The following is a 1,153,433-nucleotide window of genomic DNA, read 5'->3' on the forward strand; positions in this document are numbered from 1 at the left end:
GTATAGTCATTTTTCAGTATCCATGGGGGTTGTTTGTTCCAGGAACCAAGCAGGTGCTCCAGTCTCTTACATAAAGTGGCATAGTATTTGCATATAGTCTAGGCACAGCCTCCCATATAATTTATACCATTTCTAGATTACTTATAATATTTAAATATTTAATAATATTTAATATAATTATAATTAATTATAATTACTTTTAATATTTAATATTTAATTACTTATAATATTTAACTGCTGCTGCTGCTGCTAAGTCGCGTCAGTCATGTCCGACTCTGTGTGACCCCATAGACGGCAGCCCACCAGGCTCCCCCGTCCCTGGGATTCTCCAGGCAAGAACACTGGAGTGGGTTCTCCAATGCATAAAGTGAAAAGTGAAAGTGAATTTGCTCTGTTGTGTCCGGCTGGTAGCGACCCCATGGACTGCAGCCTACCAGGCTCCTCCGTCCATGGGATTTTACAGGCAAGAGTGCTGGAGTGGGGTGCCATTGCCATCAGGACTTCCCTGCTGGCTCAGACGGTAAAGCGTCTGTCTACAATGCAGGAGACCCGGGTTCGATCCCTGGGTTGGGAAGATCCCCTGGAGAAGGAAATGGCAAGCCACTCTAGGACTATTGCCTGGAAAATCCCATGGACAGAGGAGCCTGGTAGGCTACAGTCCATGGAGTTGCAGAGTTGGACACGACTGAGTGATTTCACTCACTCACTCACTCCCCGATTTAATAGTATGTAAATGCTACGTGAACGGGGCTTCCCAGGTGGAGCTAGTAGTAAAGAACCCGCCTACCAATGCAGGAGATGCAAGAGACAGACACAGTTTCTCTCTCTGAGTCAGTGCGATCCCCTGGAGGAAGGCATGGCATCCCAGTATTCTTCCCTGAAAAATCCCATGGACAGAGGAGCCTGGTGGGCTACAGTCCATAGGGTCACAAAGAGTTGGACATGACTGATGTGACTTGGCACGCAAGCACACTATGTGGCTAGTTACAGATGCAATATAAATGCTATGCAAAGAGTTGCCAGTAGGAGACGTTTGTTTTTTTGAAACTTTCCGGATCTGTGGTTGGTTGAATCTGTACATGGTGAACTCATAATTCCAGAAGGCCAGCTGTATAAGACAGGTCCTGCCTCTGTGGCTTCTACCAGCCCCCACTGTAGAAGCAATCTAAGTCTTTTATGGTCCAAATGCCAGAGTCCACTTCTCTCTGTGCTTTATTCCCGTCAGCTGCTCGCTGCTCTCCCACCCTTGGCTCTTCTGCCTTGGCAACCAGTTTTGGAAATGCCCCACTGGTTCAACCTCTGCACCCACATTAGGTCTTTAGCTGCAGCTCTGTAACTGTGGAGAGGCGGTGGAGGAGGTGTGTTGATGTGAGCCTTGAAGGATAGGTTGAATTGGGGTGAGCAGAAAGTACTTGGTGAGGCATGTGTTGTCTAAGAGGCTGAGGTGGGGGGTGAGGTGTATGTTGTACATGGGTCATGGTGTAGACTTGGGAGTAGGCAGTACCCATGGAGGGGAGGAAACTGGTTCGAGATCGGGCATCCTGCAGGAGGAAAGGAGGACAGGAGTCTGGGCAGTGTGGGATGCTCAGGGTGCAGGCTGGAATGAGGGGCAAAGCACCAGGCTTCCAGTGTTCCCCCCTGGCGGAACAGCAGACTTTTAGGACATGTACCATGGGGCATGTCCAAGGCAGCAGTGGCAAGCCCGGAGGGCGGGTGAATGTGTAGCCTCCACCTCCTCTCCCCAGAGCAAGGCTTCACCAGAGAGCAAGCTTTGGCTGTGGACTGTCTGAGAGCAGGGGGCTGTGATTCTCCACCCTCATGTCTCCGGAGCCTAGTCTCGAGTCTGGTGCTTCGCAGGCACTCAGGGACTTTCACGTGAATGAACAGAGCGATGGGGGAGGGAAGCAGGAAGTAAGGCTGGGCCAGCAGCAGGGCTTGATGATGTGCTGGGAGCTCTAGGCAAGCGTCAGCCAATCTCAATCCAGGGTCAGGCAACTGGGGCTCACCCTCTGCATCCCCAGTGGTTGTGGGGTCACCACTCATGAGAAAACTCACTCTTCTGGTCTCCTCTGATTCTATTGGGTCAGAGAGACTAAGCCCGAATTCAACAACATCTCAGTCCAAATAAATAAGAGCGAAGAAATAAGATTCAGGGAGAGGGAATCTTAGTTCTTTCCCTCACTCATGGGAAAGCTGCTCTGTTTGGTCAAGACTTTCGTCTTGTTTCTGAAGTAAATGGCTCTTGTTCCCATGATCATTAGATTCCAAATGCAGTTCCTGGCCTTTAAGTGCACAAACGTAAGTTTCTCTTCTCACTGCACACTCTTTAGTGGGAAGAAGTCGGGGCAACCCAGTGAACCCCATCAGGGACAGGTTCCCCAGAATCGTGGGCATTACACAGATGCTTTTGAGCTTGTTCGATAAAGGCTGATTTTTTAAAAAAGTACATTGAGACAGAACTTGAAAACTATAGGCTGACTAATAGTAATCCCAAGACCAGTGTATCTCTAACCACAGTTTTGTTTATTTTTAAAGTGTTTCCTTCATGGTTTTTCTTGTGGCTTGCCCAGGGCAGTTTGTGCTCTTGTTGTGAGCTTTATCTGTCTTTGACATTGTTTTTGCTGAGCTTGGTTTTTCCGAGACCCTCTCTCTCCTCAGAGGCTCAGTTTCACCCTGCCATCAGCAGTCAGCCAGTTTCAGTGGCAGAAGGGGCCACAGCTGCTTCCTGTCAGCCCCCCGGGCAGAAGCATGCAGTGGTGTCTCCTCCTGATCTGGGCCCAGGTGCTGAAGCAGGCGCTCCTCCCCGCATCAGGTAAGATCTGAAGTCTAGCCCAGGACAGGACCGGGAGGGAGAGCGGGCGGGAAGGGGAGGCTGGAGCCAAGGCCTCATCCATCTGACGGAAGGAAATACAGTTTTCAGAGTCCCGTGTCCCCTCGTGGGAGAAAACGCTGTCTCTGAGAAGGAGCTCCAGTTCTGTTTTCGGTGGTAGATGAAGGACTTGGGGTTGTGGGGTGCCTGCCTGGCTGACCCAAAAAAAGAAGCAGGAGGTGAGAAAGGGACTAAGGAGGAGGGATGATGGGTTTGCTGGGCGAAGTTCCCTCCTGCTCTATCCTCCTTTCGTCTGTCCTTGAGGAAACTTCTAGAAAAATATAGTGTGCTTTTTGTGGGTCAAAAACGTCATCGTCACAGATTACAGATATTCTACTGCTATAGATTGATTTATGTTAAACTTATTTCCTTCTGTATTAAAAATCATAAATAAATGTGTCGGGGGGGCAGAAATATTTAAAAACTGTTATAATTTTGTTTCCCTGTTGTTTTCTGAACCATCTGTGGGGGGCCATTGCTGAGTAGGGTAGTTTTGCCTGGGAGAAATATAGTTGCTCTCCAAGCTTCCTTTCCTTTAGATTTCGGGGCTTTTCTGAAAATTTTCCAGGCACCCCCAACTGCAGTCAATCGAAACAGCCAGGTCTTATTTCAAAGGATAATGGGCCCAGTGCAGAACTGGCTGCCGAAAAGATACAATCAGAAACAGAGGTGGTGGCCGACAAGGGCCTATATTCTAGGTAGAGAGATAAAGTAAGTGTGTGGAAAAAAATCAATGAGCTCATCAGGAAATAATATTCCAGCAGAGGGTCCTGAGAGGGTGAAGCAGCTACACTGTATAGGAATTATGGCGTTTATAGGGGAAAGACAGGATGAACTGGAGAGACTGTCATTCCAAAATCCAGTTCTGGTATTTCCCTGGCGATCCAGTGGTTAAGGCGTTGCCTTCCTGTGCAGGGGGCATGTGGGCTCAATCCCTAGATGAGGAGCTAAGATCCCACATGCCTGGTGGCCAAAAAATCAAAATATAAAACAGAAGCAATATTGTAACAGATTCAATAAAGACTTTAAAAATGATACACATTAAAAAAAAAATCTTAAAAAAAAAAAACCAAGCAAACCACTGAAAACCAATTTTGGCCTCAAAGACTCCCTGGAATTTCTAGGGGAAGGTTCAAGACCAGCTGCTAAAAATGCACACTTCTTTCCCCCTCCCTAGGAGCTGTGACAGGCAGAATAGTAACAATGGGGAACATTTCTGCAGAGGAAGGTGGTTCTGTCACCTTACAATGTCACCTCTCCTCCACCACTGCCAAAGTGACCCAAGTCAACTGGAATCTGCAAGACCAAGTCGTGGCCGTCCATCATGCCAGCTTGGGGTGGCACATCGAGCCTGCCTTCAGGGAGCGAGTGGTGCCGGGCTCCAATCTGGGCCTCACCCTCCGGTCGCTGACCAGTAACGACACAGGACGGTACACCTGCATCTATCACACCTACCCCGACGGCATTTACAAAGGGGCGCTCTTTCTGCAAGTCCTGCGACACTCAGGTACGCCCTCTGGGGCCAGGTGGCTGAGGACCCTCATGCCTGATGATCAAAACACTGCAGAGCAGGACCTCCCAACCTTGGTTCACATTCACATCACCTGGGAGCTTTCAAATGGTACGGAAGCTGGCACCGCAGCCCAGACCAGTTCAGTCAGAGCCTCTAGGGGCAGAGCAGGGTGTGTTAGATTCTAGAAGCACTCCTGATGGTTTGAATAGTCAGTCATGACTGAGAACCACTATTTGGGTAAAAAAGCACATCTTATGTGTTTTTGTTAGGAAGACCGGCTGTTCAGGTCGTTTGAGAAGCGTGTACACGCTCAGTCGTGTCCGACTCTTTATAACTCTATGGACTGTAGCCCAGCAGGCTCCTCTGTCCATGGGGTTTCCTAGGCAAGAATACTGCAGTGGGTTGCCATTTCCTACTCCAGGGCATCTTCCTGACCCAGGGATTGAACCTGAGTCTCCTGTGTCTCCTGCATTGGCGGGTGGATTCTTTACTGCTGCACTGCCTGGGAAGAACCCATTTGAGAAGGGATCACGTTAATTACTTTAGCAGATATCATGCCAATTAGATTTAGCCTCTCCATTTATAAGGGATTAGAGCTCAGTGTGTGCTAAGTGTGAATGTACAACAGTTTGCATTTCTGTGGTACTTGATGGTTTCCAAAATGCTCTCACCTTCATTATCCACCTGAACACTTAAACCTCTTTGGAGAGGGGAAATGACTATTCTAATGGCTGAGGGACACGATAGAAAAGTGATGATGGGCTCAGACGGCCTGGGTCCAAATCCTAGTGTTGCTGTGACCTCAGACAAGAGTGTTGGGCTTCTCTGCGCCTCTTTTTTCTCAACTGTGAAATGAGGAGATGTAAGACCTTATGAGGTGTGAACATAGGACTGGATTACTGACTAAAAGAAATGCCCTTAGTATAGCACCTGGAATGTGGCAAGCATGAGGTCAGTGTTAGCTATTAATAGGATCCCCCAAACCCCATCTGACTGTAGGGTGGAGGAAGAAGCTGAGCCTGACCGTTGCTCAGAGTGGTACAGCTGATTTTAATACAGGTTTTCAGGTTCCACTCAACCACACCCTCCCTGCTGCTGTCTGCTGCCATCAGTGGTGTGGGAGTTTACGTCTTATGAGTTAGCAAACTGTGTGTGTGTGAACTGAGGAGATAAAAGTTGGCCTGAAAGTTTCTTCTCAAGCGCTGCTTCCTGAGGGGCCTCGACATAGGCCCAAGTGGGGAAGAGCCTCCATCCTTTGCTGGTTCTATGGATGGCCCTCTGCAGGCCCTCGCACCCCTCCAGCCTCCATCCTTTGCTGGTTCTGTGGACAGCTCTCTGTAGCTTTGCTCCTGCTCAGTCCTCTCTGCCTACCTGTGGCCAAGGCAGGAGACCAGGTCCTCAGGACAGGAGGAAAACAAGCTGGGCAATTTGGCTCGCCTCCCTGTCCTGGTACCTTGCAGGTAGCATGCGTGCTGTCCCATCCTAAGTGATGGCAGGCCTTAACCACCTTCCTGGTATTCGGAGTCCTCTGTCAAAGGGAAGAGGGCTCAGCCTCTGCTACACCCCTCTCCCTCCAAGACTTCCCTGGACAGCTGGATTCTGCCCGAGGTCCTGGGAAGGAGGTGGGCATGGGAGGGGGCAGCCTGGAAGCTCGTGTGCCTATAGTCCAGCACACAGCCTAGCAGCTGTCTTGTTTCCCTCACACCCTCCTCGGGTCAAGTATCGTCTCTCCGAGCTCCCTGACTCTTCCTCCTTCTTGTTTACACTTTACATCTTGATGCAGATTCTCCTGTTCATGCTTTAATTTGTATCGTGAGTATTCATTAGGTGTCTGCTAGGAGAAGGCAATGGCACCCCACTCCAGCACTCTTGCCTGGAAAATCCCATGGACAGAGGAGCCTGGTAGGCTGCAGTCCATGGGGTAGCTAAGAGTCGGACACGACTGAGCACCTTCACTTTCACTTTTCACTTTCATGCATTGGAGAAGGAAATGGCAACCCACTCCAATGTTCTTGCCTGGAGAATCCCAGGGACGGCGGAGCCTGGTGGGCTGCCATCTATGGGGTTGCACAGAGTCAGACACGACTGAAATGACTTAGCAGCAGCAGCAGCAGGTTCCAGGTGCTGGCAAAACAGCAAAGGGTAAAGTTCCAGAGCCTTACCCGCTCCAGGGTCTCACAGCCTAGTTGAGATGTGTTACAGGCTTAAGGTAAAAGCTTATATGCCTTTTTTCTTCTTTGTACTTTAATGTTAATTTTACTTTTTAATTAAACTTTTCAAAATATCAGATTGATTATAAACACAAAGTTTAATAAAAAGAAAGTATTCACTTTCTTTCTTTCTTTTTTTTTTTTTACTGTATGTTATTTGTTTCACTTTGTGACTATTACTGAAAGTGATTTTGTTGAACAGAAGGGAGTGTTAAAAATGGTCTGCTGTGGCGTCAAATGCGTGAGGCACAGTCCTGGAGGGATCAGTTATTCATTTTGTGATGGGCCTGGTAGATGCTCTGCTATCCAAAGAGCTGGGTTTGAAGACTCCAGTCCTGTGGTTTGAGACTAGCCTGGCCAATTCTTACCCCTGGTGCCTGGACACTGAGGTTTCCCTGGTTAATGGTTGCCCTTTGCTTCTGGCCTCTACCCACTCATCTTAGTTTTGTCTTCCCTCTAGTGGCTGAGTACAGCGCTGGGTTCCAGATCCAATTGCTTGGAGCCGCGGCTGCAGTGCTGGCGGTCATCTGCATAGCAGTCATCGCAGGGGCCACGTTGGCCAGAAAGGTAACGACTCTGGCTGCACCTCTCAGTCCTGGGCACCGCATCCCTACCACCCATCCTATCCCACCCCTGGTCCTTTCCTGTCCCCTTGCTGTCTAGATGTGACTCCCTCCCCTCCCCCACACACTGCTCTCTCTGCCTTTTGCCGCAGTACTTTCTCTGCCTCTCAGTGGCGTTGCTTGTGCTCTTTAACTGCCCCTTTCCCTCGTCTAGGAGCTCTTGAAAGTTCGGACCTGTATCCTCCACATCATGCTGTCGCCTACAATTCCTGGCTTCTGCTTGGGCCTTAAGCTACTCCTCTGAGAGTCTGATTTATCTACCGTGAGCTTGATGCATCCTGGGCATCTGCTCTGTGCCAGGGGTTTTTGAACATTAGCTCCTTAATTTTAATCGCCAGTCACTAGTGCTGGTTACCTAGCACTTCTGCAGGATGAAAAATCAACACTCCAAAAATTTAGGGGCAAAAGGTGCATGGCAAGATCAGTAGGTTGTAAATCCTCCATTACATTTGCTTAAGAGGTCATGTGGCTGAGAGAGTATTGAACGGGAAATTGGAAATTTCTATTCTCAGCATGAAGTGTGTGGTGATAGGGTGGTTGTTTCATCTTCTGGGTCTCCAGTTCTTCATATGTAAAATAGGGATTATGATTCTACTTGCTCTATATCCCAGAATTGTGATAAACAGCTAGCATATTACACGTGGAAGCTTTGTAAACAGTGAAGAAATATATTTTCTTCATATACTCATGTCCTTGTGTGGTAACTGGCAGCTACTGTTGTGTGCAAGCGTACTAAGTCATTTCAGTCGTGTCCAACTCTTTCCAGCCCTTTGGACGGTAGGCCGCCAGGCTCCTCTGTCTGTGGGGTTCTCTCGGCAAGAATACTGGAGTGGGTTGCCCTGCCCTCCTCCAGGGGATCTTCCTGGCCCAGGGATCAACCCAAGTCTCCTGCCTCTCCTGCATTGGCAGGTGGGTTCTTCATCACTAGTGCCAGCTGGGAAGCTCCTGATTTGGATGAAAATAATTCCTACTCCTTTTTACCTGCCCTCTTGGGTCTTTTAAGCCATCCAAGGTTGCCTTAATTTAAGTTACTAAACAAACATTTTGGAGAGTACAAGCCTGTGATTCTTAACAGTTTTCCACCTCATTCCAGATCCTCCTCCCCAACCCGCCTTACTTTCCCTCCAACTCTGACTGTACTCAGTCAACAACTCAACTCTACAGCCTGCCTTATTCTCTGGGCTGGTACCTGGTGCTGTTATTCCTGATACATATGGGTTTACATCTACCACCTTATTCCCTTCATGTTTGATTTGCCTGTTTACTTCCCTAAAATCTTTTTCTTGCTGCCTTTTTTTTTTTTTTAGTTTTTTATTTTTTAAATTTTAAAATCTTTAATTCTTACATGTGTTCCCAAACATGAACCCCCCTCCCACCTCCCTCCCCATAACATCTCTGTGGGTCATCTTGCTGCCTTTTGAATTAAGTATTTTTATTATTAAAAATATGTTTGGTAGTTATGCATTTTTCTTTTCTTTAGTAGTTACCCTAGGGATTATAAAATAGACCTCTGATTTGTTAAGTCTAATATGTAGTAGTACTTTTGTCATCTCTTGGATTTTGCAAGAACCTTAGAACACATTAACTCTTTTCTAACCTCCCCTACTTATTGCTACTACTGTCATGGATTTTAGTTCTCTTTCTATCTTAACCACCCACCTGAAAATGATTATTGTCTTATGAGTCAATGTTTGTTTTGATTTACCTTTCTATTGCTCTTCACCTCTTCATAAATTTTCTTTCTTATAACTAGAATCATTTTCCTTCTGCCTAAAGAATATCCTTTAGTATTTCCTTGTGGGCAGGCATGCTAGCAGTGAATTATCTCACTTTTTGTTTGCCTGAAAATATCTTAATTTTCCTTAATTTAGAAGTGACCTATTTGTTTTTCTGGGTATAGAATTCTACGTTGGCAGTGATTTTCTTTCAACACATGGAAAATACTGCCCCATTGTCTCTGACGTCCCATATTTTTGTTGAGAAATTATATGGGAGTCTTATTTTTGTTCTGTGAAATACAGTGTTTGTTTTTGTTTTCTTGTTCTTTAAAATTTGTCCTTCTCTTTGGTTTTCAGCAATTATACGGGGATATAATTGGATATAGTCATCTATGTATTTATTCTGTTTGAGGTTCAGAGTGCTTTTTGAATTTGTTACTTGATATCTTCCGTCAGTTTTGTATCATTCTTGGCTGTTATTTCTTCATATATTAATTCTCTGTCCTCGCTTTCCTTTCCTTCTGGAATTCTAATCACAGGTGATATCTTCAACATTTTCACTTTTCCCCCACATCCCTTACCCTCTTTTTGGAATTTCCCATCCACTTGTCCCATCAAATGTTTTCTTTGGATGTGCTTTCCAGTTTACTAAGTGTCTTCTTTGATGTATCTAATCTTCTGTTAAACCCATCCATTAAGTTTTTAATTTCCGTTATCATATTTTTCAGATCCACAACTTCTATTTTGCTCTTTGTTTGAATAGTTTACAGTGTGCCAAAATTCCCTATCTTGTTTTTAATTCTTTGAAAATATTAATCATAGTTATTTTGAAATCTGTGCCTGATAATCCTATTAGTTGTGTTCTCTATGGTCTTCTAATAGTTTCTCTTTTTGCTTGTTTCTTGGACCTAGCTTATCTTCTTCACTGTTTATTTTTCATTGAGTGCTGTGCTTTCTACTTCAAGACCTGTGGCAATGATCTGAAGCTCTAGGTAATATCATCTTCCTCTAGAGAGGAGTCCTTTGGCGTCTGCCAGAGGACTAGTACGAAAGCATTGGCATTCCTGTCACTTTAATTAAATCAGTGGTGAGAGAATTGAAAGCTGGACCCAACTTTGCTACTTCCTTACTGGTAGAGGGTAGTCCTTTGGGATTCTAACTCAAAGCCTGTAGTGTTTGCCAAAGTCTCCATCCTCAGTGATTTCTGAACTCAAAGTTTTGTCCCTTTAGCCAGAAACTCTATGGAGTTTATCTGCTTCTTGGCCATGACTTTCAGGAAATTTCTCTAGAAGAAAATCTCCCTCAATGCTCATCTCATCTCTCTGGGCTTCCTACTCATAGACTTTGCTCCCTAGCCCAAAATTTCTCACTGATTTGACAGATTTCAGATGACTACAAACAGACACTTATATTATTTAGCTTTTCTCGCTGTTCTCAATGGAAAGTTTGGTTCAAAGCAACATAGGTAATCATTGTTCCACCAGAATCAGAACTCCTGTTTCTGACATTGCATTTCCTATCTGCAATCGAAGGCTGACTCTTTTTTTTTTTTTTCATAGTTATTTTATTTGGCTGTGTTGGGTCTTGGTTACAGCATGCAGGATCTATCATTGGGGTGGTGCTCAGGCTTCTCTCTAGTTGAGGTGTGTAGGCTTTAGTAGTTGCTGTGTACAGGTTTAGCTTCCCCATGTCATGTGGGATCTTAGTTCCCCAACCAGGGATTGAAGCCACATTCCCTGCATTGAGAGGCAGATTCTTAATCACTGGACCACCAGGGAAATCCCTCAAAGGCTGAACTATAAGCAGAACATATTTAGCCAGCCCACCCACCTTGGGCTATATTGGGTTAAGACCCCCAACTTGAGTTCTAGCCCCACTGTACCTGATTCCTCATCAGCCATTTAGCCTGAATCTGGCTGGGCCACTGCCAGTCCAGACGGAGAGATTTAGACAGCTGTGTGTTCTTAGGCTCAGATTCCATGCGTCTTGCTTATTTTGAGTTCTTCTTTTTCCTTTTCTCCATCTCTCAGAAGTGGACCATCCTTTGATTTTCTCTTCTTTCTTCTTTAACATCTATTTGACTATTTTCCTCCTGTTACTCCTCTGAAGATCTTCAAGAGCTGCTTCCCTCTCCAGGCCTCAGAATTGAGATGGAATTGCACAAACGAGAATTGCTTAATAAGAAAGTGCTATTGTAATGTTTTTCCACTTAGACCTCATGATAATTTACATTGAAAATAGCCTTAATACTGTATAAGTGTCTAGACTTTGTCTATATTTTCCTACTGTTAATTCTGCTTATGGAGTTACACTTTTGTGCATACTCATGCCTATCACCACTGACTAATCTTGAATTTTCAGTCTAATATCTTACATCTTAAATTCTTAGTTTGTGTAGATAAACCCACTTTGCTTTCTGTAACCTATCGTCAACACCAGGGTATTAATGTAACAGTAACATGTTCCATTTGACACACATTCTGTCTTCATTCAGATCTGAAAGGGAAGAAATCCCAGGAGCACTTACTCTAACCTTATTTTACTGAGAACAGATTGGAATGAGGATGGGGAAAGGACTTTGGTAGCAGAACCAAAGTCTTATTCCCCTCTAAGTGACAAATTGCCCAGGTCTCCCCCAGTCAGTGGTCTAATAGTGCTTCAGGCACCTGTTGGACTTTGCAGATTTGGTCCAGAGGAAGTGAAAGAGATTTTCCAAATGGTAGGAACACTCATGTGATAGGTGAAAGTTACATAAAGTCTAATACTAGCATACGGTCCACCAACTCGCCTGCAAAAATTTCTTGTCCTATGGTTCAAACCCTCACTTCCATGTTCATGAGGCAAACATTTAGATTGCTGACTGACTCGGTTCATAAGGATGTGGCCACTATTCCTTGTTGTTCAGTAGGCATCATGGAACAGAGTGCTGGGGATCCAGCAGTGGCTGAAATGTGGCTAGCACTATCGGAGAAATCAATGACTTAATGACTTACAGTATTTTCATTTATGTCTTAGCTATTGCAGTAGGTAGGTTTCGTAAATGAAACTTCGAGGGGAAAATGAATGCTAGAACAGTGATGAACTAGAGGAAAGAGGTGAAGAGAACAATGGTTGATCCACGGGCTGGAAGGGAGTTGTTAACGGTAGTTGGTGAGCAGATGTCCCCTGCTGTCACCGGTACTCTGCAGCTCGGGCACATGGAGATACGGGTTTTTTTACAAGCAGCAGAACACATTTTCCTGTTAATGATTAAGACTGGTTCATTCTCAGGCCAGTATTCCAGACAAGTTTGTAAAAGGGAAAGGGGAAGAGGTGAAGAGAGGCCAGTAGGTATTGAATTCTGTGGCTCCCCTTCTAAAGTGTTTTATTCACCAGCCCCCTCTTTGACCTGTCTGCTGCTTCCTGTCTAAGTCAGTTCCTCTCTGCTTTTTCCTATGCTTTGGTTACGGCTTCTTGTCTTCTTTCTCTTATTGCTCAAATGTATTTTATCCTTACCCAGCAGAGAAACATAGTACTCTTAAGCTGAGTAGTTTGAGGACAGTTTAATGAAAGGATTTACAAAGTATTGGAAAGCTCAGAGGGAAAGCATAAGAGGGCGTGTAGGAATGTATTGTTACCACCCTGAGATCTTTAGGGGAAAGGAGAGAGAATGATTACTGAAACCTGGAAGGAAGGGTGATGACTAGGCCCTGGAAAGAGAGAGCTGCGTGGAGGGGACCACCTTGAGAAGTACTATAATCTTTGATTGAAGATCGCAGCCAGTCCAAGTCCACTCTGCAGAGAGAATGCTGGGGAACATATGCCCTCAACCTCACTCTCCTTCCTGCCATTCTCCTACTGTTGCTTTGCATTGACTGAACCCAGACTCAAGCCAGAGAGCAAGAGAAATCACTGGGTTGGTGTGAATCCACTTGCAATGCGAGAGACCTGGGTTCGATCCCTGGGTTGGGAAGATCCCCTGGAGAGGGCATGGCAACCCACTCCAGTATTCCTGCCTGGAGAATCCCATGGGCAGGGGAGACTAGTGGGCTACAGCCTGTGGGGTCGCAAAGAGTCGGATGTGACTGAGCGCCTAAGCACAGCACAGCACGCACCTGTACTTCAGTCTCCTTAGGCACAGAAGGATGCAGAGTGACGCTGAGGGGTGAACAGACAGTATCCACACTGTTACTATTACAGATCTTGGCTTGCCACACTTCAGTCTTCTCTCATGCATCCTTGAACACTTGATTACACATTTAAGCAATACCCTTGTCAGCTGTCCATCTGTATTTCTCCTGGGACCACTGGGCTTTATTAGCCACCTTAGTAGTGCTGTGGGCCAGGCTTCCTTGGCTGCCATTTCAGTAATCGCATCCACTTTGTTTCTTACATGCTGCCATCTGCCCCGATATTATTTGGGGATCTCCTCATCCCTGTCGCTGCTGGGGACCCAGATCTATACATCATCGCCTACTTCAACCCCAGCATACAGAGGAGAGCTACCTCTGAGCCCCGCAGTGATGCTGGTGGTTTCTTCATTAGCACATTCCTTTCCACCTTAGGAAAAGGGTGTCCTCTGGATCTTCTCCAGAAACATAAGCAGCTGTTGAGGTTTCCAAATTATTGTAGTTCAGAGATTGGCAAAGTTTCTTTGTAAAGGGCCAGGATCTTTTAGCTTTTGTGGGCCTTCCAGTCTCTGCTGCACCAATTCAACAATGCCATCATACTGTGAGGGGACCACAGATAATATGTAAATGAATGAGTTGGCCATGTTTCAATAAATCTTTATTTATAAACACTGAAATTTAAATTTTATATAATTTTCATGTTTAAGAAAATATTATTCTTTTGAATTTTTTGAACTACGTAATGATATAAAATCCACTTTTAGCCCATGGGCAGTGCAAAAGCCTGTGGTGCCCCAGATTTGACCCATGGGCCTTAGTTTGCCAATTCCTGATTTGGTAAGTTGTATTGGGGAAAATGGGCTTTCCTCAAAGCTCAGTCAGTAAAGAATCTGCCTGTAATGCAGGAGACCTGCGTTAGATTCCTGGGTCGGGAAGATCCCCTGGAGAAGGAAATGGCAACCCACTCCAGTATTATTGCCTGGAGAATCCCATGGACAGAGGAGCCTGGCAGGCTATAGTTTATGGGGTTGCAAGAGTCAGACACGACTTAGCAGCTAAATCACCACCACCATTGGGAAAAACTCTGTCCTTTCCTCTTCTCTGCTCTTAGCAGTGCACAGAACACTTCTGCCACCAGAAGCCTCCACACTGACCAATTCTGCCACATTATCTGAACGCCCTATAAGCAAGCCACTCCTGATGCTATCTACCTGTAGTGAACACCGGGTCCCAGCAGTTAGGGGCTTAGCCCTCCAAGACAGCCCTCACTGCAGATGCCAGTTGCAAGTCCCAGGCTGTCATCTGTGCCTCTGGCTGCCACGGCTGCTGAGTCGCTTCCATCGCATCTGACTCTGTGCAGCCCCATGGGCTGTAGCCTGCTATGCTCCTTGTCCATGGGGATTCTCCAGCAAGAATACTGGAGTGGGTTTTCATGCCTTCCTCCAGGAGATCTTCCCCACCCAGGAATCAAACCCAGGTCTTCCACATTGCAGGCAGATTCTTTACCATCTGAGCCACCAGGGAAGCCTGACTTGTTGTAATTGAGGTTCCCACAGTCCTTTCCTTGGGTCTGATAATTTGCTAAGATGGCTCACAGAACTCACGGGAACACTTACATGCATCAGTTTATTATACAGTAAAGAATTTGATAAAGGATAGAGATGAGGAGCCAAATGAAAGAGATACATGGGATGGGGTCTCCAAAGGTCCCAGGCACAGGAGCTTCTGTCCTCATGGAGCTGGGTGTGCTGCCTTCCAGGCGTGTGGCTGTATTCAGCAACCCAGAAACTCTCCAGTCCCATACTGCTCGGGGTTTCATGGAGACTTCATCACACAGGCACGATCCGTTATTAACTCATTTTCCAGTCCGCTCCTCTCCCTGGAGAATAGGGGTTAGGACCAGAAGTTCCAAGCTTCTCCTCATGGCTTGGTCATTCTGGTGACCAGCCTCCACGTGAGGGCCCACCGAAAGTCACTTCACTGGGACAAAAGACACTCCTGCCATCCAGGATATTCCAACGGATTTAGGAACTTTGTGTATGACATTCCTATCACTAGGGATATGTTAGGGTCAGGAACTGGGATTTAATGAAGACCAAATATTAACTGGGGGTAGAGACCAACATATGCTTCTTACTATTCCACACGGGTCCGTGATAGCAGTGTCTGGGGAGTGGGAACACTCGTTGGGTGAGGAGGTGATCCGAGCAGAATGCCAGCTGCATTTCCTTCAGACCCCGAGAGCCAGTAGGTTGCATTATTTAGGAGTTTGGGCTTTGAAATCAGACAGACCTAGGTTTTGGATCCTAGCAATACCACTTGACTAGCTCGGCCACCTAAATTTGCTGACCCTCAGTTTCTTCATCTGTAAAATGGGAATAATAATTATGGCACTGCCCTATTAGAGTTGTAGAAAAACTCAAGTCAAATAATTCAAGTAAGGCACCTGGAGGTTTTCCTGATAGGGATTAGTAACTATTCTTTATTAAGTTCTTATAATTATTATAAAATTTATTTACTATAGCACTTCATAATACCTGGTGCTCAATAGTTATAGTGCATAGACCGATGAGGACTAAATGAATGGATGTTATTTGATGACCAACTATTGGGAAAAGTGCCCCCAGGGACCTTCTGTAAGGGAAAGGAGAGATGGGTGTGTCTAGCTCCAGGATAGTCACTGCTAACTGTCCTTATGTTCCCCAAGAGGACAGTATGGGTCCCGCAAATCTCCATACTGCAATCTCATAGCTCCCTTTGGTCCTTTAGAACAACATCAGTGCATTAATCCCAGACTTGTTTTCTATGCTGATTTTGTTGGGTTCCCAACACAGGATAGATGGAATGAAAACAGACCAGCTGAGAGACCCATGTCAGATAGATTTACATTTCCCAGAGGATTTGGGGGAGCCAAAATAGTCCTGTGATTTAAAGACAAGGGTAGGCAGGCTAAGAATGGGAAGGAGAATACATATACCATCAGGAAAAGTCACAATCAGCTGTTTGAGAACTGGGTATCAGTATTTTTTTAAATGGATAGAGTTGCATTAAGGGATATAGGACTCCTTTTAAGTACAGCATCACGTGACCTACAACAACAACCCTTTCCTTCACACCCACAGTAAGGTGCAGCCACTTCTACTGAAAAGGAGTGAATGAAACAGCCTGCAGGAGCCAGCTCCTCAAGGCCAGCAGTGTGACCCTGCTCCTAATTTGTGATATGTGTCCAAGGTGCCCATTCAGGCAACCCACCTTTCTGTTCAGCCTCTCTGCATATACTTGTATCCTGTTGAGCTTGACACTAGCCAGTGAAGATGGTGCTGATTCTTATTTTGAAGCAGTGAGGTAGACAGAATGAAATGTGGTTTGTGTTCATTGTTATTTTCCAAGCCTGTGTGCAGCTCTTTATAATTCTGTCATTTGGATCTATGGTGGGGCTGGGTGACCTGCTTTGGAGCAGCATCTGTGAAAGCTGAGAGACTGTCACCTTTGCATGGCGTGCCATCAGGCATTTCTCCTGCCACCCCGCTTGTGCCTGCTGTTCTTTGATTTTTTTTGCCTCTAAGCATGACCCTCACCTGTGATACTGTCATGGGGATGTGATGGCTGATTTCACATCCTTGATTTTCCCAAACAGATTTCACTGTCCGTCCTCTTGTCTCATAAGTACATATGTACCTGTCTCACCATGAGTCTATATTTTGATTTGAAAAATCCTGTTCATTTAGATTTGGGGCTAGTGGGGTGGGCCAGGAGAGAGAGAGAGAGAGTGTTGTGTGTGTGTGTGTGTGTGTGTGTGTGTGTGTTTTAGTCCTAAGACATACAATAAGCATCTGTTATGGGCTCTGAGGTTACCAAGAAGAACACAGCCCAGATCCTTCCCTCAGGAGAGCTCACAGTTGGGGTCTAAAGAGACAGAAGGGTAAACAATTATACACAGCATCGAAGGTTACAATGAAGAACACCCAGGACCACAGTGGAGCACACAGGAATGATATAACTCTGCCAGAAGGCTCAAGGATGTCTTCCTGAACAGCGTACTGTAGAGCCGAGCCTGGAGGAAGGGGCAAACAACTTTTCAGGGAGCTGTGGGGAACGGACAGTAGAGGTAACATATACCCAATTGGAAAGGCAGGAAGCAGTGCCTAGCATTTGGAAACTGCAAGATGAGAGGCAGTTTGGCTAAGAAGAGCATGGCCCAGAGTCAGACAAACTCAAGTCAGAACTGAGATTTCACCTGTCTGAGTCTACCAGCTCACTCAAAAGCAGAAACTTCAATAGGTGGTTGCTGAGATGACATAAAGAAACTAGCCCACTTGGTGCTCATAGCAGATTCGCAATAAATGGTGCCTCTTTGGCACCCAGGCCCTATACTTGAACTTGGGGTGTTGGTTAGGGAAGCACTGCAGGAAATGAAGCTGGAAAGGCAAGTATGACCAGATCCCCAAAAGCATTTTGGGGTGCATTACTCAGTCCCCTGTGGGGCATATGGTGAAACTGGGGACTTTCTTCCCAGAACAATGCGCTTTACACAACGTTGTTAATACAGCTCAAGGGGTCTGAAGGCCACCTGTGGCATTTAGAGGTGGCTAAGCACCTGCCCGGAGAAGGCGATGGCACCCCACTCCAGTGCTCTTGCCTGGAAACTCCCATGGACAGAGGAGCCTGGTGGGCTGCAGTCCATGGGGTTGCTAGGAGTCAGGCACGACTGAACGACTTCACTTTCACTTTTCACTTTCATGCATTGGAGAAGGAAATGGCAACCCACTCCAGTGTCCTTGCCTGGAGAATCCCAGGGACGGGGGAGCCTGGCGGGCTGCGGTCTATGGGGTCGCACAGAATCGGACACGACTGAGGCGACTTAGCAGCAGCAGCAGCAAACACCTGCCCATAGACACTGGGGGCCATGATGAGTTTTAGGGAGAAGCATGGCAGGATCCAACTTCCATCTTTGAAGGATGGTGGCTGTGTGGAAATTGGAGCAGAGGTTAGAGGGAATCTAGAGAGTGGTGAGTCTGGAAGTGCAGGTGAGAGATGAGACATGGAAGTGGATGCGAAAGATGGGCTCAGTTTCAGAGCTGCTTTGGAATAAAATCAGATGGGATTTTATGGCCCACTGGAATTTTTAAAAAGTTATTTATTAGGCTCTGATATTTGTGTGCATGCTCATTCGTGTCCAGGTCCTTGCAACCCTATTGGCTGTAGCCTGCCAGGTTCCTCTGTCCATGGGATTTTTCAGGCAAGAATACTGGAGCATTGCCATTTCCTCCTCCAGGGGATCTTTGTGACCTAGGGATCAAACCCGCATCTCTTGCATTGGCAGGCAGATTCTTCGGCCACCGAACCACCTGGGAAGTCCAAGCTCTGATATTTACTTATTTATGTTTTGGCCAACTGCACAGCATATAGGATCTTAATTCCCTATCCAGGGATGGAAATCAGCATCCCCTGCTTTGGAAGCACAGGAATCTTAAGCACGGGACTGCCAGGGAAGTCCTGGCCCACTGGAGTTTAGTAGTAGCCTCCACATTTCTGGTCATCTGGTATCATAAATCGGGACCGCTTGCTGCTTGCCAGTGGTGAGGGGTGAGGCTCCGGGTCAGCAGCTGGACCTCTGTGTCTGGAGCTCAGGGCAGAAGCCTGGGCTAGTTTGGATAGGGATGTGGGGATCCTCAGAGGACAGAGGGTGGGTGGAGATGTACATAAGGATGAATTGCTGAGCTGCTGCACAGTGGAAGAGAGAGTGTCGAGTGTGACAGACCAGAGGCGGAAGCCTGGAAGAACGTCTTTATCTGGGGAGATGAGGTGTAAGCAAAAAAAAAAAAGAAAGAAAGAAAAGGAAAAGAGCAGGCTCAGCTACGGAGGGAGGTGGGAGACTTCCGCAGGAGGAGGAGGAGAAGCAAGAGAGAGTGATGCCATGATAGCAGCAAAGCAGGGAAGGGGAACATCTCAGAGGGAAGCAAGCGGCCAGCAGCGCCAGAGGCAGCCAGGGAGCGGGGAGAGACGGGCTCGGAAGCCGCCTTCGGGCTCAGCCGACCGGAAGGAGAATGTAGGGGAGCCTGGAGCCTTTCAGTGGAGCAGCTGGGGCTGAAAGCTGGCTAAGACGGATCAAGAAATTAAGGGTTAAGGAACTAGTGTTGATAAGAACACAATGTGCGTGTGTGTAAGATATGACTACTGTAATAACAAAAACGATATTATTACTGGATCACGTTGGAGAGTCACTTTTGAATGATATCCCCACATATTCACTTTGTGGGTTTTTTGTTTGTTTGTTTGTTTGTTTTGGGAAGAAATCTCTCAGAATCCGTTCTGCGGAAGGTGACCTTGGGAGGGGGCCGTCTGAACCGGAGGCGTGCAGACCCAGGGTCGTGTCCTCCCCCGGCAGCTGTGTGCAGGCGGATGCCGGGCTGTGCAGTGACCAGGGCAGAGAGGACCAAGCTGAGGCCGAGCCGCACGAGTACTTCAACGTCCTGAGCTACAGAAGCCTGGCCAGCTTCAGCTTCCCCACTGAGACCGGTTAGCGCCCGGGCATCTTCCGGGAGACCCAGTCCGGTCTTTGTCATCACAGATGGTCGTATTGACATCTGCACGTCACAGCTCTGTGTGTATGAAAGTGTGTGCGTCTGTGCATGTGTGTTCTGTCGAGTGAATGCATGTCAGCCTCCTCTGTGTCTATGTTTTTCCTCTACCAGCCCTTCCAGTTCCATGGTGCAGACCCTGGTGAGGAGCTTGTGTTTGATTACAAATGCAAAGTTAGAAAACGGAACAAAGACCTGAGCTGGTTTTGAAGCTGGCAGTGGGAGCAGATCCTGCGGCTGAGATCTGCATCCCCCCTGAAAGCGCTGGGCAGGGCTCAGGGCTACAGGGCTTTGTGGTGGGTGATGGTGGTGGGGTGACTGCAGAGAAGCCTCATTTCATTTGTCACTGTCGTTTTCATCAACATTCACACACTGGAGGCATTTTAGGAATAAGGCATGCCACCAGCTTCTATGGGGCTTCTCAGATGGTGCTAATGGTAAAGAACCCACCTGCCAATGCAAGAGATGTAAAAGACGCGGGTTCGATCCCTGGGTTGGGAAGATGCCCTGGAGGAGGGCATGGCAACACACTCCAGTATTCTTGCCTGGAGAATCCCCAGGGACAGAGGAGCCTGGCACACTACAGTCTACATGGTCCCAAAGAGCTGAACACGTCTGAGTGACTTAGCATGCATGCACCTGCTTCTGTGCAGAGCTTGGAGGATGACTAAGTGCAGACTCTTTCAGAGTCCTAGTCCTGTAAGAACTCACAGTTAAGTGGGGAGACAATATTTACATTAAAAGGTAGTGAGGAGATAAGGGTCTAAGACACAGGCCTTTGGGAAGAGATGTCAGTTCAGGGTGAGATGGTCAAGATAAGCTTTTCTGTGGGTAAGTGGCTTGGGAGGATGTGGGGAACAGTGAGGCTTGGCTGGGAGAGCAGGAGTTTTGTCTAGGGGATCATAGATAGAAAGTTTGAGAGGTAAAAAGTCCTACATAGAGGACCCTGGCACCAAGGGAGCAAGCAAGACTTCAGAGTTTATTTTCTGGGCAGACTATTCAAATCTCCTTTTGCTGGACGTACTCAGAGGCCAGTGATGGCTGAATACAGAGAACTCTAGGCTCTTCCAGCCACATGTGCTGGGGAAGCCCACAGAAATGGTGCATGCCTACTGCAGGAGCTATAGGTTGATCCTTGGTCTGTGATCTACTTCTTCTCTATCAATCTACCACTGAGTCTTTGAAGAAAGAATCTGTTTCCCACCAAAGAGGAAATCTTACTTTTTAAAATAGAGACACTTCCTAGAAAAACAAAAGAGGATGATAGCAGGTTTAAAAAAATGAGCACCTCAAACTAGCTGCCTGGAACCCTTACAATCATGCCCTTACCTTTTTGTGCTGGGGCTGAAGTGGCATCGGAGGGGCTCATTTCCGGCATTCAGGCTGTATCCTCCCACCACTTTTCTTAGGAAAATGAGGGAAGTGGCATTTAGAGGAGACTGATTTTCTGCAATGGGCACAGGAACTGAGAGAAAATGTGAAGCAAGTCTGTCCTTTGCCAGAAGATCCCCTGGAGAAGGAAATGGCACCCCACTCCAGTTCTCTTGCCTGGAAAACCCCATGGACGGAGGAGCCTGGTAGGCTACGGTCCATGGGGTCACAAAGAGTTGGACACGACTGAGCGACTTCACTTTCACTTTCTTTTCACTTTCGAAACAGAGTATTGCCCTGCTCTCTCAGAATCAGGCTGTTGAGGGAGAACACAATTCAACTCCTTTTCCTCCTTGGATTTTGATTTTTCTCACTTCTGTATCAAACGGGTATGCAGTCAGGAGCAATGAACTGAAATATGTCCAGAGTGCCAAGTCCTTTGGAAGAGAGATAGATACCTGTAAAAATGCTGCTTTTTGCCATGGCAGTTCACAATTTCTTTCTTGCAAAGCTAGTGCAGATTGGTTGGGAGTAGAAGATAATTCACAACTCACACAGAATGACAAAAAGGGAGTGGTATTTTGATTTGAAGAAGATACAAATTTGGTGGAGGCTGGACTAAGAGTTGGATGCTCTTTAACATGACTATGATAGTTATTTAACATGATTAGATAGGGAAACATTTCCAAATGTCATTTGGATGGTACTAAAAATACAAAGGGACCCATAGATGTTATGGTTCAGGTTATTAAAGTGAGATTGAATTAGACAAAAAATAAATCTGAAAGTGGAATTCACTAAAGCAGATTTTCTTTTGAGAACTGAGAAGATAGTCCGCTAAAGCCATGTACCTGGATATATGCCTGTCCAGGACAGCAGCCACTTTCCATGTGCGGCTCTCACATTCCATGTGGTTAGTCCTATTGAGCTGGACTGTGCTAGAAGTAGAAAATACACACCAGATTGTGAAAACAGTGTGAATAATAGAACTGTAAATGGTCACATGATTAATTGAAAAATATTGATTACATGTTGAAATTATAATATTTTGTATATATTGTGTTAAATAAAAGATATTATTAAAATGGATTTCACCTGTTTCTTTTTACTTTCTTAATGTGGCTACTGGAAAATCTAAAATTGCATATGTAACTCCCATTATATTTGTGTTGGATTGTGAAGCCATAGACTTTAAATCCCAGTCAAGGTGGTACCTAAGATGGGTGTCTATCTCTGACTGGCGGGCTCTGTCTCTCTCTCTATCATTCAAAATAGGGCCTGAGGAAGGTTTTCTCTCTTATTGTGCCTTTTGAGAAATATGGAAAAAGATCACAAGAGAGACTGAGTTGGGAGACCACTAAGTGTAGACAAGAGCTCCTAAGAGCTTCTGGATCCCCTCTTAGAGTCCATGATAGGGGGAAGGGAGAATAAATGAATCAATAAATGTGAATTTGAAGAAGAATACATTTACACCATACCCCTTATCACTTCACATTCTAAGCCTGGGCATATAACCCAGTGAATTACACTGAACTGATCTGTAACCCAGTGAATTACACTGAGCAGTAAGAGAAATTACGAGTCATGGACCTTTGAGGCAGATGGTCTTCATGAGTGGACAGAAACTTCCCATGCAATTTTATCCTATGACTTGTTCCTTCTCAGCTGGACAGGGGGTGGCTGTGTGTGCTGCACAAGAATGGCAGGGTTCTGGTGGGCTCAAACCCCATCAAAGGAGGGAGTCAGCAGCATGGGTGTAGCTGCCAACTATGAGAAATCAGTGTTTTGTTCAGTTTTCTGGTTCTTCCAGTCCTGCAACCTTGCAGTCAACTCCCATATCCACTCCTAAGCATACCTTCCCAGAGACCCAGGAGAGCGTTATGTGTGTCAAAGAGTGAGTTTTCTGGAAGTCAGAATTATATTCTTTGATGTTTGGGGTTTCCCTGGTGGCTCAGATGGTAAAGAATCTGCCTGCAATACAAGAGACCCAGATTCAATCCCAGGTTTGGGGAGATTCTCTGGAGAAGGGAATTGTTACTCGTATTCTCGCCTGGAAAATTCCATGGACAGAGGACCCTGGCAGGCTATAGTCTATGGGGTTGTAAAGAGTCAGACACAACTAAGCAACTAACAAACACACTTTGGGAGAATTTTTGCATAAGTTAGAGTCTAGGGCTGTGCGCTGTGCTTAGTCACTCAGTTGTGTTTGATTCTTTGTGACCCCATGGACTGTAGCCCAACAGGCTCCTCTGTCCATGGGGATTCTCCAAGCAAAAATACTGGAGTGTGTTGCCATGCCCTCCTCCAAGTGATCTTCTGAACCCAGGGATTGAACCCAGGTCTCCTGCATTGCAGGTGGATTCTTTACAGTCCGAGCCATCCAATAAAGCTTTCTATAATGATGGAAATCTTCTGTATCTGTGCTCTCCAATGTGGCAGCAAATAGCTCTAAGTAGTCATGATTTCAATCAGCACTTGAAATGTGGCTAATGTGACTAAGGGTGTTAATGTTAAATTTTATTTAATTTTGATAAACAATGTAAATGTGACTGGTGCCTAGCATATTAGATGTCACAATTCTAGTAATTGCCTTGTGTATGGATAAAACACAGAGAGGTGTATCTATCAGCCACTGGATAGGTCTTCAGATGTTATGCACTTGAAAGGGCTATCAACAGGAAGAAATGCGGAGGTCTGTTCTCTTCTGTCCTTCCTTTGATCAAGACAAGCATGGTACCAAACGCAAGCTACGCATTTCCTTATTTCACACGCTTCCCCATAGGTATCTGAGGTAGCTAAGTGGTTCCTGTAAACAGGGCAAGAACTGGCAAGAAGTTTGCAACTCACAGGTGTTATGCAGGGATAGACTTGCATCGCAGGACTTTCCCTGGACTACAGTCATCTTGACTTCATATCAGAATGTTGTGAAGAGCATCACCCCTGCTGCTAAGAGTCTAGTTGATTGTATAGGGATTAGAAGAGCAGTAGGTGCAGTGTGTCATGGATTGGGAGCCAGGATACCTGTCCAAGCACTGAATGCTACTAGTTAGTTTCATGGCCTTGGATAAGCCATTTAACCTATTGACCTTCATTACAAATGTTTCCTCATTTGTAAAATGGTAATACTAGTATCTACCTTATACGGTTCTTGGAGAGATGAAGTAAGATAACGTGGTTGAGTTTTTTGTAAGCTGTAAAATGCAGGATTAATGTTATTATTATGCTAGGCATTGCTTTTAACAATGCCACAGGGGCCCTGGGGTGGCATCAAATCTTGTTGGGATTTAAAGAATGCTAAGAAGTTGCAGATATATTCTTGCACCCTGCAAGCTCTTGGTAAGTATTTACAACTTTTGTGTGTTAAGTGAGATGATGGTCTTTAGCAAAGTCAAATGTATCTTGGATATTGATGATCTTCTTATAATAGGGTATTGTTGTTGTCTTCAGTCTTCATATTTGGGTTTCTAATTAAGTTGATTTCAAGACATGTGAACTTAAATCGGAACAGAGTAGCATGCTCCAGGAGGGTGAAGCAGTGGAAGAGTTTGCAGGAGTTGAAATCCTGGGAAAGTGAGGGAAGAGCTGTCTTCACCTTGCACACTGTCAGGCAGGGCTGCTACATCTGGACCAGGGCAGGCAGTGCACCTCTCTTTGCGAGCAGTGACTTCAACCAGCAAAGTATCACCCAACATGTTACATTCATGTTGTTTATCTGTATTTACTTTTAGTTTTTTAAAATTACAGTATAGTTGATTTACAATATTGTGTTTATTTCAGGTCTACAGCAAAGTGATTCAGTTATACATGTATATGTGTGCACACATATATATAAGATTATTACAAAATGTTCCTGTGTTATACAGTAGGTCCTTGTTGATTATCTATTTCATATATAGTAGTGTGTATATGTTAATCCCCAACTCCTAATCTATCCCGTCTCTGCTTCTCCTTTGATACCATAACTTTGTTTTTTTATGTCTGTGGATTTACTTCTGTTTTGTAAATATGTTCATATTTTAGCTTTATAATTCTATAAAAGGCACAAGCATAAAAGATTTACTTGGTTTTATGTTTGAGAATATTTAAGAGAGAGTTTAATAAAAACATTCCATGAATTATTGATTAATGTATTAATAGACATTAGAACAAAAATAATCAGACTCTCCTATGTGGAGAAGTCTATGAGAAGTCTATGAGAAGTACTTATAAAAAATGAATTAGTAAGTTTATTTTTAATTAATTAATTATTGCAGTAGAGTTACTATGTGAGAAGTACTTTTCCCTTTTTTTTAAAAACAGTTCTTTAACTGGCGGGAAAATTGCTTTCCAATGTTGTGTTGCTTTCTGCTATATAACAGTTTAGTTCAGCCACAATTATACTATATCCCCTCCCTCTTGAGCTTTTCTCTTCTCCCCCCTCCCACTCCTCTAGGTCATCACAGAGCACCAGGCTGGGCTCTTGTGTTATATAGCAACTTCTCACCAGCTGTTTTACCCATGGTAGTATATATTGGAGAAGGAAATGGCAACCCATTCCAGTATTCTTGCCTAGACAATTCTGTGGACAGAGGAGCCTGGTGGGCTGCTGTCCATGGGGTCGCACAGAGTCAGACATGACTGAAGCGACTTAGCATGCATGCGTGCATTGGAGGAGGGAATGGCAACCCACTCCGGTATTCCTGCCTGGAGAATCCCAGGGACGGGGGAGCCTGGTGGGCTTCAGTCTACGGGGTCGCACAGAGTCAGACACGACTGAAGCGACTTCACAGCAGCAGCAGCAGCAATGCGTATATGTCAATGCTACTTTCTACATTTATCCCACTCTCTCCGTCTCCCCCTGCGTCCACGTCTGTTCTCTGTATCTGCACCTCCATTCCTTCCCTGCAAATAGTTTCATCGATATCACTTTTCAAGATTCCATATATATGCGTTAATACAAATATTTGTTTTCTTTCTGACTTAACGTTTTTTCCTTCGTAAGTGTATATCCTTAAGTTTGAGAAACACTGGTATGGTGTATATATCATTGGATTTCTGAAAGCTTGACTTCAAGTACTAGTTTATTAATTCGCTTATATTGAGAAGGACACATATTTCTAAATTTTGTTTCTATAAATAAGTGTACTAATGTTTCATAAGGCAATTGTAGGGATGGTTAAAGCACATGAAGGAAAAACTTTGTTAAGTTTCATATGAATAATCTATGTGCCATTACTATAGATATATAAGCCAGCAAGGAGATCTAACTAGTCCATCTTAAAGGAGATCAGTCCTGAATATTCATTGGAAGGACTGACGCTGAAGCTGAAACTCCAGTACTTTGGCCACCTGATGCAAAGAACTGTCTCATTTAAAAAGACCCTGATGCTGGGAAAGATTGAAGGCAGGAGGAGAAGGGGACGACAGAGGATGAGATGGTTGGATGGCATCACCAACTCAATGGACATAAGGTTGGGCATAAACTCCAGGAGTTGATGATGGACAGAGAGGCCTGGCATGCTGCAGTCCATGGGGTCGCAAAGAGTTGGACATGACTGAGTGACTGAACTGAACTGAACTGAACCACATTTTCAACAGGTAGGGAAGAAGCCTAAAGTGTCTGTGGACAATTCACATAGAGTTCAAAGGCTCTGGGTGAAGTTGGCTGGCATTAACATGTTGCTGAGATTCATAGAAATCAAATAGAGGAAGACCATGCATCAGGAATATATTTTATTCCTATTTTTTAATTTCCTAGAATATCAGGTGAATTTAGGTGTTCAGTGAGCAAGCTGCAAGAAGTCAATATTTAATTCATAGAGGTCACCTTTCAGCCTAGATTTCTCCCCATCCCAGGTCCATGCCTGGGTCTCTTTGTATTCCTCACACTGGTGGAAATGTCCATCTACATTCACCTCCTCCAACCTGAAGCCTGAATGTTCCTGAGGGTTCCGGACTAGACTGCTTAGTCCTTGGACCCATCCTTGATGTACCTGCCCACGTATCTTTTTGTTAGTTTATAGGGCTTCCCTTGTGGCTCAGCTGGTAGAGAATCCACCTGCAATGTGTGAGACCTGGGTTTGATCCCTGGGTTGGGAAGATCCCCTGGAGAGGGGAAAGGCTACACACTCCAGTATTCTGGGCTAGAGAATTCCATGGACTGTATAGTCCATGGGGTCACAAAGAGTGAGACACGACTGAGCAACTTTCAACAGTAATAATAATAAACTTCCACACCATTGAGAGTCTGAATGGTAGAATCTAACTCTTGACATATATGAATCTTTATTTATTTCTCGTTGTTAAATTTTAAAGTTCACCAGAGCTGAAATAATTTCCTCCATTTCTTGCATACACTGCACAGTTTTGAGTGAAATGTAGGTGCTTACTGAAGATAGCATATCTGATTCAGTTGTGAAGACTTCACCTGGGACGAACAAGAGGTAAGATTTCTCCATTACACCAGCAATTTCCGTGAGAATGATGAGGTTCGAGAGCTCTTGTGGTAGGGTATGAGAAAGAGCCTATGGAGCAAATAGGAGGTCCTTGGGAGTCCCCAAAGTCATCAGATGAAGACATATTTTGAGCCATGAATTTTCTTTGAATACGAAGATGCAGGGATAGATGGGCATAATGTCATATAAGGTTGGTTATTTCCACAGTAGGCAGAGAGATACTGGTACAAGGAGACGGGGGAAAAGGTGAATCAATTTAGGTAACAGTAAATGAGCCATAGGGCTTCCCGCTGGTAAAGAACCTGCCTGCAAGCGGAGATGTGGACTTGATCCCTGGGTTTGGAAGATCGCCTGGAGAAGGAAATGGCAACCTACTACAGTATTCTTGCCTGGAAAATTCTGTGGACAGAGGAGAATGGCAGGCTATGGTCTATGGGATTGCAAAGAGTCAGACATGACTTACTAAGCAACAAGTGCAACAACAACAAATGGTCCGTAAATGGGCCATTTATGAGGTGTTGTCAGGAGGCGCAGCTGGCCTTGTTATTTCCCCAAAGTGACTTCAGTATCATCAGTCCTGGAATTCTTACTTAGCGTAGCAAGAGGATTGATATGCTGAGAATGTTTCTGGCCCTTTAGGTTTAATCTTCACTTTGGATAATCTCAGACTAGATCCAGGCCACAATGTATGAAAGAATGTGTAAAAACAGTGCCACAATATAAAGAAGACACAATAGGAAACCAAGAGAAGAGTTTTTTTTTTAATTATTCCTTCATATTCAAACTTCACAAACAGTGTGAACTTGTACAATACCTCAGAAAGTGAAACTTACAAAAAAAGTGCTGGTAACATTTAAAAAAAAACAACAAAAACCCCAAAAAACAAACATCATTCTTAGCAACATCAATTACTCTTCCACACAAAACAGAAACCTTGTAAAATTTATTTTCGTATTTTTAAGGCGTAATACTTCCGTATAAAGTATATGCAAGAGATAAAACTTCACAGTATTCCAAAATGTCACAATAATAATAATAATAATATAGTATAATGAAGCGCTACAGTTAATTTTCTTTTTTTGAATGTTTTTTTTCCTGTTTAAATAACAAATACAAGTCACAGGTAAATATACGTGAGAAAAATACGAGGCTAATATTAAATGGCAGGTAAGGATACTGTCACTGTAAGAAAAAACTGGCAGGATGTGTGTATTTAGTCTATATTTTAAAGCACTTGATAGAAAAGGCGTATGCAAGGTTTTTCAAAACAAGTTTTTGTTTGTTTGTTTGATAACTGACAACAATTTAAGAGTATAATGAGTAAAAAAAAAAAAGGAACAAACTCCCTCTCAAAACTATTGACCTGCTCATTCCAAACCACATGTATATATTGACGGGTGGATGGGTGCGTGTGTTGGTGTTTCCATGGGTTGAACGGTACACAGACTGATACAACAGTGTCCCTTGCCCGCCTGCGAGGATTGGAGGGGACAATCTCTGCAGTCATCAAGCCTAGGTTCCTCGTCGGAAATTATTCTTTCAGTTTAAAGATCTCTTTTTCCTTGCCTCTCCCTCTTTCCAAACTCCTCCCCAATCCCCAGGTCCTTAGACTGAAAAGACAATCTGGTTAGAAAAGTTGCCCTCCATTCAAAATTCACTGGGAAATAGAAACCGCGTAAACAGTGACAACCACACAGACACTGAAAATACCACTTGGACGAATGAATATGTTTGTGCATGTGGTGTGTGTGTGTGTGTGTGTGTGTGTGTGTGTGTGTGTACAGTAGCAATTGCAAAAAAGGGACCATGTTCCTTTCCATACTAAGATACCATGTGATAAGAAACATTTCTGTGCAGGGAATACGGTTTCTTCGAATCTTATCACAACACTGTGGCGGGAAGATCAGGAAACGGGTTCACCTTTCAGCAGTCACCACAGTAAACTTCATTGAGAACACGCAGGCCCCGCCCTCTAGTCTGTGCGCATGCGTGTGTTCACAGCTAGCCATTCAGCCAACAGGTAACAGAAAGACAGCAGATAGCAAAACACGTCAATAAGGTGCTCAAAGAAAAAAGTGGCACCCATTCCCTGAATGGGTGGCCACATTAAGGTGCTTCAAAAAAGGTTTTTTTTTTTTTTTTTTTTCAGTTTTATTTCAAACATTAAAAGAGTACTGGTTTGCACATGGTAGTTCTGAGTCAGGCCAAGGGTTTTGAGATTTCTGACTTCTTCCACTGAAAAGGGCTTTCGCTGTAGTCGTTTTGCTCAGTTTGTGGTGGGTCATTTGAGTTAAAGAAAATTTAATAGCCGAAAACTGAAGTCAAATCAACATGACGAAAAGAAATAGGTGAAATGGTATAGAACATTACTGCATTCCCATTGGATCAAAATGGTTTCGCCCATTTTTCCTCTTTCACTAACACTGTTCCTTTTTTTCTTTGTTACAATCCATTCCTTGTGAACATACAGAAATGACCAAAGTCACTGCAAGTGGCTGTTTTTATTTTTTGTGATCTGTTGCAAGAGTCCAACCTTGTTTCCTCTGCTGCTGTTTGTGTAGCATCTGGTTTTGTAATGAGCATCTGGATTTATGTGCATGTGTGTATATATGCACATATACACACCTATACATGTATAATATATACACTATATATATATATGGATATATATAGGAAGTGTGTATACATTTATACATAATATAGTGTATATTGTTTCAACTGGAGATAAACTGAACTGGGTTCAGACACTAGCACATGTTTATCTTTCCCCTGCCCCCTCTGTACATTTTAAACAGTCTGGAGCTTTTATTTATTTTTTTAAAGTGCATTTTCAATGCAGAATAACTGTAATCCAATGATTTCTTGGAAAACATTTTTGATGAGAAAAATCTGACGGTTCTCAGCCCCCAGTAAGAGAAACCTGGGTTCGGTCGTGCCAGGGGCTGACGTGGCAGTGCCAGGCTTGTGCCTGAGTGATTACTTGGCGTTCTGGACTCTGGGCACCTCAGTAGCAGCAGCAGCAGCACCTTTGGGAGAAGGCAGAGATAGAAGAGGAAGGAGGAAGGAAAGCTCAGGTGAGGAAGGATGAGTTTGCGGCGTGTTACAGGTCAGAAGTGTTCACTGTGTATTGACGTGTGCAGTTCCTGCTCGGCTTCGGCTAAGAGATGCCATCTAGTCCCCTCCCCACCAATGGACACCAGCCTCCCCACGCCCCGCCCGCTCCAGCATTGCCCAGGCGTCCCCACTCCCCAGGCTGACTTTGGGTCAGCTCCCTGTTGGGGATTTGAGTGCCAGCGTCCAGTAGGAATAAGGCACCAGAGAAATCAAAATGTTACAAAAAAGATGCAAAACCCCGTTTCAAAGAGCCTCTCCCATTGCTCCGTTAAAATATTGCATGTGATACCATTCGTGTGTAAAATGTGTCAAATGCAGTCTCTGAAAGGAACTGGAGGCCCGTCAGCACCAGAGATCTTTAGGAATGCACCCTTTGTCGAAACACACCCACGCCCCCCACCCTCATGCCCACCCCACGCCACGTGCATAAGCACCAGATTGGGAGAACAAGGTTGTGCACTATTGCTCACCTCATTTTTGAGAAGGATCAAAGAAGTCTATGAAATCAAATTTTTCAGGAATTGCTCTAAAATTAAATGGGTGTAGGCTGTCATGTATCTGGTTACTGGATGCTCTAAATGTCCAAAGAATATGATTAAGGGGTCGAAATCTTTGTACTGATGTTTGAGGGAATGTGTTAAACAAAAATTACTTCCTAAATGACACCCAAGTCCTCCCCCACTAACATTTCAACCTCCTCTATTTTTTAAATGCTGTAAAAAAAAGAAGAGTTTCATCTAGCTATAAAAGGAAAAAATGAAGGCACATGATTTTATTCGGTCCCACAATCCTTAAGAAAAATGGTATTTTGCAAGTATGTGTGTCTGTGTGTGTGTGTGTGTGTACACGTGCACACAGGTATGAAATGGGAGACCAAGGGCCATTGGGGCAGTCAAAGGAAAGTTGGAAAAGGAGAAGAGAGAATTTCAAGACAGAGAGAAGAAAGGAGAAAGGAGGAAACAGAGGCCTCTCTTCAGCTTTCTGTCACAGACAGTCTCTAGATTTGGCTGCTTTTGGGTCCAGAACGAAATTCATTTGTCTTGGTCTAGAAAGTGCCCCCAGTTTAAATATCTCCAGTTAATAATGTTACAGCTTTTGGTGTTTCCCTTTTCCCTTCCCTCCAGCCAAATGATTTAAAAAAAAATCACAGTTTTAAAAAATTATTTTTTCAATGTTGAAAAAATATGGAAAAGCTATTGAACAGCCTTAGGGCACTCCGCCTCTCCATCTTCACAGTGAGCAGATGGATAGACAAGCCAGAGAGTCAAAGATGAGGCAGGCAAGCTCCTTTGTGCTAGAGGTCCCTTGCCTCACCTTCCCCAGGGCTGGGGTGCCCTTCAGAGCATCCACAGCATTTTCATTCAATTGGATCCTCCCTACCCAACCCCATCCATGGAAGGTGGGCTGCTGAGAGAGGCAAAGCCATTCCAGAGAGCAGAGGTCTCAGAAGACAAGGATGGAGGTGACAGCGGTGGGGGAGCTCTCCCCTCAGGCAGAGCTGCTCTTGGGCAGGATGGGAAAACTGCCCACTGACCAGGTGAAGTGGCACTCACACGGACTTCGTGAGCCTTCAGCTCCCAGGCTTGCCATCTTTATGCCTCTGTGGCCCCAGAGTTGGCCCCCAGTCCTTAAGAAGGCAATGATCCAAGACAGAGAGGCGGAGTCAACCGGCTGTGTCATACAAAAAAGGGCTACGGACAGTGGGATTTCATAAAGAAATTTAACTTTGGTTTTCCAACTTTTCAAACCATAAAAATTAAAGCAGGGCTTCAGTGGCTTCCATCATCTGACAGCTGTTACGTTTTTCTCATTTGGCAAGGCTAAGGCGGGGGGGAAGAGAAAAGGGGTTTCCCATAATTGGTCGAAGACACAGGGTGGTAAAATGCTTCCACACTTAAACTCACAGTCCAGTGTTTTTGACATTTCATAAATAGCTTTTTTTTTTCTCTAAAAAAAGAATAAAACAAGAACAATCCCTTTACTTACTCATCTGAAACAAAATAAACAGCAGTGGGTACAAACTTCTTCTTGTAACAATTACAAAAAACAACAATATAATCCCAACTTTTAACACGCATCTTGAATCAGTTATTTTTTTTTTTTTTAACCTCAAAACTGCAGCATATCCTTAAGGGCAAACTTTTCAATTAGTTTTTTTCTTTTTTTTTTTTTAAATAATGTCTTCACCAAAAAAACAGTCTTGTACCAATAAAATGCATTCAAAAATAGAAAATATTACACAACAAAAATATGTATCCTTCCTTTCCAAAAAAGATTCTTCACAAAAAAATGTAGAAAAAATTCCAACAATTTTTTTCCTCTCCTAAACATTAACTTTCAGTCTAGGGCACGATTAGTTATTGATTTAAATGTCTGCTTTTGCATAAAACATGGAAGATGCAAAACAATTACTGTATAAGGTTTGTGAAGTTACGTCTACTCCCACCCCAACTCTAAAACAGAACCAAACCAGAAAAATCCAGCAAACATTGGACAAAAGATACAGCTGGTTGACTAGGGGAAAAAAAATCTCTGTTTCCTTTCACTGTGCATTTGTATGGGTTAACTGGCTCTGTCAGTGTCTGGGAATGCTCAAGAAGCGAGATCAGATTGGAGTCAAGAGGCTCTTTAGCATGAGCTGATGTTCTGAGACTCCTTTACAGTCTCCCATGTCATGGGCTTACCTGCTGCAAATCCTCAAGGAGAAAAGAAACATCCTGCCTGAGGATGGGCAGAGGACTAAGCTGTGTCCACACTTGTACTGTACAAATACCTCTATACAAGCCAGTTTCTCCATCATAGCACATTTCTCTTCCCCCTTACAATAGAGCTTAAGCCTAGAAGAAAAGGCAACAGAGAGCTCCAGTGGTGTGTGGGAGGCTGGGGCCGTTTTCTCTGTAGTCACCTTGACCACACTGAACCAGATTGGGCATCAACTGTAACAATAATGAGATCTCTAATCTTAACGGAATGTCCTATTTTCCCCATCCCCATTGAGTCCAGGTGTCTTTTTAATTTCAAATGTTGTAGCTTTTAAACGATTTATTTTTTTTCTTATTTGATGGTATTTCTCTTTCATGTGGGATGTATTTTGTATGGTGTTTTCAGTACAAATGGATTTTTTTTTTTCCCCTATTACTTACTTGGTTGCTGGTTTTTTCTCTGTGGTTTCTGTTCTGTTTTGTTTCTGATTTTTAACAGTGAAATATGTCCAATTTTATTTCCAGTGCATTAAACAAATTTTAAATTAAAAGAAGAAATAAAACTTTTCCCCCATCCTTGTAAAGGAAACGACTGACAAAAGTACAATATAATAAAATCAGGCATTGCCAAAAACAGCATGATGTGCAACCTCAATTACATTAAAGAAAAACAAACAGACAAACAAGGATTATAAAACATAAGCGTGAAGGAGCCAAGACTATGTAATCCCAACTATGGTATGACTGGCAAGCACTGGTTAAAATAGGTAAGGCTACTCTTAGCTTTCTAACTCGACATAGTTAACCACTGCTCTTCGGTCTCTTCCTTCTTAATCTTCCACTCACTAGTTCTTTATATCTTTAAAATGAACAAATTTGTTTTTATATTTTTGGTCTACAGTAGAATTACATATTAATAATATAATAAACAGATACTTCATTAACAGATTGGTACTGCATTCATGTGGGGAAAATAGAAAAAAAGCACTCACAGAGACGTAGCAAATGGACTCTATTCTCATCAAAATAACCACAAATAGGATAGAAATTATAATCAGGGCAACAGATTCAACTGAAAACAGGGCGAAAAAGAGATATTTGGGGTAATACAAACTCCTGACAAGTATGCCCTAGAATTGCAGCCTCCAAACCTTTCCCATGATTTCCACCTTTCTATAGGGTCACTCAAAATTCAAATGGAAATGGAAACAAAATGAAAAAAAAGTGGACAGGTGATTGAGCAAGCCAAAGCTTCCAAGTTATCTTAGTTGACTGGTCAAGACCAGCTGGACAGCATTCGAGAAACTGGTAGGCCACAAGGGAGACACTGATGGTATTTGTTTTTAATTTTGGAGGAGTTCCCAGACCACTGTTAAAGAGAGAAACCAAGGAACCAAATAATTCTTCTGGTACCATATAAGACTTGAAATGAAATATAATTCCAATAGAGGGGATATGAAGGTGAGTTGGAAAAGAAGAGGAGAAATAGGCAACTGTTGGGCACCACCTCCGTTTGTTTTCTTCAACACATTGGTTTCCTTCTTTCTGAGCATCCTTTAGGATGAGCTCTGGGTCCCAACATCCTCTGAGCAAACATGCATCAGCTCAGCTTTTGACATGACATCTATGCCTACTGGCTTCGCCAAGGGCTCAATGGCTCTGCAGCCTCCCCGCCCCCTGCCTTTTATGCAGGAGAGAAGGGTTACCAAGTTGTAATGACAGAAGCCTTTCCATTAACCATTCCTACTTGACGGTTAACTCACACCAATGGTCCAGTGTGGGAATAAAATAAGAAGGAAAACAATTGGTCAGAGTTGAGCCTGGTAATCAACAAGTGTGAAGTTTCTTCCGGGAAAGAAAAAGAAGAAGAGGACAAAGAAATGGCATCAGTCAGAAAATACTGCTTTTGGTTTAAGTTGGAACTATCCTTGGTTTTTCTCTCATTCAGTTGCTCCAGTTTAAAGTTTAGAATCTAGTGCAAATATCATCACATCACAGCATTCCAGGAGCAATACCCTATCCCTTCGTCCTAGGTGAGTATTATCCCTTCAGACCTCCTCAGGAGACTGGGGCAATGATCCAGGAAAGCATAACTGAACAGATTATTAACCTAGTACTTGCTACAACAAGAAAGGCACTATCACAACAGACCAGCCTCAGCATTTTCCTTGCCATGGGCATGGATGTTTTAACCCCTCCAGCAACCACAATGGAACCCAAACTGTGGCTTTTCCAGTACTTGAATTCATTGGCTAGTTATCTGATTTCCCTGTTGGCCCCGGCTGTCGGCTCCAGCCATGCAGAGCACGGACCTGCTCTGTGTATGCGCTGCCTCATGTTTCACCAATGATCCTTGTTTGGTTCTCAATGATTTAGCTCACTCTCTTCCATGGAAGTTTCTTTCTCTCCATCAGTCTCCAGGTCATGACTCTATTAAAGACTAGTTTACAGTGTCAAGTACTATCATTTATTTTTTTCCCTATTTTTTTTAAACTTCTAACCAATCCCTAGGTCATAGAGACAATTCAGTAGCTCCTCTAACAGCAAGTCTCCTGTTAAATATCACTGTGCACAGAATGAAAACCTAAGTACCATCACTTGACCACCAAAGCATATCCCTCGAGCCTGTTGTATTACTTTTGCCTTGTAAGAGAGGAAGTGGGGCTCTGGAGATTAAAGTCTTTGGTGACAAAGCTGGAGTGGGTATGTAAGTTTTAAGGAAGAAGTTATTTTCCAAAAGCCTCAAGAGAAGTATCCTAGGACAGTTCATGTGAATATATTTTAAAAGGTCAATTATTTCTGTATATAACTTTGGTTTGGTACAGTCAGTATCTTCTCAGTGCTTACCCAAAACATATCTCTAAGTATCTGTTAAGAGCTCTGAACTTAGAGTTTCTTATTTAAAAGGGAGAGAATACTTTGAGTGTTGAAGGGATCGCTTACATTAGTTCTGAAAGCTCTAAATGGAATCTTCTGCCTAGCAAGGCTGATGGCTTCCTTAAAAAAATTTCACCTTGGAAAAGTAGATTTGGATGGATACTAAGAGGGAGAGAGAAAGACAGGTATCAACCAAGAATTTTCCACATTGATGCTCCAACATGTGACAGGGATCAGAGAAATTCAACAATACCCATTGATACGAGTTGTGATCCTTTCCTACTGAACCAGAATCTTCAAAGCTGTCACCTTGGATACTGGAAGAGTCCTTCAGCATCTTCACTCTCCTATTATTATTCCCTACACAATCCATTACTTTTCCTGTGGCGAAAGATTCTTTTATCAATAGTCACTATAGAGCTGTCAAATTCTAATTATTTCTGAGATTTAAAAAGGCAATAAAAATAAATCAAATAAAAGAATACTGAAAACAAAACAAAACAAAAACCAATCCAACTTCAAAACTAGGCTTTTAGGCACTGTTAAGGTCTGTTTTATAAAGGATAGTCTCTGATGGAGCAGCTACTAAGTAGGTTCCAATTAATCTTCCAACTCTTCCTCCAGTTTCAAAGGTGGCCTAGCTTGTTTCAAAATAAACCTCTCACCTCACTGGTTTTCAATGTTTATTGCACTGTCCCTTTACTGTCATCTTAAAGGATTTAACCACATGCATGGCCTTCCTCTTTGGTTAGCCTGATCTAGGTTTCACCCAGTGATGAGAAAGCATGCTCAGGCTGAAAGGGTGCCTCCAGTACGGACAAGGTGAGGTTTTTCTGAAAGGAGGCCCTACCCCTGGCCAAGGTGAAGACTTTGCTGTCACCTCTGTTGGCTTCCTCACCACTGAAACTCTTACTGAAAGCTTAGTTGGCGACAACGTTGGGCAAACTTCTCCTTTTAAACATCTTCAATGTACAGTACTAACTCAGCTTCTTTATAATAAGAAAACAGATCCTATCAGCATGGCAGTTGCTAGGCCTGATCAAGAGTTGGCAGATTCCACAGATTCTCACCAACCTTGCTGAGACCAGGCGTGATGAAAACAACCCTCCATTTCTGTGGTGCTTCTAGTTTCATAACTTGCATCTTTCTTTCCCACACCTCACACACTCTCTCCCGGCACAAGTAAATACATTTCAGTAGTGCAATGCAGTGCAGTCATATTTATTTAGTGCAAAACAAAAAAACAAAACCAAAAACAAAAACCAGAAAGCCCTATTACAGACCCAAGCTCAACCCTAAACAACACTCACTAAAAGTTACCAGTGCCACAAAAGTGGGAAATTCAGTCTTCACCTCACACTTCTGTGAGTCATCTCTTTTGTTGTCCCTGTTTGTTTCAGCTCAAAGGAAAGAAACAACTAGCAAACACCTAGGCATTACTCTGTAAAATGTTAAGCCAATAGGCAGAATATAAAGGGAAGGAGTTGAGTTGGAAACCAAGGGTAGTATTTAGAAGAGGAAAATAGCTATTTTAATGCAAAGGTCAGTAGTGGTTTTTATTGAATGGTTTTCATCATGTCAAATGGCTCCGATGCTAAAGGGAATAGGTACAGAAAAAGATAAAGCTTTCCTGTTTCCCAAAACACGGTCCTAAATTTAACAGTGCTGGGTTCTTATTTTTGAATAGTGCAATCAGCTTTTCCTCAAGGGCTTCAGGCAGCAGCCACCTTACCTAACATAAATAGAGATACTAAGAGCACTCACTTTTTCACATTGACCTCATCTCTCACCTCAATCTTGTCCTGTCCACTTTTTCTGACTTCACATAAATACAGATCTACATACACATACACAGAAATTCTCAAGGCCCCTCTCAGGATGATAGGTTGAAAACTGGTACAAATAGCTCAATGACACACTAACACAAAAAGTACAATTATTAAACATAAAAGTGAATTATTACACCAAAATTGAGTCTGCATTGTACCTCTTCTAATATTATTAAGAAAAGAAAAATTCATAGCAGGATGTCTGATGGAGTTTACTTTTTGCTTGAGATTCATCTGGACCTAGTTTGGGATATGGGAGAATTCAGTGGTTTTGGAGAGATGCTTTGCCTTTGACCATCCTCCAGCATCATTCTCTCCAGTTTGTTTGTGTCTCTACCCTCCAGGTGTAAGTCTGCTTGTCTGCACATACCCACACACACGCTGGAAGTCTCAGGAGAATCAACATGCAGTTTAGAATAGATTCTAGAAACATTTGGCAGGGTGGGGTGGAGGGGTCAGCACACTCAAAGTGCTTTGAAACAGTATGTTCCCACAGAGTTTCTTGATTCTGTCAATTTCTTGCCTTGGTTTGCCATGAGGATTATGAAGAGACTCTACTTTCATTTGCTCTGAAAACCACAATTCTTTTAACAATAGAGCAAAAAACTAAATTTAATTAGATATATGAGAGTTACCCTTAATGTATATCTCAATAGGCCCCTGGGAAAATGTAATCAATGGGACAAAGGAAAGGGTTTAAACGATGACAACGCTTTTGAGAATTCTCTCCCTCAAATCGACATATAGATCGTTTCAAATCAAAGTTTTGCCAGGGGCACAGTAACTCACCTTACTTTTCAAAGAACCTTCTGGTAGTGAACATATACTAAGCACTTTGGTCTATGTCTAAATCTTGTATCAAATTTGATCATTATTTTATTGTCAGTTCTTTCTGCATAAGCCCCAGAGAGCAGGTTAGGAATAGAGGCAGACAAATTCTATAATTTCTCTTATATGGGTTTGATAGTATTAAGAGAAGTCTTAAATCACAAAGAAATAGGTTAATTCCTAGGCTGATAATAGTGAGAATGGGCGAGAATGGCAAAGGGTGAATGGTGCTGACTTGCTAACTCTAAGAACTGGCTTCAGGAATCCAGAACTGTATCAAATTTGGTCCCATCACATTGTCCTGTTTTCCCTCTTTGCTTTTCCTCTGTTCACTTAATTGAAATTGCAATTATTTTAAAGATTCAGCCAAGAATGCAAATTATAGCACAAAAGACAGGTTATAAAAAGGTTGTCAGGCTATCTGTAAATTGAGTTGAGTTGAGAACAGTATGCTTGTATGCTTTCAAATGAAGCAATACAATTTCCTCTTTTTTTAAGTTTCTAATTTGGTTTTTCCTTCTTGTATAGTGGTGCGAATATGCATGGGTGAAATACTGACAAATGCCAATCTCTCTCTGTGATTGTCACTTCCAGCACCAGGTTAAGGAGATATGAGGCAGTGGAGGACGGATGTCTCACCATTTATGACTTTGTGAACACAGGCAGTTTTGAAATGAAGAGAACAGAAATCTGAACAATTATAGCAATCCATAGATCTACTGGTTTTGTCATTTTCGTAGTATTCTCTTTTTCTTTTCTGGTGATTCTGTACTATAGCAATTAAAAATATCCAAAGAGGGTTTTCGTTACATTATCCATACCCTTATTTCCAAAATTTGAGGAGGCAATAAGATTTGTAGTGTGTAACTCTATGACCTTCTTCTGCAATCAATTCCCATAAGTTTAGGTAAATGGGGTTTCTTTTGCAAGGAACAGAATTTATTTTAACTATTCTACCCTGAAAGTAAAGAGAGAATCTTTCTCCTCAAAGTTCTCAGGTGCTACTGGAAAAGGAAGATATGCTTTTCATGGAGAAAAGACTCCTTAATGATAGAATGGAAGGCTTTTCATTCTAAGAGGGAAAGGAGTAAGATAAAAGCGGGCAGTGATTTGACTGATGCCTAGGGCCAGGAACAGTATCAAATTAAAGAATCAAAACTTGACTGTCTTGAGAAGAAAGAGATAAAGGCTAACAAACAAATCAACAAACAAACTTTACTAAAATACACATTCCTCCAGTTTCAGGTTTCTAAAAAGTAATAATTATGCTTAAATCAAGGTTTACAGATAGCAAACAACTGTTTTAATGTGTAAAAGTATTATCCCTTTGCTTTACTATGTTAGTTTCACTTTCTTTGAAGGAATTGTATCTGTGCACACTTGTCCTAAAGTCCAGTGCAGAAAATAAACTGGTTTGCTACCAGCCTCAATCTCAGAACATTTCCTAAGCTATATTTGCAAATCCTAAAACTACGTATCTGTAAAATTAGATGCAGAGTTCCTGAAATGCATTGTGGTGGTGGTGGGGACAGGGGGAGAAAGCAAGCATTTTATGGAGGAAAAAAAAGGACATCCCTTCTTGTCCTCCCAAATATATACTATCATGTTTCTGACCATTATTTTGCTGCATTAGTTACATTAGGGCTCCTGACAGATGTCAGCTCAGAAAAGTAGGAGGCTTGAAAGCAATAAGAAATTCACGTCCTGGACTAGCTAGAATATTAAACAGGATTTAGACATTAATCTAGACTCATGCAGAGGCTGTGGTGAAAAATCCAGGGTCTTGGGGCTAGAGCTCTTCTTGGAGAGCTAAGGGAACAATGTTAAGAAGGCATCCTGAAAAAACAAAAGAAGAAGAAGAAGGGATCCTGGGGGAATCCTGGTGATAAACTGGACCAGGTAAGACTTATAGAACCAGATCCTCTCCTCCTCCACATTATACTTTAAATGATGGCATTCAGGGTTTAAAAGAGAGTCTTTTATTCTTTCAGAAGTTAATGCCTGAGGAGAGGAATACTTTAGATGAAGAGTACTTTAAAAAATAGATACAGGGAGTCAGAAGGGACGAAGGAAGAGAAGGAGATAGGAATGATGGGGAGAACATGTTCAATTAAAATGACAGTCACAAGCAACCTGATACCGACATTAAGAAGTATTGGTTTCCTATCACATTCATGACTCAGAGAGTCTTTTGAATCTCTTCTTTATTTCATCGTTCTCTATGGTGTGAGATGATATTAAAAATTGGTTTGATTACAGTAAAAGCTGGGTCAAGCCTCAAATCAAATTCAGGCTCCATTTCTGACATGAATGTTGCTTCTGTTTGTCAACAGGTAAAGCAAGAAATGAAAGCATACCGCTGTGTGCTCAGAACCTTTAGGTAGCACTCTAAAGGCCGCAGAATGGTCCTCCCAAGAGCAGAGAGCCAAAGCAGTATCACAGTAAGTGTTGGACTTTCAGGTCAAGAAAGACTGTGTTACAGAGTTGCTTGGACTGTGTCCTAAGCATCTTGTAAAGGGGTAGACCCAGAACTCTATGAGCCTTTGGGACAATGCTCTGGCAACTAGATGGGAGCAACTCATTGAAATGAGACTTAGCATGATGACCAAGTCACATGGTGAATGCTTAGGTACTGGGGAGTGTATTACATGGCTCTTCAAGTATCTGATCTGCCCTAATATTATTCTATTTAAGCACAGATTAACTTTATCTTTTAAAAAACATCTGGTTGCAAAATAGACATTTTAGAAACTTTAGGAATCCTTTCATCCCTTAGTAAATTACTGCTTAAAGTTCTACACCAATCAACAATTGTTTTTCAAAAAGATAAATGAAAGAAAAAAATTATTCCTAATTGTCTCCTATGCCTTTGAGTGAAAGTGGCTTTACTTGTTTTAGAAGAGTTCATTATGGCTTGAATAGTTATCAAAATTATTCTGAAATGTGACCTCTTTCATTAGATTTCTCTAAGTCTAGCATCTGGCAACTATGTCATTTGGCTAAATATTAGTAGGAGTTGAAAGAATCATCATTGACGATTTTTTTTTCTCCCCCTCAGAAATGGTCTACTCATATCATGAATTCGAACACTGGTATTTAAGAAAAGAGGAAAAAAAAAAAGCCAGAAAATATTTTTCTCTTTATCTTTGGCCAGATGTGAAGGTGAAAAGAATTCATGACCTCAGCTAATACGGCTGACATTTAAAACTGTGACTCAGGTCCTCCCACTCGCAAAAGAATATTGATAACTTTTAAGACCTGAAAGTACAGTGAAGACATGCTTCACTCTGCCTACGAGTCTGCTGAGCTCACTCGCGACAATGTTCGTTCACCACATAAAGAAGGACATTCAGAAGTGGGCAGGGGGAAGGGAGGGAAACAAGCCCTCAGGGGTCATGATGACTTTCTTAAGGCAGTGAGGAGAGGAACAGGTAAAGCATTAAAGAGAATCAAGAAATAATAATAATTAAAAGGAAAAAGAGTGAGGAAAAGGAAAGAGAAAAATAGTGCAGTTCATACAGTCTGGGTATCAAGGGGTCCGAGGCAAAGGAACAGCTCCCCTCACCCTCACCTCACAGTTATGGGCTTTCCTGGTGGCTCAGTTGGTAAAGAATCTGCCTGCAATGCGGGAGACCTGGGTTTGATCCCTGGGTTGGGAAGATCCCCTGGAGAAGGAAATGGCAACCCACTTCAGTACTCTCGCCTGGAGAATTCCATGGACAGAGGAGCCTGGTGGGCTACAGTCCATGGGGTCGGAAAGAGTCAGACACGACTGTGCGACTAACTTTCACTTTCTTTTCAGTAGAAATATATGTAGTTGAATGGAGAAACAGATGGATAATTTGCTTTTGGAATCAATAGTCCTTCCAAGCAGATCAGAGCAGGTAGTTCCTTAATGAGTACTGGGAGTGGAGGGCATGGAGGGAGTTGGATAAGGAACGAGGGGCGGGAGGGGGGAGTACTTGTTGAAGGGGCACAGGAGAATGGGATGGGATTCGAAAATAAACATCTACTAGAAAAGATGAAAGGGAGGAACTGGTGTTACACTGAGAAGCCTTAATAGCCATTCAGTGTGGGAAGGGCTCTCACGCTGAGTATGGTGAACAGCTGCTTTCATCTTGTCCTGAATGTGGAGCTGGTCTCGGGCACCCAGGATAGATGCGAAGTTTATCCATCCGTGGGTTGTCTAGGCACTATGTTGAGTAGCTGAAGGAAACTGAAGAAGCTCTTTATCTAAAATTACTGTTTGAAAATACTTCTTGCTAGGGAAACAGGATGCCTATTTCTGATGTTTCCATGGGGGCCTTAAAGAAGGAAGGCGCCAAGTCCCCACCTTAACAGGCAACTGGAGATGCTGAGGGCAGCATAGTGTCTACACATTTCTGAGTTCTAGTTCTATCAGCCTCTGTCATGAAAAAGTTCCTCAAATTCTAATTTTATTTAAAAAAAACTCCTAGGAAAATGAATATTATATTGCTAAACTGCCTCCAGGGAAGCACAGAAGACAAGTTAAAATAATTGCAGGCATACTGAAAACAGAAAGGAGTCAGTAAAGAGCTAGTATTAAAAATCAGTATTTGAAAATACAGTTGGGACAACTAGGCATTTAACTGCCTCTGCTTCTCAGATGAGCAGCCCTTTGAAATGCAGCCTGTAACTGTTGGCCAGATCTTATGGCGGTTACATGGCCCCTTGGTCATATTTTTGAAAGCAAATATAGACAGTGACAGTCCTAGAGGGGGTCACAGATACATTCATATGCACTTCTCTTGTTCTTCAGATATTGAGAGGGTCAGCTAAACAAGATCACTTTGACTATTAATCTCTTTGTGTCAACCATACTTAACAAAGTTTTCACTTTCCTACATTTGCTAAGTCCGAGCTTAAAAAAAAATTCTAAAATCCTGTAAAGACAATACTGAAGCTGATAATATAAAAAGCAAACTAGAGCAGTAATGATTATTATTAAATGCACCAGATTAACTGCAGCAGGTTGGTGATGGGTGATAAATGTGAAGAAATAATATTTCAATCAACTTATGATTGTAGGCAGATTTGAAAGGAAAAATGAATATAATGCAATATATATTTCAATATAGAGTTGTTATATATAATGCGTATGTTCTAGCTTTCAGAAATACTGCAATGTAGTGTACTGTACTTAAGTAAGCATACCTAAATAGTAACTGATATTCTTCCACGAAGTCACTAGTACTGTTAAGTAAAAAAAAAAAAAAAACACCTCATTTTTTTTCCAGTAAAAAGAAATACCTATGGTTACAGTCACAGACTTCTTTTGGATATAGAAAGACAATATACATTTTAAAAAATAATAACAACAAAAAATATTGCAACTGTAAGTAGCCTTACTTAATGGGAGAGGGGAAAAGTCACCAAAATAGAAGAAGAAAGAAAATGTCCTCTGAATTCTGTGAGCAGAAATAATCCACATGTCATAAAAAATAAGAAGCCACCTAATAAAAGAAGGGTATGGGAGTGGAGAAAACTGAGTTCGACTGTTTCCAGGCCACCCTTCAAAGTCAGCTGTGAGAGCCAGGTCCGTTGGTTCAGAGTAGTCCAGTAGAGCGCATTCTACTTAACGTTTGAGAAGGGCAAGAGCCGTCAATTCTTAGAGATTACCAAAAAAGATTCTTCTGAGAGTCTATTGGTCTGCTAGACATGGTAAACAACCCACTCCTGGAAAGACTTCGGCAAAGGCCACACTGGTTTCAGGAGACACAGTTTATGAATGATGATGGTTTCCTGCAGATGCAGGCAGGATTAAGGAAGCTTTAGTCTGGGAGCCAAACTCACAAGTGGGTGGGTGTTTGTGCGCATACACTGGGCTGCATAGAGGAAAGGAATGGAGGCCTCTGAGCCACAGAAGGGCTCGGGCCAAAGTCTGTACGGGCCTTGCCTGCCTGGCCCCGGTGCCCCTCTTCCACAGGAAACCTGGGCGAGAAGGGGTGCCCCAGACTGCTCTCCCTCTTGTCTACTTGCCAGTGGAGGACATCTGTTCTACCTTCTTCTGGAGGAGAGCAGCCTGTCACTGTGGGTTCGCTGTGGATCCAACAAGCTGCCTTTGTTTCTCCCAACTCTGACACGCTGCAAAAAGCAACAGAGTGGGCAGGTGACTGGTTCCTGGGAAGGGAGCCACCAGCCTTGAGCGCAATGGTGGGAAGAGGCAACGGTATCTATGCACCAGGACCTATGCCTATGTGTGCTTTGTTTGAGATGCACACATGACCAGACTACAGCAAGCACACGCAAAAACACATGTCCACACACACGTCAATAAACCCCATAGAAGCGCAGTTGGTTAAATGCACTCTACTTCACACAAGCATGTTCAAGTTTCTCATGAAAGGGGTATACAAGAAATCACTGATGGTTGGGCTCCTTCAGAATGTCCTGAAGCCTCATCACAGACAGTGGATGGCACTAACGCATCCAACTAAGGCCACAGAGCAGAAGCATGAGATGCGTGAGACCTCTGCCTAACTAGAGATTCCAGACTCTATCTTGTTGTCACCGGGGAATATGAACGTGGAACAGCTTTGTACTGAGAGCACCTCACACTGCGTGTGTACATGCATAATGCATACTCATTTACAGACACTTTGGACAGCAGCTGTGACATACTAGATGGGTTAAGTCCCTTTCATTACTAGAATCTACATATAAATTGCAATGATTTTGCTGGGCAATAACAAACTTCTGTTGCAACAGTAGTAGAAACAGATGTCTCCTAGGGGGTTAATTTTTTTTTTTTTTTCTGTCTTGGGTGTATTAGAATCTCATTGAAGCATTTTGAATCAAAGAAACCACTGAATTTGAAAGAGGGCTAGTTAGGGACTTTTTACACACTCTAATTAGGTATCGCAAAAGCCAGGACTCCAATAACTGTGGCTAGATTTTCCCTACGATCTGCAGATTGTGCTCCTTCATTGAGGATTTGAAAGTTGTGAGTTTGCATTTAAACAAAAAGCCACCAGATAAACCAGATGCTCACTGAAACTGAGAAAAAAAAAAAAAGTTTAGCGATATACACTGTACAGGAAGAGAAAGCTTTTTGTTGAGATTGTTCTCCCTGCTAAGGAAATGATTCAAACTAGCATCTTAGGCACCTGTGATCATGTCTCATGGGACTCACTATTTAGCTAATAGGATGTCTATTTTACATCCAGCCCAGACCTATGTTACCGAAATAGGATAAGAAATAGCAGCCATTCCTAAAAGCAGCCAGTTCCATACAAGTTTGGTGCCTCCCTGTAAAGTCACTGTTTCCATAGTCTTCAGTCATGAATAGGGCTCAGTTTTGCGATAATGCAACCATTAAAAGGCAAGAAAGGGCCACGTCTTCACACCCTTCCAATCTTTCTATTTCTGTTCTCTTCCCTGGGCTTTCTGATTTAAGGCAGTAATTCTTTACTATAAGTGGCTTCCTGTGAAAATACCTTAACTGAGGTCACTTCAGATTAGATTTAGTCTGAAATTATTCAGTTTTTGGAGCAATAGGCTGGGCCTGAAGAAACACTGGAATCCAGGCATTTTTGGTCAGCAGTGTGGAAAAATGATGTTTTTTGTTTCAACAAAGGGCAGTTCTACCCCTCATTCAGTGAAATACATAGTTCTGAAGAGGGACCCATGCTGTGCAGCCCTCATCTTCTACCTCTTCACCCTAGAAAGAATCCAAACAGACCCTAGTGTTTCACACCATTTCCTGGGATCTATTAACGTGCACCACTGCTACAGAGTCAGTATTCTGTAGATATTCAGAGACTGAGCAAGATCTTTGGGGTGTTTTGGTCAGGTTAATCATTTGAGTATCTAGTACTAGAAATGATGCTTTGGGTTAGTAGTTTCCAGGCTCTGTGTTTACAGGAACACTGAGTCACCACAGCTTTCCTTCTTGGGGAAGCAGCTGTGGCCACTCCAGTGCAAGGCTGCATTTGGCCTTGGGGAGCCGGGTGCGGCTCAAGCACCCTCTTCACACACTAGGCACCGAGGGGCACTGGGTTGGCCTGGCTCTTCTGTGGAATCAGGGAGTCTACTGAAATTCTAGTGCGCCCTTCCTTTTGTTTGACACCAAGTCACATGGTTGTGTCTTTAGTGTCCTGTTTTTCTCTTTATAAAATCTTTCTCTGGGGGACAAAATTGGCCATTTAAATAAAGTTCTTTTATAGTGAGTAAAGAGGTTTCTCAGAGCCAGAAATCACTCAAAAGAAAGTCTGTTGACCCTACCCGTGGAAAACCCCAGAGCTTTCTCTAAATACATCTTGCCAAACCTCCTAGTTTTGTGATTGGATGCTTTCTGGCTTCGCATTATTGGATGCTGAATACATTTTGCAAACCTTCTGTTCTCTTCCCTACGGCTCCCAGGTCCCTGGACTTCAACTCATGACTACATTAAAGAATTCTTTTATACGATGTCTTTTAAGTCAGGTCACAACAGACAGGGCACCCCCTCCCTTCTCCTAAATTCCAAGAGCATCTCAGGTGGTGCCTGCTCCTCCTTTGCACGCACTGTTGGTGTACTTGGATGATGGGGGCACAGGAAGTCTTCAGGATCAGTGTGAAAGTAACACACCCAGAGGAAACCTTTTCTCTTCTCATATCACAATGCATGCATTCTAACTGTTCATGAGTTAGAAGTCTTCTTGGTCCTTACAGAATGCTGGGCTGATACAAAACAAAACCCTGTGACTTTTAAACAAAGTAAATTCAAGTCTTTCTTTCTAAGGTCAGGAGCTACTGTGACCTCCAAGATGCCTAGGAAGAAATGGGCTTCAGCCTGAACAACAGCGGGAAATTATCCACGACACTTACTCATAGAGCATTAGGAATCTGGGGAAGAAAAAGTCTATAAAATTGTATTAAAAGCTAAAGTTTACAATGCAAACTATACAGTAAGAAATATTTTGATATAGAGATTTTCATTTCAGATTCTTTTTTGGCCTGGCTTGTTTCTCAGCCTTTTCCCCTGTGTAGATTTGTATCAGATGCATGTGTCCCAATTTCTTCCCTTCTTTGGGTTCTATTTTACTTACTGGGAGTTAGCGGAGTGGGTACAATTTTTAGCATTTATTATATTAATAGGGGCAAAATGGCCTGGTCTGTTAAGATGCTACTGATGTTTTAGAGCTAGGACATTTTATTTTATAAACTACATCTAAATGTCTTGAGATAAACATTCCCGTTTGACTTTTCTCCTTTCCCTTGTCCAGCTAATCCAGTTTTAAATCATAAATTGCTTAAAAAAAAAAAAAGGACTTTTCCATACCAGTTCTTATTCTCTGTACTTATCCTAAGAGGTCTTATATCTGGAACATTTGATTCCATTACATCTATTTTTTTTCTTTTCCTGGCTACCGAAAATTTTCTTTTTTAAAAGCACTCATTAACATCCTAGCATGATGTTTGAAATGTAAGAAGATTTTTGAATTTGAAACTAGAAAATGAAAAAAGAATCCATGCTCGTCTTCTGTTCTTAAAGCAAAATGTTTCCCCTTTCCTAAGATGTTGATGATTATTTAATTTAAAAGGAAGGATTGATAAACTAAAAGCTCCTTTATCCTTTTGAAACAGGTACAGACTGGTTTATTTTCCCTAATGTAGGTCAGTTTGGAAAGCAGCTCTTCCAGAGACCAGAGTATGGAGTAATGACCCCACAATAAGTTCCCTGCTCCCCAAGCTTACATCTCCAACTTCAATCTAGCTTCTTCCTTTCTCCAGAGGACAATCTGTCAACTATTTTGGACTATGAGATGTCTGGGAGGAGTACACAAAGAAGAAAAAGAAACACTAAGAAAAAGTCTACTGCTACGTAAACCTGGATAGCACATATCATTAAAATGATTACCTCATTAAGAATTCTTTAGCGGTCCTCCCACATTTAAAAAACAGAGAGAGAAATACTTCATTTGAAGGAGAAGGATGAAAAGTAGGGTTTAAACTCAACTTGAATTTTTTTCCCCTATATGTTCTAGAACAAAAGGTAAATTTTAACCCAATTGCTTAGTTTTTTTATGTGACAAATCAGCATTTAGGCAAATGGGTCTCCCTCAGATTTGAGAAGCAAATAGCTGAATGTGGTCCATACTGGCACCCAGGATCAAGTTTCTGGGGATCCTACAATGTTGTCTACTTTGCTAAGATTTGAGTAAGGACACCATTTTAAACCAGCTACTGTCAAATAATTCAAAATATTTTAAAGTGGCTCTTGACTTTCTTCCATTTGTAGTATATACTGAGTGATTTCATGTTATTTTCCTTTAGATTAAAAAGATCTTTTTTAATGTCAATTTTTTTTTCTGTGTTACATCATGGGTTGAATGACTTGTTTTTCAAAATATCAAAACTCTATGACACGGTTAATTAACTAATGCTCCCTCTGTTGGTAGTAGGTGGAAACACTGGAGTCTAAGCTACTTCAAAAAGCACAATTAGCAAAAGAAAATAGACTTTTTCTTATTTCTGAAGCTGTTTCCCACCAGCTTTTAAAACAGGTCAATTTTGGATACATAGTTTGTGGTAGGACTCCTCTTAGAAATCATGATGGGCAATACTTGAAGGTCAGTTAATCATCCATGGCTACATTAAAATTTCTAGCAAAATATTTACTGGATTAAGGACCAAGGACCAAATCAAACTCACATATACGCCAGTTGTACTAACCTTACTAATTATCAGCAAAACCTTACGAAAAAGATACAAGTGAACCAATTCTAAAATGATGAGTAAAACCAATTTAGTTATTATACAGTTGCTTCCCTTGGAAGATTTCTCCCCATTTGTTGCACAGTTTTAATTTTTTTTTATAAATAAGTTGCTGATAGGAAAATTAAATGCAAATGCAAAGTAATTTTGAAACTGAGATACATCTTTCCTTCTTCTTTTTTTTTTTAAACTGTAGTTTAGTGTTTCTGCTTTGTTTAAAGATTTACTTTCCCCCTTACATGTATTAAAATGTGCCCAGCAGTGAAATCACCTTTGGAGTTTTTATAAGGTTTAAGAATTCCTATGTTTGAGTTGGAATCCCTTTAGGACACTGTCTATAATGGAAAAAATCTCTATTCTGATACCTTATTCAGGACCGAGGAGAGAAATCTCAACTAGGAAGAGAGAGTGGCATCTAAGATGATGCAATGAATTGGTGGTCTTCCGGATGATGGATGTTGGGCATCTGGGAGATTTTTGTTAGTTTCTTTAAAACCTTACCAACGAGCAAGGATTGATAAGGCATCTAAAGAATAATCATCTCATTTAGCCCTCTCAACCAGGATGGGAACAGAAACTGATCTTTGAAAGGAAGAAAGTGATTGTGGCATTGAGGCATCCTGATCTGCAACAGGCTTCTGATAATGCCGTTCTCTGCAGTTGTGAAGGGTGAGGAGGAACAGCAGAGTTTCGTGAACTCCTCCTCCCGGCTGACCACAAACGGAAAGGACCCATTTGTCAAGACTTCTAGAGTACTAGTGTTTCATCAAAGAAAAAAGGTAAAGTCAGTAGAAATTCTAGAATCACAAGATCTCAATGAAACTTTCAGAGAAGCAAGACATCTGTTACTGAACAATAAAGTCCCTCCCGTGAAAAAGAACAGAATTCTAGATGAATTGGTGAAAAAAATATTCAGTGGAGCAACATAAGCTTGCTAAAAGTTGAAAAACTACATATCAAAATACAAAGCAGCAGTTCAAATTACAGCAGGGATGGGCTGGCCAGAGGCCCTCAACCCAGGCAATACTTAAAATAATAAAAATTAAGAAAAATTTAAAAAAATATGAAGAAAATATCCTTCCTCTCTTTCAAATATAACTTTAATTGCCTTTTATTCTTTCTATCTGGAAGCAGTATCGCTAACCTTAACAGTCTTGACTTACCAAAAAATATATATATGTGTGTGAAATAAAATAAAAGAGAAGGGATTGGTGGCAGTGTATGCAAAACCAAAATGAAAAAAAAATTACTTTTAACAATCTCACTTTTTTTGTATTTTTTTTTACACAAATACTGTTGTAAATATATTAAAAAAATCAGCATTCTATCTGGTAAACGTCACTTTTGCCCCTCTATAAAATTTTGAATTAAAAAAGCCTCAAGAACTTTTTATTATTCCCCCCACCCTCCATTTCTCTTTCTTTTTCTCTTCCACAAGAATATATCCTGACACTTTTTTTTTTGCAAAGATTGTTGGAAGTAATCCTTCTCTTGTACCTAGAAACGTAGGTGCAAACCTCTGATATCTTTGTTTTATCTGCATTCCTGCCTTTCATGAAAGTCCCTCTTGATTGTGCTGAGGCTGGAGCTCAGCGAAGACACTGAATAAATACGATAGCCACTGTTGCTTGATGCTTGTCCAAGTCTTCCTGGCTTCTGCTGAAAGGGGGTGTGGAGGAGGTGGGCCAAGGTGTGTGGACCCAGCAGAATCTGGGGGAGAAGCCTGCTATTTGCCTTCCCCACACCATCAAACCTATACCCCCTCCCACCCCCACAGCCCTTTTTACAGAAATCAGACAACGTGGCAGGTGGAAAAGAGCAGGGCCTTCCCTCTGGGTTTTCAACCAGAAAGTGATATATTCCACAGTTTTAAATGGTTACTGTGAAGTCCAAGCGGCCAGAATTGTGAAAATGTCCACTGAAACACTGCAAGCGGTGTACTTAAAGACAGTAGGCCTTTTAGATTTTGTTATATATTTTTGTAGTGCTCTTCACAAGTGAAAAAAAAAATTTTTTTTTTTTTACTTTTTTTTTTTCTAAAGATTTTTTTGTAAAGAAGGGTTGTATTTAGAGGCCAGTAGCTAGAGATCCAACCAGTGGACCTCCGAAGCACTACCAGGCCTTAAGGCCACCATCCAAGGGAGACTGGGAGAACTATTACTCCCCCCGAGCCTCCAGAAATGTAATGTACCAGCAGGCAAAAAACAGTTCTTCATGTAGTACAAAATGAAACGAAACGAAAACGAAAACAGAAAGTAAAAACGAAACCAAAACATTTCTTAAATTCTAGTGCCATAGCTTTTTTGTTTGTTTGTTTCTTTTTTGTTGTTTTGTTTTGTTCATAAGAAAGAGAGAAAGATACTACTTATCCATCAGACACGTGCATCCTCATGTGGTCGTTGAACTGCTCGATTTGGTCAAACTTTGCTGGACAGACGGAGCAGACATAGGTGGTCCCCTCCGTGCAGGCCACCACCCCAGGGGGGCCAGCGCGGGACCCCGGGGGTGTGCCCGCAGGAGGGGTCCCGTTGCTGGCACTGTGCAGGGCCACGTGTCGCTCCAGGAGGGTCTTGTGGGAGAACTTCTTTTTGCAGATGTAGCACTCATAGGACTTCTCGCCCCGGTGGAGGCGCATGTGCACGTTGAGGGAGCTCTTCTGGGTGAAGCGCTTGTTGCAGATGCTACACTGGTACGCCCTCACTCCCGTGTGTGTTACCATGTGCTTGATAAGGTAATCCTTTAAGGAGAAGGAGCGCCAGCAGATGCTGCATTGGTGGGGCTTCTCACCTGGCCACAGGGGAAAGGCAGCAGGCAGAACGAACAGGGCGAGACACAGCCAGGGAGGGAGAACAAGAGAGAGAAAAACAAGACAACAGAAAACAAAAACAAAAACATTAAAAAAAATCTGATTGGTTAAGGGAGCACCCCTGATTGGAAAGATCCAGTCCTTCCTGGCCTCTCATGTGCTGAGAAACCTTGCTTTAAGGTGCTGCCGGGAAAGCCTAGAGTGCTTCAGGTCCCCATGCCAGAAAACGGTTCTCTTGGAAAGCTACATGACATTCGCCAGTAAAAGTCTTCTAAGATCATTCCGTGGAGAGAGAGTGCTACTCCAAGGGGGTCACTTTCAGTGCCTTCATTAGCTCTACGTCTGCTTTTTGCATCATCAAGCACATAAGAAATAAGACAGAGAACAGTTCTTTGGAAACATAGGGATCTCTAGAATCTTTGGGAACTAAGGATGGTGGTGACATAGCTTGCCTTTCTGGGGACAATAATCATTTCCAGTATTTTGTCTAGTAAATGCACTCGTGCCTTGATCATAGGTCTGGAAAATGTTGGTTTTTGTAGGAATAAGTCATTCTAAAGAGCTATGCCTTTGATTTTTTTTTAAAAACATATTTTAGATAGAAATCTTCCCAAAATGTAACTTTAGAGAGTGAATTGGTTATTCTGTCTAGACTGCCCTGAGCTGCCGATTGGCCTTGACTTGTGTGGAGGTTGAGTAGGTGGGAGATAGCATGATGATCTCAGAGTCAAATGGTCCTATTTAAATCTGGGCACCAAGGCACAGCCTGCCACTCTGACGAATCTCCAAATGCCTCTGAGGTACACAGTTCTGCTTACCTCACTGTGCTGGTGTTGACATAAAATACATGTGAAATCACTTTGCAGACCACCAAGAGTGGTGTGGGAATACTTGCATGGTGTTCTTGTTATAAGACTATCCATCCCTCCTCCACCATTACATCCCTCCTCCACCATTAAATGGTTCCATATGCCTTTTTTTGAGCTCTTGGGTCAATTTTAAAAATAGTTTTCTCTTTCTTTGCTCTCAGTGTGTTGGCTGAAACCCTTCTTTCTCCTCAGTTTACTGCTTTGGTTTGCTCTTGGCTTAGAAACCAAATGAGCAAGCTTGCTAAAAGCTGTAATGTATGTAAGAGTATTGTCACTGAATGACCACATGAAATAGTCTTCTATAAGTAATGTCCATGGGCCTGTAACATCTCTTTGGATCAATAGAGCCTTGGTTTTGTTGGTGCTGTTTGCCCTCATCTCTGCTCTTGGAGGGTGAGATGAACTGCATTATGGTGTTTCCATCTTTGGCACCTCACCACTGACTGCCCAAGGCCGGCAGCCAGCACAGAAAGCCTGTCCATGTACCCTCCCATTGTTGTTTGCTGTTTAGTCACTAAGTCGTGTCCAAACACTGGTGTGGGTTGACACTTCCATGCATGTGTGCTAAGTCGCTTCAGTCATGTCCAATTCTTTGCAGCCCTATGGACTGTAGCCCACCAGGTTTCTCTGTCTATGGGATTCTCCAGGCAAGAATACTGGAGTGGGTTGCCATGCCCTCCTCCAGGGGATCTTCCCAATCCAGGGATCGAACCCATATCTCTTATGTCTCCTGCATTAGCAGGCAGGTTCTTTACCACTAGCGCCACCTGGGAAGCCATTTCCACAACCCAGCCTAAAGCCAGAAGCCTCTGAAACTCTTCAGTAATATTTCAACATCTGAACAAGGCATCAGGGTACGAAATCTTGAATTTGAGTTAACTTCCATTTAAAATATGTGTCTTGATGGTCTTGCCATTTTCCTCCATCGTGAAACAGACGAGGTTTGGTGTGTCCTAGTGGTGCCGGTGAGGAACACAATCACATACATGCTGACTGTGTGCCAAGCTCAGGGTTAGTGCTTTCTGTTCATGATATGTTTTATGAAACTTTATCTCACTGGAAAGCTTTTTTTAATGTTTTTGTAAACAGAAAAAGATATATTTTGAAGCACACGATCCTAAGAAATGGCTGTTTGGTTCATTTATAACTGCACAAATTTCTAAACCAATTTCATGGAACTTTGAATTTTTTCCTTTAGTTAATCACAACCTTTTTGGCCTGGCTTTCTCTCCCCTCTGCTGTTTTCCAGTCTTCCTTTCCCTTCATCTTCACGGATGAAATAACATGAGCCATAGGGTCACAGGGATAGAAGAGTTTCACTTTTAGGCTACAATAGGAGAATTTAGAAGCCTTCTTCCTACATGAAGAGTTCAATCCCTGCATGGTGTTTATATAGGTAAATTTTCTTGAAATGAGAGAGTCCCTAAGAGAAACAGTCATGCATGTTATTTTTAGTTGGAACATTTCTGTCAGCCGTAAACATGCTTGGAACTCAAACTGGTCTTTGCCATCCTTGTGTTTTCAGTACACTTTCTAGAGGCTATGACAGGCCGGCCAACTATCTTTTAAAATATGTCCACCTGTCACCTTTAATGGGAAGTGTGCCTTCTTAAAGTTCCAGATGGTATTTTGGCTGCTAGGAAGTTGAAACTTGGTCTGTGTTAAAAATTCTCCTGCTGTTTGAACCTTTCACCTTCTTATAGTGTATTTTTTCCTCTAGACAAGGTCAGGGATGATGGCTTTTTACTTTCACACCTTTCTATAAGTAATGTCCATGGGCCTGTAACATCTCTTTGGATCAATAGAGCCTTGGTTTTGTTGGTGCTGTTTGCCCTCATCTCTGCTCTTGGAGGGTGAGATGAACTGCATTATGGTGTTTCCATCTTTGGCACCTCACCACTGACTGCCCAAGGCCGGCAGCCAGCACAGAAAGCCTGTCCATGTACCCTCCCATTGTTGTTTGCTGTTTAGTCACTAAGTCGTGTCCAAACACTGGTGTGGGTTGACACTTCCATGCATGTGTGCTAAGTCGCTTCAGTCATGTCCAATTCTTTGCAGCCCTATGGACTGTAGCCCACCAGGTTTCTCTGTCTATGGGATTCTCCAGGCAAGAATACTGGAGTGGGTTGCCATGCCCTCCTCCAGGGGATCTTCCCAATCCAGGGATCGAGTTGGACACGACTGAGCGACTTCACCGATGCAATTCAGAGTTAAGGGTCTAGTCTAGTCTCAGCTACATATGCTAATGGAAAGAAGTGGCACCATGAAACAAATGCCAGCAAAGAGACAGAGGATTCTTAGCAGGCAGCAACTGTATTCTGGAGGCTGAAAAACCAGACAGCAAGTGGTGGAACAGAAGAGGAGGCAGTGTCCTTTCTGACTGTGTGTGTGTGTATGTGTGAGAAGGGAGGAGTAGTGAATGCATATATTTTTCTCCAGTTTTGGATGCCTGCTCTCTAAAGCATCACTTTTCAACTGTTTCTTGTGGACTGGGACTGACACTCTACCATGACTGACAGTGAGAAAAAAAAGAGAGAAAGAAAGATATTTTCAGGTTAGAGGCTGCAGAAGGTCTGCCTAAAATTTGAGGCTGATGCACTCCAGTTCTGAAGAATGACCTCTGTGTTGGGGGCTCAGCAAGAATCCACTTATTCTGTGGATTCTTCTTCATTCTAGTCAGGCTTTTCCTAGGCTGCAGAGAGGACAGTGACTGCTGTTACAGGACACTTTTTTGAAATGTGTCCCCATCTAGTTCTCACATTCTCTTGGCCTCTCCATCATTTGCTCTAGCATACACCTTCTTTCAGGTGAGTACAGTGTGGGGCAGTGTACAGAAAACATGGTGTCTGCTGAGGGGGCAGAGAGCAGGGAGGGAAGAGTAGGCACAGGGGGAGGCGGCTACTGCCGAGGAAAACAGAAGGGGTCTTGGAAATTGCAAGTCCTCTGAATGGGGACAATCAAGATTGGAACAGAAAGGGGGAAAGGTCCAGTGACAAGAACGGAAGGTGCTCAGATGGAGTCATGCAGAGCCTTCACTGGCTGAAGAATCTGCTTTCCACCAGAGAGCTCTAGTTGGAGGGGGACATTCAAGACCACCTACTAGCCTTTCTCCCAGACTGGGGTTAGAGGGTGCAGTCCTGGTGCCAGCTTGGACTGTGAGGCTGTCTGGGAAGGGGTGGAATTGCCTACTGGGGACGCACTGCATTTACGAGACCTCTGTGGCTTTAGTGACAAGTAAAATTTTTGATGTCAAGAAGACTTTTAAAGATGTCAGGGACTTTCATCCACATTACTTGACTTTTCTTACAACTTTATGAGTGGGTAGATGTTAACATTTTCCTCTATCCTTCAGTACTAAGTATGGTTAAGATCTGTATTTTACATGACGAAAAAATGAGACTCAGATTGATTACAGAATTTACCTCAAGTCACTCAGAAACTGGTAAAATCAAGGCTTTCTCACTTCAAACCTTATACTTGTTTGTTACTCCACTGGCTTGAAACAATTAGTAGCCCAAGCTCTATATGAGGATTATAACATCACGATCTTGATTGCACTGTTATTACTCTATGGATACCATTGTTATGTTACTATCATCGCTATACCTATTTTTGTAAAATTCAAGGCCAAAATAGCTGAGCATCTCAAAGTAACAGAAAAAACAATCAATTCTGCAGAGAACAATAATGAGCGTTAGTGACCACTGAGTGGACTGTTGATACTATGACTCAGAAAAGGTCCACATGTCTACCACTTGTTGGTAAAGAAAACACAGGTGGGAACACAGGTACAATACAGTCTTTGTATAAAGAAAAAGATGAGAAGAAAAAGAAATTTAAGTCTTGGTAAGAAAATAATGAATTTATGTATAAGTTCCCCAAATTAAATTCTCCCGGAAAGTATGCTTATATATTTGAACATTCACTCATTCACTCAACCAATATTTGTTAAGCAAATACATATGCTACCCTGTATTAATCTATGGATTTTAAAGCAGAAGTCCTAACACTGGCTCTTAAAAGAAAGTTCCACCTGGACAGCACTGCCAGGTAAAATACATGGTACCCAGTTGAATCTAGATTTCAGACAAACAATGAACACTTCTTTAGTATAAGTACATCACAAATATTGAAGGGGTATACTTAGACTAAAAAAAATATTTGTTGTTTATCCAAAAATTCATCTGGGCATCTTGTGTTTTTGTTTTCTAAGTCTGGCAACCTTGTACCTGGTGATAAAGAAATACCCTGAACGCCATCTTAGTCAGCCTTGTATGCAATTTTGTTGTATAGAGCAAGGTACAACAAACAGAATGTGGTATCTGAAATTTGTTCCGATCATTGGAGAGTACTTATATTTGCATTATTTCTATGGAGCTACATCCTAAAATAAACAACTCTGTAGAAAAAAAATTTTCCCTTTTGAAAGTGATTAGATATCATTAGAGAAGAATTCAGTTCATTCATTGATCAAATATTTTCTGAATGTTTACCATGTGGAAGGTATTATGTTGGGTATATTGAAGCGTAAGATATATATGATATATCATATAATTATATATAAAATTGTTTCTGCTTTCATAAAGTTTACATTCTAATGGGAAAGCATAAAAACACTCACATAAAGATAATATAGGGCTTCCCAGGTGGCTCAGTTGGTAAAGAATCCACCTACAATGCAGGAAACCCCAGTTCAATTTCTTGGTCAGGAAGATCCCCTGGAGAAGAGATAGGCTACCCACTCCAGTATTCATGGACTTCCCTGGTGGCTCAGATGGTAAAGAATCTGCCTGCAATGCGGGAGACCTGGGTTTGATCCCTGGGTTGGGAAGATCCCCTGGAGGAGGGTATGGCAATACTCCAGAATACTCCAGTATTCTTGCCTGGAGAATCCTCATGGACAGAGGAGCCTGGTGGGCTACAGTCCACGGGGTTGCAAAGAGTCACACATGACTGAGTGACTAAGTACAGCACAATTATAATAAGTCATTGTTATAAGTTAAGTTATTGCTATAAGTTAAGTTATTGTTATAATAGTAAGTGCCCAAAGGAGTACATTTGCCATGGAACCTTGAATATGCAAGATATTTGCTTCCAGTAACATAATTTATCACTATAAAATCAAGCTGTTGTTCAGTACTTTGGTTTACTTTTTTAAACACATAGGTTCTTGTGAGTAGAATTTTGGGGAACAATGTTATATAACAAGAACAACCTGAAGCCATCCTCTTCCTAATCACCCAGGCCATCTAGGGAAGTGATTTGCAACTCAGTGTAAATCAGGGCTTGTTAAGACGTAGGTCACTGGGTTCCCATTCAGGTCTGGGCTGGACTCGAGGATGCACATGCTGCTGTTGTGGGGACCACAGCTTGAGGAGCACTGCTCCCACGTTATCTCTGAATTTTCCCTACTGCGTGCCTTCCATGCCCACATTCGCCTCAGGCTTATCCACCTGTGTCCTCTGTCTTTCCCTTCCATCCCATGCCTTTTTTTGCTTTTTCTCTTGGGAGAGGGCACAGAGAAGTCCTGCTTTGTTCCATGAGAGGATGGTTTGTGTTATCTTTGCCTTTTCTCTAATTCTCTTGTTTTGAAATGTGTCCTTAACTTTTGTTTTCCTGCCCCACAGCATTTATGAAACTTCAGTAGAGCAAACTTGAGAAATTCCTAGAAGAGATGAAGTCCTTTCGTGGTTTGCTTGGCAGTAGATAGAGTGGTTTAGAGAGAGATTAAAAAAAAAAATCTTTAAGGAATGAAAAAAAAATTCATGCTATGGAGGAAGTTCAAGGGAAACCCAAGGGGTATCACATTGCTTTGGCATTTGAATTCCAATGAGGAAGGAAACGTGTTGACAGCTATTACTCAGAGACTGGAGACAGAGCAAAGAAACTCAATGTCTCTGGGAGGAGGAGGCTAAAGTAATGAGCATGATTTTTTAAAGAAAGCATTAAGTAGTACTTTACTGTTTATGCAGAGCTCTCACATGCATAATACCTTTACAGTAGCTCAAAAGGCAGGAAGATTATTATAGTTTCCACTTTAAGCTCAAATAAACTGAGGGTAATGAAATTAAGTGACCTGTGTATGGTCACAATTAGAGGAACCAAAACTGAACCCAAACAATCTAATTCCAGCACAGTCATCTTTATGTCCCTACTCTAACTATCAGTGTTATAATCATCAGGAAATATGCTCTACAACCAGCGCGCCCTTGGTGCTCTAAGGTAGAGGTTAGCTCCAAGGTCAACATAATGGACTACTTACTTGTCACGAACATGTCCTTTTAATGACTATGTGGATAATTAACATAGACTTACACAGAATTGCATTTGGAATTCAGATCTCAGAACTGAGTCTCTACAATCGTTAAAAGTGTGAAAGTTGCTCAGTTGTGTCTGACTGTTTGCGACACCATAGACTATATAGTCTATGGAATTCTCCAGGCCATAGTACTGGAGTGGATAGCTATTCCCTTCTCCAGTGGATCTTCCCAACCCAGGAACGAAGCCAGGTCTCCTGCATTGCAGGTGGATTCTTTACCAACTGAGGCACCAGGGAAGCCCCCGATCCTTGAAAGCAAGTATTCATTAAAAGTTGCAGTTGCTAAACTGCAAAGCTGGTTACCATGCATAGTGGCTGTGAAGCTGAGAACCTAAGTTTTTTTCCTTTTAACTCTGTAAAGCTACTCTTTCCTAGTAAGATTCTTTTTGGTTAGATTCAAGGTAGGAAACAGAATCCATCTCTACTCTTCCAGTATACCCAGGGCTTTCTAGAATCTTAGTTTAGACTAACATTTGGACTCTTTGCTGTGGATTTCTATCATTTCCACTGGGCTCCTGTAAAGTTGTGAGGCTCCACTTTTTTGATGTTTTCTCAAGACATTGCAGAGAACTTTGTTTTGAAATGTCAGCCAAAGTGAATCCAGGTCCTGAATTACTTCCATATGTTCAGGCTGTCTTGCCTTTTGAAAACCGAGACCAATTGTTCCTAAACTTGGTTAGGTTATAGACTTCTTCACTTAGACAAGTACTGATAGAGAGCTGACCATTCCAAACTGCCACTGCCAAATGATTCAGGGGTGAAATGGAAGTGTTGATTCTTTTAGATAAGGTACTCAAGTAATAGATGTACATTATTTATTGTTCCTGGATGTGGTCAGGTTATACACACCATTACAAAGACCTTTATAAGTTATGAGGAACTTCATAGTTTCCCAGAGATCTGAAGGCCAGTCTTTGAGCATAACTCAGATTTATAAAATGACTTTGCTTGTAGCCTTTGTATCTATGATGTCTAAATTTGCAAATCCATTGCTGGTTTTCTTATGGGCAAATCAAGTTATTTGGGTTAACCACAGAATGCTTTGGTAAAATTGAATAAATATGTTCATACACCAAAGAGACAATTTTCTGTAGTACACCAAAAATGTTATGCTCCAGATTTAAAGCCTTATTTTGACATGTGATCTAATAGAGTAAACTGTATATCTGCTGGATATACTGGAAGAGATGCAAAGATGGGGAGAGTAGAAACATTCATGGATCCAAGACCAGAAATGTCAACTTTGGTTAAGAATACATCTCCACAAATGGTCTCTTTTCCCCCCCTTAATCCTTAATTTGATGGATTTACAAGGTAGGTACTCAGAGGAGGAAAGGACATAAACTATGGGAGAATACCCTGTAAATAAAAATATTACTATTTGATTAATTTACTAAATAATGATGATACCATACCACATGGAAAATGTCCTCGGTTGACCTCAGGTTATTAGATATTCACATTTACCCTAAGTAAATACAGTGACTTACCACTACCTGATTTTTTTCCTAAATTCAGTAGTAGTCACTATGTTTTTTAGAGGTATGAAAACTGTCATCTTTAAGAACTGATTCCCACAAGGGCACATACACAGATTTACATATTGTTCTGACTTAAGCTGAACTGCACAGAAGGAAAATTTCGTCTTAAGTAATGTTTTGCTGCCGTTGTTCACTTCCATGTTGGCATGTCTGCTGCAGTCCTTCCCTTCTATTCCCCAATTTAAACTGATCTGCTTTATGTCCTATCCCCTAGCTAGTCCTGCTGGCTGACCTGAGAAACAAGGTTGCTTTGAGGAGCTCACTTATTTTCACGTATTGTAATTCAGGTATGTAACTTTCCCCTGACAATTTATTTGTCATTTAACAGAGATATTCTAGAACTAGAGGGTGAGCAGATGAATGACTCTCCTAATCAGTTCAGTTCAGTTCAGTCGCTCAGTTGTGTCCGACTCTTTGCGACCCTATGGACTGCAGCACACCTGGCTTCCTTGTCCCTCACCAACTCCCGGAGCCTTCTCAAATTCATGTCCATCGTGTCGATAATTCCTCATAATAGGAATTATATAATTATATATAATTCCTCATAGGAATTATGACTGTCATAATAGGAATTTCAAATATGGTGATCATCCCTGAGTTAGTTACTTTTAGTATAAGAGAATCCATGTGAAATCATATCACATATATAGTCCCTTATATGGAGGAGCATCCATGGAGTTCTTGCTTCTGTCTGGTCCATTGTAGAACTAGGAAAGGGCACTCACTGGCTGAGAGGTCAGGAGATCTTTGCTCTAGAATCATGGGCTCCAGGGATGAAGCACTATCTTGCCTAACTACTCACCTGATGGATAACTGAATCCCCTCTATAACAAATCACTATGAAATGAGCACCCATTCTCTCCTTGAACACCTCTAATTATAGGAACTCACGCTCCCTTTGGAGGTTGTCTACCTATCTTTGGAGCATCTCTGCTTAAACTTCCTCTTTTATTTAATTAAATTATCTTTATAGTTTCTAATCATTGGTCCATTTCTATATATGTGAACACAAACAGAACGAACAATGCATCTTCCCTCAAATCATTTAAATAATGCTAAAAGTGTGAACAAGAGCTACCATTTATAGAATGCTTATTGTGTGCTGGAGAGTGCTTTAGGAACTTCATATGGATTAATTCATTTAATCCTCAAAACAGTACTACCATCACTATTATCCCCATCATATAGACAAGGAAACTAACGTATAGAAATGTTAAGTAATTTTGCCAAGCTGACAAAGCTTGGTAGGCACTTTCAGTTCAAACTTACGCACTGCCAAACACCTCTAGCACCTTCAAACATGATTCATATGCCATGGTTTCACAGCCCTTTCCATCTTAATCATACTCCTCTGAGTGTGCCCCAAAGAGTCTACTGGCCTTTTAAACAGGAGAACCCAGAACTGATTGTGGTCTCTAGATGTGGAAAGTAGAGAACCAGCACTAGAAAACAGAGTGAGCTTATCACCCCTCTTCATTTCAGGGACCATAAGTGTAGCCTCCACTGGCATTAGCCTTGTTGTGGCCTCTTCAAGCTGTTGGTTCATATGAAACTCACTACAGACCAAAAGCCTTATTTCTGTCTGGCCTATATGACTTGGGTCTGTAGAATGAGGTGACTGGAGTATGTGATCTCCAAGGACTTTTCCACTTCTAAACATCTAGGATCAAAAATATGTTTCAAAGTTCCATGTATTTAAAGGATGTTGTGCCTGCAAATTCTGTATCAGGTTTTCTCATTTGGCCCTTTCCCACAACGGGTTTCTGTGATTTTGTCTTTTGTTCGTGGGATGGGGGCATACTTGGGGCTTCTAGAAGATGGTTTACAATATGGCTTTCTGTAAAATCTGAAAGATGACTCCTACTTTCCCTTCCACCTACAGGTCCTGCCCCTCCCTTCCCCCAGCCCCCTCGGCCTCTCCCCCTGCTGCCAGGCTTCCAGCCGGGCCGCACTCACCTGTGTGTACGAACATGTGCTTGACGTAGTTCTGTTTGGCGGTGAAAGTCTTGTTGCAGAGAGTGCACTCATAAGGCTTTTTTTCGCCCTGCCCACTGGCTGTGCTGTGGCCTGCGGATGGGGCCAGGGGCTGTGGCGCTGGCAGCTGTGCCGTAAAGGTCGACAGGCCGGGCTGGGACACTGTCACAAACTGGGTCTGCTGGCCTGCCAGGGGCTGCGGCAGGCTGAAGAGGAAAGGCTTGGGGCCGCTGCCCGCCGGCTGGGTAGTGAAGAGGGCCGGCAGGTAGGTGTTACCGGCTGTGCCAATGACCTGCGTGTTGCTGGTTAAGGTCAGAGGCATCCTCAAGTTGCTGGTGAGGGTTTCGGTCTGGCGTAAGTAGAGCTGGGTACTTGGCAATGGCTGCCCGATGGACGTGTTGACCGAAGGCTGCTGCAGGACACTTTTGTCGGAGCTGTTGCTGACAGTGATCACCGTGTTGTCCATCTCCACCTCGTTGCTTCTTTCGGGGGAGGAGGCACCGGTCTCTAGCTGGTGCGGCTGCGGGGCGCCCTCAGCCGGGGCTTCCGCGGCCTGCTCAGGTTGGGCGGGCTCGGCCTGGCTGTCCCGCACTGCCCCGGGCCCGAACTGCTGCTCCACGGAGTCGGGTTCGGTGCCTATGGAGGAGCTGACGCCAGAGTCGAAGCTCTCGCCCTTGGGTTCGCTCTCGGTGCCCTCGGCCTGGTCGGTGTCTTCCGTGCACTCCTCGGACTCATTGCGCTCCAGGATCTGCACCCTCTGCTGCCCGTAGTAGTCGTAGTCGTCCTCCATCTCTTGCTTGATGTGGATGTTGCCCACCAGCGTCTGGATGCGCACGGGCCGGGGCTGCTTGCGGCAGTGCGTGGTCTCGGGGGTGGTGGACAGGTAGCGCTCCATCTGCTGCGAGCGCTCGTGGATGCGCGTGATCCAGCTGGGGTCTTCTATGTGGTGGTCGCGGGGCAGGCCGAGCGCAGTCTCGTGGTGGCTGACTACAGCGCCGCTGTAGAAGGAGCGCTCGCCGCTGCCGTTCTGCATGGAGCAGGCGTACAGCGCTGAGTAGATCCTGTCCACGCTGTGCTGCGGGTGGCTCTGCAGGTAGCCTGACTCGGTGTCGCTGCTCTGGCCCGAGGTGCCCGACTCGGGAGTGCCCCGTGGCGTGTCCTGGCCTGAGTCCTGGATCCCCGGGAACACGTCGCCCACGTTCTGCGACACGATGCGCGTGCACTCATCGATGACCGTTTTGATCTGCAGGATGCTGGCGGCCGTGAGGATCTGCAGGGCTTCCGACTGCGAGACGCGCAGCACGCCGCTGTACATGAAGTCAATGAGCTTTTGCACCGACTGCACCGACACCACCGACGGGATCTCGATGTCGCTGTAGCCCAGCAGCAGCTTGTCCTGGAAGAAGGGGCTGCCGGCGGCCAGCACGCAGCGGTGTGCACGCAGCATGCTCCCGTGGATGCGCACCGTCACGTCACAGAAGTGGCCACGGTTGCGCTGCTCGTTGAGGGTCTCGAGCACGGAATTGCTGAAGTTGTGAAGGTTGATGCTGTGAATGCGCTCGGTCATCCCCTTGCAACTGATGTCACCTGCACGGCGAGACAGACACAACACAGGGCGTGGGTCAGAGCAAGCTGGCTGCATCCCTAACATTTGGGTCTCAGGTGGGCAATGCTCATGGCTCCTAGCAGCACCCCTTTGCAGACACAAGCAGGCTCTCTGGCAAGATGGATAGGCTTTGCATCAGGTCGACCTGTGGGTATGATGCCCTATGGTAACAAGGCCTTGGATTTTGTTGCAACAGGGCCCCAGCTATTTGGGGGTACTGAATCCATAATTGACCCCCTAGACCTTCAACCAGGGTTGTCAGTTGAAGTACAGCAGTCTAAAAAATAGATGGGTCATTGCCTGCTATTCCTACGGCTTCAGCAAATAAGAACCAAAAGGCAAATGAAGACTTGTTCTCAGGAAACTCTGCCTCCACTTTAGACAGGCCTAAGCCCAGGTCCTTTGGGAAAGCTTGTATTTTTCTCACTTTATCAAAATTCCTTATTTTATTCATAGACCACAATATTTAATTCCCTTCCTCTTAATTAACATGGCACATTCCACAAATCCACACCACATATGCAAAAATTCTTGGAAAATTCATCTTAGACTAAGATAGACATCAAATTGTTACCACAGAGTTTTCCAGTGGAGGGACAGGCTCTAGAATGCAATCTTCTTGCTAAAGGAGCACTTGCCCACTGTCTGTATCTACATTTTTCTTATCCTCTTTGGTGAGACCTGTTTGAGTACTTTTTACGGTGTTGTATGTTATATGGTGGTTGTCTGAATTTTCTGAGGCTTAAGGAAGAAGAAACGTCAGAAAGGTCAAAGATGGCAGTGTTGACCTGAAAGACTGGAATACACTAGGTGACCATATTCGTCATTCAAACCGGGCACTTGGGAGGACTGTTAGTAAGCAGGTCGGAACAGTAGGGTTAACCTGGAGTGGGATGTTCAGTTATCTCAGGAATTGGGTGCTCTCTGCTCTTGCAAGGATATATCAGACAGTTGCCAGGAGGAAGGCAGCAGTCTGAAATGTGGCACACGTGGACAGCCTGACCTATTGCCACCCTTATATCCTAGGCTGTACAGACAAGGGATAGGTTGGTAACACCTAAAGCCCAGATTGAGAAGGAAAACAAGTGTCTATAACACTAGACTGAGGGCTTTCCTATTGTTTTCCTATGCTCTAAAGAATCCCTCTCTCCAAGTCATTCTTCAGTCATTCCCCATTTTTGCCTTCACAACTGAATGATCAGCTTGAGGGAGGCCAAGTAAGTAGGCTTTCAAAACTAGGTGACCTAGGTACGGGTTGTTGGTGTGACCCAGATCCCTGTGTCTTGTTAGAAGTAACCCAGAGGTAATGGCCTGCACACAGAGGAATGCCCACCTTTTCAGGTTCTTTCTCCTCTACCTTAGGAAAGAGGACCAGTGCAGAGAAGTCTGAGCTCAACTAGCTTTTCTACTTTGGTACAATCCATCTCCTCATTCTGAGTTCAGCTGTTATGACTGCATCCTTATATACTCATTCATTTCCTTTGCTCCCAACTTTACATTCCGTCAGCCTCACAGAAATCCACTAAACTCAATAAATGCTGCCTACAGGTTCTACGTTATCTTTGAGTGATATGATTTGTGCAAATTTTCACATAAGAGAATTCCTTTTCCTTCCAATTTCTATTAGGTCTGTTAATGTCTCTAAAATATTTCATTAGATGACTGTTTCTATTTTTCCTTTTATATAAAACAATTGTCCTTGACAGGTTAAGGAATCAAGGTGAATCCTCTATATATAACTGTTAATACAAAACACAACACCAGAGGAAGGCCCCAAAAACCTAGAAAGGAAAATTTAGGAAATCAGTCAGCAGATCATATTCTAATGTCTTACTGAGTCCCTCATGCTTGTGCACTGTGATAATAATAAGAGCAATTTTTTTAAGAGTGTCAAGTTTTAACTACTTTATATACATTATTTCATTGAGTCCTCACAACAATCCTATGATGTCAGTAGTATTATTATCCCCATATTTCAGATGAGGAAACTGAGGCCAGAGGAACTGGGAAACCACTCAAGGCCCACACAGGTAGTTGGTGGTCAAGCTGGCATTTGAACCCAGCAGTCTGTGTCTAGAGTTCACACTCTTATCTGCTTCACTGTATTGCATGCTTTGCCCCTGAATGATGCCTGGTTCTTAGGTACAGGTCTGCCATAAAGGTGTGTAATAAGGCCTGTCCAGTGTACCCTCCAGCTACTTATATACCTGTCCATAAATTAGTGTGCTGTCTCATAGCCTCAGTCATCTAATAAAGCACATTTTAAAAAACTTATAAATAGAACAATGCAAGAGATAAAAGAGAGTTCTGGCACTAAAATGTAGAGGTTTCTATATACAATTTGACTATCACCAAGGTCTCTTTCATTTAAGTAAAATGGTAGGCACTAAAATTGGCTAAGTCTCTGAGTAGGATGGATTTATTTAAAATTTTTTTCTACCCAGGTTAAAACACTCTTTAAACACACAATTGCTCATAGCAGCAGTCACAGCTATATCACTTGAGTTGTCATATATGACAAAGAATTGTCTTCCTTCTGATAATTCTGGGAAGCTCAATCACAATTATCATAATAATTAATAACCATGTAGCATTTTACAGTGTACAAACTCTTTCACAGGTGTAAACTCATTTACTCTTTATAACAATCCTATATATTTTCAGGACAGGTCCTATTATTACTATTTGATGTAAAAGGAATTTGAGGGTTTCAAAGTATCTAAATGACTAGCCCAAGGTTTTCCAGAGATAGTAAGTGGCTGAGGTGGGATTAGAACCCATGCTCCTTTGATGCTCTTCTTATCACATGATACTGGATCACTGACAAGTGAAACCTGGATTACCCAAAGACTGAGGGCCATCTAATTCTCAGAACATAGAAGAAAAGATAAAGACACAGAAAGTGATGATGGAGCTTGCTGTAGAGATGGATATGGTCACCAACAAGAGCTGTCATTATATCACACACATTCATAGATACATGCGCACACACACAAACACACAAACTCATGAAAAAAAGTTCAAACTGCTTGTTGGGCTGATCCACTCAAGTCTAAATAATCAGGTAAATCTATAGCAATAATAACAAAACACTGTCTGCTAAATAATCCGAGTTATGATTTTTTCAGTAATGCTGTTGCCAACTTCATTAAAAACCAGAGACAAACTTGAACCTGCACACATATACAACCTGACCTGACAAACCTAGTTGGATTTTTGCAGACACAATTTTTAAAGATCTCTGAGTGCACTGGTCCTGCACCACAGTGAGCAGCCGTGAAAGGCTGAATTGGTTTTTGCTGATATGTGTACAGATGCGATGGGGGACCCTGCCGGTCCATTCAAGCATGCCTCGGCCCTCCAGCACACAATGCTGAAGCAAGTCCTTTCCCAGGCTTTCTTTCATTTTCAACACTAATACAGTGGGAAAGAGTTTCTGCCACGGCAAGGCAATGTCCAGGCTTTTGTGAAACAGGTCCTTTTCATCCAGTGGGCATTAATGTATAGATTCCAATGGAATAAATCTGAAATACTCTACTGTAGAAGATTTGTTCCCCATTGAAAACAAATCTTGATTAGATGGTTATTCAGAGACTGTATAGGAAGGAATGGTGTGAAAATGCTAACTCCATTCTTTCTTAGATTGGCAGTGAATAGGCATTTGGGCTATTCAAAAAAAAAAACAAAACAAAACAAAACCAACCTTCGACTCTACAAAACCATACAACTTTACAAAGATTTTGTGCATCTGGGGAAGCCATGATACACTTCCTCCCCCCTTCCCTCCAAAAATCCCCCATGGTGGTGTGAACATAGAACTGATGGGGTAAAATGAAAAAAAAAAAAAAAACAACTGACAAAAATAGTTCTCTGCGTGTTTTAAAATAGTAACCCATCTTCTTTCCACTAGAGTGAAAAATATAGAGTCAGCCTGTGATGGCATTCACTGGAACACGCAAGGAATTCTATTCCTGAATGTGATCGTGTACTCTAAGTGATTGTGATCTGCGGATGAGCACAGTATGGATGAGGCTGAGGCAGGAGTGAACACCGGAGGGGGATTCTGCTTGTGGTGAAATAGCTGATGGAGGGCTTGGCTATCTATGTCGTAGGAACCCAGCTCCTGCCTGTCCCTGAAACGGCGGGTGTTCAGGGATAGGACTAAGCACCAGAATAAAAACGCTGCCTATGCACAAGGGAAAAGGAATAAGAAAAGGAAACAGCAGGCAATACAATCTCTTTTAATTAGGTGTGAAATCCAGTCCTTTCTCAGTCCAGATTTATAAAATGAGACTAGTGCAAGGGCGAGATGCTGTAGAGAGAGATGGGAATTGGAAGACTGTGGCTGGGAAAGAAACACTAGCTCTCAAATTAAAACCAAGATGAATTTTGGTTGACAGACCGAAGTCAAATGTCAGGGCCAAAGAGCCCTCGAGTTTTCAATCTGGGCCACCAGGCTCATGTGTGCTAAGTGGGTCAGCACATGAAACAGGGCCAGGTGGCAGGCCTCCACCCAGCCTCTTATCACTCCCTTTCCCAGATTGTGCTCAATAGCACACCGAAGTTGCTCTTTCATATTATCAGGTGATGAGTGATCATATTGGACTTTCACATTTTGGTGCTACTTCCCAAGATGATCCCATTGGGAAGAATCCAGTTTTTACTGGAGAAAGCTGGGGTACATATGCAACTAAGGCCCCTTTCTCCCCAAGTCTACATCTGTTGTCCTGCCAGATGCCTGACCTCAGTCATGTCTGTTTTACCTCTTTGCCTGGGGTAGACACTTGCTGAGTCTCTGCACCACGGGAGGTAGGGGTTGCTTGCTCGCAGATTCCACCATCTAGAGCAGATGGTCCTGTATGTCCCTCCCCTCTCTATCTCCCTGGCGTCTTCACAGGGTGGCTCTGAGGAAATCACTAATGCAAGTGGGAAGCAGTAGGCAGAGCAAGACTTTCCTCTACCCTAGCTCCATCTGTTGTTGTTGTTCAGTGACTAAGTTGTATCTGTCTCTTTTGCTATCCCATGGACTGTAGCCCACCAGGGCCCTCTGTCCATGGGATTTTCCAGGCAAGAACACTGGAGTGGGTTGCCATTTCCTTCCAGGGGATCTTCCTGACCAGGGATCAAACTCATGTCTCCTGCTTGGCAGGCAGGTTCTTTCAGGTTCTTTACCCCTGAACCACCTGGGAAGTCCCCTGGCTCCATACACCTAGCATATCTCTGCTCTCACTGCCTCTGTAAGTGAACTGTGGGAAGGTCATCACCGTTTGAGGAGATGCCTCATACGCTTACCCATTCCTGGTGAGCAGGGAGTGCTTTGAGCTATCTCCTAATGAGGGTTTCCCTGTCTTCCAGATTGTCGTAGCCTGGATTACAGGAACCATTAGCTATTCCATCTTTTTTTTTTTTTTATGATTGATTGGTAACAGAATTCTTCTCCTAAAACTGAAATCAATTCTTCAATTTTTAGAAATGTGACTTTCAAACATATTTTCAGTTATATATATATATATATATATATATATATATATATATATATATATATATATATTTTAAGTTGCTCAGTCGGGTCTGACTCTTTGCAACCCCATGGACAGTAGCCTGCCCCAGGCTTTTCCATCCATGGGATTTTCTAGGCAAGAGTACTGGAGTGGGTTGCCATTTCCTTCTCCAGAGAATCTTCCCAACCCAGGGATGGAACCCAGGTCTCCTGCATTGTAGAAAGACGCTTTACCATCTGAGCCATATACAACCTATAAAAGTTGGGAGCACTCTGTATGAAACTTTATAGTCACTGGTTATTATTTCAGATAGATGGAAATATTAAAATTACTAATGATTTTTTATTTATGATCTCAATATTTTGGTTAGGTATGTTTTGTATTACTTGAATTTTCATTCATATATTAATTCATGCATGTAATGAACTTTCATTCATTCTGGAGCACATTTTAAGTATTTAAAGGTCCTTAAGAAGCATATATATATATACACACATATATATACATATATATATATATATATGTATATATATATATACATATCGGAGAAGGCAATGGCACCCCACTCCAGTACTCTTGCCTGGAAAATCCCATGGGCAGAGGAGCCTGGTAGGCTGCAGTCCATGGGGTCGCTAAGAGTCGGGCACCACTGAGTGACTTCACTTTCACTTTTCACTTGCATGCATTGGAGAAGGAAATGGCAACCTACCCCAGTGTTCTTGCCTGGAGAATCCCAGGGATGGGGAAGCCTAGTGGGCTGCCGTCTATGGGGTTGCACAGAGTCAGACATGACTGAAGTGACTTAGCAGCAGCATATATGTATATATACCCAGGCTTCCCAGGCAGTTCAAATGGTAAAGAATCTGCCTGGGATGCAGGAGACCTGGGTTTGATCCCTGGGTCAGGAAGATCCCCTGGAGAAAGAAATGGCAGCCCACTCCACTATTCTTGCTTGGAGAATTCCATGGACAGAGGAGACTGGTGGGCTATAGTCCATGGGGTCACAAAGAGTCAGACACGACTGAGCAACTAACACTTTCACATATATAATATATACTATTCAGCCATAAAGAGAATAATATTTCGCCATTTGCAGAAACATAGATGGACTTGGAGGGCATTATACTAAGTGAAACAAGTCAGATAGAGAAGGATAAATACTGTATGAATGACTGAATAATAGTCACTCAGTCCTATCTGATGCTCTGCGACCCCATGGACCATAGCCCACCAGGCTCCTCTTCCGTGGAATTCTCCAGGCAAGAATACTGGAGTGGGTTGCCATTTCCTTCTCCCAAATACTGTATGATATCACTTATATATGGAATACAAAAAATACAACACACTAGTGACTATAACAGAAAAGAAGCAGACTCACAGATACAGAGAACAAACTAGTGGTTACCCATGGGGGAGGGTGGCATAGGGTGTGCGGAAGTGAGAGGTACAAACTACTGGGTGTAAGACAGGCTCCAGGACGTACTGTACAATGTGGGGAATATAGCTAATGTTCTGTAAATGGAAAGTAAGCTTTACAAATTGTATGTTTGTTGTTGAGTTGCTCAGTCATGTCTGACTCTTTTGACCCCATGGACTGTAGCTTGCCAGGCTCCTCTGTCCAGGGGATTTTCCAGACAAGAATACTGGAGTGGGTCACCAAGTCCTTCTCCATAAAAACTGTATAAAAAATAAAAAGTTATTTTAAAATGCATATTTCATATACTTACATAACTATAAAATCAAAGAAGGGACCAGTATCAGCATTACAGTTGTATGAATAAATGTATATACATAAATGAATAAATCAAAGTTTTGTGATGAATTAACATTAAATTTTTACTTGAAAGAGTAAAAATAGTATTAGGCCACACTTTAGCAACTATGTAGGACCTATGGTGCACTCTTCTATGTAAAATTTACCCTCACCCTCATTCAACTCCTTATTTCACTTCTATTCAGATTTCTTTTTATAGCCATATACAAATATATTTTCCTGTTTATTAATGTATTGAATATTTTTTCAAGCCAACTTAAATCCTTTTAGTTATGAGGTGAGTTTATTATCAAACAATTGATCAACAAATAATTGTACATCAACTTTATGGGACCAATTATAAACATAAGTTAACACTTCATTTTGGGGTATTATCAAGCTACATACTTTATGAATTTACATACTTTGAGCATCTAATTCCAGTGGAACAAAAGACTTAAAGTTCAAATACCTTTACTCTCTTACAGTACAAGTGGCGAAAGCTAAGTTTTAACTCTGTGAACAAAGACATTGGATAGCTATAATTCTAGACAACATTCTGAAAGACACCTATGCCCTCATTCTAAAGCTGAAATGAAATGGCTTCTTCTTGAAGAGGGAGGACCTGCTGGGACTAAGGGAAAAAGTCAATGAAATCTGAGGTTGATGCCTGTAAATCCTCTTATGTTGTAAACATTTTGAGACACTTTTAGGGGTTTGATTCCACCCCGCCCCCCCAAAGCTCTTTCCTTACAAATTTAGCTGCTGCCCTATTGTAACCTTTTCCTTTGTTCACTAAATCTGAGGAACAAAAACACAGAGATACTGCATCTGTGGGTGGGATTAAAAAAATGAACAAAAGGATCTACTTAAATTCACAAAGTATGTAGTCTGAACTTGGCTTTGACAGAAGGGTCTATATATTCAAATGCATAGTTAATAAGTCCTTTATTTGGGAGGAAACTGTACGCTTAAAAAGTGTTTATATAAAAACCAGCATCTTTTTACTTATCTATTCCCCTTTTGATCTCTTCATCATCATATACTTATTTTTTAGAGGAAAAACAAAATTTTAACTGCAGTGACTTGAGGTACTCCTTTGAAAAATATCATCAACTGGTGATGAAGTATAGTTAGGTAAGAAATTAATTTTTCCACTTTGGGAAAACTTTTATCTGAACTTCAATAAGTGAGAAAACAGAACCCTATAGTGTCATTTTACAAAAGCTTTTTGACTAAAATAATCACAGAGCTCCTCAATTCACAAAACTTCCTCTGCCGCTCACTGTTCTGAGACTGCTTTCGAAGCAGACATTCAGATTCATGCTCTCTTTGCTTGTGTCTCCCTAGAAAAAAATAAGCTGCTTTCATTGTGACAACCAGTTTTTAAGCATTGCTCTCTGTTGGCAGGAGATGGATAAACTTTTTTCGGTATGGAAAGTGTGGACTAGAGCCATGAAAGACTGTTCTGAGGAATGAAGGCCTTCTACCATGTGGAAGACCCGCATTCAATCCCTGGGTCAGGAAGATCCCTTAGAGAAGGAAATGGCAACCCACTCCAGTGGGATTCTTGCCTGGAGAATCCCAGGGACAGAGGAGCCTGATGGGCTACGATCCATGGGGTTGCAAAGAGTTGGACATGACTGACATACAGCATACAGCTTCTCAAAGTAACAAGGAAAAGCCAGGGAAAGAGGTAAATTTGTTTTGCTGGATAACTGATTAAGACAGAACGGAGGTGATTTGATGTGGGCCAGTTTAAGAAAGTAGCAGAAACTACATCTCAACAGCCCACCTAGGGTGATACATTATAAAAGCAGGCACAGGATTTCCTTAAGAAAAAATAAGATGTAAGTTCCTTTTTGGCTCATGCTGAGATGAAGAAGAGTCTAAATAAACATTGTTAGAACTTAAAAACTTGGAAAGCACTGGTAAGTAAGTGAAGTGGAAGGTATAATTTGCAATTATTCTAATTAGGAGTAAGGTACTATATTTTAATCTTATTTTTATTATATTCTTGATTGTATCTTTTATATAATATTTTATTATATTGTTTACATATTATAGGATAAAAGATATTAAGCTGTTTAAGAGTCTTCTATTGCTAGGTAACATTTTAATTATCTTGACTTATTTCACCAATTTGATTTGATCTTATTTTCTCATTTTTCCCCAGATAAAATCTCTGCATGAATTCAAGAAGCTGTGTGTTAGTTGCTCAGTAGAGTCCAACTCTTTATGACCCTGTAGACTAGACTGTATGTAGCCTGCCAGGCTCCTCTGTCCATGGGACTCTCCAGGCAAGAATACTGGAGGGGGTTGCCATTCCCTTCTCCAGGGCATCTTCCCAACTCAGGGACTGAACCCGGGTCTCCTGCATTTGCAAATATCTTGATGTAGCACATTCATTCATTCTTAATTCTCTTCTGCTGCTGAATTTGTCCTGAGTCCTAAGATTATTGTGCTTTCTCTACTTAACAAATCTTAGCTACCATTTGAGAACCCAATTCAAAGTTTTTTCTTTTCTGTGGAGCCGTCTTTGATTACTGAACTCCATCCTGAGTTCTTTCTTTTCCTAGTTCCCACTGATGGTGAGGTAAGAAACTGAAACATTAATTTCTATTTTTTAATGGAACTATAAAACTTTCACAATAATAAGGCAATTAAGAAAGACCAAGTCTTGCCCTCATTTCTGGGCTCCCTTGGTAGTTGTTGCTTCTGAGCCCAAACTTCCCCTCAAATGAGCAAGGTGCCAAAGCATGAGGTACATGACTCCAGTTGGGTTGACTGCTTGGTGTACTTTTGGAGGCTGGAAATAAAAAGGCCCTCACTTGGGAGGGACAATGATGATTTTGGGCTGGGCCCATACTAAGTAGTAAAGACCACGACTACAGCAGTGCTGGGCAGTCAGATGGACCAGTCAAATTAGCAACTTCGTTAGGCAGACAAGTAATACTGATGATGAAGACTATTATAGACTAAGACTCTGACCCCTCCCTAGATCTCATGAGTCTTGTACAAGTCTAGAGAGGGGAAGGAAGCCCTGAAACGTAACTAGCCTTACTGATAGGGACCTTGGTTTAATTTTCTATAGAAAAGTAAGGAAACATTTCTTGTACCTCAACGTTGTAGGATAGATCAGAACTTCCTCACAGTCCTTAAGAGTATGCTGTTGATTATTCTGTCTTCATTTTTCTTCATTTGTGCCTGACTTCTATGAGAGGGCTTCCCGGATAGCTCAGCTGGTAAAGAATCTGCCAGCAATGCAGGAGACCCGGGTTTGATCCTGGGTCAGGAAGTTCCCCTGGAGAAGGGATCGGCTACCCACTTCAGTTTTCTTGGGCTCCCCTGGGGACTCAGATGGTAAAAAATCCACCTGCAATGTGGGAAGCCTGGGTTCGATCCCTGGCTTGGGAAAATCCTCCGGAGGAGGGTATGGCAACCCACTTCAGTATTCTTGCCTGGAGAATCCCCATGGGCAGAGGAGCCTGGTGGGCTATGGTCCATGTGGTCATAAAGAGTCAGATACTACTGAGCCACTAAACACATATTATATCTATAAGAAGGCTCTCAGCTTCCTGGAGGCTGGTACCTTGCCTTGTTATAACTACAGCTTCATCACAGATCATCGAATCCTCACGTTGCCCACCACACTTCTTTCCACTGAGTAGGTCTCATCTAAGCATTTGTTTGCTCATTTCTCCCCTGCATATCCCAGATGTGCTGATGACAATATGGGTCCTGAGGATGCCCCTTTTCTCTGAGCTGTGTCTACAGGCTCTAGGCCCAGGGCTATTTTCACCCCTGCAGTTGTGGGCAATGCTGTTCCCCTTGTCCTTTATCGCAGCATGCCTTCTCATTGGGGAAGTTCAGTGTTCAGTATGAATTCAAGCTCTAAGGCAAGTGGTTTTTTATGTGTTCATTGCATTTCCCACAATCTGTGCTCCTTCATTTGTGATTTTTGACACATGTCATACCATCCACATCTCTTTGGTTCCATTCCCCCCAAGAGGCAGCTCACTGGGGCCTCAAGTCATGTGAAGGTGCAGTGGAACTCAAAGCTGAGCCACACTTTGCAACTCAAAATGAGAAGAGATGGCCAATCTATGAAGTGGTACCAAAGCGATCAGACCAAACTCCCACCACTCTTGCTTAACTTAGGGAAGCTCAACTGCTTGGTAACAGATGTTACAGAGATGATCTATCAATCAGCTTTGACAATGGGTATTTATATTTGCATAAACAGTGTCAGGGATTGTTTAGAATATTTTCACTTGGTGGCCACTGGGTGTCCTCATTTACAAAGTAAATATGCAACATTTGCTGTGGGTCACCAGAGAGAATAAGACACTGGTTTCTTTTTGGCCTCTCGCATACCGGGTACAAATTTATTGCTGAACTCATAACCAGGTCACATATTAGTACTGTTTAAAAACCTTCAGGTCATATGGTTAAAGTTTATAATCAAAAGTAACTTCTGCAGATTCCAGACATGAATTTACAAGGCTGGGCTTCCTTAGTAGGGGGACTGTGATCCAGCTAATAGAATGAACCCTTATTCATTTGAAAATTGGCATGGGATTTTGACTATCTGCCGAGAGAGTCAGGAGAGAGGAGTGGAGAAGGTCTTAATTTATTCTTGAAAGGAAAGAGAACACCAAATATCTCCATGGGATATTTGTTAAATTCTGTTTTTATCTCAAGTTTTCTGAAAACCAATTAAAAATAATAATGAGAAAGATAAAATGTGCCCTTTGCTTGGGAAACCTGAAATAATGTGAAAAATAGTAAAATGAGCTGTGCCATATAATGGTTATCAATCATTTCATATTTAGAGACAAAGAATTAAGTTATTCCTTGGGGAACTAGTTATCCCACGTATAAAAGAAAGATACTTGTGCTTCACAAGGATGTTGTAGGACAAATAGACTAGGGTTCCTAAGAAGAGAAGGAGTATACAAGATAGATTAAGGGCATTACTAATATTCTAACTGTGGTTGAGTCACAGTTGTGTGACTTGTTCCTGATGGCAGACAGGAGTCAAGGCCAGAGCTCACGCAGCAACAAATAAACTGTTTTGGCCACACCAAGGCACTGGGTGTGACATACTGCTGGGCTATCACTTTGTGCTCCCTAAAGTGATTTTTGCATGCTTAGGATTGTCAATGCTTATATTACACACATCGTTGATGAGATTATTTCCTTGTATGGCCAAAAGGATTTCTATCTCCCCACCTTGCAAATTCTCAAACTGGAGATTCAAAACTACTACTGACTATAAGAGTACTTGCTTTCAACTAGCTGAACTTTCTCAAAAGCAAAATTAACGGCAATATTTTTTTCACCAGTGTATACCCTAGATTAATAATTATTCTCTGGCATGTCATTTCAGGATATAAATTAGCAATATGATTCTGTGCCATAACCAATTATTTATACAGATAATATCAGGGAAACTATGAAGATCCACGAGCTAGTCACTGCCTTGCAGAGATGTTCTCTGGTCTTGCTTGGCTTTGCTTAACAGCCTTTTCTGTTTTTAAAGGACCACACAGCCATGCCTCTAGTACACCATCTGCAACTCTTAATCAACTGTTTAAATCCTCAACAGGACACAACAGCCAGGTCACTTTCACCCTGAGTTTCTACTAAAGGATCACCATGTATTCAAAGTATAGGGAGAAGTGTCTCATTTCTTCTCATATCCTTTGATTTCTGTTCTCTGTAGCATTTTCTGGCCCTTTAATTAGTAGATTCGTTTCTGGACTACTGTAACCCTAACACGTATCTGCAGAGCCCTCCTGATTGTGTTCTACCCTAAGCCTTTCTCCTTTCAGTCTTCTCAGCCTGCTCCTTTAATTTCACTTTGAGCACTTCTCAAGGCTCGGCGACCGAGCACCACACAGCCCAGGTCTTATCTGATGTGCCGGCGCCTGGTGCGGTCTAAGACACACTGACATTTTGTTCTTGAAGGACGGGACTGATGTTCTGAAACCTGGACTCCAACACAAAGGAGATCATTAGCCCACTTTGAGTGTCTCTCTTCTTTCCCTCCTGCCTGGCCCCCTCCTACCCTCCCCAATACTTCCTTAGTCTTGTGTGCTGGCAGCAGATGGCAACCATATTCTGAAGCTGAGTCTGTACGAAATCGTGCCATGGAGAACAGAGTGGCTTCAAAGTTAGCTTTCTATTCAAGTGGGATGGCGGAGGCTTCTCGAGGCATGAACTCATCTCTCATTCATATAATCCTCTCTGCATTCAGCCAGGAATTTGTTTTTTTGACACATCTTTCTACTGTCCAGCCAGTGGAGGGAGGGTGGGCATAGAGTTGGAGGGCCCTTTCAGCAGGAGGGCACCAGGATTCTATTCCATGCCAACTGCTTGTTTCCCTGGGCCAGCTCCGTCTGCTGCAGATCACATTACGTCCTTCCCTGGAGAGAGGCTCGGGAGCATGGGTGCCGAGTGGATTTCTCAAGAACCGTATCTGCTAGACTGACACACGCTGTACTCCCTAGGCCCAGCTGAGACCTGGGAAAAGGGTGAGACCAGGAGGAGGGTGTGGGGTTGCTGAAAGCTGTGCGGGATGGTACAGTAACGGGAAGCGAGAGTGGGAAAACCTTTCCCTTTTGTTGTTTCAAGGTTTGCTGGAGCTTTTGCCTAATCATCTGTTTGAGCATCTTGAAAATAAGTGTCTATTTTCATGATATCTATCAAAAACAGGCACCAGATTATCCTACAAAGTCGACCTTAACCCTCCCATATTGCTACTCGAATCAAAACATGTAGCAGCCTACATCCAACAGAAAGTGGTTCTGTTTTCCCAGCATAAAAACCAGTGGGTATCTGTGATACACTTTGTTTTGTTGGTCTGCTGAAAGAAAACAATTAGGTGAAAAATCAGTAACTCTACTTTTACAAATGTGAGAAATTCTCACAAGCACACTCTCACTTTTGCTCAGTTCTCCCTACCACATTCATTCATTCATTTATTTGTTCAATAAAGATTTGCTGAGCTCCTATTACGACTAAGCACTTCTCTGCTAGGTGCTAAGAAATCAGCAGTGAACAAGACAGAATTTCTGCCTTACCAAAGTCTTCCACCCAGACAAAATAAAGATTTAATAATTTAACTTCTGGAATATTATTTGAGGACTAGGAATAATTAATTTGTCTTACCTAGTATTTCTTCTGATTCTTTCTCAAACATGTCTCTTGAAGGTCCACACTCTTTTAACCACCAAGTTCTGTCCTGAAACTCTCTCTATTGTTATATTCATTCCTTTCTTGGATACAATGTTGAGAGTTCAGATTGCAACTGGTATCTTTTTTTTTTTTTTGGTAGAATTGCAACCCTGAGGCTCCAGGATCATTACTTTGCAAGCTATATATGTATTTTCTCTGTAAATATTGTATCATCTAATTTGCATCTTTGGGTTCTGCTGATTAGCCATCAACATGTGATTTAAGGAATACAGCATATGAGATGTACAAATCATGACTCAGTAAGTTATTATTTTAAAACTCTGACTTGGGATTTATACTGACTTACATACAATCTAGTTAAGCATTTGATCTGCGACTATTACTAAAAGCCTTATAGCTCAAGTTCCATACCCATGTGTCTCTGGAATTCTATACTCAGCAGCAAAAGGGCTCCACAGGTGAGAGAAGCAAATGCCTGAAGTTATCTCCACCCATTACCTCAAACCACTTAGGCACCACAGGACAGGAAAGGCTCACTGGGTACAATGAACCAACAGGTCTTACTGAATTTCTTAAGACCATGTTTTTTTCCCCAACTGCTGAAAACTGCTTCAGAATGGAGGAAGGTAAGTGAGCTGAGTGATTAAGAGCAATCCTCCTTGGCACTAAAACACATTTACACTTCTAACTTTACCTCTATTTTGATTTATTTCAAAATACTCTGAAGCCATCAGGAAGACCGCCTTTCAAAAAGATAATAGATGCATTTCTTTAGTTGTAAATGTGTCGTTTCAGAAGGGGCCCTCTCCTCTCTCTGACGTGGGAGCACGGCAGTGTGCCCATTCTCAGGACCTGATGCTTTGGCCTCTTCGGGTAATAGGGCTGGGAGATGGACAGTGAAAAGATGAACAGTGAAAAGCACAGGAGGGACAGCCATGGGTTCCACAATGCACTCTGAGGACAGATTATACACGCATCCACTCTCCATAATTTGAAAATATCTCACAGATTAGAATATACATGAGGACAAGAAAGAACACAGTAGCTTAATACTACACTATAATGTAAACAATAGGCTAAACCTTTCCAAGTCCATAAAAAAAGATTCAGGAACTTTTTTTTTAAACTTCTCTGAGCCAGTTTCCTTATATGTAAAATGGAGTGTTTTGTAAGAATGATATGTATTTGACACAAAGTAGATGCTTAGTTGTATTATTCTCTTCCAATATTTAGAAAAACACAAGAAAAACAGGGGAATAAAAGCAGGAAAAAAGATGATGGAGAGGCTTCCTTGTCTGCCCAGGCCTGAATCTCAGAAGGGACAAGGAGAGGGGCATGGTCCTTTCCTGAAGTGGAGAGTAGACCTTCCTACAGACCCAGGGCTTCTGTCTCAGTCACTCTCAGCAGGAGGGAGGGATGGAAAACTTGCTACAGGCTTCACTTATGTTGCATCACTTTGAGTCCATATTTATTTAATAATTTAAAATCCTTACACTATAAGCAAATGCTCAGATTCACTGAGCACTGTCTGGTCTGTTCTAGGGGCTTCCATATAGCACTCCCTAACCCTTATACTAATGCTGCAAGGTAGACATTATTGCCATTCTCATCATGCACTCGAGGACACGGAAACATAGGGAGGTTAACCAGAGGCACGTAAACTTCATGTATAGGCTGAAGCCCACAGGTAAAAGGGTAAACCAGCCAGGCCATGGGGTGAGAGCAACACAGGGTCACACCCTTAGTTCATCATCAACATGTTCAGGAAACAGCTTTCGAACTCTGTCAGCATACCTGCCCGTCCCCTGCGGGCATGCTGAGAACCCACGTTGGACTTTCTCCTTTGAATCTTGGTTTCCTTTTAGGGGGCGGGTTTGAGGACACAGGTTCTGACTGGGGTTCGTCCTGGGGAAGTGCCTCTTGCCTTCTTTTAGTTCCTGGCACCAGTCCACGGAAAGTTACACGCTGGTGTCCACACTGGCCTGCATCTGTGTGCCTATCTTCTTAGGGAGGTCATAGACTCTGAGAGGCAGGCGCAGTCATGGTGCTGGTGGAGCACCCGAGGCCTCCAGGTCAGGAACTCCTCCTCTGGAGGGCAATGCTGCATGCGTGCCAAGTCACTTCAGTCGCATCCGACTCTGTGACCTCCTGGACCTTAACCTGCCAGGCTCCTCTGTCCATGGGATTCTCAACCTACTGGAGTAGGTTGCCCATGCCCTCCTCCAGGGGATCTTCCCGATCCAGGGATCCAACCTGCGTCTCCTGTATTGCAGGCAGATTCTTTACCATCTGAGCCACCAGGGAAGCCTGGAGAGAGAGGTTACCCTCTGCTTAGAGTGAAAGTGAAAGTCGCTCAGTCATGTCCAACTCTTTGCTACCCCATGGATAGGCCAGAATACTGGGGTGGATAGCCTTTCCCTTCTCCAGGGGATCTTCCCAGCCCAGGGATCAAACCCACGTCTCCTACATTGCAGGCGGATTCTTTACCGGCTGAACCACAAGGGAAGCCCAAGAACAATGGAGTGGGTAGCCTATCTCTTCTCCAGCGGATCTTCCCTACACAGGAATTGAACCTGGGGTCTCCTGCATTGCAGGTGGATTCTTTACCAACAGAGCTATCAGGGAAGCTCTACTCTCTGCTTAAAACCTCAGCGCATTGTCACTACTGGAGGACATCAAGGCTGCGGAGGAATGCTGCTCAGCCTGTCAGCCCAGGTGTATGAGGCTGCTTCAATTACCACTCTGGAACCTGAAGTCAGGAATAAAATGGAATAGACTAGATTTAGGGATTTTTTTTTTCTTCAAATTAGAAAAAAAACCCCAAAAAACAAAAACCCAGGCCCAGTGGAAAAACCTATGATATTTCCCTGAAAAAAAAAAAAAAAGGTAGACTTCCTCTTCCATGGGGTTAAGTTCTCAGAATTGAAGTTCAGAATTTGCAAGTGCATTTTCCATAAGATGTGGGATTACACCCTGTAGCTCAAATTTATATACACTTTCTTTTCATTATCACCTTTATATCCAAGTAGCAGTTGAGATATGAGGCAAAGAGACAATAAGTGATTATACAGGAAAGGAAATGATTACGGCAGAAAACGAATGGCAAAGTTAATTTAGTCACCGCTTCTTGAAACTCTTTATATGGTATTCTACGTGCCACACCAAGCTTTCTTAAAAATGATGTCTGCCCTCATCTAAGACTGCATGAGATTTTGGTGTAAAATTGATAACATGAACCTAGCTAAAACCACTGAGGATAAATGAGTCAGGGAGAATTCTTTTCTGGAGGTGGAGAGGAAAGGAAAACCTCCTCAAGGTCCATGTTGACGTCAACTATGAATTCATTGTTCCCTGTGAAACTATAAAAGCCTGTACTCAAAATTCCTCCATGTGGCTGTTTGTATAATTTCTAGTAGCGATAAAATAATTTTCTTAGTTTTACAGTAATTTAATAGCAGAGCAAAATAACATTTCATTTAGTTGTTTCCAGAGCACCACCCTGAAGTAGGAGGAATTGCAGATACTTTGTTTCCAGGGGACTGTGGCCTTAGGGAAGTCTTTAACCATCAAAGAGAACAATAAGACTAAGTAAACAAGTTAAGCACCACCCACAAAATAATGAACTTGCCGATGTTTGTGACAGTGAGAGAGTACACGAGAACAACACACAGGCTTGTTGTTTGTAACTACTTGAATGGGATCTATCCTGAAAGATAGTCACAGAATGTGGCATTTTAAAAACGGATTATGATTTGAAGTAACTTGTTTTAAAAGTTTTTAGAAAATTGAAAGGCTCAAAGTATATAATACCTGTCCTCTACCTAATGCTCAGAGATTACTGAGGGTTAGTGAATATTTGTGAAGTCATCCAAAGAGGATGTAACAATTCTTGCAAAACATTAGTTCTTATTAGCTACAGGGAAGAGAAAGAATTAGAGAAAGAATTAATGTAATAAAATTACTGATTCTTTGGGCTTGGGTAGTGATTTCAAATTTCCTTTACATACATTTATCATCCCAATTGCCCTGTAAAATGAGAGTTCTAATTCTCTCACCTTGCCTATTTAATTGCAGAGTCTCCCTTAACACTGGTTTTTATTTTTTGGTCTATAAATGGGCTTGGGGCTGCTGTATCATAAAAATATTCATACCCTGCTTTTGCATTAGCTGTTCATTATTTCTTTTTAAAGTACTAAGCTTTAAAAAAAAAAAAAAAACTGGCTCATAATTGTTGCTTTCCTATTCAATTCTGTTTGCTCCTGAACCCTTCTGTATGGTGTTTTCATGACACAACTGACTCCTCTCTCGGCAGCCTCCAGGAAGCTACCCATCCTCCTTGTCTGAGCACCCAACACCACTGACCCTTCTTCTACCTGGTGGTCTCTCTCAATTGTCCTGCTTTCCAAATTTCCCTTACATATATTTTTGTATATATGCTATGTCTTAGACCATCTTTTCTTTCCCTCCTTTGAGGGTTCACCATTTTCTTTCTCTTTCTTATCATGAAATGTATAAATATTTCTCAAGGTTCTATTTTCTTTTTTTTCTCTCAACTAAATCTTTTTCGAATTTACTTCACATTCATGACTTAAAGTATGGCCCTTTTGGTCAAAGCATTTGCTATTCCTAATTTCAAATCCCTCCTTCTCTACTCCGGAACCCTATTTAGAGCTCAATGTTAGTTGTCTCCACAGGGTCTACCCCTGTTATCGCATAACTCAGTGAAAGTGAAAATCTTAGTTGCTTATTCTTGTCTGACTCTGTGGGACCCCATTAACTGTAGCTTGCCAGATTCCTCTGTGCATGGGATTCTCCAAGCAATAATATAGGAGTGGGTAGCTATTCCCCTCTACAGGGAATCTTCCTGACTGAGGGATCGAATCCGGGTCTCCTGCATTGCAGGCATATTCTTCACCGTCTGAGCCACCAGGGGCATCTCACCCTCAGCATTGTATAAAATTGACTTGTATTCTGTCCTCGGCTGCTGCTGCTGCTGCTAAGTCGCTTCAGTCGTGTCCAACTCTGTGCGACCCCATAGACAGCAGCCCACCAGGCTCCCCCGTCCCTGGGATTCTCCAGGCAAGAACACTGGAGTGGATTGCCATTTCCTTCTCCAATGCATGGAAGTGAAAAGTGAAAGTGAAGACGCTCAGTCGTCTAGTTACTTCTTTTTCATCTTCTCTCTTTGATTTCTTAGAACTATCTTTGATGATTTCTTCTCTCTTATCTTGGAGAGGGCGATGGCACCCCACTCCAGTGCTCTTGCCTGGAAAATCCCATGGATGGAGGAGCCTGGTAGGCTGCAGTCCATGGGGTCGTGAAGAGTCGGACACGACTGAGCGACTTCACTTTCACTTTTCACTTGCATGCATTGGAGAGAGCTGCCCACCCTCATCCATAAAGTCTGTTGAGTCTAGGTCCTCCCCATGCCCCTTTCACCAGCCCCCTCAGGTAACCAATAATCTGAACTGCTGACAAAGCTTCCTGGGCCCTGCGTTCTCTCGAGTCACCTTCTTCCATGTACAACCATGTTCCGCATCCCTGCTGCTAGATTAGATCTTCCCAAAGCAAAGGCCAGGTCATGGCAACCCCTTACCTAAAACCCTGCCACAGCTTTGCCCCAGAATGCAAACACCTTATACCTTTTCCTAATGCCTCACCACCAATAAAATTCTGTTCATCCTTCAAGGGAGCTCAAATGGAACCTTTCCTGATAAATTAAACTGGAAGTTAATGTTAACTAGATTATAATATATTTTGTGAACTTTCTAACTTCTAAGATAATGGTGATTTGAGGGTATGGACTAAGAATTCTTGGTGGCAGGGTCTGTTTGTCTCCACTTATCTGCCTCTGCAGAACTCACTGTAGTGCCAGACACCTAAGACGTATTCTACACATGGTTGCCAAGCCAGTGAATTGAGTGAATAGATGCTCTGGTGCATCCAGGTACATAGGGATATAGCTTTAACCACCCTGCAGGGCAGTTGGTGTGAATATGTCTAAACTTTTCCATGAGACTCTAAGGCTCTGAGCAAAGGGCTCCAGTTTATATTGAAAAGCTGTATCCTGTCTGATGCCTAGGCTTGATCCTCTACATTGAAAGCATTCAGTAAATTGATGGATGAATAGTGCTGACTCCTTCTGATTCGGAAAATGTAAGTTCTCTTATTCGCAGACTCAGTAACAGGCAACACAGTATGGTGAGGATGGAAGGAGTGAGATTATATGTTTGGCTCTTCTACTCACTATACTGAGAACCTTTTGGTATGGCCTTTGTTCTCTTTGGACCTCAGTTTCCCCATGTGTATAATAATAGGTTTAGACCAGCTTAACTTTACTCTCTTTCCACGCTGATAAAAAGTTCTAACTGCAATACGTTCCTTAGAGAGAACAAAAGATGTAGGAGCCGAAGAAAAGCTAAAAAAAAAGCAGCTGTGCTTATTCAGCCCATGTGGTAATGAGAGGTTTTACTATGGTACCTGGTATGAAGTGATTGGTCGAAGGATCTGACTTGAAATTACCTTCGAGCAAGGAATTCCTAGACTCCTCATGCATGCTCTCAGCTGATCGCATATCTGTCTCTGAAGACAGCACTACATTCTTTTAAGTCAGCATGTGAGAAGCCCTGACAGATATGAAGGAACACTAATTTTATATAATGAAATTTGCCATGAGTAGAGGAAGCACATATGAAACTGTCACCAGCGGCTGCAGATAAAAATTAAAGATGTGCTCCAGCAAGATAAGAGATGGCAAAATGAAGAATGGAACCCTGAAGATCAGCAGTCAGCTTTGACAGTTACACATGGACAATCACAAGAACATTCACGTAGTATCTGGCAGAGTGAAAGGCATGGTGTGACTCAGAGCAATGGGCCAGAGGACCAGATTTGCCAAGGGACTGATTGCTACAGTCTGGAGGGACCACGAGTCAGTGACTGAGTTCCAGCAAGGCACTTCTAGAGGACTCTGTGCCTCCTGGAATGAACCTCTTAATATGAAAAGTTATTTTGAACCATTTCATCAATAAATTATCTCTAGATGCTGCCTAATATTTGCCCACATCGACTGATCTCATGCAAAGAAAGGCACTTTTACCCATTAGAAAATAAGTGGTGTCTTGCTTTCTTATTTATCTGGAAAGCAAATGTCTCCAAAGGAACATGCAGTTCAGCCCAGCTGACTTTTAATGACAGGCAGTGTGACTCAAATACAGACTGTCCTGTGAGTTTACATTAAAATGAGGCAAACTGTAAGAAAGTCTAAGTCTGGTAACTGAACTGCTCTGTTTGCTGAGAACACCATGCTCTTTCTGCGCCTCTGTGGTTTTGCTTCTGTCCCTTCTGGCTCTAAGGCCGTTCACTCCCTCTGCTGCTTTACATACACCTACTTCCTGATCCAGGGCTAATGTCACCTTTCTTGAGAAGCCCTTCCCACTGCTTCAGGAGCCTGGGAGCTTCTTGTGCATTGTCAGACACTTCCATATGGTAATCGTCTTGTCCCTTGCACAGGTTTAAAAGTTGGTGAAAGTGTGTGGGAACACCACGAGTTCCTAAAGTTTGGGGACAGTATTTTGTTTGTATCTTCAGCCCTGGTCCCTAGCTGAGGTCTTGGCACAGACGCAGGGGTTTGACAGCATTTAATGTGTGACTGAACGGAAGAAGGCAGGAGTGAATGAGGTAAGAGTGACTTCCAGAAGTTACTGCATCAAGTAGCCATGGAAGATATCCAGTTACATTAGCATTGTAGGGAAAGGATAATTTTTATTAAAAAGAGGGATAATTTTATGAAAAGTAGATTATGACATGAAACTCCAAGATATATAATTAAAAAAAATAAAGGTATCCCCAGATATACTATGTGGAAACTCTAGAAAATAAGAGCAAATAAAAATTAACTGGCCTTCTAATGTATAAGTGTGGGATTAAGAACTGAAACCTCTAAATAAGAGGGCATCAAAGGTAATAAAAATAATTCCAAAGAAATTATGTGTCAATTAATTCAGAGAAGGAAAGAAGGGAAAGGCTATCTTTAAAGAGATGAACCCACACATAGTAAGTAAAAGGTTTACTTTGTTAATGAAATAGCAGGAAAAACAAGTTTAAACTGTTGGTGATGAAAAGGTAAATATATAATTCTTTATAGTAAGTAGAATAAAGAGAAATGTGAGACACTCGGGATAATGAGAGCATTTAGTTACATCAAAGATGTTCTATTTACTGTTTAACTGATATGGAATCTTATTAGAAAATTAATAGAAAGCCATAAGATAATAAAGATCTGTAGTGACTTACTTCATCCCATTTTGGCTCTATTTCTTCTGCAAATTAGTGTGACCCCAAAATGTTTTCAGGATTGTCCAACTTGTCCTAAATTCCATAAATAAACTCTTTCAGAGGATGCTGTTTTTTGCCATGTCTCTATTACAGCTCTTCACAGATGGACCATTTTTGTCCTTCCAAAGTCTAAGAATAACTCTTTCAGTTATCAAGACATACCAAAACCCAGTTCAGCTGCTCCTGTGGGATTCCAGTTAGTTTAGACACATCTGCTGAGATACACGCATCTGAATCCAAATGAAGCTTTTGTTTGATGATACATTTTGAACACTTACGAAGGTTTTTTGGGGGCCAAAATGTTTTCCATTTTTTTGGCACTCCAAACAGAGATCTTCAGTTATAAACACTGCCTTCTGAGCACCTCCAGCAGAAATCCAATCTTTTCATGCGAACAGGTGCCTCAGGAAGTTTTTGGAATGCTTTACACTGAATCAGCTTTCTGATTGGAAACTTTCTGAACACGCAGTCAAATTTGCCAAAGAGACCTTCAAACTTGCATGAGTAGTTTTCACTCATCCAGACATACATTCACACGTACAGACAGCCCTAGTGAAAGCAAGTCAGAGCTCTGTAAAACTGAAGTCTTTCTCTTAAAGGTTAAATACGACACACAACCAAACGAAACAAAAGGAATAAATACATGACAGGAGAGAGAATGAATAAACAGCAAGAACCTCTGTTCAACTTCTCCATAAGCATGTTCCCCTTAAATTTACTTTATCTGAGAGTTTAGGTGACACATCCCTTCAGTAAAAATCCACCCTAGTTTCAAATAATGTTCCAAACATTTGTGTTCTTAAAGACTGTGGCTGCGGGGGGGGGGGGGGGGGGGGGGGGGGGATGGCTACTGATTCTTTTCACTAACAAACGTGTTCAAACATTTCTTTTTGAAACACTTCCTTCTCTAACACAAATAGGTCAGCCAGATTCAAATCTGAAGGAATGAAAAACTACTCTCTAAATCAAGAGTTCTTTGGAAAAACTTCTATTTTACCTGAGTCCCTACAACTTTTCTTTTCCAGTTTGAATATAAACTGAAAAGCCGTTACAGAGTAAGACAACTTTTGAAGCCTTACGCCTGAACAATTACAGAGGAAAATCACTTCCCCATTGGGCATGCCCGGAATTCAGGGGAAATCTGCTTTCAAGTTTGTCTGATGGCCCTGGACCAGATGCTCCAAGGTGGCCAGAAACCTTTGTCTACACCCACTTAGCAGATTTCTGGCTCTTTATCAGGAACTAAGAGGTTTATTTGCAGAAATGAATCATTTCCTTCAAAATATCCTTTACCCTATTTACATGCTTGCATATTCCTTCCATTTTGTTTTCCCCCTACAGCTTTACTAAGGGAATTAATTATCTAGAAGAACAGGAACATACAGTAAGTACATCTGAGATACAGGATGAGACACAGTATGTCATCTATTAGGCCTGGCTAAGACCAGCAGCTGATGCTAAATGGGAAGGAACATGAACCAAATGTTTTTTAATCACAAAGTTAGTAATTAATTGCTCTTTAAAATACATTTTATGCTTCTTTCTGTCTGTGTACATGAAATACACATTTATTACATGCCAAAAATTACAACATTATGGTTTAAATGTGACTGGCACGGAAGTCCGGAAATCAGAGTTAATGTTCCCACAGCAACTTTAATTCTGTCCGTGTGCACATGGAGAGCTCTAATCGTCTTCCGTTCCAGGATAATACGTATAGATGGTTTGGGAAGGGCAGCTCAAGACCCATATCCTCAACTGTAGTTACTGGAAAAAAACAAAGGATAAAAGCTGTGCTCCTGTCCACGTACGTGGATAAAAAACAATGTCCCCGCGCCGGGTGTTGTGTAACCCGGGAACGAAAGAATCCGCTGTGATGTTGGCACTCAAGGGGACAGTTTCTGTTGCTGTGGGAACCTGAACTTTGCATTTCCTGACTTTGGGGTAATTAAAATGTCAGCCTTAATGTGGCATTAATGGAGTTTGTCATAAAGAAATCCTCTTTGTTTTGTTCTCATAAAAAATTGTTTAAAAGTTCATAATGAACCAAGTGTACTAAAATCTTCAGTCTGGGGGACTGACGCAAAGGTTTGGGAGGGGGGAAGGCCAAGGGAGGCAGACGGCCTGAGGGAGCAAAGGAAAAGACCACCCGGCTCCTCCCTCAACAGTGCTCAGCCCCTCAAGATTCAGGCTACCTACAGAGCTAAAGTTAAACCCGCCCACACAACAGTTTGGTAATGTGTAAAGGTTAAATTAAAAATAAATAAAAACTGTTAATGCATAAGTGCATCTTGGCAAGGACACAAAAAATGAGACAATCTGATGAGGCCAGTGCAAGACACGAGAAGGTAAGTAACCACAGATGTCAGCTTCCAACAAAAACAAAGACATCAAACTACGTCCTTCCAAAGTAGGGAGGCAGCTAAAGGGGGTGGGGGAAATCGCTCCTCCATCTGGAGGAAGACAAAATGGAAGTGCCTGTCACGTGTACATGACTGAGACGTGCTAGGCTTGACAGTTGTCAAGAAAGGTTTTCCTGGGAAGAGCTCCGACGGCTCTCCTGCCTTGGTTCAGCCCTACTTCTAGGTTTACATGGAGTGTTTACATGGAGAGCCTGGCTCTGCCCATCCTCAGCCTATGCAGGGGGAACTGTTCCGCCAGACGCCTAGGGGCTCCATGCCCTTTGCATTCCGAAGCTCATCTTAATGGCTCCCATCGCCATCATCTGCACTTGTTTACCAGGAGATTGTTAGCAGTAGGGAGGAGGTGACACTCTAAGGGGTGGTGGGGGAATATTTCTAGGTGATCATAGTGGGCACACTGGCAAGCAGCACGTGTTTCAGTAGTGATATTAACCTCATCACTTCACCAAGGAAAGCATTTCTCAGCCATATTCCCTCTTGCTTTGACTTTTATTGGAATCTTTAGCTGGATTTGAAGTGGCTCAGCAGGTTAAATAGCCATCTGAGAATTTCAGAGGTCACACTTGCCCTTTTTTGCTCCAAAATACGGGCTGTGTTTTTTAGAGGTAACAGCACCATGGGTTGCCCACTCTGACCAGTTCATACGCAGAAGTGACTTTGCATTCATGGGGATGCTTATCCATCGTGTTCCTGTCACCAGTATGAGTAGTTGCACATTTTCAAGAAACCTGTTTCGAGCCAGGAATATAATCTCCAGGCTAGGAACAGAGAATTCAGGCTGCTCACAGAGACGGAAAATCCACAAACATCCCCCTCTCTCCTCCCCCTAATTATCAAGCATTCATCTATATGGGTGTCCATTTTCTCAGTCTTCTCATCTGTAAATTGGGAAGAATTATAATGACTGATAGAAAATGGTCATTAAGCCATGCCTAAGAATAATTTTGCTAAACACATGACAAATAAAAAGGTGCTATAAAAATTCAGGCACTTGCAAACACTTAGAACACCACATACTGGTGGAATGTTTCTGAAGTTAAAGATACTAACAAGTCAAGGGCACTATTTTTAAATGCCCCAAATCTGTTAGTTCTAAATAGAAACTGAATATTTTACCTTAAAGAAATTAGGCTTTTAAATTAATCTATGGTAAGAATGACATTTGAAAGTAAAAAAAAAAAAAAAAAAATTCTCTTGAATGCAAGAAGAGCATCCAAAAATTTTAACAGCTTAAAATAAATCTCTTTCCTGTCTTCTCTCAAGCAATCTCCAAATGGACAGATTTCTGTGAATCTTTCCTCAAAACAATTTTCTTCTAAGTGTAGGCTCAAATCAGGACAAACTACAATCCAAATATATTTGGCGAAAAGTATAATCAATTTAAACAACAGGTTGGAGCAGAAAAGACCTACACATCTTAATGGCAAAATCAGAATGACTTTCTGAACAGCTGGAGATTAGGTTTCTCCTCCCTATTTGTTCCCCTTCCAATGGCATTCAGACCTAACTGAGCTCAGATCCACTAGCTTCCTCAGGGTCACCAAGGGGCTGCTCCTTGTACATATTTCATGTTAATGCCACGGGCTGGCCAAAGAATGCTTATGGTAAAGTATAATCAACAGCCCAGTGCTGTTTCTTTTCCATTCGGCAAAACATTCATTTGGCTGTAACGGGATTTCTGGGCTAAGGCCGTTCTATGTAATCTTCCCCATAAGCTGTGGCAGATAGCCAGACGTTGGAGGCTTGCATGCAGGAGCTCCAGGCCCTTCTCCACAGGAACAGGCTACCTTCCTGGTAGGTAGGGACAGTGCGCACATGTCCATGGGCACCGTGCCATGCTATTTTCCAATTCTTCCTGTAATTACTATTAGGCTGGAGACTGCCAGGCACGAAGGCCAAGAATGTTACTATTTTGACGGTCCACTGAACACAGTCCCCACTTCTGACCCCCAAGTTTCTCTATGGAATTAGCAGCTTGGTACAATGCACACAGGTTGCAGAGACTTGGCTCTTGCTATTTCTCGTTTCTTGCGACAGCTGAAGTGTGGTCTCAGCTCGGTCATGAGCAGAACAAGGTGGGGTCCCTTTATCTAGAGGCTATTATGATGAAGAAAGTACAGAATGGAATGTCCCAGCTTCATTCACCTCTCGCCCTTTCTGCGAAGTTTTATGTTTGCTTTGTCAGAAAAATAACAATAGGAGATTTAGAATCTCATTTCCTAATTAATAATTTTTGCTTTGTGGACAGGATAAATGGAGTTCTTTTTCGAAAAGAAAACTTTCTGGGTCTTAGCTTAATCCAAAGAAGAAGACTCCAGCTTTCTGCCTGACATCACTGTGGAGGTCAGTTTTGAATAGCTGTTGGAATAAAAGGAATATTCTTTCCCAATGGACTCCAAGTTATCCTACCCCCTTCCATCGTCAACACACGTGTTGCGCTCTCTCTGAAAAACTGAGCTATGTTTCAGAAAGAGAAGATATCTTCTAAACGTGATTTATCAACTTTCTTAAAATAGAATTTGAAGAAGTGACACTCAGATTAGTGGGAAGACAGCGAAAATAAACAGCAATGGAGTGATTTCAATAGCGACAATCTCATTAAGCTGCCCATTTCCAAATTTAGCCCGTAGGCAGTTTTTTTAATTAAAAAATATTTTTAACCTGAGTTCTTATTGGCTACGTGAAGTCTGGGTGGCTTCTGAATTCTTGGAAGCCATTCTCTTTTCTTCTGTAAATTTATGCTGTCCTTTAACCACTTCAAAATAAATTAAAAACTGGAAAGAGAAATTCAGCCAAGCTACAATAACTAATGCAAAGCTGACTTGTGTTATGTAATTTCAAAATGGAAGTTTCCTTTTGAGGTCCATATTTGGTCGCTGAATTTCGTCATGGTGGAAGTACCAGTATTCAGATCACAGGGACAAAAGAATAATTAGAAAATAGCAACAGGGCTTCTGCTTTTGAGTTAATGTTATGAAAGAGAATGTGGTTCATGTAATTAACCCGCCTTTTGAGGACAAATGGCTGGTCACCTGGTTTTAAAACACACTCTAGCTTTGAAAATATAGATGTTGGCTGACTCAAAATGGTGGCAAGTTACTTTTGGCTACTTTGGAAGACCGAATGGAAACAGCTTGCTCTGAATGCAGAAAAGCCCGAACCCGGGGGCGGGGGAGAAGCCTGCTCCGAGAACCGTGAAGACACCATCACCTCAGTGGTGCGAGTGGTGTACTCACAGTCAGATGACCCGGGATGAGCGTGCGAGTTTGTCAGTGAATGTGTTGAGTGGATGAGGGCTGGGCCTGGAGACAAAACAGCTTCAAAGTTCAGGCAGGGAAGGCCCGGCTTGGCGCTGGATCCACCCGGCTGAGTAATCTCATTCTCCTCAGATGCCTTCTGGTTTTCAGCTGTCTTGGGTTTCTTCCTGAAAATAAACAAAGGGCCCTTTGAAGGAACTGACTGCATATTTGGGAAAAGGCATTTTTAGAATCTGTTAAAGATAACTTGATTTTTTTTTTTTTTTTCTGAGGGGGGATGGGAAGGAGTCCAGTATGTCCCTTGTTTTAAAACAAGCTGATTCTTGTTTTTTTTTTTTTTTCCCTCCAGTAATGGCCTAACTGGGAACACATGAAAGCATATGGGCCAAGCAAACAGCACCACATTTGGACTCTGTTGGCTGCATAAAAAGACCCTGTCCCAGAACTTTAGACAGCTTGAGCTACGTATGGCTGACATTATCCAAGAAAGCATCCTTTCTTCCCCCCGTAAGAGTTTTAACATGGTCTGGAAAAATACTAGTGGAGGCTTTACCGTTCTAGCATTTGTCAGGAAGCTTAGACAGGACCCGTGGAGTAATGGGAGGAGCACTGGGCTGGGAGTCAGGAGACTTGAGCTATGGTACTAGCTGTGCCTCTAACTTGCTGTGTGGCACTTGGGCACCTCACTTCACCTCTCTGGGCTTCAGTTTCCTCATCTGTAAAATAAAGGGCTTGGATTAGAAGGCCTTAAAGGTTCCTTCTGGCTTTCAGTTTCTATTCATGGAACACATTACAGAACAGTCAACTTTCTTGCTGTTATTAGATTTTGTTTTAGATCAACACATAATTTCAAATCACAATCTAAACTTGCAGGCTGTACCAATGAGAGGGATGAAAAACTGTTAGAGCAGCAAATGAAAAGTGAAAAGAAGAGCTTAGACTCCAGCAGGTAAGGAAGGAAGATGTCACATAGAGATCCTCTATTCCAGCTCTACTCATCTGAAGCTTAAGAGTTCCTTTTAAAAAAATAATTTAGTGCATGATCCTGGAGTGCAGGAGTGTGACTGTGTGTTTGGGAAGAGAAGGGTGGAGGGAAGTAGAAAGTAATTGTGATCTGGGACCAGGAATAGGAAGTAGCAGAGCTCAGCCATCAGTCAGCTCCTCTCCCTAGGACCGTGCAACTGACAGAAATGAATACATGCTTAGCTTACGCTGCATGCACCCTTGGCCCTAGTCAAACCAAATTATTTGTCATACTCTGAACAACATCCCACCCACCCCCACCAGTTTCCTTGGCTCTAAGCTTTTTCTATCATCATAGTATAGTGAACAGAAAAAGTATTTTTTGAAATATTTTCTGGTAGAAGATGATGTGTGGTACAGAATTTGTTGTAAGTGGGTCTGTTCCCATGTTTCCCTTGTTTCTCTAAGCATGGCAATGGACTTGTTATACAGAATATTTTGTATTGAAATTTGTTGTACTGGGTAGTTAAATCTGCCCTCGCAGAATATGGTGTTATGAATTAGCATGCTGTGTTTCTGGTCCAACAGGTTGTGAAATCAAATCTGCTTTTCCAGAGGGCAGGAGGCAGAGATGGCACGGTGAAGATGAAAATAGAGGGAGAGCGTTTAGACATATTTTTAGGATGGAGGAAGCCAATACAAAAGCAACAAACTGCAATCCTTTACTATCGAATGGTGACTAAGGAAGGAACCTCCAAATCTTGAGTGTCTATGTGGGCTTCTAGGAACTGGTTTCTGGTTTTCAGTGTAAGGAAGTACCCAACTGCTTTTTCTTCATGCAAACCAGCGCTCCCTCCACAGTCCCTATTTCTCTCACCGCTGTCTGTCGCCAGGCTTGTTACCGTGTTGGACACCTCAGGGTCACACATCTTCCTCTGCCTTAAAGCCATTTTGTCAAGTCCTGACAGTTGTACATCCTTCACACTTTGCACACCTGTGTTTCCTTTCCGTTTACATTGCCATCACCTTAACACTTTTTATTTAGACTGCTGTTTACTTTCTGACTCCCATCCTCCTTGACATCTCTACTGCCCCAGCTTTGCCTTCACTGATCTGAATGGCCATGTCAGGCTGACAACTCCAGGTGGATTCCATGTATATGAGACTGCAAACTCTCTGAGGGTAAAAAACATCATAGTTGTTTTTGAATCCCTGCGTTCACCCATCCGTTCCTTCTTCCTTCCCTCCATCTATTCATTTATTCATGTATTCATTCCACAAAGACTTACTATGTGCCTGCAATGTGCCAGCATGGGCTTGGAAATAAAACAAGCCTGGTTTCTGCCCCCCTCCCAGATCTGCTGTCTAGTGTATAGCGTGAAGCAGAGTAGCTTAGACAAAGCTGTCATTCAATATAGGTTTGTTGATGGAATGAAATTGAGTTAAAATTAAAGTATATTTTGAGAATAGTTATAGTCTGAATCCAAATTAAGTTTCCTACTCTTTATGCAGCAGGGAAATCTACCTTGACAGGCTGTTTTCCTTGGAATCCATGAAGTACATTTGATAAGAGCAGGACCGTTATGCCCACTAAAGCTAGGCTGGTTCTCATGGGTCATTTAAATATCGAGATGAAACACTAATGACAGACATCACTTAACATAAAAAATTTATTCCTGATGTTCATAAATAAGGTCTAGGCTAGTTTCAGATGTACTAATTTCCTTGGTTTCTTTCAGGAAATTGAAGAAGCTGTCTTTCAAATGTGAGTGTATGGCCAGCCCACCAACATTACTCTTTACTTTTAACTTTGCAGAAGTTGTATTGTTCTTTCTATTGATGGCATCGCTTCCTTCTCTAGATTTGATCCTGCCTCCCACCTTACATCTTGCATCATACCCTCCTGTCTGTCATCTCAAGGATCACCTCTGGGGACCATTCATAGCACAAAGACACTGAAACCATCTCTACGAACAGAGGATATTGAAAACTCAACCTTTTGGCTCACTCCTTCATTTGCCTAAAATCCCTTTACTTGTTCTTAGACCATTGGGCTATTTCCCAAGTGCACATACCAGAGAGACATTCACTGACCCTTAGAAACAATGCATTTTCCATCTCACTCTCTCTAATAGTGGACTCCTTTTTCCAGAGCTGAGAAACTCTAAAACATAGCAACCATCTACATTTAGACATGCACAGGTGCTGTTATTTTGACCCTAGTTTTGCAGCTCATATTTTGTTGAGGAGGATAAAGGAAGTCTTGTAGTAATTAATTGAAAATACCTTCTTTGGTCGTGTAAAAGAATTACATGAACATGGCATATTCGAGGGCAGGTCTCACCAAGCCTCAGAAGCTGTGTACTAGTCCCTGGAGCCTTTAGAGGGCAGCAGCGCACCAGCTGACTACAGGCAGCGTGTCAGGCAAACTCCCCACCAGACCAGAACCTTCCTCCTGGTCACCATGCCAAAGGTTGGTTTGCCAAGCTCTCTGGCCGCTTAGCTTCCTTCTTTCTTTTCTGTCTCTCTCTCTCTCCCTCTCTCTCTCGCCTCCCACTTCCCACACTCCCTCTCCCTCTCTCCCTCCCTCCTCAATGTTAAAATTATACACTCTGATGAAGTCGCCCCTCAACCGGAAAATGAAAGCTCCAATGAAAAAGTTAGACGAGCCAATGACAACAAAGAGAGAAATTGGGAGAAAGGGGAAAGGGGGCTGGTGAGGGGGAAGGATTTAAGAACAAGAAAAGGGCAGATGTTTCGTAAATATATGCAAAGCAAAACTGGGTGTACCCTGAACATTTCCACAGAGAAACAGACCAATCATTGTGCACTTCCTCCCGCCACACTGGTGGAGCTCTGCTTTCAAAAAAAAAGAAAAAAAAAAGTGTGGCCACAGGCACCTGCCTTTCAACGGTCAGTTCTGACATGCTGACTATCTCCCAATTATCCAAAGAGAACAAAAACATTTTCATCTCCACACAGCAAACACTTCTGTTATGAGAAAAAGGCTGCTTCGAGGACTGGGAAGGCGATTTAAGGTGACGGGCGGTTGAGCTGGCCAGCAGGACCTACTGGTATTTAACTCTCCTTGTGCCGGCCAGGACAAGTTTGGGGCTGAAACATAGCAGTGAGTAAGGTTGTGGGTGATGTTGGCTCTTTCCTTACTAGACCATATTGTATGTGGCAAGAAATATACATGAAAACATATTGAGGAGATGGTAGGTAATAAGCCTGTTAAATGCATGGAAATTAACTAGATTGGTGGCATTTGATGTATAGATTTCACACTTCTTTGCACATACAGCACACATACAGCGATGGCAATGCTCTCTGCGACATATGGAAAATAAATATTTTATCTCTGTGAGCTCTTATCAGTCTCCGGGGGCTGCTGAGGGAGAGTGTTCTCTTCACCAATTTTCTCTCTTCACTGGGCTCCCACCCTCTCCTGCACATTAACATGCCTTCCACTCATCAGCCTGGTTGGGTGGATAAGAATTAGAACCCCTTTTTCATAAATACTGAGTCACTGGGTCATGACAATTTTGATCCCTGCCCCACTTGTCCCCCATCTTTTTGGTGTGGTGATCGTCCCCTTATTCTGCTTCCCAATAATATATGGAAGAGACTTAGTACAGTATTTGGGGAGGAGGGCACAGGGGATGTGGTGCCTCAGTGGGGGCTGGTGGTAGAACTGAGCTCTACCATCCAGTAGCCGTGTACCCGAGGCAGATTCCTCTGCCTCTCTGGGCCTCAGTTTCCTCATCTGTAAAATGGAAATGACAGACATTCTAGGGCTGCTATGCTATGCAATGCTAAGTCGCTTCAGTCGTGTCTGACTCTTTGTGACCCCACAGACTGCAGCCCGCCAGGCTCCTCTGTCCATGCAATTCTCCAGGCAAGAATACTGGAGTGGGTTACCATTTCCTTCCCCAGGGGATCTTCCCAACCCAGGGATTGAACCTGGGTCTCTTGTGTTTCCTGCATTGGCAGGCGGGTTCTTCACCACTAGCACCATCTGGGAAGTTGATGCAAAGATTAAATAATTCCTGTTGAGTGATGGGCACAGCGCTGGCACACAGTCAGTGCCCTGGGAGGGTAGCTCTTTCACAGCGTGTCGGTTCTGCAGTTTCCATTTCAGCTGGAAGGAGGCAATTCTTTTATTTTAGTCATCTTTTAAAATATCTAGATTTGGGCAGGGGCAAATGGACTATAACTGTAGCAAAGGCAAAAAGAATGCTAGGATAAGCAGTCTCCTCTTCAACACTTTTTTTTTTTTTACGGTATCACCCTCCTGACACCTTCTTTCTGTTCATGTGTTCGTCATTGCTGCTACTACACCATTAGCTCCTCTTGAAGTTGGGGGTCAAGCAAGCTACACTTGGCCTAGAGAAGCCCATCAAACCTGAGCACTATGGTCTATTCATAGAAACCAACCTTTGGCACTCGAGCTTATCACGTTTTCTTACAGTTTATCCTTTCACCGCTTGGTCTAATGTTCTCAGATCCATTTAAGATGTTTTCATGATTAAAATATTTTATTCTTTCAATTTTTTTAACCTTCTTGGCAAGGTTGATTTACAGTGTTTTTCAGTATATTTCTCCCTCACTGTATCAGTCAGGATCTTGGCAAGAAACAGATGGCACACTGAAAGGATTTAACTGAAGAGAGTTTAATGAAAGGACACTCTACTGAGGTACAGAGGAGGTTAAAGGACCCTCAAGGGAAGTGATGCACCAAGGACTAGCAACAGTGCGAGGTTGTTAATCTCAGCTTTAAACTGCTAAACCCAGGGGGTGAGGAAAGGTATGGAGCTCCCCATGTCCAGTCAGAACTAGAGTTGGGAAGGGGCCTGACTGAGAAGCACCCTGACCCTATTCTCCTGTCTCTTGCTAATGCTTCCTTTTGTTGTTGTTGCTCAGTCGTGTCTGACTCTTTGTGACCCCATGGACTGCAGCATGCCAGGCTTCCCTGTCCTTCACCATCTCCTGGAGTTTGCTCAAGCTCATGTCCATTGAGTCAGTGATGCCATCCAATCATCTCATCCTCTGTTGCCCCCTTCTCCTCCTGACTTCAATCTTTCCCAGCATCAGGGTCTTTTCTACGAGTCAGCTCTTTGCATCAGGTGCCAAATTACTGGAGCTTCAGCTTCAGCATTAGTCCTTCCAACGAATATTCAGGGTTGATTATCTTTAGGATTGACTGGTTTGAACTCCTTGCTGTACGAGGAACTCTCAACAGTCTTCTCCAGCACCACAGTGCGAAAGTATGAGTTCTTTGGTGCTCAGCCTTCTTCATGGTCCAACTCTCACATCTGTGCATGACTACTGGAAAAGCCATAGCTTTGACTATATAGACCTTTGTTGGCAAAGTGATGTCTCTGCTTTTTAATACACTGTCTAGGTTTGTCATAGCTTTTCTTCCAAGGAGCAAGCATCTTTTAACTCCTTTTGGCCAAATTCAAAGGTAGCCAGAGAAAAAGGAAGCCTGAGTGTCATAATCCTGGGTCATGTATCAGGGCAGGGAATGTCCTATGGTTTTGCGTGTGTGTCAGGGGGGAGGAAGGGATGAATTAGCATACTATTTCTCCCCTCTCCATATCCTTTACCTTTTCTCCCATTATACTTTCCAGAAGGAAAGACACAGCAAATAAAATGAAAGCAATTTTCTCTTAGTGTCCAAGTGCCTATTCTGTCTGTTTGCAATTTATGGGGGGAAAAAAAACTGAACATACTCTCCGTGAGAGCAGGGATTTAGGTTTCTTTTATTTGCTGCCATACTTCTGGTCCCTAGAACAGTGCCTGGCACTTGGCAAATACCCAGTAAATTTTAGTTGGCTGAGCAAATATATTCACGTCTGTCATGCCAGACACTATACATACATTATCTCATTTAGTCATCGCAACAATCCAAGTAAGTAGGCAGGTTGCTGAGCCTGGTTGTGAAGGTGTTATGGGAGTAGGCAGGTTTTAAAATCTAACACTTACCTCCTCCCTACTCACCTTTCAAGCCTTGAGACTTCAGCTGGGTATTGTAAACACACAGAAAGGGATTCATTTGTAATTAGAACACATTTTTATACCATACCGGGTTTCCCAGGTGGTGCTAGTTTGTAAAGAATCTGCCTGCCAATGTGGGTTCGGTCCCTGGGTCGGGAGGATACCCTGGAGGAGGAAATGGCAGCTGCAGGCTGCCCATGTTCTTGCCGGGAGAATTCCATGGCCAGAGGAGCCTGGAGGACTGCAGTCCACGGGGTCACAAAGAGTCGGACACGACTGAGCATCTGAGCGATGTTTATACCGTATTCATCTTACTGAATGAAGGTTTTGCACTATGCAAGCCCTGTACGTTTTATTATTATTTCTCTTTTACATATGAGGCAGCTGAGCTTCCGAAAAGCAAAGGCTGCAAGAATTTGAACCCAATGTCTCCATCCTCAAGGTCCCACAAATCATGAATACAGGCACTGGTGTTCGGCACAGAGGCTCCCTTGTGGGCTTCCTAGAAATTTTTAGGAAACCTTAGGTCCCAATTTCTATCCTGATTTTGGATTCTCCAGAATCTTTTCCCTCCCAAAGGACAAACCAGGCTGAGACTTTGAAACCAGCTGTGCCCTTGTGTTTGTGGTACCGTGCTCTGTGATGGAAACAAACTCGGAAAGCTGTCCGGATGTGGGGATTTCTAAGGCACTCTTCCACTTGAACGTAAAGGTGATGGTGTTTACACAAGTAAGTTGCTCACACGGGTACAGAATGAGGACACTCTATTTCTGACCTTTTGTCATGTCTTTAGTCCTCAGTCTCTCCGGCCCATCAGTCCTGTGGATCAGTCTGATAGTTCCGGTCTCCATTCTGGCCAGGCAGGCCTGATTCTCTACACATCCACCACCACCAATTACAATCCACGTGACTGACAGTGTTACAGGTAGAAAGCAATGCAAAACAAAACAATCCAAACCCTGACTTCCTCCTCTTTGGGTTTGATTTGTGCCCAGAGCAGCTAAAGACATAAAGAATATGATTGTGAAAATCCTACCTGAAGCCTGGGAGAAATGTTAGTTTCCTAGGTTTAGCATTTTCCAGTAACAGAGATGTCTGTAAAACACCATCCCATTACCTGCCTCACACCATACAGGAAATCGAGCAAGTACAACAACCAGCATGAGTTTTTGTTTTAAAAATGTATAATTATTTTGCATGCATAGCCTCTAAATAATTTAAAGTTCTGGCTTTTCTAGTGAAAGAAGGCATATATTTATCTGTTACTTCTAGCAATGATTAATCAAAACTTGATGTCACTCTTTCATCAGTATTTCCTGTTGGTGTCCAGCTCCTACCCCAACTTACTTCTTCAACTTGACTTGCAAGGGTTGTACTTCTCCTATGTAAATGTCTGACTTGAAGGGAACTCAATTGAGTACCCTGAGCCTTGCATCCAGAGGGCAGAGCTGACCTGGGCACAGTGGTTTAGAGATGTGGCTGAAGGATCCCACAGATGCAAGGGTGGGTGTTGGCCCCTTGGGTAGCAAGGAGACCACAGCATGGGGGCACAGACAGGCAGCCACATCGCAGGTGGACACAAGCACAGAAAGCTGGCTCACAAATGTGACCAGGGCAGCGTGAAATGACAAGCTGCAGCAAGAGGCAACAGGGCTGCACAGAAGGGCGATGAGAGGCAGAGAGGGCTGGAGCTGCCACGGCTTCAGGCAGAGGCACAGATGACCCAGCAGAACAGCACTGGTCCCTGCAAAGCGCGTGAAGCTCAGCCCAGCCACCTGGGAAGCGGGCGCGATGCTGCCCAGGGCTCACACTGCAGGCTGCAAGCCGAGAACCAGTGTGGGCACCTCAGGACTGAGTCTGGTTACCTCAATGCATCCAAGAGATGAAGCCATCTAAAATTTCATCTGCTCTTACAATTGTGAGTGCTTTTTTTTTTTTTTTAAATTAAACAAAGTGAACTGAGAAGCCTTTCATTGGAGGCATAATGTACTCACAGTAGTTTTCAAATAAATGGTGTCACTCTTCAGGTAAATCACTCCAAGGCTTGGGCCTAGTGCAGCTGTTCATTGGGGCAGGGAACACAGAGCGGCTGCATCTGGATCAGACAAGAGACAAACAAAAACAAGGCTGTCAAAGGAGGAAGCGATGGAGGTCACTAGTTCTGAGAGAGCCAGAACCCTTGGACTTGGTTGAGAGTCTGGTTCTGCATTTTGCACCAGAGACTTGGCAAGTCAGGGGAGGGAGACTGAGATCGCGTTGTCCAGACCCCATTTTCAGCATTTCTACCCGACTGCCCGTCTGGTCTGAGAACGTCAACAGTACCCGCCAGTACAGATGGAGCTGACGGAGCTGACAATGGAGCTGACGCTGGTCCTAAGTTGGAGCTGAGCATGAGGGTAGAGCAGTGGTCCCCAACCTTTTGGCACCAGGGACCAGTTTCATGAAAGACAATTTTCCCATGGGGGATGGTTTCAGGATGATTCAAATGCATTACATTCATTGCTCACTTTATTTCTATTTATTTTTATTTCTGAGCTTCCCTGGTGGCTCAGATGGTAAAGAGCCTGACAGCAATGCAGGAGACCTGTGTTCAATCCCTGGGTCCAGAAGATCCCCTGGAGAGGCAAATGGCAACCCATACCAGTATTCTTGCCTGGAGAATCCCATGAATGGAGGAGCCTGGCGGGCTACAGTCCATGGGGTCGCAAAGAGTTGGACATGACTGAGCGACTAACACTTTCTAACACTCCTTTATTTCTATTATTATTACATCAGCTCCACCTCAGATCATCAGGCATCAGATTCTGGAGGTTAGGGACCCCTGGGGAGGGGAAGCAGGGGGTGGGGGCGGTGCCCCTCCACCTGGCTACAGCTGACTCCTCCAATGCTCATCTCCCCTCAGTCTCTCCCTCTTTGTTGTTCCTAGATTCCTGCTTGTTTACAGATGCCCACGGACCCGAACGTGTTTCTGACCTCTGGCCTTCTTGCCACCCTTCAATGCAGGCTGTTTCCTGCTCCATCCTCTAACCCTGAGGAGTGCAGCCTCAGGGGTTACAGAATGGACTCCCATCTGTCTCAGAGACTCATACCCAGAGGTACTTTTCCCAGGCCTTGGCCCTTTGGTCACCTGGGCCTGATGACCACTTTATCTGGAAGCTCTCCTCCCTTCTCGTCAGGATACGGCACCATCCTGACTTCGCTCCTGCTCTCGGTTCTCTCTTCTGCTTCCTTCCTTGGCCTCTTCTCTTTCCCCAAATGCAGACATACTCGTCACAAGCTTTGCCTACACACCCACCCTCCATGGCCTCAACAACCACTTCTCCATAGAGAACACCCACATGGCTGCCTTTAGCTCTCACTTGTCTACAGAGCTCCAGACACCCATTCTGAATAACTCCTGGTTATTGGTTCATTGATTCATTTGCTTGTTTGTTCATTCATTCACTGTTTACACAGACTCTACTAGGCACCTGGAAAAGATGAATAAGATGGGGCCTCTGACTTTGAGAAGCTCACATCTCCATCATACACTTCACAGGCACTTCTAACTCAGAAAGTTTTAAGCAGAATTCATTGCTTTTCCCTCAAAATAAGTGCCTTCTCTAGTCTTCCAATTTCCTGCCATTGGTACCATTTCCCTCCAGTTACTTGTACCTACAATTGAGGAGTCTTGTTTAATTCCCCCTTTTCTTTCATTTCCCATAACCAATAAGCTGCCAGGTTCTGCGGTTTTTACTCAGGCTGTGAATCAATACTCATTTTTTATCCCTTTATCACCTGTTGCCTGGACTTCTGTGAGTGCCTCCTACTTGGCTTCCCTTCCTCCAGATCCTCTTTACCTCTTGTTCATCCTTCAAACCAGGAATGCATTTACTGTTCTGAAGTTCCATTCTAAATACATCATTCTTTTGCTCTTTGTTGGATTAAATGCAGACTTTTTGGCTTGGCATTTAAGGTTTCTGCAATATAGCCCCATTCTAATTTCCTTCTCTCTTTTTTTTTTTTTTCCTATAGTCTGTTCTACATTGCAGAAGTTCCATTCCTTCCCATCAGGGTCATGGTCTTTCCTCCCTTTTCCTAACATCTGCATAGAGCTTCCTTAAGGGCAATCCAAATACCATCTCACTTATAAGACATTTCCCAAAGGAAAGTGCCCTTTCTTGAATCCTAAAGAACTTCTTGCACTGTTCCCTTTGGACATTCTATAAAAAAGGAAAAGAAAGCGTTAGTTGCTTAGTTGTGTCTGACTCTTTGTGTCCCCATGGACCGTAGCCCGCGAGGCTTCTCTGTCCATGGAATTCTCCAGGCAAAAATACTGAAGTGGGTTGCCTCTTCCTCCTCCAGGGGATCTTCCTGACCCAGGGGTCAAACACAGGTCTCTGGCATTGCAGTTGGATTCTTCAGTCTGAGCCATCAGGAAGGCCCTTACATACCCTATGGACTCTAATATTTACTTGTGTAGTATTTCTTCCTGCTTAAGCTTCTTGAAGGCAGAGACCATTGTTACTCTCTTTTACCCCATTGTGCGCAGTGCCTTGCACACAGCTTAGCACTCGGCGGCTATCTGCGGATCCGAATTTAAAAGGAATAAAGATGCTTTCTTGGAGTCATGGAAGCTGAGACTGAACTGGAAAGACCTTGAAGCTCATCTACTCCAAACCCTCATTTTTCAGATGAGATCAAGGGAACTGAGTTGCTCAACGCCACATCCTTGCTAGTGGCTGAGTAAAGACAACTGATAGAAAAAGTCACAAATCTCTAAATACCTACCAGTGCTTGCTTAGAACAAGTAGGCCCAGCAGACCATTAGCAGTGACCTGACAGAGACAGCGAGGGGTTGGGGTGCAAAATCTGCAAGGATACACTGGGTTCCACAAAATGAAGAACTTTGTTTCCCTTACTTTGATAAAGCAAACTGATAACTGCCTTTTTATAGTTAACTGTTTTAAAAAATGAGGGTGGATTTAAAGAACAAGGGAGCAAATCTTTCTAATAATACAAGCAGAAACATTTGTGACAATATTGCAAATACCACCAGAGTGATCAACTCAGGGTAAAAAAGCAGAATGAAGAAATTTCTCATGCTTTGGAAAAGCAGTGCATTCAGCTGAAGTTCTAGGTGAGAACAGGCTGTGGTAATTCTATGGTTAAATTCATCTTCTTATAGACACATAGGCTATTGGCAATCCTGCTATTATGCCACACCAATAAATCTTTTCCCACCTAGCTTTGCCCAGTTTTTATCCTATAGGTTTGTTTAAACATTTACTTATTTTCCTTTCATTATATCTCCAATCTCCCTGTAGAAAAGCATAGTGACTGCTCCCAAGACTGTTCTAATTTTCGTCCCTTATTCTTCTCTTGTGGTAGAAGAAACATTAACTGTTTAATCTCCTCTCTATCCTCATCCTCAAACAGAATCATTTTCTTTCACCTGATGCTGTAAAGCCCAAGAAAACATGGTGTGGGGATAGCAGTGTTTCCCTAAGTGAGGAAAACAGAGTTTTCCAGGGGAATCTCAGTTGGTTTTATGTGTCCAGAAGAACTCAGCTCTTAAGTGCTAGCCACCAGTCCTATCAAACTTCATCTGCCTCCCCCAAGTGAGCATGTTACTCATGTCACTCACTGATAATCCCAGAGGAAAACTTGCTACTGGTTATCATATTCTCTTGGCCAATATGGTGGAGCCATGTGATGTGCTGAGAGATCCATTAGATAGTAACACCCCAGGAGCCACATAAACAGCAAATTGGGTTCAAGAGCTCCTCACAGTTCTTACTAAATCGTCAGATGGCTGGATAGATTATCAACAGGTCACCAGACAGAGCTTCCTTCTCTTTTCTTCCTTGGCAACCATATTAAAATGGTAGAGGAAATCACTTGCCGATACGTCTAGTACATCGCAATGAAAAATTACCTGGAAGCGTACACATCCATTGTGTAATTACGTAAGTGTACGTTTTAAATATGTCTAACATTTGATTTAAATTGTGCATATTATACTTAAATGGAGACATAATCTTTCTGTCCTTTAATCACTCTCCTCTTATCAGCTCCACAGCCTCTTGCTATGATTTTCCTTTCCTTTTTGGGCAAACTGTCACCTCGCTCCTTCTTATTTCCCCTCTTGCCACAGCACACACCCGAAGGTTTTTAATTAGAACTACTGCTTGGTGTGTCATGTTCTACTGCTTAAGGAGTAGTGATGTTCTAAAAAAGACTCAGGGAAATTGACTACATGAGGTTTCATATTTATCCTTTTTCAATGGCATCCATATCCAATGTACTCAGTTTTTAAGTCAAAAGGTAAGAGGCTGCTGGGGTCTTAGATTTCCCCCAGAATCTGGAAATCCAGCTATTCTCTCTGCCTCTTATATCATCGCTGTAAAAATGCATCTTCTCTGGGAGCCCAGCTGGCAAGGTTCTGGATGGTGTCAGAGGCAGAGGAGACAGTGGGTCATTTCCATTCCAGACTGCTCTATTCTTGATGGCTCTGCAGATCTGTCTCAGAGTCCTTAGAGAGCAGCGCTGTTATATAACATGCCGCCACAGAGTGCTGTGTGGAACTTTCTGTGGAGGTCTCATTTCAGTATGACCATTTCCATATCAAATCATTCTAAAATGACAGATGGGACTTCTATGATAAAAGGTTACCAAAAAAAAAGTAACAATAATTTATTAGATGTTTAAATGTTGTTAGGTACTGTATGAGGAATTTTTATGTGTAAATCTCTTCTTATTCAATCCTCACAGCAATGCCATGATACAGGTGTTAATATACCCATTTTATAAATGTGGAAAAGTGAGACCAGGACTCCTCAATCAACTACTCAAGATTAGGAAGTGTGGGTAGTGTGAGACTCACATCTTACTGACTCTAAATCTGTGCTCTTCTCACTGTACAACAACTGCTCCAACACAGCACGAGCATGTTTCTAGTTCCCACTGTGAGTTCAGCACAAGAAAGAGGTTTATGTTGGTTTCATGATGGTTCAGAGTCACTGAAAGCACTGGGGGCAGAGATCTCAGGCGAAGGAACTCTTTCAGAAACAATGACTCCTTCCTAGCTCTTTTCTGTTTGAAGATGAGGATGCTTTATGCTGGTTTTCTCAAATGCTGATGAACAAATGAATCACCCAGGATTTCTGATACAGCGTGTCTGGGGATGGAGTCTGTGATTCTACATTTCTACAGGCTCCCAGGTGATGCTGATGACATCAATCTGGGTACCACAGGTCCTATGTCTGACACCTTCCTACTGAGGGTCGTTTTCAAAGGAGCAACTCAAGCTGAAAAACTTGGCTACCAGTTCACACAACAAGACTAGCTTCTGATGCAGGGCCAGTTTCTCAAATCATCGGACATTAGGCAGAATTCATGGAGTTTCTGGCAGAGAGCACGTTATGGGAAAAAAAAAAGTTTCTGGATCCCTCAGGGCTTTCTTCCCCCCAACTGGAAATTAAAATGATAATGTCTCTAACATGTAAAGTTCCTATTTTTTACATTATTGTTATTTTTAACAATAATTATCTGGTAATAATTCAAATAACACCTTTCCTCTGAGAAATTCAATGAGCTTTACTAACCTTAATTGTCTAACAGCAATTCCCAGGTGTAGATAGAGCTGTCTCAAAGATCACAGTAAATTTAAAATTGTCCCACTTCCCTCCTTTCTTCGCCCCAAATGTAGTGGCGAATTAGTGGCGAGGGGTTACTAACTGGCAAAGATCCACTAGCTCCTCATTTGAGGCACAGGAAATTTTATAAGGCAAGGGTAAATCCAAGAAATAATCAGCAGAAAGATGGTTGTGGGGGCAGAGAATATTGGTGAGAGGGGAAAGGAGAGAGGGAGAAGGAGTAAGGAAAAGAAAAGAGAAAGAAGTAAAATCACAGAACTGGACACATGATCTTGGACCAGTCATTTAACCTCTAATTGGCTCAGCTTTTCCCTCTGCAAGAAAAAGATTTTATGATTTTTAAAGTCCTTTAAAACTCTGAAAGTGAAAGTTGTTCAGTTTTGTCCAACTCTTTGCTACCCCATGGACTACACAGGCCACGGAATTCTCCAGGTCAGAATCCTGGAGTGGGTAGCCTTTCCCTTCTCCAGGGGATCTTCCCAACCCAGGGATCGAACCCAGGTCTCCCACATTTCAGGCAGATTCTTTTCCAGCTGAGCCACAAGGGAAACCCCTTAAAACTGTAATAGTCCCCTGAGAAGAAAGATGGGGGGATTAAGTGGCTTATCCACCTGTTAAACCATTAAACTTGTTAAAGAAATCCATTTGACTTTTAACTTTTTAACTAATTACCTGAAAGGAATTCCCAAGTCTGTCACCAATCTCACCTTTTTGGAAACTGATGAGACAATCATTTAATGAATAAGGTGCCAGAGGTATCATAGCCAGAAAAACTAATCAGGAACCCTATCTTCAGTTTTGTGATGCTATAGGAAATGCTTTACTTAAAAAATTTAGCTCCTTAATTAACCACTAGTTAACACCCATGTCCAGAAGAAGCGTCACTGATGGCCTGAAGACCCCTGGGATAGCCCTGCCAATAGAAGGTCCCACTATCTGTCCCTTTAAATTTGTGTTAATTTTCTCTACAGAGATGTTGATTCCTCCTTGACAACTCACAAACTCTGTTAATAAGAGCTGCTCATCCAGGAACCTTAGTGCTATTAGGTAAAGTTGATTTTTGTTTTCAAAATAAGAGATCTTTGGGATATATACATATGCATATAAACATGTTTATAAATGTTTATACATATGATAATACTTTTTCTGGTTTTAATGATTACTTGTGATGGAAACCCCTTTTCAAAGTCATTAGATACTGGAATCTTCTGGTGCAGAAAGCCTGCCACAGGACCTAGTGATAAGGTCACTTTAAACTCCATAATGAGGATTCCAACATGGGAACAATATATGGTGCAGCACATGGCTTGGTGTTATATCAGAGTTATCTATATTTTGCCCCTTGCGCTGAGTATATTTTCTGGAATAATCATTGCATTGTGTCTAAATGGAGAAACATCAAAATGGCATTACCTGAAAGAAGATACTGTCACTGTCCCCAAAGCGAAAACCCCTTTCTTCTCCCTGCTCCTGTAGCCTCCACTGTAGTGTGGCTGCCATTATAAAATGCATACTGTGCAGCAGGCCTTATGCTTGGCACTTTTTATATGTTATTTAAAGAAGCCATAAAGAAGGCTGAGCACCGAAGAATTGATGCTTTTGAAGTGTGGTGTTGGAGAAGACTCCTGAGAGTCCCTTGGACTACAAGGAGATCACACCAGTCCATCCTAAAGGAGATCAGTCCTGAATATTCATTGGAAGGACTGGTGCTGAAGCTGAAGCTCCAACACTCTGGCCACCTGATACTAAGAGCTGACTCATTAGCAAAGACCCTGATGCTGGGAAAGATTGAAGGTGGGAGGAGAAGGGGACAACAGAGGATGAGATGGTTGGATGGCGTCACCTACTCAATGGACATGAGTTTGAGCAAGCTTGTGGAGATGGTGATGGACAGGAAAGCCTGGTGTGCTGCAGTCCATGAGGTTGCAAAGAGTTGGACACGACTGAGCTACTGAACAACAACTTATCTCTTACACTCACTCTTCGGGTGTGGGAATTTTCTGATTTTACTCATGAGGAAACTGATGTTTAGGAAAGGTGAGGGGTGAAGTTTTTTTGCCATAGATCATGATGCTAGAGGGTAGCAAAGCAGGGCTCCAGGGCCAGACTTTAAGCACAGTGCTCTGGGGCTTAACGTACTCCAGGCTTCTGATTGCTAAACAGCTGCTCTCCTGCTTTCACTCCACTGCTGTTCATTTGAGGTCCTCATCGTAGACTTATGGTATTAGATTCTCCATTATGATCCATGATTGCCACCTCCAATCTTTTTTTAGCCTTTTCCAAAACCTTCTCTACCTGATTTATGTTTTCCTTCCTTACTTTGATGAACACATCAATCCAAACCCATTACTATTTTTTGTTCAACAAATCTTGATCATCATTTTGCTAGCTACTTTTTGGCCCTCATTCTCATTCCAAATTATTCATCTGAGGCCTCCCATTTGATCTCAAATGTTCCAGCCTTAGCTTGAGAACTTCCCTTCCTTAATGCCTAAAGAAACTTCACTTTTCACCTGGTCCTTTAGTAGGCTCCTGCTGACTTCACTAAATGTCTGTTCATTCTGACCTTACCCCATGATCAACCATTTCAACACTCTTCTCAGTAACTCCCCTAATTTTCTATGTACAGGGCCTCTTCTTATGTTATTCAATCACGAATCCGTATCACCACTCACCATTCCCTGCCACTCTTAGTTCAAAACTCTACATGTGCACACCATCTGTGACCTCACTCCTGCTTAGTGTTGCTTCTGAGTACAAGCCAACAGTAGTTTTTCCTCATATGTTTCACTTTATCAAGTCTCATTCTTCTTTCTCTTTTTCAGTTGATGATCTTGCCTCCTACATTAGTAAGAGGAAATAGACCGTCTAGTGCGGTAAGCTCACAAGCTCTCACCTCCATCTCCAATATCTTTGAAGTTTTCTCATGTTGTTTCCTTAAAATATATTGATACCTTTTTCTACAATCTCCTCCTATCTTAGAGGTTATCCTCTCCTTCCCTTTGGGCTTCCCTGGTAGCTCAGACAGTAGCTCAGAATCTGCCTTCAATGCAGGAGACACTGGTTCAGTTCCTGGGTCAGGAAGATCCCCTGGATAAAGCAATGGCAACCCACTCCAGTATTCCTGCCTAGGAATTCCCATACACAGAGAAGCCTGGTAGGCTACAGTCTATGGGGCTGCAAAACAGTTGGACATGACTGAGCAACTTTCACTCACCCATTTGGCTCCATCAGTGGTGTTTTCCTCTGTATTTAAAGACATATTCATTCACAACAGTACTAAATTGATCATAAAATATAATGTTTTTCTCTGTCATCTGCTCTTGCCCTTCAAAATCTTTTCAGGTGGTACATCTCAAAGTGAGTTTTATAGAACACTAGAACTTCAAGATGAACCTCAAAAAAGTCCTTTAGTCAAACAAATACAGGAAACACTGAATACTATATGTCTCTCTTATAAACTCAAAATGCACATTGTCCAAACTTATAGGATTACAGACCCACCCCTTATTCCCCAGTTTTTCTAATGGCACATTTAGTAACTTCAGAATATGCTTAGAGAAAAGATGCTTTAGTAGATTTCTCCTGGTTCTAAAGTCATTAGCCTGGGTATGTTAGTTCACTGAATCTGTATCAAATAAGCCCTCTCAGATTTCCTTTCCTTCAATACTCCATTTGGTTTAACCTAGTTAACTTGCAGAATGTCAGAAAGACTAAGCATGTTCGAATCTCTGAGCCCCTGAACATACCATTTTGGCTGTTGGAAAGGCCTCTGTGATCTTTTTCTCATTTAGACCTTTCCTTCTTTCAAGGCCTATATCAAAGCATGTATCTTATGAAAACTGCTTTAGCCCGTGTTGACCTCTGCTACTCATATAATAACACTTAGGTAAATGGTTATAGTTTAACCCCTGTTTCCGCTATCACTTGGTAAGAATGCAAGTTCTCCAGGACCTGGACCTTGGTTTACACATTACAGAAATTCCAGCACCCAGAGTCACCCTTTGTTGCAATACTAGGGGGTTATAATCATATTAACAGTAGTCAGGAACAGAAATAGTTAACACTGGGGTATGTTAGGTATATACTTGATTTCCATAGCTATGGAGACAATTTAATATGCTAAAGGCCCAGGTGAATGTACCACCACCTTGTGGGGAAGAAGCACCATTCACTATTGCCATCATCACCTCCATAAATAGAAACTTGTATGCTTTGGGGAGATGAAGGCCAGATCTAGAAGAGCAGAGGCAGCTCTGTCCTTAGGTAAAGATGAGACTATGCATTAACTGACAGCAAATGGAGAGAAAGCTAAAATAATCCAAAACCAGTGGAACAAATGCCTCTCTACCAGTGACGCAATCATTATTCACAACATTGTATCATGGTATCTCGATGGTAAAACCAAGCCTCTTTTTTCCACAGAAGGAAGTCAGTCTCATGAGAGGATTATCACGGCTCCTGGTCACAGCACTGGAATACAGAGTATGCCATTCTGCAGGGTGGTAATCACTTGCAAGACGACCATGGCCCAAACGTGCCCCTGCCTTCCAGGCGGCTTCCAATCTCTAATTCGTCGGGTCAGTCTCAAGATACATTGCACTGAAGACGTCAAGACAATCTGGCTGCCACCAGCCCAACATGTAACCCCCAGTGAACTGGGTCATTCCCGTAAAGCTCTTTTACTGACCCATCACGTGGGCTGCTGAGCAGGTTTTCAGTCTCAGGTAGGTCGGCAATATCTAGACATTAAGGAGCTTTGAGTTTTTCAGATTAGATGTTATCTGAAGTTAAGACTTAATGGATTCCCTAATAGCGAGCTTGCAGTGAGGCTAGGGCTAGAAATTTGTTCTCTTGATGCCTAGTCAGGGAGTTTGATTATGTGAGAGACAGAGTATATCTTTTCCCCTTAAAACTGCAGCAACTTACGATTTTCACATTTTGGTAGAGGAGAAAATGCATGTCATTAAGGTACAGCTTGTGAAATATTTTGCTATCTTTCTGGATAAAAAGTGGTATGCAAACCAAAGATCTAATTAAAAACTATAAACGCGAATGTTTTACTCAGGCTTACTTCAAAATAGGTACAGATTGTATTATATAAGGTATGAAAATAGTAGGATAAAGGTAAAAATGGTATAATAGAAAATTCTGTGCTGGTCTTTCATTAAAATTCATAACAATGTATGAGAGTATTAGTAGCAATAAGCAATAATAAGCATTTTTAAAACTGGAATTTTTATTGTGGGAGATTACTGGGTTGGTGAAGCTAAATGGCTTAGCTATTTTCCTGTCATGCCCCTGTTCAGAGTTGCCGTTCTAGACAATTTACACGTTTGAAAGTGAAAATGAAGGGTGACCTGACTTTTGAATGTGTCCTAGGCCACCAGGGCAAGGTTGTTGCCATCTGAGAACCATGGGCAGTTTCTGCAGTACAGTATCTTAATTTCCTCTCTTTGTGGTAAAATAGTTAACTTTTATATTCTACATGCAATCTGAGGTCTCGACAGCTTCCTCCTGTTGTCACTTGTGGTGGAGACAAGGGGACACTATTGGCAATCTTTGCACTGATGTAGACACATCAACGCTTATGTGGTACTTCCATGGTCACGTTTTAAAAGTGAATTCTCCCCACCATGAATTTACAAAGATGAGAAGAAGACTGGGGCTGGGGAGGGAGGGTAAAGTTGCCCAGCTAATGAGCAGTAGAGTTTAATCTAAAAAAACGTGATTTTCAGTAGAAAATCTTTTATCACCCAAAATGTCCCTGGCTGCCAACAAGCTCTGTGGCGAATCTGAGAAGTAGAGGATTGGATGGGGAATCAGAAATACCTTGTCTTCCTGGATCTGATAAATGCCAGTTGTGTGATCCTGGTCAAATCACTAACTTTTCTGAGTCTTATCAAATCATGAACGAGGAAACAATGAATGATATAATTACCTCCTAGCCATGAAATCTTTCACCTGTACAATGATACTGATTAATAATGTGTGCATGGCCTATCTCCCAAAGTTGTGAGCTAAAGTAAGCTGATGTACACTGAAGTGCTTTGCATTCTGTGAACTATGGAATCAACATAGTCTCAAAGAATGGCCACTGGAGGGATTAGGGAAGGGTCTCTGTGTGTGTCCACACGTACAGCCAGTCCACTTCCACTCGGGTCTGGGGATAAGCTGTGATAGAGCACTGGCAGAGGCTCAAAGCCCTCCCCTTCCAGGGAGCTGCTCAGTGTCACCGAAGCGAAGTTAACTTGAGTAGGTGAGCCAAACGTTCAAGTTCCAGCTCTGCTGAGTAGAGGCCACAGAGAATCCCGAGCCGCCCTGCGGGTGACAACCACTGCTCCCCCAGGTGTGCTGAAACACTGGGGAGACCCGGGAGGGCAGCACAGGAAGCAGGGGAAGGCGTCAGACCTCCCTGCTGCCCAGGCCCAGTTTCCTCCCGTACACACAGCTCCATCCCACGCGACATCACCTGGCAGCCCCAGGAGACAGAATAGGCCCAAAAAGAGCAGGAGCCTCCCCTCTGGGTAACCTAAGTGCTCTGACGGAAAGACAGAGGGTATCAGCAGAGTGGCTGTACTGAGTCGGCATTGATTTCTCTGGCCTTTGTCTGCATCTGGTTTCCGTCTCGTTTGGAGGTGGTTACTGTTACTACAAGCAGCATGAATCATGTCTCTGTTAAAAAACAGAGCTTCAATTGTCTTACATAACTCCTGATAACTGAACGTCTAATAATAGCAAGCCATTTACAGGTAGAGAGTCTGTCTTCCTCCCAGACACACACACGCACACGCACGCGCGCGCGCGCGCGTGCACACACACACACGCACACGCACACAAACACGCTACTCCCAGTGTCTCACAGTAAAGTGAGGCAGGCAGGGAGGAGGCAGAGGAAAAAGGGGACAACACAATTGACTTTGGAGGATTTGAAAAAATAATGAATAATCATGCATCACGGGACCTGAGGACCAACATGTTTAACTAAAGTAAGTTTTACAGACTGTAAGAATCAAGCGTTCTTCTTTAATGTATATGAAACAGCAAGGAATCCAAACATACCTCCTCTAGCATTCTATGACTGTATAAAACCCCCAGACTCCAAAGACGGGAGGGAGTGCAGGGGCTAGGAAGGAGAAGTTTTACCTGAATTTGAAACTAGCTTACAGCAGGTAGGTTTAATCTTCCAGGCATTTTTCTCCTCTCCTTTTTGTGTGACCAGAGAAAGATATCTCAAAGGTGCCTGGCTATAGGTATTATGCAAAATTCCGGAGAGTGAAGAGTGACTGGAAACACGGCTGCAGTGTCCCACTCTGCAGGCAATGCCTTGTCGGGTGCTATTCCCTGAGCCTCTGTCTTTGGGATGGAGAACCTCGCATCTGAAGACTTGTGTTTTTCCCATGAACATAATCTCTGCCTTGCAGGTCAAGATGAGGTCATACATGGGGGGGGGTCATATGAGTGGGGGTCTTAATACATGACCCCCTCTCCACCGCCCATTAAGGTGATGACCAAAGAGCAAAATAAGAGGACAGGCTGAAAAGAATGACTCAAAAATTATGAATCTAAGTTTTCCTTTAAAACATTTATTTGATTGAGGGGGAAAAAAAGGGCTCTAGATAGCAAGCTAAAAAGTGAATGAGAAAAAAATAATCTAAATTTGTATCATGCATGTCTCCATTTCCTTATCATGACCATCTTAAGAACACATCGATTCAGGCTATGTTTTTGGAGTATGCATTCCCAGGAGCCCAACAGCTCTGAGAAACTGGACCAAGGGAGGACTTCTTGGAAAATCATCGACAGGCTACATCCAGTCACTCATCTGGGCTAGGACCACAGAAGGAAACGTTCTTCTCTGTTTTCATTGTTCAACAGCATGAAACTGGGAGCTTGGCTATTTCAAACCAAAGAATGGCCTAGGACACAACCACTTTGTGGACCAACACCTGGGTTATTCTGTAGTCTCTTCAGCTGTTTAAGAATGCAAAAGGCATATGGATATAGTTATGTGTCAGGATGGCTGTGTGTGCCCTCAAAATAGGATTTATTCTGCCTATTTCCTTTTGGAATATGTCCCACATCCATAAGCAAAAGATTTTTGCATAACAGGAGGAAAGAGGAGAAAGAAAAACAATAAACGAGAAGAGAAGAAGAGGAAGGAAGATGACTAATGTCCCATTATCGCCGCCTGCAAACCTGGCAGGAGCGGACACAAAACCTTTAACTACTGCTGTCTAGTAGTCTTTGCTACGTACCATGTGGATATGGTTTCTGAAGGAAATAAGTTCTAGATTTTTCTCATGAATATCCAAATGCAGAAAGCAGGAGCTCTTGACCATTAAATCACCCCCACATAACAGCAGTGGAAGGTAACCGATGGGGCTAGACTCTTACTTCATTCACTTTGTGAATTAAATTGCTCTCAGAGCTGGTATGTTGGTGGACTAGATGTTATAATAAAAACAGCCACGAGACACCACACTTTCTTTCAGGTGAGGCTTTTCCCTCTACCTACTGTGAATGTGCTGTTGAATGATTCCTGTTTCTAGAAGAGCAGGTGGCTTGCCTCCTCCTTTTCTTGGCCTCAAAAGCCAGGCTCTTCTACAAAACTGTGAAGCGATTACACCCACCTGAAATTTCAGGGCACTGTTCACCATGGTATGTTTGGCACTCAAATTAGGATTTGGTGGGCCAGACACATTTAAAATGTCAGAGTGGATTGTTATATTATTTTGCATTGCAATAATAAGAGTATTCTGGATTGAGGCTGACAAGCAGATCATAACCATATGCAGTGCAACAAGCCACATGACACTGTATCAGAAGTTTAGAGGCAATATTTTCCAATGACCCAGAGATTTTTTTTTTAATAGAGAAAAGATGGATGCTTTCCCCACTTTCAATATTTTTCAAGTATTTATTGAATACCTATTGTCAGTGATGGACTTTTTATTCCTAGAAGGGAGCTGGGCTATGCCAGACTCTCACCATGTTCTTTCTCTTTTAATACTGAACAAAATATCAGTAAAATATCAAGTACAGCATTTTTTTTTTAAACCTGATAGGCAATCAGTATGTGGTAATTGGCCATGCAAATGAGAGAAGGAACTGGTGATCGTGATGGCAGTGGGAAGCTTCCTTACAAAAGCACGTTAGTTAAGAACATTTCGGGGACAATTCAGTGAGTCCCTGCTGACTCAGTGGTAAAGAATCCACCTGCAAAGAAGGAGATGTGGGTTCGATCCCTGGGTGGGGAAGACACCCTGGAGAAGGAAATAGTAAACCATTCCAGTATCCTTGCCTGGGAAATCCCATGGACAAATGAGCCAGAGGGGCTACAGTTCATGGGGTTGCAAGAGTCAGACGTGATTTAAGAACTAAACCACCACTATCAGGGACAATTCAGAGGGAATACCTAAGCAGATCTGGTTTGACCTGTTTATGCATTCCAACAAATATCTAGAATTCTATTAACCTTCAAACACCTAATAACATGGTCATGCCATTTTTACAGGAATTTTTTTTTTTTTAAAGAAGAGGCATCTACATTTATGTAGTAAGCTTCTCTGTGTTTGTAGAATACTCAAAATACTTCTGAACATGCTAAGTCACTTCAGTCGTGTACAACTCTTTGCACCCCTATGGACTGTAACCTGCCAGGCTCCTCTGTCCATGGGATTCTCCAGGCAGGAATACTGAAGTGGGTTGCCATTTTCTCCTCCAGGGGATCTTTCCAACCCAGGGATCAAACCCGAGGCTCCTTTATCTCCTGCATTGGCAAGGGGGTTCTTTACCACAAGTGTCACCTGGAATCCTAGAATACTTCTGAGAACCCATCTTACATTTTAGAACCATTTCTAAGACTCCAGTAATTCATTATTTTAAAATCAACTTCAGTGCTTCCCTGGTGGTCCAGGGGTTAAGAATGCCTGTCAATGCAGAGGACGTGAGTTGGGTCCCTGCTCTGGGAAGATCCCACCTGCTGCAGAGCAACTAAGCCTGTGCTCTGGAGCTGTGCCAGTGTGCTAGAGCTGGTGAGCCACAACTACTGAGCTCTCATGCCCCAACTGCTGAAGCCCGAGTGCCCTGGAGCCCAGGCTCCAAGAGAAACCACAGAATAAGAAGCCCACACATCGCAATGAAGAGAAGCTTCTGCAACTAGAGAAGGCCCTGAGCAGCAACGAAGACCCAGCACAGCCAAGTATAAAGAAATAAACAAAATAAACTTCAAAGCAGTTAATTAAGGAGCTCATTGATAACCATGATACACAAAGTGAGGATGGTGGGATAAGGCAAAGTTAGAATTCTCCAAAATGACTGCATAGAAACTGAAGAAATGACGACCCATTTGGTTGGAAGGCATCTGACTATAGATCAGATATGTGGGTCCCGAGTCATGTTTGTTAAGTGCCTTAGATAAGACACTAGAGAAGGAAATGGCAGCCCACTCCAATATTCCTGCCTGGAGAATTCCATGGACAGAGGAGCCTGGCAGGCTACAGTCCATGGGGTTGCAAACAGTCAGGCACGATTGAGTGATTATGACTCACTCACTTAGATAAGACAAGTCATCAAACTTCTCTTGAATCTCACTTTCACTTGCATAAAACAGGAGTCCTGGATCTGATGGTTCCTGATTCCTTCCAGTTGTAACATCTGATGATTTTAAAGTAAGGAAAGACGACAAAGTAATTCCCGCTTCCTCTCATTTTGCTAAACAGTTTAGGGTTGCTTTCCCCTGATCTGTGACTATGCGGTTCGCAATCAGTTTTAGGTTTCTGGGTTCTAGAAGTCACACAGTAAATTTTCAAGTCATTTTGCCTATGTACGTGAGAAAATGATAGTGAAACAACTCTTTCTTTCTTTCCATATCACTGTTTCTTCTCATATCAGACTCACACATCTACCATAAAAACACAATCATCCTCGTCACAGGCCCTCACTCCGGCTCATGCAAGCTTATCAGATCGGGTTATTTCTGTATTTATGTCCTGGCTATTTTCTCTCTTCTAACTTGTTTATGAAATCCCTGGTAAGCATAAAGCTGCAAAAACAAAAACAAACAAATAAAACAGCTCTGTTTGAATAATTTACTTCAGTCAAGGGAATATAAGAAAACATTCTAACGGGGAAAAAGCTTTAAAAAAAAAAACACTCCCATACCCTAGAAAAGACTAAATAAAATGTTTTATCAGTGATAATTGCGTATGTTGTTATTCTTTTTCATCACAGGGAATGTTACATATTGGGTTTATGGTCTATTGTACAGACGTGGATATTTTCCTCAATATTTCTCAGGCCACTGCATCCTTGAAGCCAAGAAGGCCCAGAGCCCGTCGAGCTGGCTTTACATAGACAAAGGAGCCACACAGAAAACCCAGTACCTGGAGCTTATATCATATCCTGCCTAGGCACTCCAGTGCTCATGACTCGTTCTTTTCCATCTGCATCCTGTTCCTTTGCTGTTTGATTCCCTTCACCTAGAATGCCCTTTCCTTGCCTCCCTTTACTGCTCAAAATTCTCCCTATCTTTCAAGACCCACCTAGCTCAAGCCCCACTTTAAAGAAGCAACTTGGGTTGATCCAACTTGGGACCCAGGAATAATTTTCATGGCTAGCAATCAATAATTAGCCCTTGTAATAACTGGAGTCACTGAAAACACATATCTAAGAAGTTCTCAGAGAACACCAGAGAAAAAAGTTTTAGAGTTGCAGGGTCCTCATAAAAGGAGAAAGAAGGCTAGCTTTAAGAAGAGGTCCAATATAGAAGCTGTGGTACATAAAGTAACAGTTGTAGCCTTGTAAAGAAAGGCTGTATCTTGTACAGCAGGGACTTTTTTTTTAGAATTGCCTGACCTTTTATATTTTTTAAAGAAAGTGGAAGATATTCTTTCTTAAGAGTTAAGACACTGGATATAGCAATGCACAGTATCATGAAGTTTGATTGCATTAATTATGAAGCTAAAATATCAAGATCTTAATTAGAAAGAAAATGGGGCACAGAGTAAAAAGGCAAAGACAGAGGTGTGTGTATAAAATCTGAATTTCATCTCCCCCTACCCCCACCTCAGTCCAATGACCACACCACGCACTATGACAAACTCTGCCAGCGCTTCGCTGAGCTTAAGTGATGGGCCATGGTATATTCTGATAGTAAAAGACTGAATGAAGCTAAGGAATGCTGGATGCTGTTATACATGTATATGATTTTATTTATGTGTGTATTTTTATATCTATATATACAAACATATATATTTGTATGATGTTTGGCAACCGCACCCATGGTATTCCTGTGAAGTAGGCATGTGGTAAACATAATTAGCCCATTAAACAGATGGTAGGGCTCTGGCATATCTCACCATATTCTAAAATGGTGGAGCTGTGAGCAGGGACTGGAGAGGGAGTGCAGTTTGATATACGGGTAACTGCAAATCTCTGTGAATTGCTACTTTCCTGAAGACAATCTGGGTAGGTTGCATTTGGCTGAGAACTGGGGATGGTTTGGGAAGCTTTAAAAATATACAAGGGGACAACTTTTCACATTCATTCAGATATAGTATCTTCATTTTTACTCACTAGAGACATTTTTTGAAAAACAGCTTTTTCTTTTAACTCATCTGTGTTCCAAGCAAACTCTCAAATTGCTGAGCAGATTAAAAAAAAAAAGAAAAAAAAATCTACATGCCAAGTAGAAACAGCGGGTAAAAGACTCTTTTAAATTGTCTTTTACAAAGTGCACTCTTGGAAAGGATCAAGTTGAAAAGAGGTTTGATACCATAAACATAAACACATAGCTGTCACTGTAGTTCAGTGACTGGATAGGTGCAAAAGCACGTGTGAGGAACTTTGACCCGGCTGTATTATGTGGCCATGGCATTGCCACTCCAAGGTACAGCTGGCTGCAGGGAGCCTGTAATCAGTATTCTAGTTCAGTTCTTGGTCAGCTGAAATAGGGGCTAGCAGAAGTGAAAGAGTTACTAAAAGTTAAGACTTGCATTTACAAATGTATTTGAACTGGCTTCAAGAAGACATGAAACATCAATACATCTGGAGACTAGAACTTGCAATTGACTGCTCTTTACCATCTGGTCTCAAGAACATTTTCTGCTTGGAAGTTGCATAAGCAATGAAAAAACATACAAACAACTTCCTGTACCATGCCTTTGGTCACTCATGATGACGCATTACAAAGTAAACCAGCTAAATATGAGCAACTCTGCCTTACTCCAGATGACAATATACATTATGTAACTAAGACCAGTGACAGAGAACATCTTTATTTTAAGACATTTAGACTAAAAAAATTTCAAGAATAAATATCCTTCCTTGTAAGGTGTTGGTCGAGTAGTTTTGGCTAGATTGGTTTTTAATGTCACTACAAAATCATATCTATTTTTTTATAAATTGAAAAAAGAAAAACAAAAAAAGCTATACTGGGGAGTCAAATGGTCATATATTTATATTTTAATGACACAAACTTGCCTCTTTAAGCAATAAAATATGTTACACTTTTTTAAAAAATAGAGAAATTTTATGTATCACTGTTTTCTTAAACATAGTAGGCTGTTATCATTTATGTTTCTTCTTATAGCACAGGGTCATCCTTGCAGAGGCCCACTACCCCTGTTTTTCAGAATACATTTCTGTTTCTCTTGAGAATCCGCCTCTTCTCCCACTGCTCAGTCGAATGGCCATAGGAGCTGCAGCCCATGGTCTATGGCCATACCGCAAAGGGTCAGTGTCCCAGTTTTAAGGAGTCACCTCCTTCTTACCTTTTACAGTAGGTATATTTTCTACTCTGCTTTGGATTGGAAAATCAGATAAACGAGTGCTATAGAGACAATATTACCTGTAAGGGTTTGGTTGGAAACTTGGGGACACTCATTTTGATGTTTGAAGATCTTATTTATTTCTTTGTTCAGGATTGTAATTCAGAAGTCTGAACTGCAAGAAATCAGACTTCCAGGTATTACTGTATAACACCGTGTGACATTTATGCTTTTTTATTGCAAGGGTTTTTATTTTTGAAGAGGTTACCCAGAAATCCATTTTTGATCATTTTATTTGTTAAGTCTCTGATGCATTCCATTTCACTCCCTTGATTTCTGCAAGCAATGGAACTAACATGATAATGTTGAGAAGTAAATAAATAACACATTTTTAAGGATAAGATGGCAGAATCTTGGTAATTAACTGCATCATAGGGATGGAAGCAAAAGTATAGTCGTTGGAAATTTCCTCTGGACTTCTAATTTTTTCCTAGATTTTGAATAGGACTCTGGCCTTACTGAATATTAGAAAAACATTAAAAAACTATAAAGCTATTTATGTTAACCTAAGCATTCAGAAATGTATTAATAACATCTGATTATCCTTTTTCCCTTTCCCCTAAAGAAGAAATCACTGTAATTCACAATCTGTGATAGTTCGGATAGGTATTTTGTTGAAATTTACCTTTTTCCTAATCTCTGAAAATAGGATTTCAAAGTAAACTAATACTGTTAAACTGTTGGGAGGGAAGGAAGAGAACAATGTTTAACTTACAGGAGAGAAAAATGAAAACTTACAATATTGAAAAATACTCATTCTTTAAATGCTACTGAAAATTCTTATTTATTGATATCAGTGTTTAAGAAACTCTACCTGTGAATACTTTGAAATGTCAGTTCAAATCACATTAAAATATTCCATGATTCATACTTTCAGCCAGTTCAGATTGGTCTCTCTTTCCCAGTTAATCTGAACTGGTAGAGGTCTATAAAATAAACATCAGTAGCTTTTGAGAGTTACATTTTTACTTGTTTGACATATTGTGGGTTTTTGTAATAGTGCTTATATGATAAAAAGAAACACTAAGTGTGAGAACTATTTGTTAGAGATTATGTTTGGATCAAGAGAGTTTGCAAGAAACTATCAATTTTACATCAGCCAAGGTTACGCAGACTAAAGCAGAAGTTCCGCCCATTCTCCACAACAGCATCTGAAGACATGGTTAATGAGCTCCGAAATTCATTCACAATGTCGCTAATCTTTTAGGAACCTTATGACCTTGCCCGACATTTCCATCATCATGGGAGAAAAACCTTGACAGAATTAGAACCTGTCATCATGATCTCCCTTCCTTCTAGCGATTCACCTTTTTTTTTTTTTTTTGGTATTGGAATAGTCAAAAGACTCCATGTTTTGAAATTCCATAGAAGACTTAACGATTGAATAATTTTCTCACATCTCTGTTTGCACTTTCGTAGTCTGGTTGCATTGATTTGTGTCTCATAAGTAGACATTTCCTTTGTTGGTTACAAATCGATGCAATAGAACAAACCTGCCAGTGCATTCCCACTTCCCCATCCCCTCTTGCACTCTGAAAAACAAAGGACAGTTTTCTTTGAAAAATTAATTTCATTGGTTGGTAATATAGTTTAAAAAAAGAGAGAGAAAGACCCAGAGGTTAAAAAAATGTCTGTAGGAAAAAGAGCTCCTCACCATCTAAAACAGAGACTGCCTAGTGGGAGGGCAGCACTCTATCCTCCTGGTTTGCTTCCTTAATGCGATCATGGTCCTCACTTTCATACATCACAAGGCTGCCCAACACAGCACACGGTGAAGCCACAGTCAGATATGATTTCCTGGCAGGAAAGAAACCAAAAGGCAGGACAAGTTGAAAGTATTCTGCCTTTATTCAAATCTTCTAAGATGGGGCAAAAGGGAAGATAATGTGTGTGTGTGTGGGTTTTTTTTTTTTTTTTGGCTAGGAGGGAAAAAAGCACAGGCTTTCTTTAAGTGAATGTGAAAACTGAGTTCTGCAGATACCCCGGCACTTTTACCCCAAGTGGATAAGCACAAATAAAGAAGGACAAAGAAGTACTATCATCATTCTGAATGCTCTTGCCTGCACTTAGCTACAGGTGGAAAGCAAGCAGGCATGATTTGAATTACCTAGATTAAAAGAGCAATTTTCTATCCTCTTTTTTTTTTTTCCTTTTAAAAATAGCCAATCGATTTTGGCCTAGCTACTGCTGACTGTACTGGGTCCATTTTCATACACCACTGATTAAATGGTGTGCTCATGGCTCAAGGCACCCGAGCAGGAGCAGGTAGAAGCTGCTGAAGGAATGAGGATGGAGACCAGAGGCCACAGCGCAGAAAAGCCACAGGTTCACACTCACTGGGGCCTCACAAAGGCTGTAATTACTAGAGCTGGACTGTTGATAGCACATTTTAGACTTGGACTAGCTGAATATAATTCTGGGAGTTTAAAGCCTGGAATTCATTTAGCTTTTTAAATTCTGACCTTAAAAAATCAAAGTCCTTTTTTTTTTTTTAAAGAAATATGGATAGGGAAAATACTCTGTCCTAAATTGTGATGACATCTGACACGAAGCTGGGAATCTGCTTCTCAGGAGCTAGCTTAATTTAACTGCTTTATGAAAAAGTTACATTTTCATTTGTTACGGAATTAGTCATCTACCCAAAGAGGATCCAGTTGCTTGGAGCCCTTGGTGGGTGAAACTGGATGAAAATGAAACAGAGAATACAGGACTTTTATGCAGGGTGACTCTATACTGAGATTCGTCGAGCAGTCCTCTGAAAAGAGAGACTTCTACTATCTCTGGAAAATAACCATCTTAGTTACGATAAGAAATCTTCAGAACTTAACCAGAATCTGTGTGGCTGGGAAAATAAACTCAGTAGGGATTTTCTCAGATCATTCTTAGAGAGACTCAACATCTACAGAAGTGTCTTCAGAAAAAGACAAGTCCACCTGACTGCTGAGGCTGTAGCTCAACAGTGGATCTGAGGACATGGGGACTGGGTCTGGGAATTAGCAAAATCCATTTCTAAAAAGTCAACCTACTTTTTTCCCCCCACACCTACTGCTTCCTCTCTCCCTTCCCTCCTTTTTTTTTTTTTCCCCTCTCCCATTACGGTTTACTTAATTTGAAATCTGGCCTTATTGTGGACGGAACTGTATCCAGAGGTACTATTAAGATCAGAAATTTCAGGCAGAAAGATTTAATGAGGGGCTTAGGAGTTTTTGGAGAGGAATAGGAAATTATTTAGAGAGAAACGAGGGAAAAACTAAGAAGTTAAGTATCAGAATTAGCATGACCTCTGGAGACTAGCTTTCTCGAGACACAGAAGGTCTGCACTCTCCAGAACAAAAACAAACAGGAAATAACAGGGCCAGAGCTGTCTCTCTCCCCCGTACCTCCCTCCCAAGTAAACTTAGGGAAAACAAAACAAAACAGAAACGTGTTCAGATCAAAAAGTTTTCTTTCAAATGCTAGAAAGTGACCAAAGTAAAAGAAAAGAGAGTTGGTTCTAGAAGGTAAAATGTCAAAGGGACATCATATTTTGGGGAGAGGAGAAACTAGGGGTCAAAGGTGCACACACAGTCTGGGGAAAAGTCAGGGTCTCTAGCTGATAAGGAAGGATGGAGCGGACAGGTGGCGAATTAGAAGGCTAGAGGAGAGAAAGGGCTTTGTTTCGGGCAGTCCACTTTCTGGAGGAGGGGTGGGGAATGTTGGGGAACATGACTCCTCCTGGGGTGCGGGGGAGACAAGAGGCTGAGAGGAGGGAAGGGAAAGAACCAAACTAGGGAGTCATCTGGGGGCACAGAGTCAGGTCAGGGCTCATTCTGGATGATAAGAGACTCTGAGAACCTGGTTCTGAGGCTTAGAAAAAATGGTCGCTGGAACGGATGGCTACCTACAGGCTTAACAACACACTAAGTTTTTTCATTTCCAAACCTGATGCTGACGTCCTGCCTAGAGCAGCAAGCATATACACGCAAAACTTCAAAACGCCACCAAATGGGGGTTTGGAGCCGGAACAGGGGTGTGTGAAACATGCCACCTTCCTCATGCACACCCCAGGACAGCCCAGGGCTCCAGCAGGGAAACTGCCAGCGAAAGCAGAGACTTCCAAGCCACCCCACAAAGATAAACCACCCCAGGTCCCCAGCGACTTCAGGCAGCAATGGGGACAGTTTCCATGTTCCAAAACTAATTCGACAGTAAGGAGTGTCTGTAAGAATAAAAGCGGGTGGGAGTGGAGGATGGAAATAAAAGGGGAAAAAAGTATCCTTGTTGAAAGTTTTAAATTACAGGCTCAGTAAAAAACTGGCATTCCACCACATCCGGTCTAGTTACCAAATGGAAAAATAGGGTCATTAACATGTTTATTTGAATTACATTAGTCCTTCTCTTTCATATTTAATTTATTCTGCTAGAAAACACACACATACACACACACACACACACACACACAAGGCTCTGCAGGCTAGTGAAAGGCAGGGGTGTAATGGATCAGGGAGCTAAAATGCAATGATCTTCACCCATTATCTACCCTACTAAGGCTTTTCAGAGCTTACTAGGATCATTCAGGGAGTCTGCCTCAGAAGCAAGGAATGGGTACGGAAAGAAGTAAGGCACAGATGCCACTGAGTTATTGAAATACTGAAGTACATTTGAAGCAAGGAGTTGGTGTGGGATTTTAATAGAAAGGAAGTTCAGGAAAAGAAGAAAAAGCTGGGATAGGTGACCTCTTCTCTGGACTGAATGTCCAGATGCAAGGTTGAGGCTAGGGCTCTTGAACAGTCTCCACCTGACAGGGACGGCGTAGAACACAGAGAAATATCTGTGTTATTGGCATTCTGGGTACTAAAAGGTTAAGTCTTCACGATGAACTCATGAGTCTTGCTGTGGTCCAAAACAGTTCCAATCAACCTAAGTATAAGTAAGTCTAATGCAATACATTAAGGGGAAAATGAAATGAAGTATATTTTTAGGATGGTATCTACAGATTACCTGCTTGTCACTGTAGTCTTGGCAAGACAGCCCTTGCTCGACAAACTCATTATACTTGCACACATGATTTAATCAGTTTTCCTTGTCTATAAAATGGGACCATGAACAGTCACCACAGAGTTGAGAGGAAGGAGTAGGACAATCTATGTAAAAGTGTTCTCCAAAGCACCGTACACATGTAAGACATTCTTATTTCCTGAAAGACCGTGGTGCCAAGTACAAGCCAAACAATGAGGCAAATATCCTTAGAAACAGAACTGGAAACAAAGCAGGTAATGCTCTGACTAAACTGAGGGGGACACGGATCTTCCATCTCAGTGCTGACTGGTTGCATCGCTCGCTACCTGCAGGGATTTCTCACCGGGATGCTGACCTGGAGTTCACAGATTGCCTTCACAGTAGGCAGCCACCCACTCTGAGTCATATAAAGTTCAAATCTTTGTGCTAGGATGCTAATGTAGAGGTAAGCACGTTTAGGCTTCTCAGTTGCAGATTTCTGCTGGAATTGTCAAAATGGTAGCCCCCTCCTTTCACTGTCAGTCAACCTAGACTTTGTTCTGGGCCCAGGAGTGCTCCAAGCTCAAAAGTTCCAGTTTCAGTGGAACAAAGTGGATAGATCTTAGGATCTCCAAAATGTGTAAAAATTTCAGCCTCTACCTTCCCATTTAGACAAGTTTCTCACTTTGCCACAGACAGAATCACATTTTCGGTTATGATTCTTCCCTTTGGTCCTGTTTGTTGGATATTTTGCCAGCTGCCTCTAAGCTGAACCTTGGCTCAAATACAACTGTGTTCACATTCAGGTCATTCTGGTTTGAGTCCAGAATGACTATACTTAGGATGTAATTTTGACAGAGGATGGGAGAGTTAAATAACAACAACGCTAGTAAAGATAACGGTGGCCCATTTGTGGGACATTGTTTCTGGATGAAGCACTTCAATAAACAAACCAGCAAGCAAATAAATAGATAAGAATATGAGGAAACTCAGAATCAACAGAAAAAAAGTCATCATATAAGATGAAGATTTCCATTTATAATGACCAAATCCAGGAAGGGATATGATATATGTCTATAAAAACATGATAGGCCTGGGTAGTGTTTAGTATCTATGATACAGACATTATCTTATTACTCTTTGAAAGAAACAATTTAAAGAAAAGTAAAAAATGCTTTATACAGCAGGCAGTAAGCTTATAAAATTCATTAAAGGTTGATGACAGAAATAGTATCATGAAGGCTTAGCTAAATTCATGGATAATAAGTCTATAGTGGTTTGTTCAGGCAAACTAGGATGTCTGGAGGAAAGCAACTCTAATCCTTGAAGTCAGCAAAGGACAACTGTGTCTTATATAACAATTCCCTGGGCCTGTGATCAGAAGGTGTGTGCTGAGCTGAAACGTCCATGGGCCCACCCAGTGGGGCTTTTCTCACAACCATATGCTCTTAAGAAACTGGGGGCAGTAGACAGGCTGAGGCCAGATGTGCCACAAATTTTGCAACCTACAGCCACATGTGTGAGACTGCCCGAGACGTGCCTTTGTCTGTAGTGACTGCTATCATCTCCATGTTACAGATGACAGAACGAAGGATCAGAGAAGTTCAGAGAGGAACAGGGATTTAATAACGGTTACTCAGATCTGGGATGTGAATTCAGGATTATCTGCTTCCGAAGCTGCGCTGCTCCACTGTTGCTGCTTTCTTCCCAGTAACCTGATGCACTGACAGCTTACAAATGACCAGTGTCACTTGTTACAGCTATATGAAGTCTTGTTCTTCACGTCCCTCCATATCTAAATTATACGTGCAGTAGTTTCTTGCTAAGAAACAGTCACAGCTTTACATTAAGATGACTCTGGGTCTCATTAGGAGGGAACAAAAAGAAGCAAGCAGATCATGGGAAGGTAAAGGCTTGTGGCTAGTAACACAGAGAGCCACGCATTACTATTCAGTACCCTTGATTATGATGTATACTAGCAGCAGTTCTTAATTCTCCATCAACTTACCTAAGGATTCATTCTTAGTTATCCTAATCTTAACATGTGTATTTCAATAAAAGAAACCTCTGAGAAGGGTTATCATGGATGCTTCCGTGCCTTACTAATTCTAATAATGACTGAGTTATCAAAGTGGAAGATGGAAAAATGCAAGAAAGATCTGGGTGGTGGGGAGAAGCATGGTGAAGAGAAGCAGAGGAATTAGAGAAAAGTCCACGGTTCACTTTCTCAGACTCTAGGTGATTTAGTCCTCATGAGCTTGGTTTCCTCCATATTTTGAAGAGTTTAAAGTCAGTTGCAGAAGACTTTGGAAGTAAGACTGCTGCTTACCTAAAGGCTATGATAGATAATGCATTTTAGGAGGCTTCTGTCCCTTGTAACAGAAATAAGAAGCCTTTCAAAACTGTCTATGCCTTTGGATAAGTTGTATCTTAATTTCTACTCTTGTAAAGTGGGGCTAGCTAGTTTTTATTTTTTTACATAGTCAGGATTTTTGTATACATTTGTAAGTGAATAAGAGCTACTTAGGTGTCTTATTAAAAATTCAGGTGAAAGTAGAGTCACCTACGATCCTTTACCCAGAGTTCCCTTCCATTTTCTTTTTATATTCCTGTTCAATTTTTTTCTGTTTTTTTTTTCTTTTTCCAGGATTTTAGCCACACGTATAATACATTTCTATAACTGAGAACTCATTGGTTTCACAAATATTCTCTAGGAGAAAGACTACCCAACTAGTGACTATCACTTGCCAATGAAAAATCAGTATGGTTTAATGTTATTTAGAAAGGATTGAATAATTGTCTGAGTAGAAATTCTTTTATCATTTAAGAATAAGTTTTACCTAAAGACTTACTTTCCCTTAACACCAATTTGACAATCTCACCCCAAATATAGCCTGGGAATGTGGCATTACCAAACCTTGCAAAGTTATGTCATGATGCCAATGCTTAATTGAATTAAAGAAACTGGTAAGTACCCAAGAAAAACAGAATATGAGAAAAACGTCAGGAGTTATTGTCTAGACTCAGAAAAATGTCAGGGGATTATTGTCTAGGCTCTCATTGTGTTAAAATATATACATGTTTGAGAATGCATGTAAGAATTAAAGATTTTAAAATTTAAAAAAGAAAAAAATAATAAAATAATATTCTTCCTAATATATATATATATATATATATATATATATATATATACAATGGAATATTACTCAGCCATGAAAGGGAACAAAACTGTGTGATTTGCAGACATGGATGGACCCAGAGACTGTGATACAGAGTAAAGTAAGTCAGAAAGAGAAAAACAAATATTGTATACTAATGAAAGTATGTGGTGGAATCTAGAAAAATGGTACTAATGAACCTATGTGCAAAGCAGAAAAAGAGACACAGACATAGAAACAACTGTATGGACACCAAGGGGGGAAATGCGAGTGGGGTGACTTGGGAGACTGGGTTGACATGCAGTGTAAGAGCTATGTGAATAGTTCCCAAGCACTCAACAACAACAACAACAAAAGACTCACAACATATTTTTTCCTTACTGATAAAATACCACTGAAGACTAGTTAGCTCAGCCTCCTTGAATTGAATCCTGACAATGTTAAGGTGTGGAACTGATCTCTGCTTGGCTCATGCCCTTTGACTTGGGGGAGGAGGGACACACAATGGATAGAACATGAGAGTGAGGGCCAGCAGCCTTGAGCTCTGGTTCTGGCTCTTGATACTAATGAGTCGTGTTGAGTTGGGCAAAATGACTGAACTGTTTAGGCCCAAATGCCTTCATCTGAAAAGTGAAGGACTCCTTTCAAATCTAAACCTCTGATTTTGTCTGACTGGTTTTCTTGGTTAGAACCTGGTTTCAATGAGGTTAACATCACAAATTCAGTTCTCATGCAAGTAAGACGGCCTAGTACAGTGCTTCACACATACCACTTGCTCAATGAACATTTGTTCAAGGACTAAATTTTTTGGTATAGAGAAAAACTGTTTCATAGTTGAAGATTCTAATTTAGGTTAAAACAGAGAGCTGCCAAGAGAGACCATAGGGTTTAATACCAATGTATTTGAGCCCCTGTGCAAAATAATTCAAAACACAGGTCTCACTAATGTTGAGTCAGTGGTATTGCTATAGTTGGTTGTGGTCTAAGAACAAGGTCACCATTTGCTACTCCTCAAATCAACAAAGAATCCTCTTCTCAATATGATCTTCCAAAAAGATATTGGTTGTAAAAGAATTCTCTGAACTTGAGATTATGGAATAGCTCATCAAATCCTCATGACAATCATGACATAAGAAAATCACAGATAAAGTTCTCTTCATTTTTCACGTGGGAAAAGAGAAGCCTGCTTCCATTGTGGGTCACCTTAGTTGCAACAGGGGTGGGAAAGAAGTTCACCTTTAATACTTTAAAGTTTGAACCACTACCTCTTTGTAAAATATTTGAGTTTAGGCTTTGCCCTTATATTGGATATCCAGCGATTCAGGGGGCAATATATGGCCCAATTTTGCTTCAGACAATGAGAATCGTGTCATAAAACAACATGTAAAATATAAATTAAATGAGACAATCTCAACCACCTGACCAGCATGATCAGATAAACCATAATTTGAATTCTTTGGCAGTACTTTAAAAACTAACTAAAAAGAGGGACTGGAACCTTGGAAGATGAACTGAACATTAGAACAAGTTGCCTCAAATCATGAACGCTCTTGGATTTGTTCGATCTGCTCCCAGCATCTAGGGTTTTGCTTTGTTTTGGCTTCATGATTGTGCAGTGCTTCCCTCTTCTTTCAGAGTCTGGCTATAGATGTGGAGGGAAAACCCCATCACACAGGCCTGACGGAGCTCCTCTACTGGCTTACAGAGCAGCCCTCTCAAGCCTCAGGTCTCCCGGGCTGGCCGGCAGTGACGGGTAAACACTGGTTTTATTTTAGCAGCTCTGTTGTAGTTCTGCAGGCAGCTGTCCTTACTGCACACAAGCAGTCCCTCTTTTCGGGGGGTTATAACTCAACCATCAAAATACCAAAATATGCTCTGGTTTGAAACTTGGTGTACAGTCCCAGGCCCCAGAATGACTGTGGTTTACTTCCAAATTTAAGAAAATATTGAATTTTGTAGGTTATTTGTTTACTGTTTTCAAATATGTTTGAAGAGTCTTTTAAACTTTCCATAGGAAAATGTACTAAAAAAGACACACCATTTTAGTACCTTTGGTAAGTCATTCTGAATTTCAGCACACCACTGAAAGGACCAAGTGGTAGGACAGAAAAGAATTTATTTATTTTCTTACCAAATACAGATGTTTTGACCACTTGGGTTCTCATCAGTGTTCAAAATATTGGTGTGTTGTAACACAATAAAATAAAATAAAGGCATTAAACTCCTTTGTTTCATTCCTTTCAGTGATGTGCAGAATGGATTAATGAGTTCTTGTTTTGGCCCTTGTATAACTCAAAAACTCATTTCAACTTAAATAAATTAAGTAAGTAATTAGTTCATAATATGGCCTAATCACCTCTGGTATTTTGAAACAAACAAAAACACAAAAATGGCTGTTGCACATTTGCACTTAATTACTTCCATATAAAATACCCATGTAGATTTTATTATAGGTGACAAACACTACAAACCTAAGCTTTGTTTGCAATAGAAAACCTGGGCTAAGGTATTGTGTAGATTCTGTGCCCTTCCCTGCTATTTTCCTAAAGAAAGACAGTCTGTGAACCCACATTCCTGCTCTCTTAATTGGCAAAGGAAAGCACTTTATTTCAAGAACTCTGGAGAATAGGTTACTTCCTACCAAGGCTCAAAGGATGTTAATAAAAAAAAAATAGTATCATTTCTAAAATTTATGCAATGTTCAATTTTTGCTCTTGGAGTCTGAGCAGTTCCTGTTTGCATACATGTCTATCTAGGGATTGCTCTTGGTGATCAGGACAGCCTTATGGAAATCTTTCCAGATGAATACACCCAATAGAGCAAAAAATCTTGCAATGTCTCTAATGTAAAGGAAGAAAGGACTTTTAACAACTGTGTAATTGTGAGTTTTAGCCTTAAAGGAACTCTCTTGGCTCAGCTTTCTTCCACCCTCCCCCTCAGATACTTAATAATCAAAGTATATGCCAAGAAACTAATGATGCAAACCAGAGTATCGCAATGAACCTGGACCTCTTTCCCACTGTGTAGTGTGCATAGTGTGACCAAGACTGGACCCAGAAAGTCAAGGAAAGAAAATAGGCAAGCCAACGTGATCTATCCGAAGGTGCTGTTACCCTGGGTAGATACACAGATCTATTTCCAATCCTCTATAAATGGATACAGAGAGGCTGAAGCTTTTAAGCTAATCTAACAACCAGCTACAAAAGGAAGAAAGAGCAAACCTTCTCTAGTAAACACCCAGGTCATTTTCTTTGCATGAATACACTGCAGTGTCAGACGCACACCTCACTGTTCTTTGGATGATACATTTATAACACCTTTTGAGTTCTTAAACAGAAATCAAAGCACAAACAAAAATTTCCCCAAGCTGTGACAGCTTTATGTATTTCACTCACTTTAGAATTTAGACCCACTGTTTTTTTTTTGAGGTGGGGGGTAGGATGTTTGGCCTGGGAGAGCTCCTCCTTTAAAAGCTTTCTGACTCATGCAAATCCATTTAATGCAGAGCTGCAACCCTTGTCAGTTGTGACCATCTCTTCACTTAGTGATGCCTGACACATAGTAGGAACTCCATAAACACTTGCTTTCCAGGATTGAACTAGCTTTAATGCAAAGGAAAAGAGAGTACATAATAGAGTTCTAAATGAGCTTACAGGAGGATTGATAGATCTCGAGGACATTAAAAAAAAATTCAAGCCGTGAAAACAGTTGGGGTTTGATACAGTTTCCCAAGGGAAGTAGTGGAAGTTTCATTACTCAGGGCATTTAAAATGAGAGTAGACAAAACACTAGTGGGGTATGTTGAAATAAAATATGCGAAGTCCGTCTGTGAATTAGTGTTTACTTTCAATATAATTATAAGTGAAGCAACACTGTAATGGGAATTTTTCATACACAGGAAAGCTATGGCTACTATGTTTCCACATCGACCATATGTTGCACATATTGGTTGGTGTGGATGTGTATCCCTACTGCCCTCTAGTGGATGAAATGTAAGACCTACCTGATCAGCCCAATCTAGCAAGCTACTATGGCCCGGGGATATATCAATCCTTAATCATTTAGGGTAGAAAGAAAATAGCTGTGTTGATGCATTTTCCATCAAATTATAAAATTGAAGGGCATTAAAAACAACAGAGTCAAACTCTGTAATTAAGACTGCCATTTAACGTTTGTTCGCACACGGTATTCATTTCTGTGTATCCCTGCCAAAGATCCATTGTGTAATGTTGTCCTCACATGACATTAAAAACACCAGTTCCCTGGAAAATGTAAAAAAGAAATCGTGCTGCCTTGAAATACATGGAGTTTACTTTTGGAAACAGAAAATTAATACAGACACAGTACAATAATTTGAAACACAAATAACGGCTAGAAGAAAACTTGAAAATCGGGACTACTCTTTAAATCTGAGCAAGCATATTAGCAAGCAATGGGTGTGCTGGCTGATATTCAGAAGAGGGCAGGGAAAACAGGCTTCAGAACAGGGAAGCTGGTTTAAAAAGTACCGACTAACACACTCTTACCCAGAGTAATGGGACAGGAAAATAAATCAAAATATACATTTGGTGCTGTGAGTACATTTTAAATGCTATCGTATTTAAGTTGCTTTTCAGATGTAGAATCCAGATACTCTATGCACTAAAGAAATACATGGCTCTGTATAGTTCCTTAGTGTTTTGGCATTAAGACAAGGGGCAAATCTGAAGGCAGTTCTCTTTGTATAATATTAACTGCTTTAAAGAATTTATTCTTTAATCAATAAACTTTAGTTTCAAACATAGCATGTAAAATCATCCTTTTAACATACTGAGAGGGAACAACTGTAAAATCTGAGTTGCAAAAACAACTGAAATACCAGGTAGAATAAATGAAACCAGAATGAAGAGAACCATATGCCATGCATGCTGAGTGTAGAGGGCCAATGGCCGTTACTACAAATGGCAGGTGGGTGTGAAATGGACCAATTCTGTAAATATCATAAATTATTAGAAGCCGGTGGTGATGCGGATGGTGTAGATAGGTGGACATATGAGAGGAGGGGGATCTGCATGGGCATGAGGCCAGATTATTCCCCTTGAAGAAGTGACAGTTTTCACAGCACCTGATTTGGTAGAGGAGCGAAGGCTTAGCAATCAAGGGTAGATTCCGGAGGACTTCTTGTCAACTTCAAAAAAGCAACAGACCTACCTAAATCAGGACTTCCCTAGTGGTTCAGTGGTAAAGAATCTGTCTGCAATGTGGGAGACCAAGGTTCAATCCCTGGGTCAGGAAGATACCCTGGAGAAGGAAATGGCAACCCACTGCAATATTCTTGCTTGGAAAATTCCATAGACACAGGAGCCTGGTGGGCTGCAGTCTATGGGGTCTCAAAGAGTTAGACATGACTGGCATGCAGGCATGTATCTACCTAAATCAAGGTGGAAAACAACATGAAATCTCTCATCCCCTGACTGACCCAGAAGAAAATCTGGCTCAATAAATATCCTAGAAACTTGGTTTTCACCTCACCTAGATTTGTGGTTGCTGTTGCTTAGTTGCTAAGTCACGTCTGACTCTTGCGATTTTATGGACTGTATCCCACCAGGCTCCTCTGTCCATGGGATTTCCCAGGCAAGAACACTGGAATGGGCTGCTATTTCCTTCTCCAGGGGATCTTCCTGACCCAGGGAACCCATGTCTCTTGCATTGGCAGGCAGATTCTTTACCACTGAGCCATCAGGGTAGCTCAACTAGATTTACTGTACAGCAGTTAGCATCCCTATAGACAGGTGACTGGAAGCCCCAGGAGAGTTTGGGGTAAGCAGTATGGGGCCAAAGGGAAGTAATCCAGCCAATTTCCTATTTAGCACCACGGACAGAGCTGTCAGCAGAAAGGAACATCCTTGAAGTTCTCCTTGGAGTTAAAGAAATAATGAAATCAGTGCTGCATTTAAAGATGCTTCTTATCCCCAGTATAACTGGCTTGTGGGATTGTATTGGAATGCATTCTGTGGCTTCCCCACAGTGCAGCCATTGGAGATGGAAAGACCAGCTCTGAGTAAAAAGGTGTCTTGCCCACCTGTGGGCATGGAGGAAGGAAAGGTTGATATCAGAGAAAGATGCCTCCTTGACCTTTCTGTCACTTTTGGTTTTTGAAAAATCATAGAACCCTGAGGAATACTGTACCCAGGCCTTCCGAGGATGAGATGAGTCCACATGTATTTCAGCCTTAGGATCTCTAGGGCACAGAAATTATTATGGGGCAGAACTAAGGGAAGAGACTAAGTAGAAACAACCTTTAAAGAAAGTCAAGTACCTCTATTCCATCTCCTGTTATGCTGCTGCTGCTGCTGCTAAGGCAATTCAGTCGTGTCCGACTCTGTGCGACCCCAGAGACAGCAGCCCACCAGGCTCCCCGTCCCTGGGATTCTCCAGGCAAGAACACTGGAGTGGGTTGCCATTTCCTTCTCCAATGCATGAAAGTGAAAAGTGAAAGTGAAGTCGCTCAGTCGTGTCCGACTCTTAGCGACCTCATGGACTGCAGCCTACCAGGCTCCTCTGTCCATGGGATTTTCCAGGCAAGAGTACTGGAGTGGGGTGCCATTTCCTTCTCCAGTGCATGAAAGTGAAAAGTGAAAGTGAAGTCGCTCATTCGTGTCCGACTCTTAGCGACCTCATGGACTGCAGCCTACCAGGCTCCTCTGTCCATGGGATTTTCCAGGCAAGAGTACTGGAGCTGGGTGCCATTGCCTTCTCCTGTTATAGCAGATCACAAATCAGACGACCCTCTTTTTTCTCTTAGTTCTGGTCTTTATAGGGTGAAAAGCACTGTTTAGTTCTATAGCTGAATAACAGAATCTGGGAAATTAATGTCATCTCTGTTACACCTGAGCAGCGAGTGGGTCTCCTTTTCTGCCCTGCTGAAGCTTGACACAGAGACCTAGTTTAATGAAAGAAAGCATCCTGGCATGACTTATCGGACATTAAATCTTACTGTCACTTGCTGAAAATTTGGTCTAAGCTTTTCCTACTTGATTAACAAAAAACTTATCATTTCTAAAAGAACCTGATTGCAGGGAATGTCTGGGATGCAGTTTTTAAAAGGATTTTAAGGGTTTTCTTTGATTACTATTATTTCTTAGGCCCTTATGTCCACAAAGGAGTTTAAGGGGCTGTAAAGGCTAAAGCTGAAACTCCAATACTTTGGCCATCTCATGCGAAGAGTTGACTCATTGAAAAAGACTTTGATGCTGGGAGGGATTGGGGGCAGGAGGAGAAGGGGATGACAGAGGATGAGATGGCTGGATGGCATCACCGACTCAATGGACATGAGTTTGAGTGAACTCTGGGAGTTGGTGATGGACAGGGAGGCCTGGCGTGCTGGGACTCATGGGGTCGCAAAGAGTCGGACACGACTGAGGGACTGAACTGAATTGAACTAAAGGTAGTCGGAACCAGGAATTTCTGTCAGCTCACTACACATGTTCACCAAATGGTAAAGTCCTCACATGAAATCCCAGCAAGACAAGATAAACTCTGTCTGCCCAGCAGCCTTTCACAGGCATTAAGGGTAAGAGAGAAGGTAAGTAATTCACTATGCGTCCCCATTTCTATAATGGGGAAGGATGTCTTGATACATTTACAATACTCCTCTGGGGATATTTCATCAGTTATACCTAAACTCTAATGGACAATAATTGATTTGAACTTTCCACTTAGCACAGAGCTGTAAACAGCTTCACTGCAGACGGCAGCAATGAGCCGACGTTTTGTAAAGTGGAGAGAGATTCAGAAAACTTTTGTACTGGGTCAGGCTGTAGCCTAACAGCTTTTGCATCCAGGGAAGAAACAGTTTGTCCTCCTGGTTTTAATAGCTGGGCTAATCGAGCTTCAAGCCTTCAGTAGGTATAGGTTATCTGTTGAAGGCATTTCATTTTAACCCCTCACTATTATGATGGGTTTATAACTCAACCATGAAAATGCATTCCTGATTTAGGCATACCTCAGGACACACTCCAAAACATAACTTTCAGAATGCTAATTTCCTGATGAAGGAAAAAAGACATTAAAATCATTTTAAGGCTAGAGGTTTCCCCCCCCCCCCCCCACCCAGCTCTCTTTGCTTGTTAAACCTCTGAGGGAACACGCTCCCTTTCCTCAGTGTCCCTCATCTGGTTGGCATCACTCTGCCTCTTCCTCTCCCTCCCGCGACTCCTAATTTTGCTTCCGGCTGTACCCTAGCGCAGTCTCCCACAGAATGAGCCCGAGGCCTTGTCTGCTGCTGGCACTGGCCGAGTACAAGGGTACCTCAGTGTCCCAGCTGTTTCTGCAGCCCCTCCCTAGCTCTGCTGAACACAGAAGGAAACCAACTCTGAGGGATTCTTTATTCTATTTAAATCCATTTTTCTCTCTCCCTCAGGCATGACAGCAGGATAAAAAAATAAATGAAAGACAAACTCCATTTTGCTTAGACCACTGCCTCTTTTGCTCGAACTGTAGCTCCCTTACCTTGTCCTGCAAGTTCTCTAGATGGGGTTCAAAGCGCACCTGGCTGCCGCTCTGAGACAGCAAAGGGCAGAGACCCCCTTGGAATTGTAGCTGCTGCTTCTCTGGTGGCATCATGGCAGGACCTTCTATAAGCACCAGTTATAGTTTTCTGAAAGCAACTCTGGTCTGCTTTGTGAGGAATACACAGCAAGAAGGTACATTTCATGAATGTAATGCTACCTTGTCATTACTTGCCTTATGTGAGTTTGACACAGAATATGAATTTTCTGGTAATTCGACTGATGAGATTATCAGAGCAAAAACACCTCATTGTTAGAAAACAGATTTACCCTCCACCCTCAAGTGTAGCTCCCTTTCTAGAAATCTACAGGAAAAACAAGATACAATCAGACATTTTGTAAGATGTCTAGGTTCTGAAATGGGATTAAAATCAAACTAAACATAACTTGCTCCACTTGGCCTTGAAGAAAACAGTCTGTGAATTCTGAACATCAAACCTAGATCTGGTTTTTATTCTCATTCAATATATAGGTAACACTAAGTGGAGAGAAGCATACCCGTATATTTATACTCATTCACATTCATGTATATTCATTTGGTGATGAGATGAATGAAATTACATAATAATATATATAATAATATAACGATAGACAGAAAGCTGTTACATATTTAAGGTTAGTCACATTTAGAGTGTCATGACCAATGACTGATAATAGTCAAAGTTCAGTGCACTGTTTTCACTTCTCGGGTAGAATACTACATGGAAATGACACCTCCTACTTATTGGCTTTTGTTCTAACCAAGCTCTACTCTAAGCAAGCTCTTTTCTTCCACAGTCAAAGGGAAACATTTCAATATTTGACCTTTGAATCAGATTTGGCATCCTCAAATTTGATTTTACCAATGTTTAAAATTCACCTAGGATTCAGTTGAGTCACCAAGACCCTTTTTGCAGCAATAAACTTCCATGGAACACTCTTTAATCAAAATTTCATACAATGGTACCCTGTGATTTCAATTTATTTTCTCAACAATGAACACGTTAACAATTATAAGTCTGTGGGTATTTATACCCATCACTGTATCAGGTTCTGCTCTCATAAATTTTGCTAAGCATAAAATGTGCTTTAAAAATAAAATGACAAAAGTTAACAAAGAGGTGGATAACTTAAATTCACTTCGTCTTTTATATCAACCTTGGGATTCAGGTTCCATAATTAATGGAGATGGAAAAAGCTTAAAGAGAGTTCAGGGCAGAGGTCAAAGAACTCTCCCTCCTTCCTTGCCTCAAATATTTTAAGAGGTGATTTGAAGAGCACCAAAACTGCAACTAGATGTTGAACAACCATCAGCAGGAAGATAGTGGAACCATCAAAAACAGATAGCCCACATCCAAGGACAAAGGAGAGGCCACAGTAAAATGATAGGCGGAGAACAATTACAATAAAATCTAGCCCTGCTGGGTGGGAAAACTGAAGAAAAGCAATACCAAAGAAGTTCTCACACTGTTGTGAAGGCTCTAGGCCCCACATCAGGCTCCTAGCCTGGAATTTGGCCAAGAAACTGGGAATCCCCAGGGAATCTGACTTTGAAGGTCAGCGGGATTTGATTACAGAGCTTCCATAGGACTAGGGGTAACAGACTTTTGGGGGGCACGAACAAAATCTTGTGTGCACCAGGAACCAGGGTAAAGGAGCAGTGACCCCACAGGAGACTGAGCCAGACCTACCTGTGAGTGTTTGAGGATCTCCTGCAGAAGCATGGGTTAGCAGTGGCCTGCCACAGGGATAGGGAGCACTGGCAGTATCAGTCCTGGGAGCTGCATTATGGCATGAGCCCTCTTGGAGGTCACCAATAGCCCTACTATAGGAACCTATCGACTCCAGGACTGGGTGCCTCTGGCCAAACAACTAACAGGGAGCGAGCACAGTCCCATCCATCAGCAGACATTTGGATTAAAGTTTTACTGAGAACAGCCCTGCCCATCAGAGCAAGACCCAGTTGCCCCCACAGCCAGTCCCTCCCATCAGGAAGCTTGCACATGCCTCTTATCCTCATCCACAAGAGGGCAGAAAGAAGAAATAAGAACTGAAATCCCATCAGCCTCTAGAACTAATATCACAATCACAGAAAGCTACCCAAAATGAAAAGAAATAAGACTATGTCCCAGATGAAGGAACAAGATAAATCTTCAGAAAAACAACTAAATGAAATGGAGATAGGTAACCTCCCAGGAAAAAGAAAAATCAGAATAATGATAGTGAAGATAATTCAGGATCTCAGAAAAAGAATGGAGGCAAACATTGAGAAGATGCAAGAAATATTTACCAAGGACCTAGATGAACTAAAGAACAGACAGACAGAGATGACCAATATACTGAAAGGAATCAGTATCAGAATAACTGAGGCAGAAGAACAGATAAGTGACCTGGAAGATAGAATGATGGATATTAGTGCTGCAAAACAGAATATAGAAAAAAGAATGAAAAAAATTAAGACAGCCTAACAGACCTCTGGAACAACATTAAATGCACCAATGTTCACATTATAGGGGTCCCAGAAGAAGAAGAAGAGAGAGAGAATGGACCCAAGAAAATATTTGAAGAGATAATAGTTGAAAACTTCCCTAACATGGCAAAGAAAATAGTCAATCATGTCCAGGAAGCACAGAGAGTCCCAGGCAGGATAAATCCAATGAGGAACACACCATGACACACTGCAATCAAACTGACAAAGATTAAGGACAAAGATGAATTATTAAAAGCAACAAGGGAAAAAAGACAAGTACCATACAATGCAAAATCCATAAGGTTAGCCAATTTTTCAACAGAAACCCTACAAGCCAGTAGGCAATGGCACAATATATTCCAAGTGATGAAAGGAAAGAACCTAGAACTAAGAATACTCTACCCAGCAAGACTCTCATTCAGATTTGATGGTGAAATCAAAAGTTTTTCAGACAAGCAAAAGTTAAGAGAATTCAGCACCATGAAACCAGTTTTACAATAAATGCTAAAGGAACTTCTCTAGGCAGGAAACACAAGAGAAGGAAAAAAATCTACAAAAAGTAACCCCAAAACAATTAACAAAATGGTAATAGAATCATATATATTGATAATTAGCTTAAATGGAAATGGATTAAATGTACCAACCAAAAGACACAGACTGGCTGAGTGGATACAAAAACAAGATCCATATATATGTTGTCTTCAAGAGTCTACTTTATACCTAGGGACACTGACAGATTGAAATTGAGGGGATGAAGGAAATACTGAAGAAGGTATTTCACACAAATGGAAATCATAAGAAAGCTGGAGTAGCAATACTCATATCAGACAAAATAGACTTTAAAATAAAGACTGTTACAAGAGACAAAGAAGGACATTGCATAATTATCAAAGGTTCAATCCAAGAAGATATAACAATTATAAATATATATGCACCCAGTGTAGGATCACCTCAATATGTAAGGAAAATCTGAAAAAACATAAAGGGAGGGATTGATACAAATGCAATAACAGTGGGGGGCTTTAATACCTCACTTTCATCAATGGACCTATCATCCAGATAGAAAATCAGTACGGAAATGCAGGCCTTAAATGATGCTTTAGATGAGCTGGGCCTAACTGATACTTATAGAACATTTTATTCAAAAGCAACCAATCCTAGCAATTCTCTAGGATTGACCACATGCTGGGCACAAAGTAAGGCTTGGTAAATTTAAGAAAATCAAAATAATATCAAGCATCTTTTCTGATCACACTATGAGATTAGAAATAAACTACAAGAAGAAAACTGTAAGAAACACAAACATGTGGCAGCTAAACAATATGCTACTAAACAACCATTGGATCACTGATGAAATGAGAGGAGAAATAAAAAAATATGTAGAGACAACTGGAAACAAAAGCACAATGGTCCAAAACTTATGGCATATAGCAAAAGCACTTCTAAGAGGGAGGTTTATAGCAATACAGTCTTACCTTAAGAAACAATAAAAATCTCAAATAAACAACCTAACCTCATATCTAAAACAACCAGAGAAAGAAGAACAAACAAAACCTAAAGTTAGTAGAAGGAAGGAAATCATAAAAATCAGAGCAGAAATAAGTGAAACAGAGACAAAGAAAACAATTGCAAACATCAATGAAACTAAAAGCTGGTTCTTTGAAAAGATAAACAAGAGTGATAAAACTTTAGCCAGACTCATCAAGAAAAAATGGGGGAGGATTCACATCAGTAAAATTAGAACTAAAAAGAGGAGAAGTTACAACTGACTTCACAGAAATACCAAGAATCATATGAGATTACTATGAACAACTGTATGCCAATAAAATGGACAACCTGGAAGAAATGGACAATTTCTTAGCAAGGTACAGTCTCCCTAGACTGAAACAGGAAGAAATAGAAAATATGAACAGACCATAAGCACTGAATCATAACTACTGAGATTGAATCCATGATTAAAAAGTTCCCAACAAACAAAATTCCAGGACCCGATGGCTTCACAGGTTAATTTTATCAAACATTTGAAGAAGAGTTAACACCTATCCTTCTGAAGCAGTTCCAACAAGTCGCAGAGGAAGGAAAACTTCCCAATTCATTTCATGAGGACACCATTACCCTGATACCCAAACCAGACAAAGATACCACAAAAAAAGAAAATTACAGGCCAATACCACTGATGAACATAGATGCAAAAATCCTCAACAAAGTACTAGCAATCCATATCCATTAAAAAGATCATACACCATGATCAACTAGGATTCATCCTGGGGATGCAAGGATTTTTAAATATCTGCAAATCAATCAATGTGATATACCATATCAACAAATTGAAGAATAAAACCCATATAATTGTTTATAGATGCAGAAAAGGCTTTTGACAAAATTCAGCACCCATTTATGATTAAGACTCTTCACAAAGTGGGCATAGAGGGTACATACCTCAATATAATAAAGGCCATATATAACAAACCTACAGCTAGCATCATACTTAATGGCGAAAAGCTGAAAGCATCCCCTTTAATATAGAAACAAGACAGGATGCCCACTTTCACCATTTTTATTCAACATAGTTTTGGAAGTTCTAGCTACAGCAATCAGAGAAGAAAAATAAGTAAAGGGAATCCAAATTGGAAAACAAGAAGTTAAACTGTCACTGTTTGCAGATAACATGATATACTATACATAGAGGATCCTGAAGATGCTAACAGAAAACTACTAGAACTCATCAATGAATTTGGTAAAGTTGCAGGTTACAAAATTAATATACAGAAATCTGTTGCGTTTCAATACACTAACAATGAAATATCAGAGAAATTCAAGAAGCAATACCATTTACCATTGCATCAAAAAGAATAAAATACCTAGGAACAATCCTACCTAAGGAGACAAAAGACCTGTACTCTGAAAACTAAGATGGTGATGAAAGAAACTGAAGAAGATATAAACAGATGGAAAGATATGCCATGTTCATGGATTGGAAGAATCAATACTGTCAAAATGACTATGCTACCCAAGACAATCTACAGATTCAATGTCATCTTTATCAAATTACCAATGGATTTTTCACAGAACTAGAACAAAAAGTCTCAAAATTTGTATCAGTTCAGTTTAGTTCACTTGCTCAGTCATGACCCCATGAACTGCAGCACATCAGGCCTCCCTGTCCATCACCAACTCCTGGAGCTCACCCAAGCTCATGTCCAGTGAGTCGGTGATGCTATCCAACCATCTCATCCTCTGTCGTCCACTCCTCCTCCTGCCCTCAATCTTTCCCAGCATCAGGGTCTTTTCAAATGAGTCAGCTCTTTGCATCAGGTGGCCAAAGTACTGGAGTTTCAGCTTCAATATCAGTCCTTCCAATGAATACCCAGGACGGATTTCCTTTAGGATGGACTGGTTGGATCTCCTTGCAGTCCAAGGGACTCTCAAGAGTCTCCTCCAACACCACAGTTCAAAAGCATCAATTCTTCGGCACTCAGCTTTCTTTATAGTCCAATTCTCACATTCATACATGACCACTGGAAAAACCACAGCCTTGACTAGATGGACCTTTGTTGGCAAAGTAATGTCTCTGCTTTTTAATATGCTATCTAGATTGGTCATAACTTTCCTTCCAAGGAGTAAGCATCTTTTAACTTCATGCCTGCAATCACCATCTGCAGTGATTTTGGAGCCCCCCAAAATAAAGTCAGCCACTGTTTCCACTGCTTCCTCATCTATTTGCCATGAAGTGATGGGACTGGATGTCATGATCTTCATTTTATGAATGTTGAGCTTTAAGCCAACTTTTTCACTCTCCTTTTTCACTTTCATCAAGAGGCTCCTTAGTTCTTCACTTTTTGCCATAAGGATGGTGTCATCTGCATATCTGAGGTTACTGATTTTTCTTCCAGCAATCTTGATTCCAGCCTCATCCAGCCCAGCATTTCTCATGGAGACACAAAAAACCCCCAAATAGCCAAAGCAATCTTGAGAAAGAAAAATGGAGCTGGAGGAATCAGGCTCCCTGATTTCAGACTATACTACAAAGCTACAGCATTTAAAACAGTATGGTGCTAGCACAAAAATGGAAATATAGATCAATGGGACAGAATAGAAAATCCAGAAATAAACCCATGCACCCATAGTCACTTAAGCTATGACAGAAGAGGTAAGACTACATAATGTTGGAATGACAGTCTCTTCAACAAATAGCCCTGGGAAAACTGGACAGCCACATGTAAAAGAATGAAACTAGACCATTCCTTAACCCCATACACAATGATGAGCTCAAAATGGATTAGAGACCTAAATGTTAGACTGGTCACTACAAAACTGTTAGAGGAAAACATAGGCAGAACACTCCCTGACATAAATCACAACAAAATCTTTTTAAATCCATCTCCCAGAATAATGGAAATAAAAAGAAAAGTAAACAAATGGGCCCTACTTAAACTCAAAAACTTTTGCACAGCAAAGGAAACAATAAACAGAATAAAAAGACAACCCACACATTTGAAGAAAATATTGGCAAATGATGTGACTGATAAGAGATTAGTCTCCAAAATTTATAAACAGCTTATAACACTTGATAGCATCAAAACAAACAACCCACTCAAGAAATGGGCAGAAGAGCTGAATAGACATTTCTCTAAAGAGGACATACAGATGGCCAATAAGCACATGAAAAGATGTTCAAATTCGCTAGTTATTAGAGAAATGCAAATCAAAACTACAATAAGATATCACCTCACACTGGTCAGTATGCTGCTGCTGTTGCTGCTGCTAAGTCGCTTCAGTTGTGTCCGACTCTGTGCGACCCCACAGGCGGCAGCCCACCAGGATCCTCTGTCCCTGGGATTCTCCAGGCAAGAATATTGGAGTGGGTTGCCATTTCCTTCTCCAATGCATGAAAGTGAAAAGTGAAAGTGAAATCGCTCAGTCGTGCCTGACTCTTAGCGACCTCATGGACTGCAGCCTACCAGGCTCCTCCGTCCATGGGATTTTCCAGGCAAGAGTACTGGAGTGGGGTGCCATCGACTTCTCTGACTGGTCAGTATGGCTATCATCAAAAAATCCATGAACGACAAATACTGGAGAGGGTGTGTAGAGCAGGACACCTCCTGCACTGTTGGTGGGGATGTAAATGGGTTCATGCACAATGGAGAACAATGTGGAGGTTTCTTAGAGAAGTAAAAAGAGAGCTACCATATGACCCTGCAATCCCACTCCTGGGCATATATCTAGAGAAAAACATGGCCTGAAAAGATACATGCTCCCCAATGTTCATTGAGCACTCTTTATGATGGCCAAGACATGGAAACAACCTAAATGTCCATTGACAGAGGAAAAGATAAAGATGTGGTATATTTATATATATATATACACACACATATATATATATATTATATATTATATATTATAATATATATTATATATATATATACACATATATATATGTGTGTGTGTGTGTATATATATATATATAAAATGGAATATTACTCAGCCACTAACAAGAATGAAATAAGGCCATTTGCAACAATATGGATGGACTTAGAGAGTGTCTTACTGAGTGAAGTAAGCCAGACAGAGAAGGAGAAATATCATATGACATCCCTTATATGTGGAATCTAAAAAGAAATGATACAAATGAACATATGTACAAAACAGAAAGAGACTCACAGACTTAGAAAATGAACTCATGGTTGCCTGGGGAAGGCATAGCTGAGGTCTTTGGGAAGGTCATGTACACACTGCTATAGTGAAGATGGAAAACCAGCAAAAACCTACTGAATAGCACCTGGAATTCTGCTCAATGTTATGTTGCCAGCCTGGATGGGAGAGGGGTTTGGGGGAGAATGAAAACATGTATATGTATGGCTGAGGCCCTTCTCTGTTCACCTGAAACTATCACAACATTGTTAATTGGCTATATCCCAATACAAAATGCTTTTGGTGTTAAAAAAATTAAATTAAAAAAAGTGATTAAATTTTAAAAAGAAGTGATTTGATAATGGTTTTCAGCAAGATGTATTAATAGATGTTCTTCATCCATAATTCAGATCAAACATTTAAAAGGGGGGTTTAAGAAACATCAGGGATTTAGTTTATTTATAATATTCTGATATATTTCAGGGGCTATTAAATCCTCATATGAAGTACTGTGATGTTCTATTATAAGTTTTATAATAGGCTTCCTAGCTAGAAGGCAGGGTAGGTAAACCAAATGAGTCTTGGACTTTAGCTTTTTAAAAAAGTTAAGAGTGAGTTATAGAGCTTATCTTGAAATACTCTTTCACAAAAAGCATATGTGTGATATGAGGGCTGGCACTCCCTCTCCATGCCAAGTTGACTGCTGTCTCAGGGAACCAATCTCATTTGAAATGTCTGATCCAGGTATTGATCAAGTCCTTATACATGCTTGGCAGAGGTCATGGAAGCAGATACAATACCTATAAAGCAAATAAGAAATGTATTTCCTTGTTTGCTTTTAAAAATGATATTTACTGATTTTTTTCATTATAGTATTCAGCTGTATGCAGTCATATTATAATTGTCATAACCTTACTTCAGGGACACATCTTTTAAAACAATGTATTATTCAGCAACCTTCAGTAAACATGCAATTTAGGAGTGGAAAAGATGCGCACAGAGACAAGCAATCATAGATACAAAGCATGGCGAATTTCTGTGCCATGCACTTCACACCCCAACTCATCTCGCAGGGAAACTAGAGAAGGGGCAGAACCATTTCTATTATGATAATTCACAAAGGGAGGCCATATAGATATGCATGCAAGTCTCTCCCCACCTCTCCATTTACATGCCAGGATTTCAACTCTGCGACACTGAGTCCCTTCATTTAGCCAATTAGTCTTTCCAGCTTCATGTAATGCACGCCAAGAAGAAGGAGAAATAGAAGTGCTGACGTTCACTGCTTTGAAAGTTGCTATTCTAATGCCAAAGCTGCCTCTTGAGCAATTTCCAGAATGTATTAACATGGGAGCAAAGCTCTATTCTGAAAGACATGGATCACATTATGCAGGAGAGCCCCCTTCAACGTGTCACAATCACACAGAATCTCCTCCATCTCTCTCAAGATCTTTACAGTTGTAGTTAGCATGGACCCAAGTTTATGGTCCTTACTCAGGCAAAACCTAGGAGGTCTTCCTGAAGAAAAGGGGCCAATTTAAAAATATTTAACAAGCAAAGCACGACATGTTTTCTGGACCATAGCATTGGCCAAGTCTTTGCATGGCTGTACTGAAGAAAGCCAGTCAAGGTCCAAAGCAAACTAGCTTCTCAGTTTAGGTTAGAGTGTCATATTCTTCAGTTTCAGTCTTTTTTTTTTTTTTTAACCAGCTAAGTCTAGGTTCAATTTTAATTATTTCAACCCAGTATGCAGCCCCTAGAATTTCCCCTCAAAGTTAAGGATCAAGCTGAGAAGAGTTGATATTTTAAAGAAAATATAAATATGCTTCTACACTTGCAAGACTTTTGTGCATCTTGTGCCTGCTTACACATGATCCTGATACTTAGCAGGCAATCAGAAGTTGCTCTGAAATACTAAAAACTATTCATTCCCCTTATTCTGTTGACCATCCTGGCCTCAGCTGATAGAGTGATGGAGATTTCAACATCACCCTCTCCTTTTCTCTTATCAACGGATTTACACAAGTCAGTTTGTGTCAGTCTGGTCTCTACAAATTCAGCCTTTCTTTGCTTAATTCATGACATCCACAGGAAGTGACTGGACAGGTCCTCCATGGAGGCAGCACAGCACCTGGAAGGAGCACGTCACTGGGATCAAACACCCTTATGACCTAGTTCTGGTTCGTCTACAAGTTAGCTTTGCTTACGTGACCACTTCTCTCTCTGAGGCTTCCTTTTTCCCCACATACAGAATTGAGCATTGGCTAAGATAGCACTGCAACATTCCTTCAATTTCTTGTTTCTCTAAAAAGCTTCTCAAAAATGACTTCTTAGTCCTTTCTTCTGACGTTTAAAATCTTGGCTCAGTTTTATCCCTTCAATTGTTACCTCAATATTCCTTTACTGTCTCCTAACTGGGTTGTCCCTTGAAAGTCATCATCTTAAGGTTCATAGTTATTTTCTTCTTATATTCATGCATTTGAGGGGTTGATGCACACATTTATCTTTTCCTATAATCTGCCTCTTTTAGTTATGGTGAATTCAGTTAATTAGTCAACACTTCAGAATACCTTTATTCTGAGGGCTAGCACCTCAAATTCCCTACAGAGCATTCTCTCTCTCCTTTTAAATCATTCTGCTATTCAAATGCTACAAAACCACCATCCATGACACCATCCAAACCCCCAAACTTCTGCTGAACTTTCTGTAATAAAATATTTTGCTTCCACGTCCATCAACAAGAGAGTGGATAAAGAAGATGTGATACATATATCCAATGGAAGAATACTCAGCCATAAAAAAGAGCAAAATAATACCATTTGCAGCAACATGGATGAACCTAGAGATGGTCATACTGAGTGAAGTAAGTCAGATAAAGACAGACAAATATCATATGATATCACTTACATATATAATCTTAAAGAAATGGTACAAATGAATCTATTTACAAAACACAAGTTGAGTCACAGACATAGAAACAAGCGTGTGGTTACCAAGGGGGGAAGGGGAGGAGGGATAAATTGGGAGATGGGATTGACTTACACACTATATATATATATAGGATAGATAAGTAATAAGAACCTACTGAATAGCACAGGGAACTCTATTTAATTCTCTGTAATTATCTGTGTGGGAATAGAATCTGAAAAAGAGTGGAAATATATGTATATATAGCTGACTCACTTTGCTATACAGCAGGAACTAACACAGCATTGTAAAGCAACTATACGCCAATGAAAAAACTAATTAAAAAACCAACCAAATAAATCTGAAAGACAAACAAAAATCAATACGTATGTAAGAATATAAAAAATTTCTTAAAATGATCTTAACTCAAACATACATTTTTTACTATTATCCTCAGCTATCTCTTGATCAGGCTTCCCTGGAAGCTCAGCTGGTAAAGAATTCACCTGCAATTCAGGAGATCCCAGTTCAATTTCTGGGTCAGGAAGATCCCCTGGAGAAGGGATAGGCTACCCACTCCAGTATTCTTGCCTGGAGAATCCCCAGGGACAGAGGAGCCTGGCAGGCTATGGTCCATGAGGTTAACAAAGAGTTGGACACAACTGAGCAACTAAGCACAGCATAGCACAACTGTTGATCACACTATACGTAGGATATGAAAATTGCCTCCTCACTCCAAACATCTTCTCAATGGTTTGATTGTCATAGTTCCCTTTTTAGTCCTCCAGAAGATTTCTATCCTACTTCAGATCAGTTATGAATTCCAGACTATCAGCACTGAAAGCCTTTTATAGGTTTGCTCATTTAATCTCTCAGAAAATGGTGCCATGAAGGTCCCCCTATATCCACTAAGGACATCATCTGCTTTGCCTTTTGGCTTTTTCCCATTGAGATCCGTTCCTTTATGTGGAAAAGTCCATCTCTGAATCTTTCCCACACAAGCCTGTGTCTGTGGAATAATTTCTTAGTACTGAAGAACATCTCTCCTTCCTTCAAATGATTTCTTAAAGGCTTCTTCTGCTAGAGAGACTTTCAAGATTGCTGTCAACCAGTGGCCAATCCTCTTAAACAAGGTAAAAACCACTGCATCCGCTTTACTACACTTTAAAAGATTTATTGTACTTTAAATGTATTTTATGGGACTTCCCTGGTGGTTCAGTGGCTAAGACTCCGTGCTCTCAATGCAGGGGGTCCAAGTTCGATCCCTACTTAGGGAAACAAATCCCACATGCCAAAACTAAGAGTTCACATGCCAGTGCTAAAGATCTTGCATGACGTAATTAAGACCTGCTCCAGCCAAATAAATAGATATTAAAAAATAAATGTACATTATAATTGCTTATAAACTCCACTGATGGTAGGAAAAAATATAGTGGGTAGTCACCCAGTACAGTTTGATTAATTTGTTGCATTGCAACTATAGGTCTTAATTTTACATGGTATATATATATATATATATATATATATATATATATATGTACATACACACACACACACACACACACGGTCCTGTTTTGTTACTTTAAGACATATAAAGCTACTTAAGTCTCCTGAGTTTGGGGAACTGTCAACTGTTATGCATGTGGTAGGCATCAATAAACACTTGTTGAATTGGATTGAAGAGGAATCATCTTAAACAGTTTACTCTTGGAGGAGGGAGTAATCAGAAGAAGACTATTAACATAAATATTCTATAACAGCATCTAAGTGTAATAAAAATAATACTCAAATGAGAGTTACTCAAATTTCTCTCATCCTCTTGATTATTTAATATTATATTGATAAAAATATATTTTTAAAAAGAGCTTTGATTTTAAAACACTAAATTTACACACCAAGAATTAGACACTAGAAAAATCTCATGGTCTGATTTATTTCTCTGTAATATATCTGTCTTGAGAACATCAGCAGGAATACACCAAAGAAATATGTCCCTCACGGGATCAACTATATAAAAAGACAGAACACATCATCAGCACAAAAATCATTATCCATCTAATTTCTCCCATTCTGGATGGCTCCGGTGAGCCCCTCCATCATTACTGACTAGGGTTAAGATGGACCTTAATGGATTAATTAAACCAAAGTGGGACTGCACTGCAGACCAAAGAGGAGGAGATCCTGATACAGGGCAGGCAGGAACCCTGTTCTTTTACTCAGATGAGTGAGACTTGGCTCTTCCCAAGTGCAGTTCATTTGTACTGCAAAGGAGTTGTCCAAAAATAAGACTTGGTGCCTATTGTCTGGGTTTTCCCCTTAGCATTCATAAAAATTGAATACTTGGGTGCTAATCAAATATTATCAGGTAAGAAATTAAATGTTAAGACTCTTTTGCTTCAGGAAGGTGGGAGCATCTGAAAGAGAGGTCAAATGACAGAGACAGTGTGCTCACTTTGGTCAGGAAGGCCAGGTGCGGGGGAGGCTATTGAGAGCACTAGTGAGATTCCGAGTGCTGGCCAGGACACAGAAAACTCTAAAAGAGCTGAAAGGAAGAAACGCCCACCACTAAGTCACCATGTGTGCGTGTTAGTCACTCAGTCGTGTCCGACTCTTTGTGACCCCATGGACTGTAGCCTGCCAGGCTCTTCTGTTCATGGAATTCTCCAGGCAAGAATACTGGAGTGGGTTGCTGTGCCCTCCTCCAGGGGATTTTCCTGACCCAGGGATTGAACCCAGGACTCCTGCATTGCAGGCTGACTCTTTGCCATCTGAGCCACCAGGGAAGCCTCAAAGTCACAGGGACACACCTAAAGGCAGCTGTCAGTAATGGAAACCCTGAGAATTGCTCATTTAAAGAGGGTTTTGAAATTCAAATGTGAAAGGAGAAGATGTTAATCCAAAGGCACAATTTAGGGTCTTTTTCTGCTCGTAAAAGGAAGAGGAGAAAAACAAAGACCAAAAAACAGCCCAGCAGTACTGTGCCACGCTGGCAGTTTACTCTTTCATGAACAAAATCAGCACACTAATGACATGAACACCTACTTTCCTGATGGAGACAATCACACAACATTAAATATGCTGGTATTAAAAGAGGAAAAAAAACACCAGGCACACGTCACTCTGGAAGTGGTGAGGCTGACTAGGGCAGACTGTTACTAATATCAAGCACATCCTGAGAGTCTAGAAAAGCATCTATGAAGCCATAATGAGCTGGCAGGCCTCTTTTCCACCAAAGAGGAAGTGTCCTTAAGGATTCCAGAAGTGGCGATCTGGGCAGCTTTCAGTTTCTTTTTTGAAATAACAGGAGCAAGGCAGGCTCCTCTGGGGGTCAGGCTGGCCCCACCATGTTGAATGTCTGTGTCTAAATGATAAGTAATTGAAGTGAAAAGACACCAGTTTCAATAGCTACTCTGAATTTTAAAAGCAAGTACAAATTCCCAGCCCCTTAGTAGATTTCATTTGTGATTCCTGTATTAGGGGAAAAATTGGCACAAAGTTCAAACAATAATAGTATAGCTCTAAAAAACACACGCCATTTCTTACTGAAGAGAAAAAAAAAAGAATTATGGAGTTGAAAAGTTTTCCTACCTCAGTGATTATTTAATCTAGTCATTTTGTAAATGAGGAGACTGAGGACTGGCTAGTGATCACAGAGTTAATTATACAGCTGGCAACTTTATCAGTAATGAATCTATAAATAGATTCAGGGCTATCAGTGACCCAATGGAACTGGGTCCCTCAAAGTCTTTCATTCAAACAATTATATAAATAAATCAATATATATACATACACATATATAAGTATATACACAGAGGGAGAGATGTATTGATACAGATATTTATACATAAAATATATTGCTGGACAGTAAAAATAGGATCCTGTGTCACTATCATGGTCCAGAAGTCACTGGGTAAATTTGTTTACTCAACATTTACTGAGCTCCAACCTATGTGTATTAGGAAAGTAAAAAAGGGTATGATTAGACATAGTTTGTGTTATTGCAAAGAATTTTACATCTGCAACACAATCACATAGAATAATCGAGTAGTCATACTTGTTCCTATTGGATGAATATAAAACCTAATCATTAGGTTTGAATCAAGAGAGGAAGAACCATGTATTAGAGACTGGAAAGAATTTGGAATTTTTCTAGTACCCTCAATCTAAAGGTCGAGCCATTGATTTCAGCTGTTCTATGCATTTGGACATGCTTTCCCTTCAGAATCTACTCCAAATTCACTGCCCTAAGTAGCTCAGAAACAGGGCTCTTGAGGCCTGGCTGCTCCACTCCTGCCCGTCTCTGAGAGGGTATTTAGGTCAAGGATGAGGGTGGAGCTGGGGATGAAGCAGCAAAGAACCTGGCACACTACCTAATCTCCTAGTCATTTTGCTTACAGTTATATCTTAGTATACAACACAGGCGAATGATTTCCTATGTGGTGAACAAAAATCGAGAGGCTAAAACCTAATTAATATGATTGGTTCGAGTAATCCGGATATGGAGAAAAATCACTAATAGTAAGCTTAAGACCAAAGAAGTGATCAGATCACCCAGGCATTTCTCTTAAAAAGAGGGGAGGAGAGAAATAATACATGTAAGTGTCTACCATGTTTCAGACACTGTGTTAGGGGGTTTACATATATTATCTCACTTAATTCTGACAGAAGCCTTCCAGAATAGAAGTTACCATCCATTGTTCTTCAGGTGAAGAAACTGAGGCACAGCAAGACAGTGGTTTAACCAGCCTCAAAAAGTAGAAAGTGCTTTATGACACTCCTATAAGTCTGTCCAGCTACAAAACTTGTATTCTTTGCCAAAGTTTGCCAAGCAGGAAACCCAGAGGTGAAACAACTATGAATTGCCATCAGAAAATATTTTTAGTGACTGCTATACACTGCTAAAATTGTGTGCAGACATTTATACAAATACAAACACACATTTACTACCACCTTGACATTTAAATATGCTAGCTCGAACAAACTGACATTGGACCCACCAAAAAAAGAATATTACATGTAGACAACTCAAATGACTCATGTACAGAAGGGTATTCTTTTCCAACTATAGAAGACAATCTATCTGACACTGCAAAGCTTTTGTGAAACTAGTGCTTAAAACAAACAAACAAAAATCTCCAAACTCTTTCAGTATTAGAAAAACATGCACAATTACCACAAAAATCTAGCACAATCAGTTCTCCAATAATTGCCAATGACAGGGATTTTTTTTTTTCCCCTTGAAAAAAATTTAAAGGTGAGCACATAGTTTGTGCATAAAGGCTTCCTTTTCAATCCAGGGTTGACATTATCACTGCCTCTGCTTACCTTGTCTTCGTCAAGTGTGGGAAGGGAAAAAGGTTTGAGTTTTTCTTCCACATATGAAGGCTTAGCTGTGGGGAGAGGTTGTTTAAATAAAAACACCGAGTTTCTTTCCTAGTGGTAGGCTGGGGCATCAGGAGATTCTCCTCCCCCCTGCGCTCCACCATTCACAAACACACACACACACACACACACACACACACACACACACACACACTCCAGTTCAAGCTTGAGGGGTAGAAAAAGAAAGAGGGGGCAAGAAAAGTGGGGAAGGAAAAGAGGGAGGGATAGGAAGAGTTGCTAAGGAAGTAGTGCCGAGCTCCAGAGTGCTCCAGAAAGTGAAAGTATGCGAAGAGCCCGCTTAGAAGCTCTCAGCTCCTAGCTCTCCAGGGAAGGCTCTTGCAGAGCATCAGCTGCAGAACTCAAGCTTTCTGTGGCCAGGACGGCGCTGAAAGAAGGAAGACGTTGGGCAGGGGCTGGAGAGTAATACTGTAGAGCTTTCCAGCCCTCCCATCCCACATTGTAAACAAATTTATTCTTGAAATACTGTAACTTCCCAGGGTATATCCGAATGCAAGGAAGAGGTGCAACTAAGATGAAATGTGATGTGAGAATCTTTTTATTATTTACTATGTCAGGATTACTTATTTGAATTATTATTTATCGACCGCAATCTCTCATTGCCACTTGATAATCATGATTGATAGCATGTCGTTTTAATTACTTTGTGAAAGAAATATAAAAGGAGGCACTGAGGTAGACAGGGATTGTCCATAATAAGGACACATGACCAATATCCCCAAATCAACAGCAAAAGTGTTGATGGCATGGTCCTGAAGTCATAGGGGCTTGTCTGCTTCTTCCACTGTCAGAACCAAAGGTGAAATTTAAGGTATGATAGGCCCTCAATAGGTGGTAATGATGGCTACTGCTCTTAGTCTTTTTTGAATAAAATTCACAGTTGGGATTCCAAAGATTCTCTCATGCTGGAACCTGCATTCACATTAGCTTTTCTAGGGTGTCGTTACACACAGGGGAGGGGAAGGGTGGAAAAGAAAGCATCCTCGTCTACCACCTTGACGGGGGTGAGGTGAAGGCCACGGAGAATAACGGAGGTGTAGTCGGCTCTCTCTCAACAGACAGCAGTGTGGGGCGGGGTTGGGGGGGGGGATCCACACACTTGTATTTTGCTAATGTAAAAGTCCCAGTGGAAACATTAGCACTCAAAGACATTAATGTGGATTTGGGACACTCCCTGAAGGATTTTGATTCCATTAGAAAAAAAAAAAAAAGACAGTGACAGATATAATCCTGCTTTGATACGTTTAATGCCATTTAAAGAGAAACTGCACCCATTTACCTCAGGCTGGGACACTGTGAGTTCAAAAAGTGAAATATCAGTTCTCAGTGCAAAGAAAAAGCTTGGAAAATATTATGTGAAAATTAATTTGGCATGCTTCTTTGAAATTTTAGATTTCTGGGATGAGCAAATGGGTACAGTTTTCTTTTAACTGTTTTTGAACACCATGTGTTGAGAAGAAAACAACAGAATGGCAATTGCTCATCCAAAATGCTAACTTGTGGCATGGCACAGTCGAGATGGCCTGCCACAGCCAAAAAGCAGGTGTGTGCTATGCCTCTCACTTCAGTAGCACGCACGCCACATGTCCCTGCATTCGGCAACCTCTTGCATTTGCTTTTGGAACCTTTCTGCGGGGGGACAGTAAACATGACTCAACAGAACGTCTAGCCTGGGACGGCTCCCCTGGCTTTCTGCGAGACAGACTCGCTGAGAAAGAACGGAGGCAAAACTGGAATAATGTATCTAATTTGGAAATCTGCGACCTAGCATGGAAGTGACTGGTTTCAGATCATTTTGTGTGGCTGAGGTGGAGGATCAAATCAGGTTGGAGAGTAATGGTGATGCTTTTGCATGGCCAGACAGGCTCTAAGGAATCGGCTGTCTCATTTGGGCAGAGGACGCAGTGAATGCACCTAATAGGTCACATGCACCTAATGTAAAAGCTTAGCGTAATAAACCCTTCTCGCCTCAGGTCCATGCAGAAGCTCAACACACATGATGTTCACAATCATTTGGTGTGCCGGGGTGCCAAAGCTTCCTCAATCTGACATTATGAATCTGATATTACATTTGTTCCAGAAATTAAAATGCTTTTATAGAGACTAGGTCTCATTCAACTATTTAACATTCCTATGAGGAAGAGGAGGAGACAGAAAAAAAAAAAAGATTTTTCTTCTGCCCTGTAAGAGGCCTGATAAAGAAACCAAATTAAAACTCATGACCATTTTTTAAGCCTTAGCCAGGTACTGTATGGAATGAAGTCTCAAGATACCTGTGTTGCAAGTGTTGACAAGGTCTGAAATAAAGGTGTAGATGGGGATCAAAATAAGTATTTCAATGTAAAGAAATGGGAAATTATTGCTTTATTCTATGATTTTAATTGATAAATCAAGAATCATTTATTAAAAACCTACTATGTGAAAATGATGTTAGTGAAGAGGAGGGAAAAATGAAACCTATAAATACTAAGTTGGGGGAAAATCCTAGAGCTTTACAGATATAACTGAATGATAAACTCTGTAAGCTGCCTTCTGGGTTGGCATTCATGGAGTTTAGAAATGCTAGTTTGTTGCCAAATACTTATATGCTACTGTTAATTTCATTCATTAAAATTATATTATTCACTATGTACCTTTTATTTCTGGTGGTACATTCTAGGTGTTGAAGGAGATACAAATTGTGTATAAATACAATCTCTGTATTTATGAGCTTACTGTGCAGTGATAGGAGGAATGAGACACACATAAACATACTCTGGTATAGGATAGTATGTAATCAGTGCCAAATAAGACATATAAATAAGTGCTTTAACAGTTGAGAAGAAGCAAGACCTCTTGGCTATGGAACAGCCCTTTCATAGATTTACTAAAGTTGCTCAAAGCACAAAAAGGAAGGGATTGGAACCAAACTTTAAGGCACCAGCCATCAGTACACAGAGGGGTTTAGCTATCTATGAAGGGAGGGATATGCACCCTCTATCAAAGCACCTCTCACACTGAGTTGTCCTGTAATCAATGTTGACCAAGAACTTACATGGCTGAAAGAGGAATCAATACGGATGTTAGGCCAGGTTCTGCATTAGCCCTAGATATTCAGGTGATTATTAATTCACTGTTCAAAGTTGGAATTACAAAAACATCATATTTTTTCCCCATAGAATTATGAAAAATTCTGTCTTTTATCCACATCAGAGTAATGGGAGGTACAATTCAGGGCTCTTCCTTGGAAGTGAGGAAAACACTTTGCCCATGCAGAATGCCACTGGTACAGAAATCATAATGTTTTTCAGAACAGCAGCAAATGAAATTCTTCACCGCACCTTAGGTGGGTGAGTCAGAATCCATGCTCCCTAGAAACAATGATAATGGAGTTGGGGTGTGGCAGCTATGTTGGGATCACACAAGAAGGCAGGTTACCATTCAGCAGGAAACAGAATTTGAGTATCCTGACTTCTAGGCCTGGGTTCTATCTATAGAATCACCTTCTTTTTCAATATTTTTTTCCTCTTGGACACTCTAGCCCTTTACATCACGAATAGTGGCTTTCTGTAGTTGGTCTCTCTCTCTCTGTCTGTGTCTTTTTAAGAGGAAGGATGGCTTTACTGATGTGCCTTTTGTAAAAAATTCAAGGTTGTCTGGATCTTCAAAGAATGCAATTGAAAAAAAATACTGTTTCTTTGATTCAATGGTGCTTACATTTGGGCAGAGTTTTCTTTTTCCATCCTCAAATACAGTATTTGAGACAATCTGCCTACAATGGAAAGCTTTTAGAGCTTCAAAAGTGTAGGCGAACCAAACTGGAATTAATCTCTGTGAAAACGGAGACTTGGGCACATGGATAAAGTTTAGAAAAAAAAGAAATTTGGGCAGGAGGCAGTCCCACAGAAAGATGCCTGACATCTCCCCTAATTTAAGATGAGAACAGGTGAAGCAGGGCCATGGAAAGTTCTAGCTGCCATGTGATCTGCTGTCTTGATTCTATTCATTTATCTTGAGTCTGTGTTATCAAGGGGTCTAGTTGATTTGCTTAAGATGTGTCTTGTGGTCTGACTGTAGGAACCCAGAGAAGGCTGATGAAGGGAAGTCTAGGTTAACTGGGGCTAAGGTGAAGTGGCCAATAGCTATTCACTCAGAAAGGACTGACCAGACCAGTCTGCAGGGTATCTATAGCAGTGCTGCATTTTATTATCATATTAAAAGCCATGCATTTTATTGGGAAAAAAACCCTGCAAACCACAGAGGCAAAAAGGGTAGATGATTATAACGATCATCTTTGAACACTTGGTGTATTCTCATCAGTTTTCCTTCCTATGTGGATTTCTCTACGTATGTCATCTCATTTGATCCTCGCGCTAACTGTAAGAGGTTGATATTTTGCCCATTTTCTTAGTGAGGAGTCTAAGGTTCAGAGAAGTTAGGTGAGCATCTTCTGGTCACACAGCTAGCAGAGGCTAAGCTGGGATTCCAATCTGAGTGGCTGAACTCTTTTCTGTGCCTTGTGCTTTTCATGGCATGAAATCAGTGTTGGGGGAACTCTGCCCAGCATCTCTGGTTAGCAGAGTGAATTGCTTTTATCATTTGCCAACATGTCATAGAAAAAACCCAAAACAAAACAAAAAAAAAATAAAACTCCTGGCTCTAGGAGATTTCCTATCAACCACCTGAAGTTTGGCTTGGTTACATATTATTTGAATATTTGACAATCTTATAAAAAGTCTAACAAGAATAAAGAATTTTTCATTTAGGCTAGCTTCTATGTTAGTTAAAAATCTCCTATTCCTACATAACAATGTGCCTGGGGGACTCTCTCACTGCCAAAAACATATCTGAAAATGCTGAAAAGTCAGAATTTGGGGCCTATATACTGACTAATATTACCAGCTGTGAGTCGGCTTGAACATCAGTAATATGATATTTCCCGCTACAATTTGATTTGGTTAAAATGTGTTTGAAGTTCACCCTTCTATTAACTAGAATTACCACCTCCTGAAACTGGAGGGCCCCTGAGAGCAGGCTGCTAGTGCAATCCAACCTCCCACCTGCCATCAGTGCATTTCCTGGCAACAAATACTATTAAATTGATAACTACAGAAATAGGTCAAAATGTCTTTTCAATAGTTGCTAATGTTCCCCTAATGTTCCATCTCCTCCCTTTGATTCTCCTGCTAACATTTTCTCTAACATCACAGGAACAACAACTAGTCAAGAGAAATGCTAGAAGATGGAGAAGCTGGCAGCCGTGGATAGAGGAAGTCTCAGGAGTTCCCCCAGTTCTCAGATAGAAAAGCTAAACTTCCCCAGGGGCCAGGGGCCCCAAACTCAGCTCTGCTGCTTAGTTGACCCGGAAAAAAAAAAAGCCATGTCCCATATGAGCCTTCATACCCTCCTATGCAAAAGAGGAAAACTCAAGATGACTGATTATTCAAATTTGCAAAATGCTCAGAGTTCACAGGAGATAAGAGCCTTGACCAATCTCAAAGCAGTGGGGTTTTAAACTTATGCACACTACGTTCATAACTATACCTGTTAGAGCCTTGACTCTCTGAGGTAGAAACTTACTTTTATATAAAGAAATGACATCACAGCATGTTTTTGTGACAGAGACCCTCTGCAGTCATCCCAGGTTTGATTATTCACTATGTAAACCTACATTTTTTCACCCCTTCTTCTCTCCCAGGAAGAAAGTTGGCTTCTCTGAGTTCGTATCACGTATGTGACCAAAGATAAAGAGGCGGAGGGGTGGGCACAGCTGTATCAGGGCACAACTGATTCTAGGCAGATAGTCTGGCTCCAAAGAGAGGCCACCTTCCTGGGGCCAGGAGCACAAGCCCCCTTGTTAATAAGGTACATTTCAATTTCCAGCACGTCTTCTGTGAGGCTAATGTATCTTAGGGTGGCTGAACCCCTCATGCCTGGGTGCTTTGATGGCTTCAATCCCCAGAGAGTTACCTCAGTGTAAAGTAGTTTTGAATTGGAGCTGGGGGCGGGGGTTGCGGGGAGAGGGATAATTCTGGAACAGGGAGGTTGAAGGAAAAAAATCAGATAAACACAAGGACCCTGGGTCTCCAAGGCAGAGGAGAGGAAAAAGGGGGTGGCCATGAGCGAAAAGTACTCAATCTGTTGAGCATTTTCTGCTCGGGGCCCGGTCCAGAGCTAGTGAACCACTGAAAAATCTCTTGAGAGACCCTATGGTCTGTGAGTCGTGGTTTTCAGCTTTCCTCTGTGCCACAGCTATGTTGTCACTAGACAGGAGGTCAGCTGATTTGAAAACTTGCAAACTTCAGCCTACCTGGTTCAGGCAAATCGAGGTTATTCTAATCGCCTGTAATTTAGATTTATAGAGACTGCACAGTCTGCCACTTCTCCACCAGATTCCTTCTGCCTGCCTTCCTTTCATGAGGGAGGGAGAGCAGAGGTGTGGAAGAGAGCACGCCAGGAGAGGAGGCAGGAAGGGTAGAAAGGGCTCCGTTTCTGATGTGAGTGAGGCTTTGTGTCAGGTAAGCCTCTCTCTGGGTTGTCTCCGGCGGTCCAGCAGACACTGTTAGTGTTAGGAAGTGTTTTACAGGTTCAGGGAGGCTAACTAGCTTAAAGTGGCCAGTCAGGCTCCTTCTCCCCGCTCCTAGTTCCTCTGGCATATTTCCTCCTCCCCCTGGTAACGGGTCTTCCCAGGTGGCACTAGTTGTAAGGAATCTGCCCGCCAGTGCAGGAGACAGAAGAGACACACGTTCGATTCTGGGGTTGGCAAGATCCCTGGAGGAAAGCACGGCAGCCCACTCCAGTATTCTTGCCTGGAGAATCCCATGGACAGAGGAGCCTGGTGGGCTCACAAAGAGTCGGACCTGACTGAGGGGACTTAGCATGCACATGCACCTGATGATGGGTGCTTAGAAACTGGTTTACAAACCAGTCATCTAGAATATATCTTTCAGGAATACTGAGGATGTCCTGAACCATCAAGGGTATATCTGGCTGGGAGTCGGGAGCTTTGGATTCTTCTGGTTAAGACCTAGTCCTACTAACCTTCACTAAAGACACATGGAGACACTTGTATGGGATCTGGTCATGACCTTACATCCCTGTCATTCACATTCATCAAGGTGGTGGCAGGGGTGTGAGAGCACCAAACTCAACAGAATCATTCTCATTAGATGTTGTATGTAGATTAAAGAGAGGAATTCCCTCCTCCTAATGCAAGGAGATCCAACCAGTCCATTCTGAAGGAGATCAGCCCTGGGATTTCTTTGGAAAGAATGATGCTGAAGCTGAAACTCCAGTACTTTGGCCACCTCATGCGAAGAGTTGACTCATTGGAAAAGACCCTGATGCTGGGAGGGATTGGGGGCAGGAGGAGAAGGGGAAGACAGAGGATGAGATGGCTGGATGGCATCACTGACTCGATGGACGCGAGTCTGAGTGAACTCCAGGAGTTGGTGATGGACAGGGAGGCCTGGTGTGCTGGGATTCATGGGGTCGCAAAGAGTCGGACACGACTGAGCGACTGAACTGAACTGAACTGAAGGCCAGTCTGGGTAAGAAGGAAGGAAAGATTGATAGGAGCTGAGAGCAGAAGGGGTCATGAGAAAGATGTGGAATACACAGCAGTAGCCATGGTAGGAACTTAAGAGAGCCTGAAGGCAAGGCTAGAGCTGGGAGATGGAATTGTTTTTAGCTTCCATGGATGTGTTTGATCACACAATGGATGGAAACTCCTAGTCTATGCTACATGTCCTGTTTAAAATCTCCATTGAATCGTTGAAGTCTACTTTAACTATTCAATAACAGGCAAATACTTCATTACCACAACTATTTCTCCCAAGTATCAATCTCTAGCAAAAATAATATTTGGCTGAGACCACTACAACATTTCTGATTACAAACAAAAGACCATCTGGATGATAACCAGCTTGCGGTGTTTGCAGGAAAGAAGGTAAGATGGGTTCTTCTGAAACATAATGTACAGATAGAAATCTTCAGAGCTGAATGCAGGAATTAGCTTTTGAGAAATTGAGAAAGGGGTTCACTTTCAGTAGAAGAGGATATGTGACTGATACCTTCAGTTGGCATGCTAGGAAAAGATAAATTCCAGGTAGGATCGGCTATATAATCTGTGGGGCACAAGGTAACATGAAAATGCAGGATCCCTTATTAAAAATCATTAAGAATTTCAAGACTATAACAATAGCAGAGCATTAAACCACACCGAGGGCCCTTCTGAGTGCAGGGCTCGGTGTGACTGCACAGGTTGTACAGACAGGAAGGTGGTCTTAATTTGAGCTGTATTGTTTTCACCAAGGCATTCTAGCCCCACTGTCACCAAGGACTAAAGTAAGGAAGATGCAGCCCCACTCTCAAAACTCTCAGTTCACCCTGTCTTCTTAGGGTGCGGACGCAACTGAATTCTGCAGGGAGGATAAGAATTATCTGCCAACATGTTTGATAGATTGCAGTTGTGCTGGCTTCTGCTCCATTTGTTACAGCCACTAATCCCCACTTCTGTTACAACCTAAGGATGCCCAGGATATCAGCAACTGGGAACTGAGAAGTAAAAACACGAATCGCCCTGGAAAAATGAAAAACAAGCAAAAATAATGAAAAAGAAGTTGAGTTCCCTGGATATAAGTTCGACCCCTGATTTCTTTCTGGCCTTACCTTGAGCAGGTCTTGGGCATGTGCATACAGGCTCAGAAAACAGGTGAATTACCACAATAAGTCTTTTCAGTTAGGAAAAAATAGAGGAAACAGGAGAACCTGGTCTTAGCCCAGTAGAAACTCGCTGGGTTCACTAGCTGTGTACTTGTTCTCTCTTTCTGTCTGTCTGTCTCATTATGCTAAGTTGGAGCTATGACTTCACTCTCCGTGGAAGCTAAGTTTCTCTTTCCTGGATGCTTGGAATGGGCCAGAGAAAAGCTATTAGAGGGTAATGGTCATGTCTAAAAAATCACATTTATTTATCTTCACCTGCCCTCCTCACGTCATTATCATTCCACTGAGGTCTGTATATAGAAAGCAGAGATTAAATAGCCAAGATGAACATCAAAAGAATAACAGCAGTACCGAATAGATGAATGTGGCCTCTTTCCCAATGGCCTTAGGGGCTTTATATATACTGAGCCTGATTCTCACAGGGACAGACCAAGAGCCCGGGCAGATGCCTGGGATGTTTGTGTGGGCTGACGCTGACCCTCCCCTAACTATATATCCCTGTTCCATTTTCTAAAAAACGTGTCTAATATAGAGAACTAGTTCATGTCTTACAGCCAGAATTATACTTTGATACTAGACCTCGATTTAGGACTTTTCTTAAAAAAGGTATCTTTTGTTTTGCTTAACAGGTTTGTACTGCCTTGAGTAAGGCCACTAGGGTCTGTAAGTAGATGGAAATGCATTTGACTCTGTCTAGTTACACTTAGTTTTCAAAATACCTTCCATTCCACAGAGATGATATAGGCTTGGTCATCATTTTGAAGTGTTGTAACAATTGGTAGGGCTTCCCTCGTGACTCACTCAGTAAAGAATCTGCCTGCAGTGCAGGAGACCTGGGTTTGACCTCTGGTCCGGGAAGATTCCCTGGAGAAGGGAATGGTGACCTGCTCCAGTATTCTTGCCTGGAGAATTCCATGGACAGAGGAGCCTGGAGGGCTATAGTCCATGGGTTGCAAGGAGTCGGACAAAATGGAGCCACTAACATTTTTAACAATTGGTAATTAGCAGACGAGATCTTAAAAAATATAGTGATTGACCTTCACCACAGATGCATATATAAAATCCTGATCCATTTACTTTGAAATCATTCTCCCCTGCTGGAAATAGATAGCTATAATATATACATTTATATATGTGAGCACAATCAGCCTTAGCAATACCGCTGTGAAGGAGATGAGGATAGATGGTTTTCTATTTATTTGACAAATACACTATTACATAGACAGGTTAAGTGATTTGTCCTATAAGGAAGGGTGGAGATGAAAAAAAAAAACAAACCAACAAAACCTGTCACATCTGTCCTCAGGTTTTACCACTCTGGAATTGTGTAGCCATTATTGCTTTTGAGCAACTTGATCTAAATGTTTGGCAAGGCAACTTTCCTGAAAAAAGATCTTACACTTCTTTCTTTTCCATTGGTACTGTCTTTCTGCCTCTTTCTTCCTCCCCTCTGAGATCATTATAAACTATTGGTAAATGTGGCTGCTGTAAGTTTATGTTTGCTCTTCATGAGTTCAGATGGATTTTAGCTCTTCAGAAAGCATAAGAAAAAAAAATCATCTCTGAAAGGTAATAATGATAAATAATGCGGAAACAGTGGGTTTGAGTTAATGTCAGTTGATATGGGTACAAGTGAGGTTTTGGACTCACCATTCATAAGAGCTAGTCTACTGGTTCTGAGTTGACTTAAGAAGAAGCAAAGGCTTCTCTGAGGCAGAACACACTTGTCAATTCTCTGCTGTCCTCCTGGGTCTTCAGACATGGGCCAAACCTTTCTGCTGCACCTTTCTCTGAAGTGCTGCAACTTGGAGCTGTCCTCTCTTCTACACTAGAGCTATATGCTCTAAGTTCTTGACCTCAGGTAGTCCTTCTCTATTTTGGTACATATTTGCATAATGCTCATGGTGCTATATTTGACTTAAAATATTGGTCTGACTGTTATTTGGCCAAGGAAAGACTGTTTTGCTATCACTTTAATTCTTTATCATCTATTTTGCTAATTATTTATGTGAATAAAAAATATCCTCAACTTCTTGCCTCTTTTCATGCTTCTGGTTAATGTTTCACAATGTTATCTCACAAAATCCTTGGGAAATACAATTTAGTTTTACCAAGTCCTAAACAAAACACAATTGTGAAAGAAAACTGATAGAGAATGATATAAAATAAAATTTGAAGGTAAGTGTGATGAGTTACTTAGCTCTGAAATATCTATCACTCTTAGTCCTTTATAATAGAATGCAATATTGCCAAGAAACTTGTTACCCATACCAATTGTTTTTTTAATGAAGGGACAAAATGATGTTTCTTTTCTGATGATAAGAACTGCAAGCCCAGCAGTGTAACAGCACCCGAGTGGCGTCTGAGATGTGAAACTGGCTTCAGTGATTTCTCTTAATGGAGACTGCTCAGTCAAGACCTTCCAGCAAGCTGCTGCTGTTTAGGACCCAGACTCCACAAGGACCGTCCCGGTTCCCTACAGAACCTGGGCTGGCTGTCATCCCATCCTGTATCCAGTCTGCAGTTGGCACTCAGTCATGTAGAGCATGCGTCTGGGGACGACACACAGTGGAATAGGAAAGGCTACAGAGCTCTGTCGTACCAGCACGTTTATTGTAAGGAACTAGTTATGCTGCAACTGCTTTGCTCTTTTACATTCTAGGCAACACACTGGTGAATATAAGTCATAATGAACATATTCAACATTTTTTTCCATCAGTTCAATACATTATTCATAAATATTAGAGATGGAAAAGACCTTGTTGATTACCGAGTCCAAACTTTCTTTCTGCACTGCCCTTTCCCCCCAACTGTTGTTGCTAGCTCAACAAAACAAGACAACAAATCACATGAGGAGAGGAACAAATTCACAAGTTTAACAAGTAAAAAGGAAAGCTCCAATGAAGTCTGTATTGAGGGTGGGGAAGTCCAAGACCGTCCCTTCCTGCTGGTGGAGCTCTGAAGACTAAGAGTATGGTAGCCCTTTGCTGTGAAGATGAGTCAAGGGAGAAAAATGCTAATTTCTTCTCTTGAGAATCACAACTCAAGGTAAAGCCCAAGAGGCAATCCCACGTCCTTGGCCAAGTGCTTTCTATCTGTCTCTACAACCTGGTGTGGATTCAGGCATTCTTCTCTCCTGTTGGAATTTGAGATACTGACAATAATGATAAAATGAAAATGTATAAATGAATAGAGAGTTAAAACTACTAGAGAATGCTCCCTGGGATTATCTGTACTATCAAGATAGGAAAACTTTGCAGATGCTACTGTCTCTCTAGAGGAATAAATGCTTGCATTTTAATATTCTCAGCAGCTGGTTCCTGTTGAATGCCATCAGGATGATTCAGCCACCCACCAGGAACACCAGTAACAGCAAGTGCACACAGAGAAATCTGCAAAACTTTCTTCTCTTGATGCCAACACTGTTACTCTGGGAAAGTCAGAACCCTTTATTGAATTACCAGTTCTACTAAATGTGACCTTGTTCCCCTCACAAATACCAACTCGCTCTCAAATAAATGGAACTTCTGGCTGATAAAGATGCAGCATTCTTCCTGATTTGAACACACCCTGCCGTCAGGATCTCCTTGACTATGGTCATGTGACCTGCCCCTTTAAATTTTCTCACTATTTACTGTAACCCCAAAGAACCAGTCAGGTCCATACACATTCCAAGTCCACCTGGTAGGCCATCCTGCTTACAGCTGACTCTATACATTTAATGCTATATCTCTATCCCGACATGCCCCAAGTTATTTTTCATTTCCCATTTTTAGAAGTCTCTCATTTCCACAGAATGGAGTTGTACGCCCAGAAAACAGAAATGTGAAGATGAACCGCATTGACCCTAGATTTCATTGACACAGAATTATCAGACCATATTCAACTTAAGACAAAAAATTCTATACTTGCCCCCTTCTTCAAACATACCAAATTAGACACTAAAAGAGAAAAATGCCAAAGATGACAGCTAGCTATCAAAAATGTCTCACTGTATCATTTTCTGGTCCCCAAAGTAAAATCTAAAGACATTCAACACAGATTCAGGTGCTCTCAACAGCCATGAAAATATATGGCTGGAGAGGGAATCTATAAATGCAATGAATACACAATTGGCTTATAACAGATGCAACTAAAATTAAATTCGATATCTTGACCTGCTCTCCAAAGTGAAAGTTTCTAGTTCAGGCTGCAGACAGAGGTATAACCAGCTCATTAATCACATGAACCAGAACTATAAGCTGACACTTCTGGAGATGCTTCAAAGAGCAGTCCTGCACGGTTGGGGGGTCTGTGGGGAACCTGAAAGGGAAGGCAGAACTGACAGTTTAGAGTGAGCAATACTGCTGTCTTTTATGGTATCCACAGGTCAGCCAGGGCTGACTATTCTAAACTTCCAGGAAAAAAATGGAAAGATTTTTGTAAGGAAGTAATGGGACCTATGGACTTGAATAAAAGATTGGATACATTTTTACTCAGTTTCTATTATGTAACAGTAATTGTGATTGTTGCTTGAAGGGAAAGGGAATCTTAACAATAGTAGCAGTAACAACGACAATGATATTGAGTGATGACTACTCTCTAGTCATGGGGCTAAGCCTTCTATATACTCCATTTCAGGAATTCTTTCCATTTCCCAGCAAGGTTGTTAGTAGTGTTCATTTTTCTCCTTTACAGATGTGGAAACTGAGGCCCAGCGAAATTAAGGGCATTACCCCAAATTACACAGACCTGTTCCTTACATTATAAATAAACACACAAATGGCTAATCTATACGACATGACAGAAGCCATTAAAGGACAGAGTACTGTAGAAATAAAGACGGCAGAATTGCTTCTGCTTGGGACCACCAGGGGAAAAGGAACAGGGGTGTGGGAATGTAGAGTGTGCTTAGGAGACAAGCACTTTCTGATTAGAAGTCATATTTTGATAACATGGTAAGATACATTGATCTGTATAGGAAGATTTCTAAAAAGAAGGACTTCTTCCTAAAGTATTTTCTGACTACAATTTCTCAAAAAAATTTTTTTTCTTTTTTTTTTTCCATTGGTGGGAATAGATGGAAGAAGAGAAACAAGATACAAGCTTACCTTGGAGGGGATATGAGGATTATGTAGGGGGAGCAATGTTAGGAGCAGAAGGTGTCCAGGGAGTCCCAGGGTGGGTACACTTTCTTTCATTTCCCAGAATGCTGTATCCTTATCACACATATTTGACCCTTGCCCAATATATAGTAGGGTTATTGGTATCAAAATAGGAACCCTAAAGTCTTGGTTACCCTGCTTTCTTCTTCAATTACTTCTGGAATTTTTTTTTTTTTAGAAATTTGTTTTAGGGGGTCAGGCTTATGATATAGAGTAGTAGCTAGAAAACTTGAATTGTAGTACAATTTGCCTTCCTCATCTTGAGAAAGTTTTATCATTTCTCTGTTTACATTTTCTTATTAGCATGGTATAAGCTCAAAGAGCATTTCTTCTTCTGTTGAACAGCCTGCCCCCCTGGTGAAAATAAAATCTTGTGCTTTTCCAAAAATTTGCCATTCTTCTCTGTAGAACCACTGGTTTACTGAATCCAATGTATAGCACCACTAGTCAAGATGAATTTATGGAGATACAGTTTCTCTGCTTTTTAAGCTTTTATTTTAAATAGCGTTTTCGAAATGTAAGTCATAATATATGAAATACATATTTAAAAAAATTCTGCGTGGTCTTGCACCAGATATTCAGAGTTCTTTTCTGTAGAGTTTGATAATTCACTCATCCTTATTGAGATATCTAAGGCTCCTTCAAACTCTAAGATGCCATGATTATGATTCTATGATGCTGACACTTGCTTTGTCGACACTCAAAGCGGAGCTTTTCAACTTCAAACAATAGCATAAGTTGCTATAACAATTACACTTACATGAATCTTTAAGCAAATGTACATAACAGCTCTTTACAACTATTATCACACTGGACAGCCACAGCCAAAGCTTAGGAGGTTGTTAAAATTCTCTGCAAAAGCAAATTCTGATTCTAGAATGAAGAAGTATTGCCTTTCTATCTACTTTTAAAATTAACTCTTTTTTTTTTTTTTGGTATCTGTTAATTCCACAGCCAGATATAAGCTTTAAGCATCTCCAATAACTTTCATCATTAGCTCCCACTCTGTCATGACTTCTGTATCTCACCCTTCTGACCTTGGCCACTGAGGTCACTCTTCCTGATGTAATCAAGCATGCTTCTTTGTAGTTACATTCGTCACAGTGCTCATTAGAATTATCATCATTCCTACTGCACCTTAGGTCAACGGAATTAAATGTGCTTATGTGATTTGTTGTCATTTTAATTTTTCAGCCAGGATTTCTTCATCCAGAAGGACAATTTCATTTTATCTGATCAATAAATAACTAGCCAGTCAAATGCCTCTGGAAAGACTGGTAGAAAATCATTCTTTGGGGCAAAACCTTAAGTCTAGAGAGGTTTTTAGAAACCTGGAAAGTGGCATTTCACTGACCTAGAATCCATAGGTTCAAAATATATTGATGTCAAATTAGTCTTCCAATATAGTAAAGCAATAAGGATAAAATAAACATGCTTTATATTTAGGTGTGTGTTGAATTTAATAAATTAATTAGGAGTCAAGGTATTTTTGAAGAGAATTCAGTCTGTCCACAGTGACTAATTCACTGACTCTCAGATATAGCCTAAAATATTTTTTGCTGTAGCTTTAACCTCATTTTTTTCAAGATAAAGAATATACATAGACTGTGAAGTGGCAATGCAGACCACTGCGGCCTTCTATATATCCCTCAACTTTAGCTCCTTCTATGGTCAGGGTGTGTACAAATAGATAAATCTACAATAGTTTGAGTCTAGAAAAATTTTTTTGGCTAAACTCTGAAAACATAGCTTAAGTAGAGTTGAAAACATGGTATCTCATCATTTCTCTATATTATAAGGCTTACAAATGCCACCTTATAAAAGATACATTTGTTTATTTTCATGTTCAATCAAAAGTATAGAGTTTTAGGTCTAGGAATGGATTACAGATCGTTTTCTCCTGGTTATTTTTGGCTTTAAGTATATTGATCATTTTATCATTTTCTTGTTTTAAACTGCTTTAAACACAGCACAAATGTTATTCTCATCATGCCAGAAATGGGTTTGGAATTGATTTTGAGTTTCCATCAATTTTACTCTTTGCTCTCTGTGAGAAGTTTTTCACTTGCTTAAATTCAGAAGGATAGTTTTGTTCAAAAGATGTCAGAGTACAGCATTCAGAGATCCTTAGCTGGACAAGAAAACTAACATTTTCTACTTTTCAAGAAAAAAAAAGTAATAAAAATTTGCATCTATTGCTATGGACTTTATTGAAATTAGGGAAGAATCATTCATATGAATGCAATTTCAAGGGCTTCCACCTCTTTCTCTTCATGTAAGTGTTTGACAAAAGCATGTATCTTCTGAGAAGCTGGCCTGATTGGTCCAGGTTGGCACTGTTTCAGTGTTTGGCCTACGTCGGCTGCTTAGGAATAATTTCGTCTCATCCTCTCTATTTTCCTGGACTGTACTGGACTCAGACACGTGGTATGCAAAGGAAATCCAAGTCCCTTAAAAATGCTATTTCTTTTGGTACTAAAGCCAAGCCCAGTTCTACTTTGGCCAAATGATCTTATCAAGATTTACAAGAGATATTCAGTAATATCTCCAATCTGGGAGAAGACATTCCACTAAGAAAGATCATTTACTACATACAGAATACATATATCTTCCCATCCGGTACCGGGGAAGGACATGATCAAACTTATCCTATTGTTACTGAGAATAATATAACACCAATGCAAATTTTATGCCATTATTCATTTCAATTAATTTAAACAGAAATAAACAAGTAGTTCTTTCCATATTAAAGCAGATACACTGAAGATCTATTTTCAGTTATCGCTGAAAATATTTTGGCTTCCATAAAGGAACCGTCCTAACACCGCTGCTTTGCCCTCCTCTGCATTGTCACAATTCAGAATTTGTCACATTTCAGCCAGGTTCCCTAGACTAATTGGATGAAACAACTGCATTACAGTATTAAGATTCCTTTGCAGAATCAGATCAGAGGAGATCTGCACAGTTTATATAGCCTGGAAGATTTGTAACCAACACAGTCCAAATCTTATATGTTACAATACACTTTCCTGCGTTTACAGTAACAATCACTTTTTAAAAAACTGTTATGATTTAACTTCACACTTAAGAACATCAACAAACATAGGGAGAAATTAAGATATATAACCTTCATTTCCCACCCCATCCTTACTTCTCCCCTGCGCTGTTTCGTGTTTCAGAGCGAAATGCTTACTCTTTTTTGAAGAGTCACAAAATCTCTTCTCTGGCAATCTAAGCCCTTGATTTTCCGTGTGTAGCAAGACACACCTTGAAACAGAAAGCCACACACACCAGAGTGGGACGTTAATTTAAATACAGACTTAGGGGGAAGAGCTCCATCTACTGAATCAGTTAGATCACAGTTTGTACCCTATAGTTATCCCATTCACTACTTTCAACCTCTTAAAGACTCTGAGGAGAACTGAAAAGTTACAGACCCCCCAAACAGCTTTGAGTCTGATACCATTTTGAATACTTTCCAGTTACCCTGAGCCTCTTTCCTTCGCCCTCCCCAATCTCCAAAGCTTTCCATGTTTCAACATAAAAGAAAAATGGGATGCTCTGCTGTATAAATCATACTTGGGAAAAGGTAGAAAACCATTGGTAATAGAAAGAAAAGCCCCAGATAGCTGACGGGAAAGCAACAGAAAAAATTCACTCTACCTGACCCATTGGCAGCCCAGGTAAGAAGGAAAGAGAAGAGTAGCCTACTTATTCCTCTTGCCTTGCATCATTGCTGGGGAAGTCTGCAGCCACCCAGGATCAGCTCTTCTGGGCTCTCCCCAGTTGCACAGTGTTGTTGTGGCATTGGGAATTTGCTGTGGCTTCGTAAGATTATGGGGATATGCTTCAGCAAGCCAAAAAAGTCACAAACAAAATTCAGGAGAGAGAAAAAAAAAAAAGTACAAAAACAGCTGATCTGACTGGGGAAGCGCTTGGCATTTTCCTACATATGCCACGATTTTCTTTGGTATTTCCTGGTTCTATGATCAGAAAAGTTATCATATCGTGTTTATTATTGTTGTTTTTTCAGGGTTGCTGGTGGCAAGGGGCGGTACAGTGACAGCAAACAGAGTGGGGAGCAGCAAGGTAAAGATTACTTCTACTTGCTTGAAAGCTTTCCAGGGCATCATGAGGTTACAAAGTTCCTTCTTCAGAATACTGAAGACATACAGAAATCAGATATAAGAAAAAGTAGCCATAGTCTTGCTAGATTGAGAAAGTAAAAAAGAAAAAACTTTTTAATACGGAACAAAGCAAATCGTATCTGAATAAACCTGAATGTTAATATAGCTGCGTAAGATTCAAGGGTATGTAAGACAAAAAAATACTTTATAAGTTAAGCTAAATTATTAGAATACAAAAAGACAGTAATAAGTATATACACATATTAAATAATAAGAGGGAGGCAACAGTTAGTTGGATTTTTAAATTATAGAAAAATACTAAAATGTAATAAATTAATAAAAGTTTGGATGAATGCTAATCCTCTTTTATGCAAAAATAGAATTAATATAAATGTAAAATGAAGCTCTGTGTGAGTGTGTGTGTGTCTGTATGTGTATTTGCACAAAGTATTATTGACTGACATTGAAAGATGCTATGTTACATAGAAATGAAAACTTTGAATTATTTTAAATTGGGTATTTAAAGTATCAAATTAACCTGGGGCTGGGTGTTTTTTTCTTTTTAAAAAATATATTTCATTTTCAAGTTCTGTTTTAAATCATGGAAAGAAAAAATTGAAAAGCACTGCATAGATGCAAAATATGTATTTTGTAAAAAATTTCATTTGCATTTCTTAGAATATTTAGTTCTCAAAAAACGGCTAATTGGCTTTTCTTCAAGCCTCTGCAAGACTCAAGTTCAGTTCTGAGTCAAGAAAAACTACGAGAAATTTCACCTCAAAATGAAATTTATTTGGATAGTTATAAAGGCCTGAAAAATGAGATTATCTCTACCATAACTATAACAAACAGCTAATGAATAAATAAAGCCTGACAAGAATCAATAAGAACTGCAAAGCCTGAGAGGGTCATCGCAGACTTGAAAAAGGTAAGCGAGTGAGGAAACATCAAACAGAGTTAATGGAGATAAAGCATTTTTAAAAATGGAAAGTGTTAATAATCACCGACAGGAAAGAATACACTTCCACAGGGATGACAACAAGAAAATGAAACAAAACAACACAAAACAACTGGAAATATATATTTCCTGGAGCAAAGTATGACTACTGATTCAGCAAGAGGAGAACCTACTTCTTTGTCACTCCCTTTGGAAGCCTTGCTTAAAAAAAAAAAAAAAAAAGGTTGCACAAAAGATACATGTGTTCTTTTTCTGGTATTATTACAGGCCCACCTAGATTTAGATTTAGCTTTCGATTCCAGATGAGATCAGACATGTTCAGACTAGCACATCCTTGTTCTGTAAGCACAGAGCTGCTATCATCTCACTGGCAAATTCTCGGATCCCCAAATTTATGCACAATAGATGCTCTTAAAAATTTCTACTTCAGTCAAATACCTCACTGAGTTCAATTTTTTATTATTTCACTCTGCTAGTATTAAGCCGAAAAGTTAAGGCAGGCGACTCCCATAAGAAAGGAAAGTTGAATGGTACTTACCCTAAGTATAATGTGCAAGCCTTAAAGGGGGAATCTACTTCTGCTCTAGGGTTTTTAGAAAGGAATCCAGGTCTAAACTCAGCTCTTGCCTTTTTCCCTTCTGGAAAACTGAGTAGACTCACAGAAGGTGGCTCTCAGAAAGATCTTACAAATCAACAGCCTTACCTGTGGCCATTCAGAAGACTGCACTTTGGTGTGTGTTTAAAACTATGAATAAAGTCAGATACAGCGCATGCTCAGCAGACAATTTAAAAATATTTATAACATTGTTGTTTCAAAAACAAATTTCCTCAAACAAAGCAAAACTCACATTTCTGATCCATGCCAAGTTTAACGTTCTGAGACAAAGCTGTTTTGGAGTTTTCCGCTGGGGAAAAAAAGGGCTTCTAAAAATTTTTGTTGAACGAAAAAATAGTTCTCTTTTCCCTTTTGGGTACTCTTAAAGAGGTGGAATACAATTTGCTCTAAGTTTCAACAAAATCTACCTCGGGCTAAGATAAGGCAGTCGAAATTGGAGATCTATAAAAAAAATAATTTTGGAAAGAGTAACAAGGAACTAAAAACTATGAGTTTAAAGAATTTAATGGTCATCTGTACCTTCAAGGCAGTCGTGTTTGTTACTATACAAAAAAAAATCTTGATACAAACAGGATATATTATGTATACATAAGTTATGCATTGATAAGAATAATGCACAGACAACTCTTGCATATCTAGAGAAGTTATGTTTTACTTTTGCTAACTAAAATCTGAACTCCTGAAAGCTGAAAAAGAAATATATCAAAAATACAGGAGAAACCCAGGAATAATGTCAGTATATTTTCTGTTTTTCATAGCAGGCATGGAGAAGAAGGCAATCACATATCTATTAAATTTTGAGTTATACAAAATAAAAATTGGATCAAATACGGGTTTTAAAGTCCTAATTACTGCAGCAGGAATCCCTGTTCCCCCTGGCTGGGAATTTTTCCTCTTTCTCCTCCTGAGTGTCCCTAAGTATTCCATTTTATCATCTATCACCAAACCCTGCATGGCCCACAGATCTCCTAGACCTTATTTAAATTTCTCATGTAAGTCTCTGAATGACTTTCAGCCCCTGCTCTACTTTCCAGGGGTGCTCATCTGGCCTCAGAAAAGCTCCACAGACACATCGTTCAGTATTTCTGACACTTTCAAGCTCAGCAGAGGGTGCCAAAAAAAAAAAAAAAACAACAAAACCCGATATTAAAAAAAAAGTTTATTAAAGTGAAACTAGGAGTGCAGATTTGAATAAGTTGCTTCTACTTTAATTTCCCTCTCAACTCAGCACAGGTGTTTCCTAACTTATACTATTGTGCATGCTGATGAGGGGGAGGGTGAAATTAAGGTGAGAGAGTGGGCTAAACACCGACCAGGACCAGCAAGCATTTCGGATCTCTAGCCTCATGTGTTAATGGATGTGTCTAAAAATGGACCCCCCCAAAACGCCTAGAAGGAGGTTTCTTTTTGGCAAATGATTAAACCAGTATACTGAAATAATTAAAGCTTTGTCCTTAAAGAAAGCATCAGATCAACAGAACAGAAACAAAGATAAAAATTGCACACACATATGCATGTACACACATACTCTCTCACACACAGATACACACAACTAGAGGGTGAAGGGAGAGGGAAATTAAATAAAAGAAAACAAACAGAGTCCTAACAGGCCATTCTCCGAAAAGGAATCTAAATAAAAAGTCATATGATATCTGATAGTGCAGGACACGTCGCCAAGAACTGGAGCGGATTGCCTACAGGAAGAAAGAGCCAGTGTATTCCAGCTCAAAGAGCTTTTCTTTCCTCCTCCTCTATTTTTTTTTCCCCTTTTCTCCTCGACTGTGAATGTGTGACTCTCAGGTCAGATGCACGAAGAATCGCAGAATGACAGCTATCACCTTTCCCTACTCCTGGCGGCACGACTGGCTGATAGGAGCTGCCTGAGTTAGGATCGAGAGGGGCTGGTGCAGCTTTCATACGAGCCTCTTCAGGAGCCCCTCTGTCTCTTCCATAAACCCTTTTGGTCACATCAAAAACAGACACCCCCTAAAAAGTACAAGCAGAAAACAAAAATGCAAACACAACAGCCCATGGCAACAAAAGAGTTCAAGACAGAAAAAAAAAAAATCAGAAACAAGTAAAAGGGAAAAAAGAAGAGAAAAAAAAGCTCTTGCTTTCAATATAAAACTTTTTCAAGACCGAGTTTCTTTTCTCTTATTTTGATGACTTTCTTTTTAAAGATCTTTTTCTTCTTAAGCACTCTTAAGAGCATTAAAAATCTCTACAGAAATACAGAAAAGTCTCAAGGCAAAACACTATAAGAAGTGAGTTACCCTAGAGAAATTTGGATTTGCCAAAAGTTCCCCTCATTCTAATGTCTTTCAGCGAGTTCAAGTGCAAACACTGGCCACCTAGCTCTTGTTTTTTTCTCTGATGGGTCATTACTGAGGCAACACATACACACTAAGGTTTTCCGAAAAGACTCCTTGTTATCAAGTTACTTCAAACATAAGGCGCTCACACCTCCCAGCCAGAAGGGCTTACTGACTAGACACCACTCTCTGCCCTGTTATGTATTACATCCCTGAGAAGCAGTTACATAAATGTATTCTAAAAATATGGAAAAATGTATATATCTATATTTTCCCTACAGTTTCCCACCCCAGGGACAAAAACAGATTATATTTTCAGTGGATGAAAAAAAAAAAAACACAAAAGGAAAGGAAAGAGTTTCTGAACCTTGAAACAACTGTTGTAGCTGGTTTCCACTTAGTTAAATAGTTATTTGTAGTTAGGTACTGCCTATAGTATATATTTAAGGATTTTTGTGGTGCTTGTGAATTTCCCCCTTGTTCAGTTTTATGTCTATTAAGTATCCTAAAGAGATTTTCAAATAGCAATCAAAATATAAATGCATTAGGAGGAAAACTTTTAGAATGAAAACATTGAGTTTACAATTCAAGGATGTTAGTCTAAAGATATAAATGTACAGCATATATAAAAGGTGGAATTGTTTACACATCTTGCACAGACAGTTCACACGATTTCTTTCTTCTTTTGTTGGAGCATTAATTTGAAAATGATAAGCACTCTGGAATGTTTGCTACAAACACAAATTCATGGTGAAATACACATGCATAGGCAAAAAAATCAAATGGAGAACACGCAAAGCTACGTGGCAATCAGAATCGTAGAAAAATCTCTGTCTAGACTATATTTCGCTTGAACTAGTAGATCACGGATGGGCAGTAATCTCTCTGGTTTTTTTTTTTTTTGCCATTTACATCATTAAATAGAAGCAAAAATAAAATACAAAATATCTGTTCCTTTAGTACCTTGTCTTAATAACTGACAAGCGACAAAAGCGGTACCTTTTAAATGGATGCAAAAACTTGTGAGACCAAATGAACTAATGTACCCCATTGGTATTTTGGGAACCCAAATCCCATAATTAACTTTTTACTCAAGTGGCAAAAGTAGAAGATGTTCTTGCCACTAAACTGATTATTTTGTGGAGTCTTGTTCTCTGCTCCACAGGATTTTAGGGACTCAGAATGGGTAAAAGAGATAGTAAGAGAGGATGTATCCTGAACAACTTTTATTGTGAGTAGAAAAAAAAATACCAGGGAGTGAGCAGAAGAACAGTCGGATTTAGAAAGATTAAAAGAAGAGAAAAGAGCAACATATCCAACTTAATTAGTCTTTTTCCTTTTTATTTTTTATGTATGTATATATATTGGGGTGATGGGGAGAAAAGATAACTGGATTTCTTTGGGAATGTCTTTGTGTCTTTATAGAGTGAATGTTCTGTTCCTGTCTCTCTCTTTTTAGGCGAAAAACTAATAAAAATAGAAAAACATATATCAGACATTAAGCTCACTCCCCCCACCACCCCTTCCCTTTGTAAAGAACTCTTTGTTCTCTAGTGAAAATGCTGAAAAATCCCCGGGCAGCTACTCCCTGAAACAAGTGCAAAACACTTAGAGGCTTTTGGGCTGGCTGGGAGCCAGGAACCCTCCTGCTGTCTGGTTAGAAGAGGAAAAAAAGAAGAGAGAGGGAGAGGGAGAGAGGGGAAGAGAGATGGGGGGGGGCAGAGAGAGAGAGAGAGACAGGAAGAGAGAGAGAGAGGAAGAGAGAGGGGAGAGAGAGAGAGAGAGAGAGAGAGAGAGAGAGAGAGAGAGAGAAATTGGAGCTTCCTTTAATAGACATAGGAAGCAGCGTTTTTTTTCTTTTTCTTTTTTTCAAAACTGGCGGTCAAGCGTTAAGTAACTCCCGTCTAAATCCACCTGCTAGAAATGAACTTGGGTAACCCCCCAGGGGTGCACAAAGACAGGGAAGACAGTAACATACTCCATACTCTTTCCCACCCCCCGTTGTACTGCTTCCATTCTTTCTGCTCCCATACACAAATGCCCACAGATCTCACACCACCCCCTTACCCCCCAACAACAAACACAGCGAAATACATGCTCCCTCAGTCTCCTAAAAAAAAAAAAAAAAAAAAAAAAGGCTTTTCCATCTCCGTTGCGACACAGTGATAAGGGGTAGCGAACATCTCATACCTGGTGTGAATGCTAATCAGTCAGGAGTTCTCCTTTTCCCAAGACAGGGAACTGTTTCCTTCCAAATTTATTAGAACCTCCTCCACTGCCTCTTTGAAAAACCTTCTTTGTCACCCTCTCCCAAGTCCCGATACTTCTTTAAAAAAAAAATGGCTTCGGAGCTCCTTCTATTCTTGATATTGATTCTCTCTCTCTCCCCCCACCCCTCCTCCTCTCTCCTGTCTGTGTCTCTTCTGAGTGGTCTATTGATAAGTCCCTGGAGGCACTGGGTCAGCCTGCCCGTAGGAAACCAGACACAATGCACAAATCTCCGAGTGCCATTCTGCCATCAGCAAGCAGACCACGTTTAGGAGAGAGAGAGAGAGGAAAAAAAAAACAGTAGAGCAAGAGACAGAGAGAGAGAGAGAGAGAGAGAGAGAGAGAGAGAGAGAGACCAACCGAGGGAGGGAGAGACCGAGAGAGAGGAGAGGGGGGAGAGAGAGAGAGGGGGGAGAGAGACAGAGGGAGAGAGAGACACGGAAGGAGAGAGAGAGTGTGAGAAAGACTGATTGGAACAGGAGGGAGGGAGAGAGAGAAAGGGAGAGGGAGAGAGCGCGCGAGAGGGAGAGCGACACTGCCAGTCAGGTTAATCATCCCTACTTTAATTAGCTGTTCGGCTTAGACATAAAACAATTGAATTTGAATGATCTGTCAGCAGGCTCGGCTGAACCAAAGGGGAAAAGCGAATATTACAAAAAGACTGTTGGTGTGTTCTGATAAGCAATACTGCTCGTACTGACAAATCCTCAAAGGGGGAACTATTAAAACTTACAACTAAACAAAAAGTGCAAATATAAATCGCACTAGATAGAGGTCTTTTTTAAAAAATGGAGTTTTCTCCCCTAGTTTTATCAACGGTAGATATTTATATGCAGGTGCCAACATATTAGGGTCTGTGTGTAATGTGTGAAAGTTTATTAACGATGGTCTAGGAGTGTAGCAGACAGATGCTGCAGAGAACAAGACAGGTACAGTCGGATGCCGAGTCTAGATCTTGGAGGGAGATGGATGCTGGAAGAAGAGGCACCGTGGCAAGAGATCAGCACAGACAAAGTCAGTGGGCAGACAGGCAGACAGATTTTAGGCACGGCACGATCTCGTCTAAAAAGGCAAAAGTTCTGATGCAATAATAGGTGCAAAACAATCCATCCATCCTCCTCTCCCGGGAGCACTCCAAGGTACAGTTAAAATAGATTAATCTTTGTGACAAACAGAGCTGGCAAGGCAGACTATGGCAGACACTGAAGGCGATTCGCAGACCCAAGAGTACCAGAGCCGGGAAAAGCCACAGAGATCAATCTCTCCAACGCCCTCATTTAGCAGATAAGGAAACTGAGGACTAGAGACTCAGGCTAATAAATCACAAGGGCAACAGCAGCGTTGACATCAGAACCTGGGGCTCAAGTGGCCCACCAGTGCTGTTTCTGTTTCCATCAGATGAGCCAACTTCTAGCTTTCATACAAATTCAGGCCCAACAGGTATGGAAATCACTGTTGTCTCCAGAATAACCAGATACGTCCATCTATATAGTTAGTGCCCAGACCTCTAATTTTTAAAAACGTCGAAGTAGCTAAGTGGGGAAAAAAAAAAAAATCCTTTTTTTTTTTTTTTAGTTCATTTTGAATTCTAGGGATTTAAGTGCTTAATTTGTTCTCAGAGAAAAGCAGAAAAATATAACATTGTACAGGCCCAGTCTCAGCAAGGTATAGCTGGTGCCACACTCCAAGCTGGTGAAGACCAGTGGTTTGATCTGCAAAGACCTCTCCCAGAGTTTGCAATTCTCTTTGTGAATATCATCTGTTATACATCACCAGGTAAAAAGATGTGGTTCTTTCATACAGCTCATTTTTAAAATATAGGCACACTGTGGGTGAAAGTGGTTGTCTTTCAGCTTACAGTGTCGTTTTTGGTCACGGATGACATTCGTTACCTGGAAGATGTGCTATAGGCAACTCTTCCTATATATTTCAATTGAAACGAGTTACTAAATTAGAAAGGGGACACTGCATCATCTACCCAGGTAACTGATGGTATCTTTTAGGACACACATGATCATATTCAGGGAGAATCTCCCTCTTACAGCAGATAATTGAAGGTAAAATTTCTTTTAAGGGGGAAGAGGTGCTTATGAAGAGAACAGTGCCATCAGATGTTACTGGAGAGATTAAATCTCTTGTCCTAAAACAAGAATGGTGATGTACATAAAAGCAAAAAACCCCCAGTCATGCTTCAGCAACGACATTGCTACTTAGGGCGAAAAGAAGAAAACGGAAAGAAATGTCAGGCACCTAGGAGCCCACTCGAAGGCAAGTACTCTGAGAGAAGTCATGGCCAGAGTAATTTAGTTTATTTGCATGCCAACCTCTTTAACAATGGCTGCTGCAGCATGTCTCAGACACATTCTCCATCATCAGTTGATTTAGGGGAAAGAGGAATCAGTGATTTTGACACCGGCAGGGCCTTCTGCAGGTAGGTCTCAAAGCACCTGATAGGCAAGAACCCAGGGAAGACAGTGCAGGCCTTAGTGAACGCGTTCTGGGTGATCTGTGTGAAAGGGGAATGAGCTTTAGCCTCAAATGGACCATTATAACAGTGCGAAAGTCGCAGCTGTTCTCAGAGGCTCAGTTTCCCTACTTGTACAACGTGGTGATACCCATCTCCTAAAGTTATTTTGAGGATGACATGAGTTAATACGGACAGAGTTCGTGGTCATTAATTACATGGTAGTTTTTATTGAGGTAGGCAGACAATGACGGTGTGAATAAACAAAACTGCATACTATAGAAGTGCTGAGTGTGTTATGGTCAAAGCATGCAAGTTCAAGACACATAGTACATCAGGAATCTAATACACAGATTTCTATTCGAAAGAGTAAAGTTTAGGGCCCTAAGTTCTGGAATCTAAAATTCAAGGATTATCTGAGGGGTATTTGATCTTCTTGTCTCCAGACTTTGGCATATTTCCTAGTTAATAATAATAATAATAACAACAATCATATTCAATATATCACTGAGCACTTGATTTGTGATAAGCACTCTGGTTAAGTACTTATTTTCATCAAACTCTAGTGCCACAACACCCCTGTGAATTAGCTACTACCAATTCTCACTTCATAGAAAAGGAAATCGAGGCACAGAAGAGTTAGGTGACTTGCTCAAGAGCGCACAGCTAGCAAGTGTGGAGTTGGAGATGAAACCCAGGCAATCTGACTTTAAAGCCTGCATCCTCAGCCACGATGCTGGGCTGGCACATGGAAGGTATTCAGTAAATATGTGTTGAATAAATGAACAGATGCATAAAATACCAGTGTATTGATTTCATTAGAAAACAAGTGAAAATCTATGCACAACCTCTTGAGTGAATCTTGCGCTCGGGCTGTACAACCTCTGCAGCTTGCTTCAGGTGGCAGCCCTTCCTCAGAAGCCAGGGTCAGCCATGTCCCTGGATGGTGTTGAAAACAGATGAGGTGAACATTGCTGGCTATGACCACCCAGGGCATTTAAATATCTGATGGCATTTTCAGCACTTTGAGGGTAGTGTTAGCACACGGGTTATTAATTGGCTTAATTCCAGTTCGGATAATTACATCGTGTCTCTTTAATTTTTCCCTGACTATGCCATTCTTCACTTCCTGTCACAAATGTGCTCTTTAAAAAGGCATAGGAACACACACAAACATATAGTTATATTTAAGGTTTGTAAAATTATCTAGGGTGTTCTTTTTTCTAAATGATTAATATATAGTAGCCATGTAATGAATGAATGGGCAAAAGAATTAAAGTCGTTGCAAAATACAGATAACTAGTTGAAGCTGAGATTTTCATTTGGCACTGAAATAAACAGATTTTTAAACCATTTCCTTGGTGACAGGATTCCAATCATTTTTTTTTTATCATGGGCAGATATTTCAAGAACTGATGACCTGCTCATGATAAGCTGATTTCCTTATACTATGTAGTTTCCAGCATAAAAAATAGCAATGAAAACTAACATTTTAAAGTAGAAAGTAAGACTAGGACGCAAATGACACCTAAATGACACAGTATACTGAACTCATAGGTTTTAAAATAGTTGTTAATCCAGTTATTAGACACTGACTTATTTAGCAACATTTTTTTTTCACCAAACATATTAATAGAATAATCTTCAAATTATAGAAGAAACAGAAAAGGCTTCCCAATTCAATAAGCTTTGAAAAGTTTGACATCATAAACAGACACCACCCATCTCCTTTACCCAAAGAATTCTTGGCCTTTGAAATACTGGTTATGTTTACGTGATATGAAAGAAAATCTCCTACAGGCATCCATTTAATCATGTGCACAAATAGTTAAATACTTCACTGCAGAGAAAGGTTTTTTAGTCCTTTTCAGTGTACATTTGTATGAACAAATCGCCAAATATAAGGAACACAGAAAGAGAATAAAGGGTTAATTTATTTACTATGCATGAGAGTTTCTAGACCTTTGCTTCCTCAGCTTTTAGTTCAAAATTCCATGCATACTCTGCACATAATAATAAATGCCATAATTCAATGTATGCCATAATTTGATTTACTTTCAAGCACCTTTTCTGGTTCAGTTCTCAAAGCTTTCCTTCCTATAAACTTCCTCCAAATAGTTCTTTGTGGTCCTCTGTAAATCATCATTTGAAACTGTTGTTTGTGGGATGACTCTAATACTGTAGAGAGATCTGTATCAAACTAGCTATGTTTCCTTTTGAGAGTCAATGGTCAACTGCCATGCCCTTATCAGAGAACAAGACAAATTAAAAAAAAAGGGATAAAACCCAAGCCCTTTCCTACCTCTTCGACTCCTGGAATAATGGACAGCTGTCATCAGTGGCTGTCCTCTACTTTGTTACTCATGCCTTGAGACTGAGATCTTCAGGATGATGTCTTTACACTCTACTTGCCGTATTCAATGTATTGTCTGGTATCACAACTGGCTATGTTGGCAGATGATATCTCAGACAAGCTGGAGGCAACAATTGTTAACATTTGTAGTTCTTCATATGCAATTGCAATTTATTTTCTATGTGCCTTAAGTTTCCAATATATAACAGGGGTATACTTATTAGTGTAAGCTTAGTGATTTGATGCTTAGACTAAAGTAGTATTATTGGATGGGATATTTAAGAATTACTAAGGGAGAAACACTTGTACTAGAGATTTTAATAGAGTAAACACTATTTTTTTTTTCAGTAAGAAGTCCTTGGATAACACGTTCTAAATTTAGTTGAGTTTTTAAATTCAAAAGAAAAGTGGACAATATTTATACTCAATATTAGGGACAGTAAACAAACTCTTGGTTTTAAATTTAAAATGTCATCTAGAAACAGCCTGATTGATTTTATAAAAGCATAGGATCTTAGACCTAGGTGAGTATTTAGGAGATTCTCTGGTTCTTTCAGTTCACAGAGGAAAGCTAAGTGGTTTATTTTATCTGATAAGTACTAGAACCCAGTTTTGTCTGTTTCCTGGTCCCATGCCCTTCTTAGTCACACTGGGCAAGAGGGCTGTCACACTCTTGCGTTTCTTAGTCCTGGCCACACACCTTTTGCATATATATATATTTATTTATTTATTAAAGAGCCTGTTAAATTCTGGTGCTGAGAAAGGGAATCTATATTTCAACTGTAGTCTGATAGACATGCCACAACAGGACTATGGTAGGCCAAATAATGACCCTGAGAAAGATATCCACATTCTTACCCCAGAACCTACAGATGGTACCTTATACAGCAAAGCAGCCTTATGGATGTGAGCTAAATGTAATTACCAGTGTTCCTCTAAGACAGAGACAGGTGGGTCAGAGCTAATAGTGAGAGATGTGGTGACAGAAACAAGAGGTTGGAGTTATTTGTGGAAGAGGTCATAAGCCAAGGAGTGCAGATGGCCTTTGGAAGCTAGAAAAGGTCAGGAAACGGATTCTTCCCTAGAGATCCCGGGGAACCAGCTCTACCACCAGCTACCTCTATCTGGACATCATTTTAAAACACAGCTAAAATATCTCTCAGCTTTTTTTTAAAGAAAAGTAGATATAACACCTGTTGGTTCAAACTGAGCTTGTGATACAAGACTTCTTACCAGTCTTCAGAAAAATATTGATTAGAATAGGTCAAGAATGGATCTCTCCCTCTTTCCTCTAAGAACTTCCTCCTAAGCTGACATGGAGAAATCTATCTTAATGGATATCTTGGTTAACAGATGAGTTGCCTATGGATCCATCTAATCCTGTTTGCCTATGTTTAGTCTTATAACAAACAGTTCTTCATTGGTGGGTTGGTACTCATCACCAAGTTAATCTACCACACTTAGCAGTAGGTTCTAGTTAAAAGAAAACTGAAGGGTTTTGCTGTGTGATTCTTGAGTACCAGGAGACCCAAATTTTCTCTAAACAGTGAGGTGCTCCCTTGCTAGCCCCGCATCCCACATTTGTTTCACTTTTACCTTGTGGAGGTCAGAAAGGGAGAAAAGCAGCAGCATAAGGCAACATCATGCAAAACTAACTTCCTTTTTAGGACTGTCTTGCCTATATATATCATGGCCACTCAGATACATGCACAATCTATAGGACAGTGCTCCTGAAAGAGTAGTTCTTGGCAGCATCAGCATTACCTAGAAACTTCTTAGAAAAATAAATTCCTGGATCCTATTCTAGACCTGGTGAACCAGATACTCAGAGGTGGATGTCTGAGTGCCTGTGAATATATGAGTGCCTATGTTTTAAGAAGCCCTTTGAAAGTGAAAGTGAAAGTTGCCAGTTGTGTCTGACTCTTTGTGATCTCATGGACTATAGAGTCTATGGAATTCTCTTGGCCAGAATACTGGAGTTGGTAGCTGTTCCCTTCTCCAGGAGATCTTCCCAACCCAGGGATCCAACCCAAGTCTGCACTGAGGCAGATTCTTTACTAGCGTAGCCACCAGGGAAGCCCAAGAAGTCCTTTAGGTAATTCTAAAGTCCAGTTAAGAACCACAGGACAAATCTGTGAGGTCTGGCAAGTATAGTGAAAAACCTGTTGGACTATGAGTGATATCACCTGTTCATCAGGGTGGATTTAATTGTGGCTCTGTTGTGTGCCCACTATATGACCTTAGATCATGTTCTTAGTTTATGTCATCAAGTACAAAATGGGAATGACAATATCATTATTATTGCCCTCTCTATGCAAAATGATAAACAGATCATGAATATGAAAACACTTCCCTGGTGGCTCAGAGGTTAAAGCGTCTGCCTGCAATGTGGGAGACCTGGGTTCGATCCCTGGGTCGGGAAGATTCCCCTGGAGAAGGAAATGGCAACCCACTCCAGTATTCTTGCCTGGAGAATCCCAGGGACAGAGGAGCCTGGTGGGCTACAGTCCACGGGGTCGCAAAGAGTTGGACACAACTGAGTGACTTCACTTTCACTTTCATATGCTTTATAAAAGTGTTAGTCCCTCAGTTGTGTCTGACTCTTTGTGACCCCATGGACTGTAGCCCACCAGGCTCCTCTGTCCAGGGGATTCTTCAGATAAGAATACTGGAGTGGGTTGCTGTTCCCCTCTCCAGGGGTTCATGTCCCAGGGATATAAATACAGCATTATTATTGAAGAAGAAATATCTATTTGAACTGCAAGGGTCCTGGGACCAAAGTGTGGGGGATATCCCCTTAATAATCACATTAACTAAGTAATATTAGTAAAAAAAGAATTTAAGAACCTCAAATGTTAGGTCTAATTCTCCAAGCCAAAATGAAGCCTGTAAGTCTGTAGAGTTTTAAAGGATGTGATAATGAGTGGAGAACCCACTGACAGTTTTAGCTTCTAGAACCAGGTGCTGAATCTTTTGATTCAAAAACTCCACCTTTCTGTTCATCAAGTAGCAAAATGTAGTGGCAGTTTTGAATGCTATAGTGCCAATGAAAGCCTGCGGCTTGTGAGATTCAGAGTCATATTTCTTTATAAATTCCCAGCACCAGGCAGTTTTAGTAAAGTGGCCCATGGTTGCTTTCATTTCCATACCATATTAACTAAGCAAGAAGCTCCAGGAAGCCAGCCCAAAGACAACTGACTATATTCTCAGATTTTTCAACGGAGAAGACATAAATCTTAGTAGGTGGAAAGGGTTGTCCAGATTGAGAGTTTTTCAGATATTGAAGTCCAAGCTCTTAAGGAGCCAAAAAAAAAAAAAAGAATCTCTCAATGGGTTAGACAGAATCATAATTTTTATGGAAAATCATCAGGACTTTATCCAATCTCTTAGTAATGAAAATCCACAGTAATGGCCAATGCTCTATAAAGTCGGGGCACATATATGTTGTAAAAGATAGCTAACCATCAGTTTTCCTTCTTGCATGAAATCATAGCAAGTATGCCTTTTGGACCACGGGCTCTTCCATCCTGTCATGATTAAAGTCTACGTGTCACATTTTGGCAACTCTTTCGTGCCTGGTGCCTTGCAGGATGGTTGTGGTGTGGAAAAGGGTTGCTTTTGGGTTGCTGCTTCCTCTGAACCAGTCACATCGTGTGCATCGGGGGAAGCAGCTGCACCTTGTAAGAGCCCTGTGTCCTTAAGCAAGTCATCTACCCTTTAACCTCTGAGGAGTGAAAATATCTTCAAAGGCGAACCGGGGTCTCCTGTATTGCAGGTGGATTCTTTACCAGCTGAGCTACCAGGGAAGCCCATTTCTTAGTTAATTAACATCAAACATCTACTTAGAAATGTCTATCAGTTCAACAAGTATTCCTGAAGAAAAATCTGTAGTGAAGTTACTGAGTGCCCAACATTTAAAAGGACAGGAACATATATTTTGCCAATTTATTGGCAAATTATTATGGCTTGAATTGCCTAACCTTTGTTTAAATTAACCTATGAGTCGAGTTCAGATGAAGTGGTCACAGGTTGTTGCCATTCAGTAGCTGTAAGAATATATGGTCCCAAATCAATGAGTCTTTCCAATGGAAGGGAAATTACCTGGTATATTTTACTGTGAATAATTAATGTAATTGTGTAACAAATATATCTAAATACCTAAAATGGTTATTTAAACCTTTAATTTTGATATATAACCTTATCTTTTCTGTTGTATATCCTTAATTAGACTATATGCTTGTTGAGGATAAACCCTGACTTATATACTTCTATGAATTTCCTATTGTCTCCAGTACAGACGTTTATATATAGCATTTGCTTGCAAAATATCTGCTTTTTAATTGGATTCACTTCTTATTGGCTTTTCTTGGGGGCAATTAAGCCACAAAAGTGCCCATAGATAAAGGCATCATTTCCACTGAGGTGAAAGTTGTGATTCTTAATTTTTTTTTAAATTATGGATTGGGACATTTTTTTTTCCCATGTGACACTTAACCTGACTAATTATAGAAGTGAATAGAAAAACATGATTCTCTTTTAAAAAGCTCACTTTATCTGCAACATTTTTAGGACTTCAGCTAAGATGTCAAGCAGAATCACTCACTCTGCACAATGAAGGGGATGGTGAGTACATACTCCAGCTTAGACTCCAGACAGATTAAAGCAAGCTACCCACAAAGTTACGAAAACATAAACATGCACTCTCTCACAAACTCACATGTGCACATCCTTAAACTTAAATTAATGCAAAGAAGAGATATATTCTTTTGTTCTAGTGGAACACAAACGATGAAGGCTAATAAATGAATAAGCAAAGCGCCGGGTAACCAAATCAATGTCTGCTCAATTCTGGTCAAGGAGGTGAAGTGAGGTTTCCCTTTGAGTCAGAGAATGTAGTGGATAAAAAGGACGTGAATAGCTGGGGGGATTTCCTGAGGCCATTGCAGACCAGCTCACATACTGTTAAGAGGCTCGTTCTTTTTATGAGACTTTTGGTTGCATTTGTAATGTTCGAGGTCCCCTAGAGCATTAAGTGCCACATCACAGCACTATAACTACAGGACTAAATGTGAGAAGGTACATTCCAAGCTTCTTTCTCTTTCAGATCCTAATATCCGGGAGTTTGTAGATATCTGCAAGACCGTTTTTTCTTCCTTTGTTACCCTCTGCCCCCGACAAAACAAAACAAAACAAAACAAAACCCTTCCTAATACATAGAAAGGACTTTCTGATTTCAGTAAAAAGCTCAATTCTTGTGTTTAAAAAAATGACCAATTGTAAGGCCTGTGAATTAGTATAGTTAATTATTCCCATAGATAGAACATATTTCATTACAAAAAACACAAACTTGGTCTGACTGGTAAGTTTGTTCTAGATTAAGGAGTTAGCCACAGTTTGATAAGTATTTGTTGTCTATCAGGCTTGGTGCATATTAATTGATGCATATTTTAACATTTCACTACTGCATTAAATTATTGATAATTTGAAATTATTAGCCAGTACTGCCACCAGTTTTTTTTTTTTTTTGAACAATGCCACCCATTTCTTTCAAGTTTGGTTCAAAACAAAAAGTCTAGAATCTAATTTGTCAAGAAAACAACTGTGAAATTTAGAAAAAGGATAGGAATCACCAAAATAATGAGATCCAATTTTAAAATCGCTGGGGCTGCTGCTGCTAAGTCGCGTCAGTCGTGTCCGACTCTGTGCGACCCCATAGACGGCAGCCCACCAGGCTCCGCTGTCCCTGGGATTCTCCAGGCAAGAACACTGGAGTGGGTTGCCATTTCCTTCTCCAGTACATGAGAGTGAAAAGTGAAAGCGAAGTCTCTCAGTCCTGTCTGACTCTTCCCGACCCCATGGACTGTAGCCTACCAGGCTCCTCGGCCCATGGGATTTTCCAGGCAAGAGTACTGGAGTGGGTTGCCATTTCCTTCTCCATTTAAAATCGCTAGGGAGAACAAAAGCTCACTTAATCCTCAAGGAAAATGTAAAAGTAGGCATTCTGGTTATGTTGATGAAGAAGCTGAGGCTCAGAGAGTTTAAGTAAATTCTGTAAGGTGCAGAGTTGAGAGGTGGCAGTACTGTGTGTTGAAGCTTCCAAGGGATTGCTAGTGGTAAAGAACTTGTCTGCAATGCAGGAGACATAAGAGACCTGGGTTTGATCCTGGGTCAGGAAGATCCCCTGGGAAAGGAAATGCAACCCACTCCAGTACTCTTGTCTGGAAAATCCCACTGATAGAGGAGCCTGGCAGGCTACAGTTCATGGGGTCACAAAGAGTTGGATATGACTGAAGCGACTTAGCAGAGTACAGTGCTATGTGTCACACATTGGTCTGTCTGACAATGCCTGTTCTATTTTCTTTTACATGTTCCATTTCCAGAAGGTCTCTGGCTATCCAGAAGTTTCTTTGGGATGTGACATCAGGTTCATGGGGTGACATAACAATTATAACAGCTATGCTGCTGCTGCTGCTAATCCCTGGGATTCTCCAGGCAAGAACAATGGAGTGGGTCGCCATTTCCTTCTCCAATGTATGAAAGTGAAAAGTGAAAGTGAAGTCGCTCAGTTGTGTCTGACTCCTAGTGACCCCATGGACTGCAGCCTACCAGGCTCCTCCATCCATGGGATTTTCCAGGCAAGAGTACTGGAGTGGGGTGCCATTGCCTTCTCCATATAACAGCTATAATAATTGTTAAATGTGTATGTATTAATATTATGTATCATATATATATATATATGCTTCATATACATATGGCTATATATACTATATATGCCATGTATGTGAATACTTAATAGCCAACACGTAGCAATTACAGTATACCAGATATTATTCCAAGTACTCTTTTATTTAGTATTATTATTTATTGTTTATTACTATTCACTTAGACTTATAACCTCTGTAAGGTAGAAACTGTTATCATCTAGATAACATTAGGTGAGATAACATCTAGATGAGAAAATAAGGCATACAACTAGAAAGTGGCATCACCCAAGCTCCTCTCCACTGCCCTACCTCTCTCAGGTACATCTTCCTGTTTGTTACTACCTTGAGAACAACTTGACCTCCGCCTATCCTTGCAAGACTTGCTCCTTCTTAGGAGACAATGAGTACATCTTAGAAAGTGGAGCAATTTAACTATTTACTAGTCAATAGTTTACTTGCTAGGGAACAAAAAGGATGCAACTTAAGTGGAATGTTCCCATTTGTAGAGAGAAAGTCTCCAAAGCAAGATATTATGGCTTGGAAAGTAAGGGAAACACTTTGGTTAGGGGGCACTTTCTGGGTCTGTCAAACCCTAAAACACATACAACCACTGATCCATAAACTCAGTTTAATTCAACATATATTTAAGGAGCACCTGCTACAAGCAAAAGACTCTGCTCTAGAAAATAGCTATATAAATGGGTAAGAAGCCAGAAACCTGATGTTTAGAATATGCGAGAAAATAAACACCACGTAACTAAAATACAATGCAAAATAAGATCATTACCATAAAGGGTTGATAACAAAATTCCATAGGCTCAGTGGCTTGGGAAATACCATTTGATGATGGACACAGGAAAAAGTTATTCTAGGAAGGCAGTGTTTGAGATGGACCTTGGAATATGGGAAAAGTTTCAACTGTTAGAGTGTAGGCTAGGGGCACAGAATGAATAAAAGCATGGGGATAGGAAATCACAAACTGATTTTGTGGCTGATATGACTAGCTTCTAGAATACTTGAAGGATAGCAGCAGGAGTTTGAGACGCTGGATGGCACATTCAGGTGGGGATGTATATTTGGCAGCTGGAAACCTATATATGTGGTAGCAGAGCCCATAAGCCAGGATGAGATACTCAGATCTTCAGGGAGGCAATAGGAATGTCTGGTTGAAGCTAAAACTGCTCACAAACGTCAAGAATTCAGTGAGGGAAGAAAGGAAGGCAAATGTAAATTTTATGGGCAGAAGCAGGAGAATGGATGAAGGGGCAAGAAGGAGCACTCTGATGAACAGGAGACTCAGGAAAACAGATGTTACGAAGCTCAAAGGGAAAGTGATCTAGAGAAGTGGAGACAGATGGTCAAAACAGTCAAATCAGTAATGGTGGGGCTAGCACTGCCTGGTGGAAGAGGCATATTTAAGAGCTGGAGTCTTTCTTTATCACTAAACTCATCTTTGAAAGGACCACCTCTTATCCCTTTTTACTCTATGCCTAAACTTGTATATGTACTCAACCATATATATAAACAAACCATTTTTTTTTTCTGGGAAAAATTTATGGCATTATTGACTCTGAAGCACCCAACCTACATCTGGAAGCTTTATGAGTAAAGTTCAGATTTTGTTGTTTGATCTTTATTTAAAAGATGACTAATTTTTGATGCTCCAGTCAGCTGCTTTTTGATGGAAGTGCAAATTTATTCACATTTTATTTAACGAATATTTTCCTATCTGCCAGGCATTGTACTAAGTGCTGGGATCAGAATAGTTTCCATAAATGCTTAAATGGCTTTTACCTGTGAGTTTTGCCTCCTATAGTTGGCACAAGTTGATGCACGAGTTTTTGTGTTCATAGTACGAAGTACATATTTATGTGAAAAATTTCTGCTCCAAAATGCTTTCAAAATGTTTTGAATACTTTTTGGTATCAGCAAAGGGTGCTTTAGAAGAACAAACCAATTCCAGGTCAATGCATTGCTTTGCCATGGTGGTAGTCTAGTGCGTGGGCAAGCAGGAAGAGCCTCTCAAGTATTTAAAACAACTTTGAAAATCTTATTCTTAATTGTATCCTCTAAAGAATAAAGGCAAGAAGAATAATCAGCTTCAGACAGAGAGTTGAAAAACAGCTTCAGGATATGTTCTAACTGATGGGTTAAAAAATGGAATAAAGAAATCACATGGAAGGGGTTCTACAAAAGATACCCTTGAAGCTTATTTATTAACTTATTTGTATACATTTCTTCGTACATGTATACATTTTTAAAGCCAGCTCTAAGATATCAGTTCAGCATTTTCCCTATATGTATAAATATTTTTTTTCTCCTAGAAAATAGGTATCTTATACATTGTAAACTTCATTCTTTCAAGACATATATTTTTAAGCCCTGTATAGTATTTCATTATATGGCTATATCAACATACTTTAAAGCATTTCTCTATTTTTGGATAATTTGATTGCACTCTAATTTTGTCATTTTCAATAATGCTTTGTTCAGAAGCACCCGTATGTACACAGCCTTTGCAATATTATCATTTATTGGAAAGCTTTAAAACTTAATACCACAAGCAAAGAAAGCAAGGAAACGATACATATATTGTAAGCAAAGAAAGAAAAGCCAAGTGCCGCTAGTATCCAGGGTGATAGAACAAATGAGTGAAGTGGATGTGGCATAAAATGTGGGGTGACAGGTACTTTGTCTCACTGGAGAATACACGGCTTGTCTGAAGGGAACAGTTATTACTCAGTTCCAGATATCTGTCCCATGCAAAAATTCAGGTCTAATATTTTAAGATTGCCATATTTCCTAGAATCTGTAAAAAATCTGTGTTTCTTTTTGGTGAGAACTTTTGATCTTTAAATGTTGGCTCAAACTCTGAAATTATTTTTAAGTATTGTACGGACAAAAATTTTTATAGGCTAGTTTGATGCAGCTCACAGGTCACTGGTGTGTAAGCTTCAAATTAAGGAAAAGGAAAGCTGGTGTTTGAAATATATTTCTAGGCAGTGAGTTAAACAAATAAAGCTTGCTTTAAGTGTTGGTAGTAACAGGAGATGATAGTATTGGAGAAACTGAACCTAAACATGAAAGTCTTGGAAGACAGGTAAATTCTGCTCCCCATTTAATTATCCATGCAAGATTAGCTAGAAGAAGCTTCTCAAATGTTTCAGAACTCTCAAAGGACCATGTTTTATTTACATAAAACCTTAACCCAGTGCACTGTATGATGAGATCTAACCATCATTTCCCTTAATTTTCCATCTGAACACATATTTCACATTAACATCCACCTGCACTACTTCCTTTCATAAAGAGGAGGTGGTATTTGGCTATTCTCTGGTTCTGATTCATGAGAAATCAGCCCAAGACCAACATTTCTGTTCTTAACAGATTTTGGTTTTTAAATCTGTAGAACACAATGTTTTCTTGGGCTGAGTTCTAGCATGCCAAGTTTTGGCTGGCCACAGACTTTGACATCTGAGTGAAAAATCTTTCAACAATGGCATTTAAACTGAAGAATCAACAGACCTTTAATTATAACACTGCTTGTAATCTCCCCACCTCCCCCTCCTTTTATCATGATGTTCAAATTGCCTAAAATCACTAACTGCACGGACAGCATGTTATTTCATTTGCCATTGGAAATATAATCATTTAGAAACTTGGTAGCTTGAGATCCTGTATTAATTTTTGAAAAATCAGTATTGTTTTATTCACTATAAATTAAAGAGGCATATGCAATGAAGTTAAAATTATTGATTCATTAGAAACAGGAAATAAACCCTCAGCATAGACATTCTCAATTTAATGTGTTCAAGATTTATTTAGACCAGAATAGTATTTCTACTTGGAAATTAGGCATTAAATATATCAAAATATAGAGTATCCTTTTTTGTGAAGTTTCTCTAAGTGCCAGGGTCTCTTTCCATAAAATGTTAAGTGATTACTTTTTATGGCTTTTTAAAAATGACACAGTCAGAAAGTACTGTGTTTCCCTGGGTTTCATCTGTGTTTCTCTTATATAAGAGCAAAAGACACCTTTAAATTGATAAAACACTAGAAATCCTTTGAAAGCTTTCTTTTTAGACATAGATACTGAAAAAGTATAGTTTATATATCCAGTCTGTCTGTCTGGATATACTTAACGGATGTGCACGCGTGCTAAGTTGCTTCAGTGGTGTCTGACTCTTTGAGACCCTAACTGGGGTCAAAAACGTAAATGTGGAAAATTATTTCCATGTTCTATAGTAGCTAAATAGTTTTTTGTTTTTGTTTTTAAATTGAGAGCTTGGTTATATGTGGAAAGTGGACAAAATTTCAGTTCTCTTTCATCTTGAAGAGAAACCTGGCTCTAGATTTCCAGGAAATTCCTTTATTTAGACCAAACATCAGGTTTCCACATATAATATCTAATCTTCATGATATGTCTGCAAGATGGGTATCATTAATTTTGGCTGAAATATTTGATTTATCTGAGCCTCAGTTTCCTCACCAGTAACAGATTAATTATAGGAGTTTTTGAGTCTCTTTGTCATTGAATTTTAAGTAGTGGCGCTTGGATGTAACCCCAGATCTGACTTCAAAGCGTTTGCTTTCTCTTTGGGGGCAGAAAAACACCTCCCTGAAGAGCAGACAACTCTTCCCTGTGTTACTGACCTTGCTTTCTGAATACAGTGGGTTATCAGAGAGGACACTTAATTATGTTTAGTGTCCCTCATGACTCTAAAATTCATCTTCATTCAGAGTATAAAATTCATGGTATAAGAAGTCATGTCTCTGATTTCCTGCAACAGACCTGGTTCAAAGCTTGCCTTTTATTATCTCCACAAATATGCTTGTATTTATAAAACTATGTCCTGTTTTTGTTCAGAAAATATGGTCCCTATCATTATCAACTTTGTGTGTCAAGTAGCCAAAAAAAGGTCAGGTGCAGGAAACTGGTTTTGACCAGCCCAGCACACTCAAGGATTAGCTCCTCCAAGACAGAACCAGCAGAGGAAATCCGAATCAGTGTTGTTGAGGGAAGTGCAGATAATAAATAATAGTAATAATAGTAACTACAGGTATTGCACTATTAAGAAATGTTCCTGATTCTATTTATATATCGTAGTTAATCCTCACAATATGCCCATTTTACATATGAGGAAACAGAGGTTTGGAGATGATAAATACCTCGCTTAAGGTCAAACACTTAGGAAATGGCATCTGTCTCCAGAGCTAAGCTTCATCTGTGTTACTAAACTATCTCCAGGATGAGGGGAACAAAATTTAAAGAGCAGTTATAAGATTATAAATGGAAAATGGAACCAAGACTCCGAATTTGTAGGGGGAACAGATTAGGAGCAAGGCAGTAGGTCCAGCATGGCAGAGGCCAGTAGGTGTTTGATACATAGGGTGGCATGGGATAGTAGAGTTAGAGCTCTAACGTGTAGAGCTGAAAAGGAGAGGCGGGGGTGCGCGGTGGGGGAAGACAGTGGGGGCATGTGTGTGGGCAGCGGTGGAGAAGATACATAGGGCTGTTGGGCTGATTCCCTGTTATTCTCTCCTACTCATGTAAATAAAACTTGTGTGTTGGGACACAGTGGGCAAATAAACGTGTCTGAGAGCCCTACTCAAAACTATCTCTCTTCACATGTCATTATTAACTGGAGGAAAACAAAACTGGTTGTCTAATGAGATTCCTTTTAAAATACAAATTTCTCTAAGAGGTCTAAACCTCATTCACACCTTAGAGTAAATGATTTTAATGAGGCTACCAGACCACCTAACTGAGTGTAAATAGTCAAGATGCCTCAGTTTGACTGGGGAAAGGTGATGGATAACTGTGGGGCTGAGGAGTAGAAGCAAGGTGCTGCGGGTGATACAAATGAGGGGGAGAAAAGGATTTCCCTGGTAGAGAGGGAAGGCGCCAAATCTACTTCTGTGAAAATACTGTTGAGATGTACGTGAATGTAATGTACCAGCATCATCAATATCCTTAGTTCTCCTTTGCACTTGGGTCTAGAATTTTGATAGTAGCCAGAGATCAATTAAAAATCACAATTGGCTGCTAATTTCTGATGTAAATAAAGACTCAGCAGAATGCCCTACTTATAGCAGCTCCTCAGTAAATACTAGCTGGGCAAATGGGATATCAAAACTAGTCTGGAAGTGGGAAAATTTCAGATTTCCTGAATTTCAACCTGTTTCTCCAGTCCAACCTCTCAGGTTCAGAAGACTGTTCCCTCAGGAGGAAGGGAGAAACAACAGAGAAAGTGAAGGAAGAACTGACACCTTAGTGCTCTCCTTCTTCTCATCTGCATGGCCCAGGACAGCACGTTCTAGATTCTGGGGCCTTTAGAATGTACCTCTTATTACTGATGCAATGCTGAAATAATGGAGCTATTTTCAAGTTCAAACTATGAAATGCAAGAAGAAAAGTGAACAAAGAGGGTGTGTTAAAGATGAGCGCTTTAATTAAGGAGAAGCTTCATCCCCCACTGGAATTGCAAGAGATTTTCTAACATGTATACTATCATGTAAGAATTGAATCGCCAGTCTATGTCTGACGCAGGGTGCAGCATGCTTGGGGCTGGTGCATGGGGATGACCCAGAGAGATGTTGTGGGGAGGGAGGTGGGAGGGGGGTTCATGTTTGGGAATGCATGTAAGAATTAAAGATTTTAAAATTTAAAAAATAAAAATTAAACAAAACAAAACAAAACAACAAAAAAAAAGTTTCACTCTAGACCTGTTCTGGGTCTGTCCTATGGTCTAAATGTCTGTCTTGCCTCTCTCCCTTCCCCCATCTTGGGCTTCTAATTCTCAGTATGGTGATATTAGAAGTGGGGCCTCTGGGAGGTGATTAGGTCATGAGGATGGAACCTTCATGAATGAGATCAGTGCTATTCTAAAGGAGGCCTCACAGAGCTTTCCAGCCCCTTGGGCCAGGAAAGGAGAAGTTTGCCACCCAGAAGAGGGTCGTCACCTGACCATGTTAGTGCCCTCATCTCAGACTTCTGGTCTCCAGAACTATGATAAATAAATTTCTGTTGTTTACAAGTCATTTAGTCTATGGTATTTTGTTATAATAGCTCGGACAGATGAAAACAGTCTACACAGGTACTTGCGAAATGCTGATCCATGCAATCTCAACAACTGCAGCAGGAGCATTAGAATCAGGTGTAGAGCCCGGGCATCACTGAGTTTGGGGTGCATGGCTGTCCCCAGGTGCACAGAGAAGTGCTCCTGTATGTGTGCACAAGCCTTATCTTCCCTGGTTTTCTGCCCCTTCCAGCTCCCCTTTCACATTTATCTTTCACATTTTATAACATCACAGGATCTTCTAAATTATGTGCTTTTCAAATATGTTTTCTATCTTACTGTTGACTTAAAGGAGAGAGGGGCAATATTTTACTATAGATGGGATTTGACCCTAAGTTTGTTATTTTGGATATGTTTTCTTACTTCTGAATTGTGGCAAAAAATACCCATTTGTCTGAAGATTGGGAACACTTTAGAATATAAGAGCTGGAATGTGTAGCCCAGTGGCTATTAACCCTGGCTGCATGCCAGAATCACCTAGAAGATTTAAAGAATACAGATCCCTGAGCCCTGGCCTCTGCCCCTCCCTTCTCCAAGTGATTCTTCTATAATGTCAGTTTTGGCTGCTTGCAGCCAGTTACGTTGACCACAGATCTTAATCAACATCTTCATTTAAATGATGAGGAATCAGAGACCCAGACAGGTGCAGTGACTACACTAAAGTCACACAGGAACATACTATATGTGAAGATAAAGGCTGTGGGTAATGTGAAATTGATTACTTTAGAGTATATTTTATATGTTTTTATGTATAATTCATACATCTGCAAGCCACTTATGCAACTTTCCAAATATGGTTAAGAACAGAAAGAAAGCAAAAAAGACATGCAAGCAGCCAGAACTGGAATCACGTAAAGAAAGAAAGTGAAGTTGCTCAGTCGTGTCCGACTCTTTGCGACCCCATGGACAGTAGCCTGCACCAAGCTCCTCCATCCATGGGATTTTCCAGGCAAGAGTACTGGAGTGGGTTGCCATTGCCTTCTCCAGGGAATCTTCCTGACCCAGGGATCGAACCCAGGTCTCCCACATTGTAGACAGACATTTTATGGTCTGAGCCACCAGGGAAGTAAAGTAGACCACACATAAATCCCTCAAATCTCTCAGAGAGACTCTGCTCTTGCCGCTGTGTCCTCTTTGTCTTTGAGACAAAGTCCTGATCTCCAAGCCCGGCCCCTCTGCTGCACTGTAGCTTCCTGTCTCCAAAGGCCCAGTTGAAATTTCACGGCTACCCAGTCAGTACCTTCATGCCTTATGTTCAAAATTAAACTCATGCTTTCCGCTCCAAGTCTGCTCCTGTTCTTAGCCCTCTGCTTCTGTTTATGGCCCCACTTAGGCTCAACAGTAAAATGATATCTTTGGTGCCTTCCTCTCCCTTGCTCCCAAATATACCGGATATAATTCTCCTTCTGCCACGTCTCATCAGTGTTTGCTGTCTCCGTTCGTTCCCTCTGCCCCTGCCCTAGTTAGGGCCCTCGCTGCCTCTTCCTGGACTATTGAGATAGTCTCCTACCTGGTCTGTGTCCTCTGGTCTCTCCCTTGTCCAATCCATCTTGCTCACGGTGGCCAGATTCATCTTCTGAGACACAGCTCTGAGGATGTTACTCTCCTACTAGAAGCTTTCAACAGCTCCCTATCGTCTACTGAATAAAGTCCAAACTCCTGGCCTGGTAATCAGGTCCTTTCACTTTCTGGTCCCAACTTATTTTTATCACTTTATTGCCCACTACTCGCCTTCACATACTCCATGCTCTAGGTAACCCAACTACTCCTTTGCAGAGTCATTATCATTTGATTCTTTTAGCCTTCGCTCATGGTTTCTGAAATGTTCTTTTCTTCTGTCTGCTCAAGTCCTGCTTGCCTTTCAAGGCCCAAATTCAGCATCGCCTCTTCTGGTAAAGCCCCCAGTTAGCCCTTTTCTGAACTACTGTAATACTAAATCTGTACTGCTTTCAGAGAGCACATCACTTTCTACTATGGCTTCCAGTGAAGTAGGCACACATCTCAGACCTGCTGCCGGATTAAAACTTCTCTGATGGCAGGATTTGTGTCTTGTTTATCTGTGTACTGCTGAGTACACACTGTACTGTACTCATTTACATATTTGTCAAGTGAATGAGTAAATGCATGGACTTTATGGGCAACCTAAGTGATGTTAGTTCCCCCGCCCCAGTCTGAAGCAGATTAGAAGTAGCACATTAGAGAAGGAATGAGGATTAAGATGAGGCTGGCACAACAAGAAGAAACTTAATCACTAAAGAAGGGGAATAAAAACTATAAAAAGGAGACATGAGAACTAAAAATATTATGGAAGTCTGGGGGTAAATAAGCACGGAAACAAATAATCTTAGAGACTAAGGACCAAATAGTTAATGCCACATGCAACTGCTTGGAAACCACAAAACAATATTCAAATATACAGAATTATTTTTATACTTCCACATCCTCACCAGAATCAGTAGAAACACAACAAAATTGCTGTTTAGTGATGATGACCCACACTCATTTATAAAAGTATGAATTATGGTAAATATATTCTAAGAAAGCTAAATGTGTATATCAGTTTAAGATACTATATATTGAAACTTAATAAAAGAAAATATCTTTTGATAATGAAGAGGAGATTGTATCTGTTACATGGGGTACTCTGTTTGTATAAACTGATTTCCATAGTGAAGTCAGATAAATACACCCTCTCCCTTTATAGACATATATTTTTCTAAATATAAAAAAATATTTTTTTATCATTAAAAATAAAATATGCTCATGATATACAATTTAGGAAAACAGAAAAGGGGGAAGATAAAAAATACAGTCTTCCAGGATCTATAACTTATTACTAAAAAATAGTTGTGATTACATAATATGTATAATTATGTAATTATGTATGCCATCCTTGAGTATATAACATAAATAGTCCACATTATTATAAGCTCTTCATAAACATTTTAATGATTCAAAAATTCTATCTAATGGATAAATCATAAAGCACTTAACCCAATTCCCTAGAGTTGAACATATGGCTTATTTCCAGTTTTATAACATAGCTATGGTAGCTCAGACAGTAAAGCGTCTGCCTACAATGCAGGAGACCCGGGTTCAATCCCTGGGTCGGGAAGATCCCCTGGAGAAGGAAATGGCAACCCACTCTAGTGCTCTTGCCCGGAAAATCTCATGGACCTAGGAGCCTGGTAGGCTTCAATCCATGGGGTCTCAAAGAGTTGGACACGACTGAGTGACTAAACTTTCACTTTTATGTCTAAGAAGATTTGCCATGAGCTGATTGTTGAAGTTAAGTGAGGAATTCATGAAGGTTCACTATGATGTTTTTTCTACTTTTGTATATGTTCAAAATATCTACAGTGAAAAGGTAGAAAATGTTTATAATAAACATTTTATATACAATGTTTTTTATTTGTAACTATCTTCTTAGCTTAGACGTTAGTACTAGCTGCCTTGTTCAAGGTCTGACTCCATCATTACCTAGTTATGTAATTGTAGGCAAACTGCTGATGTGTCCTCTGCTTCAGTCCCCATCATCTGAAAAATGGGTTTAATAATGGTAACTGATAGGGCCTGTAGTTGGAGAAGGCAAGGGCACACCACTCCAGTACTGTTGCCTGGAAAATCCCATGGATGGAGAAGTCTGGTAGGCTGCAGTCCATGGGGTTGTGAAGAGTCAGACACGACTGAGCGACTTCACTTTCACTTTTCACTTTCATGCATTGGAGAAGGAAATGGCAACCCACTCCAGTGTTCTTGCCTGGAGAATCCCAGGGACGGGGGAGCCTGGTGGGCTGCCGTCTATGGGGTCGCACAGAGTTGGCAGCAGGGCCCGTAGTAAGGATTATCACATGACAAGATATGCTTCACATGCTTTCCACAGCACCTGGAATGGTGTTAGTGTGCAATAAATATTACCTTGAAAAACCAAAATGCTGGTAGTATAATTACATGTGTTGTGGTTATAAAAAAATCATCATATATAAACTGAGAGACAAGCCAGAAATAACACACTGAAGTATTCATCATGGCCATCTCCAGGTGAGGTGCTTATTCTAAAGATAGTGCCAATGCTAAAATAATTTAGACTCTCAACTACCATTATGGAGCACTTTCTGTGTGACTGATACTGGAACAAATGTTTCACATGTTTTATCTCATTTAATCTTCACCAGAATTCTTGGAAGCAATTACTATTACTATTCTATTTATATAACCAAGGAACTTGAGGCTTAAAGATTAATTAACTTGCCCCCAAGGACATAAGAATAGACAGGGCATGTTGTCAAACACAGGTCTGAACCCCTGGAATTCATCCCTAAGCTACTGGGAATGGCCTTTGGACCTTGATCTTTTTGTAAAGACCTCAGTGTTTCTAATCTTTATCCCTCAGAGGCAGATTTAAGCTTTGGACAAAATTTTGGCCCAACTTTGGAAGTTAAACTGGACGTCTGGTTAGAGCACATTTTCTTTCCTTTTACTTTCATTATTATTTAATTTAAAAAATGTATTCTAGAAAACCATTTAGACAAGAAAAAAGAAGTCCTCCACAAAATTAGCTATTTTTAAATAAAATTTAAAAAATTATTTTATTTTAATAAAAAAGCTATTTTTAAAGAATGCATATCTCATGGTCCAAAAAAATGAATATGCATATTGTTGTTCAGTTGCTAAGTCATGTCCAACTCTCTTGTGACCCCACGGACTGTAGTCTGCCAGGCTCCTCTGTCTGTGGGATTTCCTAGGCAAGAATACTGGAGTGAGTTGCCATTTCCTTCTCCAGGGAATCTTCCCGACCCATGGATTGGACCCATATCTCTTGCGTCTCCTGCATTGGCAGGTGGATTTTTTACCATTGAGCCAACTGGGAAGCCTGAATATACGTATTAGTTTACAAAGATTTCCCACTGGTTTGATTAAATTATGTCCACTGGAAAATAATTATCAAACACACACACACATATGCACACTCTTTTGAAAACTTATAAAGCGGTCCATATTACATATTTCACTTTAAATATATAATCTCTAAATGTGTATGCATATGTGTATATGTGTAAGATACAGACAGTGAACGTTTGAATTTAGAGAATGCTTCAAAAATCTGAAAAAGGTGGTTTTCTACGGATGTTATGAGAAATTAAGTCACAGGAAGTCTTAACTTTAAAAAAATGGTCAGATGGCAAATTGAGTCTTTCACTTTGGGTCTCAGGAGGCTACTCCTGTGCAATGTAATCTAGATGTTGTTGTTCAGTCCCCCCAGTCGCGTCCAGCTCTCTGCGACTCCATGGAGTACAGCACACCAGGCCTCCCTGTCCCTCACCATCTCCCAAAGTTTGCCCAAGTTCATGTCAATTGCACGGGTGATGCCGATTAGTCTAGATAAGAAATACCAAAGGGAATGCTGCATCTCCTCGGCTCAGACAGCACATTTATGCATCTGTATTATAAAAAATGTGCCAGCTCTAGCAAGCTCACAGTACTGAGCAAAGTGCTACAGTTACAGCTGGGAATTTGTCTTTCAGGACTGGCTCTATTTACTGGTTGGTGGGTTTTGCTTTTGTTTTTTTGGGGGGGAGGGGGGTGTCTATTTCTCCCTGGGGGTCCCAGTGGACTGTTTTTTTTTGTGGGGTATGGTGATGAAGGAGGGAGTTTTTCTGAGTTCTATTTTGGATTTTGGTGAATAGGAAAGCAGGGAATTTGCCAGCCTGTTACTCAGTTATACTGAAACACGATGCCTCAGATTTGGAGCACAGAAGGTGCTGAAAAAATTTTCTGAGGAGGTCTTGAAATATCCACGCCTGTCTTCAAGGAAGGACTTGTTTCTCTCAAAAATCACCCAGTAAATAATAGAGTACGTTGTTGCTATCTCTCTTCCCATAAAGGAAGTGGCCCCCTGAGTCCTATCCAAAGGCATCACACTCGAAAGGAAGCCATTATGATATTGAAATTTATGCTATGTTCTTTAATTTCCAAGAGAGTATTAAGAGGAATATGCTTGAGTGTGGGCCTTCTTTACAAAGTCACTTCTACATATGTGCACTGTTAGGAGTATGGGCTGCAAATGTTTGAACAAGCTGTATTTCCATATTTGCATTGTCCAGTCTTTTTTCATTTTTCCTATTTTCCTGAATATGCCCGAACATATGTGTACAAACCTACAATTGCATGGCCACGTCTACGCGTGTTTCCAATTCCATAGTATCTTCAAATGGTTCGGCTTTCTAGAAACACAGCCACATAATTTGTTTTGATTTGAAAAACTGCTCGGCAAATGCATGCAGGTCATAATGGCAGGTAACAGACCATTTATTGAAGTGCTGAAACAAACAGAAAACAAAGTCCAGGACACCATCACAGAGCTGCGCTTCCCTTGTGAGATCCTCTCGGTTGAGGAAGGTTTGAGTGAGACAATAATAAAACAAATACCTGTAGGCTTTTCAAACAGTAACAACCAGTTCAGGGTTAGCAGTGTTTCAAGACCTTGATGGGACAATGAGGTCCTCAAGCTTTGCTCTCAGATGCTGGATTGCTGCTTAAGTAGCCTTTATCACTTCCCCCCTAATTTTGGTTGAAGATGCCCTTGAAATTAGATCATATTTGTTCCTAACAAAGCATATGCATATTGTGGCATCACTCTATAACCAACGATTGGTTTTAGCTCTCTGAAGAAAAAAATTCCAACAACCTTTCATGCTGAGATTTCTCATGCTAGTTCTCAGCACAGAAGTGATTTTTTTTTAAGTTGCATAAAGCCTAGCAAGGTTTAAGTTTTCCCAGCAAGAAGAAAGTGTTTTTCAGCTGTTAAATTTTTCAGATGCTTTTTTTGAATTTGGATAAAACTCAAAAACATGTTTGTTTTAAAATGTAAACCTTTTTATGTACAGAGGTTTGCATATAGAGAAATGTTATTACTATGTTTAAAGGTACTTTTGAAATAAGGAAGTCATGGGTACTTAAATATAACAGACTGTATGTTGCTTTATGGACATTTCATTAGGTGCTAACATAAATATGCTGTTCTGGAGGACCATGGAGCAAGGTTTTGCTGGTGGGATCACCTATGACATTGGTAGTGGATGTATTTCTGTGTGGGAGCAATTGATGGCCAGGTGTGGACTGAAGAGCATCCTTCCAGTCAGCTGGTATGCTTTCCCAAGACCCTTTGCCCCAGTTGCATGGCACCATTTGGCCCTAAACTTGCTTGATTCCTCAGCTTATTGACTGGGCCAAAGTTGAGACAGCATATGGCATTTTAAGCACAAAAATGAGGAAACGCATTGAGGTCTCGATAGAGAGGCAGAGATGAGGGTAAATCATCAGAAGGCCTGCTGTCTGCCTATTTAATGGGTCTCAGTTCAGTTCAGTTGCTCAGTCGTGTCCGACTCTTTGCGACCCCATGGACTGTAGCACGCCAGGCTTCGTTCTCTGTCAATGGGTCTAGTCACTCTTCAGTTATAAGCACATTGAAGGTATGCTGAATAGAAAAATATATTATCTTGATCTACCTGTTTTTTCCAAACATTTTTACTCAAGACTCACAGTAAGTTCATTTTACATTGTGATCCAGTGATTGTTTACATACATGGATGGAAATACATGTACACACACAGGTACTACACACACACACACACACACACACACACACAGGGTTCCAGAGACAGAAGGTAACCAATCTACCCACATTTTAAACCTTAGGATTCTTCATAATTCTATTGTATTTTAAAAGATATTTTATTGAAGTTGATTTACAATGTGTTAATTTCTACTGTATAGCAGTGATTCAGTAACATATATATATATACATGTATGCTGCTGCTAAGTCACTTCAGTCGTGTCCGACTCTGTGCGACCCCATAGACGGCAGCCCACCAGGCTCCCCTGTCCCTGGGATTCTCCAGGCAAGAACACTGGAGTGGGTTTCCATTTCCTTCTCCAATGCATGAGAGTGAAAAGTGAAGTCGCTCAGTCGTGTCCGACTCTTAGCGACCCCATGGACTGTAGCCCACCAGGCTCCTCCATCCATGAGATTTTCCAGGCAAGAGTACTGGAGTGGGGTGGTACATATATATATACACACATTCTTTTCTATTGTGGTTTATCACAGGATATAGAATAGTTCCCTGTGCTATACCAAAGGACATTGTTTTTTATCCATTCTGTACATAATAGTCTGCATCTATTAATCTCAAATTCCTAATCCATCCTTCCCCCTGCTCCCCTACCCCTCTCCTCTCTATAGAATATTCTATTGCTTAGAAAGTTGAATATCAAGGATGAGAAACTCAGCACACTTCAAATTTCTAATCAAGTACTTTCCAAGATTAAGAAAAGTAACTGATCTCTGGTTTAGTCTTTGAAATGCCAACAAAATTTACTTTTCCCTCATTCATTCATAATTTATTCATCCTCCAAACATTTATTGACAGTCTGCTATATGCCTTACGTTATATACCTGCAACTGGCCTGTTTCTAGGCCAGTTACTTCACAGTTTCTTTAGAATTTATGGCAGGGTTGGCCAGATAATTCTCAAAAAGGAGAATCTTCCAGAGTAAAACAACTTGTTCATAGTGCTTCCCATCTAGCACCTAAGAGTTCTGATAGCTTTTCTCCTAACCTCTTATGGTAAAACATCAGTCTATTTTATTTACTTTACATATTTAATCCTAATTTAAAATGTTGAATGCAGCCATGAGGCTTAACATAAGTATATTTGAAAATAACTTTTGCATAATAAGGTCTTCCTCATATATACGTGATACATAGAGGCTATTTACACAAATTTTCCATGCTACAGATATGCAGAAAGCTGACTGTTACCTATTTTATAGTTGTTTTGAAAATAAATGTGCTAAAGCATGTGAAGTTCTAAGAAGCAAAGCAAATAAAGATTATCATACTAGTATCTCCAGAGACAGTGCGTCTGCTTTTTTCTTGTTGAGGGCAGTATATGTACAATAAGAAGACAAGTTCTAAATATTTATTACCAGACCCTCTTTAGATGGCCGTGTCCTTCCATTCCAGTAGAAAGCATTATGGAAGTATAAAGCTGGAGCCCAATTCAATTACTTGCATGGCTCTTCCAGGAAATGGTTAACACTGTAGACCACGGACTTAGAAAATGCAGGGGACTGATGATACACACAGGTGGAGGAGACATGAGTCTCTCTCTTCATCAACTAGGTCCTAATTCAAGGTTGTGGAGTTGCTACATTTTAAGAGTAAAATGTTTTGAGGCTTTTAAGGGAATTTCAAATGAATTAACTTTATTTTGGGAACTATGATTTGGGAATGATTAAAGTATTACAGTCAGATATTGTTTCATAAACATAATTATAGGCCACCTTTTTCAAAAGATCTCAATAACTCAGTTTTTTTATGGGTATGGTCAGTTGCCTGCCTAAAGTGATTCCATCTTCCAAAGCATGTTACTTTGCACAAATGACAGCTGGCATGTGGATATTGATGCAGAGAAAGAAGGAACTGCTAAGGTTGTGGAAGTTGGGACTTGGCAGGCTTCAAGCACGGAGGGCAAAGGCGCCAGAAACATGGGCAAACAGCTTAAAATTGTCCCTTCTTATGTTTGTGCATTGTTTCTATATGGAAAATTACATTTCTCTGAGAGTATATGTGTAAATATGCATCTGCTAGTGTTTTGGCAACTCTAAGTTACCTAAATTAGTTTTGATCAACACTGTCGGATTTTTAAACCCACCAACGTAATAAAAGCAAGTTTAAAAAAACACAAACAAATCCTACAGTACATTGTGTGCTGTGCTGTTCCAAGCCTCAGTTTCAAGACAAAAGGAACGCGAGACTTTGTCATTCGCTAGCTGTTAATAATCAAGAGAAGATCTGCCAGACAAGCTCTTCGAGGGCTCTGTCTGTCTGGACCAGGTATATACTGAAATACACAAAGGGCTTTGCAGGGGGAGAAAAATGAGTGCTCATGGACAATGATGCAGCTTTCTTAATTAAGATTTTCATTACTGATACATATATTAAGTTCTGCAACTGCAAGAGCCAAAGCACTGTCATGAGCAGGTAGATGTCCCTGATTTCATCTTCAGGCAGTAAAGCTAAAACATATTAAGCGTGCACCCAGCAAATGTTGTGGGAACCAGGAGAGCTCCAGAAATATTCCTTTTGAATGCAGAGAGGCCCCATTAAAAGCAAATTTGTAATGCATCTAATAGGCGGGAGAAAAGCCCATACCAATAGACTGTGTGCTCATGTGTTCCTGTTCGGGATTGCTTTGAGCGTCCAGCCACAGCAAAAGGTAGCTGCAGCTGACCTAGAAATAATCCCTACAAGCACATCAATAGCTCAGGCCTGAAAAGCACCTTTGATCTTTAGGTTTTCTAATGACTCTTGTTGAGAAAGGAAATAAAAGACTGAATTTGGGGTCACTTTTGGAAGATGGCATAGACTCCAGTCCACAGCTGGCCCTGACTCTGTCCCTCTGGGTCACTCTGTCTGTTTTCCCTGGATCCTCAGGCTGGTCCACAAGTCAGTGTGGTCTGCAAGGGTGTACCGGTCCCAGGAAATAATCTGACTGTGGTGTGGAGAAATCTTTCTTCTTAGATCAAGTTATTTTTTGCTAAGAGATGAGAGGAAATTAAACCCTGCTCAATCCTAGAAATGGATGAACATCTAGAGTACGTGTTTTTGATTACATCTTGACTAAAGCCTAACTTGTCTTAGAGTTGCTGGCACTGTTAATGTGCACCCAGCTCTGCCTTATTTTTCTGGCTTCTAGTTACATCGCTCCTTATTTCAACTCTGTCCCCTTGGGAAGTACCCGTAACACTCTGATCTACTCTTTAAAAAAGGCCTCTATCTCTTGGTCATTACTAAAGAGGAAATGATTATTAGACACTGGACTTTATGAACGATCATTGTATCACGACAGTCAAAAATTGTACATTCATATTTTATTAGGGAAAAGCATTTATTTGGAATTTAAACATAGTCCCTCATTTTCTAAAAAAGAATAAATCAGAATCCAACACCAAAATCACTCAAAAGGTAGTCTTTAAAGTGTTTTCATTATAGTTCTTCATTGCTTGGGGAAAAGGGGGAAATTCCCAATAATTGTGACCAGTAAGATTTCTCTTGGATTCCTGCTCCAAGATTCAGATCTCTGAAGTAGTTTTCTGAATGTTAGTGTACATTTCTGAAATTTGTCTCTTTAAATATATTAGAGAGTTGGAGTGGAGTGGTGAACACACAGCCTACTGTGAGGTGGCTGACCTCTGTACAGATTATAGATAGGAGATGTTCATGACTGGTGATAAGATGACCAAGAAATTGACCCTTTGTATTATATATATTAATAAATAAATAGAAATAGATAGATTGTTATAGATACCTTGTCAACAGATACTTCATATATTTTGGGAAAACTAAACAGTATTAAGATTCTTTCTAATCTTCATTGAAAAAGTGGTATTATTAAAACTGGTAGACTGGTAGTCATATAGGCCCAAACACATTCTAGGAAAAAAAAATCTACATTTTCTTACTCTCCTTCCCAACATTTTATGATTTTTGAGGTCCTCTTTTGCATCTTCATGTTAATTTTTTTCCACCATGTTTATCACTGCTTTCACAGAATTTTTAAAAATTAAAAAATTATATATATATATATTTAAGTCACTTTGCTACACAAAAATATTAACACAACATTGTAAATCAATTAGGCTTATATATATATATATATATATATATATATGTAAGTCACTTTGCTACACAAAAAAATTAACACAACATTGTAAATCAATTAGGCTTCAATAAAATAAAGAAAAAGTGGTAGAGGAGCATGCAGAATCTCTTGTGAAGAACCAGTGTAGTACTATTCGAGTTTAATGATGATGGAAAAAGGAGGGGGAAAAAAATCCCAGAAAATGATTCTAATCAGAGACTTCCTACTACTTCTCTTATGCACCCTTGACTAACTTATAAGGACCAGAATGAAGGACATTGCTAGAGGATTTAGGTGTAATTTTTGCTCAATTTCTCTCATGAAACACATGCTTCTCGCATTCAAAATATAGGATTAACTTTAAATTAGAAGTGATAATTACTTCCCATGTACCAAAAGTCTAGAAATTTCCAGGGGGGAACTAAAAGTGGAATCAGTTTTAGCTTACTAAAAGTGTGAGAGGTTAAGGTGGCCATTCTAAATAAATATCTGGAAATGATTCTCTGAAATAAGATATTTCTGATTTATCTTCAATAACCTCACATTAGAAGAAATGAGAAATAACAGAAACTACAGAAACAATGCAGAAAGAATCTAATGAAAGGGAAAAAAAAAACACCTTAATTTTATCACTACAAAGACCTCTTCTACAAGAGAGTAGAAAGACTCTTTGACTAAGTAGGTGGCATATGTACCATTGTTGTTGTTGGACTCAGTGGCTTGGTCGTGTCAGACAGACTCTGCTACCCTTTGGACTGCAGACTGCTAGGCTCCTCTGTCTATGGGATTTTTCAGGCAAGAATACTGGAGCGTCCTCCTGCAGGGGATCTACCCAGGGATCAAACCCATGTCTCATGCACTGCAAGCAGATTCTTTACCACTGAGCCATTGGGCAAGGCCATTTGTACCAAACATCTATATAATGTATATCCTATACATACACCACTGCCCAGCTTTCAATCGGCAATGATGTTTGGTGAAGAAAAAGGTGAGAAAGAATGGAGGGAAGACTCATGCTAATAAACAACACAACACCAATCATCATTATTGGATCCTGCTTGGCCTCTGAGTATAGGCCGTGTTATAGAGGCTGGGGTATAACATGTGGCGTTTTCTAAGGGCATCAATAAGAAAGGTAAACATTCGGCACTCTGAGCCTACAGAATGCAGTGCCAGCCTTTAACTGCTCCAGGGGCATCACTGAAACCTAGCCGGTAGTCACGTGCTCCCACTTCTTGGGCAGTTTCACTGCTCAGGTAGAGGAGTTACTTACTAGGCCTGGTTCCTACCACTTGCCTCAGCTTGTAAGTGGCCTAAAGGAGCTTCTGTACAATCTTGAACAAGATGGTTTCTTTTCTACTTCCCTTCTGGACACTGCCTAAGGATTAAAGGAACTGCAGATGACTTCTGGACATGGTTTTTCTTTAAAGACGTAGAAAAAATGCCCCAGAGCACATGGCATCCCTTATCATCTGCAAATGAACTTTTTATGCTGAAGGCATGCTCCAATTACCACTCAGAACAGCGCCGCACAACTCCTGCCCCTCAGAGAGACTTGGGGTACGCATGCCGGGAGCCAGATGCTCACTATCCCAAAACACAGGGAAGATGCTCTTGTCAGTTTGTGCTGGGAAGGGCAGGGGCAGATGCTGTCAGTGTGGCATTTCTGCCTCTTAGCGTCTTTCACTTTCCCTGAAGTTGCTGAAAAATATTCCATTTCATTAAGTATGTAGTAATACACATGGGAGTCAGAGAGAGGGAAAGGTAGAGGACACTGATGACATGGCCTCTAGCACTTTATTTATGAGAACATCCAGAAATCTCTATCTACATCTGGTAGAAGAATAGTGTCAATTCTGCCCTGGAGACACAGATCAGGCAGTGTTGCCAGTGTGTATTTTTCCCTTCCCAATAATTTACTGATTCTGGAGTCTGATGGCAGAGCTCAGATGATCACTTTCACATTCATATGAGTGAACAATTAGCCTGTCCCTTTGGGGGAATGGCGATGTCAAATAAACATAAATGTATGAAACCAGGGGAAGTACTGACTGTCCCTCACCCAGAAACTCTGCTGGTCTCCCGAGTGGTGCTTCTCTCCCCACAACTTTCCCTGGGAGAGCGGTGAGGATGGGGGGTGCCAGCAGACCACAGGAAACAGTGCTAGAGGCGACCTCACAGGACAAGAGGGGGCACTGCCTTTGCAGCAAAGGGTGAGACTGAACAACAAAATGCTTGTGAGGCTGCTCATTTGCCCTTTGCACGTTTTTACTGTACTATTCACCTTTTCATTGTTGATCATATCTACTTTTAAAATATTAAGGATATGTCACAGTATTTCCCTAGTTTTTTTTTTTTAATACTGTTCATCATAGTGATTTCTATCTTCATGTAATAAAATGTAATATTCTTTTTAAGTTTTCAGATGGGATTGTATGCTTGGAAAAAGCATCTTGTACCCCAACTTAAAAATATTCACTTACATGGCAAAAAGTACAATTGACAATTACAGAATTAGTGAAGATGCAGAGAAATGGGCAGACTGTTTATTTGCTGGTAGGGGTATACATGGCTTTCCCTAGTGGCTTAGCAGTAAAGAATCTGCCTTGCAATGCAGGAGGCCTGGGTTTGATCCCTGGGTCTGGAAGAGAGCATGACAGCCCACTCCAGTACTCTTGCCTGGAGAATCCCATGGACAGAGGAGCCTGGCAGGTTACAGTCCATAGGGCTGCACAGAGTTGGACTTGACTGAAGCGACAAAGCAGCAGTAGCAGCAGGGGATATACGTTGACACAATTTTGCTGGAGGACACTTTAGCAGCAGATAAATTTTACTTTGGCAGTTCCACTACTAGAAATTTACCCTAAGGAAATAATCAGGCAAGTGAATTAAAAAAAAAATGCATATATGTATAGAGATGGTTACTGTAGCATTGTTTAGTTAGAAAAAATTTCCAAATATCCTAAATGTCCATCAGTAAGTGACTTATTCAATAAATTACCCTCTACTGGAGTACAATGTGGCTGTCAAAAAGATAATGTGGATCTATATTTATTATCATGGAAAATGCCTGTTACAATGAGTAAAAAAGCAGATTGCAAAACAGCCAGCAGATTTTCCTTTTATTTTGAAAAGAGAAAGACAAAGAAAAACAGACAGATAAATAGATATGTTTGGAAATATATTCCCCAAAGTGTTAACTCTCTGGGTGGTGAGATTTTGAATGGATTTTTTTCTTTTACATCATTACTATAACAAATGCAAACCAAACTAAATGTATACTTTAGAAGCAAAGAAAAAAAATAGAATTTGAATTTTAGGGAAAAAAGCTTAGATAAATTCTGTAACAACTACTTAAAAATTCAAACATGAGTTTCATAGTCATTAGCAATTAGTCACTCTCTGAATAGGGTGACACTATTGCCTGACCATTCTCTTGATGGATGGCATCACTGCCTTCCTCAAGTTTCCTCCAAGTTTGACAATTCAGGTGACGCATTACATCTTAAAAGACTTCAAAGTATAAAAGCTCACATACTGGAAATAACCCAAATATCTATACCTAGGGCATTGTTAGGAAAATTCCGGGAGTTTTATATGATAGGAAACTATTCAGACATTTTGGTGGCAGTGTGCAATTACACTGAGAAGGGCTTACATAATATTTAGTAAACAATAGAATACAGCCTTATACATACAGTATATACTCAATCATGTTAAATTCACAGAAAAGACTAGAAGGTGATCTAAAAAATTGTTAATAATCACTTTTTCTGTTTAGTGGGATTGTGAATATTTTCTCCGTACTTTCTTAATATTTTACAATAAGTGTGAATTATAGAATCATGAAAGACGTTAACTATTAAAAAAAAATACAGCTGTGTTGCTCAACAGCTGGCAAATTTTATCCCAGATGTATCTACAGTTGAGTTTTGAGTCAAATGGTCTTAATGTCATTTCCTAAAGGAAATCTAATAGAATGGAATGTGTTCAAATAAAGGAAAGCTGTCATTGCCATCACCTCTTTGCAAGATACTGCTTTATTACAGAATAAATCTGAATGGGGAATCCTCGTGGCTATTGGCAATTAAGAATTTACACATTCTTCAGGTCTTTTTTATATCTTGTTTTATGCTACTAGAAGCTGAAGTTTAGTTCATCTTTAGTACTCTGAAACGTCTCCAGGTCTGGAAGCTATTTTGGAGCCTGCTGGCATAGGACACCATTAGCAATGGAGGCTCATCCATTCATTTAAAGTGAGAGTTCCCTAGAGTAACAAGGGTGAGCTGCTATACCAGGTCTTCTCTAGATCATTAGCTTTCTTTCCCTTTTTTTCCGTCTCCTCTCTTACCTACCCACTCTTCCTCACTCCATCTCCTTTTCCAAGAAAATAAATAAACTAATTAATTAATAGTCTATGCACAGTTAGATGGAAGCTCTTAAAATTCAGAGAAAATTCACCCAGGACCAATACCACACTTCAAGTAGATGACCTAATTGTTCCTAAATGATCATATGTTAGCAAAATGATGATGGAAGAAATCAGAATTGTCACTTACATATGTATGTTGTATATTAGAGGCTTGTCAATAGGGCAGAGAGTAGATGTTGAGTGAGAAAGCAAGAATATAACTAGGTAATGCCAGAATGGGAGGAAGGAGAAGGCAGAAGAAAGTAACGGCGTGGGTTTCTGTGTCTTTTGGCAAAGGTTATCGAATCACCTGTTCTTGGCCTTTTGGACTAGATATTAGCCTTTAAACTAAACTAGACTGTTTTTTTCTATACGAAACACAGTGCTTGGTGCAATGTAGATGCTCACCAGAGGCTTAGAGGATTGAACAGAGCCCTTTTACTGCCTTTTCATTCTGGCCTCAGATTGGATCAAAAAGAAACTAAAACCCCTAATATCTGTTCTTGCTTATTATGTATTCCACCCTAATTTGAACTAAAAGGCACATCTTCTCTAAGTTTCCACCTTGGTCATTGAACTTCTGGAGAAAGTCACACAAAACAGAATAGGCACTATAAAAACCCACCAGACTCACCTAGGCCTTCTGCACTACCAAGGAGAATCCCACTGTGTTCTTCTGGTCAACCTGCCATCCTATTTGTCCCAAGAACTATTTTAAACTTCTACTTTCCTCAAATCTCCTCCTCACTTGTTCTTGGCAGCACCTTGCTCCCTAGGAGCGACCATTTGGGACACCTCTCAGCCTCTCAGTACCAAGCCTACACACGGCTTGCATCTATCTCTACCCTTCTTCTTTCTTGTAACTATGGAAGAGATGTTCCTCCGTCTATCCTTCTATTTGTGCTCAGGACCCCGTGTCTCTGTCCATACCAGGAACCATCCCTTCAACAGTCATCCTATCCTATTATCGCTCCTACACACTGAATCTCTCCTCTCTACTGTATTTTTCTAAGCATATAAAAATGCTAAAATCTCCATTCCCCTCCAGAAACTTCTTTTCACCTCACCCCACCCGCCCACATTCCTAAGATATTATACCAGCTCATTTTCCTTCCCTTTAAGGTAATATGTCCAAGACTTACCCACATTTGCTCTGTTTCTTCACTTCTTATGCTTTCCTCATCCTTTAACAAGTAAGTTAATGCTTCTACCTCTTCAACAAGCCACCTTTTGCTAAAGTCAACAACAGCCTCCAGACTAATATATTAAGTGATATATTTTTCAATCCTTAACTTACTTGACTTCTCAGGGGTCACTATTGACCACTCTCTTTGAAACACTTTCTTGTTTTGGCTTCTGTGTCAATGTTTTCTGATTTTCCTACTACCCCTTAGCTATTCCTTCTGAGGATATTCACAGCCTCATTTTTCCCTTCCAGGTGATTAAATATTGAGTTCTTCAAGTCCCAGTTTGGGCCTTCTTCTCCATCTAACCTTGTCCCTAGGCAATCATCATCCATGCCAACAGCTTCTTTTGTCTTCACTTTACTTCTGAATTCCAGTTGTATATATTCATCTGCACACCCAACATGATTACTTCTCTCTATTGAAAGCATTTGACACTAGACATCTCAAAAACAGATCTTAACCCCAGTTCTCCTCTGGTCTTTCATAGAACCCTGAGTGGCACCATCCTTCATATTTTTAACAAACATAAAACCAGTAGTCACTTCTTTCTCCTTCATCTCCCACATACAATCCATAGATTTGTTTCAAAACTGCACATTTCGTTTCTGAATTCTCTCTCAGTCGCATTCATTTTGCTTCCATTCCCATCGTCTCTACACAAGTCTATTTCCTACTATAGTCTCCTTACTTTTGCTCTTCCTAAACCATTTACCACAATGAACCTAGCTTAATTTTTTAATTTCCGGATTATGGTAGTTTATCTTGTAATTGTAAGAGATAATACAGAAAGGTCTGGTATGCCCTCTACCCCTCTCTCATAATGGCCCAATATAAAATCTTTAACTATAGTACAATATCACAGTCAGGAAACTGACATTGGTACAATCCATGCACCTGATTCAGATTTCACTCATTTTACATACACTCATATAAGCGTGTGCACGTCGCTCCGTGCTATCACGTCCTTATGTAAGATTTGCATGATGGCCACCACAGTCAAAATACGGGACGGCTACATCCTAAGACTGTTTCGGGCTACAGTTTTGTAGCCACAGTCAGCCCCATCTTCCCTAACTCCCAAATCACTGTTATTCTGCTCTCTATTTCATAATTTTGTCATTATAAGAATGCTATATAAAGGAAATTGGCTTTTTCACTCAGTGTAACATCTCTGTTATTAATCCAAGTTATACATATCAAGAGTTCACTGCTTCTAAGTATTGAGCAGTTCCATGGTTTGGTCATACTGTGGTTTAACCATTTACTGATTGAAGGACATCTGGGTTGTTTCCAGTTTGGGGCTATTGTGAGTAAAACTGCCATAAACGTTGTTATCTATGTGGATATGTTTCCATCTGTTTGGGATAAATGTACAAGAGTAGCAAGATCTTTTTAGAATACAAAATTGATCATGCCACTTTCATTCTTAAATGCGCTTTTCCATTGCCCTGAGGCAGGTCCTTAACATGTCGTCAGAGATCCTGACATCTACAGGCCCTGAATTATCTCCTCAACCTCAGAGGTCAGCTCAGAGTCACTTCCTCAGGGAAGCGTCTTCTGTACTTCCAGACTCACTTAGATCCCTCTCCTATATTGCTTGTAGAGGACCTGGCACTTTTATTTCACAGCAGTAAGCACAGCTTGCAATTATAAGTTCTTTTGTGTGATCATTTGATTAATGTCTCTCTCCCATCCCCCAGATTGTAAACTCCAGCAGGGCAGAGGCTCTGTGTGTTTTGCTATTAGGTTTTCAGCACTTAGTAGACATTCACTTTGTGTTTAATGAAATTCCACCAAGGATTTTAAGACAGATAGTCTTGGATTCAAGTTCTGTCTCTGTTACTTCCTAGGCATTCTTGGAAAAAAATTATTCAAACATGCTAAATATCCATTTCATTTTTATAACATTATATACTTAATAAGAGTAGTTTAAAAGGTTAAATCATATAACCATTAAAAATATTTTGTCTAGTACCCAAAGAAAAGCAAGTACTCAACAAATTTTATCATTAGTTTCACAAAAGATACGAGTTTTTGTTTTTGTTTCCAACTTGGGTTTAGTTCATTGTCTTCATTTCTTGCTTGTTCCTGGGATTCTGATTCTGGTAATTTTTAAGAGTCTAAAAAGGAACCCTCAGTTTAGAACTCCAATAATTCTATGACAGTTGGGTTCAACCTCAGGTATGTCCCCTTAGGCATTTGAGAGCCTTATTTGACCTCTGGTTTCCATTTTCATTTTACTTAATACTTCTTCCTCTTGTTTCCCAGCTTGTGGATCTTAGGGTTCCCAGTTTACATAAAGAAGTTTTCTAAACATATCTTGCCTCATTCCTTATGCTAATACTTTTCCATGGAGGAGAATCATCTTGTTGGTAAGGCAGCCCTTGGTCCCTGTTTCTCAGTTGGCTGGGACTTATCTATTAAGTTTCTGAGTTTTTCTCCTTTCTAGACTGCTTAGACTAGCGGGAGTCAGCGACCTAGAAAATCATTACTCTTATGCAGATCCAGATTTTCCCTTGGGAGGAAGACAGTCAGTGAGCCCCTTCTATCTCTCATACTAAGTTCTGTCCTTCCACCTAGACTTTAGCAAAAATTCTGGCTCCCCAGCTATCAGTTTTTTACTTTTCAATGGGTTTAAAATTTGAGTGGGGAAAAACTGCTTTTTATTGTACCCCTTCAAAGAATCCTACACTTAGGTTTATGCTTTTGCTCGAGATATCATTTCTTTACTTTTCCTTTCTTTCTTTTCTTTTTTACATTCAAGCCATTTTTGAAGACTAGCTAATTGGGAAGCCTGGGGTGCTGCAGTCTATGGGGTCACAAAGAGTTGGATACCACTTAGCAACTGAACAACAACAAAAATCGCATTTTACACAATGTTTTCCAGCCCATAAGTTTTCTTTCATGAATGAAATCCTATAGTACTTATTGGAGTATCATTCCTTTTGGAATTGTTATTATCTTATGTGCATATGGAACACTCAAGAGTATGGCTTCTTTTCGTAACTCAATTTTAAGTTTCTTAAGAACACACAAGGGCAATGTGCTCGTTTATGTTTTAACTCTCCACTAAACATGATTCTGAATCCTAGCTTGTGCTGTGTTTTCATTTTAGTAATATACTCCCCCATTTCCTTTATGAAAAGCTTATGGAAAGCATTGTTTAATAGGTAGAAAGGCTAAAAGGAATGGAAGCAGAGAGAGGTAATGCTCCTGGCTGCGGTAGACTGGTCTGCAGTGTGTTTTGATTCTCTGAATCAAAGATAGAAAAAAATAGCCACTACTACTACAAGGAAAAAAACATGAGGAGGAAGGGTCCTGAAAATGATATCTGAGCAATGAAAGACAGTGAATATTTTAAAGATCACTGAATTTAATTTATTCAACCTAAATGCATAAAAGTACAGGTGGGGACATTATTTATGCAGGTATATGCAAATCACTTTATAAAATAGGCAAAGCCCTTCTGCTTTTTATAAGTTGCCAAGGTGGTTCCTGATATTTTAAAAGCTATGCACCTTTCATGTAATTTCCTAAGACTTGGAATCCCTCTATCAGAATCTCATAGTCATTGTCGCAGCAAGTTTGTTTTTTTTCTCTCCTCTGGGACATTTACAAGGCTCTCATAACCATCATAAAAAGAGTGGTTTCCACAGAGATGTGACTGGAAAAAATCACTTGGAAATCGCTGAGGAGCAAGTCACAATGTTCAAAGCAGAGAACATAGGCTTTGAAAACATGAACCCATCTGACCTCTTGAATTTAGAACAGTGAATTCCTGAGCTCTGAAACATGGGGCCCGGCTGTGCATGCCATATTGGTGCTATAAGACTGGCAGTAGGTTGGCTGTGGCATGGTCTATTTCAAACTCCTTCACAGTGCCCAGTGCTGCATGTTCCCAGATGACATTTGGTTGGCAGAAGCTGGGCCTCCAAAGCTGGCAGTCTGGAACGCAGCCCACTGTGTTTTGACAAACACATAATTGACCATCTGATCACCAGCCTACGTTCTGCACTCAGGTCACTGAGGGGACCTGGGCTTTCAATAGGTCCCTTACTCCTTATCTTGTTCATCTCCGCAAACATTTCTCCAGAAAGTAATACAGAGAAGACTTATGCACACCCACACATATCTTCCCATTTGCTAAAGAGAGCATGGCACATGCAACAGAAGCCGCTGAAAACCTCCTTTAAATTGTCCTGGCAGCCCAGCGCAAACAAGAGAAAAGCACACTTACGGTGAACTCTAATTCAGAAGGAAGGAACAAATATCCGGCATTGTTTCAGTACTCGGCTGTGCATAAGTTGCAATTCAGTTCAATGGCTTGGAACTTCTTCTCAGAAAAGGGCAGCCATGGGAAAATGATAGGAACTGGGGCTTTGATTGACATTAGGAGGATCTTATTAAGAACTGGTTTTATTTTCAGGTGAGAGAAGAGAAAAGCCAGACTGGCAGTGTCCCCTCCTTCTTGGCCTGCCAAGGCCACTATGAGAGGAGGAGACACACATTTCTGGAGACCAGTAGGCCCAGTTCAAGTTGAGGTCTCCAGTGAAGGGATTGTAAGGAACATTTCACCTGAAATTTGGCCCCACACAACATGTGAGCCTTCATCCAAGAAGGCAAGGTTTGTGCATGGGGCCAAGCCAGGCTGGCGTTAGGCAAACATCAGTGTCTATGCAGCACTACCCAGTGGCCTCTCCTCTCCTTTCCCAGCCCCACTGCACAGTTGAAGCCCTTGGTTTTCATCTTTGACCTGCTCTCCCTTTTCTCAGTCAGTCACCAGACTGCTCTTTTTCTAAAACATAAATCTACTTAAAATTCTTCAAAGCCTCACCAAGCCTGTTACTTCAAGTCCAAACTCCCTGTTCAGCACACAAAGCCTTCCATGATCTGCCTCCTGCTTACTGGCCAGCCTCATCGCCTTTGAAAGGATCTCCTTCAGTCACGAAACTTGAGCCGAGAACTCGGAACCTGCCTGCTGTGTGTCATCTCCCTGCTGCATGTCACCTCCTTTGCACTGTCTTTTTTTTTCTGATTATGATCTTCTGTTGTTTGCCCCTCCCTCATAAGCACCTGGTAAACTACAGTTCACTCTTCAGGCTTTTAGGTTCCGCTTGGGCACCTCCCTGTGCAGGTAGGTGCTCCTGCTTCTTTTTCGTTCCCTTGCTACATCTTGTATACACCTCCATTCCAGTGGCCATCACATGGCATGGCCTTTATGTATATCTCCCTATCAGGCTGAGATTTAACAATGGGGAGCATTTCTTATTTATTTAGCAGTTCTTAAAACCGAGAATAGTGACTGGTTTTCCATAAATGTTTGTTGACTGAGAACTGAATAAAGAGCCATACGTGATAATCCATCAAAACCTAAGCTAAGCAGTAGTATTAACTTCTACAAGTAGGATAGGAGCCTCCAAGCAATCCAATGAAGGCAGAAGACCGCAGTAGTAAGGCACTTTGGATGGTTATCACTGGGTGAAAGGAAGAGTGGCGGACTGAGGGTGTGATGGAGGAATGTCTTGTTAACAGAGAAGGTAGGCAGTGAATTTTCAGGCTTTTCAACATTTAGTTTTCAATATGGAAAGGTCCTTTCTGAGGATGCATCTGAGTTTGAACTGTGGACAGTTCTACATTTTAAGAACCCGGTTCTCAAATAGGGTGAGTCTGTGCTATCTACTTCAAGGCAGCATGTCAGGTCATGGAGAGCTCCTTTCTGCTCTGCTAAAGATGAATGGGATGAAACACTTTCAGGGGAATGTCTGGAAGCTATTCAGCTCCTATTGAAATCTATGTCAAAGACTTTGGACTAAAGGCAGTGCCAAGGAGAAAAAATTCGAACAGGCAGAATGTTGCACCTGCCTGGAGGAGGCCATTCAGTGGCACTAGGAGCTAGAAGCGCTAAGGGATAATGTTTTCACCTGTCCCCAGGGAACTTTTCTTCTCCTTCTGATGGGGCCCTGGGGCACCACCTCCGGAGCCATCACCTGTGTCTGTGGGCACATGAGGTCAGCAGAAGTGTCACAGGCCCTGTCACCCTTGAAATAAAGGCAGTCTCCAGATTTGAAACAATCTAAGCAAGCATGAAACCTGGCCTGGGAGGGGGGAAAAGGTTAGTGGGTACATGGATGGGCTCTCAGTCTATTCCAGGTCATTTGCTCAGCCTCATCTCTGGTTAAAACTTGGATCTTTCTAGAAGCTGCCAGATTGATGGTTGATGTAGTATAGAATCAGTTTCACATTTTCCTATGAGCCAGGCACGGCCTTTCAATTATGTTTTTTATCTCAAAGGTCTCCCCTCGATTTCTAATCTATGACCCAGGTCTCCAGGCCCCTGAACTGCTTGTGTCTGAAGCTTGCCCTCCAGTGCTGACGTCATAATAGCCGAGCCGGGCGGGCAGGAGTGCACAGTGCTGACTCATCCCCGGTGATGTGAGGATTAATGCCTTGTCTAACACACAGCTATTATGTGAACTGTTTTTACACAAAAGAACTGTAACAAAAATGATTTGCCAGTCAGAGGACTAGAAATACACAGTGCTAGGTAACTGGAGTAGGGACAGAGAGATGTAAAGTGGTAACCGCAAGCATGAATGCCGACACCCTCCAAAGCACTGACAGACCCACTCTATCAACACCGAGAATGAGGAATAACAAGACTTGTCAGGGGCAGAGAGGACCCACCCCTGCTGTATAAATGCATTACACACAGCACCAGTCTTTGGGGAGTTTAATCAATCTCCTTTCTCTGTCAAATAACTGTCACTTTAGACTTTAGCCTTAGCATCCTTTGGAGGATATTGCTCCCCTAAATATATTTGCAACTCGCTTCTAGGAATGTGAGTGGAAGCCACACACAAGCGAAAGAGCCATGGGAACTCCCTTCCTGTGCAAATGCTTGCAACACAAGAAATACCTCGCAGTGCGAAGGCGTCAGTGAAGCGAGATAGAATGTTGTGAATAGGGGACAGTGTTCACCAGGGAGTGAGAAGCAGCTGGAAGGACACTGATAATATTTATCATGTGAGGTGACTGCCACTACCTGTAGCATTACTTGGGTAGTGTCATACACAGTGCCTTTGATTATCTGGGTTCATGGCCCCAGAATCTCTCTCAAGCAGCTCGAGGTAAAATTTATCCAAACCAACTCAGTGCAGCCTAATTTGGGCTTTAAATAATAAATATTCTCTCTTTTCATCTGAAATCAAGTTATTATTTTTCCCCAAATGACTTTCCATCTTTTCTAAAAAGAGAATGGTACCTTCTATAAACCTCCTAGCATATGTAATCCTGGATTTCTCTCTTTTTTTCCTGGACTTTACAATTTCACAAGATTTCAGCCTAAGTGACTGAAGTTTTATACTTCAGTCTTATACTTCCTGTAAAAGGATATTAGAAATTTTGTACAAAAAAATGAAACCTCTGATCTAGAAGTTGAAGTGAAAAGCTATTGAACCTAGAGATGGTGTATAACTGAAGAATAAATAATTGCCCATTGATTGACAGCAGAGCAAAAGCCCAACTGTTGCTGGTATCTGACTGAAGAATGTAAGCTGTAGTCTAGAAGAGCAGTGACTTTTGCAAACAGCAGCTGTGGCCAAGTCAAAGGCAGTCTTTATATAATACAAGTCCAGTGGCTTGGGCTGCTGGCCTTTTCAGCCCCCTCATGATGGCAACCTCTACTATCACCAAGAGCATCGATTCCAAACATGAAAGAAGCTAATACACAGTGAAGACGCCCTGGAAACCACAACAAATTCAACTGGAAAACATGCCAATAAAGACTCAAATTTCCCAAATCAGGCACTTTTTTTTTTTTGGAAAAGTAAAGAAACCATTTTCACTTACACAAAGAGAAGGGGCAGGCCACAGGCTGATGGTCAAGGAACTGAAAATCAAAGACAAAACAAGGAATTAAAAATAAACCCAATGATACTGTGGAGAGAAGGAAAGCAAATTAAGTTTAGACAGGACTTGTTGCTCCTAAAGCATGAGCAGTAACAGCCCATTTTGTCACCTGGAGCCCAAGATTCAGGACTCATAAAATGTCCAAAGATGTGGCCTCTTGCTGTTTGATCAATGTAGAAGGGGTGGTAACCTCTTTCTTTGTCAGCTTTATTCTGATCAGAATCATATGAACATTTTCTAGAGTTGTGCTGTTCAATATAGTAGCCACTAGCCATATTTACCTATTTAAATGTAAAATACTTAAAATTTAATAAAAAAGTAAATGTTTGGTTCCTTGGTCTACTAGTCACATCCCTAGTGCTCCACAGCCACCTGTGGCTGGTGGCTGCCTTACAGATAGACCATTTTTATTGTTGCTTAAATAGCTACTGGGTAGCACATGAGAACAAGTAAAAGCTTTACTATGTTGTACATGACAAATCTTAGCTAATTTTGACAAAGATGAATCAAACTCATAGACTTTGTTTCTTTGAAGGGTAGATTTCCTATGTTTCATGCTTTGGATAAATTCAAAACCTCCATGTGCTGTCAGTCATTAACTGACAGTAGTTACTGCCTTGTCTGCTGCATAGCACCAGGCTAGGAATGTGCCCTCTGACAAAAGGATTTTAAGCAAAAGCATCTGTCCCCCAAAATGCATTTCTAATAATAAAAACTTCAGTTTTCTGCTATACATCAACATGAATCAACATAGGCAGAAACCAACATAATATTGTAAAGCAATTATCCTTCAATTAAAAATAAATAAATGTAAAAGGAGGAAAAAAAAAAAAAACTTCAGTTTTGGGGGGAGTTGACCTTAACAGTTTCTCATTCTATATTTCAAGTCTGACAATTTTCGTTTGTAATCGTCAACACACAAGCCAAATAAGCGATTAATGGACTGGCCTGCTCACTATTGTTTTGATAGCTTTTCTTACAGAGAAATAAAACTGAAGTAATAGAAGATTCAAGAGAATAAACCAAACAAGGATGCTGAGAAGACAAAGCAGGTCTCCTTATCCCACCCGACTCAAATATGTCAAGGACTTAAAATATGCTGGTTGAATTTTTGTGTCTCTGACACTATGGTTTTAGCCACTTCACATAAGGCCTCCAGAAAAATGCAGAACAAACTGTATTAAAAAAGATCAAGTAGAAAGACCTGATTAAATAAATTAGCATAGAATAAGGATAAAGCAGAAAACTGGCAATTAGAGCTTCACTTCTCAGCAAGTTTTCTGGACAAATGCACCACTGTAGAGATTCCTCCAAAGAATACATTTTTCTTTTTGTGGACTAGGTGAAACCCTGTTCCATGAACATGCAGGAGTGAAGGATGGTGTTCATTTCTTTAGACAAGAAGAGTTAAGTTGAAAATCTGCAGCTTGGACCATAAAGAGAGGTTGGGGGTCTCCAATGCTTTTAAAGTGTTTCACAAAATTGATGAGCTTAATGAAAATTTTAAGCAAGATAATTAACTTATGTATGATTCATTGAAAGTATACACAAACTTGAAATATACATGTGTGTGTCTATATATATATATATAGACTAACTAGCTTCAAAGACTTTAAAACTCTAAGTTTTGCTACATTCTAGTCCCGTCTACAAGCTGGTATCCTAGACTATCTCACTGGTGCATCTTTTAAAGTATTTTTCCTTTCTTCTCTTCTTTTCTCCTTTCCTTCCTTCCCGCCTGCTCTTCCAATATTTTTGAATTTGCTTTCTTTCCCAACCTTTGAAAAAAATGGAGAAAAATATGATTGGTGGTTAATCTGTGCAGTGTGCTCGCTTATTTTTCTGTTGTATGTTATAAACCCAATAAGTCTTAATAATAATTATGCTCTTTTTGAACTATGCTCAGTATTTATGTTCTTATATCTAAGCATACAACTTTCTAAATTTCAAGGAGTATTTATTCATAAAAGTTAATCAGTCAAAATTAAATTTTTGATGTGATCAAAAGAGATCGATGTAAATTATACCCAGATTGACTAATATATCCAAGGTCTGGAATGAAAAACTATCTTTCCTGGATGTCAAATGACACACAGGCTGTCAATGACAGGAATCCAAGATGGAGAGAAAATTCACAGTGTGTATGTCACAGTCTAAGACAAATTAAAGCCAAGTTAAATTAAAGATTTTATTGGATATAATTGTTGTCTTTATGTATTAATGAAAATCAATAATATCTATCCCAAATTTAATATTAAGGCTAAAAATTTAATCTCAGAGTTCTTCTACAATTTATAAACATTCATAAATGTCAAAAGGCCCCCGTTTCTTGATTGAATTACAATCTGCTATGCAATTTTGAAAATATGTATTAATCTGCATGGGTTTATTTTTGTTTAGCTCAAATTGTTATTTTATTGATATGTGCCCTTTCTGCCTAAGTGATATTCACTTTGTATGTCTGTATATTGTTTTCATCTGAAACGCAAAGAATTATCTATAGTCGTTTTGCACAAGATTAAAATCATTTGCATTAAGCATGCTGGGTTCAAAGAACAAATATCTAGCAAAGAGTATAGAACTGTAAAGGCCAAATGAATCAGGACCTTAAAACAGTAGGGGAGGCAAGAGTAGAGAGAGGGAGAGGGGTTAAGTGTGATTTTAGTTTTGTGATATCTGAGTAGAATTTATTATATAGTATCAGTCTCCACGGAAATAAAAGTATTATTAACTTTTAGTTAATAGTAACTGAAAGATTAGTCCATTCTGATTTCTGTGTACGTAATGTTCCAGGGCAGTGATTCCCAACTTTTGGAAGTGATGCAGATCCCTATGAAAATCTCTCCTCCTAGAAATTCTTCAAAAATACCAAGTTTCAAGCGTCTCCCAAACTCCAAGGAGGTCTTCTAAGAATTCCAGTTTAGTAACCCCCAGCCTAAAGGGAGAGGGGAGAAAGTGTTCTTTCAGTCCCCTTGCTCATCACTTCTAGGATGTTTTAACAAGTTGCTATCAAGTTAAAGCCAGTAGTAAATGAAATGTATGAAAATGGAGCGTACTACATGGGTAAGTATGTGTGGCTAGAGACACACAGACTCCTTCATGGGACTTCCAGACTCTTCTTTCCTAGTCCTTGACCACTTCTTTATGAGAAAGGCCATAGAGCCTTAGGGACAATAAGGTAGAGGAAATAATGAGCAAAGGAATGATAATAAGAGGTACTATTCACTGAAGACCTTCTATGGTTTCAGGTATCCTAAGTAAATGTTCTTCAATTTGAACATGGGCAGACCCAGGGAAGTGGAGCAGTCTGACAAGCATGCAAAGCCACAAAGTAAATAATAAAGACGTGGCTGTCTCTTTAGAGAGTCAGTTGTCCTTGTGGCTAAGTAATTCAAAATCTTATTTGTACGTGTACTCATTTATCCCATAACTACTTCTTGAAAGTTATACACAAAAAGAACAGACCCTGTTCTTGTCCCCATGGAACTTCCAGTTTGGTGAAACAAACAAGGATTTCTTGAGGAGCGGAAAGCAGAATATGTACATATTTTTTGGATGAAACCGGAGACTTTGCTGAAAGCCTAATTTGTGGCACACTGTTTCAGGCATCAGGCACCCCGAATATTGGATGCTCACCTTAGCTTGAGGATCACCTGCCTAGAAGAGTTTAAAAAGCAGCTCCAACAGTATATCATTTAATCCTGACTACAAGAGTATATACTGTCATTTCTACTTTACCAGAGAAAAAATGAGATTTGAGAAATTAGAAAACTCACCTTAAATCAGACAGTTTCTTGGATTTAATAAGTTTGTACTGTTCCAAAATCTATATATTTATAAATCCTAAGTTCCTGTACCTCTAGGTATTTCTCTCTTTATGTTTGCCCTTGACATCTGGACTAATTCAGGAATTTGTTAGGCTAGTTTAGGCTTCTCCTTTGGAAGGAGACATATTTGGCTTGATTTGGATTCTACATATTGGACGGTGGTAACGGAAAGGTATTGTTAATATTACACCTCTTTTATGGGCAGAAGCTGAGCCACTTGCCAGTTGAGGTAACTGGCTGGATTAGAAAAGGAGCCCAGGGTGTCAGTCTCTCATTCCTCTTGACTAACTCCAAGGCTAGGCAATGGCACTGTCCAGGGGCTTTTTTGCAAGTGGGGTTCACACTGGTTGGTAAAGAGTGAGAGAAATTTGCTAAGGGAAAATAATAGTACAATAAAAAATGGGAAATAATCATAACTCACTTACAAAAACTGGTTACTTTTAGCATTGTGAATAGAAAAGAGAGAACTTATTCATCACAAATGAATCAGAAAATTAGAATGTGTCACAGCACTGATGACAGAGCTGAGGAATTCAGATGAACTGAAGTTCAACACTTATCCTTCTATCTGAATAGGGTAAATGGTGAGACAACAGGACAGAAATGACCTCTTAGACATGCCTTTAATCCTTCCAATCTTTCTTTTCCAACTACTTTCTCTAGTATTTAGGTGGGTTTACATCTTTGTTTATTATGGGTAGAGGTAACATTTTAACATTCTTTTTATGTTCTAGAAGTATTGTGTTAATTAATTCTTATGTGGGAGTCATTCCAAACAGTAGGATAAAGATTTTTACCTTATTGATTTTCCTAATACCTTTCTGGCTTCCAGTGTTTTCAAAGGAAGAGGCATTATTGGATTTTTAGATTCATATGTCTCTCAGAATAAGTGCCAGCTTCATAGGTTCCTGTCAATTGATATTCCATCTTCACTCTGGATACATGATTTCCTTTATCTGACAGATTCAAGAAATTTTATGCTAGATTTAATGACATTTCATGCACCCTGAATTTGGAGGTTTTTAATTCTGTATTTTCTACCTGGCAAAAGATTTACAAGTTAAAGTCAGGTGGAAGGGTTATTCAGATGTGCATACAAAGCATGCTCAATTTCCCATTAGGTACCCCAGGGTCTCCTGCAAGTTTCTTGGTCTTAAGGCGACTGACTATAAATGCCACAAATGGTCATTGATATCTCGGGGGCCTGCTTTTCAAGACCATCTTGAGAAGAACAATAGGAATATCATAGTGATGCTTTACCATTCCTTAAAACACTATGATAATTCTGAATAATGCCTACCTTCAAAATTTAGATGATGAAATAATGATCAGTAAAAAGAGAGAATTCAAAAGCTAAAGTTCAGGGGCTTCCCTGGTGGTCCAGTAGTTAAGAATCTTCTTGTCAGTGTAGGGGCAGGCTGGATCCCTGGTCAGGAACTAGGTAAGATTCCCACATGCTGCAGAGCAGCTAAACCCATGAGCCACAGCTACTGAGCCCACACATCCTGGAGCCGAGTGTCACAGCTAGAGAGCCCACGTGCCGCAAGTACTGAAGCCTGTGCACCACAACTGGAGAGTCGCTGCGGCAAAGTGGAAGATCTGACACCATGAAGATTCTGCATGCCACAACTAAGACCCGATGCAACCAAACTCATAAATATTGAAAAATAAAAACCTCACATGTGTCCCACTGTTCACTGCAGCACTATTTACAATAGCTAGAACATGGAAGCAACCTAGATGTCCATTGACAGATGAATGGATAAAGAAATTGTGGTGCATACACACAATGGAGTATTACTCAGCCCTAAAAAAGAACACATTTGAGTCAGTTCTAATGAGGTGGATGAACCTAGAACCTATTATACAGAGTGACGTAAGTCAGAAAGAGAAAGATAAATATCACATGCTAACACATATATGGGCTTCCCTGGTGGCTCAGAGGTTAAAGCGTCTGCCTCCAATGCGGGAGACCCGGGTTTGATCCCTGGGTCGGGACGATCACCTGGAGAAGGAAATGGTAATCTACTCCAGTACTCTTGCCTGGAGAATCCCATGGACGGAGAAGCCTGGTAGGCTACAGTCCATGGGGTCGCGAAGAGTCAGACACAACTGAGTAACTATATACGACTGAGCGTATATAGTCTACAGTCCACGGGGTCGCAAAGAGTCGGACACAACTAAGAGACTATATTCGATAGCCTATATAGCGACTGAGCGACGCATATATACGGAATCTAGAAAAATGGTACTGAAGGATTTATTTACAGGGCAGCAATGAAGAAACAGACATAGGAACAGACTTATGGACATGGGGAGAGGGGAGGAGAGGGTGAAATGTATGAAAAGAGTAACATGGAAACTTACATTACATATGTAAAATAGATAGCCAACAGGAATTTGCTGTATGGCTCAGGGAACTGAAATAGGGGCTCTGTATCAACCTAGAGGGGTGGGATGGGGAGGGAGATGTGTGGGAGGTTCAAAAGGGAGGGGATATATGTATACCTATGGCTGATTCATGTTGAGGTTTGACAGAAAACAACAAAAGTCTGTAAAGCAATTATCCTTTAATAAAATTAATTAAAAAATAAAAAAAACTCAAGTTCAGCAGTTAGATTTGGGGCCATTTCTGAGCCTGAGACATTGCTGAGATATAACTTGAGACTCCACCCCATCCCACACTAATCCCCCTGAGTGTTCCTGCTTCTTACAGATAGAAAGCCTGAGGAATTAGAAATGAAGTAAAATCAGTAGGGCTGGGAGGGGTGGCAGAGCAGGGTGGGAGGTAGTGTCAGGTACTGAATTTGCTTAATATATTTAGGACAATTTCTTACAGCTCCTAAAACAGACCTTACTCGATGGCATGATGACAATTTAGGAGCTCTTTACAATGTGACTCCAAACAACTTTTCCTTCCATATTTCAAACTCCAGAAGTTATAGCTTTATAGATTCCAAATGGATTGGTATACCAGGGCCTTTTATTATATAGTACATTAATATTCTTTAAGGGACACTGAAAGGGCTTCTCAAGTGATACTAAGGGGTAAAGAACCTGCCTGATAATGCAGGAGATGTGAGAGATGCAGGTTCAATCCCTGGGTCAGGGACGATCCCCTGGAGGAGGGCAAGGCAACCCATTTCAGTATTCATGCCTGGAGAACACCATGGTCAGAAGAGCCTGGCGGGCTATAGTCCATAGCGTCTCAAAGAGTCGGACATGACTGAAGTAACTTAGCATGCATGCAAACAGGAGATGCTGTAAAGATCTGGCATTGTTATCATGTGGCCCAATCAAGTAGAAACACTTGGTCATAATGCTGCTTACAGCCCATCATTAATGCCATTTGGTACAAAAAGTTGTGCCTATTATAGGACAAACTCTTCTCCAGAGTCCTTGGTATATATAAACACAGAAAGTAACATGTTAGTGTACAGAGGGCTTTGGAATAAATATGGGCACAGCAGGAGGAAGAACCATTCAGATCAGTGTGAACAGAAGGCTGTCTTTACTCAAATGGTTTCCTTGAATTTTTTAATACAAAGGGAAAAATTATGACACAGAATTTATATAAAAAGATATAAATTAAGCAGGTACTTTTACCCGAAGGTCTGTTAGATACTAAACCAAGAGGACAATGTGGGCACAGTCTGTTTTAAAGATTTGATAAGAGCTTTCCGTAATACAGATCGGAAAATGTTACTTCTGTCCTTGTTACCACCAACTATTTGTTTAAGAGCAATCCAAGATCTTTCATGATCTGGATCTAGCCCCAATCCACCTCTCTTGTTTTCCCCACCACTGCTTCCTTACACACTGTGACAGACTGTTTGCTTTCCATGAACATGCCCAGGACACCTCTGCCCCGAGCCTTTGCTAACAGTTCACACTAGAACCTCCCAAGCCTAGCACAGTGTCCTAAACACAGCAGGACCCTCCAATGTTTGTTGAATAAAAGCTGTCTATTTATTTTAGAAGACAAAGATGATAGAAAAAAGTTGTTAAATCAGTAAAGGAATTGCAGCAGAAAAGGTCAAGGAAAAGTTAATTTTAGTGCGTTTTCAGAGTGGGGGCAAGATGAGCCTTTAAGATTAGGAAAACTGATGCTCTTTATTCTTGGGTCTAGCCAATGCTATGAGTCAGTTACTTTTTTGGGAACAAGTTTCAACCTCAAGGTTAAATGAACACAAATGCTCTGTCCATCAGCATATAATGAAAAAGCTGTGGCTATTTCCACATCAGCACAGTGAAATTAAAATATGCAGTGCCTTTCTCAGGGGCATCATGTATGACAGACCTTTTGAAAATACTGCCCCTTTCCATTCATGTACAGAAAGAGCTATAAAAACAAAAGTAAATGTTTAAAAAAACTGGAATAATATGACATACAAAAGAAAGAGCTGAGGTATATCTTCACAGATTTCTGACTATAAGAAGGGCTGTAAAAAGGATAATGATAGGCATTTTTGTCCTAGGGCAAAATGATATTAAACTGTCCAGTGGAGACTTTAAGGCTTTAGGATGAACATCTTAAATGTACAAGTGGTAAATAATCAAATAGATTGCTAAGAGCTGTTATGAAATTTCTATCTTCATGGTTATTTAAAAATAGGAAAGATCCTCGTCTGTTTCAGATGGAATAAAAGCAGCTCTATCTCCAGTCAGGAGGGTGAATTCAATAGCTTCTCTAGTCTCGTTTTGCTCTATATTACTACAAAATCCTATAACATGCTGATTCCCTGAATTGTACAGAATTACAACACAGTTGAATAAAATACATTCTATGGTTTGAAGAGGACAGTGTGACACAAGAAGTCTGTAACTAAATTCAAAATAGTGTATAGACTGCTTATGTATAGATTCAGTTTGCCAAGTGTATATTAATTACTCAAACAGAATTGAGCAAACATATACTTGAATCTACTATGGTTTTTAACATAATGATTAGCTAGAGCGAAACATTCTAACAATTAATTCTTTCATGTCCAAGACATTTTAGCTGAATATTTAATAAACCTGTTATGAATATGCATATAAATTCAATACCCATTTTTTTAAAAAGTTAGAAAAAAGACCAAAAAATTATATAAGATTTCACTGTTATTATTCCCAGGACTATCTTCTAAGACATCAGGAGAATTGGTGAGCAAATACTTTTAAATGGCCAAAATGGGCTCCATATGATTAAGAATGTAAATCTCATGACAGACTCAGGGAGAGCTCTAACAGAGGTGGCAAATTACTGGCTTTCTTATCTATTTACCTTTCAGCTTTGGAGCTCAGCAGAAGTGTCCATTCCATACAAGCACACAAGATTAGATGAGCAGTTCCAAAGACCTTGTCTGAACCAAATCCATTTCATGTAGTTTGCCACATTTCTTAAATAGAAGATGAGCCCTTTCTATCTATGGCCCAGATTTGGGTTGGATCGCTGAACTATTGCCCAACTCTTATAAGCAAAGCACTAACATGTACCAATCAACAGGCAGCCCATAGCAGAGGTATCAGGAAGGTCAAAATACACACACATAAGAAATTGGCAGTACATTATAGAGAAAAGCTATTTCTAAAGATGGACTTTGGCTACTTAAAGCCTTTGAGTGTTATTCAACTTTTGTTAGGGGGGAAAAAAAAATCAGTCCCAGTGTTACTCATAAAGATCTGGTTAAAACAAGAGATCAAGACAGAGAAATGTAGTTTTATCTTTCAAACAATTATTTTCATAAGAACACAAATCAGAGATAAACTATGACAATTTCTTCATAGCTGACTTGGAGAATATTGTTCTCGTCTCCACTAATGACTTCTGGAGTTGGTTATTGCTGTGATCAGGAGCTGGGAGAATAAAGGCCTAAGACCTTTCAAGAGACACATTTTGTTCAATATCAGTTCAGAAAATAAAGCCAGCATTAAGCTGACTTTGATAACCTATCTACCATTATGGTTGACTCACTCCTTATGCTGTTTTGAATGTGAAGAATGAGTAGAACAGTAAAGGTGTCAAGCTACTGGAATTTGAAAGGCTATGGTTCAAGAAGCTGATAATAATGTTAGAATTCATGAAACTTAACTCCTGGTTCCCTCAGTCCATCCCTTCCCGGCTTCACATCCACATTCCTATCATTAGGCAGGTGAAGAAAAAGAAACAAATGTGATCGGGACTGCCTCTTTGGGGACACAGTCGGTTCTCGATCCTCCCCAACTGTAACCTGCTCTCAGCTGTCTGAAAAGTTATTAATTGAAATGCTTTAATACTTCTTCTTAGGGGAACTGGCATTTTAAACTATCTCTGCTGCTGCTGTTGCTGCTGCTGCTAAGTCGCTTTAGTCATGTCCGACTCTGTGCGACCCCATAGACGGCAGCCCACCAGGCTCCCCCGTCCCTGGAATTCTCCAGGCAAGAATACCGAAGTGGGTTGCCATTTCCTTCTCCAATGCAGGAAAGTGAGAAGTGAAAGTAAAGTTGCTCAGTCGTGTCCGACTCTTAGCGACCCCATGGACTGCAGTCTACCAGGCTGCTCCACCCATAGGATTTTCCATGCAAGAGTACTGGAGTGGGGTGCCATTGCCTTCTCCGTAAACTATCTCTACAAGATCCAAATTCAGGTTTTTCCAAGGTAATGAAGAAGGTATTTGGTGATTCTGTGTTTGTGTGTGTGTGGTGGTGGTGGTGACGGTGATGGTGGTAAGTGGTAGTGGTCATGGTGGACTCTGCTCTGGGCTATAGATTTTGCAGCTTTATTGCCCAAGGGGGTCACCTGATTTCCTATCTCAAGAAACAATGTTGCCTATGGTTTAATTGCAAATAAAGATATATACATACATATGCATATATCATATATATATATAATATATATATATTTATAGATTGAAGGTGGGAGAAGGGGATGACAGAGGAGAGGTGGTTGGATGGCATCACCAACTCAATAGATATGAGTTTGGGTAAACTCCGGAAGTTGGTGATGGACAGAGAGGCCTGGCATACTGCAGTCCTTGGGGTTGTAAAGAGCTGGACATGACTGAGAGACAACTGAACTGAATATATATATATGATTGAAAGTTATAAACATTTGGGGACTTTCTGTCTATACACTCTATGAAGTGTTCCTCCTGATGTCAGAGTAATTTAGGTAGAAACATAAGGAAACATAAACGGTTTCCTCTGACACTACAAACATGTTCTTCGTTAGTGATTTCCTCCTGGTTAATTGCCATTCATTCCTGGCTCTTTGGAGCATGTGCTCAAGTAGACTTTTTCACAGTATCTTTCCTGTGGGTGAAATTTACTTATAAATACCTGAATACTTGTATTCACCTATTAATGGCCTAGGAATTGAGGATGTTTTCTGTCTGCTGTTTCACCTTTCACTTCATAAAAGGATTAGATTGTAAACAGCCTAGCAGAATCCTTCAGGCCAAACCCTGGCTGAGCTGATCTCAGCAGGCAGGGAACCCGTGGCAGCCTATGAAATACAATTATGAAAACAGAAAGGATTCACTCATACTTTCAGGAAGAAATTACGTTGTTTCCAAGATGACACCTAGAAAATAAGACACATTACAAGACACTGAGCAAGATCTGACTTTAAAAAGAGTCAGCAGAGGTAAATTTCAAAAAACACCAGATTTGCCAGAGTCTCCTCAAACTGTAGGTATATTTTCAGTGTCTGACCTGCACCAGATACTTTAAGGGAAGTCCATTTGTCTCTGACCAATGAAGCCCCAATACCCGTGCACAAAAGGCAGTGAGCATTTCTCATCTCCAAAGGCAATCAGTTTATGCCCCAGAGTCTGAGGGTTCATGGCTTTCTTTTAATTTTATAAGTCTGTATATGCCTGGTTCCTCCTGCATGAATAGGTCCTAAGGAAGTAACCCATCCACAAGCCCACAGAGCTAATTAACCCCATCCTGAGGGTTACCCCTCCATCTCACACATCCACTCAGTGTTTTAAATGACCCAGCAGTAGCATGATCAGATGATTTTTTTTTCTCAGTGAGGAAAACATGGTGTTGGAAGAGCTACGATATGTCTGCTTTAATTCAAAACAGCAGTGGGACCCTAAAACATTACCAAATAGCTTTTTATCAGCAGTGCAGAAATGATCAAAAATGCTTGAATGAAATCTTTCATGATATTCATCCAACTTACTGAAATTTCTATTTTTAAAGAACAAATAATACATAATAAATACTGAGGAGGAGAAGTTTGAACTATATCCAGAAAAAAAAATTTAAATCTCCTTTTACTAGGGAAAAAAAAAAAAAGACCCATAGCGTCCTTCCTCATCTTTAACAACTTAAAAAGAAGGGCCAATGAGAAGAATGACACAACCCATCCTTTTTCCATTTCAAGGAATAGGCTCATGTTTTTCCAGATTTATTTTTGCCAAAGTGAATGTCTTGAAAACTCTGAGATGATCGCTGTTTTCTAACTTTTCAAAAAAGAAAAGAAAAAAGTGAACATGATGATGGTGGGTGATTTAATGGAATCAGCTTGTCAACATGATGAAACTGAAAAAGCTTCTACAGAATATGTCCACATGCTAAAATAAAAAATCTTTAACATAATGTATATAGTGTAGCGTGATTTTTGTTATGGCAAAAGAAGAGAATATCATTAATTTAGACAGTAAGTGTAAGGTTCTGCTAAAAACTCCATGGATAAATCATAGAAATACATCTTGGCCAGACAAATGGAGCCAGACAAGTTCTAGTTCTTTCAGAAGCTATCAAAAGAGCCATCAGATTTTAAGTCTGTCATCTCTCATATGTGATAAGAAAAATTCTCAGCAATTCCTCTCAGTAATACTAGTTATAGCTTCAAAGTTTTAGTGATTTATACATAAAAGGACAAGAAAATGACCTTTCGTGAATGTCCCATTTTAGCCAAACCATAATGTCTCTTGCATTCTCAAAAGTAAGTGGGCAGATTGGCTCATTTTGGTAGGGCTTGGTGGGAGAACATGCACATCTTGTGTGAACTTTTAACCTCTCCTTCCTTTGCAGAATGGTTTATGCACACAATATTTAATGTCCAAGAATTCTATAATTCTTAGCATGGTGGTCAGTCAATACAAGGGAAAACCATCTAATATTTAAAATTCATGTTTAGAGTGTCTTAAATCCTATGCTCTTGAACTAAAAACCTTATGAAAGTTCTAAAACAATTGAATGCTTCTTCCTAAGTGTCTTATAGGTGTGGTTGCCAACTGAGAGTGTTAGGTTGGTAAGACTGGTTTAATAGGCAAAAAAGGTGCTGGATGAACAATGTTTTTATTTACACTGGTTGGAAATTGTATATTTGATTTATAGCCCAAATCAAGCTCTTATATCAGTGCCTCCAGTCTATGACTGGAATTGCTTCATTTGATTTCAAAGATTCCTGCCCATCATTGATTCTTCAGATTCTAAAGGACTTAGGTCTATGGGGTCCAATCCCTCACTACTTCTCTAATCTCATTTCTCATCATTTGCAAGCAACATTGGTCCAACTGCAATAAAATATGTTTACCTAAGTGGAACAAGAATAGAAATGTGAATTAGGATTGAAATGAATAAAGCAATTAGAATTAGTGACTCTATGCTCTTGAGAAAATTCAGCTCTCTCATTGGAGAGATACTTGTGTTTTTAACTGAGCCCACCACTGTGTGGATTACCATAAACTGTGGAAAATTCTGAAAGACATGGGAATACCAGATCACCTGACCTGCCTCTTGAGAAACATATATGCAGGTCAGGAAGCAACAGTCAGAAAACTGGACATGGAACAATAGACTGGTTCCAAATAGGAAAAGGAGTACATCAAGGCTGGATATTGTCACCCTGCTTATTTAACTTATAGGCAGAGTACATCATGAGAAACGCTAGGCTGGAGGAAGCACAAGCTGGAATCAAGACTGCTGGGAGAAATATCAATAACCTCAGATATGCAGATGATACCACCCTTATGGTAGAAAGTGAAGAGGAACTAAAAAGCCTCTTGATGAAAGTGAAAGAGGAGAGTGAAAAAGTTGGCTTAAAGCTCAACACTCAGAAAACAAAGATCATGGCATCTGGTCCCATCATTTCATGGGAAATAGATGGGGAAACAGTGTCAGACTTTATTTTTGGGGACTCCAAAATCACTGCGGATGGTGACTGCAGCCATGAAATTAAAAGACGCTTACCCCTTGGAAGAAAAGTTGTGACCAACCTAGATAGCATATTGAAAAGCAGAGACATTACTTTGCCAACAAAGGTCCGTCTAGACAAGGCTATGGTTTTTCCAGTAGTCATGTATGGATGTGAGAGCTGGACTGTGAAGAAAGCTGAGCGCTGAAGAACTGATGCTTTTGAATTGTGGTGTTGGAGAAGACTCTTGAAAGTCCCTTGGACTGCAAGGAGATCCAACCAGTCCATCCTAAAGGAAATCAGCCCTGGGTGTTCTTTGGAAGGACTGATGCTAAAGCTGAAACTCCAGTACTTTGGCCACCTCATGCAAAGAGTTGACTCATTGGAAAAGACTCTGATGCTGGGAGGGATTGGGGGCAGGAGGACAAGGGGACAACAGAGGATGAGATGGCTGGATGGCATCACCGACTCAATGGATGTGAGTTTGAGTGAACTCCGGGAGATGGTGATGGACAGGGAGACCTGGCGTGCTGCGATTCATGGGGTCGCAAAGAGTTGGACACGACTGAGCGACTGAACTGAACTGAACTGAACTGAACACAGTGTTTGAACCTTCCTTGAGAATTAGTTAGATAAGGGAGAACATGCAAAGCACTGTCGATATGGAGCCATGCTTTCATTCATTAATTTAACAGAAGTTTTTCCAGAGTCTACTGTTAATTACTCTGCTGATTAGACTCCATTGCAGCTCTCAAGGACCTCTACTGTAATGTATACTTTACAGTTTTTATGTCTCCAATATTACTGATAGGTTACTAGCTCACTCTTGTCAGTTATCCTAAACATAACCATCTGCCTATAACAACTTCTTGTTCCTTATTCACTGTTTTCAATTGCCCTGTGACATCCAGCAGCAGCAGCAGCAGCAGCAGCAGCAGCAGCAGCAGCAGCAGCAGTAGTAATAGTAGTAGTGTTAGTTGCTCAGTCATGTCTGACTCTCATGGACTGTAGCCCGCCAGGCTCCTCTGTCCATGGGATTCTCCAGGCAAGAACTGGAGTGGATTGCCATTCCCTTTTCCAGAGGATCTTCCCAATCCAGGGATTGAACCTGGGTCTCCTGCATTGCTGGCAGATTCTTTATCACCTGAGCTATAGGGAAGAACTGGCATGTCCTGAGTCGCTTCAGCTGTGTCCGACTCTTTGAGATCCTATGGACTAGAGCCTGTCAGGCCCCTCTGTCCACAGGATTCTCTAGGCAAGAATACTGGAGTGGGTTGCCATGCCCTTCTCCAGGGGATCTTCCTAACCCAGGGATGGAACCTGGGTCTCTTCTGTCTCCAGCTTTGGCAGGTGGGTTCTTCACCACTAGCGCCACCCAGGGAAACCCCGACATCCATTAAGCCCTTATCAATAATCTGACCCTTTGTGGCCTATATATTATCAAATCAGTTCATTTCAACTTAGGTAAGAAAATCCTTCCCCACCATCAACTACTTTGTCTTTTTCAAAGTCAAGAAAAATCATATATGTCTGCCCAGTACTATGTGTTTGAAATGGATCCTTACGATCTTATTTAAAACAGCATTCTTCTCTTTTCTTTTTTTTGAACAATTGATGGGGTCTCCACTCCTGAGATATACATCTTGAGTTTCAGGCAAATTATGAGTCAATGGTCTACCAGACACAACACTCACTACTCTCTGGGGAGAACACTTCAGAATCCAGCAGAGGATCATAACTTTAAATAAGCTCAGTCTCTGGAAGGATTTAATGGAGCACACATCTCTGGTCCCTTGCACCTTGTGAGGAGGTACCCTGCCATTATATTTTAGTCTTTTCTTAGGTCAGTTACAGTGAACTTGGTATGGAGAACATGAATTCTTCCTTAACATGTTAAATTTTTCCACCTCAAATGCCTTATATACAAAAACACAAGTGTTTAATGTATGTCCAGGGCAGCAAACATTCTCCCCCTGTTTCTTTTCAGATACTTTCTTCTCATATAAATAGTGGTGATAGAATTATAAGTGCCATTGTTCTGCCTCCATGTTAATATTCTTACTATCTTGTATAAACAGGAGTGAATGAATACATACATGACACCAATCAATCCCTTTCTTAAAAATGCAGTTTTCATCTTTTTAAACAGAAGAGGATGAAATAATGAATTCAACAGGCAGCTTATCTGTTTATATTTTGAATGTTAATAAAGTAAACCAAATTATTGCCTACGTTCTTTTCAGATTTACATCAGCCATTAACACTCTCCATGCCAGCCTGGGCCAAGGGAAAGTGGAACTAGTAGCCTTGGGTCCAAGTCCCTGGAGTCAGCGGGAGAGGATGTGAAGCAGCTAGAGCAGGAGGAGATATTCACTGGCAATGAAGGAAAAAATATATATATGTGAGAAATATATATATGTAAGAAAAATATATATATATTTGTAGAGCACATTGCTAGGAAGAGATCATCCGGGGGCATTAGGTGAGAGAAATATCAAAACCAACCATGAGAGTGCTCTGAGGCAACTAGGGAAAAAAGCGAAATCACTCTTTTTCCAGCCTCCTCACTGACTTCCCTTCTTCCTTAGTATGCTTTCTCTACCACGTCCTACTTCTCCCTCCATTCTTCAGGTCTTCCTCTGCCTATTTCTAACAAAGAAGCATTTAAGAAAATTTTAGGAAACCATGAGACCCCTCCCCCCAAAAATGGGAGGAGACGTATGATAACATACTGTACATTTTTATGTACACAAGAAAATGCAACCTATATTTGATTGACCAAGAACTAGAAACTGGGACTTTTGAGATTTAAAAAATTCATGGTATGTCTGGTCATATTAATCTCCAGACCAGCTGTTTTTTTTTTTTTTAGCATCACTGGAAAGAGCTATAAGAGAATCATGAGCATAAAAAAATAAGGAAAAATGGAATTTTATAAGGATTTACACCTGTAAAGAGAAAGGGGCTTTAGAGTTGTCTATTGAAATTCCCCTCAAATTATTTTTTGGACTTATCTATGAGAATACCAAGGGAAGGAATTTAGGAATTCTTGTTGGGTTTAGGGAACAAAACCCTGTCTATTATGTTCATTACAGTCATTCAAGCAAATAAAGGATAACTAGAGCATGGTATCTCACAGTGAATAACATGGTTGGTTACTCTGCCACTCTGACATATGGAGGCAGGGCCCACAGGACCAGGGGTCTCCTTATGAATACTACAGAGAGATGCTCAAGTTCATCTGAATGCTCAGAGAATGAAGGATTAGCTGGATGGTGTCAGCTGTGAGGTACTTAATGTATTCTCTAACCAAGCACTGTCATTCTGAGCCTTGCCTTCTTGGAAAAAAATTTCAACACAGAGCTTATGGGAATCCTTTATTTGGTCACTGGGTGGGGGAGGATGCTGGGACTATGACAACATTCAATGGCCAGAGACAGGAGGAAGCGAGAAGAAAGAGGAAACCCAGAAAGCACAAACGAGTGCCAAAAGAAGGGTGCCAGCTCTGGAGACTCTCTTACAGAATAAATAGAGAATCTTAAAATAAGAAAAAAGAGAGCATGTGTTGAGGGAAACATCAGTATACTTTTGGAATCTGAGGCAAAAACGAAAAATATTTGTCCCTTGCCAATTTTCACCATTGTCTCATGGAAGATTCCTTTTTCTTCCACTTTAATATATACAAGTACATTCTTTTCCTAAGGGTCAGCCTTCTGTGATAATGACAGTCTTAAGTTATTGGCAAAGTTGAAAATGAAACTGTGACTTCCAGGCTGTTTCTAAGTCCAGTCTATGGCCTCCAAAGTGTTCAGTTTGTTTTCTGTTTTTTTTTTGGGGGGGGGACCAGTGGCAAAAGATACCTGTGGTAGGGGCAGACTTCCTTCTTAGGGTATATACAGCTCCAGAAAATAAATACCTTCTCACCATGACTTTTGACTTTCATTTTTCTCTTTTCTCCTAGACTATTAATCTTCAATACCTTCTCTACCAGCCCGGGCCCTCATGGTTAGCTTTTAAGACATCCACCATCAGTTTTGTCGTCTATGACTTTGAAATGTTCCTCACTAGTTCTTGAGGCCATATGAACCCCGTCATGTATGTTTGCCCCGGCTCCCAGGCTGCTGAGCAAAGCTGAGGGAAAATTATGAAACTGGATAGCCTGGTGCCCTTTCCGAGTTCTGGTTTCCAACCTGAGCTGGAGTTTTGGAACTACTTTGCAGTTCTTTCATCTTTTCTTAGTCAGTTTCCTTTCTCAGGCCCCAGTTTCCTTTCGTCATGTAATTAACTGCTTGCAACTTACCTCCTACCCTTTATTCTCAGCTACTGTATTAACCTTGCCTTCTTTTCAAACAGAAGACAGAGCTATCAAATGTCAGTCCTATCACGCTACCTCTGTCGGAACCCATCCCTGACATCTCAGATGCTTTTTTTCTCTAGCATTAATTATCTCCTCCAGGATCTTACTATATCAGTTTCTCCTTCTATCTTCTGCCATTTTCCATTTTCCTGCTGCATGCCAACATGCTTCAGTTGCCCACATGTGAAACAAACAATAACAATCACAGCAAACTAACAAACAACAGATCATCTTCTGCGGACACAGTCTTTCCTTCCTTTGAACCACTTTTAAGCTTTCTAAACCGATTCATTCCTCCACACAGTAAAATCTGGTTTGTCTACCTGTGTTGCCAATTAAATGACCAAGGTCTCCAAAAGCCTCTGATTGCCAGCTCCTAAGATCCATTTTCCAACGTTGTTGCTTTCTTTCTTTCTTTTTAAAGTCAGGTTCATTGATAAATAATTTGCATATAATAAAATTCACCTTTCCTTTTAATATCTTTCTACAGTTCAATAAGTGTTGACTTCTGAGTTGGTTTCTTGATATGTGTAAAGTAAAATCCAAATGCTTTGAATTCATACACAAATCTCTTCAAAACCTTGAACAGTCTTCCCCATGTAACCCACTGTCTGGTCATGTACCCTTTAGCGAGATGAGTTCTGTACATTTTAGCTTCTAGAACTTTCTTCAGTTTCCTCCCTGTAAACATACATGTTTTTGTGTAATATAGTAAATGCTGTATTGATATCACATCAATTTCCACATAGAATTATAAAACCAGATGCTATTTTGAGAAATTGATGTTTTCAAAATAGAGTGTAACTTTAAAGGTCTCTGCTGTTTTAGTGTATGGGTTGAATGATGTCCTCCTCAAATTATTATGTTGAAATTCTAGCCCCTAGAACCACAGAATGTGACTGTATTTGAGATATTGATTGATAAAGATGAGGCAATCCTGAAGTAGGGTGGATTACTATCCAATATGACTGGTATCCTTTTAAAAGGGGGAATTTGGACACAGACAAACACATGAGGAGAACACTATGTGAAAATGAAGGCAGAGATTAGTGTGATGCTTCTATAAGCTGAGGAACACCAAAGATGGCTAGCAACCATCAGAGGGTAGGGCAGAACTACGGAACAGATTCTTCCTTAGAGCTCATGGAAGGAACCAATTCTACCGACACTTTGATCTTGGGTATTTAGCCTCTAGAGCTGTGAGACAAGAATTTCTGCCTCTCAGTTTTGTGGCACTTTGTTATGGCAGCTCTGGTAAACTAATACCTTTAGTAAATAAACATCTTTGAATATGCTGGAATACTACTTTGCTCATTCACTTACCAAGTCCTTAATGGATACCTAGTGTGTGCTAGGGGCTCCCCTGGTGGCTCAGTGGTAAAGAACCTTCCTGCCAGTGCAGGAGATGTGGGTTTGAACCCTGGGCCAGGAAGATCCCCTGAAGAAGGGAATGGCAAGCCATTCCAGTATTCTTGCCTGGGAAATCCCATGGATGGAAGAGCCTGGTGGGCTATAGTCCATGCGTCACAAAGACTCAGACATGACAGAGCAACTAAACAACAGCAGCAACTAGGTGCTGGACAGTGTTCCAGATGTTATGATGCCAGGTACAAGGGGAACCCTCCTACACTGTTGGTGGGAATGCAAACTAGTACAACCACTATGGAAAACAGTGTAGAGATTCCTTAAAAAATTGCAAATAGAACTGCCATATGACCCAGCAATCCCACTTCTGGGCATACACACCGAGGAAACCAGAATTGAAAGAGACACATGTACCCCAATGTTCATCGCAGCACTGTTTATAATAGCCAGGACATGGAAACAACCTAGATGTCCATCAGCAGATGAATGGATAAGAAAGCTGTGGTACATATACACAATGGAGTATTACTCAGCCATTAAAAAGAATACATTTGAATCAGTTCTGATGAGATGGATGAAACTGGAGCCGATTATACAAAGTGAAATAAGCCAGAAAGAAAAACACCAATACAGTATACTAACACATATATATGGAATTTAGAAAGATGGCAATGATGACCCTGTATGCAAGACAGCAAAAAAGACACAGATGTGTATAGTGGACTTTTGGACTCAGAGGGAGAGGGTGGGATGATTTGGGAGAATGGCATTGAAACATGTATACTATCATGTAAGAATCGAATCGCCAATCTATGTCCGATGCAGGATACAGCATGCTTGGGGCTGGTGCACGGGGATGACCCAGAGGGATGTTGTGCGGAGGGAGGTGGGATGGGGGTTCATGTTTGGGATCGCATGTACACCCGTGGTGGATTCATGTCAATGTATGACAAAACCAATACAGTATTGTAAAGTAAAATAAAGTAAAAATAAATTTTTTTTTCTTAAAAAAAGAAAAACTCAAGCTATTTGTTGCACAAATGAATAAGAACTTCATCATGTTACTGTATTTTTTTGTGTATTTACTAATAAGCAGTTAATCTATTCATCAACATAGGACTGATTAAATGTCTACCATTTATTCATTGATCAAATATTTATGGCATCCCTACTATGTGTCAAATAACATTCTAAGCACAGAGGATAAAATTATAGATAGGACAAATTCTCTACCTTCATGAAACTTGAGTTCTAATAGGGGGATATCAGACAAAACAGCAAGGAAATAAATTATGTAATTTCACTCTGTGTCCCACAATGACAATCGTAAGTATTTATCCTGTAAACTCTCTAACTCTTGAACAATGCCCAGGGCAAGACTGATACTTTAAAATATTCCTAAATACCACTCCCTGTTATTTCCCTTATGTTCCTGCAATCTCCATATAAGCCTGAATATTTAAAGTCATTAATATTCCCTGGTGGCTCAGATGGTAAGGAATCTAACTGCTATGCAAGAGACCTGGGTTCAATCCTTGGGTTGGGAAGATCCCCTGGAGAAGGGAATGGCAAGCCACTCCAGTATTCTTGCCTGGAGAACCCCATGGACTGAGGAGCCTGGTGGGCTACAGTCCGTGGGGTCACATAGAGTTGGACAGGACTGAGCGATTAATTCTCTTAAGCTTTTCTTTAGGCTTTCTGATATAAGCTTAATTTTAGGAGTTTACACATTACTTCAGAGTCTACAAAATAAAGATCAACACGTTGAAGTCTGAGAGTGGAGTTAGGGTAATCCACAGGCAGTGCACAGGCTAAAAATGTTTGGGTAGGACACCCAAAGTTGGCTTTCTCAGTCAGCCAATGTCATTCAACACCTATTTCTTAATTGCTTCCAATATGTCAACTCCTAAGCTGAAGACAGTAGAACTGTGGGAAAGGCAGGCATGGTGCTCACCCCCACCAAGCTTATGTTCTAAAGGGAAACACCTGAACAGCTAGTTTCACAGTCTCTTTCTTAATTACAACTGTGATGGGGCTGTATGAAGAAAGCTGAGAGAGCTCAGGGTCAGGGGACTCGGCAATGAGGGGTTTGTGAGAAGCCTCCTTGAGGAAGTGGTACCTCAGTACTGACTTTGGGGCTGGGGTATGTATGGATCCTTGTTTCAGCAGGGATCACAGACTCTTATGTTTCTTCCTCCTCCTCTCCTTTCATCCGTGTACACATTTCAAATACTTAAAAGCATTCTTCAAATACAGTAAGAACACCAAAACTAAACACAAGAGAAGAACTCTTCAGAGGAAAGGGGCCAAAAATAGAAGGGGAAAAAAACCCCTAATCTCACCATTTGTTTTGAAAACATCCAAAATGATTAAAACACATTATAAGCTAAAACATATGAACTAATCACTTGCCAAGTTTCATTTTTAAATCATAGCCGTTCTCGAGGTTCATAAACTAAAAAAGAGTCTTCAATGTGAACTTGTGTTTTTCTTTGCTTGGCCCACAGTTGGCCTGAAGCATTTGCTGTGGAGCTGTATGGAGGAAAACGGATCCAGCTGGTCAGGAACACATGGAGCACCTCCACTGGAAGCTAAGCTCCATGAGATCAGGCCTTGGTCTATTCATAGCTGTGTCCCTAAAGCACAGAAGAGCACTTGGAAAACAATAGAGACTCAATAAATGCTGAATGGCTAATTGAATGAATATTCTGGGCCTTTGAAGGAATTCTCCTGATCTCTTTTCTTACCCAAGCCCCACATCTTGCTTTAATCCAGTGGTTTGGGGGCAATTTTTACCCGCCAGGAGATGTTTAGCGACATCTAGGGACACTTTTAGTTGTAAAGCTCTTGGACACAAGGAGATCAAAACAGACAATCCTAAAGGAAAGCGACCCTGAATATTCACTGGAAGCACTGATGCTGAAGCTGATGCTACAATACTTTGGCCACCTGATATGAAGGGCCAACTCATTGGAAAAGACCCTGATGCTGGGAAAGATTGAAGGTAGGAGCAGAAGTGGGTGACAGAGGATGAGATGGTTGGATGGCATCACCAACTCAAAGGACATAGGTTGAGCAAACTCTGGGACGTGATGAAGGACAGGGAAGCCTGGCGTGCTGCATTCCATGGGTTGCAAAGAGTTGGACATGATTTAGTGACCGAACAACAAAATCTAGTGGGTAGAGACCACAGATGCTGCTAAACATTCTACAATGCACAGGATACTCTGCACCACAAACATTTACCTATCCCCAAATTTCAGCAAGGACAAGGTGGTAAAACTCTGCCTTAGGCCCCTTTTTACTACTGGGCTGTATTTGGGAGTATGGGACTCCATGTATTTGGGAGAAGTTGAATCCTGGAGGCACCAACCTGAAGAGCCTCCTTGCTTCATCCTCATTCCCTTCATGGTCCAACAGAACTGCCCCACTGGGCCTTTTGGCCCCACTGGATCAATATGCAGTTGCTGGGGAAACCAGCTGAAAAAGATCTGTCTTTACAATGGTAGGGAAAAATTTTTACTGTGTATTGGTAATTTCACTGAGCTTATCAAAGAGTATAACCTAATTTAAATAAAATTAGCTTGTTTAGAGTCTACTCATGTGTCTGTAAGAAAAACAAATGTCCTCCCCTAATTCAACCAGTTTCTCCATGTCTGATCAGGACCTGCACACCAGTCTAGCTTTATAATAAATAAGATCAGCTTCAAGAATTCACCAAACCCCAATAATAATACAGTATAGAGAGACTGGATTGACACCTTTTCGTCTGCTCTGTTCCTTGCCTTGGGTATTAAAACAGTAGTGCTTGCTTCGGTTTCAGTTGGGAAACTCCCATGGTGCCAGAAGAGTACATGTGCCGATTTCCCCATGATGGTGGTTGCTCCAGGAATCTTGGTATTGTGGCATGGGTCCCAGTTACCATAGAGACTGCATACACTGACAGTGCAGCATTATGATTGGTGAGGAAGGCATATTTTGCAGAAGCTTTTTGGAGAGATAAAGAGAAGACACGGGAAAGGGAGGCTCCCAATAAAGTGGCACAGCAAAGAGAAGTCCCTGATCATCACAGATTCTAGAAATTCCGGACAATAGAGATTGCAACTACTACTACAAAGCCAACACAAACCTTTCCCCCCAAGGCTGTGTCAGTCAGGAAAATTTCAAGTATGAGGAGAAAGAACTGATATAAAATATTCTCAAACAAGAAAAGTAAACAAATGAACCTACCAAGGTCTCGAGGTAACAAAAATGATATGGCAAGAAAATATTTTGAAGTGATTCAAGGCAAAGGAAGAAAAAAGGAATCTAAGAGAACAATAAATCAAAAGTTATATTCCTGAGGATGGCTGATTTATGGAAAGGCTGGCAAAGAGTAACTTAAGTTCTGAGTGCCTATGTTTCCTGCCCTGAAAGTGGAAAGGAAAAGAGTAAAGATGAGTCCCCTCTCATTTTAAACAAGGGTCTCTGTAAACCTCCCAGTGGCTTGACATTATAGCAGATGAATATGATACATGCCAGTCAAAGAAAACCCAACAAAAACTCTTAGCAAATACATAAATTAGAGAACATTGCCCATGATGCAAGCTGGTTCATTCCACAGTTTCATAAAATAATGAGAGCTTAAAGTGTACTGACAATGTGTTTTCATGTACATGCTATTTCTCTGCATACACTTTGAGGTATAGAATTTTTACAAAGATCAAGGCATGTGTGCCATGTAAAGGGTCCAAGTGTTGAACTGTAGATATTTTCAAATAGGAAAGAAGGCTGGAGATAGGATGTGGGTCAGTGCAGGGGATGAGTGAGAATGAACTTAGGAGAAAACCAGTCTAGGGAAATGTCAGGTAAGTGATCATAAGTTCCATGATGTCCAGGTCTATGTCTGGTAATGTTTTATTACATATACTTTAGCCTAATAAGCCAGTGGAAACAGTGACAGACTTTATTTTCTTGGGCTCCAAAATCACTGCAGATGGTGACTGCAGCCATGAAATTAAAAGATGCTTGGTCCTTGGAAGAAAAGCTATAACAAACCTAGACAGCATATTAAAAGCAGAGACATTACTTTGCCAACAAGTTCCATATAGTCAAAACTATGGATTTTCCAGTAGTCATACATGGATGTGAGAGCTGGACCATAAAGAAAGTTGAATGCTGAAGAATTGATGCTTTTGAACTGTGGTGTTGGAGAAGACTCTTGAGAGTCCCTTGGACTGCAAGGAGATCAAACCACTCAATCCTAAAGGAAATCAGTCCTGAATAGTCATTGGAAAGACTGATGACGAAGCTGAAGCTCCAATATTTTGGCCACTTGATGCGAAGAGCTGACTCACTGGAAAAGACCCTGATGCTGGGAAAGATTGAAGGCAGGAGGAGAAAGGGATGGCAGAGGACAAGATGGTTGGATGGCATCACCAACTCAATGGACATGAGTTTGAGCAAGCTCCAGGAGATGGTGAAGAAGAGGGAAGACTGGCCTGCTGCTGTCCATGGGGTTGCAAAGAGTTGGACATGACTGAGCGACTGAACAACAATATAGCCACGGGCCACTGGAAATCCTTGTCTCCAAATTTTAATTATCATCAATATATTAATAATCTCTGAAATCTATATCTTGAGCCATTAGTTCTCAAATCTATCTACAATTTTGAGCCATTAATTCTCTCCTGACCTCTAGCCCTCTATATCAAATGACTTATTGGACAATTCCAACTGGATAGCACAGCATGTCTAAAGTTCAACCACCTTTTCCTTTATAGTTTCCCTTCTTCCTATGCTCCCTATGTGAGCAAATAGCATCAATATTCACCCATATGTCCAAGTCTCATACCTGGGAATCATCACCCCTCAAATAATCACCAGATTTGTAATTCTAATGTAATTTCTTTTAATAATCAAAGAAGGCTTTTGTGCATAGAAAGCAATATTTACAGTTAATTGGGTTTTAAACTATCATGTGTGTATGTGTGTACCTATCTATATACACATATATTATCCTATTTATTAGTCTAACAATTCCTCTACAAAAAATGAAAATGTTTCCAGGAAGGGTGAGGTTACTAGGTAGAAACTTTGGGACCTCTAACTATTTCAACTATTCAGGGGGTTGGAAGAGTTTGGATCTAATCTAGGAGGACATTCCAGAATGATTCTCTGGGGTGTCACCAATGAACACACTGAATATTCTTAGACTGACTATGACAATGAGTTTTAAGGCAACATCCTACAAAGGGAATTTTACAACCCGTGTCTTCTGTGTTCAAGTTCTGTGCTGCTTGCTCAGTCATGTCTGATTCTTTGTGATCCCATGGACTGTAGCCCACCAGGCTCCTCTGTCCACAGGGATTCTCCAGGCAAGAATACTGGAAGGGGTTGCCATTCCCTTTCCCAGGGGAATTTTCCAACCTAGGAATCAAACGGGGGTCTCCTGCATTGCAGGTGGGTTCTTTACCAGCTGAGCTTCCCAGGAGTTCTGCTCTTACCTAATTCTTTTATAATAAACTTTCTACTTTGTAGCCTAATAAAGGTAGACAGTATTTTGTTTTCTCCATCAACCAGGTTCCTTGACTCTGGTGACCTTTTACTTTTGATGTTTCTCACATCTCTAGGTGTCTTGTTCCCACTCCACCACTTTAACTTAGGCCTCCACTGTCTGTCATTTGTAATATGGTAATGTTCCACTGTACTATGTCCCCTTCTGTTTCTGAGTCTTTGCACATGTCACTACCCGTGTCCAGAACAGCCATATTCCCTGATAAGCATTTACCAAATGAAAAAAATAACAAATGCTTTAGATGTTGCTGCTTTGGGTACTAAACAGAAATAGTAGCCTACCTAATATTCTGGATAAACCTGCACAAAAGTGCTCTTACTCTCAAAATTAATTTTGAAGAACTTGAAAATTTTGCCATGGAGAATCATGGGGGCCATGCTACAATATTAAGTCTTGGATCTAATAAAAATGCCTGCAACACAGAGAAAGAAGGACTCATTTTTTTTTTCTTCAATTCATCCAGCAAATATTTGTGGAACACCCTTTATATACCAGGCACTGTTACAGACACAGGAAATTTCTTAGAGTACAAAACAGGCCAAAACTACCCCTCCAAGATACAACCCCCTGCAATTATGGGCTTATACTCTATGACAAGGGGAAATAAATATGTAAATAAAGCATTCATCTGAAGAGAATGATTTCTATGATGAAAAATGAAGCAAAGGAAAGGGGGTACGATTTTAAATATGGTTGCTATGAAAGGCTTTCCTTAGAAGTGAAAATTGAGTAAAGACTTGAAGATAGTGAGCAACTAAGACTTATCCGGGAAAAGCATCGCAGGCTATGAGAAAAGGCTCTGAAGTGAAACATGTATGGTGGGTGAGGGAAGCAAGGAGGTCAATGAAGCTTTGGAGGTATAAGCGAGAGCTCAAGTGCTAATTGAGGACACAAAGTAATAGAGGAAACTGATTGTGTAGGCCTTGTGGACTATTGTGTAGGCTTTTGTTTTTCCCCCTCTGGATGGATGGGGAGTCATTAGAGACTTTTGAGCAGAGGAGACATGTGGTCTGACTTACATTACATGCATTACAAAGTATCCCTCTGCCTACTATTTTGAGAACAAACTGTTTGTGGCAAGTCCAGAAACAGAAAAGGTAAAGATAGGAGACTATTGCAGTAATCCATGTAAGAGATGGTAATAGCTCGAGTTAGGATGGTAGTGGTGGTCAGGATGAGAAAGTGGTAAGATTTTGGATGTATTTTGAAAGTAAATTTGCAGAATTTGTTGGTAGGTTGGATTTGTGAGATAAATAAAAGACTGTGAGAGAAACAAATTTTTGACTTGAACACCTCTAAGGATGGGATGCTATTTACTGTGCTGGGAAAGAATTTCTATTTGTTAGGTAAAATTAAAGAATTCCATTTGAGTATTTTACGTTTGTGGTGCTCATCAGACATCCAGCAGACATTTTGAGTAAGCAATCGAATATGTGAGCCTAGAAGTCACATATTCTAGCCCAGGGTAAAGGCCTGGACTAGAGATACAAGCTTAAGCTGTGAGCTTGGGTATGAATATTAAGGAAGTGAACAGAGATTAAAAAAGAGGTTCAAGGAATGAGCTGTGTGACCCTCCAGTGTTTACATGCTGGGAAATGAAAATGTATCAGTCAATAAGGGTGAGAAGAAATGGCCTGTGACGTAGGAAAAAAATCAGATGAGCTTGGAGGACTGAAAGCTAAGTGAAGAATGTGTTTTGACGGAGAAAGCTGCGCAAACAATGCTGAGAGGTCAGGGAAGACTGTGAATTGGTTGATGGAGTTAGAACCATGGAGGTCACTTATAATCTTAGTGTGAACTGTTTTACCACATTGGTGGGTGCAAAGGTAAACAGAGAGGGCTCAAGAGAGAATTGGAGAATAGGATTGGAGAGTGTTCATAGTGAGTATCATGACATTTCTTGAGAAGTTTTGCTGAAATGGGAATCAAAGAAATAGGATAGTAGCTACAGTGAGTGTGTGTCAGAAGAGAGTATTTTTTAGGGGGAGAGAAATGACAGCATTTTGTGTGCTTATAGGAAATATTTGGTAGACAGGGAAAACTGATCATGGAAGAGAAGGGGGGGAGCTTTTAGAAGAGCAGTGTAGACGAGTGTGTGAAAGAGGGTGGGGTCTAACGCACACAGAAGGGTAGGTTGAACAGGAGCGGGCAGAGTTTCTTCACAGTTATGGAGAGAAACCAGGGTATGTGGGCATGGATGCAGATGGGAGGGTAGGTGTGATGGGGAGTGAATGCGCAAGTTCATTTTTGAGTGCTTCTATTTTCTCAGTGGAGTAGGAAGGAAGGTCATAAGTTGAGATTAAGGATGGGGAAGGAAATGTTGAAAGTTTGAGAGAGGGAAAGATGAGAAATATTCTTATAGCAACATGGGGAAGGGAAGGGATAGGGAAGTGTGATGTAATTGCAGGGCAGCACTAAGAGCCTCTCTGAGCAACTAAAGTTTAAAGGGAGAGTCAGGTGACCTGTGTGTTTTTCTCCAGCCACATTCAGCTAGCCTGTAGGCCTGGAATAGATGGGGAGTTGCAAATGATCAGTGTAGTTGAGACTTGCCGGTTGAGGACAATGAAACAAGAGACGATCAAGGGGACTAAGGACGTATGCAAAGACATGATTAGAATTGCTGTCCATGGAATCTAGTCATACAAGGAAGGGGTAATATGAGGGCCTCGGGGTAGAATCAATGTATTGGAGGCACTAGGAGGCTTCAGGGATTGCTGTAACAGAGGGGACAGTGGGATTGGGTTAAGAGAATATTAGGTGGTTGGTTGGAGAGTGGGATGCTTGAAATTGAGATTATAGAAAATTTGTAATTATTAGTAAATAAAAGGTCAAAAGTATAACCACGGAGGTGAGTAGCTACAATAGGGTAGAGGACAGATCACGAGAGAATTAAGGGATTGAGAGGCAAAGTATCAGAAAGATTATATATTTAGACACTGAAATGACTTTGTATGGTGATGTGGTAGAAATGAAAAGAGCGTTAGTGAGCCAGTGGCTAAAATCGTCAAGAAACTGGAGGTGGCAGCCAGAGATGTAGCGGATCACGGCAGGGGACAGAAAACTTTCCTACCCCTCCTCAGCTTTCCCTCTCTCTCACTATCTTCACAGCTTATATAACGGCATCAGCAAACTTTTAATTTCCCAGACTAGCTAGCTGTAAGTAACCCATGACTTCCTTTTGTTCTTTCTATTTAAATCATTCCTAAGTCTGAAGAATTTCCACTTTCAAATATTTGCTCTTCTTTCTCCCTATTTTGGGCCATCACTACCCTTGCCAGTCACTCTCCTCTATAACTCATTTAATGTTCTTTATGGTACTAAGCACTGTCAGAAATTATCTTGTTCAGTTTGTTTGCTTTTTGTTGCAGGGAGCTTCTATTTTCCATTATGAGAATGTGAGCTCTGGAAGGGGAAAAGCCTTGACTGTTTTGTGTTTGAAATATAATATCCTCTGTAATAAATAACCCTAGAATGAATTAATGAATGGCCCCCTGTTACATGCTGATGAATCCTAATTTTCTGTTTCACACTCTGGCATTATTTTACTTACTACCTCTCTCTACTTCCTTTCCTGCTCAAACCATCCATTTCACTAAGTTAACAGCATTATACAGCTCACCCTGAACATTTTGTTAATTTCTATCCTGGTGATTTTATAATATTTCTCCCCTGTTTTTAATGTCAGTCCGCCCCCCACACCAGTTCTTCAAGGCTGTTTTGGTCTCTTCTGGATGGCTCTTGCATGATTATTCTGAGACCTGCTGATTTCTCCCTTCTTGAAAAACCTGCTATGCTTAATAACATCAGCTGCCTTATATTTTGTAGTTGTTTAAGGAGTGTTCATCTTCTCTTTTCAATTTGAATATAGGTTTATTTTTGGCTCAGGGATCCTGACTTACATCTATGGTATCACTTCAGTTCAGTTCAGTTCAGTTCAGTCGCTCAGTCATGTCCGACTCTTTGCGACCCCATGAATTGCAGCACGCCAGGCCTCCCTGTCCATCACCATCTCCCGGAGTTCACTCAAACTCACGTCCATCGAGTCGGTGATGCCATCCAGCCATCTCATCCTCTGTTGTCCCCTTGTCCTCCCGCCCCCAATCCCTCCCAGCATCAGAGTCTTTTCCAATGAGTCAACTCTTTGCATGAGGTGGCCAAAGTACTGGAGTTTCAGCTTTAGCATCATTCCTTCCAAAGAACACCCAGGACTGATCTCCTTCAGAATGGACTGGTTGGATCTCCTTGCAGTCCAAGGGACTCTCAAGAGTCTTCTCCAACACCACAGTTCAAAAGCATCAATTCCTCGGCACTCAGCTTTCTTCACAGTCCAGCTCTCACATCCATACATGACCACAGGAGAAACCATAGCCTTGCCTAGACGGACCTTAGTCGGCAAAGTAATGTCTCTGCTTTTCAATATGCTGTCTAGGTTGGTCATAACTTTCCTTCCAAGGAGTAAGCGTCTTTTAATTTCATGGCTGCAATCACCATCTGCAGTGATTTTGGAGCCCCCCAAAATAAAGTCTGACACTGTTTCCACTGTTTCCCTATCTATTTCCCATGAAGTAATGGGACCAGATGCCATGATCTTAGTTTTCTGAGTGTTGAGCTTTAAGCCAACTTTTTCACTCTCCTCTTTCACTTTCATCAAGAGGCTTTTTAGTTCCTCTTCACTTTCTGCCATAAGGGTGGTGTCATCTGCATATCTGAGGTTATTGATATTTCTCCCAGCAGTCTTGATTCCAGCTTGTGCTTCTTCCAGCCCAGCATTTCTCATGATGTACTCTGCATATAAGTTAAATAATCAGAGTGACAATATCCAGCCTTGATGTACTCTTTTTCCTATTTGGAACCAGTCTGTTGTTCCATGTCCAGTTCTAACTGTTGCTTCCTGACCTGCATATAGGTTTCTCAAGAGGCAGGTTAGGTGGTCTGGTATTCCCATCTCTTTAGGAATTTTCCACAGTTTATTGTGATCCACACAGTCAAAGGCTTTGGCATAGTCAATAAAGCAGAAATAGATGTTTTCCTGGAACTCTCTTGCTCACTCAATGATCCAGCAGATGTTGGCAATTTGATCTCTGGTTCCTTTTCTAAAACCAGCTTGAACATCTGGAAGTTCACAGTTCACGTATTGCTGAAGCTTGGCTTGAAGAATTTTGAGCATTACTTTACTAGCGTGTGAGATGAGTGCAATTGTGCGGTAGTTTGAGCATTCTTTGGCATTGCCTTTCTTTGGGATTGGAATGAAAACTGACCTTTTCCAGTCCTGAGGCCACTGCTGAGTTTTCCACATTTGCTGGCATATTGAGTACAGCACTTTCACAGCATCATCTTTCAGGATTTGAAATAGCTCAACTGGAATTCCATCACCTCCACTAGCTTTGTTCGTAGTGATGCTTTCTAAGGCCCGCTCGACTTCAGATTCCAGTATGTCTGGCTCTAGGTGAGTGATCATACCATTGTGATTATCTTGGTCTTGAAAATCTTTTTTGTACAGTTCTTCTGTGTATTCTTGCCACCTCTTCTTAATATCATCTGCTTGTTAGGTCCATACCATTTCTGTCCTTTATCAAGCCCATCTTTGCATGAAATGTTCCCTTGGTATCTCTAATTTTCTTGAAGAGATCTCTAGTCTTTCCCATTCTGTTGTTTTCCTCTATTTCTTTGCACTGATTGCTGAGGAAGGCTTTCTTATCTCTTCTTGCTATTCTTGGAACTCTGCATTCAGATGCTTATATCTTTCCTTTTCTCCTTTGCTTTTTGCTTCTCTTCTTTTCACAGCTATTTGTAAGGCCTCCCCAGACAGCCATTTTGCTTTTTTGCATTTCTTTTCCATGGGGATGGTCTTGATCCCTGTCTCCTGTACAATGTCACGAACCTCAGTCCATAGTTCATCAGGCACTCTATCAGATCTAATCCCTTAAATCTATTTCTCTCTTCCACTGTATAATCATAAGGGATTTGATTTAGGTAATCTATGGTAACTCCATAATAATTAACATAACATAGAACAGGTAATGAATGTTCCAAATAATACCATGGCTTCATGGAATAGTTTCATTGACTTCTATTATCCTCAACAATCTGACAACTTGACTCCTTTCCCACTTTTCATTGTGCTTTTTGCTAAATCTGAGTATTCTTTCTGCTGTACCAATATCGTCTTCAGTACCATGCCCTCCTGTCGGAAGCAGAGTTTTACACTCTTGCATTGCAATTTTCATAACTAAATCATTGGCTTTGCCATTTTGTGGCTGGAGTTTTTTGGGGGCAATTTTAGTATGCTCAGGACACAGCTGCTAAGATCATCTTTCTTCTTGGTTGATTTGATTCTTTCTTTAAAAAGAAATCCTTGCAGTTCTTTTTCATCACACTTTATGTATCCCCTTGGGATTTATTTTTTCCTTGGCTCCATCCTTGGCCTGGTTCTTCTCTAGTTTCTCTAACTGTGTTCAGTCCCTGCTTCTCACTAGATTTGCCCTTTGTCTCATTTAAAGGAATTGGTTTTCACACCTTCCTTCAAACCACCCTGTATATTTAGAATAGTTTCTCAAATAATATAAAATTTATAATATTTATGAATAAGTGACACAATGCCAAGATATTCTGTCTCTTCTTTCAAATAACATCTGAAGATGCACCTGTACCACTGAGTTCTATATTTAAGATATTGAATAAGTATCATTCATCCATCTGCTTTCATTCTGTCTTGCATTTTTCAAGACCTGTTTAAGAGTTGTACTGTGAGGTCTTTGGGGCTGGGGATTGTCTGGCATAGAGTTCACAAACTGGCCTTTGCTCTCTATATTCATATTTCTTGACAAATAATAAATAATAATAATAGCCCATTGTGCTTTTTCACATTCCATGCATAAGTCCCTGGAAAAACGAAAACTAATAACCAGGGATTATAATAGAAACACTGAAACAAAACTAACCTCTTACTAGGTTTTGCTACAGTAACATAGACTTCTAGGCCCATATTCTAATAAATAATTACCTACTTAAGTCAGTTGTAAATCATTCCTTTGCCAACATTGTGTATCATATCAAATGCCTATGTGGCTTTTAGGACAGAGAAAAACAACTAGAACATTACAGCTATGTGGGGGATCAGAGCGAAAGCAGCAAAATAAGAGGTTTACTCTGCTGGGTGCACAGTTTGTAAGAATTAGTCTCACAAGCAGAACTACTTGACAGAATACATGCCTGCTCTCCAGTTCCCTCCTCCCCCTCCCTTTCTCTCCTCCACTCCAGACTCTTCTCAGTAACGGATGACTTTCTTTTTCTTCTTTCTTTCGTTTTCTTTTTTTTTTTTCAATCCAGGTGGGTAGTGTGTATCATTTTGTATGAAAAATCTGCTTTTCCTGTGAGTATAACAAATGCTCTGATTGAAGCTGCTCTATGAAAACAGCTGTATGTCTAATGGAGGAGGGGACTGTGGTCATGGGCGGAGTGTCTCCATATTTATCCACAGATGAGCCACATTCAAACTCCAGTTTTCAAATGAAGACAAAAATGTTACCATTGCCTTGGTACTGCAGTGGCCACTAGATGGCAGGTCCAAAAATCTGAGTGGAACCTCAGAGGAGGGCAATTCTTACATGGGAAGTAAAATAATTCTGGTACTCAAGCATTGGTTTATCAATAAGCCTCTGTTGTTCACCAAAACATTGGGTGGACAAGGCAATATCCATGTTGATTTCACAGAACTGCAGTGAGAAGGAAGCCCTTTGATATCTAGGTGTGTAGGGCATTGTCTACACACAATCCAGATACAGCTAGATTTTTAGACTTCTATTAACTGACTTTCTCAGACCTGGTTTTTATAAATGTTCAGTTGTATTTCATTTATCTTATGGTCCTGGCACTACCTTGCCATAATCTCAGGGGGTATAAAATGTAGTTGTTTAATCCGCCTCTGTGAGAACACAGAGAAAAGACTGTCAAACAGGCTGGGAGATATATATGTGTGTGTATATATACACACACACACACACACACACACAAATAAAACTGCACTCTCTATCACTTAGCAAAATGTATTTACCAGTAATTCTAATTTAGAATTTTATATATCTGTCAATATGTCTATCTATATCTTTATTTTCTGTACTAGAGGCTGACTTTATATCCATGTAAATTGTTTTAGAAAAGAGAATGGAAGACATTATTTAATAGGAAAAACAAGTAATCCCCATGATTGAAGCACATATGAGTAATGAGTAAATTTAGAAAAGATCTTTGTTGCACCCAATGTTGTTTCCATTTTCCTGGACTGAGATGGAAGACTTATAAGAGTGGAGCTTATGAGGCTACGAAAGAAGTCATTCTTAAGCCAGTTATTCTGAAGGTAGATTGCATCTCTCTCTTCAGAATTTTTTTCTTTTTCGGTTACTAGATTATCCTGACATAAGTGGTTTGACTACATGGACATTGAGCACTTTTCTTTACCTTTTAATTAAAGAACTGACCTTATGATTTTTAAAAGTAAAGAATCACAAGCTCTGAGATAATTTATCCTTCTCACTTGAGAAAATATGTTCTAAACTCAAATTTATGTTTGTACAAAAGCTATGACATGCATTTTGATATACATTTAAGCATCCTTGCCAATTAAAATTCTATAACAATGAAAGCAACATAAACTCAATTATAGCCATACAACTCTCTCATCACTCACCTTTTGTTCCCTCTTTCTTATTAAATTTAGGTAAAAGAATAATAGTAAACAAGTTGATTTCATCTACCCTTGCTCCGTATCTTTGGACAGTTAAATGTCTACATGAGACATGAGAAGAGGACATATACTTATTCTTATTCTTCCGAATAAGAAACAAGCTTCTTTTTTTTTTATAAGGAATAAATATGGACTATCCTGATTAGCAAGAAGAGATTTTACATCAGCACTAGCTGACTTCCTTTCATTTGGCAGTAGAATTTAAAATACGATGACAGAAACAATTTATGATGAAGTTCCATGGTTATTTCTACATAATTGTGGTGAATGGAATTTAACCTCCTCTTCTCCTCCCACCAAAAATGCTAAAACTTGTGGCTGCCTCACAGAAAAAGCACTGGAATGGAAGCTGAAGCCTGGGCTCTACCCTGATTTTGAGGGTATTTCACAGGGTGAGAGCCAGAGGGTATGGCCTCCCTCTGGGCTCCTCTTCCTCACCTCTGAGGCTTTAAGGAGAAAGTCTGGGATCCTTCTCTGGTTTAACATTCAATATTCAGCGAAGTGAATTACCATGCATCCCAGATAATTTTTATTCTCAGAAACAGACGAATTTTCTTAGATGAGAGAACAATGCTGTTAAGGACTTTGTCCTGAAAGCGAACACGTCCCAATCAGCATAGTGGATCTGACTCACAGAAGGGAAGTGGAATTGATTCTTTCTTTCTCCATTCTGCTTCACTCTTCCACAGACTCCCCCATGGTCCATAAATCTAAGTCCTGCCCCAGGGGACCTTCTTGGCGCTCCCTGGTTGATTATTCCCCAAACCCTTTACTTTTCCTCTTGGACATAGAGCCAAACTCTGTTTCCCAGCCCTCCCTGCAGACAGCCACGGCCTTGTGACCACATTCTGGCCAGTGGGATGCCAGCAGAAGTGACATGCACTGCTCCAGAGCTTACCCATAAAAGTTCCTTCGCGATTATTGCTTTCTTCCATCAGCAGTCTTCTGGCTGGTCACCTGAAGGTGACCTTGGAAGCTATGTGCTGAAGATGACAAAGCTTTGGCCCACCTGGATCCCTGACCAATTTTTACATGAGCAACAGATGAAATTTTGCATTAGGCCTCTGAGACATGGAGGTTTAAGTAAATAGTATAGAAACTAATATTATCTTAATTAAGAAGCTCTCTAAATCAGAGATTTGTTCTCCCTCCAAGACATTTTATGTCTCAGTGATCAGGTTTTCACATTGTAGTGGATTCCTTACTGATATGTAAGATTTTTGAGGATAATATGTATTTTATTCATATTCTCATCCTCCACGGAACTCGAGTCAGCTGAATAAGTGCTGAATAGAACATGGGCAGTTTGGAAATTGTAGAATGTAGTAAAAGAAGTATTGATTTTAAAAAAGTCCTAGCTTTTTTCTTGTCCTATTTAGGTGGAAGGTAGGAATGATGAGTTTTTTCAGAGTGGTAATGCTGTATTGGGACCACCATGTATGTGGGTGTGTGTGCTTAGTCATGTAGCCTTTAATATATTTTATGTATAGCTTTCCTCATAATCATGCTCCAAAAATTAAGTGCAAATTAAATATTTTAAAAATTAAAAAATACAAAAGCAGGAGATACATGAAGAGATGAATTGAGAAATGTGAAAAATAAAGGATTAAAAATTGTCTGGATCATCATTACATGGGTCTTCTACTAACCCTTATGAAATTACAGCTATAAACTATTACCTCAGATAAATCACCGTGCTTTTGGTACCTTACTTTCAGTGTTAGTATTGACCTCTTTTGAGCCAAATTCCTTAGACATTTTCTGTTCTATTTTTAGTTGGCCTCACCACAGCCCCTCCCTGAAACGCTTCACCCTTGGTTTCCTCAATACTGGCCGGATTTTCTCATTCTGTCTCCGACTGTCCTGTTTCATCTTTTCTTTGGCTCTCTTTCTTATCCACTCTTTAAGTATTAGAATTTCCTAGTATTCTGCTCTGGGTTTTTCCCTCACAGCTTGTTCTTGAGTCATCTCAGTCTTATGGTTTCACTGACCACTTCCTCACAAATAACTCCTGAGTATATCTGGCCCAGCACTCACTTTCTCTAGAGCTTCAGACCTGTATTGTCTATGGTCTCTTGGACACTTTAAGACAATCTAAACATCCTGTAGCAAACTTGAATATGGCAAGTCCCAAAGCAAAAGCATGACTTGCCCTTTCCTGGCAAACCCCTCCCTCCTTCTCTGCTCCCTGTCTTGGTGGATGACACTGAGTTAGACACATGAAACTCTCCTTACTCTCTCTGTCCCTGATCTAAATTAGCTAATTAAATACTAAATCTTCAAGTGTCTTTACAGTCGTTTTGAGATTTTTAGCCTGTTTGAGGGCTAGAGAAGTAGAGGCAGATTAAAAATAGGACTTCTTTTAACTCAGTGTTGAGACCTACCACTAGGAATTTCTTCACACAAACATATAAAAGAGGCAAGAAGAACAGAATGACAGAAAGATTTTCATACCCTTCCATCATACCTGAGTTACCCTGTGAACTGGCAGAGAATCACAAGAACTGTTCTGAGAGTGAACATTCTCACATTCCATTTCTTCAATTGGGACTGCTTTGAAACCAAATTGAATGGAAATAAAATATATTTTCAGAGGTGACAGGAGCTGTGCTCACTGCTCTTCCTTCCATAACCTCTGCAAAAGAAGAGTTTAAAAACTGTCCCTAAAGGCCCAAACCTGTAGAAACTCTAGGCCTGTGGTTTCCACCCTTTCCTGGGTATAATTGTGAGGGCTTCCCTGGTGGCTCAGACTGTAAAGAAACTGCTTGCAATGTAGGAGACCCAGGTTTGATCCCTGGGTCGGGAAGATCCCCTGGAAGAGGGCATGGCAACACATTTCAATATTCTTGCCTGGGGAATCCCATGGACAAAACAGCCTGGTGAGCTACAGTTCATGGCGGTCTCAAAGAGTTGGACATGACCTACAACTAACACTTTCACTTCTTCTTTTGGGTATAATTGTAAGGGCTTGCATTGATTATAAGTGTTCTATTTTCCACTGACATTCAAATGAGACTCCTCCCACATCTAATCAGTTACTTTGATTTCTTGATCTTAAAATGCATTCTTCAATGTTTTCTACAATTTTTCAACATTAATAATAACTTCCTATAGCAACTGTGGTTCTTTTTCTTTCCTTGGTGATATATTTATCATCTATTACACAAACCTCCTCTTTGCTTCCTCCCTTTGCACCACCAGCTCTAACATCTTAAATTTTCATTTGACATACTGCTTACCTAAATTATTTCATGTGTGTTCCCATCCATGGAAATTCATTTTTGTGTGACATAAATCCCTACCCTATTCTATTTCACAGTAATAAAACTTTATACTGAATTGCCAAAGAGATAGGTAACCAACCACGCAGTTTAAATTAAGTGCAAGATACACATGTTTGAATATTCTTCTCTCTGTCTGAGATGTGTAGAGACAGGTCCTGTTTGTGTCTGAGCACTCTGTCATCCTATTCAAACTGTTGGAGTTAAATCACATAAGAACAGTTTTCTCACTTTGAGTCAAAAGTAACTTCTGTTATGGAAAATAAAAAGCACTGTAATGAAATCATATGTGCATTAAAAAACTCTTATAAATAATGGTTATGATTCAGTACAGTCTATGAAAGAAGCAGCTCATGACTTGAGCACATGCCAGTGAGATTAAAACTCATCCAAGGTTGGCATTCTCATTGATTGCTGTCCCTCAGCACCTTCAATGGTTTCCAATCCTTATCCATGCTAACCTTTGCTAGCTGTTGTAGCCATGGTAAATATCCTGTTTATTGGATTTTATTAGCATTTTAAATTTTGACATTTGGAAAAAGTACAATCTTCCTTCTTTTTCATCCTGTCATTTTTAATGTATAAGTGTCCAGCCTTTTTCCAATTTTAAGTTTCTTTCTTCTAGCTTCAGAAAATTATAATTTTGGAAACTCACAATTATACTGCTAGTTTGTAGCTAGAACATATCAACCTCATACAACAAAATTTTAGTCAGAGGCGTTATTCATACAACTTAAGCACCAAAGTTTAATTCTGTTTTAGTTATTTGGCATTTTTGGTGAAATGAGTTTGGTTTCAATCACCCATTTAACTATGTTGATTCTCCACCTCTTTTGGTGATATAATAGTTATAATGCTAGATATCTGCACAGCACTATGAAGTTTTTGAGGTGCTGCCATATACACAGTTCTTATTTAATGCTCAATATTGGAGAAGGCAATGGCACCCCACTCCAGTACTCTTGCCTGGAAAATCCCATGAATGGAGGAGCCTGGTGGGCTGCAGTCCATGGGGTCACGAAGAGTTGGACACGACTGAGCAACTTCACTTTCACTTCTCACTTTCATGCACTGGAGGAGAAAATGGCAACCCACTCCAGTGTTCTTGCCAGGAGAATACCAGGGACGGTGGAGCCTGGTGGACTGCTGTCCATGGGGTCGCACAGAGTCGGACACGACTGAAACGACTTAGCAGCATGCTTTGTTATAAGCAATCATATATTACAGCCATTTTTGAGATAAAGAAACACAGAAACGGAGAGAATTAATATTACTCTGGATCACACATGGCTGGCAGCAAGACCAGAACCAACTCCTATTCCAGGGTTCTTTCCACCACATGCATGCATGCCTGTGTGCTAAGTCTCTTCAGTCATGTCTGACTCTTTGTGACCCTATGGACTGTAGCCTGCCAGGCTCCTCTGTCCACTGGATTATCCAGGCAAGAATACTGGAGTGGGTTGCCATGCCCTCCTCCAGGGGATCTTCCCGAACCAGGGATCGAGTCGACGTCTCTTATATCTCCTGTACTGACAGGTAGTTTCTTTACCACTAGCGGGACCTGGGAAGCCCTCTTTCCACTACATCACATTTTTATTATCATTAACATTTATTTACCACTGCATACTTATTCAGAGAAGGCTGTTCTTGCCTGGAGAATCCCAGGGACGGGGGAGCCTGGTGGGCTGCCGTCTATGGGATCACACAGAGTCGGACACGACTGAAGCGACGCAGCAGCAGCAGCAGCAGCATACTTATCATTGCTTTTTAATTATCCAACCATCATGTCCTTCTCGTCATGGCACCGATATACTTAACCTATTTTATCTGATCTCTTTCCTAGGTTGTATCCACCCTTCCAGTTCTTCATGGCCCTCACTAGACTGTGAACTACTTGAGGACAATATTTCATCCATGTTTGTATTGCTAGCCCCTGGTGAGATCCTACCATGTGTTTGTAAATATTCACCTTCTCTTAGTTGTAAACTGTTTTCAACACATGAATTTAAAAAAAAATGATATAAAGGTTAGTATTATCTGAGAGGAAGGCATTTCATCCATGTCACAAGTAGGAGAATGGAAAAACCAAGAGTGAGTAGCTTTCTGTGAGAGTATCAGTGAGTCAGTGATAGAGATGTGAAACGAAAACAATCCAGGGATCTTATGCTCATGTTACATCTCTACCACCACAGTCGAACTCACTGGGACCAGACAGACTGTGGGGGCTGTGCAAGCAGCATGAATATAGTGTTTCCACATCCTTTGTGCAGGCTATAATTGTTTAAAAGAACTGTGGCAAACTGGACATTTTGTTCCCTTCTAATTTATCTGTGTTCCTGTAGCCATGTCTTCACTTCTAAACACTAATCACTTCTCTAGGTGAGCTTAAGTGCCTAATTATTAAGAGCCCTCCAAATTTCTAGTGCCATCTTCAATATAGTTAGTGCCCTTTCTGTCCCATTTGCCCCCTGTGCTTGGTACTGAATCAGTGTAGCAAATATCCCTAATGAAGAATCATGACACAGGGTTAATTTTACAAATTAAGCAATTCCTTTAGTTTTTATGTCAATTCCTTTCATCTTTGAATCCCCATCCTCCATTTGCTTAAAATACATCCTACTGTGAAACTGAAAAAACAATGTTACTCTGACAGTTCAAAGGGAAATTACTGAAACCTAGGCTATGTTCTACAGATTCTTGTCACCTGTAAACTCTTGCATGTAGCATCAGATAACCCAGTCTTCCAGGGAATGGTAGGACAATACATTATCAGATTTAATATTAATCTCTAGAATCCCAGATTTATTCCTGTCCAGGTTAAGTGCTCTTTAGGTTATTATAGCAAAAAATAACACAAAAAATCGATTACAACCATTAATGGAGGCTTAAAATATTAACTTCCATAGCTTTAACCCAATATCTATAATTAAATGCAAAAAAATGCTAAGTTAATGCAATGTTAAGGTTGAGCTTCTAACTGCAGAAAAATCACGAAATTTAAAATTAAGGTTTCTAGTGCCACTATCTTGTTAGTTCCGCAACATTCCTCATATGATTTTCTGCAATATATGTTTCATTTAAATGTGTCTGTGACAGAGTTCCTAAGAAAGAGTATAAAGTACAATAGGCTCGAATTCAACTCATAGATGTCTGCTTAGAGCTTTATATAATCAAAAGTATTGGGAAAATGCAATTAGTTTTAAGTTACGATGCCCCATTTGAGTGATTATCATGTTCTTGTTTAGGAATTTGTCCATTTCCCCTATAAATCCTTTAACCATCACTTCTAGCCATCCCCTGGAGAAGAAAAGACAATTTATGTAAAAACAATCAATCTGTGGGCTGGGATAGTACATATGGGTCTGTTCTTCCAACATTTGACAGAAGGTATTCATGTGAAACTATGACTTAAGAGAGTATATGAGAATATTCAAGTTTATGGGTATATTTAATAGATAAACCAAGACTCTGGGGATGGTTCAATAGGGATTCAAGTCCTTTTAATGCTACTTACTAGCCAAGGTGACTTTGAGCAAATTATTTAACCTCTCTGAGTCTTATTATTGGAGTAATTATGCCCACTTCGTAAGGTTATCGTGAAGATTAAATGAAGTGACGTATGTCACACAGGTTTTGTAAAGCTCTCTTGGAATTTATAGTACCATTTCAACTATTACCATTACAGAATGAATAACCATACTTTAACCATCATTTGGTTGTCCATATGTATTTCTGAAACACAAAATTATCATTTAGATTTATTCTATTAAAAGGTATATAGTGGTGTTATATATATATATATTTTTTTTTTCATAATAGTTCCCTTAGGATAGGTATGTGTCTGTGGCTTATTACTGAGCATACAGATGTGTTCAATACATGATGCATCAGGTACATCGGCTAATTCTGAAAGCAAACGAGTGAAATGAATTCCTAGATATTGAGGTGCCATGCTCAATATTTTCTTCAAATGCTATGAAACAGTTGTGTCTAAAGAAAGAATATGCTTGAGAAATTCTAGTCCAACATGCAATTTAGAGAGAAAGTTATAAATCATAAATATAAGGACTTAAAGCTAAAGTGCCACCTCAACCAAAACAATAATAAAAACTCGTAAGTGCATTCTGGCACGAATAAATAAAAGCAGCAAAGAGCCTGCTGTGGACAATGCAGAGCCCAGGAAGGCAACCAAGTGAGTAAACAGTAAGGCAGGATTATCCTCATTTGGGAGGAATCCATTCCAGGCAGGAATTAAGGGGGAGGGGGTGAGGGAAGGAGAAAGGAGGTTGGGAGGAAGGGCTTTTGCATCTAAAAGCAGCTAAGTTACTTTGTGGAATGAAAAGGAAATTTGCTTTTCCCTGTCAACAGTAATCTTGTTTGAGGTCTAGCAGACAGGTTCAGAAAAGATACATGTGTTCCACCTACTTGGCTTTTCTCTTCTGGCAGTGGGGTATACAGGCAAGGTTCAGGTTAATCAAACCCACTCAGAGTTACATGGCCAAATTCCTTTCCAAAGGTATAAATACATATTCTTCAATAGCTTTATTCAATAGACTGATAATTTATTGCACAGTTCCTGGCACATTCACAGCCAAATGGATTTGCTCCTGGGTGTACTACAATGCAATAAGTGGATTTAAATGAAAGGTAGGGAGATTTATACTGAAGCCATGAATCACAATTGATAATTACTGAAAGCAAAAATTTCACACACATGTAATACCCAGAAAAAAATAGATAACCAATAATTTCTGAACCTTGTTGGCTTTTCCTATGTTAAAACAGTGGTAGAGATGAGATTTCACACAGGGGAGTAGCTGGATCAATGATGTCAGCATCACACATCATGTCTGACTTCCTGTGATGTGGAGCAAATTAACCTATCTTCTTAGTACTTCATTTTCTTACCAATTAATAAACTGACTATAAAACCTTTAACTAATATAAATTCTATTAGAAAGTGGCCTGTTTCCAGAATAAGCCAAGGACCCTAGCTATCTAAACCCAAAGACTTATATTCTCCAAGCTTTTTAGCAATATCAGCATATATTTATAATATTGCAGTTAACTCTTTTAAGACTAAGAAAGTAGTTAAGGTTTCAATGGTCATGAAGAAAGCAATGGCTATTTTCTGAGAAAGGCAAGACTTTTCTTTCTATGATAGTTTAACTCAAAAACTTTTGAAGTCCTTTTCTTTAAAGATTTTCATAATTTACCTTATGCATGAAAAAATCTCAAGAAATGAGTAAATACTGTTAAACACCTCCCCCTCAACTCCAGGAAACCTTACAAAACTAGATGACAAACAAATTGGAGGTATTTCATTAATTAATTCATTCAGCAACAATTTAACAAGCACCTACTATGTCTGACATGAGGCAGTGAACCAAAGTGTTCATAGATAGCACACAACACCATCACCTAGTATCATAAGAGCAAGACTAGTCATAGTCAGCGTTAGTGGTTTTGGTTATAAGGTAAATGAAGTTAAAAACAGTGATCATTTAAGTTTTATTTGATTAAAGAATTTGAAATAATCATTTACATCATTTAAGTGTTTGTCTACAAATGATCTCCTTGCTAAAATGCTGAGAATTGCTACCCAGAGCCATTTTGGAAATAATGAAAACAAATCAGTAACAACAACAACAACAAAAAAACCCAGTGATTTGGGTGAAGAAATCTATTTTATTTAAAAAATGTTATATTACCGAAGACCAGAAAATAAAATGAGAAGTGTTCTTAAAAACTAGATTTTTATCTCCAGCTATTTTGAAACTTTTTCATTCAGCCTGCATTTAATTAGTGTTTACTAATAGAACATGGAAGATAGTATCTCTAGGAACTTCTTTTATTCCATCAATATATTGAGAGGAATGACTACCTATTTCAAACAGTTATCATGAAGGAACCCTGTCAGAAAACGAAAATGAAGTGGCTCATGAAGTTGATACATAGGTTAAATAAAATACAAGAATTCTGCTCATATCCCTTCTTTCTCCTTGGAATGGCAAAATCCATGAGAATCCCTGGATATGAAGGAGGGAAAATTGCTTTGGATATTTATGCACCTGGCTAGGCTAGTGAAAAAGGAACATGAACCTCGTTGTTACTGGATGCTTCCAGATGGCCTTTCATATATAACAAAGAGGGCTGCTAGTAACTTTAGAGTGTTTAGAATAAAATCCATTTATTCTCTTTTTGGGGTAATCTGAACATTGCCCTTCTCAGGACTTTCTGTTTCCCACATAAACTACCATTGGTGAACCACTTTATAGTTTGCAAAATGCTTTCACGTGTGTTGCGTTGCTCAGTCAGAAGGCAGCAGAGTGGGGACTAGGAGAAACGGCTTTGGCACCAGGGAGACCAGGCTGTTCACCAGTCCCTTACTAGCTGTGTCCTGTGTGCAGGCTGCTTGGTCACTCTCGATCTTTTTCTCACTTGTAAACTGGGATAATAGTGCCTACCTGCAGTGAGGTAGAGGTTAGCTATGGTGCTGGTAAAGTGCGATCGTCATCAACAACCCGTTGCAGGGACACCAAAGGCTTCTCAATAGGCTGCTTCTCTTTATCAGGCTGGAGGAAGGGGTTCTACCCCATTACTTAAGAGTACATAATCCAAGCCTCTAGTTAAAGTAATGGTCTCTTCAAATCTTTGATCTGAACCATCTTCATAAAATGTTTCTTTAATTCATGGCCAAAACAGACCTTTCTATATACTCTCAGATAGACAGCCCTTCTTTGGAAGCAAGATATAAAATTTAATTCTAGGTCTTTTTTAACCCTGAAACTATGTTCCCTGAAGCAATCCATGTGCTGCCATCAGATTTTATTAGGTGGGCTAAAACAGAGTCAGAAGGAGATTTTCTTACATAATAGCTGTCCCCAAGAGACCTTCAGAGAGTCAGTTAAAGTTTTCTAATGAAGAATTTTTGAGATCCATAAGTACAGGAAAAATCTTGATGGCCTCTCTCCCTTACTGGTTCATTGATAATTCTCAAACACGGGGCTGGCACAACTAGAGTAAAATTCTGCAGAGTGTAAAGTGGTGGGTGTGGATGTTTTCGGAGCCAGTCAGTCTCTGGCAGCTGACTGAGTCACACTTGTGCTTTGCTGCCCACTTACATCTTCAGAGAGCAGCCTGGGTGGGGATGCTCATCAGATGTGCTCATTTAAGGACAAACCCATTTGAATATTATAACAACATTTGGCAAACTTCCTCTGCCGAATGGTGAACCTGGCCCACTGCCTCTGAGAACTATTGCTTGGCTAGGAAACACAGGTCCTTTGATGTTCTTCACATGGTAGACCATATTCAGGGCCTCCCGACTAATAAGTCTTGCTCCTCAATCATTTTCAAGCTCTTGACCTGCACCAGTGGGTTACAGATGTGTGCTGCCTCCTTTTGCAACATATGGCTATTTTCAATCATGTCTGGAGAATCCAGATGTCTTACTGAGATCCAGTAGTCACATGCTTCACTAGGAAGAAAGCAAATGTCTACTGAAGAAGTTCTATGTGGAGACTTCTGCACCATACTTAAAGCAACGCTCTCTATTCCCTTAAGATGTCTGTAAGTCTTTCTGGGAGTTAGGAGCAACAAAACCTATACAGGCAACACTACTTAACACTTACAGATCAACAGACAAGTGAGTACCAACAGGATATATAAAGACTTCAGGGTAACAGGACAACAGAGGATGGGGAAGGGAGTGATGGATCTACACTCTCTAAAGTGAGAGGGAAGTGCATCCGAGAGTGGAGAGAGAGCATGGATCAGGGCATGGGGATGGGAAAGGACCAGCTCACTGACCCCTGAGGTAGAGCGCACAGGGCAATCAGAGCAGGAGGGACACTGTGGGTGCCTGAGGAACTGACCCACTTGGTTACAGAGACTGCCCAGCCGCCAACCAAACCCCTGTTCATTCTGCTTTGGGGGAGACAGAACTTAATGGTGACCTTGGTGTTGGGGAAGAGAGGCCAAGGAGAATAAGTGTTATTAGAGAGCTGTCAATCAGAGGATGAATTGGGATTTTAATCTAGAGACAGAAAAGCAGAAGAGTAGTATCCTAAACCAAGAAGATGAGATAAAGAAATGATGGGTGACAGCAATGATTTTAGACGCTTAAAAGACTGTTTTCTGAAAACAGCCTGAAAGAAAGGTGGCCTGTTTCTATTGATTCAGAAAGGAGATGAGAGCCATTTTCTCCAGGCCCACTGTGAGGTCCTGAAAATAAAGAGAAGAAAAAGGACAACTCAAGAGATGTTGGGAGAGAACTAGAATTTAGTGACTGATTAAATGGGAAGCGAAGGGCAAAAGAAGAGAATTTTAAAATGATACTAATGTCAGGGCCCGAGGAAAGGGTCTAAAGGACAGTAATTAGAAAAGAAAGTATATTCCTGGAGTGGAAGATGCTTTGGGCAGTGATGGGATATCCATATGATTAGGGTGTGTGTGTGTGTGTGTGTGTGTGTGTGTGTGTGTGTGTGTGTGTGTAAATTATAGACACACAGATTTAGAGGTAAAGCCCTCTTTTCTCTAATGTTACATAACAGCTTACAACTTTAATTCAGCTACCTAATTTTTTATTAAACAAGTACTTATGAAGGACCGATATGTATGTAAGGTTTACAATACAACTATGTGTAAAGCTTATACTAAAGAGACATAAAAGTTCCATCACTCAATGGAAAATGGTTTAAACCTGTTTGCAGCATTATGTAAAGAGTACATTTTCATTTTTTACATTAATTTTCTATTGTTTGTAATTCTCGGGCCACCGATAGAAAAGTGCTTTCATCAGTGATAGATGTGCCATCTTGACATAATTTATAATCAAGTAATTTGTATTAGTATACTTGGATATCTTTTTTTTTTCCCTCTCAAATAGCATTTATGCATTTAAATGAAGCCAGTGAATAAGATGTCTTTTGGTTACAGCAGGTTTAAATTTCTACCCAGATCAGTCCTGATTAGAAACCATGCAGCTCCCGGAAAGGATACATGCTCACGCTCTGCCTCACACGAGTTTTGGCCTTATGGCCATTGTATGAGGACTACTATCAATAGTATTGTGAGCTCCTGCTTGTTTAGGGTTGAGAGGAAAAAGAAAAATGCACACTTATTTTGCACAAAGCAGTGTGCAAGAATCCAATGGCGGTAGCCTCTGTTCATCCTTAATTTAAGTGTGATGGAAAGCCATGGGGAGCTGACCTACACCCCTCTACTAATCTCCTACACCATCTCCCTTCTCTCACGCAGCTGATGTCTAAGAAGCTGCAGAGCCTCAGGCTATCAGTCAGTCTCAGAGTCAGGTTCACCTGTAAGTGCCAAAAGGAAATCAAGTTTTAAAAACATGGCTGGATTCTTTCTTAACCATTAATAGAAAGGAAGAAGAGCACAAGAAATGGATGTAGAAATCTTATTTCTTTATAACTATTAAGACCTGAAAACCTACTTTGAAGAAAACTAGTCATGGAAAAGAAAATAACTTTTTCACAGCGGTTAAAAAGTACCCAAAGAAATAAACAAACATATGAAAGCCTCTTAATATACCAAGGTATTACTATATTTATTTCTGACCTTTGGCTACTGACAAAATATGAAGGATGACAATTCTATAGCTATTCTATATAATGGCAGATGCTCCTCTTATTCAAGGAAACAAAATCCTGTTATGACATTTCACTAAATGTCTATCCAACCAAAGAGCATTTTACGTGTTCACTTTAGACAGTCTTGTTCACCAGTCCTTATAACTATAAATAAGACCTTACCTTAAGCAGTCCACCTTGTGTGTGTGTTGAATAATATTTTCTTCAAGTGCTAATTTTATAGTACATGATGTAGTAGAGTGGGACAATTATACACAGCTCTATCAGTCCCATATTTATATTTCCCTTTCTAAAACAGATTTCAATTAATGGCAAAATTCTGTGAAGTGTTCAATGTACACCTGCACTGCTGGTTTTTTTCACCATGGTACTATTACTGGTGCCAAAATGGCCCCTCATGTCTTACGTCTATATAGTGCAATCCATTCTCTACTATAGTATCATCTTCTTTTTGTAAACAGATATTCGGCTTTCACATAGCAATTTCCACCAAACTATAAAAGTGCTAATGATGCCCAATTTAGGACATAAACAATTTACTGCTGTCCTCCTTTGAGCCTTTCTCTTTTTTAATTTCTCTAACTCATTACACAAAGAATTTTCTTTCCTGTAAAGCTATGGACAGGGTTGATTTCATAATGGGTTACAAATTGACATTTTTTGAACTGATGCTGATGTCAGACTTTTGGTCAACCTATCAATCAAGAAGTAGACTTTGTACGTGACACTTTTCTTGCTTGAGCAATTGACTCCAAATATCCTACTTTTATGTTGCTTTTCTCACTTTCCTTTCTACTTCTATTTAACTATATCTTCTATATTTTTTTAATCAATCATCACATCTGATCCTATTTTTCTTATGCAATTAAAGTATTTCCTGAGTACATTTTAATTCAGTAATTAGTTGTATTTGTATCACTTAATCCATAGTTTGCTTGATTACTTGCCTAAAGTACACATATTTATCAAATTGACTAACATTCACTGGGAATAAACCAAAGTCCAAATTGCAAGTGGATTTGTCTATAGCTTTGTATAAGCATGGCACTAGACAAGACTACCATTCTTTAACTCTGTTTCCTCTTCACTTATAGAGGAAGCCTTGAAGACAATAAATGTGTTGTTTTAGCTTTGTAATCTTTTTTGGTTATCCTTAAGGACTAACATTCACCCTTTAGGAAGAAAATTATAATTTCTTACTTTCTGGTTTCATACTTCATCTCTTTCTCCCAGTTTTCTTCCATCTTAAAAATCATAATTCATGAGTAATGTTTTGAACACACAGAGCTTAAGATAAATTTTTCTAAAGAGGATCTGGAGTAAAAGATATCCAAGTTTAAGAAACAGAGGGAGCTTATAGCTTACTTTTATTGTCTTTCTAATTTTGTATATAAAGATGCTTTTATTTATAAGTCTGTCCTTTAAGTAGTATGGAAAACTCTCAAAAAACTTCCTATTTAAAATGAAAGAAATTCAATTTGAGTTATACTATTTATTGAGAATTTATTATGTCTAAGACATTATACCAAGGAAATTTATTTCACTTAAAGAATTTGCATCTAGCAGGGGAATCAGACTAATACCAGATGATGATGAAAATTAAGTACTAAGTTTAATACAAGCACCACCAAAAATTTGTAGGGAGAGGGATGCCTAGGAGGAATCAGTGACCTTTGCTAGAGAGAAAGGTGAAAAGAAGTAGGCATGAAGGATTGCATAAAAGTAATGAACTTTGAGATGGACAGACAGAATAGCACAATGGTTAAGAGTATGGATATTTTCAGTTGAGCTTCCTGGGTTTAAATCCTGGCTCTGCCACAAGCCACCTGTCTAGCTTCCTTTCCTGTGTTTCTATTTTGGCTTCTCTGGTGGCTCAGAGGGTAAAGAATCTACATGCAGTGAAGGAGACCTGTGTTCTATCCCTGGGTTAGGAAGATCCCCTGGAGAAGGGAATGGCTACCCAGCCCAATATTCTTGCTTGGAGAATCCCTTGGGCAGAGGGGTCTGGGGAGCTACAGTCCACGGGGTCACAAAGAGTCGGACACAACTGAGCAACTAACGCTTTCACACTTTAAAGATAGACAACATTTGGCAAATGGAAATGAAGAAAAGGTATATATGCAATCAAGTAAAGAAAAGAGCATTAGGTCAAAAGTGAGATATTCAGGGATAGAAAGTGCTCTTCTATGGAAACCACAGGTAATATTTCATATTATACTCTTAAAACAATTTTAAGCAAAATTCCACTCATTATGTGGCACTGAATGTAAAATTTTCTCCTAGCCTTTAGGGTACATTACTAGTGAAGCTAGAAAGGAAGTAAGTAGATTTGAGGCTGTCACTGGACATATCCTGATTGTGCCTCAGATGTTTCTGTAAACTTCTAATATGGTCTTTAAAGAAATAAACCTCACAGAACTTTTATTGTTTTAGAACACTTTTAATTCCACAAATAAATGGAAACACCTGCAGCTAAAAACACGGAGATTCTAGATATCTAGGTATCTATTTCCTATTAGAGCTTAACTATATTTCCTTATTATTTTTGTCTCTAGCTAAAGTTCTCTGGCAACAGACATCAAGGGAGAAGACCTCCCTTGAGTTATGAGTTATGAGTTATGAAATCTAACCCCAAAAGATGATGCAGTCAAGGACAGTGGCACCTTTTTAAACTTCTTACTTGAATCTGCCTAATTTTTTACTTCCTTAAATCATTCACTACTCTATTCTACTTCAAAACCATTGAAATAATAGAAAAGTTACAGAGATTCAGTAAATGTTCCTGTGGCCTATTTCCAAGCAACCCAACATTAATGGGAGCAGTAAAGGCAAAGGAGCTTTTTCTCTGACATGAGTTCCTAAACAATACAATTATGGTTCATTCTATGGTTATAAGCTTTAGGAGCTGCCACAACAAAGTCTCTGCTGCAGAGGTGGCCACTGGCTGCTATCCCCAGCAATCTGATACATGTTTGTTGTTTTAAACACACACGTGCATGCAAGTGCATGCGTGCACGTGCACACACACACACACACACACACACAAGCTTTTTGTATTTTGTAGAGTAGGATGAAGCTGGACACAAAGGTCAGGTATTCCAATATGGTTTCTTTCTATTTGCTTGTTCATAACCATGGTGAAAGCTTACACATTTGATGCATGTAAAGACTGTATCTATTACCCTGTGTTACATTTCTGACCTCAGAATTATTTTTTTCAACAATGCTGTTTTATATAAGCACAACAAAATAAGTCCAAGCTGACTACTGATGTTGGGTCACTCCAAGAAGTGTCTGCAATATAGCTTCAAAAATTTACCTTCTCTCTAAATCTAGGTTTATTTCATGGAACAGTTATACGGTATCTTTCAAGAAAGTAACTGAGAATACTGCCTCACATTTAATTGGGCATTTAGACTTGAGAACGGAGAGGGCAATGGCACCCCACTCCAGTACTCTTGCCTGGAAAATCCCATGGACGGAGGAGCCTGGTGGGCTGCAGTCCATGGGGTCGCTAAGAGTTGGACACGACTGAGCGACTTCACTTTCACGCATTGGAGAAGGAAATGGCACCCACTCTAGTGTTCTTGCCTGGAGAATCCCAGGGACAGGGGAGCCTGGCGGGCTGCTGTCTATGGGGTCGCACAGCGTCGGACAGGACTGAAGCGACTTAGCAGCAGCAGCAGCAGCAGACTTGAGAACTAATCCAGTCCAAGACTTTACCATAATACCATATCTATTGTCATAGATATCCACGACAATACAAAAGACCTTAAGAACTCCAGCATTTTGTTTGCTACATAGATCTAGGATGTTTCAAATAAAGTATTAACACTTCATGAGATAGTAGCTCAATTTTTACTAATTCCTGGCATGTACATTAAGCTATTTTGCAGGAAAATGTAACAAATTGAAGTATAATTTAACTCCTATTTTCCAAAACACCTAGCCTCCTCTTACCATCTTTCCTGAAGTATTTCTTTGATCCTTGGAAAGTCAGTGAAAAAAGTCAGGATGTTGTGTTTGATTATGTGTACACTTATTAATAGCATACTGGGCTTCCCTTTTCTGATACTATTAGAGATTAATTATGGCTTTCCTAATCCAACCTTAGTATTAGACAGGTAAATTTTATTAGTTAAAATGAGCACCATAAATTCACAGTGTAACTTATCTGGTACATTTCTTCTACTCTTGTTTGAAAATATGCTCTTCAGGGCTGAATGGCTCAAACATAATCAGGTTTTATTTTTAGAGAAGCAAACTCTATACTTGTATGTGACCCCATCAACAATTAACTATGTCCTAATGGAATTAATACAGCACACGAGTTCAGAACTGGGTAGATGAGAAGAGGAAGGGAGAATGAAACTCATTCACTCCCTTGCTAGGTTCTGCAAAATAGCTTCCTTATTCCCACAACGTGACATTTCTCTTCCTTATTTCCAGCATAGTTAAGGTCAGTAGCCCTAAAAATCTTCTACATAGAGATTTACGTGTTTCCCCTAAAAACATAAAGATGAGCTTGGGGTTAAAAAAAAAATGATGTCTCCTGCTAAATTGTAGTGTCAAGATGGAACAGTTACCAAGCAAAATTTTGAAGATTTAGTCACACTTCATGCTACCTTTCTATCCTTGTCTGCTTCACAGATTTGAGGACCGGGGTCACAGCTAGTTTATCTCTTTTGGCTAGAAAGCCTTTCCAGATGAGGTCATCAGTTTCATTACTCTGTTTCTTTCTCTCTCACTAGAGCGTCTTTCTAAAGGCAACGGAGGACCTCTTTAGTGAAATATTGAAGGCAGGGGATGCCTAGAATGATTAAAAGACACAAAGCTTTCCCATAGCACTTGTTCTTTTTTCTGTAAGGAGATGAGGTAATATATAATCTCCTTCCTATATTACTACCACAAGGGCAATTTGTGGGAGGAAGAGATGGATTTCTGGGAGTAAAATCCTATTGCATGGCCAGGGCTATTTTCAGAAGGGCTTATCTTCAATATCCTCATTTCAGAATTGGTCTCTTTGCTCAGAGCAGTAACTTGGGCAACACTGAGAACCCCTATCTTCAAGGCAGGAATGAAAGCTATTTACTTCTTGTTGGAATACCTGATGAAGAAAAAGGAAGATGCAAAAACAAGTGATTCTGCTAAAATAAGGTGATGTGTATGAATAAATGTCACATCCTGCTGCTACTTCTCATGCGGTTTGTGTCTCATACCTCTACTCACTCTTTCGCTCTGCTGTTTCTACCACTGGGCAGCCCACATGTGTAATCTAGACAGACAACTAGTTTGCTCATACATAATTAAATAGTCTCTAGAGGCAGTAGATCATTTTATCTTTTTAATACCTCAATACTTGCTTCAAGTAGGAACAGTTACAGAGAACCTTACCATGTGTCTGATTCTTTGCGACCCCATGGACCATAGCCCGCCAGGCAGCTCTGTCCATAGAATTTTCCAGGGAAGAATACTGGAGTGGGCTGCCATTTCCTCCTTCAGGGAATCTTCCCAACCCAGGGATTGAACCTGCATCTCCTGTTGGTCCTGTATTGGCAGGCAGATTCTTTATCACTGTGCCACCTGGGAAGGCTGAACCTTACCATAGGACATGGAATCTGTACTTGTCAAAGATATCACTACACATGTAAATTAGAAACTAATCATTACTTCCTTTCTGGATACAGTGCTAGCTTTGCCTCAGAGTTTATGTTGAAATATACATCTTTATGAAATATTTCTCACTGCAGACAGCATCAATTTAGGAGTATCAAACATTGATTCCCAGTCCTCTCATACTTCAAAACCAAAGAGAGGGAAGAGCTGAAAAGGGTAACTGACAAAGACCTGGACTTTCTTAGATTTTAAGAGGCCAGTTGTATTTGTAAATTCCTGATTTAAAAACCTGACAATCGTCAATGCCAGACTATTCCTGGACTTCTTCATCATATACTTTTCCCTAAAGTCTCTCAAAGAACTGAAAGGCGTCCAGAGATTAAAATAAACTTGACAATCATGTTGCAACTCAAACAGATCCTGATTCTTTTCGTCACTTTTTAATTCATTGCAGATGGTGTAAATGGGATGTTTACTGGCTGGCAGGTAATGAGTCTTGTTGTAGATAATAGTGATGGACGGGCTCTCACGCCTGTTGACAGCCTAGTATCTCAGCTGCTGTATATGGCTATCACCTATTGCTTGGTAGCACGCACAGTATCGTGACAGGATGCAAACTCAAGTCCATGTCTCTCAGTAGAAATGATTATTGGTACATCTGAATCTCACTAGTCACATATGAGTTGCACTGATTTCATCCTCACTGTCCACACGGGTAGACAGTCTAAGATGTGATCTAATGTCTACTGCTCTAAAAGGAAAATGTAATCTGTTTAAACATCCAAACACTCTTCTTCCCAGGTACTGCCATTCATCACAACTGTCAGTGCTTCTGTGGAAGAGTAATGACCCTCAGGCATGGGATAATGCTCCATAGGGGCCTTATGAATGCCACTGCCAAGCACAGAAATTGATCGGTTTTCAGTGGAGCTGGTATGTGCATCATGAAAGACCTGCACTTACTCACTAAATTACAAGTGGCTGTTTACTCCTTATACAATAAAGCCTGGGTTAGGGAGCCACAGACCCTGCTGACTTTAATTGTCCCAAACATGTGAGCACTAGATTTGGGCCTGTCAGTGAGATAGATTTAAACAGCTTGAAACTGAAAGTTGGATCAGAGTCATTCAAAAATGCATCGGGAAATAATGTAGGTACTGTTGCCTTCCATTCCTTTTTCTTTTCCTTTTTTTAATCCTCTCCAGCTATGGAAGGTAACAACATCCCACTTTCCAATATAAACACAATTTTTTTTAAAAACAGGGTAAGCATGCCTATGGAAAGTTAATTCTTTGTTTACTTCCTGTGGGTTTCCCTCCATTTCTGGATTGCTCATGCATTGTTTCTACAAAGTAGGATAAAGATGAACAGTTACATAGTATGAACTCGTGATTTTCAAAATGTCTCCCAACAGCTCTATTTCCACATTCAACCTATATTGACCTTTTCCTTTAAATCCTCCCTACACTCCCAATCTCATCTACGTTTACTATGAAATCTCCTTGGGAGATAGGCTAACTTGCACTCTATAAACTATTCATACCTTGGTAAATGCTCTATTATTTGAAAGTTTTATTCCAATATATCTCTTCCTCAGCTAATATACCTTTAACTTTTAATTTCTGTTCAATCTTTTTTTTTGCCAATAACTTCAACAGCATCAAATATTTAATGATTGTATTTTTCAGTAAATAAGTTTTGGTAGTTCTATTACTAGCTCATGATATTTTTATGCATTTTTTAAGGGGGTAGAGATAGCCAAAACTGGAGGGACGATAAACGATACCCTTCAGAAAGTCACATGTATGTTAGTTTACAAGACACTGGTTGGTCTTGCCTTGAAAATTATTTTTCAATGTGTATGTGGTGAATGGCTTAACATAAATAAACAAAGGAAATGAAATCCTTTACTCATATGGGCTCATTCCATTTTAAGAAAATTCTCTATATAGTAAATGGGTCCTTATGAAATCATTACAGTTAGAAGAGCTCTTTCTACTTGAGAGTTCTCTGTTCCTTTGGCAGTTCAGTGTTATGCCCAACTTAACTACATTTTTTGTGTTCACAATTTTCTGATTATTAATATCTCTAATGATGGGACTCAGACATTTTCCTGGGAAGAGAGACTTACAATTAGAGAAATCTTAATAATTAGTGAAATATACCAATGAGATAATGAAATTGGAAGCTCTCAGTATCCTGCCAGAGATGAAGAAATCTTTTTGAGAATTAAGAATATGCTAGAAGACAAAAGATCAGATAGTGAACTGAGTTGAGTGACCTTTGATGTAAAGTGTCAGCTAGAAATGTCAATCCAATTCAAGACTGGATACAAAGGGACATTGTGTCACTGAGCAGAGAGGTATTAAGTTACCTGATTATCTTCTCTGGAAGAATGCATTATGGTTTAGACACTTTTATTACCTGAAAGATGTAGACAAATCAGGAAAGATTAACAACCAGTTTTATTAGGAGGTAGCAGATGAGCTAGTCTGAATAGCACTGGTTGTTAAAAGTTCTGTATTCTCTTCCCAGCTTTGATATGCTCTCACATGGGAATAGTCATTCCTGAAATTTAGATAGGATAATTTATATTCTGTTCCCCAGAGAAAGGGCAGTTTGGGAACTGAAGGGAGGGAAGGGTTTAAAATAGCAGGAAGACCTGGGGCGGCAGAAGGGCAGGAAGTTCTATTATAAGATTTTCAACTTTAATTAAAACAGCAAAACAACAACAACCATTTTGTTAAGCTTTCATTTAAATAAGCCCAGTACATTTAGTATGTGCAATATGTCTTTCATATTTAGTACTTAATTGTTTTTGGTACATGGAATAAGATTATTCCATAATGCTAAACTATTATGTGCATGTTTCCCTAGAAATGTAATTTACAAGGTCATTCTAGAAACTTTGATTATGAAATTCAATATCACTTTCAGCTAGTTACCCTTAATTCTAGTGCAGCTTTCTCATCTCTTTACACATACCCTGAAGCTGTAACCTCTGGTTTCATAGGAACATCCCATTGGAAAAGCCTCCTGTTCCTTGCTTTCTGAATTATTTTCTAGATATATTTTCAAATACAATTGCATGTCTTACCAATTAATACCAGTTATGAATATTATTGAGAAATGATTCATATAATTTTCTACTTAATTAGTGAAAATAAGTTGTCCAGAAGCTAATGATAAATTACCATTTTTACACAGGCCATTATTCCTGGGTATATTTATTACGATTTACCATTTATTAAAGGGTCTTTATTGGCTGACAAAGTATAATAGAGCTAAACTTCTTCCAAGGAAAGAGGATGACTCACTAACGTCCCAATACATTGTACTAATACCTATCCCAGGACTTCATCTTTTAATTCTATTGGGAAACACCTATAAACATAACATAATTTATTTCTTTTCTGATGTTCATTCAAATTCATTTGTCCCTAAACATTGTAGTTATCTTCTCTGTAGACTACTTTGAGGGGTAGAGTGTTGAAGAATCGGGACATATCAATTCACATTTAAAAGCAGCAGAAGAAGGGTTTAGATGACAAGTTATCTTAGGCAAGTTTTAGGAAAAGAGGCAGACATATGATGACCCTTAGTGAAATAAGCCCAAACTCTTAATCACTCCCTTACCTACTGAGGTGCTCAGTTGCTGGTGACTTTCTCAGTTACTTTAACGGTCTTCTCCCCACCAAATAACTCTGCTTCATTTACAAACACTGTTGGGCTGTGTTCACAGTTCCTTTTCCTCTTCCTCTAAGGAAGAATGTTTTTAGGCCAAAATAATCCTGAATAGGCCAAAGACAGGAATGCTATACATCATAAATCAGTTTCAGCTCTCTTGGCTACTCAACATAAGATATCGCAAAATCTCCATGAAGTAATATATTACATTGTCATGAGATTATTTCCTATCTTCAGTTTTGGAAATTTTCTTAACCTATTAGTAGGAATTACTTCTCTTCTTGCTCCTCTACTCTTTATTATCTCTATACAGCAAAGACAGTGATTTCCTCAAATGTGAAATCAAATCCTATTACATAAATTTCCAATAGCTGCCCACCACCATGAGACGGAAACTCAAAACTTCTCACTTTGAAGCTTGCATAATCTGGTTTCCAACTTCTTTTCTGATCACATCTCCAGTATATTTCTGCTTATTCCCTGACCTTATTTCATAATTCACATGCCTAACTCACTTTAGGCTCAGAGTTTTTGCTGTTGCTATTCCAATTTCCTCCAGATCTTCACATGACTGGTTTCTAACATCACTTGAGTCTCAGCCAGAGGCCATCTTTGTACATGCTGTATTTGTTAGGTTATACTCTTATTTTCTTCATTTCACTTATCAGTGTGTGTTAGTATGTCTACATATTTATTAACTCTCTCCCCTAACTAGAACGTTCCATGAGGAAAGAGGACCTGTTAAGTCCAGGTCACCATTATATTTCCAGTGCCTAGAATAGTAGGGGCTCAATAAATATTTGCTGAATGAATGAGTAAAAGAGTGACTGAAAAATAACAGAATGAATACTGGAGTGTGCTTTTCATCCCAATGGTTCTTTAAATGAACCTCAAATGCTTAAAAAACAAAAATGCACTTTCCTAGCACATTAGCATCAAAATTGCTAATTTTACTAATTAAAAGACTAGGCCTCAATGTACATTAATGACTGGTACAAAATCATGTGACAAATAAGGATTTCACAATTCTGATCTCAAATTATGTCAGATGAATTAGTCCCACAGTGTTTTTCTTAGAAGAAAGTGTAAACCAGGGATAATTAATCTGAGGTCCAACATTAGGCTTTAGGTGGTCTGTGAATCCTCTGAAAAGGTATTATGTCATCTTTTGGGGAGAGGGTCAACAGCTTTCACCAAAATTTCAAAGGAAGCCGTAAGTGGGAGGAGGCTAGGAATCCTTTCAAGCAATAGCACTGTAAAGCACTATGCTATCCCACCCCTTCCTCCGTGATAGTGCTATTATGTTCTTTTGACTACAAAGATGCTAGGTAGCAAGTTTCAACCACTGCCTATTTGAGTGTTTTTTTAATACTCATTGTTTGTGACTATTAGGTAAAGCTCACTTTGCCCTACAGCATTCTTACAGTTTTAAGACTGACATTTTTGGAAAGAGATACATGTCTACATCCTCAATTCTGCTAAAATACCTTTGACCAGTTGGGATTCAATCTCATTTTCACCTGAATATGTTATATACAATCATTTTGAAATTCTCTGGCATTTATTAATTATAAAATTTGGGGAAAAGTTTAATCCAAGTCCTAGAAGTTTCAAATGAAATAACACTGGGTAAAAAAATAACATAATAGCAAAATAAAACAAACAAAAAAACTAGGTATGCTGAACCATATGAAATTGCTGTTTCTGTGAATCAAAATGGTTGAATACTGGCAAAGTGAAATGGTTCAACCCATGGGTTGTTAACTGCTATTGTTGTTGGAAAAATGATTCTTACTCTCCAATTCTCCCTTCCAGTAAACATTTCTATTCATGTGAAATGTATTGTGGGTAACTGGTGCTGGGGGGTGGGGTTGAATTTGCCCATTATTTTAATTCATAATGCATAGGCCTTCTTAATTCTTACTATAGCAGGTACCTCCAAATGACAGAGAGCCTGGAGAATAGGCATTAAAAAACTAAATTCACAGAGGCTTATTTTTCTCATACCCAGATGCACGTTTAGCTGGAAAAGTTTTAAATGGATGTCAAATCCATGGAGCAAGCTCATGGGGACCATATTGGTTTCCTATTGTTGCTGTAACTAAATACCACAATGTTAATGTCTCAAACAAATCTGTTAAAGAGTTTTGGAGGTCAGAAGTCCTTAAATCAAGGTGTCAGTGGATCGCGTCTTTCTGGAGATTCTAAGACAGAATCCCTCTCCTTATCTTTTCCAGCTTCTAGAGGCAGGCTACACTCCTTGGCTCACGGTCCCTTCTCCATCTTCAAAGACAGCAGTGCAGCATCTTCAAATCTCTGTTCTCCCCCCGCTTCCCCTGCTCTCTGATTCTGCTTCCTTTGTCATATGTCCTTCCCTGACTCTGACCCTCCTTCCTCCTTCTTTCTTTTACAAAAACACCTGAGATTACTTTAGGCCTATCCAGAATCCAAGGTAATCTTTCAATTTTAAGATTCTGATTTACTCACATCTGCAAAGTCCCTCTTGCTATTTAAGGCAATCTGTTCACAGGGTCTGAGGATTAGGACATGGGCCTCTTTAGGGAGGGCTTCCCTGGTGGCTCAGCAGTGAAAAACCTGCTTATAATGCAGGAGACATAGGTGACTCAGGTTTGATCCCTAGGTTGGGAAGAGTCCCTGGAAGAGGGCATGGCAACCCACTCCAATATTCTTGCCTGGAAAATCCCATGGACAGAGGAGACTGGTAGGCTACAGTCCATGAGGTTGCAAAGAGTCAGACATGGCTGAAGTGACTAAGCACGCATGCCCGCTCTTTGGGGAACGGGTCCATTATTCTATTGCTGGGTTCAAAATATTCCAGGACTCAACTTGAAAGCAAGATAGTATCATATTTCTTTATAGCTGCATAGAAAATTTCACATATACCCACTTATAATTTTTAAAGACACAGAAACTTGACTCTCCAGCCTCACTTTTGCAACATGTGTATGGAAATCATAGTTTAAGTTTTGGTTTGTAGGGTCTTACATACCAAACCTAGTTTCAGTTAGTCCTACTTATATTCTAACTTGTCCTTTTGGCAGAATTCATACTGCTATCTCTAGCCAAAGAATTATTAATATGGTGAGTCCTTTCAGTAGTACATTCTATTAACTCTAAAAATAAAGACACAGATTTTTAACCAAGAACCAACCAGGACAGATTCCCACACTTCCCATCATATCTGTCTTGTGCCCTGCCTTCAGGCACTGTATACAATCTGTCTGAATAAGCTAACCATCATTTGCAGATGTTAACACTCGACTGTTGTTCAGTTGCTAAGTTGTATCCGACCCTTTGTGACTCCATGGACTGCAGCACACCAGGCTTCCCTGTCTTTCACTGTCTCCTGGAGTTTGCAGGTGTTAATGTATGACTCTACCATGAGAAATTTCCTCCCTCTGATCCTTGCTTGGATGAACTTAACTCAGATGACTTCCTTCTTATCTCACCTAAAAAGGCCTGTCTCCCTGACCTGCATCTCGCCCATCCACTATCTCAGTGAACACTAGCCCTTAAACATTCCAGCCTCATCAGCACAGGCCCATCATGACGGCATAATATCCTTGTCCTGCTAGAAACTGTTCAGCATCCAGAGGACCATCTTTATGCTGATAACACTAAAATATAAAATAATGCCAACAGCTGGTGCTACAAATGGCTTTTAAAAACGATGTTCATTCACTAAAATTCCTCTTGCTACTTTTGACATGAAACACGCAGTCTCTAATTATTCTGATCAAGACGGTGAAATACAAAAACAAACTTTAATTGTGTTTAACAGATATTTAATCAGGACTCACTGAACTACAGATTAAAGCTGAAATTCATAAACCATAATTACCCGATTGTCGCAATCTTTTGGTCCACATTCTCCTTCCGTCTGGGCGTCTGGCACCTTGCCCCGAATTTCTTTTACTGTCTTCTCAGCTTCATTACTGTTCATGTTTTCCAGCAGAGATTTAGCACAGATTACAAAATATCTGTTCTTGGCAACTTTCTTCATTAGCTTTTTTTCCCCCTTGCAAAAAAGTTTATTTATTTTTTTTTCCTACCAGAGTAGCTGGAACAGGCATACGTTTAGGGTACTTTGGTGACACAAACTAATTATATAGTTATCAAGAGATAATAAGGCAGTGATAACGAGAGTTACTAGTGCTACCACGTAGGTATCATGCAATTTCTCTAGTATGCCATGCGGTGTGTCCCAGTCACCATGTAATTACCTCATGTCACGACCTCATCGTTTTATGGAAAATGCTTATCTCACCCTAACAAAACCTTTTCTGCCACATTTGATAAAAAAGTGTAACTCTTAGTTCTTATTTCCAGTACCACTTATTCCCAATAAGATGCTATCTTGCAAATTTAAGAGAAATACCTGTCCTCTCCTAAAAATTTGCTTTTACATGGAGCAAATGGAGCAGTTCTGTTTTCTTTTGCTTTATTTAACCCAGGTGAAAGAAGTAACTACCAACAATACATCTTTCTCTTCTGTTTTTTTAAACAACAACAACAACAAAAAACCCACAAACAAACAAAAAAACACCAAAAGAAGAAAAAAAAGACCCAACCTCACCCTATTTACTTAGGATTCGTTTAGTCTGGCACTTCCCCCTACTCTTCCCTTTCAAATCTCAGTCACTCACATTTGTTTTTTCCTAGAATTATGGTGTAAATCATTCTTAACAAGCTAGCTTGAAACATGTCTCACTCGGTAGAAACACATAACGCCACTGTAATTGAAACATGGAACTGTGAGCTTGAAACTCTTTCTATTTTTTTGGGCCTCTCTTCAGAAGGACATGCCGAGTTTCCCTCACAGTGCCATAACCCCCGTGTCACACAGTTAGGATAACATCACAGACCAAGGCAAGAGGATAAAGAGAAGGCGCTGGCAAAAGAAGAGGTGGGTGGTTCCTTTATTCCCCCTAGTTGAGCAGATACCCCTATGAGACAAGAATTGTAGTTACTACTTATTTATCTCAAGTCGAAGGCTTGAAGTTTGACCTCACCAAGACCTCTGGATATGACATCCCACCTGAGAGTTCCAGTTTAAAACAGGATAGAGTGGCTTACTTTACAGCACAGATGAAAGCTGTTTCCAATTCTGCTTTTATTAGTCATCTCCCAGTCTGATCGCTTCCCATTCAATTGTACATTTAACTCAAGTTGGGGTCAAAATCACCCCCAGATTTAGAAGGGCCAGAAAAATTGCCATCCTATCCTAGAGCATTGTTCTTCAATCACACAGTTCCTCTAAATATAGTTGATGGCCTTTGAGATGCAAAATGCATCACTTAAATGTAGTAGAGGTCCCTTTCACTGCATTGCCAAATCTATTTAGCAGAATCTTCCTGGAATAATCTGTCCCTAGACCTGAGGATGCGCAGTGATTTTAAGCATTTTAAGCTAACGATAATGGTTAGTGCTGAGAACAGATGTACCTGGCTGTGATGTGATCTATTCCAGTAGGCTTTTATGAGCTGTTCATTCCTATTGACTTAGCATTTTATGTCTCTGCTTTTGCCTGGTGTGATGGTTACATAGGGGTGTCGTGTGTGTATTTTCCTGATGTGTGATGGCAGCACAGGGGGCTGTGTGTATTTTCTCAGTGCAATGGCTACACAGGGTGTTGTGTGTGTGTTTGCCTGGAGTTATAGCTGCACGTGTTACTGTGTGACTCTCCCCCCACCCCCTGATTTGATGCCTGCTGGCAGGGTCCTATGTGTATCTTTTTCTTAGCACGATGGTTGTACTCATTGCCCTGCTAATGGTGGACATTTCTAGCGATTATCTATCCACAGGGTCCTGGGGAAAGAACTGCAGTAAAATCAATAAATGGTTCTAGACAGGGCCTTGTAAACATGAAATGACACCCCAGCATAAATGCCTTTTCCTACCATAGCATGTTAAATCCAAGTGCTGTTACCTTATTGGCATTGGGATAAAATTTCTATGGTCTCTCCATCTCTTCCATATATTGCAATCGTTTGGGGGAATTTGAGATTACTGCTGGTTGGAGGGCTTTTACACATGAATCTGTCTAATGACATTTTTCACTACATTGTCCTACGCATCACCTTTTATACTCCATCCTGACTTGCTCTGGGATAATGGCTGATATTCTGAAAGTGAACATGGCTTTTATTTATTCCTGCAGTCTCACCAGGCCCTCCCCACATGCGCACTACATCACACACACACACACACACATACACACACACATCACCCCCTCCCTTACTGCTCTCTAGTCTCTGTATCCCTCCTGTGTTCACCAAATGGAACTGACAAAGCAAAGAACCAATGAGGTTAAAGTCTTTTGAAATCCCTGGAATACAGATGAGCTGGGAGGCATCTGGAAACAAAACCAGACACTTGAAATCAAAGAGACAAGTAAATTACTATCCTAATCTAGGAAGAATAACTAAAGGTGTCAGTGGGGTTCCATTGATAGCACTTGGCCCTGAGCCAGAATGCCAAGGGTTCAAACTCCACACCAGCTTCGGGCTCAGGCCCAAGACTTGACACTGCAGGGTGCAGCAGCATGTGCAGCAGTGTTAAAGGTGTCAGCCTTCTGCAGAGAGGTTAAGTCCAAGTCCTTCTGCCTGCTTGTCATTATACCCCAGAGGGATGCAGAGATAACCCTCGCTTCCTCTTCAGTGCCTTTCTCAACAGGACAGACTGTGGGGGAGCCAGTACTCCGCAGCAGTATTTACTAATATCAGTAATGTACAATTAGTGAAATGCCCCTTTTCTGATAAGGCTGCTTGAAGAAATAAAGTATGTGCAAGAACATCCAACTGCCTCCCCCCTTCTCCCTCCAAAAAACCTGATGGCTTTCCTAAAGAGTCTTCCTTCAATGCAAAGAGCTAAGTTTGGAAACCTAAAACCACGTGTCTAAATGAAAGGAAATGTTTTCATTGGAACAGCTTACATGTCTGGTACGCTTGCATAAAAACTATTGCATAGCATTTTAGAGCTAAAATTGCTATAAAATGCTTAATACAGTAAGAATAATTATGAGATTTTGCACGCACAGCTGGTATACAACTAAAGTCTCAGCTACAAATTCAGTGAGGCATGGGAAAACCATTTATAAAAATTCCTGGTATGCCAATTTGACTCACCATCAACAGCCCATCAACACTTCTTCATTCTTTAGGTGGAGAGGGAAGATATTTACCTACCGAAAGCTTTATTTCTCCCTTTATGGCTGTCATTAATACTGGATTCAAGGAATTCTAGTCATTACTTGACAGGGACAATATAAATAAATTCTAACAGGACACAACTGACCTGAACACAAAGCTTTTCCATTGAGCACAGTAGGGAGAAATTTAGTAGGCAATGAACCAGAAGACCAAACTATTAAGTTTAGCTGCAGAACCATCCCCTTTTGTCCTTCCTCTTTCTTCTATTCCTTTACCTCTTCTCATCTCCCCTCTCCTTTTCTAAGATTCAAATCCTTGAGTGACTTCCTAGGTACTCTGGACGCCCCTGGTCACAGCCCACCTGGCCTTGCCTTCCCCTGGATAACACCCTAAGGACAGAACTCCACTCTCTCCTCAAATTATAACGGTTCTTTCTTCTCCATTCCCTTCAGCATCAGCTAACAATTATTTTAAAAGGAGCTAAGTAATTTGGATGAGCTGTTAATGGTTAATAATAACTCAATAAAGATTATTTCTTGATAAAAACTGTATTAAAATATAAGGAAGAATCTCTTTATTGTGGCTTTACAGCATCTATGGAGAACGCCATAATAGATGAGATGACTGTCATCAGAGGCATTGCTGAATGCTTCCTTGCATGGCCTTGGTCATAGAAAGAGAAGCCACAGTGGATATATAGGAACCCTCTGGGAGATAGTGGGGGACACAAAGGCAGTACAGTACAAGATAAAATGAATTGGACCAGAGTCAGGAAATCTAAGTTTGAACATCAACAAACCCTGCCAACATGTGTTTGAATAAGTCATTATATTCTCTTAGCTGAAAAATGAGGTCCTTGGATTAGAAAATCTCCACGGCTCTATCTAGCTCTGAAGTGAAGGTTGTGTCACGGCTGTCTGACTGAAGATCAGTTTCTGTTCCTAGGTGAGCTGCTTCCTCCAGCTAAGAATTAGTGGCTCTGAGTATAAATGGCTGATATTCCACACGGAATCTAACTGAGGGAGTACTGATGTTCGTAAAGAAGTCTTAAGCTCTTTGCCTTCTACCTGCATCTATGACTTCTGAGTCAGCTCCTTGATGTTATACAAGTATTTTCTTAGCATTTCGTTTTTCCTTGTTTCAACAAACATTTAATGAACATTCTCTACATATGAAACACAGAACTAGTCATTGAAGACAAGGCAAAACAGGACACCATCTTTGTTTCCTAAGAAGCCCAAATGAGTCTACTATTCTTGCCATTCCATCTCCCTTTCACTTCTGTGCATTACAATGTATACTTCTAAAACTATAAATGTAGCATAGAAAAAATAAGGGGAATCAGACTTAGCTAATCTGTGCCCAGTTCAAAGTGCTGTTTATCGTCAGCAAAAGACTATGATAATAATTGAGATTAAAAATGATAGTCATTCAAATGTGCACTTCAATTGTACAAAGGGTATTTATCAACATGTATTTTGAGGTCACTGATGTACATTAAGAACAGCAATTTGGGTGGCAAGAAGATTATAAAGGCAAAACAATCCTTCCTGTAGTAATCCTGATAAAATTGTAGGATAAAATCAGTGAATAGTCTCTAGGGAAGTAAGAATACAGAATATTTTTTTTAGTATTTTTTTTCTTCTGAGGATTTTAGGTTCTTATTCCTTCAAACTTTCTTCTTGAATTAATACTAATAACTGCCATTTATTGAGTGCATATTAAATCATAAACACTTCCAATATAATATTGCATGATAAAGAAAATGATTCTGCAATATGGATATTATTACCCTCATTTTACATATGTGAAAACTGAGGCTGAGAAGGGTGAAATAATTTGTCAAAGATAATACAGTGTGCAGAGTTGGGATTTAAACTAGGGTTTGTCTTTGTCTGTGAAACATAGCTCCATAAACATGTCTTGGTTCTGCCAAATCTATTCAAAAATAAATCATCCTGCTTGAATGCTTTGTTAACAAACAAGGAAAACAATCTTCATATTCTTTCTTCACATTCATTCATTGCATTACATATAGTATGATGAAAACAGGAGATGGTTAAGATTTTTCTAAGAGTTGGCTGCCTTTTCATATTTATTTGGACTGAGATGAATAATTAAATTTGGGGCTCTCGATCAAAGAATGAGCTATTTGCTATCTGCATAAGTATTTGTTGTTAATTGATCAGACACGGATAAGGTGTGTTATTACAACTATATTTTGAGGTATGATTTACATTGTTCTACTGCATATTACCCTGTGCTGTTTTTCATTTTCCTGCACTTTGGACTTTTTGTTTTGTTTTTATGAATTTAGTCACAGTTGGTTGTGTTTTGAACTTTGTAAAAATGTAATTCTAAGAAAATTAAAAAAAGAAAAAGAAAATATTTTCAAAATGATGTCAAAATCAAATCTACCCCTTACTAATTCGATTTGTAGGAAATGGAGAGTGAAGTATTGTAAGCAGAATGCTTTTAAATACATCCTAATTACTTCAATGTGCAAATGCATTGACTAAATCATAGCATGCATTTAACACTTTGCACTTCAATTGTGCTTATTTGTCTAAGTTCTATAGATAGCAATTCCATAAAAAAAAAAAGAGATAAACTTCACTATAGTTAGTCATTCTATAGTTACCTGGGGAAAACAATCATTCTTAAATTCAAGCTTACTTCTCAAGTCTGCTCACTTTTGGACTAATGCAGAACATCATTAGTGCAAAGAATACAAAATAACAGATAATTAACTGCAGCTACTCAAGTTTTCCCAATTGATCCTATCTTTCTATTCTCTTCTGCTTTTAGTGGGTGAGGTGAGGGGTGGGAATAGTGAAGCCACACAGGATGAAGCAGACAGACTGAGTCCTGAGGAATGATGCCATGGACTGGAGGGAATCCACAGTCGAGGCTGGGATGGAATTATCATGTCAAGGTCACTTAGGGCTTGGTCTGGAACCACCTGCATCGGAATCTCCTGAGGAATATGTTAAAAAGACATTTCAGCGTTTCACCCCAGAGCAACTAAACTGAATGAGTAGCTCTTGAGGTGGAACTCAAAGATCTACATTTTAAACAAGCTTCCCAAGTAATTCTTAGGCTACTGAAGCCTGAAAAGCACTGGCTTATATTCTTTGGAAGGACTGATGCTAAAGCTGAAACTCCAGTACTTTGGCCACCTCATGTGAAGAGTTGACTCATTGGAAAAGACTCTGATGCTGGGAGGGATTGGGGGCAGGAGGAGAAGGGGACGACAGAGGATGAGATGGCTGGATGGCATCACCAACTCGATGGATGTGAGTCTGAGTGAACTCTGGGAGATGGTGATGGATAGGGAGGCCTGGCGTGCTGCAATTCATGGGGTCGCAAAGAGTTGGACACGACTGAGCGACTGAACTGAACTGAACTGATGCAGTTCTCTGATCCTACACCCAGGGACAGCCCTGCTAGTATACCTTTGTTCCTTCTGTCCCAGTTGTCAAGATATATGTGCAAGTACAAATAGCTGACCTGGGAGGTATTAATGGTAGTGACAATAGCCCAAGGGCTTAGACAGTCATGTTTAACATGCACGATCTCATCCGATCCCTACAATAAGGATTGTGACTTAAGTATTATTACTATTCCATAATAATATTCCCATCTTTCAGATGAGGAAACTGAGATTCAGAGAGATGTAGTAATTTCTTGTTTTGAATGTGACACTGATTATTGTGAGAGTTCCTAAGTTTTAACCCTTTAGCTCTTAGCCTTGTGGAAAAATACGTTCTTGAAAGGTGTTTACTTTCAAAGATGTTCATGATTTGGTGATAAAATCATTGTAAAGGGTGTTAAGCACCTAAAATAAAACCATAACATTACTGTAAATGAGGTAAAGTGCCTAAATACTAATAAGATTGGTTATTTATTATAATACATAGGATGTGAGCATTTGTATTCATGTAACTTTTCTCCTCTGTATTTCTATAATTACTAAAATCATCTAAATTAAATTGCTGATCTTTGATTAATTCATTATGCACTTTGCCAAAACCTGAGGTATAAAAGGTAAATAGGACAAAGCCTCTGCCTTCAACTGGGTTTACAGTTCAGAGAAAAGAGATGAACATGTGTACAAATGGTTCCGGTTTACCTTGTGGTCAGTGGAGGCCTGAGTTGGAAAGAGAATGGTTCTTCTCTGGGCAGAAAGCAAAAAGGGTGTGGTCTGGAAATTTTTAGTTACTCTAGCACTTTGCCATTGGCCAGTGTAAGGAATTTTGATTTTTTAAGATTACATTTTTACTTATATAGTTTTGTTAGAAAAAGGGCAGACTGAGTTACTTGTGTACTTTGGGCTGATAAAACTTTATGTGGTTTATTCTTTCTGGCATCCAACCGGGTTCCTTTTTTGGCTAAATTCTGGGTATAAAGCCAAGTTAGTCATTATGTTTATTCATTCTTACATAAAGCAGCTGAAATTTTCCTTCTGAGATGGGTGCCTGATAAATGTTATCAGTAGTAGGTCATGCCACTCAATAAAAGTGACCTGTAGATACATTGGCTATGTCCTTTACTTTGTTTTCATCTGTTTCAGTTATTTAAAATGCTATTATTAGATTATGAAATTTTTACAATATGAGAAATTTAGAAGTTAAAAACAGTTGAGAACAAAGAGTACTCAAGATTTCTTCCCTTGTGATAAGCTCATACACATGCAGATGTGACCTGAACATATTAATGCCAGAGCTGATGGATGGACTAAAAAAAATGAGGTTCTGGAATGTCAAAGCACAGGCAGATGACCTAAGCAAATGTTCAAGAATCCAAAAAAAAAAAAAAGAAACTCTGGGAAACACTGGGCAATAGAAAGCATATGATATGATTTAGAAAATATATATCATATTTTAGATGAGAAGATTCTAAATATCGATATCTCAAGTACTTCCAAAGCTTAATAAATTGGAAAAGGAAGACCTTTTAATCCCTTTATGAAGTGATAAATAATAGACATCTGTTCTTTTTTCGAGCTGAATTATTATCAGATTTGGAATTATTTTTATTTACATTATTTACTGTTTGCTTAACATTTTTTACTTTTCTAATCATTATTTTCAGAATATTTAGAAAAGTTAAGGAAAAGAAGAAGTAAAATATCACTTAATTCCATCATACGGAGGAGGTACTAGTATTATTCACATTTTAATGTATTTCCTTTGATGTAACCAAATACTTTCATTCATTTTTCTATTGATAATTTGGGACCATGTTAGGTACACAAGTTTCTTTTGGATCAGGCATGTTCAGTTACAATGTTTCATGAACATTTCCTAGTAAATTAATATTTAAAATATTTTAAAATTAATAACTATATAGTTAATAACTTTATACAAATAATATACATATGTTCCATAATTTGCTCAATAATTTCTTTGATTAAATATTTAAGATTTTCTCTTCTTTTACTTTTATAAATGGCATTGTGATGAATAGGCTTGTATACAAATCTTTGTCTGAGTTTCAGGTTCCTGTAATTTCAGGTTCCTAGAAATTAAATGACTGGGCCAAAAGATACATTTTTAAAGAAAGTTTCTTGATAATGTAATGCCTATTACCTCACAGAATTTGGTGTCAACACATGTTCCCCCACAATTACTATTATATGAATGACAGTTTTACTGTACGTTTATCAGCATTAAAGATTACTGTTTTTATAAATCATGTCTTTGACTACCAGTGAGTTAAAATATTTTTTCATACATTTATCAGACAATTGCATTTCCTCTTTCATAATTTTTCTTTTTATAATCTTTTTAGATTTTTTTGAACAAATAGGTACTGACCATCTCAGTACCTTCTTATCTTTTGCTTCCATTTCATTTCTGATGCTGTCACTAAACCCTAGACTCTCCTTACCTAATCCTGAACCTTGACATCAGTCTGCCTAGTCTGCAGGTCATATTTCTTCCATTCTGATCCATTCTGTTCACTGCTGCCTAACAGTACTTTTGAAAATACTGCTGTTGTCATGTCAGTCCTGATTAAGATCCTACATTAACTCCCAGTTATTATTTATCTATTAGCTAAATCAACTGCCATCTTCAGAGGGAAATTAATCCCATTCTTGGCTATGTCCTTATGAGTTCTGTTGATTAACATAGGTTATTGAGATATGGAACTTATATGCAGTTAACTTTTTATATGTGAGTACGTATATACAGAGACACACGCACCGATACTGAATACTAGATATGAGTCTTGAAACGGGATTTACAGAGCTTGAAGCCCAACTTTTTATGTTTATAAATGAAGAAACTGACTCAAAGAGTTCAATAAAGTACTCGAAGTCATAGCGCTAGTTAAATGATAGAACTGGGACTAGAAACCAAGTCTCCCAATTCCTAGTTCAATGCCTTTAAGTAGGGAATAATAAAAAAATCATTTGTATAATTTAAAGACTAGAAACAGCTAGGAAACTCATTTAATTTAAATCTGTTCTTATGTATAAAAGATTGTGAAAATCCTGTCACATAGAAGGCTTGAGTGTTCTTATAAACATGAATAATATACTTATAAATTGATCAAATGTGTCATTAAAAGTTTCATAAAATTTGCACACCAGCAAATGACCCAGTTTATACTAGTTTGCTTTCTTCTCGTTAATCTACATTGTTTTATTTAATCTGTTTTGCTTCAGTAGAAGCATGGTGTTTTTATTTTAGCATGTTGTGGATCATCATTAAGTTTCTTGCTAATATCTTGTGGTATTCAATGGAAAATCCAATTTTCCTAGCAACTTCTATAAAGAATTTCCTCTGACAATAATTGGGGATTATAAGAACTACCCTAAAAAGAACTACGTCAATGTTCCTCTATTTAAATAGTAAACAACACAAACTATTTTGTAGGAGAATGGGCTGTGAGACTGGGAGTTGCCAAATATACTAATTATTTAGAGGGATAGGGCAGGGCAGAAGGGGTAGATGTGGGAATAGCTATGACTTGGACTAACTTGGATAGAAGCTCATTGATTGTAAAGGGTTGATTTAAAAGCATGTGTTTGCCCAACTAAAGTATTGACAGAAAGAGTATTTATTAAATCATACGGCAGTTAAACAGTTACAATATCCAACGTTTAAATGAATAGGCGGGTCATCCAGTGCTAGAGGGACACTAAAGAGATCTTAGCTATGTTTTCTTTCTCTGTGTGCATGTGTGTGCACACAAAATAGGCCTATTCATTTCATACTCAACAAACATTTTTAAGCACCTACCAGAAGCTCTCTATTACTGAAGAAATGATCCAGCTTTTTGTGATTATCCTCTCCACAGCTATATCACAGAGATGGATAATAATCTATACCTGACTAATGCATTATAACAAAAACTGAGAAAGTGGGTAGGAGGAGAGGAACGAAGAAGCAGCACCCTACATTTCTCATTTCACGCAGCATATGATTTCTTTAACAGCGATAATTAAAAACTAGTCTGAATGTTTTCAAAAATAACTGCTACTTTTTCTAATATTTATTTTATAGTATTTATTTTATCTACTACATCTACTACTAATAATATATACTATTTATTATTTTATAGTATTCTTCATTATTAGAAAAATAAACTTTGCTTTAAAACTTCTAAATTGCTATACTAATAATAAACAAATAAAAATAGTCATATACCATAAGAGAAAAAGAGAGAGAGAACCAAGGAAGCAGAATAACATAGAAAATACTCATTTTTTACAACAATAAATATTAAGTCAATTAATTTATTAAAATAAAAACCATAACATAGGCTTAAAATTCCACAAAATCTAACCATACAATAGTACTTTAAGAATACTAATTTTGTAGTGGAGAAAAGTGAATTTAAATATTACTTCTGCATTTACTAGTCATCACCTCTTTCCTAAGGATAAATTTACTTGGCTTATTTATATCAATTTCCTAGTTTATAAAACATGAATGAAAGTAACTGACTATATAGAGAGGATTGAATAAAACAATATCTATAAAGTTCAGTGCCCAGCACCACTAAATAATCAATAATAATAAATATTATTTGTAATATTTGTTTTAAAATGGTATATCTAAATGAAAGAGAGGTAAAAATCAAAGGAGTGTTATGCAAGATATACTGATAAGTGAAAAAACCAATACAATACAAAATGAAAAAATCTAAAGAGGCAGAGTGAGGCTTAAGAAGAAAGTAACCATTTCTGCAAAGAAACTAAAAGCAGTGAGGAGGGCTGAAGCCATAAGCCTACTGAAATTCAGATAGAGAAGCACACAGAGGTGGCTGGGAATCTAGGTCTTTGGAGTAATGGGACCAAAAATGTTCCATATGAAATGGTGGACCTAAGTCTGTTTTGCTACTTCAACAAGAGGCTGTAAAAAATATGGCCATCTGCTGCCTGGGGCAATATCTCATACAGAGCTGCAGGCACTGAAACGTGGAAGGATGAAGGTATAGATTCAGTCTCGTGATCAAATATTCTTAAAGGTAAGCTAAAGACACCATTATAAGATTTGGATTGGGACTAGAAAGCCAGGAATGCAGATAGAGGCAACTGGAAAACCATCAATCAAGGAGGTACAAAAAAAAAAGAGAGAGAGAGTGCCAACAGGGAAGACAAAAAAGCTGTATGACCAACATTAACCTGCAAAACAAAACTCTAAAACACAGAAAGGGAAGTTCATTTCTAGCTATTTTATTCTTTAGATGTGATGGTAAATGGAATTGTTCCTTAATTTCTCTTCCTGATCCTTTGTTGTTAGTCTATAGGAATGCAAAACAACCACAAAATTAATAACTGGAATATTCACTCCAGATAAATTAGATTTTATAGAATTGTCTGATAATGATTTCAAAATGAGTATATTTGCAATGTTCAGAGATATATAAGACTCACGTGTAAAAAGAACAAGAAATTACTGGATAAGAATAGACAACAATAAGATAAGAATAGGTACAGAAAATAAATCAAAAATCTTAAAAGTGAAAAAAATGTACACGTAAAAATACAATAGGTAGGATAATTTAAGACTGGGCAATTTCAAGGAGAGGATTAAGTGAGTTGGAAAGTGATATAAGGAATTCATTCAGAAAAAAAAATCACAGAAAGTAAAATATGTTTTAGGAAAATGAAAGAGCAGCTGACATATGGTAAATTGACAGGGAAACACCAATAGATAGCTATTAATATTATAAGAATCCCAGCAGAATAAAATGAAGGTAATGAAAAAGAAATAACAGAAGAAAAAAAAATAGCTGAGAATTTTCCAGAATTAGAGTCTTGAAATTAGAAAATATATCCATAGTTCATGACTGACAATTTAAAATAAATCCACATTAAGACACATTTCAGAGAAACTATAAGATACTAAGGATATATAAAAACTCTAAGAAGTTACCAGAGGGAAAAGGCCAAGTACTTAAAAAAAAGTTGAAAAATAGATTGATAGTAGACTTGTCCTATGTAATGACAGTAACAAAACAACAGTCTAAGATGTAATTGAGAAATATCTTCTAATGCTACACAAAATACCCAGATAATTGTTATTTAAAAGATAAAGACATTTTTAGGCACACATAGTGTGCTACCTAGGGCCCTCCATAGAGGATTATGAAAAGATGTAGTTCAACAAGAAGGAAAGCAAATCCAGAAAGGAAGCTATAGGATCTACAAATAATAGTGGGCATAGTAATAACTAAAACATATGAGTAAATACAATTAAGTATTGATTATAAAAATAAATGATAATTCTCTTTTGATATGATTAAAACAAGTAAGTAAAACTAAAACTCCACTCAAAACTTATAATAATGAGATTGATATTTAAGAAGTGGATAAAACATGCTAGACACTTTTATTTCTGCATGAAGGAGTAAGTCAGAAATACTAAAAAGTGGATTTTATTTTTTAATAGAAAATTAGGTAGGTTAAGTACACATAAAAAATTTTTAGTATGAGCACTGAAGATAAAGATAAGCCACATATGAACTTTAAGCCCAGCAATAAAATCCATGTACTAGGTCAGAAAAGAATTTTTTAAACTTTTTTTTCAATCAAAACTATATAAAACACAACTCATTGTAATGCAGTTGAATTCAGAATCAGTAATAAAAATAGAGCAAATATATGTTTGCCATGTAGAAACATATATATATATATATATATATATATATATATATATATATATATATAGGCTGCAATGCATGGCATGTGGGATCTTATTTCCCTGACTGGGGATTAAACCTGTGCCCCTGCACTGGAAGCATGGAATCTTAAACACTGGACCACCAGTGAAGTCCCTAGAAACATACAGTTCTAATTAAGGGTTAAAAATAAATCAAAAGAGATATTACAAAATATTTAAAATTAAAACTATATATCAAGACATGTTATGCAGCAAATGAGACACCTGAATGAGAATTTTGAGACAGATTCATTTTAAAAACAATAAAAAAATATTAAAATCGAATGAGAAAAAATCAACTCAGGAATCTAGAAAAAATGATCTAAATAATAAAATAAAAAGTAATGTTGACAAAAGCATAAAATAATGATATAGAAGGCAAAGACATAATCAAGTCAATAAGCAAACTCAAAAGCCAATTTTTGAAAAAAGTAAATAAAGTACAAAAATGTCTAACAGCTAGTAAAAGAGGTTAACATAAATAATATTAGGAATAAGAAGGGAACATATCTAAAGATAAAATTAAATATCTTAAGAATTTATGAAGGGCTTTGTGCAAATAAATTTGAAGTGTAGATTAACTGTTAACTGTATATTTTCCAAAAACATCCAATTTCTCCTTAAAATTGACTTAAGAAGAACTATAACACCTGAATAAAGCAATAGCTATGTAAGTAGAGGAACTGATGATAATATAACATCTACCTTACACTTCCTACCAGCTACTAATACAAAATATTAGGTCCAGATGATTTTAGAGGTAAATCTAACCAAATCTTCAGAATAGGTAATCTGTATAATATAAAAATGTTTCAGAAATAGAAAAAAATAAGAGAAAAATGTTGCTCAACTTATTTTACAAGGCTAGTATCACCATAACACCAAATGTCTATAATAAAAATTTTAAGAAAAGACTAATCTCCCCATGCAAACATATATACAAAGTTATCAGCAAATTAAACTCAAGATTGGATTTAAAAAACACACCAGGACCAAGTAAAAAAAAATTTTTTTTCCAGGAATATAAGAAATGCTGACTATTAAGAAATGTTTTAATATCATATAAAATACTAACATATTATTGGGAAATTTTATCACATTATTGATGCAGAAAGTGCATTAGATAAAATTTAATGAGTATTCTTATTTTTTAAAAATATTTATTTATTTATTTGGCTGTACTGGGTCTTTAGTTGTGGCAAGCAAACTCTTTTAGTTGTGCCATGTGGGATCTTGTTCCTTGACCAGGGATCCAACCCAGCCTCCCTGCACTGGGAGAGCATGAAGTCTTAGCCACTGGACCACCAGGGAAGTCCCGAGTATTCTTGATTAAAAATACTTAGCAAACTTTAAATAGCTGATGGGAACTTTTCAATAATAATTTTGATTTATCAAAATCCCAAGCAAATATCACATTTCCAGAACATTTCCATTAAAGGATGAAACAGAGCATTCCTAATGTCATGGCTTTTACTCCACACTCTGTAGAGGTCTCAGTAATGCAATATGACAGGAAAAATAAGTTGAATTGAAAATTAATCAATAAATTGGAATTGAAAATTAAGAGATATGTTGGAATTATTTACTCATGATATACATGTCCATGTAGAAAACCTAAGAGAATTTCAGTTTAGCCAGTGGAACTAGTAAGAGAGTTCAGCAAAGCTGTTGAGTAAACACCAATAATAACAAATAATCAATAAAGTGGAAAACAGACTTTATATATGATATCATGAAAATTAAGTTATATGAGAGGAATTCTAACAAATAAGATCAAGCAAGACCTTTATGGTGAAAATTAAAAAGCATTATTATAGAACTGGAAGGAAGAGCTCATCAAGTAGAGCTCTCAATGTTAAAAAGACACAGTATCATAAGAATATCCATTCTCCTCCAGATTACTATCTAAAGTTAATGTAATAATTAAAATTAGTAATAAATAATGAGTAAAATTCAACAGGGCTTTTGCTAAACTTGACTAAACAACCCTAAAATTTACCTTGAATAGCAGAAGGCCAAGAGGAGCAAAAAGAATTTTAAGGAAGAACAATGTAAAGAGATTTACCTTACCAAATAATAAGAATATTATAAAGCAATGGTAATTAAGGCACTTTGGTGTTAGCACAAGAATAGAAAAATAGTCCACTGGATGAAATAAAGATACTAAAAACAGATTTGATATAGGTGAAAGAGGCATTATAAATTAGTGGGTAAGGATGACTAATTTGTTAAATGGTGCTGGGATGACTGGGTTACCCACAAGGAAAAAAAAATAAAACAGGATGCATGTAAGATACCATACACAAAAACAAATGTCAAGAAGATTAGCGATCTAAATGTAAAAGAAAAACTTTAGAACTGTTAGAAGAAAATATAGGATGGTTTCTTAAGGATCTTGTCATATTGAAGGGTTTTTAAAATGACACAAGAGGACAAACCATAAAGGAAAACATCAATAAACTTAACTGCATTAAAATCAGAAGCTTTAAAAATAAATGCCACTAAATACAGTTAAAAGAGAATACTAAAAATTGGGAAAGGATATTTGCAATCTATATTGCCCAAAAGATGAGAATCCAGAATATTACAACAACTACAAAACCGAAACCAAAAGCTGTCCATAACAGTAGCTCAACAAATAACTCAATGGCAACGCACATGAACACACACGAGGAAATCCCAGTGGTTTATAAGTCAAAAAAATTTTTAATGATATATTATTCAATCCCCTCAGTCTGACAAAAATGTAAGAACCTTGGTCATTCCAAATGTGAAGCATATGGAGAAGGTCTCATGGACTGCTAATGAGAATATAAATCGATACTACCACTTTAAAAAGAAAAATTGCACAATTCTTAGTAAGTTATTAAACTTTAAACAATAAGAAATTGTTTAATAAAATTTTAAAATGCATTTTTTTCTTACAGTTTAGCATTTCCTCCTTTGCTTCCAAACATGTACAAAAATGTTAAGTACAATTTTGGTGGCAAATGGGAAATACCAGAAATAATGTCTAACAATTAGAGACTCAGATTTTAGTGACACATACAATAAAGTTCATTTTATATGACTCATAATTTATAGCTTATGTAAAACTAATTCATGATGATAGGAATCAGAAGAGTTGTGCAGTTTTTAATCTTTTGTTAAAGTTTTGGAGAACATAGCCTGTAAGGGGGCATGAAGGATTCTCCTAGGTATTGTGAATGTTTTGTATGTTGGATTGAATATTGTTGCATGGATGTATACTCACATAAAATCTCATCAAGCCATACAATTAATTTGTGTACTTCACTATACATAGCTTAGAATAATACACGATAAAAACAGGTTCGGAAATAAAATTTCCACATTGAGGTTTGTTTGACTTGGGTGCTGGATTCTTGTATGTTTACGTCATAATTCATACTTTTGTATGTCTGAAACATTTTACATTAAAAAATGACAGGACAGACTACTGCTTTTCCTAACTAGAACTGATCAAGGTAAAAGAAAACACTAGTGTCATCTTTTCCTCTTCACTGTCCCTGACATTAGGTCCAACTGTTCCAGGAATCAATAAACACTTCACAGCCAAGTGTACTTACAAAGTGATCATTTAGTTGAATCAAAGCAAAACTTTCAATTCACTTTTCGACTATGTGTAAAATCTAGGCTTTCTTAAGTGAATGACCAGCATCATGTATTAATACAATGCTTCCAATGCATAAAGATCAGTCATCCATTTAGGTGTTTCAAACATGAAGTGGGAGATTGCCAAGGATTTTTTTTGATGTGAATCAACAGGTGGTTTGGCATTAATATTGCTATTAGTTTCTGGGCTTCACCTCTGGTTTCAGAAAAGAAAAAGAGACAATACCTTTTCAATGCTGTATTTCAAGTTAACCATATGGAAAGCAAGGTTTTATTCCAGCCAATTCTCTTTGTCTCAAAGCGCGGAGGAAAAGTGCCAGCCACTGCTACTCCCGCCACCAGCCACGGTACAGATGTTTGGAAAATGCAAAAATAGAGAAATGAAACAAAAAGGGAACCCTCAAAAATAAGTTTTGCATAAATGAAAAATGGAGTACATAATTATTATAGCTGCAAAAAGGTAAATACATTTATTTTTTCCCATTGTGTTAAACGGAAAAAAACAAAACAAACAAAAACATTGATGTTTTAACTTAATGTTTTGTTGAAACCGACGATTACAAGGACCAACTCGTATGTGGCTAAAAATGGGAATAAAAAACAGATTTATTCTAATCTGATAAGATTTCTTTTACCTCAAAGAATTCTAGAATATGACCTACTTAAATGAATAGTTATAAAAGAAACAGATTCATTTAAAAATTCATGTTTTCAGGTGCCAAAATGGGAAAGGAAAAGTGTTTCTATGAAATCTTATAAGAGAAAAATAATTGAAATTATAATGGTTCCTTATACAACTCAGATAAAATATAGCTTGGTAAGAAATGTCTCAAAACTGTTCAACTGTACATTCCTGAATTAGCTTAGCTAATTTACAGACAGTTTTTCCAAAAGCAAACATCCTGTTAGATTTAAGCACGCCAATGTAAATTATTCTTTGTTTAAAAGAAAAAGTTTTTTAAAAATTATGTAATTTCTGAGAGAATATTGGCTGGATTGAAAGTTAGACCAGGATTTAGGTCTGGCTCTGCCACAGTCCTGTTGCATTTACCGTTGTTCCTGTTATGAAACAGGTCTGGTCTCAGTGTCCATATCTGTGAAGTGGACGTGTGACACGAATTGAGCCCTGTCGTCAAGCTCGTTTCCAGTCTCACCATTCTATGAACCCAAGGAAATCACTCCAGCACAAGAGCTTTTGTTTTCTTCCTTCCTTTCTTAAACTAACAACCAAATAAGTAAGTAAATATATATTAAAAGCACATATACTAATCCTCTATCTCTCTGAACAGGAAGAGAGAACATTTTTTTTGTTACCATTATCTATTCCCTAACGTATATTTAAAAAGAGAGTTCCCATATAAAAAGATCTTTATTTTTTCCTGAATCAAAAATAGCATATCATTTCTTTGCCATTTAAGTTCTATGAAGAAAGAAAACAGAAAATCATTATAGAAATCATATTAGGAACTTTAAGAAGGAAGAAAAAAGTCACTAAATTTCTTTTAAAATTCAATGGTTTGTTTACATCTTTTCTGTGACCGAAGATATAATTGCCACTTCAAACTACCTTCATTTCCTTTTCCTGGGGCAATAATCTTAACTGTGTAAAACACAGAACCCTCTTCACATACCTTTCCCACCTGCCTTCTGAGGTAACAAGGCTGAGGTATAGATTACAGTTTGAGATACCTAGGATGGGAATTAAACATTTCATCTGGGAGACAGGATTGTGATCAGTTTGCCAAATCTAAAAGAAAATTAAGCCCCATCACTACTTTGGCAAGAAATTTGAGTTCTCGTGGCTGAACAATGATCATCATTTTTACACAAGACTTTTAAAAATGAAAGCACCTGGGGCATCAACCAGAAAAAAAATCTGAGAATGCAGCGTTTTCTGTCAACATTTAAACCAGGTAAGACACAAGCAACTGCCCTTAACCCTTACAGAGACGTATGAAAGAATGCAGGGCGACTGACACCTTGATGAACAACAGAAGCTCCGCTTTATGAAAAGGCCTAAGTCTTTGGGGCGAAAGCGCCATTGCTCCAACTGCTGATCCACGTAAGGCAGAGGCAGAATGCGCGGGGGCAACAGGTCAGGCTCCTGTTTAAGGTTCCAGCTCTGGCTGCACGCTGATAAGCCTGGGACCCAGCGGACACACACTCAGGGAACACCAAGGGTGGGTCCCCCTGCCAGGGGAGGGCCTCTCAAACAGAAAGGCCAGAGTCTGAAGTTGCACAGTGTGTGAGCACTCCCTACTGGCTGCTGAAGTGGGAGGTGAGCCAGTGGTGTTTTAGAAAGGGCTGCCCCAGGTTTCTGTGAGGAGGCTGAAGGACTCAGCTCTTTTTCTAGGGGATAAGGGCTTGGCTCTGATTAGGCTTAGACTGGTTCAGATGTTATGCTCCTTGAGAAGCAGGTGAGGAGAGCTTACTGATAGGAGGAAATCCAAGATCTGGCAAAAACTGTGTAAAACTGGTTATAATTTTCATTAACTCTTTCAGCTACAGTACCCCCTTCTTATCCAAGGGGGCTAGGTTCCAAGAACCCCAGTGGATGCCTGAAACCACTGATTGTGCCAAACCTCATATCCACTATATCTTTTGCGGTACATACATACCTATGATAAAGTTTAAATTATAAATCAGGCACAGTAAGAGATTAACACCACCTACTAATAAAATAGAAATAATACAACAATATACTGTAACAAAAATTACTGTAATTTAAGTTGAATGTGATCTCTCTGTCTCAAAATATCTTTCTGTACAGATCAAATGACTTTTCCGTATCCACTAAGCATCATGCACTGTGGCCACAGTCTGAGGTGAGACAGCAAAACTAACACGAATTTCTTTTTCCTTCTTCACAATTTCACTGAGAGAAGATTCATTCCTACCATAGATCTTAGTAACCTCAGCATACCACTTTTTTTCCTTAGTAAGTTGAGAACTTTCACCTTTTCAACAAAAAGAAACACTTTACAGCTTTTCTTTGGCGTAATTGATTTGCCAGCATTACCGCTCTTATGCATTGGGGCCATTATTAAGTAAAACAGGGTGACTTCAACACAAGAACTGCAGTACCGTCTCGGTCGATCTCATAACCGAGCTGCCTACTAAGTGAGTAACTGGTGGGGTGCTCTGGACAAAGGGATGATTCACATCCCAGGTGGAATGGCAGGAGATTTCATCATGCTACTCAGAACAGTGCACAATTTGAAACTAATGAACTGTTTATTTTTGAAATTTTCCATTTAATGCTTTCAGACTGCAGATGGCTGTGGCTAACTGAAACCAAAACTGGGGAAGGTGGAACTGAGGATAAGAAGGGACTTTTGTATTAACAGTTTATATACAGACCCGTGTATGAGCATGTGTGTGTCTGGGGTGGAGGGGTTGAGGAGGAAATGAATTTCTGTGTGGCTCACTTTATTTCAGTAATAGGGAAATCTTGGGACAGTCCAATGTGTTTATACCATTTATGTTTTACCAGAAAATCCCATATATAAACTTGATGGAACTGCCAGGTATGTTCGCTATACCACTACACCTAAGCCCTAGACAGCGGTCTCAAGTCTAGGACAATGATACCGGGATGCTGAATGTTCCCAGGGCTCAGCTCTGTTCTGGTTCTTCTGTATAATAAGATGAAGGTCAAAATGGCAGCCTGCTAAAAGCAGAAGCATTTCAGTTGCAGCAATAACTTGCTTGTCATCAACTTGTTAATGCAATAGTCAAACATTTCTTTGACATGTACAGTATCAGCTAACTTCAGCAGATAAAGGGTCTAGAACAGGAAGATGCTGCAGATGCTTTAGCTTGGAGGAAGGCTTAGCAGAGCCAAAACGTCAGCAGGGCCTGTTTGTTCCATACTTTCCATCGGGCTCTGTGAAAGAAATGTTAGATTACTGCAATGACAAGTTTGTGACAAGCAAGTCATTTGTGCAACTGGTGCGCTCCTGTTTTTATCTGTTTACCATTCAGACTTGTGAATGCCATTTCAAGCACTTACAGGATTTCTGGCTCCCATTAAGGGGAAATGGTTTCTCCATGTTTAGAATTTTCTGCCTCAAAGAGAATTACTAAGCAATTATTTATCCCTGTGGTCACAGTGTCACACAAAAGCACTCTTGAGTTGTTTAGTTGGACTCTGAATCATGAAATGGAGTCCTGGGGACTGGATAGCTTGGAGCATCAGAAATTTCTCATCTAGTTTATTGGAATGACTACAAAGCAAGCCTGTAAGAGTCAATAAAATTGTGGCCAGCTTGAAATACCTTGCTCTTTTGCTCTAGGATCATATATCAAGGCCATATGCTTCAAGGCCCATAAACTCACTTGTAATGAGTAGATCCTGAGAAGCCAAGGCCTGACTGTGTCACAGACACTGACATGTGATCTAACATATGATAGTCTTGGTGACAAGGACTGCTTTAACTTTTAAGAAGAGAACTTACACGGCCTTCTCCCCAAGTTCTGAGGGTAACCGGAGGCCCTATCCAAATCCAGGAAACGTTTTAAGTGTTTGGCAAAAGGTAATATCATAATCTAAAATTAATACTTGGGATCATCCTACCAAGGATGACTTTTGCACAGCAAAGGGCAGAGTTTGGGTCAAGAATTCAAGACTGTCTCCTTAGATTCTTCATCTGAGATTGCTGAGTGACTTTTAGTAAGTCATTTTAACCTCCTAGGAGGAGGGTACAAAATAATAATACCTATTCCTTGTTTACCTGCAGTGAATGGTCTCATGGTCCATGTCATAAAACATGAAGAATGCCCTTGGAACTCAAGAACAGTATTTCCTAAAAGCCATGTATTCTCCTTATGATTTCAAATTCTGCCCATTATTGGCATTGAATTTCCAAATGATTCTAGGTATACCTCTTGAAGAACATGGAAGCATGAAGTTCTGAAGCGAGAAGGCAGACACTTACAATATCTAGGGAAACAAGTCAAAGCTGGAACAGAGTTAGAGTGTTAAGAACCAGCCAGAATGTGATGATGAAACATGAGGCGGAGCTTGGTATGGATGACTAAAGAATGTTATAGAAATGGATAACTGTCCTTGCTGAATAAAAATTTTATTGTTAATAATCATTTCCCAGACATTGCAAGCATTACACAATTTACATGTCTAATATCTTCTTTACAATGGCTCTATGGTGTGTGCATTATCAATTTCTTTTCACTTGTGGAAACTAAAACTTTAGAGAAATTCAAATACTTCACCATAAATCTGTATGTAGCAAAGGTGTGAAGGTATTTTCCCTTCATCCAAAGCCCTGATACTCTTAACCACTAAAGAAATAAAGTCACTTCCACTGCCTGCAGAAGACATTTCTCCCTAGTTTACTGGAAAACCTTTTCATCTTAAAATGTAGATATTCAAGAATTGGATATAAAAGGCCTGGTGAGATCATTGTGACTTGAACTGTGTTGCAATCCTTGTTAGGCCTCTGGGAAAGCGGAGCTTCATCAAGATGTCGTTTCTTTTGCCTCGACCTGAACTAGTCTGACTGAAATGCACTGTGAAAGAGGTGGAAGGGATTCTGACCTAATCACATATCTTTGTGCCATGAATGCGGTGGTGTTTGGCTGCATCTCCCTCTGTCCATGCCAATTTCTTTCTCTCTCTTCACATGCATAGCCTCTAGCTCACCCTACTCTTTGCTCCTAAGTTACCTCCGGTTAGACGTCTTTTATCACTTGTCTGCTATTGTTTTCAGGTGTGGGGGAGGGTGGACTCTTTCTTACCATGACAAGGATTACTGAAACAGTCTAAACTTCCAACTTTGTGCAGAATGTAGCCTTTGTTCAGTCTTCTGCTTTGTTTCTCTTTAATGATAGCTTTGCCACAGGTTTTCCCTATGTAACTCAGAGCTATGCAAATCAAACTGGGTAGCAAGACTGCAGCTGTTCTATCTCAAAATGAGTCCGAGAGGTGGAGGCCTGAGTGAGGCACGTCTTCCGAGTATTGCACGTCTAAGGGCTGTTTACCTTGCGCGAGTGGCAAAGAACGAGCTCAGTGAGATCTGCAGTGGCTTTCCTTGGTCCGTTTTTAGTGTGTGTTCAGACTGGACCATAAGAATTTTAGCTTACACAAACTTTTAGTTTCCTGGTATTTATACTTCCACAAGCACAAGATTCTTAAAAGCTACTCAAAAAGATATCATGCATCCTACAGAATCATAAAATCTCAGGGCAATGTGTAAAGGACCCTAAAGTCTGTGGTCTGAGTCTTGACCTGGTGCCTGAATTTGCTTGCTGGGTCTGTTGCACACCACCAGGGACACGGCGCACTTAAACTCGCAGGCAACCCAATCCTGCTCTAGGACTTCTGTTCTTCCTTTTATTAAATCTTAACATGTCTTTCTAAAATTCCCCATCATGGCTTCTAGTTCTTTTCTTTCACTATGTCCTCCAATCCTGAGAACTTCTGGGAATTCGTAATTTAATGGTTCGTTTAATGACAACTCTTGTGCATTTCATATACAAACAAGGGGGTTTAGATCATCTTTTTGCCTTGTCCCTCTTCCCTCACCACACAGAACTTAAATACCTTTTCTACCCCTCTGTCAACCCTGGGAGAAATGAAAGGCAGTCAGTCTACCCAGTTTTATAATTTCCTTTTGGATGTAGATAACACAAATGGCAAAGCATTCTTAATCTCTTTGATTTTCTGTCCTAACCTGGGGAAGATCTTTCTAGACCACGTCAGGCAGACTTGACAGCTACAGCTATTCATAGGGTGAACATAGAGTTTACTGTTCAAACAAGGCCACTTTTTGAGGGTAAAAGGACTCTATCAATAATTATACCAAGATCACAGGCATAGAACAGAAATGTTCTGGGCATATCTATACAGTACTTTTCACCTTCCTTTTCACCAACTCCCATCTCTTCACACCCTGGGTCTCTATTTCTATGTCTGCTTCTCATTCCTGTCTGTGCACTCTTTAGCAATGGGCACATTTATCCATGCATCTCTAGTTCCTAGAAGAGAACATGGCAGGTAGGAAGAGGTAAGCTATATGTATTTTTTTCTTTTAAATTGAGGATATATATATGTTTTCCTCCCTGTATACTATGGACTTCTCCCCTTATTTCTTAAGCAAATACCACCAACACACATTGGTTTCATATTTCTGGAGATGAATCAGAAATACTTAGTGTCACAGGAAGGGAATGATTTAATAGAAATGAGTCTGACTTTGAATACTGAGAGCAATAAGCAGAGAGTGAAATGTGCTAACTTTTCCACTAAAAGTCTACTGTACCTCTTTACAGAACACTGAACAATAAGTTCTAATCTCTTTGTTCACAAGTAGTTTTTTCAGCAGCTGTACCCACAATTCCAAGTTTATAGTAAATCAATTATTATAGGCAATAATGGTGACATAGGGTGACAGTTATATTTGTGATCCTATGGAACAAAGGGTGGCATAGGGAGATTCCTGAGAGTTCTCCACTAAAACATTGGTGGCACTTCTGATGCTTTCAGAAGTGTCCCATTTCTGTCCTTTGGCCAAAGACATTCAGTAGTCCTGGTGGCTTTTTAGCAGTGTTTGTTTCTGAGTAATCGTGATTTTAAAAAGACAGAGAAAAAGAAAGTCCTGAATCATGAGAATCACCTAGAAAAGGCACTCATTCCCTTCTTGACATATTTAGAATATTCCATAAAGATGTGAGTTTATCCTGTTTTAGAGAAGACAAACCCAGAACTTTTCTTTCAGTGTTTAGAAGCCTCAATAGCAAGAGTCTATCTCATTTTCAAACCTAAACATGTTCTATTGCTGTGTAAGCCTATTTCATCACTATGTGGCCTCAGTGAAGAAAAGAAAGTCTTATTTCTTACTTCCCATAACTTGCTTAAAAAAAAAACTAGTCTCAGCTCACTATCTCAACCTTCTTTTTCTTTTAAAAGATGAAACAATCTCAGTGTTTTGACTTTCCCTTAAATATTTTTTTTTCGAAACAATTTTATTTTAGTATAGCTGGTTTACAGTGTTGTGTTAGTTTCAGGTATATAGCAAAGTGAATCTGTTATACATATATCCACCCTTTTTTAGATTCTTTCCCCATGTAGGTCATTATAGAGTAATGAGTAGACTTTCCGTGTGCTATATAGTAGGTCCTTTTCAGTTATCGGTTTTATATATAGTAGTGTGTATATGTCTGGAGTAGAAAATGGCAACCCACTCCAATACTCTTGCCTGGAAAATTCCATGAACAGAGGAGACAGGCAGGCTGCAGTCCATGGGGTTGCAAAGAGTCAGACATGACTGTGTACACACACACACTGTATACATGTCAAGCCCAATCTCCCAGTTTATCCCTCCCCTTATCTCCCATTGATAACCATAAGTTTGTTTTCTACATCTGTGACTCTGCTTCTCTTTTGTAAATAAGTTCATTTGTACCTTTTTTTTTTAACTTCACATACAAGCAATGTCATATGATGTGTGTCTTTCTCTGTGCAACTTTCTCTACTTAGTATGACAGTCTCTAGGGTCATCTATGTTGCTGCAAGGGGCATTATTTCATTCTTTTTTATGGCTGAGTAATATTCCATTGTATATATGTACCACATCTTCTTTATCTATTCATCCATTAATGGACATTTAGATTGTTTCCGTGTCTTTAATTTTAAATTTTACTGGGAGGGGTTTAATAACTTTTTCTCTCCAAGGTGTTCATATCTAATTTCAGTTACATTTCAAACAAACATGATTAAGTGTATGATCTACGCATAGAGGAAATAGTAGAAACATCTATATTCTTCATGTTTCTTACATAATCAACTATTACAACTAGGCTTAAATCTCAGTTTTACATTTTATACTCTTGATTAACTTTCTATGCTCTACTTCTAGATGTTGTTTTTCCCTTGAAACTAGCCATTCTTTATTTTCAGTCCATCAGTGACATTTACCAAACCATCATATATAATGGAAAATATGACTTGCAAGAAGATTTAAAAACAAAGTTACAAGCCTTGCTTTGTATGAAACAAATTTATAGAGAAAGACGACAACCTTAAAGAGAAGAAAAAATGTGGATATTCATATTCAAGTATGTGGTGTTAGTTTAGTAAAGATGTGCAAATCAACATGTCTATATGAACTCAGATATGAGTGATGAGAGAGTGGGATGAGTTGCCACTTGTGATGTTTATTTTTCTTCCTGAAGAATATTAACACTACCTTTTATTTAACAACATTCTGTTGATTTTCTGTTTTAGGAAATGTTAATTTCAAATGACTATCTTTTTTCTGAAGTGGATGGTCATATCTATGTCTTAAATTGTTGTTATTTGGAAACTGTGCATAAAAGCACTTTACTTTCAAAGCATGCATTCCCTGTCTGACATCTAAAACAGTGATTTACAAAAAGCTGTTTAGAATTCCTGGTGTCCCATTGCTTATGGGATTTTGCATCACTCTTGCCTGACTATTCCTCCTTAAAATATAATTTTACACCAAAACTCATTTTTTTCGGAGATTTTTGAAATGCTGCTACCAATGATTTAGAATCCATTGGATTTGTTAATAGTGGAAAACATGTGTCTATTAATCAAAATAGTAAAAAAACAGAATCCAAGATGACATACCATTTCTACATTTTTCCATATTGACTACTGAGAATTCTGAAGTTCTTAGCATCAAATAAGCAGTTTAGAAATGGTTTTTGTTTGCTTGTCATTTGAGACAAAACCAAAAGTTCTGCCATTTATATGGAGTTAGATCATAACTCTAGCTTTGCCTTAGTTCACCAAAGCTCTCACTGGACTCAGAAAGAAGACAAGGTATTATACAGCATGGTCTTAAGATGGTTAATATTCAGAGTCCTGGTACTGTCAAAGGATTACCAAATAAGTGTTACCAAGGCCTCCCTGGGATAGTTTATCGCACATAGGTTAGACTGCCATGTTTATAACTTGCAGATAGTAGTATTGCTGCTGCTACTGCTGCTGCTGCTAAGTCGCCTCAGTTGTGTCTGACTCTGTGCGACCACGTAGACGGCAGCCCACCAGGCTCCTCTGTCCCTGGGATTCTCCAGGCAAGAATACTGGAGTGGGTTGCCATTTCCTTCTCTGTGATAGTAGTATTAAATGGTTGTAAATGGTAGTTTCCCAAATAGTGAGTTTCATTTTGGCAAGAAGAGACAGTGAAGGTAAATATAAAGGTATCATCACTCATAAACCAGAAAGGTGAGCTAAAGCATAACTGTTTCTTGGGTGATCAGCCACAGAGCACCACTCTTTTTAAATCAAACTATAAAGTGATGACCAACCTAGACAGCATATTCCAAAGCAGAGACATTACTTTTCCGACCAAGGTCTGTCTAGTCAAGGCTATGGTTTCTCCTGTGGTCATGTATGGATGTGAGAGTTGGACTGTGAAGAAAGCTGAGTGCCGAAGAATTGATGCTTTCGAACTGTGGTGTTGGAGAAGACTCTTGAGAGTCCCTTGGACTGCAAGGAGATCCAACCAGTCCATTCTGAAGGAGATCAGCCCTGGGATTTCTTTGGAAGGACTGATGCTGAAGCTGAAACTCCAGTACTTTGGCCACCTCATGCGAAGTGTTGACTCATTGGAAAAGACTCTGATGCTGGGAGGGATTGGGGGCAGGAGGAGAAGGGGATGACAGAGGATGCGATGGCTGGATGGCATCACTGATTCGATGGATGTGAGTCTGAGTGAACTCCGGGAGTTGGTAATGGACAGGGAGGCCTGGTGTGCTGTGATTCATGGGGTCGCGAAGAGTCGGACACGACTGAGCGACTGAACTGAACTGAACCGATAGTTGATTTACAATGTTGTGTTAGTTTTTGGTGTATAGCAAAGTAATTCAGTTATGTGCATATATACATATATATTCTTTTCCACTGTGGTATATAATAGGATATTGAATATAGTTCCCTGTTCTATACAGTAGAACATTGTTTATTGATTTTATGTATAATAATTTGTATCTGCTAATCTCAAACTCCTTATTTATTCCTCCCCGACCCCCTTTTTTCTTTGGTAACCATAAATTTGTTTTCCAGGTCACAGAGCACCATTTATGTAAGAGTCTGAATTTCTATCATGACTTTAATTTTGAATTTTGTTGATTGTAAATATAATAACGTTGTTATTAAGCAGCTCATTTATTAACTTTATAAAGAAACTTTCTCCGAAATAGTATACTTAGTCTAATCTATTATCTCATCTAATCTATTGTCTATTTTGACCCATATATTGCCTTTACAGAATTTTATTTTTTAAAAATCTACATTATATATCTTCTAAACAGCATAATCTATTCTTATACCCAAGGTATTCCACTCCCAACATTCAGTTCCAAGAGATTCACAGAAATAACTCAACATTCATTACTTTGGGGTACATGGATGGTCTCTGGGTCCATGACTGCTAGTTAAGCAGGTCACTTCTGAGCCACTATTACATGAGTAGAAACTGCTTTATAATTATTGGGTAAGAGAACACTTTCATTATGGAGGAACGTATGATTATTTCAAAAGCAATGGCTTTCAAAAGCAATGATCCCCATTTTCATAAATATTCTCAGAAATTCGGTATTATTTCCCTCCCTCTACCCTTTTGAAAAGTAGATCTCAAAGTGAGTACTGAAAAGCACTCCTTTGGTAATAATAACACCTCTTACTCTGAGTTAAAAGTTGGCAAGCAGATTTTTAGGAAGGCAGAAGCAGTAGTCATTATAAAATCATTCAGTCACTAATAAACTAAAAATAAAAATGACATTTTATTGGCCAAAAATAGAGGAGGGCAGATGTCTGAATAAAGGTAACCTTGTGGCTGGCACTAGATGGGCCATTTGGTTCTGCTACCTTTTGGGATGGGGGTTGTGGTTCTCTAGTTTAGTGGTGCCTAGCACTGAGGTATCATAGAAGCATCAACAAAGCTCATCTACATGATAACAATAGATTTGAATTTATGTTAAGATAAAGTTTTTTAATTAAAAAGTTTTATTTTTATATTTTGATTGTTAGGTTAATAATGTGATTTTATTTTTTTTTCAATTTTTATTGGGATATAGTTTATTTACAATGTTGTGTTAATTTCAGGTGTATAACAAAGTAAATGACCATCAACAGAGGAAGATATGATACCCATCTACAATGGAATATTACTCAGCCAGAAAAAGAACAAAATAATGCTATTTGCAGCAACATGGATGGACATGGAGATTGTCATATTGAGTGAAGTAAGTTAGACACAGAAAGACAAATGTCATATGATACTGTTTATATGTGGAATAACAAAGGAACTTATCTACAAAACAGAAATAGAGTTACAGATGTAGAAAATAAACTTATCATCACTGGGGGGTAAAGAGGGAGGATAAATTAGACGATTGGGATTGACACATACATACTAGCACATATAAAATAGATAACTAGTAAGGACCTACTTGAGAGTCCCTTAGACTGCAAGGAGATCCAACCAGTCCATTCTGAAGGACATCAGTCCTGGGATTTCTTTGGAAGGACTGATGCTAAAGCTGAAACTCCAGTACTTTGGCCACCTCATGCAAAGAGTTGACTCATTGGAAAAGACTCTGATGCTGGGAGGGATTGGGGGCAGGAGGAGAAGGGGATGACCGAGGATGAGATGGCTGGATGGCATCACGGACTCGATGGACATGAGTCTGAGTGAACTCTGGGAGTTGGTGATGGACAGGGAGGCCTGGCGTGCTGCGATTCATGGGGTTGCAAACAGTCGGACACGACTGAGAGACTGAACTGAACTGAACTGAAGGACCTACTGTTTTGTAGAGAGAGCTCTACTTAATACTCTGTAATGGTCTCTATGTGGTAAGAAGTTAAAAAAGAGCATATATATATATATATATATACACACACATGTATAAAAGATAGACCTTTTAAACAACCCTATCAACTGTTCAGTTGCTTACAGCCATATAGTCAGGCAGCTGTTCCTCTTTTGGCAGGGAGAGCCAAGGCAGAAGAGGTAATACATGTGCCTTTCCTGCTGCAGTAGGCTCAGACATATTCCCAGCAATTTGGTCCCACTGTTCTCATTTTTCTCATGTCACTCTATGAGAGTAAACAAAATACACACCAGGAAAGAAAAGAGGTGAAGAAGTTGCTGGGATTTCTAAGGAAGAAGAACCCAAATCTTTCCTGCTTTAGGCAAGAGAACATTTTACTATTAATGAAAAGAGATGGCTAAATTATAGCCCATCAAATTTCAAATACCATTCCAAAGTATGTCTAAAAATGATCCAAAAGAAAACAAAATTCCTCCTGTTCTTAACTATAAATTCTGAAGGCTAATCCTGTTCTCATCTTATTCCTGTTTCTTGCTCTGCCCTAGAAAGGATTAGTGTCTAACATTAAACACATAATACGCAATAAAGAACATAAATAAAGAACAATGTATGCTCATAAAATTCTGAGTTCAGGGCAAAAGGAGGGTAAGTTCTTAGCCCAGCAGATGAGTCTTACTGACAGTAACAAAGACATGTTTCTAACTCATCCATAGAAGATTCTAAAAATGTTCTCTAATATGTCTTGAGATGAGGTTTTGGTGGTGTAAAAATCTTGTGACTAATATGGCATATTGCTGTTTTTTATTTTCCTCCTCTCTGGGACCACAGGATCATATTTAAGTATAGACAGAGGCAGAAGAGCATGTTTATCTCTTTTAGAAGTTATACATGTTACTATATTCTATTGTAAATGAACTGGAAAGAAAAATACCAAATGCCTTGATGTGGGGATCTGATGTTTCATATCCATGTATATCTATGTTTTCTTTTTTTCCTATTCTTTCATTTTTTGTGCCCATTTGTTTTTTTTTTTGAGGCTTACCCTTACACTGCCAGATTACTTCTGGTGGTTGCAGCCCCTGTGACATTCCTTTGACCATCCACACTGTCTAGTTCAATACAAACTCCCAAGGGGCTTTTCTCCTACCAAACATGGTAACTGACTGAATTAAAATGATGACTTCTGTATTATGTCATAAAAAACCTGGAGTTAAAATGAACTTTTAGTCTTATAAGTAACTCCTAATTATTAGGCAAATAGATATGTGTATTTCCCTTTCTGTAGTATAACTAAAAGCCCTGGAATTCCTAAGTTTATCTTCAGTTGTTATATTGAAACTGTACTAATGCTGTTCCTTAAGCATTTCTTTTCTCAATTCCAACAAGAACCACCCTAAAATCTTCTATGGTATATAACAGATCATAGCAGCCCACATGAAAGCAAATGCTCAAACATTAAGGACTTAGTGAAAATCCAGACTGGGAAAGATCTGTGAGTTACATGAAGCTTGGGTGAATTCATTCAACTGAAGAATTTATTGCTGGTCCAATGGATTAAAGGAAAAGGAAAAGTAATGGTACTGACCCACTCAAGGGGCTTCAAGAATTTCAGGATAGTCTCTTGGCTATCTGGAAACCTGGATTATTTCTTCTGTGAGTGAGTGAAGTCGCTCAGTTGTGTCCGACTCCTTGTGACTCCATGGACTGTAGCCCACCAGGCTCCCCCATCCATGGAATTTTCTAGGCAAGGGTACTGGAGTGGGTTGCCATTTCCTTCTCCAATTTGTCCTGAGCATGACCTAAAGCTATGCAGATCTCCAAGACACTCTTATCTTCTACTTCCTATTGTTAAAGTTCAGATTCTGGAGGTATTTTCATTATAAGGTATGGACAGGTTACACATGGGTTGAGAGCACATGGTAGTTTAGAAACTAAAGTGTTGCCTTATTATCGGTCTCCCTTACAAACCTTGAAAGGTCAATATGCTATTATCTATGGCAGTTCATGGGGAAGTTGACATTATCCTACTTTAATGATTCAGTTTATAAATGGGCCATTTCACTGGTAAAGTAGGGCGGACTCTAAGAAGCAGTTGAAATGGTAAATAGTTTTTGTTCCAGAGAACAACCTTTTCTCTCTAAATCATTAATATTTCTTCACTATGTAGCTAAATCTCTATCACACTAGGTTGATACATAGTCTAGGAAGATTTTACTTAGAAAGTTCCAACATACAGTCTGCTTTCCACATCCACGGATGCTATTTTATGGAAGAATCTTGGACATCTGTGAATTTTGGTATTTGTGGGGGTCCTGGAAAGAATCCCTCATGGAGATGAAGGGACAACTATATATATGCATTTCTACCATAAAATGGCAACAATTCTGGTTGAAACATCATAACCTAAGCAAAAAGAAACACCTAACATATAATAAAGTGCATCACACACACACAACATATATATATATGTATATATCAGTACAATTCAATGGCTCAATTGTATCTGACTCTTTGCAACCCCATGAATTGCAGCACGCCAGGCCTCCTTGTCCATCACCAACTCCCGGAGTCCACCCAAACCCATGTCCATTGAGTAGGTGATGCCATCCAACCATCTCATCCTCTGTCGTCCCCTTCTCCTCCTGCCCTCAATTTTTCCCAGCATCAGGGTCTTTTCAAATGAGTCAGCTCTTTGCATCAGGTGGCCAAAGTATATAGCTATATACACGTCTTCCTTGACTTATGATGAGTTACATTCTGATACACCCATCATGGAAATATCTTAAGTAAGGAATGCATTTAATACACCTAGCTACTGAATGTCACAGCTTATTCCTAGTTTACCTTGCTGCTGCTACTGCTGCTGCTAAGTCGCTTCAGTCATGTCCGACTCTGTGTGACCCCACAGACGGCAGCCCACCAGGCTCCCCCGTCCTTGGGATTCTCCAGGCAAGAACACTGGAGTGGGTTGCCATTTCCTTCTCCAATGCATGAAAGTGAAAAGTGAAAGTGAAGTCACTCAGTCACGTCCAACCCTTCACAACCCCATGGACTGCAGCCCACCAGGCTCCTCCATCCATGGGATTTTCCAGGCAAGAGTGCTGGAGTGGGGTGCCATTACCTTAAACATGTTCAAAACACATTAGCCTACAGTTAGGCAAAACTATCAAATGCAAAGCCTATTTTATAATAAAGTGTTGAATATATCTCATATTATGTATTGAATAGTGCACTGAAAGTGAAAACCAGAATGGTTGTGTGGGTACATAATGGTTGTAAGAATATCACTCGTTTACCCTCATGACTGTGTGGGTGATTGGGAACTGTGGTTCACTGCCACGCCCGCCATCGGGAGAGTGTGCTGTATTGCATATCATTAGACCAAGAAAAGATCAAAATTCAAGATTCAAAGTAACATTTCTACGGAATATATATTGCTTTTGCACCATTGTAAAGTCAAAAAATTGTTAAGTGGAACCATTATAAGTCTGTCTTTAAAACCCACCAAGTCAAGACTGTGCAACAATGCTGTTGACTTCAGTTTCATCTTAGCAATTATTTTAGATTCCTCTTTTTGTACATAGAGGGGAAAATGACATCATATAAATGAAGCAAACAGGAAAGTGCAGAGGGCGAATGCAAGATGCCCATATACTGTCTACCAAGTGTTGCCAGTTGTGAAAGATTTGACATGCTAATATCCACTCATTTGGACTCGTTACTGAGACACTAAGAGCTTGATAGCTGGCAGGCATTACATTTAAGTGCGGTTACAGAGGCCCCCAAATATTGACAGAGTGCCAGATTCTAAGAAACTATTGATGTACACAGCCGGCCACAGCTCCAGACACCTCTCAGACAGAGTCTTTAAATGTCACAGATAAATGAATTTTCATGAAACCGGGAGAGAGAAAGGAAGGACAAGAAGAAAGAACACAGAATGGGAAGCAGGATAAGAAGAAAAAGAATAAAATCAGTTTTAAACCACTGACATAAAAGCATGTGGCATCTCATCTCTAAAGAGCCTTACAAAGGATGAGAATCAAGCCTTCTGAAGGCATTCTGTGTTACCAAATGCTAAATCACCTTGAATAATTTCATTGTGTTTTAAAAAAGTTAAGGGAGATACATGATAAAGAATAGCTTCAACAAACCATTTCTGAACAAAACATAGTTCAAATGTAAATATTGCAGAACTCAATGTTGAAAACTTCAAAATAAAATACAGGAACATAGAATAAAATCAGGGAACCACAGGTACACGTAAACATCAGAACAACTTCTGAGCTGTTCTCTGTATATTAGAGGTTAAAAGTCAAGGTACCATGAAATTTGTTTTTCGCCAAGGCACAGATGCATCCTCTGACAGTCTCCTTTCCAGAGTCCTACTGAAAGCAATGACACCTAGTGAGTTTATAGCAAGACACTGAGGAATACTTTCCTTCTTTACCTCTCTCCCTGACTTTCCACAGAAAACATCTACCAGGGAAATAAACGGGGTAAGCTGACACACGATAACAGAAATGAGCCAAGGTTATAACTAGAACAACAAAGTGTTCCTTAGAAATCTTGTGTAACTCAACGCATTTTAAATGTAAATGAAGCTTTTTCACTTTGAAAGTCTCCCATCTGCTGAGAGCGCCTTCCCTTGACCTTGATGCGCTGTGTCATTAAAAGCAACCACATTTTCAAGATTAGAATAGTTAGAACATGGTTTGCTTGTACATTTACTTCTCCATATTAGAGTTGTGCAGTCTCCACATTTTACATAGAGCAATCATGCCAACGCCCACAAACAAAATTCTTCCTCCTATTCAAAAGCACAGGGGTAATTATTTTTTTAACTTGCAGCAGTGTGGTTTTGAGAAGCCTCACTTGCCTTATTACTAGCATCATAGTAAGTCTTGATATATTAATGAATTACTTTTCTTCATCTGATTCCTTTTTGGGTACCAGGGACACTAGAAGTTACTTGAAGAATAAAGTTTCACAGCTCAAATACGCTAAAGGAGTTTTGTTTTTCCATCAACTTTTCAATCACTTCTTAGTGCTTTTCTTTTTATGATAGGAGATAAACTGAGTTCCTTCCATGAGAAAAATAATTATTTTCTGTGTTTTTGAAGTCTTTTATTTTGAAGACAAAATTAGCTTTAACTCAAGTGGAAAATGCTGTAAAATCTCAGATACTGTAATCAGTGACTGTATTAAAGCTCTCAAAAAGTCTGCCAATTTCCATGTGAGGCCACAATTCAGCCAGAATCACAAAGAGACATTCTCCACCTTACCTCTGGCCATTCTAACATTTTATACTGTAAAATTATGGGTCAAGACAACTATCTCTATCATGTTCATACAAATATGCACACACACACACACACACTGTTATTTTTTTCTCTGTGACTGTGTAATAGGCAGAGAGAGATTTTGATTTACTCTAGGTTAAGGTCTAGCAAATATGTAAAAATGGGCATTAAAATTTTCTGATTATAAAAGTAGTGATAATAATCATCCTCAAATACTTAGCAACTAATTAAACACCTGTGGTATACCCCTACAAGGAATACCATGAAGTTGTTAAAGAGAATGAAGTAGGTTTATATGCTATATGACAAGATATAAGACATATACTGTATAGTCTCTCTTGTATGAATAACATGAGGACACATATAGGTACAAACTGGCACATACACAAACACTGTTTGTGGGGAGGATGTATGAGACATTTAAGATTGGAGGGATGAGGAGAATTTTACTTGATGCTGGGAAAGACTGAGAGCAAGAGGAGGAGAGGAGGACATGGTTGGATGACATTATTGACTCAAGAGATATGAGTTAGAGCAAATGCTGGGAGATGGTGAAGGACAGGTAAGGCTGCTCCTGCTGCTAAATCACCTCAGTCATGTTCGACTCTGTGTGACCCCATAGATGGCAGCCCACCAGGCTCCCTCGTCCCTGGGATTCTCCAGGCAAGAACACTGGAGTGGGTCAGGTAAGCCTAGTGTGTTGCAATTCATGGACTTGCAAAGAGCTGGACATGACTTAGTGACTGAACAACAGATATTTTTTCAATTACATGTTTAAAAATTAATGCCAAAGTGCTGGGAAGACTGGATAACTACATGTAAGAACATGAAATTAGAACATTCTCTGTAACACCATAAGCAAAAATTCATTCAAAATATATTAAAGACCTAAATGTAAGACCAGATACTATAAAATTCCTAGAGGAAACCATATGCAGAACACTTTTTAACATAAATTGCAGTAGCATGATGTTTGGATCTGTCTCCTAAAGTAAATGAAATAAAAAACTAAACTAAACAAATCGGACCTAATTAAACTTAAAAGCTTTTGCACCGAGAAGGAAATCATCAACAACATGAAAAGACAACCTACTGAATGGGAGAAAATATCTGCAAATGATACAACCAATAAGGGATTAATATTCAATGTATATAAACAACTCATACAACTCAACACACACATACACACAAACCTGATTAAAACAAAAAAAATGGATAGAAAATTGAATAGACATTTTTCCAAAGAGCACATGTAGATGACCAATAGGCATAGGAAAAGCTGCTAAACATTGTTAATTATCAGGGAAATGCAAATCAAAACCACAATGAGATATCATCTCAAACCTGTCAAAACGGCTATCACCAAAAAGAACACAAATAACAAATGCTGGAGAGGATGTGTAGAAAAGAACCCTACTATGTTGTTGGTATAAATGAAAATTGGTGCAGCCACTGTGGAAAACAGTATGGAGGTTTCTCAAAAAACTAGAAACAGAACTACCATATGACCCAGCAATTCGACTCATGGGTATATATCTGACAAAAACAAAAACACTAATTTGAAAAGATAAATGCATCTCAATGTTCACAGCATTAGTCATAATTGGCAAGATATGGAAACAATGTAAGTGTCCATCAACAAATAAATAGATACAGAACATGTGGCATGTATATACATTACATGTATATTATATATGTGGCCACACACAGTGGAATACTGCTCAGTCATAAAAAGAAAAAATTTTGCCATCTGCAGCAAATAATAGACTTGGAGGGCATTAGGCTAAGTGAAACAAGTCAGACAGAAAGGCAAATATGGTATGATATCACTTATATGTGGAATCTAAAAAATGCAATTAGTGAATAAAACAAAAAGGAAGACTCAGATATAGAGGAAAAACTAGTGGAAACTGAGGTTACCAGTGGGGAGAAAGAAGGGGGTAGGGGCAATAAGGGGTAGGGAATCAAGAGGTAAAAATGCTTAGTATAAAAGAAATTACAAGGATATATTGTACACAGGGAATGTAGCCTACGTTTTATAACTATAAATGGTTATAACATTTAAAAGCTGTGATTACTATATTATATACCTATAACTTATATATATTGTATATCAACTCTATTTCAATTTAAAAATTAATGCCAATAAGGCTATCTGAGTACAAAGTTATGAGAGAACTTTTTCCTTGTTTTTCTCTGTATTAAAAAACAATATAGGAACTAAAAAAATCTTCAAAATAAATTATGTAAAAGTAATTCAGGTTAGTTATAAGAAATTTGAAAGCACTAAAAAAGCATAAGTAAAAAAAAAAAGCTTATAATTCTCTGACCCAACAGTAACCACTGTTGAATTTTCGGTGGGTTGTGTCCAGTTTGCAAAGTCTCTTCTCTGTTCTACTTCAGAAATTAAGAAGGATCCTTTTCATTCTTTTAGGCAGAGGGACCCAAAAGAGTTTCAGGAGATGTTTTGCTCTATAGCTTCCTGAACACCCTCCAATACCACACTTTTTTTTTTAAAATTTCTAGGACATTCTTGGAGCAGCATAAACTATATGTGACACTTCCCAAAATTTCACAGGTCTTCCTTCATCTGGTATTGCTCTTTGAAAAGTGTGATCCCTGTGCTACCTCCTGATCTCCACAGAGTTGGAGCTGAGGGGACCTCATGATGCCCCACAATTATTGTAATATTTGCACTTAAATCATTTCTGGAGGACTCAGAAATGCTCTGTTCTCCTGAACATACAGAGATGCTTCTCTGAAAAGTATCTGGCCTTATAAGATCTTGAAAAGTGAAGGAAGAACACAGACATAGAGGTGATATACATTTTTTTTTAAGCAAATGACCTAATGATTACAACACTTTTATTTGCTCAGGATTATTTTCTGAAAAAGGGTATTAACCCTCTCTTCCATGTAGACACAAGAGTATTACTGTTACTGTATACCCTTTAAGTACTTTATCCTCCTCTCAACAAATTTAAGCATCTTCCACCTTCATTGTTGCTGTTCTTGAAAATAAGAAAAGACTGACAATCATTATCTTTATTATGGGTAACGTCCATTGATTGCTTTCTGTGGGTTAGGCAGTTTACTTACAGTATTTCATTTCTCAAAATACTCCTTTTGGTTATTATTATTATTCCTTTATTGCAGATGAAAAATCTCAGATTCAAGAATATTAAAAAACTGCCAAGTGTCACAAATCTAGTTAAGAAGCAGATGAAGACTCAAATCTATACCGGACTGACTTCAAACCTTACTTAAGATTATTTTTCAGATTAAATTTATGTGACTCCTCACTCACAGGTGCAAATCATGCCCAGAGTTTTCTTCTCTCTTCATTATCTTTCTAAAACTCGTGTGTGTGTGTGTGTGTGTGTGTGTGTGTGTGTGTGTGTGTATGTAGGAGAGAGACAGAGAAAGAGAGCCTCAGATAAAATGTCATCAAATTTCTCTAGAACTCCATTTTCCTCACCTCTAAAATTGATAGCATCTACCTCAGAGGTTTATTGTGAGGACCAAATGAGATAATATAAGTGAAAGCACTTAGTATACCTAAAATAAAACATCATCATTACTGCTGTACAAGTTTCCCTCCTTTGCATAATGGATGTGTTCTAGAGAAGGTGATTATGAAAATGTATAGGCTTAACTTCTATTATCAAATCACAGAGCAATTGCATTATAAAATCATAGAAAAAAAGACTCATAACAGATTAGAGGAAGACTTGATGTAAGGCAGGGGCTCGGGTAGAGGTTGGGTCTATGAATGTCATACTGGGAGCAGTCTGGCAGCACTTTCTAGATTCTCTTATCTCCCTCTCCTCAGCCTCCTTGGTCTAGTAATTTCTCAGCTCAGTTACTCTAGCAGTTTTCTGAGATGTTTTCCTTCTTTTCCTTTGTCTGGTGATGAGGCCCAATGGAATTTGTATGCAACAGTATTTCACCTGATGGCCCTATCTCACACATGATACAGAATGTTAGAAATTCCTTTAACCTGAGATTTCCAACTAAATTCGTTAGCGCCCTACTTTCTCTGAATGTTTAGTTATAAGTTTCAGTCATATGTATTAATAATATTTCATTAGCTTCCTCATGTTTATTATTTTGAAAGCCTTCTGGGTCAGAAACTATGTCTTCTACTTTTTTGGAAACCCTACACTTACTAGTGAGTCCTATAAATAAAATGAAACTTTAAATAGTACTGACTTCACCTTCAAATCATAACTAAACCTGACTCTGGGCTTGGAGTGCTATTTTCTCCCTGTGGTCTCATCAGATATGAGTGTGTCATGTTACTAACTGAGGCCAAACTATATGCTCCCACAGTTCACTTCTAACAACTGGCTGCGTCTCAGTACTTGCCTTTTCTTGAGGTACCAGGACTTATTGTCATACTGATGCTTTAATTTTCTCAGCACATCTTTTACATGTGGAAAATATTCAGAAAGAATGGAATTTTTAAAATAAACCATGTGCTGCCCAGATCTTAGGAAAAGCTGTGATGTTTGAAAGCATCAGATTCAACTAATCAAAGGCATGGAAGCCTTATTAAATGTATTATCTTTAGAGCGCAGGTAGGAAACAAGATCCAACCTCAGCATACCAATGGGTATCAAGCGAGAGAGGTCAGCAGATCCTGCACCCTTATGAGGTAGTTTAGACGTGAGTGTGGAGTCTTAGCCATTGGGCCACCAGGGAAGTTACATTAGATACATCAGCTATAAGTATTCTTAATTTCTAAAAGGAAACCTTGTTTCAGGTTACCTTACATATGCAGAAGGAAATGGCAACCCACTCCAGGATTCTTGCCTGGAGAATCCCAGGGACAAGGGAGCCTGGTGGGCTGCCATCTATGGGGTTGCACAGAGTCAGACATGACTGAAATGACTTAGCAGCAACAGCAGCACATATGATAGCAGCTTGGAAGCCACCAGACAGCCTCACTAGATCAATTCTAGATCAGTTCTAGATCAATTCAAACAAGGCCCATTAATATTTTATTTAATATTTTTCATAAGACTATGGGATCTACTCAGGACCACTTTTATTTTACTGCTTGTTCATTTTCCCACATCAGTCCTCTCTCCCCCCATTTTACCATTCATCCATTTATTCAGTATATAAAAATATTAAACACCTAAGGGGATGGGTATATAGATAGATGGTTGATAAACAGATCAATCAATCAACAGATAGATAAATAAATAAATAGTAGATAGCTGGCTTGACAAAATATATGAGAAGTGACCTTAAGAAATGTAAGGAAAGAGATTTCAGATAGAAAATCCTTTAAACCAGGTATTAAAGGATAGATGGGATTTCAAGGTATACAAAGGGAAGATAAATCATTTCAAGAAGAATAAATTGTATGAACAAAAAAGGTCATCATTGGGAAAAGCAAATCATTTGGTTCGTGAAAGAGAGCAGCAAGAAATAAACTGGTAATATTTAGGCAAATTAGGGCTAGATCACAGGGGAACTTGAGTGACAACCAAAGAACATCACTCTGTTAATAAACTACATCTGAAGGAAGCTCAGTAAACAACTCAGAAGTACTATAATTATAATAGACAGTATTTATTATATCACAGACTCTGAGGTTTGGGGCTCCATGGGGGAGACGCTACATTAGTAGTAGAGAAAAGGTCCTCATAGCTATTGAGTCTTATTTCAGCTAAGGTTCCACCTATTAAGATTAATCATATCACATGACTTAAACAAGAATCTTACCAGTGCCTAATCACATTAACATTGGTCCTTCATTCTCAATAATAAAATGCAAGAATAGTAGACTGGGTTGCCATTCCTTTCTCTAGGGGATCTTCCCAACCCAGGGATAGAATTCAGATCTCTTGCATTGCAAGTGAATTCTTTACCATCTGACCCACCAGGGAAGCCCAATAAATTCTATAGCCTTGCCTAAAGGCTGATGAATCTGGCTTCAATGGGAGAGCTGAGTAACTTAGGCACATGTGAGATGTCTGTAGTCAAGTTTGACACAAGCTGAACTTGAATAGAGCTAATATGTTCACACATAATTTGTTACTTACGTATGTTTAGCTCTGGTTCTTTCTATGATACAGAAGATCATTTCAATGCATTTGGAACTTTAAGATATCCTCACATACCCTTCAAAGTTTATTGCTAAATGTGTAGCATTCTTTGACTTTAGTCATCCAAAAAATACCCCTTTCCTAGTACTTCCTTTCCCCCTATCTCTTTCTTGTTCTTTATAGTACTTTCAGTCCTCTGATATGCTTTATATTTGGCATGTATTTGTTTATTTTCTGCCCTTCTCCTCCAAATATTAGCACTTTGAAGACGAGTTATTATTTTTTGTTTTCTTGGTATGCGTCTGTTTGTTCACTGCTATAATGCCAGTATTAAAGACAGATACTTGTTGAAAGACCACTTTTGAAAATGAAGGTAAATACAGAAGTTCAGTTCAGTTCAGTCTCTCAGTCATGTCCGACTCTTTGCGACCCCATGAATCGCAGCACACCAGGCCTCCCTGTCCATCACCAACTCCCGGAGTTCACCCAGACTCACGTCCATCGAGTCAGTGATGCCATCCAGCCATCTCATCCTCTGTCGTCCCCTTCTCCTCCTGCCCACAATCCCTCCCAGCATCAGAGTCTTTTCCAATGAGTCAACTCTTTGCATGAGGTGGCCAAAGTACTGGAGTTTCAGCTTTAGCATCATTCCCTCCAAAGAAATCCCAGGACTGATCTTCAGAATGGACGGGTTGGATCTCCTTGCAGTCCAAGGCACTCTCAAGAGTCTTCTCCAACACCACAGTTCAAAAGCATCAATTCTTTGGTGCTCAGCTTTCTTCACAGTCCAACTCTCACATCCATACATGACCACTGGAAAAATCTTAGCCTTGACTAGACAGACCTTTGTTGGCAAAGTAATGTCTCTGCTTTTGAATATGCTATCTAGGTTGGTCATAACTTTTCTTCCAAGGAGTAAGTGTCTTTTAATTTCATGGCCGCAGTCACCATCTGCAATGATTTTGGAGCCCCCCAAAAATAAAGTCTGACACTGTTTCCACTGTTTCCCCATCTATTTCCCATGAAGTAATGGGACCAGATGTCATGATCTTCGTTTTCTGAATGTTGAGCTTTAAGCCAACTTTTTCACTCTCCTCTTTCACTTTCATCAAGAGGCTTTTTAGCTCCTCTTCACTTTCTGCCATAAGGGTGGTGTCATCTGCATATCTGAGGTTATTGATATTTCTTCCGGCAATCTTGATTCCAGCTTGTGTTTCTTCCAGCCCAGCATTTCTCATGATGTACTCTGCATATAAGTTAAATAAGCAGGGTGACAATATACAGCCTTGATGTACTCCTTTTCCTGTTTGGAACCAGTCTGTTCCACGTCCAGTTCTAACTGTTGCTTTCTCACCTGCCTACAGGTTTCTCAAGAGGCAGGTCAGGTGGTCTGGTATTCCCATCTCTTTAGGAATTTTCCACAGTTTATTGTGATCCACACAGTCAAAGGCTTTGGCATAGTCAATAAAGCAGAAATAGATGTTTTTCTGGAACTCTCTTGCTTTTTCCATGATCCAGCGGATGTTGGCAATTTGATCTCTGGTTCCTCTGCCTTTTCTAAAACCAGCTTGAACATCTGGAAGTTCATGGTTCATGTATTGCTGAAGCCCGGCTTGAAGAATTTTGAGCATTACTTTGTTAGCAAGTGAGATGAGTGCAACTGTGTGGTAGTTTAAGCATTCTTTGGCATTGCCTTTCTTTGGGATTGGAATGAAAACTGACTTTTCCAGTCCTGTGGCCAATGCTGAGTTTTCCACATTTGCTGGCATATTGAGTGCAGCACTTTCACAGCATCATCTTTCAAGACTGGAAATAGCTCAACTGGAATTCCATCACCTCCACTAGCTTCGTTCGTAGTGATGCTTTCTAAGGCCCACTTGACTTCACATTCCAGGACGTCTGGTTCTAGGTGAGTGATCACACCATTGTGATTATCTTGGTTGAAGATCTTTTTTGTATAGTTCTTCTGTGTATTCTTGCCACCTCTTCTTAATATCTTCTGCTTCTGTTAGGTCCATACCATTTCTGTCCTTTATCAAGCCCATCTTTGCATGAAATGTTCCCTTGGTATCTCTAATTTTCTTGAAGAGATCTCTAGTCTTTCCCATTCTATTGTTTTCCTCTATTTCTTTGCACTGATCGCTGAGGAAGGCTTTCTTATCTCTTCTTGCTATTCTTTGGAACTTTGCATTCAGATGCTTATATCTTTCCTTTTCTTCTTTGCTTTTTGCTTCTCTTCTTTTCACAGCTATTTGTAAGGCCTCCCCAGACAGCCATTTTGCTTTTTTGCATTTCTTTTCCATGGGGATGGTCTTGATCCCTGTCTCCTGTACAATGTCACAAACCTCAGTCCATAGTTCATCAGGCACTCTATCTATCAGATCTAAAATATAGAAGATGGTGAGCCAATACTAACTAGACTGTGGGAAAATAAAGTTTTCTATATAAAACTTCCGTCCAAAAATTCACATGCTGTATCATTTGAAAACATCATCAGCTAATGACTTCATGAAGTAATTTTCTATAGAACATATTTTATTATTTTTTTCTTTCTTAATTTATTAATTGGTTTTGCCATAGAACATATTTTAAAATTTTATCTATTTGCTTTTTTTTTTTTTTTTTACTGTTTTTGAAATAAGAATTTCATTCTTTCCATTGACTGCAGATGGAAATCATAGCAAGGAGAGATGCTTTGGGGTACAGCAGATCAATTCAGGACTTCTGACTCCAGGGGCTAGGTTCTATGCACGATTTTATACCAGCTTGTAACTCATAATTAATAAGATTTTAGTGCTGAATTGCATAGGATACTAGAATTCAAACCAATAAATAATGTCATTAGCTTGTAGCCTCTGCTAGGACATGGCTTTCTTACAGAAACAAAGAAACAAACAGCAATCCAGAAAGAAGAAAGGTGAAGACCTTGAAAGGCTAAACACTGCTATTCTTAATTTTCCTTTTAAAATACAGATTGGCCTTTTCATAGTAATTATATTGATGCTTTTGGAAGAAAATGAAAGCGTTAGTAACTCAGTCGTGTCTGACTCTTTGTGACCCTATGGACGGCAGCCCACTGGGCTCCTCTGTCCATGGAATTCTCCAGGCAAGAATACTGGAGTGGGTTGCCATTTCCTTCTCCAGGGGATCTTCTCAACTCAGGGATTGAACCCAGGTCTCCTGCATTGCAGGCAGATTCTTTACCCTCTGAGCCACCAGAGAAGCCCCTGAAAGAGAGGAATGAGATTTAGTATACAACGCAAATGATGGGCTTCCCCGGTAGCTCAGCTGGTAAAGAATCTGCCAGCAACACAGGACACCCTGGTTCCATTCTGGGTCAGGAAGCTCTCCTGGAGAAGGGACAGGCTACCCACTCCAATATCTGGGGGCTTCCCTGATGGCTGAGGTGGTAAAGAATCTGCCTGTAATGTGGGGAACCTGGGTTTGATCCCTGGGTTGGGAAGATTTCCTGGAGGGGGGCATGCCACTCTAATATTCTTGCCTGTAGAATCCCCATGGACAGCGGGCTACAGTCCATGGGGTGGCAAGAGTCGGACAGGACTGAGTGACTAAGCACAGCACACACAGCACATGCAAATAATAGCAGGTCAACCATAGCTTATCCAGCTCTGGGAACATTATGGCTTTTCCTTCCTAGGTCCTCTTTTATTCTGAAAATATCTTTTGGATTAGAAATATTCAATAGATTTCATTTTCAATACAAAAATCTAAACTATCAAAGTGTCAAAAGAAAACATTGACAAATCCTTTCATAATCTTGGCAGTGGAAGAACTGTTTACCTGACTCAGTATCTAGAAGCCATAATGGAAAAGATTGGTAAATCTGATTATATTAAAAGCAAAGTTCTGTATGGCAAAAATATATATCTCATAAGCAAAGTAATTAAAAAAAAACAAACTGGGAAAAATATTTGCAACTCATATAGAAAAAAATAGCAATAAATCAATAAGAAAAAGATCAAGGACCTAATTAAAAGAAAAGACAAAAGGTAAATAGGTGCCTATAAAAAACAGTTACCAAAATCATTAAAACATATTAAAAGATTCTTGGCATCACTCATGATAAGGAAAAGGCAAATTGAAAATACAGTGAGATATCATCTTTTACTTATACAATTGGCAAAAATCCAAAATTTAAAAAAATACTACTTTGTTGAGGCTGGGAGTAAAAAGGCACTTTCATATATTGCCAATGGGAGTACTCAGCAATACAACCCCTGTCGAGATCCATTTGGTAAAATTTCTCAAAATTTAAGATGCATGTAATCCTTTGACCAACAATTTTACTTCTGAGAATTTATCCTGCAAAAAATCTGCACATCTATGAAACGATTTATGTACAAGGTTGTTCACTGGAGCATTGTTTGAAATGACAAAAAATGTTTATAAATAGGAACCGGCAGAATAAACTATGATACATTTACATAATGGAATACTGTGCAACTGAATAAAAGATTAATGTAGCTCTCTATGTACCGGTATAAAAAGATCTCCAAGATATAGTGAAGAATGCAAGATTGAGAACTGCACTGAAAATGCACTGAAATATGTGAGATGGCTAATTCAAGAATAATCTCATATAAAAGTGAAAATGAAGTGTCAGCTATGACAAAAAGGTTCCCTTGCTCCCCCATCTTTTAGCCACTGGTGTAGCCAATATTTGGGCAAATGTGGCCAGCGTTCAGCATCCCTGGGACTCTATCACCTTGAATCATAAAATGCTCTAGGTTCTTCCCTCCCTAGCTCTTTAGCTTTCTTATGATATTATTAGACACCTGCTCCTTTCTAAATCCAATAGAGTTATTAGCAAAAATCTAAAATGCCATAAAATGTTTCAACCGTGAACTTGTTGGGACAAATCCCATCTAAAAGTCTGGCGTGATTCCCAATATGTTCTACTTTCCATGTGTTGAGTGGAAAAGATCTGGTAATCTACTTGTTACTATAAAAGAAAAAGAAAACACATTCCTCTAGGAGTCTATATGTATTATTGAAAATAATAGGTGCAATATATTTATCTGATAATATTTATCAAGATTCTAAAATGCTCAGGTGATGTCTGAGCACTGAAAGTAGCCATGAGGTTATTAACATGAGACAGAATATAGCATTAAGCTGATGATGTGTGCTGAATACTTTGGAAGCTTATATAATCAGTGCATTATGATTAAGAATAAATTTAATAGCAGCAGCCTAATTGTTTGTCAAATAAGCAACACATTCATTCACTAGTCAGAAATTATAACAGTAGTCCAACAACCCATTCCCCCAAAGGTTTCCTCATATTTGTAGTCAGACTGCTATTTGGAAGAACCCAGAGATCACAGGAAAAAGCAGGGGTTATACTCCTAAGTTTGATTTCCTATTTCCTTTGGGTCATTAGTTATTTTGGTAAATGGGTAACCAGTGGGTTATCCCTCTGGGTCGAAATGTCTTCCTCTGTGTTCTGTTATTTATTTTAGGCAATTATTTTAAAACAATGAGGTAGGTAGGTAGCGAGTATTGATTGATTCTTCACTAGGAAAACATCCAGTACATTCTGGGTATTTTGCGAACATTAAAGGTACAAAGATGAAGGATACAGTGCAGGCGTACATACCAAGTCGCGTCAGTCATGTCCGACTCTTTGTGACCCTATGGATTGTAGCCACCAGGCTCCTCTGTCCATGGGATTCTCCAGGCAAGAATACTGGAGTGGGTTGCCATTTCCTCCTCCAGGGGATCTTCCCAACCCAGGGATCGAACCGATGCTTCCTGCAGCTCCTGCATTGCAGGCAGATTCTTGACAGCTGAGCCACCAGGGAAGCCCAAGGGATACAGCGTGTGTGTGTGTAGTCGCTCGGTCAGGTCTGACTCTTTGCAACCTTTTGGACTTTAGCCCACTGGGCTCCTCAGTCCATGGGATTCTCCAGGCAAGACTACTGGAGTGGATTGCCATTTCCTTCTCCAAAAGATACGGTACATGCCCTCAAATATTTTGGTCTATTGTTGAGAATGTAAAATAAATATGCAAATAATTATAACATGGGGGTGATGCCTGCTATAAATGAGTTAAGTACAAATCACCATGGGAAAACAGAGGTACAGGACACTGACTTTTAGTGAGGTGAGGTGGAAAGGGACACAGGTAGAGGCAACAGAAAAAAATAATTTACAGAGAAAGGCAGAATATAGTCTATGGAGGGAACTGCAGGTGGCTCCAGACAGAGCTCTGGGTAGCATTTGGAAATAGCAGGAAATGAGGCTTCAGGTGTGGGTAGAGCTCACCCAGGTTGTGATGGAAGTACCACTTTAGATAAGATGATCAGGGAAGGCTGAGACCTGAATGAAGAGAGTCAGCCATGCAAAACTCAGCAAGAAGAGCATTCCCTGCTGAGAACTGTACTTAGTGTACAGATAAGTCTATTCCAAGGAGTGGTTAGAGGGCTAGGGCTCTGATTCCTGGTTGTCAGAGATGAGCAGAACTATTCCAAATACTATTCCCCTGACTTTTATCTAATCTCATTTGTTGTCTCTGGAACCATGGCTCTTTCCCATCAATGAATTCATTCAGTCCCTGTAATCAACTCTGATTAGTGTTGTTTAACATCAATCTTTTCTACTTTTTTTCAAAGAAAGATACCAATCAGTTCTGCACACCCCTGCTTGTTAAAAGCAGCACCTCTCCTGCTGACTTACCATTCTCTTAATCAAAAGGGCAGGAGGAAGCAGTTGGGATTCACTTTTCTTTTTTTTTTTTTCCTTTCAAAGTACACAAATGTCAACTTCCTCAAGGATGTTTGGCATAGCAGAGTTCAGTCATGTAACGCACAAAGTCAACTTGATCAAAAGGCTGCAGGCTGCCCACTGCTGAAATGGAGGGAGAAAAGGAAACTGAGGATTTCTCTGAAGTGTGAATGAGTGCAGAGGCCACTGTCACATGTGTATTTACACTGAGGACATGCTGAGCCGACAAGGGAGCTCAGGAGATGTATACCTCTGCAGCTATGCTTCTCTATCTGCACCTTTGAAACTCAAGCCACATTCTGTTTCCTTTCCTACTTTTATTGTTATCTCCAGCTAAGGACTTTTTCTTTAGCTTTGTAGCAACCCCAAGTTATGGACATGTATAGGTATTTAAAAAATTATTTTGACTGCCAGTCTCCCGATGTTTAGCTGAAGAGTATAACCATCCTTGCCCCCATGAACTTGAAAGTGTCAACATGGAGAACACATTGCTCATTCATTCACTCATACCTTCTCTTACTCTTTTAACAAATCAGTATCCACAATGTGGCTGTCAATATGACAAAACCTTGTCAACAGTTCCCATGGAAGACACTTCTGTCAAAAGCAGAAAATTAATTTTCCAAAGAGTTTATTATTTTAGATTAAACCATAACTCAATTTGATTTCAGAAATAGGTAATAAATCTGTAAACAATACTTAGGGATATGTCTAAACCTGAATACATATTCCCATTAAGCTCAGAAGTCATCATATATGGTCCCAAACACAGTTGAAGAAGTTATTTCATGTTTGTAACAATGTAGAGCTGGTATAGTTCACAAAGAACATTTTGTGCAAGCTCATCATTGTTATAATGTGAAAAAAAGTGACAAGAAGGGGCAAGGTCACAGAGCTCTGAGTTCCAGCCAGAACTAGAATTCAAGCTCCAAATTCCTAACCTAAGGACTTTTATTTCATTTATTAGGTAGGTCTGAGGGATGGTGAAAAGAGGGATACAAAGTTTTAAGGTCACTGATATGGAGGGACAAGGAGAGACAAAAGATGCTAAAAAATCACTGGCCTAAAGAAAGGCTCTCCTTTACTTTCTTGAAATGCCTCTCAAATCTTGGGAAGAATGTAAGAAGCGTGTATATAAGATCATCATTCCCACCTCTTTATATGTTCTGAAAAAAATCTCAGAGCAGTGTTTTCCAAAATTCCTTGATCATAAGCATCAACTGGGTTTCTTACTTCAGATACAAATGCCGAGGTCACTCCACGGAAGTTCCTGATTCTCTAGGTCTGGCTCGGGGGAGGGCGGACCCAAACAATGGGTATATTTCATAGGTGACTCTGATGATTCTTAGGATCAGGGATGTCTGGGGAAACAATGTCCTAGACAAACCTTTGCCACAGCAGCTAGAAAATTCTTCATTCCTAATGAACTGTCCCATTTCAATGTTTCTGTTATGTCTTTTAAGCAAGTGTAGGCGGAGAAGGCAATGGCAACCCACTCCAGTACTCTTGCCTGGCAAATCCTATGGATGGAGGAGCCTGGTGGACTGCAGGCCAGGGGGTCGCTAGGAGTTGGACACGACTGAGCGATTTCACTTTCACTTTTCACTTTCATACATTGGAGAAGGAAATGGCAACCCACTCCAGTGTTCTTGCCTGGAGAATCCTAGGGATGGGAGAGCCTGGTGGGCTGCCATCTCTGGGGTCACACAAAGTCGGACATGACTGAAGCAATTTAGCAGCAGCAGCAGCAGCAGCAGCAGACTCTCATAGCAAGCCATGAACTTACAAGTTCTTTAACATGACTTTGATACATGTACAGAGTTTTAAGGGCTTTTAGCAACAGCGAAAGTTCAAACAGGGTTCTTACCTAGCTCATTCTCATAGAAGCAGCAACTCTCAGCTCCCACTTATCAATCCCTAATTTATTTTTATAAACAAGCTTTTGCTCAGGCAACATATAATAGAGTATAGGACTCCTTTTTTTTTTTTCATTTTTAGTTCACTGTCTGTCTGTCTGGTTGATCAAATTAATTTCTACACTGCTGAAGATGATATTCAGAAAAATCGGCCTGTCTTTGCATAGATATTAAGAATAATAATGAGGAAGGCATATGAAATAAAAATGACTAGGAAAAGAAAGTTCTACCTTTGAACCCAGTCCCTTTTCTCCTGTTCAGTGAAACATCTGTCATATATCTTTTTGACATATAGAAACAGGCCCTTTTCATATCATCTCTCCTCTCTTTGATAAGACAGTCTATTTCTTTCTAAATTCTCCCTGAGACTAACTCTCCTGTTTTCCTACCGACATTTTAGAAAGGCAAAATCAGCAAACACTGTCTCAAATGAGCTCACCTCTTGTATCTTTCAGTCAGACTTTTGTTAAATGGATAAATGCACAGACCCACTAAAAAACCCAAAATACGCCCATCACTTCTTTTACAATAATGCCACAATCTTGAGGAAAATTGAATTTTGGGGAAAAGAACGGTCCATGTCCTCATATAAGCATGAGAGGAGGGGCAGTGACTAAAGAGAAGATCTGTTAGTTGCTGTTGTATTGTAGTTATATTAAGAATTGCACAGTTTCCTTTATCAAATTAAACTGGTAAACAAGCCTAGATAAAAACACATGTTTGCTTTGATTGTTTTCCTCAGTTCTACACAAAGTAATCATAAATTCAGTTTGCCATCATTAGTATGTTTTCAGTTTTGGGGGAAAATATCTTTTTCCTCACAAGGACTATTCATACCGAGATGATGAAGTCCACAGTCAATGATGTATGTAGTTGTAGGGGTGTGGCAGCTACTAAAGTAAGCACCTAGTTTAGTAGACTATTAGAATTAGGAAGCTTGATGCATGGCAATTTTTCCTATTGGGAGGGAGTGTGTCTCCTGAGTGGGGCAGAGGCTGAGAGGCAGTGAGTGGTACAGCCTGCAGCAGGAAATACACTTGACAGGCAGAATCCAGGAGCATCAGACAGCCTCAGAGCAGCAATACAGTGCCAGGAGACAGCAGAAACGTGTGGGCCCTTGAGGCATGATCGAAAGATGATCGATGGTGGGTGACCACGGTTTTTAAGAGTCCATCCTCAACAACAATAACCTTGGCCACTGCAACACTGGTAGTCAACATTTAAAAAAATCTCTCTAATTATGTCAGTGACCAGACTAACTGCCCAGGTTGGGCTGGAACAACAGCTAACAAGCTGCCCCTAGCCTCCTCCAGGATTCAAATGATAAAGCCACAGCAATCACAGTGGTGGTCGCAGCAGCAAGAGCACGGCTTTGACCTGCAGTTCTTGCCCATCAAAGAGCTGCGACCTGTCTGCTCCCACTGACAGGCAGATAAATACAGAGATCTGTTGGCAAGTACATATTTATGTGTAGCTACAGCTCCTTCATCCAGACCTACGGAGAATGCATAACAGCTTCCAGTGGTGTAACACATGCATCCACTAATGGGGTGAGACCCATTACTCACAAATGGGTGAAAAGAAGCATCAATATGCAGGTCTTAACCCCAGTTTGTGGGCAGAAACCTGTCATTCCATTGCAGGCCGATAGGTCTCCTATTCAGACAGTCCTTGTTTAATTTTCCAAACACCCTTCCTCTAAATGGTGCCACTCTATGCTGTGCAGACAGACAGGTTTGACAGGCAGAGCCATCTATTTCACACTCCCTATGCCAACTGCTGGGAAAAATTAGTCTCGGTAAGTACCCGGGATTGACTTGCTGGGGAGGCAAACGAATTTGGCACTTAGGAGGTATTTTCCATATCAGAACTTGGGATGTAAGCCTCACAGAGGGTTGTTCCTATTCAAAATGCATGAAGTCAAGAGAGTCCAAAAATGTGTACTAGTGGTCTACTTCAAGGCATATCCTATGCTGAAACCAGAAGATAAAGAGAAAAGCAAGGCATGGTCTTCTCTAGAAGGAGTTCTGTGTAGGCAAGAAAAGGCAGTCACTTAAAGAACCATAAGATGAAATGGGGCACTTGTCTTAGGAATGGAACACAGCAATGTGTACATATGATTCTTGGCCAATAAAAAAGTTGAATACAGATGTGATATGCTGGCCAAATTGTTACCCTTCAAGAAATGTCAGAACTGTCCAAAGAAAGGCCAGTTGAGTCCATGACTGATAATAATGGCACACAGCAAGAGACAAGTTAATGAGCACCATTTCTTACAACCAAGTACAAGGATACCTTTGGGATCTCTGAGACTGTTTAAGAGTAAGAAAGACAAAGCTTGGGATGTTCTTGAAATCTCTGCTAACATATAGTCTTTACTGAGGCTTCCTTTTGATGTTGATCTGGTTTAACTGCATAAGGGAGAAAATGTGGGGAAAGGGTTCAACCACTATTTCAGGAGTTAGATAGAGTTAAGAGCTATATAGTTGAGAACAGTCCTCTAGAATCTCTCCGAGCAAATTAGCATGCTTTGATATGCAGGATTTCCCACAGAGTCTTGCCTATCAGGAACCATAAGTATGAACCCAAAGGAGTCTGTGTGTCCCCTGTTTATTCCCCAAGGAGTCGAACTTCTAGAGCACATTACATTGTTCAGGAATATAATACAATTAAGCCCTTACTGATTAGAGGCTTGAATAAGCCTGAGGGTCCATTCTCCATATTGATCCTGCCTTATAAGTAGTGATGGACTTCACTAAAAAAGCAAAGAGGATCCCACTTTTAGGAGACACTTTCCAGTTAAAGTTATGGCAGGACTAGGGTTACAGTTGGTAGGAAAGAGACATGGAGAGTGCTGTTAATGTTTTTTAAAATGTCCCTTTCCTATTTTCACAGTCATCCTGTTTTTTGAGTTTTGGTTGCTCAACATCTGAGTGACCATAACTGCCTCTCAGTTGGCATCTCTGACTAGTCTTAACCCCCTCAGTCCACACTGCACATTATAGGCAGGTTAACTCTTATAACGCCGCTTTCATTTATTTTTGCTAGCCTCACTAAAAAGTGTCAGTTATTCAGCAAATCCATATTGAGTTCTAACTGTGTAACAGTCATTGTTCTCATCAGCCATATAACATAGATTTTAGACTCCACCTGCCTTTTAAAATTCATGTCCTAAAAATCTTCAGCAACATGGATCTCATTTCCAATTTCATTACTTCCTATACATATTAACTTCATTCCCATTGCTGTGCCTTCTTTCAGGTTAATTTCTTTTTCTTCTTTCTCTCTATTTCTTTGTTATCTGATATTACTTCACTGCATTCCATTTTCCCTTCGCTCCAAAGCACCCTTAAGTTTTCAACCTTCAATGGCCAGCTTTTATAGCTACAGCTAAAGTTCTCCCTCCACTGTCAAGCCTTCCATATACCATTAGAAGAAGCCACTCTGATGGGAATTCTCACAGCACTCACTGCCTTTCTTTACTGCTCGTTTTGGTGCATAATAACAAGCTAGTGATTTCTACCTAATTAGCTTTAGGATCTAATTACTAATCTCTGCAATAAGATTATACAAACTAGAAGCTCCTTGTAAGCAGGTATGGTTCTGATGATGGTGACACTTGTAATTATTGTGAGATATAATAATTAAGTTTAGCATCATACTCGCTTCTAAATTTAAATTGTACCTCTTCTTTTAAAAACTTTTTCTCTCTTTATGAATCCTGTTAAAAAAAAGGTAACAAAAAGAGGAACACAAATACATTAAAATGTAATGGCAAGTGATATTTACCAGTTGCAATGATGTTGGATTTTGCTGTTAGTTTCTCTCCTTTTGACATGGATATTTACTATTATACATACTCTACACTAATGCCAATATTTCCTAATTAAATTTTATATTAATTAAGTTTTGGATGGTAGCATCAGCCTAGGGGTAGAGCAGGTATAGGGCAAGTGAGACCAGGTTCAGGATATCAGATCTCTGATATTCATCAAGAGGCTAAGATAAGGACATTGTGGCGGCATAATGAATGGTTCAACACATGGTCTGCCAAGGTGGATGAATGCTGTTTCTTACAGATAGGGCTATCAGGTTTCAATTATGATTGAGGTAAGCATATTTTTCTCAAAATATAATCAATATAGAAAAGGATATGTGAATATATGGCATGAAGAGCAAAATCAAGGTTAGAACCAAGGGTATCAGATTAAAATACAAGTGGATAATATCTTGTAAGATTAAAGTTCAAGTTTCGAATGGGAAGAAGGTACAGGCAGAGGCATAATGAACACAGTTCTGAGGATACTGTCTGTGGATCCACAAAGGAAAAATGAGGAGGGTAAGACAGGAGAGTAAGCCTACTGTAGTGACTGGATATCAATATTGAGAGCTTCAAATTAGGCAAGAGGAGAAAAATAGCTAGCAGAGTCTGGACTGGAAGACAGAATAGTAACATTGAAATTAACATACAGGTGAAGCTTAAGCCCAAGGCTGAGGTAAGCAAGCATTAATTGGACAGGGTGTGTGCAAGTGTGTTTGCCTGTGTGTATTTGTGCATGCACACACATGCGTAGGTATTTCCCTGACATGTATTAACTGAGAATATTAACATTATTCTTATTCTATAGCAAAAGAATAAGTGATGAAGACCAGGATGATAATGGTAATTATAATAGCAGCTAATGTTTATTGAGTACTTACTGTATATACCAGTAAAACATATAAATATTTTACATTTATTGGATAATTTACTTTGCATAATAATTTTATGATGAAGGTATCATCCTCATCTCCATTTTAGGTACTAAGGAACTAAGGCACAAGAATGAAATAGCATCCCTAGGATCACAGAGCTAGTGACCCAGAGACCAGAGAGTGACCCAGACCCGGAGAGTCTGCCCTCCTAATCACTCTGCTGTGCTGCCTAAATCCAGAACAACAGGAGAGTTGTACTTCCTCATGATGGGGCTTATCTATGTCTACATGATCTCTCCTTTTTTATTCCCACAGATATAGACGATTTGAGGATACTCTTACTAAGAACAGGAGCACTTCTCAGAAATGCGACAATGACATATTATGTTGTTCAGGAATATAATGAAAATATTGTGGTAACAGATGAGAGAGATTCAGCTCTTATAGACTTTAGTTTTTAATTATACTATGTAACCAACAAAGAAATATTGTGGTGAAGCAGCAGCAGAACAATAATCAGGCTAATACGGAAAGTCAAACTTTAGTCTCTGCCACTAACTGTGGGTCCCACTATCTACCTCTCCACCCTCCATTCCTTTTCAGGGTGATATAAGGGTTTATAAGATGACTGAAAAACACATTTTGCCTTATGAGGAGTCAAATTCTATTACTATTGTGGATTTCTGAATCATGGTAATCCTTTGGGAATTTGTATTTAAGGCAGTATGTAGATGGGACTTGGGACTGTCCTCCCACGTCCAGGAAAGAGAGTGACCAAATAAAATGTTAGCCATCATGACTGATAAGTTCAAACTCCAATGTCTAATTCTGTAGTGGCATCTCTGGACAGAGTTGATAGTTAACATGGGGGCACAAACATTTTCATTAAAAACCAAAGAGAAACATACATAACTTTGAATCTTCCCTTGTTGGTCTCCTAGATCAATCCCCAAACATCATCTAATAAACATGATGACAATTTGCAATTTTATTTAAATTTCTTTAGTATATAAACATTCAAGTCAATTATTTTGGCTTCCAATTTTCAGCTCGACTATATCTCAGGACAGAATGGACTCCTTAAACGTCTAGGGAATCATTTAGATGTGGGGCATTGTATCATCTGTACCTTACTGGGTACTACACTAACTCTTCAGTACTAGTATTTTCACAAGTGAGCATGGGTCAAGGCAGAGAGAGGAAAGAATGGGGCAAATACTTACAAGCTGTAATCCCTGTTGTAGAGGTAGGTCTAAAGGTCCCTACTTTTCTAGCCTCAACATGCTGGAAGACTCTGACCTTAAACAGAATAGGGAATGTCTTCAAGTAGGAAAACCAAAACACCTGTATTCTGAACCTGTTGGAGAATTTCTGGCCCTTTTTAACACTTGACCTTCAATGAATAATACAACTGCTTTTAGCCCTTAGCTCACACCAGTTGCAAAGGTGACAGATACCTGTCATATTTTAGGACAGCTTATCATCTTAACCCCTGGAATGATAGAGTATTTATAGACACAAAGATAGAAACATAAAACACATATGTATAGGCAGGAGTCCCTTGGAGGTGGCAATTAGGACTAGGCAGTAATTTTAGCTTGAAGTTCCTATGACTTAAATAGCCACTTGAGCTCTGGTCTCACAGTTTACGATGTCAATAGAACCCCTAAATGAAATTACAGCCTTCTGATACGCAGCAGGATATCTTTCTTTGCCATGCAATATACACGGCCAGGAGAAATTGCTTTGTACATGGAGTTTCACTAAGGCAGAATTTATCATAAGGCTGCTCTGCTAAAATATCATTAGGCTGTTATTCACTGGATAACACATCTAATGACTCGGGGTGCACTTGATAGCCATGTTTCAGTGAACACACATGCACGCCCTGATGTGAACTGGGCACTCCAGTGCTTCAAAGCACTATCGATTTCAATTCTACCATAATTTACACCTGGCTTGTTTTGCCAATAGTTTGAACCCATGCTAACACTGGAACATACACATACAAGTATTAGAGGAATCAGAAATGAACTGTGTTGCAGAATGCATGCAGCAGACTTTCCAGGATTCTGCCTTTATCATCTCCCTTAATGCTACTTAAATATCTTATACTATTTTCTCTGTTACGTTTGTACATTTCTTCTGTTAGCACTGTCCATTGTTGATGGTGATAGTAATCTCATATTTTTACACACTGTGGGTACTTCCAGGGAAGGAACTGGGTGCTAGTCATCCTGGTTCCTCCAACATCTAGCACAGCACGTGGAACATAATAGTTGCTCATAATAATTTTGTTTAAGTCTCTTCTTCCATTCTCTGTTCCATAAATATGGTTTACTCCAGGGGTTTGCTCTCTTTTGCTTTCTACCAATACATTTTCCTTGAGAAAGGTCCATTCTTTAATTTTAGCTATGATGCTGAAGCTGACGCTTTAGATGACTGCCGAACTTAAGTCTACTCCTGACCTATCTACCACTTCCCTGACTAAATCCAACAGCCTGCTAGGCATCAGTCTCGATGTTTCCCCAACATCTCAAATTGAACACATTCAAAGACAAATTTATCCCCTTCCTCCAGCCTACAAGACCCATTCCTCCTCATAGCTATCTTGCTTAGTTGTAGAAGGCAGAAACTTGGGAGTAATCCAAAATTCCTTTCTCTTGATGCCCAGCCCAAAGGTTATTAAGGTGTGTCCATTCTGCCCCTTATCTCTTGAACGTGTCTCTTCCTTTCTATTCCCATAGTTATTGTCCTAGTTCAGAGCTTCATTGTGTTCTGTCTTAACAATTTTAGTTGCCTCCTAACTCATTTTTCTGTCTCTCTTCTCCCATTCCTCCAATCATCCTCCACCCTGCTGCCTGGGTGATCTTCTATAACACAATTTGATCATTAACCTTCTCTACTTAAAACTTTTAAATGGCTCCCCACATACCCTAGGATGAAGTTAAAAGTCTTTGCGTGGCAATCAAGACCCAACAGGATTGTCCCCTGCCTACATCGATAGCATAATTTCTCCACACTCCTCTACTAAACGTTAGTGATACTGGTCCCCAACTCTGCTATGCTATTTCCTACTGAAGTGTCTTTGCCCCTGCTGGTCCTCTTACTGAATGTCCTTCCTCCCCCTGACCATTTGGGAAAATCCTTCAAGGCTTAGAAGGGATTTATTAGCTCTTTTATGAAGCTTTTCCTAACTCTACCACAAAGTACATTCAGGTAAACTTTTGCTATTTTGTGCCTCCAAGGTTCCTGGAGCATCCTTCAGTTACGATTCTTAGCATATGGCATTATCCCAACTTGTTTCCCTATCTGTCTCTCCACCAATGAGCAACTTGAGGTCATGTCTTTTAATTTTTGTATTGTCAATGACAAGACCAGAACTTTCACAACAGCATATAAAGGCCTGCGTGCTCAGGTTCCCACTGCCTCTCCTGTCACGTCTACCACTCTGCTGCCTGCCCATTCTCATCCTGCTACAAAGACTGCCTGTTACCACTCAAACTTGCCTGACACAGCCCTGCCCAGGGCCTTTGCACTTGCTAGCTGCGGATCAGGAATGCCTTTGCCTAGATATCCACAAGACTTGCTTCTTCACCTTTCTCAAATGTTGTCCCCTTTGGGAGGCGTTCTGTTTCCATCATTTTAAAATCGCAACCTTAGCCCTCACACAACCTCTATGTCTGTCTCTCTCTCTTTTCACTTTTCTCCATAGCACTTACCAGTGCTATCTAACATACTTTATATTTTACATATGTACCTGTTTGTCATCTTTCTCCCTTGCCTAAAATTCAAGTATTTTGAGAACAGAGACTTCTGTTGGTTTTGTCTACTGTAGTATCCCTAACCCTTGGAAAAGCCCTAGGTTCACAGTATGTGCACCTTAATAAATACTTATTAATAAATGAATCAATCTTAAACTGCTAGAACAACACCTGACACAGAATATGGTTCAAAAGTGTTTCTTGCATTAATAAGTATATGAGTGAATGAATGAATGTTAAATCGGCATTTAATGAATGTAAAGAAGAGACAGTCTTTGTAATCTGATCCTGATAACAATGCTGATAAATAAGTCAAATGGGTACTATTATCCTCATTAGACAAATGAAGTAAATGAATAAGGTTAGGAGCCTAAGTTAAGGCAATGTGGGTAGTTGAAGCTTTGCTACTCTTTTTCAATTCACTGTTAAAAGGAAGAGACATTTTTTTGCACTCTGTTCATGATCTATGTCTAACATTTATTACACTATTTTGGTTCCTTTTGACTAGGAAGGCAATTAACAGGAGATGCAAGGTGCTAACACTTTTTATTACAATTTGTGTCTTTCCTTATTAGGTGCTTTTCATAAAAACAGATCCTTTTCTTTCATTTTCAAAAGTGGATTAGGCACTCATACAATTTTGCCCCTCAGAGTTGTTTGTACATGACTACCCAAGAGGGCATCATGCTACAAATCCTGCCAGAATGAACTGGAAGGTGAGTGTGGCATTTGTAGATTGAAAATGAACAGGTTGTTTGGTGCCAAGTTTGAGCTAATGGAGATGTCCTCTATGTGTTAACACCCAAAGGAGAACATATTCAACAACAAAACATTTCAGTTTTTGGCATGTCTATGGAGAGTTAACTTTCCATTGTTCAAGGGTTAATTATCCATTATGTGAATCATTTCTCTTTCTCCCTCTGGCTGCTTACATCTAGGAATTCAGTTTACTAGAGGATAAAGGGGAAAAATAAAAAGAGAAGGAAATAAAACCAGTACATTTCATTTATATATATTAGAAGCTCTAGAAAAGAATTCAATGTAGGAGACAGAATTAGATGTAGCTTAGTGATTGCTACGTTGATTGACCATTGATGACAGATATCATTAAATTTCACAAGATATTTTGGGTTCTTTTAATTATCTTTTATTAGGGTCAGTTTGTTGTATATGAAGTTAGTCTCTGGATGTTATTCATGTCAGCAGGGTATGGTTTAGGGTGCTGGAATGGTTCCCTCTCCTCCGATGTGTCCAGAGCACCAAATGTGCCCTAGGATGCTCCAGCTTACTGATTGAAGAAGCACCTAGAGATCCCACCAATTTCTTTATGCATTCATGAGAAACAATTGCACTTGGCTATTGTCGGTTACTATTTGCCTAAGATAGGGCATTTAATTAGTACTTGTTAAGCCTTGAAAATCCCATGGATGGAGGAGCCTGGTAAGCTGCAGGCCAGGGGGTCACTAAGAGTTGGACACTACTGAGCGACTTCACTTTCACTTTTCACTTTCATGCATTGGAGAAGGAAATGGCAACCCACTCCAGTGTTCTTGTCTAGAGAATCCCAGGGATGGGGGAGCCTGGTGGGCTGCCGTCTATGGGGTCGCACAGAGTCGGACACGACTAAAGCGACTTAGCAGTAGCAGCAGCAGCAGCAAGATAGTGGAAATGACTGGGCAGCCTGTCCTCTTGACTCTCTTTACTGTGTTGTCTGCCGCAACCCTCTCCTGTCTAGTTCGTGGGTATTCATAGCTAGTCCTCATGCCTTTCCACATCTGATGTCAACCTGAGCTCCTTAGATGTTGAGTTTGAGGAGAGGAGGAACCAGTGACTGACTATAAGCAAATACTGACAAACTGGAGAAGCTTTTGGTCAATATGATACTTTACAGGTGAGTTTGGTACTTTCAGACTGCAGGAGCAGACCAACCTAGGTATTTGGCACCCTCATGAGTCCCAGGAAATGAATGGAACTACTGCATGCTCAAGACTCCATATCCCATCAGAAATCACTTGGGCATTGTGGAGATTAGAAAAGCTACCTTGGCAAATGATGCCATCAGCCAGTTGGAAGATCTAATATGGGAGTTGAAAGGATTCAGGTATAGAAGAATTTATTGATTTGTTTTCTGGACATATTTCTTCCTTATGATTAGCAATATGTACTCAATGTCAATACACTGCCATACAGATATCATCCAACCATTCATCCATCCATTCATTCATCACCTAGTCATTGATCCTCCACTCAGATTGAGGCAATTCAACACTGGTTGGAAGGGAAATAAACAAACATAAAATGTAGCACCTGCCCTCTAACCACTTGTAGTTTCAGACGTATAAAAAAACTTCAATACAAAGCAGTATATGATGTGTCAAATGAAAGCTACAGATTTTTAAAATGCAATTAATGTCAGAAGGGAAAGTTCACTTTTAATCTAGGTTTTTACAGAAAGCTTCAAAGAAAAAAGTGTGACTTCACAAGGATATGTCTTGGCTGGGTATCTTGAAAAGGTATCTGGGAAATTATAGTTGCTGATGTTGATATGTAAATACAGCATCAAAGTATTTAATGTACAACTAAATCGCTGAGAAACTAGAATAAACTGGGTCATTTGGATATAAATTCACTCTTACAAAATAAAGTGAATCATTAAATATATTATGAATTTTCAGATAATTAAAAGCACCTTAATTTCTTTCTACTTAATTTTAAACTACTTTATACATATAGCAATTAATATTTTGAAGTTGTACATAAATAGAATTTAGGCTCATAATTTAACATGTGTGTTTGATGAAGGATAATTACCAATCTTATCAGCTAACCAAATCTTATCTTTTGCAGATACTGTTCATAAATATTTGCGTAAAATTTCTGTGTTGTCAGTGTGATAGAACGTCAACTACATTTCACTTATGGTTAATTTGTAAAACGTTTGATTGAGTTTAGAGGCAAGTTAACCTAAGGATTTGGTTATATTTTTAATAGCTGAATATAGGTATGTTGCCTGGAGGAAGAAATGGCAATCCACTCCAGTATTCATAGAGGAACTTGGCAGACTACAGTCCAGGGGTTGCAAAGAGTTGGACACAACTTAGCAGCTGAGCATGAGCACAGGTATACTGAATACAGATTATACACAAGACAACATACATATATAATCACATGATACAATGAGTCGATGCCTTCTTCCTAATGTTTAAAAACGGGTATCTTTTAAAAGGAATCACATAAATAACAAAAAACATTTCTATATAAATAAGAAAGAATAATTTCTTATTGAGATAATAATAATTCTGTCATTTAGAAATGCTATTTGAATCTATTTGTGACTGCCTAATTAAATGAATATAACACATGGGAAGTGCTCACAGCAAAAATGCACATGCAGGAAAATAGACATTTTATACCATGCATCTTCTGAAATGAAAATAAAATTTTTAGAATCAGCACTCGGAAAACTGAATTATCAATAGTACATTATGGAGGTTTATAACACAGGTTTTGAAAAGATCAGGTAACTATTTACAACCATTTCAATGGAAAGAAATACATCATTATCTTGCCTTTCTGTCAAAGGTGTACTGATCAAACTGTAACTTAAATACTCCAACTCAGCCATAGAATTCTATCTTCCACAGCCACATGGAACTCCAGGTCTTGGCAACAATAAGGAAAATTTCTCTGGCAGGTTATCTTTTTAAAATGTCATCTTGGGATATAATCTTAGATATTTGTGTTTACCTACTTTCTGCTTAAATATGCTCACAACATTTTGTGTACAAGCACAGAGGATTTCAATAGTAAAACTTTTTCTAAATGTTAGCTATCCAGCTTACCCTGAGTGCAGTCCTAGCAGATATCATCTCTACCAGAGATAACTGACAATTCTCCCAGGAGTCTGTGGAGCCCAGGTGTTAACTGTGGAAGGCACAACCTCACATAGGTCTTGGTAGTAATGGATAAAAGTGGGTTACACTTAGATATCACACTTTAAAAAATTTTAACACTATTTTCCCGTTCAGCTTCTTTCTTTAGAAAAACAGAGAACTAATGGAAAATCCCCAAGAAATATTCCACATACATGTAGTATAATTAACATGGCCTAACTGAAATAAGCAAGTTTTCCATTAAATACCATCAAACTTGGAGCATACTGGTCCTAATAAAACTTTGGGACTGCTTCCTATCACAATGACAGCTCAGGAATTTGATGTGCCTCACAAACTATAGGAACCATGAAAGTAAGCTGGCTGTGTTCTGGAAGTCACTGACAGAGCCCCATGAGGCTGTTAGCAGGGATCAGTGTCTGTAGGGAACATGGGACTATATAAGCATGAGGTGGTAAGGAATCCTCCTGCCAATTCAGGAGAGCTGTAGGAGACACAGGTTCAATACTTGGGTTGCCAAGATCCCCCCGGAGGAAGAAATGGCAACCCATTCCAGTATTCTTGCCTGAAAAGTCCAATGGACAGAGGAGCTTGGTGGGCTATGGTCCACGGGGTTGCAGGAGTTGGACATGACTGAGCCCTGAGCATGCATGAGTTCTATGGTTAAGAATCTGAATCACCCAGAGCAGCAAACAAAATTCCAAAAGTTAAGTATCAATGTGATATGCTGAATGACTGCACCAGCTTGGACAGGAGTCCACACAACAGGCACACACAATACACATCTGGTTAAATGCAAAATCAACTAGTGCGACAGCATTTCCAACTTTGAGGAAGAATCTACTGGCAATGTGTTAATAGCAAGGAAAACTAAAACAATAAAATAGCATCTCTTTCCAAATATTTAAGAACATCGAGTGAGTGCCCCTTAGGCTGGGTTGTGGTTCTTGGAAGTTTTAGCCTATGAGAACCATATTGGGGACATCAAAGACTCCTCCTTGCCTCCAAAGAGCAATTCACTTCAGATGCTGCCACACAGTCAAATGCTTTTATGGCCACCATGTTTTTTTGGTTTTTATTTTTTCCACTCTTAATATTTTGGAACACACTGGCTTCTTAAAATTGGAAAGAAAACAAGAAAACACAGTGAGATCAAATACCTCTGAAAAAGCAACTAAGTAGGGACCTGATGGCAAAAGATAAATACACGTTCCAACTGAAACTCCATTTCCAGGGAGAGTGTGAATTATTAACAAGGACATGGAAGGGAAGTATTGGCACCAGAAGCTGGGCTGTTGACTCCTCTGCTAGTCTCATATCACACGGCGTGCCACCACCCCCATCTCATTCGTTCGACAACTTCAGAGCACACTCAATCAGAGGCTCTTATATTGAGGACGATACTATATTTGGGTTTAATACTGTGAGGACAGTCATCTAGTTTTCCTGTGTCACGATGATAAATTTCCCTGGAACCAAATAAGGATTCCCTTTGCATTCTTCTGTTTAATACCATGAACGCAGAAGAATAAAGACAAGGGTATGACAAATAGTATTTTCCAAAGGTTGGGTGGGGGAAGTTTCCCAAACATTTAAAAACAGCCAGTTCTTAGCAAAGTGATCTTCAGAAGAACAGTATTAAACAATATTCTTGTTCCACGCAGCCACTTTTACTCCTTGCTTTAACTGGGTACGTTACGTATTCTGAGCATAATGTAAACGTGCAGAGGAGAGATGCACAAAAAGCTGGTAGAGAGAAACTCCAAACGGATCCTGAGTCCCACTTTCACTTCCCCCTCCTCTAACCCCATCTGCTACCTCCCAGCCGCGCTCACTCACCTATCTTTCTCCTCCCACCAGCATGTTTGCTAGGCATGTCAAGGCTGACATCCATCGGTGGCAGCATGAAGCCTAAGCCTGCAGGCTCCTCCTGAGCACAGACTCAAGGCTCAGCCATTGTCCATAGAGTGCTCTCAGCTGTACATAGTAAAATCTTCATCAGGCCGTTGGATTGTTTGGTAGCTTTTTTTAAAAAAAAAATTCCATTTTTTTTTCCATTTAAAAAACACTCGTTATTTTCTGACTGCCTCAGAGACACCAAGAATAGAATCCTTGACACATCAAATTCTGGAACCTCACCACTCACCAGGACTGTGGTTCCTGATCCAAGGAGTGTCGCCTGAGAATCAGCACAGACTCCCGAGGCTGTCCAGGCCTGGCTGCTAAGCTCCCTGCTTTGATTAGTTCATCGAGTTCACGGTGTTCCAGAGTGCTGAAGCACAGAAATTAGGGAGGGGAGGTGGAAGGAAAATCACTGGAGCCTCTTACGATCTAACTTCCACTAACTGAGAGGAAATGTCTTATAAATAAACAACAGCAAGAGAAACAAAAAAAAAAAAACCCATCCCGTCCTGCCAGAGGAATGTACATTATTGTCTCCCGACGGAAAACTTTACACCACACCAGAATGCAGCCATTTCTCCTGAAACTACCTCCCTCAAAACAGAAAGGAAAAGAGAATCAGAAAGAAAAGGAGAATAAAAAGAGATTTTTTTTTCATCTCCTTGAATTCTGTTGGGAAGTTCATGTCAGTTCCCAGTAGACACATAAGCAGTTTCAACAGTGTCACTGTTCTAGGATTTCTTGTGGAGGCTGCTTATTAGCAAAATTTCATTTCTGCCCAGATGACTGCTGTGCCATCCGGACATTTTCAGAAGGGAAGTTCAGGGAAGGGGGGGAGGGTGCGATTGTGGAGGAGAGGAAGAAGAGAGGACAAAGGAACATTCCTGATGAACCGGAATGCCCTAGACACGGCCATGAAAAAGCCAGCCCCCGCCCACCACCCTACTATTGCTTGTTGAGGGCTTGGTGATGCAGTGTGTTTAATCTACTTACTCTTTCTGCTCGAGAGGCTGAGGTTCCTACATTTCCAGCTCATGCTGGACTGTACCGTAAGCAACAAGTGAAATGAGCTCAGTGATCTCATTCTAGTCCTTCGACTCCTGTCCACATCGCTAAGCGACTGCACAGCTTGGCACAGGCCAGGATGAGTCAGCAGTCTCTGGTCATGAGAGGCCAGGCCTGGAATAGCAGGGGTGGGGAGGGGGGGGCGTTAGGTCAGGAGCAAAATGAAGCAGAAAGGCAGTTTAGATGGCAGGGCTCAGCTCTGCAATTCACAGAGATACTGCAGGTCAAAATGAAAGAGCCTCATCAGCTCTGGGGTGAAGATTGAAGGACTGTACAAAAAGGAGCAGCAAGGGAAAAACTTAGAACAGCTGCCTACCAAACATAGCAAGAACAAATTAGAGTACCGCAGACAGAAAAAGAGGGCATCAGGAGAGCCCTGGAGGAGAAAAGATGCTCATTAAGATCTCTGTAATACCTTTTTTTTCATGTGCTCCTAAACTTGATTTAAGAAGAAGTAGTTACCTATACACTATCCTGTGGTATTTTGGTATTGCTTCCCTTATTTGATAAGTAGCAAAACAAACAAATAAAAGAAAAGCACTACAGTAAAATCACAACAGGAAGCCTCATGTTCCATAAAATAATGTGATTATAAGTAAAAGCCTAATATCTCAAAGATGTGCATTTGGGTCAATGACGTCCTTGCATAATCTGGTCACAAAATGGTTAAAGAGAAGCACTCAAGTTAAGGTTGGGTGGCAGTAGAGAAGAGCTAAGAGAAAGGAGAGAAGTAAGTTCAGTGTTGAAACACAAAGGGAATATGAGATTGTGTCTATATTTCTGCTCCATGGGGTCAGCATGGATCTCCATCAGCAAGTGACACCTCTTGTCAACAGGACTTTCCAACGCCTTTTCCTGTGCAGTAGTACTGTTATATAGCAAGAGGAGAAGGAAAATAAAACAGCCCGAGGAGAAAAACAGGTTCAACATAAAAAATAAATCAATTAACAGACATTTTTTTGGAGGAGGCTGATAGCCTGAATGAGTCAATGGATAAAGAAAAGACTTAGTGTAGGAAACAAACTCAGAGGAAGCGTTTCTAGATAAGGACACTGAGGTGGGGACAGAATGGTCAGCAAATAGTGGTGATGGCCCCCAAACAAGGGAGAAAGCAACTTGAAAAGTCAGATGAGGTATAGCAAGAACTGCAGGAAAAAGAACACCATCAACAGGGCTGGGAAACACTAGTAAAAGATTTCTTTCCAGAGCTTTAGACAGAGCTAATAAGGACCCACTATATATTCCTAACTATTATTGTCTAAAGATGAACAGTTGCGTAAGGCGTATAAAAAAATGTAGAATAATTTTTTAGTTTTCATTCCAAAGATCATTAAATCATCTTACCACCTCTTTGATAAATGCTTAACCTTAAGAAAATGAACTTTCTGACCCAGAAAGATGTTCTGGGGAGGGAGGTGGGAGGGGGGTTCATGTTTGGGAATGCATGTAAGAATTAAAGATTTTAAAATTTAAAAAATAAAAAACTAAAAATAAAAAAAAAAAAAAAAAAAAAGACCTAGCACAGCCAAATAAATAAATAATTTTAAAAAAAAAAAAAAAAAAAGAAAATGAACTTTCTAGCCTCAGTTTTCTTTTCTTTGAAATGGAATATTATCACCTTGAATTATTATAAAGATGGAATCAATGTTTGCTGATCCTTTTCATGGTAGTATCTATCACAGGTTGGATACTCAATGAAATGTTAATTGTTTGTATCTTATTAACATGTCATCTTCATAAGTACTCAGTGAAAGAACCATTTCCAGTGTCGTTGCAATGGATTCAGAGGATCCAATAGGAAGACCTTAAATCTAGTAAATTCCTCAGAGAATGTTGCTTCAAAAAGCTTGTTTCTATCTGGAGATTTGAAACGTTATGTATGAACACAGAGGATGTTAAAAACCTATTATGTTAAAATCTCGATTTGGGGTATCTATATTGTCCAAGCAGCTTGGAACTTAATAACACTAAGTAACTCGAAGCCTGAAAGAGAAAAGAGGGCTTTTCAGAAGCATCTCCAAAAGCAACAGGATAAAAGTGCTATTGGCCTTGACTGCATGATGAGGGTTTTTCACCAAAGGGGAAAACTTAGTCCAGTTGATCATCCCAGCCTAATTGATTAATTGTGGGCCTGACCATCTGGCTGATGAATGCTGACACCCAGCAGTGATTACTGTGTAACACAAATCCGGGTGTGCTCTGCCTGCTGCCTCCCACAATAATGGCAACACTGAACTTCAGGTTAGCTTATTCAGGCCTCCTGGCTCAGTCTCTTCATGGAACAGTGGTTGTGGCAGGGAATATTTTACTAGACCTGGTCAAGCATTATCTTCTCTTATTTCAGTTACCCACTCCTTTCCAACTCCACGCCTACCTGCTCCTAAGCCCTCTTCTTGTATAAAATCACTTCCCATGCGATGCATTCCATCTGTAGTTTTCATCATACTGTCTGACTCTCTCATTTCCGGTTGCTCTATTCTGAAACATATTCAACTCGTCTGAAAGGCCCATACTGCTATTTCACAGGGTATCCTACGGAAACATTTTTATTGTCTCTCCTTTGTTACTGGTTTATTTCAAAGTATCCTGTGCTTCCAAATAAAATTATTTCACCTAACTCATGAGCCTTATTATAAGGCCCACATATGGCTTAAGCTTTCCAGGAGGTTAACAGAATACAAAGGTTAATAGAATATAATTCGTGCATCTTAAATCTACATCTGATCCTTAGTTAGGGTGTCCCTGGGAGAAGATTCTCCCTACAAGGACTGTGAAGCACATTTACGTGCTAGGAAAAAAGAGTCATGCCCATGTAAATAACAGGAATCAATGGCAATGCCACACACGAACTAATCAAGACAACTTGTATGTGGGAGAATTCTCAAAGTAAATCAAATCTGAATGTGTAAATATAAACCCTGGGGAATTACAACCAAATTATTTTATTATTTTTTTTGTAGAAAGGGATGGAGGAACAAACTGATATAAAATATCTTTAGAAAAGTTGGCCAAAGAATCACAGTGAAAGAGAATCATTCATTTCCCCTCTCTTTTTTCTCGGACTGATTTTCATCTCAGAATTCATTTTACTTGCTTCTCACAGATGCTGAATTCTTCTATGTTCCAGGCTGGGTTAGTGTTAATTTTCAGTAGAGAATGGCAGTAGCATGCTGAACTACAGAGTTCCAGACTGGGAGTTGGGAAATGTTTTTGGCCTGACTGTCAGTAAACAGCTATGTGTCTAGGGCAAGTCAAGTCCCTTAACTCCCCATGTCTCAGTGTCTTCATTGAAAAATGATAGGGTTGGACTGCATGAACTCCATAGTCTCTGCCAACATGAAGATTCTATGGTTCTATAGCTCATTTCCTTTTTCTCTCTGGCACCAACTGCTCAGCAACTCTGCTTCTAGTCATTTCTCTGCTCTCAGTTACTGATGGAAAAACATCGCCTTCATTTACTACCCAGTATTTGGTATTTGTAACCTTTCTCTCTCTCTCTCTCTCTTTTTTTTTTTTTTGATGCTAGATATTTTGAGTCATAAACATGAACATATCCAGATAGATGCTTTAAATTTGAAAGCATTTAAGGAGAATAGCTTTCCCATGTAGAAACATTTAGTGCAGCTCGGCATGGAGGAAGCCAGGCATCCAAAAGTGGAGCAAAGGGGCCAATTCACAAATGAGAGGAAGCCTTTCATAATAAGAGTCTCTAGACTCTCCAATTTAGATAAAGCTACCAAATTCTAGCTACTTTTCCAATCGATCGCAGACACCCTCACAGACACTTAGAACTACAAATCTGAGGACCAGCACTGGCAGTGATGCAGTTCTTATTTCACCTCCACCATGTATTGCCAAGTAGGATTTAGGATGGCATAGTAATAAGAGCCAAGAGGACAATCTGTCATTTATTTTCCTCCAAACTTTTCAAAATTTCCCATTTGGGCTCTGTTTCCCAGTTTTAATTTGGTAACTGCCATTTTTCAGCATTTCTTTTAACAGGTTACTAATAATTTCTGATACAGGATCTCATATTTCATTTTGTGCTGCTAGAATTGCTGTTAATATTTCATCTGCCTTCAATTCAGCTCTGAATCAAGGCTGCTGGGGTTTTGATACACAGTTAACACTTTGGATCTGGGGATTTGATCATCAGTGTTCACCCAGCTTGTCCATATATTTTTAGGTAAGAGTAATAGATTGTCTCAGAAATATCTCAAAGTGTGCTATACATTTTAAGGATATGTTAGAGTATCTCTTTCCGGATCTTTGATGAAAACAACACAAGCAAGTCTTCTGTGTTTGCTCTCCCAGGTAGCTTGCTATTTATTTCAGTATTAGCCCTCTGATAGCAGAGGGCAATGGTTCGGAGTCAGGCTTCACAGTCAGATCTAAGCTCAAAACCTTGCCCTGAGATGTACTACACAAAGCATGTTAGGTCAGTTCCTTAACCTTCGAGAACTTCTATTTGTAAAATAAGGATAATAACTGTGTGTGTGTTAGTCGCTCAGTCGTGTCCTGCTCTTTGTAACCCCATGGACTGTAATCTTCGAGGCTCCTCTGTCTGTGGAATTCTCCAGGCAAGAATACCGGAGTGGGTAGCCATTCCCTTCTTCAGGGGACCTTCCTAACCCAGGGACAGAACTCGCATCTCCTGTACTGCAGGCAGATTCTTTACCCTCTGAGCCACCAGGGAAGCCCCATCTATCCCTGTTGCTATGAGTTCTCAAAAAACCATGGGAACCAGTATTTCCCTAGCATTACTAATCTAAATATTCACATTATAGTGTTATTATTTTGCAACATCTTTTCAAGGCCAATGAATTTCTTTTGAGTTCAGGCTTTTGTTGTCTGCCTTTCTACAGTTTACATTTTACAAAACTCTCAGTGAGATCAAGTAAAATATTTTAAAATCAGATCCTTAAAACCATATGTATAGTTAAAAATAGTACACAGCATCATATTCTTAAGTCACTTTTCAATCTAGCATCAAATTCTCAAAACTCTTTGTTCCTCTAACAGTGAGGCTGGGATAAGGCCCATCATACTAATGCTAATCCATTCCATAAAGAGATGATTTACTGTTACCTACTCCCAAACAATACAGATTATTTCAATCTTTTTTAGTCATAGAGCAGTCGTGGTCCATCAGGAAATAGAAACCACACAGTAATTTGAAGAGGAGAAGTTTAATGTAAAGAATTATTAACTGTAACAGGGGTTTGGAGTAATGAGGGAGTGACTAATGATAAGACAACTGTAAATTATATAAGATGGGCTCAATAAAGGACAGAAATGGTATGGACCTAACAGAAGCAGAAGATATTAAGAAGAGGTGGCAAGAATACACAGAAGAACAATATAAAAAAGATCTTCATGACCCAGATAATCATGATGGTGTGATCACTCACTTAGAGCCAGACAACCTGGAATGTGAAGTCAAATGGGCCTTAGGAAGCATCACTAGGAACAAAGCTAGTGGAGGTGATGGAATTCCAGTTGAGCTAGTTCAAATCTTGAAAGATGATGCTGTGAAAGTGCTGTAGTCAATATGCCAGCAAATTTGGCAAACTCAGCAGTGGCTGCTGGACTGGAAAAGGTCAGTTTTCATTCCAATCCCAAAAGAAAGGCAATGCCAAAGAATGCTCAAACTACTGCACAATTGCACTCATCTCACACACTAGTAAAGTAATGCTCAAAATTCTCCAAGCAAAGCTTTAGCAATATGTGAATGGTGAACTTCCAGATGTTCAAGCTGGTTTTAGAAAAGGTAGAGGAACCAGAGATCAAATTGCCAACATCTGCTGGATCATGGAAAAAGCAAGAGAGTTCCAGAAAAACATCCATTTCTGCTTTATTGGCTATGCCAAAGCCTTTGACTGTGTGGATCACAAGAAACTGTGGAAAATTCTGAAAGAAATGGGAATACCAGACCACCTGACCTGCCTCTTGAGAAACCTGTAGGCAGGCCAGGAAGCAACAGTTAGAACTGGATGTGGAACAACAGACTGGTTCCAAATAGGAAAAGGAGTACATCAAGGCTGTATATTGTCACCCTGCTTATTTAACTTACATGCAGAGTACATCATGAGAAATGCTGGGCTGGAAGAAGCACAAGCTGGAATCAAGATTGCCGGGAGAAATATCAATAACCTCAGATATGCAGATAACACTATCCTTATGGCAGAAAGTAAACAACTAAAGAGCCTCTTGATGAAAGTGAAAGAGGAGAGTGAAAAAGTTGGCTTAAAGCTCAACATTCAGAAAACGAAGATTATGGCATCTGCTCCCATTACTTCATGGCAAATAGATGGGAAACAGTGGAAACAGTGTCAGACTTTATTTTTCTGGGCTTCAAAATCACTGCAGATGGTGATTGCAGCCATGAAATTAAAAGACGCTTACTCCTTGGAAGAAAAGTTATGACCAACATAGATCACATATTAACAAGCAGAGACATTACTTTGTCAACAAAGATCTGTCTAGTCAAGGCTATGGTTTTTCCAGTAGTCATGTATGGATGTGAGAGTTGGATTATACAGAAAGCTGAGTGCCGAAGAATTGATGCTTTTGAACTGTGGAATTGGAAAAGACTCTTGAGAGTCCTTTAGACTGCAAGGAGATCCAAACAGTCCGTCCTAAAGGAAATCAGTCCTGGGTGTTCATTGGAAGGACTGATATTGAAGTTGAAACTCCAATATTTTAGCCACCTCATGCGAAGAGCTGACTCATTTGAAAAGACCCTAATACTGGGAAAGACTGAAGGCAGGAGGAGAAGGGGACGACAGAGGACGAGATGGTTAGATGGCATCACTGACTCAGTGGACATGAGTTTGAGTAAACTCCGGAAGTTGGTGATGGACAGGGAGGCCTGGCATGCTGTGGTTCATGGGGTTGCAAAGAGTTGGACATGACTCAGCGACTGAGTTGAACTGAACTGAACTGAAATTATATAACAACAAGCAAATATAAAGAGGACCCATAACTTCTAAGGCTGATAGAGGGTGCTCGATCAAGAGTCCCTTACACCTCTGGACCAGGATCCAGTCTTTACTGGGTGAAGTGAAAGCGTTAGTCACTCAGTCGTATCTGACTCTTTGCAATCTCATGGACTATAGCCTGCCAGACTCCTCTGTCCATGGAGTTCTCCAGGCAAGAATACTGGAATGGGTAACTATTCCCTTCTCCAGTGGATCTTCCTGACCCAGGGATCAAACCTGGGTGTCGTGCATTGGAGGCAGATTCTTTACTGACTGAACTACCAGGGGAGCCCATTGTTGGACAAGGCCCAGCCAATGAACGAACGGCAGAGAAACTGCTGGAGAAGTGTGTCAGAAAAACTAGCTGGAAATCTATGTTCTAGGGTGTCCAGGAAACTGTTCACAGGGAGGCTGTTTCATCGGAGGCACACTACCGTGTAAACCACCACCCTATGTGTGCATGTGTGTGTGTGCATGTGCGGTGGGTAATGGAGGTAGCTGCTGGACATTGGAGAAACTACCTGAACTTCAGCTGCTGGGCAACAGGGCAGAAGTGTGTGCCGCAGGAGCCAAGCCCTAGAGAACCTTGCACGGTGCAGGAGCCTGCCAAAAATGTACAGGCAACCTGGAAGGAAATCCTCTTTCTCCTGTAACATCTCTCTGAATCCTCACTGGCAAAGCACACACACACACAGATAGGAAAGGGAAATAGTTAAAGGAGCCAGATAAATTTTTGTTGAGCAGGCAAGGAAGGGTGAGTTATGGATAACAGACAGAATTATTAGATGATACACTTTATGAAATAACTCACTTTGGAGATAACAATCCAGTGTTCTCTTACTATACTACTAACTAGAGTTGTTTATCTTTGCTAATACACTGACTCTGCATTATTAAAAACGTATTGTCAGAATTAAGGACAATAATATTCCATTGAATAAGACTGGCACTACTAAGTAATTGCATAACGACCTCTCCCCACCCAAATGCTGCCCGTGAGTGCTCAGTCCCAGTCTCTCAGTCATGCGGGCTGCTTGTGACCCTGAGGACTGGAGCCCACCAGGCTCCTCTGTCCATGGGATTTCCTCAGCAAGAAGACTGGAGTGGACTGCCATGCCCTCCTCCAGGGGATCTGCCTGACTCAGGGATTGAACTCACATCTCCTGTGTCTCTTGGACTGCAGGAAGATTCTTAACTGCTAAACCACTGGGTAGGCCCCAAATGCTGCCCACATATGTTTCAATTGTTTACAGTTAACAGATTAGGAAAAATGTAAAGAAATACTAAACTATTGACCTAGATTTATGCATTGGTGATCCCAGTCCAGAATTTCAACTAAGTGGGTAAATCAAGAGAGTCATTATGAACAATCCACAGCTTCAAGAGTGGCAAAAATGAGCTCAATTATTCTCTCTCCTTTCTCTCTCCTTTTCTTTTGATTGACTCTAGAACCCATATTTGCTGTTCTATGATTCATTCTGGGGGAGGCTGTTAACTATGGGTTGCTGTATTTTAGAAAAATGTATCATATATTTAGTAGGAAATTTTCCCTATGAGTCTTGTCCTATATTGTTCTACCTTCAATATTATATAGAAAAGCTTAAGTAAATGACCAATGGGAAGCATTCCTTAAGGTATACAGTGATCACTGACAGAACTGATTTTACACATGGATGGGGAGGTATACTAAAATATCTCAACTGTTTTCACCTAATTCTTTTCTTCCTTTTAGAAGAGGACAGAACTGTTTATTCTATACCTAGAGAATAACACACAAACCCTTGACATTAGAAAGGGTTGTGTGGTGGTGAGAGGCTGAGAGCACACAAAGCAACTGGGTGTGGAGCGAGTGCCATGGAGAGGAGACTGGCTCAAGACTAAGGCCACAAAGCACCTGTCTTACCCATTTGTCTGTTTATTTACTGATGCCTGGTCATAGCAGTACTATCTGCTCTCACTATCATGGGAAGGATCCACTGGCTTCCTTCAGTCGTGTTTTCTGAAAACCAGTGGGATTATCAAGCAAAGCCAGCCCTATTGGGCTGTCTCACAATCATACTGTAGGCATTGCTTTAGGATTTTAGACAAGTGATTGTCTTTAGGATTTTTTTTTTTTGTTTGTGTTGTGTGTGAGGATAAACCTAAGGACCTTACAAACATTTGATCCCCATCTCCCCAGCAAACAGACATGCACACCTCTCCCCTGCAACTGTTGAGTCCAAAAGGAAATGATGACAAAGGAGAATCATAAGTCCATGTGAATCAGGCAGGCAAGTCCATTTTATTTCAGTGTGCCCTTCTGTTCAGTTGGCTGTTCTGCTCTGACCCACTATATTTACCCTGTCGGCTGCTCTTACTAGCAACATGCCTTTTTAATCAGCCTTCCTGGGGTCTGCATTTGATTACAGCATTTGTGTTCTATTTTGATTCTTTTGTACTGTGCCCTGTGGTGTTAGCTTGAAAGGTGTTATTTATAAAATGAAATTCTATTGTATTGCCACTTGGATTCAAAGAGGACATATAATATTAATGCAGAATGTATTTAATAATATCTTGAATCTATTAAATCAATTTCTTCATGAGAACACAAAATAGGAGGGATGCAAGTGGGTTGGTAACCCAGGTAATAAGTCTTAAGAATTACCTGACTCTCCTTCACAGGCATTCATAAAAGCTGGCATGAGAATCTTTCTCTTAACGTCACGGTTTCCGAAAGGAGGAGACTACCTTTCCTCAGCCAGACCAGTGAAGTGTGCACCTGTTTAAACATTCAATCGTGAAGACCAAACATTTTCCTAGGCCTTGGATGCAAATTTTTGACTAAGGAAACCATGAGATGAAACACGGATATGACTTTTTTACTACCTAGGAAGATTTAGGTAAAGAAGGAAATATAATCAACTGTTTCCAAGGAGCTGCTTGCAGAATTTGTAAAAAAGAAGAAAATTCATTATGTTCTTCACTTCCCTCAAAAGCAGGTTAGGAAAATTCTAGTAATACTAAGGACTGAGACAGAGTTTCCAGGGTGGCATGTTTAGAGTGACACAGGTTTCTTTATGGCTGCTGGGCCCACAGATAAATGCTTATGGATCAGATTGACTGAGTCCTCAACTCTTCTTCACTTCTAATTTTAATGCAAACTGAAGACTGGAACATTCTATCACTATATCACAGCTTGCATGTCACATCTGTTGTTGTATACATTCCACTCTCCCACTATACCCCCTTTTTTTTTCCTGGTGATACATCTGAAGTCATCAGTGACTAAGCTGCTGTTTAGATAAAGAATAAGGAAGGATCAGGTGTGGAAGACAGGTTAGCAATCAGGCTCTGCAGAATCTGCTAAAAGAAACTGTCACTCACAAGGGAAGCTGGTTATGCAGTCCTAGGGTGAGGGTTCCTAGATTTTTTGCCTGCTCACTTGCTCATTGTATATCTCCAGGAAATCTAGGGTCCATTTTTCTAATCACTAAAATATGGATAACTATATTTACCGCTTTCTGTTTTCATTGGACTTCTTTAGGGATGGATGTGATAATGGTCTGGAAGGCTCCAAATTCTCTGCAACGAGGGTAGGATACACTTGCACAACATAATTAAAATAATAGTTCAGACCCCTTTTTAATTTCTCCAAAATCAGATATGAGAAACATTAACAAATGAATGAATTTCCTCCCCTTTGGTAATAAATTATATGCTTTCATTCATAAATGACATCCCAAACACGAGGAGCTCGGACATGTTGAGAAATATACACCTCAATCTTGAATGAAGCCAATTGCAAACTCTTTGCATGAAACAATCATGTTATTTATCTCTGTATCCATCGGGGCTCTACCATGTTGATTTGTATTATATAAGTACTTCATTAATGTTTGTTGAATTGAATTGGAAAATGAAATCATACAATTTCAGAGCTGAAAATACCTAGAGATCATGTAAGTCCAGTTGCCTCATTTTGATGAGAAAACTGATGCTCAGATAAACTGAGTGACTTATTCAAGTGCAATATTAATTATGTGAAGTCTTAGGAATAGTTAAAGATCTGTCACTGGAAATATATAACTCAATCAATTAAAAAAAATTTTTTTTTGTCAAAATAAAAAGTACTCTTCAGCTTAAATAGCCTGAAATATTCTAATCTAGGGCTTCCCAGCTGGTGCTAGCACCCACCTGCCAATGCACGAAATGTTAGGAGACCTGGATTTGATCCTTGGGTCAGGAAGATCCCCTAGAGGAAGGCATGGCAACCCACTCCAGCATTCTTGTCTGGAGAACCCCATGGACAGAGGAGTGTGGTGGGCTACAGTCCATGGGGTTGCAAATAGTCTGACACGACTGAAGTGACTTAGCACACACACATGTTCTAATCTAAACCAAGGAGGCTGAAGCCTAAAGCAATAAGTAAACTTCACCAAATGACCATAGACCATAAGCATGTTAGAAATGCCATTACTAAGTTGGCACATTTTAATACTATGCCTAACCCCACTCCACTGGCATATTTTTTTTGTGTGTAAAGTTAAGGTCTTGAAAACAAAAAGGAGTTGCAAATCATTGAAATTATGTGGGATTTATGGATATGCAATTCAAAAATTAAATTACTTTCATTTATTATTTCAGTTTACTACTTAGCAATATTGTAGATGGTAAGCCAAATTTAAATTCTAGGGTTCAGGAAACAAAGTAGGACAAGACAGTTTATCCTTGGTTAAATAGAAAGTGAGCAAGACTATGAGAAAGATAATTTCCCTTTAGTGGAAGTTACTCATTTGGTATTTGCAGAAACAAGTCTGTCTGACTCTTGCCTGAGTTGTCTGGTTGAATTTGTCCCATAACAATAAAGGCAGTCAAATTATCCTTTTGACCAACTTAATTTTTGTGAACAGTATTAAATTTCTTTTTCTTCACTTAAAACAATCAAGAGATTTAAATTCTTGGTTAGAATATAAACAATTTGGAGTCAGGTATTTTAACGATCTCCTAAAAACTGCAGCGGAGAGACTGGCATAGAATAGAAACTGGACAAAAGTAAAACGTCGATTATTATAAAGCAGGAATCTAGGAATCTCCCATGAACCACTTCACATTTTTCCAGAGCTCCTTTCACAGTAGAAATCTCTGAAGGTTACAGAGAACAGAACTTGAAGAAAAGGGGGACAAGTGACAGCAACAGACTCGATGCTTTCAATACCTGGAGGGCCTGCTGGAGGCTAACATTTGTATATTACCCAAACTTTACTCTGGAAACATAATCAGGTTTTTACAGATAAAGTTCAAATTACTAACATGATATTTCAGCCTCCATTTCTTGCTCTACCTTCCTTAGATGTCCCAGGTTCCAGTACTACCCAGCAAGTATTCCAGAGTGTAGCCACACTATAGTAGTATTCCCCTTTTCTTGGCATTGCCAAGGGAGTCTTAAATTTTAATTTTCTATTCTATTATCTCCATGATTTATTAAATCATGTCTGGACTTCTGGGTTGGAATATTATGCATTCATTTACTATGATTCAATAAGCATCTATTATGTGTGAGACACTAGGAAAATAAATAGGAATAAGCCTTACTTCCTGCCTTCAAAGAATTAAGGAATTCACAATGCAGTGTCTACTTCCTATAAACAGCATATGTTCCTTTCTTAAAGCTTTTGTTCTTCTCTTAGTTGGAGTGTCCTAGTGTCGTTCTTTTATCAATCTAATTGCTTTAACTACCTCGTAGCCTAGGTTATGTTCTATCATATCTATACACTGTTTCCCAGTTTTTGTGGTCCACATTAATTCTCTTTTTTCTTCTTTTTCAGACTGGTACAGCTGGAATAGACACTATTGCCTACTCAATATCCATTCCCCAATTTCTTCCTACCTACAGACTCCTATTTTGTTCAGAGTGGCAGTGTGCTCAGTCCTGAATGATGAGTTATGATATTTCTAAGCCAATTATGACAAATCTGTTCCCTGATTTCCTTGCCTCCCTAGCAACCAAGGGGGGCCTTGGGACCCAGTTCTAGTCAATAAGATCTATGTGGCAATCTGCTTGAGAAGCTGGTTTCTCAGAAAGTTTTTTCTCTTCTGATTGAGGTAAAAAGCAATCCTTCTGCTCACCTCTTCTTCCTTTGAATATGGACATTACACTTCTAGCTGCAGCAGCTGTTTTCTGACCATAAAGCAACAAACATGAAATAAGAAATAAAAAAAAAAGCAAAGAGAAACACAGAGATATTGGCCCTTACTTTATCACATACCAGCAGCTCTTTACCTCTGGACTTGTTATGTGAGAAGCACAAACCCCTATTGGTTTAAGATACTCAGGTCAGAATTTTTGCTACAGAACACATTTCTAGCCAAGAAATAACTTTCATAAGTTGAATTATCCAAACTGTTCTTCCTAACTAGATGGTAATCATCAGTCACATTCTTGGTATGTAATAAATATTCATTGGCTTCATATCTTGATGATATATACTAGACATTCAATAAATGTAATGAAATGCTCACTCTGAAAGCAAAGGGGAAATCTGTACTGAGAAAGGAGGATTAAACCAGGTCAAAACAGAAAAAACTGAGTCTAAAATAAGAAGTTCTATGTCGAGAATTTGTTACAACCTAGTTCAGTTAGTAATAAAATAAAAACAAACTTGTAAAAGTTTTCTAAAAATAGTAGAAATATATTTTAAGTAAGAAAGAAGACATTAGACTAAGTCCCAAAGGCATGGGTATTTTAAAGAAGAGATGATACAAATAAGATTTCTATTAAATACAGAGAAGACAATGCAATGCAGTTCTGATTCTGTTAAAACTAAGCGAGGAGCCGGCACTCGTTAAATAGCACGACATTTTCTCTGTCCCTCAGGTAGCACGGTTGCAACTCATGCAAATGCTCCAGACTCCTTAGCATGCTAACTGGTTTCCAAAATCTTTCACCTGATGTTTGAACCCATGAATGAGGAAACTTTTAGAGCATTTGCTTTGGGAGAAAAGGCTACATAAGTTAGGACAGAAACTATTTTCAAGTATTCCAAGTATTCCAAATAATGGGGAACTGTTGAGAGAAATAAGTAGCTTTGGGTCGTTTTAGGTTAGTGACCTTAAATATAAGGTGTGATTTAATCAGAAGCCAGAGTAATCATGGCAGGAGGTGGGGAAAAAGACTCAGAGCTGCCTGGAGTTTGGGAGGACTTTGGTGGCAGTTTTCAGTTCAAGCTAAAACTGAGCTAAAACTGCAGGATTCTGTCAGAAGCTCCACAAACAAAGGACTGCATTATGTAACACATCTTGTATTCCTTTGTGAACTAGTCCACAACAAAGTTTCATTAGTTCCCAACCCGCAAGACATTTTACCACTTCCAGGCTGCAACTTTTTGTCCAAAAGGGAAACTTTCTACCTCAAATTAAAAGTTTAAATTGTAAGAAAACTGACATTTTCCCATGAACTTATTCAAGTCAAGCTGAACTTCATACAGACCAGGAAAATACTTCTTAAGCAAGGTATTGTTTTGCTTAGTTGCTCAGTCGTGTCCAACTCTCTGGGACCCCATGGACTGTAGCCTGCCAGGCTCCTGTCCATGGAGATTCTCCAGGCAAGAATATTGGAGTGGGTTGCCATGCCCTCCTCCAGGGGATCTTCCCAATATGGGGATCGAACCCAGGTCTCTCACATTGCAGATGGATTCTTTACCGTCTGAGCCACCAGGGAAGCCCTGGTAGACCAATGTAATTTCATTTGAAGAATTTCCAAATAACTCAAGCAACAGTTAGAAACAGTTATCAAATTCTCTCATTTTCTGATAATGTTATTCTGTTAAGCACACCAATTCTCTGAGGGTCACTGTTCAGTATAGCAATTTATTGGCAAAATGGGAAGACAGCATGTTGCATGCGTGCTACATAGCAATACATTCCCTAAATAGTATATTTTCTTCAAAATAAAATTCATTTTTGTGCCAGTCATGAGGATATTTTAAGATTAAATACAGTCCTACATTATCAAATTTAATTTTTGTATATAAAAATCCGTTGCTTAGCAGTTTAATTACTTTATCAATTACTAATGTAGTAGTATATAAAGGAGATCAAAGCAAGCAAAGGAGAAGAGAGTGACAGTGGATGAGATGGTTAGACAGCATCGTTGACTCAATGGACATGAATTTGAGCAAACTCCAGGAAATAGTAGAGGACAGAGGAGCCTGGCATGGTCCATGGGGTGGCAAAGAGTCAGACATGACTTAGAGACTGAAAAATGTAGTATTATATAATATTATTTTGATCAACTGTAAAAATTTATCTATTGGATAGACTTTTCCCTCTTGACATTTCAAATGTTTGCTTAGTGCCTGTTAGTTAGACCCCTCTGAAAGTGACTAAGTTTTACTGGGGAATGCTTCATGAGAACTGGGATTCAGGGCAACTTACTGGTAAGGTATATGTATCTAGATTTTCATTCTTCTGGGCTTTGTTCATTCAAAATGCATCACTCTGGAACCAAGAATTATGTCCTATAAGTTGAGTAATCATATCTCTCCATTTACTTAGGATAGCTTCAGTGGAACGGTGACCACGTTCACTCTCAAAAGTGCCCTCATTTGGATGATAAATTATGGGGTTATCCTACACATAAGCTTTAAAAAAATTACTTACAACATCATTTATAGTCATAATGATTATCTTTAGGGCAAATTAAAATAGTCACTATTGGTCCACTTCTGTAAAGTGAAAGAGATAAACTATTAAAAGAAAACTTGATTATTTTAATCCTAATGCTTCAACCAGAGAGATTTTATGATATGCAAGTTTAAGATAAGAATAATTTTGGAAAGTTATATTTTTATGGATTATTTACCATAACTAATTTTAGGCAGTACTGGGGTGGCTTAGCCCTTCATGCAAGAAGGTATATCTGCCACTAAAATTTGCTCTAATGAAAAAAGCACAAGATCTGAAAACAGTTCTTTAACTCTAGGATTTGAATCCTAATTTAACTATTTGCTCAGTTGTCAAATTCAAATGATCTCTGTGAGCATCATCGTTATTAATCCCTTCTAAGCCACCTTTAAGGGCATTTAAAAAATCGGAAGTGAAACAGCTATATAGTCTATAAAAACCTGAAATGATTTCAAAGTAGTTGTTATTCTTTTTATAGTAAAGACAGTTTTTGGATGGAGTTCAGAAAAATTGTCCACAACAACGAAGACTGAGTCACATGTGTGGGAACAGGAGTCTGTCTCTAGAATTATGGCTTCCTCACATTTCTGGGTAATACCTGTGTGTGAACTTTGATGGCCTGCAGAGATCTAAGGGGGAAAGATGACGGACCCTGTGCACAGAGGCCAGAGAATGAAAGTCTGAAATTTCAAGTGTACAACTCTGATCGAAAGTTCTGTTAGTGGTTTCATGAGTTTCTGATACATATAAGTGAAAGTGAAAGTTGCTTAGTAGTGTCCAACTCTTTGCTACCCCATGGACTATACAGTTCTTCAGGCCTGAATACTGGAGTGGATAGCCTTTCCCTTTTCCAGGGGATCTTCCCAACCCAGGGACTGAATCCAGGTCTCCTGCATTGCAGGCGGATTCTTTATCAGCTGAGCCACAAGAGAAGTCACCTGATAAGATAATCTTCAAAATGGGCGCTAGGGGAGCTAGAGAAGGAATTAGTTTGTGGAGCAGAGCAATTTTCTCTTTGCTCATCACATTTTAAAGAGATTTCTGGATCCCTACTGTTATGTTCCTCTTTCTTCTTGTGGTTGAATCCCCTCTTTCTTCTCTAAAATATTAAATTCTTCGGCCCAGAAAAAATTCTAAGTGTTCAAACTTAATTCTCTTGATCTATCTCACATTAAAATTATATGGAAAGTTTTTTTTTTTTTAGTTTTTCCTCTATATTTATGTAATTAAATGATTTTATTTTGAAAAGGTCTCGATGATGCTGTGAAAGTGCTGCACTCAATATGCCAGCAAATTTGCAAAACTCAGCAGTGGCCACAGGATTGGAAAAGGTCAGTTTTCATTCCAATCCCAAAGAAAAGCAATGCCAAAGAATGCTCAAACTACTGCACAATTGTACTCATCTCACATGCTAGTAAAGTAATGCTCAAAATTCTCCAAGACAGGCTTCAGCAATATGTGAACCGTGAACTTCCAGATGTTCAAGCTGGTTTTAGAAAAGGCAGAGGAACCAGAGATCAAATTGCCAACATCCGCTGGATCATGGAAAAAGCAAGAGAGTTCCAGAAAAACATCCATTTCTGCTTTATTGACTATGCCAAAGCCTTTGACTGTGTGGACCACAATAAACTGTGGAAAATTCTGAAAGAGATGGGAATACCAGACCACCTAACCTGCCTCTTGAGAAACCTGTAGGCAGGTCAGGAAGCAACAGTTAGAACTGGACATGGAACAACAGACTGGTTCGAAATAGGAAAAGGAGTATGTCAAGGCTGTATATTGTCACCCTGCTTATTTAACTTATATGCAGAGTACATCATGAGAAATGCTGGGCTGGAAGAAGCACAAGCTGGAATCAAGATTGCCGGAAGAAATATCAATAACCTCAGATATGCAGATGACACCACCCTTATAGCAGAAAGTGAAGAGGAACTAAAAAGCCTCTTGATGAAAGTGAAAGAGGAGAGTGAAAAAGTTGGCTTAAAGCTCAACATTCAGAAAACGAAGATCATGGCATCTGGTCCCATCCATCACTTCATGGGAAATAGATGGGGAAACAATGGAAACAGTGTCAGACTTTATTTTTTGGGCTCCAAAATCACTGCAGATGGTGATTGCAGCCATGAAACTGAAAGACGCTTACTCCTTGGAAGAAAGTTATGACCAACCTAGATAGCATATTCAAAAGCAGAGACATTACTTTGCCAACAAAGATCCATCTAGTAAAGGCTATGGTTTTTCCTGTGGTCATGTATGGATGTGAGAGTTGGACTGTGAAGAAAGCTGAGCACCGAAGAATTGATGCTTTTGAACTGTGGTGTTGGAGAAGACTCTCGAGAGTCCCTTGGACTGCAAGGAGATCCAACCAGGGATCAGCCCTGGGATTTCTTTGAAAGGAATGATGCTAAAGCTGAAACTCCAGTACTTTGGCCACCTCATTGGAAGAGTTGACTCATTGGAAAAGACTCTGATGCTGGGAGGGATTGGGGACAGGAGGAGAAGGGGACAACAGAGGATGAGATGGCTGGATGGCATCACTGGCTCGATGGACGCGAGTCTGAGTGAACTCTGGGAATTGGTGATGGACAGGGAGGCCTGGTGTGCTGCGATTCATGGGGTTGCAAAGTGTTGGACACGACTGAGCTACTGAACTGAACTGATCTGAACCTTTCCCCCAATTAAAAACTAACCATTTATTTCTTTTAGTAATTATAGGAAAGTTCTTATAAATTCTTCTTTATTTAAATAATTAGATAGATAAATACACCTAATGAGAGTTAATCTTTTAATGTATGGCATTTTTCCCCGTTTAAATGGACTACTGTGAAATTTAGGGCTCTAGTACCTAATTGGAGGCCCAAGAACCTTCACTTTTATATAAAGTTCTATCAAGCAACTCTCTAATAATTCTGTTTTAAATAGGTACTATTTGCAAAGGTTACTGGTAGGATAAATAGAGGTGTGAATAGTGAGAGCTTGCAGATAGAAGAGGAATGTCAAGGCTGTACTTGATACCCCTGAGCTGACAAAGAGCTCTGGAAATGTTCCCATCCCTTAGAGAAAAAAATCTCTCTTACACATTCCATCTATTAGAAGTTCATTTGTGTTTAACAAATTCCTCTTTTAAAATGCAAATCTTCCTTGTGAACCGGTAAACCTCATTCACACCTTACTGTTAGTTACTTTTATGTCCTAGAATCTGATCAACACTTAACTGATATTGGCAATCTGGGAATGAACAAATAGCTCAGGGTGGGAAAAGGGAAATTTGGGTAGAGTGGGGCTGGAGGTGGTAGGGTAAGGCTTTCATTTGTGGGCAATAGTGAAGTGAAAGTCACTCAGTTATGTCCGACTCTTTGAGACCCCTTGGATTATAGAGCCCATGGAATTCTCCAGGTCAGAATACTGGAGCAGGTAGCGTTTCCCTTCTCCAGGGGATCTTAACAACCCAGGGGTAGAACCGAGGTCTCCCACATTGCAGGCTGGTTCTTTACCAGCTGAGCCACAAGGAAGCCCACGAACATTGGAGTGGGTAGCCTTTCCCTTCTCCAGGGGATCTTTCCAACCCAGGAATCAGACTGGGGTCTCCTGTATGGCAGACAGATTTCTTACCTGCTGGGCTACCAGGGAAGTCCTTGTAGGCAAGAGGGCATACTGATATTTTGCAGTTTTATCCAGGGGAGTGGCAGTAGCCTGACGTACTACAAAACAAGTGCTTTTCTTGATCGCCAGCGCCTGACTGAGATCAGAACAAGTCTGGAAGCCTGAAAATTTTCAGGTTTGAAATATTTGGCCATAGCAAGTTAACTGAATTTACTCTTTCTTGAAAACCTTTCTAGCTAATTCTCACTATTTCCTCAACAGCAACCTGGGATTCTAAGACCCATGGTTCAGCCTCCCAGATTCAAAGTGCAACTGAATTCCACCCCACCCCCACAAAAAGAATTTGAATGCAGCCCAGCCCTTTTTCATTGTCTTCCTGGTCATTCACAGTTTTGGAGATTATGGTTAGTATGTAATCCTAGAAAATACTGAAAGCAGTTTCAGAGGAATATAAGATGATATTTATATATCTGTTTTAGTAAGTGCCATTCAATCTGATATCAAAAGGTTGCAAAATTTGAATTAGACTTCAGTTGAATTAAACTGCAAGTCCTAGTTAGAAATTCAAGGAAAAATATTTTATGACATCTTAAACCATTATTAATCACCTCTCCTTTTATATGAAAAATAAATAGGCTAAAAATCTTCATTGTTAAGAAAGGGGGTCATCTTTCCCGCCAAAATGGCTAATTTTAGTTTTTATGTGGTTGGATACATTTGTAAACTATTACATGAAAACATATGGTTGGAACATGCTTATTCCTTCATGAGTATTCTTTAGAGGCTGCAAAATTTTCCTTAGTTGTTCCATGTGCTAGTTTGTTGTGCTGATGGCTTCTTGTTCTAAATAATTTTCTTCCTTTTCCATACTTCATGAAATAAATTCTAATAAGGAAAAAAAAAGAATCCCTTTAAGGAAAATCTCTTTCTTGTAGATGTACGCTGGGAACTGACATAGGTCACAGAGGGACAGCAAACATTACGTCACACATTCTTCAAGTAATTGATCTCTTTGAGGTTTATTCACCTGGATGTATTTTGACGGGTAGTGAAGCAATAGTGGGAAAGGGATCACTGGTGTAGCTAATTTTCAGTTACCTGTAAAGTGCTAAACACGTTTTGTTGTTTTTTTTTTTTAATTTCTTACTATCTACCCACTTTTTTGATCCATAAGATCAGTGAACTACCATTTTAAGCTATGTCACCAATAACTAACAGTGAAAAGTCCCAAAGGTATTAAAATTTCACAAAGCCTGATCTTGGACTTTGAGTATATGATTCTCAGTTGATATTTGAGTATAATAGTCAACTGTTAAATTGGCATGGTTGAAGTGAAGGTCTTTCAAATAGAAAGGTCTTGAAGAAAAACTGAGATTCCCTCCAACTATTTAATCTGATTTTTTCTTACTTTATATTTTGTCCTTACCTTTCCTCATAATACTCCTCCTTTTTCCCCTACATGTATTTACTTCCATATCTTCTCAGTTCTGCTTGATAGAGGGGCTTTACTGTTTTGGCATATGAAAGATTCTCTATAAATGCTTGTTGAATGCACAAGTCCACTTGAACAAATATTTTGAAAGAAAAAATAGTAAAACTTTAAAATAAGCAAATTAACATATCTACAACCTTGAGGGAAAAAATCCATGAAAGAAACAAAATGATTAATAATTTTAAGTATATTAGGAGGGATGAAGCCAGAAAGTTAAAAACTGGAAACCATGGAATTAGAAAAAAAAAAAGAAATACAGTTTGATACAATTGAAAGCACATGCAGAAGGAAGCTAATATATTGATTATTAACAGAATTTAATGGAAAGACTGAAATTAGAATGTTAGTATTATTGTATCAAAGCAGAAAGTTATTTCTTTCTTCTCCAACTCTAAAGATAAAATTCTCTAATGTCACCAAGAACAGAATAGAGCATAACATTTGGGATATAAGAGTTGCAGTATATAAAAAAGCTAGTTGTTCAAGGTAAGCCACATTGGGCTGTGTGGTTCTGGCTTCCAAGATGACCCTCAATGATCCCTGCTGGCTGGTATTCATACCCTTGTATAGTCCAACTTACAACCCCTACCAGGGTTGACTTGTGTGACCAAAACAATGTGGCAAACGTGATTTGTATGACTCTCAATTTGAGGTTAGGAAATCCATTGCTCCTTCTCTTTCTGCTTTTTGATCACTCACTGTGAAGTCAGGCTCCATGTTGTGAAGACACTTAAGCAAATTAACAAATTGGAGGAAACTGGCAAGAAACTGAGACAGAGTCAACACTGCCTTCTGCGCCATGTGAGTCAGCCACCTTGGAAGTGGATCTTCTAGCCCCAGTCAAGCCTTCAGATGGCTGCAGCCTCTGCCAACATCTTGAAATCAGAATCACAAAAATGAAAGATCTGAAACCAGAATCACCCTGCTAACCTGCTCCTGAATTCCTGATCATGAGAGATTCCTGAGAGATAACACATGCTCTGAATTAAGTTACTATGGTCTTGAGGTCTTTTTTTTTTTTTTTTAGCAATAGATAACTACAGTAATCTATGTGCGCACCAGGAGACTCGACAGAGACTGAGCCAGACCTACCTTTGAGTGTTTGAGTGTTTGAGATATGGGTCAGCAGTGGCCTGCCACAGGGGCAGCGGCTCTGGGTGCAGTAGACCTGGGTATGGCATAAGCCCTCCTTTTGGAGGTTGCCATTAACCCACTATAGAGCCACCAGAACTTACACAGGACTGGGGAAACAGACTCTTGGAGGGCACAAGCAGAACCTTGTGTGCACCAGGACCCAGGAGAAAGGAGCAGTGGCCCCACAAGAGACTGACCCAGACTTGCCTGTGAGTATCCAGGAGTCTCTGGCAGAGGCGTGGGTTGGTGGTCACCTGCTGCAGGGTTGGGGGCACTGAGTGTGGCAGTGCGTGCATGGGACCTTTTGAAGGAGATTGCCATTATCTTCATTACCTCCTCCATACTTTGGTCTCAGGTCAACAACAGGGAGGGAACACAGCCCCGCCCATCAACAAAAAATTAGATTAAAGAATTACTGAGCATGGCCTGCCCATCAGAACAAGACCCAATTTCCTCCTGTCAATCAGTCTCTCCCATCAGGAAGCCTCTTATCTTTATCCATCAGAGAGCAGACAGAATGAAAACCACAATCAGAGAAAACTAATCAAACTGGTCACATGAACCACAGCCTTGTCTAATTCAATGAAACCATAAGCCATGCCCTGTAGGGCCACCTAAGATGGACGGGTCATGGTGGAGAGTTCTGACCAAATGTAGTCCACTGGAGAAGGGAATGGCAAACCACTTCAGTATTCTTGCCTTGAAAATCCCATGAACAGTATAAAAAGGCAAATAGATAGGACACTGAAGGCAAAAAGATAGGGCACTGAAAGATGAACTCCTCAGGTCGGTAGGTGCCCAATATGCTACTGGAGATCAGTGTAGAAATAACTCCAGAAAGAAGAAAGAGATGGAGCCAAAGCAAAAACAACACCCAGCTGTGGATGTGACTGGTGATGGAAGTAAAGTCTGATGCTGTAAAGAACAATATTGCATAGGAACCTGGAATGTTAGGTTCATGAATCACAGTAAATTGGAAGTGGTCAAACAGGAGATGGTAAGAGTGAACACCAACATTTTAGGAATCAGTGAACTAAAACAGACTGGAATGGGTGAATTTAACTCAGATGACCATTATATCTACTACTGTGGGCAAGAATCCCTTAGAAGAAATGGAGTTTCCCTCATAGTCAACAAAAGAGTTCAAAATGCAGCACTTGGAAGCGATCACAAAAATGACAAAATGATCTCTGTTCATTTCCAAGGCAAATCATACAGTATCCCAGTAATCCAAGTCTATGCCCCAACCAGTAATGCTGAAGAAGCTGAAGTTGAACAGTTTTCTGAGGACCTACATGATCTTATAGAACTAACATCCCAAAAAGATGTCCTTTTCATTATAGGGGCCTGGAATGCAAAAGTAGGAAGTCAAGAGATTCCTGGTAACCAGTGAAGTTGCTCAGTTATGTCTGACTCTTTGTGACCCCATGGACTGTAGCCTCCCAGGCTCCTACATCCATGGAATTTTCCAGGCAAGAGTACTGGAGTGGGTTGCCATTTCCTTCTCTAGGGGATCTTCCCAACCTAAGGATCAAACTCAGGTCTCCCATGTTGTAGGCAGACACTTCACTGTCTGAGCCACCAGGGAAGCCCGATTTGGTCCATATGCCTGTTTTAATAGCTTACAGTGGATATCTGGACCTGAGTGAGTGAGAAACCTATCTTTAGGATCACTCTTCCCTCTTCACTTTCGGAATCAATCTCAGTGAGTCTGTGAAGGGCTCCTCTCAGTCTATCTAGGAATTTACCAGGAGCTTCCTTCTCCTGCTGTTCCATGTTTGCCAATTTGGCATAGTTTAAAGTCTAAGTGTGCACTTGCCTGAGTCCTTCAAGAATACATCTGACAAAATTACTCTGATCCCATCTTCCTTTAGCCATGTTATACCTGGAGGCAAATTTGGCCTTGGAGTACAGAATGAAGCAGGGCGAAGGCTAACAGAGTTTTGCCAAGAAAACACACTGGCCATAGCAAACACCCTCTTCCAACAACACAAGAGAAGACTCTACACATGGACATCACCAGATGGTCAATACCAAAATCAGACTGATTATATTATTTGCAGCAAAAGATGGAGCAGCTCTATACGGACAGAAAAAACAAGACCAGGAGCTGACTGTGGCTCAGCTCATGAACTCCTTATTGCCAAATTCAGACTTAAATTGAAGAAAGTAGGGAAAACCACTAGATCATTCAGGTATTGGAGAAGGCGATGGCACCCCATTCCAGTACTCTTGCCTGGAAAATCCCATGGATGGAGGAGCCTGGTAGGCTGTAGTCCATGGGGTCGTGAAGAATCGGACACAACTGAGTGACTTCACTTTCACTTTTCACTTTCATGCATTGGAGAAGGAAATGACAACCCACTCCAGTGTTCTTGCCTGGAGAATCCCAGGGATGGCAGAGCCTGGCAGGCTGCTGTCTATGGGGTTGCACAGAGTCGGACATGACTGAAGCGACTTAGCATCAGCAGCAGCAGCATTCAGGTATGGGCTAAATCAAATCCCTTACAATTATACAGTGGAAGTGACATAGATTCAAGGGATCAGATCTGATAGACTGTCTGAAGAACTATGGACGGAGGTTCATGACATAGTACAGGAGGCAGTGATCAAGATCATCCCCAAGAAAAAGAAATGCAAAAAGGTAAAATGGTTGTCTAAGGAGGCCTTACAAATAGCTGAGAAAAGAAGAGAAGCTAAAGGTAAAGGCGAAAAGGAACAATATACCCACTTGAATGCAGAGTTCCAAAGAATAGCAAGGAGAGATAAGAAAGCCTTCCTTAGTGATCAATGCAAAGAAATAGAGGAAAACAATAGAATGGAAAAGACTAGAGATCTCTTCAAGAAAATTAGAGATACTAAGGGAACTTTTCATGCAAAGATGGGCACAATAAAGGACAGAAGTTGTACGGATGTTAACAGAAGCAGAAGATATTAAGAAGAGGTGGCAAGAATACACAGAAGAACTATAAAAAAAAGATCTTCGTGACCCAGAGAACCATGATGATGTGATCACTCATTTAGAGCCAGACATCCTGGAATGTGAAGTCAAATGGGCCTTAGAAAGTATTACTATGAACAAAGCTAGTGGAGGTGATAGAATTCCAGCTGAGCTATTTCAAATCCTGAAAGATGATGCTATGAAAGTGCTGTACTCAATATGCCAGCAAATTTGGAAAACTCAGCAGTGGCTGCTGGACTGGAAAAGGTCAGTTTTCATTCCAATCCCAAAAGAAAGGCAATGCCAAAGAATGCTCAAACTACTGCACAATTGCACTCATCTCACACACTAGTGGAAAAGGCACTGGCACCGCACCCCAGCTCTTGCCTGGAAAATCCCATGGATGGAGGAGCCTGGTAGGCTGCAGTTCAGGGGGTCGCTAAGAATCGGACACGACTGAGCGACTTCACTTTCACTTTTCACTTTCCTGCATTGGAGAAGGAAATGGCAACCCATTCCAACGTTCTTGCCTGGAGAATCCCAGGCATGGGGGAGCCTGGTGGGCTGCCATCTATGGGGTCGCACAGAGTCAGACACGACTGAAGCGACTTAGCAGCAGCAGCAGCACACGCTAGTAAAGTGATGCTCAAAATTCTCCAAGCCAGGTTTCAACAGTACGTGAACCATGAACTTCCAGACATTCAAGCTGGATTTAAAAAAGGCAGAGGTACCAGAGATCAAATTGCCAACATCTGTTGAATCATCAAAGAAGCAAGAGAGTTCCAGAAAAAAACTGACTTCTGCTTTATTGACTATGACAAAGCCTTTGACTGTGTGGATCACAACAAACTGTGGAAAATCTGAAAGAGATGGGAATACCACATCACCTGACCTGCCTCCTGAGAAGTCTGTATGCAGGTCAAGAAGCAACATTTAGAACTGGACATGGAACAACAGACTGGTTCCAAATCGGGAAAGGAGTATGTCAAGGCTGGATATTGTCACCCTGCTTGTTTAACTTATATGCAGAATATATCATGTCAGGCTGGATGCAGCACAATCTGGAATCAAGATTGCCGGGAGAAATATTAATAACCTCAGATATGCAGATGACACTACCCTTATGGCAGAAAGCGAAGAAGAACTAAAGAGCTTCTTGATGAAAGTGAAAGAGGAAAGTGAAAAAGTTGGCTTAAAACTCAACATTCAGAAAACTAAGATCATGGCACCCAGCCCCATCCCTTCATGGCAAATAGGTGGGGAAACAATGAAAACAGTGAGAGACTTTATTTCTGGGGGCTCCAAAATCACTGCAGATGGTGACTGCAGCCATGAAATTAAAAGACACTTGCTCCTTGGAAGAAAAGCTATGACCAACCTAGACAGCCTATTAAAAAGCAGAGACATTATTTTGCCAACAAATGGACGTCTAGTCAAAACTATGGTTTTTCCAGTAGTCATGTATGGATGTGAGAGTTGGACTATAAGGAAAGCTCATCACAGAAGAATTAATGTTTTTGAACTGTGGTGTTAGAGAAGACTCTCGAGAGTCCCTTGGACTGCAAGGAGATCAAACCAGTCAATCCTAAAGGATATCAGTCCTGAATACTCATTGGAAGGACTAATGCTAAGGCTGAAGCTCCAATACTTTGGCCACCTGATGAGAAGAACTGACTCCTTTGAAAAGACCCTGATGCTGGGAAAGATCGAAGGCAAGAGGAGAAGGGGACAACAGAGGATGAGATAGTTTTGAATGGCATAACTGTTGAGATGGACAAGGAATCCTGGCGTGCTGCAGTTCATGAGGTCCCAAAGAGCTGGACACGACTGAGTGACTTAACTGAACTGAAATAAGGTAATTATTGTGGCTTTTTTTTTTTTTGTACCTCTGGTATATGGAATTAGATGAATCATAATCCTTGGTTACATGATACATACTCCTTACTGGATCTCATCTAGCCTACTTTATTCACGTATTTTTTTTTTCAAAATTAATAAACACTAGTGCCTGGAGAATCCCAGGGGCAGGGGAGCCTGGTGGGCTACAGTCCATGGGGTCATACAGAGTTGGACACGACTGAAGCAACTTAGCAACAGCAGCAGCAGCAAACTATGTCCCTGAAAGAAGAGTTAGGAGCTTTATAATAACCTAGGCCTATCACTCTAGCTGTGCTCATTTACACTCTTGCCTCTTCCACCCAAGATAGCCATTATTCTGATTCTTAAGTCTATCATTTCTTTGTTTCCCTTTTCATGTAGTTTCATCTCATCTATCGGTATTCTTAAATGTATGTTTGTGTGTGTATATGAGTATACATATATACATATACATATACATGGGCTTCCCTGGTGCCTCAGTGATAAAGAATCTGCTTGCAATGCAGGAGAGGCAGGATGTGCAGGTTCCATACCTGGGTCAGGAAGATCCCCTGGAGGAGGAAATGGCAATCTACTCCAGTATTCTTGCCAGGAGAATCCCATGGACAAAGGAGCCTGGCAGACTACAGTCCTTGGGACCACAAAGAGTTTGAGAGAACTGAAGCACCTGAGCAAACAGGCATGCATTCGTATATGTACAGTTATTATGTATGCAGTGTGCATATAGTTCGATTGCTTTTAACTTTATGTGTGTGAGTGCTCAATTATGTGGGACTCTTCGCAACCCCATGGACTGTAGCCTGCCAAGCTCCTATGTCCATAGAATTTTACAGGTAAGAATACTGGGGAGGGTTTTCATTTCCTACTCCAGGAGATATTCCCCACTCAGGGACTGAACCTACATCTCCTGTGTTGCCTGCATTGGCAGGTGGATTCTTTACCCCTGAGCCACCTGGTAAGCCCACTTTTAGCTTTATAAAATGCTATTATGCACTATATAATGTTTTGAGATTTAATTATTTTCTCTTAATATTACAATGTTAACATTTATCCATGTTGCACATCGCTGCAGGGCTTCCCAGGTGATGCTAGTGGTAAAGAACCCACCTGCCAGTGCTGGAGACATAGAGACGCTGGTTTGATCCCTGGGTGGGGAAGATCCTCTGGAGAAGGGCATGGCAACCCACTCCAGTTTTCTTGCCTGGAGAATCCCATGGACAGAGGAGCCTGGCGGGCTACAGTCCATAGGGTCACAAAGAGTTGGAGACAAATGAAGCGACTTACCTCGCAGGCAGGCTCTCATATCACTGCGGTTCATTCATTCTGTGTCTAACTATCCATCTATCGATGTTGCTAACGTTGCTATCGATGTGGTAAGAAAGCCAGGAAAAGGGGACTAATAAGCCCTTATATTTTGGCATTGTGAGTAGGCAGGATAAAGTATATTTAGGATATAATTTAGATGAATTCACTAGCTCTAGAAATGAAAAAATAATCAGAAAATTAATATGGAAATTAAAAAATCTTTCTCTATGGATAATGGATATTCAATAGCATATTTTTAAAACCCCATACACATCATAAATATATGGGCCCCATAGTTATTTGTTGAAGGGATTATTACAAGTATCAAAGGCATATGAAAATATAGTAAAAGTTCCCTGTATAAAACTAAAATGTTAATATTCTAAAGGACTCATTGAAGGAGACTATATTGGTGAGTAAATACAAAAATCACTTACTCTTATCTTTAAAAATTCACATAATACATTTTTATGTAAATAATAAGTATGTACAGAAATTTTCTTTACTACCGACTGTTCTCAAACACATATACATTATCAAAGAATTCCTGTATATGATTAATTAATAGCTCCCTTAGACCTTATAACTACAATCCAAAGCATTACTGACAAATCTAATTAAATATCTAACCAAATGATGAGGATCTCGCAAACTCACCTCTCACCCTTTTCCCAATCACTCAAAGACTATGTTCCTTTGTCTTGATAGCACTATCTGGAAGCTGGACTCGTTTGTTAATTCCAGAAATGTTTCAACTATATTTGTTTCAGTCAGCTGTTTCCTGTTATCTTTTAGGCTAGCATCAGTTTACAATGGATAGTGTTTTTTGAAATTCAATGTTATTTTATTTTAATATTATTATTAGTTCCCCCACATTCACTCTCTTCCCCACCCCCACCCAGCGCCTCAAGCGGGGGTTGTTGAGTCATAGCTATTTAATGACTCCTTTTCACTTTTCACTTTCATGCATTGGAGAAGGAAATGGTAACCCATTCCAGTGTTCTTGCCTGGAGAATCCCAGGGACGAGGAGCTTTGTGGGCTGCTGTCTATGGGGTCACACAGAGTCGGACACGACTGAGGCGACTTAGCAGCAGCAGCAGCAGCAAGCTAAACAATTTCTGAAAGAGATGGGAGTACCAGACCACCTGACCTGTCTCTTGAGAAACCTATATGCAGGTCAGGAAGTAACAGTTAGAACTGGACATGGAACAACAGATTGGTTCCAAATAGGAAAAGGAGTACGTCAAGGCTGGATATTGTCACCCTGCTTATTTAACTTATATGCAGAGTACATCGTGAGAAATGCTGGGCTGGATGAAGCACAAGCTGGAATCAAGATGGCAGGAAGAAATATCAATAACCTCAGATATGCAGATGACACCACCCTTATGGCAGAAAGTGAAGAGGAACTAAAAAGCCTCTTGATGAAAGTGAAAGAGGAAAGTGAAAAAGTTGGCTTAAAGCTCAACATTTAGAAAACGAAGATCATGGCATCTGGTCCCTTCACTTCATGGGAAATAGATGGGGAAACAATGGAAACAGTGTCAGACTTTATTGTTTGGGCTCCAAAATCACTGCCGATGGTGATTGTAGCCATGAAATTAAAAGACGCTTACTCCTTGGAAAGAAAGTGATGACCAACCTAGATAGCATATTCAAAAGCAGAGACATTGCCAACAAAGTCCATCTAGTCAAGGCTATGGTTTTTCCTGTGGTCATGTATGGATGTGAGAGTTAGACTGTGAAGAAGGCTGAACACTGAAGAATTGATGCTTTTGAACTGTGGTGTTAGAGAAGACTCTTGAGAGTCCCTTGGACTGCAAGGAGATCCAACCAGTCCATCCTAAAGGAGATCAGTCCTGGGTATTCACTGGAAGGTCTGATGCTGAAGCTGAAACTCCAATACTTTGGCCACCTCATGCAAAGAGTTGACTCATTGGAAAAGACTCTGATGCTGGGAGGGATTGGGGCCAAGAGGAAAAGGGGACAACAGAGGATGAGATGGCCGGATGGCATCACCAACTCGATGGACGTGAGTCTGAGTGAACTCCGGGAGTTGGTGATGGACAGGGAGGCCTGGCATGCTGTGATTCATGGGGTCGCAATGAGTTGGACACGACTGAGTGACTGAACTGAACTGAAGCTAAACAGTTATGGAGTAGCCAAGTTAATTTTATCCATTCAATTAGGATTTATATAGCCACCTGGCTTTACAAAATAGACACAGCCACTTTATCTGACTTGATAAAATCACAAAGAATGTGTAAGAAGACTGTAGAGCAGGAGATAGTTCATGCTCGGTTCCTCACTGAACAAACTACTTAGATGGAGGACTGGAGGAAAAAAGATTGATGGAACAAAACCTTCAACTATGGTATCAAGTCCAGAACACGGTCAGAAAAGAATGCAGAAGATTAGCAGGATTATTGAAGGTGATCAGAAAAACTGACAGAAAAGAGTCACTTTTTTATCCTTAGTCATTTTCCTAAGGCCTTTTATATAAAAAAAATTAGGCATAAATATTTTAGGAACAAATTTTTCTCAAATTTCTCAGTTTTCAAAAAATCTCTACACAAAAAAAGTCTATATGAAAAGCAGCTAAGAAGGAAGACAACAGGAGTCTATAGACCAAAAAGGAGGTTACCCAAGCCACCCCTTGCCATGGTACCCTCTCATAGGATTATAGTGAATGGGAGAAACTAGGAAAACATTGATGTGGAGATGAAAATAAAACATGGAAAGTCTAGTTTAAAGAGAGCAAAAAGCCTATCTTTTCTCTCTCGTACTAGAGTTTGTATTTGGAAAAGGGTCTACTTTCTCCTAATGAAAACTCCTTCCTAATGAAAACTCCACTAGGAACATTTGCAATAGTTAAGGCATGAGGCAATGGCAGTGGAAAAGAGATCAGTTTTAAGATCTTCTCTGGAGGTTGAATTGATAGAATGTGCTCAAGCTATATTGAACAATAAGCCCAAAATAGAATAATCTCTTTCTTCCCTTCTATTGTATATTGGAGAGTTAGTTGACTTTTATAGTGCAAATATAAAGAAAACAAAAGTTTCATTCAATCTTCTGTAATCATGCCAATCTAATTTGCTGTTAAATTTCCATTCAAATGTTCTATTTTGTTTAGTTACAAGGGATATGATTCTCTTAAACATTCCCAGACAGTTTGTATGGAAGTCAGTTGCTAAGGGTATTCCTAAGGGAAACTGCAAAACGTTGGAAGATAAATAACCTCAGTACAATATGCAGATTAAGTAGAGGGGAAGGCTTAAGAGTTACCTTTAGTAAGCAAAAGAAAAGTCTTAGAATTCTGGGCTATAGCTGCTAATCACTTACTAGAAGAAACTTTGTCAAGGTAGTTATACACTTCTTAAAAAGGGAGGACTTTTACGTTTTTCCTCTTGGGAATAAAGGTAAGCGTTATCACAGAGGAAGCCAAAGAGGAATGCTCATCACTCCCCGCCTTACAACGTTCCTTTTCTTCTTCCCTCTACCTCTAAAGCTCTTCCTTTAGTAACTGAGAATAGGAACTAAGAATAGGAAGCTTAGATGACAATTAGAGGTCTCTAAAGTGAGGTTAAACTTCTAGGAAAAGCTTTTGGCAATTTACTAAGGTTGAGTGGAAAAAGCCAAGTGATATGCTAAGAAAAGCATTGGTTTTGGGTCAGACAGCTGTGAATTTGAAACCAACTCTACTACTTATGACCAGTATGAACTTGAGCAAGTTAACCAGCCTGCTTAAACCATAATCATCTCCAAGATCGTGATTACCTATATGTTATACATACTATGCAGGTACTCAGTAAGTACTAAGTACTTCTCTGCTGTTGGTGCTGCTGCTAAGTCGCCTCAGTCGTGTCCGACTCTGTGCGACCCCATAGACGGCAGCCCGCCAGGCTCCCCTGTCCCTGGGATTCTCCAGGTAAGAACACTGGAGTGGGTTGCCATTTCCTTCTCCAGTGCATGAAAGTGAAAAGTGACAGTGAAATCACTCAGTTGTGTCCGACTCTTAGTGACCCCCTGGACTGCAGCCTACCAGGCTCTTCTGTCCATGGGATTTTCCAGGCAAGAGTACTGGAGTGGGTCGCCAGCACTTCTCTAGTATCTCTCTAAACCAGATATGAAGTAAAGAGCTAGTAATCATAGCATTTATGTGAGAGAAAGGAAAGATGTCTAGTCCTGAGAGCACTCACTGTTTGTAACAATCATTTGACAATTGACCATATGGCACTTTGTTGACATCCCTTTATTTGCTAATTGATAAAATGTTAGAAGTAGAAGAAAAAAGATTAATTTCCATCATTTGAAAATAAACTAAAGATCAGAACTAAGAAACAGAAAACCGTACTAGATTATTTTTAAGGTTAATCCTTTAGAGATTTTTCACAACTATATCATGTTCAGGGTTCCCACATTACAGAACATATTTTCCACTTATACTGCAATATGGTTGTAATATCAGAAGTGTAAAAAGATGTACTTTAAATATAAATATTCCCTAAATTTTGTGCTGTTTTATAATCATTTTACCTGTATTAATGACCTTGTTATGATAGTCTTTCCATTATTGCCTTAGCACTCCAGTTAATAAAAAGTTTACTAAAGAAATTATTAGTTAACATAACTAATATTTATTATTTGTTACATACTAGACATTGTACTAATCACAGTCTTATTAGTATTTTAATTCTATTAACACAATTATGGATGTATTATGTACAGTATAAAAATAGGAACCATTTATTGAATGATTATTATGTACCACATTTTGCTAAGCATTTTATATACATTTTAAATTAATATTTTCACATTTAATAGTTTTCATTAACCTAATGGGTTAAGTATAGTAAGATAAACAAGGAGACATGATAATCTTTTATTAAGGAAAAACTCAGCATACCCTATCTTCTAAGCACTGATAGGCTAGAAGGGTAGTATCTTAAATTTGAAAGTGCCAGTCAAAAAAGTATACTCTTAACTTCTTCATTAATTTGTGTTCTATACAATAGCAAAGTTATATTACATAGGACTGGCTTCCCCCTAAAAGACAGCACTGATAAATTATATACAATAAATTATTAGAATAACAGCTTAATAGAGGAATGAAATTATGTCTAAAGTACAGAGAAAGTTTAGAAAATCCAAATACATTAGGTTGTCTAGAATTTGTCCTAATGTATTTTAAAGTTCATAATATAGTTGGCAAAGGTCACTGTCAAAAGAATTACCTTTAAGTTTCAACACAAAGGCAACAAATTCAAACAATGCAAATACAGAAAGTAATGCTTCCAAAATAAAAGTAGAGCAAATATTATGATTTACTCCAGCTCTTACAGGAGTAAAGAGTTGACTAAACCAGAAGGCTCAAAAATATGTCAGTATCTTAAAACAATGCAACTTTAAGCAGTTGACCAGTATGTTACTAAATAAATGATTTCAATTACATTTGAAGTGTCTCCCAGTTCAAAAATTTAACCTATATTCACTCCAGTGTTCTTGCTGGAAAATCCTGTGGACAGAGGAGCCTGGCAGGCTACAGTCTGTGTGGTCCTAAAGAGTTGGATATGACTGAGCGTGCGCATGCACACACACACACACACACACACACACATCAATTTCCTATCTCTCTAGATAATACAATAATTTACTTATACCATAGTTTAATATGGCAGAGGGACCAAAGAGGATGTGATATTCTTTCATAGTTGCTTTACTTCAGTGCATGGAATACAATACAAACCGTGTGGAAAACCTTACTTTTGTGTGTATGTGTGTGTGTGTCCCCACAAAGTCAGAAACATTCAAGAGAAATTAATAACTTAAAAAAGGAGAAATAGGTTCCAGAAATGTAGTTTTTGAGAAGCTAATTATACATAAAAGGGTTATTAAAAATGAAAGATTTAGAAAATCTTCTGAGCTTTTTTAATACGAAAATGTGGAATTCCAGCTGATTTTTTTCTAAAGAAACTACTAACAATGTTGTAGACCTACAAAACCTAAACGGGTGCACAATGGACTCGAGTCTCTGCTTCGCGACACATGGGTGTGCTTTATCAGGCTGTTCTTCATCTTTCACAGGATCGTGTAGGTGAGAGAACTGACACAGTTTATAGAGAGAGGAGTCCACACATGTCGTAGGGATAAAACGGATTTGACCTCAAGTTCTACATACGTTGAAAAGTATTTCCAACCCAAAATTAGTGGTGTTTTGCCTCTAGAATGCCCCCTTCCTTTGCTTCTAGAACATAACTCAAGTTGCTTTAAATTTACACTAGCTATATTATATATTTCCAAAATCTTTTATAAAAAGATAGGCTTAATGAGAGAACTTCTAAAGGCAATTTGGAAATATTCTTTCAAAAGCAGCAATAATAACAGTAGGAATACTAATATGCAGAATAAGAATGAACAACTGGACGCACACTGTGTACCAAGCCCTGTGATTAGCGTTGTAGGTGCATTCGTAAACTAATAAGGCAGTCAATACTTTTGAGATCCTACTCTAGACTAGAAACTAAGCAGAATGTGTCACAAATACACACAAAAGACAGAAGCGATTTTAATTATACAACAGAGCTAGAAAATATAGTGGATAATGGTATCATGGGAGATTTTCGGTAAATCTAAATAGGTCTTTCCATATTTCACTGTTTGAATCTTTCCAAACATCCCTAATGTCTGCTCTTAAACAGAAAAAAAAAAAACCATAATAATTTTGAAAAAAAATATTCACAAAGAAAACTCTCAACTCTTTTATATAAAGCTCTTAGTCTTAACTTCTTAAGACATACAATATTCCCTACTGTTTCTGAAAAGTCATTGACAAATAGCCACAAAAACTTAAATAACTTAAAATAGTCTTCAGGGATTAACAGGCCAAGAAGAATTCTTAGAATATGCATTGGCCTCCATGCGCATTTTTCAAAGCCATGTACTTTCATCTGTTTCTTTTGTTGTTTTTATGTTCTTAGATTGAGGAATATCAGCATTTGTTTACTGAGGGTGCTTCCACAAAGGCATATTCTTATGAAGACCAAGAAAATATGGGAGTCATAATATTCTGAGGCCATTTAGTCTTTTTTCTTATTACTATCACTATTCTTAGGCCTACTGCCTATTTCTAACAGGCTGAATCTTTCATTAGACCCCAAATATAGCAGTTTTTATTTAGGACTTGGACATAAATATCAGTTGTTCAGTTGCTATTTTCATAGTCATTTTAAGTGATTTCAACCTTAAATGCTTTAATTTCCTGAATATCCTAAAGCAGTCTAGGTACAAATATACTCCCACCACATTCTTCTATGCTAAAACAGTAATGTAGCTGGAACAAAGTTTCATTAAAATATGTGAGGGAAATTAGTACATTACTGACATGTAAAAATGTAACAATATACACGATAGTCACAGGACGTAACATGTAGTCAGGATTTTAGAATTTCTGATGCATAATTTTAAAACATCTTTTTATCATTTTGATAAAGCTGAGGTCAAGTTTCTAAAAATGCAACTTGTTAAAAGCAGGAATAAATGAATGAGGGATGAGTCAGCTCATTTGATGGAAAGGGTAAGAAATACTTCAAAAGCACGCCACATAACTTGGTAAATATTCAGTGTATCAAAATGCAGTTGCCATCTGGCATTGATAGACTGGGCTAGAATATGTGTTTATAAAAAAACAAGAGAGGAAATAAGTCAGCCAGGTTAATATGCTCTTGTCTATGTTTCATAATTCAGGTAGTAGGTGGTTTAAAAAATATTCCCTACAAAAGAAAGACTATACTACAGTCTGACTTGTACAGTATTTGTTGGGGGTGGATGAAGAGGAGTAAAATAAGACAAGACCTGATGACACCTATGTAAGCTAAAAACAATAGGGTTTAAGTAAAGCAGAACTCTCAATCATATGATAATATTGCCAAAACAACAGCTTTAAGGTTAACCGCAGGTAAGTGGTAAGCCTACATTTGTAAAGAAACCGAAATCTTGCTTATTGTCAGCTTTGAATATTCAATTGCTTTTTCTTTGACTATGACTCTTTAAAAGTATAGAGTAAACCAGAGAATAAACAAAATTTTTCATTGACAGCAGAAAGAAAAATCTTTAAAGCCCTGAAATTCTTCAAAGTTTTTAAGCTTAGAGTTTGCTATTAACTTTGCAACATATATAATCAAACAAAAAGTACATGTAAAGGACTTTATATCCCTTTTGCTCAGAAATAAAGCAAATCTAGAAAACAATATCTTTAATAAAAGAAAACTGAACATAATCAGTGAAAACTTGCTTGGAGTAGCAATGCCTAGCCAAGGCTATATCTGGACTTATTAGATTCCTCTTTTCTTAACCTTAAACATTTCTTGGGTTTCCAAATCTTGACAACTTATATTTTACCGTATCCCTTGGAATTAAGACAACAGGCAAAAATAAATGTTTTAACATAGCTTTGAAGGTTAATTAGGACAGAGTCCAGGGAAACTGCTGGCAAATATGGATAAAGTACTTCAGGTGAGAGTAGATTAGAGTCAAGAATATGTACTTTTTTTTTTTTAATTGAGGTAAAATTTACATGAAGCAAAGTCCATGGATTTTAAAGTATATATAGTACAAAGTATAATAGTTTTGATAAAGTATATACCTGTGTAACCACTATCCCAGCAAAGATAAAGCTTCTTTGTGCCCTCTTCCAGTCAATTCTCATCTCTCTTAATAACCAACATTCTGATTTGTATCACCATAATTTTGCCTTCGCACAGACAGAATCATACAGTATGCAGTCTTTTGGGTTCTGGCTTTTTCTGTTCAACCTGTCTCTAAAATCCATCCACACTGTTGCCTGTGTTATAGTCCATTTGGTTTTGTTTGCTTGCTGTGCATGCTTAGTTGCTCAGTCATGTCTGACTGTGACCCTTTGGACTGTAGCTCTCCAGGCTCCTCTGTCCATGGGATTCTTGAAGCAAAAATACGGGTGTGGATTGCTGTTTCCTCCTTCAGAGGACCTTCTGGACCCAGGGATTGAGCCCGTGTCTCCTGTGTCTCCTACATTGCAGGCAGATTCTTTACCACTGAGCCATGAGGGAAGCCCATTAGCAGTTTCCATGAATATGCCACACTTTGGATACCATTTTCTATATTTGGATATTTCCATTTTTAGGCACTTCTGAATAAAGTTACTATAAACTTTCTTATGAAAGTCTTTTTGGGGACGTAGTTTTCATTTCTCTTTGGTAAATACCCAGGAATGCAATTACCAAGCAATAGGGTAGGTTGATATATGTTTAACTTTATATGATATTAAGTGTCCCAAAGTAGAACATTCCCAGTAGTGATATAAGAATGCCAAGTATTCTTCATCCCTGGCAATGCTTGAACGTGCTAGTCTTTTTTGTTTTAGTCATTCTAGTAAGCATGAACTATGATTTCCTTGTGGATTTAATTTGAATTTTCCTGATGACTAATGATGGCTGAGTACTTTTTAATGAGTTTATGGCCATTTTTAGATCTTCCATTGTGAAGTGCCTATTCACGTTGTTTGCCTATTTTAAAATTTCATTTATTTACTTATTATTTTTTGTTTATACTTTAGTTACATTATGATCAGGGAACATATTTTGCAGTATCTCAATGTTTTGAAAATGTTTATAACTCATTTGATGGCCCAGATTATAGTCTACCTTGATAAAAATTCCATGAGGAGTTGTAATGAATGCATGGTTTGCATTTGGGAATAGTGTTCTATTCAATACGAATAGGTTGAGGCATTTGATGGTGCTTTTAAAATCTTTATGTCTTTGCTGATTTTCTATCTACTTATGCCATCATTACTGTGAGAAGGATATTAAAATCTCCAGTTTTCTTATGAATTTCTCCATTTCTCTTTTATTTTTTGTCAGTTTCCACATAGATGTTTATTACTTATGTCTTCATGATAACTACATACATGTCATTATGAAAATCCCTCTTTATCTCTAATAATTCTCCTTGTCTTAAAATCTCCTCTGTCTAATATGAATATAGCCAATCCAGCTTTTTTATGCTTACTCATATTGTATGTTTATTGTGTATATCTCCCTATTCTTTCACTGTCAGTATAACCATAATTTGATATTTAAAGTGCTTTCCTTGTAGACAATATATAGTCAAGTCATACTTTATTTTTTTAAATCCAGTTTGATAGTCTCTGTCTTTTAATTGTAGTATTTAGGCCATTTACATTGAATGGAGTTATTGCTATGGTTGAGTTTAGATTTACCATTTCATTATTTGCTTTCTATTTTTTTTTTCTTTTTTGTTACCCTGCTTTCCTTTCTGTTTTTAATTGCTTAGCAGGTAATGTATTATTTCATTTAAAATCCAATATTGGCTTTTAAAATGCATTTATTTTATATTATTTTTTAACAATTGTTCTAGGGATTACAGTATGTTTCTTCTATTTATCGCTGTCTGCTGCTGCTGCTGCTGCTGCTAAGTTGCTTCAGTCGTGTCTGACTCCGTGCAACCCCAGAGACAGCCTCCCACCAGGCTCCCCCGTCCCTGGGATTCTCCAGGCAAGAACACTGGAGTGGGTTGCCATTTCCTTCTCCAATGCAGGAAAGTGAAAAGTGAAAGTGAAGGTGCTCAGTCGTGTCCGACTCTTAGCGACCCCATGGACTGCAGCCTACCAGGCTCCTCCGTCCATGGGATTTTCCAGGCAAGAGTACTGGAGTGGGAGTTAATATTGTATCACTTCATGTAAATACGTGAGTCTAATAAAAGTATAATTCTGTTTATCACCATTTTGTCCTCTATGGTACTTTTATATATTTTAACATTTATAAATATTATAGATCCATGATAATGTTATAATTTATGCATTAGATAGTATTTTTTAATTACCAGTATAAAAAACATATTCTTTTACATGTACTTAGATTTACAACTCTTAGTGTTTTTAATCTCCTTTTTAAAACAAAGTTTACATCTGCTGTCCTTTCAGCCTAAACAACTTCTTTTCACATTTTCTGTATGAGTTCTGCTGACAAATTTTATTTATACGAAAATTTTAATTTTTTTTGTTATTAAATGATGTTATTACTGTAAATAGAATTCTGGGCTGGTAGTTTTTCTTTCTAATCATTGTTTCTAGCCTCCTTCAATTATGATGAGGTGTCAGCTGACATTTATCTAATTGTCCCTCTAGTGTGAAAGTGTCAGTAGCTCCCTTTGTGACCCCATGGCCTGCAGCCAGGCTCCTCTGTCCATGGAATTCTCTAGGCAAAAATACTGGAGTGGGTTGCCATTCCTTCTCCAGGGGATCTTTCCAACCTAGGGGTCGAACCCGGGTTTCCCACATTTCAGGCGGACTCTATCATCTGAGCCACTAGGGAAGCCCATTGTTCCCCTATAGGCAATCTATTTCCCAAATCCCTTTGGCTGCTTTCAAGATTTTCCTTTTTATATTTGGCTTATACAAGTTTGAAAACAAGGCCTACATGTGGTTTCCTTTGTATAATTTTGCTTTCCATTTAATTTTAAACATTTTTAGCTATCATTTCTTCAAATGTCATTTTTGTCTCATTTCTCTTCTGCCATCTCCAATTTGCTGTTAAGTCTTCCCAATGAATTATTTTTATTTCAGCTATTGTACTTTACCCCTTTGGCTCTTCTTAATAATTCAACTGATTTTCTCTTTTTCTGAGATAGTTCAAAAATATTAGATGGTTTAATGTTGTTCTATAGATCACTGACACTCTGCATATTTTCAGTTCAGATATTTTACTTTATCTTCTTTATATTAATATTTTTTATTAATCTCTATTCAAGTTTACTGACACTTTCTCCTGCTTTCAATATGCTGTTAAGCCTTTCCAATTATTTTTTGTTTGTTTCCTACATTGTACCTTAGTTTTTTGGTTTTTAAAAATCATTTTCATTTCTCTGCTTATGTTTTCAACTGTTTCCTCATTATGACCATATTTTTCTTGAGTCTTAAATATATTTATAAATTCTGCTTTAAAGTTCTTGTATGCTTATTTAAACATCTAGATTACCTAGGGATTTATTTCTGTCAATTGTCTTGTATTTTAGGTTAGAAGTCACATTTTCCTGTTTCCATGTCCAATGTCCAATCATTTATTTAAGTGCATATTTACCTTATGTATAAGACCCTTGGTTCTGTTATCTTTCTCTAAAGAATTTTTTTTTTTTTTAAATTCTAGCAGGCAAATTACTGGTTGACAACCTTGACATTGTGGTGGCTTAGATTTGTCTTTGTTAGGTCTTTCAATGCTGCAGTTTTGTCCCTTTTTCTCAAATTAATGTCTTAGTCCTGATTCATCATCTATATTTGTATAGTGTGGCTCTTTCTGTGTTGTAAGTAAACCCTTAGACATTTACCAAATCTTTACAACTTAGTTTAACGCATACTCTTAATTTTATCTTCCTTTCATCAGATACTTCCTCAGCTCTTTTAGCCTTTTAATTATTACTTTTCTCCAGTTCAATCCCTGGGTTGGGAAGATCCCCAGAGAAGAGAATGGCTCCCTACTCCAATATTCTTGCCTGGAGAATTTCATGGACAGAAGAACCTGGCAGGCTACAGTCCATGGGGTTGCAAAGAGTCGGATACTACTGGGCAAATTTCACTTTTTCACTTCTTTTCCCAAGTCCTTATAGACTCCCCTCTACTTGCACAGTTCACAAATCAGCTAAGACATTAGGAGACATTACATGAAGACTTATGGGTTCCCTCCCTCTGTGGCTCCATCCTTTCTAAAATTTGCTTCCTCAAATTCAGTCAGTCTGCCAACTCTGAACTCCATCCTCTGACATCTCAATCCAATAAGATTTTGGCTTGCTGTTTCAATTCTAACTGCCCCACATCACATAGACTAGGGAGTTCCTTGAGGGAAAAAGCTATCATAAATGTGGATGTCACCCTGCACGTTTCACTCCAGATTGTGTCTGCCTTTGGTCACTTTCCAGTGCCTTCAAATAACTGTTCATCAGTTTTCAACTGTAGTTTAATTGTTTTTTTAAAAATTGTAACCAGAGTTTAAAATTCTTATGTGAAGATATGTTTGTCTTGAAATAGTACAAGCTACTCCTCCATTAAGAAAATCAGAATTACCAAACATGTTTTACGGTCGATATTTAGAAATTGATTTGGAAAATCGTATCATAATTAAAGTGTCAGCAAATTTTCCTCTTTCAATAGACTGCTTCTTCCTTATGAGAAAGGTCATAATTTTTTCATCATTTAAAAAAGTAATTCACAGTGCCTAGGAAAATGGTATGTATCCCACTAAATATGGGTAAGAAATAGTTGTATAATTAAATTCAACAGAATATATGAGTGAAATGAAATACAGTTACAACCAAAGAAAGGGCCCTGAATGAGCATGCTTAGATTAGTAGTGTGAGATATTTCTGATCATGACAGAGAATCTGAATGTGTGGTACAGCTGTGATGGGAAAATGGGTAACTTCATCCTCACCATTTATAAAGTCTTATTCTAAGGTAAGTGTTTACTACATATTTTATGTAGAGAATTTATAAAGTGGCCCAGATAGTCAGACTCCAGAGTTAAATTTCAACCATTCTCTCAAGTTTCCTACTTAGAATTGAGATCAAACTCACTTAACAGTACTTATCACCTGTTCTAACAGTATGCATGTCCTATGAATATTTTTCCCATCTCCTATATTAGCAACTTGCCTCTTCTGTCTTATAAACTTGCTCCCCATCCATCCCAGACAATTCCTGCTCATTTCATAAAGCAGCAGAAAGATGGAGATCTCAGATTGAAGCAGTACATGGTCAAAAAATACTTCAGGAATCAATGAACGTTAAACAACCTGTCCAGTTCTGTCCTTTGGAAATCAGTTTCAAATTCCTCTCTTCCAGATAGCCTCCAGTATCTAACCTGGAGTATTTTACCTATTACTCTATCTCACCAATTTCCATGGCAAACTGATAGATCAATTATTAATTATTTATTTTTATATCTCAACAACATTCCAGGTGCCCTGAGGAAAACAAATTAAAAACAAGACAAGGTCCTTAGCTACAAACAAATTACATTTTGGTTAGGGAAATTCTTACCCATCACACAGTCACCTACAGTGTAACCTTCATCCAACTTATTTGATCAATCTTTACGTATGTATGCATTCTAATATGTTGTTTCATTTTTCTTTCTTCTTTGTAACAATTCCATGCAGGCTATTCATTTCAAGAACCTGACTGGCTTTCTATTGGTGCTCATCCCGTAAGGCCTGAGAACTGAGGGCCTAGTGGAGCCCTGTGGAACTTATCAGGTCCCTCTGGAGGAATTCAGTGCTTGCTGCCTCATCCAGCCTTCCGCACTCGGCCTGTAATCAACTTAACTGTTAAAGTCTTTGTACACATTAGGTAATATTTGTCCTCGGTACTCCCAGGGGACTGTGGTCACTGCCCAGCTAGGAAGCCCTACCCTTCATTATTCAGCCACAGCTTGAAGGGTATTCTAATCCTAACCTTCCGCCATCTGACGAACCAGCTGCATCAAAGGCTGTGTTCCCTTATTTGTTTGTTTTTTCCTAAAGCAGAATCAGTATTTCAAACTAAGTCATTTATTAGAAAAGTAAGGACTCTGGGTCCAAATTTTCAAAACATGTCTCTTCTGTGAACCACGACAAATCTAAACTGAATTATGCCTCATATTAGAGTCAGGACTCATGTGGTCCCTTTTTCTCTGCCCCTCTGGATCCCTGTATGCTGTTCAGGGGAAGTTGCTGGCTTTTGAACTGACAGTTTGAAAATGAAGGCATTTTTCTTTTAGGGAGAATAGTCCTTCAGTGATTCAAACAACGAGCCTTGTGATCAAAATAATTCATAAAGGAAAAGATTTATGAAGTGACTTCACTAGCACACAATGCATTTTTTAAACTTTGTTTTTTAAATAAATCTGTCAGTACACAAGCCAAGACAACACATCTGAATGCAATATCAGACACACCCTGAATCCCTTCTCCTCCGCTTGTCCAAGACTGTGGCAGAAAGAGAAAATGCTTCTCTTCGTCTTTTTTTAAAATTTAGTATAACTTCTTTAATTAAAAATGTGAGTTCTGTGAAAAGACTTTTAAAAAGTGTGTGTACTATCATTTCCTACATAAAACCTGTCTTTAAAACATGCAGTTTCCATCCACCACTTGTGCTTGTTTAAGAGAATAAAAAATAAATAAAGAAGTCTAACTTATAATGAATCCCTCTGGCATAAGGAAGCTTGTTCTAATCTCCCTTTATCAGGTTTGAGTGATAGTTCTGCTCAGCGAGTATTGACAAGGCCGTCCTGTTTCTCAGGGTTTCGTCTCCCTCAGTTGGAGAAGGATACAGTGCATTTTCACATTCTCAAAGTCTGCAGTTGTTTTTATATAAGAAGCAATTTGCTTGGGTCACGTCAGGTCGAATGGGATGCCTGCCCAGCTCTTGGTTTTAAAGGAAAAACATACAGAAAGACACAAAAACACAGCAGTTTCCTTCATTAAATTCCACTCTACCTGCCATGGGCTTCTAGCCACAATGGAATTTCCCACCCTGGCCTAGACTAGCCTAACTTTTATTTTTAGGGATTTTTTTTTTTCCCCCTCAAATCTTACGAGCTTTCTTTCAAGTGAACTTTGAGGTAAGAATTATTAAATGATAGAGTAATTGCCTGGTTTAAAAAGAATCAGATGTGAGAAAGAAATGCCTGGTGACCTTACATAATATTATTGGATAACCACTCCCTAGATAACAGCCTTTCAAAAAACGGTTCATAATCAGTACAAGACAGGTAACGTAATTCCAAATCAAAACTTGAATGGTGAAAGAAGAGGGGAATGGCACCTTCTCAGTAATACTCTGCTTACCACTACATTGGATAGAGAGAATTTTAAAGGGGAAAATGTAACTGAGTAACTAAAAGAAACAAAAACAAGGAAGTACATAGAAGAGAGAGAAAGAGGCAAGCTTTTGGACCATTCTCTCCTGAAAACCATTTATGCTTTTGCCTGTTGCCTTGGGGCAACTGATTTAATCAGGGCTGTTCATGTGGATTATCTAAACTATGAAAAGCAACAGGGAGAACTTCCCAAGAAATCCAGACCGGGTCTGCTGCAAAACACTTGGTTTGCGGCCTGGAGCTAAGTAGTCTATTCACATTGTACTCGGGGTCTTAAGGAAAATGGATCAATGCCTCTATAATTCTTTGTCCCTTTGATGTACCTCACCATTTGGTGTCTCTTGGCATTAGGAAAGCTCTTGAAAATGACCCTGCCTAGTTAAATGATTTATAGTCTGGGGACAAAGAAAGTAAAGAAAGAAAAAAGGTCTGGTAATGAGGGAGGAACAATGTACCTTCTTGCTATCTTTTCTCAGCATAAATAAAGACTGAAAGATGTGATTTTGGGGGATTGTGAATCCCACTCTCCCCACATTAACAATAGCCCTGTCAAAGCCAAACTGAGGCCTTATCTCAACCAACTCTTGAGAACATATCAAGCTGGCCCTCTCATTCATTATTTTCAAGTGGATTTTGCATAATCTTCCTTTAAATCATGAAGTTTATTTTTCAGGCATGTCATTTGCTTTGTTGTTGTTCTTCACTCATTTTAGCTTCTTATCCTCAAACCCCTGTTTCCTTGTTAAAGCTGATTGTTAATGCAGCCATCCCATTAGCATCACAGCACATTTATACACCAAAGACGGGTTTGCTCTACCTGGCTTCCAAAACCATTTGCTGGTTTAGACAAATTCATGGGTTTGTCTACTCATGTGAATAAACAAAATTTTGTCTATAATGTGAATCTGGAGAAGGAAAGAGCAGCTGCATGGAACAAAGTCTACAGATGTCAAAATTACTGCCACAAGTTTCATGGAGTTTCCTCCTGCATGGGCTATTCTACATTAACTTCTTAGATATTAGGGTTTTGCTGCTTAAATGGATTCCATTTTCTTCCAGTAAAACCAAGTGGTTTACCCTGACATTTAACAGTGATTTAGTGATTTTAGAGTTTCTTCTAACTCTAAAGTAAATGTTCATGAGACTCGTGAACTTGTATCTTGACAGTTAATCTGAGCTTTTCAGCAGTTCCCTGAGGCTGCATATGGTCTCTCACAGACCCTTGGAAACCCTGAGATTCTGAACCACTGTCTAGTTTGTGGTTGTGCTGCCAAGGAGTAAAGCAAAATCATTACTTAGGGTGACTCTCCCTCAAGCATAGTGAACTGAAATACAAGGAAACCCTGACTATACTTCAGACAGAACATTAGGATTAATGCTGAAAACCAAGGAACTAAGAGCCTGTAAATATACCAACTCAAGAACGAGAAGACAACAAAACAATATTGGGCTTTAGAAACAAGAGTAGTGGTGTATCAATATGTAATTATGCACCAGTTGTTACAACAAAACTAACTGAAGGACAGCCTCAGCGTCACTGGTGATATTTTTGTGTACAATTCTTGAAGCACAACTTGCACTGGATCTGTAGGAAACGTTCTCACAGGTGTGTTCTCCCTCTTCTCTTTCTCTCTCTCACACACACACACGTATACGTACACGTAGTAGTAGACTATGGCTACTGTGTTAATTTGCATCTAGGAAACAGTCAGCAGCTGCTTTATATATACACCATAGAGGAATGAAAGTGAGAAAATGGGCATAGCCATGGTTTTTGGATACTATCAGAAAGAAAGAAAATAGGCTTAGAGCAAGTTAAAGGTAAATGGATAGTGATGAGCAAAGAGACCAAGTTAGGATTCCTTAGGAACTGAATATAGGACTAACGTTACTTAAAACCTGTATAAATTAACTTGCTCACCCCAGCATCTTGCAGTAGGTCTGGCATATAGTGGAAGCTCAGTTAATTTTTGCTGAATTAACCAATGAGTAATCTGAAACTAAAAGTACACAATAAATTATCCAAGTATATGGATGGAATTAGATTTTCCTGAGCAGGATTAAGCTAGATGATGGAGCACAGCATATGTCCAGGTGTGCAGAAAGGTGGCAGTATGAACATGGACAACCAAAATATTCAAATATATGAAAAAGATAGCTTTAAGTCTTAATCAGGAAAGGGACTTGAAGGTCACTGAATTTTTTCAGGCAAAAAATGAAAACAATACTTCAAAAACTTGGTCATTATTAAGGAAAGTATTAAAATAAAAGTTATACTTCCTTTATAAACTCTCTGCACTTAGGTAAAACCATCTGCACTTAGAATATAAAGTTTTTCTGACATAACATCCCAAAGCCCCTTACATAGCTCAGTTCAGTTCAATTCAGTCGCTCAGTCGTGTCCGACTCTTTGCGACCCCATGAATCGCAGCACGCCAGGCCTCCCTGTCCATCACCAACTCCTGGAGTTCACTCAGACTCACGTCCATCGAGTCCGTGGTGCCATCCAGCCATCTCATCCTGGGTCGTCCCCTTCTCCTCCTGCCCCCCAATCCCTCCCAGCATCAGAGTCTTTTCCAAAGAGTCAATTCTTTGCATGAGGTGGCCAAAGTACTGGAGCTTCAGCTTCAGCATCATTCCTTCCAAAGAAATCCCAGGGTTGATCTCCTTCAGAATGGACTGGTTGGATCTCCTTGCAGTCCAAGGCACTCTCAAGAGTCTTTTCCAACACCACAGTTCAAAAGCATCAATTCTTCGGCGCTCAGCCTTCTTCACAGTCCAACTCTCACATCCATACAGGACCACAGGAAAAACCATAGCCTTGACTAGAAGGACCTTAGTTGGTAAAGTAATGTCTCTGCTTTTGAATATACTGTCTAGGTTGGTCATAACTTTTCTTCCAAGGAGTAAGCGTCTTTTAATTTCATGGCTGCAGTTACCAACTGCAGTGATTTTGGAGCCCCCCCAAAATAAAGTCTGACACAATTTCCACTGTTTCCCCATCTATTTCCCATGAAGTGATGGGACGATGATGCCATGATCTTCGTTTTCTGAATGTTGAGCTTTAAGCCAACTTTTTCACTCTCCTCTTTCAAAGTGAAGCTTTTTAGCTTCTCTTCACTTTCTGCCATAAGGGTAGTGTCATCTGCATATCAGAGATTATTGATATTTCTCCTGGCAATCTTGATTTCAGCTTGTGCTTCTTCCAGTCCAGCATTTCTCATGATGTACTCTGCATATAAGTTAAATAAGCAGGGTGACAATATACAGCCTTGATGTACTCCTTTTCCTGTTTGGAACCAGTCTGTTGTTGCACGTCCAGTTCTAACTGTTGCTTCTTGACCTGCATACAGATTTCTCAAGAGGCAGGTCAGGTGATCTGGTATTCCCATCTCTTTCAGAATTTTCCACAGTTTATTGTGGTCCACACAGTCAAAGGCTTTGGCATAGTCAATCAAGCAGAAATAGATGTTTTTCTGGAACTCTCTTGCAGTCATTAAATTCAAACTAGATTAGTATAATGTAAACTGCTGCTGCCGCTGCTGCTAAGTCGCTTCAGTCGTGTCTGACTCTGTGCGACCCCATGGACGGCATCCCACCAGGCTCCCCCGTCCCTGGGATTCTCCAGGCAAGAACACTGGAGTGGGTTGCCATTTCCTTCTCCAATGCATGAAAGTGAAAACTGAAAGTGAAGTCGCTCAGTTGTGTCCGACTCCTAGCAATCCCATGGACTGCAGCCTACCAGGCTCCTCCATCCATGGGATTTGCCAGGCAAGAGTACTGGAGTGGGTTGCCATTGCCTAGTAGAGAACAATTTCTCTACTAGAGAGAAATTTCGTGATTTCATAACAATTCATTGACTATGAGAAAAATGCAAACAAACATGGTTGTTAATAAATGTTGTTTAGCTGATGTCATATTGACATTTGTTAGTAACTGGCTACCAAGTCAGTTTCCTAATAAGTCCAATTTCCCCCACTCTCTGAGCTTATGGACTAGTGTCTTATGGACTTGTAGTCTGGATGTTTATATTCATTTATCCATTCAACAAACTTTTATTGAGTGCCTTCTCCAATTGTACCAGTCTGGTAAGATTAGATTGGGTTCTTTACATATTGTCACTATATAAATGAACACCATAGTTCCTTTACCCCTTGCATTTTCTGTTTTTATTGGAGGCTATCTCTCATGATTGCAAATTCAGATTCTTGATCCTAGTTCCTTTCTTACTTTTTAAAAAAATTTATTTCCCTTAGCCATATGTCTTTCTTCCTATGAGTAATAAGAGGCTGTACATTTCTTAGCAGTGGCCATTGGGCTTCTAGCGTGGAACTCCATCAGTCCCAAACACATTGCCTTGCTACAGAGATATAATGTACTTTCCACAGTTAAGAAATGATTTGATTTCTTTTGCCTAGGTAGAAATATTACAAGTTAACAGAGGTCTCCTGTTATAAACCACAATAACTGGTCTGCTTACCAACATCAGTTGCTAAATTGTATCCTGATAGAACGCTAAGATCCATGTTAAGTTTTCTTTCTACAAGTCACCTATTTCCTCTGAATATAGTTAATTCACCTGGCAACAAAGATTAATCAGCTGCTTCTTTTTTGTGTTCAAAGAGAAAGAAGTATGATTTCTCTTTGCTTATTAGAACTTCTGGTAAGTGGTGATAGGTTTCTTTTTTCTTTTGGCAACAACCACGGTTCAATTATCAGGAACTCCAAGTTTAGAACTGAAGAACACTGATTCTGTTCTGTGATTTTACATCCCTGCTAGGGATTAGTAAATTGCTAAAGATTTCCCACATGGAAGATGAGACTGTACTCTTCACTTGCAAGGGACAAATAGGAATATTAAAAGGGGCTTTAGAGTATCTCAAATATGATAAACTTGACTTTCTTTTAAACATCTATTCATGAGATTCTCCTTAGAAATAGGAGAGACTATCTCATTTCTATGAGTGGATATCCCATCTCTAACAGTGTTTTGCAAAGAGACATGCTACCAATGCCTTTTCCAGTGAGATGCACATACTAAAATCATATAAGCCAGACAAGATAATTTTATAATACAAGTAGAAAATAATAAAATCTACTGTGATAGTCTAGAAAACATATGAAGTGTGTAACAGAATAAAATGAAAAGGTCTCTAATTTTTAAAAAGCTGCAACAGATTTTCCCTTCCACTGTAATCTTGCCTTTTACAATGTATATCAAAAGTAACTTTGTTATGTTCATGAAGAATGACCTTGATAAGGATGGCATAACTGTAAGCAAAATAATTTTTAAGGGATGAGGCTATATATATAATTTCATCATTTCTAGAAACACGGATGTCATTAGACTTGAAGATAATCAGTGGGTTAAACCAACTTATTCTGATATTAACCAAAATGTGACTTAATTATAGATTACAGTGATTAAACACATTTGGAAGGAAATGAGTCTCTCCTCTATTCCTCCAGCTGCCCACACCTCTTTTCCTCTTCCACCACAGATCTATGGCAGCCTAACTTCTAGCTAACAAGTTAGAAAACTGGATGAAGCATCAATTTGGTATTGTTTTTAAAAAATTATACATAACCAAAAGAAATGACAAATGTTTTAGTGGTTACTGAATATTTAGTGGGTAGACTACACAGAAGAACTGTACAAAAAGATCTTCATGACCAAGATAATCACGATGGTGTGATCACTCACCTAGAGCCAGACATCCTGGAATGTGAAGTCAAGTGGGCCTTAGAAAGCATCACTATGAACAAAGCTAGTGGTGGTGATGGAATTCCAGTGGAGCTATTTCAAATCCTCAAAGATGATGCTGTGAACGTGCTACACTCAATAGGCCAGCAAACTGGAAAACTCAGTTGTAATTCCAATCCAAAAGAAAGGCAATGCCAAAGAACGCTCAAACTACCACACAAATGCACTCATCTCACACGCTAGTAAAGTAATGCTCAAAATTCTCCAAGCCAGGCTTCAGCCATACGTGAACCATGAACTTCCAGATGTTCAAGCTGGTTTTAGAAAAGGCAGAGGAACCAGAGATCAAATTGCCAACATCTGCTGGATCATGGAAAAAGTAAGAGAGTTCCAGAAAAACATCTATTTCTGCTTGATTGACTATGCCAAAGCCTTTGACTGTGTGGACCACAATAAACTGTGGAAAATTCTGAAAGAGATGGGAATACCAGACCACCTAACCTGCCTCTTGAGAAACCTGTAGGCAGGTCAGGAAGCAACAGTTAGAACTGGACATGGAACAACAGACTGGTTCCAAACAGGAAAAGGAGTACGTCAAGGCTGTATATGTTGTCACCCTGCTTATTTAACTTATATGTTAAATTAATGAGAAATGCTGGGCTGGAAGAAGCACAAGCTGGAATCAAGATTGCCGGGAGAAATATCAACAACCTCAGATATGCAGATGACACCACCTTATGGCAGAAAGTGAAGAGGAACTAAAAAGCCTCTTGGTGAAAGTGAAAGAGGAGAGTGAAAAAGTTGGCTTAAAGCTCAACATTCAGAAAACGAAGATCATGGCATCTGGTCCCATCACTTCATGGGAAATAGACGGGGAAACAGTGGAAATAGTGTCAGACTTTATTTTTTGGGGGCTCCAAAATCACTGCAGATGGTGACTGCAGCCATGAAATTAAAAGACGCTTACTCCTTGGAAGAAAAGTTATGACCAACCTAGATAGCATATTCAAAAGCAGAGATATTACTTTGTCAACAAAGGTCCGTCTAGTCAAGGCTATGGTTCTTCCTGTGGTCATGTATGGATGTGAAAGTTCGACTGTGAAGAAAGCTGAGTGCCGAAGAATTGATGTTTTTGAACTGTGGTGTTGGAGAAGACTCTTGAGAGTCCCTTGGACTGCAAGGAGATCCAACCAGTCCATTCTAAAGGAAATCAGTCCTGGGTGTTCCCTGGAAGAACTGATGCTAAACCTGAAACTCCGGTACTTTGGCCACCTCATGTGAAGAGTTGACTCATTGGAAAAGACCTTGACGCTGGGAGGGATTGGGGACAGGAGGAGAAGGGGACGACAGTGGATGAGATGGCTGGATGGCATCACCGACTCGACGGACATGAGTTTTGGTCGACTCCGAGAGTTGGTGATGGACAAGGAGGCCTGGCACGATGCGATTTATGGGGTCGCAAAGAGTCAGACATGACTTAGCAACTGAACTGAACTAACTGAAGGTGTAACTGGATAATTCAGGGTATTAATCTGCTGACTAATATTGATATTTAGAAAATTAGAGGTGCCAAGATGTTCTTTCAACCACAGTAATTTTTAGTGGGCTTAGTATAGGAGAAAAGATGCTTAGATATGCATACTTAAAAATAATAGTATCTGATTTATTTATCTTCTAAGCCCTTGTGTTTTCTGGAAAATGTATTAATGAGAGAGGAGCATTATCTGACAGTTAAGAAAGGAAAATGGAAACCATCTGTTCTATGCCAACTAGGCTTATGAACAAACAATATTCTCAATCCTTGAAAGGAAAGGAATAATATAAAACAATCTGAGACTCTAGAAAGAACTGAAATGTTCTCTGAAAATTTTTTAAGTGCTATATATGTTAAAAATAGTATAACTATAACATAGCTGATTATTAAATATGTAATTTGTTTCTTTCTAACAATCCTTCTCCTTTAAATCTAAAGAGTTGATTAATTTCTTCATCTAGTCTTTTGGATAAATACCATGTTCACAGATGCTTGAAATCTAGCCCATCAGTTTCCCTTTAACATGTTTCAAGGAACTTTAGAAGATCATGAACTCTGGAGTACTGACTAACCCAGAACCTGCCTCCATCTCTTACCGGCTGTGTGACTTTGACCAAGCTACTAAAATTCTTAATATTCAGTTTCCTGCCCCATTGAGAATGGCATGATAACCGTACCTACCTCCTATGGTTACTAGGGTGATTAAAGATTTTCATATAGCTAGTGTGAAGTTGCTTTTCTGAGTCTCTGGAGGTGTTTGAAATCAGATTGACTAAGCTTTGGTGTTTTTGTTTGGTAAATTCACTTCCAAGTCTTAGATCAGTGGGGCAAAGAGCTGCTTGTATAATTGTCATCTTTCTGCCTCAAAGCCAAGATGGATTTACCTGTAAGTTTCAGTTTTCACTAAAGATCTCTCTTCAGCTGTGTGTAGTAAGGGTGAAATATCAACTATTAAACTCTTTGAAGCAGGCAAATGTTGAAAGGGGAATTTAGTTAAGTCAATAGAAGTGTGCTAGCTTGGTCTGCCTCTCAGAAAGATCACTGTAATAAAAAGACCAATAAATAAATTAAGGGTATAAAATATACATCTATGCAGAATCTTAGAACCCTTTCTCTAGCACGCAAGTCATTAAAGGAAACGTTGTGTTCTGCCTATTAATTCAACATTTAAAATAGAACCTATCATAGTTCTATGGAAGAAATTTGCAGATGAGAGTTACCGAGTTTCTTTGGATCATATTTTTCTGTATCTCATTAATAGCAACAACAACAACAAATGAATAACAACAACAGTGGTTCTGGTTTTATGTATAGTGGCTGTATGTGTACTACTATTCTAGTGGTTCTTAACAGGGGGACAATTTTGTCCCGTCCTTCCCTCAATCCCTAGGGGACAATAGGCAATGTTTGAAGATAATTCTGATGATCAACGGAGGGGTACCACTGGCATCTAGTGGGTAGAGGCCAGGAAAACTGCTAAACATCTTATGGTGCAGAGGATAATACCAATCTGCCCCCATCAAAGAACTTTCTGGTCCAAACTGTCAATAGCACTGTGCTAAGAAACCCCGTCTTGATTTGATATCACAAAGACACTGACCTTGAGCTATCAGCCACTTCAACATTTAAGATACTCAGTTTATGGAGTAGTCTGATAGTTGAAGGATACACCTAGAAGGAATACCACTTTGAATGTATAATTGGCAGATCTGGATACAGTGCTAAGGAAAGAACTGGTAAAGCAAATAATTGTTTGGTAGCTACTTATGCCAAAAATTATAAGACATAATTTTACATTCCTGAGAAAATTAGACTAATTTTTTCTTTAACCCCAGGAGGTCTAACAATATGAAGTTATGGACTATGCAAATTTATCCTGACACAGATATTTTGAAACAGTTTATAAAAAGCAGTAAATATATATGTATATTTTAAAAAGATAGCCCAAATGAGATATGAAGAATGAGAAGTCATTTTTCTACATCAGATTTTTTCCCCTACTGACCGTATTTTTCAAATGTTTTGCAAGCATTCATGCAAATCACAAACTACACTTCTAACACTATTTCTCTCTGATGGCAAATAAAGCTAAAACTAAGAATTTAAGAACCATTTCTGTATCAGAGTAACTTTCAGCTAAGAGAGCACAACACAAGCTCTAAGGTAGATGTGAAATTTATTTTTAAATTAAGCCACAACTATTTTGCAAACATTACTTCAGAACCACACCACTGTTATAGAATATTGACTCCATATGAAAGGAAGACCAACATAAATGGAAATTGAAAATGAAGAAGATAAAATATGTGAAAGTTATTTTTAACATGGCTAAAATTCAAATATGGAATTTTTTTTTAAAGGTTTCATTGTTAAAGAAAACAGGCATATTTTTCCAATGAAGGAGGATGACTGAAATTGACATTCAGGTGAACATTTGGACACTACCAGTGTGTGATGTTGCACAAAATTGCTCACCTCCAGAATTATCCTCATGCTTTTGAATTTTATTTTGGTTCATGGTACCAGGAGTTAAAATGAATTGAGGGTCTCAGAAAAATTGACTTTTATTTATCTCCACTTGGAACCCCAATTAGTTGCTTCCTAGGCAGGCACTTCTTATTGATGATGAAATCCAAGGTGAAATAACTGGCTTAGCTACAAAGAGAATGGAAGGAAGATCACTGATTTCTGAGCTGCCAATATCTTTTCTTCTCCTCTTTCCTATTTTAACTTCTAGATTTAGCTCCAAAACATTTGCTCTTTCTCCCTTAAGGGGAAATTCTGAGGGGAGGGTAGAGATGGTTTTAGGTTTTTATAGTAGTTTAATTCAAAATTATTAAGTATCTCCTACCAAGCGACCACCACTAAAATCGTTTCTTTAACAGAACAAGGCAAAGGGAGAGATTAAAATATGGGTAAAAAAATATGAAAGGAAACTACAAAACTCTGGCACTGTGAAAGATTCAGAAAAAAAAAAATCCGATATCTGCTTTCAAGATATTTGCAATCTTATTCTAGAGAAAAAAAAAAAAAAAGAATTCCACTTTAAATAGCTAAATAACAGAAAGAAACAGTATAGGTAACAAGGCGTGGTAGAAGCAAAATGCTATGGGGAAGTCGTGTATTTTACATCTTTTCCAACTAGAGGAAAGAGACAGTGGGTCAAATCAAGCTACTCTAGTTTTTGATATTAGTTTTGTAATACAGCTATAATCCCATTACAAAGAACTTCAAGGAACTGACGACATTTTTTTTCTGCCCTGTAGTTTATTGTCTCAAATACTGCTTGAAATATCGGCTATATGCAGTGAGGTCTGTCTGCTCTAACGGTATTTGTTGACCTACATTAAGTTTGGGTCAGCCTGAATAAACGGAGATGTACGCTATACAGGTAACCAGTTAGTCAGATGGTTTGTAGTTAGGCTTTCACTATTTTTACAATGCTTTATTATTAATATTTTCACCCTGAAGACTAGACATTATTCTCAAATAATCTTGTTATTATATGAAACAGTTATATTTATTAAGGGTGCTTCTGGAAGGCTCCAAATGGGGATATGCAGAGGTGGATTTACTATGAATTTAATGGAACTCAAACTTCAGGGTCCCTCACTTGCACAGTCCCCCTCTTCCCCCACAAAGACCCTGTACTTGATTTTTAATCATACTTCTATATTCTTTTCCTTAAAGAGTATCCCCCAAATAGCTTAAGTTTCTGGCAAAATCTTGATCCACCTTGGGTATAAAACAATCTTGAAGGAGTCAAACCTGACTACCCTGAAAGGCCAATTCAAAGAGTGATACAAGATGTACTTTTACAAGCATATACAAATGACATTTCCAAATGTATCCCTCCTATTGTTGTCATCTTCCACCTCAACTCCCTGCCCTCCAGGCAAGGGCTAGATGCCATCTTACTGTTACAAGGTCTCTAGACTCTTTTAAATAAAATCTGTCCATGCAGTGATTGGGAATGATCATAGTGTTTCAATAAAAGATGAAAAATTCAGAGACATAAGATAATTTCTAAGAGTAAAAAGAGAGACAGAAAATGTTTTTAAGTAAACAGTAATACTTATTATACACAGTGAAGGGATACATACATTTGAGAAAAGGAAGGACGTGGAAACTCTCTCAATACAATTTACAGTGGCACCTACTGAAAAGCATGGTGAGTTTATGCAGAGTGTGGGAATTTTTACCACAAATAACACCACGTGTCTGTTTTTTTGGTTTCTGAAAACCCCAAATAAATCCCACAGGCACCTCTAAAGCCCATCATGGAATTCTGACACTTCTGAGTAAGAAGTTCAGAAGAAAATAAAAACTTTGGATGCACTATGTCTGTCTACAGCTTTTCCTATAATGCCCTGTCCTGCTTGTTAAAGAAAACAGAATAAAAGATAACTCAAAAAATGAACAGAATTATCCCAAATGAAATATTAAATTGAAAAATAATAGTTAACTTGTTCATGACTATTTCCTGTTATGTTTTTTCTTTCACTCTTAGAAATGGAGTTAAGAATGCTTCAAATAAAAAATGTAAAGCCCATCCCATCCTATAAAGGGCTAACTCACGTAAACAGGAAGCTTATTAAAAGAGCTTTTCTTGGCTTCCTGGCAAAGACTACATTTTATTTTGGTGGCAGCACCTATTTAAGTAGAAGTCTTTTTGTGGGTAGGGTGAAAAATTAAACATTACAATCCATTAGGCACCCACAGGATTAGAGTTAGTTGAGGGTCTTGTTGACTAGAGGAAACAGGTTGCTCTGAGATCAAGGAACAGGCTTGGTCTAGCCCTGCCCCGTGCATGCTGGGCTTCTCCATCCAGGCATCGCAAATCAACTCCAAGTTCCAAAGGACCCAGCAGACACCAGTTAATAACAGTGCAAAATGTTTCATATGCACTTCAAACTATTCTCTTGTTTCCTTTACATTTAAAAGCTGTTTTATCTGTTTCTCTCTTTGCTTTCCCTTTCTGGGAAGCACTCTAATATAACGGAAAGTTTTGAAATTTGAAATCTTGCTTTCTAGTTCTGCCAAACACCGTGACACCTTGCCTTCCTGAGCCATCATTTTCTGATCTGTAGAATGGGAACTAACAATTCTTCTTTAATCAGTTCAAGCTTTTCATAGGTAAGCATCACCCATCTCGAAAATCACCTGAGGTGAAAATACAAATTTCCTGATTCTCTGCAAGTTAGAAAGCCTTGGAATCTGCATTCGAAGCCCTCTTCCCAGATAACTTTTGTACATGCTAAAGTTTTTGGACCAAAGGATCAGAATCAAATTAAATCACATAGAAGAAATTTATCTGTTAACTGCAAATCAAGATGTGTGTGCTTAGTTGCTCTCATTTAGTGATATTTTCCAGGGTAGCTCAAAGAATGAAAGCAAGGACCATTTTCCCAAAGATCTTGCTTCAAGCCATTCTTGCCATGCCAACAGCATTCCCTTTATCTTCAGTTAGACAGGTAGGTTCACTGGGGGTTAGTGGGGGGAGCAGAGCTGAGGGCTGTGACACAGATGGGACTTCGGCAGAATTTCATTTATGTGACTATACCTACCCCACAGGGTGATATAAGGATTAATTCCTATTTGGTAATTTACTGTGTGTAAAATGCCTTGAGCCCCTTGGAGGAAAGTGCTATATAAATGTAAAATAATAATTATAATAATAATAACCTCAACTATTTAACTGATCAGTGAATTAGCCAGAAGATTTAGGCTGCCAAGGGACAAGGCTGAAACCATTATAAGCAGGAACATTTTACATCATCATATCTCATAACTGTTATCACAAAAAGGGGAAACAAAGGGTGAAAATTAAGATAAATCCATGTTCTCTACTGATTTAAATGACAGAGGATCACTAGTAATGGCTCATGAAAGCCAGGAAATGTAAAAATGACAGCTGCATTGTAATTCTAACTCAGTGTATAAAATCCTGAGATTAAAAAACAAAAAATCCTGAGATTTTACACACTTTGGTCTTTTATTTGTACAGAAAATATCTTACCAGTGCAACATCTGAAATTTAGCATTATTAAGGCATTTGATTGGACTTACCTGATGGCTCAGCTGGTAAAGAATTCACCTGCAATAATGGAGACCTGGCTTCGATCCCTGGGTTGGGGAGATGCCTTGGAGAAGGGGACGGCTACCCACTCCAGTATTCTGGCCTGGAGAATTCCATGGACTGTATAGTCAAAAGGGTCTCAAAGAGTCAGACACGACTGAGCGACTTTCACTTTCACTTTTTTAGGCACTCGACTGTGCTTTTGTTCAGTTGGAATATGTTCACAATTCACTCCTATTGGTAGATAATGGTTTTCCTCTCTGAAAGATATTTATGTTATTCTATGAAATTCCAGGTAATATTTAAATCAGTTATTTGCAAACAATTTGATTCCCATGTATCTTCCTAGGAACACTAGGGATTTAGTTTCCTTCCTTGGAAACTAAAATGTATTGGAGATAACTTTTCTTCCCAGCAAGAAAATATTTCAGTACATAAACTTACATAAGTTCAACTGTCCTCAGTTCTTACATTATTCGTTGTATTTATTTGATTCATTTCATGCAGATCTTTCCACTAAAAGCTCAAGGGGCTAAACCCAGAACTTTCATATACTGAACATGAATCACTTCTTAAACCACAAAAAGCAAAAGAAAGAGCTATAGAAATCTTAATGGGCAAGCTTCAGATGCTCAAAAGCAATTGTTTAGTTACTCTACTTAGTTATGCATCGTTCAAAACACTTTCTAAATCGGGCAAGAAAGGTTCTTTTGTGAAGAATAGGCTTTGGGGCCTTGGACAAGTTTTAATTCTAGTTGTTTTATAGCTCACACACACACAGCGGTTCCGATGTGTATGTAAGGCGGTACTGTACTTCATGTGGCAAAGTTTGAGTTGAGTATTGAAAGGAGAAAGGGAAGAAAGAAAGCGAGGAGGGGAATTGAGCATGTGGTACCCTGTTCTATTTTTCATTATTAATTCCAGCCTCAAAGACTTACGCTTTTAAATTATTCAATACTGAGTGTGTAAAAACAGGTGTAGACTAAGGTGAAGGAATACCAGAAAATAAAGTTAATCAGTATAATTTCAAATTATCTTATAAATACTAAAATTAAGCTTTACTCTCTCTATAAGGAGAAAGGCAGAAAAAAAAAAAAAAACCCACATAGTTTATGATGAATTTTCTTAGCCTGAAGAAGTTAATACTTCCCTGGTGGCTCAGACAGGAAAGCATCTGCCCATAATGTGGGAGACCTGGGTTCAGTCTCTGGGTTGGGAAGATCCCCTGGAGAAGGAAATGGCAACCCACTCCAGTACTCTTGTCTGGAAGTAGTTAATGCTGATGTTCCTGCTGCTAAGTTGCTTCAGTCGTGTCCGACTCCTAGCGACCCCATGGACTGCAGCCTACCAGGCTCCTCCGTCCATGGGATTTGTCAGGCAAGAGTACTGGAGTGGGTTGCCACGCCTTCTCTGAGTTAATACTAGATACACATTTACATTTATTCTGATTTACAAGAAATCATGTGATACCTAATCCCTAAGATTACAAAATATTCCAAATGTGATGAGTTTAAACACAAATACATAAACACACATGTGCACACATCCACACATACATCAAAAATACGGTGTTCTCACTTTAAAGGACCTCTAAAAAGGGGAGAAGAAAACGGGTATACAAAACAAATGAATCAACCGGGGTCACCAGCAGAGAGCAAATCTAGTTAAGTGCTGCCGATAATCATTTATATTACAAACATTTTAAAAACCCATCTTTTCTTGACAGATGTCCTTTCCTCCAGTATAGCTAATATGGTGGCCAGTGCCCTGATCTTCTAGTCACACTGGCATTTCTTGCCCTTGCATCACAAGCTCAGCTGTACTCATCAAAGTGGAGAAGCTGACAGCATTGTCTGAAAGACACAGCTCGGGATAATTGCTCCTTGTAGTTCCCCTGTCAATGAATATTATCATATTCTTCTCATGAATAAGTTTACTGTACTTTTTTTTTTTTTTCTTCACACTTAGCCACTAAGCACACTACTATTCTTTTAATGAGATGGACTAAACATGACAGTGTGAGCTTTGGCCTAACAATCTCAAGATTCTATTTTAAAGCCTCTGTGTTCATATTTTTTAAAAATGATCTTTGTCCAGAAGAAATAAAAGTTACACTAATTTTTTACTTGACATTATTGTTTTCTTAAGAAGGCTAACTAAATATTCAATGGATAGGCACAAAGCAAAGAAAAAAGCACATGAGGCTAGCAAACATACTCTCTTACTGAATTTCTTTCACTTAAATGTATAATGGAATCCTCTGCACAATATGTTTTCTTTTCCCATCATGTTAGACTGAAGGATAGTTCTTGGGCAAAAGTAGAAAAAACATACTTTCAGTCTTCTCGTGATCTACACCTTTGAAATGTTAGCCTCTCTTTAGTTTTAAATGCTAGCCAATTATGAAGGAAAACATTTCAATGTACTACTGTCACCAATAATAGCAGCAGCAACAGTAATGATAATGATATTAACATCAACATTTATTGAACTCTTAGATGGCTCAGATGGTAAAGAATCTGCCTACAGTGCAGGAGACCCTGGGTCAGGAAGATCCCCTGAAGAAGGAAATGGCTACCTACTCCAGTATTCTTGCGTGGTAAAACTCATGGACAGAAGAGCCCGGTGGTGCATAATCCATAGGGTCACTAAGAGTCAGACACAACTCAGCAACTAACACCTTAGATGCCCTAGGCACCACTATCATCATAGGAACTGACTCACTAAATCTCCACAACAACTCTACCAGGTAATAATATTATCACTCCCATTTTTTGGATGAGAAAATATATGCACAGAGAGGTTAAAATTTATGCAAGATTGCACAGACAGTAAGTAGAGGAGTCAGGATTCAAATGGAGGGAGCCAGAGTCTGCCACATAATGAGCATTTGACCCCACAGGGCTGAGTGTTCCTTCTTCTCCTAAAGCTCGTCCCCAAGTGGCCAGTGATCAGTGTTTACTTCCCCTGCTGAACACTTATGCATGTGTTGACACATAGCCTGTTGTGAATAACACTCATGATTAAAAGCTCAGTATCTGGAGGCATATATAAGAGATTTATCCTATATATCAGCAGTGTTTAACTCTACCAATATCTGCCTCGGCTTCCTCCTATGTAAAACGGTAATAAATAATACCAATTTCATTCGTTGTTGTGAAGGTTAAATGGCATAAGACACATTTAAAGCTCAATGGAAGGTCAATGAATAATAAATGTTAGCTTCATTATTACTGAGCTTAATCTCTTAATATATATATAATCCCTTTCCCCAATTAGATTGCATTTCTTTTCACAGAAATTATCATTATGAATTCTCATTGTTTTGTGTTGGGCTTTCCAACTGTTTAATATATGTGGCTGAAATCTTAGTTGTCTTGGGCATCACTGTAATAATATAGGTGGTGCAGTGGTAAAGAGTCTGCCTGCTAATACAAGAGACACAGGAGTCACACGTTTGATCCCTGGGTCAGGAAGATCCCCTGAAGGAGGAAATGGCAACCCACTCCAGTATTCTTGCCTGGATTATCCCATGGACAGAGGAGCCTGGTGGGCTACAGTCTGTAGCATTGCAAAGAGTTGAACAGAACTGAGCAACCAAGTACACCCATACACACAACTCCTTAAATTTCATTAACAATTCTGTCAGGTAATATATGTATTTATAATATTCTAAATAATAAAGTATTTAGACCAATATCCAAAATTAAGTGAGCACTTACTATCTGCCTGGAACTCTGTCAAGTGCATTATGGCAATATCTCATTTAATTCTCCCCAAACCTCTCAACTATGGACTTTTAAAATCTCCATTTTACACAAGAGGAAACTGAGGCCCTCAGGTCACACAGCTAAGCGTTTCAGAATGTGAATCTTTAACCACAACCCTATACAATCTGGTAAAGAATGAATGTAAGGTAGGTATTCAATAAATATTTGTTCCTGATGATGAATTGACTATTATCTTAATTATTTCTGTTACCAGAAAACCGTGCTTAAAGCAAACTAATGTGGCCTAGCTAATATCATTCATTCATTAGTTAACTATTGAAAAGAGATTACTGTGTGCTAGGTACATGCCACATACTGGCAATAAAAAAAATACTATGGATCTAAAATTTTCTCATCAAAAGTAATTAAGAATTTAATATAATTTCACTTACTATCATTTTCTATGTCAATTCTTATAAAAATCAAATGTCTTCCTCTCTCCCTTTCCCTCCCTGCCCACTCTTTCTTATTTTTTCTTTTAAACCCAAGTTTCATAGTATTAAATTTATATAGATTTTCACCAATAAGAAGCTTATAAGTCAAGGCAAGGAATCATTTTAATTATATTTACTCTTCATTTTGAGGATATTTCTTTTTCATATCTGACAAAGACTTTTGAAGTGACTAAATAAAGGCAAAGCAACCTGATTTAAAAAAAATTCTTTCATGTACAATCTTTTGTCTGTAATATTCTCATAAAAGCTTCGAAATTTTAAAAGAAGGTTTTAGCTGTTTTTGTTCTTTTCAAATTGGCAAAATTTGATTTTTTTCTTCACATGTTTGGATTTCCTTTAAAGTCAACAAAGAGGAAAACAAGAGCATATTCAGGTTTTAAAATACACTCGTCATTGGTGCCCTGGCATCATCAACTAATATCAGCATCACTCTGAAAACTATGTTTCAATTCTTTAAAAAAAAAGAAAGAGTTGAAAATGTACCCACAGAACTCACACAAAACCAAGACTACTATCTTAGGAAGAGAAAATGTTTAAGGGCAATGGGAGACCATGATTATTGATATTAACAAACTTTGTGAATGTTTTGTTTACCTCTGTACAGAAAGTATTTCATTTATCTGTGAATTAAAAATAAATCTATTTAAGGATTTAAGTGGATAATTCAAAAGTCAATAGGCTTCAGGTATACTTTGCAGAATCATTATTTCTTATGTATGACTTTAAGTTATATTGAGTTTACAATAAAAGAAAGTCCCTAAACTTCTGTCATTAAATGATTCAACTAGGCAGAATTATTTAAAATGTAATAACAAAGAAGAACATTCTCTATTTATCCAGAGTGCATACACATGAGAATGACCTTAGGATGTTAAATTCATTCATTAATTAAAGCTACACTTATTGTGTATGTACTATGTACTAGGCATTTAATGGACAATGAAACTACAAAGTCTACACCAGTCTCCTCACTGTTTCTGAACACATCAGATTCTGTCACGGCTCCGGACCCTAGTTCTCCTGATGTTCCATCAAATTAGACTGCCTTGTTCTTTTCTTCTATCAGGTGAAAACCTCATTCATTTTCCAACATCTACTTAAAGATCATTTTCTTTCCACAGTTTCACCTCTCACTCATCTTAGATCAACCGCTTTATTTTTTCCCCTGGCCTCCTTCATTACTTTTTTTACGCCTACTCCAATAGTACCTTTTCATTCTGCTTTATATTGAAGCTATCTGTTTCTGAGTCTCCCTCCTTCTATTGACAGAATCTATTTGGTAAACAACCTGAGAGTAGTGTTCTTGAATCTTTCATCTAAGGTTACAAAAAAAAACCAAAAAACAAAAACACCAGAAAAGAAGCAAAGTGTATCATACTGTTGGCAAAGTAATGGTGTCCAAACAATGCACTGCCATAACCAATGCTCAGTAACTGACTGGTGAATGAGATGGTCATTCATTCAATCATTTATTCACACTTTTTCACTCAATCAACAATTCTATGTGCTCATATTTAGTAGAAAATAAAGGCTGCTTAATCTTCCCTGGTGGCTCAGACCGTAAAGCGTCTGCCTACAATGCAGGACATCTGGGTTCAATCCCTGGGTCAGGAAGATCCCCTGGAGAAGGAAATGGCAAACCACTCCAGTACTCTTGCCTGGAAAATCCCATGGATGGAGGAACCTGGCAGGCAACAGTCCGTGAAGTCACAAAGAGCTGGACAGGACTGAGTGACTTCACTTCACTTAAAGGCTGCTTTGGTAAAAAGAAAAAAAAAAAGTTTCTGTTCATTTGAATAAAACTCTTCTACAAATCAACAGGCTATGAAAAAAATCCATTATAATTACAATTATTGAATCCAACAATGGGCCATCTGAAGAGTACATGTCATCTTAGAGGCAGGAAAACTTGTGATAAACAGAGAATTGCACCAGTTTACTGGTTAACATCACTGCCTCCATACAGCCTGTAGGTATTTATTGACTGGCTTAAACTAATGTGCACTGTGGTACTGGCAGAAGTATATGAATTACCTGCCCAGAGATACTAATAGACATATATAGATATTAAACCAAACAAAACAATTTCATAGCACCACAAGAGAGAAAAGGCTAATGTTTACAAAACTATTTATTGTCCAGACAAGACTATAGAATTCAAACATATTATCTCATTAAATCCTCTTAAAAACACTAAAATGGCTAATGTTTACACACTTTAAGTAAAAATATAACTGAGTATGAGAATTTTAATCAAATTCCCAGAGGCCATAATATTAGGAGGCTGAAGAGCCAGAATTAAAAAGCATAGAAACCTTAGACTTTTCCATTTATGTTATTTATTAGGATCGACTTCTAAATCAAAGAAGTTGAAATCAATGTAGGTATATATTTTAACAGAAGCATTCATGGAACCGTGGGATCTTAATGTAAAGATCAAAAGATAGATTAATAAGGATATTTATTGAGTCTCTCTTGCAGGAGATGCAAGAGATACATTCTGGATGTATTAACTCATTTAATCCTTACAGCATTTTTTGGAGGTGATTAATACTATTACTAATATTATTATTACTAAGATAAGATTATGACATCTGGTCCCATCACTTCATGGCAAGAAAACTGGGGAAAAGGTGGAAACAGTGACAGATTTTATTTTTGGGGGTTCCAAAATCACTGTGGGTTTTGTGGATTGTGGATTATTTTTAATGCAGCCATGAAATTAAAAGATGCTTGCTCCTTGGAAGAAAAGCTATGACAAACCTAGACAGCATATTAATAACCAGAGACATTACTTTGCTGAGAAAGGCCTGTATAGTCAAAGCTATGGTTTTTCCAGTAGTCATGTACAGACGTGAGATTTGGACCATAAAGAAGGCTGAGCACCAAAGAATTGATGTTTCCAAACTGCGGTGCTAGAGAAGACTCTTGGACTGCAAGGAGATCAAATCAGTCAATCCTAAAGGAAATCAACTCTGGATATTCACTGGAAGGACAGATGCTGAAGCTCCAATACTTTGGCCACCTGATGTGAAGAGCCAAATCATTGGAAAAGACCCTGAGGCTGGGAAAGACTGAGGGCAAGGGAAGAAGAGGGCGACAGAGGATGAGATGGTTGGATGACATCATTGACTCAATGGACATGAGTTTGCGCAAACTCCAGGAGATGGTGAAGAACAGGGAAGCCAGGTGTGCTGCAGTCCACGGGGTGGCAAAGTCAGGCACAACTTAGGACTGACCAGCACAACAATATTTTTAGCAGTACTGTTATCACTTTTCAGGATGGAAACTGAGCCATAGAGAAGATAATAAACTTTCCCATGAAGTCACTAAGCTGGTAAGTGGCTGTATAGTAACACTTCTTTTTCTATAGCTCATAGAATTTAACTACTATGCTATACTGCCTTATTAGGCTGTAAGGGTATTTAATGGGATGGTTTGACTAAAGTTGCAAGTAGGGGGCTATTACCACCACATCGGAAGTTACGGCTTCTACATATGAATTTGTGGGGAGGGGGTACTAACATTCAGTCCATAACACTAGCACTTCCCAAACTTTTTCATGTCATGGCACACGTAGAAAGGGGTAATATTTGTTTTGCATGCTTGCTGGGATAAACCGGGAGGGATTTGGAGCCTTGAGGGAGGCTCTGCTGGGACAGATATGACTGGCCCTGGACAGATATGACTGCCCATTTGCCTCCCAGAAGGGATCAATAAGTATCCTACAAAGTTTGGCAAACTACACACCTTACAAAACCATAAACTATTCAGAACACAAACAGTATCAGCCATTATAATCACTGTCTCAGAACCTCATTTTGGATCTTTCATGATTTAGCTGATATCTTTCTGGAAGACATTAGTGTGGAAAGGGGTTTCCTAGGAAGTTGATCAATAATCACTGGAGAAAAGACGAGAACATTTAGAAAACTATGCTGCAAGGGATACATCTCAGTTTACTGAAATAGAGTATTTCTTAATACGAAAATAAAAATCATTGTTTAAATTATGCATCACGTCCAACTAACACTGAGTACTTACATGTGTCAGAGCAGTGCTAGACACGGGAGACCACAAACGAATAAACAATATCTCTCCCTCCAAAGGTTACAATCTATTGATATGAGTAAAGGGCTTTCTATCTAGCTTTGGGAACCAGGCTATAAACGAGCAATAACTCACTGAGGGTAGTACAAACAGTAGAAAAGAAGATGCTGTGAACTGACTAATTAAAACAAAAAGTCATCTGACTACCTATCTCATTTTGGGCTCCTTCCAAAGAAGGGTCTGGGACAAGGACTTGGTGCAGATAGTAATTGGGAAGGGGACCTCAGAAGGCAAGAGTGAAGCAGTGATGAGTGAATCAGAGAGAAGAATTAGCAATAGTAAAGCTATGTCAAAGAGGGCACCAGCAGTGCAATGTCATCAGGATCTCTGAGATATATAGACAGTGCCTCCAAAGATATACATCTGGTAGAGGCTGGAATATTTCTTTTCCAGCTCTGTTCCCCCTTTAGTTAAGAGTTACCCCCACAGGGAAATAAGTTGCCATGCTAGTTCCCCCAAATCCAATGTAGATGTGTTGAGCTCTCCCAGCACTAGAAAAGACCCTGGGCCAGAATGTGGAAGAGCACTACAGAGGCTGGAGTCTGGGCTAATACAGAACTGTTTCAGTGTGGTTAAAATTAGAGGTGAGCTGAGGGATAACAACAGAATGCCCAATACATTGACTAGAGTAACCTGTAAGGACATCTGGGATCTGATCTAGCACAATCTGACCTAAGGAATGGTTGAGGAAAGCTTAGATGGACATCTTACTAAATTACATTCCACAGAAAGTGTCTCTGGTTCCTGCAAGCAGTCAAACTTAGGGGTAATAAATCCTGACACTGTCCAGCTAAGAAACAGGAAAACGCTGATTTGCTCATGGGCCTATCTGATTCTCTGGCTATGAGGTCAAGACTGGAGTCTTAGCAGTTCTTATGAAAATCCTGACACTCATTCACCAATTATTTTCTAGGAATTGATGTGTATTGCTCTTCTTGTGTTTCAGGACAGAAATCTTTGAATTGCTTTAGGGAGTTTTTCCAAAAACAGTGATGTAGTTTTGCATCATTTTGTCATGACTGGACCTACTGAAAATTTCCTGACATTCTGAATTCATGGCAATAATATTTGCGCTGTTGTAGCTGGTTTGTATTTTTTTTGTTGTTTTGTATTAAAGTAGAGGAGAAATAAGAAAAGGTTAAGGATTGCATCTAAATGTATTAAGCTTGAAGGCTTCAACATAAATGAAAAGATTTATAGAAACTTATTAAGATCTTAAAGTTTCTATAAAAATTTCATCATTGCTGACAATATCTACTCTCATTAACTCTGCCCAAGCAGTTCTTGTGTTGCTGTAAGGCTGAAGGTGAGTGTATTTTACAATTTACCAAGCAGTATAGGAGTTTTCTGGAGAATTTTCATTGGAGGCCCAAGGTTAAACAATAGATATTTTTATGATTACAAGAGAACATATATATACTCTTCTCTCTTCTATCATAACATATAAGGAAATAACTATTCTTAATCCCTAGAAACTGTGCTGCTGGTGATGTGGGTACATTATGGCCCTTTATATGAGCATATGTAACTTCTCTTTGACCATGAGTGGACAAGTCTTTTTAAAAGTTCTGGAGGGTGGGGAAGAGCTCCAGGGATCACCCGGGCTCTGTCAGTAAGTTCCAATCTGAGACATCAAATCCAGTTGCACAGAAACCAAATGTCAATATTTACAAAGCTCTTTCCATCTTATATCCTGCTTCCTTTTCTTTTTATGCTTTCTCTTCCCCTTTCTTTCCTCTCTTTTCTTTGATCCTCTTCTTCCCTCTATTCCATTCGCTCTCATTTTTCTCATGCCCAATAATCAGTCCACAGTCTGTACATTCTGAAAGAGGATTCAGTGATGGAAAAGAAAGGGCCTCAAACAAAGCTGTCCTCCAAGACAGAGCACTCTGGAGGGTGGTGGCTGGTGACTGGGGCCAAGCCTGAGGACTAGTGCTCAGGGCTCTGAGACTCTCAACCGAAAGAAGTATTAGGCTTCTGCAGGCTTCATGGCTGTATGAAGCCTCCGATTTCAAAGCTTTCCTGGGCTGACAAGGACTTGCTAATTTCAAACATTCGAACCAATTACTATCACAAAGAACTCTGGACAATAATCAGAGGAGCAGTGTGAGAGTGCTGGGGAGGAACGGCCCTGCAGGTTTCACTCTGCTGCTCTGCCCCTCAACATGGAGTCCATATTCTGCTCCAAGAGTAAATAAAAACACAGTGCAAAATACAAATGTGCTCAATGGGTCCTCCTGGCTGTCTTGTTCTCAGTAATGGGATACATAGGGACCCTGTCCTGCATGTAGTCCAGTAATTTCTGATGGTGTTAATTAAAAACTTTTGATGCTGATTTGAATGGAAAATACCTCAAACAGCGTTTTCTTTATTGAAACACAAGTTCCAAGCCATGGATTATTAGGTTAAGCTCTGTCATCAGTGAGACCAGTATAAATGCTTTTCATACCATCTGCTTTGACAAATAATAATAATAATAGTGATAAACGAAAAAGAAGAGAAACCATTTGGATTGACTCTTTTATTTTAACCTGTTTTTTAAAGGACTAAATTGAAAATCTGTGTCCCTGAATGTGGAACATATGATTTTTTTTAAATCTTTTTTTTTCAAATCCTTGCAGAACATTCAAATCACCCAATGTTCCAGGACCTGAATTTTTTATATTTTAAAATGGGGAAAGCTGCTTAAAATAAGTGAATCAGCTGCTAAGTGATTTCTCTCTGTCTCTTTCTCTACTCTCCCTTTCAAAAGGCTGGAAAAATACTTAAAATGGTGTATGCAGTTGATATGTGCTGCTTAAGAAGCTTAATATAATTATTGAGGACTCAGACTTTCTATTTAAATACAAGAGAGGCAAGGGCAATAGAAGCTGAGTTATGAGCATGCATCGCTTGTGAGGTATGGGGAATGTTTCCAAACGTTTAATCCACTGAGCAAGGTAAGGGGTGCAAAGCAGTTATCCACAGGTTTCTCTGTCCTCCGGGAAACCTGAGAAATCCAGAGAGCAATGTAAGCGGATCGTGTGACAGATGCTGTGCAGGAAGCAGAAAAATGCACTCTGCAACCCAAAGCTTTTGTGAAGCACTAAGCACACCACCAAAACATCCTGATTGATTTCTAAGACTTGTCTCCAATTTTGTTTTTAATTTTCAGTTCACACCAAGGCTTAAAGTCTTGGACACCTACTTTGAGAGTTCCCTTGAATATCGCCTCACAGATGACATCTTCTCTTTTTCTCTTCTGTGTTTCCATATACCTATCATTTTCCATTTCCTAACCTGTTTATTCAAACTGTCTGTAACATTATCTAAATCCTTGAAAGACCACAAGATTTTCCTTCTTCATCCTGAAGGTCTTCATCACTCTTGCTCTTGTTTTGATTTACAGATCTCTACCAGTGGAAAATTTTGAAAGAGATGGGAATACCAGACCACCTGACCTGCCTCTTGAGAAACCTATATGCAGGTCAGGAAGCAACAGTTAGAACTGGACATGCAACAACAGACTGGTTCCAACCAGGAAAAGGAGTACGTCAAGGCTGTATATGGTCACCCTCCTTATTTAACTTATATGCAGAGTACATCATGAGAAACGCTGGACTGGAAGAAGCACAAGCTGGAATTAAGATTGCCGGGAGAAATACCAATAACCTCAGATATGCAGATGACACCACCCTTATGGCAGAAAGAGGAACTAAAAAGCCTCTTGATGAAAGTGAAAGAGGAGAGTGAAAAAGTTGGCTTAAAGCTCAACATTCAGAAAACGAAGATCATGGCATCTGGTCCCACCACTTCATGGGAAATAGATGGGGAAACAGTGGAAACAGTGTCAGACTTTATTTTTGGGGGCTCCAAAATCACTGCGGATGGTGACTGCAGCCATGACATTAAAAGACGCTTACTCCTTGGAAGGAAAGTTATGAGCAACCTAGATAGCATATTCAAGAGCAGAGACATTACTTTGCCAACAAAGGTCCCTCTAGTCAAGGCTATGGTTTTTCCTGTGGTCATGGATGGATGTGAGAGTTGGACTGTGAAGAAAGCTGAGTGCCGAAGAATTGATGCTTTTGAACTGTGGTGTTGGAGAAGACTCTTGAGAGTGCCTTGGACTGCAAGGAGATCCAACCAGTCCATCCTAAAGGAGATCAGTCCTAAGTGTTCTTTGGAAGGACTGATGCTAAAGCTGAAACTCCAATACTTTGGCCCCCTCATGCGAAGAGTTGACTCATTGGAAAAGACCTTGATGCTGGGAGGGATTGGGGGCAGGAGGAGAAGGGGATGACAGAGGATGAGATGGCTGGATGACATCACCGACTGATGGACATGAGTCTGAGTGAACTCCGGGAGATGGTGATGGACAGGGAGGCCTGGCATGCTGTGATTCATGGGGTTGCAACGAGTCGGACATGACTGAGCGACTAAACTGAAGTGAACTGAAAGAGGATGAAGTTCTTCATAAAGGCTAAGCACTTTGGCAAGTCTTCTTTCCTTCCCTCCCTCACTGCAGGCTGCACTGACCTCACTCTCTTGGAAAAGTGTACATCATTGGCCTTCTAGCCTGTTGGGACATGATATGATCCTTCAGTAATAACAAAGACAATGATAAAGATAACAGAAAATGCTCACAAAGCAGGTGAAGGGAATGCATAAGGCAACAGAACTAAAACTCCAAAAGGGAAACAGGCCTGAGCAAACCACCACCTGAACTCCTTTGTTCACAGAATTTATGATTTTGCTCCCAGAGAAAATTGATAGGTGATATTGTCTATAAAGAACTAGTAAATGTAAATTAACAGATATGAGGCAAATGAATGCATTTCATGATGATTTCCAGCTGAAATGATGTTTTTTTCCTAGAGACCAAGTTTTTGTTAAACTTAATCCTTACTCTCTTCCTTCCCCAGCAGCAGAAACATCTGGTCGGTTTTAGATTCCCCTTGGATTTCCAACTTCAAAGGGAATTATAAAGAATAACAAATTCATGTACCAGCAGTAAAAAAAAAAAAGAAAAAAATAGAACAGCAGGAGAGAATGGTAAAATTGTCCTTATTTGACTGCTAGTGACAGGCGCCACAGGCAGAACTAGGAGAAAAGACAAAGGCAGGCTCACCGGGTGACAACCTGAGTTCCTGGAAGAGACTGAATCTTTGGCTATACTCAAATATGCACAGGCTATTACAAACTCAAAGGAATTTTCTCCTTGCGTAAGTGAAAAAGTCTAAAAAGTTAGGAAGGTTAAAAAAAAAAGAAATGGGTTCACGTGTACCTGTCATGTAGTAAGCATCAACAAAAGTTTGTTGAAAGGGTGATCAGGAGACAATTGTAAAGATTCATTAAACCTCTGGGTTTTTAACTTAATTTACAGAAAATGGTATGAGATCTGATTTCACGAAGGGTTGGATAAACCATCCCAGAAATAACTCAGGCTCCTAAGAATCCACTAGATTGATCATGTCCTCATAGAAGATCAGACCTCCCAGGGTTTCCAAAAAAAGTCTGCTTCTTCCTTGCTCTGGTTCTTTATTAAAGGATGGGCAGAAATCAAAGTCCTACCAGAGTGGAGGGATAGAGTTTGAATGAGCTATTGATAGCTGTAGTTGTGCCAACTTGTGCTTGACATCACTTTATAGAACTGGATTTATCTTTCTCCTCTGTCATTTTCTCAGCAAAACTGAAATATACTTCTTAGAGTGTAGGTCTTGATATAATCAGAAATTAGAAAATGAGAACAATTAAAGAAAGTACAATTTTGCCATTGTAATTACCTCTTACAAATAGCCTTTCCTCTTTCCTGTTTTATGTGCATTGTATACAACAACAATAAACAGATATGATTATCCAATCAACTTGTTTGTGGATAAAGAGAGAGAAAGAGTTAAAAGCTAACATGTCTTTAAGTAAGTAATTATAAAAGTCTTTAAACTTAGCATTCAGCGGTTATAGATCTCCACATCACAAATACATTAGGTTGATTCATAGTGAAAGCATTAGTCACTCAAGTCAAGTCCAACTCTTTGTGACTCCAAGGACTGTCACCCACCAGGCTCCTCTGTCCATGGGATTCTCCAGGAAGAATAATGGAGTGGGTTGCCATTTCCTTCTCCAGGGGATCTTCCCAACCCAGGGATCAAACCAGGGTCACCGGCAATTTTTGCAGGCAGATTCTTTACTGTCTGAGCCACTGGGGTTGGTTGATTCATAGAATGGCCATCAAAAACTCAAAAAGCAAGTGACTTTTGATAAAAAAGTATACATCGACGGCATCTTAAGAATATTTCATAGAGTAGGATAAAATAAATAGAATCAGTTCTCTATGGAGCTCAGCATGATTTGCTAATGGAGTAGTCCCCTCAAAAGCAGACCATCTCAAAGGAAGTTCTATATATCACAGACTTTGAGTAATCTCTAGTGAAGGATGAACAATGAAGACTTCTTCGCATTTCCAATGTAAAAGAACCGAGCTGGCTGCAAAGTCATCTCATTGAATATCTTTGCCTTGAATGGAGTCTTCATCCTTCTCTCACCCCTCCAGGTAAGGGAGAATCACCAAAGTCATCTCAGTAAAAGCACGCTGTAATTCCCATCCTTGTGTTAATTGTGCGTGATTATATGTTATGTGTCTAATAAAATTTATCCAAAAAATATGCCAACTTCTTGAAAGACGGGTCTCATGCTATGAACAAAACTTTGTTTTTTTTCTTTTTGTAACTATCTGTATTTAAGTTTAAATGTCTTGGCTTGATGGGGGCATTTGCAAAAATCTCCCGCCCTATTTAACTAGAATCATCCAATCATGATTTTGAACTATACTACAGGGAAGAAGGTAGAGAATATGGAATACTACTTTATTTCAAGAAAGGTTGTTTTATAGCAAATGTAAGAATTGAATAAACACCAGACCCCAAGGCCAAGCATAAGAAAATGCCACACACACACCAAGACTCAAACACTATCATTAAGCATAGTAGTAATAATAATAGTATCTGTTATTGTGATGAGACACTTAAGGTTCACTTGGGCATAGTGAATAATACTTTAGCTAGAAAGAACTATGGGTAAACTTCCTCTTCTCTTTAAAACCCAGTTTATACTCTAGGTTTATATGACATGAGCTACATAATCCAATACCACATGTAAGAGAGAATGCAGGAAAAAGTGAAAACTTATGCCTTTATTTCAGTTGTTGTATTGGCAATATCAATCTTAAAATAATGATGGAAAGTTAACTCTTTCCAAATATGGGTATTTTGGATTATGGTGAAATAGCAGTAGCTTTAAAACAGTATAATAGCTAGATCCTACTTATCTTTTCCTGGAATGCCCGCTTCAATGCCAAGCTGTCAGATACATTCCTGACCTTTTGAGGACATTATAATGATGGTAATGCCAGGCCAGGATAAAGAAAAACAGAAATGATCAGAAGACTGAGGGGAAAAAGACATGGGATGGAAAAAAAAAAATAGTTTGTATTGTCGACACCATCCAGTCTAGCAATTTTTACAGATGCTTTCTGTTTGCTTGAGACAGTTTATTGCTTATGTTATTTCTTATGTTTCTTTTTTTTTATGTGCTTTCCTCCACCAACTTTGTTCAAAAATATTTTTTATGTGTCCATACTGCAAACCCTCATATCTTTTTAGATTTAGTGCAGTGGAAGAACTCTTTTTTTTTTTTTCCTCTAAGGGTTAAGACACATCAATATTCCAGCTACTCACTTTCGAGGCCAATGGAAAATGTGCTCCTAAGATTAAACAGACCTGAGTAACACATAAATCCAGTTTATACTGATGCAGGATGGTACGCAGTTACTCACATCCTGAATCTCTGATGAGTGGAATACACCTGTTGGAACAGTCACTGACCTGCAGGTCAAAGACAGCCAGGCAGGATAAAACCTTCACTACTGGTCCTCTGCAGACAGCCTAGTTGCATGAAGCATTCATCCTTGTGGATTTGGGTGTATAGGAGGTGGTCTAACTATAGGAAACTGACTTGGGGCTCTTTAAATATTCTGAGGATAAACTCGAGTAATACACACAGGCACAGAGGCAACGAGTACCCCTTGTTCTGCAATGCACCATCTCCCTCTATGCCCACTTTCCCAGACATAGTGCTTTTTTTTGAAAAATTATTCAGACTATTAATGTATAATTCCTCCCTTTTCAGACTTCTTAAGTTCCCCCTTAGGAAGAAGCCTTTTGTTTTGGCCAATTAAAACAAACAAAAAATACCTATAAATGTTTAAATCCTGTGTTACATTTGGTTTAAGTAGGTTCACCATATTTATCTAGGATGTGTTGGGTGTAGCCATGCTGGACTTCTCAGTAGTCAGACGGTTATGTTTCCTTTCACTTCAAATATGGAATTATATATAGCACAGAATATATCCAGTGATGAGTGTAGTTAATGTGGTATTGATCTGGCATGCAAATCATCATCCTAAGTTTGAATCAAAGGAAAAAAAAAAACACCGCCCCCCAAAAAAACCCAGGAAAACTCATCCAAGAAACCTAGCTAAACTTGTAAAATATCTCTGTAGTCAACTAAATTGCCCTTTGGCTTACAGATGTGCATAAAAATGTTATGAAACACATGTCTGAGATCTTATGATCAGTGTTTACATTTCAGAAAATATGACAGTAATACTCAGAAGAAAAATATTCCTGTATATAATGATCTGAATGTTTTTAACATTAAAATGTAGAAGGTTCAAATGGGCCTGAAATATTGATGGGCTAAATGCTATAATGACTGGGGTTTGCTTCAGAAAAACGTGGAGGTAGCACCGGAAACAATAGGCCATGGGTTTAGTCACTGTGCAAGCTGGGTCATGAGTACATGGGATTCACGATATCGATCTGCCTACACTCGGGTATTTAAAACTGCTCATATAAACAATTTAAAAATTTATACTGATTTGAACTTTCATTTACTCATAATTTATTGACTGATTCATTTACTTTTTATACATAAGATTATGGAAACAAAACATAAAAACAAAAATAAGAAAATATTCTTAGGCATTTAGGTGAAGTAAGCTATTCTTCTTCAGAAACAGTATATATTTATTTAAAATGATGGTTATAAGGACTATGTAATTACACGTAGAATTCTTAGGTTAAATTTTGAAGGCAGGACATAAAATTATATGGAAAGTATGATTACAGCACGTTTTAAAAAATATATCCTCAGGGGAAAATGAGAGTAAAGAAATATATCAAATGGTTATTAATGGTTGGATTTAAATTATAGAAATAATTACTTTAATTTTTCTTCATTTTACTCCAATGTGTTTTTTCAAATTATTTTTAATAAGCATGTATCATTTTAAAATGAAAATAAATATTTATTCATTAGTGGATAAGATGTGCTCTCCTTTCCGAAGGAGCTTTTCATTTACTAAAACAGAGAATCTACAAACACCCAGCATTGCCCTGATAGTTTAAATCTACATACCTAGATGTGAAACACACCCATCAGATTTTATCTGATCACAGAAACATAAAGAGGTTTCTGTGTGTTGGATAGAAATAGGAGAGGAACTGGTTTGCAAGCCAGAAAAAGTGTGAAATTCAGGCCATTTTGTGATGAGATCATTTCACAATGAATGCAAAGGGAATTACCCAATGAGCCTCTCTCTTGAGTTCTAAACATTCACACTGATACAAGTTTCTTTTAGGGCAGCATAACAAGCAAAGTTTGAAGTGAGAGTAGGGAGTTAGAACCTAAAGGCTTGTGCCCTTCACTGGCAAGATGGGTACCTTCAGAGAGACAGATAAATGTACAATAGAACTAGAAACAAAAATAAAGAAGAAACAAAAATGAAGCATTCATCCTTGTGGATCTGGGTGTATAGCAGGTGGTCTAGCTATGGGAAACTGACTTGAGGCTCTTTAAATATTCTGAGGATAAACTGGAGTAAGGCACACAGGTACAGGGGCCTATCTATTGTACAGATAGATGTACAATAGAACTAGAAACAAAAATACAGTGACATCTGTAGATTATGTGCAATAGATATGGAAAGTCTCTGCTAGAAAGCTATCTTTATTACCCAAGAGATTATTTTCCTCATCTTATGCACATTCACACAAACAGAAGTCAAGAGTATAGGTGCTAAAATTTTGGAGAATATGATGTTCATATAACTAAATAGGCCTGGCCGGGGCCAGGCAGAATATATTCAGATGCCAGGCAAGTCACCCTCTCACTCTTTCCTCTCTGGTATAACTGTCAGCGCATTTCTCTGCAGGCTAATCTCTAGTACACTCAACTCTTTCAGGTCCTGTCTTGATGATGTTCTACCAATATTCCCTCAGTCCAGACCTGCACTCTCCTCCCAGCCACTGAACTCTCAAGAATTCTTGAAATTCTCAATTTTAAAACTTTACAAATTCTCACCACAAGACACATAGACCTCGTTTCAAACCTAGGTTCCCTTGCAGCCTTGATGTTGATCCTCTTACTTAACTGGTAATGGTGGTGGTAGTGGTGAGGGTTGTTCATGTCCCTTGTGTTTGTGGGTATACCCAGGAGCAATCATTGATTCACATGAAGCAAATGCATTTCACATTTGTAGCATATCATCAAATAATAGCAGGTAATTCAAAACATCGTAAAATATGTTTGGAGAATTTTGTCTGCGTAAGGCAAAAACACCCAGTGTTCCACATAGAAACATCCATGCTCAGCTTCATCAAATCACCTTCTCTGTCCACTCAGGGGACTCCTTTGGAAATAGACATATATTATCTCTGAAGAGTTTTTCAAGCAAGTCCTTTGAATACTTCCTCCCCCGTGCAGTGAAATCAGTGTAAACTGTTTGCTGAACTCTGTGACGGTAGGTGCTTAAGATCATGTTTCTTATCATTCTAAATGATGGTATTTCAAATGAATAAATAGGAAATGGAACAGGTACCCTTCACCAGTGTCAAAATACTTTCTGTTCAAATTTAGCATTTGAGGTGGTGGACTCGCCACAGCTTTAGGTCTAATTCTTTCTGAGGTTGGGAGAAATATACTTGACTTCTGTGCACCTCAATATTTTGGGCCGCCGTTTAGAGATAATGAAAAGTTGCTTACCAGACAGCAATGTCACGAGGAATATCCAGTTAGTGATAGTGAAGCATTCTGAAATGAAAAGAATACCATTAGTGCTAGGTATAGGTAAAATGTATGACAACATGGCAATCATAGAAAATAACACATTTACTTCTCACTCAGGACACTGACATACTGACACTATATAAAAATAAAGGATGCTCCCCTTTGGGAATGAAAATACAACTGCACCCCGAGAAAGGGCTTTTGTATTTGCCTGTGTGTTTTAACTTTAAGGCTCTAACCAGTTGCAACCAGTTGTGAATGACTTGCCTATTGCTGTAATTCACTGTAACTTGTGTTGAGAAAGTTATGTTTTATGGTTAATTATCCATGGTCTGTTTAAAAAAATAAATCAAACCATTGTGAACCACCAGGATTTGCAGCTTCATTTGAACTTCACTGTACTTTTGATTAAACATTTTGTAAATAAAAACAAACTGGTTTCTCCTTGTTTGGGGTTGTTTGTTCCTTGTGTTCTGGATATAAATATTGTGGCAACAGTGGTGGAACAAGCTATGGATTATTTACCCCTGGTTTCATGAGTTGTGAGTTACTGGCCTTATCCTCTTTCATGTGTATAAATAAATGTATAGCATTATATTCCAAGTCCTGTAAGACAACTGGAATGAGTGAACTGAAACCTTTTAAAACCAAAACCTTTTATGCTAAGTCACAGAGCAACAAAACAAACCCCAAATTAACATTTAAAAAGCTTCTACTGTGGAGCAGCAAAATCCCCAAATATTATATAATCTGCATTTTAAAAATTGCTTCCCTAACAAGCAGCAGGTCTATCAACAATTCCACATGGAGGTCTTTCCACTGCTTTTATAATGGAGATGCCATAGACGGTTTTACCTGAGATCACCTCCCACCCACAATATCACCATCAGAATGAAGCCCTGAAAATAACCAGAATGATAACTTAAGCCAAAATCGATTTAGAAAGATCAGGAGTTACTGTAGCTAAAGATAATGAAACATTATAAAAGAAGAATTCTGTATAAAACTTGTCATCATCCTATGACTTATATAAATAAAAGAAGCCTCAAAACTAATTGCCTAAGGAAAGTGAGTAAAGTCAAGATTCAAAAGACCCTGTGGCAGAGTGTAAGAGGAGTATATTTGAGACCCATAATCATATGGCCCTAACACATCTGCATATGAAACTCAATAAGGATCCCTAAAGTACCTTGCTCAAAATTATGTTTGTTAAACGATCCAATGGTCTGTGCATCACTGACCATTAAAAAGGACCTCCAGAAAAGACATAAAATTTCTTTCTGCAATTTGTTATTTTTTAAGAAAAGACAGAGACAGGATAATAAGGGCTTTCTTATAAAATGGGGTGGTCGCCCTTGACTGAAATTTGAAGAACACTGTATTTGATATCATCTGACCCCTTTATTACTATCATGGCTTACTGCTTACCTGCATAAGCACTAAGAGGGGACAGTCACTGCAGCTCACCAAAATATTTAGGTAAAATATTCCTAAAGCAGGTACTATGTGCTGGGCACAACTAGAGTGATTCTTGTTGAAAGAGTATAAGTTAGTGACTGAGGTTCTTGTTGCAACATTTAAAAATATCTATTACTATTGCAATGGCACCCCACTCCAGTACTCTTGCCTGGAAAATCCCATGGACGGAGGAGCCTGGTAGGCTGCAGTCCATGGGGTCGCTAGGAGTCGGACACGACTGAGCGACTTCACTTTCATGCATTGGAGAAGGAAATGGCAACCCACTCCAATGTTCTTGCCTGGAGAGTCCCAGGGATGGGGGAGCCTGGTGGGCTGCCGTCTATGGGGTCGCACAGAGTCAGACATGACTGAAGCAACTTAGCAGCAGCAGCAGCATCACTATTGCCAATAGCAAAGAGAAGCCAGGTTTACCCTAAGAGTTGTTAAGGACTCCTGAAAAATTAGAAGTTTAAATTTTGCCCTATCTTCCTGTATGCCTGGAAATAGAAAGTTTAGGCTTGTCAACCCTTCCTAGGCCTGGATCCCATATTGCAGAAGAAAAACTAGAAGTAGCTTACAAGTTCCCAGGGCCGTGGTTACAACCAAAAAAGAGTGCTGTTCAAAAGCAGCTGGAATTAATGGGGCATTGCAAGGTCAATTCTGTCCTAAGTATGTTTCAGAGAGCGCAAAAATCTACTGAGAGGGAATTGAAAGTTAGTCTGATAAACTGAGGCAGGAAAAAGTCCAAATATGTTTTACTCAAAGACATTTTCCCTACTCTTTTGATAACCAGATAGCTCCAAATATTTTTGACAATCAAGAAAATGCTCCTCCATGGAGGAATAACGTTTCATCCAAATTCAAGCAAACCCATTTGAAAATCAGGGTATTCTAAATGATTCCTTGTATACAGAACTGTAGACCAAAACTAAGTGTTTGGCTACAGATGATTACTCATGTTAAAATTACATTATAAAGAAACATTTTACATGATGCAGTATTCAATTTGATAATCAAGTACACACATACGAAACTGCCTATTGGAATCCACACTTACTACAATTGAGAAAACCACAATTCAAAACGATTAATGCACACCAATGTTCATAGCAGCACTATTTACAATAGCCAAGACATGGAATCATCCTAAATGTCCATTGACAGATGAATGGATAAAGATATGGTATATTTATACAGTGAAATACTATTCACTCATAAAAAGAATGAAATATTGCCTTTTGCAGCAACATGGATGGACCTAGACATTATCATACTAAGTGAAGTAAGCCAGACTAAAAAAGACAAATATGATATCACTTATATGTAGAATCTTAAAAAAAAATGATACACATGAGTTTATATTCAAAACAGAAATAGATGCAAAGACATAGAAATTAAACATGGTTACCAAAGGGGAAAGGGATAAATTAGGATTTGGGGATTAATATATACTCACTACTATATATAAAGTAGATAACCAACAAGGACCTACTGCACAATAACAGGGAACTATACTCAATATTTTATAATAATCTATAAGGAAAAATAATCTTAAAAAGAATTATATATAACTAAATCACTTTGCTGTATAACTGAAACTAACACAACACTGTACACAGAAAAGATATATGCATAAATATATATGTGAATATCTTGCTTAAAGACGAATATTGTGACCAATTTTCATTATGTTTCACAAACAAATCTGTCTGAACTATAGATTCTTTCAAGGAAAAAAATCTGAAAGGAAATGTATTTACGAAATACTTTAAAAACATATGTTAGCTTAATCCTTATTGCTATTCAGACAACAAAAGATGCGCCCATGTCATCATACATACAGAGATACTACAATCCCAGTGATCTTGATCATTCAGTTGTCACAACAGTGAACCACACATTTAGATAATGAAACCTGAAAAACCAGACAAAACTCTCCTGGCTTTGATTTTTATCTTTATGCACCAGGCTTTTCCATACAAAAGGAATCCAAAATTCAATAGCGAACATATAAGAGAAAGTCAAACAAACTAGGAAATAGCCTGAATCTTTTATGAAAAGTAGAGAAAAATCTACCTTCTTCCTTTAGTAAATCAAATGAACCAATTCCGTACGGCCTTACCATCCAGAAGTAAAATATGATCTAAAGGAATGATACTGATGCCAAACACACAGTGATCAAGAGCTTCAGTAGTTTCTACTCAGATCCATCCTCTCTCCGGCCCCGTTTCACCTTTCCTGATTGCATTAAGAACCTTCAGAACTACTAGCGCATACCTGATCTTACTTTCCTCTGGCATAAACCTCAGAGTACCTAACGCTGTGCTCACTAGCATTTTGTATCTATTTTAGAACCATTTGATAGGCAGAAGCTGAAAGGGAAGAACAAAACAAACCTCCAAAGACCTCTAAACTCCCTCATCAGACAAATGCCTGGTGCCCAGAGGACATCAGCCAGTTAAGTGAAACAAAATTTGTAACAGGGAAGGAAGACTGATAAACCTCCTACAAATCTCACCATGTTCCCCTTTGGGAAGGGAGTTATTCCAGTGAAAAAGTAGGGGGTGTAGGAAAGAAGTGAAGAACAACAACAAAAAAACTTTATTATACATTGGAGACTTAAAGGCAGTGCAATGATCCAAAGGTGTTCCAGGGAATAGTACGACAGAAACTTTTAAAAGAATTCCAGAAACTACAAGTTCTTAAATGGATCTGTTGTTTAAGGGATGAATTCTGTAGGGAGTTTGAATTAAGTGTCTGCTGTAGCATCTAGTTGTTTTCTCTTTCATTAAGACTTTGAGGTTTGAATATACTTTGCCATGAGAAAAAAACTGTAGGGCTTTATCCAGCCCCCAAAGTAAAAAGCAAGAGAAAGACAGGGTTTATATAACCAGCTTTTTACATAAATATTACATCAGGATACATTTCAAATGAAAACACACACATACACACACACAGCTGTCTTCCTTATCCTTTCTATTTTAAAATTCATTTCTTACTTTAAATGTTGTTGATTTTTCACAAAATAAGTAAAAACCAAGTCAGCATTAAACACCTCAGAATAATTTTAGTCTTATGTTACCTGGAAAATTTACCACAGCATGGAGGGTCACAAAATCTTGTTCTAAAGCCAGTGAAGGCACTGACAATTATGGGATGTTTTGCTGCAGCTCAGGGCAACTAGAAATGGTCGTGAATGTTAGCTAACTCCCTTCTCTACAGTCTGAAAAAAGGGAAAAAAAACTGTAAGTTTTCCCCATCTGTTATTTCCTTTTTTTTTCTTTTTGGCTGTGGAAAAGTAAAATTATGCAAGAGCTTTTGAATGTAAAGGCTGTGTGTGCTTTTTCCCTTTTTGTCTCTGTGTACCGGTTATGCGATGTTGCGTAACTGAGTACAGAGTAGGCGGTTAGCGTTTACTATTGATTTACACTATGCCATCTAATGAATTCAGAACACTAAAAAGAAAGGAGCAGGAAGGCAGGGAAGAAAAAAGAGAAAGAGAGAAACAGGGAGAGGAAAAAAGGACCAAACAGAGGGGAGAGAGTAAGAGTCAATTAGAGAAACAATTCTAATATCTGGAATAGTTTCATTCTTATTACCTTCAGCTCTGATTCTCAGTTATTGTTCAGGTCTCAGAAAAACGGATTTGAGTTAAGTGACCCCAATATTCTGATCGTATGTCTAATGAGGATTACTGGCAGGAGAGTGTCTGAAAGTACTAATGTGTCAAATCACTTAAAAGCAATTCCACCACACTGTCAGACTCCTCCATATGCTCCTGTTATTCTCTCGATACCTCTGGGAATCCATACCTGTGCTAGCCAATGCTATGGCCTAACTGGTTTACTTAATAGCAAATATCATTTGAAAAACACACAGAGATATCACCAGGGTAGAGAGAAATATCTTCAATGTTACCCTTCCCTTTTAAAAATACATGAAGAATGCATATGGAAATCTTTGAATAGGTCATTATTTTACTTTGGAAGAACGTATAAGTGAAAGTCGCTCAGTCGTATCCGACCGACTCTTTGAGACCCCATGGACTATACAGTCTATGGAATTCTCCAGGCAAGAATACTGCAGTAGGTAGCTGTTCCCTTCTCCAAGGGATCTTCCCAACCCAGGGATCGAACCTAGGTCTACCACATTGCAGGCAGATTCTTTACCAGCTGAGCCACCAGGGAAGCCCTGGAAGAAAGTATATACACATTATTTGACTAAATAGAACAGCCCAATATAGGGCAATGAAAGAGAAACGGTCAATGAGAGAAGATTCTAAACTGATGAAGATGCTTGTAAGAGAAATTTCAATAATTTCTAATATTGTGCTTATGGAGAGCACCTAAAATAAACTTTTGATCTGAATGGCTACAGACATCTCCAGTCCTCTGAGCCTGTCTGATGCTTCTTGTGCCACATAATGAGTTCCCAAAGCTGAGGCTAGAAAGTACGGGTGAAGTTGACTATGCTGCTAGGCATGGGACCATCCTGTACCTGAGTGCCCTCCTATGGCTGAGGACAATCACTAAAGTGATAAAAATAAATAGAAATTCTCTTTATTAGCAGCCAGTTAGAAAGCAAGGCACTACCCTTCTTGAGTGTGTTTGTAAATGGTGACTAGAAAAAAAATCATAGGAGGTCACCTAAAGGAAAGAACAAAAGTTAGAGGTTACATTTCTGATCCTCCAATGTTCTCTTTTCTCCCATTTCAGCTTAGAAAATAAAAATAGATGCCTACTCCACCCATTTTTCAAGGATGATTCAATGACTGGCAGCCGTGTGCACACAGCTGATACCCAGCACCTAGCACAGTGCTTGGCACATTCTCTATGTTCAGCAATACTTGTTGAAACAGTAAAATGGTTATGGAAGAAACAGCCCAGTAGGAATAGTATACTAGAAAAGCCTCAGAAAACATAGGCCAAAGATTTACAGGAAATCTTAGGCTATGCTTAGACTGTAGACACAAAATAATGATGTAGATAAAGTGTCAAACAGTTATTTGGTGATCAGTTGACTTTAGCTTCATTTTATTAGAAACAAAGCTTAACAAAATTGTAATACTAGTAATATCAGCAAAGTTTTGTGTTCATTTCCACCATCCCTTTGGACTATTTTTCATTTCAGTCTTAGGCACAGAAAAATCCATTTTAATTTCCATGGACACATTCTAAAGGAAAAGTCATGGGATAGCAACATAATTCATCTTTTAAAAAATCCTGAGAAGAATGTAGCCATTTAATAATGGGGGAAAATATAGCTTTTTGTTGAAGGGCAAGGCAGGTTGAGTTTTGATTAGGTTATGCAAATTTAAATTAATAGAAGGGCAACCAAGAATGTACTGATTTCCATTTTCTTGGTTACATAGGAGTTTTAAATTTCTGGATTAGAAAGTCAGAAATGCCATCTTTCAGCTAATTGGTGAATAAGACCTTTAGAGAAAGAGTTGTGAGTATAATATTTCAGTTGAAGATTTAACTAAGTGTGTTTGGCAATGGTAGCCATAGTACTTTCTATAAAGTGGGGCTACCTTCTTGTTAACTCATCTGGGACTAAGCATGTACAAATCAGTGAAAACTTCTGAAAGATTTTTTTATTTTTTTAATCATTAGTATGATCTAATCTAATTCAGAATTTCCTTCATCAAGCATCCAAGCAGCAGGTCAACAAGATCATTCCATGTGCTGTTTCATTTACTGGATTATTAAAAGTGGATGAGAATATGCCTGGACCCCTCACTTTGTGTGTGAAGATTATGAAACTCAGAAGGTAATTTTCTCAGGAGTTTGTATTTTGAGACAGAGCTGAGACTTGTACCTTAAGGCTCACAGTTCATTTCTCCACAGGACAGGGTAAGTCAAAGTTGCATAAAGTGAATCTTATTTTAAATGCTATAAAGAGAGATTTCAAAAGATTTTTTATAAGATAAAGACTACTTACATTATGTAAAATGTTCCCCTCAAAGCTATCTTATAATTTTCCATCTTTAATCTGAGTCTCCTCTTCCTCCCTTTTTTCTTCCTCCTTATTCTTTAGACCTTTGGACTCAGTCTCTCTTACTGTGTCTCACTCATTTATCTCTGTACCTGGCTTTACCTGGTGACTCAGATGGTAAAGAATCTGCCTGCAATGCAGGAGCCCCAGCTTCAGTTCCTGAGTTGGGAAGATCTCCTGGAGAAGGAAATAGCTACCCACTCCAGTCTTCTTGCCTAGAGAATTCCACGGACAGAGGAGACTGGTGAGCTATAATTCATGGGGTCACAAAGAGTCAGACGCGACGGAGTGACTTATACACACTGGCTTTAAATTCTTCCCCTTTTCTCACTTTTTATCTGCTTCTATGTTTATTTATTAGTCTTCTTCATAAAAATGATTTCTTTTTCTAAATGTGTTTTGAGAGTCTCAGAAATCTTAAAGGATGAAAAAGTTTGGATTTAGCACTATACAGTGAATAGGTATTTGGTATACATTTAAATGCTTTATAAGCTGAAACAAGGTCCTGACACCTGAGGGTAACCTACAGCGATAGACTCTGCCTGTGTTACAAACTGCTGGGGAGGACAGTGGGCCTTGCGTTACAGGAATCTCATTCAAGATAGAGAGCAAAGGCTCACAATCTCCAGACACGACCACTCTTTTTTTCTATCACATCAGGTCACCTTTCTGTTTCCTTTTCTTTCTTTCTATTCCACAGTCACAACTATTTTGAGACTGATTGTGGCATAGCAGGAAGAGATCTAGAGAAATCCTAGTGACTTAATGTGGCTTAATGACATTGGCCAAACTCTCAATGCCAAAAAAAGACAAGAGAGTTGCATACTGAATCTGCAGATACACAGAAAGTAAAGTCTGAGGAGGTTCAGAGTGAGCTTAGATCAGATAAAGAGATCTCTGTATAACAGGGACATTGCTGCAAGAATCATTTAGATTGTGTCATTGTTTCCTTTATAAAGCTTAACTCCTGTGGGGTTTACAATTCAGTTAAAATGATTGGCTCTAGGCTGAAATGCAGCTCTAGATATCTTAGAGTGAGAGGTGTTTTTTTTTTTTTCCTTCCGCCCTCCCCCGCTGCTTATTCCTTAACAAAGAAGGTATACAGCAACTATTTAGCCATTTCAATGACATCTCCAATACTTTGGCCACCTGATGCAAAGAGCCAAATCATTGGAAAAGACCCGATGCTGGGAAAGATAGAGGGCAGGAGGAGAAGGAGGCGACAGAAAATGAGACGGTTGGATGGTATCACCAAATCAATGGGCATGAACTTGAGCAAACTTGAGGGAAGCCTGGCATGCTGCAGTCCATGGGGTTGCAAAGAGTTGGACATGACTGAGCAACTGAACAATAACAATGTCGTCTGAATTCTGACTGCACATGCATGTGTGCTAAGTCACTTCAGTTGTGTCCACCCCTTTGTGACCCCATGGACCGTGGCCTGCCAGGCTCCTCTGTCCATGGGATTCTCCAGGCAAGAATGCTGGAGTGGGTTGCCATTTCCTCCTCCAGAGTTCTTCCCAACCCAGGGATCGAACTCGCATCTCTTAAGTTTCCTACATTAGCAGGCATGTTCTTTACCACTTGGGCCACCTAGGAAGCCCTTTCTGGCTGCACACCTCGCCCTAAAAAAGAGTAGGTGCTAATCAAGGAGACTAATCTACAGTGAGTGAAAGTGAGTAACATCCACTGTGGAAAGAAGGATATTTCATTACACTTTATTGGAATGAATAGGATTCTGGCAATACTTTGGTAAACGTCTACCATTTCTATTTCTTGACTAGAAAACATCACAATTACAGGAAGCAGAAATTCCTGGTGGTTTCCTTAGATCTCCTTCTTTGTAAGCCCATTACCAGGGTAGCTATAATAATCAATAATATTTTAAATGCCTTATTCCTATGTCTCTAGCAACTAGCCACAATGGTGAGAAGGGTCAGGAGGAGGAAGTCCCAGACAGAAGTTAAAATTAATAGGCCAGAAGCAAACTAGCATTTATTGAATACATATTGTGTGCTACATCCTTCCATGATATCATTCATTTAATACAAATCCCCTGTGAATTAAGACTGGCCTAAGTTTCATAGATTCTCCAGCACTCTTGCCTGGAAAATCCCATGGACGGAGGAGCCTGGTGGGCTGCAGTCCATGGGGTTGCTAAGAGTCGGACACGACTGAGCGACTTCACTTTCACTTTTCTCTTTCATGCATTGGAGAAGGAAATGACAACTCACTCCAGTATTCTTGCCTGGAGAATCCCAGGGATGGCGGAGCCTGGTGGGCTGCTGTCTATGGGGTTGCACAGAGTTGGACACGACTGAAGAGACTTAGCAGTAGCAGCAAGTTTCATAGATTAGCAATCTAGTTACAGAGCTGTTGGCTTAACTTGCTTAAGGACACAGCTAATCAAAAAGTTGTAGTGAGAAGAGTTAGGACCTATTGGACTCCCATAGTGGTTCATACATAGTGTAATGTACCACAAGGCCAGGAACAGAATATGAAGCCATCTAACCAAAAAGAAAATTCTCCACACCAATGATGAGAACCACTAAAAGTCCCAAGTTGGGGGTGGGAAGGATAAATGACTCCTAAGAAAAAATAGATTCTAGCTTTGCTCTTGGCTATGACAAATCCTTGTTTTCCAAACTCATATCTGGAAAATGTTCCTTATCAAAGGTGAAATATACAATTTCTCAGGAATCTTTAAATCACACCAGATATTTGAGTGTTTTCAAAAATTCCTTTAAAGATTTATACTGAATAAAGGTAAAAAATATAATAAAATTTGACTAAAATTTGATGATTTGCATATTAACAATTGATGTATCTATGTATGTATATTTGTGCCTATGTGTGTTATATACATTTTTCCTTTATGCCAAAGTTTATGATAATTATTGTACTATGAAGTACTTGACAAAGTCTAAACAATGGATCTGATAAGCCAGGAGAGAAGGAACAAAACAAAGAATAAGTAAAGGAGAAGCATGTGTTCGTGTGCGTGTGTGTGTGTGTGTGTGTGTGTATGTGTGCACATGTATATGTATGTGTATACATAACTTTCCTCAGAATTTTAGTCCAAAAATATTTAAGCTAAATAAGCCATAATGCTGTAAGTCTACATTGTGTATATATGTTTGTGTGCATACATTTTTTTACTCCTTGCCAAAATTTTGGGTAATTACTATAAAGTACTTGACAAAATCTAAGCAAAATCTGAATATGTTAGGCCAGGACAAAGGGAAAGAGGCAAAGAACAAGAAAAAAGGAATTTGTGTGTGTGTGTGTATATGTGTGTGTATATGTGTGTGTGTGTGTGTGTGTGTGTGTGTAGACAAAAAGTTTTCTTCTGTTAATCTGGCAAACAGTTATTTTTCAAAAGTCTGCTTTTCTATACTGAATCTTTTATATGTAGACATATCATTTCATGCTTACTCATAAATAAACACTTGTTGAAAATATCATTAGAACACATCAAATAAATAAGAGCAGTTTTGAAAAGTCTATAGTTTGAAGTACTATTGAGTTTACCAACTTTACACATTGCTAGGAAGTATTCTTTGAAAATAATTAATAAAATGGAGAGTATACTCCATTTTAGAGATGGCAATGGCACCCCACTCCAGTACTCTTGCCTGGAAAATCTCATGGATGGAGGAGCCTGGTAGGCTGCAGTCCATGGGATCGCGAAGAGTTGGGCACGACTGGGTGACTTCACCTTCACTTTTCACTTTCATGCATTGGAGAAGGAAATGGCAACCCACTCCAGTGTCCTTGCCTGGAGAATCCCGGGGACGGGGGAGCCTGGTGGGCTGCCGTCTATGGGGTCGCATAGAGTCGGATACAACTGAAGCAACTTAGCAGCAGCAGCAGCAGCAGCAGCAGCAGCAGCAGCATACTCCATTTTTCATACACTGCAGACTTTTGGAATGAATTTTTCACAACTGTATTAGTGTGTGTGTGTGTGTGCGTGTGTGTGTGTGCGTGTGTGTGTGTGCGTGTGTGTGTGTGTGTGTGCGTGTGACATATTATTCTCAAGAGCTCTGGGACACTTTTCTTAATAAAGGTTTAAAGTCAAAATTTGGTGAGGAAGTTAAAGTAATAGAAGCAAAACAGGCCTGAAAGGAAGAGTGAACAGCTCTTAGGCAGCACTAATTTTTTTCTCAAGTTCTAAAGAGTCCTTGCTCTGTCCTTCTCTCCTCTTCTTGCTCAAGTCTGAATGTGTTTGAGAGCAAGAAGGAAGAAACAGTAGCTTCTGGCTTCAAAGAAGCACAGGAAAGGAGAGAACTAGACCACCTTCCGGGCCCCCATTTCCTGCCTTTATAAGGAAAAGCAATAGTAAAATGATCAACAGGAAAAGCGATGACAAGGACTTTGACAGTTCTGTGGTGTGAGGAAAAAGCAGGATTTGCATCTGCATAATTTCAGGGACTTTCTTCAAAATTGAGCTTCTCTGGATATTCTTATAATGATGCTGAAAAAGTCACATGATCTGTTGTGGGAAATAGGTGAGATTTATAGGAAAGAGGAGGCATTCTTTATTTTCATATGGTATTTAAACTCATGACCAAGATGTAACTTTCAACATTAAAGAAAATTACCCAGTTAACTCGAACCTGCTCAAAATAACTCACAGTACCCTCCCCACTAAAACAAAACAAAATAAAGCAAAACTCGCAACCAGTTATTTTGACTGGTGCAAACAGTGACATGAAAGTAACAGATGGAAGCCCAGTTTTACTCACACAACATACTCACTAAACACAATCACACGCAGTCCCACGAAAATAACTTAACAATGGTGACTATGGCCTTATGCTTCAAAATATCTCCTTTATGTGGGTTTCCTTAAAGACTTCAGGGGGCTTGTGAAAAATAGCACAGAATGAAACTAACTCATCTGTCCATACCTAGAAATGGGAAAGAGCTGCCAATCACAGCCTGCAAAGAAGAGTAATCTTGTCACCTTTGTCAAGTCCTTTCTCAGGATTGGAACAGGTGTTCTTTTCTTATGCATTATTTTTTTGTTTTCTGGTAGTATTTTTAGGAAGGGTGATGATATATCTGTACTTTTAAAAACATCACACTACATAGCATCTAAAAACTTTCATAAATCAAATAATTAAAAGTAACAAATCTTCCTGCTAATTGCTCCTCAAAGTTGAAAGAAAGGTTATTTTCTTACCTTACACCATGCCTTCCGATCTGACAGTGTCGTTCAATCAATAATTTCAATGTCAGTTACTGATTTTCACCTCTTTCATTAAAAAGACTTCCAGCAATAATGAAATGGTGCTGATCTGCTTGCGTTCACTCTATATAAGGTCTATATTTATATACTTTGCTTCTATTTGGATCTATATTTATCTGCTTTATCTGCCTACAGAGCATCTGTTTCTCATACACACAGACATATATTTATATATATACACACATACTGTATATATATATAGGTTATATATAAACACACATACCCACAAAAATGTATGAATGTATGCTAGTGTGCTTCTTCAACAAGCATGCAGGTGCATACATACTCAGACACAGGACAAACATACAAAGAACATAAATGCACATGTAAACAGAGTTGCACGGCGAGAAGGATACCTCGGCAATAGGCCTGTCTAGATACTTGGCTCCTGGCCTTTGAGGTTTTACACACTGCTGAGTGACAGCTATGTTCAACTCTGGGAAGCAGAAAAGCCTTCAGAAGGAAAAACTATATAACTAAGTAGAGAGCATTCATTCTGATTTATTCACTTTTAAGATGAAAAACAGACACTGCGAGGCTAAGAGTAAAGATGTTACAGCTTTTCAGTGGCAGAGCTGGAAACAGAACTGGGGTCTCTGCCTCCAGTACTCTTGCCTGGACAATCCCATGGATGGAGGAGCCTGGTGGGCTGCGGTCCATGGGGTCGCTAAGAGTCGGACACGACTGAGCATCTTCACTTTCACTTTTCACTTTCCTGCATTGGAGAAGGAAATGGCAACCCACTCCGTGTCCTTGCCTGGAGAATCCCAGGGATGGGGGAGCCTGGGGGGTTACCATCTATGGGGTCGCACAGAGTTGGACACGACTGAGGTGACTTAGCAGCAGCAGCAGCAGCTTCTAGACATTCTTCTATTATGCTGAATGGAAACAATGAAAACATTTTGATCAAACCCAATATCATCTTCTAATTTCCACTCTTTTCTAGTTTCCTCTTTCATTGCTGCATGAAATCTAAGCAACCAACATTAGACAGTCAGGCACTGTACTACTGTACCAAATGTGCCATTTCATTTAATTTGTACAATATCTCTATAAAGCAGGTATTATTATTCTTACAGATTAAAAAAACAAAACAAAACAAAACAAAACAGGCTTGGTGGGTTAAATAACTCATTCAAAGTGACATAGCTCATAAGTAAAAGAGCTGAGCTCCTGTGATACTCTGAGGCTCATGTTTTTTTCTACTATATTATAATGCTTTCCTTAATACACACTTCAATATCCTATGAACTTCCTCTCCACCCCACAGCCTAACCATCATACAAACCTAATAACTGGTCTGTCTCAGACACATAACAAGCCTAAAGCAGAGATTCTCTCAGACTAAGAAAACAGTAAAAAAGAATGGAACTGGTATAAGTTACATGCCTCCAGTATGCAGCACATATCCACTGCTGGGAGCTGAAACATGCAAAAGGCAGATCGAAAAATTATCCCATGGGGAGTCTCCTGTGATTTAAAGTCTTAGTAACTTCTGGCCTATGAATGTTTGATGTCATTTTCACCAAACGATTATAGCAAACTGATGAAGGAGATCAGATGGGAAACAGAGGCACAGAAAGCAAAAGGAAGATAGCAAAAGGAAGACAGACACCCTCACCTCTTTCTCCTCTCCTGGGGCAACGCTTCTAAAACAAGCACCCATCAAGATGTACAAAACTAGATTCCATATATATATTTGGACTATATATTCCATATATAGTCCTATACGATATTTGTTTTTCTCTTTCTGATACTTCACTTTGCATAATAGACTCTAGGTTCATTCACCTCATTAGAACCAACTCAAATGCATTCCTTTCTAGCTGAGTAATATTTCACTGTGTATATGTACCACAAGATGGTACTGATGAACCCGTTTACAGGGTAGCAGTGGAGATGCAGACACAGAGAACAGACTTTTGGACACAGGAGTGGGAGAGGAGAGTGTGGGACGAAAGGAGAGAGTAGTATGGAAACATGTACCTTACCACACATAAAATAGATAGCCGATGGGAATTAGCTGTATGACCACTCAGGGAGATCAAACCAGTCTTCTGGGACAACCTAGATGGGTGGGGTGGGGTGGGGTGAGAGGTGGGAGGGAGGTTCAAGACAGAGGTCATAGTATACCTATGACTGATTCATGCTGATGTGTGGCAGAGACCAACACAATATTGGAAAGCAATTATCCCACAATTAAAAAGAAATAAATAAGAAATACAGAGCTAGTACCAATACTTGGTATTTTGCCTACACTGAATGGTGCAGAACACATTCAGAAAAGGAACCATGTCTACATATGGTAAGGTAACTTTACACATATTTCCTCAGCTGGTAACCAGTCATGAGCTATCCCAATACACAGGAGTTTTCCACTTTGTTCAGTTCACACAGAACCCGGTACGAGGAGATGCCATGTGGATTTGTGAAACTCCCTGGGGCACACTGCATCCATAAGCCAAGGGAACAGAAATTACACCGATCCATACGTGCAGCTCTTCATCTGTGACATATTGATAATTACTCTTTATTTGTGAATTACATCCAAGTTATAAAAACAAGTTTCAGACATTTGTCACAAACAGGATATATTCTAGTTAACTCTTTCAGAACAGCATCTCAATATGGGTGTACAGGAAACGGGAGCTGTCCTATGATGGAGTCTGATTTTGTGGAAAGATTACGGCCTTGAAACAGAGACTGACTCGTCTGAATCCCAGGTCTTCTGCTGGCTAGCAATATAAATATAGGCACACCACTTAAACAACTCTGGATCTGTTTCATCACCTGTGGAATGAAGAATAAAACTACCTATTTTTCAGGAACATTATGAGGATTAGAGATAGTCCCAGTGCAATGTCCTACTCATAAAGAGGGGCATTAAATATTAATTATTGTATGTTTAAGAAAGTCTTTTGGCTGTGACTTTCTATTGTAGATCTGATACAGAATTCTTCTGGAGTACTTTTTATGTTCATTTAATCAAAGATAAACTTTCTGGTGATCAGGTATGTTCCAAGTAATGATAGGAAAAAAAAAATCACTTCAAGGAGTAATATTTTCACTGGAAGATCTTGAAGTACTTAATAACCTTCGACTTTTGTGATTGCTGGTACTCTCATTTAAGGATTGGGCAAAATGAAGCTCCAGGATACCTCCCCCAAATGATTTGTAATAAAAAAATTCACCAGCAGGAGTGAGTAGAATTTCTCTCTCTAACATCTAAACCCCATAGTGTCCAGCTGAGTAATAACTGCTGCAAGGTCACAGATACAAAGGGCCATGCTTTCCCCAAGGCTCTTAGAGATTATTCACCGAGGCCAAAAACATTAGGTAATGCTGTGTACAGCTGCTGAGATAACAGGGCTGAGTCAGGGTTAGGTCAGGGTTTCAGGTTATAGGGGTGGGGTGAAGAGCGGCTTTCAGATCAAATGATGAGAGTAGTTTAATTTAAGCAGAGAATGAGCCACACAGTATTGAATGTAAGAGGAAAGGCAAGGGAGACAGCCACAGCCAAGAGGAGTGGGTGGGAACACAGACTCTGTGGGGCTCAAATGGGTAAATCTGTGCCTCCCAGAGGAAACTCTCCCGTGTTCGCTCATACTGAGACATGAACAAAAAAGCCCAGGGTGCAGCATAAATCCTGCCATCCCAATAACACACACAGATGTTCCACCATTGTTTTCTTTTATGCACATTTTAATTAAGAGATCAGAATCAAGCATTAAAATGTTATTAAATGGCTTGTTTACATTTTCACTATATGTCATTTATTATGCATTTTCTAAATGTGTGCATATCTATTCAGAAGGATTATTTGGTATTTTTATGTCACTGTTACAACTGTCCCTCTAACTCAGGCCACTTTCAGCTAATTGGGTAACCATGGGAAAGCCTTTCTGGTCCAAGCAGTCCACTACAGACTCTCATTTTAATTCTCAGTCAAGCAATACCCTGTATCCTGTATCCATCTCACTCAGTCGTGTCTGATTCTTTGCGACCCCATGGACCACAGCCTGCCAGGATCCTCTGTCCATGGGGATTCTCCAGGCAAGAATACTGGAGTGGGTTGCCATGCCCTCCTCCAGGAGATCTTCCTAACCCAACTCAGGTCTCCAACCTCGCAGGTGGATTTTTTATCATCTGAGCCACCAGGGAAGCCCAAGAATACTGGAGTGGGTAGACCATCCCTTCTCCAGAGGAACTTCCTGATCCAGGAATCGAATCGGGGTCTCCTGCATTGCAGGCAGGTTCCTTACCAGCTGAGCTACCTGGGAAGCCCATTCCCCCATCAAACCTCCTTGCCCAGTGACACTGCACACCAGCACTCCAACCCTACAGGAAGTCCCAGGTCCACTACAGCCTTTCTGATTACTAATGAGAGGCCCAGTTGCAAATATTTCCCCTTGTCCTCATACTACACCCTTTCCCTAAGCAGTTCTGAAAGCCTTAGAAACTCTAAGCTACTACATGGAGGAAACTGGTCTCTTCCAAGTGGCACAGACTCCCTTGGAGGAGACACAATAGGAGAAATGGGAATAAGTAGATTTTTCTGTCTCCAACTCATCACCAACTGCTAGTCTACCACTTATGTCAATTTCCCAGTATGGAGTCCTCTGAGTTTTTGGTATTATTCTAGAGTTGAAGCAGATAGCCACACTTTTCCTTCTTCCTGACTCCACAAATACTAAGACTTATTCACATAATCCTCCCACAAGGGTGGATCACAGGTATCCTGTAGTCTGTCTGTATCATATGGTTCAAGCACTTAAACACAATTCACATAATGCCTTATGAATAATGGTACATGGAGCTGTATGGTCTCAGAGCACGGGACTCATGTCTCCTGCATGTTCAGGTCAGTGCTAGCACATTGGGACTGCTCAATCAGTCCAAATAAAGAGGTGGATTTTTTTGTTGTTTCTTTCTTTCTCTTTGTCTGCTTTTTTTGTCCAGGGTAAGCAGAACACTTTTACAGAGCAGGAATAAGATAGGAATACATTCTAATTCCACTGTCAAATTATATTCTTTCATGTGTCTCATTTAAAGCATAAATGACCTAAAAAAGGTTTATGTATAACCTTAAGGTAAGAGTTCAGTGGGGTCTGCTGTAACTGGTGGACCAGACAGGACTCAAAGAAGAGCGACTGGTACCACTTTAAGTTTCTTTTGGAAGGAAACTTTCAGATGTTACCACAGACAGAATAAAATTGGCACAACTCCTGGGAGGCTGTCTTAGCAATATGTATATAAAACTTTAAAAGATATAAATGCTATTTGATCCAGAAATTTCACATCTAGGAATTTATCTAAAGGAAATAATCAAAGATCTGCACAAAGATTAAGAAGCAAGTGCTTATCATGGTTTACTTACAACTGTGAAAAACTGAAAACCTTGTCTGATGATAGAGGGCTGATTAAATAAACGATAGTACATCCATATAGTGGAATGTGTGTGCTCAGTCGCTTCATGTCCGACTCTCTGCGAACCTAGGGACTGTAGCCTGCCAAGTTCCTCTGCCCGTGGGATTCTCCAGGCAAGAATACTGGAGTGGGTTGCCATGTCCTCCCCCAGGGGACCTTCCTGACTGAGGGATCAAACCCAGGTCTCCTGCACCGCAGGCAGATTTTTTACCTCTGAGCCACCTAGGGAGCTCAAATAGTGGAATGCTATACAGCTATTAAAAGTAATATTAGGAATGGAATAAATGAAAAATGCATAGTAACCAATAATATGAAAAGGTCTATTGTATAAGTAACTACTGCTATGTTAAAAATTGTTAGATGTGTAGATGGTAGATGTGTACACACATAATGGGAAGATTGGAAAATATATACGTAAACACGAAAATTCATTGTTTCTGGACAGAGGAATTTTAAATAATTTTTATTTATTTTTAACTTTTCCATAATTAACATTACAGTAAAATATTACTAAAATATTAATCTACACTAACCTTCCTTCTCTAAAGTTCTATAAAGTTATTTTCTATAGGAATTTTTGTTCCTAGTAGTTTTCTCTCTCCTATTTTTTAGAGATAGTATATACTGCTTTCTAAAATTTTCAGTGTCTGAGACTATGTAGTTATAATAGATCCTTTATTTCTTAAATCAAAATCTTTGATAACTCTAAGACTGTCTTGGTTGTCTCCTTGAAAACATTCCAATGACGTATGAGTTAATCTTAAAAATTAGAACAGAGCTTCTGTACATATTTATCGTAAAGTCCTAAATTTTGCTTTCAGTTCAGGCTTTATAACAGCAATTAATATCATTAAGACAATTATTTAGGCCCACAGCTTAATATGTGGAAATCCTTTAGGATTTCCAAACTCTTTCATTTATTTCACCAGTGCTATATTGTTTAATAGACGCTGATGCTACAGAGTATAGGTCCCCAACCCCCAGGTCACGAACTATTACAAGGTCTGTGGCCTGTTAGGAACTGGGCTGCACAGCAGGTGAGTTGCAGGCAAGCCAGTGAAACTTCACCTGTATTTATAGCCACTGCCCATTGCTTGCATTACCACCCGAGCTCTGCTTCCTGTCAAACAATGGTGTCATTAGATTCTCATAGGCCTGTGAACCCTACTGTGAACTGCACATGTGAGGAATCTAGATTGCTCACACCTAATGAGAATCATCTTGAAATCATCCCCTCTCACACCAGTCCATGGAGAAATTGTTTTTCATGAAACTAGTCCCTGCTACCAAAAAAAGTTGGGGACCACTGCTATAGAGAATAAATAAAACATAGAGTCAACCATCCAGAAGAAAGTCATCATAGGTTTGGTCAAATAAGAAGGAGCTTAATTCAATGCAGTCTAATTCCTTATGTGGTATTTGATGTAATAATCCCTGTACTTCTCATACTGGTTGCTCCTTGTAAGAGATTAATATTCACCTGCACATCCACACCCAGGCATAGGTGATTGTGCAAGGGACCATGAAGTAGGAAGAAAATGAAGGAGCCATAACAGGCCACAGGTGGTTCCAAGTTATAAAAAGCAGGAAAACAATGTACAGTCTATTAATACTAACAGAACACTAGGCAGAACTGTGGAGAAAAGCCAAGCCATGATATTTAGTCTAGTATAGTAAAGTTTCATGAACTTCTGGCACAAAGTTCCTGGAGCAGTCCGGGATCTGGAATGATCTCTCCAGAACCTCTCCTTAGAATTTCTTTATTGTGCCATCTCAAAACATATCATCCTCACTCGAGCAAACTGTGTCTCTATTTGTTTAAATAAAATAATAATAATAAAACAATAACATCTGGAATGATCTCTCCAGAACCTCTCCTTAGAATTTCTTTATTGCGCCATCTCAAAACATATCATCCTCACTCGAGCAAACTGTGTCTCTATTCGTTTAAATAAAATAATAATAATAATAAAATAATAACATCTGACAGCCAAACTTGGAGGCTACATTAGAATCTAAAACACAGACTTTCCTGAAGCCCGAGGTTTTGATTTCACCATGGCAATTTCACATAGCTGAAGTGGAGCACCACAGGTTTGTATGTCGGGTCTGTAGGATTATAAATTTAGGTCCATGATATAGAATAGCATAGCAACCACTTACAAAGATAGGGAGTTACACTTGAAATCAATTTGTAGGCTCTGGATAATGGCAGCAAACTGAATCTGAACCCTACAAACATCTTCCAAAAGTAATGTAGATCAAAAGGAGAGAAAATAAAGCCACAACTTATGCCTACAGCACAAACTAAAGAGAGACAAAGTTACAAACCTCAAGTTCTGCGAAGGTAGGGTAATAAATCTTCTGAAACAGGAAGAGTCAGGTGAGCGCCCACACTAGTATGGTGACTGGAAGCAACACTACCTAGGAGCTCAGCAGGACTATTGACTCTGGAGAGAGTGTCAGTTGCTCACTTGTGTCCTACTCTTTGAGACCCCAGAGACTGTAGCCCACCAGGCTCCTCTGTCCGTGGGATTGTTCCAGGCAAGGAGGCTGGAGTGGGTGGCCATGCCCTCCTCCAAGGGATCTTCCTGACCCAGGGATCAAACTGTGTCTCCCAAATTACAGACGGATTCTTTACCCACTGAACCATCAAGGAAGCCACTATTAACTGTAGTAAATAATCATAGTTCTAGGGAAGAGATATGCCCTGGAAGAAGTTCCCCATGTGAGGAGAGAAACAAGCAAACAAACAAACGGAACAAATGGCAGGGCCCTTCCAAGAGCTATGGAATAAGAATTCCCAGAAGCGGCACTCCTGACTTCTCCCTATCTGGGAAGCCCTGCCTGCTCCGTCCTGCCTGTCTTCCTCAGTTCCAAACCTGGGTTCCAGTTTTACCTGTCTCCTTCTAACTCACACTAATCCCACTCACATTAATAAATGACAGAAAATGTGTTTGCCCCTCTGTTTTGCATTATTATGGAAACAATAAGTTATGTTTGTCTTATATTCTAGTGAGAGTGTAAACCATATGTGTCCTCAGGAAGTGTGCATGTGGTTTTGTTGTTACCTCTTTACTATACACGTCCCAGGCTTTCCAAAGATAGACAAATGAATGAAAGTAGCACCTGTTTATTCATCATCAAATAATACAGGGTGTACACATCTACCTTCAGAAACTGCTCAGTGTCCATTCCTTACACTCCATACGCTTACATTCTAAAGAAAATACTTATGTAGAAGTAAAAAACAAACAAACAAACCAGTTTGCATCTCTAGCCCTAATCCCCCCTCTGAGCTCCTGAGTTATATATCTAACTGCCCTCTCAGTTTCTTCACTTAGATAAGAATCTCAAGGTCAACATGTCCCCACATGAACTCATAATTATCTCAGCCCCTAAATTTGCCCTGTCCTCAACATCCCTATAGTACCCCAGTTCTGGAGTTACTGACAGTGCCATTCATTCAGTTGATCAGGCCAAATACCTGTGACTCATCACACCTGATGTATTTCTTTTTATTCTATACCGCATCAAATCTCTCTGCAACTGCCTTCAAATTATAGCTAAATTATTCCCAAGGGAATCATTTTTTCCTCCTCTCAACTGCCATGGTCCATCTCATACTTGGCTACCACAGTAAGTCCTAACCAGTTTTCTTGACCCCTTAGGTCTATTCTCAACAAAGTAGCCAGAGATTTCTTTAATCTATAAGTCAGATCATATGCCCTTAAAAGAAACCCTCTTATGGCTTCCCATCAGTCTTTGCCATGGTCTTCCTGGAATATTTAAAAGTTGTTCTTACTTCACAACATCTATCCCCTCTGCCTAAATTCCTCTTCCTTCTGATCACCTCATACTTGTAAAAGTGAAAGAGTTAATTGCCCAGTCATGTTCAACTCTTTGAGACCCACAGACACGTAGCCAGCTAGGTTATTCTGTCCACTGGATTCTCCAATCCAGAAAATAGAGTGGGTTGCCATGCCCTTCTCCAACCTCATACTTAGCTCCCTCTCATTATTGATATCTTTGCTCAAATATCTCCTGCTCAGTGAGACATTCCCTATCATCCTTATGTCAAATAACAGTTTCTCCATTACTTATCCCTGTTTTATATCCATTTGAATGCAGAGTTCCAAAGAATAGCAAGGAAAGATAAGAAAGCCTTCCTCAGTGATCAATGCAAAGAAAAAGAGGAAAACAATAGAATGGGAAAGACTAGAGATCTCATCAAGAAAATTAGAGATACCAAGGGAACATTTCATGCAAAGTTGGGCTCAATAAATGTCAGAAGTGGTATGGACCAAACAAAAGCAGAAGATATTAAAAAGAGGTGAAAAGATGGCCAGTCCTGGTGTCTGAGTGATTCCCTGGGCCCAGCAAAGGGACCAAGTTTCCAGAGCCTTGAAGACAAGGGGTAACACCCCAAAGTACGGACTCATTTTCCACTCTACCTTCATTGGTCGAGCAGCTGCCAAGAACAAAGGTCGCATCTCCCGATACCTGGCAAACAAATGCAGTATTGCCTCACGAATCGATTGCTTCTCTGAGGTGCCCACCAGTGTTTTTGGGGAGAAGCTTCGAGAACAAGTTGAGGAGCGGCTGTCCTTCTATGAGACTGGAGAGATTCCCCGAAAGAATCTGGATGTCATGAAGGAGGCAATGGTTCAGGCAGAGGAAGCGGCTGCTGAGATCACTAGGAAACTCGAGAAACAGGAGAAGAAACGCTTGAAGAAGGAAAAGAAAAGGCTGGCTGCAATTGCCCTGGCTTCTTCAGAAAATAGCAGTGCCCTGGAGGAGTGTGAGGAGACAAGTGAAAGACCCAAAAAGAAGAAAAAGCAAAAGCCCCAGGAGGCTCTTCAGGAGAATGGAGTGGAAGACCCATCTGTCTCTTTTTCCAAACCCAAGAAAAAGAAATCTTTTTCCAAGGAAGAGCTAGTTAGTAGTGATCTTGAAGAGACAGCTGGTACTGGAAGTCTTCCCAAGAGGAAGAAATCTTTTCCCAAAGAGGAACCAGTTACTGACCCTGATGAGTCAGAAAACAAGAGGGTCCCCAAGAAAAAGCGGAAATTGTCTTCCAAGGAGGAGCCACTCAGCAGTGGACCTGAAGAGGCTGCTGCCAGCAAGAGCAGCGGCTCCAAGAAAAAGAAAAAGCTCCGAAAGCTATCCCAGGAAAGTTAGAATGGACATCTTCCTAGTGGGGCATAACTCAACAGAGGCATTCCCCATCCCATCCCCTAGAGCCCAATAAAAATAAAAACAAATTCAAAAAAAAAAAAAGAGGTGAAAAGAATATACAGAAGAACTATACAAAAAAGATCTTCGCAGCCCAGATAATCATGACGGTGTGATCACTCACCTAGAGCCAGTCATTCTGGAATGTGAAGTCAAGTGGGCCTTAGGAAGCATCACTACAAACAAAGCTAGTGGATGTGGTGGAATTCCAGTTGAGCCATTTCAAATCCTGAAAGATGATGCTGTGAAAGTGCTGCCTCAATATGCCAGCAAATTTGGGAAACTCAGCAGTGGCCACAGGCCTGGAAAAGGTCAGTTTTCATTCCAATCCCAAAGAAAGAGAAGGCCAAAGAATGCTCAAACTACTGCATAATTGCATTCATCTCACATGCTAGTAAAGTAACGCTTAAAATTGTCCAAGACAGAGAATTTCAACAATACGTGAACCATGAACCTCCAGATGTTCAAGCTGGTTTTAGAAAAGGCAGTGGAACCAGAGATCAAATTGCCAACATGCACTGGATGATCAAAAAAGCAAGAGAGTTCCAGAAAAACATCTATTTCTGCTTTATTGACTATGCCAAAGCCTTTGACTGTGTGGATCACAACAAACCGTGGAAAATTCTGAAAGAGATGGGAATACCAGACCACCTGATCTGCCTCCTGAGAAATCTATATGCACGTCAGGAAGCAACAGTTAGAACTGGACGTGGAACAACAGACTGGTTCCAAATAGGGAAAGGAGTGCGTCAAGGTTGTATATTGTCACCCTGCTTATTTAACTTATACACAGAGTACATCACGAGAAATGCTGGGCTGGAGGAAGCACAGGCTGCAATCAAGATTACCAGGAGAAATATCAATAAGCTCTCTACTTCCACACTGAACTGAACCCTGCATTGTTTTCTGTTTTTTACCATCAGTTCAGTTCAGTCGCTCAGTCATGTCCGACTCTTTGCGACCCCATGAATTGCAGCTCACCAGGCCTCCTGTCCATCACCAACTCCCGGAGTTCACTCAAACTCACGTCCATCAAGTTGGTGATGTCATCCAGCCATCTCATCCTCTGTCATCCCCTTCTCCTCCTGCCCCCAATCCCTCCCAGCATCAAGGTCTTTTCCAATGAGTCAACTCTTCGCATGAGGGGGCCAAACTATTGGAGTTTCAGCTTTAGCATCAGTCCTTCCAAAGAACACCCAGGAGTGATCTCCTTTAGAATGGACTGGTTGGATCTCTTTGCAGTCCAAGGCACTCTCAAGAGTCTTTTCCAACACCACAGTTCAAAAGCATCAATTCTTCGGCATTCAGCTTTCTTCACAGTCCAGCTCTCACATCCATACATGACCACAGGAAAAACCATAGCCTTGACTAGACAGACCTTTGTTGGCAAAGTAATGTATCTGCTTTTGAATATGCTATCTAGGTTGGTCATAACTTTCCTTCCAAGGAGTAAGCATCTTTTAATTTCATGGCTGCAATCACCATCTGCAGTGATTTTGGAGCCCAAAAAATTAAAGTCTGACACTGTTTCTACTGTTTCCCCATCTATTTCCCATGAAGTGATGGGACCGGATGCCATGATCTTCGTTTTCTGAATGTTGAACTTTAAGTCAATTTTTTCACCCTCCTCCTTCACTTTCATCATGAGGCTTTTTAGTTCCTCTTCACTTTCTGCCATAAGGGTGGTGTCATCTGCATATCTGAGGTTATTGATATTTCTTCCTGCCATCTTGATTCCAGCTTGCACTTCTTCCAGCCCAGCATTTCTCATGATGTACTCTGCACAGAAGTTAAATAAGCAGAGTGACAATATATATCCTTGATGTACTCCTTTCCCTATTTGGAACCAGTCTGTTGTTGCATGTCCAGTTCTAACTGTTGCTTCCTGACCTGCATATAGGTTTCTCAAGAGGCAGGTTAGGTGGTCTGGTATTCCCATCTCTTTCAGAATTTTCCACATTTTATTGTGATCGACACAGTCAAAGGCTTAATGATACATTTCTTTTGCTTCCTTTATTATTGCCCCTCTCTCCTTTCAATACAATGCAAATTTTATAGGAACTTTGTTTAATTTCCCATAATTAGTATTAGAATAATATCTGAAGCAGTATAGCTGGTTGATAGATCATAAGTGACTGAGTGAATAAATGCATGGATAGAGTGTTCCAGTACTGATCACTTTCATCCTAGTCACACCAACTTCAAATAGAAAACCTTTGTTCTGCCTGATGTAGTGGCTGCTCTAGCCTGTCCCAGAGGCCTCTGTTCTTTCCACTTGACTGCACAGGCCAATCTGGGCCCACTTACATGCTATATAGTTCAGGTTTTAGGATTACTGGTCTTGGGGAAAGTAAAGTCAAATTAGACGGTTAACTAAAATTCCTATCTCCGAGTCTATGAAGGGAATAGTTTTCCAGCCCAACTGACTCTGTTGACTTAGACTGGCATGGGATGGATGCTGACATGCTGATCTTGTGCCTGAGGAATTCTGAATCTAGAGGGGAAGTGAGATACCCTTTTATTTGTGAAAGTACCAAGTAAAATTCTCTTTTGTGTCTAAAAAGTTCAGAACATTTCTAAGTAGACAGTAAAGCTCCAAATAATGCTTATTAAACAAATGAACAAACTGATCCATGAAACATACAGTAACAGGATTTTAAGCGCCATTCCTCTCTGTCTAGCCTTTGTGATAGTGTTAACTAATCTCAGTAAATAAAGAGGTTGCTTCAATTAGACATATGATATGCAAAATTCATTCTTGCAAAATCTTTTTTCTCTTCGTAGATTAGATTAAAAGCTCATTGTGAGGGACCATGTCATATCTATCTTGCATCCTTGGTCCTTAGCATGGTGTCTAGAGGTAAAAGGAGAAAAATTCCAAAGCAAAGGATAAAGAAGTTTGAAGTCCTGGCAGGAATCTGTGAATATTAAGGAATGGCAGTCTGACATGATTATCAGATGTTAGGTGATGAAAACCATGCCAACTAACATATGGATTCCTACCCTGTTTCTATGGAAGACTCAAGATATAAAATTATTTCCTGAACTCAGGGGATCAGAACTAATTCTGATTATTTACTATGAGACTGCTACTTTTCAGAATATTGCTGATCAAAGTGCTAGACGCTCAATGCATGAAAATCTACACCTCTTTACTCAACTCTCTCTTATAGTCAGATAAAATGCTTTAGCAAATGGATGCTTTAAAAAGGGGTCTTAACAGCTGTTTTTTCACTAAATATGAAAGCTTTTTCAAACACAAGATGAAATATAGAATACAACCATTAAGTCAAATGTCTTGAGAGTATCCATCATGGTTAGAGTATTAATTGCCTTGCTTTGCCTGAGATTGAGGAGATTCATGGGGGTTGGGCAACTGTCAAGGATAAAATAGGGAAAATTCTGGACTAGCCAAGGTGACTAAGATAGTTTGTCAAACAGATCATCGGATTTCATTTGTATCTATATGTAGGATTTCTATATAGCTATAGAATATAAGATAGATAACTAGGTATTACCAGGCTACAAATACAGGCATGTGAGGAATTAGCCTTGTTGTAGTATACCATAAGAAGTGCAAATCCCTTCTCTTTTCATTTTCTCTCCATTTCCCTCCTATGGTCACCTTCTGACTTATGTTTAAAATTGTATGCTTGTATTGATTTTATTATAGTCAACAGATATTAATTTGGGTGTTAGGGCAATTACTGTCTCTTCAAAAGAAAGGGAAAAGTGAGAACCAGCAGTGGAGACTGGTCTCGATTGACGCATGGGCTCATCTGTTTTTTACAGTCCCAGATGTGGTAATTTATGATGGTGATATCACTGTGGAGAATTAAAATTTTCCTAACTCAGAATGTGTGTTTTCTACATATTCCAGAACTGAAAACAAGGAGATTAAGTTCCATAATCCAAGGTGAGATATTAAAAACTATCTCATCCCAAATTCTGCTGAGGAATTTATTATGACAAACTGAGATAGACCCTTGCAATCTCCTCCAGATACTATGGCTCGTCTCACAATCATCATCTGGCTTTAAGAGGCTCCAAAAGAGTAATCCTCAGTGTTTGGGCACAGAATAGCCATCAGAATCTGGCCTGTAGTCTGAAAAATAATGCATTTTCCCAAGAGTTTACAATGCCAGATTTTAAATATCAAAGAGAAATATCTTCTTTCTAAATATGTCTGGTCAGTCTTAGCAACTAGACCTACTTTTGAGGCTCCATTTCTTTCGTGTCTTTTAAATTAATGATAAAGAAGAAACATCTAAATTTATAATACCCATGAAACAGAGAAATTAGGGAAAAAATTCTATTTGATGTGAGTCTCTTTTTTTTTTTTAAGCTCTCATGACTAAGAAAATCAACAGTTACCTACATCTGTAATATTTATGCCTCCTAGACTCAGTGTAATGAGTTTCATCTCTGATCGAATTTTTATAACTGACTTTCATTTACCTGTGAAATAGAAAGTTTTGGTAGGCTCTTGCCCTACAGAATCGGATGCAAAAGTTTGTTCTGTTGCAAGGAACAGAAGGAAAAAAAAAAGTCACCCTAATATGCTACTATAGCATTCTTCTGGTTTTTGAAGGAGAAAAGCTTTGAGTTCCAGATATGATTGCCAAATTTTAAGAAGTACAGAAGATGATGAATCTAAACCTAAAAATCATAGCCTTCCCCTCTCTTCTATAAACTGTCTTGTGTGCTCTGAACTCTGACCAAGTGCCCAGTTTAGAGGATTCTTCCACGCGATGAGCATATTTCAGAGCAAACCCTTATTCTAACTGAGGGTTTAAGGAAGCCAGACCCTACATTCTGTTCAGAGCTTTGGTTAAGGAGGTAAGCCAAAACAGAGGAGACATGCCTTCCTCCATTTAACTGGCTAGAACCCAGGTTAAGCTAATTCAGTCTAAATAGAAAACCTCTGCTTTTCTATCCCTTTGTTCTCTTGGATGTCACAGCTCCCTGCTCTATTCGCGCTTCCTTTTATAGTCTTTCCTCACCAAGCATTTCAGGGGGAAAAAAAAAGCTAAATAAAGATCACAGCCTGTTCCATTGTGTCCCCTTCTTCTTCATCATCTTCCTTTCCATTTGTGCAATGTTGTGGCACCTATTAACTACCAATGTTTTCAGAATGACATTATACAAGGTGCAGGCTGTACCACTGTGCCCTAAAAATATCAACAACTGCATTAGTCTCACAATAATTAATGGCAGGCATTATGCAAATGACAACTTTTTCGCTGCAAAATAATGACATTTCTTCATTTTGAGCAGAGTTATGCAAAACAATGAATTTAGGATGATAAATCACACAGGAGAATTAAGAAAGCCATAACGTTCCTGCCCAGGCAGGCAGAAAGATAGACAGACCAACAATTTAGAAGACATTGTTTGTTCTCACACCACTATAAAAAATCATAGCCAGTCGGCCATTAATGTGTGTGGGTTTTTTTTCCTTCTCCCCTTTAGGCAACAATGCATAAGGGGATGCTAAATTCTAGCAATTGGATCATTACAAGTCACAAGCAAATTTTTCTTTATTAACCTTAATAAGTCATTCACTCAGAGACTATAGTCATCAGGCAAATAAAAAGTATCACATGCCATTCTGCTACACATTAACTAATTCCTTATGCAAACATCACAACATATAGCAATTACTGCCGCTCAAAAAAAACAAAGTCATTTTCAATTTATTTTATTGTTTTTATACTTGGCCATTTCCTGTAGCACATTATCGTTTCTTTCCATAACAACCCGAGGTGGAATGGAGAAGAATTTCAGTAGAAATGAGCCCTTCCTCTCACCACCTCTGTCGCACCTTTTTCCCTTCCTGGGGCTGCTAAGGGAGGTTATTAGGGTTGTGTGTGCTCCTTCACAGCACATCTTCAACAAGCATTGATTGGAATGGCACATTCAGCCCCTATCCTTGTGGCAAAGAGAACTGGGGGCAGGCAGAAAGCCTGGATCTGACAGTCGCCCACATTTGCCACCATAATGTTGCCAGCTTTCCTTGATTCTGTAAAACAAGGTACAAGTGCAGGTTCAGATTTGCCACTAACAGGTGAACATTCAAGTAATGTATTCAGTGTTAAGCTCAGAGATGCCCATTATGTTTAATGAGAATTATGAGGCTAGTTTGTCATGCTTCACTCAGCACATAACGTGTCCCTTCAAAAGATCTAAGCGAAGAGCAATAATACATATTGAAAAACCACCCCTCAATGTTAAACAGAATCTCTTTGATTTTTCTGTTTTATTCCATATCACCTTTTATCCAGGACTCTCAGGATGTGAAACACCTGAAGTAAACCTCGTGTATGGCCAATAGATTTTTCTAGCCCATTTTACAGACTTAAAAATGGATTCTAAGCAACTAGGGGCTTTTCACAAAGCTGGAGAATGAAACAGGTTGGATCTGAGAAATTCTTCAGTGTTATAGCCTCTGAGGCCCGTGGCTTCTTTCTCATAACCATGAGCACTCTTTCCTGCTGGTAAACAATCATGCTGAAACAGTCTGTGCCATGTCCCCACACAATAGGATCGTCATCTCCCTCTATTCTCCCAAATTCACAATCCATTCCCCGCTTTTTAAGGTAGAACACTTCCAAAATACACGAGGGAAAAGCTCCCTTTTCAGTTCCTCTTCCTGAAGGTAATAACATTTTGCAGTTCTCCTTAAATAAAATCCAGCCCATGCTGGATCAATAAGAATGATGCCCATTTCCCTAATGGCAGCCGATTGCCATTTGCTATTCAAATCAGACTAGATAAATTACAGTACATGCCAGGGAACAGGCCAGTGAATTAAGACAGGCCTCCAGAGGACCAGCGATATTATTAATCTTTTAAGACACTATCATATTTCTTCTTGACAGTGTGCGTAGACTCACAGACACACTGCACCCAGATTGAAATATCAGCTGCTGAAAAAATCAATAGTGTTAGAAACACAATAATTTTTGGTCTGCAGGGCCTACACTAAGCAACACTTGTACTCTCCGTGCCATCTCTTCCCCTCCTTCCCATTTCCCATTTTCCCCTCCTACCTTCTTGCTCTTCTCTTTTCATTCTCTGGTTTTAAAAGCTTATGAGCCCAAATGATGAGATATTATGAAGTTTCCACTGCTAACACTGGTCACTGTGGTCAGGGCATTGATTTTCCATGAGCTGTTTGAAGCACAATTTCACTAGCCTAGTAAACTGTTTTGGTGTGGGATTGTCCTTCCTAATACAGAACTCTCAAACCCTATGCACTTGGCTATGTTTTAAGAAGAAATGCAGATATATAGGGAGATGGATGTACCCAGAAAGCCTCGGGGAAAGTAGAATAGAAAGATAGAAAAATAATGGGAGCCTGGACCAGAAACGAAAATAAAAAGCACATTCGCTGAAGAGTGAGGGGAAGAAACAAAACAAAACAAAAGACTACTGGACGAACAGAGGGAGACCACGGCAGAGTGGGAAGAACTTTGAAAGTCTGTGTTTAAAATATTCTGAAATATTTTAAAATAGTCTGAAAATTTATGTTTAAAACCCTACCTCTGTTGTCTGCAGATTAAATTATTTTGACAATTACTTAGTCTTTCAGAGCCTTGGTTTCCTTATCTGTTAACACACCAATATAATCATTTACTTTGCTGCAGTCCTGTGAGGGTTAATTAGCAAGATATGTGTGTGCTTCTGAAATAATAAGGTGCTCTGTAAATGGTTAAAAATGGTTATAAATTCTGTTTCTACTAGAGAGAGATTTTTGAAATATGCCTGATATTTTTTCTTTCATAGAATTAGGATACCATAAATGAACTTAAGACGTTATCAATGAATAACTAGACTGATAGTCACAGATGTTATTTAGGGCCATTTTACCAACAGCTGGTAGAACTTGAGCTAGAACCCAGATCTGTTGATTATTAACCAATACTTTTTACATTTTACCAGACTGGTTTTGCTTTTTCCATATTTCTTTTTACTCTAGATTTGAGGCTTTAATTCTCTATCAAGTTGTTTTTCAACTGGGGAAACAGATTAAACAAATGCAAAGCATAAAACAAGGCAAAAAAAACTACTGCATTTTGCAAATCTTGATGATACACTCTGGATTCTAAATCTCTCTCCAGTTGCCTCTCATTTGTCTTTTTCCTTTCATAGCAAAATTTATTGAAAGGATTGTCTCTATTAGCTATTACCATATCTTCACTTCCTATTCTTTCCTCAAGCTAGTTCAATGAGACATTTATTCATTCTATTTTACCATATCTATTGCTGCCAAATCCAATGGTTACATTTTCATTCTCATCTTACTCAACTTTTCAGCAGCAAGTTAACATTGTTAGCCACTTCCTCTTACTTAAAACCCCGTGGTTATCTTCTGGGACACTTCTCTTTCCAAATTTTCCTACCACCTGATCGGTCACTTAAGAATTGAGAAAGTAGTACTGACATATATACAATATCATGTGTTAAGTAGACAGTTAGTGGGAAGTTGCTAAATAACACCGGGAGCCCAGCCTGGTGCTCTGTGATAACCTACCGAGGTAGGATGTGGGGAGGAGAGGGAGGCTCAAAGGGAGAGGATATATACACATGTATACATACATACATACATATATATGTGTGTGTGTGTGCATGCTAAGTTGCTTCAGTCGTGTCTGACTCTTGGTGACACCATTCTCCAGGCAAGAATACTAGAGTGGATTACCATTTTCTTCTCTAGGAGATATCTCCAGAAGATATACATGTATATATATATGACTGATTCACGTTTTGTATGGCAGAAACCAACACAAAACTGTAAAACAATTTTCCACTATCAAAAAAAAAGGAAAAAAAATTATTTAAGTCCTATCAATTTGAAATCTGTTGTGAGCACTTCAATCTCAAGTTACTTCTGATTTGGGATAAAGACAGTATACTTGGCAAAATAACCAACTCTTGTAAAGTGCATATGACATATCTAGGTTTTGAATGTCTGGGTTTATGACTTTGAAATGCAGAACAGAGTAGAAAGTCCAGCTCTTCGGCTTGATGCTTGTTTATTCTTGCTGCAAAAAGTTATTAGCAACTAGTTTTAAAATATCCATAAATGATCCTTTACCTAGAAACTTGCTAAATGGACAGATTTCTACATATGGGTAAAACAGAGTGTCTTCATTGGACCAGAATTTCAGAGACCTCTGTATTGAATTTGAAATTCACATATATGCAACACCTCATAGTTCTCTCAGATTCATTTAATTGCTCCACCCAGTTTTTCTTAGTAATTGTTCCTTGATGTCTACATTGCAAGAAGTGAAGATGAAAACTATTTCCAAGTCAGTCAAATTAACTTGAATATGGTTTCAGTGCTAGGCTGTACCCTGACTTCTAGGAAAAGAATGATGACTTCTTTTTAAGATATACTCTAGTAATCATCAGATGGAACTTGTCTTTGTCTTTGAGTTTGTCTGTCTCAGGAGAAGAAAGTCCTTCTTGACTTATGAAAACAGCTGGAGGGCAGTACCTGAACAGAGTGATTTCTCACCCTATGTCCGACTCCAACAAGTTTTGATCATGATGTAATATATAAAGTCAATGACATGATAAAATATCACAAGGCAGCACAGGGCTGATCAAAGCCAAAAATTATTCAAATATACTATTTGAAGAGAATAGCAACAACTTCTTTTGAATGAGGTATTGCCAGGAATATGAACAAAAGGCATTTTCCTAGGGAAAACAGGTATGTTTCCACTATTTGCAAATCACCTGCCACCTAGGAGTAAACTCTAGCTTCCTTTCTGCTTAAATTCTTCCACAAAGTCCACCTGCCAGGTCTATAGCCAAGGTCTTCTTTTATCTAGCCTAGAACAAATATTCCATTTAGAGTCATGAGAACATTATCAACAAAATTCCCAGAGTTAATACCTTTATTTAATTATATACAAATACATTTATTTTTATGTGCTGTTCCACAAAGTTAAACTTTAACTATATTAATCTAGGGAAAAACCCCTGATTATCAACTAACAATTTTGTAAACAGTTATCTCATGAGTTAAACAGTAACTTGAAAAATTTAAGTCAAAACGCCAAACAAGCAGGAGCTAAAAGGCCAGTCGGAGGCAGTGCAGATTTCCCTGCCTTTGTTATATTAGGTTCCTTTGGAAGCATGGGATATCGTAAAGCGAGGGAGTATGTTGGTGGTAGCTGGATTGTTTGTAGGAATAGGGGCAAAGGATTGAGGAAGTAAGGAGCATGGAAGGCACCTACTGCTTGTCATCAAAATCTCTAAACTTAGAGCAGACAGGTTAGACCTTATAAAAAAGAAAATTCACGAGAATATGACTCAACTGGTAATGTCCATAGGAACTCAGGGATGACAGATGTACGCACTGCAAGAATATGGACACTTAAAAAAAATCAACATACTTTAAGCTATCCAATGCAAAGCTGGCTGGCCCACACTGCCAGCCTGCAGTGAACCTCACGTGGAGCACTTTCGTACCTCTCTCTCACTAGAAACAATGAGGTGAAGACTAATCTACTTTCCCTGGTTCCATTCAATAATAAGAGGAAAACAAAGATGTCTTCCTGCCGTACTGAGTTGTAAGGGACTATGATTTCAAGTTTCAAGTTATCATCAAACTGCCCATCAATCTACCCCCTAATAAGCAGAAATGCTCTGCTGCTAAGTTGCTTCAGTCGTGTCCGACTCTGTGCAACCCCATAGACGGCAGCCCACCAGGATCCCCCATCCCTGGGATTCTCCAGGCAAGAACACTGGAGTGGGTTGCCATTTCCTTCTCCAATGCATGAAAGTAAAAAGTGAAAGTGAAGTTGCTCAGTCATGTCCGACTCTTAGTGACCCCATGGACTGCAGCCCACCAGGCTCCTCTGTCCATGGAATTTTCCAGGCAAGAGTACTGGAGTGGGGTGCCATTGCCTTCTCCAAATAAGTAGAAATACTCACCTATTAAAAAATTGAATCTAGGCAGTAGACTAATGTCTGAAGAGCAATACTATAAACGTTGACGTTGGTGAGGTTTTTTGACTCAAAAATTTCCAAAGAATCCAATGGCCAGATAATTTGGGCAATCTTGATATCTGTGATGTAGGATAAAGTTGATTTATTTTTAAGGCTGTTTAAGGAATGGTTTGGAGAAAGGAATGGCAACCCACTCCAGTGTTCTTGCCTGGAGAATCCCAGGAACAGCGGAGCCTAGTGGGCTGCGTCTATGGGGTCGCACAGAGTCGGACACGACTGAAGCGACTTAGCAGCAGCAGCAGTAACTACTATGCATCTAGGAGGCAAATAATACATTATTCTAAGTCCTCTTGGGTATTTTAGCTTAGACTGCACTCTTGAAAATTTCTGAAGAGCCTGCTGTTTGTGATTAGAAAAATATCTGGATTGGCATGGTGGCTCCTGCTTACTCATTGCTTTGGTAAAGTTCAGGCATCTTTAGCTTCAGTTTTCTCATCTAGAAAATGTCAGTAGTACTGTCTAAGCTACCTACCTCACAGGATTTTTGTTAGCTTGAAATAAACCTTGTACACAGATGCTTTGAAGCTGCAGGGTCCTTTATTAATGGTAGTATTTTAGAGATAATTTTTCTTATATGTTGAGTATCCTAAAATTAAGTTGTGTGTTTGAGGGAGTGTCTTGCCTATGGAAAAAGGTATTCACTATGCTGACTTTACGGAGAAGGCAATGGCAACCCACTCTAGCACTCTTACCTGGGAAATCCCATGGGCAGAAGAGCCTGGAAGGCTACAGTCCATGGGGTCGTGAAGAGTCAGACACGACTGAGCGACTTCATTTTCACTTTTCACTTTCATGGACTGGAGAAGGAAATGGCAACCCACTCCATTATTCTTGCCTGGAGAATCCCAGGGACGGGAGCCTGGTGGGCTGCCATCTACGGGGTTGCACAGAGTCGGACATGACTGATGTGACTTAGCAGCAGCAGCAAGGAATGGTTGGGCACTGTTAAGTTTCTCCCTCTCAGTCTTGAAGACTGATCTTCAAGATCAGTCTTGCTTGCTGATTTTAAAAAAAATTATAAAAAAGAAAATATTCTCAGTGAAGATCTTTTAAGGAAGGCTCCCATTTGCTCTGTAGATGAAAACTGTGAGATCAAATAACATGAGGTGCTCATGAGAAGGCTGAGACTAGCTGGAAAAAAGGGGAAGGTACATGAATGTAGAAAGTATCAACCTTAGATGCACATGTAAATCTTACTAAGAGTCAAGAAATATGGCTCCTCAGACCTTACTTTTTGTATTTTTAATCATATATTTAATACATGGACACATGCTTATTGGAAAATATTTAAACACTATAAACTATATATAAAAAAACTCATAGAGCTTTTTACAGTTTATAAAATACTTTCACTATGTTAGCTTTTGACTTTCTGATAACTCAAAAAAGCAAAAAAGATCAGGTTCTCCAACTCTGTTCTATAGACAGAGAAATATCACCCCAGAGTTCACGTAGTTGGTACAGAGTGAATCTGAACAGAGGAACCAGGAATCATTAGCATCCTGGCAATCTACATGAATGTGAGGAGGGAGCGGGTAGCATGATGACTATGAGATGGAAAGACTTTATAAGTGGTCAGAGGAGGGTCATCATAGAGAGGGAGGTTTCAAAATATTCAAAAGGAAGCACTGACAAGCACTAGGAATAAAAATAATTCAGAATGATCTGTGGTACAGAAAAAGTGACTAGAGCAAGGAAATAACTGCAAATTCAGATCACTTACTTATTTAATTGTATAGCTACTATGTTTGAATTTCTCTGGAAGCCACTGGGCAAACAGTGATGACCTGTGGCAGGTACTTAAAATCTAATTTTGGAGACAAAGTCCAGAAGTAAGTATAACACAAGGCAATTCAGATATTCAGGATAGGAGTTTAGAGAAAACCATCTCTAATAGGCTGACAATGGAAATCCTGACTATAGTGAAGGAATCTAGCTGAACTTTGTAAAGATTCTATGTAACAGTTGGGAAGTAATATGAAGATTCAGGTTATGTGAAGAGCATGAGAAAAGGCAGGCAAGCAGAAAAATTGAAAAATATATTTGGGAGCAGCAAATAAGTTACCTGTAACTGTAATAGGAAATAATGTTGGAAAGATAGGTTGAGCCTGGTATGGAAAGGGAACCCTTGAATATTGGGCTGATCAACCTGCTTTATTTTATCAACAAAAAAGATCTATTAAAGGCTTGTAAGTAGGACAAAGGCACATCATAATGGTATTTTAGTATTTAGTATAAAAAATTGGATATGGTGGGCAGAAACAGGGAGAGCCTAGAGGTATTGAGAGAGATGGAGAAAGAGAGAGAGAGAAAGAGAGACCATTGCAGTAACCCAGGCAACATTTAGCGGTGTTAGTAGAAATGAAAAAAAAAAGAGAGAGAGATGTTCCAGAGACACTGTGAAGAAGAAATGGTAACTAACATTTATTAAACCTCTACTATGTGCCTGGCAGTGGATATCTACTTTATCTAGATTAACTCATTTAATCTTCAAGATAGCCCTAGAAGGCAAGTAACTTTATTGTTTCTATTTTACAGATGAGGATATTAAGCAAGTTATCCAAGTCTGCATAGTTAATATGTGACAGAACAGGATTCAAACCCCGATCATCTGACTCCAGAGCCTGCCTGCTTAACCTCTGGGCTTAGTGGTTAAGCACTGGCTTAAGGGTTTTGGTGGTACTTTATATATGACCAGATCTGATAGAACCTGATGACTGGTGGATGACATATGAGTCATAGGACACATATTCTTGGGAATCTGGATTCTGACATTTTGGAGTGATGGGTAGAATGGTAGTAATACTATGAATAAAAACAGGGAAGTTAAAAAAAAAAACTTCTGGATTTCACATTTTTTTAAATTTATTTTTTTATTTTTATTTTATTTTTTTTTTGGATTTCACATTTTACACTTGCTCTTAATGGTCCAATTGCCTTTTGTATTTAACGTGTCAATTTACCATTAAAGTCACAAAAGCAACTGAACAACAAAACTTAAAAACTTTTGCAGACAGATCCTGGCTAATTATTCTTTTCTATGAATCCACATAATGAATATGTGGAATATAGCATAGTGCTTGGTATTTGGGGAGATGCACAATAATGCATTAAATAAATCACTGGAGGATTATTAATCATAAATAAATGAGCATAAAAGGAGGGTGGGCAGTAGTGTCAGAAGTGTGTGACCCAGAGTCAGACAAATCTTGGTTCAAATCCTGGCTCAGCAGCTTTACCACTACAGGAAACAGGGCAAGTTACTTCAAACATTTTATATAATACAGGGTAATAATTCAAGAAAAACCAGACGTCTTTCTGGATTCAGTACTTCTTTGTAAGGCAGTCGGTCTATGAAAGTCTAGAAATGATGCCTCCAAAGGCCATTATCTCTGACAGAAAATCTGCAACACTCTTCTCTTATTGTGTTTAATTTACAAAAATTACATTGAGACCTATACAAAAAATGTCTGCCAAGTAATTGCCAGTTTTAAAAGAAAAAATAAATTATTTTCAGAGAAGTGAAAACTGGAGTTTCAACTGAAGGGGAGATTTTAATTGCAGTGAGACATATCAGCTGAATGGTTTAGCTTGGACTTGTGGGATCAGTAGCAGCCAGTGGGATATATATTAAAGAAAAACCAAGTTTAATTAGCCTTAAGATTTTACACAACTTGGCTCTTTCCTCCCACATCTAGTTTCATTCCAGTGGGTCAATATCCTTTTCAATCATGGTCTCTTCCATCTTTTTCTCGGTTGCTGTCATGACAAGCCAATGGGAGAATGACATACAGATGAAAACAAGGCTTGAATAATTACCGCACTGCGGCTGGTTGTTGTTTGAGCATGATTTTATTTCTTCCAATCACACAGGTTCTTGGACTTCACAGCCCCGTGTTTCAGATGGGGGTGATGCTGATTATATTATGACATTACAGCAAAGACACGCAGATCAGACAAAGTGAATTTCACTCCATAATTAAACTGCAGTATCTTTCGTCTGAAGTCCAGGGCAGGATTAATCTAAAGGTAGCTCTTTATCATCTCGATTAGTGCTGAGATTTGAAGAGTGAGCTCTGATTTGATAGCTAGCCCTCAGCCAAGCTGACTGGTGGCCTCATATCTGTCTAACCGGCAAAAATAATATCAGATCAAGATACATTTGCAAGGTTATACCCTTTCCTTTTATTTTTATCTGAAGAAAATGCAGATAAATTCAAATATGCTGGCATTTCCATTACCCTGTTTTCTATTACAAAAATCTCTACTGAAAAGAACAGGTTCTTCTAAATCCCACAGCATTTTACAAATGAGTTCCCATAATTCCACTTAGCTCCATGCTCTAATGGCTGCTTATTTCCTGCCTTTTCTTTTTGTGAGGCTCAGATCTGAATATTTGGATGGCCCAAGCAACAGCCTCTCAAGCTGCTCACAGGGTCCCCTTTGATTTCAAAGGACTCACCCATGTAGAATTTATGAAGGGATTTTGCTTCCTTCAATTGCTCTTTTAATGTATATGATATTCTCAAATTCTTTATAATGTAATGAGTTAGATCAGTGATTCTCAACCTTCAATCCCTGTACAAGCACCTGTGAGGCTTTGTAAGCAAACAACGATCTAGCCCCCACTCCAGACCTGATGCTTCATTATTTGTGGGGTTAGGCCCAAGCATCTGTATATTTTTAAAAGTTCATAGGTGATTTGAAAGTGCTTCCAGAGTTGAGAACTATTGAGTTAGCTAAATAGCACATCAGCAGTATTTGCAAAAGACTTATCAAAACAAGCCATTGTTAATGGAAATGAAGGTTGATACTGTTGTGAAAATAATTTTCTTAATAAAATTATAAAAATGTTTATTCTAGTAGCTTTGCATAGAAAAATACATATCAGGTCTTTCAAGAGCTATGGAAAACAAGACAGACTATAAAACAGACAGGTTTATGTCCACAATGCTTCCATTGATCCACCTGATAACATTAAAGGTGATGATTTATTGACTAAGCTCATCACAGGATAATACCATAGCTACCAACCATATAATTTAAGATGATTCTTGACTAACATCATAAAATCTCAGAGTTTGGACACAAACTTGGAATTAGCTGTTATCTACTCTAATACTTTTACTCCTCAGCTGTCTTTTTAGAAAAAGGCAGGACTGAAAAGCTCTGATTTCAAATTCTGGCTCTGTCTTGTTTTAGAGTTTAAGAACACTCATTCTGGACTCAACTGAATCCAGTTATCAGTTGGTTGGCCTTCAGAAAAATATTTACTTCTCTAAGTCTCAATTATCACATCTCTAAAAATGGGGCTAAGAATCTTATCTCACAGAGCTATTTGGGTTTTACACAGATTAATTTAGATAAGAGTGCCTGGCACACAAAAAGTATCAGAACTAAGTATCTGTTGAACTGCAAATGCAGCATTTACTAAAGGTTGTCACTGAGCCTCTGTGCCTAAAACTGTCAGTTTTCCGATTCACAGATCGGTTATCTGAAAGATGTGATCCACTAGGGAAAAAAATAATAAGTCCGAATAGGAATGGTGTTCATTACTTTTTCTTGCATAAGCATCACCTGAAATGACTGTTAAAAATATAGTCTGTTGGACTTCAATCCCAAAGATTCTGATACTGTATTTAGGGATGAATATGCATTTTAGCTACCATTTAGGTGATTCTGAGTTAGGGTAGAGGATCCTCATTTGGGTAAAACAGTTATAAAGGAATAGAATTAGCCAAATATTTATCCCCCCTCCCCCCCTGAAATCACAGTGCAGCCTGACTTGGAAGAGATCATGTTTCCTGTTCCTTAGGTCAGAATTCAGTCAGATGAATTTGAGTTATGAACAAATGTAACATTTTCATAGAGTATGATTATGATCCAACTAAAAAATCTATTTTTTCTTCAATTAAATATACTTTCTGAATAATTATCATTTAGCCACTCATATTATCTTCAACTTTTTCATCTCCACTAGGTATATGTCAGTATATAGTCATGGGTCAGATTCATTATCAACTTATCTTTTTTCTTTTATAAAGCAATAAAATAACTTTCTGAAAATTTGTAAATTATCTAAATAAACAAAAGTAGCTATTTCCTTCTTTAATGCTTCATAGAATAAAGTGTTTCTGAAATGCCTTAATTAAAATTGATGAAAATCAGTGGACAATTATAAGTTGAATACTTTAAATGTAATTGATAAATTAGTCTGCTAAAATGAAGATACCCAACCTACTACTGGATAAGGCAATGGCACCCCACTCCAGTACTCTTGCATGGAAAATCCCATGGACGGTGGAGCCTGGTGGGCTGCAGTCCACGGGGTTGCTAAGAGTCGGACACGACTGAGCGACTTCACTTTACATTTCACTTTCATGCATTGGAGAAGGAAATGGCAACCCACTCCAGTATTCTTGCCTGGAGAATCTCAGGGATGGGGGAGCCTGGTGGGCTACTGTCTGTGGGGTCGCACAGAGTCGGACACAACTGAAATGACTTAGCAGCAGCAGCAGCAGCAGCAACCTACTACTGGAGACTGTTCTGGATCTAAGGAGAAACTTAAAACATTTTCATTTTCAAGATTTTCCTAAGGAAAGACAGTGAGACAAATGCCAGAACTAAGTTTAGTTTGTAATATACTATGCTAACAGATACACATCATCTATATTCTAGAAGTTACTGTATAAGAGAACAAGAAAATTATGGTCTCCAACTACAACTTAGCATAGAGTTAAGCTGGGAGAAAAAACATACCAGTTGAGAAAAGTTTATCAACCTTACAGGACAATATAGCTGAGTGGTCAAGTGCAAGTCTTTTTAATACGTAATATGTGAGCTGGGGCAGGCTGCTTAAGATCTCTGAAACTCAGGGACAGTATTTCTTTGAGAGGGTTGAGGTGACCATAGTGAGTCCTGAATAAATGTAAGCTGTTGTTTATTGTAATAGTTGACAATTTATTAGATGAGATCTGTCACAGGTAAGACTTAAATGAATGACAGAGACACTGAGAGCTATAGAAACCTCAGATTGAGAGAATGTTGACATGATTGGAATGATTTTAAGTTAGATATTTCAGAATGGATAAGATTTGGCTAGACAGAGGGACAAAGACCATTTTAAACTGGGTGGGGAGGTGTGGGTCTTTATATGAGCTGCAGGTCAGAGGAGATGCTTCAGTTGTGTCCAACTCTTTGCAACCTCATGGACTGTGGCTAGCCAGGTTCCACCATCCATGGGATTCTCCAGGCAAGAATACTGAAGGGGATTGCCATGCCCTCCTCCAGGGGATCTTCCTGACCCAGGGATTGAACATATCGCCTGTGTCTCCTGCATTGGCAGGTAGGTTCTTTATCACTAGAGCCACCTTAGGGACTGTTTAATAGTTTAGGATAAAATTGAAAGTTAACTTGGGATAAAACTAAAGAAGGTTCTGATTTTTAAAAGTCACTTTGACTTTTTGGTAGAATTTTTAATTGCTCAAATATTTTCTCAGTGTAAATAAAACAGTGGTTAGAACTGTTTAGAACAGTGGTTCTTTAGAACAGTGGTTCTCACATTATAGTAACACCAGAGGGTTTGTTCAAAGACAAGTTGCTGTACTCTACCTCAAGGTTTAAGATTTAGTAGATTGGGGTGAGATCCAAGAGTTTGTGTTATAATGTTTTCCTGGTGATGTTAATGCTGCTGGTCACTGTGAACCATGGCTTTAGAAGACGGTAAGACAGAGTTGGGAACTAACTCTTAGACTAACTCTTAACTCCTAACTCTTAGATTAACTAGCTAACTAACTAACTCTTAACTCCTGACTCTTAGACTAACTCTTAACTCCTCTTAGAGAGAGGAGGATTTTCCTTAAAATATTAAACAATTCAATAACTGAATAGCCCTCTTTAGTTCCTATACAATTTCATCCTCACTTTTATGCCAAGTCATAGAAAAAACTATATGGTGATTACTTAAGGGGAAAAAAAAATGCTTACTTTGACTCCCTAATCTCTTAATCAAGTCCAAGTCCTTAACTCTCTTAATCAAGCCCAAGTCCTTAACTGTGATAATGAGGGACCCCTGATCCAAAGGACCCCAGGCCAACCAGCCTGGAAACTTAAAAAAGACTTAGTTGGTATTAAGGATGTTGAAGAATTGAAAATAATAAAGTGAAGAGATTGGAGAAAGCGGGTGGACTTTTTATTACAAAGAACCTCTATCAATCTGTGCTAGACATTTTGTACTTGGGTAATACTTAACTGCCTGCCCCATAATCATCCACTAACTATTTTCAGTTTTTCTTCATTTACCTTGTTCCTTTCTTCAATAGGTACTCAGCAACGAGCAAGGGAAACAAGAACTCTCAGCTTAAACCTGGGTCACTGCTTAAGCACCTCCATCTCCTGCTTCAAAATCTTTCTCTAAAACAAACAACTACTATACAGAGGCTATACTGTAAGATATATTTTAAAAGGCAGAAATAGGAAATAGAAAGCTCTGTGAGACTCTATTTTCTATGTGTGGCTCCAAGGGCATAATATCACAAGTTAGTACTCTATTTTCAATGACAGACAAAAAGAAAATGTGTTTTAAGATTCATGTAGAAGTCTCTGCGAAGAAAAAAGTCAAAAATGGAACTAAAATGTTTGAAACTCCAAAAATCTCTCAATTAGAGAAGCTTGTTTATTCCCTAGCTATTTATCTTTTCTTAAAATAAGAAGCTATATAATTACAAAGTATAATTAATAATAATAACAACAATTACCACAAGTACAACAGAAATAATGATAGTAAGCACCATGGGCCCAGATCCCCATAGTTACAAAAGATAAGAATTTGTCTCAGTATTCTCAAGAACAGACAGCAGCCCAATAATACAGGGGGAAAAAAAATCTTTCTTATGCTCCCTGGAAAATACTACAGAAAAATAGACAATAAACTTTAATACCTGTTGTTAAGGATCTTCATTTTACAGATCAGTTCAGGCAATTTAAATAGACAACAACATGAGGCCTCTAACGTCTCTTAGGAAACAGTATCAACATTAATTCCTGTCTGGTCCCAATTCCATTTCTGGTTAAGCATCCCCATCCACTCATAAGAAGAAAGAAATAGCATTTGTATAGTGTTTTACAGTGTATAAAGCACTTTCACAAACATCATATTATTTGATTGTCTCAACAATCCTGTGGGATATGTAAGTAGGGGAAAGTATTAATATTATACCCATCAGAAGACGAGAGAATAAAGGATCAGAGTAGAAGGAAATAAATTAATCTTAACCAAATATCTGCATTGGGTCAAACTCCATTTAGACTTGAAAAGAAATCCTACATATAGAGTTTTACATAACATGACGTAGGCTCAGAGAGTCTGATACCTGTCCAAGATTATAAATAGCAGAGCTAGGACTTGAATGTAGATAACCCAGTTCAAGATACCCTGCTCGTCCACCAAACCCTAGACCTGACTCTCAGTTATAAATATCTAGTTACAGTAACTGGCCCTTTCAAGAGGAAGCTTGTTCAATTGCCAAATAGCATAACGACTACTAGTTTTAGGGTTTTTGTGTATTTTTAGTTAGTCTGATGAAAAAGGTACATGTTACTTGAGAAAATGTACACCTTTATAATATCTAGTATGATAAGGGGAAAGAAGAGAGAATGCATTATTTCATTGGCTTAGAGTACTGACTTTTAAAATCCAGCTACTCACAGACACAAGAGACAGCACAGTCCCATTTCCAACAAAATACTCATTACAAGAAACCAAAAGACTAACCATTCTCAGAGGTTAGATTCTGGCATAGGCTCAACTTTAAACTACTCTTATCTAAATAAATGACAAATATATATCCATACTAAAAAGGAATAACAGTAGAATGTGTATTAACAAAATAAATCACCCATTCCTTATTTTGTCTCAAAGCTATAGATTCAGATTTTGAAACTTTTTGGTAATACCATTTTTTATTTTTCATTTGCATTTACTTACACGATTTTGTTTTAAAATACAAGTTATACATCAAGAGAGAGAAAAAGAGAAGAGTGAGGGGGGTTCTTGCTTCAGAATTGAAATTGTCTTCTGTTTCTATATAAGTAAGTTATGCAGTATATTGAGTAAGCATATTACTCAAATCATAAAAAATTTTTGAGTAAATATCACAATGGATTGAATTGTGGAAAATAAATTATATTAAAGAAAACTAAAAAATAGGATACAAGTTTTAGTCTCCCTCCACTTAGTATGTACAACTTTTGATTTAGAGTATTTAAAGGTTCAGCAAAGCAAAATCCCAGGTTTCACTGAGAAGGTTTATTGGGAATTTGGGCTGCAGGGGTTAAGGGAGTTTAGGATAGAAGTCAGTGTTTGTGAAAATAGATTGAATATTTAAGTAGTAAAGAAGACATTTATTGAAAGAAGATTGCTGTATGTACTGAACAATTACCTTGCTGATACTGAGCATTTTCAGAGAATTCCAGAATTTCAGAGTTGCTGCTATACTGGGGGATTTATTTTAATAATGACAGAACATCTGCGTTCAGCTCAGTTCAAGTACTAAGTCCTGCCCAACTCTGCGACTCCATGGACTGCAGCACAACAGGCTTCTCAGTCCTTCACCATCTCCCAGAGTTTGCTCAAACTCATGTCCATTGAGTCAGTGGTGCCATCCAACCATTTCATCCCAGGTCATCCCCTTCTCCTCCTGCCTTCATATTCATGTTGGATTTCATTAAAATTATAGATTACAATCATATGTCTAAGGCTTGAATATCCTATAAATATTCATGTAAAGCATTTGTCTATGCTTAAACACCTTGATATTAGGGAATTAATAATTGTGGATATTAGGGATTGTTGGAAATTGAATACATTCCCTTCCTCCCATTCATTCATATGTTGAAGCCCTAACCTTCAATGGGACTGTATTTGGAAATAGGGCCTTTAAAGGAGTTGTTGTTATTGTTTAGTCAATAAACCATGTCCAACTCTTTTGTGACCCCATGGACCATAGCCCACCAGCTTCTCTTTCGGTGGGATTTCCCAGACAAGAATGCTGCAGTGGGTTGCCATTTTCTTCTCTAGGGGAAATGTCCAATCCAGGGATCAAACACACATCTCCTGCACTGGCAGGTAGGTTCATGACTGAGCCACCAGGGAAGTCAGAGAAAGAGTGGACATATGCATTTGTGTAACATTTTCACTTAGCTGCACACCTGAAACTGACACCATAAATAAGGTAATAAGAGTGTGGCTGGAATCCAATAGGACTGTTGCCCCTAGGAAAACAGGAAGAGACAAAAGGGATGAGTGTACATACAGCAAAGGCCATATGAGGAGACAGTGAGAAGAAAGTCATCTGCAGGCCAAGGAGAGAGGCCTCATGAGAAAACAGCACTGCTGGCACCTTGATATTGGACTTACAGCCCCCCAAACTGGGAAATAACTTCTGTTGTTTAAACCACTCATTCTGTGATATTTTGTTATGGCAGTTCTAGAAAACTAATATAGGCACTAAGGTTTCACAACAACCTGCAAGCTGGGAATCGATTAAATTTATTTTAGCTTCCCTGGTGGCTCAGACAGTAAAGAATCTATCTGCAATGCAGGAGACATGAATTTGATCCCTGGATAAGGAAGTTCCCTTGGAGAAGGAAATGGCAACCCACTCCAGTATTCTTGCCTGGAGGATCCCATGGACAGAGGAGCCTGGTGGCCTATGGGGTCCACGGGGTCACAAAGAATGAGAAACGACTGGGTGACTAACACTACAGTGACGACATTTTACTGGTACAGAAACAGATTATGGGAGAGTTGTGAAATGTCCCAAGTGACACAGAAACAGTATGTGGAATAACCAAGATTAAACATAGATAGATCTCTCCTTTAGACCAATATTTTTTCCTCCTTGTCTATTTTCTACCTTTGAGCACATAAGAGTGTTAAAAAGTTAGTTTTTATATTGACCTGAATATTTTATTATTGTATGTTTCATCACTGGCTTGTGTTCTACTTGGAATCACAGAAAACTATATAATTTATCTTCTTTGTGACAGTCCTAACTTTTCAAACAGTCTCAGTTCTGTTGACCATTCCTCATATCATTTGTTTCATTTCCCCACCATTCTGGTCACCTACTCTTGAAGATGTTGCTGTTTATTCATATTTCTTATACTGGATTGTTAAGCTATCTTGCCTATATCATCCATGAGTAGTCTTTTAGAAATGTAAAGACAAAATCCTTATCTATCCATCTAAAACATTTCATCTAGTTAGATGTAGCACATCATTCCCGTCTTTCAGGATGTTTTGGGAACTTGATTACATCATTTAACAACTTTTTTATGCATTTGGATTCATGTCATCTGCAACTCTGTTGAAAATGTTTTTATCCGAGTTATTGAAACAAAAATGGTGGTCAAAATGAAGCTTAGAATATTCCTGCAATATGCCATAGATTTCCGTCCACTTTGCCACTGAGCCATTTGTTTGTACCTAATAATGTGGACATTTCTGTACTTAGATTAGTTCCTAATATATCTGTACATCTAACCCAGGTGAGATAGATCACAGAGTCTAGACATGCTTTCACTTAAGCCATTCTGGTTTCTAGCAAGCACCATTTCTTTCTGGGGATCATAAACCATGGCTCTATGCTTTATTGTTTTAATAACCCATTCGGGGCTCTTTCTCAGGACTGACAACAAGCTGTTTGTATGTATAAACTGCCTTCTTATACTTTCTAAAAATTAGAACATTTTTTATATCTCTAGTTGCCTAGTATTTTTCTCTTCTCCTCAGATATAAATGGCAGTAACTGATCATATTAATAAACCCTCTCTTTAGCCTACAGCTCTCTACCCTGTTTCTAGGCTTCTCTGTTTTCCCTTTTTTCTGTGTCCTCCCAAGGAATAGAGTCTTTATGTGTAATCATGAGCTTCCCTGGTGGCTCAGACAGTAAAGAATCTGCCAGCAATGCAGGAGACCCAGGTTTGATCCTTGGGTTGGGAAGATCGCCTGGTGAAGAGAATGGCAATCCACACCAGTATTCTTGCATGGAGAATCTCATGGACAGAGGAGCCAGGCTGGCTACAGTCCATGGGGTTGCAAAGAGTCAGACATGATTGAGAGACTGACACACACATGTGTAATCATAATGACACCTAGAGACAGTCTGATTGTCAGACATGTATCTGTAAACCAGAAGAGTAGAGAGTACTTAGGGTGCTGACTGGGGCCTGGCTGTGCTGGCAGAGGAGAAGGGGGCTATGATCAGCGGAGGCTTTGTGCTCATCTCTGTGTATGGCTCTGCCTAACTTTTGTTTTTCACTTCTGGCTGTGAACCTGGATAGGATTATATCCTTTTCCTATTCATTCTGGTTGATTTCTTTGCCAAAGATTCAAGACAGCTTTGTATTTTTCAGTCTTTAACTGTGAAATGTTGTGATATATGATTCGTTTATTTTCCCATGAAGACTCTCTCCGAGGCAGGCATGTACCCTGACCTTTACCTAATCAAGAAAAGTTGTTTGGGGGATGGGAGATGGGGAGGCAGGTTGGACTTTAAATGCACAAATCAGTTCTAATAAAAACACTGAGATTCAGGTGCCTGAGGTTAGAAATACTGGAGGGAATTCAATTACACTAATTAATATTTAAGAAGGGCTAGAGATCACATGCTGAATGTGGAAAACTAGGCCAGTCAGACATGAGCATATGGGGAGGGCAAGATCAACTGATAAAAGTAACAAACAAATCATACATAAATGCTCCAACAGGAATGAGAAAGAGAGTATAAAATAAATGTTCCAAATGACACTGCAGAGGAGGTAGAGTAAATGGTCTACCAGATATAAGAGCAAAATGTTCTAACACACACAAGACATTTTACTGGCTTTATATAAACACATATATTACAAAAATGTTTTTTTTCAAATATATTGGTAGGAAAAGTTACCCAATTATAAAAACAGAGACTTAGTTTGGGATCTGTGGATTCAGAACATACTGTATTTGCTCTTGTTTTCTCACTGGCTCAAGTAGAAGTCTTAATAAGGCGTGGCTTTCTTAATAGGTGGTTCCCTAATGGTTCAGCCTACCTGGATACCCAACACATGATGGAAGGTTAGAAAAGAGCAGAGTATTCTGGGTTCTATACAGGCTTTTTAGTTCTGCCTCTGATATCATTTGGTTGGTATCACAGCTTACACCACATTTTCTCATTTAATTTGATTTTTCATTTGTGGCCCAGACAGTTAATTCTGATTTGTGGTCTCTTGTACATGTCAAAGCTTTCTAGAGAAGGCACTAATGGTACCAACATTACTCTGCTTCTACCATATAAATAGTTCTTTCTTCTACCCTAGCACTTGCCTACTTTTTTCCAGTCCCTCTCTACCTCTAAGCCCTGTCTTCCTCTGTCCTTTCGCTCAAGTTCATGGAAAAGTTATGCGCTGAACTTTGTTCTACTACTATACTCATCTTATTCTTTCAAAGCTCCACCCTCTGAAAGCCACAATTTATCAATTCATAGCCATGTCTTAGGAACTTTGAAAACTGGAAGTCCAGAGAATTCACTGGATTACTTTTTGCTATCATCATGAAGAAGCAGAAGCAGAAGCAGAAGCCAGAGTAGAAATGGGAAGAGGACTGAGACTGAGATTTGGGTCCCTTTCCGAATTCTGTGGTGTACATAGATGGTAACTACAAGACTTTGGACAAACCCTAGGTCTATGTACAATGTATAAATGTTAGGCTGGTGGAGAGAACAAAGCAAAAGATAAAATAAAAGATTCTTATTCTTCAGGAGTTTAACCTCCAGTTGAAGAAATAATTTAAATAAACCAAAACCTCCAAAATAAACCATCCTCAAATGATCGAAATGTCCTTAAATAATAGAGGAACAGAGAGAGGGAATATGGTTACTTCCTAAAAATTTGAACCAAATTAGTGGTTTTAAAACACAATGCTTCATGTCCTCAAGTTTAAGAAGAGATGATTAAGCAGTTAAATATTTAATTAAAATATAAATTAAAAAATAATATACTTGTGTCCATTTATAATTGTCATAATAATGATATGCAAATTTAAGTGTATTATATACATTTTTAAAAGGCCAATGTGTTGTTACAAGTTAAATATGTACAATAAGGTTAACTAGTTTTCACATAGCCTCAAATTAAGATCCTGAAATTGGAAGGCAGACTGTTTTAAAAGAAATAACAAAAGTCAGAAAACAAAAATCCTATTACTATATGCAACTACTTAACTGTATATAATGATTTTCTTGACACCATACGGTAGTCCATTCCTCATACAAAAAATACATTGAATTCTTAATAATAATGAATGAAAGTTACTTAGCGTATTGCCCACTGCATAAAAAGCTCTAATAAATATTATTAACTGCAATAATCAAAATTGGTAAACACCTAAAAGCTAGTTGTTTTCTTCTGGCTAATTTTTTATATTTAGAGTTTTTTTCTTTGCTTCTAGAATGTTCTATGAATAAGATCTCTTCAGCTCCATCCGAGTTATCACATGGGATTGTGGGGGTTCATTTTGGTAGTTCTGTATTAGCTTTTTTGTCACTGCTTTTACTTCTTGTTCCTACTCAACAGTTCAAGAAGTAAAACTCAAGAAAGAACTAAACATTATGAGCAATATATTGAGATGAATGGTTACCACAATTGGGCAAAAAAGAATATTATTAAAAATAAATCACACTAAGGAAGATGATAGCAGGTGTGAAATGGCTGTACATGGTGGGAACCAGTGAGCCCCAAAGAAACAAAAGAAAAAAAAATAATGGAAGGCCATGAAACTTACATGATTTATAAGGGAAGTATAAACTTACTGAACAGCCACTGAAGACCACAAAAGCCAGAAAAGTCATTTCTGGATGAATATTTGGACAAGACAGTAATATGGGAAGGACTGATGTTCTCTATCAAATGGGAATTACTAATGAGAATACAATGAGAAATAAGACAAATGGAACTTTTCACTGTGTTTGATTTCTTTATGGTATAACCTGCAATGAGGGGACAATATTTTTGTGTATACCAATATAGTTTAAGAAATGTTTGATAATAACAGCAACCACAATGAGGATGATATAGTTTCAAGAGCTCAAGTTAGATGTTCATGGACAAGATAAACTAAAATTAGAACCCATGTTGGCAGGCATTGTGGTGAAGTATTCTGTGACACAAAAGCTTTTATTAAATAGGGCTCTGAGGATTTGTTTGAAAAATATTTTATGTAGGCAACACAAAAACACATAGTTCATTCTGCATGCAGACATATGGCTTTTTGCCTTGTACCTGGATACAGACCTGCCACTCAACATCCATGAACACGAAATTCAGTTAAAAACTAAAAACAAAGAAATTGGGATGGTGGTATAACATTATGCCTGAGAGAATAAACTATTGAGACAAGATGAACAAAACCAACTGAGATGAGACAAGCAAATTTAACACAAGTCAAGGAAGCTGTCTATAGTGTTAAAATAAAACTGCTACCAAACAGAACCAAACTTGCTATTCACGGGAATTCATGGGCATAGCAAACAAAGAATTTTTTTCTCAGAATCTATGCTGATAACTCCTGTGAGATTACTCCAAACATGGGGAATTTTTTCAGAATTGCCTCTGTTTCCAAAGGAAATTTTTAAGGCATTTCATGAAACAAGTAGAACTTTATCAGAAATAAGCCTTTAAATTACTAAAAATAAAAGGTGAGCCTACTTAGGAAAAGAAAACTCATGAAGCACAAATGCTGAGGTATCTGTGATTTAGGGAGACATATAAGAAATATTTTCATTAAAGCCCAATATCTTCTGTTCTTGAGAAGAAACTGATCCACTCTGCTGAGCTCCAGCTTCTTTTGCACAACATATCTCCGAAACTCATCCATCCTGTTGTCTGTGTTACAGTCCATTTTGCTTTGTTTGCTTGCTGTGCGTGCTTAGTTGCTCAGTCCTGTCCAACCTTTGTGACCCCATAGGTGGTAACCTGCCAGGCTCCTCTGTCCATGGGAGTTGCCAAGCAAACATACTGGTGCGGTCTACCATTTCCTTCTCTAGGGGATCTTCCCAGCTCAGCGAATGGAACCCAAGTCTCCTGCATTGTGGGTGGATTCTTTACTGACTGAGCCACCAGGGAAGCCTGAAAACCTGTACTTAGTTATAAACCCTTATTCATGAATTTTCATCTGAAATCTCCATTTAGGAAAAAAAATCATATTCATTCTCATTCCAACATGAACTATGTGAACTTTGAAAATTATCTTTAAAAAAAATCACTGTTCCTTTTAGTTTAGTGTTTTTGCATTTTCCAGCAGATTTGGAGAATATCATCACCAGGTCAATAACAATTTAACCTATAACTTTAAATAAAGTTTTTCTTTTCATGCTGTTTTATAAATGACTTCTTTATTTTACCACAATTAAAGTATCTTTTTATCAAATTTTATATAAATACACTAGATATAATAAATATATTTTTGGCTAAAAATGACAACAATGCAAAGTATACGATAAAGATTATATCATTGTCTCATTTTCATTTTGATAAAATGTCTTTTTAGGTGATATCATTTTATATTATGCTTTTTTGTGCTGCTTAATATTATAATTAATAATTCATATTTTTGTCTTTTCCCTCTCACTCTGACAACTTTTATTTTTAATCGGTGGGCATGTGCCAAATTGGTTTGTTATTTATTTATAATGTAAAATGACAAGGGAATTGAATATGTGAAATAAGATGGAAAGATTTTCTCTCATATGACAAAAATTTCTTAGTAATGGGGATGTTTCTTGCTTACCCTGTGGACTCAAGGATTTTGGACAGGTTAGATCAGATGGCACCAGTGCCTCACATGACAATGTAAGATAAATATACTGAATGGAATTGTTCATTAATGTCTTAAAATTCATTTTAGTTTTGTGAAGACAGCTGGGTACAAGCATAGGAAGAGGACAAAAAAATACCAAAATTTGTGAAAGACTCCCTATTTTGATAGATGCTAAAGTGCAAATTAAGTAAAAATTCTGACCAAACAGATCTATTTGTATTCTTTCCTAAATGCTAAAACATGCAAATTTAATAGGAACAAACAGAAAATTTCAAAGATATGGAATTTCCATTGACACAAATAAAAAGCTCTGTCTGCAGGGCTTTATGGAGCATTAAATAACCCCTTCAGTTCTGCCCATAATCAGAAACTACACAATGTGAAGGCTAGGGCAATGAATGGTTGTGACAGAAAATTCAGTGTGGTCTCAAGGACATCAGCAACCAAATCACCAAGGCTGATGTCAATGAAGAATCACAGGCTTGCCCAAGAATTACAGTGGAATCAGAATCTGTAGGGATGTGGCTCTCGAATCTGCACTTGAAGCCAACTCCTGAGGTAGATTTAAGTTTGACAATAGTCTTAGGGCAAACCCCTGTATGTCACCAGAGCTCCTCATTGTTAGACATGCTCTTTCAATTCATCATTTGTGTGGAACATTAGAGACTCACAAGATATAACACATTTGATCAAGCAATATGCTTCCTCAAAGATTCCAGTGTCTCAGATTTCTTGTATTAATTTCAAAACCACAGTCTACCCTGTAACTGCCCTACTTAAGCCAACTCCTTATTTCCGGCTCTGCTTTTGTTGTCAACCTGTGCAGACTTCCAGTCTTTGACATCATTCAACTAGTCTCCAACATCTGGAACAGAGGATCTCCTCCCCAATAGCTGGTCCCAATCCCCACGTAAAACTTGATGATTAACAGACTATATTTGTGTGTAACATTGAATATTTCAAAATAATTTTATGACACTAACTATTTTGATCATTATTAAAATATAGGAGGTCGATTTTGAGGTAGATGAGAAAACCAATGCACCAGGAGGTTAAATCCTTTAACTAAGACTGACTCATTAAGTGGCAAAGTATGAATGAGAGCATAGGTATTCAAACATTATACCACATTGCCTTTCAACCTTTTTCCTGAGCAAACCTTTCCCAGACTTTAAGCAATATGCCCATTTTATGGGGTCTGTATCTTTGAGATATTTTCATCTATACTAGAATGTACCTGATATGTATCTTTCAAAAATGGATGACAGAAAACCCAGTTTTACTGTATGGTATAGGATTATGCATTCTGGGCGGTCCAGTTTAAAATGGCAATAATAACGATGCTGTGCCATTCATGTGAGGTACTATTTCTGACGTGGTAATAGATACATTTTAAAAAGTTTATCATTTTGAATTTTCATAATTCATTTTAAGGTTTGGTACCATTGTAGACGGTACTAAAGGAAATCAGTCCTGAATATTCACCGGAAAGATTGATGATGAAGCTGAAACTCCAGTACTTCATCCACCTGATGTGAGGAGCTGACTCATTGGGAAAGGCCCTGATGCTGGGAAATATTGAAGGCAGGAGGAGAAGGGGATGACAGAGGATAAGATGGTTGGATGGCATCACTGACTCGATGGACATGAGTTTGAGTAAGCTCTGGGAGTTGGTGATGGACAGGGAAGCCTGGAGTGCTGCAGTCCATGGGGTCGCAAAGAGTTGGACACGACTGAGCAACTGAACTGACTGACTGACTGACTGACTACTATAGATATGAGAAAGAAAACACAACTGCTGTCATGTTGAATATGTATCAAAAAATTGCTAATAGCCATGACTACTACTTGGTTGCTGCTGTTGCTAAGTCACTTCAGTTGCGTCTGACTCTGTGCGACCCCATAGACGGCAGCCCACCAGGCTCCCCCGTCCCTGGGATTCTCCAGGCAAGAACACTGGAGTGGGTTGCCATTTCCTTCTCCAATGCATGAAAGTAAAATGTGAAAGTGAAGTTGCTCAGTTGTGTCCAACTGTTAGAGACCCCATGGACTATAGCCCACCAGGCTACTCCATCCATGGGATTTTCCAGGCAAGAGTACTGGAGCTGAGTGCCACTGCCTTCTCCGACTACTTGGTTAGCTATACTATTTGAATATAACCACGGGAAGTGAAGTTTAGAAACTCATTCATAATAACTGCCATATAATGAAAGGAACTAGGAGGTACTACCATAGGTATAACATTAACAAACTGGTGAATTTTCAATAGGGTTCTATCAGATCAGATTATTTGAAAAATTTGCCTCCCCCCTTAAAAATCTTCATATTTAAGTTTTTAGAGAAGAGTGCCAGTAGACCTGCTTATTAAACACTTTACTTAAAAAGCATTAGAAAACCTTTCAGAAATAGGAGGTGGATTTGATTTCAGTATTTTTGATCCCCAGAGGTTAGGGCAGGGGTGCAGCCAAAGGAAGAGAAGAGTAGGTGATAGGTATGTAAACGTGGAGGAAGGTGCCTCCTTGTATGAATTTAAGCACCCTGAGTATAATGAAGAAAAATTTCATTATTCTGTGTTTATATATCTTTGTGTGAAACAAGTACTGTTCTCTAAAACTGAAGTTTACATAGGCTCTATTGTAACACCCTGTGAGAATTTCTTTAAACATCAAAATTTATTTTTCCCAATAAAAACTTCCATGGTTTAGCATTCTTAAAATCTAAATGAATGCTTCCATTGATTTGTCCAGGAGAGGGATCTAAGTACAGTTTCGAGAGCAACCTTTTTAGTGATGATTGGTAGCAATGTTTCCCTTCTATCAGATGGCAAACTATAGAAACACAAAGCAATCGATGTATACCTAGATAAAAATAATATTGTAGAGTCCAACTGGTATCTGAGAGTTGAGGACAGGCTGAGATGAACTCCTTGGCTTCCTTCTGTCCAAAAATTTTCTGTTTCCCTATTTCCTATGGTTACCACCATGGAACATGTTAAAATCTCAGTAGGGACTCTGTTTCAACTTTTCCTTTCAAAACACAGTGAAAAAGCTTAATGGAAAAAAAATGTCCTTCCTATCTCCATGCCAGGCACAGTGTAAGATCCACAAACTTAAAAGCCAGGCAAATAGTCTTTTATTTGCCCTAAAGCTAAGCAAGTGACCTAGTGCTACAAAAATTCCCAAATAGGCATGTGACCTGACTAATGTGTGCTGTGAGATGAGTCAAGGAAAATGGAACCATCTGTACTTTTATTGGACAGTCAAATAATTCCTCTCTGTCTATCCAAAAACATAATTTGTATACTTGAAGAGAGATACAAGGATCTAATTTTTAAAACTGGTGATACAAAATACAACCTAGTAAACATAGGTAGAGATAAGCAAAAATTGCTTAAGAGAACTATGATTGCTCTCAGAAATTCTTACTACTCATCTGTGTACTAAAGATTCTTTAAGACTTACGGGAGGAAATCCAGGAAAAGAAAGGTAATTATCAAGATGGCACAGGGACTTCCCTGGTGGCTGAGTCGGTAAAAAATCCACCTGCAGTGCAGGAGACAGGCGACTCAGGTTCCATGCCAGGGTTGGGAAGATCCCCTCGAGAAGGAAATGGCAACCCACTCCAGTATTCTTGTCTGGAATATCCCAAGACAGAGGAGCCTGGAGGGCTACAGCCTATGGGGTCGCAACAGTCGGACATTGCTTAGCAACTAAATCACCACAACAAACAAGATGGCACAATCTTCAAGCAGTGGGATCTGTGTACCCTTCTTTCTCTGCGATGAAAGCTACCAATGAATGAACTCTGAGAGTGAGTGATGGCAGAAAAATAGCAATCAACTATAGGGCCATATTAGTTTTGTAGGTTTATAAAGGTTTGCCATTGTTTTTTTTTAATTTATATTCAACCATGCACCACACTTCCATTATCCTATATGGAAATTTCAGTAAATTTTTTCTACCAAGTTCTCATCAAGTTCATCTCAATTTGTTCATCAAGTTCTCAATCTTGATGGAAAACAAGGACAGAGTAGTAATAGTTGGTAAAATATAGTAATAAATAGTTGGTAAAATATGTCTTTCAAAGACAGTGCCTAACAAAATATGCATGTTTAGGAAGTGAAAAGGCAAGATGGAACTGAGCAGGATACTGTGGATAAGGTGAGAACCAAGTATCCACAGAGAATCCCAAGATACCTGCCTTTTCTTTCATAAAGTGCCTCCTCACTTTATCAATAAGGAAGCCAAAGTGAAATATAATAAAAGCGGTAAACATATAATATACTTGTACCACAAGCCTAGAACTATGTCAAATATTTAAATGCATCATCTCATTTAACTCTCACAAATATCCAACAAGGCAACTATTATAATTTGGATTATACTGGTGAGAAAGCTAAAGCTGACAGAGAATAATTAACTTATTTAAGTTGCACAGTAACTAAATAGAAGAGCCAATATATAAACTAAGATCTGTCTGATTCCAAAATCCAGGCTCTTAACCACGAGGCCAATAGTTCTTAACCCAGACTGCACACTAGAATCAACTGGGAAGCTTTTAAAATCTACAGATACTCAGACCCTACCCCCAGAACAACTAACCAGAATTTCTTGTGCATGGGACACAAATATGTGGTTCATTTCCAAGCTCTCCTGGGTGATTATAATATGCAGCCTGGATTGCAAACCACTGCACCATGCTCAGTCTCTTTACAGTTGCTTTTCCCCAGCCCCACTACATACTCCTTCCTATGTTCCTTCATCAAGGATATTGGAAAAGTAATATATACGTTAAAGTTTTTAAAAAGCATTGTTATAGTAGAATATGGTCACAAGTCCAATCAAAGAGATACCCGTTCATATCTATTTACAGGCTATGATGAGTGAACACAAAGACCCTAATTTATCACTCTCATCTCCAAAAGGGAAGTATAAAGCTGGCCGTAAAAGCCCTTCATACCAAAGCTAATAAATAAAATTTGGAAAGTCCTCCTCCTTTACTTTCACAAATCTAATGAGTAGCTACTAGACCCAAGGGCAAAAACCGATGGCCGAATATTCCCTTACAATGCTATTTCATACAGGATTCAATGCACCCAAAAGCCATTCCAAACAAAGAAGTAGTAGAAGTAAAGAGGAAATGTATGTTGTAACAAGTGAGATTTCAAGTCAGAAGTCTTAGGTTTCTGTCTGTACTCTGCCACTTTACTGCCATGAGGCTACAATCAGTTTCCTTTTCTGTACTGAAGCTACATCTCCCTTAGTGAAGCGATTTTAAAAGTGTGGTCCCCACCAGCATCACTTGGGAACTTGTTAGAAATGCAGATTATCAGTCCCTACCGCTAGACTCAGAATCAGAAACCCTGAGAGTAGGGCCTAGCAGTTTGCATTTTTAACAAGCGGTCCGCGTGATTCAGATAATTTCCAGGTGGTTCTGATGTGTCTACTTCATCTGTGTGTGTGTGTGTGTGTGTGTGTGTGTGTGTGTGCGCGTGTGCACGCTAAGTTGCTTTAGTCATGTCCAACTCTTTGCGATTCTATGGACTGTAGCCCTCTAGGCTCCTCTATCCATGGGATTCTCCAGGCAAGAATACTGCAGTGGCCATGCCCTCCTCCAGGGAATCTTTCCACTCAATGATCAGCCTGCATCTCTTACATCTCCTGTATTGGCAGGTGGGTTCTTTACCATTAGCACCACCTGGCAAGCCCGTCTACTTCATACGGTTATTCTCTAAGGACAAAAGGATATTGTGTTAGTTTTTATTGCTATCTGCTTAAGTCAGAAATCTCAAATTCTCTAGCAGAAACAGAGAAATAATATTACAGTGTACATTAGTTAGATTAATAACCTCATTTCTGAATTTCACTTTGAATGTGTAGATGAGGCACAAGTCAACCAGAGGTTATGCAATTAGCTTAGAGTCAAAGAGAAAGCAAGGAGTAAAGCTGAGAAGGAAACCCCAGAATGAACTTGATTTTAATTCAATCAAACTGTTAAAGTACCAACCACGCACTTTCATCTATAATCACAATGAACCTTTTTATAAACAAGTCTCTATCTCTCAGCTTAAAAAAGTATAACGGTAGCTTTTTGGATTTTAAAATGGATTGACTTCTATAATTCTGGGCTAAAGGCAGCTCAAGAAGCAATAAGAAATCATAAGCTTTCTACAGTGAGAAGGTGCAAGTGCCCAGACTTCTGTATGTGTGAACTGCAGACAAGTACTCCCCTTGGTCATGTCACATTTCTGATCATTGCAATGGTGGAAACCATGAGAAATGAGTGTCTAGTGGTTGAGTTTTCACGCAAACATATATATATATATATATATATATATATATATATATATATATATAACATATATATATGTATATACATGCACATTTCTACAATATTATTGTTTGGATGCCATAAAACACAAAAGGGATTTCAGAAGATGTTTTGGAATGCTTTTTTCCCCTCTATCCCTCTGTCAGCAGCATTCTATCTTTTCACTGTAATTTATCTGATATAGCTACTAAGATGCTTGATAGCTTTACATGCAAGGGTGCAGAAAAACAAAGAGCAAGGGAATGGGTTGTTAATGAAATTCTCTGATTGTAAAAAGCACTTTGAAATGATCAGGTGGTAAATAATAATAAGAGGAAATAGCATAAAGTGCTTAGATGCTATAGCAATAGTCACTATATAAATGCAGAAGAGATCAGACATGAATAGAATTTGCATTTTATGCAGCTTCTGTGTGTGTATATAGAATGAACAGTTGCTAATTTTTCAACAGTGCTGGTAAAATATTGTTCAAAATCTTTTCCTACTATCTTATCACTTTAAAAGGCATCATATAGAAGGACCCATCTGTCCTAGTGAAATAGTGAATGTGTTTAAAGAGGCTAGAGGAAGAGCCTCTTTCACAAGGAAAAGAAAAAAAAAACCCAAATAAAAGGAGCAAATGAAGAAGAGTAAATAGTAACACTATCATAACAGCTATGGAGACATACACAAAGACGATCTCTGAGAAACATCAGGGACGAATAACTCTGTTAATGTGTGGCCTCTGTGGAACTACAATAAAGATATATGGTCATACACCAAAAATACAGACATGAGCTCTTTCTCTTTCCTGGGCTATTTTTATGATGGTAGTTGTTTTTAAATGAAAACAGGGAGAGGGGAGTGAGAAGTATGGTTTTTTTTTTATTGTTATTATTGTTACTGTTTACCTTAGCTATATTGCTAACAGAAATTCCATACAAGGTACTTCCAACAGTTTCACGACCTCAGTGCATATCATGAATTTGCCTTCAATTTTCTTGTTATTTTTTCCCTTAGTACTTGTTCATAACCCAATGCCCATTCATTAAGGTATACCAAACCTTAGTGGAGAAGGCAATGGCACCCCACTCTAGTACTTTTGCCTGGAAAATCCCATGGACAGAGAAGCCTGGTAGGCTGCACTCCATGGGGTCGCTAGGAGTTGGACAGGACTGAGTGACTTCTCTTTCACTTTTCACTTTCATGCACTGGAGAAGGAAATGGCAACCCACTCCAATGTTCTTGCCAGAGAGTCCCAGGGACAGGGGTGCCTGGTGGGCTGCTGTCTCTGGGGCCTCAGAGAGTCGGACACGACTGAAGTGACTAGCAGTAGCAGCAAACCTTAGTCCATGGTTACTCTTGAGCTAGAGAAAATGCTAAAAGTTGGAGAGTCTCTTAGTTACAGAGGGAAAGTCTGATTAGAATTCTGAGATAGCAGAGCTCTTAATAAAAAGATCACTAGCCAAACAACAGAGCACTGAAGATTGAATCAGCCTAAACATACAATTCTTTCCCTTCCTTTGTCCTCTTCCTTTGCAGACCTTTCTGTCTCTAGGATCTTTTCTGTCTCTGATCATTAAAAAAAATCCAGATATTTCAAATATCACAAATTTCCAACTTGGAAGAAAACACAAACTTTTTCAGAGAAACTAACTCGGTGTATTCAAAAAATTTGCACTTATTTCTGGAATAAGAAAATGGAGACAGAATTACCAACATAAGAAAGGAATAAGAATAATATTAATAGTAATAATGATATTAATACTAATACTTGGGATTCTAGAAGATGTTTTATCACAAAGATTCACAAGTATTAATGGAGACTCCAGAGCAAAGCGTGAATTAAGCCAAAGTCAGACTCTCCGGAAAGCTGTGAACGGTCTCAGAACAGACTTTAGTAATAAATGAACACTGGCCCTGGGCATAAAAGCATCTCCCTGTCCCTTGTTCTAAAAGTTAACTATTAAACCATATGTTGTTCATGTTTATTTGTTTTACTCAATTCTAGAAACAAGGACACGTCGATCAGATTGCACTGGGCAACTGAACATTTAGTGAAGGCTTTGTGAAGACTGTGTTCTTCCCACTGGTCCTACCCAAAGGGCTTTATTATCAGACTATCAAGTCTGTGTTGCTATGAAGGATGGAAACTATCTTCTTTGGAAGAACAAGTTCTTCTTCTCCCTGTTTTCTGGTTCTGGTACATTCAACATTTTAAGTGCTTGATCTCTTCCTCGTCCTCACTCTTCCCAAACCATTTCCTCTCTTCTAATCTATTCTTTTAATTATTTACAGACTTGCTTGCCTGGACACTTCATTTTTGTAGAAGTTGGCTGATTTTTTTTTCAGCACCTTTTAGTGGAATGCAATCATAGGTGAATAGAGAGGGAAGTGGTCTTTAATGTTATTTTTAGGTTTCATGTGTGACAGAGATTTTTTCCCTTTATTGATTTTTCCTGTATACTGTCCACTCTACAGCTTGAAATGGCTACCATGGTGTTTGCGAAATTGGTTGTTCTTCACTGTTGAAACCACTTTTTAAATCAGTTTTTGCAAGTCACATTTTACTCTGTTTTAAGGAAAGTTTTGTTTGGTTTCCCTTTCTTTGTGGAGTCATGCTGGCAGAGAAACACAGTTTATAACATTGCTTTTAAATGTGGTATGATTGAGATTATAACCATATTGATTCTGTATTTAAAATTTATTAGATTGAGCCATGTGCAGCTAAAAGGAAAAAGAAGTCATAAGTCTTTAATATTCTTCACAAATATGAGCACCAAGGGATGCAAATGTTAAAATTCATCAAGCACAACACGACATCCCACTGTTGGAAAGAAACTTTCTCATGTCCAAAATTCATCTGGGGTAGGGCAAGGAGTTGGGACATTTATGTGTGGAATTTTCCTCCATATTTTTGATAACAAATATCTGGGAATATATCTTAATATGTATGTAATATTATATTTCTGAAAATGATACATTATAAGTTAGAAACAACATTTTGAATATAACTAAGAATAGGAAATTTTCCTATGCTAACCTTCTGGAACCGTTCATTTTCACTTATATTTCCTGGATTCTATGCTATACAGAGAAGGATAAAAGCTGAACTATGGGATAAAGAAAAAGGGTAAAAATAGCCTATGGTATTCAGATTTGCAAAAAATGGCAATATTTATTCGTTTAAAAAACAGGATTTGGGGCTGAGTTTTACAGTAATTTTTGATAAGTAAATAAAGCCTACTGAATCTTCAAAGAGTGTAAGAATGAAACATCTATTTTAAATTTAGAGTATTAAATAATAGTGAAGACATATATCAAAATTGGCAATAGCCAGAATTCAAGAGAAGGAAATTGAACATTCATTGTGAGTGGAGGAAGGGTGAGCTTGCAGGCTAAGAAGAGCACTCATGATGTGTAAACCAAAACTTAGCATCATACAATAAGGTTTTTATATTTTTCTTCTCTGGGGAATATTTGAAGAAAGACAGTTCCAGGGCTCTTGTTACTGTTTTTCTTTTCTTTTCTTTTTTTAAGCTAAAATTTCACTCTAAATGCTAGTGAAATTTCCAGAGTTCCTCTTGGAGGTTTTGACCCAAATGAAGTTAAGTGGTTGTGGCAAAGAGATAGATTAAGCCTATCTACACTAACATTCAGTCCTTGCTCAAAGCAAGGTCTTAGGATTTGGATTGCAAACTGGCAAATTCAATGGTCCAACTGCACAAGGGCAAATACTAAGTATTAATCTGGAGAGTAAAGATTCTCAATCTTGGCAGGAGGGTAGTTCTACCACTGCTTTACTGTATGTCCAAACTCCAGCTAAATTATATATCCCCATTTGAAGTGAACCCAAGGAAAAGGCAATGTCCTCCTAAATGCTATCTTTTTCATATGTATTTTCCAAACTGTAAACCATGAAGTGCTATATAAAAGCAAAATAGTATTAGTGCCTCATAAGATAAACATATAGATTGATGATGAATGTATTAAAACTGCACTGCATGTTTACTTTATAAAGGTACTAATACTAGTGCTACTAATAACAATTCTTCAGAAATTTGGTGGGAGAAAATATCTACAGAATACATTTGCTGAGAAAAATCATCAGATTTCAATTTTGGAGGAAATAACTTGGAGAAGTCACCAGAGACTTTTGAGGGGAAACCTGAAATCCCTGGTCTATGAACCACCCATTTTAAGCTCCAGTTTATTCAGAACTAATAATAACCTGTCTCTTGAAACCAAAGGGAGTAGTAAAGAAAGTTACCTACATTTACGTGCTTCAGCCTTCTGGAGATCTAGTGAATCCACAACCTGAGGCTCATATTTCTATGAAAAGGATAACAGTGAAATCTCATCATTACTTTGTTTGCTTTGAGGAAATTGGCCATGCCCCCAATTAAATTATACTACAAACTTCTTTCCCATTACCAAAATATAAATACATAACCAGGCACAAGAATGTGGTAAAGGAGGAAAGGTGAGTTTTAGCATCTTAGAACCTTGGGTGTGTATCTCATTTACACCCCTTAACAAGTTATTTAACCTCTCTAGGTCAAAGTTTTCTAATCTATTAAATGAAGATAATGGTAGCTATCTCACAGGATTGTTTTAAGAATTATATGTAAAATTCTTGGTGCAGAGAGGTCACTCAATAAATGGTAGCCAAAGCACTGTCTGTAGTAAAATGCAGATAAAATATATTTCACCCAGACTGTTGCTCTGTGAGGTAGGTTTGGTGTCCAAGCTACAGAATCCATTAAGCCAAAATAACTTGGTCATTTTGACAATGCATTTTAGGGATATTTTAAAATGACATTTTCCCAAAGTCAAGCTAGCTTATGGCTATATCAAATTGCTGTATTTAAAAGGGAGCTTTATTGAGTTCATAAAATAGTGTATCCAGTTTTGTTCCCCAAATCTAGGATGATAAAGATCTTCCATCAAAGAGGATAAGAGTGACATTTAGAAAAACAAGTATTTAAAAAGAAAAAACTATAGTAGGAAATGAATGTAGGTTATCAGGATGACAGGAAGTCAAAGCAACACAGAGAAGAAATGTGTCCAGCAGATGAAGAAAAATGGAAAGACACTACTTCAGAGAGATGGAGTAAAGAACAATCCCAAGCCCTAGAAGCCTGTAGGTTAAAAAGCGATTGAAACTCTGACTCTAAGGTGAGAGGTAAAGAAAGATTCAAGAATACCTATCAGTAGGAAGAAGAGCAGTGAGAGCAAGATTCCTAGGAACCAGATGCATTTAGGAATAAAATCCTTAAAAGTGATCTGCTCCAAGGTGGTGCTAGCTTCAGAAAATACAAATATTGATGGGTTAAATCAGGACTGGAGAAAATATACAGCCAAATATGGGCAGCTCTGAGGGAAAAAAAAATAGGCAGCTTGGGACTCAACTGTCATCACAATCCATTTGTGTTTCACATCCCACTGTTTGTGACATTAACAGAATTTTGAATTTAGCAATGAACTATTTTTGTATTGTGAATATCTGCAGCCATTTTCCATATGTAGCTACCACTGAAACTAGAAATAATAGCTCTATGATCTTTAAAATGCTTCCAATTAATACTATCCAGATTAGGGGTCACCTAAGAGTCTCTCAAGCTAATTCACTTTTTCTGTCATTTGAAATGGAGTATTTTCCCTGCTCTTTATTTGCATTAAGTTCAATATTATTTGACTATGTTAGTAACAGATCTTTTGGTGGCTTTTGCTTTTATTGTCATTCTTCAAAAGATAGAGTTGGTTTTAGATTTTTTAATTTTATCTTCATTTAACTAAAATAAATAAGGCAGACCTTTTCATAATAGCACTTAAATAGGTAAAATTTACATGCAGCACTTTGATGGTATGTCAAATATTAAGCAAGGCAATTTCAGGTATTAGTATTTATTATACTGGAATGTATATACCAATTCATGTGAATCATATTTATATTTATATATATATTCTAAAAATAACAGACTTATATTCATTGTACACAAGGTTTTTCTGTCTTATTGTTGTTATTGCCATCGTCAATAAATATCATTTATCTATCATGCTCGAAGAACTCTTCTAGGCACTACACAAACTTACCATGCAATGAGGCCATTATTGCCCCATTTTCTGTTTAAGGACTTAGCCACAAGAAATAACGTATCCGTGATTATATAATTTGCAAACAGAGGAGGAATAACCAAATACATGGCTGTGCAACTACAAAGTCCACATTCTTTTCACTGTACATTTCTGCCTTTCATACTGAGGTAAGCCTACTATTTTATAAAGTTAATGTGATATGTTGTCAAGATTCCACACAAATGAATTTTTCTAATATATTGTTTTTCTACTGTGCAGTCTTTCTCTTAAAATCATTTACACTTCTACAGAACATCTACACTGATGTTCATGTGCTTTTTCTTGCAAATTGTAAATCAATTCAAAATATGTATTTAAGCACCTAACATGTGGCACTGCTAGGCTAGATATTTTTGTTCACTATCATGTTAAAATACAGATCTTGGCAATGTAGAAGTCTCTTCTTCCTGAAGATGCCTCATTAGGTCAAGTTACGTTTCTAATCTTTTTCAGTCACTGATGGTATAAAAAATACAGTACTGTGTGAAAAACATTAGGGCTTTGGATTTAAAGTTCCTTTAATTAAACAAACCTAGTTAGCCACAAATTGTTGAAACAAAATCTGTAACAGGAAGGGCATTTAAGGCAGATTTAAACATCATTTCTATCTAGAAACAGAAAATTAGTCTGCATAATGTCATTTATCTACTGAATTATAATTTTCAGCTATACATTCAGATTCTTAATGTGTGTCGCAAAGATGATATCTCTGTCCCACCCTCAGTAAGAAGTGTGTTTTGAGTTGTTTTGTCAGTAGTGACAGTGCCGATGCACTGGACAAAATATGTTTTCAGCAAGTTTCCTTGGCAATGAAAATAACTGTAGTAGTAACAGTAGTCAGCATCGTAATAATGACAGCACTTACTGAATACTACACTAGGTGCCAAGAACTGTGATTAGCACTTTATATGCATTATCTTATACATTTCTCAAAATATCTTGTGAGGCATACACTGTTAATAATCCAAGTTGACAGAGAAGGACCCCAAACACAGAGAGGCCAAATAACTCGCCCAAGGCCACACAGGCCGAGAAGAAGCAGAGTCAATGAACCTGACTTTCACACCTCTACCAGGTGAGAGTGGCAGCAGGTGCTGTGTTTGTTCTGGAGAACACTCATATGCTCTTCTAGCTACACTAACTCCAGTTGGGACCCAGCTGGTTTGTAATACCAAATCTGAAGACAGCCAACAGGAGTTAAAGTTTGAGTTGCTTCTATTCATACTGCCTGCTAATTAAAATGTTCCCTTCTGAGAAGACCGTGGCTGGCTGGCATAACCCTGGAACATAATACACGTTGAAAAAGTTTCTTCTGAACGGTAACAATGGTTTCTCTCAAGTGCTGAGTTAACCAATGATTTCCAATACTCCCTTTTTTTAGAAAAAAATATAGGTTGTCTTATTGTCTAGAATATTTTCATCATGGATACATATTAGGTGACACACTTGGATCATACCTTTGTGGTCAGGTGAAAAATTAGTTTACTTTAAAAAATATTTTTGTTTTGTTTTACTGTTGTGTTGTTAGTCTAAGTTAAACTTTGAATCCCTCTGGGAAACCTTTCCTGTTGCCTATGCTCTGATCTCTTCTAGGATAGCACTGCATCCTTCAGAGAACCTTATGAAGGCACATACTATTATTAATCATTTGTCATCTTTACTTTGTTCACTTGAAGATTGAGCCTAACTCTTAGACCCCTGGATGTCTGGAGTGCCTAGCATTTAGATCTTAAACAACAAAAACAAAACCCAGGAAACATACACACAAGTAAGCAAAAAGATGGAAAAGAAGGGTCTTGCATTTGACCATGCACACATATTGATCCCTATAGTGTGCTTGTTTTTCCCCTTACATTTTGTACAGGTCCCTACGAAAAAAAGCTTCCCACAATAAGCAGAGTCTTGGATTGACTAGTCTATTCCCCAAAGAAGTCTATAAATGCATCAAGAAATAGATTTTTATACACACATGCACACACACAGATATATATATATACACACACATTATGAAATAACATGAATATACTTGTAAGTCATGGAGTGTGCAGCAGGCAATGTCTTTAAAATGAATCCTATTATACTTACATTACTTTACATTTTACATTTAGTAATTTTATTCCCCTTCTAACCCTAATACATTATATACCCTAATGTAGATTTCAGGAAAGTAGAAACTTTATTCATCACACTCTCCCTAAAGTTCCTAAACGAAAGCATGACACTAAATACATAGCAAATATATGTTGAAGAGAAGGGAAGGAAAATAAAAAAGACATGGAAGGTCTCATAATATTTCCCATATTGTTCTGGAAATAATAAAGGGGGAGAGTGTCTCCAGTACTTTTCCAGGAAAACATGAATCATCAATGAAACTGCAAGTTTTATCCTGTTCCTCAGACCAGCTACCAGATTCCTTTATGCATAAAATGTCTCTTCTAGCCTGTTGATACCAATTCCTGGTACTAATGAGACTTTGGAGCAGGGTACTAGGCAGGATCACTCAAGTTCCTCCATATTTTGCCCTACCTGTCAACAAGGGAGGCTGGGCTCCAGCATTTCCTATAGGTCAGCTGAGGCCTTAGATGAGGCAGTAGAAAAGGACATGCAAGTCTTCATAACGTCAGGTGCATTTACTTATACATCCCTCTCCTCTTTTCAAAAGGAATCCCAGTATCAAATCACTGATTGACGAGAAAGATGGAATTAGTAGGTCCCCATGATACCTCCCATTTCAGTATTGGGGGATGCAGTCTATTGCTGAGGGGAAGAAGGAGGAACCAGCAATGGTTTCTTGCATTTTGCAGCTTCCAAGTTGTAGCAGGGTTTATTATATAACATTTCTATCAAGTATAAATTCATACTGATATAATACAATGGAAATCTTTAGTTTTTTTAAAAAATATAAATTTATCTATTTTAATTGGAGGTTAATTACTTTACAATATTGTACTGGTTTTGCCATACATCAACATGAATCCGCCACAGAAATCTTCAGTTTTACTCAAGAGAATGTTATGTGCAATTCATACTTATCCTAGTACAGAGAAGATAATATCTTGGTAGTAATAAATTATCCTAGAATATGCATTTTTTCAGACAATGGATGGAGTTGTTCTTTTTCATCTTTGTATCTCTACTACCCAGATGCAACACATGACTTAGCACATAGTAGTTTTCAGTAAATGGTAGCTAAAAATTTTGAGAACATCTTCCTGTAATGGTGAGATATGACTTGAAGGGTTTAAACAAATTCAGAATGTTTTTCTAAGCTTGATCTTCCCAGTCTCACGAACAGGCCATCCATCATCACTTAATATGCCTTAGAGTTTTGGTCTGTTATATATAATTAGCTCTCATCAACTGTAGAGTGGAAATTCTACCATTTTATACTCATATACTAGAAATTTTAAAGTCACAATCTTGTAAGAGTGGTTTTCAAACTTTAGTGTATGTAACTAACCTGGGTAACTTCCTAAATTGCAGATCCTCAGACTCTTATCTCAGAGCTTCTAATTTAGAAATTTAGGGATCTTCATTTTGACAAACACACTAGGTAATTCTGATACACGTGGTCCTTGGACTACTTACTGTGGATTGTGCTACAAAGGAAATGTGGAAAAAAAAAAAAAAAAACCTTTATGCTTCACTTTTCCAATGTGACTTAACCATCAAAACTGCCATGAAAAGACAAGTTAGTTTGCTAAGACTTTTGAAAATGAACCAAGGAAGGACGCAAAGGCAAGAAACATTCAATTCAAGCCAGAAAAGGTTCTTTTTGAAACTTCACAAAGACTGACAGCGTGCTTCAAGTAAAAGTAGGAAAAAAATGGCAGGCGTATAGCAACATTTCAATAACAATTTAGGGAAGCAGTGTTGATTCAAGAGCTTTATTTGATAAAATGTGTTTTAATGGCTATTATAAATGTGGATGCCTTCTAAATTTTTGATTTATTGTTAAACTATACATGTATACATATATTTATATGAGATAATTATTAAAATTTCTCCTGAAATCCCTATTTTCCATAAAATCTTGGTCTTGCCAACATAACTGCACTAATTGAAGCTTCCCCTTCCTCCTGCCAAGAAACTTCTCGCCTGGGATTGAAAAGAGATTACTATAGTCTATTCCTCTACACGTGCCTCACAAAAGTGTAACTGCTGATTCTGCCCTGATCTCTAGGTCTCTGTGAAGAAGTGAAGTGAAGTTGCTCAGTCGTGTCCGACTCTTTGCAACCCCGTGGACTATAGTCCACCAGGCTCCTCCATCCATGGGATTCTCCAGGCAAGAATACTGGAATGGGTTGCCATTTCCTTCTCCAAGGGATCTTCCCCACCCAGGGATTGAACCCAGGTCTCCCACATTGCAGGCACACACTTTAACCTCTGAGCCAACCAAGGGCTCTGTAGCCTATAATTATTTTCAGTGGAAGCTCCATTAGGACTGAGTTCTAAATATTCAGTGTCTGTCATTTTTCAAGAACCTTAGCAATGAATGATGGAGATTTTTAAATTATTCTTATGAATGTTATAAATTGCACAACTTGTCATGGTTTTCTCTTTGACTTGACTGCATGCAAGTTTAAAGGAAAATGTATAGCACTTCATCGACTGTAGTTTGTGCACCAACTTCACTCTTGACTATATCTTTGCCCTTGTTTATTGTTTCTTTTCTTTCTTTTGCCTCTCTTATCTACTTTTACTTCATGTATTTCACTGTATTACTTGCATCTTTTCCTTTCTCAGTCATTTTAATTCCCATTTTGGAACTAAATGGTAGAAATAAATGAGAAAAACAAAACAAAGAGTATGCGTGTCTCTGTGTATTTACATATATGTGTGTGTGTGAAAGTTGCTCAGTTGTGTCCAACTCTTTGTGACCCTATGGACTGCAGCCTTCCAGGCTCCTCTGTCCATGGAATTCTCCAGACCAGAATACTGGAGTGAGTAGCCATTATCTTCTCCATGGGATCTTCCCAATCCAGGAATCAAACTGGGGTCTCCTGCATTGCAGGCAGATTCTTTACCAACTGAGCTACCAGGGAAGCCCATATATATATATGTATGTATGTGTGTATATATGTATGTATACGTATGTATGTATGTATGTATGTATGCATGTATATGTATGCATATATATGTGTGTGTGTGTGTGTGTATATATATATATATATATATATATATATATATATAAAACTCACCTAAAATATAAAATAAAAACTAGCCTTTTGAAATAATGGAAATATTTTATAGTCTTCGGGCTAATAAATTCATTTGATTATTTGTAGGACTGCAATATAGAGAGACATAAAATTAAAATTACTACTATGAGAATATCCATGTGAATTTGAACATAGGTATTTTTGGCACCAGATCGTTAATTCTGACATCCTTCAGTTTTGAAAGTTAACTATAGCTGTGTTAAAATCTGTGTGTTCAGTCTTTTAGACTGACTGTATTAAAAAAAAAAACCAAAACAACAAATTCCTAGGTTTAATCAGACTAACAAGGTGTGTAATTTATATTTTTTCTTTTAAAAATTATAAATGGATGCACATAAATGTATATGTATAATTATTTACTTATATGAATCTTCCATACATATATATGTATATATCTTAAAGTCTTCAATGAACCTCTTTATTCCTTTGCCTCCACTGTTACCTTCTTAAATAATTTTCATTAAGCAACAAACAGTGGTAAGTCATCTCAACAATGAAAGGCTCTATTCAAAATGGGTTTAGTCTATTTTCTGTATTTCCTCTGATAATGATCAAGCTAGTCTCAGACTGATTCTAGTAACAACCCAGGTAAGTTAGAAGAACTCTATTTGGGCACTGGGCATCTTAACAATGACACTCATCTTAATTTGTCCTTATCTAACCACTTTGGGCTGAAATATTTTTGTGTTGAGACCCAAATATGATTTTTGTTATATTAATTTCTGGATCTCATATTCTTTCAGATATCAAAAGAATATAGCACCATGCAGGAATAATGCCAAGTTGCCGTCGTTTTTTTCAATCCCCTCCCATCATGGTTACCAATAGTTGATTGATACTTGGAATACATCACAGTTGGATTACAGATATGCTCTTTAGTCTGACCTCTACTTGTTTCTTGCAACTCATTTGTAGACAGTCCAGAAGCTAGCAGCTGGATTTCATTTTTATTCTAGCAGTCACCATTTTACAATGTTCCCTCAGTTCACTGTGGGTTTCACTATTGATAAGTCAATCCAAAACTCTAAGAGGCCTTTAAATGGAGTGAGTTAAATCAGAGGGAAAATATTACGATTAACTTGCCATAGGTTCATGTCACTCAACTACATTTCGCCATTGACTCCCCATACCTCAAAATGGTGTAATGATACAATTCTCTCACAGAAGAACTAATGAAATACTTAGCAAAAGTAAGTGGTTACAAAGCACTTTGTAAAACAAAAGTGCTGTATTTTTTTAAAAAATCTTGTACAGAACTCTGGTTCAGTTTCTGAGCCTTTCCAAGTCCTCATAATTCTGTGGTATTCATAATAAAGCAGGCAGATGGTTTAGTCTCTGAACATATGCTTTAAATGCCCCCTTTGCTATTTGAAAATAATGGACCAAACTGTGCCCTCAGATAGTCACAAGAAACTTTAAGGGGGCTGCCTCTTGAAATTTGAGGACAGTATGTTATCCAGTGGGAATTAAACCTTTAAAAAATATACTTTCTAAATGTTCTTCTGAGCTCTATTCTACATATTAAGAGAAGTCATTTTTTAATAAAATAGATATAGTAAGGAAAAATTGTAGCCAGCACAATATTGCATGGTTCAGGAATAGATTAGAAGGTAAAATGAGTTAAATATTTACATTTTAAAATTCTGATTATCTAAAAACTTATGATAGTTATGTGATTTAATTTTTGAGTGATTGCCAGACTTTCCATTTTTATTATTATTACTATTATTCTTACTATCTTGTAGATGTTTTATTGTTAAAGCACTTTGCAGTTACTAATTAGTTAATTTAGTTTAAATTATGTTTATGCCTTTGTTTTAAATCCATGTTATTCATAGTTATTACAATCCTCAAATGCTATTTCGCCAGCCAGTTACTCTCATTTCAAAAACAGTTTGTTGTCGATGAAAGCACATATTTCAGGTTTTCACAGAATATGAAATTCAGTGGATATATGTGTTTTGATAATGTTGTTCACTTAACCCAGCTGTATTAGCAATACACCTCTGTTTCTTAATGTCAGCATTTTATACATAAAATGAGCCTTCATTTCCACATTTATGTTTTTATGTATTTAAATGTCGTTTTGAAAAAGTCTCTAACCTAGTCTCACTTATCTTAAAATGTCCACGAAACTCAGTAGTCTGATTAACACTTCAGATAAAAAGACCACACAGTTGACAATAAGGACATTCTGGTTCTTACAGAAGCCCGAAGTTTAAGTAACTATTCCGGAACTGTAATGTCCCTTTAGAAATTCTGAACAAGGACTAGCTTGGTGCTAATATAAAACAGAGTTTACTCTGAAAAGTAAAAGCAATAGTTGTACCCAAACATGTTTGGGATGCTCTTAAGACAGATCATAATTAATAATATTGAGAATAACTGAAGAGTCTTAAATCAAGTGATAGTTTTATACAAATATCCACAAATATCTGAGCAAAGTTTATAACTATTATTGGGGCAAAGCATTAACATACTCTTCTGCTGATAAAGGCACAAAGTAACTCTGAGAAACCTCCCTCCTTTTCATTTCTCTAACTTTCACAATAAATGCAACACTGAGGCTAAACTCTCAGTCAAGGCAGAAATACACCGAGCAGTATTTCAATAAACAACAAATTGATTTTTAAAAACCCACCAGATTAAACATTTCCCCCATTTTCCCCTTGCTTCCCCTTGTTGTTTCACTTTCCATGCACACATAATCGCACTTACCTGCACAAGTCTGAAACATCAGTCTAGGTAATTTTTTTGAAATGTACTCTGTACCGATGCATTTTTCTGTGTTTCTTTCTAACCCTCGGGAATGTTAAGAATTTAGGAAGAGAGCCACAGCTTAAGAGAGCAATTATTTGCCAGTAAATACTCAATTTGCTTGTCCTGTGATTTTTCTTCTAACTTGCATATTCAATAATCCGTCCCTGACTGCGTCACAAGCACAAAAAGTCTTTTCTCCAGAGGAGAACACTTTCGCCAATCAACCTTCAGCCATGCCAGGGCACAGCTCGTCAGGGTGATTTGTTAGCTTTAATTAATAATTCCTCACACTGGCCATTTTAACAAATAACGCAGTGAGCCTGGGACGCTAGATGGCTATGATTCAGGCCGATAAAACTACAGTGGAAAGAGGTGGGGAGGGTGTGTGTGGGGGGAAATTCAGACGCCGTTTATAAACACCTCTAATCATACTCTTTCGGTTTACAATATAGAGGACATCTCTGCTGAATTACCACGTTATGTCCACCAATTTGTATTCAGATGGGAGCCATATGTTCCTCCACTTTATCTGCTAAGGCCCTCTCAGTGCCAACACAGTCATCGGGCAGACAACATTTACAAAAGAGGTCTCTAGCCTCCAGATTGCAAAAGTTTACTGCAGGGTGAAGTTGAGAAATCAGACATATACAGCACTTCTCAGTGAGCTTGTGTAACAGTCTAGAAACACAGAGGTAAGAATTATTGAATGTCAGATTTGCTGTCACCCCGGCTGCCTGAAACTGGGCATTTCATTTAGTCTTTTTTTTTTTCAGAATCTCATACCTCAAAACAGTTAACAATAATGGCTGACTTATTCATGCATTCCACAAACATTTATTGAGTCCTAACAATATGCCAAGCACTGTATTAAATGCTGAGAACTTTTTTGAAAGTAAGATTTTTATTTTTCTAGTTAACTGAAACAATCCATGGATTTATTATGTAACATACAGATAATATGCTTGACCAAAGCCACCAAACAGGCAATGCGTGAATGAAACTAAGGATTCAAAATACTGTATGGTCCAGTCAAACAATCAATACTTGACAGCACACTTGTGTCCATGACAAAAGTGATGCTCAAAGTAAAAACAAAGAATAAGAAAAGGTAAAAAAAAAAAAGAGTTTTTTCAAAGATTAGAAAATTTCCCTCAAAGTGACTAGAACATTCAGAGGTATATCAATAAGTTTATAAGGAATGTTAAAAGGTTTATATCCTTATATCTGTTTATAAGGAATGTTAAAAGGTTCATAAGCACTTGAAGAATATGCAAAGATATAGGACATTCTATTCATGCCCTGATCTAATATATGTGTGTGTGTATGTGTGTGACTGAAAGTTCATCAGTTCATTGGATATATATTTATTGAGCACCCTACTCATTTCTAGGAACTGAATAATACTATGTATTGAGAGATAAATAAAACACAGTTTTTGTCTTCAAGAAGCTCACAATTTAGCCACCAGACTCATGAAACTACAATACAATATAGCAAAACGAATGACATAAATATGCATAAATGTAGGAGGCAGGGGTTCTAGAAGTGATCCAGGGACTGTTTTGAAAGGTAGAGGAGTAATATCATTGGTAAAGGAATATTCTAAGCAGAGCAAACCTTTGAACCCTTTCTAAAACTTTCATTAGAATTAGATTATCAGTTATTTAGAAACTATGATATTTAAAGCATGATAAAGTCAGGTACATAATCATAAAACATTGCAGGATTTTAAAATCAATTTCTTAAGAAAAAAGATTCCCTGTATTGTAATATCTTGACATCATCAGAAAAGCAAACAGTGCCTCCATAACTGGTACAAATAGTGACCGTGTATGTCATTCTGACTTTCAGTGTGTTTCAGCTGTCTTACGCAAGTAGGAAGCATTTCCAGCATACACTGGTTCTGCTTTTTCCAGCCACTTCTCTACTTTTACTATGTACAAACTTATACACAAATTCTGTTTTCATTGCACCATAAGAGAAATCATATCTGTATGGCTAATAAAGGAGGGGGAAAACCTATTTCCATTTAGTGGTCATACCTACAACTCTAACCAGAGAGTTTACGCTATACAGTACTAAGGCAGAAGATGTTGAAGAAAAGAAAGGATACCCCAATACCAAGAAAGCTCTTTCAGAGCTAGGAAATGCTCCTAAAAATTGCACAGAGTTCTTAATGACATTAAACACTTTGTTTTATACTAAACCCAATAGTGAGACAGCCACCAGCATATCGTATTTACCATAAATCATTAACAGCTAGCCAATTTGGAGAACTGATATAATTTATTACTTTATTCAGTACATATGTATGGAAACCCTGACATCTACCAAGTGCTTACCAGTTACTGTTTGATTTTTATTTCTGCAATAATTAAATAAGTTTACCATTTATTGAGTGCTTCCTATATGCTAGGAACTGATCTAAGGACTTTACATATATTATCTCATTTAATCCTCACAATATAATGAAGTAGGTACTATTACCATCTCCATTTAATAGGTTATGAAACTCACAAGTGGTGACTCTGGATATGCATTATGTGGATTCATTCTAAATAATGAGAACAGTGCCACTAATACCCATGCACCATCAGTTTCATTACTTGATAGTTACTTGGTCAGATATAATATTTATGTCATTACTTTTAATTTAGAAAAACATTAGGGTAGTTTTGAGGTTAATTTGAGAATTAAGCTAAACTCCTGTATTTAATCAGAGACATGTCTCAAAATAAGACTGGAAAATAATAATTTATTGTACCAATAGGCTAGCACTGGGAGACAAACTGACAGCTAGCTTGAGTTAGGCATGTTTTAGATGATGGAAGCTAGCATTACATCACATGCTATGGCAGCCCCCTTCTCCCTTATTAAAACTTCTCAGAATCTCAGAAGGTAATTCAGAATCTTTTACACCTTTACAAGAAGAATGAGATAATTGTCTAAAAAGTGAGAGGAAGACTGAGTCAGAAAGGCTTAGGTTTGAATCCTAGCTTGGCCACTTACTAGGTGTATGCCATCTATCAAATTAATTAGGTTCTTTGAGGCTCAAATCTCTTATCTCTAAAATGGTTTGTTGTGAAAAATTAAAGGAGATGATGTACCTAGGATAAAAAGCATAGAAATTAGCCGCGAATAGGTGTAAATATATGGTATTTGAAGCGTTCAGAGCTAAAGCTTATCACATACAACTAAAGTTTACTGTTTTGGAATCAAATGACACATTTAATATCTTAGTCTGCCTTAGACAATACATGTAGATAAGACTTAGCTAAAGCAAAGTGGACCTGGTAGTCTGGTAGAAATCCCTTTGAGAATGTTAATAATATAGCTGAAATGGTGGTGCTTAAGAAAACAGAAAAGTGAAGTGAAAGTCTCTCAGTTGTGTCTGACTCTTTGTGACCCCATGGACCATACAGTACATGGAATTCTCCAGGCCAGAATACTGAAGTGGACAGTTGCTCCCTTCTCCAGGGGATCTTCCCAACCCAGGGATCAAACCTAGGTCTCCTGCATTGAAGGTGGATTCTTTACCAGCTGAGCTGCCAGAGAAGAGCTGACCCACAAAATAGAGATAGACAACACAAGAATTTACCAGTTAATTATAGAAAAAAACCTTAATTTTCCAAGTGATTAATACAATGCTACATTTTATTTCATGGAGATGTAAAAACTTATTTGGGACTCACTGGGGAGAGTACAGAACTCAGCACAGTCATAAGGTCTCCTCTGACCAATCTGATGCCACTGTTTACTAACTAGCAGTTAACTCCCAGCATTCTCCAACTCCAGGAACCCTGATGCCCTTTCCACATACTTTCTTCTCACTTGACCTTGATTTAGTCCAACCATCTCCAGTATTGTATAGCTTCAGTGAGCTAAAGTGTAGAGTAAATATTAACGGAACACACATTTACTGATGGTGATGAAGCTGGTTGTAGGTGAAATGGGGTATTATTTCACAGAAGGGTTCATTGGAGGGGCTTCAAGAAGGCTCTTCTCATTTACTTGAATGGGTAAGTAACATTTCTCCTTTGAGGATTCCTTTGGGAGAAGCGACTGCCTAGATCTTCTATTATTGGTTCTTATTGGATGGCCTCTAGCTGAGATCATCAGATGGGGAAATCAGCAGATCAGTTAATAAGTATAGGAATTTTCTGAGCCACACTAGCCTGAGTGAGATATCCTGAGTCAGAGCTTTCTAGAATCTGTTTATTTCTCAGCTGGAACTCCTAATTGGTAGAACGTAGAAGCATAGAAGGGGCTTCCCTGGTGGCTCAGATGGGAATGAATCAGTCCACAATGCAGGAGACCAGGGTTCCATCCTTGGGTCAGGAAGATCCTCTGGAGGAGGGCATGGCAACCCACTCCAGTACTGTTGCCTGAAGAAACCCTGACATAGGAGCCTGGTGGGTTACAGTCCATGTGGTTGCAAACAGTTAGACACGACTGAGCAACTAACTCTCTCTCTCTCTCTCACACACACACACACACAGAAGCATGGAAGATGACTATTTCATGTACTCTTTTCTGGATAACAGGTTTGATAACAACAATTTAGTAAAATTCTAGCCAGATTGGATCTCTACTGCCTAATTCTCCAGCCTTATTTAGGGAAAATTAATCTTCTGGTTAAAAATGATGACAAGCAGACATTATTATCAGGGAAAGATTGAAGGTGGGAGGAGAAGGGGAATGACAGAGGATGAGATGGTCGGATGGCATCACCAACTCAATGGACATGAGTGAGTAAACTCTGGGAGTTGGTGATGGACAGGGAGGTCTGGCATGCTGCAGTCCATGGGGTCACAAAGAGTCAGACATGACTGAGCAACTGAAATGAACTGAGACATTATTATAGAAACATTTCAAAACTGATACTATTTTGTATATTTTTATATCATTTTCCCAAATAAATTCTATATACTTTATGGTTTCCAAACTTATGCATTTTTACATATGTACATAAATACCTTAATATCTAACTGCTTTACTAAGTGATAACTAGATAACAAAGGAGAGTAAAAATGATTTAATTCTAGTTTCAAATTTAGAATTCTGTTGAAACAAGAATTTTAGAAATATTCATAAGTTGTTAAGTGGTAGTCAATATATTTGGCTGAGTTAGGTTGAGATTAAAACCTTAAATTTCTCAAAAGGTCCTTGTCACTTGAGGCATTACTTTTTCAGTGAAAGTCTCCAACCTTCACAAGTGTGAAAATTGGGATACCCTGAAGGAGAGAAATATTTCTTGTCAGAAAACTGGTCATGGCTAGTTCACAGAGGGAAGTAGTCCAAGATCTTATCAGCTTTCCTGCGACCTCGCTATGTGATTTGCTACAAGTCATTAATATCCCCTTGCATGTCAGTTTCCTTCTCTTTATCTATGATAAAAAATATTATCAAGATAATGTGGAGTAAATATTTTGATCATCTCATACAGCATATGCAAAAGCCCTATATCTCAGAGTATACAAATGAAACTACCAGTATCAAGTGGAGAGAAGGACATCAACACCCTAAATCATCTTAAATAACCTATTTAGTATCTCAGCTTTTTGCTTTTTTTATGCTATAAAATGAGCATAATCATGTTTACACTTTTATCAAATAATATATCAGAATAGAGAAACACATAATCGATGAAAACTTTTCAACAAAATTTCATATAATGTAAAAAAATAATGACCAATATACTCAAGTCACCAAAACTGATTTTCAAATTTATTAGAGAAATTGATTTTATCAGAGGTTAAAGCAGCTGCCTCCAATGCGAGAGACCTGGGTTCAATCCCTGGGTTGGGAAGATGCCCTGGAGAAGGAAATGGCAACCCACTCCAGTATTCTTGCCTGGAGAATCCCATGGACGGAGGAGCCTGGTAGGCTACAGTCCACATGGTTGGAAAGAGTCAGATACAACTGAGCGACTTCACCCTCACCTTCACCTTCAAAATGAATATTTCTAAGCATATTCATATATTTATTAAGGAAGACTCTTTCTAAGATGGGAAGCAATACTGCCTTTTATTTGAATGGCTGGCTGCATTCTAGGATGGATCTAAGATCTTAGTAACAAGAAAGCCGAATCAGGGAAAGCAATTTTTAGCAGACTGTTGAATGATATATAAAGTAAAATATATTCACTAATAGGTCACAGAAATCTTACACACGCTTTTAGAACAAGAACTGCTTAAGCAGCTTTTTGTATTTGGCAAAGTCATGTTCCTGCACTGTCTTCTCAGAACCTCCTCCCACTTCTCATTTTTTGTTCTATAATGCCAGGTGGGAGTAATGACAAAGGGGGCGGGGCAACACAAACAGAGGCAGTCACTGCGGCAGGAGCCACTCCAAAGATCAAACAGCCACTTTGGCTGTGGCTGCCAGAATGGGAACCACAGTGGGTGGCTCATCAGCAAGATGCCCTGAGAAACACAGGGGCCACTCCTGGTAGGCCAGCACCTGGGGTACAGGCCCCTCATCCTGCCAGGTAGAACACAATTCTGTACTTCCATTATGTTAGCTGAAAAACCTCAGTGTTATAGACACTATACAAAAGCATAATTCTGTTCTACTAATTTCTTATCTACTACTAATTTCAGTACAAGGAACTCAGATTTTCCTATACTAATGGGTAGATTCTTGGCTAAGTGGTAAATAAGATAATTCAATATCTAATATTTTAATCAATATATTGCTTTAACTTTAATATCTTTTGAAAAAATAATACATTAATGCCTCTAATTACCCAGCCATCTCATATTCACCTATAAGTATAGAGATTCCTTAAAAAATTGCAAATAGAACTACCTTATGACCCAGCAATCCCACTGCTGGGCATACACACTGAGGAAACCAGAATGGAAAGAGACACATGTACCCCAATGTTCATCGCAGCACTGTTTATAATAGCCAGGACATGGAAACAACCTAGATGTCCATCAGCAGATGAATGGATAAGAAAGCTGTGGTACATATACACAATGGAGTATTACTCAGCCGTTAAAAAGAATTCATTTGAATCAGTTCTGATGAGATGGATGAAACTGGAGCCGATTATACAGAGTGAAGTAAGCCAGAAAGAAAAACACCAATACAGTATACTAACACATATATATGGAATTTAGGAAGATGGCAATGACGACCCTGTATGCAAGACAGGGAAAGAGACACAGATGTGTATAATGGACTTTTGGACTCAGAGGGAGAGGGAGAGGGTGGGATGATTTGGGAGAATGACAGTCTAACATGTATACTATCATGTAAGAATTGAATCGCCAGTCTATGTCTGACGCAGGATGCAGCATGCTTGGGGCTGGTGCATGGGGATGACCCAGAAAGATGTTATGGGGAGGGAGGTGGGAGAGGGGTTCATGTTTGGGAACGCATGTAAGAATTAAAGATTTTAAAATTTAAAAAATAAAAAAAGAAAAAAAATACAAAAAAAAAGTATATCATGATTTAACATGGTCAATAACCCAGATAAAAGAAAATACAGAGTCCTTAAGAAATTAAAGCAAACAAAGATGTCATAAAGCACACACAATTGTTCAAACTTATCTTTATTCATCAGTGAGTCTTTAACTTGGAAGCTATATATTCTTCCTTAATACCCAGTAGCATCAGTTATGCTGATCTTTCAGGGTCTTTCATTCATGTTACATGGAAAGATGGGTTACTTCCAGAAGAAAGCACAATGGGAACTGTAAGAAATAGCCCCTCTGTGCCTTAGAATGAAGAAGAAACAGAGGAGGTAAGGGACGAAGTATTCAAGGTTAAGAATAGTCGTGTCCAACTCGTTGTGACCCCATGGCCTGTAGCCTACCAGGCTCCTCTGTCCATGGGATTTTCCAGGCAATAGTACTGGAGTGGGTTGCCATTTCCTTCTCCAGGGGATCTTCCCGACCCAGGGATCGAACCCGGGTCTCCCGCATTGTAGACAGACGCTTTACTGTCTGAGCCACCAGGGAAGTCCAAGAACTATGTACAGTGTGCAAACATACATATAATTGTGTCCAACAGATATCACAGTGATAGAGCTCCACACAGAAATATTTACATTTGCTCTGGTTTGAATTATACTCCCTCAGAATTCATATGTTAAAGTTCTAACCCCCAATAATTCAGAATGTGAATTCATTCTGGTCATTGCAGATATAATTAACTAAGATGAGGTCATATTGGAGTAGACTGGAACCCTAATCCAATTTGACTGGTGTCTTTATAAAGGGGGATTTTGGACACAGATGTGAACATGGGGAGAACACTACCCGAGGATGATGGCAGAGATGAGAAAGATGCAAGTCAAAGAACACCAAAGATTGCCAGCAAACAATCAGAAGTTAGGTAAGAGGGATGCTACAGATTTCTTCTCAGAACCCTCAGAAGAAATCAACCCTGCTGATTTTCCTCAACAGAACTCTGACACTTCTGTTGTCTAAGGCATCCTGTTTGCGGTACTTTGTTAGAGCCCTAGGAAACTAGTTCGGTGATGATGATCACCGAATCACTATGTAAAGGTTAACTCATGTTTGCAACACTTTGAGAAGGTCGAAAAATATAAGATTCACTTCAGAAAAAGTGTCATTGATATGCTTTAAATAAACAAACTCCTTCATGTTTGATGATCAATATACATGAAACATACAGTTTTCAATTTCTGCTAATGCACTGAGATATCGCCACCTTTACTAACAAGACAAAGTGATATGTACTCTACAGAAGACATTAAAGAGTCCCCAACCCCGAAAAGAAGCATTTTGATGAACAAGGCAGATAAATTTGAATTTATTTTTGTTATTACATAGCCCAATGAGGTCGGGATGGTTACCAAGAGAAATTATTGGTAGAGAAGAGGCTGGCTACTTAGAAGAGATCAATTAAGAAATGCGATTTGAGTCTAGGTAAAAACTAGGAGACATTTGTCCAGATGAGAAGTTACAGATAACTTTAAATATGAGGAATGCATGGGCTAAGTAAGAAGACTGAGGCAAAGCAAGAGAAAGAAGGAAGGGGTGGAACAATAGTGGAGGAAAATGAGAGAAGTAGCTGGCATTGAGAGCAAAACAATCTGAACTAGGCAGAGAAAATGATAAAAAGTCTTAGACATGTTAAGAAAGACAAGAGACGGTAGCATTCCTGTGTTCTGAACAAAGAGTTAAAAACATCTAGTGCAAGAATTATGCTCTTAAAACTAGTGCTCTGAATGCTTTTGTGTGAAAAAGAAAGACTGTAGTTTTATTTTTCTTTAAAGATTCAATAGTGGAATGGAAACTTTTTTCCCTTTAAGTGTAAGCTAAGCAGTTATGGCAGGTAGGTCAAGGAAGAAATACTTCATGGACAGGAAGCCATAACTTTATACAATGTGTTCTCTGGAGAAGTTACAAAAAAAGTACAAAATAGTTCCACAAAGTTTGTTTGTTTTGTTAAGTAGCTTTAAAATCCTACCTCTCCTAATTGTTCTTAACATTTTATTCAGCCAATTATCAACCTAATTTAGGGAAAGAAAAATCAACTTGACTTTTTGACAGCCAAGCCAATCCAACTGGAAAATTCTAATCCTACAAGAATAGGGCACAGGGAAAACTCTGCCTAGCAACATTTTCAATTGTCAACAAAAATTCATGATATTATAATCATCTTTTTCTTCCTTTCCCAAACTCATTTCCTCTACAGAAATTAATGATAGTACAATGAGATTCTTGGGTAAAATGAAAAAGTGAAGAGAGTCATTCAGTCTTTAAGGTAATAGGAAGTTCTTGTTAGAGATGGTCAAATTATAATCTTTTTATATCCTTCATAGGAGCTAGAGATGGCCTTGTCCAAGTCTCTAAAATAACTCAGTTGTATCACTAAATAGAAGCATTACAGTTTAATTTAATCTATTTTCTATGTTAAATAACTCACAAATCAATTTATTTGTTTTATTTATTCATTGAGGGAGATTTTAGCTTAGATGATGACATTCAAGTAGGGAGCTAAAATGTTAAAAATGAAATATATATTTTTTAAAAAATCACAGGTATTTCTTTTCCTTTCTATTGATTTCTAAATTAGTTCTGCTATAGAAATGCCTTCTGCTAAGCACTACAGCTTCTGGTGGATGAGAAATAATACTCTCAAAACTGAGATAGTAGTAAAATGAATACATTCACATCAATGGAAATAAGAAGGGAATGAGGAAAGGGATCCTGCTACAGCATTAAAAAATATATTTTTGACCCTAACTCAAAATAATGCTTGTTTTAACCTTTCTCCTCTGAAGAGGAGTAATCGAATAAAGAAAGAAAAAGGAAGGAAGGAGGAAGAGAAGGAGGGAAGGAAAAGAAGAAAACAATGGAGTGATTAAGCATAAGAGCCATAAAGTAAGAAGTTGAGATGGAGAAGGAAATGGCAACTCACTCCAGTATTCTTGCCTGGAGAATCCCAGGAACAGAGGAGCCTGGCAGGCTACAGTCCATGGGGTCACAAGAGTCGGACATGACTTAGTGACTAAGCCACCACCACCACCAAGAAGGTGAGAAAGTAGGAAAGAAGGAGAGAAAGAGAGAAAACCATTATAGAGGTACTCTCTTATCCCCTTCTCACTGGCTGGCCCTCTAACCTTTTTTTATCTACTATCTACTCCAACTGAAATGTTTCAGACACAACTGGGATGGTTGAAAGGGAGTGGGGAAGGAAAATTACTCCCTTTAATTGATGCTCATTGGTGGCTCAGAGGTTAAAGCGTCTGCCTCCAATGTGGGAGACCTGGGTTCGATCCCTGGGTCGGGAAGATCCCCTGGAGAAGGAAATGGTAACCCACTCCAGTATTCTTGCCTGGAGAATCCCATGGATGGAGAAGCCTGGTAGGCTACAGTCCACGGGGTCCCAAAGAGTTGGACACAACTGAGTGACTTCACTTACTTAGGTACCAATATCTGCAATTTAGTAGCTCCTAGTGCTTTTAAGCTCATGTACCTGCTAAAATCCATGAATCTTTCCAAGGAGGAAAAGAAAGGGCATGCCAACCAAGACATATAAAGTACGTGTTGCATACTTTAAACAATATACAAACACATACATAGGAAGCATATTTTTATGCATTCTCAAAAGGATCATATAAACTCTAAACTGATCCTTGTACTCTCTAACCATTCATTAGCTCAGTGTAAAGAACTACTGGCTCTAGAATCTGAAAGAAGCCAAAATAAATAGAAAAGGGTAGGGACTTGGAGGAGGGGAAATGGGATATAAAACAAACAAATAACAAATACTTATGTAAAAAATATGTTTGTCTCTAAACCAACCCTTAAGCTTCTGACTCTTTTCATTGGAACTTAAGACTAATGGACTATTTAACAAAAATATACAGCAAGATGTATGATATTTTAGTGATTCTGCATGTTTTAAACATTCTTCCCTGTTAATTGCCTTTGATAATGCACTGACATCTAATACTGTTCTAATTTTTAATATTCACTCTAATAATAACAATAATATTGAAAAGCAATGCTACTTAATATTGTGGATATCAACTTATAGGATTCTTAAGAAATGACATGATGACATGGAGACTTGGTCACAGATGTGTAAAAAATCAAGTAAGAATAATAAACTTTTCATCTATTGTGTAGTTCAACATTTTAACTAGGCTGCATATGTTTGAGGACACAGCTCATGCCTTAGCTACGATAATGAAAATTATTTATATTCATTTTAAAAGTAATTTTTTCATAGTATTTCACAACCTTTAAATGCCTTGAGGTATCTTTATTTCATCTGATTTGGATTTCAATTCTGTTAAGTAAATGGAAGAGATATTATCTTCATTCTAGGATGAGGAAACAGGCTCTACGTGATTAACATGCTTAATATATTTAACAGGTGGCAAAGCAAAGTTAAGAATTCAGGAACTTTAATAACTTACCCAGTAATTTTTTCTGCTATCCTATACTGCACTCAAAAAAATGTCCATTACACATAACTTATTCAGGCATTTATGTTGTCTTACTTTAGAAATGAGGATGATGCTAGGTCCATATACAAGACATTTATTTTCCATGCTGGGATTTTGTGGATGACATACAGTGAAACAGAAAATATTAGCTATTTTATAGGTGCACAGATATATACTTAAATGTACAGTGTACACATTGTGGATCATTTCTATAAATGGGTACATGTATATAGGCATGCCCATGCATATACATGGGTGTGTGGGAACTAAAGGTATGCTTACTCAACCCATTAGAAAACAATATTGTAAAGTTAAGCTTGCACTTTTTACTATTAATCTTGCATTTAGTAGTGGGTGGTACATGTCCACAAATCATTTACAGATCAAATCAACATAAATACATGAATGGCATAGCAGGGAATATTTTGAGAAAAAATATAAATACACATATATCTACCTTCAACTATCCTTCCTATTAGTCAATAAAACTGATTACTTGGATTTATTAAATAAGAGGTAAAAACTGACTTACAAATATATTAGTATATTTTTAATCTATTATAATTAGAATCCAAAATTTAGTTGTTAAAGTTTCACAATTTGAGTGGCCTTATATTCCCTGTTTTCACTTGGGAAATTAGAGTTTTAGCTGGGAAATCCTCCTTCTTATTTTTTAATTTTAATTTGAGATAGATGGTCATATTTTAAAACAATAAGATGGTAGATTGCTAGGATGAGTTAATTTATTTCTCGAAGAACTGTCAGTGGCTCAGTTGTGCCTGACTCTTTGCGACCCCATGGACTGTAGCTCACCAGGCTCCTCCATTCATGGGAATTTCCAGGCAAGGATATTGGAGTGGGTTGCCATTTCCTTCTCCTTCCTTGAAGAAAGGGTATAACCATCTAGTGGATTTACCTGTTTTTAATCTCTTAATGTCCAAAGCAAGCCTTATATCCCAGATATTATAACCCACCTTGAGCAAAATTATGAAATATAGATGAAATTTGTCCCCAGTTTCTATTCCTTATCTTCCTTGACCTGTTTCCTTTTGACCTTCTTACACTTCCTTCATGAAATTAAAAGACGCTTACTCCTTGGAAGGAAAGTTATGACCAACCTAGATAGCATATTCAAACGCAGAGACATTACTTTGCTAACAAAGGTCTGTCTAGTCAAGGCTATGGTTTTTCCAGTGGTCATGTATGGATGTAAGAGTTGGACTGTGGAGAAAGCTGAGCACCGAAGAATTGATGCTTTTGAACTGTGGTGTTGGAGAAGACTCTTGAGAGTCCCTTGGACTGCAAGGAGATCCAACCAGTCCATTCTGAAGGAGATCAGTCCTGGGTGTTCATTGGACTGATGCTAAAGCTGAAACTCCAGTACTTTGGCCACCTCATGTGAAGAGTTGACTCATTGGAAAAGACTCTGATGCTGGGAGGGATTGGGGGAAGGAGGAGAAGGGGACGACAGAGGATGAGATGGCTGGATGTCATCACCGATTCGATGGACATGAGTTTGAGTGAACTCTGGGAGTTGGTGATGGACAGGGAGGCCTGGTGTGCTGCAATTCATGGGGCTGCAAAGAGTCAGACACGACTGAGTGACTGAACTGAACTGAACTGAACGCTTCCTTCAATCTTACTAAAAAATTTATTTCTAGTCCCTTTCCCTGGGATGCTAGAAATTCTACTTTATTTTCAGCTATAATCTGCGGTCTTTATTCAACCCAGATTCCTCCTACCACATCTTTAGCCTACCTTGCCAATCCCTCCATTGGAACGCTGCCATGTATCTGACCAATTTCACTTTGTCTTATGTCATGCCTTAACTCACCAAATCCTAGGTGCCAGTGAGAGACTTAAGATTTTCCTATTTCCTGGAAAATTATAACTGCATTTATCACAGCCCTCCATGTAAACCATCTCTATTAATATGTTAGGAATCCCATTTCAGGTTCATTCAATTTTGGCTTACTTTCCTTCCCCAGTCAGGCTACCACTATGGTCCTAGCATGTTCTGAGGTGTATAAAAGGTCGTCAGTAAACAAACAAGCCATAAAACTGAAATGCCACCTGTTATGTCACCATAAACCTGAAAACTTCCAGTCTAGCTCAGGCTCTCATGACCAACATGGCTTTTCACGTGCCCTAGTTGTTTTATTTATCAAGTGAGAAAGAAGTACTCTTTACCATGAGACATATGAGGATAAACGTTTAAGTTGTTTTCAGGAGGAAACCTACAATAGACTCTGTAACTATCATGCTGTTTTTTCTTCTGCTTCTAGAGCCAAAAGGAAAAAAAAAAAAAAGAATACTCAGAGTACTCCAAAATAAATCTTGGAAGTAACCCTTTATTCTAGAATTCATCTGTAGCAGACAAAACAATTATACCCCGAAGTAGCCACTCTCAAAAACCTAGAAACTTGAGTACATGGCAAAATGTTACATGGGAAAAGGAACTTTGCTGATAAAGTTAAGATTATGGACCTTAAAATAGAGAAATATCCAGAAAAACATCTATATCTGCTCTATTGACTATACCAAAGCCTTTGACAGTGTGGATCACAACAAACTCTGGAAAATTCTTAAAGAGATGGGAATACCAGACCATCTGACCTGCCTCTTAAGAAATCTGTATGCAGGTCAAGAAGCAACAGTTAGAACTGGACGTGGAACAACAGACTGGTTCCAAATAGAGAAAGGAGTATATCAAGGCTGTACATTGTCACCCTGCTTATTTAACTTATAGGCAGAGTACATCATGAGAAACGCTGGGCTGGATGAAGCACAAGCTGGAATCAAGATTGCCTGAAGAAATATCAGTAACCTCAGATATGCAGATGACACCACACTTATGGCAGAAAGCGAAGAAGAACTAAAGAGCCCCTCTTGATGAAAGTGAAAGAGGAGAGTGAAAAAGTTGCCTTCAAGCTCAACATTCAGAAAACTAAGATCATGGCATCTGGCCCCATCATTTCATGGCAAATAGATGGGGAAACAGTAACAGACTTTATTTTGGGGGGCTCCAAAATCACTGCAGATGGTGACTGCAGCCATGAAATTAAAAGACACTTACTCCTTGGAAGGAAAGTTATGATCAACATAGGCAGCATATTAAAAAGCAGAGACATTACTTTGCCAACAAAAGTTCATTTAGTCAAGGCTATGGTTTTTCCAGTGGTCATGTATAGATGTGAGAGTTGGACTCTAAAGAAAGCTGAGTGCCAAATAATTGGTGCTTTTGAATTATGGTTTGGAGAAGACTCTTGGGAATCCCTTGGACTGCAAGGAGATCCAACCAGCCCATCCTAAAGGAAATCAGTCCTGAATATTCATTGGAAGGATTGATGCTGAAGCTGAAACTCCAATACTTTGGCCATCTCATGCGAAGTATTGACTCATTTGAAAAGGCCCTGATGCTGGGAAAGATTGAGGACAGGAGGAGAAGGAGACGACAGAGGATGAGATGGTTGGATGGCATCACCGACTCAATGGACATGAGTTTGAGTAAACTCTGGGAGTTGGCGATGGACAGGGAGGCCTGGCATGCTGCAGTCCATGGGGTTGCAAAGAGTCGAACACGACTGAGTGACTGAACTGAACTGAACTGAACTGATCCTAGATTATCCAGTGGGCCCAATCTAATGACCTTAATAGCTGAGAACTTTTTTCCAGCTGGAATTTGAAAAAGAGATGTGGTATATGGAGAAGACAGAGAGAAGTCTGGGTGATACTGATTTGAAGCACTCTTGCCTAAAGATATAGGGGCCTGTGTACAAAAAGCTAAGGATAGCCTCTAGCTGACAGCCAGCAAAGAAAAGGAGATCTTAGTCACATAACCACAAGGAACTGAATGAGCCTGGAAGCTGCTAAATTTGCAGTCATTTGTTATAGCAGCAATAGAAATGTAATATACCATTCTAGTTCAATGGCTGCTAGTTACAATAGTTTAAATTTGTGTGGTAAAGAGTTGGAATGGGAACCAATATTATGAATACAAACAGCTCTTGACACTACAAACACATTTTCCCCTTAATTTTCCTTCTTTCAGTTATATCCCCAGAGAAAGTGAAATAACAAAGGACTAAAGGACATGGATCACAAGGTATGCATGCTCAATCACTTCAGTCGTGTCCAACTCTTTGCGACCCCATGGACTCCATCCAACCAGGCTCCTCTGTCCATGGGGATTCTTCAGGCAAGAATTCTGGAGTGGGTTGCCATTCCTTTCCCTTCTCTACATAATCTTTTCGACCTGAGTCACCTGCATAACAGGCAGATTATTTACCACAGAGCCACCTGGGAAGCCAATTTAAATGCAGTGTCCTTAACAAGAAGCTTCATAAATATACCTTTTGTCACAGGCAAGAGTATTATACCAATGATGCTACAATACTCATACCAACTAAGCCCACTGTCTTGAAAAAGGAAAAGAAAAATCAGAGAATGGTTCAAAGAATTATAAAGATAAGATGATAATGGCCATTTAAGAGATAAGGAAGACAGAATCCAAGCAAATGTATTCATATGTGTACTGGGGTGTGCTTTCCCCACTATACAAGTTGTCTTACAAACATACATGTAAATAAAACTATCTTCAAAACTATGGTTGCATATTTTTTATGGCATTGACAGAGCTATTTCTCAAATGTAGCTTCCAAACTATTTTCTTTCTTATTCACATTTTTTTTTCCCCTTTGGCAATCCAGATTCTGGCCTTGACAGATGAAAACAATATTGGAGGAAAGGCAGCCGTTTCCAGTGACTTTTTAGCATGGAAGTTTTAGAGAACTTGACTTTTGCAGGTATACTCAAGTTCAGAACCTAAAATTTTTTTGAGTTATAACATCATGCTGAAAACAGATACCTTTGTAATCAATTAGAAATGATTCTCACAAAAAAGGGTAAATTCTCAGCAGGTTGTATATAGTCCGCATTATAATTATATCACAGTATGAAATAATACAAATGAAAAAAGGAAGAGGAACAATTAGAGTGATTAAAAGTTCTTATAGAAACAGGATAAATGTAGTTAATATTTTTATGTAGAGACAGGAAATACATGATGTAAAACTGTCTAACACCACATTCTGCAGCTTTCCTTTTGTGTTGCATGAGGTCACAACTGGAAGTGTCGCTCTAATGACCTGGTTAAGAACGGTGTAGGATGAAGACCATATGAGAAAAAATACTTTTCTTTTGAACACTACACTCTGTTTACTATAGGTCCCTGAAAACTTGCTGAAAAGTTTGGTCATTTTATAAAGAGTTATGATAATCGTGAGGAACTTTGAGTCTCAGATACAGCAAATTAATCCCCATTTTATGTCTGTCCCAACTTAAAATTTCTAAAGGGGGTGGATAATAATAAATTCTGCCAGCTCTCTTTTTTAAGGGCTATTCAGATACTAAATAAACCAGGAACATTTTAAAATGCAATCTCATAAAAATCTGCTTTGCTTAACCTTCTCTCCCTCTTTAAAAAATAAGAAAGGCATGATGTTCTTTTTTTGTTAATTAATTCACTTTAGACAATTCCTTAAATTTTCATTTTAATAAATTTTTGTGTGGGTGCATTAATTACTTTCAAAGACGCTTTACAACTGTTACCTATTAAAAGCCTTTGTTAGCGAATAAAAAAAAAAACAAAAAAAAAAACTTCCAACATTGCCCCCTCCCTTCTCCATTCTGAGCAGGTCCTCGCTATCAACTGCTGGAGTATGCTCGCTTTGCACCTAGAGCTATAATTATTTTGCTTTAATTTTACAAAACCTTTTGTTCCATTCCCACGAGCCCACCTGATCCTTATATTACACTCGCTCTATTAAAACACTCATGCAGAACAAAGCATGGCTGTACTGATTCATAAGTAACTTTTTTTTTCCTCAGTAAAATGCCACTGGCTAGGGCTTGGGACATAGTCCTGGGCTTCCCCCTCCTCTGCCAATTTTCATGTGTTAGAGGAAAAAAAAATATGTTGTTTCAGAGTGTTGTATTCTTCCCAAACGTCCTTTCTTTGTCCTGCTGCTTCTTTAATGTGTGTTTTTAAAAAAATATTTTGTTATCCATAGTTTTAATCTGCTGCAATAGAAGTGATACAATGTTAAGGATGGTGGGCATATTAAGGATTGTAATCATGTTGAGATTTCCTTTATTCACATGATTAGGATCTTTTAAAAATCGCTCTTGTTGCCTTCTTTAATTTTCCGTCTCTCCATACTCCACCCATTTTCCTTGAGATCTTGCAACACATGTGGGCTTCTGGCAGAAAAATATTGCAGTGACTCATCAAGAGAATTGTTTGTTTGCTCTGAGGAGCACCCTGAGGACCCTCTGGGCTGCACACGGAGCCCTTTGATCCTAGGAAGTTTATTTCTTCCAGATGTTTTCCCCACAGCCACCTTTCTGCAATGTCCCTCTTCATTACATAGCGTAAGGAGAAACACTCAGGACCCATGGCTGCAGCATACAGTTCTCCTGAATGGAGTGTGACAGGGAGCTGACATCTGATTGAGCCATTGGATTCTCCTTGCCTTAGGCACAATGATGGAGGAAGGTTAACCCTGAGGAAGGCAGAACTGGGGCTATTCAGGCAAATCCCCTTAGAATGAAGACAAGAATTATGTGAATCAGGCCAAGTCCAACCCAGTTCAGCGTGTGCTCAGCCGTGTCCTACTCTTCGTGACCCTTTGGACTGTAGCCCGCCAGGCTCCTCTGTCCATGGAATTTCCCAGGCAAGAATACTGGAGTGGGTTGCCATTTCCTCCTCCAGGGGATCTTCCTGACCCAGGGACCGAAACCGTGTCTCCCACATCTTCTGCATCAAAGGCAGATTCTTTACCTGCTGAGCCACCAGGGAAGCACTCCAAAATACACAGATCTGAAGACCACTGTTCATGGACCTAGCCTCATCCAATCTTATAAAACATTAATGCTTGGATTTGTCATGTAACTTGCCCACTTGTCCAGCCTAAAATATAAACAGTGAATAGGAAAGTGAAATCCTGGACATCTCTTGTATTTTTTTTGGTCTGGCTGAATGTGCTGGTAGAATTGAAGGGAGAACAAGGCACGAGATGAATAACAGGTGCACAAGGAAAAATGGTCTGCTAGGCTAAATAAACACCCCTGTCCACAAATGACAGCCACATCCTGATCCCTGGAAACTGTCTGTTACCTTATATGAGAAAAAATACTACTCAGATATAATTAAAGATTTTAAGATGGGGGACTGTCCTGGATTATCTACATGGGTCCCGAGTGCAATAAGATGAATCCTTAGAAAAGGGACATTTCAGGCAGACACAGGAGAGCCAGTTAATTGACCATGAAAGCAGAGGTTGAAGCGCTGCAGCCACAAGCCAAGACCTGTTGACATAAGCAGAGGCTGGAAAAGACAGGGAAACGTGCTTTCCTGGAGCCTCCAGAAAGAACACAGCCCTGCTCACGCCCTGATCTCAGGCCACTGATCCCAATTTTGGGCTTCTGGCCTCCGGAATTGTGAGAGCAGTTTCTGATATACTGTATTAGTGATTTGTTAGGCAGTTACAGGAAACTAACTCACATGTTAACTGCTTTGAGGCTCCAGTGCTTAGTACATTCCTGAAATCATCCAAAGTTTCAAACTGAAGGAGTGAAAAATAGGGCGCTAAGACCTGACAAAACTCTTTGTGGAGATGCTGGAGTTCTTAAAAGCATTTGTGATTTACAGCAAGTTGAGAGTGAAAATAAACAGAAAAGAGAGTACATGAGATCATTTAACAGATTCTACATATTGTAAATGTAAACATTCCAACTTTCTAATACTAGTTTGCATATTTTATGAAGTAGGGCAAATGTATTGTACTTTCCCTTACTTGTATATGATGTATTAGGAATCATTTTCTCTTAAATTGTCAGTAATACCATAAACCACAGCAACAATTGTTTTCGCACATACAGACTATGCTATAAAAGTTAAGGTCTTTTGTCTGCACTTGAAGTACCTTTCTTTTTGCTATTCAAAGGACAGTTCATTTTAAAGATTAACTCAGCGATAATTTGGAATTTAAACCCAAGAATTCTTAAGTAAATGCGTTAAAAAAATAAATCTGGGGTGGTCCAATAGCAAAAGGTCTATTATGTGACCAAACTGCTCAGTTTATCATTTTCTCTAGTTCATCATTAAAAATCCATGGCAGATGTATTATTTAAAAGAACAAGAATGACTCCTCAGTTCCCATAATTCTTTTCAGCTATTGGGCTTTTCAACAACCAACCATTAACCTTCATAGACAACTTGAGGTCAGTAGACCTAGACCACTAATATAGATGAAGAAATAAAAGATCTGGAGAGCCTAAAGAGATTCTAGATCAATCAGCAAATGAATAGAACTGAAAAAATCAAGTAGAAATGTTGACTCTATTCTTCAGGACCTTTGAGAAGCAAATAGAGATTGAGTCATCCTTTTGAAGATGATACTCCAATGACAAAGTATGTTAAAGGTGGTTGCTTATTTTTTGGCTACGACTGCATATTCATTTGACAGTAGATTTAAAAACAGGAAAACATAATACTCTATCTTTTAACAAAATAAACAGATGATAAACTTATGGTTAGTACGACTAAGACACTGAAGAAAGATATCCCAAGGCATTCAGGGTACCAGGAGGCTAAAGAAACTGGTATTGGTCCCCATGAGCCTACATTTGGTAAAGGAAGAATAATGAGAATCTCCTTGCATTTCTTCTCCACTTCCGGCCACTACCAGCTGTACCCTGAGTTGAGGCAGTTCAAGCACTCAGGATTTCAGGGTTTCCCTATCTGGAGTGAACAGCAATCGGTACAAATTCCACCCTCATACTCCCACGTCTCACTGTTTCATTTGCTTTAGCACTATGTACACCTTATCTTTGGAAGGTCAGAATGCATATCTTTGCTTTGAGTGTGGTACAGATTTTCACAGCACCATATGATTATAACTGCCCTCTACTCATGTATTAACCCTCCCAACAACTCAGGAGGCAAATGTTACCTTTCCTATTTATCACCATCCCAGTTGTTTCTGTGAGTTCCTAGAGGGCAGAGAATATGTTTTTCTTTCAAGTAGCTTTCCTTGGGGCTTACCAGGTGGTGCTAGTGTTAAAGAACCTGCCTGCCAATGCAGGGGACTTAAGAGATGTGGGTTTGATCCCTGAGTCGGGATGATCCCCTGGAGGAGGGCATGGCAACCCACTCCAGTATTCTTGCCTGGAGAATCCCATGGATGGAGAAGCCTGGTAGGCTACACTCCATACAGTCCAACACAAAGAGCTGGAGATAACTGAAGTGACTGAACAAACATGCAAAGCTCTAAAACACCTAATAAATTCTTAAGGAGTAACTAGCTGACAAATAACTCAAGGCACAGGAGAATGGGTGGCCAGGATCAGTGTGGATTGACCCATTTGGCTTTCCAAACTTTGTAATAAAACACTGCTTGCCGAAGAGATTAAATAAATAAATAAATAAAAGATTAAAAAAAATACTAATACAAAAGTACCTTTACTCCTTTAGCAGAGATAATGATCCTGAAAGTTAAAAATTTTTACTGTTCCATAACAAATACATTGAGCCATAACAAACAGAGAAGGATGAGTTTAGAATAATATATTTTACTGCAATGGAGAAATAATTGAGATGAATGGACATTCAAATCAAGAGTATTTTTGGAAGATATAAGAACATATAAGATATAAGAAAGACATATTTTGGAACAATGTAAGATGTAATTGGGTACATTTTAAATGAACAAAACTTCTTTACAGCATTTTAGGCATCATGTTTCTGGGACTTAAATTAATCAAAGTCACAAGTCATTAGTTACTTAGTATAAGTTTTCCAATTAATAAAATTTGATATGCACTTAGATCTTCAAAGTGGGAAGACTGATATGTCCCCCTCTATACAGGCAAATTATACATACAAAAAATGAAAAGTTAGTCTTTTTTTTTCTCTGAAGCAGTTTAGTGAATTTTTATGAATCTGTAATGAATAAAATCAGACTTTAAATATGGATAAAAATGTTGTACATCAATGACTACTGTGATGTGTCTTGGTTACATATTACTGTATGTTTTTCTTAATAAAATGAGATCTCCATCATATATAGATAGATCATACAGTCTTCCCATAGGAACATTTAAGATCATCTAATTCAATTGCTCATTTTACAGATGAAGAAACAACATGTGAGTGTTTTAATAAAGCCTATTTTAATATTTGCCTTGACACAAAATGGATGCTACATGAGAGAAACAGAAAAGACTTAATAGTAGAAAGTTGATAAAGGAGAGGGAGCAGAAAAGAGAAGCGTTTTTTTCAGTGGAGTAGATGCATTTTCTAATGTTCATCCAAGTCTTTGCTGGCTTGAATAATACAAAGATGGCAGCATCCATTTCTTAAAGAATTTCTTAGATTGTTAACATATACACAGTTTAGACAGATTTACCTCTAGGGATTCGCATAACTTAACATAAACAAACACTTCTAACATGGTAACTGTCCATTCATTTATTCCGCACATCACCTCTCACTTCCCCAGCATACATGCAGATTAAAGGGAAATACAAAGACCATTGTTAAAATCTATATTAAGATAAAGGTTAGACCCTCCAAAATACAGAAAATGTAAATTTTTTAAATTTTTTGTTTGTTTGTTTTGTTTTGTTTTTGAATACTTTTTAGAGTTACATAAAGATAAGTTTTAATTTGGATATTTGCTACTAGGAACTATATAACCTTGTTAAAAGTGTAGGTTTTGGAGTCAGATTTCTTGGGGCTGAATATTGGCTTTGCCTTTTAGTTGACATTGGGCGAATACATACATACATACATACATACATACATATATACATATATACATACATACATATATACATATATACACACACATATATATATATGTATACACACACACACACACACACACACACACACACACACACATATATATATATATATATATATATATATATATATATATATATATATATACACATGCCTATAGAGATTGCCACTAAACTACTTGGTCTTCCCAGGTGGCTAAATGGTAAAGAATCACCCTGGCAATGCAGGAAACTTGGGTTAAATCCCTGGGTCAGGAAAATACCCTGGAGAAGGAAATGGCTAACCACTCCAGTATTCTTGCCTGGGAAATCCCATGGATAGAGGAGCCTGGCGGGATACAGTCCATGGGGTTACAAAAGAGTTGGACACAACTTTGGGACTAAACAACAGTAAAATGAGATAACAACAGTGACTATTTAAGAGCAGTAGTGAGGAGGATGAACTAATGGAACTTCATATATAAATCTCTTAGAACAGAAACTGGCACATAGTAACTACTCAATAAAAAGCCATTGCCACTAATATGTACAAGCCTGTTAAACATTTTCAGGGGGTAAGGGCATTCTCATTAATGAGACTTGTTTAAGTATTCTGTATTTCCATCTGCGGCCTAATTTAATTCATACCAGTATTCCAGCTCAGCATGAATAATGTAGTATGAGGAAAAGCCTCAGTTTGATTTACTTAGATGTGTTTGAGACAGGGATTATCATTCTTTCAAAAGGAATAAGCTAAAAGGCTGCACCTGGTTCTGACTTAGAAATAACCGAGAGGGGACTCTTAAAAGGCAAAGGAGAAAATGAGAGAGCAGGAGACACTTACAAAGATGCATATATCATCTGACATTGTGGGGATCGTGAGAGAACACTCTAAGAGGAAAGTGAGGGTGCAAATGCCCCACTTACATGGCCCCACAGTTTCTTATGCATGTCTCAATGTCATGTGATTACTATGTAGTAATTACTATGTAATTATTTGTTCACGCATTTTTTTCTCCCAGTTGTACAGTGATCCACTTGAGGACAAAAAGTAGTCCATTCATTTTTGTTCAACAGTTGCTCAGTAAAATTTCATTGAATAAATGAAATAGTTAATTAGGAACAATTACTACAATGGGGGAGGTGAGTTAACAGTCTCGCAAAGAAGAGCTAAGACTCTCTTAGATGCTCATATTCAATGGAAGGAAGTGTCGAGGTAGAAGTGGCTGGCCATGGATCTGGCAATGGATCACTGATCTCTGTGCTGGGGACAAATGCTCTCAGTAAGAAAAAAATATTTTTAAAGTCTTAATTTGTGTAAATTTTGTGAGTTTTCCCCCATAGCTTTCTTTTTAAAAAACTCACAAATATTTGAGAATCTCCTATATAGTACTTTAGAAGGCAGAAGAACCAACTACAATGTGGGGAGCAAATGTAATCAGACTAATAAGCCATGGTAAAAGTCTGAAAGTAAATTCAACGAGAGTCCTACACAATGTGCTGTGGAAGATCTGAGAATAAGTAAGTGCTAATAGCAGGGGCTTCCCCAGTGGCTCAGCAGGTAAAGAATCTGCCTGCAATGCAGGAGCACAGAAGGCACAGTTAGGCGCAGGTTCGATCCCTGGGCTGGGAAGATCCCCTGGAGGAGGCATGGCAACCCACTCCAGTATTCTTGCCTGGAAAATCCCAAGGACAGAGGATCCTGGCGGGCTACAGTCCATGGAGTCGCAAAGAGTTTGACATGACTGAGCATGCATGTAAGTACTTCTAGCTGGACAAATAAAGGTAATTTTGTGTGCGTGCTCAGTCACGTCTGACTGCTCAGTCACCAGGCTCTTCTGTCCATGGGATTCTCCAGGCAAGAATACTGGAGTGGGTTGCCATTTCCTTCTCCAAGGGATCTTCCCAACCCAGGGATCGAACCCGAGTCTTCTTCATCTCCTACATTGGCAGGCAGATTCTTTACTAGTTGAGCCACCAGAGTTCATGGCTATTAGCTGATAATTATGTCCTTGAAATGGCAATAAATATAGGTAAATAAAATGGTGATAATGCCCCTTAGAAAATCTATTCAGTTAGGCGATATTCATTCATCCTTTTATTCATTCAATCTAATGTAAGGACCTACTGCATATCAGGTTTTGAACTGTGCTGAGTACACTGGATAACACAGTGATTAAGATGGAATAGGCTTTGATTCTATGTAAGATGAGGAAATGGATGTTATGGGAATACATATTTGTAAGTTATTTATACTTTAACTCATCCCAGAAATATGGCTGAAATATATTTGGACAAATATAAAGTGCTAGCGGTTTTTATTGACCTTGAATTTCTTCTGATTTGGTCTTGTTTAAATCTACAGAGTAGACTGCCACATGTGGGTGTTTTGCACACTGCTTGCTCTTCAGAATTTTACCATTTGAACTATCTATCTAATTATGAATACACTGAGCAGAAAAAAATTAATTTTCTTAATTTCTTTAAAAGTCACCATGGCAGCATTTTTCCTACCTCACGTTTTATTTTTTTATTTATTTTTCTGTTAAGGCTATTCCATCTTAATCACTCTGTTATGCAGTGTACTCAGAACAGTTCAGAATCTGATATGCAGTAGGTCCTTACATTAGGTTGAAAGAATGAAAGGATGTTGAATATTCATAAATGGATTTTCTAAGGGGGATTATTATTATTTTATTTACCTAGATTTGTTGCCGTTTCAGGGACATAATTATCAACTATATAGCCATGAACTATATACTATTTAATGCTTATTATAAATGACAGGAACTTCAGGAAGATGACTATGATGATGTATGAAATAGATGAAAAATATGCTTTCTTTTGTGAGATTATATTTATAGACCTGAGAAAAGTAAAATCTTGCTTGGACCAGTAAATTGAACTCCAATGTTAATAGGAATCACAGAGGAAGTAATTATAGTCAACACTGATTCTTACCATTTTAATAAGTAAAGGTCTGAATTCATCTTTTTGTTGTGATTCTTCAAATCCAAACCACAGTCTATTCCTCATACCAAATATTTCCACTCAAAGTGTCAACCACACAGTAGATCTGTCTTAGAAAACCAAAATTTTAGATTAAAGCAGAAAACATATTGCTTTCTTTCATTTCAGCTCTTGGGGGGGAATAAAATTGTCATTTTTTTTTCTTTGCATGAAAAGTATAGTTATACTGTACTTTTAACTGCTACAGTGTAGAGGACTAACAGGGTAAAATATCAAATGATCCAGTACATAGGGCATTTATCTCACTGGATTTCATCTAGTTCAGCATCATGACTTTATAGTCTAAGCAATAGATGAAGAGCATCAATAAACTGAGCAAGTAATGTTTTATATGAATAGCATAGAGAAGAATGGATAAAAATACAACACTTCGCCATTGCACAGAATACAAGAATTGTATTGTTAAAAAAAAATAACAAATAGCAGCTGACTCTCTGTCTCATCATTGAAAGGAATGTGATCAGTTCGGCTAGTCTTAAATAAGCTGAAAATGTCCTCAGAATATACAGGATGAGAGAACAAAATGGGCTCACTCTCATCTGTTGGACTAAAGGGGCAGCTGTGCTGCGTGGCTGTCATTTAAGTGTTCTATGTCTTTCTTCCTATCAATACTATAAATTATGCATGCATGTTTGTATTTTAGAAGTACATATTTTTTTGGATTAACTCATGGAGCTATTGTAAAGAAGGATGAACAAATCATGCTGAGAAAATGAGAATGTGAATAAATGCCAATTCTTTCCCAGATCTGAGATGAGATACCTTCACTCTTATTATAAGAAAATGAAAGATAGGATGTGAATTAACCCCTTCTCTTAAGGATATCCTATTAATTAAAGACACTAACACTAATTATAACAGTAACAGTTAATGAGCACTTACCATGTGTAAGGCATTGTTATGATCATTTCACATATATTATCTTATTTAATGCTCACTACAATACTATATTACAAGTAAGAAAGCTGAGACAAAGAAGTGAAATAACTTGTCTAAGATCTGCAGGCTAAGGAAAGGTGGAGTTAAGATTCAAACCAGAAACTCCAGAGCCCCTAAATGTTAGAATATTGTGACCCAAAGAGATGAAAGGTATCTAACCGATACCTTGGGGATATCATTCAGTTTTGTTCAACTTTAGGGCCTTTATCTAGGACAGGGTTTAGCAAACTTTTTCTATAAAGAGCCAGATCATAAATATTTTAGGTTAGGTTTTGTGGTTCAAACAGCAATATCAGATATGCTCTATCATGTAAGCACCTATATAACAAGAGAGAAAACCAAATTACCTTGTATATTTTAAATACAGATTATCTAAAATATTTATTAAAAATTTTTAATTTTAAATAAAATTATTCAAAAAATAAATCACATTGTTATTTTATTAACACAATTTAAAATATAATAACAATTGGGTCTACATATTTTTCTTTCAGGACAGGTCTCCTAATGGCAAAAATAGAATTCTTTTTTATATCATAACATTTTGCTTAGCTGATGTTCAAAGACAGTGTCCTTATCAGGAAATCAATTACAAATGTACATCTGTAAAAGCCATTCTTACCTTACAGGCCATACAAAAACAAGCAGCAAGCTGGATTTAACTCACAAGCCATAGTTTATCAACCCCTTATCTAGAAAACAAAGTTACTATACTAGACGATTTCCGAGAATCTTTCCAATTGCAAGATTTTATGGCACTATTTTGCTTACAAGTATAATAATCTTAATTTTTCAATGCCTTTAGTACACTTAGCTAAAAAGTAACATTTAAAAACTTTACACATTCTAATAATTAAGTGAATAGACAAATGTAACCATAGCATCGAATATTTATATCTGCTTTGCAGATTATTGTTTTCTTAATTTTCTTGGGACAATTTAGATTTTATTGCAATTCCCGGAGCCCCTTTGAATGTCATCACAAAGGAACAAGGTTTTGTTGAAAAAGCACTTGAGTGGTATGTTAGAGACAGGGAGACAATCAACATAGCCTTACAGTGAAACAAGAAATGGGTAAATACAACATACAGATAATTTCCTTACTAAAGGGAATGTTTATATGATTTAATCTATGCTTCTATACTAATATTTGGTACCTTACACTAACAGTATAGATTCATACTTCATGTAAATTGGCATTGTATTTGCAGGCTGTGACTTTTATACTGCTTTATTTTTATTATACTGTTGTTGTTATTACTGAAACTCCTATGGTTCGTCATGGTAAGTTCTCAAGAAACTTCTAGATTCCCTGACAGTTTTCATAGAAGGTTGTAAAAACATATGGCTTTCAGCATTCATAGACTCTTTTCAATATACGAAGAAGTAGTTTTCTTGTCCTTGTATAGGCAAAAATACCAAGAACTTATTATCACACATGTATTTACACTTAAATACCTATTTTTTAAAAAAGTCAGTCTATGATATTTGAGGTCAAATGTCATATGATTTATCAATTATTTAAGGCATAATTGAAAGATTTGATAAAATAATAAATAATTAATAGTTCTGAGTGACTTTATAGAAACTTACAGAAGAAATACGGTGTGGGTGTCTGGTTTCTGATGGAGTTAAATATCTATAAAATAGTTTTATTAAAATTCCTTAATGGTGCTAAATAAAGTTGGCCCTAAGCAAAATTGCTAAGTCTTCAGAAAGGCTTACTTTTTATATAAGTACAAAATTCTACTTTGTATTTTCCCACAACACATTTTATTTTCCCTGGTAAGAGCGAATCAACAAATCAATTAATACTACTTCATATACAGTTCCTAGTGGTTCTTCCAAGGCAACACTGTTAATTTTGACAGGGACTTTTTCAACTTAATTTTTTTTTTTATTTGAAAACTACTGAAAGTTATCTCATTCCCCCACAGACAACATAAAGTTAAAATTTACAATTCCATCACTTAAAAATAAATTTTAAAAAGAAGTGAAAGAAACCTTCTTGGTTTGTTCCTGCATTCTCCTCAGTCGCCCCCTAAGATAACCAGTTTGACGTGTATTCTTCCCATCCTTTGTAACAGTTGTAGTTTACTTGTATCAGTTTAAAATAAGAGAATCAGCTATATTAAACCTACAAATTTATAACAAACAACACATATTATGTAAATTTTCAGGGCAGTATATATGGGTCTATTTTATGCTTTGTAATAGCTAGACATAATCTACTGTATGTTAAACCATTTATCTATTGATGGAAATCTAGTATACTTTGAAATCTTTGCTACTTTGAATAAAGCGGCAATGAAAATTGTTGTAAAACATGTGCAGGTATTTCTTATGGAAAGATTACTAGATATGGCTTGCTGAATCGTAAGATATATTCCTCTTAAAAGATTTTACAGAAGGTGAGAAGGTGATTTCTTTAAATATTAAAACACCATGCAAATTTGTTAATAAAATAATTACCATTGTTTAGCACCTAACATTCTAGGTAGGCAGTGTGGCATACCCTTTAAAAGCATTAATACATTTCTATATACAAAATTTATTATATATAGAAATTCTCATGGTCCACTTCTGAAGGACCTTAATTGTCATACTTTGGAGTTGGATAACATGTCTATGGACAATAAGGAATCACTGCCAGTTTCTGAGTAGGGGAATAACCCATCTCCCTCATTCATAATAAATCATTTCTAACATGGGAAGAGGGAAAAAAGACCTATCCCGTTGGAGGGAACTTATTAGATGTATCTAGAGGGCATGAGACCAGGCAATGAAGAGCAATCCTTGCAAAGAGATAACATCAGAGTCTTACTTAACTTAGAGCCAACTTCTTCTGTACCCCAAAGTGAAGCAGTGTGGCAGCCTTAACAGGAGATAAGCATTTCCCTTTAAGTATTACCTGTCAGACAACGACACTTGCTTAGAGCAAGAGTGGGTTAAGGGTGTGCTTTCGCATCCTGCCTGTTGTTTCCAATGGCTCCAGATAACCATATCTGTTAAACTGGGAAAAGTGGAGATGAGTAGAGTATGGGGTCAGCTAAAAAAAAAATAAGTAAACACAGAATTTCCAGGTTTCATATTTATCTTGTTGATGGGACATCCCTGGTGGTCCAGAGGTTAAGACTCCACACTACCACTGCAGGGGCTGCGGGTTGGAGCCCAGGTCAAGTTATGCTCGAGCTCCGAAACTACAAAATGGCAGAAGTGGGTCTGTGATGTCAGTTTCCTAACTCCAGGACAGGGCTCTTTTCTCTAAAATAAAATGTGTGTTCATCGACATATGTTTGTTTTCATTTTTTCCGAAATGCTATTTTAAAGTAGAGACCAAGACCCATTCAACACCTGATGTGCTGATCTCAAAGAATTTTATTTCAGCAACCACATTCTTAACATTATTTGCCTCAACGTTAGAAGTACAAACAGAACTATAATTTAATTTTTTTTTCAGATTGTCCTTTCCTACTGTATTATGTATTTTTTACCTAATGGGTTGAGATATGGCAAGTATTCAACAAATGTGTGTTGAACAAACACATTAATATTTTATCCCTGATATCTACATTTATATAGGTACATACACTATTTTAAACTACATTAGAATTTGATATAAACAGGTGATTTTTTTTTAGATCTTTAAGAAAGAAATATCTGAAAACTTGAATACACTATCATAGAGAAAAATAGCAATTCTGGGAAAAGTAGGGTAAAAGCAACAGAGTCAGAAATATAAAGATAATAGACTACATTTTCTTTTTCTATGGAAAAGTATACATATGAATGGAGTATCTCTAAAAATGAGTCAGGAAAGATTATGACCCCAGAAGCACACCATCTATAGCTTTGAAAAATGTACTTAAAAGAAAAAAAATAAGCGTTTCTACTACACACCTATCAAAATGACTAAAATTAAAAAAAATTAACAATACCAAGGGTTGCCAAGGACGTAGAACAATGGATGGGAACACATACATTCCTTTGTTTTTTCCTATTTAGACTTAAAAATTTTTTAATTTATTTTTTAATGGAAGGATAATTGCTTTATAGAATTTTGTTGTTCTGTCAAACCTCAACATGAATCAGCCATAGGTATACATATATCCTCTCCCTTAGGAACACATACATTTCTGGTGGGAGTGCAAAATGGTATAGCCACTCAGCAAACTGTTTGGGAGTTTCTATTATAAAAATAAACATACATATTATATCTGACCAAGCAACATGATTTCCAGATATTTACCGTAGAGAATGGAAAGTATGTTCACACAAAATCCTATACACAAATGTTTATAGCACTTCTATTCATAATTGCCCTAACTTGTAAAAAAACAATGAAATGTCATTCAATCAGTGAATGCATAAACAATCGGTGGTACATCCATACAAAGAAATAATATATGGTAATAAAAAGAAACAAACCACCAGCACTTACAACATGGCTGAGTTGTAAATACATCATGCTGAGTGAAAAGATCCAGTTTCAAAAGATTACATACTTTATGGCTCCCTTCGTAAGACAATTCTCAAAAAAATAAAACTATGGTGATAAAGAAGAAACTATGGTTACCAGGGGTTGGTAGTCAGGGGAGTGTTAAAGAGAGCACAAAGGAGTTCTTCCAGCTGATGAACCTGTTCTGCAACCTGACAGTAATGGTGGCTGTTACAAAAATGTATACACGTTAACATTCATAGAACTTTAAACCAAGAAATATATGACTCAATTAAAACGTTCAGCATTTTCAGGAAAATAAAAAAACAACTGGCTCACATACTGAATTATTGGAAAAGTATGGACTCATACAAAGCCATGGCTTCTCCTACCATGAAGATAATTTGGTAAGAGATAGTGCTGTTGGTGAAAAAGAAAGCTGAAGTTCTGCCCCTACCATCAGTTGATTAAAACATGAGAATGCTAATATAACTATAAGCATTCAATAATAAGCATATTTACTTAAAAGTTGGTCTTTGTAGTTTATTATAACCATTACTGCTTGAGAATCAAGGATAATACCAGCACTTGGATTTTATAAGTATGAATGGCCTTGATAACAAAGTGAAGACTATTAATTAAACTAATAAATTATTATATGTCATAAAACCCTAACGATTCTGTGAATAGACTACTCAGTTCAATTGTGCTGTCTAAACCCTATAGCTGTAATCCATTTTCACTGATGTCTTAGAAGTTTTCAAATGTACATTTCCTTTTTAAATGGTAGTAAAATATATAAAACATAAAATTTACCAGTTTAACCATTTTTAGGTATATATTTTAGTATAGCATTAGGTACATCAATATTACTGAAAACTATTGCCATCATCCATCTGGGGAACTTTTTAATCTTTGGAGCACATTAAACAGTGACTCCCCAGTCATCCCTCCCCTCAGCCGCTGGTAACCTCTATTTTCTGTCTCTATGAATTTGACACTTCTAGTACCTCATACAAATGGAATCATACAATATTTGTTATTTTGTGTCTGGCTTATTTCACTTAGCATATTGTCCTTAAGGTTCATCCACTAGCATGTGTCAGAACGTCATTCACTTTTAAGGTTAATATTTTATTGTATGTTTACACACATTTCATTTATCCACTCATCTAGTGGTGGTCATTTAAGATGCTCTCACCTTTTGACTATCAATTTTACACCCCTTTGACATTGTTGTCAGATACAACTTATTTCCCCACAAATCAGACTAAAGGCATATTCTGGTACCCTTGAGTAATGTAGGGCATTTCATTTTCAACAGTCAGGTTTAAAGAGGACTTTTAGAATTTCATTAACAATACTTAATTTTAAATTAAATATTATGATGCAAGCAGTTCTATGTATATCAATTTTTTGTTCAGGTTTGGTCATTAGTGTAATGTGTGTGTGTGTGTGTGTGTGTGTGTGTGTGTGTGTTACATGCATCTCTATGTGATGATATATAGATGCAGCTGTATTCTGCATAATGTTAAAACTCTACTATTGCCTGGTTAGGAAAGTAGTCATCTAGAAGAAATGGCTTTCCAGTGTGAAGAAGCATGCTAAGTTTTAATTGAATTGAAAATTTTGAGATGAAATAAGAGTTTGGTACCTGTAAGGGTCTAGCATTGTACTAATAGCTAAACTCCATCCCAACCAATTAAAACAGAATACCTGTTTTAAGGGTAAGGTCAATGCATTTTTTATTTTTTTTAGCTTCATAGGTAATGTGCAGCCAGGATTAGGAATCTGTGAGCTAGAGAAAGAGATCCTGTGTCAAGGGGAGTAAAAAAATGAAAGTAACAATAAAAGGCAGTTCAGGTCTAAAGCACACAAAAGAGAGGACAGAGAAATTTAGAATTGTAAATGACAGAGGATCTATTCAAACTGGGAGAAATTAGGTAGCCTTTTATTGATAGTTAAAAGCAGAAGAGGTGTCAATTATAAGGATAATTAACATATCTACATTTTAAACAGCTGCAGAACCTAAACTAGAACATAAGCCTTGAAAATGGTCTAAGGACTTCACAAGGTGAGAATAAGATAATATGTAAATATTTAGAAGACCAAGAGTTATAGAGTTTTGGAAATATCAAGTCCCTTTACTATATAGTCTTTTGCTTCATTTGAATGTATGTACCAACTGAGCTTTGTAAGTGGAATATGAAGTAATCTATCATTTAAGTAAACATATAATATATATGTATATGTATAAGGCTTCCCTGGTAGCTCAGCTGGTGAGGAATCCACCTGCAATTCAGGAGACCCTCGTTCAATTCCTGGGTCAGGAAGAGTCCCAAGAGAAGGGATAGGAACCCGTTCCAGTATTCTTGGGCTTGCCTGGTGGCTCAGACGGTAAAGAACCCACCTGCAATGTGGGAGACCTGTGTTCAATCCCTGGGTTGGGAAGATCTCTGGAGGAGGGCATGGCAATGCACTCCAGTATTCTTGCCTGGAGAATCCCCATGGACAGAGGAGCCTGGTGGGCTACAGTCCACAGGGTCACAGAGTTGGACATGACTGAGTGACTAAGCACAACACAGCACATGTGTGTGTGTATATATATGTGTGGTTTGAATATCCATTGACCTGCCTTGCTTCTTTTGACTATTCTTACCTTAAGGGACAAGTGTTCTGTTTGAGTTATAGTAATCCATCACCAATAATTAGATAATGAACCATCTACCTCACAATCCCATTCTCTCAATCACTCCACTAAAGCTGAAGGGCTGTCTGAGTATTAAAAATGACCAGAACATCACACTATAATAGCATTTCTAAAGAAAACAAATTCTCAGCAAGAATATCATGTCACTCAAATTTGAGATGAAATCTCTTCATTATAAGCGATGTAACCATTAAAATTACTTCATAGATTAAACAAACAAACTAAAAAAGAAGGATATTCCAAGAGCATGTTTCCTTTTCTTTTCTATTTCTTGCCATTTTGGAAAATGAAAACAAAGGGAGAGAAATGAACAATAACGTTCCAGAAATAAACATAATATTTTAGGCAAGTTTTGTATCTTGTTTTAATATCTTGATACTATATAATCATTTTCTCATATCATTAAAATCTCTTCATAAGCATTTTTTTTAACCATACCTATATTATGTATCACCTTTCTAGCTAGAGTGACTGTTCTTCCCATACTATTGGGATTCAGGTAGGAGTCACATAAGATAAACAAGAATTCATATTTTTCCTGCATCAATTCCTTAAACTGAAGGCATAGAGCAAACTTACAACTTTGGATAAGCTTGCCATGATCAGCTGCCTACTGATGTCTTCAGTCCCCGGAGGGAAGGAATACAAAGTAATTGCAAGTATATTCTAAAGAGAGCTTCCAACAACTGTAAATGTTTCACTCTGAGTCAGCACTCTCTAAATGGAAGGAGAGGACAGCTGACTGGCTATAAGTGACAAAAAGACCCAGCCCACTCAGGGTAGGACTCCTAATGGACCAGGGAAGATTTCTGCAGATGTAGAGAAAGCTTGGGGTATCAAAATACGTTTAACTTTTTTCTTCATCACATTAACCACCTTCTTCCACTCTGGTACTCTCTCTCCTTTTTTATTTGGGAGGAGGACGCTCTCCATTTCTATCCCTTCACTCTCCGAGTTCCCTCATCTCTCCCTTCCTCTCCCTCCTTTTTCTTAAAAGAACTGACTATAACATGAAGTAAAGTACATCTGGGTTTAGCTGTGGTTATTATAATACAGCTTTCCTGTGTTTTTAATTTAGCTTATGGTAACTAGTCTTTGATCCAGGTGAATCTTTGTCAGGATTACTCTGTGCTGTGATCCAGAATGTACTGGTTCTGGGAAACACAGCACCTTAGACTTTGCAATTCTCTCTTGCTGATTCCAGTTCAGATATTCTGCCCAACTCATTGGCTCCAGTTTATTCAAGTACATTCTGAAGGGGACTTCTGATGTTTCTTTTTAAGCTAAGGCCTTGGGTCTGCTCCTTCAATGACTTAAACTTCTATGAATTTTGTGTTGGGAATATAGTCTTGGAAACTTATCTTGCAGAAGGTTTTATTTGTTTATTTTTCCTCAGTGAGTGAGAGAAGTAGAAGTCAGAAATTCTAGTGAGATTTACAACAGAAAGAGAAGAATTAGACAGATCCAGCAAGGAATTTGGAAGTGAGCAGAAAAATTAATTGACCTGGGCCAAGGAGGGTTCGTGAGAACTCTTAAAGAGGAGAGAGATGAAAATGTAGGAGAAACATTGTGGGTGTCTATAATGGAGAGATGTACTGTGCATGAGAGAGATGACAAATAAAAGAGAATTCTTAAGAGGGTTTTTTTTTTTTTTTTTGCATTTCAGGTTATATATCCAGAGAAACTAAAGAACTGAGTTATTTTTAATAACTTTCGCTTGTTCAACAATTATTTCTTTGTATGTGGCCCTAGGTATGAACTTACATCATGAAAAGCCTCATACACACACACACACACACACACACACACACACATATACATTGTGCTTGCTAACAAGAACTAATCCCATCATTATTTTCCATGTTCGTACCAACACACAAATAAATTTACTCAAAAATATTCATTATCCTGAAAACTTGCTCTTTCGCTTAATAAATTATGATCATACTTCTAGGTTGACAGCAATAGATAAAATTCATTCTTTTCCTTCTACAACTCAGCAGTGCTATCAGCCATTCCAGGCAGGGCCACTCAAGATGGATGGGTCACAGTGAAGAGCTCTGACAAAATGTGGTTCACTGGAGGAGAAAATGGCAAGCCACTCCAGTATTCTTGTCTAGATAACCCCATGGACAGTATGAAAAGGCAAAAAGATATGACACCAGGAGATAAGCCTCCCAGGTAGGAAGGTGTACAATATGCTACTAGGGAAGAGTGGAGGGCAAATTCTAAAAGCTCCAGAATAAATGAGGTGGCTGTGCCAAAGCAGAAATGATGCTCGGTTGTGGATGTGTCTGGTGGTGAAAGTAGAGCCCAATGCTATAAAGAATAATATTGCCTAGGTACTTGGAATGTTAGGTCCATGAACCCAGGTAAATATGACATGGTCAAGAAGGAGATGGCAAGAGTGAACATTGACATCTTAGGAATTAGTGCATTGAGATGTATGGGAACAGATGAACTTGATTCAGATGATCATTATACCTACTACTGTGGGTAAAAATCCCTTAGAAGAAATGGAGTAGTACTCATAGTCAACAAAAGAAAGTCCAAAATGCATCACTTGGGTGCAATCTCAAAAAAGACAGAGTGATCTTTTATTCATTTCCAAGGCAAACCATTCAAAATCACAGTAGTTCAAGTCTATGCCCCAAGCAATGATGCCAAAGAAGCCGAAGTTGACCAGTTCTAAGAAGACCTATGACACTTTCTAGAACTAACACACAAAAAAGATGTCCTTTTTTTGATAGGGGATCAGAATGCAAAAGTAGGAAGTCATGAGATACCTGGAGTAAGAGGCAAGTTTGGCCTCAGAATACAAAATAAAGCAGGACAAAGGCTAACAGGGTTTTGCCAAGAGGACACACCGGTCATAGCAAACACCCTCTTCTAACAAGGCAAGAGACGACTCTACACATGGACATCATCAGATGGTCAATACCAACATCAGATTGATTATGTTCCTTTCAGCCAAAGATGGAGAAACTCTGTAAAGTCAGCAAAAACAAGATCTGGTGCTGACTGTGACTCAGATCATGAGCTTCTTACTGAAAAATTCAGACTTAAGTTAAAGAAAGTAGGGAAAATCATTAGGCCATTCAGACATGACCTAAATCAAATCCCTTATGATTGTACAGTGGAAGTGACAAATAGATTCAAGGGATTAGATCTGAAAGACAGACTGCCTGAAGAACTCTGAATGGAGGTGTGCAACATTGTACAGGAGGCAATGACCAAAACCAGCTCAAAGAAAATGAAATTCAAGAAGGCAGAGCGGTTGTCTGAGGAAGCTTTACAAATAGCTGAGGCAAGAAGGGAAGTGAAAGACAAGGGATCAAAGGAAAGATATACCCAAATGAATGCAGAGTTCCAGATAACAGCATGGAAAAATAAGAAGGCCTTCTCAGATGAACAATAGAAGGAGAAATAGAAGAGAACAACAGAATGAGTAAGACTAGAGATCTCTTCAAGAAAACTGGAGCTATCAAGGGAAAGTTTCATGCAAGGATGAGCATGGTAAAGGACAGAAATGGTAAGGACCTAAAAGAAGCAGAAGAGATTAAGAAGAGATGGCAAGAATACATAGAAGAACTATACAAAAAAGGTCTCAATAACCCAGATAACCATGATGGTGTGGTCACTCACCTGGAGCTGGACATCCTGGAGTATGAAATCAAGTGGACCTGAGGAAGTATTACTACAAACAAAGCTAGTGGAGGTGACAGAATTCTAGCTGAGCTACTTCAAATCCTAAAAGATGATGCTATTAAAATGGTGCACTGACTATGTCAGCAAATTTGGAAAACTCAGCAGTGGCCACATGACTGGAAAAGGTTATGCTCAAAATCCTTTAAGCTAGGTTTTAGCAGTACATAAGCCAAGAACTTTCAGATGTAAAGGCTGGGTTTTGAAGAAACAGAGGAACCAGAAATTAAATAGCCAACGTTTACTGAATCATAGAGAAAGTAAGGGAGTTCCAGTAAAACATCAACTTCAGCTCCATTGACTATGCTAAAGCCTTTGACTGTGTGGATCACAACAAACTGTGGAAAATTCTTAAAGAGGTGGGAATACCAGACCACCTTACCTATCTCCTGAGAAACATGTATAGGGATCAAGAAACAATAACCAGAACTGGACAAAGAACAACTGACTGGTTCAAAATTGGGACAGGAGTTCGATAAAGCTGTATATTGTCACTCTATTTATTTAACTTATATGCACAGTACATCATGTGAGCTGCCGGGCTGGATGAATCACAGGCTAGAATCAAGATTGCCAGGAGAAATATCAACAACCTCAGATATGCAGATGATACTACTCTAATAGCAGAAAGTGAAGAGGAACTAAAGAGCCTCTAGAGGAGGGTGAAAATGCCAGCTTAAAACTCAACATTCAAAAAATTAAGATCATGGCATCTGGCCCCATCACTTCATGGCAAATGGACAAAGAGTAGAAATAGTGACAGATTTTATTTTCCTGGGCTCTTCAGAATCACTGGGGACAGTGACTGCAGCCATGAAATGAAAAGATACTGGCTCCTTGGAAGAAAAGCTATGACAAACCTAGACAGAGTATTAAAAGCATGCTACTTTGTCAACAAAGGTCTGTATATTCAAAGCTATGGTTTTTCTGATAGTCATGTATGGATGTGTGAGTTGAACCATAAAGAAGCCTGAGTGCTGAAGAATTGATGCTTTAAATTGTGGTGCTGGAGAAGGCTTTTGAGAGTCCCTTGGTTAGTACAGAGATCAAACCAGTCAATCGTAAATTAAATCAACCCTGAATATTCATTAGAAGGACTGATGCTGAAGCTGAGGCTCTAATACTTTGGCCACCTGATGTGAAGAGCCAGTTTATTGGAAAAGACCCTAATGCTGGGAAAGACTGAAGGCAGAAGAAGGGAGTGACAGAAGATGAGATTGTTAGATATCATCACTGACTCAATGGACATGAATTTGAGCAGACTCTGGGAGATAGTAGAGGCCAGAGGACCTGGTGTGCTACAGTCCATGAGGATGCAAAGAGTCACACACGACATAGCAACTGAACAACAACAACATACAATCTTAAATATCATCACATATCACATGGTATACATGTAGTCAAATTAATGAATTCAGTCTTCTTTTTTTTAAAGCAAATTTTACTAAAACCTTACTAAATCTTTACACAGGATACTCAACGAACATTTACTGAATACCTATCTGCTGCCAGTTTAATGATTGTGAACATTAATGAACTACGCATGGTACTTTCCCTCAAAAAATAAAATCAGTCTAATGTGAGAAATATAGCAGTTTAAAAGTATTTCTTAATTTGAAGAGAATCTGCTCAGAGAATTTATAGTAAAGAATGCTTTAACATAAATCTTTAAAAGAAGCAATTTAGCACTAGTAATTCATTCTTAGTCATTGTTTCCAATGTGTGAATAGTACTTAGCAACAACAGAGTACTTCTCTACATGGCAACTCAAGAAACAAACTAATTTCTAACCACTAAGAGCTCAGATAAAGCGCCTTACTCCTGAGACCTCAGAGTGATTTATAATTCTACTAATACTTTTACTGTGATAGTAATACATGATATTTATAAGCTATCTTTATTCTGTGGAACTCTAAATACTTAACATATATCATTTGACTTCTTTGCATAATATCTATAAGACAGAGAAAAGTGTCCCCTACAGATAAGGAAAATGATCTTAAGACAGAACTGTTTGACAATGCCTGAGTCAAGTCTCCAGATAGTCAGCCTCATGCTCCTTCCTCTCAATTATACTGGCTGCCTTCTTACTGGTAACTGCAGAGATTATGTGGATGGTATTATGTCATCAATCAGAGTCTTGTGTAGCATGATAGAGTCAGTTTTTATTTTACAAAAAGAGAGCTTTTCATGTAAACTGTTTCCTCTGTCTACTAAAAGGACTTGTAAATAAAATTCTGCTGACAAGTTTTCTAGGTGAGATGAATCTCAGCAACCAATCTAGTTGGTCCCTCCCACTTTCCAGTTCTATAAGAAGAAAAGACACATGTAGCATTGAATGTGTAACCCAGGCTCACAGCTATTCCTAGAAGCCCTAATTCATAGAAGAAAAGAGAATATAGTAACAACAATGGCAATGATAACAATGTTAGACATACTTTGGTTATTGATTATTTGATAAAGTTCTACAGCATTCAAATAAAGTAAACAAAGAATAGTTCAGTAAAATTGTAGTGAAGATTATGCAAATTTCATATGGTTAAGTTGGTAAAACTGCAAATACGTAAACAACGTCATCAAAAATCTAGACCTAATATTCAATAACTATTATTCTCCTCTATCTCTGAAGACATTTTGTCATAAGACGTTTATAACCCTGAGAATTGATACTAACCAGAAGAATGACTTCATTTGGTATTCCATTTCTCATGACCTCCTGAAAGAATGTCAGTTCAGCATGGCCTCCTTCCTTTTCCAGTTGATTCAAAGAATGGTGTTTTCAAATTGCCATTTGGGATACATGAAGCGGTGCATTTGGAGTCAATGCGCTGCAACCTGAAGTGTAACACTCTTTATTGTTCCTGAGAAACGTGTGCCTAATTCCCTGGAAATTTACTGTTTCAGAGAGTCACAAGTCTCCTGTTTGCTTCTCATCAGTCTTGAAGAGATTAGATAAGCTTCCTCCTCCTTACAAAAGCATTTTCTTCATTCCTTTGAGAGCAAAACACTGAACCAGAATTGGATTTTTAGCAAAATATTACAATATTGTAGGAAACATATTTTTCTCCTGAGGAGACCCAGCAATTCAAAATATATACTCGTGTACTTTCTCATTTAAGGCTACTGGCCACATATTGAAAAGAGCAAGGATGAGGTAAAAAAAACAAAGTCCTTTCTGTGAAGCAGGAAGGATGTTTTTCACTGAGTTATTTTAGAAGACTTGAATGGACTGCTAAGGGCTTGCATATAAAAAGACATGAAAGTCAAACTCAAGAAACAGAGGGGAAAAAAACAACTCCAGATCTGTAACAGGCACCGTTTTTAATTATCATAAACTTGTTATGCACACTGGTGCTATTCTATAGTGACAGGTTTAGAATAATTGTTCAAGTGTATCAACAATAGAAATGACCTCCTTAGAAATCGCGGTATATATACTTGGTGCTGCAAAAGCTGACACCGAAGGAATCAGGATCATGTCTGCAGCAGGATGTGACGCCAACAAGTTTCAACGTCTCCCTCTTCCTCTTCCTCCATAGTCTCTTTTCCCCTCTCGCTCCCTTTTGCTCTTTCCCTTCCGCTCTCTCACTCTCTCTTACTTTCAACAAGGAATTCACTTCTAGTGTAGTCCTCAGTGGTCATTACAAAATAATAGTAACAATTGATAACTGTGTTTGGGTTTTCTTCTTTGCTTCTACTTTGCTTTTTTTTTTTTTTTTTTTAGTAGCAGTAAGATGTGTACTTTCATTGACCTAGATCAGGCTTATAAAGCTTCAACTAAGCTAGACTTCAGAAGGAAAATGTACACCTCACTTTTTTTCATTAGTCTAATTAACACAATATTTTCTTTCTTTCTTTTTTCAAAGAAGTTGTCAAGGACAGCAGTTAGTAGCACCATTGTCTGTGATATGACTGGGATCTTGGACTCAGAGACACTGTGAGTCAAGGTGATGTAGAAATAAAAGACTAATGTCATGGATTTGACCCATCTTCCCAGCTCTGATAGCTCAGTTGGTAAAGAATCCCCCTGCAATGCAGGAGACCCTGGTTTGATCCCTGGGTTGGGGAGATCCTCTGGAGAAGGGAAAGGCTACCCACTCCAGTATTCTGGTCTGGAGTATATTCAATGGACTATATAGTCCATGGGTTCACAAAGAGTCAGACATGACTGAGCAACTTTCACTTTCTCTTTGCTTTCCCAGCTCTTCATTTCTCAAAGATGGAAACATGTACAGGGGCTCTGTATTTATTTCCAGGCCAGATAACATAACTTAATTATAAAAGCATCATCTCAATATATTCTTTTTTCTTGGGACGTCTATGAGACCATGTATTAAATTCTACTTTGCCATACAAGGAGCTGAGGTGTGTGGACCTTAGAAGACTAGCGTCCAGGAGAAGGGCAGACTTGGCATGTGGGTATAATAATGGAAAAACACTTGGCTCAGACAAACCTATGTTTGAATCTTGGCTTGGGCTTTTACAATAACATGGGGAATTGAAGATGGCACTATTTAATCTCCCTGATCCTCAGTTTCCTAAAAATGTAAACTAAAGCTTATAGCATCTATTTTGAGACGTTTTAAGAATTAAATGTAAGAGCTTTATGCAGAGAGGGTACCTTACCTAAAGAAAAAGGTAAAGGTCTTTTCTTTATCTTCCTAACTTTTTTCAAAAAACTTCCTAACTTTTTTGAGACATTTGGACTATTAGAGAACTGGTGACCTCTGTGACCACATGACCTAAAGTGATAACAAAATTCACCAGATAAAAACACCCAGCAGGAGACACCACAGGGTTTGAATCAGTTAGGTCTGGCATCAATACAAAACTCATTTACCGTCTGCAATTTTGGACATTACTTAATCTTTCTGGATCTCAGTATTTTCATTATAAAATGGAAATTATTTCTAGTTTGCTGAGTGGTTGCTGAGTGTGGTAGTGAGGATTAAAGACAACTTTTATAAGCATCTGGTACATTAAGTAAACAGATTGTGAGTAATACTTATTGTTCAGATTTTTATTAATTAAAACTTGTCTGTAGACTCATCTCCTATACTTAATATTCCTTTTTCCACCCAAGACCTTGACAGAGTTACAATAGGGGCTTTGATCATAGATTAGCTGGTTTGGCTGTGATAATCTAGCTCTTAAGAATTACAGTTCCAGCCCTGCCATTAAATGTTTAACTGTACAACTTGAACAGGAATTCTAGGCCTAAATTATGTTCATCTCCAAAATGAGGAGACTGGAATAAATAATTCCTAAAATTCTCTGTAGACGTAATATTTTAAGACTCTAGTGTCTTTTGACTGAGTTACAGTGGATAAGTACTCATATCTTTAGAGCTTAACCTAGTTCTCTGTGGTTTAATTTTCACATTCTCTCTACCCTATTTCTTCTTTAATTGCAAAAGGGGATAATTTCCATCACTTTGCAAACAAACCAATATCTCTCTTCTGATTTAGTGGCATTCCAGAATATTAATGCATCATACTTTAAGGCAGTCTGGCTTGTTTCTAATCCAGAAATTCAGTCATAATATAGGTAGTATTAATGAGGAAAATGAGGATTTATTTTCAAGACTTTTTATGCCTCCAGGCCCCTGGACATTGCACATGATAAAATACAATCAAATTAAAAATAAGATTAAGGTTTAACAGTTAAAAATACATTCTAAGAGTAAAACACTTTTTTTGGTACTCATTTCTACATTACAGAAGGGGCACTTAAAAATAAACAAAAATAACAGATTAACCAGCAACAGAATTTTAATAATTATTAACTAGAAAGGAAATAAAATTAACTTGACCTTATCTTAGAAGGTTGTCAGAGACTATTTTGGTTATGTAGATGGGGAACATGTTGTGAACTAGTAGACCTCTGTTTCAAAAGTCCAAGCCCTCCTCAAATTCAGAAGTAAACTTTCAGTAAGGCTTCAAAACAAATATATAGATCTATTGTTTACAAGGTACCTTTGAATTATCTTCATCTTGCTCTATTCTTAAGCTATTCTTCAATTAATATTTATTTATCCATCTACTCACTTTTTCTGCATGTCTACTATGTGCTTTACCAGTGTATTCAGAATAAAATCCAAATTCCCCACCCTGGCTACTTCTCTGATCTCACCTCCAGTTACCCTCCTCCTTTCCTCCTTTTGCTTTAGCTACTCTGGAATCTGTTTATTGCCTTGAATTCACAGTTTGCCCTTGCCTCAGGGCTTTGTCCAGGCTGTTTCTGTCTGGAACTTTTTCCCCTCTCAAGCTTCCATCCCCACCCCAAATTCTTCACCTGGCTGATTCTGTCTTTCAAAGTCTCAACTTAAACGACCCTTTCTCTAAGAATTCTTTCCTGAGCACCTAATGGAAAGTATAATAGATTTTCTCCACCCATTCTTGTCTTGCATATCTATTAGCTCTTCTCATGGACTACAATTTTTAATTTTATAATTGTTTACTTATTAATGTCTGATTTCCTTAGAAGACTATAAATTTCATGTGATCCTAAGGGATCATTTCTATATTCCCACTATTTGGCATGGTTGAATACTGAATTAATGATTCTATTGTGGGAGATTCTACAGGGTTGAGAAAAATCAATTAATATGGACTCTAACTCACAGAATTTGCTTTCTAGTAAAAAAGAAAGAAAAGGCATGTCCATAAATATTGTTTAAAAATGTAGAAAGTAACTCATATCTCAAAAAAGTGTAGGTGGGTGATGTTATAGATTTTTAGGCTTTGGTAACAAATTATTCTTTACCATCTGAGCCACCCAGAAGCCCAAATTGTTAGCTTAAAACATATACATTCTCTCACAGCTTCAAAGACTAGAAGTCCAAAATGAAACTGTTGGCAGGGCTACTACATGTGCTAAGTGAGTTTGGTAGGTAGGGGAGAGTGTATTATTTCTGGCTAGGTCAGGGAGAGAAGGTTTCATGGAATAAACAGCATTTAAAAGTAGCCAGGAAGGATGTGTTAGATTGCATATGGAAATACAGAATGATGAACATTTCAGATAACAGAAACAACACTAACAGATGTGGATGAGGAAATTATGGCCTAAGAGTACAATATATTAAAGCATAAAATTAAGTAAACAATGGGGATACAATTAGATTTTAGAGTGTTCAGGAATATTGGTTAGGAATTGTTTGGTAATTAATATATAATATTAAAGTTTTGTCTGAAAAAAGTGACATGATCTTAGGGCTCCTGCTTTATGAATCCCAGTGGGCAACAGTATTTAGGATGAACAGATCTCCCTTCCCTCTGCTTCTCCCAAGAGATTAGTACAACAAGAGAAGATGAAAACTTGATGAGGACAGAGGTACCAAAAAAAGGAGAAATATTGGCCATTTATTGGATACATAGGGGGATAGGAGAGGCAAGAATGAGATATTTTGAGTCAAGATGACCTTGACAATTGGGGTTAAAAAATATCAGGATAGTCAAAAGGAGGATGATTTTTTAACTAGGAAGATAAAGTTATGGCCAACATAGATAGCATATTAAAAAGCAGAGACATTACTTTGTCAGCAAAGGTCCGTCTAGTCAAGGCTATGGTTTTTCCAGTGGTCATGTATGGATGTGAGAGTTGGACTATAAAGAGAGCTGAGCACAAAAGAATTGATGATTTTGAACTGTGGTGTTGGAGAAGACTCTTGAGAGCCCCTTGGACTGCAAGGAGATACAACCAGTCCATCCCAAAGGAGATCAGTCCTGGGTGTTCATTGGAAGGACTGATGTTGAAGCTGAAATTCCAATACTTTGGCCACCTGATGTGAAGAGCTGACTCACTGGAAAAGACCCTGATGCTCGGAAAGATTGGAGGAGAAAGGAACTACAAAGGATGAGATGGTTGGATGGCATCACCGACACAATGGACATGGGTTTGGGTGGACTCCGGGTGTTGGTGATGGACAGGGAGGCCTGGCGTGCTTCAGTTCCTGGGGTCGCAAAGAGTCGGATATGACTGAGCAACTGAACTGAACTGAACTGAATTATAATTTTGATATAATGATTCTGAGAAAGTGGTGTAATATCTAGTTGAAGATTTAAATAAGGAGATTGGAAATATAGGACTATAATTTGAGACTTAAGATACAAATGCGTGAAGTATCAACACTGAAATAAATAAAGTCATACAACCCTGAAACAGTGTCAAATCATGGGAAAAGTATGCATGTGGTGTTTGACAGACATATTTACATCCTATCTCAACCATTTGCCTTTTGTATGACCTGGGACAAACTGCTTATTTCTTCTACTTTCTCACTTGTGAAAACAAGGGGGAAATAATATTATCCCTTAGTCAGAATTATACCAGTTGAGTATTTTATATCTACTTTCATATTTTGATAGTGTGATTCCCAGTAAGTAATATATTTATTTTTCAATCCATTATCTTAAAAATTTGAAACACCATATTTTTATACACTTTTTTCTTTGATTCTAGTTCTTAAAAGCATGATGACTATGATCCTGTAAACAGATTTCATGACCTATGAATGAACTGCAACCCATACTTTGGGAAACACTGGCCCCAACCAGCATTGCATAGTCCATCTAAATCACCAGGGAAGCCCCATTCTATAATCAGATCATACCGTTACCATTCTTTCTTCACTTTCACTCTGCTTAGGCTGCTCATTAATATTATATTATTTCCTGATGGCCCAGAAGAAGTGATAACCATTTACTTCCTCTACTATATCTATAAAATATTTTATCTATAAGAAAGATGTATCTGTTGTCCAACTAGATTATGAACTCCTTGATGATAGACAATAGGCACTATTTATCTATATATTCTGGCAAAATTAATTGCTCATAAGAGGCACAGAATAAATTTTAACTCATTATTGTAGAAAAAAGAGGGAAGAGGTCTGAGAAGAAACTTTGTTGGGTACCTACTTCTAAGGCCTTGCTCTGGCATCCTCATTCTCTAATTTTCCCTTCTCTATATGTCAAAGCTTCCATGAAATGTTTTAAGGCAGAACAATGTCTCCTTGTTTGGGACACAAAGACTTAGGCCACCAATTTTTTGTCCACAGTGACTTGAGTTTCCTCATGGTGGGAGTTGGGAAATTCTGGAGGGAATAAATATCTTTGAGAAAGAAACTAAGATGTACCCAGGACATTATTTTGCCAACTAAGGTCTGTCTAGTCAAGGCTATGGTTTTCCCAGTGGTCATGTATGGATGTGAGAGTTGGACTGTGAAGAAGGCTGAGTGCCGAAGAATTGATGCTTTTGAACTGTGGTGTTGGAGAAGACTCTTGAGAATGCCTTGGACTGCAAAGAGATCCAACCAGTCCATTCTGAAGGAGATCAGCCCTGGGATTTCTTTGGAAAGAATGATGCTAAAGCTGAAACTCCAGTACTTCGGCCACCTCACGCGAAGAGTTGACTCATTGGAAAAGACTCTGATGCTGGGAGGGATTGAGGGCAGGAGGAGAAGGGGACGACAGAGGATGAGATGGCTGGATGGCATCACTGACTTGATGGACATGAGTGAACTCCAGGAGTTGGTGATGGACAGGGAGGCCTGGCGTCCTGCGATTCATGGGATCGCAAAGAGTCGGACACAACTGAGCGACTGAACTGAACTGAACTGAACTGAAAATAATAAAGAAAGTTACTACAATGGTCTCTTTGGATTGCTAAATGTCAGAATCCAATAAAGGAAACCTGAAATAAATTATTAGAGCAAGTAATTTATTTTAAATTATTAAAGTTTATTTCAATTTTTTTCAGACCCAAAAAACTTTTCTCTGATGGAAATGACCCTTGGCAACAATGACATTCTGATACCATGCATGATGCACCCTCTTGGGAAGTCTGAATTCCATGTCACAATGGCTCTGTTCAGATTACCAGTTTTATCTTGCCTGTAAGCCCAATTAGACTACTGAAGTTTCTAATGGCCTTCTGTCTGCTTTGTAAATCATGCATGCATGCTGTTGCTTCAGTCGTGTCTGACTCTGTGCAAACCTATGGGCTATAGCCCACCAACTCCTTTGTCCATGGGATTCTCCAGGCAAGAATACTGGAGTGGGTTGCATGCTCTCCTCCAGGGCATCTTCCCAACCCAGGGATTGAACCCATGTCTCTTATGTCTCCTGCACTAGCAGATGGTTTCTTTACCACTAGTGCCACCTGGGAAGCCACATAAATCATCATAAAGAATATGAAATCAATAAATTTAATTGCCTCTATATGACATAATTTTGCCTCTATGTGACTCAATATACAACCAGAGGCATAATATAAAAATGTACCATAATGCTCTTTATATGTGAATTTTGGACTAGTTGGAAGAGGGCACCACAGTTAAGTGGGTCTCATAAGATGAGCCTAAGACAGTTTGTTTCTCAGCAAACACAGCTCAGACTCTGAGTGTAGAAGAAAGATCAAACACTCAGAGTCTAAAACTGGGTTTGCTCTCAGTCCTAGATGTCTGAAGATGATTTGCATTGGTAGTCAGTATCATCTGGGTAACCTACATGCCCTACCCTGGACCTCAATTTACTTATTTCAAAATGAGATAACTGGACTTTTTATTTCTTATATAGTTTCTACCTGTAATTTTTGATGATGCTTTGCCTTTAAATCCCTTTCACCTCAACCTTTTAATCTTAAAAAATATGAAATGTGTTTATAAAGTTATTTGATGTCCCTAAACATTATTCCACATGATAACAGTACAGTTCATGAAGCTTAAATTTTATCATTTTAGCTTTGCCTCAGAGGCCAAGTTTTATGAGAGCCTTCATTTGCATCACCAGAAGCTAATTTAATAAAAATAAAGGAACCCCTTTTAGAAATAAATTAAATTGGTATTGGGGGACAGATAACTTTATGTTAAAAACAAAGCAAAACAAGCCAAAAAAGAGAAGGAAACCAAGAAGCTAAACTTAGAAGGGGTCAAATGGTTCTGAGTTCTAAGGAATGCTGTCATCTTATTTGTGCTGAGAAATTGGTTCTGGCTCTCAGTGCACTGAAAGTAGAAGTTTCTAATGGCAACTTCCCAAATCTCTGGTCTCTTGACCCAATCTCTTTTGTACCATTTGCCCCATTTTCTTGAAGCACAATTTACTACATAGACAAGCAGGTACACAGCACCATCCATCCTAGAGTCGGGCAGATTTATCTTTGGAGACGACGTCAGTATATGAGATGTAAGACACAACTAGATGGAAAACTAGTGAAGACCACTTCACAGACAAAAAGGATATGGTTTGAATGGGCACTTCTCATTCTGGTCAGGAGAAAGAAGTAGAAAGTCAAAGAAGAGAAGGGCTAGGAGACTGATATCTAATGTTATACGGTGAATAATAGGTTTGTCTTTGACAAATTCCATTATAATTATCTTCTTCACGGTCAAAAACTTCACTCAACACATCTCCACAATAAATAATTTTTGAATGAATAAATCCTAAAGTTCTGACTTAAATTTCCTAATTGTACTAACAACAATAGCTATTTCTTGATTACTATTACTATGCCAAGCACTGGGGATCACAAAAATGAATAAGAAATAGACCGTGATTTTAGAGAGCTTACCATCTATAGTTCCTGACTCTTGTAGTTATGACAAAAATAACAATAATCATCATTTATTCGTTCATATCAGCCAGGCACTATGCTCAGTGGACAACATACATTAATATAAGCTGCCAAAGTTCCCTCCAGTTCACCAGATACCCTGACAGTGAGGTGATCTTGTTCTGTCCATGCATCATCTTTCCTAAAAAAATGGACCTAGCAAGAATTTAGACAATAGGCAGGGCTTTTTAAGCAATGTCAGAACTGTCTACAATAAACATATGAGAATTGCGGTCGATAATGAAAGAGTGAAGTAAACCAAAGTGAAAATGGAAGAAGTCATGTGAATCACCTTTAGTGTACTCTGTCTAAAGGCACCGTGACACTCTGAAAACCACAATGCAATACACCCCACATTCAGCATTCCAACATGACACAAGGGGATGAATGCTGTTTAAGTGTTTAAGACTCTCTAGCAAAAGACCTCATAGCACATTAAATGGAAACTTAGGAAGACATCACAACCTGCTGGATTTCATTACCAAAATATATATTTTCATCTAAAATTTTTAAAATTATAACACTGAATTTCCTTGTAGTATTTCATAACCTTTGCGTGAGGCATTAAAGTGTTTTTCCTTTTCCCCCACCAGCTATAAGCTTCTGTTTTCTTACCCTGGGCGTCTGAATCTTTTATATGCTTGGGTTCTATTCACTGCCTGTTATTCAGACATTGAAATCCCAAATGTTAATTGTTCTTCCAAGTACATTGACAAAACAGCAGCTAAATAAGGGTAGACCAGACTGTGGTAGACTCTGACATGCATTTATGGAACAATGGGGCTCTGAGAGACAGCCTTGTAGCTCACGGGAAGACATAAGATGTGCTATTTTGACTGCTTCATAGCAGAATGGGGAACACACGCACACAAGGGAATTATGCATTTTACTTAGTTTTGCCCAAAGTCCTCAAGGCAACAGAATCTTGTGATGTCATCATGAACTTTCTTTCTCTCCATTTACACTGACACAAAGGCTAAAAATTTCTAATGACATCACAAAGGAAAAACGGAGTCTACTGTGATTCCATTAGAAATCTGTTACTGTCCAAGAGACTTGTACCAAAATGTAAGAATCCTTCCTGACAGGGTGTGTGTCACTGTGCTGATGCACGGTGGGTGACACCCTCCCGAACGCAATTCAAACCAGCCAAGAGCAAGGATGCACAATTTAGGTTGGATAAAAAAGACATACTGAATATTGAGCCCTACAAATTTTCTTTTTTTAAAGAAGGAAATCATTTAAACATGTATTTCTTCAGGGATATTCAAATTTCTTACTCATGTCTGGTTACTATGTGACCACTATTTTTGTCCCTTTTTGAGTGGGTCACAAAAACACAGAGGAAGGTAGAGGAAGCTTTCACTCACAGGAACGCAGTGCAGCTCAATCTTTTGTTTTTAAGGTGCAGTGATTTCAGTCTCTAAATGTAACTTCAGGCAGTCTGAAAAGAAACAGGTTAAAATCTCTTTCAGTTATAATTGGTATTTCAGATTTAATTAAAAATTAAACTTTCATAATGTTTCACCATCCAAAGCAATGCATTATCAGTCAAGCGTAGCTTTTTTTTCTGTTAAGGAAAAAAAAAAAAAAAAAAACCTCTTCCCAGAGTAGTTTTTTAATGAAAAGAAAAGGATCTAAAGCGGAAAAAGAGCAATTCTGAAAAACAAAATATGCCTCCATGTTAAGGACTTCATAATGATATGACTAGAAAGTCAGTGGTTCTAAATTTTACCTATATTCTGATTAAAAAAACAAAACAAAACTCCTAAACAATTTCAAAGCTTCAAGATTACATACAATGTTATTTCAGAGAATAAAGAAGAAAATCTACAGTCTGAATATACATATTAAAGGGAAATTACAACTTCAAATAAAATTGGAAAATAACATTAGACCCACTGCTTTCAAATGACTGAGGGGCAAACGATGAAGCAGAAGCAAAGAAACATATTTAGCAACGCAAATGCCCATTGCAAGGTATTAAGGGTTTAGTGCACTCCAGATTACATCATACTATATAGCTTATTGTATAAAGCACTGCTGTTTGAAGCAACATGGGAAGACCATTAGGGTTTAAACTACCCTTCTTGGTTTAAATAACCATAAATGCATCTTTTAAAACATCTATTTTTAATTTTTGAATTAAGAGTTCAGGCATTAAGGTAAAAGTATTTAATAACTATCTGGGCTTAAAATGTCATATTAATTTTTGTAGTCCTTTATTTTTTCATACAATATCACCTATAAATAATAGTTAAAAAAAACAGACAGGATTAAGTCATCCTTATTTTTAGCTTCAAAAAACTGATACAACAGGTTTAGAAAAATATAGATTTTTAGTATAAAAAGGAGATAACACAATTATCTTTTACTTTACATCATGGCAGTCCATTTTTTATATATTTGTAGCACTAAATGTGGTATGTTTATGTCCGTCTTCATATTAATGCAAGGTAATATTTTAACATCTCCACATATAAGAGCATAATCATAAATCAGCCTTGAAACTGCATCTATTTTTGAAATTGTGTCTATTTCTTGCTTGTGAATTCTACTTTCTTTTTCCCTTGGATTATATAAAAGAATATTTTGTGTATTGTGTCTATTTGATGCACATAGGTTGTAAGTTCAAATTGGTTCAAATTCACTAGATCTATCCATGAATGGATACACACACACACACACACACACACACACACACATCACTGACTAACTAAACTTTTCCCCTGCTTCTCACATGCCTGAATTAGACTAAAAATGCACTAGTGTAAAGACAGAAATTATGGAGGCGTCACCAGGGACAACTGACTATGAGGAGGGGAGTGCACATATTTCCTTATAAGGCAACAAAACATTCATAAAAGAAGCTGACAAAAATAACTCATGCTCAGAAATAATGTCAAATAACAATAATCCCTAATAAATGATGCAGAAATATAAGAGCTGCCCATCTCTATATAAATCTGAATCACCAATTGATACTGTTCCACTCACCAATCACATATGGTTAGTGAAACTGATTCACTGTCTAGTTTAGGTAAGAAAAGGTGATAGAAACAAGACTGCATATTTATATATAAACTGTTTAACTGACAACTTGCAGTTCAATTTAGTGTCAGATTTCCTTTTCCTTAATTCACCAGATGTTGAGTGAATTGAACTCAGTTCAAAACAATAAAGCAGTTTCTATGAATAGAAAGTCTACTAAGTTATATTCTCCTCTTCGCATGTCATTCCTTTCTCCCCTTTGACCTTTATTTTCCCTTCTCTGTCTCTGCCTGTTTATTCCTTACTTTCACTTTCCTCCTTATTTATTTTTTTCCCTTTCTCTTTTTTCCCACTTGGTGTGGGTAATGAAGCTCAAAAATAACATCTTGTATCCTGTTGAGGGAAACTTGGTCACAACTATCCTTCCAGATGACAAACTCATTCTTAAATGTCTGTTTTCCAATCCAAAGAAAACAGAGCAATTGAGAAAATAGAGATGCAACATCACTTACCACTACCACCACCACCACTTTTAATTCCCATGCTACATTCATCATAAGGAGGACTGAAGTTTATTTATGTTAGTTATCCCCTAACCTTAAATAGGACCGCAAATAAGACTAATAACAGGATCATTTTGTGGCACTCAAGCAAACGGCTGGGCAAAACAGATGGATCTTACTTTGCGCCAGGACTCAAAAAATACAGTCGCCAACTCACTGTTGGCGACTACGTATCTTGGCCCAAAGATGGACCTGGAAGTGGGACCAGTTGTCTTTGATATGAATATGGTTCCTATTCATATCAGCCTCATGAGAAATCATTAACTCTGCTACTATGCAGTGGAGTTAAGTATTGGTTAGAAACTGTTTGGAAGACTGGTCATCAAGAAAGTGGAATATTCTGAAGGCATGCCAGAATAGATTTAGGAGCAGAGAAGTTAAGACTAGGATCTTATTTTTGGCACTACTGTCTACTTTTCAACTTCTATTTTTGTCAAGTTCAGTACTGTACACTGAATCCACCTTTAAAATACTAGATTTCCGGAGTATGCGTCATCAATAAGAATAACTTGCTCTTGACATTTCAAGTTCCAAAATCTGTTAAATTTTTTTCAAGTTATCCAGAACAACCTCAGTTATTATTAAAATTGACCACCAACGTCAGATTTCTTTAATCAAGATAGAACTTTGCCAGGCTTTATAGAATACAGTCAACACCCAGTGATGCACTGGTAAACAACTCAGCAATCAATGCAAATTACAAAGCCCGTAAGAATGCTCCTCTTGGCAGAGACCCTTTAGCAAAGAGAGTTGTACATTCTGCACTAGTTAAAGATTCTGAATGTCTTTCCAGAGAAGTAGCAAATGCATTATATTACAGTAACCCATCCTAAGTCACAAGGCCAAAAAACAAATCCCCAGACAATAAAAAACTCAAGAGGGGTGAAGAACTATAGATCTTAGTATTGACGAGGAAAAAAGGGCTGCTTCTGACTACACTCTACTTTTAAAAATCTTCACATAGGTAGGGGTTTTAGATATCACCAGGTCATAGAACTTCAAGGAAAGAGCAACAAAGCACTCCAGTTTAGGAAGTCTGAGCTCATCCAGGCAGTTGTCTTAGTGCTCTCCCAATTCTTCAGCACCAATTATATACTGCTCAGATAGTTTTCAGAGAAGGCAATGGCACCCCACTCCAGTACTCTTGCGTGGAAAGTCCAATGGAAGGAGGAGCCTGGTGGGCTGCAGTCCATGGGGTCGCTAAGAGTTGGACACAACTGAGAGACTTCAGTTTCACTTTTCACTTGCATACATTGGAGAAGGAAATGGCAACCCACTCCAGTGTTCTTGCCTGGAGAATCCCAGGGACGGGGGAGCCTGGTGGGCTGCTGTCTATGGGGTCGCACAGAGTTGGATGCACACACTCGCCTGTGGTCAGCATAGAGACCAAATGACAATATTTGATTATTTATCTTAGTCTTTGTTTCCTTTTCACTTAAAAATTTATTGTGAAAAAATTCAAACATATACAAGAGTAGAGAGTATAGTAAAATAGAACTCCCCTCTCCCCAAAATAAAAGAACTCCTATGTATTTATCACCCGAGGTCAGGGTTTACTTCATCTATGCTCTAACAAACTTTTTCTTCCACCAGATCATTTTAAAGACAATCCCAGATGTCATATTACTCCATCCATTAATATGTTAGTATGTATTATTAAAAAATAATGACTTAAAAAATCATAACACCATTATACCACATCAAAAATAATAGTAATTATTTAATGCTATTAAATATTCTGTCAAATGATTGACTTTATTTTTTTAACAGCTGACTAGTTTGAATTAAGATCTGAACAATATCTGCACATTATATTTGAATCACAATGCCTATTTAACCTATAAATTTCCCATTTCTTTTAAACATTTTAATTTTTAATTTTGAAATAATTTCACATATATGGAAAAGTTGCAAAGGTAGCTCAAAGAATTCTCATATTTCCTTCACTATGTTCTCTTAACTTTAACATTGTACATAACTAAGGTAAGAAATTAACATTGATACAGTACTATTACCTAAACTACAGACTTTATTCAGATGTCACCAGCTCTTCCACTAATCAATTTTGTCTCTTTCAAGGATCTAATCCAGGCTTTCACACTACATTTAGCCATCATTTATCCTAAATCTCCTCTGCATGCTAAATCACTTCAGTCATGTCTGACTCTTTGCGACCCTATGGACTGTAGCCCATCATTCAGATTCTCCAAGCAAGAATATTGGAGTGGGTTGCCAAAATGCTCTTCTCTAAAATCTCCTCTGATCTGTAACAATTTCTCAGTTTTTTCTTGTTCTTCAGGACCTTGATAGTTTTGAAGAGTAGTGGTCAGATATTTTGTGAAATGGTCCTCAGTTTGGATTTGTCTGATATTTCCTCATAATTGGGCTTCCCTTGTGGCTCAGCTGGTAAAGAATTTGCCCGCAGTGTGGGAGAGACCCTGGGTTCGATCCCTGGGTTGGGAAGATCCCTTGGAGAAGGGAAAGGCTACCCACTCCAGTATTCTGGCCTGGAGAATTCCATGGACTATACAGTCCGTGGGGTCGCAAAGAGTCAGACATGATTGAGAGACTTTCACTTCACTGCACTCCTTATAATTAGATTGGGATTACAGCTTTAGAGAAGAATGCAAAAGAATGAAGTGCTCTTCTGATAACATCATGTCATGGGGTCTCTGATATCCATATGACTTATCACTAGGGATGCTAATCTTGGTCATTTGGGTAAGGGAGTATCTGCCAGTATCTCTTTCCTTAGTTTTAATAAGCATAATTTCTTTAAGTTTATTGAGGTATAATTATGCAATAAAATTCATCCTTGTAAGTGTAAAATTTAATGATTTTAAGTAAATTTAGAGTTCAGTTATCATCACCACAATTCAGTGTTAGAACATTTTTGTCACTCCAAAAAAGACCCTTCATGTCCTTAGGCAGTCAATCCCCACTATTATTCCCAGTCCTTTCTGTCTCCAAACATTTAGATTTTGTGACCATTTCTTATAAATGCAATCACACAATATGTGGTTTCTTGCATTTGGCTTTTTTTTTTCTCTTATCATAACGTTTCTCAGATTGATACATGCTGTGGTATATAGTGGGACTTCCCAGGTGGCACAGTGGTGAAGAATCTGCCTGCCAATGCAGGAGACACGGGGGTTTGATCCCTGGGTCAAGAAGATCCCCTGAAATAGGAAATGGCAACTGACTCCAGTATTCTTGCCTAGAAAATTCCATGGATAGAGGAGCCTGGCAGGGTGCAGTCCATGGGCTTGCAAAGAGTCAGATACAACTGAGTGATTGAACACACAGGCACAAAGCATGCAGCAATAATCTATTCCATTTTATGTATGAATAGTATGCCACTGTATGAATATATGACATTTTGTTAATCCATTCATCAGTTGATGGACACGTGGATTGCTTCCAATTTTTTACTATTATGAATAATGCTGCTATGTGCATTCACATATATATGCCTCTCTGTGGACATGTTTTCATTTCTCTTAGGGAGATTCCTAGAAGTGGAATTGCTCGGTCAGAAAAATAAGTTTTACTTTTAAGATATCAAGTTATTTTCTAAAGCGGCTGTACCACTTTAAATTCTGACCAGCAACCTGAAGGTTCCAGTTCCTTTCTGTCTTCACCACCATTTGTTACCCTGCCTGTCTTTTTATCATCGCCACAACTGTTGCTGTAAAGTAGTATCTCACTTTAGTTTTAATTTACATTTCCTTAAAGATTAATGACATTGAACATCTTTTAATGTGTTTATTAGACATTTTTATATCTTTTTTGGTGAAATATCTATTCAAATATTTTGTCCAATTTTTTCATTGGGTTGTTTGTGTTTTTACAATTGAAGAATCCTTTATGAATTATGAAATTTAAATATATTTTATTAGGTATATATTTGTAGAGCATAAATTTTCTCCCAGTATTTTAATTTTAGTGGAATCCTTTGAAGTGCAAGAGTTTTTAATTTTGATGAGACCCAAATTACCAAACTTTTTTCTTTTTTGTATCATGCTTTTAGGGTCAGATATAAAACTCTGTCTACCATAAAGTCATGAAGATTTTCTCATTTCCTTATAGAAGTCTTATAGTCTTAGCTGTTACATTTTCTACACGATCTATTTTGAGTTAATCTTTGTGTATGGTGTGAGGTAGAAATCTAATTTTTTAAAAAATTTTTGTATAGTCTTAGCACCATGGATATTCATTTATATTTCACATAATAAAATTAGTTACAATTACATTTACTGACATCTGTATCAGTACTGTATGTTCTTCCTCATTATAGATTTACGAAACAGTTTTTAAAACCTGGAAGTTTAAGTTATCTAACTTTGTTCTCCTTTTCAAAATTATTTTTATTGTTCTGAGTCCTTTGCATTTTCGCATGAACTTTAGGATCAGGTTCTCAGTTTTTATAAAAATGCTTTTTTTTTTTGATTCTTTTTCTATTCTTGTGAATAGAATTGCTTTCTTAATTTCATTGGTTGTTGCTAGTACAGGCATACCTCACTTTATTGTGCTTTGCTTTACTGTACTTTGTAGATATTGCATTTTTTACAAATTGAAAGATTGTGGTAACTGCATCAAGCAAGTCTACAGGTACCATTTTTTTCCAAAAGCATTTGCTGATTCCATGTCTCTGTGTCATACTTTGGTAATTCTTTCAATATGTCAGTGTTTCATTATTTTATTTCTTATGGCAATTTGTTATTAGTGATTTCTGATGCAAAAGACTCCAACTAGGTGAAGTCTTTGCATTTTTAGCAGCAAAGTATTTTAAATGAAAGTGTGTACATACATAATGCTATTGCACACTTAATAGAACTACAGTGTAATATAAACATAATTTTATATGAATTATTGGAATCAAAAGATTTGTGTGACTTGCTTAATTGAAGTGGTCTGGAACCGAACCCTTAATAATTCTGAAATATGCTTTTAGACAGAAATAACAATTGACTTGTGTATAATGCTCTTGTACTCGGTGAACGTGTTATGCTCACTTTTTAGTTTGTGTGTGTGTGTGTGCATGCATTCCTTAATGTTCTCTTCACACTTATAACATTTTCTGCAAATAAAAGTTTTACTTTTTACTTTCCCATCTGGATACTTTTGATTTCTTTCTTTTCTGTTCCTTTTTTTTCTTTCTTTGCTTTATTTCCTCTTTCTCATTATTTTTCTTACATTTTTGGACAGATATGCTAGTACAGTCTTTAACAGAAGACGTGAGATCTGACAGCCTTGCCTATTTCCCTTATCTTAAACCACTCAGTTTTTCATCATTAAGGATATTAATTGTAGGGTTTTTTTTTTTTCTTGGATGCTTCTTAGTTAGGTACATGTATTCTATTCTTAGACTGTTGAAATTTCTGTCATAAATAGATATTGGATTTTCCCACATGTTTTTGTGTATCTAGCGCAATAGCTACGTGGTTCTCTCCCTTACTAATATGTTCAGTTTAGTTCAGTTCAGTCACTTAGTCCTATCTGACTCTTTTGAGGCCCCATGGACTGAAACACACCAGGCTTCCCTGTCTGTCACCAACTCCTGGAACTTGCTCAAACTCATGTCCATCAAGTCGGTGATATCATCCAACCATCTCACCCTCTGTTGTCCCCTTCTCCTCTTTCCTTCAATCTTTCCCAGCATCAGGGTCTTTTCTAAGGAGTTAGTTCTTCGCATCATGTGGCCAAAGTATTGGAACTTCAGCTTCAGTATCTGTCCTTCCAATTCAGGACTCATTTCCTTTTAGGATTGACTGGTTTGATCTCCTTGTTGTCCAAGGGACTCTCAAGAGTCTTCTCCAACACCACAGTTCAAAAGCATCAGTTCTTTAGTGCTCAGATTTATTTATGGTCCAACTCTCACATCCATGCATGACTACTGGAAAAACCAAAGCTTTGACTATATGGACCTTTATATTACATGAATTGATTACTGGATATTAAACCAATTGTACTCCTAGGATAAATGGTCAGGGTATATAATAATACTACAAATTGCTGTATTTGCTTTGTGAATACTTTGCAGAGGATTTTAGTTTCTATAATTATGAGGAATACTGCTTTACTTTCTTATGATGTCTTTGTCTGGATTTGGTCTCAGGGTAATACTATTGTAATGGAATGAATTGAAAAGTGTTCCTGTTCTCTCCATTTTTGGAAAAATTTGTGAAAAATTGGTGTTATTTCTACTTTAAATATTGGATAGGATACAGTGAAGTCATTTGCATCCAGACTTTTCTTAGTAGGATTACTTAATTAATAATTCCATCTTTTTTATTGTGATAGGTTCATTTAGATTTTCTATTTCTTTTTGAATCAGTTTTGGTAATTTATGTATTTCTAGCAGTGATACTATTTTTTCTAAGTTGCCTTATTTCTTGGAATATGTTTTTTCATAGTACTACCTTTTAATCTTTTAAATTTCTATGGGGTTGATAATGTCTCCTCTTTCATTTCTGATTCTAGTTATGTTACATCCTGTCCTTTTATCTTGGTCAGTCAAGCTAAAAATCTGTCAATTTTATTACTCTTTTCTAATAATCAACTTTTGGTTTCATTGATTTTCTCTATTATTTTCTTGTTATATATCAATTGATTTATGTTCTGATCCTTCTCCTTTGAGTTTTTTATATACTTATACCATATTTATGCTATGCTATGCTAAGTCACTTCAGTCGTGTCCGACTCTGTGCAACCCCATAGACGACAGCCCACCAGGCTCCCCTGTCCCTGGGCTTCTCCAGGCAATAACACTGGAGTGGGTTGCCATTTTCTTCTCCAATGCATGAAAGTGAAAAGTGAAAGTGAAGTTGCTCAGTTGTGTCCGACTCTTAGTAACCCCATGGACTGCAGCCCACCAGGCTCCTCCATGCAGGGGATTTTCCAGGCAAGAGTACTGGAGTGGGGTGCCATTGCCTACTCCAACCATATTTATGTTTACCTAAATAATTATAGCATATTCAAAAGCAGAGACATTACTTTGCTGACTAAGGTCCGTCTAGTCAAGGCTATGGTTTTTCCAGTAGTCATGTATGGATGTGAGAGTTGGGCTGTGAAGAAGGCAGAGCGCCAAAGAATTGATGCTTTTGAACTGTGGTGTTGGAGAAGACTCTTGAGAGTCCCTTGGACTGCAAGGAGATCCAACCAGTCCATTCTGAAGGAGATCAGTCCTGGGATTTCTTTGGAAGGAATGATGCTAAGCTGAAACTCCAGTACTTTGGCCACTTCATGCGAAGAGTTGACTCATTGGAAAAGACTTTGGTGCTGGGAGGGATTGGGGGCAGGAGGAGAAGGGGACGACAGAGGATGAGATGGCTGGATGGCATCACTGACTCGATGGACGTGAATCTGAGTGAACTCCGGGAGTTGGTGATGGATAGGGAGGCCTGGCGTGCTGCGATTCATGGGGTTGCAAAGAGTCGGACACGATTGAGCGATTGAATTGAACTGAACTGAACTGAACTGTGGCTTTATTAAATGTAAAATAATAGCCCAAACTGGAAACAACCCTTGATGAATGGTTAAACAAACTGTTGTAAATCCATACCATGAACTGAACTGAACTGAACTGAACTAAAATAATTACATTATCACTGTTATTTATTTATTTGGGCATATTTTGTTTGCTGCCATTTCTTTTTAGCCTAAAGAATTTCCTTCAGTATTTCTTATAAGGCACATCTGCTAGCAGTGAATTATCTTTATTTATTTATATTTTAATATCTTTATTTTACCTTCATTTTGAATAGTTTTTCTGGATATGAAATTCTTGATCATCATTTAAAAAATCTTTACTTCCTTTAACACTTTGAATATATTACCTCTCTGCCTTCTGACTTTAAATGTTTTTGATGGGAAATCAACTGCTAATCATAGTGGTGTTCCCTGTATTAAATCAGTCTTTTTCTCTCGCTGCTTTCAAGAATCTCTCTTTCTCTTCGGCTTTCTAAGTTTGATTGTGAAGTGACTATGTATAGATTTTTCATGTTTATGATGTTTGGAATTTCTTGAGCTTCTCAAGCATGTAGATTAATATTATTTATAATATTTGGCAAGTTTTTGGCCACTGTTACTTTGAATATTCTTTTTCTTCTCTTTCTCTTCTGCCCTCATTCTCTCCCATCACACATGTTAATATGCTTGCTGATTTCTCACAGATCTCTGAATCTCTATTTATTTTTTTCATCATTTTTTTCTGTTATTCAAATCAGGTAATTTCTACTGATCAATTTCAAGCTCACTGATTTTTTTTTTCTTATGCAATCTCAAATCTGCTTTTGAGTCCCTCTAGGATATTTTTAAATTTTAATTAATGTTCTTTTTAACTTCAGATTTTTGTTTCTTTTAAAAATAATTTGTACCTTTATGTTAGTACACTTTATATGACTAGTAATTGTAGTAATACTGTATTTAATTGTTTTAACATGATTTCCTCACTTATTTAGGCATATTTGTAATAGCTACTTTCAAGTCTTTTTTTTTGCTGAATTCAACTTCTGCTCTTCCCCTAACCTAGAGATAGTTTCTATTGACTGCTTTTTAAACTGGGTGTGGGTTAAAATCCTGTTTTCTTACATGTCTCAAGTTTTTTTTCTTGCAAATTGACATTTTATATAATATGTTGTAGTAACTATGACTTCGCAAAGAGTTGGACATGACTGAGCGACTGAACTGAACTATGATTTCTAATTTTTCCCTCAGGGTATTGTTGCTGCTATTGCTATTTATTTGCTTTTTAGTGACTTACCTTTCTAGTTCTGTGGCATCTGTCTCCCTCATACTATGTAGCTACTGAAGTCTCGGGTCAGTTTTTATCATTTCCATTTTCATTTCTTAACTGAGACTTGCCCCAGTATCAGCATCATTTGCAGTTTATGTCCAATGGCTGGTCAGAGCTGTACTCAAATTAGGCCAATAAACTAACATACTTTGCTGATAAATATGCATATGGGTTGGAGAACTCATTCACAGTTCAGTCAGTTTACAATCCTTCCTTGGTTCTTACATTCTACTAGGCTCTTTCTTATCTCCTCTACAGTCTAGGCTATGTGAATATCTTGGACCTTCTCTGATTTTCCTGAAATATGCATGAAGGCTTCCAAACCACCAGAAACATGTTAGTTTTATCAAGGAGCCATATGGTAGTCTTCTCATCCAATCCTTCATATTAAATTTCTGGTTAATATGCCAGTCTATTGCCTACCCCAACCTGAACTGCAATCTCAGTCTAGCTATGAGGTTTACACTTCCTTTTGGTTTGCCACTGAGATTGCTACTATTTTGACATTACCCAAGGACATGTGGTTTTTCACGTTCTATTCCACCAAGCCAGCAGTGGAGCTGTGGTTTTCATGGCTTGCCCTGCCCTGGCTGAACTACTGTGCTAGTCAAGTTTGGGGAGGGGTGAGGAGTGGAGCTGAAACACCAGACCCCACTTACACCAGTTGTATCACAATAATCTTTACTGTAGCTCCTTTTGCTCTCAAAAACATCCAGTTTAGGTAATAAAATTTATAGTCTCCTTCTACATAGTGATCCTAAACAATTTACAATACTCCTTTAGCAAAATTATTTGCCTTTTAATGCAAGAATCAGAGGCCCAACTGCAGGGATGTGTGTATGGGTGGGTGAGGAAGTCCAACTGCTATTGAATGAAAGTTTCTGTGATGGTGAGATGTGTACAGAATATCCTCACCTGCCTGTCTGCCTACAGCGTTAGAAAGTACAAACATTTTGGGAGACAACAATGTCTGTCAATTCTGAAAATCCTTAACTGGGGTTGGGCCATGAGCTTCCCTTGTGGCTCAACTGGTAAAGAATCCGCCTGCAATGTGGGAGACCTGGGTTCAATCCCTGGGTTGGGAAGATCCCCTGGAGAAGGGAAAGGCTACCTACTTCAGTATTCTGGCCTGGAGAATTCTATGGACTGTATAGTCTTATGGAGTCACAAAGAGTTGGTCACGACTGAGCAACTGGCACTTCACTTCACTTCACTTTATGGGAATTGGGAGGTTGATGGAGGATCAGGATGAGGGTGCTAAACTTCACCCATCGGAGATAAATAATTTTGCTTTGCTTTACAGAGCTAAGAGGAGTTACTCAATGAGAACAGGTAGAATTACATGGTTTATAGAGGACTGCTAGGAAATTTAGAGCTTGAATGAGCTGAAATAAATCCATTCCAAGTGATTCCAAGTGGAGAACATGTTATCTAGACTTAATCTTTTATAAAATAGTAGCTCAGAGATCTCACTAAAGAGGTTCAAATACTTACTTGGATCAGGTTAGTATTCACCAAATTATTCTCTCATGGTTTTCTGTCTCACTTAGTTTATATCCACCCAGGAACATACTAAGGTGATGTATTCCTCCGGGAGCTTAAATAACTCTTATAACAGAAAATTCCCATATAGAAATGGGAGTAATATGCACTTTAGAAGTGATTTTTGCTTTACATGATGATCCACGAAAAATTCCCCTGAGAGAGTCTCCCAGAGCATTTAAATTATGAATAGATTTACAAAATCACTCCTATCACATAAAATGAGATAAACATGTAGTATCTGCTTCTAGGAATTTTCAAAACTGTTTTTTTTTTCCCCTCAAAGAGACTGCAAGGAATGGGAAAATCAGCAAAAAATTTATGCAGTAGAAATTCAGAATATATGATGCATTAACTTCAAATATCTTACTGATTTTTTTTTGAATCAACATTATGCTTCACAATTTACAAAGTGTTGAGGAAATCAAAGTGTTCACCAAACTTCATCTAATTAAAATGTCATGATAATTCATTTTTGACCCAGGAATATGTAATAGTAAATGTTACTATTTCTATTTGGAAAACAAAGAATCTAATCCATGAAACAAAACATGCAAACATCATATAAATTGCTTAAGGACATGAATAAGTCTGATGATGGAGTATTTGATGAAATTTTATCAACTTTGCAGCATGTATCAGTTAGGCAATACACAGGGTACAACAAAGAAGAAACTTGGAACCTCCATCTTTCTATTATGTAGATTAGAGCAAAATAAAAATAAATGTTTAGAAAGATTTTTTGGACCTAATAATACTTCTCCAGCTAATATCTCAGGTAAAGAAGGTAGATACTTTTAAGCTGTGTGTTTTTATTAGGCTTTTCAATTTCTATAGAAGAATTTTAATACATCTCCTAACCTGATTACTATTTCTGCCTTTAATTAACAAAGAATAGCTGTATTCTAAGTGTTTCCTAGTAATACCATCTAGAATTCACAGTCATCCAATACCAATTGAAGGCCTAACTTAGAGAAATAGTATATATAGGAAATTAAAAGTTATACAGTTCTTTCACTGGAGTTCAGTATCTAGATAAATTCTAAAATCCTAATTTGAGTTATATCAGAATGAAGTATATTCTACCTGGTCTGTATTTTATGGGATTGAAAATACCAAATTGCACATTACTGAAATGTATCAATCTATAAGGAGGGCCACAACTGAAGTGCACCTATAAAATATTTGTTTCTCGTGGAAATGAATATTGGTCGTGCTGTTCATGGTAAAACACGGTGATCCCTTTATACACTGATGGGTATCATAGGAAGATATTTATTTTTAGTCTTAATATCAGCAATATAGTTTTTCAAAACATATAAGAATCAACCTAGTTCTTCTAGGAAGTGGACTTGATAGACTTATTTATACCTTTATGGTTACTTAATTTCATTTTCTTCTACCCTCAATGCTATTCAAATTAGACATCTGAAGAAAAGTTACATATTTGTATCATGAGGGTTCAAGACTAAATTAAAACTTAGATAAGCATCTTTTACAAATTCATCTGAAGGTGATTCTTGGCTGTCTATGCAAGAATAGAATAATTTGGAACCTATGGAGCAATAGTAGCTATTTTCAACTCACCAATAAAGCATATGAAAGAGGGCAGCTATGACTGACTGTGCAGGTTGTACCCTATACAAGGGCACCTAGTAAAGTGTGCTCTATTTTATAAGCCACATTCCCTGGCCAAGCTACATCATCTGGAAGAGGGTTTCCTTTAATAATTACACAAAGGTGGAACCTTTCCTAAGTTGCTCTAACCTCGGCACAAGTAACAGAAGCCCTCTATAACGTGTTTTTAGCATGTAATAGAAGCCCTCTGTAGTATTTCAAACAAAATATAATTGATTGCATTGATACTTAGTCAGTTTTCTAGCTGTTACATGTTACATGAATGCTTGGGTAAGTCTGCTTACCACTTGAGTTTGAGTCTTCATGACTTGGACTAAGCAGTTTTTTAAAAATAGAATGTTAGTTATAAGTACAGCTTTCCTCAAGGAGACTAACTTTGAAATAGGAGAAAAGGATGCTCCTACTGTCTGTCTTTGTAGGAAAACATACCTTATATCAGATCATATTCTCAATATCCTAAAGGCTTTTCTTATGAAATAGAGTTGAGAAGTGAGTAGAGAGCATAATATTATTCATGTTACTGTGATCTCAGTGATCAAACTGTCTCCATTGTGGAATTTTGAAGCAATGAGAAAAGAAATTTTAAAAAAAAATCTTAAATAAGTTTAGAGACAATGGATTATTTGTATAATGGAATGCTAAGTCACTTCAGTCATATCTGACCCTGTGCGACCCCATAGATGGCAGCCCACCAGGCTCCTCTGTCCCTGGGATTCTCCAAGCAAGAATACTGGTGTGGGTTGCCATTTCCTTCTTCAGTATAATGGAATACTTTGCCCTAAATTTAGCTGGTGGTGTCCACTCTCCCTGAGAAATTTTATACAGTTAACTCTCAATAAATGATTTGCAAGTGAGTGAAGCGTGAAATATTTTATATTAATCTTTTTTTGACTACAAAATTAACACATAGTCATTGCAAAAGAACTGTAAAATACAAAAAAGTATAAGAAAAAAACTACAAACACCAGAAGTCTGATCACAGGGTCAATCAACCACTACTGACACTTCAGCATTTAATTCAGACATGACAATTTTAATCCCAGTTTAGCTTTTTTTTTCTCCTCTGCCTCTTATTTTCACTATTTGGTACTTACTCAAACAATAGTAATTATTTTTGGCAAATTAATTTAGTAATTAACCAAATATGATTTTATTTCATAGATCTGATATAGATTATTATTCATTCTTATTGTTCATTGTTGTTGTTGAGCTATTCATTAGAATATAAGCTAAATTTTATCCAATCATGCCCTATGAAGATTATCTATACACAACAAAGTATGACATTACATACTTTGTGTCAGATCATTTCTGTTTCATAATATGGATGCCAGGAATAGCTTCCTTAACCTATGAAAAACAAGAAGTAAAATGGTGAATTTATGCTAACGGTAAATATACAATACCAAAGACAAATCATTTTTGATAATACACTTGTTACTTTATTTTCATTTTTACTGTATTATTTCAAAATACATTATTAGTATGGAAAAAACCTGAGAGTTAACTATGCTTATAAAGGTAAAGCACCATAAAAGCCCCAATGCATCTCTTTCAAGAGGAGCTATCTGAGGAGCTGTCCTCTTTCTGCGAACTCTGTCATGTAGAATTACATCATCTCCCATGGCTCAGATTATCTCCAATTCATAAAATGCTTTAACAAAAACTGTTATTAAGTGGGTTCTGTTATGTATTCATATAACTTCCTCCTCACTCTGGTTTAGCACAGAAATACACAATACATCAATATGTGTTTCATTAAGACAGTTGTTTCGATATAGTAACAAGCTGGGCAAATAGAGGAAGTGTGCTGGATGTAATTTATTTACATTTTAGTAAGACCTCAGATGAATGATACCACACAGGAAGCTCATAGTGAGGTTATGAAGAAATAGTGGCTGAAAAATGCCTCGAAGTTTGGAAGCCATTAAGTATTACTTAATCAATAGCATTGCTTCTGAATTAAGATAGTATAACAGTCCCACAGGGATAGGTACTGTGGTCTGTGACAAATATTATTCAATGCAGGCATTAAAAATTAAGGGGGGATATAAATTTTCCAAAATATGATAAATTTCTGAGGTTGTAACTTAGAACATACATCAAATGCTAAAGTTTTAAATGGATGGCCTACAATATAAAAATCCCATCAAAGTCCAAAGGATAGAACTATGCTTCCTTAATATACAAAAGCTTACTGTTAAAATTTCCTTTTAGTAGAGATGCTAACTTTGTGTTAGCATTTGGATGTCTCCTACTTAGCATGTTAATCCTTTTGTGAATGATTATAAATATCAAAGCAAGTTCTTTAATAAAATAAGAAATTCAGAAAACAACAATTTTCAGTCTACTATTATAGTAGTCTGTACTATTTCTGTCTCCAAATTCTGAGCAGGTCACCTTTGCTTTGTAAGACAAATTATTACTGGTAATATTTCAAAGATTAATGTGTATGGCATTTAGCTATCCAACATTGTTCCAAAGAGAATTTTTAAGAATATTGAAAAAGTAAATAAAATTTTCAAGCAGAAACTGAGAAAATAATGATAAAAGTATCATAAAGATAGGAAAAGCACAAAGAGGCCAAGGTGAGGACAACATACAAAAGGTATGTTGTGAATTTTAATATATTTGCTTAAATGTAGATAAGACTATATTTGTATTAGCCATTATAAAAAGTAAATATTTCATTAGCATTTGTTGTTTTTGTACTTTCCCTTTATATCTTAATCTGCCAACTAGAAAGTAAGCTCATTGCAAGTAAGAAATTTTTGTTTTCCTGTACTATAATTCATAATAATTAGCATGATGCTGAGTAGGAAATTGATTTGCAATATCTATTTATTTGTTTGGTGTGAAATATAAAGTACCTGGCCAAGAGGGTATAGTTTAAAAATAAAGATTCATGCATACTGTATAAAAGAACAAAATAAATGTTTCTAAGAATTAAATTATAACACTAAATGGGAAAAATGAAATAAACTATGCTAAACTGCCTAAAAGCACTAAAATTAATACAAAAAACTATCTTCAACTGAAAATAAATCAATGTCAATGCACACTTAAAACTTACAGACAATTAAGACTTCCAGAGAAATGAAAACATGAAGATGGCATCATGAAAATGATTTGACTCAATATCACATACCACTTCTGTCATATTCTGTAAGAGGTGATAAATTATAAGAATTCTAATTTCCTGATTGTATAGCATATGAACTATATATATTACAATAATTTATAAAATTTCATTTTATAGATTTTCTTGATGAGAATTGGAGCACTACAACTTCAGATGTTAAAACCTCATAATTTCAATTGTAAATCAAAATTTTAGTTTTAACAATTCTTAAAAATCACATTTTGAAATGGTAAACAATCAGGTAGCCTTCAAAGTATTCTTAATAAACTCTTAAATGTAAAGTTTTTCTAGCAATTCAGGGGAAATTTAATAATGGGAAATCATTCACTATAAATCTCTTAATGAATTATCATGGTCTGATAATCCTTATGTTTATAAGGGAAGAGGTCATGAATCTGAATTCCAAAGCTTAGTGAACCATTTCTAGCACATGGTAAGTGCAGAATAAATGTGTGTTGGAATTGATTTTAATTGAAAAAGATATCACAAGAAAATTCTATATCCATCAACCAGTTAAGAGTTTGAAAATATTGACCCCAAAATGCATGTGATATACTTTAATACATTCTTAATAAACAAAGAAAGTGTTAGAGAATAGTATTCTAAGTCACCTTCCCAGTATAATAAAGAATATCTGTCTTAAATCAACAATTAATATCCATATTAACAATGGAATAAACTAGCATCATTATCACATAATCAAGAACAAGAATATTTCCTATCACAATGATTATTAACTTCTAGTCAATGAAACAGAACATTAAACAGAAATAAGAGGGAAAAAGAAGATAGTCATTACTGTTTGCAGACAATTTCATGATCTTGAAAACTCAAGAGAATTTATAAGAAGCTCTTAAAATTGTTAAGAAAGTTGAATAAAACCACTAGGCTATAAATATCATAAGAAGATATGGCTTTTCTCCTGAACAATTAAAACATGAAATATAAGCAATTAAGGACAATAACAAGAACACAGCATGCTTATACTTGAATTAAACAAGGAACCTGGAGACCTAAGTGAATATAGGCAGCTTATTTACATCAGAAGCATTACATAAATAGACACATGCAATGCTTCTAAAGGTGATGGCTAAATATTGCAAATATATGAATACTACTTTACAGGTTTAATAAAATTTCAATGGATCATTTTTATAAAATCAATGAAGTAAATTAATCTTGAATAATAAGTAGGTGATAAATAGTCAAAGTATTCTTGAAAAAAGAAAAAAAAGGAAGGATTTGACTTAGATCTGTAAACATACTGTGGAGTTCTAATGGAAACAGTACGAAACCAGTGAGAAAAATGAAAAAACAGTTCAAAAATAGATCCTAATGCTGATTAAAAAATTAGTAAGCAAGAAAGATGATACCCAGATTAGTGAGGAAATGGTGCTGGGACAGTTGATTAACTATTGGTAACAAAATTAAGACACTTATACTTTAGACTAAACTAATTTCTGGAAAGGATAGAGAATTAAAAATACAAAACAAAACCGTGATATTATAAATATGATGAATACTTACTGGACTTCAGGTTGTTTGAAAAGAAGATAAAAGCAAAGGCCACAGTCAGAAAGAAAAAAATACAGCAGAATTGACCATATAAATATTTAAAATTTTCTCACACCAACAATAGCAAAATGACATATGAAAATTGGGAAAAATCATTTTGCAACAAGTTTGACAAAATCAATAACTGAGGATTTAAAAATCTTATAAATCATCGAGACATATATGAGTAAAGGATATGAGCAAACAATATTTAAAATGAAAACAATGGCAAATAAGCATATGTAAAACATTCTGGCTCTGCATTAATCAATCCAATGCGAATTTAAACAAAATAAATCCACTTTTTGTTTGCCAAACTGGGCAAATATTTATAAAGGATACTATTTAAAGCAGGTAAGAGTATAGTCAGAAAAGTACTCTCATATATAATTAGGGAGGAGTTATCAAAAAGACTTTGAAAAGTTTATATACTCTAACCCAAAAGTCAATCTTCTAATTAATGCTGAAAATATAATCCAAGATGGAGATAAAAATCTAAACATAAGACTAGTCCTTACAGCAGTAGGAACAATGGTGAAAAATAGCCAAAATGTCAAATATGGAGGATTTAAAAATTCTTGTTACATAAATATTTCAGTATTAAGTAGCCATTACAAATGAGTACTTTATGACTGTGAGAACTAATAATGCAATAAATGTTAATTTAAGAAGTACAGTCCAATTTTTATTTTAAAATACACATACAAACATATATATGAAAATAAATACTTAGAAATATACCTATAATTAGAAAGAAGCAGACCAAAATCTTAGAATTATTCATTCCTATTTAAATTTTATTTGATATATATTTCTATTTTCACAGTTATTCTATTCTATGACCATACTTTACTTTTAACATGAAAAAAATTTTAATCTTAAAAATAATTTATATGTATTCAGAATCTACTCAAGAGAGAAAAATTCAAGCATCAATAAAAATCAATTTTCTTATACATATGGAATTACTATGCCCATTCATCTGTGAATTGCCATAATTTTTTTTATAAAAAATCTACTGAGATACCTGATTTTTTAAATTTTTATATCTGAAAAACTTGATACTTTCTCTAAATTAAGAGCTAAAAATGTAGTCATTTTTAAGTTCCAGATTTGACCACAGTGTTCTTCAAGTGCTCTAATGGCCCTTCCTCTAACAACTTCTAGATAAAGTTTACCTGCTCATCAATACTTAGTCTCAGAATGTTTATTTGGCCCATTTAGCCAACACCAAGGAAGTCACCTTCAACCAACTGTGACAGACATAGTGAACTGTGCATTTGTTTTTCTCATTTCTTTTGCCTGGAACACCAACCATGCTGAGTGTTCTGAAAGTAACAATGGATGGAAGTAGGATTTTTCATCAGTGCTTAAAAAATAGCTGCCAAAGTCAAGACATGCAATAACCTTCTAAGTAAGTTTGCTGGCTCCATATTGTGCTTGAAGGCACACCCCCTCCAAACGTCTGCACTCGCCATCTGCTACTCAACTGCAGAATAATGCACTCAAGTCTGGTGTTGCTTGGCATAGGCAAGGATAGTCAATGTCCAACTCCATTCTGACATGTGCACCATATCAGGAACCTTATGACACAGTCCTCAACATCAATGCAGCACTTTCAAGCCCCACTGAACATCAATCAAGTACGAATGACAGTCAAGCTGATAGACAAAATCAAAGCCAACCCTAAACACCTACTGAGCATAGAGCTCTCCAGTTTGCCTGCAGCTCACCTTCTATTAAGATGATAGCTTTGGCCTAGTCTTCCATGCCAAAACAAGTCCATGGAGTCACTCTGGCAAGAAGAAGGGTCTATATCAATGTCAACAAACAAGTTCCTTGCTGCCGACCCTACCATCTGTCCTCGTGCTTCCCACCTACCTTACTTTATGTGGACCTTGATGAATGGGATTCTAATGGTCCAAGATTCTAGTTCAGCCAGGCTTTGCAGATGGGGTCAACATGACTGCCCTCTGGCCAAACACCCAGGGTAACATAGCTGAAGGGTTACCAGGATAGTGCTTTTTTGCAAATTCGATGTTAGAAACAAAGCAAATGACAAAGTTTCTATCAATTCTTTAGCTTCAGGTTTGCGAATAAATTGTTTTCTTCAGTGGTTAAAGTGAATATGATTTCCCTTTAAATTCTTTGAAAATGTTAAACATACTAAAGAATAAATTTCATTTCAAAACTAAGGATAAGGGAAATAAAACAAATACATAAAGATAAAACTGAGATTGTTTTAAAATATCCACGATGAAGTTTTAAGAAAAAGAGTTGAAGAAAATTTCAAAAATATATAGGAATAAGACTTCATAATGTAATATTAAAATAGAAGTATAACATTTCATTCTGCATTAGATGAAACAATATTAGAGAATATTACACATGCTAAGTGGAGAATAATAGCTTTCAGACTTATTCTCTAGAAGTTGTATAGCACTTACAGAGACTTTATGGTAGAGCAGTAGAATTTGATGCAATCTTAAATATAAATAGTTTCTGTGGAAATCAAATTCTCCAATCATAAAAAAGACATATGAAATATAATGCATCAACACTGCCTTAAAAAGTAGTAAATAAAATTAGTTTTCCGAACATTTTGACAAATCTTTTCAATTAGGTTATTAAAAATACACTTCAGATTGAAACTAACATCATATAAAACAAACAGAAAATTTCAGGAAATGCCACTGGTTCCAACCAAAATCAATTTAATATGCTGATACAATTATGTGCCTTTTTTGTTGTTGTTGTTCAAGGGATACTAAATGTATTTCTAGAATGGTCTATGAATTTACCAAAAAAAAAAAAAAACCCAAGCAAAAACTCTGCCCAAATTCAACATATCACTCATGTGAAACTGTAGGCTCTTTAAATAACTAATAATTGTAAAGAGAATCTTTACCACATAAATCAGATAATGAATGTGAAAATGTTATATACCATAAGGCACCATACACAGAATTATTCACAGCATCTATTACAGTGTTTTGCATATAGTAAGTACTTACTAAATGTTTATAGAATTGATTAGAATTTAATTAAAAGGAGAGGTATAATGAGACTTCTATAAGTAGAATTCAGATCCTTTCAAGATCATGGGAAAAAGTTCAATCAGATTATATTACTGGGTACCATCAGTTGTCTTTGATGTTATGAATCAAGAAGAGCTCCTATTGTATCTAAAGAAAATTTTTGTAGAATTCTCTTTGGAGAAGTTACAGTGGAATAAAAAGCAGAATTATTTTTAATTTTTAAATATTTCCAAATTTTCTAGCATTCTTTGGTCAAGTAAGATAACGCTAAAGAAATTCCACATAAAACCCGAACTTACAATGTACCAGCCTAATCATCTGGATAATCTCTTTGAGTTTTCCTAAAATATGCTCCCATCCCATTTTCTATGGGAATTCTCCCACTGATTAACACAGAGAATGAGAATTTGGCCTGTGCTCTATAGACACCATTGAAATGTGGCCACCTGAGGCATGTAGGGAGGACATCCAGCTGGCACGCCACATGTTGCCCTGGAGTGGTGTACAATGAGACGGATATTTTGGCTAAGAATACCTGGACAGTCTCTACAAAGGCCCTGATTATGAAAAGGACTTCAGTATCATCATTGTCTCTTGAGTGTAATATGAGCCAGGGAAACTTCTGTTTCTAAGTTTCTATCTTTTACCCCCAAAAAGCACTTATAAGAAAAATCAAAGAAAGCTGGGCCATTTAGAATAGAATTTGAGCACTATTCACATCACTGGTAGAAACTTTTCTGAGAACCTCAGAGACTTTAAAATTGATGCTGGAGCACATTACAGACTTGACCATAAACTAAAAACATAGCAAACTCTGTAAAACAAAGGATGTGGAAACATAGAAGGAAAATTTATGTCTGTGGTGCAGTTGTTGGGCTATATACTATGAAAATCAATTGAGTTCATACTTATTTAAGAAATATCTGTTGGTATTATTTTTATTTTAAGCAACTTGTGGGAAAGAAAAGTCAGACATTTGAACTGTAATGCCAATGAAACAATTTTGTCAATTTTGAATCTATTTTTTTTTAAAACACCATACGTGATTAGAACACATAATGCACTAGTATTTTTGCCAATTTTTGTTTTAAAACCAAAGCTGTTTTTGTGTTACATAAGCACAAAATCAGAAATTCAAAACCAGCAAACATATTTAGGGGTGAATTTTAAAATAAGCCCACTTGATGCTTTGTTAGATCAACTTTGAGCGCCAGGAACATTTTTGTAAAATTCCACTGGGGTAAATAGGGTAGCTAGGAAACGCTCCTCATAGTGAGAAAGAAGCATATGCATTATTTTCAAGTTTTGTTTAGAGTTTTTTCATCCTCCTACTGAATATTTCTGGTGATATTTATAATACGATACAAGTATAAATCTTAAGAGATTTATGATGCTGAGAAACAATTACAGCTGGGATTTACATTTGTGTTTATGTGTTGTTTTGCCTATAGATTCCAAAAACCAATGAAGAAAAATTTTGATACAAAATATCTTGGAACTGAAAGACAGATTCCGTCCATCAATACACCAGTTGATAGTAGTTCTAAGACAGAGTTTGACAGTGAGTGAAACAAGCAAACATAATGGCTTAAATATGCTACTTCAGCCACTAGAGCTGTCATTTAAGAGGTGTTTTTTTGAATCATTAATTCAATGCCACACAAATAGGAATTCTTACTTTTCAACAAATTTTGGTGACAACTTGTCTACACAAAGGAAACCAACACCTACAGGGAAACTTCTGTCATCATGTAGGTTCATTTTAACTTAAAATATTATAATTTATTTAATTTACACTTTTGTTCCCGAAAAGCTCAACAAATATCTCAGTGATCTTACTGTTCCTAAGACCAATGAGTCCTAATTTATGTCAGAGAAAATAGAAGCTCAGAGAGATAAAGAGTATTGGCAGGGATCATACGGCAAGCCCCGCAATATACTTACTACAGTCACTTGGAATCCTAATAAAACCATAGAAATTACCATCTTACATTTTTATTAACCTATCATTTTACTTAATTCAAAACATTGTGCAGAACAGTTTTATTGCTGGCTTAAGCAACTGAAAAAATTTATTAATTGAATTATTTTTGTAATTCATAAACAATAAGCTTTGGCTTACATTTTGTCTTTTTCTTCAGGAATTAAGAGACTTCACAAATCTTAACATCCTTATGGATATTTAAGTCCGAAGAGGACAGAAAACACTGAGATAGAAGTTGGCCCCTCTTCCATCTTTATTGACAGCAATTCTGACTGCCAATAGCCTGCACTGCTGGTTGCTGATCATCATATCTAAATATTGATTCTTCTAAAACTTGTATTTTGAGACTTTCCTCGTTTTAGAATTACAGGTGGAAAGTTACTTCTCTTTGATGCAAACTGCATGCAACAAAGAAGGAGGCAGTCCCACACAATAAATATGTAAGGAATGGTTTTCCACCTCTGCGTGCTGCAGAAAATCCCACTGAGTTAAGTAGGGTTCTACCAAGACCACTTAAACATATTAGCCTATTATGCTCCACATTTCTTTATTGTTCTCAAAAAGCTAATGAAATGTTCCAGTGTAATGTTTATGCTGGAGTATTTTTAAAGGCCTTTTAGAAGTGATATTTCTCTCATAACTCCAGAAGGGGGTTCCACTTCCTAGAAGTGTTTAGTAGACCACGCGGAGGCCATGCCATCTCATTACTCAAACTGTTTAGTTGCATAGCTGGAGAAGAAAATCCTTAAAGATAATCACTAAAGAGTTTCAGTGAGGGTTATTAACATTGTAAAGTGACAGGAATTTAAAAAAAACTGGCAGGCATTGATGGCATACTGTACTACTGAACGAATAGATATTTTAAAATACTATGTATTTTCTATCTGTAGATAGAGTTGAGATATATTGTCAATCTATTGGTTCAGAGTATTAGTGAAAAATCAAAGAATCACCTGTTTCTCCAGACTCAACTGTTTTATAAATATAAGGAAATATAATCTTCTTTCACTGAAACTCAGCCTGCTATCTTCCCTGTTGCAATGTCAGTTTCTTCATTTGTAAGATGAAGGAATCAGACCTATTTATATCTATGATCACTTCTAGTTCTATATTTGCTAGTTTTATGATTCTAAACATCAGCACTGTATATTGAGGGATAGCAAAGTAGGCAAAGAACAAGGAACAAAACTTCATTAAGGTACTAACTACACAGTAAAATTGAAGGTGAATAATTCTGCCTTGAGTTGTCATACAGAAACACTTCACCTACTAAATATCATTAATAATATGAAGGAAAGGTTGAATATTAATGTCATATGTGATAAGATTAAGGTTAAAATCAAGATTAAGAATATAATAATGAATGGAGAAATGAAAGAATTATAAACTTCTATTGAACTAATATGCAATATTCTTTGACAAAAGGAAATTTCTTATACAGTTTTACTCAAAAACAACAACTTGGAGAGACCTTGGAGTTTTTACTTTTATTTTCAAGAAGTCAAATCATAATACTAAAAAAGTGTTTAACACAGTTCATAGCGCTGACCTCTACTGGATAATCCTAAGAATATCTTATTCATTTTTTTAAAAATAAGACATTAACATTTAATATAGATATTGCAATTAATTAATGCTAACTATGTTTCACATCCTTTATTTGCATTGACTCATGTAATCCTTCCATCAACTATAAGGTAAGTGCTATTAGAACACAGAACCATAGGGATAGCTATCAGTAATGCTAGACTATCAGTGGGTATCCCCATTTTTTCAGTCTGCAAAGTTGACACAGTGCAGCACAGTGTTTCAATAAATAATATGACTCATATAAAATGATTACATTTTTGTATTCTTCTTAACAGTAACTACATGAATAATTTATTCTTCTATACATGAAAGTAAAAACAGAAGAAATGAAATTGGGAGGTGTACACTTTTTTTCTCACTATAGGCTTGAAGTGCTTAGTCGCTCATTCATGTAGGACTCTTTGCAACCCCATGGACTGTAGCCAGCCAGGCTCCCCTGTCCATGGAGATTCTCCAGGCAAGAATATTGGAGTGGGTTGCCATGCATTCTTCCAGGGGATCTTCCCAACCCAGAGATCAAACCTATGAGGTTCGATCGACCCTACGTCTCCTGCATTCCAGGTGAATTCTTCACCATCTGAGCACCAGGGAAGCCCATAAGCTCGAGGATATACCCATAAATTATTAGACACATAAAATCCAATAAGCAATGTGAATGAAATTGTTTGAAGTGACATAACAAGCTTTTTAACAAGCAAATTCTTGTAGAATAGTGAACACTAAAATGGGCAAAACAGATGTGTATCATAGTCCTGGAGCTGCCACCATCAAATTGTATCATCTTGGACAAGTTACTTAACTAATAGGGGCACCAATTTTAATTTTTCCTAAAATAGGGGGGATTTAGATCTCAAAGTTCCTTCTAATAACAGCAGTCAGTGGTAAGCTACCTATGAAGTCAAGCAATGATTTGTTTCATTTATTATGTACCAGTTACTAATCTAAGTGAGTGGTAGACTCACAACTTTAACTAAACTACAGCAACTATCTGAGCTGCTCTGTAGTTATCTAACTGCAGCTTCAATTTAATAAGGCACTATGTTGAACACTGAGGGATGTGCAATTTTCATTTCTGCTCAAGATTTAGATCAAAATATATCTTTGCAGTAATCTGATAATATAAAAAATCAGAAGTGCATAAATACAAGGACTTAATCTTCTAGACCCTCTCCTATAATTTTTGACCACCATTTAAAATCTCAACCTGCTACCCTTGACTTCTAGTATTGCCAAGTACAAAAAAACTTTCTGGATATAGTATCTGAGCTGAGTAAGAGGCTTGAGAAAGGCAGAGGGAGGGGCAGAAGTAGTATAATTCAGTAAGACATTTCTCAGGCTTCTCATTATTTTTTTAGTTATATTAGTTTCAGGAACTATTTTAACACAAGACTATGAATAGAAATCATGTGTGGCAGGCTGATATTGTAAGCAAAAAACAAAAAATCAGGGGAACAATGGAATAATAGGTCTTAGTGTTTAAGCATTTCTACCACTAGAAATACTTGACAAGAATACCACTTTCTCTGTGTTTTGGAAATTGTTTGAAGGTAAAACCAGATAGCTGAAACCCAGGTTCTATATTTTGGGCATTCAGAGGTCATTTGCAAAGGAGAGCCCAGGTCAAGAGCAAGCCCCTTAGGCCTACTCCAGAAATTTCACTAGAGGGTGCTCTTGGGCTTTTATGAGTTGTCAATTCTCCAGTAAGAAAACCAAGTGTCACTTAGAAAACACATTCTGCCTTCGCATACTTGGGCTTCATCATGGAACCCATATCCAACACTTCCATATAGATGTAAGGATATCTCAAGTAGACTTGGGCCTTGTTCTTATTTTCCTTTGCAACTGCCTTGTTTCTACTGGTAGAACACTTGTAGGCTTCATAAATGTAGGGCCCACAAGAGGTCTCCAGAAGTCTACATTCTAGTTAGATAACTACAGAAACTTCCTGAGATGTCAGCAAATTTAAATGGGGTTAACTGATGGAGCTATTTTTGCAAATAGGTTTTAATCTTTGGTTAGAGATTGGTAGGTTCATAATTTGTATACCTACTGAAAGGATTTTAATTATTCTATAGGACCTATAGATATAATTTTACTGTCACATAGAATAATATGAAGCAGTTATTTATATTTATTATTCATATTTATAATGAAACCCAATATTGAGCCCTGAATAAGTACTCAATAAATATTCCTTGATCCCTTACTGCATAGAGAAATTTCTGTAGTATGTTTCTGATAGAATGACATGATTAAATCTTAATCTCTACTCCATATGTTAGAATTTGTTTCTGTAACTCTGAGTTTATACTAAATGACTTATTCTAGTTATTTCTAATCATAGCTGCTTTCTATATGTTTCCTGTTTTGTGATGTACTCAAGAGAAAATGGAACAGGGAAATTGCTTTGTTATGTGGTTAACTATTAATTTTTTTTTTACTAGAAAGATTGAGTAGGTTGCTTGTTTATACATTAAGAAATTGGCAATGATGTATAACCACACATAGTAATGTTCTTCTTCAGAATAAAAATGAAAGACTAAGTAAAGTTCTTCTTCACCTTCATAATATAAAATTTCTTCTCAGCCCCTGATGGCCACCTGTCATTATGCCTGTTATCACGTTGACCTTCTCATCACATTTTGCAATCTTAATGACTTTAGCATCTTTAGGATTGATAGGATAATTATGAAGAATATTATGGGATATTAAGGTTTTGTCTGCATTTCCAGTTTGGTTAAATTGAAGTTTCATTATTACATGACTGAATTAAGCTTTCAAGTTTCTCTCAAAAATCACTCTGAAGTTTCTGACAAATAAGAAATTCAGGGCTAAATAGTAGTCCTTTATAGTGTATACATTTGTACAAAAATGTGTTTTAAAACTTTCGCTTGATAAAAGATAAGCCAGTTTCACTTGCGAAGTCTGTCCTTTCATCACCCTGCATAGAACGTAAGAAGCATGAAAAGTTGAGAAATTCTGAAGTGGATTCAGAGCTCTTATGGTCACCTGAGCTCTTGAGGGGCTCTCTTTGAGAAGGACCAAAGAGTTTAAGCATACACTTCTGAGGCATGTTATCCCCCATTCAGCTTGCAGAGCAGAGTCGCTAGCATATATTCCGAGTGTATTTTATCCAAGCTGTTGCAAATAAGCTTAAAGCACTCTATAAAGAATTGGCAAAATTCCCATGGATAGTGTGAAAATAAAGAAAATCAATGAAAAGATATAATTATTTTAGCCCTATATGTAATTAATTGTGGGTAAGGTCATTTTCTCTCAAACACAGGTCAGTGTTTGCTGGCTCACAGGAGGAACAACCATTTGGTCTAAGTTTTCTCATGTTCATACTCATTTACATGTCATAGCAAAATGCAATGTCTTTTAAATCATCATATCAGCAAAAGATAGTTCAAGCTGAGGCAGAGTGACAAGTATTGTTGATTGGGAATAAGAAAACTTCTTAACTATTAAGTGTTCCTTCTCTAATTTCCTGTTCTTTCTACTGGAAAGAAACAAAATAGTTTTACCTCATTTTATGAATCAGGTGCAATATTTTTTTTTTTATCTAGAAGTTATATAGGAGATCTAAGTCTGAAGTTGTTATGTTCCAATTAGGACACAGAAAAAAATTAGTGGCTTCCTATCCCCTGCCTTGCAGTTAGTACATGGCAGGTCTTATCCAAGGTTCCTAATTCAGTGTTCTTTCTATTTCACAACTTTCCATTGTTTGTTTGTTTTTTTTTGCTTTCTTTCTGAAGGATCTGTATTATGTCATAATTTCATGTTTAATTCCATTGAAATTTCAGAGAAAGAAAAAGGGATATAAAGAAAAATATATCTTAAGTATCCAACTCTTCAATTCAGGAAAAATTCTTACATGCAATGGTCTAATGGTCAACTGACCTATACATGCTCATTAGAAATGTATGTGTCACCAAGTACAATTAATGTTCTAACTAACTAGAGCAACCTTGTATGTTCCTGTGGTTACCCAGCCTATGTCATCCTGAATCTAAGAGGCACCCTGTATGTCTCTGAAAGTCAGCCCAGCATGAAAACACTGCCTACCTTGTAGGAATAAGAGTGCAGGTGTACTCATTGCTTTGAGAAGACTCAATGCACCAAACTCTAAACTTTCCAAACAGATAAATTAGGGGGTGATTATTCACTATAAAAGGATTCACCACAGGATGCTTTTAAATCATAAGCTTCTCTACTGCATTTTAAATAAGTTGATTTACAAAGCTTCCTTTATAAGCACTTTTCACAATCCAGAGTCTGTGGTAACCTTATCCAAAGGCAGTGAGAGATTGGTAAGCATAAAGTCCTACCACTTATTACCTGCTAGGTCAAGATTCTTTTTCCATATGAAAGAGTAATTAGCACTGTAGTTCATTTTTGAATAATTAAAGAATCTTTCACTCCTGAAAAATTAATATCTTCTGAGCACTTACTATGTGCCTGGCACAGTGCTAGGCATTTTACATAATAGTCTCATTTATTCTTCTTCACTACTATTCTAGAAGTTTAATACAATTATCCCAATTATAGATAGGGAAATTGGGACTCAGAGAAGTTTTAGAGTTAAGTAATTTGACTAAGTTCATGCAGCTAACAAGTGATGGTGCCAGAATTCAAAGTTGTATCTGTCCAGAGCTCTTGCTCTTACTTGACTTACAATACAGCTTCAGATGAAATTAATGGTGTCCCTTTCCTTTCACCTAGCTGAGCATAGTTGTACTCCAATGTACTATGCCAGTGCAGCAATTTTGTCTATCGAAATAGAGACCTGCCATGTGGCCTCTATCCCCAGAGACGGAGGAGTCACTAACAAGGCTGCCTATTCTGATGACTGCACTGCTATATTAAACCAGAACCTATCTTCTTATAATTCCCACCTATTGGTCCTAGTTTTGTACATGGTTGCTGAAAAGTTATAACCTGATTTCTGCATCACTATCATATATTTCTCTCACGGTTGTTTTCTTTTCCAGGTGAAATTCTTCAGTTCTTTCAGCCTTATATTTTATTTAATGGGTATGTCTACTATTCACGTATATGTTACTCTTTATTGAAACTTGTTCTTCTGAAGCCCTTAGAAGGCATCTATGACATTTCTAAGCAAGTGAATAACTAACAAATGCTTGAGAGAGGCTGCACAGAGGATAAGGACACAAGCTCTGGAACTCAGACTGCCTGAGTTCATTCACAACTAAGCTTCATCACTTAGTCCGTCTGTTTCCTTGTGGATTTACTTAGTCTCCTGCCTATGCTTTAGTACCTCCACCATACTATCAAATGAACATAGCAATAGTACATTCTTTGTAAGGCATTTTGTGAAGATTTAAAAGACAGACAGTAAGTTAAATAATTTGGGTCCTGCCTAGCAGGTTGTAAGGGCAATAAATGCTTTCCATTGTTATCAATGTTGTAAGAGTGTATGAACACTTAATTGCCTAGAAAAATGTATGACCTGTGAGATTGACTCTGTTGTGCAGATATAAAAGAATCAAGCTCTACAAGAGAAAAAGCACTTGACTGGACCCAGCTCTTCCACATACCCCAACTTAGGGATCTTGGATTAGTCACTTTACCTACATCATATATTACCCAGGAACAGGACCATTCTATTTCTTAAATAATTTTATTGAAGGATTCTAAGATTCTTAAGTCATATTCCCTTAGGTCCTGCTTAAATTTCATTACTGATTATGTTTGAAGGCTATCATTAAAATACTAACTTTTTATCTGAGCATTTACAATAATCTATTGAAATTTCAAGCCATTTAACTGCATTATTTCCATGACAGAGAATAAACTTCTTAGATTCTCCTGGAAAATGAAAGATGCTATAATTTCACAGAAAGGAATTTAATGTTGCTTTTGAGGTGATAACACAAAACCCTGTTCTGCCATGTCAGCTGATCCTGCCCTCTCTCTGGCCTACCTGGTCCAGTCCATTTTCAATCATCTTGCTCAATCTCAGAGCAGTCCTTTGGGTAGACACAAATTCCAGGTTTGGATAAAATGCTAAATTGATACAATAATTATTAAGTGTTCTTTTTCACAAAAGTGAATCTAAGTTGGACTACTTCCTTGTCCCAAATCTCCGTATTTTGTGATATGTGTAACACTCAGCTAATTTTATTATGGCTGAACATGGCTGTGCTACCCATGTGTCTTATGATTCATTTCTAGATCAAATGAAGGCCTGCTGTCAATATCAAAGCAATTGTCTTCCACGAAAGTGACAGTCTATTTCAACAAAGTAAATTCCACAAGGGGGCAAAGGGACAAGCACCCCAAATTCACTAGTGACAAACTCTTTGACATTTTTAACTGAGTGCCTTTTAAAAATGCACTTTTCAGTGAATAAAAATCATGTCATTGTATTCCTGAAAGCCATGAAACATTACCTTTTCTATTTCTAAAAATCTCTCTGCTCAAAGTCAATGTGTAAGTTTAATTAAGTGTTCTTAATTGCATGGACAATTCTGATGTTTCAAATCTTAGATACTAAATTTATGCATGGAATGAATCTCCCTTCCCCCACTTAGATGTGACCATTTCTGTTCTTACCTAAAAACAAATATGAATATATTTTAGGCCAGTTCTATTTTTGATAATTGATTTATATAGCGTCTGTCTCAGTAAGTGGAAAGGTGACAGCTTATTTCAGGATATCTACAGCTTCATAACACTAATATGGCCTTTAAATAATTCTGCTTAAATAACATTTAACTCACATTCTATCTGTAGCCCTTGCATTGTGAAGAAAAGCTTGATGCTGAAGTAAAGATTTCAGTAAAAAGGATATAAGCTTTATATTATGAAAGGTTAGAAACATTAGAATGAAAATAAAAGGACATTAGAAATTTGGAAACTGACTTATTTCTTTACATACATAAGAAAGTAGTCTGGCCCATATATACTGATTATTGAAAAATCATTACAATATCACTCAGATTGATGCTAACTCTGCTATACCAGTTTTGTTTTGGTGAATGTTTGCAAGATAATTCTGGTTGTTATAACAGAATACTCAGCAGAAACACTCATTTTTACATTTTTTACATTATATATGTACAAAACTTTCCCTTAAAATTCAACACTGCCCTTGAGAAACAGTCCTTATATAATATTCAGTTAAAGGGTTAGATCATCATTTCTTAGAACTTTAAGCTTCCTGGTAACTTAGACAGTAAAGAATCCGCCTGCAATGCTGGAGACCTGGTTTCAGTCCCTGGGTTGGGAAGATCCCCTGCAGAAGGGCATGACTACCCACTCCAGTATTCTTGCCTGGAGAATTCCATGGACAGAGGAGCTTGGCAGGCCACAGTCCATAGGGTCACAAAGAGTCGAATAAGACTGAGCGACTAAGCACAGCACAAGAATTTTCTGTTACTACATGGTAAGAGAATCTTAGAGTAAGTTTTATTAACCCCATTTTACAGATTAATAAAAATAGTAAGATTTTATTAACCCCATTTTACAGATTAATAATAATAGTAAGACACAGAAAGGTTAAAATGAGTAGCATAAGGTCAACAACTAGCAAGTGGAATTAAGCCAGGCTTTGAACTTTCTTTTCTGTTTTTCCCAAAGCACCTTGTTAATATCCATATCAGACTGCACTGATGTACTGAGGATAAAGGAGACTCATTATCTCCGTATAATCATACAGCTCCTAGAAAATACAGAAACCTGCTAAAAACACCACCCCATCAATGAGTTTGGTAAAAACAATTGAACATTTTAAATCTTAGCTGCACTGTAAAGTATTTAAAATCTTGAAAGTTAAAGAACAGCACCAAAGTTCAGTCCCTCTAAATTTGTAACCCCTTGAAATTTAAGGACCCTAAAATGAATTTCTAATTCCTGACTTATAAACCCCGAGGAAGGAAATTTATAAGAAAACCAGACAAAGCTCTTCCAACTCTGCCTATGATACCATGGATATACAAATCTGCCCCATTTTATAGTACACAAAGAAGACTGGAATTCAGCTGTTATCAGAGATAATAATAAACTTCTGGTGAGTCAGTCGCTCAGTTTCATATTTACATTCCCACTGTCAGCAACAGGTTTTAAGTTAAACATTTTTTAGAAGTAAAAATTCAATAAACAATATTTATATTACCAACAGGATATGTTTTCTTTGCTTTGGTGATAAAATATCTGATTGTTTTAGATGTTGCTCTCTTCTTTCTTTTGTCCGTCTCTTAGCTACCTCACTAAAAGCCATGCCCCCTCTTCACACTTGTTCTCTCCCTGAAGCTTCAAGGAAGAGGACTGCAAACTGCCTGGATGCCTGGACCCTCACGATTCTGAGATTAAACCCAGATCCACCCATGGCATGGGTCCCATTCTTTGTCTGAAGCCAGCGTCTGATTGAGTCAGATATGAAGTCATTATCAAATTGAACAGCAAGCTTGTATTTTCTTGCAGTTTATATATAAATATATAATATTTGTATAAAAATGACTAATAAACTCTCCCAAAGAAAATAGCCTCATTATATTTTTACCTTACTTCCCCATTCCATTCTTAAAGCCACAGTGAAAGGAAAATTGTTGTGGTCACACCAAAATATTCCTTTGCACTGCCAGTTAAAGTCTGGTTTGGGCAAAACTAAGCAATCATTTATAGTTTGCATTTAGGATACTAGTTACCATCTACCTATAGAGGTTATCTGGCCTAGTGAGGGGTCCGTGGTATGATACCTGAGTTTGCCACTTCCTTGGTACTATGTTATAGCTGTTAGGAAGCATTTTCTAAAGCTAATTTTCTCTCTTAGTTCCATTTTATCCCCACAGGGAGTAAACAAGATGGAAGGGTATTTTCCCTCAAAATAAGGCTTATGGTATTGACCTAGGCAGTTAAATGTATCTTTACAATCCTCAACTTGGTCTCCCAGGAACAGTTTTTATAGATTTAGATATTTTTTTGTCATAAAGTATTCTATTTATTTCTCAGCAGCTGGTGTCAAAAAAGTTGTTGTGTTTTTTTTAATATTCCTTTTAAATAAATAAAATCTGTTTTCATATTGTGTAAAATTAGTTTTGCCTGCTGTGAGTTTGTGGCATTATGAAGTGATCATTTCTTCCCATGAATTATTTAAAGTGAGGATATCAAAATCTGATGAAACAATACAATGCAGTATACAATACAATTTAATTTTATACTGTTTTGCCACTTCATGCCGGGATCTCACAATGCATAGCAGTTGCAATACACTGGCTCAGAATTAACAAATCATGCCTGTGCCCTTCAGTTTATTATTTTAGTATCTGAGGGGCAAGTCTAAATTTTCCAGTGGGTTGGAGAATCTCCTCAGATTGGGCAACACATAGATACCTAAGTACATTTTTGCTAACTACTCATGCAAGGCACTAGTGTTCAAATAACCTTGGTGATATTTACCTTTAAAAAAAAAAATTCGTTGGGCAATTGTTTACTCTTTCACTACAAAACACTGTTGGTTTATCAGCATTTCTTCTGGACTTTTCTGATCACTTTTTGTCATGGGACAAATGTGTGTACGTAACCACAATCATTCTCACTACCTATTCTTACTACAGAGGTTGAACAGGAAGGGGACAATGATCTTCTCAAATTCCCCACTGAACTTACTAGACTTACAGTAAAGCTGCTACTAACTTTTAAGGTGAATGAGGTAGCACGAATGAACTACTCTAAATATGGAAACGTATGATTAGAAGCTATTACAAAGTTTGAATGAAGGAGAGAGCAAAGGTTATCTCGTATGTAATATCTGTGTTGTAATAAGTTATAACCAAAATACTTCCCTGATTTTTTTTTCTTCAGTGAATTTTGTAGCACCCCATAAGAGAAATTATATCTGATTAACTAACTCACTATATTGAAAGGAGGAAGTTAATTTTTGCTATTCAGCATTCGAATAGCCTCTGACAAAATTCTACCACAAAAGTTAAAAAAAATAAAACTCACCAGGATTCAACATATTATGAGATGTTAGAGGTGGTTTTCCACAGCAAGAAACTAGCTTAAAGCACAGAATAGAGATCAGTGTGCACTTCCCTTGCTAGGGCCACATGCTCGAAACTAATGTAACACACCCAAAACTCCCAAGTCTGTGACACCCATATTGCCACCCCTTCCTCCGACCAAACCGCATTTCCTCCATCTCAGTGAAAGGTGCCATCATCCACCTGGTTAGACCAAACATTAGGAGCCTTTGAATTCCTTTTGTCTCACTCAACACACTGAATCCATCAATAATCCCCATTAACTCAACCTGAAAAGTACATTCCAAACTCAACCATTTCTCACCATCTCTGTTGTTGCCAACCCAAACATGATTATCTCTTCACTGGTCCCCGAATTGATTTCTCTGTTTCCATTCTTGTCTCTTACAATCCATTTTCTAAACAGAAGCCAGAGTGGTCTTGAAATGCAAGGCAGACCCTACATAAAATCTACAATATATAATGTTGTAAGAATGATATTTCAAATTCAAAATGCTAACCTACATCTCTCCATTATCTGTTCCTGTCCACCTGTTCCCTGGAGAAGTGCATGGCAACTCACTCTAGTATTCTTGCCTGGAGAATCCACATGGACAGAGGACGATGGCAGACTATAGTCCATGGGGTCACACAGAGTCGGAAGTGATTTAGTACGTCCACCTGTTTGATTTCATTTCCTATAACTCTTCACTTATACTGTGCTTCTGCCTCACTGACCCACGATGTCCTTCAAACAAGCCAACACTATTCCTGATACCCCTACTCTGTCTTCTCTGCCTGAGCTCTCCTGCATTGATAGTTTCACGATGAACTAACTCCTCATTCAGTTCAGTTCAGTCACTCAGTCATGTCCAACTCTTTGCGACCCTATGAACCACAGCACACCAGGCCTCCCTGTCCATCACCAACTTCCCGGAGTCCACCCAAACCCATGTCCATTGAGTCAGTGATGCCATCCAGCCATCTCATCCTCTGTCGCCCCCTTCTCCTGCCCTGAATCTTTCCCAGCATCAGGGTCTTTTCCAATGAGTCAGCTGTCCGCATCAGGTGGCTAAAGTATTGGAGTTTCAGCTTCCAATGAACATCCAGGACTGATCTCCTTTAGGATGGACTGGCTGGATCTCCTTGCAGTCCAAGGGACTCTCAAGAGTCTTTTCCAACTCCACAGTTCAAAAGCATCAATTCTTTGGCACTCAGCTTTCTTTATAGTCCAACTCTCACATCCATACCTGACCACTGGAAAAACCATAGCCTTGACTAGACGGACCTTTGATGGCAAAGTAATGTTTCTGCTTTTTAATATGCTGTCTAGGTTGGTCATAACTTTCCTTCCAAGGAGTAAAAATCTTTTAATTTCATGGCTGCAGTCACCATCTGCAGTGATTTTGAAGCCCAGAAAAATAAAGTCAACCACCGTTTCCAATGTTTCCCAATCTATTTGCCATGAAGTGATGGGACCAGATGCCATCTTCCTTTTCTGAATGTTGAGCTTTAAGCCAACTTTTTCACTCTCCTCTTTCACTTTCATCAAGAGGCTCTTTAGTTCTTCTTCACTTTCTGTCCTAAGGGTGGTATCATCTGCATATCTGAGGTTATTGATATTTCTCCCAGCAATCTTGATTCCAGCTTGTGCTTCTTCCAGCCCAGTGTTTCTCATGATGTACTCTGCATATAAGTTAAATAAGCAGGGTGACCATACACAGCCTTGATGCACTCCTTTTCCTATTCGGAAGCAGTCTGTTGTTCCATGTCCAGTTCTAACTGTTGCTTCCTGACCTAAATAGCACTTTACAGAGCGATCTTTCTTTCCCTGATCATGGTGTCCAGAATATCCCCAATTCACTCTATTCTGTTTTATTTTCTTCTTAGAATGAATTACTAGTATCTTTCTCATTTGTATATATTTTGTGTGTTATGGGGACATATAACTGCTATCAGAATATAAATTCCATGAGAATGAGACTCTCAGCCATACTCCTATAATAGTTATCTATTGCTGCCTGACAAGTTATTCCAAAACTTTGTAGCTTAAAAAAAAAAAAAAAGAATTATCTCAGGGTTCCTGGTGGGCCAGGAATCCGTGTGCAGTGTACCTAGGTGCCTCTGGGACAAAGTTCAAAGTCCCTCAGGAGGTTGTACTCAATCTGACAGCCAGAGCTGTGGTTTGAACTGAAAGCCATACTCTAAATTCACTCACTTGGTTATTGGCAGGCCTGAGCCCTTCGTCAGGTGGGTGCCTCCACAGAGCTGTGTGATGGCATGGCATTTGACTTTCCCCAGATAGAGTAACACAGGAAACAGTGAGAGAGGCATTCAAGATTAAAGCCACAGTCTTTTTTAAAACTTAATCTGAGATACTACATCCCACCATTTTTGTCTTTTTTTAGAAATGAGTCACTAGGTCTAGTCAATACTAAAGGAGAGGGGAATACACAAGGGAGTGGAAATACACATGGGATATGGAGAGTCTTCAAGCCATCTTAGGAGTTGTCTACAACAACTGACTACCTCTGTACTCTCAGTGTGCATAACTCCTGGAATTTAATAAGTGAATGAATAGAAATGAATCTCCCCAGATTAGTACTGGAAACTGTCCTAAGTCAATATTTTGTCAATGATGAAGAAAAGTAGTGAATAAAATCTCCCTGAAAGAGTGACAATAGAGCCATTCAAACCAAACAGATAATCAGTCAGGAAATCAAGTCATGTGAGCAAGCAAAAAGCAGCAATGGAGTCTCAGTTTCTTCATCTGTAAAACATAGAAAATACTTGTACATGTTGGAGATTTACTAAGGTAACTCATATGGAATATTTCATACATGGCCTCCAAATCAAAGGCACTGAACAAATTATCAATTAGTAGTCTTAGTGAGAATAAAAGCAAGGCAAACATTTTGGGGGAAAAATAACAGAAATTGTATTTTTAAGATGATTTATCAGACATAGCAAAAAAAATGTATCTGTAAATTACTCTGAACTGTTTACTAATGATTTTAGCTTAATAAGAACCTGTAACTGAAAAGACTAATAAAATGTTGGGACTCATCAGGTGTACTGAAAGCAAGGTAGAAAGGTTTACTATTTTTATGTAAAATTACGATACATTTGGATATATGTAATGATACATTTCCAGCTGTGTAATCCATGAAAGCTTAAACAGAGAAGGATGTGTGCAGTTTCAGGAGTTTCAGCTTTGGCCCCCTGATACAAAGAGCTGACTCATTGAAAAGACCCTGATGCTGGGAAAGATTGAAGGCAGGAGGAGAAGGGGATGACAGAGGATGAGATGGCTGGATGGCATCACCAACTCGATGGACATGAGTTTGAGCAAGCTTCAGGAGTTGGTGATGGACAGGGAAGCCTGACACACTGCAGTCCATGGGGTTGCAAACAGTTGGACACGACTGTGCGATTGAACTGACTGTGTGCAGTTTTGGAATAGAAAGATCCGCAGCATGACTTGGGGTTAAAGTGTCTGAAAAGTTAAAGGAAGGGCATTGAACCTGACCTATTACATAATGGGATTATAATAGTTTTGGAGAGGGTAATCACAGAATTTTTCATGAAAACCTAGGTTATCAATACTACAGGGAAAACTTGAAGTTTGGAAAAGTACAAATAGAATCAGAGAATGAAACCCTCTTCAGTATTTTAAAGAATACCTACCTTGAAATGAAAGGTAGCAAAGACTTAGAGATTCATTAAGCAGTTGGAGAAATTTTATGGAGGATATACCAAAATAGACTACAATGGTATTTATATTTGAGATTGGCATCATGGAAGAAAATCAAATGTCTTTCAATCTATTGATTGATATCTCCTTTTGCAACCAAACAGGCAGGATGAATCACAGCTTTGATGAAGCTACTCCAGAAGTATGAACAGCACTCCTTTAAGATGTTATCATTTTGTCCTGTTAGGGACAGGGTAACAGTCACTGCTTTATGGCTGGTCTTCATGGAGAATCAGCATTACCTAGCCATTTGTAAACATTTCTCTATACATTTGTACACTTTAGATTTCTAAACTTTGATTACTGCATATTCCAAAGACATATACCTACTGTTCTGAGAGCAAAATAGTTTCTCTGATGCCAAGTCTTGTGGGTTGAATGGTGGCTGCCTAAAAGATATGCCCACATCTCAATCCTCAGAAGCTGAGAACGTGGCCTTATTTGGAAGAAGGGTCTTTGCAGATCTAATTAGGTAAGAATCTCTAGATAGGATCATCCTGGATTATCCAAGTTTGTAACCCTGCGTGCATACTAGGTCACTTCAGTCATGTTTGATTCTTTGTGACCCTATGGAACACAGCCTGCCAGACTCCTCTGTCCACGGGATTTTCCAGGCAAGAATACTGGAGTGGGCTGTGTGCCCTCAGGGGATCTTCCTGGCCCAGAGAAATGAAATGACATGCCTCTATAAGAGGCAGAGGAAAAGACACAGACACAAAGGGAACGCCATGTAAAGAAGGAAGCATAGACGGCAGATAAACAGCTGCAAACCAAGGAATGCATGGAAGATCAAGTAATTCTCCCCTTGAGCCTCCAGAGTGAATGTGGCCCTTCCGATTCACTGATTTCTGATTTCTGACCTCCAGAGCTGTGAAAGACTGCCTCTGTTGTTTGAGGCCATCAAGTTTGTGGTAGTATATTACGGCAACCCCAGGAAACTGATATACTTAGAACAAGGAATTGTTTCACAAAGAAGTAATGGAATGGATTAGAAACAACATTCATGCAAGATAGAGTCAGATTTTAACCTAGATTTTCTCTGTACAAATTGTGTGATATGAAAAAGGAAGATACTTTATATCTCTGATCATCACACTTCTCATTGGTAAAGTGATGGTAAGCTCTCAATGTAGGGTCACTGTGGGATGTGGAGATATGTAAAACAACTCACTTACTGTAAGCATTACAACAACAGAATATTATTCTGATCAATATTCAATACTCGATCAACCTATTAATAATTAACTCAAAAAAGTGCCAAATATCTATAAAAGTTAAAAACTGTTGTTTTCCTTGAGAATAAACATTTTAGCAAGGTATTAATTAGAGCATAAGGGATTGATTAATGTGGAAACTGGTTGTGCAATACCAAATGTTTCAAAAAACTTTTATTTCAAACTTACTATTCATGCCATTTTAAGCCACCTCCTCAGTTGTCAGTGGAACCATATTCAGTTATGTTCTTTTACTGTCTCATATTTAATATCCTCCCTAGTTTCTTATAGACAAATAATAAAAAGTAAAGCCAGAGTATTATTGGAAAATATTTGCATCTAGCCTGGGCTTAAGTCAGCCAGATAAAGAAGCAAAGACCATGTTAATAGAATTCTCCTAAATGTTAGTCTAAGAAAATTGACAATAGCATAATAATCTCCAGGACAAAGTTATCAAATTCATACCAATCGTGAACATCTTTGGTTATTCTTGACATTAAGGCAGACAAAACAATAAAAGTAACTCTAACGATAATTTTCCTAGAGGGACAATACAGGAATCATGCAGTTTGAGTATTTCATGTTCTGGAATAACTCCTTAATATCAGAAAATTGAGACTCTAGTAAAGCTATTGAAAATACATGCAACAAAAGTGAAATAAATTTTTAAGAATTGATGTTTTTTGCTTTTCTAAGGATAAATATTTATAAGAATAAATACTGTAAAAAAAGTGAAAAATATAACAGATTAGCTATAATACTATGTATGGCTATTAAAACACTTATTTATTCTTTCACTCACTCATTCTCTCAACAACTATTTATCAAATGTCTCATCAGTACCAGGCATTATGTTAGGTATAAGAGATAAATATCATTGAATGAGATATAATATCATTTCCTATCTTAAAGAAGATTTACCTAAAACAATCAATTAAAATAAGGCTTACATTACAGGAGCACAATGTAAGGCAATTAATTGGGGAAAGAGGGAAGACATTCAAAGAAAATGCCCTATAACTTGAGACCTTATTTCTCTAAGGTCTATAAGTTATTTCTATAAGGGGAAGAAGGGGAAAATGGAGACGTTTTCCGTCTTTATGGAGGATATCTGTAAAGACCAGAAATGAGAGTGAGGTGTGTGTTGAAAGCATGAAAAGAAGTTCAGTACGATTGGAGCATGGGCTTCCCTTGTGGCTCAGCTGATAAAGAATTCACCTGCAATGTGGGAGGTGAGGTGAGGTGAAGTCGCTCAGTCGTGTCCGACTCTTTGCGACCCTGTTGACTGTAACCTACTAGGCTTCTCCGTCCATGGGATTCTCCAGGCAAGAATACTGGAGTGGATTGCCATTCCCTTCTCCAGGGGATCTTCCTGACCCAGGGATCAAACCCAGGTCTCCCACATTGGAGGCAGACGCTTTAACCTCTGAGCCACCAGGGAAGCAATATGGGAGACCTAGGTTCAATCCCTGGGTTTGGAAGATCCCCAAGAGAAGGGAAAGGCTACCCACTCCAGTATTCTGGCCTGGAAAATTCCATGGACTATATAGTCCATGGGGTAGCAAAGAGTTGGACACAACTAAGCAACTTTCACACACACATGACTGGAACATAAGAAGCCAGGGAAAAAGTGATTTAAGTCAGACTGGAAGAGGAGACAGGGGCTAGATTTTAAGATTAGTATTAAGGACATCAGGAGAATGCTGCAATAACTTGGGTGAAATAAGATGGTACTGTAAACTAGAGTGTTAGCTGTGGTATGGAGAGGAATGAAAACATTTAATACATACTTAGGAGAAAGATAAAAAATGTTTCTAAACATACTAGCCTGATACCCTATTTAAACTTACTACCTACCTACTCACTGTATATAAGTCTTCATCTCTTTTGCCCTATATTTAAAAACAAATTTGTTGAAGCATAATTGTAAGACAATAATTGCACAAATTTAAATTTGATAAGTTTTGACACATTGACCAATGAAATCACTACCACAATCAAGATAGCAAAATTATTTATCACCTTCAAAACTTTCCTTATGCAAGCACTGATCTACCGTCTATCACTATACATTAGCTTACATTTTCCAGAATATTATATAAATGGAATTTTATAGTATGAACTTGTTTTGCCTGTTTTCGATTAGTATAATAATTCTGAGATCCATTAGGTTGTTCAGTTCAGTTCAGTTTGGTTGCTCAGTCATGTCCAATTCTTTGCGACCACATGGACTGCAGCATACCAGGCCAGCCATCACCAACTCCCGGAGCTTGCTCAAACTCACGTCCATCAAGTCAGTGATGCCATCCAACCATCTTATCCTCTGTTATCCCTTCTCCTCCTGCCTTCAATCTTTCCCAGCTTCAGGGTCTTTTCTCAGAAGTCAGTTCTTCACATCAATGTCCAAAGTACTGGAGCTTTAACTTCAGCATCAGTCCTTCTAATGAATATTCAGGACTGATTTCCTTTAGGATGGATGGGTTTGATCTTCTTGCAGTCCAAGGGACTCTCAAGAGTCTTCTCCAACACTACAGTTCAAAAGCATCAATTCTTTGGTTCTCAGCTTTCTTAATGATCCAACTCTCACATCTATACATGACTACTGGAAAAACCATAGCTTTGACTAGATGGACTTTTGTCAGCAAAGTAATGTCTCTGCTTTTTAATATGCTATCTAGGCTGGTCATAACTTTCCTTCCAAGGAGTAAGTATGTTTTGTTTTCATGGGTGTCCTATGTATCAATAAACTGCTCCTTTTCATTGTTAAGTAGTATCTATTGTATAGATATGTTACAATTTATGTATCCATTCACAACTTGATGGACATTTAAGTTGTTTATAATTTTTAGCTTATACAATAAAGCTGCTAGGAACATCTGTGTACAAGGTTTTACAAAGACATACTTTCCTTTCTTTTGTGTAAATACATAGGAGTAGGATGACTGGATCACATGAGTAGAGTATATGTTTAACTTCAAAAACAACTGTCAGAATGTTTTCCAAAGTGGCTGTACCATTTACTTTCCCATCAGTAATGTATGAGGTTTCTGATTTCTCCACATCTTTGCCAATATTTAGTATGGTCAGTCTTTTTAATTTCAGCCATTCTAATAGGTGTAGAGCAGTGTCTCATTGAGACTTCCCAGGTGGCTCAATGTAAAGAATCTGTCCGCTAATACTTGAGACTCGGGTTCTACCCCTGGGTCAGGAAGATCCCCTGGAAAAGGGAATGGCAATTCACTCCAGTATTCTTGCCTGGAGAATCCCATGAACAGAGGAGCCTGGCAGGCACAGTCTATGGTGTTGTAAAGAGTCAAACAGGACTGAGCAACTAGCAACAACAGTTTCCCTTTGTGGTTTTAATTTGCATTTTCCTAATGATGATGTCGAACATCTTTTCATGTGCTAATTTATCAATCCTATATCTTTTTGGGAAAGTGTGGTCAACTCTTTAGCCCATTTTAAAAAGATTGGGTTATATTATTATTGAATTTTGATATTTCTTTATATTTTCTGGCTATATAAGTTCTTTATCAGATATATTCTTTACAAATATTTTCTTAGTCTGTGATTTATCTTTCCATTATTTTAATAATGTTTTCAAAGTGTAGAATTTTTTAACTTTGATGAAGTCCAATTTATTTTTTTATGGATCATGTGTAAATGGATTATATATTTATCATCTCCTAACATACTTCATAATTCGCTTATCTTTTTCATTAATGAATCCCAAGTATCTAGAATGGTACCTAATACATAGTAGGTATTCAATGAACATTTGGTTAACAAATAAAAATTTTTATAAGTCAAGTGCAAATTGTGGAGACAGTTTGTAGACAACATAGAAAAGAAAATAGTCTTAAGTGCAAGGACATATTCAATTTTTGCTATCTGATCTACTACAAACATTTATTGATATAAATACCCAATATAATAAATCCTCTCAGTTAAAGAATTGGTACGCTTTGCCTGGAGATAATTCTCCCCCAAAATATGAATTTGAGATTCTGTAGAACTTAAATGTAAATAATGAGTCTCCTATCCATCTCCATCCCCCACACCCCCAGTAACTCAAATCCTATATGAATTTTTGTAAATAAATTAAAGCTGCTGAATTCTCGAAAACTCTAATTGTGCCAATTATAAATAAGCCTCGGGATGGATTTCAACCAGCAGCGTCCCCAAAACCATTATCTGAAACTCTAATCCATTATTTTTTCTTTCATAATTAATTTTTCTAAGTAGGTCAGTACTATTCATTTTATTTAAGTGCTGTTCCAGCAATCCCATTTCTCAATAACCAAAATCAACTATAACTATATACATATATTTTTAAATTAAATACACTAAAACATTCTTATATTATGCAAAACACTAATTAGACCATTACAGTTTTTTCTAATAAGTAATAAGATAATGTGGAGAAGGAAATCGCAACCACTACAGTATTTTTGCCTGGAGAATCCCATGGACACAGGAACCTGATGGGCTATATAGTCCATGGGGTTGCAAAGAGTGGGACATGACTGCTTATAAGATAAGGCACTATATTGGTACTCAGTTGCACATCTTGACCATACACAGTCAAACACAGCCTTATAAGCACCTCAAGGATGTCTACATATATGGGTGCTTAAATAGGTATATCTCATAAGAAAAAACTTAGTTTATTATACTCTAGCATCTAAATCACTAGGAACAATTATCAGAAATTTATATAAGTAAAATAAACACATGATATTGTAGATATACATTTTACATATGTATAACTATATATACTTGCATGTTTTGTGTGTGTGTATGAAATAAAAACTCAACTCAACTGGAACACAGGAGATAAAATGGTCGAGCAACCAACAGAATTTGCCACACTGAAGAGCTTTAATTCTAAGAGAGCTTCTCAGGTCCTCCTCACTTAGAACTTATATATTCTCTACTAGGCGCAATTCTAAAATCTTTGGGATCTGCTTTCCTATCCTCAACAGATTAAATATTGATAATGCAGGAGTGGAGGGGAGTTTGTGGTTGATGCTAGCTGCCAGTAGCCTGACACAGGGAGAAGACAGAGCTGATAGAGCTCTAATAGAGCATCTAGGCAATGGGGGCACTAGGCCTGCTGGTTAGGAAATGGGCAAAATTTCTGGGAGGAAGGGTTTGATTCACTTGAACATTCTCAAAGGATGAAATTGTTGAGACTCAGTGACAAGGTGATATGGATCCAATAGGAGACTGACAGTAATAGAAATTCATTAGTTTGTTATATAATGCAAGTTGCTTTTTAAATTATTGTTTCCCTATAAACTTTACCACCATGTATTTGTGAACATTCTGAGTGAACTAATACTGCCTGATGTTTTCTAAAAAGCACTTTTGACACGACGAATTAGCTAACTCTTTCTTAAAAGATAATGAGAAGATGAGAACTTGTATTTCTCATAGAGCAAAATAGAACCATCACAAGTGTATCCATTATAAACCACTGAGGTACGAATTTAGGAAAAATTAGGCTGAATATGGGGCTTCCCAGGTGCTCAGTGGGTAATGAATCCTCCTTCAATGTAGGAGATGTGAGTTTGATCCCTGGGTTGGGAAGACCTTCTGGAGGAGGAAATAGCAAACATAGCAACCCACTCCACTATTCTTGCCTGGAGAATGCTATGGACAGAGGATACATTCCATGGGGTCACAAAGAACCTGAAGCAACTGAGCACACAGGCTGAATCTGGGGCTGCTGTCCATGGGGTCACAAAGAGTCAGACATGACTGAGCAACTAAGCACAGCCCAGGCGGCACTAGTGGTAAAGAATCTGCCTGCCAAGGCATGAGATGTAAGAGATGGGGGTTCGATCCCTGAGTCAGAAAGATCACATGGAGGAGGGCACAGCAACCCATTCCAGAGTTCTTGCCTGGAGAATCCCATTGACAGAGGAGCCTGGAGGGCTATGGCTCATAGGAGCGAAAAGAGTCGGACATGACTTAGGCGGCTTAGCACACACACAGGCTGAATATGGAATACTATCTTAACTTTCTGCAACCCCCCTGAACTGTCACCAGAGTTCTTAATTCAAATAAGTACTCCTGATCTAAAAATATGCTAGCCCAAGAAACTGAATGATTACCCCTCAGCTGAAAGCATATTTAGTGACCTGAGATAGGAGAAATTTCATTTCAGTCAAGCAAATGGTTTTGGTTTTCCAACCAAGGGAAAGCTTCATCATATAAGAGCCATCATTATAATGGAATATGACTTATTTTTTTTTTTTAAGATGTGTTTTAACATAGACCTCTAATAAGGGCTATTTTTCATAGCAGTCACCGTGGTAGAAACTTACTCCAGGGATACTGTGATTACTTGAAAGTTGGGGCCATTGCCTTTAGAATTAGTTTCTGAAAAGAAAAAAAAAAAAAACAGCCTTTTTGCTTCATAGCTACCCTTTCTCTACCACCACATGCTGCTGTTTACCCTACTGTGAATGTGCCTCACTTACACTGATTAACAAAAAGCCTCCTCCTGGATTTGGTATCATGGTCTACTTATCCTGAGCTTTGCTCACGGTTGGGGGTTGGAGAGGGTTTATGGGATTTAAGAGAGTCTATTTTTGACCACTGAATCTGTGTGGCATACCAAATTCCTTTGGCCATAAAGCAATATAAAATTGAGATTACCAAGGCCCTAAACCCAGGACCAGAGAATAAAAATTCTCCGTAACAAAGAGGACTTTTAGGAATCATTTTTGTCTAAAGTTTGCGTGCTTCTGTGTTTCTGGCTTGGCTCTTAATTGACCTGCTTTTCCAGTACATGGTGCCTAGAATCCCTGAGGGAGAACATTGTCCTTACCAGGACAGTTGTCATAGAGTTTCAAAGTAAATAAAGTATAATGAGTTAAATTTGAGCACCTAGTTAGGGTTCTATGTACCCTGTGGGTCTTCAGTAAGAATTTCCTAATTATGTCTGACTCACTTTCAGTGTGAATAAACCACATACATGCTGCTATTAAAATAAAACAACCAACACAAATACTTTCTACCTTCCTGGAAGTAAAAAAGCGAACTTGCAGAATCACTCTCACCCTTCCTAATCCCCTCTCTGGGTAAACCAATTCAAAGGAAGAAAAGAATACAAAGGGAAAGTGACTGTAAGAAAAACAATTAGCCACTGCAGTCTGCAAAGCCTGTAACGTTATCTAGAAAGATAGCATGGCCATTGTTCAGGCTGCCAGAGCCCTGCATGTTTGCTAGCTCACCCGAGGTCCTGGGAGAATAATAAACTAAGCAGATTAGATTGTAGACTGATGCCTCAATGCCACCACCACCTCACACAACAAGCAGACTGTTCTAAGCATCTGAACACACGCAGGCAGGTAAACCCAGAGAATGGGCACTCCATGTTGGCGGGAGGGGAAGAGGCTGCCAACAAACAGGGCCTGTTTATTATTTAACAGTTGGTACTGCTAGAGGCCTGGCACCACTATAGAGCGCTCTCTGTTTCAGTGCAAGTCAGCCTGATTACGAGAGCGTGTGAGCCAAATCGTGTTTACCATAGTCCGTGAGAACCTCAGTGCCCCCAACAGACATGGAAATTCTTACAACAGCTCTCATCCAAACAGAGAACATAGCTCCTGAGATGGAGGTAAAAGGCTTTGTGTGCTTAAATCTTGTCTGATCATCTGCTCAGTGTCTCTACTTGTACTTGCTTTTCCTCTGATTAAGACTAGTCATTCCTCTTCAATGACATGTGACTCTGCTTTTGGTTACTCTCCTTTGGGACCTAAATCAACCAAATAATGTGTGAATCGCCCATCTACTAATAGTGCTCAGGCTAGCCGGCATGCTTTGGCTTTCCAGCAAATGAATTTGCTGCACATGACGCCTACCTCCTGATTCGCCAGGACTGCCTCTGCAGCAAGTCTTCTCTGCCAATGTGGTCCACAGGTGGATGCCTGCCTACAAATCCAATCAGCTGGATAATGTGCAACTATCACAAGAGAGGACCTTAATAACAAAGAGCCCTGCTTAGATGGGTCACCCCATTAACTTTGATTTGATTATTCTGCCCCACCAGAACACTTGGCTTTACAACCACAGATGGCACCAGCTCAACATAAAACCTGTAGAGAAAGTAGTCATGTTGGGTTCATAGATTTTCAAAATATTAAATATGATATAAAAATAAAAATGGTAAGTATTGAGATAGTCTCTGGCTCCTTAGGAAAGCACTAATTATTTTTAATAAATAAAAAAGGTCAGACTTTGATGCTGGGAAAGATTGAGGGCAGGAGGAGAAGGGGCAACAGAGGATGAGATGGTTAGATAGCATCACCGACTCAATGGTCGAGTTTGAGCAAACTCTGGGAAATAGTGAAGGACAGGGAAGCCTGGCGTGCTGCAGTCCATGGGGTCACAACAATAACAGAGCACATGAGACAATTATATTAATTAGGCAACACAGGTCATCTAATCATTTCCTTTGAAATTTAACATAAATCAACCACTCTTTTAAGTGTAAGAATCTTGGCTTTTATCTTCAATATACACCAATCTTCAATATATACAATATATATCAAGCTTTTGATACCATGCATTCTATACATTTTTAAATAAATTTGAGATAAAATGGGCTCAATGTAAACTAATTCAATATTTTGAAACTTAACTGTACCTTGGATACTTTCCCTATGATCATGAGTAAATCACCAAAATGCTGTCTACCAATGAAGAGAGAGGCACAATAAAACATAATGTCTTACCTGAAACAATGTATATTAATTTTTCTGTTTTGTAATTGACAATTGATTTACATACTGAAATATCAAAATGTTTTTTATTTTTCATTAATAATCTGTGTGTTTTTCCTTATTAATCTCTCAAGTTTAAATGCCACTCAAAGAAAATAATATATGTTAAGTATAGCTGAATAAAGTTAATTTTATATTTTTCATTTTATTATGTATTCAAAGAAAGTACTTGTCCATAGGTCAAAGGTCAGATACACATACATAGTAAAGAAAGCTACAACAACAGAGCAGGTATGGAAAAATAATTTCCTGGTTTAGCATAAAGTTAATTACTAATTTAAAATTTAATCATTTCTTCTACTGATTAGAGATACTTCATAGACAGCCCCAAATTAAGGAAGTTAATTCTAAAATCAAGGGGCTTCTCTCAAAGCATCCTGCATACAATAATGCTCATAAATGCTAGTTAACAGCAAAGCAATGGGTCCAATTATAGGTTCACAAAAGGAAAAGTGCTATTTCAGTCATGACAAAAATATGAACCAGGATTTTTCACAATGAGTAGATTAAAGATGAGTGACACGTATTTATCTTTGCACAAAATACTCACAACTAGGCAGAGACATTAGTAACAGTTCCTATGGTTGACAGATGACTATGTGCTAGATACTCCTTTAAGACCTTTATATGAATGCACTCATTTAATCCTCACAACTGAATAAACATGTACTACTATTTCCACCACTTTACAGATGAGGAAATTGAGGCACAGTGAGATTAAGTAACTTGTCTGAGGCAGGCTCTAATAGCACTGATCCGTCCATCTGAGGTCTGTATTTAATTTAAAGCTACATGGTCCCAGAGGCCTGTAAAATGTTAGTGCTAAAGCAATTTAAAAATATCTAGTGCATGGTTCCAGAGAAGGCAATGGCACCCCCAGTCCAGTACTCTTGCCTAGAAAATCCACTGCACGGAGGAGCCTGGTGGGCTGCAGTCCATGGGGTCACTAAGAGTCGGACACGATTGAGTGACTTCACTTTCACTTTTCACTTTCATGCATTGGAGAAGGAAATGGCAACCCATTCCAGTGTTCTTGCCTGGAGAATCCCAGGGACAGGGGATCCTGGTGGGCTGCCATCTATGGGGTCACACAGGCGGACACGACTGAAGCAACTTAGCAGCAGCAGTTCATGGTTCTAGAATTCCAGGTTGGAAAGGAGGTTTGGGAAGATTGTGAAGCCTCAAAATTTTGTAAATAGATAGACTTTTCTGAGAAAAGAATATGGACTATGAAACTAGTCTAAATTTCTCAAGTGAGAGATTAAAGAAATAAAGCTACTCATATAAATGTCGTATTGTAGTTAGTCCCTCACATTTGAACCTTCAGGTTGCAAACTTTCAAAGATGCAGTTGTGCATTCCATCAAGGTAGGTGTGAGTGGAATTGCAGCTTGCCCTCTGTCTCCTATTGCTGACAATCCTCCAGCTCAACCATGTCCCACCTTCTCTCCCTCCTCCAGTCAGTAACTCTTCTTGCCTGAACATGTGATGCCAGCCATTGTACTGTACTACTATACTTTTCAAGGTACTGTACTGGAAGATTAAAAATGTTTTCTTTATTTTTTGTGTTTGTTTGTTTTTTTACATATTATTTGTGTGAAAAGTATTACAAACCTCTTACAGTGCAGTACTATATAACCAATTGTGTTAGCTGGGTATTTAGGTTTGCTGGACTTATGAACAAATTGGACTTATGAATGTGCTCTCGGAACAGAACTCATTTGTATGTTGGGAACTTGAACGAGAAAAAAAGTAGAAGAATGCAGCCTGGAAACCAGAGCTCCTTTCAGTATCTTCTCAACCCTAACTCCCTCAGCTGACTTGGCTTTCCATGGCAGTAGAAACCTGAGAGAAGGACACAGAGACTTGACCTCTGCCAGTTCCCTATCACTCACTAAAGCAAAGGAAGGAGACAAGAACAGAAACTCTCGTGGAGTCTGCTCTTGGATAGTTAGAGCTAATGGGGAAAAGGTGAGGGAACACTTACGAGATACAAATTTAAGAATTCTTGAAATTTCTTTTTATTTCTCTTGGATCTCATAATGGTAATCTATATTTACACAGAAAACACCTATTGTGTCCAAGTTTTTCAAATTTATGTGTTAAGTATTCATAGTCATTATTTTAACTTCTTCTATTTCTATGATTACTCCCCTTCCTGTATTTCTAACTTTCTGTATTTGTGGGCTTTCTCATTTGGTGATTAAATCATGTAATGTTGACTTGGTCTTTCCAGGTGGAGCTAATGGTAAACAACCCACCTACCGATGCAGGAGACATAAGAGACACAGGTTTGATCCCTAGGTTGGGAAGATCCCCTGGAGGAGGGCATGGCAACCCGCTCCAGCATTTTTGATGGGAGAATTCCATGGACAGAGGAATCTGGCAGGCTACATTCCACAGAGTCGCAAAGAGTAGGACACGGCTAAAGGACTGAAGGGACTTAGCACATATGCATGCAATGCTGATTTATTTCTTGTCATTCTCTTTGTAAAATACAATTCATGTTTCTCTTTATTGTCTAATTCATTAATTTCTGATTTTTTAATCATTCTTTTCCTTCTACTTTGCATATTTTTTTCTTTTAACAAACTTCCTGAGATGAATGCTAGTATGTTTATAATTATTCTTCCTCATAATATTAATATTTAAAGCCACGGACTTTCCTCTGAACATCCCTCTTTAATTAAAAAAATAGATTTTAAAAGTTTAAATTTTACCAAGAGATAATACTTTTAATTGTTTCTTTAATATTAATCTCTAAATCATTATGTTATGATTGAATATAGCCTGAATTTTCTCAACTGTCCTTCAGGCATAATAGTTTTTCTTCTTTGTTCTTTTAACATGGCTAAATGTATTAGTAGACTTCCTAAAAATAAACTGTGTTTTTAACAGATGACTTTTTAGTCTCATATTTATTGCTTTAAAATAAAATATATTCTTGACCTTAAATCTGCCACCTTATTTTATATTATTTGAAAATCATTTCTTTTCTCTGATTTACTTTATTAATATGTTTTCTTCCACATTAATAGTTTGGAAGATTTTTCTCAGTTTTTTAATTCTCCTATTGAAGTGTTTCTCAAACTTATAGGCTTTATTTTAAATGTAGGTTCCATGTCTCATCCCTCTCCACCAAAAAAATTCAGTAGGTCTGGATTGAGATACTGAGTATTTTTAAAAAGGCTTTATAATACACATTCTGATGGTCTGATGAGCACATCTTGAGCAAACTGTTCTAATGGTTAACTTTATACATTTTAATAATGGAGATAAAGTCTTTTTATTCCATGACTTTATAATACAAATTTGGTTTAACTAAAAAATTATTCTAAAAATCATGAAAGCACTCTACTATATTCCTTTTACCCTTCTCTCTCTCTTTCTTCTTATGGCTGGACTTTGATTAAATTTTTACCTTTAATTATTATTATTATTATTTTTATAGCTTTATAATGCATCTACAGGGGCTTCCCAGGTAGCTCAGTGGTAAAGAACGTGTTTGCAAATGCAGGAGAGACAAGTTCGATCCCCTAGTCAGGAAGATCCCCTGGAGAGGAAAATGGCAACCTGTTCCAGTATTCTTGCCTGGGAAGTCCCATGGACAGATGAGCCTGGTGGGCTATAGTCCATGGGGTTGCAAAGAAATGGACATAACTTAGTGACTAAACAACAATGCATGCACATCTCTGTTACTAGGTTTGCTAAATTTGGGCAGTATTGACCCCTCGTTCCCAGCTTTTAAACACAGGTGAATTAATCTAACTTGCCTCATTATTTCCTCTTTACCTTTCAAACCTCTTAGGTTGTCATGTTATTATTTTTATATCATCAAGGTTTATACCATTTATATTCTATTATGTAACATCTTCTCTTCCTTACCTGCTTCGTTTAGTCATAAATCTATTTTTAAGTTGATCTGAGATTCACTAATGTTTATTTTATAATGGCTTCTCTTAATATTTTGGTAGCCTAAACTCATCATTAAACATTTCACTTTGTCTTATTTGTTTACCAGAATAGTTCACGGTGCTATGAATACTTGCATTTCAAAATTTTGAGGCAAATTAAATCTCTCCCCTTTTGATAGTTTATAATACATGCTTTCCAGATGTCTTTCTTCAGCCATAAAGTTCTGTAATTTCAACAACATAGACATCAGTGCTTACTGCTCATCACCATGAATTTCCTAGGATATAGTGTGCCTTGTTCCACATAAAAATTCAGGACAATTTCCAGAAAATTTTTATTCTATTACACATTGAAATTGTTTTCCATTCATTCTGTTCCTTTTCCCTTCACAAATACCAGTTGTCCCTATATTTATTTTGCCTTCCAAAGGTATAACATTAAACTGTATTTATTCAATTTAAACAGATAATACCTTTACATGACTTCAGAATACAAATGTGTGAAATGATACACAGTAAAAGGTCTACCTTTTATCCTTTTTCCATTCACCCAGTTCTTATACAGTCTTATAACATGTAACTACTGCTATTAATTTGCTTGCTTTTTAAAAACAGGTATGCCAGTAAAAAACAACAATACTCACATTCTTCTCTTCATATGTATAGCTTTATACAATACATGCTGATCTACACCTTGCATTTTTCACTTAAAATATGTACATTGAATGAATATTCAATAGTTCATTAACAGAATGCTCTACTGACAAGCATTTAGATTGTTTCCTATATATACCCAACGACAAACAATGCTGTAGTAATTAGTCTTGTGTATATATTATTTTGGGTTTCCCTGGTAGCTCAGTGGGAAAGAACCCACCCGCATTGCAGGAGATGCAGGTTCCATCTTTGGGTTAGGAAGATGCCCTGGAGAAGGAAATGGCAAAATGCCAACCCCCTACAGTATTCTTGCCTAGGAAATCTCATGGACAGCCGAGCCTGGTGAGCTATGGTCCATGGGGTCACAGAGAGTTGGATTCGACTTAGAGACTAAATAACAACAACAACATATATTATTTTATTTATGGAATAAGTTCTTAAAATCAGAGTTGATGGGTTAGAGAGCATATGTACTTGGCATTTTGGTAGATATTATAAAATTTATTCTCCATTTGAAGTTGTTTATTTTTGGCCTTTTGATAGTTGAAAATGCATCTTGGTGTTTTTCTTATTTGCATTTCTCTTATCATGAATATTTTAATCTTTATTTATCTTATTGAGTTGAATATATGTTAATATGTTTAAGGGCCATTTGAATGTTTTGTGCCAGTTTTCCTATTGAGTTGTTGGTCTTCTTTCTTATCAATTTGCAGGAGTTCTGATTTATTAGGGAGATTATATTTTTATTTGAGATATGAGTTGCCAATCATAATTATCACTTTCTCACATCATTTGAAAAGTACTTTTAAGGTTTTTTTTTTTTTCTCATTCACAATTCTAGTGATATTATTAGAACTTCTTTCCTTCTGCTACTTTCTATATCTAATATGGCTTTTAGTTCTGTTACAGCACTCTTTCTGTTGTCTTACCTCTTTAATCCTGTATCTCTAATCTATGACCTCTTATTTTTATAAAGCTACAGTTTCTTCTATTTCTTTGCTATTATGAGGAAAGGATATTGTTTTCAAGTACAACTCTTTTACTGGTATATGTCTTGATCTTCTATTCCTTATGTCACTTTTGATTTAAATTAGCTATGAATGGGTTCATGCCGGTTCCTTTCTGATTATTCATCATCTTTCAGTCAGCCAATTTTATTAGCTGTTTGCTGAACAGGAGAGGCTGGAGGAGTGAAATGGGGCAGTATAGAGTTTCACCTTGTGCCATATTTGCTGCACATTATATCTTTTCTCTTCAGTTCTACTATGCACACTGTTCAAGGAATCTGCCTCTGCTCTGTAACTCCCCACTTGGGTTGATGGGAACCCTAAAGGACTTGCAAGAAGCCCTGTATGCCTCAGATCTTGCTGGTCATAATTAATGTTTGTTACTTTTCATAAATGTGTCAACATGGCAAAAGCTAATGTGGGTTACTATCTCCACCGTGCCACCCTTACATCCTATTTTGGTACATGTACAAGGCTGGTGCCAGCTTCTCTGTTGACCTGAGTTGTAGAAGAGGGCTCAAGCTGCATCCACAGACCACTGAGAGCCTAGATTTTCCTGTTTCATGTATATAGCATGTGTCTCTCAGAGTCATTCCAAATACTCTGGATGTTCTGGCTATCACATATGTTTAACATACTCTTGATATCCTGTTTGACTTGGTCTAAATTTCATAGTATTCCTTTGTGATTTGGGATTGTGTCTGTCTCCTAAGAAGACGGGTTTTAGGTGCCTCGTTTTTATTTGCTTATTTGTTTCATTGCTTACTAGTTTTTGTATAAGGAGGTATGAAGTAAAACTGCATTTACATTTTCATCTATGTCCTCTTAATTGGCAAACAGAGTACTTCACTTATTAGCACCTCTTCAACTCTTCCCTCAACTGATTGGACTTCCAGTCTCCAAAACTGGACAAATCCATTGTAAGGGGCCAACTAAGTATTTACATGAGTTGGTCGTTGTATGTATCCCCTTATAAGCATATTTGCAATAGAGGCATTTAAACCCTAAAGTTGAGACTTTCAGAGGAAGCTATGAAATGAAGCGAGACAGCATATTAAAGTGCAGAGACATTACTTTGCCAACAAAGGTCCGTCTAGTCAAGGCTATGGTTTTTCCAGTGGTCATGTATGGATGTGCAAGTTGGACGGTAAAGAAAGCTGAGTGCTGAAGGATTGATACTTTTGAACTGTGGTGCTGGAGGAGACTCTTGAGAGTCCCTTGGACTGCAAGGAGATCCAACCAGTCCATCCTAAAGGAGATCAGTCCTGAACTGAACTGATGAAATGAAGCTATAGATGTAGAATGACAAATAACATGGAAGATGTGGGGAAGAAGCTCAGTTCAGTTCAGTCGCTCAGTCGTGTCCAACTCTTTGTGACCCCATGGACTGCAGCACGCCAGGCCTCCTTGTCCATCACCAACTCCCGGAGTTTACTCAAACTCATGTCCATTGAGTCGGTGATGCCATCCAATCATCTCATCCTCTGTCGTCCCCTTCTCCTCCTGCCTTCAATCTTTCCCAGCATCAGGGTCTTTTCAAATGAGTCAGCTCTTCACATCAGGTGGCCGAAGTTTCGGCGTTTCAGCTTCAGCATCAGTCCTTCCAATGAATATTCAGAACTGATTTCCTTTAAGAGGGACTGGCTGGATCTCCTTGCAGTCCAAAGGACTCTCAAAAGTCTTCTCCAACACCACAGTTCAAAAGCATCAACTCTGCAATCAGCTTTCTTTACCGTCCAACTCGCACATCCATACATGACGCCTGGAAAAACCATAGCCTTGACTACACGGACCTTTGTTGACAAAGTAATGTCTCTGCTTTTTAATATGATATCTAAGTTGGTCATAACTTTCCTTCCATGGAGTAAGTGTCTTTTAATTTCATGGCTGCAGTCACCATCTGCAGTGATTTTGGAGCCCCCCAAAATAAAGTCTGCCACTATTTCCACTGTTTCCCCATCTATTTGCCATGAAGTGATGGGACCAGATATCATGATCCTAGTTTTCTGAATGTTGAGCTTTAAGCCAACTTTTTCACTCTCCTCTTTCACTTTAATCAAGAGGCTCTTAGTTCTTCTTCACTTTCTGCCATAAGGGTGGTGTCATCTGCATATCTGAGGTTATCGATCTTTCTCCCAGGAATCTTTATTTATTTATTAAGTTTATTTTCTCTCTCCCGGCAATCTTGACTCCAGCTTGTGCTTCATGCCCAGCATTTCTCATGATGTACTTTGCATATAAGTTAAATAAGCAGGGTGACAATATACAGCCTTGACGTACTCCTTTTCCTATTTGGAACCAGTCTGTTGTTCCACGTCCACTTCTAACTGTTGCTTCCTGACCTGCATACAGGTTTCTCAAGAGGCAGGTCAAGAGGTGGTCTGGTATTCCTATCTCTTTCAGAATTTTCCACAGTTTATTGTGATCCCCACAGTCAAAGGCTTTGGCATAGTCAATAAAGCAGAAACAGATGTTTTTCTAGAACACTTGCTTTTTCAATGATCCAGCAGATATTGGCAATTTGATCCCTGGTTCCTCTGCCTTTCCTAAAACCAGCTTGAAGAAGTTACAAGGCTGCAATTAGCATCTGAAAAATTACCTGAAGTGAGGGACTGATAGATATGTTTGAGTTGCTTTAATCTCTAGAATTTGCTACTACAATGCCTCATTTTCTCTACATCAGGAGAATAATATGAGAGAGTAAGTAAATTTTCTAGTTAACTCTTTAAACAATTTTCTTTTAAACATTAAGGTAGAAATCTTTATTTCCAGTTTCTAAAGAAATGATATGATGAAAGTATACTGGCATGAGAAATTCTGAATTCTTAAACTCTGCCTGCCATGTACTATCAATAAAATTTTGGCAAATTGTTTAACCTACTCAAGCCTCAGTTCTCCCATCTGTAAAATTGGAACAGAGATACTCTTTTTTAAAAAACCATAAATAGCAAAGATCAAAATGCTTTGTAAACTAATAAACAACCAGAAGAACAAAAGGTTCATAATAATAAAGGATGACTGAGATAAAAATAAGGTATTACGATACTGTCAAAGATAATATGAAAACAAGGTGGCCATTTATCCTATAAACATGATGTGCTTTGTGACTTTTTTGTGTGTGTTTTCTCATTGTTCAGCTAGGCTTTGAACTGCCATTTCACTTCTCATTGCTTTCAGTGACCCTGCCTCTAGGAATAAAACTTTCTCTCTGCTTCCTCTTCCACAGTACGTTTATATAGTCATTGTGTACTTTTTTTAAATTGCTCAAATCTGCTGTGAACAATGGCATACAGTAATGAAAAGAGAAACTCTGAAGTCAGATAGACCTGGTTTGAATCCTGGCTCTCTGTCCTTGTGCGCTTCATTTAATATCCCCGAATCTATTCCCTCATTCATAAAATGAGTTATAAGTATAGTTATGAGAAAACAAATTGTATAATATCTATGTAATGTTTGGTACCTAGTATGGATTTTAAAATCAGAGATACTCTGAAGAGCTATCTAATGGGTAAAGCTCTTGGATTTCATGAAATCTCATTTGCCTTCCTAAAAGCATATTTTGCTTATTTCTATGTTTCTTTAATTGAGGTTTTAAGACATTCAACAACTGATATATTACAATACTTTGATCAATAGCTTATTTTTGCATGAACTATTTTACTTTTTTATAAATGCTACCATAGAATCTACTTTTCCATAAGATCTACTCTTTGTTGATATCCTTGACTAATCTTATAGTTCCAACAGTTTCTCTGTTTCAATTAAGACCTTTTTGTCTTAATTAACTTTTTTCTCTCTTGTAAAATAATATATTCCAATCATAAACTTTCAGGACAGAGACCATATTATCTCTGTTCACAGTGCTCTAAATATTAAGTAAAATCTGTACCAGTATTAAGTAGTGATTATGCATGTGAATATTATAGATTCCATGAATTTACCCACTCTGCCTGAACTCATTCGTAGAAGATCACAGAATATTATTACATGGCACTTACATAATCCTTTATCATTTTGCAAACATCCCATAATCATTTAATGGAAGTCTTCAAAACACTAGAATAGGCTGATCTTGTTATTACTGTTGCTGAGAAGAGGAAATAAAGATGAAATGATGAAAACTTGTCAGATATCACATCTCCTACTACCAGGAAAAACAGGATTAGCACTCAGTCTCTTATTCTCTGATCTGCTGATATCCATTGAGCTAGAGTTATCTTAGCATCAGAGGAAGAAATAAATCCATTCATTTCCAAGGATTATAATTTGGAAATGATCTGTTCAGTGTTAAAGTGGAGGTTCTCTTTATTTTCAAAATAAATAAAATGCAAATCCCAGTGATTCCTGGGACTTGGAGGTGGGAAGGGAGGCAAGAAAATAGCAATGTAGGGCCAGTGAGCAGGAAGGAAGTAAAAGAGATGAAAAAAAAAAAAAAAAACAAAACTGATGCTGGGTCCTCAGTCTATCATCATATGGGAGAAGTAGTTAAAAAGCCAGGCCACTGTCTTTTCTCATTGATGTTTCCTCCAGAACCTGTGGGAGAGGAAGAAATACTGCTGTGCCTTCATTCGGGGAGCAGCAGGACAAGGCAATGTCTCTGCAGCCAAAAGGATCCCTTCCTGACAGATGTGGGGTTAAGTACTAGAAAATTATTCCCTAAAATCACTATCATTTAGTCAGTCAAAACAAACAAGCAAACAAAAAACAGCTTCAAAGAGAAAAAAGGTAGAGAGATTAAATAACATATAAAATTTGATGTAACCATCTAGCATTTTTGTGGGTTTAGGGTAGAGAGTAGAAAACACCCTGAGTTGGGATTTAGAAGTCCTGGTTTTAGTTAGAGCAGTTACATATCTAACTGTGTGACTTCAAACAAGTGGCCTAAACTCTCTGGGCCTCTGATCCTTCATATTGAAAATGAGGGGCTTGGTTACTAAGTAATGTCTAAGAGTCGTTCTAGAGATCGAAATTTCCCAATTTACAATAGCAATAATTAACATTTTACAGTGCCTTTCCACCTACAAATGGTTTTCACATACATTATCTACTTTGATTCTTGTGCCAGATCTGAGGCAGTATTATGAGTATGCCCATTTTAGAGGAGAGATTTAGAAACCACAAATGGCAGAGTTGGCATTGAACAGACATTCCCGAGAAGAAAATACCCCTTCGGTAAAAGAACTAGCTAATGCTAACAAGGATAAGTAATGGCAGATAATCTAGGCTGTGAGCTCTTGTTTAGGGGGTGCCACAGAATTTCTGGATGCTGCACTGGGGCAATGATAATCTACCCTGTGGAATGTTATCTGATGATGTATTTATCAAAAAAAACTAATAAAAAGAAAATTAAAAAAAGATACAATAATTGTTACTGCACTACACCCTAATGAATTATTGTGTTCAAGGTTCCTACAAAAAGGAAAGTAATATTATACTCGGCTTATGTTTTAATTGATTTATTAATATTTTATCACAGGAATGTAATTTAAGCTCCTCATGATTTAGATCTCATAAACCTTTAGCATTTTGCAAATTCAAATTCCAATTTAAAGCCAGGGCGAGCAATTAACTTTTCTATCATCTTGTCAGGGGAGAAGGTTCGTGTTTAATTTGAGACAAAGTGACAGAAATATATATACACTGTATGTATTACTCCAATTTAATTTATGAGTCAGCACCATCCACCTTCAAAATGTAGATTTAATAGAAGGGGAGGAAGCAAAGGCCGTGCTGTCATGATACGGCTGTGATATCTGCCCTGAATTTCTTATACAAAAAAAAAGTCCCTGGTTTGTCGAGATACCAGCCTAGATGGATTGCAGGCCTATTTTCAATTCTTTTGTTTTAAATCCATTTGCTAATTCTTTGTTCATACAGCATACAATCTCACGCAGATCACAGGGAGCTCCTACCCCCGACTTCTACCTCTGCTCCTACCTCATTGTTGGTTTCATGTAGAGCTGCCCCTCTGGATTTACCCTAAAGCTAGCCAAGTGAGAAACATTGTGGAAAATACTGTCTTCAGTTCATTTCTTCGTCCCTGTTCTCACGTTTCAAAGCAAAAACCTCCCCAAAACTCTATATTCTAATTTACAGGATATACATGGCAAGTTAAAACCGTGGCACTTTCCAGTGATCCTTTACAGAATATTTAAGGACAGGATCAGAAGAAACGAGCTCAAACCGCAGAAGGTAGTCAGGTGAACAGAAGGGAAGTACTTCCCTTTGGTGGTTATTAAAGACTGGAACAGGGCTGCAGAGAGAGGTTAAGGAATTCTTCCTAGCTGTGTTATCCTATAATTCACCAAAGGCGCACAATGCTCTATGCTGATGAGATGAGTTACATGACATCTCCTCCCTGGTTCAATCAAAGGGAAGCAATTTACATCTCAAACCAGTTCTCTCATCAGTGAGACATAAAAACTGCAGAAAAGAGACACAGCAAATGCGCTTATTTATACAGCATCAACTCAGTTGCCACCGTTCTTTATTATTTTTCCTTCACTGCCTCCTCTCTTGTATGGTGGCCATTTTTAATAGGATGCCTTAAATTCTAAAGTGAGTAAAACACAAGAATAAGAACAATTCAGGACCAAAAGTAACTAAAGATTTCTCATGAATCTGACAATCACTGGCTCTTGTGGTACTGGGCCAGTCCCTTTGTTCTATTTAAAAATAAAACCGGGTTCCCTCTGCACAACACAAGAAGGGAATTTGAAGACAGCTAATGGAAAACTCTGGAAGGTAGCCTGGCAAATGTTTATTCACTTTCCAGGCGTACAAAGCTGTGCTACATAAGTGAATGCAGTGCATCTGTCAGAGAAAGGCTATGCTGAATGGGTGTGAGGTCTTCATTCATAAAACAAGCTTACTTTACTAACAGTCTCAATTAATCGTAGCTTAATTATGTCAGATGTTTTGCACTTACACACGAAAGTGAAAATCACCAAAAGTGCATTTACTGCACCTGCTTAAATGCAGTCATATCCCTAGAAACTATTCCAGTGAAGGGGAGACAGCTCCTACAGACATGGCTTTTAGGCATAATATGGGATTATGGCAGAGGGGTTTAAATACAGGAGGTAAAAATGGTAATCATATTCATCAAGTACACAAAGAAGTAAAAACAAGAAGCTCTAGATAATTCTTTTTAGTGGACTCACTAAAATAACAATAACAGCTTGATGAAGAGAACATGATTGTCAAAAGCTTGTCCATTTTACATTTTCTCTTTACATCATGCAATAAAAAGGAAGCACCTGCAGTTTCTACTTGTGGGTTTTTTTTTTCTTCTGATGTTAAAAGAAATCATGGGACATCGTATTTGCTCTAGGAACTCCTACTCTAGTCTCAAGCACACTCTCCTTCCTGTAAAGATACGTTTGAGCCCCCTAGGAATACCTGTGCAGTGCAAAGAGTTTCTACAGCCTACAAAGTACATTTTTCCTCCACACCCTTTTGCTTCATTCAAATACACCAGCCCTTTTTCATTTTGGACATTCAGCTAAAATCGACTTCTCTGTCATGAACCATTTTAGACAAATTATACCAAAATATGTTGTAATTTCCATTACTTGGTGGCCTCTATTTTACTGACCAACATCATCCCACTGTAGTTTCACTGTAGTGGTGTCCTGACTCTTACTAAAAAATTCTATTAACTACCCATCGTGGGTACTCAACATGCATTAGAAAGCCATACACTTAATTACGTTGGAGGGCTGGTGTGATCTCACATGAAACTTGAGCTATCTTTATTAAAAATAGAAATTGCATTTACTTAATGCTTCTTACGGTAAATCAGTCCATTTTAAACTTTCAAGATTGTATAATGAAACAAAACAACAGTTTTTAAAAAAACAGAAAACATCTAAACATTTTAGTAGAAGTATTTTACATGCCAACAGAAGCATTATCTCTCTCTTTTCCCTTTGAACATTTTTTCCTTCCTTTTCTTGCCTTTTTCCCCCTTCCCTTCCAAATCCCTCCTTCCCTTCCTCTTTTCTCTAATATGGAGGAGGTGACGGCAAACTTTGAGTAAGGACATAACATTATGTTTCAAAATTCATGTGCTTTCACTACCCCAAACACTGATTTAAACGAAGATTTTTGGTGACTTCTTACAACATTCTCTCTTTTTCCCTCAGAGTCCATAGATAGCCTTTGGGGATCAAGCTGTTTCCACACATTCCTATCATGGCCTCACTACACACTGTGGTTCGTGACATATCCTAACAAAGGTACTCTTTTACAAAAGACTGCAATAGCTAGTGAACAACTATTTTTTTCAATTACTTTTGTAAAGGCACAAAGTAAATGCCAGTGGAGTGTGTGCATAAATAATGTGAAGACTATACTTAACAACTACAATGTCACTAATAGGCATCATCTCCCCTGCTGGTCTACATATATAGATTCAAGTCTGAGGCTTTAAACTCTCTTACAGACAAAGTAGGGAGATGGACAAACACGTCTTTCGTGTTCCAATACCAAAGACAATATGGGAGAATAATCTCTTTCTACAGGTGTCTGTCACAATAAACACTCAATATACAAAATTCTGAAGTTATGACAAATGTATATGTTTTACAAAATGGTTTTTCACAGGCCTCTATTGATGAGATAGCAATTCGAAGTGCATCAAAAATTGTGGTTTAACTTTTTTATATTCATATACCTTTTAAAGAAAGATTGCTATCATATAAGAAATGTCAGTATTTTCAGATCAGAGATTTTCAGAAGAAGAGATTACAACATTACAACAGACACTCCTCATACTCATGCATCTAATAAGATCAGTTAAACCAGTGGGTAGGAGGTGCCTACAGGTGATTGTGAGGGCAGGTACTTTCGAAGTGGAGGAGGCTGAAAATAAAGTCACACAGTGCTGTGCTCTCATCTTTCTCCTTGCCCTCCCAGTCACCCTGCATCTCTCGCTCATGTGCTTTAACTGTCTTGTGGCATTCCTCTTGAAGCACTTTAGAAAACTTAGTCTTATGAAAGTAGATTCAGTCCTGTATCACCGACTGAAGGCATTTGCTCCATTAATGGTTTTACTGAAATCAAAAGTATCATGAATACACCTTAAAATTTAAGTCTGGGAATCATATTTTAAGGATGCCTTAAAGTCTTTTAGACCTACAGGTTGTATAGGACAAACATGTATACATCATATGAGCCAGTCTCTACCTGGCTCTCCAATATTTTGAAGGCTGTCAAAGTTCATAAAGCATTCTTTTCTTTTCCTTGGCATCCACTAGACTAAGTCTTACCTCAGGGCCTGAGGACATTTTTTTAACTATGCCTGGAATGTTCTTCCTCTGGAGTTTGGCTTGTTTGCTCTCCTCCTTTATTCCTGTCTCTACTCAAATACCATCATTTCAGGAGACCTACACCGACAATCATATTAAAACAGCTTCTCACCTTCATCCTACCTTAGCTTGATTTGTTTTTTTCATAAAAGATGCTTGCTCCTTGGAACAAAAGTTATGACAAACCTAAGCAGCTTATTAAAAAGCAGAGACATTACTTTGCCAGCAAAGGTCCGTATTATCAAAGCTATGATCTTTTCAGTAGTCATGCATAGATGTGAGAGTTGGACCATAAAGAAGGCTGAGCGCTGAAGAATTGATGCTTTTGAACTGTGGTTTTGGAAAAAATGCTTGAGAGTCCCTTGGACTGCAAGGACATCAAACCAGTCAATTGTAAAGGAAATCAGTCCTGAATATTCATTGGAGGGACTGATGCTAAAGCTGAAGCTCCAATACTTTGGCCACCTGATGTGAAGAACCAACTCATTAGAAAATACCCTGATGCTAGGAAAGATTAAAGGCAGGAAAAGAAGGGGAAAACAGAGGATGAGATGGTTGGATGGCATCACCAACTCAATGGACATGAGTTTGAGCAAATTCTGGGAGATGGTGAAGGACAGAGAAGCCTTGAGTGCTGCAGTCCATGAGGTCACAAAGAATTGGACACAACTGAACAAGAAATTCTTCCTTAAATTATATAATTACTTGCTTATTATCTGTCTTCCTCAATAAAATATGAGCTTTGTGACTCAAAGACTTTCATCTTACTCCCCATCACTTAGCACCACTAGCGACTGGAACTGTGTCTAACACATGGTAGCTGTTCACTATATATTTCTCAAAAGAGAAAACTTATGGCTAAGACACTGTCTCTTAAATTTCACAACTTAATTTCCATCTGCTGAGAAGAGAAGGTATCGTACAGTGACCTCTCACAATTTAGAGAAGGAAGAAGTCAACTTGGAAGAATCCTACTCTAGGAAGCGTGTGTTCAGACATAGCTTGAAATCAGCCTGTTGCTGTGGAGTGTTTATTTATTGTCTGCCATTTTAGCTAGACCACTGAATTGATGAAATTAACCAAGGACCTGATAGATCACAAGCACACAAACACCCCCCGCCCCGCCACCACCACCGAAAAAAAGGCAAACAAAACCTCTTCAAATCCTCCTTACTCTTGGAATTGGAGTACTTGCTACTTTACTCCATGCCAACAACAGCTAAAGAAGAGAGGCATAAATCAGGTGAATTTTGAAAGCTATTTCACTGAACCTGCCAGCTATCACTCATGTAAGAAAAGGCAATAATCCATCTATCCAGACTGGTGGGTCATAAGGTTCTAAGTGTCTGAAACTAGTTCACTTTTCACTTTCATGCATTGGAGAAGGAAATGGCAACCTACTCCAGTGTTCTTGACTGGAGAATCCCAGGGACGGGGGAGCCTGGTGGGCTGCCATCTATGGGGTTGCACAGAGTCAGACACGACTAAAGTGACTTAGCAGCAGCAGCAGGGATTCCTTAGGAGAAGGCAATGGCACCCCACTCCAGTGTTCTTGCCTGGTGAATCCCAGGGACGGGGGAGCCTTGTGGGCTGCCGTCTATGGGGTCGCACAGAGTCAGACATGACTGAAGTGACTTAGCAGCACCAGCAGCAGCAGGGATTCCTTGAAAATATTTTATATCACATAATAATGAAATGACATGATCTTTGTTTTTCCTTCAGATAAACATCAAACATTTGCTTTAAGATGGCATATAACTTTTAAAATACAAACACCAATTAAATGAGGTATTTTTTAATTAGAGAAAAAATGTCTATCATAATTTTAGTGGCAATAATAGTTCTGTACATTTCTCTTAGCAGTTTTAACCTCAGATTTCTAAGCACTATGCAAACATTAATTTACTAAGTTCTGCTGTATTCTCCATGTGAATTAGAATTTTATCATTTCTTTATTATTTTCAGATGAGAATCACACAGACAGGTCCATGAATTGCCAAGATCATATAGCAAGGACATTAAAGAAAAAAAGAGCAGGATTTTTCTGTTTTGAAAGCGGGTGCTCAGGGAAGAGTAAAGAAATATGATTTAAAAAAACACCTAAAATAGCACCTGTTTTTTCTTATCCAGTACTCTCATTCAAATTTGTTTTGGGAAGGAAAATAAAACAATAGCTCAGTTCAGAGGCTAAGGACTCTGATTAAACATACCTGAAACTAGTAGGGTGAATCTTTAAAAATAGTAGTTCTAAGTATAATAGTACTAAGTAGTTTTACTTAGTAGAACTAAGTAGTTCTAAGTTCTTTAAGCTATTATTAGTTCTTTACGTTCTTTAATATAGTTCTTTAAGCTATCTTTTAGCTATTATTATGTGCCTGGCACTGTCCTAAGAGCTAGTGGAAATAGGGAAACGTCACTTTTCACCATGGTATGCCCCAAGCCTAGAACTGTGACTGGGCCAGAGTGAATGCTGAATCAGTACTCATTGCTATACACATTTAAATGAGAGAAGCATTCTTGGTTCCAAATGACTAAACTGTATGAATTTTTAAACACAACCTGTTTGTAAGTTAGAAGCAGCCTATATGAATGCTTGCTCTTAAAAGTGGAGGAGAAAGGAAGAGATTTGATATGATCTGATGTGTAACTAAATCTAGGATAGCAGTGAGCCTCTTTACAATAGAATCCATTGATTTAACAAATATTTATTGAACACACACTATATTTCAGGTATTATAAGGGATTCTAGGAATAAATACAATGTCTTTTTGTTATGGAGCTTAAATTATTGCTTATGTATCTGAGAGGAGGGTATCTTTGTATTTATGCAATTATGAGGCAAGAAATTTAATAAACAAGTAATTCCTGTTTGTTTAGATTTACCATTTTATCATCCTAATTTGCCACTGCTTTGACAGTTCAGTCTCTTCCTGGGCATCTATGAGGAAACTGTAAAGAAATGTAGGTGTACTGATCATTTAAACTATATATTCATAAATTTGATGGTTAACTGACAATTACTTAGACAATGTGATCAATGTCTGAAGTTTAATTGAGGCATCAGAATGAGTTCTGAAAGGTCTTAGTTATCTATTTTAGTTACTCATATTGTCAATTCCCTAATTCTACCTATACAAATACACTCTAGAGCTTCCATTTGGACTGCATAAAATTGCATTTCAGTCAAAAGAAATTTAAAAGTACACAAAATATTAAAAGATAAAAAGGCCTCACAAACTCCCTGTAGAGGCTGGCAATCTTCTCTACGATCACCTTTGGGTGCTATCTCTTTTTTTACTACACAGACTCTCTTAGAACATAAATGACCCAAGTGTGGCTTGTTGATAAGTAAGCATAACTGCATTCATTTAACTCTGATAATCCACTAGAATTGTTCAGTTTTTAAAAAACAATCTCATTTCTTTTGCCTTCATTTTTAGGACAAAATATCAAGCCTTTCCAAATATTTCTGCTTATAAATGGACTCCTCAAGTTTGCTACGGAAGCTTCACTCTGTAAGTAAATCAATGAGATACAAGAAAATCTAAGTTTGATGTTTAATGGTGCTCAGATGGTAAAGAATCTGCCTGCAATGTGGGAGACCCAGGTTCAATTCCTGGGTCAAGGAGACCCCTGGAGAAGGGAATGGCAACCCATTCCAGTATCCTTGCCTAGAGAATTTCACGGATAGAGGAGCCTGGTGGGCCACAGTTCATGGACAGAGGAGCCTAGGTGGCTATAGTCCATAGGGTTGCAAAGAATTAGACATGACTGAGCAAATAATAAGTGCTAGCAGCCCAGTTAAGGTTATTTCTCCTCCAAAAATTGAACTGAAATACATATTTTGGCTGGGAGTTCAGCAATGCCAGGGAAACACTCTAAAAATCTGTTGGCAAAGGAAGAAAATTACAAATATGGTATAGAGGTATTTGATTTTTAGTATATTGAATTCAAGAACTTCAGATATGCTTTAACATGCTGGCTCTGTGCATTTGAAAAACTGAAATTTGATATCTAAAAATCACCCTTATATTCAGAATTACTCAACATTCCTTTTCTGTTTATACACCTCATTCAGTGATATGACAGCCCCAGGCATTCTACTACCAATCTCCTTGTACATGTCCATTGACATTGTCTCTATCAAATTTGATTCAATAAAATTAAATGAAATTAAATAAAACGGTCTTCTTGAACCTCGGTATTTCTCATCTCTTATTATATTGTATGTCTTATCATTTCTTATTTATTTAGCTGAGGCAAAAAGGTTTCCAGACTCAATTATACTTTTCCTCCTGGTTTTCTGTTTCTTAAGTATTTTTTCTCTGAGAAAGATTGTTCATGTCAATTGCCAAAAGAAAAGACAGAAAGAAAGAGAGAATCCTTATATAACTGTATGAAAATAAAATGAATATAATAATAAAGTAACTGCTATTGTATCTCAGAGACAACATTTCCATCTGATGTTTACCATAAAATTTTCATCTGATTCTAGTTTTCACATAATAACAAACACAAGTATTGCTTACTTTGAGAAGATTCTAAATTGCAGATGGTATATGGGTGGTAGGTAATAGGGGGAAATTGGGTAAGGAAGACAGATTTCTAGCTTTGGCTTCAAGAGTTAAATTATAAAAGGAAATAAGTAGTAAGTGTTGAAGATGATATGGAATTGGCTTACGATCTTCCCATCACTTTTAGACATGAGGGTAACCGTACATTTCCTCCCTTCATTTCCACACTCCCTTCAGCCTGCACCTGGATTCTATGCTTCCCCCTCAAACCTGCTGTTAATGTTAATTTTAACCTGATTTCATATGTTTATAAACATTTTGAGGGGGAATAAGAAACTCCAATACTTTGGCCACCTCATGTGAAGAGTTGACTCATTGGAAAAGACTGATGCTGGGAGGGATTGGGGGCTGGAGGAGAAAGGGATGACCGAGGATGAGATGACTGGATGGCACCACCAACTCGCTGGACATGAGTTTGAGTGAACTCTAGGAGTTGGTGATGGACAGGGAGGCCTGGCGTGCTGCAATTCATGGGGTCGCAAAGAGTCGGACACAACCGAGCAACTGAACTGAACTGAACTGAACTGAACTGAAGACACAATTGGTCTGACCGGGTGGCTCAGTATTAAAGAATCTGCCTGTGATGCAAAAGATGCAGGAGATGGTGCGGGTTTGATCCCTGGGTCAGGAAGATCCCCTGGAGAAAGGAAAGGTTACCCACTCCAGTATTCTTGCCTTGGAAAATCCCATGGACAGAGGAGCCTGCTGGGATACAGTGTGGCAACAGAGTCGGATACAACTGAAGCGACTGAGCAAGACACACAGTATGATTTTTCTCTGGAATTCTCTTTCTATAAGCAACAGCAAGGTAACAGTCAAACACTCATTAATCTCCTGGGAAGAAAATCAGTAAGTTTCTTATGTCCCTCATTTAGGATTAGTGTTTATTACAAATCATGCTGAAAGACCTCACACACAGCAAGCTGAAGTATGTGGCATGTAATCCATCACACAGAACGATCAAGGACTGAGTCAACACTTCTAGGGCTTCTACGTCCCTCAACTATGGGCATTTCCATGGTGTTCAGACATTCAAACAAACACATTTGTCTAAAAACAAACATATATGTAGGAAAACAGTTCTCCAGGGCTCTCGCCTTTTCAGCTGCTCTTGGTTGACAGATGAAAAGTCAGATACAACATCTTGAAATTCTGAGTCTTCTTGTCTTGAAACAGAAAGAGCTGTCCCAAGTAGTGAGTTGTTCATAGCTTCTATTAAATGGACAAAAGAGTCACAAAAAGAGGCCCTTGGGTTTTCATGCTGTAATGGTCTCCTTGATTTCCCTCTGACTCACACCCACTGGTTTCAACTTCATTTTGAGGATACATAAAATTATTCTGAAAGAAATCATCATTTTCACTCTCTCAAAAGAGTTTCCTAAGAAATTTGCTTCAAAACAAGGTGATCTGTAACACTAAGAATACACCAGTATCTTTCAATACGTCTTTAGAGTTCATAAATCTTACCTATTCAGGGATCAACTGATACAATTTGAGGGCAACTGAAGAAATCTCTCCACCATCTTCCTGTGTCTGAAATTCTATCATGTGAAATTTATACAGAAAGGCAGAAATCATTTGATTCTCTGTTACTCTGAGAAGGGTACCATTTTATTTTTATTTTAGAGATGAAGAAACCAAGGTACAGAGAAGTTAAGTAACTTGCCGAAAGTTTTTTGGTACGTCAAAGGGCCAGGATTTGAACCCACTGGTGTCCGATACCACGGCCTTAGCTGTTATATTATACTGATTCTCTGTGAAGTAGAGATTAGTAGAGAAGAATGTTTAAATGCATGATTTTAGAGTCAGACAGCATAAGCTCAAATCTTAATTTAACCACTTACTGGCTGTTTGAGCTTGGCCATGGAACTTAACCTCTATAAGCCTTTATTTCTTTGTGTGTATCAAATGTAGCTAGCCTTCACTAAGTAGTAAAGCTATGTCCTAGTCATCAAAGTGTTTTACATCTATTATCTCACTTAATTCATAATATCTCAACAAGGTATGAAGTATTATCATCCCCAGACTAGAGATGAGGAAACTGAGGTTAAGTAACTTGCCTACTGTTCTACTGTAAGTGTTGGAATCAGAATTTGACAAGGATAACCTCACTCAAGCTTCTCTGGTGGTTCAGACGTAAAGCGTCTGCCCACAGTGCGGGAGACCCGGATTCAATCCCTGGGTTGGGAAGATCCCGTGGAGAAGGAAATAGCAACCCACTCCAGTACTCTTGCCTGGAAAATTCCATGGACTGAGGAGCCTGATAGGCTACAGTCCATGGGTTCGCAAAGAGTCAGATACGACTGAGCGACTTCACTTTCACTTCCACTTTAACCTCATTCCAGAAACCAAGATGTTTAACCATTAAATCTGATCAAAATAATAAACAGCATTTACCTCATCAAGCTTTGGACTGTATTTTGGTCAGGACTAAATGGGGCTTCCTGGTGGATCAGATAGTAAAGAATTTGCCTGCATTGAGGAAGGCCAGAGATTGATTCCAGGGTTGAGAAGATCCCCTTAAGAAGGGAATGGATACCAACTCCAGTATTCTTGCCTGGAGAGTTCCATGGACAGAGAAGCCTGGGGGACTACAGTCCATGTAGTTGCAAAGAAGCAGACACAAATGAGCAACTAACACATACACACACACACACACACACATATATACATACCGCACACACATACATACCACACACACACACAAATGAGGCAAAGAATGTGTGATGGTTACTTGTATGTCAGCTTTACTGGGACACCAATGAAGAGATATTTGTCAAATATTTTCTAGGTATGTCAGTTCAGTTTAGTCATTCAGTCATGTCCAACTATTTGTAACCCCATGGAATGCCACACGCCAGCCTTACAAGTCTATCACCAACTCCCGGATGTCACTCAAACTCATGTCCATCTAGCCGGTGATGCCATCCAACCATCTCATCTTCTGTCATCCCCTTCTCCTCCTGCCTTCAATCTTTCCCAGCATCAGGGTCTTTTCCAATGAGTCAGTCCTTCCCATCAGATGGCCAAAGTATTGGAGTTTCAGCTTCAGCATAAGCCTTTCCAACGAATATTCAGGACTGATTTCCTTGAGCATTGACTGGTTTAATCTTCTTGCAGGCCAAGCGACTCTAAAGAGTCTTCTCCAACACCATAGTTCAAAAGCATCAATTCTCCTGCCATCAGCTTTCTTTATAGTCCAACTCTCACATCCATACATGACTATTGGAAAAAACATAGGTTTGATAATACAGACTTTGTTGGCAAAGTAATGTCTCTGCTTTTTAATATGCTATCTAGGTTGGTCATAATTTTTCTTTCAAGGAGCAAGTGTCTTTTAATTTAATGGCTGCAGTCACCATCTACAGCGATTTTGGAGCCCAAGAAAATAAACTCTGTCACTGTTTTCATTGTTTCCCCATCTATTTGCCATGAAGTCATGGGACTGGATGCCATGATGTTAGTTTTTCGAATGTTGAGTTTTAAGACAGATTTTTCACTCTCCTCTTTCACTTTCATCAAGAGGCTCTTTAGTTTCTCTTCACGTTCTGCCATAAGGGTGGTGTCATCTGCATATCTGAGGTTATTGATATTTCTCCCAGCAATCTTGATTCCAGCTTGTGCTTCACCCAGCCTGGCATATCACATGATGTACTCTGCCGAAAAATTGATGCTTTTGAACTGTGGTGTTGGAGAAGACTCTTGAGAGTCCCTTGGACTGCAAGGAGATCCAACTAGTCTATTCTAAAGGAGATCAGTCCTGGGTGTTCTTTGGAAGGAAAGATGCTAAAGCTGAAACTCCAGTACTTTGGCCACCTCATGCAAAGAGTTGACTCATTGGAAAGGATTCTGATGTTGGGAGGGATTGGGGGCAGGAGGAGAAGGGGAAGACAGCGGATGAGATCGCTGGATGGCATCACTGACTCGATGAACATGAGTCTGAGTGAACTCCGGGAGTTGGTGATGGACAGGGAGGCCTGGCATGCTGCAATTCATGGGGTCGCAAAGAGTCGGACATGACTGAGCAACTGAACTGAATGGAACTCTGCATATAAGTTAAAGAAGCAGGGTGACAATATACATTCTTGACATACTCCTTTCTCAATTTGGAAGACATCTGTTGTTCCACACCCAGTTCTAACTGTTGCTTCTTGACCTGCATACAGATTTCTCAAGAAGAAGGTAAGGTGGTCTGGTATTCCCATCTCTTTAAGTAAGAATTTTCCACAGTTTGTTGTGATCCACACAGTCAAAGGCTTTGGCTTAGTCAATGAAGCAGAAGTAGATGTTTTTCTGAAACTCTCTTGCTTTTTCTATGATCCAATGGATGTTGGCAATTTGATTTCTGGTTCCTCAGCCTTCCAGCGTGAACATCTGGAAGTTCATGGTTCAGGTACTGTTGAAGCCTCACTTGAAGTATTTTGAGAATTACTTGCCAAGCGTGTGAGATGAGCACAATTTTACAGTAGTTTGAACATTCTTTGGCACTGCCCTTCTTTGTGACTAGAATGAAAACTGACCTTTTCCAGTCCTGTGGCCACTGCTGAGTTTTCCAAATTAGCTGGCATATTGACTGCATATTTTACAGAGTAATCTTTTAGGATTTGAAATAGCTCAACTGGAATTCCATCACCTCCACTATCTTTGTTCATAGTGATGCTTTCTAAGGCCCACTTGACTTCACATTCCAGGATGTATGGCTCTAGATGAGTGATCATATCATCTTGGTTATCTCGGTCATGAAGATTTTTTTAAATAGTTCTTCTGTGTATTCTTGCCACGTCTTCTTAATATCTTCTGCTTCTGTAAGGTCCATACCATTTCTGTCCTTTATTGTGCCCATATTTGCATGAAATGTTCCATTTGTATCTCTAATTTTCTTGAAGAGATCTCTAGTCTTTCCCATTTTCTTTGCACTGATCACTGAGGAAGGCTCTCTTATTTCTCCCTGCTATTCTTTGGAACTTTGAGTCAAATGGGTATCTTGTTCCTTTTCTCCTCTGCCTTTAGCTTCTCTTCTTTTCTCAGCTATTTGTAAGGCCACCTCAGACAACCATTTTGCCTTTTACATTTCTTTTTCTTGGGGATGGTCTTGATCACTGCCTCCTGGATGATGTCACAAACCTCCATCCATAGTTCTTCAGGCACTCTATCAGATCTAATCCCTTGACTCTATTTGTCACTTCCACTATATAATCATAAGGGATATGATTTAGTTCATACCTGAATGGTCTAGTGGTTCTCCCTACTTTCTTCAATTTCAATCTGAATTTGGCAATAAGGAGTTCACGATCTGAGCCACAGTCAGCTCCTGGTCTTGTTTTTTCTGTCTGTATAGAGCTTCTCCATCTTTGGCTGCAAAGAATATAATCACCGTATTGACCATCTGGTGATGCCCATGTATAGAGTCTTCTCTTGTGTTGTTGGAAGAGGGTGTTTGCTATGATCAGTGCATTCTCTTGGCAAAACTCTGTTAGTCTTTGCCCTGCTTCATTTTGTACTCCAACGCCAATTTTGCCTTTTACTCCAGATATCTCCTGATTTTCTACTTTTGCATTTCAATCCCCTATAATCAAAAGCACATCCTTGGGGTATGTTAGTTCTAGAAGGTCTTGTAGGTCTTCATAGAGCCATTCAACCTCAGCTTCTTTAGCACTACTGGTTGGGGCACAGACTTGGATTATTGGAAACAAACAGAGATCATTCTGTAATTTTGGAGATTATACTGAAATATTGCATTACAAACTCTTTTGTTGACTATGAGGGCTACTCAATTTTTTCTAAGGGATTCTTGCCCACAGTAGTAGATATAATGGTCATCTGAGTCCCATTCCAGTCCATTTTAGTTCACCGATTCCTAAAATGTCGATGTTCACTCTTGCCATCTCCTGTCTGACCACTTCTAATTTACCTTGATTCATGAACCTAACATTCCAGGTTCCTACGCACTATTGCTCTTAACAACATTGGACTTACTTCCATCACCAGTAACATCCACAACTGGACGTTGTTTTTGCTTTGGTTCTGTCTCCTTATTCTTTCTGGAATTATTTCTCCACTCTTCTCCAGTAGCATACTGGACACCTACCAGCCTGGGAAGTTCATCTTTCAGTGTCATATTTTTTTTTTCCTTTTCATACTGTTCATGGGGTTTTCAAGATAAGAATACTGACATGCTAGGTATATCTGTGAGGGTATTTTTTGATGATATTAACATTAGAATCTACAGACTGAGTAAAACAAATTAATCTCCCTGTAAAACAGATTAATCTCCCTATTAGGATTGGCCCCATCCAATCAGTTGAAAGCCCATCATAACAGGGAATTCCTCCTACTTGCCTATATTTGAGCTGGCACATTAGTTTTCTTCCTGCCTTTGGACTTGAACTGAGACATTGGCTCTTCCTGGGTTCAACCTACCAGCCTTTTGATTAGAACTATACCATCAGCTCTCCTAGTTCTCAACCTTGAAACTATACTCCAACCACATCATCAGTTCTCTTAGGTCTACAGCTTGACAATTTCACATCTTGGGACTTGTCAGCTGTAATAATTGTGTGAACTAATTCCTTGTAATAAATGTGTGCATGTATAAATACACAGTTAGTTGGATACATATAGAGATCTATCTTGGAGAAGGCAATGGCACCCCACTCCAGTACTCTTGCCTGGAAAATCTCATGGATGGAGGAGCCTGGTAGGCTGCAGTCCATGGGGTCGTTACGAGTCAGACACGACTGAGCGACTTCACTTTCACTTTTCACTTTCATGCATTGGAAAAGGAAACGGCAACCCACTCCAGTGTTCTTGCCTGGAGAATCCCAGGGACAGGGGAGTGTGGTAGGCTGCTGTCTATGGGGTTGCACAGAGTTGGACACAACTGAAGTGACTTAGCAGCAGTAGCAGCAGAGATCTATCTGTCTATCTATACATCCTATTGGGTTTTTTCTTCTGGAGAACTCTAACAAATACAGTATGTAAAGTACCTTAAATAGTCATACAGAAATGGTCAATAATTGCTTTTCAAATTGCTATCTTAAGAAAAGCCAACAGAAAAGAAATTACAGGATGGCAAAGTCTCCTTCAATAATAAAAGTAGATAAATCTAGAGGAGGAGAATAAGTAATTTGTAGGCGATAGGTTCTTAAGAAAGGAGGGGAAAATTAAAAAAAAAAACAAACACACAATCTCCAGCTAAGTCAGATGATTAGTTTCTTTATGTAAAATAAAAGATGGTAGAAAAACTGAACATCTAGAATAAAAGCTACTCTAATCCTCCCCTATATTGACCTTAAAGGAACTTTGGTTCTTTAACATGATGGTAAAACTTGGTGAGAAAGATGTGACCTTCCCATTTGAGACGTAAGAGATAATCGGGAAGGGAGAGAATTAACAGAAAAAGTCAGGTATATTTAATGTCCGACTTACTGCATACTAATTCAGCCAATTCAATTTCTATATATGCATTTTGTTCCCAGCTAAAAACTATGATGAATATAGAAAGTAAAAAAAAAGACTTCTCCATGGAACAGGTTAGGTCTCCAAGGTTTTTCAGCTAAAAACATCCTGGAGATGGCATATTCAAGTTTCCTAATACATGTGATTGACACTGATATCCTTGAAAAACTGCTTCGATTACCCCCACCACTGTGGTCTTCACCCATGAACACCCCTCCCGGACAAATCTCTTTCTGAATATATTATTCAGTTTGGGTTAGCCAGTATCTTGACTTCAATGAGTTCATATCAGAAGAAAAGAAGGGAGCTTTCCTCTGGGTTTCATTGAACATGTGTTACTCCCATCATCTGAGCTTAAAATCAAGGAAGCTGCAACAGCTGGGAAGGAAGGAAAAGCAAATTTGATTTTTAAAGAAAATAGAAAATAAAAGCAATTCTTCCAATTCCAATGTGTGGCATCTATGCTGATTTTTCTCAAGGAAAAGTGCTTATTGCCGCCAAAATCCCCAGGGTAACCACAGCTGACACTCTTCTCAGCATTAGAGCACTTGGCAACTGGTGATATGGCCTGCTCCTCTCCCAAGCAGATGAGAAGCCAGGCAGTTCCTAAATAAAACCAACACAGCTTTTCTTGACTCTTCAGCTGCCTGCATGTCTCATGAGCATAGCATTTTGTCCTGTGCAATGAAAGTTCATGGAGCAAACCTATTTCACCCACAGAATCAAAATCAGTATAATGAATTCTTTATGTTCTTCTGGCTGCATTGATAGAAGAACCTACCTTTATTGCACACTCAAATGCTGCTGCTGCTATACACATTATAATTGTACAAAGGACTGAGAAATACTGTCAATAAACAAAAATACGCCCTGCTAAAGAATGTCTAAGTATGCAAAAGGATGCAAATATAGGCCCTCTACCATACACAGGATCTCTGTTTATACCAATTGCACGTGATCAATGGAAGAGGACATTCAAAACACTGTAATAAGCAAATTCCCATCTTGCATTAGTTTATACCAACAGAATTCTTCCAAGTATCTTTCATAATAAAATGTGTTTAGATTGATTATTTTTCACTCTTATCAGAGGAAAAAATCATCTGATTGAAGGTGTTCTTCTTAAGTGAAAGCAGGAAGCCAATTTCAAGGGCCACCATTTTCATAACAAATGCCTCCATTTATATTTGTATTAAAAAGTCTACTTCTCTATCTAAGCTCTATGTGAGTATTTCTGCTTATCTCACAATGATCTACATGTGTGAAATTCCATGAGTGTTATTACCAATATTTATTTCTGATGGCCACAGTTTTTTTTAATTTCTGTATAGCCATATGATTAATGTTGCATAATCCAGTGGGACTTCCTTTTATAGAAACAAAAAAATCAAATGGAAATTTATGAAACTGTATTCTTTTTTAATGTGAAAAGTAAAAACAAAAGAATGGTTATAAAATAAACACTGGATAATGTATAAAATCTACCTTACAAAAAGTCTGTTATTTACATCAAGAAGTCTTCATTTATTCCTTGAAATCCCAGCCCTGGGGAGACACCAAGTTCCTAGATACATTAACTGAAGCACATCCACATATATCAGTGGTTAATCTTACAAAGAACAATGTTGTGACTCAACAATTACCCTGGTTAAACAGCATTTAATTCCTAAATAATAATGACTAATAGTATTTATTGGATAATGGTTAATTGCTAACATTTCTTATAGGCATTTTGATTAATTGTCTATCTAATCTTCCAAAAATTATTTCAAAAATGCCTAAAATGAAGAGTTCCATCCTTTGAAACTAAACACAAATTTGTTTTGACTGATATAAAACTGCTTTGCAAATCTGACCCCTAACAAGTATAAACACATGAATTAAGTTCAGCATGCAGGTGGCATGTACTAGAAATTAGGTCCTATCAAGGGACTGCTATCTAGTATGACTCATGTACTGGTTGGCCATCATCCCTTCACTTCTATACTTTAATGGGCTTAAACTCAACATCAAGAACAACTGATGACGAGAGCTTAAATCACCAAAGAAGTCTACTTGTGAAACACTGGCACAATTCTGAGCCTTACTTCCTCACTGTGTTGTGTTTGTAATGGAAGTGGCACTATGGGAACAAAGCTGTGATCCAGATTATACCTAGATTAGACCCAAAGAAATAGTAGCTACACATAAAAAGCATACTAAAAATGATTTCAACTTTTGTTCTGTTTCTCAAGAAAAACACCAAAAAGAGAAAGAAAATAATCCCTTTTCTCCGTCTTGACCACATTGGAAATGGATAGCACCTGGGTTCAGAATCTCTATTCTTCCTCTCCCTCCCAGCTCAGACCTCTCTCCAACTCATCTATCACCCACAAGCATTTTCCAACCCCCACCCTGTTTATTTTCCTTTCCATCTATACTTTTCCCTCTTACTTAAGTGAAATTCTGGCACTTTAATGAAGAACTCTCCACCCTTCCCCCACCCATAGTCACTTTTCCAGCAGTGAAAGTGTTAGTGCAAGGGACTCTCCAGGCAAGAATACCGGAGTGGGTAGCCATTCCTTTCTCCAGGGGATCTTCCCAAACCAGGGATCGAACCTAGGTCTCCCACATTGCAGGCAGATTCTTTACCATCTGAGCTACCAAGTGATATTGATGAATACATGGTAAGGAAAGATGAAGTACATTGCTTGAGGTAATAATATAGCAAGGGTGGAGTAGGGCTTCAGCTCAGATTTGGACCTTCTTTCTGAGATTATCCTTGTTCCTGTATCCATTGGTTGCTAAATGTTATCATTTCTTTTTTCACACAAACAGTTAATGTCTATATTCCTGTGAAGAAACGTTCTCTTTACCACCAATATTCGCTTATTTTTGAAAGCTAGGATTATTCATACAAGACTCTAATCAACTCACAGATCCTTCATGAAATGCTTCCAATCTACCTTTCTAGTCTTCCCTTGTGTCACCTGATCCCCTGCCTTCCAGCTGCCAATCAACTTTTTGTACCCATGAGATTTTATCTCTGCCTAGAATTTATTTTATCTTCTCTTTTTCCACAAAGAAAGAAATAAGTACTTTTTTGAAGGTCAAATTCAAACATCATTTGTTCTAGGAAGCCTTTCCAATATTTGTTCCATGAAGCTTTCAACATCTCCACTTCCACAACATTTTCATCATATATATGATCCCCAGTAGATCATATATGCTACTGTTTTAGAACTGTTGTCCCTTGCTAGCTTGTAGAATTCTTATTGGCAGAGCACATTCTAAACACAGGGAATATACTTGCTTTTGGCCTCAAGAAGTTTCCAGTATAGTTAGGGGGTCAAAAGTGTAAACAACTCCAGTCAAATTTTGACACAGACAAAATATTTCTACATAATTGGCTTGAATTATTCCCTAGTGACTCAGTGGTAAAGAATCTGCCTGCCAATGCAGGAGACATAAGTTCGATCCCTGGGTCAGGAAGATTCCCTGGAGAAGAAAATGACAACCCACTGCAGTATTCTTGCCCGGGAAATCCCATGGACAGAGGAGCCTGGCAGGCTACAGTCCCTGGGGTTAGAAAAGAACACAGCTTAGCAGCTAACAACAAAACAACAAGATAATTGTATACATTTTTGTCATAGTCAAGGCTGCGTTACATACAGCGAACATAAGCACCCCAAAATTGACACAGTATAAGCAGGGAAGTGGTCAAAGTACATAAAAAGGAGAACAAAGAGAAATAAACTATAAAAATGTAATGGGAGAAAAAATATTGAGCTAATTGAAGTATGGGCTAAATGCAGGAAAAAGCAGCTTGGGGAAAGGAAGTTGAATTAGTTCGAGATATTCTTGGAAGCAAGAGCCAGAAAGACTACAGTTGCCATAAATGAGAAAGGGACTGACTTTGGAGCAAAGCTATCCTCCAGTGTGCCCCTGGGCACTGAGCTCAGTGATTTATATTGTTTATTTGAACTAATACAGTCACCCTGTGAGGTAGGATCTGTGAAGGAATAGAGGCTCAAAGCAGCTACTTCGCAGCTAATAACTGGAAGAGCCAGGATTCAAACTCAGAACTGATTCCAAAGTCCATCCTTTATATATTCAATATTAGTTTACCTCCAAGGAGACTGTGTCCATGGAATCAGCCAAAAATTACTTCATTTCCTCAAAGACCAAAGCCTAACAAAAATTTCTATTATTGTAAGGCTCTTAATATGATGATAATGTGCATTTATATATTTAAATAGCTAATATATTTGAGTATACTCAGCTAATACACTTTCATATAGCACATTGAGAGGGAAATACTTTGGAAATCTCGTAGCCCAACATCTTATTTTGTAAATATTGAAGATACTAAGACAAACTAGTTGAATTACATAGATTACTAAAGAGAGAAGTTCTGAGAAGAAATGAAGAGCAAACTCTTTGCTCCTAAGGCTGAAGACCATGAGAAAAATACCATCTCATCTTGTGTAAGTGAATTCTATGATGTCAGCTATCTTGTCACTTTTTGGCTAATTGTATTTCCATTATCTGGGACATAAATGGTACTGTTATTAACATATAGTTACTAGTACACACTTTATAAGAGGAAGTGCCCAAATAATATTTGATTAATGAAGTAAGGAATGGGTCTGTGGATGAGAGGGTATACGATGAAGGTGCAAGTGTACAATTAATCAAGAGATTGTCCATGTTAGATGGTACTAAATTAATTTTAAGTGCCATTTGGATCACATAATTTTCTCCTTGACACAGTGACATTTCAAATGCCTTACATAGCAATGTTTTGGGGTTCAAATACCTTTATCAGGAATCAAGAGTTTAGTATACCACCAATACATGGAATTTACAAGGTGTCCTTTGTGTAGAACCATTAAGAAATCTTTTTAAATTTGTCGAGAAATAACACAATAGATTTTGATAAAGTGGTAATATGAACATTTCATCCTTATCTTGGACTCAGGGGGTTGGGAAATACAGAAGTGATGTTTCATTTATAAAACCCTGTTCCCATGAAGCTGAGCAGACGGATGGCCTATAACGGAATTTTCCAGCCAAATTCTCGAAGGGCCCCCAACAGGCTTTCTCAATTTGTGGGCGCTGTCCTCTAACAATCTACTCCTTTTCAGATTCTCCTTGGAAACCAAAGATTTATGTCATCCTCTTCATATTTTAAAATGAAATTGGTCTTACAGAAAAAATAAAAACTGAAAGCTTGTCTTTATTCCAAGTACCAATGCTTCCTGGACAAATACCTCATTAATATGTCCCAACAACTTTGCAGCATTCTTACCATGATTTGGACATTTCTAGAAATCAAGCTCAATATAGGCATTTGTGAAGATGAGTTGTGCTTAGACAGAGGCCTAAGAAAAGGAAGGTAAATAAATACTCGGTTTGTCAGCTTATAAAGGGGAAGCAGACTCTCCTTATATAAGTGACTTAAAAAGGTCCTGCTCAAATTCCAGACTAAATGAAAAGTTACATGGACTAAAACCAGTGTTTAAAAATTACTATTCACTTAGTAATCCTGAAATGCTTTCTGCTTTTTGAATACATTCAAACAAGTAGGTATCACAGTATTTCATTGATAGCTTATCAAACCACAGAACAGAACAGGAGAACTAAATAAAAAGGGCTTTCCTAAGGGAGCTCCACGGTCATTGTTCTATAAAAACATATGAACATATTGCTATAAACTCATCTTCACAGGAAGTCACCCAGCTTAATAAGCACAGACCTGCAAGTTAATATTAAAATTCACTTTGATTTCAGCAGCAACAAAGCTGATCCAACTAGGAGCTATTACATAAAACCCTTATTGTCATATTCGTCATCACCACTCTCAACAGAGACCACTGCAAGCACCAAGAAACCCTCAGTTCACCTCAGGAAATATGCTGCTCAGACAGCCATCCCAATAACAATACAGCGGTGAGATGGCCCTGTTTATTTTATCAGAATGACACTCCCTTAATTTTTCAATTCTCTTTATTGATGTCCTCTTTCATGTATAGGTCTATTAGATTCTACTTCCTCTACTGTCCTCCCAGGAATTGGTGCTTGCCAACTACAATAAGTTGTTTTGACAACTTGTCTAGCTATACAATACTCTGTTTCTTTCCCTCTGCAGTCTTCTTGGCTTCAAATGAGTGCCTTCAAAATATAGCAGAGACTATCTAACCAAACTATGCAACAGGGCGAGGAAATCAGCTTTCTATGTGTAAGCACCATTCTGCCAAAACCACAATCTTTCCCGTGCCCAAAGTTATCCTTCCTTTTCTCTATACTTTTGTGGATAAATTCCCCTTGCTATCTTGTCTACCCCTACCTTAATAAGGAATGACTGCCGTGACTACCCCCATCTAGCTTACGCCATTCACCGCCAGCACCTCTGCTCTCCTCGCGTGCTTCAAGAAGAACTGATTAGCACTTTGCATAATTAACCTGATTAGCACTGTGCATAATCAAACTGATTAGCACTTTGCATAATTAAAAAGAAATAATAATAATAACAATAATAAGCACTAAGTAATATCAAAAGCTGTTAGTCCCACAGACCTTTGGTTACCTCCAAGATGAGTTCAATACAGCATATTTTGCACCTTCCCACTGAAATCTTTTAACTCAAAAGTCAAGAAACTAATTAAAATGCTTTCAGTCCACAGACCCATTACAATTCTTCCTATCCTTATCAGTTACCCAGATCATCTGTTCCTGTCCATGTATACGTTCCTCACTTTAAATCTTGCATATTTTACCCTTCCCAAAATGAAGAAAATGTGGATATAAAACCAAACTGATGAAAAATATTCGCAGTAAAGTTAGAACCAAGAAGAATGCTGATTCTCTAGCTATACAATTCTCCCATACACTGTTTCTAGGTAATAACAAAGTATTTGGAAAGAACTAGACAATCTGTCAGGAAAATCTGGCTCTGACACTTACTGTGTGACCTTGGTTAAGTCACTGAAGATCTCAGAACCTCAGTTTCTTCACTTGTAAAATAGAAATTATAAGTTCTACAACCTTAAGGGCTGTTGTGAAAATAAAATAAGACAGTAATTCAGGAAGATACTTTGTAAACTAAAGTATAAGGTACAAAACATTGATGAGGTACTGTTTCTGTCCCCAAATCTCTTATCCCCTAAATTCTATTTCATACCATGGAAACCTTACACATTATGAATAATAACAAAATTTTATATTTCTAGTACCTTAGAATTTAAAAGTTATAAAGTCTTTTTTGCATATTTACCTTATTTCCTCTTTAGTAGCTGTGATTAAAATTTTGACTTGGCATTATAATTTTACTTTAGTCATTACTGTATCCATCACAGCCCTCATTTGTGTTTCCACAAAGGTTAAAATCAAGCTGTTGCTGTAAATTCATGAGAGAATAGAAGAAAATCCAGTATATTTCCATTAACTTGGGACTGCAATGTAGAGAACCATACAACTTTGCACTTTTCCACTCCACCAAATACAACCATCGGCTCCTCATGACTTTCAAGACTTATTACTTCAGTTCTACTTTCTTCTAAGAAACTATCTCAGACACTTTTTAATCAATATTTTATCTGTAACTCCACATTGTACAATTTGCTGTGTATTAAGTATGGGTATGGCTGATTCCTCTAGAAACTAGGAGCTCCTAGAGAGACTACACTGCTTACTTATTTTTGCCTCCACAATAACTGCCACAAGAAGGGACACACTTGTTTAGCACTCAACATCTTTGTTACTTGAGAAAACAGGACAGCAAAGTATTTTCTTTTTTTCGCTGCACACTTATCATACAACTGCTATATATGCAAACCTGAGGAATTGCTTCAATGACTGTCTTCTGAGGACTATAAGGATATTGACATACCCATAACCACTTTACTGACTATTAAAATATTTAATGTATGTGATATTACATTTCATTTATTTATCAACTCATTCATTCTCTTAACCATTCAGAAATAAATATGAGTGCTTACTAAGTGCTAAGCATTATGCTAAACATTTAATACAGCATTGATGAAGTTCAAAAGGAACTGGGGGTTCCTCTCAAGGAACATATAATATGTAAGAAGCCTATGGTAGCCTTTAAGAGGCTGGAGTGGAAAAGTGTGAAAGGGGAACCTTAAAGCAGTCAAGGTGATCAGTTGCAAGGTACCTACCATGGAGCCACTAAGCCTCTATCCACCTAAAGGAAAGGAACCCAAATAAACAGTCAGTGTTTCTGGGCCAATCACCCATTTTACAATTCATTTAATTCAAGAAAGAAAATGCTGCTGTGGAGATTATTCAAGTCCAAATGTTCCTGGTGAAGGTGCTTCCAGTAATTCTGGGAAAGAAGCCAATCCTCTAGTTTTATATGTAAATATTTTAAAAACACACACATATATATAAGCACAAAAGAAAGGTCAGGAAGACGTAAGTCTTTTAAAATCTATTTTAATAATTTTTTTCTAAAACTGTCCACAAAAGTTTGGGCTTTTTTGTAGCCTTACATTTTCTTTTACACAATACACCTGCTTTTTTTTTCTAAACTAAATATTTCTTCCATCTAATGACTCTCTTTATTAGACAGCATCTAATTTGCATACATTTACATACAATTTAACTGCTAGCTTGTGAGAACAAAGAAATGGCTCTGTATTATACTGAAGGACAATACTCAGTAAAGGAAGGTATAAAAACCAACCAGCTCGGTGACTGTGTAAGCTCTTTGTTTCAGATATACCAGGCTCATTTCTTTTTTAAAAAAACATTCCAGTTAAAAGGGGTAAAAATTATTTCATCAAACAATGAAAGAAAGATACAGCACTACTTTGTTTAACTGCCCATTTCCTCCCCAACCTGGCTACTACAATTCAGGGGTCCAAGTTCCCTGAATCTACTACAACTTTCTTTATTAGATTTGATGGCTTCAATCCCTTCCCATATTTTTGTTTCGAATCTTATACCTAAGACAACCTGGGATCCCACTGTGATAAAGCTTTGTTCTGATGCTAATTTGTACTGCCACCCTCCCTGTTCCCCAGCAGATCTGGGAGAATATAGCATTCTGTTCTCCAGTGAACAATACATACCCTTACCCTTAGCAAGTTAACAGGTTTAACTGAGACTTCAGGCTTTTATGTTATGAACCAGCTCTTTAAAAGAATTTTTTTTTTTCAGTGTCCACTGAGGAGTAGATGAGAAAAGAAGTCTTGAATACAGGGAGGGAGTTTGTGCTGGTGAAAAAGAAGTTAGAGGTAAAAAGAGTGCTTGAGTCAACTGTTTTTCCACTTAGCAAGGATCCCTTTGTGAGTCTCCAAACTTCTCATTTGAAAATGAATTCACATACTCTGTGACACAGGCTAAGTCACAAGTCACCTTGCCTCTTCTATGTGCCTCTCATCCTTGACGCATAGAGAGGGAGATTGGGGGGAGGAATCTTGAAGAGTCTAGTCAGGTGTTTTGTAAATATTAACTACTGAAAACACAAGAAATAAGTAATAAAACTGAAGTTACAATCAACTGAAAACAAACACGAGAGGGATTCAAGTTTTTGAAACCCCATATGTAAAATATCACAAAAAATACAATATACAAAAATACTTCAAAATGAGAACAAGTGATGCAAATATAAGGCAGCATTTGGGGCAAATTGAAAAACATAAAGCTGCATATGAACTGGTGACATAGGCTTAATGGAAATATCATTTGTGACTGAGTGCTGAAAGAGGTCCGAGGAGATGTACTTCTTTGGAAATACATTTAATATCACTAATGTGGCCTGTTCTCTGCATCTGATAATGTAGATTTACAATTTTAATGACCAAAAGAGGTGTGAACTTGTCAGGGATAAGTGAAGAAATTCTACCACTCTGTGGGGCTGCAGAATGCCCACATGATTTGGAACCTTCAGCAACCCAACAGATTGCACAATCTCTACCAGCAATCTTGAAGCATGTCTGCTTTTTCCACCTGGTGAGAAGAAGCCTGAGTTAGAGACTTGTATTAATGCTGGAGTGCTGGCATAGACCAAGTCTGCCAACTTCTTAACCCATAAGCAGTTATGAATAATGATTTAAAAAATAGCACTTAAATGTTTAGACACTGTCCTTTTAAAAACCCTGACTAGATTTTAGTCACTAGAATGAGTAAGCAGGAAGGTGCTGACACCCTGAAAACCACAGCTTATTTCTAAAAATGTCCTTAAACTATAGGGAACCTGATCTGTCTTCTGAACCCTTTACTCAATGGGAAAATGGGACAATCACCTTATGAGTGATCGTCAGTAAGTTTTACTGTCCTATCAGAGATTTTAAGTCTTGAAAGTTCTATTTCTGCAACTCATTAGATCTCTTTAGTTAATATAAATTTGAGGTAGTACTTGTTTTCATGCCATGGAAGATTATCTGTTGGTACCTAGCACCAGACCTATTTTCTATACTCTAATGTATTAAATTGTGCCTTGTTTATTTGTAAAGTATCTCTTAATACTTACTCAGCCAACATCCCCTGTGCTGGAGGTAGTTAAGATCCACCTCCCCAAAGCATGTTACCACGGTGACAAAGTAGTGACCTAATTTGCACACACCTGCTGGGTTAATTGGGCCAAAATGAAAGATGATATATATGCTTAAAATCCAAAACTGATTTTTTTCCTCAAAATTAAATATTTGATTTTTAAATTAACAGTTTCTAAAGCTCAGTAATATACTCCAGGTGTGGATTTGCCAGTTAATATACCCTGAATGTTTCATGACACTTGAGGAGCAAAATATATTGAGTAATGAATACAAATTTTTTAATGTATTTTCTGTGTGCAATGATTAGTATGAGTAAGTGGTCTCAATCACTGAATACATGAGGTGTGCCTGAAGGGTTGGGTCACTGAGTCAAAGCAAATAGGGACGTGGGAACTATCGCAAGTTAATATGCAGAATCTGAGCTGTCTCCAAAAGTACAAGTTTGTTTTGGGGAAAGCTGCTCTCCAAAGCCTGCAATAGCCTCCCATATTTCTTTAACAAAAATGGCTCTCAACTCTGCTTCACTTCTTCCCACCTCTTTGTACTCACCATTCCCAGACCACTGACAGCTTTTCTGTGAACCACACAGAGTTATACCAAGAACTGGTGGAATATGAGCAATAGCATACACTCTATGAGATTGCTTCTGAGGCCACAGCAACGTGTAAGTGGTATAACTGATGCACTAAAAACTTGAAAAATGTGTGTATCTTTAACTCAAGTATTCTACATATAGTAACTTGTGCTAAGGACATAATCAGGGATGTTCATAAGAATGTGTGTACAATGATATTAATAAATAGGCTATCTGTAATAGAGCAAAACTAGAAGCAACTTCAAGTCCAGGAATAAGAAATGGACTAAAATAATTTAACACATCCACCGTATGGAATAGTATATAACCAAAATGAAAACCATGCCAGAGAAAAATCATTTATTAACAGAAACAAATGTTCATAAACATGAAGAGTGATTTTATTGTCTTCTTTCTGCATTTCCATGTTTTCCAAATAGTTTTACTATGATGCTCTGTTACTTTTATAATGAAAAAAAGAGAATAGTCTATTAAAAATAGAGTGAAGGATAGGAAGAAATCAAGTTTCATTTCTTGATTCCTCTCCCTCACAGATTCACATTTCATCTGTCCTTACTTCTCTCCAGGTGGCACAGTGGTAAAGAATTCACCAGCCAATGCAGGAGAGGAAAGAGACTTTGAGTTCAATCCATAGGTCCATAATATACCCTGGAGAAGGAAATGGCAACTCACTCCAGTATTCTTGTCTGGAAAACTCCACGGAAACAGGAGCCTGGCAGGCTACAGTCCATGGAGTCGCAAAGAGTCAGACATGACTGGGTAAATGAGCATGCGCACATACTTCTTTCCTAATCAATTTTAGTTATAAATATAGTAGATGTTAAACTGAATATGGGCTTCCCAGGTGGCACTAGTGGTAAAGAAGCTGCCTGCCTATGCAGGAGAGATAAGAGACACGGGTTCTATCCCTGGGTGGGGAAGAGCTCCTGGAGGGGGGTCATGTCTACCCAATCCAGTATTCTTGCCTGGAAAATCCCTTGGACAGAGCAGCCTGGTGTTCTACAGTTCACAGGGTTGCAAAGAGTCGGACATGGCTGAAGTGAATTAGGGCATGCACATGGAAACTGAGTATTGTTCTTTTATTGACAAATATTCAATTTTCTAACTGAATGGCTCCTTTGCTTATTTACAAACCATGCAAAGACGTCAGCTATCAGAACTCTTAAGAGTTTCCAAGCTGCTTTGCAAGCTTACAAAAACCATTCAAAGTAATCATCTTTTAGGGATGATGATGATTTGAGGTGAACTTTTCAAGGAACAGATACATTTATTCATCACCAGGCTACTACGTCCTGCTTAAATTAGAACATTTACATTTTTATTTTACTTGTACAGCTATAGGTTCTTACTGAGAAGTAAGTGCTTTTCCTAAGTAAAATTAACATTACCATATGAATTGAAATTGCTGTTAAAAGTGTCTTGCTAGGGGTTTGATTTATTCTATACTTTCACTGATTTAATCATTGCTTAGATTATCTAAATATAATAATTTATTCTCAAAAGTAAAAAAGTTTCTTGGGATTTTTGTATGTCATTAACAATAGACATTAGTGATTGATAAGGAAAAATAGGTCAATTTTGACATTTCAGTTCTCACTCTGACAATTTTTTTTTTTTCATTGAAGTGCTGAACTCTGACTTTCTGAGGTACTCAGGGGCCAAAAAAAAAAAGAAAGAAAGAAAAAACTCAGTCTGTTTTTTCACGTGATACAATAAAAAAACGTTTAATTCCTCAAAACATATTATATTTTAAAAAAAATAGTATATAAAAATAAAATTTTGTTGAATTAAGGATATAAAATTTAAAAGAGACCAAATTACAAATGTCCTAGAAGAAAATACGGGTAATTTTTCTGTGTATTTTCTACTTCATAAAGGAAATGATTGATAATGGCTGGTATGTAAAAAGACCATAACAAAAATCAAAAAGTAAATTAAAAGCTGAGAAATAATTTAAAACTTAATATGGTTATTTTCCATATATGGGGAGGTTATACAAATCAATAGAAAAAATAAAATAGAAAGATAGGAAGCATTTAACAGCCACTCACAATTTAGACAGCAAAATTTTTAAATGGTGTTTCGCTCTACTAATAAATAAATAAATACAAATCAACACAGTGATTAAATATCATTTTCTCTTTTCAAATTAGAACAAAAACTTGTTAAAGCCAAGCACTGATAAGGGTGCAAGAAAGTAGGTATTCTCCTACACTGTTGTTAGAAGTATATATTAGAATTATGTTTTTAAAAGAAAATTTGTAAAAGCTATCAAAATTTTAATTACAAAAGTATACCTAGGAAATTATATTATGTATACTTTAGAATGGGTTTCTCAGGTGATGCTAATGGTAAAGAATCTGTCTGCCAATGAAGGAGACACAGGTTCAATCCTTGGGTCAGGAATATCCCCTGGCGGCCCGCTCCAGTAATCTTGACTGTAAAATTCCATGGACAGAGGAGGCTGGCATGCTACAGTCCAGAGTCGGACACGACTGAGACACTGTGCACATATATTAGAATAATTAAAGGTGTATTTAGAAGGCTGTTTATTGTAATGTTTTATGAAGAGGGAAAAAATTGAATATAACCAAGTATCCATAAATTAGACCATGGTTAAATACAATTTGTTACACTCATAGAATGGAAATATTATGAAGCTATAAAAAAGATGACAATAGTCATCTATATAGTATAATATACTATAATATAAATATACTATACTATAAATATACTATAATATAAATTCTATAAAATCTCTAAGATATAGTACTAAAAAGAAAGCAAAATACAAAGAAAACCTAAATGATGTGACTCTTGTTCATTTTTAAAATGCAGGTATATTAGGTACATTTTTGTACATGTACACTTGAATCTGTCTATTTCTAGTAATAGCACTTTAAGTTGGTAACAACATATTTCTCATTTTACATCTTTGTGTGCCATTTTATTTTTAAAAATTTTCACCATGTGCATGCATTTTAAAAATAAAGATAGCAGAAAAATTGTTGTCGATGGTAAAAAGTGAAGCAAAATTGGTGAAGCTGGAACTAAAGAGTACTGCTTTACTCAGTTCTCCATTCTGTACTTGTCTAGTCCTATTCAGTTTCCCTGTGTTTCCATTTCCTCATCTGTAGATAACTAGACTATACTAAAAAGATAATGCAAATTTTCTTATAGATCTAACAGTTTATACTTCTCCGTCTTAATTAGATAACACAGAAGAGGACAGCAGAGAATGAGATGGTTAGACAGCAACACTGAATCAATGGACATGAATTTGAGCAAACTCAGAGAGACAGGTGAGCCTGGTATGCCGCAGTCCATGCGGATGCAAAGAGTCAGAGATGGCTTAGCAGCTGAACAACAACAACCTAATACAGAAGAGTGGGAAATATGTTTGAGATTTAAATATCTATTTTGAGCATCTAGCTACCACAGTGAATAAATATCTACTTGGTACTTTTTTGATGGACTGTAATCATGTTTTCATGAAAACAGGAAACAATGTGTGTGGTGAAAATCTTCATAAGCTGAAAAAACTAAATAATGTCTTAAATACTATACTCATTGTGCAAGTTGTGCTTCTAGGTCTCTACAGTTTAGTTCTGCAAAGGTATTGAAACACACCAAATGAGACTAATGAGAAATGTATTTTTTATATAATTCATTGTCAAATTTTAATATTGGTCCTGGTGTGTGTGTGCCTGATCAGTTGCTCAGTTATGTCTGACTCTTTGCAACCCCATGGACTGCAGCCCACCAGGCTCCTCTGTCTACAGAATTTTCCAGTCAAGAACTGGAGTGGCTTGCCATTTCCTACTTCAGGGAATCTTCCCGACCCAGGTATTGAATCTGCATCTCTTGTGTCTCTTGTATTGGCAGGTGGATGGATTCTTTACCACTGTGCCACCTGGGAATCCCCATTGGCCCTGGAGTTTTCCTGAATCTATTCTTGATATAAACTTTCAGATACACAACTTGAGTAGAACAAAATTTCAAAATTGGTTTACAATTCGGGTATATATTATCACAAATGCTCTTTAACAGGTTTGTGATTTTCTGTGACATTATAGTGCATGCTTACAAGTTTAAAAAATATAATTGGTGTTTTTTATTTATGATATTTGAAGCTTCAGTATGATAATGGCCTTCTTCCATTACAACTTAATATTCTTGACATTTGGATAGCTGTTGGTAAAAGCAAAATCTCAGTCATGGTTGGATGACAAATTGAATGGTTAATTCAGTTACATAATAAAAATTGTGCACTGTTAGTATTTCTGAAAAGGAAGTAGCTCTTGCCTTTATTTTTGATTTCTGTTATCATGATAAAAACAAAACTATGGGAATTTGTGTGATAATATTCAATGGTATAACTGCTAACAATTTGTGTTATCAATCACACCACGATTTGGTTTATAAATTAGAATGTACATAAAGTCTACCTAGATAGCATATTCAAAAGCAGAGACATTACTTTGCCTACTAAGGTCCGTCTAGTCAAGGCTATGGTTTTTCCAGTGGTCATGTGTGGATGTGAGAGTTGGACTGTGAAGAAAGCTGAACACCGAAGAATTGATGCTTTTGAACTGTGGTGTTGGAGAAGACTCTTGAGGGTCCCTTGGACTGCAAGGAGATCCAACCAGTCCATTCTGAAGGAGATTAGCCCTGGGATTTCTTTGGAAGGAATGATGCTGAAGCTGAAACTCCAGTACTTTGGCCACCTCATGCGAAGAGTTGACTCATTGGCAAAGACTCTGATGCTGGGAGGGATTGGGGGCAGGAGGAAAAGGGGACGACAGAGGATGAGATGGCTGGATGGCATCACTGACTCGATGGATGAGAGTCTGAGTGAACTCCGGGAGTTGGTGATGGACAGGGAGGCCTGGCGTGCTGCGATTCATGGGGTCGCAAAGAGTCGGACATGACTGAGCAACTAAACTGAACTGACCTGAAAGTCTATCAACACAGTGGTAAAGAATCCATCTGCGAATGTAAGAGATGCAGAAAATACCAGTTTGATCCCTGGGTCTGGAAGATCCTCTTACGAAGGAAATACACTCAGTATTCCTGTCTGAAGAATTCCATGGGCAGAGGAGCCTGGCAGAGTACAATTCATGGAGTTACAAAGAGTCAGACATAACTGAGCATGCACGAACGCAAAGCCTATCAAAATTTATACTGAGAGGTTCTTAGTTTCTCCAGTCAAAAAAATGTAAATCTGCTCATCGAAAAACACATTTCTGAAAGTGTTATTCTGCTCTATTTTTCAAATACTCACAACAGAGTGTGTACTTCATTGTGCAGGTTTTCATACAGTATCATCCTGGGTCCTGGTAATACTGTCATCTGTTATAGCAGCAAGCAATGGGCAGTAATAATGCCCTGAGTGTAATGTTGATTAGACACATTAAACTCAGAAAAGTTCAATCAAATTTCATCAATTTCAATAATTTACTACCACATATTCTTGTCTAGTTATGGATAAACAATTTAATTTTAAATGAAGTATTTGGAGAAATCCCTGCTTGAGAATGAAGGTAAAGATGAGAACAGATTTCTTATGTGCAATTCAAATGGAAAGATAACTGTGTTGTGTGCTTACTTGCTCAATCATGTCCAACTCTTTGGGACCCCATGGACTGTAGCCACCAGGCTCCTTTGTCCATGGGGATTCACTAGGCAAGAAAACTGGAGTGGGTTGCCATGCCCTCCTCCAGGAGATCTTCCCAACCCAGGGATCGAACCCAGGTCTCCTGCATTGCAGGTGGATTCTTTAACATCTGAGCCATGAGGGAAGTCCCAGAATACTGGAGTGGGTAGCTTATCCCTTCTCCAGGGTATCCTTCTGACCTAGGAATTGAACTTGGGTCTTGCATTCCAGGCAGATTCTTTACCAGCTGAGATAGCAGGGAAAGATAACTACATATTCCTAAAAAGTTATAGCTTAACCTAATTGTACGGAGGACATAGCAACCCACTCCAGTATTTTTGCCTAGAGAATCCCGTGGACAGAGGAGCCTGTTGGACTGCTGTCCATGGGGTCACACAGAGTCAGACACCACTGAAACGACTTAGCATGCACGCATGCATTGGGGAAGGAAATGGCAACCCACTCCCGTATTCTTGACTGGAAAATCCCAGAGATGGAGGAGCCTGGTGGGGTGCTGTCTGTGGGGTCGCGCACAGAGTCGGACACAACTGTAGCGACTTAGCAGCAGCAGCAGCAGCAACCTAATTATAAGACTTCCCTGGTAAAGTAATCTGCCTGCAATGTAGGAGATCTGGGTCCAATCCCTGGGTTGGGAAGATTCCCTGGAGCAGGACAGGGCAACCCATTCCAGTATTCTTGCCTTAAGAATGCCCATGGACAGAGAAGCCTGGTGGGTTGCAGTTCATGGGATCACAAAGAGTCAGACACGACTGAGCGACTCAGCACTAAGCACACAATTATAAAACTAATAGTTTTAAAAAATTAAATCTAAGGAAATTCCATTTGATTTTCCATTTTTATTTATGGCCTTGATATACAGAAAAAGAGGAAAGGCTATGATATTACTCCTAGAAAAGATAATTTCGCAAAGGGAGAAATGATCAAGAATTCATGTGACTCCTCTACTAACCCTTGAGATCAAAGCAGGTGATGGAATTAACAAAGGCAGCTAAGAATAACAATAAATCCAGTCCCTTTCCTTGTAGCTTAACTAACTTTGGCTTTCACAAATAAGAAGTTTGCAAGATTTTAGGAAGAAATAGTTAAGCTTCTTTAATCCATTCCTGAATGCTTATTTTTGCTGTGTTTACCATCAGGATGAAGAGGAGGGTCAACTGGATGCCCCTGAAGCAGACATTTTAATTTTACATTGTTAATAGTGGACAGACAGGACACACACCCCCTTACCTGACTACTCTAACACACACACACTTTGTGCACACAACATTTAGCAACTTGTAAGAATTTAGAGATCAAATTTCTTGTACTCTAGATTTTTCCCTCACTGGCTTCTTTATATTTTCCTGCTCCTAGTTCAAGCATTATTTCCACAGGAAGTCCATCAATGACCCTCTCCACTTCCCCAGCTAGTCTTGTTTGTTTTTTTTTTTCCTGTTGTACTTCCTAAATAGCCTATAGTGTTTTCTGCTCAGTCATTCAGTGATGCCCAACTCTTTGTGACACTATGGATTATAGCCCAGCAGGCTCCTCTGTCCATGAAATTCTCCAGGCAAGAATACTGGAATGGGTTGTGCCCTCCAGGAGATCTTTCAAACCCAGGGATCTAACCTGCATCTCTTTCATGTCCTGAATTGGCAGGCAGATGGTTTATCTCTGCTCCACCTGGGAAGCCCCTCAACTTCTAGTATCAATTCTAAAATCTTACTATATGCCCACTGTATTATTAAAAAACCATGAAATCCTTGTATTACCAGTAGATCCTGGAAAATTCATACTGCATTCTCGAAGAGGCAGAATTTCCTTTACAAGAGGGCCATCTAGTAATTCCACCCTGGAAGGAATAGCTGCTTTCTAGACATATCTTATTAATTTCTCTTTTTGTTTCCTCCCATACACACATAATAGTCAGGCAACAGTGAACACTGACAGTTTAGGAATCAGTGAAATAAAATGGACTGGAATGGGTAAATTTAATTCAGATGACCATTATATCTACTACGGTGGGAAAGAATTGCTTAGAAGAAATTGAGTAGCCCTCATTGTCAACAAAAGAGTCTGAAATGAAGTAGTTGGGTGCAATCTCAAAACCAACAGAAGGATCTCCGCTCATTTCCAAGGAAAACATTCACTATCACAGTAATCCAAGTCTACGCCCCAATCATTAATGCTGAAGAAACTTAAGTTGAATGGTTCTATGAAGACCTACAAGACCTTCTAGAATTAACAGCAAAAAACATGTCCTTTTCATCATAGGGAACTGGAATGCAAATTACGAAGTCAAGAGATACCCGGAGTTAAGAGTCAAGTTTGGCGTACAAAATGAAACAGGACAAAGGCTAACAGTTTTGCCAAGAGAATGCACTGGTCATAGCAAACACTCTCTTTCAATAACACAAGAGAAGACTCTACCCATGGACATTACCAGATAGTCAATACTGAAATCAGATTCATTATATTCTTTGCATCCAAAGATGGAGATGCTCTATAGAGTTAGCAAAAACAAGACCAGGAACTGACTATGCTCAGATCATGAACTCCTTATTGCCAAATTCAGACTTAAATTGAAGAAAGTAGGGAGAACCACTAGACCACTCAGGTATGACCTATATCAACCTATATCAAATCCCTTGTGATTGTACAGTGGAAGTGACAAATATTCAAGGGATTAGATCTGATAGACAGAATGCCTGAAGGACTATGGACAGAGGTTCATGACATCATACAGAAGGCAGTGATCAAGACCATCCCCAAGAAAAAGAAATGTAAAAAGGCAAAACAGTTGTCTGAGGTGGCCTTACAAATAGCTGAGAAAAGAAGATAAGCAAAAGGCAAAGGAGAAAAGGAAAGATATATCCATCTGAATGCAGGGTTCCAAAGAATAGCAAGGCAAGATAAGAAAGCCTTCCTAAGTGATTGATGCAAAGAAATAGTGGAAAACAATAGAAAGGGAAAGACTAGAGATCTCTTCAGGACAATCAGCAAGGGAACACTTCATGCAAAGATGGGCACAATAAAGGACAGATAATGGTATGGAACAGACAGATAATGGTATGGAACTAACAGAAGCAAAAGATATTAAGAAGAGGTGACAAGAATACACAGAAGAAAAGATCTACAAAAAAAAGATCTTCATGAGTTAGATAACCATGATGGTGTGATCATTCACCTTGAGCCATACATCCTAGAATGCGAAGTGAAGTGGGCCTTAGCAAGCACCACTATGAACGAAGCTAGTGGAGGTGATAGATTCTAGCTGAGCTATTTCATATCCTTAAAAAAATGATGCTGTGAAATATGCACTCAATTTGCCAGCTAATTTAGAAAACTCAGCAGTGGCCACAGGACTGGAAAAGGTCAGTTTTTATTCCTATCCCAAAGAGGGGCAATGCCAAAGAATGGTCAAACTATCGAACAATTGCACTCATCTCACATGCTAGCAATGTTCAAAATTCTCCAAGCTAGGCTTCAACAGTACATGAATTGAGAATTTCCAGATGCTCAAGCTGGATTTAGAAAAGGCAGAGATCAAATTGCCAACATCAGCTGGATCATTGAAAAAGCAAGAGAAATCCAGAAAAAACATCTACTTCTGCTTCATTGACTATGCCAAAGCCTTTGACTCTGGATCACAACAAAGTGTGGAAAATTCTGAAAGAGAACCACCTGACCTGCATTCTGAGAAATCTGTATGCAGGTCAAGAAGCGACAGTTAGAACTGGACATGAAACAATAGGCCAGTTCCAAACTGAGAAAGGAGTACATCAAGGCTATATATTGTCATCCTGCTTATTTAACTTAAATGCAGAGCACATCATTCGAAATCCCAGGCTGGATAAAGCACAAGCTGGAATGAAGATTGCCAGGAGAAATATCAATAATCTCAGATATGCAGATGACACCACCCTTAGGGCAGAAAGTGAAGAGGACTAAAGAGCCTCTTGATGGAGATGAAACAGGAGAGTGAAAAAGTTGGCTTAAAGCTCAACATTCAGAAAACTAAGATCATGGCATCTGGTCCCACCACTTCATAGCAAACAGATAGGGAAATAGTGGAAACAGTGATAGATTTAATTTTCTTGGGCTCCAAAAGCAATGCAGATGTTGACTGCAGACTTATAATTAAAAGACGCTTGCTCCTTGCAAGAAAAGCTATGATAAATCTAGACAGCATATTAAAAAGCAAAGACATTACTTTGCCAACAAAGGTCCATCTAACCAAAGCTATGGTTTTTCCAGTAGAAATGTATGTATGTGAGAGTTGGACCATAATGAAAGCGGAGGACTGAAAAACTGATGCCTTTGACCTGTGGTATTGTAGAAGACTCCTGAGAGTCCCTTAGACTTCAAGGAGACCAAACCAGACAATCCACAAAGGAAATCAGTCCTGAATATTCACTGGAAGAACAGATGCTGAAGCTGAAACGTCAATACTTTGGCCACCTGATGTGAAGTACTGATTCATTGGTAAAGACCCTAATGCTGGGAAAGATTTGAAGGCAGGAGGAGAAGGGGACAACAGAGGATGAGGTGGTTGGATGGCATGACTAACTTGAGCTTGAGCAAGCTCCAGGAGTTGGTGATGGACAGGGAATCCTGGCGTGCTATACTCCATGGGATCACAAAGAGCTGGACACAAAGAGCAACTGCACTGACTGATACACATGTGCTGCCATCCTCCTGCCATCTTAACTCATGAGTTACAGCATCGAGGTCTTCTTGTGCAGAGCTGTATTTCTAGTGCCCCAAACTGGGTCTGATGTTAACCACCACAGAAGCTTGATCCATACCAAAAAGTAATCTGGAATTTAGCAGGAAGATACTTTTTCCTCTTTGGTTCTTATAGCAATAGGAACAAGACAAATTAAAAGAGCTAATTCAATTAGTATATTTTGGAAGCAAATCATAATTTTGTATATCAAAATCACTTTGATATTTAACTATGTTACTATTTCAGAGATTACTTTTCATTTCTATTTAATCTTTATTTTTCTGGCAGGGATATCTAGTACCTACTTTTAATTCTGTCTGTCCTTTGAGCATACAATTGTATTATCCAGAACAGAAGTACAGCAGAGGAGCTCCAACTTATAACTGTCTCCAGTAGATGAGACATAGTTATATATTTTTTAAAATTCAAATTGTTGGCCTATTGAGTATTTGTAAAGAAAACACACCTGTAATATCACACAATCATGAGTTGGAAAGGACCAACAAATGCTTCCAATTCTGTTGCAATTCTCTCAGGACTGGCTTTACTTTCTGCTCCGTCTATTTACCCTTATCTAATAATACTTCTTACTTACATTTTCAGCATAAAAATATTTCAACCCTTTGGAAACTAACTTGGGAGAGGTATAAAGAATGCAGGTTTTTCACGTGAATAGAGTTTTTTTAAAATTCTGTCTCAGTCACTTACTGGCTCTGTAAGGTTAGATATTAACCTCTCTGAGTTGAGTCTTGCTTTCTCAATTCAGTCCTGGATGCTCATGACTTCCAGTTATTACTTAATGGAGGTGTATTTTTATACAGCCAGATTCATAACACTCTAATAAAGATCTTGTCTATGATAAATATGATAAATATAAAGATCCTATGATAAATATAAAGATTATATTATCTCATTGCTACAGTAAGCTGTTATTTAGTACAATGTCCTTTGTCACTTTATGACACTAAATTTTAGGTGCATACTTGGCCTATAATATCTTGATATCACTATGAAAAATTTTGTAACTAATAATTTATGTCATGAGTAAAGAGGCTTTATAAATAGCTGTGCAGAGAAGCAAAAATCAAAGGAGAAAAGGAAAGATATACCCATTTGAATGCAGAGATCCAAAGAACAGCAAGAAGAGATAAGAAAGCCTTCCTCAGTGATCAGTGCAAAGAGATAGAGGAAAACAATAGAATGGGAAAGACTAGAGACCTCTTCAAGAAAATTAGAGATACCAAGGGAACATTTCATGCAAAGATGGGCTCAATAAAGGACAGAAATGGTATGGACCTAACAGAAGCAGAATAGATTAAAAAGAGGTGGCAAGAATACACAGAAGAACTGTACAAAAAAGATCTTCATGACCCAATTAATTATGATGGTGTGATCACTTATCTAGAGCCAGACATCCTGGAATGTGAAGTCAAGTGGTCCTCAGGAAGCGTCACTATGAACAAAGCTAGTAGAGGTGATGGAATTCCAGTTGAGCTATTTCAAATCCTAAAAGATGACGCTGTGAAAGTGCTACACTCAATATGCCAGCTAATTTGGAAACCTCAGCAGTGGCCACAGAACTGGAAAAGGTCAGTTTTCATTCCAATCCCAAAGAAAGGCAATGCCAAAGAATGCTCAAACTATGGCACAATGCACTCATCTCACACGCTAGTAAAGTAATGCTCAAAGTTCTCCAAGCCAGGCTTCAACAATATGTGAACCATGGACTTCCAGATGTTCAAGCTGGATTTAGAAAAGGCAGAGGAACCAGAGACAAATTGCCAACATCTGCTGGATTATAAAAAAGACAAAAAAGTTCCAGAAAACACATCTACTTCTGCTTTATTGACTATACTAAAGGCTTTGACTATGTGGATCACAATAAACTGTGGAAAATTCTGAGAGAGATGGGAATACCAGACCACCTGACCTGCCTCTTGAGAAATCTGTATGCAGGTCAGGAAGCAACAGTTTAGAACTGGACATGGAACAACAGACTGGTTCCAAATAGGAAAAGGAGTATGTCAAGGCTGTATATTGTCACCCTGCTTATTTAACTTATATGCAGAGTTCATCATGAAAAACGCTGGGCTGGATGAAGCACAAGCTGAAATCAAGATTGCTGGGAGAAATATCAATAAACTCAGATATGCAGATGACACCACCCTTAGGACAGAAAGTGAAGAAGAACTAAAGAGCCTCTTGATGAAAGTGAAAGAGGAGAGTAAAATATCTGGCTTAAAGCTCAACATACAGAAAACTAAGATCATGGCATCCAGTCCCTTCACTTCATGGCAAATAGATGGGGAAACAGTGGAAAAAGTGGCTGACTTTATTCTTTTGGGCTCCAAAATCACTGCAGATATTGACTCTGGCCATGAAATTACAAGATACTTGGTGATTGGAAGGAAAGTTATGATCAACCTAGACAGCATATTAAAAAGCAGAGACATTACTTTGCCAACAAAGGTCCATCTAGTCAAGGCTATTGTTTTTCCAGTAGTCATGAATGGATGTGGGAGTAGGACTATAAAGAAAGCTGAATGCTGAAGAATTGATGCTTTTGAACAGTGGTTGGAGAAGACTCTTGAGAGTCCCTTGGACTGCAAGGAGATCCAACCAGTCCCTCCTAAAGGAGATCAGTCCTGAGTGTTCACTGGAGGGACTGATGCTGAAGCTGAAACTCCAATACTTTGGCCACCTGATGAGAAGAACTGGCTTATTGAAAAAGACCCTGATTCTGGGCAAGATTGAAGGTGGGAGGAGAAGGGGATGACAGAGGATGAGATGGCTGGATTGCATTACCGGCTCAACGGACATGAGTTTGGGTAAACTTCAGGAGTTGATGATGGACAAGGAGGCCTGGTACGCTGCAGTTCATGGAGTCTCAAAGAGTCAGACATGACTCAGTGGCTGAACTGAGTGAACTGGAAGTTACTTGAAAATACTATGGACCTTAAAAATATATTTAGTATCTCAACATACATAGATTCACAGAAAATTTGGACATACCAAAGTCAGTTTTTAATTCTGTACTGCATCTGTGAAGGAACTATAACTCTGTTGATTATTTCTTCTATGCCTTAAGTTCAGCATCTATAATGAAGGGGAAATTTCAGTAGTTTAAGAGTATGAAAGAGAATGTACTCACGATTCAACTACATCCATAAAAATACCAAAGTTTGAATGCAGGATGTATTCTACAAATGCTGAACAGATATATTTCGTCAACTACAGAGGAGAGAAAGAATTAATGTGTAAGTGTACAAATAAGCAATCTGTAGTTATTTACTACAGAAAATTTAAGTTACACTCTGTAGTATGTTGAATATATCCTCCAAATTTTCATGTCTATCTAGAAACTCAGAACCTGACATTTATGGAAATCAGGGCATTTGTAGATATAACTAGTTAAGGATCTTGTGATGAAATCATCTTGGATTTAAGGTTCAAGTCATTTAATCCAATGACTGGTGTTCTTATAAGAAGAGGAGAGAACAGAAAGATACACACAGAGGGGGAGGACACATAAAGGTGGAAACAGAGTTTAAAGTTATGCTGCCAGAGTACTCTCACCTGAAAAATCCCATGGACAGAGGAGCCTGGTGGGCTACAGTCCATGGGGTCGCTAAGAGTCGGGCACGACTGAGCGACTTCACTTTCATTTTTCACTTTCATTTATTGGAGAAGGAAATGGCAACCCACTCCAGTGTTCTTGCCTGGAGAATCCGGGGAGCCTGGTGGGCTGCCGTCTATGGGGTTGCACAGAGTTGGACACGACTGAAGTGACTTAGCAGTAGCAGTAGCAGTAGATGATTATGGTATTCATATAATCAGGTTGAAAACGAATACAGTTATGTCAATAGCTAGAACTATTTGCATTGAGTGAATCAATCAGTAAAAAATAAAACAAAAAGGTGATGTTGAACATGGATCAGCATGAAACAATTATTTTATAAATTAATATTAAATCTTTGTCACAGAGGAAAGAACATTGTTACTAAGAAGCAAATGATTCAACAGTATTAGTAATGACTAGGTTATAGAGTGTTTCTTAAATTCTTGTTTCTTTTTAGATAAGTATAATGTTCTAACCAAATAAATCCTACATTTCATGTTATTTCAAGGCCTAGCTCAAATCCTGTGTTTTACTTGCAGCTCACTGAGCTCTTATTTCCACTGAAATATTTCGTACTTAATAACTTGTTCATCGATAACAAATGGGTTTCATCTTAAATCAACTGCCATCAACTGGTAAGTTAGCTGAAGTGTTGTCCTCAGGAGAATACTTAGACCAGGCTGTGGTCTAGTGGAAGAGACTAGATGATAGATGATTGATAGATTCATTGTCCTTCATGGGCAGTGAAGGGGAGTAGGGGGACATGGGTCCAGAGTCATATTTGACAACAAGAGTGCTAGTATTTGTACTTTTATAGCAATTATTTTTCACCAAATCCAGATCTAGAGTATACATTTAATATTGAGTATCTTACTTTAATTTATATCCTATATATTCAAGTATACTATAATATTCTTATAGCCAAAAACCATATATACTTTATGTCTATAGCATAGGTTCAGTCACACCTTGCAAAATAGGCACTTGCTGACAACAAAATGACTTTTTAAGACTTTACTCATATTACTATTATTCATAAACAATATCTCAAAAGATTATTAATATTAAACCATTCTAAAGAAACTTTAGAATGCTTACTTAACTTACATGCAGAGTACATCATGAGAAATGCCCAGCTGGATGAAGCACAAGCTGGAATCAAGATTGCCGGGAGAAATAAAAATAATCTCAGATATGCAGATAAAACCACAACATATGGCAGAAAGCGAAGAACTAAAGAGCCTCTTGATGAAAGTGAATGAGGAGAGTGAAAAAGTTGGCTTAAAACTCAACATTCAGAAAACTAAGATTGTGGCATCCAGTCCCATCACTTCATGTCAAATAGATGGGGAAACAATGGAAACAGTGGCTGCCTTTATTTTTGGGGGCTCCAAAATCACTGCAGATGGTGACTGCAGCCATGAAATTAAGACTCTTGCTTCTTGGATGAAAAGCTATGACCAACCTAGATAGCATATTCAAAAGCAGAGACATTACTTAGCCAACAAAAGTCCATCTAGTCAAAGCTATGGTTTTTCCAGTAGTCATATGTAGATGTGAGAGTTGGACTATAAAGAAAGCTGAGCACTGAAGAATGATGCTTTTGAACTGTGGTGTTAGAGAAGACTCTTGAGAATCCCTTGAACTGCAAGGAGATCCAACCAGTCCATCCTAAAGGAAATCAGTCCTGAATATTCACTGGAGGGACTGATGCTAAATCTGGAACTCCAATACTTTGGCTACCTGATACAAAGAACTGACTCATTTGAAAAGATCCTGAAGTTGGGAAAGACTGAAGGCAGGAAGAGAAGGGGACGACAGAGGATAACATGGTTGGATGGCATCACCAACTCAATGGACAAGAGTTTGAGTAAGCTCTGGGAGTTGATGATGGACAGGGAATCCTGGTGTGCTGCAGTCCACGGGGTCACAAAGAGTTGGACACAACTGAGTGACTTAACTGAACTGAAAGAAACTTTACTACATAAACTCTCAATTTTAGGTAAATGTGTTGACTTCATCAATTCCAGGTTCAAATTAAACATCAGTAAATCAATAATATTTCAAAATGAAACATATGCCTGCCAAATAATATGTTGTTACAATAATGGAAGAAACAGAAGATAAAGAAAACAAGCATTCAAAAAATAGATTTAAGTTTTTTAAAATTCTAAATATACATCTTTAAAAAATACATTATATATATTTAGTATGCCCTACAATTTCTATACCTTTTTCAGTAGACTGCATCTTCTTATATCTAGTAAGTGCTGAAGAAATCCCTGTCGATTAGTTTAGAGTTACATTAAAGAAATAGTTCCATTTTATATTCCCTCCTGCTTAGCAAATGTATTTATCATATTCCATAACAGCTCACAGTTTGTTATACATTAACTGCTCATTCTCTGTGCCAATAAGACTGTGTTGGAACAGCAAATGAATTTGGTACGTTCATTTAAATGATTCTGCAAACCACAGGCTACTCAGTTGTCTAATGATAAGAGAGTCTCAAAGCCACCTGATCACCATTATACTCCCTTATTTTTTTGGACTAGCATGGTCAATACTGTCAGGATCTCAACACAGAGAAGAATGAGAAGGAAAAGTTTACCTCAGACATAATCATGAAAAGGGGCTTTATTAATTCAGGCACCAATGGTGATGTGGCTAGATTGGAAGGAGAATGGAATATAGGATTTGAAGTGCTTTATCTGCTCCAAGACCAATGCTGGTTTTGGCACTTCTTTCACTCTAGTGAGTTGCAAAAAAACAAGCAGGTGCTAGCAATCTGAGAGACCACATGCCAGCTACAGCTGGTTCAAACTGATTCAATTACATCTGCCTGAATAGTCCCAGGACATCAAACCAGTTGAAGAGATCTATAGGTTGCAAGGAGACCTTGTCTATCCTGAGACAACCACCTGCAAATCTCCACGTTTGGATAAACGTGATCATTCTGTCCCCAGGCACAGGAAAACAGACTGGAGTTAGGGGCGTGGGGGAAGGGGAATGTGATTTTAATTCACTTTAAAATTAAAAATTGGTTGGAGAGAGAACACAAAAGGTCCCTTTGAATTTTCATCCTTAAAATCTGAGAGTAGCTGAGGTCTTAAGGAGACTTTGAAACAGTCTGATTCTGTGATAACATTTCCCAAATCATTGAGTTCAGCGCATTTACAGAACATGCTCTTGGGATCTGGACTTCGCTCCAAACCTTGTTTGTACAAAAAGGGGCCAAGCAGCTGGGAAATTCTGGAGTGGAGTGTGTCCTCATTAGTTCCCATCTGCCACCAGAACTCAGCTCATGGCAAGTTTGGCTAAGTCCTGGTGTACTCAGGTCCAAATGTGGGTCAGTTTTAATTACACGATACAGAATTCTGTGTGCAGTTTTTAAATCCTTATTATACAGCACAGAGGAATGGGCAGCTCTCCAGCTAATCAATTTTTTAAAAGTACATATATAAAAATTTTAAACCAGGCTAGACAGACAGTGGGTGGAAAAAAAATCTTATAAATGAGTACAAGGGTTACTTAAGAGAATTATTAGTGAAATTGGGTCATGAGCAAGTCTGCTTTAAGACTTCAAAGTGAAGACAAACTGTTCCAATGGTAAGACAGAAAACTTAAAATGAGGTGCACAATGCCCCTTGCTCCTCAGTGTAAATGAGTAACAACAAGGCTGTGACCAGTTTATCATAAATACCTATGGCAACACTGGCTTTCACATAAGCAGAGAGATTCCTTATTTTGTTATTCTTTACACTTACTTCTTTTCAAGGAATAACTCATGATAGATATTGTAAAAAAGGGGGAAAAATCATAAACTACCTGTTAAGAGTGAAAACAAAGATGAAGGAGAGGAGAGAGAGAGAGACAAGGAAAGCAGAGTGCACATGTGTTGAGAAGCAGACTCTGAGCATGACTTGGCTCTCAATGCCATCCACACAAACCGGGGCCAGAATCAACCCATGCAGTCTATGTTCAGAATCCATCCTATCCAAAAGCTTCATCAGGTGCAGAAGAGCTAAAACACAGCCTTCAAAGACAACTGTCAGCAAAAAACTCAGGAGTGAAGAGGTAGACAGTCAATGTTGGACATTTATACAATAGCTTAATGCACCATTTTTGATGGATAAAATGTCCTTTGGCACAAACCCTAATGGCAGAAAAAAAAATCCCTTAAATGCTCAGAGTATTTTGGGGGCTTCTGACTGAGTTGTTAGGAAACTGATACATTTAAAAGGCAGGAATGAATTTTGAGTTCATATACTACCATTTAACATTTACTGGCAGTATGATCTTGGACAAATTGCTTATTCTTTCTGTGTGTAAGGTGTTTTTTTTTTTTTTCCCCACCTGTAAAATGGGCAAAACAGCATCTACCTAACACTGTTGAAAGAATTATCAAATATATATATATTAATATAATATACATAATAATATATATATACATAGATATATACATACATATATATCACTTCAGTTCAGTTCAGTCACTCAGTTGTGTCCGACTCTTTGAGACCCAATGAATCGCAGCACGCCAGGCCTCCCTGTCCATCACCAACTCCTGGAGTTCACTCAGATTCACGTCCATCGAGTCAGTGATGCCATTCAGCCATCTCATCCTCTGTCGTCCCCTTCTCCTCCTGCCCCCAATCCCTCCCAGCATCAAACTCCTTTCCAATGAGTCAACTCTTCGCATGACGTGTCCAAAGTACTGGAGTTTCAGCTTTAGCATCATTCCTTCCAAAGAACACCCAGGGCTGATCTTCAGAATGGACTGGTTGGATCTCCTTGCAGTCCAAGGGACTCTCAAGAGTCTTCTCCAACACCACAGTTCAAAAGCATCAATTCTTTGGCGCTCAGCCTTCTTCACAGTCCAACTCTCACATCCATACATGACCACAGGAAAAACCATAGCCTTGACTAGACGGATCTTAGTAGGCAAAGTAATGTCTCTGCTTTTGAATATGCTATCTAGGTGGGTCATATCTTTTCTTCCAAGGAGTAAGAGTCTTTTAATTTCATGGCTGCAGTCACCATCTGCAGGGATTTTGGAGCCCAAAAAGATAAAGTCTGACACGGTTCCCACTATTTTCCCATCTATTTCTCATGAAGTGATGGGACCGGATGCCATGATCTTCGTTTTCTGAATGTTGAGCTTTAAGTCAACTTTTTCACTCTCCTCTTTCACTTTCATCCAGAGGCTTTTAAGCTCCTCTTCACTTTCTGCCATAAGGGTGGTATCATCTGCATATCTGAGGTTATTGATATTTCTCCTGGCAGTCTTGATTCCAGCTTGTGTTTCTTCCAGCCCAGCGTTTCTCATGATGTACTCTGCATATAAGTTAAAAAAGCAGGGTGACAATATACAGCCTTGACATACTCCTTTTCCTATTTGGAAGCAGTCTGTTGTTCCATGTCCAGTTCTAACTGTTGCTTCCTGACCTGCATACAGATTTTTCAAGAGGCAGGTTTGGTGATCTGGTATTCCCATCTATCTCAGAATTTTCCATAGTTTATTGTGATCCACACAGTCAAAGGCTTTGGCATACTCAATAAAGCAGAAATAGATGTTTTTCTGGAACTCTCTTGCTTTTTTGATGATCCAGCAGATGTTGGCAATTTGTCTCTGGTTCCTCTGCCTTTTCTAAAACCAGCTTGAACATCTGGAAGTTCACGGTTCACCTATTGCTGAAGCCTGGCTTGGAGAATTTTGAGCATTATTTTACTAGCATGTGAGATGAGTGCATTGTGCCATAGTTTGAGCATTCTTTGGCATTGCCTTTCTTTGGGATTGGAATGAAAACGGACCTTTGCCAGTCCTGTGGCCACTGCTGAGTTTTCCAAATTTGCTGGTATTTTGAGTGAAGCACTTTCACAGCATCATCTTTCAGGATTTGAAATAGCTCCACTGGAATTCCATCACTTCCACTAGCTTTTTTCGCAGTGATGCTTTCTAAGGCCCACTTGACTTCACAATCTAGGATGTCTGGCTCTAGATGAGTGATCACACCATCATGATTATCTGGGTCATGAAGATCTTTTTTGTACAGTTCTTCTGTGTATTCTTGCCACCTCTTCTTAATATCTTCTGCCTCTGTTAGGTCCACAAAATTTCTGTCCTTTATCAAGCCCATCTTTGCATGAAATGTTCCCTTGGTATCTCTAATTTTCTTGAAGAGATCTCTAGTCTTTCCCATTCTGTTCTTTCCCTCTATTACTTTGCATCGATTCCTGAAGAAGGCTTTCTTATCTCTTCTTGCTATTCTTTGGAACTCTGCATTCAGATGCTTATATCTTTCCTTTCCTCCTTTGCTTTTTGCTTCTCTTCTTTTCACAGCTATTTGTAAGGCCTCCCCAGACAGCCATTTTGCTTTTTTGCATTTCTTTTCCATGGGGATGGTCTTGAGCCCTGTCTCCTGTACAATGTCATGAACCTCATTCCATAGTTCATCAGGCACTCTATCTAGCAGATCTAGGCCCTGAAATCTGTTTCTCACTTCCACTGTATAATCATAAGGGATTTGATTTAGGTCATACCTGAATGGTCTAGCGGTTTTCCCTACTTTCTTCAATTTGAGTCTGAATTTGGTAATAAGGAGTTCATGATCTGAGCCACAGTCAGCTCCTGGTCTTGTTTTTGTTGACTGTATAGAGCTTCTCCATCTTTGGCTGCAAAAAATATAATCAATCTGATTTCAGTGTTGACCATCTGGTGATGTCCATGTGTAGAGTCTTCTCTTGTGTTGTTGGAAGAGTGTGTTTGCTATGATCAGTGTGTTTTCTTGGCAAAACTCTATTAGCATTTGCCCTGCTTCATTCTGCATTCCAAGGCCAAATTTGCCTGTTACTCCAGGTGTTTCTTGACTTCCTACTTTTGCATTCCAGTCCCCTATAATGAAAAGGACATCTTTTTTGGGTGTTAGTTCTAAAAGGTCTTGTAGGTCTTCATAGAACTGTTCAACTTCAGCTTCTTCAGCGTTATATCCCTGGGTTGTGAAGATTTCCCTAGAGAAAGGAATGGCTACCCACTCCAGTATTATTCTTGCCTGGAGAATTCCATGGACAGAAAATTCTGGAGGGCTACAATCTAATGGGTCACAAAGAGTCGGATGCTACAGAGCAACTAACACAACGTATCTATATATAAACATTTCTCTGGAATATAAAAATCACTCTGTATTGGTATACACTCCTTGAGTTGAGTGTCACTCCTTGGATGAAAAGCTATGACCAACCTAGAGAGCATATTAAAATCAGAGACATTACTTTGCCAACAAAGTTCCATCTAGTCAAAGCTATGGTTTTTCCAGTAGTCATGTTCTGATGTGAGAGTTGGACCATAAAGAAAGCTGAGCGCCAAAGAACTGATGCTTTTGAACTGTGGTGTTGGAGAAGACTCTTTAGAGTCTCTTGCACTGCAAGGAGATGAAACCAGTCAATCCTAAAGTAAATCAACCCTGAAAATTCATTGGAAGGACTGATGCTGAAGCTGAAGCTCCAATACTTTGGCCACCTGATGCGAACAGCTGATTTATTGGAAAAGACCCTGATGCTGGAAAAGATTGAAGGCAGGAAGAGATGGAGTTGACAGAGGATGAGATGGTTGGATGGCATCATGGATTCAACAGACATGAGTCTGAGCAAGCTCTAGGGGTTGGTGACGGACAGGGAAGCCTGGTGTGCTGCAGTCCATGGGGTCACAAAGAGTTGGACATGACTGAGCAACTGAACTGAACTACCCACTATTCTGTGTAACCCTGACAAGTACATGAACTTTTCTAAGCTTATTTTCTCATCATGGATAAAGCAAAAACATTAAATAGATAACTATTAAAATCACTGCAGATGGTGACTGCAGCCATGAAATTAAAAGACGCTTACTCCTTGGAAGAAAAGTTATGACCCACCTAGATAGCATATTCAAAAGCAGAGACATTACTTTGCCTACTGAGGTCCGTCTAGTCAAGGCTATGGTTTTTCCTGTGGTCATGTATGGATGTGAGAGTTGGAATATGAAGAAGGCTGAGTACCAAAGAATTGATGCTTTTGAACTGTGGTGTTGGAGAAGACTCTTGAGGGTCCCTTGGACTGCAAGGAGATCCAACTAGTCCATTCTGAAGGAGATCAGCCCTGGGATTTCTTTGGAAGGAATGATGCTAAAGCTGAAACTCCAGTACTTTGGCCACCTCATGTGAAGAGTTGACTCATTGGAAAAGACTCTGATGCTGGGAGGGATTGGGGGCAGGAGGAGAAGGGGACGACAGAGGATGAGATTGCTGAATAGCATCACTGATTCGATGGATGTGAGTCTGAGTGAACTCCGGGAGTTGGTGATGGACAGGGAGGCCTGGCGTGCTGCGATTCATAGGGTCGCAAAGAGTCGGACACAACTGAGCGACGGAACTGACTGAAGATCCCTTCAAGTTCTAACCCTATGTGATTTTTATAATTTTTTCTAAAAGAAATTAGAGGTAATTAATTAGAACTTTTAGAACAATCAATGTGACAATGTCCAGACCAAGATACTTGCTCTCAGGCAAATAGGTGATCTTCCTTCAGCATCTAAGTTGTAGTAGTGGTGGGGATAGTGTTGGAAATAATAATAGTTGGGCTAAGATTTATTCAGCATTTGCTATATACCAACCCCTGAACTAAGAATTTTACATGTGTTGTTATATCTAACTCAACACAGCAATATATAATGTAGATACTACTATTTTTTCCAATTTTCCGAAGGATTAACAAAGCAAACAAACAAACAAAAAAATTAGGTTACCTTGACTGGGTCTATACTAATAAGTGGTGAAGACAAAAGGAGCTCTGCTGACATATCTCTGTATGCTCTTTGAGAGCAAGGACCCTGTTTTATCTATTTAGCCTAACTCAGTGTCTAACAAATGGTACGTATTTAATTATTGTGCGGAATAAAAGGAAGGAAGGAAATGAGGGAGGGAAGGATAAAAGGAAGGGGAAAGAGAAAGAAATTATATCTAGACATGCTATGTCCTCAATAAATATTTTCTTCCTTTAACCTTTTCTTTCTTTAACCCTGAAATCATGGGGAAATCTGCAGTTATGCTCAGGAATCCTAGGGTTTAGTGATGTCTCCCTCCTGAGTATTCCAAACTGTAATTCCTAGTACAGGTCACTGAAGCATCTGCTATCATCTGGTTTCGTATTCTAGCTAATACATAGTTTTGGTTCTCTCTCAGTTCTAATATTAGTCTAACAAAAGAACATAGTTGATTCTACCACACTAAGTTTCTGGAAAAAACTAATGTCCCTGATACTGGTCTCTCACCCACTGGTGTAAACTAAGATGAAAGAAAAGCTGTTCCCAGAGGAAACAGATTGTGTACTTCCATACCTAATAGTACACATGAATATCATCAACCAGAATTTGAGATGCCTAAGAAAGATGTTTTGATGCAGATAATGGGATCACTTTGGTACCTCTGCCATTGTTATATGACTGCCTCGTGCCATACTTAATGGAACTTTAGAGGGGCGTTAACTAAAGCAGGTCACGACAAAGACTACTTTGACTCTACTTCTACTTGGCTTTTTCTTCATTTATTTACAATTAGAACTCAGTGAATAACAGAAACCATAATTATAAACATGTGTACAGTAAATACAGGGCCCATTACTTATGTTTAGGAAAACACGAATTTTTAAATGTGATCTGATCTACCTGATCCTAAGAAAGCCTGCATAGTTTGTGTTTTCATTGAGATAGTGATAGGGTTGGGGTAGGAGGGTTTGGGGGAGAAAATGATTGCTTAGGAAAGCCATAGCATTGCTCACATAATACAGAATTTTATTTATCTATGCTGAAAACATTTTCAAGGTGACTAGTGACTTAGTCATTGACTGCCTCAGCATTCTGTGTAAAATAGGGATAATGTAAAGACTTTTCTCATAGTCAGCAAAATGAATGCAAAGTATATTGCAAACAGTGTTATGGTAGTTCTTGATTGTGTTAAGTATCAATTCCTTTATATTCATTTCTCATTTTAAGGAAAGAATTTATCAGTAGTCTCATCTCCATCTCATCCGCAGTGTGGGAGCTAAAGGAAGTACATGAAGACCATCCAAAATATAAAGCAAATAACAAGTTTCTAGGTCTCTATTCTTTCAGAAATGTTCTATTTATACATGCATTCATTCAACATGTACTTACCACCTAGTATGTACAAGGCATTGTACTAAGAGACTGTGGAAACCCATATACTTAGCTCAGTACCTATGTGTCTTACTCCCAAAGAGGTCAATTAAATTCATATTATGGTAGTTAAAAAAAAAAACAGATTTAAACAGGTCAATAAAAAGAGAAGATACACAAGCTCTAAGATTCTATGTTACTAAATACCAATAAAAACTCATAAGCACTTTTAAAAGACTAATGCAAGTCAGTTGAATAAGTTTTCAATATCAGGAATTTGGTACTACCAAATAAATTATTTAATTAAATGCTTTGTATATTGAGTTGCCACTTTCTATATTTATAGAACATTAGCTAACTAGTATGGGATATAGTTCATAATAGCTTATCTATGTTAAAAATATAGATACTTGTCAGACAACTTGTAGAGCTGTTACCTAAAAGAAACATCACTAACAGAAATGCTTAGGAAAAAACATCAAGAGACTAGGATTTGATAAAGGATTTCTTTTGTGGCTCAGCTGGTAAAGAATCTGCCTGCAATGCGAGAGACCTGGCTTCAATCCCTGGGTTGGGAAGATCTCTGGAGAAGAGAAAGGCTACCCACTCCAGTATTCTGGCCTGGAGAATTCCATGGACTGTATAGCCCATGGGATAGCAAAGAGTCGGACACGACTGAGCGACTTTCACTTTCAGTTTCAGGATTTGATAAAGCTAAAGGATGATACTGCAGTCTTAAATTTTACATCTGGATTTTAGTTCCTTTTCAAAGATAATTATCTAATTTTTCCTTATTTTCTCTCTCACTTCCACTCAGCTGCAATGGAGACACATGCACAAATCAAGAAATCGTCTTGAATTTTCTTAATATCACTTAAATTTTCTGAATATGCCCCATGTGTCCACTAATAGCCAAATGCTTTCAAATCTGTTCAGCTAAATGGATCAATAACTACATCCAGCCTCACATCGTGGGGTTGCCAACATAGTGAAATTGAGCCAAACAGAAAATGTCTCTATGAGGACAAAAATTATTATCAACCCAGTTATCCTGAGAGATCTACTCTCCCCAAGTATTTGGAGAACTTAGCATACACATTATCTAGGGCAGTCAACAGTTGCTAAGATAATATTTGAGACTGAGAACAAAGAATTTGGATGAAATATTTGGGAACTAGAATCAGTGAGTTTTATAATAAACCAGTGTAATAGCTCAAGGACTACATCAAGCAAGAATCTTTCAAACTTGGAAGACACAAAATATGTACCAGTACAAGCAAACTGCTAACAAGCTTCTCTGTGTACTCAATCATACGACACAGCTGCAAACAACAATTGACCAGGTGCAACCAAGCTTTTGAGAATTCCTGCCTGTTGCCCAGAAACCACAACACCACACAGTTGAGGTTTTCAAACAGGTGCAAACATTTTTTTTTCCCATTACTCTAGTGCTTGAGACAGTGCAGCAGACAGGAAGTACATCTGCAACTACTCCTTACCTAAAGCAGCCACCACAGAAAACAAACTCAAAAGTAACACAAAAAAAGTTTTAAAACAATAGTGTCAAAAACAGTAGTTTTGCAATAGTCTCTGATCCCACATCAGGAGCCACTTTAATAGAACAGTTCCATAAAACAGTTTCTAAGATGAATGCTTTGTAACTAAAATTATTCTGCTTCCTCAAATCTTAGAAATGTTTATTTGATTCTTAAAATAGAGTGAAATGCAAGGTATATATAAAATGTAATATCCTTTGATGCTTGTCAATATTTGAAGGTACTCAAAAATTAACATTTTCACATTATGAAATCTGTAAGCAATTTTAATGCCCCCAAATGTAATCACTTACCAGCTAATATATAGATTAACATAACTATAGGTAATTCATATACATACCTGTGCAGCTATGGGGCACAGACAGACTTGTAATTTATCAGGTACTCTGAAATGTAAAACAAATATATTTTGTAAGTAAAAATAATTTTTGAAGTGGAGCCAGTATTTATGCTGAGACAATTTCTGCAGACAAGTAGAAAAGATTGTAGTCCTTAAACAAGTAGGCCATTTTATATCTGAATTTTCCCCATAGGATATTTCAGTTCACCTTAAATTCATATGTGTGAGTATATGCACACACAGCTTCCTGGAGCAATGTGATCAAAAACAAGTACCAGCAAGGGACTAAGACTCACCATGGTCTCTAAAATGAAAATATTTTTACCAGAGGATGAAATAAACACTTAAAAATGATTTTTTTCTTTGGTATTCTTCCATGACTAGTGCCTTCCTAATAGAAATATGACTGCTACTCAGATTCATCAACACTCAGTTTGGACTGGTGAGGAAGAAATGTGCTTTTGTAGAGCAGTCCACAGAAATGCATAAATAAATAAAAATAAGCTCTATGTTCATTAACTTAAAGTTACAACAGCAAATAGAAATGACATTTCTGTAAGAGGAAATGCTAAAGCCACATTAGATATGATGCCTCAATGCAACACAGTGAAAAAACTGCCATCGAAGTAGGTATTGGTAAAGAAGTCAGCTTAAACAAAGTATGCAGAGTGTACAATTAGACCAAAAAAATATCTGCATGAAGGTGGAAACTGTATTGCAAAATGCAGCCTCTGAACTACTGTGACCCTTAAACATATTTCGTAATCTCTCTGAAAGCAAACTAAAATATTTAATCTCTATACTTCTAAACATAGTTGATGACAGAAACATATTAAAGTCATTAAGTCTAGTTGATAAAACTTGCTTAAAAGTGTGAAAACAATAATCAATTTTTATGATGACAGTGAAACACCTCTTCATACACTTCTGAGGGGAGTAGGAATTGCTAAAATTTTTCTGGAAAACTATTAAGTAATATGATTAAGAATTTAAAACTCAGAATCTTTAATTCTACAGTAATTTTAATTCTAAACCTCTACCTTACATAACTGAACATCAACAGAGATTTATGTTAGCAAAAAACTAAAACTAACCTAGCTAAGCTAAATTTTCAACAGTAGAAAAATAATGTATAGCACATCCATATAAAGAAATATTCTAAAGTATGTTATAAACATACAGAGTACCAATTGTATGGACATAATAGAATTTGTGTGGCTGAGAGAAAAAATAAGAACACAAAAAATTAAATGATTATATTTGGGTAATAAGATTATTCATGATTTTAATTTTTTCTTTTTACTTTCATACATAGTTAATCACTATAATAAACATTATTTTTATAATAAGAAAAACATTAGTTGTCAGAGAAGGGTAAAGGAAAAAAGTTTTAGAGTGCCATATGGAAATGATAAATCTAACCTTCGTATGTGAAATAAATTAACTCAGTCACACATGAAATCCACTAAGAATACCTACAGTGAAAAACACATCCTCCCTGGTTCCTCATAGGGGTACAGCCAGGGTCTCTTCTATTCCATTGCTTTAGAATATAAACCAGTAATTTGATAACACATTTTTTAATCATCTTAGTAAAACTTCCTTAATTATGCAGAGTGAAATGATGGCAAGAACAATTTAGGACTACAAATCTGTTCAACTTATTACAAACTTATTTAATAAGTCAACAATATTTAGTGAGCATCTATTGCATGAAAGTACGGTTCAGCATTATACTATAAAAGATAAATTAGAAAACACCTTACCCTCATAGAACTAACAATTTAAAAGTACTTTTAAAATTAATGCATTTCTTTTGCTATCTCTCATACAGAGTTATTGTTACCATCTTTCTAAATTCCATGTATATGCATTAGTATACTGTACTGGTGTTTTTCCTTCTGGCTTACTTCACTCTGTATAATCGGCTCCAGTTTCATCCACCTCATTAGAACTGACTCAAATGCATTCTTTTTGATGGCTAAGTAATACTCCATTGTGTATATGTACCCCAGCTTTCTTATCCATTTGTCTGCTGACGGACATCTAGGTTGCTTCCATGTCCTGGCTATTATAAATAGTGCTGCGATGAACACTGGGGTATACATGTCTCTTTCAATTCTGGTTTCCTTGGTGTGTATGCCCAGCAGGGGGATTGCTGGGTCGTATGGCAGTTCTATTTCCAGGTTTGATGCATGATACAGGATGCTCGGGGCTGGTGTACTGGGATGACCCAGAGGGATGGTATGGGGAGGAAGGTGCGAGGGGGGTTCAGGATGGCGAACACAGGTACACTCGTGGCAGATTCATGTTGATGTATGGCACAACCAATACAATATTGTAAAGATTTAGCCTCCAATTAAAATAAGTAAATTTATATTTTAAAAAATTAATGTGTTCCTATTAATTTTACTGTGAATCCAAAACTGATCCAAAATAATAGTCTTTAAAAAACAACAACAAAAAAAACCCCAAAATTTAAAATATTTACTACAGCTCAGATAGAGACATAAACACAATACATACAGTTTACGAAACTTGTGACAGATCTGGCACACTTTGAGAAAACATATCAGGTTGACTTTTTTGTATGACTGAGCAAAAACTGATATTTACATAACACTCAAAAAGTCTTAAGTACATGAATGTGTATCACTTATAAAATGCCCTAGTAAATTACTATAAGTGTGTATTTTTTATCCTTCAGACTTTATTTTTTTGGTCTCCAAAATCACTGCAGATGGTGACTGCAGCCATGAAATTAAAAGACGCTTACTCCTTGGAAGAAAAGTTATGACCAACCTAGATAGCATATTCAAAAGCAGAGACATTACTTTGCCTACTAAGGTCCATCTAGTCAAGGCTATGGTTTTTCCTGTGGTCATGTATGGATGTGAGAGTTGGACTGTGAAGAAGGCTGAGCACCAAAGAATTGATGCTTTTGAACTGTGGTGTTGGAGAAGACTCTTGAGAGTCCCTTGGACCGCAAGGAGATCCAACCAGTCCATTCTGAAGGAGACCAGCCCTGGGATTTCTTTGGAAGGAATGGTGCTAAAGCTGAAACTCCAGTACTTTGGCCACCTCATGCGAAGAATTGACTCATTGGAAAAGACTCTGATGCTGGGAGGGATTGGGGGCAGGAGGAGAAGGGGATGACAGAGGATGAGCTTGCTGGATAGCATCACTGATTCTATGGATGTGAGTCTGAGTGAATTCTGGGAGTGGTGATGGACAGGGAGGCCTGGCGTGCTGCTATTCATGGGGTCGCAAAGAGTCGGACATGACTGAGTGACTGAACTGAACTGAATTGAGTCTAATTTTTGTTAATAGAATTATATTTTAGGAGACCAGTATGAAAGAAAATTGATTCAGTCTCAGATATCAGATGTGTAAGACTATCTCTGATTATCTAAAGCTACAGAAAACATATACACAATTATTAAGAAGATATAGTTATTTATTGTCATCCGAAGTAAATAAGTGAGTTACTTTCTAACTTTGCCAAAGACAATGCTGTACAATCACCTCCAGGGAAAGAAAAGAAGGCAAGGCTGGACAGACCAGGGCTGAGGGAATCCCTAGCCAAGGTGGGTGGTGGTGAGGGATGTGAAGCACTTGGCTGTGCAGATAAAAGAATGCAGCACACAGTATCCTTATGACCTGTAACCATAGTGGGCATTTGCCTCTCGGAAGCTAATGCCACACGATCGCCCTCTGGTTCAGTCAATGGGGGTCAGCCTGTGTGAGGCTGTGCCACACAGCAAGAGAAGCTATTTATGGGATCAAGGACTTGTGGGTCTGGGACAACAGCAGAGTTATATGAGGCAGGATGGTGGATAGCTGATTAGTTTTTGCTACCAGAGACACCTAGAATTGAGTTCTAGATCCCTCTTTTCAATTGTATGATCTTAAATGAATTACGTTTTCCCTGTCTGTAAAATGATGATCAAGCTCTCCTGACGGTGCAGTGGTAAAGAATACACCTGCCAATGCAGGAGATGTGAGATCAATCCCTGGGTCGGGAAGACCCACTGGAGAAGGAAGTTGCCACTTCAGTATTTAGTATTCAGGAGTTCCCACTCCCGTATTCCTGCCTGGGAAATCCCATAGACAGGGGAATCTGGCAGGCTACAACCCATGGGGTCGCAAAAGAGTCGGACATGACTTAGTGACTAAACAACAACAAAAATGATGATCATGTTACCTAACCTATAAGATTGTGCCTATGTATCCCTGGAAGCTCAGCCTGTAAAGAATCCACCTGCAATGCAGAAGACCCTGTTTCGATTCCTGGGTCCAGAAGATCCCCTGGAGAAGGGATAGGCTACCCACTCCACTATTCTTGGGCTTCCCTGGGTGGCTCAGATGGTAATGAATCCATCTGCAATGCGGGAGACCTGGGTTCAATACCTGGGTTGGGAAGATCCCCTGCATGGCAACCCACTCCAGTTTTCTTGCCTGGAGAATCCCCATGGACAAAGGAGCCTGGTGGGCTACAGTCCATGGGGTCCCAAAGAGTTGGACATGACTGAGTGACTAAGCACACATTATGTGCGATAGCACAGTATGAAAGCAAACATTGCTGAACGGAAGCTATTAGTATTGTCCTGGTTGCAGGAGGAAAGGAGAGGATGTTTGTACCTTTAAGCTAAAGAAGAAGTAAGGCGTTACAAAGATAGCTTGCTCAATATATCACTTTCTATTCTACAGCTCATCTAGGAGCCAGTCATGTGCTGGACGTTCACAGAACATTTCTGAATCACTAAACACTCGGACAATATTAATAGCTACAATGTGCGACTCTAACCAGCATTTTAAAGCACTGATTTGAGTACGCAAAAGGAAGGCAGTAATATGTGCCCATTTTTCTGAATGAAAAATGAAGGACCACTGTCTACACTTAACTGAAACAATCAGGAAATGGAACTATAAGGGCAAAGGTAAACATAATTATTCAGCTGGAATCAGGATCAGGTGTTGTAGGCTCCCTAAAAGTCACACACGAACAGTATCACTTTTTTAGGTATTCTAAAGAGACTCTGCAAATGACCTGAGTTCACATATAACACAGGGTTTTCCAAATAGAAGTAAAAAATATTACAACTGGCTTTGCTCTCAGGGCTTCAAATACAAAAATTAATACATACTGAGGTTTTAGACCTTCTGATTTGATCTGGAGGACAGCACAAAGAACTGTTACACAGTGTCTTTAGAATCCATTGCAGTTTACATAATCCCTAGAATTGTTTGGGTTTTATGAGGGTGAAGTTACTATCAGTACCATTCGTGATGGAGATATACTATAGAGGATTTATTTTTTAAGTTCTCTCTACTTCTAGGTTGGCATAGCTGTGTTCCCCAGTGGGAACTGAATAGGTCTAACTTTGTGCTGTGTTGACTAAAAGTTTATCTTCCCTTCATACTGGATGGGCCTGGCTAGTGATGGAAGAGGGGGTGTTTAATGTTACCTCTTGAGCCATTAATAAATCAAATACCTAATTCACTTATTGTGGTGCTGGAGAAGACTCTTGAGAGTTCCGAGATCAAATCAGTCAATCCTAAAGGAAATAAACACTGAATATTCATTGGAAGGACTGACACTGAAGCTGAAGCTCCAATACTTTGGCTACCTGATATGAAGAACCGACTCATTGGGAAAGAACTTGATGCTGGGTAAGATTAAGAGCAGGAGGAGAAGGGGATGACAGAGAATGAGACGGTTGGATAGCATCACTGACTCAATGGACATCAGTTTAGGCGAACTCCAGGAGATAGTGAAGGACACGGAAGCCTGGTGTGATACAGTTCATGGAGTCCCAAAGCGTCTGACACGACTTAGCAACTGAACAACAACAACAGTAATTCACTTAAGGCACTGAAAAGAGTCTCAGCTGGGTCTGCAGGAGAAATGGCTCCATAAAAGAGCTCTGAGCCTAAATTTAAACTAAAAAATATTTCCCCCATGACTGAATGAGCATTCTTAGGAATATATAGTGTTTTACATTTTAAATTTGGCCTATTTTAAGAAAAGATACTATGTAATCTAAAATACTTTTATTTTATTTAATATGTATTCACTTCTTCCAGACCTACAATTGATCTGGGTGCTCAATCATTATTATATTATAAAATGTTTTAATAACCAATAAAGCCAGCTTATTTTTTTACATTGAGGTGTCCTGAATTCTGGAGTTTACCTGAACTGAAAGTTTATGAAGATTAAGAGGAATATAATTTTAAAAGCAGATTTGAAAGACTTGTTATTTATGCTTATTTTTATAAATTACTAAGTTAGATTTAGCCCTATCAGAAAGGAGAATAAAGAGAAGCAAAAGTTATCTATTTATCAGCTCTGTGAATGGGAAACAGATAAAAGGCAATAAGGAAGGAAAAGGAAATCATATGATAAACACCCGTTAATCCAAAGGCATAGTTGGTCTGTCTAGACTTTAGGTCACACTTGCTCTAATAAAGCTACAGAGTGTAATAAAAGCTAAGCCTACACAATAATTCTGTATGTAAAATTTCTATTATTATTGGCTACCACTTGAAACAATTTAATATCAAATTTTATGTATAAACATGATGAATCTGGACTCTCCATAGGACCCTGATCCACAATATACTTAATATTAATAATTCTATCCTGTAAGTCACACTTTGGAATTTATTAAATAGAAAATAGTTGTTTAATAGATGACTTTTAAAACTTAACTTGTACATTAAAGTTTAAGGGTTAGCAAAGAAAATTAACAAAATTGAAGCTTAGAAAAATGTTAAAAATAATATTTTCAAAATATTCTCAACTTGAAGCTATGATTATGGAGAAGATTTATTTGTATGGAATGTGATAATTCTACTGACCAGCTTGTACACATTCCTGGGGTCTTAATTTAGGTGTTACCTCCTCGAGAATCTGATGTCCTGTGTTTAAACTTGTCATAATAATCATCACACATTGTAACTGTCTTTCACACAAGACTGTAAAACAGGAAACACAGGTTTTGTCTTATTCACCATTATGTCATTAGTTCCTAGTACAGAACCAAATGAACTAATAGTAGCTGTGGGTTAAATGGGGCTTGCCTTGTGGCTCAAACAGTGAAGAATCTACCTGCACTGCAGGAGACCTGAGTTCAGTCCCTGGGTCAGGAAGATCCCTGGAGAAGGGAATGGCTACCCACTCTAGTATTCTTGCCTGGAGAATTCTGTGGACAGAGGAGCCTGGCAGGCTACAGTCCATGAGTTCACAAAGAGTTGGACATGACTGAGTGACTAACACACACATGGGTTAAATATTGGGTATTTGGGTTAAATATTGGGTATAGGAATACTGAATGAATTGTGTTACATCTATTCCTAATGATTAAATAATTCACAATGCATTGAAAAATTAAAGAGCTACATCTCTAAACAAAATATTTTTCAATCTTTAAAGGCCTGATCTTGCACCTTCTTTCTTTGACTCTTCTTTCCTGTTTTTCCTCTTAATCAGTACAAAACTAAATTATCAGAATCTGAGTTTCAAATTTAATAACAGATCACAAAGCCTGATTGGTTTGATCCCAAGGTGGACAGGTTGATCCTTATCTCCCTCTTCAGCAGATAGCTGGTATGCTAGAATTTGACACACACAGGTCCCTGAAAGAGCTCTGCAGTTCCTAACCAATTGTGTAGTTCTTCTCGGTCTCAGAGAGACTGGATCTGACTACTGTTCCTGAGACAGACCCAACTATTATTTTATTCTTTCTAGAATCCACTGCAGTTTGAATTATCCATGTGGTTACTGGTTTAGCTGTTTATTCCCTCTCCCTCACTAGGTTGTACATGCTAGAGAGGCCACATTATTCTGTTCAGCACTCTATACCCAGGGTCTGGTTTAGTGCCTGACACACAATAAAACACTCCATAAATATTGGTCAGATGTGTAAATATAAGGTTTGGAGCAGCAGTTTTCAATCAAGAGAGACTGTAAAATTAGATAGGTAACAGCTACCCCTACTGTTGTTTTCTCTACATTCCAAGTCTATCTGCCACAGGGAAGACTTGAAGCTATAGGCACTCTTTTATTATAAATTTTGTTCAATCAATGGCAAACTGCAAAAGCAATACTAGGGAGGCAGGAGGTACAATATCTAGGAGATGCAATGGAATTATAATAACAGCAACCATTTCCAATAAGAAGTTTAGGATTTTAATTCCAGCTTACTAAGTGTGGATCCTAGGGGAACTTACATATTCTCCCTAAATACTCAGTCTCATCTTATTTAAAATGGGGTGGCTTTTGTCTAACATGCAGAGTTTTTAATGGTAATTGAATAAGATTGTATATATGAAAGCAACTGATAGTATAATTCATGGCATTTAGGAGAAGGGGCTTACTGCAAATTAGTTCTTTTGTGTTGGCCAGCCAATGTCTGCAGCAAAATAGAGAGATGATTTGACTAAAAGCCCAGGAATGGACATTTTGGGTAGAGAAAAAGAAAAGAAAAAGGATTTAAAGGCAAGAAAAAAGTAAGTAGATGTGAGGGACAATAACTTAAAAAAAAACCCAAAAAACATAAGATAGAGCAGTAGGAACATAAAAGCCATTAGAAATGGAAAGAATTTTAACATAAAGAAAAAACTGACAAAAAATCTGTTAGCTTTTTCTTAGGTGACACACCTTTCCCACATATAAATAAAATAATTACTACAATTACAGTTGGTAGAAAAATCAACTGAAATGTATATTAAATACCTATTAAAGATTTAACAGGAGAAAGCAATGGCACCCCACTCCAGTACTCTTGCATGGAGAATCCCATGGACAGAGAAGCCTGGTAGGCTGCAGTCCATGGGGTTGCTAAGAGTCGGACACGACTGAGTGACTTCACTTTCACTTTTCACTTTCATGCATTGGAGAAGGAAATGGCAACCCACTCCAGTGTTCTCGCCTGGAGAATCCCAGGGACTGGGGAGCCTGGTGGGCTGCCATCTATGGGGTCGCACAGAATCGGACACAACTAAAGCGACTTAGCAGCAGCAGTAGCAGCAGAGATTTAACGTTCTTCACAGGAATTCACAGGCTGAAAACTCAACCTGTGTAAATATAGCTGTGAACTTTATTATTTACTTTGATAAGGCAAAAGCATATCCTCTTCTGTGTACTACCTGCAGAGTTGTAAAAGGCAAATGTGTACCAGCTCTTTAGGTACAATTACAGGGCATCAGAATTTGGCCCCTTCTTTGCATTTGTGATTATCATACAGCGGCACTGGAAGAAACTGAATATTATGAAAACTTTATTGAAAGTTCATTTTCCATGTTGTTGTTGTTGTTGCTCAGTCACATCTGGCTCTTTGTGACCCCATGAACCGCAGCACACCAGGCTTCCCTGTCCTTCACCATCGTCTGGAGCTTCCTCAATCTCATGCCCATCAAGTCGGTGATGCCATACAACCATCTCATCCTCTGTCATTCCTCTGCTCTTACCTTCTTTCTTTCTCAGATCAGGGTCTTTTTCAGCGAATCAGGCTCTTCACATCATGTGGCCAAAGTATTGGAACTTCAGCTTCAGTATCAGTCCTTCCAATGAACATTCAGGGTTGATTTCCTTTAGGATGGACTGGTTGGATCTCCTTGCAGTCCAAGGGATTCTCAAGAGTCTTCTCCAACACCACAGTTCAAAAGCATCAATTCTTTGGTGCTCAACTTTCCTTATGGTCCAACTCTCACATCCATACATGACTACTGGGAAAACCATAGCTTTCACTAGATGGATCTTTGTAGCAAAGTAGTGTCTCTGCTTTTTATTATGTTGTCTAGGTTTGTCATAGCTTTTCTTCCAAGGAGCAAGTGTCTTTTAATGTTACAGCTGCAGTCACCATCTGCAGTGATTTTGGAGCCCAAGAAAACAGTCTGTCACTGTTTCCATTGCTTCCCCATCTACTTGCCATGAAGTCTTGGGATTGGATGTCAGTTTTTTGAACGTTGAGTTTTAAGCCAGCTTTTTCACTCTGCTCTTTCATCTTCATTAAGAGGCTCTTTACCTCTTTGCTTCCTGCCATAATGTGGAGTCATCCGCATATCTGAGGTTATTGATATTTCTCCTGGCAATCTTGATTCCAGCTTGTGCTTCATCCAGCCCAGTATTTTGCATGATGCACTCTCCATATAAGTTAAATAAGCAGGGTGACAATAAACAGCCTTGATGTACTCCTTTACCAATTGTTCAAGCAACAATTGAACCAGTCCATTGTTTCATGTTCATTTCTAATTGTTGTTTCTTGACCTGCATACAGGTTTCCTAGGAGTCAGATAAGGTGCCTTTTAGTCCATCCTAAAGGAGACCAGTCCTGGGTGTTCACTGGAAGGACTGATGCTGAGGCTGAAACTCCAATACTTTGGCCACCTCATGCGAAGACTTGACTCATTGGAAAAGACTCTGATGCTGGGAGGGATTGGGGGCAGGAGGAGAAGGGGATGACAGAGGATGAGATGGCTGGATGGCATCACTGACTTGATGCACATGAGTCTGAGTGAACTCCAGGAGTTGGTGATGGACAGGGAGGCCCGGCGTGCTGCGATTCATGGGGTCGCAAACAGCTGGACATGACTGAGCGACTGAACTGAACTGAACTGAACTGAAAGTATCATTTAAGATACTTTTCAGTATCATTTTTCATAATTAGTTGCTTTCATTTTCTTACTACTTTAGTCAAACTTATGTCAGCTTCTTCATTAAAATTGTTTTCTGTCTAAGTATTGCCTCTGATGTGTTTTTGTGTGTATTCTTTGGTCTCTTCTCAAAATAAGAAAAAGAATAAAAGGTCTTAGAAGCATTGCATATCAACAGTAGGCACCATGCAACCTCAAAGAATGCCCACCTGATATCAATAAGTTCATTAGAAGAGTTCATTTGAAATTACAACCTTTGTCTACTTGTGATAAACTGACTTTTAAGTCTATCTATGTTCTCTATACGACTGCCATCTTCATGAGGGCTGGAATCTTGCCTATTTTACTTTCCTTTCTATCATCACCACCCAGTTCAGGGAGAGGCACACAATATACAGCCACTGAATATTTTACCCATTAAGCTAACATTTATTGCATCTTTATTTTGAGCCAGTCATTATTTTAGGTGGTAAAGATATAGGGATGAACAAAACAGATGAAAATTTCTAATCTCAAGGAAGTTATGTATTTGTGTGAGTAACTGCCAATAAGCAAGGAAAATAATTTGAATGCATAAAATGATAGACAATGGTCAATGCTAAGAATGAAAATGAAGCGAGGAAAGGAGAAATACATTCTAAGGCGGGAAATTTGTGGTTAAAATTTCAGATAGGATGGGTAGTGATGGTATCACTGAATGATCACATTCAGGTAAAGACCTGAATAAATACAAAAATGAGTTAGGAAGGTATCCTCGGGGAAAAAAATACAAACAAAAACATTTAAGCCAAAGGAATGGTAAAAATTCCCCTGGGAGAAGTATGCTCTACTCTTCTCTATAAAATCTTAGAAATGTTCCTGTTAAAACATATTGAAAACAGAAAATATACAAACATATACACTAACAAAACCTTTAAAATGTTTAATCTTTCAATAAATTAAAATTCTAAAAAGACAGGAAGAAAAGGAATGTGAAGGGCAAGGCCTTATGATGTTCCCACAACATCCCGGGGGTATTATCCAATTCAGCAATAATCAGGAAGACTCAGGGACAAAAGGCAGTTGTACAATAATGGCAATCACAGAGAATGGCCATCAGGTAATATGCATGGACTGCCTAGAGAAAGAAAGAAGAAGAAGGAAAAAAAACAACTCTCTAGGAGGACACCTTCAACAACCTAGATCATGTGGGGGTCTCACAGGTAAAGCAAGCCCCAATTAAGAAGAGCTTACATATCAGAAATATCAGAGATAAAGGAAAGCTTTTCCGTATGAATCAGCAGGCACAAAAGTGCTTTGAGGGCACAGCTTTAAGAACTGAAATGAGAGAATATTAATATCAGAATTTAGTGGGATAAAATATTTAAAATGATAAAAAAATTTACAGAAAGAGGCAAACATAAGAAAAAACATGAAAAAGCAGATGTGATAGGAATAAAATTTATATTAAAGTTAACATTTGAAATGAGGCTACATCACATTAGATGCCAGACAAGGGAAGAATTACTGAAATGAAAGATAATTCTATGGAATTTACCTAGAATAAAAAGATTAAAATGAAAAATTTAAGAAAAGAGATTAAGAAATATGAAGAACAGAATAAAAATATCTAACATACGTCTGAAGTTTAGTTGGGAATGAGAAAATAAAGACAAATAGGCAACATCTCAAAGCAATAATGGACCCTTTTCAAAACTGAGAAAGATATGAAACGTCAGATGTATAAAGCAAGTCTTAAGAATAATAATTAAAAATAAATTCAAACCTAGAGACATTATAATGAACACTGTATCACTGATGATCCAATCAAAGAAAACACAACTCGTAGTGTTTAAAATGAGATAATATGAAGTAGGCAGACGAGGCTGATAAGTGAACCAAGGTATGGTGACACAACCCAGAAATTTTTTAGCAATGACAAGGGACAGAGGGGTAAAATAGGGAGTCCTGGTGAACCAGCTGGGTCACCACAGAGAAGTAGCGGTACTTGGAAATGTAACCCAAGTTGACAAAGGAGGAATATTTTTATTTCTTCTTTCCTCCAGTCAGTTACCAATGATTCCCATTGGATGAGCCCAGGCAGAAGAAAACTGATTTTGGAGCCTAGGAAATTCATCCTGAATTGTCAGCTATCTTCAAAAACAACCAAGAAGAAGAGAAAAGAATGAATTTTAGAGTCAAAAAATCCACAATCTGTACAAATGCCAAAGACAGAGAGTAAGGACAAATTATCTATGGAGGAAGCTCAAGTAAACTGATAGTTAACACCTCACCAGCAACAACAGTCTAGAAAACAGTGGAATAGTATCTTCAAAGTATTGAGGGAAAATAAGTACCGTAGTTTATATAGTCAATAAAATGTCATTTTAAAAGTGAGAATATCAAAATCAAAACTGCAATGAGACATAACTTCATACCAGTCAAAATGGCCATCATCAAAAAGTCTACCAATAATAAATGCTGAAGAGGGTATGAAGAAGATGGAATCCTCTCATACACTGCGGGCAGGAATGTAAACTGGTGCAGTCACAATGGAGAACAGTATGGGGCTTCCTTAAAAAATTAAAAATAGAGCTACCGTATGATCCAGCATCCCACTCATGGGCAGATGCCCAGAAAAAACAAAAGCTCTAATTCAAAAGATACATGCACCACGATGTTCATAGCAGCATTATTTACAATAGTGAAGACAAGCATCCTAAATGTCCACTGACAGATGAATGGATAGCAATATATACAATGGTATATATATATATATATATATAATATATATAAATATAAAAATATAAAATTTAAATTTATGTATCTATAAAGGCTTCCCTTATATATTCATAAGGGATTCCATGGTGGCTCAGATGGTAAAGAATCTGCCTGCAATGCAGAAGACCAGGGTTCAATCCTTGCATTGGTAAAATCCCCTGGAGAAGTGAATGGCTACCCATTCCCATGTTCTTGCCTGGGAAATCCCATGGAGAAAGGAGCCTGGCAAGCTACAGTCAGGGGGTCACAAAGAATCGGACATGACTTAGCAACTAACACTTTCACAAACTCACAAGTGCTTCCCAGGTGGCTCAGTGGTAAAGAATCTACCTGCCAATGCAAAGAGATACAGAAGACACATGTTCAGTCCCTAGGCTGGGAAGATTCCCTGAAGGAGGGCCTGGCAACCCACTTCAATATTCTTGCCTGGAGAATCCCATAGACAGAGGAGCCTGGCATGCTACAGTCCATAGTGTCCCAAAGAGTCTGACACAACTGACGTTCAGGAAATTCAGGAGACATGGGTTTGATCCCTGGGTCAGGAAGATCTGGAGGAGGAGATGGCAACCCACTCCAGTATTCTGGACTTGGAAATCCCATGGACAGAGGAGCCTAGTGGGTACAGTCACAAGGAGTCAGACATGACTTAGTGACTGAGCATACATGTACATGAACAACTGTATGCTATTTATTTGAGCCAATTATTAAAGCTATTCTAAAACTTAAAGGACATTTTTGTTGAAAATAAAACTAGCTTGAGAGGAATTAGAAAACCTGGATAGATTTTTATATATTAAAATATTACCTAAGCAGTTAGAAATCTAGATAAACACACACACACACATACACATACAGGTACCTACACAAGTCCAAGTATACTTAAAGGCAACACAATAAACCTTTAAAAACCAGTATAGTCTGTTATAAAAACTATACTGAAAAAACTGGAATAGCATCTTAACTTATTATACAAGACTATTAAATATTCATACCAAATTAGAAAAAGGCATTATAAGAAAAGAAAATTATTTTCTATAATAAGGATTAAGAAGCACAACCAAGCAAAGAGCATTTAGGAAAAAACAAAAGGTAACAAGAACTATCATTTATCTAACCTCCACTAAGTGATTTGCAAGAGTCCTGCATATATAATTTAATCTATACATCATCCATATAAGGTAGAGTTATTTGCATCTTTATCATCATTTTATAAAGGCAGAAAATGGTGTTCTAAGAAAAGAAACTGTCTCAAGGTCATAGACTTAATAAGTGGCAGAGCGTGATATTAGGAGACTAAAGCCTATTACTTAAAGACTATATTTTACTGTTTCTTCATCTTTAAAAAATATATTCAAGTGCAACATTGTAATATCTAAAGAACACTAAATATAATTTTGAGTGCAATATTATTTTTAGCTTTCAGTAATTTTACTGTAATATGCCTAGGCATTGTTTTCATCAAATTTGTTGTGTCTGGGGTTTGGTAAATTCCTTGAATATGCATGTCTTTCAAAACCTTTAGGAAGCTTTTACTTTTATTCTTAAAATACTTAAATAATTTTCCTGCCCATTCTCAACTGCATATATAGTAGATGCTTTAAAATTTTCCTTCAGGCTTCTGAGTTTCTGCTTATTCTTTCCATTCTTTTTTTTAATTACTCTTTTTCAGATTGGATGAATTCTATTTATTTATCTCAAGTTCACTCGCATCCTTCAGCCACATCCATTATGCTATTAATCCTACTTGGTAATTTATTTCAGATAATGTATTTTTCTGTTCTAAAATTTTCATTCTTTAATACAGATACATATTTTAGAATTTCTCTGCTGATATTTCCTATCTTTTTATTCATATTAACCATATTTTCTTTTATTTCATTCAGCTGTTATAATTAATAATTCAGCTTCTTTCCATTTCTTTTCTGATAATTTTAATATCTGAGTCATTTCAGAATTTTCATCTATTGATTTTCTTTCCCTTTGAGAAAGGATTACAATTTACCATGTTTTTTGTATCTGAACTACTTTGGGGTTGTATCTTGGACACTGTCAATGTTAACGGTAAAAATTCTGGATTCAGTTATACAGAAACAGAGAAAGCTGGTGTTTTTGTTCCAGCCAGTCATTAGCTTGGCTTATCTCAAGCTGCAAACTCTGTCCTATTCAGACCTGTTCCAATTGCTTTCAGTCTGCCCTGTGCGTGTATGGTTCTGGGGTCAGCCAAAAAGTGGTAGGCAGAGCTTGAATATGGAATTTGAGTTTTCCCATCTCTGTCTCCTTCTTTCTTTAAGTCACCTCTCACTCTCTGGCATCCCTGTCCCTTCCCATATTCCTCCAGTCTGAAAGCATCAGGCTCTCTTTTGAAGTTTAGTTTCTTTTTTTGCCACTACAACTGCAGACGCTCTCAAGAAAAGCCACAAAAATGTGAAATTCACCCACCCTCTGCTAATTGCTTAATACAAGTTTCAACTCCCTTCTAAAAAGCTTCCTTCTATTATTGTTCATTCTCCAAAATGCTAATATCATTGTATTTTGTTTTGTTTTTCTTTGGTTTTGTTTCTGGTTAGAGCTTATGGTTGTTATTTGTAGGTGGGTTATTTGATTAGAGATTTATTTCTCCACACCAGAAGTAACTCATAAATTATGCTTAATTCTGGGAATAGAAGGATCTAAATAGGTACCAAGAAGTACAGATAGAATTTGAAGTCAATGGGCTAGAAACACATCACTTGCTTTTGGAAGAGGCTTAAACAATAACACATGAAGAAAGAGGAAAATAAAGTGGATAATAAGCAAATTTAATGAAATAATGTACCACCAAATAGCTAAGAATGCAAGTCAATATATATATACATATGTATACATTTTTTTCCCCACTTTCCAAACTTTTGAGCAATATTTCTCAAAACTTTGGAGAGTGGGAAAAAAATAATGTCAGTCAAATGTCTCAAGACCAACACTCTTCATCAGATCCCAAAACCAAAGTAGGAAAAACAAAAGAAACTAAAAGAATCGTTGTCCAAAATTCTTTGCCAAGATTTACAGTAATCCATAACATATCTCAAAGCTTGAAAAACTATCTCAAGAACTAGTAATAATTAAGTTCCCAAGTAAATTATATTTTTTAAATTAAAAACAAGCACACACTCAAATGCAAAATATTTTTTCAACTGAAGCTAAAGCAAATTCCCTTTATAGTTGACAATAGAGCCCATATATTTCTATCATTACAAGGTCTAGTTTCAGATCTTGATGCATTATAGGATATGGTTATATCAGATGGTAAGAAAAGAAAATCCTATTTAAAATTCAGCAAGAATATAGTCTCTACAAGAGATACCTTTTTCTCCTTTGGTATGCTTCTGGATCTAATTCTATTAGGCTACAGCAAAAAACACTGCCCCTACCACCATCAACCATCAGAAGATATGATTCCACTACTAGGCAGCTGTGGGACTTTGGAAAAGTTCCTATCAAGGCTTGAGTTTACTTATGTGAAATATGAGGCTAGAAGAGATTTTATTTTTCTACTTTCCAATTGTATCATTCTTCAACTATACAAATAGCCTCGATTTGTTGCTGTTGTTGGCTGCAAAGCCTGTAGGATTTTAGCTCCCGGTCAAGGATGGAACCTATGCCTGCTGCAGTGGCAGTATGGAGTCTTAACCGCTGGATCACCAAGAAAGTCCCTAAATTGCCTTATTTCTGGAATTTTCATATTTGAAGACTTGCATGATATCTACAAAACAAGTTTGGATAATTCCTCAGATTTCAGGACCATAGAGAATATTCAAGAGAGACAAATGGTCCCTTGAAGAAAAGTGGGGGTAAAAATGCAGGCTCTCACATACAATCTCAAGTAAATCATCAACTGACACCCGAAGCTGTCATGCCATACAGAGATAAGGAGCTTGTTTACGTTTACATCAGTACTTCAGATGAGTGGGAGAACGCTGTGAATGGTATATTAAAAATAATTTTCAGTTTGAACATTAAACAAGTGGACACTGACTAAAAATTTCAAGAAAAGATGCTGCATATTAAGATTCTGAAATTTTTATACCTATTATCTGAATTTATCTATTATTATAGAAAATAATAGATAATTATGTTTTTAATATTATTGTATTAATAATATAAATAATATAATCTATTATTATTATCTTTATATCTAGTCTCTATTATTATTATATTATTATCTATTATCTAGAAGCAAAAACAGGATAAGTAGTACAATGTTGTTTATAACTGCTTGGATTCTGTTCAATCAAACAACATTAATAAGCATTTATTAAACACCTGGGGCTTCCCAGGTGGCGCTAGAGGTAAAGAAGCCGCCTGTCAATACAAGAGACACAAGAGAAGACATGGGTTCGACCTTCGATCTTCGGGAAGATCCCCTTGGAGGAGGGCATGGCAACCCTCTCCAGTATTCTTGCCTGGAGAATCCCATGGACAGAGAAGCCTGGTGGGCTATGGTCCATAGGCTTGCAAAGAGGCAGACAAAGCGACTTAACATGTATGCACACATGCATTAAGCACCTGGTTGGTACCAGGTGCTGTACTGTTCACTTGTAGACACAAACATGTAAGACAGAGTTTTGTGTCTGCCTTTAGAGAGTTAATAATCTACCAGAAGAGATATACGCAAGAATATATACATACAGATATACATATGTACGGAGAAGGCAATGGCACCCCACTCCAGTACTCTTTTGCCTGGAAAATTCCATGGATGGAGGAGCCTGGTAGGCTTCAGTCCATGGAGTCACACAGAGTCAGACACGACTGAAGCGACTTAGCAGCAGCAGCAGCAGCAGCATACATATGTAAATAATAATGGTGCATAGAAGGAAGCAGTAAAGACTATGAAGAAGGGAACAGAAAGCCCTGTGTCTCAGGCTTGATTCCCTATAGGGAATTATGGTATCTGGGATCATACTGCAGAAGGTGGTCAACCACACAGCATGCAGGGCATTCAGAGCTAGTCCAGGAAGCAAGAGACGGAGGGATTGCTGGAGGAATCTGGAGAAACCGCGGCAGAGCAGTGGACCTACAGGACAAACAGTCAGTTGAAGATCTAACAGGTGCCTGTCTCCTGTCTGGATGATAGCATCTAATTTCTGGGCCAATAGCTCAGTTGGTAAAGAATCCACCTGCAATGCAGGAGACCCCGGTTCAATTCCTGGGTCGGGAAGATCCACTGGAGAAGGGACAGGCTACTCACTCCAGTATTCTTGGGCTTCCCTTGTGGCTCAGCTGGTAAAGAATCTGCCTGCAAAGTGGGAGACCTGGGTTCAGTCCCTGGGTTGGGAAGATCCCCTGGAGAAGGGAAAGGCTACCCATTCCAGTATCCTGGCCTGGAGAATTCCATGGACTGTAAAGTTCATGGGGTCGAAAAGAGTCGTACACCACTGAGCAACTTTCACTTTCACTTTCTGGGACAAAATCAGGATCCAAAGATGATTCTGTGCAGGTGAGAGTTGAAAAAGGAAAGCAACAGAATGAGTACTCTGTTATGGAAAGAAGGATGTTCCAAGTTGAGGAAATAACAAGAATAGCAGAAGGATTTTTTTTCCTAGTGTTCTGTCTCATGAACATGCTATATAAGCAGAAATTATCTGAACAAGTAACAATTTCTATCAGTTTACAAATTCTGGCAGGCTAAATTAAACCTGAAGACGAGGACAAAATTACCTTCAAGTTCCTATTTATAACTTTCTATCCCCTAAAAGGCTATTTATATAGCTTATATGTGTAACTGACTTGCATCCTTTCCAAATCATTCTATTCAATTGTGAAATATTTGGAATCAAATATCATTGGTTTTCATTTTGTTTTAAGGGGCAAAAAGAATGAACTAACCTATAATCACACCAGCGGCAAGAATAAGAATTTAGCTCCTTCTTTTGAAATGAAGAGACAAATAATTTAGCCAAGAGCTTCCAAGTTTAATTTACAAACCACAAAAATCTATAAACATAAATTATGTAGTGAAAATTTCACTTATTCTTACTTGAATATAACTATAATCTCTTGAATATCAGTTTTAACAAAATGAATAAGAGTGCAACAGAGTTCAGATGAAGCTTATTTCTTGCCCAAATCCATATGAATGCCAAATACCTTCCAAGCAGACTGTCCAGCCATTTAGTATAAATGAATCCTCTTGCCTTCCATTTGAAAAACATTCCTCATATTGGGCACTTGCAACTAACTTACAGTCTCCCTCATCACTGCTTAGCAGTGAACACAACTAAGGGAGATAGAATGAACCCTTTAGGCCACATGAATACTGATAGTGGACCTCATGTATTATGCTTCTCTAGAGACAAGCTACAACAGCAAGAAAGATCAGGTGTATTATGTTTTACCTATGAATCTTGATTTACAAGATGGGGAAAGGAAGATTGGGAGAAAGGGAACTAATATTTAATTGCACCCTCTTCTGGGCTAGGCACTTAGCAAATATTTTACAACTTAATCTACTCACAATCAGATGAGGTATTAATACCATGCAATACAAAAAGAAGACCATGAAGAAGGCTGAGCACTGAAGAACTGATGCTTTTGAATTGTGGTTTCGAGAAGACTCTCGAGAGTCCCTTGGACAGCAAGATCAAAACAGTCAATCCTAAAGGAAATCAACCCTGAATGATCATTGGAAGGACTGATGCTGAAACAAGCTCCAATACTTTGGCCACAGAGATGAACTGACTCAATAGAAAAGGCCCTGATGCTGGAAAATATTGAAAGGAGGAGGAGAAGAGGATGACAGAGGATGAGATGGTTGGATGGCATCACCTAATCAACAGACATGAGTTTAAGCAAGCTTCAGGAGATGGTGAAGGACAAGGAAGCTGGAGTGCTGCAATCCATGGGGTTGCAAAGAGTCAGACACAACTGAGTGACTGAACAAAAACAACAATACAAGAAGAAATGAGATTCAAAAAGGCTAAGTTACTGTCATGATGTCATGTATTACCTAATTGACATCATGACCTAAGTCTAATTTGACCCTGATGTTTCTTTATTTCCCTTAAATTTATTATTGTTTATGTCCCAGTTTTTTTTTTTTTTAAAAGCATACTTCATTAGGGTCACATCTCTGACAGGCAAGAGATTCCTCTCAAGCTGTTTTGGGGTGAACTTATTTGCCAGGGGTAGTACTGTTTGTGTTGACATCTGCCGCCTCTTCAGATCTAGTGTTATGGACCACTGTAATACAAGCTGAAGGAGTATTTATCTAACGCACAACCTAGAGAGTTGACTTCAGAAGTGGTGAGTCTCACTACCACAGTGATGGCAGCAGCCTGTTCAAAGACTGATGAAATTTTGTCTTTGCCCCATTTGTGTCTGCTCTTTAGAGTCACCAAGGGTCACTCTACCATGGGTGAGCCTACAGCCATGGTATCCTTTCTTTTCAGGCTTTTCTCCCTGCCAAACTTAACACGTCAAGTTCTCTGATGTCATAGATATCATCAGGCCCTAAGTGTCTCAAGGCTTCTTTTTGAACCCCTTAACATCTTCTTTTTCATGCAGCCCAAACCCTGTGGCTCATCACTTTATTCTTTTACTCATACTCTGTGTTCACACTCTGGCTTTCCTCTGTCTCATTTACCTCTACTTCGTCTGGTTAAGATTCTGAGATGAGAATTCTACGTAAGTAGTTTTTTGGAATCTGATCCCTGGAAACACTAGTGAAGGAGAAAAGTGAGACAGAGAAGGGAAATGAGAGAGTCTGTAAAGATCACCATCAGTGGTTCTAGATCCCTATTCTTACATGTTGCCCACCCATCAAGAGAAAAATTTGTGTTCCCCATCTTGAATCTGGGTTGGCCTTGTACCTTGTTTTGGCTATTATATTGCAGCAGAAGTCACGCTGTGTCAGTTCTAAGCCAAGGTCAGAAGAGTTCTAGCAGTCTACTTTTTTTGCTTTCTTGGGATGTAGACACCATATAAAGAAGTTCTGACTACATTAATGAATGACTAGAAAGCATGTAGATAAAAAGAGGTTCAGACTCCAGCTATTTCACCCTTTGCACTGAGGCCTCACACTTGTACATAAAGCCTCCATGGACGTTCCTGTCCCAGTCAGACTCCCAGTCAAGTGCAGCTGTATACGTGAATTCTGGTATTATTAGGCAAAGCAGAAGAACTCTCGGCTCAGCCCAGTCACCCTACAGAATTGTGAGAAAAAGTAAATCCTACTGTTTGAAGCAACTAACAAACTACCTAAAGAGGTATTTTGTTACACAGCCATAAAGGAAATAAGTTAGTCAATAAAGAGTACATTTATTAAGCAGCTTACTACTATAATGAACTGGAGCTCAATCCTTTTGGGCTATTCTGGCAAACAGTATAGAACATGCTTCACAGTCATCCCACATAAAGGGTGGGGATGCTAGGATGCTGCTGCTGCTGCTAAGTCACGTCAGTCGTGTCCGACTCTGTGTGACCCCACAGACGGCAGCCCACTAGGCTCCCCCGTCCCTGGGATTCTCCAGGCAAGAACACTGGAGTGGGGTGCCATTTCCTTCTCCAATGCATGAAAGAGAAAAGTGAAAGTGAAGTCACTCAGTCGCATCCGACTCTTAGTGACCCCATGGACTGCAGCCTACCAGGCTCCTCCGTCCACGGGAGTTTCCAGGCAGGAGTACTGGAGTGGGGTGGGGGATGCTAGGATATTTATCCACTAACTTGCCACTAATTATTTGCTCAAAGCATCTTCTAGGGACATTAAATCTTTGACACTTTAAGCATGGCCAGAACTTGAGCCAAACTTGCTGAATATCGAGGAAAGGAAAACGCTTAGAGAGTCAGAGTATCAGTCATATGACCTCTTCAGTGATAAGAAATGAGTGGTGGAGAAAAATAGAAAGAGTCACAGTATTAGTGAAGACCCAATCCTGGAGCAGTCTCACTATCTGCCTTTCTCTATTCGTATATTTCAGAAGCTAAAGATGGTCTCACGAACCACTAACTATAACCACCACTCAGCCTCAGCCTCTCCACATAGCTGGACCCTAAATATTATTTAAAAATCCTTTCAGGTTTCCCTAATCAACTCCCTCTCGACTTCTATATATGACAGCTATTTCAGATCTTTGTTCTTTCCTGAAATCTTCTATTCTACCCCTCCTCTTTCAACATCTGCAAAGAAATTGGCTATCTGCACCAATGAGAAAATAAAGACCATTATATCAACTTTTGGTATCTCCCTTACAAACAACTGCCTTTATACACTTCTATTTATCCTTGCCTACTATTACTACAGGAAAGGATCCACCTTACTCCAATGCTAATCCATCCACCTCTCCACCAGTGGAGCCCTCTACCTTTGGGATTTTGCCCCTCTTATGTAACTGCCCCTACCTGTCTCTCTTAACATACAAATTCTGAGGAAATGGAAGGATATGATCTATTAAAATACTACACAGCATTCCTATTGCCTGAGATTTACTCTTTTTTCCCCCCTCAGGCCTCCCTCAGACTCTTGCTGGGCAAACTCCTCATTATCCTTTAGGGCTCAGCCTTCTATTACAGCCTCTGGAAAGCCTTCACTAACCTTGCCACTTACCAAACCTAAGGTTCCCTCATCACAGTGCTTTGCTCTGTATTGAAATTGTACATTCCCTTTCCTGATATTTCTCCTTTCTCCTCCATTGAATGTAAGATCAGGTACTTAAAAGTTTTCAAACCACAGTCTCTATGTTTAGAACACAATCAGTGTTTAATAAATAATTACTGAATAAATAAATGAACAGGCTCCTCTCATTCTTTCTTCACCATACCAGAGTAACTTTAGTGAAAGTCACAAGCAGGACATACCATACTGTGGCCCTTTCTTTGCCATTATTTTTGCTTCCATTTAGTCTGCTATAAAGTATGATAATGTGGTCGTTTTTAATCTGCATGCAGTTTCGTGTTAAAAAAAAAAAAGGCAAAACACACTTGCTTAGAAGCTCAGGAATCCATTGTTAACCTGGAACTTTTTCTTTTGTTATAATGCTGTGAAGAATCAGACTTCAACACTGGATTCTAAAATGGAATTTGTACTTCTCATCAACAGAAATTTGGAACTTTTTAAGTTTTAAAAGAATGTTCAGAGGCAAAAATGCATACTTGTATATTCACAATGGGTTGCTTAAAAAATGTTTCTAGAAATGTAAAGCAACTTTCTTTTTTAGCAGTCAGATTGATGGGCTTAACTATATTAGTTTCTATAGGTATGGTTTTCACTTTCATCAAAAAATGAGCCCTCAATTTTAAAAGAAATGAGAAAAGAATCAATTTGGGCTTATGATCACTTCTGATCCCTCCTGTTCAATTCTGTGCTGTGTGTGCTAAGTCACTTCAGTCATGATCAACTCTTTGCGACGCAATGGACTGTAGCCTGCCAGGCTTTTTAGAGCCTTCTTAAGCCATAAACCAGATTCCCTGGGAAAGGATTTGGAACAAAGAATATATACCTCTTTGCCTCCTCCCTCCTATGTTCAAAGCAGCTGAAGAAAGTGGGTTAAGTCTTTCACATAATATTAATTCCACTGCTTTGGTATGCCTGAAATCTGCTCAGAATGATTCCCACCTTCCCCCTTCCCTTCCATTGACATCTTTTGGAAAAGGTGAGGGAGCTGAGGTGGCTTTTAAAAGCTGGTCTTCCGGGAGATAAAGACATTGAAATTCCACTCCAATTATTTTTTATTTCTTACCATTTCAAAACCTGAATATATACAATATTATGAAATATTTGTGTTCTTCATTAAAAACAACCTTCTAATTAAATATTTAAGTTTAGATTAAAGCAAAATGCAGAAAAGAAGGATGTAATCAGATTACCAAATCATCTGAAAAGCGCTGTCATTTACAAAAGTTGGTAGGATGAAGGAAGATGCATGTTTCCCAGTCTGCTTTCTTGGTCTGCAGATACCTGGGATATAATTCAGTTTTTCATCTCCTGTTCCCAGAGCAGCTCACTCTGTTCAGCTCCATCTTCAGTCTGGCATATAATTACTTCTTCAGTTCCTGTGCTATTTGGTTTTAAGCACCTCTTACCCCCAAGGCCTCATCGCTCTAAGGGCTTGTTGAATTTAAACAAGCACATTTAAATCTTTGTCTTTAAATGAGTAAAATAAAAGTCTTAACACCTAACACAGAGTACTCTTCTATCCACCTACACTCTAAATGTGCATGTTATAATTGTCTACCAGATCATAATGAGTATCTATCCATCCTCAAAATCAGAGAAAGGAGGACTCATTCTAGAGGCAAATTTACAATAAATGGTTTTATTCTTGATTAGCTATGTGTGTTTGGGGACACAGAGATTGGCACGTGCATAATTTAACTACCTAATAAATATCAGATGATCAGGGATACCTTGGAAATAAAGGTGTGAAAAAGATAATGAGGGAAAAACAAAAGAAAAAAAGCAAGACTACTAACAGAAAAAAAAAAATAAGACAAGGAAGTAAAGGAATTTTAAGCCTTACCTCTTTTCCAACAAATTTTGCCTACTTACACAACTGCTACTCATGCATGTTCATGGATATGTACACACACACACACACACACATTTTAATTATAGAAATGTCAAACTATATGCCTTTCCTGGAGACACACTGTAGGCCTGTATTCCACTACTACCACTGCTAGCAAAACACAAATATTATCTGTGATCTTAATTTAGGCTTGAGTAAATGAGTGATCATGATATTTGTCTTACATTCTTAATTTACCCCAACTATTTTAAATGAATATTGAATGAGGCTTTCATCCAAATACTCTGTCAAAAATGCAGCAAAAAGTATTATAATTATGACTATGAATTATAAGAAAAGTTTCTCGATGAAATATGAATAGGTTTTGTAGATCTCAAATGGAAAAAAAAGGAATATTTAGTCTAATGAAGGAAACAAATTCTAAAAGTGGAATAGCATTCTTTCATCTATCAAGTTAATGAACATTTTAAAAAGAAAAGAACCGTGCTGAAAAGCTGCATTGCAATGGAGGTTTAGATTGGTACAAGGTGCTTTGAAAGTAAACTGGACACTATATATCAAGAGACTGAACAATGATTATATGTTGTGTCAGGTTAGGTCCTCTGGTGCCAAGAACCATTGGGCTTAAGAGATCTTTATCAGGAGAATAACCTGTGAGTGATAAAGGAGGAGGCGCTTAGGCAAGGAATCTGCTCAGACATCGATGAAAGTCTGACCCTTGTGAAAGGAAAGAGGGATGGAAGAGCTTCACATGGAGAGCAGTTCTGAGAAAGTCTCAGCCAGGTTGGTGGGGAGTCCTTGAGCAAAGCGGCCACTTAGAAGACTCCTGCAGTGCAGGGATGCCTCAGTTCTAATACGACTGATATGCTCCTGGGCCAGGAGCCTCACAGGAGAAGCACACCTCCCATGTGAATGTCTACATGCTGTGGCGGGTCCAAAAGTGTGACAGCTAGAGGCTGTCAATGATCTATGCTCTCCACAACTGCCTCTTTTGACAGGAGATCTAAAAAGGACACCTCTACGGCCACCACATAAGGTTTTATTCCAAATCTAGGAATTTATCTCAACTAAATACTCTAAATTCTAGGAGAAAAAAAATGCTGTATGCACAAAGCAGCTCATCACGTTCTTTTTTAAAATAACTGAAAGCTGAAAACAATTTTTGTCCAAGGATAAGAACTGGGTAACTATAGTGTGTGCATGGGTGCTAAGTCACTTCAGTCGTGTCGGACCCTTTGCGACCCCATGGACTGTAGCCTTCCAGGCTCCTCTATCCATGGGATACTCCAGACAAGAATACTGGAGCGGGTAGCCATTCTTTCCTCCAGGAGATCTTCCCAACCCAGGGATTGAACCCGAGTCTCTTATGTCTCCTGCGTTGGCAGACGGGTTCTTTACCATTAGCACCACCTAGGAAGCCAACTGTGGTGTATCTACTCAATAGAATACACTACAGCTGTTACATGAAAAAAATACTTATACTTTAAGTAAAATTTACAATCAAGATACAATATAGTATAATCATTAAGGTTAAAATATTCTAAAGATATATATTTTTAAGACTGGAAGAAAGTAAACCAAAATGGTAATAAGAATTGTGTTTTGAGCTTTCTAAAGTTTTCCAAATTTTGTATATGACTTTTAATTGGGAGAAAAAAGTATGAAAAATAAGGGAAAAAAGCTTAATATTTTTAAAAATTTAGAATGTAAAGTAAGTAGGGACATGAAAATATACATGTATCTGAGAAAACAAGACCAAAATAATTTAAAGAATACTATCTTTAAGATTCTGGAAAACAGCTTCATAGATTCAGCATACCATAAAACAAACCTAAAGATAGGAACTGAACAGGGAAGTTTTAAAAATTTTAATTAGGGTATTGGGTACTTGAATGAAAGCTAATGTTTCATACACTCCTGTGATTCTTCAGTATAGGTATTCTATAATCACTCTACACAATGTTGTCTGCATATTCCTGTGTGTTCACTAGTGTATTCATTTTCCAGCATATAACAATAATTTTTTGAGAGTCATCATATGCTAGGCATTGTGCAAGTAAATCAAAGATCACAGTATAATGTGATAAAATGTATGCTTTATATCTATATTCTAAAAGTGTTTATAGTAAATACATATTTCAAGTATAGTGCATTTCATTGCTTTTTAGATTCTCTTCAATATGGACGTGAGTGACAGAGTGTGATTATAATTTCATTAATTCTTATAAATGAAGAAAACAGGACGTCACCCATTCATTTCTGACTCTCTTCAAACTATGGAAGGTATCCTATATTGCAGTGTGTCAGAATCTCTCAGGGTAGAAATTTACTTCCGTTCAGTTCAGTTCAGTTGCTCAGTCATGTCCGATTCTTTGCGACCCTATGGACTGCTGCATGCCAGGCCTCCCTGTCTATCACCAAGTCCCGGACTTTACTCAAACTCATGTCCTTCCAGTCGGTGATGCCATTCAACCATCTCATCCTCTGTCACCCCCTTCTCCTCCCGCCTTCAATCTTTCCCAGCATCAGGGTCTTTTCCAATGAGTCAGTTATTCACATCAGGTGGCCAAAGTATTGGGAGTTTCAGTTTCAACATCAGTCCTTCCAATGAATATTCAGGACTGATCTCCTTTAGGATGGACTGGTTGGATCTCCTTGCATTCCAAGGGACTCTCAAGGGTCTTCTCCAGCACCACAATTCAAAATCATCAATTCTTTGGCACTCAGCTTTCTTTATAGTCCAGCTCTCACATCCATACATGACTACTGGAAAAACCATAGCCTTGACTAGACAGATGTTTGTTGGCAAAGTAATGTCTCTGCTTTTTAATATGCTCTCTTGTTCTTCCAAGGAGTAAGCATCTTTTGATTTCATGGCTGCAGTCACCATCTACAGTGATTTTGGAGCCCACCAAAATAAAGTCAGCCACTGTTTCCTCATCTATTTGCCATGAAGTGATGGGACCAGATGCCATGATCTTAGTTTTCTGAATGTTGAGTTTTAAGCCAGATTTTTCACTCTCCTCTTTCACTTTCACCAAGAGGCTCTTTAGTTCTTTGCTTTCTTCCATGAGTGTGGTGTCATCTGCATATCTGAGGTTATTGATGTTTCTCCTGGCAATCTTCATTCCAGCGTGTACTTCATCCAGACCAGCATTTCACATAATGTACTCTGCATGTAAGTTAAAAAAGCTCACAAGCAAAGGTTTCATAGATTGCTGTCATCCTCTCTAATTACACAAATGTGTTTTTCAGGTATATTTTAACGACATCTCTGATGTAATGCATACCTATCTTCTTATTCAGCCTATGTATACTTTTTCTTCACTTAGAATTCATCCATTAATAATCTGTGATCTTCAAGTAACTAACTTAATGATTACATGAATTAAAATAATATATGACCCTTTGAAGAAACCAATATATTCTATATTTATGTTACAAAATTGTCCTTGGGTGAATATCATTCATTCCCTGAATTTCATAATGCTTTAAGGACAAACTGTTTCTTCTTTGTAAATCAGTAAGTTGCTCCAAGAGACTGTTGCTTCTCCACTCAACAATGAGTAAAATTCATTCAGGGAGGGATCTTAGGGGACCTATTCTTAATAAGATAGAATCCTATCCCAGTTTGCAAAATTCACTGAATTTCTAACTCATTGTTACTGATCAAGCAATTAATCCAAGCTTGTTATTTGATTGATCTCATAATACTCACAGATCAAATTTGGTACCATAAAAAAATAATAATAATAACATAACCAGAATAAAAATACAAAGGATGCAAATAAGTTGTAGGATAGGAAAGTAGACTTTATCATCAGGCAAACTAGAGAAAATTTGTATCAAAATTGTTTTATGCTTCTCAGCAGTGCTATAGTCATCCACTATCATCAGTACCACTAATGAATGATGATGAGGGTAACAATAATCTCCTACATTTACATAATACTTTTACTTTTAGAAAAGACTTCTATAATACATCTTTTCATTTGATCTTCATGATGATTTTTTGAAAATGTAAGGTAAATGTTTTAAAATGTCTCATTTTATGAAGGAGGAAATTAGAATCCAAAGAAGATAAGAGACTTGCCTGACAGCAACACAAAACTGGAGCTAGGTTATTGGCCACCTGACTCTTATTTCAGAGTTTGTTTTTTAATACTTTCAAATCAAAAGAATCCATGATCTGCAATATTTTTCCTAATTTTGTATAAACTAATTTTGTATAGAAATTTTGTATAAACTAATTTCTATCAACATAGCAGTTTTAAAACAGGCAATTGGTTCAGGCGCCACTTGCCGGGGTCCAGCCCTGGTGGATCCATGGTGATTTGAAGGGGAGATGGATAGGCGAGGAAAACTTATTTATTTAGTTAATTAGAAATATAAGATTAGATTAGGAAGAAATAGTATAGTAGGAAATTTAGGTGGAGAAAAAGATGCTGAATAACTTGGTTTATGGGGAAAACCAATAAAACCTCGAGACAAGAGGTTTGCACCATCTACGTTAGGCCACTGGCGCCCACTTGAATATCGAAGGTTGCCCTGCCTTAGCTCCCTTTCGTGTGAGTCTTAGAAGCCAGGGCAAGTAAGTAGACGTGGTGAGCCTCCCCGCTCCAGATGGGAATTCAGCCAGAAAAGGGGAGAAAAGAAAGACATGGGGAAGCCCATCATCAGTGCAAGACTCCAAAGACTCCACTTTCAAAATCAGCTTATATACCCCAAGATGTACATAAACAAATAATGGAATATGCAGAGTTATGCAGGGGCAGCAGTCCTGACCCTCATTGAGACCAGGCTTTCTTTTTGCATATCTTCCTGTATACAAAAGGTCTCAGGTGGTTTACATTATCTTCTGGCCAAGAGGCCTGTTAACATTTTTATGGCTCTCTTCCTGGATAATTGTCTATCAACCAGAAAACTCCTTTTCCCTAGAAGTGTTTTTTCTTTACTCTGCATCACCCTCAAAGTACTAAATAAAGTTACATTCCTGTAGAACAAAGGTGCAGTGGGTTATAACAAAGAAAGTACTTAACTGAAAGATCTAATGTTGCTAATACCAGGTCTACTACCTGTTTTTCTATATACCAACTATATCTACAAATAAAAGATATGAAAATTTGGCAGCAAGTATTGGCTCAACAAATGAAACCTTTAATCAGTCCTATTCTAATGATTCTGACTCCTCAGAAGCCCCTACATTCCTAGGATGTTTTAAGCTTCCTGTGCCACCCACGGCAGGGAGGCTGCAAACTATCACATGCGCAGCTATAGAGTCCTGCAGGCAGGCTAGAAAGTCATCAGAGGGGTTTTTGGATTGAAACACCCTTTCAAATGCAGAAGACTAAAGCCCTGAGTTAACTTTTTCCAGAGTGTGTCAAAAGCGTGGAAAAGTACAAGGCAGGCAGATTCTAATTTTGGGGGTACATGCTCAGGAAATACCAGGGGGAAAACCTGAGGCTTGACTCGCCTTGCCCATCAGGTCTCTGCCACGTGACCTTGTCATGGGTGGGATTCCTCACGCTGGCTCCCGGCAATAAACAATTTACAAGTTAGAAAGGAGGCTATGTATCTAATTAGCAGGGCAAAAGGGAAGATAAGTCAAAGATATCTAAACATTCTATAGCACTTGGAATAATTAATTTGTACCTTTACTTATTTTCATTGTTTCAAAATATATTCAACTTGTGAGATTTTCATCACTGTAAAATATAATGAATTATTAATAACAAAAAAACATCTCTAGTTGTCTAAGTAGGTATGCTCATCTAGGTCCTCACTGTTCAACTTCCATTATAATTGCTTCATTTTACTGAATTTTCCAGTTCTGGATCTCCTAGGACAAACACTGATATGTATCTGTTGCTACTGGTTTTACTAATTGAATATTATATTATATCTATATATATATGGAATATTACATTATATATGGTTCATTTCAAGCTACATATATGCAGATCTGATTTTAATCAGTATACAAAGGAAATTGAAAACTAAATTAACATATTAATTGACCACTGTACACATACAGATCTGAAAAAGCACTGAAAAAAAAACTGGCATTGAAACCATAGAAGGCAGCTTTTAACTTGTGACCTCAACCTAATCAGATTAATTACATACTAAATTATACAAAATTAGCAATATTCTCTATAGAATTTAAATTAGATTCAAAATCTTATAATGTAAAAAAGTCCAGGTTGCGATCCAAAATTACTAGGTATATGAAGAACCAGGAAAATCTCAACCCACATGAGAAAAGATAATTAACAATCACAAACACTGAAATCAGACAGATGCTGAAATCATCTGAGAAAGATTTAAAATTAGCTATCATAAAAATGCTCCAACAAGGAATAGTCTTGAAATATAAAAATACAATCAACAACAAAATCACTCAATAACAAAATAAAGATGATAGAGAAAAGAGTCACTGAGCTTTAAAACAGGGCAGATTCCATATGAACCAACAAAGAGAATAGTATAGGCTGAAGGACCTGTGAGATTAAGAAAAAATCAGCACTCATGTCATCATAGTATCAGAAAAAAAGGAAAAAGAGTTTAGTGCTTAAAAAAATTAAAAAATTGGAGAAACCACAACTAGAATCTTCCCAAATTTTGTGAAATACAAAAATATAAAGGTTCAAGAAGAATGGCAAACTTGAAACAGAATAGAAACAAACAAACAACAATAACAACAACAGCAATAAAAACCTATATCTGGATACATGAAAACTAAACTATGGAAACTGAAAATAAGGAAAAATATCTTAAAATCATCTAGAGAAAATTACACATTACCTATAAGGGAACAATGATCCAAATGACCATGGGTTTCTCATCAGAAATCACAGAAGCTAGAAGGAAATGATATGCTTTTTTTTTTTAAGTGCTGAGAGAAAAGAACCATCAACATAGAATTCTATATACAGTAAAAAATAGCTTTATCAAAGTGAAATAAAGATATTGTCAGGTGAAAAAGAACTAGGAAAATTGGTTGCCAGAAGAATTGCTCCAAAAGAATTGCTAATACAATATTGTAAAGTAACTAGCCTCCAATTAAAATAAATAAATTTATATTTTTTAAAAAAGAATTGCTAAAGGAAATTCTCCAGACAGAAAGAAAATGATAACAGAGGAAACTTTATACATCAATAACAAAGGAAAAGCAAAAGGAAATGAGTTTACATGAGTAAACAGAATGAACTGTTCTCCTCTTAAGTTCTTTAAAATATGTTTGATAGTTGAAAGAAAAAAATCTCAACATTATCTGATACAGTTTTCAATGTATGTAAAGATGTGGCTCAGACAGTAAAGAATCCATCCACCTGTAATGCAGGAGACCAGGGTTCGATCCCTGTGTTGGGAAGATCCCTTCGAGGAGGGCATGGCAATCTACTCCAGCATTCTTGCCTGGAGAATCCCCATGGATTCTGATGGAATCCTGAGGAGCCTGGCAGGCTACAGTCCACAGAATTGCAAAGAGTGGGACACAACTGAGCAACTAAGCACACATATATACAAAGATAATATATAACAACAATACTGCAAAACTTTGAGAGTAAAAGAACTTATATGGTGACTAAATTTCTACATTCTGCTTGAAGTGACAAAAATTGATTCTAAAAAGGCTGTGAAAAGTTACATATACATATTATAACCTATAGAATAACCCCTAAAAATATACAAAGATAAATAGCCAAAAGCACAATAGATAAACTAAAATGAATGATAAAAAAGTTCACATAACCTGAAAACAAGACAAGAAATGGGAAACAGAGGAATGGAAAACAGAAGGAATAAACAGGAAACAAAAAATGGTAGACATAAATCCAAATATACCACATTATATACATTTATAATAAATGTAAATGTAATTATTGATACAGATATTTACAATTTCCTGGAGCCATATACAGCTGATATCCACAGGTTCTGCATCTGTGGATTCAAACAATCACACAACCATCAAAAGTATTTTTTAAAATTTCCAGAGATGATCTAAAGTATAAAAAGGGATGTATGTAGATTTTATGCAAATAATAGGCCATTTTATATAAAGGATTTGAGCATCCTAGATTTTTATATCCTTGGGAGTTCTAGAACCAATTCCCCCACAGATACAAAGGTAAGACTACATGCTAAGAAAGAAATAAACACTGTGCCATGGTATGAATGATCTAAGAAAGTTGCTTTGAAGAAGTATCATTTAAGCTGAGATTATGGAGTCTAGAAAGATCCATCCAAGAAAAGAGTGAGTTTAAGAAGCACCAGTTCCAGCATGCTTCAACAGAGCACTGAGAAAAAGTGAAAGTTGAACAGTCACAGTTTTCTTCCAAAGCAAGATAAGATTTGCAGGGCCAATTCATTGGAAAAGACCCTGATGTCAGGAAAGACTAAAGGCAAAAGGAGAAGAGGGGAGGAGCAGATGAAATGGTTAGATAGCATCACTGACTCAGTGGCCATGAATTGAGCAAACTCTGGGAGATTGTGGAGGACAGAGGAGCCTGGCATGCTATAGTCCTAGGGTCACAAAGAGTCAGATATGACTTAGCGACTGAACAACAACAACAACAAATGCCCTCAACAGCAAATACTGTTAGAAACCAAGCTCTCCCCAAGGGAAATATCAGAGGAATGGAAAAACTTCACTGGGTCCTGTCTGGAACAAAATCCTGCAGAGATAGATCCCACTCTGCCCTGGCTGATCATAGACAACAAGGGAAAAAAGATGCTTTCACTTGCAGCCATCACTGCTGTGAACAAAGCTCCTAAAGCACTTTGATCACGGCCACCAAGAAGTCTGGAACTCTGCTTCATCCCATACAAAAATCTCCCCAAGGTAGGTGTGTTGGAGATCAAGCATTCAGCCCCTTATCAGCACAGGGTAATCAAGCATTCCATGACTGTGGATGAATCCTGACAACTCCAACTCCAGTATCTCATGGGCAACTTCTTAAATGGCAGTAACCAGTGACAAAAAGAGCCTCCTGCTACCTACCTTTGCACACTAATGAACAATCAGACCTACTATTCATATGCCAAGGGGTTAGGACCAATATAAACAAGATACAGTTTCCTCAGTTCTTTTCACACAGCTTTCCCGGAAATGTTTTGCTTTTTCTCTCCACATTGCTTTTCTTCATTTTTAGCTTTTGGATTGAATTCACTTGTTAGCTGCACTATTGTGCTTTGGGTTTGTCCTCTGATCTTGGCTTCACTGACTTAATGACAACTACTCCCAAAGGACTTGAACAAAATTTTAAAAAATTACTGTTTCTTTTCATGCTGCCCAACTCAAGTGGGACAAGTCTTAATTATCTTAGCTCTTGTACTCAGCCCTGACATCATCCACAAAGATGTCTCACAGGTAACCTTTTTCTCATTGTAAGGGATGGTTATGACACTGGTAGTTCTCCTTCCTCAAATAAGACATGGTGGCTCTAAATGAAGAAAGGAAAATGGAACTGTCACTCCATCACTCCATCTCTAACTTTGGCTTTCTATGAAGTCTGTTTATCTGGGCAAAGTTGAACTAAAAGTTGGAAAGAGGAGAACACATTTTATTTTGTTTTGTTCATAAATAAATGCATCTATTTTCACAAAACAATGAGTGGAAAGTAACTCAGAAAGGAATCTAGAAAGAGTGAAATAAGAAAGGGCAACTTTTGTGACATACTAAGTCAAATTGTTTAAATCCCTTTTAAAATTTGGTGCCAGTTAATGTTGTTTTACTTTATAGATGCATCTGAAGTACCATGTATAATGCTAAATATTTAATACTAAAAGTGTTCTACTATTGCAAATAGGACCAAGGTCTCTAAACAACCAGATAAGAACATACTATACTGACAAAGAGTGCAAAAAATGCTAATAAACTCAGCTCACAGGATGAGGAAATGATTGCTATGATCTCACTCCCTAAATATAAATCTCCAACTCAAGGCATTCTGCACTCGTCACTGGGTCAACACAACAAAAGCAAGAGATTAAGTTAAATCCTGGCCTTTTCAGTCAAACAGATAGACAAATACTCATGAGAACAGCACATGGACCAGGAAGATGATAGCAGAAAATTACCCATGCTCAGCTCCCCTCTCTGTGACTAAACCCTGTTCTATAGGTTTTCTTATGACTTTAGAGAGCAGGGTAGGTATCCTAAAAATAGGCAAATAATGGACCCCCATGAAGAAGACATACTGAAATCATTAGGGCAGCTTTGTTTCCCCAAATTAACCTTTCTCTCCTTCAGGTGAGAATAGATATAATTGGTATAATCCCTTTAGGTAAAGGATATGAAGAAAATTAAGGTATAACGGTAGGCTTGCCATCAACGTCAGTGACTCAATGGACATAAGTTTGAGTAAACTCCAGGATTCGGTGATGGACAGGTAGGCGTAGCGTGCTATAGTCCGTGGGGTCACATAGAGTCAGACACGACTGAGCAACTGAACTGAACTGAACTGCCATCAATAACTATGCCAATCAAAAATACTCTGACAAACTAATACTCTGACAATATTCTGAAAGCCAAGAAAGTTGGTTAACTTTACACAACCATGATAAATTAGACACTGCACCAAATCATGGAGGCTATTTGACTCCACATTTGCCTCAATCAACAATATGCCAGGGAAAGACCCAATATGCCAAGTCACCATCCCACAGTTTACAGATGACTCACTCTGACAGGAAGAGCAGAGAGTTCACTCTCATCTCACTGAACTTTGTACCTTTTCACATAACACCATGTGGTTTCTAATATGTACCACAGGGGCAACTTTGAGTCTTTAGATCCAAATGCCAGCAGTGAGCTGGGGTAGTGCTCTCTGTTTCCCTTCCCTAGCTATCACCCCTATCCCTTCCCTATCCCTCAGCAACAGAGGGGCAAGGTGGCAATTAGGCCTTATAGCAGGACAGCTGGCTATAGGCCCAGGCCTCTCCCCCAAAGAAATCTGGACCAGTCTCATATGGAAATTCTAAACTCTGCTTAGAATAAAAGGAAACCGAGGCATACTAAGGCAAGTTATTTTGTCTTTTATTCTGATCTTACTAGGAAATTTAAAGGCATCTAAAACATTAAATACATGAAAAGATGCTCAACACCACTCATTATAAGAGAAATACAAATCAAAACCACAATGAGGTACCACTTCACACCAGTCAGAATGGCTGCGATCCAAAAGTCTGCAAGCAATAAATGCTGGAGAGGGTGTGGAGAAAAGAGAACCCTCTTACACTGTTGGTGGGAATGCAAACTAGTACAACCACTATGGAGAACAGTGTGGAGATTCCTTAAAAAATTGCAAATAGAACTGCCTTATGACCCAGCAATCACACTGCTGGGCATACACACCGAGGAAACCAGAATTGAAAGAGACACATGTACCCCAATGTTCATTGCAGCACTGTTTATAATAGCCAGGACATGGAAACAACCTAGATGTCCATCAGCAGATGAATGGATAAGAAAGCTGTGGTACACATACACAATGGAGTATTACTCAGCCGTTAAAAAGAATACATTTGAATCAGTTCTAATGAGATATGGATGAAACTGGAGCCGATTATACAGAGTGAAGTAAGCCAGAAAGAAAAACACCAATACAGTATACTAACACATATATATGGAATTTAGAAAGATGGCAATGGTGACCCTGTATGCGAGACAGCAAAAGAGACACAGATGTGTATAACGGACTTTTGGACTCCGAGGGAGAGGGAGAGGGTGGGATGATTTGGGAGAATGGCATTAAAACATGCATACTATCATGTAAGAAACGAATTGCCAGTCTGTGTTCGATACAGGATACAGGATGTTTGGGGCTGGTGCACAGGGATGATCCAGAGAGATAATATGGGGTGGGAGGTGGGAGGGGTGTTCATGATTGGGAACTCATGTACACCCGTGGCGGATTCATGTCAATGTATGGCAAAACCAATACAGTATTGTAAAGTAAAATAAAGTAAAAATAAAAATTAAAAAAAATAATAATAAAATAAATAAATAAAAATAAACTGTCCAGTGGTCTTGAAATTAAGATAGCGGTTTTAGACTTTAAAAGAAAAGGAAACATAGAATAGGATAGAATGAGATAAAATTGGCAGAATGGAAAATATTGGTATCATAGATAGAATGGAAGAATGGTATCATGCACAGAAAGGGTAAATATTATAAAATTTTTGCTTTGTATATATGTATCTATCTATGTGAGCATACAAAGTCATGATTTAAATGCATTTCTTTGTGTGGTTTATGAAAATGCTTGAAAACTACTAACTCTAAGTGATACCTCTCTGATTGCCCAAATATTGGCTTTGAGAGCTGATTATGCCACCTTTTAAGTAATTAGTCCACCTATTGTAGGACTTAAGGTCATGTCTTTTCCCTATCTACTAAATTCCAATAGTGCTTCCTGTCATTGTAACAACCACCCATTTCCAAGTGCTACCTGGGAGGTGATGTTCCCCTCTATAAAGAAATGTGAATTTATAGATCAAAGATCTCTAACTCAAGTCATACCTGCTGAAAAGAGTGTTTCCAAGTATCCTTTTGTATGGAGAGCTTCACTTCCAATGGAGATCACTTTGTAGGCCCTTATCTGGAAAATATACACTGTTCTACTTAAACTGCAAATTAAGCCTTCTGTTCCAAGCACCCATCAATCTGATACTAAATTCATTAGCAAAATGAAATGAAAAGAACACAACATAAATTGCTATTAATGGAGTTCCACGTATGTCACTCCCCACACAATGTACTAAAAATGCACAAGTATCTGTACTTTTTAATACATAGCATTCCAGGAGGGAGGTTTTCCTTAAGGCTACAAAGATACTTTATAAAGCTCCCTTTCAAGGCTAGACTTTAGGAATTTTCACCATCAGTTTATGTTGACTGAGTATTTATTTTGGTGGATTCTCTCTTCTATAGACAAGATCCAATAAGGAGAAATTATGGTCTCTGGCCTAAAGAACTGAAATTGTAATATTTTTTAGAGTCCAGATATTTACTTTCTATGACTTATTTTTTTATGACAGTGATAAACAGCTCATAATGCTTCATCTGTCATTCTTACTCACAGAATCTAGGAACAGTATAATATATAAAATTTTGAAAATAAAGACAGAATCTGCTGGTAACATCCCATTGAAGCATAATATTTACATTTGCACTTGAGTGGGGTAATTTTTTCTTCTCTGGAGCAGAGTATAGTCTTTACAGATAAATTAGCTCTCCCAAGTTTTAAATAATAGATATTTTGAAGATATCAAGAGAAATAGTCTAAATTTATAAATTACTCAAAAATGGTAAAATTGCATTTGAATTTTTCACAAAATTTCCAATCTCTGGCTAGCTGGGGACCAAACTACATGTAAACCCAGGTTTAAATAGACCAGAAGCTAAAATTCACAACTACTCCAAACTACCCAGCTATTTTCCTTCCAGGATCCCAAGAGGAACTGAATAGAATTCTCACTTTCCTCACATCTCATAATGAGCACCAAAGGACGATTAGTTAGAGATGAACAAACAAACCCTAAAGGAGAGTTTTTAAAACAGAAAATCACACAGCTTACAGCTTACCTTCAAATATTTTATTGGATAAAATGTGAAGAAACAAAAAGATGAACATGAAGGAAGATAAAAGTGGAAATGGAGAATAATATACTGTATATTTAAATGATAAAATGAACAAAGAAATATGAGGATAGAAAGACCACTTAGTTGTTTTAAGTTGAAAGACTGCTCAAATGAGTATAAGAAGACCACATAGAGAAAGATCTTGGGGACAAATCCAGATAGACTGCACACTGCAAATGTGCAGTAAAAATTATTCAAATTGAGAAAGGAAATCCATTAGCTATAGGTAAGATTAAATAAATAAAATCCATAAGAAGAAAAATGAAGCCCAATTTGCAGAGACAGCAACACCAAAACCAAGTGAGTATTCTTTTATTGCTCTTATTTCAACTTTGTCTGTTCATTTTTTTTACACCAATGGACTAAATCAGCTAGTAGTATGCAGAAATTCAAAGATATTTTTATTAAATTAATATAAAAATTTATACACGTATACTAAGCAAATACATACACCCATACACACATGCATATGGAAGGCATTAAATAGATTCCCATGCCTCAGATGTATTTGAAGCAGACAAATTTAGAGGTTCTGGATTCAAAATAATGACAAATACAAAGCTTGTCCTAAAATTCATTAATAAGTTAAACACATATAAATCACTAGCATTATATTGTATCTGACTAAACAGAAAACTGTCCTGAATATCTAACTAACCTGTCTCTAAAGTGGCCATTTTTTACGGAGAACTGAAAATACACCGGCAATGCAATCTAATCACAAAAGAAAGGGTTTAGAAGCAAACTTGTTAACCAAAGACAAAGAAGGGAAATATGCACAAAACTGTTAAGACACTTGAAAATCTTAAACCTCACTTGGTTAACTGAGACTCTCACATCTGGGTTTCCTGTGGGGTTAAATAAGCATTGGTTAGTGCAGTAAACATAATATAAAATCTATTCACATGTTAAAAAATATTTTGATCAACATTTCAAAGAAAAAATGTGCAAAAAATTTTAAGTAAACACAGAATTAGGAATACATATGTATATTTCCACACACATGGAACTATAGGAAGTAAATAGGAAGTAAAATGTGAAGTGTAGATGTATAACAGATAAGAAAGGCAACCATTTGTATAAGCTTTTAATATGTAATTCAAAGTGATAGCCTCACATCCTTTCCAGTCCACTGACCTCTTCAGTAGTAAAATATGAAGCCACAGCACCATGGAATCCTAAGGAGCTGGTATGGCTCCTCATATATATAGATTAAGAAACTGATGGCCTAATATTAAAGCATAAACATCAGGAAGATTTTATAAGATGTACAAATTAGAACAAAAGTTATGTTGTTCATAATACAAAATGAACAACATTTTGTTGTTCAAAAACAAAATGAATTTACCATAAGAGTTCACCGGGAGGCATGTGGTTGACTATATTACTGTAATAAAGAATGGGCTTCTCCTGTAGCTTGGCAGTAGAGAACCCATGTGCAATGCACAAGCCACAGGAGACGTGGGTTTGATCCAGGATCAGGAAGATTCCCTGGAGGAGGGCATGGCAACCCATTTTACTATTCTTCCCTGGAGAATACCATGGATGGAGGAGCCTGGTGGGCTACAGTCCATAGGGCTGCACAGAGTTTGACACAACTGAAATGACTTAGCAGGCAAGTACACATAATATGTGCTGTGCTGAGTCGCTCAGCCGTGTCCTATTCTTTGTGACCTATGGACTGTAGCCCTCCAGGCTCCTCTGTCCAGAGGGATTCTCCAGGCAAGAATACTGGAATAGCTTGCATGTTCTCCTCCAGGGGATCTTCCTGATCCTGGAATCGAACAAGGGTTTCTTACATTGCAGGCAGATTCTTTACCAGCTGAGCTACCAGGGAAGCCCATAATAAATAATACAAGACTGTATATTTAAATATAACCTTTGAAAGATGATCCCCCCCCTAAAAAAAGACCTTAAAATAATTACAGTACATCCTCTAAAAACATCTCAATGTGTTATGGCTATACCAACACCAAAAATACTGGTTATGGATAGAAGCCTGTTGGACCAGACTTTAGGATCACCAACACTTGACAACTGGATATCAGAAAAGATGCTGACAAAAGAGATATCAAGGGAAAAACAAGGGGCTTAGGAAGAAAGTCAGAAGAGACTGATGCTGTGGAAAATAGGGCAGAATGCATTTCAAAAAGGAGGAAGTGGTCAGAAACATGAAATGCTCAATGAGATCTCAATAAGAGTTACACTAGTGAAGTGATACAGGTCTTGGAGGCAGATGGGGTGAATTGATGATTGCACTGGTGAGGAAATGGAAACAATATAAACATGTCTCTGGTGAAGTTTGAGTGTAGATATGGAAGAGAGAAAGCAGTAGCTAGTTGCATTTTCTGTCTTTATATATGAACCTTTCATTCACCAAATCCAAGAAGTTGGCTTATTTATAACTCCTCCACCATATTTCAAACCCACTTGATCATCATATGGATCATCGTCTTTCCACTCTTAAGTACATCATCTTATACTGGTCTTCTGGTGGCTGATCAACAGTGACAGGATAAAACCCAACCTCCCTGGTACAGGATTTAGGGCATTTTATAGTCTGACCAACATTACCCATCCAATCTCACTTCTTACTTCCACCCTAAGATGCAACCTTACTAAACCAGTTGCCATTTCTTTTTGAGCCAGACTCTTTCCCCAGGGCATTCATGCATATTGTTACCTTGTCCTAGAATATTCTTCCCAGTGCAACTACCCATCCACCCCCACCCTCTGTCTACCCTTCACCTATCAAATCTATTAATCTCTCAAATCTCCATTTGAATATGATCTTTGTAAATCCTTCCTTAATCTCCCAAGTAGATCTCATGTTCCCATAATAACTTTTTAGGCCCCTCTTAAAGTATTAATACTTATAGAATTTTTTTGTGTTTGAGACCTCAGCCACCCATAGGTCTCTTGAAAGCAGATACCCTATATTTTCACTTGTATATCTCTAGGCTTTGCACAAAGTTAGCACTAATAATGTTTTGCAGTGAATGAAAGGATGCAATTATTACCAAAGATGTGTTATACCAAAATATAACTAGCTTTAGATTAGGTCATAGGAAGGAGATATATATATATATATATATATACACATATATATATATACATATATACACACACACATATGTGTTGTTGGTTCAGTCACTCAGCCATATCCGACTCTTTGCAACCCCATGATATGCAGCACTCCAGGCTTCCCTGTCCTTTACTATATTCCTGAGTTTTCTCAGATTCACATCCATTGATTCAGTGATGCTCTCTAACCACCTCATCCTCCATTGCCCTCTTCTCCTTTTGCTTTCTATCTTTTCCAGCATCAGGGCCTTTTCACATATATATATATATATATATGTATAATTGGTTGCTAAAGAAAATTAGTGATTTTAAGTCACCGGTGAATTTATTTCCTTGAAAATTATATATGTGAAAGTTAAGATGAATTACCTTCTGACGCAAAAGAAGTTTACTGAACTACCTTTCAATTTGGTGGCTCTCCTCAGTGACCTCAGCTTCTCTGCATTTAAGACGAGTTGGTACTGCATACCTGTAATACCCAGAACACTGAAGAGTGTCCCCACACACCATAATCTTGGTCAGAATTTAAACATTCAAATATATTCTGCTTTGAACCACCTTCAAGTGCTATTTGGGCAATAAGTACCTTATAAGTAGCAAAAAAGGTATATAGTGAACCTGTATAAAATGTTCAGTTCGGTTACTGTCCCTAAAATGAAAAGACATTTCATTCTAGAGTTGAAAGCCAAGAAATACCATGAATCTCAAGGACGATCTCTCCTATTTTAAATAGGTTTTAAGTATCCCCCCTATGTAGAGATGGCAGAATGGCCACAGGTAAAATCACTTTGCCTGTCTTTCTAGCATCCAATTTAAAATGTATAATCGAAAACATGAGAAGTTAAAAATATGGAAATAATTTTAAAGGATTCAGTTTAAGTACTTCAAGATACAGAAAAGGTCCTTCTCTATTGCTGTGCAAGATAGATGGGTAATTAGGAAAAGCTTAATGATTTTTTGTGGCTCATTCAGAAAACTTGGCCTGTTTTACATGTATTCAAACCTCAAACTTGACAGTCTTTTTTTTTTTTCTTCTTGAGCGTTTATGTGTTATTTGGGGGGGGGGGGTTGCTCTTTTTTCACTGAAATCCAAATTCTGTCTCTGTTAACATAAAATAGGAAGATATGACAAGGATAGAGGAAAATTCTGTGATTTAAAAATTGCTATTCAGTTTTCTATATTTAAACTTCAAAAGATTAAAAGCAGCCTAATTATCAGTTGGTAAACTGTTTTCTAGTATTTTTGGCTCTCAGATAAGCATCTATACACATAATTGTCTACTTGGGGAAGGTTAATTTCAAAAGACCCCACAGGTGGTAGTTTTGATCTCTACTTTCTCCACTTTGAGAATCACTGTTCTCCTTATTCAGGCAGCTGATGTATTGAAGCTGTGGTGATTCACCTATTTTTCTTACTTTCAGATTTAAAATTTTATCCTAAACTCTAGAAAAAATAAATACATGGCAACTGGTCAGGTTTTGAACACATAGTTCCTGTAATTTTAAGAGATGATTAAATATTACCCATAGTCAGGCTTTTTTTCCACCATAATTCCCAGTCATACCTGTCATAAGCCTGCCACGTACATACGCGCTTACTTGCTCAGACATGTCTTTGTGACCCTTTGCACTGTAGCCAGCCAGAAGACCTCAAAGGAACTTACTTAGAGCTGTCCTCTTTTAGGATGGAAGAAAAAAAAAAACAAAAAAAAAAAAAACAAAAAAAAAAACAGGCATCTGGATTCCAGTACAGGTATAGACCTTGCAAGTCATCTGTATTTTGGTTTAATCAGAGATTTTCCCAAAGTCTGAATATGATGATACATCTTAAAAAAAAATAAGAGAACCATACACTAAACTTTGCTCTGTAAACCACAGGAAAAAGTATCTAAAGAGATGCCGTATGGGGTCATTGTTTCACATGATAAAGCAAGAAGAGGGGGCCAAGTCTCAGAAGTCTTAGATCATTAGAATTATTCTAACTAATGAATCTTCTTCGAGGAAAAAAGTGGGCTCCGTTTCTGTTTTTAAAAATCCAGAGTGTCTGTAATAGTGCAACTAATGACAACCTTCCCGTTATTCTCACTTAAGAGGAAACCCTATAATAAGAGCTTCCCAAAATGTCAAATAATACTTGTCTCATAACAGGGTTTCTTTGTTCATTCACCACGTCTCTTTTGATATGCACAGATAATAAAAGTTCATGTAAAACTAAAGGTAATATAGAGCAGAAGCCAACACTAATTCTGTATAAATATGTCTGATTAATAAGAGTGCCATTGTTATGGTTATTTCATAATGTCACGATTGCTACAAGAATGGAGGATAGAAGTACTCTTACTCTTGCTGTTTTTGTTCATCCTCTGTCAACCAACCAGTCTGTGAATTTTTGCTCAATGAGGGAAATGAAGGATAGACTTTTGTCCATTAATTACTTCTATTTCATTAGTTCATGTCATAAGCTGTGAAACTAACTTTAAATTCAGGGGAAAAATTAGGGGGTTTATTCTAAAATTAAATCTCACATTCTCTAAAAAAAAAGAATACATGCTCCAGGCTTAATTTCTAAGCTCTCTTTTCTACATATACAACCACTATATCACTCTGGTGCTCACCAATGATAAAATTTAGCATGCTAGCACTAAGACGTTCCTGTGGGCCTAACATGTATTACCTAAAGTACGGTTTAATACTACAACCATAACCAAGGTTGTATGTGAGATTCAATTCCAAAAATTAGAAAAACCCCACCCTGTTAAGTAACAAGAAAGTCCAGAAATGAGTATATGGTTCCTTATTGGAATGGTGATACAAAACAAGTAATAGATAATAGCACAAATTCACGGCAAACAGACAGAATGATAGAGTTTAAAGATGTGTCTTAGGCTGGTAGGTAAGTTTGTATTGTCATTACTTTTCTTTTCTCTTTAAATTCTTATCTCCTACATCCTAGCTTCCCCCCTTGGGGCAGCAGTATAATATAAAAATGTAACAGTTGATCTTAAATTTAGCTGACATTTTTATATCCTTCACAACACACTCTTTAGATTGCACCCAAGAAGGAGATTATTAAATAGTAGCAGGAGACCAGTTACCAAACCATTTTGACTGAACAAAAAACAGCATTGTGACTTCTTACTGACAAATGAAACAACATTTATACAGTCAGTATAATCAATTTAATAAATAAAGAACTATTAACAACTGGAGAAAAATAGGAAAGAAATCCTATTTCTCCCAAGTTCCTTCATCCTCTCCTCAAACCCCACATTAGTTTCAGCAGTGGAGGAGGTTATGCATGACAAAGAATGGACTTGGCTGAACTGGAGTCTCCTGTGAAGCAGATGCTGTCAGTCAGAAGGCAAGGACACATTTCTGTGATTATTTCAGCCTTTGTTTTTTTGGTAATGATTAGCCAGAGTTCCATTTTGCTGGGGCTGGCATTGCTCACAGCTCACTTTTTTTTTTTAAATTAGGCTTTTCTTTCCTTTTTATAAAGTAAATTTACATATTTTCAGTCTCTCAACCCCCTCTATGTTTTATTTATGAATACAGCCCTTCTTGATGGTAACTTTAATGTGAAAGAGGTAGTTATTAATGTCCCAATCTGCTAGGTTAATCCCTTTCCACATTCTCTACAGAGAAGTTTAAGGTAAGTAACAGTTTACAGTCAATATTAGGTTTAATTATGCTTAATGAGAGTTGGTGTCTCTGTTTACTAACTGCATTTAGGTGTGTGGATCCTAGATGAATTTTCCCTTGGCCTCATTCTGATTTTTTAATAGTGCCACTGTGTGCTGTATATGCAGTGCTTAGATCTACAAAGCTGCTCCTGGAGAACAAAGTGGGGAAGACACCTGTTTCACGTGAGACACCATTAAATGAGTACAGCCTTAATACAACTGCACCTTTCTTTGGGAAGGGAGCTCTTATTTTATAATGCTTTCCAAACAGATCCATTTAAGAGGCTAATTATTGCCTAAGTTTCAGATCCTGGGTAAGCCAATACAAAGAAAAAGCTGTTTCATACTAAGTACTATCATCACTAGAGGACAGTGTAAATTTAGAATATTTCCCTGGTGGCTCAGATGGTAAAGCAACTGCATACAATGCGAGAGACCCAGGTTCCATCCCTGGGTCGAGCAGATCCTCTGGAGAAGGAAATGGCAACCCACTCCAGTACTCTTGCCTGGAAAATCCCATGGATGGAAGAGCCTGGTAGGCTACAGTCCATGGGGTTGCAAAGAGTCGGACACGACTGAACGACTTCACTTTCACTTTCAAACCCTTCTAAGACTAGGAATCCTTTAGTGTCATCAAGTATTAAGATATAAAACTTCTTTGACAAGTCACTGGTTTGGTTTGGTCTTTCTTTTTGTCACCTAAAAAATGTGTTTTGTCTTAAAATTGAATTTAAATTCATTGTAGCATATAGGACAAAACCGTTCTTTCCTTACTGAGCTGTCACAATAAGCATGAAAACAAATGCTCAGACCTAGAGGGAATCCTGTAGCAGTGATCCAAAGGAGATTTAGTAGACATATATTTTTTTTAAGAATCCTTTTTTTGCTACGCTTGTATTGTGGACAAATTTTAAGTAGAATCAATTACTACAGTTAGTTTCTTTAAGTCTATTGATAGGTTGATCAATTCAATAAACATTTATTAAGTATCTGGTCTGAGCTAAACAGAAAGAATGAAGAAAGCATATTCCCTTCCCTCAAGAAGCTTACTGCATGGGAAAGGAAACATACATAGTTGGTGAAATAAAAATTTGCTTACAATTAGCTTCAGAAATTTTTTGTCTTTCAAAAATTCTACCCTTAGTTAATATAACTTGACTTAATTTTTGCTTTTAGAAAAAAAAAAATAGAGGCAACTATTTCCTTACAAACCACAATTTAATGGGTTTAAAGGAAAATAGTGCAATCCAAACTATATGCTTAATTAGAAAAAGACTTTCGACTGCTTAGATCCTGTTTTAAAAGTAATTTAGAAATAACTAAACACATAGTTTTGGAGAAGGCAATGGCACCCCACTCCAGTACTCTTGCCTGGAAAATCCCATGGACGGAGGAGCCTGGTGGGCTACAGTTCATGGGGTCGAGAAGAGTCGGACACGACTGAGCAACTTCACTTTCACTTTTCACTTTCATGCATAGGAGAAGGAAATGGCAACCCACTCCGGTACTCTTGCTTGGAGAATCCAGGGGCGGAGCCTGGTGAGCTGCCGTCTATGGAGCTGCACAGAGTCGGACACGACTGAAGCGACTTAACAGCAGCAGCAGCAAACACATAGTTTATGATAAGTATTTGCCTATTTTTGGAATATCAATTTCCTCTTTTGGAGTTTCTATAAAGTAAATATTATTTTTCCTTTTAAATCTTAAAGTACAAAGAACATACAGGGAAATATATTTCCTAGGAAAAATTTTAGCAACAATACTATAGATCCTATAAGGGTCACATTCCTTAAAAGGTCTTTATTTTCAATGTCATCATATAAATTAACTTTTCTTATGAAACATATCATGCTAAACTTAGCTAGAGAAGAATCTGACCAAAACCAAATTAACCATTTTTTTTAATATACTTGAAATACAAAGGGATGGTTATGTACCTTTAAGAAAAATATTCAGATGTTTTAAAATAATCATCTCTCCATGATATTTTAGATTTAATTTTGTGAACTTAGCAGCAAAAAAACCTGGTTTAGTACAAAATGAGAAGATAACTACTTTGGAAGTGAAGAAATCATCCAATATTATTAGATTTTTATTAAAAAGGAACAGAAAACCATATGCAGAACTATTTTCAAATATATACATATCTTCTTTTTATACCATAAGAAGACACTACATTCCTCCATTTCAAATATGGAGGATACCAGCAAAGTGTACACATATCTGGATGTCTTCTTGCACTTACTTAAACTGACCTTTCTGCATGTACTGTCCATCTCAGTACCCTGAGCTATGCACATTTGAAAACCACTGACTAGTTTATCGGAGAAGGCAATGGCACCCCACTCCAGTACTCTTGCCTGGAAAATCCCATGGATGGAGGAGCCTGGTAGGCTGCAGTCCATGGGATCGCAAAGAGTCAGACACGACTGAGCGACTTCAGTTTCACTTTTCACTTTCATGCATTGGAGAAGGAAATGGCAACCCACTCCAGTGTTCTTGCCCGGAGAATCCCAAGGACGGGGGAGCCTGGTGGGCTGCCGTCTATGGGGCCACAGAGTCGGACACGACTAAAGCGACTTAGCAGCAGCAGTAGCAGACGAGTTTATATTCTCCCTCACCATGTTATGTAGAACCATCTTGATGACTTTCAAATTGCTAACAGACACTGGGCATAATGTATAGGCACCTAGTTCTGTATCCTTGCTCAACACAAAAAAGGGAAAAACCTAGAATCAATTAGTAATAAAGTTCCTCTCACCCTGCTAAATATTAAAAATTCAGTCTCATTCTGACACCAGTTAAATAAAATAGGTATGGTCTTAGTGTTAACTCATAGGTTATTATATAAAAATAACTATAGTTATGTATAATAGACTTCATATATAAATATACATAAATATACTTGAATATAGCATGTATATGCAGGACACTACTTGTTATATTTGAATGTATATATTTTATATTTATATTACTGTTTTTACATGTCAACATTTTTCCCATAAAGTTAAAAGGAAAATACTTAAACTGTTTTCATAACACAAATTCTAACTGAAATAAAATGTTCTTTAAAAACTGTAATTAATGGCTGCTGTGTCAAATAGTGAACCAAAGGGTCAAACCTTATAATTCACAGTTTGAGAGGTCATAGCTTAAATTATAACTTTAAAAAACTGATTATCTGTGAGTAATTTGACAAATCCAGCTAATATACTCTGAATGCATATAAAGTCTTTTTGAGAGTAAAAAGAATGCATGTCCAAGTGGACAGTTGATGGAGGAAATGGCCTTTTTACCGAACAAGGCTGAAGTCCAGCATAATGACTTGGAATGACTTTGAATGAGCATGCAAGGCTGGAAGGCCAAGTTGTAAACACATCCAAAGGGAGCATAATGAACAATCTGATCTGCAGACAAAAATATTCCACACACATGTCCAAAGAACGGAAGGAAAAAATATACACTACTATCACTTAGTCTTTCATCACCACTATTACTACACAATTTACAGATAAACTCAAACTATGGAGCATTAATAAATAATTTTTAAAGAAATAATTTTTATAATTAAAAAATACTAGAAATTCCCGTTGTTTTTCAATCTGAGATTGAAAATACTTATGGAGGTAACCCATATTATATATAGTAAGCCAGACTTATAAAATTGCTTTCTTTATGACTCACCTTGTAAGTAAATATCATTGCACCTATCTTGATCCCAAGGCCAACCACCCTTCAAGACAAAATCTGAAATAATTTTGCCTGCCTATATTTTTTAAATCTAGAAGATTTCCTCTATTAAGAAGGCATGCCATTGAAGACCAAATTTCTTAACCCATGTCAGAATTCAGAAGTCCATAAAAATAAGTCATTTTTATATCTTTTTATATATACAATAAGTTAGTTATATATCTATGTTATAATGTTTACTTATGTGTGTATTTTATTTTCTTATTAGTCCTTCTTCTTTCTTATCAGGGTTTCCCTGTGGCTCAGCTGGTAAAGAATCTGCCTGCAATACAGGAGACCTGGGTTTAATCCCTGGGTTGGGAAGATTCCCCAGAGAAGAGAAAGGCTACCCACTCCAGTGTTCTGGCCTGGAGAATTCCATGGACCATATAGTCCATGAAGTTGCAAACAGTCAGACACAACTGAGCAACTTTCACTCATTCACCCTTTCTTATGAGTCCCCCAAAGGGGAAAAACTATGTCTCATTTTTTTCTATAGCTACGTCTAACTCCTAGGAAGTTCTTGGCACAGAGCAAACGTTCAATAAATATTTGCTGGAGGGTGGAAAGAAGGAAGAGAAGAAAGGCAGGAGGCTTATAGTTAGTTAGTCTCTTCTAGAATTATGTATGTTATGGTGGGAAGAAAAATCCAAAAAATAATGTATACTCTATTTACTCAGTTTACCTACGCAGCAATTTGCTGACGCATGCATGTATTCTAGAAACCAAAAAGATTTAAAACAGCTTCCAAAAGTACATATTAAAGATGAAATAAATGAAAAGGATTGAAAGAAGACTGGGAAATAAGATGTTTATGTATGCATGCAAAGACAATTACAGGAAAAGAAAGGAATTTGCTGTTTTAATTTCTTCAGTTTAAATCTTATTATAACCACTTGTTACAATGCTTTTATTACAATAAAACATTAAGGGAGATTTACTAATTCCTCCTCTGTTCATGTACTATAGAAACATTACATAACCAGATTTTTCATATCATGAATCATAGAATCTATGAAAGAGACAGATATTCAAGTATAATAAAGTGTAATAAGTAAGTTATAATAGTAGAAACATAACTTTGAGAACAAAAAACTCTTCCCTGAACCAGAAAAAACTGTTTGCTGCACAGTAACTGCTTTATTTCAATGCTACTACTATGTCCTATTACACATCTCAGAAGAGAGACTTTCATAAACATTACTGGCTCTTGATGCACAAGGAAATATATGCACTCAAATGTTACTGGTACAAAGGAGATCCAAACATGTAAATCATTATATCATAAGAAAACACATTTGAAAAATATTCTTTTTTCTTATAAGTGAAAGCCAAACTCTGATTCCCCTTAGCCTTTTAATGTTTCTCATTCCGTTGGATCAGCCCACACATACTGGGCTCTGGATAGGTCCTGGGCTCAACCATCTGGCCCTTTACTTAATTCTTTTTCAACACTGACAAGTGTATTAGCAACACTTCTTTGATTGCTGGTAAATATAGAGCCACCACACAACTAAGATTTTCCCTAATTCTGAAAGTCACTAATTAGTTGTGGGTAGGGGTCGGGGAGTATTACAAAGATATGTTGAGCAGTACTACAATAAGTAATCTAATTCTCAAGAAGAAAGTATGTTAATCTGCTTCCCACTTCATTAGAGGAATAAAAAACATCTTGTCATCACTAAAGGATACAAAGGAGACCTGGATATTTAGAGAAATGGTAGGTAGGGAGGAGAAATGAGTGCAGCTTTTCATCAGGAAAACCCCTGCACTTCATGGACAACAGTCATGGTTTTCCTTGGTATCCTCTGATTACTCTACTTATCATTGTGTTCCATGAGCGTAGTTTATTCAGTTAATAAAAATACAATCTTCCAAAATAAACACATATGGTAAATGAATCCTATTTAATAGAACTGATCATTCTACTGGCACTTAACTTATACATTAAGCAACTTTGGAAACTACCTTAATAGTTTTAAACCAGTAAGGTCTCATTTGCCTGACCTTGTAGTATAAAATACTGTAGGTTTAGAGGAGAGAACGCAATTTCTAAAAAGTCATTTACAGAGAATATATGGTCTAATTTGTTTGTTTGTTTTCCCACTGGATAAGAGATAATCTAATGCGGTTTATTTTCCTGTAAGGTTTAGATTTGTCAAAGAACATCAGCATCAGGCTTAAAATATCATAACTCAACTCCCTAAATCTAAAGATTCTAACTGTGTAAGGTTGAATTGGTTGTCCTCATTTCTAGGATCAAACAACTTAACACCAAGCAAAAGTCTTTTAAGGGGCTATTTCAGGTTTTAGTCTATCTCCTTTGTTCATCTGGGGAAAAGATGATTTTCTCTTATAATACTTACACCAAATAACTATAATCTCAACTAAAAACTTACAAAACTGTGGATTGTGAGGCAGGTGTAAATATTTCCAAATCTTACAACTAATGAATAAAATTTAATTGGCTTATATGCAGAAGTAAATTTATGAGAGGCTGAAGAATAGAATAAACAAGGGGGGGAAAGTACATTGTTTACTATGTAATTTAAGAACTGTCAGAGAAGTGGGGCATGTCTTATTTACTGGTGTATGAAAAGAGAAGAATGAATGCTTTTGCATACAAATAAATGCATGTATAGAAACATAATAGAAGCTTCATGTTACAATGGAACTTAAAACTTCTCTGGGCAGTGATCAGCTAAGGAGAAACAGAGCCGGTTACAATGCAGTGATTAACTAGCTGACAGATCTATTATTCATGGCAGGTATGTAAGCAGTCAGGGCAGCGATGTTGGTGGCCTCTCCTCATCAAGCAGCTTTGCCAGTACAGACTGGATGTCTGGAACCAGGCAAGACACAACAACAATAAAACCTAGCGCCAGCTAAGGGAAGATTCAGCACAATTCATCTCCAACTTTAAATAGTGCTAGAAATCTTCATTGAAGAAGGTTTTTCCTTGGGATTGGCAATATATTGTATTTATAGGATGTAGACCAACCCTCCCCTCTGATTTATCTTACTGCACTTAGCAACATGCCTAAAACACATACCCAGAAATTTCCAGTATATTACAGAAAAAAAAGGAATTTTTAGCGTTAGCTGGCAAAAATTTCTGTTGATAGGAATGACCATCATGTCGTTACGTGAACAGATGGTCAAAATGAGTCCATTTCACTGACAGTATATTGTGTGGGTCTTTTTATCTTTGAACAACCAAACCAAACAAAAGCATAGCATGGAAGAGGTCCTTGTGCCTTCTCTGATTTGCTTGGTAGCTTTATCTTTGAAATATGGAAATAAAACTGACATGGACTATAATCCTCCACAGTACCATTTCTGCATATTTAATTGTCTATTTAAGTATTCACATTCAAAAATCATCCAGATATTTGTGAAGATGGAAAAACAAATCAGATATTTGTAACTTTCAATACTATGATCTCCAGTAAAAGGAGAAAATATAAAGTAGCCATATTTCTTATTCTTTAATTTTATCTAACCAACTGTTTACCAACTGTTTATTGGCAAATTACAACTCTTTTTTGGTATTCAGGTATTTTAAGGAAAGATAAGGGAAAATGTACTTTTAAAAAGCAAATGTCCATAAAAAATCTATTTTCATTTGAAAGGCTGTGTTCTATATATAGATTATTTTTACTTAATAATGTTAAAGTATAACAAATGAATATTCATAACCAAATAAATTAATAGTCTAGCAGGTAACCAATCACTAGTTACTACATTTTGCTTTATGAGATACACACACACTACTATTTGGATGCTTATTATGATAGCTTCATCAATATAACCAACTCAAAATATAATTTACTTTGATTTTTTGAAGTAAAAATAAATAATACTATGAGGCAAAAGAAAGAGAAAAAATAAGAATATATGTATATCTATAACAGCTAGTAGTCAAAACAACAGCTTAAAATTACGCTAAAATGCCTCTACACATGTGGCTGTGAAAACTTAAGTGCAAGAAATATTCTGGTTACCCACCTCCAGAAGGAGCTGATGAAGTATGAAGTTAAGAGTACATCTTTAGTACTTCTGTACCTTAAAATATTGCCGAGTATTAATTTTTCATCAAGTTGTCATTTTCTCTGACATTTGGTTTTATTAATCAAGGCATTTATCATTAATTTGTAGAAAATATCATAATTAAGCCAAATAAAATAAAATCCTTAAAAGGTTAAAATTAGAAAGCAGGTGAATGAGAACTTTGACATTACCCTGTTGACATACAGAAGCTTTTTGAAAGTATGGGAATCAAGTTTATGAAGTGAGTTTGGTGCCTCAATCTTGGGGCTGGCTGTTTTTTTTTTTTTTAATGTTATAAAGATTTGATTTAAAGCTCCCTGACAGTTTTGACATTCAGGTGAAAGTACTGCTGCTGCATTTGGAACAATTTGCATATCCCACTGCTAAATGGAATGTTTGAGGTGTGCACTGGTGTAAAGAAATTAAAAACAAGCTATCACACATGCTTAAGTGTATGTGTTCACAAAACTGATGGTTGGATCACACCACCCCTATCCCCCCCCAATGTAATCTGTGATTTACTCCTCTGTAATAAATTACCCTACCATGTTATTCTAGCTGGAAGATCTAACCATGCGTGTAAGAAGCAAAGTAATTACAGCCCCCTCTTGTATCAGAAACTTTCTTCAAACCCTACGAGCTCTTTATACACAAGGCAGCAACACATCTATTGTAAACTTCTTGCCTGAAATTCTGGATTTCTGACTATGAGTAGCCACTAAATCTTGTCTACATGGTTTTGTTATCTCCTCAAAAATGTATTTTTATTTCTTATAATTAGTTGTAAAGCTCTTCCTAAAAAGGGATAGGTACTGACTTTTTTACTTTGAGCCAATTTAGGAAAAGGGCAGGGCATAAGATCAGAAGAGTTCCAACCTGCTTCAAAAATCAGGGGAGGGACCATAGTACATTCCCAAATAGAAGGCTGAAGGGATACAGCAACACCTACTTAGGCTGATATATTCTGAGACAACAAATCTTTTCTTTTTTGACTCATAATGTTAGATTATTTTTAGGTATACATAGAAGTGTTTATTCAATGTGTTAAAGGGAAATAAAGAAAAGACCTGAGGGAGTAAGCTGAAGGTCATTAATACTACGAAACTTTTCAGGAAGATGAAAACCTATCGAACAAAAGATTGGACATTACCTTTAGCCTTCAGAGCCTCAAAGGGAAATTCTTAATACTTCTTTTTGTGTGACTGTAAAAGAGAAATACTTAAAATTAGGAATTACATTTCCATAATATCTTTATGATTAGTCATGAGACATAGGTAGTTGAATATATATATTTCAACTAATATCTATAGTTTTAAAAAGATAAATAAAGGCTAACATTAATTTGTCTATGTGCAGAACAAGTACTTGGTAAAATAAAGCATGAGTTTACAATGGAAACCACTGTACAGTGTTTAGCTGGAGAACAGAATATTTATTATAGCATTATTAGAAGCTTTATTAATTGATACAAATGTTTTTACATTTATATTTTAAAATTAAAACACTAATATCAAATAGTCTGTATCCCATTTATTTGTTTATTCTTAGTTACCAGAGATCTAGCAAAAATCTACTACATATAATACACTGGTAAGCTGGTTTTAGAAAAGGCAGAGGAACCAGAGATTGCCAACATCTGCTGGATAATCGAAAAAGCAAGAGAGTTCCAGAAAAACATCTACTTCTGCTTGATTGACTATGCCAAAGCCTTTGACTATGTGGATCACAAGAAACTGTGGAAAATTCTGAAAGAGATGGGAATACCAGACCACCTGACCTGCCTCTTGAGAAATCTGTATGCAGGTCAGGAAGCAACAGCTAGAACTAGACATGGAACAATAGACTGGTTCCAAATAGGAAAAGGAGTACGTCAAGGCTGGATATTGTCACCCTGCTTATTTAACTTATATGCAGAGTACATCATGAGAAATGCTGGGCTGGATGAAGCACAAGCTGGAATCAAGACTACTGGGAGAAATATCAATAACCTCAGATATGCACATGATACCACCCTTATGGCAGAAAGTGAAGAGGAACTAAAAAGCCTCTTGATGAAAGTGAAAGAGGAGAGTGAAAATGTTGGCTTAAAGCTCACCATTCAGAAAATGAAGATCATGGCATCTGGTCCCATCACTTCATGGCAAATAGATGGGAAAACAGTGGAAACAGTGTCAGACTTTATTTTTGGGGCTCCAAAAATCACTGCAGATGGTGTTTGTAGCCATGAAATTAAAAGACGCTTACTCCTTGGAAGAAAAGTTATGACTAATCTAGACAGCAGATTGAAAAGCAGAGACATTACTTTGTCAACAAAGGTCCGTCTAGTCGAGGCTATGGTTTTTCCTGTGGTCATGTATGGATGTGAGAGTTGGACTGTTGAAGAAAGCTGAGCGCCGAAGAATTGATGCTTTTGAACTGTGGTGTTGGAGAAGACTCTTGAGAATCCCTTGGACTGCAAGGAGATCCAACCAGTCCATTCTAAAGAAGATCAGCCCTGGGTGTTCTTTGGAAGGAATGATGCTAAAGCTGAAACTCCAGTACTCTGGCCACCTCATGCGAACAGTTGACTCATTGGAAAAGACTCTGATGCTGGGAGGGATTGGGGGCAGGAGGAAAGGGGATGACAGAGGATAAGATGGCTGGATGGCATCACCGACTCGATGGACGTGAGTTTAAGCGAACTCTGGGAGTTGGTGATGGACAGGGAGGCCTGGCATGCTGCGATTCATGGGGTCGCAAAGAGTCTGACACAACTCAGCGACTGAACTGAACTGAAGCACTGGTAAGTTAGGATGTATACAAGATAAGATACAGGCCCTATCCAAAAAATATGATTGCAGTGGGAAAGATTTTCATAAAGTGCATAATCTAAAGAGAATAAAAAATAAATGGGAAGAAAGAAATAGGGAGTAGAAGGAAATACATTCAGTAAAGCTTGAACTGGTCTTCAGTACCTAATGCACTGATATTAGAATGTGGCTTTACGTTCCCAGTCTCAGCAAGCAAGGTTCTAGGAGGGTCCTACAGAGATATGAGCTTTGCAAGTGGCACACTGGTAAAGAATCCATCCACCTGCTAATGCAGGAGACACAAGACACGCAGGTTCGATCCCTGGGTCGGGAAAATCCCCTGGAATAGGAAATGGCAACCCGTTCCAGTATTGTTGCCTGGGATATTCCATGGACAGAGGAGCCTGGTGGGCGACAGTCTATGGGATTGCATAGAATTGGGCACAACTGAGGTGCATGCACACACACACACAGAGGCAGGGGGGTTAGCCAAATAGATCAGTTATTTTCCAACCAAATGCATTTGATAGTATAGAATCCAAACTAGGACTGGGAGCAGTAAAGCAGCCAGATGCTGAGGTGATTTTAACGCCAATTTGGTGAGCTAAAATATAAAAAGATTTAATTAGAAACAACTCCCCTATTAAATACTGAGTTTGATATTGTATGTCCTTGAAAAGTAATCTCTCTAAATTTGTTATGAAATCACACTGAGAACCTTGATGTCATATTTGCTAATAATCTTCACAGACCTTCAGCCATTCAAAGTCTCAAAAGCAGTCTTACTAATGGAAAAAATACATAAACATAAGCAAATCCTGTAAACCAGTACATCTACAGTAAAATTTTTATTAAAATGAAGACAGTCTAAGGTTTTCAACTGACTAGATCTTTAAGATGCAGAAACAAAAGGGAAACAAAGAACCAAACAGCAATCCATACCAGCAACCCTGAGCTTATGATATACACATAAAAAAAGGATCCAGAAAAGGAAGGTTATAGTTCTGCCATAGTAGGGTACCTGAGTAATACCACACTTATTCTGTAACACTGATTTTTAGAAGAGGCCCTAAAAATTTGAATCTGCTAGAAGGAGTGAGATAATACCCATTAAGCATGGATAAGCAGAGGATAACTTGAAATGGAAAAGAAAAAATTACTGAGCTTATGGGGATGAAGTAGGGAAGGATACTTCAGAGAAAATTAATTTAGCCATTACATATTATGTTATAAAAGCGATTTTTATTTATTTTTTGTCTGTCTTCCCTACTAGAATGGAAGTTCCATGAGGTCAGGCCCTGTCTCTTTTACTGTATCCCCATGTACATGAATAGTGTCTGCCACATAGTATGAGATCAATGAATATTTATTGAAGCAAAGAATCAACAGCCTGACCAACCTATGAAGGAGGCACTAAGTCTACATCTATTTACAGATGAAAAAATTTAAGCTTAAAGAAGTTAAATGTTAGGTTAAACTTTAAGCTTTTACAACTATCAACTACTGCAACTCATTTTTCATAGTCTTCTACTCAATATGCATTCTAGCAGGGGAATCAAACGATTAGCAAATAAATTGCTAAACTAATAATGTCCTATAATTTACACTACAAGGACAAACAAAGCAAGGTAATAGCATTGACAGTTACATGGACTGATATTTTAGATAGTTCTGGACAGAAAAGCTTCTCAGAGAAGGCAACAATAATAAAATTGCTGAGTGAAGTAAGGGAAAATGTCTAAAAATATCTGGAGGTTATGTGGGCTATTACAAGGATTAAAGAAGAGACACATTACCTTTCTTAGTATAATGGCTTGCAAACAGTACTCTCAATAACTATTATTTTATTATGTTGCTATTATTTTTATAAATGGTGAACAGCCTGATAAGATTATAAGTTTGTCAAAGACATCCATTTTTCTTTCCCTACAGCTCCTTAAATAGTGCCCAGCAAGAATTCTCAATAAACATTTATAGAACTGAAAATAGGAAGACACAAGTATCAGTTCACTAATTAGAAAAACAGACCATATGAATACAAGAAAGTTACCATATTTCATAGGCATAAATCAATCCAATTCTGTTAATGTCACTTAATAATCATTTATGGATTAAAAAGAAAGAAAAAAAGGGAAATATAAAATGGATATAGCCAATAAGTCATAGATTAAAAACGAAGTAAGAAATAATCTGAAAAAAATGAAGGCATTGATACTAGGTCACTATCTTCACCATTCACAAGCTCTGTCTGCCTCCATCAGGTTAATACACATTTCTAGTGCAAGAACCCTTCTGCAGCAAAGTAGTAGAGAACATGGTTAACTTTTACCACAGACTGAAATATACGTGACAGTGTGACAACTGTCACTGGTAGAGACAGATGTGTAGAACAAATCACAGGGACTTAGTATGGGGTAAATATTACAAGTTGCATTTCCACAGTGCTGAGATGGTTGAGTAATTAAAAGACAAACAAATTGTGTTCCCTACCTTTTGCCATGCACCAAAATAAAAATCAGAAATATATATTAATATAATAAGTAAAATAATCAAAGAGCTTTAATAAAATGTATGTACATAATTTTCTAAACTTGAAGGTAAGAAGGCCTTTTGAAACACACATATAATAGTATATAACATAAACACAAAGATTTCTTAAATTGATTAATTGAAACAAAATTTTTTTATAAATCCAAAAATATCTTGAACATAATTAAGATGCCCACAACAAATAAAGATAAATATTTTTAATGTATATGATATTCATAGGGTAAATAGTCTTTAGGAGGAAAGAAAACAAATATCTCATTTTTTAAAATGAATAGGCAATTAACAACAGAAGAGCATAAGGTATATATGAAACAATATTGATCTATAATTGCAGTGAAAGAAATGCAAATTAAAATAACCTAAATATTCCATAATAGTGAACTGGTTAAATAAATTATATGTGATATAATAATAACCTTCCATTAAATATGCTGCTGTTGCTGCTGCTGCTAAGTCGCTTCAGTCGTGTCCGACTGTGTGGGACCCCATAGACGGCAGCCCACCAGGCTCCCCTGTCCCTGGGATTCTCCAGGCAAGAATACTGGAGTGGGTTGCCATTTCCTTCTCCAATGCATGAATGTGAAAAGTGGAAGTGAAGTCGCTCAGTCGTGTCGACTCTTAGTGACCCCAAGGACTGCAGCCCACCAGGCTCCTCCGTCCATGGGATTTTCCAGGCAAGAGTACTGGAGTGGGTTGCCATTGCCTTCTCCGCAAGTAAAAATTTACAGTACACCATTAAGCTTAAAATGCAGATTGTAAAATGGTCATGATATTAAAATAGCAATTTTTAACAATTTGTATATATATAATATACATAGGCTATGCAAATTTTTGGTCATATGCATATATAAATGTTGATCTGTATGTATGTGTGAGTGCATATGTATTAGAAAAAGCATATGTGTTATAAAAAGCATGTAAACACTTTTACATGGGCTTCCCAGCAGGAGATGTGGTTCATCCCTGAGTCGAGAAGACACCTTGGAGAAGGAAATGGCAAACCACTCTATTACTTTTGCCTGGAAATCCTGTGGACAGAGAGGCCTAGTGGGCTGCAGTCCATGCGGTAAATGGCGAAAGAGTTGGACTTGATTCAGCAACTAAACAAAAACACCAAAGCACCTATATACTAAATTATTCCTAGGACTTATCTCAGATACTAAGATATAATAAGTGCTTATCTCAGATACTAAGATATAATAAGTGCTTATCTCAGATATTAAGATATAATAGATATTTTTGTTTTTACAATTTCCTACCAAATATTGTTGTTGTTGCTGTTTAGTCACTAAGTCGTGTCTGACTCTTTTGCAACCCCACGGATTGTAGCCTGCAAGGCTCCTCAGTCCATGGGATTTCCCAGGTAAGAGGACTTGACTGGGTTGCCATTTCCTTTCTCTAGGGATCTTCCCCACCCAAGGATCAAATCCATGTCTCTTAAATTGCAGGCAGATTCCTTACTGCTGGGTCACCAGGGAAAACTGTACCAAACAGTCTACAATACATAAAAATGGCTTTTCATAAAAACAAAAGCAGTAAAAAAAGAAAAAAAAAACTCAGTCTACAGTGCAGAAAAAAATTAGGTAATATATCATTAAATTTGCTGAATGTTAAGAAAGCCACATGGAAATGTCTATCTGTCCTATTTTTGGTGAAGGCCACCTCTATTAACTGTATACATTTAAAAAAAAAAATAAAGTAGATGGAGTGATAGAAGGGAAAAAAGAGAACAACAAAGCAAGAAAGGAAAGTAAAAGGAAATAAAAATAATATTTCTTTTAAAAAATCACTCATAATGATACCTATTAGATTCCTAGAAGCCACATTTTAAAATGTTTACATCTTTGATCAAATTTTCAAAGAAAGGCACAGCCTGGAATGCAGAAAATGTAAGAATTTTGACATTATATTGATACACTAAGCATGTTATTATAAAAGAAAACAGATAAAACATGTATTAATTTTAGCAATAGGAACACTACAGAGAGACAAACAAAATTTGCCATGAGAACAAATGAAGCAGTTTTGGAGGTAGGAGTAGCGTAATTTTGAATACGTAAAAATTCAAACCAAGTAAACGACATGTTGGGACAAAATGAATAGAAACTGTTAAAGACTATTCACTATCAGTAATTACAGAAAACAAGCATTCATCATTAAATTAAAAAAAGAAGTACAAATTTTGGTTGTATCTGATCAAAGACCCCAAATGAAAACCAATTTACAATACTTAAATAACATCAGAAAGAAAAAACCTATACATACATGGTCAAGAGGATAAGATATATTCTAAGACTAGAAAACACTAATTTAGTTCCAGTTAATTCATAATGGTGCTTCTGAAGGTAGAAGTATTCAATCTGGCTTTGGGTATTATCAAACACCAAAAAAATCTGATAAGTCCTATGATAGGCTTCTCCAAGAATCCATAAAAATGACCTGGCTAAATCCTACACTAAAGCCATCTAAAATCAAATTCCAATGAGCTTGAGCTCTAGGGCAAGAACAAAAGGTCATTCACTTAACCCAACTATTCTTTCTGTTAGGTATTTCAGTTTCCCTTCCAAATAGAGGGGAGAAGTTCAGAAAGATTATGTACTAAATACTGCTTTTAACCCTAAAATCCAATCAATTCCTTTTTCCCCTCACTTGTCTCTTTAAAAGTAACCCAAGCCATTTCCTTTATTATGGATAGCTTCACTCTGTTTATTTTTATTTCCCAATAGCAGAATGCCTTAGATAAATTCTTAAAAACCAACACACCAACAAATAAATAAATTAAAACTCCATGACTATAAAAAGTACATAGTCTAACCTGCTTAATTATTAACAGGTAAACAGAATGCATTTCTGAATTATTTACTTAATCTCCTTCAATTAAAAACTTTAAAGTTTTTGAGCTTGGAATGTGTACCTTTTCTAGGGATTCATAAAATAATTACTTTAAAATATTCTATCAAGCCATTTTAATAAAAGCAATTAAAAACACCAAGGTAAATGTGAATTTAAATATTTGCATAAGTACATAGGAAATACAACACATTTTGAACATTTCAGAGTCTAGTAAAATTCCCTTTCTTCCCACTTCCCATTGTCCTGTTTCAGATACTTTATTCCACAGTATGTTTGGACAGAATGAGTAGAAATATTCTGTACTAAATTATATTAATGAGATTGATATAATAATGGTTTGAAGCAAGCATTCATATAATGCTTTACTTCTAAGTATAAGAAATACATAATTATGAAAATACTACAAGTGTTAATAATTCTGAAACTATGATAAGAAAAAAGAATGAACAACAGACAAAAATCACCATTTTCTCAGGACAAAATACATACTCAGCTGATATACTGAGGAATGATTGTTGCCTGACACAAGTAAACTTTGATTACCTGGAATTCTGGTTAATTAAAATTTCTGACTAGCTAAAAGTTCACCAGAGAGAATAAAATTTTCATTTTGATCCTTTTAAACTAAAAATCTAAAATATACTATAAGGTTTTGCTGCCTCTGTAAATAGGGTATCACACTTTTATCTTCACTGAAGACAAAAAATTTATATTATTTCAGAGGATGGTTGTTACTCTTTGGGGGATCATAAGTCTCTCTGAGATGATGGTAAAACCAAGAATCTCTTTCTCTCGAAAAGTGTATATGTTCACAGAATTTTGAATAAAATTTCTAGGAGTCCACAAACCCACATAAAGACCACTTGTCTTCAAATTTTACAGAATTCTAAAGAGTTAGACATAGGACATGTTATTGTGCCCATGTTTGCATGAAATGTTCCCTTGGTATCTCTAATTTAGTGCAAACACATAAGCATTTCCTATACTCAGGTTTTGTTGTAAGTACTTTTCTATATATTTACTTAATGTAAAAAAAAAAACACCTCTAGGAGGTAGCTACCTCAATATCAGATATATCTCTATTTTACTGATATGTAATCTGAAACACAAAGAGATTAAGACATTTGACAAAGATCATCTCTACTGAGCGGCCAAACTAGGATTCTCACACATTCAATCTTTCTGCAGAGTCTGTACTCCTACAAACCATACTACATTTCCAGGTTTCAATTCTTCATGAGCTTAAAGGTTATTTTGTGGGGTTTTATATTTAGCACAAGTCCATCTTTTCACTACCATACAAGAAACATTCACAGTGTTGTGCCCAGAAATGGTCATTTTGGAAATTGTTCGTAAGTTGCTGACAAAACTGATACCACTTTTGCGACAGTTATACACCCTTGTAAATTTCCCAGAGTCAACTACCTAGAGGAAAAATAAGACACCATTACCTCAGTAAATGCAGAACCCTACAGCAAAGGCTGATCCCTCATTTCCTTTTTGGAAATAGCTCTGATGAGATACAAAATTGAATGATTATGCATAGTGAGGGCCAACCAAGGCAATAAGAGAAGTGGGTTATATTATCATAATAACAGTTCCCAAAGGGAAGACTGTTGTTCCTAAATTGTCTGAAGAGAGGAACAAACCAAATTATAGGATTTTTACTTTCTAGCCTGAAAATAGTTTCTATGAAATAGGAATATTAAAGTAAAATGTATATTTAGTGAGGGCATTCAAGTTTCTGTCCGTGGTCAAACCTGCCACAACATGAAAATTGTCTTGGCATATCTTTCTCACTGACAGATTGAGTGTTCCCAGAGATAGCAGCCACTTTGTCTCTCAGGATTTGCTTTTGATGTATCAACCTTCACATTTTCAGTAGTTCCATTAAAAGCTAAGGCTGATAATTAATGAAAGAAAGAGAGGAAGGAAGGAAAGAAGGAAAAAAAAGAAAAGAAAGAAGAAAATCCCATCCTTACAGTTTGCACAGGAATGTTTTCCATTATATACTTGTTCCATTTAATTTTTATTGAACTATTCCCTACATATAAATACAATCAAGCTGGTACCAGTGAGAGACAAATATAAAAGGATACAATAAGGCCTTTCAGAGTCCTGAAAAATGGTTAAAGATCAGATAGCTAGGAAAGAAGGTATAGCATAAGGCAAATAAAAATACAGATGCAAGACTACATAACAAGAAAGAACCTTGGTAACTGAGACAGCTTTTCTTTATTGGACCCAGGGACTTTTGTGAAGTAATTGACTGCAATGTAGCCAAACCATGCTGAGAATGAGAACCTGGTTAAAATAGAAAGTATTCCTGGAATAAAACATCATCCTTGGTTCCTTTCTCTTTAAAATATCCTACATATCATAATAAAACAAATATTTGGAAATCATCCAGTTATGATCTTATTCCCTATAATGATTCCCAACCACCTAAAATACCAATTCCTTTGTTCTTGATTTTCAGAATCCTCCATAATCTGGTTCCATTATGCATACTCTTTTCCAAATATTACAGAAATCATACCCTCTAACCTTATCAAATAAGAATTCAAAACAATATACATTTATTCAGCAAATGTTTATGTGAGCCTACAATGTGTCTAGGAGTTTTCATGTAACTGAAATCTACACAGTCTTAGAACCAAAGAACCAAGTTGTAACCTTCAGTTTTTCCAAAATGCTATGTGAATTCTTTGCCCTTCCCACTCTGCTCTTATTCCTATCCAGATACCTACACATGATCTTCTGTTGGATTCAACCAATATTGATTCAAATAAAACGAACTTAATCACTATATTTTAGCTCAAAAAAAATGACATATCTGTTTAGAAAGTACTGATTCTTTGGGTACCCAAGAAACAGAAGACTACCCTGTTCTAATAACACCCTTCCACAGACACAAAACATGGTGGGTCTTAACACCACACACACACATACACACACACACACACACACAAACTCTGTCACTAGTGTCGTCCAGATACACTGATCTTCTTTCTGTTACTTTGTGAGGTCACAACTGTTTGGGACTTTTGAACTTGTTCTTCTAAAAGCTCTTCTTCCAGATCATTTCATGATGGCTCCCCCTTCTCATCATTCATTCTTAACTCAAATGGCACCTCGTTACTCTTCATTCCACTATCCACCCTTTCTGACCCAAATCATTCTTTATCTCTCTGCTCCCGTTCTCTTTTTATTTATAAACTCATTCATTGCCCACACATTCAGAACCCTATCACTTAGCTACATACTTCCCAAGTGGCACAGTGGTAAAGAATCTGCCTGCCAATGCGGGAGACACAAGAGATACAGCTTTAATCCCTGGGTCAGGAAGATCCCCAGAGAAGGAAATGGCAACCCACAGCAATATTCTTGCCTGGAAAATCCCATGGGCAGAGGAGCCTGGTGGGCTACAGTCCAGGGGCTTAGCATGCACACATGGTCATGGTCTACACACTTTTCACTGCCAAATCACTTGCTCCAGGGCATTACGCCTGGCACACAGTAAGCACTCAAATATTCGAGGTATGAATAAACAAACATAAAAAAGCAATTATGAAGTTAATATTCAAGCCATAAATATTTATCAAGCATCTACCATGTACAGGTGATTTTTTGTTCAGTTTAATCACAAGCTGAGGAATGCTCTGCTCCCAATAAAAGTACATTGGGAGAAAAGTCTAAAATAAATTTGATGATACTTATTTTGCAAGATTTCTAAACAAAATAGATTTTAACAGAATAAGACTTAAAATGTCTTGATACTTAACACAAACAATATTGTTTTTCTCAGTCATAGCTCCTCTCACATTCCCCCATTAAGCCTACTGCTATATCATCATCAACTTTAATGATATCGAGCACAGTTGAATGGAACTTAGTGAAGGCAGTGACACTGTCACATATCTCATTTTGGACACTCCTGAAATGGATGAAACACAGAAGATTTAGAGTAAAACTAAACCCTGAGAGTAAGCGAAATGTACAAATTCACTTCCTCCTTTATACAATTATAAATATTCTACCTATGCACAGACATGACAACAATTCTAATGCTTCTAAGGGTTAAAAAATTTTCATTTAAACCAGGAGTCAGAAAACTATCTGTAAAAGGCAATATGATCCATGTTTCGAGTTTTGTAGGTCATATGGTTTCTGTCTCAAATACTCAACTTTGCATTGGAGCAGGAAAGCAGCCAAAGGCAATGAATTTATAAACAAGGATGCATGTATTTCAATAAAACTTTATTTAAGAAATAGAGAGTGGGATCATCAAGGAAAATGAAAATCAAAACTACAATGACATTCTGTGGTGGCACCCACAAATACCAATGTCCACATGGTGGAAGAAACTCCCAGGAATGGCTGCTGATAGTGTTTACATCCCCAGGGTGAGCTGTAGTGCTTCCTGCTTCCATGGGAAACTTTCCAAGGCCACAGGGATTAAGGGCCCCACCCAGGTGGAGGATAGTGACATCATGCTGAGATCCTAGACTAGTAGGAACCAGAGGTTCATGACTGAGATTCCCGGAACACCACCCTGTTACCTCATCACCAACCAATCAGAAGAAAGTCAAAAACCTTGAAGAGATCACACCAAATGTAACTTTAAAGACTTCCCTAAAAATCATCATGAACTTCAGGTCTTTTGAGAATATGCCACCTCTTCTCCTTGCTTGCCCCTTGCAATAATTTTTTCTGCTCCAAAAGAAACAAACAAACAAAAACTCATTGAAATATGTCACAGCTGTCAAAATAGCTATTATCAAAAAGGCAAGAAATAGTAAGTGTTGGAGAAAAGGGAACTTTTATGCATTGTTGATAGAAATGAAAATTGGTATAGCCACTAAGGAAAACATGAAGGTTTCTCAAAAAATTATAAAAACAGAACTACTATATAATCTAGCCATTCCATTTCTAAAGGTAAGTTATGACCAACCTAGACAGCATATTCAAAAGCAGAGACATTACTTTGCCAACAAAGGTCCATGTACTCCAGGCTACGGTTAGTAGTCATGTTAGATGTGAGAGTTGGACTATAAAGAAAGCTGAGCACTGAAGAATTGATGCTTTTGAACTTTGGTGTTGGAGAAGACTCTTGAGAGTCCCTTGGACTGCAAGGCGATCCAACCAGTCCATCCTAAAGGAGATCAGTCCTGGGTATTCATTGGAAGGACTGATGTTGAAGCTGAAACTCCAATATTTTAGCCACCTGATGTGAAGAGCTGACTCATTTGAAAAAAACCCTGATGTTGGGAAACATTGAAGGCAGGAGGAGAAGGGGACGACAGAGGATAAGATGGTTAGATGGCATCACCGACTCAATGGACATGAATTTGGGCAAACTCTGGGAGTTGGTGATGGACAGGAAGTCCCGGTTCATGGGGTCGCAAAGAGTCGGACATGACTGTGCGACTGAACTGAACTGAACTGAACTGATCTATAGGAAATGAAAACAATACCTTGAAAAGGTATCTGCACCCTCATGTTATTGTAGTATCATTTACAACAGCCAAAACTTGGAAACAATCTGAGCACTCAACAATGGATGAATGAATTTTTAAAAAACTGGTTTATATATACAGTGGAATGTTATTCAGCAATAAGAAGGAAATTGCCATTTGTGACAACATGAATGGTTGAGGGCATTATGCTAAATGAAACAAGTCAGACAGAAAGACAAATACCATATGGTCTCATGGGTATCTTATGGAATCTAAAAGTTTTACTGTAGAGAGAGAACAGATTGGTAGTTGTCGGAGGTTGGGGCTGGGATGGTCAAAATGAGTGAAGGTGGTCAAAAGATACAAACTTACAGTTATAAAATAAATATGACCTGGGAATGTAATGTATGTCATGGTGACTATATGGTTAATAATACTGTATTGTATACTTAAAACTTGCTAAGAGAATGTATCTTAAAAGTACAAGGAAAAAATTTGTAACTATGTGGGATAATGGATGTTAATTAGACTTACTGTGGTGGTCAATTTGTGATATACACAAATGTGTGTACAAGTATGCTCAGTCATGCCTGACTCTTTTGTGACTGCATGGATAGAAGACCACCAAGCTCCTCTATCCATGGAATTTTCTAGGCATGAGCTAGAAATTTTCTGAGCTAAGGATAAAATCCACATCTCTGGCATCTCCTGCATTGGCAGCCAGCTTCTTTATCACTGTAACACCTACAAACAATTATGTTATACACCTGAAAATAATATTATATGTCAAAGTGAAGAAGAACTAAAAAGCCTCTTGATGAAAGTGAAAGAGGAGAGTGAAAAAGTTGGCTTAAAGCTCAACATTCAGAAAACGAAGATCATGGCATCTGGTCCCATCACTTCATGGGAACTAGATGGGGAAACAGTGGAAACAGTGGCAGACTTTATCTTTTTGGGCTCCAAAATCACTGCAGATGGTGACTGCAGCCATGAAATTAAAAGACGCTTATTCCTTGGAAGAAAAGTTATGACCCACCTAGATAGCATATTCAAAAGCAGAGACATTACTTTGCTGACTAAGGTCCGTCTAGTCAAGGCTATGGTTTTTCCAGTGGTCATGTATGGATGTGAGAGTTGGACTGTGAAGAAAGCTGAGCGCCGAAGAGTTGATGCTTTTGAACTGTGGTGTTGGAGAAGACTCTTGAGAGTCCCTTGGACTGCAAGGAGATCCAACCAGTCCATTCTGAAGGAGATCAGCCCTGGGATTTCTTTGGAAGGAATGATGCTAAAGCTGAAACTCCAGTACTTTGGCCACCTCATGTGAAGAGTTGACTCATTGGAAAAGACTCTGATGCTGGGAGGGATTGGGGGCAGGAGGACAAGGGGACGACAGAGGATGAGATGGCTGGATGGCATCACTGACTCAATGGACATGAGTCTGAGTGAACTCCAGGAGTTGGTGATGGACAGGGAGGCCTGGCGTCCTGCGATTCATGGGGTCGCAAAGAGTCGGACATGACTGAGCAACTGAACTGAACTGAACTGAACTGATACTTCAATAAAGACAAACAAAACAGAGAATAAGAAACATATTGACCACTGATCTGAAGCCATAAATAAAGCCTCTGGAATTCTTATATAGGGAGAACATGTGGAAAGTGAAAGTCCTTCATTCGTTGCGACTGAATTCTTTGCGACCCCATGGACTGTATAGCCCATGGAATTCTCCAGGCCAGAATACTGGAGTGGGTAGCCAGTCCCTTCTCCAGGGATCTTCCCAACCCTGGGATCGAACCCAGGTCTCCCACACTGCAGGTGGATTCTTTACCAGCTGAGCCACCAGCGATTAGAAGGGACTCTTGGAGGACTCGTATTAGAAGCCATTGTGATGTGATATGCATGTTGCTTTTACAAGAATTGTATGGGTACTTGGAGGGATCAATAGAGATTATGGGGGACCCAAACCTTTCAGGACACCCTTGTCCTGCCATCTTTTCCCAATTTGGGTATATTTTTGGCACTACATTTTGGCCTTATGTAGACTCATTGTTTTTCCATAAATATTTAATCCCTTGTGACTGGCATATACATGCTATTGATACTATATATAAAACAGACAACTAATAAGAACCTACTGTATAACTCAGGAAGCTTTACCTGGTGCTTTATGGAGACCTAAATGGGAAGGAAATCCAAAAAAGAGGTGCAAATATATATGTATAGCTGATTCACTGTACAGTAGAAACTAACATGACACTGTAAAGTAACGATACTCTGACAAAAATTTATTTAAAAATATCCAATGCATTAGACTATTTGTATCCTAATTTTTAAATTATTTTTGAAAAGCTACAACAAATTTTTAATCGAAGTTAAAAAATGCATTCCCTTTATCCACACTAATTCTGCAATTCTATTTTAACAACTATTAATTTTGTCAGGCATGATTTGTTTGAAATAAATTCATCTTGTTCATTGTTCATGATTCCTTTGTCTTCAAGATGTTTACTGATTTTTCTTCCAGTACTTTATTGAAAATATTGTCAAACCATTTCAAGTTACATTTTCATTACATTCATTACAAGAATTGTTTCTTACTCAAAATCTTTTAGGTCTTCTAAATTTCCCAATTAGAATAAACCTCCCTAAAACCTCCTTTACCTGATTCTAGATGATAGCCATCTCAAAATGTATTTTAAACTCAGTTTATACTTCTCAAAATGGTATTCCAACATCGAAGTAGCAACACAAATAAAACTTGGTTGTCAAACATTCAAAATGATAGTACATTGTTCTACATTGTCATGAGATGCATTATTTATTAATTAGTAGCATTATCACTTGCTATTCTCTGTACTACAGTTGCTATGATAAATTCTACTGCCAATCAGCTTTCATTAGGTTATCAGCCCTTCTGTTTCTGATAACCAATAAATTGCACTCTATCTTTTCACCATCCAATTCTGCTTTATCTGTTCTGACCACATAAATCTCTAGAAGCTATGGTGTCAAAATATTTTTAAGCTTCAAATAGGTTTTTGCACAAATGTTAAAGTTATAATGTCTAAATGAAAGTTGACAGTTAAGTTACATCAGCATGTAGCATGTCATATAATCATGAATTTTAAGACATAATATGAAAATATTAGATTTTAGACAGTGTTATAAAAGCTGCTTCAATTGGAATCAGTATTCAATAAATGAAAACACTTGAGAATCCTAGTAAAAGTAAACCTTGAGACGGTTGAAATATCCTTTTTAAATAATGGGAACATTTAGGTAATTGTCTGTTCAAAACAAAGATGAGGCTTTTTGAGGTTATAAAATGCTTGACCTTCCCAGGTAAAATGAATGGGGAAAGCTTACCACTAAATCACACAATAGGAATAAGATTGTTGAATCTATCTGAAAAATAACATTTTCAAAAGCTCCATAAAGTAACTGATTCATTAAATAAATAATTGGAAAGATTTTTTTCTCTTTTCTGATATGAAGGATAATCACAAAATGTTGCAATATTTGCAAAAATGGATGAAATGTTCAGGTCTCACTTGTGAAACTTGAATTACTTTATTATTCTTGCTACATATAGAGAATGTTGAAGAAAAGCAGTTCCGAAAGAACACAGGTTTGCTGATACTTGGTTCCTGTTAATATCACATGATAGAATAGGAGCTTTCACACACAATCAAGCTGACAGTCACTTACTCTGCACGCAGAGGGAACAATTTTCCTCCATAGACACGAGCACAGTACAAATTGTAAAGTGACAAAAAATTAAGCGTAAGTGCAAACCTCTCAACTTCACTCAGGTATCGGCAAAAAGCACCAGTTTAGCTGCATGTGAAAAGAAGTCAGATTTAACGAGTTGAAGGGGAGAGCAGATTGGAATTAGAATAGATTATTGCCTCTGCTACAGTTCATCTGCCTCACTGAAAAGAATTAAACCAACCTTGCCAAAGATTTGTCTTGTTTAGGTACAAGCTGTCTTATCAATACAATCTCGCCCACTCCGATGCTCTTCCCCGCTCCCCTCCTCTCCTAAACTATCTTTTTCTTCATAATAGTCTAATAGTCTCTTTTTCCACCTAAACTCTTTAACATCTCTCTTTATCTTCCTCTACCTCTCTTCCACTACACACACACACACACACAAATACTCATTGCATGATGTTAACTATTAAAGGATATTCTCTTTGAAAAAAATTTCATATGATTATTGATATGACACAGAAGTATGACAACCACTGAAGAATTAGGGCAACATGATTCAACTTAAGTGCTAGACATATTAACATAATTACTGTACATTTTCTATGAGGGGATAACCATGCTGTAAACAACTTTGGACATACTAGAAGTAAAGACAGTTTATTACGAAATGCTAATAATTTCAGTAACTATGGCAGATTCCACTGATGGGTTTTTCTCTCTCTCTCACTTCAAATACACAGATACTTAGGGTAATTTTGATAATTAAAAGCTGACCAAACTAGATCAAAGATAGAAAAGGAAATCTCTAAGTGTTAGAAAAGAACAGATAGCTCACAGCTAGAGCCCAGGGTAGAATTCAAGCCTTACTGAAACCTAGGACATCATACACACATATACTGAAATATCTGGGATGATTTATGGACAATTAACACCAATGTGTGGACAACAGACAATATCTAAAGCCAATGAGAGGGTGAAGCAGCCAGTGAGGGGGTGGAGTAGCATCTGAGACATGTTGATTAGTAAACTTAGGAGTAGAAAAAAACATATAGACTGCCTTGAAGAAGCATTAAGAAAATTTAAATTCTTCTTAGTGGTCTGGTATTTAAAATAGTAATAATCAAAAAAAAAAAATGTTCCATGGTCACCACCATAGGAATCAGCATTTATACTGTATTTTGGGGACAGAAAATCCAAATTTAAACAACAACACAAAAACAATCAGGATTTCCTTAGGTTTATGGACACAGATCTAAAGATATGGTATAGAAGAAAATGCTATATCACTGAAAAGACCATCAAACTCTCATAGAAAACAATCTGCTTCAACTGAAAATGAGCTCCCTTTAATATCAACAATTGCTATTATTTTGTTCATTCAATCAACAACTATATATGTCTCTTTTAGACAGGTAATATTTGAGACCCTGCCAAAGAAAGGCAATGCCAAAGAATGCTCAAACTACTGCACAATTGAACTCATCTCACATGCTAGTAAAGTAATGCTCAAAATTCTCCAAGCCAGGCTTCAGCAATATGTGAAACATGCAATTCCAGATGTTCAAGCTGGATTTAGAAAAGGCAGAGGAACCAGAGATCAAATTGCCAATATCTGCTGGATCATCGAAAAAGCAAGAGAGTTCCAGAAAAACATCTATTTCTGCTTGATTGACTATGCCAAAGCCTTTGACTGTGTGGATCACAACAAACCGTGGAAAATTCTGAAAGAGATGGGAATACCAGACCACCTAACCTGCCTCTTGAGAAACCTATATGCAGGTCAGGAAGCAACAGTAAGAACTGGACATGGAACAACAGACTGGTTCCAAAGAGGAAAAGGAGTACGTCAAGGCCGTATATTGTTACTCTGCTTATTTAACTTATATGTAGAATACATCATGAGAAACACTGGGCTGGATGAAGCACAAGCTGGAATCAAGATTGCCAGGAAAAAATTCAATAATCTCAGGTATGCAGATGACATCACCCTCATGGCAGAAAGCAAAGAAGAACTAAACAGCCTCTTGATGAAAGTGAAAGAGGAGACTGAAAAAGTTGGCTTAAAGCTCAACATTCAGAAAACGAAGATCATGGCATCCGGTCCCATCACTTCATGGCAAATAGATGTGGAAACAGTGGAAACAGTGGCAGACTTTATCTTTTTGGGCTCCAAAATCACTGCAGATGGTGACTGCAGCCATTAAATTAAAAGACACTTGCTTCTTGGAAGGAAAGTTATGACCAACCTAAACAGCATATTCAAAAGCAGAGACATTACTTTGCCCACAAACCTCCATCTAGTCAAGGCTATGGTTTTTTTAGTAGTCATGTATGGATGTGAGAGCTGGACTATAAAGAAAGCTGAGTGCCAAATAACTGCTGCTTTTGAACTGTGGTGTTGGAGAAGACACTTGAGATTCCCTTGGACTGCAACATCTAACCAGTCCATCCTAAAGGAGATCAGTCCTGAGTGTTCATTGAAAGGATGATGTTGAAGCTAAAACACCAATAATTTGGCCACCTGATACGAAGAGCTGACTCATTTGAAAAGACTCTGATGCTGAGAAAGACTGAAGGCAGGAAGAGAGGGGACGACAAAGGATGAGATGGTTGGATGGCATCACTGACTCAATGGACATGAGTTTGAGTAAACTCCGGGAGTTGGTGATGGACAGGGACGCCTGGATTGCCGCAGCTCATGGAGTTACAAAGAGTTGGACACGACTGATAGACTGAACTGAACTGAACTGATTTTAGACCCAGAACATAGAGTAGTAAATAAAACTCTCTTCAGCAAGCTAATGCTGTAGTAAAGGAGACAGTGAACATATAAATATAAAATATAATATCCAGTACTATTAAACAACACTAGGAAAAAAGCAGGATAGGAGAAAAGAGACTGAAGATATGGAGTAGAAGATGTGTTACCACGATGTTGACAGAAAGGCTTTCTAAGAGTGTGAAATTCCAGCAGAACACTGAACAAAGTGAAGAAGGGAAACATGAAGCAAAAAAACACCTCAAGAAGTAATAAAAAATAAAACTAGTAAAGATAAAGAAAATTTAAACAATATAATTAATAATTTTGAACTAAATTGTGTGTAGAAATTTTTCCCCAGGGACTACATATTCTTTTCAAGCTATTGTGTAGCATTTCTAAAATTCAATAATTATTGACCCATAAAAGAAGACTCAACAAACACCAAAGAACTCATATCATACAAACCATGTTATCTGATCATAATGCAATAAAATTAGAAATTAGAGCAAAATTTCTTACATAGGTCTACCTATGACTGATTCTTGTTGATGTTTGGTAGAAACCAACATAATACTGCAAGCAATTAACCTTTAATTAAAAATAAATAAATTAAAAAAATAACAAGGACCTACTAGATATCATAGAGAACTATATTCAATATCTTGTAATAACCTATAGTGGAAAATAATCTGAAAAAGTATGCATATACATATATATATGTATATATATAGGTCTTCCCAGGTGACCCAGTGATAAAGAATCCACTTGCCAATGCAAGAGACATAAGAGATGCAAGTTTCATCTATGGGTGGGGAAGATTCCCTGGAGAAGGACAATGGCAACCCACTCCAGTATTCTTGCCTGGAAAAATCCATGGACATATGAGCCTGGGGGGGCCACAGTCCAGGGGATTGCAAAGAGTTGGCCATGACTGAGAAACTGAGTGCACTTGCACACACTCACACATAGACACACATACATATGAACATATAACTGAGTTACTGTGCTGTATACCTGAAACACCGTATATCAACTATACTTCAATTTAAAAAAATAACTAAAAAGAAAAAACAGCTATAAATAATCCATGAGTCAAAGAAAAAATCATAATGGAAATATTAAATATTTGATACTAAACAACAACAAAGATACTATATATCAAAACCTGTGGGATACAGCTAAAGTGATACTTAGTGGAAAATTTATGACCTCTAATGCATAGATGTGATATTAAAGAAGTATAAAATTAATCGGCTAAGGATCTAATTTAATAATCTAGAAAATATCAGTAGAATAAACCAAATAAAGAAGGAAATAAATAATGGAGATTAGAACAAAAATTAAATGACAAAGAATAAACATATAATAGAATCAAAACTGGTTCTTTAATAAGATAAATAAAATATTAGGTTGAACCATATGAAACTGCCAAACAGTCAACCTATAATAAAGCATATACTGATCAAAATATTATTAACTATTAACTACTAAGGAAGAAAAAAGAAACTAATTAGAAGCTTTGGAAGTGAAAGGATATATCTCTAAAAATAGAGGAAACATTAAAATATCTAGGAAGAAATACTGAACTACTAAATGACAATCAATTTACAAATCAAATGAGACAGGAAATTTCCTAGAAAACTTTAACATATGGAAATCAATACAGCAAAAAATAGAAACACTGAATAATGTTATGATCAGTAATTGATAGTGAAATTGGTAGTAAATGTAGGGAACATGAAAAAGGAAAAGTATATTCTGATCTCACTTAAGAACTTAGATGCAAAAATTCTAAATAAAATAAGAACAAATCAAATAAAGCAATGTACATATTCATATGTATGTATACATATAAATCAGAGAAGGCAATGGCAACCCCCTCCAGTACTCTTGCCTGGAAAATCCCATGGTTGCAAGAGCCTGGTAGGCTGCAGTCCATGGGGTCGTGAAGAGTCGGACAAGGCTGAGCGACTTCACTTTCACTTTTCACTTTCATGCATTGGAGAAGGAAATGGCAACCCACTCCAGAGTTCTTGCCTGGAGAATGCCAGGGATGGCGGACCCTGGTGGGCTGCCATCTATGGGGTTGCACAGAGTCGGACACAACTGAAGCGACTTAGCAGCAGCAGCAGCATACATATAAATACATAATAACTACAGAGAATTGATCCCAGGAATGTAACAACTGTTCAACATCAGAAAATATATTAAGTATACACACCATATTCATAGATTAAATTAGTAAAACTATTGTTCTCTCAATATAAACAAAAAGTGAAAAAGATACAAATAAATGGAAAGATATACCATGTTCACATATTAGAATAACTAATATTTTTAAAATGACCATACCTAAAGTATCTAGAGATCTAATGCAATCCTAATCAAAGTACCAATAGCATTTTTCACAGAACTAAAACAAATAATCCTAAAATTTGCATAGAACCACAAAAGGCCCAGAATAGCCAAAGCACTCTTGAAAAGAAAGAATAAAGCTAGAGCTACCATGTTCCCTGATTTCAAATTACACTACAAAGCTTACTTTAGACACTCCATTTTGATAAGGACATTGCCATATTAAAAAGCCTATGGGTGTGTGTGGGGAAACGTGGAACAGTGAGAAGCCTTGAAGTTGTGGGGTCAGTTGACACAACTAGGGAGGGATGGCTTGAAAAAGTGGAAACCAAGAGAGATCTCTAGCATCAACATATTCTTCATAGATTATCAGGTAGCTAGAGGATCAGGTAGTTATAAAATCACTGAAATATTATAGGCTAGATCTCCAGGACTGACTGCTAGGACTACATTACAGAATCTTTGGGGTGGTAAAAATATTCGAGAATTAGATTATGGTGATGTTTGCACAACCTTCTGAACATATTAAAGGCCACAAAATTGTATACTTTAAATCATTAAAATCTTACGGCATATGAATTATTCTTAATTTTCAAAAAGGTACCCATTAGGTTTAGTGTAATATAATCACAAATGAAAAGTCAAGAAAAAGGAACAGTACAAACTGTGGCTTCAAACAGAGAAAAAAGAAATAAGGTAACAGAGTTCGTCTATCAGTACAAGCAATGACATACTTATGCCTACATTTAAGTGAACTAGCATAAACTTTCTCTTATATATACCCAACCCTTGATTGTTTCTAGGAAGAAATGATATCTTGAGTGGCCCTTTCTAACTCTTGTCATTTCCCATAGATCAAAAAACCATAAGAGCTTATACTTTAAAATATCACAAGTGCTGTAGGATTCTGGAAAAAAAAATACACTTTAGTGTTTTACAGGTTTTTAAAAAATGAATACTTAAAATTTTTAAAAAAGTATTACAAAATTAATTCCAGCCCTCCAATAAAGAAAAGTCAGAACTACTATTTTATTTCCAATGGGATATACAAATGAAACTCATAATGTTTTTGGAAACACTTCATGGTATATTTGACACATATTCCAGAACACAGTTAAATATGAGAATAAAAATATGAGCTTTTGATCAATAGAAATATTATAAATTTATTATAGGAGGCTGTTTGTCTTCTAATCACACATGGAAAAGAATAATTGGAAATCACATGGAAGCAAAGAACACTGGATTTTTATTAGTCTAGGTTTTCTGGGATTTTTTGTTTCTTTTCTGTTTTGTTTGTTTGTTGGTTGGTTGGTTTTTGAGAAAACAAGAGTCAAGCATTACAACTATACAAAGTTCAATTGCTTTCTCATATATCACTAATTAACAACTGATATTTGAAATTAAAACACAACACAATTTACATTAGCACGAAAATATTAAATAAATTTTCGGTCTAAAGCTAATGAAATATACAGGAGATCTATATGAGAAAAACTAGAAAACTCTGATGAAAGATATCAAAGAACCAAAGAAATGAAGAAATATCCCAAGTTCATAAATAGAAAGGTCCAATATCATCAAGACGTCCATTCTTCTCAACTTCATCTACCTATTCAAGGTAATCTCAGTCAAAATCCCAGCAAAGTACTGTTTAGATATCAACAAACTGATTCTACAGATTATGTGAAGAGGCAAAAAGTCAAATCTATATTGAAAGAAACTAACAACATCAGAGGACTCACACTACCTTACTTCAAGACTAACTATACAGCTAGGTTAACCTAAGACAGTGTGATATTGGTACAAAAATAGGTCAGTGGAATAGAAATGGACCCACATAAATATTGCTAACTAATCTTTGACAATGGAGCAAAGATAATCTTCAACAAGTGTTGCTATAACAACTGGACATCCACATGCAATCAATCAATCTATTTATCTAGACTTTGACATTGTACCATTTTAAAGATTATCTCAAAATGAATCACTGAACGAAGTGTAAAACTATAACGCTTCTAGAGTATAATATGGGCTAAATCTAGGTAATATTGAGTTTTACAACGAGTTTTTTGATATAAAAACAAAAGTATAATCCATGAAAAGTATAACTGATAAGTTATGGTAAAAAAAAATTCCACTCTGTTAAAGATAAGTCACAGACAGAAGAAAATATTTGTAAATAATACTTCTGATAAAGTACTGGTATCCAAAATAGACAAAGAACTCTTACAACTCAACAACAACAACAAAAAACTTAAAAATGGGCAAAAGATCTGAATAAACACCTCACCCCTCCAAAAAAATATATAGACAGCAAATAAGCACATAAAAATGTCCAATATCATAAGCCATTAGGGAGCTATAAGTTGAAACAACGAGATTCCAGTACACACCTACTAGAATGGCTAGAATCCAAAACCACTGAGAACACCTCGTAGTAGTGAGGATGTAGAACAGCAAGAACTCTTATTCACTGCTGGTGGGAATGTAAAATAGCACAGCCACGCTGGAATACAGTTTGGGAAAAATATAGTGTTACCATATGATCCAGTAATCACATTCCTTGGCATTTACCCAAATTAGTTGAAACTAAGTCCACGACCACACAAAATTCTGCACATGAATGTTTATAGCAAGTTTTATTTATAGTTGCCAAACATGGAAGTAACCAAGGTGTCTGAGTCTTTCAATAGGTGAATGGATAAATAAACTGTGGCCCATCCATACAATGGAATATTATTTAACATTAAAAATGTGCTATCAAGCCATTAAAAGAGATGGGGGAATCTTAAACGTATCTTACTAAATGGCAGAATTCAGTCTTAAAGGTTACATACTGTATGATTCCAATTATATGACATTCTGGAAAAAGTAAAACTATAGAGACAGTAAAAATATCTCCAAGGGTTTGGCAGCCAGACATAGTGTATGTGAGAGGGTAAATAGGTAGAGTACAGAGAAATTTTACTTTTCAGGCAAACATAAGACTATGCATTTGTCAAAACCCAGATAGTTGTACCATACACAGTGAACTCTAATACAAACTAAATATTTGAGTTAATAATAAGGTATCAATATTGGTTCATCTATTATAACAAATATACCACGCCAGCATGAAGTTAGTAAGAGGGAAAAACTGAAATAAGGGTTAAAGGGTAACAGTATGCACTTGAGAACTCTGTATAGTCTGATCAGTATTTTTTTTTTAAGCTTAAAACTGCTCTGAAAAATATTCTATTCATTTTAAAGAGTTAAAACCACGTATTCCTAAAATTAAGAACAGGAAACATAACTAACTTTAACAGATCTATTTCAGTTCGAGTGAAGGAAGACTATGACAAGGGAATGGAAGAGACAGGGAAGGTGAGAAAGAGATCAAAAGGAAGGAGACAGAGCAAGAGAAAGACATAGGCATGACCACTAAGAAAAGATACACAGAGCACACACAAAGAAAAAAAAAAAGACAAAGGTTTTGGGAAATCACGTGCATGGGTACTCAATTGCTCAGCTGTGTCCGACTCTTTGAAACCCCATGGACTGCAGCCTGCCAGCCTCCTTTGTCCATGAGATCTTTCCAGTCAAGAATACTGGAATAGACTGCCATTTCTTCCTCCAGAGGATCTTCCTGGCTCAGGGGTCTAACCTGCATCTCCTGCATTGGCAGGTGGGTTCTTTACCACTGGAAAAAGACCATTGTGAGATTCAACTGCATTAAATTCAGGCATATCCTATAGTCCAATAAAGTTGAAAATAGCACAGTTTTTAGAGTGAACTTTGTGATTAGAAAGTAAAATGTTCATTTTTAAAAGACATAAACTCCACTCTACAATTGAACAAGTCAATATCTCTTCCTAGAATATCTTTTCTTCTATACCCACCTGTCAAAGTTTCAATCTATGTACGTCTATGATCAACTTGACTGTCACGCCTCAGTTACAATGAATCTCACCCTCCCTTGTATTTACATAGTGCTTTTTAACTTCAAGAACACTTAAGCCTGTCTTGCAGTCCAGTCATTGAAGGATATTACCTTGCCTCACTATTTGTCCATGAGTTGGGACAGAACATATTATTTTTTCATCTTTGCATTTTGTATTAGTGCCTGCCACAGTGGTTTGAATAATTCACATAATAAATATTTACTGCACTGAATTGAAGATACATATCACATATCTAAAAGTTAAAGATCCAAATACCCTTTATTACAGTAGAAGTAATGTCTTTATTCCAATGATTTTACCGTTCTTGAAGTTATACCTCTTTTGAAATGGCCTTTGGAGACTGCACAAAACCACACAAGATAAATGGCATTATTATGTCTGTAATGTTAAAAAAAATACTCTTTTGATCACACAAAAATGATAGGCCATAGGCTTACAAAGAGTAGTCTGAATGAAGTAGATGGGGCAACAGTGCCAAACTGGAGTAGGCTGAAGAGGCAGAAGTAAGGAAATGAAGATATGGGTTTTAGAGAACCCTACCAGTCAGAAGAGGCCAGGTTTTGCTATGGCAATAAACTTGTAAACATGACTCTAAATTACCTTGAGATAATTAAAAAAAAATAAATCAGTTTTTGTCAATAAAAATATTAAAAAGGATATGTCTTCAGCTCTGAAGGTAATTCCAACACAGTACAATATTTAGAACAATGGCTGTACTTCTTAAATGAAGAAATATCTTACAAGGTGACTACTTTACAAAGAATAATACTCATTTAGATGCATACAAGTCTATTACATAATACATAGTTGTATTTGTCTTAAAAACATTAGTTTTAGAAAAATGAGTCTATTCTTTTTCTTTGTTAAACATGTATAAGTCAAAATTTGTGAAGAAATAGTACTTATAAAATATCTTATAAAATGTAATCTATGTATCAAATCATCATTTCTTAATTTGCCCCTTTATGCAAATCCTAAATTTTCACAAACTAGGTTTTTTAAAGTGGAGATCACTTGAATTATCATATGGACAGATTTTAATCTTGGGAACAAAAGTCTTAACTTTTATTCAAAATATTTTGAATAATAAGCAGTAAGGCCAAAATACTGCTATTATTCAGAAAAAAACTGAAATGCAATGAATTTCTAAAACCACTATGTGTGTGCTAGTCACTCAGCTGTGTCCAACTCTTTATGACCCTATGGACTGTAGCCTGCCAGGCTCCTCTGTCCATGGAATTCTCCAGGCAAGAATACTGGAGTGGGTTGCCATTCCTTTCTCCAGTGGTCTTCCCAACCCAGGGATCAAACCAGGTCTCCTGTGTTCAGGCAGATTCTTTACTGTCTGAGTCACCAGGGAAGCCCCCCAAATCATTTATTAGTGTGTAAATTGCATATTTATTTTGATCAAAAATCCATGCACTTTCAAAATGTCTCTACTCATTTTTTGAATGAGAACAACATTCTCTGTAGAGATGTGTGAAATATTTTAATATAATATTTAGTTTGACAAAGATTCAGACATTTCCATTAGAATACACCTATTTTTTTTTTCAGTTTTCAGTTTAGTTCAGTCGCTCAGTCCTGTCTGACTCTTTGTGACCCCATGAATCGCAGCTCGCCGGCCTCCCTGTCCATCACCAACTCCCGGAGTTCACTCAAACTCATGTCCATTGAGTCGGTTATGCCATCCAACAATCTCATCCTCTTTCGTCCCCTTCTCCTCCTGCCCTCTATCCCTCCCAGCATCAGGGTCTTTTCCAATGAGTCAACTTTTTGTGTGAGGTGGCCAAAATATTGGTGTTTCAGCTTCAGCATCAGTCCTTCCAATGAACATCCAGAACTGATCTCCTTTAGGATGGACGGGTTGGATCTCCTTGCAGTCAAGGGACTCTCAAGAGTCTTCTCCAACACCACAGTTCAAAAGCATCAGTTCTTCGGTACTCAGCTTTCTTCACAGTCCAACTCTCACATCCATACATGACCACTGGGAAAACCATAGCCTTGACTAGATGGACCTTTGTTGGCAAAGTAATATCTCTGCTTTTGAATATGCTGTTTAGGTTGGTCATAACTTTTCTTCCAAGGAGTAAGCGTCTTTTAATTTCATGGCTGCAATCACCATCTGCAGTGATTTTGGAGCCCCCAAAAATAAAGCCTGACAATGTTTCCACATCTATTTCCCATGAAGTGATGGGACCAGATGTCATGATCATCTTTTTCTGAATGGTGAACTTTAAGCCAACTTTTTCAGTTTCCTCTTTCACTTTCATCAAGACGCTTTTTAGTTCCTCTTCACTTTCTCCCATAAGGGTGGTATCATCTGCATATCTGAGGTTATTGATATTTCTCCCAGCAATCATGATTCCAGCTTGTGCTTCTTCCAGCCCAGCATTTCTCATGATGTACTCTGCATATAAGTTAAACAAGCAGGGTGACAATATACAGCCTTGACGTACTCCTTTTCCTATTTGGAACCAGTCTGTTGTTCCAAGTCCAGTTCTAACTGTTGCTTCTTGACCTGCATACAGATTTCTCAAGAGGCAGGTCAGGTGGTCTGATATTCCCATCTCTTTCAGAATTTTCCACAGTTTATTGTGATCCATGCAATAAACTTCAGTTTTACTGAGATATAAATGACATTGTATAAGCACTGTATAATTTTAAGGTGTACAGTATAATGACTTGAGTTATGTACATCATGAAACGATTACCATGACAGTTTAGTGAACATCCATCATATATGTGTGTGTGTGCACACGTGCGTGCACACGCGCGTGCATGTGTATACATTTATAGGACATTAAATTAGTGGAAGAAAATAATTATTGTCCTTGTAATTGAAGAGAACTCTTAGGATTTACTCTAACAACTCATTTATAATGTATTTCAATGTTATCTTTATTGCAAGTATATTACATCTCTAGTACTTATTTATCTTGTAACTGGAAATTACTACATTTGACCACCTTCATCCAATTTCCCCCGCAGTCCTAACCCCACACCTCTGGCAACCACAAATCTGATCTCTTTTACTATGAGTTTATTTTTTAAGTATAAGTGATCTATAATACATTTAGTTCCTGGTACACAAAATGATCACCATTATGAATCTAGATGTCTTCAGTCAAAATTACAAAGATATTACATAATTATTGACTGCATTTCCCACATGGTATGTATAATGCCTGTGACTTATTTTGCAACTTAAAGTTTGTACCTCTTAATCCCCCTCACTTATTTCTCTCCCCCTGCCATTCCCTTCTCTCCTGGCAACAAGTTGCTTGCTCTGTGTATCTATGATTCTATATCTGTTTGGCTATGTTTGTTAATTTGTTTTGATTTTTAGAATATACCAATTTTAAATGATGGTAACTTTTTGAATAAGGAGGAGAGTGTATTTTTGATTTGTAAAAGTAGACCTTCTTGATGACAGAACTATGATAATGGCATTATCCTTTAAACAGATCTCCTCAGTGTGTATAGTAAAACATGTGCAAATATGTTTATCTTAATAGGAAGTCATGTTGGATATTGACTCAGGTGCATTCATTTACAAAAAATTTAAAATGAATTTTTACATTATAGGACATCATTGAAAAGAAGAGCTTCATTACACAGAAACTTTATTTAATCATATTTTTAATTTTGCATAAGTACAGGGTTTTTTTCACTTACAAACTTGCTGTGTCTCTGTGTATATATATATATATATATATATGCTACTCATATGAAATATCAGGAAAAAATATATATATACATTTTACTGTAACCTTGTTAGAGAAAAAAAGTGCTTTTTAGTTAGTAAGTATCCTTTTGTCTCTGCAGTTAACCTTCATAGGTTTAAGCCTGATTTCAATAAGAAATCAGGATGATTATATCTGAAATTCAAACATCAAGTTATTTGAACTCATGCAAGCTATTAACCTAGAAAAAAATAGTTGAACATTTCTCTAAAAAATACTCTAAATTAAAATGGCACTCCAGGGAATTCCTTGGCAGTCCAGTGGTTAGGACTTGGTGCTTTTACTATCACGGGCCCAGGTTTGATCCCTGGTCAGGCAACTGAGATCCTACAAGCCATACCACATGGGCAAATAAATAAATATCAGAAATAAAAATGGTACTCCAAATACATGAAGGAAAAATCAAATAACACACACATATTTTTATAACAAGACTAAAATTGACCATTAATGTAAAGTACAAATTATAGAAATAACCAAGGGATGAAAAATCTGCAACCCATGACTGTATCTTGCTCTTTACTCCATTTAACAGCCTGTGAAAATTTAAATTAAATTCTACAACTAATAGGACATCCAGCCATACAAAGTTATACTGTAGCAATACAGTTCTGCTTCAATTTAGTGTTAAAAGAAGCTTTCATGTAACATAAGGGAAGTCTTTAATTTGTAATAAAACTATCTCATATAAAATCCACCCAAAATAACTATTTCAACAAATATTTTAAAAGACTTACTAAATGAACATAAGTAAAAGAGAATATCTACATTTATATATGTACATATAGAAAGACTAATATTCTGCACATGTGTTTATTTAAAGAAGGAGATGAATAAATGTGAAGAAAAACAGGTTTTTGTATAAGGCAGAAGAGAGAATATAATGAGTACAGAACAATGAAGTCCCTAGATTTCATCTTTTCTTTATCAGCCTCAAAATACACAATTAACTGTATAAAAAGAAAAAAGAAAGAAAGAAAATATTTCTTCATTGACGTGCTTTTAAGATTTAAGTTAAAGACTGTGACTGCCATCCACTAGTCGGGTCATTAATTTATCTAAATCTGTCCAGACCTGACTACAGTGTTTCTCATTATATGTCTCTGAATTCATTATCATTTGCAAAGATCTGAAAGCTTTGTCACTGGGTTTTTTTTTTTTTTTTTAATACTGAGGCTAAACTGACTGCTGATTGACTATTACTGGTGTTATTTTTGGTAATCCATAGGTCAACACAACCATCTTCATATACAAATAAATTTTAAAATTATATTTGTCTTTTTTTGTATAAGTCATAAAACACTAAAGATCATGTGTTACATAAAACCCTGGGCACTTCAGGTGGGTAGACATTTGGCTTTCAAGGTTTCACTTCAAAATTCATTTGAGAAAATACAACTAACCCTAGTGCAAAGTTGTTTTGCTCAGGAATATCTTGCTCTCCAACTCATGCCAAAGAGCAAGTACTTCATTTCCGTTTGTGTTGTCTGCTTTTTGCACTCAAAATACTGAAACGCTTTTCCATTAGCTGGGCTGATGGACATTAACATTTCTGAATTTTTGTTGTTCCTGTTTTTGTGGAGACATTTTTATCTCTTTTCTAATTTTTTCTAAGTCCTCTCTGCATTTTTTGTTTGCTCAGGTTTTCATTTTATTGCTTCACTGCCACCTCTTCAGAGCCCTCTGTCCCACCAGAAGTTTCACTGCAGTTTTACATAACCACAGTGACTCTTCCTGTCTCTTTTGGATGCCTGGACTTTTGAGGAAGAGACTGAACTTTGTTCCATAAATATTCCTCAAAAATCCTCCACCTGCATGCAGTATATATCCAGACTTCATTTAACATTTTTCTAAATTCTCTTTCGGCCTTTAGTCCATTAAATTTGTAATATAACTTTTATATGAAACAAATGCTTCTAGGCACACTGAAAACTAAAAGAATGAATAAAGTAGTCACATATCCTCTAATTTTCCATGGGTCTAATGTTAACATTGAGACCATTTCAATTTCTGTTAAGTCTGTAACTTATTTTTATTATATGTACAGTATGAATATTTGAGTTTTGAAAAACTGAAAAATAGATAGGGGATGCACTAAATGCCTCAGGGCAGCCCATATTAGATAATTCAGTTCATTAGATGCCAGCAATTCTCAGCCTTCATTGTGTTTAAAATACAGCAATTTCTTTTGATGGATCATAATTCTTTTTAAAATACAATCCCCAAATATGATCATTAATGACACATCAACAAGCTAAGTTCCAAATTAAATCTATCTCAAATTGTTTTCTCTGTCAAGGATAGTTAATCTGCTGTTTTAAAAAGATAAAGGTAACAAAAGAATTGAGAAAAAATGGATTTTTCTTTCTTCGTGGTGGTACTTAAAAAATACTTAGAGTAGGTGAAGTGAAGTGAGTAAACTGCTGAAGTCCAAACTAACCATAATTTTACCTTAGTTCAAAGAACAAAAATCATACAATTTGGAGAGGAGAAAAGTTAACACTCTAAATTGTCAAGCAACTTCTAAACTAGATCAATTGCCTTCATAATATTCTCAGAACAAAATGTTCTCTAAGAGCAGATCTGATATGAAGAGCCAAAAAATGGAAAACATTCACTATCAATTTACTGCAGTCACCCATAAACTATTACAAGAACATTATGTATTGGGGTTCAAGCCAGCAAGCTATTAAAGCAGACTGCTCTGGTGTCTTTTCATTTTACTTTAATGCTACCGAAGCATTAATAAGTCCTTGGAGAACTGCAGTTATATTGAAACAGTCTTATCATGTAATCAATTTTTCAAATAATCCAAGTCTCTTAAGGTGAGCTCTATTTCTTTTCTGTTTCTTATTGGTCAATGTCATTCTACCTTCACAAATGCCATCATCATTTTCGTCTGTCTGGTCTCAGTCATGCTTTCATCTTGGAAATACATCGATCTAAATAGTGCTAATTGCCATAGTTAATGAGTGCCAAGACATTGAGCACCCTTGGCCCCATTGCCACTTTCAGTGCTTCTGCTCCCGTAGAGATCAAAGAACAAAGGATAGAAAGAATCATCTTCAAAAAATAAGAAGATGCCACATACACACTTTTTTTGGTCTGTTTGTTTGTTTAAAAATTTTGATTGAGGGCATAAATAATTCTGCTAAAATTGCTTTCCTTTATAGTCCCTGGTTAATTTTAACTTGTTAAAAATTTTCTAACTTAATTTTTTCTTATTTAAAGGATAGTAACGATACTCTGTCAAAACATGATTAACCCAATGATCTAATGCTTTTAATTCACTATTCACTGTTTTCCCTTGGTGACATAAATTCCAGGCAATTGAGGCATCTGTCAATCTATTGCACTAATGGAAAATATTAGTGCATATAAACTTCCTGCAAAATAAGAAGTCTTAGTAACTTTCATGGGTACAAATCAGTAATGATTCCGTGTGTAATTGAAATTGTAGGAGAAAAGAAAACTAGGCATAAGAAGGTTTAAATTTGGAAAAAGTTACTAAAATATAAATCTCAACCAACTAGATATTTCATACAAGTACAAAATTAACCACAATTTAGTAGCATTGTTGTTTAGTCACTAAGTCGTGTCCAACTCTTTACCTGAAAGTAAATATTTATGTAATTATTTAATATGTGTTTGTATGTGAGTATCTATGTGTATGTGTGTTCTATAAATATACATATCTATCTCAATTAAGCTGTATTCATGAGCCATGCTTCTTTCCATCACCATTGAATCTCCAAATTCCACCACAATTCCTATAACACAGCATTTCCTCAACATATATCTGTATATGTAGGTGATAATATGAGTACAATAGTAAAAAATTTAAAAATTTTAAGTCCTAAATATAAAAGAAATCCTGGGAAATCATTAGTGATCACATAGTTCCTCAATGGGTAGTTCAATTTACATCTCTCTGCGATAGCTCATTATTGTCTTTTTCTTGGTCTGCTGCAATGAAGATTGTCATCTTAAGTATTAATTTATACTGTAAATTTGTCTTGAAAAGATTTATTGCCAATTCAGTCCAAAATAACTTTGTCAACCCTATCATGCAGTAATAAAACAGTATGTTTCTTTAGTTGTGTGCAAATCATACCTTATTTTTACCTCATACTGCTTATCTTAATTAGCAGATCTAGAATACTCCTGTTTTATGTTTCTTATATAACTCTCTCATGTAATTAGTCACATTCCAATCAAACTTACATTAAAATAATAAGCAATGATTTCTATCTGCAATAGTTTATAGGTCACTTGAGACCCATCACACAGCAGGTTAACAAACATAGCTCTAGTTAAACTTCTCCCCATTCCTTCTATGTTGTCTTTTTCATAAAAGGACTACAAGAAGTGATAACGTTAAAACAGTCAACAATTTTTGTTGAAATTATTTCCTCAGATACTTATCAAGTGACGACACCTTTTTAAGTTCATAAGTAAGGTCATACAGTAAAGAGCTAGTTTGTTATGTCTTGTTCTGTTTTGTTTCACCAGACTTCTTGACAAAACGCTTAAGCCAATGTTTTAAGGAGAAATGTTTTAACACTCAAATGAAAAACAAAAATTAAAAAGCCAAAAATAAAGACACTGAGAAATATTCTTTGATAAACAGATACTTAATTTTAGAGCCACCTCTCAAAGCTAACACTAGACTATAGGCTCCATGAGAGTGCTTTTTTGGTTCATTGAAATATTTGTAGTACCTAGGAAACTATGTGATTCACAGCAAAACCTCTATAAATATTTATTGAATTGATTTGCATACATACTTTAATGACAAAAATACAACAGACCAGGGCTAAATGAGGCAAGCAGTTTGAAACTGCAAATGCTCTGTGTTCCTTTACCTTTCTGGGTATTCTGATTAGACAAAGTCATAAAATAGGATACAGATGAATCAGGGTGTTAATTTAAAGAAAGACTACAAAGAGAATTTCTCTAGAATAACTCTTTTCAGGACCAAGAAAGAACTTTAAAAACTGTATCTGATATAGCGGCATTTTTATGAATGAAATTTTATACTGGATTTAATTTAAAATAATTGAGTTTGGATGTGCTTTACTGACCACTTACTGATATTGAAACTATGTGATGGACACTTAGGAACTCATTATACCATACTCTCTTCTTTTGTGTAAATTTAAGATTTTCCATAATAATTTTAATGAGAATATATACATATACATTACATATTTTATCATTTACAACATAAAACTTTAAAAGTTTGGAGGTTTCTGACAGCTTTCTCACCTCCTCACCCCCAAAATATTGCTGGCAATAATTAGTGAATAGAAAGGACACGAGTTTCTTCCATAATTTTAGAAAACTGGAAGCCAAGAAAAGAGAGACAACAGATATAGCTCCTAATTTGCAACATTCTCTCCCATCTGAAATAGTTTTTAAAAAAACTGAATAAACATAATCCTGTAACAAACTTCATTAATAGCCCCCAAATTAGCAAGACACTTACAAAGAAGTGTGATAACCTTAAGATTGGAGTAGGGGTGTTTAAAAAAAAAGACAAGACTAGAAATCCCTTCAAACTTTCTTAGCTTGGAAAGTTAAATGGTCAATGCTTACTACTTTGTTTTTTCTCTACTAGGAGGAAAGTAGGGGGAAAAAATGGAAAAAGTCATGTTAGTTTCTTAAAACTAATTACCTTTAGTGATAAATAGGCACTTAATACAATGAAAAGCAAAAGAGAAGAAGAAAGAATACACAGTCCTCAGAAGGCAGAGGAGTCAGAAGGGAAGAGCCACATAAATAGGCACAAACATAGTCCCTAGTTGCCAGTTCTAAACTATCATGGAGCAAATGTTTGTGTCCCCCTCCCCCCACCAAATTCATAGTTGAAATCCTCACACCCAGTATGGTGATATTAGAACAGGAGGCTTTGGAAGGTAACTTGATTTTGAGGGTAGAGCTCTCATGAATGGGATAAGGCCAGAGAGCTAGGAAGCTCTCCCCAACCCTCCGTGTGATGATATAAAGAGAAGTGAATTGCTTGAAACCTGGAAGACAGTACTCACCAGAACCTGAGCATGCTGACACCATGATCTCAGACTTTCAGCCTCCAAATTTCCTTGTTGATAAGCCATTACATTTATAGTATTTTTGTTATAGAAGCCTGAGTTGACATAGTCTAATGATCTTATAGCAAAACCTAACAATTTTTAACTAATTTGTCCACACTGCCTGAAAAAGTATGAGAAAGTACAGTTGGGAGAACTGGGGAATAGGAGAATCTAAGCAACTGCTGCTTGACTGCAAAAGTAAAATTTTAGTTTTCAAACAAAAGCACAGAAAATATTCAGTAAGTTTGGATTCAGGTGGGGTGTGAAGAACATCAGGGAACTTTTACCCACACAGTTTTCAAGCATACAGATTAAGGGCTATATAGTAATTTCTACATTTCCTATTGTGAAAGTCATTCACTCAGTCCAACTCTTTCCAACCCATGGACTATAAGACCATAGAATTCTCCAGGCCAGAATACTGGAATGGGTAGCTGGTCCCTTCTCCAGAGGATGTTCCCAACCCAGGGATTGAACCCAGGTCTCTCTCCCACATCGCAAGCAGATTGTTTACCAGCTGAGCCACCAGGAGAGCATTTCATATTAAATGAAACAATTATGTTAAAATAGTATAGGAAATGTGTGTAGCATGAAAAAAAATGCATATTTGAGGGATGCATTCCAGGAGAAAAATCTAAGTCAAGTAACAAACAAAAAAAGTGAAGAAAAAATACAAATAACCCAACAGAAAAATGATCAAAGGAAATGGAAACATGTCTCAAAGAAAAAATATATAAATGTCCTAGAAACTTCTGAAAAGATATTCAAGGAGGAAGAAGAAATATACAGGGACAGGAAGAAGAACAAGCCTACAAAGGAATCTTAAGAGAGGCCAGAGAGAACCAAGAGAAAACCAAAAACCAATGAGAAGACAGAATTTCCAAAGAAAGAAGCTGTCAAAAATGTTAACAACATCGAAGATACAAAATAAGGTCAAGACTAAATATATTCTATTGAATTTGATAACTTTATGATATTTTATCTCTGGGAATAATTGAAATTACACTTTATGGACAGAAGTCAGTTTTCAGTGAACTGTAGAAGCAATGAGAAGTGAAGAATTAAAAATTCCTTCCTGAAGTTTTTAACGGAGAGAAGAAATGAGAAGCGGTAACAGCGAATCTTTAAAAAAAGGATTGTCTTTCTGTGTTGTGTTTGCTTATTTTTTGCATATTTGATGGAAGATGTTTACACAAGTTTATATACTAAGAAAGGCTGACAATATAGCTGAAAAAAGGGGTAAGTAGTAGTCCACAAAGCAAGTGTTAATAAGTGTTTACTCAACAGTTGATTGTGCACTGGCAAAGTGCTAAAGGATGAAAGTGTGATGGCATTCAGAACACAGTACAATTTATTTAAAACACTCTCTAATTTTCTTTTCTTTCTATCTTCTTCTTTTAATTTTGGAAAATGGTATCCCTACATTCTTCAAAATTAGTAGGCATTATTTGGTAAATTAAATGATGAAACATTGGAAAAATATCTTAAGAAGTTGTAGCCATACATGGTAAAAAGTGGGTGTTAGTCACTCAGTCATGTCCAACTCTTTGTGACGCCATGGACTATAGACGCCAGGCTCCTCTGGCCATGGAATTCTCCAGGAAAAAATATTGGAGTGGGTAGACATTCCCATCTTCAGGGGATCTTCCCAACCCAGGGGTCAAACCTGGAGCCCTTGCATTGTAGGTGAATTCTTCACTATCTGAGCCACCAGGGAAGCCCAGCCATACATACAGATGACCAAAAAGCACATGAAAAGATACTCAACATCAATAATTACTAGAGAAAGGGAAACCGAAACTACAATAAGATATTACCTCACACCAGTCACAATCAAAAAATCTATAAACAATAAATCTGGAGAGGGTATAAAAAAAGTAAACCCTCCTACACAGTTGGTTGGAATGTAAATTGGTACTGACACTATGGAGAACAGTATGTACATGTGCTCAGGTGCTCAGCAGTGTCAGACTCTTTGCAGCCCCATGGACTGTAGCCTACCAGGCTACTGTGTCCACGGAGTTTTCTAAGCAAGAATACTAGAGTGGGTTGTCATTTCCTTCTCCAGGGGATGTTTCCTGCCCAAGAATAGCATCCATGTCTTTTGCATCTCCTGCACTGGCAGGCAGATTCTTTACCACTCTGCAACCTGGGAAGCCCAGAGAACAGTATGGAGGTTCCTTAAAAAACTCAAAATAGACTACCATATGGCCCAACAATCCCACTGCTAGGCATATATGGTGTTTCCCAGAGAAACACCATAGTTTGAAAAGATATGTGTACACCAATGCTCATCGGTGTACTAATTACAGCACTAATTACAATAGTCAGGACTTGGAAGCAACCTAATGCCCATCAACAGAGGAATGGATAAAGAAGATGTGGTGCAGATATACAATGGGATATTACTCAGCTGTAAAAAGGAATACAATAATGCCATTTACAGCAACATGGATGGATACAGAATCTGCCATGCTGAGTGAAGTTAGCCAGATGCGGAAAGGTAAATATTCTATGACATGCTTATATGTGGAATCTAAAAAATGGCACAAATGAAGTTATTTTAAAAATAGAAGTAGAGTCATAGATACAGAAAACAAACTTATGGCTACCAGAGGATAATGGGGGAAGGGATAAACCATGAGATTAGGATTGACATAAACATACTGCCATATATAAAATAGATAAATAATAAGAACCTACTGTATAGCACAGGGAACTCTATTCAATACTCTGGAATGGCCTATATGGGAAAATAATCTAAAAATGAGTGGATATATGTATATATATGGTGTCACTAGTGGTAAAGAACCTGCCTACCAATCCAGGAGACAGAGAGATACAAATTCAATCCCTAAGTCAGGAAGATCCCCTAGAGGAAAGGGCAATCTGCTCCAGTATTCTTACCTGGAGAATTCCATGGACAGAGTAGCCTGGTGGGCTACAGTCCATAGGGTCACACAGAGTCAGGCACAGATAACTGATTCACTTTGCTGTATACCTGAAACTAACACAACACTGTAAATCAAATACACTCCAATCAAATTTTAAAAATAAAAAATGATGTAGTCATAAATCATATTTTACTCAATTTATCAATAAAATTGATGTGTTTTTCAGAAGAATCAAGAAAAAAATTAATTTGTCAGAATTTTGGACTGATTATGATGTGAATACAGTGACTGAAATAACAGAATTGGCACAATAAAAAAATGCAAACAAATATAGATGGAACTATTCTGCAGAAAACTTTTCAGTATTTTTATTTTCATTATTAAATTTACTAACAATCTGAAAGTCTGAAACAAAAAATATCACTATACTAATTCAGTCTGACAGAGCATGGTCCACTGGAGAAGGGAATGGCAAGCCGCTTCACTATTCTTGCCTTGAGAACCCCATGAACAGCATGAAAAGGCAAAATGATAGGATACCAAAAGAGGAACTCACCAGGTCGGTAGGTGCCCAATATGCTACTGGAGATCAGTGGAGAAATAACTCCAGAAAGAATGAAGGGATGGAGCCAAAGGAAAACCAATACACAGTTGTGGATGTGACTGGTGATAGAAGCAAGATCCGATGCTGTAAAGAGCAATATTACATAGGAACTTGGAATGTCAGGTCCATGAATCAAGGCCATTTGGAAGTGGTCAAACAAGAGATGGCAAGGGTGAACATCGACATTCTAGGAATCAGCGAACTAAACTGGACTGGAATGGGTGAATTTAACTCAGATGACCATTATATCTACTACTGTGGGCAGGAATCTCTCAGAAGAAAAGGAGTAGCCATCATGGTCAGCCAAAGAGTCCAAAATGCAGTACCTGGATGCAATCTCAAAAACGACAGAATGATCCCTGTTCGTCTCCAAGGCAAACCATTCAATATCACAGTTATCCAAGTCTATGCCCCAACCAGCAACATTGAAAAAGCTGAAGCTGAATGGTTTTATGAAGACCTACAAGACCTTTTAAACTAACACTCAAAAAAGATGTCCTTTCCATTATAGGGGACTGGAATGCAAAAGTAGAAAGTCAAGAAACACCTGGAGTAACAGGCAAATTTGGCCTTGGAATGTGGAATGAAGCAGGGCATGTGGAATGAAGACTAATAGAGTTTTGCCAAGAAAATGCACTGGTCATAGCAAACACCCTCTTCCAACAACACAAGAGAAGACTCTACACATGGACATCACCAGATGGTCAACACCGAAATCAGATTGATTATATTCTTTGCAGCCAAAGATGGAGAAGCTCTATACAGTCAACAAAAGCAAGACCAAGAGCTGACTGTGGCTCAGATCATGAACTCCTTATTGCCAAATTCAAACTTAAATTGAAGTAAGTAGGGAAAACCGCTAGATCATTCAGGTATGACCTAAATCAAATCCCTTATGATTATACAGTGGAAGTGAGAAATAGATTTAAGGGCCTGGATCTGATAGTAGACTGCCTGATGAACTATGGAGTGAGGTTCGTGACATTGTACAGGAGACAGGGATCAAGACCATCCCCATGGAAAAGAAATGCAAAAAAGCAAAATGGCTGTGTGGGGAGGCCTTACAAATAGCTGTGAAAAGAAGAGAGGCGAAAAGTAAAGGAGAAAAGGAAAGACATAAGCATCTGAATGCAGAGTTCGAAAGAATAGCAAGAAGAGATAAGAAAGCCTTCTTCAGCGATCAATGCAAAGAAATCGAGGAAAACAACAGAATGGGAAAGACTAGAGATCTCTTCAAGAAAAATAGAGATACCAAGGGAACATTTCATGCAAAGATGGGCTCGATAAAGGACAGAAATGGTATGGACTTAACAGAAGCAGAAGATATTAAGAAGAGGTGGCAAGAATACACGGAAGAACTATACAAAAAAGATCTTCACGACCCAGATAATCATGATTGTGTGCCAGACATCTTGGAAAGTGAAGTCAGGTGGGCCTTGGAAAGCATCACTATCAACAAAGCCAGTGGAGGTGATGGAATTCCAGTTGAGCTGTTTCAAATCCTGAAAGATGATGCTGTGAAAGTGCTGCACTCAATATGCCAATAAATTTGGAAAACTCAGCAGTGGCCACAAGACTGGAAAAGGTCAGTTTTCATTCTGATCCCAAAGAAAGGCAATGCCAAAGAATGCTCAAGCTACTGCACAATTGCACTCATCTCACATGCTAGTAAAGTAATGCCCAAAATTGTCCAAGCCAGGCTTCAGCAATACGTGAACCATGAACTCCCTGATGTTCAAGCTGGTTTTAGAAAAGGCAGAGGAACCTGAGATCAAATTGCCAACATCCGCTGGATCATGGGAAAAGCAAGAGAGTTCCAGAAAAACATCTGTTTCTGCTTTATTGACTATGCCAAAGCCTTTGACTGTGTGAATCACAATAAACTGTGGAAAATTCTGAAAGAGATGGGAATACCGGACTACCTGACCTGCCTCTTGAGAAATTTGTATGCAGGTCAGGAAGCAACAGTTAGAACTGGATATGGAACAACAGACTGGTTCCAAATAGGAACCAGTCAAGGCTGTATATTGTCACCCTGCTTTTTGAACTTATATGCAGAGTACATCATGAGAAACGCTGGACTGGAAGAAACACAAGCTGGAATCAAGACTGCTGGGACAAATATCAATAACCTCAGATATGCAGAATACACCACCCTTATGGCAGAAAGTGAAGAGGAGCTAAAAAACCTCTGGATGAAAGTGAAAGAGGAGAGTGAAAAAGTTGGCTTAAAGGTCAACATTCAGAAAATTAAGATTATGGCATCTGGTCCCATCACTTCATGGGAAATAGATGGGAAAACAGTGGAAACAGTGTCAGACTTTATTTTGGGGGCTCCAAAATCACCTCAGATGGTGATTGCAGCCATGAAATTAAAAGACGCTTACTCCTTGGAAGGAAAGTTATGACCAACCTAGATAGCATATTCAAAAGCAGAGACATTACTTTGCTGACTAAGGTCCGTCTAGTCAAGGCTATGGTTTTTCCTGTGGTCATGTATGGATGTGAGAGTTGGACTGTGAAGAAGGCTGAGTGCCGAAGAATGAATGCTTTTGAACTGTGGTGTTGGAAAAGACTCTTCAGAGTCCCTTGGACTGCAAGGAGATCCAACCAGTCCATTCTGAAGGAGATCAGCCCTGGGATTTCTTTGGAAGGAATGATTCTAAAGGTGAAACTCCAGTACTTTGGCCACCTCATGAGAAGAGGTGACTCATTGGAAAAGACTCTGATGTTGGGAGGGGTTGGGGGCAGGAGGAGAAGGGGACGACCGAGGATGAGATGGCTGGATGGCATCTTGGACTCAATGGATGTGAGTCTGAGTGAACTCCGGGAGATGGTGATGAACAGGGTGGCCTGGTGTGCTGCGATTCATGGGGTCGCAAAGAGTCGGACACGACTGAGCGACTGAACTGAACTGAATTCACGAAAATATTACCTTAAAAGAGTTTCTAAATAAAAAGATATAGCAACAATAGGTTAAACTGAAGAAATTTTAAATTAATATAAGGTTATAAATCGTGAAAATTTAATAAGAGAATCTCGGAATGTATTAATGCATAAAACTCTAACTAAACATTAATGTCGGAGAAGGCAGTGGCACCCCACTCCAGTACTCTTGCCTGGAAAATCCCATGGTCGGAGGAGGCTGGTAGGCTACAGTCCATGGGGTCGCGAAGAGTTGGACACGACTGAATGACTTCACTTTCACTTTTCACTTTCATGCATTGGAGAAGAAATGGCAACCCACTCCAGTGTTCTTGTTTGGAGAATCCCAGGGATGGGGGAGCCTGGTGGGCTGCCGTCTATGGGGGTCGCACAGATTCAGACATGACTGAAGTGACTTAGCAGCAGCAGCAAACATTAATGTCAAGCTATTAAAACAGATTAAAAATTAGATGGATTTTCTTAAAAGATAGTTCATTGAGCCTAGTAATCTCTAAACACTGCTTCTTGGACCACTTGTTGAAGGATCTATAAAGGAGGCTCAGGTTTCAAGGGGTTGATGGGAATAGATAGGGTTTAAGGTGTGCTTCAGTTCGGTGACACTATAATTTATGGTTCTGTTAGATATTTGCTAAAACACAAAGCCACAATACGTCTCAGGGTGACCTATTAGGAAGATAACATGTTCTGAACAAGGAATAATATTCAAAGGAAATAAAAGAAGAGCCATCATGTTACATATTCCAAACTTTGCTAAAAGACAACAAAACTACCCACAGTATTAAAGAATAAAATATACATTACCAAAAGGATAAATTTTATGGCTATATTTAATCAATATGAGAATATTTTATGGTGGAGAATATATGTATACATGTAGGTATACATTTAACCGTATATTCTTCTAGCAAGTATTTACTGGGTGCCTACAGTGTTGGACATTGTACAAGAGTAGCAAATAAAATGAAATATTTCTGACTTCACAGAGATTTCAGGGTTATATGAAAAGAGAGGAGGATATATAGTGAACAAACAAAAAGAAAACAGTTAATTACAAATTAAGAAGATTCTTTCACAATCACTAATAAAGATCCAGGCAAGGGGGAAAACATGAATGTTTCAAAAAAGTGATATTTTAGGATGAAATGCATCCAATGATGCAGAAAGTCAGGGCAGGGAATAGCATGTGGGAAAACTCCAAAGAATAAAAGCACTTGACATTGACTAGAAACAGAAAGGACATCAGTGTGGCTAAAATGTTGTAAGTTATGAGACTAAGATGTAAGGGGAGGTTAGAGAGAAATCGAGACATACACCTTACAGAATTGTACTCTAAGTGAAATGAGAAGTCACTGAAGCATACTTCTTGGACATAATCCAAGAACAAACCTATTTCTCAAGCAGAATGGATTGCAAACAACAAGACAGTTAATGAGGAGACCAGTTAGTGGACTAACCCAATGGTTCAGGATAAAGATCATGGTAACCTCTCCTAAGAAGGCAGCAGTGGAAATGAAGAGAAGTGGACAGAGATTTATAATTAGGTCCTGAATCACCTTAGTTCTTACCTACATATTTTGGGCCTTAATTTCATATTCTATAAATTTGAGTTTATACAATGCTAGAGATCTTCAGAGCATTATGTGAGACAAGATTAGCGCCTGATATAGGGAAGTTGCAGTAAATCTCAGTACCTTAAGAATACTTATTAAAAAATAATATTCACTCCAAGTTCATACTGGTGATAGCAACTAAATATCCAGTAAGATATGAACATTTTGCCTTTCCAACATATATATTTCTGAAGAAATAATGTAAAATGTTTAGGTTTTTATTTATAAAATATTTGGGGTTATATAACAATGGCTGTTTTTCAGTTATCAGTTGTGTATAAAAGTTATACAGATATTAATCCAACACCCAACTTATTGCAACAGAAAGTAAAGCAAAAGGTAAATTTTCTATTTCAATTAGTTTCGATCACATTGTAACAAATATTTTAAAAACCTACTAATTTAAAAGTGAAGAATTAAAAACAAATTCTTCATAATAAAATCCCTATCCCTAGACATGGGCTTATTGGCTGGAATGCAGTGACTGCTCACTTTCCTTTTTTGTCTTTGCTTCTCCTCCATCAACACACACACACATAAGCATACACCCACCCACACACATACACACACACACACACACACACACACACACACACAACGTTTAGCAATCTTGTTTTGCATTTGGAAAGAAATATAATTAGCTGACATGATAGAAGAGGAATAAGGAAACATGTTGCATGGGCTCTATATAATTGAACGCTCTTCAAATTCTTTAAACAGAAATTTCAGTACCATGGAGATCCTTAAAATGAAGACAGATAAATGTAACCAATTATAGCCAAATATCTCTTATCAAAAATTTAGAGATCTTCCACGAAAATGATAAATAAAAATCTCACTTTCAAATTATAAATGTGTCCCTCAATTCAAAATATATGATACCCTTTGACATAGAGCAAGAGAAAAACTGCCTGTGTTCAGTGTGAGAATACACAGAATCTTCATCTCTGAACAAAGAAAGAAATGGCACCCAAGGAAGTGGACCATGGCAAATGAAGAGCCTCTTGTGCCCATGTATAAAGCTGAAAAAAGAGAAAGATACAAACCCCAAGGCCTATCACCTACACAGAACCTTGGTTTCCAAGACTTGGTGCCAAATCTTGCAGTCTAAATCCCCAAATAGCTATCTTGTAAAAAAAGAGATAATAATCTGTATACCATAAAAAGAAAAGAAAAAGGAAGGAAGGAAGGGATGGGAGGAGAAAAGGAGGGAGGAAGAAGAAAGAGTAAGACTCTTGATCACAGAATAGTTCTGTATACTAGCATGTTCAGTCCTGCATACACAAATTATAAATAAGGCAATGTTTCAGTCACTTTCAATAATGGTGATTCTGGATATATAGATAGCCCTTCACACTCTTTTCAAGACTAACCCAAAACTGGGTAAACTCTAATATGGATTCTCAACAATTCTTTTTTCTTTATACTTCTTTCTTTCCTTTCCAGTTTTCATTCTCTCTTACATTTCCTTTTCTTACCTCCAACCTTTATACTTTTCCCTCCTTTCTCCTTTGTGTCTCTCCCTTTCCTAATTTTACACTACACTGCTAATGGATGGGGTGGGTCTCGAACGAAGCTATTGGTGCCTACAAGCTCAGTCCTTCAGTCGTGTCTGACTCTGGGAGGATAATGGACTGCAGACCTCCAGGTTCTTCTGTGCATAGGATTCTCTAGGCAAGAATACTGAAGTGCATTGCCATGCCCTCCTCCAGGGGATCTTCCCGACCCAGAGATTGAAACCCCAGTCTCTTGCATCTCCTGCCTTGCAGGCAGATTCTTTGCAACTGAGCACCAAGGAAGCCCTGGAATGATGCTAGAATAAAACAAATACCCTTTCCAATCAGAACATTACGAAACAGTACCTCCAAGCATCGCTAGTTTAATCATGAAAGTTCAGATAGGATTTTAATGATGATTCTAAGTCATATCTCCTTTCAAGATCAACACTAAAAGACTATTAATTTAGAGATAAAAATGGGGTTTCCCTGATGGCTCAGACTATAAAGAATTTGCCTGCAATGCACGAGACCAGGGTTCGATCCCTGCATCAGGAAAATTCCCTGAAGAACGCAATGGCTACGCATTCCAGTATTCTTGCCTGGAGAATTCCATGGGCAGAGGAGCTTGGCAGTCTACAAACAGTCCATGGGGACACAAACAGTTGGACACAACTGAGCAACTTTCATATTTTATCAAATTAATTATGTTTAAGAAAACTAGACATTTACATTTGTTGTCTATGTGAAATAAAATGTTTTCTGCTCTGCACTCTACCAGTACACAAGCCTTTTCCCAAAGCAAATTTCTGAGCCCAGGTGAAACAAAGCCAGCTATTTGGAAGCCATCAGCTACTTCCTCCCTGGTAAGTGCTGAGGAACTGAAGAGGCAGCCATTTGCCACATTCTTTTATGGTAAACAAGGAATACATCTCTTGTGCTAAACAAGGAATTAGTATGTGAAGGATAAAGTAAGCAGGATTGGCCCCAGATAGCTAGATGCATATGAAAGAAATTATTTCCGCAAGCCCAGACACTTGCATTTTCCAGTACTTAGAAGATCACTAAATCTCGACATGTGAGATTTAGTTTTCTCTTAATTAACAGTAATCTTTTAATATTCAGATTACCTGCCCCTTGCTGCAAACTTGTATATAGCCTGACTCCTCCCCTGCCTCGTTGGAGTCAGCTCTCAGGGTCACCTGAAATACTGTCTCCATGGCTCGAGTTCTAGCACTCCCACTGAATAAAACCTAACTTTCAACTTTTTGGATGAACGCTTTAGTCAATACCTACATCCTATTTTCCAACTGTGCTACACAGCATAATTTGTAGTACATAAAAAACTTCTGTAGTTCTTCACCTCTTGCAGGACTAGATCAGAGATCTACTGCTGGCATAAGGCAAAATTGGTCAAGGCAAAAAAAGCATAATGATAGTGTTTGTCTTCAGATTCTCCCCCTTTCTTCTTTGTAATTACCCTGACCTCCCAGATTCCCCTTGTTTCCTTTAGCCAGTCAATAAATATTTATTGAATCCTACTTACTTTGCTAGAAACTGTGGCATTTGCTATTGATAAAGACATGAAATAGGCCTTCTCTGACAAAGATAAGTTTACAACCTAAGTGGAGAGACAGGAATGTAACTACAGTATATTTTGATAAGGCCCTTAATGGAAGTAAGAACAGACTGCAATCCCCATTACATAAAGGAGTCTTCTCCTTTATTCCTTGGATTTTCCCTATACTTAGAACCTCACTATCCTTCTCATTACAATTTCAGTTCAGTTCAGTTCAGTTGCTCAGTTGTGTTCGACTCTATGTGACCCCATGGATTGCAGCATGCCAGGATTCCCTGTCTAGTCACCAATTCCCAGAGTTTACTCAAACTCATGTCCATTGAGTAGGTGATACCATCCAACCATCTCATTCTCCGTCTTCCCTTCTCCTCCTGCCTTCAATCTTTCCCAGCGTCAGGGTCTTTTCCAATGAGTCAGTTCTTCACGCCAAGTGGCCAAAGTATTGGAGTTTCAGCTTCAGCATCAGTCCGTCCAATGAATATTCAGGGCTAATTTCCTTTAGGATGGACTGGTTGGATCTCCTTGCAGACCAAGGAACTCTCAAGAGTCTTCTCTAACACCACAGTTCAAAAGCATCAATTCTTCGGCGCTCAGCTTTCTTTATAGTCCAACTCTCACATCCATACACAACTACTGGAAAAACCATAGCTTTGACTAGATGGACTTTTGTTGGCTAAGTAATGTCTCTGCTTTTGAATATGCTGTCTAGGTTGGTAATAGCTTTTCTTCTGAGGAGCGAGCGTCTTTTAATTTCATGGCTGCAGTCACCATCTGCAGTGATTTTGGAGCCCCCCAAAATTAAGTCTGTCACTGTTTCCATTGTTACCTGTTGGTTAATCCTATTTTTCTCCTTAAGACACACCTCCTGGATAGGTAGCTTGGGAAAACAGTCTCACAAATTGTCACACTGAGTATTAAAAGAGTAAAGCATGTACACCACACCTTCTTTGCATATTGATAGGTCATTCCACTTGAAAAGAACTGGTGCTAATGTTGAGAATTTCAACTTTAGTTGTTGTATAGTTGTTAGGGGAAGCACACCGACTGAAACTGCACACCCTGGCCAGGCACCATAGTAACTATTTGCATGAGTTGTTTAACAACAAGAGGTCCTGGTAAGGAACACATAACTAATAAGCCACCACCAACCAGAAGAGTTCAGGAAGGGTCAAAAGGAGACACCACATGTCCAACCACCTCCCAGAATCCTTCTTGCTGGCATCCATCTTGGCTGAACAAGGTGTGCACCACGCAGGAAGGACTCTGAGCCAGAATGACTGGCTAAAGACAACCCGGAAATTAATCCCATCACCATAAAACCTGAGACTTAAGCCACATGGCAGAGCAGTTCTCCTGGGTTCCCTTACGTTATTATTCTCTACTTGGGTGCCCTTTCCCAATATCATCTCTTGCTTTGTCAGCACATGTGTCTCCTCGGACAATTCATTTTCTAGTGTTAGACAAGAGCCCAGTTTCAGGCCCTGGAAGGGGTCCCCCTTCCTGCAACATAGTAAGCTGTTATGAAAAAAATCTTAGAAGAACTTCTTTATACACTACAATCACAACAGCAAGGGTAACCTATTCCACATAAAATAAGCCTTTCTATGCCTTGACATTATTATTATTAAACAAAACAACACACTACATACTTATGCACTTAGGAAATACAACCAAATCTAATTATTACTGTTAATAGTAGTGGTAGTAGTAGTTACTGTTAGTTACTGCTGTTACTAAAATAGGGACTATATTGATTTAAAATTATAAAAGTTTGCCTTAATGCTTGACATTATTACGAAGGTTTACCTCAGATACAAAAAATAGCACAAGATAGTCTTCTAATTGGAAATGAATGATATTTACAATAATAGGAATAAAATAAAATCATACATATTTAAATATATCAAGAAAATGATTCATGGAATTACATAATGAAAAGTGTACCTATTGAGGAAAACAGAGATTATTTAATATAATGTGTTTAGGAAAAGATAATTTAATATCTGTGGAATAAGGTTTTCTCCCCTATAAAATGAAGGGTTTAAATCAGAATAAACTCTGTTTGCTCCTAGGCTTGATACATATATGAATAATTTGCATAAATATTTTTTGATTCTCCTGTGACATGAAAGTTTACAGATTCCACAATATCATAATGGAGTTACATAAATAATTGAAACCTCTTTTATATTTGTATCCCCTATGCTAACAATGCCTAACCTAAAATAAGTGGCTTAATAAAATTTAAGTGGATAAACTGAAGATTGTATAATCAGAAAAATGCATCAAGGAATGTTGCAAAGTTGGGGATATACCCAAATATATGAAGACTTTTAGTAATAGAACCAGAAGACCCCAAATAAGTATTTTTACAGATTTCAAGTCTCAGCGGGAAGCTTAAGAAATAACTAATGTTTAGTTTGGGGGTCAAGGCAGCAAATTTAAAAATGGAGAAAACTCAAGTTAAATAAGGTCCATTTTGACGAAGCCTATTCATAAAGATTCTCCTTCATCCACTTTCTGCATGTTCACTGTACTGTGCTTACTGGCCATCTATCCCAAATTACTTCTTGGTAGTTTGAAATCATACTATCTATAATATATAAATGCCACACTTGCTTCAATTATACAAATCCCAGATTTCATCTCACTGAACTTTTCTGAAATTTAATTGTTCTTCACCTAAATATCTTTTGAACTCAATTTCCTCATCTGCAGAACATGATAACCAGATAGACTCAATGCATGCTGTATTTTCATTTATTTATTTCCAACCTACTATCATTTCCTTTTACTTGAGGCCATTTCCACTTGTATACTTAATTTTTATATCTCCCTTAAATCTCTGAGACTTTGCTGTATCAATTATCACTTCTCTCTCCTTACCTTCAATGAATTCTTTATGGGCTCTTTGTTTTTCAGAACATGTAAATAACCTTGATTCTAATGCAAATCTTCTTGACCTAGTGTCTCCCTTTAACAATATTTCTTCCTTCTTTTCTCACTTCTGGTCACTGATTACATAAACAAAAAATTTAAAGAATTTACTTTTCAGTATAAAAATATACATTGGATTTTATTAGAAAAGTATAGGAAATAAAAAGCTAAAATAACAAGAGCAAAACAAAAAAACAAAAAAAACCCTCCAAACCAAAACAAAGAATAACAAAAAATGCCTATTGTCAAATACACACATTTATTTAGATGTTATTTATAGTCACATATAACTAAAATGTACCCTTTGCCTAAAGTTTCAATCCAGCTTTTCCACTTAACAAATCTATGTGTCAATTCTCCCCCAAAACAATTCATAAATGTAAAGTAACTTCTATCAGAAGTCCAATGAAATTGAAGTCTGGGCAGGTTTGAGGGGTGAGAGGGCAGTTACTAAATTATTCTAAAGTTCTTACAGAAGATTAACTGAATAAGAATAGTCAATATTCTTATAAAATGAAAAAGAATAAAAGGGAACTCTCATTAACAGGTTTAAACTATATTGTAAAAGCCACAATGGTTAAAATAGTCCAAGTGAAGAATACAGAAACTGAAAGAACAGGAGAGAAAAAACAGAAAGGCTGGAAATGGAATAGAAAGGCATGAAACAAACCCATTTGTAAATTAAGTATTTAGCATATGATAAATAATGTATTTTGAATCAACGGGGGAAAACATAGATTTTTCAATTGATGGTGCTGGGACAACTGGTTAAATATTTAGAACAGAGTAAATTTAGGGCCTATCTCACCCTGTATATCAAAATAAAATTCCAGATGGTTTAAAGAGTTATATGTAAACAATGAAACCATAAAAGAACCAGAAGCAAATATAGGAGGATTTTTAATCTAAGTTAGAGAAGGTCTTTCTAAGCATAAGCGCAAAGGCAGAAGTCATAAGAGAAATATAAAAGATTTTTTTTAAATAGTTGATTTGTACATATAAAGAATAAAAAGTTCTATATAGCAAAAACAAATATTAAAAGGCAAAAAATAAATTCTTAAGAAAACTATTTGCAACATGTGACAGAATACTTTGTAACAATTTTTTAAAGTCCTGTGAATAATTAAATTTGAGAAAAGACGATTAGTGTATGCTATTAAATGAAAAAATGTTACAAAACAGCATGTATGTTACAATGCTAATTTTATAACATCTATACTTATTTGGGGATAATGACTTCCCACACACACCGTTTTGATAATCTCCTTGCTGTTACTCACATAGTTGTCTCTGACCCAAGAAACAATCCCTCCCTCGTATAGTCATCTCCTTTTCATTTTTCAAGGATCATTTCTCACATCTCTACAGATATCAAGAAGTTTTCCCAGGCTGCAATAGTTTCCTTCTTTTGTTTGCCCACAGCATACTGTTGCACACCATCAAGTTAGTATCATGTAATATTACTATCTATCTCTGTGTGCATATATCATTCCACTCCTATGAGTAAAGTTCCAAGAGAAAGGACTACATTTTGCTTCTCTCTTATTCCCAGTGCCTACTGCTACATCTATGAATGTACCACACATTCAAAAAGTATAAGTTTGAAATACTGTTGAAAACTCTTTTAATCAGGATTATTCAAAAACAGAGCTAATGTCAACTGGGAGTTGAACAGCATAAGAAGGATCAAACAGTATAAGGCTGAAAGAAACAAACAAACAAACAAACAAACACAGCTACTTAATGAGAATTCATTCTGTCCTTCTTGCCAAGAGAGACCAGAAGCTTCCTTCAGGATAAACTCAGTGATTTACCCTAGAGTACCCCCAGATCATACTGATTTTTTCAAAAAAATCTAGAAACACACTTATAGACTGTGTCCCACAATTTATCATTTAAAGTTTATTTTTATTTAATTATTTCTTACCTGTGAATATCTTCTCTTTCAACAGACTTTGAGTTCTGTTACAAGAAGAGGCCAATGCCCTATTCTAGTTAGATATTATATATTTGGTGAAATAGCTAAACAATTGAATAAACTTTTAACATGTACATATTGTATTCATAGCTTTAAATAATTTTCTATGTTTTTATATATGTGCATGCATGCTAAGTCACTTCAGTTGTATCCAGCTGTGCAACACTACTGACTGCAGCCCACCAGGCTCCACTGTCCATGGAATTCTCCAGGTAAAAGTACTGGAGTGTGTTGCCATGCCCTCCTCCCCAGGATCTTTCCGACCCAGGGATCAGGGCAAAGCAACTCCAGTTTCCTTCCAAAATGGTAGCTATATACAGGGTAATACAGAAATACTTGTACTTTCTGAATAAACTTGATATAATCTAATCAAAAGAACACCTTTATCTGCGTTATCCCAGCTGTGCTAGGCCATAAATCTTTCCAATTTTTGGTGAAGGTAACATTGCCTCACTTACTAGTAAGAGTATATGAGGATATTGAAATGAGCTCGTCATGTCTGACTCTTTGCGACCCCATGGACTGTAGCCTACCAGGCTCCTCTGTCCTTGGGATTTTCCAAGCAATAGTACTGGAGTGGATTGCCATTTCCTTCTCCAGGGGATCTTCCCGACCCAGGGATCGAACCCAGGTCTCCCACATTGTAGACAGACGCTTTACCATCTAAGCCACCAGGGAAGTCCCCAATAATAGGTCACGTTGAGCTAAATCATGACAGGAGGCACAAGAAAGATTTTTTTTTCAGTTAAAATATTTTTCTGTCAGATAAAACATGTTTTGGATATTAGTATTGATGATGTCCAAAAATACACAGTACTATATACTGCTAATGCCAATTTACTACAACATTGCTTGACATATTCCAAAGTTTTCCAATGATCTACTGACCTACAGACTAAAAATAAAATCATTATATTTCAGTTATTTAATGCCAAGGAAGAAAGTCATCTTTTTCTCCTTCTCATGTCTTTGTTTCACAAAACTATTATCATCAGGACACGGAAACAACTAAAAACAAAAAATTATATGGTATAGCTAATTGAAAAAATGCTTTTGCTGCACACAAAAATTGACACTAAGTGCTGTATTAGCAGGAAATCAGTGATTTTCAATTGACATTGCACAGGAAATCATTTAGTGTCAATTGATATTAAATGGGCAAAATTGTACTGAATTAGTACAAAATGATTTGGTAGAACGAAATGTGCTTCCATTAGGTGACTTGATATTAAGTGGACTCAAATGTAATAAGTTTTAGAGGTCACTAGTCAACAAAAATTAGGGCATGCTATCCAACCCTGAATACATCAGACTGGTTGCTTTTAACATATTTATCAAAAGATAAGTTAGTGTCACACTATCAGGACAAAATTGTCTCTCTCGGAGCTTTCAAGAAAAGTGGGAAAATTCAAATTGTTTAAATGAGCTAAGTTAACCAGTGGTAAGAGTCATGACTTCTTGGGCTTATTTGGTGGTCCTACTCCTTCTAAAAATATATTTTATGTAATTTTTCATGTGAAATAAAAGGAAAAATAATAGTATCTATTTTACATAATAAGGTCCAGATTGAGTCCTTTCTATAAAATCTCCTTGACAGTAAGCACACAATAAATTATTGGTTGAATGAGTGATATCATTAGATTTTATGCAGAAATCACTATATAGGTCTATAAAGAAACCTGTGATTGTTTTTTAAGCCTAAGTTATGAGAAAAGAATAATAAGTATGTAGATGCAGGAGAAATAGGGAAAGAAAAGAAGCAGAAGGAGATAAGTTATACAATAACTACAAAAAGAAAAATTGCACAAATATTTTAGATATTCGCTGGTGATAGAAATGGAGATGTTTGATGCATTAAAAACTATAAAAACCACTTGCTATTAGTCATACAAAAACAATTATGGGGTAAAAGACAAATACATAATATTCCTGAACAGTCCAAACAATCCTGAAAAAAAGAAGAACAAAGCTAGAGGACTCGTATCTCCTGATTTCAAAGCCTACTAAAAAGTCATAGTATTCAAAACAGTGCAGTAGGGCATAAAAAAAGACATATGGAATCTTAAAACAGACTGCTGCTGCTGCTGCTTTAAGTCACTACTCTGTGTGACCCCATAGATGGCACCCCACCAGGTTCCCCCTTCCCTGGGATTCTCTAGACAAGAACACTGGAGTCGGTTGCCATTTCCTTCTCCAATGCATGAAAGTGAAAAGTGAAAGGGAAGTCGCTCAGTCATGTCTGACTCTTCACGACACATGGACTGCAGCCTACCAGGCTCCTCTGTCCTTGGGATTTTCCAGGCATGAGTACTGGAGTGGGTTGCCATTGCCTGCTCCTAAAACAGACTAGAGTTCAGAAATAAACTCTCACATATTATGGTCACATGATTTTCAATAAGAGTGCTAAGACCATTCAATGGAAAAGGTAGTCTTTTCAACTGCTAGGAAAACTGAATATCCTTATACAAAAGAATGAACTGGACCCTTACCTAACACCATTTATAAAAATAACTCAAAATAGATCCATGACCTAAATACAAGTCTTAAAACTATAAAACTCTTAGAAAAAAACTGCAAAAAAGCTTCACAACATTGAATTTCACAATGATTTCTTGGATATGACACCAAAGGCACAGGCAACAAAGGAAAAAGTAGACAAATTGGTCTTCATAATTTTGTTAAATCTCTGCATTAAAAGATACTATCAATAGCATAAAACAGGAATGCATAGGAGTAAATATTTGCAAATCATATATCTGATAAGGGATTTACATCAGAATATATAAAGAACACCTGAAACTCAATAACAACAGATAAACAACCTGATTTGAAAGTAGGCAAAAGTCTTGAATAGACATTTCTCAAAAGAAGATATACAAATGGCCAATTAACATATGAAAAGATGCTCAACATCATTAATTATCAGGGAAATGCAGATCGAAACTACAATAATATACTGTTGCATACTCTTTAGGATGACTACTATTAAACACACACACACACACACACACACACACACAAAACCTTCCAGAAAATAACAAGTGTTGACAGGATCTGGAGAAAATAGAATCCTTGTACACAATTAGTAGGACTATAAAATATTACAACCATTGTGGAAAACCACAAGGAAGTCCCTCCAAAAGTTAAAAATAGAACTATCATATGATCCAGCAATTCCATTTCTGTGTATATACTAAAAAAACTGAAAATCGGGTCTCAAAAATGTATTTGTACACCAATGTTCATAACAGCATTATTCACAATAAGTAAAACACAGAAGAAACCCAAGTGTCCATGGATGGATGAATAAATAAGCAAAAGGTAATATGTACATATAGTACAATATTATTCAACCCTAGAAAGGAGAGAAATTATCACATATGGATGTGTCTTGAGGATATTTATGATAAGCAAATAAGCCAAGCAATAATAGACAAACACTGCATGATTCCATTTATTTGAGGTGCTTAGAGAAGTCTAAATCATAGAGAAAGAAAATAGAATGATGGTTTCCAGGGAATGTTGAGGGAAAAGGAGAATGTGGAGTTATTGTTTAATCCGTATAGTTTTAATTTTTCAAAATCGAGAGTTCTGAAGTTGGGTGGTAGTGATGGTTGCACAACAATATAAATGCCACTCAGAAGTGGTTACAAAGGTAAATAGTATGTTATGTGAATTCCACCACAATAAAAATAAAATAGGTAAAAATGGTAAAAAAGCTGGTAACTTTTTACTTGCTCTTACCCCTCCAAAAAAGAACAAATAAAAAATTAGTGGGGAAATCACATTGGCAGGCACTGGGCTGAAGAAATAGTATGACTTTCTTTTTTCTAATTTGGTCAGAGATTGCAAAAATAATCCTTTGAAAGCACTCTAATCCCTCAGAGAACTTATCATGCATGCACAAACTGTAAACCAAGAATATTCCCTAAGATTAGCGGGAAGCAATCCAAAATAAAACTCACGTTTCATCACTAAAAGGATGAAACTAGTTTTACAATGAAGTGAAAGCTACATTCAGGACAACCTTTAAGATACAGGGAAGTTACTAATCCAAATGGATGATACAGAGAAATGTAATGGGATAATGATATACAGTTATGATAATTATTACTTATTAATTATGATTATTATTTAATGACAAGCACATTATTCAGCATTCTTCATAAAATATCACAATTCATTCTTAACAATCTGATGAGGTCCACCTAGTTTAGAAATAAAATCATGAGATCAAGAAAACTGACCAAAGCCACAAACACAGAGTATAGTAGTCCTTAAACCTACATTTACCTAAAGTCATGAATCTTAACTAGGTAAGCAGGACTTTCAAAACTGAGACATAGCTGGTAGTTTAAAACAAAAATACTCTTCTAAGCTAAACTATTCTAAAAAAACATTTGGTGCTGTGACACATAGGAGCTAGCACACTTGGGGTAGAAGTATGAAAATACTGGATGACAATCAGGGGTGGGAAGGAGTTTTAAGCAGTGATTTATAGGAGATTAGTATAAAATATACAACTGTACTTAGGTGTGACTATTCCTTTCAGTCTTGTTTTGAGTGCTGTTTTAAAATAAAAGTAGCCATTAGAAATATTTATTCTTTGTCATTTTAACTTTTAAACAGTGCAAATGAGTTGAAAATCATAATTAAATAACTCAGTTATCCTAACTATAGAAAATTCAGCTATACTCAAACAACAAAGTTTCAACAGCTACCACTACCATCTACATAGTCACACATTACTAAGTTTTAGTTAAATGTATAAAAAAGAAATAAGCAACTTCTTAGGACTAAACTTGCAATCTAAAGCCTACATAGGATGGCAAATGTCACAGGTTCAAAGACCTACAAGAAAAATCTATATAAGTTTTAAGGGAGGATCTTGAAACAAGTTTATTTCAAAGCTATGTTTTTTCCAGTAGTCATGTATGGATGTGAGAGTTGCACTATAAAGAAAGCTGAGTGCTGGAGAATTGATGCTTTTGAACTGTGGTGTTGGAGAAGACTCTTGAGAGTCCTCTGGACTGCAAGGAGATCCAACCAGTCCATCCTAAAGGAAATCAGTCCTGAATATTCACTGGAAGGACAGATGCTGAAGCTGAAACTCCAGTACTTTGGCTGCCTGATGCGAAGAACTGACTCTTTGGAAAAGACCCTGATGCTGGGAAAGATTGAAGGCAGGAGGAGAAGGGGATGACAGAGGATGAGACGGTTGAATGGCATCACCGACTGGAAGGACATGAGTTTGAGTAAACTCCGGGAGTTGGTGATGGACAGGGAGGCCTGGGGTGCTGCAGTCCATGGGGTCACCAAAAGTCAGACACGACTGAGAGACTGAACTGAACTGAACCAATACATATCAATCCAAAGTGAATTTGTGAATAGAGCAAAGCAAGTATTCACAAACCTAGTTAACAATCTTTGATGACAAAGATTACTCCTAGGGTGCATAATAACACCATAAAACACGAAAAGAGCAAATACAACATGAGAAGAAAACTGACTTAGCCTAACAGCTTTAAAATCTAAAAAGAAAGTTAAAAATTACAAACAGATGGAAGCACAATTAATCACATCAGTAAATACACTGCACGTAACTAATAAATTCCTAAGTATTCAAGAATGTGAAAAGTGAAAATAACATGCATTACTTGTTGAATGGACTAAACTCATTCCTAGAAAGTTTTCTATATATATATATATATATATATATTTTTTTTTTTTTTTTTTTTTTTTGGCTATATAAGTCATGGTGGTGGTGGTGGTGGTTTAGCCACTCAGTGATGTCCGACTCTTATGACCCCATGGACTGTAGCCTGCCAGGCTCCTCTGTCCATGGGATTCTCCAGGCAAGAATACTGGAGTGGGCTGCCATTTCCTTCTCCAGGGGATCTTTCTGACCCAGGAATCGAACCCAGGTCTCCTGCACTGCAGGCAGATTCTTTACCAACTGAACTATGAAGGAAGCCATATTTTCCTGGAATTTTTGTTATAAAATTGAAGGTATACTTTCCTGAAACAAGTTTACTCTAAATATAAAGAATGCCTCCAACCTTAGAGAAATCACAAACTTTTTTTAAAACTATATACTTTTATAAATCATTAACATTGTGTTATATTCAACAGAAAAGCTAAAAAGATTGAAATTTAAATTATACTGTAGTTCTAAAAACTACTAAATACTTTGATTAATATGTCTGCAATATGAAAATGGCAAAATCTAAAAGTTTAGCATTATCATAATATTTTCAAGTTTCTAGCCAGTGCAATGTGTTTTAATTTAATTCACAAAATTTTCACCCTTTTATTCAACTTTTTCTCCTTCTTTACTGAAGATTACTTTCCTTCTTCTCCAATATTATTATTAGATAATATCTCACTGACCTGTTACTGGATGTTTAGATAGAAAGAGATAGTATTTCCAAGAAGGTCAATATGAGTCAACTGTGTGATACAGACATTTTAAAAAATCAGATTAAATCTTAAACTGTTCTAACAGATTAACAGCATCTAGAATGAGAGAGATAGTAGTCCCCCTCTTGTCAGCAATGATCAGATGACATGATCAATTTGTGATAAAGAGTGACCCAGAACTACTGTAATATTCTAAGAAAGGGAACAAAAATGGTACAAGAATAGAATAATAACGGAAAAGAAACAGTTGAAAGAATCAAGTGAATTGATGCTACTACTTATGGGATTAGGGGAATAATTAGTGTAAGAAAGGTTTCAAATATTTGAAAACTTTATATTAGATTTACTCTGCATGGTCTCAAGGGATATACTAAAATAATGGGTAGGAAATACTAGATACAGATTTCAACACAAAGTAAATAAGAACTTCCTAATAACAGAATTGCTCGCACATAACATATCCTGCCTGAAATATTAGAGAGACAATGAACACTGGAGGTGTTTGTTCACAAAGTTCGGAGTTGGACCAGATTACCCAGAAGAGCAATTTTACCATATGATTCAATGATTCTTCTCAAAATAAAAACTGAAATAGTCAATATTCAATCTACTAAGTCATGGATGTTTTTCTGATGGTTTCTGAAACCTGCAGTTATCAATCTACTACTGTCTGATTTTTATTAGCAAAATATTAAAAAGTTGTTCTATTTCCCTATAATAGGTAGTTTATACAATGACGATTGCTTTCAAATGCTGTTCTTGATTGTTTTACTTCAAGTAGTGTGGTCTGACAAAGTGCTAAATGACTCCAGGACTGAATTCATTCAACAAATAACTATTCAGAGCCTGACAGTGCCAAAGACTGCAAAGTGGCAGACAAAAAGAGAGAAAAAGATAGGGTCTCTGCTTATAATCTGTTGGAGTAAGTATAACAGTCACACACAAAAATTGTCATTTTATATTAAGTCTTATTCAGAAGCATGGGCTCTGAGAGCATAGTGAAATGATGGTTAACTTTCCCAGGAATAACAAGCAAGACTTCACAGAGAAGTTGATATTTGAGCTGGAATTTTTTTTTTAATACCACAATTTCACTAGGTAATTAGTTAAGGGAAGAGAATGACATTTTAGGCAGAGGAAGCATGATGTGATCTGAGGCATGGAAGTACACCATGTGTTCAGGAGAAATGGCAAAAAATTGGTAAGGCTAAGTGTAAGAGGCTAAGTGAGGAGATACTGAAAATAAGATGAAGTATTTTGTGGTTAAATACCAGAGGACAATACAAGGACTTGTGTCTACCTTCAGAACAAAAAGATGATGCTTCCAGGTAGAACGGTGTCATGATCAGATTTGCATTTTAAAAAATTTATGAGCAACAGTGTGAGAAATTCATTTCTTTCAAATATCAGTTTTTTCTTTGAAACATACTTCAAGGGGAGTTGAATCCTTCAAATACTGGCATCAACAAGGGTAAGTTAATAGGCACCAGATGGCAGAATAGAGTGCCCAATTCTTTATAATATCAGTTATTATTTCTGAGCCTCTATTTTTGACTTAAATAATTCCTTTACTCAAATTCCATTAAAAGAATGAATTATATTTGGACTGATACAAAGTAGATTGCTAGAAAGGAAATGCATGCATATGTGCTTAGACACTCAGTCATGTCCAACTCTTTGTGACCCTATGGACTATAGCCCACCAGGCTCCTCTGTCCAGGGGATACTCCAGGCAAAAATACTGGAGTGGTTCCTCAATTCCTTCTCCAGGGGATCTTTCTGACCCAGGGATGAAATCCGCTTCTCTGTGTCTCCTGCATCTGGCAGGAGGATGCTTTACCACTAACCCACCTGGAAGCCCTTTTAAAGAGTTAAAGACCATGCTGATGCATAAAAGGGAAAGGCATTTAACTTAAAGAGGATAAAAATATCTAGATCAAATTAAAAATGCAACCTTGAGTTCATTGGGCTTTTAAATTTCTCTTGCAGAAGTTGCCACTTATTTTGACCGATTCTTTGCGACCCCATGGACTGTAGCCTACCAGGCTCCTCTGTCCGTGGGATTTTCCAGGCAATAGTACTGAAGTGGATTGCCATTTCCATCTCCAAGGGATCTTCCCAACCCAGGGATTGAACCCAGGTCTCCCGCATCGTAGACAGACGCTTTACCATCTGAGCCGCCAGGGAAGTCCTAAATAAATGTATACACCCCCTAAAATTTGTAAAGGCATTTTGTATCCAACATCTCTCATCTCTTTCTTGATACTCATCATGCCTAAACCAACAAACATTACTATTCTTGTTTTAGCAGGAATGAAACAGGCTCACATAAATTAGATTACAAGCTCAGTTTATGTTACAGTTAATAAATGATAGTGCCAAAACCAAACTTCTAGTTTCTGATTATAAGTCCAGTCCTTGGTTCACTTTGTCATGTTTCACAACTGAAAACAGTTGTAAAACTAGGACGAAGTTAAGGTAAGGAGATGACATAATCAAATGACTAGGCAATTCTGTGGAAAATGCCTTGAAATTTTTAAAGCACACAAATACTATGTGGCCAAGATGACACCGTAGAAAGACTCTGCGTTCACCTCCTCACACAGGCACATCAAAATAAAACTACTTAATGAGTAACTATCTATGAGAAAAACTTGAAGAGGAGTGGACAGGGTTTTTGATAACTGAAGATGTGAAGAAGGAACCACAGAAGAGTAGATTAGGCAGAAAGGCAGAATAATCTAAATCTACATCCTCCGGTAGGAGACCCACAAATAGGAGGATAGTCACAGTTGCAAAGGTAATCCCCAAGGAACAAGGGTTCTGGGATCCACATTAGGCTCTCTGGCCTGGGGGTTTTGCACTGAGGCCCCAGAATGTCCGACTGTCAGCAGAGCTTGTATACAGGAAAGCGTGAGGGCTGTATAAAACAGAGACTCTGCTCTTCAATGGTGCATGCAAAATCTCACACACCAGTTCCAGTACAAAGGCAGTAATATGAGTGCAGCCTAGGTCAGAACGACTTGCTGATACTGGAGAGTCTCCCAGAGAGGAGGAGGCAGCTGGGACTCCCTGTGAGGACATAGACACTGTTGACAGCCATTTTGGGGAGCCCTTTCTACCATGAAGACACTGGCACTGGCAAGTGTTATTTTGGAGTGTTTCCTTTAGCTTATTAGTGCAGAGGGCTTACCTGCCCACCAGCAAGCTGCCACCAATCCTGGGCCCCCTGGCTCTGTAGCCAGCCACCCTGGAACCTGGAACCCACCCACCAGTAGGCTGGCACCAGCCCCAGAGCCAGATGTGCTGAGCCCAGGCCATGTCCACTAGCAGACTAGCATTAGTCCTGACCCAGTGAAACCCCATAGCCAGCACACTGGGACCCAGCCTCACCTACCACTGGGCTAGCAGCCCACAGCAGGTGGGAAGACATGGCAGGCAACTGGATTGGGGACCACACTGCCTTCCAGTACTTCTACAGTAATTGATCCCACCACACACACAACAAAAGGCTGGTGAAGGCCACACAGAGGGCATTCCTAGAGCATATAGCTCTGGTGACCAGAGAGGAACGTGTTACTCTACCCCTTGTAGCACAAGGCCACATCTACAATACCACAGAAATATAACTTACTTAATACCTGGAACTAACACAGAGAATTAAACAAAATGAGGAGATAGAAGAATATATTCCAAATGAAGGAACAAACTTCCAGTAGAACTAAGTACAGATAAACAATGAACCTGATAAAATTTCAAGGTAATGAACATAAAGACGCTCATGAACTCAGGAGAAAGAATGGCTGAACAGTTTTTCACTGTAGAGTATGTTAGCTATTGGTTTGTTAATATATGACCTTTATTATGTTAAGGTATGTTCCCTCTATTCCCACTTTCAGGAGAGTTCTTATCATAAATGAATGTTGAATTTGGTTAAAAGTTTTTTTCTATATCTATTAAGATGGTCATATGGTTTTTATTCTTCGGTTTCTTAATGTAATATATCATACTGATTCATTTGCAGATATGGAAAAATTCTTACATGCCTGGAGTAAATCCCACTTGTTTGTGATGTATGATTCCTTTAATGTATTGCTTTTTGGTTTGCTGATATTTTGTTGAAGATTTTCACATGTATATTCATCTGTGATACTGGCCTGTGTGATATCTTTGCCTTGTTTTGGTATCAGGTTGATGCTGGTCTCATAGAATGATTTCAGAAGTGTTCCTTCATCTGCATTTTTGGAATATTTCGAGGACAGGTGTTAACACTTCTCTAAATGTTTGGATGCCAACTCTCACCATTTATTCAACATAATTTTGGAAGTCCAAACTACAGCAACTAGAGAAGCAAAAGAAATCCAAATTGGAATAAGGAATAAGTAAAACTGTCACGGTTCACAGATGACATGACTCTATATATAGACGATCTTAAGGACACCACCAAAAAATTGTCATACTAGACCTTATCAGTGAATTTAGTGAACCTGCATTTGGTAAACCTAACATACAGAAATCTGTCACACTTATATACACTAACAACAAACTATCAGAAAGAGAAATTATATCATCTTATCCAGAAGAATAAAAATACCTTGGAATAAACTTATCAAAGGAGGTAAAGGAGAAGTACTCAGGAAACTAAAAGACACTGATGAAAGAAATTGAAGATGACACAGATGGAAAGACATGTCATGTTCTTGGATTGAAAGAATCAATATCACTAAAATGAACATACAACCCAAGGCAACCTACAGATTCAATGTAACCCCCATCAAAATACCAATGGTATTTTTCACAGAATCAGAATAAATAATTTTAAAATTGTGTGGAAATATCAAAGACTCCAAAAAGCCAAAGCACTCTTGAGAAAGAAGAACAGAGTTGGAAGAATCATACTCCTTGACTTAAGATGATACTACAAAGCTTGAATAATCAAAACAGTATGGCACCAGCACAAAACAGGTTATGGAACAGAATAGAGAACCCATAAATGCACCCAGGCTTATATGGTCAATTAAGCTATGAAAAAGGAGAGAAGAATATACAATATGGAAAAGCAATCTCTTAAAATAATAATGTGGGAAAACTGGACAGTTACATGCAAAATAAACAAACTGAACTACTTTCTCAGACCACATATAAAAATAAATTCAAACTGGATGAAAGACTTCAAGGTAAGACCTACAATCACAAAATTCCTGGAGGAAAATAGGCAGTATTCACTTGACATCAGTTAGCAATATTTTTTTGGAAATATCTCTTCAGGAAAGGGAAACCAAAGTAAAAATAAATAAGTGGAACTACATCAAACCAAAAAGCTTTTGCACAGTGAAGGAAACAGGAAGCTTACTTAATGGGAGGGAATATTTGCAAATGGGAGAGAATATTTGCAAATGATATAGCTGATAAAAGGTTAACATCCAAAATATACCAAGAATTCGAATAACTCAACAACAACAAAAACATGATTGAAAAATGGGCAGAGAACCTGAATGTTTTCCAAAGAAGACATATGGATGCCAAAAGACATGTGAAAATATGCTCAACATCACTAGTCACAAGGGAAATGCAAACCAAAGCCACAGTAAGATATGACCTCATACCGGTCAGAATGGTTATTATCAAAAAGACAACAAATGACAAATATTGGCAAGGATGTGGAGGAAAGGAAGTCATTGTACACTGCAGGTAGGGATGGAAACTGGTATAGCTAATATGGAAAACAGTATATGGGGGCTCCATGAAAATTTTAAAATAGAACTACCATGCGATCTAGTAATTCCACTTCAGGGTATTTTTCTGAAGAAAACAAAAACACTAATTTGAAAAGATATAAGCAATCCTATGTTTGGAGAAGCGTTAATAACAACAGTTGAGATATGGAAGCAACCTAAATGACACCAATAGATCAATGGATAAAGAAGACGTGGGGTATATCTATAGGTGTATAATAAAGAAAGATATAAAATAAATGTTTTTATTGTTTAGTCGCTACATCCAACTCTTTGTGACCCCATGGACTATAGCTTGCCAGGCTTCTCTGTCTGTGGAGTTTCCAGGCAAGAATATGGGAGTGTGTTGCCATTTCCTTCTCCATGGGATCTTTACAACTCAGGGAACAAACCTGCATCTCCTGCATTGGCAGGTGGATTCTTTATCGCTGAGCCACCCATGAAGCCCAAAAGGAACATTACTTAGCCATAAAAAAGACCAAAATCTTTCCACTTGCAAAAACAGGGATGGACCTAGAGGGTATTATGCTGAGTGAAATATCAGACAGAGAAAGACAAATACCAAATGACTGCACTTATACATAGAATCTAAAAAACAGAACAATAAATAAACATAACAAAGCATAAACAGACTCACATGTACAGAGAAGGCAGTAGTTACTAGAATGCAGAGGGATGTGGGGGTGAGTAAAATAGATGAGGGGAATTAAGAGGTACAGATTTCTAGTTATAAAATAAATTAGTCACAGAGATCTAATGTACAACATCAGGAATATAGTCAATAATAATGACTTTCTATAGTGACAGACGATAACTAGATTGGTCAATAATATATAAAAATACCCAATTACTAAAAGTTGTATACCTGAACCAATATAATACTGTAAATCAATCATATGTCAGTGAAAGAAGGGATTAGGTCAGAGACCGGAAGATCTGGGGATGTCAGTGTGCATAGCATGAGAAATAGAAAGGTATGGGGCATAGGGGGCAGATAGAATGGAAGAGCAGAGAAACTCAGATTAGGGGGTATTAGCAGGGAAGAGAGGGATAAGCTCTTCAAACCAAAATGGGTCCTGGAAAATTAGAATTCAGAAACAGTCAAGGTCAAATCTTAAGTATTTATTATATTCCACAATGTGAATGCTCTTCTAAGATCCCCCACACACTTTTTCCCCATTTACTATATTTCACCACTTTAACTAGAAGTGTCAAGTTAAGAGAAAACAAGCAAGAGAGAAGTGTAAGTCTAATGTTTCAAAATTATATACATTTTTAAATGGAATTTTTTGAAAGTATCATTTGAAAGTTATTGCTTAATTCAGGGAGTTTTTTCTTCTCATGATTTTTTCTTTCTACATTTTTATTACTTAAAATATATTAAAAAATTACAACATGCTCTTTGTTTCAAGTCAAACAGTATTGAAGTACCAAAACAAAAGAATGAGTGTTCTCACCTCCTTGCACTAACACCCATTAAAATGCAATAGTTTGATGTATCTTTTTACATTATTATAAAATAGCATATATATATAAAAGGATACTCCTTTTTATAAAAATGACAATATATATTTTACTAACACTGCTGTACTTTCATTCATATATATATATATATAACAACATATTAATGACTAGATGGTATTTCAGGTAATAGATATATAGTTTTCCTACATCCCATACTCTTCTGATAAATAGTCCAGCTATTTCTAATGTTTTGGCAGTACAAATATTGTCAAAATAAAAATCATTACACTAAATAAATAAGTAAATAAAACATATAAATCTGTTAACTGATTAAATCACAATAGACATTGTCAAGTTTAAAGCATACATGGCATAGTTTTTTGTTGTTAACGTTTAGAAAGAGTTATGGAAAATACTGGCTGCTTTTAATCTATACGAGTCAGTTTCCTCATCCCTAAAATGGGCAGCATGATTACACTGTGTGGATATTGTGAAAACTGAATGAAATAATGCTTGTCAGGAGCTTAGAACAGTGACAAGGTATGCACTAAAACATTTGTTGCTGTTGTTGCAATTAGACCTCTCACTGTTCTACATGGGCAGAGCTTAGGGAGGAAATGGGTGTGCCTGGAATAAGAAGGAAGAATACTCTTTCAAAGTCAACCTCAGCAAGCAATGTGCTACATCAGTAAAACAGGGGAAAAGGCAGCAAATCATATTCGGGCTTCCTCTTATATTACTCTCACTGAAGTATCCTTATGTCACACACAAGACTGACTAAAGAAAGCTCTGTAGTATCCAACATTCAACTTTCCGCACGAACATATCAATTCCATTCATGAAGTTAATCATATTTAACTTCAATTTTCCTATATCAAATTCTAACCAACTATAAAAAATGTAGCATATGATCTTATCTATATATACATACAAATGTATATAAATATACATATAGACATATTATATATAATACTAAAATAGCCAGGTGATTTTTCTTCTATCAATTTTTGTATTTTTTGATGTATTAAACAATAGGGCTATTTTCACTTGAATTAAATAAAATTTTTATCTATTAAAAAACACAAAGATGGATGGACCTTGAGTATATTATGGTGACTGAAATAAGTCAGATGAAAACAAACACAGCATAGTTTCAAACAGAAACAGGCTCACAGATACAGAAAACTGCTGGTTGCCAGAGGAAGGGGTGGGGACGGTGGGTGAAATAGATGAACAGGATTAAAGGGTACAAACTTCTAGCTATAAAATAAGTCACAGGGATGCAATGTACAACATAGGAAATACTGTCAATAATATTGTTATAACTGTATAGTGACAGATGGTAACTAGACTTATTGTGGTGACTGCTTTGTAATGTATAAAAATATTGAATCACTATGCTGTGCATCTGAAACTAGTATAATATTGTATGTCAATGATAACTCAATAAAAAAAATCAAAAAGAGTATTGAGAAAATACACTTTTCTAAAACTACTTTTATAAAGAAATTTGTCCATTTGCAAAAATTAAAATTTGCAATTTTAATTGCAGTAATGACTTTACGATTTCTTAAATTAAAAGAAAAAAAAACTGGCAAGCAACTAAATGTGATCAATTCAGTCAAACTCAGAGGGCTTCATATTCTCTAGGACATCACTAATAGGGAAAAGCCTTATAACAGGTAAAGAAAACCTAAGTAAAACAGGAAGGGGATATGAGTATAGGATTTAGCCCTCCCTTTCAGAAAATTAGGAAAAAAAATTCACATCAGTGATATTTCTTTCTCTCTGCCACTTTCATATTTTCTCCTTAAACTCAAATTCTGATCTGAATCTTTTTCTTTACTCTTTCTTTTCATATTGTAAAATTCTAAGACTGTTTCTCAAAACCACTGACTTTTGCTAGGTCACTTGGTGAGGGCTCAATAAATGTAGACCACCAATTTCAGTCGAAATAATGCTACCATTTTCAGTCTTTCATCAGCATGTCTTTATCTGGCTCAGTGAGGAGTTGTTTGAGCCACAGATCAACTAAAGCAATTTTTTAATGTTTTTTAACTGAACAGAGAATCATAATTTACAATCATAGGTCTTTGGGGTTAGCAGCAAGTTAGAGGTGGCTCTGTCAGGCAGCTCTGGGCTACTTATAATAACTGTTAAGCCCAAAGTTATGGAGATTCTCTTTGAGAACTACCTTCAGGATGTGTCCGGTGCTGCATCAATAATTACTCAAACCTCAAAGGCTGAAGGTTTCAACTTGGATTATTAATTCATCCAATGGCATATTAAAAGTGTAGCATCAATCCTTTGCCCTCAAAATGAAAAAGAAGACAGCAAATGTTGAGTAAGGGTTTCACTCTCAGTAATCATGGGGCCATTTGCATCAGAGTTGCTATTTTGAAGAAATTCTGTTTTATTATCTCAACTAAAATTCATGTTAACCTTAAATTAAGAACTTAAGGCTACTTAAGAACTAACATGTACAACTTGACTATGCTATTTGCAATTACTGAAATAGTCTTTAGCATTGTAAGCATTATGAAGAAATACTTTTCATGCCTCATTCATATTTGCCAATGTAGGTTATGAATTAGATTTTAAGAGAAACCATTTTAATATATAACAAAATCCCACCTTGCTATGGGCAAGACTGTACTCCATACTGTAACAATGACAATTTTCCAGTCAACATCATAGCTTGGAAAATAATTATTAAAACAAATATAAATCTCTATTGCAGAATATGGGTTTTTCGTGATAACAGAAGAAAAAACAAGTATGCTTCCCTTAGATATTCTTGGCACAAATGCCAAGAGCTGATGTAGACCCTCCAACTTAAAACTTAATTATTTGCTAGCACATATATTAGATGGTATCTATTTTTCTAAATTGTATCAATATGTTGATATATTTCAAAATGAGGCTTCCCAGGTGGCTCAGTGGGCAATGCAGGAGGCATGGGTTTGATCCCTGGGTCGGGAAGATCCTCTGGAAGAGGGCACAAGAATCCACTCAAGTATTCTTGCCTGGAGAATCCCATGGACAGAGGAGCCTGGGCAGACTACAATCCATGGGGTCCCAAAGAGTCAGAAACAGCTGAAGTGAGTTAGCACGCATAATCCAAAATGAAACAATGTGATTTGATAAAGTACTTTTATGAATATTTTCTTCTACTTTTGCTTTAAACATATTTGTCACAAACTTCAAGGTTGATTTACCAGTTTTAAAGCAACCCTGTGAGTTATTTGTTTTTCTTTGAGGAGTACAACTCTGAATTAAGCCTTTGTAGTTTTTATCTTTTCACACTTGGCAGCAAAAGTCATCAAGTTGTACCAGAAAGTGTTAAAAATGACAAAAAGCTTCAATAGCTTCCTTTGATTATTTGACAAAATTTGAGAAAAGACAACATTAGGAACTAGTTGGAGAAAGAACTATTGGTATTTATCATTGGGTTTTTCTACCTGTACTGTTTAAAATACTTGTATGAAATTGTCACAAATGCATATTCACTTTTCTCAGCTTTTAGTAAACATAAGGTCTATATTGCTCCAGAATATTCACTATGTGTATTAGTGATATATATACTAATTATATATATATATATATATGCAATATTATTAGGAATTATTTAGTTTAAAATTTCACCAATATCTTTACATTTCAATGAATTTATTTTTCTCTACTAATACATTTTTGTGAATTGGGAATATAATAGAAAAGCAACAACAAACATCTGCAGGTTATATAAAACATATCAGCTAAGACATATCAATATTGTATCCTATTAACTTATTATTGATTGAGATAAACTATCTTTGTAAAACATGCGAACTTTAAATACACAGTCTGTGAAAATATAATGTCTTATGTTGTGAAATGATTGTAAAATTAATGTGAATAAAATTATTATTATTTTATTTGTTTTACTGATTTATTTGGCTGTACTGGATCTTAGTTGTGGTATGTGGGATCTAATTCTCTGATCAGGGATCAAACCCAGATCCCTGGCATTAGGAGCATGGCGTCTTAACCATTGGACCACCAGGGAAGTTCCCTGAACAAAATTATTTCACTGTTTTTTTTTTTTTCTCTAAAACTACAAAAATTTATGAGCCTTCTGACAAACTGCCAGGTCCACAAGCAACAAATTAGGAAAATATTGTTATAAAGGCTAAAACCCAAAAGTCTGAGTTGGGATAGATGATGCAGATAAGATAATTAACTACTACATAGTAGAATTACTTGAAGTAGTTGAGAAACTTTCAAAAACAGCAACCCATTCACATCATAAACAATCTTCCTTGCCATCACCTGTGACTGAGAAACATGCTTCATCTAAACACCTTGTTATGAAACACTGTGAAATAAAACATGAGCCAGTCAATAGATTTCTTGAGTAATAAAACTCAGATAGACAGTCCAGTCTGTATAAATGTGGCCTTCCTTTGTATAAAATGGCATTTATGGCATCTAAAAAGGATCTTCCCCTGAGCAATAATTCAAACAAATAAGCAAAACAGAACACCACACTGTAGATGTGATTTCAGTAGATCTGATTTCAGTAGATCTGATTTCTCAGTGTTTATTTTTACAGCAAGCTCATGCATGCATGTGGCACTTAAAGATACAAATTCTTATGTAAATTCTCACCTTCTAATGACCATACACTTCAGTCACAGTACCATGACTTCTTTAAACATTTTGCAAAATGAAAGACCTAGGAGAATATGGGAGTAGAACCAAGAAAAATGAAAACTGTAAATATGCAATGCAGGTTCTTTCAAATTAGGTCTTTCCTTCTTCCATGGTCTCAACTTTCATGAAGTCTCCATTTTTTCTCTTGCAGTATTGATATAATATCTGAAGTGGTAATAACTTTTTCTACTTATTAAAAGTATACTATAAGAGGTTCTGCTTTTGTGAACACCAGACATTTTTGCCCCCAAAACAAATGTTCTATAGGTTAGATGGTTAACAAATACAACCTGGAGAAGCTACCTCCTTCTCTTTCCCCTGGTGAGTTTTCTTATCCTACACATAATAGCTCAGTTGGTAAAGAACCCACCTGCAATGCAGGAAACCCCAAGTCAATTCCTGGGTTGGGAAGATTCCCTGGAGAAGGGATAGGCTATCCACTCAAGTATCCTCGAGCTTCCCTTGTGGCTCAGCTGTTGAAGAATCTGCCTGCAATGTGGGAGACCTGGGTTTGATCCCTGGGTTGGAAAGATCCTCTGGAGTTGGGAAAGGCTACCCACTCCAGTATTCTGGCCTGGAGAATTCCATGGACTATAGTCCATGGGGTCACAAAGAGTCAGAAACAACTGAGCAACTTCACTTTCATACATATTACAACCAAAATTAACTTAGGTAACAAAAATGGACTTAAGAGTATAAACTGTAACTTTTTTCTCTAGTTATTAAATTCTGAGTGTTTATTATTTATTTAATTATTCATTAGTTATTTAATAATTCATGTGGTTGGAATTATTATATTTTACAGGAAACAGAAACACAAAGAATCTGAGGCTGTATCAGAACGTTGTCACAATTTTCTCAATAAAAACAAATTATGATTTAGTTGATGATGAACAACTTGCTCCCATATATGTTTACCCTATACATGGTGGAACTGAGTGTTAACAATGCTTGTCTCCTATGCAACTACCTGGAATTGTGGTAACTCCCTGATCCCAGAGGCAGTATGATCATAAAGCTGGTATAAACAAAAAAAAAATAACATTAATAGCTGAAAAATGTTTCTATATCAAGTGCCAACTCTCTTTTTATTTGAAGAACATCTATATACACAGGAAAATATATTATTTCTATTTCAATCCAATTAGCCTTTTATTCCTGAATTAATTTGGCTAAGACAAAAAAGTTGCCATACATGCTTGTACAACATCTCATTTAAAGACCATCTCAAGGCTTGCTTATTTAATATGGTTTAAAACCTATGCCAAAGTCAGGGACTTGGGTTCATCTGATTTATATTGATAAATCATAATGATAATTATAATAATATCCCAACAGAAGTGTCTTGTCATTTCAGGTAAGATAAATAATCTTGGCTTAATTAAAACAAATGTTGAGATGATTATTACTGTGTACATTTCAAAGCAACTATAAGCTTCACAAAATGAATCAAATTCACAGTTGCTACTCTCACAGAGCTTATATATTAAGGACTACTATGAAAGGTCAACCATTATTCTTTGCTCACACATGCAGAAAGCAAAATCAATGATCTGCCCTTTGTTTATAAAGTTGTGATACTTTTGAATTTTTATTTTCATTTTAATTGATTATTTCTTAAATAACTGTTTCAAAATAGTAATTTTTGGATGATCTACAAGAGTATTAGAGACTAAAAAGGCATTTATAAAAATCCATGCATTTTCTAGCTTGTGTGTGTGTGTGTGCTCAGGTCGCTCAGTTATGTCCAACTCTTTGCGACCCTATGAACTGTAGTCCGCCAGGCTCCTCTGTCCGTGGAATTTTCTAGCCAAGAATGCCAGAGTGGGTTGCCATATTTTGCTCCAGGGGATCTTCCCAAACCAGGGATCGAACCTGCATCTCTTGTGTCTCCTAAATTGGCAGGTGGATTCTTTACCACTAGCACCAGTGGGAAGCATTTTCTAGCTTACCAAAACAAATTCTTTTTTCACAAGTACACACACTCTTACCTGCAAACCAGCCATATTGAAGTGTCTACACACTCATGAACCTCTCACAGACTCTTTTCTTTTTTTTAAACCTCCAGGATTTTAGACAAGCTATTTTCAGTTTCTATAATATCCTTAAAACTTCTATCTTTGAGTAACTTTTTTGATGTCATATTAGCCATCCTGTTCTACAGGAAGTCTTCCCTGGCTTGGGTTAGGTGCCCTCCTATCTACCTCCATACCTCTCTGAGGTAGCATGTTTCCATAGTAACTATAGTATAGTAATGAAAACGTCCAAAGACCTGCCAGTCTCTAAACCACACGCTCTTTGAGGACAGAGTATTTGGTGATTGCTATTTTATCTCTAGCACCTAGACAAATCGGAGATATTGACAAAACAGTATATTTCAGAATATAAGGTAAGCTGTTTCCTCAATATTACTTTTCAGAAGAAAGGCTCCGTTTATGGAAAACACTCCCAATTACTTATTTTAAACAACACAGTACTATTTTTAAAAGATGTATTATCTAAAAATAACTGTATTCATTATTGGTTTTGAATGGTCTTATAGGTCATTCTGATAAAACAGCTTAAAATAAAGGCAAAATTTTAATACATGGTTACTGTTTATTCTTGGCAATATACTAAAAACTGCAAGTATAAGGTGCCAATGTAAGTAAGGCTTTCAAAGATCACTTAGAAAAGCAGAAACAGTATATGGTTACATTATAGAGGTGATAAATAAATGCTTAAGGGACAAATGTTAAGAACAATCTCATTCTTCTACAAATGGTATTTGTATCTTATAATGGACTTACAGGTGATAGTATATAATACTTATTAGACTGGATTTAAAACATGCTGTAACTAAAATAATGGGCTTCCCTGGTAGCTCAGTGGTAAAGAATCCACATGACAATTCAGGAAGCACAGGTTCAATCCCTGGGTCAGGAAAATTCCCTGCAGAAGGCAATGGTAACCCACTCCAGTAACAGATAAAATGGAATGCTACAGAAGAGTTTGAAAAAGACACTAAGTTTTAAAAATGTATGTTAAAAAGTTGAATAATACTGGCTCATAAAATTAGGGTAATACAGTAATTTAAATATTATGTGGCATTTTAATTATACTTATGTTACTAAACTCTCCTGAAAAGTTTTTTTCCATGATAAAGTAGGGACTCTAGTGACTTACAATTATCTTCTTTAGGGGCATGTACAGAACTTGATAAACATATGATTAAATAAGTGATCAAATGAAGTCAACTCTCTTTCATTTTCTTTTAAAAAACAAAACAAAAAGAAAAAAAAAGAAACCAAACCATTACATTATTAAACACTTTCATGTAAAAACAACTTATAATACATTTTACAAATTAAAATTACTTGGTAATATGTATATTCACAGATTGATCCTCTGCATCTCACATTGGTTTTTGACTTTTATTTCATGTATAATACATGCAATAAAGAGTAAAGCACATTCAATTTCACAAATATGTGGGTTAATTGGCATAAAATCTTAAAGAACTTTTCTACAAAATTTTTTATGTATAAATGCCATTTATGATTAAATGTATGATCAATAGGTCAACTGACATGGACATATGACTAGAACACCACTATGCAGTTTCATCTACAGACAGGAGTAAAAATAAAAGGATGGTAACAAAACGAAAGCTATGATAAAACTCAATTAGAACAACAGAAAGCTAAGAAAGGCAAAAATTATAGAATACTGATTTTTAAATGTTGCTCTATCATTTTCAAGCACTTTTTTTCTATTTTAGATATAAACTTTTATCTTAATACTCAAAAATTCCAAATTATTGGTATATAAATTATAACTGACTTAATTGAAATTTCATAATGCTAAAGCTTTAAGCTTAAAAATACCTCAGTCAAATTTTTGGCTGGGCATAGCCATTCAATAATGCATTCAGATCTTTAGATACTAATTCAATAAGTATTGAGATTCTATTTTGAGTATATGTTAGTTTTTAGAATGACAATGAGAAGAATAAAACAGACATAATCCCCTGCTTTTATATAACCAACATCTACTGGAAGCCAGACACTAATTTATAACCATACAAGTGATTACATACCTATTAGTAGAGAGATTTTGGAGGAAAAAAAAATGGAATCTATGATAGTATTTGAGAAAAGGATCAGACATACGCTTAAGAACATTCCTTTGCAGAACTGATGTTAAAGCTGAACGTGATGGATGGGTACGAGTTTAGTGGGTGACAAATCAAAGCTGGTAGGGGCTAGGATTAAAGTTTAGAGGTTTATTCTTAAATGAATATATGGGCTAGTAAGAGCTGTTAGTTCATTGTTGGAAGAGAAATTAATGTTGCTAAAGCAATATCTGAAAGATAGTTTGTTCTGCTAAGTAAGCTAAAAACTACTCTAGTTATGTTGGTCATAATTTCAATGTGCTTCATAAACTCCTTTTTTACATAGGTCAAATTTAAGCAAGTTCTTTTCCAATTATTTTAAATTTGAAATTAGTGATATCTTAGTGTATAACGTTTATTCAGAATTTAATAAACTAAAGCTTTCTAAAGATAGAAGTGCCTGGACCACCGTACTATTTTGTGTACTAAAGAAATATGGAGTCGAAAAGATGAGACTAAAATTATGTTGTACTATTAAATGGGAATTCATCATCTTTCTTTTTTGAAATATTTAACTAGAAGATAAATTTTCCACTTGGAAGAGGCTTGTCAAGCTTTCACTCCTACCACTGACTATCCTATACAAATAAAGAAACAAATGAACAAAAAGACCCACTCAGTTCAATTTTAAAATTCATAAATTTAAATATTTGTTTTATTATAATTTTTGAAGTATATTTAATTTTTTATTATAAAACCACAAGTCCGTATGGAGGAAATTTAGAAAATGTAAAGAAATGAAATTTTTCAGAATCACATCACTGCAAAACAAGCACTGTAAACATTGTAGAGTTTGAACTTTTAGTTACTACTAATACAATTTCATTAATTGGGTTTTAAATTAAATATTAAAATATTTATAATTAGTCTCTCTGTGGCATCCCTGGTGGCTCAGACAGTAAAGAATCTGCCTGTAATCCAGGAGACCTGTGCTTGATCCCTGAGTTGGAAAGACCCCCTGGAGAAGGGAATGGCCACTGGAGAATCCCATGGACAGAGGAGCCTGGTGGACTACAGTCCATGGGGTCGCAAAGAGTTGGACACCACTGAGCAACTAAGTAAGTAAAATCTACAATAAGGACCAAAATGAATGCTACAAATCTGTGCCTATAATTCTCTCATTCGGAAAGCCACTTTGGCTCTCTTTCTGAAAACAGCTATTTTTCGCTAAATAAATATGGGTGCATGTGTGCATGCGTGCTAAGTCACTTCAGTCGTGTTGGACTCTGTCACCCTAAAGACAGTAGCCCGTCAGGTCCCCTAGTCCATGGGATTCTATAGGCAGGAATATGTGTGTGTTAGTCGCTCAGTTCTGTCTGACTCTTTGCGACCCAATGGACTGTAGCCCGCCAGGCTCCTCTGTCCACAGGATTTTCCAGGCAAGAATACTGACTGGAATGGGTTGACATGCCCTCCTCCAGGGGATCTTCCTGACCCAGGGGTCTCTCATTCGGAAAGCCACTTTGCCTCTCTTTTTGAGAACAGCTATTTTTCAACTAAATATTATAGATACAGATAAAGAATTATCAAGCAAAGCCTATGTTGTTTTAATGTGTACTCCAAACAAAAGAAACTTAAATCTAAATCATTTGTTCTATCCCTTTGAAAGATGTAGCATTTTGAAGACTATATACCTTCTTTCCATAAATCCAACAGAGATTTTTATTTCTTCATTTTTAGAACTATTTTTTGTTTTGTTTTTCTTTCAGTTGAACAACTAAGGATGTAGTGGGATTGATTTCAAAAGCTACATAGTATGTTTTTAAATGTCATCAAATATTATGAATATTCAAATCACTCAGAATGTAAGATGCTCACACGATATAGTACAGGGCTCAAAGCCTACCACGCCCTCCTGTCTCACTCTGAGAATGATGAACTCACTAATGAGCAAAAGCTCATTTCAGCAAAATACATATTAGATATTCTTTTTTCTTTCAAGGAATGTTAAATCTGTGTAAGTTAAATATGCTTATATTAACATATTTATTCATGAGATTTCACTGCACTTCTTCCTAACTTTCTTACAGTATATATTCATTATATAATTCAGGAATTTCCATATTGAAAATGGAGAATTATATTTGCTCTTTACTTAAATTATCCCAATATCCTCTGAACCAATTCATTACACTTAAATTATGAATCAAACTTCTAAGAGATGCAGTATGATAACACCCACAAAAATAACTACAAAAAAGATGAAAACAGACTACAAAAGTGTATTATTATCGGATACACTGCATAGGTTTTATTTGGTTTAGCTTGTGGTCAATTTGACACTGTATTCCAAAAAAACCCACTATCTTTACCCTAAATTACTAATGATTGTAATTTCAATTAAATCAGGCTTTCATTTCAAGTCTGGAAGTTTCTCACCAATTCCAATATTGAAGACGGATAATTTAGGTTCGGAAAGATTATGTGAATTGCCCAAGATTTCTGTAGTTATTTGACAGCAGCATTAGAACCCAACTCAACACTACATCATGTTCTAGTTTTATTCTTTCTAGATTTAGGTTACATAGTTCAAGTGAAAACCATGAAAATAACTTCAAGTCATCCATTATCACGCGAGCAACAGTTACTTGGATAACACAAAATTGGTTGATTTGATATTCTGATCCATATAAAACCTAAAACAAAGAATCAGAAAAGGCTCCTATGTTGGTCCATAGAGGAATTATTAATATCACTACAAGTAACACAGTCTTGTTGAATTTTTTTAGCACTTTACCCTTTTTATGATCAATAATTTTATAATATTTTATAGGCCCTGGAAAAATATACAAACTGATCATAAGAACTATTAATTACAAGACTTACTCCGGTTCTCCTACTAGTTCATGCTGAAGGTCTTCAACCTCAAGTCTGAGTTGTTGTAGAAGTCACAATTTTTACAGATAATGATATTTTCCTGAAAACACATAAATATTCCAGAGGCTCCCTGAAATCAGAAACATGTACAAAACACAGGTCCCAGCTTTTTAAATTTCCCTTTCCTATTACTAAAATATAAAGCCACAAAACAATTTTAACTGTCACAAACTTTTGCTACCTCCTTGCATTCTCTCTTTCTCGGGTCACTTACCTTGGGAGAAGCCAACTGATCCGTCACAAGGACACTCAAGCACGCCCTATGGAAAGACCCCTGTAATGAAGAACTGAGACTTCCAATCAACAGTCAACAAGAAAGAGACTTCTTGCCAACAGCCACCATGGAAGCAGATGCATTCCAGTTCTCATAAGACTGATACCCAAGCTAACATATTGATTAAAACCTCATAAGAAATTCTGAATTAGAACCAGTCAGCTAAGTAGATCCCAAAGTTCTGACCCACAGAAACAATAAGACAAAAAAGGTTTGTTGTTTTAAGCCACCAAGCCTGGTGTGATTTGTTATATAACTATAGATAGCTAACACCTACTATAAGAAACTAGGTAAGTTAGCTCTCTGAATCTGCTTCTTTCACTGTTATGAGAAAATAGATGTACTAATAGCTAACCTATGTTATTGTTGTTGCTTAGTCACTAAGTTGTGTCTGATTCTTTTTGACTCAATGGATTGTAGTCTACTAGGCTCCTCTGTCCATGGGATTTCACATGTAACAATACTGGAGTGGGTTGCCATTTCCTTCTCCAAGGGATCTCCCCAACCCAGGGATTGAACCCAGACCTATAGCACTATTGTAATGATAAAGAAGTTAAAACAGCTTGCATAGCAGATAGTAAAAGCTCCATAAGTATTATCATTATTTTCTATTAATATTGTTATAAAATATTATCATTAGTAGTCATAGAAGGTTACCACATTTCATAATATTTTGCTTCCTCATGTTTACTTCATTGGCTAATTGGATTAAATTTATACACTAAACTACTGAGAATCAAAACTAATAATAGAAAATGAAATAATAAAAATATTAGAAGAAAATACTAAAATTATTTGCCTAGATAGCATATTCAAAAGCAGAGACATTACTTTGCCAACAAAGGTCAGTCTAGTCAAGGCTATGGTTTTTCCAGTGATCATGTATGGATGTGAGAGCTGGACTGTAAAGAAAGCTGAGCACCGAAGAATTGATGCTTTTGTACTGTGGTTGTCAGAGAAGACTCTTGAGAGTCCCTTGGATGGCAAGGAGATCCAACCAGTCCATCCTAAAGGAGATCAGTCCTGGGTGTTCATTGGAAGGACTGATATTAAAGCTGAAACTCCAATACTTTGGCCACCTCATGCGAAGAGTTGACTCACTGGAAAAGACTCTGATGCTGGGAGGGATTGGGCAACAGGAGGAGAAGGGGACGACAGAGGATGAGATGGCTGGATGGCATCACCGACGCGATGGACATGAGTCTGAGTAAGCTCCGGGAGTTAGTGATAGACAGGGAGGCCTGGCGTGCTGCAATTCATGGGGTCACAAAGAGCTGGACATGACTGAGTGACTGAAATGAACTGAGGGAGTAAATTTTTCCATAGCATATTGCCAAGGCAAGAAACTTTAAGTCAAATACTGAGAAGCAGGACTACATAAAAATTAAGACTACCTGCAGAGCAAATGAGGACTTCTCTGGTGGCTCAGTAGTAAAGAATCCACCTGTGATGCAGAAGACACAGGAGACCAAGGTTCACTCCCTGGGTGGGGGGGGGGGGGTGGAAAGATCCCCTGGAAAGGGCACGACAACCCACTTCAGTATCCTAGCCTGGAAAATTCCATGGACAGAGGAGCCTGGCAGACTACAGTCCATAGGGCTGCAAAGAGTCAGGCACAGCTGAGCGAATGAATACACACATGGCTATAAGGACAGTATCAGGGGAATCTTCAGTTTATATCCAAAATCAAATCGTACAGCTATCTAGATTTCCATAGCCACATCTTTTCAATTTATAGCATATTGTTTACAACACTGATTACTAATTTTCCTTACAGCATTTCTGGGCTTAATATGAGAAGAGAGGGAGAAAACACATAGCAAAAGGAACACTTTTTCCTCTTCTACTTAATCGTACAATTTGGAATGGAAGTATCTGCATGATGATAAAGTTGTATCTAATTTGTGCCCCAAAGTGTTTTATTCTGTTGGAATTTTAACTGGATTTGCATTGATTCTACAGATTGCATTGGTAAGAACCAATATTGTTAACAACACTGAATTTTTGAATCCATGAACATGGTTTATCTCTCTTTTATTTAGTTCATCTTTAACTTCTTTCAGTAGCATTTTGTGAATTTTCAATGTACAAGTCATATATGCGTCTATATGTATACATCCTTTCTATCTATCTACCTATTTAGGAGTTCATTTTATACCTAAATATATCCGATTTTATGCTATTATCAATGGTATTTCATATTTTCTCCTTTAAACCTTAATGTTAATCATTTTTAAAATGGGAGTAATAATGTACAATCTACCTCAAAAGGATTGTGAGGAGAATATATAGAACAGAGTAATAGTCAATAAATGTGAGCTAATGTTATTACTCGTAAAGCTTTTCCCTATTTCTGTATATACACATACTATTCATGATTCAAAATCCAGTTAAAATGCACCTCGATAAGAAGTCTTTCCTCTACATCCAAGCTAACAGTGTGCTTTCTTAAATAAGTCATTAATAAATATTTCCCAAAAACAAAGAAACATAATCAAGCATTACTAAGAAAAGGTTTTCACAAGTTCATGAATATACTTAAACCTACTGCCATCATTGCGTTAAATCCCTTGCTTACACAAAGATACATATGCTTGCAACATTTTCTTATCTAACAATCTAGTTTCTTTTATCAAAAAGAAAAATGAGGTTAGTATGACATGACTTGCTCTCGGCAAAATAATGATATGGGCGTTAATAATCATCTTGGTTTGTACATGATCACAAATAATCTATTCATGTTTAGAATAGATTTCAGAAGTTTGCTGGAGATAAAATTAACTCTGTAGATTACAGAATTCATCTTTATTTTATTTTTAAGACTTTATACATTTGCTTATATCCAGTATTTTATACTTTCCAACTCTCTAAATGTGATCATATCTAGAAGTTATGAATTTTCACTGGAAAAAAAACACTGGTTTTCCATTAGAAAAAAACTGGTTAAGGTGTCACAGGTTCAGATTCCAGGTGCTTTGATGGACCACTATGTAGTTGAAAAATAGTATTTAGTTTCAGTTAACACATCTATGCTGCTGCTGCTGCTAAGTCACTTCAGTAGTATCGGACTCCGTGTGACCCCATAGAAGCAGCCCACCAGCTTCCTCCGTCCCTGGGATTCTCCAGGCAAGAATACTGGAGTGGGTTGCCATTTCCTTCTCCCAATGCATGCATGCATGCTAAGTCACTTCAGTCGTGCCCGACTCTGTGCAACCCTATGGACAGCAGCCACCAGCTTCCTCTGTCCACAGAATTCTCTAGGCAAGAATACTGGGGTGGGTTGCCATTTCCTTCTCCATAACATATCTATACACGGAGATAATAGCATCTTCTTGGGTATGCTGCTGCTGCCGCTGCTGCTGCCAAGTCACTTCAGCCGTGTCCGACTCTGTGCAACCCCATAGACGGCAGCCCACCAGGCTCCCCCGTCCCTGGGATTCTCAAGGCAAGAACACTGGAGTGGATTGCCATTTCCTTCTCCAGTGCATGGAAGTGAAAAGTGAAAGGGAAGTCACTCAGTCACGTCTGACCCTCAGTGACCCCACAGACTGCAGCCTTCCAGGCTCTTCTGTCCATGGGATTTTCCAGGCAAGAGTACTGGAGTGGGGTGCCATTGCCTTCTTGGATATAGTGAATATTAAATGAGAGTAAGTATTCAAAATTCTTTAGTTTTTCTTTTTCCCTCACCTATGAAATGGGAATATTCATCCCTCCTTACTACTCAAGATCACCATCAGGGCCCAGTGAAATATATACATTGACAGTGCTTCGCAAAACACACATTATATAAATGGACAGGATTTTTTTTCCAAAAATATAATTATCATTCCAGAAAAAATGCCATACTCTGAGAATTTGACTTTAAATTTACCTAAGTGGCCTCTTACTAACCAGCTCAATCATTGATTTCCATTGCCTTCTTTCAATCTGAATGCCATTCCTCTCAGCAGAGAAAAATACAAGCAAAATAAATGTTTGTTGTCTCTTCCTACTTTGTATCACCTCCTAACATTTATATCATATTCTTCCAAGTAATGGCTTTATCTTTTTGGTAGGTATGACTTTTCATACCCCTTCTCAAAGTTTATTTTTCTAAGAGACTAAATTAGGGACTTTCTTGCAGTCCAGTGGTTTAGACCTTGCCTTCCAATGCAGGGGATTCAGGTTCAATATCTGGTCAAGTAGCTAAAATCCCACATGCCTCAAGGCCAAAAAACTAAAAACACCAAAGAGAAGCAATATTGTAACAGATTTCAATAAAGACTTTAAAAAAGTGGTCCACATTAAAAAAAAATCTTTAAAAAATTTTAGAGAGATTAAATTAGAATTACGGAAAAGAAAGTTGAAAATTTTTGAAGTTAATTGTCACAGATAACAAATAATTTCACTGAGGTATTCTAAAATATCAATAACTATTATAAACAATAAGTGTCAATTACATTATGGTGAAAATATTTTAATGTAGCTATATTGAGCATAAACTGGATTGTCTTTCAGGCCATAGACATTAGTCTTTTCTACCAATGACCACACAAAAACTAAATAATATGCACTCTGCCACAAAAAGACAATATAAAAATATATATTCCCATCTCTATTAATCGACCAGAAAATATTTTGTCACCCTGAACCTAGACTGACCATAGTACAGAATCTGTCATTAAGTGTTCAGTTCACACACATACACTCCAAACTGGTCCAACAAGTTCTATTATGCCAGTTACCAGCATTGCCAGCCCCTTTGCCCTTCACTGCCTGGAGAACGTCCATCAGAAACAGGGAAGCAGAGCAAACTGCCACAATGCACCATTGATGCTTGAGCAAGGCTGCCCAAGCAGCTGCAACAACAGGGCAACTCTTCAAAGTGTCAGCATTGAAACTTAGAATTCTCCTTCCCATACAACTATCAATGAAAACCTTTATAAGCTACAATCAATTACAAAATAAATCTCTGAGACAAATCATGTTCTTTTTCATTTCCCCTCTCCTCTTTCTCCTTTCAACACTAAATGTCCTTGGTTTAAAAAAAAAAAAAATCAAGGACCTCCTTTCCTCCTTGATCTCTGTCTGCCTCTCTTATGTTCTAAAAATTTTCTCAAGGAGGTTTAAGGATTTGTGCTAAACACTTTTGTTTACAAGACATGTCCTGGGTTTTTTGTTTGTTTGTTTGTTGTTGGGTTTTGTAGTTGGAGTTTCTCATTTAAAAACTTCAAAAGGCACTTGAAATTTTGAGCACACTCATTCCGGAATTTTTGGCAAAGCATGTTTTTGATTATTGAAAGATAATCTAAATTCTGAAGTGCAAGCACTGAATCACATAACCTCCATATTTTTGTAAACCACAACAAAAGTGGTTTTACATTAACTATAGATGAATAAGTAATGAGTCAGTGAACAGTTAAAAGCATTCCATGAGAATGCATGAACTAGCCATGTGAACTTCTTGAGAGAAGAATCCTAAGTGTTTAGACATTACTTAGAATGAGGGAAAGCTACTCTTTAATAAATGCGGTATGTTTAATCTGTCTTATGTGACTAAACCTACCATATCAAATGAAAATATATTTTGTTTTTTTCTATATCTCCTTAGCCACAAGTAGTTAATGACTTATTTTTATATGAAACACATACTTGAAACCTGATAATTGTAAACAACCACTTTTAGATTTAACTCCATATCTTTTACCAGGTAAACAACATGAGTTCCTTATAGAAAAAAGAGGGAACTCCTCTAAATAATATTTATTCTCAAGAGACAGAATGTCAACTTCAGGATTGCCAAGCTGTAAACCATTTATTTCTTCTAGATAACTAAAACATGCACACTTCATTGAGTCTTCTGTCTGAAAAATCAAAATCAAAAATATTTACATTCATAATTTGCTATAATTTTAAAATTATAGCAATAATTTCTCATCATTTTCAAAGTAATGCATCTACATAATTTACTAAATAGTAACACAATGTTTCTTAAAACACACAAAAAACAGCAGCCCATATCTCAACCTTTGAGACCTCTGTCAAAATTCTTTCTAGTGTTTACCTGTTTATCTCTAAATAATAAGCTTATATTGTTATTTTTTATTTGTAAACTGTAAAGACATTATTAATTTCTTACCACGGAAGATAAAGCCTTAGCTCTCTTACACCACCCACTTTCCTTTCATTTCCCAGTATTTAGCCAACTGGTACATTTTTAATACATTTCCTTCCCTGAGTAAAAAGTTTTCTTTCCTGCAATTCATATTGCCCATTTTTTCCCCAATCCCAAGTTTTGCAAGAGAAATATAAAATCTCTCTGAATATATCTCACTCTTCAACGTGAAGCATTCTGCTAATTCCAAATCTTCCTTCTGAACACATCCCTTTCTAGAGTTTTCTACGTTCCTGGCTCAATTAAGGACAGATGATTCTTAAGAACAATGCACAGTTGTTATCCAGGAACTTCTCTTCACCTTTCTCATCTCATTCTCTTCACTTATTTCCTGAATCCTCTCCTTCTTCTCTCTCCCCAGTTTTTCTTCATTTGGATACAGCATAGCCACCAAAAGATGCCTGAGCAAGTAACCTTGGAAGGTAAATTTTGAAGATCATGCACCTAAAAATGTCTTTCTTTCTACCTTCACACCTGATTAACAGTTTGACTAAGTACAGAATTCCAAATTTAAAGTAATTCGGCCTCAGAACTTTAAAGCCACATCTTCTAGCTTTGAATGGTAACATTAAGAAATTAGATACCATCCTGATTCTTGAACCAGTGTGTCCATAGGGTTTATATTTTCTCTCTAAAAGTGTCTATCATCATCTATAAACCACTGGTAGTTTGAGATTTTCCACTTATATATCTTGGCATAGATCTACTTCACATTTTTTCCAGTTTTATGAAGAAATAATTGACATGTCACAGTATAAGTTTAAGGCATACAGAGTGGTGGTTTGATTTACATATACTGTGAAATGATTATGGCAATAGGCTTACCTAACATTCATCATCTCACATATGATAAAATGATAAAAAGAAAAAAAATATTTTCTCCTTTACACTTTTTATGGGCACCCAGTAAATCCTTTCAAAGTAGAAATGCTTGTTGTTCAGTTTGAAAAAAAAAATTCTGATATAATCTCATGCTAATCTCTTCCCTATCACTTTCTCTGCTTTCCCCCATCTTCTAAAACTGTTATTAATCAGAGTTTTGTTTGTGAGACATTCTGATTTTATCTACCCTCCTGTTATCCATTTGACTTTCTGCTCTGAAAATTTCAATCCTGTAAAAGTTATTACAGCTGAGTGCTTATTCTCTGATTATTCATTTCTTATACTATTCTGTCATGTTTCATAGAAGTACTATCTTCTATCTATCTGAGTATATTAATTATATTTTTACTTCAGCCATTGTCTTCCAGAGGAAGTACTGCCTCCAATTCTTAAGCCAGTTCTGGAGCATGAACTGGCTTGCATTTTCCTTGGCACAATACTCTCCAGGCACTTGTATTTAGCTTTCTCCATTCTACTAATTCCTTCATCTACCTTCAGTTCAGTTCAGTTCAGTTCAGTCGCTCAGTCGTGTCCGACTCTTTGCGACCCTATGAATTGCAGCACACCAGGCCTCCCTGTCCATCACCAACTTCCAAAGCTTACTCATGTCCATCGAGTTGGTGATGCCATCCAGCCATCTCGTCCCCTTCTTCTCCTGCCCCTAATCCCTCCCAGCATCAGAGTCTTTTCCAATGAGTCAACTCTTCACATGAAGTGGCCTAAGTACTGGAGTTTCAGCTCTAGCATCATTCCTTCCAAAGAAATCCCAGGACTGACCTCGTTTAGAATGGACTGGTTGGATCTCCTTGTAGTCCAAGGGACTCTCAAGAGTCTTCTCCAACACCACAGTTCAAAAGCATCAATTCTTTGGCGCTCAGCTTTCTTCACAGTCCAACTCTCATATCCATACATGACTACTGGAAAAACCATAGCCTTGACTAGACGGACCTTTGTTGGCAAAGTAATGTCTCTGCTTTTGAATATGCTATCTAGGTTGGTCATAACTTTCCTTCCAAGGAGTAAGTGTCTTTTAATTTCATGGCTGCAGTCAAAATCTGCAGTAATTTTGGAGCCCCAAAACATAACTGTTTCCACTGTTTGCCCATCTATTTGCCATAAAGTGATGGGACCAGATGCCATGATCTTCGTTTTCTGAATGTTGAGCTTTAAGCCAACTTTTTCACTTTCCTCTTTCACTTTCATCAAGAGGCTTTTTAGTTCCTCTTCACTTTCTGCCATAAGGGTTGTGTCATCTGCATATCTGAGGTTATTGATATTTCTCCCGGCAATCTTGATTCCAGCTTGTGCTTCATCCAGCCCAGCATCTCTCATGATGTACTCTGCATATAAGTTAAATAAGCAGGGTGACAATATACAGGCTTGACCTACTCCTTTTCCTATTTAGAACCAGTCTGTTGTTCTCTGTCCATACCAAGACATAAAAAAATAAAATCTTGCCATTTGTGACAACATAGATAAATCTAAAAGGTATTACGCTAAGTGAAATAAATCTGAAAATGACAAATATTGTATGATTTCACTCATATGTGGAATTTGAAAGAAAAAATAAACAAATGAACAAACATAACAGAACAGAAACAGAGTCACAAATACAGAGAGCGCTAAACAGGTTGTTGCCAGGGAGGGAGGAATGGAGGAAAGATATTAAAAGGTGCAGACTTTCAGTTACAAAATAAATGAGCCACGGGAAAGAAATATACAGCATGAGGAATATAGTAAATAATAATGTAATAGTTTACAGTAGTGACAGATGGTAGCTAGACTAATCATAGTGATCATTTTGTAATGTATAGAAATATCAAATCACTATGTTGTGTAGTAGCAATGTTGTAGGTTGATTATACTTCCAAAAAAAAAAAGATAAAAATTAAGACAAATAATCTCATAGAAAAAGAAATCAGATCTGTAATCACTAGAAGCAGGGGGTGGAAGGGAAGGGAATTGGAAGAAGGTGATCAAAAGATAAAATATAAATAAGTACTAGGGATATAATATACAACACGATCAAGATAAATAATACTGCTTTATGTTATATATGAAACTAAGAGTAAATCCTGAGGTCTCATCGCATGGAAAAAATTTTTTTCTTTTTCTTTTATTTTACATTGATATGAGATGATGAATATTTACCAAAGTTACTATATCAATCATTTCATGGTGTATGTAAATCAAATCATCATGCTACACACCTTAAATGTATACAATGCTGTATGTCAATTATATCTCAATAAAACTGAAAAAAAATAAAATAAATATAATTTTTTAAGAAATCAAGGAGCAGGCCCAAGGGATATGAGTCAAAACAGAGCACTGTGAACATATTCAAACTGAGACTATCTTTTCTATTTCTGTAAAGGTCCTTAGCAAAAGATTCTAAATATCAGGTTGAATAACAGGAATTTCCTCTGAAAAAAAGAAATTATCTTGAATCCCATCAGCTTAAAAATATCTTATATAACAAAAAGGTATAATGTGTAGATTCTCACTAGGGAGAAGTCTGAATACCAAGCATATCATATTTCAGAATAAAGATGGGTATTTTCTGGGATGCTATCTAGTTTTTATAAATTCCACTGCTGTCCTCACCTAAAATAACTATGGAAATGGTGTAGCTAAAGAAAAAAAAAGGGATGAAATTTAAATCAACAACTAAGAAATAAAAGTATAGGCTAATAATGTTAACAAATGCTGACATATGGAAGAGCAAAGAAAAATATGTGAAGACACACTCCTGGGCAAAAGGCTGAGAACAGTCGAAATTGATAGGATATATGATGATTGAAGGGCTTCCCAGGTGGCTCAGTGGGTAAAGAACCCGCCTGCACTGCAGGAGTTGCAGGAGACACGGGTTCAATCCCTGGGTTGGGAAGATCTCCTGGAGGAGGACATGGCAACCCACTCCAGTATTCTTGCCTGGAGAATCACAGGGACAGAGGAGCCTGGCAAGCTGCAGACCATGGGGTCGCAAAGAGCCGAACATGACTGAAGCGACTGAGCATACCCACACACACAATGATTGAAACAAGAGCACAGGAAAGACAGAGTAGAGGAGAGATTTTAATATAACTAGGGTAGAAAAATGCAAAATGTTCCTTGGAAGGAAAGCTATGACAAACCTAGACAGTACATTAAAAAGCAGAGACATCACTTAGCTGACAAAGGTCTGTATAGTCAAAGCTATGGTCTTACCAGGAGTCATCAATGGATGTGAGAATTGGCCCATAAAGAAGGCTGAGCACCAAAGAATTGATGCTTTTGAACTGCGGTGTTGGAGAAGACTCTTGAGAGTTCCTTGGACAGCACAGAGATCAAACCAGTCAATTCTAAAGGAAATCAACCCTGAATATTCATTGGAAGGACTGATGCTGAAGCTCCAATACTGTGGTCACCTGATATAAAGAGCCAACTCATTGGAAAAGACCCCAATGCTGGCAAAGATTGAAGGCAAAAAAAGAAGGGGACAACAGAGGATGAGATGGTTCGGGGCAACACCGACTCAACAGACATGAATTTGAGCAAACTCTGGGAGACAGCAGAAGACAGAGGAGCCTGCCATGCTGCAATACTTGGAGCTGCAAAGAGTCAGACACAGCTAAATAACTGAACATCAACAACAAGGAAAATGTATGTTGTATAAACTGAAGTAATCCCAATGATATAAAGAGTCATGAAGCAGAAAGACAAGATTTCTTCTATTCAAAGGTTTTATGACCAGTAAGGATGGACTACAATATGAAAATGAAATAGACCTAATTCCACAATAGGCATAGAAAGTGACCAACAGTGATACCTCTATTGTTTAAGGACACAAAGTGGTACTTAATAAACTTCAGATTATACCATTTAAAAATTGTTTCTCAACTTTGGAAAATGTCTTACATTCCCCTTGGCTACCTATTTGCTTTAGCTTTTAAAATTATGGAAGTGTCATGCAAGCCATCTATAGAAGGTAAATAACAACACTTCTATGAATAGTAGTAATTAAAAAGAACCCATTGACAGCACATTCATTCCAATGCCACCAGCACTGAGTCAACCATTATATTGTGTGTATGCTAAATCACTTCAGTCATATCCACCTCTTTGCAACCCTATGGTCTGTAGCCTGCCAGGCTGCTCTGTCCATGGGATTCTCTAGGTAGGACTACTGGAGTGGGCTGACATGCCCTCCTCCAGGCGATCTTCCTAACCCAGGGAAAGGACCCACATCTCCTGCAGCTTCTGCACTGCTGGAGGATTCTTTACCACTGAGCCACTAACATCCAAACCCTGGAGGACACTATCAGCATTGCTGGTAACATCTCTGCTCCTAGAGTTTGGGTCTTTTTTCTATGAAGAGCACATTCTTACACAGGACAACAGGATGTGAAATGATATGAAAATGTGTGTGTCAGCACTTAGAAGATTCTCCTCCTAAAAGCAGTTTCTAAATGTGGAATCCTTAATAAAGACCTGTAACCTGCTGGTGAGCAGAAGCATTTAGGAATTGAAGTCATACAGTACAATGCTTATCCTTATTCCCATTTAGCTACCAGGGTTTTTTTGCTCAAGATTTCTTTTTTCTTTTCCTTGTTCTCTATTTACAATTGTGAGAGAACTCTGTAGAGAAACATCTTGACTAGATCCAGGAGATGGGGAAGGACAAGGAAGCCTGGCATGCTGCAGTCCACAGGGTTGCAAAGAGTCGGATATGATTTTGCCACTGAACAACAACAAATGCGGAAAAGCATCTTGACTGGATCTAGGCTCAGTGTGGGTAGATGCCATGTAAGCACCACACACACCTCCACCAATACACCTGAAACTCTCCATGTTTCAATCCTTCTGACAGTCTTCAGCTGAGACTGCATCTAACCCACTCACTTACGTTTCACCTACAATTTCAGGTCTCAGCAGTTCCTGGGAATAAATGAGTTATAGTTATACTTCCTCTCCTCATAAATCTGAAAGAAAGAGTAGGGTGGGGTGGGCTTAGGAAATGGACAGTTTCACTGCCAACCCAAACATAATATTCCAATAGCTGGCTGTTGTGATCTAGAAGATTATTTTTTTTAATATCGGTATATGTAAGCCCCTCAGCAAATAAACTCAGAGGATGAGAAGGAGGAGGTGGGGAGAGGAAATGATACTGATGATAACAATGATGGTTAATGTTTTCAGTACCTGTGCCAGGCATTGTTCTAGGTGCTCTGCACTCTGCATGTATCATCTCATTTAATCCTCACACATTCAAAAAACTTCCATGTCAGGTAAAATCATTTTTATCTTCATTTTTTAAACAGGACAAGAAAAACAGGGGGAAAGTTGTTTTTAAGATATTTCATTCCTTTAAAGTTAAAACGTAAAATTTACACTGATTGACCAATCTTTTATGTAAGATCAAAGGCTGTCATCGACTCTTCATCTCCTAAGTCATATTATTCTCCTTACTCAGACTGTTCCACAATGTAGCATTTATGTAATGTCAGTGAGAGTTTAAAGATTTTGGTTTATTTAATGGCAGTGAGTGCTTAAAGAGACTTGCAAAGCAAGTTGAATGCAGGACCCTTCCAAATTTTTACATTCATCCGCTATCCTTGCCTTAGGAGATCTTTCACTGTTGTCTACCCACACTAATTTGTTGTAGTGATTCACCTTTAAAAAGTCTTTCCAAACCAGGCAACTGAAATTTCATAATACCAATAAACATTTATACTTTTTTTACTCATATTTCACCAGTTTGCATAATTAAATTACAATTGCACATTCAATTGGCACAAACAAATTTAAAAACAAACACAAACGACTCTAAGTAAGCATAACAGCAAGTAAACAGGGAGACAGAAATACACCGTATTTCAGAGTTTCCTATCAGCCTAAAGTAGGGATTGGCCAGGAGGGCTTCTACTAGATTCATACCTTCCCTAATCACAAAGAATACTATTTAATAAGTATATTAGGTTTCTGGCAGAATGGATTTACAATGGAAAAATATAATCACATTTTATAGGGGGTTTATAATAATACCAAAATTCTATACTAGGAAGTTAATACATTCCTTCTTATGTTTCTTAAACAGAAATACTGGGAGACTACTTCACTGATAAAAACTAAAGTCATAAAATTCTATCCTAAGCTCAATAAAGTATAACAAAACCTGTTCCCTACGTGTGGGAGTATGTACATATAAACTCATACACATAAAAACATATAATTAATAAATGAAGAAACTCAGACTTTAAGAATGTCCCTACTAGAGGAAACCATCACTTTATGTGGTAAAAGCTCTAAATTTAAAGTTCAGGTTCAACCTGTTATTCCTTATTTGATGTGGAATAATTCACTTCTCCTCTCTGAATTATACTTTCCTTATTTAAAAAAGGAGACAACAATACTTGCTCTCTCCATCTCAAGAACTATGGTTAGAATTACATAAAATAAAATATATGAAAACACTTTACAAACTATCAGTCATCATACATATATAATATACTATTACTAGAAATCCTACCTTGTACTTTGAACATAGAGTCAGGGAGGTCATTTCACAAATGATGGGGCTGAGAGCCCAAAGCCCAAATTACCTTCCTCCTTAAAGTGGCATGGATGACAGAGCACAAGTGGAGAATACTCGATTAACCTGGAAAGGATATCACCAGTCATGAGAGAGGGAATCAGTTGGAGATTCAAGAAAGCCAAAATGCCCAGAATGAACTGATGTTGCAGTGCAGACTGTGAACAGAGATAAAATGTTAAAGGCTGAGCAGTTTCATATAATAAGTTCTGGCAGTAATTTTAGTGAAAATATGAGGAGAGATAGAAAGATCAAACCCCCAAAAAGTTCAGCTATACAAAACACACATTATTATTTCATCTTATAGAACAAAATGTTGAAGCCTTTTCAAACTAAAGAAAATTGCAAATTTGAGATAATTCTCTTATTTATGTGATTCCTTTCTACAGGCTGGAGAAATTAACCATAGGTTAGGAAGTTGAGAAAACAATAGGATGCATGTCAGTAAAGTTCAAGTACTTTAATTGGATTGATTTGGGTACAGTTTGTCTTCCTTTTTCTCTGGCCATTAATCCAGCAGGGGAAAGTGATCTAACACAACACCATGGCACGAAGGGACAGACCCTGAGAGCCTGTCTCTATGATGACTGTTCTTGCGCATCCAGGCCGCCTATTGAAACTAACAATGCCTGCCTCTGCTGCCGAAGAGGATCATCCAAACTCCGAAAATGAAACACATCACACAAAGGGATGAAAGAATTCTTATTCCACAGGGTTTAGCTTGCAGCTGGTCATGCATGCCAGAGGGATGTGCCATGAGGATGAGAAAGAAGCTTCTAAAGAGAATAGCTGGGGCAGTCAGTCAGACATTTTGAAATACTTAGGGAATTATTCTTTTGAAACTAAGGCAAATAACTAGACTTCTTTACAGCGGAACTTAGAAGAGACTGGGTTTTTTAATCACTAAAATTCACCCAGGTGTGAATATTCTTGCCATTAAAAGAAACCAATAAATTCTAATTGATTATATGTTCTTGTGGTTCCCCATTTATAGTGAGAGATCATTTTATATAATTGATTTTTTTTTCTTCAGGGCTGGTACTCAAAATCACTTGGGCATTTAAAACTGTATCTAGGGATAAGTGTTGTGTTTTTCAGAAACTGATGCAAGTAACTAAATAATATGCTTATTATACACAATAAAACACTGATTAGGACCATAGACTCTGAGACTAGATCAGAGTTGAAACTGATTTGACTTTCAATGCATAGTGTTGGGTCCAAGGTGCTCTAATGGCCTGGAATAGTTTCATGGAGTAAGTCTGCCCCACAAAAGATGTACCAAACACAGTTAAGAGTTATAAAAAAAAAAAAAAAAACCTTCCCTGCAGTCACCATTGCTCCTGGCTCCTCAACTGGCCTCAGCAAGGCATAATGCAGTTTTGAGTTGCCCTGGACATCACTGTACAAAGTAGTGCCGAAAGCAGCACCTAGAATTTTGTAGAGACACGCCACAGTGAGGCATCAGCATTCATGGATACACTAACTCCGACCAGTCAGAAACACAAACACTTGCCCGCGTTCCTTAGCTCTTTTCGACTCCTATTCCAAAACAGATCATCTTCCTCTATCTACTGGATGAAAGGTGAAAACTCCTTTCACTGCACATAACAGAATACACATTAGATTTAACAATCTCTTTTTACCTATTATACCACTGATTCCAAATAACTTGCTATAACTAGATATGTAGCTTTATGGAAGTTGTTTAATCTAATTTTGCCTTAGATTCTTCATTGATAATATGTAAATAATATCTGCCTTATGAAACTATTGTGAAGAGGGAGATAATATTTACCTCATAGTTCAGTTATCAGCACAAAGAGTGACTCAATAAATGGTAGTCACCGTGTGTGTCTTTCTCTATAACAGGAGTAACACATAGTTTACAGCAGAAACTAAAATGAGAAATGGAATGCAAAATTAAAAATATTCCCCTACCTTGTCAGGATGCTATTGTTGATTCAAGCATTGCATCATTCTTTTCAGGTTAGATCACACTTTATAAGAAGCATTACTTACTTACAGGATTGAATGAATAGAAGTCTCTGGGAGAAAAATTTTCTTTCCACATTTTCAATCCATTAGTTCTAATTAATGTCCTTCAGACTACTGTAAACAAGTTCTTGTTATAAGTGTTTTAACTTTTCAAATAGCTATGATTATATTTAATACCTAAATATTTGGCATTGGAGGGTTTCCATAATTGTTCTAATGTTTCTTGTTCCCCCCATTTCTACCAGTTTCCAACACTCTCAGTAGCTCTTCTAACTTCTCTCAAAAAGAGAAGACAGTTTGGCTGAAAATTGATACTACAAAAGAAACTTTGAAATATTTTTGAGAAAAATTAATTCTTACCCTCAGTTCTTCTACAGGTACTATCCCACACAACTGCACAAAATGAATTTCTGAGTCCAACACCAACATACTCTAAAGACTAAAAGAAGCAATCTTTCAGAAAAACCTAAAACCTAACAAGGAAAGAGAAATATATACACACATAGATATAGTTTCCAAAGAAAAGAGATTATAATGAGGGAAAATATATGTAAAGAGAGACAATGATATTTGGAGTACAATGGAATATTACTACATAAAAAAATAAGACCCCCAATTGATTTCCTTTAAGAATTATAAAAATTTCAAATTCAAGCTTTATTCTAGTAAAAATAATTTAAATCCCCACCATTAATTACTTCTTTGCATTGTGAATTTTTGCTCTCAAATCTTTATACTAAAATCCTTAATTTAGGTATCAAAGAAGACAGAAGAACATAATATTTCATCCTAAAGGATTTGATCAACCATTTTGAAAACCTAAGTCATCACTTTCTCACCACTCCTTTTAGCAGCACCCATTCAAACAATCACCAGATCCTGTCAATGTTCTTTCTACTCCCACTGTACTATCTAGAATCCTAAGTAATGTAAGTATTTTCATCCTCTAATCTCTGTCATCCATCTTTATGCTTCCAGAATTACCTTCCGTAAAAATAAAGGCTCAAGGAATTTCCCTTACCTCCTTAAAAACCTTGGGTGGTTTACCTAATAAAGTCCAAACTCTAGCATAACATTCAGTCTTTCACAGTATAGCATTAAACTACAACTCATGGTAATTATACTGAATGTAAAAGATATTCAGTAACAGCTTGCTATGTTCCAGACTCCATAGCAGGGGGTTGGTAGTAGGAGTAAACGTGAACCAGACACAGTCCCCATTTTCAAAGAAGCCAGTGCAATGAAAAGTCAGATAAGTGACCTAAACATTGTAATGCAATGAAGTGAGCACAACAAAGGTGACTAACACTAGGGTGCTAACAAAATTAGATAACGCCCAAACTCAACGAGGAGAAAAGGGAAAGTCATATCTTGGTCCTCTGCTTCTGAAAATGATGGAAGCAACACAGGAGTTAACCTCTTGCATTAAACAACTAAAAACTGGACAAAATACTTTATAGACATTGGACAACAGGCAGCACATGACAAGGGCAGCCCCATAATCACTATAACTTACTGTCTAGACAGAGTTACCAGATCACATCTCAGAGGGGAAGAAATCAAATAGACCCTGTGTTGCCCAGGGCTACACTGCTAATAAGGAGTAAATCTGGGCTTCAGATAGCAGTCTTTCTGATTCCAAAGTCCAAGAAGTTTTTACTTTTACTTCTCTACCACCTTTAAATCATTGCTTAGACTGTCCACCTAGGCTAGAAATCAGCTCACTCCTACCCCTCCACTTTCTCTCGCCCTACAGAAATTATGTTTCAAGGTTTTAGTTTAAACATCACTTCATCCAAGAGAACTCCCCTAATTCCACTGCCCCCAGCCATAGAAAGAAAAAAATCAGTATTACCATCCTCTATAATACTGTATTTTTTTGTTCATTAATACTTCATTTTTATTGTTTTCCAGCATTAATTTTATTCTGCTTTCTCTAATAATTAATTTAAACCAATGTTTATCAGGGCTTCCCTGATAGCTCAGTTGATAAAGAATCTGCCTACAATGCAGAAGACCCGGGTTTGATTCTTGGGTTGGGAAGATCCACTGGAGAAGGGATAGGCTACCGATTCCAGTATTCCTGGGCTCCCTTGTGGCTCAGCAGGTAAAGAAGTGTTTATTGAGAGCTTAATATATTATTGGTCTATACAATGTACATGAACCCCATCACTTAATCCTTGGGACAATCCTATATAGTAGGTTCTATTTTCAGTTTCATTTTGTAGATAAGGAAACTGAAACACAGATAGGCTAAATAACTCACTTAAAGTTACACACTATTTCAAATCCTGGAAGATGATGCTGTGAAACTGCTGCACTCAATATCCCATCAAATTTGGAAAACTCAGCAGTGGCCACAGGACTGGAAAAGATCAGTTTTCACTCCAATCCCAAAGAAAGGCAATGCCAAAGAATGCTCAAAATACCACACAATTGCACTCATCTCACTCTAGGAAAATAACGCTCAAAATTCTCCAAGCCAGGCTTCAACAATATGTGAAATGTGAACTTCCAGATATTCAACCTGGATTTAGAAAAGGCAGAGGAACTACAGATCAAACTGCCAACATCTGCTGGATCATCAAAAAAGCAACAGAGTTCCAGAAAAACATCTGCTTTATTGACTATGACAAAGCCTTTGACTCGGTGGACCACAACAACTCTGGAAAATTCTTCAGAAGATGGGAATATCAGACCACCTTACCTGCCTCTTGAGAAATCTGTATTCAGGTCAGGAAACAACAGTTAGAGCTGGACGTGGAACAACACACTAGTTCCAAATAGGAAAAGGAGTACATCAAAGCTGTATTTTGTCACCCTGCTTATTTAACTTATATGCAGAGTACATCATGAGAAATGCTGGGCTGGAGGAAGCACAAGCTGAAATCAAGATTGCCAGGAGAAACATCAAAAACCTCAGATATGCAGATAACATCACCCTTATGGCAGAAAGTGAAAAAGAACTAAAGAGCCTCTTGAGGAAAGTGAAAGAGGAGAGTGAAAATTTGGCTTAAAGCTCAATATTCAGAAAACTAAGATCTTAACATCTGGTCTCATCACTTCATGGCAAATAGATGGGGAAACAGTGGAAACAGTGACAGACTTTATTTTGGGGGGCTCCAAAATCACTGCAGATGGTGACTGCAGCCATGAAATTAAAAGACGCTCGCTCCTCAGAAGAAAAGCTATTACCAACCTAGACAGCATATTAAAAAGCAGAGACATTACTTTACCAACAAAGGTCCATCTAGTCAAAGCTATGGTTTTTCCAGTAGTCATGTATGGATGTGAGTTGGACTATAAAGAAAGGTGAGTCTGAAGAACTGATGCTTTTAAACTGTGGTGTTGGAGAAGACTCTTGAGAGTCCCTTGGTCTGCAAGGAGATCCAACCAGTCCATCCTAAAGGAAATCAGTCCTGAATGTTCATTGGAAGGACTAATGCTGAATCTGGAACTCCAATACTTTGGCCACCTGATGGGAAGAACTGACTCATTTGAAAAGACCCTGATGCTGGGAAAGATTGAGGGCACGAGGAAAAGGGGACGACAGAGGATCAGATAGTTGGATGGCATCACCGACTCAATGGACATGAGTTTGAGTAAACTCCAGGAGTTGGTGATGGACAGGGAGGCCTGGCGTGCTGCAGTCCTTGGGAGTGCAAAGCATCAGACATGACTGAGTGACTGAACTGAACTGAACTGAACTAAGCTTCAGAGCAGGAATTCAAACCTAATAATCTGCCCTCAAAGTCCGTGCATACAAGCTAATTGTTTCCTGTCCGACTAGCCTACTAGACTTCTTGAATAGGAACAGTTCATCTAGGTAATCTTGCTGTTTGTATATCTTATACCACCTGGGATTCTGTTGTTTTCCATATGTATAAATGAACAAAGGAGAATTCTGAGGCTGTGGAGGAGTAATGATACTGAGTGCCAAACAAGAACTCTGGGCATCTGTAACCTATGACAAAAGATATCTATAATTCTTTGAGAGAAATTATTCTTTATCCTTGCAACTCCTCAGAAATTTCATCCACAGCAATTTAAGGTCTTTTATGCTCCAGTGATGGAGTCTTACTTCACTCTTAGCTAATTTCAATGTTGACAAATTATAGATATATTCTTTTATGTTTATGTTAATGACCATTGTAAGACATATTTCATATATTTATTCTAAGCATAGAACAACACTACTAGTGAAAAAAAAAGAATATATAGAGGTGGGAAATATACGTGGGAGTAGAGAACTGGCAAAGGTAATAATAAAATAGTAACAAAAAAATAAACTACCATTTTCAAACCCTTACCATGAGCTAGGCACTTGCATTAGTTATTAATAATGGTTCTATAATTTCAATGCATTATCTCACTTAACCCTCACAACAACCATGAGGTAGGAATATAATGACCCTGAAATTCTGGTATTCTCATTTTTTAACAGTGTCAGATGCCTTAAAAGAGTACATTCACAAAGTTTACAACCATTTTATTAAAGTAAAAGCTTAAAAATCATGGGACTACATTTTTATCAATTACCTTTTTTTTCATCAGTTTCACAAGTGTTATATAATAGACTGGCAAGCACTATTATTCCACATACGTTAATGCCATCATGAGTTCATTTGTGTTCAATATCTACTCCACACAAGCTCATTCACAAGTTAGTACACTGTTTACTAAAAAAATATAAACTTGCCAATTTCTTATGGTAGAACATAATGGCTGCTGTTGTTAGTTGCTAAGTTGTGTTTAAGTCACTCTTGTGACCCCATGAACTATTTCCTGCCAGGCTCCTCTGTCCATGGATCTCCCGAGCAATAACAGTGGAGTGGGTTGTCATTTCCTTCTCCAGGGGATTTTCCTGACCCAGGGATCGAATCCACATCTCCTCCATTGCAGGAGATTCTTCATCACTGAGCTACCAGGGAAGACTGTCATATCACATTACATTACATTACATTAACAATGGACATCAGTAATTGAGTCCCTGTTATGTGTTGGGCAAAATGTTAGGTACTTTACAATATGATCTCATTTAGTCTCCATCATTGTGGGAGTTTGGTTTTCTTACCTGCAATTTATAGGTGAGTAAAATGGCTCAGAATAACTTGTCCATGGTCTCACAGTTACTAAGCAGTGAGCTAGAATGGGAGCTCAAACCCATCTCAGGCTACCACAAAAATTAAGAGAATTTTGCAAAGTGGGAATTTGCAAAATTAACACACAAAATAAATAGCCTTTCTATACAGAAACAAACAAACAAACAAAACAAAAAATATTATAAAAAACTGTTTAGGATAGGAAGGATGTAAAAAATAAAGTGTTCATTGCTGAGTCATGTCTTGGCTCTTTGCAATCCCATGGATTGTAGCCTGCCAGGCTCCACTGTCCATGGAATTTTCCAGGCAAGAATACTGGAGTGGGTTGCCATTCCCTTCTCCAGGGGATTGAACCCAGGTCTCCTGCATTGCAGGAGATTCTTTACCATCTGAGTTACTAGGGAAGCCCCCCTACCCAAAAAAAAAAAAAAAAAAGGCACGCAATTAAATAAACAAATGAATAGAACACCGAACCTTAGTAGCAAACATTTAAAACCTTTATAAGGAAAATTGTATAACACTTTTGAAAGACACATAAGTTATTTAATAATTGGAGGGGGAAAGCAGGTTCTTAAACATGGAGATTCAACTTCATAGAGATATTAATTGTCCCTATGTTGATTCATGAACTTATCATAATTCCAATAGGGTTATTTTCCCCTTGAAGTCTGCTAGTTTATTATAAAGTTCATTTAGAAAAACAACTAAGCAAGAAAAGTCATAAAAACCCCGGACAAAAAGAGCAATGGTGGGGGTGAGGTGGGAGGTTAACACTTCATATATTAAAACATGTTCTAGATTTTTATAATTAAAAAAGCAATAATGGCATATGAATAGATAGCCCAACATAGAGTAGAAAACCTAAAGGTATGTATAGCAGCGTAGGAAAAAAAATTACAATAGAAAAAGCAAGCACTGGAAGAAAATATATATGAACTTCTTTACAAACTTCAAGTGGGGAAAATTTTTCCAAATGATGCCACAATGACATAAGACTTCAGAGTCAATTAAACAATATTAAAGGCAAATGCCTCTTTTAGCCAATAATCATCTCTGTCATGGATTCTACGAAAAGCTAAATCCAACACACCTCTGGGAAATCACAGAAATTGCAGAATTATTCATTAGAACTAACTCTAATACCCTCTTTCTTCACCACCATTTTTAAACTCCAGCTCAAAGACTGTAGGAATATAACCAAAACCTAAAAGAATCTAAGCCACAACTACAGAATTTGTTGGAATTAAACTATACTACTCCATAGCCCCATATAATCCAAGACTTCTTGCATTTCAGTATTATGCAAGTGTGCTAGGTTGCTTCAGTTGTATCTGACTCTGTGTCCTTCTGGACTGCAGCCCACCAGGCTCCTCTGTCCATGGGATTCTATAGGCAAGAATACTGGAGTGTGTTGTCATGTCCTTCTCCAGGGGATCTTACCAACCCAGGGATGGAACTGGCAACTCGTATCACTCTTGCATTGCAGGCAGATTCTTTACTGCTGAGTCACGGGGGAAGCCTCTTCAGTATTACACTTACTTTTAAAGGGATTCCAATTCTTGAATATCTTAATGCACTATTATAGTAAAAAATATGCAAGTGATTTCTATGTGCCCTGCAGCAAGGTAGATATTTAGATTTATCCTATAATTTAAAATAATAATGCAAATGTATACTAAAACTGTAAATGATATTTTTTTAAAAAAAAACTTGTTCTGGAGAAGGATCTGGCTGGATTCAAGCCTGTCAATTTTGTAGCTGCTGACTGCACAGCCTTTGAGTCCATGAAAAGACAGCATCTTTGCTTACTCTGAGATATTTTACTTCACCCTTGAAAGTTGCCAAACCTCTAAAATTTGTAAAAAAAAAAAAAAAATATATGTTTAGGAAGAAAAATCTAGATTGTTGTATATTTTCCCCAACATTTCAAGAGCATGATATGGATTCTTTGGACATTGAGCATACCATTATTTACTGATTGGAATGTATTTCAGACACAGTAATTACAGTGCTGATTAGTATCTCCAGAACATACAGATAACATCTACATTTATAAAAATTAGAACTATTTCCACAAGTAGCTTCGGAGAAAAAGCTTTTTAAAAAACAACATAAAAATGGTCCATTGGCAAAAGATATGATCAGAGCCTTGCTGTACACTAACATTGCCTTGCAAATGAAAACCTGCGCTGTTCCTTATGATCAGGGTTTTACCCATTTATTTGGTTAATCATTCAAATGGCTAAACAGACCTCTAATTTGAAAATAAAAACCAATTGATGCAATCACAAACAAGTTCTAAAATTGCGGTTTATAAAAATTGAAATCTTGTTCTAAGCCAAAACACACACGCAGTTACCTTTTCCTAATCAGAGCATTCATTTCTCCTCATTATGATCTCACAAGCACATTAAAACCTTATTAACATTAATTACTTCTGAGCGCCTATGCATGAGCAGTGGCAGTCGTGAGCGTGCGCGTGTCTGGATCATATCTACATTTATATACCTTGCTGCACTTTGCTTATAAAACATGTGAAAATATTTCTGCTAGCACCAATTAGCTAATTTCACACACACACACAGACAGTAAACTGCTGTCGCACTGCACAGCCTATCAGATACCGGCAAACATATGGACAAACGGACGGGAAAAAAGGCAGAAACACCTCTCGAATGTGAGAACTTAAACGACTTAGACTTGCTCCTTAACTCTTGCGGTGAAAACAAGTTGAGAGAACAAAATAACAAAAAATAAATCATTAACATTTTAAAAACCAAGCATTCTATTTTCTACGCAGATGGGTTCAATGATAAAAATGATAGTGACAAAGAAAAACTGGCAAGCAAAAAGCAGCAGACTCAGGACAGACAGAAAAAGACAAAGGCATAGAAATGAAAGTGTCCTTTTTTACACAGGTACACACACATGCACATATACACACTTGCTTTGTATAATCATATTCACATTATAACTTGAGAAAAACTATATATATAATTTTTACTCCGACTGTAAAGTAAGAATAATAGCACACCAGATGTCAAAATCAAACAGGTCTATCTTCACAAATAATAAAATTCCAAGTCGACCTAAATGATTTATATATTCTATTTATACCAAGAAAATTATATATAGGAGCCCCTCAGTTTTTAACAATAGAAACTCTACATAAATGTAGAAACTAGGTAGTTAAAGCCATAAAACCACATATAATCTGTATCTCTTTTCTTCACACTCTCAATATCCAATATATTTTACCATTCACACACACACTCCATCAACTTAGGTCCTTCTTTCCCTCATCATGTGTCTTTTAGTAGGAATATTCATAAAGAATAAACCACTGACCATTACATCTACATTTTTTTGTTTGATCCACGTATCTATCCTCTCTTCATGGCCTACAGTTTATGCTAAATCCAAAAACCTATGTAATACTGTTGTATCTTTATCCACACATTCTATCTTGAGTCTTCCTGCCATCTTTAATTTCTTTGTTGCCAGTGATCACTATCCCAATGCTATATCATTTTCCCATAGAAAATATTTCCAAATCCCTATGGAAGACACTAGGCAACGGCCAAAAAACCTCATGTGTCGTTCCGCAATGACTTTCTCAGTGGAAAAAAAAAAAAACCTCCTTTGGTCACGATACCTAGGTTTATAAAAAAAGGAAATAACTTAATTCTAAGAATATACTCATTAAATAATTTTAGAATATTTGACTAAGAATAAAACATAGTCAAATATATTTGAGACATTCAACAATCCAGTAAAATTAATGTTCAAGATGATTTAAGCAAATATAGCTCATTCTATATTTCCAATGTTCAACCTGTTGTTCAGCAGCCTAAAGCATGGCACTCAATTACACACAGCAACGCAAGTGTGCACCCTATAGGTGTGCTATGTAACAAAAGTCTTAGTGCTTTTACTGTGTAGGATATAATGCACATTGGAGTAGAAATTATAGGAAGCAAGATTTTTTAATCTTCATGAGATATTGAAAATGTATGAGTGGTATCAATATGAAGTTTAAAAGAAAGCAAACAATATATTGAATTTTATTTTAATTCAGTGTTAAACAACATGCTCACAACTGAAAAAAAAATTAGCAGACATTCTCTGGGAAGTTGAAAACATGCTAATATAATATCATAAGCAAAAGGAGCGTTAACAGTATTTTTAAATAAACTAGAAGATAATAAAATAAGGCCAAATATAATAAAATGGTATCTAAAACTGAGAAAGAGTTATGTCAATTAATTGTCAACTTACCATAACAATTCAAAATAAAACTCATAGACTTTGTATAGGTCAGTAGCTTGTTATAGTACTGTTTATGGCTTGCAAGTATTCTGCTTTACCAGATTTATCAAACAAAATTAAAGGTGCCCTTTATAAGAAAGCCTATAGAACTGAGAAAATCTAGGTTTGAAAACCTGAAAAATCAGTCGTTGTCTGTCATAACACAATAGCATGCTATGCTTTAAAAAATATATTAGTTTTAATTAGTAAACACTTAAGTATTTGTTTATAGGTCATTAATAGCGTAACAGAATCTGGGAACCAAAAATTAAATTATTAGCACCCACTGCCAAATGGAGATTGATTTTATTATATTTTTAAACCTCCAAGTTTTATAGATCAGTGAAAAATTATGAGATTTATTCAAAACATCAACTGACATTGACATTTTAAAGAATATATTGTATTAAGATATATCCCTGATGATCAGAGAAGCTTGGAAAAGGAGGAAGCAGCAAAGAAATAATCTTGATTAAACTTAAAAAGAACCACAATATCCCATTTTCAGTCTGTTCCCTTGCAGCCAGTTTCCCAAAGATCCATTGATATATGTCCATGACAGAACAACTAGCAAAAAAGTGCAGAAATAGATTGAGACTTAGAACCCATCTTCCCTTTCAAAAATGCTACATCACAAACTGCAAAGGCTAGATGGTCAAATTTCAACATCAAAAGTACACTTGACATTTGAACCAGATCTAAGAATTATGGTCTTTGTTTTCCAATAAAAGCTGGTAAACTGAAGTTTACTTAACTCTTTCCTGTGTTTATGAGCTTCTCAAGGATTACTGAAATTAGAGACTACATATGAAAAAGATAGTTCACCATTTCCAAAAAAGATATTCATCCAGATTGCCCTCCAATCCGTGAAATCTGAGATGCCTAAAGAGTCTTCTTTGTGAAAGCCTTACAAATATATCCAAAGATGGTGAGTCCCATATGGCTCTGATAAATGAAACCCGTTATTGTGAATTTCAAGCTCTTCTTTAAAACAAAACACTATTGGGTGGATTTGGTGCTCATGAAATAAAGCACTAATTGCGTGGCCTAACAACACTCTGAATCCTCTCCCTAGCAGACATTTTAAGTTGTGCCAAATTGGTTTTGGGATGTGAACAAATATTCTGGAGCCAGACTCTCACATGCACGCACTACTCCCTGGAAGTAAGTTGGACACTCTTGGAAACTGCATTAACTCTTTCAGGCCACCAGGGAACCTAACTCTCTCAAAATGAAAGTTCTCTTTCAAGACGAAAATAAGTCACTCAGTTTCAAGTCAGACTCAAGTAAAAGGTAAAATAGAGAAAAACTGATTTGGGGTCAGTTCAGCCATAAAGTATCCATAGATATTAGATGGCCCCTATTCCCCAGTGGATGCTTACTCACATGTATCCAGAAAATCTTATTCTTTTCCTATGTGTGTGCATAATTTCCAAGACATTAATAAGAGTTCTGTGCATTCAGGAGAAGAGAATTCATTTTAATCTTAATATGCCACATTTGCCTCAGGCAGAGTGATAAGAAACTTTTGTTTCTTTGGTAACCACTTTCACCTTATTATAACAGAAAACTTCTTGAATTTTTGTTTCACCACATGAAATATAATTTCCACACTATAATTTTGTCTATGCTCTCCCTACCATGGTTCAAAATGATGCCTACAGACCTGACACTGCATATTTAAATGGTAATTAATCTAAGCCCATCTCCCTTTCACTCAAATTTAAGAATTAATAAAAACATTTTTAAAATAACTAAATATAAGAAAAAAATTATAAATATCAGTTTCTGTCTCTTTTTAATCTTAATTTCTTCAGAAGCAAAATAATTTCTTAGGAACAAGGGTTACTTTTTAGGGAATTTTAATTAGCATTTTATTTGCAGCATCTTGAAAATAACATTTTCCATTTACCTCACTGACAGATATCCTGGCTTTTATTTGTCCTCAAGACTACCCAAATTCTACTAACTATAATTCTATACTTTTAGGTCACTGTCATTCTGTGGCTGTCACTTTCCCCTTTCATCTAAAAGGCTTAGTAAAGATATAGATAAAAGGAAAATTACTTTTTGGGGTAAAAAATAATTAAATGCCTGTGGAGAGTTTTTTTTTAAAATCACTTCACTTCTAGTATAAGCTTTCTAAGATTTATTTTGTTAAAAACCATATTTAATTTCCTACCAATTGGTGTGAATTTAAGCATATTACCAGAAGTCTATGTTCTATTTCTAACAAAGCCTTATATTCTAACAATTAGCCTGTGTGTACTGCTGCCAATGATTCTATTGCTAAGACAAAAAAAAAAAAAAAAACCAACAACCTCATCAGACCCTAAGAGGAAATGAGCTGCTATTTGCAAGAAGATAGGACACATTTGGTGAATCAAATGTGTAGGTGCTTTGGACATCGGTTAATTCAAATTACTATTCTTAGAAACCAAGTCTGCAAATGTGTCAAGGTGAGAACATGTACCTGACTTTCACTGGAGTTTTTCAGTTCTGAATAATTCTTAAATGTTTCACAATAAAATCATAGAGAATCCATTATTGCATTAAGGCCTATTTGTACCATGGCTGATATAATGGCATTATTTCTATGCTCTGGGGCATACTTGTTTAGTTAGTTGCTGGTAACTAAGTAAAACTCATGTTCTAGTTGAGCTTGATACCTAGAATTATACTAATGGTATTAAGAGGTAAAGGGTAATACTCAATAGGCACCTCTACATCAAAATTGTCTTACCTATTTTTTAAAATAAATATTTATTATATCAGTAAGAAACTGACTGAATACATATTGAAAACTTCCAAACAGAGAGATTTTAGGGCCAAGCAGCAGTTTTCTCATGGAGTCCAAACAAAAGGGATATTGGGGCAGTTATAAACCCTTTATAGAAGACTGAAGTTTTGATTTAAAGCTCTACTGTGGTCCTCTTTTCCAACCTAAATCCATATAATGACATCAGTTTAGGAAAGACAGTATCAAAACTTGGCATATGTTCTTTTCAAAATCCTATGATTAACAGTAATTGCAAGATTAAAAAAAAAAAAAAAAAAAAAAAACAAGCTCTCTCCTTGCATGCACGCTAAGTCACTTCAGTCATATCCAATTCTTTGTAACCCTATGGGCTGTAGCCCTCCAGGATCCTCTGTCCTTGGGATCCTCCAGGCAAGAATACTGGAGTGGACTGCCATTTCCTTCATCAGGGGATCTTCCCAACCAGGGATCAAAGCCCGATCTCTTACATCTCCTTCACTGACAGGCAAGTTCTTTACCACTAGCACCACCGGAAAGCCTAGTCTTTCGTTAGTAATACACTTTTACTCCTCCCTCTTTCTATGCATGTATTTGCCGTAGGTTCTAGGTCTGTAGTTACCATGAAGCTTAAGTACTGAAGAATAAGCAAAGCTCAATGTTAGTAGAAGAAAGAAAATAACAAAGACTAGAACAAAAGTAAATGAACTAGAGACTAAAAAGACAATAGAAGAGTCAATGAAACAAAGAGGAGGTCCTTTGAAAAGATAAAATTGACAGATCTTTTAGCTACACTAAGAAAAGAAGAGAAAGGATTCAAATAAATAAAATCAGAAATTAAAGAGGAGATATTACAAATGTTATCATAAAAAATACAAAAGGTCATGAGAGGCTACTATGAACAATTATATGCCAACAAACTGGACAACCTAGAACAATGGATAAATTCGTAGAAACATACAACCTACCAAGATTAAATCATGATGGAATACAAAATCTGAACAGACTGATTATAGCTGAAGAGATTGAATTAGTAATCAAAAACCTCTCAACAAACAGAATTCCAGAACCAAATGGATTTACTAGCAATTTTTTTTCAAATTCAAAGTAGAATACCAATTTTTCTCAAACTCTTCAAAAGAACAGAAGAGGAAGAAACTCTTCCAAGCTCATTTCATGAGGCCAGCATTACCCTGACACCAAAATCAGACAATAAGATGCAAGAAAATTATAGGCTAATATCCTTGAGACCATAGATGCAAAAATCATCAGCAAAATAGTAGCAGAGTTCAACTATACATTAAAAAAGATCATACACAATGATCAAGTGGAATTTATTCCAGTGATTCAAGCATGATTCAATATCCACAAATCAGTCAATGTGAAACACATTTAAAAAAATGAAGAATAAAAATCATATGATAATCTCAATAGATGCAGAAAAAGCATTTAAAAATTTTAACATCCATTTATGACAAAAAAATTTTAACACAGCAGGTGTGGAAGAAACATTCCTCAGCATAATAATCATCATACATGGCAGACCAATAGCTAACATCATATCCAATGATGAAAAGCTGAAAACTTCCTTTAAGATCAGTAACAAAAGAAGAATGCCGACTCTCATCACTTTTATTCAACATAGTATTGCAAGTCCTACCCACAGGAATTAGGCGAAAAGGAAAAAACTGGAAAGGTAGAAAGAAAACTGTCATATTTGCAAATGATGTATCAGTGCATGCATACATTCTTAGTCATTTGTCATGTCTGACTCTTTGTGCCCTTATGAACTGTAGCCCACCAAGCTCCTCTGTCCATGGTATTCTCCAGGCAAGAATACTGGAGTGGGTTGCCATGCCCTCCTCCAGATCTTCCCAACCCAGGGATTGAACCCACATCTCCTACGGTTCCTGCATTGCAGGCAGATTCCTTACTTATGAGCCACTGAGGAAGCCTGATATTATATGTAGAAAACCCTAAAGAGTCCTACAAAAAAACTATTAGAACTGATAAATGAATTCAGTAAAGATGCAGGACACAAAATCAAAAAAAATGTTATGTGACCATATAGTAACAATAAACTATCAGAAAAAAATTAAGGAAACAATCTCATTTACAATTACTTTAAAACTAATAAAATAACTCAGAATGCATTTAACCAAAGAGGTAAAAGACCTACATACTGAAAACTACAAGACATAAATTAAATAAATTGAAGAAGACATAAATAAAAATATATCTCATGCTCATAAATTGGAAGAATTAATATTGTTAAAATATCTGTACTATCCAAAGTAAACACAGATTCAAAGGAACCCCTAGCAAAATACCAGTGGCACATTTCACAGAAATAGAACAAAAACTCATAAATTTTCATGGAACAATGAAATACCTTGAATAATCAAAAAAAATCCTGAGGAAGAAGAACAAAGCTGGAAGCATCATGCTCCCTGATTTCAAACTATATTACAAAGCTATAGTCATTAAAACTATAAGGTAATGGCATAAAAACAGACACACATACAATGGGGAAAGGACAGTCTCTTCAATAATGGTATTGGGAAAATTAGATAGTCATATACAAAAAAATGAAACTGAACTGCTGCTTTACACCAAACATAAAACTTAACTCAAAATGGATTAAAGACCTAATATGAGACCTGAAACTAAACTCCTAGGAGAAAACAAGATAACAAGGTTAGTTACTTGACAGAGATCTTAGACATAATTTTTAAAATCTGTACCAAAAGTAAAAGCAACAGAGGCAAATAAAAACAAAGTGGGACTACATCAAACTAAAAGGCTTCAGCACAAAGGAAACCATCAACAAAATGAATGGGAAAAAAATATTTGTAATCCATATATTCGATAAAGGGATAATATCCAAAACATATTTTCAAAAACTCATGCAACTCAATAGCAAAAAATAAAATAAAATCCAATTTTAAAAATGCACAGAAGATCTGAATAGACAGTTTCCCAAAGAAGACAGTTGGTCACTACCTATGCAATAAAACACTCTACATTATTTATCGTCAAGGAAATGCAAAATAAAACCACAATGAGATATTACCTCACTTGTTAGAATGGCTATTATCAAAAGAACTAGAAATAAGCATTGGCAAGGATATGGGAAAAAAGGGAAACCTTCTGCATGATGGAGCAGCCACTATGAAAAACAATAGGGAGATGTGCCAAAATTAAAAAACAGAACTAGAAATACCATATGATTCAGCAATTCCGCTTCTGGACTTTTTTCTGAAGAAAACAAAAACACTAATTCTAAAAACTTATGTACCTCCATGTTCACCGAAGCATTATTTACAGAACTCAAGATATGGCAACAAACTAAGTGTTCATCGTTGGATGAATGGATAAAGAAATCAATATCTATCTATGCATTGATCTATACAGACCTTTGCCAACAAAGGTCCATCTAGTCAAAGCTATGGTTTTTCCAGTAGTCGTGTATGGTTGTGAGAGTTGGACCATAAAGAAAGCTGAGCACAGAAGAATGAGGCTTTTGAACTGTGGTGTTGGAGAAGACTCTTGAGAGTCCCTTGGACTGCAAGGAGATCCAACCAGTCCATCCTAAAGGAATCAGTCCTGAATATTCATCGGAAGGACTGATGCTGAAGCTGAAGCTCCAATACTTTGGCCGCCTGATGTGAAGAACTGACTCATTGGAAAAGACTCTGATGCTGGGAAAGACTGAAGGCAGTAGCAGAAGGGGGTGACAGATGAGATGGTTGGATGGCATGACCGACTCCATGGACATGAGTTTGCGCAAGCTCCAGGAGTTGCTGATGGACTGAGAAGCCTGGCGGGCTGCAGTCCATTGCGTTGCAGAGTCAGACATGACTGAGCAACTGAACTGAACTGTTTCATCTATCTATCTGTCTATATGTTATTATTTAGCCATAAAAAAAGAATGAAATCTTGCCATTTGGATGAACCTTGAAGGTGTTATGCTAAGTGAAGTAAGTCAGATGTGGTTCAATCGCTGAGTCATGTCCAACTCTTGTGACCCCATAGACTGTAGCCCACCAGGCTCCTCTGTCCATTGGATTTTCCAGGCAAGACTAGTGGAGTGAGTTGCCATTTCCTTCTTCAGGGGATCTTCCTAACCCAGGGATGGAACCTGGGTCTCCTGCACTGCAGGCAGATTCTTTACCAACTGAGCTACCAGGGAATTCCCAGATAGAGAAAGAGAAATACATGTGGAATCTAAATATATACATTTTAAGCCTAAGCTCATAGACACAGAAAATACATTGGTGATTGCCAGAGGCAGTAAGTTAGGGATGGGTGAAATGGGTGAACTGGTTTTCTTGTTTGTTTACAGAAATTTAATTTTTAAAATAAATTGTCACCCTGCTTATTTAACTTATATGCAGAGTACATCATGAGAAACGCTGGACTGGAAGAAACACAAGCTGGAATCAAGATTGCCAGGAGAAATATCAATAACCTCAGATATGCAGATGACACCACCCTTATGGCAGAAAGTGAAGAGGAACTAAAAAGCCTCTTGATGAAAGAGGAGAGTGAAAAAGTTGGCTTAAAGCTCAACATTCAGAAAACAAAGATCATGGCATCCGGTCCCATCACTTCATGGCAAATAGATGGGGAAACAGTGGAAACAGTGTCAGACTTTATTTTTGGGGGCTCCAAAATCACTGCAGATGGTGACTACAGCCATGAAATTAAAAGACACTTACTCTTTGGAAGAAAAGTTATGACCAACCTAGATAGCATATTCAAAAGCAGAGACATTACTTTGCCAACTAAAGTCCGTCTAGTCAAGGGTATGGTTTTTCCTGTGGTCATATATGCATGTGAGAGTTGGACTGTGAAGAAGGCTGAGTACCGAAGAATTGATGCTTTTGAACTGTGGTGTTGGAGAAGACTCTTGAGAGTCCCTTGGACTGCAAGGAGATCCAACCAGTCCATTCTGAAGGAGATCAGCCCTGGGATTTCTTTGGAAGGAATGATGCTAAAGCTGAAGCTCCAGTACTTTGGCCACCTCATGTGAAGAGTTGACTCATTGGAAAAGACTCTGATGCTGGGAGGGATTGGGGGCAGGAGGAGAAGGGGACGACAGAGGATGAGATGGCTGGATGGCATCACAGACTCGATGGACATGAGTCTGAGTGAACTCCGTGAGATGGTGATAGACAGGGAGGCCTGGCGTGCTGTGATTCATGGGGTCACAAAGAGTCTGACATGACTGAGCGACTTTATGGAACTGAAGAAAATTTGAATAAATTATGAACATTATGTAATAATAATGTATCAATATCTGTTCATTAATTTTAACAAATGGACCATGTTAATGTAAGATGTTACTAATAGAGGAATTCATGTGTGAGAGAGAGTATTATGAGGAATCTTTACCACTGGCTCATTTCTTTTTTTGTAAATCTAAAAACAAGCAAAGAAATAATACCCTGTCATTTATTAGGTGTCCATCATATTTTGGGGGCTTCCCTGGTGGCTCAGATGGTAAAGAATCCACCTGCAATGCAGAAGACCTGGATTCAATCCCTGGGTTGGGAAGATCGCCAGGAGAAGGGCATGGCAACCCACTCCGGTATTCTTGCCTGGAGAATCCCCATGGACAGAGGAGCCTGGTGGGCTACAGTCCATGGGGTCACAAAGAGACTAAGCACAGCACAGCATCACATTTTTCACATTTAGAGATATGCCATGAACTCAGACCAAATTTATTCAAAGCCATTTTTCTTTCTGGTTCCATGTTCATTTCTTACATAACTCCAATAAAACAGCGGCAAGAGGCTTAACATGATGCACACTGTTCTTACAGTTCAGCTAGTTCTAAATGGCCTTAATAATCAAAACATATTTATTCAACTAGCTTCTAAGCCGGAAATTATAAGAAGAAATATTTTTTTAGATGTTAAGAAACAGTAGCCAAGAAAAAAGAAAAAAAATGAAAAGGAGGGGAAAAGGAAAAGCAGTGTTATTAGAAAGGCATCATGATCAACAGAGAAGCTGGACTGTCCAGTTGTCTTATTAAAACAAGTAACCTAGTTCCTAGGACTAATCTCAACAATGGAAACTACTATGTAACTTTAGGCAAGTTGTTTAATATCTATTGGTTTCTATTTCTTACTCTCTAAATCAGGGGTAAATTTCAGACACCAACTGCTTTCTTTATCCCTGCACTGGCTAGGATCTTTTAAAATGTATTCCCTGAGCCAAAACCTCACCCACATGCCATAGTTATTTTCCCTCCTTTTTCCCTGTCTCCTTTGACTCTGCAGAGAAATAAAATTAGCAGTCAAAGTTAAACAAGCCCAGTGGACAAGACAGTCTTTGGTTTAAGGAAATGGATGGAGTAAGTTGTGTTAAAGTGCTCATTTGGCCCCAAAGATTCATTGTTGGGATACTACCTCCCACAACTAGCTCCACTGGAATTTTTCTCAGGAAAATGGAGAACTGTTTTAAGATAGACATGCCCTTTAAGCTGGTCTCAAATCAAAATAAATTTAGGATATTCAAAAACACCCTACAAGATTTTCCCTGAGGAGCCTAAATAAATCACTGACCAAATTTTCCAATTTATGCTCTGCTGCTAAATGGGACTTTCTTTAGAAAAAAGTACATGTTTTAATTTCTATATCTGAAAAAGGAGTATAGGTGAAAGTCTTCATTTTATGTTTTCACCCTTCTCTTTTCATGGTAGCATTCATTTGTGCAACAGAATTTAAAGAATGCTGTTTGGGAAAGACCACCCATAGAGAAAAATGTTGAAATAAAACCTAATTTTCTAATAAACTTGAAAGTCTGCTAAAGACAGCACTATATCCCTTGCTTAGTGATTTTGTGAGTCTCTTTTAAAAATATATGTTTTCATACATAATTACAGAGGAATCAATAATATCCTCAAAATATATGCATACCAAATTTATAAATATTTTCATACTTATTTTCATACTTAAAAGATACGTTTTGGAGTTCCAAAATTGTTAACAACCCTATTGCATTTAAAATATTATTAAATCTATAAAAACTCACAAATATAACATTTTTAGTAATTCATATGTACACATAGGCTGTCATTTTATACCACGAGGCATTAAAACAAAATAATAAGGATATCAGGAATGCTCAGGAATCAGTTTTTGAATTTTATAAAGTACTGATGCATTGATTCTATTAAAGTTTTTATTTTATTTTAAATGCAAACCAGTTATTTTAAGACCAATAACATGTCTATGGAGGCCATGAAACTGTTGTGTTGATGGCAGGTCCTACAAGACAAGATTGAATTTTTCACTCAAATATTCTGTTCCAACAAAGAGTTTCAACTCTCAAATAAAAATATAAACAAAAGATAGTTCACGTCAACTGACTTCCCTATGGCTTTATGCATAGTTAACATCAAACTTTATAAGACTTTAAAAAAATATTATTAGACTGATTAAGTGCGGCAAAATGGTTTGTTCCCTGAAAAAAAAAAAAGAACTTAATTACCACAAAGTGTAATTAGCACTTAGTGGCTTGTACTTACAAACTGTGGGACAGTCTGATTCTGCAGATTACCTGTAAAATAGAGTTAGAATTGCAGGTACTGGGGGTTAAGAGCACTAGTTGTGATGTCAAAATCAGACTGAACCACAGGCCAACCCTGGTTCTGCCACTTGTGCATACACGTGTGCTAAATAGCTTCAGCTGTGTCAGACTTTTTGCGACCTTATGAATGGTAGCATCCCAGGCTCCTCTCTCTAACGGATTACTAGATTTGAAAACTTGGGTAAGTCACTTACCCATTCCAAACCTGACTTTCCTTATCTGTAAACTGGTTAAAAAAATACCTCATAGCAAAGACATGGGGGTTAAAAGTAATCCTGTAGAAAACATTTTTTAGTAGCTCAATAACCAGGCTTCAGCAATACGTGAACCGTGAACTTCCTGATGTTCAAGCTAGTTTTAGAAAAGGCAGAGGAACCAGAGATCAAATTGCCAACATCCGCTGGATCATGGAAAAAGCAAGAGAGTTCCAGAAAAACATCTACTTCTGCTTGATTGACTATGTCAAAGCCTTTGACTGTGTGGATCACAATAAACTGTGGAAAATTCTGAAAGAGATGGGAATACCAGACCACCTGACCTGCCTCTTGAGAAATCTGTATGCAGGTCAGGAAGCAACAGTTAGAACTGGACATGGAACAACAGACTGGTTCCAAATAGGAAAAGGAGTATGTCAAGCCTGTATATTGTCACCCTGCTAATTTAACTTATATGCAGAGTACATCATGAGAAACATTGGGCTGGAAGAAGCACAAGCTGGAATCAAGATTTCTGGGAGAAGTATCAATAACCTCAGATATGAAGATGACACCACCCTTATGGCAGAAAGCGAAGAGGAAATAAAAAGCCTCTTGATGAAAGTGAAAGAGGAGAGTGAAAAAATTGGCTTAAAGCTCACCATTCAGAAAACGAAGATCATGACATCTGGTCCCATCACTGCATGGGAAATAGATGGGGAAACAGTGGAAACAGTGTCAGACTCTATTTTTTGGGCTCCGAATTCACTGCAGATGGTGACTACAGCCATGAAATTAAAAGACACTTACTCCTTGGAAGAAAAGTTATGACCAACCTAGATAGCATATTCAAAAGCAGAGATATTACTTTGCCAACAAAGTTCCGTCTAGTCAAGGCTATAGTTTTTCCTGTGGTCATGTATGGATGTGAGAGTTGGACTGTGAAGAAGGCTGAGCACCGAAGAATTGATGCTTTTGAACTGTGGTGTTGGAGAAGACTCTTGAGAGTCCCTTGGACTGCAAGGAGATCCAACCAGTCCACTCTGAAGGAGATCAGCCCTGGGATTTCTTTGGAAGGAATGATGCTGAAGCTGAAGCTCCAGTACTTTGGGCACCTCATGCGAAGAGTTGACTCATTGGAAAAGACTCTGATGCTGGGAGGGATTGGGGGCAGGAGGAGAAGGGGACGACAGAGGATGAGATGGCTGGATAGCATCACTGACTTGATGGACGTGGGTCTGAGTGAACTCCGGGAGATGGTGATGGACAGGGAGGCCTGGCGTGCTGCTATTCATGGGGTCGCAAAGAGTCGGACACGACTGAGCGACTGAATAGAACTGAACAATTATTATTTATAGTTAAGCTCCTTACCACTCAGAAAACTTGAATTCTACCTACAGTTAAAAATTATTTCTCAATGGAAGAATAAGAAAAAAATTCAATTACTTTTCCATGGTATAAACAATACTTACACTGTATCAGGAAAGCCCTCTGTGGCCCTTAAAGCTAAACATCATAACTTAACATAATAGAAGCCTGCTGCTACTGCTGCTAAGTCGCTTCAGTCATGTCCGACTCTGTGAGACCCCACAGATGGCAGCCCACCAGGCTCCGTCGTCCCTGGGATTCTCCGGGCTAGAACACTGGAGTGGGTTGCCATTTCCTTCTCCAATGCATGAAAGTGAAAAGTGAAAGGGAAGTCGCTCAGTCGTGTCCGACTAGTAGTGACCCCATGGTCTGCAGCCCACCAGGCTCCTCCCTTCATGGGATTTTTCCAGGCAAGAGTACTGGAGTGGGGTGCCATTGCCTTCTCCGAATAGAAGCCTAGTAAAGATTTATTAGATTAGAGACAAAATACTACAATACTGTATAAAGAATACAGATGTTCTGAATCCTGGCACTGACACTTAATAGGTATGTGAACTTGGCAATTTATGAGCTTCAGGGTTGTTGCCTCTAACACAAAGCGAAAAACAAAGCATACAACAGAGTTGTGAAGATTAAGCAATTTATGTGAAAAGTGCTCAGGAACTTCTGTTTTCCTTAATTTTGGTGTCATGGGGCAAGAGTGGTAATTGCTGTTTTTCAAGACTAAACTTTTCTTACACAACAGTACCAACTTACCCTTCTATTTAAATTGAAATTATGTTTAGTGAAGGAATAATGTGAACGATGAGAATGAATTCAGGTGCAACAGTAAATATATTTTAACAATATACTCTAAACACAAGAGTGAATCTCAAAACTTCCAATATTATTAGAATCTACGATGCAGTTTTTGTAAAATACAGATGCCTGAGTATCAGTCTAAAGATTCTGATATAAGATATCTGGGAGTAGAACCTAGAAATCTGTGCATTTAACATCCCCTAGCTGATTATGATGTACGATAGCAAAAAGTAAAATGTTTTCTAACATGTGTGGACCAGCTGAAACCCATAACAGAATCCTAGGAGGGAGAGAGTTCAGAAACCTTAATTGTAACAAACACCCACAGTAATTCTTAAGCACACTAAATTTTAAGAACTACTGGACTAGAGTCCAATAATACAATACCGAAAAGGTCGATAAAATTTTTCCCTCATATTTGGTTATTTAAAATTTTTACTTTTTAAGAAACATCACTCTCAAAAATGAATTTACCAAAAGACATATTGTACAGCAGGGCTTCCTTGGTGGCTCAGGGGTAAAGAATCCTCCTGCCAGAATGGATACCTGTATACGTATGGCTGAGTCCTTTCACTGTTCACTTTAAACTGCTGCTGCTGCTGCTGCTGCTGCTAAGTCGCTTCAGTCGTGTCCGACTCTGTGCGACCCCACAGACAGCAGCCCACCAGGCTCCCCCGTCCCTGGGATTCTCCAGGCAAGAACACTGGAGTGGGTTGCCATTTCCTTCTCCAATGCATGAAAGTGAAAAGTGAAAGGGAAGTCGCTCAGTCGTGTCTGACTAGTAGTGACCCCATGGACTGCAGCCTATCAGGCTCCTCTGTCCATGTGATTTTCCAGGCAAGAGTACTGGAGTGGGGTGCCATTGCCTTCTCCGTCACTTGAAACTACCACATTATTAATCAGCTATACCCCAATACAAAATGGCTTTGGTGTTTAAAAAAAAAAAAAAAAAAAAGAATCCTCCTGCCAGTTGCCAATGCAGGAAAACATGGGTTTGAATCCTGGGTTGGAAAGATACCCTGGAGAAGGAAATGGCAACATACTCCAGTACTCTTGCCTGGGAAATCCTGTGGATAGAGCAGCCTCATGGGCTACAGTCCATGTGGTTACAAAAGAGTCCAACACACTAAACAACAACAGTATTGTACAGAGCAGAGAAATATAATTATTGTATTGTAATAACATTAAATGGAGTATAATCGATGAAAATACTGAATCACTATGTTTTATACCTGAAACTAAACTAGTATCTAAAATCAACTATACTTCAATAAAAAAATGAACTTATAAATGATATAAAACATAAAACACTTATCTAAACATCTTTAAAAAACACTAATTTTAGGCTCATCAACATTGTCATTATTGCTGTTGTCATTATTATTACAGGTTTTTAAATAAAAACTTAGAAAATTGGCTAAACATATCTAGTCATCGCCAGAGAGCCCATACCACTGAGAAGCACTCCAACTAAGAAATGCCTGGAATTCCAGTGTTTTGTAAATTTGTGTGTTTTGCTTTGATTTAGGTCTATAATTATCCATTCTTTCTTTAAATTGTTCTTAAATTGGTATAAAAATGTTCTTAAATTGGTATAGTGCTTTACTATTTATAAAGAAATTCCATATACATTGTCATTTAATCTTCACAGTTACCCTGTGGGGTAGATAAGAAGGGTAACATTTATTATCACCTTTCTGCAAATAAGAAAACCAAGCTTAAGAAGCCTAAGCAACTCGCCAAAGTCATAGTTTGTTGTTTCAGGTAATACAAAGACTAAAAACTCCATATATAAATTTCATGTAAAAAATCTGAAACTTAAAACTACACACTCATTTAATATAACACTCAAGGGTTATATAAAAATTTTGAACATCACACAAGTTTAAATTGCAAGTAGTCCATAGTTATATACCAAATCATAGGTTCATCTTGTTATTTATTATAATTTATTTTACATATAAAGTTTAGAAGAAAGGCTAATTAGCCAAAATCAATTAGCCAACCCCCTTACCCCCAAATTCTTCCTTGATTCTTGCTCTTTCTCATCCCACATCCAATATATCCTAAATGTTGTACCTTCTAATTGTCTCTTTCCTGTGTCCCTTCCCACCTTGCCTTTCAGTTACAGCCCTAGTCTCATTTCTTTTGACTTGGACTAGCTTTCATTAGTTTTCTAGTCTCCCCACCTCTGCCTGATACCTTCTAGTACTATTCCTCAGCCATCAAAACAGTCTCTATAAAATGAAAACCTGATCATGACACTTTTCTTTTCACACAGCTGTTGCAATAAAATCTAGCAAAAATATAGACAAAAAACTTAAGTATCTTAAAATCAACTAGTCTAGCCTGCCCATTTAATGAATGGGAAACAAATCTAGAAAAGTTAAGTATCTTACCTAAAGTAATATAGCAAATTTACTGGAAAGATAGAACTAGAGATTAACTATCTTTACCCCAAAGTCAACTACAATATACATTCATGGAAAGGCAATACATTGTTTTCAAAATCAAAAACAATCATTTTTAATGAGAGAAAGTATTGATAAATTTATAAAGAGATGTTTGGAGAGTGGGTGGTACCTGATGACATTTTTCCAAAGAGAAAAATCTCCAGAATTAGTTAAAATTCAAAAAACAAAAAATAAAAATAAAACAAATAAGTTATAAACAAGCTAGACATAATCATTTATTCAGATCTCAAACATTTGAGTGCTTCTGGGCTGAATTCCATAGAAAGTTCTAGAGGCAGAAGTATGAATAAGACCCAAACACTATCCTGGAGGAAATCATGGTTCAGTTGAAAGATATGCTTACAAACAATGGCAGTACAATGCAAAAAGCGGTATTACCAAGCTATGCCTATAAAAGTTGCTGTGAGAATGTGCTGGATCAAGAATGACCTCACAGTCTAAAACAACAGGGCCGAGGCCTTACAAGTGTTAAGAATTAGGTGAGTATCTCTGACAATGCCTGCCTTCTTCATCCCCAATTCTAAACATTCCTGTTTGTGCCTGGAATTTTAAAGTATTTTTAATGTACAATGGAATGAGAGAATGGGCAAAGTGAACACATCCTAACTTCTCTCTGCATGTAAGAATTGCCAAATACACTAAAACATAGATTTTCAGGCGGCTACTGCAAAATCAGAGGTTGAAACAATTTGCCCAATTTTTTCAAATTCCTGTTCTTTCCTTTTCACTGTGCCATGCATCAGTTACTCTCACAGCAATAGGGACACAAGGTGGCACTGTCGTGCTGACATTCATTTCAGGACCCTTTCAAAATGGACAAACTGGAAAAAGGTAGGAGGCCCTATTGCGACAACTAAAACCTGAGTCCTAATCTGGCCTTCTCCTAGGTCCACCAACATTAACAGTGGTCAAAGAAGGAGCAAATCATTTCGCATTTCATGACTACCACATCATGCCTGTATATAAGAGAATATATTCTCTGATGGTTTCTGCAAAATGTTATGGGTATGTTCACAGATTCGTTCAAATGCATGTAGTGCAGCTTTGCTAACAGAAAGTTGGAAGTGAGCTGTTTACCACCGGCAAGGCCATGGACGTGGATCACCTCTCCACCTAGTGGCCACTGAAGAGGAATGGAGCCATAGTAACCATACTGTGCTTCATTCAGTTAAAAGTAGCTTTTTTATCCAACCATGCATAGGCAATCATGTCACTTTGAAAAACGACAACTTTTGGTATACTGCATTCACTGAATTATTAATTAGCCCTAATAATATATTGTGATATCTACTTAAGCTGAGGACAACAACAGCCAAAAAATTAAAGTGTGTGTGTGGTCTCTTAGATCACCTAAATTGCCTTTATTCTTCCATTATTGCCAACCTAAACTTCTCTCCATACATTTGTGATTTATAGGTAGAAAATTCAAGCAGAATTACATATATATATATATATAATTTATAATAAATGCACAGTTTTTAAGGTTAAAGAAAACCTAATAAGGAAATTTATCCTTCATTTTACAGGCAAAGAAACTGAGGAACAGAGAGATTATGATTTACTCAAAGTCATATAATCAGTTAGGACTAGAAACCAGGTCTGCAATTCAACCACTTTAAATCCTTTTTGACATTAGTTGATGCCTCGGTTCTCTAAGACACTGTCTTTTGTTTGTTTGTTTGGTTGGTTGGTTGGTTGGTTTGGTTTGGTTTGTTTACCACACCATAGGGTTTCTCTTAACATACTAGGAAAAAAATCAGTTCCTAAAACTTTCACTCATGTATTTTCATGCTAAGCTGATAGTATTTTAAAGAAGTCCTAGCACATCTTTATATTTATGGGTATATTCTGAGCCCATCAAAAGAGCATGCTTTTTTTTAAACTAAGGAATTATTCACATTTATTTAACATTTAAAAACTGAAGAACCAAGTGGACAGGGAATAGAATGTGCTGCTCAAAACCACTATACAAAAATGGCTTCAGAAAGCTACTCTAAAAAGAAATCTAAATCCATTCAGACTGACATGAAGTTTAGAGTTGTTTTTGTTTCGTTTCATATAAAAAGCATTTAACTTTATTTTAAGAGAAGAAACACACACACACGCATGCACAGAAACTTATTCAATCACTTTACCCATTTTAATTAAACTCATGATGCTCTTCTGTGGCATGCCTTGGGAATGCTTTGTTGGGAAGCTTCTTACAAAAAAAAAAAAAAAAAACGAAATCAGTTTACCGACTAGGAAAGTGTGCTCATAATCCCCAACCCAAGGCTTAAAAGGAAAACGGTATGAAGAAAATCTGGCAGTGAATGTATTAGAAATGTGATTCCTTACGACTTTCTCTCCTGTGATCTTCTCTTGGTGGTACCATTGGACTCTTTCTTGGAGGAGAAGGAGAATTTAGGTAAATCTGTTTTTAAAAACAGGCATAGGGAGAAGAAAATGCTGTGTCCAACAGGTCAGGTGGCTTTTATAGAGTGTTGGGGAGAAAGTCTTTTTCTTTCATTGCACTTATACATTTAGTAGCTTCAAAAGGCCCCTTTCCCTTCACCCTCAGCTTTACTTATACATATTCTTATCTTCATTTGCTTCTTAATCATCTCTATTCTTCTCTCCTCTAGAGAGGAGGTGAAGGGATAAAGCTTTTTGTTGACTTGAACAACTAGGAAAAGTAAGAATGATTTCAGCTCTCTTTGCCCAATATAAAGCTGGGGTGACAAGTGAAAACAACCCAGAAGATGCAGATGTTACTAAATATGTGCAGACCCAAAGTACGTTTATTGGGTCAAAAAGAATTTGTGTGTCCAGTATTCAAAAACAGTAAAAAAAAAAATACAACAAACCAACCGTATAAAGCCATCCCTGAGATTATCTATATTGGCCTGAAAGTGAAAGTGAAGTTGTTCAGTTGTGTCTGACTCTTTGTGACCCCATGAACTGTAGCCCACCAAGCTCCTCTTTCCATGGGATTCTCCAGGCAAGAATATTGGAGTGGGTTGCCGTTTCCTTCTCCAGGGGATCTTCCTGATCCAGGGACTGAACCCAGGTCTCCCACATTGCAGGCAGACGCTTTAACTTCTGAGCCACCAGGGAAGCCCCTATATTTGTTTGCCTAGTTCCTATTTAAACAATAAAAGAGAGGCCCATATTCTCATTATTTAAATGTCTTGGTGTCTAAATAAGGGGATTTTGTTTATATTAATAATCATATAGTGTTCATATACATGCATACTATCTCCCAGAAAAATTACATCACCTAAGAGATTCATAGTTTTCTGCTAGTAATTGTTTTTGTTTTTGTTTCTACTTCAGTTTTTTTTTACTTAGTTTTAATTTGGTACCTAAGCAAACTGACAACATTCCTTTAACTTTTTCCCACTTGCATTTCATTTATGGAAAGAAGCTCATACTATAAAAGAAATTTGTCAACAACAAATCATAATTTGATTACAATAGCAATTCAGAGAACATCTCGGAAAGAAAAGGAAAAAACAGCAAATATTCAGGTTCATTTAATAAAAAATTATAGCCTTCTAAACATTAGAGAGAACTAAAATTTAAATAATTTAAATTCAAATGTGGTTTTTAAAAAAGTTTAGATGGAAAATTTCTAAAGCATGAAATAACACTATTATATATTAAGATGAATAATTATTACCATTTTTATTTTCAATGTATTGGACATCTTTTTAATCTCCAAAAACCCCAAACTCTATTAAACAATTTTATATTTTTTTGAATGCAAATTCTTACATTAGTTATTTATTATGTAAAGCTTTCAAATAAATTCTTAACATTTTTAAATGCATAATATGTAACAGGTATGTTGAACTCATCATATCTCATGACAGAATTACACAGTGGCAAAATTACTTGTAGTATCAAGAAAATAAACACAAAGTACAATAATTACCACCCTTCCCATCAAAGTTTCAAAGATAACACTTCATATTCAGAAATTAGTAATAATACCTTTAGTTTCCATCTGGTAAGTAGATGGATCAATGAATTTAGCCCTTGCTCCTTTCTCAGCATACTCACTTGGAAGTCAGTAGCTAACTTTCCCTAAGTTAAAGCAATTATATAAGGGGTACATTGATTAACTGAACTACAGAATACCCTAAACTGAAGGTTCAACTGAGTGTCAAAAGATTCCAGAGAGGCAAGTTCCATGTCCTCAAGCTGATTATTTTCAAGCAAACTGTAGAATCACCAAAAAAGCTTGATCCTAGAGAAGAGGTTATGAAGCCAAAGTCAAGCATAATTTTTCCACAGTTTAGTGTGGAAATAGCACGCCACTTATTCATTATTACAGCTGAACAGCTAGAGTGGCAGAAAAGCCCTTTTTTCTTATAGGCCCTTGAATGTTGTTTCTAACATCTGCTGTAGTGGTTACACATACATGATAGTAATAATAGATGGCATTATTTCTTCCCACAGCCTACATTGAAATTAGAAGTAATAGAGCTCAAAGAATCTATTTTGATACATTAAACATAACTGACATTAATGTTACTTGATAATTAAATATATAATATCTATGTTACAGGAAAATACATGAATTTAGACTTTCTCTAGGAATTCTAGGATACAGATATTGCCCTTGGGTTTTCGGTAAAGAATTGAAAGGATTTTGCTAGTTATTTGCCATTGGTTATAATCCCTGAGGATTCTGCAAAATGCTAGAAATTACATAAGCGATGGAAATGCATGAAAGACTGGTTTACAAGAAAACTGCAAAATTCACCAAGTTTTTGCCAAATAAACTAGGAATTGCATATGTAATCTGAAAGTCTGGAGCAAAGAATCAAATGGCCAATGCTGACTCTAGAAACATTATAAATAATACCCAGTGTTGCATAAGCTAACCAAAATGGCTTATACAACATGAAAAAAAAATCATACAAAAGGGTTGATTTCTAATTGAATAATAACTCTTAGATGTACAAACTTGCACAACTGCTAGTGTTTATTGCCCTTGATGTGGGGTGAACTATTACTATGTAAGCAGTATATGATTTCTATATGCTTGTGATAGTTACATGGCCATATAAATGAAAATATTTAAGTTTTCTTTTCAGTGCTACACAACTTTTCATGCTAATTACATTCTCACTGGCTAAGGACCTTAAGGTGAAGTACTAGCTTATTCCTTTGTAGAAGTTTAATAAAGTACATTTTCCACTGAAAAATGTAGTTTGCTAAAATGTTTCTAAAGTGGCCTCCAAGACAAGTCAGCTCTAATATCTATTATCAAGTTTTAGACTTAAAAGAGGCCACCCTTGGGACTGAAGAAGGCTGGAACTAGTGGCATTCAAAGAATGTCAACATCAGTGCTTCCTTTGCCAGAAAGGATCACTAGTTAGCAGTATCAGCCAGATGCTGCCTCTACACACCTTGCCAGACCCTGGGGCAATGCATTTGCTCAGGGTCTGAACTTGGCTCCTCTGTGGCAGCAGGACTAGCCGCTACTCAAGCTTGGGTAAGTTCATGAACACAGCCACTGATAATTTCTATATTTATAGAAAGCCAGAACATGTGTAGATAATCACACAATTGGATATTTATGAAGTGCCAGATTTTATGAATACGGGAATTTGTTTATTAGCACAAGGACTAATCATTAAAATTCAAAAATAGATAAATAAACAGGAATACCATTTATTTGTTCACATTTCAGGGGAAAATATGCAGCTGCTATTTCTTTGATGAATGTAGGCTTCTGGAGAAAAAAATGTGAGGAAGAAAAGTATCCAAAAGTCTTGAAATCTTAATGAGTACAATCCAAGAAATCACTATATAGTCTTTATATTAAAAATGACCATAGTGATTCTCCCCTTAAGTTAGAAAAAAGTTTAAACTAACATGTGCTTAGCATTTGAGTTACGTTGCCTTGCATTCCACTATTTTGGTCCTTTTCAAGGAGTCAAAACTGATTTTCATCAGATAGGAGTTAAAAAGCACATAACACGTCACTCAATACCAAATTGTTTTAGCTACAGGGCATGGCAAAGCATGAAATAACTGCTTTAGAACACTTCCTCATGCGGGTGTGTTAGATAACTGTCTGCTCCAACATTAAAACGAAACATACTGTGACCTGACCAAGACTTCGGGCTTTCAACAGGCAGATTTCATGTGCTGATAGGAAAAGCCCACCATAACCAGTAAGGCTGGTTAATAAATTCTTCTGGCACTCTATAGCCCTCCTGTGATGCAAGCCTTTCAGCTTTCCAAATCCCTATATAGCAGAATACACTGGTTTTAAGTTTACTTATGCACCTTTTATAATGTCCTGCCGTATTTAGATTGTGACAGTCCCTCCAAGAAAAGGCTGTGATTATTTTTCATGCTAAAAATATTTTAGATCTACTGAAGGCTCAGAATTATAATGCAAAAGAAAATATATACACATTCTAAAACTCAAACCAACCATAAAAATGACTAAATGTTTACTGTTACTCTTTCTAGAAGGTTAAAGGAAATTTTCATCTTCTCTTAAAAACCTATTTTTTTTGGTTTGCTTCTAATTAACCTAAATATGCTTAACACAAAATTTTAAGATGTCATATCCTCAAAGAATCTGTTTCCTTTATCCACACATGTATGAGAACATAAATATATATGCATGTGCACACAGGTATCTGTTCATATACATGTGTACAGAAAAAGAGAATTATTAGTCAAGAGATATAGTAAAGATTTATTTTTAAAAGATTTGAATTTTAGGTAGTTCTCATAATATTAATATAGAAAATGACAGGTGCATCAGACATGCACACTTTGACACTAGTTTTTAAACAAATGTTTAGGTCAAAAGTCTCAAATGGAAAAAAAAATCACATTTGAAACACCATATATTGCATACCATATGAACATACACTTTCAGTAGGTTCCCTCAAAGTTCCCCTTTAGACCTTCAGGGTTAAAAAAAATCCCTGACAGGACTTGACTGAGTGTCTTTAGCATCTGTACTACTCTTGGTCAAAGCTGGCCTTCCAGCTTAAAAGACACTTTTTATAATACAAGCAAATTAAAAGTCTCTGAACAAATTTTTTAAAAGAAAGGGGAAAAAACCTTTTAGTATCAAAAGTTCACCATCTTCTTAGAATAATGGATTTTTAATAAACATTTTACTAGGTTTGAACATCGAGAATGTGTTTGGGAATCTGCTCCAGCATCCCAGGTGGGTTAAGAATATTGCTTTATGGACTTCTTTGTGTAGTCAGAGAGGCCCAATGGAATTAAAAAAAAAAAAAAGTGTCACTTCTATTAAATAAATAATTTATTATGAAAAAGGTGATTATTACTATCAAAGATCTCTATAGATTAGCATCCATTTTCTATCACTGCTATGTGTATGCTGAAAATATTTGTGTATCTTACCACCTGACTTAATTTTTGTCAAAGGAGTAACAGTTTTACTTTCAGACAAACCCAAATAAAATTCCACTAAGGAGACCATTTCAAATGGACCTATTTAACTACTTCTTTCAATCAAAGAACACTGTTCTGGGAAAACTCTTCAACAATGTCAGCTAGTTGTGAAGGCAACTTTTCCCACCATAAAAAAGAAAAATAAATAATAAAGGAAAAAGAAAGCACCTCAAAACTATGCTTGAACTAACAAATATATTATTTATAGTTCCCGAAATGTTAAATGAATACTTACAGTTGTTGCACAAGATGGCCTGATACACTTCATAGCTTCCACTTTGTGAAAAGATGGCCAGCCCCCGACTCCTCCCTCCCCAAGCATAATAAACAGTAACATACTAAAAGGAAACTGTCCCAAGATAAAAACTTGTTAAGAAAGTTTGCATTCTTACTAACCACAGTGATAGCCCTATAAATGTAAAAGTTCATCTGCAAAATAAAAGTTACAAAACAGAATAACTTATTCCTTTCAAAATACATCCCCAGATGTAATATAGAGGAGTATGTAATAATAAAAATAATTACTAGATTTTTACCCACCCTTAGTGACAACCTTTCACCTTATGGCCAATGCCATCAAATAAATATACTGGCAAAAGGTATTTAAACTGCTTCAAGGATTTAAACTGTAAATATGGACTTTAAACTTCAATGTAAAACAAAGAACAAGAGTCTCACTTTAGTAATACCCACGCTGTCACTGCAGCTAAAACTCATTGGCACATAACTAACAAAACCCAGTTTGCAATAAATAAGGACACCATGATATATAGACAGACAGATGGAATTGCATAAACAGACCAGAAAAGCAAAGAGACTGACAAACATACGGAGGGGTCTGTTTTAAAAGAGTGAAAGATACTGATTTATTTGGAACTTTAGTGACAAAAATAGGTTTGTAATTATTTTTAAAGTAATTAAACTAAATCACAAGGGCACACCCTTAATAAGTAGGAAGAAAATTAGTAGAGGAGAGGCCTCCTAGAGATATTCCAAATTTTAAGCTAGCAATAGCTCTGTCAAACTTAAATCTGGAAATTAAAATTCAAGGGAGAAAGAATAAAAGCATGGGGGCTAAAGGAGATGATAGGTAGAGGGGGGATTGAGGGAGCAGGATTTTTTTTTTTTTTGAAAGTTGTCTGCCCTACCTTCTTCCCCAGCGCTGAGTTTCTCTTCTCATAATCGGTGTCTCCCTGGAAGTACAGTGTGAGTGGTAATGACTGCCTGCCTCCCTAATGAGTCCATTTTCCTGCTCTTGATGTTGTGTATATACACACACTGCAACCTACCTTACAAACCACAGAGACGGGAAGAGAGAGAGAGAGCAAGAGAGAGGGAGGGAGGGGGGGCAGAGAGGGAGAGAGAGACAGAGACAGAGCAAGCGAGTGAGAGAGAGAGAAGAAGGGAGAGAGAGAGAAAGAAAAACAGAAAGAAACAGAGAGAGAAAGGCACAGACAAAGCCCTCCTACCAGACAGCAGACAGCCTTCCTTCCCCTATCCAGCAAAATGCAACTCGTCTAATGCAGCAACAGGTTCAGTATTGCCAGACTAACAGAGTGAAAAAGGTATATTCTCTATAGCATTACTGCTGCAAATAAACAGTTTAAGAGCAGCTGGCTCCACCTTCTTTATTTATGCTCCATTATGAGGAATGCATTGTTTCAGTTCTGGCATACAGTACATGTAATTATCATAAATACATTTTTTGCATATTAGCAGGAAATAGTGAAATAGATAGCCTATTTGTGCAATCTTATAAATTTATTTTTTTTAATGTGGAAAGAGTGTCAACAAATCTGCTCTGACAAAAGCCTAGTAATGATTTTAAAGTCAAAGCAGTCTTAAAGGAGGCTCTGAAAGAAACAGACTCCATACAATAGGAAAACTGATCTCAGACAAAACTGATAACTGCAAAGAAGAAATCATTCCTCAGTAAATAAATCAAGACCATAAGCAAAATCACAGACAGAAAAAGAATTCAGTTGAATTAAGTAACTAATAGATTGGTACTCTAGAAGAAGGCAGATCGGTTTCTTATTTGAAGCATCTATCTGTACAAACATCACAGTGCCATGTACTTTGTGTGAACAGGTGCAATGCATATAGTACATAGTGTTACAACAACAGAAATAAATCCCACAAGAAGCTTCCATCACTAGCAGGACAAGATTACATAGAATATGGATTTGAAACCACAGCAGAAACCCCTTGTTCTTTTATTAGGAGGAAAAAATAAAAATAATCAATGCTTCTAAATAAAGCTTCCTTAAAAGGAAAAAAAAATGTTTTTCTTTGTCTGATGCCTCTAATCATTTTTTTTTCGCTACATGTTGCTTGAACCAAAATAATGCTGATACTGCACTCCTTACCCCATCACGTGTTTCCCCACCCCTTCCCCCGCCTCCCAGGTGCCTTTTCTCCCATAAGTGATACATTTGCAGCCATGGAATTACAAAGATCAGAAAACAGAACTAGTTTCAAGCCCTTCTCCTTGTCTCCCAGTTTTTTAAACTAGACTCTGCCTGTGTACCTAGATAGCCACCTTTCCTAAAATATTTCTGTACAGTTTGGCTGTGTGTCACTTAGCGAGAACTTAGGAACAGTACAATAGAGGCTAAATATTCTAAAGAAAATTTATATAAAAATGAAAAATATAACTGATTCTGACCTATTCAAACTCTGCATTTAGGCACCAATAATTAAGTATATTAACTGTAAAATCATCTTTTTTATTTGGTTTATCTCTCAAAGCAGGCTGTGTTCCTTTGCATAAACAAAACTACTTCACTGTATAAGCATCAATTCCTTTGTTTAAAAGTACCTTTTCAAACCCAAGGAGAATAAGAAGACAGTATTTGATTCCTACCAACAGTAACCAAAAGGAATGTAAAGGACCATGAAGTCTATTCACCTTTTCTAAAGAACAACCAGTTAGTTGAATTAAAAAAGAAAAACAAATATTTTCGCTTAGTGAAAAATGCACAACATCTCAATAGTTTCTCCATATCTGCATACCTTACTAGATTCCAAGCACAATAAGTGACATGTTCTTAGTACTTTCTAGAGTTCAAGATACACTTTCCCTGCTGGAACTGGTGACCCATGTATTAAATTAACCATTGCACCACATGAAACAATAATCCTAATTGACAACCAGGCTCTGAAGTTATAAAGTTATTAAGTTAAATTGTTTCATATGTTGATATGCCATGGGGCAATTTCATCCTGTAGAAAGATTCTAAGGGGGAAGTTAAGAACTAGTTTTGGTCCCAGTGTTATTATGAATACTTTGTGTAACCTCAGCAAGCCATGTAGCCATTCTCAGTTTCACATAAAAAATTAAATTAAATTTAAAAGGAAGGAATTGACCAGGTTAACATAATAATGATAATGATGATAGCTAATGCTTAAGTCCTTATGTGCCAGGCACTCCTATAAGTACTTTGCATTTATTAACTCACTAAATCCTAATAATGACCCTATGAGGTAAGCATTATTTTCAGTTTTATTTTCCAGATGAAGAAACAGAGAGGTTAAGTGATTTGCTCAAGATCACACAGCAAAACAATAATGAGACCTGAATCCAGCCTGTCTGGTTTAGAGATAATGTGTTTAATTTCTATACCATATTATCTCCCAATATCTAATGCTAACTCAAACCTCATTTACCCAGAAGATTCTGTGGTTATGAGTCAAATCCAGCATATCTTGATGCTTCCTCTTACCTTGCTTACCAATATAGCATGGTGCAAATTTTTCTTCTAATTTACACCCATAACTCTCAGTACATTTTGTTTAAGTGTCTAGTAATTCCAATCCCAAAGAAAGGCAACGCCAAAGAGTGCTCAAACTACCACACAACTGCACTCATCTCACACGCTAGTAAAGTAATGCTCAAAATTCTCCAAGCCAGGCTTCAGCAATACATGAACCGTGAACTTCCAGATGTTCAAGCTGGTTTTAGAAAAGACAGAGGAACCAGAGATCAAATTGCCAACATCCGCTGGATCATGGAAAAAGCAAGAGAGTTCCAGATTTCTGCTTTATTGACTATGCCAAAGCCTTTGACTGTGTAGATCACAATAAACTGTGGAAAATTCTGAAAGAGATGGGAATACCAGACCACCTGACCTGCCTCTTGAGAAACCTGCATGCAGGTCAGGAAGCAACACTTAGAACTGGACATGGAACAACAGACTGGTTCCAAACAGGAAAAGGAGTACGTCAAGGCTGTATATTGTCGCCCTGCTTATTTAACTTATATGCAGAGTACATCATGAGAAACGCTGGGCTGGAAGAAGCACAAGCTGGAATCAAGATTGCCGGGAGAAATATCAATAACCTCAGATATGCAGATGATATCAACCTTATGGCAGAAAATGAAGAGGAACTAAAGAGCCTCCTGATGAAAGTGAAAGAGGAGAGTGAAAAAGTTGGCTTAAAGCTCAACATTCAGAAAATTAAGATCATGGCATCCGGTACCATCACTTCATGGGAAATAGATGGGGAAAACAGTGCAAACAGTGGCTGACTTTATTTTCCTGGGCTCCAAAATCACTGCGGATGGTGACTGCAGCCATGAAATTAAGACGCTTACTCCTTGGAAGGAAAGTTATGACCAACCTAGACAGCATATTAAAAAGCAGAGACATTACTTTGTCAACAAAGGTCTGTCTAGTCAAGGCTATGGTTTTTCCAGTGGTCATGTATGGATGTGAGAGTTGGACTCTAAAGAAAGCTGAGCACCAAAGAATTGATGCTTCTGAACTGTGGTGTTGGAGAAGACTCTTCAGATTCCCTTGGACTACAAAGAGATCCAACCAGTCCATCCTAAAGGATATGAGTTCTGGGTGTTCATTGGAAGAACTGATGTTGAAGCTGAAACTCCAACACTTTGGCCAACTGATATGAAGAGCTGACTCATTTGAAAAGACCCTGATGCTGGGAAAGATTGAGGGCAGGAGAGGAAGGGGATGACAGAGGATGAGATGGTTGGATGGCATCACCAACTCGATGGACATGGGTTTGGGTGGACTCCGGGAGTTGGTAATGGATAGGGAGCCCTGGCATGCTGCAGTTCTTGGGGTCGCAAAGAGTTGGACACAACTGAGCGACTGAACTGAACTGAACTCTATTTTAAAAAGGTTACATAATCCATTTAATCATCTTTCTTTGTTTCCCAATGTCCATAGTATATGCAACCATTTGCTTGAAGTGGAAAATATAATAATTTGTAACCAATAAGGCTATCAATTCATAAAACCCAATGGCAACCCACTCCAGTATTCTTGCCTAAAAATCCCATGGACAGAAGGAGCCTAGTGGGCTAGAGACACGGGGTTGCAAAAGGGTCAAACACAACTTGGTGACTACACAAGAAGTAGCATTATATGTAGTTCCCATACATTATTCTCCTCAAAGCCCGATGTTTAAAAAAGAAAAAGAAAGAAAGAAAGAAAGAAACTATACAGTTCTTAAAGTTTCCCTAGTTCAAATATCAAATACTAATGCAAGTGATTGTTTAAATAATTAATAAATAATGTAAAATATAATTTAAAAATTCTTGTTTTCTGTAGCCTGAGAGGCATGAAAAGCAAAGATTTAATTATAAATGATTTGTTATAGATGCTGAATAATATCCTATGATTTTTATGTAGTTGGTTTTAACTTTGAACCATTTAGATATATTCTGAAGACTTTTACACTAAAGTTTTATTCTGCAAGAGAGAATTTAACCACTCTGATCTTTGCGTGTTAACTAAACATGTATTTTGTGCCCAAATATGTGCCATACTACTATACTTGAGAGTGAAAAGTGAAGATAATACGTGTGATGTAGTTTCTGCTTGTGAGGATTTCACAGGCTGGTGGGGGACAGACACGTAAATAATATTAGAACAAGCAGATAATCTTGCCACTACTTCCTGTAATATCCCATACAATGCAGTGCCTTACACTTCCTGCACTTTCCGCAAAAAACTAAAGTGAAATTAAACAAAACAAGCATATATACCTAAATTTAAAATATGCCTGTGAAAGACGTGTATGTGTCTGTGTGTTGCAGGGTGGGTACAGACGTTAGACTGAAGATAGCTTTTTCTCCAACAGTGTGGCTTACAGAGTCATTAAGTAAATTTTGTCCATCGTCCCCAAGGTGCCTAGTAAAGAGTCTTCTACAAGTGCACAGTACATGTACTTCTTAAATGATGTGGAAATAAGTGATACCTATTGCCCTGGAGCATCAAATGCCATTAATTTTAGGGTTACAGTGTAATTGGATCAGAGATTGTTGACTTGGCAAATGAATACTTCCAAAAGTAAACAAAAGACGGAATTTTTTTAAATTTTGAAAACAAATCAACTAAACTCAAAAACATCTGAATACATACCCCTAGCCCAGGTATACTTTTGCCAAGTCCTTTCTCAGGGATCATTAATGTTTTTATATTATGTGAAGCTAAACAGGAAAAAAAAAACGTAATAGCTTAAGATTGTTCACAAGAACATTCCCAAAAGATACCTTTATTGCCTAGATTATAAAAAAAAAGGGGGGGAGGAGTGAAAATATGAGTCATGTTGCAATGATGGACATTTTACTTATCTATTATTTCTTTCACATCTACAACATATGTTCTAGAATAAGTCTGAAACTGGTCTTAGATTTCCTTGTAGGAATGGAACCATATCCTTTGAGAAAAATAGTTTTAAGCTGGTTAGGGTCAAAGAGTAAAACTTGAATAATTCTTTTTGTGTGTTTAAAGTGTGCTGCATAACTAAATAACAGTTTGAAGGTAGAGGAGCATAGAAATGAGAGGGGAGGAGGAAGAGAGGAGAATCACAAGAAAGACGGGACAGTGAGAAATTCCCCAATGTCAAGGTGGCCACAGATGTTTGTTTGTAGTTTTTTTCAAAGTGTTGCCTAATATGAAATTCTAAGAGGTGTGCATTTTTGCAACACAAACCTTCTTTCCAAACGTGGACAGCTTGGTATATTCTATAACCCTGTTTACTAGCTTGTCTGAGTGTGTGTGAGTGTGTGCGTGCACGCGCGTTCAGTCGCATCTGACTGGAATCCCATGGACAGTAGCTCACCAGGCTCCTCTGTCCATGGAATTTTCCAGGCAAGAATATTGGGGTGGGTTGCCATTTCTTACTCCAGGGGATCTTGCCAACTCAAACTCGGGCCTCTTGTATCTCCTGCACTGACAAGCAGATTCTTTACCACTGCGCCACCTGGACTAAGATGGAAAAATCAAAGTACAGCCATAGGAACGTATGGCTCCCATGCTATAACCTCTGAAAACACAGGCACTTCTTAATGAGACAGTACATACTTCAGAGTTGCAAGGAGTGACCAGTGGCACTTTGAATAGTGGCCAGTAAATGGTGAATAGTGAATAGTAAAAAGCCAAAAGTCTCTTCTACATAGAATGACTTGAATATGGATATGAGTCAATCACCGTTTCCCCCCACAAATACACAGGAGAAAAATGGTCATGTGAGAAGACACAGAGATTGTCTGAATTACAAGATTACTGATGGCACCCCACTCCAGTACTCTTGCCTGGAGAGTCCCATGGACAGAGGAGCCTGGTAGGCTGCAGTCCATGGGGTCGTGAACAGTTGGACACAACTGAGCGACTTCACTTTCACTTTTCACTTGCATGCATTAGAGAAGGAAATGGCAACCCACTCCAGTGTTCTTGCCTGGAGAATCCCAGGGATGGGGGAGCCTGGTGGGCTGTCGTCTATGGGGTCACACAGAGTCGGACACGACTGAAGTGACTTAGCAGCAGCAGCAGCATTGACTATTATTGTTGTTATTAAATACTACCTCTATAAACTGATCTTAAATGACATGAATATCTTCAGAAATTTAGAGGAGAGCACTTTCATGACACAATCAATACAATTTTAATCAAAAAATTAAAAAACATAAAAATGTCATTCTCAATATCTCCCTGGCTCTAGAAAAATGTATTAGGTATATATACTAGATTAACTCTATCTGCTCCCTGCTCAATCTTCTCTCCTAAACAATCTAGAACAGTGTTAGTAACTGTCTTTAAAGTCTCAACACCTTCATAATAATTTATTCATAGGATTATATTCAGTGCACAAGGAAAAAGAAACAGAAACTACAGAGGGTATTTCACAGGAAAAATAAAAGTTACATAGAAGTTATAAAAAAGGTATCTTAACTGCTATAGACATTGTTGGTCCAGCAGGTTAGGGAGATCCTCACTTTTCTGCTTGGCAACTCTATACGCGAAAACTCAACTCCATATTGTTCTCATCTAAAACGTTGCTATAAGTAAGGATGCATTCTTATAATAAAAGTTGCCACTGTTGCAGAGTCAGGAACTATACTTAGTGCTACATAACTACGTAGTACTACATAACTGCCCTTAATGCTACATAACTATATTTAGTGCTACGTAACTCATTTACCCCTCCCCACAGCATTATAAGAAAGGTACTACTAATGTTTTCATTTATAGATGAGGAAACTGAGCCTAAAGTCTTGTAGCAAATAAGTGGTAGAAGTCAGGTCTAAACTCAATCCAAATGGAATTTGAAGGAATAAAGGGAGTGGCTTGACAAAACTACCCCAAAATTTTCTAGAATAATAAACTGGCCAGATTAGGAAGAAATTTGGGAAGAAAAAATAATGATAAGAAACATGTCTGAGAACAGCTATATTCCCCAGATAATTTCAACATTTATTTTAAACATATTTGAGAAAAAGTACACACATCTCAAAATAAAATTTAAAGAAAGGATATGAAGAAAAACAGAGTATAAATAAATAGCTTTCAAACAGGATGAAAGAAACACCAGGAACCAGTTTGATTAAAGAGTTGGAAACACTAATAACAATCTGTCCAGTAATATTGAAGCCAGTTATTAATAATAGAGTCAGCATGATAAGAGCCTGCTAGCTCCTCTGAGGCAACAGGCCACAGGGATAATTCAAAATAGGCAGATACGGTATCTCTTATTTTTAAGAAAGCTCATTTAACCCTGATAAGTTACAGGTTTACAACCATAACCTTTGAAACATATAAGGTTATATCAAGTTTTTGGAAAAGAGTTTACATAAAATCTCAATCTTCTTCATTTCTATTAACAACAAACACAGGAAAACCTCATTAATCAGAGTACATACAATCAGAATGTATAATGTATCAGATACATTTACAGGATTCTTGTGAAATAGAAATTTTTAAATGAATTACATTATACTTTAATAATTATATTGGTTGTTTCAAAATTATCAGATTATCAAAATATATTCTACTTTATGTTGAATAGCTATAAATTTAGGCTTAAATTAAATGTAGTGTCCTCCTCTATTTCAAACTGGTGACATTTTACCACTTAAAATGTAATAAATGGACCTTCCACAACACAAATAATACACCCAACATCATCTATGTAGAATATGAACATAAAATAAGTGTCTCACCAGGAAATAGCTTTTATTAGTAATCAATAAGAGAAGAATACTGCCCATAATTAAATCTGAATTAATTATGAAAAGGGTTATGAAAGAAATAAATCATCATTGTGGATGTCATTTTAGAAATTTAATGATCTGGGATTTCAATACACATTACTTATGAAGTCATACCCCAAAATTTGATACTGAAATAAACTGAAAAGCACTTTAAGCTAATATTTTAATACAATTCATGTGGTTTTGTATAAAACAAACTTATTTAACTATACTCCCTTCACCAATAAATGCATTTAATTCAATATGCCATTCAATAATTAATCCTATAGCAGTTTAATTGAATGTTTACAATATACTTGAAAATAAAATATTATAAAATATTTGTTATAAAATGAAATGTCATATATTTTTTAAAAATTCTGAAGTTTCCCCGGTGCTACATTTAACTGAAGTGAAAGTCGCTCAGTCACGTCCCATTCTTTGTGACCCCATGAACTATATACAGTCCACAGAATTCCCTAGGCCAGTGCTGGAGTGGGTAGCCTTTCCCTTCTCCAGGGCATCTTCCCAACCCAGGGATCGAACCCAAGCCTCCTGCATTGCAGGTATATCTTTATCAGCTAAGCCACCAGGGAAGCCCAAGAATACTGGAGGCGATAGCCTATCCCTTCTCCAGGGGATCTTCCTGACCCGGGAATGGAACCTGAGTCTCCTGCAGTGTAGGTGGATTCTTTACCAACTGAGCTATCAAGGAAACCCCTATTATTTTTAAAGTTAAATTAATGAGTGTATAGAAATAAATAATAAATCAGAGCAGTTTTTAGTCAGTGGTGGGTGATACCTAAAATATTTATAGCTGGAAAGGCATGGACATAGACCAGTAAGAAATGTTACTGTAACTACTAATCAAAACAGACACTGGCTATAAATAAATGACTTATTGCCAGTGTGTACCTCCTGAAAAACAATCTTAGCTTTAGATAACAAACCAGAATCTATTTTCTAAAACAAGTTACAAAATTTGGAGGAATATGTGGTTTTACTACTGAGCTACTACCCCTGTACTCTAGATCAATAGATTCTCCAATTTTTAAAAATATACATCCTATCAGTAAAAATATTTTGAACTCTATGTAGATCATTTGTCTGTTGGTTCTCAACTCCATTCCCACCTCTTCCATGCTCTCTTATGTGGCTGAACCTGAAAACTACATTTCCTAGATTGCTTTGCTGGGATGGGTAGCACTGGCAGATGATCAAAGGGAATTTTTTTCCCTTTTGTTTTTGAAACCAGCAATCGCTGCAATGGTGTTTCAGCAGCCTCTGTAGCACAGAGATCTTGTAGCACAGATCTTGGGATCTGGCTCTCAGGACTGCTGGCTGCAGCAATAGGACCACAGCTGCAGAACAGCAGCAGCCATCACAGGTGACTGGAAGCTCTACCAGCCTTGGCAAGTCCAACAGCACTGGAGGAACTGTGGACCCCTGGGCTCCTGCCCTGTCAGTAGGAGTGTGGTTACCTGGCTTCCCGTGAAGCAGTGGCCATGGCGATTCTAACATTCACAACCTCAGCGGGGCTCCAGCTTCCTCAGCAGCTCAGTGCTCGTAAGCTCTAGGTAACCAAAACTTTCCATTGCTTTCTACAGGTGTTAGTGTTAATCTCTCAGTCGTGTCTGATTCTTTGTGACTCCATGGACTATAGCCTGCCAGGCTTCTCTCTCTGTCCGTGGGATTTTCAAGGTAAGAATACTGGAGTGGGTTGCCATTTCCTTCTCCAGGGGATCTTTCTGACCCAGGGGTAGAATCTGGGTCTCCCACACTGCAGGCAGATTCTTTACAGTCTGAGCCACCAGGGAAGGCCTGCTTCCTACAGGTGCTCATTGCTAAATAACACTGCCACCTTCTTTTCTTTCCTCCAGACTTTCCAACACTTTTGCAACCAATTCCTTGGATTAAAATCCCTCTGTTCTGAGTCATGTTTGTTTCTCTGACTAGGCACTGATTAAATATAAGCCCACCCTCCAATATATACAATTATTTATAAATTACAGACTTATACTACCATTTGTATTATATATGTAATATATAATAAACATATTAATAAACATATTATATATATGTTTGTATTATAGAACATATGGAGTAATAGGTGTATTAAAGAATGAGATAAACAAGAAATAAACAGTTTTTAAAGTAAACTTTAATGTTTTATTTATCAACAATTTTCAAACATTCTTGTTGTCACTAAGAAAAATAAGATTTTTAGAGTATAATAAGATTAAATATTTGTCATTCTTGGTATTTCAGCTTCGTTTTACCCTTTATGAAACAGTCATTTGAAAATCTGGTACTATGTTCAGATTATTGTTATATTTAGCTTGTAGTGGTTGCCATGGAGGGGGGAAAGCCTCACAAAATAGTAGATCCAAATGGAAGAAGAGCATCATTAGCTGTGCTTATTAAATCACAGTACTCAATTTTCAATCCCAACCACCAATTTTATAAAAGATTTTGTTGAAATTTGGCTAGTAAATTTCTATCTTCCCATGTGTCAACTAGTCATTCTTAAAAACTAAGAGGTACATGTAGCACCTTTATTTTTTTAACCAAAAAAAACCTGTTAATCTATTTAAAGATTTCATTTGGAGGATTTTATAACAAGTTATAAAATTCTATTTCAAGTTTTAAAAAACATTCAGATACAGTTTTATGCAGTTTTAAAATTATACAGAAACTAGAGTTTTACAATTACATTGGCTTTGGCAACAGTCACACAACTTGAAAATAACAACAAACATTCAATATGAAAATGTCCGCTCCATACTATGGATCTTTCAAAAAGCAGTTATCTTCTCATTCACTGTAAGTATGATTCTTTTTAAAAAAAGATCAAGTATGTTTCTTTTTCCAAAAATATATGTTAATAGAGCACCTGTTATCACAGAAAAGTCAGCAAAATTAGAATTCTTATTCTGTAAAGGAAAAATGCATAACTGCAACAACTTTCATATCACTTCTCAGTGATCTCCCACTGAATAACCAGCAAACCTCAAGGGGTGCAAATAATATGACAGCTACTCTCCCATCTTACTACCAAGTATTGTAAAGACTCCACTTCTATATTTGATTCTGTTTTCTACTACATTTTAAAGATTTTATTTTTAAAAAGTCACATCAATGACACCCTACAGCACTTGTGCATCCTTTCATTTTAATTGATTTGCTAAAATAGCTTGCTTATATGTGATGAGTAGATGAATTTCATGTGTGGAAGTTGCTCGGTAATCTTATCCAGAAATCTTTTTCCATTCCAACCACACCGACCACTCCAACACTACAAAACTATGTTAACATAGTTTTTTCAGAATGCATTTTTAAATTAGAGGGTATTTTGATGCTTGGCAAGTATCTTTTCCAGTAATCCTTTTAGTGATTCATAAATCATAGTTCTTCGTATTACTAAAATTGAGCCTATCAAATATCATTGGTTGAAATGCTAGAAATAGTGATATTTCCATGTATCTATACAATGAACCTTTCATACTATATAATTTATTCAGATACTTATTTATTCAAATCTTCAATATTTTCTATGCATCTTCTAATACCATTTGCTGACAAATAAATGTGATATTGCTTGCTGTCATATTTTTCATGCATTATTTCAGTCATTTTTCTCAAGGCATGCCATATACTCAGGGTGAGGTTCATCCCTTAATGACAGTGAATGTAAGTCCAAATTTCAAATAGACCTCTTGGTCATTATTTTTGGTTGTGCTGTGCTGTGCTTAGTCGCTCAGTCATGTCAGACTTTTTGCGACCCCACAGACTGTAGCCTGCCAGGGTCCTCTGTCCCTGGGGATTCTCCAGGCAAGAATAATGGAGTGGGTTACCATGCCCTCTTCCAGAGATGCCCTCTTCCCAATCCAGGGATGGGACCCACATCTCCTGCACTGAAGGTGGATTCTTGATACTGTCTGAGGCACCAGGGAAGCCCAAGCATATCCCTTCTCCAGGGATCTTCCTGACCCAGGAATTGAACTGGGGTCTCCTGCACTGCAGGCAGATTCCTTAGCAGCTGAGCTACCACGGATGCCCTATTTTTGGTTGACTTAGTGTCAAATATGATTAAATCATCATTTTTAAAAAATTTTGTAATATAGCCAACAAAAGATTCATGCAATGCATTAGAGATATTCTTGTTGAAATGTGCTTATTAGTATTTATCTTTATTCTGCTATCTTTTCCCAGAGTTGGTTTGTTTTGTGAGAGTTTATCTATTTAACACTGGACAATGTAATCCAAGACCCATCACAAGGCACAGATAAAATTCAAAACCTCCAAATCTTAAAGCAAATCAATGCCCACCCCTACCTCAGAACACTTCATATAACTTACAATGTGTGTAAATGATACTTTGACAGTGTCAGCAACAATCTACATATTAGTAAACTTTAATTTCTTAGATTTTTAAAAAATAAAAAAATGTATAAATTTTCAGTAATGTGTTATGGAAAAACCTGAGTGAACGTTTTGGTCAACCCAATGTTTCCAACAAAATAAGTTACACAATGAAAAGCTGACTTGGAAGTTAAGCATGACTTGGAAGTTAAGTTTTCTTAATCCATGCATGTAACCCACATTTCTTTGATTACTCAAACTATTCATACATTGGAACTCACCTTTTCTCAGACCCTCTCCAGAGAATAAGAAATGTTTAAATATTGGTTTCCATCAGGATATTTTGTGTATAAAGTAGGCAATTCTCATCAATGAATGTGAAATCATGATGGCCTAGATATTATATAATATCAATTGAAATATGTAAATATATTAAATGTATCATATATATTTAACACATATTTAATGTATTAAATATATTAAATGTATTATGAAATATATTAAATAACATTTGCTTCACCAAAATTAAGAATTTTTATTTCTTTATAAAATACTCATTTGTTAAATGCATTATAAACCATTAATGTTCTTTGTGATGCTTCAGATAAGTGATCTGGGATAACCTAGCTGGTGATATATAATATTTAGTTACTTAATTATACCAGAAATTTCACAAAGTTTTCTGTTTAACTCACAGTGCTGATTAAAAAGAAGGAAATCATTTTGAAATATTTAAAGAAAGTAAAAGGAGGAATAATAACTACAAAGCATCATTGTATCTTAATGAGAACTTGAAAGATTAGCTTTTCATCTTATTCTCAATTATTCATGGATGGTACATTTCATCTCTAGGTGTGCAGGAAATAAGAGCGTTTTAGCGGAAAAAAAACCATGGGCTTTAAAGTCAAATAAACCTGAATTTGCATTAAGTGTCCACATTTACTAGTTGTGAAAACCAAGTGTCTCATTTTCCATGATTTTATTTCCTCATTAGGAAAAATGGGGCACATGCAGTCAATGAAAATAGATACAAAGTGTTTGACCCATAGTAAAAATTCATTAAATGATAATATATCTTCTCCTTTTATTCCTAAACCAGATGTCCTCATTTTTTTATGTATTATGAATCTCTTCAAACTAGTAATGATTCACATCCACAATTTATATTTTGCCTGTCATATAACAGCTTAAAAACTTTCTTCACATAATTACTAAATTTAACCCTCCCTGCCACACTATGAAGTAATTGGACATTATCCTAATTTTTCACAGAAATAAACTGAGCTCCAGAGAGTAAATAATTTGCACAAGATCTCGCAAGAAGTTACAAAATTGAACTCTCACCCACCATTCTATAAAGCCTGCTTCCCCAGCCTCTAAAAAGAAATCCTAGCTAGAACTAACAAACAGAATGTTTTAGACTAAGAAAATGATATATCTAATAATAATAAACATTATTAAACTATTTACATAGGCCCAAACTGAAGTACATGTGAATACAAAGGGCATATTCACATTATTATTACTAGTGGTTCTAGGATCTGAGAATTTGTTTGCTGAAGCCAAATATTTTTGTAACACATTCCTAGAAAATGGCTTTTTATTTTAAAAAAAAATTAACAAAGATATACTCATATAAAAACTTGTAATTGCTAGTATTGTCATTTAAGGTGGAGCTTGACTTTCAAATAAAATTTGGAGTGTAATTTTATACTCTTCAGTAAACCCTCAGTTTTCTGTTTATTTCTTCCCAAATGATATTATAAGATAGATAAGTTTGGGCGATCTATGTACAGTAAGCTGATTATAGTCATGTACAGCATGCTGATTATAATATTGTATTATATACTTGCAATTTGCTAAGAGAGTAAATCTTAAGTGTTCTCACCACAAAGGAAAAGAAAAATCTATGTGAGGTGATAGATGTGTTAATTAACTAGATTATGGTAATCATTTCACAATGTATAAGTTTATTAAAATATCACATTGTATACCTTTTTAAAAATCATGCTGTACAAGCTAAATATATTCAATTTTTATCAATCATACCTGAATAAAACTTGGAAAAAGTTTTTAAATAGAAAGTATACATAATCTTAAAAAAAGCAGTTGTCTGTGAGCACTGGAATCATACACTTTGTTTTTAAATGCTTTTCTGCATTTTTAATACTTTCTATACAGCACATACATTATTTTTAGTTATAAAATATATTAATAATTACTTTTCATAAAAAATAATACTGGAAAACAGGTATGTCTAAAGTATTGGGTGGTCTATTAAAACAAGGTCACCATTTCATTGAACCAGTTCTGAAAGAATAGCTGATTAAGAACGTAAGTAACCACAAGACTCTTAGGATCACATTTAAAAAGTCATTTCTTTGATCCCTTAGTTTCTTTTGTATCTGTTTCTTACTAATTAGAAGAAAATAAAGTATAAAAGTTAAAGGTGTATGGGTTCTAAATTCAGACTGCTTAAATTCAAATCTTGGCCCTACTACTTCAGACAATTCCTTTAATATCATTAAATCTTTTGTCTTCATCTTTAAAATGGGGAAATAAAGTACCTACAGTACAGGGGCTTTTGTGCTAATATAGTAATCCAAGCATTGCTAACAACTAGCATTTCTGATATGAGAAACACAAGGTCCACTGTCCCACAACTAGAAACCAGAACCAAGATTTAAATCCAGTACACTATTTCTGGAGTGTGCATGCATGGGTGCTAAGTTGCTTCAGTCAAGTCTGACACTTCGGGACTCTGTAGACCACAGCCTGCCAGGCTCCTCTCTCCATGGGATTCTCCCAGGAAAGAATACTGGAGTGGGCTTCCATGCCCTCCTCCAGGGGATCTTCCCAACCCAGAAATCTAAGCGGCATCTCTTACGGCTTCTGCCCTAGAAGGCAGGTTCCACTAGCACCATATGGAGTATAAACCCTCAAATGCTAAACCCTCAATAAGCTCAGACACATATGAAACGTTTAATAAATCTTAGTTTGTGGTTTTGTGCTTATTTCTAGTTTACCTAAATGTCAACCTCTAATGTAGGTTGAGTGAGTGAGTGATAGTATCTCAATTGTGTCTGACTCTTGGCGACCCCATGGACTGTAGCCTGCCAGGCTCCTCTGTCCATGGATTTTTCCAGGCAATGATACTGGAGTGGGCTGCCATTTCCTTCTCCAGGTTAATGTAGTTTAAACCTTAGTAAAAAGTATACTATTCCGAGAGGAGTACATGGGGAATCTCTGTACTTTCCTTTCAATTTTATCGCAAACCTAAAACTGCTCTGGGATTCCTAGGTGGCCAGTGGTAGAGAATCCACCTCTCAAGGCGGGAGACATAGGAGATGCAGGTTAGATCCCTGGAGAGGGAAGATCCCCTGGAAGAGGAAATGGCAACCTGCCAGGAGCCAGCGTGAGGAATTCCACCCATTACAAGGTCATGCGGCAGAGCTCTGATGGTAAGGCTAATCAGACCTCAGGTTTTCCCCCTGGAATTTCCTGAGCATCCACCCCCCAAAAAATAAGAATCTGCCTGCTTTTCCACTCTTCTAATATTCTCTGGAAAAAGTCAAATCAGGGCTTTAGTCTTCTGCATTTGAAATGGATGTTTCAGCTTAAACCCCCTCTGATAACTCTCTAGCTTGCCTAACAGGTTCCCCTGGACCTCTTACAGCTTGTGAATTGCTTATCGCCCCTAACCTCGAGAGGCACAAAGCTTAAAAGCATCTTAAAGATACACAGCCTTTTCTAAAGAGTTAAAAATCGTATTGGTAGAGGGTTTTCACTGTTGACTCAATGACTGCTGCCAGGCCTCCATTTTCTTTATCTTTTAGGCACCTGGGAGGATGTTAATCAATGTAAACGGGATATGGAAAAAGATATATAGTAGTTTTGATGTTAGCAACACTAGACTTTTGAGTTAATTACTTTTCTCTTTGTTATATAACCCTGCACTCCTCTTGTGTCCTTGCTATGTAAGAATGTAACTTTATTTAGTGCTTTCTGAGAATGGCACCAGACTTTGGGAAGATCAACACAAATAAGTCTTCTGGTTGACAAACCCTTATCAGAAAAAGGCTGTAAAATGTTAATTGGCCCTTTTGGCTGGAAGATGATGTAAATCACCTAAGACTTGTGTACACAATTAGGTATGCAGAGAGAAAAGCCTGGTTTTGATAGGAGTCTGGACTGCTAACACTGCATAACTTTGTGTTACCCATTGAGCTCCATGTTTTATCAAAAGTATAAAAGGCCTTCTGAACAATAGAGGACGGAGCCAGTCACTGGACTGGTTTCCCCCGTGTCTCCTCTTTACTCTAATTTCAGGCTGAATTCCCAACTGGAGCGGGGCAGCTCACTAAGTCTACTTACTTGCCCTGGCTTTTAAGACCCGCGCGAAAGGGAGCCTAAGGAGGGGCACCCTTAGATATTCAAGCGGGCGCCAGCGGCCCAACGTAGATGGTGCAAGCTCCTTGTCTGGAACTTTATTGGCCTTCCCCGTAAGCCAAGTTATTCAGCCTTCTTTTTCCACTTAATTTTCCTACTATACTATTGTTTCTTAATCTAATCTTATATTAATAAACAAATAAGTCTTTCCTCACCAACGCCGTCCTCACTTCGAATTCCCTGGATCCACCGGGGCTGGACCCCTGCAGCAACCCATTCTAGTATTTTTGCCTGGAAAATTCCATGAACAGAGGAGCCTGGCAGGCTGTAGTCCAAGTGATTGGTCACAAAGATTCAGACATGACTGAGCAACTGAGCCTAATAGAACTTTTCTAAAAATATAGTCTTTAAATGTAATATGGTTTCCTGGATGGGATTCTGGAACAGAAAAAGACACTAGGTAAAACCTAAGGAAATCTGAATAAACCATGTACTTTAGTTAATAAACACTCATTCATTAATTGTGGCAAATGTACCACAGTAATATAAAATATTAAGGGAAAGCGGGTGTGGGATACATAAGAACTTTGCATACTATGTTCTCAATTTTTCCATAAATCTAAAACTATTATAAAAAATAATATCTATTTGAAAAAAATTCAACAAAAAAAGTCAAGAGGAGTTTTTCTGGGAATGCAAACTTAAAAATTAAGATTTGAGGGGGGAGATACTGTCAGGATGCATTTAGGTCAGACGGGGGCAAAATACAGAGTATCCTAGTACCTTAACCCAGAAAAGGCATTTTTAAAAGATATACAGCTTTGAATGGTTAAAAATTCTCAAATGGGAAATTGAAGAAGATTTAAGATTAGAAACTTTTAAGGAGTAATTAAATGTCCAGAGTCATAAAGCTAGTCTGTGGGAAAGCATGACTCCTAATCCAATGCTCTTTCTACTATGACACACTGACACAATAGAACTTGTTTGCCTTAAGGCAGTAACTTGGTACACTGAAGGAAAAAAAGGAAAAAGTATTGATAACAAAATGGAAAGTCTTTGAGTCAGACTCAAGTATTTTATCTATTATGGCAAAGAATAAGCAGAATTTAAAAACAGCTTTAACTAGAAAATAAAGACACTAGAGATTTAAAAGTAGATGAAACTTCAAAATTAATGGGAAGTGATGACAGGCTTCTCTGTCTGTAGCTTCAGACCTGAGCTTTTGCCTTTTACATAGTAATACAAAGTAACTTTAAAGCCTGGACTGACTATATTAAATTACATAAAACTATAATGTGTCAAGATAAGGTCAATTCTACAGTCTGTGCCCTGAAATTCCCTGAATCCATGTCTTCTTAAAACTAGGCAACAAACTCATCAGTTGGTTGAGTTTAATTTTTATTATTCTGATTGCATTTAAAAACTTTTTTATTATAAAAAATTTGAATCACACAAAAATAGTATATAACAATGAATTCTCTTTTACCCATTATATGCTTCTAATAATTCACATTTTACCTTTCATATTTTATCTATTGATTGCATCTTTTTTTTTTTCTTGTAGTGACTGAACTAACTTAAGATGAAGAACAGAACCATCTTTGGGGAAAGGAAGAAGAAAGGATGGAAGCAATATTTTCAGTCTGCTATTCCATTGAGATTTGAACCAGAAAGATTCCAGACTGTAAGGCAAATAAATACAAGAGGAAGGAGGATAACAGTGAAAATATGTTACCAGAATAACTTAGCTATGTTATTTGACAATCAATGAAACTATTGTCTATGAGGAAGGAGGGTATTTTAAAGAACTAGTTTCCAACTTTTTAGTCTGACACAAAGAAGTAAGGCAAGAAAGATTATAAAGCTTCACTGAGATTATAGTTTCTAAAGATGGGCTTATCTTCAAGGAACATAAAAATTAATTTCATCATGTTTGAATTCACATATCTAATAAGCATCTATAGAAATAACAGTCTGTACTATATGCAAAATTTCAGTGTCACCAAGCTGCTTCTGAACTGTGATGTTGGAGAGACTCTTGAGAGTCCCTTGGACTGCAAGGAGATCCAACCAGTCCATTCTAAAGGAGATCAGTTCTGTGTATTCATTGGAGGGACTGATGTTGAAGCTGAAACTCCAATACTTTGGCCACCTGATGCGAAGAACTGACTCATTGGAAAAGACCCTGATGCTGGGAAAGATTGAAGGCAGGAGGAGAAGGGGGCGACAGAGGATGAGATGGTTGGATGGCATCACTGACTTGATGGAAATGGGTTTGGGTGGACTCCGGGAGTTTGTGATAGACAGGGAGGCCTGGAGTGTTGTGGTTCATGGGGTCGCAAAGAGTCAGTCACTACTGAGCGACTGAGCTGAACTGAACTGAAGTCTCAGTTTATTGTGAAAGCTCAAAGTTTTTATAATAAAACATTTTATTTCCCATTAAGTCTCTTTCTGTGCTTGAGAAAGTTTTCCCATTTTTAGATTTTGAAAATTTAAATTAGAATATAAAGTGACTTTGGCAAGTTCAGTGATATTTTTTGTAATCTTAATAAAGGTTTCTAGACATTGGAGAATAAAAACCTCACCTAAGTTTCCTGTCTAACTGTTGAAGGTAGAGACCATTAGAAGCTGGGTATGCAGCAAATATAAGCATATCTAAAACATCTTCACTGAAAAGATTATGTGAACAATGTCATGCTTAACTGTCTCAGTTTTCATCATGAAACAAAAGGCAAAAATTAGCAGGTAGAGATTGGAGATGATGGGGACAGAAGAGTTAAAATGAAATAACTAGCAAGGCACAGCCTAAGTTTTAAAGCACAAATCTAAATATCAAATAAACATTCTTTTTCTCAAATTTACATCCTTCTGATTGACTTTAAATTACAAATCCAATGAACAGAGATGCATTCTTTCCTCTGTATTAATTACCAAAATGTTAGCATGTAGCTATCTCTTGCTCTCCATTCTCTCTTAAATTTAGAAAAATTTCCTTAAACATATTCCATCCTATGTTGCATGTAAATTAAGTTAAATTAGATCTACAGTGTTGGAGAAGACTCTTGAGGGTCCCTTGGACTGCAAGGAGATCCAACCAGTCCATTCTGAAGGAGATCAACCCTGGGATTTCTTTGGAAGTAATGATGCTAAAGCTGAAGCTCCAGTACTTTGGACACCTCATGCGAAAAGTTGACTCACTGGAAAAGACTCTGATGCTGGGAGAGATTGGGGGCAGGAGGAGAAGGGGATGACCGAGGATGAGATGGCTGGATGGCATCACGGACTCAATGGACGTGAGTCTGAGTGAACTCCGGGAGATGGTGATGGGACAGGGAGGCCTAGCGTGCTGTGATTCATGGGGTTGCAAAGAGTCAGACACGACTGAGCGACTGAACTGAACTGAACTGAACAATCCTATATCTCTGGGGATATCCTTTGTTCTCCATAGATTTTAATTCACTCAAAAGGTACACAATTCTGTAATGCCTTTATATGCCCTGCTGTTCCATAATGTCTAAGTGCCTGCTTTTTTGATAAACAGTTGTCTATAAAGATCATTCACACATTGATCCTACTCTTTGCTCTCTCTGACCACACATTCCCACAATTGCTGCACAGTCTGAGTAATATATTTCTATACCTTGCAAGTATCTCAGTGCCCATCCACTGCTTGCAATCAGCTTTTCACTAGCCTACATTTACAAAGCTAGACCACTTTCCAACTACAACTTCTAAATTCTGCCTTCTCTACAGACTGATTTCCAATACTGAACACCCACTCTTGAGGCAAAACTAAAAGGTCAAGGCCAAGCAATTTATCTCAAAATTCCAATCACTGTGGAAAACATACCTGATTTTCCATAAAGTTCTAACTCTTGTTTCTTGGTCACAGGCTAGTTCTGTGTGCTGTGCCATTATACACCTCTGCCTACTGCAGCCACTCCAGGTCAATGAGGAGTCTTTCTTCTACTTTCTTTAAATCCATATTCCCTTAAGAGATCTAGTCAGCACACAGTAGAAAAATTAGGAGTCTCATATATCAGCTCTCTGTCACAATCTCTTCATATTTTTGTGGGCGCCTATTTTCATCCATCCCACAGAAAACTTTTTCCTTAACATTGACGTATCACGTAATTTAACAAATACTATTACCAAGAATAACATATTAATAGTTGAATATATTTTAATGTATGACTTATTAGTAAAATATATTATTTACCTATCTGATTGTATATTTTTATTTAAAAAATCTAAATAGACACTGAATAGAAAACAAAAGAAGCAAAGGATTAAGAATGGAGGCAGATTAAATTGTCAAAATCAGGTCTTTATGGAAACAGTAAGCAGAATACTTATCAGTCCTGACAAATATGCCACTATACAAGCTCTGGACATCTGAAAAGGGAAAAGGCAAACGAATGAGGGAGGTTCCGCTAGCCAAAGCTAAATATGACCTGAGCTCTGATGCCACGTCATATGCACAATCAACCTGTTACTCAAAACCAGTAACTATACTTCCAATCTTCCACTTCTAAGACAATTTTACATACTTTCTCAAGCTTATATACAAGCTTGCAATATATATATACATATATATATCTTATATATACTTGTATATATCATATATATGTATATATACACACACACATATATACATATATTTTCTATTATCTCTCAAGATGACTTTGATGTTAATGTTTAACTGATTCTCCTGAATAAAAATAGTTGGTGCTAAGGCAAAACAAAAGAAGGCTGAGGTATTTAATCATCATAAAATTAATTCTGTTGAAGGATAGCTCAATGAAGTTTTCACAAGGAAACATTCCTTAGTACTACCTGGACTTACCATCTGAATTCCTAGTAAGTGAGTTACCAAGCTGCTTAACATCTTTTTGCCTTTGTTTACTCATCTGTAAAGTGGTGATTAACAATATTAACTATCTCATGGAGTTGCAAGGAACCAACGAGCTAAAAAATGTTGAATATTTAAAAACTGTCTGGCATTTGGTGATATTAAACACAGCTAAAATGGATGAGATTCCATGGGGTAACTTATATTTAGATTCACAAAAATACTCCCAAAAGCATTTTAAGTGAGTAGTACACATTTTTATTTTCTTAAATTGAAGAAATTATGATATCAGCCTGGAATCCTAAAATAAATAACTTAATTTGGAGTGGTATTCAAGTTAAATTAGCTTGAATACTATAAGACTGGCATTATATTTTATTGTTTTTTGCTTTTAAGTTTCATAGGCTGGCTTCATCAACAAACTGCAAGCCAAAATAAGCATTACTGTAAGAAATGCTTTGGATAAACTTGAAGATATTTAAAAAATTATGCGTTGATAACTAGGTTGCATACATAAAGAATGAAGCATATAGCTTCTAAATTAAATTTTAGTTGAGTAGGGGGAGTCTGACATTTAAGAAACGACAGAATAAAAAGATGAATTCTGGGAAACTCTCCCTACCACACAAAAGAACATATTATAAAGCTCCAGTAATCAAGAAAATGTATGAACACAGGGATGGTCAAATCTATCAAGATCACAGAAAAGAAAGTCTATAAATAGACCTTCACTTATATGGACTCTTGCCATGCAAATCACTGAGGAAAGACCAGAACATTTATTAAACAAAGCTGTAAAATTTTGTATCCCTTTAGAAAGAAACCTAATCTTTGATCCATATAGAATATACAAAAATCAACTTCAGAGTATGATTTAGCAAAAGAAAGAAAAAGCACTAACCATAAAGAAAATATTGCTAAGTATGATGACATATTAATTCATTGGAATATCCTACAGGAAATGAAAGGATAACCTATGAGGTAGCAGAAGAAATAGAATTAGTATCTAGAACATATAAGGAACTGGTATTCAGGATTTACTTAGAAGTGAAAGAAACTTATTTCCTGAGAAGAAGAAACTGAAAGAATATTAAGAATTAAAGATAATATTCAATACTCTATAATGACTATATGGGAATAGAATCAAAAAAGAGTAGATACATGTATAACTGACTCACTTTTCTGTACAGAAGAAACTAACACAACATTGTAAATCAACTATACTTCAATAAAAAATTTAATTTTTTTAAAAAAAGGAATTAAGGGATAATCACTATGGTTTGTTGGGCTGAGATCAACTGATAACTTGAAGACTTCCTTGCAACTTCCTATCAAACTGAAACTTGCTTTGAGGGGAATAATCATTGGTGGTTAGAAAATTTTTAAAAGGAGACAGAAAAGAACAGAATTAAAATATGACTAACAATAACATATACATCTAAGTATGCATACAAAGTATTCTAAAAACTTCTGCTCTAGTGACACTAGTATTGTTACACAAAAGCGAAGAGATATAATAAAAATATATCCATCACAATTGCTGTTAACTTCAATTGTTCATATTTGATGGTCTTCCCTGGTGGCTCAGAGGTTAAAGCGTCTGCCTGCAATGCGGGAGACCTGGGTTCGATCCCTGGGTTGGGAAGGTCTCCAAGAGAAGGAAACGGCAACCCACTCCAGTATTCTTGCCTGGAGAATCCCCTGGACGGAGGAACCTGGTGGGCTACAGTCCACAGGGTCACAAAGAGTCGGACACGACTGAGCAACTTCACTCACTCCACTCACTCCTCATGATAAAACAATCAAAACACAAATAGAAAGTACGGGCTTCCCTGGTGGCTCAGTTGATCAAGAATTCAACCACAATGCAGCAGACCCAGGTTCAGTCCCTGGGTTGGGAAGATGCTCTGCAGACGGCACTGGCTACCCACTCCAGTATTCTGGTCTGCAGAATTCCATGGACAGAGCAGCCTGGCAGGCTACAGTCCATGGAGTTGCAAAAAGTCAGACCCGACTCAGTGCCTTTTACTTTTTCCAACAGAAAATACAAATATAATGATTAGAATGACTTCATTAAGTAAAATAGAGAACATCAAAAACATTAATTCAGATAGTTTCTACCACTGACCCTGAATAAAGTCTATTTAAAGAAATGCAGACAAAGACTGATATCTCTTTTAGGATCTATCTTGTCAACTTTCTTACAATATTGTCTCCACTACAGGAGGGGCTTTCCTGGTGACTCAGACGGTAAAAAATCTGCCTGCAATGCCAAACCCAGGTTCAATCCCTAGGTTGGGAATATCCCCTGGAGAAGTGAATGGCTACCCACTCCAGTATTCTTGCCTGGAAAATTCCACGGACAGAGAAGCCTGGTGGGCTACAGTACATGGAGTCGCAAAGAAGACACAACTGAGAGACTAACACTTTCCACTACTGGAAGAATAGCGGAGAAACTGAAGGGAAATTAGACTAGCAAATAGCAAGAATATTTATGGAAAAATTACTGGGGCAAGAAAAATTTAAAATGAGAATGTATTCTTGGAAAGTGTCAAGTATAATTTAATTAGACTTAGAGAAACAAGTCCATCCACTCCACTTTTTCCAAAACAGAATCTAAGTATTCCTAATAGTATAGCACAGTATAGTTTCTCTAGTATTAAGATTATACCTGTTTCTTCAATAATGTAAAGGTTTTACTCTTTTGTAGTATTATTTTCAAGCACAAATCATAATATAAGTATTTCCTGATAGTTGCACACACACCCAAAATTAGCCAATGGCACAACTTGTGTCTGGTTACTAAAAGATGATAAAGCTTTTACTATTTATTTAAAGCATCCATGCTATAGGCACTGTTAAATGAAGCTATAAATTACAAGGGAGAGTTTCTAATGAACTATAACAACAGATTACACAGCTGTGCTTAGCTGTCCAAGGCCATTTATTAAGTTAAAACACAGTGCAACACTATTATCACATCCAGATGTGATGAAGGCCCAGACTTCCCACAAAACACGAATATCTCTGTACTAAAAAGAGGACATCAAGACATATACCTAAATAATTTCCCTTAATGACCAGCAAAATAAAGAAATTCCGGAGACTCATCTTAAATTTCGAGCAGTTGAATGTATTCACACCTTTCATAGATCCCACTGTTCTGTCCATTTGATGCTTTGATAGCTTCATCAGTATACATTCTATTATGGATATGTCAAGAGACCTAACATCAAATATGCAAATATATATATGGTGGTGGTGGTTGGTGGTTTAGTCACCAAGTCGTGTCCAAACCTTGCGACCCCATGGACTGTAGCTACCCAGGCCCCTCTGCCCATGGGATTCTCCAGGCAAGAATACTGGAGTGGGTTGCCATTTCCTTCTCCTGATGCTGGAATGGATTGGGGGCAGGAGGAGAAGGGGACGACAGAGGATCAGATGGCTGGATGGCATCACTGACTCGATGAATGCGAGTCTGAGTGAACTCCGGGAGTTGGTGATGGACAGGGAGGCCTGACGTGCTGCGATTCATGGGGTCGCAAAGAGTTGGACACGACTGAGCGACTAAACTGAACTGAACTGAACTGATCTGAACTGATACATACATATATATATACACACACACATATCCATTAAGTGTAAAAACTGGCCACCTTCAGATTTTCATCATCATCATCATTCTTTGCACAATTAATGATGTTTTTCAAAGCACTTATATATTTACTACTTCACTTGAACCTCAAAGACTGTGTAAAGTATGTGGTGAAAATACACTATAGTAAAGATTAAGATTCTGAGGCATAGGAGTCAAGTGATTTGTCTGAAATCATATTATATGCTAACATCTTTTTATTTTTAAACATCCTTAAATGCTTTCATTTAGATATTTTATTACCTTATTAAAATCATATTGTAACTAAAATCTATTACATAAATCAGCAAGTATTTATCAGTCAACTTCTATAGGCAAGTCTTCCATTCATGCATAACTGTTGTTATAACTAATTTGTGAAATGACAGGGGTAATATTAGAAATATTTAACAAATGACACAGAAGGTACCAATCAAAGAAAATAAACACTGAACAAAGCGAAACACATCACCTAACTTTTACCAAGGGATATCAGCTACGTTATCGGCCCTGACATGGAATGATCTATGCAATTTGACTTGATATCAAAGTATAAATCATCAAGTCTACCTGGCCTAAAATGCTAGACAATTATCCAAAGATTTTTTAGAACATGTAGAAAATTCTAGTAGCATGTGACACAAAATTAAATAAACTACAAATGTAAAACAAACAAACAAACAAACAAAAAACCCTTGGTGACAATACTCAGAGATATAAAATCATCACCACCAAAATTAGTTGTAATACCTTTAAACATTTTAATCTCTTCATGTATAGCCAAATATACTTAATTTTATTAAAAAGCATAAGGGGGATTTTGAACATGCTGCATGCTAAGTTGCTTCAGTTGTGTCTGACTCTTTGTGACCCTATGGACTACAGCCCACTAGGCTTCTCTGTTCAAGCAATTCTCCAGGCAAGAATACTGGAGTGGGTTGCCATGCCCTCCTTCAAGGGATCTTCCCGACCCAGGGATAGAACCCATGTCTCCTATGTGTCCTGCATTGGCAGGCAGGTTCTTTACTAGCACCATTTGCCTATTTTGGAAATTTCATATAAATGGACTCACACAGTATGTGGACTTCTGTGTCAGACAGCTTACATTTAGCACAGTGTTCTTATGTTGTATCCTTGTTGTAGCTTGTACCAGTATGTCGTTTCTTTTTACGGCTAAATACTACTCTATTGTACACGTATACCACTCTACTGTACATGTATACCACTCTATTGTACACGTATACCACTCTATTGTATACATATACCCATTAGGGCTTCCCTTATGGCTCAGCTGGTAAAGAATCTGCCAGCAATGTAGGAGACACACATATCCATCCACAATCTGCCCAATATACTGGGTTCAGCCCCTGGGTTGGGAAGATCTCCTGCAGAAGGGAAAGGCTACCCATTCTAGTATTTTGGCTGGAGAATTCCATGGAGTCACAGAGTCAGACATGACTGAGCGAATTTCACTTTCACAGTTTTGTTTATCCATTTATCAGTTGATGGAGACTTAAGCGTCTTCCACTTTTCAACTATAATGAATAATGCTGATAAGAACACTGTGTACAAGTTTTATGTGAACATATATATGCTTTCAATTCTCTTCCACTTCAGAGTGTAACTATTGGTTCTCTTTTTATTTTTATTTTTGGCTTTTTCATCTTCACAAGATTACATATTGTATTAGTTTTATCAAAGAGCCAGCTTTAAGATTGATTTTTATTATGTTTTGTTTGGCATTTCATTAATTTCATATTCAAAAAATTAAGTTGCTTTTCTTCTCTTATTTTAGTGTTTATTCTACTTTCTTAAAGTTCCTACATAATCCTTTATTTTCCAGCTTTCTTAATAATGAAGGGATTTAAAGCTATCAACTCTCCTCTGACAGCTTCTTCAGATGTTTTCAACAGCTTTCTACATATTCTTCTTTTCACTGTTTTCCAAACTGTTTTCTTGTTCACTGTTTTCTTGTTTCTTTATCCAAGAGTTATATAGGGGTATTTTCTTTAATTTCTAAATAATAATTTTGTCACTTTATAGAAACTTCTAAAATTCTAATTATACTAACTTATAATCAGAGAATGTCCTTGCAAAATCTCTTTCTAAAATTTATAGTTTTCTTTGTCTCTAAGCACAGAGATATTTAAAAATATTTAAAGAAGGGAATGGCAAACCACTTCAGTATTCATGCCTTGAGAACCCCATGAACAGTATGAAAAGGCAAAAAGATTGGACACTGAAAGATGAACTGAAAGATGAACTCCCCAGTTTGGTAGGTGCCCAATATACTACTGGAGATCAGTGGAGAAATAACTCCAGAAAGAATGAAGGGATGCAGCTAAAGCAAAAACACCCAGTTGTGGATGGGACTAGTGATAGAAGCAAAGTTCGATGCTGTAAAGAGCAATATTGCATAGGAACCTGGAATGTCAGGTTGATGAATCAAGGCAAATTGGAAGTGGTCAAACAGGAGATGACAAGAGTGAACATCAACATTCAAGGAATCAGCGAACTAAGATGGACTGGAATGGGTGAATTTAACTCAGATGACCATTGTATCTACTACTGTGGGCAGGAATCCCTTAGAAGAAATGGAGTAGCCATCATAGTCAACAAGAGTCTGAAATGCAGTACTTGGATGCAATCTCAAAAACGACAGAATAACCTCTGCTCGTTTCCAAAGCAAACCATTCAAAATCATGGTAATGCAAGTCTATGCACCAACCAGTAATGCTGAAGAAGCTGAAGTTGAATGGTTCTATGAAGACCTACAAGACCTTCTAGAACTAACACCCCAAAAAGATGTCCTTTTCATTATAGGGCACTGGAATGCAAAAGTAGAAAGTCAAGAAACACCTGGAGCAACAGGCAAATTTGGCCTTACAAAATGAAGCAGGGCAAAGGCTAATAGAGTTCTGCCAGGAGAATGGGCTGGTCATAGCAAACACCTTCCTCCAATAACACAAGAGAAGACTCTACACATGGACATCACTAGATGGAAGACACCGAAATCAGATTGATTATATTCTTTGCAGCCAGAGATGGAGAAGCTCTACAGAGTCAGCAAAAACAAGACCAAGAGCTCACTGTGGCTCAGATCATGAACTCCTTATTGCCAAATTCAGACTAAAATTGAAGAAAGTGGAGAAAAACACTAGACCATTCAGGTATAACCTAAATCAAATCCCTTATGACTATACAGTGGAAGTGAGACATAGATTTAAGGGACTAGATCTGACAGACAGAGTGCCTGATGAACTATGGACAGAGGTTCGTGACAGGAGAACCTCCTGTCAGGAGACAGGAATCAAGACCATCCCCAAGAAAAAGAAATGCAAAAAAGCAAAATGGCTGTCTGAGGAGGCCTTAAAAATAGCTGTGAAAAGAAGGGAAGTGAAAAGCAAAGGAGAAAAGGAAAGATATACCCATTTGAATGCAGAGTTCCAAAGAATACAAGGAGATAAAAGAAAGCTTTCCTCGGTGATCAGTGCAAAGAAATAGTGGAAAACAACCAAATGGAAAAGACTAGAGATCTCTTCAAGAAAATTAGAGATACCAAGGGAACATTTTACATAAAGATGGGCTCAATAAAGGACAGAAATGGTAGGGACCTAACAGAAGCAGAAGATATTAAGAAGTGGTGGCAAGAATACATAGAACTGTACAGAAAAATCTTCATGACCCAGATAATCATGACAGTGTGATCACTCACCTAGAGCCAGACATCAGGAGTGTGAAGTCAAGTGGGCTTTACAAAGCATCACTATGAACAAAGCTAGTGGAGGTGATGCAACTCCAGTTGAGCTATTTCAAATTCTGAAAGATGATGCTGTGAAAGCGCTGAACTCAATATGCCAACAAATTTGGAAAACTCAGCAGTGGCCACAGGACTGGAAAAGGTCAGTTTTCATCCCAATCCCAAAGAAAGACAATGTCAAACAATGCTCAAACTACCGCACAATTGCACTCATCGCACACGCTAGTATGGAGAAGGCAATGGCAACCCACTCCAGTACTCTTGCCTGGAAAATCCCATGGATGGAGGAGCCCGGTAGGCTGCAGAAAATGGGGTCACAAGTTGGGCACAATGGAGCGACTTCACTTTCACTTTTCATGCGTTTGAAAAGGAAACGGCAACCCACTCCAGTGTTCTTGCCTGGAGAATCCCAGGGATGGGGGAGCCTGGTGGACTGCCGTCTATGGGGTCGCACAGAGTTGGACACGAGCAAAGCGACTTAGCAGCAGCAGCACACACTAGTAAAGTAATGCTTAAAATTCTCCAAGCCAAGCTTCAGCAATACGTGAACCATGAAATTCCAGATGTTAGAGCTGGTTTTAGAAAAGGCAGAGGAACCAGAGATCAAATTGCCAACATCCGCTAGATCATCAAAAAAGCAAGAGAGTTCCAGAAAAACATCTATTTCTGCTTTATTGACTATGCCAAAGCCTTTGACTGTGTGGATGACAATAAACTGTGGAAAATTCTGAAAGAGATGGGAATACCAGACCACCTGACCTGCCTCTTGAGAAACCTGCATGCAGGTCAGGAAGCAACACTTAGAACTGGACATGGAACAACAGACTGGTTCCAAACAGGAAAAGGAGAACATCAAGGCTGTATACTGTCACCCTGCTTATTTAACTTATATGCAGAGTACATCATGAGAAACGCTGGGCTGGATGAAGCACAAGCTGGAATCAAGATTGCCAAGAGAAATATCAATAACCTCAGACATGCAGATGACACCACCCTTATGGCAGAAAGCAAAGAAGAACTAAAGAGCCTCTTGATGAAAGTGAAAGAGGAGGGTGAAAAAGTTGGCTTAAATCTCAACATTCAGAAAACTAATATTATGGCATCTGGTCCCATCACTTCATGGCAAATAGATGGGGAAACAGTGGAAACAGTGGCTGACTTTTTTTTCTGGGCTCCAAAATCACTGCAGATGGTGACTGTAGCCATGAAATTGAAAGATGCTTATTCCTTGGAAGGAAAAGTTATGACCAACCTAGACAACATATTAAAAAGCAGAGACATTACTTTGCCAACAAAGGTCCGTCTAGTCAAGGGTATGGTTTTTCCGGTGGTCATGGATGGATGTGAATGTTGGAGTATAAAGAAAGCTGAGAGCAGAAGAATTGATGCTTCTGAACTGTGGTGTTGGAGCAGACTCTTGAGAGTCCCTTGGACTGCAAGGAGATCCAACCAGTCCATCCTAAAGGAGATTAGTCCTGGGTGTTCATTGGAAGGACTGATGCTGAAGCTGAAACTCCAATACTTTGGCCACCTGATGCAAAGAGCCGACTCATTTGAAAAGACCATGATGCTGGGAAAGATTGAGGGCAGGAGGAGAAGGGGACGACAGAGGACGAGATGGTTGGATGGCATCACTGACTCAAAGGATATGGGTTTAGGTGGACTCTGGGAGTTGGTGATGGACAGGGAGGCCTGGCATGCTGCGGTTCATGGGGTCACAAAGAGTTGGACGTGACTGAACTGAACTGAACTGAAAGAATATCATATTCTATAAATATATTGTTTCAGAGTTATATTATTCCATTTCTCTTGTTGTTCACAGATGTTTAACAGAGATGGCTAGATCTTTCCAATAGTTTTTACTGTACGTATTTATCTACTATAAATAAATGTGCTCTATACATATTTATGTGGTTATTTTCTTCATGAACTATGCCTTTTATCATTATAGTGCCCCTTTTGATAACAATGCTGTCAACTTACATTTTCCTATTTCCCTTTTGTTTGAATTTGTGATATTTTTTATGTTCACCACTTTACAAACAACATTTCTTTATAATTTTGACATAGACGGAGGAGCCTGGTGGGCTGCAGTCCATGGGGTCACTAAGAGTTGGACACGACTGAGCAACTTCACTTTCACTTTTCACTTTCATGCATTGGAGAAGGAAATGGCAACCCACTCCAGTGTTCTTGCCTGGAGAATCCCAGGGACAGTGGAACCTGATGGGTTGCCGTCTATGGGGTCACAGAGTCGGACACGACTGAAATGACTTAGCAGCAGCAGCAGCAGGTATTCTTTTAATAAAATCTGAGTGGTTTATTTTTTAAATTCAATCTAACATCTTTTTTAATGGAAGAATTTAGTCTATTACATTAAATATAATAATGTGCTTAATATTATATCTTCCAGTTATATTTGTTGCGTACCCTGCATTATTTTTCTCTTATTTCCCTTTTCTGGATTTTTTTTTTTTGCTTAAACAAGTGGCTCTGCATTCTTTTTTCCTTGCTGCTAGGAAAGTTCTAAAGGATGTTCTATCATGCTAATCTTCCCTTTCTCTACTCTAAGGAAGAGGTTCTATTCCCCAACTGTTTCTCATAAATAACATGTTCAGGATATCCTCATTTTTCTTCCTCTTCGTTTCCTTTCTTCTTATCTCCTACCACTCATTTTCACCCTCTTTTACATTTCTGTTTACTCCCTCCATCAACTAAGTTTTGATCAGTTTAGCATATTAAAAATTTTTATATAAATATGCTTATTTCAAAAGCCTGAAATTGTCTGTTTCATTACTACTATCTAGTAATTCCCAAGAAGGGTAACCATCAAACAATTGCACTCATTTCCCTTCCTAGTAAGGTCATGCTTAAAACCTTGCAAGCTAAGCTTCAGCATTATGAAAACCAAGAATTTCCTGAAGTTCAACCTAGGTTTAGAAAAGGCAGAGGAAACAAGAGCTCAAATTGCCAACATTCGCTGGCATATTCGATCATAGAGAAAGGAAGCGAATTTCTGAAAAACATCTACCTCTGTTTCATCAACTACACTAAAGCCTTTGACTGTGTGGATCATAACAAACTGTGGAAAGCTCTTAAAGAGATGGGGATACCAGACCATCTTACTTATCTCCTGAGAATCTAATGTGGGTCAAGAAGCAACGGTTAGAACCCTTTATGAACAACTGATTGGTTCAGAATTGAGGTGTATGACAGGGCTGTCTGTTGTCACCCTGTTTATTTAAACTATACGCTGAGCACATGATGAGAAATGCTGGGCTGGATGAATTACAAGCTGGAATCAAGATAGGCAGGAGAAACATCAACAAGCTCAGATGTGCAGATGATACCACGCTAATGGCAGAAAGTGAAGAGGAACTAAAGAGCCTTTTGATGAAGGTGAAGGACGAGAGAGAAAAAGCTAGCTTAAAATACTAAAAAAACTAAGATTATGGTATCCAGCCCCATTACTCCACGGCAAATAAAAGGGGGAAAGGTGGAAGTAGTGACAGATTTTCTCTTCTTGGGCTCTAAAATCACTTCAGATGGTGACTGCAGCCATGAAATCAGAAGACAACTGCTTCTTGGCAGGAAAACTAGGACAAACCTAGACAATTTGTTGAAAAGCAGAGACATTACTCTGCCAACAAAGGTCCGTATAGTCAAGGCTATGATCTTCCCAGTGGTCACGTACGGTTGTAAAGCTGCATCGTAAAGGCAGAATGCCAAAGAACTGATGTCTTTGAACTGTGGTGCTGGAGAAGACTCCTGAAAGTCCTTTAGAGAGCAAGATCTAACCAGTCAATCTTAAGGGAGATCAACCCTGAATATTCACTGGAAGAACTGATGCTGAAGCTCAGTATTTTGGTCACCTGATACAACTGCCAACTCACTGGAAAAGTCCCTGATGCTGGGAAAGATAGAGGGAGAAGAGGGTGTCAGCAGATGAGATGGCTGGATGGCATCACTGATGCAATGGACATGAACTTGGGCAAACTTCGGGAGATGGTGAGGGACAAAGAGGCCTGGAGTGCTGCATGCCATGGGGTCATGGAGTCAGACACAACTGGGAGACTGAGCAACGACAAGCCATCTATCTGTATCTCTTAATGAAATTATACACACAACACACACACACACAATTGTAAATAAATGTTCATTATTCACCACTATTTCTTTTGCTTTTCATCTGGAAATCTATGCCCTGGTTTATTTGTTGTTTGCTTATAATTTATTCTCAGGTCTTGCATAAGGAATAATAATCCTATGTTCTGAGTTTTGGTTTTCCCTAAATGTATTTCTTTCACCTTGACTAGCAAATAACAACTTTCTGGCCACTGAAATTCTTGACTTGTAGTCATTTTCCTTTTGCAGTCCATTAATGTCATTCTTTGGAAGGAATGATGCTAAAGCTGAAACTCCAGTACTTTGGACACCTCATGCGAAGAGTTGACTCATTGGAAAAGACTCTGATGCTGGGAGGGATTGGGGGCAGGAGGAGAAGGGGACGACAAAGGATGAGATGGCTGGATGGCATCATTGGCTTGATGGACATGAGTTTGAGTGAACTCCAGGAGTTGGCAATGGACAGGGAGGCCTGGAGTGCTGCAACTCATTGGGTCGCAAAGAGTCAGATATGACTGAGCGACTGAACTGACTGAACTGAACTGAATGTCACTCCACTATCTTCTTGCTTCCTATGTTAGAGATATGAAGTTCTATGATACTTTAATATTTTACCCCTGTATAGGAGAAACTTGTTCTTTCTACTTGGGAGTTTAGTTTCAATTTATTTTTAGAGTTCAGAACCTTTATCAGGACATGCCTAAGTGAGCCTTGTCTTTCAATCAAGACCGTAAATCAATAAACCCTTTCAATTCACAGACTCTGATATTTCTTAAACACAAAGAAATTTTCTTCTATTATTTATTTATACCTCTCCTCTTTCTGTTCTTATTTCTCCCTCTGTAATTCCTACTATTCACATTTTGATTTCTAAACTATCCTCCAAGACTCATCCTTGGGGTCTCATCAAGATTTTCATCATGTTTTATTTTTGTGCTATGTACTTTGGTATCTCATACTTGGTCTTTCGGTTCACTGATTCACATTTCAACAGTGATCACGTTCTCTTCTGATTTTTCCATCAAATAGCTCAACTGAGATATGTTTGTCTTAGTATCTGAAATTCTTCTTTGTTCTGTATTTGTATTTCCTTAAGTGCTCTTGTTATATTTCAAATTTGAGGTTTCATTTATTTTTGCCAACATTACTAGTTGCTTAGAGTAGGTACTGTTAATTTTCCTGCCTGATCTTCCTCTCTCCCTTACCATTGCTGCTGCTGCTGCTAAGTCGCTTCAGTCGTGTCTGACTCTGTGAGACCCCATAGACGGCAGCCCACCAGGCTCCCCAGTCCCTGGGATTCTCCAGGCAAGAACACTGGAGTGGGTCGCCATTTCCTTCTCCAATGCATGAAAGTGAAAAGTGAAAGTGAAGACGCTCAGTCGTATCTGACTCTTAGCGACCCCATGGACTGCAGCCTACCTGCCTCCTCTGTCCATGGGATTTTCCAGGCAAGAGTACTGGAGTGGGGTGCATTAGGGCCTTTTAAAAGGTTTGTTATTTTTTATTGATATCTCACTGGAGCTCTGGTTTGGTTGTTGGAGTATCCTAAATGGCATAAGTGTTAACACTTGGAGAAAAGAAATGTAGATAGTCTACCAATTCCCTGCCAGGTCATGAGGAGGTAGATCACTGTTGCCTTATTTCTGAATTTTCTTTCAGCCTCAGGGACAGAGAAAACTCAGCCAGTGCATTCAGCTACTTGGACTTTTTAGATAGCTGGAGAGACTTGGATATATAAAACAGGCAAAAATTAACCTTTTCTCATTGTGGTTCACACCCTCTGAAGCCCAAACTCTTGGTTACAGTGTCTACTGTTTCCTGATCTTTATCCCTGAACTCCAGTACTGTTCTCTAGTTGCTTGCCCAGCTGAAGGAAGAAAACCCTCAAAGCAGTTTTTCTGTCCCAGGTGTCATGGCAATTGTTCACAGATCTCAGCAGTGATTTGATACCAAAAGTCAGGAATTGGAAGTGAAGGAGAAGATTGCCATACCTAGGTCAAGTTGTTTTCTGAATCCTTAATTTTAAAAATATTGGTGGCAGGGGGTGGGGGGCACATATGAACCTGGAGTTATCTGGGACTTTGTTATAATTATTCCCAAGAATCAATACTTCCCTCACAAAGTATACTCTTGAATATATAAAAATGGCAATAAGCTCTCTTTATGTTCTTAGGTACAAATTCCAAAAAAACACTACAGCTATTAATCATTTGAAGTACACTTTAATGAAATCCCAGTTTTAATTATTCTAGGACATAATTATCTTTTGTTTCGGAAACAACTTCAAATCTACGTGCTGCTGTTTCAGTTAGTAGAAAGACAAACTACAACTTCGGCCAGTCATGCTAAGTTTCCTACTGTCTAACTAGCAAGTCTTATAAACAAGAAAAAGCAGATCAGTTGTTATACAGGAATTAAACATCCATCCTACACAGTGGCTTATATGATACTACCCTCCATATTTTTCATAGCCCAATTACCTTTTTTGCTTTTTAGGAGAGCTAAGGATATAATATCAAGAACATTAAAGTGTTTCACTGGACTAGACTTCTAAACATAATAAGGTAAAATAATCTAAAGCTCTGTTTTATAGGTGTGTGAAATTTTATGAACTTATTTTAAGAATTAGGAAGCTCATATAAAATGCTAAAAATCTCATTACAATCTATTAAGTGTAAAAAAATACTCTGGACTGTTTGTTCTACTATCCAGATAGGAATCATATAGGATATGAAATTTGGATTTCATCCTTGAATCACTAGGTAATGTAATTCTGTGTACTCTATTCAATACAATATCCTGAATTGATTGTAGTAGATTTGCTTTACCATTGATGGGCCATATCTGATATATTTCTTTTCTGAATCATGGTAAATATAATTTTTTATTGCAACTTCTGCCATGACAGAATTTCATTAAGTATCTAAAATGATAGAAAAGCATGAGCATGTGTAAAAATATTTGGGTCTTAGAAAAGTACAGAGAAAGCCTATATTAGGTAATAACAACTGGAACAATGCTAAATTTGAACCAGTCAACAGAAAATAAGGAATGATAGTCTGGTAAGCAAGGATCAAGGTAATCTTTCAGGAAAGTTACGAACAGTCTCATCAACCCTGAATCCTCCAACGTGCCAGAGACTGTGCTAAGCACTAAGGCTTCACAGATTAATAAAATATGGTATTGCCCTTAAGGATCTGCAGTTCAGTGTAGTATAAATCTGAATGCTATCTTTCCAGGTGATGAATGTCAAAGAATGGACGCACCCAATTCTGCATAATACAATTGATCATTACACAAATAATAGAAACAGAGGTATATACGACATGAAATTACAGAAAAAGAACCACCATTTATTTTGGGGTTTTACACACTCTGGCAATTCACTTTATAACAACTGCTGAAATACCTGAATCAGAAAGGTCTGGAATCCCGTTCATTTTCAGCTCAAATCACCCCTTCATCATACTATTGTCTTGTTCTCAAACCTTTGCTAGAAGAAAAATTACCAAGAGGCTGAATTTTCAAAGGTATTTCTCTAAGGGTCAGATATATAAAGGGAAAGTAAGATGCAAACAACACAGCTGTTGAAAAGACTAGGTACTACAGCATGTCAGAAGAACAGAACAAAAGAGTACCAATGACAATAAACTTGAAGGGGAAAGATGTCACACGTAAACTGAATGTTGATTATCTTTCTAACTTCACAGTATATTGTGTTAGAAACATACAAATGTATATTGTAGTGTATTTTTTAATGTACTAGAAATGAGAGTAGTCTGAAGAATATATCAGAGATATTGTCATAAGGAAAACTAAAGACACATAAGTGATAGTGTAGCTCTTCCATTATTCATTGAGTCTGCCCCACCATATATATGTAATATAGCTCAACAATGAATATTACCTCTTAAAAACTTTTGAAGTCTCCAGTACCTTGTAGAAAAAGGGTGACTATGCATTCAGGTATACCTATCCGTATTTGGTTTGACATCATTAAAATTATTTTAAATTTAAAAAAATCACTTTAAAAGTTTATGTAATTCCCTTTTCATTAACTCATATGGGCAATCATAAATATAATCCAAACTCATGTATATTAACTTTGCCTTCACTGATCATTTGAACCTATTACTCCAATAGAAATGCATTCATCCTATCAAATAAAATTGAACCTTTCTTTTGGTATAGCAACAAATGAAGGAAAAGTTACTGTTACTTAGAGGAGTCTAGACTCTATTCCACCTTAAGTCTGCTAGAGCCAGGCTCCATGACTATGGGAAGAGGAGACATCATAAGCTAAATTACAAAGTGAAATGAAGTAAAATTAGGCTATAATTTAATTTGTTTTACTCATCAAATTCTCAGCAAAGCTAACAGGTGTTTTCTTATATTTAAAAACTGGACGGCAGACAAAAACTTGTACTATAAATGCCCTTCAGAAATAGTGATTTCAGAATTGAGGGGCACATGGTAGGTACTCAATAAATGACAGCTATTCTCAGATTTACCATATAGGCTTTTGTGCTAAATTGCATTTCTTGGTAATGCATCTAAATTTACTGGCTAATTTTAAGTTAGTATCAATGATCATGCTTTTTATGCCAAAACCATAGCAGCCTTTGTATCCCAAACTCTAGGTGGCTCCTATTTAAGCCAGTTGTTGGCTCTGAAACAACTACAGGGGTTCAAACAACAAAAACACGGGTGCCTTCCAAAGTCAGTAGGATTGACCAAAGTTTTCAATATATTGTTTCTATTCTGCGTCATCCTTATTTTTCTGTATGATCCCAGTTCTTGGTTCCTCAACCTGTTCGATTTAGGTCTCCTTTTTGACCTCTGCCTTCCCAGTACTCCCAGTGTCTAATGCTCCCTTGACCTGCTCCTACTCATTTTCTTCCATCTGCTTTAATATGTTACCCAGCTCCAATGCTGCATCCAAACAAATCAGGCAGCAGCCACCCGGTCCATCCACTGTTAAAACCTTCAGACAAACTCCCTCTCAGGATCTGTACTTCTAGACTGAAAAGTTAATTTAAAAACAAACTTTGGCACAGCAAACATTCCTCCCACTTACAGCTCTTTCACATTGTGCCCTTCTCCAGAACCTTCTCCAAATCCACTATGTCCTTCTTGAAATAAAATTACCAGTACTAATCAGGGTTGGTATTCAGTGAAAATGGTCCCATAAGAGGCATGATGAAGAGTGATTAAGACCTTAGATTTTCTGGAGTTGGACTTGAGTTTGCATTTCCAGCTGTTATATTCTGTGACTTTTAAGAAGTTACTTAACCTTCCTGAGCTTTAGTTTATCTTTAAAAATGACATAATAACAGTGTCTCTCTCAAAATATGTAGATATAACCAACGTCTGGTACAGAATAAGTGCTCATAAATGTTGGCTACTGTAGTTGTTATTGTTATCATTGTTTAGTACAAGAACAGAATATATTTTGTTTTCTTCTCACTATGCTTACAATCAATAAGCTTGCTAGTATTTTTGGTACCAATGCCATTAGGAAAGGGTCTACATTAATTCCTCAGTACATGGGCTGGGTTTCAGTTAACTTCTATTCTAAAATAAGCCTCCTTTCTAAATCTCTCTCTTATTTTTCCCCCTTATTTGCATGCATTGAAGTACTCATAGCACCTTTTCTGCACTATGGTTGATTTAGTTTTTTTCATTTCTCCCAAATAGCTTGGGTGTTCATTTGCGTCAGTTGTGTCTAACTCTTTGCAACCCTATGTAGCCCGCCAGGCTCCTATCTGTCCAGGGGATTCTCCAGGCAAGAATACTAGAGTGGGTTGCCATGCCCTCCTCCAAGAGACTTCCCAACCCAAGATTGAACCCGCATCTCCTGGGTCTCCTGCACTGTAGGTGGATTCTTTACTGCTGAGCTACTGGGGAAGCACCCCCAAATAGCTTAGCATTGCCTAACACATTGTTGAGTTTATTGTATAGTCTGTCTATTAGGTAATTTATAAAATGTTAAGAGCAGTACCAAGAATATCAAGAGTTATGGATAGGTGTATGAGAGGGAGACAAACCAAAGATTATATAGCTTTCTCCAGATAGCTGCTTCCATTTGTGAACAGGTAAAGGGTTTGATGGTTTTGAGCCTCTCACTAACACTCAGACCAGCCAAAGGAGTATGAGTCAATCAAAAAGAAACTGAGAATGAAATTCTAAATGAAAACTTTAAGGTCATCATTAAACAAATACCTACAAGTAGGTACACAAAAATTGTGTGCAATTTGTTTCTGTATATGACAGCACAATAGCTGCAAAGTCTTTTCTAACACAAGTCCTTCCCACTATTCTTCATCAAAATAGAGTCAACTTCCTTAGTCTATCTTACTGTCCTTCCTGTGTAAATCTATCCCTGGGTGGGTACAATGTAGAATCAAAGATCAAATACAACAGATAAGAATTACCAGTTTTATAAGGTCTATATGGCGATGGCCCCTCATACTCAGTTTATTTATGGTTTACTTTAAAATAGCACAAAAACCAAGTTAATCTTTCTTCAAATATATCTATCTATCCATATATTTTCCAGAATTAGAAAATGACTGAGATAATTTTCTGTTATTACCTTTCTCCACTTAAGCAACTTATGCAGAGTGAAATGCAAAGAATCATGTTTATAAATTATATTACCAATATATCTACTTGAGTGAAGATGAGCTGGTAAAAATTTACGTAAACTAATAGACTTATTAGTGAGCCTTAGTGAAGTAGCTCTGTCGTGTCCGACTCTTAGTGACCTCGTGCACTGTAGCCTACCAGCCTCCTCCGTCCATGGGATTCTCCAGGCAAGAATACTGGAATGGGTTGCCACTGCCTTCTCCAGGGGATCTTCCCAACCCAGGGATCAAACCTGGGTCTCCCGCATTGCAGGCAGACGCTTTAACCTCTGAGCCACCAGGGAAGCCCAGGCTTATTATAGTTACCAACTATAAAAGATTATCAGTACTTAATATTGCGGCTCTTAAACTTGTACTATTATATTTAAAAGCAAGCATCATTAAAATGAAACTTTTATCCAGGGCTGAAAGTAAAAGGCAAAGACACATATTTTACATATACTCTTTCCTGTGCCCCTCTGCACATCACATCTAGTCACTTTACCTGAAGATAAAGATTCAAGTATCAAAACACTACACTCACAGAACAGAGAGAGACCCTGAAGGTGAAGGAAGCGAAGGTAGAGATCCAAACAGATCATGCAACATGCCTAAGATCATACAACTAGTTGGCTGTAGCACTAGATCTAGAACAATCTTTCCAAACTCTACATCTGAAATTTCTGACAAAGTGCAGTAAAAAGAGAATTCAACGTAATATATAAGGGATCAGCCAATAAGTTAGATGTTGTCCCCTTAAGTTAAAAACTGTTGGACTTAATGACTTCTCACTTGATTTTATACTCCTGGAAAATAAAATAACATAAATCTGCAAAAACTGACCAGAAGTAATATCAATTACAAAGAAAATTTATACCCTTTCTTAAAACCATGTAAGAAATATTTTTAATGCCTAAAGGAAGTCAAAGATTTACTGGTTGTGTGTACATGTATAGTAGTGATGGGGTTTGTTTCATTTTGTACATTGTTTGAGGTTCCTTTTGTGATGTTAATTTGTATCCCCAAAATGGAAGTACAAAGAAAGCGAATTGCTGATAATTTATAAAGCATTGTTATATATAAGTAAATAAGTCTCTAGAAACAAAGGTCAGTAAGAAAATGGTTGCCAATAATTTCAAAACTAAAAATCTGAGGTTTTTTAAACGTTTGAATAATTGAAAATAATTATTGTTTAATATTATTTAAAACATTTTTTAAAAAGGTCAAAAGTAATTGAAAAAGAGATTAAAGCAGTCTACTTAATTCTCTAAACTGTGTGTGCATTTTTCCTGAAGTGTATATTCATGAGCTGACAGTAGAGACAGGCTGCCTGCTTTGTTTGACTATAGTTCTGTTTACCTCATACTGTCAAGAATGGATTTTGACACTCACAGTATTAATATTGCTATTTTTATTGATACAATTAGCACTGCTATAAATAATTCCTCGGCCTGGCATATCTAAGTATATCATTACAATCAGCAATATTGGGGCTTCTTTTTCTTACATGATACCTCAGAAACAGACTGCTGGATCAAACAACAATGGTGACTTCATGATGTGGAAGTTACGGGAAAAAAAAAAGTTGCCCTGTCAATAAAGACTACTGTTTTGTGTATGACTTCACTAAACAAACGAGTTTATATTTGTTTGAAACTAAACTTTCTCACCAATCTGCTGTTTCAATTTCACATCTCACCATATTGCACCTAAAACATGCAATCTGGATTCCTGTTGCTACTCTCCCCATCCCCCCCAATAGTTCAGGAATGGGTTTGAAATATGAAGCTTCAATATATAAAGCAAAAGAATTAAGACACCCAAAATTCAGAATGGGTGGGTGAAAATAAGTGTGCTTGAAGTCACTTGTATAATTGCCGATGGGTGGCCCACTTGTGAGCTTTTTGATCATTACACTGAAGCAAAATCAAAACATATTTTATCCTGCCTCGAGATCACATCAGCTGCAATAACCTTATCTAGACCTTGAATAGTTTGTTCATAAAACAAAGTGGGGTGACTGACCCAGTGCATACTCAACACAGAATATGAAGGCCAAAACAAAATGACAATAAAATTCAAAACAAGTTTGTGGAAATTTTAGGCTAGTATATTAAACCTTTCTTTGTTTCTATCACTTGACAGATGGTTAGCCTTTACACAGCCTAGTATCTCTGGCAAAGAAATGACTGTGTCTAGCCAATAACACCCCAAATTTTCACTTAAAATGCATTGTACACATACTTGCACTTACCTTTAAAATATGAATATTAATAGAATTAGTCATTATTTTATTTTTATTGAAATTTGTCAGATGTCAAGATTTTATCTTTTACTCTATGAAATACTTCTTTTTCAAACTTGCAACTATCTTATTATGTCAATCCAGGGTTAGAACAATTCTTCACTTCAGATTTCATTCATTTTACGTGCTGCTTAGTAATCATGCTTTGAAAAACTTCCTTGGGACTTCCCTGGCAATTCAGTGGTAAAGACTCCTTGCTTCCACTGTATGGGTTTGATCCCTGGTCAGGGAAATAAGACATAAAATCCCACAGGCCACGTGCACTGTATGGCCAAAACAAAGCAAAAAAGTTCCAAAAATAAATTTTAAGCCAAAATTAACACAAAATTTACTACGTTGTTACTCAGAGCAAAGTTTTGGTACGTAATAAAGTGTGTTCAACAAAATCACCTGGGAACTTTGAACGCCTACCACAAGGCAGGACTATAATTATATAGTACTGAAATAAATCTTTATTCAAAAACTGATCACATATAAATATATATTGACATGCACATAAACACACATTGATCAACTATCTTTACTAGAATTAGAAAAAGTTCCTAATTTTTAACATTCTATCAACCATTCTTTGCTTTCTAAAAAAGATTTCAGCTGAACAATACGCTCTATTAGTTACACTCTCTGCTTTTTGTCCTAAATCTTCCTATTGATAGCTTTCAGATTCTGCCAGGTCAGTATTCAAATAGCCACAGGCACTCTCAAAGTTCTCTAAAGTGTATTAACATGTACTCTTTCTGGAAGAGTTGATTACTGCTACAAATTAGCATAAAGATCTAGTGTAGGTATAGAAATTCAAGCTCTTCACAGCAGGGAACGGAAGAACTGGAGGTAGGATTGTGTAACTCATATTTGACTAACAAAATAAAATTCACTGTGTTAGAGAAAAATAAGAAAATCAGAACTTGTTATTTGAGAACTGTGAACCAGGTTTTGGAAAAGTGAGACACCCACTACTTGAAGTAACAAACTCACTGCTAAATCTACTCCCTTAACCAGGCACCAAGTTTCCTTCAATTAGAAACCTAGGATTTTTACACCTACAGACTAAATGATTAAAGTAATGCTAAAATCTTCTGTAATGTTCCTCTTGAATTACAAATGGGCTATTAAATCAGAGAAGTGCCAATCAAATGCTTTTGTAGTTTGAAAGAAAGGTTTAAATAACAAAGCATTTTTTTTTGCAGGCCTCTCTCTTTTTCTCTCTTTAAAGTCACCTATAAATTAATTACAACAAATTTCCATCTTCTCTTGATAAAAAACCACAACTGAAGAAAAGATTTAGGCACTTGATTTTTCAGACATATTCTTAAAACAAACTAAAAAAATTAAGATATTCTAGATTATGTTTTACCATAATTTGCCGACAAAAGCTCCATAGGAATTTCAGAGTAAATTCCAAGACACAGATTTTTTTAATATAAGGTAATATTTTATTTATTTCAAAGGCATGCTTAAAAATAAAACCCTATCTGTTAAAAAGATCTACTGAAATGTATGGAGAATGTTTCATGACAATAACAAAAGGTACAAATCAGCAATAAAGTACTGTAAGGTCTTCCTTGCTTATCATTGGCAGTTGATGAACACCTCCCTGATCCTTGAAATGAGAAAACAGCTAGGTTTTAAAGTTTCATACCAAAAAACCTTCTTTTAGCAATCTAAATACATGATGTGTATGCAACAGTACAATGAAAACTCCACCGGGGCAGAGAATTTTTTCTCTTGTTCACTGTTACATCCCAAGCATCTAGAACAGTGTCCAGAACAGTTAGATGAATTTAGATATCCATTTCATAAACAAATTATTTCAGAGAATAAGTTAGAACCCGTTAAGCTACACTTCTATATTCCAAATGTTTTGAAGAATCTCTTACCACTTATTGTAAAATATCTGGAATAAGTTGTAATTCATTTATAAATTTTAGATCCTTCTACAGGAACTTAGTTGTATCTTTTATTAATCTTCTGAAATGACCTAATTTTTTTCTGGGAATTCCAATTTGGTTGGAAAGTCTCCTGAAGACTCACTCTGTGTCTGTCAGTGGCTCAGTCGTCCAACTCTCTGCGACCCCACGGACTGTAGCCCACCAGGATCCTCTGTCCAAGGAATTCTCCAGGCAAGAATACTACAGTAGGTTGCCAGTCCCTTCTACAGGGGATCTTCCTGACCCAGGGATCGAACTTGGGTCTCCTGCACTGCAGGCAGATTCTTTACCATCTGAGCCACCAAGTAAGTCCCTGAAGACTGACTACTGAGATAAAAGTAATTCATTTAAAATGTCCCCCCACCTTGGACTTTATTCCTATATGGAGTAATCAAAATTATATTAATTTGACAACAAGAGTAGCTGGATATATGTGAACCTCAAAAACCTACTGACCGCTTCCGACGCTGGCATCACATTAACTAGCAGTTCTGAACAACGCCCCTCTTCCTCCCATCATACACACACCAAAACTATAACCCTCACATGTAAACTGTTCTTTCCTCTAGTAATCCATTTAAACTCATAGTCTTTCAGTAACCACTTCTAGTAGCTAGTATACAACATATTTTCTTGGTACAGCAGCAATTTAAAAATACTGGCACCTTAAATGAACTAAACAGGTAAGCACAAAAACTTCTTCCTAAAACTGGATAAAATTTGACAATTTTTAAACTTCTTTCTTCAGTCTGTTAAAACTGGGATCTCACCATGAAAGGTCGTATTGCTTTGGAGGCTGTAGCCAGTTAACCTGTCACCTGATCTTCATAAGCAAATGGCCTTTATTCCCCTGGTCTATGAGATCTGATTTTACAAAGCCAAAAATACCCAACTGCTAAACTCACTGGGCAGCTAATTAAAGAAAACTCACTTTTTTTTCTTCTCATCTGTTTATTTGAGCACCATGTATTCTTAAGCCTTGACAGCTAAACAATGAGTAACATCAGCAGTTCAAGGACAACTTCAAAATTTCTCGACTACTCCCAAGAAGACACAGTGAACGGTATTACCATGTACTATATGTGCATCAACTTTGATACACTCTGATTAAGAATGACAAAGAGCAACAAGGGCATTAAAAAAAATAATGTAAATTGTTGCTGTGGTTCTTTCCTACAAACAAGGGAAATGCAGGACTTAGTCAAAATTGGATTGATCAAATTTATACGTGGGGGTGTGGTGGGGTGGAAGGGTTTAACTATTCCCAAGTGATAGCTAAGGGTGTATGGTATTAGGAGCAACAGATAAGAAAGTTAAGTCATTTATGAATTTGTTGCACGCATGCACAATTATAACTGATTATTTAATGTGTAAAGCTGGAGAAGTTTTTTTTACAAAACAGTCATTATAATTAATGTTTTAAAACTTTCAATACCAACAATAGTAACTTTAGAAAAGAGTTTGCTTGAAAACATTGTTCTCTGTTCATTTTCTTGGCTGAAATATACACATGACCACAGGATAAGAAAACTCCACTTGAGCAACATTTCGGTTTTTCTAATGCTAAGAAGCAGCTGAGACAATTTTCACATGTCTAGAACATTAACAAATTCAACTTATCTTGGGCCAATGCTGATTTCGAAGACAGTACTTAACCCACCGGCTGCTTCCAAATTACTTCCTGCTTCATTCAGATTTTTACTGGAGAACTGTCATCCTGCTACTGACCCCATTCAACTAGGCTGCCTTAAGAGATCAGCGGATTACCGCGCTAGGTAGGATAGCTGTACGCCATATTGTGTTTTCCGCTAATGTTTATAGTTTGTGTGCATAGCATATGTTTGTGCAAGTGTGTTTATCAATAGAACTTTTAGAAAATCCCTGCCTCCTGCCTCTTCAGCATCCTTAAAAAGGATAACAGCTTCAAGAGGGGCGGGGCGTGGGGCGGGTGGTGGGAAAAGACCAGAAAGCCACACGGATAGTAATGCATTAAACAGTGTAAAACAGTGCATTTCTTTAAAACTTTCAAAAAGCTTCCAACCATTTCTCTCGGCTATGGAAAACCGTGTTTTTTTTTTCTTTCTTTTTAATGTTTCCACGGGGACCCACAGGAGGAGAGAAAGAAGGAAAGGAGTGTCTTCCCTTCCCAAACCCCCTCCTCTAGAGTCGTAGCAGCGAAGCAGGCGGCGGCCGGTAGCTCGGGCGTCTGGAGGGGCGTCCAGCGGCTCTGGGGCCAGGACCCCTCCCGCCCCCCAGTTCTCAGAAGACGCTCCAGAGACCGCCAGAGCCACGGCAAGCGGGGGAGGGCGAGAAGGGAGGGGGCGGAAGACAAGCGGGCGCCTCTAGTAGCTCCTGAGCCCAGGCTAGTCCCCCTCAGCTCCTCTTCTTGGAAGCGGCAACTCCAGGCGCGGGGAATAGAGAGAAGAAGGCAGAAGACTCGTTTCCAGCTGCGGGACGCCCCGCCCGCTCCTAGGAGCCGGGACCCTCCCGCGCTCCCTCCCTCCGCGCGGGGTCGGGCGAGGCCGCCGCCGCAGCCCGGCGCGAGGAGGGGCGCCAAGAGAAGGGGGAGCGAGGCGGGGCGCCCGGGGGAAGGGGCGCGCGCTCTGCGGACCAACGGCCCGCGGGCTCGCCACTCTAACTCGCTCCCCCAACCCCACCCCGCGCCCCTCCTTTCCCGTCCCGCCGCCCCCAACTCCAAGCGCCTCACAGACGCCCCGTCCCCCACGGCTCGCACACACCCCTCCCGCCCGCCTCACAACAAATTAGAGTTTTTGGCGTTACCTCCTCGCGCTCTTTAATCTTCTTTCCTCAACTCCTAAACTTCCCCCCGCCCCTACTTCTTCGGCAGAAGGCCCACATTGGGCGCCTCACATCGCGAACCCTCTATCTTTTTCTACTATTGGATTGCCCTAATGCCACTCTTCGCTTCAATGAGCCAATAAGGATGGGACGCCCCTCGTGAGGTTGCCGCCCATAAACAAAATACACTCTTCCTCCTCCCCTTCACCTGTCCCCACCCCATCTGCCTCTTCCCTCATCTCTACCAGCTTCGATTGGACCAGGAGAAGCCCAATCCGCTATCCCAGACACACATTGGATTATGGAAACTTCGCTCAGAGAACTGTTAACAGATGATTGGTCGAGAGTCTTCCCACTTCCCACCCTCTGCCGCACCTTCGCCCACTCTGGAGAGGTCAGTCATATCTCGTTGTTCACTGATCCGAGAGTTAGGAGGCAATTGGTTGAGAGAGCCCGTCAGACTGGACTGGGGTGAGTCGTGATTGGTCAACACACACACAATCAAGTTTGGTTGTCTACTCCTCCCCCCCCTTTTTTCTCCACGCCCCCGCCCCCTCCCGACTGCTTTTACTTTCTACGCATTTCTATTTCCTCCTTTATTTATTTATTTGTGATAAACTTAAATGACCCGGCGACGGAGGCGGGACTCGAGGCGAGGCTGAGGATGACGAGCGACGGCCGGGGGCCAATTGCCGAGAGGGATGCCGGGTGAGGGGCAGCGGCGGTGGCCAGTGAGAGGCAGGTGTCTGGAGCGCGCTAGGCCTATGGAGCCGGGATGCCCCGGCGGAGGCGGCGGTTACCCGCTGTCTGGCGCGGCGAGCTGGCGGGGGAGCCGCAGGAGGGGAGGAGGGGGTGTCGCTGTCGCAGACAGCTGAGGCGGCTGGAGCGAAGCTGGATCCCGAGTGATGGGAGGGAAAGCAGGAGAGAAGGTCTGGGGAGGCGCTCGAGGCCCCGCTGAGTCCAGGCTTGGTTCCTGTGGAGTGGGGTGCAGGTTGCCAAGCCGGGAGGTCACCGGAGGCCGCTGAAGCAATGCCAGTGCTCAACGGGAAAATGTGTTCGTTCAGGAGGTTTGGAAAAAAGACTATGTGAAACAGTTTGGAGTAAGCCGCCCTTAATACAAATGAGGATATTATCCTAACGGGAAAAGCAGATTATGTTTCTTATTACTAAAAACCTGAAGTACCAACGACCCAACTGGAGCCCACAAAATTCAATATCCTGAGGGCTAGGAGGAACAAATAAAGCAACACGGAAAATTAAATGCGGTTCAGACGCTTCAATAAAACCTTCATCCTCATCCATTTGTCACTCAACATAGCACTCCCCAGAGCCAAATTCTTACCAAGTATTAGTTCTGTACTCAGGCATGGAGGAGTAAAAAATGAGTATTAAAGCCAGCAGGAGGCTTGGGGAAGGTTCCTAAAAAGGATTCCTAAAAAGGGCTAAGATGGGGGTTGGGGGCGGGGTGGAGGGCGCTTTTCACTAAACAAACACAAAAAAACCTGCAAAAATGAAAGTCGCTGTATTTAGGGAACTCATCACAAAATAAGGGACTTTATTAAAAATACCATGCTTACAAACAATACAGTGTATTTACAGCTTGAAAACTTTTCTAAGTAAGACATGTATTCGATGTGTCGTTTCTAGTAGACTCAGGTTTTCTGAATTTTCTCCTAGGCTTCCTTGGGTTATAGAGCATGCCATAAATAAAAAAAAAAATTCGTCATGAAACTTGTTAAAGATGATGAGGCAGACTTTATTCAGGACCATTGAGTTAGGTATAGATAGGATCATTGCAATCGAATTTTGCATGGGGGTAGAGAGATTGAGCTCGTTTGTGTTTAGAACTGTCAAGTGGGAACAAGGTGAGGGTCAGTGGCTGGAAAATTGCTGAGAGGGAAACGTTAGGGGTAAGGGAAATTTTGGCTAAACCAATCAAGCAGGATTCTTGCTGAAGACAGGCCAAGGTGATCAGACATCACCTTGGGAATGGTGGAAGATGAAGAACCTGATCATGTATTTAGGGTAATGCGGTGTGTGTCTGGAGAGTCATTGCTAAAACTATTTTGTGAGGAAGTGTACAAATAAATGCCTGGCTTTGGTTAATGCGATTTGGTATGATCTAAGCAAAATAAATAGGCCTTGGTGAAAAAAAAAAAAAAGTGTGCAAGGCTTTGCTTTCATAAATAACATTAGATCTATCTTTTGAAGAATATTTATACGAGGGTCTCAGAATCCACAAAATTACTGCATCAGATGTCAGCAGATTTAAAAACCAGTATACAAATTTCTATTGCATCTGGAAGCCAAAACATTTCAGAATTTATGTATAAAATCTTAGCTATAAAGTAATGTAGTGACCATAGTTTAAGCGTTCCACACGGAATTATCAGCTTCACATGAGAAAATTCAGTAAAAGTTAACATAAGTGTTTAAATAGTTTAATTCCACAATTTTTCTGAAGTACAATGGACACTCCCTGTAAGTACTATGTAAAACTCAGTCCTTTCCCGAAGGTTTTTAAAGTTGTTCAGTATAAGGGCGTGAGAGCTGTTAGGAGTATAAGAATATGGCATTAGGAAAGCAATGTAAAATATTCTAATTCAATATTAGTGAGCAGGTGAGGCCTTGGATGTTACTGCCCCTATTTGAGATAGTGGTTATTTATACCAGTTCTCCTGATGTTAGAATCTGGGGTTAGAATGCTTCTATCTATAAGAAATGCCTCAATCTTTATATTTACATTACACATGCACAGACCTCAACCACCACCGCCCCCAACACACCACAGAGATACAAACATGCCAAAAAATGTAGCAGGAATTCCATAGTAACATTAAATAGCTTTCCTACACACAAGCAATAACAGAAAATGTAGTGGAAAAAATATCCCTTTTTAAAGCTGTGCAAAAAGCTATAAAACATTTTCCCTGTGAACAATGAAATATTGTGTGATCTATGTAAATAAAACTGTAAACTTGCCAGTGAATATCAACTAACACTTACAAATGTCAAGTTGCAAGTGACAGAAACTCAATTCAAACCACCTTCACCAGTTAAAACTGTTGGCTTGTGGTACTAGAACAGTAAGGATATAGTTGTCCCAAGCACAACTATATCTGGAGCTCAAGGAGGTCCCTGAGCATTATGCTGAACATTTATTTACCTTTCATCATATGCTCTTTTAGGGACTGTTCCTCCTAAAATCCAGTCATGTGATTCAGATAGAACTACCAGATATAATGCCCACCTCCTTTTAGGTTAAATGCAGAATCTAGTCCCTATAGCACCCGATATGGATTTTTATATATACTTTGGGCTTCCCTGGTGGCTCAGAGGTTAAAGCGGCTGCCTGGAATGCGGAAGACTGGGGTTCGATCCCTGGGTCGGGAAGATCCCCTGGAGAAGGAAATGGCAACCCACTCCAGTATTCTTGCCTGGAAAATCCCATGGACGGAGGAGCCTGGTAGGCTACAGTCCATGGGGTCGCAAAGAGTCGGGACACGACTGAGCGACTTCACTTTCGCTTTCACTTTCTGTGTAAACTAGACTAACTGACTGAAGTTGCTCAGTCATGTCCGACTCTTTGCGACCCCATAGACTGTAGCCTACCAGGCTCCTCTGTCCATGGGATTCTCCAGGTGATAGTACTGGAGTGGATTGCCATTTCTTTCTCCAGGGGATCTTCCCAACCCAGGGCTCGAACCCGGGTCTCCCGCATTGTAGACAGACGCTTTACCATCTGAGCTACCAGGGAGAGTCAGTTAATTTTATGTGTATTGACTTTGTATACATACATCTTGGTGGACTCTTATTACTTATAATTTATCAGTTGACTCTCGATTTTATGTAGAAATTCGTATAATCTAACAGCGATAGTACTTTGTTTCTTCAGTGTTTGTAATATATTATTTTTCTTATTTTGTTGATTAGACTGACAGCAGAATGTTGAATAGTAGTTATAGTAGTGTGCATCTTTGTCCTATTTTTGCATTTTTGTTGTACCTTTAATTATGTTTCTTGCTGAAAGTTCTGTTAAAGAAGTTGCTGTATTATATCATAAATTCCAAAACATTGAATTTTAAAAACTATGAATGAGAATTGAATTTTATCAAATACCTCTTCTAAGTATATGAATCATTATTTTTGTTTGTTCTGTTAATGTATTGAATTATGATGATAGATATACCTAGATAAATTTCTTAATTTTATTGCTAGTTAATAAATAATGTGTTTAATTTTCTATTTTTATTTTGGAATGTGCATGCTGTAAACATTGATATTCCTAAGTAGCATGGACCTTGTTGAACCTTCATCCAATTTTGAAATTTTTATTAGACTAGCTTCTTGGAATTGGAAAAATTTTGTCTTTTACCAGGCTTATGACTTATTTCTTTTTTAAAAAATGATAGATCTTTACGTTCTCAATTCTGTAGTTTTTGGTTCCTTTCTACCTCTTCTTAAGATATTTTGGTAATTTAAATTTGCTTAGAAAAATCTTTGTTCTAGATTTTCAAGTTTATTTTTTAACTTTACATAATGTTATTTTATCACTTATCTTTTTAAAGTGTCCATAATTAGTGTCTATCACAGCACCATATTTATTTCTTAGTCAACAGATCATTTTATTTGATCGTGTGTTTGTTTATATAATTGTGTTTGTTATTTCTCTATTTAGTTTTAAAAATTATTTTAGCTACATACATCTGAATCATCTTCCTACATCAAGGGAATTTTATAATTTTACCTAATCTAGTAGCTTATTCTAAAACTTAGTGACCAATAACAACCATAGTTTTATGTGCTGCTGATTATATGAATTAGCAGTTTGGGCTAGTTCTGCTGAGTGGCTTTTCTGCTGGTCCTCCCAGCTCTGTGTCGGGGCTTCATTCTATGTCACACAAATTAACCCACTTGTTTCCCCTTTATGCTGTTAGAGTCCTTCTGTAGGGCTTCTTCTCAGTACATGCAGACTCAATAGATACTCAGAAAAAAGTAGTTGGAGAATTCAGCTTACCCAGGAGAAGCTCTTCTCTCTCTAGTATTTTAATTCATCAATTCCTCTTTGCATCCACAAGTCTCTGATATTTTTAAAACTTTAGTTTTTGTGATGTATCTGATATTTTTTCCTAGTTCAAGGGAGTTATGGTCTGTTACTATGTTCACCATTCTTTCTGGAGGCAGAAGAGAATAATTTAATTTAAAATACAGTATTTTTCAGTTGTAGAATTTGATTCCTTTTGATGAAGTTGTGTCTATGCTGAAATTTCCCTTCTTTTCCTTTTATTCTAAACATAGTAAACATATATATTGTAACATGAAAAAGTGAATGTGTTAGTGGCTCAGTCATGTCCAATCTTTGTGACCCCATGGACTGCAGCCCACCAGGATTCTCTGTCCATGAAATTCTCCAGGCAAGAATACTGGAGTGGGTTGCCATCCCCTTCTCCAGGGGATCTTCCCAACCCAGGAATCAAACTGTTGTGTCCTGCATTGTAGGCAGATTCTTTACTGTCTGAGCCACCAGGGAAGCCCTTATTGTAACATACTTGAGTAAAACTCCCATACCTGTGAGTCTGCTTTTGTTATTGTTTTCCTCTTCATTTGAATCTTTCATTCCTTTTTTTTGTTGTTTAGTATGGCTCATAATTTTTTTTTACTGAATGCTAGAGATTGTGATGAACAGTCATGGAGATTAAGCTTCTGGGAGGCAGAGTCTAGGCAGATCACCTTGATCATTAAGTTCGGTGTTCGTTTTATTCAGGCAGGTCTATCTCAGGCTGATTTGTTTCCATGAACATAGCCTTTCTGGGGGTCTCACGTCAAAGTCTGGGTGTTGCAGCTTCTCTTTACTTTAGCACCCTCTGAATTCCAATCCCTCTGTCTGCCAAGGAAGGAATTTCTGCTCTGCAGTGGCCTCATAGTTACTGTTTAGTTACTCTGTTGCATATCCAGAGTGAAACTTCACAAATTTTTCAAGCGGAAAATCAAATATAGAGTTTTAGACTGACTTCCCGGTCACTCTTTTCCACTGAAATTTCTCAGTTACTTTCACTTCCACTGAAATTTTGTCAGTCTTCAATCACTTTGGGTGAAACCCTGTCTTCTCTTGCCTCTCCCCAGTGAGCCTGTAGCTTTCTACTGAGACTCAGTTCCTTCACTTTGTGAATTAGAAATGCCTCAGGGAAAAGGCCAGGTTGACTTGAGAGCCCTCCTTATTATGTTACTCTTCTTCTCAGAAATCATAGCTCCTCAAACCCTGTCTGTATCAGTTGTCTTCAAAGAGATGTTTTATACATTTTATTTTCAATTTTATAGTTGTTTCTGACATCGAATTAATCTGAGAACTCCATTATAACTAGAATTCCTATGATTTAATATAAATCATTTCACCAAGCTGAGCATACAAAACAAGGTCACAAGTCTTTTAATTCTCAAATATTCCTAACTGTTGTCAAAGAGACCAAGCATGACTTTCGTCTAAACTCGTAATGTGCTAATGATAAGTCTTGAGATTTTCAGAGTTCCTTACTAAGTCCACAAGATCATTGTTACTCATTGTATTGATAGTTTATGGTGAATGATGTCGGATTCGTGATCTCTGAAAGAGAAGATTGAGCTTCAGGACCAGGGACCAGGCTTGATCACTCAAGAGCTTTTGTGTAGCAGAGTTTTATTGAAGTATGAAAAGGGAGAGAGAAAGCTTCTGACCCAAACATCAGAAGGGGGACACAGAGTGCCCACCTTGCTAGTCTTAGCAAGGCCTTATATGCTTTTATCAGACCTACTCCCACAACATACATCTTAAGATAACAGAATTAGTCAGAAGGTTCTTGTTAGGGAGAAACATATCCTTGAGCAAGATACATCGTTGTTACAGAATCCTTACTAAGACTAAGGAACATAGAAAAAAAATGTTTGTCCTTTCCTCCTCCTTGAGAATTCCAGACCCATATCTCCTCCTCAAGAGACCCAGACTCCTCTCTCCTCCTCGGGGACCCTGGACTTCTTGTCAACATGCCTAGGAATTGACTCTCCCAGTATCATGACCAGAATATGTGATTTATTCACTAGGGAGGGTTTCCATTGATGCTGTTGTTTCCATCCAGTGTTGCTTTGAAAATTGATGGGTCTCTCTGTGTGGTTGGAGAAGGAAATGGCAACCCACTCCAGTATTCTTGCCTGGAGAATCCCATGGACAGAGGAGCCTGGTAGGCTACAGTCCATGGGGTCGCAAAGAGTCAGACACGACTGAGCGACTTCACCTCACCTCATCTCTGTGTGGTAGATAGTGTTTTTAGTGTATGATACAAATGTCACTATAGCTGATCTACCCTGATTTCTATAGTATGGAAACCCCTTTCCCTGTGTTAGTAGCACAAGCCTGGGATTCAAATCTCATAGTGATTTTATTGTAGGGATCTTTGGGTAGAGGTGGAATTTTCTCTTGGAAAGTAATGACATGAGAAGGATTTCTTGCTTCAACCATATACTGAGCCAGAACAAGCCCTTTCCTGCAAACTTTGTGTGTCCTGATCCTCAAGTAAAAATGGAATTATTTCACTCACTGTCCTAAGGTCTGCTCCGGATTCTGTCACTGGTTAAATCACATTTTGGCTAAGGAAAAATTTATGATGATACCAAAGAGCAGTCATTTAAATGTGATTTACCCAACAAGGTTCTCTCTTTCTGGGTCTCTCTTGTTCAGTGAATCCCTCAATGTTGACACGAGGGCCGCTTTTTGTGTTAAGGTATATCCACTGATGTGGTTTACATTGGAAACCTACCAGAGAAGATGTATGCATTTCTTACTATGTTGTAACAGTTATCACAAATTTAGCAACTTACAACAACACAAATTTGTTATATTACAGTTTTCTATATCAGAAGTCCAAAATCAGTCTCTCTGGACTAAAATCAAGGTATTCCAGGGCGTTTTTTAGTTTTTGGAAGCCACTGCATTCCTTAGCTCGTGACCTCATCTTCAATCTTCAAAACCAATAGCATAGCATTTTCTAATTGTTCTGTCTCTAATTCTAACACTTTCTAACTCTCATCCCTTGCCTCCTTCTTATGAGGATCCTTGTGATTACACTGGGTTACCTGGATAATCTAGAATACTCTCCCTATCTCAAGATCTGCAAAATCTCTTTTGCTGTGTAATACATTCACAGAATCTGAGAATTAAAATATGGACTCTTCTGGGGGCAGAGGGGATGATTATTCATCTTACCACAGAAGGCTTCTTGCCACTTGCATCATTCTCCTCAGACAAGCCCACAGAATACAGGGCTCTAATTTTTTAAACTGAATTTAATTCTAGACATATTTCCCTAGGTCTTAACAACAGTCCTTGAGTGGATCTTTTTTTATATAGAATTCCCATAACCCAAGGGTTAAACTGCTGAATTTCTATAGCTCAAAAATTTTTAGACTATTTCCTAACGTGGATTAGGTAGAGATAGCAAGGAGGGTTTCAGCTTGCTAATTGTTTTTTAGAGAACAGGTTTAAAATCTGTTTTTGTACTGTCTTGTGAAATTATGCACCAGGCATCCATTTGGAAATAGTTCAGTTTACCAAAGATTAATCACATGTCTCTCACAGGCCAGTGGAAAATGCAGTGGCCTCTAATCGAGCATCACAGCCAGGAAGCTGGAATCAGAGGAAAGACTGAACTCCACTAAAGTTTCTTCTCTGTCTCCTTCCACAAATTCAGTAATCCTGTTCTCTAATAGTTATTTTACATTTTGTCTATTTGTAACTGGCAGAAAGAAACAAAAAGACCTTTGTGACCCTGTTGTTGTTTTTTTTCCCTGAAAAATATGATTTTTACTTTATGACAGAGATCTCTAGCTTTATGAACCCTTTACCCTCTAGGTAAAGAAGTATTTAACATTATCACCTGCTAGAGAAAGTATAAAAGAAACTTGAGAAATTAGTTTCTTTTATTTTCAAACTGTGCATCCCTAAACTATTTGTGTAGAAAATTAATATGTATAGTACTGTGTACTATTAATATATGTAATATTGTGTAGAAAATTAAATCACTAGAGAAGATTTGTTTAAAACCTCTTTTATTAACTCTACTGTTTCTTCAGCATCTTAGTTAGAATTTTAATGTTTCCAAGTTTATGAAATGCACCTAAATGAGTGATACTCTAAATGCCAAGGACATTTTAAGTTTCAAAACAGGATGCCTTTCTGAGATTCAAATTTAAAAAACTATCCTCATAAAAATCACTGGAAAGTACAGAAGCCACAGGGGGAAATGACAATAAACTTTTAAGTTTGAAAACTAAACTGGTATTTTGAAGAAAAAAAAGAAGTCTACTTCCAGTGCCTTTTAAAGATATGCAATAAGTTTGGTTGTTCAAGAATATACAAAGTATATTATGTTTGATCTTCTTGGCTTATTTACAGATCATAAACTCCCCCAAAATGTAAGCCTTCCCGTATTAGTTCTTCATTTCTTTCAAGCCTTTATGGACTATAAGTGAAAGTTGTTCCATCCTGTCAGACTCTTTGTGACCCTGTGGACTATACAGTCCATCAAATTCTCCAGGCCAGAATACTCGAGAGGGTAGCCTATCCCTTTTCCAGGGGATCTTCCCAACCCAGAGATCGAACCCAGGTCTCCTGCATTGCAGGCAGATTCTTTACCAGCTGAGCCACCAGGGAAGCCCAAGAATACCAGAGTGGGTAACCTATCTGTTCTCCAGAGGATCTTTCCAACCTGGGAGTCCAACTGGGGTTTCCTCCATTGCAGATGTATCCTTTACCAGCTGAGCAACCAGGGAAGCCCATCTCATGAGCTATACACTTTGCAAATAATGTTTAAAATTGTGAGACTGAAGTACTGTCATTTTGAATGAAAATATATATTTTTTTGGATCCATACACATCTGTAATTATGGCCAGTCAGTACTGGTTCACTATGGGGCAGAAGGCTAGTTCTGGAACCAAGAGCTTTAAAAATGTTAAAGGGTTTCACTGAAAAACTAGTACTGTTGAAAGCATATAAGAACTAAACACTTGGAGTAGGTGGTTATATTTTCAAAAATTGGGATGATTTAGATTTGGGAGACAAGGAAAGAAATGGTTCCTTATAAATAAAAAGGTCCAGGAGCATATAATCACAGCCCTTGGTAGCTCTTCCATTTCTGTCACTCCTCAGGCATTTTAGTGCTTTCCATGTTAGCAGTTTAAGAGGAGTGGTGCTTACGTCTGAAGTAAATTTAAGTTCCTTCCTGGAGGAGCAGAAAGGCCAGGGAAAGGGGAGGAGAGCCATTTCGACCTGTTTCCTGATTCTCATTTTGATCACCTTGATTTACTTTATTCTCTACATACTGGGGGCTTCCCTTGTGGCTTAACTGGTAAAAAATCTGCCTGCAATGTACATACTGGATGAGTGCTTGCTTTTCTTGTTGTCCATATTACCTCTACTTCAGATTCAGAGATAAAATAATTGAATTTGGTAGAAATGCAAAGCAAAAATCTCGAAAATTGTCAAATTATTGCATTGTTATTTCCATTTATATATGATGATTTAACTATGATTTGTATATGGCTTAACTATTGTAGGAAAAATCCTTTTCTCATTCTCCCTCAATAGAAGTTTCAACTCTAAATGTGCAATTATTTATGTATTGAACATATGTTTATTGAAAGCTTCCTCATTTTGCTAAATATTACATAAATATAAATTAGTTGTGGTCTCTATAATCATATTGTCTACTAAAAGAAATATGATAATTCTGTTACAATATAATAAGGGCCATGGTAAAGGTATGTTTTAATACTTAACATTTGTTAAATACTATAACCCATAAAGGTCCTGTAGGACTGTATCTACACTTTATTTTTTTAATAGCTTTATGAGTTAAGTACAAATATTATTTCCACTAATACAGATGAAGAATTGAGGCTTAACAGTGTTAAAAGCATAGTGAATTTATAGTGTCAAATAATTTACTGATTGATATCTGTTACAGTTGAGATATCCTTTTTGTGTGATTAATTCTTGAGATTTTTCTGTTTTTGATAGACTGATTGAAGTATCATCTAATACACATATCCTCTCTTTCAATCTCTATGTTAACTTTCAAACTTATGACCTGCTTGTCTGCTTCCCCCAGGGTTCTGCCCATTTGTCAGAGCCTCAGGGTGGTGGGGGTAGGAAGACTCTGGGAAAGAAGGGGCCAAAACCCCTCTGACAATAATAGATTCTTGGGAGAAGAGTCCAAAAAAGGTTAAAAACAATACCCGAAGAGAGATTTACAAAATGATAACTGCAGAGAAAAGAAAGAAACCATATAGATGTCACACACATGGAGATGTCATTTTGAAGTTTTAGCCCTTAGCACTGGAGCTCACCAGTGCTCTTGGCCTTGATCCACATAATCTTTTTTATTCATGATGGTGGTGGAAAGAGAGGAAGCCTTAAGCTTCCTTTAGAAACTGGAGTATAAAATAGATAAGAATCATCCAATGGGAGCATATAGAATGGGCACCAAACCAGGTATTGAGATGGTGATAAAATTTATCTATACTATTAGTGAAACTCTTTTATCAACTATAGTCACTGCTATCCTTTAAAGTAGCAAATTGGTTATTTTGCCTGAATTGTAACTTCAATTTAGGTTTTCTGACCAGTGGTTATATTATATTAAACTTGGTTCTGAAAGATCATGATATTTACAATATTTCTGTTTTCTTTTGTTTCTAAATCTAGTTCTTGTAATGGCTCTTTCAATGGAGGAGTAATCCAGTCTTGGAGCCCCTTGATTGTTCAAAACAGAAATACTACTGAATTAGTCAGGAATCTGTGTTTGCAAGTATAAGAATCCCAACTCAAATTAATTTAAATGATAAACTATACTGTATTAGGTTATCATTTACATTTAAGATGGTACCTCATTGCTATCACCAGAAAACAATCTCTCTTGTTGTTTTCTGGCTTTTTCCCTTCATTTTAGCTTATTCTCAAGTGGCCTATCTATGTAATGACAAAGATGGTAATAAGAACTTTATGCATACATGATCTTTAGCACAAACTGGTTTAAATAATAAATGTTGCTGGTTCACATAACAGATAGAAGCCCAGACACAGTGCAGTTTGGGTTGTGGTTTGATCAAATTCTCTGGGATTCTTTTAGCCCATCTTTGTGTGTTAGCTATAATTATAGTGGTCCTCGGCCTCACAGATGCCATATCATCAGAGTAAGAGAACAAATCTTGTCCCTCAATTATTAGACAAAAATTCTGAATTTTGTTCTGTGAAGAGCGATAAAATCATTGCCTATTCTGGAACCAAAATCTAGAAGCAAGAGGTTGAGAAACACTGATTGACATATACTAATCAGGACCCACTTCTAGAGTTATATCAATCCAACCCAGACCAGATGTCTGCTATATAATGGGTGACAGGTAAGATGGATACTGAGAAAGGTAATAAACAAAACTATGGAAGAACCAATTATATTTCTGTAAAGTCCGGGGGCAGGGGGTGCGGTGACAGAGTCCTGTTGGGACAGTTTCATTGACTGACACAAACCTTAGGCTTATCTGGGCCCTTCTGGAGTTAAAAGTAGAGAATGAGTGGGTCTCCATAAGGCAGAGAAGAGTTTGAGGAACAGGCCAAGCAATAGCTCTCTGTACTGTAGTATACTTTTTAGATCACATCCCCAATTGTTCTGTTTAATGTTCTGCATGGAAATTAGTCTTGTCTACTCCCATGGATACACAGACTAGAAAAATTACATTTTAGAATTCTTAAACACTAAAAGATGAATTTTTCCTTACAATATGAAAAGATTAGATAATTTCTAATGGGAGGAAAAAATTGAGATTTATAGCAATAGCATTGCTTATATAGAAAGAAGCAATATCTTCTTCTGGAAATGAAAGCTGCTGCTACTGCTGCTAAGTCGCTTCAGTCGTGTCCAATTCTGCGACCCCATAGATGGCAGCCCACCAGGCTCTCCCATCCCTGGGATTCTCCAGGCAAAATGGGTTGCCATTTTCTTCTCCAATGCATGAAAGTAAAAAGTGAAAGTGAAGTTGCTCAGTCGTGCCTGACTCTTAGTGACCCCATGGACTGCAGCCTACCAGACTCCTCCATCCATGGGATTTTCCAGGCAAGAGTACTGGAGTAGGGTGCCATTGCTTTCTCCAGGAAATGAAAGCTGGAAGAAAGTAAATCATGTTGTAGGAGAAATTGGTGGAAAAAGTTTCTCCCAATCCTTTCATAAAATGTGAGAATTACCATGGCTTTCATGTCTGATACAGGGACTTGATTCTAATGAGGGGATACACAGAATAGTCTTTGGTATTAGGAAGACTATGCAATTTTTTTCTTTTTCTTAATTAGAAAAATATAGTGCAAGTAATTTGATCCTGAATACATTAAATATATATATATATATTCCTGTCTTTCTTGCATCTTTATTGGGTACTTTTAAAGTTAAAGCTGAAATTTATAAAAGTTTCAGATTCAAGTATGGACTTCCAAGGAAGGATCAAAGTTATGAGATGTAATTTAAGAATATTGCTAAGTAAAATACTTCCAAGGTACCCTACCTTTGATTTATCTTTTTTATTAAAGACTAATCATTTGAAATGTCAAAACATCACAGACTTGAGAAAAACTTAAGCCTTGTAAAGTTACTCTGTATACTTACATATGGTGAGCCTTTAGTGTGCTGTCAGAAAGCAGTGTGGAGCTGAAAGCAGAGAGATAATACCCCTCCTCCCCTGCTTCTAGCCCCAAGGTTGGGGTGGTTAGTGGTGGGGCGTTTCAGCTGCTGACAATACACATAGCTGTCTTCTGGCCCACCTTCATTTGTTACTCTGCCTCTATAGTTATTTTTTCACCTCCAGGTATGATTTTGATTTGTGCAGAGAACTGAGAAATGAAGTTTTGTCAGCAGACATTTAGTGCTGTGAATAGACAGTAGTGGTTTAGAAAGGTTGCTGTTTGATTCTTCATTTCTAGTGGAGGTAAATTAAATGCAGGAGAAAATAATAGGTAAACTGTTCTGTTCTTTCAGCTATCTGGGAAAGAGCCTTACAGGACACCCCACATCTGAAAGAATTCAGCTGTCGTTAATGAAAATGGCATATAACAAATACACTTGGGATAATTTTTAAATTAGCTTTAGAATAGGATTAGATGTCACTCCAGTTTAATATGTTCTCCCTGAGGATCTCATTGTTTGTGAACACTGTGCTAGCCACTTTGGGAAGATACATAGTACTTCTGCCTTCAAAGAACTGATGGTCTCAGTAACTAGAAAGATGTGCAACTTGCAATAAAAGACCCAAGAGAGCATATAATAAATGGAGAGTGTTTTAGTTATTTTCATGTCCAGTCATAGAGACTCACTGGGGTTTTTAATTAGAATTCATGTGATAAAAGAGAGGACATCTCATGGAGCTCCAGGGTAAAAATCCATGCCAAAGCCACATAGGAGGGTGAAGGGCTAGAGACTTTTTGTGGATTCAGGGCAGCTGGTAGGACCCCTGCACAAATGCTCTACCATTAGTGTGATGTGACTAATTGGGTATATATTCTTTTTCTCTGCCTTTCTGCTGTCCTCTTTTCGAGAGTTCAAATTCCCAAGAGAGAATCTGTGTGACTTAGCTAATTTTGCTGAGCTTTTCTTGCCCAGCTGGTAGATAAACTGTTGGGGTTGAGGAGAACAAGCATGGTCTGTGATGAAGGACACTGTTTCCTTGGGGTACCTCTTCCACCAGGCTTTGTGAGTGTGTGGCAGGGAGTATTGTCACCAACATGAAAACAGCAGTAAGAATATTGGCAGTAAATGCTCAGAGAGATCAAAGAAGGGAGTACTTACTATGGAATTGTTAAGCCTAGTGAGATTTCATGGCAAAGAGGGATTTGCGCTATGTCCTGAATGATGAGTAAGAATTGAGTTGTAGAGACTAGGGAGGAGGGATTCTAATATAAAAGTGTTGTGCCACCTGAGTTACTACAAAAATTCATAGTAACTGGGGTGAATTTTTAATATAACTTAAAAAGTTTGACTGTGAGCCCAAAAACACTTATAGCATTTAATTAGTCAGATTAAGGACCAATTTTCTAGCATGGAGGTGAAGCCAGGAGCGTTTGGTTTTTTTTTCCTGTACTAATTGAGTGGGTCTTTATGCAGAGATGTGATTTCCAAGTAGAGATAACCGTATGCTGACTATAATGCCATCCTCACATGAACTAAGAGGAGGATAAAGGGGGAAATTTCTAGCAAAGAGAAAGAGGAAGGATAGTTTCTTAAGGCTCCATGTGAATTATATTAGCCAATAGATTGAGGCAGAAATAGAAGTATGCCAGTGTTCAGCCTAAGTCAAGAGGACTTGCTTTTTTTTTTTTAATCATCTTTGTGCCCTTCTGCCATTGCCATAGGAAAAATAGGCCTAACCAGCTCACTGGATTCAGGAAAGAGGGACATGCAGAGTGTCAGTGCCCGGGCTGGGTTACTAGCCCATTCTAGACTGGTCAACCTCTAGTCAAATCACTGATGAATGAACTAAGTAAATGCCACTGAGATTTAGAGGTTCTTTTTCACATAGTAAGAGGTGACACAGGCAGATTTCTTCAAAATACGTTTGTAAATGTAGTAGTTTTAACCAGAATGGGGTTGTGGGCATGACAGGCACTCAAAGTGCCACAGACCTTCCTCCAGCAAGGAGGAAGCCCAAGACAAAGAGACCACAAACAAGTCAAAGATTGATCAAACAAAAAACTCTAATAAGGAAGAATGCTTTTCCTTGTATAACTATAAAATATACAAAAATCTTAATCCTTGGAGACTCTGCATATGGATGGTAAATTCAATGTAATGATTTTAAACTAGGCAAGGCAAGGAGTCTGTTGGTAGCTGAGACTTTCTCATTCCATAAACAGCACTCATGGGGAGCTGTAGAAAATGTAGGACAACATAGCTATTAGAATCAGGAAGTGCACATGGGGTTTCAGGTTTGCCTTGGACCAAAACACAGGATCCAAGAGCAAGACTTCCTCTGGGGAAGGATCTTGGTTTTATGAGGTAGGAATGTCAGCGTAGCTGTTAAGAGTATCCTGCAGAAGCTTGAGACTAAGAGAAGCTTTTTATATCCATCACTTCTTAGACTCAGGGCAAGAGTGACCACCATTAGTATGCTTGGGGCAGTTGTAAGCATGCTAGCAAATAATACACTTTGCCTCCCACATGCTATTCAATAATTTTACCTTGATTTTATTTAAATAATTCTTTTGGTACTCTGTGGTTAATGTGTTTTCAAGGAAAAGATGGGACTATGTGTAAAGCTTCCCCAAATGTAAAGTGAAATTTTCCTAGGCAAGGTATGGCTCAAACCTAAAGAAATGTGTAACACTTACAAGACATAAAGAATAGTGTACATACACCATTTCCTGTGGTTGAAAAGACAAAATTCTTAAATATATGAAAACAATTGTTGACCATGGGAAAACCTTAATTGGCCAAGGAACTTTCTAGAAAAGTTTTGTTCTATAAAATACTTTAGGATAGCATTCAGCATAATAAATGTAAGACTCGAACAAAAGCATTTAATTTTTTCTCTTTCTAAATTAGTAACTATGTTAGAAATAGTAAACTATGCTATTGTCTAGGGCAGAGTATACTATTAATTCTTTAATAGCCTTTTATGCTATGGCAATCTGAGAAAATAAATGAAGACTCAAATAGGTATGAGTCAGACAAACATTATTCTTAATGTATTGTACTTTTATGATCTTACATGTAATTTTATTTGAAAATGATAAACTTAAGATAATGTGGAAGACTCTTGAGAGTCCCTTGGACTGCAAGGAGAGCCAACCAGTCCGTTCTAAAGGAGATCAGCCCTGGGTGTTCTTTGGAAGGAATGATGCTAAAGCTGAAACTCCAGTACTTAGGCCACCTCATGCGAAGAGTTGACTCATTGGAAAAGACTCTGATGCTGGGAGGGCTTGGGGGCAGGAGGAGAAGGGGATGACCCAGGATGAGATGGCTGGATGGCATCACTGACTCGATGGACATGAGTTTGGGTGAACTCCAGGAGATGGTGATGGACAGGGAGGCCTGGCGTGCTGCGATTCATGGTGTTGCAAAGAGTTGGTCATGACTGAGTGACTGAACTGAATTGAACTGAATGTGGAAAGGACTTTCCTTATTATGTTAATTCTGAAAATTTTAGGCTTTAAGAACCAGTTTTTGCATTTATGAAATGGATAAGATTTCTTGGTTCTTTGCATATTGTTAATATATGTAGATTAATATACCACTACATAAGTGTCTTTCCCTCAGACATATAAATAGCAACAAATACCACTATAATAACCACCTTGAAATGAGTTTTTAATTGATTTGATGACTAGTAGCAATTCCCAAAATATGCTAGCTCTGTTTACTTTTAATTTTATTCAGCATATGGGCATAGGAAATCATTAGCATTTTCCAATTCCAAGGACGAATGTGTTTAATGTTAAAATAACTCAGAACAGTTTTATGTTTTTCATCATGAAGTTCAAGCAAGAAATATAAATACAGAAACTTGGGTCTGCTGCTGTTTTTCTGTATAAGTTTGGTCAGGCTGTCAAGAATATGATTACAGAGAGCTTGTAGATCAACTATTTGGGCTTCCTTTAACCATCAGCTCAGTTGAACACATGGTACAATATTATTTTCACCAATAAAGCCAGTATTGGAAAACATTCATACTGTGTAGATATGTTTTTAACCTCAGTTTTATCTATCATCAGTTTCAAATATCCTTTTCCTACAGAGAAGAGGCTGCAGTGATTGGTGCCATACCTGGTACTAGAGCATCAGAAAATGGTAGCAGTTTGGGTTTGAGTCTTAGTTCACACAGCCAGTTTGCAATAAATATAACTTGCATCTCTTATTTCTCTGTTGAATTTGATTTCAACTTTGAGACCTCATTCTACTGAGTGGTGGAAGCACAGTCACTTTGGGATTTTACCAGTGTTCTCCCAGAACTTTACCACAGTTCAAGATCCATGGAACTTGTAAAGTGCCAAGTCTTTGGGGCTGGGGGTAGAGGGAGAATTTGGCATAGGTTGGCATCTGTCAGTCCTGGCACCTTCAGGAGCATCATCCTTCTCATCTGATCTTCAGTTGTCCAACAGCACAGAATACTTCTGAGTTTTTATTTTTCCTGACATTAAGAGTCTTACAGGTTTTCTCCATAAACTTACTGTGTACTATTTTCAAAACCAAACAGAGCAGACACTTACAAAGTTTGTCTCTTCTCCACTTAATCTTTAGGGGGAAATTTCGTTGGGTGGGAGCTACAATAGCCATAAAAGTGTATCTGTGGCTTCTTGCAAAAGCCCAGTCAACCTTTTCCTTCTGCCATTTCGCTTCTACCTAGCAACCTTAACTTAACTCAAGCTGTGCTGTGCTCAGAGTAGAGGCTGCCACAAGCTGGCAAGCTCTGTCCCTTTACTGTTCTTTGGAGTGTCGCACTCTGCTGTGGTTTTGCCCTTGGGTACGGCTTTTGCTCTGCACATTTGCAGAGATACATACATGTGTCTTGCAGTTGTATTTTTTTGTGCATGTGAGACTATGGAGGGCTTGGGAATGAGGCAAAGATGAGTGGGACAAGGGATTGATGCAGGAGGCAGAAGGAGATAAACAGTCACTTTTCTAATACGATATGGAAAATTGAACCAATTCCAGGTACTTTCTGTTTTATATGTAAATTTAAAAAGCAAACTGGAATTACCAATACCAGATAGGGTATGGTGAAGTTGGATCTCGAACACAACATGGGTAAAGTTATAACCAAAATAATCCCAGTATCTATCAAGTCAAAAAAATCCAGAAATTCTACTTCTATTAATTGATTTTGAAGGAAATCTGAAATGATGGCATACTTTTGCACTTGCAAGGTTACTTCTAACAGACTGAGGATAATATAAAAATTCAAGAATTATGGAAATGGTGAGAATGGTTTTCAAATATGATTATGTATATAATGTAATGTTGCATATCCATTAAAAATGTTTACAGTGTTTATTATCAAAGGGGAAATTATTCTGATCACCAAGCTTAAAAAAGCATATTACAAAATTAAATGTGTTCTACGCCTTTAACTATGTAAAAATGTGCATTAAAAATAAAGGAATTATGTCAAGATTTAAAGCACTGTTTGTCTCTGAGTAGTGGGTGCTTCTTTTCCCAGCTTCTCATACTAATACTAGTAGATTTTCAGTATATGATTCTCTGCAGGATGTATTTTCTATAGCAGTATCCTCAAATACAGAATACCACATCATTATAATAAATGGTGATAATTGATTTAGATAGGTTACAATATTACCTTACTTTCTACTATCCAACTTTTTTCTCTGCCAAATGATCTCTCTAGGAAATCTTACAGTGCCCATGTTAAGAAAAGTCTGTTTTAGCTCTTTTAAAATGTTACAAAAACAAGGGAGCAGAAATGATGAAATACAGTCTTTAGTAGGGATTCCTGAGTAAGATGTGTTTCTGAGACTAGCAGCATCAAGATCGTCAGGAAACTTGTAGAAATACAGATTTCTGAGTTCCTCCAGAGACCTGCCTAATCAGGAATGCTAGAGATGAGGCCTAACAATCTGTGCTTTAACAAGCCTTATAGGAGATTCTGATGCTCTGCTATAAGAGCAACTACCTGCTTCTTGCATATAAAATATTATTGGAACACAACCTTGTTCACTGTCTTTGGCTGTTGTGGGCTACAGTAGTAAGCTAGAGTACTTTCGACAGAGACCTTATGACCCACAAAGCTTAAACTATTTATTCTTTCCAAAAGTTTATCATTCCCATTCTGGAGGATAGAATCCTTTTGAATTTTAGCTCAAACAGATTTTTTCCCCCATTGAATATACAAAGTCTCTGTTAAACATTTACCCCATGACAAGTGTTCTATGAAAAAATATCTGTGAACTTGTAACTTTAATTGAATAGGCTGTTGTGGATTCCATTAATGTAGAGACTTGAGTAAATGTAGAATCTTCAGTTCTATAAATAAATATTAAATTAATAATTCTTAAAATTGAAATCACAAGGGCTTATCTGTTGCTGTGTTTAAGTTAGAGAAACAAATCTAAAGGGTTCCACCTGCTGGTTGAAATTAAAAATGACTACAAATTAAAATAATGCACTTTAAAGATTATCTGCTAAGTCAAAAGTGATAGTTTTGGAAGTTTAGGCTAAAAAGATGATCATCTAATCTCTTCATTTAAAAAAGGAACTGACATTGAGTAAAGAAATAAATTATAATCCATTTAAATAGATTATACAAGCATACAGATAAATTCTTTTCCGACTATAAACTTTGTGAAGGTAGGAGCCGTGTCTTTCCTACACATCAGGATATCCCCATCACTAAGGAAAGTGCTGTGCAAATATGTATAGATAATTTTTTCATCTGATTTAGAGTTGCATAAAACAGTTGTTACTGAAGATTTTGTATTTTTAATTAAAAAAACCAACCATAAAGTTATAACACTTGAGAAAACACATTTAGTAGTAATTTTACTCCTTAAATGGAAATTCTTCATTAAAGAATTTAGCAGAAATATATCATAATACATTTTATTTCTTAAAAAGATAACTGTGTAATTCAGGATAGACTGCTATGCTATGATAAAATATGATTCCTGAATCTCGATGGTTCACAGCAACGAATGTTGTTTTCTGCTTCACATCCCTTATGCTTGCCTGCAGCTCTCCTCCACATGTGTCTTCATTTTGAGACCCAGGTTATTGAAACAGGCTTATTTGGAATGCCGCTGGTCATCTTGACACAGAGAAAGAGGCTCGACCTGTACATAGACTTTTTTTTTTTAATATCTTTATTGAGGTATAATTTCCATAACCATAAATGTACCCTTTCGAAATGTACAATTCAATCAGTTCGGTTCAGTCGCTCAGTCATGTCTGACTCTTTGGACCCCATGAGCTGCAGCACACCAGGCTTCCATGTCCATCACCAACTCCCAGAGCTTGAACAAACTCATATCCAACCAGTCAGTGATGCCATCCAAGCATCTCATCTGCTATTGCCCCCATCTCCTCCTGCATTCAGTTTTTCCCAGCATTGGGGTCTTTTCTAATGAGTCAGCTCTTCACATCAGGTGGCCAAAGTATTGGAGCTTCAGCTGCATCATCAGCCCTTCCAATGAATATTCAGGGTTGGTTTCCTTTAGGATTGACTGGTTGGATCTCCTTGCAGTCCAAGGGACCCTCAAGAGTCTTCTGCAACACCACAGTTCAAAATCATGAATTCCTCGGTGCTCAGCTTTCTTTATGATCCAGATCTCGCATCCATCCATGACTACTGGAAAAACCATAGCTTTGACCAGATGAACATTTGTTGGCAAAATAATGTCTCTGCTTTTTAATATGCTGTCTAGGTTTGTCATAGCCTTTCTTCCAAGGAGCAATGTTTTAATTTCATGGCTCAAGGAGCAAGTCACCATCTGCAGTGATTTTGGAAACCAAGAAAATAGAGTCTGTCACAGTTTCCATTGTTTCCTCATCTATTTGCCATGAAGTGATGAGACCAATGCCATGATCTTACTTTTTTGAATGTTGAGTTTTAAGCCAGCTTTTTCAATCTCTTCTTTCACTTTCATCAGGAGTCACTTTAGTTCATCTTTACTTTCTGCCGTAAGGGTGGTGTCATCTGCATATCTGAGGTTATTGATATTTCTCCTTGAAATCTTGATTCCAGCTTGTGCTTCATCCAGCCTGGCATTTCGCATGATGTACTCTGCATATAAGTTAAATAAGCAGGTGACAATATACAGCCTTGATGTGCTCCTTTTCCAATTTGGAAACTTTCCATTGTTCCATGTCCAGTACTAACTGTTGCTTCTCGACCTGCATACAGATTTTTCAGGAGGCAGGCAAGGTAGTCTGGTATTCCCATCTCGTGAAGAATTTCCCACAGTTCGTTGTGATCTACACAGTTAAAGGCTTTGGCATAGTCAGTGAAGCAGAAGTAGGTTTTTTTCTGAAATTCTCTTACTTCTTCTATGATCCAGTGGATGTTGACAGTTTGATCTCTGGTTCCTCTGCCTTTTCTGTATCCAGCTTGATCATCTGGAAGTTCATACTTCACGTATTGCTGAAGCCTGGCTTGGAGAATTTTGAGCATTACTTTGCTAGTTTGTGAGCTGAGTGCAATTGTGCAATAGTTTGAACATTCTTTGGCATTTCCTTTCTTTGGGATTGGAATGAAAACTGACCTTTTCCAGCCCTGTGGCCACTGCTGAGTTTTCCAAATTTGCTGGCATATTGAGTGTAGCACTTTCACAACATCATCTTTTAGGATTTGAAATAGCTCAGCTGGAATTCCATCACCTCCACAGCTTAGTTTGTAGTGATGCTTCCTGAGGCCCACTTGACTTCATAATCTGGGATGTCTGGCTCTAGGTGAGTGATCACATCATTGTGATTTTCTGGGTCATTGAGATCTTTTTTGTATAGTTCTTCTGTGTATTCTTGCCACCTCTTAATATCTTCTGCTTCTGGTAGGTCAGTATCATTTCTGTCCTTTATTGAGCCCATCTTTGCATGAAATATTTCCTTGGTATCTCATTTTATTGAAGCGATTTCTAGTCTTTCCCATTCTATTATTTTCTTCTGTTTCTTTACATTGATCACTGAGGAAGGCTTTCTTATCTTTCCTTGCTATTCTTTGGAACTCTTCTTTCAGCTGAATATATCTTTCCTTTTCTTCTTTGCCTTTTGCTTCTGACTTGAACCAAATTTATAGAGTTGTGCAGCTGATCACTGCAATCCAGTTTAAGCACATTTCATCACTCCTAGAACATCTCCCATCCCCATGTGCAGCAAATTCCTATTCCTACTCCTGGCCCTAGGCAAAATTTAATCTGCTTTCTGTCTAATAATTTGCCTTTTATGGACATTCCATATAAATGGAAACATGCAATATGTAATTTTCTGTGTCTGACATTTCACTTTACATATTTTTGAGGCTTATCTGTGTTGCACTATATATCAGTAGAGTGTTTCCTTTTATTCCTAAACAATTTTCCATTGTATGGATACATTGAATTTTTTTTTAATCTATTCACCAGTTGATGGACATTTGTATTGTTTCAGGGTTTTTTTTTTGTTTTTTTTTTAAGCTATTACATGTAAAGGTCTATGTACATTCACACACAGTATTTGTATGGACATATGTTTTCTCTTGGTTAGATACCTGGGAGATTTGCTAAGTTGTGTCATAAATCCATGAGTAACTTATTAAGAAACTGCCAAAATTTTATAGAGTAACTTACCATTTTATGTTCCCACCAGGAACATATGAGAGTTTCACTTTCTCCATTGCTTGACAAACACTTACTATTCTTTGTCTTTTTTATTATAGCTATTTCAATAGGTACAGAGTTGTAGTTCGTTGCAATTTTAATTTATATTTTCTAGGTCAAATCTCTAATGTGGTTTAGCATCTTTGATGAAATATCTATTCAAATTCTTTACCATTTTTTTAGTTGTCTTATTGAATTTCAAGAACTCTTTATATATTCTGGATAAAATCTTATTCAAATATATAAATGAAAGATATTTTCTCCCAGTCTGTGTCTTGTCTTTTTATTTTCTTAAAGTATCTTTTGAAGCATGAAAACTTTAAAATTTTTACAGAATCCAGTTTATCAGATACTATTCTTTTATGAATTATGCTTTTGGTGTCACATCTAAGAACTTTTTGTCTAACTTAAGGTCATGAAGATTCTGTTTCCCTCTAGAAGTTTTATGGGTTTTATTCTTATATTTAGGTCTGTAGTTTATTTTGAGTTAGTTTTTATGTTTAGTGTGAGGAAATTTGTCTCATTCTTAATTTCTCCCCCTTAAATTTCTGACTGGTTTGTCTATTGCTTGCCCTAAACTTAATTCACAACTTAAGACTTCCTGTGATATTGTCTCCTGATTGATTGTCACAAAGTTCGCTATTGTTTTTGACAGTGCCCTGGATGTATAAATTTTCCATTCTGTTCAAGTCAAGTAATACTTCCACCTTCCAAGTACTTCCAAGTACTTCCACAGTAAAGATGATGATTTGCATGATCTGCCTGCCCTGAGGTAGGTGTAGGAGTACCCGCCAGGATAAAACATCATAGGTTCCTACTATTCTTACCCAAGTTTCAGTAGTTTTTCTTGAGGAGATGTTTCTCGGTTATCTGTATACCTTTGGTTGGTTTTCATAATTGTGATTTTTATTTTTTTCAAAATAATATTTTTGGCTTTTTGTTGTTGCTTTCTTTTTGGGGAGAGGACTTGCCAAGCTTCTCCCTCCACTTTCCCAGAAGTACCTGCCTCTCTGAAACAGTTTTCATAACAGGATTTTAAAAGCTTTAAAACCTAATAAAGTATGTCATTTCTATCTAGATTTCCTGAGTCAAAGCAAGTCACATGGTCATTTCTTTGTTTAACAAGATGGGGGTAATCCTCCCCTAGAGGAACATCCCCAGGATGATGTCATAGGCACCTTCTGATGTAGTTGTCAATAGTTTCCGCCTTTTGATATTCACACTTTTGTGTCATCCCTTCTCCCTGTGTGTAACCTAGACTTAGTGACTGTTTCCTAATAAATAAAATTCAGCAAAAATGATGGAGTATCATTTCCATAAAATTATCCAACACTGTTACTTTCATCTTGTTAGCTCTTGCTGCCTTGTGCTCCTTCTTTCTTTTGCCTTCTTGGATTACTCACATGGAAAATATGCTGTCATATTGGAGAAGCTCACATGGCAAGGAATGGAAGGTGACCTCTGGTCAAAAGTCAGAACAGAACTGAAGTCTTCCTGTTGAGTCCAGTAGCCCACAAGGAGCTGAATGCTGCCAGCAACCAAGGAGTGAGCTTGGAAGCCTATTCTTCCTCAGTTGAATCTTGAGATGGCTGCAGCCCTGGCTGACACCTTGGTTGCAGCCTTGTATGAGACTCTGAAGGGGAGGACCCAGTTAAGCCATGTCCACATTCTATATCCACAAAAACTGAGATAATGAATGCTTGCTGTTTAAGCCACTAAGTTGTGGGGGTAATTTCTTACTAGCAACAGATAACTAATAATAGTAACTAAAATATTTGGTGAAGAGTCAAGTAATCTATGGCAATAAGCACAATAGATACAGAGTTGGATAGGCTGCTTTTTGCCAAACACAAGATCAGTGCTTCTAAACAAATCAAATTTTATTCAGAGTAGTTTTCCATGGAACTTATAATCTGGCATTTGCCCTGAGTTTCTGTTCTTATTTTATAAAATCATAAAATATTGGGGTCACAATTTCAGTAGAAACTGTACAGATTTTATTGTACAGAATTGTACAGAAATTATACAAATACTGCTAAGCCACAACAAGGAAAGTATATTTTTGTAACATGAGATTGAGAACACTAGATTTTCTTGGGCATTGTTTATGGAGTGCTCACATTTCTCATTGATTATTTTATAACTGGCAAATATTTTGGGGACTGTCTGCTCTTTATAATTTAAAATAGTATAGAAATGCTAAAATCAACCTTCCTTACATGAAAAAATTATTAGAAATATAAGGAAGTTTCTTTCAAAGTGTAGAGTATGGAAAAGGAGACTGGAAAAAGTAACTTGATAGTGGAGAAGCCTAACTAACATGACCTCTAGCCAAGTGACTGTGTTGGTAATAGGTATCCTTGATAAGATATGATGAAAATGACACTTTTGCTCTGTGGCATTCCTCCCCAAAACATACTACCCGAATCTAATGATGAGAAAAACATCAAATCTTAGTGGAAGGACCGTCTATAAAAATATCTGACCAATAATGCTCAAAACTTTCAAAGTCATCAAAACCAAGAAAAGCTTGAGAAACCATCATAACCAATGCTGAATGTAATATGGTATCCTGGAACAGGGAAAAGAAAACAGTAAGTAAAAGTGAAGGAAATCTGAATAAAGTATGGGCTTTAGTTAATAACATATTAGTGAAACTGTGTAATTCAGACTGGGGACTTGAACACATGTGGCCAGGACTTGAACCTGGCCAAAACCTCTTCTAACAGAGATCACACACCTGGTTTCAGTACTTAACGAGGTTCACATTTTTGATGTCTCATCTCAGAAAGAATTCAGTGAGATACAAAGTGATAAATAAGAAGTGGATTTATTTAGAGAGAAACACACTCCATAGTGTGGGACATCTCAGGAGAGAGCAGCCTTGAAATAGAGTGGTTAGCTTTTATGGACTGGGTAGTTTCATAAGCTAATGAGTGGAAGGATTATTCCAACTATTTTGCGAAAGGGGTGGAGATTTCCAGGAACTGGGCCATGGCCCACTTTTTGGTTTTTCATGCTTCACCTTGGAACCAATTCCCAGGTGGCCCAGCAGGTAAAGAATCTGCCTGGCAGTGCAGGAGAGACAGGAGATGTGGGTTTGAGCCTCAAGTCAGGAAGATTCCTTGGAGGAAATGGCAACCCACTCCAATATACTTGACAGGAAAATCCCCTGGACAGAAGAATTTGGAGGACTATAGTCCACAGGGTTGCAAAGAGTCAAACACAACTGATGCGACTTGAGCACATACACAAGGTCATTTATGTGGAAAAATTCCTACCTTGGAACTGTCATAGTGCCTGTGGGTGTGTCATTTAGCTTGTTGATGTGTTACAGTGAATGTATACTGAGGCTCAGAGACATCACTTCGTTGACAAATGTTCATATAGTCAAAGCTATGGTTTTATCAGTACTCATATATGAATGTGGGAGTTGGACCATAAAGGCTGAGTGCTGAAGAATTGATGCTTTTGAACTGTGGTGCCAAAGAAGACTCTTGTGAATCCCTTGGACTGCAAGATCAAACTAGTCAACCCTAAAGGAAATTAGCCCTGAATATTCATTGGAAGGACTGTGCTGAGGCTGAACCTCCAATAATCTGGCCACCAGATGTGAAGGGCTGACTCATTGGAAAAGACCCTGAAAGGTTGAAGGCAGGAGGAGAAAGGGGTGACAGAGGATGAGATGGTTGGATGGCATTATTGACTCAATTATCATGAGTTTGAGCAAACTCAAGGAGATAGTGAAGGACAGTGAAGCCTGAAATGCTGTAATCCATGGGGTCATAAAGAGTTGGACATGAGTGAGCAAGTGAACAACAACAAAATAAAGCTATACTCATTTAAATAGTATAGCACTGGTAAAATAATTGTCTCTTTTTGATATATGTTGTTGTATAGTCATGAAGTCATGTCCAGCTCTTGCGACCCCCTTGGACTCTATCCCACCAGGCTCCTCTGTCTGTGGGATTCTCCAGACAAGAATACTGGAGTGGGTTGCTGTTTTCTTCTCCAGTATATCTCCCTGAGCCAAGGATCAAACCCATGTCTTCTGCATTGGCAGGCAAATTCTTTATCCCTGAGCCACCTGGGAAGCCCTCTTTAAATACATCCTATTTATCAATTTCATATAGAACTGAGAGTATAGTGTTGAAGTCAGATGTTATCCCTGCCCTCATAGAGGTTACAAGTCTATTGGACTGCACCCGGCAGACCTGTAAGCCTTGTACTTGCCAAACCTCAAGACTGAAGAAAGAACCTAGAGTCAGCAAAAGAGACTGCTGGTTTAATGGTTTAATGGATGGGGGAAATCTTACACATCTGAAGAAAGTTTCTGGAATGATACGCCACTAAGTGGGGCAGATGTAGAGATGGGAACAGGAAGGCAGGGATGGCGAGGGAGGTTACCAGTTACAGAGGGAACTGATTTCAGGGAAACCAGCAGAGGGGCACATCCCTTTGATAAACTATCAAAGCGGTGATGGTTCTGATCTAAAGATTAGGACAACCACTGGCTGGGGCTGGAGGTGGGTGGTGCATGTATAGACATTTATTGATTAGGCACTATGATTAAGAGGGAAGGTCAGTCAGGTGAGTAATATAGGTGAGGCAGGGACTGGAAGAACAGGGATGTAGAGAGAGCAAGAGAACAGTCATCTTGGGTGGGCTGATCATATTCAGTGTATTGTAGGAGTTAGCTATTATTTACAGTTACAAATGTACTTAGTGAACCAGAGAGGATGTATTAGAGGAAACTGCACTTTAGTTAAAACAGCAAGAATTTTAGTTAGCTAGGTGTAGGAGGGAAAACAGTCAAAAGCTCATGACAGGCAAGGTAAGAAGTCCATGTGAATGCCATCTTCAGAAAGATGTCCACTATTACTACATATGGAAGTCAAAGAGAAGTGTCATGAGATCAGTGGCTAGAGAGTTAGGCAAATGCCACATTGCATAAAGTTAAGAGTTTTAGTTTTTACCCTAAGGACACAGGAAATCAGTGGGGATTTTTAAACTGGAAAAATAAATAGATTAACACCTGGAAAAGATTACTTTGATTTCCCTGAAAAAAAGAACTAGAATGGAGTCAGGAGGTAGCTAAGAGATAAGCTATTGCAATAGATGGGATTATGAAGACAAATATAAAAGGAAGAATAAAAAGACGATGGAAATTTGAGTTATGGCAGTAACAGTGAGGTTGAAGAGAAGTTACAAATTTATTATTATATTTCAAAGAAATTATTATTTTTGAATATGTTATTCAAATAATATATTGAATATAAATATAATCAATCAAAGAAATATCTTATTCTTCAAGAGATGGGAATACCAGGCCACTTTACCAGCCTCCTGAGAAATCTGTACACAGGTCAAGAAGCAACAGTTAGACCTGGACATGGAACAACAGACTGGATCCAAATTGGGAAAGGAGTACATCAAGGCTGCATATTGTCACCCTGCTTATTTAACTTATGTGCAGAATACATCATGAGAAATGCTGGACTGGATGAAGCACAAGCTGGAATTAAGATTGCCAAGAGAAATATTAATAACCTCAGATATGCAAATGACACCACACTTAAGGCAGAAAGCGAAGAACTAAAGCGCCTCTTGATGAAAAAGGAGAGTGAAAAAGTTGGCTTAAAACTCAACATTCAGAAAACTAAGATCAGGGCATCTGGTCCCATCACTTCATGGCAAATAGATGGGGAAACAATGGAAACAGTGGCTGACTTTATTTTTCTGGGCTCCAAAATCACGGCAGATGGTGACTGCAGCCATGAAATTAAAAGACACTTGCTCCTTGGAAGAAAAGCTATGACCAATCTAGACAGCATATTAAAAAGCAGACATTACTTTGCTAACAAAGGTCTGTCTAGTCAAAGCTGTGGTTTTTGAGAGCTGAACTATAAAGAAAGCTGAGTGCCAAAGAATTGATGCTTTTGAACTGTGGTGTTGGAGAAGACTCTTGAGAATCCTTTGGACTGCAAGGAGATCTAACCAGTCCATCCTAAAGGAAATCAGTCCTAAATGTTCATTGGAAGGACTGATGCTGAAGCTGAAACTCTTAATACTTTGGCCACCTGATGGGAAGAACTGACTCATTTGAAAAGACCCTGATGCTGGGAAAGATTGAAGGCAGGAGGAGAAGGGGATGACAGAGGATGAAATGGTTGGATTCCATCGCTGACTCAATGGACATGAGTTTGAGAAAGCTCCGGGAGTTGGTGATGCACAGGAAAGCCTCGTGTGCTGCAGTCCATGGGGTCTCAAAGAGTCAGACACGACTGAGCAACTGAACTGAACTGATGGACCAGCTTTTCAGAAGGAAAAAGACTTTCTAAACACAGTAGTAATAAAAACACCAAATAATTGACTGTGTGAAAAATTTTTACTTTGTACCTGAAGATTTTCAGGCATGTGGTAATGTCAAGAGAAAGGAGTTAATATTTGAAGAAAAAGATAAACACCCTAATGAAAAATAGGGAAAGAACGTTAATAGACATTTTATAAAATGAGATTTACAAGTGGTTGAGAAGCATAAAACTATTACAACTCAGCAATGATAATTGCTATAATAGTCAATAGTAACTTCAAATTTTACAATTGTTTAGTTGCTTTGTCATGACTGACTCTCTTGTGACCCTGTGGACTGTAGCCTGCTAGGCTGCACTGTCCATAGGATTTCTCAGTCAAGAATACTGGAGTGGGTTGTGATTTCCTTCTCCAGGGGATCTTACCGATCAGGGGTCAAGCCAGTGTCTCTTACATTGGTAGGTGGATTCTTTACCACTGAGCCACCTGGGAAGCCCAAAATTTTAAAATAATAGAGTGCTAATTTTAATTTCTGGAATAGGTAGGTAAAAATTAGTGATAATATACAGTGTTGGTGAGAATGTGAATAAAAGACAGTTATCTCATAATTCTAATGGAAGTCTAAATCAAAACTCTTTATAAAGGACATTTTAGCCATATACATCTATAAAGAGTTTTTCAAAACTTCGTACGTTTTACTCAAAATAATTCTAAAATTTAACCTAAGGAATTAATCTGTGATGTGAAGAAAGTATTTATTTATGTAATAAAATGTTTTCACTATAACACTCTTATGGCAAAAACAATTTTTAACAAGATAAATGCCCAATATTAGGGAATTGTTTAAATAACAGTGAGAAATGACTTGGAGTCATTGAAAATTATGTTTTTGGGAAAATTTAATAACATGGCAAAGCACTTATGACCTAATTTTAAAATAATAAAATTTTAACACAATACTTATATAATATCCCAAATATATTCAATATAACAACACATTTTAAAATAATTATTTCATACAAAATTAATATATATTCATTATAGAAAATTTGAAAATATAGAGAATTAAAAAACAAACTTAGGTCATTTATATTTTCAGCCCCTGTGAGCAAATACTATTAATGTTTTATGGGACAGTTTTGACTTCTTAAATTTTCTGTGTATATTTGTGAAGCTCCAACACTCAGTGTTTGTTTTCCACCAGTAAAACGGGGGTAAAATAAGGCTTACCTTGCAGATTTGGTGTGAGAATTAAAGATTGTATTATTTAGAATTCTTTTGGTTGCAAAGTGACAGAAGCTTACTACAAATTGGATCAAATAAAAAAAATTTATTGACTCATGTAACTAGAAAGGAAGAAGAAAAGAATAATAAAAAAAAAAACAGGGAATATTGAAGTCTAACTTTAGACACAACTTGATCCAAGTTGGAACACATTCTCAGAAATTTTCTCTACTTATCTTTGTTTTCCATAGTGCAGATTTCATTCTCCTGCAGCTATCGCCAAGTTGAACATTGCGTTTCCAGGTTTATTATAAGCCTGGTGCCTCTTTTCCAATAGTTACAACAAAAATTCAGAGAGTAACTCTAATTGATGTAGCAGGGCCCCATACCCCATGCCTGAATCAATTTTGTAGCCTGAGGGGATGGATATACTTCGTTGAGATACAAAGGGATCAGCTCCAGCTGAATCACAGCAACTGAGGCTTGAAAAGGAAAGGTATACCAAATCCAAATTAGTGCTGTAGTGCTGTAATAAAGAGAGATACATAGTGGGTTTTCAAAAATAATAGAGATTCACTACAAAGATATTGTGCTTAGGTCCTTGCCAGACATACACCAAGGTTCCTCAAAATGACACTTATTGTTTATAGTATTTTTACATTCAACAACTACTACAGTTAATTTCTGTGAATGCTATAAAATGACAGCCTTTAAAACAGGCTTTAAGAAGTCATTTTAAAATGGTTTCTTATACTCTGTGTACTTAGTCACTTAGTTGTGTCCGGCTCTTTGCTACCTGCCAGGCTCCTCTGTCTATGGGATTCTCCAGGCAAGAATACTGGAGTGGGTTGCTGTTCTTTCTTATAGTCTAGTTATACTTGAATCCCCTTGTAGTTCTTTTATTCATTCATCTGACAATGATCAAATACCTGTACACCGTAACTATTGTTATGTTATATTGTTATAAGGATAGGGAAGATTGAAATCTGTTTTTAGAACTTACTGTTGTGTAAGGGTGATATGTGCACATATTACTTGTTATAAACTGTTAACTGTTATATAAGAGATTCAGAGAACATACTTCAGGCATTAGAGACTGCTTCCTACTTGAGGCTAAATCAGGAAAAGCTCTAAGAAATAGTTTATATCAAAAAGAATGCAAGAAATTGAGCAAGTGGAAATGAGAATTTAAACACTCCTGTGTTCAACGAACACCTTGAGCAAAAACATAAAGACTGAAACGTGTAGAGCTACTACACGTTGCTACTACACTTTGAGTGTAGAGAGCAATCCAGTTTCTGGAGTATGAAGACAACTTGTGAGAGAAGATTATAAAATGATAGGTTAGCTTTTCTGATAGTGAAGACCACGCCCTGATAACAACCTCTGGCTGCATTGCTCAATCATTCTTTGGAGGAGTTAAAGGAAACATGAGAAGTACTTGGAGCTGAGTTCAAACTCTTTCTCCTGGTAGCCATAAACTGAGGGACTATCAGTCCAATGGGTTTCAATTCACTCCACTAATGTTTGACATTGCTTTTAGATGACTCATCTGACAAGAGCCACAAAATGAGAAATAGACAAAGGAAGAAATGGTGAGGGTAAGTTCAGTCGCTTAGTTGTGTTCTACTCTTTGCTACACCATAGACTGGAGCACACCAGGCCTCCCTGTCCATCACCAACTCCCGGAGTCCACCCAAACCCATATCCATTGAGTCAGTGATGCCATCCAACCATCTCATCCTCTGTTGTCCCCTTCTCCTCCCACCTTCAATCTTTCCCAGCATCAGGATCTTTTCCAATGAGTCAGCTCTTCACATCAGGTGGCCAAAGTATTGCAGTTTCAGCTTCAACATCAGTCCTTCCAAAGAATGCTCAGGACTGATCTCCTTTAGCATGGACTGGTTGGCTCTCCTTGCAGTCCAAGGGACTCTTAAAGAGTCTTCTCCAACACCACAGTTCAAAAACATCAATTCTTTGGTGCTCAGCTTTCTTTAGAGTCCAACTCTCACATCCATACATGACCACTGGAAAAACCGTAGCCTTGACTAGACGGACCTTTGTTGACAAAGTAATGTCTCTGTTTTAAAATATGCTCTCTAGGTTGGTCATAGCTTTTCTTTCAAGGAGTAAGCGTCTTTTAATTTCATGGCTGCAGTCACCATCTGCAGTGATTTTGGAGCCCAGAAAAAATGAAGTCAGCCACTGTTTCCACTGTTTCCCCATCTATTTGCCATGAAGTGTTGGAACCGGATGCCATAATATTAGTTTTCTGAATGTTGAGCTTTAAGCCAACTTTTTCACTCTCCTCTTTCACTTTCCTCAAACGGCTCTTTAGTTCTTCACTTTCTGCCATAAGGATGGTGTCATCTGCACATCTGAGGTTATTGATATTTCTCCCAGCAATCTTGATTCCAGCTTGTGCTTCATCCAGCCCAGCGTTTCTAATTATGTACTCTGCATATAAGTTAAATAAGCAGGGTGACAATATCCAGCCTTGATGTACTCCTTTTCCTATTTGGAACCAGTCTGTTGTTCCATATCCAGTTCTAATTGTTGCTTCCTGACCTCCCTACAGATTTCTCAAGAGGCGGGTCAGGTGCTCTGGTATTCCCGTCTCTTGAAGAATTTTCCACAGTTTCTGGTGATCCACACAGTAAAAGACTTTGGCATAGTCAATAAAGCAGAAGTAGATGTTTTTCTGAAATTCTCTTGCTTTTTTGATGATGCAGCAGATGTTGGCAATTTGATCTCTGGTTCCTCTGCCTTTTCTAAAACCAGCTTGAACATTGGGAAGTTCACAGTTCACGTATCATTGAAGCCTGGCTTGGAGAATTTTGAGCATTACTTTACTAGCATGTGAGATGAGTGCAATTGTGTGGTAGTTTGAGCATTATTGGACATTGCCTTTCTTCGAGATTGGAATGAAAACTGACCTTTTCCAGTCCTGTGGCCACTGCTGAGTTTTCCATATTTGCTGGCACATTGAGTGTAGCACTTTCACAGCATCATCTTTTAGGATTGGGAATAGCTCCACTGGAATTTCATCACCTGCACTAGCTTTGTTCGTAGTGATGCGTCCTAAGGCCCACTTGACTTTGAATTCCAGGATGTCTGGCTCTAGGTGAGTGATCACACCATTGTGATTATCTGGGTCATGAAGATCTTTTTGTAGAGTTCTTCTGTGTATTCTTGCTACCTCTTCTTAATATCTTCTGCTTCTGTTGGGTCCCTACCATTTCTGTCCTTTATCGAGCCCATCTTTGCATGAAACGTTCCCTTGGTGTCTCTAATTTTCTTGAAGAGCTCTCTAGTCTTTTCATTCTATTGTTTTCCTGTGTATCTTTGCACTGATCGCTGAGGAAGTCTTTTTTATCTCTCTTTGGTATTCTTTGGAACTCTGCATTCAAATGGGTATATCTTTCCTTTTCTCCTTTGCCTTAAGCTTCTCTTCTTTTCACAGCTATTTTTAAGGCCTTCTCAGACAACCATTTTGCTTTTTCTGTTTCTTTTTCTTGGGGATGGTCTTGATCCCTGTCTCCTGTACAATGTCACAAACCTCCTTCCATAGTTCTTTAGGCACTCTAGCAGATCTAGTCCCTTATATCTATTTCTCACTTCCACTGTATAATCATAAGGGGTTTGATTTAGGTCATACCTGAATGGTCTACTGGTTTTCCCTGTTTCTTCAATTTAAGTCTGAATTTTGCAATAAGGAGTTCATGATCTGAGCCACAGTCAGCTCCCATTCTTGTTTTTTTTTCTGACTGCATAGAGCTTCTCCATCTTTGGCTGCAAATAATATAATTAATCTAATTTTGGTGTTGACCATCTGGTGATGTCCATGTATAGAGTCTTCTCTTTTATTGTTGGAAGAGGGTGTTTGCTATGACCAGCGCTTTCTCTTGACAAAACTCTATTAGCCTTTGCTCTGATTCGTTTTGTACTCCAAGGCCAAATTTGCCTGTTACTCCAGGTGTTTCTTGATTTCCTACTTTTTCATTCCAGTCCCCTGTAATGAAAAGGACATCTTTTGCGGGTGTCAGGTCTAGAAGGTCTTGCAGGTCTTCCTAGAACGGTTCAATTTCAGCTTCTTCATCATTACTGTTCAGGGCATAGAAGTGGATTACTGTGATATTGAATGGATGCCTTGGAAATGAACAGTGATTACTCTGTCATTTTTGAGATTGCATCCAAGTACCACATTACGGCCCCTTCTGTTGACTATGACAGCTACTCCATTTCTTCTAAGGGATTCTTGCCCACAGTAGTAGAGATAATGGTCATCTGAGTTAAATTCACCCATTCCAGTCCATTTTAGTTCGCTGATTCCTAGAATGTCAACATTCACTCTTGCAATCTCCTGTTTGACCACTTCCAATTTGCCTTGATTCATGGACCTATCATTTCAGGTTCCTATGCAATATTGCTCTTACAGCATCAGACCTTGCTTCCATCACCAGTCACATTCACAAGTGGCTGTTGTTTTTGCTTTTGCTCCGTCTCTTCATTCTTTCTGGAGTTATTTCTCCGTTGATGTCCAGTACCATATTGGGCACCTATTGGCCTGAGGAGTTCATCTTTCAGTGTCCTATCTTTTTGCCTTTTCATACTGTTCATGGGGTTCTCAAGGCAATACTGAAGTGGTTTGCCATTCCCTTCTCCAGTGGACCTCATTTTCTCAGAACTCTACACCATGACCCATCTGTCGTGGGAGGCCGTACACGGTGTGGCTCATAGTTTCATTGAGTTAGACAAGGCTGTGGTCCATGTGACTAGGTTGGTTGCTTTTCTGTGATTGTGGTTTCAGTCTGTCTGCCCTCTGAAGCTCTCTCCCAGCACCTGCCATCTTACTGAGGTTTTTCTGACCTTGGACATGGGGTATCTCCTCTCCACTGCACCCTGCTCAGCACCATGCAGCCAAGAAATGGTAAAGAAGCCAATATTGAGTTGATGATGATTGGTGGTTGAACTGGGAAATGATGAGAGTGATAATGAAGTGTTTTGTGGACAGATATTGAGGTGGTAAAATCAATAGGATTTTGTAATTGGTCCTATAGATATAGGAGCTGAAAGGATACTTAGAAGGTTATTAGAAGGGTAATGCCTTAGTCCATTAGAGTTGCTATAAGAAAATAACGTATCAATAGATCTTGTAGCTTATAAAGAAACAGTAATGTATCTCTCACATCTGGAGGCTGGGAAGTTCAAGATTAAGGAGACTGCTGATTCAGTGTCTGGTGAAAGTCTCCTTCCTGTTTTATAAACTGCCATCATCTTACTGTAACCTAACATGAAGGAAGGGGACACCAGAGTTTTCTGGAGTCTCTTTTCTAAGGGCACTAGTCCCACTATTGAGAACTCTGACCTTATGTCCTAATCCCTTCTAAAAGACTCGCTTCCAGATTCTGTCATATTGTGGATTAGGTTTCAATACACGGATTTTGGGGAGACACATTCAATCTAAAGCCAATGATATTGCCATCTGTGGAAAAGGGTAATTTGTGGGGGGAGTTGATGAAAACTCTTTGAGTCATTTTGAGTTTGATGAACTAATGGGAGAATATCAACTGGAGATCTCCATCATGCCATTGGCACTTCGGTGTTTGAGCCGTGAGACAAGTGGGCCCGGAAATAAAGGCACTCTCTCTTCTCAACCAGTCATGACTACTTAATAGCATCAGTAGAAATCCTGTAAGGGACCGGAATTAGCAAAGAAGTCAGCCTGAAAGAGCAAGCTATTTCCAGAAATTATGAAATTAACTATATTTAAGGGCTGGTAGCGAAAGAGAAGCAGAAATGAAAGGAGATCAAGACACTAAGGCAAGTGAAGTAGGGAAAATTGTGTCTGAGTATGCAGGTCAGGAAGCAACAAATAGAACTAGACATGGCACAACAGAGTGGTTCCAAATAGGAACAGGAGTACGTCAAGGCTGGATATTGTCACCCTGCTTATTTAACTTATATGCAGAGTACATCATGAGAAATGCTGGGCTGGAGGAAGAACAAGCTGGAATCAAGATCGCCAGGAGCAATATCAATAACCTCAGATATGCAGATGGTCTGCCACCCTTATGGCAGAAAATGAAGAACTAAAGAGCCATTTGAGGAAAGTGAAAGAGGAGAGTGAAAAAGTTGGCTTAAAGCTCAACATTCAGAAAACTAAGATCAGGGCATCCGGTCCTATCACTTCATGGCAAATAGATGGGGAAACAATGGAAACAGTGGCTGACTTTTATTTTTCTGGGCTCCAAAATCACTGCAGATGGTGATTGCAGCCATGAAATTAAAAGATGGTTACTCCTTGGAAGGAAAGGTATGACCAATCTAGACAGCATATTAAAAAGCAGAGACATTACTTTGCCAACAAAGATCCATCTAGTTAAGGCTATGGTTTTTCCAGTGGTCATGTATGGATGTGAGAGTTGGACTATAAAGAAAGCTGAGCACAGAAGAATTGATGCTTTTGAACTGTGGTGTTGGAAAAGACTCTTGAGAGTCCCTTGGACTGCAAGGAGATCCAACCAGTCCATCCTAAAGGAGATCAGTCCTGGGTGTTCATTGGAAGGACTGATGTTGAAGCTGAAACTGCAATACTTTGGCCACCTGATGTGAAGAGCTGACTCATTGGAAAAGACCCTGATGCTGGGAAGGATTGAGGGCAGGAGGAGAAGGGGACGACAGAGGATAAGATGGTTGGATGGCATCACCCGCTCAATGGACATGGGTTTGGGAGGATTCCAGGAGCTGGTGATGGATAGGGAGGCCTGGCGTGCTGTGGTTCATGGGGTCGCAGAGTTGGACACGACTGAACTGAACTGAACTGAACTACTCTATAGAACATGTAAAATTTGGGCTTGGTTAGTTCAAGGAATTAAGACAGAAAAATAGAAAAACAAATAGGATTGTATGCATTTTAAGACTTAATAAAGCAGTGACTATGATATAGGATAAAAAGAGAGTAGACAGTAGGTGTTCTAAAAATTATTAAAGAAATGCACCAACAAGTAAACTTTTATATTTTTCTACAGTTCTCAGTTTTTCTTCTTTATCATACATTACTTTCTTAAGATTAGTCAGTAATATATAGTATAAATCTTTTTCCTAAAAGAACAAAAGATTATTGTATTTTTTAAAGTATATTTTACAGTGCCAGGAAGCAAATGTGATAAAAGGGATTAAAAACAGCTTATCTAGCTAATATATCTTATCTGTAAAATGGGGATAATAAGACTTGTCCTCAGCTGCTCTCAGAAAGTTGTCATGAGTTAATTGAAAAGAACTATGCAGCATTGTACGAATGTGAAAACTATGCAGCATGTGTGAAAGTAATGTGCAACATAAAATATTTATGGATGTTTTTGTTTTGATCTTATGCTGGTAAAATTGTCATTACTTTAAATAAGCCACAAATATCTATTTTTTACTATTATCTATGTTAGGTAATAAATGTTCTCGTCTTTCTTGCACTTATAAATTGACTATAATTTTGCCTTCTTTGAGATGTTTGCATTTATCTTATTTTTGCCCACGTCTGCTCTGACAAATACATGCCAAATAAAATGTTAGTATCAGCACACAGACATTTTTGTTGGGTGTGTCCACACTGTCTAAATGTTTGTTTTTAGCCAGAACTATTTGTTTCAAAAGCTTTCATGAAACATGCATTTGTTTTTGAACCATCTCAACAGTTCAAATATTCCTGTCCACATTTCCTTAGGTCACCTTCTATTCAGCAGTTTTTTTTTGTTTTTTTGTTTTTTTTTTTTTGATGCTATATTTAATACAGATATTTATATTAATATTTAATATGAATCTAAGTAAAAGAGGAATCAACTAGACATTTTAGCCTGAACTGATAACATATGTGACAGTTTATGCCTTAAAATAGTTTAAAAATACTGCTGACTCAATAGTAAGTCAAATCTAAGGTTCTTTTTTTTTTTTTTTTTTTTTTTTTTAATTTTATTTTTTTTTTTAAATTTTAAAATCTTTAATTCTTACATGCGTTCCCAAACATGACCCCCCCTCCCACCTCCCTCCCCACAACATCTCTCTGGGTCATCCCCATGTACCAGCCCCAAGCATGCTGCACCCTACGTCAGACATGGACTGGCAACTAGAAAAGGAAGAGTTGGAGAACCCCAGAGTGAGTAGAAGGAAAGAAATCTTAAAAATTAGGGCAGAAATAAATGCAAAAGAAACAAAAGAGACCATAGCAAAAATCAACAAAGCCAAAAGCTGGTTCTTTGAAAGGATAAATAAAATTGACAAACCATTAGCCAGACTCATCAAGAAGCAAAGAGAGAAAAATCAAATCAATAAAATTAGAAATGAAAATGGAGAGATCACAACTGACAACACATAAATACAAAGGATCATAAGAGACTACTATCAGCAGTTGTATGCCAATAAAATGGACAACGTGGAAGAAATGGACCAATTCTTAGAAAAGTACAATTTTCCAAAACTGAACCAGGAAGAAATAGAAAACCTTAACAGACCCATCACAAGCACGGAAATTGAAACTGTAATCAGAAATCTTCCAGCAAACAAAAGCCCAGGTCCAGACGGCTTCACAGCTGAATTCTACCAAAAATTTCGAGAAGAGCTAACACCTATCCTCCTCAAACTCTTCCAGAAAATTGCAGAGGAAGGTAAACTTCCAAACTCATTCTATGAGGCCACCATCACCCTAATACCAAAACCTGACAAAGATGTCACAAAAAAAGAAAGCTACAGGCCAATATCACTGATGAACATAGATGCAAAAATCCTCAACAAAATTCTAGCAATCAGAATCCAACAACACATTAAAAAGATCATACACCATGACCAAGTGGGCTTTATCCCAGGGATGCAAGGATTCTTCAATATCCGCAAATCAATCAATGTAATTCACCACATTAACAAATTGAAAAATAAAAACCATATGATTATCTCAATAGATGCAGAGAAGGCCTTTGACAAAATTCAACATCCATTTATGATAAAAACTCTCCAGAAAGCAGGAATAGAAGGAACATACCTCAACATAATAAAAGCTATATATGACAAACCCACAGCAAACATTATCCTCAATGGTGAAAAATTGAAAGCATTTCCCTTAAAGTCAGGAACAAGACAAGGGTATTCAGCAGTTTTTATGAATTCTCCTGCTGGCCAGAATTTTTTCTGAGGCTTCAGTAGTTGACTAGTAGGAATGCTTGTAAAAACATTTGTGGATAGCCCAAACATTTTCAATAACATTTGCTTGGAAAAATTTTACTGGCAGTCAAGACACATTATTTAAACATATTTCAAAATATTTATGCATCTCTGCAGTACTTTGGCGGTGTCTGTATATCAAGGCTGAATTGATGGTTTTCTAGTTAAGTCTTTTTGTTTGTTTGTTTTTGGTCATTCATAATGGTTGATGAATGTTTGATAGAATTTCCATGCAATTAATTTGATTGACTCCATAGGTGACTATAAAAACCAATGAGTTTTGAACTAACTTTCTTTTCAGAATTGGGAACTTAATAAATTAGATTGACTTGACTGTAATCTCTTCAGATGCTTGATTCTCAGTTGCTGTTTTAGCTCTTTCCTTCATCTGCTTCCCAACAGCAATTCGGAAAATGGTAGATTTGTTAGGATCATTTTAGCTTTAGTATTTAGTAAAAGAAGTAGTTTTATTGAGACCTGTGGTTCTTAGATAGGATTTTCATCCTTTTAAAAAATCATTTTTCATATTCCATGACTCCATCTAAATGAAGAAAGGAAATGGATAAATCCTTTATACAGTTATTTGGAATAGATAAAATAATTTGTTTTATTTTGTGTGTGTTTTATTAGTAGGGTTCTTTTTTGTAATTTTCCAAAGTAAAGAGGGAAATCTAAGCTCGTGATTATATATGGTCCTTGATTTTAGATGATGTTATCTACAAAAGAGTAAGAAATAGTACTTTAACTCTGGCTTATCAGAGATAATAAGGCCACATAAATTTAAGAAGTTTTTAGTAAGGGCATCTTTAAAGATCATATTAGAGAATTTAGTTCATGAAGTCCTCCTTTCTGATTTTGCATCTTGCATTCTCGCATCTCTCTTTACTTTGGAGTGTAAATATTCTTTCTCCATGTGTTTGTGCTGTATTTTTGTGACCTTTTCTCTGTATACCACTGTGTGTACTCATTTGATTATGTGTCATTTTCTATGCTTGTCTATGCATGCCCAGTCTATTTTTCCTTTGGGTGTCTCTACTGTGATCTCTGTCTGTGCCTTTATTAATACATGTCTCCGTGTGTCTTTGTGTCTGCATGTCTGTCTATCTAGATGTATGAATTTTGTGTTCTCTCTTTCTATGTTTGTTTCAGTATATTCCTCTTCTGTATGACTTTGTTCTCTTTCTCATTGTCCTTCTGAGTTTCATTTTACATATGGCTTTCTCAATTTTTGTCCTTCAGTTCTCTACATATGTCTTCCTTCTTTTATGATAACAAACACTGGAGTTTTGCTGTGATGTTATGTTTGTCAATTAGAATTTAAAATTTCCTGATCCATTCTATTAGGTAAACATGTTAAAGATTTAAACAAGCAATTCATAAAAGCAATACAAGTGGGCTAATCAATTTATAAAACAGATATATTCTTACTAGTATAAGGGGCTTGCCAGGTGGTAAAGAACCTGCCTGTCAATGCAGGAGATGCCTGGGACAAGAGTTTGATTCCTGGGTTAGGAAGATTCCCTGGAAGAGGACGTGGCAATCCACTCCAGTATTCTTTCCTGGAGAATACTATGGACAGAGGAGCTTGGCAGGTTACAGTCCATAGGGCCCAAAGAGTCAGACACAGCTGAAGCAACGTAGCACACACAAAATAATGAGATTATAGTCATTGACTATTGGATTGACAAAGATAACCATTGGGGGAAAATAATAATAAGTTATAATAGTATTGAATCAACATTTTAAGAGAAAAACATTTATTAAAGTTTTAAATATACATAAACTTTGATTCCGCAGTTCCACTTAAGGTATTTGTCAAAAATAACCAGACATTTGCACAACTGTTTTTTTTCACAATTGCCTCTAATAGTATAAAATTGAAAGCAAATGTCAATTGGTAGGGAATTGATTAAATAAATTATGATACAATAAATAAAATATTACAGAAAATTGTATATTGATAACCAGACAATAATCAAATTCAATAAACTGTGTCAAATGTACATATTGTACATGCTGTTTATTTATTCAAACAATATGTATTTTGTGTCTCTTCTATGTGCTCAGCCCTCTAGAGGCACTATAGACATATTCATATTGTTTTATATGGGGTGTTAATGAGAGAACTTCTATCTTCTCTTTATATGGATTTAACAATCATATATTATGAAAAATAACAAATGTAGCATCAACTTTGAGAGAAGAGTTGTCTTAAATTTTAAAACAAGTGGATATTTCTGTTTTGAAATATTAAATTGATTTCTCCTTTTGTATTTTTTTTTCCTTTTTTTTTCTTCTTCTTCCCCCGCATGTGGATCAATGAGCCTCTATAGAAAGTGATTCCTAATTGTAACCAAGGCAGTATTCTTAAGTGTTCTGGAAATGCTATGCCTTAGTATATATTGAGTTAATGAGTTGTCAAAAAGAAATATTTGTTTAAAGCCTTTGGAAAGGTAGAAAAAAAGTTAAGCCACGTAGGTGTCAAAATGTCATTCCAGTGTGTGTGAAGCATGGAGACTTAATATGATGTGAACCTGTGAAGAGGAATGCTTTACCCGGTCATTGGAAATTGACACTAGTGTCAGTGGAAAAGCAAACTTGAAAATGTAATGTTTAGTACAGTAATTCTCAAACCTTCCTGTGGTCAGACTCAACTAAGGAGCTATTTTTAAATGTAGATTCCTAGACCTACCCCTTGAGATTCTCATTTGGTAGATCTGAGTGGTGTCATTTAATAAGCTTCCCAGGTGATTCTTATATCCATTTCTGAGTTTGGAATATCTGTATTTCAAAAAACCATGCTAATGAGTAAGTTTAAATAGCTAATCTACTTTTTAAAATGACAGATTTTTGTTAATCTTATCTACTAAGTACATTTCCAGAAGAATTCTTTGAACAAGGTTCTTTAAGGGATTGTGAAATTTATTTAGGGGCATTGTGAGTTCATAGGCAGGTTACATTCCATTTAAGACCTGCTGACTTTCTGGACCTCAACTTTGAGCCAAAATTTTAATGAGCTGCCAGTGTTTACTTCTGTCAAATAAAACTGTCATGCCTTTTTCTCAAACAATGGCATTAATATTTATAGGTTTCCTTTCATTCTTATTATATATAGTGTTCCCAAGAATATTGTTGTAAAAGAATGACAGATAAAATATAGATAGTAGACCACTACAAATGCCAAATTCTGATCAGTGAAAGCAACTATGTGGTATAGATATAAGACTCCTTTAGAGTACTTACACACAATCAGAATATCAAATCTCTAAGTCTTAAAAGACTGAATTATATACAGTGAGCATATTGATTGCTAGAATATTTTCCCTCGAAAATAACTCTGAACTTCCTAAAAGGAAGGATCTTGAGATGTACTGCAAGAAGTTTACAATATTTTTACAACATACTGTCACCTACCTGTGTATAACCAAAGTGTACACTAAACATACTATTTAACTATTTTGTGATCATTCAATATAAAACTATAATTCTATTTTAAATAAAGTTTATTTGGATAAGAATCCAAAAAGCCTTCCTCAGTGAAGCTGATAATGAAAACACCTGATCAGTACAGACTACCAGAGAGTTTTATGGCTGGAAAACCATTCAGTTCAGTGTTTCTCAAAGTTTAATATGAATAAGAATCACTTGGGGATGTTGTTAAAATGAAAATTATGATGATGGTCTAGGGTGTGGGACTTGAGATTCACATTCCAAACAAGCTGTTGTTCCAAGGACCATACTTTGAATTCCAAGTATTTATGTCAACTCTTTTGTTTAATAGAAGGAATCAGCATGGAAGGAGCATGGCATTGCAGGATGTGACTGTGACTCTGGTGTACTTAAAATCATTGGAGCTGAATGGTATTATATTAATGGCAGTTCCTCAAACTCTTATCACTCTGGTCTCTGGTGGGGCCTGGGCTGCTGCCCTTCCTGAGTGGAGGCTTTCAACTTTTCCTTTCATTCTGTGAGAGCACTGAAATATTCCTTGCAATGAATTTCTTTTTGCTTGAGCTATCCAGAGAGAGTTTCTGATGACTGCAATCAAAAGAATGTAATACAGGCTCTGGGTTGGGACTTGCACTGCAAAAAAATATTTACATCACAAGGGAATAGATTCTTCTTCCTCTAGAACACAGTAGTAAATATATTTTCTTAAATGTTTACACAAGTCCACTAGTGACTCCCAAAGGCCTCTTTCCATCATTTTTCCAGGCTCTGTCCAACTTCCCATTTGATATCTGTATTTGAATATCTAATAGGCATCTCAGACTTAATGTAGTCAAAATTGAATCTCCCAAACTTGATGTTTATGTGGCAAATGGCACATCTTGCAGTTGCTCAGGTAAAAACCTAGGAATCATCCCCATTTTTTTTTCCCTTCTCACATTCCATCTATTAGCAAGTTTGTTGATTCTGCCCTAAAAATCTAGCCAGGAATTAACCATCTTAATGGTTAATTTTCCATGGCACTTTTCCATCTTAATTGCTTCATTCTATTCTAAACCATCGCTATCTCTACCTTGGGTAGCTTCCTAATCCTTCTTTTCGCTTCCACTAGACTTCCTCATGGCGACTAGAGTGACACTTGCTTAAAACTGGTCAGTTGCTTCCTATACCACTGAGGAATAAAATCTAAACTCCTTACCATGATCTGCAAGACCTTATGTTATGTGAGCCTTTACTAAATCTCCTACTTCATCTTGCTCCAGTTTCTTCCTTGCACATGCTGCACCAGCTTACTGCTCTCCAGATAACTCTTCAACTAGAATATGAGTCCCAAGGACAGAAAAGTTGTCTGTTTTACTCACTGTTGTATCCTAGTACCTTGTGAGGCCCTGAGCAGAGAATCCAGGTGAACTACTCTGTGCCCAGATTTCTGACCCACTCTGTAAGGTAATAAAATGGGCAGTCTTTTAAACTGCTAAGTTTGTGGTGGTTTGTTGTGATACCAGTAGAAAGCATCCATAGTAGGTGAACTGGAAGAGTCTAGTATCACAAAAGCTAATGTAGAAGGAAACGATGTAGTCATTAAGAAGTCATTGGCATTTCAGAAAATAGTTTATCCTCTTAATGAATAGGTTCACTTATGATCAGGGATAGTTCTAGTAACCACCATGATATATACAGCTTAGATTTGAAGCCCGATAGCCAGCAGATTTAGCCTGATGTGGATCATTTCTTCATTAGCACTTTATTTTTCCAATGTACTTCACTTCAGTTGGGTACTAGATCTTTTTCCAGTCAAAATGGCCTCAGCTGCAGCAATATTAGCTCTTATTGTGGCATTTTGCTGTGCAGCTGGGGCCCTTAGGTAGGATTGGGAACTGAAGCCAGTGATAGAGGAACCTGGAAACTGTGGGAAGGATAGAAGCAATCTTCCTTGGGGGTAAGGATGGCATGCACAAGAAAGGGATGCTAGTGGGAACAGTCCTGTGACAGAGGAGAGGGCAGTGTCAAGGGACTTCTCCCAGCTGCACACTGGAGGCTGGTAAGTGTGCTCTGGGGTGTGATATTGTGATTTATAATAAATGTATGTCTGGTCTGTGTCCCTGTTGCTTCTGCACAGAGCTTCTAAAACCCTTGCAATTTCTTAAGTGCAGAAAGAAACAACTTGCCTCTTGTTATGTTAATTAGGTGACTTTTGGACTGCAGTTAAGGATGGGCTAGTTGCCAAGAGAACCAACAATGTGATTGGAGGGTTGGAACACTCAGTCCCACGGCCCACCCCCATGCCCCCTCCCAGTACCAGTACGAAGAGGGACTGGCAATTGAATCTGTCACCAGTGGCCACTTGATTTAATCAAGCATGCCTATGTAATGAAACTTCCATAAAAGCCCCAAAATATGGACTTCTGAGAGCTTCTAGGCTGGTAAACACATGGACCTGTGGGGACAGCAGTGCTCCGAGAAGGCATAGAATCTCCATACCTTGCCCTCCACATTTCTTCCATCAGTATGTTAATCTGTATCCCCATCATCTTTTTACAGTAAACTGGTGAATGGAAGTAAATTTTTTTTTTTTAATTCTGTGAGTGACTCTAGCATTGAACCCAAGGAAAGAGAGTTCTGATCTATAGCCAGTCAGTCAGAAGCACAGGTTACAACCTGGGCTTGCCATTAGTGTCTGAAGTATGTGCCTGTGTGTGTGTGTGTGTGTGTGTGTGTGTGTGTGTGTTGGGGAGTGTGGGACAGGCAGGCTGGTGGGACTGAACCCTTAACCAATGGAGTCTGGTGCTATCTCCAGGTAGATAGTGTCATATTGAGTTGACTAGTAGGACACCCAGGTGGTGTCAGAGAATTGCTTGTTGGTGTGGGGAAAATGACCCCTCCCATGTTTGAACTGGGTCCAGGAACCTAAAAGTGGGAGATTGAACATATCTGTAGTGCTGGTAGCACACACTAATGCCAAGGGAGGCAATACTGAAAAGAAGGAAGCAGTCATCAACCAGAGACCAAGATGTGGCCCATAGCTACTCATGGTGAATTTACCAAGTGTTAGCTGTTCTGAAACTTTTTCTCATGCTTTCTGGGAGGGAACAGAAAAAGGCTCTTACATGGATGATGTTAATGAGGGCCTGAGTCAGAAAGCAGTTTTGGTTGCTGTCATGACCCACATACAGTAATTTAAACAAACAAACAAAAAAAATCTTTTCAGATTGATGGAGCTTGGGGCAGCATCTGTTGTATATTTATAATCTTTTCTAAGTCCTTCACAAAAATATTTCTTGTTTGATGGTTAATTCAGGCTCTCATTATCTATGCAAGCAATTTGTTATTAAGTAGGCTTTCAGTTCCTTTACATACTTAGAACAAAGATTTTGTTGGTATTAGGCTGCAAAAAAAAAAAAAAAAGTCTGCTTCTCTCCATTCCATCTTTTCAGATGCCAAGATAGTGTGTGATGTTTCTAGCTCTTTTATCTTAAAACCCTAGTTTATTTTATGTATAATTTTGTCACCATCATTCACTAATCAAAACTGATAATTACATCATTGACACAAGGTAAATTATATGAACCTCTATTAACATTTCTGGAATGTAAGCATGAGAAGAGTATCCTTTCTTATGTGAAGGTTTCTTTATTGAGTGCTTCATCTTGTGTCTTGGTTTGTACTCTGGCAGCTTGCTCAAATACACATCTCTCAAATCTGAACCTCCCTCTTTATTTCCATTGCCATTGATTTATTCAAGCTCCTATTATTTTCTCCTGGGACCGTTACAATAGTTCATCTACCTCTGGCTGCACCCACACTTAGGACCCATACTGTATGCTGTAGCAGGAATGACTTTTTAAACACACAAATCTAATTATGTCAATTTTCTCCCTGTAGTGCTTAACATTGCTTATTAGATAATGTCTAAATGCCTCAGGATGAAAAACCAAGACTTCAGTGATCTCTGCCTACCTGTCTAGCCTCATCTACTTGCCTCTTCTAAATAAATTATACATTTAAGCAATACTAAATTACTTAAATTCCCTAGCCTCTGTGCTTTTGTGTATGGTGTTTCTTTTTGTTGATCTGCCTTGTCAGTCACGTCCCTGTCTTTGTACTACAAAGCACCATATTCCTATCTCTGTTATGGTGCTTAGACATGTGAACAGCTACAAACAATGCAATGTCTCTTCAAATAGTGAAATTCTGGAGGGCTGGAATTATATCTTAGTTATTTTTGTTTAGTAAATGAATCATTCAATTTCTAGTTTGGAATTCAGGTTGGAATTAATAGTGATTTCGTATTTGTCTCAAATAGTAATTTTGATATTTATTAATGTTCCTAAAGGAGATCAGTCCTGGGTGTTCACTGGAAGGACTGATGTTGAAGCTGAAACTCCAATACTTTGGCCACCTGATGCGAAGAGTTGACTCATTTGAAAAAGACCCTGATGCTGGGAAGGACTGAAGGCAGGAGAAGAAGGGGACAACAGAGGATGAAATGGTTGGATGGCATTACCGACTCAGTGGACATGAGTTTGGGTAAACTCTGGGAGCTGGTGATGGACAGGGAGGCCTGGCGTGCTGCAGTTCATGGGGTCACAAAGAGTCAGACAGGACTGAGTGACTGAACTGAGCTGAACTGAATGTTTCTTTCTCCTTTTAAAATGTCCATGTTTAACACTAAAAATGTGGCCATGCACCAACATCCAGGTATGGACATCATCAAGGAACTTCTTAAAAATGCAGTCTCAGGTGCTAAACTCAGTGAATAGAGATCTTCATTTTAAGATCCATATGTGGTATTTACAACACAGTTTAAGAGGCACCAGTGTGGGAGATACTTCACCTAATAGTTTTTTTTGTATTCAGGACACACAGAAACCCCTTGCCAGTGTTTCACATGTGTACTTTAATGGAGTATACAGTTTTAGGAGTTGATGAGCTTTTCCTACCAGCCGCAAAATCTTTGCCTTACATGACAAAGTCAACTTCTCTGAAGAAATCTTTATCATTTGTTAAAGAAATGTATGTACCTGAATCTAGGTAGTATTCAAATAATGAATTCTCCAAAGTAACTTTTAAGCAATCACCCTCCCAAATAGGAGTACGCCTCACTCATCACAACCCTACCCTTTCCCATGGACAATTTGGCATTTGCGTTGACCTCGAAGCCTTCCCTGGATGAAAATATCTGTGTTTGTTTTTTTATCTATTCTATTCTACAAGAATACTCATCTTGGATTGCTTCTTTCAGTTACTCTATTGACTTTAAAAGCTAACTCTAATTTCCCATTTTCTTTTCTTCTCATAGTTCTTCTTTACAGTTATATTCATCTATCACTCTGTCCTTAACATAGCCTAACCTTAGTGTTACCCAGCTCTTTGTTTCAAGTATATTAATGAGATAAATATGAAGGACTGCATATCAACAATTCCATAGTCTTTTGTTTATTCCTCAGTTCTGTTCAGTTACCTCAGAGTTTAGCTTCTTTGTATACTTTCCCTTTTATATATTTTCACTCACCTGCTACTACTAAACATTTATTTTTGGGCATCAGTGTATTTTCTGGAGCTGTGCTCACCTACTTTGAGCAGTGTCCTTCCTTGCTTTTAGGACTTGACTATACTCTAAAAGCAGATGTATACTTAAAGTCTAAGCTCCCAGTTTTCTAGCTAGCCTTTCTTATGCTTAAAATATTCCACAGATTTTTCTTGAATAGCATCGTCTCTATGGTTCATTTTTTTTTAATTTAACAATTGGTTTGCATTGTTCTGTGTGAATGAATGACATGCCCTGTTCGAAGCAAGTGAGGAGCCCTGCTCTGCGGTTCCGCAGTGACCCCATATGGCATTATGGCAGTAACCCTGTCAGGGGTTTATACTGACCTGCCAATGGATGTCCCTGGTGGCTCAGATGGTAAAGCATCTGCCTACTCTGCAGGAGACCTGGGTTCAATCCATGGGTCAGGAAGATCTCCTGAAGAAGGAAATGGCAACCTACTCCAATATTCTTGCCTGGAAAATCGCATGGATGGAGGAGCCTGGTAGGCTACAGTCCATGGGGTCACAAAGAGTCAGACACGACTGAGCGACTTCACTTTCTTTTCTTTTGCATTGTTCTACTGTGCTTCTGCAAATTTAATAACTGACACACTTCCTCTTAAAAGATCCTCTCTTTACTGAATCTTTCAACACAGATCAAATCATTTTTGTTTGTTCTCACTACCATAAATTTCCTCAAGTGTGTCAGAGGACATGTCCTGTTAGGAGAGCTAATCAGTCGGTCACAAAGGGCTTAAAGTCTCTTCAGAGTACTTGTCTTAAAACTTCATGGTCCAGCAACACAGTGTGGTTAAGCAAGGTAAAAGGACAGCAGGGGAGAAAACAGGAAATTATACTATCACAGGAAATTGTAGTAATAAAGTGAAAAGCCAAGGAAGCAACTGGCTAGCAAGTCATAAAATTCTAATGACGCAGCAGGAATACACTGAAGCTCTGCTCACTGGCTGGCAAAGTTCTGTATTGTTCTTTTAGTCTTTATTCACATCTAAGTGGTTACAATCGAGACTTGAAGGCCATTTGGCCTTGAGATATTTAATGATATATTTAATACTTGAGATTTCATCAAATGACTGCTAAAACCCAGTTTAAGGTATGGGTCCTCTGATCGGTAGAGCAGGACATTTCCCCAAATATTAGGACATTTCCTAAATAAATTTATTAAAGGACCAATAAGTTGCCAAGTCCTGTCCTCTTCATGTTTTAGTGTAGTAAATCCTCTCCTCAAAGCTCTGAAGCCTACTTCCCATTTTACAGATGGGAAATCTGAGGCTGTGGGAGGCAAATATGAGGTTCTTTATTATGAAAGTGTCTGCCTTCACCCCAGAAGATAGGCTCACATGCATGAAATGGCTTTCTCAGGTGAACAATAATATTTTACAGACCTGAGAGGGTTGGAAGATGAACAGACTCTTTCTCAAGGAGGATCGGTGCCTTGTACTTGCTGTAGCAACTGGAAATGATGCAGAGGCATTCCAGCTAGAGACTTTTCATAGGTAGGAGATGTCTTTCTGTCTGATCAGGAACTGAAAAAGTTTGATTGGCTTTGTTAATTAGAGCAGAGTTATACCAAATACCATGTACCCTAGGAAATATTCAGGTCAGTCTTCTGGAGTTTGAGAAAATATTGTTTAAAAATCTTTTTTACTGAGATATAATCCGGTGGTTCAGATGGTAAAGAATTTGCCTGCAATGTAAGAGAACCAGGTTCAATTCCTGGTTGGGAAGATCCCCTGGAGAAGGGAATGGCAACCCACTCCAGTATTCTTGCCTAGAGAATTTCTCAGACAGAGTCTGGCCACGGGGTCACAAAGAATCAGATGTGACTGAGTTACTAACATGCACAATATGTACAGATATGTGCACATATCATATGTGTATAGCTTATATACTTATTTTCAAAAACTGAAACATCCATACAGCTAGCATCAAGATCAATAAATAAAATTCTAATATCATCTTAGAACTTAGTCATGTTCTTTCTTCTAATCAGTACTCCACTAAAGGTAATCACTAGCCTGACTCCTAATGCTATACATTAGTGATATTTGTTTTTTGAGTTTTATGTCAATGAAATGATACAGTATACACCTTTTTGTGCATCTAGTTTGTTTTACTTGATGTTATGTCTATGTGGAGTGTGACCAACTTTTTCATCTTTTTTAAGTTTTATTTTTAATGTATTTTGATGTATAATAGTCCAGTATTAGATCCATATAATCTATAAATAAGCATAACATTTATCAGGGATGTGTGCTCAAAAGTTTCAAATTTTTGGGTTACAGTATGATACCACTTCTGTGAATATCCTGAGTTTAAACCCCAAGTAGACTCATTAACTTTGCTCTGAAAGAACTATTCATAACTAGACTATGATAAGCATATTTTTTGAACAGCCATTACAGGTCTTTGTAGGTGCTGTGACAATTACATAAGCAAAAAAAAAAAAGACATGGCTCAGGGATCTCAAGAAGCCTATCACTAGTGGGGGAAATAGAGCAATGAACGCAAATGATTAATACAGGCAGAATTAAGAGCCTGTAAAAGAGGCACAATTATAATGATGTAGGAGGCTGAGTGAAGGGTAACCAATCTTCCAGGAAGCTAGTAAAGTCTCATTAAGAGTTTTACTAGATAAACTGTGAATCCTATTCTGCTTTCCAGTTTCCAAGATTTAATCAGATTTCTCATTACAAAAATAATGTCTTTATTCTCACAGTCCATCCATTGGGTATGATTCCAGTTTAAGGCGGCATGGTATCTATAGCTCTTAACGGTCAAAAGGGGGCAGCATTCACCCTTTTTCTGAAAACCAGAGAACACTGGCCACATCCCTTTCTTTCTAGGAAAAGAATACTTTTATCAGATAGCATTTTAGAACAGACATATATTTAAGTGCCCTGTTTTAATTGTCACTTTGTAGAGATAGCAACTGATTCGCACCTTCATGTCACTGAGACCAACATATTACACATCTATAAACAAAGTCGGGCTGTCTCTGTCTCCAGAGTTCCCTTATTTCTGCCTTTGTCCCGTGATTGGGCGTGGCAGTCTTGCTCAGACAGAGATTGCTAAAGGGCGGTGGCTGGAATGAACAAAAGGAATCAGACCTCTACTTTCACCCAGAGAAGAAGATTGCCAGAGGAAACCTTGGGAAGGAAGAGAAATGCTGTGTGCCTCCATTATTGTTTTAATTGCCAAATGCTCTTTTTTGTTTGTTTTCCTCTTTTGAAATCATAACCTTTTAAAACCTCTATTTATAAGCGTAAAGTCTATATTAAGGGTAGGTAAGTGAGATCTGTGCACTGTGAGGATATATGCCTACCCTCAGTCTTAGGGCCAGTCTTTATTAGGCAGTTCGAGTAGCGCACAGTTCCTGCAGTTCTTTTCTTGCTGGTGCAGTAGCAGAGGGTGTGGTGGTGGAAACTGCAGAGGTGTTAATGCCGAAGCTGTCAGACTGTGTATCTCTCTGACCTCTAACCACAAGACCACCAGGTGACTGATTATGTAATATTGTTAGTTGAAACACTGATGTTAATGACTAACTTATATCGCCTCCCATGTTCTACTTGATTGGTTTTGAGAAAATCAATGCTCATGGCCAAGATTCTAAATTAAGGATCCCTTTCTAGATTTCATCATAATGTATACAGCCCTAAACAGTCTTCTGAAGGACTTTTTTTTTTAATTTAAAGATTAGACCTTAACCAAATGTCTCTGAATGATAAAGGAGAGTTGGCCCACCCCATAATTAGGTTTTGTAAATATCAAGTCAAAGGTCAGAGCAAAGATCATCTGATTTCTTTCTTTTGTGAAGAAAACAAGGGTTTTAGACACTGACTGATTTCAGAATAGTAGCTAAGGATTAGGTCATTGCTTCTTTCCTAAACAGAGACTACAAATGGAGTAAATTTGGAAGAGCTACAGAAATAATTACATTCATTGTAATATCAAATAACAGCTGATAATTTTTGTAGCAGTTACAAATACCTGTACCCTTAGTTGCAGATTTTGTGAAGTGTTTTGCCCTGTCAGATAAGTGATGCTGGGACAATAGCTCTTGAGCAGATCACAGATGACATTATGTCACTGTGCTCTGCCCCTTTTGAAAGATTTTATACCAGGGTCAATAAAAACAAGCAATGTGGTATAGCCAAGAATTTCAAAAGGCAACAAACAGAAAGAACCCTCTATCAGCTTTCGACTCTATCAGCACCAGTTTTCCTAAATTGCCTAAATAAACAATAGGCTTCATGCTCATCCGCAGTCCTATCTAACTCTTTGTGACCCCATGGACTGTAGCCCATCAGGCTCCTCTGTCCATGGGATTTTCCAGGCAAGAATACTGGAGTGGGTTGCCATTTCCTCCTCCAGGGGATCTTCCCAACCCAGGGATCATATCTCCTGCATCTTCTGCATTTACAATCATATTCTTTACCACTGAGCCACCTGGGGAGGAATAAGACAAAAATACTTACATTTCTGTGGAAATTAAACATCATAAAGTTGAGACTGTTACCTTTTAAACCAAGTGAATTTAAAAACATTTGTATCAAGTGATGAGTTAAGACTTACCAGAGGAGAAACCTGGGTGACTGACTACCTTCCATCACCAGGGACTGAGAAAGTCTCCAGGAGATGAGACCCTCAGTCCCAGGCCAACCTGGAAAAGTTGGTCACCCCAGCTGGAAGAGATCTTTGAGACCATCTGGCCCCATTACCTCATTTTACAGTTGAGAAAAATGAGGACTTTGGTCATTAAGATCTACTGTGTGATCTCTGCAGAATAATTTTTCTCCCTAATACTTGTATGTGTCATGCTTTTCCCATTTTCTCAGGTCATATGTTAAATTTAGACCATAATATCATCAATAGAAACAACTGGCAATTCTCATCAGTCGGCCTAGGAGCTAAGTGTTGAACTGAGTGGTTTCAAGAGTAGCCATTCTTAGGCTTCCCTGGTGGCTCAGTGGTAAAGAATCCACCTGCCAATGTAGGAGACACAGTTTGATCCCTGGTCCAGGAAGATCCCACATACCACAGAGTGGCTAGGCCCATGCACCACAACTTTTGACTCTGCTCTAGAGCTTAGGAACCACAATTACTGAGCCCATGTGCCACAACTACTGAAGCCTCATGGCCCCAGAGCCTGAGCTCTGCAGCGAGAGAAGCCCCCACAATGAGAAGCTGGCTTACTACAACTAGAGAGTAGCTCCCTGCTCGCCACTACTAGAAAAAATCCAGAGCAGCAGCAAAGACCCAGTACAGCATATATATATATATATATATATATATATATATATATATATATATATATATATATATAAACAAATAAATAGATAAAAAAGAGTAATCATTCTTCTTAGATCTGAAGGTCATTTGGCTTACTGTGGGAATGCCTGGGTATTTTTCAAGGCAAGTGAAGGATACCCTTATCAATAGCTTGAACACTGCTTGATATCCTTATGAGTGACACAGCAAAGTATCAAAGAAGTGCAGCATTCACAGTCACAGTGCAGGGGAGGGGAGGGGACTAGGTTCTGAGACTTGGACTACATCAGGGATTCACAGCCTTTCAAAAGTAAGGGACAGTTTACTGACACCTGTTCGTCTGGGTCATAAGGAAAGCAGAAAGTGTAATTAAATCAGTCAGCCTGATTTAGGGGCTTCATTTATGTTCATTTCTAGGAGGATTTGCTTTTCCATGAGGACCATGGAAGGTAATAATTAAATGACTGAAGTGGTTGAGTGGGAGGTTTTATACAGCTCTGTGTGTTGATGAGTTAGTTGGTGGAGAGTAGGGTAACGACTGCTTTCAGCATTTTCTTCAAGTCATTCCACAGAAATGACTGCCTGTACCAGAAAGAAAATGAGAACTACTAACAATATTTCATTTCCATTCATCAAGGAGAATAATTATAGAACTGAAGAAGAAAGCAAACATGGTGAAAACATGGTGCAAATAAGTTAAAACATGCTCAAAATAGAAAATATGGAGGCAAGAGTAATCAAAGGCACTCAGAACCCTGGTACAAGGTTATTCTTCACTAAAATAGAGACCTGTGTCTTCCATGTGCTATTTGATCTGCCAGATGCATCACTCCCGTCTCACTTCAGTAGCTCTTTCTATACTTATTGTTAGATATCACCCTGAGCATTACTTCTTAGGAAAGCATCCCCTAACCCTCTAATTCTATTTTAGGTCACCCTGTTAAAAGCCTTTATAGCATTCTGCACTTTACTTTTAAACCATGATCTGATATAAAAATTAAAGTTAGCATGAATTATACTAAAATTACACTTATAATAATTAAATATCTGTATCACTGCTAGATTTTAAATTTCTTACACACACAGACTGTTTTTTCCTTGGTCATTGTTGATTGAGGTCCCTGGCACATAGTAAGTGTTTAATAAATGCTATTTCCTAAGTTAATGAGTTAATTCCAACTATTAGGATGAGCTCAGGTTTTCAAATTTTGTGTAGACTTCCTATCTGATAGATTTGCAATATGTGGAAAAGTCAATAAAATGTATTATACACAAAATATCTCCAGCGTGTGTATGTAGTGTTGCTGTTGAGAATTGGTTCTAAAGAAAGACAACTGGATCCAAATGTTGGCTCTCTTACTATCTCTGGAAAGTTACATTTAAAAAGCCTTATTTCTGTCATTTGCAAAATGAGGATGATTGTGTCTACTTTAAAAGTTTCTTCTGAGGATTAAATGAAATAAGGGTAAATGTTAAGCATAGTACCTGGAATGTGATATGTTTCCCATCCTTATTAGGTTATTAATTCAAGTAATTAAAATATAGAAACAGGCAAATTTCCCAAATTTCTCAAGATGGTGGAAAATGTAACTGACGATGTGTCTAGAAATAAGAATTTAGTTCTAGCTTTCCCACTGAGTTATCATGTAATTTTAGGCAAGTTATAAAATATCTTTGGGACTAAATTTCTTAAAAATGAGGGATCAAATCCATTTTCTTAGAGTTCATGGTAAAAGTCAGAATGCTGTGAATATCCTAAATTTATATAAAGTTGAATGTTTATGTGGCCATATTTTTCTGAACAGAACTATATATTTTATTAGATTATTAATGAGATTGTATCTCAAGTCAGGTTGCTGGGGAGCACTCAGATGGAGATCAGTGTGCAGGAAGTGTACGTGGAAGTGCTTGCAGCATTAACACCTGTTGGAGAAAGGAATGAAACAGGTTTGGACAGAGGGAGAAGCAGTCAAAGGCCTTGACCAAACCCTCCTTGGTGGATATTTTGCTGCTGCTGCTGCTAAGTCACTTCAGTCGTGTCTGACTCTGTGCGACCCCATAGACGGCAGTCCACTAGGCTCCCCCGTCCCTGGGATTCTCCAGGCAAGAACACTGGAGTGGGTTGCCATTTCCTTCTCCAGTGCATGAAAGTGAAAAGTGAAAAGTGAAAGGGAAGTCGCTCAGTCGTGTCCGACCCTCAGCGACCCCATGGACTGCAGCCCACCAGGCTCCTCCGTCCATGGGATTTTCCAGGCAAGAGTACTGGAGTGGGGTGCCATTGCCTTCTCTGACAGAACACTCTACTTAACAACAAAATAATACGCATTCTGTTCAAATGTATATACAGCATTCAAGGGAGACTTTCTGGACTATAAAACAAACCTAAAGAAATTTAAAAGGTTGAAATTATGCCAACTATGTTCTCTGACTATAATGGAATTAAGCTAGAAATACATAGTAGGAAGATAGTCTGGAAAATCCACGTATATTTTGCAAAGTAAAAAACATAACTTCTAAAGTTAAAAAGGAAGTCACAAAGGAAATTAGAAAACAATTTGAATTAAATGAAAATGATACAATGCATCAAAATCTGTGGGATGAATCTAAAGCATGCTATTTGTTAAATTTATAGAATCAAAAGTTTATGTTAGAAGAGAAGAAACATTTCAATGTTTCAATCACCTAAGCCTTAAGAATCTAGAAGAGAAACAAACCTTAAAGCAAACAGAATGAAGGAAAACATAAAGGTAAGTGTAAAAATAAAAAAGCAAGAAGGTAGGGACAATGATACAAAATACAGGTACTTTGAAAAGATCAACTTAATTGATAAATCTCTAAGCAAGGGGGAAAAAAGAGAAGACAAAAAATGACTAATATCAGAAATGAAAGAAAGAACATCACTGTTGATTCTACAGATCTTAAAAGGAAAAGGGGTTATTTCAAACATCTATGCTTGTACATCAGTAATTTAGATGACATGAAAAAATTAGTTGAAAAACAACTATCAAGAAGCTCATTTAAATAGATAACCTGAATAATCCTGTTATAAATGATTTCAGTTCTTTTTACTAAACATTTAGGAAAGAAGTAATACCAAGACTACATGAACTCTTCCAGAAAATAGAAGAAAGAACTCGTCAACTCATTTTACCTCCATACCAAAGCCAGACAAAATATTATAAATAAAACTAAAAATTAATATCTCTCATGAAGATGCTAAAATCATGATCAAAATATTAGAGAACTGAGTCCAACAGTATATAAAAAGGATAATGCATTATGACTAAGGGGGGTTTATCCTGGAAAGGCAAAGCTAGTTCAATATTCAAAAATCGGTGTTACTCACCATATAGCAGATACTTCTAACAGAGAAAAACATAATATTTATAATAAATGTGAAAAAAGTTTTATAAAATTTAATATCCATACATGATCCATACAGTTATACAACTTTCAGCAAGCTAGGAGTAGGAAACTTCATCAAGCTGATAAAGGGCATGTACAAAAATACATATGGGTGACCTCATATTTGGGCTTTCCTCATGGTTGAGTTGGAGAAGGCGATGGCACCCCACTATAGTACTCTTGCCTGGAAATCCCGTGGACAGAGGAGCCTGGTAGGCTGCATTCCATGGGGTCACTAAGAGTCAGACACGACTGAATGACTTCACTTTCACTTTTCACTTTCATGTGTTGGAGAAGGAAATGGCAACCCACTCCAGTGTTCTTGCCTGGAGAATCCCAGGGACTGGGGAGCCTGGTGGGCTGCCATCTATGGGGTCGCACAGAGTCAGACACGACTGAAGCGACTTAGCAGCAGCAGCAGCATGGCTCAGTGGTAAAGAATCTGCCTGCCAATGCAGGAGACATGGGCTCCATCCCTGGGTCCGGAAGACCCCCTGGGGAAGGAAATGGCCACCCATTCCAGTATGCTTGCCTGGGAAATCCCATGAATACAGGAGCCTGGCAGACTATAGTCCATGGGGTAACATAAGAGTCAGACATGACTGAGCAACTAAACAACAATCTCAAACTTAGTAATCGATCACTGAATACTATCCCCCTAACACTGGGGAAGAAAAACAATGATGTTCTCTCATACTACTGTTCAACATCACACTGGAGGTCCTAGTTAATGTAATAAGGCAAGATCAAGAAATTATTGGTACATGAAATAACATGGATAAAAATCTCAAATATGATTATGTTCAGTTAAAGAAGTCAGATTCAAAAGGCTGCATACTGTATGAATTTATATGACAGTCTGGAAAAGGCCAAATTGTGAGGACAGATAATGGATCAGTCGTTGCCAAAAGGCAAATTTACAGGGGGAATTTGACTATAAAGAGGAATTTTGGAGGGTCATAGAATCATTCTGTATATAAACATGTATGTATATGTATATATAGATATAAACTCATTTATAATGGTGTTTATATAACAGTATGTGTTTGCCACAAGTCATAGATTAAAAGGGCATATTTTCTGTACATAAATTTTACCCCAATACACTTCACAGAGAAAAGGAAACCCCACCCACAGAGAGAAACTGTGATGAGAGTTTTTCTTTGGAACAAAATTGGCATTTTATCTGTGGTTGAAGTGTTTTTCTGAAAGTGTATCTGAGTGTATCTCTGTTCTTCTTTGAAGTTTGGTAATTCATGTACTTTATGAATTACGTGAGTCACCCAGGATATTTTCAATTTAACCTTCGTATTTTTACCCAAGCAAGTTCAAATTAGGTTTCTATCACCTGCAACAGACAGTCTTGAGTAATGCATGGAACTAGCCACATACACAAGTAATTGTCATATGAGAATGTGTGAAAGTGCTATAATAGAGGTAAAAAGGATATAAGAGCAGAGAGGGGAAAGTGATTAAGTCTGACTGGGAATTTCAAGGGTGGATAGTAATTGAGTTGGCCTTGGAGCCTTTTTGTAGTTGTAGTGAGGGGAAGCATATCTCATTTTCAGGGAACAGCAGGAGCATATGATTAAACAGACAGATGAATAAAAGTGTGTGGTGTCTCTGGGGATAAGAGGTGCAGTGGGGCTGAAATATAGAGACCATGAGACCAGGCAGCTGGTGGAAGATGAACTTGGAAAGGTAGATTTTCCTGTGGGCAAATGTTTGAACTTTATTCTAGAACTCTATAGAGAATAGGGCATGCTCAGATAAGAATTTTTGAAAGATAATTTAAATGCAGTTTGAGAAATTATCAGACAGGATTATAGATAGATTCAGGAGGCAGTTACTCTAGATTACATGGTTTAAAGATGTTATAGCAGTTACCACTTACCACTTTCTATGGGCCAGGCATTGTGCTAAAGTGCTGTAGATACATTATCTTGATTAATACTGACAATCAAATAAATACTGGAGTGGGTAGCCATTCCATTCTACAGGGGATCTTCCCAACCTAGGGATCAAACCCAGGTCTCCCACATTGCAGGTAGCTTCTTTACCATCTGAGCCACCAGGGAAGCCCAAGAATACTGGAGTGGGTAGCCCATCCCTTCTCCAGGAGATCTTCCTGGCCCAAAAATTGAACCAGGGTCTCCTGCATTTCAGGGAAATTGTTTACCAGCTGAGCTACCAAGCAAGCTCATCATATAAAGTAGGTGGTATTATACCAGTATACTAGCCAATGACTTTTCACTTAGTTCATGTGGGTACAGCTGACCCCATTGCCTTTCCCACCTTCCCAGAGGTGGGGACCTTAGGGATAGGCACATGTCCCAAGCCATCTAAAAAGCATATACTTTTTTCCCTGGACAGAGCAAATGGTGCATGCATGCTAAGTCACTTCCATTGTGTCAGACTCTTTGCGACCCTATGGACTGTAGCTCACCAGGCTTCTCTGTCCATGGGATTTTCCAGGCAAGAATACTGGAGTGGGTTGCCATGCCCTCCTCCAGGGGATCTTCCGCCCCAGGGGTGGAACCCAAGTCATATGTCTCCTGAATTGGCAAGCAGGTTCTTTACCCCTAGCACCACCTGGGAAGCCCAGCAAATGGTGAGGGATAGGTATATAACTCATTATATTTATTTATATTTGTCCTATGACTTTGGTAGGAATTATCAGTAAGATAAGATTAACTTCAGCTGCTTTTGATAAAGTGTAGGTGAGAGCCAGCTGGAGACATTTGTTAATTTATGTTTATTCTTTAGCCTTGTGTTTCCCAATAGGTTTTCTTTGAACATTAGTCGTAAGAAATATTCTGTGAAAAAGTGTTCCATTTTACACGTTAACTGGGAAAATATGGTGCATTTTATCTCCCTCAGAACATATTAAAGACTAGAAATTCTGCAGTAGAGAACTGAATTTGAACTTTGATCACTTCAGCTTTCTCAAAGCTATGCAATGAAAGTACCTTTTCCCCACATTTGTTGATTGTTATCCACATTTTGGGAGATACAACTGTAGGTGTTTATTTGACTACCTGTAGTTACACCATTCAAAGTTTCAATAGCTGTGTAAAAGGCATTGCTCACATTCTCTTACATCTTTCTAGGCTGTGTTTCTCAGTCACTCCCTTGGAACACTCACAAAGTTGCAGTTCATGATCTCAAAACAAATTATGAAATGTAAAAGCCAGGGGCTTGTTTTCGTCAATTTGGACTTACGCAATCCTATATAACACCATTCTGCTGTCTTAAAGGGACCCTGGAAGTCATCACTCAACAACTGTGGAGAACCTAGTGTCCCATATCTAGTGTCTCATCGTGCCTGAGACTCCTGAAGAAGAGATCTAAACAGATTACTTAAGAAAATGAAGGGACGTTTGATGATAATGTGAAGTAGAAGTAGAATTTGATATTCTCAGCAGCACAGTCAACTGAGGGTTTCATTTATTAATCTAGATATAAAACGAGCTTAAAGAGTAAGTGAGAAAATGCCCAGCATGCTTGGCATAGTGCAGGGTGTGGTAAATACAGCAACAAAAAGATTCAACAGTTGTTGTCTTCATGGAGCATTCTTGCAGCTTCAAGTGAAATCTCTGAGAAGCCTCCCATCAATTTATAATTTATCTCAGAACCCTACCATATAGCATTTGATGAAGTGATACATAAAATGCAACAAAAGTGAGAAAAGGAAGACCAACATCATTTCTGAAAGAGAAAAGCATTTTATATGGTAGAAATAAAAGCAGATTTATAGGAAAGGTCATCAGTGGGGCATCTGTGACTAACATAGAATCTGAAGTAATACCGTTGATAATTAAAAGCACTTCTTTCTGAGGTGTTTCAAATGAAGAAAAACTCTTCTCAGGAAACTTCACAATGTTTTGCTTATGACAAACTGGTGTAATAAAAATAAAGACATTGAAATGGAATTTTTACAATTGTGATTCTGAAACACTTAGCTCTGCTGTGGGAAAAAAAATACAATATACATTTACACACCCAAGCTATCTTATTTTAGCACTACTTTGCAAACAATTGAGAAGTTTTAACAATCAATCCAGGTTAAAATTAGCTCAAAACTTATACTCTCTGAATGAATTATGTTGAACATGCTCAGGAAATATAAGATGATTTGTGTTTTTCATTTTGAAACCCTACCACTGGTGTTTTTCATCTTGTTTAGCATTTTGCCTATAACAGGGTTGATAATTATAATAGATACTTTTAGAATATATACATGTCTTAGAGGTGATGGTAATTTTGAAGCTGAAACAGTATGGGGGACAGAAAAGACAATGGGCAGTGTTTCAAGAGTAGATATAATCTCTGCTCTGAGAGCTTTTGGAGTGGGTAATAGATGTGTACACATCTGAATACAGTTAGGGGTATCATGGAGTGAGAATGGAAACCATCCACACTGCTAATTTTTAGATTAAACTGACTTTATTCTTCACTGCTGTCATCAATACAACCTTATCATTTCCATGTAGAGGAGGAAAAGCTTTTCCTCTCTCAGTTCTACCCTCCTAGTTTCTCCAGCTGGTGCCCTGTAAATTAGACTGACAAAAGACAGATGAAAAGAAAAATAAACAGGTTTGTTAACATGTGCATTGCACAGATGGGAGCACCAGAGATGACTAACTCAAAGGGGTGTTTAGAACTTGGGCTTATATAACATCTTAACAAAAGAATGATGAGTTCTAGAGAAGTGATAAGACAAAGGAAAAGGACTTTGAGGTTCCAGGGGAAGAAAACTGTGGGAATATAAATGTATGGAGGAAGTAATGGAAGATAGGGCTAGTTAGTAAAGTTATGTAGATTCTTCTGGTGCTGTCTCAGGACTGATAAGAGTCTTGAGTTCTCTCTGGTGATTAACTTCTGTCCTTCCTGATAGAGAGTTGAGGGGGGACATCTTTACAAATTTATGCCCTGCCTTTAGGAAAATAAGGACAGACAAAAGAGGGGGATTTTGTTTGTTTTGTGTCTGCTTCTTCTCAATTGCCTTCAGCTCAAAATAATCCTTATACCAAGGGGCACGTTTTGTGATGATGTATCCTGCTACTATTCAGCAGGATGCTCTTGCCCTGGAAGACAAAAGTTACTAATAACTTTATTGTTCATTCCAGGAACTTCCTAAAAGACCCATCAACCCTTTAGTACAAAGCATCAAACACAGCTTACACCACAGGACCTCAGAACTCTTCACTGAAAAATACCTGTGTCTACCAATCCTAAACCATCATCTAGTTGTCATCGCTCAGTTCTAACCCCCTCATCACTGAAAGACCTGCTTTAAACCAGTCTTTTAAGTCTCAGTAAATACCCTAGCTTATCTCTCCCCTCTAAGGTACTGGTAAGACTGTCAAGGCAGTGCTCTCCCTTACCACAGTGAGCTTTATCTTACTAACAAGTTGTTTTGGTAATATATCAGACATTTGGGGGAACTAGCATTTGAAACGGAGAAGGCAATGACAACCCACTATAGTACCCTTGCGTGGCAAATCCCATGGACGGAGGAGCCTGGTAGGCTGCAGTCCAAGGGGTCTCTAGGAGTCAGACATGACTGAGCAACTTCACTTTCACTTTTCACTTTCATGTATTGGAGAAGAACATGGCAACCCACTCCAGTGTTCTTCCCTGGAGAATCCCAGGGACGGGGGAGCCTGGTGGGCTGCCGTCTCTGGGGTCGCACGGAGTCGGAAACGACTGAAGCGACTTGGCGGCAGCAGTAGCTGCAGCAGCATTTGAAAATCTTGGAGGCTCAAGGAGATGCGATTGAAATGGGGAATCAGTTGTTTTGACATGAACACAGCTGTTCCCTTGTGGTCCGTCGAGCCTCTCTGACCCCACCCTGGGATGTGTCTCACGTTGGCTTGAAGTTTGGTTTCTTTTCATTAAGCACTCTGAACGCTGAGTTTATTTATTTTTATTTTTTAGGAATAAGGAACACTTTTTAGGATTTTTTTTTGTTTATCTGATCATATTTGAAAAAACTGGTATCTGTGGTGGAAATCTTATTACCAACAACATTATTCTTTGTCTCTGTGGTTGAAATTTTGTTCTTTCCTCTCTCCTAAGATAGATAATTATTACCAGCTCCTAAGATGGATAGTTATTACTAACTCCTTTACCGCACTGGCTCAGACTGCTAGTGTGATATCCATAGTGGGAATATCAGGGCAGAGCAAAAGCCTGCTGGAGTAGAGAGTTGATGAAAATGCATATGGGTTGATCAGCCTCATCAATGAGTTCTTTGCTCTTCCCTTCCCCTTCCTTGAAGAGAGTGTTTCCTTCTGGTGCTGTCTTATAGGTAGAAAGGAGAAAAGTTGAAACCCTTTCCAGGGATGATAACAAACAGTGAACAAGAGTTGCTGGTTGTGGTGGTAGGGAATGGTAATAAAATACCAAATACTGGGTGACTTAAACAACAGAAAGCTCTTTCTCACGATTCTGGAGGTTGAGAAGTCTAAGATGTCAGCATGGTTGGGCTCTGGTGAGAACTCTTTTCCTGGCTTGCAGGTGACTGCCTTCTTTCTGTATCCTAAACATGGCATGGAGGGTGGGGGCTACGGTTGGGAGGGAGAGCAAGCTCTCAAGTCTCTTGTTGAAACTGAAGTTGCTCAGTCGTATCCGACTCTTTGCGACCCCATGGACTGTAGCCTGCCAGGCTCCTCCATCCATGGGATTTCCCAGGCAAGAGTACTGGAGTGAGTTGCCATTTTCTAGTCTCTTGTTAAGAGGATATAAATCTCTCATCCTGAGAACTCCACCCTTATGACTTCACCTAAACCTAATTACCTCCCAAAGTTCTCATCTCTAAATACCATCACATTGGGGGTGTTTCAACATGTGAATAGCGGGGCACAATTCAGCCCATAGCAGGTGGTAATCAAGAATAATTACATTCTTCTCCTGGTTTCTCCTTTACCAGTTTATCCCTGAGCCCTCCTCCATATCCCTGGTAACTTCCAGTACAGTGATCTCACTGATACAGTTATTAAGCATTAGCTACATAGCCTGGAGCTTTGGAAGCCACAAGCACTAGGATCCTCGACAAGTTTTGAGGGAAAGGGATGGTGGCAGTAATAAGATCACTTGTGCTGTGTGTATGTTCAGTTGCTCAGTCATGTTCAACTCTTTGCCAGCCTACAGACTGTAGCCCACCAGGCTCCTTTGTCCATGGGATTCTCCAGGCAGGAACACTGGAGTGGGTTGCCATTTCCTTCTCCAGGGGATCTTCCCGACCCAGGGATTGAACCTGGGTCTCCCGCACTGCAGGCAGACTCTTTACCATCTGAGCCACCAGGGAAGCCCTCTGATAACTATAACTGATACCTGAAAGATAAATCAAGGAGGAAAGAACTAGTTTTAAGTGCTTGGAAATGCATGGATAGGCTCAGCTCTGAGAATGAGAAGAATAAGATGTCAGACTTACATATAAGTTTCAAGGAGTCAGAACTATTGGGAAATAAGTCATTTTAGGTAACAGATTTGTCTGCTTAAAATTTTATTTAAAATTTAAGGTATGTCCTATTAATATTAAGGATAGGTTTCTAAAATGGATTGCTTTCTTTACTGCCTTCTTAATTAAAAAAAGACTGAATGTTGTTTAACCTTTTCTTGATGATTCAAGGTCATCATTGTGCACAGCAGTGATTATTCTATAAAGCAATGATGCCCTCAAGGACCATCAGGGTATACTGGGCTGCTTACTTCTACATTACTCTTTCTAGATTGCTGTGATATTTGAGTTTGTAACCACTCTTAATTGCCTTTAATTTTGCAGGTACCCCACACATACCTTTTCTCACTACTATCCATGTACAGTATATTTGATCAAATAAGTCTCTTCCCTAATAAAAATGTGTTGGTTAGCATCTGCTGTGGTCTTGGCAACAAGGAAGACAAACTTCAGTATTGTGCACTAAAAACGATTAGGTTCTGATCGTGTTCTAGCTCACAGCATTATTAACAGTGACACTGGCTACTACATTTCCCTCATATATACCAACCCCACTCATATTCCAGTTAGGTAAGAAAAATAAATGATACTGTGCCCCTGATAGGTAAGGTGCTGTTGAAACAGGGAAAGCGCAGGCAGACTGCATTGTGATTGTCACTTCATTAGTGACATCATAGCCCTCCTAGAAGATTAATGCTTGCTTCTCTGTGCAGGGTGTCGTGCATCAACTTGAGTAAGAGTCCAGCATCCCTTTGCTTAAATAGTTAGCCTAAGTTTCCAATTTAGTCAGTGATTTTTAAAAATTGAAGATAAAAATGATGCTTTGTTTGTTCAGTTGCATTCGACACTGTTATTAGCACCTCAATAACAATCCCTCTTGAAGTCACTTTGCTGTTTCCGGAGTATTTGTCCACATACGTTCCCCTGGATTTTCACCACCACCTTCTGCAGCAGAACTGCCCCAAACCTGGCGCTGGATCAGGGCCATTAATTTCCCAACAGGCAGGCTATATAGATTCTTTCTTAAGCTCACTGTCTCAGATCTTTACTGCATGTCAATGAGGCAGTCATCACAAGCAATTGTAGCAATTGTCCTATGCAGAAGTAACAGATATGCTAATTAAAAAATTGCTGAGGAAAAGGGCACAAACCTTGAAAGCCTCCATCAAAAATAAATAAATAAAGCAAAATTACTGTGCACAGTGGTTTAGAAGCCTCTGAGGAATTCTCCACGAATGAATGACTATCTCACAGCAGCCTGGCTGCATTCTTCAGTATTATTTTAAATAATCTTCAATCTAAGAGTCACAAACAGCAAGGACTATTTATTTGCAGGAAGGAAAGCTGTTTTTACTTTGGAGTATTTTTCAGTTCAGCCTCTGAACCTGCACTTCTGCAATGGAGCACATCTGTTTATCTTATGACTGCCTTCTTCCTGTGTGAAGGACTTTTTTCTTTTTTTTCATTTTAAATCAGTACAAAGAGAGAACAGTATAGTAGCTATGGATCTGACACTAAGGCAGTTTATTGTGCTCAGAATCTCTCATCCGAAGTAGCTATATATACAGTCAACATGTTTCTTGAGCTCCTGCGATGGTCCAGATACTGTTCTGGATGGTGCAGTTTCAGCAGTGAACCAGAGATTAATGCTGGAGATGGGGAAGCCTGAGAGATTCTCCTGACCTGTAGTGTATGGATTAATTTATAGACAATGTCAGATATGTGATGGTATAACGGGCAAGAATCCCAAGAATCAAAATAGCTTACTATTTTGATTGGAGAATTTTTGTCTCCAATTCTACATCAATGTAGGCGAGCCTGAAAAATGGAAGAGTTTAAGATTTTATTTATTTCACTGAAAACCAGGACTTGCTTCTTGCTTCAGCCTGGGTTTGCAATAATAAAACTTTAAATTTGGGCTTTAAGATGGTGCTGGGTTGCAGTGGAAAGATGAGAATCAGTAGACCAGGGTGGAACCCCAGATTTGGAAGACTGCATGACCTGGGGCAAAGATCATGGCTTTGGAAGTCAGAGAGATTTTATTTGTAACCAGGCTCTCTGACTTCTTAACTGGAGGACCAAATTATTTAAACACTCAGGTTTTGTCTCTTGTCTTCAAAATGAATAATATTCAGTAGAATTAGAATATTAAATGATTTTTATACAAATGGTCTAGTTCTGGCTAAAAATATTAGTTCTTTTTATTTTGTTTTTGCTACTAACTAGATGGATAATGTGTGTGTGTGTGTGTGTGTGTGCATTTATCTGTTTACATGTGTGTGACAACTGAAATTGATTTAATAAAAAAATAATAGTTAAAAATCCTGGAAAATTTTTTAAAGATTTTTTTAATGTGGACCATTTTTAAAGTCTTATTTGAATTTGTTACAATATTGCTCTTGTTTTATGTTCTTTGATTTTTTTTTGTCTAAGAGGCATGTGGGATCTCAGGTCCCTGACCAGAGATGGAACCCGTACCCCCTGCATTGGAAGGTGAAGTTCTAACCAGTGGCCCCTTCTTGGAATTTTGATGTTGGCTGAATTCCCTTCCACTGTTATTAGTCTGTGACTGTGGCAGTATAGCCTACTATTTACGTGTAGTCATCTGTTGTAATATGAACCGAATTGTTTAGGGATACCATATCAGAATTGATTTGTACCTTAAAAATCCTATAAATTTGTGCTATTTAAGTTGAGTAAAGATGACCCCAGAAGTGCAGTATGTACTGTTTAGTAAGTTTTTTGTGGTTGTTTTGCTGATGATAAAATGTTCTGACTAAGATGTGTATTATTCCTCTGGGAAAATAAAAGTGGTCAAAATAAATTTATTCTTCTCAATCAGGATATAAAGATACATAATATAGTTTTTGTTATGAAATTGAAATCACATGACTTATAATGCAGGAAAGACAAGTGTAAATAATAGCATGGATTGGAATACTAAAAAGTTCAAATTGTTATAAAAAATGAATGAATGTCATACTTAAGTTTAAGCCAGGAGGGTGCTTACTCACTGATTTAAAACATCAGTACCCTAACAGTGTTTATTAGGAATAAAAAGATTTCTCTCATGCTCTTCCATTAAAAATGCAAAGTATGACAATGTCAGCCATCTCTTTATGAGAGATGGAAGCACTTATAGACAGTAGAGTTATATACATAACTGACTCTGTGTGTGTGTGTGTTAGTCACTCAGTCCTGTCTGACTCTTTGAGATCCCATGGACTGTAGCCCACCTCTGTCCAAGGGATTCTCTAGGTCACAATATGAGAGTAGGGAGCCACTCCCTTCTCCAGGGTATCTTCCCGACCCAGGGAGAGAACCTGTGTCTCCTGAATTCCAGGCAGATTCTTTACCTTCTGAACCACTAGGGAAGCCCCTATATACACAGCTAGTTTTAAGCAAACCCAAAATTCAAGAGGGGGCAAATTGGGTTGTCATTTGAGAGGCGGTCCTGAATCAAGGATTCAGAGTAGCATGAAGGGAGAGTGGCAGAATGAGGGGGTAATCTATTTGCCTCTCCTTTCACTGACTGGTTATGCCTGATTGAGAAGAGCAGGGTGTTTACAGTAAAGCATAAGGAGTGGAGATGTATCACTTTAGGTTACAGCAGCACTTCTCTACTTTGGCTATATAAAGATGGACTCTGCAGTGGTGTTTTAGAGCTGGTTCATTCCAGTTCATGAGAGCAGATTGTTAAGTTTTCAGGGATCTATTAAGTCAGTTGTTATGTAGCCATTATTAGAAATTGAATTACACTCTTGAGAAACCTATATGCAGGTCAGGAAGCAACAGTTAGAACCGGACATGGAACAACAGACTGGTTTCAAATAGGAAAAGGAATACATCAAGGCTGTATATTGTCACCCTGATTATTTAACTTTTTTGCAGAGTACATCATGAGAAACGCTGGGCTGGAAGAAGCACAAGCTGGAATCAAGATTGCCGGGAGAAATATCAATAACCTCAGATATGCAGATGACACTACGCTTATGGCAGAAAGTGAAGAGGAACTCAAAAGCCTCTTGATGAAAGTGAAAGAGGAAACTGAAAAAGTTGGCTTAAAGCTCAACATTCAGAAAACGAAGATCATGGCATCTGGTCCCATCACTTCATGGGAAATAGATGGGGAAACCGTGGTAACAGTGTCAGACTTTATTTTGTTGGGCTCCAAAATCACTGCAGATGGTGATCACAGCCATGAAATTAAAAGACGCTTACTCCTTGGAAGGAAAGTTATGACCAACCTAGATAGCCTATTCAAAAACAGAGACATTACTTTGCCAACAAAGGTCTGTCTAGTCAAGGCTATGGTTTTTCCAGTGGTCATGTATGGATGTGAGAATTGGACTGTGAAGAAGGCTGAGCGCCGAAGAATTGATGCTTTTGAACTGTGGTATTGGAGAAGACTCTTGAGAGTCCCTTGGACTACAAGGAGATCCAACCAGTCCATCCTAAAGGAGATCAGTCCTGGGTGTTCATTGGAAGGACTGAGGCTAAAGCTGAAATTCCAGTACTTTGGCCACCTCATGTGAAGAGTTGACTCATTGGAAAAGACTTTGATGCTGGGAGGGATTGGGGGCAGGAGGAGAAGGGGATGACAGAGGATGAGATGGCTGGATGGCATCACCAGCTCGATGAACATGAGTTTGGGTAAACTCTGGCAGTTGGTGATGGACAGGGAGGCGTGGCATGCTGCGATTCATGGGGTCGCCAAGAGTTGGACACGACTGAGCGACTGAACTGAACTGAACGTACAATTAAACCAGTAAATTGTATGAACAAAAGCAATAGATATATCTCATCACTTCTTAACTGTTTTACTACATTTTTACTTTATGTTGTTATCGACATCTCCTGTATTAGGATGGGGAAAATGTCTTCAAATAGTGTGCTGCTGTGTTTCTCTTGAAATTGGCCACAGTAGTATTCATACAATGGAAATTAGAAAATGCTACAAATCAGATTTTCTTTTTCCATAAAGCTGGCTTTAAAATATTTAGCAGTGCACCCCTGTATATGAGGGTGACAGACTGGATTGGACTAAACTTAGGAAAAAAGTACTTCATTAGGAAAGGTTTCAAATATATACAAAAATAGAATAATATTAAGAATACCCATGTACCCATTCCTCCACTTCAATAATTATCAACATTTTGTCTGGAGTATTATAAATCAAATACCAGATATCATAGTTTTCAATCTTAAACAATTCTGCATACATGTCTAATGCCTAGGTGTTTAAGAAGATATGAGTTTATTATGCCACATGACAATAAGAAAAAATTTATGAAATTTTAACATCTCAGTCCATATTCAGATTCACTGATTGTTTTGAAAATACATTTTGAGAGTTGGTTGGTTTGAATCAGGAACCAAACAAATGAACTGGTCTTTTTAACAACTGAAAGAGACCAGAGAGCTGTGAGATCTGTCTGACATGTCATTAAAGAGCAGGAAGGGAAGATTTGACAGAACATAGTTCAAAGTAAGGATTAGAGAAAAATAAAACTGTTTCATGTTTATATCCTACTGAGATCAGACTCTTCAATAAACTGGTTATACAAAAAAAGCACACAATATATTCTGTGCTCTTAAAAAGCTCATGGTTTGGGGCAATGGTGATATTTAACTTTTGATGGGGTTATAGACACCTTTAAGAGATTATAAAAATTACCCGCATATGTCTAGCCACACTTGCACACAAAATTATGAATGCTATTTGAAGTATAAACTCATCCTGCAGCCAATGGAATCAGAGTTAAGACGTAGTATTAAGAAGGCAGATATATTACCATATGCAAAATAGAAAGCCAATGGGAATTTGCTGTATGACTCAGGGAACTCAAACTGGGGCTCTGTAACAACCTAGAGGGGTGGGAGGGAGGTTCAAAAGGGAAGGAACATAGGTATAGCTATTGCTGATTCATATTGATGTTTGGCAATGACCAAAACAATGTTGTAGAGCAATTATCCTTCAATTAAAAATAAATGTAATTATTAAAAGAGGGCAGGGAGGAAGACATGTAAATGAATATTTTACAATCCAACGTGATAATATGAGAACCAAACGTGTGCTATGGGAGCTCAGAGCAAAAGAGTGCCTAATTTCTCTTAGGGCACAGGGAAATTGATGTTGGATGTAAACTTTGACATTTTGAATAAGAGTTTCTCAATCAGAAATGGTAACTAACAAGCTAAATTTGTGGATGACAAGCGATGGTGCTAAATAGACAGCTTCGCTGGAGGTCAAGAACCACACAGAGCCAAATGAAGGAATCTGAGTTTCAATTTGCCCCAGTCATTGCAAGATATTGAGAATGATGTGATTATATTTATTTTCATAAGGGAAACGCAGCAACAGTGTTGAGGGAGGAATACCAGGTAGAGAGACTAAACACAGTGAGGTCTAGTAGGTGCTATTATAATCACTGAAGTAAAACACATCAGTCTGGAATATGGCACAATCAGTGAGGTCAGAGAAGAAGGAAGATTTTAGAAGGTATTTAAGAGATAGAAGGAAATAGTACATCCAAGTAAATGGTAAGAAAAAGGAGAAATCTAGGAAAGCAACAATTCTTGTTTTAAGGTTCTGGTAGAGAAAGTAATGCTTTTTATTGAAATAAAGAATACGGTATGCATAGCTGTGGTCAAGGAAAGAGAGGGGACAGAAATAGGCCATTAGTTTGAAGCATGTTGAATCTGAGGCATCTATGGAACAAACAGGAAGGAATTTCCAAAAGGAGAAAAGAGCCATTCTAGGAGTTGGCCTGGGCTTCCCTGGTGGTTCAGTGGTAAAGACTCTGCCTGCAATGCAAGAGACCTGGGTTTGATCCTTGGGTTGGGAAGATCCCCTGGAGGAGAACATGGTAACTCACTCTAGTATTCTCAACTGGAGAATTCCATGGACAGAGGAGCCTGGTGGGCTGCAGTCCATAGAGTTGCACAGAGGTGGATATAACTGAAGTGACTAAGCAGCAGCAGGAGTTGGCCTAATGCTTTAAGTGCAGAATAAGCGTGGTCATTTATGCTCAGAGATAGACCACAATTAGTTTTAGGATCCAGTGAACCTTTAGGCCTTCTTCATGGCCAAAATCTTATTCTCCAAAACTTTACCCAAGAATTGCTTAGATTAAAAAATAATTGTTAATCTCCCTATAATCTCTCTCTCTTTTTTTCTTACTTAAATCCCATTTTATCTACAAACTGCAGGTCTTCCCAAATACAGATCTGATTAAACCCCTTTCCTGCTTACAACCTTTAAATAGCTCCCCATTGCCCCAGGACAAAGCTCAAACTCTTACCCTCTCTTACTTATGATAATGATGATTAATTTTCAATGTGGATGTTAAATCGTCCAGGGAATCCTTCCAGACCCCCTAGGGACAAGTCTCTGAAGCAGAAAGTATTATAATCAATTAATTAGTTAATCAATTTCTACTTAATCCACCCCTTCTACTAGGCAACTTTCAGGAACTGGCTTCATTGAGTGATTTAGAAGAAAGTGGTTACTGTGGAGTAGGATTGAAGGCCTACTTTGTGCCAGGTACTTTGAAAGGAGTTGAAACGACAGTGATGAGACCATTGAAAAGTAAACTCTAAATTGCTTTGTCTCAGTTATGCATTGTGTCCTCAAGAGATTTAAATTATAAAGTTACTTTTTAAGCAGAGGATATGCTCCTGATCGTTTCTCCTGGATTGAGTATAGAATTCTCTCTGTTTATAAAATTGGACTCTGTGTTGGCCAGTTTCCGCCTTCTGCTCACTCCCAGTTCTTTAACCTGTCCTCCGTTTAATTTCTTATCTGAGAATGAGATATAAGAGTCTAAATTAAGAGTTGAAGGTGAGAAAGCAGGCATGGAAACTGGGTGAGAAAAAAATAAACAAACAATGTGTAATTTTTACTTTGGAAAGGCAGCAAGTGAAATGAGCAAAAGAACAGGCTATTTGAGTCACATTAAATTCTGTGCTGTGCTGTGTAAACACATCAAGAGGAAAGTGTTGATCTAATGCTGAGCACGCTATGAAAATCTGTCAGTCCAAAACTACTTTCTATTTTCAAGGGACTAGAGCTTTGCATTTCTTGGAAGCATTGATCAGTGTAAGTGCAGGTCAATCAGGTCCTTTGTGTTTGCATTTAAATGTTAATCAATCACATTTTATTAAAAATTTAAGGCAAGTATGACAGTCGGAAAGTGTATGGGTCTGTGCTTATGACAAATAAGTCAAGTTGAGATCCATTCAGAAATGGCTTGAGAATTTCATAATGTGTGGCATATTTGGGACCCTTCTGGACAACAGATACTGGTGGTAGTAATGATGAGCTGGGGTTGGGGTAGGACTAATGAACATTTATTGACAATCTCTCATTTGCAAGATGAGAAAGTACCTTCCATGATGTCTGGACAAATCAACAGTGCATCTAAGCATTCCATTAATCATGACACAAATAATTATAGTAATAATTATTATAATTTAAAGTGTTTTGAATAATGCCATTTAAAAATATGCACTTTTCTTTTTTACTGTGGTAACATACATATAAAATAATTTACCATTTTAAACCGTTTTTAAGTGTACAGAAGTGTGACATGAAGTACATTTACATTGTTCTGCAAACATCACCAAAATCTACCTCTAGAACTTTTACATCTTCCCAAACTGAAATTTCATATCTGTTACACAATAAGTCTCCATTGCCCCCTCCCCTGAGCCCCTGACAACCACCATTTTTCTTCCATCTCTATGAATTGGACCACACCAGGTATCTCATATGTGTGGAATTATGCAATATTTGTTCTGTTGTGACTAGCTGATTTCAGTTATAATGTCCTCAAGGTTCACCTATATCGTAGCCTGTGTCAGAATGTCCTTCCTTTTTAAGGCTGAATAATATTTCACTGTATGTATGTACCAAATACACTTCGTTTATTTATCAACACACTTTGGTTGCTTCCATCTTTTGGCTATTGTGAATAATGTTTTGAACATGGGTATACAAATGAATGTTCAAATCCCTGCTTTCAGTGCTTTGGGGTATATACCCAGAAGTGGAATTGGTTGATCACATGGTAATACTATATTTAATTATTTGAGAAACTACCATTCACAGTGGCTGTGACATTTTATATTCCAATCAGCAATGCACAAATGTTCCTCAAAATTTTATGTAACTGAAAATTAGGAGGAGAAACATTGTAAAATGTTGGAAAGGAAAGCTGGGTTATGAAAAGGTAAGTGGAAGAAAGTTCCCTTGTCTTGCTCTTCATTTTTAATTCTCTAAACCAGAAGAATTTCCCAACTGGTGAGCCTCAGTGAAGTTTCAGGTATATTCTGATGCTGGTCCTCTAAGCTCTGGTGCAGAGGGAAGAAGTAGACTCTGGGGGAGGTGGTACTGGGACATCAGGCAGGGCCTGGAACTAACAGCCTGCTGTTTGGAACAGCTTTCCTCATTTTTCACCCCAATGTGCCTAACAAATGTCATCATTTTCTGTGTAGGCTAGTATATGAAAAAGTTTAGGAGGCACTAAGGATAAATCCAGGATTAAAATTGGGAAGGGATGTAAAAGTATAAAATATTTGTTCAACAGTAGTGTTTATTGAGCACTTGCTCTATTCCAGTGCCTGGGTCACAAGGTGAGGATACTGTGGAGTAATTTAAAAAATTAGAAACATGCTTTCAAAGAGCTCAGTCTTTTGAAGGTGCTGCTGCTGCTGTTAAGTCGCTTCAGTCGTGTCCGACTCTGTGCAACCCCAGAGACAGCAGCCCACCAGGCTCCCCCGTCACTGGGATTCTCCAGGCAAGAACACTGGAGTGGGTCGCCATTTCCTTCTCCAATGCATGAAAGTGAAAAGTGAAAGTGAAGTCGCTCAGTCGTGTCTGACTCGTAGCAACCCCATGGACTGCAGCCTACCAGGCTCCTCTGTCCATGGGATTTCCCAGGCAAGAGTACTGGAGTGGGGTGCCATTGAAGGTGAGGTACAAGTAAATTAGCAATGCAAATAGCTTATAAAGTAATCTACTGAGGGGTGAGCAAACTACAAGGCCTTACATATTTACCACAGCCACTAACCCCCACCCATTCAGATCTTGAGATTTGAAGAGAGACCCCTCTGAACTCTTATTTCCTGTCATGAGAGGCCAAATGTAATACCCACTTCCTATTTTGTGGGATATGTATGCTCAAGGCCATGTCAGAAGACATACAGACTATATGAATTGAATGCCATTGCTTTAAAAAAATTTTTTTTGATTGATGGATAATGTCAGGACTCCAGGAAATACTTTGCATTACAACAGAAAAAGAATTATAAAAACTCAAAAAAGCCATCCCAAGGACTTCTCTTTAACTGGTCTCCAGGCTGAGTTGGATTCTGATTCTCAGCACCCTGGATGTATGTATTATGAGAACCACAACTGTGTAATACTATTGTTTCATTTTTCACCTGACTCTCATTTATCTCTAAGTGTCATGGTGGAAGAAATCCTACCTAGAAATATTTGCTGGATAAATAAGTGAGTAGGTAGAAAGAGAGCTACAACATACTTGGGACCGTCTACATGAAGTTGTCAAGATGCTCACAGTAACTTGGAGAAATTGTGCTTGGAAATTAGACACTACATATCCACTGTTGGGAATTCTGACAAAATGACGGCATGGTACTACCACAGTTCTTCCACCACAGCACAGTAATTTTCAAAATGTCCTGTTAGATCTCTTCTTCTCTAAAATCTTCTCCTTCCCACCCCACAAATAATCAGTCTAAAACTGAATGTCTACATAGGTTGCAATTGCCTGAATTCATGATGTTATTGTACAGTTTTTTGTTAAAGGTGTATAATGTACAAATGAGACCCAGAAATATTGCCATACTTTATCTAGAGTACTTTTAAGAGATTATTATCATAATTAGCACAATCATCTAAATTTTTCATCCAACTTTGATTGCTTATATTAAATATACATTTCATGTTTGATTTGAGGTAGAAGGATGATAGAAACCTCTCATTTTTGCTTTCCCATTTTTAACCAGAAGTAAGATTATTTTTCAAAAGTCAAAAGGAATATCCCAGAGAAATAAGGAAATATGGGATGAGGACTGTGGTAAAAATGCTTTATAATAAACATTTTGATCTGAAATTTTGTAAAAGCATACATGTCCTGATGGAAAGAGGATAATATCTTTTTAGCTCAGACCATCAGTGTTCCAATCTGGCTGAAATTCTGGGAAATGCTGGAAATTCCCAAAGCAAAGTGCCAGATGTCATTTCTGGACCATGGATACGTGGGCTTGGTTGCTAAGAAGATGCTGCCTTCCCTTCGCCACACTCATCTAATGCCCGAGCAACAGGGAGCTGATGTAAGCAGAGCAGGGATCTAACAATGTCAACTGTGCTGACATCATCCTAGCTGTGTGGAGCTGATGGGAATTCAGAATATCAAACGTCTTATCAAGGGCAATGACCAGGTGTGACTCATTTCCCTGGAGAAATGGGAGAGAGGAAGGGAGAGGGCAGGATTATCTCACACTGGCACACAAACAGCCTTTCAAACTGAGCAATCTGACTGGCTTATTTAAAAGCAGCAAACAGTGTTCTGTATCCCTCATTTTTCTACCGGAAATACTTTATATTCTAGTCTTATGTATTTCAGTGTAGAACCAAGCATTTCAACATTATAATATATCAAAATACACATCCCGTAGGATCATTAGTTTCTATTTTATGTAAGCCTGGCTATGAGAACAGTTCATACAAAGAATTTTTGATTTTCTCTGTTTTCCCTTCAGCTATCACCTAGTGAACTGTCGAGGTATCACTGATTTGAAAAGGAGCTGAACAAAAGAGCATGCTATAGAGCGGAAGATGTTACTTTGGGATTGCTAAATGAGTACAGCGCTTCAGTATCCTAGCAGAGTATATTGCTTGGTGCAGGAGGAGGGGATGCACAGTGAATGTTTCTTGGGTGAATAATATGAAAACCCTGTAAGTTTGGGATTGTGGGTGCCAATATACAGGCTCTCACCTACTTTATGGAATTGATTATTTATAAATTACTTTTAAGGGATAATGAGCAGTGAAATTGGGCAGTGATTACCACTGGTAATTACTGCTATAGTAATCAAAATTTGGTGTTGATAAAGGTACTGGCTTCACAAAGTTCTTGTACATTAGGATCCTTCTATTAGAATGATGGGGTTAGGGCAATTAGAAAGGAATGTACATCAGAGCAGTCAAAAGGCCTTCTTATTCTAAAGATTTAGTGTATATTACCTGGTGACTCAGACGGTAAAGAATCCTCCTGCAATTCGGGAAACCTGGGTTTGATCCCTGGGTCAGGAAGACCCCCTGGAGTAGAACATGGCAACCCACTCCAGTATTCTTGCCTGGAGAATCCCCATGGACAGAGGAGCCTGGCGGGCTACAGTTCATGGGGTCGCAAAGAGTCAGACATGACTGAGCTACTAAACACAGTAATCCAAGAGGTAGAGTAGGACAACTGAGGGTTATATACTCTCCAAAATAATCCCAACATGTCTTATTACTCTGTGGAATACTAATTTATCTATGTCTTATGTCACCCATACCATAAGGAATCAAAGAGCAATAATTATTTTTACCTTGTACTCGATGTTAAATAAAGTACCATTTATTCTTTCATTCACCGTAAATGTTTAGTAAAATGGTGTTGCATGATAGACTGTGAAACACATTGGAATAGATGTATATCAGTTATGATAAGTATAGATTGGACAGAAACAGAATGATTATTATGTTTTAGATCAGTCTAAAGGCTAGTACTTAAACAGTTCAGATGATGTTGGGGGAAATGGAGGGGAAATTTAACAAAGGAGGAGTGGCTTCTTTAGGATGATTTCTAGAATAACATAAAGAACTCCAGGTGGTTGTTATGAAGTAAGCTGATAAGAGAGATGAAAGAATGTTAGCAAGTTCCTAAAGGCATCTTTAATGTCTGCAGCAGATGTTGGAAAATGTAGAACAATTTTATATTTCATTTTGTCTCCTTTGAAAGTTAGTTTGTAAGGGATTTCTCTCTTTGTCTCCACTCATAATTCCTAACAGGGAGACTGAGAATCACACAGTGGTTGCTAGTAATGTTTGATGATGATGATGGTGAAGAAGAATTTGTGCATCCTAGAAAAGTAATTCTCAGGCTGGCTCTGAGGATCCTCTAGAATGTCCTGGTGGAATATCTCCATGTTCCTGAAGAGTTGCCATCATAATATTCCCTGGATCATGACTACTATAAAAATCTGTTCGTGTTTTCTCCTTCAATTTCCAGAAGGACCTACCTGATAGTTGTAACAGGTCCCCTCTGGGGATGACATGATGTTCTGCTACAGGGTAGAAAGGGTAAAAGATGTGAAATCATTATCCTTGAGACAGAATATTACTTCAGTTGAGAGCATGTGGTTATCACTATTTTATAAATCATGTGGACTAAGGCAAATCTTCTTCCTGTGTACCTTATGGAGAGAAAATAGTATTCCTTATCACCAATGGACAGAACAACACTGTAGCGTGTCTCCCCTTGGGGGGCCAACCTTAATACTTAGACTGAGATGTGAAGGGAAATTTAGAAGCTATAAGGGAGCAATTTTGATAACTGCTTAGAAAATTCCTCCCCTTCGGTTTTGTTTAGAGAATGATTGTATGATTTGTATCATTGATAATCATGCCTACATTTCTTTTGAAGGAAGGCAATAGTTGTTTCTCTCTTCAAATAATCACACCTAGTAAAGAAAGCTCCTATACACTTCTGTTACCATCAGGATGCTGAATTAGACAGGATGTAAATGAAGAATATGGAGTTCTTGAAAACTTCTTGAGCTTAAAATGCAGAATAGAGATCAAAACAGTTATAAGCAGTGTGCCCTGTTACTTTGCTGACCACACAGGGTTATGAAACTGTGATTAGCCCCCTTCTAGGTCCTGCTTATTTAACTTATATGCAGAGTACATCATGAGAAACGCTGGGCTGGAAGAAGCACAAGCTGGAATCAAGATTGCCGGGAGAAATATCAATAACCTCAGATATGAAGATGACACCACCCTTACGGCAGAAAGTGAAGAGGAACTAAAAAGCCTCTTGATGAAAGTGAAAGAGGAGAGTGAAGAAGTTGGCTTAAAGCTCAACAATCAGAAAACTAACATCATAGCATCTGGTCCCATCACTTCATGGGGAATAGATGGGGAAACAGTAGAAACAGTGTCAGACTTTATTTGTGTTGGAGCTCCAAAATCACTGCAGATGGTGACTGCAGCCATGAAATTAAAAGACGCTTACTCCTTGGAAGGAAAGTTATGACCAACCTAGATAGCATATTCAAAATTCAAGAGACATTACTTTGCCAACAAAGGTCCACCTAGTGAAGGCTATGGTTGTTTCAGTAGTCATGTATGGATGTGAGAGTTGGACTACGAAGAAAGCTGAGCGCCAAAGAATTGATGCTTTTGAACTGTGGTGTTGGAGAAGACTGTTGAAAGTCGCTTGGACTGCAAGGAGATCCAACCAGTCCATTCTGAAGGAGATCAATCCCGGGTGTTCTTTGGAAGGACTGATGCTAAAGCTGAAACTCCAGTACTTTGGCCACCTCATGCGAAGAGTTGACTCATTGGAAAAGACTCTGATGCTGGGAGGGATTGGGGGCAGGAGGAGAAGGGGACAACAGAGGATGAGATGGCTGGTTGGCATCACCGACTCGATAGACGTGAGTCTGAGTGAACTCCGGGAGTTGGTGATGGACAGGGAGGCCTGGTGTGCTGCGATTCATGGGGTCGCCAAGAGTTGGACACGGCTGAGTGAACTGAACTGAACTGAGGTCCTTTATGAATAATTGTGCAATCAGTGATTGTTATTAGAGTAGGGCTTACTTGTTTATCTTGGAAAACTCTACTAGCTATAAGATTTGGGGAGTGTATATTAAAATAAATGGGAGGTGATTTACTATGTACACACTATGTAAAACTGCTGTCATAAGAGCTCAAAATACAGAAGTTTAAACAAGATAAAGTTTACTTCTCTCTCGTGTAGTAGTCCAGAGTGGTAAGGTGGCTCTGTCAATCTCAACTTCAGTCTTTTATCGCTGGGTGCAAGAGAGCAGTTCCGTTTCTTTCCACCTCCCAGGCAGCCAGTGGAAAGTAGGAAGAAGTCAGGGTAGTGCGTGTCCAGTTGTTTTAAAAACAAGACCTGAAAGGGACACATATTGCTTCTCATATCCCACTTGTTTGAGTCTATATTATGGACAGATTCACCTGCAAGGAAAGCTAAGAGAGGTCTTGAAATACTCTAGTAAAACTATTGCTATGGAAAGCAGATATTGGGGACAACCAGTAGTTGTCCACACAGTCTTAGGAGATCTGGGTTTGGAGGATGCTGAGAGATATTAAGGGCCTCAGCAATAGTGCTCTTCAAAGTACATTTCTTCACAGCCTGGAAGAATCATTCTATACTAATGGAGACTGTAGTAGGTTAGTGACTTTCAGTATTCAGAGGAGGAGCACCTATGGGAAGGTGACAATATGTGATGCCCAGAGAAATTGTTTCACCTGGTACTCCCAAGATAAGGATTGACAGCATGGCCCTAAAAATCCCTTAGAATGCTTCTTCTCAAGAGAGGCTAAAGAAACCTAAGCTTTATCCAGGGGCTTGGAGCCACAGATTCTTTCTGCTATATGAGCTTCTGTGAAAGGGAAAGGGCAAACCAGTACCTTCAGGGGAAGCTATAGTTAGATTTTACGGAAATGACTTGTTAAAGAGGATGGTGACTTCCACTAGAAAATGTTGACTCGAGTCATAGGAACACTAGATCTTCAGTGATTTGAGATTTTGGAATAAAATCTGAAAAAAGATAGTTGATAAAGAAGGTGGTACTAGAAAGGGGTTGGCAGTTACAGGATCCTTTATTTTTGTTGTTTATTGTTATTTACTCACTAGTTGTGTCCAGCTCTGTTGCTACCCCATGGACTGTAGCCCTGCCAGTTTCCTCTGCCCATGAGATTTCTTTTAAATAAGGCCAAATTAAGTGGAGGCCTGTTGTTAGCTAATGTGACTGGTTCCTTAGGAGTTCCACTGTTGGCCAGAAGACTGTTATATATTCTGTATAATTTTAAGACATGTAGGATTTGCCACAACGCTTTAGTTAAAAGCACGCCAGCGTCGGACACGACTGAGTGACTTCACTTTCACTTTTCACTTTCATGCATTGGAGAAGGAAATGGCAACCCACTCCAGTGTTCTTGCCTGGAGAATCCCACGGTAGGGGGGAGTCTGGTGGGCTGATGTCTATGGGGTCGCACAGAGTCGGACATGACTGAAGTGACTTAGCAGCAGCAGCAGCAGCAGAAAGGTCAGATATCTATGGCTATAAACATGAGGCACAGCTGGCAGAGTTGGTGATGGTGGTAGTGGTTGGCAGTGCTGGGTATAATATGGAGGGTAAGTTAAGTATGATACACACAGGACCCACAGTTAATCCATAAGATTTTCCTGGTCCAAGTTGCTTATGAGTCAGTGTTCCTCTAAAGGTAAACAAAGGTTTGAGGATGCCTTAATGAGTTTCTAATTACTCTGAGAATCTGTAAAAATCTTATTTAGATTGTCCTATTTAGATCTCACAAGGTCCTCTAGAATCATCTTAGATTGGCAGAGGTTACCGGGTCACCAGAACTTGTGATAAGTGAGTTCTGGCACCAATATGAAAATATATCCCTTCAGTGCAGCCTGTTTCTAATCTGAGCCCTGGTGTAGGTTTTGGTCTCAGGGCCTGAGCCAAAACAGTGCTTCTGGCAGGTACAAAGTGCTTCTGCAAAAGGTACGAACAAGACGTGTTTCCCCATCTAGTTAGAAACTACTTAATATAGGCTTACAAGCTTCATTGGTGAGACAATAGTAGACTGGACCCACAAGCCTCCTAGGATTTATGATTATTTGCTCAAGTGTTGTTGGTATATTTTGTACTTTTTGTAGTAACAGAGTCCTATCAAAACTGTGTACAAGTGACTAGGCCTTTATGCTGTTGATAGTATTATGATGATATTTGGTCAAGGGATCCAGCGTATTCACATCCAGATCTTTACTGGCCATTATCACCTAGGAAGACTCCATGAAGCAATTGCATAGAGAAGGCAAATAAAAGTATCATATTGTTGTTATCTGCACTACATCCAAACTCCAATGCAGAGCTCTGGTGCATTTAGCTAGACTTTTTTGGCGAAGTCCTTTACTTAAGTGTTCTATATGTTGAACAGCAAAAAATTCAGAAGCTGAAAGGCTTACTTGATTCATTTTCACTGAGAAGGAGTGAATGGAATCTATTTGGGATGCTACCAGCAGACGCATTGTGTGGCTCAAATCCTTACAGTAATTTCAATGGCATGATGTAAAATAGAACCCAGAGTTTTCACCATTAGGGTCATTGTCCTGACCAGATCAAGCTTTTCCCCTTCCTTTGAGGAAATGCTGTCTGTGTTGAGTTCTGCACACATACTTTAAATAACTCATTATTTTCTCAAAAGATCTTTTGCTAATGTTTTATCATTGAGATATTATTTCCCTGATTTGTATTTCAATCTTTTCTTTCTTATTTTACAACATTAATTTTGTTTTAAATCCCCTATCTCCTGAAGCACACCATTTTCTTGCCTGGGGATATAGTTTTCCATTTGGCACTTCCATTTTGATTGAGGGATCGAACAATAAAGGCTCATCTCTGTACAAAGGACAATTTATTATTTATGTGTATCAGAAAAACGTGTAGCTTTCTGCAGTGTGTGGGAAATGGGGGGAATGAATATTCAACCCATCTGATTGATAGTTATATTAAAGGTTGTAGTCAGTTAAATAAGTCCCTTTGGGTTGATATGATAAGAGCCTTATGTTTTCTTTGAAATATTATTTCAGTAAATATTCAGTATTTATAATTTATTGCTTGTCCTGCTGTATTTTCCAACTGCTGTCCACCAAAGGATCACAATAGGAATGTTGTTTGTAACATGTTAATTGTTGAAAATGTGTTTTGAAAAATAACACTTAGGAAAATATATTTTAAAAAATTGTACTCTTCCTGAAACTAAATATTGACATTTAAGGTCTGGGATTATTGCATTGATCTTTCTCCAGTGGCTCTAGAAAAAAATCCCTTCAGGCAATATTATTTAACATAATTGGTTTTTTAGCATATTGAGAGATAAGGAACAATGTAATCTAGTGTTTCAATTTGGAGCTGGAATGTCATACAGACCAAGGCCAAACTGTGATTTTCTCTACAATTGGGACTGGTATATTTTTCTATATTTCTAATATACTGAAATATTCTTTATTGTTTTCTTTTCTCTTGAATCTCAATCCATCATCAGTATTAGAGGATTCTTTCTAAAAGAAAATAAAATTCTCCTCCAAAAGTACACTGTGAAGATTGATAATAATAATTTCTTTTAAAAAAATGTCTTCAGGTTGCTTTTAACTTTTTTTCCCCACTTGGTTAGAAGTATTTTAGAAGTTGAAAAGCATAAGTCTGAGCAATATCCTGAAGCAGTGACACTAATTCACTGTTTGAATCAGGGACAGTGACTCAACTATTCTTCTTACCTTCTATTGGATAGTATCAAAATACTAAAAGTAACTCTTTTTATTCACTATTAACATTTATATCCTTTTAGAATTCTTGAGTCCTCAAACTCACATTGAAATATAAATTGCCTTTACAACATCAAAACAATATTTTAACATACTATTTTTTGAGGGGAAATAAAATGGACCAATGGAAGTGTCTTTAAAATGATTATGTGATAGAGTAGCTTTCGCACTTTACAATCCCATATAAATGCAAGCACTGGGGACTTCACCATGCACGTTGCTACCTATTAGCTTTTGGTATCAGAGTGCACACCGTTTTTTCCAGGGGCTTACAAATGTCCTGGAGATAGTCATACCAGAAAGGTCAAATGGAATTCAGTCAAGTCTCAGGTTATGGTTTGATAAAAGCAAAATTCCGCTATTCTGCAGGACTTGACAGCACTGAGTAGAATATCCAACTTCGATCTTAGCACAGTGTTTGCTCAGTTGAATGGCCACAGATAGTCTGCACATGTGGGTTTGGCCTCCCACGTGGATGCCCTTAAAGGATAGTCTAGGTCTTTCCCCTTAGCTTTTGTGTCTATCCATTTCATCTACGATCGTGCTCTACCCCATTCTTTCTCCTTCCTGTCAGTCTGTGTACCCTTCATTTAGAGATCCTTCACAGAAGTTTTCTGGGACTTTCTATCTATTGTCTGTCCCATCCACAATTTTGTATAAATCTATACCTTGTCTATTTTTCAAGAGCTTTTCTGCTCTTAACAAATTTTACCTTTTGCAGATCCAAATTCATATGAAACTATTGTCAAAACTATTGTCAAAACTATTGTTTTTGAAGAGGGCTTTAATAAACCATTTAGAAGTTAAAAAAAAATACAAGAGATTAATGATTAGCTGAACTTTGTGTACTGCTACTATAAATATTCCAGTTCCCTTGAGGCTGACCAGGAGAAACTCATCTCCAATGGATAGAAAGCACAAAGAATAATCCAAGTTTCTATTTACTGCCTTCACAATACTTCAGAGTACCTCTAAAGTACAGAGCTACTATACCCAGGCAAGATTAGTGAAAATAGACACTTTGGTGAAATTATTGAATTACAAAGATAAGCAGAAATTTTTGCAACCTTTCGGTCAGTTGACTTAAACAAAACAAAACAACACACACACACGCACAAGCCCCAAACATATAGGACAGTCCTGTTTATTTAAAAAGGAAAATGATACTAGCATGAAACAACTCATCTCCAACACTGAAAGCTGGAAAATAATGAAACAATATTGTAGCATAGTTTCTTTAAAAAGGAATATGATCTGAATAAAGTAATTAAAATATTTAAAGAAGACTTAGAAACTATTGTATGATCTTGCACCTGTAGGAAACTAAAGAAGAAAACTCAGAAATCATATAGAAAAAAAATAGAGGTATTAAACTACATTAAAAATGTTTGAGTTAATATATTCAGTAAATAAAGTTTAAAAATAACAAAGAGTTGACTGGAAAAATTATTTGCAACCCAAACGATACCAAAAAGTTAATCTATTTGATTCTACATATTGATAAGAAAAAAAGATCTAATAGAAAGATGTACAAAACATATAAATAATTAGTACATGGTCTTTAAACATTTATTAAAGTGCTTTACCATATTAACAGGAAAATAAAAATTAAAGCAACAAGAAGACATTCTTTACCCATCTGATTAGCAAAAACCACAGAGCTGTCAAAGATACAATATAGATTGCTTTGACACTTGGCAAGGTGAAGTGCTATAACTTTGCCATGAAAAATCTAGAAATTTCTATTACAATTTAAAAACATATCCCAGTCTATGCCTCAACCACTGATGCTGAAGAAGTTGAAGTTGGCCAGCTCTATGAAGTGTGTGGATGCACAAGACCTTCTGGAACTAACACCAAAAAAAAAAAAAAAAAAAAATGACATCCTTTACATCATAGGGGATTGGAATGCAAAAGTAGAAAGTCAAGAGATACCTGGAGTAACAGGCAAGTTTGGCCTTGGAGTAAAAAATGAATCAGGGAAAAGGCTAACAGAGTTTTGTCAAAAGAACATGTCATAGCAAACACTCTCTTCCAACAACACAAGAGAGAGCTCTACACATGGACATCACCAAATGACCAATACTGAAATCAGGTTGATTATATTCTTCACAACCAGAGATGGAGGATTTCTATACAGTCAGCAACAAGACTCAGAGCTGACTGAGGCTCAGATCATTAGCTCCTTATAGCAAAATTCAGGCTCAATTGAAGAAGGTAGAGAAAATCACTAGACCATTCAGGTATGACCTAAATCAAATCCTTTATGATTATACAGTGGAGGTGAACAGTAGATTCAAGGGATTAGATCTGGTAGACAGAGTGCATGAAGGACTACGGACAGAGGTTTGTCACATTGTACAGGAGGCAGTGATCAAAACCATTGCCAAGACAAAGAAATGCAAAAAGGCAAAATGATTGTCTAAGAAAGCCTTTCAAATAGCTGAGAAAAGAAGAGAAGCAAAAGGCAAAGGAGAAAGGGAAAGATATACCCAACTGAAAGCAGAGTTCCAGAAAATAGCAAGGAGAGATAAGAAAGGCTTCTTAAGAGAACAATGCAAAGAAATAGAGGAAAACAATAGAATCAGAAAGACTAGAGATCTCTTCAGAAAATTAGAGATACCAAGGGAATATTTTGTGCCAAGATGGGCACAATAAAGGACAGAAACAACCTAAGAGGAACAGAAGAGATCAAGAAGAGGTGGCCAGAATACACAGAAGAACTGTACAAAAAAGGTCTTAATGACCCAGATAACCATGGTGGTGTGGTTACACACCCAGAACCAGACATCCTAGAGTAAGAAGTCAAGTGGGCCTTAGGAAGCATCACTATGAACAAAGCTAGTGGAGGTGATAGAATTCCAGTTGAGCTTTCAAATCCTAAAAGATGATGCTGTGAAAGTGCTGTACTCAATATATCAGCAAATTTGGAAAACTCAGCAGTGTCCACAGGACTTGAAAAAGTCAATTTTCATTCCAATCTCAAAGAAGGTCAGTGCCAAAGAGTGTTCAAACTACCATACAATTGTGTTCATTTCACATGCTAGCAAGGCAATGCTCAAAATCTTTCAAGTTAGACTTCAGCAGTACATGAACCAAGAATTTCCAAAGGCACAAGCTGGATTTAGAAGAGGCAGAGGAACCAGAGTTCAAATTGACAACATGTGTTGCATCGTAGAGAAAGCAAAGGAATTCTACCAAAACATCCATTTCTGCTTCACTGACTACTTGAAAGCCTTTGACTGTGTTATTGTTTTTCAGTTGTTAAGTTGTGTCCAACTCTTTTAGACTCCAACTGCAGAAGTCAGGCTTCTCTGTCCTTCTCTATCTCCCTGAGTTTGCTCAAACTCATGTCCATTGAGACAGTGATGCCATCCAATCATCTCATCCTCTGCCATCCCCTTATCTTCTTGCCTTCAATCTTTCCCAGCAGCAGGGTCTTTTCAAATGAGTCAATTCTTTGCATCAGGTGGCCAAAATATTGGAGCTTCAGTTTCAGCATCTGTCCTTCCAATGAATATTCAGGACTGATTTCCTTTAGGATTGCCTGGTTTGATCTCCTTGCAGTCCAAGGGACTCTCAAGAGTCTTCTCCAGCACCACAGTTCGAGGGTATCAATTCTTCAGCATTCAGCCTTCTTTATGGTTCAGCTCTCACAACCATAAATGACTGTGTGGATCACAACAAACTCTGGAAAATTCTTAAAGAGATGGGAATACCAGACTGCCTTACCTGCATCCTGAGAAACCTGTATGCAGGTCAAGAAGCAACAGTTAGAACCAGACTTGGAACAATGGACTGTTTCAAAATTGGAAAAGGAGTACATCAAGGTTGTATATTGTCACCCTGCTTGTTTAACTTATATGCAGAGTACATCATGTGAAATGATGGGCTGGATGAATCATAAGCTGGAATCAAGATTGCCAGGAAAAATATCAATAACCTCATATACATAGATTATACCACTATGCAGAGTACATCATGAGAAACGCTGGACTGGAAGAAACACAAGCTGGAATCAAGATTGCTGGGAGAAATATCAATAACCTCAGATATGCAGATGACACCACCCTTATGGCAGAAAGTGAAGAGGACCTAAAAAGCCTTCTTGATGAAAGTGAAAGAGGAGAGCGAAAAAGCTGGCTTAAAGCTCAACATTCGGAAAATGAAGATCATGGCATCTGGTCCCATCACTGCATGGGAAATAGATGGGGAAACAGTGGAAACAGTGTCAGACTTTATTTTTGGGAGATCCAAAATCACTGCAGATGGTGATTGCAGCCATGAAATTAAAAGACGCTTACTCCTTGGAAGAAAAGTTATGACCAACCTAGATAGCATATTCAAAAGCAGAGACATTACTTTGCCAACTAAGGTCCATCTAGTCAAGGCTATGGTTTTTCCTATGGTCATGTATGGATGTGAGAGTTGGACTGTGAAGAAGGCTGAGCACCGAAGAATTGATGCTTTTGAACTGTGGTGTTGGAGGAGACTCTTAAGAGTCCCCTGGACTGCAAGGAGATCCAACCAGTCCATTCTGAAGGAGATCAGCCCTGGGATTTCTTTGGAAGGACTGATGCTAAAGCTGAAACTCCAGTACTTTGGCCACCTCATGCGAAGAGTTGACTCATTGGAAAAGACTCTGATGCTGGGAGGGATTGGGGGCAGGAGGAGAAGGGGACGACAGAGGATGAGATGGCTGGATGGCATCACTGACTTGATGGACCTGAGTTTGAGTGAACTCTGGGAGATGGTGATGAACAGGGAGGCCTGGCGTGCTGCGATTCATGGGGTCGACAAGAGTCGGACACGACTGAGTGACTGAACTGAACTGAAATGAATGTCAGAAAACAAAGAGGAATTTAAGAGCTTCTTGATGATGGTAAAAGAGGAGAGTGAAAAGTTGGCTTAAAACTCAATATTCAAAAAACTATGATCATGGCATTTGGTCCCATCACTTCATGGCAAATAAATGGGGGAAAAGTGGAAACAGTACATATTTTATTTTCTTGGGTTCCAAAATTATTACTGATGGTGACTGCAGCCATGAAACTAAAGACGCTTGCTCCTTGGAAGTAAAGCTATAACAAACCTAGATCGCATATTAAAAAGCAGAGACATCACTTTGCTGACTAATATACGTGTAGTCAAGGCTATTGTTTTTCCAGCAGTCATATACGGATTTGAGAGTTGGACTAGAAAGAAGGCTGAGCACCGAAGCACTGATGCTTTGAAAATGTGGTGTTGCAATGAGGTACTATCTCATGCCGGTGGGAATGGCTGTCATCAAAAAGTCTGCAAACAATGTGGAGAGGGTGTGGAGAAAAGGGAACCCTCTTCCACTGTTGGTGGGAATGCAAACTAGTTCAACCACTATGGAGAACAGTATGGAAATTCCTTAAAAAACTGGAATTAGAACTGCCATACAACACAGCAATCCCACTGCTTGGCATACACACTGAGGAAACCAGAATTGAAAGAGACACATACACCCTGATGTTCATTGCTGTACTGTTTAGAATAACTAGGACATAGAAGCAACCCAGATGTCCATCAGCAGACGAATGGGTAAGGAATTTGTGGTACATATACACAGTGGAATACTAGTCAACTATAAAAAAAAGAACACATTTGAGTAAGTTCTATGAGGTGAATGAAACTGGAGCTTATTATACAGAGTGAAGTAAGTCAGAAAGAGAAACACCAATACAGTATATTAATGCATATGTGTGGAGTTTAGAAAGATGGCAATGATGACCCTATATGAAAGACAGCAAAGGAGACACAGATGTAAAGAACAAACTTTTGGAGTATGTGGGAGAAGGCGAGGGTGGTATGATTTGAGAGAATAGCATAGAAACATGTGTATTACCATATGTAAAATAGATGACCAGTGTAAGTTAAATGCATGAAGCAGGACACTCAAAGCCAGTGCTCTGGGACAATCCAGAGGGATGGGGTGAGGAGGGAGGCGGGAGGGGGGTTCAGGATGGGGGGACATGTGCACCCGTGTCTGATTGATGCCGATGTATGGCAAAAGCCACCACAATATTGTCAAGTAATTGGCCTCCAATTAAAATAAATGAATTAATTTTAAAAATTGTGGTGTTGGAGAAGACTCTTGAGAGTTCCTTGGACTGCAAGGCTATCAAACCAGGCAATCCTAAAGGAAATCAGCCCTGAATATTTTATTGCAAGGACTGATTCTGAGGCTGAAGTTCCAATACTTTGGCCATGTGATGTTAAGGGCAGACTCATTGGAAAAGACCCTTATGTTGGGAAAGACTGAGGGCAGGAGGAGAAGAGGGCAATAGAGGATGAGATGGTTGGATGGCATCATTGACTCTATGGACATGAGTTTGAGCAAACTCTGAGAGAGGAGATAATGCACAGGGAAGCTTGGTATGCTGCAGTCCATGGGATTGCAAAGAGCCAGACCCTACCTAGTGACTGAATGACAGCAACAATCCATGACCCAATGACTTCCTAATGAAAATTCATCTTATAGAAATAAAACCAGAATGTAGGCAATATGCACAAGAATGTTTGACTGTGGTGCTATTGGTAGTGATAGAAGTTTCTAGTGAAGATTTGATTTACTATCAATAGAAGGATGATAGAATAAAACTAATGTATAGTTTTGGACAATTTTGTAAACTTTACCATGAATGAGTTAAGTCCTTTATCTATTGACCTGATAGAATGTCTATAATGTACTATTAAGGAACAGTATTCATTGAAGGGTAATATGTAGTGTTTGAAATCCCATTTTTAAAAATAAGGAATGGCAGCCACCACAAAGCATCCTGTATATGTATATTTTTGTTTGCAAATATACATTTGAGTTTGTGGCAAGATATGTATAGAATAATAAGCTGATTAAGTGGAAATAGAGGAAGGGTGAGGAAAAAGACTTTTTTTTAAACCACTTCTTATATTTTGGTATTTATACACTATTAATAAAGCAAAATTAATACATTTTGAAAATATTTATTGTATTTATTGGATGTTTGTATTAAGAATATTAATTGTTGAGAAAGAATCTATTTATTTTGACTTTCTAATCTATAATCCAATTTGTGGAAGAATTTTTCTGAATTGTTTAGATTGACAAAATTCATAATGTCTAATGTCTACTATCTGGGTTCTTATGATTTATCCTATTGATAATGAAAAGCTATTTTAATCAACTTATAACTGTTAGGATATAAACTCCTTGAGGGCAGAGTCTTACAGATTTTCCTATCTTTCTCAGAATTTTGAATAGTGTTTGTGGAAAATAGGCTGAATTGTACCTTTCTTTTTGTTTTCTTTAATTACTGTGTTCCTTCTAGACTTCAACAAAAGAGTAAAATGAATTTTATTGTATTCAGAAAATCAACAATTGCACTATGGATTCAAATATCACTGTTTGATGCAACCAACTTGAACCAAAGGATGCTTCAAATCCCTCTGTGCTGAAGATAAATATACTCAAAGCTTTGAGAGTGTCTCTTGAGGGAATTCAGAATGAAGCAGACTCTTGACTTTGCTTCACAATTTTAACTATCAAAGGGGTAAAGTAAGACCATCTTGTGACCAAGTGAGGATTGCTGGGGCCAATCTATGAGTTCCTTTTAGTCACCGATTTTAAATAAACTTTTAATACTTTAAATGATTTTCCTGAAATGTTGTATATATGGTCAAATCTTAAAAGAAGTATTATGTCCCATATAGCTTAGTGATTCAGAGTGTGGGCTATATATCTAGCCAGCTTGTGTGCAAAACCAGCTCTGCTACCTACCATCCCTGATACCTTGAACAAGTTATATCATCTCTGTGAGCTCAGTCGCTCTTCTGCAAAATGGGGATAATGAGTTACCAACATCCTAGGGTTGCTGGGAAGATCTTAGAAGAGTTACTTGCACATAGGAATGCTAAAAAATGATATTCACCAATGTTTATCATATGTTTGATAATTAGTACAAATATGCTTAGAGATTATGGCTCACAAGTTAGAAACATGCAGAGACTTGGATACTGAACGTGGTCTTTTATAAATGTCTCACATGCACAGTTCAAGTATTCACATTTTTGAACTCCTCTCTTTTTAAAATTATTTCCCATTTTTCTCTTTTTCTCTTCAAACCCAGTGGAAATTCTTTGGACTTTCTTATTCCTGTGATTACAGCTACCATGATGGGCTTATGTATTAGTTATGTATTGCTTTGTAACAAATTATCATGAAATTTAGAATCTTCAAAAAAAATAGGCATATATTATCTCACACAGTTTCTGTGGGCCAGGCATTCTGGAGCAGTGTAGCTGGGTGATTCTGGCTTAGGGTGTCTAAGGAGAGTGTAGTCAACATGTCGGCTAAGGCTGCAGTTATTTGAAGACTTGACTGGGGTTGGGGGAAACACTGCCATGATGGCTCACTCATGCAGAAGGCAAGTTGGGGCTGGCTGTGAGCAGGAGGCTAGTGTTCCCCACCATGTGACCAATCTATAGGACTGGCTGAGTGTTCTTATGACATGGTTGCTCCCTTCCCTAAGAGCAAGTGAGGGAAGAGAACACAAAGTGAAAGCCACAGTATATTTTTTGAAGATTGTATTTGTTTAGAAAAGTTTTAGTTTCACTGGAAAATTGAGAGGAAAATACAGAGATTTCTGCACGTACTCCCTGCCCTCACATGCATAGCCTCCCCCATTATCAACATTCCTCACTTGCATGGTGCATTTGTTACAACTGATGAAACGACATTGCCACATCATAATCACCCAAAGTCCATAGTTTACATTTTGGTCACTCTTAGTTCACAATATCTTTCATGATTTCACTTTGTAAGTCATATTCTGTCATTTCTGCAGTATTTCATTGATATTCAGTGTGGGAGGGAATTACACAAGGGCGTGGATACCAAGAGGCAAGAATCCTTAGGGTGTTGACTACTGCAATGTTTCTCATTTCATATCTTTATTCAGTTAGTATATCATATGTACATTATCTCTTACAGTTAAGGCACTACTAGGCCAGGTGCTATATTGAGGCATAAAGATGTGTAAGTTGTGAGTTCTGCTCATAAAAGCTTAATATTTGGTGCAGAGAATGAAATCCTTACTTGCCTAGTTTTAGTACAAGGAAGTATGGAATATATATCAAGGAAGTATTGATATCAGTAAGCTCCTTAGGTGTTCAGAGAAAGAGGAATAAGATCTGGCTGAAGTTTCAGATGAAATGGAATGTAATCTGGGTCTCTAAGGATAAAACAGAATCACTGTGAGTGGTGATGAGGGAAAGTGCATTTCATGCAGAGTAAAAGATGTGAACAGAATCACAGAATTGAGAAAGCAAGCTGAATATAGAGGCCAGCAACAAGGGCGTTTTAGAGTAAAAGTAAAACTTATGTAGGACGGTGAAGGGAGAGAAAAGTAAGACAAAGGCCAGTTTAACCAAGTCCTTAGATGCTTTGTAAGTTTAAACTTTTAAAACCATGCAGTAAGCAATGGGAGCATATAGAGTTGGGGTTTTTGTTTTGTTTTGTTTTTTTAACTGACAAGTTAAGGACCAACCAGTCCATTCTAAAGGGGATCAGTCCTGGGTGTTCTTTGGAAGGACTGATGCGAAAGCTGAAACTCCAATACTTTGGCCACCTCATGCGAAGAGTTGACTCATTGGAAAAGACCCTGATGCTGGGAGGGATTGGGGGCAGGAGAAGAAGGGGATGACAGAGGATGAGATGGCTGGATGGCGTCACTGACTCGATGGACATGATTTTTGAGTGAACCCCGGGAGTAGCTGATGGACAAGGAGGCCTGGAGTGCTGTGATTCATGGGGTCACGAAGAGTCAGACATGACTGAGTGACTGAACTGAACTGAACTGAATATGACTACAGCCATGAAATTAAAAGACACTCCTTGGAAGGAAAGTTATGACCAATCTAGACAGCATATTAAAAAGCAGAGACATTACTTTGTCAGCTAAGGTCTGCCTAGTCAAGGCTATGGTTTTTCCAGTAGTCATGTATGTATATGAGAGTTGGACTATAAAGAAAGCTGAGCGCTGAAGAATTGATGCTTTTGAACTGTGGTGTTGGAGAAGACTCTTGAGAGTCCCTTGGACTACAAGGAGATCCAACCAGTGCATCCTAAAGGAGATCAGTCCTGGGTGTTCATTGGAAGGACTGATGTTGAAGCTGAAACTCCAATACTTTGGCCACCTCATCCAAAGAGCTGACTCATTTGAAAAGACTCTGATGCTGGGAAAGATTGAGGGCAGGAGGGGAAGGGGATGACAGAGGATGAGATGTTTGGATGGCATCACTGAGTCAATGGACATGAGTTTGGGTAAACTCCGGGAGCTGGTGATGGACAGGGAGGCCTGGCATGCTGTGGTTCATGAGGTTGCAAAGAGTCAGAAACGACTGAGTGACTGAACTGAACTGAATGTGATAAAAAAGGGTATTTTAGGTTACTTTCCAGGAGGAGTTAGAGATGGACAGATGGGAGACAGAGGAACTGGTTATGAAGAGCTTACAACAATCCTAAAGAGAGCAGGTAATGCAACAAATGCTGTAGTAGGATTATAAAGTAACAGGAGCAATCTTGAAGGGGGAATTTGCAGAATTTAGCAACTAATTGGATACTTCATTTGAGGAATCTGCCCCAATAACTTGGTTTAAAAAGGAAGACGATCAATTGATAATAGGATGGTGACTTTCAAAGGACTAGAAGATCCCTTGATGCTCTTTCCTTTTTCCCACAGTAAGCCTGAGCATTTCTGGGGAATCCTAGCACTGAAGTGAGAAAAGAGCATAATGTGGGGCATAAAAGGGCTAGAATCTCAAGAAATATAGTTAAATTAATTGGCCTGTCAATTAGCTGGCTTAGTCAGTTGGTATCTGTAAGAGTGGGCAAGGGATGAGAAGGTGAGAGGATTATGGGATGAGAATAATATAGTTGAGGTCACATGTTTGAGATCATATGATGGACATGGTTTCAAGTTTAGGCCTCCATTTCTGGCTGAACTAGCTATTAATTTTCAGGAACTTCAGTTTCCCAATTTTTAATAGGATTTGTAATAGAGTCTTGTGACGTTTCAATAAATGTTTCACATGTGTAGCTCTTATAGTTGGCAAGTAGTAAACACTCTTTAATAAACAGTAGGTTTATTGAGATGGTGAACTTTATGCTACTGCAACAGGAGATCGATATTGTCCCAGGATGTTTTAGACCAGGTCAGTGGAATTGCTAATCTCTTTTGGAATTTGATTAGTCCCTTACTGCATATAGTTGGGTGAGATAAGTGTATTTATGTTATCAGAAAGCATTAGGCAAATATCCCAGCATGAATGTTCCAGTGTACCAATACCCTAATATTCATTCTCATTCCCTATGAACTTTTATTCTTGGTCAGTAGTTTTAAGTGTAGTCTTCCTAAAGGGTTAGATGAGTGTTGGCATCCATCCCTCATTAGCAAGTGAGGGCTGGCATCCATCCATTTGTAGGATCCATCCCAATGGGAAGGTATATTAAGATGAATGACATGCTTATAAAAGTATTTATAAAATAAATATTATTTCTTAATGACTTATTATTTTTTTTCAATTAGCTAAGATTAAGATTAATGGAAGGAATGTTAGTATTCTTTGGGTTGATTCATAAAATACAGGGATAAGTTTGTCAAGAATCTTTGAGTTGAAAGTGACAATAAATTCAACTCAAGCTGGATTAAGAAGAAGGGGAATTTCTTGGTTCAAAGAACAGGAATTCCAAGGGAAAATGGCTTCTGGGAAAGGTGGATCGAAGGACTAAACAAACAACAGCTTCTCTTTGGTACTTGCCTCTCCTTATCTCTGGATTAGAACAATTTCTCAGGTAGTCTCTGCATTTTAATGGCAGTATCTTTGCCAGCAGTTTTAGGCTATTAATCTTATGTTTTTAGTCCAGGTTCCATGCATGAGACAGGGTGATCAGGGCTGGTGCTCTGGGATGACCCTGAGGGATGGGATGGGGGTTCAGGATGGGGAACACGTGTACACCCATGGCTGATTCATGTCAATGTATGGCAAAAACCACTACAATATTTTAAAGTAATTAGTCTCCAATTAAAATAAATAAATTAAATTATTTAAAAAATAAAAATAGAAATCTCAGCAGAGAGAGGGCATTTCTTTCATTGTGGTTCCAGAAGATAGTCTCAGGATTAGCTCAGATTGTTTTTGATATTATGTCATAATATGCTATGATATCATATCATATCATATCATGCTGTGGGTGCTCTTCCTGGAGCCAGTTGCTGTGACTAGAGCAAGGTCATGCTGATCACCTTAACCTGCTTCACATGCCTTCCCCTTTTACTGGTGATGGAATCAATTTCACCAAATGTTATGGATTCAAAGTGGGAGGAGGTGTTTCCCAAGGAAAATCAGTATCTAATTAACAGGGGTAGGGGAAGGGATACTCTGAAGGCAAAACCTTCCCACAAAAATTTTCTGTAATTTATGAGTTAAGTTGTAAGTCAAGATTCAGGCATAAAAGCATCAAGTACGGCAGGTGAAAGGGGCTTAATCACTCTTCTCTCTGTAGGTTTTCGGCTTTTTAGCCTGCTAACCCTGTGATAGCACATCCTAGGCAGCCAATCAATACTTGTTGAATTGAATTGAACCTGATTCAGACTCATGCTTTTGACCAGTGTTGAATGAGTCAGGTCTGTAGACACAATTCATTTCTATTTAATCTTCAGAACTATTTCAGTAGATACATCATACAGAACAGAAGATCAGGGGTTCTAAAAACAAAACTTACTTTCACATTTTTTGCAGAGTGACCCTATATTCCTCTCTTCCTGCCCTTCAAGCATCTCAAAGGTTTTCCAAAGAAGGAAAAATGAATGTCTTGAATGACCAGTTTTGTTTAAGAAGAAGCCCTGGTGGAAAGTTGAAAAACTGTGCCAGATGTAGAAAATTAATAGATGGATGGAAAAACTTAAGGTTCCCTAGATGAGACAGAAGAAAGCATCTCTTTCCAAGTGCTCTGGAGGGGCAGCTCAAAGCACTTTAATCTTTGATGAATGTGATTGAACTCTTTCCGCTACTCAAGGAAAAATAGAAGTGCTCACAAGGCTCATCCTGTGCTGGCTCCCTGCCACCATCAACCCTGCTTTCTGAATAATTATTAGGCCTCTAACTTTCTCTGCTTCTGCTATTTTAAAATTCCTCTTTCAGACAAGAAAATGTAATAGATGAGACACATGTGCAAATGGAAACCAGCACTAGTATGAGAGCCAAGAATTTAAGGTGGGATGCTGCATTAGGGGACTTCACACAGCTCTAAGTTTTCAATGTCGGTTCTGTTATCTATCACTGCCCGCACTCTAAGAGTGCCTCCTAGCAACACTATCCACATATCATGGAATAGGTACATGGATAAAGATGTGGTGGTGTTACAGGTCCAGTGATGCTAGGATGAAGACCAATGGATAAAATAACGTCTTCTGGATCAATACAAAAAATATTTGCTAGTTAGTTAAAAGAGCATAACTCTTTCTTAGTACATAGGAAAAGATGAAACAGTTCAACCACATACCAAGACGGATAAACACCTTAGCATTTCGGTGTTTAAATATTCTCTCCACCTTTAGCACATATGGAACTGTTCTGAGGAAAACCAAGAGAAACACACACAAATAACTAACAAAATGATGGCAGATGCAGGCTAGAGAAGACCTAGAGAAAGATATCCCCAGTCACCAGCATCTGTGCCTACCACAAATCTAAGGTATTCTTCTGTCTACTGTAGAATGCTGCTTTTTTGTGTTATCTTGACTGGCACTACAATTTCCTAACAATCCATCTATATGCATTCTGAAAGAGCATACAGAAATCAATTAAACAGCAGAGTAGGAGGAGTATTTCCAGATGTGTGCACATGTATGTGAATGTAGGCAAATGTGCTGCAGCACATTCCGTCTTGGAAGATGTGCTCCTTAAGGGGATCGAGGTAGCAGTATACACTGAAACATACAGGAATTTCCATTTCCCATGCATTTTCTGGATTCAGAGAAGCAGAGACCAATATAGAAACGTGACAGATGCTGCCACCTTAGTGGAAAGGAGCTGCCCAGGTGAATGAATGCACAGAAATGAGGAATGAGACGTTAGCCTTGACTTAGAGCTATAAGTCCATGTTTGTGTTTGTCTTCCAATTTCTTTTTAATCAGGAAAATATTACATTAAAAACAACCAACTCTCACTGTCTCTATACTTTGTAATTTATGAAGCATATATTCACCTCTTTTGATTCCCGAAATAATCCTGTAAGTTAGGGGTGGTAGATGTCATTCTACAAGTGGAGATGGCAAGACCCTGGGAGATGTTTGATGTCTTACTTATTTCAGAAAAAGGGAATGTTATCAAACATTCTTACACAGGCCCAGTTATCCTTCGGTAAAGTTTCAGACAAAAAAACCACCAACAACAAATACAAAGGGCTATACTAAGGCCCACCAGAAATATTTGGAGTCCAAAACAGAGTGAAGAGTAGCAGATGGCTATCTTGTAATTATAGTCTGCATATTGAGGTAAGACAGTGCTGCGGGAAGAATGAACTAGGAAGGAGAAGCGAGGGTAAAATGAAGACGTTGGAAACGATGGTGTTGTGGCATAGTTTTTTGCTGTTATTGGTAGTGCCACTCTGTTTTTAACTCTCAAAATCCATATAGGCAAAAAATACTTATTGTTGAATTTTTGACACATTTACTGTTTTTTGCATGTTGAATTTGTTACAATATTTTTTTAACTATTGAATTTGTTACAATATTGCTTCTGTTTGTGGTTTTTGTGGTGGGCACAAGGCATGTGGGATCTTAGCTCCCCAACCAGGGATTGAGCCTCTACCCTCTGCATTGGAAGGTGAAGTTTTAACCATTGGACCACCAGGGAAGTCCCACTGGCACTCTTCTAGAATAATTATTTGTTGTCTCTCCTGTGGCTTAAAAATAACTAATCTTCCCTGGTGGGAAGACCACAAAGCATCTGCCTACAATGTGGGAGATCTGGGTTCGATCTCTGGGTCAGGAAGATCCCCTGGAGAAGGAAATGGCAACCCACTCCAGTACTCTTGCCTGGAAAATCCTATGGACAGAGAAGCCTTGTAGGTAACAGTCCATGGGGTCACAAAGAGTCGGACACAACTGAGTGACTTCACTTGTTTTCCTTGCTACCAAGACACCTCTCCATCCATAATCAGAAACTCCTAAACTTCTCTATTAGTTTTGCTGAAACACCTATAATAAGCTCCTAACAATGTCTGTCTAATTTAAATTGCAAACCCATGGAGCAGGCACCAGAAATAACGCTCCATTGTTTGTAGCTTACCTTGAGCAGACTTGCGGAATACCAAGCCTTTTCCAAGCCTTGTTCCATCCCCTTTATCCTGCCTGCTTTTGTGTTCTGGTCACCTTGCTCATCTAGCACTTTGCACCTTAGTGGGAAAGTAAGGCTGTAGCCAAACAGGTGAACATGGAGCTTTATTTAGAGTTTATCTCTTCTTTTTTAACTCCTTAGTGTCTGATTTCTCTTTCTACAAAGCTTGCAAACTTAGGTCTGAATGTATGCTCTCCTGAAACCAGAAATGTATGAGACTCATCAAGTCAAACCAGTGCTGTCACTGATCTCCACCTCAAACCTCAGGAAACAAAGCCAGGCATGATATCTTCAGCTTTTATCTTCCTTTCCTTGCCTGACCTGGAAAGTTGCAGATAGGATGCATTTAAAATTGGAGTTTAAGAGGAATATTTTTTCAATGGGTTTTTACTGGGCAGGAAATGCTATATCTTAAAGAGTAGCCCTGTGTTCTTATAGCTGGTACAGAAATCGGAAATCATTTAAAACCAGCAAGAAAGATAACCAAAACTGAAGTTTATAAATTCACAAGATAGAAAAAAGAGTTGGCAGTTATTTGGATCATGTATTCACTGCAAGGAGCCAATTAAAACATAGATAATTCAGGATCTTTTGGACTTAGTGGGCCAACCAACAGCATAAATGGAAGACAAAAATCATTTTTTTATATTACTTAAAATATATCACTGCAGATATAACTTCTGAAAAATTGAATGAATACACGAGGACCAAAGTTTTGGTCAGTACAGAATAAACCTTGCAGCTGGCATTCATGTGGTCCCAGCTTCTTTTCCTGGCAGAGTGCTAAAATGGCACATACTACTTTCATCAGCACTAGCACGTTGCTCATTTAGCATTTAGGAAACAGTGAATAGCAATTACCAGTCGAATAGCTGGGAAGCAAAAATGACCTAGTAATCAGAGTAAATATACATTATGCTGTCATATTATAATGTGTAAATATTGGAGAGAAATAGCAGTAGAACATGGACATTCAGAATCTTTCTTCTGAAGGCGTGTATGAACGCAAGCACCCTCTTGGCTCTCCCACATGCTTTTTGGATGACGGCTATTAAACACGCCAGTTGGTAAATAGTAGCTCATCTTCATCATTTGCTCACTTAGAGGTATCATGACCAGAAAGGCATTGCCCTGTTTTTTATAAATCCTAAACTTGGCTCCCAGTGACCAGGGGACATATGGAGAGATGATAGCAGCTTGGTGGGAGTTTAGACATCATAAACCTTACACAGCCAGTTGCTGTAGCTTCTTATTGCAGTCTGACTCTATGTTAGTATTACAGAACCCATCTTCCTTTCTGAAGCTTGGAAAATATTAAAAGCTGCCGGTGTCATTTTGCTTATCATCATCTTCCAAGCAAATCAGATGGGGATAGTATCAGTGTTAACAAAATGTTGCTAAATTGAGCACCTGGATTAGATGCTATGATACATAAGGGCACAGAAGAATAGGCAGGATCTTTATTTTAGAAGTTTCTGTGACTACAGTATACTGGGGAGATGAGGATAGCTGATGGGAGAAGTGCTTTAGCAAGGTTCTAAACAGCAGGCCCACATAGTTTCCCCACTTTTTCTATTAAGGGCTAACAGACGTAGAATAGATCTAATAATGTCTCCACAACTGAAGAGAAAGATGGGTGATGACTGTAGTAAATGTTTGTGCTTTTGGAGGCACCCAGTATTCTTTTTCTATTGCTTAAAGCTGCTTGATACTTCAAGAAGGGGGTGGATTCTCTACCTGTGTTGGGTGACACCTTTGTGAGTTGGTAGATTCAGGTATCTGTCCCATCTCTGTGGATCATGGCCTTCCCTAGAGGTTCACTCTGCTGCATTCTCTTTCTAAGACAGCCAAGCAATAAGCGTGAACCCTAACTTTGCCAACATCTGATGGCTTATTGAAAAAGCAACAGAGTTCCAGAAAAGCATCTATTTCTGCTTTATTGACTATGCCAAAGCCTTTGTGTGGATCACCACAAACTGCAGAAAATTCTGAAAGAGATGGGAATACCAGACCACCTGACCTGCCTCTTGAGAAACCTGTATGCAAGTCAGGAAGCAACAGTTAGAACTGGATATAGAACAACAGACTGGTTCCAAACAGGAAAAGGAGTACATCAAAGCTGTATATTGTCACCCTGTTTATTTAACTTATATGCTGAGTACATCATGAGAAACACTAGGCTGGATGAAGCACAAGCTGGAATCAAGACTGCCAGGAGAAATCTCAATAACCTCAGATATGCAGATGACACCACCCTTATGGCAGAAAGTGAAAAAGAACTAAAGAGCCTCTTGATGAAAGTGAAAGAAGAGAGTGAAAAAGTTGGCTTAAAGCTCAACATTCAGAAAACGAAGATCATGGCATTCTGTCCCATCACTTCATGGCAAACAGATGGGGAAACAGTGGAAACAGTGGCTGACTTTATTTTGGGGGCTCTAAAATCACTGCAGATGGTGACTGCAGCCATGAAACCAAAAGACGCTTACTCCTTGGAAGGAAAGTTATGACCAACCTAGACAGCATATTAAAAAGCAGAGATATTACTTTGCCAACAAAGATCCGTCTAGTCAAGGCTATGGTTTTTCCAGTAGTCATGTATGGATGTGAGAGTTGGACTATAAAGAAAGCTGTGCACTGAAGAAGAATTGATGCTTTTGAACTGTAGTGTTAGAGAAGACTCTTGAGAGTCCCTTGGACTGCAAGGAGATCCAACCAGTCCATCCTGAAGGAAATCAGTCCTGGGTGTTCATTGGAAGGACTGATGTTGAAGCTGAAACTCCAATACTTTGGCCACCTGATATGAAGAGCTGACTCATTTGAAAAGACCCTGATGCTGGGAAAGATTGAAGGTGGGAGGAGAAGGGGACAACAGAGGATGAGACGGTTGGATGGCATCACCAACTCTATGTAGATGAGTTGTGTAGTCTTTGGGAGTTGGTGATGGACAGGGAAGCTGGTGAGCTGAAGTCCATGGGGTCACAAAGAGTCGGACACGACTGAGCAACTGAACTGACCTGAGCTAACTTTGACTAGTCACACTCTGCTGAGAGACAAGAAAAGAGTTCGCTCACTTCAGCAGACATGAGATTTTGCTGAGAGCTTCAGAAACTACCTGCACTTGATTTTTCTAAGTTGGGTTCTGAGGCCTTCTATTTGGTCATTGTCCATTAACATTCTAATAATAAATTTTTGATCAAATTAACTAGCTATTAGCTAGTTATTTCTATTACTAGCAATCAAAGAACCCTAAATAATTTTCGTCATTTTAACCTAAAATACTGAGAATTAACTACTTACAAAAGCAGAGGGTCAGAAAGACCACAAAGTCTGGAGTGAATCTTTGGTAACAATATAATCAGTCTGAATACAGAATTATAGCATTCAGATGATCTAAATCAAAAGGATAATCCTAATATCTCAAAATGGTGCTTCCTCCCTTTTTCTAGGTCCGTCTTTATGTCATCTTGTCACAGCTTGATTAATTAGGATGGAGTTGGGCCATCTGTGCCTTCTGGCCCTAATAGACCCATAAACAATAAGACCAAGTTACTTAGAGTGATCTTGATTCAATGTACACCTCAGATACTGTCTATACTCAGTAGGCAGGGTTACAAAGAAAACTGCTCTGACTGTGACCAGATGGAATAGATTCCCTTGTCTATAACTCAGCAGCAGTTAGGAAGTATTTTATTAATTTTTGAAAAGTCTCTACAGAACCCTGAAATCAAAACATTTGTTAACAAGGATATACAAGTTATTTGTCTTAGCTGCTGTAAGGAAAACAAACAGAAGGTACAGTTTCTGCCCACAGAAAGCACATGACCTTTTTGAAAAGGTTGCCAAATATACAGACTTGAAAGTTCTTTGAGAAAGGTACTTTTTTTTTTTTTTTAAGCAGAAGCACCAGGAAAAGCAGAATTCTATTCAATGTGAATTACTGCTGATTCTTAGCGCCCAGCTGATTTCACAGAATTAACCCAGCCCAGGCTAGGCCTGGACAGTGTCACTGCTTTGTCAGGCCCATTGTTCAGCTGATTTAACTCATTAGATGGCCCCTGTGGAGGACAGCTAAATGATTTTAGTTGTAGGGGTGTGTGTGTGTGTGTGTCTGTGTCTGTGTGTGTGTCTGTGTCTGTGTGTGCATGCACGCATGTATAAGGGAGTGTCAAAGAGTGACTTATCGGTTTTCTGCCTTCCATGACCTTCCTTGACAGAAGAAATGGAAGGCAGAGTGTTATCGCAAAGCAGTGTATTTCGTAATGTTTTAAATTCTCGTGAGGAGGGAATTTGTGAAAAATCAGTGGTGATGCACAAATAATAAACAACTATTTGAACTGAGGCTCAGAGGATGAGCATGTTATCTACTTGTTCTCTCACTGGGCGCAAACATGTCTGAATTCTTTTAGAATGTACTGTTTACTAGAGGTTTAATCTCTGACACTTGCTATGCCTATTCTCACATGGATAAGCCAGGCCAGATTGATTACATTTTCCTGCTCTTATTTGGTTGAATAAGGAAGCAGTAGAAGCAGTATTTACAGGTTCCCATTTTGAAACATGGGCTTCCCATGTGGCTCAGCTGGTAAAGAATCCACCTGCAATTCGGGATACCTGGATTTGATCCCTGGGCTGGGAAGATCCCCTGAAGAAGGGAAAGGCTACCCAATCCAGTATTTTGGCCAGGAGAATTCCACAGACTATATAGTCCATGGGTTTGCAAAGAGTTGGACATGACTGAGCGACTTTCACTTCACTTTTTTGAGACAGCATGTGAGAGAATTAGGGTTCATTATAATATTTAACCCTTTTACTCACATTATAATAAAATATAGGAGGCAGAAACTAGTCTCCATTTTTTTTTTTTTTTCAAGCAGGGAGAAACTGAGGAACTTTCCAAATATAACGAAATGGCAGAGTCAGAATGGGAAGTCCAGTTTTCTGACCTCAGGCATCTTGTTTCACTAGGTCATGTTGCTTCCCTTTGAGCATAAAATAAAAATAGCCCAACTTAATCAAACTGTTTGCCAAGTTCCAGTCTACAGGGAACTTTCATTTTTATAGCCAAGAGAAACAAACACTTTAAAGCGGCAATTTTAATGGCAGTATTGGGACAACCTATACTATAGCTTCACAAATGGAGTACAAAAAGCCCATGGGCATATTTACCTATTAAGAGTTGTGTTAGAGAAGGAGAGCAGTCCACAAAGATAAATCTTGAACACTCCACCCAGCTGAGGAAAATCTGTTGTTTAGTTCTGAAGCCAAAATATCGTTTACAATGATTTCCCACCTCTACTATTTTCTTCAATATTAGAAAATTATAACTCCTACCAGGCAAGACCTGCATCTTGTCCCTGCCTCTCACAGATAAATGTTTTTTGAATGAATTTATGAATAAATGAATGAACAATCTTTAAGTCAAAAATATTTTATATATATTTTCTATCCAAATAGGAAGCAATGAGTAGATAAATTGAATCCAACAATAATGCAATAATAGTGTTTACTGAGAGGCAAGTACTGTACTAGGAATTCTATGTATATTAGTTTAATCATTGAAACAATTCTATAAACTATGTATTATTGTTAAGAGAGTGAAAGTCACTCAGTTGTGTCCGACTCTTTGCAACTATATAGTCCATGGCATTCTCCAGGCCTGGATACTGGAGTGGGTAGCCTTTCCCTTCTACAGGGGATCTTCCCAACTCAGGGATTGAACCCAGGTCTCCCTAATTGAAGGCAGATTCTTTACCAGATGAGCCGCAAGGGAAGCTCAAGAATACTGGAATGAGTAGTCTATCCCTTCTCCAGAGGATATTCCCGACCCAGGAATCGAACTGGGGTCTCCTGCATTGCAGGCTGATTCTTTACCAACTGAGCTATTAGGGAAGCCCTGTATTGTTAGCTGTCTCTCAAAAATGAGAGAAGATGAGATCAGTGTGATCAAGTTTGTACTCATTGTCTCACAGCTATTAAGGTAAGGAAGAGGGATTTGAGTCCAAAGCTAGTGCTTCTGTGATTTATTGATACACAAATAGCCACGAAAACTGCCCATTAGAGTATGATTCTCCCAGCAAAAGCCCTCCTAATTGACTAATATGTAGGTGACCCTTAACCTGACTATCCACACCATGGGACAAGGCAGGTTTCTTTTCTAGAAGGACATGGGCTCAATTTCATTTAGAACATGGAGGGGGAAAAATGGAAAAATCAACAGTTAAGCAGCTATAGACAGTTACAGCATTTCAGACAAGAAAATCGTAAATGAGAACATTTCTGATGTCACTTATAGTTTCTGGAGAAAGTTTGGTTCCTATTTTCTTGGGTAGACCCAAGTCAGGGCAGCAATGTAATAGCCTCACTCAGAGGTGGGTGCATTATAAAATACAACCTTTTTCTGAACACCTGTTTACCCTAGACTACAGGTAGCCCACAACTTTCAGTCCAGTGTTCCCTTGACCTTGGAGTCCTTCTAACCTCTCAAAAATAGGCTAGAGAGCCTTTCCTCAAGGACCTCCTAATACTTAATCACATTGGCTTAATAAGACACTTTGGTTATTGCCCACCTTTCTTCTTCAGTTTCCATTCTACATAATCATGAGCAAAAATAACCTGATATTCACAGTGAAAAGAAGGGTCATCTCCGTTTTCCTTCTCTCATCACCAGTAAAGTTCTGCTCTCTGTACCAAAGTTCACTTGCTCTGGAGCCTGTCTTCACTCTCCTGAGCTCTGAGGGAAGAAAGGGCACATCATAACAGAATATTTTGTTTTTACAGAACAAGATACTTGGAAAAGAAAAAGATCATTTTGATGTTTGGTATAATTTGGCTTTTAGTTAAGGAAAATTTGTTTTGTTTTTGTCTTCTTTGGTCAATACACAGGAAAACCTATTCTGAAAGTTACCTGTCAACATTATCTGGCCTTAGCAACTCTGATCCAGGACAGAGACCCCAAGAAAATGTCACTGTGGGACATGACATGGTGTGATAAAGGCACCAGGATCAGGAGGTGAAGAGGTAGACTGGGACACCTAGGAGGGAAGGTAATGTGAGAGCAATGATGCTCCAGTAGATCTTGAGACTAGAGCTGCTTTGTATATATTAAAGTATGATTCTTCTCCAGTGTCCAATCACTTGTAGAGGTTATACTCTGGATGAAAATCTGGACACTGCCCATTCTTACCATCTTATGTTTAAGAAAGAAAAGAAATAAGATGGCCCTGCAGCTCCATTGTGACCACTTCCCATGGAGTACCACACATTCCATTATTGATGTAATTCCAGAAATACGTGCGATTCTTTCTGCTGCTTCTAACTTGACAAGTGTGATACACAAATCTCCAAAGAATTCTGCTCTGTTAAATATTCAACTCAAGAGAGTGTTTGACAGAGGGGAAAAAAGGGAAATTAGCAGAGGCAGAAAAGAACTGCACAAAAGAAATAAAGCAGTTATGGGAATTTACAAAATAGGAAGGAACTTTTTATATACCAAAGATTTTACTGGATCCTATTGGAAGAAATGAATCTACCGTATCTATTATTAACATTTAACCATTATTTCCATCAATTTACAGTATTTCAGAAAAGAAGATAATCAGCTTGTGACAGTATTATTCCCTTATAATTCCTTTTGCTTTATTTTATTTAAAATGTTTTAGGGTTAAGTTATGTGGAGAAAGTATCCTGTTTCTTAGTGAGAAGAAAGCCCCACCCATTTTTACATGGTGTGATGATTCTAGTCCAAATGCAATGAGTTTCTGGAAATGGCAAGTGAGACACTTGTTGCCATGGTGATTGTTAATAGTTCTGACTCAGATATAGTGTTGCTATAGCAACTGCATCCGAAGCCCTTGGGAGGTGGTGCAGTCTTTTTTTTTTTAAGAAAGAGGCCAGGAAGAACCATTTTAGTAGCTTCTTGCTGCACTGCAGTGACGAAGCTTTCAAGGCTATTTCATCCGATGAAAGATTGCCTTGTTCCTGCACTGATGAAGCAGATATGTTACACTGCAGGATAAATATAGCTTCATATATCTTAGTAGCAAGTACAATATCTGCCTGTTAATGAATTCTAATTTTCTGACTGCAATGGTTTCTAATAACATAGATAGTGTCAAGTGAATATCTTGAAAAATCCTTAAATGCCACTGGTAATACAAGAAAGCCAAAGGGAAGATCCAATTTGGATGGTCTGGGTTTGATTCTCAGTAGTGCATGTTTATATAACATCTTACACATACCCTGTTCTTAAAATAGTGATTGGCATACAGAAGGCCCTCAACAAATATTGTGAGTGAAATAATCAATCTGCAAGGCATGGACAGTAGTGTTTATTTTTCCCTAAAACCACTCATATAATTTGGCATCATTCAGGGCCTCTGATACATTCTAGAATTTTGAAAGCAACCCTTCTGTGTAGCCTCTTTTCCAGTCAGTAGATCAGAGCAAGTCTGTAAAGACTCTGTGCTGCTGAATCTGGATTTGAAAATGTTGGCATAGTATCACTGACTGGACCCTAAGACTGCCTTTTCCTAGTGTAATCTACTATCAACTGCCTCTTTTTTTTGTTTGTTTCCTCCATGGACACTTGAACTATGGTACATTTTCCCTCCTCCAATGTAAAGCTCCCTGGGGGGCTCAAATAGTACTTTGGTATCTGTGCATATTTCACAATACCTACGTGGTGGCTTCAGATAGTATGAGCCCAGTAAAACCAAATTAAATACAACAAAAGGAAATGAAATGTTTTCTCCTACTGCAACTTACCTTTTGATTGGATTCCTTCTTCCTGCCTCTGAAGGTAGCAACTAGTTGATATGAGAAAAGCATAGGTGTTAATGCAAATAGTTATGCAAATAGTTGGCATTAATGGGATCATTGCCTTTTGGGTGAGAAGAGAGGAAGGCCTCTGAATAATTTGAAGAAACATTGAAATTCTCTGTTATCACACACCCTGGAAGCAAGCTGCTTGTTCTGCTCATTTGAGATCTAGATCTGGTTCTGTTTATACAGTAAATATTTGTGGTATGAGTGATGATCTTTTTCTGGAATCTATAAGCTTTATACACAAATTGTTGATTCCACAGGATAGTGGGCTGTCTTGGTTTTCTGTCTTCTTGGTGCTCTCTGCACCAAGCTGGAAACCATAACAATGTTGGCGATATGTTAATGAACAATCTAAGGCTCATTAGGTCACTGTCGAAGACAATTATTCTCTTAAATAAAAATATTTTTGCAATGAACTTACCAGGATGGCTCTCTGTAATTTTTTCTTTTCCCGTGTTCTTAGACTGTACTTAAAATATTTGAAAGTGCCTGGAACCTGTCATTTCCCATCCTGATAGTTCATAACTGTTTCTCTCTTTCTAATCCATTTCTAAATTTTTCAGGGACTTGGTATTAGGCTGCTTGTTTCTTAGTTGAGAACTTTTAAACATGAATAGAGAATTGACTTGAAATTTGTTTAATGAGCATTTTTTTTTTAATGGGGCTTCTTGTGTAAAAGATCACCTGGATAGTGGCTCCTAATTTAAGTTCTGTTATGTCTTCCTATGAATATGCCTATGAAGATGAGAAAAAGGTAGAAATTTGCAGTGATGCTGAAAATGGATGACTGATAATCAGCTTATTGTTGGCATCTGAGGGAATGTCCATTCACTACAAGGTGTTTGGATCTAGATTAAAAGACTCAACTATTGACTTACCTTTATTATGAATAACTGAAGTACTTAGGAGGACCTTCATCTCTCCTTCCTCACCCTCAGGGTATGCCCCTTGGTTCACAAAAGCTCTGTTTCATATAAAAACTTAGCAGCTGCCCCTCCATCACTTTTAGGGTAGCCATAATGCTGTCTTCTGCTTTTTCCCTTTTTTTTTTGTTCCAGATAAAGACCTTTCTCTCTCTTTAACTGTGGTTAAAAATTAAACAATATTAAATTTATCATCTAAACCATTTTTAAGATTATTTCAGTAGTGTTAAGCATAATCAGTAGTGTTAAGCATATTCATCAGCTTCCCTGGTGGCTCAGACAGTAAAGAATCCACCCAGGGTTTGGAGACTGGGGTTCGCTATCTGGGTCAGGAAGATCTCCTAGAGAAGGGCAGGTCTACCTCACCAGTATTCTTGCCTGGAGAACTCCATGGACAAAGGAGCCTGGTGGGCTACAGTTCATGGGGTCACAAAGAGTCGAACACGACTGAACAACTAACACTTTCACTTTCTTTCTTCAACCGTTTTCATAATATTTGAAGACCTCTCTTTTTATGTCCAACTAGAACCTATAACACCAGAAAAAAGGGGGAAAATAACTAAAACGGGAGAAGAGGAGATTGATAGAGCATTGCATTATAGGAAGTCTGGAAGTATAGTCTTCACAAGTAAAATATAGTTGAGAAAAGGGACAGGGAGAGTGTTGGCTACAGTATACATGAACCCCAACTGTTCGAAGTGTCAGAAAACGAGGAACTGGGCCATTTCAGCTCCCTGTTGTAGAAGTCCCGGTTGCAGATATCAGTCCAGACCACTTGTATATCAAAGAAGAGGACTCAGCAATACTTAACTATATAGGGACTAGGAACCAATATGGTGGCATGAAGAAATACTGTGGAACAAGGAGAGTAAAGTATTGTGGAAACTCAAAAGAAAAAGCATAACTATGAAAAGAATTTTCCAAGATCCAGAAGGTGATTTTAGAAAATTGACTTTTTAAAAAGAATAGCATACACAAAATCTAGGAAAGGGAAGCAGGAATCTGAAAGTGTCATAAGATAGACTGCAAAGGCAAATAGATAACATATAATATTTGTCTAACACTGTGCTCAGCTTTGTGGACTGGTATAAATCACCTGAACCTAAGAAGCTATTGAATATTAACAGATTAAAGAATACATAGAAATCTAGATGATATGCAATAACCTGTTAATTAAGGCCTGAAGTAAATGATATAGATCGTCTGTGCTCTGGGCAGTCAGGAGGAGACAAGATCAATTTTGGTTGGAATTATCAAAGAGAACTAAAAAGACTTAGCTCAGTAGGAGAGAAGCCAGAATAGAATTCCAGAAAGAGGCAGTAGCGTGAGCAGAAGCTCTTACTGGTTTTGGCCAAATGCCATCCTCCTCAAACTGTCCTCAGATAGTCTTATACTCACAATGTTTTTTTGGTCAAATGTTTAACATTTTAAAATCTGAAATATTAAAAAGACACCACTTTCTGGTCCATGTCTTTTTACTCATGCTCCTTTTTAACTTTTACATAAGGTTTAATTAACCTATCCATCTCTAGCTTATGAATTTCTTCTCTCAGACAAAACTGTAAAACATCAAACATCTAACATACTAACTTTTTAAACTTCAGTCAGATCCAGAATTTTTCAGGCATTCTCTTCTCACAGTAATGTTGTATCATAGTCAGGCTGATGATAATCATCCCATTTACAGGCAATAATAATAAAAAGTTAAAGGACTTTCCTTCTATAAAGTAGGAAAATGGTTAGGAGTTACATCCAGGTTTTTGATTCTTCATCTTATGTTGTCAAAGAGACAACATAAGTGACGGAGGAGCAAGAATAAGGAAAGAGAAAGATGTTGAAAACGAGCAAGTAAAGATGTTTTACTTAATTATTTTAAAAGATAGGAGTAGATCTGTGGATGTTTGAAGAAAGAACTCGAGTTTCCTCTCCAACCACAGGCATATATACCCCAATTATTTACTCAGCTGTGAAACTAAGGATGTTAGGATTAGAGTCTCATTTTTGAGGAAGAAAGGTTAAGGTACATAAGATATGGGCCTAGTGAGAAGGGGAAGTCCATTTGGATAGGAATTGAGACCATGAGGTTCAGCTCTTCACCAGGTTCTGGAAGAGCAGAAGTAAAAAATGTAAAAATCACTTGATTTAGCAAGTGAATGCAGTTAAGTAGAAGCGACTAAGAAGCAAAGTACAAGGAGTGAAAAACCAAAGAAAGGAGAAAAGCTAAGAGGAATGATGCTCCAGGGTAGAGCCTAGTGTCTACAGGGGATATTTCAGATAAGAGAATATCACATACCCAGAATTGTGATGCAAGTTTGGTGACAGCTATTTGACAACTGACAGTTAAGGAATCCTACTTACTTTCAAGGCAAGATAGTGCACTTCTCTCCGTTTCTTTCCCCAGGGGTTCTGATCATGGTCTACACGAGGGAACACTGGTTATACCTTATTGACAGTGGAGAGGTGTGGGGAAGCAGGATTCTGGAATGACTGGAGGGATAACTGGTGATACGACGTTTTCACATGACAATAAAGTAGCTTCAGTTCAGTTCAGTTCAGTCGCTCAGTTGTGTCCGACTCTTTGTGACCCCATGAATCGCAGCACGCCAGGCCTCCCTGTCCAGCACCAACTCCCGAAGTTCACTCAGACTCACGTCCATTGAGTTGGTGATGCCATCCAGCCATCTCATCCTCTGTTGTCCCCTTCTCCTCCTGCCCCCAATCCCTCCCAGCATCAGAGTCTTTGCCAATGAGTCAACTCTTTGCATGAGGTGGCCAAAGTACTGGAGTTTCAGCTTTAGCATCATTCCTTCCAAAGAAATCCCAGGGCTGATCTCCTTCAGAATGGACCGCTTGGATCTCCTTGCAGTCCAAGGGACTCTCAAGACTCTTCTCCAACACCACAGTTCAAAAGCATCAATTCTTTGGCACTCAGCTTTCTTCACAGTCCAACTCTTACATCCATACATGACCACTGGAAAAACCATAGCCTTGACTAGACGGACCTTTGTTGGCAAAGTAATGTCTGCTTTTCAACATGCTATCTAGGTTGGTCATAACTTTTCTTCCAAGGAGTAAGCATCTTTTAATTTCATGGCTACAGTCACCATGTGCAGTGATTTTGGAGCCCAAAAAAATAAAGTCTGACACTGTTTCCACTGTTTACCCATCTATTTCCCATGAAGTGATGGGACTGGATGCCATGATCTTTGTTTTCTGAATGTTGAGATTTAAGCCAACTTTTTCACTCTCCTCTTTCACTTTCATCAAGAGGCTCTTTAGTTCCTCTTCACTTTCTGCCATAAGGGTGGTGTCATCTGCATATTTGAAGTTATTGATATTTCTCCTGGCAATCTTGATTCCAGCTTGTGTTTCTTCCAGTCCAGCGTTTCTCATGATGTACTCTGCATATGAGTTAAATAAGCAGGGCGACAATATACAGCTTTGATGTACTCTTTTTTCCTATTTGGAACCAGTCTGTTGTTCTATGTCCAGTTCTAACTGTTGCTTCCTGACCTGTATATAGGTTTCTTAAGAGGCAGGTCAGGTGGTCTGGTATTCCCATCTCTTTCAGAATTTTCCACAGTTTATTGTGATCCACAGGATAGTCAAACTGGTTTAACAGTCTGATGTGTCTTTTGCCAATTTGTATCTTCTTTATCCTCCATGTACTCTTATGCACTTGATTTTTAACAGTGTTGTTAATTCCAGTGTGTCCCTTCTTCCCTGTTTAAAAGGTTTATGAGAAATCATATGCAGGGATATAAAGGCCAGAGGTCCTATAAGTGAGTGCAAGCATGGAAATGCTTTCTTCACTACCCTTGAAAACTTACAGAGCTGCACTTTGGCATACTTTCAAGAGAATAGTTAAAAATTAGCATGCATTTTAATTTTGTTTTGTTTCGCCCAGAGAATTAATTACCATTCAGGCTGCAGGCAGTTGCATTCCCCACAGTATTTTAAACCTGGAGAAAACCAGGCTGCTGGAAGAGTCTGACTTTTCAGGCTTATCTCATACTCCACCTTGCCTGACCTGTTTGCTGCCAGAAATATAATTCTGAACCCTAGAAGCACTTGGTAACCCTCTCATTATTTTAATGTGTTTTGGGTATACATAATAAAATATTTGATTTTCCTCCTTTCTTTTCCATTGAATTAACATTAATTGGCAGTCATTGTTTAGTTGTTGGTTCCTTGTCTGCCTTGCCCTGAATTCTTTCCAGTTTCTAGACCCTCAGCGGAGAAAGTCATTTACCTAACCCATGCATATGGCCCATCTTCTTGAGAATTGCTGCCACTGCCTTGGAATTATATTAGTTTTCTAGGGCTGCGATAACAAAGTACCACAAACTGGGTAGTTTAAACAGCAGAAATTAATTGTCTTCTAGTTCTGAAGGCTAAGTTAGTCCAAGGTCAACGTGCCAGCGCAGTTGGTTCCTTCCGAGGCTCTGAGGAAGAGTCTGCTTTGTACCTCTCTCCTAGCTTCTGGTGGCTTGCTGGCAGTCTTAGTTTGCTTTGGTAGAAGCATCACCCCAATCTCTTTCTTCATCTTCACATGGTGTTCTCTTGGTGGGCATATCTATTTACAAATTTCCCCTTTTTATAAAGACAGCAATCAGACTGGATGAGAGTCTAGCTTAGTGCCTTCGTTTCAACTTGATTATTGTTTGTAAAAACCCTAACTCCAAATAAGGTCACGTTGTGAAGCCCTAAGGATTAGGCTTTCACGTCTGAATTTGGGGGGCACAAGATTCTACCTGTAACAGGAGTATAGACTTTCTATATCAGAAAATACAAGAAGACAAAACATGCTTAAAGAGTTGCTTTGGAATGCATTCCTCCTTTGGCTACTTTATCTGGCCTTTATCTTTCTTTATTTCTCTTCTTTAGTCCTTTCTTGTCCAGGACTCTCCCTTAGAAATCTATTTTCTTTCAATCCTAGTTATCTCTTTTAAAACATTAAAAAAAAAAAAAATTTCTGCTTTCTTTTCATTGTGGATACCTGCTTCTGTTCCCTTTATTTAAAAGAAAGGTTAACATCTCTCTGAACCAGTGATTATCAACCAGGGAGCTAAAATACCCTGGGTTGAGTAAATCCCCAGGTTGTGAAATGTGAAACGTGTTCAGATAATTTATTCCTTATAGCTGTGTAAACATCCAATTCTGGCAGTGACTTGCCTTTTTAAAATATTTGTCTCAGAATAAACCCTTAATAGTCTCCCATTTATCAATATTCTGATATGTTCTCTTGAAGAAGGAAGTAAGAAAAGTTATAGTCAGCTTGCAGGAATTTGTATATAATGAATAGACCACTTTGTCTGTGTCCATGGGAGTGTGTCATACATGTGACTGTCATCCATCATGTGTGTCAAGGAAGAAAAAAGGATGAGACCGCAAAAGTTTTTTGATACTAGGTACCTCCCTTGGGGAAGTAGAGAATAATTTGTTTTCAGTTTAGCGATGTCCTATTTCAGTCTAAATCATATATTTTATATAAATTCTCAGACAAGACAGAGCTAATTTTGTTATAAGTGGCAAAATTTAATTGACTAGCTTTATATTTTGATATTCAGTAAATCTTTGTATGTTAATAAGTTCAAATCTTCTCATCAAATTATAAATATCAGTGATCAGATTCTCAGATGAATATCATCAACACTGGGCAGGAAATTGTGAAATCTGATTTTTAATCACGGTGCAGATACTAACAATATACTGTCATTTTGACATACAATTTATTTGTGAATTATGGTGTTTACATCAATAGCTGCCAATAATTATAAGTTTTAAAGGATGATCTCTTCAAATGTAAAATTATAAATCTCATACTAACATAAAATGAACAAATGTCAAAGACTTTTATTTAACTTATTAATTAATTAGGGAGCCAGTAAGATGCAACAATTAGTTCCCCCTCCCAAATTTAAACACACACACACACATAAGTAACAAGAAATAAGTTTAGTAATGGATGCTAACTTGTCAGTATCCACAAGGCAATATTTCAGGAAAAAACAAATCTTTTGCCTTCCTATGGACAAGAATCCTTTTGCATTACTGTATTTTATAACTTACAGAGCTGTGAAATACTTCAAAGGCAATGAAAGGTACAGGCTTCTTCAAATAAAATAACCTGGAAGGAGGTACTTGACAGGATATTCAGTAATCTATTTTTGTTCATTTTTAAATCTTTAACAATTTTTCTGAGATAAATATTGGAGTCCTTTGTTTCAAATGTTCTATGGAATCAATCTCTAGTCATAGCTCATATGAAAAGAAGAATCACTTTGGTTGAAATGAGTATAGGGGCTTCTGACTAAGCTTCCTCCTTATTTTTTCTCTTGGATTTTTCATTGAGACTGTAATCCAGAGTTTTTAGATATGTGTAAATCACAGCTTAGAAACCATAAAAATGATCTCTGTAATTACTGATTTGCCTTATCTTCAGTCCCTCCATTTTCCTTTAATAGTTCCCATGCCCACATATTGCACCATGCCCACACATTGACCCATGTTCTAAATGTTCTCTACTAACCACCCCCCCCCCACCAAACACACACACACAGAGTTGTATTAAGTAATGAAAGTATCCCTTTTGGCATCCTTACTTATTCTTAAAATTATTCATGACTCCAAAACTATTCACGGCTGTAGAATTTTCCATTTCAGAATTTCATAGAATAATTGCAAGTTGCTTGAAAGAAAACTTCCCACTTCAGTAAATAACCTGCATGCTAAGAGTCTCAGAGTATTCTTGAAAATAATTTACAAATATGTCAGTTGGATTTTAGTGCAATGCCTCCTCTATCATTAATGTATTCAGTTTATTTTCTTAATTTTGCAAAACTTGGCCATATTTTTAGATGCCTCTGGGCATATGTACCAAAATATCTTTATAAATTCTGCAATCATGCTTTATTTCAATCAATTCTTTATTTCTATTTCAAATTATATGGATTGTGAACGTCTGTTGTCATGTGAAGACTGTGGAAGACGTTCTTATAAACAGGACATTGTTTCATCACTATCCATTCTGTCCTAAAATATTTCCCCCTCTATCCTGTTTGTTGACTTTACAGTAGTCTGGCTCAATCCTGATCCTGGGCATAATATGTGTGGGATTCTTAGTGGCAATGGTAATTTCATTTCTTAGAACCCGGGGTCATTGTTAGTAATTCCCATCAAATGATCCACTGTCTTATTGTCCCAGCTCCTTATAGTGAAACTCAGATCCTCAATTAATTTTCAGATTCATGCTACTTGTTCTTGAAAGTACCCTTCATTTCACTGACCTATAATCAACTGTCTATTCAGCTGCTCTCCTAGACTTGACCTTTTTGCCAAGATGCCTTTCCATTTCTTTTTCCTTGACTTACCCAAGAATAACTCTATACGTGCTCTCCACTTCTGTGCCATTTTTGGCAAGTCTTTCCTGTCCTATCCTGTCCTTTAGCTTCCCAGATCTTCACTTGAGCTTCCTTCTATATAATCCCAGAATTGTAAGAGACCAAGATATTAAACTTCACTGTTACCTAGTAAAATACCAAAAGTTGTTTTTCTTGCCCTAAAGCTATCATTCGTCCCCAAAGCAAAATCCAACACAGTGATATGGAGTATTTTCGTAAGAGATCAATATTTTCTTAAAACAGCATCAAATAAAATCACTAGTTTAAGTCTGTTAGGTCCACTGAAAAATTTTTATTTTTCCTTCCTTCCTCACCTAGTCTCTTGACTAGGGTAGAAGCATAGACCAATGAGAAGACTTGATAAGATGGTTAATTTTGCTGAGTAAAGCACTTAGCAGTCCTTTATTATTATTATTACCCACTCCAGTATTCTTGGGCTTCCCTTGTGGCTCAGCTGGTAAAGAATCCACCTGCATATATGTCAATTCCAGTCTCTCAGTAAGAACTGGGAGTAAGAACTTTCTCAGCTGGTAAAGGACTCTCTTAGCTGGTAAACAATTTGCCTGAAATGTGGGAGACCTGGGTTGGGAAGATTCCCCTGGAGAATGGGAAGGCTACCCACTCCAGTATTCTGGCCTGGAGATTTCCATGGACTGTATAGTCTATGGGGTCGCAAAGAGTTAGACACGAATGAGCGACTTTCACTTTCACTTTTAAGGACTCTATACTAAATATGTTACATGTTTTAAAAATCTTATTCTTCATAATATACTCTAAAGGGAATAATATTACTACCCTCATTTTGTTGATAAGAAAAGGCTGAGTAATTTGCCAATGTCACCCAAATGATAACTTATAACCAGGACTCAAATTCAAGTCTTTCTGACTTCAGAGCTCGCTAAACTCGACATCCTCCCAGGATAACACACAAATATCACAATGTATTACTAAATGAGTGGCAACCTTGACTGATTTGCATTTCAAAACATTTACATTCATTTATGGTAGAAAAGTTCAGAGACAAATCATTAACCAGAGGGAAATCTCAGAAAAAAGAAAAGCATCAAAAATAGTGGCAAGGGCACAGGTCAAAAGATAAGGAGGCCCAGATTCTAGTCTGAGATCTTGTAGCAGAAGCTCTCAGGTTTTCTGTTTTCTCACTTGCAAAGGCAGACTTTTAAAAAAATTATTAGAGTATAGTTCTTTTACAATGTTATTTTCTGCTGTACAGCAAAGTGAACCAGCCATTTATCCTCTCTTTTCTGCAAGGCAGAAATAGAGAACAAATGTATGGGCCCCGAGGGAGCAAAGTGGGCAGGTAGGAAGAACTGGAAGATTGGGATTGACATGTATATTGCAGGTGAATTCTTTACCAGCTGAGCCACAAAGGAAGCCCAAGAATACTGGAGTGGGTAGTCTATCCCTTCTCCAGCAGATCTTCCCTACCCAGGAATCATACCCAGGGTCTCCCGCATTGTAGGCAGATTCATTTCAGGCAGATAGCAACTGAGTTATCAGGGTAGCCCTACTACTATGCATAAAATAGATAACTAATGGGAACCTCAGAGAAGGCAATGGCACCCCACTCCAGCACCCTTGCCTGGAAAATCGCATGGATGGAGGAGCCTGATGGGCTGCAGTCCATGGGGTCGCTGAGGGTCAGACACAGCTGAGCGACTTCACTTTCACTTTTCACTTTCATGCATTGGAGAAGGAAATGGCAACCCACTCCAGTGTTCTTGCCTGGAGAATCCCAGGGACAGGGGAGTCTGGTGGCTGCCGTCTATGGGGTCGCACAGAGTCAGACACGACTGAAGCGACTTGGCAGCAGCAGCAGCAGCAGCAGCAGCAATGGGGACCTGCTATATAGCATAGGAACCCTACTCAATGCTCTGTGGTGACCTAAATGGGCAGGAAATCTAAAATGAGACTTTGGTACTAAATAGTCCCTAAGGTTTCTTCCAAAACATAACTGTTTACTTCCTGAGGCAGCTGAAAAAATCCACAGACAGTATAATCAGTCTCTGATGTTGAAAGAGAGCTATGACAGCACTATACCTGGGTTGGGCTTGTGTATAGTGAGATCAACTATGCAAGTCAGTCTGGCTCACCTGTTGGTCTTCTCCTCTCTTGCTCTGTATCAGGACAACTGCGGAGTGAGCCGATGTGACCCAGGCAAGTGTGAAAGCAGTGTTGCTTCCTAGGAGTGCTGTCATCAAAGTGGCGGGTCAGATCACCGCCTGGAAGGTAGTTGTGCATTCTACCTTAAAGTCAGTCTCTCAGCATGGAACAGCCATTCCAACTTGAAGACACTGGCGTGGGCTCATGTGAAAAAAGGGAGAAGTGTCCATAGCAAATGATGTGTTGTATGTGAAAACTTATAACTACATGATGAAAATCTGGAAAACATGCTGTACAGTTTCCATGGAACACAGCTTGAGGGAGGAAGGCCTGGATGAGTATTGTTGAGCAACAACAGCAGCAGATAGATCACTGGTATGCGGTAATCACAAGTGAGGGTGTCAGAACATCTGTTATTATGTCTGCCTGGCTGCCCTTTCTGTTGGAAACTGCTCCTCTACCACATCAAGCAAATCTGATGTGGCCATATTTCCTGCCACCCAAGGGTGGGCAAATAACTCAGGGTGGCCAATCAGAGTATCTCATTTCCCAGAGCTCAGATACTGATTACCAGAAATGGATATAAGGCCTAAGTAGGGCCAATTAGTGTCTTTTGGGAAGAATTTCCATTGTTATGGGAGAAGAGGAATTTGTTTTGAGTTTATGAGCTATAAGGATCATTGTAAAATGGAAGCAAATGGTGGGCCTCACCACTTGGAAAGAGTAAACCAATACGAAGGAAGGAAAGACAAGGGACATTGTCTAAACGTGCCTGAAATCAGAAAACACTCAGTATCTTAACTATATGAGCCTCTAAATTCCACCCCCTCCCCTCTTTGGACAGGTTTATTGGGGAACAATTCACATGTAGTAAAATTTACCCTGTTCAGATGAGTAGTTCCATGAAGTTTGATCAATGTATAAAAACTGTATAATCACTGCCACAATCAAGATAGAGATTATTGCCGTCACGCCAGAAAGTTTCATCATACCCCTGGGCAGGCTCCTACTTTACCCTGGCCCTGGCAAACACTGTTGTATTTTTCTATCCCTATAATTTTGTCTTTTCGCTGCATGCCTAGTCACCTCAGTTTTGTCTGACTCTGAGAGCCTGTGGGCTGCAGGCCCCAGGCTCCTCTGTCCATGCGATTCACCTGGTAAGAATCCTGGAGTGGCTTGCCATGGCCTCCTCCAGGGGGTCTTCCCAATCCAGGGGTTGAACATGGGTCTCCTGCTTTGCAGCTGGATTCTTTACTGACTGAGCCACCAGGGACGCCCATAGTATCACATTGTTTGGATATATCACAGTTGTGTTTATTCATGGGTTGACGAGTATATAGACTCTTTCACTTTTGGTGAATATGAAGAAAGCCACAATAAATAATTGTTTCTCAGGGTTTTGTATGGACACGTTTTCATTTCTCTTGGGTAAATATACCCAAACATGGGATTGGCTGAGTACTTTGATAAATATATTTCTGATATTATAAGAATTTTCTGAACCATTTCAAAGTGGCTGTACTGTCTCGCATTTCAACCAGCAATGAAAATTTCTATTGTTCCTTTCTTACCAGCATTTCATGTTTTTTTTTCCTCTTTTAATTTGAGCAATTCTAATAGGTATCTCTTGTAATTTTAGTGAAAAACGATGCTAAGTGTCTTTTTAAAATGCTTTTCCAGTATTTTATTTATTATGAATAAATTGGACTTCCTGGAATTTTTCTACAGAATCATAATTAAATAACCCTGGTGGTACTACCCAGGCTATGTGAGGAGCAGCTTGCTTTCAAACCAAAATCAACCATCTTTTCATATGCTGATTTTTCATTCATATCTTTAGTGAAGTATCTGATCAAATCTTTTGCTCACTTTTAATTATGTTTATTTTCTTATTATTATATGATTAGAATATAGATTCTGGATATAAGTCCTTCATCAAATTTATGTTTTGCAAATATTTATTCCTAGTCTGTGATTTGTCTTTTCATTTTCTTTGGAATGTTTTTCAAAAAACAAAAGTTTTTACTTTTGAAGAATTTCAATTTGCCAATTGTTTTATTTTATGGGTTATGTTTCTAGTGTCCTACGTAAAAAAAAAAAGAAATTACTAAACCTAAGGCCATGACATTTTTTTTCCTAAATTTTTTTCCCCAGACACTTTCTAGTTTTAGATTTTCCATATAGAATTATGATCAGTTTGGGTTTAATTCTTGCATATAGTGTTCCTCCCTTTTAAAGCTGACTTAATTTGAGTTTTTGCCTCTGATGTCTAGAGTCTTGACTACTATAAAGTTGTTCACAAATGTTGAATGAGAAGCATTTTAGGGAATTATTTAGTGGAAGAATAAAGGTGTGAGAATAACAATGAATTTTATAAAAATAAAGAGACTTGGGCTCTAGATATTAAAATATACAATAAACCACAAGAATTAAACCAGTATGGTGCTGCTATAGGAAACAGTGGGCAAAACAGACAACCTAGACATAGGCTAGCATATATTATTTTATCAGTATAAAATTGTTTCCCAATAAGTAGTGCAGGTAAAATTAGTTTTAAAAATGCAAGTTATATTCTTACATTCATCATTTTAAAGTAGATATTTAATTTCTAAACACATGGTTTTAAAAGTATCTTGGGTATTAATTTCTCATTTTGATATTATTTTCTAATTTAAATGCTTTCTTCTCTGCAATCACCCCTTGTGTTTTCTTAGTCTTCTAACTTTATTGAGGCTTTCAATGGCTAAGTCAAAGATCTCTTGATAAATGTCACATTGCACTTGAAAATATGTGGGTTATTTTCAAATATCTTTTGATATTGATTTCTAAAATAATTCCATAGTGATAAAGGAACAGACTCTGTAATTTCATTACCTTTAGACCATGAAAATTTTGTACTTGTTTTATGCCCCTAGATATGTTCCAGTGTCTGCTAGTCTATGGGAAGTTGAATTTGTATCCTACCATTGTGTGAAAATTGTATAAATCTTAATTATGTTGAATTGGTTTATGGTACTTTTCAGGTCCACTATATCCTTCTACTTTTCTGTATATTTATTATATTGAATTTTGAAAGTTTGATATTGAAAACTCCAACTAAATATCTTAATTTATCTACTTAAAAAACCTGTAATATATAATAGAATTATGTGTAACTTCGTTCTCTATTTTCCAAGTCTCCTGGTAAATGTGTTATTATACTTTCATAATTTAAAAAATAAAAAAGAGAAAAAAAATGAATTATATTCTTAAGTAACATCAAAATTCCAGGTACATTAGAATGAAATATGAAAGATTAAAACATCTAGAGGAAAAACTTCTGAAATGGCAATTCAGAGTTGACATCTTGGTTTTTTCAAACATCTGTATCTCATTTCATTATACTCAGGTCACACAACAATCTAGATTATATTGATCTTTTACGTTGAAAATGTGAGCACTCTCTTTCAATGCATAATTTTATTAATTTTCATCTATCACTCTCAAAAGTATGGGTATTCAGGCAATATTTGTGAAAATATTTTTCTCACCAAATTAAATATTGCTTCTAATATATTCCAGCGGGAATGTTTTATAGTTAACTCTGTGGGTGTGGGGTCTGGAGGGCCTGAATTGACGGCAGTGTTTCTGTGAGGTGAAGCCACATTTTTTCTTGTCTTCATAGATGCTTCAGCCTGGGGGATTAGTGTTTACCTTGATTTAATGTCTCATCAGAAGCATGACATCTGCAGCAGTTGGCTGCAGCAGGATTAAATGAAGCATGGCCGTTTCTTCAAGAGAGACTTCGCCCTAGAGGGGAGAGGCAGGAGATGAAGAGAGAACAAAAAAATGTATTGAACTACAGAGTGAGAAGGAATGATTCAACCCCCTTCACCGCAGGCACAATGCAGGGGCAGAGAAGAGCTTTGTACTCAAGAAATCTAGGAGTTAAAACTTCAGTAGGAGGCTTTAGACTTTTAGGGAAGCTACTCTGGGAGTTCAGGGAGGGGCTCAGCTGCCTTTGGACCACTCCTGCCCCTACACCACACCAGTCTGTCTCTAAGGGAGAAAAAAAGGGGGATTATTTTCAATGTTTGGAAATTGACTCCAGAGCCCTATGAGGACAAATTTTACCAGAGTAGCATATTACTTCTCCCAGAAGCAAGCAAGTGAGTATAAAAAATGCTAAACTAGGGCAAGGTGAAGGTCAGTCCACCCAAAATTCTGCCTCTGGCAGAGGATCAGGGAAGGGCTGTGGGAACTGAGCATTATGGGGTTCTTTTTGCACCCCCAACCCCAAATCTTCTGAGTTCCTCCACTGAATCATTAAGGATCTGGTGCTCATAAAATTATTTAAGTGTTTCTTATAACTCTTATCTTTTTACTATTTTAATGAGATAACGAGTACTTTAAATTCACTCAATGTTGTGTAAAGTGGTACTTCTAATTTGTCCTAAAGTTAACTACTTTGAGTTTTAGTGAGTGGATACTTATTCATACATAGCAGAGTGTTAGGATTCTCACATTCATTCTGTCCATCTTTTTCATGACTTCATAGGCTTCTATTCAGTTCAGTTCAGTTCAGTTCAGTTCAGTCGCTCAGTTGTGTCCAACTCTTTGCGACCTCATGGAGTGCAGCAGGCCAGGCCACCCTGTCCATCTTCAACTCCCGGAGTTTACTCAAACTCATGTCCATTGAGTCAGTGATGTCATCCAACCATCTCATCCTCTGTCATCCCCTTCTCCTCCTACTTTCAATCTTTCCCAGCTTCAAGGTCTTTTCAAATGAGTCAGTTTTTTTTGCATCAGTTGGCCAAAGTATTAGAGTTTCAGCTTCAACATCAGTCCTTTCAATGAATATTCAGGACTGATTTCCTTTTAGGCTGGACTGGTTGGATCTCTTTGCAGTCCAAGGGACTCTCAAGAGTCTTCTGCAACACCACAGTTCAGAAGCATCAATTCTCAGCACTCAGCTTTCTTTATAGTCCAACTCTCACATCCATAGATAAGTACTCAAAAAACCAAAGCTTTGACTAGACAGATGGACCTTTGTTGGCAAAATAATGTCTCTGCTTTTTAATATGCTGTCTAGGTTGGTCATAACTTTTCTTCCAAGGAGCAAGTATCTTTTAATTTCATGGCTGCAGTCACCATTTCAGTGATTTTGGAGCCCCCCAAAATAAGTCTGTCTCTGTTTCCATTGTTTCCCCATCTATTTGCCATGATGTGATGGGACCATATGCCATAAATTTCATTTTCTGAATGTTGAGTTTTAAGCCAACTTTTTCACTCTTCCCTTTCACTTTCGTCAAGAGGCTCTTTAGTTCTCGTTCACTTTCTGCCATAAGCCTGGTATCATCTGCATATCTGAGGTTATTGAGATTTCTCCCTGAAATCTTGATTCCAGATTGTACTTCATCCAGCCTGGCATTTTGCATGATGTATTCTGCATGTAAGTTAAATAAGCAGGTGACAATATACAGCCTTGATGTGCTCCTTTTCCAATTTGGAAACTGTCCATTGTTCCATGTCCAGTTCTAACTGTTGCTTCATACGGATTTTTCAGGAGGTAGGCAAGGTGGTCTGGTATTCCCATCTCTTTCAGAATTTCCCACAGTTTGTTGAGATCCACACAGTCAAAGGCGTTGGCATAGTCAATGAAGCAGAAGTAGATGTTTTCCTGGAACTCTCTTGCTTTCTTGATGATCCAGTGGATGTAGGCAATTTGATCTCTGGTTCCTCTGCCTTTTCTAAATACAACTTGAACATTTGGAAGTTAACGGTTCATGCACTGTTAAAGCCTGGCTTGCATGAAGCTAGCATTGCTTTACTAGCATGTGAAATGAGTTCAATTGTGTGGTAGGCATTACCTTTCTTCAGGATTGGAATGAAAACTGACCTTTTCCAGCCCTGTGGCCACTGCTGAGTTTTCCAAATTTGCTATTGAGCAAATTGGAAATTGCTGGCATATTGAGCACAGCACTTTCACAGCATCATCTTTTAGGATTTGAAATAGCTCAACTGGAATTCCATCACCTCCACTAGCTTTGTTCATAGTGAGGCTTCCTAAGGCTCACTTGACTTCACATTCCAGGGTGTCTGGCTCTAGGTGAGTGGTCATACCATCATGATTATCTGGGTCGTGAAGATCTTTTTTGTATAGTTCTGTGTATTCTTGCCACCTCTTCTTAATATCTTCTGCTTCTGTTAGGTCCATACCATTTCTGTCCTTTATTGAGCCCATCTTTGCATGAAATGTTCTCTTGGTATCTCTAATTTTCTTGACGAGATCTCTAGTCTTTCCCATTCTATTGTTTTCCTCTATTTCTTTGAACTGATCACTGAGGAAGGCTTTTTTTTTTTTTTAATCTCTTCTTGCTTTGGAACTCTGCATTCAAATGGGTATATATTTTCCTTTTCTCCTTTGCTTTTTGCTTCTCTTTTTTTCACAGCTATTTGTAAGGCCTTCTCAGACAACCATTTTGCCTTTTTGCTTTTCTTTTTCTTGGGGATGGTCTTGATCTCTGCCTCTTGTACAATCCCTGCCTCCGTCCATAGTCCTTCAGGCACTCTGTCTATCAGATCTAATCACTTAAATCTATTTCTCATTTCTACTGTATGATCATAAGGGATCTGATTTAGGTCATACCTGAATGGTCTAATGGTTTTCCCTCTTACATTTAAGTCTGCATTTGGCAAGGAGTCATGATCTGAGCCACAATCAGCTCCTGGTCTTTTTTTTTTTTTTTTTTTTTTTGCTGACTGTATAGAGTTTCTCCATCTTTGGCTTCAAAGAATATAATCAATATAATCAATCTGATTTTGGTATTGACCATCTGGTGATGTCCATGTGTGGAGTCTTCTCTTGTGTTGTTGGAAGAGGGTGTTTGCTTTGACCAGTGCATTCTCTTGGCAAAGCTCTATTAGCCTTTTCCCTGCTTCATTCTGTACTCCACGACCAAATTTGCTTGTTACTCCGGGTATTTCTTAACTTTGTACTTTTGCATTCCAGTCCCCTAGGATGAAAAGGACATCTTTTTGAGGTGTTAGTTCTAGAAGGTCTTGTAGGTCTTCATAGAACCATTCAACTTCAGCTTCTTCAGTATTACTGGTTGGGGCATAGACTTGGATTACTGTGATATTGAATGGTTTGCCTTGGTAATGAACAGAGATCATTCTGTTGTTTTTGAGATTGCATCCAATTACTGCATCTTGAACTCTTTTGTTGACTATGATGGCTTCTCCATTTCTTCTAAGAGATTCTTGCCCACAGTAGTAGATATAATGATCATCTGAGTTTAATTCACCCATTCCAGTCCATTTTACTTCACTGATTCCTAAAATGTCAATGTTCACTTTTGCCATCTCCTGTTTGACCACTTCCAGTTTGCCTTGATTCATGGACCTAACATTCCAGGTCCCTATGCAATATTGCTCTTTACAGCATCAGACTTACTTCCATCGCCAGTCACATCCACAACTGGGTGTTGTTTTTGCTTTGGCTCCATCTCTTCATTCTTTCTGATGTTATTTCTCCGCTGATCTCCAGTAGCATATTGGGCACCTACCAACCTGGGGAGTTCATCTTTCAGCGTCCTATCTTTCTGCCTTTTCGTACTGTTCATGGGTTTCTCAAGGCAACAATACTGAAGTGGTTTGCCATTCCCTTCTCTAGGGGACCAGGTTTTGTCAGAACTCTCCACCATGACTCATCTGTCTTGGTGTTACAAGGCATGGCTCATAGTTTCATTGAGTCAGACAAGGCTGTGGTCCATGTGATCAGCTTTGTTAGTTTTCTATGACTGTGTTTTTCAGTCTGTCTGCCCTCTGATGGAGAAGGATAAAAGGCTTATGGAAGCTTCCTGATGGGAGATACTGACTGAGGGGGAAACTGGGTCTTGTTCTGATGGGTGGGGCCATGCTCAGTAAATCTTTAATCCAATTTTCTGTTGATGGATGGGGTTGTGTTTCCCCCGTTATTTACCTGAGGCCAAACAATGTTGACCCCAGGTAAATATGGGCTTCCCTGGTGGCTCAGCTGGCAAAGAATCTGCCTGCAATGTGGATGACCTGGGCTCAGTCCCTGGGTTGGGAAGACCCCCTGGAGAAGGAAAAGGCTACCCAATCCAGTATTCTAGCCTGGAGAATTCCATGGACTGTATAGTCCATGGGGCCACAAAAAGCTGGACACAACTGAGCAACTTTCACTTCCTTTCACTTCAAATTATGGTGGAGATAATGAAGACAATGGCGATCTTCTTTGAAAGGTCCCATGCTGGCCCTGCCACACTCAGTGCCCCCAGCCCTGCACCAGGCCGCCGCTGACCCATGTCTCCACTGTAGACTCCTGGACACTGCCGGGCAAGTCTGGCTCAGTCTCTTGCGGGGTCACTGCTCCTCTCTCCTGGGTCCTGGTGCATACAAGGGTCTATTTGTGCCCTTCAAGAGTCTATTTCCCCAGTCCTGTGTAAGTTCTGGCAGCTCTGTGGTGGGGTTAATGACAATTTCCTCCAAGAGGGCTTATACCACACCCAGGTCTGCTGCACCCTGAGCTCCTGCCGCTGCAGCAGTCCACCGCTGCCCCTGACCTCCACCCGAGACACTCAAACACTCAGTGCCTCAGTCTCTATGGGGCCTTTGGGTCCTGGTGCACACAAAGTTTTTTTGAGCCCTGTGAGTATCTCTGATAGGTATGGGGTTTGATTCTAAATGCAATTTCGCCCCTCCTACCATCTTTCTGGGGCTTCTCCTTTGCCCTTGGACGTGGGGTAGCTCCTCACAGTCGCTCCAGCACTGCGTGGCCACCCATCCAGTGCCTACTGCCTTGCTGAGGAGATGCGGTCTTCCTCAAGTTTCCCAGGCATGCCATCGAAAGGGCTTGTATATGGTGCATCACTTGACCCAGTGGTGAAGAAGAAAGGACTTTGGAACTCCCTGAATCCAGAAGCTGGGTGATCCGGGGAAGTTCATTTCTCTCTGTGAGCCTCAGGATCATCAACTCCACAGGAGACACTCAAACACAGTTCTGTCTGTCTCTGTGGGCCTCTGGGTCCAGGTGCATATAAGACTTGTTTGAGCCCTCTGTGTGTCGCTGGCAGGTATGGGGTTGATTCTAAACATGATTTCACCCCTCCTGCTGTCTTGCTGGGGCTTCTCTTTTGCCCTTTTATGTGGCGTTTCTCCTGAAAGTCATTCCAGTGCCACGCAGCTGCTCCTGTTAGACTTCTACTAGGTCTTTCTTATTGTGGTCACTTCCCATCCTTCCAACTCCTTCCTTCCTCTCTCCCTCTCTCTTTCTCTGTTTTTTTTTCCTCCTTGCCTTTCTGCCATGTACTCTGTCTCTGCCTCTCTCTTTCTCTTAGTAATGAATGCTAAGGAGAACTATTCAATGTAGGCCTTTAGGCCATGCTCTTTATTCCATCACGTTGCACTTCCATTTAAGTCAATGCTTAGTTCTATAAAAGGCAGTGAACTTGCAGATAGAACATGGGCTAAAGAGTCAGACAGAGCTAGGTTCAAATCCTTCCCATATTATTTACTACTTTCATGACATTGAGTTTTTTTTAAAGCTGCTTTTTTTTTTAAAATTTGAGAATAAGTATGCATATCCTGGTGAATCATTATGAAGATCAAATGATTTGAAAAACTTTAAATGGTTTGAAAAATATATAGTTCAATATTATTATGATAAAACTTATTTAATTTATTAAACAAATGAATACGTCTCAAGACAGGGTCTGACTTGTTATCAAATCTTCCCTGTACTTTGGAAAACAAAGTTTTCCAGATAAATGGTGAAAACTTCCTCCTTTGCCTAACTGGCAAGAACATGGCAGTCATTGACCAATAAGTAGAGAAATAGTTCATCACTTCCCCATTATACCTGGTAGTATCAGTCTTGAGGGAACAAAATGAGGGAATTTTTATCAGCGTAAACCTAGAAGCTGATCATGTATGAGCTAATGCTTGCCACTGTACTCTACAACCACTTGGAAACTGCCCCTAGTACAAACATTTTCACAAAATGTTTAAAAGCCTTGGACAACCCAGTGGGGAGTTCTTGGGCAAGAACTGTTCATGAGCATTTCAGCTTTTGGACTGAAATTGCTGGGACTGTGTAGTCCCACCTCACTAAGTCACTGAATGTGGGCTTCCCTAATTAAGGCATGACCTTAGGAAAGGTATTTCTCAGTAGCTGAGGTAAACCCTGAAGGGCTGACAGGTAGATGCTGTCTGCTAACTGCATTCCTACATCTGGGCAGCAAGTTCTTCCCTGAAGGAGGGTTTGGGCATCATATATGGTCTTGTCTGTCACAATAAGATATTATCTTCAAAATATGTTCTATGCTTTTTATGTCTTTATTACTGTTTCTTTAGTAAAAATCTCTGTCTTTATTCCTACTTCTTTAATGAAATTGCAAATAATATTGCAACTTGCATTATTGATATGTAGAAAAACACTCCAATATTTAGTGACTGAAAGTAACAATGACTTAGTATTTCTCAAAATTCTTTGTGTTGTCTGGGACCAACTCTATAGTTCTTCTGCAGTCTTGGCTGAAGTGACTCATGCACCTCCAGTTGTTTTCCCTCTCTGTCATGGATAAAGGATATAATGGGATCTTGCTCACATGTCTTGGGCCTTGATGTTGGCTGGGTCTCTCTCCACGTGATCTCTCACTCAGTAGTTTAGCCTATTCCCCTATGTGGGAGCAGAGTATTCCCAGAGGCAAGTATGGAAGCTATGGGGCAGTCACCAGAATTGGTGTATTCTATTGGTCAAAGCAAGTCATAAGACTACTCAGATCCAAAGAGTGGAAACATAGATTCTGTTTCTTGATATTAAGAGCTGTGAAATATTGTCGCTCCATTTTTTCAATCTACCACATTCTATTCTCTGGCTCTGAAGTACAAAATGCACTCACTCTCTCCCCACGAAGCTATTCAATGCAGCGCCATTATCAAGTTTGAAGTCCACAATCTCAGTGTAACTTGGAACAAAGCTTGATCATTTTCACTGCCATAGATTGTGTTGTGCTAAAGAGATCTGCCGTCTAAGAAATGCAATTTTTAAAAGAGAAAAACATGTATACTATCATGTAAGAAATGAATCACTAGTCTATGTTCAATACAGGATACAGGATGCTTGGGGCTGGTGCACGGGGATGATCCAGAGAGATGATATGGGGTGGGATGTGGGAGGAGTGTTCAGGATTGGGAACTCATGTACACCCGTAGCAGATTCATGTCAATGTATGGCAAAACCAATACAGTATTATGAAGTAAAATAAAGCAAAAATAAAAATTAAAAAAAAATAAAAGAGACACTCTTTTAATATCTTTCATGATGCAAGTTACTCCCTAATTTCTACCTTAGGTTTAGCTGATTTTTCTTGGGGACTTAAGAAAAAACCTTTAGATCTGCCATAATGACTGTAAGCATCCTATGTTATTAAATACTAGGGCTTATCATTGTAGAAAATCAGTTCTGTTAATGTCCAATCAAATTGTGATCTTGATCAGTCTATGTGGTAAATAAGTCTTTCAGATGGCTCATTCCATCATAAGTCTTATTTGAGACAAAAAGCGGAAAAGAGTTGTAAAGAATTGTTTGTCAAAAATACCTTGAAAACTGTAGCACTTCAAGAAAAATTTGTAGATGGGGGTTCATTTTTTAAATCTCATTTTAAAAATCTTTTTAATCTGCAATCTCTGTAGATAAATAATACTTATATACTTTGCTTGGAGAAAAGTCATCTCAAAATTTCTTTTGACTCCATGAAGCTATTATAAATCTATTAATAGCTACAAAAAGTGATCATACACCCAGGATTTAGGGGTTTGTGGCTTCTATGAAATCTTATATGATAATGCTTGAGTTCTCGAAATTTAGAATGCTTATAAATCAGTTGAGGTGTTTCTCAAAGGTTGAGTTCCAGGCTCTAGGAGTCTCGATTTGTGACTGGATCAGGCCAGATGAAGATCAGAGATGTCCATTTTCTTTACAAAAATGCCAGATGAGTCTGATGCAGGTTAGTTTTGAGTTTGATTTCATTTGAGAAACCTAGGAGTTCATAAACCTTCCAATTAAACTCTTTGCTCTTTCCAGAGATAGATATACAACTAAAAATAGCAAATGAATCATTTTTTTCCTTTCTTCTGGTCCCATAATACTTAACAAGAATTTCATTGATTTATCTATTACATCTGGTTCAGCTAATGATGACTGCGGAGTAGACTTCAATTGGTCGGTTGTCTCATTGTACAAATAAAAATATGATATGGCTTTGATTACTTAGTTGCAATTTTAAAGTTCGAATTCCTTGAACATACCCTAAACTGCCCTTGAAAACTAAACACCAGAGATTAACACTCTTCAACTGCTGTTCATATGTTTGTATTCATTTTCACATAGCTGGAATCAGCATAGTAATCTTCTTTCTTGTAACATTTTCCATATACAAGGCTGCATTTAATTCCCCTTATCAAAATCATCCACATACTTGTATTTTGTATAGCTATAATATTCCACTGTGACATGTGTCAGAATCTGTTTATTTCTTATTGGTAAGCTTTGGCTTGCAGATTCAAATTAACATCAACTTTATGCAATGATATCTCTTTTTTTTTTTTAAATAGGTATTGTGAAGGAATTATCATGTGAAAACATTCTGTAAACTGATCTTGAAAGATACTTGGGCCTTATATTGGCACATAATTAGTTCACAAAAAAATGGGTAATAAATTGAACCCAAAATGTTGTCAAGGAGGCAACACAATTTTAGGCATCATTAAGCATGATGTTAATAGATTCTAGACAGGAATATGGCAAGTGGAAATCAATCAAAAAGAAGAGGTGGGAAGAAGCTCCTCCCAGAAAAAAATATACCAACTTTATGCAAATTTATAAACTTGAGTTTGTAAGCATGGCAGAGGGCAGCTGGATGAAATGATATTGTGTGAAGTTTCACAATCCTCCTCAACAGAATATGCTTCCTTAAGGCAGATTATAAAGATATATATTGGTGTTTCAAGGGACTTCAATTCTCTTGAAATCTGTTAGAACTCTAAACTTGGCTAAAAGGAGGACATCTGATAAATTTTTTACTACCTGACTATTTTATTACTGAGAAAGTAAGAGATTAAATGCAGGCAAATTCTTCCTTGACTTGATTTTGACTGAGAAGGAAAAACTGATTGTTAACGTAACAGTAAATGCTTAATACCAAAGAAAAGGAACACTGGGCTTAGTTATTCATGTGCCCTAGACTTCCAAAGCCAGTTGTTAAAATGCTTCCTTGAGACTTTGAAAGGGAAAATAGATGATGAAGGGCAGAATGTCCTATAAATGTAATTCAGGCTGTATAAAAGTTTTTAAAAGTTCAATGAGAAAGGCAAAAAGAAAGACATCTAAGGAAAATAATGTGGTTGCATAGGTATTTTACTCTAAGTCCAGATTCATAAAAGACTTTTACAAAAGACATAAAGAGAAACATAAAGATGAATATAAAAGAATGGCTGGAATATAAGAAATGCACCAAGAAGCCTAAGGCGCAAGTGAAGTGAATGAGGTAAACTTTAGAGAGACAAAACATTGACAAAAATGGTTCTAACTATGCAGAGTAAGAAGAACCTTAGGTCCGTGGCAGGAGAGAGGTACCAAAAAACTGGAGACTTGCATATGCTATTCCAGTTTTTAAAGGGAGACATGACCCACAGAGATGTTATGGGGAGGGAGGTGGGAGGGGGGGTTCATGTTTGGGAACGCATGTAAGAATTAAAGATTTTAAAATTAAAAAAATAAAAAATAAAAAAAAAAGGTAAAGCAATATAAAAATAAAAAATAAATAAAATAAAATAAAAAAACTTTGAGCAAAATAAAATAAAATAAAATAAAGGGAGACATGTTCATGTCAGAAGGTATGAACTGAATAACTGAATTTTAGTTTTAATCAGCAAATGAGATTGGATTTTTAAATATACAGTTTGTGAACCTTTAGAAAAGAATACAGGGATCACCAAGAACCAATATGCACTCATCAAGCACAGGTGAAGCCATATTGGTTTCACATCATTTTAGGTGATGATTGACTGGTAATTCAGGAAAAGTGTCATTAACTTAGTACCTAAGCATTTCAGTGAAGGGTTTGATTATTTTTCCTCCATGTTATTTGGGATACAATGGTAAAACACTTCATGGATCATTAAATGAATTAATAACTTGTAGCTACTGTTTAATACTTAAGGAAAAGAGGTCTTTATTTGACTAGAAAATGTTCTATTTTTAGCAGGTCAAAATTTATACCAGTGACTTGAATGAAGGAATATATTGTGTACCATATAGCACACATGAGTTCTAGATAAAATATATCTCACTAAGACAATTTTATGTAGGCTCTTGTTTTGCCACTCACACTGTTCACTGAATCCAGGGTAGATAAGGTGCAACCAGGGAAGCTGGAAGAAGACTTGAGGAGCCATGGTGACTATAGGCAAGTTTATTCTCTCAGGGCACCAGCAGCAGCGTTAGAGAGTCTTCAAAGACTACTGACATACTAAGACAGACAAAAGTGGCCCATGGCCAAGTGGGTGCACAGGTGCAGTGCTACCAAGGTCAGCAACATTGTTTACAGAACATAAGGTACGAGGCCATGAGAGAGTGGGGCAGGAGAGCATGACTGACGCCATGTTGTCAGTTACTTTCTGCACGGATGCTGTTTACTCAGATTTGAGTCTTGAACACCACAAGTGAATCTGAGTCAACTAGAGCCACATTGGACTACATGGATTATAAGCAGGATTTATTGACTATTGTTAACTAAATCTCCATCTTTGAAAATAACTGTTGAGTGTTCACCCCACTGTGGTAGGCTGAATGATGGCCTATCAAAGATATCTTAAGTCTCAGTCCTTGAAACCTGTGAGTCCATTACCTTACCTGGTGAAAGACACTTTGCAGATGTGATTAAGTTAAGAATCTTGAAATTGGGAGACTGTCTTGCACCGTTTAAGTGTAGCCAATATGATCACAAATGTCCTTATGAGAGAGACCTAAGAGGGTCAGAATCAGACAGGAACACAGAAGCAGAGGTTGGACTATGTAAGCAGCCTCTGGAAGCTGGAAAAGAAGGAACTGAAATCTCCCCTGGAGCTCCCAGAGGGGATTCAGCTCCTGACATCTGACCTCCAGAACTGTTAGATAATAAACTTGTGCTGTTTTAAGCCACCAGTTGGCTCTAGCCAGGGGCTCCAGGATGTTGGAGGAAGAGAGACCAGACTTTCAAGAGTCTTCAAGAGTTGGGGTGGAGGAAGAGAGACCAGAGAACTCAGCTGGTGGGCATCAGCAAGTGTGAACATCCTTGGGGCAGAGCTTGGAGAAATCTGCAGGCGCTCTAAGCAGCTGTGCTGGCCCTTAGCTTCTTCAGCTGTGGAAAGTGCCAGGGCCTTCAGAAGGGACGGTCACTGGGAACTGCTGTTGCTTCCACTGCACAGAGGATATTGGTCGCTCCTGCTCTTCTTCCTTGTTCCTAACCATCTCTATTCATCTCAGCTATACCTGCTCCTATCAGGAGTGGTGGCGGTGGTGAAATGAATCTGGTTCTTTGTATCGTGCCTGGAAAGGCTAGGAAACCTGGTCACTCACCCTGCACTGAGTTTAAGTGAAGGAAGCTTTTTCTGGCTGGGGAGTTCTGTCTCATTGTGGACCGGTGTTGGCCTAGGAGATGGGGTGACACAGACAAATTGAAGCTGTTCATCTTTCCTTGTTGTGTGGCTATTCTCGTTTGTTTGTTTGTTTGTTCCACAGTGTTGCTGAAGTTTCCTAAGTGAACTCCAGAGCTCTCCCAGAAATGTCTTTGTGTCCAAGTGTCCACTGTCTAACTGTGGAGCTTTGTGAGGGGATAGACGCTGATCTCTTACTCCACCATCTTGGTGACATCGCTGTAGAAACAGCTTTTCAATTCTAGCTCTTCATCAGGCTTCCTTTCCTTCAAGTGCTGGTGCTGTCTATAGAGGACTGTAGTTCTCCATTGGTCTGGTCTGCATGTTCTGCACTGGTGTTCTTTTCTGTTCTGGTAAGTGCCCTCTGCTCTGGCACCATGATTCTTAGTGCACTGTGTCAAGAAGAGGGGAGTTTTCAATCCTAGAATGCATTCAGTTGAAAAAGAAACCTAGTCATTGTGATTTCAGGGGATGTCTGGATGGAACAAATTACATCAATAACACGTGGCGGTGTCAGGTCAATTCGTGGCAGAGGAGAAGCACTGAAGAGAGCAGTAAGAACCAGTTCTTCTTATGATAAGTCATACAACAATTAAGGCCATTCTTAATATCTCAAACGAAAGATGACAGTCACCTCCAAAGAGAGGTAAAGGGGGAGGGGTCTTTCCTGTCTTAGAACCACCCTTCTTATTGAATACTGAATGGGGTTAATAATTTATTACTGGACTTAGTGCCAATTTAACTAGCTTAGTCTAACCCTTCAAGTTTGAATCAAAACATGACACCTTCACAAAAGCCAGAAGTCATAATAAAGGCATGTTTTATATTCAGGCAACAAACCAATGAGTAGTCACTAACGCCGCTAAGTCACGTCAGTCGTGTCCGACTCTGTGTGACCCCATAGATGGAAGCCCACCAGGTTCCTCTGTCCCTGGGATTCTCCAGGCAAGAACACTGGAGTGGGTTGCCATTTCCTTCTCCAATGCATGAAAGTGAAAAGTGAAAGTGAAGTCGCTCAGTCATGTCCGACTCTTAGCGACCCCCTGGACTGCAGCCCACCAGGCTCCTCTGTCCATGGGATTTCCCAGGCAAGAGTACTGGAGTGGGGTGTCATCACCTTCTCCAATCACTACCTATGTTCCCATAAAAAAATGGGATAATGCTCTCTTTGTGAGGAAAGAAATAAAACCATCAGATTTCTACCAGGAAGGGAATCAACTCATCAGATTTCTATCAACACCAATCTCTTGATAGTCTTCACTACAACATAAACAGGCCATGAAAGGGCAATAGAACCATACACCATCATAAAAAAGATTTAGCTTTTAGAGCAACCACTGAACAGAAAACCCAGACATAATGAAGGATAAAATTTGGTCCTATAGAAATTTGGTCACCCTATAGTCAATTTTACAATGCTATCTGGCTTTTGGCAACATGAAATATATGTCTAGTCCAAGACGAAGAATCAAAATGATTTTTAAAAAGTATTCAAAAATAAAATTGGGGCTAAAGTACAAAAATATTGAGCCTAATTAATGGCTAGTGCCAAAGATACAGAAGGCAATGGCACCCCACTCCAGTACTCTTGCCTGGAAAATCCCATGGACGGAGGAGCCTGATGGGCTGCAGTCCATGGGGTCGCGAAGAGTTGGACACAACTGAGTGACTTCACTTTCACTTTTCACTTTCATGCATTGGAGAAGGAAATGGCAACCCACTCCAATGTTCTTGCCTGGAGAATCCCAGGGGCAGGGGAGCCTGGCGGGCTGCCATCCACGGGGTCGCACAGAGTCGGACACGACTGAAGCGACTTAGCAGCAACAGCAGCAGCCAAAGATACCAGGTTAATTGGTAACTTTTCAAGTAATAAGGTGAATTGGCTAAACTGGAAATAAAAAGTACTTGATCAATGAATGGCATTAGAATTGTCCTTGTCCTTACACTACCAAATCCCAGAGCTGAATCTGTTTAGTCTCCATCAGAATTCTTCACACTGCTCCAGTTTGGTTTCTATTACTAACCAAGGGAAATTATGAGAAATGATAGACCAGTCACTCAGAGGTATGTGTCAAGACAAATGTCAAAGACTTTCGTTCTATTGTGAAAAACCTGCCTGCCAAGCAATGAGAGTGTCAAAAAGTTCTTTATGACCCAGCCAGCTGAGAATGTTTGACTCCCCATTCACTTAGAAAGAACATAAAGAAGACCTTTACTTAGCATGTCAACTAACAGGCATCAAATACTGATAAAAATAATTTTAAAATGAGACTTCTAAGTACTTTATTATATGGGAGGATGGGAAGGAGAAACCTTCCAAATTTATAGATTATGCTATTTGAATGTCCTGTAGTTGAGCAGCGCCGTGCCTCACTGTTCTCATCTGCAGCTGCTCAAATGCCCACATTAACTATTAACATGGTATTAGTTATCTGCCAGAATGTCTATCCAACCTCTCCCTTACTAACCCAGTTAGCTCTTCCAGACACAGCTGTGATGTTATCACCTCTGAGAAGATGAGACTTCCTGACCTGGGCTGGGTGCTCTCTCTTAGGAGCTCTCACAGGATGCTGCACTCTTTCTCTTTTTCTAGCAGCTTGTACTTTGTGTTCAGTCTCTCAGTCATATCCGACACTTTGCGACCCCATGGACTGTAGCCTGTCAGGCTGCTCCGTCCATGCAATTTTTCAGGCAAGAATGCTGGAATGGGTTGCCATTTACTCCTCCAGGGGGATCTTCCTGACCCAAGGATCGAACCCATATCTCTTGCATCTCCTGCATTGCAGGCAGATTCTTTATAGCTGAGCCACCAGGGAAGCTCTTCTAGTAGCATTACCAGTTTATTATTTCTCCTGTGGGATTAAGTTATTCAAAGGAAGGGATTGTCATTTTTATGACTGCTTCTATAGGAAATTCTGATATATTGCAGATGCACAATGATGTGTTGAGTCAATGAAAAATGAGTGCATGCATGACTTCCCCATAAACCAGAACAGAACAGACATCTGAAAGGGCAGATTTCTTAGCAAAAGTCTCTTAAGATAGGGTTTAAGAGCTTAACAATCTCTATTAGAATATAAGTGCCATGAAGGCAATGACTTAGTTGGTTTTATTCACTGTTGGCTCTCCAGAACCAAGAACATTGTTTAACAGACAGTAGGTACTCAGTGAAAGTGTTAAACGAAGAAGTGGAAATTAATGAACAGAGGCTCATTTGAACTAAAACCTTGTTTCAAAGGCATCTATGAGAGAGTCTCAAAGGTAACTGTGATTATAACTCGAATGATAATTTACAGTTCACAGAACATACTTCATTTAATTCTCTTAACATTGCTCTGTAGATTTTATTATAACCCACCTCCATTATGCAAAGGAGAAAACTTGAGCTGAGAAAATGGCACAATCAGAATTGAAACCTTAGATTTCTGACCACAAATTCTGGGATTTTTCGGCTGCACTGAACCTTTTCAATGCCTGGCATTAAATGTAATTGTTAGGTGGGAATAAAGCAGCCCTTCTGCAGAGAGAACACAGCTTTGTTTCCAAAATAAACATTTAAAAGATCTGATCATAAAATGGGAGAACAATAACAACAACAACAACAACAACAACGATTCCCTGAATAACATTAAAAGAAACACACAAGATACAGTTTCTAGGACGCAATTCTCCTTTTTGAAAATAGAAGAAAAGCAACAAGACCTTTAGTGTGACAGTCCTTTGATAAAGAAAATGGATTTGATTTTTTAGCTCACTGAGTGAAACTATCAATATGCATACCTTCAGTGACAAGAAGCTGACAAGTCTTGGAATAATTCAGAAAAAATAATTGCTTGCAGGAATTAATACAAGAACTGATTATTTGTAACTGTGCTCTGCTGCTGCTGCTGCTAAGTCGCTTCAGTCATGTCCGACTCTGTGACCCCATAGACGGCAGCCCACCAGGCTCCACCGTCCCTGGGATTCTCCAGGCAAGAACACTGGAGTGGGTTGCCATTTCCTTCTCCAAAGCATGAAAGTGAAAAGTGAAAGGGAGGTCGCTCAGTTGTGTCCGACTCCTAGCGACCCCATGGACTGCAGCCTACCAGGCTCGTCCATCCATGGGATTCTCCAGGCAAGAGTACTGGAGTGGGGTGCCATTGCCTTCTCTGGTAACTGTGCTCTAGGTAATAATAAATAACAAGAAATTGGGAAAACATTAAAAAGGATTCTACTCTACAGTATCTAGGGAAGAAGACATCAATTCAACGTCTAGAGATACAAAGTTGATTGCAGTTGGATTTTTAATAAACTCAAGGTCTCTGCATTCTATCAGCAGTATGTTTAAGGGCCTTGCCCAAAATACATATACAAATGTGATAGCTTTAAGAATGCACAAATCTATCTATATCCTAACCCATCTACAAGGGAATTTTATCTTATATGGCAAATATATATATATATATATATAATTTGCAGGCGTGATTAAATTGAGAATTTTGAGATGGGGAGATTATCTTGGATTATCCTGGTGGACCCTAAATGCCCATGGATTCTTATAAAAGGGCACAGAGAAACCACATCAAACGGATGAATATTTGGCACAGGTGGAAACAGGGAAGGTAGTGTGGCCATGGAAGCAGAGCTTGGAGTGCATATCCACAAACCAAGGACTGCTGGCAGCCACTGGAGCTGGAAGAGGCAAGGAATGGATTCTCCCCTATAGTATCTGGAGGGAAAGTGGTCCTGCCAGTACCAATGAAACTGACTTCAGACTTCTGGCCTCCAGAATTACAAAAAAATAAACTTCTATTTTTTAAGCCACTAAGTTTGGGGTAACCTGTTACACTTATCACAGGAAACAAATACACCCACTACATAGAGCAGTACTGGCAGGTCGTTTTGCTGAAATGCTATCTTGATTTTGCTGAGGAGGCTTCGTAAAATGAACACAAGCGACAGATGATTTTGAACTTATCTCTAGTCCTTAAAATGTAAAATCTTCTGCTTGATACTAGAAGAGGACTCTGTTGTTTCTCTTCGCTAAGCAATTCAAATTGGATTTCAATTTTGCAGAGGGAAGTATGGAGAGAATCGTCTTTCATTGAATGATCCTGCTGGAAAGTTGAGGAATGACTTAGCTTTTTGGCTTGGGCAAGTAAGGCCCATGAGGAGTTAGAGGAACCAGTTGGGATAGTATGAGCAGAAGTAGAAATCTTTTTGACACATTAAATTTAGGCCCTTCATAATACACCTAAGTATATCCATCAAATAGGCAATTGAATATATGAAATCGAAGCTCGGGGGAGAGGTGAAGGCAAGAGACAAACATTTGGAAATAATCAGCACAGAGTTAGAGAGAGTAAATGTTACTAATGCAAATCTGACATACTTTTTTTCTGAGTAGCTAAATTACTGATGTTTATTTTATTGTTTAGAGATTTGTTTTTAAACAGCATTACTATTTCTTGCCATTTTTGAACCCTCTCTTTGTTAATTAGGGTTATATACACAATCATTGAATCCCCATACCAATTATTCTTTAAAAACTATGATGCTCAATGAAGTCATTTCCCTACACACAAGTAAAATGTGATAAAATTTGTCCTTACTAGGTATCTTTCTCTCATTAGAGGTGACAGAAATCTGAGCACTTAGTTTCTAGCAGCTTTATTTTTATCAGAAATGAGAACAAGCTGACCTTTTGCTAAAATAATCACAGAAATCAGAAAAGGAATATCATTATATGCAGCATAGTACTACATGTAATTATATGTGTGTGTGGTATATATGTGTGTGTTTTACTGTAGAAAGTTAAATGTTTTCCAGAGCTAACTTTTGTAAGAATAACTTGCTGTGCAAACTACTAGGGATGTGGTAGAATATTTTTTGTAAATTAAATGTTTTTTAAAATTATACGTTCTCTGAGAAACTCTTTATGATAATATCACTCCAGATACTCAAGTCTATAGCTAATATGAAATGTACTATAGTTGTGATAAACAAATATGTTCATATAATTTTATATTTTGAATCATCCTCTTGAGTCTCCACCTTTGCTTTTAGCAGCATATCCAGACTTCTTGAAATGTCCAAGAATGACAAAGTCTTAAGAGGTTGATTCAAGTTATGACCAACCTAGATAGCGTATTCCAAAGCAGAGACATTACTTTGCCAACACAAGTCCATCTAGTCAAAGATATGGTTTTCCAGTAGTCATGCGTGGATGTGACAGTTGGACTATAAAGAAAGCTGAGTGCAGAAGAATTGATGCTTTTAAACTGTGGTGTTGGAGAAGACTCTTGAGAGTCCCTTGGACTGCAAGGAGATCCGACCAGTCATCCTAAAGGAGACCAGTCCTGGGTGTTCATTGGAAGGACTGATGTTGAAGCTGAAACTGCAATACTTTGGCCACCTGATGCGAAGAGCTGACTCATTGGAAAAGACCTTGATGGTGGGAAAGATTGAGGGCAGGGGAAGAAGGGGACAACAGAGGATGAGATGGTTGGATGGCATCACTGACTCAATGGACATGAGTTTGGGTAAACTCTGGAAGTTGGCGATGGACAGGGAGGCCTGGGGGGCTGTAGTCCATGAGGTCACAAAGAGCCAGACACGACTGAGTGACTGAACTGAACTGAATCTACTTACATAGTCCAGAAATGAAACTCACCTACTACTCTCTCACTGAGAGAGAATTGGAGTCTGATTAGTCTGCTAGCAGTGTTGTTTCTTACTGTCAAACGGTTCCACAGATGAAGACTGGTCCTACACCGCCTATTTGACTATGCTTATCCAAGGCTCACAGTAGGGTGCTCTATGCCTAGGGTACTGAAACTTTAGTCTCAACCCTCAGCTTAACATCACCTACCAAGGATTAGCTAGTGCTGAGATTTCTTTTCTGGTACCTATCCGTGTATCAGAATGATTTTCTTTCTAAACCTTTCAGACAACACCTTCTGAAGGTGGCTCTTATCAGAGAGTCAAACTACATTATCCTTCCAAAGGAGACTTTATAAGCAATTTTGAAGGAATATGGCAGGGAATCCTTATCTACAATAAGAGAGGATCACAATTTAATTCATTTGGGCTCATTTATTTACTAAAAGATGAATAATTCCAAATAAATTCTAGCTTAAAAAAATCAATGTGCCCTCCCACTGTTATCCAACATATAACTGGAAATAAGAATATAGGACTGTTTCCTACACGAGGGAAACAAATGAAATGTACCCTATGATAGTCCCAGCTTGCACCCTCGAGGTATCTTCTAGACCGTAAGGTAGGAAGAGAAAATGAAAGCAAAGCCTGGTGTGCTCCTGAATCAAGGAGACAGAGATTAGGGATAGAGAGGTGGAGATGGTATCCGGAACTTGCGGAGAAGAGAATTGGATAGAGGCGAGCTATATATAAAAAGAGCTCCAGAAACTTGCATAGGGGTTCCTTATATATGTTGATGAATATGAAGCTGTGAATAATGGAAAGCACAGCTCCACATGGTCATATTAGTACTGTTGGGGAGATATAAACTGAACAGTTCCAAGAGATATCAAGAACTGAGACACTTTCAAGATCTAATCAGTCAGAGTAAAGACTCTTTGTTAAATACCTGGGATATTCAGTAGAGATCCCAATATGTTGTACCACATTAGCAGGGGTAAACAAACCCTAGAGAAATGGATACTCTAAACCTCACCATTCTTGAAAGTGAAAGTGTTAGTTGCTCAGTTGTGTCTGACTCTTTGTGACCCCATGGACTGTGGCCCACCAGGCTACTCTGTCCATGGAATTCTCTAGGCAAGAATACTGGAGTGGGTTTCTTGCCCTTCTCCAGGGTGTCTTCCTGACTCAGGGATCAAACCTGGGTCTCCCACATTGAAGGCTGGTTCTTTACCATCTGAGCCACCAGGCGAGCCAGGTACAATGATCACCACAATCTAATTTCGGAATGTTTTTGTTATCCTGAAAAGAAACTCTGTACTCATGAGTAATCGGTCATTAGTCACTCTTTCCTCTGCTGCTGCTGCTGCTGCTAAGTCGCTTCAGTCATGTCTGACTCTGTGCGACCCCATAGACGGCAGCCCACCAGGCTCCCCTGCCCCTGGGATTCTCCAGGCAAGAACACTGAAGTGGATTGCCATTTCCTTCTCCAATGCATGAAAGTGAAAAGTGAAAGTGAAGTTGCTTAGTCGTGTCCGACCCTTAGCAACCCCATGGACTGCAGCCTACCAGGCTCCTCTGTCCATGAGATTTTCCAGGCAAGAGTACTGGAGTGGGTTGCCATTGCCTTCTCCACTCTTTCCTCTTTCCTCTAGCCCCTAGCAAATATTCATCTACCTCTGTCTATATGGATTTGCCTTTTTGGGAAATTTATGTAGATGGAAATTTTATGTAGTGTAGTGTTTTGTGACTGATTTCTTTCATTTAACATGATGTTTTCAGGGGTCATTCATGTTGTAGCATGTTGCAGTAGTCCACTACATTTTATGGCTGAATAGGACTCCATTCTATGGATACAGTACATTTTATTTATTCATTTATCACTTGGGCATTTGGAATGTTTTCAGTTTTTAACTACTATGAACATTTTCATACAAATTTTATGTGAATGTATGTTTTCATTTCTCCTAGGTTATACCTTAGTAGTGGAATTCTTAGGTCATATGGTAACTTTATGTTTCATTTTTTGAGAAACTGCTACAGTGGTTTCCAAAGTGGCTGCACCATTTGATACTCCTATCAGCATGCATGAGGGTTCCAATTTCTCTACCTCCTTGGCAACATTTATTATTGCGTTTTAAAAATCTTAGTTATTTTAGTGAGTGTGAAGTGGTATTTTGTTGTGGTTTTGATTTGCATTTCCCTGATGACTACAGATCCTGAGCTTTGCATGTGCTTACTGGTCACCTGTATGTCATTAGTGTGCCTATTTAAGTCCTTTCCCATTTGTACTAGTCTGTGAGGGCTACCATAACAAAATGCCACACAATGGTTGGCTTAAACGACAGAAATTTATTTTCTTACTGTCTGGCAGATGGAAGTACAAAAGTAGGGTATCTTCAAATTTTGTTTCTCCTATGGCCTCTCTTTTTAGATTATAGATGACTTCCTTATCATTGTATCTTCACATGAGATTTTTTTTTTTTCTGCGCATGTACCTCAAAACTCTTCTTATAAGGGCACCAGCCATACTGGATTAGGGCCTCAACCTTATGACTTTATTTAACCACAATTACTTCCATAAGGGCCTCTCTCCCAGTCACATTGGAATAAGCACTTCCACATACAAATTATGAGGGGAGACCCAGTTCAGTCTGCAACACCACTTTTAAACTGGGTTGTATGACTTAATTGTTGAGATGTAGAAGTTCTTCATGTATTGTGAATACAAATATCCTGTAAGACAAAGATCTGTGAATATTTTCTCCCATTTCATGATATTATATTTTTACTTTCTTGATGGTGTTCCTATAAGCATAAAGGTTTTCAGTTTTGATGAAATCCAATTTATCTATTTTTGTCTTTCATCATCTGTGCATTAGGTACCATATCTAAGAAATTGCCTAAACTAAGGTCACAAATATTTACTCCTATGTTTTCTCCTGGGAGTTTTATAACTTGAGATTTAATGTTTAGTTATTTGATCGATTTTGAGTTAGTTTTTGTGTATGGAATGTAGTAGGGCTCCAACATCATTCTTTTGCATGTAGATACCCAGTTCTTCCAGTAAGTAAGTGTTAGTCACTCAGTCATGCCCTACTCTTTGCAACCCCATGAACTGCAGCCCACCAGGCTCCTCTGTCCATGAAATTTTCCAGGCAAGGATACTGGAGTGGGTTGCCATGTTAAAGACTATTCTTTCCTTATTAAATTATCTTATCACTCTTGTTGAAGATAAACTGACCATAATGTAAATGCTTGTTTCTGGGATATGAGTTATATTCCATTGATTTAAATATTGAACTTATACCAATGCTACATTCTCTTCGTTACTATAGCTTTGTAGAAAGTTTTGGAATTGGAACATATAAACCTTTCAACTTTGCATTTCCATATAAGTTTTAGGATCATCTGGACAGCTGCATTTTTATAAATATTATGTTAAATCTGTAGATCAGTTTGGGAAGTATTGCTATCTGAATATCACTGTCTTTTAACTCATGAACATGGGATTCTATACATTTATTTGGTTCTTTAATTTTTTTCAACAATGTTTTATGACTTTTAGTGTGCAAATCTTACACTTCCTGGGTTAAATTTGTTCCCAGGTATTTTATTCTTTTTGATACCATTGTAAAAAATGGTTTTCTTAGTTTCACTTCCAGGTGGTTCATTACTAGTATATACGAAATTATTTATTTTCATGTATTGATCTTTATCTCGCAACACTGTTTAAATTATTTATTGGTTCTAATAGCTTTTTGATGAATATTGCAGATTTTCTATATATTAGATCATGTCATCTACACATAGAGATAGTTTTAGTTCTTCCTTTCCAATTTGTATCCCTCTTATTTCCTTTTCTTGCCTGTTTTTCCTGATAGAACTTCCAGTACAATATTGACTAACGGTAGCAAGAGCGTACAGTCCTGTTTTATTCCTTAGAGAAGGCTGAAGACATTCACTCTTTCACCATTAAGTATGATATTAGCTGTGGGTTTTTTATAGCTGTCTTTTATCAGCTTGAGAAAGTTCCCTTGTGTTCCTAGTTTAAGTATTTTTATTATGAAAGGTTGCTGAATTTTGTCAAATTGTATTTTTGATCATATGGTTTTTGTCATTTGTTCTATTAATGTGGTATATTGATTTATTTTCATATGTTATAGCAACTTTGGCTTCCCAGGTTGTTCTAGTGATAAAGAACCTGCCTGCTAATGCAGGAGACATAAGAGACGTGGGTTTGATCCTTCGGTTGGAAGATCCCCTGGAAGCGTGAATGGCAATCCACTCCAGTATTCTTGCCTGGAGAATCCCATGGACAGAGGAGCCTAGGCATTTTTAGGATAAATGTAACTTATGTGTGGTATGCAATACTATTTACAAGTTATTGGATTTGGTTTATCAGTATTTTGTTAAGGAATTTTGTGTCTATATTTGTATGGGATATCGGTCTGTACATACTTTTCTGTGACATCTTTAGTTTCAGTGTCAAGGTAATACTGGCCTCATAGAAGATGTTGAGGGACTTTAAGCAAGTGAATGGTGGTAAAACTTAACTTAGGCAGGAGTAACATAATTTTTCAGGAGGGTCACTCTGGAACATGGTGAATGGATTAGAAGATGTGAGGATGGGAGGGGTTAGAATTTGGAGTCTTGGAGATCAGTTGGAAGATAATGAAATGATGCAATTTGGAAATGATGAGGTTCTGAATTGAGATTGTTGGCATGAGGGTTGAAAGGAGGTGCTAAAAGCAAAATATATTGAGGCCGTGTATGAGAAATCTCATTTTTGTATTCTCTAACCTGTATTTTCTTGGTGTTCAGAGGATAGCTATAGAGGCCCTTGGGGTTCTTTTATTTTATTTCTGCTGACACCTCTGTTCTCCCTTTGTTTATCATGCTAGCATTGGGAAAACTATTCTCTGACTTTATATAGCTGAGATCGGATGAATTTTAGAAAAGGAATTTTCCTAAAAGACCCATGGATAAATAAAAGAGAAATAAGAAAAGAAAGCACGCAGTACACACAAATGTGCCTCAAAGCAACATCAGACAAATGTAATATAGGTTTCTGACATTCCAATGGCTGATTCTTGCGAAGTAAACAAGCCCAGTTCTAATTTGTACCATATACAAAGACCACGCTTGGAGAATTATCTTTTTGTTTCCCTCCCATGCCCCCTTTACCAGAGTCCATATTCAAACAGAAGAGGTAACTGTAAAATTAAATGGTAAAAATCAGTGGCATTATAAGTACTTTAGTTAGCTTTGGTAAAACAAATTTTCGTTAAGAATCCATCATCATAGAAATAAATTGTCTGGGAAGAGGGATTCACTTTTTCACCTCCCTTAAAGGATAAGGTCGTTAAGAAAGTTTTTGCTTTCTTCTGTGTCAGAGTTCATCCTCAGACGTTCGGTAATTTGGTAGAGGTATCAGCTGCTCATGTCTCCCAAAGGGGAGAAAGAAGCATCTACTCATCCATTCATTTAACTTTTTCTGACAGCTCTCTGTGCCTCTGTCAGTAACTTGCCAGGCCCTATATTCACAACAATAAAAAAACAAAAACAAAACTCTATCCACTGTCCTCAAGAGGAAGGAGTTGAGGGAAACAGGGAACACACCTAAAGAACCATTACAGTACAACATGGTGAGAACTGTAAATGTTAGCAGAGAGAGCACATAAGAACATCTCATTTGAGCCTGATGTAAGGAAAGGGTATCTGGGAAGACTTCTTGGGAGTAGTGATTCATGTTTGAACAATGAGTTTTGATTAGCCAAGAGAAAAGAAAAAAAAGATATTTGTGTCAAGGAAAAACATTAAAGCAAAAAATTAAAAAACGATCTGGATTTTGTTTGTATCTGCTTTCAGGACACTGTAAAGTTTCCCAGATAGTTAGGGTTGCAAGAATTAGGTTGCTGCAAAAGTAATTATGGTCTCAGGCCATGAATTTTAAATCATTATAACTATGCTCAAACACATCTTTATTAATCAAAATAGGAACCATTACAATAAACACATTTTTGTCAATGAGAAATAAGTTTGTTCATTACTCTAGCATAAAAATTTGTGCTTTGGAATTTGACAAATTCTTGGAAAGCATATTCTGCCTTCTGCTGGTTGTGGAATCATTTTCCCTGCAAAAAGCAGTTGAGATACTTGAAGAAGTGGTAATCAGTTGGCGAGAGGTCAGGTGGATATGGCAGATGAAGCAAAATTTTGTAACCCAATTTGTTCAACTTTTGAAGTGTTGGTTGTACAATGTGTGGTTGGGTGTTGTTATGGAGAAGAATTGGAACCATTCTGCTGACCAATGCCAGCTGCAGGCATTGCAGTTTTCAGCGCATCTCATCAATTTGCTGAGTATACTTCTCAGATGTAATGTTTTTGCTGAGATCCAGAAAGCTGTAGTGGATCAGACGGGCAGCAGACCACCAAACAGTGACCACGACCTTTTTTTTGTTGCAAGTTTGGCTTTGGGAAGTGCTTTGGAGCTTCTTCTCAGTCCAACCACTGAACTTGTTTTCATATAAAATCCACTTTTGATCACATGTCACAATCCAATTGAGAAACGCCACATTGCTGTTGCATAGAATAAGAGAAGATGACACTTCAAGATGATTTTTTTTTAAAATTTTCAGTCAGCTCATGAGGCAACCACTTAAGGAGCTTTTTAACCTTTCCAATTTGCTTCAAATGCCTAACGACCATAGAATGATCGACATTGAGTTCTTTGGCAACTTCTTGTGCAGTTCTAAGAGGATCAGATCCAATGATTGCTGCCATTTGTTCATTGTCAACATCTGATGGCCAGCTACACGCTACTCATCTTCAAAGCTCTTGTCTTTTTACAAAACTTCTTGAACCACCACTGCCCTGTACATTTGTTGGCAGCTCCTGGGCCAAATGTGTTGTTGATTTTGAGAGATGTCTCTGCTGCTTTATGACCAATTCTGAACCTGAGAAAATTGCTTGAATTAGCTTTTTGTCTAACATCATTTCCATAGTATACAATAAATATAAAATGAACAGCAAAGTAATGTCATTAGCAAAAAAACATAAAGTGAGAAATACACATTAAAATGATGTATAACATAACCACATTTACTTAAGAATGTATTCCAATATCAAATGGCAAATTTCAACAATGCAAAAATCACCATTACATTTGCACCAGCCTAAATCCAAACCAGTATAGAACACTGGAATGAAGCTCACAGATTGCTTCTAAACTCTTACACAAGTTGCTTTATCTGTCTAAGCCTTATTTTACTTTTAAAATAAAATATCTGTATTCTTATGAACTTTATTATTCTAACATTGTATGCTCTCCTCAGAAGAGTATTCTCTGGTCTCTAAAAAGGTAGTAGAGATGTCCAGAAGGGACTTATTATAGTGTAATTGGAATCCTGGGATGGTTGGAGAGATTTTTGGTGTGGGGCAGCTGAAAGGACTGGAATAGTAGGTAGATTGGGAGGGAGGTAGATTGGAAGTAGGTAGATTGCTGAAGCTTCATTTGGGAGTGGATCAGAGGAGGGCAAGAATGTAGCGATGGTCGTAATGCACTTGGGCTATAGAAGATTCAGAAAGGATCCTCTTCTCTTTGCCATACACATAGTTGTGTGTGCGTGTATCATTCTGAAATTTGTAAACTGTGGTCTAGTATAGCAGCAGTGTGGTTTGTGCATGTACTCAAAAGACTTACAGCCCAGGAATGAATCAGTGAATTTCTACCTTTCTTTCTCTTCCTCCCTTCCCTTATTTTTGGCTTGTTCAGAAGGAATTCTTAATCTTGTCACTTTTCCAGAAAGTGCTAAAAGTACTAACTGAAGAAATGTCATCCTTGAGGAAGATCCCTTTATTAAAGTGTACTACATATCAGAAACACAAGCTAGTGTTCTCTGGGCTGAATACTATACATGTTTGGTCCATAAAATATGTTTAAGGATCACAAGCCATAATTCAAAACTAAGATTTCACATACACATTTAAATTCCTAGCTTCTTTTATAAAATCACAAGTCTTGATAGCATTGAAACACTAGTTTTAATGACAACAATTTGTGGGGCTTGAAGGCAGGAGGAGAAGGGGACACAGAGGATGAGACGGTTGGATGGCATCACCGACTTGATGGACATGAATTTGAGCAAGCTCTGGGAAATGGTGAAGGACAGGGAAGCCTGGAATGCTGCAGTCCATGGGGTCACAAAAAGTCGGACATGACTGTGCAACTGAGCTGAACTGAACTGAGTAGTTTTTGCCTCCTTTACATGAGATATACGCTTCTAACCTAAGTGCTTTGTGTTCCAGTTTTCCTACCTTTACCTTGGGAGACAAGGGAACCTCATGGTTTGGAGGGTTAAGTAAATGAATATGTGTCAAGCTCTTCAGCCTGTGCCTGGTAGAGAATAACTCTGCCATATCAGTGTTTGCTGTGATTGTGATTATTATTCCTTCTCAATTAAACATAGGCTTTACTACTTGCTATTGTTTTCCAACTGTCTCGAGTTACTCATTTATGTTTCCAGCCTGTGTCCTGTAAATGTTTTGATCCCTGTTGTAGGCTTTTAACATTTGTGGATTTGATATTTGTAATTTTCACTATTCTGAAGCCACCCAAATATCTACGACTCATTGAGAGTGGTGATTTTCTTGAAGCAAAGATTAGAATCACTCATCTTGAAAGCCTGGTTGGTGGAAGTAAACCATTTCGTTCCTGAGTGGGCTTGGCTCAGCATCCCCTTCTCAAGGGGTGCTGGTGTACTCCCGTCCTGTGCAGCAACTCTCCTGAGGGGCCATGTGAAGGCCAACATCTATTGCAGTGCTCATCCCACTATCAACACATGCCCTCTTTGTACCTCGGGATCCATGGTATTTTTCACTGTGATACAATGTTATCCCTGCTTCTATGTATTAAAAAACACTGTAACTAAACATAATTCTATGGGTCAAAGGGTTGAAACACATGAACAAGTTGTGGATACAACTGTGAATAATTTGTATGAGAAGGAAAAGAAGGGATCTAGTTAGAAACTAGGGCTGCACAGAGAAAAGCTGCCAGTTTGGCATTTTTAGTGGACCCAGGCTCAAGATGGCAAGGCAAACATCAAAAATGAATTCCAAAAGGGGTGTCAGGTACTTGGATAAATAGTCAAGGAAAGCAAAAATCTAGCAGGAGCTTACTTTTGAAACAACAACAACAACAACAACAACAGGCAACTAGTAATAATAAAGGATCTTGGGTGGAAAGTAGAAAATGTATAGGCAAGTTCTGCTGTTGTTCTATAATGAAGAGATAAAGAGGAGGCAGAACTTTCTGACTCAGGTCTTGTGACCATCTTTTCTGGTAGGTGGAGGTGTCCAACAATGGAATAGCTTGCCTGGCAAAGTTGTACATTTTTTAAGACATGGGAAGTGTTCAAGCAATGGCTGGAAAATCGCTGGCCAAGTACAAAGCCACCAGGCTCTTTCTCCCAGAGGTCCCTCTGCTCAGGTGGACTAGGGACATGGGCTCTCCAGTGAGCCCCTGAATCCCTGTCCTGCACTGAGGAAGTGCCACAGGACAGACCTACTCTCTCAGTTCATCCCTTACTAACTTGTTTCTGCTGCTCTTCCCAGCTCCTTTGGATTGTGTTTTATTTGTCTGACTGTTTAGTTTGATTCCGTTTCCTTTCCAAAGTCTCTAAGGAATATTTTACCCATCTGGAGTTCAGCCCAGTCTCCTGACCCTTTTCTGTAGCTTGAAACTGCTAGTCTAGGAGAAAAATTAGAGAGTATGTTATCATAAATCTGGTGGCCAAGTGGGGGAATCTCATTTTTCTCTTCACTTTTATGGGCCTATTTTTCTTTTCTATTTAATGAGATTCCACTGTAAGTAGAATATTTGGCTAAATCACCATTGTAGATCAGTTCATGTATTTGGAACATGATTGTATGATTTTACAGCATTTGGAGAAACAGATCATCACATTTTCCTAATAAGAAGCAAGGGAGAAGAGAGGCTGACTACAGGAGCTGCAAAAAGAGGAGGGGAAAGATTTTTCTGATGTCCCTTTATTCTTCTACTGTGTCCTCAGTGTGCTCAGTTGCCCCCAACTCTGCAGCCCAGTGGACTGTAGCCTGCCAGGCTCCTCTGCCCATGGAATTTTCCAGGCAAGAACACTGGAGTGGTGTGCCATTTCCTACTCCAAGGGATCTTCCCAACCCAGGGATTGAACCCACATCTCTTGTGTCTCCTGCATTGGCAGGTGGATTCTTTACAACTAGCACCACATGGGAAGCCCCCTTGTACTAGAGTTATATATGTTAGTAAGAAGGCACGCTGCTCTGCCTCCACACACATGACAGGCTAGAAAGGGCCCTTATGTCTGACCGTGGCACTATGCTATAGCTGCATTCGGGGGTCCTCACAGTGCTGCTGTCACATTCCTCTTTGGCTTTACGGGTTAAACTGGAGTGCAAAGTAGAAATTAGCCCTTAGCTAAATGTAACTGCAGATATCGCTTGCCCAGTTCTTGGCTATCCTAGTAGGGTTTGTTGCTGGATCACAAGAGTATAATTAATGTGCCTCTTTTTCCAGCTGACAGAAGATACCTTTAAAGAATTGGTGAAACATGTTTCTTCTGTAAGTTCCAATTCCCCCATCAGAAAATTAGGAAATTCATTAAAAATATTGCAATGATCATAATAGGTTACTTGTTATATGTGTGCTTTCAAGATACAGAGAAATATTGCTGAAATCGCACGATGGGGAAGAGGGGTGGCAGGATAGATGGAGGGGACAAAACACTGCGAAAAGTTCTTCCTTGAGCTTAAAAAAATAGAAAATATTTCTAGGGCATAGTGTTCCATAGAACATGCTGAATGGACAGTCTTGTGAAACCCAGAGGCAAACTGGAGTTTTGCCCCCACTGACCTGCCATCATGGATAATACCTCCTCTCTCATTCTCCCCACCCCCACTTCCCACCCTTCCTCTCTCTTCCCCTAGTATCCTTGTCTGTTTTTGAACCTCTGCCACCATCTACTTCTTGGACTCTGCTTGTTTCTCTTTTTCTTCCTTCCTCCTGTATCCTCTAACTTAACTTCTATGCTTCAGTTCATCTCTCTTTCGTTCATTTATATAATACATTGGGACCACTTCCTCTGTCCTGCCTGCATGTATGAGCACTCCCACCTGTCCTTGGTCATTGACTCATGGTGTTGACATCCTTTCCTACACACCTATGCCCACACACTTCCCATACTACACGGCTTCAACTGTTCCTTTTTTGGGGTCCTCCCTTGCCAGCACTGACTCAGTGGTGCTTCCTCTGCAATCGTGTCTTGATATCCGTTTGGATCAATATCAATTTAGTCTGACATGCAGACAAAGTACCACTCCAAGTTGATACATTCCACTCCCATGTACCACTCCCATGGAGCAGAGAGCAAGGAAAATGTCCTGGGGAAAGAGAGACAATGCCACCTGACTCTAAACTCAGTAACATGACTCTTGACCCTCACTGTTCTTAATGAATTCTTGCATGCACATGTAATCTTTTTAATGAGCTCTAGGTCATTCTCCACATTAAATGGTTTAGTTCAGGAATTTTTAGTTTGTGTTTACTACTTATAAAAATTTAATTTTATTTAATGATCTATTCATTTACTTAAAAAAAAGATTTTATTGTTTTAAAGAGCAGTTTGAGGTTCACAACAAAGTTAAGAGAAAGGTCCTAAGGTTTCCCGTATACCCCGGCTCCCACACATGTATAGATTCCTCCATTATCAGCACCCTCCATCAAATATCTAACTTTTTAGGTTTCTATGCTATGCCATGTTTTTCCCAATTTGCTACGTGGTGTATCTTCCAACCTAAAACCTTCTCCAGAAGGAGCCAGTTCCCGTTGTCTCTGTCCTCCAGGAGCAGTCTGGCCAGCAGCAGCACGTTTCCATTGTGTCGGTTCTCATGCTGCATTATACTTGTATGTTTATATGCCTCACTTTCCTTTGAAGGAGAATTTTTATTTTGTTTCAGTCAGTTCCAAGAAGATTGTAATAGCAACTACAGAACTGACCTTTCTACACATGTGGCAGAATTAGTCATGCCTGCTCTCAGGAAGCACCTAAATAAGCAGAAATAGAAAACTCTTAGATTCTACAGTGCACAGTCACAGAATAAGAATTGCATAATCTGAGGTGGAGGTTCAGAAATAGAAGGATTGCACAAGCAAAAATTTAAGTACCCAGAACGCTTAAAATGAGCCTGTGCAATGTCCCTTTGCTAAGGAGCATACTTTTGCTCTATATGGAAGCAGAAATTATATCTGGACACCTTCATGGCCACTCCCACAGAGGGTAGAAAAAAATCTTGGGAAACTCCTTCTCAGGTTTTCTGATCTAGCTGGTTCCCTTCTCCATGCTGACTACCTACCAGCAGCACCACTGTAGATACCCTACCTCCAATAAACAGAAAGGGACCCAAGGCGCTTTGTTCACTCTGATGTAACTCTTTGTGGTTCTCCTATCATTTTGATGTTTGAGGAAGTCTGGACATGGGATTGGCCAGTGTCCATGAGTTTCTTCCTCAGTTCCTCAGATCCAGTCCTTATCTTTTTAGACCAGCGTCTAAGATAGAATTTAATAAAGAAATTGGCCACAAAATTGCAGTTTGATATTTTAAGTCCCATCATAGTCACAGGTTCTGCCCACACTCAAGGAAAGGGAATTATAAAGGGAGTGTACACCGGGGGGGGGGGGGGGGGGGGAGGGGGGGTAGAAATCCTTCCTCATCAAATTTTTAGTTAAACTAAAAGTTTAACTAAAGTTAATGTTATTGTGTATGGCTCCCATTAACCAATAAAGGCTTAGTGATTTGTACTTGAGGCTATAGAAATGTACAAAATATGATTCATTCCCTGAAGGAATTAGTTGTAACCATGTAAGAAAAGAGAACATTAGATTGAGGGAGGGGGTTAAGATAATTTATACAAGTTGTATAATGCATACTCATACTGTAAAAGGTAAGTATGGGAAATGTCAGTGCAGACTGGAGTAGTATAGAAAGTTTTCTGGCGAAGATAAGTCTAAATTATGGACAGAAGCCGACATTGATGCATGTAGCAATGTTATTCCTCTATTGGTTACTGTCTGTAGATATTCTCTACAGATACTGTGGAATAGGAAGAGTACAGAGAGTTCAACAGAATTCATTTTCTTGAGGGAGCTATGGCTAGTCTGGTGGAGAGTGCAGGTATGGAGGAAGGGATTGGCTGGCAGTACAGCGACTGCTCTCCAAGGTGCTGAACCATAGTTGATCAATTCTCCTAAGACGTCTGTGGGGTCGCACAGAGTCAGACACGACTGGAATGACTTAGCAGCAGCAGCAACCTTGACTGGGGCTTCCCTGGTGGCTCCGTAAAGAATCCACCTGCAATGCAAGAGACGTGGATTCGGTTTCTGGGTTGGGAAGATCCCCTAGAGAAGGAAATGGCAACCCATTCCAGTATTCTTGCCTAGGAATTCCCATGGACAGAGAGGCCTAGTGGGCTACCCCCATGGAGTCGCAAGAGTTGGACAGGACTTAGCAACTAAACTACCACCCACCTAACCTTGGCTGATTGGTTCAAACTCTCAGGAATGCTGAACCACATATGGGCAGAGGTGTGGAAGGGGAAGAAGAGGAGGAGTAGAAAGTAAGATAGTGTCCCAGTGGTATAACCATGGGAAACTGGAAATTTTCAAATAATTGCAGGGACAGAAAAGAGTCACAGATCATGTCAGGCAAAATAATGGATAACTGTATTTGGTTTCTATTGCTATGTAACAAATTCCAACAAATTTGGTGGCTTACAAACAAAATAATTTATAATCTTTCAGTTTCTGTGTGTCAGCAGTCTAGGCATAGGTTAGTTAGGTCTTTTGTCAGTCTTGTGAGGAAAAGATCAGGGTGTAAATTTTTGCATTCCTTCCTGGAGGTAAGAGTGTTCTTTCAAGCTCATGTGGTTGTTGGCAGAATTCAACCTTGTGGTTCCTTATGGTTGTAAGACTGAGACCCTCACTCTTGTTGGCTCTTAGGCAGGGTACACTTTGAGATCTTAGAGGCTACCCACAATTACTTGTCACACAATCTCTTTCATAAGTGCTTAAAATCTCTGTAACTTCAAAAATCACCCACTCTCCTTTAAGAGTTCACCTAATCGGGTTAGGCCCACCCATAATCTCATTTTTTATTAAAGTCATCTTATTAGTAACTTAGGGCTTCCCTGATAGCCCAGTTGGTAAAGAATCAGCCTGCATTGCAGGAGACCCCGGTTTGATTCCTGGCTTGCGAAGATCCCCTGAAGGAGGGATAGGCTACCCACTCCAGTATTCTTGGGCTTCCCTTGCGGCTCAACTGGTAAGGAATCTGCCTGCAGTGCAGGAGACCTGAGTTTGATCCCTGGGTTGGGAGGATCCTTTGGAGAAGAGAAAGGCTACTCATTCTGGTATGTTGGCCTGGAGAATTCCATGGACTGTTTAGTCCATGGCGTTGCAAAGAGTCGGACACAACTGAGCAACTTTCACTCACTCAATCCTTAGTAACTTAATTACAGGAGTGGTATATTGCCATATTCATAGGTTCTGCAACCACTCGAGGGGAAGGAATTATATAGGGAGTGCACACGTGGTTGTGGAATTTGGGGGGCCGTTTTAGAATTCTGCTTACTACAAAAAACAAAGGAAAGATGAACTTGTGTAACAGCTTCTTTATTAAAATTCTTTTGACTGCAAATAGCTGTATGAATTCTAGATAACTTAGGCTAAAAAAATAATTAATTAGACACATACTAGGCTATCTTTGGAGAAGGCAATGGCAACCTACTCCAGTACTCTTGCCTGGCAAATCCCATGGATGGAGGAGCCTGGAAGGCTGCAGTCCATGGGGTTGCTAGGAATCGGACATGACTGAGCAACTTCACTTTCGCTTTTCACTTTCATGCAGTGGAGAAGGAAATGGCAACCCACTCCAGTGTTCTTGTCTGGAGAATCCCAGGGATGGGGAGCCTGGTGGGCTGCCGTCTCTTGGGCCACACAGAGTCGGACACAACTGAAGCGACTTAGCAGCAGCAGCAGCAAGCTATCTTACAGATTCCAAGGAACAATTGGGCAACTAGCCATTAGTAATAGGCTCTGGGAAAGTACTAGAGAACTCATTTAGTGGACCAGTTCTTCAATGGACCAAAGTAATTGTGCCTTTTAGTACAAAAGTATAATAAAATACTAGGAGAAAATTTGGAGATAAGTGTCCACCCTAAATCAGTCAAATACAACCAGGGATAGGGTCTCATAGTATAGACATTGTTTATGAAACCCACTCTTCTGTATTGGCAACAGTTAACAGAGAAATACTAATCACTGTGAACTATGTAGCTACCCCAATGGGAATTTATGCCTAGTGAGGCAAAATGATGCAATGTTGCCAGTTATCAATGAATTTTGTGTAGACAGCAAAATGTCACCCAAATAAAGTAATTAAAATGTTATATTGTTTAAGTTACATTAAAATATTCAAATTTTCAGTGTTAACAGATTTTTGTTTTGATTAAACTGTTGCATTTTAATTGATGCAATTTAAAGAGCATTTAACCAGTCTATATAGTTTTATCTATTTTCAAAAGTTTTGAAATGTTTCCAGTAAGTTGAATACGTATCTTTCCTGCCTTAAAAGTTTGGAAGTGGGTGAGAAATAGTCCCTGTTCCCCAGGTAATCTCACACTATTTCTGACCTGTGAGATGGACAGTAAGGGTTAGACTGGGTGGAAGTAATTTGAGAAAAGTTTTGGCATTGTATGCTAACCATACCTGTCATTAGAAACACCACATCTGTGTGTCAAAGGATGAAACATACTTCAGTCTTTGGCATAGGTGGGTTTGACACTGCAATTTCTGATGTTCATAAGCAATACTGAAAAATTATATATATTTTACTTTTGCAAAGACATAAATTGGAGTGTCATGTATACTGGTAGGTTGAGGTAGAATTGTGAGATGCTTTGCTAGTGAGTGAGCGCCACTGACCACCCAGTCCCTGAAACATTGTTTAAACATTTATTTTGTCCCTACTACTGTTGTACATTTTGTAAGATGAGAGGCATTATTTGCAATAGTAGTATTCATTTTGATTTCATTAAATTTCCAAGGTGTGTTTGTCTTTTAATATAATGATCTTATGTGCAGCTATATATATATTTATATAATACTTAGCAGGTTATCAAGCACTTTTCTATATATTATCTCTCTTGATTCTTACATAACCCTTTAAGGCTGCCAGGAAAACCCTCTTCAGAGGGAAGAACTCAGAGGGCATTGAAAGGGAATGTTTTCAGATTCTCAACCAGAATCCCTTGTCTTTTGACTTCTACTCCTGTGCCTTTTTAATAAAAAAACACATTTGCTACTGTCTGAAATTGTGACTGCCATTAACATACCTGTGAGTGCTCAATAAATATTCATTGTGACGTTTAGGCCATTGTTTTTTTCCCCCCTCAAATGAGCGTCCAAGAATCTCTTAGTTACACGTGGAATCATCCTGGTAACATTCTTCCTCTCTGGGCTCTGTTCCTGTTAGCTCTTCGAAGCACAAACAAAATAGACCCATCAATTATAATTACTTTAAAATTTCTTTCCAACATGGTCATCAGAGAGAAAAGACACTGAGCTGTGAAAAAGAAGTGATACAGAATTAGTGACAGGTTGGGCCTTGGGGAATCCTTGGGAGTCCAACAATGCAAAACACTGGTCTTAATTAACAGAAGTGAATCACACACAGGCAGAAGCAGAGTTTAGTTATGCCTTCCATTCCTTTGTTAAAAATTACTGGACATGAGTATGTGTGTGTGGGAGTGATGCTGGTGACACAGTGGGCTGGGAGGGGCAATGATAGATGACCACTCTTATATTGCTTTTTTGGCCTCAGTAATCTTTCTGGACTGGTAGGTAGTCTTTTGACTCACAGCTGTATTCTGCTAGTTGGTTATGCCAGATATCTTTTTTGTAAGTGAAAAACAAAATGAAAAATAAATGCAGCATACCTGTTTGGTATTGTTTAAAGATACAGTCATAAAGATACTTTTTAAATGTAATGTTGTCCTCAGGCTCTGCATGGCCCCAAAAGTCGGCTGTATTGAAGATGTGTATAAAACCTGAAGGTGATATTGCTGATTGAGAAAAGATTTTTGCAATGCAATAAACATATGATACTTCAGTGTCCTTCACATTATCAGTCTTTTGTATTAATGTCCATTCCTTCACCTCCTGTCTTTACTCCTTGTGATACAGGTTTGGAATCACTTCTTCTCTCGAGGTGCTTTTTGTGATTTTAGGGGTAGTGATTTGGTATTTTTCCACTTCTCTCTTCAATGTTCATTCTTTCAATTTTTGAGTCACTTTTTTTTCTTTTTTTTTTTTTTTTAACCAGAACAACCATTATCTCAAGGTCTATTGAAGAGAAAAATTATCTTGGTAACTGAATAGCAATAAAGTGGTAGTAATTTCAGAGGAATTTGCATTTAAAAGAGGAAGTTTAAACAACTTTTGAATAGGGGAACTTTCTTGAACAATCAGTAGGTTTCACAGATGAAGTGGGCTCAAAAGTGGTCAGGAATTAACCCAGTTAGCAGAGGATGCAGGTGAGATTTGTCTTCCGCCAAAATCTGATCCAATTTTACTGCTTCGCAGTGCTGACCACAAAGGAAAGAGTTTCTTACAGAGGGAATTCCTGATGATGAGAATAATGAAAGTACAGAGTTGTGAGGTCTTGCAGAGAACTCCCAGACTTCACTGTGTTCATTTACTCTGCTCAAGGAAAACCTTACTGCCCAGAAAAAAATTCTGGTAAAAAGGAAATCCAGCTTTCTTCTCTTTGTTAAGGTGGGCTCATTGAGGGGAAAAAAAGTGGAGCAGTGAGTGCGAAGCAGAGGAGCATGAGTTCTGTGTGCTCCTCAGGTCTTCAGTTTCTCCCTGCACCCATGTGCAGGTCTGTCTTTACCTGGACAGAGGAGTGTCTGGACAGAGTGTCTGGTCATGCTCAGACTGGGAGAGCATAAAATAACTCACCAGTTAGTTCTTTGACAGATGTAGAATCACTCTTAACCTGCCCACGAGTGTGGTTGGGGTCTGTAGGGATTGAGGGATGAAGCTCTATGAAAAGTGAAAGTGAAAGCTGCTTAGTCACATCTGACTCTTTGAAACCCCATGGACTGTAGCCCGCCAGGCTCCTCTGTCCATGGAATCCTCTAGGCAAGAATGCTGGAATGGGTTGCCATGTCCTCTTCCAAGGGATCTTCTCAACCCAGGGACCGAACCCAGGTCTCCTGCATTGCAGGGGGTTTGTTTACCATCTGAGCCACCAGGGAAGCCTCATGAAGCTCTGTGTACAATGCTTAAGATGGGAGCCGGTCAGTCAGACCCAGGTTTGAAGCCTGGTTTTGCTGTTTATTAACTGTGGGACTTCACACAAGTTAATTACCATCTTCACTTATAACTTGAGATAGCATCAGGGCCTACATCATGGGCTTTTGAGTGGATCAAATGACAAAATGAACAGAGCATGTCTGACATAGAGGATGTGTTCAATAAATGTTAGCAAATTTAAAATTGTTAATTTAAATAATTCCTATATGAGCTCCATGTAATTGTTCCTTTCAGTCATAGCACTAATTGTGTGAAGGGCTTCCCTGGTGACTTAGCTGGTAAAAAAATCTGCCTGCATTGTGGGAGACCTGGGTTGGGAAGATCTCCTGGTAGAGGGCATGGCAACCCATTCCAGCATTCTTGCCTAGAGGATTCCATGGACAGAGGAGCCTGGCGGGCTACAGTCCATGGGGTTTCAAAGAGTCAGATGTGACTAAGCAGCTTTCACTTTCACTTTTCATAGAGCTTCATCCCTCAATCCCTACTGACCCCAACCACACTCGTGGGCAGGTTAAGAGTGATTCTACATCTGTCAAAGAACTAACTGGTGAGTTATTTTATGCTCTCCCAGTCTGAGCATGACCAGACACTCTGTCCAGACACTCCTCTGTCCAGGTAAAGACAGACCTGCACATGGGTGCAGGGAGAAACTGAAGACCTGAGGAGCACACAGAACTCATGCTCCTCTGCTTCGCACTCACTGCTCCACTTTTTTTCCCCTCAATGAGCCCACCTTAACAAAGAGAAGAAAGCTGGATTTCCTTTTTACCAGAATTTTTTTCTGGGCAGTAAGGTTTTCCTTGAGCAGAGTAAATGAACACAGTGAAGTCTGGGAGTTCTCTGCAAGACCTCACAACTCTGTACTTTCATTATTCTCATCATCAGGAATTCCCTCTGTAAGAAACTCTTTCCTTTGTGGTCAGCACTGCGAAGCAGTAAAATCGGATCAGATTTTGGCAGAAGACAAATCTCACCTGCATCCTCTGCTAATTGGGTTAATTCCTGACCACTTTTGAGCCCACTTCCTCATCTGTGAAACCTACTGATTGTTCAAGAAAGTTCCCCTATTCAAAAGTTGTTTAAAATTCCTCTTTTAAACAAACACAAATTCCTCTGAAATTACTACCACTTTATTGCTATTCAGTTACCAAGATAATTTTTCTCTTCAATAGACCTTGAGATAATGGTTGTTATGGTAAAAAAACAAAAACAAAACACCTAATTGTGTGGCCTGCTACTAAATGACATGCCCTGATGAAAGAGAGAAAAGAAGGGATATGTGTGAGGGAGAGAGGTAAACCTGGCCAAATGGCCCCAAAGCTAATATCATCAGCAGCCTGGGAAGAGCCCTGGGGATCCTCTTGGACTATAACCTGTGAGTCAAGGCCTCCTGAGCTCTGCTCTGGGGAGGTGAGCCTGCCGCCTCTTGCAGTCCTGGATCTGCGCTTTGTTGCAGGCCCCCCCTCCCCTTGCTTGTCTTTGCAGGGCTGTCACTGTGTGATTCATAACTCAGCATTAACTGCAGACGAGGGAGGAGTGAATAGGGGATTTTTTTTTTCATGTGACATAAAGTAACCGGCATCAGGGCTTTTCCACAGAAGCATTAATTACCCTTGTCAGTCTAACCAAGAACAAATTTTACTTCAACCAAGGATCATGGTATTACATTGGCACCCAGCGAATGTGCAATGAAGGCTTTGCCATTTATCCATGAGTATAATAAGGTTAAAGTCTCTTGTGATTTATGATCTTCCCCCTTTCTCTTTAAACTAGTATGGTACCTATTAATAATAAGCACACAATTCCAGAATGTGAGACAGACAGACGGAAGGTTATTGGTGATGAGACCAGGTTAGCAGTGTGGAAATTAAGTTTTTTCAGACTTCTTTACTCATTGGTTTTCTTATCCTTTTTCTTATTCTATTATTTCCTTTACTGATTGTGGAAACTAATTGAATATTAGAATTAGAAAGAGCCCAAGAGATCATCTAATCTATTTTAAGGAAAAATTGTGAAAGACTAAAATTTGATGAGTGTCCTGTTTGATTCTTATCTTTGATGAGAATATTTTACGACTCTACCAAGATAAAAGTTAATTTATAAAAAACTGATAGTAGTGAAGATAATAGCTATTTATAGAAATGCATCTGGTAGAGTCCAGTTAGTTTTCACTCTATGGATATAGGTTAGTTTTACTAGTTTTGCTTTTGTAAATTCAGCATTCCTTACCTGACTCCAATTATGTGGCTCCTTGCATTCTGTTTTGAACCAGTTGTGGAATCTTCTTGGTTCCCTCATCAAAATCTTGGCCTGTGTTGATTCTGCATCTGTACAAGGAATATGATTTTGTCTTTTTTAAAATGATGCCTTAACATTACAGATAATGAAAAAAAAAAAGAGAGAGAGAAAGTAAATTACACAAACTTTCTGTCATCGTTGAACTCAAATCCATGTCCCTTGACCTTGATTCCAGAAACTGAAATTGACACCATGAACTCTTCCCCAATCTAATTGCCTGTATTCTATACTTCCTCACGGTTTCTTGACCCCTTGAAATCAGACCACATCTCCAGAGCACAATAATTGATAGCTTCGATATCTACTTGGTATGTATCATTCTGCCCCCTCCCCCATAAGATGTGTAGCAATTGCTCTGCGAAAGGTAGGGAAGGTGTTAACTATGGTGTATGCTCTGAGGAGCTACTGAGATCCTCCCTGCTTCCTTCTCCACACCCCTTCTCCCTGACTATTCAAAATGCATCCCCTCATCTGACCCTCACTGACACTTGGGTGAGTACTAACACAGCATCATTTATTTGACCAGAAGGAACCGATGCCTAAATAAAACCCAAATATACTTAGAGGAGTAAAGATTGTATTTCACACAAATGAATTGATTGAATTATTTCCAGCTTGCACTCTAGCTGAAGGACGGTTGACGGAAGACGGGGTTAAAGGATGTGGACACTTGGTCTTTGGCGGGGAGAGGCTTATTCTGTCGCACTCGTCACTGATCTGTTTCTGTAGCTCTGGTATGTGGAGGAACTGACGTCTGCTCTCATGTGCTTGACTCCCGAGTCATCGTGTCCCTACTTCGTGTGTTTTTCTCCCTTCACACAGGAGAAACTTAGTGGCGAGAAGTTTCCTATGACTGAAGGTGATGACTGTGGGAACCTCTGAAATCTGGATCAGAGAATTTCAAATTAGTTTGCAAAGTCATATTTTTCTAGAGCTTACTGGAGTTATACATTTTATACCTTTCTCTCTTTTAACCTATTCAGCATCAATGACTTCTTAAATTGATTTGTTTATCTCTGGTGCCCTCCTACAAAGCTATCTTCTCCTCTAAACTTTCCTGATGGGCCTCATGATAATACATCACCATTCCTCTAGACGACCCCAGGTTTTTATCTGGTCACTAGCGACAGGTATCAAAGGGTACTTAAACTCAGTTATAATCATCTCTTTTCATACATAGGCAAGTACTAATGAAGTTTCACATATTGTGGTATTATACAGTATGTTATGGAGGTTCATAATTTGTGCAGGCCCTTGATCTCTGGATATTGTTATATTCTAGTGAATACCCACTTTTCTATATCACAGGGGCATCCTTAAATTTCTTTCTTAACTTCTTTCTACCTCTTTCTTCCTTATTTCCTTTTTATTTTTTCCCCCCTTTTCTCCTCCCTTTTTTCTTCCCTCACTAAGTACTTACTAAGTTCCCAATATGTGTCTAGTACTCTGCTAGACACTATGGAATATGCTATATCATCCAAATTAAACATTTTTCAAGTCAAAGTTTTAGAGGTTTTATGAGCTTAGAATATATAAAAGCCATTTTGCCTGGAGATGATTTTCATTTGTTTTTGTAGGGAGACATGAAGAATATCTTTTGAAATTTCTACCATTTCGAAAATGTAGATAGAAAGGCCAACTTTAGGTTGGGTCATAACAAAATTTAAACTTGCAGCATGGTTAATGAGTACTTGTTTTGGTAGATATATTTAAAATATCAGTAACTATGAAGATAATAACGGTTATATACATTTTGAGTATTTTCTATCTCAGTCCTCTGTAAGCCACTTTATATATGGTTGGCATGATCAAACTTTGTCTGGGACCCAGAGCTAAAGTCCTTAACTAAGCAGAAAGAAATCATATGCAATGATCGAAGCAAGAAATTCAACTGAACAGGTACTTCTAATTGATTAGATTCTACACTTGAGACAGAACCTCTAAAATAGTTATTTTATTAAATGAGGTATTTTTCAAGCCAGGACTCAAATTGACCAATGTTAGTTCTATTGAACTCTTCCTTTGTCATTCTGGATAATTCAATAGTACTATAGATTAATCTTTGGAAAGCATCCTTGAATTTTATGTTTGTGTGAAATTCCCCTTTATTAAACTGTTTCATGTGATAAGATGTAAGGATGAATCCTGCTGGATATGGAGAAATTGGAACCATCACACATTGCTGGTGTGAGTGTAAAACAGTGCATTTGGGAAACAGCTTTGGCAGTTCCTTAAAATGTTAAAGATAGATTTACCATATGACTCAGCAGTTCTACACCAGATTTACCGTATAACTCAACAATTCTACAGCTAAGTCTAAACCCAGAGAAATGAAAATATATGCTTACACAAAATTATTATACATGAATGTTCATAGTGGCTTATTTATAATAGCCCCAAAGTGGAAACAACCCAAATATCCATCTACTGATTATTGGATAAATAAAATGGAGTATGTTCATGTAATGGAATACTGACAGTCAGAATATTGTACATGCTGCTGAGTCACTTCAGTCGTGTCCAATTCTGTGTGACCCCATAGACAGCAGCCCACCAGGCTCCCCCGTCCTTGGGATTCTCCAGGCAAGAACACTGGAGTGGGGCGCCATTTCCTTCTCCAGTGCATGAAAGTAAAAAGTGAAAGTGAAGTCGTTCAGTCGTGTCTGACTCTTCTCGACCCCATGGACTGCAGCCTACCAGGCTCCTCCGTCCATGGGATTTGCCAGGCAAGGGTACTGGAGTGGGGTGCCATTGCTTGTTACATGCCACCATATGAATAAACCTTGAAAATATTATACTAAAGAAGCCAACCACAAAAGACTGCATACTGTATGATTCCATTTATATGAAATTTCCCAAGGAGGCAAATTCATAGAAAAAGAAAATAAATTAGTGGTTGCCAAGGACTGGAGTTGGGGGTAAATGGGTGATTGCTAACCAGTAAGAAGTTTCTTTCGGGGCTAATGAAAATGTTCTGGGATTAGATTGTGTGTGGTGAGGGTTGTATAGTTCTGTGAATATAATAAACCCACCAGAATTTTGTACTTTAAGTGTTTAAATAGTGAATTTTATGGTATGTGAATTATATCTCCACAGAACTGTTTAAAAAAAATAATAACTTTCAGGATAATATGCATAAATGTAAAAAATAAAAGGATCTACAGTTCATAGATTTCCTTCTGTACCAAGAATAGTACCAATATATGTGAGGAAACTGAATAAATATTACTTATCTGGCTAGCTGGAAGTCTGGAAGTTTGAAGTCTTCTGAATTCCAGGCAGTTATTTCAAGGAGAGATTGGGAGAGTCAGTAAAAGCTGTGGAGGTTTCTTCTACCACTAAGGGTTACTGGCTGTGGCTGCTAGATTCTGTTTTCTGTTCTTTGAGAAATGACAGTAATGATGTCCCATGGTGGGGCATGGGGTGTGTGGGTGAGGGAGAGAGAGAGAAAGAAAGAGAGACAGCCTGACACATAGGGGTACATTATTATTTTATTACGAATGTCATCATTACCTTTATCTAGGAGAGCACAGCTTCTGTGCCTGGTGTAACATCTAGGACTTGGATTTAGCGTAGGGAATATGTTAAAATATCCACAGAGACACTTGCCCCTCAGCTCTTGTGTACCTAAAAATAATATTCTTGTTTGTCTCAGCAAATTATCATTTTAGTGAAATAATTTTCTTTCTGAATTTTCAAAGTGTACATTTTTACCCTACAATACTTTCTATGAAAGGACTTTTTAAGGAATACCTATTTTTAAAAATTGAGGGCTACTGAGATGAAGTAGAAAATTAATTGGAAGCTATGTGAATTTAAAATCAAGTGAATTTTGTTATTTTTAAGAGTGAAAGAATTATCAGTTTAAAGACAAAGAACAAGGTTCTAATTAGTTAATGAATCAATGGCAAAAGTATCTCTCTGAGGTGAAGAGATTTTAAGGACTCAGTGAAGGAGCCAGGTGTAAAAACAGAGAGAAATTTGAGGTTAAAAATTACAGACAGAAAGGCAGAAAATAACACCAATGCTCCCCAAAATTCAGTGTTAAAAAGCTAGCACATTTAATGAAACTTTTAATTAGCTTAAAGTTTAAAAAGCACTAATATTTGAGGCATAAATAGGTTAAAAACATTGCTTTTCAAAGATAAATCAAATCTTTATTCAAGAATGTGGTATGTATTGTAACATATTTTTAGAAACAACTAGTCACAAGTGGAATTATCCTATGTTTTCTACATCAGAAGTGTAAATAATTTTCTACTTTAAAATTGTAAGATAAACATATTTTTGTATTATAATATTCCTAAAATTTTAAAAAAGCTGTTTTGAAAAATGGTAGAATTCTTTTTTCTTTTTTCTTTGTTTTCTGAAAGTCTTAGTCGTGTCTGACTCTTTGCAACTCCATGGACTATATGCTGCCAGGCTCCTCTGTCCATGGAATTCTCCAGGCAAGAATACTGGAGTGGGTTGCCATTCCCTTCTCCAGGGGATCTTCCTGACTTAGAGAAGCTGCTATCAAATCAGGGTGCTGTTCAGTGATATCAGACAGTGAAGAAAATTGGTCAATGTGCTACATTATGGCTACAGGATGGAAGTTTCCTATAATAAATCTAGACTTCATTAGACAAAGAAGTGTACTAGAAATATGGACCTTTACAAGTCAGGAAGCTAAATTATGTTACCACCTATGGCAGCGAATCAGCATGCATTTAATAGCAAAACACTGAAGTCCATTAATATTCTGAACCACATAGAATTGTCTAATAAATGTGGCTATTTAATTTAATTGCAATAAAGTAAAATAAAACATGTAGTTCCACAGTCATATCAGCCACGTATGGCTAGTGGGTATTGGATTTTACTGCTTGGATACAGAATATTTATATCATCTCAGAAGGATAGTTGGATAGTTCTGATAAACAAAGCTACCAAAAAGATATTTGTCTTTGTTAATGGACTGGCTTTATATCTAAGTTGATTGATTGAGGTTACTCATAAGACACAATTTTGGCACCAACCTAGGGCTTTAATTTCACATAGAATTTTCTCTTTAGAGGCCATAGAAATGTCCTTAAGCATATCTAGAAGCATCACAGTTGTGTTAGTAGACCCAGGTACTAGAAGAGAGAGTATAAAATAATTATTCAATTATTCATTCATTCATCAAGTACTCATTGAGCACCTGCTATGTTCTGCGCATATGTTCACTCATGCTAGATCCGCTGGTACAAAGAGGAAGATTCTGCCCTTGGCCTAAAGAAACTATATCAGAGCAGACAGAATTAAGTTAGGCTATTATGGGGAGCTCAGAGAGTGAAAAATCTACCTGCAATGTTGGAGACCTGGATTGGGAAGATCCTCTGGAGGAGGGCATGGCAACCCAATCCAGTATTCCTGTCTGGAGAATTCCCATGGAGAGAGGAGCCTGGTGGGCTACAGTCCATGAGGTCTCAGAAAGTCCGAGAGCACTGAACAGCACAGCACACGGCACACGTTATGGGGCTGGCAATAAAAGTGGGTCCTGCGGGAACACCGCGGAAGGAATTGGGTAACAAAGGGAAATTATTGTGAGTCCTACTTTAATTTTTTTTTAAGTGGTTTGTGACACTTAAAAAGAAGGTTGGTTCCATGTCAGTGAGGAAAAAGGATTGCATGACTATTTCTCTTTTATCTCTTGCAGAATCTAACATAATCCTAAATTCATAAGAGTTGATCAGTACATCAACTGAATAATTTAGCAAGTACCAATCACTTAACATTTTTTAGAGGACTTTTCTTAAAGTAGCTGTCTCTTAAAAATAAATTTCAAAAAAAAGACAACCAACCAGTCAAAGGAAGAACATGTCAGGATAAATCCTAAAAATGGGGGTTAGTTGTGTGAGGAGCAATTAAGAAAAACATAATTTTTTTAAACATCAATGTATTTTAAATTTACCCTTATTTAATATCAACCAAAAGGGCCTTATAGACATCAACTACAGAGATTTCTTTTTTTCCACCTAATTCAAGTTGTACGGCAGATGATTGACAGGGACTATAATAAGAGATCTGAGCACTACCCACGGGTTGGAAGTAGTCTGGACTTGGTAATACTGAGACCCTGCTAAGAGAGAATAAGAGTCAGGAACCAGGAAGATGTGCTGTAGATTAACCAGTTGTGGTGAACAGTAGGGTGGGCATCAGCTCTCCTGAACATATTTATGGTTTGAGCAGTTCCAAACAATTATTTTATTCTTATAGTTACCAACAGATGGACTGTCCAGTTCCTCCTACTTGATATTAAACAACATGTCTAATAAATATTCAACGCTTAGCACATGCAAACGGCACTTGTTGAGCCTCTCTAACAGCCACTAATGAGGACATTAGCTTTCAATTAACTGTGTAAAGCTTTGGGTTTGGACTAGAACATTCATTCAGCACAGGCATCAATTTGTAGATCATTATAGGATATTAGTTGGTTGCTTGACAACCACATGGCCTAGCAGATTTTAGGCTGAGCTCCAATGATAAGCAAGGATTTCAACTCTTAAATTGGGTCTTATTATCTCTTCCACCTGGACTATTATAAAAACTTGAGTCTTACCTGGCAAAGATTTAGGGTAAGCAGCTGCTAAGTTCAAAAATGAAATAAAGTATGAAAAAGTAGAATATTTATCTTGCATGCACAGGTAGAAATGTTAGCATAACTTGAGACTAGTGACAATTTCAGCCAAACTGCTAAGAGGACTGCCACGGGATATAAGAAACAATTTCACAGTTTAATTTTAGTGTCTTCTTTGGATTTTCTAGAGTTTAGTAATTATTATTATAATAAAATTTTTCTATGAGAAATGATTTACAAATATTTTCTATAGTTTTGTTATATACAAGTATTTTCTATCTACATGTCTGTGTGATTCTAAAGCAAACAATATGAAAAATAGAATATAATGTAAATATTACTTTGCAAAAGCAAATTTCTCTACCTTAATGATCTACTATTTAGTTAAATGTTCCACAAGTGAGGCTTCTCCAGTGGCTCAACGGTAAAGAATCCACCTGCAATGCAGGAGACTTAGGAGAAGGGGGTTCGATTCCTGGGTTGAGAAGATCATCTGGAAAAGGAAATGGCAATCTAACCGGTATTCTTGCCTGGAAAATCCCATGGACAGAGGAGCCTGGAGGGCTGCAGTCCATAGGGTTGCAAACAGTGAGACACAACTGAACAAGAGCATGCACTGCAAGTAAACCGGAATAAGCAGATCTCCCAGATTGTGTAAAATGCCCACAAGACAGTGCTGCCACGTTGGGAAAGGAAAATAACTTGATTTGTACATTTTACACTTTGAGTCAGGTTTGCAAATTTTGTGAGCCTTGTCTGTGGAGTTCAGTCATCATTGTGGCCTCTGAGATTATTCTACAGTTTATACTGGATTATATTAATTCCATGAAGCAAGATATTGTTGTTGTTCAGTCACCCAGTCATGTCTATTTGTAACACCATGGACTGCAGCATGGTAGGTTTCCCCATCCTTCTCCATCTTCCAGAGTTTGCTCAACTCATGTCCACTGAGTCGGTGATGCCATCCAACATCTCATCCTTTGTTGTCCCCTTCTTCTCCTGACTTCAATCTTTCCCAGAATCAGGGTCTTTTCTAATAAGTCAGCTCTTTGCATCAGGTGGGCACAGTATTGGAACTTCACCTTCAGCATCAGTTCTTCCAATGAATATTCAGGATTGACTGGTGTGATCTTGTAGACCAAGGGACTCTCAGGAATCTTCTCCAGCACCACTGTTCAAGAGCATCAATTCTTTGGCGCTCAGCCTTCTTTATGGTCCAACTCTAACAGCCATACATGACTACTGGAAAAACCATAGCTTTGACTATACAGAACTTTGTAGGCAAAGTAATGTCTCTGCTTTTTAATATGCTGTCTAGGTTTGTCATAGCTTTTCTTCCAAGGAGCAAGTGTCTTTTAATTTCATGGCTGCAGTCACCACCTGCAGTGATTTTGGAGCCCAGAAAATAAAGTCTGTCATGATTTCCATTGTTTCCCCACATATTTCCCATAAGTGATGTGACCAGATGCCATGATCTTAGAAACAGGTTATAGGTTCTGCCTATTCCTTTCCTATCATTAAAGGTTGAATCAAGTGTATAGTATAGTATACATGGTCACTCAGTCATGTCCAACTCTTTATGACTCTATGGACTGAAGTCTGCCAGGCTCCTCTGCCCATAGGATTTTCTGGGCAAGAATACTGTAGTTGGCTGCCATTTCCTTGTCCAGAAGATCTTCTGGACACAGGGATTGAACTCACATTTCTTGCATCTCTTGCATTGCTGGCAGATTCTTTACCGCCTGATCCATCATTGTTGTTCAGTCAATAAATCATGTCCAACTCTGCAAATCCCATGAACTTCAGCATGCCGGGTTTCCTTGTCCCTCACTACCTCCTGGAGTTTGTCCTGATTCATGTCCACTGAGTCAGTAGACCCCGGTTTGATTCCTGGGGTGGGAAGATCTGCTGGAGAAGGGATAGGCTACCCACTCCAGTATTCTTGGGCTTCCCTGGTAGCTCAGACAATAAAGAATCTGCCTGCAATGTAGGAGACATGTTATCAGTTCCTGGGTTGGGAAGATCCCCTAGAGAAGGGAACCCACTCCAGTGTTCTGACTTGGAGAATTCCATGGACATGGAGATGGAGAACGCCTGTAGCCTGGCAGGTTACAGTCCATGGGGTTGAAAAGAGTCAGACACAACTGAGTGACTTTCACACACACTCTGCATAGAAGTTAAATAAACATTGTGACAATATACAGCCTTGACTTACTCCTTTCTCAATTTCAACCACTAGTTCCATGTGTGGTTCTAACTGTTGCTTCTTGACCCGCATACGGGTTTCAGGAGACCGATAAGGTGGTCTGGTATTCCCATCTCTTTAAGAATGTTCCACAATTTGTTGTGATCCACACAGTCGAAGGCTTTAGCATAGTCAGTGAAGCAGAAGTAGATGTTTTCCTGGAATTCCCTTGCTTTCTCTATGATCCAACAGATGTTGGCAATTTGATCTCTGGTTCCTCTGCCTTTTCTAAACACAGCTTGTACATCTAGAAGTTTTCATTTCACATACTGTTAAAGCCTTGTAGCGTTTTGAGCATTACCTTGGTAGCATGTGGAATGAGTACCATTGTGTGATAGTTTGAACATTCTTTGGCATTGCCTTTCTTTGGGATTGGGATGACAACCGACATTTTCTAGTCCTGTGGCCACTGTTGAGATTTCCAAATTTGCTGGCATACTGAGTGCAGCACTTTAACAGCATCATCTTTTAGGATTTGAAATAGCTTAGCTGGAATTCCATCACCTCCATTAGCTTTGTTTATAGTAATGCTTCCTAAGACCCACTTGACTTCAGATTCTAGGATGTCTGGCTCTAGTGAACACACCATCGTTGTCATCAGGGAATCTCTAAAGGTTGAATTATATTTCCCTAAAATTTATATGTTGATGTTGTAACCCCTAGCACCTCAGAACATGACCTTATTTGGAAACAGGGTTGTTGCATATGTAATTAATTAAGATGAGGTCATGGTGGAGTAGGGTGGAGCTTCTAGATATGCACACCGGGAGAACACTATGTGAAGATGAAGGCAGAGATCAGAGCGGTGCTACCCTAATCCAAGGTATACCAAACATTGCCACAAAATCACTGGAACAAGTTTAGAGGCATAAAACAGTTCCATAACCCTCAGAAGGAAACAGTTCTGTTGACACTGTGATCTCCTTCTAGACTCCAGAAATGCCATGATAAATTTCTGTTGTTTCAGCCACCCAGTTTTAGGTATTTTCTTGTGGTAGACCTAGAAAGTTATACCTGTAGCAGTAAAGTGAGCAGATACGTATTAATTTTCTGAGGTAGTCAGTTCTACAAAATATCTTGCCCTGCGGGAAAGCTTCAGGCTACTGGCCAAACACCACTTTCAAAATATAAAGGGGATAGAATCAATAGACTTAGATGCTGCTGAAAATTCATTTGTGTCATCCATCAGTACTACAGTCCTTGTGGCTGATCCATATCAGCTTGATTCCACAAGCGATTTTCAATGGTATCAAAAGAAGTCACCCCCTCTATTCATTTTCAAAAGCATGTGTCAGTACTCCCTAAAACCCACACTGATCTCTTTCCAATAGCCACCCCTGCTTTGAGGACACAGAGAAGGACCTCGTAAAAGCCAATAAAAAAGATTTGCCATTGACTGGGGCACTTTGGAAGCCCGGAGGTAACTGAAAGCATCTTATATATCTTCAGTCCATTAGGGTAAGCCACACCTGCCAGAGGCTCATTGGCAATTAAAAGTTACGAGACACTGAAGGTCCCCAGTGAGTCCTGTAAACACACATTGAACTGGAAAAGTGCACTGCATTATGCTGCTCTCCACATCTGATTCAAGGCCATGGTTGAGCTCCACGGCCGTTAATACATGTATTGTTTCTACCTGGGACCAGTCTCTTTTGAAGCAGTTTCCTAAAACTGTTCACATACACAGCACACACTTAGAAAAATCTGATTAAATCAATGGAGGGATAACTAAATAAAATTAACTCCTTAGAGGTGGTTTCTGGATTCACCCGTAATCTGTAAGAGCCTTTTTTAAGAACCTTTGACTGGGTGTTAGCACTGTGTGATCACAATGTCTTACCCACTAACAAAATAAAGTTCCTATATCTCCTTACCACAGGCTGTCCTCTTGCTATACCTCTTATCTATTATTTGGCATCAAGTTGTACCTCATTCCACAAACTATGTCAAAATCCACCTAGCTCATCATCTGTTTCACAGATACTGCTGACCATGTGTTCACTCAGTTGTAAAAAATAAGTTTTATATGTTGATCAAATTTAGTGATGACGTAAGCTGCAGCACGGATTGAAGACAATTAATTTATTGTTTGTTGGGATTTAGATTCATTTAATCTCTCCTGGAGGAGCCCTAGAACCCCTTCAGTTTATGTTATTAATTAACCACTCTAATCATTGCCATATGTGTATCCAGTTATCAGCATAAACATACACACTCAGCATCATTCTCTACACTGAAGCAGTAGTAATGGAGACTGGAATTCAGAACTCACAACTGAGATCCCTAGTAAAAGGGCAGTAGTGGATTAGCAGACATGTAAGGTCAGCAATTTTTGGCTGGTTATTCTACTAAGAAGAGAAGTGAAAGGTAAAAGAGAAAAGGAAAGACATACCCATCTGAATGCAGAGTCACAAAGAATAGCAAGGAGAGATAAGAAAAACTTAAGTGAACAATGCAAAGAAATAGAGAAAAAAATAGAATGGGAAAGACTAGAAATCTCCTTAAGAAAATTAGAGATACCAAAGGAACATTTCATGCAAAGATGGGCACAATAAAGGACAGAAATAGTATTAACCTAACAGAAGCAGAAGATATTAAGAAGAGGTGGCAAGAATACACAGAAGAATTGTACAAAAAAGATCTTCATGACCGAGATAACCACAATGGTGTGATCACTCACCTAGAGCCAGACATCCTGGAATGTGAAGTCAAGTGGGCCTTAGGAAGCATCACTGCAAACAAAGCTAGTGGGAGTGATAGAACTCCAGGTGAGCTATTTCAAACTCTAAAAGATGATGCTTCAGTGCTGCACTCAATATGCCAGCAAATTTGGAAAACTCAGCAGTGGCCACAGGACGAGAAAATGTCAGTCTTCATTCCGATCCCAAAGAAAGGCAATGCCAAAGAATGTTCAAACTACCACACAACTGTACTCATTTCCCATGCTAGCAAGGTAATGCTCAAATTCCTTCAAGCTAGGCCTCAACAGTATATGAATCAAAAACTTCCATATGTACATGCTAGATTTAGAAAGGCAGAAGACCCAGAGATTAAATTGCCAACATCTGTTGGATCATAGAGAAAGAAAGAGAATTCCAAGAAAACATCTACTTCATTGACTGTGCTAAAGCCTGTGACAGTATGGATCACATCAAAGTGGAAAAAATTCTTAAAGAGATATTAATACCGGATCCCCTTACCTGCCTCCTGAGAAACCTGTATGCAGGCCAATAAGCAACAGTTAGAACCTTACATGGTTCAAAATTGGGAAGGGAGTACATCAAGGCTGTATATTGTCACCCTGCTTATTTAACTTATATGCAGAGTACATCATGAGAAATGTCAGGCTGGAATGAAGCACAAGCTGGAATCAAGATTGCTGGGAGAAATATCAATAACCTCAGATATACAGATGAACCACCCTTATGGCAAAAAATGAAGAGGAACTAAAGAGCTTCTTGTTGAAAGTGAAAGAGAAGAGTGAAAAAACTGGCTTAAAATTAAATATTAAAAAACCAAGATCATGGTATCTGGTCCAATCACTTCATGACAAATAAATGGGAAATAAATGGAAACAGTAACAGCCTTTATTTTCTTGGGCTCCAAAATCACTGCAGATGGTGACTGCAGCCATGAAATTAAAAGATGCTTGCTGTTTGGAAGAAAAGCTGTGACCAACCTAGACAGCATATTGAAAAGCAGAGACATCACTTTGCCAACAAAGGTCTGTATAGTCAAAGCTATGGTTTTTCCAATAGTCATGAATAGATGTAAGAGTTGGACCATAAAGAAGGCTGAGCACTAAAGAAAACTGTGGTGCTGGAGAAGACTCTTGAGAGTCCCTTGGACTGCAAGGAAATCAACCCTAAATGTTCATTGGAAGGGCTGATACTGTAGCTCCAATACTTTGGCCACTGGATGCAAAGAGCTGACTCATCAAAAAAGTCCCTGACGCTGGGAAAGATTGAAGGCAGGAGAAGAGGACGACAGAGGACAAGATGGTCGGATGGCATCACCGACTCAATGAACATGAGTTTGAGCAAACTCTGGGAGATGGTGAAGGACAGGGAAGCCTGGAGTGCTGCAGTCCATGGGGTCGCAAAGAGTTGGACATAACTGAGTGACTAAAGACCAGTTCTACTAAGAAGGCTATGATTAATCGAAATGCATCTGGCTAGTTCCTCTCCTGACCTAGACCGCTGGGATCTTTATAATTCCTTCTTTGACATTATGAAGGCTGATACCCTATCATTTAAAGGACAGAAAGTAACTTAGATTTATAGAAAGACAAAGGTCAAGTCCTGCTAGCCTTTGGGCACAACAAAAATGGCACTGATGACACACCATCAATGTATAGGTTTACCCTTTTTTATCTAGGGGTCAGGATGGGTTTCTTCTCATCTAGCTTACACGTTCTTATTTGGTGTCTTTCTGAACTACACGTTGGATACATAAGACTCTGACCTGAATTTGGACAGTGGAAGAGAGTAGGCTTTGGCTCAGAGTTAAGCCAACACAAGGTAAGGATCAACCTTATGGCTTCATCAACGTGACATTCTCATCTGAGAGAAACATAACGAGTAGAGAAACCCTGGTTCTCAGAGCCAGACACACCTGGAATCGTATGTCTGCTACTCATAAGCTATGCTCGTTGGAAACATTTAAATTCTCTCAGAAACTCAGTTTCCTTTTATTTAAACTCAGGATAGTAATAGTACCTTCCTCCTATATTTGGGTATATGTGTGTGTGTCTCATGAAATGGCATATGTTAATAGAATAATATATTGGAAAGTATCTGCCACAGTGCCTGGCATCAAGCAGGTGTTCAATTGCTAATCCCCTTTTTTTCTTTCTTTTCAACCAAAGCAGGATGCTGGAAAAGCTTTCTCTGACTCATATATCCCTGCTTGCAAAACACTGCCCCCTTTTAAATCAGAAACACAAATAAATAAATATTCAATTTGGACAAGTTCTTTTTAAATCAATAAACTTTACCTTTATGATCAACAGCAAAACCCCAGTTGTTCTGTTTTTAGCCAGTGCATAATTGTTACTGCGTGATCTAGAAGAGAGGTGGGTATTTTGCTGAAATACAAACGTTGCAGGTGCGTTGAGTGCATGAATAATACATATCCTGTTACTACCTGTCTGCTAGAAAAATGTCATTTTTAGGATTTGGGGAATAATAAAAAGGTAGAGGTATTGATAATGAATAAACCTCTTCCCAATTTGATGTATATCATATTATGTTTCCTTTTACTTAATGTTATACATTTGCTTTGTTTGAAAAATAGAGATCATTTTGTAGGCAGTAACACTTTGGCACAGGGTTAGTCAAAAGAAGGGGCTTGTTTATGTCTTTTTTGTCTGTATTTAGACAGAAGGCCCTCAAGGATCGTGGGCTATTTTGTAATCTTTCCTCTTAGCATAGTGCTGGTTACAAAGGAAGTAAATTTTCAGTGATTAGAACTGAATGAGTCAGAACACAGAATTATGACCAAGAATAAAAGAGCAGGATGAGTCAGAGAGGACTGAGAGGAGCCAGAGTTTGAATGGGAAAGGAGGAGGAAGAAAAAGGAGAGACTAATGTGTAGAGACTGCAACTGCTCTGGGGGTGGCCGCTGTTTGGAGAAACAGACATACTGGGATCCAACAGTCCATGTCTGAAACACCAGCCAAAAAAATCCTGTCTTATACTGTGCTGTGAAAGAGGAGGAGGACCTCATCCTATACATTTGGCTTTTAATATTAGCCTCCTCACCTCCGTTTGGGCTTTGTTCAAGTATCAAATTACCTATTAGTTCTTCTGAGACAGCCCCCCCCCCTCAATCTACCCTTGGATTCCCCGTAACTTTCATTATTTTTATATTTTTTCTCTATGGCACTTATCATCATCAACCATATTACATGTTGCTCATTCGTTGGTGTTGTTCAGTTACTCAGTTGTGTCCAACTTTTTGCGACCCCATGAACCACAGCAAGCCAGGCCTCCGTGTCCATCACCAACTCCCAGAGTCCACACAAACCCATGTCCATTGAGTCCGTGATGCCACCTAACCATCTCATCCTCTGTCATCCCCTTCTCCTCCTGCCCTCAATATTTCCCAGCATCAGAGTATTTTCAAATGAGTTGGCTCTTCGCATCAGGTGGCCAAAGTATTGGAGTTTCAGCTTCAGCATCAGTCTTTCCAATGAACGCCCAGGACTGATCTCCTTTAGGAAGAACGGGTTGGATTTCCCTGCAGACCAAGGGACTCTCAAGAGTATTCTCCAACATCACAGTTCAAAAGCATCAGTTCTTTGGCACTCAGCTTTCTTTATAGTCCAACTCTCACATCCATACATGACTACTGGAAAAACCATAGCTTTGACTAGACAGACCTTAGTTAACAAAGTAATGTCTCTGCTTTCTAATATGCTGTCTAGGTTAGTCATAACTTTCCTTCCAAGGAGCAAGCGTCTTTTAATTTCATGGCTGCAATCACCATCTGAGGTGAGTTTGGAGCCCCCCAAAATAAAGTCTGCCACTGTTTCCACTGTTTCCCCACCTATTTGCCATGAAGTGATGGGACGAGATGCCATGATCTTAGTTTTCTGAATGTTGTTTTAAGCCAACTTTTTCACTCTCTTCTTTCACTTTCATCAAGAGGTTTTTTAGTTCCTCTTCACTTTCTGCCATAAGGGTAGTGTCATCTGCATATCTGAGGTTATTGATGTTTCTCCCAGCAATCTTGATTCCAGCTTGTGCTTCTTCCAGCCCAGAGTTTCTCATTATGTACTCTGCATATAAGTTAAATAAGCAGGGTGACAGTATACAGTCTTGACGTACTCCTTTTCCTATTTGGAGCCAGTCTGTTGTTCCATGTCCAGTTCTAACGGTTGCTTCCTGACCTGCATACAGATTTCTCAAGAGACAGCTTAGGTGGTCTGGTATTCCCATCTCTTTCAGAATTTTCCACAGTTTATTATAATCCACACAGTCAAAGGCTTTGGCATAGTCAATAAAGCAGAAACAGATGTTTTTCTGGAACTCTCTTGCTTTTTCGGTGATCCAGTGGATGTTGGCAATTTGATCTCTGGTTCCTCTGCCTTTTCTAAAACCAGCTTGAACATCTGGAAGTTCATGGTTCACGTATTGCTGAAGCCTGGTTTGGGGAATTTAGAGCATTACTTTACTAGCATGTGAGATGAGTACAATTGTGCAGTAGTTTGAGCATTCTTTGGCATTGCCTTTCTTCGGGATTGGGATGAAAACTGACCTTTTCCAGTCCTGTGGCCACTGCTGAGTTTTCCAAATTTGCTGGCATATTGAGTGTAGCACTGTCACAGCATCATCTTTCAGGATTAGTGGGCTACAGTTCATGGGTTCACAAGAGTTGGACATGACTAAAAAGACAGCATGCATCCATGCACGCACTGTAAAGATACCAGCTATGTAGAAAAAAGGACATCATCTACTTTGAGCCCATGGTGTATTGGAATCAGCAGTTCAGCTCACAAGAGCCAATTCTTAAACTTTCAGAAATCCTGAGCCAGTTGTTAAACATCCATTACTAAAAATGAAATTATATAAACTTTCAATTAAATATATTGAAACAAAGATGATAAGGATTCCAAACATATTTTACTGCATTTTGCTATTAGCTCTACTCTTGAGCAGATTTGTATTCATTATCTCTGTGTTGTGGAAACACTTTGGAATGAAGTCATGCACAATCTCTTCCCCAAACCCTGGATTCAATGATGATGTGTTGATAGCTAGATGTCCGCCATGTTTGAAGTATTTACCGCATGGAAATTGGCACACACTAGGAATCATGTCAGCTTCCCTGGTGGCTTAGATGGTAGAGAATCCACCTGCAATGCAGGAGACCTGTGTTCAATCCGTGGATTGGGAAGATCCCCCGGAGGAGGGCATGGCAACCCACTCCAGTATTCATGCCTGGAGAATCCCTATGGGCAGAGGAGCCTGGTGGGCTACAGTCCATGGGGTCACAAAGAGTCAGACATGACTAAGCACAGCACAGCACAGGAATCATGTGCCTCCTGTCCAAAAAGCTAGTCATTAAACATTTTCTTGCATATCACTGCTTTGAACCCAGAGACCTAATAGTTTGAGGGTCTGAAGGCTGAGTTTGTCAGATTTGGCGCTCAGAGTAGACCTTCATCATAACTGTAGTTACTCAATACATTTTAAATGCTTTTCTTATATTTTGGTAAGTCCCTTAAGTGTATTAGAGTCCAAAATGGCTCTCCCACCTCCCATGCCACTAGGCACAGGTGTGTGACCTAAGAAGGGGGTGCTGCTTGGAATCTCTCTTGCTTGCAGTGTTGGCAGAGTGCGAGGGAAGGGTGTGGAGAGTCAGGGGCAGTAGTGGAGCTGCTCCTATGATACCCTTCTGGGTCTCCTAGGCGGTGAAAACTGTGCTGTCTGTTGTGCCTTGTGATGGGTAGATCACACATTCAGGGAACTAAATGGGTGATCTGGTTCTTATTCAGGGCTAATCAACCTTGGAGCTGGGCCTCAGCCTGATTTTCTGACTGTGTGCTTCTGGAAATTTTGTGATCTTCCTCGTTCATCCATTTATCTTCAGCATGAAATAACTAGATGGCTTCTGAGGTTTGAAACAAAGGGTCCATTAATGTAGCAGCTTATTTCTGTTTTAGCACATCATAAATGAAACTATAATTGTTTAAACTTTGACATTATAGAACCAAAATTATATGGCATAGATTAAAATCTTTATTACAAATTTATATTTTTATAAAAATGTTGAAAAGTATAAATGTACTTATTACCCATGACTCGTCACTATTAACACAAAATTTCTTCCTTTTTCTTTTTGTACACAGTATACTATCTTATAAGAACAAGCTCACACTGTTTATATTGTCTTTCATTATACTATATTGGTGGCATTAGTCATATGTATTTAATAAGCATTACCTGCATTTGTCTTTCTAAATCAAAATTTTATTATAGACATTCTTTTGAACCTGTTTCTTCTGAAGCTTTGCTAAGTTTTTGATTTGGGGAGAGACAATCATATTCTGGAACAAGCATGGCCTTTGGAATTCATTTATTCTTTCATTCACATATTTAATAAATGATTGTTGAGTATACACCATGTACAAGGCACTGTTGGTAAGTGAGAGATATAATAGTGAGCATATAGAAAACAAAATCCTTGCCCTCAAGGAGAGTATATTTTGATGGGGAGATAGACAATACAGCTAATGAGTGTGTACATTAGCCTGTGTGGTAAAGGTGATAAGGTACTATGGAGAAAAATAAAACTGAGCAGGGAAGGTAGGAAATGCTAGGAGGGAAGGTATGTTTAATTCTAAGCAGGATAGTTAAAGTAGGACTCAATTTTTTGCAATTCTACTCCTGGGCATATGTCTGGGCATAATTTAAGAAGATACACACACCCCAGTGTTCATTGAGGCAGTATTTACAATAGCTATGACATGAGGCACCCACATCATGAGAAAGGCTGGGCTGGAAGAAGCGCAAGCTGGAATCAAGATTGCAGGGAGAAATCTCAATAACCTCACATATGCAGATGACACCACCCTTATGGCAGAAAGTGAAGAGGAACTAAAAAGCCTCTTGATGAAAGTGAAAGAGGAGAGTGAAAAAGTTGCCTTAAAGCTTAACATTCAGAAAATGAAGATCATGGCATCTGGTCCCATCACTTCATGGGAAAAAGATGGGGAAACAGTGTCAGACTTTATGTTTTTGGGCTCCAAAATCACTGCAGATGGTGACTGCAGCCATGAAATTAAAAGATGCTTACTCCTTGGAAGAAAAATTATGACCAACCTAGATAGCATATTGAAAAGCAGAGACATTACTTTGCCAACAAAGGTCCGTCTAGTCAAGGCTATGGTTTTTCCAAGCGGTCATGTATGGATGTGAGAGTTGGACTGTGAAGAAGGCTGAGTGCCGAAGAATTGATGCTTTTGAACTGTGGTGTTGGAGAAGACTCTTGAGAGTCCCTCGGACTGCAAGGAGATCCAACCAGTCCATTCTGAAGGAGATCAGCCCTGGGATTTCTTTGGAAGGAATGATGCTGAAGCTGAGACTCCAGTACTTTGGCCACCTCATGGGAAGACTTGATTCATTGGAAAAGACTCTGATGCTGGGAGGGATTGGGGGCAGGAGGAGAAGGGGACAACAGAGGATGAGATGGCTGGATGGCATCATCGACTCAAGGGACATGAATTTGGGTAAACTCTGGGAGTTGGTGATGGACAGGGAGGCCTGGTGTGCTGTGATTCATGGGGTCACAAAGAGTCGGACATGACTGAGTGACTGAACTGAACTGAACTGCTGTTGAGTCACTTCAGTCATGTCCGACTCTGTGCAACCCCATAGACGGCAGCCCACCAGGCTCCCCCGTCCCTGGGATTCTCCAGGCAAGAACACTGGAGTGGATTGCCATTTCCTTCTCCAGTGCATGAAACTGAAAAGTGCAAGCGAACTGAACTGAAGCAACCTAAATATCCAGCAGCAGCTGAATGGATAAAGAAACAAATGGCACATATATACAATGAAATATTACTCAACCATGAAAAAGAATGAAGTGCCATTTGCAGCAACATGGATGGACCTAGAGATGATCATACCAAATGAAATAAGTCAAACAGAGAAAGACAAATATCATATGATATCACTTATATGTGGAACTTAAAAAAAATGATACAGGTGAACTTATCTACAAAACAGAAACAGACCCAGGGACCTAGAAAACAAACTTGTGTTACCAAGGGGAAACATGAGGGTAGGCGGGGGAGGGATAAATTAGTAGGTTGGGATCAACATACAAGTGCTATATATAAAATAATCAACATAGATCTACTGTATAGCATAGGAAACTCTACTCAATACTCTGTGTGTTCATCGCTGAGTCATGTTTGACTCTTTGTGATCCCCATGGACTGTAGCCCACCAGGCTCCTCTGTCAATGGGATTCTCCAGGCAAGAATACTGAAGTGGATTTCCATGCCCTCCTCCTGGGGATCTTCCCAACCCAGGGATCGAACCCAAGTCTCCTACATCTCCTGCATTGGCAGACAGGTTCTTTACCACTAGTGCCACCTGGGAAGCCCACTCAATACTCTGTAATAACCTATATGAGAAAATGATCTGAAAAAGAATGGATACATGTATATGTATGACTGAATCACTTTTTTGTACACCTGAAATTACCACAGCATCATAAATCAATTATCATCCATCTTAAGATAAAAATATTTTAAATAATAAAATAGGACTTGCTAATAATGTGACAATTGAGCCAGGACTTAAAAGAGTTGCTGAGGAAAAGCCTTCCAGGCAGAGAGAAGCTAGCAGAAAGGCCCAGGGTAGGATCTTGTCTGTCTTATTTGAGGAACACTGAGAAGGCCAGTGTTCCTGAAGTAGAATCAGCAAAGGGGAGAATAGTAGTAAATGAAGGTGAAAGAGAGAACTCAGAGAGTTTGGATCATTTAGGATGGTTGGCCCCTATAAGGAGTACAGCTTTTACACTGAGTGAATTGGAAAAACAGTTGGATTATTTTGAGCCAGAAGAGAAACATGATTTCAATCGTGTTTTAAAAGCGTCACTCTGATTTCTGCTATTCAAAGTGTTGTCTGTGAACCAGGAACATGGTCATCACTTGGAGCATGTCAGAAATGGAAACTCTCAGGCCCCACCGCAGATCTTCTAAACAAGCATCTGTCTTTAACAAGATCCCCAGGTGATGTGTATGCCCCATACAGCTTGAGAAATAGTAACGCAGACTGAGGAGGAGGGTAAGAGAAATATCCAGTGACCAGTAAGAGGCTCTTGCTAAACTTGTGGAAGAAGATGATAACAGCACGGGCCAGGATAGTGTCAGTGGAGGGGGAGAGAAGAAAAACTGAATGTGAGTTGTAAGAGAAAGGACAAACCAAGACTGACTTCATAGTTTTTGGCTGATGCAAGTGGAAGGATGGAGCTCTCATTACCTGAGTTGGGAAAAGAAAACAAGTGGAGATTGGTCAAATTATGTTTGAGATGTGTGAAGGTTAATTACAAGTGCTTACTTGCAGAATGTTTTGGACAAGATTAACATTTAAATTGGTAAACTTTGGATAAAGCAGATTGTGCTTCATAATGTGTGGGCTTCATCCAATCAGTTGAAGGGAATAAAACAAAAGCACTGATTTTCCCCAGCAAGAGGGAATTCTCCAGTAGACTGCCTTCAGACTTACCTGAACAGTTGACTCTGGATATCTGCCTATCAGCCCACACTGCATATTTGAATTTGCCAGCCTCCATAATCATGTAAGCCAATTTGCCAATTCCTTATAATAAATTTCCTTTTGGTTCTGTTACTCTGGAGAGCCCTAACTAATATAAGACGTTAAACAGTTATGTAAGTTTAAATTTTAGGGAAAGAATAGGTCTCTGAACCTTAAAAAGATTGAGAATCACCAGCATAATCTAACGTCATTGGATTAAATAAAATTACCAAGGAAGTGAGGTAGATAGAAAAGGGAAGAAGTCAAAAGGACTAAATTCTGGGGCCCTTCAATGTTAAGAGGTCAGAGAGGAAAGAAGAAATCAGCAAAAGCTGAAAAGGAGACGTCAAGGAAGAGAAAACCCCAAAACAAAAAACAAACATGTGAATGTGATGCCTGGAAGAAAAGTGCAGTATTTCAACAAAGAGGTTGTGATTAATGTGTCTAATGGTATCGTAAGTGAAGTAAGATGAACCCTGAGGATTACACATGTGGAAATGGGGGTCTCGGATGACCCTGATGCACTCAGCGTCCATGCAGAGGTGGAACCATGGAAAACCTGACTGGAGTGAGTTTAGGGGAGAGTGGGAGAAGGAATGATGAGTTAAATGTGTGTGTATGAATATTTTATTTATTTAAAAAATTTTAAAATCAATGACTTTTTATAACAGTAGTGGGTTTTGCAGAAAAGTTGAGAATTCCAGAAAATTCTATTATACTTAACTCTCATAATTTCTCCTAATAATAACATCTTGAATTAATGTGCTATATTTGTTACAATTTATGAACCAATACTGATACATTATTATTTATAGCATTTTATTTATCTATTTTTGACTGCACTGGGTCTCCGTCACTGCACATGGGCTATTCTTTAGTTGCAATGAGCGGGGGCTACTCTCCTGTTGCTTTGCTCAGGCTTCTCATTGTGGGGGTTCCTTTCGTGGAGCACAGGCTCTTGGGTGTATGGGCTTCAGTAGTTGCTGCATGCAGGCTCAGGGGTTGTGCCTCACAGGCTCAGCTGCCTTAAGGTGAGTGGGATCTTCCCTGACCAGAGATAAAACTTGTGTCCCCTCCATTGCAAGGCAGATTCTTAACCTCTGAACCACCATGGAAGCCTCCAAACATACTTAACACAGAGGAGAGTGAAAAAATTGGCTTAAAGCTCAACATTCAGAAAACTAAGATCATGGCATCCGGTCCCATCACTTCAAACAGATGGGGAAACAGTGGCTGAATTTATTTTTTGGGCTCCAAAATCACTGTAGATGGTGACTGCAGCCATTAAATTAAAAGATGCTTACTCCTTGGAAGGAAAGTTATGACCAACCTAGACAGCATATTAAAAAGCAGAGACATTACTTTGTCAACAAATGTCTGTCTGGTAAAGGCTATGGTTTTTCCAGTCATCATGTATGGATGTGAGAGTTGGACTATAAAGAAAGCTGAGTGCCAAAGAATTGATGCTTTTGAACTGTGGTGTTGGAGAAGACTCTTGAGAGTCCCTTGGACTGCAGGGAGATCCAACCAGTCCATTCTAAAGGAGATCAATGCTGGGTGTTCATTGGAAGGACTGATGTTGGAAGCTGAGACTCCAATACTTTGGCCACCTGATGCAAAGAGCTGACTTGTTTGAAAAGACCCCGATGCTGGAAAAGATTGAGGGCAGGAGGAGAAGGGGACGACAGAGCATGCAATGGTTGGATGGCATCACTGACTCAATGGACATGAGTTTGGGTAAACTCCAAGAATTGGTGATGGAGGCCTCATGTACTGTGATTCACAGGGTAGCAAAGAGTCAGACATGACTGAGTGACTGAAGTGAACTGAACTGAACATTAGGGTTCACTCTGTATAGTATAGTTCCATGAGTTCTGACAAGCATCTAATGGGTCAATCCCTGGTTACAGTGAAACTTTTGAATCACAGATCAACTGCTTACTAAGCTATGTGACCTTGAGTGAGTGACTTCAAACATTGAATCTCTATAAATTATTATGCTTAAAAAAAGGTAAAATAGATGAAAATACCTATCATAATGACATCATTAAGTGTTAATACTCTTCCACTCTCTTTTGAATGGAAACCAGGAGGTCTTGCCAAATACTTGCAGTTTTGTTAAAATGCAACATTGCAGTTTTATAATAATTTAAATGTTTCTAACTTAATGTGACTTTTTGTTTCATCTCAGGGCATTTATCTTCCCATATAACTGTTTAACTACCATAAATGTTAGTATTTGGTCCAGATGAGTGTTGGTTCCAAGTGATGAAGAGCTCAAGTCATCAGTTCATTTTTATATGGGTCAGTTAGTTCTACAACGAGAAATATGGTTACATTGCCACAGATAACACATATCACCAACCCTGGCCATCCATCTCTTGTGGACTGACTGGCCTCAGCCTGAGTATGCAGATATTGCAGTGCAATTTTAATCACTTTTAGAAAAACAGCTAATGCCATAAGACTTTCAGGTGATTTAATACATTTTAAAGTGAAAACTATTTCCCATTAGAGGTTTATGGTAGAAGGAGTTTTAACATTGTATGGAAGGTTAATTAGACAAACTGTAAGGACCCTTTCAGTCTGATTCTTAAATTTATTTAAGAGCTAGTAAAGTAAGTATGAGATTCTGGAGTCAAAGAACAGTACTCTTATGGGAGAAAAGAGCATAGACTGTTGAAAGGAAATCTGTTTGAAAACTTGAAATTTTGATGGGCTTCATAGAGCAGAAGGAAGGTGAATATTTCTCTAAGCTCTACTAGAAGGAGATTTTTTTTTTCCTGGAAGGTATAATGATTACTCTATAGAATCAAATTTTTTATAAGATAGAATTTTAGGAAAATATCTAGTTTGTGAAACTAATGACTAAGCTGAGCTGAAATGGATTGGTTCCATAAGAACATAGAAACATTTTTTCCCTCAGTTTTTCTGAAAAGTTCCTTAATTATAACCTGTCCTTTTGAATTTTTGGTGGAAGTCTAATAATACTTCTGGGGTCTCAGACTGACAATGAGTTCTGGCATGGAGGTGGAGTTCACTAAGAGCAGTGAGTACGTTAGTAAAGGTGGTGGTCGAGGTTCAGAATGAGATGTCTACCACATAGAATAAGTTGTCAGCAGCAGTTATTAATAGTTGCCCAGAGTTGGACAAGGGAGGATTAAAGTGGGCATAACTTCAGCACTAGGGATTAGAGCTGCAGATAAAGAATAGGCAAGATTTAGGATCAGGTTAACCAGATCAGGGTAAAGGAAGTCAGCGAAAGCAAAGCCAAAGGCATGGCAAAAAGAAGGCAAGGCTGAGACCAAACCTTCTAGTTTAGCCAGGTTGTTTCGAGTGACTGTCCTGGTTTCAGAGATAGAGCCATAGACCAGATAACTCTTTATGGCCCTCACATAATTGTTTCCATTTACTCAATCATTCATGTACCATCTTCATTAGTTTTCAAGTAACACTATATGATTAGCTACTTAGTATATTTTTATATAAATTTTAAAAACCTTGAACTTTAGGTCTGTCTTCTTTAAAAGGGAATTTTAAAATCACTATTTAAAAGGTGGAAACTTTTTAATATAAAAAGAAAGCTAACTATAAATATAATGGAAACAAAGCAATGTTAATTAAATTATAACTCATTATTCTTTACTGTATTTTTCCAGACTCTGATATTGATATCCATTATCTCTTTATTACATGGAAGATTACCTTAGTATTGGATCACTGATTGAGTAGTATCAAATTGAGTCTTCCTCTCTAGTTGGAAGGGCTGAAGGAAAACAGGAAAAGGCATAATAACTTTTTCACTATTTGATCCAGTGTTATTTATTGCCTGTTCTAGGCATGATATGAAACCTTCTCACATAGCACCCCAAATCATCACATTTACAACTCAAATTTATTTTAAATGTCATATCTGGGGAGACACTGTGTGTGTGTGTGTTAGTCACTCAGTCGTGTCTGACTCTCTGACCCCATGGACTGCAGCCCGCCAGGCTCCTCTGTCCGTGGAATTCTCCAGACAAGAATACTGGATTGGACTGCCATTTCCTTCTCCAGGGGAGATAACACTCTAGAATAAAATCTCTAAAATCTGGAGAACAATTTCCAAGCCTTAGTGAATAGACTTCTGTTGATCTATTAAAGGACTGATAATGGTCCATATTGAAATAAATTTAAAAAATAGGGTAATGTGTGAATTTTTTCTTAATGTTAAAATTATTCAACCTATGATTGCTATGAGATTAATCTTATTTTTTAATTGTAAAATGTTTATTTATATGAAATGACAATAATGATAGAGGATTAATTTTATTCTGTTTTTATGTTAAAACATATAAAGACTTATCCTTTCCAATTTTGAGAAGAAAAAAAAATGTTTCCGATTGGTCAAGACCATAGTTTGGAAGCCGCGGGTCTAGACTTTTACCTTTAAAAGCCTGCAGATTCTCTTGGTCTTGTGCCCCTTTTGCTTCTCATCTCAGAATGTGGATCTTATCCTCAAGGTTATCTTCTTGGTTCCAAATGGCTGCTGCTGCTCAACTGCCATGCTCAAGTTTCAGGTGAGACGGAGGAAAAAAGAACACATAAAATTGGTGCCTGATGATTTATGTCCTTTTAAGCAGCCTTTCTGGTTGTCCACACAACACTTTAGCTTACACATCATTGGCCAGAACCCAATCACATGGCTACAACCAGGTGTATAGTACACCTGGAAATGTCTTTTGACTTGGTTTCCATACAAATAGAGTTAGGTTTCTTTTACTAAGAACAAAGAGGAAAATAGATGTTGAGTGGCAACTGGTATCTGTACCACACTGTCTTTCAATTCTAGCTCAGGCCATGTGGTTCTTTTTCTGAAACACACTGTCTCTTGTAGATTCTCTCACCTGAAATAGAATCTTTGCAGGATTCATTTGGATTTTTTAATCACATTCCACCTTCCTTGCCTTCTTGTCTTTTCTAGCCAACTATATATAATAAGCTCTTTACATGCAGGAGTTATTTTTATACCTCTTTAGAGTTACATGAAGTATCTAACTGGTCTTATATATGCTTGATGATTAATAACTTTTGTCAATTATTTTATTAGGGTATCAAGAATGAGTAAAGATGTATAATGACTGGGTTGGAAGGATAACAAGTAAATCTCAACTCTCTGCACCAATGTACCTACCCTCTCCCCAAAGTTTTTCTAGGACTGACCCAGTCTGTACTTCTCAAAACCGTCTGGTATGTCATCTCTCCTATCCATGTAATTGTTACCTTTTCCCAGGGCTACTTCCCCACATGTAAAACTTCCTTTCAGACTTCATTTGTTTGTGTGTGTGATTCATGACCAAGAGAAAACTTTTCAGCAGTATAAATGGTTCTCTGTGAAGCAGGAGTTGGTAGCCATCCAGCTTCCCTGGGCAGAAATCCACACTACAATCTGTGAGCGTCTAGATTGGCAAGAATTCTCTGGATTCAGCAGAAAGGACACTACCTGGACAGACAGCAGAATTTGAAGTCCAAATTGCCTTTTCTGGCTTGAGTGACTCCCTAAAGCTCATTGCCAGCAGGGATGAGCTTTGCGTGTTCCACTGACTCTAGACTCTTCATGTCCTGGGCCCTCCAGTCAAGAAAGGATTAAGCTGGATCTTTCTCCCAGGGCTACATTTTGAAAAAAGAAGAAGAAAAATGAGAAGAGAGCCTTTGTTTCTCAATCACCTGCAAGTATATCATTATAGTCTAAGAGAAGTAAAGCGTGGAGAGTTTCCTGTAATTATCACCATATATTTACATGTATATATACTACATATTTACATATATACACATTAAAGACGAATGCTAGACTAAATAGTGAGGCTGTGTGTCTGTATGTATGTATGTACAAATCAGTATGCTAAATATATCTGGTATATTTTTCATGTTTTTTGAGGCAGTGTGTGCGTGCGTGCTAAGTCACTTCAGTCATGTCCAACTCTTTGCGACCCTATGGACTGACTATAGCTCACCAGGCTCCTCTGTCCATAGTATTATCTAGGCAAGAATACTGGAGTGGGTTGCCATGCCCTCCTCCAGGGGAACTTCCCAACCCAAGGATTGAACCCAAGTCTCTCAGGTCTTGTGCATTTGAGCAGGTTCTTTACCACTAGCACCACCTGGGAAGCCCCTTTGAGGCAGTGTGTGTGTGTGTGTGTGTGTGTGTGTGTGTGTGCGTGTGTTAGTTGCTCAGTTGTTTCTGACTCTTTTCAATTCCAGGGACTGTAGCCCACCAGGCTCCTCTGTCCCTGGGATTCTCCAGGCAAGAATACTGGAATGGGTTGCCATTTCCTTCTCCAGGGGATCTTCCTGACCCAGTATTTCCCTCTAAATGTTTTAACCTAGTTAGCCTTTGTTACTTGGAAAGAACAGCTGAAAAAAAGGAGTATATCAGATAAATACGTGAATCTGTGAAGGTCACAGTGTAATAAAATCATGAAGTAAAATATTCAGGGCAACCAAATAATACCTTTTACAGACCTTCTAAGAGACAGCTGAAACTTCCAAAGAAAATACACTGGGATCAGAAATCAGTGATGCAACTATTAAAAACAATCTCAGCCATGTTCTTCTGCTTTTTTTTTTTTAAAGCAACTTGAAAATGTAGCCTTTATGGTGTGGACAGAGAAATCAGTGATTCCTGACCCAACAGGTTTAGTGAATTGTGCTATCCTGATGACCTGAACTAAGATTAGAGTATTTGAACTCTAAGGAGGTAATTTTTGCTCACCCAGACCACTGAAGGAGGACATACAAAGTACTTTTCAGATACATACTTTCTTAATCTCTTTAGGCTTTGATTTCTTCACCTGTAAAGTGAAAGAACTGGACCAGACTATCTCAGAGGCTTGTTTCAGCTCCATGTTTTATGGTTCTACAGAATCCACTGGGTAGAATCCAGATGGTGCACTAAGTTCATACCAAGTTTGATGAAATTTCTGACACCTTTAGTAAGGTTTTGCTGTCTGAACCAACACAATAACATTGAACACTGATTACATTATGCTTCCTAGCCCTCCCCATTTCCTCATAAACACGGGTTGTTGCAAACAGTTTTCCTCAGGCTTAGACTGTGGCTCGGTTGAATTCTTACTGCCTCATTTGGGTACTGTATCATTATCTAATTTTGCTCATTGCTCACTTAATCAGGTGCTTCTATGGAATGCAGCCTCCAGAATGTAAAAAGCACATTGTTAGGCAGAGCAAGAAGTGGGAAACAGGTGCATTATGCCCAGCACTGCTAACTTAATATAGCGGAAAACTATAATCTGGTTTCTGGGGGCACCCAGCCCTACCTATCAAAACCTGGGTCAAGTTATTGCTTCTCCCTCATAGCTTAGTCACTCAGCTTCATTCCCAATATAGATGAAGCAATAACAACATCAATACCGTTTCCCCCTAGGCTATTACAGCACCCGTAGCTTGTGTTTTCTGATTGCTTCAGACTTCAGTGAAAATAAGGCATATATTACTTTCTTAGTCCCTCTCCTTTTACATTTCTTTCACTAGAAAGTTGTGACTTTCTTTTTAATTAAAACAGATAACCGATCTTAAATGGCTTCAATGCCTTCATCTACTTTTGTTCAGTTCTCCCACTGATCTCAAACTATCCCTGAAAACAGTATATTTCCTTTTAAATATTGAGTGCTGAGCTAGGCATGTAATAGGCCTCTGCAGAGTTTTGTTGTTGTTGTTGAATAAATGAAATGTGTTGAGATAAGAATAAATGCAGATATAGATCAATCTGGACCAGGGAGTCCTGGCAAAAGACTAAAATAATGATTTAAAATAGTAATGCTAAGATGGGGAGAAGAGTATTTGAAAACTATTAAGGAAGTTTAATTGATGGAAATTGGTGAATTTTTAAATATAGGTTGGTAAAAGACAAACGAATTCAAAATGACAGCTAAGTTTATGATTTAGAGAACTGGGTTGAGAAGGCTATGACATTCAAATTTGGACAAGTTGGATTTGAGATATAGTACAAATTGAAACATTCATTTGGATGTTTAAATCAGGAACTCAAGAGATAACCTGAACATATATAGCTATCAGTGAATAAGCAATAGTTAAAATCATGGAGCCTAAGTGGAATAGAATAACATGCTGCTGCTGCTAAGTCGCTTCAGTCGTGTCTGACTCTGTGCGACCCCATAGACGGCAGCCCACCAGGCTCCCCCGTCCCTGGGATTCTCCAGGCAAGAGTACTGGAGTGGGGTGCCAATGAGGACCTAAGATAAAGCTGGGAAAAAGATGGAGACTTGAGAATGCCAATCATTTTGATGGATTTTCCTGCTTCCCCACTAGCTGTGAATTGCTTTTCCATCCACTGAGTTAGCTGAAACATACTGATGAAAATTTGGGTTTCTAAATGTGAATTTTATAATGAGCCTGACCAGCAGCAGAACATAACAGAAAAACAGTGAATGAAAATAATAACAATCTGTACAGATAAGTAGGAGGATAATAACTGTGGTGGGCATTTTAAATAAGAAAACTGATTCGCGGGAGACTTGTTTTGGGAATGAAACTCAGGGGAACATGTAACTTGGTGCTCAGTTGTCCTAAAAACTAGAATTACATCTAGAGTATAACAAGATGCAGTATCCTTAAGAACTCAGGCTAAGAACTGGCTGACCAGCCAGAGAATGGAAGTGATTGGATTTATAAATTTCACTTTTCTGAATTATACTGTGGTAAGCTGGATGTTATGGTTAGTTTAACTGTATGAATTCCTCATCCTAGAGGAAGGCAAACTCTATATAACATGGCTAAATAAAAAAGCCACATGCTGACATTCTACCTCAAAGGCTGTAGAATATGAAATTAGACTGTAACCCAAAAGTAAGTTCGTTTCCTTGAATAGCAGAATTCAACAGAAGGTCTCCCAGAGGATTTGGTATAGTAATATGGTCTAGGGTTTCACTAACCTTTGAGTTAAGAGATTCTTTTAAATTTAATCATTTTGGTTGCTAATAAAGTACTTGTTCTTCCCTTAATAGGAACAGAAAATAATCACCCACCATCAGTCCTACAATATCCAGTAATATCTTAAAGATTAACCAACCCTTCCTACATTTTTTGCTTTAAGACATGTAATCTCAGCTCCTTTGGGGTTTCACACTGGTACCCATTTTACTAGTCTGGAATCATTTTTGTTTCTGCCATCTTGAACTCCTCCAAGGACCCCATATCACACTTCATTTGTGTCACCAAAATTTCAACAGTTTTCTCTTTAAAGATAGACAAATATTAGAAGTAGAAAGGAAATTCAAATCCAGTCTAAAATACTGTGCTACAGTCTTCTAAAGCCTAGTGGCTTTTGTTCACCGGAGAAGGCAATGGCACCCCACTCCAGTACTCTTGCCTGGAAAATCCCATGGACGGAAGAGCCTGGTAGGCTGCAGTCCATGGGTTCGCTAGGAGTCAGACTGAGCGACTTCACTTTCACTTTTCACTTTCATGCATTGGAGAAGGAAATGGCAACCCATTCCAGTGTTCTTGCCTGGAGAATCCCAGGGACGGGGGAGCCTGGTGAGCTGCCGTCTATGGGGTCGCATGGAGTCGGACACGACTGAAGTGACTTAGCAGCAGCAGGAGCAGCAGCTTTTGTTCACAGCATTCCATTGCTGAATGGTATTTATCTTGTGCTGAATATAGCCCTCTAACCTAGTAAGTCAGGCTTGGGAAACAAAGCTGTGTTTTCCATGTCACTGAGGCCAGCCTATTTAATACCAGTTTTATGTTAAGAATACAAAAATAATCAAACGAATTGTGAGGTAAAGATATTGACGTTTAAAGGATACAAGTGTATTCAGATTTTTTTTTTTTAAATAGAAGCTTACAATGGGGATTTTTTTTTTCTTTTAATGGACATAAAGGAAACAGGGAAATTTGAAGATGTTGATAAGTTGAATGAATTAGCGTGGCTCAATCCACGGGTGGAAGAATGTTGGGGGAGAAATTTTAATCAGCCTTAGTTCATTCTCCTCTCCACCAATTCTTCCCCAGGAACCCTGTCCAAAGCTTCAGTTCCCTTTCCTTCCCTACTCTCCTTTCTCTCTCTCTCCTCCACCTTTTCCCCCTTCTGCTTTCATCCTACCTCTTTCTTTTCTTGTCTTCTTTCCTTCACTACTGAGGTTTGTGACAGGAAATATAGAAAACATGCCAGTCCACACACAAGTGTAAGGAATAAATAATAGCAGGGTAAAGAGGAGATAGAATAGCTGGGAAACATGCCAAATAAATTCCACTATTCCATACAATTAATCCACTTCAACAATAATTTATAAAGCACCTCCTACATACAAGGCACCGTAGTAAGCACTAGGGACATAAAGGCAGAAGCTATCATGTCATTGTATTAAAGGATGTTCCAGCATGTTAAATTCAGAAATTCATTGTTTCCTTTCGACTGGACACAGAATTGTCATTTTTCCACTTTTCATTTCCTGTTTTCTATGGAGTTACCGAAAATAGCAGCATCTGAAGACTCAACAACAAAGTTCTGGGAAGGAGGATGGTTTGCTGTTGTGTTGCCTGGCACAAGTGTTCATCAGAGGAATTCTTTATGTGTATAACCAGCACCGCCTTGATATTTAAGACTCTAGTATTATGCCATTACTTAATTTTATCCACCTGGAATCAAGAACAGAAAGATAAAACGAAGTCCTAGGCATCCGTTTTTGTCTTTATTGTAAATGTGTTAAAAATATTTCATAGTGAAGCTTCTAAGTTGAAAGCTCCAGGCTGGCTTTGCTGTGTTTGGACACCTTTCCGATACACAGACGGATGAGCATGTGATGGTGGCGGTACTAATCAGAGGTTTCTCTCCTCAGCCCTCCGTTCTTTCCTTCTCTCTTTCCATTTCTTTCTTAAACATCTCTTGGCTCTGTACTACTGTGAGCTAGGTACTATGCTCTAGTAGGATTCCCTGACTCTGCTCTTTCTAACCTAAGCTCAGACATCTCAAGGACACCTATGGCATCTGAAAGCATAAGGTATATGCATCATGGAAGTTATGCAGCATTTGTTAATTTCCACATACAACTTTAACATTTGATTATTTTTAATCAAAGTTTAAAATGAACTTTATTTAAGGAATCAAAGAACATATGACATTAAAAAAAACTAACAGCGCTCTGTAGCCCTATTTCCTGCTCTGCCAAGGAAAATTCTTCCGACACGAAAACCGTTTCTTTTGAAATATACCTCTATATTGCTAACGCATCTAAATTGCTGCTACTTATTTCTCTTTTTTTGTTTGTTTTAGGCATTATCTATTAATTGAATGCTTTGGAAGATAAGCCTGTAGCTCTCTTTTTGTTGCTTCTCCTTAACACCTCTGCAGTTCTTAGATGGGTCAGGGTATAATTCTTCACAGTGAAGATGGAAGGAAAGTCCACATGGGATGTGTATTAGACATCATCATGGGACCTGGCTCACCTTCAGCTCACCTCTCTGCTCTGGCCATCGCTGCAACAAGCAGGCATTTATCTCAGTATAGCTCACAGCACTTTATCTCAGTGAATTTCTCATTTTCTGTCTTGGACCATCTCTGTACCTCCCTGTAATATACTCATGCATTTGTAGAACAGAAGTACAACAGGGTTAACTTCCTGCGTCAACCTTTGTCTAGTGGGGGACAGAAGCTGAGAGGTAAGTGTTCCCTTCTTCTGTGTCTTGATTGGACAATCCTGAAGGATGGCCTACATGGTTCTTCAGAGGCCTCTGAAGACACAATTGCCTATGACAGTAGCCAGCTTAATAATGTATCTATACATTGACTTTCCCTCTTCTCTTGTTTCAGTCATCCTAGCCCTTCTCCCCACAGAACTACCTCTGTGCATCTCTTATTCTAGGCTGTGTGTTTTGGGGAAATTCAGAATAGTATGGAGGTTTGGGGGAAAGATGATCCTCCCTGATTAAAAAAGGAAGAAATCCATATGGAGAAAGATTTGCCCTTTAATTTCACTTTTGGGCATTGCGTTGAGAACATGATGCTTGGAGTTATGAAAAGAAAGGTCAGAGGATCACAGAAGATTGAATTTGCCAAAAGAACAACAACAAAAAACAACAACATAAAAGAGGAGCTCTGATATTGCTAAACTACTTAATCAGTCAATTCTAGAAATACCTTCTTTTGGATTTCCTGTTATGTGAAATAATAGTGCTTTTTAAATGTTGCTATCTAGTAATTTTAAAATTCTAGCTAAAAGTGTACAATATAAGTTGTGATCTGTTTGGCTTTATGCTCATGTTGGTGGGGACTGAAAGCAACTTCCTCCCATGTCTTCACATTTGCACATGCTATTCTTCTACCTGGAATGACCTCCCATTTTCTTCCTTTTATTCCTATTTCGTCTCTTCTCAGCTACCTAATTCTCATTCTTCTTTCAGGATTCAAGATCCACATTTAGTTTGGATTAAACACCCTTCCTCCATGCTTGCCTAACACATTGTGTGCGCCTCTTTCAGAACACCTAAAAGAGTATGATATAATCTTCTACTTGTCTTTATGTCTCCTTTATAGATTATAGTATCCTGAATACAGGAAATCCACTCCAGGGCTTAGGACAATGCCAAACATTTAGTTATATACTTACTGAAAGATAGGCCTTGTTTGGTGGAGGAAGTATTGGCAGAGATGGACAAACTCATATTGGACACAGAATCAAGGTCATTTGGTCCAGGACTCCTATTTCATAGAAAAGAAAAACAGGTTGCATATAGCTAGCCAAGAATTCCTACTATAAAAAAAATTACTAAGATACTATACAAAACAAATGAATAATATTAGATGGCCCTTATGATACCTCACAAAAGGCAACACAAATACATTATTTATTTTTCCTTAAATTAAAGAACGCATGTAAGAATTAAAGATTTTAAAATTTAAAAAATAAAAAACTAAAAAAAAAAAAAAAAAAAGAAAATACCAGATACTGGCAGAGCAAGTCCAGGAGTCTAATTTTTTGGACACTTAATCTTTTTAAAAAAAATCTCCCTTGTCACTATTTCAATGGATACATCAATAGATACCATTATTGAAGTTGACCCAAGACAACTGTGAGCAGAATTTATGGGTAAATAACAAATGATTAAAAACAAAATAATGTGCTGGTTATCAAGGTACTGATTTTCAGATTCAAACTTAATCTTCTATACTCTGGTCTTGCTGTGTCTGGGACTCCACAGACTGCATTGCTGCTTTGCCAGCTGGTTATCATGAGGTTCTGTCAACAGAGAACACTAGAGGGATTCTAGAAGGCAGGAGGAGGGGAAGAAAATGGTCACTCTTCTTCCTGCTGGCTTCCTGCTCTCGCCTGAGCCATGTCTTGGCCCAGCAGCAAAGGCTTACAGCAGTTTGTTTCTGTTTGCAGTTTTTTCTCCGTTTGCCCATACTCAGCCTCTTCCTCACAAATGTCTGTACCAGCTGAGTCCTGCTTCCTGGGAACTCTTCTCTGAGCATCAGAGTCATCAGCATCAGCCAGGCAGAGCTTCTTCTTCAGGATTCTGGATCTCAGTGTTGTAGGGCCATTCTCCAAACTTCTTTGTTCTAATAACTCATTTCCTCCCTGACCCTAGCCCTAGGGGGTCAGGGAGAGAATTCTGCATGTACTAACCATTTTGCATATATTTGCTCTAATTCTTCCATAAAATCTTATTGATTGGTTATATATTTTTCATTTTACAAATTAAGAGACAGACTGTTAGAGTCTAAGTAAATTTCCCAAGATTACATAGCTAGTTAATAGCTCTATGATTTAACCACCCCCCCTTTTTTTTTTAACTCCAATGACCATTGTCTGTTATGATGTCATCCAAGGGCCTAAGATTTGGACTTGCTAAACTGAGATTAGAAAAAATATTTAGTGTTTTCATATCAAGAGCAATGTGCTCTAATAGACACTTGAAATTATTGTGGGCCAGTATGACAGAGAAGAGTTTTAAGAAAACTTAAAAGTTTGAAGTTTTATTTCTTCAAAATAATACTTTTGTTACACTTTCCTAATGATCATTAAATATAGTTAAATCTATTACTGAGCTAGTGATAGGCTTTAGTCAGATTATTCCCCTGAATCTGAATCCAGTTCCCTGTTGAAATTTGAGATTTCAAATTTTGCTTATCTTGTATCAAAAGTCCTTGGGGGCTTTTTCTTGTCAGGGTTAGTGGTTTTACCTTCTCTGTCTCTCTAAGATGATAACTCTCTAATGATGACACAGAGTTTCTCTCTATTAGCCATTGGTCTTCTTTTCAATCGCTGATCTTAGTTTTTTTGTTTTTATTTTTCTCTCATCAGTTCAGTTCAGTTCAGTTGCTCAGTTGTGTCTGACTCTTTGTGACCCCATGGACTGCAGCACACCAGGCCTCCCTGTCCATCACCAACTCCTGAAGTCTACCCACACCCATGTCCATTGAGTCAGTGATGACATTCAACCATTTCATCCTCTGTTGTCCACTTTTCCTCCCACCTTCAATCTTTCCCAGCATCAGGGTCTTTTCAAATGAGTCAGTTGTTTGCATCAGGTGGCCAAAGTATTGGAGTTTCAGCTTCAGCATCAGTCCTTCCATTGAATATTCAGGACTGGTCTCCTTTAGGATGGACTGGTTGGATCTCCTTGCAGTCCAAGGGACTCTCAAGAGTCTTCTCCAGCATCACAGTTCAGAAGCATCAGTTCTTCGGTGCTCAGCTTTCTTTTTAGTCCTACTCTCACATCCATCCATGACTACTGGAAAAACCATAGCTTTCACTAGATGGCCCTTTGTTGGCAAAGTAATGATGTCTCTGCTTTTTATTATGCTGTCTAGGTTGATCATAACTTTTCTTCATAGCAAAGACCAATTCTGTACTAGAGATAAATAAGATAAAACTACTGATCTTGTCAGAACTAAATCCTCAGTTTGACCAACACTATAGGAATTTCCCAGTGTGCATTTCTGCTGAATGTGTTACTCATCCTTTCTCACCCTTTAGAAGAACAGAACAACTCCTTTAGCTAGAACATGTATAAATTGATTCACACATGCTAATAGAAAGGCCCTTAGCCTAGCAGATTGTTGCTACCAGCAGCTGATTTCACATTTATACTACCTCATCTCAAGGGCCCTTTATATCTTACACAAAATATTCTGAACAAAAAAATTAAACAGAATTTCTGAAATAAGATTTCCATAGATGGAAGAGAATAAAGTTTTGACAACACTGTTGGTGGGGGAATACATGTTGAGCAAAGACCCAGAGCTAGTTTAAGTGAGCTAACATTAGAGAGACGTTAGGAAGCAAAGGGAAACAATAACCCCTCCCCTAGGAATTCTCTGAGGGATGATATTGGAGGGGAAATGAGCTTGCTGTTCAAGGCAGGATTTATTGACCTCCTAATGTTTTCTTAGGACTGACTGTTAGTAATCTGCATTTCCTAGAAAAGTGGTAAGTGAAGATTTTCTGGTTTCAAAATTAAAAATGCAAAGTGACATGTCACCCATGTACATAGTCCATTTCTTCCAACTTGAAAAGGGAAAGAGGTGCTAGTGATTTATGGAGAAATTTCAAACCAAGAAAAAAGACTAAATATAGGAATTGCTACAAAAATTAAAAGAACCCTAATGAAGAAGATCCTATGATCTAGAAGACAATTATTATAATTTAGTACACATTCTCTTACTGCTTAATTGCTGTTTTTCAAACTAGTCTGCTAGAGATGTGGGAATGTAACACTAATTTAACCTTTGCCTGAGAGATATATTTATGAATTCAAACTGAAGAGTACCTGTAAGAATTTATGTTAAAGAACATGGGGAATCTACTATGTATCAGACATTGCACTAGGTATTTAAGAAAAGAAAATCTTTTAATTTTGAAGTAACTATAGAATCACATGCAGTTGTAAGATAAAAATGCAGAAAGAGTCTATGTATCTTTCACCATTTCTTTCCTCCAGTGGTAATATCTTGCAAGATTATAGTATAATATGAAAAGCTTGTTTACTCTAAAAATCCCATTTGAAGTAACAAAATTTGGGGGGAGAACTTAAAATAATGCTGAACTTCACCTGGAAAAATAAATCAAAGATTAAAATGGAAGGTGTTTTAGATTTACATTTTAGCTATTCACCCAAAAGCAAAAGATTTCTGTGGAAACTAATGTAAAAAAGAAACATTACTAATAAACATGAGTGAATAGCCTGGGAGATTCTAAAGAAAGAAGATAACTTAAAAGGAGTCAAAAATTAGAAGATTTAGTTCCTATGAGCTATTAAAAGATGGTAAATCTACAATAACAAAGAAGTTTCGTATCCATGAAGGCTACCAAAGTAGATCAGTAAAATAGAATACAACGTTTAGAAATGGAACCAAATAGATACATAGTTTGAGTTTGTTATAAAAGAAAAATCTAGAATTAGCACAGAAGAGACGGAATATTTAGAGACCATGAAGATTATTTGGCAAAAGAATAAAAGCTGAAATTCTACTTCATTATATCAAAATTGCAGATGAAACCCAAATTTTAAAGGAAAAAATATAAAAATATTATAATTAGATAAGGACTTATTTTGAAAATATTATTAGAGCTGAGAAGAGCTTTATAACCATGACACAAAACCCAGAAGCTATATTGGAAAAAAGATAAATTTGACCTCATGCAAATTAAGACTATTGAATAAGGAAAATGCCATTAAAATTTTAAAAATCAAACCACAAACAAGAACAAGTATTTGCAATATTTATGGAAAAGAGTTAATTTCTTTTAAAAAACACTCCAGCAAATCAATAAGAAAAATACCAACAACCTGGTATTAAAAAGGCAAAGAACACAAAGAGGAAGCTCAGAGATAAATACAAATGATGAGTAAGAGATAGAGTAATTTTGAATGTACTTGGAATGATGAAGTTGCAAAATAAAGCATTAGTAGAATGCGATTTTTCTTCCATTGGATTGGCACAAATTAAAAATTAGATATTGAACATTATTAGATATAGAAGGTGGAGAAAAATAGGCACGCATGCATTATGTTTCAGTTCAGTCGCTCAGTCACGTCTGACTTTTTATGACCCATGAATCGCAGCACGCCAGGCCTCCCTGTCCATCACTAACTCCCAGAGTTCACTCAACTCACGTCCATCGAGTCGGTGATGCCATCCAGCCATCTCACCCTCTGTCGTCCCCTTCTCCTCCTGCCCCCAATCCCTCCCAGCATCAGAGTCTTTTCCAATGAGTCAACTCTTTGCATGAGGTAGCCAAAATATTGGCGTTTCAGCTTTAGCATCAGTCCTTCCAATGAACACCCAGGACTGATTTCCTTTAGAATGGACTGGTTGGATCTCCTTGCAGTCCAAGCATATATGTTTAGGGATGATAATTGCTGTATAGTTGTTAATAGCAAAACAGAGCAAAGCAAAAAGTAACTTAAATGTTACTTAGATGTAACTTAAATGTACCTTAGAGACCTCTCAGTTTAGTAGAAATGGGTGGGCCTTGTACCATAGTTTAGCTCAGTCACTGATGGAACCACATTGTTGGCTCAAAAGTTGAGGTCACCCTTAAAAGGAGGCAGGAGGCGTCAGTTCATCGTATCCCTCAGAACTAGACAAGAAGTTCTTTCTTGAAGGGGGTCTGAGTGGTTCAAAAGAGGAAGCTAATATGATACCACTTGTATATAAATGTTACTCATATACATGAATTTACATATACAAAGATAGGAGTTTTTTAAGAATATACAAGATATAATATTATTATAAGGTAATATTATGTATATTGATAATATTAATATCGCCCTGAGTAGTAGGATTGAGAGGAGGATATTGGGCTTTTTATATCCTGTTGTTGTAGCTGTTCAGTCACCCAGTCATGTGCAACTTTGTGACCCCATGAACTGCAGCATACGAGGTCTCCCTGTCCCTCACCATCTCCCGAAGTTTGCCCTAATACAAGTCCATATCCTACTATGCTCTAAAAATGTTTTAGTAAGTGCATGTATTGCCTTTATGCTAGTATCAAAAATTCTTGATGAATTTAGAAATAGTTTCCAAGCTTCACTGAGACCCTCTTTAGTTAAAGACTATGACCAACATGCTTAGAGTTTCTTATACCCTCACCTGCTCACAGATTCTCCTGCCTAAGGTATTTCCCATGCCCTATCTCAATCATTTTCTATTCAATTATCCTGCTTTAATTTTCTTTGTACACTTTATTCCAATATGGGGTTTGGGCTCCCCCCTCACCCCATGACAGTTGCCATCTGCAAGCCCAGGTTGTAACCTCTGTATCTGACCAACTGGCTTCATAGTAGAGGTTCCCATGGCCTCCTCCTGGGTTTTCACTAATTTGCCAGAGTGGCTCACAGGAATCAGAGAGACATTTTACTTACTAGATCACAGGTGTATTATAACAGGTTATAACTCAGGAACAGCCAGATGGAAGAGATGCATAGGGCAAGGAGTAGGGTAGGGGATGGAGCCTCCATGCCTCCTTGGTGTGCCATTCTCCCCATACCTCCACATGTTTATCAACCCCTGCAGCTCTCCAAACTCATGCTTTGTGCCGGTTAGGGAGGCTTCATTATCATAGGCATGATTGATTAAATTCTCGGCCATTGATGAAGGAACTCAGTCTCCAGCCTCTCTCCCAGCCTGGAGGTCAGGAGGTAGGACTGGAAGTTCCAACCCTCTAATCACCAGGGTGGCTCCACTGGCATCAGCCCCCATCTTTAGGTGCTTTTAAAAAGTGATCTCATCAGCATGTCAAAAGAGACCTTTATCACTTTTGCAACACTTATAAAATTTGAACTATGGAGGAAGAAAAAATATATGTGAGAAGTATTAATATCTTGTGGTCATCTGAATAATCAAATATGTATTTTTTGTTACAAATCACAATATCAAGATTTTATTTATAGCAATTCTTACTATCTGAAATTCCTATTTGTTTACATTTTCACTCCATGCCTCCACCCATATGTACTCAACTCCAAGAAGGTAGGGCTTGTAAACCTGACTTGTTTACTGCCTCAGCTTCTAATAGAGTGCCTGATACATAAGCAAGAGCTATTCAATAAATATTTGTTGAATGATTTAATGAATTACAAGCAATAGAAGAACGGGCTACATGTTATCTCATTTTACCTAGAAGGTGAGTTGGATTTCTCCACCTTGGAAACTTGGTTTCATTCTCTATTCTTCAATTAATACAATATACAGTTAGAACCCACTGTCTAGAAGAGCCATGAGCTGTGAGGCCTAGCAAAGTAAGGTCTGTCTTGTCTTCATAAACCTTAAAATTGATGACAGGTTATTTCTATCCGGCAACCATCAGCAAAGGGGTCCCTGAGACAGAAAACAGCACACAGGGTGAGAATGATTCTTGTCTCATTAACTGGTGGGGTACAGAGGAGTTTTTGCTCCCCAACACCAGAAGATTGGGGCCTGGAAACCAATAGCACACCAAATCTCCTGGGATTTGCCCCATGTGGAGACAATTCTGATATACTATCCCTTCTCTGCCAGTGTTTCTCACGCATATGGTTTCTATGGTTGCCCTGAATCTCTGATGCCTGGGAGGGACCCCTGCCATGTATGCCAGCTGGCTTGTGGGCCCTGTGTTCTCACCTCATTTCTGCCAATCCTGTTTCAGAGAGCTGGGCCTTGTTCCCAATTTATCCAGCCTATCTCTGAGAGTGTTTTTCTGAACACAGTTGTCCTCAGAACAGGAAAAGAAATGTAATCAGGATACAGCAGCATTTCAATACTCGTTGGATTTTCTGTCTGGAAATTTGCCCTATTACAGACTTCTTGGAGTTAATACATTAGCCTCTTTTGGGAATAAAGAGGGGCACCTTCAAATATTAAAGCAATAAATAAGAAGCAAACAAAACTACTAAAACCTTAGTGTGAAAATGTAAATTAGGCATTTGGATTATATCAGTAGTGAAAGATTATATCTTTCACATATATATGTGTGTGTGAGTGTGTGCGCATACGTATATATACTTTTAAAAATGTTTTTTCTTCCCTCTCGTTTTCACAGCATGAGGACACAATCCTAGGAAAGCACAGAGGCTTGGCTGAGGTCACAAAAAAGTTTCTTGAATCCCTGCCCTTTTAAGAATTCGAGGGGAAGAGCTTGTCAGCTGTTAAGTGGAAATCCTTAGGATAGCCGTCAACAGACTCTGACACTGAGCACCTGGATTAGTATCATAAAGAACCATGTTTCTGGAAGCCCTTTTCAGTTATGTAACAGTTAAGGGCTTGGGTTCTGGTTGCAGCAACATAGATTTAGCTCCTGCTTCACTATGCAAATTGGACAAGTAATACCATCTGTAAGTCGCAGTGTATTCACCTGTAAGAGACAGATGGTGATAGTATCTGCTTCATAAAGGTGGTATAAAAATTAAATGAACTGAAGAAGGAAAAGCATGGAGGACAGTCCTTGGCTCATAGTAGGTACTTGATAAACACTGGCTGTTCAAAGAAAATGATTAAAGACAAGGTTTAACTACTTCACAGTGTTGTAAGGGCTCTCTCAACTAGCCTCTCATCCACACTGCTTCTCTGCATCTCAATTTTCATAGCTGCAAAATGGAGTTGATGATTAATTTCCTCTACCTTCCCCCAAGAATATCTCATTTTTAAATAAAGCCATTAACTTTAGATGAGACAGTGTGCCCTTGGGCATCTTCAAATCCCTACTGGAGAACATGGAAGGGCTAAGGAGTGTGGAAGAAGTAATGGAAATGGTAGGGTTTTGAGATACTTAAAGTTGCCATCCACCTTTTCCCTCTGTTATCCATTGGCAGAAATGTAGTATGGATTGAAACTTGGAACATTTGGAAGGCCACCGTTCCATGGAAACTCTACTCTGAGGTTTAGAAGTTAGGGGAAAGTTCGGTGTGGTTCTAGTATGCTCCATCCAACTCTGATTCATCTCAAAGATCCAAGAGGAATACTGAGTTTATCTAGCTAGCTTAATCCAGTAATGGAGATGGGCTCAGACCTTGCTCCAAAAGAAGCCAACTTCTTAAAATAAAAAAAAGAAAGAAGGTGGGAGAGGGGTTCATGTTTGGGATCGCACGTACACCCATGGTAGATTCATGTCAATGTATGGCAAAACCAATACAGTATTGTAAAGTAAAATAAAGTAAAAAATAAAAATTAAAAAAAGAAAATCATGCTCTTATAGGAAAAGCAGCCTTAGGCCTTAAACACTCAAGTGAAAAACAGAGTCTTCTTCTTCTTTTCATAATAGCCTAAGCTTCTCTGAAGGTCCATGGAGTCACCCATTAGTTTGAAAATGCTGATTCCTGACCTCTACCCTACAGAGAATTTGACTTGGTAGATTTGGAGTGGAGCTTGGGAATTAGAATTTTTAGTGAGTGCCCTTACCTGATTATGACTTGAGGGACCATCAGAAGCACACATAGAAATATATTAAGTGAAATACTTACACATAAGTTCGTATGCCAGTTAGAAAATTAACACAATCCTCATCTCTTTCATGTTCTTAACTTCTTTCTTCAGGAACCACTCATTTTACCCGGATCCAAGATACAATTTCATTACCTGAAAAGTTGAAAAAACAGAGCAAAGGAATTTAGAAAGATGTGTCTAATTGCAAAATTTCATATTGAAAGGAAAAAGAACAAGGTAAAAATGGTCTGCTACCACTTTCGTAACAAAAGGAAATCTGAACACACATACATATAAACAAACATCTTTGAAGGGAAGCACAAGATGGTTAACACAGAAACTAAGGTAACTGGTTGTCTATTGGAGATGGGTGAAACAAAGAGATAATTTGAGGGATTGATATTTTCTAAGTTTATGTTTCGATTTATTTTTGACTTTTAAACCACAGTAATGTTTTATACATTCAGAAAACATTATTAATTTATTAAGCATGTAGTAAAATCTAGAAATTGAATACAAACACATGAATTGAACTCTATGTCGAAGAAGCAAAGCCAGAATTAATTCCAGTAAAAGCTTTGAACCTCACTCTGACTGCGTCCTACCTTCAGTGGTATATTTTCTAAAGATGAAAAGAAACTTTTGGTGGTTGAATAGTTTGAAACAATTCTGTGGGTATTGCACAATTTAGCAAACAAGCAAATATATTGGTGTTTGGTGGGCATGGAATTCTCATGGTAGGAGAGTGGCGAAAAATAGGGAAAGGGGAAAGGAGAACTCTGCTGTTTTGGATTAGACTTGCAAGTATCAGTACAAACTCAAAGAAAGAGCTTAAAAGTACTTAAGTAGCAATGAATGTATTTATCACCTTATCTTGGTTTCTAACTGCCAACTTCCATTCAAAGAAACCAGGACTCCCTGGAAAACTGACAAAGCCTAAATCTGGGACAGTGAGGTACAGGGTGAGCCAGGAGCATTGAATTGAATCAAAAAGTAAAGAAGTGCTCAAACACTGATAAGACAATGTCAAAAAATCATTGATGCCAGATTAAAGAGGCTTACACTGAACAAATTTGTGACAACTAGAATATTATAATAAATATTGGCCAGAATGGATTACAGTAAACCTCTCTGAGGCCATAGTGGTAGCAAAAATAACAGAGGTGAATGGAGAAAATAAAAAGCAACATTTATTTCTACAAAAGAATAACAACTCTTAAGCATAGAAAGAATGTAAAATGCTTTTCTAAGGCTATCAATGACTACTGTAAGAACTGACTCAAAAATCATCAAAACATGCTAAAACTATTGTGTAAAACATTGGTCTTACAATCACCCCATTTCAGAATTATTTATTAATAACAGCAGGGACAGGCTCTATTTACAATGGAGAAATTTGACAACATCACCTGAACCAAATGGTGAAACTTACAATCACCAAGTTTGACAAACTGGCAGCATATGCCTCCTGAAGTGACGTACTACGAGTGACGCATCCTGCCAGAAATGTTCAACCTTATTCTAATCGTGAGGAAGCAATCAGAAAAATCTAAAGTGAGAAATGGTCTGCAAAACAACTGGTCCAGACACTTCAAAATGTCAGTGTCTTAACAGTTATAAAGAAAAGCTAGGCACAGTTCTAGAATATAAATTATTAAAGAGATATGATTACTAAACAATGCATTTTTTAAATTGAATCCTGGATTTTTAATAAAGCTATAAAAGACATTATTGGAACAACTTGGGAAATTTGAACATAGATTGTATGTTGCATAATATTACTTGTGAAAGCTAACATTTCCTGAAAATGATCAATTCCATTGTGAATATGTAGGAGAATGACCTTCTTTGCACAAAATAAATATACCACCACAGCATTTTTGTGTCTACCACTTAATAGTTCACCAAAAAGAGAGAAGGAAAATTAAAGACAAAGCAAATGTAGCAAAATATTAGCAGCTGGTGAACCTTGCATAATATTGGGTGCTCATTTAATTACCAGTGCAACTTGTCAACGACTTCCCTGGTGGCTCAGCGATTAAGAATCTACCTGCATTGCAGGACACTCGGTTCTATCCCTGGGTCAGGAAGATCCTCCAGAGGAGGGCATGGACAACCCACTCTACTACTCTTGCCTAGAGAATCCCATGGACAGAGGAGCCTGGCCGGCTGCAGTCCATATGGTTGCACAGAGTCGGACACGACTGAAGCAACTGAGCAGCAGCAGCAACTTGTCAGTAGGTTTGAAAATTTTCAAAAGAAGAAGCTGGAGGGTCTGCAGGGGGCAAATAAAGAGAGCAGTATTGGTTGCAACCAGCATTCGTTGCCAGAATGGTGTGGTGTATATACTTCTGTTTATCTCTTGTCATGTGGGGCATGCACCTGCTAAGCCATTCATTCGTTTCCCTCTGCTGTCTGGCTATGTCCCATCCCCCTCCTCTCACCAGGATGTGCTTAGGTACAATAGTGAGGGGAGGAGGCATATGGAGAGCTTTCTCTGTATTACCATCTCAGAGGGATATTCCCACTTCTAGCACCTCTCCGAAGGGCTAATGGCCTAACAGAGCCTTATTACCATTCTGGGATAAGTTCAATTTTTTTTTTTTTATGATAGCAATTTGTTACACCAGTTTGCCACTTGCCTGCTGCTTCCTTGTTAATCCAATAATCTATATGAGAAAAGCAATTTGACATACCTCCTTCCCATCTGCCGCCCATCATCCAATCTATATCTTAACTATCAGTGATTTATTAATGGTGCCTACATTAAGCACATCTCCACTCCGGTGGCGCCCTCCTTCTCAGTCTCTCACTTGGATGCCCTCTCTGGGTGTGTTAGGAGGCAAACTCAACATGGAGATTAAAAACAACAGAATAATAAACTGAGCCTCAGTTCCAGGTATTGCTCCTTTCAGACAATTAGCATTTACGCACATCCATGGGCTTATCAGATCCATTTCAGAGCCAGTCATAAGAAATGTGAGAATCTAGGATATTTCTCATCATGTTTGTCACTCTGTCTTCAAACTTGATTTTTTAAAACTGGTTGAAGCTAGCCATTGGAACCTGCAAATAAACACTGGTAGCATTGCCCCTGGGCTGTAACTGAATGTTTCATTCCTCATCCCCAACTTCCTGGATGTCCATTCACTTGAATTAAGGGCCCACATGAGCCCTGGAACCTGACCTCTTTCCTGCAGAGACTAAAGAGGCAGGTAGCTATATAGGCTAGATGTACTGAAGCACCTCTGAGAAAGGGCCTTTTTTCTCAAAGGTGTGAGCCTGGTTCTCTGCACATCAGGGCATTACTTGCAATTGCCAAGCTCCATTTTTCTCCATGTACTCTGGCCTACCCAGAAGAACAAAGGCTCCAGGCTGACACTTCCAGAGGAGGGAGATAACGGACTCAAGTGGTTGAAAATGGCACATAGAGCAATGTCTGTGGTCTGCTGTGGGCTGAAGATGCCATTCATTTTGACTTTGTGCTATCCTTTACCTATAGAAGCTAGATGTACACGGCCAACCTAAAGCCTATGATAAGAGAAGAAACATGGGCATTGGATGGAAATTTCCAGAATCCACTGCTCTTGGTATCTACTTGCAGTTTCCAGAGTCCAGTGGCACTGAGAGTCCAGATGCTGTAGTGGTTAGTTCATCAGCTGATACGTTAATTCTGGCTCTGCAGATTCCTGTCTCTGCTCCATAGCAAGGTTCTGAATCTGGAAAATGGGGCTGCTATCACCACTTCATAAGGTGGTGATTATGAGTAACAGTGATTAATCAGTAAATTATTTTTATTGTCCTTTTTCATCAAATGTGATCTGAATTTTAATTCTGTAATGACTCCTCTCCCTGTTTTTTTTGTAAGCAGCTTTTTTCCACTAAGTCCCTCAGAAGTCCTACTCGCATTTGCCTTTTGTCCTTGATTCTGTTTGCTCTGATCTAACTTTTACCTGCGTTGTTTGGCTGCTCTTGGGCTTGCATTGCCTACCATTCCTGTTTCTTCTATTCTAGGCAGTGACCTTTAACTCTCTGCTGGGTAAATAACATGCAGCTTGTGGTAGGGGTGAGCTGCTAATAAGTAGGGGGCTATTTTCTTGAGTTGATGGATTTTAAGAAACGAAAAATGAAAAAAGACAGTCAACCTGGCTCTACAACCTACATTTAACATTCCTGTTCTTCCAAAGTCAATGGTGGCATCTTAAGTTGTCATCCTTTTAAACTCATCCTAGAGATGTGCTTATAATAATGAAACAGTTCTAAACAGCTGCTATGTTCCACCTTATAAGTGACCAAAACTTGTAATTTTGCATAGCAGTTGTTGGTATAATTTTATCCTTGCAAATAAATGCCAATTGCTGAAGAATATAAACTGTCTAATTTCATTTCTTTTCCTCTCATGAAATTCAGCGTTTCTCAGTAAATGCGGGATAAATGCTTGAGGAACAGGTAACTGTGGTTTCTCCTTGCAGAGTGATAACATATTTTACTTTGATTTATTTTCCTTTGAGTCATTGTCTTTCAAAACTCTCTATTAAATTTTTCCCCTCTGTTCAGGAGCTGTATTGCTTTCTAAAAACACATCCCCCTCCATCTTTTCTTAATTAACAGGCTTTTCCAGGACCTTTTTCGTTCTCTGTGACAGTTTCCCCCTATTGTCTGTTTGCAGCTGTTACATGGTTCAGAAGCTGAGGAGACATGCTAATGAGTGCCTGGTATATGGGAGGAACACCTCTAAATTCTCCTGGACTGGCCTTGCAGCCTGTTCCTACTTACTTTTCCTAAAATAAGCCTCTAGTTGGCAGCCAGGGGATGGATTATTTGCAGTTTCTTTCTGTGGAGGAAGTTCTTGCTTGGACTAGCTATCTGTGTTTCTATTTAAGCACAAATAAACATATTGCTGCTCCCACACTCCTTAGGTCTACACCACACTCCAAATTGTCAGAGCTAGCCCTCCTCACAAACTCCGCCCCATGACTAGAAACCAGCTGTGGTTTCTATGTTTATTTTAATTAATCAGTTAATTTCGCGAATTTTGTGTATGTGTTTTTCTTTTGTCTACATCCAGTCTCTTCCTACATTGGTCTTAGCTACATTCTCTAGAAAATTGAGTCATTATGACACTGAATGGATTTGGTCCTTGTGATTGTCTTTGGAACTCTTGTGGCTGAAAGTGAACTCCACTGAGGAATTTTGAGCACTTCATTGCTTATTCTCTCCAGGAGCCTTGAGGAAATGATGCTGATAGCTCCTTTTCCAAGAGGGGTTACATAGGTGTCTGAATTTCCTTGCAACTGGGATGACAATCCATAGTATTAATCTGAGATTCTCATTCTGAGTCATGTATTTCAGTCAGTAGGCTGGAATCAAGCTAGTTAATCCCCCTTCAAAATGTTTTGCAGCTGTTAGGATTCCATGACCTTTACGCAGAGACACAGAGAATCTTACTGATCAGAGAGCAAGCTGGAGGGGAGGAGCTGGAAGCCTGCAGAGATGGCAGGCTTTGAACAAGGCACAAGGTGATTACCAGCCATCCTGTTAATGCAGTCAGGGTCTGAATGACAAAGATGCTTTTAGCTTTCCAGGCTGTTCTACGACTATTCTTTTCTCATCGAGCTTCTAAGGTGGCTTTTCTTTTGAAAATAAAAGTCTAAAGTGAACATGCCTAGAGAAGTGGCCCTCATTAAAGACTTATACCGCAGGTTAAGTTCTTTCTATTTTTAGGGGCTCTTTGGAACATAAACACAGTGTCCATTAAAGACCAAGAAGCCATGTAGAAGCTGGAACTATGAGGATTCTTTGACAAATCTTTTACCCTACTGCCCACTGAACATAGAAGGGACCTATGGAAAAACAAAATCACCTCTGAGTTTTTCTCTCAGGGGAAAAGAAACTTTCTCTGAGGAGGTAGGAACAAGGGCTAGACAAAGTAAGATGATATGTTCTTGTGAAGGGGACTTCTCTTACTCATTTTCATTTCCTACTTCTTTGCCAATTTGTTCTTACTCTTGCCTCTCCAGGACATAAGTGAATAAATCTTGGGCATATTCCCCCAAGTAATCTCATCTGTTTTCCTAGATTCCTATATATCGCCTGCAGTAGGAATGAGATTCAGTTGAAATTAGCACCAGTTTTATTCACGTGTGCCTGGACCTGTGGACTTCCTCGGTGCCTCAACACATAGCAGCACAATTCAGTCCCTGAATTCTATCCCATGGATCCGCTGTACCACTTATGCTGCTCTAAATAAGTAGTCAGGATAAAGTGCTGGTGGGCATTATCACTTTACTCGTCATTTGTCTCAGCTGGGGGAGTTTTTTTAATTGAAAGAGTCAGTATAAAAAGTAACTCACAGCTGGAGAAGTTGAAGCTATGTGATGAGATCATCAGGCTAATTGCCCAGGTCTGCTAATCAGTAAGGTAACCCAATAATTTTGACAGAAAACAAACAAGAGATTGAGTGGAGTACGTTAACTTTTCTAACTATGAAGAAAACAGTCTCTCTTTAAGGTGGGGAGACTATTCTGACTAGAAACACTAGGATAGTTTAATTTCTTCATATTACATATTGATTTCACTCACACACTGTGAAACTCAGTACTGACGGTTAGCTGAATAAGCACTGCAGTTTGGTTAGGATTCCTCCTAACATGGAGAAAGTGTAGAGGGAGAAAACTTGAGAATATATATCAGGCCAGCTGATAGTGGACATTTGTTTTTAATCCAGTGAGAGTGTGAATGTAATGGTACTGCTATCACCAACAATCAAATGAAGGCAGAAATATCCACAAACCCTGCTCCCCTCTTGATGCCATGTCTCTCTGTCATCCAGTGTCTCAACCATCTGTCACCAAGAGAAGTCATATCGGGAGTTCTTCCTGTGTGGTCCCACCCGCCAGCAACATTCTGCATCCCGTGGAGTCTAAGAAATGCAAATTCCCAGGCCCCACTCTGGCCTACTGAATCAGACACTGAGGGTGGGGCCAGAAGCCTGGTTTATCTCGTTTAGCGGGTGATCCAGAGGCACAATAGTGTTTGCGTACCACTGGTCCACAACTTCACTACTCAGAGTATGGTTTACAGACCAGCAGTCAGGCAATCACTAAGCATTTGTATGTAATAAGGAATCTTGAGCCCCTGCTCATAGTTTGCAATTTTAAGCAAATCCCCAGGTGATTAGGACGGCCATTAACATATGTGAAGCTCTGGTCATTATCCCAACTTGAAATAAAAATGACAACCTTGCAAGTAGGTTTAGCGATGTGTTGATGAGTCTGGGCTACTGAAACGTAGGCAGGAGTCTTCTAGGAAGACTTCCTGTCTTTCAAGACGGAGAGTGTGAACCATTTAGCCCTTCCTCCGCTTTTCTGCCTGTAACATGGAGGTGTTGGTCAGTCACTCACAGCAGATGACTTCCGCTTTAGTATGTATTTTACCATCCCTCACTTCTTTGGTTTCCATTTCTGAGGAGGAGGTTCTGGTATTCTTCCCTGCCGAACCCACTGAACCTAGTTCCTAGGCCTCCTGCCTCAAGATGGAGTTATGGTGTCATAGAGAAAGCGTGGCCTTTGGCTCCTGCCACACAATGGCTAGAATTTCAGAGCTATTGTGGGTACAGATGTATGTCCCGGAGCATCTTGTTTAACCTCCTTGCACCTTGTATTTTCATCTATGAAGTGAAGTCGCTCAGTCGTGTCTGACTCTTTGGGACCCCATGGACTGTAGCCCACCAGGTTCCTCTGTCCATGGGATTCTCCAGGCAAGAATACGGGAGTGGGTTGCCATTTCCTTCTCCAGGGGATCTTCCCAACCCAGGGATTGAACCCAGGTCTCCCACATTCCAGGCAGATGCTTTAACCTCTGAGTCATCTATAGGAGAAAATAATAACATCTTTCACAGAGTGCTGATATGAGTACCAAATAAGAAAACATAAATGTATCTTGCATAGTAGGGCTTTCCTGATGGCTCAGCGGGTAAAGAATCTTCCTGCAGTGTGGGAGATATAGGAGACACGAGCTCAATCTCTGCGTTAGGAAGATCCACTGGAGGAGGAAATGGCAACCCATTCTTGCCTGAAAAGTCCCATGGACAGAGGAACCTGGCGGGCTGCAGTCCAAGGGTAGCAGAGAGTCGGACACAACTGAGAGACGGAGCATAACTTGCACAGTGTTGGGACAAAGTAAGCACAGAATGAATGTTAGTTTCTTCCTTTTCCCTTGTGCTGTGTTAATAATTCTTACCCTGTTTTTGGTTTTTGCATAAGCTCTCTAGCTCCTTTCCCTTTGTGTACACATGTGCTTATACACACCCTACTCGAAACAAGCTTTCCTTCATCACTAAGAAATAAATGCCTTGACCTTTTGTTAGTTCTAGGAAAGTTAGTTCCTTTTCTTAGTTCCTCGGTCCCAAGGATATATATGATACAACTGACTACACTTTTTTCCTTGTAACTGTTACCTCCCTTGGTTTCCATAAGTAAGTTGCTATCCTACCTCTTACTGCTCCTTATTTCTTAACATTTTTGGTTCTTTTTCCTGCTGCTACTAACCAACAAATAAGAAAGTAGCTCTAAAATCAGAGCCCTGCTCCCTGCCCTTTTCTTTCTGCAGCTATTTCCCCAGTGCTTCGATCCCCTTCTACGGCCACAATTCTCACCTTTGAGATGATTTCTGCCAGCAAATCTCCCACAAGGTCCAATCCCAGATTGCCATCTACTCATCTCCACCTGCCTGTCCTGGTGGTACCTTACTATTTATTAAACTGAACTCTGCATTTGCTCTTCTTAATAACTCAGCCCAAGAGGTGCCATTATTATTAAAAAATCCTCTTTACATTTTTCTCTACCTTGCCTCACATCTAATCAATTGCCAAGATCCCTTAAGGATACCATCACAAGTTTGTGTTTCTTTTCAGAAATTACGGTTCCTAGTGCCGTTGCTCCACATCTCAGACCTTCATGATCTTTCCTCTGTACCTTAGAAGTACATTCCAAGCCAGTCTCCCACCTCTGTCTACTTCCTCTCAACTCAACACCCTTTGGGAAATCCCACTGCTTTCCAGCATTCCAGTTTCTTCATATTGTTGACCTGGCCTCTTTGACACCATCTAACTACTTAGCACTCTTTACCCCTATGACCTGCATTTCAACCAATCTGGAGTATCTGTCCTCCAAACCTGCCTTACCTCTATTTGTCTTCATTTACTTATTTTTACTGTACCTTCGGTCTGAAATGCCTTCTGGGTCTCTTTTTATAGTTTACAATCCTACCTTGCTTTTAAGACTCATTTCAAATCATTCCTCCTTCTTGAAGTAATTTATGTTCCTCCTCGAATGTCTCTCAATTTTGTGAGATATTTTTTGAGAAAGAAATTAATTTCTTCCTCATACTATTGTTATTTGTACACTTATCTACTATACACATAGTATGTTGTCTAAGAGCTAAACAGTGTTTGCTCATCTTTTTCTCCCATTTTGTGCTAAAAGCATTATCTTGTGAATAATATTTAGGCCACAAATATTTGCTGAATTGATTTAATTGGAAATGCACACTGGTTTATTATGTGCAAACCAAAACTCTGATTTAAAGAAAAAAGACAGACTAAATTACTGATTGTTAGGCTTTTTGCCCAAGACAATATAGAAGTCCACAAAACAGTCTATAAACACAGAAAAAATTAATAGCTGAGTAAGAGTGGATAATCAGGTAACAAGTAATAGGGCAAGAGAAAGAGAATGACTGTTTAAAACTTGGCTTTAAAGGATTGCCATAGGAGCCAAAAAAAAAAAAAAAAAAAAGGCATTCAATTTGGTAAGCTGGCTTCATTTTGTAGAGGATTCAGTTTAGCATTTGGGAGACAATTATTTGCTTGCCTCTTAACAGTCATTTCCAGGGTAAGTGACAGCTATAAAAATAGTAACCTTTAAAGTCTGCCACTAGACATATACACAAAGGTTAAACAAACGTCGTTACCGTCTGCACGTCCATGGAAGTGTGTGCTACATGCTTGTGCCTCAATTCATTCATTTTTCAAATGTCACCTCCTTAGAGAGGTCCTCCTTGTCCCTTCTACCTAAATAGCATTTATCTATCACATGACCATCAGTCCCTTTACCTTTTGTTCTTCGTAGCAGCTGTGTGACCCCTGTGTCTTCCTCACTGGAATGTAACCACCATCAGGGCAGTGACTCAACTATTTTGTTCTTGGCAGCCTCTCTACTCTAGAACAACCTGCTATGTGCTGAGAATTCAGTATAGAAATATATTTTGTATGAATAGAAGTGCCAAAGATAATTGACCCTTCTATGATGTGTTTATTACAACACCCAGTTGATAAGACGATGCTTTATTTTGTATCACTCAGGTTTTGCTCACCTAGGCAATATAATTGTAAAGCTCTCTAATCCTTTCTAGAATTACTCTTTCATAAATTGGCCAACCCACTCTTTCCTTTCACTTTCCGTGATTTATTTTGCTTATTACATGAAAGAAGTTAGCTCAGATTTTCCCAGTAAGTGAAAATGGGTCTCTAATTTGGGCTTTCACTCCTTATCCTTTCCTTTTAATTCATGGTCCTCCTTGTTCCTAGCTAGTCCCTGTTGACCTACTTGGAATCATTACTGGGAACCAGAAGATGGTATGTAATTGAATTGGTATCGCTGCTGTCACCATCAATTTGTATAGGAAAAAAGGCTGAGGAAACACAAAGGCCGAAACTGTAATTGAATTTGGTTGCTCCAAAGGTAAAACACAGTTGCAATTTTCAGAGAGCATGGCAGGTCAGATGGTGAATGTGAAGGGGCTGAGTGAGATGGATTATCCCTAGGGGATATGAAAACCAAAGAAATGGACTTCAGCCAAAATGGATGGTCAGATGTCACTAAACCCACAGCTTTCACAAGGTCAATTCTTTTTCTAGGCACTCAAGTACAATGAACACTGGATCCTGAGGTGGATAGGGGATACCTGGGGATATGGGTTCTAGTTCCGATGTCCTCAGTGGAGGTAAAACAATAAGCAAATTATTTAATTGCCCTGGACCACAATCATCTCACTTATAATACTGGGACAATAAGATAATTCATGGCTCTTGGGGCTGCTGAGAGGACCCAATAACATGGTATCTTTGATCGCTTTTGAATAGGGCTCCATGCTGTTTGAAAGCGAAGTCATCTTATTATATGATCAATACCTTATTTCTGCAGTGACTAATCACTTCAGTTAGCTTTTTATCCGTTACAAAAAGCATACCACAGAGAATTGACTTGCTCAAATTATGTTTATTTAACTTCCAACCTCCTATTAATATGTATTATCATGACTAGGAATTTAACAGCCTCCACGCCAGGAAATATGGAAGTGATATTTGCTCAGCATCATTACATATTAGTACTTCTCTTGTCAGAGTAAGGGATGATATTTACCTTGAATATATTTTATCAATGTCATCCACTTATTCTGATGCCTAAACTACTATTTTTGTGACTTTGTTATAAATACTTTTTGGAGGGGACCATGTGACTAGACAGTATGCCCATTATGGATCAGTCCTTTATCCTCTCTTCTACCCAGAAGTTTTACCTACCATTGTTTTGCTTCTTGGAAACTTACCACATCTGGTAATTCTGTTTACTGCCTTGTTCTAAGCCTGGCTCCAATCAGTCATTGAACAGAAAGAGTGCAAGCTGCTTAAATTTTGCTTCCCTATTTGATATGTCTCTAAAACTGTTTAAAAGTTACCCACAGTCTAAATCTTATTTCCTTTTGTATCACCTATTACTCTAAAAAATACTGGCAACTGGATATAAAGTTAAAAGTTTGAAATCCTAGAAAGGGTCTGGAAAGTGGTTGTCAATTAAGGATGGGTCACCATAAAACCCAGTGTACCTAGAGGATTCTGGTTTATACCTGATGTCTAGGAATAATTATTAATTGTACTCCTCTGCCAATCACAAAGTGTCTTATTTTAATCAATAAATAACAGGACCACCCGGTTGAGGACAGTGTTTCCACTGAGGACAGTGAAGCTGTAGGTGTGATCTGAGGAAGGTGTGTCACTGCAACAGTGGCGGATGACCCTGTGCTCCTAACAGCGTTTTTGTGCTTTATGGTTCTGCCATTCCTAATCCGGTGAATATACATACCCCTTCCATCTTAGTTCAGCTTGACTTCATGGCTTGATGGGTCAAAAAGACCCAGTTCAGGACGGGCAGTCTTGGCTCCATAATCAGTTGACGTCCCATGATTTTCCTCTATCAGGTCCCAGGAGCATAGCAAGACTTATTTTGCAAATGCTATCTTGATCTCTAGCAGTTTACTGCAGATGTTATAGCATCACTCTAAAATATTAGGAGTCCACTTTAAAATTTGCCTACTGGGACTGATCACAAACTTCAGATATCTTTTCCCATCACAGATAACCCCATTAGCGTTGCACTACTGCAGGCCCATATATGTCAGCCATTCAGGCTACAAAGCCCTTTCTGACCTGGGTCTTAATCAAAGCTCATAGTCTTTCTGTGTCACATTGGTGAATGGGATGAAGCAAATTTCTGAGTATTAAATATGTCACTCCAGAACCCAAAGAGGACTTAAAAGTGTCGAGCTTTTTCTTAGGCGTTGTTGTAGTTATTTAGTCACTCAGTGGTGTCCGACTCTTTGCAACCTCATGGGCTGTAGCCTTCCAGACTCCTCTGTCCATGGGATTCTCCAGGCAAAAATACTGCAGTGGGTTGCCATTTTCTCCTCCAGGGGATCTTACTGACCCAGGGATCGAACCCTCGTCTCCTGCATCGGCAGGCAGATTCTTTACCACTGAGCCACCTGGAAAGCCCATGAATACATTAGGTTGTTCACAAATATGATAGTAATCTTGGATGGTTGGGGAAGGCATGTGCCTTCTGAAGTCCAAGGAACCAATACAGAAATTCTGCCAAATATGAAGTGTGCCTGTTCCAACCTTACATTTGGGGATTAAGGAAATGATTACATACTGAGTCCATGAACCTAGTGAACTCACCAAAATGGAATTAGACCAGGTGTTTATTTATTATTTGGCTCTCATATGCTCATACTCTAGTTAATGCCACATAATTTTTCAGGTCCCTTACTACTGTTCACTTAGAACCTATGTATCACACTGCTTGAAATTACTGCTGCTACCGCTAAGTCGCTTCAGTTGTGTCTGACTCTGTGTGATCCCATAGATGGCATCCCACCAGGCTCTGCCATCCCTGGGATTCTCCAGGCAAGAACACTGGAGTGGGTTGCCATTTCCTTCTCCAATGCATGAAAGTGAAAAGTGAAAGGGAAGTCACTCAGTCGTGTCTGACTCTTAGCGACCCCATGGACTGCAGCCTACCAGGCTCCTCCGTCCATGGTATTTTCCAGGAAGAGTACTGGAGTGGGTTGCTATTGCCTTCTCTGACTTGAAATTACTGGATATTCCCATTTTTCTTGGGGCATTATTATTAAAATAGACATAGATGCCTCGAGGAAGTACTGAGAGAATTCTCATGTGCACTTAATATGTGGTTTCACATCTCTTCTCCTGAAGACCTGACTTCTTCAAGTAGTGGGATCTGGGGCTGAGAACTGGCTCAGAAACTGAACAAGGGATTTTGACTTTTTATTGGAATAAGTTCCCTTAACCTCCTGAATAGATTAAGCATACCCTTGTTGACTGCCTAGAGATACACTGTGTTCTATTAGCCATCTCTTTGGCCCTGTGTGGGTTAGGTCTTCCTGGCTCTTATTCAGACTGTCCATTTATGGTAATGATTGTGGTCTTGATTTAGACAGCTAGGTGCTATCACCTAACGTGTATTATTTTGGCATTCTCTTCATTGCCATCAGGGTTCCCAGTTCTACAATTGCATCTTCTATCTTCAGCACTAACCTACAGAGGACAGCAAACACTGAGCATCTTATTTATGCTGGTGACTTTCTCGTCAGTGCATTTTTTATCATTATGGTAAAGGGAGTATCCTATGGACTCTTAAGTGAAACATGGTTAGTCACTGGGTTTCTGCTTTACATAGTACATCCTCTCTAGCAAGTCTGTGAACCTTTTGATCTCTTCTTTCACCATGTGCCATGGAAGTTCTGGTATTTTTAATTAGCAAGGACCAAGCCTTTGACTGTGTGGATCACAAGAAACTGAAACAGATGGGAATATGAGACCACCTGACCTGCCTCTTGAGAAACCTATATGCAGGTCAGGAAACAACAGTTAGAACTGGACATGGAACAACAGAGTGGTTCCAAATAGGAAAAGGAGGATGTCAAGGCTGTATATTGTCACCCTGCTTATTTAATTTATATGCAGAGTACAGCATGAGAAACGCTGGGCTGGAAAAAGCACAAGCTGGAATCAAGATTGCCAGGAGAGATATCAATAACCTCAGATATGCAGATGACCCCACCCTTATGGCAGAAAGTGAAGAAGACTAAAGAGCCTCTTGATGAAAGTGAAAGAGAAGAGTGAAAAAGTTAGCTAAAAGCTCAACATTCAGAAAACTAAGCTCATGGCATCCAGTCCCATCACTTCATGGCAAATAGACAGGGAAACAGTGGAAACAGTGTCAGACTTTATTTTTTGGGCTCCAAAATCACTGCAGATGGTGACTGCAGCCATGAAATTAAAAGACACTTACTCCTTGGAAGGAAAGTTATGACCAACCTAGAGAGCATAATAAAAAGCAGAGACATTACTTTGCCAACAAAGGTCTATCTAGTCAAAGTTATGGTTTTTCCAGTGGTCATGCATGGATGTGAGAGTTGGACTATAAAAGGCTGAGCACAGAAGAATTGCTGCTTTTGAACTGTGGCGTTGGAGAAGACTCTTGAGAGTCCCTTGGACTACAAGGAGATCCAACCAGTCCATCCTAAAGGAGATCAGTCCTGGATGTTCATTGGAAGAACTGATGTTGTAACTGAAACTCCAATATTTTGGCCACCTGATTTGAAGAGCTGACCCATTTGAAAAGGCCCTGATGCTGGGAAAGATTGAAGGCAGGAGAAGGGGATGACAGAGGATGAGATTGTTGGATGGCATCACTGACCCAATGGACATGAATTTGGGTAAACTCTGGGAGTCAGTGATGGACAGGGAGGCCTGGCGTACTGCGGTTCATGGGATCGCAAAGAGGCAGACACAACTCAGCGACTGAACTGAACTGAATAGCTTTCCCCAAGCTTCTAAGGACCATTCAAGCGGCATGTAAGCACTGTCTCCTGGGTCGCTGACAGGGTGTTAAATCCTGCATCAGAGGATAATGTTCCCACATAAATAAATTCTCCCTTATCCAAATTTGTTTTGCCTTCATTCCGCCCCCCTACTACCTGGATCCAGGATCAGGCTCAAGTCCCATTCATTCTTTCCTGGTCCTGTTAACACATGTTGGCTAGGGCCTGCAGCTCTCTGGGTGCATAGTTCCTTCCTTCTGCTAGTAGACAGACCAAACATTTTGCTAGCCAGTTATGTTGTGACCCTAGTTATTGTTCTGGTGGCCAAGAGGGAAAATGGTGAAGTGAAGGGGAAGGGAAAGGAGGTGTAGGCATGTATCTTATCTTGATGTCTTGCAGAAAAAATGATGTGATAGCTTTTAACCTGAAGAACTACAGCATTTCTAGGGGTTCAGAGGAGACTAGAGATTCAAGATTTTCAAGGGTGTCAACCCAAATAACCCCATCACAAGCCTCAGAGCTTTACTCCTTTTCAGTTAAGGCCCTAACCTTGGTGAAGCAGATTTTCCAGGTTAACAAATCAATGTTCTCTGGAATCGACTACACTTTAAATCACATTCTGGGTTTGGTCCTCTGCCTTTCTGCCCTCAGGCCCTCTGGCTTTTTAATTTTGCCCTGAATTTGGATTAATTGCTCTCAGTTCTTCCCAGCCAAACCCATCTGATTCTATGGCTTTTATAATCATTGCATTCCCAGAACCTCTCGATTATCTGAGGCAGTGCACCTGCAGTATATTCTCTTTTAGTTTCCATTCCAATTTACCATCAGTGATAGATGTAACTTTTGCATTGTGACAACATTCTAGGAATTACCCAAATGCCATTCGATGTACCACCAGTAACAGGTTCCTCATCGTCAGCTATTCAAAGACTAATATAGCTCCAAAATTGCACTTCAAAGACATGTCTTGATACCAACTATTTCCCAGGAAACAGACTGTGAAGCAGAGATTTGAATGCACTATTATGGAGAGGGCTCTTAGGAAGGAAAATACTTATAAAAGAGTAAGGAGAGCAGGATTAGGCAGAGGGGGAAGCTGAACAGCAATGTGGTACCAACAGAGAACTCAACCCATCCTATGGGGAAGCACTGAGTTGGAATGGCATTCAGAGGTCTCCCCTTTTGAGTACTGGGATTTATACACCTCCACTGACCAGTCATGGGGTATATGCTGCTTCTGGATTGGGGTGCAAATTTGTGCACGGTATCTTCCTTTGATGTAAGGCAGTTCCTTCAGGAATTCTCAGCTATGTGTTGGCCACAGCCAGTACTTCTGGGAGTTGTGGAAATGTATGTCTCGATCCCAAAGGAAAAATACATGTGGGATAGCACAGGAGCCATTACAGTATGTGCTTTTGTTTTTGCAGAACTGCAAGTAGTTCAGTAGGGATCAGGTGTGAAGTATGAGAGGGAGAGGGGGATAAGTGATAAGGCCTGATGGATAAGCAGCTTTCAGATCAGGAACAGTCTTTGTCTTGCAGTGTCGATCTCCAAAGGGTAGTGGTGCCCAACAGGTACTTAGACATACATTCTGGAGCTCAAGAGAAAAGTCTTGATGGAGAATTATCTTTTATCTGAGATATAGAGTTGAGGGTCATTAGGGGAAGCCAGTTCACCTAAGTTTGAATTCTGGCTCCACCCACATCACTTCAAGTCCTCTGAACCTGTTTTCTCTTTCGTAAAGGCCTGACAGGGTTATTGGAAAGAGCAGGTGGGATGACTCATACAAAGCACTTAAGTAGAACTCTTTGCAAATGTTAAACCTTTATATGGCACATTAAACCATCCAACTTTGTTCTCAAGTCAACCCAAAGATTAATCCTGAACTGACAAAACTTCTGTCCCCATTTTTCCTTTAAAAACACTTATGAAATGAGTGTGTATATGGTGGGAGGGGAGCTTTTATGATGTTATTATTTGTCTTTCATAGCTGGAAAATATTGAAGGCTGAACTGTTAAGCTCTTTGGCTGTTAAATCACAGCAGGATGAGTCAGGATAAACAATTTTGATCCTTAAACTCCTTGTGCTATTTGGCTCTGTAACCACCCAACTCATAACCTACTGGGAAAAGAAAGGGACATTGATGTATAATGCTAATCCTATAACCAATGAAAGGAACTTTAGGGTCATCTTTTTGAGATCATTGCTCCGAGGTTAGGCCCCAGGTGTTGAGAAGATTCTGACAGGGCTTTATTATCAGGTGACAGGGTGATGAGGTGGGTGATAAGATTACACCTCAGCTCAGAGGTCAGCCTCAGGTTGAAGAAGGCAATGTATTTGACTCTGTGGTAGGGAGGTGAATTTTCAGTGACTTCTCTCTGGAGTGAACAGATGAGAGCTAATGAACTTCTAGTCTTAGATAGCAGACTTCCTCTCCTGGGTCTGATCAGTTCTTTAAGTTTCTCACTTTCTTATGGCCCCTTCTTATGTAGATATCATTTCAAGAAGGGAAAGCAGAGAATCAGCCCTGGAAATCCCAGTTTTGTTAGTCACGTTGAAAATAAAGCTATAAACACAATATACGGGGAAAGAGTGAGCATCCACCTAGTGCTGTGGGAGGAAGGGACACATACTCTGCAAAGAGATGGATTAGCTGGAGGGAGAAGGGGAGACACAGAGGAAGAAAGGTGTGACTGGCAGTGACTGTCAAACAGGAAGATTTATCTGTTTTCTGAGAAGAGAGGAGGCAAGGTGAAAGCAGAGCTTGCTAAATATAAATGTCAGCTGCAAGCCTGATCTAGAGAGTGGTGAAAATAGTCCTTGATAGAAAAGAAAATCACCGAGCTCCCTTTTATTGTCATCAGATTTGTTAAATAATTCTTCTAATTTCCCTATTTGGAGTGGAAGAGGAGGAATTGGTAAATAATATAAATCAGTGCTGCTGCTTTACCCACCCCCAACTCAAGAGGCAATAGGGTAAACATTTAGGAACATACTACTGATAAGGATCATCTGAAAAATGTGTTGAATATCCACAAAATATTCACAAAAATAAGTAATGTGAGCCCATATACAAAGACTTTTAGCCAACTGCATAGTAATGCTGATGTGAGTGGTCTAAGAATCAGACTGTAAGAAACACTACTTTTCTACATGACCAGTGCCCATCCCAACTTTAACCCAACAGTCATGGACATCTACAGCAGATAAACATTTGTTTGACCAAGCCAAATAAGAAAACAGGGTAAGAACATTAGTGTAGACACTTCTTCCCCCTGGTGGGTGGCAGTGGGGGTTCTTCTAACGTAGGAATCTTCAGAGGACAGCTCTTTCCAAAACAAAGGATATTCTGCTCAAAGTTAATTCCCACTTCTTCCTAGAAGGCAGAAATTGCTCGTAACTTTTAATTCATATTTTTGTTTCCTTTTAACCTTTAAAAAATACTGAAACCTAGTCTATATTCTGTTATAGGTATAATATCAAGTCCTAGCCCCAGGCTGCTTTCCTCCTTTCCCCAAAGCACCTGAAAGTGCCAAATCCCTTAACGAAAAGGGTAAACTAGTTTTACACCAAAATAATGGGAAATGGAAAGATAGATAGGATTGCTTCAGCAGGGATTACTTGTTTTCATTGTTATTTTTCTTTTTCTATTCATTTTTCTGTTAAAATATTAATATTAGGCTAAATTTAATTTCTGCCTTTTCCATTTATAGCTACCCAAGAGAACTCTGATTTGATGACTAAAACTAATGTTGCATTAGCAGTTTGATAAAGAAACTGATTCAGAATTGGCTTCTTAATATCTGAGAGTTGTAAAAGTCAGGCAACAATGAACCAAAATATAATGATCTACTGGGGCACACGATTGAGACTGCAATATTTGGGACCTGCATAGGTTCTCAGAGAGTACTTATCTATCTTTGTTCATCCAAGCCCTTTGAATTTGGGACAGGAAGTTGGAAGTCTCAAGCTAAATCATTGATTTCATATTCAAAAATGCTCTATTATCTCCAACCTTTGGAAGTAGAGGAAACCTCTTGAACTCAAATCTTTTTCAAATACTACACCATTATTTTCTTTTTTCACCCAAACTTCTTGAAAGAATTGTCCTTGGTTGATGTCTCTCCTTATTGCTACCTATTTAGTCTTCAACTCTGTTCAGCCTTGCTTCCAGCCTACCATGACTTTGAAACTCCTCTTGGTAAGGGAACCAGTGTTACCAAATCTAACAGTTACATGTCTGTACACGTCTAACTTGACATCTCAGCAACAGTCAATGCAGCTTACTCTTCCCTTCTCTGATTGTTTGACACTATACTCTTGTTTTTCTCCAGCTTTATGGATTTTCATTCCCAGATTCTAACTGGCAGCTCCTCCTCTGCTTGCTTAGCCTCTTTTATATGTGGGAATTCTCTGACCCTCTGCATGTTTCCAGCCACACTGTCCCCAGGTGATTTCATTTAGTCTTTAATCAAAGTACTATCTATAGCCCAATTAATCCTAAATTTACATCTCCATCTCTAACACTCTCCTGTATTACCACCTAATGTATTCAACCTGCTACTTAAACATAATATATCTAAATAAAGCTCTTGATTGCCTCAAATATTATACTTTCATGTCTTCTTTCAGTACCATATCCCTGTTTTTTCCAGACTCTTAAGTTCATTCTTTCCTCAGGATTTACAGACTTTTTTTGTCTAGAACCACCTCCCCACCACGTCTTCCTACAATCCACTCCTTTTCATCATTTAGATCTTGGTTCAGCTGTCACTTCCTCAAAGAGGCCTCTTGGCCACACTAGCTAAGGCGGATCTCAGACATCCCAGATAAGCTCTGTCATATCACCCAGTTTCGTATCTGTGTAGCAAGTCTTGTCCACTTGTTTATTATTTATTCACTCCCCAAGCCCACTAGATTGTAAATTCCATGAAGGCAGTAACTACTCTTTAGATTAGTGCCTAGTGGATAACAGGGGTATAAAAATTACTAAGTTACAAATTTTAGGATTTTATATAAATCATGAATTATTCAAAACCATAGAATGTTGACAATGATTGAGCCCTGTAGAATTTCTTATATTTTGCTTAGAGTAGTGAGTCCTGAAACTGAGTTATGTCTGAAGGACTGTAATAAGTTGGTGGGTGAGAAGCTTCTTGGTACCTGTTTTATTGATTTGTGTTCATTGACGATATCTTTAAGAAGGGAGTTTGTGCGAAAATGCAAAGAATCCAGGAGCATCTATGGAATGGGGGTAAAGATGTGAAAGAGAGATAAACTCTTTTTCAGTCAAATCCCAGGTACTAGAGACCATATCTGTATGGAAGGAAGTTTCCAGAAGAAGTAAACAGAGCCAATAAAAAAAATTAATTTGGTAAGAGACAAGCAATGTTGATTCAATCATCAGGTAGAAAAGTAAGATACTGTATTGGGAAAAAGGTATCTCAGCATCTCTGCACACCTATGACTCCAGTGCAGCATGGGAACCAGTGATCCTGATCCCTGTGACCTTGCAGGGGTGGACTGCTTTGGGAGACCTTGGGAACAGTCCTCTGGGAGGAGAGTTGGAGTTTTCACTTCTTGACTCTGCTTTATTAGGATTACCTCTTGTCTTAAGCCACCATGATGGCAAATTGCTGAGGCAGAAGTGGACGCTACGTATTCTTTCATTCACATCCAGTGGGAAGACAGTGAAAGTTTCTTGCTAGAAATTCTAAGAAAAATTCTAACTCTGTCCCATTATCTCTGGCTCATCCTAGACCCATTTTAAAATCAATCCGCCTGATGAGAGAGGAGGTACTCTAATAAAGAGCTGAATCCAGGGTTTCCATTTGTAGAGGTCAGGGCTGGGCTCCCCCTAAAGTAAAACTGGACATGGTAAGATGACCCTGGCCCAGGAAGTTGAAGTGATTTCTTTTCCTTCATTCATCAGCACTTACTGAGCTCCGACCGTGTTCTTATTGCCCATCTAAGTGCTGACGATACCACGGTGAACAAAGCACACAAAACCCCTTCAATTGTAGCAAAATGCCTAAGGTGTCAAAGCCACCTAATTACTTTTGGCACTACCCTGGGTGACCCACTCATTTTCTAAAAACGGGGGATGAGGCCAGGGTAACTTCTCCATACCGCAGGAGAGGCGAATGTTCATCAGGGCTGGCAGTTCTTTTCAACTGTAAGTTTTACATAATATGACTCCCAGGCTACCAAAAGCTACAATCACCCAGGGCAACCATCACCTGTCCCCTGAACTCAGAGGCTGTCAGCTGCTGAAGTTGTCTTCACGGAATGGCCAAGCAGAGGCGTGGATGGAAGCTGTGAGGGCAGAAGCATGGATGATGGGGTCATGGTCTCCCCGAGATGCTGGAGAAACTTCACCTGTGTCCTCCTGACAGGGAGCATTCACTGCATTTTAATATAATGGTATTCTTTGCAGTAACTTTACTTTCAGACTAGTGGAGAAATGAGGCCTCAGAAGAAAGAATGCAGATGGGGGTTTGGTAAGTGACAGAGAGCTAATAAACATTTCTTTTCCAACCCAATATGAAAACCCCCACATTTAAGGATATGTAGTTTGCATGAGAAAACTCAAAATGAATTATGAATTATTGATTTTTAGTAAATCAGGAACTAACATTGTACTGTTACCCTACCCCATGCTCTTTCATTTTGGTAGTAATCAATGGAAGTCTGCCCTTCAAATACCACCCGATATTTTCAGTTTACCCTCCTTTCTCACTTTCATTCTCATTGTCTTTATTTTTTTTTCTCTCTCTCCCCTTTCCATTCTCATCTCTCTCATTTTCTTGCTCCCCCTCTTTTCTCTTCTGTTTTGCTTTAGGGTGTATCCTAGCAACAGCTATTTCAATTAAAAAAGGATGGGAAGGGCCACCAGTGTTGCCAAGGTTACCAGTATTTCCTGCTGTCACCAGAGGAAGTTAACTTGTGCATCGATCATAAGGGAATCAGATGCCTCGGCACTTTGCTACTCTGCCTTTCTCCTCAAGATAATCTCTTTCTCATTCAGAGATGAAGAGGGTTCTCCACATCAAAGTTTTACCAAGTTTCTCACAGTGTCATGGATGTTATTATTTAGTAAGAAATTACTCTATGGCCCAGATGTTTATAGAAAAGTTTGGGGAAACATAAAATGCCAATAATAACACTAATCAGATTTTGACATCATTTAAGGGAGCAACAATTCTATTCATTTGATATGTCCTCAGATTTCCAATAAGATGACAGTTTTGATTGCCAACAGAGCCATACTGTGATAATGCCTCTAAATCAGATACTTTTGATTTTTTTGGGGGGGATGGGGAGGTTTAAACCATTTTATTGAGGGGCTTCAGTGAGCTGAGAGGACAATGCGACCTGACATCCTTCTCCCAGCTGGGATCTCCCCAGTTTCACAGTTGCTGAAAGATACTTTTCCTTTTAAAAATAAAATCATCATAGTACTTTGTACCTACATACCATTATTTAAGTACTATACTCAATTTTTTAAAATGACAATATTTAAAAACATCTCTCCAAATTACTCTTAACATGATAAAAATTTATTCAGCAGTATCTTTGCTGCTCGTCATAGTGTCCAGAGACTGTCTGAAATGAGGCCGAGAGCACAGGCTCAGGGGCCAGGAGACCTGAGAAGCAGCCCCCACGCGCGGCCCCAGTTCTGAACTCATATTCCCCAGACTAGTCAGGTTAAACTATTTACAATTTTCCTACATCAGAGCACCTGGCATTAGCATACCCTCTCACAAAGCCCTTCCTTATTCTTCCTTATTTCATGCCCACAATGGCTCTGAAAGGATGCATTTTCCCTGCCTTGCAGATGGTCAAACTAAAAATAAGAGATATGCATGATTTACATGGCAGAGGACCTGGCACCAGGCCCTTTGACTCCCTTCCACCTTTAACTCATTGTGCAGCACCTTCCTTCCACCAGATGCTGGGGAAACCGTGTCCACGCATATCTCTCTCCCCTACTTCCTTACCAAGTCCCCCTGGAAGCACTTCCTGAATAAATTACTTACACAGTAATCCTCCTCTGGGGTCAACTTCCGGAGGACCTGCCCTAAACAAGGTTTCAGCTCCCATTGGGTGCTCCAGCTCTTACTATTTTCTCCCTTCCACCCCTCATGCCTGGGGTTGGTAACCATTCCCGCTGTTGCTGGTCCCAGAGTACTTTACCAGTCTTGGTGGTTCCCTTAACCCTGCTCTCGCTCTTTTTAGTTCTTTAATTGAAGTCTCATGAAATAACCTTAGTTCGTTCTTGTTAAATGCAGATAACATAGTTGAAAAAGCCAACTCGCTGATCTCCTCTCATCCTTCCCTCCTGTCAATCCATTCTTAATAGAATGGCCGGAGTGACATTTTAAAAATCTTAATTAGATCACATCACTCCCTACTTAAAACCATCGATGGATCCCCACCATGCACAGATAACGTCTAAGCTTCCTGCCAACATGCAGGAAGGAGGTCTTTCATGATTCAGCTAGTGTTTTCAGCTTCAACTCTGACTAGTTCCTTCCTAAAATGATGTAGCATAGCAAGCTATGTATAATTCCTAACACAGACCAGGCTGGATCTCACCTCTGTGCTCTGGTTCAGTCATGCTGCTCCCAAAGTGTGGCACGCTCTCTTCTCCAAACATCATTAATCGATGCTTCCCATTCAAGCAAGTGTCATTTCTCCAGGGAAACTGAGAGTTCCTAGAAGATGTGGATTATTCATTTATTAATTTTATCCCCTCAGTTTCAGCCTGACACAGAATAGAAAGTGTGTTAAATGAATGGCCTTTCAAGGAGTGAAAATAGTTACTACTATGCTAAACAATCTTGACAAACCCTCAATTATTACTGGAGATGTCTTTGAAAAGTGAACCAATAATGTTAATAATCACTATTTATTTTTAACAACTCTGCACCAGACACTTCATACTTACTTAATGTATGCTATTATTGGCTTTCACAACAAATATATCCTGGTGGCTCAGCAGTAAAGAACCCACCTGCCAATGCAGGAGATGCAGATTCAATCTGTGATTTGGGAAGATCCCTTGGAGAAGGAAATGACAACCCACTCCAGTATTCTTGCCTGGAGAATCCCCATGGACAGAGGAACCTGGCAGGTTACAGTCCATGGGGTTGCAAAGAGTTGGACATGACTTAGTGACTAAACAACAACAAAAACAACATTATTAACTTTCACACGAATATAAGGTATTATTAATTTTTAAATATGAGAAAAATTAAGATCAGAAAGATGAGAAATGTCCCTTAGCTCACACAGTGAGTAAGGGAAAGATTTGGCATTTGAGTCCTTCCATGTCAATCGTCATTACAAGGACTATGCTCTCTCCTTAAAGAGAAGAGTCAGTGTCATAATGTAGAGTAGGATAGCACCTATGACCTATGACCTCCCAGGGGCAAAACCTTCAACCACTTCCACCCCGAGTCTCCTGGTTAACATGAAGAGGAACACTTGTTGGTTTCATCTGCCCATGTTTATATTAAAGTCACAAAGCTTCAGCAGCATGATCACTACTTTATATGTGCGTTTATTTCCAGACACTTTAGAAGGCATTTTCTTTGGAGGTGTTTCACCTGAAGAGATGGTAGAACTAGAGACAGTCAGATATTTACAGGGAATAAATAAATCCTGACTTTATGCTCTGTACAATAAAATACTCATGGAACATTACTTCCCTGCAAGAGCCACTACTACAGCCTGCACTTCTGTTAATATGTTTTCCCAGTTCTCTTCAGGGCTCAGCAAGGCCCTGATCACATGCTGATCACACACACAGAGCCAGATTCAGACAATTAAAGTCATGATTTGTTTTTGTTTCCCTCAAACTTGGTAACTCAATGGTAGCAGTAGTTAATGTAGCATTTTATAAGCAACAGTGAATTACCCATGGTTAGTGACTAACAATAAATTAGTGTGGTTATGCTCAACACACACACACGAATCCACAGATGGGAGATCATGATAGAAGCATGAAAGAGAGGAAGCTTGATCAGGTTACACAAAATCACAGAATAGGCAATTCGGGAAAACAGACCTGCCTCCTTTTGACTTTTGCTGACTTCAGAGCTTGCTTCTAGAGTCTTTTTCACCGCAGCGTGATGTGGCCACTCCCGCAGCAATAAAGCTCCTCTCTGCTCCCTACCACCAATCAAGGGATCAACTTGTCCTGATTCTGCCTAGAATTTTACTGGTTTCAATACTGAAAATTCCCACACTCCAGACTTCCAGTCATGGTAACTGTGGTAGGCAGAATATTGGGTCCCAAACGATATTCTAATCCAGGAATTCTAATTCCTGGAACCTATAAATATGCTACCTTTCATGGCAAGAGGGACTTTGCAAATGTGAGAAAATTAAGGATCTTGAGAAGGAAAGATTATCTTGGATTATCCTGTCTAATCACATGGGTCCTTCCTCAAAATCAAAGAACCTTTCATAGCTATGGTCAGAAGAAGATATGACTACAGGATGCTAGTTACAGCAAAATAGCATTGCTGGCTTTGAAGTCAGAGCAAGGGGGCCTCTAGAAACTTAAAAAAAAAAAAAAAAGGCATTATTTCTTTACCTTCAGAAAAAAACACAGCCTCACTAACACTGATTGTAGCCCAGTAACACTCATGTTAGAATTCTGATCTACAGAATTATAAAAATAACAAATATTTTTGTTTCATGCTATAAGTTTTTAGTAATTTGTTATAATAGTAATAAAAACTAATATAATAACTAAGTCATTCTGCTTTGTCCAGGACTATCCTGGTTTTAAAACTAAAAACCCCACATCCTGGAAAACTCTTCAGTCCTGAACAAATGGGACAACTGGTCACTCTACCCCCATTTCTCCATTGATACCTAGGTACTCTTCAGTTGAAATTGTCTTCTGAAAAGATGCCCTAAAGCAGTGATTCTCAAACGTTGATATGAATCAGGGTCATCTGGAGGCCTTAAGAGTTTTGCCCTCCCCTGCCATCCCCAGGTTTCTGATTCAGTAAGTCAAAAATGGAGCCTGAGAATCTGCATTTTAATATGTCCTTAGGATAAGCCGTCATGTTGGTCTGAGAATCATGCTTTTAAACCACTGTCCTAAGACACAGAAACTGGGAAAACCACGAACAGAGTTTCATTTCTTCATCCACATGCCAGGCACAGATAAAAATGAGATGGATTTGTGGGCATATGCCAATTATTAAATCTCATCAAACACACAACTCTGAAATCTTCTTGATCGCTACAGCAGGGGTTCCCAACCTCCAGGCCAAGGACTGGTAGCTCCTTTCAGATCAGCGGCAGCATCAGATTACAGATAAAGTGAACAATAAATGTAATGCACTTGAATCATCCCCAAACCATCCTCTTTAATCCTGGTCCCTGGAAAAATGGTCTTCCATGAAATTCCTTTCTGGTGCTAAAAAGGTTGGAGACTGCTGTACTAGAGTACTTGTGAAAACACTTACACTGTGATGGAGTGGAGGGGGTTCTTATCCCATTCCTGCCTTTAATAAACATTGGGACCTGAGAAAATTACCTACTGGGGCTTCCCTGGCAGCTCAGTGGTAGAGAATCTGCCTGCCAATGCAGGAGATGTAGGTTTGGTCTCTGGGTCGGGAAGATTCCCTGGAGAAGGAAATGGCAACCCACTCCAGTATTCTTGCCTGAAGAATCCCCATGGACAGAGGAGGGCTACAGTCTATGGAGGCGGCAAAGAGTCAGACACAACTTAGTGACTAAACAACAAATTACTTACAGTTTTGGTTCTCAGAGTTGGAGCTAATGCATGTAAAGTGCCTGATATGATGTCTGGAATATGAGATACGCTCAGTAAAATGGTAGCTGTGCAAGAAGCCAGGCCTTTCTGAAATATCACTCTCACATAGCTCATATAATCTGATAAGAATGTAGAAAGGAAAAGTGGATGTTTGCTGTTCAACCTTGGTGTGAGGATTGGATTCTAATTCAGCAATATTTCTAACATTCCAATAATATAGGTTTTCTGGATTCTTCTGTTTTTAATTAATTCAAAAACACAGTTGAAGCACCTCTTATATATAAATTTTCATGTTAAATGCTATAGTCCCTTCTAAGGCTAGGATTCATTCATTCTACTATTTATTAAACAAAGATGTATTAAGGGCCTACACAGTATGCCAGACTACTGTAGGTGTGGGCGTTACGAAGGGACAGAAGATAGAAAAGATCTCTGCTCCTTCCTGTAGAACTTTTTTTTTTTTTTTTTTAGGGAATTGATACAGAACATAAAAGAAATGAGGACAGGAGAAAAGAGAATAAGAATATCAGTGGTGTTAAGCACTATGATGTGATAAAAAAAGGCAAAGGATTGCTTTGTCATAAAAAGGTAGTCAGGGGACTTACCTGGTGGGCTGGTGGTTAAGGCTCCACTCTTCCACTGCAAAGGCTGTAGCTTTGATTTCTGGTTGGGGAACCAACATTCTGCATGCTGTGTGGTGCAGCCAAAAAATAATAAATAAAGTCAAATGTGCTTAAGGTAGTCAGGGGTGTCCTCTATAAGGAGGTGATATTTGAGTTGAGATCTGAATAATTAGGGGAAAATCACTTCAGAGAAACAGCTAGCAGAATCTAAGAAAGAATGAGTTTGTGTATAACAAATAGCCAAAGGAACAACAATATGTTTGAATCATGGAGAGCAATGGTTTGAGACACAAGGATGCTCCAGTCCTCTGAGGTTGCAGACCTTAGATTGGTGTGGATTAGCATGTGGCAGCAGGGAGGCTTATAAGGTAGGAGAAAAAAATCTTATTTTAAGGTGTATTTTCCATACATAATTAGCTTCTGATAGCTAATCTGGTTTCAACTTGTAGTAAACATTTGTTACTAATTTGCTATTATTTTCGGTTCTACCTCTCTTTTTTAAAAAATTGAAGTATAGTTGATTTTCAATATTGGTTCAGATGTATAGCAATGTGGTTTAATATTTTTATAGTTTCTACTCCATAAAGATAATGGCTATAATTCTCTGTGCTATGCAACTTACCCTTGTTGCTTATGTATTTTATACATACTAGGTTGTGAATCCCATAGCCCTAATTTGGTCCACTTCTTTTTACCATCCCCTCACTTTCAGTCTGTGTGTGCCTCTAGCCCTGAAGTGAATTTCTTGTAGGTAGCATATCAAAGAGTCTTGTTTATTTTATCCAGTAAGCCATCCTATGTCATTTTTTCCCAAAACATTTAGTCCACTGACATATAAAGTAATTATTAATAAGTATGTACTTATTTGCATTTTAAATCTTGTTTTCAGGTTGTTTTTTTAGTTCATCTCTGTTCATTTCTTCTTTTTGTTTCTTCCTTCGTAATTTGATGATTTTCTTTAGTAGCATACTTGGGTTCATTTCTTTTTTCTCTTTGTTATCTATCATAGGTTTTTGATCTGTGGTTACTATAGGGATCATACACGTTGCCCTATAATTGTATATACTTTTTAAAGCTGGTATTCATTTAAGTTCAAGCACATTTCATTTCTCTCTTCCACATGTTATTTTACATCTTCTTGCTTTTCCCTCAAATGTTTATCGTAATTATAGCTGCTTTTGCATTTTTCTTCTTGTATTTTAGTCAAAGTATTGGCTTATTTACATTGTTGATCTTCAGTTCTTACTATTTGCCTTTCCAAGTAAAAACTTTCCCTTTCCTATATATTCTTACTTCTTTTCCATTTGGAGAAGATCCTTCAACATGTTTTTAAGGGTAGGGTTAGCCAGTGTGACTCACGAGTGGAGTCCAGGCTTTCACAGCCCTTTTATTTGTGCCAACTATCCTCCAACCAGTCAATGGGCTTATCTCCTCTGAGCAGGACCCCAGGACTGGGATCTCCCAGTCTGTACCTTGACCCACTCACTCCCCAAGATGGGTTTCCATCTGTGTAATCTCCTTTTTCCTGAGTCCACTCCCAGGGGCACATGTCCTGACTAGATGCCTTTTCTTCCCTTCCCACCTGATATGATAATTTTTTTTTTAAATTCAGTTGTGGTTGTACAGGCTTCTTTCTGCCAGTTTCCAGTTAGTTTTCAGTGAGAATTGTTCCTCACATTGATGTATTTCTGATGGGCTCATGTGGGGAGGTGAGCCCCACATCCTCTTACCCTTGATCTCCTTGATCATCTTGATCTGCTCCCCCCATATTTCTTTTTCTTCTTTTTCTACAAGAGGAAACAATTTTACTCCTATCTTCTTGTTGATGGGAATGTTCCAATCAAAGTGCTACCGTGGCCACAGGGAGGTAAACAATTGCTAGGTAAAACCAATCAGAAATTTTCTAGGGATTTTTCTAACTGGATCTTATGAGGAACAGTTTTTTCTTCCTCATAGGAAGTTTTAAAGATAAAATTCCAAGGCAGCTGGTAGACGTGGTTTCAGCCTCATGGGGTGAGCTGCAGTGTGAGGGGCAGAGACAGGCAGAGACTTGAAGCCTTTATTTCCCTAGATGAATGCTACTGGACCCACTTGTCTCCCACTCTCGCCATAGTTTGCTTCTCTGAATCAGAAACTTCCTCAGTAATTTACGATAGCTTGAGCTGGGCTTCAGTCCTTTCAAACAAGAGTTCTTACTGTTACATGCTTCATGGCCTCACCTTAAATCTGGGTGCTCCCCAAGTCCTGTCTTTCTGGTTCTTTCCCACAGACTCCTCAGACACCCAGGCTTTAAATACATGCAGCTTTTCTTGAATCTCCCAATCTCAGGAAAGGGTATGGCATAGTCATTAGGACCTGAGCTTTAAAGAATCAGATTTGTGGTTGAGCCCCAGCTCATTCCAGACTCACTTCCTGGCTGAAACCAAGTTATTTAACCAAACTTGAGTCTCCGTTCCTTTGCTTGTAAGGAAATGGCAACAAGAGTGTTTATCCAAAAGTAAGTACAACCCTCTTAAACTTGTGTGTGTGTTAGATGATGAAAGTAAGGCCCTCAGCACTATGCCCAGCACATAGTCAGTCTTCCATCAGGGTTGCTACTGCTAAGTCACTTCAGTCGTGTCTGACTCTGTGCGACCCCATAGATGGCAGCCCACCAGTCTCCCCCGTCCCTGGGATTCTCCAGGCAAGAACACTGGAGTGGGTTGCCATTTCCTTTTCCAATGCATGAAAAATGAAAGTGGAGTCGTTCAGTTGTGTCTGACTCTTCGTGACCCCATGGACTGCATCCCACCAGGCTCCTCTGTTCATGGGATTTTCCAGGCAAGAGTACTGGAGTGGGGTGCCGTTGCCTTCTCCGTCAGGGTAGCCTTCAGTATAACTCAGCATTCAGATGCTACCAGTACCTCTTAACTTCCTTTGCGGGCTTGCCTTCTGCTGCTGGCCAAATGGAATACAATTGCTTCATTCTTTTTATTTCTCCCCTAATTACTGACTGAATGTACACAGATGCTAAGTCACTTCAGTTGTGTCCAGCTCTTTGCGACCCCATGGACTGTAGCCCACCAGGCTCCTCTGTCCATGGGATTCTCCAGGCAAGAATACTGGAGTGGGTTGCCATACCCTCCTCGAAGGGAGCTTCTCGACCCAGAGATGGAACCCATATCTCTTATGTCTCCTGCATTGGCAGGCTGGTTCTTTACCACTATTGTCACCTGGGAAATCCAATTACTGCCCCACTGACTGATTTATCAGTTCCTAATATTTGAAAGAAAAAAGGGACTATGTGCCCATACTACTGCTACTACTAAGTCGCTTCAGTCATGTTCGACTCTGTGCAACCCCATAGATGGCAGCCCGCCAGGCTCCCCCGTCCCTGGGATTCTCCAGGCAAGAACACTGGAGTGCATTGCCATTTCCTTCTCCAATGCATGAAAGTGAAAAGTGAAAGGGAAGTCACTCAGTCATGTCTGACCCTCAGTGACCCCATGGACTGCAGCCTACCAGGCTCCTCCATCCATGGGATTTTCCAGGCAAGAGTACTGGAGTGGGGTGCCATGGCCTTCTCCCAGACAGACCTAAATAAACTGAGATGTGTGACCCTTAGTGCTGGTGCTGTTTACTTGAGATTACTGATGCTAACTTGCAAGACACTGTGTCACTGCTCTGAATGGCATGAGAAAGTGAGATTGGCTGCACACAGATTTACAAGGTGATAGGTTTTTGGAACTGAACTATGAAGCTGTTGTACCTTTGGAAGGGATGACAAAATAATATATGCAAAACATTTGGTTTCCTTGGAAGACAAATATGAGCAAAATCCAAAGTAGGATTAATTATTGATTATCTGTGGGAAGGAGAAATGGGGAAGCAGAAAGACATGCTTCTCTTTTGGCATCTTTTACATTCTGCCTTGTATTGCAATTATTTCTTCTATCAGGTTGCAAGCTCTGGGAGGTGAGGGGCTTTGTTTTATGAATTGTTCATCCTCTGTCAGTCAGTACATTTCAGTCACTCAGTTGTGTCCAACTTTGCAACCCCATTGACTGCAGCACGCCAGCCTTCCCTGTCCATCACCAATTCCCGGAGCTTGCTCAAACTCATGCTCACCGAGTCGGTGATGGGATCCAACCATTTCATCCTCTGTTGTCCCCTTCTCCTCCTGCCTTCAATCTTTCCCAGCGTCTGGGTCTTTTCCAGTGAGTCAGTTCTTTGCATCAGGTGGCCAAAGTATTGGAGTTTCAGCTTCAGCATCTGTCCTTCCAATGAATATTCAGGACTGATTTCCTTTAGTATTGACTGGTGTGATCGCCTTGCTTCCAAGGGACTCTCAAGAGTCTTCTCTAACACCACTTTCTAACACTCAGCTTTCTTTATGGTCCAATTCTTACATCCATACATGACTACTGGAAAAACTGTAGTTTTGACTGTATGGACCTTTGTCAGTACAGTAATGTCTCTGCTTTTTAATATGCTGTCTAGGTTGGTCATAACTTTTCTTCCAAGGAGCAAGCATCTTTTAATTTCATGGCTGCAGTCGCCATCTGAAGTGATTTTGGAGTCCAAGAAAATAAAGTCTCTCACTGTTTCCATTGTTTCCCCACCTATTTGCCATGAAGTGATGGGACTGGATGCCATGATCTTTGTTTTTTGAATGTTGAATTTTAAGCCAGCTTTTTCACTCTCCTCTTTCACTTTCATCAAGAGGCTCTTTAGTTCCTCTTCACTTTCTGCCATAAGGGTGGTGTCATCTGTATATCTGAGGTGATTGATATTTCTCCCATCAATCTTGATTCCAGTTTGTGCTTCTTCCAGCCCAGTGTTTCTCATATTGTACTCTGCATATAAGTTAAATAAGCAGGGTGACAATATATAGCCTTGACATACTCCTCTATTCTCCCTGGCAAGTAAGAGGTTTCCAATACTGGTTAAATGAATATTGAATGAATTCCTGGAATATGTGTTTAATAGCAAAACAACATTTACCTTGTGTTGTTAAAGAATAAGTTGGTGAATTTCTATACTGCATGCTATCTGCAGTAAATTATACGAACTGAGAAAAAGAAGAAGTAATGAGGCAGTTTGATACAAGAGGGGAGAACGGCCTTTGGATTTAGGTCTAAGCTCTTTCATTCTTCAGTTTTATAAACTTTGGTTGATACTTGATACACAATATTTATGGAATTTCAGTGCCCACCTGGTACTGTTGTGATGAAGGACGCTTCTCAGAGCTAGAAGTTCTGCTGTCTGAGCCACCATATTCCCCCTCACCAGCATCATGTGCACAGCTAGCACACTTTAATGACAGGCATCTGTTTCCAATCTAGTCTGTGGGCACCACTCACTGTCCCCAAAACCCTTCTCTCTTTGTCTTATACCTTGAAACCTCACCAATTCTTTCTAAGGTGAAAGCCAATTAAACCAGTAAACTGGGTGCATTATTTTCCCCAGGGGTATATTCATATTTTAGCATGTGGTTTATGGAAGAATAGCCTGTAAATATTTTAATATTTGTATTAAATTTTAGTTGATAAACATTTCAGTATTTTAATAATAAATATATTCCATTTATTGTGCATTGAATACATATTTGTCATCAAGAGTCACTTTATAACCATTATTTCCATTCCATGCCACAATTACAAAGGGGATAGATTATATTTGCAGTTTTATAGAATGAGATAACTAAAGTAATTTGCCTGAGGCCACAGATCCAACAGTGATCAAAGATAGAAAAGGATTTTGGATTTATCTGGTTCAATCTGATTGTAATCTCTAATACAGGACTTTGGGTGTTAAAAATAATAAACAATAATCACTAAGCCCTTTCAATACTATAATAGTAAATTGACCTGGGATAAATAGGACTCTCAATGACATTTATATCATTGTAGCTTCCCTGCTCCATCTCAGCATGTAGACTGCTCTTATGTATCAATGGTAAAGAATCTGCCTCCCATTGCTAGAGACACAGAAGATATGGGTTAGACCTCTGGGTCAGGAAGATCCCTTGGAGAAAGAAATGGCAACCCACTCCAGTATTCTTGCCTGGAGAATCTCTTGGACAGAGGAGCCTGGTGGTCTACAGTCTGTGGGGTCACAAAGAGTCGGACACACCTGAAGTGACTTAGCACTCAACATTCTGGGACCAGGTACCCTCCTTACCATTTCACATGCATTCTTTACTCTCACCCTCACCGAGTTCCTCTAACAGATGTATTATTATTATTTCTCCTTCACATATAAGAAAATTAAGGCCTAGAAAGGTTAATCAGTGGCAGGGCTGAACAATTCAGGGAAATCTGACTTCAAAGCTCATGCTAATATCTATTTTACTCTACTGCCTCCAACTTGCTTTATACCAAAATGGGACGAAAGCTGGGGTGTCAGATCATTTTAAAACCAGGGTGCAAAACTGATACCCAGGGCTCCCCCTGAAATCACAGTGGGTAGAAGGACAGGCTTGGCAACCTCCCCTTATATCACTATGGGAACTTTTGATCTTTAAAAAAAAAGAAACCTCATGAGAATAAAAACCAAGGACATGGCTCAGAATTACAAAGTGGGTGGGGATGATCTATTTTCTACAGGCAATAGTCAAACCGGTCCTAAGGCAGATAGGGCTGCCATGCGAAGGCGATACAGCGTGTAGTGTGTGCGCATGCTCAGTCGCATCTGACTCTTTGCGACCCCTGGACTGTAAGCCATCAGGCTCCTCTGTTCATGGGATTTCCCAGGCAAGAATGCTAGAGCGGATTGACATCTCCTCCTCCAAGGATCTTCCTGATCCAGGGATGGAACCCATCTCCTCAGTCTCCTACCCTGCAGGCGGATTCTTTATTGCCAAGCCATGGAACAGCTCATTTCTGGAGAGCTGTCATAATATAGTCATAATACAGAAGGCACATTTAATTGAGTCCCAGACCTGCCACTTACTAATTGTGTGACCTTGGGCAAATCACAGCCTCTCAGATTCTCAGTCTCCTCATTCACAAAGAAACAGCAATCACAGTGCTCACCTTGATCCTCTTTCGGAACCCAATAGAATAACAATGTGCAAATCAGTTATAAAACTGCAACCATTCTCGTAAAACAGACTTTTAAGTTTTCAGTTATTTTCAGTTCCATGGAGATTTCCTTTAAGTAAAATGACACATCCCTGTTCTGTCTCCCTGCCTCTCTCTGCCATTTTTCCTCAGAAAGTCACGGCAGTTTTCAGTGTTCACGGATAGAATGTGATTTCTTGGTGATAAATCATTCAAACAAGTGGGTAAAATACAGTTCTCTGAGAAAGAGACCAGGATGCTCAAACCAACAGTGAGTGGCACTGGCGACAGATGCTCAGGGAAACGCCACCTCTCACCAGGGGCCTCAGGAGCCCTGGGGGTGGGGGTGGGGGGTGGCAGGGAATCCTGCTGTTTCCTCCTGGTTTTCATCTCTGCAGGCTGGTGTTTTAAGAAAAGCAAACTCCTTCCCCATTTGCCTGAGGGGGGAGATGCCTAATTACCATGCTTCTGATTTCCCTCTGGAAGGCTGGCGCCAGGGCCTGAACTCAGCTCCACCCCGAAGTCTCCAGAGACTCATGCTCCTGGAAAGCCTTGCTGTCACCCTTCCCCCACCACACACACACACCCTTCTCTACCCCCAACACCCTTCACCTCCCCACACCAACACACACACACACATACCCTTGAAGACACAGACAGACAAAGGCTGTCGTGTCAGCACCAACCCTGGCCCGTTCAACACCCCGACCCTGAGACTGGGATGGAGAGGCAGGAAGATACTGCTCTGCGCAGAATTGGAGCTTTGACCAAGCCTGTTTTAAATATTCCATTCACATGTATATTCCACCACCACATTGACAGTTTTTCCCTGGTGAGCAGGCCTGATTTTCACATTTCTTCTTGCTTTTAGAGAGCTTGTCTCATAGAAAAAAATCTCCCCTCCCTGCAACTCTGCTGGTAATACCCCAGAGAATATTCCTGACTAAGGCTGTTTCCAGCCTCCATTCCCTGCCCCCTCCTTCTATTGCTTGGAGAAACTATATGGAAAAAACTCAGAAAATATTTCATCCCCCTTAGGAAAATGCAATTTGAATGTTTTAGGGGAAAAAAAAATCACTTCAAAAGCATTTGCTTCTACCCACCCCCTCCATCAGCCCCGGAAGCCCGGAAATGAAGCCATGTTCTCCAGTACAGAAGCCATCAAGGAGCAAACCAGCACCCCAGGGACTGCAGCGAGGGGCGCTCTGCTACACAAACACCCAGCCACAGCCCATTAACTGGAGCTGGTTTAACAGGATCATGGGGCTTTCCACTGGGCTTCTAACCCCAAGGACTCCCCTTACTTACCAGAGGGAAAGATGCTGCAGACAAGCATCTTTCCTTCTGGCGTCTGCAGGTTTTATCCATATGGCTGCCTCTTCTCTTTCACAAAATGGATAATGTTGATCCTGATGAATAAGAAGTGGCTCCAGGGTGCACCTGTTGCTAGCAACACAGAAATCTATTGCTCAGTTGGTTCTGACCACATGCTATGTTCCCAGTTCACTTTTCTTTTTTCTTTCCTTCTCTCTTATTTTCTTCCCTTTCTCCCTTCTCTGCTATCATCTTTTCCTCCTTTTTCCCTTAGAAAGTGCAGGAGGTTAGGAAGAAGTGGTAAGAAATAAGAAACTACAACTACATTAAAATTATGACTTTTTTTTTTTCAGATTATCGGCTTCAATTAGCCTTTAAAGCTAGTACCAGTCTTGAGCTTCTTTTGTGAAAGATTGTAGGTTTCTGTAATTGGGAAAGAAGGAAACCATAGTTCCTGAGCCAGCAGTATCAGCATCACCTGGGCACGTGCTTAAAATGAAGGCTCTCAGTTCCTACCCCAGATCTACTGAACCAGAATCTGCACTTTAACAAGATTTCCAGGTGACTAAAATGCAGGTTAAGGTTTGAGAAGCACTGTTTATGGGATGATGACACATTTTATCTTCCTGCCTGGACTTTTCCTAATCATAAATTCAAACTAAGTCACAGGAAACAGTTTCTACTGTACAAGCTTAATAGGTCCACTGACAATATACACATAGGATTCTGCACAGGCTCAGAGCTGCAGGAGGCTGAAATGTAGGGAACTGAAACACTGGGAAGGGGCCTATGGGCTCCTGCCTACCTGCAAGTTAGTGCTGCCCAGTAACACAGCTTCGGCTGAGAAAAGACTCCCCAGGGAGGCAGGCTACCCCAGGCCTGGGTCTTATCAGCTGCTTCATAGCCTGTGAGGCTCTGCTGATTCTGGCATCACGGAAACAATCCTGGACCAGAAATCAGCAGGTCTGGATTCAACAGTTCAACATTTCATCCTAGTTTGGGACAAGTTACTAGATTTGTGCTCAGCTTCTTCATTTCTACAGTGAGATTATTAATAGTAGCTTATCCTGGCACATTAGTTAGTTGTGAGGATCAAATAAAATAGCACCTTTCAAAAACTCTGCAAATCGTAGCAGTGGTCAATTGTTATTATTAATTAGTATAGAATCATAGAATACTGGAGTGGGTAGCCTTTCTCTTCTCCAGTGGATCTTCCTGACTCAGGAATCGAACCAGGATCTCCTGCATTGCAAGCAGATTCTTTGCCAACTGAGCTATGAGGGAAGCCCAAGTCAATAGTTATTATTAATTAGTATAGAATCATAGAATGAAGGTAGCTTCAAATTAGAAGTGAATAAATAGGTCTAATCTCCTTCCTTAAACACAAATCCCTTCTTGCTAGTAAGAGAAATTACCAACTGATTCTCTCCTTTCAATTCTATAAACTCTGGAAAAGAAAAAAAAGTAACAAGAATGGATTGGTAGGTGGGTAGACTAGATGGGCAAATGAACATCTATTGAGTGTGGACACTGTGTTATGTATTTTTGAATATATCCTATCAATGTGCACCAAAGGGAGAGCACGCAGACATTCTGGGGAAGATGCTGTGATGTACTATCCTCTTCAGGAATGAAGGGCTTTTCTTCCAGCTACTGAGAGTGCTGCTGGCAGAAAGCCCTTGATTGTCAGCCCTCTTTGAGAATTATTTTGACTAAAGAGAGTTGCTTCATCCCAGGCTGTATCCAATGACTGCTCAACACAAGGTATCGAGGCATAGCCCTCTTTCCAACTCAGGATATCTCTGAAGTTTCACCCTATCTGTGTTTTCCTCTGAGACCGCATCAAAGCTCTACTTGTCCCTCTGCTCATTCCTGCTTCCTTCCTTTTCCTTCCATTGGAATCCACCCCAAAAGCCTTCCCAATAAACCATCTGCTTAATAATCTGCAGAGCCTGCTCCCCAGGGAACCCAACCTGTGGCACATCTTCATACTAATTTCTGATGTTTTGAGCCTATTTTGTCAACACATTCATAGATATCCTTGAGATCAGAGGCTATAAGAGAGTCACAGGGAAACAGAAACTATCCTATCAAAACTGGAAGGAAACCTGGGTATTATTTCATCCAACCATTTCATTTAATAGAAAAGATTGAGTTTAAGTAATTTAGCCAAGGTCACTTTGCTAATTAGTGGCAGAGCCGAAACCAAAACCCAGGTCTCCTGATTAGTGATCCAGCATGTTTTCTATTGCAGTGACATTGTCTAAGAAAGAGAAAAGGCCTATGTCCGTACCTGAGGAAGCACACTGCAACAACCTACAAAGTCAAAGAGTAGCAAAGCATTCAATAACAAACCCTCCAGCCCTAATGTTTGGCATGTTTTAAGGAACAGATACATTAATATTTTAAAATATTGCTGGTTACCTATTTTTCCTTATGTATCCTTTTTCGTTAGGATACATAACCAAATACATAAAGTTGTTTCGGCCAGCCTCTACTTTTGATGACATACTTGGGTTGGAAGATAACCAGACAAATTCAACAGGCTCTTTTCTGAGATCTCATAGGGTCAACTGTAGCACAGCTCTCTCTTGTATACTCATAATATCATCTATGGAGAAGGCAATGGCACCTCACTCCAGTCTCTTGACTCTATACTGCCCACATTGGATTATGAATATGCTTGATGATTCTGTCTCTCCAGTAAAATATAAGTTCTTTGCAGTTAAGTGCTGTGGTTATTCACCTGAGTGCTTTCATGTGATCACCACTGAATTAATGTTTGCCAAATACAAGAGTTGAATAAACATCAATGTTGAAGTCTCCCCATACTTTCCTCAAAATATCTTTTCCATAAAAGCATTATAGGGTCCATTGACAGATGAACAGATAAAGAAGTTGTGGTACATATATACAATGGAACATTACTTAGTCATGAAAAGGATCAAATTTGAGTCAGTTCTAGTGAGGTGGACAAACCTAGAGCTTGTCATACAGAGAAAAGTAAGTCAGAAAAACAAATATCATATACTAATGCCAATGGAATCTAAAAAAAAATGATACTGATGAACCTCTTTGCAGGGCAGGAATAGAGATGCAGACATAGAAAATTGACTTGTGGACACAGTGGGGGAAGGAGAGGATGGGACAAATTGAGAGAGTAACATTGAAACATATATATTACCATATTTAAACAGATAGCCAGTGGGAAGTTGCTGAATGACACAGGGAGTTCAATTTGGTGCTCTGTGACAACCTAGAGGGGTGAGATGTGGTGGGTGGTAGGAGGGAGGTTTAAGAGGCAGGGGGCATATGTATACTTACGGCTGATTCACATTGTTCTTTGGCAAAAGCCAACACAACATTGTAAAACAATTGTGCTCTAATTAAAAATGTTTATAAAACAATTAATTCTGTAAAAAATAAAACAAAACTTGATGGGGCCTGAGGATCTCACAAGAGTTCAAAGCAGAAATTTCAAAGCAGAAAGTTTAAGAATCATCTTGTGTTAATCATTCAATACATTTTACATATTAGGAAAAGAAGCCAGAGGGCTTAAGAGTGAAAGGACTGTGACCCTATGCTATCAAAATAATTGTTTTGGGGATAAATGCTTAAAAGAAGTAAACAGGATCCAAAGTTTTATTAGTCCATACTTTTATTGCCTCCCCTTGGTAAGGTTTTTCAGCTCTTTTTTCTATGGTTTAAATCTCCCTGTTAAAACATGCAAATATGCCTTCTGCCCTGATCTTCATGATAAAACTGGAGTATCTGGGCCCAAAGTTACCTTCACAGGTTACACTCTACAGAATCAGGGTCTTCAGCCGTCGATTCTTCAATTCTTCTGCTTATGTGAAATGGGATGGAGCTCAGCTGGGGTGTCTACCTCAAAGTCTTATTAAACAGGGAGCTAATCTGATCAGAGTCTTGCTTTAACTGGGGCTGACTACATTTCCTCAGGGTTTTGGAGCACCTGAGGAAGAGGGGAGTTAGGATTCAGGTCAAAAATAAAAGTGCTTTCACTGAGGCATGGTTGGATTTGCAATTCAATGCAGCAAGGATTAAAAGAAAACAACAACAAGCTACTGGGCTGAGGCTGAATGCCTTGGGGTCACTGGGTTCTTTTGCAGTAGTGACTATTCAAGCGGTAGGAGGTTGTGGATCTGGGCAGAGAAAGAAGCACTCAAATGTATTCTCTGTCATTCTGGAGAGAGAGGTGACTCCTTGGAAACGAGAGGATTGCATCACCAATTTGATTAGCAGGAGGAGCATGGCTCGGACTTGCAGGTGTGATCCTATGCACCGTGATTCCCTCAAACACCTCCATCTTCTCTTACTGTTATCTCTGCTGTGCTTTATTAAACAGACTATCAAATTCAAACCAGGTGGAACTGGATAATCATAGAAATGTCATCAGCCTTGTTATTTTTTTTGTTTGTTTGTTTTTGTAATGTTACCAGGTCCTAGAAAAGTGCTTGCATAAAAGTATTCCTTACTGTTAGCATCAATAATACATGCCTGAGAAGCTCAAAAGATAGTGCCACACAGAATCAGCAGTGGGTCCCTGACAGTAAAGCTGAGAACACAGAGGGCTTGAAATAAAGCAGAGGTTAGATACCCAAAGGAGTGTGAGCCTCAGCAATAGAAAAGGAGGAACTCTAAAACTGAGAGAGGAGAAGGAAGTGGTACAGGAGAATCAAGAAGCCTACTTTTACTTTTGGATTAATTTAAAGTGAGAAACAATTTAAGGATTTTTTTCAAATTGTCAACTGATAAAGAAGTAAGTACATGACTTCATTGTCTGATTATTAAACCAAAGGGATGAAACATTTTCTATACCATACCAATATCTGATCATACATATATCTGATCATAAAACTGAAGGGACTAGTATCAAAATCCCTCAGTGTGGAATATCCTTGAGCAGCAAGAAACACCATAACTTCTTTTTTTAATTTTTATTTTTACTTTATTTTACTTTACAAAACTGTATTGGTTTTGCCATACATTGACATGAATCCACCATGGGTGTACATGAGTTCCCTAACATGAACCCCCCTCCCACCTCCCACCCCAAATCATCTCTCTGGATCATCCCCGTGCACCAGCCCCAAGCAGCCTGTATCCTGCATCAAACATAGACTGGCGATTCGTTTCTTACATGATAGTATACATGTTTCAATGCCATTCTCCCAAATCATCCCACCCTCTCCCTCAGAGTCCAAAAGTCTGCTCTACACATCTGTGTCTCTTTTGCTGTCTCGGATACAGGGTCATCATTACCATCTTTCTAAATTCCATATACATGTGTTAGTATACTGTATTGGTGTTTTTCTTTCTGGCTTACTTCATTCTGTATAATATGCTCCAGTTTCATCCATCTCATCAGAACTGATTCAAATGTATTCTTTTTAATGGCTGAGTAATACTCCATTGTGTATATGTACCACAGCTTTCTTATCCATTCATCTGCTGATAGACATCTAGGTTGTTTCCATGTCCTGGCTATTATAAACAGTGCTGCGATGAACACTGGGGTACATGTGTCTCTTTCAATTCTGGTTTCCTCGGTGTGTATGTCCAGCAGTGGGATTGCTGGGTCATAAGGCAGTTCTATTTGCAATTTTTAAAGGAATCGCACACTGTTCTCCATAGTGGCTGTACTAGCTTGCATTCCCACCAACAGTGCAAGAGGGTTCCCTTTTCTCCACACCCTCTCCAGCATTTATTGCTTGCAGACTTTTGGATCCCAGCCATTCTGACTGGTGTGAAGTGGTACCTCATTGTGATCTTGATTTGCGTTTCTCTAATAATGAGTGATGTTGAGCATCTTTTCATGTGTTTGTTAGCCATCTGTATGTCTCCTTTGGAGAAATGTCTATTTAGTTCTTTGGCCCATTTTTTGATTGGGTCGTTTATTTTTCTGGAATTGAGCTGCATAAGTCTCTTGTATATTTTTGAGATTAGTTGTTTGTCAGTTGCTTCATTTGCTATTATTTTCTACCATTCTGAAGGCTGTCTTTTCACCTTGCTTATATTTTCCTTTGTTGTGCAGAAGCTTTTAATTTTAATTAGATCCCATTTGTTTATTTTTGCTTTTATTTCCAGAATTCTGGGAGGTGGATCATAGAGGATCCTGCTGTGATTTTATGTTGGAGAGTGTTTTGCCTATGTTCTCCTCTAGGAGTTTTATAGTTTCTGGTCTTACATTTAGATCTTTAATCCATTTTGAGTTTATTTTTGTGTGTGGTGTTAGAAAGTGATCTAGTTTCATTCTTTTACAAGTGGTTGACCAGTTTTCCCAGCACCGCTTGTTAAAAAGATTGTCTTTACTCCATTGTATATTCTTGCCTTTTTTGTCAAAGATAAGGTGTCCATATGTGTGTGGATTTATCTCTGGGCTTTCTACTTTGTCCCATTGATCTATATGTCTGTCTTTGTGCCAGTACCATACTGTCTTGATGACTGCGGCTTTGTAGTAGAGCCTGAAGTCAGGCAGGTTGATTCCTCCAGTTCCATTCTTCTTTCATAAGATTGCTTTGGCTATTCGAGGTTTTTTGTATTTCCATACAAATCTTGAAATTATTTGTTCTAGTTCTGTGAAAAATACCGCAGGTAGCTTGATAGGGATTGCATTGCATCTGTAGATTGCTTTGGGTGGTATACTCATTTTCACTATATTGATTCTTCCGATCCATGAACATGGTATATTTCTCCATCTATTAGTGTCCTCTTTGATTTCTTTCATCAGTGTTCTATAGTTTTCTATACATAGGTCTTTAGTTTCTTTAGGTAGATATATTCCTAGGTATTTTATTCTTTTCATTGCAATGGTGACTGGAATTGTTTCCTTAATTTCTTTCCATACTTTCTAGAAACACCATAACTGTACTCACCCAATGAATGTGGCCAAAATAACACCAGTTCACTTCAGTCGCTTAGCCGTGTCTGACTCTTTACGACCCCATGAACCGCAACACGCCAGGCCTCCCTGTCCATCACCAGCTCCTGGAGTTCACCCAAACCCACGTCCATTGAGTCGCTGATGCCATCCAGCCCTCTCATCCTCGGTCGTCCCCTTCTCCTCCTGCCCCCAATCCCTCCCAGCATCAGAGTCTTTTCAAATGAGTCAGCTCTTCGCATCAGGGGGCCAAAGTTTCAGCTTCAACATCAGTCCTTCCAGTGAACACCCAGGACTGATCTTCTTTAGGATGGACTGGTTTGATCTCCTTGCAGTCCAAGGGTCTTCTCAACAGTCTTCTCCAACACCACAGTTGAAAAGCATCAATTCTTCTGTGCTCAGGCTTCCTTATAGTCCAACTCTCACATCCATACATGACTACTGGAAAAACCATAGCCTTGACTAGATGGAACTTTGTTGGCAAAGTAATGTCTCTGCTTTTTAATATGCTATCTAGGTTGGTCACAACTTTCCTTCCAGGGAGTAAGCGTCCTTTAATTTCATGGCTGCAATCACCATATGCAATGATTTTGGAGTCCAGAAAAATAAAGTCAGCCACTGTTTCCACTGTTTCCCCATCTATTTCCCATGAAGTGATGGGACTAGATGCCATGATCTTAGTTTTCTGAATGCTGAATTTTAAGCCAACTTTTTCACTCTCTTCTTTCACTTTCATCAAGAGGCTCTTTAGTTTTCCTTCATTTTCTGCCATAAGGGTGGTGTCATCTGCATATCTGAGGTTATTGATATTTCTCCCAGCAATCTTGATTCCAGCTTGTGTTTCTTCCAGTCCAGCGTTTCTCATTATGTACTCTGCCTATAACTTAAATAAGCAGGGTGACAGTATATAGCCTTGACGTACTCCATTTCCTATTTGGAACCAGTCTGTTGTTCCATGTCCAGTTCTAACTGTTGCTTCCTGACCTGCATACAGATTTCTCAAGAGGCAGCTTAGGTGGTCTGGTATTCCTATCTCTTTCAGATTTTTCCACAGTTTCTTGTGATCCACACAGTCAAAGGCTTTGGCATAGTCAATAAAGCAGAAATAGATGTTTTTCTGGAACTCTCTTGCTCTTTCAATGACCCAGCAGATGTTGGCAATTTGATCTCTGGTTCCTCTGCCTTTTCTAAAACCAGCTTTAACATCTGGAAGTTCACGGTTCACATATTACTGAAGCCTGGCTTGGAGAATTTTAAGCATTACTTTACTAGCATGTGAGATGAGTGCAATTGTGTAGTAGTTTGAGCATTCTTTGGCATTTGCCTTTCTTTGGGATTGAAATGAAAACTGACCTTTTCCAGTGCTGTGGCCACTGCTGAGTTTTCCAAATTTGCTGGTATATTGAGTGCAGCGCTTTCACAGCATCATCTTTTAGGATTTGAAATAGCTCAACTGGAATTCCATCACCTCCACTAGCTTTGTTCGTAGTGATGCTTCCTAAGGCCCTCTTGACTTCACATTCCAGGATGTCTGGCTCTAGGTGAGTGATCACACCATCATGACATCAGCTATGATAATTTCACTTAGGCAGAACTTAATGACAGAAGTATCCAGAATACCTACCTAAATACTGCAAGAAAGTATTATAAACAATTATTTTAAGCTTGACATTTGAAAAAAACTTTATATTTTCCAAATTACTTTTGTGTCCCTCCTGGCTTCTTGTAGTAACTGAGACAGGTATGATAGAATTATTTATCTATTTTGCCATTTTATCTCTTTTCTCTTATTTTTACATTAATTAGTGACAACAACTACATAAGCAGGTTAGGATTCACATTTGCTAATTAGCCCTATGGCATTGGCTTCATTATAACGGAAAGTCCAGAAATTCATTCCAGACATGTGCTTTTGGTAGCCAAGCCACAGTCTATACACAGTGGAGTGTCTGTCCACCATGACAGTTCATCCTGGGACATTCAGGGCATCTGCCTCCTGTCACCATGGCTCATTTTAGGCATATCACTGCAACAAAATATAGCCATAGGAGCCAAAGAGGCCCTTTAGCGTTCCAGTCTAGGAGTCACAATATAAGCAGCAGGTATTTCAGACCATATTGAATCAGCCCAATAGTGTATGTTACCCCTTATCTGCAGACTTTTGTAGAATCAGATGACACATTCTAATGCAAAGACAGGGAGGCATAAAGGAGAGAAGAAAAAGATGCCCTTACCCCACTTTTAGTTCACATACTTTTGGAGAGAACTGATCTCTAGAAAAATCAGTTTAAAGAATGACAGGAATCACTCAGTATGACTCTAAATTTTCAGAAAGATCTTTAAAAGTGTTCTGTAAGACATCTTTCCTTCTAGCACAAGAAAAAAAGAAAAGAGAACCCTAAATATGTGTCAAATATATTTAACATAGTCTCTATGCAGAGAACAGAGTTGTGGGGCATTTTTTCTTTCTAATTATTGCATGGTTTATAATGTTTCAATTTTTAAATGTGTGCTGGGTGCGTTTATTGCTCAGTCATATCTGACTCTTTGTGACCCCATGGACTGTAGCCCACCAGGCTTCTCTGTCCACTGGGATTCCCAGGCAAGAATACTGGAGTGGGCTGCCATGCCCTCCTCCAGGGTACCTCCCTAATCCAGGGATTGAACCCAGGTCTCCTGCATTGCAAGCTGATACTTTACCATCTGAGCCACCAGGGAAGCCCAGTTTTTAAATACTATATATTAATTTTGTAATCAAAAAATATCAATAAAGACTAAAGAGAGAGAAAGATAAATCATATAGCTTCTAGGCCAGTGGTAGCATTTTAGAACTAAAACTCAAGTCAGAGAAAAAAAAAAATGGGTTCATCAAGTTATATGGCTAGTTTCCAGCAAAACTAAGTTATTTAGTGAAAGTGAAAGTCGTTCAGACATGTCTGACTCTTTGTGACCCCATGGCCCGCATAGTCCATGGAATTCTCCAGGCCAGAATACTGGAGTGGGTAGCCTTTTCCTTCTCCAGGGGATCTTCCCAACCCAGGGATCAAATCCAGATCTCCTGCATTGCAGGTGAATTCTTTACCAGGTGAGCCACAAAGGAAGTCCAATCTAGTTAACTAGAGTTATTGACGCTTTACTCAGTGTCACCATAATTACAGAATGGCAGATGACCCTAAAAAACCCTTCTTGCTCTAATAATCCATGATTCTAAAAGTTGGAAGGTGCTTCCTTTTTGACCAGCTGATACAGAAGGAAAAGGACATGCTTGGTTCTTTGACGGTTTGGTTCTGTATGTGAGTTCAGGTGGGATGAATTCACCATGTGACTCCAAGTGGAACAAGGGCTTACCTATGCTGTTACACCACCTAGATCCCTTTTCAGAATTATTGATAATATATACACCCCACAGCTGTGAGTGTGTGGGCTGCTGATAGTCTGTAGTTGATATGCTTTCTTGAAACTGTCCTTGGTTGAAGGCACCTGCCTTGTCCAAAGCCACATGCCTTCCCCAGGAGCAGTCTAAACCAATCAACTGATGATACAGGAGTACAGAAGTTCAGCCTTTATGTTTCATGCAAATATCTTCCTATTTTGCAGACAACTGGATCTGAGGTGAATTCTCTTCCCGCTTTCAGGATTTTGAACATGCTAATAACTGTTTGAAGCATTCTTGTCTATTCTCAGTTTCACCTAATCCAGTGACTTACAACTCTTCCTTCCCATTAGAATTATTTAACTCATTAAAAAAGTTAATGCTGAGAGTCTTCTCCCAGAACAATGAAAATCACAGTCTCTGGGTTGGTGTTCTAACATCTATATTTTTCAACCCCACTCCCACTGCCTTGATGTCGCTGATATATAATGATGGTTAAAAACTACTGATCATACAAATGCCTGCTTACCAATGTTTCTTTGAGTATCTACTAGCTATCATTTTTTTTTCGGAGAAGTTCTCCACCGTCTAGTTCCTTATGGTCCAGACACTCAGCCCTCTGTGCTTACCTCTGTTTGGAGATTTATGCCTTCTAGATGGCTCTCTCAAACATGACCAGAAATTGTTGACTTATTGCTAGCTTTAAAAAATTTACTCTTGTCTCATGATGGCTCTGTTATTGCATAACCATATTATCAGTCATCATATTTGTATGAATGTGGCTGTATTTTCTTCCCAACCATATTTTTGATGCTTGTCTAAACTAGTAGAGCAGACTGTAAGAGTTAGTGTTACCTCTAACAGTTGCCTAATAATTTATTTCCCTTTGGAAATTTACACTAAAAAAACTTAACTCAGCACTATCAGTCAGGGTTCAACCAGAGAAGCAGACCAGTAGGAGATTACGTCCACAGGCAGAATTTCTTCTTCATTCTTCATCAGGGAAGTATGGGCTCTGCTCTTGAGGCCTTTCAACTGGTAAGAATCAGGCCTACCCAGATTATCTAGGATAATTTCCTGTATATAAAGTCAATAAATTATGGACTTTAATCACTTATACAAGATATGTTTATAGCTAATTAATAACTGAGGACTATAGTCTAGATGTACTGACCCTTCCAAAGAACATCATAAGGGCCATAGGAGAGGGTTAACTATTAAAATGTGAAATGTTATCATTGTTAGGAAAAAAGTAGCAATTTTACTTCTTGAAACTTCAATTTTCTCTGGAAAAAAAAATCCAAGCAAATTGGATTTGACTGATTTTATTTGATCAATATTTATTTATTTTTTTATCTGCCAGAAGTACACTGTTTTAGCCACTTTTATTCATTTCATCAGAATATCCTATCAGTTCTGCCTTCAAAATATATTGAGAATTCGACTACAGCTCTGTTTACTTTTACCATCCTGCCCGAAGTCACTATTTTCTCATTTTTGGACTGTTGTGATAATACCCTTTATCCATGCTTCTCACCTTGTCCTCACTATAATCTCCATATTGTACCTAGTATAAATCTTTTAAGACTCCAGACAGATCATATTAATTACTCCTTTGGTTAAATGCCCCAGTCAATTCCTTTAGCAAAGTCAAAACTCCAGTCTTTTCTGTGGCCTGTGTGTACCTACTTGATCTGAGCCTAATACCTCACTCCTGTCACCCAACCCTTTTACCCTCCTTTACACTGAATTTCAGCATCATTGTTCTCACTTTTGCTCCATCATCCACCAGTATTCCCACATCAGGGCCTTCACATATACTGTTCTCTCTGGCAAGAATGGGAAATCTGCTTTGTTTCCTCGCTTGCTTCAGGTATCAGCTAAGTTGTTGCCTTTTCACAGTGATCTTTCTTGGCCACACCTTAATAAACAGCATTCTTTGCTATGTCATAGTGCTTTATCCTGTTCCGAGCATTTCTCTTCCTTGTATTACTTGGTCTGCTTTGCTTACTGTAGTGTCCAGAATAGTACCTGGAATGTAGTAGGCATTCCAAAAATATTTGTGAGTGAATGACAGAAAGGTGTCTACTTGTGAGAGTCAGGAAAGAAAAAAAGAAAAAACTAAATTCTCTTATCTGAGTACTTTACAGTGCTTTTGTGTTGAGAAAAATCTTTCTCTATATCAAATTTGGCAGGGAATTTTCTCTGCTTTTTTTCTGCTTTTGAATGTTATTGTGATGTGTCTCCCATGACCATTCATTGAATATGTGTTTCTATGGTTACAGTGTTATTTCTAGTCAGAATCCTGTAGAGGAGAAACCTGAATTTTGTATCCCAATAAGTTAAGATTCCCTTGACATGCTATTAAGATACGAATGGACTTTCACAAATCAGCTTCCTGTGTCACTCACCATAATTAGTTGGGAAGACAGCGTGAAAGACATATTTAGGATTCAACTCCAAAGTTCTGAAAAATGGCATTGTGAGGAAACAGACAAAATGAGTTACTCCCATGTATGCTCATCGGTGAGGGTCCCCATGAAATCAATCCAGTTTTATTTTGCTACTCACCACTGGGACCCTGGTATGCTAGCTGTCATTATGCCCCTATATTTGTACCCAATTAAGCTGTGGATTCCTTAGGCTGCTTATTCTGTCTGTTCTATTCTGGGAATAGGAATACGAGTATAAATGAGTATACCTCTGGAGCCTAATCTACAAGTTTACCCCAGAAAACAAATGAAGTATGGCTAATGTTGACATTTGATGAGTACATGGGGATCTGTGTTAGTACATCACAGAAGTGCTAACCATACAATTTAGACATACATGCCTTAGTATCTTAGCTCAAGTTTTACATGTTTGGCTAGCATAGAGAACCTCCAAGAAGACAGAAAATTTTATTTTTATCCTTGTCTCGTTTTGCCTTTTGGTGTCCCCTCTCTGTCTTGGCTATACTTATTCCCATCCATCTTCAATCTGGCTCCTATTGCTCATAATATGCCTAAAGGGTGAACCATATACAGTCCTTTTTACTGAATTATGAAAATGTGAAAACATTTATGTATTAATAGCTATGCAGATATCTTCATATAACCTTTAAAATAAGGAACATTGCATGTGCAAATTAATTTTCATATGCATGGCTCAGATGACTGTTTCATATCCAACCTCAGTTTTATAAAGATCTCAAAGTTAGTGTCATTATAATCACTGAAAAGAAATTTAGATGTTTATTGAAATATCAACAAAATATGACAAAATAAATTACGTTTTAAAACATAGAACAACATCCCTATATGCTGTGCCTTACTGGGACTCTGTTTGATAGCTTTTTGTCCATATGCTAACACTGCTTGCTCAAGCCTGTCCTCTTAACACATTTTAAAACAAAAATGTTCAGGACGTATTATGTCCCCAAAGTACATGATATCCTTGAAAGACTAGACTGTAATTTATTTATTCATTCAACCAGCATTCACAGATATATACCATGTACTCTAATAAGAAGAAGAACTGGCCTCTGAGTTGAAGAAAATCAACATATATTGTGTGTACTCTGGAACAGAGTAGGGAGATATGATGCAATCAGCATGTCATTGAGCAAGATGTGGCAAATTCTAGGAATGAAATAAGTGTATAACGTCATGAAAGAGTTTCCAATCTTTCTGGATAACTCAATTCCTCATTTTCTTGGGGAACAGCCTCATTGATTCTCCATCATTAAAATTTCTTCTCCACTACCCCTTCCAAACTGAAAAAAAATCCAAGGCACAACTTCAACCTGAGTTTTAAGATCTACCTTTTTGCAGATGTATTTTATGATTAAATTGCTCTGTCTGTCTGACATAGGTCATTAGTTTCTTGACTAAGATCTATGCCTTTTTCTAAGTCTATCCCTGCACTAAGTAGCTGCTATTTCACAAATAATAAATTTAAAATGGTGATGACTATCTGAGCCTTCAAAATCTACTCACTGGCTTCTAAAACACAGCTTTCATTTCTTTTGCTGGTGAATATGGCAGATGCCTTTTAGAGTAATTGAAAAAGTTAGTTTGGCTGTTCTAACCAACATTTTATAAAGACTGAATGAGACTAAACAGAACAAATGATTAGGTGAAGTGATTCCTGGAACTGTAGAGATTGAGTACAAAGAATTATGGCACTTTATCTGGGTCCAAGAAGTATAGAGCTGTTTGGATTATTATTTAATCAATTACAGATGAAAGGGAAATTCTGCTTAATGAAATGGACTGAGTCACACACAATTGGCTCTGGAGTACATCCCTTTCAGAAAGTTATTTGGGAGCTACATTTGCAATTCCCTCAGCCAAAATGGTCTTAGACTCCTAAGGCCTCCTTAGGAGCTCACCTAATGTCATTTCCTGAGGTTGAAATATTAATACTAAAAACACTACAGGTCACGTGTGGCTTGAAAGCTCTGGTGGGCAGAACTGCACAAAAAGTCACCTGAAGTAGGCAGGACAAGCCTAAGCATACTCCCACCCAGCTTGTCAATCTCCTCTGACTTCGTGTTCGCCTCAAAGTTATAGTTGTTTTGAAATCATCACTCTTGTTTACTTCCATACAAGGCTGGCCATGTGTGTATGTAGTAGCCATAGCTATTATAATGTTAACATGTGGTCAGAAAGCCAAATGTTTGGATTAATAGATGAAGAATTTAAACAAATACCTAGTTGCTTCTAAGTTGCTGTTGGGTATCAAATAACCAAGAATTTTACTTTCTCACTAAATTTATCAGTTTTAGTCAGTCAGTGAATTGCATTCCAATTAAATATTGTTCATATTGGGACTCATTCTTTATTTTCCCTTTTTTTTTTGTATTGCCAGATATTTGACTATACTTATTGCCTAAGCTCTGTACACTTAAACATGGTTGTATCCATATATTTTCTCATATCCTTTGACCAAATAGATATTTTAAAGAGTAGATGACTAAAATTATGTTTCTAAATTAAATCATCAAGTAACATTTAGATTTAATGTAATACAGTATTGATTGTGAAGTTCATAAAGGCATAATTCTATTATGTACACTTCTAATTTGTGTAATTTGTATAAATAAAATTTAGATGTGCAGACCTTCAGCAATGGTAACCCAGAACTTTGTGCATATGGATATGATGAGAAGGCATTTAGACTGCTGCCAACGGCAGGTGTCTTATATAACATTTGAAACTGACACAGCTGCAGCATGTGACAGACCTATGTATTCCTGAGGGTTCCTTTCCACTGCGATGGTACCCGCTGTATGGAACCTGCATGAGTCACAGGTTATGCTAGAAAAAACAAATGTCTGGAGGAGCAATTCTCCTTAAGTGGAGAAGGTGCTTCACGCTTGTGATTGTTAACGCTTCAGTACAGTGTTTCAGTGCCACTCTGCTAGATTACTATGAACTAGTATATTTCAAGCCACAGTGGTTGTTTTTGGGGTGCCTTAATGTTCTTCACATGTGGTTTATGGATGATTGAAGATTCTCTTTGGAATAGCACATCTGCTCCCAGGTGAAAATAAAAACCTGACAACCTCTCAGGTAAGAATAGCCACCAGGTAACATTAAGAAGAATTCAGATAATTGCTGCCATTTTGATAGAAGTGGCCCATTAGCTAGATGACATGGCTAAGGGCTTTATGATAATGGTTATTAGAAAAATCAGTTCCAAACAACAGACAATTGTCTCTGTCCAGTTACATATCTGTACAGTCTGTTATTGTGACATTTGGTTGAATTCATTTTGGTTGAACTTGACCTAACCTGGTATAATTTTAGTAAAAGTTGTGTCTACTAATGATCAAAAAAACATCTTCACAGGGGAAGCTTGGTCAAACAATCAAAAAGATAATTCATTAAAACCATCTCTACTGTTTAGGTCTTCAAATATTTGCCAAATTAAGGACAAAAGAGAAGTGATTTTCATATGTGCCTTGCCTTTTCTTATTACCTGCTAAATCTTAACCCTTTTCTTCTCTCGTGTGCGTTAGTCCTTTCCGACTCTTGTGAACTCATGGACTGCAGCCCGCCAGGCTCCTCTGTCCATGGAATTCTCCGGGCAAGAATACTGGAGTGGGTAGCCATTCCCTTCTCCTGGAAATCTCCCCAACTCAGGGATCAAACCCAGGTCTTTCACATTGCAGCTAGATTCTTTACCTGTAGATTCATCTGAGCCATCAGGGAAGGCCCTTTTGTTTTCTGGTCTAGCAATAAAAAAGAAAAAATATAATATGAACCAAAACTTAATAACGTATTAAATGTATGTATTCTAAGAAGCTGTACTATGTTGGCTCTATTCTTAATAATGCCTGCTTGTGGCCCCATCAAATAGTTCTGTACTTGCCAACATTTCCTTCCCAAACCAGCCATCCTTGTGGCCTGCAGGCCATCTCACAATTCCCAGGAAATCTGAGATATAATTAAATTTTCTTATTAAATCCCAGAAAGTTCATGGGGTTTATTCATTCATTCAACAAGTATTTATTGAGCATAAGATACTGGCCATACAGCATACTGAAAAAAAAATTCATACAATTCCCCTGCCCTCCTGGAGGATTTTTCTAATGGGAATTTGGGTGAAATCAGACCTGCCAGCTCCCTAGGATTGATTGGAACCTGCAGAGGCCTGAACAGGATTCCCCACTAACTTCACAAATCTCCCCTCAAATAGCTAATCCAAATTCCAGCATAGATCCTAATTTTTTGGAGCTTTGAGACTCTGGAATGGACCTGAGATTGAGAACTTTGTTTTAAAAGGACCAGAAGCGTGGAGGATGTAATACAGTCTTCCACTCTCTTTCACTGTTATTCTGATTGTTTTGGTGAAGTGGACTCTCAGGGATGTGTGCAGTTGTCCATCCAAAATAAAATAAAAAACAACAAAAAAGAATAAAAAACTGATCAAAAAACTTCATTAAATATATTTCTTCTTGGGATTCTCTGGTGGCTCAGTGGTAAAGAATCCCTCTGCCAGTGCAGGAGATACAGGTTCAATCCCTGGTCTGGGAAGATCCCACAAGCCACGGAGTAACGAAGCCTGTGTGCTGTATCCATTGAGCCTGTGCTTTAGAAACCAGGAGCTGCAACTACTGAGCCCATGCACCCGAGATCCCTGTGCTCCGCAGTAAGAGGAGCCACTGCAATGAAAAGCCCGCACAGCACAACTAGAAAGGAGCCCCTGCTCATCACAACTGCCCCCGCGCAGCAACGAAGACCCAGCACAGCCAAATATCTGTGTGTGTGTACTTTTTTTTCTCCTTGTAGTTCTCAGGCGCAGTATCAGAGTAGTATGGAAACTTTGTTCTTGCTGTCTAGAATCTCAGGAATTATTAGTCTGACTGACAGCACAGCCCAATTCTACTTCAGTATGTGAGCCTTGAAATACAGTGTCTTATACAATTCCCAAGTGCAATATTTGTTTCTGCACAGATCAACTGACCTGAGGTTGGCCATTGGCTATGGGTTTCTGGTACATGATACCCTTTCCAGATGTTTTGATAACACCAAGTAAGGCTTCTGTCTAGACCTCCCTCTGAAATTGCCTCCAGATTGGGTTGATAGAACATATTCATTACTTATTCTAATAAAACTTCTATTTTTATGTTTAATTTTAATTCTCTGCAAAGCAGACTGTCAAAGAATTTGAAGTTTTAAAGTACTGTTTTTGAATTGTTTTTAAAATTCCCAGTAGCAATATAAAATATTAAGGCAAAATTTTTTGTTTTGAATCTCCTAAACTTATTAGAACACTGATCTTTATTAAAATATGAGAAATACACATATTTAAGAGAGATTTAGTAACAGTGCGAAACAAAATTGTGAGGAATGTTGCTATATAGACAACAGTGAAACAGTGCCAAGGGCATGAAAAGGTGAAAACAGCTGACCAATGTGTACAAACGTCTGTAAAGATTCAGGGGTAGAAGCAGCCATTACCCATGTTGTTCAGTTGTTAAGTCGTGTCCAGCTTTTTGTGATCCCATGGACTGCAGCACGCGAGGCTCCTCTGTCCTCCACTGTCTCCTGGAGTTTGCTCACATTCATGTCCATTGAGCTGGTGATGCTATCTGACCACCTCATCTTCTGCTACCCCCTTCTCCTTTTGCCTTGGATCTTTCCCAGCAAGCATCAGGATCTTTTCCAATGAGTCAGTCTTTGCATCAGGGGGCCAAAGTATTGGAGTTTAAGCTTCAGCATCAGTCCTTCCAATGAATATTCAGGGCTGATTTCCTTTAGGATTGATTGATTTGATCTTCATACAGTTCAAGGGACTCTTAAGAGTCTTCTTACTATGCATAGAGCCCCTGAAAAGTTTGGGGGAAATCCATGAAGACTACATAAATTTGTAGTGCTTGACAAGAAGGTTTTGACACCCCAGAAATGACTGGGAGGCATTTTGTAAAGGTTATTTGAGAATGCCTAGGTCTTAAATTTATTATCCCTTGATCCACAACTTGAAATTTGCTTTTGTGAAGAGATTCAAGTCCCGGATGAACTGTCCTTATCACTTCTAAGTGTTCTAAAGTCTAAACCTAAGGTCTAGTGTGCACATCAACTGTTGCCATTGACAAGTGGTTGAGTTCTGTGAGAGAGCTGCATTGCAAAGAACATGTATTGATCTGGCCACATGACACAGAGCCATCTCAAGTCTCCTTTCTGCTCAGTCTCTCCTCTATTAATGTCTCCTCATTGGAGGCCTCAAGAACAGCTGCTATTGTGTTGGTGCAAGGAGTCTATCTGTAATGACCTTCTGTAGAGCCAGGAAGCTGTGTGCCTGTGAACCTCCCAATTATATCACAGGCTAGACAGCATCTTCTACTGGCTCTGGTGAATGGGCTGGGAAGCAAAATGATAAATCTCTATGACTAATCTCGATTGTTGTACAGGAGCTAAAATGACCCCTAACCCCACCCTAATTTTCTTTTTCATTAGCCTCCTGATACTATCTCCTGAATAACATTGAAAGTAAGCAGCCTATAAATATTGCACAAGTTTCCAATACTAAAAGCTAATAAAGTTTATTATACTTATAAAATAAATAGAAGAAATGTTTTCAGTTTCCTATTTATAGATCTCTGAGGAGATTCCAGGTATAATTTATTGCTTCAATTTTAAGAATGTAGTATCCCTTCACACACACGCTCTCTTCTTTTGCTCACTTTTCTCTTTGGTATTTTATGTCTCAAACACAACACATAAGTGACTGGGTACAGACAATGTTAAGCCTTCTGTTACACACTCTTATTATTGCTACATCTCCTTAATTACCTCTTTAAAGACAATCTTTTCATAAGTTTACACTTTCTCTCTGTTTATGTTTTCATTTTCTTCTTCTTTAGTTAACAAATAGACTTTCTTTCAATATACCTAAGCTTCTTCCTACCCCATGTTTGAGTTCTGCAATCACCACCTGTGTAGCCATGTCCTCATAAATTTATGAGATTAACATATGGCTGCTAGTCTGCAACTGAAAATTAAAAAATCTCTGCTTATAGTAATGCCCAGACTTTGTAATTTCTTCATATGGAAGAAAAGCTTCCGGGTATTCAATGAATAGACACTGGATTTCAAATGCTTTAAAAAGTGGGGTGGGAAGGTGTTTAGATAAACCTCTGGTTCCATGCTCGGCTTATTGATTATTCAATAGTGTTCACAGGTTTTGGAAACCTGGTCTTTCCCTGATTATAAAAATGGCAATGACTGTGTAGAATATCTGGTGTGATATCTCCTTTCATTCACACCACTCACAATTTCATTATTTCTGAGGTGCTGCATTTCAAAAACAAGTTTGGACTTGAATTATCACCCTATATTTTTGGAATCAAAGTGCATTTAACATTTCCTTAATTAATTGCATTTTACTCCACACCATATCCTGCAAGGCAGCAGTAGCAGCAGCACCTTAGCTACAGGGTGAGATGGGAGAGAATAATGTTATGTTCTTTTATTTATCATAAAGACCAAAGGAAAAGGAGGCCATCTGAGAATGATGGCTAAGGTCGTTAGAAGTTCAGGGTTCTGCCGAGTGAGGCTTATAAAATGTACATGTGTCTTCACCCATGCCTTTTATAAGATAGTTCTTTATAGTCACATATGGAAAGGCATGGTGCAAAATAAAGAATACTATTTTAGAGCATTTATGAGTTCAGTTCAGTCATTCAGTTGGGTCCAACTCTTTGCGACCCTATGGACTGCAGCACGCCAGGCTTCCCTGTCCATCATCAACTCCCAGAGCTTGCTCAAACTCATGTCCGTTGAGTCCATTGAGTCGGTGATGTCATTCAACCGTCTCATCCTCTGTCGTCCCCTTCTCCTAAGTGCCTTGTTAATTATTATTTTAAAATACCTGACATTGGGTATTTTGTATTGGGGCTTATTATGTGGCAGAAGTTGAGATACATACATATTTTCTCATTTAAATTTTGTAAGAAAACTAAGGAAAAAACTATTGTATCATTTACAGAAGAGGAAAAATGGGATTCAAATAGATGAAGCTCACTGAAGGTCACATAAGTTGTAGATGGTGAAGCCAGGTTAAAAACTCAGTTCTATTTGACTCCAAATCTGTGCTTTAACCAGATGTAATTTTAAAAGCCCTGTATTGAGTCACTATATAGTTTTCAAGGTAACTGTGTTTTAAGATACTAGGTAAGCATTTGAAACTTATTTTATTTTATTTTTTAACTTGGAGGTTTTGTTTGAGTGAAACAAACTTGGATAAAACCGTGATATTCTTGATCTTTTATTAAAATGGCATTATACTTTTGCAGCACAGGTTATAGAAACAAGAGAAATATTAATCAAACATTATAGATTGACTTATATTAGCCTGTAAATTTTTTTATTTCTGAAATTTAAGACATTTTTCCCTATGACTTTAGAGATAGAATCCCTTGAGACCTATTCCAAAATGCTTCATTTATCTTGTCTAACCAAGGTATTAACTCTCTGCTCAGTAATGTTCTTCTAGATGTCCCAAATTTGAGTAAAAATATAATATGCTTTATTTAAACTATTGGTCTTAAAGAGCATTGATAGGCAGTATAAATACTGTAATTCTTAATAAGTTACCAACCTTTTAAATTAGATACTCAAAGTGTTCAGTTGAGTGTAAATCCATTACTGGTTTTGTGTTTTTTTTTTTTTTTTTACCACACAGAACTATTCTTCAGCTAAACTGGTAGTTTTCTATGTTTTCTTCCATTTGGAATGTCTTGTCTTTTGTTAATGCCCTTCCATTATTCATGTCTTTTTTGTTCTGCTTTGAGTTTTCATATTTTGTTTTTGTTGTTCAGTCACTAAATTGTATCCAACTCTTCATGTATAGAACTATTTTGTTCTATAGTTATTTGTCCAAACCTCAAAATGAGGCTTGCTCCTTTTCTCTCCCCCCAAATTTTTTAATTAATTGATTCAATTAATTAATTAAAAATTTTTGACTATATCACTTAGTTTTCAGACCAGACTTTACTTTTAAGAACAATTTTAGATTTACAGGCAATTTAAGGAGATAGTACAGAGTTCTCATACACATCACACTCAATTCCCCTGGTTAACATCTTACCTAAATTTGGACATTTGCCACAATTAATGGGCCAGTATTGATATGTTAGTATTAATAGAGTCCTTAGTTTATTCATATTTCCCTAGTTTTTACCAAATGTCTTTTTTTTCTGTTCTAGGATCCCACAACAATACCATATTACAGTTTTCTTATCTCCTTCAGTTCAGTTCAGTCGCTCAGTCATGTCCGACTCTTTGCAACCCCATGACTTGCAGCATGCCAGGCCTCCCTGTCCATCACCAACTCCTGGAGTTCACTCAGACTCACGTCCATCGAGTCAGTGATGCCATCCAGCTATCTCATCCTTGGTCGTCCCCTTCTCCTCCTGCCCTCAATCCCTCCCAGCATCAGAGTCTTTTCCAATGAGTCAACTCTTTGCATGAGGTGGCCAAAGTACTGGAGCTTCAGCTTTAGCATCATTCCTTCCAAAGAAATCCTAGGGCTGATCTCCTTCAGAACGGACTGGTGGGATCTCCTTGTAGTCCAAGGGACTCTCAAGAGTCTTCTCTAATACCACAGTTCAAAAGCATCAGTTCTTCAGCGCTCAGCCTTCTTCACAGTCCAATTCTCACATCCATACATGACCACAGGAAAAACCATAGCCTTGACTAGATGGACCTTAGTCAGCAAAGTAATGTCTCTGCTTTTGAATATACTATCCAGGTTGGTCAGAATTTTCTTCCAAGGAGCAAGCGTCTTTTAATTTCATGGCTGCAGTCACCATCTGCAGTGATTTTGGAGCCCCCAAAAATAAAGTCTGACACTGTTTCCACTGTTTCCCCATCTATTTCCCATGAAGTAATGGGACCAGATGCCATGATCTTCGTTTTCTGAATGTTGAGCTTTAAGCTAACTTTTTCGCTCTCCTCTTTCACTTTCATCAAGAGGCTTTTTAGCTCCTCTTAACTTTCTGCCATAAGGGTGGTGTCATCTGCATATCTGAGGTTACTGATATTTCTCCCGGCAATCTTGATTCCAGCTTGTGTTTCTTCCAGTCCAGCGTTTCTCATGATGTACTCTGCATATAAGTTAAATAAGCAGGGAGACAATATGCAGCCTTGACGTACTCCTTTTCCTGTTTGGAACCAGTCTGTTGTTCCATGTCCAGTTCTAACTGTTGCTTCCTGACCTGCATACAGATTTCTCAAGAGGCAGGTCAGGTGGTCTGGTATTCCCATCTCTTTCAGAATTTTCCACAGTTTATTGTGATCCACACAGTCAAAGGCTTTGGCATAGTCAATCAAGCAGAAATAGATGTTTTTCTGGAACTCTCTTGCTTTTTCCATGATCCAGCGGATGTTGGCAATTTGATCTCTGGTTCGTCTGCCCTTTCTACAACCAGCTTGAACATCAGGGAGTTCACGGTTCATGTATTGCTGAAGCCTGGCTTGGAGAATTTTGAGCACTACTTTACTAGCATGTGAGATGAGTGCAATTGTGCAGTAGTTTGAGCATTCTTTGGCATTGGCTTTCTTTGGGATTGGAATGAAAACTGACCTTTTCCAGTCCTGTGGCCACTGCTGAGTTTTCCAAATCTGCTGGCATATTGAGTGCAGCACTTTCACAGCGTCATCTTTCAGGATTTGAAACAGCTCCACTGGAATTCCATCACCTCTGCTAGCTTTGTTCATAGTGATGCTTTCTAAGGCCCACTTGACTTCACATTCCAGGATGTCTGGCTCTAGATTAGTGATCACATCATCATGATTATCTGGGTCACGAAGATCTTTTTTGTACAGTTCTTCCGTGTTTTCTTGCCACCTCTTCTTAATATCTTCTGCTTCTGTTAGGTCCATACCATTTCTGTCCTTTATCGAGCCCATCTTTGCATGAAATGTTCCCTTGGTATCTCTAATTTTCTTGAAGAGATCTCTAGTCTTTCCCATTCTGTTGTTTTCCTCTATTTCTTTGCATTGATCGCTGAAGAAGGCTTTCTTATCTCTTCTTACTATTCTTTGGAACTCTGCATTCAGGTGCTTATATCTTTCCTTTTCTCCTTTGCTTTTCACCTCTCTTCTTTTCACAGCTATTTGTAAGGCCTCCGTGATGGTAAAGAATCTGCCTGCAACATGGGAGACTCAGGTTCAATCCCTGGATCAGGAAGATCCTTTGGAGAAGCAAATGGCTACCCATTCCATTATTCTTGCCTGGAGAATTCCATGGCAGAGGAGCCTGGCTGGTTATGGTCCATTGGGTGGCAAAGGGTCAGACACAACCGAGCAACTAGCACTTTCAACACTTTAGGCTACTATTGGCTAAGCTAGTTTCTCAGACTTTCCTTGGTTTTGATAACCTTGGCAGTTTTGAGGAGCACTAGTCAAGTGTTTTATTGAATTCCCCTGTAGTAAAATTTGTCTGTTTTTCTGATGGTTAGACTG

The 1,153,433-nt window shown here is 38.4% G+C and overlaps 2 protein-coding genes, 1 long non-coding RNA gene and 1 other non-coding gene across 53 annotated transcripts; 3 read left to right on the forward strand and 1 right to left on the reverse strand.

Annotated features, from left to right (window-relative positions):
* Positions 1 to 502: 502 nt before the first annotated feature.
* Positions 503 to 574, forward strand: TRNAC-ACA (transfer RNA cysteine (anticodon ACA)). The gene has a single exon. It is a non-coding gene; the product is annotated as a tRNA-Cys (tRNA).
* A 1,997-nt stretch (positions 575 to 2,571) lies between these two features.
* On the forward strand, positions 2,572 to 22,083 carry TIGIT (T cell immunoreceptor with Ig and ITIM domains). The gene is made up of 4 exons (XM_069554148.1): positions 2,572 to 2,812; positions 4,047 to 4,376; positions 7,053 to 7,159; positions 19,336 to 22,083. Exons 1-4 carry the CDS (start codon positions 2,749 to 2,751, stop codon positions 19,564 to 19,566), a joined length of 732 nt encoding a protein of 243 aa, XP_069410249.1. The 5' UTR covers positions 2,572 to 2,748; the 3' UTR covers positions 19,567 to 22,083.
* A 28,492-nt stretch (positions 22,084 to 50,575) lies between these two features.
* On the reverse strand, positions 50,576 to 889,287 carry ZBTB20 (zinc finger and BTB domain containing 20). Of its 50 annotated transcripts, XM_069553655.1 has the most exons (14): positions 889,024 to 889,153; positions 806,661 to 806,789; positions 716,339 to 716,390; positions 699,521 to 699,599; positions 662,075 to 662,120; positions 548,760 to 548,833; positions 425,472 to 425,519; positions 300,898 to 300,997; positions 222,469 to 222,508; positions 102,044 to 102,144; positions 93,640 to 93,802; positions 93,066 to 93,253; positions 62,989 to 64,593; positions 50,576 to 52,284 (listed from the first exon to the last, which is right to left on the reverse strand). In XM_069553655.1, the coding sequence occupies exons 11-14, from the start codon at positions 93,648 to 93,650 to the stop codon at positions 51,863 to 51,865; spliced, it is 2,226 nt and encodes a 741-aa protein (XP_069409756.1). In that variant the 5' UTR covers positions 93,651 to 93,802; positions 102,044 to 102,144; positions 222,469 to 222,508; positions 300,898 to 300,997; positions 425,472 to 425,519; positions 548,760 to 548,833; positions 662,075 to 662,120; positions 699,521 to 699,599; positions 716,339 to 716,390; positions 806,661 to 806,789; positions 889,024 to 889,153; the 3' UTR covers positions 50,576 to 51,862. The 50 variants fall into 50 exon arrangements, with proteins under 50 accessions (XP_069409756.1, XP_069409787.1, XP_069409726.1 ...); XM_069553686.1 differs by lacking the exon at positions 806,661 to 806,789 and having other exon boundaries at positions 889,024 to 889,287; XM_069553625.1 differs by lacking the exon at positions 699,521 to 699,599.
* On the forward strand, positions 838,670 to 861,455 carry LOC138420794 (uncharacterized). The gene is made up of 3 exons (XR_011249318.1): positions 838,670 to 838,807; positions 851,869 to 851,962; positions 860,577 to 861,455. It is a non-coding gene; the product is annotated as an uncharacterized lncRNA (long non-coding RNA).
* Positions 889,288 to 1,153,433: the final 264,146 nt, after the last annotated feature.

This window comes from Ovis canadensis, chromosome 1 (genome assembly GCF_042477335.2).
Source record: "Ovis canadensis isolate MfBH-ARS-UI-01 breed Bighorn chromosome 1, ARS-UI_OviCan_v2, whole genome shotgun sequence".
NCBI classification, from domain to species: Eukaryota; Metazoa; Chordata; class Mammalia; order Artiodactyla; family Bovidae; genus Ovis; species Ovis canadensis.

What these genes read in the sequence shown, in the direction of transcription:
- ZBTB20 (XM_069553617.1), bottom strand. An exon ending in TCATCCCGGGTCATCTGACT is followed by an intron (nt 64,594 to 93,065) that starts GTGAGTACACCA and finishes CTCGCCGTGCAG; the next exon opens with GTGACATCAGTTGCAAGGGG. An exon ending in GCACATGTTCGTACACACAG is followed by an intron (nt 52,285 to 62,988) that starts GTGAGTGCGGCC and finishes CCCTGTGGCCAG; the next exon opens with GTGAGAAGCCCCACCAATGC.
- TIGIT (XM_069554148.1), top strand. Translation starts at nt 2,749, where the DNA reads ATGCAGTGGTGTCTCCTCCTGATCTGGGCCCAGGTGCTGAAGCAGGCG. An exon ending in GGCGCTCCTCCCCGCATCAG is followed by an intron (nt 2,813 to 4,046) that starts GTAAGATCTGAA and finishes CCCCCTCCCTAG; the next exon opens with GAGCTGTGACAGGCAGAATA. An exon ending in GCAAGTCCTGCGACACTCAG is followed by an intron (nt 4,377 to 7,052) that starts GTACGCCCTCTG and finishes TCTTCCCTCTAG; the next exon opens with TGGCTGAGTACAGCGCTGGG.